We start from the raw sequence: 1,153,433 nt of genomic DNA on the forward strand, positions 1-1,153,433 counted from the left end.
GGATAAGTTCTTGAAGGAAAAGTCCATTACCTGCTATTAATTAAGTTGACTTAGAAAATAGCCACTGCTATTACTAGCAACGGTAACATGGAATAGACTTAATTTTTGGGTACTTGACAGGTTCTTATGGCCTGGATTGGCCACTGTTGGAAACAGGATGCTGGGCTTGATGGATCCTTGGTCTGACCCAGTATGGCATGTTCTTATGTTCTTATGATGTAGAGGCATTATGACATTTTCCGTTTTATTAACCATTCCCTTCCTAATAATTCCTAACATTCTGTTTGCTTTTTTGACTGCTGCAGCACACTGAGCCGATGATTTTAAAGTATTGTCCACTATGATGCCTAGATCTTTTTCCTGGGTGGTAGCTCCTAATATGGAACCTAACATCGTGTAACTACAGCAAGGGTTATTTTTCCCTATATGCATATATATCTTAGGGAAAATAAATTCCGCATCCAGCCCCATTAAATCCTTCCCCTCATTTCTTAATGAAAACATTAAGAAACAAATTTGCAGCTGTAATTGCTGACATTGTGAACCTTTCCTTGTCAGTCAGCCAACTTCCCAGCTCTCTTAAGCAAGCCCCTGTTAAACCTCTACTAAAAACATCTTCATCAGATCCCCAAATTACCGACCAGTCTCATTCCTTCCATTATTATCCAAAATAATTGAAAACATAGCTCTAATCCAACTAAGTGACTAAGCTGAAAAAATGACATCACTGACCAATTCCAGTTTGGCTTTAGAAGAGTACATAGTACAGAAACTATTATTATTCAGTTTTGACATAATGATTAGGGGCTTTGACAGCAGCGTGGAATACGTGCTTGTGTTATTGGACATTTCTGCAGCTTTTGACACTTTAGACCATCAGATCCTCTTGGCACATTTATCGTCCCTTGGTATCTCTGGAAATGTCTTTAAATGTTTTACTTCTTTTTTGTCAAACAGAGCTCAGCGAGTTCAGAGAGGAGAGATACAGGAGCAAACGGGTAGAGCAAGCACAGAATTGAAGGGGATAAGCGCTCCCAGAATGCCGTGCTTTGAATATTGTAATGTCTTAAAGACCATGAAGAAATTTATGCGGTGAAATCACTTTGGGATTACAGAAATACCCCTGAGATAGATGGGTTTTTCCCAACAAGACACTGGCTTGTGGGCTTAGCGAGTCTGAATTGATGGCTTCATTCTCGTAAGACACATAAGATAAGTACATGGTTTGTTCTTGCATAAAAGAAAATTTGTTCTCAAACAGGTTTTTTTGTGAATATATCTAGAGCATGGTTTTGAAAAACCTCAAAAATCAAAAAAAGAAAAAAGTAATTATGGACTGACGTGATTGAGCTAATGTGTGTAATTTACAATACAAGTATTTTCACAGTTATGAGGTCGTATTTATAGTATTTGAATGTAAAATGTAACACGCCATTTCAAAGTGGTAAATCTTTTGCAATTAACTTTTTAAACTATTTTTTTTTTACCAAGTACAGTACTGCGTACACTGATAGAATGATATAAGCAATCACTAGCATTACAGTAATGGTGTGTAGGCCACCAGGGCTGGAGAAGCTGCAGAGGATGTATTCTGAGGGGGAGGAGTCTTGGTCCTTGTTGAACAGTGACATCTAGTGGCCATGCCAAGGGTTAGCCAGATTCTGGCTAGGGCTGCAATTTGTGGCCCCAGGCTGAGAACTGTAGCCGAGATGGCTGGGCTAAGAAGGAGACATAAAATAAGGGAAATAATCCTGGGTATTTGCAAATGAAGGCTCATGGCAGCACAGCCCAGTAGAGTCCAGAACCGACTGAGCTAGAAGATCTAAAGAGCCGAGAGAAACAGCTGGGCAAAAAAATAATTGCATGGAAACGAACATAAATTAATAATGTTTTCCAGGACATCAGAGGATAGATAAAATGTGTTTTGTTGTCTTGTTATACAGTTGCACATAGTTTGTCTCTGACCTGGATAATTTGTGGAAATTAATGTATACACATACAACTAGCTCATATTGTATGCATTAAACTAGAGAAAACTTCATGTCTGAAATAATAAATAAAACCCATTGAATGAAACAGGAGCAGATTAATTTTGGCCTAGTATTGAATAATGGCTGTCTTTTAATTTGTATGCATTACCATTTTGTTTCTGCTTCTGTGGCACCGTCTTATGGTGTTCATTAAGGTGAAAGATGACATTGCTACAGGCAGAATGAATAGATGTCGTTCCCATTACCCACACGTTCAGCCACAGGAGTGTGCACTGTGCACTCGCTGCCTGCCTAACATGCAAGAGGAGTGCTGAATGCTGTAAAATTATTGGCTAGCACACATGGTAGCAAACTCTAGCTCAGTAATAAAAGAAAAAATCCTCTCTCCCTCTCCCATCCCATCCCCTCCCTCCTCACCTCCCCATCCAGTGGTAGAGATGAGATGGCAGCTATGTAGAAATAACCAAAGCAGAAGGAGGACATAGCTTGGGGAGATGGGGGCACATGGGGGTGTTCAGGCACCTGAATTTTCTTTTTGCTGGCATACGGCAATGGCCATTGCTGGGGCGAGCCTGACCAAAGACAAGTCCAGAGTTTCTGAGGTTTCAGCATGAGCAGCTGTCATCGTGTTATAGATGCTCTCACACTACTGAACTGCATAGAGCAATGGCTTTCACATAACAAAGTAGCCCTCTACCCAGCTAAATCTGAAATTGTTGTAATCCGGAACTTGGAGGCAATTTCAATCCCTCCGGTTATTAAAATTGGTAATCTGAGGGTAAAGTCCTTCCCCATGCCAGGAGCTTAGGGGTCATTGTTGACACCAAATTATCTGTATCCCTCCCCCGCAAAATGAAATGCATACTCCAGGCCAGATTTTACAAACTGTGCCTTCTTTGGTGCACTAAGCTGCTATTACACTCTAGTGATTTTCGGGCAGTTGTACAGGCCTTTCATTTTTCCTGTTATTGACTACTGTAATGTTTATCCAGCTTGGTTTCCCTTCCACTACTATGAAAGCTCTCCAGTTATTACAGAATGCAGCTGCTTGGCTGCTCGTGGGGCTGCAGCATAAGAACCCACATTTCACCGGTTTTATGCTTCCAATACAATCGAAGATGGAACTTATGTCATTCTGGTTCATAAACGTTTAGCTACGGACGCGCTGCCATGGACTAACGCCCTGCTTCAGATTTTTAATCCTGGCCCCCTCAGTACAGCATGCCAGACTAACTGATACCAGAGAGCGAGCCTTTTCTCTTGCCGTAGCAGATCTCCTCAGCACCCTACCTCAGGAGTCGTGGATGATGGACTGACACGGGACATTTATGGAACCCCCACCCTGGTGCGCCTGTCCTGCACGGGTGGGGCCATAAAAGTATTTCGTTTGCTCTTCAGGGCTGGAACCTTCCCAGGCTAGTTGTACACAGACTCTTTCTTTCAGGGCCTGGATCCTTTGTCGAGTGGGGGTGGGGGGAGGTCACTCCCAAGGCCCCCGAGTGCTAAGGGTGACACTTCCTGTTCTTGTCCCTGGGAGAGGGGTGCTTGTATGTCTCAGTGTGTGCTGGATGTGCTCAATAAAACATCCGGACTCACTGTGTTAATGTCCAAATTATGGTCTTCACTGTTGAAAAGGTATGAAGATGGTACAACAAATTATTCTACAGCACCACAGTAAATTCGTTTCTGCAGTCTCCTCCTCAATATGTGCAGGAATGTCTGGTGCCAGGGCCAGGGGAACTTCTACTCTCCAGGGCTTGGAAAAAAATAGGGTCCCTAGGTGGGTGGGGTGCCCTTTCAATGGGCAGAACACCCCTTCCAACTGGCCAAAAATACCAAGCTACTGTCTCTGCAGAGATTTATTTATTTATTTATTTATTTATTTATTCATTTTTCTATACCATCATTCGGTTTAGCCATCACAACGGTTTACATAATCAAACAAAAATCAGATAAATTATACATAGTTGCAAAAGAAGAAAACAATAACAATAGTGAAATGATAGGTAGAGGAAGATGGTGGGGTGAAAGAGGGGGAGAAGGGAAAGATGTAAAAAGGAAAGTAACAATAATAGTATTAATTCATCTTAAAGGAGGGCTTCTTATTCAATTTCTGAAATTGTAATACTTAAGGTTGATGCCAGTTGTAGTTACTGTTTTTTTCTTGTTTGGGTTTGAATGGTTGGATTGATTGCAGATGGATTGTTGTTATAGATGATCATTGATGTAGACTGTATGGAAGAGGAAAGTTTTTAGGTCCTTCTTGAACTTTTTGATGTTAGATTGAGTTCTCAAATAAAAGATAAATTCTCTCTCCCCCCAGGGGTCATGGAACAGCGGATGAGTGTCCTGGGTGGGCTTAGACTTTCCTTTACTCACAGTTGGATAATTTCCTGGACTTCTTGGTTTCTTGTAAAGTCCCTTCCTCTCTTTCTTTCCGGATCCCCGATGGAAGGGATCCCCTGAAGCAGGCAGCTCTCTGTGCTTCAGACAGGAGGGAAGGGCAGTCAGAACTTCCTCCTGGATCTTGAAACCAAATCTTTCAAAAAAACTTGAGAATAACACTGGAGTGTATCCGTGCCACAGGTCACCACCACTTCAGGGGCAGCGTCTTCCCTAACCTGCACAGCCCCATCCACAGGGTTCCCGTTCTCCGGGCCCAGGTGGTGTACAGGGCTCTCACAAAGCTCCTGCGACTTAAAATAATAAATACATAAAACATGTACCAAGAGAGAACACCCCCCCCCCCCCGACCCTGCTCAGGACTGGGCCTGTAGAAGAAACAAAAGATAAGTGCCTATCTACTTCTGAACTGTTTGCAAACCTAAAAGGATGGTCTCCAGACTCTTGCCAGAGCACTGCTCTATATCCTAACCAGGGGGACGGCCATTCCAGACCCCTCAAAGGGAGGGGCTGCATTTGAATGGAACCTCCCCCTTCATTCCATCCAGCGCTAAACGAGCTGACAACCTAAACCCAAGACTTACTGGTAGCGTGACAGTTGTGTCCACTACATTTAAAAGAATGGCCAAGGCATTTTTCTTTAACTTTGCATTGAGTCTTTTTGGTTCCACAATGTAGCAGTGATCCAAGCATTGCTTTGTCATAATGTTTTTGAGTGTTTTTATTGTCTATGTTGGTTTTTACACTGCCTAGGACCCTGGGTTAGGTGGCATATAAATTAAATAAATACAAATAGAGGGTGGATGGTGGGACACTGGTATCTTCTGGACTCAGAGCTGACAGGTTTCCTTCCCTGGCATCCATGGGATGGATGTGCCAGGACTGGTCAAAGCACCTTCCGATACTGGTCTTCCTTCTCCTTGGCAGACATCTGAGAAACATGCATTTGGTCTGGTTTTTCCTCTCTTGCTTTCATTTCCTCTCCTGAGATCCAGATGCTCTCCTGTTTCTGCCCTCAGCACTGACAACAGCCCCATGCACCGGTCTTACTTTTATGCAGGCTTGCAGCACAGTGGCTAGGCCATAAGGAAAAGGGGACTGCACATATTCAGTTTAGTGTGTACACTGTAGTTAGGTAACACACACACATACACATGCATGCTATTAGCGTATAGATGCCACCGTTTTATGAGTTAGCTTACATGTTGATAGTGTTCACATGCTTTGAAGACAATTTTTGTTTTGCATGCGTGTGCAAAAACTTAAAGGCAGATTTTTTAAAAAATCACGCGCATGTCCATGTGCGCACGGCTCCCGAGCTTGGACAGGAGTTGTAGCCAGTTGTGGTGAGATCAAGAAAGGTGATGCAGTGGCCAAGGAGGACAGGAGTTTGTGTAACTGCAAGGACAAGTTTTGTAGGACCTTAATGGCATGACCTTCTGCAGTTTGTCGCTGCTAGATCCTTTGGGAGACATCCTGTAGGAAGTCAGGGGGAGTAGGATGTCCTGGGAATTCATGGTCTTAGAAAACTGGATCCTTTGGGAGACATCCTGTAGGACGTCAGGGGGAGTAGGATGTCCTGGGAATTCATGGTCTTAGAAAACTATCATGGCTATCAGGTACCTGGAAGGAAGGCCTAGGGCCATATTGAAGATCCATGTCACAAGATGACCTTGGATGTCATTAAGTAGGCCCCCTTCCCAAGCAGCAGCTGATGGGTAGGAGCTGAGGCACCCTGCTGTAGTAGAGGATGGAGGCTTGGTCCGGCAGGCTGAGATTGGGGTAGGCAGTGTTCATACCAAGGCCAGAGTTGGGTTGAGGTCAAGAAGGATAGCATTCATTCACAGGCATGAGTCAGTATGAGGTCAGGGCAGGTGTTCAGCATGATGTCAGGAACAAGGCCGGGTCATAACGAGTAGTCAGAGACAGGAACAGTGACCAAACTCAGGGACAGGAAGTAAGACCTGTTGCTAAGGCACTTGGTAAATGGGATAGGCTTCTATATATACTGGAGTAAGGTTAACATCTTCAGCCGGTGTCACAGGAAGTTCAAGAGGTCAAGTCTTTAAAACCCAGAAGTAGTTGAGCATCCGTGGTAGAGGGCATGTAGAGCATAAGCCAAATACCAGGAGCCTTGCTGGAGGGCCTCAATAGAGCACAGGATTCAAGAGCGGAACCTAGATTGCAAGGCAAGAGTACGTGGTTGGCAGTATGTTACAAAGTGGCTTTAAGATATTTAGTATTGTTCTAACTAAGAAGCATCAGGATGTAATTTAAAAAGTTATTCTATAATTATATCACAGATCAGGAAAGACTTTGGGGCCTATACACTACAACTTGTGGTAGAAAGGTTTTAACATGCACAAGCTAAGAACATTGCTATGCACAGTATAATGGAATTTTACAGGTGAGGGGCTAAGTTTTTTGCATGCCCATTAAAAAAGTAGTCTTTTTAGTGGGTGTGCAAAAACAGCATGCATGCTAAATCTGAAAGCATGTATGTTGTCACTCAAAATCTCCCATGCTAATCAGCTCACAGTGAAAGTACTAGTTAGCACATGTGATTTCATTCCTCTAGCCTCCTATCAGCATTGCCACGGCCTTCCAATCTATTTTCTTGCACTCCAGGCATTGAGAGGGGACTTAAATGCTGGGGCACCAGGGTGATCTGGATTGGAAGGATAAGAAATAGTGTTAATTGTCCCTTTTACTTTAGGTTGGATAGCACAGGGGATTTTGAGATCCAGCAAGTGCACTAAGAGGTCAATATTCAGCGCCACTTAGCCGGATAAATTTATCAGGCTAAGTGGCAGCAATTGAATATCTGGCTGCATTTACATTTAGCGGTCGCCACTTATCTGGATAAGTGCTTATCCTTCTATGTGGTGGGCAGGAAATGGTAGTTTCTAAGAGAAGTTACTTGTCTTATAAGTGCCAATATTTGGACTTATAAATAGGAGGTCTAAAGTTATTGACAATTTGTAAGTTAGCCGGATAAGTCTCAAGCAGGGGCTAACTTTCAGACTTTATCCTCAATTTTAGATGATGTTGCTCCCATAAAAATCTACAAATCCAGGCAACTTCATAAGTCTGTTCCTTGATTTTCCAGAGAGTTTATTGAGAGCAAGAGATTCTTACGTTGCGCCGAGTGCAACCGGCAAAAACATCCTCATGTTAAGAATAAGTAATTGCTCATTGCTCTTGTAAAGTTTATAGTTAGTGTTTTAATCGATCAAAAAAAGAATTTTATACTATGTTTCTGAATAGGTCTTTGAGTAGACCTTTTTTTTTTTTATCAAATCAAGGCTTTGACTAAATCTGCTAGAGCTAATATGAATATTCTTCAGACTAATCCTGAAGATTATGCAGCCTTTTGATTTGCCAAAACTACTGTGCTTCTGCAGAAAATTGACAATACTCTAATCTTTCCTTCTGAAGATATAAAATCTTTAATTATCGATGAGCGCTGGGACTCATCTAACTTACCATCTACATCTGAAGTTGAACAAATTCTCTATCAAGTCAGACATTATTGTCTGATCCTTATCCTATTCCTGTAATGATATCTGGTAAAGAACATTTTTTGCCTACTATTACCAATATTGTTCATTATTCATTTACTAATGGAATTTTCCTGATACATTTTAAAAAGCTATAATTCATCTTGTACCTAAATGTGGTGCTCTTCCCATTAATGATTGCGCCAGCTATAGGCCCATATATAATTGGCCTACTATCTCCAAAGTTTTAGAGAAAGTCTAATAATCATATTCTCAGTCCTCAGCAGTGTGGTTTGAGGAATGGCCATAGTACCGAAACGCTTTTAGTCTCCATTTCTGATTGTTATGAAAAGTCAAATCCCATAAGGCTGTTATTGCCTTATTTCTTGATATCAGGGTGGCCTTTGATATGGTCAGTCACTCTTAAGTTACTGGCTAGGTTAAATGATTTTGGCCTTCAAGGCCAAGTTTTTAATTGGATGATGTTTCCTGACCTCACGCCAATTTCAAGTGCATATTAATCAGCAATCTTCAGCTTGGTATTATTTGAATGTCGGTGTCCCTCAGGGGTCTGTACTTTTGGCTACCTTGTTTAATCTTTAAGAAAATAAGAACATAAGGCTTGCCATACTGGGTCAGACCAAGGGTCCATCAAGCCCAGTATCCTGGTTCCAAAAGGGTCCAAGTCAGGTCACAAGTACCTGGCAAGATCCCAAGGGGTAGATAGATTCCAAGCTGCTTATCCTAAGAATAAGCAATGGATTTCTGCTACTCTCCCTTAATAATTGTTAATGGACTTTTCATCCAGGAACTTGTCCAAATGTTTTTTAAATGCAGCTATACTAATTAGGGATGCACATTCGTTTGAGACAAAATAGTAAATAGAGACAATATTTCCTATTTCGTCGTGGTTCGGTGGGCGCGACAAAACGATAAGAAAACCCACGAAATTTGACAGGGCTATCGGTGCCATTGGCCGACCTCTGTCACATGGTAGGAGCAATGAACGGCCGGCCAATGGCACCGATAGCCCTGTCACACGGTAAGGGCAAAGGGCCATCGGTGTCATTTTGATTAGTGGCAGCTGACGGCCCGAGAGGGGGAGATTGCTCCTGGGACCACACTGGACCACCAGGGACTTTTGGTAAGTCTTGAGGGGGGGAAGGTCGGGCAAGTCTTGGTGGGTTGGGAGGGTGGGGGGTTGCAATTAATTAAATTTGAAGGGTTGGGGTGGGTTTGAGGGTTTGTTTTTTTAATCTGAAGGGTTGGGGCGGGATTCAGCCATTGTTTCCGGGGGGGGGCCCACGAAATAAATTCGGCCTGAATCGCGGGAAAACGAAATTTCCTGCAGTGGGCCAATAACGAAGGCTGAACCAAAAGGTTCGCCCGAATCATATCTCTAATACTAATAGCTTTCAACATATGCTCTGGTAATGAATTCCAGAGCTTAATTATGCGTTGAGTAAAAAAATATTTTCTCTTATTAGTTTAAAAGTATTACCCAGTTCATTGTGTGTCCCCTGGTCTTTGTACTTTTCAAAAGTGTAAACAACTGATTAATGTTTACTCGTTCCATACCACTCATTATTTTATAGACCTATATCGCATCTCCCCTCAGCCATCTCTTCTGCAACCTGACGAGTCCTAACCTCTTTAGCCTTTCTTCATAGGGGAATGGTTCCATCCCCTTTATAATCTTGGTCACCCTTCTGCTATATCTTTCTTGAGATGTGGTGACCAGAACTGAACACAATACTCAAGATGAGGTCGCATCATGGAGCAATACAGAAGTATGATGATATTCTCTGTTTTATTCTCCATTCCTTTCCTAAAAATCCCTAGCATTCTATTTGCTTTATTAGCTGCTACTGCACACTGAGCAGAAGATTTCAATGTATTTTCAATGATGACACCTAGATCCTATTCTTGAGTGGACTCCTAATGTGGATCTCTGCATTTTGTAGCTATAATTTGGGTTACTCTTTCCTAAGTGCATCTCTTTGCACTTGTCTACATTACATTTTATTTCCCATTTGCTTGCCCAGTCTCCCAGTTTTGCAATGTCCTCTTGCAATTTCTCACAATTCTCTTGTGATTTGACAACCTTGAATAATTTTGTGTCATTGATAAATTTGATCACCTCACTTGATGTTTCCATTTTCAGGTCATTTATAAATATATTAAAAAGCACTGGTCCCAGAACAGATCCCTGGGGCATTCCACTATTCACCTTTTAACATTGGGAAAATTCACCATTTAGCTTTACTCTCTGTTTTGCGGAGGTGGACCCTTGGCCCAAGGTGGTGTTGGCGCTACCTGTGAGGAAACCCCCATGAGTCCTCACTGTCGGGAGGCGGGGCCAAACTGGAAGCGGAGGCCAAGTGGAGCTTTGCCAATACCAGCCCTCGTTCCCCGCAGGTAGAGCCCTTGGGTACTGGGGCCGACTGGTCTTAGGTAGGCCTCCGTGTGGTTGATCCCGGAGAGAGTGTCCAAGCAGGATGCCAGGAAGCAGCAGAGGTGCAGGGTCCAAAGGAGCAAAGTCAGTCCCAGAAGCCCGGACAGACAGAAGCAGGCAAGTGATTAGGAACAAGATTAAGTCCGGGCTTGTATGGAGGCAGGTGCATAAAAGTAGGCCGAGTCCAAAGACAATTAGCTGGAGATGAGATCAGGATTAAGCTGGTCCGGGCATGCGGCTGAAGACAAGGTCTGGTTCAAGCTGAGGTCAGGGCAGGTGGCTGAAGATAAGGTCTGGTACAAGCAAGGGTCAAAGCCAAGGAATCCATCCAGAGAGTAGTCAGGGTCAAGCGAGGGTCAAATCCAAGGAATCTGTCCAAAGGGGAGCGGAAACAGGAAACTAGAACTGGAACACGAGGACTGGAACAGGATCAGGTACTGGAACAAGAACACTGGAACAGGAACAGGTCCTGGAGCAGGAACACAAACAAGCAGCAACTAAGCACATGACAGGAAGCATGGAGACCTGTTGCCAAGGCAAAGACTGAATGGCGGAGCTCACCTTATATAGCAAGGTTAAGAGACGTCATCATCCAGGGTCGCGGGAAAGTTTCCTGCCGCGGCCCCTTTAAAGTCAGTGAAGGTCCGTGCGCGCCTAAGGTGGGCAGGCCGGAACTAGGAGATGGCGGCATCTACCCTAGACGCATGTGGGGAGACCCGACCAGGAATGGAGGAGGCTGCGGAGCTGCCAGAGGAGCCTGGTAGTATAGCAGGGGTGCAAGCGAGTAGGCGACTGCCTACCATTGCCAAGGAGGAAGGGCCAGGTCCGGGAGCTGGGCATCAGGGGTGAGTGGAGCCGGCCGTGGGCCTGCCACAGCCAGGAAATGCAACAACCGTCCTTTTATGCCCCCCTCTTGGAGGTCTGGGTTTGCCCAGATGGGCTTGGTGGAACTGCTGAAGGAGCCCTTTATCCAGGATGTTACAAGCTGGTTCCCAGGAATTTTCTTCGGGAACGTACCCCTCCCAAGAGAGGAGGTACTACCAACAGCGGCCTCTCCTCCGGACTTCCAGGACTTCTCGTACTCAGTAGATTGTATCAGTCTCCGAGATGACTTGTGAGGGTACTGGAGCCTTTCAGGATGGCTAAGAAAGTACTAGAGGCTTGAGTAGCATTACGTGGAAAGAGTTGTGTACTCCCAGCGTAGATGGCAGACGAAGCTGATAGGTCACTGGACCAATGTGTCGAGCAACTGGGAAAGGCCTGATATACCTGGGAGCGAACCGCTGGGAGGGGAGCTTCAAACGGATATGGCGGGTGCTCAGCTATACTTTGTCACCAGGTTGAAATTCAGGAGGGTGTCCGAGGACGTCTTGGCATGTGTGGCCGCATAAGGCCTGGAGGGTGTCCGCAGCTGCCTGGGCAGCTGGAGAAGGCACCGTAAGAGGAATCGGCAAAGGAGGTCATGGCTGTCTGCCATACACCAGAGAAAAAGGGGAGGCTCCTGTGGCTGCAGCGATGTGAGAAATGAGAAAATTTGGCCCATGGGAGTAGCTGGGCCCACTTGTCTTGCTGGTCATTGGAGTAAGCATGGAGAAAGCACAGGAGGGAGCAATTCATCCGCTCGGCTTGGCTGTTGGCCTGAGGATGGTAAGCAGTGGTTAGGCTGATGGAGATTCCTAATTTTCTTTATAGCGAGCGCCAGTAGCAGGCGACACACTGAGGCCCCCTGTCAGAGGTGATGTCTACAGGCAATCCATGGAGACTGAAAACGTGGAAAAAGAACAGACGTGTAAGTTTGGGCGCCCAGGGCAAGGTGCGAAACGGAACAAAATGAGCCATCTTAGAGAACCTGTCCATGACCATCCAAATGACAGTGTTCCCCTTCAACATTGGAAGGTCCACCACGAAATCAGTGGACAGGTGTGTCCAGGTTTCTTTGGAGGCAAGCAGAGGCTGAAGCAGACCCCAAGGTTGGCCCATAGGAGGTTTCTGTTGAGCACACGTTGGACAGGAGTCTACGTAGGCATGTGTGTCGGAGGACATGGTGGGCAACCAATAGTAGCGCTGTAGGAGGGACATAGTCTGGGCGCATCCCAGATTGCCAGCTACTCTAGAGTCATGTGCCCATTGTAGCATTTTTTCATGAAGCCTGCAGGGCACCACTGTTTTCCCTGCAGGCACGGTCACGGTGGCAGACAGGAAGATGCAGGCAGGGTCTATAAAATGCTGAGGCTCGTCTTGGGAATCCTCGGGTTCAAACGAAAAAGACAAGGCTTCATCCCGGAAATTCTTCTCGGCTGGGCGATATCGGAGATCAAAGTCAGATCGAGTAAAGAATAATGCCCAGCAGGCCTGGAAAGTGTTCAAATGCTGGGCGTGCCGGAGATGCTCCAGGTTCTTAGGGTCTGTAAATATCGTGAACCGATGTTGGGTGCCCTCCAGCCAGGGGCGCTATTCTTCAAGAGCAAGTTTGATAGCGAGTAGTTCTCGATCCCCAATGCTATAGTTTCTCTCCGTGGGGGACAACTTATGGGAGTAGAAAGAACAAGGATGCAGAAGCCCTTTTGGGGAATGCTGACTCAACACCGCCCCGGCTCCAACAGCAGAAGCATCAACTTCAGCGATGAGGCGGTTCGCCAGTTACGATCAATATGAATAGGAGAGAGCAAACGAATAGTCAATTCCACTGCAACATGGTCTGAAATCAAAATGGGAAAAATGGATGCTGATTTAATGGAAGAGACCAGTGATCGAGAAATGAGAAAATAGTCAATTTGTGAGTAGGAGGAGTTCGGGAACGAATAGAAGGTATTAGAGATGTGAATCGTGTGCCCGATTATTTTAACGATCAGGTTCGGATGGAGGGAGAAAAAAATCGGATCGTTAGAGATGTGAATTGGAATCGGTTCCGATTCCAATTCACATCGTTAATTTTTTAGTGAGGCCTGAGCAGATAAAAAAAAACCTCACCCCGACCCTTTACAAATGACCCCTTTGCTCTCCCACCCTCCCGAACCCCCCCCCAAATGTTAAATTACCTGGTGGTCCAGTGGGGGGGGGGGGGGGTCCCGGCGCGATCTCCCGCTCTCGGGCCATCGGCACCATTTTGGCTACCACTAATAAAAATGGCGCCGATGGCCAGATTAAAAAAAAACCCACCCCGACCCTTTACAAATTACCCCTTTGCTTCTCCCACCCTCCCGACCCCCCAAAAAACCTTTTACATGTACCTGGTGGTCTAATGGGGGGTCCGGGAGCCATCCCATCAATCATACCCTCGGTGCCGGTGATGCCGGACTAGTTTCAAAATGGCGCCGATCGCCTTTGCCCTCACTATGTCATAGGGAACGCCACTCCCTGTGACATAGTGAGGGCAAAGGCGATCGGCGCCATTTTGAAACCAGTCGCTCCCTATGACATAGTGAGGGCAAAGGCGATCGGCGCCATTTTGAAACCAGTCCAGTACCGGCACCGAGGGTATGATTGAAGGGATGGCTCCCTGGATATATGAGGTCAGATCATAGTTTTTTTTATCTAGAAAGGGATCCAACGGCTGGTTGAAATCTCATGCAGTAATGATGGGATGTGCCTCCAAGGTCAGCAAATTTGGAAATATGGAGTGAAAGAATTCAGGATTGTCTGCATTGGGAGCGTAGATGTTGAGAAGAGTGTATGAGTGACTGGCAATTCGGATTTGAGCCAAAATCCATCTGCCGTGAGTATCAGCTGCTTGATGTAGAATTTCGGCATCCAAACATTTATGAATAAGAATAGCAACTCCTCTTTTTTTGTGAACTGCTGAACTAAAGAGGACTGAGCCAACCCACTGTTGCTTGAGCTTGAGGGAGATGAGTCTCCTGAAGGAAGGCAATGTCTATGTGTAGAGATTGTAAAAAAGTCAGAATCTTCTTTTAATCTGGTGTGAAAAGCCATTGACGTTTAGAGAAATAGTGGTAATGGAAGTAATCGCAGATGCCATGAGTAGTTGAGACAGAATCGTAATGGGTGGTAGAATTGCAAGGCATTGCTAAAAACTGCTGTAAGACAGCGGGACGCAATAATTGAAGAGTCCGTAAAAATAGGGGTGTCAAGTTGCAGATGAGAGAAAAAAGAAAAAAAGAGAAAAATAGAGGCAGGAAAAAAATAGCAATATAGAAAAAATCTGAAAAGCCATAACAAAAAGAGCCTCTTGACAAAACCTAGCTCTCTCGCCAGATCGCTATTGAAAAGGAAACTTTACTCATATGGGTTATACTAGGAACCATTGCATGAAGGAAGGGCATTCCACAACAATATCCTTATTGAAAAAAAAAAATTCTCGAGCAAGCAATTTGGGGAAGCAATAAGTCACATGGAAAAAAGAGGAAATGTTTAGAAATCTTCCCCGCTGAAACTGCAGACAGGTGGAATTATCCTCCAGAAAAGACCTCCGTGGAAAGCATCAGAAGAGAATAACAACGCTCAGTTAGAACAATAATACCAGCTTTCAGGTAATCATGTCAGGGGCAGACTGAGATTGTAGAAATTCTTCCAAGGCTGCTGGCTGGTGAAAAATCCTTGTTCGATTGTGAAGGGTGACCTTCATCTGTGCAGGATATAAGAGGCCATATTGCGCCCCGAGAGATTGCAGCTGCGGACGCAAGGCTAGAAATTGTTTTCGTTTCGCCGCCGTAGCTTTAGCGAAATCTGGGACCAAAATAATGTTATTCCCCTGGTATTGAGAAGGAGCTTAGTTTTGGCCACAGTCAAGATGAGAAGCACTTGCAGGTAATGCAGCACTTTAAAAATAATAGGCCGCGGGTGCTGAGAATCACGCACCGGTCTGGTAGGGATCCGATGGGCCCGCTCAATTTCGAAGGGCTGGTCAAATTTAATCTTGAAAAAGGACGGAATAAAATTAGAAATGAAGGCGACTGAATCCGCGCCCTCCACTCCTTCGGGGTTTCCTAGAATTCGTAAATTCTTCTGACAATTTCTGTTCGATAGATCTTCAACAATGTGCTGTAATTGCTCCATTTCAGTAGTCATGCGGGGGAAGGCCGTGGTAGTAAGCAGAAGTGAGGAGGCCTGTGCCTCGACATTGTCAAGTCATACTTGGAAGTTAGCCATTTGCTGGGTCACCGTTTGTAGTTCTCCCCTGATTGCCGTGGTAGCATCAATATTGAGTTGCAGCATGTCCTTGAGCTGCTTTAATTCCAGCAGAACCAAATCTGCTGACGCCATTGCTTTAGGTGTAGTTGCTTTGTCCGGGGAAGGTGGATCCTGTTTTGCTTGTTTTGAGCCGGTTGCCGCGGCAAAGGCCGCTTCAATTTTCCCGATTTGGTAGTGCACATCTTTAGAAGGCAAAAAAATCTCGAATGCAGATATGTTAAGGCAGAAAAATCATTTGGTTCCTAGTAATAATTAACGATATCTGGTAGAGCTCTGAAGTTAGGCAGCCATCTTGGTCGCTGCTCAAGAGCGCCCCCCTGGGTCTCGTACTTTTCAATATATTTATAAATGATCTGGAAAGAAATACGAGTGAGGTGATCAAATTTACAGATGATACAAAATTGATCAGAGTAGTTAAATTACAAGCAGATTGTGATAAATTGCAGGAAGACCTTCTGAGACTGGAAAATTGGGCATCCAAATGGCAGATGAAATTTAATGTGGATAAATGCAAGGTGGAGGAGAAGTCCATTACCTGCTATTAATTAAGTTGACTTAGAAAATAGCCACTGCTATTACTAGCAACAGTAGCATGGAATAGACTTAGTTGTTTGGGTATTTGCCAGGTTCTTATGGCCTGGATTGGCCACTGTTGGAAACAGGATCCTGGGCTTGATGTTGATGGACCCTTGGTCTGACCCATTATGACATGTTCTTATGTTCTTACTGGAGCAGGAACATGAACGAGCAGCAACTAAGCACACAACAGGAAGCGTGGAGACCTGTTGCCAAGGCAAAGACTGAATGGTGGAGCCCGCCTTATATAGCAAGGCTGAAAGACGTCATCATGTGGGGCCGCAGGAGGGTTTCCCACCTTAGTCCCTTTAAAGTCAGTGAAGGTGCGCGCGCACATGCCTAAGGTGGGCAGGCCACACTAGGAGATGGCGGCATTTCCCCTCGACGCACGTGGGAAGACCCAACTGGGACCGGAGGAGGCTGCGGAGGTGCTGGAGGAGCCTGGGAGCATTGCAGGGGCGTGATCGCATAGGCGCCTGCCTACCGCTGCCAAGGAGGAAGGGCCAGGTCTGGGAGCTAGGTGTCGGGGGGTGAGTGGAGCCTGTTGCGGCAGGCCCGCGGCCGGGAAATGCAACACTCTGTTTTCTATCTTTTAACAGGTTGGCAATCCACAACAGGACACTGCTACCTATCCCTTGACTTTCTAAATTCCCATGAAATCTCTCATGATGGACTTTGTCAAATGCTTTCAGGAAATCCAGATACACTATATCAACTGGCTCACCTTTATTCACGTTTATTTATGCCTTTAAAAATATGGAGCAATTTTGTGAGGCAAAACTTTGCTTGTCTAAATCCATGTTGGCTTTCTCCCATTAAACTATGCTTATCTATATGTTCAGCAATTTTGTTCTTTATGATAGTTTCTACCATTTTGTCTGGCACAGACGTCAGACTTACTGGTCTGTAATTTCCTGGATCATCCCTTGATCGCTTTTTAAAAAATTGCGTTACATTGGCAACCTTCCAGTCTTCAGGTACCATAGATGTTATTTATAGTTTACAAATTTTGAATAGTAGGTCCGCAATTTCATTTCGCAGTTCTTTCAGCACTCTGGGATGTATACCATCTGGTCCAGGTAAGCAAAGAATTCATGCAGAGGTAAATTTTAAAACAACTGCACGAGAATGCCTGTGAGTGCGGTTCCCGGCATGCGCACATGGACATACCAATTTTATAACATGCACGGGCCAACGCACGCATGTTATAAAATCCTCTACCCGCTTGCACATGTGGCCTGATTTTATATCAGTGCAAACATAAGGGGGGTAAATTTTGTAACAAGTGTGCAGTGATGTAATAGGGCCTTTCCCCAGTTCCCTCCCACTCCACTCCAATAAAGGAGCGGACTGGGAGGGAATTCCCTAAACCCCCTAGCTAACCTGCCTCCCTTTTCCCCTATCCTCCCCTATCCTCCCTGACCCCTAAAACCCCTCTATCTTTTTTTGCTGTTGTTGTTGTTTTTATACTTACCTGCTCTCTGGAGCAGTAGTAGGTTGTACAAACTGGCCGGCTGCTGGCACGCCCTTTTTTTCCCAGTAGATAAATATCTGTCGACAGCTTAGTCAAATTTCTAAATGTTTATTATTGATAAACAGTTGGATGTCAACAAATAATTTTTAATTTTTAAATGACAGAGGCTATGTGGATTTCTTATATAATCTCTTCCTTTATATTCTACTGGTTTAACTGTTGATGGATTTATGGTTCCTTTTGTCGATTTGGTTTGCTACTTAGGGTTTCATTTAGATTGTAAATTGATTGGTGTTCTTCATACACAGATGCTGGTTGTTTAAGCTACACTTATTAACAAATTTAAGGCACTTATTACCTGTTGCTGATTTTCAAAATGTAATAAAAGTATTCCTATTGACTATGATTAATTATGGAAATTCTTTTCTCATTGGATTACCGAAGTGTCTCGAGAAAGTTATTCAGTTTCTTCAAAATGCTGCTATATGATTAATTATCCCTGTGCAGTGTGGGGAAAATATTTCCACTTCTCTAATTACATTATTTATTTATTTATTTATTTATTTATTTATTTATTTAACAGTTTTATATACCGCAGTTCAGGAAACAATGTTACTAATCACTTCGGTTCACATTTCAACAATTACAATGACAATATAAAGAATAATTTATAATGTCTTACATAGAACTGGGAGAGTGAAACTTGGATAATAACTTACAATGAACAGGGAGAGTACAATTTATATACAAATAGCTTATAAGAACAGAATGTGAAGTCACTGGAGCTGTCTTGGAAAGACCTAGAGACACTGTCATGACATTCGTTCGGAGAAGCAAGTGCGCATGGGAGATTATTGATGGAAGGATGTTGAGGAGGTGTCAAGGGGAGGAATTCTTCCGTAGTGGTCTGTGAGAAGATAAAAGGGTTATGAAAATGCTTGGTTGAACAGCCAAGTCTTAAGTCTTTTTTTGAAAGTGGGTGTTGATTGTTCGAGCCTGAGGTCTGGAGGGAGTGAGTTCCAATGTAAAGGGCCTGCGGTGGAAAGGGCTCTTCTACTTAGTGTTGTTTTGATAGGATGTGCCTGTAGAGTGCCTCTCTGGCCTTGTCTCATTGGTCGGGAGGTAGTGTGAGGCTGTAATGGGATCGTGAGCTCAATTGACATGGAGTTATGGATGATTTTGTGGATGATTGAGAGGGTCTTGTAAAGGATTCTATATTTGATTGGGAGCCAGTGAAGGTTCTTTAAGATGGGTGTTATGTGGTCCCTTTTGTTGGATTTTGTTAGAATCCTTGCTGTGGCATTCTGTAGCATTTGTAACGGTTTTAGTGTGTTGGCCGGTAGCCCAAGCAGCAAAGAGTTGCAGTAATCTATTTTCGAGAAAATGATTACCTGTAACACAGATCTGAAATCCTGGAAGTGTAAGAGGGGTCTTAGCCTCTTTAAGACTTGGAGTTTAAAAAAGCATTCTTTAACGGTGTTATTGATGAAGCTTCTGTAGTTAAATTGATTATCGATGATGACCCCAAGATTTCTGACCTGTGGGGATAAGACTGGAAGGGATAAGGTGTTTGCGTTAGATAATGAGAAATTGCCATCTGGGGTGATGAGAAGAAACTCAGTCTTGTTGGAGTTGAGTATGAAGTTGAGTTTAGTTAGAAGATTGTTGATGGAAAGAAGACAAGAGTTCCAATAGAGCATGGTTTTGTGTAATGAATCTTTAATCAGTATGAGGATTTGTACGTCGTCAGCATATATGTAGTGTGTTAGATTAAGATTGGAAAGGAGCTGACACAGAGGGAGAAGATAAATGTTAAATAATGTTGGAGATAGCGAGGATCCTTGCGGGACACCAAGAGTGGATTTGAAAGGAGGCGATTCTTTGCTGTTAACCTTAACTTTGTAGAACCTGTTCTGGAGGAAGGATGAGAACCAGCTGAGGGCGATGTTTTTGATGCCGATCTCGGAGAGACGCTCTAAGAGAATATCATGGTTCACTGTGTCGAATGCCGCCGTTAGGTCGAGAAGGATGAGCAGACAGGATTGTTTTTTCTCAAGGTTCCTGAGAATATTGTCTGATAGTGATAAAAGGAATTTACGGAATCCTAGTTGAGACGGTGAGAGTAGGTTGTTGTTGTCCAAGTATTCAGAAAGCTGTTTATTTACTATTCTTTCCAATATTTTGGCGATAATCGGAAGATTTGCTATGGGGCAAAAGTTGGCTGGGTTATCAGGTGATAGATTTGGTTTTTTTTAGAAGCGGTTTCAGGATAGCGAGTTTGAGGGGGTGGGGACAAGGCCCTGTGATAGGGAGGCATTTATAATCTGTGATATTGGAATCGAGATGTCTTTGGCACTTGCAATCAGGAGGTTAGCAGGAATCGCATCTATTGGGTGGGAAGATGGTTTCAGTTTTTTTAGAACGTTTTCAATCTCTAAAGTGGAAACAGTCTCGAGGGTCTCAAGGCTTGAGGTGAGTAGTAGGGGTGGGGTAAACATATGATGTGGGGAAGGGGTTATCTTTTCCTTAAAAAGATATAATTGCGATGGAGAAGGTACAGAGAAGGGCTACCAAAATGATAAGGGGAATGGAACAACTCTTCTATGAGGAAAGACTAAAGAGGTTAGGACTTTTCAGCTTGGAGAAGAGACGACTGAGGGGGGATATGATAGAGGTGTTTAAAATCATGAGAGGTCTAGAACGGGTAGATGTGAATCGGTTATTTACTCTTTTGGATAGTAGAAAGACTAGGGGGCACTCCATGAAGTTAGCATGGGGCACATTTAAAACTAATCGGAGAAAGTTCTTTTTTACTCAACGCACAATTAGACTCTGGAATTTGTTGCCGGAGGATGTGGTTAGTGCAGTTAATATAGCTGTGTTTAAAAAAGGATTGGATAAGTTCTTGGAGGAGAAGTCCATTACCTGCTATTAAGTTCACTTAGAGAATAGCCACTGCCATTAGCAATGGTTACATGGAATAGACTTTGTTTTTGGGTACTTGCCAGGTTCTTATGGCCTGGATTGGCCACTGTTGGAAACAGGATGCTGGGCTTGATGAACCCTTGGTCTGACCCAGTATGGCATTTTCTTATGTTCTTATGTTCTTAAGCGGGTCAAGGAGGTTGGAAATTTTGTTCATGAAATAGGTGGCCAATTCAGTGGCTTTACTTGCTGCTTTGTCGTCTGGAATAGCGAAGGTGGGTGGTTTGGTGAGGGAAGCAACCAGTGAGAAAAGGGCTTTTGGGTCGAAGATAAAGTTGTGAATTTTTTGTGAGTAGAAATCCTTTTTTGCTTGAAGAATGGAGATCCTGTATTGGTGCATGAGAGTTTTAAAGGCTGCAAGGTTTGAAGTTGAGGGGTTCTTGCGCCATGTCTTTTCTTTGTTTCTGAGTTCACGCTTTAAGATTTTTAACTTTGGAGTATACCATGGTTTTTTTGTATCCTTGTTGGTTTGGATTGTTTTGGTAATTTGAGGGCAGGTCAGGTTAGCCACTTTGTTTGTGATTTTGGACCAGGAGGCTAATGCTGAGTTAGCGTCTGTGAGGTCCAGATGGGTTAATTCAGGGGTTAGAATGGAGAGATGAGAGTTTCAGGGTTGCAAAGTTTTCTGAATTGAACAGTGGATTTCTGTGGTGCCTTAGGGGTAGGTTGATGGTTTAGTAAAGATAAATTAATTAGCTTGTGATCAGACCATGGTATTGGCCGGCAGGTTGTTTTGGAAAAGAGGGTGAGGCTTTGGTTTATGAAGATTAAAGAAGATTAAAGATTGGAGGTTCTCAATGACCTGGAGAAGGACTGGGTGAATTGGTGGAGGAATAGAAAAAGCTGGTAATTTCACTTACATGAGAATGTTTTAAAATATGCGGGCTTACGTGAGTAAATCCTGATTTATGTAAGTCCAGCTCTTATTTTTGTGAGTAAAATATACATGTACGGTATATTTTTTTTTTAAAATGATAGGAAAAGTATGTGCGTTCAATGCATACATTTAAGTATGTGTTGTGGAGTTAAGATACGTGTATTTTATAATATGCATGTATGTGACGTGCAGGTTATAAAATATGTGTGTGAAATAGGGATGTGCGTGCAGTGGCAGATACATGCGCATCTGGCAGCATTTTTAATTCAATGGCCATGCACGAACCGTAATTATGTGTGCATCTTCCAATTTTTGCACGTGACAGACTTAAACTTCTCATTTAAGTGCACTTAACGCAAGTACATGGGCTTTTGAAAATTGCTACACTAGTATGTTACATTTACATCTTTCTTTGAAAATTACCTCCTATATTGGGAATTGTGCATGTGCATGGCAAGTGTTGAAAAAAAAGGTACATTAAACAGGGCTAGACATTCATCTAAATACGTTTATCCTACCAAACCTGGATATGGGAAGATCCAGCCACTCTACTAAGGGACCTATGCACTACAGGTTAGCATACATGGTAAGACTATTTAGCATGCACAAAAATAGCATGCTATGCACTAAAGCACAAGAGTGCATGAAAAACTGGGGTTAGAGAATTGTGAGCCCTTGGGCTGTGGCGTGGTTGATGCAGCCTAGCAGGTGAACATAGATTAAAGATTAAAGAAGATTAAAGAAGATTAAAGATTGCCGAAGCCTTGCTGGCCCCTGGAACTCAAGGGCTCATCCTGAGGGGAAAGGGGCTGCTACAGTACAACATTACTTTGATTGCCAATAAAACAAAGAAATTCAAAATTTTAGTTTTAGTTTTTAAGGTTGTCTCCAGCATTCCTCCACTTTACCTGTCAGATTTTGCATCAATGTACTTTCCTACCAGGGCACAGTGATCTGAAAATGATCATTTATTAACTGTTCCTTCTATTAAAGAAGGAACCTCGTGGAATTCTTGTCCCACAGATTTGCATCTTATTTCTGATATTAAATTATACCGTAAGCAGCTTAAAGCTTATTTACTGAAACATATGGCAATATTTAGCATAATTTAAAAAATAAGAGAATTTTAATACGTATGTTGTAATTCAGTATTTTATGTTATTGTTAACTTTCTTTATAGTATTTTGTTCAGTTATTTGTTTGATGATTTATGTTGCATTGTTAACTGCCTAGTACAATATTTTTTATTTAGGCAGTATATAAAACTGGAAAATAAAAAAATAAATGTAGTGGTCCCATGGTAAATAGCAATTGTACAAGAGTATACTATGCTTTTATAATGCATCTGCTAAAGCCTAATATGTATCATATTTCCTCGTTTACATGCAAATATGTACCAACATTTGTAACATTTTGGCCAGCTGCGGGATGTGCTGTTACCACACTCACCTCAGAATGCCACCGACGCATCTAGCACGCCACCATGCTGCCTCTCCCTCACTTCCCCATAGGCGAGCATGTGTGCAGCGCACCATCTCTTGGGGGCCCTACGGCGGGAAACTGGCCCACCGATGCCCAGTGATGACATCATGCAGCTGGGAATTTAAACCCCAGCCAAGCTCCATACATTTCCTCGGCAACAGGTCCTCATGCATTGCAGTGCATATTGCTCCTCGTCTCTGAGCCTTTTGCCTCATCTTGCCTCCTTGATGTCCTGCCTTGCCCTGGTCCTCCCAGTGTCTTGCCCTTGTCTCATCTGTCCATCTCTGACTGATTCCTGGTTTTGACCCTGGCCTCGGACCCTGATTATTCTGCTGGATTGCCAGCTGCCCTGACCTTGACACTGCCTGATTGCTGCCTGCCTGGACTTTGGCCTGGATCTCCACACTGGCTGCTTGCTACCTGCCCTGACCTCTGCCCACTACTTGACTTCCTCTGACCGCTCCTTACAGGACGCTTGCCGAAGCCTTGCCTGCCCCTGGAACTCAAGGGCTCAACCTGAGGGGAAAGGGGCTGCTACAGGTGAAGCCCCAGTAGAAGCTGGGGCTTCACCTGTAAGAGCAAGTCCAACTGCTGTCGGCGTGGGCCAAGTATGTTCACCTGCTAGGCTGCATCAACCACGCCACAGCCCAAGGGCTCACATTTCTCTAACCCCAGTTTTTCATGCACTCTTGTGCTTTAGTGCATAGCATGCTATTTTTGTGCATGCTAAATAGTCTTACCATGTATGCTAACCTGTAGTGCATAGGTCCCTTAGTAGAGTGGCTGGATCTTCCCATATCCAGGTTTGGTAGGATAAACGTATTTAGATGAATGTCTAGCCCTGTTTAATGTACCTTTTTTTTTCAACACTTGCCATGCACATGCACAATTCCCAATATAGGAGGTAATTTTCAAAGAAAGATGTACATGTAACATACTAGTGTAGCAATTTTCAAAAGCCCATTTACTTGCATTAAGTGCACTTAAATGAGAAGTTTAAGTCTGTCACGTGCAAAAACTGGAAGATGCCCACATAATTACGGTTCGTGCATGGCCATTGAATTAAAAATGCTGCCAGATGCGCATGTATCTGCCACTGCACGCACATCCCTATTTCACACACATAGGGCCTGATTTTAAAAAGCATTTACTAGAGTAAAACAGGGTTTTACTCGAGTAAATGCACTTTACTTGAGTAAGTGGGCTTTTGAAAATTGCTATAATATATGCCATTGAATTGTCCATAGGATTTACTTGTGTAAGTGCACTTTACTCCAGTAAATGGCTTTTGAACATTGCTACAATAGTAGTTACATTTACATGTGTAACTCCTTTTGAAAATGACCCCCATATTTTATAACCTGCACGTCACATACATGCATGATATAAAATACACGTATCTTAACTCCACAACACATACTTATATGTATGCATTGAACGCACATACTTTTCCTATCATTTTTAGAAAAATATATATATGTATATTTTACGCACAAAAATAAGAGCTGGACTTACATAAATCAGGATTTACTCACGTAAGCCCGCATATTTTAAAACATTCGCATGTAAGTGAAATTACCAGCTTTTTCTATTCCTCCACCAATTCACCCAGTCCTTCTCCAGATCATTGAGAACCTCCTGGTTCTTCAGCCTGATCTCTTCCTAGCTCACCCAATATTACACAATAAAATTAGAAGCTGTAAAATTAAGCCAGTTACATAAGAACATAAGAAATTGCCATGCTGGGTCAGACCAAGGATCCATCAAGCCCAGCATCCTGTTTCCAACAGTGGCCAATCCAGGCCACAAGAACCTGGCAATTACCCAAACACTAAGATGATCCCATACTACAAATGCAATTAATAGCAGTGGCTATTCCCTAAGTAAACTTGATTAATAGCAATTAATGGAATTCTCCTCCAAGAACTTATCCAAACCTTTTTTGAACCCAGCTACACTAAGGGGCGGATTTTAAAAGGGCCGCATGCGTAAATCCTTCAGGATTTACACGCGCAGGGCCCTCGCGAGCCTATTTTGCATAGGCCGCCGGCGCGCATAAAGCCCCGGGACGCGCGTAAGTCCCGGGGCTTTTGAAAAGGGGCGGGAGGGGGCGTTTCCGGGGGCGTCCCTGAAATGATGCGGCATTTCGGGGGCGTGCCCCAGCGTTTCGGGGGTGGGCCCAGGGGCGTGGCGCCGGCCCGGGGGCGTGGTCGAGGCCTCCGGACAACGCTCCTCGGACCGGAGGTCGGAGCGGGGCTGCCGGCGACAGGCGTAACTTTGCCGACAAAGGTAAGAGGGGGGGGTTTAGATAGGGCCGGGGGGGTGGGTTAGGTAGGGGAAGGGAGGGGAAGGTGCGGGGAGGGCGAAAGAAAGTTCCCTCCGAGGCCGCTCCGAAATCGGAGCGGCCTCGGAGGGAACAGGCAGCGCGCGCTGGGCTCAGCGCGCACAGGTTGCACAAATGTGCACCCCTTGCGCGCGCCGACCCCGGATTTTATAGGCTACGCGCGTATCTTATAAAATCCAGCGTACTTTTGTTCGCGCCTGCTGCGCGAACAAAAGTACGCGCTCGCGCAAGGTTTTAAAATCTGCCCCTAACTGCACTAACCACATCCTCTGGCAACAAATTCCAGAGCTTTATTGTGCATTGAGTGAAAAGAATTTTCTCCGATTAGTCTTAAATGTGCTACTTACTAACTTCATGGAATGCCCCCTAGTCCTTCTATTATTCGAAAGTGTAAATAGCCGATTCACATCTACTCGTTCAAGACCACTCATGATCTTAAAGACCTCTATCATATCCCCCCTCAGCCATCTCTTCTCCAAGCTGAACAGCCCTAACCTCTTCAGCCTTTCCTCATAGGGGAGCTGTTCCATCCCCTTTATCATTTTGGTTGCCCTTCTCTGTACCTTCTCCATCGCAACTATATCTTTTTTGATTCGCGACGATCAGAATTGTACACAGAATTCAAGGTGCGGTCTCACCATGGATATTCCTGGGTGGTAGCTCCTAATATGGAACCTAACATCGTGTAACTACAGCAAGGGTTATTGTTCCCTATATGCAACACCTTGCACTTGTCCACATTAAATTTCATCTGCCATTTGGATGCCCAATCTTCCAGTCTTGCAAGGTCCTCCTGTAATGTATCACAATCCTCTTGTCATTTAACTACTCTGAATAATTTTGTATCATCCGCAAATTTGATAACCTCACTCATAGTATTCCTTTCCAGATCATTTATATATATATTGAAAAGCACAGGTCCAAGTACAGATCTCTGAGGCACGCCACTGTTTACCCTTTTCCACTGAGAAAATTAACCATTTAATCCTACTCTCTGTTTCCTGTCTTTTAACCAGTTTGTAATCCACGAAAGGACATCGCCTCCTATCCTATGACTTTTTATTTTTCTTAGAAGCCTCTCATGAGGGACTTTGTCAAATGCCTTCTGAAAATCCAAATACACATCTACCGGTTCACCTTTATCCACGTTTATTAACCCCTTCAAAAAAATGAAGCAGATTTGTTAGGCAAGACTTCCCTTGGGTAAATCCATGTTGACTGTGTTCTATTAAACCATGTCTTTCTATATGCTCTGTGACTTTGATCTTGAGAATAGTTTCCACGATTTTTCCCGGCACTGAAGTCAGGCTCACTGGTCTATAGTTACCTGGATTGCCTCGGATCACGGACAGCATTCTGTACTGAGAATTCTTCCCATACACACAAACTGAGAAAAAACCTTCAGTATATCTGGACCCTAAAATCGTACAAAAACTTACAATCCTTTCAAAGGAGAAAAAAAAATCTTAAAGATGTAAAATTATGAAGTTTGATAATGCATCTAAACAAGTGAATTTTCAAAGGATTCAGGCATGTAACTGTAGCATACTATCGTAGCAATTTTCAAAAGCCATTTACCCACTGCGAGGTCACAAAGTGATGATCTACACGGGCAACCAAGTGGCGATGTTTTACATAAACATGTAAACATGTGCGTGTCTTTTAAACTAACAACTTATATGTGCGTATGATTGTATTATTTGCGATCCACCATGAACTTCTTTTGAATTGTGCAGGCTAGGAATCTTTTAAAAAAAATAAACCTTGGTTCTGCCCCATACATCCCCTATTTTACCCACATATCAGTGTGCAAATATGAAAGTATGCGTGTTTAATCTACTTTTATAAAATATGGAATACATGAATAGAAACTACTTATGTGTTACACAAGTAACATTTGTAAAAGTAACCTCTGATTTGCTCTGTGTCACCAAACATATGTTTCCCACATTTTGTTTCAGGTTTAATCCTCAATTCCCTTTGTTGGAAGGGATTTGGGTTTAGAGGATTGCATATTCATATCTGATGGAGCTGCTGTATGGTTCTAAGCTACTGGAAGGCAATGTTTCTTGAAATAACTGTGGGTAGTAGGTTTTTCATTTGATTGTATCCGGAGCTCAGCTTGCAGGGATACTGGGAGTGGCTCAATGCTCCTATCTCATTGAAATAATTGATTTCTCCAGTGTTGGCAGCCTGGCTCAATCTCTAAACACTAGAAAGTCTCTTCAAACAGTGAGCACTGGTTTAGCCAATTTTTGGAAATAGCTTCTATTGAAAAGCTGACATATTCCCTTAAAGAGGAAAATAACAAGTACCACTGACACAGTGAGGGGGACATTTTGAGAATTCTATTTGTAGGGATAAAACTTGTCACAATCTTGCAATAATTTTTTTAGTTTGATATATTGCATGTTAAAAGATAGTTGGCTATGTATGTATAATTTTGCTTCTATTTGCCTAGATAAAAACTAAAAAATGTATACAAATATATTCTCCCTGCTCCTTCTCCTTTATTTCTGGAGACCCTTACGGTGCAGTCCCTGGATTTCTGACTTGGCTCTCTTATTTCTTTTCATGGTAGCTGTGATCACTGCTTTGCAGATGACACGCATTCTTTCTTCTGTTTCCTAATGCATGCACTTCTCATGTTGAATGCCTCCAAAAGGGAGGCTTTCCTTTTTCCTGCTAATGCTCACACATTCTGTTCTCTTCGAGGGTTTCCGCCCATTGATTCCTCATACTTGCCACCCTCGCTCTCCAAGTCAGTTTGAAATTTGGGTATCATCTTTGATCATCGTTTTCCTTCTAAATATACAGTTTTTGCTCTCTCATGTTCATCACCCTTACAATTACCTTCTCTCATATTTGATGCCTGCTGTACACACCTTAGGCTCTTTTTAATTTTCAAGTAAAACTACTGCACTTACTAGTCTCCCTGATTATTCACGTCATCCTTTCCAGATGCTACAAAACCCTGTAAGCTGGTCTTCTCGTTCCCCTTCCTTATTTCTTCTCTACTAGTCTCTGTATTGGCTCCCTGTGAAATACCTGCTTTCATTTGCAAATTCTTGTTCTTGTTATTAAATGTATTCATGGTCGTCTTCTCCCCTAGCTTTCTACTCTAACATCTCTGTCCGTGTTCATATTCTCTTTGTTTTTCTACCAATGCTCTTTGTACCCATTAAGATTCCTCATTTTCCATTTCTTTTCTCTCCTTGCCCCTCCAGATCTGTAAACTCTCTTCAGATCTAAATTCAAAACTCATTTCTTCCATTTATCCTTTCCTTAACTCCCTTGGTTTATTTCCTTCTTTATTCATTTTTCTTTGTATTGCAGCCTATGGCTATACTTGTCTTTACATGAACCAAAGACCTTTTTAGCAGTTACATTTTTCTTTATAATTTTTAGGCTTTCTTCTGGGGGAAAATGAGATGCATGATGGGAAATCTCCAGCTAAGCCACTGCACCATCTGATTAATAAAAAAAAGGGCAATTTAGACTCAAGCACAATGAGACATACTGTATCTTCTTTTCTGTCCACAGACAATGACTCATGCAGCACCTTAAGAAACTCAAAATATAAATGATAAAGGGACACAAATGGTGCAATGAACCAAAGGCTCCATTTAAGGATATAGGCAGGGTTCCAACTGCAAAATATAAATGACTTTACCTTTTGGAAAAAGTACACTCTGTTTAGTGTCAGGGCTGTGTTCCCAAATGCTCTCAGGTTGCTTGGCTGCTGTGGTGCTAGTGATGGGTCTGGAATATTGTTTGGTCAAGATGCTAAGAAATTAAGATCCTTCTTCTCCCAATTCCAGCACAGAGCGTACTAATTATAATAAATCTTAGAGCAGAATAAGACAGCATTTTACTGTATAAGGCAAGTAGTTGTGAAGGAGGTATAAGGCAAACTTTTGAGTTTATGCAGAATGCGGTAGAGCCATAACAGTTGAAGCCATCCTCAGGTTCCACTTATGAATGATTTAAGCTCCATTTATTTGCAATCGTTACAACCATTGTCTAACTGAAACAAATGAAAAGATCGAAATGCACATATTCATGAGTAAAGAGCATCAAATATTTTTTGACTACATGGTGTGAAAATTTCCAGCTAGTCTCAAGATAAGTCTAATTTATTGGTAAGGTTTTGAGGTGTTTGGTGGATTCTTAGCTGCTGCAGTGATGGCCACTCCCACGGGGAGGGGCCCCGCAGGGAACTGCAGTACTGGGCTAGACTCAGATGCACAAACACAGAGATAGTTTTTATTGTACAGCTTGTAGAGTTCATCAGAGGTGGCAGTAGTGAGTAGATTCCTGCAGCAGTCTTGGGTCCTCGGCTGAGGAGACCTGTCCCACAATGGTGGTATAGGGAGCTCCGATGCAGGTTTCCAATGAGGAGCTGTGGGTGAGACAGACTGGTAGATGTTAGATTACTCACACTCTTGTAGCTGTAATGGTGGAGTTCCCAGGAGGTAGAATAGTAGCAGGCACCATGATAGACAACTCAGGCCCTCGAGGAGTGAGTACCTGGATACTGGATAGGCACCTGGAAAGAAGCCCAGGGCTCCCGAGGAGCGGGTACCCAAGTTAGTAGAACCCCAGAGGGTAGAGAGAGCTTCCAGCAGCAGCAAGAAGTGGTAGAGCAGCTTAGACTGGACGAATTCAATCCTTGCTAACTCAAAATCAGTCAGCAAATGGGCAACCTAAATACCTGGATGTTGTGACGTCACTCGAGGGGGACGCCCTGGAGGTTCGCGCCAATGTCGGAATAAAGACGCGGGTAGCGTGCACATACCCTAGGAGGCCCTCAGGTGAATCATGGCGAATGCCTTGCCATAGCCATTCTGGGGACGCCGGTGAGTGCGGCAAGCAGACGCAGCGCTTGCCATTTTCCCGAGGATGGTGGAGAAAGTGAATATTGAGGTGAGGCATGTGGGACAAAGCCGTCTGAGTTCAACGGATGCAACAGTACCCCCCTTCAAAGGGCCTCCTCCAGACCCCCTACCTGTTCTTGGTTTCCGAGGATGCGATCGGTGATACTGATTCAGCATCTCTTTGTCCATGATATTAGCCATAGGTTCCCATGAGTTATTTTCTGGTCCATAGCCCTCCCATGACAGGAGGTATTCCTAAACTCTGCCTCTCTTCCTTACATCAAGTGTTGCATCCAGTTTGTACTCGATGTCCTCTTCTGCGTCAATAGGAGGGGGATCTGGTGTCTTGGTGCTGAATTTGTTGAGAATGAGCAGTTTCGATAGAGAGACGTGAAATGCGTTATGGATCTTCATTGCTGGGGGATGTCTGAGACTGTAGGAGAGATTGCCCAGATGTCGGAAGTTGGGAAATGGTCTGACATAGCATGGAGCGAAGCGAGCTGATGGTAGCTTAAGTCTAAGGTGTTTTGTAGACAGCCAGACTTTATCACCAGACTTTAAGTCAGGAGCATTGCAGTGATGAGCGTCATAGCCCCTTTTAGCTCGAATTCCAGCTTTAATGAGCATCTCCTTGGTCTTCTTCCAAAGTTGTTGAATCTCATCGGCAGTAGCTTGAGCTGCCGGGGATGACACTGACAGCGGAAGTGGCAAAGGTGGTGAAGGTAGTCGTCCATATACCACTTCGAATGGTGTTGATCCAGTAGATGTTGCTGGATGGGAGTTGATGGAAAACTCTGCCCATGGTAACAGTTCAGCCCAGTCAGTCTGTCGTGAACTAACGTAGGCACGGAGGAACTGCTTGAGGGTAGGGTTCATCCTCTCAGTTTGGCCGTTTGATTGAGTATGGTAAGATGAAGTGAAGTTGAGAGTGATATCAAACGTCTTGCAGAAAGTCTTCCAGAATTTGGCTGTGAATTGTACACCTCTATCTGAGATGATGTGTTTAGGCATACCGTTCAGGCGGAAAATGTGGCTGATGAAAAGCTTTGCAAGTTCACTAGCAGTTGGTAAGCCAGGAAGCGCCACAAAGTGAGGCATTTTTGAAAAACGATCCACTGTTACCCAAATGGTATTGTTGCCCCCAGAGAGTGGTAAGTCCACCACAAAGTCCGTGGTGATGTGCGTCCACGGTTCGTCTGGCACTGGTTGAAGCTTGCCCCAAGGACGTCTGGGCAGAGGTTTCTGTCTAGCGCAGTTGGCACAGGCCACCACGTAGGCAAACTCATCTTCTTTCATAGACGGCCACCAGTAGTATTGTTGTAGCTTCGCCAGAGTTCTTCGTTGACCGGGATGTCCAGCCAATTTAGAGTCATGGTTGTTAGGCACAATTGTTTTGCCCGAGGGCACTGGGTGAGTAGCAGAAAGAATGACTCTCTCTGGGTCAATGATGTGTGTGGAGTATCAGGTACGTCTTCAGATATGAAGGAGCGAGATGGGCATCTGCTCTGATGTTTTTATCTCCATGTCGGTATTCCAAGGCGAAATCAAACCTGTTAAAGAACAGGGACCATCTCACCTGTCTATGGTTGAGGCGCTGGGCATGGTGAAGGTATTCTAGGTTTTCATGGTCTGATTTGATGTTGAGCGCCTTCAAACCAGGGACGCCACTCCTCAAACGCCATCTTTATCGCCAGTAGCTTTTTATCTCAAATGCTGTAATTTCTTTCTGCTAGTGAGAAGCATCTGTAGAAAAAGGAACATGATTGTAGGATCTTGGAGTCACTGGTCTGACTTAGCACAGACCCTACGCCAACATCTGAGGTGTCAACCTCCACGATGAAGGGGCATGCAGGCTCCGGATGATGGAGACATGGCTTAGTAGAGAAAGCGTCCTTCAGCTTTTGAAATGCAGTGACAGCCTCAACAGACCAACTGGCAACATTGGCACCCTTCTTTGTCAGAGCAGTTAATGGCACAGTTAGTGAAGAGTAATTCTTTATGAAGGTTCTGTAATAATTAGTGAATCCCAGAAATTGTCTAAGAGCTTTTAGACCAGTGGGTTGAGTCCATTTCTGAATGTTCTCCAGCTTTTTAGGATCCATCTGGAACCCTTTGTTAGACACTATGTACCCTAAGAAAAGTACAGATTCCTTGTGGAATTCGCATGTGGACAGTTTTGTGTATAGATGATTCTCCCGGTCTCTGTAAAACCTTCTTGACATCCTCCTTGTGGGTATTCAGGTCTTGAGAGAATATCAGGATGTCGTCTAGGTATACAACGACACATTGGTAGAGTAGATCACGCAGGATGTCATTCATCATGTTTTGGAAGACAACTGGAGCGTTGCACAAGCCAAAGGGCATCACTGTGTCCATCCCTGGTATTAAACGCTGTCTTCCATTCGTCGCCTGAAAAAATACGAACAAGGTTATATGCTCCTTTATGATCAAGCTTGGAGAAGATCTTGGCTCCCTGTAGTCTGTCAAATAGCTCTGAGATGAGTGGCAAGGGATATCGGGCTTTGACTGTGATCTCGTTTAGACCACAATAATCAATGCATGGACGTAAGGTTCCGTCCTTCTTCCCCACAAAGAAGCCTGCCCCAGCAGGAGACTCGGATGGCCTTCCCTTTTGAAGATCTTCTTGAATATATTCAGACATCGTTGTATTTTCTACCTCAGAGAGGGGTAGACCCTTCCCTTGGGTGGCTCAGTATTCAGTTTGAAGTTGATAGCACAGTCAAAGGATCTGTGTGGAGCTAGTACATCAGCAGCTTCTTTAGAAAATACATCTTGAAAAGATGTGTATTGAAGTGGCAGCCCAGGCAACAGGGTTGTTGGCATGCAGGGTATAGGAGAAACTTCCTTCAGGCACTTGCCATGACAATCTGGATCCCAATGTGAAAGCTCCAGAGTAGCCCAGTTGAATTGAGGCATGTGCTTTTGCAGCCACGGTAACCCAAGTACTAGGGGGTGCATAGCCTTCTCTAGCACAAAGAAGGAAATAGTCTCTGTATGGAGAGCACCTGTCCTTAAACTTACTGGTTCAGTAAGTAGGGTTACTTCACCCAGTAAAGGCTCTCCATGGATGGAGGATAGTAGTAGCAGAAATGTCATGGTAGTGGTGGGGATCCGCAGATGTTCCACTAGACGTTTTAGTATAAAGTTTCCTCCTGCCCTGGAGTCCACTAGGGCAAGAGTCTGAAATTCAAGTGGTCCTGCATATCAAGGAGACTGGAAGAGAGAGTGGAGGAGAGGGTGCTGTTAGACCTAAGAAGAGTCCTCCTACAGGACTTAGGTCTGTTAGTTTCCCAGACAGATTGGACATGTTTGTACAGCATGGCCAGCTTATCCACGATACATGCAGAGGCCCAATCTTTTGCGTGTTCTTCTCCCTTTAGAAGTCAGGTGACTGCGGCCTAGTTGCATTGGTTCTTTCTCGCCAGCAACAGGATTAGACTGAGTAGGTTTAGATATTATCTTGACTCAGATTTCTCCCTGGCTAGGTCTCCTGGAATTCTTGACCTCTTGAACCTTATCCGGAAGTTGGTGATCAATCCTTCTGGCCAACGTCATCAGGTCCTCCAAGGTCTCAGGCATTTCTCGAGCCGCCAGTTCGTCTTTTAGCCGGGAGTTCAGGTCTTAAAAGAAGAGTGTCTTCAAGCACCTCAAGTCCCAATTTAACTCTGAAGCCAAAGTCTTGAATTCTATGGCAAAGTCTGGTAAAGGTTTATTACCATGCTTCAGATGAACCAATGAGGATCCTGTGGTAGTGTACCGGGCAGGGTTATCAAATACTGATTTGAACAGTTCCAAAAACCCGATAAGATCCTTCAGGATGGGGTCATCGCACTCCCACAGTGGAGAAGCCCAAGCCAGTAGGGGTGTGCATTTGTTTGCAACGTATTGATAATCCACAACGTATAGGGCCATATTCATTGTATTCGTGGGGAAGCAAAACGTATCGCGATTCCCCACAAATACAACAAATCTTCACCGAATTATTTGGCCGTCTAAAGGAGCGAATTTAAACAAACCCCCCACCCTCCTGACCCCCCCAAGACTTACCAAAACTCCCTGGTGGTCCAGCGGGGGGGTCCGGGAGCCATCTACTGCACTCACGCCGTTGGCTGCCGGTATTCAAAATGGCGCCGATAGCCTTTGACCTTACTATGTCACAGGGGCTACCGGTGCCATTGGTCGGCCCATGTCACATGGTAGGAGCAATGGACAGTCGGCACCATTTTGTGCTCCTACCATGTGACAGGGACTGACCAATGGCACCAGTAGCCCCTTGATATAGTAAGGGCAAAGGCTATCATGACCATTTTGAATACTGGCAGCCGACGGCCTGAGTGCAGGAGGTCGATCCTGGAGCCCCGCTGGACCACCAGGGACTTTTGGCAAGTCTTATGGGGACTCCTGACCCCCACAAGACTTGCCAAAAGTCCCTGGTGGTCCAGTAGCCCCTGTGATGGCACCAGTAGCCCTTGTGACATAGTAAGGTCAAAGGCTATCGGCGCCATTTTGAATATCGGCAGCCGACGGTGTGAGTGCAGTAGATGGCTCCCGGACCCCCCGCTGGACCACCAGGGAGTTTTGGTAAGTCTTGGAGGGGTGAGGAGGGTGGGGGGGTTTGTAGTTAATTAAATTTTAGCCGGGAAACGAATAAGAATGAACGCATGAACGTATCAGGGGCCCCCCTTGCCGAATGCAACGAATCTGCCCCCTGATGAATACGAACGCCGAATACAACATATGCGGTCCTTCTGCACATCCCTACAAGTCAGTGCTCTGCCGTCCAGATAAGACAGGATATATGTAGTCTTGGCATACGCTGTAGGAAAATGGTTAGGTTGCAGGGCAAAATGCAAGCAGCATTGGTTGATGAATTCTCTACATCTCCAAGCTTTCCCTGAGAAGCGAGTAGGAGCGGAGAGGGGTACAACAGTCTTAACCGTCACTTCTGGCATTGTTTCTTCTTTACTTGGGGTAGTAGAGGTGTTCATCTGGAATGCAGTAGATTAAAGGCCACAGTCAAGCTATTCAGCAAGTTCTGTTGTTAGGAGATTCGCTGAGCCAGGCCTGGAATGGCCTGCAATGCGGTGAGCTGAACCGAATCCATGGATTTAGCAATCTGTTATGGTTTTGAGGTGTTTGGTGGATTCTTAGGTGCTGCAGTGATGGCCACTCACACGGGGAGGGGCCACGTGGGGAACTGCAGTACCGAGCTAGACTCAGATGCACAAACAGAGATCATTTTTATTGTACAGCTTGTAGAGTTCACCAGAGGTGGCAATAGTGAGTAGATTCCTGCAGCAGTCAGGTCCTCAGCTGAGGAGACCCATCCCACAATGGTGGTATAGGGAGCTCCGATGCAGGTTTCCAATGAGGAGCTGTAGGTAAGACAGACTGGTAGATGTTAATTACTCACACTCTTGTAGCTGTAATGGTGGAGTTCCTAGCAGGTAGAAGTAATAGTAGCAGGCACCAAGGTAGACACCTCAGGCCCTCGAGGAGCGAGTACCTGGATACTGGATAGGCACCTGGAAAGAAGCATAGGGCCCCCGAGAAGTGGGTACCCAAGTTAGTAGAACCCTGGAGGGTAGAGAGAGCTTCCAGCAGCAGCAGCAGGAAGCGGCAGAGCAGCTTAGACCAGATGAATCCAATCCTTATTAACTCAAAGTCAGTCAGCAAATGGGCAACCTAAATACCCAGATGTTGTGACATCACTCGAGGAGGACGCCCCTGAGGTCCATGCCAATGTCGGAATAAAGATGCGGGTAGCGCGCACGCGCACATCCTAGGAGGCCCTCAGGTGAATCATGGCGGAATGCCTTGCCATAGCCGTTCCAGGGACGCCGGGGAATGCGGCAAGCAGACATGGCAGTTGCCATTTTCCCGAGGCTGGTGGAGAAAGCGAATATTGAGGTGAGGCATGTGGGATGAAGCCGTCTGAGTCCGATGGACGCAACATTTATTATGATAGCTACTTGCCCCAGTACGACACTGCTCTAGACTAGAAGAATACCCATCGTAAATGACAGGGTGTGAGTTCAAAAACTTCATGGTGTAGTACATGCACAGTGCATTCCCTCTGAAGACGCCATGAAATACATAACATTTCCAAAGGCATTGTTTACATTGTGGGAGTTATTTTGTAACTACCTGCATTAGTTCAATTTTCCTGGAGAAGTTACATCAGTTTTCAAAGGGAAAAGATGTGCGTACTTTCCTTTTGAAAATTGTCCCACTAAAAATATTCACACATTCACACACCTGCTAATTGTGTGCATAGGTTTTGAGGAAGAATACCCATATACATTTGAAAATGGAAAAGTAAGCATTTAAATGCAAAACTCCTCATCAAACGTCCTATGAATGCCTCTGTTCATTACTTGTAAAACTAAGTGCATATACAGCTGGCCCTACACTCATATTTTACCTGCATATTAGGCAGTAGAGATGTGCATTCATTTCAAACAAATTTTAAAAATGTGACAAATAAGGACAATTCATTTCATTTGGGGGACCCCGAACCAAATTGGGGGCCCCTCCGAAGGAAACAAACTTTATTCATTGCATTCATTTGAAATTAATGCATCGGCCTTAGTCTAGGCCTGAAGCCAGGGCCTTGCCTAAGTCATAGAACGAGGCCCGAAGTAGGGGTCATGGCCTATGCCATAGGATGACACTGGTGCTGGCATAGGCCTGAAGGTGGGGTCTATCCTAGGGCATAGGCCAAGGCCCAAAATAGGGGCTATGGCTTAGGCCCAAGCATGACGCCTGGGTCTTTCCTGATCCGTCAGGTGTATCAGATGGCAAGGCTGGCTCTCAGGTCATGAAGTCTGGGGCTAGGCGACGCCTGATGCCATGACCTGGTCCAAAGGCCAGGACCCAGTGCCTAGGACTTGGAACGGACCCAGGCCTGACACCATACCTGGTCCAGAGGCCAGGTCCTGATGCCTTGTCCTCATGGAGCCCAGACCCATGCCCAAAGCCACGTGCCAGCCCAGAGGCCAGATCCCAACACTGGGGCCTCAGCCCAGACCCAGAGCCAGCTGGGTCCCGGATGCCTTGGTCCAATGCCATGATCTGGCCAGGAGGCTGGATCCCAATGCCAGACACAGGTCCAGAGGTCAGATCCCAAAGCATGGGCCTTAGCTTAGATCAGAGCATGGACCCAGCTCAATGCTGCAATCCACCCGGAGGCAATCCCAGCGGACTGCATCAGAAGAGGATGATGAGGGAGCAGTGGCGAGGCCTGGGCCTGACACGAGGCCAAGGCTCAGGTGATGGGACCTGGCCTCCAGGCCAGGCCCCAGCATTGGGCCTAGATCCAGGCATAGGCTCTGGTGTTGGGTCCCTGCTTCTGGGCTGGGTCACGGCATCAGGTCTAAGTCTGGGCCTAGGTTCCAGCATAGGGCCTGGGTCCAGACTGGGGCCCCGGTGTCAAGAACCGACCTCCTGCCTGGGTCATGGTATTGGACCTGGGTCCAGGCTCCAACCTAGGCCACGGCCCAAGTGTCGGGACCAGCCCTTTAGGCAGGGTCACATCGGGCCTGGGTCGTTGTGGCATTGGGCCCGGGTCCAGGATCTGGCCTAGGCTGAGGCCCATGCAATGGGACCCAGCCTCTGGGGTGGGTCGTGGCATTGGACCTGGGTCTGGGCCGAGGCCCTGGCTACAGAACCCGACCTTTGGGCTGGGTCATGTCATCAGGCCTGGGTCCAGGACACAGCCCTGGATTCGGGAACTGAGCTCTGGGCTGGTCACAGTGTTGGGCCTGGGTCTGAGCACCGACTCTGTGCTCAGCTGAGGCGTCGGCCTTGAGCAGGCCAAGAGCACGGTCTACGCAATGCTGAGGCTTTGGCCTGGGCCTCATGAGCGGATCCCCTCTGGACTGTGTAAGTGGGGGCCAGTGAGGATCCTGGCCCCGGTATTTTTCCAGGCGGGCAGCAACCCCCGTTTTTGGTTATGGGTCTTTTTTTTTTTATTCAATTTTTTTTTCACAAATTAAATGAATCAAGCAGTTCACAAACCAAAATTCTTGGGAAAAAAACTCCTGAAAACAAACAAACCAAAAACAATAATGTTTTTCCCTGCACATCCCCATTAGGCAGGTGATTTGGTAAAAGACCTTTTCTGCATATAAAGCACCTGTTTTAACTGCAGAAATATTCCCTCTGTCTGTGATGGAATATATTCAGGAAAATCTCACAAAGGGATTCATTCACCCATCTACATCTCCCGCTGGGGCGGGATTCTTTTTTGGGAGCAAGAAAGACGGGTCACTTAGGCCATGTATTGACTACAGCGGCCTAAACGCCATTACCCGTAAGGATAAATATCTCTTGCCATTAATTTCTGAATTATTTGATCGCCACCAGGGTGCCTCCATATTTACGAAGCTAGACTTATGCGGGACGTATAACCTGGTAAGAATCTATCCCCATGACATTTGGAAAACTGCCTTTAACACCCGGGACGGGCACTACGAATACTTGGTGATGCCTTTTGGCCTCTGTAACGTGCCCGCAATATTCCAACGAATGATGAACAAAATCTTCTGAGATCTACTGTACACCAAAGTTGTGGTGTTTGCAAAATTGCTTAGCCCAGCACCAGCAATTACATAGTTTATTGGTGGAAATAAAGATCAAATAGATTGTTTGAAAAGAGTGGGACCATAAATTTCTCTCCACGGGCCTGATTTCAAACTGGGGATAACATCTCGAAGCTCCATCATCAGCTAATCATGCAGCAGCTCATAGCCAAGGTTTTATTTTATTAACAGGCAGAGAAACACAGCCAATGGCATATTTTATTTCTCTTAGTGTAACAGACAGCATTGATGACTGTCAGTACAATGCCACTGACCACTCCCTCCCTACCACATTAGGCGCTGGGCAGCCCACTTCACACACTGCATCTGAACCACTCCCCTTGATAGGGAGAATTTGTTTCATGAATATCTTCTCATTCTGGTTTAGATTCTTTTCTACGAATTAGCACCTTTCTACATTGTCTGGCCATTACAGTGGCTGGGCTAGAAGGTGGTGAGGCAGGAGGGTGAGAATCTTTGAGGCTCATGGGTGCTACAGACTCACATAGTACACAAAGGTTTCGATTGGATTGGAAGCCTGAAAGTTCAAATAATAAGGCTTGTGATTTTTTTTGTACAAGTCACCTTATTTGATTAGCATTGTTTAGAGTATTAATAAGCTCATTAGTATATGTTTGCATGCTAATGAGCTCACTTTAATAGACACGGTGTCAGGGCTCATTTATTGAGATATTTGAAATTGCTTTATTATTTTTGCTTTAAAGCATTTACCACGCAAAAAAAAAAATAAGAAAGGCATTTGTTGCATGATAAATGGCCTAACTCATTTTAGTAAATGACCCCCCCCCTCCTTAGTTTGCTTCCTAGCTCAGGATCACATGCTTTATGTTCACAGTGCTGCTAAAGTAGTGCACACAGTTTCTGGTAGACAAATGAATACATTTCAGATTTTAATGTATACCCAAATTGAAAGTAGCTTTGAAGGGAACTGCATCCTACTCTTTCAGCCTAGAAGTACAGTACTTGGTGCATATAGATATAGCTATATACCAGTGGGAGATCACAGTAATTCACATATTTACTGTTTGGAACCAGACATAAGGAGAAATGTCATATAGAAGACAGTTAACAAAAAAAGAAGGATTAATTCCATGCTAAATTTTCATTTTTGAGATCTAAAAACTATGGGGTAGATTTTAAAAAGGAGCGCGCAGGCGTACATGTGCGCATGCGCACATGCTACCCGACACGCACACATGCACGCCCAATTTTATAACAACCACGGGCATGCCTTCTCCGTTCCCTCCCAGGCCGCTCCAAAATCGGAGCGGCCTGGGAGGGAGCTTATTTTTTTATTGCAAAATTTACTTCAGCCCTGGGGATGAAGTAAGTTGTGCGCGCCGGCTAACTGCCGGTGCGTGAGCCTAAGCACAGCAGCAAATGGACGCTGTGCCTGCAGCCTATGGCCCCGCCCCCACACAGCCCCCTCTCCTGCCCCTTTCTGCAAACCCCGGGACTTACACGCGCGTAACCTTTTTAAAATGTGGCTCTAAAAATTTAAATCTAGAAATCTCAGCAAGAGGTGAATTTTCAAAGGATTGACTTATGTAAATGTAACATGCTATCATAGCAATTTTCGAAAGACACGTGAGTAAATCCTATGGACAATTCAATGGCACATACCGTAGCAATTTTCAAAAGCCCACTTACATGAGTAAAGTGCATTTAGACGAGTAAAATCCATTTTTAAGCGTGTAAATGCTTTTGAAAATGAGGCCAAAAGGTTTTATTTTGAGTTACTGTACCTTCTTGTCTTCAATGTCAGATTCTCTTTAACAGTGTTACTGCACATAGAAACAAAGAAGTCTCCCACATGCCCAAAATTCCAAAAGATGCTTCATCTGAATTGGACTATCTTCTTTTGAAACGTCAATATTGCCTTTCCCTTATAAATTGTGATTGTTCATCGAAAGCACCGATGCAAACCTCTGCCCTTTTTTACTCCATAATTTTTTTTTACACTTTTTGCACACTTATAAATGCAGGGCTTGGATTTAACTATGGCACAAAATCTATATAGAACAGTGGGGGAGGGTAATCAGCAGCCAACATAGTGCCTGCTGGACCAAGCATCATTAATCTTCATGAGAAATCATATCCGCCCTGCTCAGTCACTAGAATGTAATTTAATTATTTTTATTCCACCTTCAATGCGGATTTCATATTGGATTGGATGGGGAGGAATTTTCTCCAAGGTCAGCTGTGCTTGTGTTGTGTCATGATGCTGCAACAGAAATAGGTCACAAAGAATAAGGATGACCCCATTGGAGGTTTAAAAAAAAATGAATTTTGGTTTCATCTTCAAGACATCAGGATGAAAGGTCAAGTGGCAAATATCACAAGCAATTATTTAATATCTGAGTCACACAACTCAGTGTGGGTGGAGGAGTATGGGTCTGCAGTAGACCAAAGTGCAGATGTAATTAGAATTAAAAATACAATTAACCAAAATGGTTTTGCAACAGTTACAATATGCCAGAAATGCAACCCTTAAGTGTAAAGACAAGACACATACATATATATTATATTTATATATATGTACACATTAACAAAGCAATTGCAAAAAATCCCCTTTATGTTACATATCAGAAGAATAACAATTTCACTGTAAGAAGAATTTCACAACATCAGAATTCACATACAATGCAATTACTATAAGAAAGCAGATTGGCTGTTGTAATGATCCTGTAAAGAGGCAAAAAAAAAAAATTGCATATATATATATAAGCATCAATGGAAGTTCAGATATTTACTTCATCCAATCTCATTTTCCCCTTTCCCAATGGATTTTCCCATAACCTTAATTGGGAGAATTATAGTGTGAAAGATACATTTGACTGCTTGTTAATTTCAACAATGTTCTGCCAGGGTTTGATGCACTTCCAACAGACTGGACAAAGCCTGTCATGTAACACATTAAAATGAGCAATTTTCATGTATTAGATCCTCCTTAATTGCTAAGACAAGAAGGATAGAATACCTGGCTTATTTAGGGGATAATTTTCAAAAGGATTTATGCACATATGCCCCATTTAAATTGGCTTTGAAAACTATCTCTGGGGTTGTGTTGGGAAAAGCATGCTTGTAACTTGATTATGTGGATACATTTCCCCTGCACTCAAGGTAGGTGTTCCAAGGGGTGGAGAAAGCATTTACTTTTGATTTTTCAAAGTATGCAAATGAATGCACATGCAGAAAGTTACACCTGCTTGGAAGCAGGTGTAATTTTCTGTGCATATGCCTAAGTTGTGTACTGGCGACACCTGCACATTTTTAAAGACGACTTATGCATAGGTGGGCTGCTGAAAATGTCTCTCCTTAGGGATATCTTACTGGCTCTGGAACAAGCCGTGGCATTATAATAATAGAGGAAGACTACTGTGGATCAAAATATTATTTTGGTACATTACTATTAATAAAAATAGCAACTAGGAGGTTAACAAAATAGCTTTTTGTCAAAGAGGAATACAAGAAACAATGGTTTGGAACATGGATTAATCTGCAAACAGGTTATCTCATTGTTTTAATGCAAATATTAATGGATAACTTACTATTTACTCCTGGGGAATTCTGCACAAAAATTAAAAATTCTGCATGCTTTATATTGGTCAAAATAACACAATATACCTGAGAATTTTTAAGTTACTAATTTAAAATGTAATACCGAAAAAAAAATTATTTAAAGATGCAGAGTTTTAAATATTTTGAGCAGAATTTCCCCTAGAAGTACATTGTAAGAGTGTCCCTTCCACCCTCTCTCCCTGCTCCCCTGGCCAGTCTCCTTTCTGCCTTCTCAGGCTCCCCCCCCTCCCCAATTCCTCCATCCTCTACTATTCTCTCCCCTTCCCTGCTTGGCTCAACCCCTTCCACTATATTTCCACCCAGAATTTGAACCCTCTGTCAGTACTGCCCCTCACAAAGGCTCCCTCTGTCCTCTTCTTGCACACACACAGGCTCCCTCTCTCATGCACATGTACACTCCCTCATACAGGTTCCCTCTCTCACACGCACACCCTCACACAGACTCCCTTTATCTCTCATGAATACATACTCACACAGGCTACCTATCTTTTTCACCCCTGCACATTGGCTCCCTCTCTCTCTCTCTCTGACACACACACACACACACCCTCCCTACACACAGGCTCTCTCTCACACACACATCCCTTCACACAGACTCCTTCTCTCACAAGCACCCTCACATACACCCACACACATACCACTCCCTTTTTCATGCACACCATCTCCCAATCTCTTAAACATATACACATTTCTTTAATCTCATCACAGACTCCCTCTCTCTGGCACACACACACACATATATGCTTGTTCTCTCTCTCACACACACACACCCTATACACAGGCTCGCAGTCTTACACACACACACCTCTACACACAGCTTTGCAGTCTACCCACAGACTCACTCTCAATGGGGCCCGCTCTGCTCGCAACATGCTGGGACTTGCACCATCTTCAATACGAGCAGGATGCACTCTGCTCTCGGCATGTCGGGGCCCTCTCCCCCTTTGCCGCGACATGGCATGCTGGGGCTTTTTCCCTCTTCGCTATGATGCGGCCTTCTTTTTCTTCACAGTGATGTGGCACACCGGAGCCTGTTCTTTCTTCGTTGCAATCGGGATGGGGTCCGCTCACAGCTTGCCGGAGCCTGCTCCAAATTCTGCGCAGAAACTGGAAATTTTGCGCAGGAGGGGAATTCTGTGCAAATTCTGCACTCCACAGTGGCACAGAATTCCCCCAGGAGTAACTATTGTTAAAGATGGTTTTACACAGCAGTCAGGTTAAAGTGTTCAGGAATTTTCTCTCTCTCTCAACCTGCTAAGTCATAAATATTCAAAAATTATATAAGAGGGAGGTTTCTGAAAATGTGTAACTTGGCTGGGTGACTGTCTTTCTGTGAGGGTATCAATGACAACCTATGGCTAGAGACTTGCTATTGGTGTGTGTTGAATAGTATGGGTCTACTTTAAAATCCAATCATAATCTCCCCCCGTAACAAGCGGGAGATTATAATCAGTAGCAAAAAGTGACTAAATTAGGCCAGGTGTGAAATTTGTGAGCAGCTGCACAAATTATCTAGGCTTCAATTGCTGAAGCTGTGACGACTGGCACTACTGCTCACAAGTTTCATATTTGTGCTAATTCAGGTCCTTTTTTGTTTCTGTCCAATTTATGTGTGCATAATATTCACTGTAATGAGTGAAATTTATTTAAGGAATCTGGTCACGCCGACCAGCTCCTGAATTGGAAGGAGCAAGCCCTGCTGGTTTAGGTCTACATAGCAAGTCTCAACTTTGATGTGCACTTGTCTGTTTGCATAATAAGTCGTATCTGGGTATGCCTGGGGAGTTCCACCTCGGCTCATTAACCCCTAGATTAATCATTCTGCTATAAATATAGCAGAATGAAGCAGAATGATGAGTTGCGCTAAAAAAAGGGTGAGGTGGGGTGGGGTGATAGTGGGCCGGCCGCATAGCAATGGTGTGGTTTCACCCGCCACGGAGTGGCAGCACCGCACACTCACCTCCATGGGAAAAGGTGGTGCTATTTCCCGCGGTGCAGCCAGCGATAATGTGGAAAACATCATTGTCGGCAGCGCTGCCAGGCCATAACCCTGCCCAAATCCCGCTCCTAATTAACATGGCATCACTGTGATGCGGCCGTTATCACGTGCAGTGGGGCCTTTTCACGTGCGATAAGGATAAAGAATGACCCTGTTAGTTAGTTATATCCAAATAACAGATAATATTCTTCAAGTCAACTGAATAACACTGTGAGAACCAAACAAACGATGAAAAATACCAAATACTCAGGTTCTCATTATACAGATTGTAAACCAGTTTCTCCAGAGTTAATATTGCGATAGTTTGAGGTAGAGCTAAATCTGGTGTTAGCCTTGATTCAGTGCGATGGTGAAAAATCATTCTAAGATGCTAGCAAAAGCAATGGTACGCAGCTTGATTTTAAAAAATATATAATAGGCTGTCAATAGAAAGTAAGTGCTCTCATCTCGGGTTGATTTCCTGGTACAGCAGCATAAAGATAGGACAAAGAAAATAAAATGTAATTCTGAAAGTAACGAATAGCACACTGCAACTTATGGCTGAAGAGTGCAATAATGTGCAGAAAAATGCTGCCTTAAATGGTAGGGAAAGCCATGCTGCTAGAGGACAGGGAAGAACAGCAGCATTTCTACTGCTGGCATTATAAGGCAATTGCTCTTCAGCTAAAATGTTTCCTTGTTTCATTAAGCAGTCAGGAGTGGTGAAAAGCATACGCTCAAAACACTGGGAACACGAATACTGGATCCAACAACCTTTCTGTCTGACGGTCTTCTTGCTCAACACTAGTGCATACATATTCTTAGGGGGTCAACGCAACCGGCGTTTATTTACCCCAATACCCCTGGGGAAATTCATTTATTTACAATAAAAAAAAAAATGACACCAGTGTTTATAAAACAGCTGCAGCTCTCCAAACCATGCTTTGCTCTAAACTGATGATATCATCAATTCATACTCCTCGAGTCTCTATCTTCAGTCCCTGAAGGAAAATCTACCGAGTGAGCCAGTTTCTTTCACTGTGCTGAAATTGTTCTTCTCTAATGAACTCCACAGAGAAAGCAAGTTAAATTAAGTCTAGGTTCTTCTTCAGGGGTCATCTATTCTTAAAATGCCTTACTGTGCCTTCCTTTTGGAAAACAATGGAAAACACAGTAATCTGAGGCCAGTTTACGGTAATCTATTTGGCCTAATAGCTGACAAGGTTCTATAAAATATACCTACAGCACTAATAAATAGTGCAATATTGTCAGATTTTTCTCTGTCAAACTGCATACTTTAGAAAGGGCAGCTTCTGAGACAAAGAGATCACTATTCAGTAAGCTGGAGAGAGGCAAATTTATCTGGGCTAAGTGGTTCACGTGGCTTTTCCTCAGATATTCAGTGGGATGCACACATACAAATCTCCCAAAGTTACAACTGCTATTTTTCCAACCAGACTTGTGCATGGAATGGCAGCCGAAGGGTACTCAGTATGTACACTTACCAGTTAAAGTTTAGCCACAACCCCAGAAAGCCTCCACTGACACACCTTTTTGTCCAGATAATTGTTGTGCGCAGAAAGGGGCAGATTTTAAAACCTGCACGCAGGCGCAGATTTGTTCGCGCAACCCGGCGCGAACAAATCTGCGCCCGATTTTATAACATGCGCACGCAGCCGCGCGCATGTTATAAAATCCAGGGTCGGCGCGAGCAAGGGGGTGCACAATTGTCCAACTTGCGCGCACCGAGCAGCCTGCCGCCGTTCCCTCCGCCCCCCCCCCGCACCTTCCCCTCCCTAACCCGCCCCCCAGCCCTACCTAGAACCCCCCCATACCTTTGTTGAAGAAGTTAACGCCAGCCCGTGATCCTGGGCACAGCAGCAAATGGCTGCTGTGCCTGGAGGTTCAGGCCCTGCCCTGCCCCCGGACCGCCCACACCCCGCCCCTTTTTGCAAGCCCTGGGACATACGTGCGTCCCGGGGCGTGCGCAGGGGGAGGTTTTTGGGGGTTGCGCGTGTATCTTACGCGCGCAACCCTTTGAAAATCTACCCCAAAATGTGTGTGTTTAACAGAGGTAAAATGTCAAAACTTGGCTTTTGTGCATGCAGTTCAAAAAGTTACACACACTTAGGCATAAGGACGGTAACTTCAATACTGGCATGTTTGCCGACTTGTGTCTGGATACGTGTCCATTTTATAACATATGCACGAATATGCACGCATGTTATAATATAGCCTGGACCCGCGACCATGTGCGTACAATTTTAAATGGACGTGCACATGTGTGCAACTGCTGCATCTACCGTGTACATGGGGGAATTTTATAAGGGGTGCATGCTGACGCCCTAGCTAGTTTTGCCAGTTTGTTCCCAGTTCACCCAGTTTAGGGGTAGGAATTCCAAAGCCCCCTAATTGATTCGCCTCAAGCCTTAAATCCTCACTGACTAGCCTAGAAATGTTTTTTTTTTCTTTTACTTACACGCCATCCATAGCAATAGTGAAGTTACATGGCAGGGGACCCTGGTATGCGCCTGTGTGTGTATTTACGCACACAGCTCTCGGCCTTTGCCCGACATGCCACCGCCCGCACCCCGCCCCTTTTTCTAAACTTTTGACTTGCCCGCATAGCAGGAGATATGTGTGTGTACATGGGCGGCTTACAAAAGCCACTCGCCATATGCCGGCCCAACTTGCGTGGGTATCTTCCGACTTTTGCACACATAGGGCTTTTAAAAATCACCTACAACTATTGACCTCAATGTGTTTTTTCCCTCTATTCTAGATCCATTACCCAGAGCTATCCCCCCCCACCCCCTTCCCTTGCAGGATTGGTCATTCTGCAAGTTGTAATCAAATTCCCATAACCACTAATTCTGTAGATGGGAAAAGAGTTACATCAAGAATGTTCATTAGCTTTCCAAGAGTTTCTGTTATCTGTGCAATCGAGTTTTCATAGACAAGGATATGTATCTATCTATCTATCTATCTATCTATCTATCTATCTATCAACAAAACTAGAAATGCTTGTGTTCAAGCTCCTTGTGCCAAATGCCTTATTTTTGTCACTATCAGGCAGTGGACCACACTATACATGGCTTGTATTTTAACCACTGACCAATTTACCTTAGCTCCATGTGATGGTGACATCAATGACCCTCCCACCCCCCCTTTATTTTAAAGCAAGAGCAAAGGTGGATTTTCAGACTTATCACTTGTGCTTCCTATAGCTTCTAATACTGACAATCTGTCAGTGTTTTAGTAAAAATGTGGCCATTTCCCTCCCTCAGAATCTTCTTGTTAACTAAAGTCTTGTGCTGGTCTCTCTACAATCTTCTTGTATGTGAGTAAAATCTGATAACACCCATTACCTCTTTAACCGATATCCGTTGCCATGCATTTGATCTTGCTCCTGAGAAATGCCTCATCAGATGTACGCTGGCAGAACTTGGTACATTTGTGCTAGTTTCATTGTTGTTTCTTCCACAGTGCAAATTTCTAGTAGTCATCTTTTATCCTGGCTCCTAGGACTTTTGCACTACAATAACATGCTGGCAATTTGTCGTGTGTCAGCAGAAAGGAAAGGAAGCCCAGCTTTAAGTGTCACATCTTACATGGCCTTGAAAACCTCATGTACAAAATGTTTGGATTATTTTTATGTTGATCAAATGATTGCTATTGATTATTGCATGCTGTTTTAAATTTTCCCATTTATAATGGGTTTGTTTTTTTTTTTTCTGTCATCTGCCATTGAATGGATATATTTTAAGAAATGTGTAATATAAGAAATCAAATCAAAAAATATCACAACCAGAAAATATCCTTTTTTTTTTTAAATGTAATCCCTGGCACTAAATATCATTAATACTCAAGAAAGTCTGTATTGATGACTGAGCTGTAGTCATATCAGGATTTGTTATTCCTGGCACGCAGACTAACAGAAATATTTACTTCAAATGTCTGTACAAAACCTTTGCTTTCCAGCATCCAAGCTGCAGAGGCCATACAAGGCTATGGAAGTCTTTTTGTAGTGTTGATACTATTGAACCCATACTCTTAAATACACTTATTTTTTTTTACCCTTTATTATGTTTTATTTAAAATAAGTAATTTTTTTCAAATGACTACTCATTTATGGGGTATCTGGTTAAAGTAGGCACGGGCACGAAACATTCTCTGTAAAATATTCTCACTAAAATACTACAATGAGAAGCCGCAGCACTACATCAACAGAAGATAGGAAAAAAAAAAAAAAAAAATAAAAGTTCCTTTCTCCAATTGTTTGAGGCTTTCATCTGGATGTTCTCAGCTCCTGATATGTTCTGCTGGAAGCTGGAGCACCACAAGTAAGGGAGCACAGGTTCTCGTGCCATGGCCAGCATTTTGCTGCTCTAAGCAAATTAAAGCCCACTGCCATTTTCTGACCCCCCCCCCCCCCCAAGTCCATTTTATGATACGACTTGTAGCCTTCTGGTTCAGTACCCTTAAGGCCAAAAGTCTGAGGGCGACATAGTCAATCCGATGAGTTAGGATTTTTGATTTCTTGACCTTTAACAGATTCTCTGTGTGAAAATCCTAAGAAAGAAAGCTTGCTTTAGTGGACGGGCCTGCAATGTGGAAAGGAAATTTCAAGCGAAGGTAATGCAAAGACTATAAAAGACTTGGATAAACCTCCAGCTATCACATACCGTAATTCCCACAGCTTTACTGTCCCTAATGCTTCTCATTGTTCTGTTTCTCCTCATTTACCTCTATTTCTCCTGGCTCTGTTTCTCTATCTTTATTCCCACACTCTCTATCCTTTCCCTCCCTTTTTCATAAAACAAACAGAAATCATTTTAAGCTGAACAACTGAAAGGCTTAATGAACAGTGTGTGTAGGTTTTTACCAATAAACACTGCTAAAACACTTCCAATGCAAAAAAATAAAAATATATAAATAAATACAAGACATGTTTATTGGTTAAACACCAGAAAAACACCACTTCCCCTAGTACTTTCTCACCTCTTCCCTTGCCTGCCCTGGATCCTCCATTCTTTTTGCGACTTTTCCACCCTGATGATTTTCAGCTTTACAATGAACGTATCTGATTCAGCCAGAAAAGGTATCCAGCAAAGGTTCCTGCACCACAAAAACACCAATAAACACCAAGGTTTTGTGCTCTCAAAGAACCCTTAATGAGCTGTACAATAAATACCTAAATTTACAATATATAAACACCTAAAATCAGAAGCCCCAACTATATGTCTTTTAATAGATATACCACGTATGCTTAAAGATAACTTCCCCAGTAGACTCAAAACAGCTTGGTGTGAACAATATGATCCCTTTTGTTCTACTAGGCAATAAGATTATTTTCATCATAAGTATACAAAGAAAATCTAGCATACCAAGCACGAGAATGTGAAAAACTCAGCAGTCATCTCTAATTTTCGTAAAAAGCCCACTGTAAAAAAATAGAGCTTGAGAGGAGCATTTCTTGAAGAAAATAAACAAAATAATGCAAAATCCTTTTAAACTCTTGCACCTCCACAGACTAGGAGAATGCAATGCCAAAATAATACATTTCTATATAATAATCGTAGCATTATGCAGCATATGGACAAGGTAATCCATTGTCATTCACTGCTGCCATTTTGTCAGTATCTTCATTCTCTCCATGAAACATCCATGACTTACATCTACATATCTAAGCAGACTTACAAGGCAACCACACCATTTTGTTCATTCTATCCCACAACACTAGTTGAAAATATGGAAAAATGGAATGTAAATCAGGCTCTGGTACAGAAGCCTCAATGATGGGTACACCCTTTCGAGATTAGAGCTGCAAAACATTAATTCAGGTAGAAGCAAGCAGCCCAGGTCATAGAATACTTGTGCCATTCCTACATCATTTCTCCCCTTCTTGCAAACATCTTCTTGCAAACATCTCACAGCTGTACATGGGAAATTCCGTTTGAGCCCCATGCCCATTCACAACAGCTCTTTTAAAAACAGATGTAAAGGATCAGTGTGCACAGATCACAGAACTCCCTGAAGAAAACTGCAAATGGTATGATAGTCAACAATGTTCCACTTGTGGGATAAGGTACTCTGTGCTTTTAGTTTTATTTTTCTCAAAAATGTCACTTTCCCTTACTTAAATATTCGGCAGACTTCTACAAAGCATGGGAAGGTGAAATTTTCTTTAGAAAAAGAAATTCAAGGACAAGGGGGTCATGGTCTGAAGTTGCAGGAAAGTTCAGAGGAAACATAAGAAAATACTTCTTTACTGAGAGGGGGATAGATGCCTGGAATAACCTAGCACTGAAGATGGTGGAAGCCATTCTGTGCCAAACTTCAAGCATACCTGGGACAAATGTAAAGGACTGTGGTTAAAGCAAGGTTAGGAGGTCGCAGTATTTCAATCAACCCACACTTTGCTCCTTCTAGAGAAGCAGCAGCAAGGGGAGAGGCGATAAGAAGAAAACAATGTGTGGATAAAGAAAGCACAAGCTAGGGACACTGCAGGTCATCGGGTAACCTGGTGAAAACCAGGAGAGTCATCTCCCCAGTAACCAAGAGGGGTGATGCTGGCAGACTGATAGTGGCCAAGTAGAATCCAGCAAGGCCATGGGCACAGAGGCTGCCGGATGTTTGGGAAACAGCCTCATTATTTGAGGTAGCTGTTTAAACAATTACAAAGTTTGGTGGTGAAGGGAAGTTTAAATATGGGAATTTGCATGTTCATGTATCCAAGATGGCTTTGATAAAATGTGATATTCTACAAGCAATTGAGCTTGCCAGCTGGGAAATATTTTTAGCATTGGAGACCAAAATAATTGTACAGTCTGGCTAGGCCAATTGGTCTTTATCCACTGTCATCTATATTGCTATTTTTAGTTTTCAGTATATTACTGTTTCTTTAATCCACTTAGTGTGTACATTGGATCTCTGCATACCTATGATCTGAGCATCATTTCTTTCTATACTGTCTAATAAATGATTGCCCAAGAAACAGATTCTACTTTCCTCAGTTAGGAAAAGTCATGGTCAAAGTGATATGACCCTAAAACTGGCAACAGTATTTGGTCTTCCTGCTTTCTAACTCTACTCGTATGTTTTTATATTTATTCTTTACAGATTCAGACCTTAAAATCTTACACATTCCTTACATTCCTCGTAAAACCAATATATAGACAAAACAGTTCATCGTGAAAGTGCATTATGAATATGCCTTTGTGCAGCAGGAAGCAGTACAATTCTTGTTCATAAATAGGTTTATACATGATTTTATACAATAGTAGTCATACTGCAAAGATCTCTCAACTCCACTCCATAGTTGTGCATGTGTAACACAATCCTTAGGTCTATTTTTCCCTTTTTTTTTGTTGCCGTCAGGAAGCAGCAATACTGTTCATCCCCAAACACACTTCTATCAAAGACCAAGGAAACATATGGCTCCATTCACTTTAAAAATGTTGGGTAAGAGACAGATGGTGAGTACTGTGCACTCTATCAAGACATTAAAGATGCAGAATTCATGAATGAGACTAATAAGGCTGCTAACATACAGCCTCTCCAATCAGTTACAGCAGCCTGCATATGGAACCTCCTAATTGACCAATCTGGAGTCAGCCCTTTCGGACAATGAAGTTAATAATGAGTAGAATACCTCATCAGCATTCAGACTTTGCCCAGTGCAGGTTATAATTTTCACATCATGCACTTATCAGGAGAAAATCCTTACACCATGGAAGGTAACAGAAGACCTAAATAGCTTTTTTTGACAACCTGCAACATTGCAATTGTTTATAACCAAAAAGTAACAGTTAGGCCATGCTTTTATGATGCTTGTTTTGTCAGCTGCTTAAAAATATGCCAATTAAATGTTTTACATCTCTAGATATAAAGGGTTTTTTTGCTTGAGCTCCACTCCTGGAACTGTGATAGGGGGTTATTTACTAAAGGTTTTCTCCCATTTTGTGTCTATGGGAAAAATGTTTACTAAATGACCCCCAGAGTCAGGCATTGCTCTAACCTTCCACCAGGACATCAGTCAAATCTCTCTATGCAGTGTAGGGGTGTGAACTGGAAAAATGTTTGTTTTGTTCTTTTTCTTTTGTATATTATTATTACATTTTGTCTGGAATATCCAAAATGAAATAAACAAAATAAAACAAAACAAAAAAATATACCCTCCTTCAGCCCATCAAACCCAAGAAAATAAAAGGTTCCCACTGGTCCTCAAGAACCTGCCAACTTCCCCCTATCCCCTTTTATCCCATCCGTGGATCTTCCATGGGCAAGAGTGATCGACAGTCGTTCCTGTTCTGCAACTCAGTCTTCAAAATGGCTGCTGGTCAACCTGAAACCAGCACCAGTAGATTATACCCAGGCCTAGGGTTGACTAGAAAACATTTTAAAAACTGGGGATCACTCCTGCCTGTGGAAGACTTGCAGATGGGATAAGAAGGCGTTGAGGGTGAGGGAGGTCAGAGGGATCCAGGGGGCTTTTATTTTTGCAAATTTAGTGGGTGGGAGGAGCTACCCAAAATAGATTGTTTTTTTGTTATTAAATGTAGCTTCAAAATAAATATCTTGTTTGTTTTTCTTTCATTGTTTTTGAAAATGAAACAAAACGTCCTATTTCAGTTTAAATGACAGGACATCCCTGGTATGGTGCCCTACAGGTGCACTTTAAGGATCACTTTCTAGGCTTGTACTTGAAACTTCTGAACTATCTTTTTCAATGGCTTTAACATAAAAAAAAACATCAAACGTCTGACCTAGAGCCCACGGGGTTCAGAGCTTCTCATTGCAAGGAACTTGATAGATTTAACATTTTTCCTCCCTCCAAAAAAACATGATGGCAATGGCAAAACATAATACATACTATATCATTTTGAAAAATCAGTCACTGCAAGTAGCTGTACGGAACCATGGATATTCAGACATGAAGACCAACCTATCAGCATATAACAAGGCTAGACTTTCAGTGTTTTATGGTTCTTCGTTTAGGAGGGAGAATGCCAAGCATGGCCTGCTTGACCACATCCTTTCCATTTGTTCAGTTTTTCCTGAAGGGACTAGGTACCGAGCTACCTGCAACTTCAGTGCAGCCGGGCCCCCCTACAATGCTCAATGGCAGGCCTTCAATCCTGAAACATAGGGGGACTCCTGTTGTGGCCTACAGATGCACTCCTGTTGGTCAGGGAAATCTATAAAGTCTGGGGCAGGCAGGCCTGACAAGATTGTCACGGATTTGTTCCAAATGGTGAACGTTGGGCACACAGGAAGGACGAAAGAAATGTCAAATGTGTGGAGGTGCAAGGAGTTGGCAGGGTCATAGAAGGACAGTGTGTTGTTGTCATAGTCCAGGAGGATACCGAGGCGCTTCAGCTGCAGCTGCGCATCCACCATCATTTCCTTGTTGTTGTGCCGTACCACAAAGTTGTTGTTGCAGCGAGAGAAGACCCAGGAGGAAGAGTTCTTACCTATCCACTCGTTCTTTGGTGCGGATTTGTAGGCAATCCCAATGGCATACCTCGAAGGACAAAAACAGTGTTAAATTGCTGTAACAGGGATCCAAGTTTCACAATTTCCACAGAACATCAACTCATAATAGGCTAGGGTTGGCTGCGTTCCACTCTCGAAATGTAAACAATTCAAGCAGCAGACTATGGGCTCTGTTTTAAGCTTTCAGATGGGAATATTAGAGAAGTACCATATAATTGATAAATTATGGCCAACTCTGAATAAGACACATATTGATTTTTACTCTTAGAGGGTAACTTTCAAACAAATTTGCATGGCTGCATATACCCATGTGTGGAGATCTATGACAGGAGTTTATAAACTACATATATCACATATGTGCGTATTATAAAATATGATTAGGTCTACCTGGCAATGTATGCCAGGTAGACCTAATCATATTTTATAACATAAAGGGAGGAGGAATAGCCTAGTGGTTAGAGCAGTGGACTATGAACTAGGAGACCAGGGTTCAAGTCCTGCTGTTGCTCCTTGTGACCTTGGGCAAGTCACTTTACCCTCCATTGCCTCAGGTACAAAACTTAGATTGTAAGCCCTCTGGGGATAGGGAAATACCTGAATGTAAACCGGTGTGATATCTCAATTGAGATCAAATGTTGGTATATAAAAATAATAAACAAAATAAATAGTATGCACATTATATACACTTATGCTGAAAGTGAGTAATTGAATGCACATACTTTTCCTACCAATTTAAAAAATATGTGACAGTAACTTTTAAACAGGTACGCGGGTGCACACGTGCGCATGTTCGTCGGTCTGTGCCCAGGGATGCAGCCATTTGATAACATATGCGCATATATGCATGCATGTTAAAAACCAGCCAAACTGCGTGCACACGAGTATGCAATTTTAAGTGGATGCGCACCTATGTGCACAAATGCTGCTTCTACCGCATAAGTGGGGGGATTTCAAAAGACACGTGTGCTGACGCCATTACCTGTTTTACTAGTATGTTCCCAGTTTGCCCAGGTAAGGGATAAGACTTCTAAACCCTCCCTAGTTTAATAGCCTCCCTTCTCCCCACCTTTAAAATTCCACCGATCTGGCTATTTGTCTTCATAACTTGCACATCATCCACAACAGAAGTAACGTTACGCTGCAGGGGATCCCGACGTGTACCTGCGCACGTAAGAATTTACGCACAGATTTCAATGTGAAATCCGGGAACGCTCATTCCCCACCCACATCCCACTCCTTTTTTGAACTTTTCATTTGTGCACGTAGCGGCAAGCATGCACATACTCGGGCGGCTTTTAAAATCCGCTCCGCGCATGCCTGCCCGACATGTGCGCGTCTCTCCTGGTTTGGGGGCGCGCCAAGCTTTTAAAATTCAACTTTCCTTGAGTATATTTTGTGTGTATATCTTATGAATGAAAATAAATAAGGACTTACTCGTGTAAAGCCCGATTTTACCAAGCGCAAGTTGGTATATTTTAAAACATGCACGCATAATTGAAATTACCAGTTTTCCGATTCCTCTACCAATTTGCCCAATCCTTCTCCGCGTCATCGAGACCTTCCTGGTTCTTCGGCCTGAACTTCTCCCAGTTCACCCAGACCACCCGCCCAGCCACAAGTATACAATAAACACCTTTGATATCAATTACGCATCATGAAAAGTGTAAAACTGTGTGAGTAATTTGCCAAATGTACCTGTGTCTCTTTTAAAAAAAAAACTGAAAGGTGCAGCTGCAAAGGTTAAAAGTGTACCATCTTAGAAGCATAGTCCAGATGTATTCTACACATTAAGAAAGGTAGAAGGAAGGCCAAACAATTACCGGCATGGTTAAAAGGTGAGGTGAAAGAGGTTATTTTATCCAAAAGATCTTCCTTCAAAAATTGGAGGAAGGATCCATCTGAAGAAATTAGGAAAAAGCATAAGCATTGACAAATTAACGGGTCGATACAGTAAAGTCCGCGGGAGAGCGGGTGAATGCCCGCTCTCCTGGCTCGCACACAGGCCACTCTCCTGTGCGCGCGATTCTGTATTTAAATGAGGCCCGGCAGTAAAAACAGGCAAAAGGAGGCGCTAGGGACACTAGCGCATCCCTAGCGCCTCCTTTTGAACCAGAGCGGTGGCTGTCAGTGGGTTTGACAGCCGACGCTCAATGTTGCCGGCGTCGGTTCTCGAGCCCGCTGACAGCCATGGGCTCGGAAACCAGACGCCAGCAAAATTGAGCGTCCGGTTTTCGACCCGACAGCCGCCGGCCGACTTCAAATTTTTTTTTTTTTTTTTACTTTTTTTACCCTTCGGGACCTCCGACTTAAAAGCAGTTTTTACTGCTTTTCTGTGCACTTTCCCGGTGCCCAAAGAAATTAGCGCCTACCTTTCGGTAGGCGCTAATTTCTGAAAGCAAAATGTGCGGCTTGGCTGCACATTTTGTTTTCTGAATCGCGCGGGAATACCTAATAGGGCCATCAACATGCTCCAAGAAATTGATCTGGTGTTTGGCTTCCTCTGGAGACCAAGACCCTTGAGTTTGTAAATTGGCAACGTGTGCTCCCCAACCGATGTTGGAGGCATCTGTTGTAAGGGTTATTTGAGGATCTGGAGCTTGAAAAGGAAGGCCTTGAAGGAGATTGGCCTGATTATTCCACCAAGCTAGAGACAGACGAAGTGGGTTGGTTATGTGGACAACAGCTGATAGTGGTTGAGATGACTGAATCCACTGTGACCTTAGAGTCCACTGTAGGATCCTCATGGTGAGATGAGCCATGGAAGTGACGTGTACTGAAGACGCCATGTGTCCTAGCAGGACTAGAAAGTGACGTGCAGTGGAGCGTTGTCGAGACTGCAGCTGATGGGCGAGAGAGGAGATGATGAAAGCTCATTCTCAAGGAAGAAATGCCTTCACCTTGAGGGAGTCCAAGTCTGCTCCTATGAACGACAGGGTTTGCGATGGTACCAAGCTGGACTTTGGATAATTGATGAGAAACCCTAGAGAGATCAGGGTGTGCAAGGTGAGACGTAGGGACGTCAGAACAGCTTGCTGTGTGGGAGCCCTGATCAACCAATCGTCGCGGTAGGGGTAGACATGGACACCTTGAGTTCTGAGGAACGCTGCTACTACTATGAGGCACTTGGTGAAGACTCATGGAGCAGAGGCTAGGCCAAATGGTAGCACTCGATATTGGTAGTGCTTTGGGCCTACGAGGAATCGCAGAAATTTGCGATGAGACGGAGTTATTGCGATATGTGTGTAAGCGTCCTGGAGGTCTAGAGAGCAGAGCCAGTCTCCCCTTTGTAGAAGAGGAGGAGGGAACCCATGGTCACCATCTTGAACTTTTCTCTTTGGAGGAACTTGTTTAAGGCCTGAAGATCTAGTATTGGGCAAACGCCACCTGACTTTTTTGGGATTAGAAAATACCGAGAGTAGAATCCAAGGCCCTGTTTGGGCACTGTTCTAGTGCTCTGGACTGGAGGAGGAGGGAAATCTCCTGTTCCAGGAGCGGTGAATGGTCTGATGTTCCCCATGTCAGCCAAGGTGAGGAGTCCGGTGGAATGGCAAGAAAGTTGAGATGATAACCTTGAGTTATTATGGTGAACACCCACTGGTCTGTGGTGACTGAGTGCCAGATGTGGCTGAAGTGGCACAGTTGACCTCCCACTGGTACATGCTTTAGTGGAGTCTGAATGCTGCTCTCTAGAAAAAAGTCACAAACCAGATGCTGGACCTGGTTGAGGAGTTGTTTGCGGCTTTTGCCTGCGAGGTTGCCTGGACTGGCCTTTCTGGTAAGGCTTAGTAGAGCGACCTTTGGACGGAGGAGGATAAGATTTCCTTTGGCGGTAAAAGGATTTCTTGGGCTCCTTTCTGAATGTTTGCTTAGCAGGATATTCAGAAGGTATCAAGGAGAGTTGGCAAAGAGTCTCATGGTGATCCTTGAGTTGTGCCACTGTCTTTTGTATTTGCTCACCAAAAAGATTATCTCCAGTGCAATGCAAATCAGATCTATCCTGGACCTCAGGCCGTAGGTCGGACGACTTTAGCCAGGCCCATCGCCTTGCAGAAATGGCTGTTGCTGAAACCCTGGAAGCGGTGTCAAAAACATCATAGGCAGATCTTATCTCATGCTTGCCCGCTTCTAAACCCTTTTGAGTTAGGGCGTGCAATTGGTCTTGAGACTGTTGAGGTAGGGACTCAGCAAAGTCCTGTATTTGTTTAAAGAGGACCCTGTTGTACTGGGTCATATAAAGTTGATAGGAGGCGATGCAGGATATAAGCATTGCCCCTTGAAAGATACAGTGAACTATAGCATCCAGGAATTTTTGTTCCTTTCTTGGAGGATAGGAAGAATGAGGCTTGGATCTTCGGGCTTTCCTTTGGGCTGACTCAACAATCACTGAATGGTGGTCCAATTGGGTCTTCTGGAAACCAGGAGTTGACTGGACTAGGTATGTAGGGTCAGCTTTCCGATTGACTGGTGCCACAGAACCAGGATGTTCCCAATTTCTTTTCAGAAGATCTAGGAGGACATTATGGATGGGAATAGATGTTAGTTCTTTAGGAGCATCTAAAAATTGAAGAAGCTCCATCATCTGATGTCTATCATCTTGTTCTGTCTGAAGTTGAAAAGGGACCACTTCAGCCATTTCCTTCACAAAATTAATGAAGGACAAGTCCTCTGGCGGAGAACGCTTCCTGCTTTCAGCAGGAGAGGGTGGCAATGGCAAGTCATCGGTATACTGGGATGAATCATCAGTCCAGGTATCGTAGGGATCATCTCCAGCACCCCCAGTATCCTTGGAAGGATGAAAAATTAGTATACCTGAAGGTCCCGGGCGAGGCACCGAAGGCATCGATGGACGGGTTGGTGGCACCGATGGAAACAAAGATGCAATCGGTGAAACCGAAGAACTCCCGATGGCGGAAGGAACGGTGTTTCTCCTTCTTCTGTCGATGAAAGAGGAATAGGAGAGGAAGGCACCAGGTCCATTGGAGTCGTCGGATCCATCGGAGGAAAAGCAGCGATCAGCGCTTCCATTCTCGTGAGTATCAGTGCTAGCGTTGCTGGAATGGGATCGGCTACCAGTTCAGGGATCAGTACCGGTATCGGCGTCGATGGAACCTTGAAGCCTTGCATCACTCTGCCGATGGCCTCCTGAATCATCTGATCCAGTTCCTCCCAGAAACCTGGAGCATGGAGCCCCGATGCCGGAGGAGAAGGAGGTGGAGGTATAGCCGGAGGGACCACAGTTGGAGGGGGAATCGCGGCTCCTATCACCGGTCCTGGTGAAGGTTGCCTCGGTGACCCTGAACCAGATAGGGATGGTGCCTTTTCTGGACGGGCTTTCTTCGATGGCGGTTCAGACGACGACATCAAGGCCTTGCCTGCGTCGATGGTCTGAGACCTGCGATGTCGATGCCGATGCTTTTCTTGACGGTCACCTCTGTCCTTTTCATGAGGGGGAACAGAGGGTGTCGATGGCCGTGGAGTCATCGATGCTGGTCGGACACCAGCCAGTGCCCGATGATGGTGCGACGTAGATGGTGTCGGTTCAGATGACGTCGATGCTATGAACGGCATCAGTGTTTCTGACCAAAAGAGAAGTTCCATTTTCTCCATTCTAGCCTTGTGACCTTTAGGTGTCATGAGGGCACATTTGGTGCAAGTAAGGACATCATGCTCGCTACCCAGACACATTACACATACCTGGTAAGGGTCAGTAATGGATATTGTGCGGGTGCAGTCCGGGCATCGACGGAACCCTGACGCCATGGCCTATGAAAAAAATGTAGCCGCGGTGTGGTCGACGGCCAGTGGGCCGTGAGGGCCAAACTCGACGGGGATCGATCAGAATCGGGTAAAAAACTTACCGGACCACCGTAGACGTAAAAATGAAAGAGGGGGACCCCTGTGGGGTAGAAAGTTGAATAGTAATTCCGTGAGGAAACTTCCTGTCAGGAATCTCTGTGGAGCTCCTTAAGCCACGAGGTACTGTTGCGCGGAAAAAAGAAGACTGAAGGGGACCCCTGCTGGTTGCAGGGCTAGTGCCATCCTGGGCATGTCTAGTAGGTGCCAGTCAAAGTTCTAGAAACTTTGACAAAAGTGTTCCGTGATTGGGCTCCATTCTGTGATGTCACCCATATGTGAAGACTACCATCCTGCTTGACCTGTGAGAAAATCTATTTCTTCATGATATAGTATAATATCTAGCTGCCAAAAGAAATGACATCTGAAGGGAAGAAATTATAAAGACCTTCAAATACATGAAAGGAATTAATGATGCACAAAAATCAAATCTTTTCCGATGGAAAAGAAGCTGCAAAACTAGGGGTCATGATAAGAAACTCCAAGGGGGAAGACTTAAGAACAATGTCAGGAAATATTTCTTCATGGAAAGAATGGTGGATGCTTGGAATGCCCTCCTGGAAGAGAGGTAATGAAATTCAAAAAGGTGTGGGCTAGATTATTGACATGATGAAATGGGATAACTTTACTATTTCACCTAAAGTTTACATTTCTGCTTGCGAATAGCCTGCATGGAGTGATGGAATGGCAATTGCTACTATCCTTAACAGAAGGCTTGGGGGTAGCTTGCACGTAGTGGCAGTTGCTACTACCCTTAAAAAAGAAAAACTTTCTGGGCAGACTAGATGGACCATTTTGATCTTTATCTGCCGTTATTCACTATGGGCCGGATTTTAAAACCTACGTGCGCGGCGTACATTTGTGCGCGCTACCCGGTGCGCACAAATGTACGCCCGATTTTATAACATGCGTGCGCAGTCGCGCGCATGTTATAAAATCCGGGGTCGGCACGTGCAAGGGGGTGCACAATTGTGCACCTTGCGAGCTCCGAGCCGTGCTGCCTTCCTTCATTCCCTCCCAGGCCGCTACGAAATCGGACCGGCCTCGGAGGGAACTTCCCTACCGCCCCACACCACCTTCCCTTCCGCTAACTCTCCCACCCCCCAGCCCTAAGCTAACCACCCCCTAAAAAAATTAACTTACAAGTTACGCCTGCCTTGGGCAGGCGCGCGATCCAGGGCACAGCAGCAAATGGCTGCTGTGCCTGGAGGCTCCAGCCCCGCCCCCACCTCGAACCGCCCACACCTCTTTTTGCAAGCCCCGGGACTTACACGAGTCCCGGGGCTTTACGCACTCTGCTGGGCCTTTTGAAAATAGGCCCGGCACGCGAAGGGCTTTTTACATCTGTCCCTATGTTACTAGGTAAGTTTTCAAGTCATGTATTACTTCAATCACACCCATTCAAATTGCATCTCACCACCAACGTGCAAGTTGAAAACAGCTTTAAAAATGCATGAACTCTGCCACATTACCTTAATGGAAAACTGCTAGACCCACACTTTAAAGAACAGGCGTATGTGATAAGACATTGAACTTTCCAAAATTCTCCCACTAGGTTCTTTAAAACTTTAGCAAACTCCATTTACTTCACAGTGAAACCTAAACAATAACGAACAGCTTTGACGACAGAATGGTTTTAATAAAAAAATATTTAAAACTTAACTGTTGCACGTGCCGGCCACAGCGGACCCGAGGCTCGGTCCCCTCACCTCTCTCAGGGTGGTCCAGCACCCGGGCCCTCGTCTCTGGCAGCTGTTGGCCGCCGGTTCAGTCCTCGGGCTGCCCCTGGGGCCTCCGGCTCTGCTATAGTTCCAGATGCTCTGCGTTGGGCCTCTCTGCGTGGCCTGCAGAGAGACACCGTTCCAACCAACGCCGTGCCCCTCCCTGGGTGCGCGTGCGTGGCTGATCGTTTGATGGGGCCCGCGGCAGGAGCCTGGCCGCGGCCCCAGATGATGACGTCAGCTATATAAGGCCGGGCTCTGCTCTCTCAAATTGCTTTTGCAACAGGTCCCCTCGCTAGTCGAGTGCTCGTTGCTTCTTCTGTTCCTGGTTCCTGATCCTGATTGCCTTTGTTCCTGCTTCCTTGTTCCTGAGTTCCTGTTCCTTTGTCTCTCCTTCGGGTTGCCAACCTGGTTTGACCTCTGCATCGCCTGACTACTCCGTTGCTTCTCTCCAGCCCGAACCTCTGCATTGCCTGACTACTCCATTGCCTCTCTCCAACCCCGGACCTCTGCATTGCCTGACTACTCCGTTGCCTCTCTCCAGCCCCAGACCTCTGCATCACCTGACCACGCCATTGATTCTCTCCAGCCCTGGACTTCTGCTTCATCTGACCATCCTTTGACTCTCTCCTCGTCCAGACCTCAGCCTTGCTTGCCACTGCTTCCAGCCTGCTGCCAGTCCTGAACCCAGCTTGCTTAAAGACGCCCCTTCAGCCTTTGTCCTGGAAGTGGTTCATTCAGGCTTCGGCCTGCTCTTGCTCGGGCACCCTCTGTCAGACTGTGTTCTTATTGGCGCCCACGTCTCTGGGACTCCATCTCGTCCAGTACATACTGTTACCTACACTGGTTGCTGCCTCTGGGCTAACCTCGATCCATCCATCGATGACCACTGACGGAGGCCACCTAAGTCCAGCCGGCCCCGGCACCCAAAGGCTCAACCCGCAGGGAACGAGGGCTGGTATTGGTGAAGCGCCAGCCGGCCTCCGTCCATCAGCCCTCTCTGCCTACTGATGGTGGGGACCCGTAGGATCCCTCCTACGGGTAGCGTCAACCCCACCTCGGCCCAAGGGTCCGCCTCCGGCACATCAGATTGCAAAGGCCACGGACTCGGCGGAACCTTGTGCCCTCCAGGCTATTCCTGGCCTGGTCCTAAAGGTACAAAAACAGCAACAGTTTCTCAAGGTTCTGGCCTCTTCCCTCGAGCGTCTGCATACACGGCTAGATGCCATGCTTAGCAACTCAGTTCCAGCGACGGCCTCCTCTCCGTCACAGCTGTCTACTTCCTCCTCCAGAGCCCTACTGGCCCTGCCAGCCTTGCCTCGTTTCAACGGTAACTCCAAGCTGTGTAGAGGGTTTATTAACCAGTGCTATATGCAGTTTGCTCTTCAACCCTCCATTATTCAAATGAATTAACCAAGTTCACCTTCATCTTGTCTCACCTAGAAGGGAAGGCACTAGCGTGGGCTTCTCCCTTATGGAAGCGTTCAGACTCCCTCCTACGGGAACTGTCTCGGTTCATGACCATGTTTCGGCGAACCTTTGATGATCTTGGGCGGCATCCCGTAGCAAGTACTAGCCTACTACGCCTGCGACAAGGCCAAAGAAGCCTTGTCAACTACACCATTGAATTTCGGCCTTTAGCGTCTGAACTCGCTTGGCAGGAGGACTTCTTGCGAGCTATCTACCTGGATGGGCTCGCCCTGCAACTAAAGGACGAGTTGGCAGCTCGAGAGCTCCCTTCCTCTCTGGAGGATCTTATTGATCTAACAGACCGAATTGACCACCGTCTCCAAGAGCGTCACTGGGAGAATCGGATGCCCAAGAAACCCTCTCGGGTCCGTTCCCACTCGCCACCTGCTACCAACCCTACTACCGGTTGGAATTCTGCTGTGGTTGAGACTGACGAACCCACGTAGTTGGGTCATGGGCGCTGTCCCCAGAAGAGCGCCTCCGGTGGAGACAAACAGGCCTGTGGCTGTACTGTGGAGCACCCGGCCATCATCTTCAGACTTGCCCAGTCCATCCGGGAAACTTCCTGGCCTAAGTTCAGTTGGGTCCTAACTTGGGCGCAACGTCCCCGGCCCCTCAACTATCCGTGCCTGTTACTATTGTCTGGGACACTCGATCATTTCCTGTTACCACCTGCTCTGGTGGAGCAGGTGGTAATTTTATCCTTAGAGACCTGGTTCAACTCTTGGGTATCAAAACCCGTCCTCTCGAGACTTCCTTGTGCATTGCTTCAATCTATGGAGAACCATTACCCGGTCGAGTCTTCTTAACCACAGATCCAGTTCAACTTCTTACTGGCGTTCTCCACTCCGAAGAAATTGAACTGTTGGTTCTAGAGAAGTCCATTCACCCGGTAGTTCTGGGACTACCTTGGCTCCAATGACACTTTCCCCAATTCTATTGGGGGTCTCTCCAGCTGACAGAATGGGGCTCTGCCTGTCATCAGACTTGTCTTCAGAAAGTGGCACCCCCACCAGTGGTTCCTCTGGTGACCACTTCCTCAGGCATACCTGCACCCTATGCAGACTTCGAAGATGTGTTCTTGAAGCAGAAGGCGGACCTCCTACCTCCTCTTCGGAAATTTGACTGTCCCATCGATCTACTGCTTGGAACCACGCCCCCCCCAGGGCATACTTATCTGCGGTCGCTTCCCGAGACCAAGGCCATGAAGGAATACATCCGGGAGAATCTTGCAAAGGGGTTCATTCGCCCCTCTACCTTCCCTGCTAGCGCAGGGTTCTTTTTCGTTATGAAGAAGGCCGGATCTTTAAGACCGTGTATCGACTACAGCGGTCTGAATGCGATCACTCTCAAGGACAAGCACCCTCTGCCCTTGATATCTGAATTGTTTGATTGGCTACACGGTGCCTCTATCTTCACCAAGTTAGACTTACGTGGAGCCTATAACATGGTGCATATCCGCCCTGATGACATCTGGAAGACAGCTTTCAACACCAGAGATGGACATTACGAATATTTAGTGATGCCCTTCGGCCTTTGTAATGCACCTGCATTTTTCCAGCGAATGATTAATGAAATCTTCAGGGATCTCTTGTACATCAAAGTTGTGGCGTACCTGGATGACATCCTTATCTTCTCCAAGGACCATCTGTTCACGAAATTGGACAAGTGCCTGTTTGAAAAATACAGCTTGCCCTTTCTGGGGTACATAATCTCCCAAAAAGGATTCTCAATGGATCCTGTGAAACTAAAGGGAATCCAAGACTGGCCACAACCTGTGGGCCTGAAGGCACTTCAACATTTTCTAGGATTCATGAATTACTACCGCCACTTTATACCGCACTACTCTACGTTGGCGGATCCTCTTACAGCTCTAACCCGTAAGGGTCAGGACATCCGAAACTGGACCCCAGAGGCTATTTCCGCCTTTCTTCGCCTCAAATAGGCTTTCCTAACTGGATCCTGTCACCATCATCCAGATTCTAATCGCCCTTTCTTGGGTGAAGTAGATGCCTCCGCGATTGGAGTGGGGGTGGTCCTGAACCAATGCTCTGCTTCCGGATCCGTGGTCCCGTGTTCCTACTACTCGCGCAAATTCTCTGCTGTAGAACAAAATTACAGCATTGGAGACCGCAAATTACTCACCATCAAGCTGGCTTTGGAGGAATGGCACCCTTGGCTAGAGGGTGCCCAACATAAATTTTTTTATTTTATTTTTTATAATTCTTTATTTTATTAAATTTTCATTTATACATTACAAGCAAATCTTGCATTATGAAATTTCAGAATTTGAATATAACAATCACAAATAACCAAGAAACATAATATACCATTAATAACAACATATACATATTCTTCATCCTCTATAAGAAAAAATAAGAGAAGCAGCCTATTAGTGAGCACTACAAGCTATGGGGTAGATTTTTAAAAACTACGCCCGTGCATACTTTTGTTTGCGCGACCGGTGCAAACAAAAATCCGGGATCGGCGCGTGGCCTCGGAGGGAACTTTCCTTCCCCCCCCCGCACCTTCCCCTACCTAACCCACCACCCCAGCCCTATCTAACCCCCCCCTACCTTTGTTGGAAAAGTTACGCCATGTTCCAGTCCGGGGGCTGGTCCGGAGGCCATGGCCATGCCCCCGGAATGCCCCTGGGCTGGCACCACGCCCCCCGGAATGCCCCCGAATGTCACGCCGCCCGACACGCCCCCCAACACGCCCCCTAGCAAAGCCCAGGGACTTACGCGCGTCCCGGGGAGTGCGCAGGGGGAGGTTGGGGGCAGTTTCGGGGGGTATGCGCGTATATTACGCGTGTACCCCTTTGAAATCTGCCCCTATATTAGTAACAAGAAAAAAAGTAAGTATTCCCCTTCAACTTTAATTAGCAGGAACTTCAATCCCAAGTAAAGACTTAAGATGTTCCGGGTCGGTGAATTGATAGTTTTGCCCTTTAAACTTAACAGCACACCTACTCGGGTATTTAAGTAAGAATTGTCCCCCCTTATCAATTACCTCTTTCCTTAAAGCTAGGAATTTCTTCCTACGAAGTTGAATAACCCTGACAAGATCTAGAAATATCCAGATCCTCTGTCCACAGAATGTTTTTAATCTATTTAGAAAGAAGAATTTAAAACATTTTCTTTATCTGAGATAAAAGCAAAATTTACCAACATAATTCCTCTATTTTCAATATTGATGTCCTCCTATGACTTCTGAAGAAAATCTGAAATATTCATAGATGTCTCAGCAATAGGTTTTTGTATATTTCTCTCTTTATCTCCCAATAATATTTGATCTAATTCTTTTGCCTTTACATTTGTTGTTGAATTTACATAAAACGATCTCACAATTACAGATATGCATTGTTCTGGTATTTTTAATACCTGTGTAATATAACTCCTAAATAATTCCACAGGACTCATTTGGTTAATAATTGGAAAATTGATGATCTATTGCGTTTGGGGGTGGAACCCTTGTCCTGGAACAGCGCAGGGACTGCCCCAGGGGGCGGAGCACTAAGGGAGACAGAAGCAGTGTCAAGCTTCACCACTGGAAGCCTGAGGTCCCCCCAGGAGGAGCCCGTAGGGACCCGGGCCGCTTGGACTTAGGTGGGCCTCTCAGGGTCTCCAATAGAATGGAAGTCCAATGTGCCCACAGGAACTTGGAGGAGCACTGTAGGGTTCGAGACTGGAGGCAGCAGAGAGAACCAGAACAGGGATGGTGAAGACAAGGCGAGGAACAGAGCCAGGAACTAAGATGTGGTCAGGCAAGCAAGGTCAAGTCCAGGTATCAGTCTGAGGAGTGGTCAACGAAGCAAGGGTCAAGAGCCAGAGGTCCAACGGTCTAGAACAAGCAGAGGTCTTGGGCAGGCGACAGGCAGGCAGGCAGGTCAGGAACAAGCTGAGGTCTTTAGCAGGCGGCAGGCAGGCAGGCAGGTCAGGAACAAGCTGAGGTCTTAGGCAGGCAGCAGGCAGGCAGGTCAGGAACAAGCTGAGGTCTTTGGCAGGCAGGCAGGTCAGGAACAAGCTGAGGTCTTTACCAGAAGGCAGTCCAAGGTAAGACCAGGGAGACGAACAGATGAACAAGCAGGAACAAGCAGGACTAGGAATCAGGAACAACAGGAACAGAACTGGAACAGACTAGAAACAAGCAGGCAGGCACACGAAGTGACAATCTCAGGAACAAGACGACCCGATTGCCAAGGCAAGGAAGTGAAGGGGTTCAATCAGGGCACGCCACGGAGCTAGGCCCCACATTGGTTCCTACTTCAGAGCGGCTGGTCCGCGTGCGCATGTGCCTGGTGGCGTTAGGCAGGCTGATGGTGCCGGGGCTCGGCATGAGGCCTGGTGCGTCGCAGGAGGCCTGGCGGTCATTACCACGGGACGCTGCAGCCTCGCTGGGCTAGCTAGGGCCGTGAGGGAGGCAGCGCTGGAACTTGGCACAGGGGCCCGGAGGTGAACAGTTCCGTGCATGGGACGTCCACGGGCGGGGCTCGTAACATGACCCTTAAATTAAGAGCACAAATATAATTTTCTATATTTTCAATCTTTTTGTGGAACTCTCCTTCTGTTTTTATTTGCTGGATCAGAATTTTTTCAACTTGTATCAATCGTTCTTCCAAATCAGTAATTTTCTTATGCTCAGTTTCTATTTCAGAATTTCTTTTCACTGATTTATTAGTTTCATTTACTGCATCAGTTAGAGTCATAATAGATGAATCCAGCTTAGCAATGTAATTCCATAGAGTTTCCATCGTAATATTGACTGGTTTCAATATTACAGTTTTAGTAATTTTAGCTTTAGTAATTATCTCAGAGTCTTGTTGTATATAATATCCAGTTTTTCTATCAACCTTTGGAATCATTTCTTCATTTGGAATCATTGCGAAACTACGAATGTCTCTCAAATCAGATGTTGACGGTGATGCTTGTAAACCAAGCTCACAGGATATTTCATTAGTTCCCTTTAATTCTTCACCATCCTTCCCCAGAATCCTTGTCATCCTGGAAATTCCTGTGTTTTATGGGGAAGTCCCCCTTCCTTGCCAGGAGGTGGAGGTGTATCCAGGAGGTGGTATGTATCCATTCTTACATATGATTAATGCTGCTTCCCTTATGGAGATTATAGGAGAAGATAAAGTCCCAAGCAACAATATGCCTATCTGAAGCAGTTCAATAGAGACTGATGAAAATCAAAGACCAAATAATTCCACAGCCCTGGTAGAACAGACGAATTCCAGGCGAATCTGGGCAAAGCCGCGTGCCCCTTAGGTGCGCGTGGATTTGGCGGCGCGCTGACAGCAGCTGCACGCCGAAGGAAGGCCGCTTTTACCTCCGCTTCCGGCCCCTCCTACTGACGTTGTCGGTGATTGGAGCATGGTCCCGTCAGGGCAGACTCCTGTCTACCCCCGGAGTTCCTTCCATGTCTCAATAATGGCTCCCAAAGCAGCAAAAAGAAAATCCAGGAAATATTTCTTTTACAGCCTCAGAAACAAGGTAATATCTCTCCTTTGCTTCCTGCCCACCATAAATTTACAGTGTTCACACATCATAAAAACCTGGAACACTTGAGCCAAGCCCAACATCTTAATGCCTGTCAAGCCCGATGGGCTCTGTTCTTTTCCAGATTTAACCGAGCTTCGCTACCACCCGGCGGAGAAAAATCTCTGGGCAGATGCCCTGTCTCGCTCTTTTGAAGACAAACCCGATGAACCCAGTCATATTATTGACCCAGCCTGCATTTGTCTTTTGGCTACTCATCCTGTTCCTACGGGGAAAACGGTGGTGCCCCGTCGACTCCATGAAAGAGTCCTCCGGTGGGCACATGACTCTAAGTTTGCCGGTCACCCAGAGCGAGCGCGAACCTTAGCACTGCTTCAGCAGTTCTTCTGGTGGCCCACTATGGTCTCTGATGCTAAAGCGTACGTCGATTCCTGCAGCACCTGCGCTCAACAGAAACCCCCAGTCAGGTGACCTTGGGGTTTACTCCAGCCACTCCCAGCTCCCGAAGAACTGTAGACACATCTTTCCACGGATTTCATTGTGGACTTACGACCATCTAAAGATCATACGGTCATATGGGTTACAATTGACAGATTCTCCAAAATGGCCCATTTTGTTCCACTGCCGGGCCTACCATCTGCACCAGAATTGGCATGCCTGTTCTTTTGACATATCTTCCGACTACACGGCTTACCCAAGGACATTGTTTCTGACAGAGGCCCCCAATTCATTGCCAGACCAACGCCGTGCCCCTCTGATCCTTTGATGGGGCCCGCGGCGGGAGCTTGGCCACGGCCCCGGATGATGACGATGATGGCTAAGCTCTGGTATATAAGGCCGGACCGCTCTCTCTCAAATTGCCTTTGCAACAGGTCCCCTCACTAGTCGAGTGCTCGTTGTTTCTTCTGTTCCTGGTTCCTTATTGCCTTCGTTCCTGTTTCCTTGTTCCTGAGCCTTCGTCTCTCCTTCGAATTGCCAACCTGGTTTGACCTCTGCATCGTCTGACTACTCCATTGCTTCTCTCCAGTCCTGGACCTCTGCATCGCCTGACCACACCGTTGCTTCTCTCCAGCCCTGGACTTCTGCTTCGTCTGAACATCCTTTGACTCTCTCCTCATCCAGACCTCAGCCTTGCTTGCCACTGCTTCCAGCCTGCCGCCACTCCTGAACCCAGCTTGCTTAAAGACGTCTCTTCAGCCTTTGTCCTGGACATGGTTCATTCAGGCTTCGGCCTGCTCTTGCTCGGGTGCCCTCTGTCAGACTGTATTCCTATTGGCGCCCGCATCTCTGGGACTCCGCCTCGTCCAGTACATACTGTTATCTACACTGGTTGCTGCCTCTGGGCTGACCTCGATCCACCCATCGACAACCACTGACGGAGGCCACCTAAGTCCAGCTGGCCCCGGCACCCAAAGGCTCAACCCATGGGGACTGAGGGCTGGTATTGGTGAAGCGCCAGCTGGCCTCCGTTTGTCAGCTCTCTCTGCCTGCCGACAGTGGGGACCCGTAGGATCCCTCCTATGGTAACGTCAACCCCACCTCAGCCCAAGGGTCCACCTCCGACGCATCATTAACCAACTTTTCATTAACTATAAACACTGGAGAATAAATAAGGCTCCACCATACTGACAGGATATGGATCTTGGGGGGAGGGGAAGTGCTTGTAAACAAGTGTGTTACACACCTGATTAATCTGGAAGCAGATCAGAGACGTCACCGTACAGTTCATTCTAGGCGCTAATACACAAAAAGGTGAACACCTCCCTCTACCAATAAAATGTATGTCTGAAAGGACTCCAAAATCTGCCCCTTACTAGCAGTGTTTGCCTTTAGTGGAATGGCAATTGTGGCCAGAACTGTGAGTCAGAGGGCTTCAGCCAGACCCTGCCCCTAGGTGCAAGGTCAGAGTACTATTGATGTGTTAGTGTAGTGTAAGAAAAATCCTGTGCCCTTGTGACATGGGGGAGTTCGGCACCAGGGCTGAGCGAGTGGGTGTCTCTCCTTGCAGAGGACACTTAGTTGCTGTTCCTCCACAGGGCTAGGGCCTGAAGGAGTGATATCCTTTTGGGCAAGGGTATGCCTGAAGGCTGAATGAAGTTCCAGAGCCCAGGAGGAGTGAAGTTCTGGGTCTCCAGAGAGTCCAGAAGAGAAGTGTTGCCTGAAGAAACTGCATCTGAGGACCAGAAAGAAGGGATCTCTTCAGAGACAGCGTGGAGTCGAGAGAATTATCTTGGGGAGGTTCCAGAGAGAAGCAACCTGTCCCAGGAAAGTCCCCAGGCATGCTGACTGCCTAGATCCAGCAGCCAGAGACTTCACTAAAAGGCAAGAGAGAGAACAGAGAGGAAGTTTTCATCACTCAAAAGGTACTGGGAGGGCCTAGGGTGGAAGGGTACCTGCCTCAAGAGTTGACTTATTTGGGAGAAAAGAGATTGAATTTTGTTTCTGATTTTTGGACTTTGTGTACTGTGTGGAGCACTAGCCTTTAGTGTACTATTGGACTTTGTTTTATGTTCCTACCACCAGTTTGCACTAAAAACTTTATTATGAGTAACAGCCTGGGAGTGGAGAGTGATCTTTTGATAAGACTGGTCTGGTGTGCTGAAGAGCCCCAGAGAGAGACAAAACCCTAAGGCCCTTGAAAAGACTGAACTTTTCCCCCCATGCAGGAATCCCAGGAGAACATAAGGCCTTGCGTACTCTATGGCCCTCCCCATATGCCCCAATGTCCATGAGCTGATTTGGGAATGGGGTTACATAATGATGTTGGTAATATATAAAAGACACAAGGGAATATGCAATCAATCTAAAAACAAGGACATATGAGATGAGACGTGGCGAGGGTGAGGCACAGAGCTGGAAAGTGTTTTCTGTTTTGGGGTGTGTATTTCTTTGAGGAGCTTGGGTCGTTTGTCCTGATTTGAGAAAGAGAGAGCGATATCATGCGATGACATCACCGCCTAGGGCGGCTGGACACCCTTCCACCGGCACTGCTAACCATGATTTTTTTTTTAATTCTATTAGAACTTTGCAGTCAACTTTAGTAAAGCATTAAAACTGGAAGAGTATTCTAAAATCCAACAACTGGAGAGCTAGTTAATATCTCTACAAGCGGGGAATAACGCATTTCTTGTGGACAATTCTGTGCTCCAGCACAAAAGTGAACATTTAGAAAAGCTTGAGAGTCATTAACTTTCCCCAGGTGGGGGCTATCCCACCTCTAATTTTGTTCACGCGGTATGTTTTGGAAGTTCTACATGTATCATGGGAGGCTCTTACTATACTAGTATTTAGCAGAGTTGCTTATCTGTTCTAGAAACTTTGACAGAAGTTTTCCATGATTGGGCTCCATCCTGTGATGTCACCCATATGTGAGGACTACCATCCTGCTTGTCCTGTGAGAAGCTACTGTAACAAGATTGTGATTGCTTTTGCTTCACCGAAATGTTAATCTTGATGCTATTGTTTCATAATTAATACAAATAAGATTTAGAAAAATCCACAGAAAGCATTTTACTTTGTTTTTACTACTGGGATTCTCTAGATAGGTATATTTGCCTTGTCTCAGTTCACAGTGTAAATTAACTGCTCTAGGCTTGTTCACATTTACTGAGCCTGCTCTAGGCTTGTTCAAATTAACTGAGCCTGCTCTAGGCTTGTTCAAATTTCAATTGGACTTTTTTTTGAAGCTTGTTCTGATTTGTCGAGGAGGACAGAAGACTTTCTGTTCCTACTGTTGCGTCCGTCGGTCTCAGACGGCTTTGCCCGGTGTCCATAGCGTCTCTTTGCCGCACCCTCCGGCGTCCCCGGAGAGGCTATGGCGCGGCGTCCCACCATGTTGACTTGAGGCCTCCTAGGGCACGTGCACGTGCACACCTCACATCTTACAGCAGTGTTGGTGCGAACCTCAGGGGCGATCCCCCTCGAGTGATGTCACTGCTTCCGACTACAAAAGGTTGCCCATTTGCTGACTCTCGCCGAGTTAGCAACAGATTGGATTTGTTCTGGTCTTAAGATGCTCTGCCGCTTCTGCTGCTGCTGGAAGCTATCTACACCCTCCGGGGGTTCTACTAACGGGTACCCGCTCCTCGGGGGCCCTTTGCTTATTTCCAGGTGCCTATCCTGAATCCAGGTACTCGCTCTTCGAGGGTCTGTGTGTCTATCCTGGTGCCTGCTACCAATTCTTCTACCTGCTGGAACACTACCTATCAGCTACAGAGAGTGAGTACTACTTCTCCCAGTCTGTTCATCTACAGCTCCTCGTTGTCCATCTGCATCAGGCCCTACACCACCATTGTGGAACGGGTCTCCTCTGCCAAGGATCACACTGTTGCTACCTATCCTCGCTCTACTGCTTATTGGGAACTCTTATCTACTCAGCTACAAGGGAGTGTGTAATAACATCTGCCAGTCTGTCTCTCCTACAGCGCCTCACTGGATACCTGCATCGGGACCTTATACCACCATTGTGGGACGGGTCTCCTCCGCCGAGGATCACAGACTGTTGCTATCTAATCCACTCTCTACTGCCACCTCTGGTGAACCATACAAGCTGCATAATAAAGATATATTCACTGTGTTTGTGCATCTGAGTCTAGCCTGGTGCTACAGTTCCCTATGGGGCTCCTCCCCGTGGGAGTCATTATCACTGTTGCCTCTAAGAATCCACCAAACACCTTGATATCATAACACCTACATTTTCTTGACTTTTTCTGCTACTTTCCCTTCCCAGTGTACCTCAACTCCATTTTCTCTGACTGCCCATCTGTCACAGCAAGGCAGTGCAGGGATATCCAGAAGAGAATGTGGTCTTCCACACAGTGGCATCATGCCCTTTTTTGAAGGGGCATTTTCTGAAGTTGGAGCAATGATTAAACGTAAGCACTAAATCAGAGGAGATGGCAGTGCTTGCTCTTGTAATAGTACAGGAGGAAAAGAAGTTATGGCTGGTAGTAAAGGGAAAAGAGACAGCAATGGTTATAATGCAGACAAATTGAAAAGAGACGTGCCAGATGGAAATGATGCTGCTTTAATAAGCAAGATGTTTTATTGGTGAATGGGACTACTTTTCAAGCCACTGTTTTTGTCATAGCCTGCAGTTTCAACAGCTGAGATTTAACAAGTCAACTTTGGTCTCACACAAGTAACCTTCTAAAAAGGCTGTATAATTATCTGTAAAGAGCACACTTTGGAACATACTTTATACATAGCTCTCTTTGGCCATGATTTACTGAGGCTTTTCTCCCATTCTATGTCTATGGGAAAAATGCTTAGGAAATGAGGTCCTTTATGTGTTCTGTACTGTGTAATTTAAACTGTATTTCGAGTACATGTCTGTTATAATCATTACGTTTGCTGTTCTTATTTTGTAAGGATTAGTGTTCAGTAAAGCTTATTTTATGAAAACTTTCCAGTTTCAGCTCAACTGTGTAAGGCGGGCTGGCGCAATGAACAATTGATATGCAGCTCTCTGATGATTTTGCACGGTGCACTATTATGTATATAGTTATAGTTGTAGTTCTATTTCTTAGCATCGTCCCATTGATGCTTGTTAGATGTAAGGGCTCCCCCCGAAAGTTTTTTATATCTCCCTTAGTTCACCATGTTTTCTGTTATATGTAAGGGCACTGCCCAAAAGTTTTTTGTTCAATGTGAACCGATACGATGTGCCAACGGATATCGGTATATAAGAGATATTAACTAAATAAATAAATAAATAAGTGATGTTCTAAAATTAAGTAGCTGCAAGCAAATACACAATACAAAAACTAAACATTCACTAATTTGTATCTTGCTTCACTCCATCCTTTCCTTCTGCTCTCATGGTTCAACCCCACTGAGGACCTTCCCGTACCATTTCAGCAGTCGCTTGCAAAATGAGACTCCGACTCGTGTGAACTTAGGATTTTGGCTTGCTGAGCTGATTCAAAATCAGGAATGAGAACCAAGCTGGAACTGGATCAGGTTTTCCTGAATTGAGACTAGGTGGTTCATCTTTGTTCTCATCTCCCCTGGGACAAAGGTAGTTATAACCCAGATTTTCTGAGCACAGAGGAGTTCAAATCTAACACAGATCAGCACAAATGTCTGATGTGCATTTATAGTCGAAATGAAGGAATATGTGAAAACATGAAAAAGAAAATACTGCTATTTCAATTGTCTTCTACTGAAATGAAATATAATGTATATCATCAGTCACACTGTACAGTACAATGGGCAGACTTGTAATAACAAATACAAGATGTTGAATGGATAGTACCTGTAGCTCGATTTGACAGTGCAAGAGGGATGGAAAGAGATATATGTTATACATGCAGAATGAAACAACGATAAGGGGAGAAATAGGTAAAATGAAAGAGAGGAAGTAAAACAGGAAATGAGAAAGGAATTAGACAAACAGAACTGAGATGGTGAAGAACAAGCATGGACGGGAAGAAAATCAGAGCCTAAAGCATGCAAAAAACGTTGAAGAATTCATTTTTCATTGCTTAGAAATGCTTATTTTGTTTGGAGCAGGGAGGGTGGTTTTCCAAAGCTTGGCTTGGCTTGATTGCACTATGACTTGGCTCACCTCTCAAATTTTTTGATTTATCCACCATTATTTTTAGTTCTCCAGACCTTCCTGTAAGTATAGTAGCTGGCTAGGAAATATTGTTGGAATTCTTTCCTTTAATTCAGACTTCAAAAAACTGGCGAACATTTCAAAATTTTGGATATATGGAACTTTTTTGTCTTCCAAAAATAAAAAATGTAACTGTTATATTTTTGTAAGGATGTGAACCCTGGGCTGAGATGAGGGATGTCTCCACCCACGGGGAGGAGCCCTGTGTGCCTCCCCGTCGGTAGGTGCGGTCTCAGCAGCGTACGACTTTATTATGAAGGAAGGAAAAGCAGAGCCCGCAGAGCGGGAGATGCAAATAATACAGTTCTGAGCAGTGGGGTATACCCAGGGTGATACCAGTGATGTGAAGATCCGGTAGTGGCCTGCAGAGCGGGGTATGCCAGGAAGTCCCTTCAGACGAGTAGAGATTACCTCAGAAGTGCAGATCCAGTAGTGACCCGCAGAGCAGGGTACGCTGAGGATGACTGTACTGAAGATGATGATGATGAAATAGTCTGAGGTGTAGGAACCCGGAAGTGGATCTTGTAGCTGGTACGGCAATACCCTGCAGCACATGGTATACTGGAAAAACTTCTAATGAAGAGTAAACGGTAGTGGCCTGAGGCATGGGGTACACCGCAGAGAAGCTTCAGTAACGCTAGTATCGTTGAAGTCTGTAGTAAGGTTCTCACAAGTGGTAGTTCCAGGAGAGTGACCCGAGAAGCGGGTCAGGTAGAAGTCCAAGCCAGAAGGCCCTCTGAGGAGCGGATAGCAAGGAAAGTGGAAACGCCCCTGAGGAGCGGGTACCCAGAGTGTCCACACGCCAAGAGAGGAATCTGGAACTGGAAATCCTTGCTAACTCGTTGAAGCAAAGGGCCAGTCAGCTTAAGTACAGCAGCGAGTTGACGTCATCTGGAGGGGCCGCCCCCGAGGTTTTCGCCATGACGTGTACAAAGGAGGCCCTTGCGCGTGAGCCTTAGGTGATTCCGGAGACAAGATGGCGGTCGGCAGGGAACCCCCAGGGAGGTTGGCGGTGGCTGGCGGAGGCCGCCATTCTTCCTAGGATTGACGGTGCAGGGAAAAAGGAGGTGAGCATGAGTGGTCGCAGCCGTCTGTGACCGTCGGGCGTAACAGTAACTGAATTCCTGCTTCTATCATATTTTAGTATTTTTCTCCTTTTTATCAGCTCAATACAGTAAAGTGCGGCCGCGGTTACCCTGGCTCCTAACCTGCTTTCTACTCACTTTCCGGCCGCGTTAGCCCTTCCTGCGATACACAATCCCCTTTAACCGATTCTTACCGCCTCTTTAAATCCCCGGGTAACCTCTTCCGCACGCGGCATGTATATCAGATGTAAACGATCGAATTAGCTATTCCCTCCCATACAGTAACGCGCGCCCCGACTATCGCTATTTTACCCTGCCGTTTTGCCCCGCGTTTAACCTGCTAACTTACTGCCTACCCCTACCCCTGCGTTAGAAGCAAGGGTTAAGGGTAGACGGCAAACTTTCCCACAAAAGAAAACCTAAAAACCTAAAATGGGACTCTGTATTGCCACTTGAAAAACTCTAAGCGTCAGATTTCAAAATCGGGATGCTTTTTCCAAATCAAAATTCAAAAACATTAAGAATTATATTGGCGCCATTAAGCCCTGGGCATTAAATATAGGAAAGGGCAGCTTTTAATCTCTTTTTTACTGTCCATGTCTATTTTATTATTGTTGGCTAGCCCCCCCCCCCTTTTTTTTAAATGATATTGTGAATCATTGCACTACACATGCGATTCCTTAAATGAACTTAAAACAATAATGCTAGATACATATATACTAACATTTGCAGCGAGCCCCGCTTTTGGTAAAGTTATAAATACCTTGGATGTCACTTTCCGAATCCCCCATCTCCACATGGGAGGGCGTGCGGACATCGAGGTGGGAGCCAGCGGGCGCACGTTCATCCAGGTGCGGCGGGAGCGCGTTCATCCAGGCGGCGGCGGCAGGAGCCGGCGGGCGTGTGTTCATCCAGGCGGCGGCGGCGGGAGCCGGCGGGCGCGTGTTCATCCAGGCGGCGGCGGGAGCCAGCGGGCGGGCGGGCGTGCGTTCATCCAGCCGGAGGGAACCGGCGGCAAAAGCGGCCTCCAGCAGCCCCCGCCGGCAGTGAATGAATGCGCGCCTGTGTTCGCCCGTGCAATTTCGGCGCTCAAGGCAGGGCATTAGAGAACGCCGACGTCACATGCCGTGACGTCAAACGTCGTGACGTCACGCCTTGAGCGCCGAAATTGCACGGGCATACACAGGCGTGCATTCATTCACTGCCGGCGGGGGCTGCTGGAGGCCACTTTTGCCGCCGGCTCCCTCCGCCTGGATGAACGCACGCCCGCCCGCCCGCCGGCTCCCGCCGCCGCCGCCTGGATGAACGCGCGCCCGCTGGCTCCCGCCGCCGCCGCCTAGATGAACGCGTGCCCGCCGGCTCCCGCCGCGCCTGGATGAACGCGCGCCCGCCGTCTCCCGTCGCGCCTGGATGAACGCGCGCCCGCCGGCTCCCGCCGCCGCCGCCTGGATGAACGCGCGCCCGCCGGCTCCCGCCGCCGCCGCCTGGATGAATGCACGCCTGCCGGCTCCCGCCACCACCTGGATGAATGCCTGGATGAACGCGCTCCCGCCGCCGCCTGGATGAATGCGCGCCCACCCGCCTGCCGGCTCCCGCCTCGATGACAGCACTCCCGCCTGCCGGCTCCTGCCTCGATGACAGCATGCGCGCCCGCCGGCTCCTGCCTCGATGAACTCGCTTCCGCCTCGAATGCGCGCCCGCCGGCTCCCGCCAGTAAGTTTACTTTTTTTACACTTTATTCCCTTTTGTTTTAATTTTCGCCCTGCGCCTTGCTTCGGGAGGGGGGGAACCATCCATTTCCTGGTACCTGTCATTTCAAATGTCAGTTGAAATGACATTTGAAATGACAGGTACCAGTGCACCCAGGATACTGTATAGGCGCTGTATTAAGCGCCTATACAGTAAAATGGGTTGCGCGGGCCTAACGCTTCGCCTAACGCTTCGCAGATGCGGCTTGCATTTGCAAGCAATTTAAATAGAGTATCGAGCGGTATGTGAGCAGGACTGTGCGTGCGGCGAACGAGGGTGCGCCCGGCACTGCCGCACTCTTTCTAACGCAGCCTTACTGTATCGACCTGCAAGTTTGCTCTCTTGCTGTTTTCTACTTCCTTCCTTCCATCTACTTATTTCTCAGTCAGTTACCTCTGTCGCATATCAATCCCTCCATTGCTACCCATTCATTTGTTTGCTGCCATCCCTTTATCCATTTGCTCCTATCTCCAGTGCACTTTCAGATTACACTAGAAAATATCCAACTCTGGTATCCAATGGCATAAAACAAAGCCATTACAGTTTTGCAAAGAAACAACACTTCAAAGTATTGGATTCAATACCAGGCACAGTTCTTTTCAAGCACCTGTGGCCCCTGTACCACATGGTCAGTACCAAAAAGGAGTTGTGAGCATGCTCTGGAGGGACTCTAGAAAGGTCCTACCTCTCTCCTCACTGTTCATCAGGTCTTAAACTGGAGCTTGATGTGTGAATCAGCACGAGAGAGTAGCTGCCTGCAAGGAGCTGAGATAAAGAGACTTCCAGAAGAGATGGAAGCCAATCTCCTAGTGAAGCCCAGAGAAGTTATGTGCTATCCATAAGAGTGTCTGAGCTGTAAGGACCTGGAGCTGTGAATGAAAGGGAAACCGTCCCAACACACACATGGAAAGATGGTAACTTTCATAATGGCGCAAGGGCACACATGTGCGCAAACGCGTCAGCCCATGCCAAGGCACGAGGCTATTTTATAACCACACATATTTTAAAACAGTCTGGCCGCATGCAAATGTGCGCCAAATTTTGATTGGGCACATAAATTCCGTTTTTGGCGTGTAAACCGGGGGATTTTATAAGGGGTGCATGCCGATGCTATTCCGCTTCGTCCCCAGTTTGCCCAGTTAAGAGACAGGTCCTCCAAACCCCCCTAGTTTAATAGCCTTCACTCCCCGCCGTTAGCCCCGACCCTTAAAACCCTACTGATCTGCCTAGCTTTCTTTATTTTCTAACTTATAATTCATTCATAAGTCACGCGTTAGAGGGCCTCGGTGCGTGCCGTACTGCGCAAGTATTTACGCGCACATCTCAGGTTCCTGCCCTGAAACGCCCATGCCCCGCCCTAGTTATCCGGCTAAGTGTCAGCCGGAGCAAGGGTGTTCCATGGAGAAGCCGCCTTAGCTGGATAAATTATCTCAGATATTTTATATAATATAACTCAGATATTCAGAATTAGCTGGAAAACTTATTCGGCTCTGGTTGGCCCGTAGTTAGCCCGATAAACGTATCTGGATAGCTTTACGATAGCCGATATGAATATATCTGGCTGTTAGTAAGATACATTTATCTGGTTAACTAGCCGAGCTGCACAGTAGCTGAATATGGGCCTCTCCATTTGAAAATCCTCACTGGGTTTGCAGTTCCACGGGTACCATTGTACCTGCAGCACCGTAAGCTCATTTTCAAAGGAAAACTCTTCGTGGATCACATATGCGCATAAGCAGCCTGTAATCACATATTCTGTATTTTATAAAAATAAAATAGACACACGTTTGTTCACTTTCATGCGCACCTATACCTGTATAAAAAAGGAGCAGTCTAGGGGCATTGCTTTGCAGGGCTAACAGTTACATATGCAAGTTGCTGTTTTAAAAGACACGTTTTCATTTTTCAGCTTACATATTTTTACACCTGCTGATTATCTGATGTAAGTGATATTAAACCTGTTTATTGTGTAGTACTGATCGGGTGGGAGGTCTGGATCAATTGGGGGGAGTTCAAGCTGAAGAACCAAGAGAGTCTTGAGGACTTGCAGAAGTTCTGGGCAAACTGGTGGACTAATTGGTAAACTTATTATATTCCTCAACACGCACATATAATTATCTGACTTGTGGAGTAAGTGCTAGATTACTTTCATTCGTAAAATATATGCATATATATATATTTAAAATAGGTGGGTCATGTACATGCATTCAGTAAGTGTGTATGTTGTGCGGTAGCATTGGGCGTATTTTTATAAAACGCATACATATCATATGCACATACTATAAAATGGTATAGCAAATATGCGAGGGACCACATATATGCACATATGCCGACAGTTGTTTGAAAGTTATCCTCATGTGTCAGAAAATCATGTCTCTTATTATTTCATGCTACTGACCATAGTTTTCAAAATCATCCAATTGGTATCAACTTTTTTTTTTTCAAGTCATTAAAGCCCCTTGGTATTCAAGGTTAGGGACCATAGAGAGGCCTGCCTCCCTCCAAGTTCTGTCTGACCCCACGGAGATACAGCAAGGTCTGCCTCTCTCATTGCTAGACTCTAGGAAGGTCCTACCTCTCTCCTCAATACACTCCAACCAGGAACCCAGCCAGCCACAGATTTACAGTGAACCAGTTTAAATCTCTCTCTCTCTCTCTCTATATATATATATCTAAAAAAAAGGCTCGTATCAGTCGGTTGGTCACACTGTCATGTCTGTGGCCACCAGGTGGTCCTCAGAACACTGGAAGTTGCACTGTGCAAAAATAGTTTGCTCCGTCTGCAAGGCCCTGTGCTACATATACTCACAGAAGCAGGTGCACACACACACACAATGGCAGACAAACACAAGCACATATTCATATAGGCACAGGCACCTACACATTAAGGTTCCCCCAAACACACACACGGGCACACGCCCCCACATACACACAGGCAGAGGCACCCATGCACACACACAGCCACAGCACAGGCACACACAGAAGCTCTTATTGACGAGACAACTCAAGCAAAGCTGGATAATGTTTGCTAATATGCTCTGTTTATGAAGTCCTGTCTCTCACGCTCCCACATACAAGGACAGGCAGGCACAGGCACACACACACACACAGGCGCAAACAAGCACGCAATGCTCACACACACGCACACTCTGGCTTGCACGTGCAAATGCACACATACAGGCACACAAACTCAGGCAGACACACACACACACACACACACACACACAGGCACAAGAACCCACACACTGGCTCCCCCAACCACACACACACACAGAGGCAGATGCACAGGCAACCAAACAGACAGGCAGAGGGCCCCCCAACACATAAACCAGACTACCCAAGCAACCTTGGGCACTTTTCGCTAATATGTATATCTATCTATATGTATAGCAGCTTACGGACCCATTCTTCACTTAGGCAATTTTCAAATGGATTTTCGCACTTAAAATGGGTTTTTTCGTGTGTAAATGAACCTTATGCGCATAAATGGGCTTTTGAAAGTTGCTATGATATGTGCTCCTTTTACACGCGTAAATTCTTTTGAAAATTACCTCTCTAGGTTGTTGCTTTTGTAATTGCAGTGTTTTCTTCAAAAACTGAGTATAATATATTTTGGTAAAAAATGTGAAAGAACATACTAATACTAATACTAGAGTAATCCCAGTCAGCAGAAGCTCCAAAAGTGTCAAGTAAAAACTGACCCGCCTATAATTTTCTTTGGGTGACAGGACATTTGGAACACTGAAAGCAGATAAAAACAGTGCTCAAGTTATGAGCCAACAAAACTCTTTTTTATATTTGTTAATCTTTATTTTTGTACAAGCAGATATACGCTTCATTTTCTTAATATATACTTATAATATAATTAAAGCAGATATTTTTCAGTGCACACACTGAACATCTCTCTTTGCTACAAAAACAATAAACAGCTACTTTTGAAGAGGTGAAACTGAAAACTGTTACCAGTTTGTCAAAAATATCAGGGTTTGCATAGGTAAAATCCTCAGCCATAGGGAGGCAAGGGGCCACATATCTCACGAGGGTGAAGCAGCAGTCTTATGCACAGCAGAGTAGGACAGCATTTAGTAAAGGCGCAGTGCTTTTAGTTTCACCCAAGAGCATGCATCCAATGTTTTGAAAGAACCTTCACTTTAACAAGAATGGGTCTCCAAGTCTTCTTTACAGACTGAAGTAATGACTTTGTTATATCTTCTGTATTTTAGGAACCTAAACTTTTTTTCTGAGGATTCTGCTTTTGTAGGGCGGTAGGATAGTACGGTATATTAAATAAATGTTTATTGGACCCGATAATTGATTTTAGATAAGACTAAAGAAAGTGGTAATTTGGTGAAACAAGAATTAGATAAAAAAATTGATTATGCTGAAGGCTGATCCCACTTGTGACTTTTTTGATACACAATGATAAGATTAATAAAAAAAATCTTTTGATAACTTTCACAAGGAGCTTCACAGGTTAAAAGATGAACAAATTTGTAAGAGATGAAACTAACTATAAGAAGTATCATCTAGGATGAACATTAAACATTCTTCTAAGAAGGCTACTTTTGATTACTCTTCTGATGATTCAACAGGCTTGGATGGATCCAAACTTCCCTCGGTCAGAAAAGGGACCGCGATCCAGAAGAAACAATAGGAATCGTCCGGACAATCAGATGCTGACATCTCAAAGGAGCCACTCCTTCACTCACTCACAAAAACCTCAGAATCTCTAACTCTTCACCTATCAAAAGGAATCCTTGCTTCATCTGAGATATGAGCCTTATCTTTTGTTCCCATGATATTTTATGCTTTTCAATTTAGAACAGCTTTTGAATGCTTCATGAGAATGTTGCAGTTGAAGTTATTTTTTCCAAACAATCTGAATTTTTTCCTGATATTTCAAAAATGTAAAATAAATATAAATGGTTTCCACCTGGCTCTCTTGACTCGGTTTTACACACCTTTAAAGGGTTAGCATTGAAAGATAGGGATGTTAGCCCTATGCCAAGGGGCCACCTTCCCAGCCCTAGGGAGCGTCTGTCTGGTAGCCCCCAGGGTGGGGTAGACTCAGTGCCTGGGCATGGACTGGGGACCGGATAGCCTGTAAAGCCAAACTGATTGAAGACACTTCTAACCCTGTCCAGAAAATCCAATGTCCAAATCTTACTTGTGCTGCAATAAAATAAATGTTTATCCAACGAGAAAGAAAGAGAAGAATTTGAAAGTTCAAATAACTGTTCAAATGCTTCTTAAGTTTTGTTGTCATCTTGGCAAGATCGCAGAGCTCCCAGTTCACCACTTCATTCCTTTCAGCTGTCTCAGGCACCTGAGCCTCAGTGACGCCATCTCTTCTGTATCCCTTGGGCTGCACTTCAGGACAGTCTCTCTCACACACAGAAATCCTTCTCTTTGTTTATTATTTTGTGGAAGAAGTGAAAGTATCTTCTCTAGAAGGCATCACTTTTCATTCCATTCAGAAACAGCTGACATCCAGACACACACACACTACAGAGTTTGTACACCACGAGTCTTCGAGCATAGTATCAGTCCCTAGCCTTATGCTCAAATAACCAGCTGCAACACCCCCAACACAGTTCCAGAGCTTGTCCAAATCCAAACTCTTCCCTTGCCAATAATTAGTACTGAAATTCAGTTCACAATCCAGCCTCTCCATCGCTTGAGACTATGCACCGTCCCAGACCTTGAGCACAGTCTCAAGCCCTGCATGGAAATAATTACCTTAAATTCAGCCTGCTTCCCCCCCCCCCCCCCGGCACAGTCTCTGGATCCAATTAACAGGTACAGAAAACTAATTGTAAGCCACAATTATTTAACGTAGAAGGATGTTAGCCCTTGGGATTCTTGGGGTGTCCTCTAACCCAAGCAAAAAAAATGATTTTTTTTTCCTGCTAGTTTGTACTATAGCAGAGAGATGACTAATGGTTGTGTTGTACAGCAGGTAGCTTGCCATGAAATATGGTGACAGTTCAGATATTCTTCAGCTATTGTATGTTCTTTCATATATCTTTCTGTGCAAGCCCAAGATATTTCACAAGTGAGCTGCTGCAGTACTGCAGATCACAAGTCTCTGACAAAGCTGTGCTCCCTCCCAACTCCTATCCTCACCCTTGTTCTAACATAATTGGGCATTTTATTATCTTCCAACCAGAGGTGCAACATATGGGATGCACATGCAAGGTGCGTTTTCCTGAAGCAGAAAGAAGGATAAATGCTAAGACTCTGAAATACGGATGCAATGTTTAGCAGGTACACGCCCATGGATTTTTCCCAACAGCTAAAAATGAATACATTTGAGCTCTGCCGTGCAGGAACCATGGCTGCAATCATTCATTTTTGGTCGTTATTGGTCTCTTCAGATTTTATAGTTTTATGTCCGATATTTTTGTAACTAGGCTAATTTTTGAGTGTGAATGTGGAGAGCTCATATAAGATGTCCTGCAGGAGGATATTCCAGGTGAGAGTCAGATATAGATTTGAGTGTTGGATGATGATATGAAGAGATTTTATAATACATCTTGCATAAAGGAGACTCTGGGTTAGTCAGAGAGCTCCGGATGTGGATAGGTTCTATAACACACCCTGCAGGACAACATTCAAGGAGAGATTCGGTATTGACCCAGATAGTTTCATGGCTGCTAATAGCCAGAACCCAGAATTTACGGTTGATGTTTTGTTTACAGTCCAGCACGTCCACTTGTATAATGCCTATATGTTTTCACTCCTGTTTTGATTTTTTTTTTTTTAATGACATAGGAACTCTTCCATTTGGCCTAGTTAGAAATATCAAAGTCCAGCCCTGATAAAAGGTGGAAGAAAGTAGACAAGAGGTCAATAGTTCTATCAAATAATCACAGAAATATAGCACTAGAAAGGACCTCAAGAGATCAGCTGTCTATCTGCCAGTCTCCAGGTAGGATTCACTTTACCTTCATCATCCCAAACTAATGTTTGCCTAACTGATAAATATTCTATTACCAGTATCAGTCAGGTCCTATTAACATATTATAAAGTAGTCAAGGCCCTTCGATCTTCACAACATTTGTAGTTAAACATGCTCTGCTTGAATGAAACCCAGCTGGCATCTAAGAACCTTCACTTATTATACACCAGTTTTCTGGAATTCAGTGCCATTTGAATTACAAGAGAAAATACAATATCTTAACCTTTCTAAAAAAGTAAAAGCATGGCTACTAGGGATGTGCTTTCGGATTTGTGTGGCTGTGGGAAAATCTCGTCTCGGGAGTTAGCGCGCACTAAGCCGAAAAACGAGTTTTCATGAATATTCGGGGAAAATGTGATTGTTTTTCGATTTAACCGATATATAACAAATTAAGAAATATCGTACAATATTTTAATTCGTTATAAAAATGATTCACATCCCTAATGGCTATATTGTTAGGCTTTTAATCAATGAAGCTATTCCTGTTCAGACTACTATATTGGTCGGGTGGAAGAGGAATTGTTTTTCATTGGCTAGGATTATATAAGTATGGATTGAGAAGTGGCATGGGAAGGATTAGATAAGGAGTGGACTGGTTAAAATGGTTTGGATAGGTCTGTTGGGGATTGAGCGGGTACGGTGGGTATTAAGGATGAATTATGAGAGGGATTGTTTTTATATTTTGTATGCATTCCAAACAATTGAATTTTATAAACTGAATTGTAGCTCACTCCGGTCTTCAATGACAGAGCGAGAAATAAAGTTAAAATAATTATATGAACCAACCAACCACACAATTTCACTAGGAAACTTGTTCCAGTGCTTAATTACCTTTATGGTTACAAAGGTCTTCTTAATGACTAATCAAAATCTCCCTTGTTGCAGTTTAAGACCATTCCTACTTGCCCTTTCCCCAGTGGAGAAGGAAAACAGGTGATCACTGTTTTCACTATAACACCCTTCCTTCCATATTTTGTTTGTGCATATTCCTACCAAGTCATCCCCCTGTATTTTGCTTTCAACGCTAAGAACCCCAAATCCTATTGAGGGCAATATTGAAAGCCCTTTCATATTTTACCTGTGGGGGCTTTGAATGTTGCCCAACCTGTCAGTGAGTACAATATGCACATTGTTCAATGCCACGCATACTTTTACTCACAGACTCTGGCGGTGCTTCTAGGGTGATAGAGGGAGGAACAATGTGGGTAAGTCTGATTATTCAAACCTATGCACAGTGTTTCTGACTGAATGACTTGCAGAGAAAGCAGATGCAATTTCTGCAGGTAATTTTTCTTGGGGCACTAATCAAAGTGAAAGCCTGCGCAGACTTTTCACTTTGATTACAGGTGCAAACCCTGCAGGCGAAAAGTACCTGTGGAGTTTGCACCAAAGCAGACAATTTCAATTATTGTCCCCATACATGTATTCTCAAAGGTGAAATTATCTAAGTCTTAAATAATTTTTTCATTACATGCCGCTGGACTTCATTTTCTCTACAGTGTTTCAAGGGTGGGAGCCCAAACATGTTGGAATAATAATCTGGACAGGATCTCCTAAGAATTTCAAAAGATATAAATAAATAAATATGTTGAATACAGTGACGGAATTGCTTTACATGTTGTACATGTAATACTTCTTTTAATGCATTCCAGTATAGTATTAAAAAAAAAAGAATTACACTGCTGACAGTTTCTGAACCGCCAAATCCTTTTCTGCAGCATCACCGTCTAGTCTATCATTTCCCATTTTGTCTTTGCATTTAATTTTTCCTTCTTAGTACCTTACTTCTGTCCTTGTTGTATTTCATTCTGTTAATATCTGCTCAATTTTCTAAAACGTCAAGATCATTTTGAAATCTAATTGTGTTCTTCTAAGTGCCTGCAACACCTCCCATCGTGGTGCTGCCTGTGACCTTTATTAAATGTATTCTCTCTATTCAATCATCCAACTCGTTAGCAAAATAGTTCCAACAAAAGGAAGTCTCTTTTGTAAAGAGGGAGAATTGGCAAACTCTGAGTAGTAAAGATTCTAAAGCAGGTTACAGTGAACTCTGTCTTCACTCAGATTGTAATTTTTCAGACAGAGGGAGATGCAATTTCATAGTTATCATGGGCTAAAGATAATCTCATTGACAGTGATATGACTTAGGCTCACAGAGACAAATGACTTGGACAGAGGACTATATCAAAGGTGACTATTAATATAGGATGGATTTTTTTTTTAAATTTTACTTTTATTCATTTTCATCATGATACAAGCAAGATATATTCTTACTATTTGAAAAATAGAAATGCTATCATCACAAGTATGTAAATAATGATTACAGGAAATATGCATTTTTCCATCAAGAAACAAAATAATGTACGAGGAAGCGGACATCCAGGAGAATTTACAAAATAGAATAAGGAAACAGGCTTTACGTTAAGCAACCTCTATATTATGGCTCCTCAGACCTGTTAATACTAGGAGAGATGGTCACTATACTCCTTGAATTAATGAATGACTTAAGCTGTTCAGGCAAAAAGAATATAAAACATTCATTTTGGGATCTAACAATGCATTTGCATGGGTATCTCAGTATAAAGGAGAACCCTAAAGAAACAGTTTGTGTCGGAGAAAGATCTAAGCGAAATCTAGGATGGATTGTGATGTGATTTTCTAGCAGCCTGTGCAGCGAGTATCTTATGTTCAATGCTAATTTATTGAATTTTGATTTTTCTGTGTAGGTTACTAAAGCTCCTTAACAGATCACTGATCTTATATGACTGGCAGTCAATAAATAAGGTGAATTTAAGGATAGCATAAAAACAGCTTTAGTTCACCTTATTCTTCTTCATAAATACTAGAAACAGAACCCTTTCTGAATATGGGAGAGTACTCTATTGGTCTCAAAATAATTCTATTAAGAGCTTACAGTACAGGATAGCAACTATAAAACAAATACAAATTAAAATAAAATTGGAACCAAAATAAATGTACCTTATTATGGTCAGTCATATGACAGGGAAAAACTGTCTTACCAAAGGTGAATGGATCACCTGATCACCTTTAAAATGAAACCGTCATAGACATGGCATAAGGATATTAGGAGGTCTACCTGAATGTGATTCTAAGGAAAAGGTGAGCCGTTGCTTTTTTGGGAACCCATGTTAAAGAGCTAAAATGCTGCTCTAGGAGTAAGACTCTAGAAAGCTGCATGCTATTCTCTCAGCCACAGGAGAGATCTACAGGAAGGATGATGAGCTGGAGAAAACAGGAAATGCTGCAAGTCATTCTTGATGGTAGGCCAAATTTACCCTGGTGGCCTTTCCATGGGCCCAGAAACAGGAGAAGCAGTTACTGTTAATTCAGTGAAATAGCCAGTCCCTAACCCTTCCATCTTCTGCCTAAACACACATCTGCTCCATCTTTTCACCCAGTCAACTTTCTTTTTCAATACATGTAGGACAGGGGAGAAACTTTCCCACCGGAAAAATAAAACAATTTTCAACTTTTTCTGACCATGTAATTATTATTTGAAACAATTGTCCCCATTTTATTCTTGCTTTCTCTTATGCTTGAAGTATCAAGGATAGAGTTCAAGAAGTGAATTTGCTACTGTTTCTTCTTGTTTCTATCTCAACTCACCTTTCTCTGTTCTCCTTTCATCCCTCCCTCTTTCCTTGTTCTGTCCTCCAGTACATAAAGTTTACACTCCATTCTTTATAACATTTAACCTCCATCTACCTTTTCCTGCACTCTTCTTCTTGCCCAGCAGGGTTTAAAAGAGGTTTGGAGAAGCTCCTGGAGGAAAAGTCCATAAAATATTATTAGCCAGGTAGACTAGGGAAAGCCATGTCTATCCCTGAGTAACAAGTAAAATAGTATATCTACTTTTTGGGATCTGCTGGGTACTAGTGATCTGGACTGGCCACTGTCAGCGACAAGATGCTGGGCCTTGATCTGACTCAGCATGGCTTTTTTTAAGTTCTGATGACTTTTTTTCTGACTCCCTCTTCTGTGTATGGCTATATTTATTTATTTACTTATTTGAAACATTTCTATACTGCCTATCAATAAGTCGAAGCAGTTTACAATTAAAACATCCATGAAAAATCCAAATAAGATAAGACAAACAATAAATATATCTTCAAAAATTTATAAAATAGGTTAAAAATAAATAAGCTAATAAAATAATGTAGACAAATAAAACCAGCAAATAACAAAACCCCTTTATATTATAAAATCAGTGGCTACAGAATCTTACATTGTATTTATAGTATATAATTAAACATTGAAGGCTTGCCGGACTAAATATGCCTTCAACAATTCCCTAAACTTCAATAAGGAAGGTTCATCCTTAATCTCCCCAGGTAGTAAATTCCAAAGCTGAGGACCTTGCACACATTAAAGCTTCTCATGGAATTCATCAAACCATATTCTGTTTAAATGAAGGCCTGAAAAGTAAATTCTGAAAAGATAATCTTAAGATCTGAAATGGTTGATAAATTTTAAGGGCAGAGTTAAAGGTCGCAGGTGTTACGGTTCTGGCCGCGAGTGCCGCGTCCAGACCCTTACCTCCATGTTCCTGGCCCCGCTCTCACTTCCCGTGGTCTGTTCGGCAGCGTCCCTGTGGGGGCAGCACCGCCAGGAAACCTCCCATGGATGCCCTGTTCCTAGGCGCGCGTCAAGTGCTCCAGATATTCAGGGAGCATAGTCTGTACGCGAAACTTGAAAAGTGTAGTTTCGAGAAGACGTCCCTGCCGTTCCTAGGCTACATCGGTTCTGCAGCCGGCTTCCAAATGGATCCCGAGAAAGTGGCTGCAATCAGGAACTGGCCTCGGCCGAGAGGTCTTAAAGCGCTGCAACGCTTCCTCGGCTTTTCTAATTTCTACCGACACTTTATTCCCAATTACTCCCGCATCATGGCTCCGCTGACTGCCCTTACCCAGAAGGGAGCCAATGCGGTGGATTGGTCTGATTCCGCCTGCCGAGCCTTCGAGGATCTCAAGGAAGCTTTCCTGCTAGACACCTGCCTCCGTCATCCTGACCAGAGTTGGCCCTTTGTGGTGGAAGTCGATGCTTCCAATGTGGCCGTAGGGGCCGTACTTAGCCAGTACTCCGACTCCGGACAATTGCTACCATGTTCATATTTCTCAAAGAAATTCTCGCCGGCAGAAAGCAACTACTGTATTGGAGATAAAGAGTTGCTAGCCGTAAAACTAGCTTTGGAGGAATGGAGACAGTGGTTGGAGGGGGCCAACCACCCAGTTACAATCTACACCAACCACAAGAACTTAGCATTCTTGAAGCAAGTCCAGCGCCTGAACCCAAGGCAAGCCCGGTGGTTGCTGTTTTTTGATCGGTTTAACTTTACCTTACGTTACCGACCTGGCTCTAAGAACATTCGAGCCGATGCGCTCTCGAGCTCCTCCGAGGTCGAGGAGATCCCAGACACTCCCCAGTATATCCTGGACCCCGCGAAAGTGACCCTCGCGGCAACAGTGGTGTCCTCCCAAGGGAAGACCTTCGTTCCACGTTGCTCCCATAGAGCAGTCCTCGCTTGGGCCCATGACTCCCTCACTGGGGGCCATTCCGGCCGTAAGGGGACCCTAGACCTGCTGAATCGATTCTATTGGTGGCCGACGGTGAGACAAGAAGTCCAAGCCTTTGTGGGCTCTTGCCCTATCTGCGCCATACAGAAGCCACTTACCGGGAAGCCCAGGGGCCTGTTACAACCATTGCCCATTCCAGTGGAGCATTGGACACATATCTCCATCAACTTTGTCGTGGACCTTCCACTCTCAGAAGGAAATTCGGTCATTTGGGTGACCATAGACCGATTCTCCAAGATGGCGCACTTTGTCCTCCTGCCAAAGTTGCCTTCTGCACCAGACTTAGCCAATCTCTTCGCTCAGCATATCTTCAGACTTCACGGCCTTCTGCAGGATATAGTCTCAGATCGAGGCCCACAGTTTACCGCTCGATATTGGAAGGCAATTTGTAAATGCTTCAGTGTGCAACTTAGTCTCTCATCTGCGTTCCACCCCCAGAGTAATGGGCAAATGGAACGGACCAACCGGACCTTAAAGACCTTTCTCCGTTCATTCGTAAATAAATGTCAAGATAATTGGGCCAAGTTACTCCTGTGGGCAGAGTTCTCGTATAATAATCATATGCATGCCGCTACTGGAAGTTCCCCTTTCCTGGTAGTCTACGGGAAGCAACTTCGGCCGCCTTTGCCTTCGCTTGAACCCAGTGCACTCCCGGCAGTGCAACTTTCAGCCTGCCAGCTCCTTTCCTTATGGACTTCTATCCAGGGGAAGTTACATAAAGCTGCCCAGTCCGCCAAGAAATGGGCAGATAGACATCGTCAGGCAGCGCCTATCTTCGTCCCTGGAGACTGCGTCTGGCTTAGTACTAAGAACCTACAGCTACGGATCCCGTCTCGAAGACTTGCCCCGAGATTCTGTGGGCCATTCCGAGACGCCGAACGAGTGGGAGCAGTCTCGTACCAATTACGCCTACCCTCCTCCATGCACATACATAACGTTTTCCACGTGTCATTGTTGAAGCCTCTTGTTGTGTCCAGATATCACTCCCGGGCTCCCGAATCATCGGATCCTTCAGTACCGGATGATACCACTTATCAAGTACGTGAGATACTGGATGTACGTTTCCATCAACGATGCTGGGAGTACCTGCTCACCTGGGAGGGTTGCGGACCCGAGGATAACTCGTGGGAACCTGCCCGTAACATCCTTGACAAGGACTTTCTACGGCAGTTCCATCAGGACCATCCAAGTAAACCTGGACCTGCTAAGAGGGGGCATAAGAGGGGGGGTACTGTTACTGTTCTGGCTGCGAGTGCCGCGTCCAGACCCTTACCTCCATGTTCCTGGCCCCGCTCCCGCTTCCCGTGGCCTGTTCGGCGGTGTCACTGTGGGGGCAGCGCCGCCGGGAAACCTCCCATGGATGCCCTGTTCCTAGGCGCGCGCGCCACTTGGATGCTTTTCTAGGCCCGTTCCCGCCATTGGTGGCTCCATCCACTTCCTGACGTCAGACGCCGCGGCCTAGATAAGCCGGCCGCGGATACCTAGTCTTTGTCTTGCAACGGGGTTACCATCCGGTTCCCAGTTGCTCCATGCCCCGGAGTGGGTTGTCTTCGGAACTCACTCTGTTCCTGCTTGCTCGCTACAGTACCTGCTTGGATCCCGCTTGCTGCTACATTGCCTGCCTGGATCCTGTTTGCTTGCTACAGTTCCTGCCTGGTTCCAGTACCCGAGTCTTGCTACAGTTCCTGTCGGGTTCCAGTTCCAGTCCAGCTCACCAGCCTGCCCGCTTCAGTCTCAAGTTCCACTACTCGCCTAAGTCCCAGCGGCCGGGCCCCTACGGGCTCCTCCCGGGGGGGCTTCGGCTTCCAGGGGTGAAACCTCACCTAAGTCCCAGAGGCTGAGCTCCTACGGGCTCCTCCCTGGGGAGCACCAGCTTCCAGGGTGAAGAGCATCATCTATGTCCTGCCTGACATCTGCCTCCTGGCCTGCTGTGTACCAGAGACAGTGAACACCTTTCCCAGTCTCTTGCAGGTCGGCCCAAGGGTCCACTAAACTGAGACTCCATAACAGCAGGAGCTAAACCATTAACACCCTTGAAAACCAGGATAAGAATTTTGAATTTTCCTCCAAGCAATTGGCAGCCAATTAAGGCTCATCAAAATAGTGAAACCTGATGTCTCACTAGCGCAGTGTTGCCAGATGGACAGTTTTCACGCCCAATCGGGCTACTTTTTCTGAGCGTGAGCGGGAAAATTTTTCTTTTTTCTTTGGCTGCGGGATTTTGGGCTTCTTTCCGGAAGGGTGCTGCAGTAGCTGGAAGGCATATTTCTAGTTGTGCTTTGTTGTCTCTTCCTGACAAACTGGTGCCAGTTTGAAGCTTGAGGGTGAAATGGACAGAGCTGCTCCTGGGGGGAGGGGAAGGGAGTATCAGCTTAATTTTGCTTTGCTCATTTTAGAGAGTCAGAGGGATGAATATTACAAGTAGACACTTCTCTATCCATCTTACTTCTCCCATCAAAAGAAAATAAAGACTAAATATAGTCTATGGCTTATTCTAGGTAGACGTTCAGATCGCTGTTGATAAAGGATCATCAATATCAATGAGGGCGGCTTCTTCTGTGCAGTGGCAGATAGGTGTCTCTTGCAGTTCAGGCTTCCCGTTCTCGTGCGGCAGTAATGGGCTGGCTGTGAACTCTCTGATAGGCTTCCAGGTATTCCTGGGTGAGAAACACTACCATCTGCAATGCCATGTCATATGGCAAAATAGTGCTATTTGTTTCACTAAAAAATGCAGCATTATTTTCAGTGCTAAAGGGAATAGAGAGCTGCCTTATAATATACTGTCAGTGCTAACGGTAACACCTTATAAATGAGCCCCAGACTATTCTTTTTAAGAGCAATCAACAGTGCCAGTATAGTGCTATAGCAATCAATATAACTGCATTGGGTTCCGCCATTCCTGGGATCCTAAGTGGGCCGACTGCAACTTGCAGTAAGATATAGCTCCGAAGGCAACTTGTATCACTGTTTTGCTGCTACTTTCGCCCTGCCAGGGACTTAAAAGAAATGCTTTCTTTGCTCTGCCACCTCATTTCCACCCTGCAGGGTTTGAAAAAAGAAAGCTGCTTGTTTTACCACCTCTGAGCAGGAACCAACTGTGGTATTTAATGCCCTGTGGGGGGGGTCATGTCCCCAACCTGGACTTGCTTCTAATACATCTTGAATGGTGCAGATATGCACGCTCTCAGATTAACCTTATGTTATGGCAACCCTGAACATGACAATCTTGATTTTTAGACTTTTCTAGCAATATTTTTTAACTTTTTTATATACATTGTTAATTTTGTAAATTTGTCTGCATGCAATGCAGGAATTTGTGTAAAATTGGGCATAATACAAATTGTTTTTGCAACGTTTGAGATTTGAGCTATTTTAGGGCTAGATTTGGGGCCTCATTTTCCAAGAGGCTCGCACGCAATAAGGGACCTTTCGCACGTGAACAGTCCCTTATCGCGTGCGATACCAGGATGGGGCAGAGTCGGCCCCGGAAGAGGAGGAGTCGGGGCGTCACCGGGGCCGACTCTGCGCCGACGCCGCGGACAGCGAAAAGGTAAGGCCCTTTTCGCGTCCTATTTCACGCCCAATAGCTACACCTCCTATGGTGGCGCTATTGGGTGCGAAACCGGCAGCGATCGCACCGCGACGGTGCGATCGCTGCCGGCTAGCGCAGGCCCGCCCCCTGTTTCAGCCCCCCGCCCTCATTCCCTAAAGTATCGTAGGCCTGCGATACTTTAGAAAATGAGGCCATTTGGTGACTGATTGGGCTTTAAAAATGTTTGGCATCTCGCAACCCTGCACTGGTGTTCCAGTCACAACACGAGCCACCACATTCTGCACAAGTTGTAAAGGTCGTACTATAAACTAAGGCAAGCCTAGGTACAGGGCATTACAATAGTCGAGGGAGGATGCAACCAAAGAATGAATGAATACTATTTTTAAAATAATTTTCTATTAGATATGGCCTTAACCAGTACAGCATGTGCAGCTTATAGAAGGCAAACTTGACCACTTTGCTCATTTGCGGTTGCAGCGATAACGTAAGCATCCATTACTCCCAGACTGCGCACTTGACTAGACATTTTAATTACAGTATCTTTTTGTGAAGCTCTAGCTTTATTTTGACTAAATATTTATTTAAGTAAAATTAATTGCTATATCTTCTGCCTGCTTCTGCAGTGCTTGACTTTCTACCCCACTGGAACCTGCCAGCATAAATGTTATTCCTGTCTTTCAAATTTTCAAAATATGCTTTCTTTCATCTTCTTGCCATGCTAACCCCTCTTCAAGATAATCCTGGCTATTCTAACCCTTCCAGTACGTAGCCCTTTCAGATAGTTCTAGTTGCTCTAACGTTCCTCTGCTTGCTTCTTTTAGAGACTCTATAGTTCCCTTTGTCTTTCTGTCTCGAATTTAGCATATCTGCCACTTCTCATTACTGGGTTCCTGGATATCAGCACCCTATAAATCTACTACTACTATTGCTACTATTAAAAACAATTACTAAATCTGTGACAACAGGGATTTCTGGTAACCGCAGGATGAAACTTCTCAGCCAAGGTTGTGTGCTGATGCTGAACATTATTTATACCTGAAAATGATTTCACTTGAGACGCTGAAAGCCATTCCCTACATACCTCTCTGTCAGCTTCTCCGAGTTACTTTCTGACCTGCAGAATGGCCCAATCTGACAGCAGCTGACCCGCCTGCCTTCCCGAAGCTGCTCTCTGATTGGCCCCCGCTGTGGGTCAGAGAGCGGATCGGACAAGCTGAAAAAAACATACTGCATGTCAGGAATTATTATGGATTGCTTGCATGCACAAGCCGGTCACAGGTACATACTCCGTCGAGCACCATAAATGCACAATGAAACACTGGGAAACATTTCTTCATTCACATTAAAAAAAAAAAGTTAGAAAACAATTGCTTTGCTATAAAATGAATAAAGAGAGACTGACAGTTTCATGGTGTGTAGGATTCTGAATGACCCTTGTGAGGGCTCACTGCCCTTCAGATGTATACAGTCTTCTGCTTCAAGTTGTGCATCATCCCTTTGGGTTAATACATTTCCTGCCAAAGGATTAGGGGTAATCTCTAGTTTTGTAATCTAATTGTGGAATTCAACCACAGCCCTAAATCACTGCGTGCACATTATCTGAAATGTGGTTCTTATGCTGCTGCAAGCCATCGCAGTGAAATAATGAAAACTATAAAACTCAGTTCAGAAAAAGACAGTTATCGTGGTTTGCAATTTGTCATTCCACTGGGAAGTGTGCAGTCTCTCATCTCACTGCAGCAGACCAGGTGTCTATGGGGAAGAGGAATGGAGGCATCCTTATCTCACACACAGTGCATGGGGTAAAGATGACAAGTCCAATGTTTTATTCTTCGTCTCCACTCTGAAAAAGATGCAAACTGCTCCCTGCAGATCTTTAGTCATCTCAGTGTAAAAAGGTTTCTTTTACAGCAGGGTAATAACGTCCCAAAGGCACTGTTTATCAGAGATTAAAAAGATATTTCATGTTTCTCTTAATGCATAAACAAAATGTGCCTGGTAGTGAGCAGTGATGCTTTCTGAATGCTCCTTTTACTACTGACTGGGTAGGACAATGCATTGCAGATGTGCATAGGGGACTGGTTGCTTACTAAGACTTGGAAAATCATAAACACTTTTCTTGGAATGGTTTCTTTCTTTCTTTTCTTTTCTTTTTTTTTTTTTTTACAAAACTGCTAACAAAGGTGCTAGAAAAGTACATTATTTGCATTCTGTGATTTGGACACTGGTGCTTCCCAGATCAGGCAATTAAAGGAGAGACTTGGTGTCTACAGTCATTTTATAAAGTACACGTTGTCATTATAATAATAATCTGGGATCTACTAATGTTTGTTTTTCTCACCAGCTGCCCGTCTCTTCAAATCCTGTCTCAGCTCAATTTTTCCTCCTTGCCTGTGAGTGCTAACCACAACTTCATCTGAGTAACCTGTACCAGTGTATGATGGTGACACAGTAGCACCAATCTGGTGACAGGACTAAAGCATTTCAGTGTTCAACTATAGACTTCACTTGTGGTGTTTCCTCATAAAGTCAGTTTTCTTGAAAAGGATCATGCATATTAATTTTCAGAGTTTTTTAAAAACAGATAAGAACAAAATACAAGATTTGTTCTATTATGCAGTGTCCTTCACCACAAATATAATTGTTGCACTTTAAAAAGAGGAATATTTAGGGGCTAGCCTGATTGTTCAGTGGCAGTTCTGAATGCTGCCATATAGGAGGAGTTGGGTTTGGCTTCTGCACCTTGGGCTGGCCAGAACCAGGAATGCAGAGGGTCACGTGCCCTGTGGAGGAGGGAGACCCGACCATCGCACCACCACGACACCTACTGACCAGATACAGGATATATGCAGCTGGGTTCTGGAGGAAGACACTGTCTGTTGGGCCTTGGCAGAGGACTTTGGGATGACTGTGCACTATGGGTTGGGAAAGAAGATTAAAAACAAGAAAAATCTTCAGGCAGTTGCAAATGAAGGACCACGAAACAGCTGACTGTGACTGCTATAAGCCCAAAAGTGCAAAAAGAAACTGTCAGACTCCCTTCCCCACAAAAAGTTCAGAACAAGAAATGTTTGTGCTTGAGAATATTGAAATGAAAACTGAATTCACAATGCATGGGAAACTAAGGGGGTCATTTATCAAAGGCTTATCGCCCGCGATACGGCTGTAACGCGGGCGATAAGCCTCTATCGCATGCGAAAAGGGCTTTTTCGCATATGATAGAATGCAAACTAGGGGAAGGGGAGGAGTCGGCGGTGTCTTCATTGCCGGTGATAATGTTACTAACATTATCGTCGGCAGTAGCACGCCAAATAGCACATCCTTTCACAGTGGCGCTATTTGGTGCGAAAGCCAGCAGCCGGCGCACCGCCGTGGTGCGAAGGCTGCGGACTTTCGCAGTCTCGCCTCCCCCCACCCCTTCGCCCCCTGTTTTCGCAGGATTCATCATTCTGCGAGGAATGATGAATCCTGGCCCAAGGCAGTTTATAATGATCAGAAGATGCATAAATATATCAAGAAAATCATATTGTTGAATTTGCAGCACAGATAAAATTGATTTTAGAAGATACAAAATGAAAAAGATCTAAAGAGCAAACAAGCAGCTATAAACATTCAAACCTAGAAAATGTACATTCTGAGAAATGGGAGATGTGAAACTTCATGATTGCTTATGCTTAGCAAAATAATATTTTGTTAGGATGGATTATTAAGATGTTAGGCACCATAAATAGCAATCATTTTAATTTCTGGCTGTTGAAATCTTTGCATATTAATCATATCAGTAGTTTAAATTATTAATTTATTGTGTTCATGTTTTGAATTGTTTGCGATTAATGATCAATGTACTGATAAGCAAATAAACCTTTTAGATTACAAATTATATTTTGTATTTGATGATTTATGTTTCCAGAATGGTAGAGGATCAAGACAGAAGACAATGCTGACTAACAAGGCCAGAAATCCGGCGGACACACAAGATTATACAGTGGACAGTTGGGTATATCCTTAGCTGGGACCCCTGCTGCAGGATGAATCTATGTCCTACTCCACATTTTGAAGTTTCCTATGTAATTATGGGAAACCAGGCCCCTAACGACTACCCCTTTTGAGAGACGCTGCCCCCACTGGTTGCTGGCTGCCATATGTTCCCACCCATTTCCACTCCTCCACTAGTTCCCTGCATGCCTTTCAGCACCATCCGCCTCTACTACTCCTGACCCTTCCCATTCTTCTCTCCGGAAATGTTAGAGCAGGCTCAGATCTACCCATGAGCAATGGAGTCGACCGCCTATGCCCCAAAATTCTGACGCACTGGCTCAAAGCTTGAAGCACATTGCCAGGGTTCCAGGTGGAGTCAGGCCCACTGTAGGAAGGAAGTCTGTGTGGGGCCTGTGAGTCAATGCATGCTGGTAACAGGAAGCCCACGTAATAAGAGGAGGCATAGCTGCTGTAGGCTACTGGCTCAAAGGCTCCATGCTGACTCTCTTTCTATAACACTGGCTCCCAATCATTTTTATTTTACGGAACATTTGGCGCTGGGTTCACTTTCTGGCCTTTTCACCTTTCCTTCTCTCTTCCCACCTCTTGGCATCATTCCCTTCCATTTCACCCCCACTAAACAATAGTCATCTCCTCTCGCGATCGGCACTGGCTGGCTGGCAGAAGAAATTGGGTTACCTGAGCTTGTTACCTACCTCCTCCTCTACCCGGGCTTTCCCTGTGAAGTTGGAACCACACGGGGCCTCATGGTCTCATGAGACTTGCTGGCTCCACCTGGGCCCCAGTTTCAAAGGAAAACTAGAAGAGGCATGCGGCAGCAGCAACAGGCAAGATGTGCTGCTTGCTGACTCCTGCTGGTGGGAGGGGACCGCACAGGGTTTGAGGAGTTGAAAAAGAGGGAAGGCTTTGCCCAACTCCAGGAAAACTGTGGCCTGCCCCTCTTATTTCCACCAGTGGCCCATAGGTTCCCTGGCACTGTGGCACACCAGGCTGTGGGCTGGAGGTGATGCCATGGGGGAGGAGAGTGGGTGGAATGTGTGTGCCCAAATCAGTCATGCAATTTTGTTATTTTTCACTCTCTATTTTATGTGGGAGACTTTAAATGGAACATCATAATTTTAAATATGGGGTGATTTTTCAAAGCCATTAATGCAGGTAATACACAGTTTTATGTATGTAAATTGGCTGTGTGAAGGAGCATATATGAAAAGCCCTCAGAACTCTGTAAAGGACCAGTCAAAGGTGTCTGGTCCCAGTCTACCTTACGACAGAGCATCATGGGTACCGGGTAGTTCCCGGAGCAGGACATAATGAAGGCTCAGAGGGGAGCAGGAGAGAGGGCCGGGAACCCGAAAGGAAAACAGTAACCATGAGTAGAGAGGGGAAGCAACCCCTGGAAAGTAAGTGTTAAATGTTTGTGGTTATGAAAGCTATGTGAAATTTGAAGACTTGAAGCACTCTAAATAAAAAGCATTGAGAAAAACCTTGACCGCTCGTGTGTTCTGCCACAGGCTGGTTTATACTAGCTCGGGGCTCAGTGTGAGTAAAAGTACGCGCATAACTTGATTTCACGCACACTTTTATATGCGCTGGGGAGAAGCCTCCCTGGGAGGTGGAGCTGGGTCTTGTGCGCAGACTTTTTTTTTTTTTTTAATTTTAAAACGTCTGCGCATAAGTTAACTTGCACAAATTGCAGCCTCAACAATGCACACAGTGGCACTTACCTGGGAATTTTCAGAGCAAACTTAATGTGCATGCGTTTGCTTTGAAAATGTGAAGTACACCTACCCTTACAGTTATGAAATTACCCTCTAAAAGTGTTTATTATTCAGAACTCAAAGTAATGAAGATACTGCCCAGCATTTATATACATGTTAGAAGAGAAATACAGCAGCAAAACATTTATCAATAAGGGGAGTAACTTGTAAACACACTCAGGGCCTTATTGCCCATAGGTATGGGAATGGAAGAAAACTTTCATAAATCAGATCTCTAGTTTTCTAAGTTTGGCTTAACAAAGGCACAGTCAGAAGTTCTAGCAGAAGAATTAAAATGTTCTGGGCATCATCTGCTTACCACGAGGAACTGCCCACGACGACTTCCCAGTAATGGCACCCGCTGTCAATGAAGATGTTCGCTGCAGCACCATAACAGCCGGTACCACTAAATCTCTCCGGAGTATGACTCTTCTTCAGTGAACTCTCCTCTTTTTCCATCTGCATCCCATCATTGGAGATCTTGAGCTTCTTGTGAGCCATTTTGGGGTCAAGTTTAAAGGGCTGACCTGCACAGTAAGCAAACAGGACAACTGTTAAAGAACAGAGGTTCAAACCTGGAGTCCTAGCTTGATTTCCCCTAATCCACCACTCACCATGTGAGCCTGAACAAGGCCCTTAGTCTCCATATGCTCAAATTAAGAGGCCTGTTTACTAAAGTTTTTTTTTTCCCATTTTGTGTCTATGGGAAAAATGCTTAGTAAATAGGGCTCTAAGATTGTAAGGTTTTAGGGCAGGATATTGTAGCCCTGCAATTACCGGTATCTTGCACGGCTCTGTTTGCAATTAATATAAAAAAAATATTATGCAAAAATCTTGACACTGACAGGCATTTGGTCACTGTAAACGTGAAGGTGACGTTTACAGAGTACGATGCACATTACTATAATAGGAATCCACGAAATGTGTGATGCCCAAAGAAATGTCTACATGCATCCTAACTCAGGAATCCACTGATGCCCAAAGGAAGGCCTATGTACATCCTGATTCTCCCTTCTACATGACAAAGGATTCGAGACGGCCAGAAAACCAGCGAGTCTAAGCAGCAACTGCAGTTCCCGCCCACAATTTAGTTACTTACCCTAGAGCAAACCTTGGGGGATCACACTCCAGAAATTACAAAAATAAGATCCATAGAAATTTGCAGATAAATTAGTCTGTGTGTCATGGAGGGGGGGGGGGGGGGGAATAAGCAAATGGAATAAACAAAAAGAAAGACAATCCGGCTGCCAGTAAACGAGACAATACAAGGAAAACATAAAGAAGTCCCTGGGCAGCGCTCGGAAAGAGGAAGAAACTGAGCTCGATTCCCAACAACCACCACAACTCAAAGTGGTGAGAAAAGCTGGGGAGGAGATCTGGGAGTTGCAGGATGAGACAGGGAGAGGACGAAGAAAGGAGCCTTGGAAAGCAGAGCAAGGGTGAAGGAAATTACAAGAAGATGCACAAAAGAGAGGGCATTAACAGTTGCCTCAGGGCAGAAGGCACAGAGGGCCCTTGGTAATATAAAATGTGAAGGTAATGCTACAGCACCATACTGCACATCAAACCAGACACATGAAACAAAAACGGTGCCCAATTTACAAAATCATATTTATTGAATAAATCACAAAACACTAAATATTTATACAAAAAACTAATATCACATCATAATAAAATACCTATCCATAATCTATCAATCTAAAAACCCTCCCAATTATCACATACACATTGCCAACTATCCTGTCCCTACTAGGACCCGAGTTTTGATGACTTGTGGTCATCTTCTTCAGGGGAAACTCACCCACTAAAATACCTGAATGTTAAATCAAATACAATATCAACATCAAATTATCACATACATCATACAATTTTTTGACTAAAAAATAGTTTTTCAAAATTTCTTTCCATCTGAAAATAAGATAAGAAATATTATCTCAATTTTTTAGTTAACAAATTAGTAGAATTTAATATATAATATTGGAAAAATATAGGCATATCTACCAATACTATAGATGTTACATTTATAAACAGTCCCAACGGCACAACTTTAACTTGCTTTTTCCAACCTTGAATTCAGTTAAACACTCTAAAAAATAATAAAGATTATTAACAATAATTTCAAATACAATATTAAAAGTTCTTTTACTAAATTATCTTGAACACTTACCCTACATAATTTTATGAGTGTTGAACTCCACAACCATATTTTTAAATTTAAAACGTTATTTCAAAGCCTTTAATCGAACATTATAATGTTGTTCCAAAATAGTTAACCAACTAAAATGTATCCCATATACTTACATAGTACCCCAAAAGTATTCAAACCTCTATCCACAAGCCTAACGTTGGCCACTTTTGCTAAAGGAATGCCATGCATCTATTCGCCACTTCCGATGACAATCTTATCATAATTTACATACCTTAAATACATTAATTACAATGTAATTAACATTCATATATTTCAACAAAGCACCCAAGCCCAAAAACTTTTGTATCTTACTCACACTTTTAACTCCAAAACTTCTCTACTCCAATATGTGAACATTAACCAAACCACTCTAAAAAAAAACAACGCTGCGCATGCGTTCTACCAGTTGTCTCCCATTTATATTAGATTAAGGATACTGACTGCCTTCTACTACATATAACAATATTATTGGTATAGGGCCATCCAATCCTCAATCAGCAAACCTTATGTTTCTGTCTCGCAAAATTCTCTCAAAATAAACTGCACATGCCTAAAATCTAACACTATTAAAGGAACACACTCCACTCTATGTCCACATTTAATCCAGCAGGTTCAACTGTTTTCCATTTGAAAATTAATTTTTATTTACAAATTAAATGTTTAGATATGTCACCACCCTTTTTAAGAGAGTCATGTGAAATAACAAAAAACTGTAACATCAATTCGATGACCCATCAACTTCCAATGGTTTACAAGGGGAGCTCCCTCCTTTTCTGTGCATATACAATTTAAATGTGCTAATATTCATTTTTAATTAATTTAATAACATAAACTACCTGCGCTGTCTGACAATTATATCTAGCTGGTAATTTATATATTTGTTGTTGAGATTTAACAAAAAACTGAGATGTCACATAAACAAATGAACATACCGAGCAACTGCTCGGTATGTTCCCCTCCTCCACTAGTTCCCTGCATGCCTTTCAGCACCATCCACCTCTACTACTCCTGACCCTTCCCATTCCCATTCTTCTCTCCGGAAATGTTAGAGCAGGCTCAGATCTACCCATGAGCAACGGAGTCGACCGCCTATGCCCCAAAATTCTGACGGCACTGGCTCAAAGCTTGAAGCACATTGCCAGGGTTCCAGGTGGAGTCAGGCTCACTATAGGAAGGAAGTCTGTGTGGGGCCTGTGAGTCAGTGCATGCTGGTAACAGGAAGCCCACGTAGTAAGAGGAGGCATAGCTGCTGAAGGCTACTGACTCAAAGGCTCCATGCTGACTCTATTTCTATAACACCGGCTCCCAATCATTTCCTGCATCTGTCTCTGACACTAATCTTTCCCTTACTACTTTATTCCTGATTTCTCGTCTCTGCCCTCTAATCTCAGATGTAACTTTCAACTCTCTTCTTCCCCCTCTAGTCCTCCAGTCCTCAGTCTCCCTTTTTTTTTACCTGTCACCTACCTACCAGCTTTCTATCTCCCACCCCTTCTCATTCCACCCATCTTTCATGCAGCCCCAGACTCTTACTCCTTTTCTGTATTTTACCCATTCCTTAGTTCCCCATTGCCATCTTCTGTACTCGTGCACCTCATGTGGTTCAAACAGCTGCGGTTTGAACTACAGGGCTCAAACTGCTGATGTTTGAACCCTGTGGGGATCTGTAGAGACAGAAAGCCCAGCAGTTCAAATAGTGGGGCTGAGGTTTTAGTCGCTGGGTAGAAGAGGTGCCGGTTTCAAGTTCGGGTGGGAAAGGAGAAGCACATGCTTCTCTTGCACTTGCCAGCCCCGTGATGGATTTATTCATTCACGCGGTGGGCTGGTGGATCCTACGGCCGATGCCATATTGGCCATAGGCTAGCTACGGCTCAGCTCACGATGGCTTTTATTCTCTACTCTCGGCCACTTCCGCTCTTTTGCGCTGGGGGAGGAGCTGTGGCAAGAGGCCAAAAAAAAAACAAACCCCAGTAAAATCATGTGAAGGGGAGAAGAAAAGAGACAGGGTGAGGCGGTCACTAGGGGAGTTTGGAGGGGCAGTTTTTGCCACTTCCGCCTCACCCTGCCTCATCACAGAACCGCCCCTGGGTGTTTAGGTTGAAAGAGAAAAATGGATATGTGTAGATTGCATTTTCAAATCTACGCCTGTTATTGTCCATGAAAGAATAAGTACCTGTGGATAAAGCAGGGCAAAATGTTTCCAAGAGAAAGTAAGTGTGGACTTTTACTTTGGGAGCCGGTGCAAAGCGCACAGGAAAACACACCCATGGGCTTAGTCCCAGTGTGGACAGTTTGAAAATTGCCCCCCATTAAACGCTTTCAAAGCTTCTCTCTCACTGCTCTCTTTAATTAAGAAATTTCTTATGTAAAAAAAAACAACAACCCACTATTGAGGATTAATGTAACATGCTTACTCATTTTTCCCTCCAGAAGTTTTGCAAATCATTTTTGATAGCTTAAGAAATGAGAGCAGAAACCCACACTTGTCTTTTTGCGACAAATATTTCTAATTATCTGGTAAACAAAGTGGCAGAGGATTTGCGGAGGCAGCTGTTATGACAGCAGTCAAAGCTCTGTCTGCAAACTGCCAAGATGGAGGCTTTATACTTGCAGCTCAGACAATCTTTTAGTCATGTGACCCAATTTGGTCCAATTAAAACAGGACCTCAATTTCCAGGGGTTGGTGTAAATAAATGTAGCCATTTACAGTGCCAACTTCTATAAAGATGTAAACGTCTGCGGAAATCTTCAGGTAATCCATAAAAAGGCTGTAAACAATCTGTGGGCTATTCCAGTTTAGTAATTGGCTATTTTTTCACTGTTCCTTTTGAGAATATACAACTTTCTGTGGTTAGGGTTGTAAAAATCAATAATTGAATAAATATATTTGTATTTTTTTCTATAGTACTCCACAGAGCGTCGGAATAAAATTCCTTTGTACTTCATCAACCACAACCATAGTTAAAGGATATTTGACATACAGTAACATGTTTTCAAATAAGAAATATATTTACTGATTCATAAGTAAATCCCTGTCTCATGGTAACATGCCCGTTAGAAATCAAGCTGGCCTAATCTCACAGTGATAGTGATGATTCTTCCATGTGGGAAATCTGGGTTCAGTTTTGGAGTCCAATTCTTCTCATTGGCAATATGAGAAAAGGGAGTCCTGGTCACTGCACAATGGTGACACCTAGGGGCCAGATACAGGGCTGTGAGTGGAGCTTCCAGGGAGGAGAAATCATGGGCAATTTATCCATGATTACTCCTCCCTGGAAGCTCCACTCACAGCCCTAACTAAAAAAGGCTCGGACACCAAGAACTGAACCATGGAAGCTATCCAAGCTTTCAAATGTCTCAAGGAGGAGTTCACTCTTGATCCATACCTACACCCCCGGAATCCATCCAAGCCCTGGGGATAGATGCATCTATCCCCCAGGTACATGCTATTGTCCTACAGCATAACCATAATGGTACACTTGGGACCTGCTCCTACTTTTTAAATAAATACTGTCCGGGAGAGAAGAATTATAACATTGGAGATCGTGAGCTGTTAGCGGTCAAGCTAACCTTGGAATAATGGTGACACCTGCTGGAAGGAGCCAAACACCCAGTAATTATCTATATGGATCACAAGAACCTAGAGCATCTAGAGCAAATACAGAGACTGAACCCCCAGCAAGCCCACTGGTCACTGATGTTTTAATTGGTTTGACTTCAAGTTGCAGTACCATCCCGCTGAAAAGAACCAATGAGCCAATGCCTTCTCATGCCCCTTTGATACTGAGGACTCTATGGAAGCCCCTTGGGATATCATTGACCCTGTGAAGACTGTGGTTGCTGCCACATTTACAGTTCCTCCTGGGAAGACTGTAGTTCTCTAGCACCTATGACGCTTCAGTGGGCTTATGACTCCTACTTGGCGGGGTACCCAGGTATCACCCGAACCTTGGAATTAATAGTCTGACAGTACTGGTGGCCTCAGATAAAAACTGATGTGAAATGTTACATAGAATCCTGCCTCTCGTGTATCATGATTATTCATGATACACGAGAGGCAGGATTCTATGTATAAGCACAACCTTGGGGGTTGTTACAGCCCCTGCCTGCCCCTAAGGAACCCTGGACCCATTTGGCCACTGACTTCATCACTGACCTTCCCCTGTCTTGCAGAACCACCATATGGGTGGTAGAAGATAGATTTTCTAAGATGGTTTATTTCACACCCCTTCTGGACCTCCTATCTGTGCCTGAACTGGCTAAACTGTCTGTCTAACAAATATTCCGTCTGCACAGGCTACCTCTTCACATCCTCTCAGACTGAAATTCAGTTCACAGTCCACTACAGGAAAGGCTTGTGCAGGAAGTTTAGAATTACTTTGGATTTCACCTCGACTTACCACCCCCATAGCAGTGGACAAACTAAGTGGGTAAATCAGACTCTCAAGACTTTTCTTATGAGCTTACATGAACTAACAACATGATAAGTGGTCTCCCTTCTTTCATGGGCTAAATTCTCCCATAATAACCATGGGAGAAGTTCCACAGGGTCATCGCCCTTCTACATTGTGTTCGGGCGCTATCCACATACACCCAGACATGTTCTGATCTCTGACCCTTACCCAGCAGCTAATCTGCTGGGACAGGAGCTTCAAGAACTGTGGCGGAAGACATATCTTCACCTAGGTCAAGTGGCAGGGCATTTTAAAAATCACAAACACACAGACAAGAAACACCGCCCAGTGCCTCAACTTCACCTGGGAAGTTTAGTTTGGCTGAGCACTAAAAATCTATGATTGAAGATGCCATCTTTGAAGTTTGCATTGCGATTCGTGGGTCCATTCCCCATTGAACAACAACTGGGCCCTGTGGTTTACAAGCTCAAACTACCGACATCTTTATGAATTCTTGATATTTTCCACGTCTCACTGTTGCAACTTGCTATTCTCTCTTGGCCAGGCAGAGCACCCCTCCAGACCATCATAGTTGGTTTGGAAGAGTACACTCAATTTGATGTCAATGAGATTCCCGAAGAGTCCAAAACCAGTTGCCATATCATATCTCCTGGAAGAACTATGGATCCAAGGAGAATTCTTGAGAACCAGCCTCCAAACACAAGCCCCCCAATCATATCTGAATCCCACAGGTGATACCCCAGGGAACCCAAGCCCAGAAGATGGGGGAGGGGCTGTGTAGGTGGGTACTGTTACGTTTGATGGCTCATGGGATGGCTCTGCGAGCAGGTGAACTCACCCTTGCCACTGCAGAACACTGCCAGAGGCCTCCCATTGCGGAAACATTCCACTGTTGCCAAACGCAACCGGCTACTGCTGACGCCTTCTTCCTGTAGACGTGAATGCGTATAATATGGGCACTGTGGCGGGAATCCCTGAGTGGTGCCTTCAGATGATATCAGCCTCCTGGCCCATATAAACTAAAGCCCCGCAGTAGTTCCCTGCCTTAGGAACAGGTCTCCTGCCTTGCAGAACGTGTTACTTGCATGTTCCTGATTCCTGTTCTCTTGTGTTCCTGAATCCAGCCTTGTCTTCCAGGCTTACCTCATTCAGCCTTGCCTTCTCCAGTCTCCATTGTCCAGCCTTGCTTTGTCTTATCCATCTTCTCCAGCCTTCAATTTGTCTTCTTCCACCCTTGGCTTGACTCTCCGGATCTTGATCTCTTGCTTGGACCTGACCACAATTGTCTGCTGCCCGGACCTGACCATGATTGCTTACCACCTGGACCTAACCACAATTGCCTGCTGCTGACCATGATTGTCTGCCACCTGGACCTGACCATTCTTGCTAGTGGCCTGCCCCAACCTTGGCTTGTCTCTAACTCCATTAGTCTAATGCCTGCCTTGACTACGGTGTGCCTTTGGACTCTGGTTCTCTTCACCACACTCGAGACCCACCTAAGTCTTGCAGAACCCAAGAGCTCAATCTGCAGGGGAGGCGGCTGGTCTATGTGAAGCTCCAGACTGTCTCACTACAGGGCGCGTTCAACAGCTGCTGCCATAGGCCTCGTGGGTTTGTCCTTGAGGCTGCGTTAACTATGCCGCAGCAAAAAGGGCTCACACATCCACTATCCTTCACACAAAGCGACCAAGTGGTCAAGTTCAGAAGAGAAATTGCACTTGTCTTTTGTCTACAGTTTTTGGGTGAGAGGTCTGTTTAAGTAGTAGGAGCATTAGGGTAAATTTCTGGAGAGTAAAGGTTAACTGGCGGAGGTGTCGGCGAACTGGCGATTGCAAAAATGCTCACACAGAAGTATTTTCATATATGGAGGATATGCATTCTTTATAACATACCTGCCTCACATATAATTCAAGATTATTGCATGTGTAAAACACTTATACATACTTTTATAAAATGGGTAAAGTATGTGTTCCATTTCAAATAATCCCTAACACATGCTTTAAAATAACATTTTATTCAGACAACTCTACTAATTTTAATACAGGTTGACATACATGAATCTCACATATCTGCTTTAACTATATATGCAGATTCTTATAAACAAACCTTACCCAAAACATACTCATGTACAAGAAATATTTTAACAATAATTATTGTACAAGATAAAAAATATTCACACACATATACATACATAATAAAAAGCTCACCCATTCACACAAACATTTTAAAAATACATATAACCAAACTGAATCTCAAAAGAACATAACTTGCCGATTGAGTTCACAATTTATAAACACTCCTTATGAGAAACCAATTTCACTTCCAACTCTAACTTCCTCATGCACACCAGCTAATCTTCAAGGAACAATGGTTTCATTTTCAATTGGAGACCCAGTCTTCATATGAAAAAAATCCCGACCAGGGCCCAAGTTTCGCCTCGAGAACGAGGCTGCTTCAGGGGATCAACTTCAAATCTAATATATTTAAAGTCTGAAGTGGTATTCACTCCAATCTCAATCAATAAAGAAATATCCTTCTGTGAAATTTTTACATTGGCTCTAACTGCTGGCATCCAGCTTCAAGATGAAAAATTGTCAAAATATCGCTCCAAGACGTTAAAGCTTGAAAGACTGCTGAGTTGTCTAAATTTGCAGAGACACTTCAAAGTAAGTGGGTATATAACTCTTCAAACCATGTCATAAAGAGTATATTTCAAAAACCCATCTCTCTGACTGCAGAGAGACACCAATACTTAAAAGATCGCTGAATTTACTAAATTTGCAGAAACACTTCAAAGTAAGTGGGTGCAGATCTCCTCAAGCATGTGTAAATGCAACAAACTATTGTAGCAATTTTCAAAAGCTATTTACCCATGTTAAATGCACTTAACATGGGTATAACCTATTGATGATTCAATGGCATATATTGTAGCAATTTTCACGGGTAAATGCATGTAAAACCCAGTTTTGGATTTCCGGGAATGAGGCAGCACTGAGACTGCATTCAGAAGAGCACTGGATCATTAGGGCTGAAGCTATTGTGTTTTTTTTTCTTTCTATCAAAAGTTTATTTTTGGATGCTCTTTATTTTGATATCATTGCGATACCATATTGCTAATTTCCCTACCAATTGACCAATCAGAATGTCTAATAAATCGATGAGATTGACCAAGAAGAAATCGAAAGTAGTAGATATTGGCATGATGGCTGAGTTGGACAAAGCTATGTCTGACCTCAAAGAGGATTTGGTGTGCAACAACTCCAAACAAGTTTCGCCGAATCTGAATGATCGACTCTCTAAGTTACAATCATCGATGGATGAAATTTGTGATGCATGGGAAAGAATATTGAATGGATTTAAATTTAGAACAACAGGCAGCTGTGCAAAAACTCTGGGTGGATCAGCTTTTGGCGCAATTGTCTGAAATAAAAAAGGAAAATGCTTTGTTAATGGACTGCCTGGTGGATCAAGAAAATCAACCTCGACAGAATAATCTGAGCATCATAGTTCATCTGAATGGGTTAAAGATGGTGATTCAATGCCCTTTATTTAGGTTTGGTTGCCAGAAGCATTGGGCCTTTAACCACTGAGCCGATCGTGGTTGAACAGATTCAGTCAGCCCCATTAAAGAAAATGTGCCTTGCCCGAGACTTGTTGTGGCGCATATTTTCAATTTCACTGATAAAGTGAAGATTATGCCGGCATATAAAAAACTGAATAAACTGGAATATGATAGACAAACTTTATTGATGTTTAGTGATTTCTCCCAGAGTTTCAGAGGCATGGAGAGGTATGGCTCTATATTATTCAGAGCTTTACAAGTAAGGGGTGAAATTCTCATTCCTGGTTCCTGCCATGATAAAGAATTTTATGAATAATAAGTTGATACTCCTGAAATTAAAAAACTAGGCCAAAATGCTATTGAGTTTCTTTCTTGATCTCTGGGTTAATGAAAGGATGTATTTTTACTTAACTCTACTCAGAGAGAAAGTACTTTGCTGCTTATACATATGTGTGGCGACATTTGGTTTTCTTTGAACGATTTGTGTATTTCTTCAATATGGTGGCTTTTATGGAGTGCATGACACCATAAAATGATAGAGGGAATATATGTTTTTGCACAATGGCGCATCCCTTTGATTTTAGATGTTTTATTTTGACTTTTTTTATTAAGCTGTGCATATGCTTCTACTAAAAGGTGTAGACTCTTGGTGGAAAATTAATTATGTCCCTCGAGGATAAGGGGGCCCCTTAAAGATGTAGTCCATTGTTGGTCCATGACGCATTGACAAATACTAACATTTTATTATTTTGTTAGACTGTATATTTTTCCGGCTCATGGACTATTTAACCTTTGAATCTTTGGGCGGTTTTTGCAAAATAAGTTGGTGAAAGTTCTCACCAGAACTTAGATTCTTTGCGATAAATTTTAAGAACCATGCATGGGCGCACATGTGTGTGCATTTGATGGCACGTTCCAATGGCATGGCCATTTTATAACATTTAAGTGGCACTTTCCTACTTTCTTGTACACTGTTGAACATTTAAAAAATTTTTTGAAGGAAAAATGGCAGTCTTATTTGGATATTAATGATGCACTTTTTATAATTTTATAATTGTATGTTTCTTTTAAGTTTAATTTCTATTTATGTTTGTTTTTTATTTAGTTATGTAAACCGTTTTGATTAAACTCTGTTTGTAAAGACGGTATACAAACACTTTTAAATAAATAAATAAATAAAATAAATTCCATCTGATATACTTTAGTTAGCTGGGAAACCAGTATTAAGAGGGGACTGGCACAGAAGAATTGAGCAAGAAATAAAGAAATACTAGGGATGTGCAGAGGGGCTGCATATGTTACATTCGGTATTTGTATTTGTGGGGGGGCAGATACGTTGCATTTGGCAAGGGGGGGCCCCTATCCGTTCATGCATTCCATTCTTATTCGTTTCCCGGCTAAAATTTAATTAACTACAACCCCCCACCCTCCTGACGCCCCCAAGACTTACCAAAACTCCCTGGTGGTCCAGCGGGGGTCCGGGAGCCATCTACTGCACTCACGCCGTCAGCTGCCGGTATTAAAAATGGCGCCATTAGCCTTTGACTTTACTATGTCACAGGGGCTACCGGTGCCATTTAACCTTGCTATGTCACAGGGGCTACCGGTGCCATTGGTCGGCCCCTGTCACATGGTAGGAGCAATGGACGGCCGGCGCCATCTTGTGCTCCTACCATGTGATAGGGGCCAACCAATGGCACTGGTAGCCCCTGTGACATAGTAAGGGCAAAAGCTATCGACGCCATTTTGAATACTGGTAGCCGATGGCCCGAGTGCAGGAGATGGCTCCAGGACCCCCCGCTGGACAACTAGGGACTTTTGGCAAGTCTTGGGGGGGGTCAGGAGGGTGGGGGTTTTGTTTAAATTCGCTCCTTTAGACTACCGAATAATTCGGTGAAGATTCCCCCCCAAAACCTTCCAAAAGTCCCTGGTGGTCCAGCGGGGGTCCTGGAGCCATCTCCTGACCTCGGGCCGTCGGCTGCCAGTATTCAAAATGGCGTCGATAGCCTTTGCCCTTACTATGTCACAGGGGCTACCGGTGCCATTGGTCGGCCCCTGTGACATAGTAAGGGCAAAGGCTATCGGCGCCATTTTGAATACTAGCAGCTGATGGCCCGAGTGCAGGCGATCGCTCCTGGACCCCCGTTGGACTACCAGGGTATTTTGGCAAGTCTTATGGAGGTCAGGAAGGTCCCCCAAGACTTGCCAAAAGTCCCTGGTGGTCCAGCGAGTGTCCAGAAGCGATCTTCTGCACTCGGGCCATCAGCTGCCAGTAATCAAAATGGCGCCGATAGCCTTTGCCCTTACTATGTCACAGGGGCTATTGGCACCATTTTGAATACCGGCAGCCGAAAGCCCAAGTGCAGGAGATCGCTCCCGGACCCCCGCTGGACCACCAGGGACTTTTGGCAAGTCTTGTGGGGGGGGTCAGAAGGGTCCCCCAAGACTTGCCAAAAGTCTGTCCCCCAAGACTTGCCAAAAGTCCCTGGTGGTCCAGCGGGGGTCCGGGAGTGATCTTCTGTACTCAGGCCGTCGGCTGCCAGTAATCAAAATGGTGCCGATAGCCTTTCTATGTTACAGAGGCTATCGGCGCCATTTTGAATACCGGCAACCAACGGCATGAGTGCAGTAGATGGCTCCCGGACCTCCGCTGGACCACCAGGGAGTTTTGGCAAGTCTTGGGGGGGGGGTCAGGAGGGTGGGGGTTTTGTTTAAATTCGCTCCTTTAGACGGCCGAATAATTCGGTGAAGATTCGTTGAATTCGTGGGAATCGTGATACATTTCACTTCCCCACGAATACAACGAATATGGCCCTATATGTTGTGGATTGCCAATATGTTGCAAACGAATGCACACCCCTAAGAAATACTGCATTTTCCCCAAATCCTAGAAAAGGCCAAAAAGGGTCATATAAGAGCTATGAATTCTCTACAGAAATCGGAGCGGCCTGGAATGGAACTTCCCTTCCCCCTAACCTTTCCTCCCCTAGCCCTACTCTAACCACCCCCCCAAAAAAAATTTTAATTTACCTTTTGCTCCTGCCTCTGGGCAGGTGCAAGTTGCGCTCGCCGGCCGACTGCCGGTGTGTGATCCCAAGCACAGCGCAAATGGCCACTGTGCCTGGAGCATCTGACCCCGCCCCGCCACGCCCCGGACCACCCCACCCCACCCATGCTTCCATGCTAGTTGACTTGCACATATATAGCAAGACTATGGTCTATATTTTTGAAATTTCTATGGAAAGGAAAAGCAGCTCATATTATTCTACCCTAATGCAGGACAAATCTAAGGAGGGTATTTGTTTGCCAGATTTTAGATTCTACATTGTGGCATGTCAACTCAGATAAGGATGGGAATGATTGTCTGATAAATACAAATTTTGTACTCTGCATTTGGTTACCTCTACAATATTTCCCTTAGCATCATGGGGATCTTTGCATACACCTAATCGTATACTATCTAGGGAGATAAGTCATTACCTTCTTCTGGCAATGAAATGGGCTTGACAATATTTATGTTGTTGGTGGGGTACATCCTGGCAATATTCTGCTCTGCTTCCACTAATTGGCAATCCAAAATTTTTATTCATAATGCAGAACAGCATTTTTCATAATTGGCATAAATTAGGCATTACCAAACTTGCATATTTATATTATATAGCACTGGATACCGTTTTCTCCTTTGCTCAACTGAAAGACGATTTTCATCTTCCTAACACTCATTTTTATGAGTATCTACAGGCTAGGCATTAACGTTTGAATGTTAAACATTGTGATTCTCAAGCATTTGGCTCTGATTCCTTGGCAACTATAATCATTGGCTCTGATTCCTTGGCAACTTTAATCATTGAAACAAAATCTAATAGACTAGTTAGGTGGTATAAAAAGCGATTGGAAAAATGTAATGATGTAGCATTGTCTGCCCTGGCAATGAAATGGTGGATAGATATGGGTACCAATTTTGAGATGTCTGACATGGAAACTTTATTTGTTAATTTAACATCTATTTCAATCAAAATTTATGGAAATAAAATTTTAAAATTTGCACAAAAGTTATTGTAATATTAAAATATTTAAAATGGGTTTCCGAATATCAGATAATTGTATTAAATGTTCTTCCATTACCGGCATGTTTGTGCATAGTTTTCTTTTTCTGTCCTTGATTGTCTAATTTTTGGAAGGAAGAGCTTTTTATTATAGATCAAGTTGTGGGTGGTGTTACGGGTTCAGACCATGCACACTGGTATTCTGCCCAGGGGCTCTGACGGGGGGGGGGGGGAGCTAATCTCACTGAGCTCTCACTGGGGGCTACCTGAGGGGCTTATCCCATATAAACATACACAATTACTGGGATTATACCTGGGGGCTTGAACCCAGAAGCTTATCCCCTACACAAATGGCCACACACAATTACTAGAATTATACCTGGTGGCTTGAACCTAGGAGCTTAAGTTCCAACAGAGCCACAGACAATCTTTGATTCAGTACATCATAGTTCCAGGTATTTAGGAAAGTGAATTTATTTGAGCAATAGCAGAATAGAATTAATAAAATTAGATTACATAGAAGAAGTAATGGTAGATAACTAGATAACAACAATTGCTACACAGATATAAAAAGCTTACATGTTTCCAAAGGATCAGCCTGTACCATTATGTCCAGAGCTCTTTCCCCCTTTCTCTCTCTCTGCTATTTCTCCTTCTACACTAAAAATGTTTGTGAAAGCAGTGATGTTCCCTCCCTTTGATTTCTTATTAAATTTCAGGCACAGCTGTATAGCCTTCACGTTCTCTCTCAGGTTTTAGTATAAGTTACTTGCTAGTTTTCTCATCACATACTTAGTGGAATAACTAAATAGACTCTTGCCTGTTCATAGACATTTCACAGTGCAAGACAGTAAATAGGAGCTCACTCAGAGGTTGGCTTGTGGCCTTCAAACTAGTCTGTGCCTATATACATCCTCAGCAAAAGTAACAAAAAATGACTCCAACAGGGGGAAAAACCACCTTTCACAGCTGAATGTGTAAGAACATAAGAACATAAGAAAATGCCATACTAGGTCAGACCAAGGGTCCATCAAGCCCAGCATCCTGTTTCCAACAGTGGCCAATCCAGGCCATAAGAACCTGGCAAGTACCCAAAAACTAAGTCTATTCCATGTTACCATTGCTAATGGCAGTGGCTATTCTCTAAGTGAACTTAATAGCAGGTAATGGACTTCTCCTCCAAGAACTTATCCAATCCTTTTTTAAACACAGCTATACTAACTGTACTAACCACATCCTCTGGCAACAAATTCCAGAGTTTAATTGTGCGTTGAGTAAAAAAGAACTTTCTCTGATTAGTTTCAAATGTGCCCCATGCTAACTTCATGGAGTGCCCCCTAGTCTTTCTATTATCCGAAAGAGTAAATAACCGATTCACATCTACCCGTTCTAGACATCTCATGATTTTAAACATCTCTATCATATCCCGCCTCAGCCGTCTCTACTCCAAGCTGAAAAGTCCTAACCTCTTTAGTCTTTCCTTATAGGGGAGCTGTTCCATTCCCCTTATCATTTTGGTAGCCCTTCTCTGTACCTTCTCCATCGCAATTATAACCTTTTTGAGATGCGATGACCAGAATTGTACACATTATTCAAGGTGCGGTCTCACCATGGAGCAATACAGAGGCATAATGACATTTTCCGTTTTATTCACCAATCCCTTTCTAATAATTCCCAACATTCTGTTTGCTTTTTTGACTGCCGCAGCACACTGAACCGACGATTTCAATGTGCTATCCACTATGACGCCTAGATCTCTTTCTTGGGTTGTAGCACCTAATATGGAACCCATCATTGTGTAATTATAGCATGGGTTATTTTTCCCTATATGCATCACCTTGCACTTATCCACATTAAATTTCATCTGCCATTTGGATGCCCAATTTTCCAGTCTCACAAGGTCTTCCTGCAATTTATCACAATCTGCTTGTGATTTAACTACTCTGAACAATTTTGTGTCATCTGCAAATTTGATTATCTCACTCGTCGTATTTCTTTCCAGATCATTTATAAATATATTGAAAAGTAAGGGTCCCAATACAGATCCCTGAGGCACTCCACTGTCCAGTCCCTTCCACTGAGAAAATTGTCCATTTAATCCTACTCTCTGTTTCCTGTCTTTCAGCCAGTTTGCAATCCACGAAAGGACATCGCCACCTATCCCATGACTTTTTACTTTTCCTAGAAGCCTCTCATGAGGAACTTTGTCAAACGCCTTCTGAAAATCCAAGTATACTACATCTACTGGTTCACCTTTATCCACATGTTTATTCACTCCTTCAAAAAAGTGAAGCAGATTTGTGAGGCAAGACCCTGGGTAAAGCCATCTTCCATCCAATCCATGTAATCATGGATTGGATGGAAGATGAATTGGATGGAAGATGGATTGGATGGAAGATCTTTTTGAGGGTTTCTAACAATTTGCACATTTTGTATTATTAGTTGCTAAATTAAAAGGTGAATTTTAAAAGCCCTACGTGTGTCAAAGCCAGGAGATATGTGCGTGTTTTGGGCTGGAGCGTGCTGTGCGGTTTTTAAGACACGCCTGAGTACGTGTGCATCTTCCAGTACATGCATATATCAAAAGGTTAAAAAAGGAGCAGGGCATGGGCATGGTCTAGCTGGAGCATGGGCGAGAAATGGGCATTCCAGAAAGGTGACTTGAAATATGTGTGCAAGTATTTACACGCACAAACGCACGCCAGGGTCTCCTACTGTGTAACTTTACTTCTGCTATGGATGTCGTGTAACTTTTAAAATAAAAAAATCAGGGCTAGTCAGTAGGGTTTGAAGGGTCAAGGCTAGTAGGGTAAAAGGGAGGAAGGTTAATTGGGGGGGGGGGGGGTTTAGGAAGTTGGAAGCCTTTATCTGGGTGAACTGGGAATGGATTGTGGAAACTGGTAATTGCATCAGCCCGTGTATTGAATAAAATCCCCTACTTACATGGGAAAGCTGGCATTTGTGCGCACAAGTGGACATCCATACAAAATTATGCACACATGTACGCATGAATAGACTATTTTACATCATATGCACATATATATGCATATGCTATAAAATGGTCACGTCCATTCGTGCCAGCCACTATATGCTGGTACATGGACGCCTGCACAGCTGTTTAAAAGTTACCATCCACGTATATTGGGGCAGATTTTCAAAGAGGTATGCGCGTAAGATACGCGCATACTCCCCGAAAACCTGCCCCAAGCTCCCCCTACGCGTGCCGAGCATATGTTGCATAGGCTGCCGGCACGTGCCGTAGGCTGCTGGAGCGTACTGTGCGGCGTACTTTTGTTTGCGCCGGTCGCGCGAACAAAAGTACGCGCGGGCACAGTTTTATAAAATCTATCCCATTATGTTTTTGGATGGAAAACCACTCACCTCCGATTCATCTATGGTATTTCCAAATGCTAGATTAGAAAAGTATTATCTATATAGATGCTCAATTGGAGAAGAAATCCTTGTCTAAAGATTTTTACCAAGCTTGGGATTTGTTTCTTGAGCTGACCCCAGGGGCTCATGTGTGGATGTAGAATGAATGGGTGTCTTGTCCTTCATTAGCTGCTGCAGTAGCATTTGGCTGTATAAGTTACAGCTCAATAGATGTCTTTCGTCCCGCTATTTTTTATTTGTATTCATTATTTCTGGTGTAAAGATGTAATTTATAAATAAACTAATAAACCCCCTCCCAGTTTTAAGCATGTAAATGCTTTTGAAAAATCAGGCACGTAAAGGTGAATTTTAAAGGCCCGATGCGCGCATTAATTAGGGGATGTGGGAATATGTCGGGGATTGAATGTGCCAAGCAGATTTTAAAAGCCGCCTGGATACGTGTGTAAATGCCGCAACGCACACGTATTGGAAGTTTTCAAAAAGGGGGGAGGCAGGGGCGGGGCATGGGCATTTCGGGGCATGAAGCTGAGATGTGTGCAAAAATACTTACACGATCCGGCACATGGCGAGAATCCCTGCTGCATAACTTTACTTCTGCTATGGATGACGTGTAAATTATAAAATAAAGAATAATAGGCAGATCAGCGGGGTTTTAAAAGTTGGGGATAATTGAGGGGAGTGAAGGCTATCAAACTATGGTGGGGGGTGGGGTTGGAGGACCAATTTCTTGACTGGGCAAACTGGGAATGAACTGGTAAAACTGAAAATTGCGTTGGTGTCCACCCTTTTAAAATTCCTCGATTTACATGGTAGAAGCAGACATTGCACAGAGTTGTGTGTGTCCAGTTAAAATGTGCTGCAAATGTGTGAGCGGCCAGACTACTTTATAACATGGGCGCGTGTACGCGTGCAAGTTATGAAACAGCTGTGTCTCTGGGCCCGGGCTCAGGCAAGCGCACACGTGTGCCCGTGCACCGGTTTGAAAGTTACCATCCCTATGTCTTAGCATGCACTGGTTATTTTAGCATGTGCTAAACGAAATGAAACAAAAAATGAACATAGCTAGTGATCTGTGGCCCTTGTTGTTATGATGATTGGCCTAGATGGGAAGGATAAGAGGGTTAAAAAGGTGTACTCGATGATAAAATGACTAGGGCAAAAAAAAAAAGAACTGATCCAGGGGATTTTTGTGATCTATGTTCAGGACTGCAGTTTTTTGACTGCCTATTTAGGTGTGGGGGGGGGGGGGGGGGGGGAGGAAAAGAGCCCACATACATAGTTATCTCCCATGTTATCCCATCCCCCTTCCCTGTTTTATGTCATTTCTATCTTCAGTTTGGATGTAAATTGATATGATGTACCCACTAATATCGGTATAGAAAAGCCTCTACATAAATAAATAAATAGTGAAATCTTCTGGCAATCAGAGCTGTTTCATGGTTCATGGTCGGTTCCTGAGCAAGAGAGCACTTTTAAAATGAACATCTTATTTCAGGTAGGCTGTGCCTTTAGCTTTGCTGCTAGTTTTAGTTTCAAACAGCCACAGACACAGAACGATCTCTTCAGGCACGACTAATGAGAAGCATTTATCTCAGTGATATGACACACACAGGCACAAATGTGGGAGGTTGTTCCTCAAAAAAAAAAAATATACTGAAATATTTTGTTTAAAAGCCATCATATAAGAGTAATTATGCATTTCAGCTTCAGACCTGCCACCTCACCCATGACATCTAGTAATTTCAGCATTCCCCCATTGTGCATTATTACCAACCTGTTACTTCCCCACCTCTTATTTAAATCATGTTGAATGTCCTATCTGATCCTTTATTTCTGAAAGTCTCATTCTGCTGAAAAGACAGATCACTATGAGGGTAATTTTTATAACATACCACATAACGGAGAAGATTCGTGCACAATGTACACACAGACTTTATGGAGGATTTTCGAAGCAAACTTATGCTCCTAAGTTCGCTTTTAAAATTCTTTCCTAACTGGCCAGGTACACATGGAATTGTCCACACACATAGCTACACCTGCTAAACACAGAGTGCAACTTGCGCACGTTAATTTAAATACATACAAGCAAAACTGGGCTAAGCGCATACCAGGCATTGGTCCCTGGCTGATTTTCAAAGCAGCATTTATGCACATATATAAGTGAACTTTTAAAGGAATTATGCATATAAATGTAACATACTAGTGTAGCAATTATCCAAAGCCATTTATCTGCGTTAAGTGCAAGTAAAGCAAATGTTGCTTACCTGATGTAACAGGTGTTCTCACAGGACAGCAGGATGTTAGTCCTCACAAATGGGTGACATCGAGGATGGAGCCCACCACGGAAAACTTCTGTCAAAGTTTAACAGAACTTTGACTGGCCCCTACTGGGCATGCCCAGCAAGGCACTGACCCTGCAGCCAGCAGGGGTCTCCCTTCAGTCTGATTTTCAAAGCTACAGGCAGTGCCTAAAAAGTAAAAACAAAACGAACCCAACACCGCGGGGTGGCGGGCGGGTTTCGTGAGGACTAACATCCTGCTGTCCTGTGAGAACACCTGTTACATCAGGTAAGCAACATTTGCTTTCTCACAGGACAAGCAGGATGGTTGTCCTCACAAATGGGTGAGTACCGAGCTGAGGATGTCCTGACTTGCACCAAATGTACCCAACGGCGTGCAAGAGGCACAACAACTGGGGAGGAATTTGGTAAGGACATCCGCACCCTACCGGGAGGTGGAAGGGTGTTGGTACATTAAGTTGGAAAAAGGTTACGCAAGACAGATTGGCCGAAGATGGAGTCCTGTCTTCCAGCTTTGTCCAAACAATAATGGGCTGCAAAGGTATGGAGAGAACTCCAGGTTGCAGCTTTACAGATGTCAGGAAGCGGCACCGATCGAAGGTGTGCTACTGAAGTCGCCATGGCCCTCACAGAGTGTGCTTTTACACGGTCTTGAAAAGGAATGCCAGCTTGCTGATAGCAAAAAGAAATGCAGTCCGCCAACCAGGAGGAGAGAGCCTGCTTACCCACAGGTTGTCCTAACTTGTTAGGATGGAAGGAGACAAACAATTGAGTGCTCTTCCTGTGAGCAACTGTACGGTCTAGATAAAATGCTAGAGCTCGTTTACAGTCTAGGGTATGCAGAGTCTGTTCCCCAGAGTTGGAATGGGGCCTGGGAAAAAAGATAGGTAGGATGATGGATTGATTGATATGAAACTCAGAAACTACCTTAGGTAAAAATTTAGGGTGAGTGCGGAGTACCGCCCTGTCTTGCAGGAGTTTAGTGTAAGGCGGATAGGTGACTAAGGCCTGTAACTCACTAACTCTGCGAGCTGAAGTAATAGCCAACAGGAATAATACTTTCCATGTGAGATACTTCAAGTCACAGGAGTGTAGAGGTTCGAAAGGTGGTTTCATTAGACGACCAAGAACCAGATTAAGGTCCCAAGATGGGGCCGGAGGACGTAAAGGTGGCTTTAGATGGAGCAAGCCTTTAAGAAAGCGTGTCACCAGGGGTTGTACGGAAATAGGGACACCTTCTATACCCTTATGGAAGGCGGCAACCGCACTGACATGCATCCTAATGGAAGAGGTCTTTAGACCGGATTCTGATAGGTGCCATAAATAGTCCAAGAACTTAGAGATTGGACAGGAAAGGGGATCAAGGGACTGAGAAGTGCACCATGATGTGTACCTTTTCCATTTATATGAGTAGGATCTTCTGGTGGAGGGCTTTCGTGAAGCTATCAGGACACGAGAAACCGAATCCGAAAGGTTAAATGGCTGAAGGACTAACCTTTCAACATCCATGCCGTCAGGGACATGGCTTGGAGGTTGGGATGGAGGAGGCATCCGTCGTTTTGAGTGAGCAGATGCGGATCCATTCCCAGAGGGATGTGCCTGCGGATGGAGAGATCCTTGAGTATGGGAAACCACACTTGGCGTGGCCAGTGGGGTGCTATCAGGATCATGGTTCCTCCGTCCTGGCGAAGCTTCACGAGAGTCCTTGACAGAAGAGGAAGTGGAGGGAATGCATAAAGCAGACCTGTCGTCCACTTGAGGGAGAAGGCATCCCTCGGCTGAGAGTGTTGGCTCCGAATGAGAGAGCAGTAATCGTCCACTTTGTGGTTCTGAGGGGACGCAAAGAGGTCTATGCGGGGAAAACCCCACTTGTGAAACAGAGAGGTCACTACCAGAGGATCGAGTGACCACTCGTGTGGTTTGAAGACACGGCTTAGCTGGTCTGCCAATACATTGTCCACTCCCGGCAAGTAAGTGGCCTTGAGGTACATGGAATGGGAGAGGGCTTCTGCCCAGATCTGCGCAGCTTCCTGACACAGAAGGAAGGAGCCTGTGCCTCCCTGTTTGTTTATGTACCACATGGCCACTTGGTTGTCCGTCTGGATTAAGATTATCTGATCCGATAGACGATCTTTGAAAGTTCTGAGCGCGTAGCGAATTGCTCGAAGTTCCAAGAAATTTATCTGGTGTTCGGCTTCTTCTGGCGACCATAACCCTTGGGTTTGTAAATCGTCCACATGGGCCCCCCAACTGATGTGGGAAGCATCGGTGGTTAGGATTACCTGTGGATCTGGTAGGAGAAAGGGTAAGCCCTGAAGGAGATTGACTTGAGTCGTCCACCAGGTTAAAGACAGGCGTAGCGCTTGTGTAACTGTGACGATGGAGGACAGAGGCTGAAAAGCCTGAATCCATTGGTGTCGCAGAGTCCATTGTGTTACTCTCATGGCTAGTCGGGTCAAGGGAGTGACTTGAACCGAGGATGCCATGTGTCCTAGGAGGATGAGGAATTGGCGAGCTGTGGCAGTGTGTTGCGACTGGAGCTGGCGAGCTAGGGACATGAGAGTTTGGACCCGTTGAAGTGGAAGGTAGGCTTTTGCCTGTAAGGTGTCCAAGTCTGCCCCAATGAAGGATAAGGTCTGAGATGGGACCAAGCAGGATTTCTCGTAATTGACAAGAAACCCTAAGGAAAGGAGTGAGTGAATTGTCAATTTTAGGGAGGATTGAGCAATCTGTTGGGTGGAGGCCCTGATTAGCCAATCGTCCAGGTAGGGGTAGACGTGGACACCTTCCTTCCTGAGGAATGCTGCTACCACTACGAGACATTTGGTAAAGACTCGTGGAGCAGATGCCAGGCCGAAAGGTAGTACCCGGTATTGATAATGGTCGTGGCCTATCAGAAAATGCAGATACTTGCGATGAGATTGTTGTATCGCAATGTGGGTATAAGCGTCCTTGAGGTCGAGAGAGCACAGCCAATCCCCCTTTTTCAACAGAGGGAGCAAGGCGCCCAGGGTTACCATCTTGAACTTTTCTTTTTGCAGATACTTGTTGAGGGCCCGAAGGTCCAGAATTGGACGTAGCCCCCCTGATTTCTTTGGTATTAGGAAGTATCTGGAATAGAATCCTTTCCCTTGTTGACAAGGAGGGACGGGTTCTATAGCATTTGATTGTAGAAGAAGGGATACTTCTTGATGTAATTGAGTGAAATGGCTGGTTAGACTCCATGCCTGAAGGGGCGGGGAGTCTGGCGGAAGTGTTATGAAGTTGAGGTGGTAACCCTGTGCGATAATTGCTAGCACCCACTGATCTGAGGTGATCTGTTTCCAACGGTGTAAAAAGTGGTACAGACGACCTCCCACAGGGATGTGTGGAAGAAGGAGTTGGTTTGTGCTCAGTACAGGGAAGTCAAAGGCCAGCCGCAGGCCCAGGAGGTGGGGCTACAGTAGGTCTTTGCTTTCTTGGCTGACGAGGCTGAGGCCTGTTAGAGGACCGTGCAGGATGAGCCCTAGTTGACGGAGGGTAGTAGCGACGTGGTCGAAAGAACGACTTCTTAGAGTCCTTCTTTTGCGGTTGCTTGGAGGTCACCTCAGGTGGGACAGATGAGAGTTGTTTCAACGTCTCATGGTGGTCTTTTAACTCCGCCACAATCTGCTGAATTTGCTCTCCAAACAAATTGTCGCCTAAGCAGGGTAAATCAGCAAGACGATCTTGAACCTCTGGGCGAAGGTTGGATGATTTTAACCAAGCCCAACGTCTGGCTGAGATGGCTGTGGCTGAAACTTTTGTGGAAGCATCGAATATGTCGTAGGCAGTCCTAATCTCGTGCTTCCCTGCCTCAAATCCCTTGTGAAGAAGGGCCTGAAGCTGCGGTTGGTATTGGTCCGGCAACGTGTCAGCATAGTCTTGCATCTGCTTAAGGATGGCTCTATTGTATTGAGTGATGTAGAGTTGATATGAAGCTATGCATGAAATCAACATAGCTCCATGATAGACTTTCCGTCCAACACTATCTAGGAACTTGTTGTCCCTGGTAGGTGGGGTAGAAGAGTGAGGCTTAAGACGCTTGGCCTTCTTCTGCGCGGACTCAACTACAACAGAGCGATGATCCAGTTGAGGTTTTTGGAAACCTGGTGCTGACTGGACAAGGTAGGTGGAGTCAGCTTTTTTGTTAACTGGGGACACTGATGAAGGAGATTCCCAGTTTTTCTTGAGCAGATCCAAAAACACCTGGTGTATAGGGATGGAAGCGATGATTTTTGGAGCATCCAGAAATTGAAGGAGTTCCATCATCTGGTGTCTGTCATCAGCTTCAGATTGTAGTTGAAAAGGTATAACTTCTGACATCTCTTTCACAAAATTAATGAAAGATAGATCCTCAGGAGGAGATCTTTTTCTACTCTCTGTAGGAGATGGTGGCGAAGGCAAATCTGTGTCAGAAGATGTATCATCATCATCACCCCAGGTATCATAGGGATCATGTGGGGCTTGTAGCCCTGATGGACCTGGCTGAGGCTCTGAAGGCATCGATGGAAACCGAGGTGGAATCGGTGCCGTAGGTGGAACCAGAAATGGCATCGATGGCTTCGGTGCTGCCGATGGAATCGGTGCCTGGCGCGGAATGGATGGAACCGAAGGATATATCGGTGGAGATATACCAGAAGGTACCGATGGAACCACCCCGGAAGGGGGAATCCGGAACGGTGTTTCTCCTGCCGATGAGAATCCAGTTGGAGACGGTGGTGTTGTCGATGGTACTGGAATCACCGATGGAAGGGCCGTCATGAGCGCCTCCATGCGGCTCAGTAGCGGTGCTAGCGCTTGTATCAACGGCTCGGTGGTCAGTTCCCTCCTCGGTGGCGAAGCCGGTGCCGGTGTCGGTGCCGGGGGCGGCGATGGAACCGGTGCCGGAGACGGTGCCGATGGAGGTTGTAATTTCTTCATCGCTTTCTCGATGGCCTCCTGGACCAGCCGGTCCAGTTCTGCCCGGAGACCAGGGGTAACCATACCCGGCTCGACGGGAGAGGGAGGCTGAGGTAGGGCCGGAGGGACCACCGTAACCGGTGGGATCACGGCCCCCGCACCCCGGGAGGGTGAGGGTTTCCTCGATGCCGGCGAACGAGACGTGGAGGGTGTCCGGTCTATTCGCGGCTTCTTTGTCGGTGGCTCGGCTTGAGCAGAGGTCGATGGTTGTGGATCCTCGACAGGCCGAGACTTGTGCCGTCGATGGCGATGCTTTTCTTTCCGATCCCCTCGCCCATCCGGGGAAGGGACGGGAGTCGACGGCCGAGAAGCGATCGATGGCGGACGGTCACCGGAGGGTTGACGATGATGGTACAACTTCGACGGTGCCGGTTCCGATGACGTCGATGCTATCGATGGCGTTGGGGTGGGTGCATGGAAGAGGAGCCCCATCTTCTCCATCCTGGCTTTGCGACCCTTGGGTGTCATTAAGGCACATTTGGTGCAAGTCAGGACATCATGCTCACTACCCAAACTCATTACACAAACCCTGTGGGGGTCTGTGATGGACATAGTCCGGGTACAATCCGGACAACGGCGGAACCCCGTTGCCATGGCTTGAAGCCAAAATTTAGGCTGGGGATCGGTAAGTGCCAACAGGCCTCAAGGGCCAAAATCGACGGCAGTCGATGGAAGAAGGCAAAAAACTTACCGGGTTCCGTAAGATGACTAAAAAATTTGTCGAAGGGAGACCCCTGAGGGGCAAATTTTCTTAGGAAATTAATTTCCAAATTCCTGTCAGGAACGTGGTTAGAAAGCTCCTTTCACCGCGTGGCAACTGCTGCGCGGAAAAAAGAAGACTGAAGGGAGACCCCTGCTGGCTGCAGGGTCAGTGCCTTGCTGGGCATGCCCAGTAGGGGCCAGTCAAAGTTCTGTTAAACTTTGACAGAAGTTTTCCGTGGTGGGCTCCATCCTCGATGTCACCCATTTGTGAGGACAACCATCCTGCTTGTCCTGTGAGAACATGGGTAAAACCTATTGATAATTCAATGGCATATAATGTAGCAATTTTCAAAAGCCCACTTACATAGGTAAAGTGCATTTACACATGTAAAATCCAGTTTTAAGCATGTGAATGCTTTTGAAACTCAGGCCCTGTAAGTATTTGCTCAAAACAGCAGCAATAGCTAGAATGCTCAAAATCTAAAATTTTCTTGTTTTTAGGTTCTATTACTACCTCAGATGGCTTTAGGCTGGTCTCTTTTATTGCCCTATAATATTTTACTTCTCCTGTTTTTACACTTTTTTGGACAAAATAGGTATGCACATTTTACTATGGCTATATCTCTTTGTTTTTAAAGCTCTCCTTCCAAATATTTGCTCAAGTCTTTATCAATTTCAAAATGTTGATTACATGAATGATGACAACAGATAGGAAGAGATATCATAGCGTCGCCGCCCCCAAAACGCCGTGTCATTCAGCCACGCCCCCAACATGCCCCCTCCCACCCCTTTTAAAAAACCCTGGGACTTACGCGCATCCCGGGGCTCTGCGCGCGCCGGCGGCCTATGCAAAATAGGCGCGCCGGCGCGCGAGGGCCCTGCACGCATAAATCCGCCCGGATTTACGCGCGCAGGGCATTTAAAATCCGCCCCATAGTGTGTGTCATAATAGGACCCAGCAAATAGAGCCAAGCCCACCTTACAAGTCTCTTAGTCCTTTCTCAGTCTTTTTGCTCAATTTTTCTTTAGCTTTCAAATCCACAATCACCCTGTTCTCCCACCCAGACAAATTAGCTCAAAATGGAGTCTTTCTTTTCAGCTTGAAAAAAAAAAAAAAGGAAGTCAATCCATGCAGATGCCAACTACAATAGGCTAGTTTTAAAAAAGCACAATTTCCTGGCTTGCTCCCTGTCTCTTCTGTTGTTGGCTTCAGTCAGTCTGCTAGCTTCCTTCAGCAGAAACCTCACCACCCTTGCAATTTTGCTTGTCCTATAGACTTTAATGGGAAACAAACAAATACAATCGAAAAATGTTATTGATTTTTGGAACACTAGCCATTTGTATTCATTTTCCATGAACCAATACTAACCTACCTGATTTGATTCTGATTCTCTATTTGTTTTAAATGAATGTACATCACTTATAAACAATGAAGGCACAGAATACATACCAACTGCAGGCTAAACATATTTAGCTGGATCTATTTGAGAAACTGTTATTATAATGTCTAGTAGGGCTCCAAACTTTTTTCATAACCATTTTTAATGCAGCGAAAAGTTTTTGCATTTGTGAACATCATAAGTACATTTAAACCAGATTAAGGGACGCAAATTTTCAGATAGGTCAATTTACCTGGGTAAATTAGCATTTATATGCATTAAAGGCTTTAAAAAATATCCTCAAGAAGTGCAGTGCAGCCTATTTTAAGTTTAAAAGCAATCACACTATAGACTGGATGTCCTGCTTTTAAATATACAATGTTCCTCAATGAGCACCACACGTATAACCCAAAATCTAGGCAACTCTGCAACGTATAATCATTCTTTAACCATGAGAAATTTCAGAAGAATCCTAGGAAACAAGTTCAAGACTCTGATTTGAGTTTTTTCTACCTGCAAAAAAAATGAGAAAGTCCTTGGAGTGCATCTACTTGTTTGACCTTGTGCAAATCACATTCTCTGAGTCTGTTTACTCAGCTGTAATTGAGTAATGATACGATTCCTTCTCCTATTCCCACTTTAGAAGGTTTCATGCAGCCTATATGCCAGGAACGTAACTGCTAGGTTTCAGAGACCTGGGAGACACCGTGCTATTTCATAATTATAAAATTATCTTGTGGTATTTATCTAGGCTTATTTATTTCCAGAGTATTTTTTTTTTGCCCAGGGGTTAGTATTGCTCTTTTCTGCCTCCTCACTGCCCTCCAACTGCGCCATTGCACTTCAGTGATGAGACACAAGCCTGGTCAAACCCATACAATATGAAAGATGTGTCAGAGTAATAAAGAAACAAGAAAATTCAAATACCAAATGCCAGAGATAAAGAGTGGGATTTGCCGTTAGGGAGGATAATTGTCAAAGGCATTTCTATGGCATTTTACCCCTGGAAATAGCCTGTTGTAGACTTGCCCAAACGATAGGGGGGGGTAACCTCAGGTATGCGTGCAAGTTTACCTTGACTGAGAGGAGGCATTCCCAGAGGTGGGGGGTTGGGAAGGGTCTGCATTTACGCACAGAGAGGATAGCTATCAAAAAACTGCATATGGCGGCGTATATGCGCAGATGTGGCCATGCGTAGAATTACGATAGTATTTTATAAATGCCGCGTAGTATAAAAGATGCATATCTGTACCCCGTAACACACACGCATATGAATCTTCATATGTTCCTCACCATCGCATACCCCAGGTTCTATACTACTACTCGACTCTGTATCCAATCTCTTGCTGCAGGGCTCATGTGACATTTACTGTTTTGCTTTTATGTTTTTGTTGCTCAATGAGACTTGTTAGCAAATATGTTTACATTACAATGTTAATTTTGAACTAGTTTACCCTGTTCCAAGTTCCGTAACCTTGTTCTATGTAATGCCTCTAGGCAAAATTTATGTTCTGTTTCAATGTAAACCGATGTGATCTGTATTTCATACAGGAACACCGGTATAAAAAAAAATCTAAAAATAAATAAATAAATGTATCTTTCCAAATACACTCATAGGAAGTACTTTAATTCACTGACCGCACTTACTATTCCCTACCTATGTTAAAAATGTACACGCTTATATTTTACTTGTGAAAAATAAAGCAGGACTTGCATAAATCGGGATTTACGCATGTAAGTCGTATATTTCAATGCACGTATAATTGATATCACTAATCTTACCAATTACTGGGTTCACATCGGTTTCTATGGTGTCCTTTGTCCTTACAATGCAGGCTTAGCTCAGTAGGCTGCATTTTTCCTCCCTGATGGAGCTGGAGCACCAAACATGCCCCGGGATTCATCACTCCGCTATAAATATAAATGTAGCGGAATAATGGCCCGCGGGGGGGGGGGGGGGGGGGGGGGGGGAAGGGGCAGGGGCAAAAGTATGCAGCCGGCTGCATCGCAGCAGTGCGTTTTCACCCGCCACGGATGTGGCTGAGCCACACACACTTTCGCCCCCATAGCACCAAGGGAAAAGGTGTTGCTATGTCCCGCGGTGCTGCCGGCGATAATGTGGAAAACATTATCGCTCGCAGCGCTGCCGGGCCGTAACCTCATCCAGACCCCACCCACACTCCTCCCCTTCCCCTGATTTAAATTGTATCACTGCGATGTGGCTGGTATCGCATGCATTAGGGCCTTATCGTGTGTGATAAGGCCGTCATGCATGCGATAACAGCATATCGCAGTTTAAAGAATGACCCTGATGGACCCATGTAGGAGGTTATTAATACAACCATTACTTTGAGCACCTGCGATGTAACTGAAATTAACCACCTTTCGACAAAAGTGCCAAAAATATAATATTGTCTTTCCTAAACTGTGAAAACTTTTTTTTTTTTTTCTATTTTTTAAGGACTCTGAAATATCAGAGTTGAGGTGTGAGAGCAACGGTTTAAGAAAATATTTTAAAAAATCTTTTGTCAGGAAAAGGTCATAATTTGAATATAGTGAGATCCATATTCAAAAGCATTTAGCCAGCTAACTCAGACGTTAGCTGGCTAAATGAATATTTGGGAACATATCTGGTTGAATTCTAGTCGGCTAATAAGTTTAGGGCATTCCGGGGGCATAACTGAGAGGAGTTGGGTTAGCTGCCTAAGTTAACCGGCTAACTCAGATATTCAGAGTTAACGGATTGACTTAGCTGGCTAAGCCTGGTCGAGCCAGTCCTAAAGTTATCCAGCTAACTTTAAGATAGCCACCTCCAAAGTTAGTCAGATAGGTTTATCCGGCTCTCTTTGCTAGCTGGACAGTGTCTGAATATAGACCTCAATGCATTTTGCAAGTGTTTTTCTGAGTATGTAGGGACTTTCATTCTTGTTTTTTAATTTATACATTTTTTTTTCCTGGAAATTTCTCTGTGTTTATGACAAGAACAAAAACAGGAGAAAATCAGTGGAAAAACGTGACATTTTCCTGGATAAACACCGGAGTTTATTTTGGTGGACAGAAGCCAGCACAATAAAACATTATTATGCAGACTTTCCCACTCGGCCACTCAGCAGCATCCCTATCTCTACTCCCGTCCCCTAGCATGTGCCCTCTCTCTCCCCCCCTCCCCTGAGAATCTCCCTCTGCCCCTCCCTGCCTCATTGCAATAGTATTCCTCCTTACTAGTAGTGGATCCAGGCTTCGCTTCTCTCTCCCTCGGCAGCATGATTACTGCGGCTCTGAAGCACTGCACTTCTGCTTTCATTGGGACCCCGGGAGCCTGCTGGGAAGTGCGTCTGCTAGGCATGGCCCACTTCAAATGCTACACCGGCAGCACCAAGCAGCTTGGGAAGAGGAGGAGGCGGTCGCTCGCTTTCCAGTGCCACATCAGCGACACCAGAGAACGAGTGCTTTTGCTGGTGGGGAGCAGAACTTGAAATTCTGCAGGCACTTTGGCCCCCCACTGGAGCTGCTCTTCAATCAGTCTAAAATTAGGGTGAAAATCGGTTTAAACCGATTATTACTTTTGGAAAAATCTGGGAATTTATGGGTGAAAATCTGTTAAAACTAAAAATGAAGGACCCTATGAGTATGTCATGATTAAATAATATAGCCCAACTTTCCATCCTAAATTGTTGGTAGGTTGGCCAATCAATGTATGAACAAACTCTTTTCACTTGTTTATTTTTGGGTGTTGCACAAGTTTGATCAATGGATTGATATACCCGTACCGACATATTGGTTGTATAATTTTCTCTGAATTCTTTTTTTGGGTAAAGATGTAAAAAAATATAACATACACATGGAATAACCTTGATTTATTCATGGAGGCAGATATTTTATAAAGTATGCACGTCTACACTTTTGAAAACACCTCCATGCATATTTGAAATCCCTAGGTCTCTGATTCCTCCACCAGTTCACCCAGTCCGTCTCTAGTTCACCAAAACATTCTAGCGCTTCACCCTGAACACTCCACCTGTTCTCCCAGACCTCCCACCCAAAAACTGCAGCCAACAGACAAGACCGATTTCACTTGTGCCAGTCAAACAGCAGGTGTAAAACTGTATGAACAAGTTTGATAATGTATATGCATATTTAATAGAGATGTGCTTCGGCCGAACCAAAGGTTCGGCCTTCGTTATTGGCCCACTGCGGGAAATTCCGTTTCCCGCGGTTTGGGCCGATTTTTTTTCGACTGTCCCGATCCGAAACCCCCCACCCCAACCCTTCAGATTTAATTAATTACAATCCCCCACCCTCCCGACCCTCCCAAAAACTTGCCTAAAGTCCCTGGTGGTCCAGCGGGGGTCCTGAGAGTGATCTCCCACTCTCAGGCCATCAGCTGCCAGTAAACAAAATGGCGCAGGTGGCCCTTTGCCCTTACCATGTGGCAGGGGCTATCGATGCCATTGGGCTGGCCTCTGTCACATGGTAGGGGCAATGGAAGGCCGGCGCCATCTTAAAAAATGGTGCGGGCCATTCATTGCTTCTATCATGTGACAGGGGCCGGCCAATGGCACCGATAGCCCCTGTCACATGGTAAGGGCATAGAGCCATCGGCGCCATTTTGATTAGTGGCAGCCGACGACCTGAAGAGGGGGAGATCGCTCCTGGGACCGACCCCCGCTGGACCACCAGGGTCTTTAGGCAAGTTTTGGGGGAGTCGGGAGGGTAGGAGATTGTAATTAATTAAATCTGAAGGGTTGGGGTGGGTTTGGGTTTTTTTTATGTGCCCTTTCTCACCCCCCCCCCCCCCCCCCCGAAAATGATAAGAAAACCACACAAAATTTTGTGGGGTTTTCCTATCATTTTCAGGGACCCCCGAACCGCGACAAAATAGGAAATATTGTCTATATTTCCTATTTCGTCACAAACAAATGCACATCCCTAATATATGTATATATATATATATATATATATATATATATATATATTTTTTTAAATAGTAATTACTGCGTGTACTTCTGAACCCCACCTTGGAATGAAGCTGTCCCGCCACATTTTTCTGCCATGTGACATGTGAAATAGAAAATACACGTGTACTCTCTCAACATTTATAAAATAGCATATCCATGAGTACATGCTACTTACACGCATATATATTCTTACTCATGAAACCCCTTTGGAAAATTACTCCATAAGTGGCAATTTTAAATAGTCCATGTTCGTTGCAATGTACCTGGGAACTTTTTCCCTGTGCACACTGCAAACAATTTTCAAAGACAAACCACCTACGTGGTTTGTCTTTGAAAATTAGCAGCCACAATATATACACACAGTGGGGATAACTTTCTAAGAACTCCACGAGGCTCCATTTAGAGTCCAAGCAGATTTAATATTGTTTTTCAGAATCTGCATTGATGTGTCTGAGCAACTTCTAGAATAGGCGTATCAATGACCCCAAAAGTACACAAAGAACTGTCATAATTGGTTGCCATTGCTATCATTTCCGAGGAAAAGATATATAGCAGTGTGTTTTTCTGAGAAAAGCAGACAGAAACTGATCACTATGTATGCAGGTGGCCAACTGGCTTATTCCAGCAGTGACCCCTGGAGATGTCTGGAAGGTGCTGGTGGCCACAATGACCAGGGCCATAATGAGTTTCAGGTGTATTGGCAAGGCATGGCCTCTCTGGCTGGAAGGGCACAGGTCCTGCTCTAACCTTTGGCATCAGTACAGTATGGTTTCCTTGTTGAACCTGAATCTGTGCATGTCTCGCTCCTCAGACAGATCCAAAAACTGTGCCCTGGTCCTATATCCTCTCTATAAAGAGTACCTTTCTCCTCCGTTCTCTCTCTCCCTCCTCAACTGTCATGCCATGAATATCCATAAGTTTATTATAGTCATTTTTCTCCTGCCACTCATCGACCCAGTCACACTCTCACTCAGTATGCCTCAATATGGAAATCCAGTCCAGGTTTTCCCTTTTATTTTAAGGATTGCTTCATTTATAATGACTCTTCAGACAGCAGCCTTCAGCTTTATTTGTATATCCGTTCACTCTGTGTTCTTTCAGAGTGTGACAGTAGAGTTCTCATATAAACACAGACTTTAACAGCATGCCAAAACAGTTCTAGTTACTGGTTTACTTTTAAGTATCAGCTTTTCCTACCAACTCCAGACACTTTTCTGGTTGCGCTTTTCTCTCTGGACATTTGGCTTCTCTGGACCAGGGAATTGAGTTAGCTTGGTCTGGTTCCCTGGATTCCTTGCCTCAGGACTCTTCAGCTTTTTTCCCGTCTGTCCTGGATGTCACACTTCCTGCTTTCTCTTGGTCTATTTTAAACTGTAGAGTTTTCCCAGTGAGTCAGCAGGTTCCTGTTTAAAGTAAACCTGCATAATTCTTTGTTAAAGGTGTCTCCCTTTACCCTTCTATCCCTTACATACTTATTTAAAAATATTTCTATTCTGGCTATATCGAAAAAAGCATGTCTGGATATGAATACATATCCTCCCTTTCAGCTCCACATTCTAACGGAGAGTGTTTGCCTTTTTTACTCTTCACTCCCCAAACAGTTCTTGCTTTTTAGGACTTCCCTAATGGGTATTTACAGAAAAGCTTTGTAAGCAGTTGACTTACTCTCTTCTTGCTATTTACCCTATTCCACCTGAGACTATGTGTTTTTTCACAGATTCTTTAAAGGTCCATTAACCTCTCTCTTTCCTATTCTTATTGTTAGGCATAAGGACTGTTTTGCAGTCAGCTGCTCTAACCTTTCTATTGGATATATGTAGAAAAATGTAGTGCCTTGCAGACTTCTTAATGCCCCTTCGGCTACCATAGAGGCTATGGTTAGAGGTCAACTTTAGGACCTGTATGCATTTCCCTGTGAACGTGGTCCTTTTCCTTTTGATCTAAGCTCTATCCCTCGCCTGGTTTGATGCCTCTTGCAGATCTTTAGTGTACCCAATTAACCTACGGTTCCCCACTATTACCTGCCTCTCTGTTAGTGAATATTTAACCCTTTTTCTTCTCCTATTTTCTTTTCTAAGTTTGGCTCTTTCTCAGCTGGCTTCCATTCTGCCAACCCTCCCTGTGCAACTACAGGTACTGGTAGCTAATCTGCATTTTCTAACAGGGATTTTTGGCTGGAAACCTCCTTATCTAGGTACCTTCCCTTTCTCTGGCAATGTAGATATTACCTGGAGTCCTTCTTCATGCTTTTGACCTCATCTATACCCTCCAATATACCCTGTTATTTGTCTAGTCACGCTCTGTAACTATCTTGATTCTCTATGGCTTTCTCCACTATCTGCCCCAGAGACTGATTTCTCTGACTTGTCAGCACATGGTCCTCTCCATCAAGTAGCCTATGGAGATATTGCTTTTCCAGCTAGCTTCCTCCTGTTTTCTTCTCATTTCTGCAGTGAGCTGGTGCTGAGCCTTTAATTTTGTCATCAGGATCTCTTTGCATTGCTGCAAGCAATGCTTTGTCTCTCCTAGCCTACTGTAGGTAAAGGTTTTCTCTAGTACTTGCTTTTGAAGCTCCTACAACTCTGCTTTTAGTGTGGTGGTCTCTCCAGCTAGGTAGCACAACGCCATTGCTATATTTTGTAGTTCTTCCATAAGCTGTCTTACCCTTTCTTCTCTACTTCAGGTTCTCTCATCTTTTCTAGACATATTGTTTACTTCTCAATAAGCTTCTCTTGAGCCTGTAGGTCTCCATCCACTTGAGTCTTCATGCCCTGCATAATTACTTCCAGGTTTAGCTTGGCATCCTCTGTGGTGTGGGATTCAACCTCTCCAGGTTAGTCCTTATGTCTTGGATTTTAGCTTAGTGTATCATGGCTTCTTCTTCAATAGTTTTCTTTCAGTCAGCTACTTCCTCTTCATGCTTTGTCCGGAGCTCCCGCTCAACCACAGTAGTATCCAAAGCATCTATTTTCATGGTCTCCAACTCCTTTGCTAGCTAGTAAGTCCTTTTTATAAAGCTTAGTTTGCTTGAAGCTTAGTTTGGGACCCCTTCAACCTCACTTTGGCTTTCTTCCACTTCAACTCGGAGTCAAGATACCTCTGGTGGGCTTCCGATAACTCACTCTGGAGTTGTGCTGTAGGAGATGCCAGAGGTTTCACTTATGTAACCAAATATGAATACTGATTCCACAAGATGGACGCAGACATGCATCTTTCAACAGAAAAACAAGATGAGGAACTTTTGACCAGAATAACAATACGTGCCCAGTTATCTGATCTGCCTGTTTAACTTAAGGACTATAGCTTCTTTCCACAAACAATGAACTGACTGCCCATAACAGGGACAGGTCACAGATGTGAAAACAACCAAAATCTGCCCAAAGACAAAAAAACAGCCTATCTAACGGGTAATTTATTAAACAGGTCAGCTTGCTGAAAAGAGCTGACACCGCAAGACAGCTTGCAGGTCAAGAAGTTGTAGGACCGAGATCAGACACTTGTCTGGAGTCACCACATAGCAGGAGCAGTAACCCCACGCTCTGATGGGAGAAGGGGGCCAGCACTAGGAAATGAAGAAACGAGCCCGTCCATCCCGTTGCTTGTCTATTCATGAATTTCTTACATATTCATGCATTGCCTGTTAAAAGCAGCTGGGGAGAGAACTCGGGGGCTGGCACCTGAAGACAATGCCCGAGCTCACACCCTCCACCCCTCCCTGTGATGAAGCAGTGACCTCAGGTGTCCTGTAAGACTATACTTAAGGAAGCCTTGCAGTTACCCAGCTGTTTGTCTCAAACCCATCTTTTCTTCACCAGGGCTCAGACCAGCCTTAGCCCAGCAAGTAATCGGGGCCAAGAATGCCTGCTCCCTTCAGCACAGACTGCCTCTGAGACTGCTTCAGGGTGACATAGAAGGTAATTTCCTAAAGTTATGGGGGCAGTTAATTAATTATGTTTATTAATATACTCTAAGCAAGTCAAGGTCTCTGATATTTTAAGTTTACTAATGATGCAGAACTTTACTCAGAATAAACTGATGCCAAGCAGCAAGGACTGTAGAGACACGTATTGCCTATTTTATTCTAACTGCTAATTCTAGCTGCTAAACCTGAAAGTTCTGAAAATAAAGCAGTCTGATTCTGAGACTAACAGGTGTATTTTCCTAAACTTTTCAGATCGCATATAAGGTAATAAGTGACAAGTTTCTGTAGCATGGACAGTATTCCCCAGAGAGGAAAGGGAAGGGGGTGCAGACAGCCTCCTCCCAGTTAGGCATACCCTTATATTGCTTATAGTGCCACTTCTTAATAGATTGCCCCTATGGTTGTTAAGGAAGTCTGGTAAAAACATATTTAACTGCTCCTGCATTCCCATCTCATGTTTCAACTGGCTCAGGGCTTCCTTTAACTGTAGTTCCATTTCTCTCTTTACTCGGATAGTTTCTGCCAGTTGGTGGACAAGGATCTCCCTTTCAGATTCTATTGCTTCATTTTTTTCTCTCAGCTTGTCTTTCAGGGTTTGCCCTGCATTTGAAGTCTGAATGTGATGATGACAATTTTCTTCCCCTACCCTATTACTTCGCCCAACTTTCTTTTCCTAATTTTGCCCTTTTGGATTTACGTCTCTTTGTGTTTTGAGACTGCCACCTTTCTTTCCCTCTTCTCTAACTTTACCCTTTTGATCAGTACCTGGGGGACCTAGGTCTGGTATACTATCAGTGGCACGATTCTTCTGTTTGGTAATAGCCACATCCTGCTTCTGTGAAGTTATGCTGATTGGGCTATCTAGAAAACAGTCACAGAGAACTTAAATCCTATTATTCCCCGGCCATGTTTTCTTGTGCTCACCCTGTGGCTCTACTTACTCCTTGTGGTCTGCTAAAAGACAACACTCTGTCCAGGGTCCTGGATCACTAGAAAGGAGAACATGAGGAGGGACAACCTGTCCTCTTATTATCCTATCCTAGTCATTGAGATCCTTCCCTGGATCCTGGCTTCCCTTGTCCCCACCAACACGGTATGTAAAACCAACTGAAGCACTGTCCTTAGGATCATTCTCCATCACAAGTGCGCAAAATCCAGAGGTACCTGTAACTTCAATACTTGTTTGCAAAGGAAATTCAGGGACTTCTTTTCCCCTGACCCACATTTTATACAGCGCTTCACATTTTATACAGTGGGACAAGACCCCCACTTTATAATCTTTCTCATCACAACTCCAGCAATAGAGACATGCTTTTAAGAGTTCCATTTTTTTTCCTTTGGGATGTGTCTAGGGCTTCTTCCTTTATAATATTGCTCATACAAGCCTCAGGCCCCCAGCACTGGCCTTATACCACACCCTAGGGAACTCCTCCTTATAAGGACACTGCTTCCTATGATGACTACCCTGGTCGCAAGAAAGGCAACCTGTAATATAACTTTCTGAACACCTACCTTCCTGCCTCTGCCTTTGCAAAAAGATAGGCTTCTGTGGCATGATCTCTTTGCTAACATACAGGCCGATACAGTAAAAAGTCGCCACTCTCCTGTGCGCGCGATTCAGTATTCAAATGACAGGAGCAGCGGCTGTCAGCGTGTTTGACAGCTGACGCTCAATTTTGCTGGTGTCAGTTCTCAAACCCGCTGACAGCCACGGGTTCGGAAAATGGACGCCGGCAAAATTGAGCATACGGTTTTCAATCCACGAGCCGCGGGCTTATTTAAAAAAAAAATTTTTTTAAATTTAAAATTATTTTTTACTTTTGGGACCTCCGACTTAATATCGCCATGATATTAAGTCGGAGGGTGTACAGAAAAGCAGTTTTTACTGTTTTTCTGTACACTTTCCTGTGCCGGCAGTAATTAACGCCTACCTTTGGGTAGGCGCTAATTTCTGAAAGTAAAATGTGCGGCTTGGCTGCACATTTTACTTACTGAATCGCGCGGGAATAACTAAAAGGGCCATCAACATGCATTTGCATGTTGCAGGCGCTATTAGTTTCGGGGGGGTTGGCCGCGCATTTTCGACGCATTTGTTTCTTCCATTTCGGTGGGTACGTGCGCACCTGCCGACTTTATAGTACACACGAAAAAATGGGTATTATGTACATAATTCATTAAAAATACACGCATACAGTTTTCTCATGCGTACTATAAAGTTGGCAAGGTATGCGCCGAAATGCTAAAACAGAAGAAACAAATGTATATATCTACTAATTAGAATGTGTCCTTAATTATGACCTGCTGTTGCTTTTCATATGGCATTCCTTACCCATTTACAAATGTTATCTTCATGTACCTATTGTTCATAATCTGAAAATCAGCCTTTCATTGAATATTACATAAAACATGTTAACAAAGCCCAAATAAACTATCGGGTCTATGTACTCACCCATGTTAGAACCATGTACTAAGGTTGATAATGAGAATAATTTGCATGCCCTTTAGCAAGATGACCAGGAACTGTATTGGTAATGTTAATGCACATACAAATTACCCATAATTATCAGACTTAGTACATGGATGTTAGTCAATGCTTGTGTTAATGCATGTTAAACGCACCTGTTAACCCTATCACCTATTAATATATTGGCCTGTACCCCAATCATTTTTTTTTAACCAGCTTGCTGCTAGCATTTTTACAAAAAACAGTAAGAATAATCTGGCTTCTGAATCCATGTAGGTTCTTGTCAATCAGTCTTTTTCTATCCATGTGTGCAGCTGTCTCCATTTTTTGTAATGGCTTCCTGTATCTTCCTAGAATCATCTTTCAATTATTATTCTATAGCTGTGCTATTTCTTGAATCCTCTATTAACTATGCAGCCAACTATGATGAGTTTAATGATGTGGATAACATCCAATGGAACCTAAAATAAGATCATCTACTTTTTTCAAGTAGACTTCTAAATACCATAGCCACTGTCGATCAGATTTATACCGATAAGCTGAAGGTTGTATCTCTCTAAGCCACCAGCATTCAATTTCTGTCTCAATATCAACCCCAAACCCTTTTGGTTCAGTCTGTTTTACAGGTTTCTAGCTTAGAACTGAGATTCAGCTTCAGATTAAATGCACACTGTAAAGCTGGCTCCTATCACATGGGCAATTCCTTCCAACTCCTGCAGTGAATCAGCTATATGCAATCCCCTAACATAAGGTAGATATAAACATCTAACATCCCACTGTGTTCAAACACTTACAAACAGTTTAATAACAGTATACAAATCCAGGAATCTTAATAGTAGTATTTCTACCCACACAGACAACTATAATAATTGCTGAAAGCTTTATGGGCTGCCTAGAAACCATGTCAACACCTAGCCAGCATTAAAGAGATAGATAACTCATCTTGCAGATGGCATCTTCTTTCTGAGGAAAAATGAAGTACAGTCTACTTTAGCATTAACCAGTAAAAAGAATTTCCAGTGCCTCGGGAAAGATGCAGACACTAGACCCATCTGGATCCTGACATGCTGGCACAGCCAGCCAGCTCTGGTCTTTGAGAACTGAAAACCGCTCTGGTTTGTGAATATGTATTGTGCAGATTTTGAAAAAGTGGAAATATATCTGTAGGAAGAATTACCGTACATTTATTTAACCTTGCCATCTCTCTGTCATAATGCACTAAATACAAGCTAACAGGTACATTTTCAAAGAAGTTACACATATAAATGTAACAGTCTATCGTAGCAATTTTCAAAAGCTATTTACCCTTGTTAAGTGCAATTAATGTAGGTAAAACTATTGACAATTCAATGGCATATACTGTAGCAATTTTCAAAAGCGCACTTACACGGGTAAAGTGCACTTACACATGTAAAACCCAGTTTTCAGCATGTAAATGCTTTTGAAAATCTGATCATAAGAGGTGATTTTCAAAGGCATTTCTGTAGATAACTCACATTGTATTCCTTAGGCTTATGAATCCTCTCAATGTAAATCTACAGCTAACTAACCACAATTTCAGAGGAACCTCTCATTCACAGTTTCTTAATTAAAACACTCTCAAAAATACTTTTGGGAAATTGTATCAGAAAGCAATGTGCTCTTACAGTCGTCTTGCTCTTGCACACAAAGGGCTGCAACCAGTTTTGTGTATGTGGCACTCACAGTCACCTCATTTACTCTTTCCCAATGATCATAATTTTTTTTAAATTTTTTAAAAAACCTCAATCATCTCACTTGTGTTACCAAAATTAAAACCACAGTTGCACTTGTTGCTACTTATCTTAGTTAGTGACCGACACCAATGTGCTCCAAATTTTCTTTTTCATTCACTCATTATTTCTTCCTATCTCTCGGTGCCGCTTTTCCGCACCAAATTCGCGCTCACTGGCACTTCATTCGCTGTTTTCCTATGGTGCTGTCTGCCGCTGTGTACATGCTGTTATACCTCCCAACATCGGCAATGTTTCGGCGCACGCAGGGGCAGATTTTCTCAGGTTACGCGCGTAGCCTTTGAAAATCTGCCCCAATATGCATGTTGTAAGTGATATTTTGCCTCTGAAGACTGTACTTTTGAATGTTCTTTTTTCATGTAAAATCTGATAGAAATGCAAAATTGAATTGTGTGTGTGCGTCTATAGAGGGGTGTATGTGTGTGTGTGTGCAAGTCTGGTAGGTTTAGGGTTCATAATACCCTTTCTTTGACCATGAGTTCTGTTTGGGGGGGTGTCACTTTTTAAAAATATAGATTGCTGGAGGGAGCTAGGCTTTTTTTTTGACGGGTGCGGGACAGAGACTGGATGATGTGTGTGTGTGTGTGTGTGTGTGTGTGTGTGTGTGAGAGAGGGGATGGAGTGGGATGGGAAGCACAGTAATTATTCACCCAGGGCAGCAAAAAAGCTATCACCGGCCCTGGAGGCCTGTGAGGCCACGGCAGAGCCCATCCTGCCACGGCCGGAAGATACATTGCTGCAGGGAAAGTACATAGGTGCGTCAGATACCCCATGGGCGAGTTTTGAAAAAATCCCCATGGCCTATATTTTCCTGCTATTCACTCCTGCCCCTGAGCATGGAAGCAGTGACAGCAAGAGCACCAACTAGGGACATATACCTGACCAATTACAGAAATGCCATCATTTACTGTATCTCTGATCAGGGAGGTGATGGCATTCCAGGATCACACAGGCAGCATCAACTCGCTTTTACAATGATGCAGGGTCACTTTTGGCAGTTCTGTGGGATACGTTACCTCTGCGCATGAAGGTGGCACCGGATAGCATGGCTGAAATGTAACCAGCAGACAGATCTGCAGGATCCACTGTTAGACTCCAGTGCTTACTTAGCTGGCGTTAGGGCCATGGACATTACAGAACAGCTTAGAAAGTCACAACTGTGCTATCCTTTGCTGGCAAGTCTTTCAGGACTATGCAATGCCACAACAGAGACATGGCAGATATTTTCAACTGTCAAACATTAACAACATTGTTTACAAGTAGCCAAAAAACTAAAAACATTTGATGATTCCAACTAAGCCTGATGGAGGGTGCACCAATACTGAAAACAGATGCCACAAAAGATTACAGTGCTGTGCCATGCCATCTGCCTTCACTGCCAGGATGTGTGCAGTTTTATAACAACTCTTTCACTCCCTCATATCCAGTTGCTTAACTAAAAGCTCAGCAGCTGCGATTTGCTTCAGGATCGTAGTATTTACTATCCCAGTGAATATGAACTGCCAATGAATTAGAAGCTTTCCTCTTATTACAAGAGAGATTGCGCAGAAATAATGGTCAATAAACAAATTATTTAAGGTGATACCCTTTTATTGGATTAACTTAATACATTTCTTCACTAGCTTTTGGGGAGCCAAAATTCTTTTCCTCAGGTCAAAACAGTATGAGCAGGTCAGGCTTGGTTTAGTTCTCTCTTGTCAGCTAATAGCTCTCACTTCTACCGTTTGAATGCATTATTAATGCATGAGCCAACAACTAGGATCCAGGACCCCCTCAGCAAATGTCAGTCATTCAGCGAGCACAGCCGGAAGGCAGAGGAATTGCTGGACTGCAAGTTTGAGAATGAGCCTCTCGTGAGTACTAGAGGGACTCAGTTCAGAATCTAATCTAAAGAGTTACCCATACTAATGTAGTCTATTCGCAAACGTTTGGCTTCCTAGGTCTCTTCCACCCCCCCCCCCCCCCCCACCCCGACAGACAGACATGACTGCTTGTACTTCCACTACTAAATTCTATCAACATCCCGCAGCCTGCCACATAGGCCTGGAAGGAAACTATGCTGCCGGGGCTGTCTGGCAGGCTGCGAGACCATGACAGAATTAGAAAGCCTAGTAGGAAAGCAGGTATTCACATTATCGAATCTTCTGGCAAGCTACTCAGGGGACTTAGGAGGCTAAATGTGCAGGTAATGGCTATACTAGTGCTGATAGCTATTTCGATTGTGGTTAGCTGTAGAAAGGGAAATGTGCTTGGAGTGAACCAAGCAAGGGATTTTTTTTATGCTTATCATCCCAAGATGGTAAATGTTCTGGATAAGAAGTGATATCTTGCATGTGCTCAAGCTTCTAAAGTTGGCAGCTGGGATATACCCTTGCAACATGGACAGGAATAATTGGGCATAAGAACATGAGAATACCATGTTAGCTCAAACAAAGGTCCACTGAACCCAGCATACTATCTCCAAAAACGGCCAATTCAAATTGCAAGTACATGACAGATCCCATAAAGTAGATCTATTTCCTCTTACTCACTCTCAGAGTTAGCAATTGCTTTCTTTAATCTACCTGGCTAATAATGCGTTATTTATTTATTTAAAAAATTTTTATGTACCGTCGTTCGTATTTACATCACAACGGTTTACAAAAAATAAATCTAATCAACAATGTTAAAAATATATCAAACAATCTATGCTCACAATTATACATTAATAAACTTAAAACAAGGTAAAACTAAATAAAATAATAAAATAGGGGATGGGACAGGGAGAATAAACAATTTTTGGAATCTAGATGTTATTGTCATTCCATAATTTAGTCTGAATAGGCTAGCTCGAAGAGCCAGGTCCTTCAGATCTTTCTTAAATCTTTTTGTGTCTGTAATCTTAAATCAGTAGGCATGGTGTTCCACAGACTGGGACCTGCTATCGAGATTGCTCTTTCTCTAACGAGTACCAAATGTGCTGTGTTGACCGTCGGGATGTGTAAGAGGCCATTGTTTGCCGATCTCAGTGATCTTGGTGGGGTATATAAGCGGATGGAAAAGCTCAACAAGTCAGTTCTATGTCTGTAGATTACATTGTGTAGGATGCAGCAAGTTTTATACCAGATTCTCTGAACAATGGGGAGCCAGTGCAAATTTATCAATATCGGGGTAATGTGCTCTAGTTTTTTACTGTTAGTTAAAACTTTGGCTGCCGAGTTCAGCAACACCTGTAATGGACGTAAAGTAGATAATGGAAGGCCTAATAGCAAAGCATTACAGTAATCTAAGGAAGAGAAAATGAGAGATTGTAGGACTGAACAGAAGTCATTGAATTCGTTTCCTCCAGAAAGTTGTCCAAACCTCTTTTAAATCCTTCTATGCTGGTTGCCTTAACTTCTTCCTCTGGCAACAGATTCTACAGCTTGATTGAGCACTGAGTGAAAATGTACTTTCTACATTGTTGGTTTCATGGAGTGTCCCCATCTTTTAGCATTATTTGAAAGGGTAAATAACATCCTTTATTTACCCATTCTGTCATGTCTTCTCTCAGTGATCTCTTTGACAAGCTGAAGAGCCCTAGCCTGCAAAGCCTCTCATCAAATGTGAGCTGTTCCATCCCCTTTATCATTTTTATCACCCTTCTCTGCAACTTTTCTAGTTCTACTATCTCTTTTAAGATGGAGCAACCAGAACTGCACACAATACTCAAGGTGCAGACACACCATAACTCAATACAGAGACAATATGATATTTCCACTTTATTCTCCATTCCATTTTGATCATTCCTAACACCCCAATTGCTTTTATGACCACCACCATACAATGAGCTGATGATTTCAACGTATTGTCCACAAGAACTCCAAGATCGTATTCCAGGGTAGTGACTCCCAATACAGAACCCAGCATACGTATCTGTAGTTGGGATTATTTCCCTATGCGCATCACTTTGCTCTATTCCACAATAAATTTCATCTGCCATTCAGGTGCCAGACTCCTACTCTCACAAGTTCCCTTTGCAGTACCTCACTATCCGCTGCTGTTTTAAAAAGCAAAGGTCCCAGTACTAATCTTTGTGGTACTCCTCTACTGATCTTTCTCCATTTGGAAAGCTCTCTGTTTCCTATCTTAACTAGTCACCAAGCCATAATAGGCACTGATTCCTATCCCATGAATTTTTAATTTCCTGCGGAGTCTCTCAGGGAGTCTTTGTCAAATGTTTTCTGAAAATCCAAATAAGCTATATCAACTGACTCACCTTTACCTACATATTTATACCTTCAAAAAATTTAAAAGATTGGTAAGGCAAGACTTACCTTTGCTAAAACTATGTTGACTCTTCCCCATTAAGCCACCTCTATCTATATGGCCAATGATTATGTTTTAAGCATGGTTTCTACCATTTTGCTAGGCACCGATGTCAGGCTCACTGGTCTTTAGTTTCCTGGATCAGTCCTGGCACCCTTTTAAAAAATCAAGATCACATATATAGAAATAAAGAAACATAGAAATGACGGCAGAAGAAGACCAAACGGTCCATCCAGTCTGCCCAGCGAGGTTTTACACTTTTTTTTTCATACTTTTCTGTTACTCTTGTCCCTTTAAATAATTTTTTTGGTTCTATTTCCCTTCCACCCCCGCCATCGTAGATAGCAGTGCTAGAGCTGCATCTAAGTGAAGTATCCTGCTAATTGGTTTGGAGTAGTAACCACCGTAATAAGCAAGCTACTCCCACGCTTGTTTACCCAGCCTGTGCAATTCAGACCTTGTTGGTTGTTTGAATATAAATCCTCTTTTCTTCATTCCCCCTGCCATTGAAGCAGTGAGCTGCGCTGGATATGTATTCTAAGTGAAGTATCATTAACCAACTTCCAGTCTTCAGGTATTTTGACTGTTTTAAATAATAGGTTATAGATTACTAGTAACAGGTTAGCAAAATGGTGGATACCATCCGGTGCTGGTGATTAGTTTGTCAATCTGATTATCACAAATATTTTTTAGTTGTTCAGAATCTCCACCATTAAAGAATATTTTAGGTGTGGGTATGCACCCAACATCCTCCTCAGTAAAGACTGAGGCAATAATTATTTCAGTTTCTTTATTTCCTTGCCTTCCCTAAGCACCCTTTGTGCCCATCAGTTATATAGCAGCCCAACTGACTCCCTGTAAGGAACTACGTATGTGTGAGTCTCTCTTGCCTTGAAGCAGTCTTGTAGGTAGAGTCCTAGACCCATGCCAGTGGTGGGTGAGCGAATCCTGGCACGGTCCAGACTATGACTGAGTCCAAAAAGTATATAACAAAGACCAGGCTGAAGCCAGGCAAAGAGAAGACTGACGGCTTGAGGCAAAGGTTATGGCTTGAAACAAGGCTGAGGCCTGAAGCGAAGCTAAAGACTGAAGCAAAGCTGAAGGCTGAGACGATGGAACCAGGCAGAAGCTGAAAAGAAGAACCAGGCTAGAACCGAACGCAGAAACCTGTGACAGTGAAGGCAGGACCCAGGCTAGAAGGCTTGAGCAAGACAGAAGACTGGAACCAGAAGGAGCAGCAACCAGGAGACCTTCTTGCTGAGGTGAAGCTGAGGAATTTAAAGAGCCCTTTTATAGGGTAACTGGCAAGGATGTCATCCAAGAGCACTGTGGGCTTTTCCCGCCACGGGCCCTTTAACTCAGAAGTGTCATGCACACACATGTAGGAGGCAGGAGCAGAGTGGCACAAAGCAGGAATGCCGGGCATGTGTCTGGTGAATAAAGCTACTCGCGGGACCTCCCCGCAAGCAGCAAACATAACAGTACCCCCTTCTCAGGCCTCTTCTCATCAGCTTCTGAGGAGATGAAGGTACCTCTTTACCAACTGGGGCCTCGGGGTTCCAGACATCGGATCCAGGACTTCTTTGGTTTTAAGACTGAACTGAAGAACCATTCAAGGTTCTAGGCTCGGATGAAGACAGAAACTGATCCTGAACTGCAGGCAAGGATCCTTTAGTAGGAGAACAAAGACTTGACTTATAGGTTTCAAGATCATCGTGTTGAATGAGGACAGCTTTTGCTATCTTAGCACTGGCTTCTACCTCCAGGACAACGGACTTCAAAGACTTAGAGCATTCAAACTCATTGCAAGATATCAGAGGTTCAGGTTGCATTTGACAAATAGACTGGAAGAGGATGTACATTGAAGCGGCAAAGCCGGCACGTCAGACAAGGTGGTTCAAAGTGAAGTGGCTGGAGACAAAGGTGAAACAATACAATGTTCTCAGCAGGAGAAACCACGTTGGTCAATCTGTAAGGAATTCCAGTCAATAGATGGTTGATGAAGACTCAGCCAGGGTAGTCCAAGAACAAGAGAGATGGATGCTTTAGCTGAGAAGATGGATCCAGACTGAAGTTGAAGACAGGAACCAGGTTGGAAAGCTTGACAAGACAGGAGCATCAACTAGGAGACCTTCTTGCTGAGGCAAAGCTGAGGATTCTGAAGAGTCCTTTTATAGGGCAATTGGAAAGGATGTCATCCAAGGGCACTGTGGGATTTTTCCCGCCATGGGCCCTTTAACTGCAGGAGCAGTGCATAGGAGGCAGGAGCAACAGTAGCGGCATCTGCCGCACGAAGCAGGAATGCCAGGTCAGTGTCAGTTGAGTAAAGTCACTTGTGGGACACTCCCTCACTGTTTTTTTTTTACTTCAAATGTACTTGAAAAAGGTTTTATTAGTTTTTGCCTTACTGGCAAGCTTCTTCTCATATTGTCTCTTGCAAACCTATACTAACCTTTACTAACTCTCAAAATTAATCCAGAGTCTACAGTTCCAGAACATATACAATTACTGACACATTTGTAAACAAATATTATCCTAACTTGATGAGTTAATTGGACTTTTTTCTGCTGTCATCTACGATGTTATTATGGTCTTTTGAATAGAGGTAACTGTTGTGAATCAAGAGCTGATCACACATAAAAGGCACCTGAGAGCATTAGAGTGCCACTGGAGAAAAAACAATTTGGAATTAAATCGCGGCATTTATTTGAAAGAACTGCATAACTATAGAGAAGAGTCAAATAAACAAAAAATTTCCTCACCAAACAAATTCAGGATGCAGCTAATCAATCGAGAGAATTATTTCATATTTATCCACCAAAGTCCCTACCAGTGACATCCAAATTATACCTAGTGCACAAGAATTTGACTTATTTTTTAGAGAAAAAATAAAAAAATTAACATCTTGTTGCCCCAGTAAAATTGAATTGGATGATGGTGAAGTAACCAGTATTTGGGAATCTTTCTACTTAGTAAGCTCAAAAGAGGTACTTCATTTAATACATAGCCTAAAACCTAACTTTTGTCCTTTATCAAACTGCTCAAATATTTCATTTAAACATCTGGGATTAGAAATCTCATTAATTCTAGGAGAATTAATCAACTGCTCTTTATTGGAAGGTTATGTTCCAACAAACTTGAAAGAAGCTACACTAAGACCTGTACTAAAGAAATCTATAGCTGAACCTAGAGACCTTAATGGTTATCGTCCTATTAGTAACCTTTCTTTCATAGCCGTTATTGGAAAAAACAGCAGTCCTATCTCAGCTCCAAGATTTTTTGGATACCAATCATATTTTAGATGATTATCTATACGGCTTTTGACTGAACTATAATATAGAGACACTATCATTATCCCTTGTAAACACTTTTCGATGAGTGGTAAAGGGTTCTTCCTAGTATTTTTGGATCTAAGCACAGCATTTGATACCATTGACCATTCTATCCTAATCAATCGGCTAGCAAATATTGGGATAGGCGATACAGTGTTGAACTGGTTTTCTTCTTTTTTAAAAGATTGTTCACATTCTGTCCGCATTTCAGGCAATTGCTCTGATAAATTTGAACTTGATACTGGAGTGCCACAGGGGTCAGCACTCTCCCCTCTTCTTTTTAATATCTATATAGCCCCAGTATGCAAAGAATTGGCACAGTTAGATGTGGGCTATTGATTATATGCGGATGACATTCAGTTTTATGTATCAACTGAAGGATCAACTGAATTCACACTGAAGAGGATTACATCTTGCCTGAGGTCCTGAAAGACTGGCTCTTCAAAAACAAGTTACTATTGAATGTATCAAAAACAGAGATCCTACATCTAGTCAGATTTCCCGATCCTAATTTGCCGAGTTTCTTAACACTAGGTGATCAGAAAATTCCGATAGTAAGAGAGGCTAAAAGTTTAGCATTTATAATGGACACCACACTATCATTTAATCCTCAAATCTCAAAGGTCATAAACACATCATACTTTAAATTACAGCTATTAAGGAGATTAAAACCGTATCCAAGTGAGACGGATTTAAGAACTACAATACAGTCTATTGTACTGTCTCCCCTCTTGATTACTGTATCTAGGACTCCCACAAAAATCCTTAAGAGCGCTGCAATTGATACAAAACTCAGGAGATAGGATCATCACAAGGACACTACTGAAGGAACATAATACTCCGATCCTAATTGAGTTACATTTCTTACCAATTTAATGGAGAATTACTTTTAAACAAAAAAGATCGGTCTATCAAATGACTTTTATTAGACTTGCCCGACTCTGGCCGAGTTTTGCTCACACAGGAGCTGCCTCAGGGTCTACTTAGTGCTGTTAATACAGTCGATCCCACAGGTATAACTTAGTCAGGGTTTCATGTAAGCACCAGTTGTGCTAGGCTTCATATCCAAATTGAGCGATGCCATGTGTCAAATCAAAAATCGCAAGAACAGCTCCTCTGGATTAAGATAAACTTTTCAACATCCGACAGGGAACTGCAGCACGTAGTGAAATTTTGATGGGTCATTTGTGAAAGCGGGGATGTTTAAATGTCTTCATGAAGTGTTTCAGCTTAAGCCCGCCAAACATTTAATCAGTTTAAAACATAGTGAACACATTTAAACATCCCCGCTTTCACAAACGACCCGTCAAAATTTCACCATGCGCTGCAGTTCTCTGCCGGATATTGACTTGACACAAGGAAGTGGGCAATCTTATGGTTGAAATGCGTGGCGATATTGCAGACTTGGGACGCCGAGTGGAAGAGACCGAGGATCCCCTAGATGACCAGGCCTCGGACTTAAGAAAATGGCGGTCCAAACAGGAAAAACTATATGAGGCAAATGAAGAACTGGCTAATCGCCTCAAAGACTTAGAGAACAGAACACGCCGAGCAAACTTATGGTGCAGGGGCATACTGGAAGGGGCGGAATTCGGGAATTGTTTCACTGTAATCCAAAGCATTTGTGCAAGCATACTGAAAGAGGGAGAAAGTACAGATGATAACCCCACGATTAAGTTGGAGAGAGTGCACAGATTATTGGGCCCTAACTGCAATAACCAAGCAAGAGATATAATTGCATGCTTTCATGATTTTCCCTTAAGAGAGAAGATAATGCAATATGCTTGACAGCATGCACTGGTGGACTGGTGAGGACTGAAAATTGAGGTATTCCAGGATCCTGCTACTACAATCATAAAGAAGAGAAGAGAATTCTGGGAAATAGTATCAATACTGCGCAATAAGAACCTGAAATATAGACGGATGATCCCATTTGGCCTGAGCTTCACAGTCAATGGAGTGACATCCCGAGTCAAAAAGGTACCGGAGGCTGAAGAGATTCTGACAGCGGCCGGCATATTAGACTCATGGCCAAAACCCATTGGGAAGACACTCAAAGGAGATGAACACCTGGATGACCTACCACAGTGGCAATGGGTGGAGAAAGGAGGTGACGATTAAGGCAACATTCCGGAGGGTCGTCGACATCTAAGGATGAGCAGTGGGACTCGATGAACTTATGGGTATGAGATTTTTTTCTTTGCTTCAAACGCATAGAAGAAGGTTATAATGCATAGAAGATAAGATTAAGATAATGCCAGTAATTGGACTTGTAACAATAATAGGGGAAAGTTCATAGTTAATAATTATTTCACACTGGGTGCGGGATGGAGAGGTGATAACACCCTCTCTATGGAGGGAGCCCACTAGAGTGGAACGTGGTTTACAGGTTGGGGTGGGGGTGAGGCTGGGATGATAGAAGGGGGGGGGGGGGTGGAATGTAGCATTGTGTTTTGAACGTGGACCATAAATCCCAACACTGGGGGCTCCTAGTACACAAAATCAGATCAGGTCTTATTGGGCAAGGGACGCTGTATAGTATTTTCAATGATGGGTTCTCTGCAAATGGCTTGTGGAGGGAGGGGGAGACATAGTTATCAATGGGGAGTGTTAAAATTGTCTCTATAAATACTAAGGGGTTAAATTCCCCAAGGATGCAGAAGTTGTTCCTCCAAGATATGATGTCATTGAAGGTGGATATTATTTTCTGCCAGGAGACACACCTTTCTAAAAGGCAGGAGAAACTGCTATACTCGGCAAAATAACCCCAATGCTTCCATGCCGCAGCTATCATAAAGAAAAAATACTGGGGAGTGGGCATATTACTATCTGCTTCAGTGGTGGCTGATGTTAAAGTGGTCCTACATGATAAAGAGGGGAGATATATCTTAATTCAAATTCAATTCAATGGTTAGTAATATACACTACTTAATTTCTATGCCTCGAATACGGAACAGGACCGCTTTATAGACAAGATCTCCACGATAGCAAGACTGGGCGGAAGGCCAATTAGTAGTAGGAGGGGATTTTGACTAGATATCCCTTTTTAGATAATACTGGCATGGGTTCTGAGGGAGGACGGAAAGGCAGGCAGGCTCTGAAGAATCTCATGGGAGATAGAAACCTCATTGATATTTGGAGATTGGAGAATCCCACAGCACGTAACTTAACTTATTTTTCCCATCCCCATAACACATATTCACACCTGGATTACTTCTTGATAAATCCTTAGTGAGCTCTGTGCAGACCGCTGATATAGGTAACATAACATAGTCCGACCATGCTCATATCTCCCGCTTGCTTCGGGTGACCAACAGGGAAGCAGGGATGCTCTTCTGGCAATTAAACGACTCACTATTGGATGACAAGTCATACACCAACACTTTGACCTTGGAAATTGAAGATTTCCTGGATATTAACGATAATGGGGAGGTACCACCTAGTATTCTTTGGGAGAGTTTGAAAGCCACTGTTAGGGTTAAATTAATAGTCCGGGCTACATTCTTAAGAGAAAGGGAAAAATCCCGTCTGCTATTACTGGAGAAAATTGCGAAGTCAGAATTGAGTCATAAAAGGTCCCCAAAGCCAGATACCTTACAAAAACTTCAGGAGGCTCGGAGAGCTCTAAATGATTTAGATATTGCTAAGATCGCATTTTAGTTAGATCTCCTTAAGCAAAAACATTTTGAATTTGCCAATAAGGCAGGGCGACACTTAGCAAGGAGATTAAAAGAGAAATTTTCCAAAAATCATGTAATGAAAATCAGGGATAATATGGGAAATTTAGTATACACGCAAGCCAAAATCAGCAGGCGATTTAAACAGTTTTATAGGGATTTATATGATTCTGAAAATGAGGCCTCACCTTTGGAGATAACTCAATATCTAGATACCATACACCTCCCATCAGTACCTAAGGATAGTAGATTACAACTGAATGCAGAAATTACATCTTGAAAGTAGAGTAAGTCACTGGGCCTTGATGGCTATACTGCAAAATTCTATAAGAATCTCAGCAGTGTTAGTGCTTCCCTTAATATGTTTAATCATTGAGAAAGGGGGATGCCATTGACACAGCCACCAACACAGCTGGGATCACAGTATTCATCAAAACAGGCAGAAATCACACACTCTGCGGATCATCCCGACCCATTTCCTTGATAAATCTTGACCTGAAAATCGTGACCAAGATATTGGCAGAATTACTAGGGAAGGTGGCACTGCTATTGGTGGCCCCAGATCAATTAGGGTTTATACAGGGCAGACTAGCATTTGATGATGTATGGCGGGTCACTGAGCTGATCTGGGTTTCACAACAACGCCAAATACCAGTAGCTCGATTGGCTGTGGATGCTGAAAAGGCCTTTGATCGAGTCCACTGGCCCTTCCTATTTCAGGTCCTTGTGAAAATGGGTATAGGAGATGATTTTATAACATGGATTCGGAGGCTGTATGAAACACTGAAGGCTCGTATTAAAATCAATGGCTCTTATACTGATCCCTTTGAAGTCAAGAGAGGCACCAGGCAGGACTGCCCCCTATCCCCATTGCTGTTTGCCCTATCATTGGAACCACTGGCAAAAAAGATTCGTAGTAACCATCAGATACAGGGCTTAATGGTGAATAAGGGAGAATACAAGATCACCTTATTTGCATATGATCTCCTATTTACCACTGCACTCCCAGAAACGACCTTGCCAGTACTGTTATCAGAACTGAGATGCTTTGGTAGACTATCAGGGTTTAAGATGAATGAGGATAAATTGGAGTTGCTGAATATGTCTATGGCGCCTGAGGTATTTAATAGAGTTGCTGCGGGACTCCCCTTTAAAATCGCAAACACATCAATAAATTCCTTGGTGTAAAGATAACCCCGCACCTTGATGAACTCTTCCACATTAATTACGAGCCCCTCATTAAGAATATCCTGCAGGACCTAGACAAGTGGAATAGGTTAGAATTCTTGTGGTTGGGAAGAGTGGCAATAATAAAAATGAATATTCTCTCACATTTTTGCTACCTTTTTCAGACATTACCAGTAAAAGTACCCAAGGGGCAATTAGAAATATGGCAAAGAAAACTCTACTTAAAAGGCCTCTTTCTCGTACATGTGTCCTTTTAATGACTGAATTAGTAGCCAAGATGTCATATCAGCTAGCCTGGGAAGGGGACTTGGGTGCTCCACTCGATGATGACACATGGGATCAGTGCCATATGGCCATCAGCCATAGCTCAGTATCTTATGGGTACAAGATCATTTATCGGTGGTACCTGACCCCTGTTAGACTATTTAAAATGTCACTAATCCCTGAAGAGAACTGTTGGAAAGGAGTGGCCATAGGGGCACATTCTTCCATATGTGGTGGGCGTGCCCAAAATTGGGAACGCTCTGGGAAGAGGTGTTGGTTCTCGCAGGAAAGGTACTAGGCATTACCGTACCTAAAGATCCTAAATCGTGCTTATTGAGTATTGACCAAGACGTAGGCTGTCTTACAAACCGGTCTGATCACACAGATAGTGACCGCGACATGTGAAATCGCAGTCTGGTGGAAGAGACAGGAGATACCGACTTTAACTGATGTTATATTAAGGTTGGAGAGAGGGTACTATATGGGCTATCTTACAGCTATACCAAATGATAGATTGTCTGCATTCCAGAAAATATGGGAGCCATATTTAAAGTGGAAAAACGCAGCATAATTACGGCTTAATTAGAGAATAGGGGGAAGGGGGGATTGGGGGGAGTGGAATGGGACGAACGGAGAGGGGGGACTGGAAAATGAACAGAAAAAAATGATATTGATAGTAGCACATTTGTAATAGTACAGTTTAAGAATGTTTATTATATCATTTGATGTTACTCATCATGGCTTGTCATTGTATCTCTTGGATGTTCAATAAAAATTCATACAAAAGACATCAGGAGCCATGGATATAACAGTGGAAGGTCAAAATATTTAATTTTATAGAAAAGTAAAAGCATGCAAAAAGTCTAGGGCCTTTCAGCAGCAGAAACACACTTTCTTATCATTTCTAAGGCAAAAAAAAAAAAGATTTCATGGTTGTGAATTTGCAACAGACAAGATTACACTGCTAAAGAAGAAAGGTGAGTCCTCTCTCCCCAGAACTTGCCCTTTGAGGAGCCAATAAAAAACTCACTGTTTGTTTTGAGCCGTGCTGGCTCGCTGCTCCGGCTGCCAGCCTGGTTTATGGCCTTGACGAGAAAGATGTATCGGGTGCCACTCTGGAGCCCGTGCACCGTGTAATGGTTTTGCTTGATGTTGGGCACAATCATCCAGCTGTCCATGGAGTTGTACAAACCTGCCGTGAGGAAGAACGAGATTTGTGAGCAAATAATAGATGGCTACAGAGCGTCAGATATACTTGTGGAGCTGTTAAGTAAGAGTTCACAGGTCACACATCGTTCAGCCTAATTTATCATCATTCTAAGAGCTGAAAACAGCAGTAAGAGAGCACAGAGGACAATTCATAAGCTGATGGAAAACAGCCTACCAGAGGAAACGATTATTTTTGTTAGAAGCTAAAGAAGGAAATTCTTCATAGGACTGGCAAAATCAACAAATTGAAACAAGATTCCTTGCTCACGAAGAAATGACAAATATTTTATAGGCAGTCTGGCATTTATTTTTCTTTTTAATCTCACTTGTCATGACATTATAAATACTGATGCCTGCCTAATGACAGCAGCAAGAGAAGGTGCAGAGTAATGACTGAATGCTGCCTGACAGCAGGAATAACTGCAGTCTGCCCAACAACAGAAAGCGAAGATACACTGTTAATGACTGAACCCTGACAATCGGAGCAAAAGAAGAAGCACAGTAATAACCAAAGCCTTACTAATATCAGTGAGAAAAGATAGAAAGCAACCAAGCATATAAAGCAATTAGCTGTTGCATGCCTCAATAAAGGATCTTTATTTCAGCACAATACAAAATTATTCAGTTAGGACTGCAGAAAAATCACACTGGACATAAAAAAGTGCCATTAGAAATAGGGATCACTAGCCTTACCCATCAAGTGTTTCATTCTAAACAGCAGCTTCTCAAAAGGGGATTAAATATAGGTTTGGTTTTCAAGACTTCGCCACCTTTTGAAGACATCCAGCAAAGTATCAAGTTATCTGGCCACACAAGACCGGATAACTAAAAAAAAAATCTAACTGCTCACATTCAAACATAGCTGGTTAGGTTCTTTAGTTATTTGTCAACATGTAGCCAGATAACTTTAGGTAAATATATTCAGCAAGTCATTTATTCAGCTGAATTTCTGGGAAAAAGGTGTCCTCTTGCTTGTTTATTGAATACACATTTCTTTATATCACAACAATTAATGTTATGTTACTTTTGTTCCATACTCTAATCAAAATCAGTTCATGATGTACTTATATTTTAATTATTTATATTTACAATCTATTTGATGATGCAATGAACAGAGCAAATGATCAGATAAAAGGAACAACGTTTTGATTCACTCCCAAAAGTGACAGGAATGGTCATTCTCAAAGCCATTTCCACAGGTAAAAACAGTGCTTTACTTGTGTTTTAGAAAACTGCCTGCTCCAAAGAAGTCATTTTCAAAGAGTTAAGAACATAAGAACTTGCTATACTGGGTCAGACTGAGGGTCCATCAAGCCCAGCATCCTCTTTCCATCCAGGTTACAGGTACCCAAACATTAAATAAATCCCACGCTACTAAAGCCGACTTCTCCCCCAGGAACTTTTCCAAACCTTTTTTAAACCCAGCAACACTAAGGAGTACATTTTTAAAAGGAGTGCATGCACATGGATGCGCCGATTTTATAAAATACATTTCCCGCACGTTCATGCATGCTGGATTTTAATGTCTGCGCGTGCAAGTACAGTCAGGTGGGCTCCTTGGTGCGGGGGGGAGGGGGGATTTTAAAAAGCAACGCGCGGCAACACACATAGGGTTTTGATACTTCCCTGTACCCCTACCTAACCTTCCTACCCTTTCCCCTCTCCTCTCCTCTCCTCCCCAAACCCTAACCCCTTCCTAGCTACTCATGATTTTTTTGTTCCTTACTGTTCCCTCTGGAGCAGAAGTAAACTCCACGCGCCGGCCAGCACACACTTCCCGAGGACAGCGGTTAAAGGTACTGTCCCGGCCTGCCCTTCCTGCCCATACCACGCCCCCCCGGGCCGCCCCTTTCAGCAGGCCCGGCACTTCAGCGCGTTACACACATGGCCGGGCCCTTTGTAAAATGTATGCAGCATGCGCAATACCTGGCCACGCTTGTAATCCCCGAAATTTACACACATAGCCCTTTTAAAATCCGGGCTTAACCGACTTAACCACATCCTCCAGCAATGAATTCTAGAGCTTAATGGTATGTTGAGAGAAAAATAATTTTTCCGATTTGTCTTAGCCCACGATTTGTCTTGCCCCACAAATTTGTTACTTGCTTTTGAAGGCATAAATAAACATATGGATAAAGGTGAGCCACTTGATATAGTGTATCTGGATTTCCAGATAGCATTTGACAAAGTCCCTCTTGAGATACTGCTTAGGAAATTTGAAAATCATGGGATAGGTGGCAGTGGATTGCCAGTTGGTTACAAGATAAGAGAGTAGGGCTAAATGGTAAATTTTCCCAATGAAAATAGGTGGAATGCCCCAGGGATCTGTTCTGGGACCGATGCTTTTTAATATATTTATAAATGACCTGGTAAGGGGAACAACAAGTGAGATGATCAAATTTCCCGATGACACAAAATTATTCAAAGTTATCAAATCACAAGAGAATTGAGAGAAATTGCAAGAGGATATTGCAAAACTGGGAGACTGGGCAGACAAATGGCAAATGAAATTTCATGTAGACAAGTGCAAAGTGATGCATTTAGGGAAGAGAAACCCAAATTATAGCTACAAAATGCAAGGTTCCACATTAGGAGTCACAGTTAAAGGATCAGGGTATCATCGTTGAAAATACGTTGAAATCTTCTGCTCAGTATGCAGCACAGCCAAGAATGCTAGGGATTATTAGGAAAAGAATGGAGTATAAAACAGAGAATATCATAATGCCTCTATATCGTTCCATGGTGCGACCTCATCATGAGTATTATGTTCAGCTCTGGTCACCACATCTCAAGAAAGATATAGCAGAATTAGAAAAGGTACAGAGAAGGGCGACCAAGATGATAAAGGGGATGCAACGATTCCTCTATGAAGAAAGGCTAAAGAGGTTAGGACTCTTCAGCTTCGAGAAGAGATGGCTGAGATAGGATATGATAGAGGTCTATAAAATAATGGCTGGAATACATTAATAAACGTTAATAAGTTGTTTACTCTTTCAAAAAGTACAAAGACCAGGGGACCCAATGAAGTTACTGGGTAATACATTTAAAACTAATAAAATATGTTTTTACTCAATGCATAATTAAGCTCTGGAATTTGTTGCTAAGGGATGTGGTGAAAGCTATTAATTAGTATATCTGTGTTTAAAAAAGGTTTGGACAAATTCCTGGAGGAAAGGTCCATTAACAATTATTAAGGGAGAGTTGCAGAAATCCACTGCTTACTCTTGGGATAAGCAGCTTGGAATCTATTTACTCCTTAGGATCCTGCCAGGTTCTTGTAGCCTGGATTGGCCACTGTTGGAAACAGGATACTGGGCTTGATGGATCCTTGGTCTGACCCAGTATGGCAAGCCTTATGTTCTTATGTAAATGTGCTACTTGCTAACTTCGTGGAGTGACTCCTAGTCCTTGTATTATCTGAAAGAGTAAATAATAGGGATGTGAATCGTTTTCCATATCGTCTTAACGATAGAAATCGTGTGGCAGGGCAAGAAAATCGTCTTAGGCACGATTTTTTAGTTAAAAAATCGTTAAAAATCGTTTTTTCCGATTAGTGCGCACTAACGGGAGTTAGTGCGCACTAACTGGGAGTTAGTGCGCACTAACTGAAAATGATACAATTTGACACTTTTCAGGTCAGTTAAGGTCAGTTTAGGAATGAATATGTATTCCTATTGGCTGCCCTCTTATTTATTCATGTTACCAAGTTTCCTACTGACAGTATATGGGGGATGGGAAATGGAAACAGTTGGTAGCTTGACAAAACAAGTAATGTGATCAGTCAATGTGACTAGAACTTGTGCCCTAACCCTGATACCAGGGGTATTGTGATCTTCCTGCACACAGTGCCCTATCCCTATTAATACCAGGAGTGTTGTGATCTTCCTGCACACAGTGCCCTATCCCTAATACCAGGGGTGTTGTGATCTTCCTGCACACAGTGCCCTATTCCTGATACTGGGGGTGTTGTGATCTTCCTGCACACAGTGCCCTATTCCTGATACCGGGGGTGTTGTGATCTTCTTGCACACATCCCGGTATCAGGGATAGGGCACTGCATGCAGGAAGATCACAACACTCCTGGTATTAATAGGGATAGGGCACTGCATGCAGGAAGATCACAACACTCCTGGTATTAATAGGGATAGGGCACTGCATGCAGGAAGATCACAACACCCCTGGTATCAGGGATAGGGCACTGTGTGCAGGAAGATCACAATACCCCGGAGGAGTGAGGGTCAGGCAGCTCCCCCCTGTCTGTGAAGCCAGCCTCTCACTAGTAATGCAGGGAGGGAGCTGTCTCAGACTTCACCATCCTCCCCCCCCCCCTCACCCACACACCATTCACTAGCTGGGACATGGGGGAAGTCAGGAGTGAGGGTCAGGCAGCTCCCCCCTGTCTGTGAAGCCAGCCTCTCACTAGTAATGCAGGGAGGGAGCTGTCTCAGACTTCACCATCCTCCCCCCCCCCCACCCACACACCATTCACTAGCTGGGACATGGGGGAAGTCAGGAGTGAGGGTCAGGCAGCTCCCCCCTGTCTGTGAAGCCAGCCTCTCACTAGTAATGCAGGGAGGGAGCTGTCTCAGACTTCACCATCCTCCCCCCCCCCGCCTCACCCACACACCATTCACTAGCTGGGACATGGGGGAAGTCAGGAGTGAGGGTCAGGCAGCTCCCCCCTGTCTGTGAAGCCAGCCTCTCACTAGTAATGCAGGGAGGGAGCTGTCTCAGACTTCACCATCCTCCCCTCCCCCTCACCCACACACCATTCACTAGCTGGGACATGGGGGAAGTCAGGAGTGAGGGTCAGGCAGCTCCCCCCTGTCTGTGAAGCCAGCCTCTCACTAGTAATGCAGGGAGGGAGCTGTCTCAGACTTCACCATCCACCCCCCCCCCCCTCACCCACACACCATTCACTAGCTGGGACATGGGGGAAGTCAGGAGTGAGGGTCAGGCAGCTCCCCCCTGTCTGTGAAGCCAGCCTCTCACTAGTAATGCAGGGAGGGAGCTGTCTCAGACTTCACCATCCTCCCCCCCCCCTCACCCACACACCATTCACTAGCTGGGACATGGGGGAAGTCAGGAGTGAGGGTCAGGCAGCTCCCCCCTGTCTGTGAAGCCAGCCTCTCACTAGTAATGCAGGGAGGGAGCTGTCTCAGACTTCACCATCCTCCCCCCCCCCCCTCACCCACACACCATTCACTAGCTGGGACATGGGGGAAGTCAGGAGTGAGGGTCAGGCAGCTCCCCCCCTGTCTGTGAAGCCAGCCTCTCACTAGTAATGCAGGGAGGGAGCTGTCTCAGACTTCACCATCCTCCCCCCCCCCCTCACCCACACACCATTCACTAGCTGGGACATGGGGGAAGTCAGGAGTGAGGGTCAGGCAGCTCCCCCCTGTCTGTGAAGCCAGCCTCTCACTAGTAATGCAGGGAGGGAGCTGTCTCAGACTGGTATCAGGGTTAGGGCACTGTGTGCAGGAAGATCACAACACTCCTGGTATTAATAGGGATAGGGCACTGTAAGAGATGACTGTAGTAGATTGAATAAAGATCTGATGTTTCTGCTCTCCTCACACCAAACAAAAACAACACACAAGCAGAGAAGCCCTTCTTACAAAGCTGAGCTAGTGAGTTAAGTAGGAGGAAAAGTAAACATACTGGTGCCAGTGTGGCTACTTAAAAAATACACTTACCAACAATCAATTACATATATTTGAACTGTGTACAGTTCCAGCCAGGACCACCTTTCTAAAATGCACAGTGATTGGCAAATTCAACATGCACTAGCATTTCAGGTGCCTGCTAACAAAAATAATAAACAAACAAGTTCTAGTCAGGTGAGTGCTGATCATTACATTACTTTTTTTGTCAAGCTTCCAACTGTTTCCATTTCACATCCCCCCAACCATATTGGTAACATCAATAGATAAGAGCACAGCCAGCCAATAGGAATACATACATACATATTCATTCCTAAGTGACCTTTACTGACCTGGGAAGTGTGAACACTTTGTTTCATTTTCTGTTGGTGTTCGTTAGTTTCCAGTTCCATTTCCCATCCCCCCAACCATCACCTCAGTGGTAACCTTGGTAACATCAATAGATAAGAGGGCAGCCAGCCAATAGGAACACATATTCATTCCTAACTGACCTTCAGTGACCTGGAAAGTGTTTATTTGTATCATTTTCAGTTAGTGCGCACTAAATCGAGTTAGTGCGCACTAATGGGGAGTTAGTGCGCACTAACTCGAGTTAGTGCGCACTAACACGATTTAACGATTTTTAACGATAAATCGTTAGAATTTCTATTGTATCGTGTTCTATAACGATTTAAGACGATATAAACATTATCGGACGATAATTTTAATCGTTGAAAAACGATTCACATCCCTAGTAAATAACCGATTATCTGAAAGTTATATGGGTGTGGCATAAATATAATTATTATATACATGTACATATAGCATGCGTAAGCATTTATGCAATTTTATAAACCTCGAGAGTACATGTGTATTTTCAATGTTACACAAATATTAACAGGGATCAAAGGGGTGATAAAGGGCGTGGTTCAGAAGTAAACGTACAAGTTACTATTTTGAAAGTGGTATATGCACATATATTACCGAACTTGTCCCTACTTTTACACCCGCTAATTGACTCATGAAATTGAAATCAGATTTGTCTTTTGTCTGCAGTTTTTGGGTGGGAGGTCTGAGTGCACTGGTAGGGGGTTCAGGGTGAAATGCTGGAAGTCCTAAGATGGGCTGGTGAAGATTTGGGTGAAATGGTGAAGGTCTGGGCAAACCAGTGATTCCAAGTACGCATGCAAGTATGCATTTTCAGGAGTGGAGCATGCACATGCCTTTTAAAATGTCTGACTCCACTCATGGAGGCAAGCATTTTAAAAGGCAATTTCTGGGTTATTACATACAAATTGTTACAATTATTACATGCCTAAAATATACATGAGTAAATTTAGAAAATGAGTGGAGCAGAGATTCCCAAACCTATCCTGGAGGACCCCCATCCCGTCAGGATTTCAGGTTATCCACAATGAATATACATGAGATAAAATGTGCATGCTATGTAAGCCATGCATGCAAATTTATCTCATGCATATTCATTGTAGATATCCTGAAAACCAAACTGGGTGGAGGTCCTTCAGAGCAGATTATACATGAATACTAAAACATCCGTGCATGCTATTGGGGCAAAAATACATGATATTCTGTAAACTGTGTTGCTCTCCCCCCCCCCCCCCCCCCAGTTTATAAAATACTACGATAAAACTCTGCACACCCACTTATGTGCAAAAATGGTATACCGCGGACAATTTTGAAAGTTGTGTTCTATATGCAGTTAAAAATATGCATGTAGGCCTCTATGTGCATAATTTTATGTATGGTGAGCAGAGGTGGGATTGGGCATATTAAATGTGTGTGGTAACTTTTTTCCATGATAATTTTCAAAGGTAAAATGCACACATGCTTTCCCTTTCAGACTGCCTGATTCACTAAGCTTTTCAGGCCCTAAATTAGCATAAAGCCACTAGGTTGAAAAGTACTTAAAGACTTTGCAACAGTGCAGGTGGTTTTAAAATGAACACAGTAAAGGACAATTTTCAAAGTCATCTAGCCAAGATTAATGCCCTGCCTAGCTAAAAATACATGTGGGCTTCCACAATGCGTACAATTTTAGCCAGATTGTGAGGCGGTGTTCCTGAAGGCATGTTCAGGTCAGGGGAGGGAAATAATGCGTGTACCTGACCTTTTCAAGGCTATGCTTGCTATTTTACCCTCCTCAGTTGTGTGCACCAAACAAGTGAAAATCTGCATAGAGTACAGAGACTAAAAGTGCCCCCACACACTAGATAGTTTATTTGAACACTTTTAAGAGTTAACAGATTTTGTTTCCTTGGTAATAAAATATCCAATCTCTTTCTTCTTATTGTTCTAATCAGAGCTCAGTCTAGCACCTTAAATTTAGTATTCACAGTGACCTAATCATGAATACATGAACACAGAATAGCTATTGTTTAATCAGATTTCGTAATGGCTTGTATGCATTCCTAATAATTCCTATTAGTTCCTTCTACATACAGAGCCCACAAATACACCAGGCATCTTAAGTGCCATCTCAATTCAAAAAGAATTTATACCAAATTTGCCCCCTATATATTCTGATATGAACAAAGTGTACCCACAAATGAGATCACAACTATTGCTCTTCCCACAATGATAACTTTCTTTAGATTTAGGAAATGACAACTCAGACCATTACTGCCATATTCTCTCTTTAAACTGGCTGCTCAACAAACGGTCTTTTGGAAATTTTACATCCCTTAAAGCAGTGGTTCTCAACCAAGTCCTCTCACAGACACCGTCGGTTTGGATTTCAGAATATCCACAATGAATATGCATGAGATAGATATGCAAGTAATGGAGACAGTGCAAGCAAATCTATCTCATTTATATTCATTGTGGATACTCTGGAAACCAGACTGGCTTGGTGGGTCCTGAGGTCTGGTGTTGAGAAGCACCACTGCCTCATAGGTTAGTTACGGTCCTACTTGGCAATGTTTCTCTCAATCATTCATCTAGTGATTCAGAGGTCAATATTCAAAAGCCATTTAGATGGATAACTCACAAGCAATCTGTCTAAATGGCAAATGTGGCATACTCAGCCACTTATCCGGCTAAATTATAGATTTAGCTGGGTGTTTTCTGGATAACTTTAGATCCAATTCTGAGCAGGCCTAACGTTATTCAGCCTTGTGTGGCCGGATAACGCGTTACTTATATGGATATCTTTAGAGGGACGTGCCCTCCTCACCCCTCCCCTCAAATCCTTTAAGTTTGGGGAGCTAGAGGCAGTGCTGGAAGCGTAAGCTTAACATAAGTCTTGCACTGTTTCTCTTAGAGCAGCGCAGAGGTGCCAGGAATGGGACAGAGGGTCCCGGCAATCAAATATAAGGTATCGGGGGGGGGGGGGGGGGGATTGGGAGGGCTGTGGAAAGAGGGGGCATCACTTTATTGAAAAACTTTGCAGGGGAGGGAGAGAAGGGAGGGGGCATCCTGATTTGCGAAAACACTGGGGGGGGGGGGGGGGGAGGGAGGGGTGTCTCGACAACATTTAAAGAATTTCGGGGGTGAGGAGGATACAGCCCCACAGGGCCTTTATAAGATATTTTTGGTTGGAGGAAGGGCACGGCCCACTGGCCCATTTATTTATTTGTTGTTTTTCTTTAATGACAGCCTTATTTAGTGGGATAACTTTAAATATATCCGGTTAAGTAGCACATTATCCAGTCACACAAGGCCAGATAGCTAAAAACATACCTGGCTATTTTCAAATGCATGTAGCTGGATAACTTTAAGCTTTGTATATTCAGTGGGATGTTTATTCTGCTGAATATATGGGACAAGTTATCCAGCTAACTTTAGCCAGAAAACATGTCCACTAATCGGCCTACTGAATATTGGCCTCACAATGTCTAAACAGCAAGCAATTTGTTTAGACATTTGTTTAGACATTTGTTTGTGATGTTCCCTGTCTAATGAAGCAAAATAATCATTGCTGTCTTCTGAGTTCTGACTTTTTCCATGACAAACCTTTTCTAGTTTTAGTTTCAGGTCTAGACTCTCCCTTGCTGATAATCGCCTCACTCTATCCCCTCTTCTAGACATTATAAGGTCAATATTCAAAAGCCATTTAGGTGGATAACTGAAAAGCTATCCATCTAAGGGCCTCATTTTCTAAAGTATCGCAGGCCTGCGATATTTTAGAAAATTGTGCTACTGGGGGGCGGTCCTGCGCTAGCCGGCAGCGATCGCACCGCCGCGGTGTGATCGCTGCCGGCATCGCGCCCAATAACGACACCATAGAAGGTGTCGTTATTGGGCGCAAAATAGCGAGCAAAAAGGGCCTTACCTTTCCGCTCGGCGCGCCGTCCTCGCGGAGTCGGCCCCAGTGACGCCCCTGACTCCTCCTCTTCTGGGGCCGACTCCGCCCCGATTTCAGTAGCGCAGGCCTGCGCTACTTTCGCTAGCTATCGCAGGCTTGCTTTAACTGCGCAAGCCTGCGATAGCTTTGGAAAATGAGGCCCTAAATGGCAAAAAAGGTATACTGAAAGATTTATCCGGCTAAATTCTAGCCAGATAAATAAGTATCCGGCTAGAATTTAGCCATATAAGTCGGGGGCAATCCAGGAATGGGTGGGATGCGTTTTGGGGATGAGCGGAGTTAGCCAGATAAGTTAACCGGCCTAACGTATGTAGCAGAATAAACATCCCACTGAATATACAATCTTAAAGTTATCCAGCTACATGCATTTGAAAATAGCCAGGTAGGTTTTTAGTTATCCGGCCTTGTGTGACTGGATAATGTTCTACTTACCTGGGTATATTCTGCAGCTCGACTGTGCCGCTGAGTATTCCCTGTCAGTTAACTAGATAAGTTTATCTGGCTAACTAGTGGCTGAATATTGCCCCCCCTATGTGGATTTTCCAGGTCAGTGGCCTTGGATGACTGATTTTAAAAGGTATTGGGATAAAAATCTATTTTCTGACCTAGGTGCCATCCTGTTGTATTTTGAGGATGCAGTGTATTATAGTGCGTGACTGAGCCTTAACTACATCACTGTAATGACTGACTCCAACAGAAAACACACGACGACAGAAACTTCCCTAATAATACCAAGAGGAGACGCACAGTAAAGAACGAAGCCTCCCTTATGAAAAAAATAAACATGCGGTGTAATAACTGAAACTTGCCTAGTCACAGAAAGAAGATATGCACAGTAAAGATCAAATGCTGCCTAGTAAGAGCAAAAGAAGACACACAATAAAAACTGAAACCCAATCAACAACAGCAAAAGAAGGTAAAGCTGAAAAATGGCTGACATTAACTGTAAGATACACAATAATAAATGAGATCTTACTAACAAGCAGAGAAGCAAAGAAAATTAAACGGCTAACAAATACAATAAATGGCAATCTGCATGAGTATAAATAATATTGAGGCATTTAGCCTTTCTTACTGTAGTATGGAATTCTTTAAAGGTGCAGAAGCATGTGTGTAGCATTTTGGGCCCATGCAGCCATACTTGCAAAGTCTCTATGGCAACCAGCTTGAGCAGAGCTTGTTTCTAGGGCAGGTTCTGAAGGCATAGAGTGTGCCGACCTCATTGAAAAAACACAGACATGACAGTAGTCTGTGAGTGACATGCTTTGATCACTGGCCAATGGAGGGGTTTGATGACAGTTTAATAGAAGAGGTAAGGTTTTTACCTAATGCAAACTTTCATACATTTTTTCACTTTTCTTCTGCACAAAACAGAAATATTTCATATGGAGTTGTACTAGCCCCATTAATGAGGCCTTCACACAAAATTTGTCTCTGCCTTTCTGACCCTCATTAGAACAGATTGCTTGAGAAAGAAGCTAACACATGCAGGAGCATTCAGTCCTGTTAATTCTGGGAAAACTATATTATTTATTTTATTTATTTAGGGCTTTTTTATACCGACACTCATGATACCAATCATATCGTATCGGTTTACAATAAACAGTGGTGCAATAACATTAAAATTAATAACTTCGTGAACAATAGGCTAGGAGAGAGGGAGAGAGTGAAAAGTTACAATAAACAGGGGTACTTGAACTGGGAGGAGGAAACTTGCTGATATAGTCAGAGGCCCATATAATAAAATATGCTGGGCTTAGCACATTGCTTTACTTCCGATTTAGCGCACCCATTTCCCATATACAGAAAATGCACATTAAAGGAGAAGCAAACAAGTGAGCTAATTTTAGCACACTTCTCATGTAAATGCATGTTAATAACATGCATATGGAACTGCTCTCAATGTGGCAAAGTGCGCTGAAAGTTAGCTTACTTTTCTACTTCCCTTTTAGAGCTATTTTACTTTAGTCCCTGAAGTGAAGTTCTAATTTCCATTTACTTCTAAGGAAAACATGGAAGTTAAAAAAACAAAGCCAGCCTTGTCCCCCATCCTCCAGTTCATCTAAACATCCCCTCCCCTCCATCCCCACCAGAGATAGGAAGAGTTAGCCCTACCTCCTCCCAGCTCCGGGGAGGGATTTCTTTAGCTGCTGCTGCTGCTATGATACCTAACGTTATAAATTTATTCATTGTACGTGGAAAAAAGGGACCAATCTCTTTTCATGTCTGAAATGCATTTTATGTCACTATGCTGGACAATGTTGAATTAGCTAGTACTGAACTGTTTTGAGCTAATAGGGCTTCCTTACTTAGGGGCCGATGCAGTAATCTTTGCGGAAAGCGGGTGCTGACTTTTCAGCGCCCGCTTTCTTAATGCATGCATGGCGCCCGCAAGGGGGGGGGGCGCCATGCAATATGTAAATTAGGGGGCGCTGCGGCTGCCAGTTATGAAGACCGACGCCGGTAAACTCGGCCTCGGTTTTCATAACCTGCCAGGTTCTTATGGCCTGGATTGGCCACTGTTGGAAACAGGATGCTGGGCTTGATGGACCCTTGGTCTGATCCAGTATGGCATATTCTTATGTTCTCGTGGCCTAGTTCGTGGCTGGTTCGGTGGCGTCCTGGCGAGGGCAGCGCCGCCGGGAAGCCTCCCATGGACGCCCTGTTCCTAGGCGCGTGCGCGCGCCACTTGGGCACTTTTCTAGGCCGTTTCCCGCCAGTGGTGACTCCGCCCAATTCCTGACATCAGACGCCGTGGCCTTGATAAGCCGGCCGCGGACCCTCAGTCTTCGCCTTGCAACGGGCTTACCTACCGGATCCCTGTTGCTTCATGCCCCGGAGTGAGCTGCCTTGGAACTCACTCCGTTCCTGCTTGCCTGCTACAGTACCTGCCTGATTCCTGCTTGCCTGCTACATTACCTGCTTGGTTCCTGCTTGCCTGCTATAGTTCTTGCCTGGTTCCAGTACCCGAGTCTTGCTACAGTTCCTGCCTGGTTCCAGTACCCGAGTCTTGATACAGTTCCTGCCTGGTTCCAGTATCCGAGTCCTGCTACAGTTCCAGTCAACTGTTCTAGTCTGGTTCCAGTTCCCAGTTCTGCTCATCAGCCTGCCTGTTCCAGTCTCAAGGTCACCAACCCACCTAAGTCCCAGCGGCTGGGCTCCTACGGGCTCCTCCAGGGGGAGTACCAGCTTCCAGGGTGAAGAGCTCCTCTACGTCCTGCCTGAACATCTGCCTCCCGGCCTGTGGTGTCCCAGAGACTTTGAATATCTTTCCCAGTCTCCTGCAGGTCAGCCCAAGGGTCCACTAAACTGAGACTCCATAACTCCAAGGCTGGAGTCCAAGTTCACACCTAGTGAGGCAACAACATTTTTTTAGAATAATAGGCATACCCATCATTAATGGTATCTATGTAGGAACCATGGTCGAGGAACCAAACAATAGAGCCTCTGATTTTGAAGTGTTCACTTTGAGTTTTTGGTATGCAACCAAAGGGTCACCTGATCAAAACAGTTGTTAAGGTCAGTAAGCAAAATAGAAGGTTTTGAATCAAAAATGCAGTAATATGAATGTCGCCTACATAGGTGAATGCTCTGAATCCAAGGTGTTGAATTAGAGTGGCTATTAAAGATAGAAAAATATTGAAAAGGAAGGAACAAGTACAGAGCTCTGAGGAACCCCTAAAGGGAGAGGCGTAGAATTGGACAACTGAGAGTCTCACTCAACCTGAAAGGAACTAGTAAGCGATAAAGAAGCAGATTATGATCAACAGTATTGAAGGCCGCACTCATGTCTAAAAAGATGAATGCATCCTTCTCCCCATCAACTATTAACTGAATAACATTAAGAGACAACAATGCCAATTCTGTGCTGTAACCTTTGCAGAATCCAGACTGATATCAATGGAGAATATTAGTTTTAACAATATAATCAATTGATTGAAAAAACTTTTTCCAATATTTTGGAAAGAAATGGGAGATTGGAAACAGGTCTGTAATTACCGTAGATAATATCGTTGGAGCTAAAGAGCTCTTTTCGAGTAGTGGATGGACACTAGCTGTTTTTAACTATGAGGGGAAAAGGCCAGATGAAAGAGACAGAAGAGTTAATTGAAGCAATTGGCCAAGATAATCCTAGATCAGGATTTTAAGAAGATAAGCAGGAATTGGATCATACTGAAATGTAGTAGGATGCAAAGATTTTAATAAAAGATCAACACCAGCTGGAGATGTTAATTTAAAAGAAGGTAATCTACTGTTTGAAGAACCAGGATTAATATTAGAAGGCTCGTTTGATGAGAAGTTTAGCATGGGAGCATTTGAACGCAGAGGTGACAAAAAGCTGACTGCTTCTTGAGAATTCACAGCAAATAGAATTGATCTTATCAATAAATGCATTAGCAAAACCATTGCTGAGCAAATAGATTTTCCAGAAGGAAGTGGAGCAGGCCCCTCAGAAATGACAGAAACTATTTTAAAAAGTTGTTTTGGATGATTTTCAGCTTGCTTAATCGTTTTAGAAAAATATTTCTTTTTAGTGGATGAGGACTCAGTTTGGTAGTACCTAATGGCAGCTTTGCACAAATTTCTGTTTTCCACAGATTTATGTTTACACCATGCTGTTTCAGAATAATGGACTTGTCTTTTCAATAAACTCATACTAACATAGTACCACAGCTGAGAAGGTTGTGTTTACAAACATGATAGCTCAATGGGACCACTTTATCAATAGCAGTCCTTAATACATCATTCCAATAATCAATTTTGCAGCTGAGAGAAAGATCTTGAAAATCATCAGGAAAACTAGAAAGCTCAGCTGCCAATATGCCATGATCTATTTGTTGAGATTCCTATAAATCACAATAGTTTCAGAAACTACATCATGAAGATATTTAGAATTAATTTTAAAGGAAATTAGGAAACAGTAGATGACTTGATAGAAGAGGTAATTATCATATAATTATTAGAAGAAACAATGAGGTCCAAGGTGTAACCTGCCTCATGGGTAGAAACATTTACCATTTGGGTCAGACTAAGATCGGACAGTGATTTTAGTAGAGTTGTCGTAATGTACATTAAATTCTCCCAGTACAAACAATTTATAATATTTAATGGAAATATCAGTAATGAGCTCCATACTCTTGGATAATGGAATATTAGTAGAATTAATTTGTAGTAAAAGAGCATCAATATGCTTGAATGGATGAATTTCAAGTTCTATGGGGCAAAGGGATTTAGAAAAAATAAGAGCAACTCCTCTACCAGTTTATTTTATTTATTTGTTGAGTTTTATATACCGTCATTTGGTGAAGCCATCACAACGGTTTACAAGATTCAAAGTGTCATATTCTTAACAATTGTGAATTAAGGTATAACAGGATATATATTGAACAAAAAGTTAATCTTTTTATAGTCCAGAAAAATACCAGTTCACTTTCTTCTACATTTATAAAAGACGATGTAGCCAGGAGGGCAAGATTGGGTTAGGCAAAATGTGTCACCATCTTTGAACCAGGTTTCAGTGAGAAAAAAATATCAAGATGTAAAAAAGAAATCATATCCTTTAGATTGTAAGCCCTCAGGGGTAAGCAAGTATCTGTTGTACTCAAATGTAATTTGTCCTGAGTTACTAATGAAAAGGTGTGAGCTAAATATAAATACGTAAAATAAATATTCAATGCTTAATTTGCGACCCGTAATAGACTAAACCAAAGCCAAAGGCTTCTTGTAATAGTTTGCATCATAAAGTGAAAGAACCAATATGCATGCAAAATGCAATGAAAACTGACCAGCATGGTAAATGGGAGGAGACCATTCTGAAGAATTTTCATCTCATAACATGCTGAAAACTTGGGAACTAGTGCCAAAAAAGAATGACGTGATAGCTGTTAAATCAAAATGGTTATTTAAGTTAAAGTTAAGTCCTAAACATGATGTGCAGCGATACAAAGCACGACTAGTGGCAGTTGGTTATGATCATCATCAATATGAATAGATTATCAAGGAACATAGTCACTGAAAATGAATATGACAACTCAGATTATTGGCTATAGCGAAGAAAGTTTAATTGTGTAAAAATTCAATGTGACATGAGCAATTTTTCACAGAGATCTACAAGAAGTAGGCTACATGGAGCAGGGACTGATGAAGAAGAAAAGATTGCAAGAGTTTGCAAGATCAAAAGGGCAATATACCATATAGATTAAAAGAATCATGTTGTGCATAGTACATGACATTAGACTAAATACTGCACAACAAGGGTTATCATCAAATAGAATCAGATCAATGTGTCTATATACTGCAACAAGAAGAAGAATGTGCTATACTAGCTATTTATGTAGATGACATGATAGTAGTAACATCAGCTGACAAGTTTCTACATAAGAACATAAGAAATTGCCATGATGGGTCAGACCAAGGGTCCAGTAAGCCCAGCATCCTGTTTCCAACAGAGGCCGAACCAGGCCACAAGAACCTGGCAATTACCCAAACACTAAGAAGATCCCATGCTACTGATGCAATTAATAGCAGTGGCTATTCGCTAAGGGGCGGATTTTAAAAGGCGCGCGAATAGCCTGGAGCGCAAACAAAAGTACGCTGGATTTTAGTAGATATGCGCAGAGCCGCGCGTATCCACTAAAATCCTGGATCGGCGCGCGCAAGGCTATGAATTTTGTATAGCCGGTGCGCGCCGAGCCGCGCAGCCTACCCCGTTCCCTCCAAGGCCGCTCCGAAATCGGAGCGGCCTCGGAGGGAACTTTCCTTTGCCCTCCCCTCACCTTCCCCTCCCTTCCCCTACCTAACCCACCCGCCCGGCCCTGTCTAAACCCCCCCCCCTTACCTTTGTCGGGGGATTTACGCCTCCCGGGCCTCCTGCGCGCCGGGCCGCGACCTGGGGGCGGGTACGGAGGGCGCGGCCACGCCCCCGGGCCGTGGCCACGCCCCATACCCGCCCCCAAAACGCTGCCGACACGCCCCCGAAACGCCGCGTCGACCGGGCCCGCCCCCGACACGCCCCCGACACGCCCCCCTCCGAGAACCCCGGGACTTACGCGAGTCCCGGGGCTCTGCGCGCGCCGGGAGGCCTATGTAAAATAGGCTTCCCGGCGCGCAGGGCTCTGAAAATCCGCCCCTAAGTAAATTTGATTAATAGCTGTTAATGGACTTCTCCTCCAAGAACTTATCCAAACCTTTTTTGAACCCAGCTATACTAACTGCACTAACCACATCCTCTGGCAACAAATTGCAGAGCTTTATTGTGCGTTGTGTGAAAAACATTTTCTCCGATTAGTCTTAAATGTGCTATTTGCTAACTTCATGGAATGCCCCCTAGTCCTCAATCTTTCTGTCTCTCACAGATCATTTTCCTGGGTGGTAGCTCCTAATATGGAACTTAACATCGTGTAAATACATCAAGGGTATTTTTCCCTATATGCAACACCATGCACTTGTTCACATTAAATTTCATCTGCCATTTGGATGCCCAATCTTCCAGCCTTGTAAGGTCCTCTTGTAATGTATCACAATCCGCTTGTTATTTAACTACTCTGAATAATTTTGTATCATCCACAAATTTGATAACCTCACTCGATTTCCTTTTCAGATCATTTATATATATATTGAAAAGCACCGGTCCTACAGATCCCTGAGGCACTCCACTGTTTACCCTTTTCCACTGAGAAAATTGACCATTTAATCCTACTCTCTGTTTCCTGTCTTTTAACCAGTTTGTAATCCACAAAAGGACATCGCCTCCTATCCCATCACTTTTTAGTTTTCTTAGAAGCCTCTCATGAGGGACTTGTCAAACGCCTTCTGAAAATCCAAATACACTACATCTACTGGTTCATCTTTATCCACATGTTTATTAACCCCTTCAAAAAAATGAAGCAGATTTGTTAGGCAAGACTTCCCTTGGGTAAATCCATGTAGACTGTGTGCCATTAAACCATGTCTTTCTATATGCTCTACGATTTTGATCTTGAGAATAGTTTCCACTATTTTTCCCGGCACTGAAGTCAGGCTTACTGGTCTAGAGTTTCCCGGAACGCCCCTGGAGCCTTTTTTAAATATTGAGGTTACATTGGCCACCCTCCAGTCTTCAGGTACAATGGATGATTTTAATGATAGGTTACAAATTTTAACTAATAGTTCAGAAATTTAATTTTTGAGTTCCTTCAGTACCCTAGGATGCATACCATCTGGTCCAGGTGATTTGCTACTCTTTAGTCAATCTGGCCTACTACATCTTTCAGGTTCACAGTGATTTCGTTCAGTTCATCTGACTCATCACCCTTGAAAACCATCTCCGGAACTGGTATCTCCCCAACATCCTCATTAGTAAACACGGAAGCAAAGAATTAATTTAGTCTTTCTGCAATGGCCTTATCTTCCCTAAGAGCCCCTTTAACCCCTCTGTCATCTAATGATCCAACCGACTCCCTCACAGGTTTCTTGCTTCGGATATATTTTAAAAAGTTTTTATTATGGCCAACTTCAATTCAAATTCTCTCTTCGCCTGTCTTATCAATGTTTTACACTTAACTTGACAATGCTTATGTTTTATCCTATTTTCTTCAGATGGATCCTTCTTCCAATTTTCAAAAGATGTTTTTTTGGCTATAATAGCCTCTTTCACCTCACCTTTTAACCATGCTGGTAATCGTTTTGCCTTCCTTCCACCTTTCTTAATGTGTGGAATACATATGGACTACGCCTCTAGGATTGTATTTTTAAACAATGTCCATGCCTATTGAACACTTTTAACCTTTGCAGCTACACCTTTCAATTTTTTTCTATTTTCCTCATTTTATCAAAGTTTCCCTTTTGAAAGTTTAGTGTTAGAGCTGCAGATTTATTGTCCCCCTTCCAGTTATTAGTTTAAATTTGATCATGTTATGATCACTGTTGCCAAGTGGCCCCACCATGTTACCTCTCTCACAAAATCCTGTGTTCCACTAAGAATTAAATGTAAAATAGCTCTCTCTCTTGTTGGTTCCTAAACCAATTGCTCCATGAAGCAGTCATTTATTACATCCAGGAACTTTATGTCTCTAGCAAGTCCTGATGTTACATTTACCCAGTCAACATTGGGGTAATTGAAACCTCCCATTATTATTGTACTGCCAAATTGGTTAGCTTCCCTGATTTCTCTAAGCATTTCATCATCTGTCTAAGCATTTTGCCCAAGTGGACAGTAGTATATTCCTATCATTATACTCTTACCCAACACACATGGGATTTCTATCCATATAGATTCTACTGAGCTTTTAGTCTCTTGTATGATCTTTATCCTGTTGGACTCTATACCCTCCCGGACATAAAGTCCCACACCCCCACCAAGTTGATCCTCCCTATCATTGTGATATAATTTATACCCTGATATAGCACTGTCCCATTGGTTATCCTCCTTCCACCAAGTCTCTGTGATGCCAAAGAATAAAGACTTTTCTAGAGATCAAGATTTAACTTAAAGCCTTAGGAGAGCCAAGCTGAATCAGATACTGACATATAGAGAAATGCAGACAAAAAAATTGTCAGTCAGCCAAAAGAACTATATTGAAGAAACCCTAAACACTTTGGCATGAATGACTATAAGAAAGGATCAACACCCATTGAGAGCTAAATCATAAAGAAAATGAAGATCCATAAGGAATAGATTGCTGTGTGTGCAATTTAACTAGTCCAACACTGAGAAAATGATTGAAATATGCTTGGTTACCATAAAACAATGGTTGTATCATAATAAATTGGCTCTCAATGTTGGCAAGACTGAGTTTATAGCCATACAACGGACTTACAATAAATTTCTTCCTGCTACCATCACTTTAAACAAGACTACGTTTTTGATTCTTCCACATTAAAAGTTTAAGAGTTTGGTTAGATTCAAGACTATCATTCCATCATCACATCAAAATAGTGATTAGAACCAGGTTCTTTAAATTGAGGGTTTTGCTGGATTACTTTAATTTTCACTTAGTAGTCCAAGCCATAATGTTTCCCTCAGACTACTGTAGTGCTGTTTACTTGTTCTTGCCAACTTCTTCCCTCAATCCCTTGCAGCACTTGCAAAATGCCACTGCAAGACTAATTGCAAGTAAAAATTGCAAGTATTAAGCAGGCTCCGTTGGCTCCCAGTCCACCAAAGAATTAATTTCAAGGTCCTTTTGATTGTCCTTGGATTAATACCCTAGTTAGAATTTATTTATTTATTTTATTTATTGATTTATTCTGTGTACCGTTGTTCAGGGTGCCATCACAACTGTTCACAAAGTTACAATGATTTAAAATAAAATAAAAACACAAATTAAGTTATAAATACAAGTAACAGAAAATAAAATTAGAGCTTACAGTAAAACTTTGTTGAAATAAAGAAGATAAAAGAATAAATAAGAAAATGGGCCAGAGTTCTCGCATAGATATTATTCTGAGTCCTGATAAGCCTTGCTGAATAACCATGTCATTATCAAACTAGTAGAACTTTAAGATCTTCTAAGTGTGGTTTGCTGGCTGTCCTGTCCCTAAAACAGACTCGTCTAGTTGAGATAAGGCACTGTGCATTTTCAGTTGCAGCTCCTAAACTGTGGAATCATCGACCCGTGATTTTATGGCATATTGAAAGCACTAAGACTTTCAAAACTTTGCTAAAAGCTTTGAGGTCCATATTCAGATACAGTCTAGCTAGCAAAATTAGCCGGATAAACTTATCCAGGGAATTGCAAGGTTCAAACCAGGGAAGTGCGAGATACAAAACACCCACACAAACTAAGGGTGTATCTTTTTTTTTTTTTTTTTTAAATTGAATTCATCACCAAAGGATAAGCTAAATCTAGAGAATGAGTCCCAGACTCAAAACGGCCATATAATTGACCTGGACACAATAGTCATAACACTCATTTAACAACTAGCATTGATTAAAAACTATGTTACTGAACCTAATGGCACCTGTGTAAACTGTTAGATTTTAATAAAATTAATTTTTGTGCCTTACTGTAAACCGTTGTGACGGTACCCACCTTAATGACGGTATAGAAAAGATTTTAAATAAATAAATAAATAAATAAATAAATCTGATCTATATAGCCGTCTAACTTTAGGACAGTTCTTGGGCACATCCAGACTTAGCCGGCTAAGGCATCCAGGTAAATCTGAATATTGGAGTTAGCTGGCTAACTTAACCAGCTAACTCAACTCCTCCCAGTTACATCTCTGGGAGGCCCCTAATTTAGGCCTGGATTTCCTAAAATTGCAGGCCTTAGTGAATCGTGCGGTACTGGGGGCGAAGCGGGGGGCAGGCCTGCGAAAGCCGGCAGTGATCGTACCACCGCGGTGCGATCACTGCCGGCTTTCGCAAACCAATAGCACCACCGTGAAAGGTGGTGCTATTGGGTGCATTACTGGCGGCGATAAATGGCCTTACCTTTTTGCTGTCAGCGACATCTTCGCCGTGTCCGCCCAGGTGCCACCCTGACTCCTCCCCTTCCGGTGCCAACTCTGTCCCGATCTAGCTATCGTGTGTGAAAAGTCCCTTTTTGCGTGCAAAAGCTATAGAAAATGACCCCTTTAGCCAACTAGATTCGAGTCAGTTATCTTATTAACTAACTGAGGCCTGAATTCATCATTCATCGCTGAATGATGAATCCAGTGAAAACGGGGGGCAGGCCTGCAAAAGCCCGCAGCCTTCGCACCACCGCAGTGTGCCGGCTGACGGCTTTCGCACCAAATAGCGCCACCGTGAAAGGTAGTGCTATTCGGCGCGCTACTGCCAACGATAACGTTTGTAACGTTATCGCCGGCAGCGAAGACACCACCGATTCTGCCCCCTCACCGCCCCGACTCCTCCCCTCCTCTTAATTTTCATGCTATTGCACACGAAAAGGGTCTTTTCGCGTGTGATAGAGGCTTATCGCGTGATAAATGACCCCATGAGTTAGCCGGTTAAATGCTTTTGAATATGGCCATCTTTATTTCCAAAACATGCCTTTGACTGAACATGGATAATATATGGCAGAGGTGACTTTCTTGTCATTCAGTTGTTAGCAATACAATTTCAGATTTTTGTTTTTGTATTTGTTATGTATTATTTGTATTTTTCTTTTGATTTTATATTATAAATGTTTATTTTGTATATCGCATAATGCCATCAGCTTTTTACTAAACTAAACTAAGTTGTTCCATATCAGAGTCTTATTGGAAGCTTAATATCTTGTGCAGGCAACAAGATCAGATACTACATTTGAAGTTCATTATTTGAGCCATTTCAATACATGCTATATGACTGAATACTTGAAAATGGCCATTGTATTCTCAGATATCCTCAAAAAGCAAAAGATAATTTTATTTATTTATTTATTTAAAAATGTTTGTATACTGCTTTTACAATTTGGAAATTTATCAAAACAGTTAACAAAAAACATACATAATCTATGTTTAAACCTATAAATATAATTAACTAAAACAAAATAAAATACGTAATAATTCATCCAAACAAGAAAGTTGGAATTCTTGGACTCAATATGGAAGATCTACCAGAGGATATGTATATAAGATCTACCAGAGGATATGTATACAAGCTATCACAAGCAGCATTAGCTGGAAAGCTGTTAGACAAAGTCCCAGCACATTATTAATAATAGAAACCAAAATGTACTTTATTTTTTACAATATTTTTAAGTTTGCTTAAACTGTGGCCCTCAGTTCCATTGCCCCATTCCATTCTTCTGTGGATGGAAAAGAAGTAGAGTATGATGGAACGGAAGAACAAGGGGAAGGCTATGATGGGACAATGGAACTAAGGTCAACAGAAGAGCTCTGTAGATTGGGTTTAGTGGACGGAGAGCCAGGAAGGATTTCATGCCATACAAGTACATTGCAGAGACTTAAAACAGTTTCCTTACTTGCCCGCTTTCTATTTAGTAGCATTCACTTACTTTTGTGCAGGTTGTGAGTTCTACTGTGTGCTGCCCTGCTCTTGACCTCCTCCAATTGCCATCAGCAGCAGGGCCGGTGCAAAGCTCTGTAGCACCCTAGGTAGACTAATGTAATACTGTCCCCCCAGCCCCAAAACTCACCCTGAGTTGAAAGTGCCCCTCTTACAGTGCTCTCTCTCTCTCACTTTCTCAGTCGCTGAGTGTACAGGTCTCCTGCCTGTACACTCAGCGACAATGGTCCTCAGTGGCAGTGCACATGTGAGTCAGGCATTATGGGAGTGGTGTTCTTTTTTAAAGATGAGTTGCAGGATGGGCTCTGTAGCTGCGGCACACCTGGGAACCTGCTGTGGCATCCTGGAAACGCTGCTCTATGTGATACTATCAAATAAGGAAATTGGTTAACTAAAAGTGGCATAGTGAAATTGAAAGGTGAAAAGGATCAATATGTGGAGAGAGACGAAGAAATGGCAGAAATATTAAATGAATACTTCAGTTCGGTGTTCACTAAAGAAGATCCTGGAGAAGGACCATCGCTAGCTAACAAGAAACTGGAGGGGAGTGGAGTAGATGTAACTCTGTTTACAGAAGAGAATGTATGGGAAGAGCTAGGAAAACTGAAAGTGGACAAAGCCATGGGGCCTGATGAGGTTCATCCCAGGATGAGGTTACAATGTTATTTATTTATTTATTTTACTTTTAATCTATACATGTCAATACACTCAACAAGCATACACTTGCAATAAGTAATAGAAGATCTCAGCTAAAATCGGCAAACTAGAAAAGAAAAGGAAAAAAAAATAACATATGGAATAATTATAGGATCCATCTCCAAGCAGCCCACAAGTAAGGGATCTAGGTAAGGAAATACCCATTGAGTGTATGGCATCAATACACCAGTGCAAAAAGAACAAATTGATCTATAAACTTTCATTATACTAACATATCCACTTCCATAATGTCAACAGGTCTTTGTAACACCTTCACTAAATATCTTCCTAAAATCAAGAAAAAATCATAATGGGGAGGGTTACAAAATGGTGCATACCACATCTTGAAATTTAATCTTGAAATACGTTCAGTACTTGAATGTAATCCGCTTTGAAGCACCCAAAAAATGGAATATAAACAAATAAATAAAACCAAACTTTTGCAAGAATAATGAATAACAAAGAAAGCGCCATTTCTAATGCCTTTCCAGCAATTTTTTCTGACGATCTTGATTTTTTTTTTTTTAACAAACATCAGGAAACACGTAAATCTTTCCTCCCAAGAACAGAATATCTTTCTTATGGAAATACAGGCATATAACAGAATCTTTATCTTGGACGAAAATAAAGGAGACCAGTAATAAATACCCTTTAATCTCCTCCTCATCCAATTTCTCCAGCATGACAATCAAATCCAAACTATCAACGCACAATTCCCCAACAGGCTGACCCCCTTTCTGCTCTACTTCCTTCCCATTCGGCAGGTAATACATTTTATTTAAAGGGATAGAATGCCACTTTCCAGTAGTTTAAGAACTTCCATTAGATATCCTTTGAACAATTCCATAGGGAAAGTTGTGAGACATATGAGAAAATGAATCAGTTTCAAATTCAGATTCCTAACATAATTTTCAAAATTTTCCGGTTTTCTGCTAGCAACCATCTTATCTTGAATTAAGCAGGGATGGGTTTTTGCAAGTTTGGAGACTTCCTCAGAAACCCGGCTCAATTTCTGGGCTTGAGAGCCCAAGTTAGACTCTTGCTCCTGTATCCGATTCTGAACTTGAGTAGTAAAATACTTCCAACAAAGAAACAAGCTGGTGAAGGGAAGCTACCCTAGACCATATAGCCTCTCAAGTGATGGGGAAAGAGGAGAAGTACCCACTCCACTTGCCTCTTCTGATGAAGCTCTTTCATTGCTGGTCATTCATGCCATCCTCCCCACAAAACCCTCCTTGGCCAGATCGGAGCTATCCTGCTAGGCCCACGGGACTTGTAGTTCATGCCTCGCACTACTTTTGTCCAACACCTGCATTGAACAATTAAGCCCCACAGTTTCCACAGTTAATCTGAGACCCAGAAGAAAAACTGCTCTGAAGGTCAATGGAGGCACCATCTTTCACTGGCTGAGGTGGAGGCGGGAGGTCGGGATCCATGAGTTGAATCCTCTGCCTTATACGCTCCATCAGATTCCGGTGAATCAGCAGGTTGCACGAAGCCGGATTTTGATAACTGGAGAACTGAAGACACATTAGCAAGTATAGAAACAGTTTCTCTAACTTTCCCCTTACATTTCTTCATTATATCCAAAGGAGCACAAGGAGAAAAAAGGGAAAAGCAAAGACAGGTCACAGGAAACCGGCTTCAGCATGGCTTGTTCAAGTGGCCATGTTGGATTGAGGAGAATTTTATAACAGCCTACACAGGGATGAAGTCTGTGTAGAAAGTAAACAAAGACTTTAGGCTGAATTTTCAAAGTGGATTTACCCACTTTAAGTCCACTTTGAAAATTAGCAGGAGCATTTGGGAGCAGGTGTAAATGTGTACACATACATTCATGAACAAATTTTCGAAATTCAAAAGTATGAACGTAAATGGTTTCCCTGCCTCAACTCCAGCACTCAGCATGCTTCTTTAGTACACATAAAAGTATGCACAAAATTACTTCCCCGTCTACTTTCACATGCACAACAGCCGGGGCAATTTTCAAAAAGCCCATTTATGAGCATAAAACCGCATCTTAACATGTATAAATGTTTTTGAAAATCAGGCCCCAAGGGTTTGTCAGTAAAATTTCTGAGCTCCAAAAATGACTGAATATCTGGAAATATTTGACTTCCTGTATTTTATTCTTACATTGCAATAAAAGATATTCAGACCAGCTCTGGAAATATTCAGCTCCATCCCACAGAGATTTCCTCCATTAAATACCCACAACTTTCTTCCCCTGCTGAGGCCAAACAAGCTGTTAAAGACATGAGAGTTTCTATAATGAATACATTTTACTCCTGCCAAACCATTTATAGGCCGTCTACTGCCAGCAGTTCCACTGACAACGAAGTGCCTTTGGCACACCTTCAAACGTCTCACACATTTACCCATTCTGCATTCACTTCCTCCACTTGTCCCTTTTTCTCTTTCAAATGTCATTCCACCTCTTATCTTCTCTCTCCTTCTCCCCTTTCTATTTTCTTTTTTTTTTTTTGCACTGCTGTTTTCCAAATAGTACTCCCTCTTCCTGCTCCATGCTGAGTCATCCCCCAACCTTTGCCAGTGAGCAGCAAAGTTATCCAGGATAAGTCTCCTGCTGAACATACTTTGCTAAAGTTACCCATAATCATTTTCTGCTCATCAGCTTACTGAATACAAAAAAATAAAATAAAATAGGGGGCCAGGAGTGGCCCAATCCCTGACCCACCCCCTAGTTAAGGGACTGTAGTGGTCCGCTGCTCACCTCCCTTTTTTATAAACATGGGCACCCAATCCCCCAAAGTCTTTCATTACCCCACATGATGGGAGGAGCCACCAGCCCCCCAGTACTCCCCCTTGCACCCTGTGCCGATGGTCTCCCCCCCCTCCCCCACACACACATACATACATTCCTCTCCCACCCACTTGCGATTAGCCACTATCATGCACGGCAGGAAACCCCAATCCTACTCTCTCAGAGTTATAAACATTGTCATACCTGACCCTAAATCCCTTCCCCCCTACTCCCAAGTACCGTAGTCCCGCCTGAAAAAACAGTGAAAGGTTAGCTGGGAGGGCACAAACTGCATCTTCCTGGCCAAGCATTTCTCACTGCTCTTTCAGTGTTAATGTCAGAGCACGGGGGAACTTAGCCAGGGGAATGGAGCTTGCATCCTCTTGGTTAGGCTTTTGGTAGTTTTCAGATGGGACTGCATGAGAATGGGGGAAGGAGGATCGGGGGAGGGGATCGTGCCAATGTTCATAACTTTGTGCAGGTGGGATGGGGTATTGCCTCTTAGGAAAGTGGACCCTTGGGCTGTGGTGTGGTTTATGCAGTCGGACGAGTGAGCTTGTTCGGCCCACACCGACAGCTGATTGACATACCCCGAGTGGGACTAGCTGGAGCTTCACCTATACCAACTACCTCCCCCGGCATGTTGAGCCCTTGGATTCTGATGGGCAAACAGGAGGGTTCTGGGATAATAGCCAGAGAGAGAGAGTCCAAGACCAGGCGACAGTCGGGGCAAGCAGCAGACAGGCATAAGTCACATCCAAAACAAGGGTTATGACTAGGAAGCAATCAGAAGGGTCGGGAACAAGCCAAAGTCAAAAAAGTAAGTCAAGCCAAAGGAGACAAGGAGAGAAGAGGACGGGGACAAACCACAACAGCGAGAACTTTGACTGGGCAGGGGAGAGAGACCTGCCTCTGTGCTTATATTATTCACATACTTGGGTGCGCACGTGCCTAAGGCATCCATTGCCAGGTCCCAACTGTGTGTAATGGCAGTGTTCTGCCGCGAAGATGGAGCGGGATGCCGGTAAATCACTCGGCTGAGAGGCAGCAGGTGGGGACCATGGGTTCTAACATTGCCTCTGTGCGTAATTGTGACCACTGGTGGGTAGGAAGGATTGGGGCATAGAGGCCTTTATTTTTCATCCATTCTGCCCAGTTATTCCTATCTCCACAGCTAACAATATCTCCCAGCTGTTTGTAAGATATCTCTTCTTACCAGTCTTACTCATTTATACTCTACCTTCTTGGTCATATTAGAATACCAGATCCCCACTTAGGGGTAGATTTTTAAAAACTGCGCGATCGCGTACTTTTGTTTGCGCAGCAGGCGCAAACAAAAGTACGCTGGATTTTATAAGATACGTGCGTAGCCGTGCGTATCTTCTAAAATCCTGGATCGGCGTGCGCAAGGCTACCAATTTTGGGCAGCTGGCGTGCGCCGACCCGCGCAGCCTGCCTCTGTTCCCTCCGAGGCCGCTCCGAAATTGAAGCGGCCTCAGAGGGAACTCTCTTTCGCCCTCCCCTCACCTTCCCCTCCCTTCCTCTACCTAACCCACCCCCCCGGCCCTATCTAAACCCCCCCCTACCTTTATCCATGGATTTACGCCTCCCGGAGGGAGACGTAAATCCACGTGCGCCAGCGGGCTGCTGGCGCGCCGAGACCCGACCCGGGGGCGGTTCCGGAGGGTGCGGCCATGCCCCCGGAACGCCCCCGGGCCGGCGCCACGCCCCGGACCTGCCCCCCAAATGTGGCGTCACTCGGCGACGCCCCCGACACGCCCCTTTTCAGAAACCCCGGGACTTACGCGAGTCCCGGGGTTCTGCGCGCGCCGGTGGCCTATGGAAAATAGGCGTGCCGGCGCGCAAGGCCCTGCTCGCGTAAATCCGGGCGGATTTACGAGAGCAGGGCTTTTAAAATCCGCCCGTTAGTGGATACCCAGCACTTCTCCCTTCCTATGTCTCACCACAAAGCTTTATAATAATCTCAATAGCTACCAATATTAGCGTGGACACTGTCCAAATATCGGGCTTTAAAATTCCTTGTGTAGGCTGTCAGACAAGACACCAGCTACTTGACTGCCTGCATGTCTGCTAGCACTTTTAGTTATTACTGAACCAGCAAGCTGCCAGACAGACCCAGCTGCTAGTTTAATTCTATCTTTGAAGCCTAATTTAAATAGCTATTATCACTAGTTGTGGCACAGGAAAACGTGGAACAAGAATCAGGGACTGGAGCAATAATCAATTCTAGAAAGATAATGTGTACATATGTCAGAGGAAGGAAAAGAAACTAAGGGGGAGATTTACTAAGTCATCATTTTTTATCGCAGAAGGGCCAAATATTGCGGAGGACATCATGGCACATCGTGGCTGTATCGAAGCACAAATACGTAGCAAAACGTTATACCACAGTACGGGGCTTCACACACACACAATGATGGCCTACCTTGGCCGGTGCCGCTATCATTTTAAAAGACCAAGCAGCTCCAATTTCCACCCAACCTCAAAATTCCCCTCTATGGGTCAACTGGGACCCCTGCCCCTCCCCTTCTGCTTTCCAAGGTGATTCTGGTTGTACCAAAAAACAAAAAATATTTTTAAACCACATGGTAACAGCCCTCCCCTTCCCAAACCCCTCCCCTTCTAAAAAAATCCCCTCCATTCCAAACAATCCCCTTAGCAGCTCCCACGTCCTCCTCCCCCCAGGGTCCAAATAAGCGATAATCTCTGGGGTCTAGTGGCCCCCAAGCCCCTCCCCCACTACCCTGCCAAAAACAAAAGACCCTGGTGGTCTGGGAAGGGCTCCCCTACCTCGCTCCCTGGCCTCCCTCACCTTTTCAAGGCTCAGTGGTATATAGTGGGGGCCCAGACTGCCCCTTAGCCTCAGGCCCAGTCGATGCCATTTTCCAAAATGGCTTCGACTTGCCTTTGCCTTATCATGTGATACTGGACCTTTGCCCCTGTTTAACGCACATTGTAGCCATATCACGACTTTGTGAACCTAGGCCTACAGTCGCAAGAGACAATAGAGAAACAATGGCAAGAAATAGCAAGAAGATAAACTGAGCAGGAAAATCAGATTATGACCAACAAAAGGAAGGATACATATTTTGTTTTGAGCAGCAAAGCTGAAGTGATGGTAAAACTTCCCTGTGTAAAATACTCCTAGTGAAGAGCAGCTCTTAAGAGTGATGTAATTGCTTTTTTTTTTTTTTTTTTTTTTTTTAAACAGGACTTCACGGTGTGGTACGCTGTAGAGCTCTGACTTGAGCAACTGGAAGACTGTTCAAGAAAACCTACCAAGTTACCTCAGGCGCTGGCCTTCAAGATACTAACCAGACCCATAAGATCTTTACTTGGAGCCTCCTTAATCATGCCGTCGTTAAAAGAAATCCAGTGAATGGATGCCCATCGATAAACTTTCTCGGGAGCAGCACCTGCCCTCTGGAACTCTCTCCCAGAAGAGCTCAGCCAAATGCAGGACCATGCCTGCTTCAGGAAGCAAGTAAAAGCCTATCTGTTCCACCAGGCCTTTAATGTTAAACCTATAACTACCTCCACTCTGGAAAGTAGATAAAAACTGGCTTTCCACCATGCCTTAAAATGACTACCAAACTGTGCAACACTATTTCTGAGCACCTACTATAAACCACCTGGCACCATTTATGAGTACCTGGCACTTGCTGCTATAACCTGTTATCTTGCTATGATATTGTATTTTTACCTCAGGTTTAGCCTTATTGACCTCCTTTCTCAGAAGGGACTTGTACAGCTGCTACACTTGCCACTCCAGTGACTGCTATGATGCTTTCCAATATGTTGTACCCCACCTTAGGTTAAACAAATAAGAAAAATGCATCTTGAATACCCAGTCCTGTGATGCCCTGTGCCCCCCTAGACTCCTGGTTTTTTTTCCCATTTAACCCTCTTCTCTGAATACTGGCCCCTGCAAATACAAAATCCTGGAACCAGTTCTATCAGTCAGAGAGACGAGGAATTTGAAAAGGGGGAAATCTCTCTTACTTGAGCCAAATACATTTTCCAATTAGCGAGCTTTGTCAGTGGATGGGAACTTGGAAGAGTGCGCGTGTGTGGAAATATGATTAGTTCAGGGAAATCTTACTTGTGGTTCTGAAAAATACAGCCTTCACACTGAGTATAAACAGATTGTTTTTGCAACACTCCTAAAACCAGCACTTATTTCTATGGCACTGGGCGGCAGCACAATATTTCATGTACTGAAATTAGCATTTAGATCTCTCGCTATGAAATTTGCAAAATGCCCCTTCGTTGATTAGTCAGCATTCTACATGGTTTATGAATGTGTTGAATTCAACATACACATTATACTCTGGTTTATGTTGCTCTCACTCTATAAAACATTGCAAGAATTAATTTTCACACTGTATTTATTTATTTTTTTATTTAACAACTTTTTTATACCGACATTCGTGGGTACATCATCATATCGGTTTACGTTGAACTAAGAGAAATACATGGAACAGGGACGGGGGGGGGGGGGGGGGGGGGAGCCACAGAACGAGGAAAGCTAAACAAGGAAAAGGCAGTAGGAACGATAAAACTTAGGGGGTGGCAATAACAGGGAGAATAACATTATGCAAGTATATAGGAAAGAATAGAAAATAGGTAATATTATAACATTATAATAATAGTTAAAGTAGAGCAGCATAAAATAGGAATAAAATAAAAAGGGAGATAGGGTAGAGGAGCAGGGGGGATTATGCTGGGAAAGCCTGCTTGAAGAGCCAGGTCTTTAACTTTTTCCTAAATTTGTACAGGCAGGGCTCAGTGCGAAGTTCAGCTGGTAGAGCATTCCAGCGTTGGGACCTGCAACTGAAAGGGCTCGTTCCCTCGTAGAGGAGAGGTGGGCGTTCTTAAGGGAGGGGGTGTAAAGGGTGCCTTTGTGGGTGGTTCTCACAGGGCGGTTGTGGAGGGTATATTGCAGGGGCTCTTCAAGCCAGTTGGAGTTGTGGTTGTATAGAGTTTTGTGGATAATGGTTAAGGTTTTGAAAAGGATACGTGAGGGTATGGGGAGCCAATGAAGTTCTTTGAGTACAGGGGTTATATGGTCGAATTTGTGGGAATTCGTAAGAGTTCTGGCTAACTCATTTTGCAGCATTTGAAGTGGTTTGATGGTAGCGTATGGAAGGCCCAGAAGTAGGGATTTGCACTATATACAAGTTATACTATATACAAGTTGCACTATATACAATACTCATACTAGAACTGAGCCCAAGAATGCAACAGGATGATCTTCGTGTAATGACAGTAATGAATTATTCTAAACCCAAGTGCATATTACCTCATAGTAACTAAACCCTTAAATAACAAGACTGGAAATGTACATTTCATGGAGTACACAAAATTTCCAAAGTCATTCTATACACTGAGTGCAACATTAACACAACTGTTTAAGTGTGTGTGTGTGTGTGTGAGAGAGAGAGGGAGGGAGAAAGAGAGGGAGACTGTTTTGTGAGTATGTGACAGATTGATTTTGTGTGTGCATGTGAGAAACAGAGAGACAAGAGTTTTTGTGTGAGAGGGAGGCTGTGTGTGAGAGATGGAAGCTATGTGTATATATGTGTGTAATTCAGGGACTTTGTTTATTTGAGAAACAGCTTTAATTTCCATTTGTGTGTGTGTACCGACAATAGAGAACTGTATTGGGGAGTGAAGAGCTGATAAGTGCGGAGCATGAGCGGGACTTAGGGGTCATAGTGTCTAGCAATCTGAAGATGGCAAAACAGTGTGATAAGGCGATTGCTAAAGCCAGAAGAATGTTGGATTGCATAGAAAGAGGAATGTCTAGTAAGAAAAAAGAAATGATAATTCCCTTGTACAGATCCTTGCTGAGGCCCAGCCTCAATTCTGGAGTTTGTATCTCAAGGGGGACAGAGATAGAGTAGAGGCGGTTCAGAGAAAGGCGACCAAAATGGTGGGAGGCCTCCATCATATGATCTATGAAGATAGGTTGAGGGCACTAAATATATACACCCAGGAAGAGAGGAGACACAGAGGGTACATGATACAGACTTTCAGATACATGAAAGATATAAACGATTCACAACTAAAAACAAACCTCTTCTACTTGAAAGATATAAAGAGAACTAGGGGTCATGATATGAAACTCCAGGGAGGAAAACTCAAATTGAATCTCAGGAAATTCTTCACAGAGAGGCTGGTGGACGCTTGGAATGCCCTTCCAGAGGAGATGGTGAAAAGAAGACAGAAAAGGACTTTAAAAGGGCATGGGATAGACTATGTGGATCCTTAGGGAAATAAATCCAAGATGAGCAGTAACAAGAGGGAAGAAGTAAATGGGAAATTGTGAAGAACAATACAGGTTAAGACATCAATTAGTAAATGGGTTAGACTCTGTGAACCCCCTAATGAGCTAAAGATAAGAGGCTTGGGGGTCAACAGTTTGAATTAAACCCTAGTGACAATGAAAGGGCCCAGACTAAAGGTCTGTGATTCGAATTCAAAAGAAGATTGCGGGGCAGACTCGATGGACCACCTGGTCTTTTTCTGCTGTCAATTCTATGTTTCTATGTAGACATGAAATAGAGGATGAATGCATGTGGGTGGGTAGGTGTACTAGCATATTTTCAGAAAAAGGCAAATAGGCAGTGTATTTTGGAGGAGCTGAACTACAAACAGGTAACTTTTCTGGCTTGAATTCAATTGCTGAGCCCTTATTTTAAAGGGGGATATTTTTTTCTTAATTGCTTTTCTTCTTTTTAGTTTTGAAAAGGATATTTTCCATTGGTTTTTTTGTTTATTGGGTATTATTATTACTGCTTAAGTTTAAAAAGGAAGAGTAGAAGAGAAAGAGCTCCGTCTCTGCTACCCCAACTCCCATCCACTCCTACTTTCCATTCTAACTTTATAGACTAATTTACTGATTAGAGGATTGGATTACACGGAATAACTTGATATTATTTGGCAGAGAAAACCAAAGAAGTAATTTAGATACATTTAGTTATTTGTGAAATGAAAAAAAATTCAGAGGGAGCTTAATTAGTGATACCGGAGTAAATACTTCAGGTAATTTATTTTTAGTTGGTCTGATCTTTAGCAGCTAAGGCAATAAGATGCTTTGTAAAATACACACATAGAGGTGAATTTTAAAAGAGATGTGCGTGGCAAAATCAGGAGATGTGCGCGCATGTAGGACATGCGCATGATTTTAAAAGCCGCCCACATATGCGCATAAGTCCCAAAGCGCACATATCTCCTTTTATTTTTTTTATTTTTTATTTATTCATTTATTAGCAACATTAGACAGAAATTATTTCAATCTAGTATGGGTCATTTACAGAAAATTTAAAGGAAATTCCAAAAACTAAATCTAAACACCTATTTCTAGGTAAATATTAGACCCTGTAAGGGGTAATTTGGGAGATTCAAGGGTGACAAGAACACATTCTTAAAATAGGAAAAAGGGAAAAGGAAATAAAGGGAGACAATGTCATATATATATTGTAACCTGAACTGGCTAGATAATTATCTAAAAAGAAACACAGTTGAGATGGTTCAAAAGTTTCATTACACATTTACAAGGGTATGTAATTGTAATCAGTGCTCCCAGTTGCCTAGCCTCCCGGCACATTCCTAACAGCTTCTTCCTGCGGATCTCGGTGGATCTAGTAATATCAGGATAAACCCATGTCTTCTGACCATAGTATAATTTTTCTCTGTTACGAAGGAAAAGTCTCAAAGTAGAATCTCTATCTGCAGAGAAAACAAAAGTTACTAATAGTGTTCCTCGATAGTCCACTTGATCCTCCCCTGATGTTTCCAGAAAGGCCGTAAGATCCGTACCCATATTCTGAGGCAAGTCAGCCGAAGCCTCTTGATTCCCTTTCTTTTCTGATGATGAGAAATATATATTAGACAATGGCGGCACGGCATCCTCAGAAAAATGTAGAACTTCCATCAGGTATCTTTTAAATTGATTCCTTGGAGATATTAGTTTTACATGGGGAAAATTTAGCACTCTGAAATTTAAATATCTCAGGGCATTTTCCATATTCTCCATCCTTTTCATAGTTACTGCTTCTCCTTGTAATAGGTTTGTTTGAACTTCTTGCAAATGTGAAACTTGTATGTCCAAATCCTAAATTTTAGTATCATGGGAATTTAATAATGGCTCCATAACTTGGATACTCTTCTGTGATTCGGTTATACCCAAAGTAAGTGAAGAAATCAATTTTTCTAGGAAAATTAAAGCATTCCACACAGCTTTTAGTGTAATTACTTGAGGTTTAGGCATTTTAGAGTTGAAAACTGTGCTTACCCCACCATCATGGCAGACTTCTGGAATCCTTGCAGGTTCGTCTGTCGGTGCTTCAGACCCCGCTTGAATGGTTACCGCGCCGCTCAGGTCAGGCTGGACCTACTCCTCCATATTGGCCCTCCTGTCCACAGATGGAACCATCAGATCTGTAGCGACTTCGAGTGAGAGATCCACACCGGATAACCCGGAGCCTGCCTCTGCCGTTGGCCTCATTTCCGTCTGTAACTGCCGAGAAGCCCAACCCAGAGCCTGTGTGGTGGCGTGGAATGGGTGGGAAGGAGTCTTAGGAGCCCCAGGGCTCAAAGATGTTTGCGTGTCCTGGAGAGCTAGAGTGTGTTCTTCCCTCGGATCCACGGCGGACCTCTCTCCCGGGGTCGATGCATTCGATGGAGTAAAAACCCCTCGATAGTAGGCTGAGAAGGGGTAGATGGGGCGAGTGCAGAGGATTCAAGTCGAATCCTTCCCTTCCTCTTGGTATGCGGCATGTAGGAATGGGGAAAAAAGCTATTTCAAAGAGCGTCCTCCCTTTACGCCACCATCTTGGATCTCCCACATGTCTCATTTTCAACCAAAAATGGTGGTATGGGCAGGGCAGGGCATGGGCATTCCAAAGCGGGCCAAGAGATGTGCGCCTAAGAAGAAACACACATGGGCACACACCCAGGACTAGTACCGTGTAACTTCTGCTACTGAAGAGGTGCTAAGTCTAAATAAAACTGTTTTAAAGGCATCTCACAGATGTTTGAGGAGTCTGGGTTAACTGGGGGGGGGGGGATGCAGACTTATGAACTAGAGGAGTTTGGAGGACCTAGCTGGGCAAACTGGTCATGGCGTGGACACCCGTCTGTTATAAAATTCCCCCTCTTGCACGGCCTGACTTTACGTGGCTGTGCGCACCCACTTACAAAATTGGGCATACACATATGCACACCAGGGTTATTTTATAACATATGTGCGTATGTGCACACATGTTTATTTATTTATTTGTTTAAAATTGTTTATATACCACTTTTTCAATAAAATATTGGTCAAAACGGTTTACATAGTGAACATACATAGTTGGTGTTGCACTTGGAGGTGGACCCTTGTCCTGGAGCAGTGTTGAACGGCTCCCTGGTAGGGACCAGGAAGCACCTGCCCCCAGGGGACGGAGCACAGGAGGAGACAAAGGCTAGGATGAGCTTCACCACTGGAAGCCCTTGGTCTCCCTGGGTGGAGCCCATAGGAACCCGGACCACTTGGACAGGTGGGCCTCGCAGGGTCTCCTGGAGAGGTAGTAGAGAGGCGTGCCCACGAGCAGCAAGGGAGCACGATTGGTCACTAGGCTGTAAATCTGGAGAACCAAGGAAGGCCAGTACAGCGTAGGCGATGACAAGGCAAGGGACAAAGCCAGAATCAGGAGATGTGGTCAATGGCAGCCGGGGTCAGGTTCCGAGGATCAGTCCGAGGAGTAGTCAACGAAGCAGGGTCAGGTTCTAGAGATCAGACGAGGTCACAAGGCAGGCAGAGGTCAAGATTCAGGCAACGAGCAGAATGGTCAAGGAGCAGGCCGAGGTCAGTACCAGAGAGACAGTCCAAGAATACTACCTGGGGAGAAAGGACAGACAGACGCTGGAACAGAAGGACGCTGGAACAGGAGGATGCTGGACAAGGCTGGAACAGTAGGACCGCTGGAAACAGTAGGAAGCTGGAACAAGGCTGAACGCAGAGGCAAACTAGTACACTTACAGTGCCAACCCGACTGCCAAGGCAAGGAAGTGTAGGCAGGAACTTCCTTATATCGTACGTTCAATCAGGACACGCCACGGAGCTAGGACCCGCCCCTGGCCCTACAAGAGGCCGGGTGGTCCGCGCGCGCGTAGGGGAGTGGCCAACACCACTGAGGACGCCGAACTCTGGCGTGAGGCCTGGTGCGCAGTAGAAGGCCCGGTGACCACCGCCGCAGGACGCCGAGGCCTGGAGGAGCTTGCGGCTGCCGCTGGGGAAGCCGACCCGTGACCTGCAGAGGTAGCGAGGTGAGCAGGCCCATGTGCGGGCCGGGTGCGGATGGGCGCGCAATAGTTGGATGTAATTAAACATAAACAGATACAGTTAACTTAAAAAAACGTAAATTAAAAGATAAAATCTAAAAGTATAAAATCTAAAATATAAATATATGTTATAAAATGGCTGCATATCTGGGCACACGCCGACACACGCACATCAATGTGCGCCCGCACACCCGTTTGAAAGTTACCGTCCCTACAGATATAAAAACACATTCTATAAGCTAAAAGGGGGTTTTGGAAAATTGTGAACAACTGTACCTATAAGTAACTAGAGATGAGCTTCATTTTTTTCTACCGGGTCGTTTTTTTGAGTCGGACGCTTTGGGGTAAACTTCATTTTTCCTCAGTTAGTTTTTTTGAAAAACGAACAAAAACTAAACGGGAAAAACGAAACAGGTCCAAAAAACCACGTGGGAAAACAAAGCTCAAAACCCCCACTCCAAACATTAAAATTTATTATAATACATTAAATACATTAAATACAACCCCCCCCCCCCACACCATCCCGATCCCTCCCCAAGACTTACTAACATCTCTGGTGGCCCAGCGGGGTCCTGCGAGGGATTTCTCCCTCTGTGCCGTCTGACTTTCGGTCCGAGTGCAGGAGGTTGCTCCCGGATCCCCGCTGGACTTTTGGCAAGTTTTGTGGGGGTCAGGAGGGTCCCCCAAGACTTGCCAAAAGTCCCTGGTGGTCCAGCAGGGGTGTGGGAGCGACCTCCTGCACTCGGATTGTCAGCTGCCAGTAATCAAAATGGTGCCGACATCCTTTGCCCTAACTATGTCACAGGGGCTACCGGTGCCATTGGTCAGCCCCTGTCACATGGTAGGAGCACAAGATGGCGCAGTTGGCCATGTGACGGGGCTGATCAATGGCACCAGTAGCCCCTGTGACATAGTAGGTCAAAGGCCATCGGCGCCATTTTGATCGAGGCAGACCAGACAGCCCGACGGCACGGAGGGAGAAATCCCTCGTGGGACCCTGTGACCACCAGGGATGTTAGTAAGTCTTGGGGAAGGATCGGGATGGTGGGGGGGGGGGGGGGGGGGGAGGGTGTATTACAGTGAATTTTAATGCTTGGGGTGGTTTTTTATTTAAAAAAATAAAATGTGCCCCTCCCCCCGTACAAACCCGAAAAACTAATTTTCCTCGTAGTTCAGGGAAAATCAGTTTCGGGGTTCAGGGCCCCCGACGAATTAGGCAATTTCGTTGAAATTGCCTAATTTCTGATAAACAAACCACATCTCTATAAGTAACCTTAAACAAATAAGTATGAAACTAATCCTAACCAAAACTGTAAAATACAGTAGGTCTATTAGAGATCATAAGTAAACAGATCAAGATTATAGATTAGGATAAATTGCTAGTCGTCAGTTGGAGAAAAGTATTTTGTATCAGAAAGGGGAGGGATAGCAATTGATTTAAGTCATTTTGTGTCTTCTGCAAATAGAACAGATTAACTAAATTTCTGGTGAGCTTTCATATTTGATCTTTGTGGTAATAACAGAGGTCTATATCCAGAAGCATTTAGCCAGCTAACTCAGCAGTTACCTGGCTAAATGAATATTTGGGCACTTATCTGGGTAAATTCTAGCCACATAACTTTTTATCTGGCTAAAATTTGGCCAGAGAACTTAGAGGCATTCTGGGAGTGTAACTGGGAGGAGCTGAGTTAGCCAGATAAGTTATGAAAGGAGGGGGGTACTATTGCCAGGGGATTTCAATCTGCTAATGTTTATTAGGATATCCCAGCTGTAGTATCTTCTAGAAGTAGGGAGATCCTGGATTCTCTGCAGGGAGAATTGTGCTGTCAACTGATAATGGAAAATGCAGGGGAGGGGGTGATACTGGACCTGGTGGACAATCATCTGGGATCCAGTGACCACCAAATGGTGTGGGGTTCAGTATTATAGCACAGGAGATGAAGGTTCATTCAAAGATGAGGATCCTAGATTCAAGAGTAATAACTTTGTTAAAATAGGGAAGTAGCTCAAGGAGTCATTAGCTAGATAGGAAAATCTAGGGGAAGCAGATGAGCAGTGGGCAAAGCTAAAAGGAGATATAAAAGAGAAGCCGTGATGGTTTTCTAAAGAAGTAGCTGAAAAGGTAATGGAGAAAAGATTAGTGTTCATAAACTCCAAAAGCACACAGAAAGAGGAAGACAGGTGACAATATCTGGAAAAGCTAAGAAAAAGTGGGAAAGTAGTCAGGAATGCAAAAATTCAAATAGAAGAAAAAACAGCAAATATGGTAAAATGGGTGGACAAGATTGTTTTAGCTTTGCTAGTGATAGAAGGAAATGCAAAAGTGGTATTGTGAAGGAGAGAAATCATTTTATTCCACTCATGTAGAAGATGAGTAAAAAAAACAAAATTGCTTAACTAATTCTGTTCAGTGTTCTCTGTGGAAAGTACAGGAGCAGGACAACATTAAACAAACACAATAATGCTGATGAGCTAAACTTCAATTGATTATTGAAAAGTGTGCTTTTGAGGAGCTAACTAAACTTAAAGTAGATAAAGTGATGGGGCCAGATGGGATATATCCAAGGGTACTAATGGAACTTACAGAAGTTCTTGCTGTGCCTCTGGCTGACCTTTTCAATGCTTTTTCAGAGTCGGGAGTAGTTCTGGAGAACTGGAGATGGGCAGATGTGGTTCCTATTCATAAAAGTGGAATCACTTTTACAACAGAGGATAATATAGTTTCTGGAATCCAATGGATTGCAAGATCCAAGGCAGTATTTTACCAGGAAGTAGATCTTGTCAAATGAATCTGATCAATTTCTTTGATTGGGTGATCAAAAAGTTGGATCAAGGAAAAGCACTAGATGTATACAGTATATTTAGATTTCACTAAGGTCCTTGACACAGTTCCGCAGAGGCAACTTATAAATAAATTGAGCACCCTTAGTATGGGCCCTAGAGTGACTGACAGTTAGAAACTGGCTGAGTGTAAGTAGACATAAAGCATAGTGGACTTCATTCTGAGGTATGCCTTAGGGATCAATCCTTGACCGGTTCTTTTCAATGTTTTTTAAGTGACATTGTAGAATAGTTGTCAGGAAAGTTTGCCTTTTCACTGATGATACCAAAATTTGGAACAGGGTAGACAGCCAGGAAGGTGTGGAAAACAGGAGGTATATAGTGAAATTTAAAGAATAATCTAAAGTCTAGCAGCTAAGATTTGATGCTAAAGAATGCAGAGTTATGCATTTAGGGGTGAATTTTTAAAACAATACCTGTGTAAAAATTAGCATATAAATGCATAAGTAGATGTACATGCATAATCCATATTTTCCAAACATCTAAATTATGCACATAAATTATGCTTTGTGCGCACATATAGACATGTAAAAAAGGGGCAGTCTGGGGCATTCTGGGGTGAGGCCAACAATTATCTGCGTAGGTTGCTATTTTAAAAGATTTGGAATCTTACTTGTGTAATTTTACTTCTGTTAATTATCTTGCATAAGTGATATTAAATGTGTTTATTGTGTACTGTGACTGGGTGAACTGAGAATTCAGGTTGAAGAACCAGGAGGGTCTCGATGACCTGGAGAAGGATTGAGTGAATTGGTGGAATAATTGGTAAAACTGGTCATTTAAATTATGCTTGCATATTTTAAAGGATTTACGCAAGTCCTGCTTTATTTTCATGAATAAAATATACGTGCATATGTTTTTAAAATAGGTAGAAAAAGCATGTGTGTTCAATTCATTGAATATATTTGCGTGTAAGCATACATACATACATACATATGCTGTGGGGTAAATATGCGCATTTTACAATATATGCGTATCTGATACCCGTAGATTATAAAATTCTACAAGCATATACGCCACCACGCACAGTTGTTTGAAAGTTATCCTCCCTGGCTGCAAAAAATCCAAGAGAGAAGTACAGTATTGGGGGTGAAACTCTTTCAAGCATGAAAGAAGAATGGGATCTAGGGATGATTGTATCTGATGGTCTTAAGGTAGCCAAAGAAAGTAAATAAAGTGACAGCAAAACCCAGAAACATGCTTGACTGGGAGGTGACATTGCCCCTGTATAGATCCCTGGTGAGTACTCATTTGGAATACTGTGTACAATTCTGGAGATCGCAGCTTCAAAAGGATATAAACTGGCTGGAGTCGGTCCAGAAGGTGGCTGCTAAAATGGTCAGTGGTCTTTGTTCTAAAGCATATGAAGATAGACTTAAATTATATATACCCTAGAGCAGAGCTTTCCAAACTTTTCATGTTGGTGACACACTTTTTAGACAAACATAATTTCGGGACACAGTAATTCATCTACTAGCAAACCAGATGTTAAAGGTTAAATGAACGAAATGTATTTCGACAATTTATGTATGTTTCCTTAAATATATACATAATAAAATGTTTCACGACACACCCTATCTTATGAAAACCTTTCATTTATATTAAACAAGCCGTTAAGCCCGTTAAAACGGGCTACATCCCTCTGTCTCTCACCTCCCCCTCATTCTCTCTCCCCTCCACCCCCTACCTCCCTCCCTCTCACCCACTCCTCCCACTCAGTCCCTCCCTCCCACCCCCCCCTCTCTCCCTCCCTCTCACTCTCCCTCAGTCCCACTCCCTCCATCCCCTACCTCCCTCCCTCCCTCTCACCCACTCCTCCCACTCAGTCCCTCCCTCCCACTCAGTCTCACTCCCTCCCTCCCCCCTCTCTCCCTCCCTCTCACTCTCCCTCAGTCCCACTCCCTCCCTCCCTCCTTCTCTCAGTCCCACTCACTCTCCCTCAGTTCCCACTCCTTCCGTCCCACTCCCTCCCTCCACTCCCTCTCACTCAGTCCCACTCCCTCTCTCTCCTCCCCTCTCACTCAGTCCCTCACTCTCTCTCCTCCCCTCGCTGCCACCGCCGTTAAGCCGTTAAAAAGGGCTACATCCCTCTGTCTCTCACCTCCCCCTCATTCTCTCTCCCCTCCACCCCCCTACCTCCCACCCACTCCTCCCTCTCCTCTCACTCAGTCCCTCCCTCCCACTCAGTCTCACTCCCTCCCCCCTCTCTCCCTCCCTCTCACTCTCCCTCAGTCCCACTCCCTCACCCTCTCCCTCAGTCCCACTCTCTCCCCCCCTCCCTCTATGTCCCACTCTCCCTCAGTCCCACTCCCTCTCTATCTCCCTCCCCCCTCACTCAGTCCCCCCCTCTCCCTCCGTCCCACTCACTCAGTCCCACTCCCTCTCTCCCTCTCACTCAGTCCCACTCCCTCTCTCCCTCTCTCCCTCTAACTCAGTCCCACTCCCTCTCTCTCCTCCCCTCTCACTCAGTCCCTCCCTCTCTGTCAGTCCCTCCTTCTCTCTCTCCTCCCTCGCTGCCGCCGCCGCCGCTGCCACCGGACGCCACCGCCACCCAACGCCGCCGCCGCTGGACGCCGCCACCCACCGCCGCCGCTACCACCCAACGCCGCCGCCGCTGGACGCCGCCGCCGCTACCACCGGACGCCGCCGCCGCTGCCTCCCGCCGCCGCCGCTACCACCGGACGCCGCCACCACCCAACGCCGCCGCCGCTGGATGCCGCCATGCCGCTGCCACCCGCCGCCGCTACCACCGGACGCCGCCACCCAACGCCGCCGCCGCTGCCACTGGACGCCGCCACCCAACGCCGCCGCCGCTACCACCGGACGCCGCCACCCAACGCCGCCGCCACCCAACGCCGCTGCCGCTGCCACTGGACGCCGCCATTGTTTTTTCTTTTTTTCTGACGCTGGCTCAGAGCGACGTGCTCGCCCGCACATGCGCGGTAGAGCTGGTCTCTACTGCGCATTTGCGGGCCGTCGGTCACAGGCCATTTATAAGGTAGATATATATAATATTCCAAGATTAATGTTATTGTTATAATTTATGAGTAACAATAATAAAACAAAGTTATTGTGTTATTCAATTTACCTCTTTAATGAGATATATGAGCTTGATGGACACAGCTTTTGAATATTTGATGTTAATAAAAAAGTCCAAAAGGTCTTCTGCGTAATTTTAAAAAGCTGGCCAGTTTCACACTATATAATTATTTGATAGCCTCATTCAACTAATTCTATATGGCTATGAGAGTGAAGTCTGGAATTTATAGGAAGGGACAGAATGTCAATATACATCCTGCACCTCCAGTTCTGTAACTCTGTGCATCCACTGAAATTCCCCCAAACAATGGAGCTTGGATGTTTCCCTTACAGCTCATCATACTAAAAGATATTTTCAAATTCTGGTGTCACCTCACAGTAACAGCAGCACAAACACCTTCCACTGCCAGGCACATTGTGAACTAACACAAAATCCCGCAAAAAAAGACACTCAAAATCTATTCTGCAATCCCATCATAATGTAACAGTAATAACACCAAGGACTCAAACAACAATAACCCTACCTGTGAAAAAGCAAGGGTAAATATTACACTGGGTCCTAGAATACCAATATACCACCTACTGAGGAAACAAAACAAACCAGATTGCTATAGATCCCTATGCTAGCAGAATCTCTCATCATGGTCACACACACAGAACAGAGACAGACCCTCACCAAATACAGACTACAAAATAAAGGAGCACAAATTAGACAAAAACTGAAATGGAAATCCCAAGAAGCCAGACTCTGTGTATTAACAATGGAAAAACAGAACCACCATTCCTCATAAAACATAAAATCAAGAAACATAAAGCATCAGTTATAATAGTAAAACCATACTAATAAAAGAATATTTTAAAACTATTGATAAATAGAATTTCTATTAATTAAAATCATATACATTTTCTACAATTTCCCAAACACCAATAAAATATTTCAAAACAGCACATTTATCAAATAACACCCAATAATTAAAACTAATAAGGATTTTAAAAAGCCCCTGCTGTCCATACTTTGGAGCTCTTGATTTCCAGTCACCCTGATATTGTCAAAGATTAGGAGGTTATCCTCTCTCTCTCACACACATACTCACATGTCCATTCTCTCTCACACATACACTGTCACATACATACACATTTATGCTCTTATATCCACCATAACCTCTCGCTCTCACAAACACTGACACACTCTCAGGCTCTAAGACACTCTCTTCCCCTCCACACACACCCCTCCCCCCACACAAACTCTTACTCCCCTGGATTTTCTCATACACACTCATGCTCTCACTCTCTCTGGCTCCCTCACATACACACACACATACCCAGGCAAGTTCCCAATCATTCTCACACACTGAAACTGACCCCCAGGCAGGCTCCCATTCATTTTCATACCACTCCCTCACCATCCCCCAGGGATGCACACATTCATTCTCACACAGACCCCAGGCAGGCACCAATTCATTCTCACACACATACACCACACACAGGCAGGCACCTCTTCTCATACATACAAACCCCAGGAAGACACCCATACATTCTCATACACAGACACACCCTCAGGCAGGCACCCATGCATTCACACACATACACCCCCAGGCAGACTCCCATTCATACACATGCACACACTAAAGGCAGACCCCCTCTCTTTCTTTTGCCAGCAACCTCGGAGCCTCTCTCATTTCTCTGCTGCCACTGTCACTGATGCCACATGGCTACTGGGGTGGCGCTGATTGCTGCTATTGGCACTGAAGCCCATTCTGCTGCCTCCTCTGTGCAGGCCCCGTGGGTTTCCACTTCCTCCATGTTGATCTAGTACATTGTGAGATCCGCATAGAGAAAGTGCTACTCTTGCACATTCCCAAAGATTACATGTGCCAATCAGTAAAGTAATTTATTATTTATTTATTTTTTACCTTTGCTGTCTGATCTTAGTTTTCTAATCGGTTGGTCCCAGGCTTTTTTGTTCCACCCCCCCCTTTATTATTTTTTTGCCAATTCCTTTCATATTGTCTTTTTTTCTATTTCTTTTCTCTCCATCTATCTTCTTCCCTCAAACAAACAGTCAGGTTCTCATTCTCACATGCTTTCTCTCTCTCTCACACACACACACACACACACACAGGCTCTCACTGTCACATGCTGTCTCTCATACAATCATTCATACAGTCTCTCACTGTCAATGCTCTCTCTCATACAATCATTCATACACAGTCTCTCTCTTGCACATGCTGTCAGACTCACACACACAGGCTCTCCCTCACTCCCACATGCTGTCTTGCTCAAGCACAGGCTCTCACTGTCACATGCTGTCTCTCACACACACACAGGCTCTCACATGCTGTCTCTGCAAACATTCAGGTCCTCATTCCCACACACAATCTCTCAACTCATCGCATACACGCACTCTACGGGCCATCAGCTTCTCTCTTACCTCTGGGCCTCCTCTTCACGGTTCGCTGCAGGATGGGCTCTGCAGCGGCCGGCCTGCTCTTCTCGGGCCGATCCGCGGCAGCGGCGGCCCTGCTCTTCTCGGGCCGATCCACGGCAGCGGCGGCCCTGCTCTTCTCCGGCCGATCCACGGTGGGGACCCTGCTACCAGGCCTCCTCCTCCTCTTCTTAGCTGGCAGCAACAACTCTGCTCCTCTTCTGCACGTGGCCGACGCTCCTCCCCCTTCCTGCCCGTGCGGCTCCTTCAATATTTTTCTTCCGGGGCCGCATGGGCAGGAAGGAGAAGGAGCACCTGCACGTTTAGACGTCACCTTTTTCTTCTGGCCGTGGTGACGTGAGCTCCACCACGGCCTTGCCAATCTTCCTGCTGCGTGTCTCCGGCACACAGCACAGCGATTCTTCAGTACTAAGCCGCGAGTGGGATGAGGTCCACCGGCGGCCGCATTGGCTCCCACTTGCTGGTGTGTCACGTGCACCGGGCTTGCGCGACACACTGGCACACTGCAGGCGACACACTAAAGTGTCGCAACACACACTTTGGAAAGCTCTGCCCTAGAGGAAAGGCAAGATAAGAGAGATATGATAGAGACATTTAAATATTTCCAAGGCTTCCCTGCACAGGAGGTAAGCCTCGTGAAACCCCTAGGAGGATCTACAATGAGGCCTCATGGAATGAGGATGTTACGCCCGTCGGTCACAGATGGCTGAGACCACTTATGCTCATCTCTTTCTTTGCTGCCTTGTCAGCTCTTGGAAGAATGGTGGTCTCCGCCAACCACTGCCAACCAGCCTGGTGTTCCCGGGACGGCGTGGGCACTGCCGACCGCCATCTTGTTTCAGGAATTACCTAGTCGCGCGCGCGCGCGCACGGGCCACCATTGCACATGTCATGGCTGGAACCTCGGGGGTGTCCCCTCTGGATGACATCATTTATCTGTTGTACTTAAGCTGGCTGGCCCTTCGATTTGACGAGTTAGCAAGGAGCTTCCTCGTTGCTGTATTCCGCTCCATCCTTGGACTTCCGGTTCCAGATTCTACGCTTGGCGTGAGACGCTCTGGGTTCCCGCTCCTCGGGGGCCCTTCCTCGTCTCTGACTATCCGTTTCTTGGAGGGCCTTCCTGCCTTGGACTTCTATCTGTCCCGTTCCCCGGGACCTCTCCTGGAACTACCTCCTTTGAGTACCTTACTACTATGGACTTCAACTACACCAAGCCTCGTTGTGGGATCCTCTTCGGTGTACCCCGTGCCTCGGGCCACTACCGCATCATCCCAGGAGGAACCACTCCGGTATACCCTGCGTTGCAGGTCATTACCGCACCACTGCTACAGGACCCTCATCGGGGTTCCTGCACTTCGGACTACCATCTCATTACCACTACTGAGACACCTCTCCGGTGTACACCGCTCCACAGGCCACTACCAGATCTGCATGTCTAAGGTATTTCTACACTACTGCGAGACTTCCTGGCATACACTGCGCTGCGGGCCACTACCGGATCTTCACATCAGAGGTATCACCCTTGGGTATACCTCTCTGCTCAGAACTATACTTATTCTGCACTTCCTGCTCCGTGGGCTGTGCCTTTCTCTTCTCTGAATAAAAATTCTTCCACAACTGTGTCTGACACCACTGAGACCGCGCCTACCGACAGTGAGGCTCACAGGGCTCCTCCCTGTGGGCGGAGACACCTCTCACCTCAGCCCAGGGTTCACACTCTTACAAGTTATAACAGATTGCTAACTCCATGGACCTGGCTCAGGTCTCAGCCATTCAGGCCATCCTTGGCCTAGCCCAACAGATCTCAGAGCAACAAAAGGTATTAGAGACTTTGGCCAATGCCATCAATCAATTAAGCTTTTGGCTGGACTCTGCCTTGACGCCTGTCAAGCCCGTTTCCACTTCACAGGCGCTGCCTGTACGGCTTTCTGTTCTCTTGCCAGCACCTACTCATTTTACAGGTGATCCCCTGTTATGTAGGGGCTTTCTGAATTAATGCTGTATGCACTTTTCGCTGCAACCACTTACTTTTCAGACGTAGTGTCCAAAACTACGTACATCTTGTCCCTTTTACGGGGAAAGCCCTGACCTGAGCATCACCCCTTTGGGAAAGAACGGATCCAATTCTCAATGATTTGACAGGTTTCCTTGCCTTATTTTGTTCTGTATTTGAAGACCCCACTCGCAAGACTGTCGCTGGATCTACACTCCTGCATCTACAGCAAGGTACCAGACCTTTAATTGACTATGTGATTGAGTTTAAAACTCTGTCCTCGGAATTACATTGGGATCTGGGCTGCATACGTGCTATATTCCTGGAAGGTCTCAATTCACGTATCAAAGACGAATTAGCTGCACGTGAACTCCCCAAGACTCTGGACTCTCACATCGACCTCGCTGGTCGCGTTGACTGTCGCCTGCGTGAACAATCCCAGGAGACTAAGGGGCCCAAAAAGATGTCCTCAGAGGCCATGTGGTCTCGTTCAACACCGGTCACCCAGACTACTCCCACACCCAGTATCAAGGAAGAAGAACCCATGCAAATGGGCCGCAGTCACTTACCTACTAAAGAGACACGTCACCGGCGAAGATTAGGCCTCTGCATGTACTGCGGTCAGCCAGGGCAAGCTGTGCCCTCTTGTCCTATCTGTCCGGGAAACTCTCAGACCTAGGATCTGCCGGAGAACTCCTCCTAGGTCTCACCTCTCCATCTCCTCCATTGACACTTCCAGTCTCCATTAACTCGGTTACCCTTGAATTCCACACTTTAGCCCTGGTGGACTCCGGTGCCGGTGGGAATTTATACTCAGACAATTCGTGGAGCACCTACGAATCCCCACTGTTCGGACACCTACACCTCTGCTATTGTCATTTCATGGCGAGCCATTACCTGGCGAAGTCCCCTATTCCACTCAACCTATCTGACTCCGCACTAGATCTCTGCACACGGAGACCATTTCCTTCTTGGTCTTAGATAAGGCAATACACTCGGTGGTACTCAGACTGCCATGGTTACAAATGCACACACCCCAATTCGATTGGAGCACCCTGCAACTGTCACAATAGGGCAATTCATGCCATGGAAAGTGCCTAGAGGCTGTGACTGCTATGCCTTGCCTGACTACCACCACATCTCTTCCGGGTCTACCTCTGCAGTACTCCTCTTATCGAGATATATTCTCTACGAAAGCGGTGGACACTTTACCACCTCACCGATCCTTTGACTGCGGCATAAATTTATTACCCAACACCGAACCTCCCAGAGGAAGGGTATACTTTCTTTCTCTGGTGGAGATTAAGGCGATGTCCGACTATATTCAAGGGAACTTGGCGAAGGGCTTTATTCGACCTTCTAAGTCTCCTGCTGAAGCCGGGTTCTTTTTTGTGGGAAAGAAGGATGGATCCCTTCGCCTGTGCATAGACTACCGTGTCTTAAATGAGATCACCATGAAGGACCGCTACCCATTGCCATTGATCTCTGAACACTTTGATAGGCTCCAAGGGGCCAAAATATTCACGAAACTTGACCTCAGAGGGGTGTACAACTTGGTCCGGATATGCCAGGGTGATGAATGGAAGACCGCATTTAATACCCCTGACAGCCATTTTGAATGTTTAGTCATGCCCTTTGGCTTTTGCAACGCCTTGGCCGTTTTTCAAAACATGATGAATGAAATCTTCAGGGACATGCTTTACAGCTGTGTAGTAGTATACCTAGACGACATATTGTTCTTCTCTCAAGATCTCCAGATCCATCAATGGGACGTCGTTAATGTTCTGCAGAGATTAAGAGACAATCGTTTATATGCCAAATTGGAAAAATGCTCCTTTCACCAGGAGTCTGTCCCCTTTTTAGGCTATGTGGTATCCAGCCAATGGTTCCAGATGGATTCACAAAACAACAAGAGTATTCGGGACTGGCCTCAACCCACTGGTCTTAAGGCTCTGCGAAGATTCCTAGGGTTCACCTACTACTACAGATCATTCATTCACCATTATTCTACTTTGTCTGCACCTCTTACAGCCATGACTCGAAAAGGGAGCCAATCCCTCTCACTGGTCCCCAGAAGCCATGACACCTTTCAAGAACTTAAAGAGGCGTTTCTTCAAGAGCCGTGCCTACGCCACCCAGATCCCTGATGACCCTTCATCATAGAGATGGATGCTTCTGACATTGGGGTTGGTGCCGTTCATAGCCAACATACTGACAACCACACCTTACATCTTTGCTTGTTTTTTTCTTGACGCTTCTCACCTGCCAAGCCAAACTATGGAATTGGAGACAAAGAGTTATTGGCGATTAAATTGGCATTCAAGGAATGGCATCCATAGCTCGAGGGTGCACAACATCAAATCACGGTTTACACTGACCACAAAAACCTCAAATATTTACATCATGAACGCCTGAACCACAGGCAGGCCCGCTGGTCTCTATTTTTTAATTGCTTCGACTTCCTCTTGCGATACCGTACCATGGACAAGAATACCCGTGCTGACACACTCTCCCATTCTTTTTCCACGGAAGATGTACCTGATACTCCACGTCACATCATTGACCCTACAAGAGTACTCCTCTCTGCTACCCACACAGTTCCAGCTGGGAAGATGGTGGTTCCTCAAGCACTCATGAGAAAGATCCTCAGATGGGTGCATGACTCTCTGCTCGCAGGTCATCGTGGACAAGCCAGAACACTTTCCACTCTGCAAAGGTTCTACTGGTGGCCTACTATGAAGAAAGACGTCCAGACCTACGTAGAGTCGTGTCCTACATGCGCTAGACAAAAACCACCGGTCGGTCGTCCCTGGGGACTTCTTCAGCCATTCCCCGCACCTAGCAAACCATAGACGAATATAGCTATGGATTTCATTACCAGCAACAATACCATCTGGGTCACTGTGGATCGCTTTTTAAAGATGGCTCATTTCATGGCACTACCCAGGTTATCTTCAGCTCCAGAATTAGCAAAGCTCTTCATCCGCCACGTCTTTCGCCTTCATGACCTGCCAAGACATATCCTCTCCGACTGAGGGGTCCAATTTACAGCAAAATTCTGGAGATCCCTATGCAAAACATTTGACATATCCCTGGATCTCACTTCAGCTTACCATCCGCAGGCCAATGGACAGACTGAGAGGACGAACTGTATGCTAAAACAGTTTCTACGGGCATACGTTAACTCCAGAGTGACTGGTCCGAGTTGCTTCCCTGGGCCGAATTTGCATTAAATTCACACCAATCCACTTCAACCGGATCTTCACCTTTACAAAACGTCTACGGATGTTAACCTCTGTCTCCTCTTCCAGTGCCTTTGTCGGTGTCGTCTCCCGCAGCACAGGCTTTGGTGCAAGAACTGCACCAACTCTGGGAGCGTACCAAGCAACTCCTCCAAAAGGCTGGGCAAAAGGCTATGGAGTTCTATGACACTCATCACCGTGCAGCTCCACAGCTGCATCCCGGAGACAGCTTAAAACTGCCTTCCGTTTGATTTGCACCCAGATACATTGGACCTTTTTTAGTGCTTTGCCACCTATAGCCTTCAGTTGCCCTCTTCACTTAGAATCCACAATGCCTTCCACGTCTCCCTTTAAAAGCCACTCATCCTCTCTGAATTCTCGAAGAAAGCACCTGAACCTCAACCACTTTCTGCAGAAGAGGATATCACTTATCAGGTCGAGGATATACTGGATGTAAGAAAACGCAGACGGCGCTGGGAGTACCTCATCTCATGGGAGGGATTTGGTCCCGAGGAGAATAGTTGGGAGCCTGCAAGCAACATCCTCGACAAGAAGTTGATCAGACAATTCCACATTTCTCATCCTACAAAACCAAAACCCCGGGGAGGGGTAGGGCAGGTACACTGGAACTAGACACAAACAGGATACCGGAAACTGGACTGGCAGGCAGGGTGGTTTATAGAGCAGGATTACAATTTCTAGTCAAGAAAACAGGAACATAGTAAAAAAGAAGGAACAAGGCTACAGCAAATCAGGAGCTGAACGGCTAGCACTTCTGCAGGACGAATACTGAGAGGGCTGCTGGACCAGCACAGATGTGTCAGGCTAGGCTCCAAATATACAGCTCTCAGTTTGTGACATAACTAATGCTGTTCCAATAGGAAAGCTCTGGGGGGGGGGGGAGGGGGGGAGTGTCTCCCAAACGCTATCTTGGCTTCATAGTTTCTACAGGATTCATGCTGACCCATAGTCACTGTAGCTCCACTAGAAGATCTCCTGGCTCAGAACACCCAGGGCAGCGAGATTGATCTCTGCTGCCCCTGACATCCATGTCCACTTAAGTTGATTGTGAAGGACTATACAGAAAAGAGCTCCAGAACAGCTTTAGGGACCAGTTCTTGGTATCTAGTTCAGTCAACATTAAGGTTCACTCCAGAAGAGAATCCTGGCCACAGAGTGTTTCTCTAGGAAGGGGAATAAAAGAGCAGGTCAAGGAGGGAACAGAGGGATTTAGGAGAGGAGGAAAAAGCAGTCATTGCACCAGACTGTGTATGTTTGAACATTTTACTTTGAGACTGCTGGGGTAAGCAGACTGTTACTTTTTCAGCTTTTATGTAAATAATAAAATACTTTCTGTGAAGAAAAGGCTGGAAACCAGACTGCTCTGTTCTCCGGTACCCTCCTAACCACGAGCCACTCCCACAGTATCACATTGACATACACACTTATTTTTTCAGTCTCAACTGAACTCACACATTGTTTTTTTCTGAGAATGGGAAGTTATGCATATAAACTGAAAAAGGACAAAGACGGACATAAGGCAGGGCTCAAGAAATCCTGAGCTCCTGGTCTCCATGGTGCCTGGAAACTTCATCCTGGCACCTAGGAGTTTCATGCCCTAAATGTCCTTGCTCTTGCCATTTCTGCTGCTGCCCTGGAACAGCTCTTCATTTTCGGCTGGCACCGTATAGCTCTCAGTGTGAGCCAAGTTATGCACGAACTCTGATGCGGGTCTCTCAGTATTGTGATACTTGAGACTGACACCAGTGTTTGAACAAAATATGAAACTTATATTTGACAAACTAGAGGAACATGGCAAATATTTTCTCTTTTGTATAAGTCTGAGTTTTTATTGCCTTTAGACGATTGACCAGGATGCAGTTTTCGGCAGTGAAGCTCACATAATACAACAGTGGTTTAAGTTAGCTGGGGGGGGGGGGGGGGGGGGGGCAGACTGGGAGTAATGGGGCTGGTTGCCTGGTGGGAGGCTGACGGATGGTTGGCTGATGGGGGTTAGGGATGAGATGGTTGAGACTTATGGGAACGAGGGGGTGTTGAGAAAGAGAGGGACACTGGTGGGGACAAGGGGTGTTGAGAATGAACCTGGTGGGGGACTGGGAGAGAAACTGGAAAGAGCGTGGGAGGGCAGATACAGATTGGGGGCAGGACAGGCAGACTGGAAACAGGATGGGGGAGAAAAAGGGAGACTGCTGGAGATAACAGTGGGGGACGGAGACTACTGTGAACAGGATGGAGGGTTGAAAGAGTGCAGTGAATAGGGTAGAGTGATGAGAGAGAGAGATTGGAGGTGGTAGGAAAATGAAAGAGACTGGAAACAGGGTGGGAGATCGAGAGAGAGTCTACTGGGGATGAGCGCAGTTGAGAGAGAGATTCTGGAGACAAGTGAGGGAATATGAAAGCGAGATAATAACTGAGTGAGGACAAGGGGGATTGAGGGGAGGGGGCACAGGACGAAATACAGTGTGGATCTGGGCATTTCAAGTGCAACTCTGAGGTGGGTGCTGACATTCTGCTGATTGCACACAAGAAGGAGCCGCTGGCCATGTGCTCCTGCCCGCACCTCACTACAGTACATTAAAGGTTTGATTTACGGAAGGTTTTCTTCCATCCTATAGACACAAAATGAAAAACAAACAGTAAATCAGACCTTAAAGGAGCTATGACAGACCCTGGAGGGCAAATCTTCCCTCTCTTACCTGGTTGGTAGGTACAACCAGGAGGGTGAGGGTGGTAGGGTTTGAAAGAGCTCTCAGCTCCTAAATCATGACCCGATGTAAGGTGTTCTCCAACGTGTCTGGTAAAGAATACCTAAAAAGTGATTTTTAATTACTATATGGAAAAGATGGAACTTGAAAATCAAAACACAGATTGCAACTCCAAAGTCATAGTCTTACAAAATTATGTTTACTGTCAAAACTCTGCTTCAAAAAGTCAGGAACAGCTTACTTTCTCACCAAGGACACTAAGCTGACTGAGAGAAATTGCCTTTTTCCTTCTGACCAAGCTATGGTACCCAAAGCAATCAACAAGTGTCACGTCTTCTAGAAATTTAAAAGACTTGTATGTATGTTAAAGCAGAAGGCCATGCCTCTTGCACATGACTAACAGGGTACACTCTACCGGCCACCGTTTGCTGCTGCCTCTGAGATTTGTGAGTTCTGCCATGATACTCTCCATTAAATCAATGATTTGCCACCTACATAAGGAGGATTGGGGATATGGTGGCACTGCATAATAGTGCACGTTTGTCACTGAACCTCTAGCATAGGAACGTTTTTAGACTTCTACGCTGAAATACTGCCTCATGGCTAACTAACAGCCTAGTCGTTAGCACAATGTACATCCATGTAGGCGACCCAGGTTTAAGATGACCTTTAATCTCTCATTCCTTAGGAAGGCCTTGGCTGGAAATATGATAAAATAATAAAAGGGATGGTGGAATAGCTTGAGATAGCTGGAAGTTGAGCAGTGGCAGAGGGCATCTGCAGGTGCTGTGGTGTATGAGACATCGTTACTTGTGAGCTATCATCTGACTGGCATGAGAATCTTCTTCTACCAGTTGATGCTCATTTATAGTGAAGGAGTTCTCTAAATTGCTGTAGTTTAAACTAATCATTTTTACTTGATAGTGGAGCATCCTAATGACTAGGCAGTGACAGGCATCAATCACGAGGGAGGCCCATCAAAGATCCTTTAATCCTAGCTGCTGCTCAGGCAACATTTGGTAGATAATTAGATGAGACAGGCATCCTCAAAAACACAATTGCTTTGGGACTTTTCTCAAGATTGTTGCAGGGATAAATAAAAATGAAACAAGTTTAGTTATGGTGAACTCCAGTACAGAATCAGCATTTAGAGGTATATATTGAATAATCCAGGGACCGGGGAACTTTAGCCGAATATTCAGTGAAACCTAGCTAGGTAAGTATTCCACTGAATACATCTGGATAACTTTAGACTTATCTTGGTAAGTTTGTCTGACTCGCGCTGAATATCGGCGCCAGCCAAATAACTTTCAGCCACGCTCCAAAGTGCTCCCTGCCCTGCCTCTTTCTACCAGTTAAATTTAACTGGGCAATAACTTACCCAGACAAATCTCAGAGTTTGTCTGGGTAACTCAAAAGTTCCCCACTGGCACAAAATAAGAGAATAGTCTTACTAAAAACAGGAGTAAGGTCTGATGAAACCAAAAAATAAAAATAAACAATATGTGGCAAAGTTACTACATAGACTGAGCTATTTATTAAAGAGAGAATAAAAAAAAAGCAAAATCCATCAATCAAAATCTAAGCAGTGATATTTTGGTGTTGCTATCAGTTACCAGCTAAATAATCTTGAAAAGAAAATCCAGCCACAGCAGTGCTGTCAGCTACTCACTGATGAAGTTGGCTTGCCCAGTGAAGATGGTGTATTGGAGTTCATAGGAGCCAACACTGAACTCATCCTCAGAGATCCAGTGAACTGTGATGGTGTCATGGGAAGCTGTACAAAGTTCTTCTCTCACAGATGGCGGGTTTGGCGCTGCACAAGAAAAACAGAAAAGCTAGATTGTAAAATCAGTGTGCTTCTGTTTTCAAAAGCTTTTCAAACTGGCTTCATATCCATGAAATCTTTAAGAAATTCATTGTACTTGCATGCTGTAACTACTGAGAAACATACAAAGAAAGAAACAGCTGTTTGCTGCATTGTTTGGAGGTATGACATGGGAAGTCTATTCACAAAATTACTGAATTGTTTTTGGTAATGTCAACGGCAGGTTAAAAGCAGCCTTTTATGATAAAGATTAATATTTCCTCTAATACCATTCTGTATTCTGTTTAGGAGTATGAATTTTACTCTAAGTTGACAGCTTGCTCTTCAACTTCTATTTATTGTAAAATAGAGTTTGAAGAGTTTTTTTTTTAATGCAAGCTCATGCTAGCAAAAAGAAAAGGGGACTCTCTCTAGATCATCCAACTATCAATATCCTTTCATTGACCAACTGAATTAGGTGCAAAGTAACATTCTTTCCTGTCCCAAGAGTTTACTACAGACAAAAAGATGAAGGAAAGATCACCGTGTGAAGTGTCATACTTCTCCAAGGATGCAGCAGTAGACATTACTTATATGGCACCTGAACCAACCATGAAGCAAGAATTTTCAGCAACTAGGAGCACATCTGGGCAAAGGAGAAAGGGAACAGCCTCAACCCAGAGGAGATTCATAGAATAAAATTCCAATGATGGTTAGAGGAGGAGAACAACTGTCACGTGTATAAGGAAGAAGTCTCTACTTCAGCTTCGTTGAAAAAGTATTTGACAGATCAAAAATTAGTTATTGTAACCCAAGAAGAACAGGGTGAGCTTGCTCAACAACTGTGTGCTTCCTACCAAACGTCATGGAACTGCTTTAGTGCAACATTCTATTTTATTGAGAATTGGCTCTTTCATAACAGCAGTTTTGAAGGTGGCACCAGGGCCTATGCATGAGGATGAAAGACTCTGCTCTAATGACTCTACTGGACAGGGCCCTGAATCTCAGGCAGCATAGAAAGGCCCTCTGCTTCCTGCTTTAGCCCCCTCCCTTCCCAGACAGGGCTGCAGGAAACAGGAGGAGAGAAGTGAGCCTGAAGCACACATAGCACAGCAAGGTAGAGCCACCTTGCTCCCAAATACTGCTCTTCCCCTTCTGTTGATTCCCCCTTCCTCCTGTCCTGCAGGGAACAGGAGTGGAGAGGGATGGGCCTAGGGCAGACAAGAGTTCAGGTTTTGTCTGCATTTTTCTATTTATAATGCGTGGTTCACTATGGGTCTGATTTTAAAAAGTAAAACTGGGTTTTATATGTGTAAATGCACTTTACTCGAGTAAGTGGGCTTTTTGAAAATTGCTACAATAGTATGTTACATTTACGTGCATAACACCTTTGAAAATTACTCCCTTATTCTGTGTATGACCAACATGAAGTATTTTGCTACTGTATAATGTTTGCGTACTCCAGCTTGTTCTATTTTCCCAATAGGAGATGTATTGCTAATAATACATTTGAATTTTTAGTCTGCCTTTCCAAATAATGCTCAAGGCAGCTTGCAGCATTTTAAAAATGCTGGTAGAATAAATCCTTGTCCCAAACAGTTTACAGTCCAATAAGATAACTTTCAAACATCTCCGTGCAACTTCATATATGCATGTATATGGGTGTGCAGAGATGTACAATAGTATAAAAATCTATGTGTACATGGTCCACATATTATAAAATACACATATATCTGACCCCCAACAAATATGTGTATGTTTCAGTATGCGTGAATATTTGCAATGTATTGAAAGTGCGCATATTAACTAGTTTATAAACATAAGCATATATTTTACATGTGAAAAAAATAACTTGTATGCATAAAGCCCTGATTTACACACGGGGTTAGGTATACATTCAAATATGTGCATGTACTTGAACTTACCAGTTTGACGATACCTCCATCAGTTTTCCCAGTCTGTCTTCAGTTCACTGAGCCCCTCCCACTACATCACCCTGGACTTCCTCCAGTTCAGCCAGACTCCCACCCAAAAATGGCAGTCAACAGATGAGTGATATCAATTGCACTAGTTAATTGGCATGTGTAAAATCGTGTGAATAAGTTGACTAATATATCTGCATAAATCTCTTATCAAATAGCAATTTATGTGCAAACATCTTGGCCCCTGCCTTGTATGCCCCCAGACCATCCCTTTTTTGCGCAGGTAAATGTTTGTGCAAAACCAAAAATATGTGTGCACTTTTGATGTTTATAAAATAACGTGCAAATACAAGCTACTTACATGTGTATATGCTAATTTTAGGCACAGAACTGCTTTGAAAATTTATAAATGGGCACCTGAGACAATAGGACCTAAAGCAACTTGTTCAAAATCACAAGGCATGTGAGTGATCATGTGGTTCTAAACAAATTGTTGTAATGACCATGCAATGCTTTTTCTTTGCTGGAAAAAAACAGAAATGCTATTCTAGGGCCGATGTAATATTTACAATGTTAATTTTTTATAGTATGGTTGTGGCTGTCTGAGTTCTGTGACTTAATGATATTTTGTTTTGGTATGAGAGATTTTCTATATATGTTCTGAGTGACTGTTTTGCAAGGTTTTGAGTTAGTTCACAATGTGCCTGGTAATGGAGGGAGTTTGTGTAATTGTTACTGAGTGACAAACAAATGTGAAATGTTTTTGTATAGTGTAAGGGAAAACATCCTAGTTCGGCCCAGCCAGAGAGGACAGCAAATCATTTTACTGTATTCAGCCAATGTGGTACGCATTTCTTTTAATTTAGTATACCCCCAAAAATCACAGATAACACATTCATCAGACACTGTGACATTTCTAAAACATATGAAACTAAGTTTTTTATATTTAAAAGTATGAAGCAATTTTCAAAACTATATGCTTTGGTAGAAAATCACAGATAACATTCATCAAACACTGTGGCATGATTTCTAAAACATATTTGTATTTTGTATATATATCTATATATATATATAGATATATATATAGATATACATATATATAAACCCAAATACACTCCAAAGGAGTAGAACAAAAGCACTGATGTAAGGGGAACTTGTAATATTAAAAAAAAATACAACTTTATTAACATTTGTTCAAAACAAATAAAATACTAGAGCAAGGCAGTCTATATTGAAATAAGACTATTGTAATGTGATCTATGTCAGAATTGTATTAGAGAGAGTTTTGTTTAATATTACAAGTTCCACTTACATCAGTGCTTTTGTGTATTTGGGTTTGTTTGTTGAGCACTCTTTATAATTACATATTACCTGATTTTTTGGTATATATACACACACACACACATACATATGAAACAAAGGTTTTTATATTTAAAAGTATGAGGTAATTTTCAAAACTATATGCTTTGCACTAATTTTCAAAAGAAAAGTATGAGCATAATTTTAGGATGAGCAATTTTCAAAAAGCTCTTTTACCCGGGTAAATTGGTGTGTACCCCCATAAATGACTTTTGAAAATTATCCTCCTTGTTCAATTATGTGTTTTGACAGGATGGTTCTGCGAGGAGAGTTGATGGGGGTCATCATGACTGGTGAGTTTAATTATCAAAATCTCAAGGGAGGGGTGGCCTGTGGACATGAAAGTTAATGGGGACAGGGGGCTAAACTGGTGTTTGCTTAGAGTGCCTCAAACCCTTGAACCAGCCTTGATTTTGACACCAAACTGCATTTAAACTGCTTTTCCTGAAGGTCAGCTATCACTATGGGTAAAAGGCAGCATTGTGCAATCTGTCAGAAACGTACATAACTGTGAAATGAGAGGTGTACAGCTATATTTGTGAACAATGTAAAAGTGTGTACAATCTGCAGTTAAACTGCAGCTTGCTGATGTGCCATATCCGTGGGGTGACAAGGGGGCATTATCAGTTTTAAACTGCAGGTCCTGCATGGGTGCCTACTGGTCAAGGGGCTGCTCAGGGAGTGCTGATGAAGAGCAGCAGGGGCTAAGGCAATGAATGGCCTGGGACGTAACCAAAAGTGCCTGGTACAAGCTATCACCATAGGTAGGGAGGAAACCTTCTTTGCATTTATTTTTATCTCCTAGTGGTATGTAGTAACCTACAGGAGAACATTTTATGCGGGCCATTTTTGGGTCAGCTCCTTTGCAAAGCAGGCCCTCGCCTTATTATAGGGGCTCCAACATCTACCAATAAATATCATCTCATGGGTGGATGTCAGAGCCTATTATAATAAGGCGAGGACCTCTCTCTTAGCAGGAGCCAGCTGTCGTGGTACATGTGGGCACCAACGACATAGGAAAATGTGGGAGAGAGGTTCTGGAAGTCAAATTTAGGGTTTTAGGTAGGAAGCTAAAATCCAGAACCTCCAGGGTGGCATTCTCTGAAATGCTTCCTGTTCCACGTGCAGGTCCCCAGAGGCAGGCAGAGCTCCAGAGTTTCAATGCATGGATGAGACGATGGTGCAGGGAAGAGTGATTCAGCTTTGTAAGGAACTGGGGAAACATTTGGGGAAAGGAGAGACTTTTCCGAAAGGATGGGCTCCACCTTAACCAGAGTAGAACCAAGCTGCTGGCACTAACTTTCAAAAAGGAGATTGAGCAGCTTTTAAACTAGAACAAGGGGGAAAACCGACAGTCACTCAGCAGTGCATGGTTCGAAGAAATGTATCCTTGAAGGATACTAATGAAACAGGAGAGTTAGGGCATCCCAACAGAGAGGTTCCATTAAAAGCAAACATAGTCCATATGCCTATATGTAAAAAATCACCAAAGCTAATGATTTCCGAATTATCCCAAACAACTGCAAAGCAGGTTGTTAAAACAAAAAACACACTTTGAAATGTCTGTATGCCAATGCCAGAAGTCTAAGAAGTAAGATGGGAGAGTTAGAGTGTATAGCAGCAAATGATTAGATTGACATAATTGGCATCACAGAAACTTGATGGAATGAGGATAACCAATGGGTCAGTGCTATATCAGGGTACAAATTATATCGCAATGATAGGGAGAATCAACTTGGCGGGGGTGTGGCACTTTATGTCCGGGAGTGTATAGAGTCCAACAGGATAAAGATCATACAAGAGACTAAATGCTCAATAGAATCTATATGGGTAGAAATCCCATGTGTGTTGGGTAAGAGTATAGTGATAGGAGTATACTACCGTCCACCTGGACAAAATAGTCAGACAGATAATGAAATGGTAAAAGAAATCAGGGAAGCAAACCTATTTGGCAGTGGAATAATAATGGGAGATTTCAATTACCCAAAAACACCACAGAGCAGGAGAACTGCACTTCAATAATATCCAAACACGAGAGTGTAGAAGAAAGTAAGTCCAAACCACAAGGTAAATCCAAACAGCTCTAAGGAGCCTGAAATTTTTAATTCTTTTTTGAATGGCAACTCCACTGACTTGCAATCACACCACAGTATAGACCGCGTCCCCCGACACGGTCCCGTGTTTCGCCAAGGGCTGCATCGGGGGGGAGCAACAAGGTTATCAAAGCACTGTAAATAAACATACAAAGGTTAGGACATAAGCTGGACAAAGCCGACATGTTAATACTATTTCAGATTCAAATAAATCGCATACCTGAATGCAGAGCAGTTTCAAAAATGGCAGGGAGCGCGTCCATCTTGACTGCAGACAGGTGACTGAATTTCCCCAAATACCAGTCTTTTACACTTTACCTAAAGTGCATACAACTTTAGACAAACCCCCAGGTCGACCTATTGTGGCTGGAATTGGGTCAGTCCTTGAGCCATTATCACAGTTTGTGGATCTATTTTTAAAACCTTGGGTCCCGCAAATTTCATCATACATTCGTGATTCTTCCCACCTGATCACTATTCTAGACAATACACCTGTTCCACCTACCGGATTTTTCTTTGTAACTTTTGACATAGTCTCCCTGTATACAAACATTCCACAGGTAGAGGCACTAAGGATTGTTGAAGAAACCTTAAATCACCGTCAAACCCCTTATCGGGTCCCCACTTCCTTTTTAATCACTCTGGCAGAATTGTGTTACGATCCCGGTCACTAGCCTAGTGACCGGGCTCTTACCTTCCTCCGTGGCGCCGCGAACCGCCGGGTTTCTGGCCTCCAGGGCCGCATGGCAGCGGCGTCTCCTCGTGGAGACGCCGTCAGGAACTCCTCCCCCCAGCCCTGGTACGCGTGCGCGTGAGGAGCCGTGTTTTGAGGCGTCTGCACCCGGATGTGCAGACACGCCTCTTTTGACGTCAGCTGATTGAGCAGGGGATTTAAGCCGGGACTTTTGAAGTTGCAATTCGCCTTGCAACGAGGTTTCTCTTCGGAGTGCTAGTTGCCATCGTTTATCTGCCTGCCTGGTTCCTGACTTCTGCCTGCCTGACTCTGGTATCGTTTATCTGCCTGCCTAGTTCCTGACTTCTGCCTGCCTGACTCTGGTATCGTTTATCTGCCTGCCTGGTTTCTGACTTCTGCCTGCCTGACTCTGGTATCGTTTGCCTGCCTGGTTCCTGATCTCTGCCTGCCTGACTCCGCTCTCTGCCTGCTTGTACCCCGGTTCGTATCGCTTCCTTGGATTCTTCTGTTATCACCTAAGACCCAGCGGTCCGGGTCCCTACAGGCTCCTCCTGGGGGGATCTCGGGCTTCCAGGGCGAAGACTCCTAAGCCCTAGCGACCCGGGCCTCTACAGCTCCTCTGGAGGGGTCACGGGTTTCCAGGTGAAGATTCATCGTTTCATCTAGTCTGCCTCCCGTCCGTCTCCCTCCGGCGGTCGGCCCAAGGATCCACTTTCGGATTGGTCAATCACAACAGTTTGCAAGGCCATGGATCCGGCAGATCTCGCTGGGCTTCAGGCCATTCCTGGGTTGGCACAACGCCTGGTGCAGCAGCAACAGGTGTTGGATTCGTTAGTAGCCACGGTTGAGCGCATGGCTACTCGAATGGACAATGAACCTCCTGGACAGGCTCCGCCTCCGGTTCCGGCTCCAGTAGTCACATTCCAGACTCAGACCCAGCTGCCTGCTCCTTCTCGTTATGCTGGGGATGCCAAAGCTTGCCGTGGATTTCTCAATCAGTGCTATGTGCGGTTCGCCTTACTTCCCAATCAGTTTCCTACTGATGCAGTCAAGGTGGCGTACATTTTCTCCCTGCTGGATGACAAGGCACTGAATTGGGCATCTCCTATGTGGGAGAAGAATGATGCCGCTCTCTCGAGTCTGGACCTCTTTGTGGCTGAGTTCAGGGCCGCGTTCGATGAGCCTGCTCGCCAAACTTCAGCGACTTCGGAGCCCTTGCAAATTCGCCAAGGACCACGCACACTGGCGGAGTACGCTCTGGAGTTCCGCACCCTGGCGCTTGAGGTGGGGTGGCGAGATGATGCCCTTCGGGGAATTTTTCTTGAGGGTCTAGCAGGCCGGATTAAGGACATTCTTGCCGCCAGAGAGCTCCCTGAAGATCTCAATGCTCTCATAGAGCTTGCTAGACGCATTGATCAGCGGTTGCAACAGCGGGCTAGAGAGGTACGCCCACTACGGCGCATGTCGCCACTAGCACCGGTCTCGTCGAGACCTCTTGCCTCTGTTCCCCGGTCTACGGGGGCTACCGCAACACCATCTTCTGATGAGCCAATGCAGCTGGGAAGAACTACCCTGACTGAGGAGGAGAAGCGCCGCCGCAGGACACAAGGTCTGTGTTTGTATTGCGGCGGGAAAGGACATTTCCTGTCTAATTGCAAAGAACGGCCGGGAAACGCTCACGCCTAGGAGTAAGGGAGGAGTGTCCCCTGGGCTGTTTGAACGCTGCTCCTCAATGTACGGTACCGGTAACTTTAAAATTTCCCGAGGAGTCTTTTGAAACTCGGGCTCTGATCGACTCAGGGGCTGGAGGAAACTTCATTGCTCAGTCTCTGGTTGAGCGCCTGCAAATAGCTACTCAACCTCGGGAGCCCTCCTTGCGAGTCACCTCCATTCAAGGGACCCCATTGGCCGGGAGTATCTCCTTGGTTACAGCTCCGATTTCTCTCCAGACCGGCCTGTTCCACAGCGAAGTGATCTCGTTCCTGGTCTTGGAAAAGTCGGTACATCCTATAGTTCTTGGCCTACCGTGGTTACAGCAACACTCTCCTATAATTCACTGGGACAATTTACAGATTGCTCAATGGAGTCCACAGTGCTTCCAGTCCTGCATTACTACTACTGGGAGTTCTCCCATTACTCTGGCACATGCGGGGCCAATTCTTCCGGCGGAGTACAGTGAGTTTTCCGATGTATTTTCTAAGGAAAAGGCGGAGTTGCTGCCACAACACCGTCCCTTCGACTGTGCCATCGAGCTTCTTCCCGGTACTACACCACCCCGGGGTAGGGTGTATCCTTTATCCCAACCAGAGACTAAAGCCATGTCCGATTATATTAAGGAGAACCTCGCTAAGGGGTTTATACGTCAGTCTAAGTCTTCTGCAGGGGCGGGATTCTTTTTTGTAGCCAAAAAGGACGGATCTTTACGTCCTTGCATCGACTACCGTGGTTTAAATAGGATTACAAAAAAGAACCGCTACCCGTTACCCTTGATCCCAGAACTTTTGGACAGACTCCAGGGGGCTCGAGTTTTTACCAAACTGGACCTAAGAGGAGCCTACAATCTAGTGCGCATCCGTCCCGGGGATGAGTGGAAGACTGCTTTCAACACCCGGGACGGGCACTACGAATATCTGGTTATGCCATTCGGCTTGTGCAATGCTCCTGCCGTATTCCAGCATCTCATGAATGAGATTCTTAGGGAACTGCTAAACACTTGTGTCATTGTCTATCTGGATGATGTTCTCATATTTTCCCAAGATTTGGATTCTCATCGCCGACAGGTCCGGCAAGTTCTTCAGATTCTCCGAGACCAGCACCTTTACGCCAAACTGGAAAAATGTCTCTTTGAGCAGGACTCTTTGCCTTTCTTAGGGTATATCGTGTCTGCCACAGGATTTTGCATGGACCCAGAGAAGGTTTCGGCCATCAAGAAGTGGCCTCAGCCTACAGGATTAAAGGCGTTGCAACGCTTTCTGGGCTTCGCCAACTTTTACAGACACTTTATTCCAGGATACTCCCGGCTGGTGGCACCTTTGACAGCCTTAACAAGGAAAGGAGCGGATGTTCGCCACTGGTCTGCGGAGGCTTGTAAAGCGTTTCAAGATTTAAAGGACGCGTTTCTGTTGGATACTTGCCTACGACACCCTGATCCGTCACGTCCCTTCATAGTGGAGGTAGATGCGTCCAGTGTGGCGGTAGGTGCAGTACTTTCTCAGCACTCTAGTGCAGGAACTCTACTCCCATGCTCGTATTTCTCGAAGAGATTCACTCCTGCCGAAAATAATTACGGTATCGGCGATAAAGAACTTCTCGCCATCAAGTTGGCGTTTGAGGCATGGAGGCAGTGGCTAGAAGGAGCTCAGCACCAAATCACGGTGTACACCGACCATAAGAACCTGGAGTTTCTTTCCCAAGCCCAACGCCTCAATCCCAGGCAGGCGAGATGGTCATTGTTCTTTAGTCGGTTCGATTTTATCCTCAAGTACCGACCCGCCGCTAAGAACATCCGAGCCGATGCTCTGTCCCGTAACACCATCCTTGAGGAAAGGAGTGACTCTCCACAGTATATCATTGACCCAGCCAGGATTTCTCTTGACTGCACTAGTGTATCTCAGCAAGGACGAGTAGTAGTACCTCGACGAGACCGAAGGAAGGTTCTGGAGTGGGCTCACGACTCCCTCACAGGAGGTCATGCCGGCCGAGTAAGAACTCTCACTCTTTTGAATCGATTCTACTGGTGGCCTCGGGTACGTCAGGACGTTCAGGAATACGTGGCATCTTGCCCAGTATGTGCCAGGCAAAAGCCACTTTCTGGTCGACCTTGGGGCCTGCTACAACCGTTACCCATTGCCACAGAACCATGGACACACATTGCCACAGACTTTGTGGTAGATCTCCCTCCTTCAGAGGGTAAGACTGTAATTTGGGTTATTGTGGACCGTTTTTCTAAAATGGTACATCTCGTACCACTGGACAAACTGCCTTCTGCACCTGAGTTAGCAAAGCTGTTCGTACAACACATCTTTCGAGTCCATGGTCTTCCACAAAGTATAGTCTCTGACCGTGGACCTCAGTTTACAGCTCGCTATTGGCGAGCCCTTTGCAAACAGTTCGGGGTTCAGTTGAATTTCTCCACCGCTTTTCACCCCCAGAGTAATGGACAGACGGAGAGAATGAATCGGTCTCTCAAGTCTTTTCTCCACAGTTTCATTTCTGAGAAAAGAGATAATTGGGTGGCGTTGTTGCCTTGGGCAGAATTTGCATATAATAACCATGAACACTCTGTCACGGGCCAATCACCTTTTCAAACGGTTTTTGGTCATCATCTCAAACCTCCTGTCCCAGTTCCAGTGGAGGTGGCATCTCCTGCGGCTCAGTCAACAGCAACTCAATTTCGTCACCTATGGTCGTCACTTCAGCATCGTCTTTCGTCTGCAGCACAGAAAGCACAGACAACAGCGAATCGTCATAGACGGGCTGCTCCGACACTACTACCTGGTACTAAAGTATGGTTAAGTACCAAGAATTTGCACCTTTCAGGTTACTCTCGCAAGTTGGCTCCTAAATTCTGTGGTCCATTTCCAGTGGCAGAACGTATTGGATTGGTATCCTACAGACTTCGACTGCCATCATCATTGCGCATTCACAATGTATTTCATGTGTCCCTGTTAAAACCTGTGGTCCACTCACGTTATCATCACCTCACTCCGGATGATGTCTCAGCATCGTCTCCTGGGGATCCGGTCTATCAAGTACACGAGGTACGGGACGTACGATTTCACAATCGTCGGTGGGAATATTTGCTAGCCTGGGAAGGCTGTGGTCCGGAGGAAGATTCCTGGGAACCTGCGCGGAACATCCTGGATAAGACTCTGCTGTCCCAATTTCACTTGGACAACCCTGGAAGGCCCGGTCCTTTAAAGAGGGGGCGTAAAGTGGGGGGTACTGTTACGATCCCGGTCACTAGCCTAGTGACCGGGCTCTTACCTTCCTCCGTGGCGCCGCGAACCGCCGGGTTTCTGGCCTCCAGGGCCGCATGGCAGCGGCGTCTCCTCGTGGAGACGCCGTCAGGAACTCCTCCCCCCAGCCCTGGTACGCGCACGCGCGAGGAGCCGTGTTTTGAGGCGTCTGCACCCGGATGTGCAGACACGCCTCTTTTGACGTCAGCTGATTGAGCAGGGGATTTAAGCCGGGACTTTTGAAGTTGCAATTCGCCTTGCAACGAGGTTTCTCTTCGGAGTGCTAGTTGCCATCGTTTATCTGCCTGCCTGGTTCCTGACTTCTGCCTGCCTGACTCTGGTATCGTTTATCTGCCTGCCTGGTTCCTGACTTCTGCCTGCCTGACTCTGGTATCGTTTGCCTGCCTGGTTCCTGACTTCTGCCTGCCTGACTCTGGTATCGTTTATCTGCCTGCCTGGTTTCTGACTTCTGCCTGCCTGACTCTGGTATCGTTTGCCTGCCTGGTTCCTGATCTCTGCCTGCCTGACTCCGCTCTCTGCCTGCTTGTACCCCGGTTCGTATCGCTTCCTTGGATTCTTCTGTTATCACCTAAGACCCAGCGGTCCGGGTCCCTACAGGCTCCTCCTGGGGGGATCTCGGGCTTCCAGGGCGAAGACTCCTAAGCCCTAGCGACCCGGGCCTCTACAGCTCCTCTGGAGGGGTCACGGGTTTCCAGGTGAAGATTCATCGTTTCATCTAGTCTGCCTCCCGTCCGTCTCCCTCCGGCGGTCGGCCCAAGGATCCACTTTCGGATTGGTCAATCACAACAGAATTGGCCCTTACCAAAAATTATTTTCGGTTCAAGGATTCTTTTTTCCAACAGATAAAAGGCACTGCAATGAGGGCTACAATGGCTCCGAGCCTGGCATGCCTTTTTGTGGCTCGTTTTGAGGAAACCTTTGTATATCCATCAGATGGCTTCCAGCATATATCCCTATGGCGTCGATTTATTGACGATATTTTTTTAATATGGCGGGGTACCGATATACAGTTTTTTCTTTTCTTTGACTGGCTTAACTCCTGTGATCCGAATATACAGTTCAATTTTGTAATACATCCACGCCAAATTCCTTTTTTAGATATAGTGATATCTGTCCATGAAAACCAGTTTACCACAACGATTTACCGGAAAGACACTGATCGCAATACTTTGCTTTCATTTCAAAGCTGTCATCCGCGCAATTTACGTCATAACATCCCCACTGGGCAATTTTTGCGCTTACGCAGATTGTGTACAACCCGGGTGGAATTCTTGTCCCAGGCTAAGTTAATGACGGGGCGGTTTTTGTCCAGGGTTTACCCCATGTCAGTAGTAAAGAGGGCCTTTAAACGGGCTCTCTTTGCAAATCGGGATTTTCTTTTTCTCCCACGCTCTGAATCATCTGAGAGTACTATCAACTGTATTTTACCATTTTCCATCTTGAGCCGGCAGGTTACGAATATTATTCGTAGACATTGGCAGTCTCTCTCTCTGCATCGACTTTTTAAAGGTCCTTTAAGGTTCACCTATCGGAGGGGCCGTAACCTCCGTGATAGACTGATTCACGCGGACTTACAGCCAGAATCAAGGGTCCTCTCACCCTCAATTGGACATCAGCCCTGTGGGCGTTGTACGATGTGCAAACACACTGTAACCTGTACGTCTTTCATAAATCCGCTCACTCAAGAGGTTTTTCCTCTCCGGTCTTTCTCGGACTGCACTTCAAAAGGGGTGATTTATACCATTATCTGCCCTTGTCCCTTAATCTATGTAGGAAAGACTACTAGAATGATAAAAACACGCATTATTGAGCACTGCTCAAATATACGTAACTCTCGGGAGAATGAACCCCTAGTAACACACTGGGCTCAACATTTACACTCTCTTTCCGACTTAGTCTTCTCCATCATTGAGGTTGTTCCTCGCTCTCCGCGCGGTGGTAACTATAATGAACAGTTGGGAAGAATTGAGCAGAGGTGGATTTTCCGCCTCGATACAGTAGCCCCGAAAGGGCTCAATCGAGAATTGGAATGGCATCTGTTCACATAAAGAGTGTGGGGTCACCAGAGTTTGCTTGCTGTATGCACTGCTAGTTGCGCCTCAGGAACGGGGGCCACGTTGATTGGCCCCTAGTGACCATGTGACCTGTCAACCTGAGTTTTGCGCTCACTCCGGTAGGTTTAAATACCTGTCTGCAGTCAAGATGGACGCGCTCCCTGCCATTTTTGAAACTGCTCTGCATTCAGGTATGCGATTTATTTGAATCTGAAATAGTATTAACATGTCGGCTTTGTCCAGCTTATGTCCTAACCTTTGTATGTTTATTTACAGTGCTTTGATAACCTTGTTGCTCCCCCCCGATGCAGCCCTTGGCGAAACACGGGACCGTGTCGGGGGACGCGGTCTATACTGTGATGTGATTGCAAGTCAGTGGAGTTGCCATTCAAAAAGAATTAAAAATTTCAGGCTCCTTAGAGCTGTTTGGATTTACCTTGTGGTTTGGACTTACTTTCTTCTGCACTCTCGTGTTTGGAGATTTCAATTACCCCAATATTGACTGGATAAATGTAACATCAGGACTTGCTATAGACATAAAGTTCATGGATGTAATAAATGATTGCTTCATGGAGCAATTGGTTCAGGAACCAACAAGAGAGGGAGCTATTTTAGATTTAATTCTTAGTGGAACGCAGGATTTGGTGAGAGAGGTAACGGTGGTGGGGCCACTTGGCAACAGTGATCATAACATGATCAAATTTAAAATTTAAAATCTGTAGCTCAATCACTAAACTTTCAAAAGGGAAAGTTTGAGAAAATGAGGAAAATAGAAAAAAACTGAAAGGTGCAGCTGCAAAGGTTAAAAGTGTTCAACAGGCATGGACATTGTTTAAAAATACGATCCTAGAGGCGCAGTCCAGATGTATTCCACACATTAACAAAGGTGGAAGGAAAGCAAAACGATTACAGTCATGGTTAAAGAGGCTAGTTTAGCCAAAAAAACATCCTTCAAAAATTGGAAGAAAGATCCATCTGAAGAAAATAGGATAAAACATAAGCATTGTCAAGTTAAGTGTAAAACATTGATAAGACAGGCGGGTCCTTTCGTGGATTACAAACTGGTTAAAAGACAGGAAACAGAGAGTAGGATTAAATGGTCAATTTTCTCAGTGGAAAAGGGTAAACAGTGGAGTGCCTCAGGGATCTGTACTTGGATCGGTGCTTTTCTATATATATATAAATGATCTGGAAAGGAATACGACGAGTGAGCTTATCAAATTTGCGGATGATACAAAATTATTCAGAGTAGTTAAATCACAAGCAGACTGTGATACATTACAGGAGGACCTTGAAAGACTGGAAGATTGGGCATCCAAATGGCAGATGAAATTTAATGTGGACAAGTGCAAGGTGTTGCATATAGGGAAAAATAAACCTTGCTGTAGTTACACTATTTAGGTTCAATATTAGGAGCTACCACCCAGGAAAAAGATCTAGGCATCATAGTGGATAATACTTTAAAATCGTCGGCTCAGTGTGCTGCAGCAGTCAAAAAAGCAAACAGAATGTTAGGAATTATTTGGAAGAGAATGGTTAATAAAACGGAAAATGTCATAATGCCTCTATATCGCTCCATGTGAGACCACACCTTGAATACTGTGTACAATTCTGGTCGCCACATCTCAAAAAAGATATAGTTGCGATGGAGAAGGTACAGAGAAGGGCAACCAAAATGATATAGGGGATGGAACAGCTCCCCTATGAGGAAAGGCTGAAGAGGTTAGGGCTGTTCAGCTTGGAGAAGAGACGGGGGATATGATAGAGGTCTTTAAGATCATGAGAGGTATTGAAAGAGTAGATGTGACTCGGTTATTTACACTTTCGAATAATAGAAGGACTAGGGGGCATTCCATGAAGTTAGCAAGTAGCACATTTAAGACTAATCGGAGAAAATTCTTTTTCACTCAACATACAATAAAGCTCTGGAATTTGTTGCCAGAGGATGTGGTTAGTGTAGTTAGTGGGTTCAAAAAAGGTTTGGATAAGTTCTTGGGTCCATTAACGGCTATTAATCAAGTTTACTTATGGAATAGCCACTGCTATTAATTGCATCAGTAGTATGGGATCTTCTTAGTGTTTGGATAATTGCCAGGTTCTTGTGGCCTGGTTTGGCCTCTGTTGGAAACAGGATGCTGGGCTTGATGGCCCTTGGTCTGACCCAGCATGGCAATTTCTTATTTTCTTATGTTCTTATAAATGAAAAGGCAGAACCTCATAGCATTTACTGCTATTACAGAACATAAAAGCTGCGACAAAGACATTATAAAAGCATGCCTAAACGTTCAGAGTTCCACTGGAAGTGCTTTAAAATGTAACATTTTAGCTCAGGAAAGAAAAACAGTAGGGAAACTAGTGAAATGGCAAGAAATGTTTCTTCTGCAATAAAGCCGGAAATGACTGCATGTTCTGACCACAGAACCTTCACTCCACGGCTCATCACCACGACTGTCCTCAACTCACTGCTCATTTCACATGTCCTCCTTCTTTCTAGTTTCACCGAGCAGCTTGGATCTGAACGGGTTGCGCTTTCCTCTGTTGGATTGAGTTTTTGTTATTTATTGCCCTGGGTTTTATTTTTTTCCATTAGCCTGCCGCCGTACCTCTCAGCCGGCCCATAGATATAACAGCGTGCCGCAGCTGCGTGAGAGAGAGAGGGAGAGATTCTGTGCTCTGCTCTAAAGCCGCGTGGCAAAGAAAGAAGGCCAAAGACGTCAACCCAGCGGATAACTGATGTTTGAAACTGGAGCTGTGGGCGACAGGGGCAGGCAGACTAGAAGGAGCAGCAGAGTAAGGGATTGCGGCTGATCCAACTAAGGAAGGTGGTGTACACTACCGAGAGGGTGTTTAGAATAAAGATTTAAAAAAAAAAAAAAAATCCATTTGCTCCCCAATCGTCTTTACCTTAAGAAACAAAAAAAAAGGAAAATAAATGTGGTTTTCTTTTTGCCAGCTCATTTTCATAGGTAATAAGCGCAAAGTACAGAGATCACAAAGTGCAGAGTTTCAAACCTGTTAAGTAATCAAGTCCCTCCAGCAGTTTCTTCTCTCTGGAAAAATCCAGCGCAAAGTTTTCAAAGGCATCATTTAAATTGATGTCGGGGATCAGAACTTGAGAAGATGCAGTTGCCATGGCAACCCTGGGAGGGGGTGGGGGTGGGGAAAAAAAAAAGAGACAAGAACATCAATATACATCAGGACATGTTTGTAAGTTCCATCCAGCAGTTTGATTTCTGATTAAAAAGGAGCAGCCTTGTAAGTGATGCATTCTGCTAGGGAAAGGAGGGGAGAAAGGGTCGGGCTCATTTGCTGCAGCCTCCTGCTGTGAATTCAGCCAGGAGCTCCCTGAGGAAATGACCGATTTCTCATTAACTAAAGCCTCACTCCTATTGTTCTCTGCAGGAAAAACAACATGCACTAACAGCTGGCCAGGGGTTGTCAAATCGAATGAGAGAACTACCTTATTAGCACCTGGAAAGGAAAAAAAAAGTCTTTACATGCACATTGCCAAGATTTTCCCAGATGTTTCTGAAGGTTGATGGAGTGGGAGAGAAGGAAGAAGTAATTTATCTCCTCCTTGCCCGACTCAATGCTAAGTATTGTGTTCTGCTTGAAAATGCACTGTGCATCGTGTGCCGTGGCTGAACCCAATCTAATGCTCTTTCTACTTCAAAAGAGCTCACACAGATCTCGCTGATAGCAATGACACAAATTGTAGGGTTGACCTCTGCCAATGCTCTCACATTTACTATCCCAAAGAGTGGACCCCAATGCTACTGTTCCACCTTGGCTGGAGGGTGTGGTGGCACAAAACCTTAAAGCTATTTTACAGCATTACTATTTTTTCAGATTTCTTGCCTGAGCTCACACAACACCATGCAAATTGCTTTCCAGGCTCCATCACACTGCAGCCCATATTAACCTTATAGTTCACTTCACACTCAGTAGGTAATTTTAAAAAGGCAAGGGATGTGGGCAGCAAAGCAGTGGTTTACCCACATCAATGCCATCTTGAAAAACCTGCCCAATCAACACGTTGGGAAAAATACATGCGGACATCTTGTATGTGATTGCTTTTCTCCACATATTGGCAAGGTATTCTGGGGGAAAGATTCTGGGCAAGGACTGGACTTATGTGCAAACTTTTTCATTTTTAAAAAGTATGCGCAGAAATTTTGTCAGGGGAAACTGTCCCGAGAACATTTTAAAAACAAAAGGGCGTGCCTGCTTTCACTTTGAAAATGAGTGTGATGTCTGTGGTTAATATGCACCCGCGGTCACTGCTCCCTCTAAGCATGTGCGTGCACACCCAGGCCATGAACCCCCTCGCACACGGCAAAACATAGCATGCACAACCCCCCCCCCCCAAAAAAAAACAACCTCGCAATATTATTTGCATCACACTGGCTCGTGCTGCCCACATTTGAACCTGGCTTATAAAAGGTTGCACACAAAAAAATAATTTCTGCACACATTTGAGGGGGACATTGCCCACGGACTTTACACAAGTTGAAAATTACCCCCTTGATGATCGAGTCGTGAGCACACAAGAAAGACTCCATCATTTATTTCGCAGGAAGCTAACACTATAAGCCCTTCCTTATATTTTTCCTGTGCAATAGAATGTACTGCCCCAAGTGCAATATATGAAATCCACAAGAGGACTTGCAAAATACATCTCCTCACTGAAACAAAGGGTCACGAGAGTTTTGAAAGTGAAAATATATTTGTTTTTATTGGGGGGGGGGGGGCAGAGACTCTCATCAGTGTTGTCACCTCTTAGTGCTTGTTTTGCTTACAATCGTCTTCAAATTCTTCAATCTGCTCTCACCGGTGCAGGCCCACATGTCAGGTTCAGGAGCTCATTGGTGAGAGCACTGGCCTTGTAAACCAGGGGGCATGAGTTCAATTCTCATTGGGGCCTTTAACTGTCCAGAAGCTGGATGCCTCCCTAATGTTCTCTTTATGGCCACCAAGGGCCCCAGCTTCCATGGTCTGGGATCCTACTTCTAGGCAACATTTTTTGTCCCAGAAGGGTTAGAGCATATAAATTCATAAAATCAACCCAAGCACAAGCAAGTTCATATGAGAATACGACAAAGGCAATAAAATACAGCAAATAAGAAATGACAAATACAAATTACTTAAAGCCTCCCTGAAATACACCACTTTTAAATTTAAACTCTTTCTAAAACATTTCAAATGACGCTCATCTCGCAAACTGGCCAGCAAAGCATTCCACAGCATGGGTGCGGCAAAGGGAAAAAAGCCCTCAAAGGGGGGGGGGGGGGGGGGTGTGGCAGCTTGTAATTATGGGTAGCAAGAGTCAGCACAATTTTGTGAAAGAAGACATTAACATATGCACAGGGTCGTGTCCCTTCATTCTATTTACACAGAGACACAGAAATGGTGACAGAAAAGGAGCAACGGTCCATCCAGTCTGCCCAGCAAGCTTCCCACGGTAGTATCTGGGTCACCCCATGTGTCAATGCTGCTTCACGTGCTTTGCTTATGGACTTGGCCATAGAAGCAGTCCCGTGTTTTTCCTTAATGTCTGCGCATCAGTACCCCAGACTGTAAAAAGTCATGGCTCGTGTTGGTTGTCTCTGAATCCAAATTCCTCTTTCTTTTCACCCCCAACCCCCCAGAGAACAATATTGCAGTTGCATCAAAAGCATCAAGGCTTATTGGTTAAGGGAAGTAATCCCATGTCTTATGTGCTGCTCTGTGCTGGTTACCCCCCATGCTCATCAGTTCTGCAGACCGTAAAAGTCAGGGCACCTCGTTGGTTGCTGTCTAAATCCAATTCCTCTTTTCCCCTGCCGTTGAAGCAGAGAGCCATGATGGAGTTGCATCAAGAGTATGAAGGCTTACTGGTTAAGGGTAGTAACTGCCACACCAGCAAGTTACCCCCATGCACACTTTCATTGTTTCCTTTAGGACTTGGCCATAGAAGCGGTCCTGTGCATATCAATATCCCAGACCATGGAAGTGGGGACCCTCGGTTGTTGTAAATAGAACATTAGGAAGACAACCAGCTGTCTTTTTGGACTTGCATGTGGACAGTTGAAGGTTCTGATGAGAGTTGAACTTATTAAAGACCAGGGCTGGTTTTGAAGACCAGGGCTCTCACCACCGAGCTACAGAATATGACTCATCCAAGTACAGCAAGTTGTGAACTAAAACAAGAACTTTAAATTTAGTTCACCAATTGATCAGTAACAAATGTAGTTCACACAATATAGGGGAAATATGCTCATTTAACTTCTTATCCCTAATAACATTTGATGCTGCATGTTGAATTAATTGAAGCACTTGGATTTGATTCTGTGGCAAAGCTAAAGACTATTACAATAGTCTAAACGTCCAAAAACTACAGTCTGAATTAGTGACACAGTGATCCGACATACTAGATCTTCTACTACTACTACTACTTGTCATTTCTATAGCACTACTCAATGTACACTGAGCTGTACATAAACATAGAAAAGAGAACCCCTGCCCAATAGAGCTTACAGTAATCAAGACAAATCTACAGGGCAAAAGAGACTTTGGGGATATCTTTTTATTAAGAAAACTGTTAAACATGACTCAGGCTGTAAGGGGGATAATCAGGAGTTAAGCTTTAAAAGCAGCCTTAAAAAGGTGGGTTTTTAAACTAAATTTAAATAAGGCAAGCGTGGGAGCATGACACACCAACCCAGGAAGTCTATTTGCTTTTGGATACTGTATGACCAGGGGATGCCCTGACATTTCTATTTTTATTGACATGATTTATGCTCAATAGTTTTTGTCCTGAGAGTTCTCATATGTTTTATTGTGTATTTCTCATATGGACATACAAGCCCATAAAATTACTGAAATATTTGAACAGTTTGAGAAATGCTTTAAAGGGCCTATTTTTGTTGTGACTTTTGTAATAAATTATCATGATTTGTAGAACACTTGATTTGTGTTTTACAGAGTCTAGGGAAACCCATCAGCATTTGCAGAAAAAGTGGCCCCAAATCAAAGAGTGCTTAGCATGATTTCTGATATCTTTATTAGTTGTAGAAAAGATTAGGTTAGCTGGACCTAGAAACTTCAATGCCACTCAAAAGCTACTAGAGATTTCTCTTAGGGTTATGCTGTTGTAATACATACCAGAGTTTTAATAAGAATCTTCATATTTTATTGGCTAGTATTGGACATTAGGGAATGTGTGGTGCTGCCCACAACAGTTTATTTGGATATCTTGGGATATTTTCATCCCCTAAAAGATGTTCTCTATAAGTTAATGCATTCAAATTTTCTATGGCTTTGAGAGGGAGAATATCAGAAACAAAATAACCTAAAAAAAACCAGCAAATGTTGTAAAAGCAGTTATTCAGGAGGCATTTCATAAAAGAAAAAAATATTTCTCATGACCTGAAAAAAAAAGATATTCAGAGCATAGAAGAGAAGAGACCCCATAGAAGTTCTGTGAACACCCAACAGTCCATTCACAGGCATGTCTATAAACACTGATTCAAATCAAATATATATCTGATTTTCTCCTTTTCAGCAACCCTTAGACCCAGCTATGTATTCCTCTCCCAGGTTAGCACAAACCCAAGGGGGGAGTGCTGCTGTAGTGCACAGTTCCCAATACTTCTCATGGCAACACATTTTAAAACTGTTTTTTGCTTGTGGAAATTTGGAAAATTAGTTAGCACAAACCCTGCTCTATCAGTGAACCCACTTAGAGATATTGTCACAGCCTTTCCTTATTTTCAAAATTGGCTCAAGTTTCTCATGGAAAAGTCATTATTAATGGAGCCAGTGCTGCATTTCCCACTGACAAGGGTGAAACTCACCTTTTAAAAACTGTTTTGCCGAAGCTTATCTGCCTTAATCTCTAATTGTAGTTTTCATTAAATTAGCATCTTTACTCCCTTGTTTTCTCACACTTACTAAGTCACACCTCACAAGTGCAAGCCATCCTTTTTCTACATAGATGCATCCAGGGCAGGTGCAAGGGTATTGGGTGCCCTAGGCAACCCTTGCACTGCCCTCCCCCCCCCTCGGTCACACCCACTCCCCCAGTTGCGCACTCTCCCCCCCCCCCCCCCCCGTGGCCCTGAGAAGCACACAGTCTCTATTTCACTTTGCCGCGAGTGGGATTGGCCCCGCTTTTGGCACCATGTGGCTGCTCTTCGGCGCCCCCTATGGCTCGGTGCCCTAGGCGACCGCTGAAGTTTGCCTAATGGACGCGCCGGCCCTGGATGCATCACACGTTAGAACAGAACCAGCAGAAAGAAGGTCTGACATTCTAGACCGACCTTGGTTCAGCCCCAGGGCACTTCTCATGGCAAGTGTATCAACTTTGCCCTCTTCCTCTGCTCTCTTAAAGACGTTTTATGTCATTTCATTTTAGCATGCACAAAAAATCTATTTAATGTGTGCACATTCATTTAGTATGTGCACATTTGACTGTGTGCATGCGTATTCAATCACAAACATGTGTATTCAATGTAGTGCACACCAAAAATCAGTGCCCGTGAAAAATGAAACACTTTCCTACCAAAAAGCATGCACCGATTCTCAAAACATGAAGGGCTGAATTTTCAAAAGGAGTTATGTGCAAGAAATGCCTTTATATGGGCTTTTGAAAATTTCCTGGGGGATTGTGCATATGTAAGTATGCACAAAAGCAATTTCATGCGTACGTTTATGTGCATTAAAATAAGTATTCGGAGGGAGTGGAGTTGGGGTGGGGCGGCACTAACCCCACTCTATATTTGGTGCAGCTAGCTTTAGTCCAAAGTAATAAGGGGGAACCAAAAATTGTGGTTGCCATGTTCATCTACTTCCAAATGTGGAATTAAGTGGGAACCACTTACATCCACACAACCACAATGTATACAAACATCAGTATGACTCATAAGCCTCTCAATTCAATTGAACCAAGGTTAAAAATAAAAACATAAGGGGGTAGATATTCAAAAGCCATTTAGACAGATAACTGAAATGTTATCCATCTATATGGTTTAGCTGCATTACTTGGCGACTTATGTGATTAAATTCTAGCCAGATAACTTTTTATCTGGCTAGAATTTAGCTGGATAGGTTGGGGGTGTTCCTAAGGCAGGTGGTAGGCGTTCTGGGGATGTTACTATACCTATTTGGCTAACTTTTAAGCTAGCTGGGTATATTCAGTGGCAGTGCCGCGCTGCTGAAAATCCTGCTTGAATGAATGCGCGCCTGTGCGACCCCTGCGATTCGGTGCTCAAGGCAGTCACATGCCGTGACGTTGGGCGTCGTGACGTCACGTCTTGAGCGCCGAATCGCAGGGGTCGCACAGGCGCGCATTCATTCATCCAGGCGGAGGAGCCTGGATGAATGCGCGTCTTTGCGACCTGGCCTAGATTTAACACGCGACCACCCGCCCCCCGGCTCCCGCCGCCGGCCGCCTGGACCCACGCGGCCCTCCGACAGGTATTTAAAAATTTTTATTTTTTTTTCTGACAGGTTTTATGTGTTTATGTGTCCCACAGCATTACATTTTCTCGCTCATCTCTGTATCGCTTTTTTTAAATTGTGTTTTATTGTTTTTGAGTATCTTAAGCGGTGTCGATGGATTTGTTACTAGACTCACAGTCCTAACACCTACTAGGGGGAGGCGGTAAACTAACACGTTAAGGCCGCGGCAAAACAGCGGGCTACTAAGGAGATAATATCAGCGCCCGTTACAGTATCGGAGGGGAATAGCTAATTCCTTCATTATACAGCTAATTCGTTCATTTACACATCATATACATGCTGCGTGCGGAAAGGGTTATGTGTCTATTTTACGAAGCGCTAAGGACGCGTGAAACTGGAGACTGTATCGCTGGATCGCCTTACTCGTCTGTATTGTGCGCCCCCAGCCCGTTACAGACGGGGAATCTTTAACCGCACGTTACTGTATCGACCTGTAAGTTAGGTGGATAGGTATATCTGGCTAACCCACTAGCCGCTCAGCAGCTAAATATCAGCCCCAAGTTTTGCCATGGAAAATGGTCCATAAAAACCAGTTTCCTTTCTCCAGTTGTGACCAATGAAAGTGACTTGTAAGTGCCCAACAGAGCTTAATGATGTGATCTGTTCCATGTTGCTCTGTAAGGGACTGATTTACTAAGACTTTTTTCCCCATTCTGTATCTATGGGGAAAATGCTTAGCAAATGAGGTCCTAAATCTGCTACCAGTTAGTTTCATGGAGAATCTCCTAGTGCTAATCTTTGAAAGAGTAATTAATCATTTTATATTAACTTGTGCCACACCACTCAGGATTTTATAACCTCTATTATATCCTCTCTGTCACCTCTTCTATAAGCTGAAAGAGTCCTAATCTGTTTAGTTTTATTTTATAATGGAGCCATTCCATACTTTCAAGAACAGTTGGGCATGTGAGCAACCATTTAGAGATGGAAGGGTAAACACCTCTTAGCAGTGCGTGAAGTGTCTGTCCCTAAGTTCAGTGAGCTGCACAGAGGGTTATGGACAAAATTGCCCAGACCCCATGTTTCAGAAGGTAAGTGTCAGGCAAGATTAAGAAGGCAGATCAAAGCAGGTTCCAGATGAGCAACACTACATAACAATTCAGGTAAACACATCCATGTAGATATCAAGGCAGGCAACAGTCACAGTGGACCTTCAGGCAAGAATCCCAGTGAGGACCCTGTGAAATGACCATGTTTATATCCATTGACCAATCAGGGCAGTGCTTCCAGTGAGTGGCTACTCTGCAACTCTCTCCTTCCTCCATGAGTCCTTGTGGCTCTCTTGAGCAGTCTCCTGGTCCACCATCCCTGAAGCTGTTCGTTCTCAAACCCTAATGATTCTGACAGTACACCTCCCCTTTCAGGGACCTCTCCTGGCGACCTTGGGGCCAGCTTCTGAGAGTACCCATGATTACATTCTTTCACTAGTCCTTCTGTATGACCCTTTCAGGCGGCTTCTGACCCCGAATTGCCTTAGCATTCAAAATTTGTTTCACCACAAATTCTTGTTCTCTGTCAGCTAACACCAAGAGTGGAGGGTGGCACGTCTTGTTACAGGAAATGATTCTTCTAACGAGGTTTCAGCAAGGAGAGATTGGGAACTGAATTGAATTTGAAATGTTCGTGGAAGTCGTACTTTCAAAATCACTGGCTTCTGGTGCCCTGGATTGACCTAGATCTGATGTGTGTGTAGGGACCCTTTAGATTCCCAACTACTGTGTGTCCCATTTACATGAACATGTTTTTGGATTAAGGATTATACAGTGTGTTCCACTGAGCATCTCTACCTGAGTGTACCATAATGGAATATTCCTGTGAAGAAATACGTAGATCTCTAGTAATTCTAGAGAGTTCAGTGAAGGAATTCCATGAAGGGAGAACTGCAAGGGCAGAAGCTTTATTTACATACCAGTAGGTTTTTCTAGTGTCCAAAGGTCAAAGACAAGAGGAGCAAAAATGTCCCAAATAGCTTTTGCCCTAATATTCAGAGAAGGAAAGGATCATTGAAAGAGGAAAGTTCCAGTTGGGCTGTCCAGAAGGGATCTGGAACTCGTACATTGGTAAATTGCTGCAGTTGGACCCTGGTTCACTGGAGGCTGAACCTGGGGTGCTACGAAAACCCCAGAGCCTCTCTCACACACAGGAAAATTACAAAGCCACTAGGGTGCTGGGATTCTTTTGGCAGAGAGGAGGTTTACACCTCTGGGGCCCCTGGTGCAGAAGTGGGCAACAAGTCCAACAGTTACGCACATCTGGGTCTGTGAGTACTCACAGTGGCTGATCTTCCCTTATAGCTATTGCACTCTAGAAGAAGACACAAGGCAGTTAATGGTATTCAACTGAAAAATCTTTACAGCAACTTAAAAAGAATGATGCAAGAAAGTATTGCAAAAATCATATAAAGCAAAACAAAAATCATCACAAGAAAAGCAACTTTTTTTTTAATCCATGGTGCATTTTTTAGTTACTCTCCTTCCTCCAACTGGCTCAGCCTCCACAGTTTCCACTATCTTTTTTCACGGAGGCTGGGATTATTGTCTTCATTAACAACCATAAAACAAGGGGTAAAATGAAACCTCAGATTCTCCAAAAATAGATGTTTCAAAATATTTCTTCAAATAGTATTCCCCCCCACTGTTTACAGGCCAAAGGCTAAAACAGTTAACTTTCACTGTACACAAATAAGTAAGGTCAGTTTCATTTACCTTTCATCCAAATGGCAGAAGAAATTTAATGTAGACAAGTGTAAGGTGATACATATAGGGAAAAATAACCCATGCTGTAGTTACACAATATTAGGTTCCATATTAAGAGCTACCACCCAGGAAAGAGATCTATGCATCATAGTGGAAAATATATTGAAATCATCAGCTCAGTCTGCTCACTGCAGTCAAAGAAGCAAACAGAATGTTAGGAATTATTAGGAAGAGAATAGAGAATAAAACAGATAATGTCATAATGTTTCTGTATCACTTCATAGTGAGACTGATTCTTGAATACTGTGTGCAATTCTGGTCACTGCATCTCAAAAAAGATAGTGTTGGACTGGAGAATTTACAGAGAAGGGTGACCAAAATAATAAAGGGGATGGAACGGCTCCCCAATGACAAAAGGCTAAAGAGATTAGGGCTGTTCAGTTTGGAGAAGAGAAGGCTGAAGGGGGATATTATAGAGATCTATAAAATCAAGAAAGGACTTGAGTGGGTAAATGTGAATCGATTATTTACTCTTTCAGGTAATACAATGTCTAGGGAGCGCTCAATGAAGTTAGCAAGTAATATATTTAAAACAAATCGGAGAAAATTCTTTTTCACTCATTGCATAATTAAGCTCTGGAATTCATTGCAAGAGGATGTGATTAAGGCAGTTAGTGCAGCTGGGTTAAAAAAGATTTGGATAAGTTCCTAGAGGTGTTGTGGTGCTTACAGCCCCATTACAGAGATGGCTGTGAAATATTTTTTGATATGTGACACATGAAGTCAATATTCTTATTCTCCTAAGTGTTTCATTTTTTTATCATAGGTAGTTTTATAATTACTAATAATATTATAAGCATGACATTTGTGCTTCAGCCTTGGATTTGTTTTCTTAGTCACACAGACATTGCAGGTTAGATAAAAAGGCTGAGCTACAAGGCTATAGAACAGATTTAAGGCCAGTAGACATTCCATCTAAGATTAAAGAACATTCTTGAATAGATATAAGGTGAATTGACACTCCAACTAATAGGAGCCATAGATAACATAATAAGAGGTGAGAATAATTAGCATGGAGACCAAGTGCAAATTACCATATGGCCATTCAGATTATTCGTTTATAATAGAAAGCCAATCACAGACTTTTTGAATATTATGTAATCTAATTTGGGGGATGAAAATGTACAAGTGAAAATTCTATACAAAACAATTCCGGTATTTGAAAGGGATTTTATGTTGGTGCCTTGCGTGGCACTCTGCCTCTCCATAACTTGCCTTATTATTATTTAAGATTTATGTTATTTTATAACATTAAATAAAAATCTTTTTACTACAGCTGTTGCCTCTAAGCATTTATTTTAGAGGAGAAGTCCATACAACGGTTATTAATCAAGTTGACTTAAAGGTGAATTTTAAAAGCTTGAAGCATGTCGATGCGTGACTATGTTGGGCTCATGCGTGCTGAGCAGATTTTAAAAGCCAACCAGATACACATGTAAATGCCGCTGCACATACATATCGGAACTTCTCAGAAAAGGGCGGGCATGGGTGTGTTCTGAGCGGGGCATGGGCATTTCAGGACTTTCACCAGAAATTTGTGCGTAAATACTTACATGATCCGTCATGCGCCAAGGCCCCCCTGTTGCATAACTTTACTTCTGCTATGGATAGCATGTAAGTCCAAAAAAAAAAAAGAGCCATTTCAGAGTGGTTTAAAGGGTCTGGGGTAACTGGGGGGTGTACAGGTAATGAAACCGGGGGGAGGGTTTGGAGGACCTAGCTGGTAACTGAGCAAACTGGGGAGGAACTGGTAAAACAGGCAATGGGTCAACATGCGTCTCTTTTAAACTCTTTTAAAATTTCTCCACTTATGCGCTTTGTAATGTAGTGCCCCTGTTTTCCCCCTCTTGTTGCCTGATCCACCTTATATCCCACAGAGGCAGAGAGATCTGTGGGCGAGACACTGCTAGGTAGGGAGAGTCCTGAGGGTGAGACCAGCTGGGGAAAGATAAGTTTGTGGCTCAGGAGGCCCCATGTCTCCAGGAATAGGAGCTCCTGACCCTCTCTAAAAAGTATTGTGAGCATTGAAAGCACACTGTCCTGAGGGAAGGCAGTCTGCTAATCTGTATGTAAGATGAAATTGCAAGAATATGGCAAAGACAGGCAATAATTGTCAGCATTTTATATCTGTTTGTGTGAATAAAAGTGAATATTGCATTAGAAAAGGCTGAAGTCAGCGTGGTTTACTGCTCCAACCCAGAGGATTTGCTTGGTGATCTTCACATATGGTGTCAAGTCGGGGATTTGTTTTCTAAAGCTTGGCACAGAAAAAAAAACAAATCTCCATAGGAAGACTGCAAATTAAATTTGTGGCATCTGGCCTGCCAAAGAAGTTGAAGGCAAAGCAGTGCTGCTAGGGCTGCAGAATACTGAGAGTTAAACTCTGGCTGGCTCAAGGGAGGGCACAGGAAAAAAAAGGATGAGAAAAAATGAAATTGCTTTTAAACAGACAGTGGTCTGTGGGTCCTGAAAGAAGCAGATTTAGGGGTTGTTTTTTTTTGTGAAGACTAAGAAGACACACTCCATCTGAAGATAGAACTGTAATATTCAGTAAAGTCAGTGCTGGCGAGGATTTTTTTTTTTTGTAACTTTTTTTTCCCTTTCAAGAAAAAAAAAAATAAACGAAACAAAAACTAAAAACAGAGAGAAAAACAGTTGTGCACTGGGCCTGAAACAGGGTGTGGCCTCAAAAGAAAGTGAAACTGTGATTAGGTGCATAGGGTATAGCCTCCAGCAGTAAGCAGCCTTTACCCTAAGCACCTAAGTGCAGCAGAATGGAAGCATGTTGGGATTTAATTGGTAAGCATTGGTTCAGAGCTTCCTAGAAAGACAGAAGCAGCTGCAGGAAAGTGTCCTGAAGGCCCAGAGTCTCTGGACAAACTGTAGGGAAAACTGGAAGCAGACAGGACCTGAATTGCCACCAAACTAAAACCAGGACTGGACACAGTACAGCTGGAAGCAGAGACAGTATCACAGCTAACCAAGTCAGCTGCCTGTTCTGCACTGGAAAGGGACACTGCTTCGAAGGAAGCTGAAAGCAGCAAGGCAGCTGACATTAGACCAGATCCTGACTGACGCTTGACCCAAGAGACTCCACTCCAGAGGAAAGTGCAATAGAGCAGTTAAGATCCCAGAGGAATGATCCTGCACTGAGATGGAGAAAACAGAAAGCTCATGCTGGAGCTTCATAGCCGGGCCTGAAGAAGGCATTGCCCACGACCCAGAAAGGGGAAACTCAGAATAGGCTCTGAGGTGCAACACTGATTGGCCTATCAGAGACAGTGCAGAGGATGGAGGCACTGCGGGAGACCTGAGGACGGAACTACAGAAAGCCCAGAAGGAGGCGCTGTAGGGTGCAGTGATTGTCAGCATTTAATGTCTGTGAGAATAAAAGTGAATATTGCATTAGAAAAGACTGAAGTCAGTGTGGCGTACTGCTCCAGCCCAGAGGATTTGTTCGACCATCGTAACACAATAGAAGTGGGATTTTCGTGCATAAGTGCACGTCCACTTACAACTGGGCACACTTGTACGTGCAGCCAGGCTATTTTATAACACACGAGCATATAGTGTGCATGTTATAAAATAGCCAAGTCCCTGGATGCGGGCCGAAGAACATGCGCACATGTGCGCCCACGCGCAGGTTTTAAAATTCACCTTTTAGGGAATATTACCAGAATTAGTAGCATGGGATCTATGTAATGCTTGGGAGCTTGCCAGGCACTTGTAACCTGCATCAGTTACTGTTGGAAATAGAATGCCAGGCTTGATGGTTCCTCAGTCTAACCCAATATAGCAAATTCCTATGTTCTTACTACAAAAACTGGTCTCAAAAATCCTCAAAAACTTCTCATCAAAACATATCTCCCCAAATCCACACCTTTTATTTTTAACAGGGTGAATATCAGAGACCCGGCCCTTTAAGGCCAGGGGTTTGCCGGTCTGTAGGATCTGGTTCACAGGGTCTCAATCGCAAAATTCAAATGTACTCCAAAGTTCTTTCAAACATCTTAGGTTTCTTCCCAAAATGACAAACTCCCAGGTTAGTCCATCGAGAAGCAGCAAAGACCACCAGGGGAGCAGAAAGACCTTGATCAAGTCTCTGTACCCAAGAAAAGACACTCAGCCTTTCAAGGAAAGAACATAAATATCCCTGAGACACACCCCACAAAAAGGTGGAGCACTGACAAGGGAAAGGCCCCAAAATGCAAAAACCCCCTAAGCTGGAAAAACAGAGACATAAGTAGCAGGGGCTTCACAGCTATTCTGCAGATTTGTCCAGGTAATGTAAAAAGGGGCCAGCACGGTGCTCCACTCGAGAGAGAGAAAAGAAACTTTGTCAAGAAAGTACATAAAAGAAAGGAGTCTATTTTGCAAAGGTGAAACTCAGCAGGATTTTCAGGTACAAAAGGTCTCCCAGAAGGCATAGCCTTTCCCTTAAAGGAGAATAAAGAGATCCTGACCGATGAATATACTGGATGAATAAAAATGGAGACAGTGCACACCTTACGTAAACAGCCCTCTACAAATAATAATAAACTCCTACCAGACTGTAAGTCATTTTTATGTGCTAAAAATTACTTCAAAAGGATGGAGTACTGAGAGACTGAGTGGCTACTAAAATGGTCAATTGTCTTTGTCATAAAGCATTTAGGGATAAACTTAAAGTTCTAAATATGTATACCCTAGAAGAAAGGCAAAATAGGGGCGATGTGATACAGACACTTAAACATCTCAAAGGTTTCCATGCACAGGAGGTGAGCCTCTTTCAACGGAACATAAGAACATAAGAACATAAGAACATGCCATACTGGGTCAGACCAAGGGTCCATCAAGCCCTGCATCCTGTTTCCAACAGTGGCCAATCCAGGCCATAAGAACCTGGCAAGTACCCCAAAACTAAGTCTATTCCATGTAAAAGAAGATCTAGAACAAGGGGTCATGGGATGAAGGTTAAAGGGGTGGGGAGACTCAGGAGTAAGCTTAGGAAATATTTCTTTACAAAGAGAGTGGTGAATGCATGGAATGGCCTCCCAGTGGAGGTGGTGCAGTATCTGAATTTAAGAATGAATTTAAGTATCTGAATTTAAGAATTGAATGAATTTAAGAATGAATTGAATGAATTTAAATTGAAAGAATTGAATTGAATTGAAAGAATTGAATTGAATTGAATTGAATTGAAAGAATTGAATTGAAAGAATTTGAATTGAAAGAATTGAATGAATTTAAGAATGAATTTAAGTATCTGAATTTAAGAATTTAAGAGAGTCCTACAGAGATTCACTACAGGTTCCCCCTGCTAAAACCTTTCACCACACGACTCTTAGAGACAGGGCATTCTCTACAGCAGGACCTACATTGTGGAACTCCATCCCTCCAGACCTGAGACAGGAACCCTGCCTTCCAACTTTTAGAAAAAGACTAAAGACCTGGTTATTTATGAAAGCCTTTCCAGACAACAATCAAACCCAAAATCAATATAATTAACTCAGAACACCCTTCAGGATAATCAACAGTTTTGACAATCCCATCAATGGTACAATCCCTTTTAAACTGGCAGGCTTTCCCAGTTATTCTTCACTGCTAAATTACTATCTCCTTTTCTTCTGTTCCAAGTTGAAATATGTCCCTGTTTTATTGTAACTGCAATTTTCCCTTCTTTTAGCACTTGTTAATGTTTTTTATCACTTTATTGTTGTTCACTCCTTGTTATTTGTAAACCGGCATGATGCGATTCCCTTCGCGAATGCCGGTATAGAAAAGACTCAAATAAATAAATAAATAAATAAGAATGCATGGGATAAATACAGGGGAGGGAATTATAAAGCTAAATTAATTGAGCAGATGGGCAGACTAGATGGGCCATACGTTTTTTTTTTTCTGCCATCATGTTTCTATGTTTACATATTCTTCACCATATAAATGCACTGTCAAATTATCTGTATTGAACCAATTTTGTTACAGTCAAAACTATTTAGAACACATACCCTGTGGATGGAGAGTGTGTTTAATGGCCTCAGTAAGCAGACACAAAGGGGTCTAGCAGTTAAGCTTCTCCCCTATCCAGGAACAAACTATACCCAGTGCTCCTCTTCAAAGTTAGGACTCAGGAGGGAAGGGAACAGAAAAATGACACCCAACATGGGTCTTGAAGGACGTGTGGACTCGAAAATGTGTTTTGGGTTTTTTTTTCTGGTTGCGAATCATCAGATTTTCTGTGAGGCGCACTACCTTGCTATGACACTACATGGCTGCCATTCCTGCTGAAGTGCTGTAATGAAGAGTAAAGCACATGAAGGTCTGGGGAAACAAAAAGGCTTATGCATGGTGATGAACAGTGAGGCATTTATTAATGTAGATACATAAAGAGAGTACATTTCGAAACTTTTTATGCAGGTAAATAGCTGCTTTCCCATGTAAAGGAGCAGGCTTGCAAACTGCCCTGCTGTTCTCAGCGTGCATACTTTTTTCCCATGGGGAGAAAGGGGTAGGGTTAGGCCAGGGGAGGGAACGTACTTGCGAGAATTTCATTTTGACATCCCGTTTTGATAACTTTCCTATATAATAAGCGTTACATAAATCATTTAAAATAAATAAATATACATACCTTCATTTGAGTACTTTTCACCTGCTTCAAACCAGGCGCAAAATACTTGGGTACAAAGTATTCACATTCCCCCACTGAAACACATTTTCAAATAGAAACTGTGTATATTTTTGTTACAATCTTATCCTAAGTACTCCCAGGTCATCTAATAGTCCAGCTTACTACCTATCAGGCTTCTTTTTTTTAATGTACTTGTAAATTTTATTATTAATTGTTCCTTCTTTGATAAGGTTTCTCCTCAAATTCTCCCTTAACCTGCCTTGTATATTTGTTTTAATTTATTATTGGCAGGGATAATGCTCTAATTAGGATATGCTCTTCATTTTTTAAAAACTGCTTTTTATTGCCTTACTAGCCTTTTTCATTGTATCATGTAGCCATATTGGCAGTAGTTTCATCTTCTTTAGAGCTTTTTTTTTTTTTTTAAACTTGTGGATTACATTTTACCTGAGCTTCCAAGATAGTATTTTTAAACAAACTTCACATCTCATAGAGACTTCTAACCCTTGCAACTTCTCCTTTTAGTTTCCTTTTAATTTCTTCATTTTATTATAGACTCTCAACAGTTAGATGGTACTGCAGGATTTTTTTTTTTAATATTCTTCCTCTAGTGATTATGTCAAAATCATTTGTATTATGATCACTATTGTCAAGCAGCTCCATCACTATTACTCTTGCACCAGATCCTCTGTCCCACTAAGAGCTAGATCTAAAGTAATGCCTCCTCTCATCAGTTTCAGGACCAGCTGCTCTAAGCAGCAATCATTTATGGCATCTAGAAATCTTACCTCCCTAGCACTCCCTGAGGAGACATTCATCCAATCGATATTGGAGTAATTGAAATCTTCCATTATTATTGTGTTTCCATTTTTATTAGCTTCTCTAATCTCTGTTAGCATTTCACAATCTGTTTCATCATCCTGGTCAGGTAAACAGTAATACATTCCCCCAGCTATACTCTTCCCCATCATGTATGACATTTCTAATCACAGAGATTCCAGAGTGCAATCAATTTCCTGCAGAACTTTTATCCTACTGGGCTTAAAGCCATCCTCATGAGAGTAATGTTCAAAAGGACTTCTACATGTAAAACAGTGCTTTCTACACAAAAGTGGCCTTTTGCAAAATTGCCCACACAATATGCGGGTAAACATATGAGCATATGCCATTTTTGCATGTAAATTTATCTGGACTGAGTAGGGTTATTCCTAGGGGTGGAACTGGGGCAGGGTTTGGACTTACACACATAGAGGTAGATTTTTAAACTTGCGCGTGTGCGTCCATGTGCGCATGCTTCCCGGTATATGCACATGGACGTGGCTATTTTATAACACACGTGCGTCAGCCCACGCGTGTTATAAAATATAAGGGGCGCGTGCACATGTGCGGTGGATTAACATCCATGCATGCATGTGCACACAGCCCGGGACTCGCATGCGCAGGGGGGTAAATTTTTAATTTACGCATGGCGGCGCGATGGTCCCTTTTCCCAGTTCCCTCCCAGTCCACTCCAATTAAAGAGTGGACTGGAAGGGAACTTTCCTACGCCCCCCCCACCTAACCTCCCCTACCTAACCTCCCTTACCTTTCCCCTCTCTTCCCCACCCTCTAAACCAGTGGTTCTCAACCCTGTCCTGGGGACCCCCCCAGCCAGTCGGGTTTTCATGATATCCACAATGAATATGCATGAGAGAAAATTTGCATGTATGCAAATTTTCTCTCATGCATATTCATTGTGGATATCATGAAAACCCGACTGGCTGGGGGGGTCCCCAGGACAGGGTTGAGAACCACTGCTCTAAACCCTTTCTCCTACCTTTCTTTATTTTTATTTTGTTGCTTTCTGCTCCTTTGGAGTAGTAGCTACATGTGCATGCCGGCGATCCCTTCCCCGGTACAATGGCAATGGCTGCTGTACCGGCTGCCTCCAGCCCCACCCCTCCACACCCCCTGGACCATCCGTTTAACTGGGCCTGGCACTTCAGAGCGTAACAGGGGTGACACACGTGGCTGGGCCTCTTTGAAGATGTGCACAGTGGGGCCGATTTTAATTCCTACATGCGCGGGGTACATTTGTGCTCGCTATCCGGCATGCATAAATGTACACCCGATTTTATAATATGCACAACTGCCGCACGCATGTTATAAAATCTGGGGTCGGCGCGCACAAGGGGGTGCACACATGTGCACCTTGCGCGCGCCGAGCCCAAGGGGAGCCCCGATGGCTTTCCCCATTCCCTCAAAGGCCGCTCCGAAATCAGAGCGGCCTCGGAGGGAACTTTTTTTTTTATCCCCCCCCCCTTTCCCCCCCTTCCCCTATCTAACCCACCCCCCCCCCCCCCCCCCGGCCCTACCTAAATCCTCCCCCTACCTTGTTCGATGGAGTTATGCCGGCTGGCCAGGCCCCGACACAGGCCGCTGTGTCGGGGCACTCGGCCATGCCCTGGACTGCCCCGGACCACCCATTTTAGCAAGCCCCAGGGACATACGCGCGTTCCGGGGCTTCCGTGCGCTATGCAAAATAGGCTCGGCGCGCACAGGGGCAGATTTCCTCAGGTTACGCCCGTAGCCTTTGAAAATCTACCCCAGTTTGCGCAAGGCCCAGCCACACGCGTAATCCCCATTTTTTGCCCACAGGGCAAAAATCTGACTATATGTGCATAAAATGTTTGGAAAATTCTGTGTACCCCAAAATGCAGGTGCAATGTGTGGGGTAGATTTGGTGAGATATTTTTCAAAGTGGAATTATGTGTGCAAGTCTGTTTTGAAAATTTGTGTAACTTATGCAAGTATTTGCAGCAAATGTGATTCCGGATGATTGAAAATTACCCTAAGAAGTGATTTTCAAAGCATTTCTAAAGAAAGGTGCTTTACTTACAGAAATGGTTTGTTCTAAAATTTCCCATCTGATATACAGGTTAACTTATATATGAATGTTCCATATGTTTATTTGGAATCAGCAGAGGCATTCCCAAGGGTGGAGCATGTTTGGATTTATGCACATTGTGAGGATCTTGCCTGTCACCAGCAGGGGCACTCAGTGGGCTATGTGTACTAGCTGCCTAGTCTTCCAGGCTCCTTGGCTTGGAGGTCCTACTGGCAACCATGTTATTTCAGTATTGCCTCAGTTATAAGCCAGCATCACACCCTCTCTGTGCCAGTACTTGGTCCTTGTCATACTCCTAAACCTGATCTCACATCTGTTTTGAGTCTTGTGCTTTCTGACTCTGATCCTTGTCTCTCATTTGTGGATTTAGATTGATCCCACTATTAGATCACCTATTCTGTCTCTTGTTTTTTCTTAGTTTGTTTGTTGTAAGTTGTGTATCTTTCTGTTGTCCTAGTTTGCTCCAGTGTCGGTCTGATTCTAGTTTGGTTCTGTGTTTCCTGATCTTGTTTTTGTTTTAATGGGCACCTTCCTGAGCCTTGTCCCTGCAGCAGTCCTGCCCTTCTCCTGTGGGTACCTTCAAGTTCACTGTGGGGTAGATCTTACACGCGCAACCCCCGAAAACCTACCACTGCTTCCCCCTGCGCGCGCTGAGCCTATCTTGCAAAGGCTCGGCAGTGTGCGCAAGCCCAGGGACGCGCGTAAGTCCCGGGGCTTCAAAAGGGGGCGTTCCGGGGGCAGGGCTGAGGGTGGGGCGCCGGCCCGGGGGCGTGCCGGGCCGGGACAGAGGCCTTCGGCACAGCCGCCGTGCTGGGGGATGGAGAGCAGGCGCGCGCAAGTTACGTACGCCTGCCTGAAGGCAGGCGTAACTTCTTCGATAAAGGTTAGGAGGGGGATTTAGTTAGGGCTGGGGGCTGAGTTGGATAGGGGAAGGGAGGGGAAGGTGGGGGGAGGCAGAAGGAAAGTTCCCTCCGAGGCCGCTCCGATTTCGGAGCGGCCTCGGAGGGAATGGAGGCAGGTTGCTCGGCTCGGCGCGCGCAGGTTGCACAATTGTGCACCCCCCTGCGCGCTCTGACCCTGGATTTTATAACATGCGCGCGCTGCAGGAGTGTTCTGCTCCAACCCCTCCCCTCCAGGCAGCCTGCAGGGAAGAGAAAAGGAAGGGGTGAGCCTGGAGCACACAGAGAAGAGAGCAGCCACTCTGCTCGCTAATCCAGTCCCTCCTCTCTTGTTCCACCTTCCCTCCCCCTTCTCGTCCTGTATCGCAGGGAACAGAAGGGGAAGGGGTAAGACTACAGAGGAAAGAACAGACACACACACAAAAAAAAAAAAGGTTCGAGTTAGCACAAGTTTGAAAGTTGTGAGTAGCAATGCCAATTGTTAAGGCTTCAACCCTGGTCTTGATGAATGGCACTACAGTTCACAACTTTCAAACTTATGTTAATTCAACCCCTTTCTGAGTCCATTACTAAAGGCTTAATTTCTGGTAGAACGGCATCTTGCCACCTTTTTTCACACCTAGCCTCGGTGCTGCCCCTTTGCACAGGTCAAACTTGGCCCTGCTCATCTCACCCCCTCCATAGTTCCACTTCCTTTCTGTCTACAAATTTGGCCCTGATCATTGGACAAGGCAGGCAAGTTATCAAGCAATCCTCACTGCCATCAGCCTCCCAGCTATTTACATTCCTATCAAATCGCCAATAACAGCAGTCCTATCCCACCTGCCTTGAGCACATAACTCTAGAGACTCATCCTCATTTCACAAGGATAACACATAACCTGGATGGCAGGTCCCAGCTACAGGATCACGTCCTGCCGTTCCATGATAATGCTCTCCTTTTGTTACGTGAACCGCCGCACTCACCCCCCTCCCGGTCGGGCTGTCACCCAGGGCTCCTGAAGTGGCAGGGTCCTGCTGTCTCTCGATGTGGCAAGATGGTGCCAACTTGTCAGGCAGCAGGGAGCCACCAGCTCCATCCTGCCGTGTGCCTACCTCTCCTTATTTAAAGGGCCCAGAGCAGGAAAAGCCTGGCGGCGCCCACTGACGACCTCACAAACTAAGTCATTCCTTCCCTCATTGCCTCAGCACCAGGTCCACCTACCCCTGAGTAGTGCATGTTGCTTCCAGCATTCCTGCAATTGTCTAACTTCAGTGCCTCATCCAGCCCCCATCCAGGTGTCTCCGGTTTGTCTTCTGTCTTTGTTTCCATCTTAATTGCCCTTCTGTGATTGTCCTAGACTGCCTGCTCTGCATATCTGTCCCCTTTCACTCCCTTTGGACAGATCCCTGGTTTTGACTTCGGCTTGGACCCTGAAAATGACTGACCTCTGCCTGCTTCTGACCATTACTTGGACCTCGGAATCGCTTGAATACTGCCTGCCTCTGACCACTGACTGGTCCTCCGCTATGCCTGATTGCCGCCTACCTTCAACCCAGCTTACTATGGGCCTCTCCTGTCATCCATAGAGATCCTAAAGTCCTGCTGGCTGTAGCACCCAAAGGCTCAAACCGAGGGGAATGAGGGCTGGAATAGGTGAAGAAACTGACAGGTCTCTGCATCCGCCTGGGTCTGCCTGCCAACGGTGAGAACCTACAGGGCTCTTCCCTGCAGGCAGAACCAATCCTACCTTGACCCAAGGATCCATAAGACAACAACTTTCAGGTCATTTTTCTCCTGCAAATCAGCATACAGGCTGTCAGAATAGAGGAGGTAGGACTACTCTACTGTAGCTATAAACCTCAGTGTCTACCTTGGCAACCCGAGGTCTGCCACTCTAGCTTCACCAGACCATACTCAATTCTCTAGAGCTGCAAGCTCTCTTCCTAACTGTCAGATGTGGCACACATTCAACTATGTAGTCCCAGGATTGTAGGAATATCAAAAGACACATTAGCAAACATGCCAGAACATAGAAACATGATATGATGACAGAAAAAGACCATATGGCCCATCTAGACTACCAATCCGACCAATTAATTTAGCTTTATATTTACCATTATTTCCTTATAGATTCCCCCATTGTCTATTCAGAACTCCAATTAATTTTTCTAAGGGGTAATTTTCAAATAACTTTCATGGTTGCAAACTATGTGCTTTATGCAAATTTTCAAAGAGAAATTGACCATGTGGCTTTTCTTTGAAACTGCGCGTACGAATCGTGCACATTAAAAGCATCTGTGCCCTTTGTACTTGCCATTTGTGCGTGTGGCAGAAGAGGAAGCAAAACATCAGAAAATTGAATGTACACGCTGTGTTTTCCCTCTCCGACCTAAATATGCCAAAGGGAATGCCTCTTTTTTTTTCTCATAGTACGTGCACTACGGAAGGCACAAGCAGGGTTAGACCTATTTGAGGAAGACAATTTTCAGCCAGGCCATTTTACCCAAATAAAAATCTACTTATCTGGGTAAATACCTTTGAAAATTACCCCCCCCCCCATGTAGTCATATCTTTAGCAAACAACGTGTAACACACGTATTATACTCATACCCCACTTGCAATACCTCCACCTATAAATTTACACGGAGCTCTTACCATGGATATACAACACACTAAACAATTCATAAAAGAACCGGCGCTGGACATAACGATAAGATCTATTTAGAGAAATGGAAGAAAAAATCTAAATAAAATATCTCTCTAAGCCATGAGGGGATGTGGGGCGTTGCTGGGTCGCTGCTGGGGATTTGGTGGCCTCTGTGCCTGCTTGACCTGCTGCTACTCTTACAGTCGTATCTGTGCATAGAGCATTTATCAGCAGAATGAAAGTTACACTCCCTACCACAGGAGCAAACATACTGTCATGTAAATCACCAGATATTATCATTACGAGTGTGCTGCATAGAGAGCACGTCCACAGACAATAAACGTGTTATCATGTGACAGTTGACTATCTTCACATTCTTAAAACATACACGGTCACCATGCTGTCACACAAACCTGTGTTAAAAACAGGGAAATAGTATATAAACCTATTACCACAAATCTTAATACAAGACTAGAGACAATATCATCAGCACATGCGCAAAGTCATTTAATCTGCTGTCTCTTGCCCGCAATGGGCCGCAGGCAGTTTTCAGCCTTCTGAGCAATATTCATATAATCATTTATCGTCTCATGTCTCATACTCCCCCTAATCCACAAAAAGTTTACTTAGTACCTTATTTATTTAAATACTGGAATTTCCTTTATTCTAGCATCTACAAATCCCAATATGCATCAGCCTAATAACAATGTTTGCAAAACTGAAGATCATTTAAAATCCGACATGGGCCATGTTTCGACTATCATAGTCTTCTTCAGGGGAAAAAAACCTTTTTCATAGTAATGGCAAAAATATTCTCAGATCCCAGACAATATTGAACGTCTCTCATGATCTCAACATGGCGTCTCAGCGTCTAAGTTGCTTCTGGATTTGTGATTGTTTAAAAACAGATAGCGCATGATTTTGCAAGTCTAGCCAATCACGCAGATTTATTTACTTATATATAAAATTTGTAACCCATAAATTTCAGCAGGGAGCATAACATAATTATTACATAAAACCAAAATATACAGTACAAATCCCCTAAAAAAAAAATAAAATTAACAAACAAAACATTAAACTAGCTATTGACGGCCCCATCCGACTCTCATGTCATAACACAGTACCAGTCAACCTCAGAAAAACACAGTTCCTGTGTTGTGTCCCCAATATATTAAAGATTAGCAAAGGCCTCAGTGAAGAGATATGATTTGCTAAGTTTTAGGAAGCAACATAAAATCTGTGATGTTGGGAGTGGCCCAAAGGAGTAGCCCAACTATCCCAAAAATACAGGCACATGATTTTTTCACGCGTGGCTGCTGAACAGAAGGAAAATCTAGCAACATTCTGTAGATGAATGCAGATTGCGGGATGGACAATAAACACGGACAATAAACAAAGGACAATAAACAATGAGAAGCGAGTCCATGTAAAGATTTGACTACTAAAGCCAGTATCTTAAACCTGATATGCCAATGTACCGAAAGCCAATGTAGCTTGGCTAGCACAGGGGATATATGATCACGGCGGGAATATCAAAAGATTTACCGAGCCGCCAAATTTTTAATTAACTGTAATGCTTTTCAAGAAGATTTTAGAAGACCTGAAAATAAAGAATTACAGTAATCTAATGTGGGCAATATGAGTGACTGGGTTACTAGCCTGAAATCTGCAAAGCTTAAGAAAGGTTTTAGGGAGCGCAGGAGACGGAGTTTAAAGAATGTGTTTTGAATCAGTTTGTAACTGGGCGGCGAAGTGAGAGAGTAGAGTCAGCCATTCAAATCTTTCAAAGAACAACAAAATGTATTCTGTGTCCAGATATGTGCATCACTTGCACATGATTTTGCAGTCTAGCCAGACACACAGACACAACCTTCCTAACCTTTGATAGAACAACAAAATATGCTCGCTAGCCATATATGCATCACTTGCAAGAGACAACCCTGCTGGGACCTTTTTCGCAGCCGTCAGGGCACAGTAATCTCAAGGTGGTGTCCTAGCTGCTCCCCCCAGACCAGGAAGAGGGTTCCTGATAAACAAAAGTAAATGTCAGGCAGCTCACTGCAACACGCAACGGAAGTATACCTTACAGCAATTTAACCTGTAAATCCATCAGTGAAACTTCGCACTGATAGGACACATCACCTATCTATCTATCTATATACATGCAACATGAAACACTCAAAAATCAAATAAAAGAACAGGAAAAGATAGGCAGGACCACCCTTTAGGATACTTCCTCCTGTGCCAGAGGTAAAGTCTCTTTTTTTTGGACAGGAAGGATGCGGATCCCCAGCCTCCACTATCATTTTTTTTTTATGCAAAGACAGAGGGTTGGAGCATGGAATATTTTTTTTTCCTTGAAAGTGCAGTAATGGGGAGGGAGAATCCCACTGATGGCTGGAGGGAGGAAGGGAACATCAACTCCCAGGACACACTTTTTTTTTTTTTAAGATTTATTTATTTATTTAAGATTCATTTATTTATTATTAGTTATTTATTAATTGTTATTTTATCTATTTATTATTTACTTCTTAATTGTTAACATTATTATATATTTTTTCCTGTTATTTTGGATTAACCATGTTCATTGTAAACTGCTAACTTGAAGCGATAGTTACTGTTCATTGTAAACCGGGGTGATATGTATATTATACAGGAACCCCGGTATATAAATCCTTAAATAAATAAATAAATAAATAAAATAAATCAGGCCGCAGAAGGGAGAGCGGAAGGAATTTTTTTTTTTTTTTTTAACGACTGGGCCACAAAGAGGTAGGGAGGAAGAGAGCACTGGTCCTGGGACATACCAGTACTTTCATATGTTTTTTAAATCAAGTAGGGATGGAGGGAAGGGGGTTGGAGGATGGGGGTTAATTCTGATATCACATGCAGAGGGAGGAGGTTGCTTTGTTTTGTTTTAGAGGGCTTAGCTGGGCAGTGCCTGATGTTCAGCACTACATGGCTATGATTAGAGGGCATAATCCAGTCAAACTAAATATGCTGATTTTCAGCCAGAACTGTAATTGCCTAGGTTCAGCTGAAAATGTGCCTTAAGGCAACCAGCCACTCAGCGGCCTTTTTGAGTGTTCACCTTAAAATGTTTATGGTCATGAACTCCAAATCCTTGCTTAGCATGATAACAATCAATTTGTACAACATTCTGCCAATCCCACTGCCATCTGTACTACGTAGAATCCAGAATATTTGTTTATAGCATGCTTGTTGAATGAGAAAGTTTTCATAATGACTCCTGATTGCATGCCTAGTGTAACCAAAGTTACTTTGGAAGAAGTAATTTTACAGAAATCTGGTAATTACACTATGCAGCGGTACAGTCTTTCGGTCTGCACAGACACAGTACAAACACTTCTTTGGCTGACCCAAACCTCACTCTTAAGGACAACGTCATGTAGCAGAGATAGATGCAATATATTTTTATTAATATATGTATTATAACCGTATATGTTTTATCATTATGTCTGTGCTATTGTAATCCGCAGGGAACGCATAGCTGGATTCCGAGGAATATAAGCATGTTAAACAAATCAGCCAAGAACAAACTAAAGTACAAAATGTATTAGGCCTTATTCATAAGACAAGATTTTTCACTTCCCCTTCACATCTTTGCAATTCGTGAAAGATGCTGTAATAACGGTACAGTTTAGTTTCAAATATTTAACTCTGCTCTTCACTACAGCTACTATTCCTGGGTTACCCCAGTGCTCCAGCGATGTACTAGGCAACATTTGCAAATTAATTTTTCATGTAAGAATGAAACCGTGACTGTACAGCTGTTGGCACTGGTGGTCTTCTGATAAAGCTCCAAGGTCATGAGCGCTGTATTTATGTAGTTGCAAACACACACCTCATTAATTTCCGGTGAGTAAACTGCTCTTTTATACAAGTGTATGATAGGATGCATGCATTTCTGCATTCAGGAGAATTTCTTTTTCTGTCAATCCCATTCACAGTGCCTCTAATGATGATGGCTCACAATGGATGACAGCAGGCCAAGAAGAGGTCTGTGTCTGAAAGACCCAGGGGTCTGCAATGTTTTATTCACCCCGTGAAGATTCCTGTCAGCTGCTGAAATGGAAAGAGGTGGTTTTATTTCCGAAAGGCTCTTTTCTATTTTCTAAGAGGGAAAAATCCTAAGCAAATGGACCAGAGGGATTACCCAACTCTTGGCTCAATTTCAGACATTGGGATGTCAATGTCCGGGGTTGGCAGCACACATTTCTGACCTGTGAGAAAGTTGCATTCTGATCTCTCTGGAGATGTTGGTTTTGCAGAAATGCACAGCCATGCATGTACAGCAGTTACACTTCCGGCAGTGGTAGTTACCGGTTACTCTCAAGATGTATTAACAGAAACTCACTGTAAGAGGAATATGTATCTGAAAATACAAAAATATTTTCTCCCGCTAGCTCCCTTCCCCATCCACACACATATACACAGACAAGAGCACTCAATAACCTTTCACCCTAGGATGGTAGTTTAAATAAAGATAAAAGCCAGCTGCAAATATACAGTGATTATATCTGAAAACATTCAGATTGGGGCGGATTTTAAGAGCCCTGCTCGCCTAAATCCACCCAAATCCGGGCGGATTTAGGCGAGCAGGGCCCTGCGCGCCGGTGAGCCTATTGTACATAGGCCTACCGGCGCGCGCAGAGCCCCGGGACTCGCATAAGTCCCGGGGTTATCTGAGGGGGGCGTGTCGGGGGCGGGCCCGAACCGCGCGGCGTTTTCGGGGCGTGTCGGGAGCGTTCCGGGGGCGGGCCCAGGGGCGTGGCTACGGCCCGGGGCGGGCCGGGGGCGTGGCCGCGCCCTCCGGACCCGCCCCCAGGTCGCGTCCCGGCGTGCTAGCGGCTCACTGGCGCGCGGGGATTTACGTCTCCCTCCGGGAGGCGTAAATCCCCCAACAAAGGTAAGGGAGGGGTTTAGACAGGGCCGGGCGGGTGGGTTAGGTAGGGGAAGGGAGGGGAAGGTGAGGGGAGGGCAAAAGAAAGTTCCCTCCGAGGCCGCTCCGATTTCGGAGCGGCCTCGGAGGGAACGGGGGTAGGCTGCGCGGCTCGGCGCGCGCCGGCTATACGGAATTGATAGCCTTGCGCGCGCCGATCCAGGATTTTAGCGGCTACGCGCGTATCTACTAAAATCCCGCGTACTTTTGCTTGCGCCTGATGCGCCAGCAAAAGTACGCCTATTCGCGCGGTCTGAAAATCTACCCCATTATGTTCAATTGAGATTAGCGAGGGTGGTGGGATGAGGCAGGTGTGCAGTTCACTCGGTATTTGTGATACACAATACATGGTGGTGGAAGAAATCGCTGCATAAGCGCTTACACACCTACCTATCACACGTGCCAGAAAACATCAATGCCCAGCTTCCTCTCTCAACTCGATTAATTTTCCTTATCACCATGTCACCTTTCCCTCCCATGCCTTATTCTCTGCAGTTTATCTGCTTCATATCTGTCTCTGTTCATGTTCTTCAGTCTTCCATCTGCTTCATATCTGTCTCTGTTCCTGTTCTTCAGTCTTCCATGCAGGGTCCTGACATCATCTCTCTGAGTTCTACCTGTTCACAAACCTTGTGACCTCATCCCTTTCCTTTGCCCACTGCAGACTGTAATGCTGGTCGGCTTGCTGCTTGCTGCTCCCTCACCTTCGGCAAAGTCCCAGATACCCTCAAACTTGCCGTTGTGAAGCCACTCCTAAAAAAACCCTCCCTTGATCCCTCCGATCCTGCAAGCTACCGGCCCATCTCCAACCTTCCCTTCCTTGCAAAAGTCCTCGAGAAAGTAGTCAATACTCAGCTCACCGACTACCTCGAGGAACACAACCTCCTGCACCCATCACAATTTGGATTCCGGAAAGGCCGTAACACCGATAATCTCCTTTTAGCTATCACTGACACCATACTTATCAGTCTAGACCAAGGAAACTCGTTCCAACTTGCCTTACTGGATATATCGACAGCCTTTGACACTGAAATCCTTCTCGCCCGCTTGGCAGAGATAGGCATTGCCGACACAGCACTAGACTGGTTCGCCTCTTACCTTACAGAGAATACCTTCTAAAACTTGATAACTTTGAATCTGTTCATGTTCTCCCTCATGCAAGGCGTCCCCCAGGGCTCTTCCCTTTCCTCCACCCTTTTCAATATCTACCTCCTCCCCCTCTGCAACCTACTCTCAGACCTAGGCCTGGACTTTTTCTTATATGCTGACGATGTGCAAATTCTCATCCCCATTCAAAAAACGCTCAATGAAACCATCCTCTTCTGGGAAACCTGCCTAGTCACCATCAACTCCCTATTAGCCAACCTTCACCTTGCACTTAATGCAACCAAAACCGAATTACTCGTCATATCCAAGCAACCTGAACACGCCTCCTCCTCCATATCAACCCTCTCCACCCTCACCCACGCCCTACCCCCCTCTGTAAGAGACCTGGGAGTCACACTCGACCAACACCTCAACTTCAAGCCACACATCAAGTCCCTACTTAAAGCAGGATTCTACAAACTCCAGATCCTTAAAAAGCTCAGGCCACTACTCCATACTCAAGACTTCCGTTTAGTCCTGCAGTCCACCATATTTTCCAAAGTGGACTACTGCAACGCCCTGTTGCTAGGCCTCCCATACTCCACCATCAAACCACTACAAACTTTACAGAACGCCATGGCAAGAATCCTAACTAACACACGCAAAAGAGAGCATATTACACCCATTCTTGTAGATCTGCATTGGCTGCCCATCCATTTCCGCTCCCAATATAAAACCCTAACCATACTTCACAACATTCTCTACAAAAGCAACTCCGCCTGGCTTAAGAAAATGCCCCACTTTCACATTTCCCATTGCCCCACAAGATCCACCCTAGCAGGCACCCTACACACCCCCCCCCCCTTAAGACAGCACATCTCTCCACCACCAGGGAAAGAGCTTTCACCATCGCAGGCCCTGCCCTCTGGAACTCCCTCCCCACACACCTCCGTCTTGAACCCTCCCTGCCCAATTTCAAAAAAGGCATCAAGACCTGGCTCTTCAGACAGGCCTACCCTGAAACCAACCCCCAGTAGACAATCCCCCCCCCCTCTCTGAAGCCAACCCCCCAGACACCACCACCCCTAGACTCCTCGCCTCCCCCTCCCCCCACCCCCCTAGACACCCCCCCCGCCTCCCCCCTCCCACCGCAATTCCTGTACGCTCCTATGGATCTCTCACTAACATGCCACCTGAATTAGCTTGACATAAGTTAATTGTATCACACACTGCTGTAAATAAGTTATAATGTATAGAATGTATAATGTAAATAAGTTATAGTGTATAACCTGCTTTAAATTATCACACCTCTGCAGTCCTTCTGCTGTAAATACCTCTTCCTGTAAATACCTCCACCACAATTATGGTTACTCTCCTCTACTTTCTCAGCTGCTATCCCTTCCTCCTCTATCTATCCCCCCCACTCCCGCCCCCCCTTTCTCACCTGCTCCCTCACCCGCTCCCTGTTTTTTGTAATTTTCCTCCTTTCTCAAGTTTTATTATAAACCGGCGTGATGTGCCTGCACGAACTCCGGTATATTAAAAGCTGTTAAATAAATAAATCAATAAATAAATCTTAGACCATCTATAAACGGCAGTTCTTTGCAACCTTGTTACCTTGGTTCTCTGACCACGTTTATGAAGAGCTATCTGTTCCTATTTTGGCGAAGATCTGGTTGATCTGCTCCGTCCTGCCTGATGCAGCCAGTGCGAAACACGACTGCATCAGGGGACCAATAATGTCATCACATTTAACCGTTTTACTGCTTCTAAATGTAAGATATGTCTGCCTGATAATCATATTGAGTGAATAAAAACTTTTCTTCTACTCCAGTACGGTTTCTGTGCCTGTAGATGGTTCACCTGTCTTGGCACATCTCCTGTATTATTTGGATTTCCCTCCCTATGTCATGCTGTCCTTCTGCCCATCCATGCCCTTCTAACCTCAGTCCCTACCTCCTCTGGGTTCCTCCATCTTTCTTTTGCTTTCCTCTGTACTGCTGTTCATTTCCCTTCACTACTTTATTATGTATGTAATCTGCGTAATCTGCCCTGGAGAAAATGTACATTTGGAAGTTGTTGCAGAATACAAGTATTGCAAATAAATGAATAAAATTACTCTGTGCCTCGGTCCTGCCTCTCCCTCCTATGCCCTTCCCTATATTGGTCTTTGTCCTTGCTTTGTATTTCTGGCCTTCCTATGTGTCTTTCCATCTCCCCTCCCTCTCTGTGTCTCTTACGCCTCTCCTCTGTGTCCTTTCCTGCCCTCCCTGGCTTTTCCTTCTCATCACCACCTCCTTATGTCACTGTCCATATCCCCTCCTCCTCTCTGTTACTTGCCCTGTCACGCAAGCTTAAAAAAATTGTAGGAGCCGGCAGAACAGGAAAGGCAATGGGGGAAGCTGAAGCTTCTCTCCAGCATGCACCACTGCTGCCACCGCCACTCAGACTGAGAGGGAGGAAAAGAGCCCGAGGAAGACAGGTAGCACAGTTTGCCATGGAACATCAGAAATGTTGTTGTACCTTCCTTATATAAAAGAAGACACTGGTCCAGTCGCAACTCTGACAGAGATCCAGAGCTCAGGTGAAATGCAAAGATTCCCCAGGAATGGCAAGTTGTGACACTCCTATTGTTGTATAACATGGCAGGATTTCTTTGCTCTCCGTCACAAGTGGCTTTATCCATACTCTACTGAACGGTCAGAACAGTGGGTGTTTGCCAGTGAAGATGGGGTGGGAGAGGGCTGGAGAGGAAGCTAAGAAACCTACCCCAGTACAGTAAAGAAATATATATATATATATATATTCCAGATGGCAGCCAATCTTGACAGTAACACTCTTATTGCAAAGCATAGGCAGGGCAATTTTTAAAGGAATTTTTGCAGAGTTTAAACCGCATGAATTGGCTATCCAAAAATGTATCCACCCCCATACACAGGGAAAAGCATATGCATTGATCGACACCCTGCATACTTTTACCCGCATTATAATGGAGGCATTCCCAGGGAGGGGTTAGATTGGGGGAGAAAACTACATGCATAGTTTTGGATTTTGAAAACTAAGAACCAAACATTCAAAGAGTGCTAATCACTCGAATTTAGGGACCAGGGTTTATTAAACCACAGTATCTTTCCCACAGTGGAAAACACTGGAGGATTCACTAACCAGTAATACTGAGCACTGCAGCTTAGTGAATGCTGCACTATTTTTCTGAGGCAAGATAACTGCTGTGAAAATAACATGGGACCTCCACCTTTTATAAGGGGCCATTTGGCACCCAGAAGTCTTTGCCCCCATACACACACTACTTGAAGATCTACTTGAAGATTTAAACCTGACCATCTTCTGCATTGCTGAAACCTGGCTGACCAATGATAATGTACTCTTAAATCAAACTGAGCATTCCAAATATGATGTTTTTCACATCTCCAGGCCTAAGCGTAAAGGTGGGGGGTTATTAATTATTAGTAAAAAAAGAGCTCAAACATCACATACAAAGTAGATATTAACCCTCCAAATTATCTTGCCCTCTCCTCTTGCACCGTTTTCACAGTACAATCATGCATTTCTTTGTAAGAACCAATAAAGGTAAGCAGCAAACAATTATAGGCACTGAGATAAAAAAAATATCAGTAAGAAAGACTTAAATGAACATAAAAGGAAGAAAACAAAATATTTCAAATGACAAAGTAAATGAAACACAGTCTTTATTTGCAGTCCCAGCAACCCAAACACACTAAAGAGAAATGGCGGCGGAGCGGTTGTTTTTCAGTTAGCATGCTCTGCTATAACCATGCAGAAACAGGGAACACAGTTTTGTAAACTACAGTTTTGAGTTCAGGATAAACAAGTGTCAGCTGACTAACTATTCTGTGATTTTGGCTAAGGAGGTCTTCACTTATGACTTGCTGCAGTAACTGAAGTCTCTGCTCTGTAGAGACACTGGTAGGGTGAGGGTGGAGGAGGAGTAGAAAGGTGAGAGGGGGATGGTAAATCACCGTCCTTCAGCCCAGTTTCCCAGCACTGGAGGCCACAGGGGCTGGCAGCCTTGTGGTGCTGGCTGCAGCTTCACAACAAAAAAACACGGCAAGCGGCAATCTTCCTGCTTGCTTCTGTGAGTTTGGATTGACTGGAAAACTTGCTTTGCAGGTACAGCCTGGCTAGCATTTAGCAGCTGAAGGTCTCTACTTTGTCAGGGATGAAACCAAAGTTTCTTAGGATTCATTCAGGATGCCAAAATCTCTGCAGAAAGGAATAGCCTCCCTTCCATTCTCCCTCAGTTTAAGTGCTGAAAGTTTAAAACAAAAACAAAAAACACCTTGTGGCTCCTGCAAAGCTTACACATCAGACTCCTCTCCTGACTGGCTCTTTATCATCTCAGATGGTATCCAGTTCCTAGTTGGCTAGGATAACAGCCATAGCTGCAGTTTCAACCCTATAGTTACTGAGTAAAAGAACTGGTAAAAGTACCTGGGAAATGGAGAGAGGTTAACATCACATGGATACATTTTCAGATGGTGAATGCCTCTTATGTGTTGAAAATATTAGCAAATATTGATGCCTAATTGATCTTTGTCCCCCTTGTCTTGTAAAGGCAACAAAAAACAGCACTGGCAGCACTGGCTACCATCATAAACTTCTCGCTGACTGAAGGGATGGTTCCAGCACCACTAAAAAGGATTATTGTACCCAGTGTGGCTCAGCCAGCACGGTATATAAAATGTTTATTTATATACCATTTATTTATATACCGCTTATTTATATACCGTCGTTCCATGGAAAGATCACAACGGTTTACAAAGTGACATTCATAGTTATAACTCAACAAACAGACAAACAAAGGGGGTCATTTATCAAAGTGCTATATGGCATTTTCACATGCAAAGGTTAATAGTAGTTTCAACCAATGTAGTATATGCAATTTGGCGTAACCTGCCAATTAATTTACTGATGCGCATTTTCATTGTGAAGTTTTCATCTAGATGTATACCTAAATCCCGTACTTGATCTGAGGGATTAATTTGAAAATGACCCAGGTCTAGAGCAGGTGGTTTAACTATTGAGTTTCTACTCAAGTCAAATGATTTCAGTCTTTTTAGGTTTAATGTTAATGTAAGTTGCAAAAGTTCTTGTATTGCTTTCATATAGGTAGAGAGTAACAAAGCTGTATTTTCAAATGATTAGGAGAGGGGATGAAAACCTGTATGTCATCAGCATACAAGAAGAAAGTTATTCCTAGATTTGTCAGTTATTTACACAGTGAGAGCATGTAAATATTGAACAGTGTTGCTGAGCCTTGAGGAACACCCGTATCACACTGAGAAGTATCAGATATATGGTTGCCCAGTTTGACTTGGAATGTTCTGTTAGACAGAAATGAAGAGAACCATCTCAGAACCCTGCTATTGATCCCAATGTTTTTCATCTGATGGCATATCAGGTTAATGTCTACAGTGTTGAAGGCTGCCGTTAAGTCAATTAGCTCAAGGCAATAAGATTTATCTGCATCAAGTTATTGTAAAACCGAGTCCATTAATGAGAGGAGTAATGTCTCAGTTGAGTGATGTTTCTTAAATAAAATTGATTTGTGGAGAGACTATTTTGATCTTCTAGGACATTTACAAGCTGGGATAACACTGCTTTCCCAAGAACTTTTGCGAGAAAAGGCAAGTTGGATATAAGACGATAGTTGTCCTAATTGTCAGTTCTACCATTTTTATTTTACAGGATCAGTTTTATCACAGCTTATTTTAACCCATTTGGAACAGTTCCTTCTGAGAGAGACAGGTTAACTAATGTTGTGACTGTCTGCTAACCCCGTATTCTTGTTTCAAAGAACTGGATGGTACTGGGTCACATGGGTGTATGGTAGGTTTAATTTTAGTAAGGATTTTACTAATTTCCAGTTTTGATACTCTGTTGAACATGGACCATTTAACCATGACTTTAGAATCCAAGTTCTTTTGTTGGAGAACAGATAGGGAATTGAGTTTTAAACTTATTGATTTTGTCTAAGAAAGCGGTGGCATATTCATTGCAAGTGGCCTTTGTGAAGTTGTAGTTTCTTGAGATGGAAGATGTCGGGTCTTTAATTAAATTTTTAACAACCTCAAAGAGCAGTTTAGAATTAAATATAATTCCGTGAATCTGCTTAGCATAGTAATTTTTTTTTTATTGGTTAGTGTACGGTATTTTGTAAGGAAAGATGTATATTGTTGCATCCGTCGGACTGAGATGGCTTTGTCCTACATGCCTCACCTCTATTTCTGTTTTTTCCACCAGCCTCGGGAGAATGGCGTCCATAGCGTCTCCTTGCCGCACCCTCCGGTGTCCCTGGAGCAGCTACAGCACAGCATCCTGCCATGTTCTACCTGAGGGCTTCCTAGGGTGTGAATGCGTGCACGCCTCACGTCTTTATTGCAGTATTGGTGCGAACCTCGGGGGCGTTCCCCTCGAGTGACGTCACTGCTTCCGACTATTTAGCCTGCCCATTTGCTAACCACCATTGAGTTATCAAGGATTGGATTTGTCTGGTCTAAGCTGCTCTGCCGCTTCTCGCTGCTGCTGGAAGTTCTCTACACCCTCCGTGATTCTACTAACTTGGGTACCCACTCCTCAGGGGCCCTTTGCTTATGTACAGGTGCCTATCCTGAATCCTGGTACTCGCTCCTCGAGGGCCTGTGGTGTCTATCCTGGTGTCTGCTACCAACTCTTCTGCCTGCTGGGAACTCTATCATTTCAGCTACAAGAAAGTGAGTACTAACATCTCCAATCTGTCTCACCCACAGCTCCTCTCTATTTACCTGCATTGGAGCCTTACACCACCATCATGGGACGGTCTCCTCTGCCAAGGATCCCAGACTGTTGCTACAGAAACTCCTCTCTACTGCCACCTCTGGTGAACTCTACAAGCTGCATAATAATGTTATTATCTCTGTGTTTTGTGCATCTGAGTCTAGCCTGGTGCTACAGTTCCCCGTGGGGCTCCTCCCTGTGGGAGTCTCTATCACTGTTGCGCTAAGAAACCACCAAACACCTCAAAAACATAACAGATTGCTAACTCCATGGATTTGGCTCAGCTCACCGCATTGCAGGCCTGGCCCAGCAAATCTCCGAACAACAGAACTTGCTGGATAGCTTGACTGTGGCCTTTAATCTACTGCACTCACAGATGAACGCTTCTACTACCACAGGTAAAGAAGTAACACCGCCAGAAGTGACGGTTAAGACTGTTGTTCCTCTCTCCGCTCCTACACGCTTCTCAGGGGAAGCCTGGAGATGTAGAGGATTCATCAACCAATGCTGCATGTATTTTGCTCTTCAACCTAACCATTTTCCCACAGCTTATGCCAAGACCACGCATATCCTGTCTTATCTGGACGGAAGAGCACTATCTTGGGCTTCCCCGCTGTGGGAGCGCGATGACCCCATCCTGGGTTTTTGGAACTATTCAAATCCGTATTTGATGACCCTGCCAGGTACACGACCACAGGATCTACATTGGTTCATCTCAAGCAAGGTGATAAACCTTTACCTGACTTTGCCTTCGAGTTTAAGACTTTGGCTTCAGAGTTGAATTGGGACTCAAGATGCCTGAAGACCCTTTTCTTTGAAGGCCTGAACTCCCAGCTGAAAGACGAACTGGTGGCTCGAGAGATGCCTGAGACCTTAGAGGACCTGATGAAGTTAGCCACAAGGATTGACCACTGACTTTGGGATAAGGTTCAAGAGGTCAAGGGCTCCAGGAGACCTAGCCAGGGAGAAATCTGAGTCAAGACTATACCCAAGCCTACTCAGTCTAATTTGGTTGCTGGCAACATTGAACCGATGCAACTAGGCTGCAGTCAACTGACTTCTAAAGAGAGACGAACACAGAGAAGATTAGGCCTCTGCATGTATTGTGGACAAGCTGGACACGTGGTACAGACATGCCCTATCTGTCCGGGAAACGGATAGACCTAAGTCCTGTGGGAGAACTCTTCTTAGGTCTAACTGCTCCTTCTCCTCCACTCTCTCTCACAGTCTCTTTGATAAGCAGTCCACTTGAATTCCAGACTCTTGCCCTTGTGGACTCCAGGGCAGGAGGGAACTTTATACTAAGACGTCTAGTGGAACATTTGTGGATCCCCACTACTACCATGAAGCCGCCGCTTCTGTTATCCTCTATCCATGGGGAGCCCTTAATGGGTGAAGTAACCCTTCTTACGGCACCAGTAAGTTTAAGGATTGGAGCTCTCCATACAGAATCCATTTCCTTCTTTGTACTAGAGAAGGTTATGCACACCTTGGTACTCGGGTTACCATGGCTACAAAAGCCATGCCTCAATTCGACTGGGCTACCCTGGAGCTTTCACATTGGGGTCCTGACTGTCATGGCAAGTGCCTGAAGGAAGTTTCACCATTACCCTGTATGCCTAAAATCCCATTGATGCCTGGGTTACCACATCAATACGCATAATTTCAAGATGTGTTCTCTAAAGAAGCCGCTGATAGACTGCCTCCACACAGATCTTATGACTGCGCTATCAATTTGAAACCGAATACCGAACCATCTAAGGGACCGGTCTACCCCTCTCAGTGGTAGAAAATAAAGCGATGTCTGAATACATCCAAGAAAATCTTAAAAAGGGTTTCATAAGACCATCTAAGTCTCCTGCAGGAGCAGGTTTTTTCTTTGTGGGGAAGAAGGACGGAACCTTACGTCCATGCATTGATTATCGTGGTCTAAACGAGATCATAAAGATCGCTATCCCTTACCCCTTATCTCAGAGCTGTTTGACAGACAGGGGGCCAAGATCTTCTCCAAGCTGGATCTTAAAGGAGTATATAACCTTGTTCGTATTCGTTCAGGTGACGAATGGAAGACAGCTTTTAACACCAGGGACGGACACTTTGAGTATTTGGTGATGCCCTTCGGCTTATTCAACGCCCCAGCTGTCTTCCAAAACATGATGAACAACATCCTGCATGACCTACTCTACCAATGTGTTGTTGTATACTTGGACAATTTCCTGATCTTCTCGCAAGATCTGAATACCCACATTGAGGGTGTCAAGAGAGTGTTACAGAGACTGTGGGAGAACCGTCTATACGCTAAGCTGTCCAAATGCGAATTCCACAAGGAATCTGTATCTTTCTTAGGGTACATAGTGACTAACAAGGGCTTTCAAATGGATCCACAAAAGCTGGAGAGCATTCAAAAGTGATCTCAACCTACTGGTCTCAAGGCTCTCAGAAGGTTTCTGGGATTTACAAATTATTATAGATCCTTCATTAAGAATTACTCATCACTAACTGTGCCATTAACAGCTCTGACAAAGAAGGGTACCAATGCTACCATTTGGTCTAAAGAGGCTGTCACCGCTTTCCAAAAGCTAAAGAACGCTTTTTCTAGCAAGCCTTGTCTCCATCATCCGGATCCTAAATGTCCCTTCATCGTAGAGGTGGATGCCTCTGATGTTGGAGTAGGGGCTGTGCTGAGTCAAACCAGTGACTCCGAGATCCTGCAGCCATGTTCCTTTTTCTCCAGACGATTCACACCGGCAGAAAGGAACTATGGAGTCAGAGATAAAGAATTGTTGCGTTAAAGATGGCGTTCAAAGAGTGGAGACCCTGGCTCGAAGGTGCTCAACACCAGATCATGGTTTTTACAGACCATAAAAACCTAGAATACCTTCATAATGCCCAGCGCCTCAATCATAGACAGGCGAGGTGGTCCCTGTTCTTTAACAGGTTTGATTTCATCCTGAAGTACCGACCTGGAGATAAAAACATCAGAGCAGATGCCCTATCTCGTTCTTTCACTTCTGAGGATGTGCCTGATGCTCCGCAACACATCATTGACCCAGAGAGAGTCATGCTATCAGCCACTCACCCAGTGCCTGCAGGCAAAACAATTGTGCCTAACAACCTCCGGAAGAGAGTACTTGCGTGGGCTCATGACTCTAAATTGGCCAGAAATCCTGATCAACGGAGAACCCTGGCAAAGCTACAGAAATATTACTGGTGGCCGTCTATGAGAGAAGACACCTTTGCCTATGTAGCGGCCTGTACCAACTGTGCCAGGCAGAAACCTCTGCCCGGACATCCTTGGGGCCAGCTTCAACCATTACCAGTCCCAGATGAACCCTGGACACACATCGCCTCGGACTTCGTGGTGGCCTTACCTCTCTCAGGGGACAATAACACAATATGGGTAACTGTGGACAGGTTTTTAAAAATGGCTTACTTTGTGGCACTTCCTGGCTTACCATCTGCCAGTCAACTTGTGAAACTGTTCATCAGCCACATTTTCCGCCTGCATGGAATACCCAAGCACATCGTCTCAGATAGAGGTGTACAATTCACGGCCAAATTCTGGAAGCTTTATGCAAGAAGTTTGATATTACTCTCAATTTCACTTCTTCCTATCATCCTCAATCCAACGGCCAAACTGAGAGGATGAACCGTACCCTCAAGCAGTACCTCAGAGCATGCATCTCTTCAAGTCAGAATGACTGGGCTGAACTACTACCGTGGGCTGAATTTTCCATCAATTCTCATCCAGCTACATCTACTGGATCAACACCATTCGAAGTGGTATATGGACGACTACCTTCACCACCTTTGCCACTTCCACTTACCGTGTCATCCCCGGCAGCACAAACCACTGCCGATGAGATTGAACATCTTTGGAAGACCAAGGAGATGCTCATCAAAGATGGAATCTGAGCTAAAAGAGACTTATAACATTCATCACGGCAAGGCTCCTGAATTTAAGCCAGTTGATAAAATCTGGCTATGTACGAAGCATCTTAGACTCAAGTTGCCATCTGCTCGCTTCGCTCCATGCTATGTTGGATCATTCTCCATCCTCCGACGTCTGAGCAATCTCTCCTACAGTCTCAGACTTCTCCCAGCAATGAAGATCCATAACGCGTTTCATGTCTCATTACTGAAACCACTCATTCTCAACAAATTCAGCACCAAGACATAAGATCCACTCCTGTTGACACAGAAGAGGACATTGAGTACAAAGTTAACGCTATACTTGATGTAAGGAAGAGAGGCAGAGTTTGGGAATACCTCCTGTCATGGGAGGGCTATGGACCAAAAAATAACTCGTAGGAACGTATGGCTAATATATATCGCATCCACGGAAACCAAGACCAGGTAGGGGCTCCAGAGGAGGCCCTTTGAAGGGGGGTACTGTTGCATCCGGACTCAGATGGCTTTCGTCCCACATGCCTCACCTCTATTTCTGCTTTCTCCACCTGCCTCGGGAGAATGGCATCTGTAGCGTCTCCTTGCCGCACCCTCTGCCGTCCCCGGAGTGGCTATGGTGCGCTGTCCCACCATGTTCTACCTGAGGGCTTCCTAGGGTGTGAAGGCGTGCACGCCTCACGTCTTTACTGCAGTGTTGGCGTGAACCTCGGGAGTGTCCCCCTCGAGTGACATCACTGCTTCTGACTATTTAGCCTGCCCATTTGCTAACCACCATTGAGTTAGCAAGGATTGGATTTGTCCGGTCTAAGCTGCTCTGCTGCTTCTTGCTACTGGAAGGAAGCTCTCTACACCCTCCAAGGTTCTACTAACTTGGATACCCACTCCTCAGGGGACCTTTGCTTATTTACAGGTGCCTATCCTGAATCTTGGTACTCACTCCTCGAGGGCCTGTGGTGTCTATCCTGGTGTCTGCTACCAACTCTTCTGCCTGCTGGGAACTCTATCATTTCAGCTACAAGAAAGTGAGTACTAACATCTCCAGTCTGTCTCACCCACAGCTCCTCTCTATTTACCTGCATTGGAGCCTTACACCACCATCATGGGACGGTCTCCTCTGCCAAGGATCCCAGACTGTTGCTACAGAAACTCCTCTCTACTGCCACCTCTGGTGAACTCTACAAGCTGCATAATAATGTTATTATCTCTGTGTTTTGTGCATCTGAGTCTAGCCTGGTGCTACAGTTCCCCGTGGGGCTCCTCCCTGTGGGAGTCTCTATCACTGTTGCGCTAAGAATCCACCAAACACCTTGAAAACATAACATATATTTCTTCTATGCTTATTTCTCTGGATGCTCCTTAGATCTCCATACTGACCCCGTCCAAGCATTGGCTCAATGTAGTACTTTTGATCCAAGGCTGTAGCAACCTGAATAAAGGTATAAGCACTTCAGGCACGCAAAAAGGAGCGTGACAAGCTCCTTTGTTGTTCTTTTTCATGCACACGCCTCTCGGCATAGGCGTCCTTAGCCTCCTGATCTTTGGTGGGCGAGTGGTGGGCGGGCGGTGGGCGGTCCTCGCCGGCACGGCGCCTCCTCTCTCCACTGCTGGCGCTGCTGGGGCCGCCGCATAGAAAGGCCCAGTTGGTCCTGCAGCTGCTGGTGCCTCCTCCGGTGGAGGCCTGGTAGGCCTTGCTGCCCTCAGCGTCGTTGCCGCGGTTGTCTGGTCTTCGGTGGGAGGGTGGTAGGCAGGCAGTCCTTGCCGGTGCGATGTCTCCACTGCCACTGCCGCCATTGCTGGGACCGCCGGCATGGAAGGCCCGGTTGGCCCTGCAGCTGTCGCTGCCTCCTCTGGTGGGGGCCTCGTAGGCCTTGCCACCCTCAGCGTTGCCAATCTATTTCTAATCTACCATTTCCAGAAAAGTTAATGGAACAGATTGTACTTATTCAGGTGCACGAATTTTTGGAAAATAATAACTTATACCTGTTTCAGCCCAACTTCCAAAGGGATCACATGACTGACTGTGTTAGTCTCCTTGTTGATGGCCTTCTTCGAGAGTGGGACAATATGGTAATTTTGGTTCTTTTAGACATCTCGTCAACTTTTGAAAAATTAAACCATACTGTCCTTTCAGTACATATGGAGGTGTTAGGGATAGGACCAGATGTTTTAAAATGGTTTGGGTTTTAAAATGGGTGGTATGGGTCCAGAAAAGGAAACATTATAGTTGGAAAGATTTTAAAACAAGGATCTCACAAGGATCCTCTCTGTCCCAGCACGCTTAAACACTTATTTGTCCCTGTAAAGGAGAATATGTTAGACTCTCCTTAAAAGCTCAGGACCAGGCATTTAGCCTAGTACACCTTAAGACAGCTCACAAAGGAATCTTGGTAGCAGGGCATTTCCCCTGGAGAGAGGGTTAAGTAGGCAGGTTTTAGGGAGGACAGTGGGCCCCACATGCGAGGAGAAGGAGGCAGGAACCTTGATAAATCTACTTATCTGAAGACAACTGCATTTTAAATCCAGCACTGCTGAGATAAATGTCACATTCAGGCAGGCCAGATTCATGTATTCCCCCATAGGAGAGCAGAGCAGGGTCAATTGAGGATTACCTCACTTCAATCTTATTTGTGTTTGTTTTATGAGATCCTGCTCCAGGCCCTTCCACAGTGAACACAGAAAATAAATATTTGTTAAGCAATTGTGCTTTTTCCTCATCAGCTTCTACATATCCCTCCCCTTCATCTTCACAATGCAACTTTTGTACTTCCATCATTTAAAAAAAAAAGTCTTGCTCCCCCCTTTTTACTGTATCTGCTATTTTTTTTTTAATTTTCACATTCCTGACTACTTTCCCAGCTTCTCTTAATTTTTCCAGATATTGTCACCTGTCTTCCTCTTTCTGTGATCTCTTGTAGGTTATGAATGTTAACCTTTTCTCCCTTACCTTTTCGGCTACTTCTTTAGAAAACCATAACAGATTCTTTTTCCTCTTCCCTTTATTTACCTTCCTAACAAAAAGACTAGTTGCCCTTATGCTATCTCCTTTTAGTTTTGCCCACTGCCTTTCTATGTCCCCTAGATTTTCCCATCCAGCTAACGACTCCCCCATTATGAGAAAGTTAGTTTTCCTGAAGTGTAGGATCCATCTCTTGCATCCTAATATTAAACCATACCATCTGGTAGTCACTGGTTCCCAGATGCTCATCCACCTCAACATCAGAAATACTGTCCCCGTTGGTAAGCACCAGGTTGGAATTGCCCCCTCCCTTGTAGGTTCTGTTACCACTCGACAGAATAGGTCTTCTTGCAGAGAATCCAGGAGGTCCCTGCTTCTAGAAGACTGCAATTTCCCGATCAACATCTGGAAAATTAAAATCCCCTAGCAGCAGCACCTCCCCTTTCACAGCAATCCTATGTGGAAGGTTTGTATATTACATCAATATAAATAGATGATCCATTCCCTCTTTCCAGTTGACCATCCAGAAACTTGACAACTGCCTGACTGAAGTAAAAAAAATTGAGTCCCTTTGAACAAGCTGACCTTAAATCTTAAGACTGAAATTCTCTTCTTAAGCTGCACAACAATTTCAGATTTGCCATCCACCTTTTCTTTTGAAGGCCAGCTTATCTCCATTTCCATGCAAGAACGTAATTAGGGATTCATCACTGTCAGTGTTACCACAAATTAAGTCCATAATTCACTCCTCTTATTACAAAATGCAGATGTTACATTCTGTTAAGCCATACGTCCAGCAGACTTTCGTTTAATTACCCAACCCCTTGTCCTATCTCCTCTGGACTATTGTAACACACTATTTAGGACTCCCACTTTACTCTCTTAATTCCTTACAGCTAGTTCAAAGTTCTGTTGCTCGCTTAGTAACTGGCATTTCTCCACGAGAACATAATATCTCCTCGCTTATAAAACTTCATTGGATTCTAGTGACTTGGCATATACAATTCAAGGTATTATGCTTAGTGTTCAAAAGTTTGTATGATCCTGCCCCTTCGAGTGTTTTTCCTCCATTCAATCATAGCAACCAAGTCGCTCTTTATGCTCTCCCTCAAGAAATGTGCTTCAGTTAACCCCTCCCCCCCCCCCTGTCAAGTTTTTACAATTTGCTCAACCCTGGAAGAGAATATTCAGTCTTTCTTATGGATTAAGCTACCTGACGAGATAAGGGCTCAGAAGAATTTGCTTTGTTTCAGGAAGCTATTAAAAACCCATGTTTTCATCACCATTCGATCAGTTAGGTGGTTAGTTAGCAGTTCCACAGTGTAATTCAGAAAGAACCTCAATTCTTTTTAACATTCTATGATTAAGAAATGTTTTAATATATTTTTTGAAAGTATTTGTTCCAATTGATTTGTATAGATTGTATTGTTATTTTTGCCATAAATCTGCTGAGATTTATGCATCAATTACTACCAATCCACTACCATGGGGGCAATCTTAACATCAATCACATCAACTAACCCACACTCAAAAATGTTTACTATTTTTCGTAACTTATTTTAATTTCCTATTTTTTTCTTATAATTAACTGAATTAATCTCACTTGTATATCCCACTTGAGCATTTACAAAAATTCGAAAAAATATATGGAAGGTGTAGTGATGCTTCATAGAACTCAGGAACACTATCAAGTGAACCTTACTTGGTTTCTTACTTAATCATCAGCACCACCATCCACCCTTTAGTCCTTGAATTATTTTTTCAAAAAACTTCTGTTTTATTGTTCAAAATTCAAAAACTTTTTTTATGTTTATATTCAAGAATCTTCCTTGACACAAGTGTGACCAAACAGTTTAAAACAGAGAAGCTCAGGTTGCCAACTCAATATTCAAAAAATGGAGCCAGCTTTAAATGTTACTTATCTCAAATTCAAACCCTCAGGCTTCGGTGTAATCCTTGGCAGCGTGTGCCCCAACAAGGCCAGGTTTCGAATTAACTCTTCATCAGGGGAAGCCACTTGATCGCTACACGTCCTTGCTCAACCTCTTTCATTGTTTCGTTCTATTGAAAAGCTCGCAAATGCGTTGCTCAGTCAATGCTCCTCACCTCTTTCATTGTTTCGTTCTATTGAAAAGCTCGCAAATGCGCTGCTCCGTCAATGCTCCTCTCCTCAGGTTTAGGAGAGGAGCATTGACTGAATTTGTTGCCAGAGGATGTGGTTAATACAGTTAGTGTAGCTGGGTTTAAAAAAAGCTTTGGATAAGGTCTTGGAAGAGAAGTCCATTAACTGCTATTAATCAAGTTGACAGGCAATGGCCTCTGCTATTACTGGCATCAGTAGCATGGGATCTTCTTAGTGTTTGGGTAATTGCCAGGTTCTTGTGGCCTGGTTTGGCCTCTGTTGGAAACAGGATGCTGGGCTTGATGGACCCTTGGTCTGACCCAGCATGGCAATTTCTTATGTTCTTATGTTCTTACTGGGCGATGAGCCTTCTTGAAAATTCAGACAGTGCTGCTTGACGTGCTTTGCTTATGGACTTTGCCATAGAAGCAGTCCTGTGCTTTTTCCCCTTATGTCTGCGTATCAGTAGCCCAGACCATAGAAGTCGGGGCCCTCTTGGGTGTTGACTGAATCAAATGTCCCTTTTCATGCTGCCGTCAACGTGAGGAGTAATGTTGCAGTTGCTTTAAAAGCATCAAGGCTTATTGGTTAAGGTTAGTAATCTCCATGCTTTCTGCTAAGGGTAGTAACTACCACACCAGCAAGTTATCCCCATGCATGCTTTCTTCATTTCGTTTAGGACTTGGCCACAGAAGCAGTCCTGTGCTTTTTTTTTTTTATGTCTGCATATCAGTATCCCAGGGTATGGAAGTTGGGGCCCTTGGTTGTTGTCTGAATCCAATTCCTCTTTTCCCCTCTGCCATCTAAATGGGGAGCAATGTTGCAGTTGCATGAAAAGCATCAAGGCTTATTGGTTAATGGTAGTAATCTCCATGTCTTCTGCTAAGGGAAGTAACCGCCGTACCAGCAAGTTACCCCTCTGCATGCTTTTCTCACTTCCATCCTCTAGCCTTTAGAGATCCACAGTTTTTATCCCATGCCCCTTTGAATACTGTTTTTATTTTCGCCACCTTTTCCGGAAGGGCATTCCAGGCAACTACCACCCTCTATGTGAAGAAATATTTTCTGACGTTGGTTCTGAGAAGTCCCCCCTGGAATTTCATTTTGTGACCCCTAATTCTATTGTTTTCTTTCAAATGGAAAATGTTTGAAGTTTGTGCATCATTAAAAACTTTTAGGTATCTGATGGTCTGTATCATATCTCCCCTGCACCTTCTCTCTTCCAGGGTGTACATCATCAGATTCTTCAGCCTCTCCTCATAGGGCTTCCGATACAGACCCCACACCATTTTGGTCACCCTTCACTGGCTTCCTCCATCCTGTCTGTATCCTTTTTGAGATATGGGCTCCAGAACTGAACAAAGTTCTCCAGGTGAGGCCTCACCAAGGACCTGCACAAGGGCATTATCACCTTCTTTTTCTTTCTGGTTATTCCTCTCTCTATGCAGCCCAACATTCTTCTGGCTTTAGCTATCACCTTGTCACATTGCTTTGCCATATTCAGATCACCAGACTCTATTGGTCCGTGCACATCAGTCTTTCACACACCCCCCCCCCCCCCCCCCCCCAAATCACATACAGCTATTTTGGATTAATGCATCCCATATGTATGATTCTGCATTTCTTGGCATTGAATTCCAGCTGCCAAATCTTCAACCATTCTTCAAGCTTTCTTAAATCACATTTCATTCTCTCTATTCCTTTAGGCATGTCCACTGTGTTGCAGATCTTAGCATCATCCGCAAATAGACAAACTTTACCTTGTGTCCCTTCCGCAATGTCGCTTACAAAGATATTGAACAGAACCAGTCCCAACACCGATCTCTTAATCCCCATCTCTCTTCAGAGTAGTTCCATTTACCATTACACGCTGTCTCCTATCAGTCAACCAATTTGTAATCCATGCCACCATTTTTTCACAAGCCTCCTGGTGGGAATGAAATGAATATTCCCTTTCACGAAAATTTCACAACATTTGTAGGTATTTTCATTTTGGTAAACATTTTGTTTGAAAAAGGGCCTCCCAGAGGCTCTCCAACTCTCCCCACCCCATGAAATCAAGTCCATGGTCTTGCTTACCTGGCTGGGCTGAGATGGACCCAGCCAGGGTCTCTCCAAACCCCTTCGATCCCCATTCTTGCTCTCTCAAAGTTTTCCAGGCGCGGGGGGATTCCCTGGCCTCCACATCCCACCTGATGGCATCCTCCAGATTTATTTATTTATTTATTTATTTATTTATTTAGGGTTTTTATATACCGACTTTCTCGATATACAAATCAAATCAAGACGGTTTCCAAAGAACAAAACTTTCGCCGTAAGGCGTTACATTAAACAATAGATATAGTATTGAACAGGTAATGTGCGGCTTTACATTAAACAATCCACATATTGAACAAAAGAACGATTGAACAAATCCACATATTGAACAAAAGAACAGATCTGCAAGTCCATAGGACAGAAGCAATGCCCCTCATTCCTGCCGTACCTGCTGTATCTTTAAAAATGGTTCAGCCAACCCAGACATCAGCGCTGAAGTGACATCACAGTTTATAAAATGCTAGCATTAATCTCCATGCATTCACTTATGTGCGCAGATAGATTTGAAAGCTGGGCTCTCTGTGCACATTGTTCTGCGATTCATTGCTTTGAATTCTCAGCCCAGATTACTATAGTACTTAGCATACACATCACTCCAAGACGGAAGAAAAGAATGCTTTTAAGCTGTTATACAAGGAAAAACTGCCTTTTAACAGAAAGGCCTCACAGTTATGGGCTCATCTTTGATTGTTTACACCAGAGGTTATTAAATCTGGTCTTCAAGAACTGCAAACAGGTCTGGAGTTCAGGCTAATCCAGCTATGCAAATCAGCCTTGCTCTTAGACCATATCCATATACATACAAAAACATCTGTTGACTAATTTATTGTGAATATCCTGAACACCAGAACTGTTTGCAGTCTTTGCATGGAACATCTGGTCTAGACATGCGGTTTCTTTCAGGCTCTAAGTTATGTAATGGCCACATACAGTTGTCTCAGAAACTCCATTAGTTTTTCTTCAGCACAATTTTCATTGGCAGAAAAAAAACGGAAAAGTAGTCGGCAGGATTTAATTTGTAAATGAAATCTATCTGAAGGTTGAAAGCAATACCTTTCGGCCACGTTTTTGGCAGTCTGCAGGAACCGTGCATGGTCGCTCTCCTTTAAAATATGGTCTGCTTGGTTGATGAGGACAGTGGACCTCTCCAAACACTGTCGGCAGTTGGCTATCTGTTGGGCCAGCTTCCTAAGCTTCATCACCTTAAAAAAAAAAAAAGGGAAGAGAAGCAAATGAGAATGTGAAATGTAACTTGAAACTGAGCGCGGCAGGAAGTCATTAATCACCCAGTGCTTGAGCTATCCCCCCTCTCTAGACAACAGGTTGACAAGTGGTGTATGCCCTTTCAGCTGTACTGTGAAGGCATTACTTTCAAACCAGAAGGGACAACAGCCGGCCCAATAGTTGATGAACGTAATTGAAAGCAAATGCGACTAGAAAGCTGTGGAAACAGGAAAATGTATAGAGCTGAATGGCAGAACAGAAATATCAAGAAAGATTTAAGGATAGCACCTAACTCTGTTTGTGTTTTGCTTCACGTAACTTCACCAAACACCATTTTTATTTCTGTATTATTTCCTGCATTTCAGTATTACTGCTGAATACTGAAGCCTTCGGTGTTTTGCAGACAAAACCTTTTCAATATCTTAAGCAACTCTTTCCTCCTTTCAAATGCAGACCTAGATTCATCAAAAAGATATCAATATAGCAAAAAATAGCGCCCGTGATAAAAAGGAGGTATGGTTAGGATAATTTCCCTGCTCTTGCATTGCACAGGTAATTTCCATAAGCTGTGATAAATTTATTGCACTAGTGCTAATTTTCACAAATGGTGTGTGTGTGTGTGTGTGTGTGTAAGAGAGAGAGAGAAAGAGATGGAGAGAGAGAGTATGTAACTTTACTATTTATACCACTGTAAGAGGGAGCAATTTTATCGGGGTGGGGTAGGTTTGGGGGTGGGGGCAGTTTTACATACACAGTCAGAAGTACGAAACAGCAAAGATATCATCACTTGATTTTCTGTCATTTGGAGTGATGAAAGGTAAAAGAGGAGTTGATTTGTACAATGTACTCTCTACCTAGCTTGATGACAGAAAATCTTCAGTGATGTCAACTTTGCTGTTTGTAACTCTGACTGTATATGTAAAACTGCCCACCCCACAAAAAAAACAAACCACCCTGAGTTAAAAGTACGCCCTCTTACAGTGGTATAAATACTCATACTTTCTTGTGTTTAGAGCATGCGTTTGTATCTACCTTCCTCGTTTTTCGTTTCTATATTCATTTTCGTTATTTGACTTAAGATATTTTAGTTATTTCCTGTTACAACCTGTTCCATGACCTGCTATATGCATATACTTTCGTTTCACAACTTGTTCTATGTATAATTGTTTTGTTTCAATGTAAACCGGGGTGAAGGCTTGTGCTAAACCTCGGTATATAAAAGCTACAAATAAATAAATAAATAAATAAATAAATAGTACATAGTGCTTTTACAGAGGTTCTCTCTCTCTCTCCATTTGTGATAAAAACCTTTTTGGTGTTAAATATTTGACATTAGGAGCCACTCATTAACATTAACCCCACCCAAACTCCTCCCACTTGCATAACTAATGTGACACTTGCATATTGGCACACGTTGTGCTATTTACATAACACAAAATGATAAATGACTCTAAGGGCCTCATTTTCCATCTGGATCGCACGCGATAAGGGATGTTTCGCACGCGAAAAGACCCTTATCGCGTGCGATACCAAAATGGGGGCGGAGTCGGCCCCAGAAGAGGAGGAGTCGGGGCGTCACTGGGGCCGACTCCGCAAAGACGCTGCGGACGACGAAAAGGTAAGGCCCTTTTCATGTCCGAGTTCGCGCCCAATAGCTACACCTTCTATGGTGGCGCTATTGGGTGCGAAACCGGCAGCGCAGGCCCGCCCCCCGTTTTGGCCCCCCGCCCCTCATTCCCTAAAGTATCGCAGGCCTGCGATACTTTAGAAAATGAGGCCCTAAGTGATGTCAAAATTCAGTACGTCTAGCATCAAGATTCATTAACATATTAATTTTGTATTACTTCAGATGTTCTCCATAATTATTATAGGGTTTTATAGAATACAAATGAAAGGATAATCCACAAACAACTCAAGCAACTGCAACAATAAATATTTAAAATGTTATAGGGAAATTCAGGCACTGTATATATATATATATATATATATATATATATATATATATATATCCAATTTGTTCTTATTCTAACTTTTCAAAAGGGGCAGGTGTACATGAAACTGTGCTACAGCTTAAAGCAACACCCTTGGGATACCATTCTGTCGTAAGAACATAGGTCAAATAAATCAAAACATAATCGTTGAATGAGAATTTTCAACTGTGCCATGTAACATTCACCAGCAAAATTCTTCTGTTCTCTATCAACTAAATTTGTGCCTCTGTCAAGGGACAATCATTCTTCTGAATAGTCCTTGGACTCTTTAATAAATAATATTCCCTTTTTTGAACTTTTTTCATCTTTTAAAATTTTTCTTAAAATAAAAAAATACAAAACGCACATCTGTTACTTCTATTTACCGGATCCTTCAATAACCGCACCTGACACAGTGCCGTATTTAGTCTTCTGCGTCAGTGGTGCCAAATGATGTGCAGCAATCATGTCCAGATACTTACAGCATTTGCTCCTTTTCCCAGATCATTAAGGAATATGTTAAATAACACTTGTTTCAGTACAGAATGATTGTTCACCTCTTTGTTTCCTATCTTTTCACGTTACTAACCCACAATAGGACATTGACTCCCATCCCAAGACTTTTTAATTTCCTGAGGAGTCTCATAGCATTTACTGTGAGTATCGGGCAGGATGGCTGCACATCATTTTGCACCCTTGAAGCACAGTACAAAACATTACATCATACTGGGTACGGTAATTGAAGGACCCAGTTAAGGAAAGCATCCAATGTGCATTTTGTGTATTTTATTTTAAGAAAATTTCAAAATGGTACAAATTTAGCTGATAGAAAATAGAATGAAAACATAAGTACCATGCCAGGTCAAACCAATAGTCCATTAGCATGCTGCCTCTGAAAGTGGCCAGTCTGGGTCACTTGGAAGTACCTGGCAGACCCTAATAGAAAAGTTTGTTTCAAGTTGCTTACTTCCAGAAGATGTCTAATGCTCAAATCTGACTGGCTAACAATCGTTGATGGACTTGTCCAAATCTTTTTAAAATTCATCTACACTAGTGCTTCTCAACCTTTTTTCTGTTGGGACACACCTGATAGATAGTTCCCACATGTGTGACACACTGAACACACGACAGTCACAAGGCTAACCCCTCCCCCACCCCGACCCTCAGTAATGGGTATAAAGCAGAACTAGAACATTCCCCATACAACTCACCATACAAAAAAGATATTCTGGTATTATCTCAATAAGACCAGCACAAATTCCCTCTACCACCAGGCACAATAGCCCCCCTTATAAAAAGACAGCAGTTCACCACCATTGCATGTTCTATTGAGAAAATACAACAAATTTACAGGCCGATACAGTACAGTGTGCCCCGGTGGAGCGCACTGTTAACCTGCATTTGGACGCGCGTTTTGGACGCGCTAGCTTTACCCCTTATTCAGTAAGGGGTAATAGCGCGTTGAAAATGTGCGTCCAACACCCCCCCCCCCCCCCCCCCCCCCCCCGAGACTAATAGCGCCCGCAACATGCAAATGCATGTTGATGGCCCTATTAGTCATTCCCGCGCGACACCGGGAAAGTGCTTTTCTGTGCACCCTCCAACTTAATATCATGGCGATATTAAGTCGGAGGACCCGAAAGTTAAAAAAAAGTTTAAAAAAAAATGTGAAATCGGCCCGCGGCTTGAAAACAGGATGCTCAATTTTGCCGGCGTCCGGTTTCCGAACCCGTGGCTGTCAGCGGGCCTGAGAACCGCTGGCAAAATTAAGCGTCGGCTGTCAAACCCGCTGACAGCCGCTACTCCTGTCCAAAAAGAGGCGCTAGGGATGCGCTAGTGTCCCTAGAGCCTCTTTTTACCGCCGGCCCTAATTTAAATATTTTAGTTTACCGAATCGCGCGCACAGGACACTGGCCTGTGCTCTCCCGCGAACTTTACTGTATCCGCCTGAAGGTGAGATATTGTATTTACTAGCCTACATGTAAGTTAAATATCTCACCTAGGTCATATACACAAGATCGACCTTCACCAAGTACAGAAAGACCACAAATTACAAATATGGAGACAGAAACCGGAATGGAAACCCAAAAAAGCCACTCTGCATACAATACAAAACTGGAGAAATGGAAAGAGAAATAAAGCACCTAACATAGTCCTAGGATCTGCAATAATGCACACACTAATCTGCACAAAGTTATACCTGAATTATGGTATGCACTCAAATGGAACAACCCTACCTATAAAAAGGCAACACTACAAATATTAAACCAGGCACTAAACACAAATACACCTCCAATTAGGAAAACAGAAAAAGGCAAGCTGTTATAGATTCTCACACAGAAATAATTGTAAAACTAAATGAATAAATGTTTCAAAACAGCTAATGAACAGAACAACATCTAACAATTAAAAACTCTTAAAAATTATTTAAAATTCTCCGAACACCAATAAAATAATTCAAAACAGAAGACACATCACATAATACCCAATAATTAAAATGGCAGTCAATCAAGAAAACTAACTTAAAAAGCCACCTTTACTTACCCTCTCCAGCAGTTCTCCTACTCCTTTCCCTTGAGGCCACACCAGAAGCAGCAGTAGCTGTTGAAGCTGTCCTCTTCCTTAGGGACCACAACCAGTCTCTGATTCTCTCATACACACACACCAGTCACACTCTCAGGACCAGTTGCTGTTTCTCACACACCAATCATCTCCCCAACCGGTGTCTCTCTCTCTCTCTCTCTCTCTCTCACACACACACACACACACCAGTCACCTCCCTGATCAGTATCTCTCACACATGCACACATCACCTCTCTAACCAGTCTCTCTCAATCACACAGTGCTCTCTCACTTACCAACAGGTTTTCAATCATACACATGCTTCCTCTATCTCACTTACACACAGGCTCTCAATCACACACATGCCCCCCCCCCTCTCTCTCTCACACATCCACAGCCAGCCAGAAACATGCCCCCTCTCTCTCTCACAGCCACAGCTAGCCAGAAACATGCTCCATCTCTCTCTCACACCCACACACAGAAGCACCCTCCTTCTCTTACATGCATACCACACACACAGAGGCATCCTCCCTGTCTCACATACATACCACACACACACAAGCACCCTCCCTGTCTCACATACACACCGCGCACACAAGCACCCTCCCTATCTCACATACTCACCACATACATACACACAAGCACCATCCCTGTCTCACATATACACCACACACACACACACACACACACACACACACACACATGCACCTTTCCGATCTCAAATACATACACACTCACATACATTCCAGCTCCCAGCTAAACAGCTTATCTTTGGCCCCAGTGGCCTGGTCTTGGGCGGCAGTGGCCAGCAGCTATGATGTTCGGCCTCGCTGGCCTGGTCTCCAGCAGTGGCCAGCGGCTCTGATCACTGGGTCTTCAGCGGCGGCCAGTGGCTCTGATATTTGGGTCTGCAGCCTGGCTTTCGGCAGCGGCCAATGCCTCTGATCTTCAGGTCTTCAGCCTGTTCTCCAGCAGCCAGCGACTCTGTTCATTGGGTCTTCAGCCTAGCCTCCGGTGGCGGCCAATGCCTCTGATCTTCAGGTCTTCAGCCTGGTCTCCAGCAGTGGCCAGCGGCTCTGATCATTGGGTCTTCAGCCTGGCCTCCGGCGGCGGCACACTGGTTGAGAATTGCTGATCTACACTACTGGCATTGACCAAATTATACTGCAGCAAATTCCTTAGTTTGTATGCTGATTGAAAAAATGGACCTGTGCAACAAGAACTTGTCCAAATATTTTTTAAGAGAGAATTTGAAAAGAAGTTGGCTGTAGAGACAAAAACTCACAGTAAAAACTTTTTTAAATATATCCGAAGCAGAAAGCCTGTGAGGGAGTCAGTTGGATCGTTAGATGATCGAGGGGTTAAAGGGGCACTTAGAGAAGATAAGGCCATCGCGGAAAGATTAAATGATTTCTTTGCTTCGGTGTTTACTGAAGAGGATGTTGGGGAGGTACCCGTAATGGAGAAGGTTTTCATGGGTAATGATTCAGATGGACTGAATCAAATCACGGTGAACCTAGTAGATGTGGTAGGCCTGATTGACAAACTGAAGAGTAGTAAATCACCTGGACCGGATGGTATACACCCTAGAGTTCTGAAGGAACTAAAAAATGAAATTTCAGAACTATTAGAAAAAATGTGTAACCTTTCATTAAAATCATCCATTGTACCTGAAGACTGGAGGATAGCAAATGTAACCCCAATATTTAAAAAGGGCTCCAGGGGCGATCCGGGAAACTACAGACCGGTTAGCCTGACTTCAGTGCCAGGAAAAATAGTGGAAAGTGTTCTAAACATCAAAATCACAGAACATATAGAAAGACATGGTTTAATGGAACAAAGTCAGCATGGCTTTACCCAGGGCAAGTCTTGCCTCACAAATCTGCTTCACTTTTTTGAAGGAGTTAATAAACATGTGGATAAAGGTGAACCGGTAGATATAGTATACTTGGATTTTCAGAAGGCGTTTGACAAAGTTCCTCATGAGAGGCTTCTAGGAAAAGTAAAAAGTCATGGGATAGGTGGCAATGTCCTTTCGTGGATTGCAAACTGGCTAAAAGACAGGAAACAGAGAGTAGGATTAAATGGGCAATTTTCTCAGTGGAAGGGAGTGGACAGTGGAGTACCTCAGGGATCTGTATTGGGACCCTTACTTTTCAATATATTTATAAATGATCTGGAAAGAGATACGAGTGAAATAATCAAATTTGCAGATGACACAAAATTGTTCAGAGTAGTTAAATCACAAGCAGATTGTGATAAACTGCAGGAAGACCTTGTGAGACTGGAAAATTGGGCATCCAAATGGCAGATGAAATTTAATGTAGATAAGTGCAAGGTGATGCATATAGGGAAAAATAACCCATGCTATAATTACACAATGTTGGGTTCCATATTAGGTGCTACAACCCAAGAAAGAGATCTAGGTGTCATAGTGGATAACACATTGAAATCGTCGGTTCAGTGTCCTGTGGCAGTCAAAAAAGCAAACAGAATGTTGGGAATTAATAGAAAGGGAATTCTGAATAAAACGGAAAATGTCATAATGCCTCTGTATCGCTCCATGGTGAGACCGCACCTTGAATACTGTGTACAATTCTGGTCGCCGCATCTCAAAAAAGATATAATTGTGATGGAGAAGGTCCATATTAGGTGCTACAACCCAAGAAAGAGATCTAGGTGTCATAGTGGATAACACATTGAAATCGTCGGTTCAGTGTCCTGTGGTAGTCAAAAAAGCAAACAGAATGTTGGGAATTAATAGAAAGGGAATTCTGAATAAAACGGAAAATGTCATAATGCCTCTGTATCGCTCCATGGTGAGAACGCACCTTGAATACTGTGTACAATTCTGGTCGCCGCATCTCAAAAAAGATATAATTGTGATGGAGAAGGTACAGAGAAGGGCTACCAAAATGATAAGGGGAATGGAACAGCTCCCCTATGAGGAAAGACTAAAGAGGTTAGGACTTTTCAGCTTGGAGAAGAGACGACTGAGGGGGGGATATGATAGAGGTGTTTAAAATCATGAGGGGTCTAGAACGGGTAGATGTGAATCGGTTATTTACTCTTTCGGATAATAGAAAGACTAGGGGGCACTCCATGAAGTTAGCATGGGGCACATTTAAAACTAATCAGAGAAAGTTCTTTTTTACTCAGCGCACAATTAAACTCTGGAATTTGTTGCCAGAGGATGTGGTTAGTGCAGTTAGTATAGCTGTGTTTAAAAAAGGATTGGATAAGTTCTTGGAGGAGAAGTCCATTACCTGCTATTAAGTTCACAGAGAATAGCCACTGCCATTAGTAATGGTAACATGGAATAGACTTAGTTTTTGGGTACTTGACAGGTTCTTATGGCCTGGATTGGCCTCTGTTGAAAACAGTATGCTGGGCTTGATGGACCCTTGGTCTGACCCAGTATGGCATTTTCTTATGTTCTTATGTTCATCTATACTACTGGCACTGACTAGATTATATGGAATTTGCTGCCATAGTTTGTGTGTTGATTGAAAAAATACCTTTCTTAAATCTTTAGGAAAAGTACTTTAGTAATAGTTTTAAATCTACTACTAGTTAGTTTCATGGTGTGTCTCTTAGCCCTAGTATTTATTTCTTTTATTTTGTTTATATTCCACTTTTTCAGCACTTCAAAGCAGATTACATTTAGGTACTGTAGGTATTTGTAGTACTATTTGAAAGCATAAATAAGCATTCAGTTTTTACTTGTTCCACATCACATAATTTTATAAACCGCTATCATATCCTTTCTCAGTTGCCTGTTCTCCAGGATTGAGATGAGATCTATCTTTATTAACCTTTCTTCATAAGTGAGCTTAATCATTTTTGTTGTCCTTCTCTGTATCTTTTGTAGATCCACTATTCCTTTTTTGAGAAGTGGTGACCAGAACTGCCCACAATACTCAAGGTACACATTGGATCTATACAGAGGCTATATTATACCCCCAGTTTTGTTTTCTATTTTATTTTTCAAATAATTCCTAGTATTTTATGTTTTTTGGTCCCTGTCACATAACGAGCTGAGGATTTGACTGTATTGTCGACAGAGACTCCAGTCCTAACACTGAACCCAGCACTGTGTACCTATAGTTAGATTACTATTCTCTTTTAGGCCAATGCAATATTAGCATGTGGAAAACGGGCGTGACTGAGCGCCGAACAACCTCTCAGGGGCACCCAATATAATATGCAAATAGGCTGCCAAGGTAAAAAGGAGGTACTAGGGAAATTTGTGCGCCCCTAGCACTTCCTCGGCTGCAGGCTCCCAGGAGAGGAGGCTGTCAGTGCGGGTTAGGAAATAGACGTTCAATTTTATGCGTCCATTTTCCTAAGCTAAGCATAGCCACGAGTTAGGAAAAGGGACACTCGTTAATTGAGCATCCCTTTTCCTAAGCTAACCGCCGGCATACTTTTTTTTTTTTTTACAGTTCTCCTTTTTGTGTTCCTCTGACTTCATAACACCACAATATTAAGTCAGAGGAAATACAGAAAAGCATTATTTTCTGCTTTTCTGTACAGTTTTTGGGCTCCTGAAAAATTAACACCTGTTCCATGGCAGGTGTTAATTTTTGAGGGTAAAAATGTGCGCGTTTGGTGCTCATTTTTATTTTTTGCATCGGGGGAAATAGCTAATAACCTCAGCAACATGAATTTACATGTGATGAGCGCTATTAGCTGTGTGCTCTATTGGACGTGCTAATCCCTGATTTTCCCCGGGGATTTTGGACACGCGTCCAAAATGCACCTCCCATCGCATGTTGAGCCGTGCGTTGCGGCTAGTACACGGTATTGCATTGGCCTGTTTGAGCATCATTTTGTTCACATTAAATTTCACATGCCATTTAGATTCTCAGCTCCAGTCTTGCAAGGTCTTCTTGCAATTTCTCGCAATGAGCCCGTATTTTAACTACTTTGAAAGATTTTGTGTCATCTGCAAACATACCCATCTCATTATCGCTCCTTTTTCCAGATTAAGGAATATGTTAAACAACATTTGGCTCAGTTATACTGTGGCACTCCTCTTCATTTGGAAAATGACTATTTAGTCCTTCTCTTTGTTTTCTTTTAATATGCTACCCCATGACACTTACATTTCCTGAGGAGTCTCTCATAAAGGACTTTGTTAAATGCCTTCTGAAAATCTGGATAAACTATACGGACTGGCTTGCCCATATCCACATGTTAATTTACACCTTCGAAAAATTCTAATAGATTGGTAAGTCATGACTTCCCTTTGCTACATCCATGTCTGTCCAGTACTTGTATTCTTAACAATAGCTTCTGCCATTTTGCCTGCCATTGACATCAGGCACACTGGTCTGCAGCTTCCTGAAGCAGTGGTCACAGCATAGAGCCAAGATACTAAAAAACTTGTTTTATTTGCCCACCTCCACCACTTAATCTATCTTATGATCTTGAGCATGCTAATGTCTATCCATGCTCAAAACTAGACTACAAACTCTTTGAGGGCAGGGGCTGCATAAAAGGATCTGGATTTTTTAGATTTACTCACCTTCTCCAAATCCAAGCTCAAGGTGAGTTACATTTCAGGTACTGTAGTGTCAGATTTGCCTTATATAGTACTGTATACAAATAATCAGTAATGAAAATATTGTAGTATAAAGTAACAACCTACAATTTGCTATTAGATCTTGCATCTTTTAAAAATGTCTCTATTGCTTAGCTATAGCAACATGTCCCTCGATGACTGAAGACAGGCAACTGTGCTTCACAGTAGGAATGGCTGGCGCTTCAGCTCTGAAGCTTGGAGCTAGCTCCAAGACCTGGAGCCAAAGCAGCACTATTAGTTGTGCCAATAAAGGCAGTGAATCTGTGCACGTTTTCCAAAAAGCTATAGGGCAGCAATCAAGTGGCTCCCTCTTCTTGGCACCATACACCGATACATCCTTCAGTTCACTGTGCAAAGGAGAAGAGAAGGCTTCCATGCTGACGACTTCTATCAGAAGGTACGTACTTTCTTGGCTGAACCTGACATTAGGTTATTTTCACTAGGTACACAAAGAGCAAAAATCAAATCTTTGGAATGAGGTTTAATTGCTTTACTTTTATGAAATGAATTATGTACTGCATTTTGTTACTTTCAGTAAGCTTTATCTTGGAATATTTATTATCAAATAACATGTTAGAAAATGTTATTAAGTTTATTACAGTATCATATGTTTCATATTTTTTCCCCTGTGGCTCTGAAGCTGGAGCCTGGGGCAGCAGTTTGGAGCCACTCCCAAGTCAGAGCAGGGGTTCCTAAAGCAGTCTAGAGCTGGAGCTGAGGGTTTTTCTTGCCTCTGGAACAGGCTTGGAGCTAGAGCGAGACTACTGGAGCCATTCCGTAGCCCAGCTGGCAAATCCAGAACACTGCCAATTCTACACGGTTTCCCTTAGAGTATGGGTAATTACAACATGAATGCCACTGCATAGTACATTGTTACGGCACCGGACGAGAGCGTGGACCTGTTGCCCGAGGTGAGGTTGGCACAACCTGAGAGGGCAAACCCCCGCAGGTTCCCACCTCAGAAAGCGAGGTCGGGCTGGTGCATAGGACCGGCTGGAGCTTCAACAATACCAACCCCGTTCCCTGCAGGTTGAGCCCTTGGGTTCGGGGGCCGGCTGATCCGCAAAGGTGGCGTACTGAGGTGGTAGACCAGATAACTGGGTTGCCACGGTGGTGCAGCAGAGGGGTGTGACTGGCTCTAAGCATCAGGAGTGGCATGTGGGACCCCAGCTGGAGAGCTGCATTGTGGACCAGTCGAAACTGGGAGAGTGCTTCCGGAGCCAGGGTAGCCCAAGGACTATAGGGTATAATGGAGCGATCCAGGACATAAAAAGAGAGAAGCTCGACTTGGAGCACCCCGGTTCGGACAGTAAGCAGGTCGGTGGAGAAGGTCATGCATCCAGGCAAAGGATCCCCTTGAATGGAGGAGAGCACCAGGGACACCGGTGACCAGGTGACAGGGATGCAAAGGTGTTCCACTAGTTGTTTCATAATAAAGTTACCACCAGCCCCAGAGTTCACCAGGGCTACGGTGTGGAATTCCTGGCTGCCCATGGCGAGGGATATAGGCAAGGTGAGTGGAGAAGCAGGTGAAGTGAGACCTATGACAAGTCCTCCTACCGGGCCTAGGTCTGGGAATTTCCTGGCCTTACTGGGCAGGTGGCTAGGAGATGGCCTGCCTCCCCACAGTAGAGGCAAAGGCCAGACTGTTGATGTTGGAGACATTCTTTAGCCGTGAGTTTCCCACGGCCCAGCTGCATAGGTTCTTCGCTGGACATTCCGGGGGCAACAGAAATCTTGACAGGCAAGGGTGACCACCGGGGGCGTCTGAAGCGGCGGTAGACTTTCTGGAGAGTTGGACTTCTCGGGAGTGTTCTTGGAGGTGCCGGTCGATATGCCCGGTCATGTCAATCAATGCGTCTAATGATCCTGGTAGCTCGTGGGCTGCGAGTTTGTCCTTGATTCTGGGACTCACCCCCCCAGAAAGATGGCCCTCAGGCAACTAGCGACCCACTTGAGCTCAGAAGCCAAGGTGCGAAACTCGATCACGTACTCAGATAAAGTCCGAGAACCTTGGCGCAGGTGAAGCAGAGTCACCCTGGAGGTTGCTTGCCGGGTAGGATCCTCGAAGATGGTGCAGAAGAGGCTCAGGAAGCTGTTCAAGTCCCGCAGAATTGGATTGGCCCGTTCCCACAGGGGGGATGCCCAAGCCACGTACTCAGATAAAGTCCGAGAACCTTGGCGCAGGTGAAGCAGAGTCACCCTGGAGGTTGCTTGCCGGGTAGGATCCTCGAAGATGGTGCAGAAGAGGCTCAGGAAGCTGTTCAAGTCCCGCAGAATTGGATCGGCCCGTTCCCACAGGGGGGATGCCCAAGCCAGCGCCTTCCCATCAAGAAGAGATAATATATACATGGTCTTCATAATGTCCTCTGGAAAAAGGGCTGGTTGTAAACAGAAGTGCATGCTGCATTGATTAATGAAACCCCTACAGGACTGAAGGTCCCCAGCGAAGTGGGGAGGAGTAGGTAGGGGAATCACAGCATGACCAGCCGGTACCGGAGGTGAGACGGAAGGGCATCGGCGGAGTGCTCGGCGGTGTGGCGGGGACTGTAGTATCTGCGGTGTCCAACCACTGGTTTAAATTCTCCACCGCTGAGGCGAGCGTCACCAGAGCCTTCTGTTGCTCAAGAATCCTTTGAGCTAGGCACGGAATGGCTTGGAGGGCTGAGGCCTCTGCCGGGTCCATGGACTTGGCAATCTGTTATGGCACTGGACGAGAGTGTGGACCCCTTGCCCAAAGTGAGGTTGGCACAACCTGAGAGGTCGAACCTCCACAGGTCCCCACTGTCGGAAGGCGAGGCCGGGCTGGTGCAGAGGGCCAGATGGAGCTTTGCCAATATCAACCCCTTTCTCCGCAGGTTGAGCCTTTGGGTTCGGGGGCTGGCTGGTCTTAGGGAGGCCCCTGTGAAGAGAGTGGTAAGCGTCAGCAGAATTGTCCAAGATCAGTAGTCCAAGGGTTGCCGATAGCTAGTCAGAAGCCAGAGGATCGCTGAAAGCCAGTCCGAGGTCAAAGCCAGGAAATCCGTCTGCAGGAGACCAAGGATGGGAGCTGGAGTGGGAAGAAGGCGCGGAAGGCAAGAACAGGACTCTGGAGACAGGAACAGGAAACAGGAACAGGACTCAGGACTCAGGATACCACCGAAACCAGAAGGACTTCACCGAAGCAAAGCAGAGTCGTTGCCAAGTCATTGAATGTCCAGGGAAGCCTCCTTATATAGCGGGTGAGGCCTGATGTCAGCTAGAGGCCGGGCCAGGTTTTCCCGCCGCAGGCCCTTTAAGAGGCGGGGCCTTGACGTGAGCATGAGCTAGGGGAGGCCCGGAGAAGTCGGAGTCAGTGGCGTCCCAGCTCCTCATGTGTGCAGGACGGCCCGGGGAGCCCGAGCGAATGGACCGCGGGTAAGGCATAGCGCCTGCGGCCCATTAGTGCCAGCGGCACTAACATATATTTATAGTACAATATAATAAAGCTAAATTATGTGCTAACTTTTCAATAACTCAAGCATCTCAGGCAGTGTTTCTCAACACCAGACCTTGTGGGTCCCAAATTGGTCTGGTGTTTCAGGATGTTCACATTAAGTTTGTTTAGTTCCAAGAGCAATGTTCATGTGCATATTTAGCATACCATGAAAGTGAGATCTGTTTGGAGGCCATAAGGACTGTGGTTGTAAACTTCCAGTTTAAAAGCATAAAAATTGCCTGCACACCAAAGCAGTAAGAGTAAATGCAAGGGATGAAGCAGGTGACATTTATTTCTAAATTCAGTTGAACTTGGAGCTAGTAGGGTCATATCACTATTGTAATCAGTAATATGACACTAAAAGGAAATAAAATTATGTAAAATTATGTTAAAGCTTAGCAATTTTCAATTGTGGAGATCCAAGCTGGGAAAGAATACCAGCCATGCGAGTCTATGATTTCAGGTACTGTCGGTGGGAACCAATCAGAAAACCAGTATTAGCAAATCTATTATAAGGTTAAGCCCTATAACAGTGATATTCACTTCCAGTCCTCAAGAGCTACAAATGGGTCACATTTTCACGATATCCCTAATAAATATGCAAAAGATAGATCTGCATTCAAATGAGGCAGTCTGCATGAATATTCATTAGGGATATCCTGAAAATCTGACCTGTTTGCTACTCTCAAAGGGGCCAATGCAATATTTTTGGCGCAGAAAGTGGGCGCCGAATAGTCAGCGCTCGCTTTCTTAACGTGCCCCCCCCCTGGGGGTGCCATGTAATATTTAAATTAGGGGGTCACGTTAGCAAGGAGGAGTGTCCAACTGTGGGTTAACAGTGCGCTCGGCTGAGCGCATGGTATTGCAATGGCCCCCAAAGACTGGAAGTGAACACCACTGCCCTCCAATCTCGCACTAACAGGCCGATACAGTACAGTGCGCTCCGGCGGAGTGCACTGTTAACCCACGATTGGACACGCGTTTTTGACGCGCTAGCTTTACCCCTTATTCAGTAAGGGGTCGAAAACGCGTGTCCAACCCTCCCGCCGAACCTAATAGCACTCGAAACATGAAAATGCATGTTGATGGCCCTATTAGGTATTCCCGTGCGATTCAGAAAGGAAAATGTGCAGCCAAGCCGCACATTTTACTTTCAGAAATTAGCGCCTACCCAAAGGTAGGCGCTAATTTCTCCGTGCACCAGGAAAGTGCACAGAAAAGCAGTAAAAATTGCTTTTTTGTGCACCCTCTGACTTAATATCATGGCGATATTAAGTCGGAGGTCCCAAAAGTTACAAAAAGTTAAAAAAAACAAAACAAAAAATTTTGAAGTCGGCTCGCGTGTTGAAAACTGGATACTCAATTTTGCCGGCATCCGGTTTCCGAACCCCTGGCTGTCAGCGGGTTTGAGAACCGACGCCGGCAAAATTGAGCGTTTGCTGTCAAATCCGCTGACAGCCGCCGGTCCTATCCAAAAAGAGGTGCTAGGGATGCGCTAGTGTCCCTAGCGCCTCTTTTTACCGCCGACCCTAATTTGAATACTTAATCGCACGCACAGGAGAGCGGGCGTTTACTCACTCTCCCGCGGACTTTACTGTATCGGCCCGTAAGACAGCAAAGCATTAGGAGCAGTACTTGTATCCAATCCTGGCATGGGTCCGGACGAGGCCTTCCTTTTAAAATACACAATTATATAAGGCTTGGCACATCTGTCTCATCAGGTTAACTCTATGCTTCAGAGTGGAGGTGATGTTAAGGTTGCCATATTGTTCCATCATCCCAGGAATCAGGCAGGAATAATTATAAAAGAGATAGGGTATCTGCCATGCACAAAAATGTTTTTCAAATCAGAATCAACTGGAAATAAAATGCTGAAGCACTTGCCAGACAGTTAATTAGGATTTTGCTCCAATATTATAAATTCAGGTAGTCCCTATAACGATGTACTCACTTGGTTCCAAAATCTTAATTAAAGTTAAGAGATTGGAACCATAAAAACAGAAGCATTACTGTCTGCTTTAATTTGGAGAATTTTGCAAATGCATTTAAATCCTGGAATACAGCTTTTTATGACTTTCTTCCTTCAATGCAAAAATAAGACGTCAAGTCAAAATACAATTTTGCATCCACGGTGATAATTGTGAGAGGCTAGAACACACTTTAGCATAGTTTATTATGTGATCTTTCCCCAATTTCGGTGCTGAAAAGCCTGATGAAAAGGTCAATCTATTTTCTTTTCCTATTCAAATCATTTCCAGAGCAGCATTTAATGCAGTAGCAGATTTCTCCATTTACCTTGCAGGCACCACATGTTATCAAGGCTGTAAGCTGTCTGGCCTCCCCTTCCTCCCCAAGTGTTAATGCTCCATGTTTCTCATCCCCCCCCCCCCCCCCCCCAACAACAGTTCTGCTTATAACACTTGCTCTACAATGGGACGAGTGGGCTGGGAGGAAGCCCTTCTGGTGATACATGACGTCTTTTGTTGGTAAAAGACGTGTTAAGGAGGCACTTAACATTTCTATCAAAAGGTGCATTAACCCAGGCAGCCATGAGCTCTCCCCCCCCCCCTCCCTCTTACTTACTCATTCCCCAACACAACCCAAAGCACACTATCAGGGTCATTTTTCAAATCGTGTAAGGGCCCTAATGCCCGCGATAAATAACGCATTGCGAGACGCGTATGCAAGTTTTAAAATGTTTCCCAAATGGGAGGAGTTTGGGTAGAGTAAATGAAAATGAGTGGTGCTTAGCATTGCGTGTGATAGCATAATGCACGTTATCGGGGTTATGCTGTGTGATAAGCCCGAAACAGGATTTGTGCTACAAATCACAAATCCTGTTTTCCAAGGAGGAGGGAGGGAGGGGAAGAGAGAGAGAGAGAGGGAGCCTCTGGGGAAGCACCATATTAGTCAACTTTTTATACCACTGTAGAAAGGGCAACTAGTAACTTGAAGTGAGGTTTTGGTGATGATCTAGGTTTTGGGAGGCAGTTAAATGCAGTCAGAGGTACGAACAGCACAGTACACATCAGTGAAGATTTGATGTGATTTGGAGCGAGGAAAGGTACACAAAGATGAGATTTGTACAGTGTGCTCTCGACCTAGCTTGACAGCAGCTAGGTAGAGTGCATCAAACTAGGTGGAGAGAACACTATACAAATCTCATCTTTGTGTACCTTTCCTCTTCAAATCACTTCAAACGTTCACTGATGTTTACTGTGCTGTTCATACCTTTGACTGTGCATGTAAAACTGCCCCCCAAAACCAAGGCCACCACCAAAACCTCACCCTGAGTTACTAGTTGCCCATCCTACAGTTGAATAAAAAGTTTACTTATATGAGAACCTTTAGGCGTCATGAGGACACATTTGGTGCAAGTCAGGACATCATGCTCACAGCCTAAACACATTACACAGACTCCGTGGGGGTCTGTGATAGACATGATGCGAGTACGTCCGGGCACCGACGGAACCCCGACGCCATGGCCATAGAAAAAATCGAGCCGCGGTGCGGTCGACGGCCAGTAGGCCGCAAGGGCCAAACTCAATGGTAATCAACGGAAAAAGGTCAAAAAACTTACCGGAGTACCGCGGCTAGAGAAAAGTTAGAGGAGGGACCCCTGTGGGGCAATTAAAGTTTAGATAAGTCCGTGAAGAAAATTCCTGTCAGGAATCTCTTCAGAGCTCCCCGCAGAAAAAAGAAGACTGAAGGGGGACCCCTGCTGGCTGCAGGGTTAGTGCCATGCTGGGCATGCCCAGTAGGGGCCAATCAAAGTTCTGGAAACTTTGATAGAAGTTTTCCATGATTGGGCTCCATCCTGATGATGTCACCCATATGTGAGGACTACCATCCTGCTTGTCCTGTGAGAAACAGCAGGACTGAAACCCTGGTCTCCTGGTTCATAGCCCACTGCTCTAACCATTAGGCTATTCCTCCTTCCTTAATTTATGTTTGATGCCCTATTCCCAAGCAAGACCAAATTCCTCAAACAGATCTCCTGCCATCTGGCCAATGCCCAAATCACTCCATGCTAACTCCTCCTATGGGTGCTTACTGGCCAAGGTACCTGCCTTCCCAAAATGACAAACCCCCTTCCCCTGTTGACCCCCTACTGTGCTATCTAAATAATGGGCAGAAGCAGGAAAGGGAAAAGAGGCCAACTCACCTGGCTCACACCCTTTCTTACCCCTTCCTGATAATCTGCCTCCCCATTGCCCTTGACCCCACCCCTGACCTTCAGAGAACAGAAAAGGACACCATGAGAGGTCTTCCCCTCAAGGTCGGTACTACTGCACAAAGTTAAGCATTCTGTCCAGGCACACTAATCCAGGGGGCTTCTACTAACTGAGGTAGCTGTATGCTCCTCCTCAACCCCTCCAGACCCACTTCCCAGCACATACTAGCATCCAAAACACACAATATACTATATTTGCTAGAAGAACAGTATTGCAGCATTATTAAATATTTAAATATGGTATCCTATGCCGAAGCTAGCCACGATTCCTGAAATAGTTCTAGCCGTTCCATTGCCCTCAAACTGCTATAGAGTGCCAGCCAGGCTGAAGTAGAGGATGGTACAACTATCCATATCCAGTCCAAACTCACCTCTGTCACCCTTCATTCAGCAGACTAGATATCCAGTTATCCAGCCGATGCCCAAATCGCTCCTTGCTACCGCCTCTTTCAAGTGCTTACTGATTAAGTTACCTGAAAAAGGCTAGGGACAGAGAGGTTGCACCCTCACACCTAGGACAGCCCCCTCCCCCCTCGCAATGCAAGCTCCAGCCCCATTTACCTCAATACCAAAAACTCTTCAATGTCATCCTGCCAGAGTATAGTGATAGGACTATACTATTGCTCATCTGGCACAAATGATCAAACAGATGATGAATGCTAACAGAAATCAGGGAAGCTAACCAATTTGGCAGTACAGTATTAATGGGAGATTTCAATTACCCCGATACTGACTGGGTAAATATAGCATCAGGACATGCTAGAGACAAAAAGTTCCTGGATGTAATAAACGACTGCTTCATGGAGCAATTGGCTTCAGAAACCAATGAGAGAGGGAGCTATTTTAGAGTTAATTCTTAGTGGAATGCAGGATTTGGTGAGAGAGGTAACGGTGGTGGGGCCACTTGGCAACAGTGATCATAGCATGATCAAATTTGAACTAATGTCAGAACATAAGAACATAAGAAATTGCCATGCTGGGACAGACCAAGGGTCCATCAAGCCCAGCATCCTGTTTCCAACAGAGGCCAAAAACCAGGCCACAAGAACCTTGCAATTACCCAAACACTAAGAAGCACCCATGCTACTGATGCAATTAATAGCAGTGGCTATTCCCTAAGTATAATTGATTAATAGCCATTAATGGACTTCTCCTCCAAGAACTTATCCAAACCTTTTTTGAACCCAGCTACACTAACTGCATTAACTACATTCTCTGGCAACAAATTCCAGAGTTTAATTGTGCGCTGAGTGAAAAAGAATTTTCTCTGATTAGTCTTAAATGAAAAGGGGACAATATGTAAATCTACAAATCTAACACTAATTTTTTAAAAGGGAAACTTTGATAAAATGAGGAAAATAGAAAGAAACTGAAAGGTGCAACTGCAAAGGTTAAAAGTGTTCAACAGGCATTGACATTGTTTAAAAATACAATCTTAGAAGCGCAGTCCAGATGTATTCCATGCATGCATTCCATGGGAGGAAGGTAAAATGATTACCGATATGGTTAAAAGGTGAGGTGAAAGAGGCTATTTTAGCCAAAAAAAATCATTCAAAAATTGGAAGAAGGATCCATCTGAAGAAAATAGGAAAAAGCATAAGCATTGTCAAGTTAAGTGTAAAACACTGGTAAGGCAGGCTAAGAGAGAATTTGAAATGAAGTTGGCTGTAGAGGCAAAAACTCATAATAAAAACTTTTAAAAATATATCCGAAGCAAGAAACCTGTGAGGGAGTCAGTTAGACCATTAGATGACGGAGGGGTTAAAGGGGCTCTTAGGGAAGATAAGGCCATTGTAGAAAGACTAAAGGGTAGATTTTCCAATTTGTGCACGCGCTTCCATGTGTGCGCATTTCCCGGGGCTCACACATGGATGCGCCTATTTTCTACTATCCGCACGCCGGTGCGCACATGGTGGAAAATCCAAGGGCTCCATGTGCATATATGCAGTCGGCGTGCGCAAGGGGGGGGGACTTCGGCAATTTCCGAACAGTGTCTCATTCCGGCTTTCCCCAGTTCCCTCCCAGTCACTCCAATTAAGGGAACATCCCTACCCCTCTACCTAACCTCCCTTACCCTTCCTCTCTCCTCCCCACCCCCTAAACCATACCTTTTTTTTCCCGATGTTTCACAACTTACTTCAGCTCCCGAGCTGAAGTAAGTTATGCAGCCAGCAGCCAGGTCTTCAGGACAGGAAACAATGGCGCTGTCCCAGACCGCCCCCCTGCCCCTTCCCGCCTGCTAGCCCGCCCCTTCGAAGAGGCCCAGAACTAATTCACTTACCGGTGTTTATGCGCGTGGACAGGCTTCTTTGAAAATTCGCCTGATGCACACAAGGCCTGTCCACATGCATAAACACTGGGATTTACATGCATGGGCGGTTGAAAATCTACCCTTATATGAATTCTTACTTCTGTATTTACTAATGAGGATGTTGGAGAGATTCCAGTTCTAGATATGGTTTTCAATGGTAATGATTCAGATGAACTGAACCAAATCACTGTGAACCTGGAAGATTTAGTAGGCCAGATTGACAAACTAAAGAGTAGGAAATCACCTGGACTGGATGGCATGTACCCCAGGGTTCTGAAGGAACTAAAAAATGAAATTTCAGACCTATTAGTTAAAATTTGTAACCTATCATTAAAATTATCCATTGTACCTGAAGAATGGAGGGTGGCCAATGTAACCCCAATATTTAAAAAGGGCTCCAGGGGACGATCCAGGAAACTATAGACCAGTCAGCCTGAGTTCAGTGCTGGGAAAAATAGTTAAAACTATTCTAAAGATCAAAATCACAGAGCATATAGAAAGATATGGTTTAAAGGAACACAGTCAGCATGGATTTACCCTATCAAGTCTTGCCTCACAAATCTGCTTCATTTTTTTGAAGGGGTTAATAAACATGTGGATAAAGGTGAACCGGTAGATGTAGTGTATTTGGATTTTCAGAAGGCACGTGACAAATTCTCTCATGAGAGGCTTCTAAGGAAACTAAAAAGTCATGGGACAGGAGGCGACGTCCTTTTGTGGATTATTAACTGGTTAAAAGACATCCCCTGAGACCGCACCTTGAATACTGTGTACAATTCTGGTCGCCGCATCTCAAAAAAGATATAATTGTGATAGAGAAGGTACAGAGAAGGGCGACCAAAATAAGGGGACTGGAACAGCTCCCCTATGAGGAAAGACATGGGATAGGTGGTGATGTCCTTTCGTAGATTGCAAACTGGCTAAAAGGAAACAGAGAGTAGGATTAAATGGTCAATTTTCTCAGTAGAAAAGGGTAAACAGTGCTCAGGAATCTGTACTTCAACTGGTGCTTTTCATGAGAGGTCTAGAACGGGTAGATGTGAATCGGTTATTTACTCTTTCAGATAGTAGAAGGACTAGGGGACACTCCATGAAGTTAGCATGGGGCACATTTAAAACTAATCGGAGAAAGTTCTTTTTTACTCAACGCACAATTAAACTCTGGAATTTGTTGCCAGAGAATGTGGTTCGTGCAGGTAGTATAGCTGTGTTTAAAAAAGGATTGGATAAGTTCTTGGAGGAGAAGTCCATTACCTGCTATTAGGTTCACTTAGAGAATAGCCACTGCCATTAGCAATGGTTACATGGAATAGACTTAGTTTTTGGGTACTTGCCAGGTTCTTATGGCCTGGATTGGCCACTGTTGGAAACAGGATGCTGGGCTTGATGGACCCTTGGTCTGACCCAGTATGGCATTTTCTTATGTTCTTATGTTCTTATATATTTATAAATGATCTGGAAAGGAATATGAGAAGTGAGGTATTTAGAGTAGTTAAATCACAAGCAGATTGTGATATATTGCAGGAGGACCTTGCGAGACTGGAAGACTGGGCATCCAAATGGCAGATGAAATTTAATGTGACAAGTGCAAGGTGATGCATATAGGGAAAAATAATCCGTTCTGTAGTTACACAATGTTAGGTTCTATATTAGGAACTACCACCCAGGAAAAAGATCTAGGCGTCATAGTAGATAATACATTGAAATTGTCGGCTCAGTGTGCAGTCAAGAAAGCAAACAGAATGTTAGGAATTATTAGGAAGGGAATGGTGAATAAAATGGAAAATGTCATAATGCCTCTGTATCGCTCCACGGTGAGACCGCACCTTGAGTACTGGGCACAATTCTGGTCACGGCATCTCATAAAAGATATAGTTGTAATGGAGAAGGTACAGAGAAGGGCTACCAAAATGATAAAGAAATGTATGAGGAAAGGTTAAAGAGGTTAGGAATGTTCAGCTTGGAGAAGAGATGGCTGAGGGGGAATATGATAGAGGTCTTTAAAGTCATGAGAAGCCTAGAATGAGTAAATGTGACTCGGTTATTTACTCTTTCGGATAATAGAAGGACTAGGGGGCACTCCATGAAGTTAGCAAGTAGCACATTTAATTTATTTATTTATTTATTTATTTAACATTTTTCTATACCGACCTTCAAGGTTAAATACCATATCAGGTCGGTTTACATCGAACAGGGGTAGATCAGTGTAACATAACATAACAAAGGAACAACTTTTTATAATTAGTGGAGGTAAAGCAGAAAAGTAAGAAAGTTACATAATAACAAGGACCATGAACTAGGAAGCTGAATTCAGCTGGAAAAAGAGAAACCTTAAGAATGTATTAAATTAAAATTTAAGACTAATTGGAGAAAATTCTCTCTCACTCAACGCACAAAAGCTCTGGAATTTGTTGCCAGAGGGTGTGGTTAGTACAGTTAATGTAGCTGCATTTAAAAAAGGTTTGGATAAGTTTTTAAAGGAGAAGTCCATTAACTGCTATTGTCTTAGAGAATAGCTGCTGCTATTACTGGCATCAGTAGCATGGGATCTACTTAGTATTCTGGTACTTGCCAGGTACCTCCCCCATCCCTTGAACAGTTTTTCGATGGCAAAACTCCTATAAGGATCCCTCAACCGAGGACCTTTGCAAGAAGGCTCGGCTGGCAACTATTCTGCTTTTCGGCACTTCAAAGTGAATTATGTTCAGGTACTGTACATATATCCCTATTCCCAGAGGGCTTACAGTCTAACAGTGAAATTTTAAAAGTGTTTCTCACACAAAAATGCCTACGTATGGGCTCTGCATGAGCAATGCAGATTTTAAAAAGCTGCAAAATACATGTGTGTGTACCCATGCACGTGTCAGAAATACGGGGGCAGGGCAGGGGAGGTGCCTCACACACAACTCCGAAATGTAAAACCAAAAACCTCAGCGTAGACATCCATGTAACTTTACTGCTGCTCCTGATGAGGAGCAAGTCTGCGGATCTCGTTTACAGCTTAGAGCAAGGGTGGGCAAACTTTTTCGTGCTGGGGCCATATTACAAGTTATTGAGCACGAGGGCCAAACAGTAGGGCAGGGCATTTGAAGCAGGCATTTTAGTATCCAGCAGGCTTAAACGCCATCACTTTTAGCACTCAAGGATCCCCAGCCTCAACCAAAATCAGAAAAAACCTTCAACTCAGCAGGTAGGAGGTGTTTTCCCAGCTAGCAGAGCGCCTAACCTCAGTCACAAAAACAGGCCATAAGTATAAATAGTAAGGTGCAGACAAAAAACTGGACTGGAAGCCACTAAAAGCCAGACTCATACGTGGTGCAATAAATCAAAACAGAAATATCACCATGCCTCATAAAAAAAGTCAAGAAATATAAATCAATCATAACAGTGAGGAAACCATACTAATAAAAAGCATATTTCAAAACAGATGACAAACAGAACACCTAATAAGAAGAATAAGGATAAAAAACAACTTTAAACATTTCCCCCAAATCAATCAAATATTTCAAAACAGCAGGCATATCGAACACCCAATAATTAAAACTAATAGGAGAAAAAAAAATCCCCCCTCTACATACATGGAAACTGTTCATCTCCAGTCACTCCGAGATTGTAGATACTTTTTTTCCACAGGCACACACACAAGCAGGTTCCAAATCTCTCTCTCTCTCTGATTCACAAGCACACACACAAGCAGACTCCCAATCGCTCTCTTTCACAGGCACACAAACAAGCAGGCTCCCAATCTATGTTTCACAAGCACAGACACAAGCAGACTCCCAATCTCTCTCTTTCACAGGCACACACACACAAGTAGGCTCCAAATCTCTCTCTCTCTCTTTCATAGGGATACATACAAGCAGGCTGCCAATCTCTCTGTTTCACAAACACACACTCAAGTAGGCTACCAATCTCTCTCTCTCTCGCTCTCTTTCACAGGCAAATACACAAGCAAGCTCCCAATCTCTCTTTCTCACTTGCAGACACAAGCAAACAGGCTTCAAATCTCTCTCTCATAGGCACACACCCAACCAGGCTATCAATCTCTCTCTATTTCACAGGCACACACTCACAAACATGCTCTCAATCTCTCTCTCACAGGAATACATGCAAGCAGGCTCCCAATTATTGTCTCGGGCCCTCACACACAAGCAGGCTCCCAATATCTCTCTCTCTCACAGACACACACACACACAAGCAGGCTCCCAATCGTTGTCTCACAGGCACACTCACATAAGAGGGCTCTCAATATCTTTCTCACTGGCACACATACACAAGCAGGCTTCCAATTTGTCTCACAAGCCCACACACACAAGCAGGCTCTCAATCTCTCTCTCTCTGGCACACACACAAGCAGGCTTCCAATCTTTCTTTCTCATTGGTACATACATGCACGCAGGCTCCCAATTTGTCTCACAGGTGTGCACACACACACACACACACACACACAAGCAGGCTTCCAATCGTTGTTTCACAGGGACACACATATAGAAGAGGGTTCTCAATCTCTCTTCTCACTGGCACACACACACAAGCAGGCTTCCAATCTGTCTCACAGGCACACACACACAAGCAGGATCCTAATCTCTGGCTCTCACATGCACATACACACCCACACACATATACAAGCAGGCTCCCAATTGTTGTCTCACAGACCCACACATACAAGCAGACTCTCAATCTCTCTCTCTCTCACAGGCGCACACACACACAAGCAGGCTTCCAGTCTGTCTCACAGGCACACACACACACAAGCAGGATCACAATCTCTGGCTCTCACATGCTCACATACACACACACACACACACATATACAAGCAAACTCCCAATTATTGCCTCGCAGGCCCACACAAACAAGCAGGCTCCCAATTCTGTCTTGCACAGGAACACATGCAATCAGGCTCCCAATCTCTCTTTCTCACAGGCATATACACACATAAGCAGGCTCCCAATTGTTGTTTCATAGGCCCACACACACAAGCAGGCTCTCAATCTCTCTGTCTTTCACAGAAATACATGCAAGCAGGCTCCCAATCTCTCTTTCTCACTAGCACATACATGCAAGAAGGCTCCCAATCTGTTTCACTGGCACATACACACAAGCAGGCTCCCAATTGTCTCACAGGCCCACACACACAAGCAGGCTCTCAATCTTTCTGTCTCTCACAGAAATACATGCAAGCAGGCTCCCAATCTCTCTTTCTCACTAGCACATACACGCAAGAAGGCTCCCAATCTGTCTCACAGGTGCATACACACAAGCAGGCTACCAATCTGTCTCACAGACGCACACACATAAGCAGGCTCCCAAATGTTGTGTTACAGGCACACACACACACATGCAGGACCCAATCTCTCTCTCTCTCTCTTTCACACACACACACACACACAAGCAAGCTCTCAATCTCATTCTCTGTATTTCACACACACACACACACACACACACACACACACAAGCAGGCTTCCAATCTCTCTTTTTCTCCTTTACAGGCATACACACATGCAGGCTCCCAATCTCTCTCTCTTTCTCTCTCTCTTTTTCATGGGCACCCATACAAGCAGGCTCCCAATCTCTCCCTCTTTCACAGGCATACATACACGCAGGTTCCCAATATTTCTCTCTCACTGGCACACACACACACACACAAGCAGGTCCCCAATCTCTCTCTCTCTCTCAGTCACACACACACACGGAGACTCCCAATCTCACTCTCTGTCTTTCACAGGCATACACACAAGCAGGCTCTCAAACTCTCTCTTTCTCATTTTTTCACATGCACACACACACAAGAAGGCTCCAAATCTCCCTCTAACTTTCACAGGCACATACAAAAGCATGCTCCCAAACATACAATTGTACCTCTTCTCATTCTTCAGCCCTACCAGCCTGGGTTGAAGTAGTGGCCCATTACACTGTCTCTCTTCTTCTCTAGCAGGCACCGCTGAGTCTCCCTTCACCTCCTTTGGCCCCGCCAGCCTGGGCTTGCGCGTCTTTTTTTTTTATTTTCTGCCCCGTTGGCCTAGGGTCTGGTGGGTGCCACTGCGCATCTTATTTCTTCTTTTTTGGCCCTGTCGGCCTGAGCTCTGGCAAGTGCTGCTTCCAACTCTGACTGTCCTCACTGGTGGGAACCCTGCCATTGCCAACGGATGGAGGTCTCTCCTCACTTGTGGAAAATGTGAACCCCCATTCCAGCATATCCTCACTCATGCATGTAATGGCACTCGTTTTAAAATTACAATCTGCCTAGATTTATCAAAATGCTATAAATATAGCGGAAATAGCTCCCGTGATAAAAAAAAAAGGGGCATGGTTAAGCTAATTACCATGCTCCAACATCGCATAGGCAATTTCTGCAAGGTGAGAGAGACTCTCTCTAGGAGGAATAGATTTGTGCAAATCTACTCCTCTAGTTTTCATCCATTATAATGACTACAAATCTTTAGTGATGTCAATTTTATTATTAATACCTCAGAATGTTCTAAACACCATTCCCTTACACCCCTCCCACCTTCCGAAACCCACCCTGATTTAAAGTGTCCCTCTATAGTGGTACATATAGAGTGTCAGACTGATTCTGTACAGAGGTTCTCTCTCTCACTCACTCACTCTCACTCACTCACTCACTCTCTCACTCTCAATATTGCAAATTGATAAATGACCCAGTAAGTTTGTACCTGAGGTAATGGAGGGTGAAGTAACTTGGCCAAGGTTACAAGGAACAGCAGTGGGATTTAAACCTTGGTTTTCCCGGTTTGTAGACCGCAGCTATAATCACTAGGCTACTTCTCCATTCCCTTGGCTAACCTGCATCTCCTAGCCTACATAATATATACTGTAGGTGATCAACGTGCTATCCAGGATTAGGCCCTTCCCCCACCCCCTCTTCCTCAGAAAACTGCACACGGTGTCAAAACCATATTTGTATGCCCTCCAAGTCACCAGAAACACTGCTCTGCTTAGGAGATCTCACGTTATATCATCCCAAACCACCATATGTCCTCTGGTGATGGCATTTCTTTCTGGTCCTCTCCCAGAACTAGTTGCCTAAAAAAAACCCATTCATAACAAGAAAGCGTCAGCAATTCTATTCATTTCGCCCCGGTACATGACATGCCCAGTCATATCCAGGTTCAAGCAATCCAACACAAATTCCCTAAATAGGGGAGTGATTAGTTTTCACTGCCTGTTAATCTTCTCCACTATTCCCTGGTTATCACACCAGAACACCACCTCTCTATTTGCCAAATTTGGGCCCCCAAACTAAGAGAGCCACAATAACCTGGAATAATTCCAAGAAGGTTATGTTTCTGGTTACCACTGTCTCCACTTAGCTTGCAGCCCCGGGGCTGCACATCATGTCCCCTGACAATATGCTCCAAAGCCCTTACCCTCTGATGCACAGATCAGTGCAACTTGCCAGATGGAAATGCCATTGTATTCCCTCAGAAAGGCCCCCCCATACATGCAGGACTTCTATATTGGCTGAGTGATCCAGCTGAAATGATGGTGACAGTGGACTCCTGTATAGCAACTGTTATCCTTCACAAGAAAACCCTACCCATAAGAATCCTGCTGCATGTAAAGCTCAGATGCTCCGGCAAGGACTGCCATGTGCCCTACAGTCACCTTCTTGACTGCAGCAAGCTTTGAAGTGCTGTCAAGTTAGTGATGGGCAAGCGTGACATCATCTCGATTGAATCTAACCTTGTTACCAGAAACATTAGTACTATACCTGGGCCCTCCATTTTATCCTGCACTAGGGGAATCCTGAAATCCTCTGTGATAGTCCAGAAAGGCTACAGTTTTCTCACATACTCTTCGGTTCCCACTAGCCCCACATGTCATTGAGGTAATGAACAATATCATTCCTTCTACCTAAACTGTGATCCAGTGGATGAAAGTGCTGAAAGTTTCAAAGTACGCCCAGAAAATGGAACAACCCATGTCCACATAATACTGTCCCTGGAATTGAAAGACTAGAAAATGAAAACTGTCTGGGTGAACTGGCAACAGTCGAAAGACTAATTTTATGTTGGATTTGGCCATTAGTGCCCTTTGCCCCCAATCTCTAACCATACTGATTGTTCTGTCAAAGGAGGTGTATTTGACCGAGCTCACACTGGGATAGGGGAGGGGGAACGGGGGCAAGAAATCATTAACTTACTACTCAGGTGAGACAAGTTATGTATGAGCCTGAACTTGCCGGGCTCCTTCTTGAGGACAACCACAAGCAGTGACACTATAAGGTTTGGATAAGGGCAATCTGGGATTGGGCCTGTGATCTGGCCCAGTCTCTGCTCTGTATTGATCTTTTCCTGCACCACCCTTTCATATCTACCTGTGAATGGTGCGATGTGGGGATATGTACTGTGGGAAGGGCCCTGACAAGGAATCTTAAATCTGAATTTAAAGCCCTTATAAATTAATAATTTGTCAGCAACTCTCATATAGGCTGCCAAGCAAGGGTAAAGCCTAACTGGCATGGGGAACAGACTCACCCAGCTTCCATCACTTAGCATGCTGAGCTGACCTGTCATTAACTTTTTTGAGCACCTGGTTGCAGAATGGCCTGTTCCAGGGACAGAGCACAGGTACTTGAATTTGCAAGCATCCTGATAAGAGCATACTGAATTTGTAACAGATGTCTTTTGGGCCTGCTGCTGACAAACCCCAGTGCAGAAGTTTCTGCAGCTGAATCGAGGCCTTAAAAAACAAACTGCAACCATGCTCCCTCATGGCCCTTCCTCTTCCTTTGCATTTCACTCATACATAAATCAATGTCCTCCTTTCTCCACAAGTCCTTCCATCCCTTTGATGAAATATGTAATTGTAGTTGAGCCAGCCTCATCTGTTATAGTCACAGAAACCTCTGATTATCACGTCTGCATAACTAACCAGATGTGATATGAATGTGGAGTCCTTAAGGCACACGATGTTGGCAAATATTGAAAAGGCCAACGTCCAGTTATCTAAGTGCCAGGTCACCCTTCTGCTATGCACTAGGGGGCATGTAGACCCCAAACCTTTGCTTTGGGAATTTTCCCTATTTCGTTTACTGTTTATTTTGTTTTGGTTCCTTTACCAAAATGAAATAAACATTTAAAAAAAATAAATAAATGAGAGGGAGCCCTCAGCACCCCAACCCCTACCTAAAAAATGATACTGGGGCCAGGGCAAGGAACCGCCTTGAGCCCCATGTACTCCATCTGTAAGGGTCCTGGGAAATAAGAGGGGACAGGAGAGATGGCCTCCCGCCTTCTGTTCCCTTGCTCAGAAAATGGCACTGGCCGTTCCCGAGACTGACACCATTTTAAAATTATTACAGTGCCAGTCTCAGGCAGACCTGCGCCATTTTAAAGAGATGACTGAAGGGGGCAGGCGGTGACCCCCATGAATGGAGTAAGTAGGAAGTGAGGTGGTTCCTGGTCCCAATAGCTTTCCAGGAGGGAGGTTGGAGGGGCTCTGGAGCAGGCTCCGGGGCAGGCCATGGGATAGGCTCGGGATCAGGCTGACTGCGGTGCAAGCCATAGGGTAGGCCATAGGCCTGCAATGGAAGGGGGGGGGGGGGTAGCTTTTTTTTTTTTTTTTAACACAAATACAATTTTGTTGGTTTTTCTTTAGTTTCATTTTGAAAACCTAATGAAGTAAACTAGGAAATATTGACATTTCCTATTTCATTTCAAACAAATACACATTCCTACAATGCACCCATAATACATTCTTCTTGCCCTGCAACTCTTTCCGCATTTTTTTTTTTTTTTTACAAAGCCCTCTGTTCTTAAGAATATGTTCACTAATTTCTAATTTTGAATTTCTTTCTGACTGCCAGTGGAACATCTTGCCATAGCATGCTCCAATTGCAAAGCAATGTGAAACTGCACTGGGGAATAGCCACAGTCTCCAGCCCAGACTTAGAGAAAATGGATGAACAGCTGAACAGCAAATCCGTGGAGCTATCTGATCCTAAAGACTCCTCCTCCTTACAGCTGCTGTCCTGCACCAACAACTCACATGGGTTTGACCCTAGAGACCTTTATTTCCCCTTCCTATTCATCCCTCCCCTTTGGCTCGTCTTCTCTTTCTTAATTTTTTTTTAGCTCCGTTATATTCTCTGCTTCCCCAATTGTGGCCTTCTGCTGATGAGGTTCTGGTCTAAACTGGGGCATCGCCTGCTGCATCCACACCTGTTGGAACATCTGCAAAAGTCCCTCCACTGCACCCAAGAGCAGCATCTAATAACATCTCCTGGCAATCCAAGTCCCTCCTCATTTGCATAGCCATCAATGTAGGGAAGGATCTCCACTATCTGTGCCTCTAATATGAAGGCCCACTATGTATGGACGGGACACTGGAAGCCATGTTTATGAGACCTCCATAACTACCTATATGCCCCTGGAGAGCAGCCCTTGCCATGGTGCTGCTGGCTCCCTTTCCAGTAATGCTCTACCAGGCAGGGGGATAACCAAGTGCAGGGAAAAGGGGCAGAATCAGCACGGGCCAAGAAGGGGACCACAAAAGTTCCCTCTCCTGGTCTCTGATAGGCCAGGAAAAGGCTGAAGAGGAACTGCGGGTGGACTGGAAATGCCTCCTGCAGGAGCTCTCCTTGTCTAGCAGGCTAACCGGCGAGTGTGATTGAGTCTGGGAGCACGCCACTCATTGGTAGGCGCAGTGCAGTCAGGGAAACGCAAATAGGAGGAGAAGAAAGCACCAGCATGGGGAAGGGGACAGGGACTGAAACGTGGAAGAGGGAGAAGGGAAGGAGACTTGGGGAAAAGAAGAGGAGATCTGGGGGCAAATGAGATTGGAAAAGTGGGCTGAGCCATGAGGAACTCCATGTGGGGCAGGTCTCCAACACCAGTGCCAGCATTACCTGAATCCATAGCCAGCAGGAAATGACAAAAAAGCTGAGTCTCCTGGATCACCACCGTTTATAACCCTATCTGCTGGCCAGCTTCCCCACTGCTATCCACCCATCCCTGACTTTCCACCTCCATCCAACATGCAGAAGAGGCCACGATGGGCACTTTTCCCCCACCCAAAGGTGGAGCTATGGCACCCAGTTAAGTGCATCTGCCTAGGCACTCCATGCTGGAAGGCTTCTTTTCTCTAAAAAAAACAAAACAAAACAAAACAAAAAAAAACAAAGACTGGGTAGAGCCTAGGATGCACCCAAAAAGAACATTTTAATAAAAAGTTGTAATTGTTCCTAGAAATCATCAATCTGGAGGGATTTTCTGATCTGTGTTACGGGGGGGGTGAATGTGCATGTGATCTTTCAATAACACAATGAATCTACACAAACATGACTAATAATGACAGGGTAAGATAGGGGTAGGCAACTCTGATTCTCGGGTGCCACAAACAGGTTTGGATTTCAGGATATCTATAATGAATATGGATGAGATATATCTGCATGCACTGCCCCCATATGCAAAAAAGAGGGAGGTCTAAAATGTTCAGAAATATTCTGATTTTAGCCTTCCAGCTGCAGCTTATACAATATAGTGTGTGCTTTGGTGAGTACTCTATAACAATATGTATTTATTTTTTGTCACTTTCATAGACTTCAGTCCACGTATTAATCAGTCACTTAAAAAAACATTTACAAAACAGTAGTTTGGCCCACTGGCTGGAAAAAGAAAATCTTCCTTGGTGTGAGGAATTTCTAGAACTGGCGGTCATGACATGAAGCTCCAGGGGGACAGGCTCAGGAGTAACAAACGGAAATATTTCTCACAGAAAGGTTAGCTGATGCATGGAACAACCTCCCAGCAGAGACAGTGCAGGCATAAACAATAACAGTTCATATTAAGGCCTGGGACAGGAACAGAGGATTATTAACTGTAGAGAAGTGAAATGAACAACAGGGTCTGTAGCACTATAGCAGGAATTTAAAGGGGCACACTAAATAGGTCTTTATCTCCTGTTACATTCTATGATTTATCTAATGTTTGGGATCCTGCCAGGTATTTGTGACCTGGATTGGCCACTGTTGGAAACAGGATGCTGGGCCTGATGGATCTTTGGTCTGACCCAGTATGGCAAGTCTTGTGCTCTTATGTAATATTCAGTAAAGCTAGCCAGAAGCAAAGTTATCTGGCTAACTTTAGCCAAATAATCAGCAGGACGAATCTCTCACTAAATATACTTGGCTAAAGTTACCTTGGTAATGTCGCCCTCACCTGGCTTACTGAATATTGGTTTTTAATGTAATGGGCGAACAACCCTGAACATTCCCGTTTCCCCCGAAAAAATTGTTATGTACAGGGTGAACAGCCCCGATACCTCCTCCCAATTCCACCCCTATTCTGAATCTTCCTCCCCTACTCCCCAACCCCCCAAAATGCACAGCTAAGCCAGCAAGAGAAGGAAAGGTTTTTGCAGCAGAAAAACTTTCCACATAATCGACCATATTCAAAAGAATATCCGGTAATGTTTAAAGTTATGTGGCTACTGTTACCTGGATAACCTTTTTTTAAAACCTTTATATTTATTCAGTTTTTACAAATAATAACAAATCATTTGTACAGAAATTAGGTTACAGAGATGATAGACAAAAACAAAGAAACCTCCAAAGAAATACAAAATATTCACTCTCATATAAACCTCCATTTAGCCCAAAATAGGAGCAGGGAATCCAAAAAAACCAGGACGCTGATTTTAAGCCATAGAAATAAAGAAAAAACTAACAGAGAAAAGGCAGATCTAGAGGGAGAATACAAAAGCAAAGCGGAGCTTACGAGTCCTTCATTGGTGGCATTAGCATTAGACAAAGCAACTTATGCATCAAGAAAAGTTTTAAGTTGTTTAGGATCCTAAAAGATATACTGTATATTTTCAAATTTCACTAAGCACTTACATGGAAAATGAAGAAAAAATTCACCACCAATAATAAACACATCCTGCCACATCTGGAAGTATTGCTTACGTCTGGTCTGAGTTTCAAAGGATATGTAACCCCCTTTATTGGCATGGACTTAATATGGATGAGGGTCATAAAAGTAGAGGCTAGTTCAGATTTTTATTTCCCTTAAAGGAGGATTTTAAAAGGAGTGCGCGCGCGTCTATGTGCGCGCGGTTCCCGGCACGCGCACGTGGACGTGGCTATTTTATAACGTGCGGCTCTGTCCCGGACCTCCCCCACCAGACCAGTTCCCCCGAGCTGCCCCTTTCAGTAGGCCCGGCACTTGTGCGTGTATCGGGGGTTACGCTCGTGGCTGGGCCCGCAGTAAAATGCATGCAGCGCGTGCAAGGCCCGGGTCATGCACGTGATCCCCGAAATTTATGCGCGCAAATGTTTTAAAATTGGACCGTTACTGGGGGGGGGGGGGGGGGTGGGCGTGGGAGAGGCATTGCCTCCAAGACTGTAGATGGCAGGAGTGACACTGCTTCTTTTCGCTGGGAAAAGTATGTCTTCTCGCTCCCCTGTGGTAGATACAAACGGCACACAAATAACACAGGAGACTCTAGGTGAGGCTCCACAAATAAACTTTGCTGAAGGTGTGTACTTAATGGAACAGTTCACATCAGTTCTTATCCCACAGATGGCTGTTACATTTCTCTGTGTGTGTGTGTGTGTGTATATATATATATATATATATATATATTTATGTGCAAGGGTCTCTCTCTGCCTTTCTTCTGGGGCAAGGGACACACTCACCAACCAGGGCTTGGATAAATGAGGATCTTAAGTGGGCAGGATAGCCTGGTTTGGGTGGAACCCCCCCCCCCCCCCTCCAAATAGCCAGAAAATCGAATAATAGTCTATGCATAGAATCCCAAATTTCTCTGTCCCAGGGGGTGAAGTCTCCAAGTGGGGATCCTCCGATGTAATTCTTTATTGGTCTTTCTCACAACTTTTCCTATGTCTCTCTTGCTCTTTCTTTACTTTCTCGACTCCTAGGATAGAAGGGATCCACTTGGAACACACAGCACTCAGTCTTCCTCCAGCAAAACTCTTCCTGCCAGATCTTCTAACAAAAAGGTCCAGGCCGCAGGTCACCACTGTACCATACCTACAAGAGATTGCAGCGGGGCAGGTCTTCCCGATCCCGGGCTCCCCAGGGAGAGGCTTCCCTGTGACCTCCCTCTAGGCAAACACCTAGAGATCTTGCAGGCTTCCTAGAAAGGAAAAACTAAACAAAATTCCCAAAAAAACAACCCGGAAGCCTACCCCACAGCCAAGGTGGTACCTGAGTTCAAGGGTCAGCAGAGGCAAAACCCCCCACACTTCCTCTAATTTCCAGACCAAACTGCACTGCCCCCAGACCTCTCAGGAGAGAGGGCAGCTTTTATTTCCTCACAAGGGGACGGCCATTCCCAGCTCCCTCAAAGGGAGGGGGGGGGGGGGGGCTGAACCAAATGGGGCCTCCCAGTATTTCCTAGCCTGTCTGCCCCTAGCTAAAGGAGTTAAACTAGGGCCTTTATTAGCAATGAACCCCTTGTGGATATATTTACAGATATATCAGGAAAGAAAACCAAACTTTTTGGCCCAAATACCAACAGTCCTTATTCCTAAAGAAAAGACCATTCTTGGATTTTTGTCCAACTCAAAGACACAGGAAACTAAAAGGGTGGCTCTAGACGATACTTCTTCCTGGGAATTCTCCAGAAAAGCGGATAGTTTCAAAGTATCTATACCCAGCTGATCTTGTGACACCTCACCCTGTGCGTCAGTGTCTACATGTTTGTTTTTTTTGCGGGAAGGAGCTGAATAACTAATCGGGGATATTCAGTGGGACTTTATCCCCACTAAGTATTCAGGATAAGTTAATTGGCTAAACTTAGCTGGGTAACTTCTCCACTAAACTGCCTACTGAATATTGGCTCCATAAATATTATTCAACCTCCTTTTATGCCTCAAATGGTGGATTCTCCATGGGGTGGGTGGGAATAAACCTCCAAGGCCCTGGGCATCAAGTATATTGTCTTCTGATGAGTGCCGATAAGAACACAGCAGTGGTATTTCAACATAAACTTTCCTGAAAAATTATTTCAAATATGGAAAGTATATCCCATCAGTGAGGAAATTACACAACACTGCCAAGTGTTCAGAAATTTGATGCATGAAAATTGGCAATCCTAATATTACTCAGTCACCAGCAATCTCAACGGGCAGCATAATCTTCTTTCTGAAATGTTTAGCACAATTATCACAAAACTAATATAGACTGACCACATTCAGTCAGTAATGGAACAAAACTAGCCTTCTACTGCCACTACTTTATAATTCCTTACCGTAGTCTTTAAGGCCTTGGATGCTGATAGGCCTGAATATTTAAAAACTTCCTTTCTTCCTATGTTGCCTGCACGAGCTCTGCGCTCTGACAGGCAGCAGCTGGTTGTCCTTCCATTAAAAAAAAAACTAATACATAAAAGGGATCCGGAATCGGGATTTCTCTTTCACTGGTTCTAATTAAACCTCAGGTTAGAGATGGACTCATTGTCATTGTCTTTCCAAAAGAAGCTGAAGAACTACTAAGGATGGGAAGCTTTCGCTTTTGGCAACTGATTGGATCTCCCACTGTCCCAAGATTTTATGCGATTTTACAAGATCCTGTGAGAATTTTTTTTTTCAGGAATTTTAATCTGTAATGTTGGTATGTTGCAGACAGCTGCAGTGTGTGTGTCTGGTAATGGTTGAAATCAACTTTGCACAATTTAATTGAAAATGGCATAACAATATATTTTAAACAAATATATATATATATAAAATAAATATAAAACAATGCATACTGCTAGAAAGTAAAAACTCAGGATTAAACACCAACCACTACATACAAATCAAAGGACAATGTTAAAGACCTCGGAATATGGATAGATCCTGAACTCAACTACAAAAGGCACATTACAATGAAAATCAAAGAAGGCTTCCACAAACTGCAAATCCTCAAACAACTAAAACCACTACTGTACCACCACGATTTCAGAGCAGTTCTACAATCTCTTATATTCACTATGTTCAACTACTGCAACTCACGTCTGACGGGGCTACCCAAAACAACACTACGACCACTACAATTATTGCAGAATGCCGCAGCCAGAATACTCACCGGCCACAGGAAATCTGACCACATCACCCCTGTACTAAAAAGTCTACACTGGCTCCCAGTAGAAAAAAGAATAGAATACAAAACACTAACCATCTTACACAACACAATATACAACGCTGAAAACACTTCCTTTAACACTATATAGAAACACAGACCTCAACGCATCACAAGAACAAATTACAACTAGATGTTCCATCAATATCAAACATCAAATTAACCAACATAAGAAAAAGAGCCATCTCAATAGCTGGACCTACTCTCTGGAACTCACTACCTGAATACCTAAGTTCACAAATCAACACCAAAACATTTAAAAAAGAACTCAAAACATGGCTATTCAGGCAAGCTTTCAAAGACGGAATCGGCTAAATACACACACCAGAACCAACCACTGACAGTTAAATAACAGCTCTGACAATTACTTGACGGACGACGGCTATCCTTTATTACTATTTAAAATGTTGATATTTAATCGTAGGTCTTAAGCTGCATCGATACTTGAAGCCAGCCATAAACAGCTAGCAGCCAGTGTCGGTGTCATAACACGACTATATCTGTTACCTCACCTGTCACCTAGTTTCACACACATTTTTACCAGCCGCCCCCTCAATGTTCCATAACCTGAAATATGTTACTATATTAGCTGTTCCTTAACTTGGTGTTTCATAATTTATTTTATCCCGTTCTATAAGACTTGTTAAATTTATATTGCATTGTACCATAATTTATATGGTGATGTTCTATCAGTTTCTCCAGAATTATAACATGTTGTGTTACCTGTAAACCGGAGTGAAGGCATCTAGCTAAACTTCGGTATATAAAAGCCTTTAAATAAATAAATAGATAATGCTGCTGGGTGTGCATAGCATTGTACGGACGCATGCTCTGGCTTTAATAATACAGTTCTACTGGTCACTCTTTCTGTGCGTGCATATGGTGTCTAGTGTAACAGATTCAAACGTGAATTTTCAAAGAGCTGCGGCTGTAACAACCAGCACCATATACACGTGTAAATACGGTGTGCAGACACATTTGCGAGTGTAGAAAAGGAGCGAGCCAGGCACATGCTGGGGCGGGGACAACATTTCCACCTGTAAGCTGCTATTTTATAAACAGTTTATGGGTGTAGATTTGGCAGCTTATGCGTGCGCAGTCACACCTGCTCCATATCTGGAGTAAGTGATAGTAAACATCTTAAAAGTGAAATAGCGACTGGGTGGGAGGGGTCTGGGCGAAATGGGGGAGGTTCAGGCTGAAGAGCCAGGAGGGTCTCGACGATCTGAAGATGGACTGGGCAAACTAGTAAAATTGGTAAAACTGGTAATTTCATTGCCAAGCGCATATTAGAAAATATCCTGACTTGCACGTTAAAAAAGCTGACTTAAGGGGGAGGGGTAAATGCATGTAAACTACGCAGATAAAATCTCCATGCTTATATTTTTTAAGTTAGATGCAATAATATGCAGGTATAGAACTTGTGCGCTACTTATCTGGCTAAATTGGCTGGGGCAAGGTCAGGTCAGCGCCATTTTGGTAAACGGCGCCGACTGGGCCAGGAGCGAGGATGCTCTTGGCCCCGATGCAGGATCTGTTTTTAAGGTACGAGGGGAGGGTGGGAAGGAGGGATGGGGTGGGGTGAGGTTTTATTTTTAATCTGGGGGACCATCAGTATCACTTGGGGGGGATGTTGGAAGGGGATCTATATTGGGAGAGCCATCGGTATCACTTGAGGGTGTGGGGGGAGGGGAGGTTTCACTTGGAGGGAGGGGGAGCTGGAGCCTTTATTTTATTGGTGGGATTTAGGATGGGGTAGGGGGCGGCCCCTCATTTCTTTTATTGGATTTGGGAGAGGAAGAAGGGGAAAGATACTCGGGATGCTATTTTTATGTGTTAAGCTCTGGTGGGGGGGGGGGAGGCATTGCCGTGTGCCTACATTTTTTATTTTTTTATCTTTAGGGGTGTCAGAGGCGCCTCAACTGGCAGCCCCGGGTCGAGATAGGGGTCAGCAATGACCTCCCACTCAACCTCCCCGTTTGTTGTGACTTCTATTTTTTGGGCCAGCAGGCCTTTAAGGCAATGGTAGTCCCGTAAGGTTGGGGCTGCCATTGTGTTAAAGGGCCGCTTGCCAAATTCCTTTGTGCCGCGGTGTTTGGTCATGGGATAAAAGAATGCACCATGTAGCCGCAATGTTTTTTCAGAGGAGGGGCTTCAATATCAGGGCAACACCCCCGTGATAGTGGGACCCCCTACTGTGATAAAACATCATGGCTTAGTGCATTCAGGGAATAGCCGTATAACTAGATGTGCATTGATTTTTTTTTCCGTGTCATTTTCGATTCAGTTCGTTATCTGTTCGATTTCATTTTTAAAATGGTTTGTGGGGTGTTCATTACGGGTTTCCCTAATTTTGTAGTTAGTGTGCACTAACTAAAAATGTTACCAATCAGTTAAAAAGTGTCAGTTTGGGAGGAATTTGTTAGCTAGAGGTATGGTTCTGCATTCCATTGGCTGCCTCCTTAGTTACCGGTATTTGTTTGTGTTGCTATGATTGCAAGGTGGTGTTTGTGGGGGTAACAAGTGAAAACAAACAAGTGATGTAATTTTATATCAAGTTCTAGTCAGCAAAAGCAAGTAATGCAGATGTATATTTAGAATTCACCAGTCCTTTTGTATTTTAGGAAAGGGCCCTGGCAGTTTGGGATATGCATACTTTGAATTCCCCTGGTGTGAGAAGGTGTGTTTGGTGGGGGGGGGGGGGGGGGGGGGGGGGGGGGAGTGATAGTGACAGGGGAAGTGACGGGGGGTGATAGTGACAGGGGAAGTCTGGTTGGGATGGTGACTGGAGAGAGAGAGGCAGCCTGGTGTATGTGAAGGGTAACCTGTCACCCCCCCCTACACAGTTACCCCCAGTCCCCCCCCCCCACACACACACACACATACCAGGCTGCCTCTCTTTCCCACATGTCACCTCAGTCACTTCCCCTCTAACTAGTCCCACCCCATATACAACAGGCTGTCTCTCACCAGTCACTACCCTAAGCAGTCTCTCTCTCACCAGTCACCACCCCAATCAGACTCTCTCCCACCCACCACCCCATACATTCACCCCAGTCATTTCCCCTCTCTCACCAGTTACCACTCCCCCCCCCCCCCCACACCCAAACACAAAGACAGACAACAGGGAAATTAAAAATATGCATGTTCCAAAATGCAAGGACCCCTTTCCTAAAATACAAAGGGATTGGCAAATTCAAAATATACATTTGCATTACATGCTTTTACATTTGCTGACTAGATCTTGATGGTATTAAATATTTATTATATCAATTGTTTGTTTACATTTGTTACCAGGCACTGGCCATCCCCCCACAAATACCATCTTGCAACCTTGGCAACACAAACAAGTAACTCTGGAAATGCATAACCATAACTCTAGCTAACAAACTGCTCCCCCAATTGACACTTTTTAACTGATTGCTAACATTTTCAGTTAAGGCCAAATTTCCAAAGGCCTACACATGTAAAAACTGTGGTTTACGCGTGTGGCCAGGGTCTTGCGCACGCAGCACACGTTTTATAATGGCTCTGGCCATGCACATAAACCCTGGTATGCGCATAAGTGCCGGGCCCTGAAAAAGGGGCGGGCAAGGGGGTGGGTCTCAGCAGGAAGGGGCAGGTCAGAGGCCTGCCAGGACAGCAACCATTAGCTGCTGTTCCAGGGAAGCGCGTGCTGGCAGCCAGCTGGTGGTGTAATTTGCTTCTGCTCCGGAGGAGCAGTAAGTAATAAAATAAAAAATTTAGGGAAAGGTAGGTTAGGTTTAGGGAGTTGGGAGGAAAGGGGAAGAGCGTGAAAGTGTAGGTAGGGGGTAGGGAACTGGGGTAGGGAACTGGGGAAGGCCCAATTGCGTTACATGCATATTTTACAAAATGTGTCACCCCCTGCGTGCACCACCCGCACATGCACGCGTGGATTTTAAAATCCAGCACGCATGTGCATGTGGCCATCCAATTTTATAATATGCACGTGCCGGTGCGCGCATATTACAAAATTGGCGCGTCCATATGTGCGTGCCGGGAACCATGTGCACATGGATGTGCGCGTGCTGCTTTGAAAATCTACCAGTTAGTGCACACTAAGTCGCGTTAGTGCGCACTAATACAAAATACTAATTTTTACAAAATTTCGTTGGGTTTTTTTTTTTCGTTTCATGGTACTCTCCAAAAGAGATGGAATAGACAATTTTGTTGCTATTATCTTTTGCGTTTAAAATGAATGCACATCTATAATAAGTAGCTCTTTTTAGACATATAGATATCTGGCAGCTGGATAAATGGCATTTGAAGACTTATATGGGTAAGTGCAGCTACTTAGCCACATATATCAGAACTTATCCAAATAAGTGCAATATGAATTCTCATGTTTTTTTTTTACATGTGCACATGTTGCAGGATGAGTTGATGTGTATTTTATAGCCTTTGTATATCATGTACGCATAAAATACAGGAGATTTTTGCACATCCATATGCACACGTATATAAGCACACGCAAGTCTGTTTTTTTTTTCTCTAGAAGCCAAACATTTTGAAATTGATTGCTCTTTTTCTGCCAGGTATCTATAGGCCGTAAAAAGCAAGTATTTTCCAGTAACTGATAAAGTACAGAAAGAGATATCTATGTAGACATATTTTAAATGATGAAATTATTAGATGGCATATAAAAGACCATTAAGGAATATATGTTGCAACAAATCTGCAGATGTGCAATGACGAGGTTAGTAAGGTGATCACATTTAGTCCTAAACACTCCAAATATAATTATAATTTCTTCTACATAATGTTAAAGATCTACTTTTGGAGCAGTTTTTGAGCTGCACACTTAAGTTTAAATAGTGGTCGTGAAACACTTGGCATGAATTCTGGATTACGTACAACACGAAGAAAGGGAAAATATTCTGAATTTGTTCCTAGCAACCTATACACTTGTTTCTATATCCAAATTGTGGGATCTAAAAACATATGCTGGGAATCTGTTCAGTCTGGAAGCATAGGGTTCTGTCTGAGGAGTCCCTCATCTTATGATTAATTGATTGAACACTTCTGTGTGGCGCTCCTATTCCCCTTGGGAAATTTGCATCTGAGTCAGTCAATCTGCAGTCAATCTCCTTCCTGGAACACAGGCTGCCTTTAAAGATATAACATGACTTTCTGCACACTGAATGTGGAGACCTGTGTTACAGATTTTCTTTTAGCGTCTCCTTGTCTGTTTAAATACGATATTACTGACAAATTGTCCAACCTTATCATATGTTGGGAATAAACCTGTTTTCTGAAATATATTGAGGCCATTCTCAGCACTGGAATTGTAATACTCATTTTTGTTTCTCTTGGTTCTGCTTGCCTTGAATAGCAGGTTTGCTTACCTATAAACAGGGTGCTCCGCAGAAGGCAGGATGAATTAGCCATGGATGAATTAGCATGGGTGACTTCATCTGATGGTGCAGACCACAGATCTTGTTCTCAGAGCTCAGTAAAGAAATTATTAAGCATGTGCGGGAATTTCTGCACACGCACTAGTTTCAGTCTCGTGAACCCCACAGTCTATTCCAGAGCTTAAGCTTTTGCAAGGCAGTTGATTCTCCAGGGGGTCGGGCAGATATTAAGAACATAAGAACATGCCATACTGGGTCAGACCAAGGGTCCATCAAGCCCAGCATCCTGTTTCCAACAGTGGCCAATCCAGGCCATAAGAACCTGGCAAGTACCCAAAAACTAAGTCTATTTCATGCTACTGTTGCTAGTAATAGCAGTGGCTATTTTCTATGTCAACTTAATTAACAGCAGGTAATGGACTTCTCCTCCAAGAACTCATCCAATCCTTTTTTAAACACAGCTATACTAACTGCACTAACCACATCCTCTGGCAACAAATTCCAAAGTTTAACTGTGCATTGACTGAAAAAGAACTTTCTCCGATTAGTTTTAAATGTGACACATGCTAACTTCATGGAGTGCCCCCTAGTCTTTCTACTATCTGAAAGAGTAAATAACCGATTCACATCTACCCGTTCTAGACCTCTCATGATTTTAAACACCTCTATCACATCCCCCCTCAGACGTCTCTTCACCAAGCTGAACAGCCCTAACCTCTTCAACCTTTCCTCATAGGAGAGCTGTTCCATTCCCTTTATCATTCTGGTCGCCCTTCTCTGTACCTTCTCCATCGCAACTATATCTTTTTTGAGATGCGGCGACCAGAACTGTACACAATATTCAAGGTGCGGTCTCACCATGGAGCGATACAGAGGCATTATGACATTTTCCGTTTTATTCATCATTCCCTTTCTAATAAGTCTCAACATTCTGTTTGCTTTTTTGACTGCCGCAGCACACTGAACTGACGAGTTCAATGTGTTATCCACTATGACACCTAGATCTCTTTCTTGGGTTGTAGCACCTAACATGGAACCTAACATTGTGTAACTATAGCATGGGTTATTTTTCTCTATATGCATCACCTTGCACTTATCCACATTAAATTTCATCTGCCATTTGGATGCCCAATTTTCCAGTCTCACAAGGTCTTCCTGCAATTTATCACAATCTGCTTGTGATTTAACTACTCTGAACAATTTTGTATCATCTGCAAATCTGATTACCTCACTCGTCGTATTTATTTCCAGATCATTTATAAATATATTGAAAAGTAAGGATCCCATAGAGATCCTCTCAAAGCATAGCAAATGGCTCATAACTTCATGTAGTTAATTTGTAGATGACTCTGCACTGGAGATCCAATATACAGCTTCCCTCTCCTTGATGGAGGCATCAATAGAGAGAGTCACTTGATGCAGTGGGACTCTGGATTTATTCACCACTTTCTCATCCCAGAGGTCACAGAGATTTGGTGTGATAATGGTTGATAAAGCTGATCCCATTGGCTTCGGAAACCCTGCTGAACGTGCCACATGAGCAGAGAAATCAGAGATACCACATGCATTCATATAATGGATAAGAAGTAGGACCAGTCTTGCTCATGCTCAGTCTTGTTGAAGGAAAGCCCTTAACTAGGTCTATCAGCAATGCAGATTGTTCGACGGGAGAAATATTTTTCCTGAAGTGAATCTATCCAGGCTTCTGTGAACTGAATTATTTGAGATGGAACCAGGTTTGACTTGGCAAAGTTGACCAGGAAGCCCAGAGTGGAAGAGTCAGATGGACTTTTGAGGGACTCCAAAGTCCCTGCTGGAGGCAGACTCATCACCAACTAATTATCTAGGTAGGGGAATACACAGACTCCCTGCCGATAAAGCTATGTTCCCACTACCACAAGGCAATTTAAGGTCCATATTCAGCTGCTATGTGGCTGAGATAATAAGCTGGATAAACCTATCCAGCTAACTTAGCCAGGATATTCAGTGGCACAGCCACACTGCTGAATATACCCAGCTATTTAAAGGTTAGATGATAAGCCTAACTGGCTAGCTTTAGGACAGGTCTCATGGCCTGACTAGTATTAGCCGGAGAACGTATCCTCCCTTTTGCACCCCCATTCCACCCAACACTTATTCAGCTAACTACTTAGCCGGATAATTAGTTCACTAGCTAAGTGGCAGCTGCTGATCCCAGACAGATATTTAGTTGCTGCTATTTAGTTGGATAAGTCAAAACTTATTCAGCTAACTGGCGCTGAATATCTACATGAATACCCTTTGGTCCACCGAGAGGCCAAATGGATACACTTTGTATTAGAAATATGCATCCTTCACCATGAACCTGAGATATTTCCAATGGGTGAGATGAAAGAGAATATATGCATAAGTGTCTTTCAAATCCAGAGCACATAACCAATCACGTGGTTGAATGAAAGGAAGTATTGTCTGGAGCAACTTCAGCCTGCAGTTCTCCTGAACCAGAAGCTTGTTCAGACTTCATGCCTCATTCCTCCTGAATTCCTGGGGAATAGAATCCCTTGCCCATCCCCGGAAATGTGCCAGTTTCACTATCTTCTGAAGGAGAGATTACTCCACCTCCAGTTGCAGTTGAGCAGATTGAAAAGGATCAAAGTTGAAGACCAAAATATGTTGAATCGGAAAAGCGCAAGAGAGGCATAAGCAGTAGCCATGTTCCACAATTTTCAGGATCCATCAGTCCTTGATGATCTGGACCTATTCCAAAAGGAAGGACTGAACTCTTCCCCGATCAGAGAAGGTGGGCCTCAGAGTTGTCAAAAATTGGTACCTGGCTTTGACTGGGTCTGTTGACATCTTCCTCTGATGCCTTTTCCTCTGTTGAGTTTGAGGGGGCAGCTATTGTTACTGAAGAATGGGAGGAGCTCAGTGATGCTGAAAATGATTGGTTATCTCTGGAAGAATGGGTGCTTGTAAAAGAAGTTCTGGTGTCTGGAAGTGGCTGGTTGGTCCAGCTGAAAATGATTGTAGGGTTGACTGGTGCTCCTTAGGAAGAGCCACCGACTCTTGAACTTTGTCACCGAACAGGTTTTCCCCTGTTCAGAGCACATCAGCAAGATATACATGCACTTTTTCTTGGAAGACCACTGGACTGCAACAATGCAAGCCTTCAGGCCCCTTGGAAGCTGCTGAAGTCCTAACTGCAGTATCAAAATCATTTTATGGATGAGTCTTCCTGTTCCAGTTCTGATGATTCCATCAAGGGTTTCAGCTTTTGGAAATATCTGTGCAAATACTTCACAATGTAGAACTGGTTAGCAGCAATCTGGGCACTCAGTATGAAATCCTGGAAGACATTCTTCCCAAATGATTCAACAACTTCAGGTCATTCCCTAGTGGTGTAATAGATTGATCACAAGTATTCTTAGCACATTTCATGACCAATTCCACCACCATGGAGTGATGTGGTAATTGGACCATCCTAAATCCCAGTGCAGCCCGCACTCTATATTTCAAGTTTAGCTTCTGGACCACCAGAAGGCATGAGAGTGGAGGAGTAGCCTAGTGGTTAGAGCAGTGGGCTATGAACCAGGAGACCAGTGTTCAAGTCCCACTGTTGCTCCTTATGACCTTGGGCAAGTTACTTTACCCTCCATTGCCTCAGGTACAAACTTAGAATGTAAGCCCTCTGGAGACAGGGAAATACCTACAGTACCTAAGAACATAAGAAAATGCCATACTGGGTCAGACCAAGGGTCCATCAAGCCCAGCATCCTGTTTCCAACAGTGGCCAATCCAGGCCTTAAGAGCCTGGCAAGTACCCAAAAACTAAGTCTATTCCATGTAAACATTGCTAATGGCAGTGGCTATTCTCTAAGTGAACTTAATAGCAGGTAATGGACTTCTCCTCCAAGAACTTATCCAATCTTTTTTTAAACACAGCTATACTAACTGCACTAACCACATCCTCTGGCAACAAATTCCAGAGTTTAATTGTGCGTTGAGTAAAAAAGAACTTTCTCCGATTAGTTTTAAATGTGCCCCATGCTAACTTCATGGAGTGCCCCCTAGTCTTTCTACTATCCGAAAGAGTAAATAACCGATTCACATCTACCCGTTCTAGACCTCTCATGATTTTAAACACCTCTATCATATCCCCCCTCAGTCATCTCTTCTCCAAGCTGAAAAGTCCTAACCTCTTTAATCTTTCCTCATAGGGGAGTTGTTCCATTCCCCTTATCATTTTGGTAGCCCTTCTCTGTACCTTCTCCATCGCAATTATATCTTTTTTGAGATGCGGCGACCAGAATTGTACACAGTATTCAAGGTGCGGTCTCACCATGGAGCGATACAGAGGCATTATGACATTTTCCGTTTTATTCACCATTCCTTTCTAATAATTCCCAACATTCTGTTTGCTTTTTTGACTGCCGCAGCACACTGCACCGACGATTTCAATGTGTTATCCACTATGACACCTAGATCTCTTTCTTGGGTTGTAGCACCTAATATGGAACCCAACACTGTGTAATTATAGCATGGGTTATTTTTCCCTATATGCATTACCTTGCACTTATCCACATTAAATTTCATCTGCCATTTGGATGCCCAATTTTCCAGTCTCACAAGGTCTTCCTGCAATTTATCACAATCTGCTTGTGATTTAACTACTCTGAACAATTTTGTGTCATCTGCAAATTTGATTATCTCACTCGTCGTATTTCTTTCCAGATCATTTATAAATATATTGAACAGTAAGGGTCCCAATACAGATCCCTGAGGTACTCCACTGTCCACTCCCTTCCACTGAGAAAATTGCCCATTTAATCCTATCTTTTAGCCAGTTTGCAATCCACGAAAGGACATCGCCACCTATCCCATGACTTTTTACTTTTCCTAGAAGCCTCTCATGAGGAACTTTGTCAAACGCCTTCTGAAAATCCAAGTATACTATATCTACCGGTTCACCTTTATCCACATGTTTATTAACTCCTTCAAAAAAGTGAAGCAGATTTGTGAGGCAAGACTTGCCCTGGGTAAAGCCATGCTGACTTTGTTCCATTAAACCATGTCTTTCTATATGTTCTGTGATTTTGATGTTTAGAACACTTTCCACTATTTTTCCTGGCACTGAAGTCAGGCTAACCGGTCTGTAGTTTCCCGGATCGCCCCTGGAGCCCTTTTTAAATATTGGGGTTACATTTGCTATCCTCCAGTCTTCAGGTACAATGGATGATTTTAATGATAAGTTACAAATTTTTACTAATAGGTCTGAAATTTCATTTTTTAGTTCCTTCAGAACTCTGGGGTGTATACATCCGGTCCAGGTGATTTACTACTCTTCAGTTTGTCAATCAGACCTACCACATCTTCTAGGTTCACCGTGATTTGATTCAGTCCATCTGAATCATTACCCATGAAAACCTTCTCCATTACGGGTACCTCCCCAACATCCTCTTCAGTAAACACCGAAGCAAAGAAATCATTTAATCTTTCCGCGATGGCCTTATCTTCTCTAAGTGCCCCTTTAACCCCTTGATCATCTAACGGTCCAACTGACTCCCTCACAGGCTTTCTGCTTCGGATATATTTTAAAAAGTTTTTACTGTGAGTTTTTGCCTCTACAGCCAACTTCTTTTCAAATTCTCTCTTAGCCTGTCTTATCAATGTCTTACATTTAACTTGCCAATGTTTATGCTTTATCCTATTTTCTTCTGTTGGATCCTTCTTCCAATTTTTGAATGAAGATCTTTTGGCTAAAATAGCTTCTTTCACCTCCCCTTTTAACCATGCCGGTAATCGTTTTGCCTTCTTTCCACCTTTCTTAATGTGTGGAATACATCTGGACTGTGCTTCTAGAATGGTATTTTTTAACAATGACCACGCCTCTTGGACATTTTTTACTTTTGTAGCTGCTCCTTTCAGTTTTTTTTCTAACAATTTTTCTCATTTTATCAAAGTTTCCCTTTTGAAAGTTTAGCACGAGAGCCTTGGATTTGCACACTGTTCCTTTTCCAGTCATTAAATCAAATTTGATCATATTATGATCACTATTGCCAAGCGGCCCCACCACCGTTACCTCTCTCACCAAGTCCTGTGCTCCACTGAGAATTAGATCTAAAATTGCTCCCTCTCTCGTCGGTTCCTGAACCAATTGCTCCATAAAGCTGGTGATATCTCGATTGAGATTGAATGTCGGTATATAAAATAATAAATAAATACCTGAATGTAATCCACTTTGAAGTGCTGAGGAAAGTGGAATATAAATAAATAAATGTAGGTGACTGCCAAATCCTCATCTGAAGGTCCTGGAGAAGTTTGTGAACTGGGATAGTGGCAGTATCAATGGAAACTGAAGGATCCCAAAGATTGCTGTTCTTGGGTCTTCTTCTTTCCTGACTCTGACAGACAGTTTCTTCACCAGCTTATCCAACCTGGAGTAGTAGAGATCCTCCAAAGGATAGGTATGCTGTGGCAAATATTGAAGGTGATCAGATGGAATCCTCTCTCATCCCATGACCACAGGGGAACACTAAGCCATGGACAAAGGTGACTGATGCAGAGACCTCTGCTGGTCAGGGGGAAAAAACGTCTGGGACAATTTCAGAGCTTTCATAGGGGAGCTGTTCCATTCCCCTTATCATTTTAGTAGCCCTTCTCTGTACCTTCTCCATCGCAATTATATCTTTTTTGAGATGCGGCGACCAGAATTGTACACAGTATTCAAGGTGTGGTCTCACCATGGAGCAATATTTTCTGTTTTATTCACCATTCCCTTTCTAATAATTCCCAACATTCTGTTTGCTTTTTTGACTGCTGCAGCACACTGAACCGACAATTTCAATGTGTTATCCACTATGACGCCTAGATCTCTTTCTTGGGTTGTAGCACCTAATGATGACAAAGGTGACTGATGCAGAGACCTCTGCTGGTCAGGAGGAAAATAATTCTGGGATAATTTCAGAGGCCACTTTTTCACCCTCTGAGCCATGAAGAGACTCCACTGGAAGAGGAGAATCCACCACCTCATGGTGAAGATTTTCTCCCAATGCTGAAAGGATTTGAGGTGATGTATTTACTGGCATGGAATATGGAGCAGCCTTGTTATATGGGAAGATGTGTGCCATCTTGTACAGAAGAAGCTCTAATCTCCCTGTATTGCATTCAGGGCTTAAGGAGTCAAAGAAATTCTTCATTAGCACTGATAACTGGGATAGCTGAGTAACAATTCCTGTCAATTTGCACCTCGCTCCATGGTTGGCACTGTATTATGACATTTATCTCAGGACTCTTAATGCATTTTTCTCCAATATCATTGACAGCACAGAAATCTGCCATGCTGAGTGTGCTGACTGCAACTTGGAATGCAAGCTCCACGCCAATGACATGGATGACATCTGGTCAGCCCCTGGTCCAGATACAAAGATAGTTCAGTGCCATGGGCATCTTCCACACTATGAATGAAGATAGCACCTGTTCTAATGAGGCTATGTCCCACTTTTTATTGAGGAGGGTCCAGCTCTGATGTTGCCCTGAGCCAATGGTACTGATTTTATCTTTGACTCTGAGGGGGATGGCACTGAAGGGGGCTCCCTTTGCTGCTTAAGTGCTTTCCTCTGTACCTCCTCCGGCAGCACAGGCTTCTGCGCATACTCAATCCTAACCTGAGGTGGATTCAGAAGACAGCACCGCAGAGGGTAGAAAAAGCCTAACTGTGCTTGCGGGATCGAGGTGGGGGAGTCTTCAGTTTCTTGCACCAAGAGCATGATGCTTTTCTCCTTGATGAAAAGTGGCTCTGCTGTGCGGCCTCACAAGAAAGCTTGGGGCTCTTACCCACTAGTGCCCTCTTTAGGGGCTCCATCTGCCAGATGTAGTACCGCTACCTGGGGGACATATGACAGCTGTAGCAGTTGGATGAATTGTGGTTTGGGCCTAAGCAGTAATAGGAAATGGAGTGTGTATCTGTGATGGATATCCAGCACTCAGAGATGCAGATCTTAAATCTGCTTACCACAGGCTATTTAGTCTTTGGCTTCTCTGTGCTTTTCAGCATCTTTAGAACTTAGATGTTCTGTTAGAGGAGCTGCTGGAAGCAGCAGCAGAAAACACTTGAAAGCAATGAGGCAGCTTAGTCTACTAGGCTCAAGATAGAAAACATTCAAGACATACTCTGGGATGTCCGTGTGGTAGCTTGGACAAAGAAAGGCTGAGGGGCTCACGAGGCTGTGTGCATGCACAAGAATTCCTGTGCATGCTCAGTTAAGTCTTTACTGAGCTCTGAGAGCCGGATCAGCATCAGCAGCGTCAGATGACATCACGTGTAATGGCTAATTTATGCCTGCTTGCCAACGGAGAAACTGAGATGACATATGGTTGCACCTCAACCAAAATACTTGCACCTGAGAAAATTATGATGTATACAGGAACTGCCATAGGATATCTTTTTTTGTATCTTTATTTTATAGGGCAAGTTTCAAAGCTATTTACACCAGTAAATAATGGATTACTCATGTAACTGGCTGTTCGAAAATTGCCCTCCATCAATCTTCCAAAAAGTATCTAAGGTGTTCCACAATGCATGCACTTTTAGCTTCATTTGGGGGAAAACATTCCCTTGGGGCGGAGGGAGAGGGGCCTGTTTGGGGCAAGTATGGACAGTAAGGTGTGTAGATCAGATTTTCAAATCTACACATTTTTTTTCCCATGAAAGATCCACTGACACAAAAAAGCAGGTACAAAGGTCCACAGGTACTTTGTATCCACAGACTTTGCAGCAAAGTGACCACTTTTAGTGCAATAAATTAAGGATTGCCTCAATAATATAACATTGGTGTTCTCATCACAGAGGTTTTGAGACAAAATAATATAACGGGCAACAGAGGCATCATCTGTGGAAAAAAATATGAACTAAGCCCTCTGCACCTGCCAGGCTGATTGGGAGTCTCACAGAAATATGAATACATTAGGAGTGTGTGTGTGTGTGTGTTTAGGGGGGGGGGGGATGTCCAAACATAGTTGAGTTCCCTCTGTTGGTCCAAGCTGACATATGAAATTTCATATTTAAGAAAATTCAAGAAAAAACAGGAACATACAAATTTACAGGATTGCCTTCTCAAAAATCGGTTAAGTGTGTCTGACTTGAAATGTATCTTGCCAGAAGCAAAAAGCAAACAATGAAACTTAAAACTGAATCTCTACGGATTACCGCAAACAAACTTTTTTTTCTGAAACTTCTTTTATTGCATAGTCTAGAGAAATCCTTGGAAGCCTTGTCACTTCACATTTAAAGTAAAAGCCAAATCTTCTCTCTAGGAGAACAGTCAGTCAGCTCACCTACTGGAAGCCAAAGAAGCCTCAACTGTTGATGCTAACTTTGTTGTGGTTTGCTTGAAACTCTAACAATTATATTTTGCATGTAATACACGGGTTAAGGTTCCAAGTCCAATTCTACAGAATGAAGACAAGATGTATGCTAACTTCTGTGAACCAAGATGGAATACTACAAAATTTTGATACTAGTGAAAAAGCCAAGATCAATATATTTGAGAAACTGCTGAGAAATGTCTATAACTACTGTGTGCATGTAGATATTGTAAGGTTAATCTCCTGTTTTCCTCCTGTTTTCCCAAAACATTGGAACACATCAATCTTCATAAAGAGAAAACATATCATGGGTGAAAAGTGATAGTGACTCCATCCAGAGTACACACAACACGACCCATGATCAACTGGGATGTCATCACCCATGACTGTCAGAGACATGCTGCCAAAAATGTATAAAACATGAAACAAGACAGGAACTTCATAAGAGCCATCATCATCACCAATATGGGCACAGACTGATCACCTGACCTCCCCAAGCATCTGATCTGCAAGAACCAGTTTGAACAACTACCACTAAGTTCTATTGTATACAGGTTGTAAGGATAATAAATAACAGAGCCTTGCTTTCTGTTTACATATTCTCTCTTAATGATCCTAGCAAATGCAAAATAAATAATTGGCTACAATCTGATTAGTGCTGTAATTTTTAGTATTTGTAGTCCTTATAATAAAATATACTATTTGGGTAGCATTTTGGTCTCCAAGAATTATTTGGTTTCATTTGCAGCTATGATTGCATATTTTGGCATTGCTATCACTTTTATAGCAAGTAACAATTCAACAGAGACCAATGTAAACTCACACAGCTAAACTCAGAAATTCCAGCATTTTATTCAGTTCTAAGAGTACTGGAACACAAACTGAAGGAACTGTGAACAGTTTTAATGATTTCTAAGGAGACATTAGAAATACACATGGAAAAAAACAAACCTGCTGAGGAAAACCGGGCTAAAAAAGCCTAGGGAGAGCTCTGTAGCTTTCCCCTGAGAGAATCCTTAGGGAAGACACGGGAATCTTATTATAGATAAAAGCTTTTAGAGCGCAGCAAATTGCATCAGTTGCATCAATGTTTGCAATTTCAGGTCAAGTTTCAGCATCAAGTTTAGAATCATGACAGTCTGAAATACAGAGGAGTGTTTGCAATTATATGCAGAGGAGTGTTTGCAAGAAAGGGAAATTCAGGGCAGAGAAATTGAAACCACTCTGTTATGCATAGGTGATATCTTTGTATTAGAGCAATACTTAAATAAAGACAACAGAGTCTCAGCAATGCTAGGAGAAGGTGGAGCCAGGTGTAAAATTCCTCATTCCTCAGTACTCGCGCTCCTAAAGGAACTGTCCCGATGCTCCTGCTTGGAGTTTGAAAAATCAAGAAACTTTAAAAGAAAAGATGAAGAACACCATAAATTGGAACACCATGTTTACCAAATGGAAACAAGGCACTAAGCGCATCCCATGATGCACTGGAGACTAATTTTCTTACCTTTATAGAACTCAGAGTTGGAAAATAATGTGCCTCAAGTCAGAAAAGGCTTTCTTCAGCCATAAAATGACCTGAGATAATAAAGTATTTTTCAGTACATTGCACTTTATGAAGTCAGGCACACTGAATATTGACTGTTTTTCAGACCCCTTCAAGCTTCCCTTTTCATCAAATATAATGCTTTTATTTTTTGTTTTATCTTTATTAATGTTTACATCATTAGCAATAAATGAAATAAAACAAACATCATCCTGCATATTATTGGAATAACAATACAAGGAAAATGAAATGGTAATTCAGAATCCAATCCACATCATAGGGGAGGGGGCAGGCATTTATAAGGCAAACACGCTAGGAAACAACCACTTCAGATAAGATAAGGAGGTACAATCCAAATTAACACCTATTAGTCACAAGAGCAAACAAAACGCTAATGAAACTAAATTTCCCTCATGTCCCTCTAAAATGTTTCCAGATGCATTGGATCCATAAATACAAACCTTTCTCTGGTAAGAGACCAGAAATTTACATGGAAATTTGAGATAAAAGGTCACCCCCTAGGTCTAACTCTCTTTCTATCAATGCAAGAAATTTCTTTCTTCAGCACTGGGTAGTACAGGAAATGTCGGGGAACACTTGCACCTTCTGCCTACAAAATAAAAAATCTTTATTCAAAAAATACTTGTGAAACACAAACTCTTTAACATATTCTAAACAGAAAGACATCAAGAGAGTAGTTCTTCAACAAATGTCATCTAGGAATTGGACAACCTTTTGGAGAAGGGGAAGACTTTTCCAAAAGGACAGGTTCCACCTTAACCAGAGTGGAACTAGGCTGCTGGCGCTAACTTTTAAAAAGGAGAAAGAGCAGCTTTTAAACTAGAACAAAGGAGAAAGCCGACAGTCACTCAGAAGTGCATGGTTTGGAGGAAGGTGTCCTTAAAGGAAACTAATGAAGCAGGAGAGTTAGGAAATCTCAACAGAGAGGTTCCAATAAAAGCAAAAGTAGTCCATGTGCCTATAAGTAAAGATTCACCTGAACTAAAGAATTCCAAATTATCCAAATCTACTGAAAAGCAGGATGTTAATACAAACAAAAAACACACTTTGAAATGGCTGTATGCCAATGCCAGAAGTCTAAGAAGTAAGATGGGAGAATTAGAATGTATAGCAGTGAATGATGAGATTGACATAATTGGCAATTCAGAGGCTTGGTGGAAGGAGGACAACCAATGGGACAGTGCTATACCAGGGTACAAATTATATCGCAATGATAGGGAGGATCAACTTGGTGGGGGTTTGGCACTTTATGTCCGGGAGGGTAGAGAGTCCAACAGGATAAAGATCATACAAGAGACTAAATCAGGGGTCGGGAACCTTTTTGGCTGAGAGAGCCATGAACACCACATATTTTAAAATATAATTCCGTGAGAGCCATACTAACTACAACCCCCCACCCTCCTGACCCCCCCCCCCCAAGATCTACCAAATTAATTTACTACAACCCCCTATTCCCCTGATGCCCCCCAAGACCTGCCAAATTAATTTACTACAACCCCTCACTGTCCTGGACCCCCTCAAGACCTGCCAAAAGTCCCTGGTGGTCCAGCGGGGGCCCAGGGCTTGCAGACAAATCTTTAATAAAAAAAGTAAAAATCTAACAAAAACCCCCACCCTCCTGACGCCCCCCAAGACCTCCAAAATTAATTTACTACAACCCCCCACCAAAACCTGCCAAAAATCCTTGGTGGTCCAGCGGGGGTCCAGGAGCGGTCCGGGAGCGATCTCCTGGACTTGGGCTGTCGGCTGCCAGTGGCGTCGACGGCCCTTCGCCCTACTATGTCACAGGGGCTACCGCCGCCATTGGTAGACTCCAGTGACATAGTGAGGGCAAAGGGCTGTCAGCGCCATTTTGACTACAAGCAGATTGTGATAAATTGCAGAAGGACCTTGCGAGACTGGAAGATTGGGCATGCAAATGGCAGATGAAATTTAATGTGGATAAGTGTAAGGTGGTGCATATAGGGAAAAATAACCCATACAGTAATTACAAGAAGTTAAGTTCCATATTAGAAGTTACCACCCAGGAAAAATATCTAGGTGTCATAGTGGATAATACAATGAAATCATCGGCTCAGTGTGCTGATTCAGTCAAAACAGGCAAATAGAATGTTAGGAATTATTAGGAAGGAAATGGTGAATAAAACAGAAAATATCATAATGCCTCTGTATCACTCCATGGTGAGACCGCACCTTGAGTACTGTGTACAATTCTGGTTGCCACATCTCAAAAAAGATATAGTTGCTATGGAGAAGGTACAGAGAAGTGCGACCAAAATGATAAAGGAGATGGAACAGCTCCCCTTTGAGGAAAGGATAAAGAGATACAGGCTGTTCAGCTTAGAGAAGAGATGGCTGAGGGGGGATATGATAGAAGTCTTTAAAATCATGAAAGTTCTAGAACAGGTAAATGTGAATAGGTTATTTACTCTTTCGGATAATAGAAGGACTAGGGGGCACTCCATGAAGTTAGCAAGTAGCACATTTAAAACTAATCAGAAAAAATTATTTTTCACTCAACACACAATTAAGCTCTGGAATTTGTTACCAGAGGATGTGGTTAGTGAAGGAATTGTAGATGGGTTTAAAAATGGTTTGGATAATTTCTTGGAGGAGAAATCCATTAACTGCTATTAATCAAGTTGACTTAGGGGTAGATTTTCAAAAGCCTACGCACGTAAATCCAGTGGATTTACGTGCGTAGGTTGTCATACGTGTGCTGGGCCTGTTTTAAAAAGGCTCGGCCACGCACGTAAACCCTGGGGACGTGCGTAAGTCCCAGGGCCGAAGAAAAGCGGCGGGGCGGAGCTTGAGGCCCCTAGCACAGTGGCTGGCACGCGCAACCTTCGAGCAGATGCAAGTGGTACATTGAAACTTTTAGGGGGGGCTAGATTAGGGCTAGGGGGCGGGAAGGTTAGGGGAAGGGGTAGGAAGGAGCGGCCTGAGAGGGAACGGGGGAAGGCTGCGGGCGTCGGTGTGCGCAAGTTGTGCAATTGTGCACCCCCTTGCGCACGCCGACCCCTGATTTTATAACATGTGCTCACCTGCGTGAGCATGTTATAAAATCGAGCGCCCATGTGTGCGCGCCGGGTAGCACGCGTACATGGACGCACGCACGACCTTTTAAAATCTACCCCTTAGAGAATAGCCACTGCTATTACTGGCATCAGTAGCATGGGATCTACTTACTGTTTGGGTATTTACCAGATACTTATAGCGTGGATTGGCCACTGTTGGAAACAGGTTGTTGTGCTCGATGGACTCTTGGTCTGACCCAATATGGCATGTTCTTATGTTATGAAGGAAAAATGATAAATTTGAAACATCAGGAGAAAGTTGATCCATGCCCCCTCAACAGCATTGACTTTCCTCTTGTTTTTAGGAATAGAATATATCTTAGAAAGCACTGGAAGCTTCTCTTGGGAAAAGCCTACAATTTCAATAACATGTTTTTTAAATATCTTGCTAGGAGATAGCAACCTTATCATTGGGAGATTAATAAAATGCAGATTTGGATTACATAAAACATTTTCTATTTTCTTCATTTGATTATGAATAGGCAGACTATATTTAAATCTCTGTGATTTCAACAAAGATAGATCAGTTGTCACTGCCCCAATCGAGATTGATGATCTTGTAGCTTCTTGTTTCTTGAGAAAATTTAGTTAGGTGGGTAGTGGTTTGTGTCAAAGGTCTTTCACGCCTTGACACTATTTTCCATTCATCCAATGAGATATTCCTAGATTTCAAATAGTCACCAAAAAGATCAGCCAAAATATGTATAAGAGACGGAATGGGAATTCTAACACTGGGACAGCATTAGGAGCAATCAAACTATTCTCAGTCTCCACACCTCTAATGGAAGGATTTATTAAATTAGAACCAACTGAAATTCTATTGCAGAAACTCGCCAATCCTACACCCATGTTGTTCAAATTTCCACCTTGATGAGAGGGATCCACAGTAAATTCAGAGAGATTAAAACTGGAATTGGTCTCATTATCTGGGACCACAGATACAGTAGTCTATTCAATGCATCAATTTGGGGTTGCAGAAGTGGTGGGCTTTGGCCAAGGCTAAATGAGGCTCCCAAGCTTATAGAAGACTCCCCTTCACTGCTCCTAATGGCCACATTATGCCGCACTACAAGGGAATCTATAGGGCCACGACAGGAAGTAGAAGAAGAAACTAATAGGTGAACTTTAAAAGCCAGGCACGCACCAATACCAGGAGATATGTGAATATGTCGGGACAGCGTACACCGTGCAGATATTATGCAAATCTCCCACTATGTGCACAAATGAAAAGTTCCAAAAAAGGAAGGGGTGTGGGCATGGTCTGGGTGAGGCAGGGGTGTTCCTGGATTTCAACTTCATTTTTGCGCGCAATACTTAAGCACACAGGGGCGTGCCAGGGTCCCCTGCCATTTAACTTTACTTCTGCTATGGATGGCGTGTAAGTCATAAAACAAAACCAAAAAAAACTAAACAGATCGGGGGGGTTTAGGTGGTAGTCAAATTTCATAAATATATTTTAATGTTCTACTTATGTTTATATTTTCTTTTTTATTTGAATAGACATCTTCTAAATTTCCATGAAGTATTACATACCTGTACTTATTTGCTTCTGCCTAAAATAGCTATATTTAAATGACAGAGCCAGTAGTAGCATGCATTTTTGTTAGATAACTGTATGTACTGATAAAATCCCCATGCTTAAGACATAGGCATCTGAGAAACAAGAGCAATCATTTCATGATTGTGCCTCCTGCCAAAATCACCAATACTATCAATAGACAGAAATGACGTAAGCACCTTAAGTTCACTTCCTTCTACCAGCAGACCTACACCTCTGTGACCCTCCCCAGGCCCTCCCATAACATCTGTGACTCTCTCCTCCCCAGTCTCTGAAATCACTGCTCAGGTTGCCACTTCTCAAACAGCTGTTTGTATCTATCTCAATTAATACATGCCTAGACGGAATCTAATTAGCTGACTGAAGAGTTCCATGTTTGAAAGGTGTTAGCAATTTCTTTTTCAGGGGAGGGTCAGGGGAGGGCTTAGTAGTTTTCTCTTCCTCCTCTGAGCTTCCAGTTCAACTGGTCCCTTTTCAAATTATGGCACCAAAAGACACGAGTACCTTAAAACAATGCTTCCCATCTGGTGTGCGAAGGCACAAGACCTGATCAGGTGTGCCACAGACAAGTCACCGCTGCTAGATGTTCAGATGCAGACCAGCACCTGGGCTCTGCTCTCAGCACCTCACAGCAACAAAAGTCACCTGCTGTGGCTTCTAAACATTTAGGAGCTCTTTCCGAGACCATGTGTAATCATGCATGCCTCGTCTTCCTAGCTGTAGTAGGAGCCTTGGAGTGTGGTAATTAATGGACAGCATGCAGGGCATGGATAGCTGGATCCTGCTTTGTGTGGTGCACACAGCACTCCCTCATTGCCCTCCTCCTAAGCTTCCTCCTTTGAGTCCTTCCAGCTTCAGTTGAGGGAAATGGAGACTGTATGCAATGAGCACTGGATGTGACTCGTGCTGAGTGTTGGACCAGATGCGGCGGAGGAGCTCTGATTGATACATACAGCTGAATCAGCTGCAAGCACCACTGACATCTCCTTTCTCCTGCACTTGTTAAGTAGAGGGAACTGGCACACTGTGATGAGTTAATGCATGTCTCTGCCCCCTCTCTCCCTCTGATTAAAAATTGGAAACAAGACTGGTGGGGTTATTAGTGCTTCTCTAGCTTTTCTTTAAAACTTACTAGTTCTCTCTATGTCTGTACTGCCTGTCCCACCCAAGCTAGCATGCCACACAATAGTTTTGTTAATGTAGGGGTGCCCTGGGCTTGAAAAGGTTAACAAACACCATCTTAAACCATTTTTAGTCTTCCCTCATCTAAGCCACTCACTCTAGTGAAGGTCCTCTAGCTCAGCGGTTCTCAACCGGTGTGTTGCAACACACAAGTGTGTCGCCAAGAACACACTGCTGCGTCGCCACACCTCCCAGTCCCCCGCTGGCCCTGCTGCTTCCCCTGCCCCAGCGAGATAGGAACTTATCTTCCGCCCGGGCTTAAAATGCTGATAGCCCAGGCAGAATGTGCAGAGAGCTGGCGTCAGTGGCACCGGCATGGTCTCTTCTTCCTGCCCCCCCGTGACCCGGAAGAGGAAGTGGAGAGCAACAGCTGCGCGCGGGAAGAAGCAACCATGCTAGTGCGAGCAGCACGGCCTGAAGAAGAGAGGCATGGCGCCGAACACAAGAGGAGCAATGTCAGCCACCATGGCTGATGGGAGTCCTTTCTCGAGGCCATGAGGGCTGGAAGTGGAGGAGGCTGCTACTGCCACTAAGGAAGAAAATGGAGGAGGCTGCTGCTGCTGCTGCTGCTGCTGTCACTAGTTCAGTGGGGGGGGGGGGGGGAGAGAGAGAGAGAGTGAGTGCGTAAGCATATGTGTTTGAAATAGTACGTGTGTGTGTGTGTGTGTGAGTGAGAGAGAGAGAGAGAGAGAGAGAGAGAGACAGCATGTATGGAACTGAGTGATTGAGAGCCTGTCTGTGTAAGTGTGTGATTGAGAACCATTTTGTGTGAAAGAGAGTGGGTGTGTGGGATTGAGAGCCTGTGTGGAATTGATATCCTTTGAGTGTGAACGAAATAGCATGAATGTATGACTTGAGTACCTGCTTGTGTAAGTGAGAGAGACCATGTGTATGTATGATTAAGAACCTGTGTGTATAAGTAAGAGAGAGAGCATGTGTGTGATTGAAAGCCAGTGTAGGTAAGAGAGCATTTGAGTATGTGATTGAGAGCCTGTGTGTAAGTGAGAGAAAGAGAGAAAGCATGTGTGCAAGTGTATGAATGATCGGGATGTGCATTCGTTTCATTCGTTTCCTATACAAGCCTGTAATATGAAACGTATGAAACATGAAACAAATGCACATTTAATTGACATGTAATGGGAAACATATGAAACAAATTAAATGAATGAAACAAACGCACATCCCTAGTGAATGAGAGTCTATGTGTGTGAGAGAAACAGACAGCATTTATGTGTGTGTGACTGAAAGCCTGTGTGGGTGTATGTGTAAAAAGAGAGACAGCATGTGTGTAAATGTGTGATTAAGAGCCTATATAAGTGAGAGAGAAAAAGCCTGTGTATATGTGCGTGTTTGAGAGCCTATGTAAGTGAGAGAGAGAGCATGTGTATATGTTTATGACTGAGAGCCAGTGTGAGAGAGAGAGAGAGAGCTCGTGTATGACAGAGAGAGAAGAAAGTTGCAAGCAACCCATCCCTCTTGTTAATTCAAAGCAATCTCAGGGCACCTGGATATCAAATGTTCCCAGGTATGCAGAGCAAAGTATTTTTTATCCTTATTTTTAATTGTTGGATCTTTGTGTCTGCTATTTTGAAATATTTTACTGGTCTCAAGACATTTTTGATATGAGTTTTTAATCATTGGATATTCCATTCATCAGTTGTTTCTAAATAATCTGTTCTTTTTATTATTATTATGGTTTTATTGCTATTGATTTTATATTTCTTGATCTGTTTTATGAGGACTGGTGATGTTTATCCTTTTCCTTTGTTACACTGCATACAGTCTCTCTGGCTTGTTATGGTTTCCAGTTCAGTTTTGGTCTGCATGTTTCTAATTATGCTTTATGATCTTTTTATTCTTTGCTAGGTGAGGGTCTGCACATGTGACTGAGGTGAAGTATTCTGCTGCATGTAGTTTCTGTGTAGGACTTTATAGCAGCCTGGCTTGTTCCGTTTTCCTAATAGGAGGAGTATTGGAGTTTTAAGGCCTGGTGTAATATTTTGCCTTGTAAGGTGGTTTCTTTTTGAGTGCCAGAAATTGGTGCTGTTCTGGTATGGGATGTTTACTATTTATGCAATTTCTGTTCAGACAGAGTACTTACCTTTCCCCTGTGTCATTCTTAACAATAAAAATAATACTGGGCCTTTACTTTTTATTTCCGCCGTGAATTGTAATGAGCAGTGTGCCACAGATGTGAGCGTGGGCTGTCAGGTGTGAGCTGATGGGAGGGGACCACAGCTCTTTTCGGAACCTGGGAGAAGTGTGCTTAATTCAGGAAGTAGGAGCTCTCTCCTTCCTGGGGGGCTTTGAAAGCTGCCTCTGTAGTAACTCTGGTCAAGAAACAAAAGCTGAGCACGGGAATTTAGCTTGAGTTTCCCAAACAGCAATGCACAGCACTGTCAGTAAGCCAATGGGTCTGCCCCAAGGGGTTGGCATATTTTTAAACAATCCGCCACTAGTATATGGTAAAAAACTGAATACGTGCTCATAAGACTAGACTTATATCCACTTGAATTACTTGTCTGATAATTACCCTTTCTCAATCTTCTTAAAAGTCTGTATGGTATTATACATTGTACATACATTTAGCTGCATTCGTGGGAGTTGTTCATGGAGACATGTTTAGAGCAGAGTTGTACAACAGTGCATGTAGATTGGTTTTTCAAATCTGCATGCAAACCTTTCCATGGAAAATCCACCTGCATAAAATGAAAATTTAAAAGTCTGCGGGTACTTTGTACCCATCATATCAGGCACTGTCTTAGCAAGAAAGATCTTGAGTTACTGGTTCCTATGTTAATACTCCCTTGTCTAGATATTGTAATGCCCTTCATTATTGTGCACTGCTTTGACAGATCATTGGATCTAAAAGCGGTAGATAGAATTTTTAAATAAAATAAATAAATATCAAGGGTGTACGATTAGGCAGCTTTGACACTTTCAGTTTGTACAGAATGCTGCTGCAAAGTTACTTTTAGGAGCTAGAACTGGTTACCCACATTTAGTAGGGTAAGATTTAAAATTCCCTCTCTAATGTTAGGTTTTCCACAGGGGTCACCCCCAGTATCTAGCTAACCGTCTCCAATCTTATCAGCAAATTTGCAATCTGCATTCTTCACAGCAAGATTGTCTTGAAATACCTTCTCCTATAGTTAGTGGAGCATACTCATTGCATAGCCTTTAGTTATGTTGTTCCATCAATGTGAAATGCCCTTCCACTAGATGTTAGGAAAGAAACTATTTAAATCTTTTGAAAAATTCGAAAACATGCTTGTTTTCACAGGCTTATGGTGATACTTAAAATTACTTAATTTGTTAAGCTAATGGAGGCTTTTAGATTTTATTAACTTAGGAGGTAATTTTCAAAGGAGTTACGTGTGTAAATGTAACAACTATTGTAGAAATGTTAAAAAGCCATTTACATGCATAAAGGAGTAGATTTTCAAAGCTCTACGCGTGCCGGGCCTATTTTACAAAGGCCCGGCGACATGCGTGTAAGTCCCGGGGCTTTACAAAAGGAGCGGTCCAGGGGTGGGGCGGTCTGGGGCAGAGCGGGGGCGGGGCCAGAGGCCTCTGACATAGTGGTCATTGCCACTGAATTGGAGGATCGAGTGCCGACAGGCTGCCAGTGCATGCAACGCATGTTATAAAATCGGGTGTACATGTGCTTGTGCCGTGTAGCACGCGCACCTTTTTAAAATTTACCCCAAATTGCACTTACACGGGTAAAACCTAAGGACAATTCAATGGCATATATTGCAGCAATTTTCAAAAGCCCACGTACACGGGTAAAGTGCATTTACACACATAAATTGTTATTTTTTGATTTATTAACCGCATGTCTATTAATGGTTTAATAGTATTTACTATTTGCCTACTTCTATTAATTTGTTTCAAAGTAAAAACTTGTTTACTTCGTTTGTTTCAATGTTAAAACTTGTTTACTTCTTTTTGCTCAATGTAAAACTTCGTTGTTTAATACTGTTCTATGTAAACCGCAAAATGTAGCGATTGTTACTGTTCTATGTAAACCGGGGTGATATGTATATTATACAGGAACCTCCGGTATATAAATTATTTAAATAATAATAATAATAATAAAACCCAGTTTTAAACATACAAATCCTTTTGAAAATTACCCTCCAAATAAGTTAATTTTAATGTATTTGCATGTTTTTAATTAACTAAATGTATTCAATGCAATTTTACTTATTATATTTATGTGTTTTATGTAGATCTTATTAATATTTACATTTTTTTTGTAATTCTGAGCCAGTTTGGCAATTTGAATGGAATTGTAGCAAATCAAATTAAATACATAAATAATGATGATAACCACAGTAATTTTCGAAACAAACATATGTGCATACTTTCCTTTTGAAATTGGGTACAAAGTCAGCTGCTTTAAAGTACTTTTGGACTTTGCAACAAAGTGGCCAGTTTGAAAATTGCTCCCCGTACTATACAAGTATCTGTTTCCCATAATTAAGGGTGAATTTCAAAAGAGATGCGCGCGCATCTGTCACATGTGTGCGTCCAACCTATTTTGAAAACCTCACACTTAACGTACACGAGTATTGGTGCATTTAAAAAAGAGGCGGGATGGAGCGGGGGCCAGCATTTACGTACATAACTTCTGATTTTATAACCAGCGCAAGCTGCGTGCGTGCAGCTGTTTCCTGCGCCCACTTACTTGTGCTCTATCAGGTGTAAGTCACAATAACACTCATTATAGCCAATTTCTGACTGGGTGAAGGGTCTAGGTAAACTGGGAGGCGTGCAGGCTGACTAACCCAGGGGGTTTTGATGACCTAGGGATTGACTGGGAAAACTGGTGGGCTAATTTGTAAACCTGATTATTTCCTGCACACGCGTGTGTTATAAAATTACCTCACGTGTGTGTACAAGCTGGCATTTCATAAGGAAAAGGTGCAATTAGCAGATGTTCGAACAAGTGCTAAAAATTAGGAGCACACGTGTGTGCACTGGGGCGCATTTTATAAAATACATGCACACTTGTGTGGACGATACAAAATGTTAGCGCATGTACACTCACGCCCACATATGTGCTCATATGGGTATACGTGTGCTCGTTTTAAAATCACCGTCCCTATTTACGTTTTGCCTTCTCACTCACATAAAACCTGTGTTTTCTAAAACAGCCTAAAGTCTTGAATGCATGATTTACTTGACAGTTCCTAAGTAACAGCTACAGCCCAAGAGTATCCTGTCAACCTCAAATTCTAGTCCTTGGGTTTTCTAATCTGACAAGAACAAGAGCTAGTGGCTTTGAGACCAACAGAGATAACACTTTAGATTGAACTCCCAAAGGTTCAATTTTGTCAGCCCCTGAGCCATTAAACAGATCAGGAACCACATACACAGGCCGATACAATACAGTGCGCTCAGCTGAGCACACTGTTTAACCTGTGTTATGTTTTGTAAGGACTGTGTGGACCCTTGGTCACTGTGGCAGCTGACCACACCCACGGGGGGGAAGTCCCATGAGGGGCCATAGGTCAGGCTCAGCTCTGGACACACAAACACAGATTTTATCTTTATTTAGACAGTTTGTGAAGCCACCAGAGGTGGCGGTAGTGAGTAGAAGATGGAGCCTGCCTGGGCTAGTATTCCTCAGGGCGCTGCAGTGCTGTAGTGAAAAGAACTAAGAGAATGAGTACAATAAGACATTCACAGAGTCCCCAGTATGGAGAAGCCCTGAGATAGGGAGAGCTGGCCCTCGAGGAGTGAGTACCAAATCCCTGGGAGCAGAGACTCGTTGGCAAGTACTCACGCAGCAGTTCCAAGTAGAAGATGGCACTGGCGCTGGAACGGAGGCAGGCCCTCGAGGAGCGAGTACCTGGTTCCAGGGAAACAGCTCTGAGGAGTGGATGATAGTAGTACTCACAGATGGTGTCTGTAGCGAATTCTTCCAAGTATAAGAGGAGATGGACACAGGCAGCGAGTCAGGGAACATGGGCCCTTGAGGAGCGAGAACCGGTTCCTGAAAGCGACCTGAAAGAAGCAGAGAGGCCCCCGAGGAGCGGGTACCCCGTTGGCAGAAAAGAGTCCAATAGTAGTTGGAGGCAGAGTAGCTGGGTACGGAGAGCGAATCCCATCCGTAGGAATTTCCCTTGCTATCTCAACAGCTAGCAAATCCACGTAGGCTTAAATATCCGGGCAGCGTGACATCATCACAGGGGGACGCCCCTGAGGTTTGCGCCATAGAGGAAATAAGAATGAGGGCCGCATGGCGCGCGCGCCCTAAGGTACCTTAGGAGCATGGCGGGAGGCAGCGCCCAAGCCGGTCCGGGGACGACAGAGAGGACAGCGGGCAGACGCCGCAGCAGCCAGACGTCCACAGGGAGCAGGAAGAGTCGCAGAAAAAGAAAGGTAGGCGGAGTGAAGCCGTTGGGCAGCAACAGTCGCAACAACCTGCGATTGGACGCACATCCACAACTTCTACAAGGGGATTAGCGCATCTAAAATGCGTGTCCAAACCCCACGAAGCTAATGGCGCTCATTACATGTAAATTCATGTTGATGAGGCTTTTAGCTATTCTCCGCCAATGCAAAAACAAAAAAGCGTGCCTGACATGCACATTTTTACCCTCAGAAATTAAACTTGCCCGGAACACGCGTTAATTTCTCAGCAGCCCAAAAAGTGTACAGAAAAGTAGAAAATACTGTTTTTCTGTACTTCCTCTGACTTAATATCATGTAAATATTAAGTCAGAGGAACAAAAAGGAGAACGGTTATAACAAAAAAAAAAAGTGTGCTGGGCAGTCAGGTTAGGAAAACAGATGCTCAATTAATGAGAGTCCATTTTCCTAACCTGCTGACAGCCAAACTCTCCTGGGTACCCGCTGCTGAGGAGACACTAGGGGTGCACAGTTTCCCCTAGTGCCTTCTTTTTACCACCCTGGAGAGGTCCATCGGCGTGTGTTAGGACAGAGCCCATTTTCCCAGCGATGATATTGCATCGGCCTGACAATGTTATTAAGAACATAAGAAACTGCCATGCTGGGTCAGACCAAGGGTCTATCAAGTCCAGCATCCTGTTTCCAACCAAGGCCAAATCAGGCCACAAGAACCTGGAAAGTACCCAAACACCAAGAAGACCCCATGCTTCTGATGCCAGTAATAGCAGAGACCATTCCCTAAGTCAACTTGATTAATAGCAGTTAATGGACTTTTCCTCCAAGAACTTATCCAAACCTTTTTTAAACCCAGCTACACTAACTGCACTAACCACATCCTCTGGCAACAAATTCCAGAGCTTGTGTGTTGAGTGAAAAATAATTTTCTCCAATTAGTCTTAAATGTGCTACTTGCTAACTTCATGGAGTGCTCCCTAGTCCTTCTAAGATCCGAAAGTGTAAGTAACCGATTCACATCTACTCGTTCAAGATCTCTCATGATTTTAAAGACCTCTATCATATCCCACCTCAGCCGTCTCTTCTCCAAGCTGAACAGCCTTAACCTCTTCAGCCTTTCCTCACAGGGGAGCTATTCCATCCCCTTTATCATTTTGGTTGCCCTTCTCTGTACCTTCTCTATCGCAACTATATCTTTTTTGAGATGTATCGACCAGAATTGTACACAGTACTCAAGGTGCGGTCTCACCATGGAGCAATACAGAGGCATTATGACATTTTCCGTTTTATTCACCATTCCCTTCCTAATAATTCCTAACATTCTGTTTGCTTTTTTGACTGCCGCAGCACACTGAGCTGATGATTTCAAATTATTATCCACTATGATGCCTAGATCTTTTTCCTGGGTGGTAGCTCCTAATATGGAACCTAAATAGTGTAACTACAGCAAAGGTTATTTTTCCCTATATGCAACACCTTGCACTTGTCCACATTAAATTTCATCTGCCATTTGGATGCCCAATCTTCCAGACTCGCAAGGTCCTCCTGCAATTTATCACAATCCGCTTGTGATTTAACTACTCTGAATAATTTTATACATCTGCAAATTTGATAACCTCACTCACTGTAGTCCTTTCAAGATCATTTATAAATATATTGAAAAGCATCGGTCCAAGTACAGATCCCTGAGGCGCTCCACTGTTTACCCTTTTCCAATGAAAAAAATTGTCCATTTAATCCTACTCCCTGTTTCCTGTCTTTTAACCAGTTTGTAATCCACGAAAGGACATTGCCTCCTATCCCATGACGTTTTAGTTTTCTTAGAAGCCTCTCATGAGGGACTTTGTCAAATGCCTTCTGAAAATCCAAATACAGTACAATTTTCTCACAACAATGCCAGTCTTTGGAATAGCCAGGATGGCTCTGCTTATGTAATGGAAGAATGCCCTTTTGCTGCAAGTGACTCTCAGGGATGGTTCTATAATGAGGCAGGGTGAGGTGGCTGCTTAAGATGGCAGAAATTTGAGGTGGCAAAAAATGCCTCTTTCAGAACACCGCTGTGGCATACGCCTCACACTGCCTACCCCTACAGCAGCTGAGGGATGCTGAGGTCTGCTGTGTGCTGGACAGGAGAGATGCTGCTGCTGGCTGCTGCTATCGGAGGCCAGGCCGGTGGCAGCTGAAAACAGGAGGGACTCTGCTGCGGGCCGCCAGCACAGGAGGCCAGGCCAGTGGTGGCTGAAGACAGGTGGGATGCTACTGCGAGCCAGCCAGGCTGGTGGCAGCTGAACAGGGGGGTGGGGAGGCAGGGCGAGAGGGGGCGGGGCGAGAGGAGGTCAGGGGGTGGGACGCCTTCTTGTTCCTCACCTCAGGCAGCAGATTGCCTTCAGCCGTCTCTGGTGACTCTACTTGTGGAGTCTTCCACAATGTGCACTGGTACTCTTTATGCTATAAAGCTGAACACTGCTCTCCCTGCACAAGTCAAGCAAAAGGAGCTGGTTTGGCCCTAGCATCTCAAGGCTCCAATATTTGCTACCTCTACCAGGATTTCTTGCAATATAAACATATGCTCAGTGAATCAAAAGGGTACTTACGAGTAAAACATGGTCCTCTTGGGTGCCCTATGAATGTTTAACACTGGAGCACAGTGTCTAGATTGGTCATTGATGACAAGTAACTGGATCACCCGGAAGCTAGGGATGATGTAATTATCAAACTGCTGAGAAATATAATAGCTCTGTTGCTTTCATGGGATTTTGCTCTGTCTGCATTTACTTTGTGTCATATACAGTATTGTTATCATGAATATCTGTTATTTGTCAACATCTGTTCACATCATATCACATTTATGCTTGTAATATGTGACTTCCTAAAGTTTTCAAATGAAAATCAATGCTTCTTCACCACAGAAATCCACTGTACAAACTTCCCCAAACTGGTGTGGAGTTAGTATGAGGGTGTAAGGTGTTAAATCTGTGTAAACCTCTGCATGAGAGAAGCTTCTGCAGTGGCCAAGGTTTGCGTGGGCTGCCACACGAGTGGAGCCACTGGCAGCATCACGCACAGAGCTGCCACAAATAGAGCATACTGGGCCATTATTTCACTTGTTCCACCACTGTCTGAAAATCATGTCTCAATGACACACTTCAAAATCACATGCGATGGCGCAGAACTCTCGCACTTATCACATAGATCGAACATGGTACGTCGGTTGACGAAAAATCTCTCTCAAGCCACCATGTTTGCTATATGAAATAGCTATAGCTCTTTGCCATCAATTATAATTTTGAACTCTGAGCAAGAGATGGTTTTCAGTGTGCATTAAAAACATGTTTATATTCTGCTGCATTAAGAGGTGGATTTTGGAGTATCACATACGTTACCCTATACAGAGGTTTTTCACTTTTCTTTTTTTTTTTTTTTAAACGGCCATATAAAAAGGGGCTACGACTCAATAAGATTGCAGGAGATATTAAGGAGGAGTTCGGTTTTACTCCATATGATCACACCACATATATGATTACCCCATACAAAAAAGAGAGAAAAGAAAAAAATCATATGCACACCTCCCCTGTCTTTGTACTGTAAGTTCTACTCAGGTGGATACATCAGGTTTGCTCTTCGGAAATTAGTAATATAGTAAAATGTAACAATGTTCAGGTCCACCAAATTCTGACTATAGACTTCTTCCTTTTTTTGCTACCAAATATATCTGTAATATCCCTAAATCTTTCTTCTCATCCTCACTGTTCAGTCAATTAAGAACATATTCAATAATTTAAAAGGTGTAGTTAAAACTGGAAATATCAAATATGTTTGTGTATACATTTAAAGATGATCTTAAAATATCAACATAATTTTCTGTTAATTTTGAGGAACATTAAAGTGAAAGGGTTAACTGGGTTATTTAGGCAGAGTGGTAGAAGATCACCGTATATCTCACTTAGAAGTGAATTTTAAAAGCGTTGCTCATGTTAGAAGACCCATATATGTAAATATTTGTGCCATATGTGAGCAATGCATATTTGAAAAGCTGCAAACTATGCGCATGAGTAATAAAAAAAAGGGAAGAGTTGGGACGTGACAGGAGCGATCCAGGGCAGGCCCAAAATTTATGTGTGTAAATCCAAATTTGATATCCAGTGGTCACAGCATGCGGTGAGCTTGTTAGCCGCACGTGTTTACTTCTGCTCTTGATGAGGTATAAAAACACTTGTCTTGATGAGGTATAAGTCTGCATAAATCTCTGCTTAGACCTCAAATGACTGGGTGAGGAGTCTGGATCAACAAAGGGGCATGCAGGCCAAAGAACCAAAGGGGTCTGGACTGGGCAAACTGGTGAACTAATTGGTACAATTGGGAATGTCCTTCATGCGAGCATGTTTTAAAATCCGCTTACTTGCATGCGTTATAGCCGACAAAGTCCTAAGGAAGATACCCGAAATACGTTTGCTCTAGTAACCACTTAAAATTAGGAGCACACATACATGCGGTAGGTGTATTTTAAAATCATATGCGCGCAACTGCGAGCACGATCTAAAATTCCAGAGTATGGGCATCCGCACGCTCATTTTAAAGTTGCCGTCCCTAGTTTCATTTAAAATGAAGTATGGGAGCCTGATGCTTAAAAAAATATATAAGATAACGTGCTTTCAAAGACACCACAAACACATGAAATCAGGTAAAAAACGATTAAGTTCCGAGTGCACAGGTGTCCATATCACAAAATAAAACATCACTGAAGATGATTTGGCACTAATTGGCACCACTGTTGGCAACCTCAGCAGAGAGGCCAAAGATTAGACAGGTATGGAGACCGAACTGCCCTCATATCCAGTGACGGACTGAGAAGTTTGCTGCCCCAAGGCACTGTTGGTGTTATTGCCCCTCATTTCTCCCCCTCTCCACATTCCCTCTTCAGACAAGAGACATTTTGTTCATTCTGCTCGGGGATCACCTCCTCCTTTTAAATCCATGAATGACAGGGGGAGAGGGGAAGGATTAGGGCTTACAGTGACTTTTCTTGGCTTCCTGCTGTGCCTTCATCTCCCTCTTCCTGTTGCCTACACAGTACAGAAGGGCTGGAATAAGGAGAAGAACTGTTTTTCTTTGTTCCCCACCCCTTCCAGCCTCATCCCTTCCTTCCTGTTCTCTGCACTGGGAGCGGAGGGGTTGGGGCAGGACCAGAAGGCCATTCTCTGCTGAGTGAGATTCAGCAGACCTGGGAGGCGGCAAATTTTCAGCTGGCTAGCTGCCCCTGAATTTTGCCGCCCTAGGCACAGGCCTAGTGTACCTATTGGAAAATCCAGGCCTGCTCATATCCATGGAAATGATCTTCTCCAGGGCAGTGCTTTACGATCCTGCTCGCGGAGCCCATCCCGCGAGCAGGCCTCTCCACTACTCACCATTGCCACACCGCCAGACTCTGTTTTGGCACGGCCTGGACTGCCGCGCTGTTTCTCTTCTGAGTCTCCCCCCCCCCCCCCCCTTCCGGGGCCTTGCCTGCACGGCCGGGTGCCACTGACTCCTTCTTCGCGGCCCTGCTGATGCCGCTGACGTTTCTCTTGCAGCATGATGCCGCCGCCGCTTTTCTCATCTTCACGGCAGGAGGCCACCTTCCTCGCGGCAGGGAAGCCTTGCGGCAAGGAGAACTGCCAGGGGTCCTTTTCTCAGCCTAGTACCGCCTCGGGGCCTGCTCCTTCTCCTGCCTGCTTCTGTTCATCTGCGTAGCAAAAGACGCCGCTGTCCATGGTCCTGTTTCTTCCTGGGCCCTCCCCTAGGTGCCGGCTCGCACCTTTTAAGCTAATTTAAAGGGCCAGCGGCAGGAAAAGCCCACAGCCCCACCGGAAGTCCTGATCAGCCAACTTCCTGCTTCAGCCCTATAAAAGGGCTCAGTTCCTGTTCCTCAGGGCCTTCAGATCAGTCTTCATGGTCGTCCATGTTCTTCTGTGCTGGTCCAGGTCCTCAGTGGTCTTCAGTTGTCTTAATGGCTTTTGTTCCGTGTTCCTGGTTTCCTCATCCTGATGTTACTGGTCTCCTTGTCCTGATGTCCTCCGTCACAGCTCCTTTGTCGCCTGTTCCTAGTCCTGATGTTCCTTGTTCCTGATGTCTAGATGTTCCATGATTCCGTTCCTGAAAGTCCTGTTGTTCCAGATGTCCTGATGTTCCATGGTTCTGGTTCCAGATGTTCCGTATCCCTGATGACTTGGTCCTGATGCCTTCGTCTTCGCTTCTGCAACCTGTTCCCAGTTTCCTGCGTCCACCTTTCCTGGCGTGCCACAGAGTAGGTCGTGCCACCATGTAGGGCTGTGTAGGGCACTTCGTGGTACAAGACCTTCTTCTCGTCTGCAGAGCAAGTCTCCGGAAGACACTTGTTTTTAATGTTTTGAGTTCCAAGTTCCGAGTCTTGAATCCTGAGGCTTGAATCCTGTCCCGTCTTCGGAGTTCCTTGCCTGCTTCAGTCTATGCCCAAGACTCTGCCAGAACCTGCTCTGTTCCAGCATAGTCCACGACCAGACACAGGAGGCTGTGTAGGGCATGCCCCAGTGCAGGCCTCTACTGAATCTTCGACATGTTCTAGTCTCAAGTTCCACTACTTCTCCTGGAGTCTACTTCACGCTCAGCGTTGTCCGCGACCAGCCAGGGGCGGCTGTGTAGGGCACACTGCGATGCAGTTCTCACACAGTACTTTTGCCTGAGTCCTGAATCCTTGTTCCAAGTCTTCTGAGTAACCTGAATCCTTGTTTGACTGCTTCCAAGTTCCAAGTCTTCATCTGAGTCTTCCGAGTAACCTGAGTCCTCATCTGAGTCCTTCCAGGTCCTCGTCTGAGTCCTTCCAAGTTCTCAGCTTCCGTCTGGCCTCACGCACTCGTCGTTCCCAAGCGGCGGGTCTGAAAGGGCTTTCGAATGGCTGGAGGGCTACTCTCGTTACCAGCATTGCATTGCTGGGTCACACTGGTGCGTGTAGATCCAGCGGAGGGCTGATCCTGCCTGGTTCCTGTTTCGAGTTTCTTGCCTTAGTTCCCAGTCCTGCTTTGTTCTTGCTCTGCCCATGCTTGCATGCGCTCACCTCCCACGGTGTGGCTCGGGGCTCCTCTCTGAGTCGTGCTGTGGTTCAGGGGCTCATGCTCTCCCATGAGCTAGCGGCTGCGCCCATATCAGGACCCATATCAGGACTCGTATGTCGCGGTTGCAACAGTGCTGAACTACAGTCGCAAGGCATTGGTGGGGATAATGAGGGATCTGATTTAACACCTTTCATGAATAGTAAATTAAATAGAAAACTTTTCCAAAAAATTTTAATAGTAAATAATTATAACTGAGTGCCTAGTTATATCAAATGGCCTTCACAATTTTTCAATCCATCCCAGTGAACGCACTGCAGGAGGTCCAATATAATAAATACTTTTCCTGTTCTAGAGAACAGCAGAGGATACTACCTTTGGAAACAGCAGTTTTAGAGAGATTAGGGAAGCATGCGCTTGTATTTTCTATAGTGAGTGCTATGTCAAGCATAAAGGTAGAGGAACCCATTCTGATTTATCACTTTTTCTTCCTATAACTCCAGCTGACGATAATTGTGCTTCTGGAATGGACTCAGTATATTAAATCAACTTGAATTCCACAGAATAGTCATGCTTGTCTTATTCATATAAAGAAATAAATTGAATTGTATGGGCGGCATGCATGCTGAATCCAAAACTGGCTTATTGCTGCCATGGCTGAGGTCAACTGTTCTCTGCTGAGAGCAATGCAAGGAAATTCACTCAGAAGAGAACTGGAGCAAAAGAAGGCAGGGTGATAAGGAAGAAAAGGCAAATGGCATTTGTTTTACCATAAAGCAGGCCAAAGCTGGCAAAAAGCCTACCTAATATGATTAGGCTAAAGGTGCATATTTATTACAGAGGCTGCCTGGGACTCATTTATATACACAGCAGTGAATTTTCAAAGGAGTTACATGTGTAAAAGTAGCATATATAGCAATTTTCAAAACCCCATTTACGCGCGTAAAACCTTTTGAAAACTCAGCCCTATGGAGTGACTTTTTAAAAGGATTTACACACATAAAATCTGTTTTCATTATATCGATTGTACAGGTAATTCTGTCGGAAGCTGTTGGTGCCACTTCGTTTCAGGTGTAAGGTATTGGTGCAAACTGAAAATAACTTCTTTTTCTTTTAATTTGCTGGCTTGCCTTTCCAAATCCAAGCTCGAGGCAAGTTACATTCAGATACTGCAGGCATTTCTCTGCCCCAGAAGGTTTACAATCTAAGGGGCATATTTACTAAGCTGCACTGTTTTATCATGCACTGTACCCATAGATGGTAACTTTTAAACCAGCTCGTGGGGGCAATTGTGCGCACGTTAGCCCATGCCCAGGGGCAAAGCCATTTTATAACATATGTGCACATACGCACGCACTTTATAAAATAGCCTGACCACATGTAAGGGTGCACAATTTTAAGCTGACGTGTGCCTGTGTGCGCAAATGCTGCTTCTACCGTGAAATTGGGGGTTTTTTAATAGCCACGCACGCTGATGCCATTGTCCATTTCCCCAGTTCATTCCCAGTTTTCCCAGTTAAAGGACAGGACTTCCAAACCCCCCTAGTTTAATTGCCTCCCTTTTCCCACCGTTACCCCTGAGCTTTAAAACCCTGCAGATCTGCCTACATTTTTTTTATTTTGCTACTTACACGTCATCCATAGCAGAAGTAAAGTTATGCAGCAAGCGACCACGGCGCACGTTACTACACATAAATATTTGCACACAAATTTAATGGTTAAATCCCAGAATGGAAATACATGGATCGAGCGACGCCTGAGGTAGGCAGATACCACCGCCAAGCATTTCATGAAGACGCGTAGGGCTGATGCCAGCCCAAAGGGCAGCACTTTGAATTTAAAATGTGCCGTCCGCACCAGAAAGCGGAGGTACTTCCTGTGGCTGGGGACATTTGCAATATGGGTGTAAGCTCCTTCGAGTTGAGGGAGCAGAGCCAGTCTCCTCTTCGGAGGAACAGAATTAGCATGGCCAGAGAGACCATCTTGAATTTTTCTCTTATGAGAAAACGGTTTAACGCCTTGAGGTCAGGAATGGGGCGCAACTCATCATTCCTCTTTGGAATGAGGAAGTACTTCGAGTAGAAGTCGTGCCCCCACTATTCGCAGGGGCCCTGCTAGAAGGGCGGAAAGTTCCGACTGGAGGACGACCTAATGGGCGGATGAATCCCACAATGGACATGGGGGAGCAGTCTCTGGGAGCCTGCTGAACTTCAGGCAGTAGCTCTTGCGGACAATGAAGACGACTCAATAGTCCGAAGTGATCAATTCCCAGCGGCGGACATAGCAAAGGAGCCTGCCACTGACTGGGGGATCTGCCGCCATGGGAACCGGCGTTTGGATCGTGCCCCCTCCCCACCAGTCAAAAGCCGGCGGACGGGGCCTTTTGGGGGCTGGTTGGGCCCTCGGTACCCGCTGCTGTCAGCCGCGGCCTCTGTGACTGGGCCGAGGTGGCTGAGTACGGGCGACTAGAGGGAAGTGTTTCCTTGGCCGGTAGAAGGGATTGTGAGAGCCCGGCCTGAAAGACTTCCTGGTGGCGGAAGGGCCTTCAGAGGGGCTGGCGGAGAGTTACTGAAGAGTATCATGCTGATCCTTCAGCTGCGCCAAGACCTCTTTCACCTTGTCCTCGAACAGGTTCTCTCCAGTGCAGGGGAGGTCTGCAAGTCTATCCTGCACCTCTGGACAGAGAATGGAGGCTCTAAGCCAAGCCAGCCATCTGGTGCCGATGCCCCCAGCGGCTAGGCGGGCTACGGTTTCAAAGACGTCGTAGGTCGACCTAACCTCATGTCTATCTGCCTCAAGGCCCAGCGTGGCGATGGCAGTAAGGGACTCCTGCTGTTGCTGGGGAAGGCCCTCCGCAAACTCTTGAACCTGCTTCCACAAGTTGCAGTCATATTATGTCATGTACACCTGGTAGGCCACAATACGGGCCACCAGCATCGACCCCTGAAACATCTGAATCCCAATGCCATCAAGCTCCCTGTGTTCGTGCCCCCGGATGGGCAGATGCATGTGTCCGGGAGTATCTGGCCTTTTTTATGCAGACTCCGCCACTGCAGACTGGTGGGGTAAGTGCCGCCATTCAAAGCCCACTGCCTGTTGAACCAGATAAGTCATATCAGCTTTCATGTTCACCGGGGCCACTGACATTGGGTGTTCCCACATACAGAGGAGGAGCTCTTTAAAGATGTTGTGGACTGGCACCACCACAACCTCTTTTGGAGCGTTGATGAACTGGAGGACCTCCAGCATCTTATGACGGGAGTCCTCCTCTGACAGGAGTGGAAGGGAATTGCTTCTGCCATTGCCCTCACAAAGCAGGAGAAAGATAGGTCCTCGGGCAGGGAGCAGCGCCGTTCCTCCGGAGGGGAAGGCTCAAAGAGGGGGTCATCGGAGAACTCGGACAATGCATCCAAGCAGTCATTGCCCCATGGGTCATAGGGGCTATCCTCCTCACTAGGGTCCGGACGCCGAGGGTGGGGACTGGGAGGGGTGCTAGGCCCGGGCCCCAAAGGCATCGAGAGCCATAGGGGCACCGATGGCATCGATGGGCTCTCAGGCATCGAGGGGGGCATCAGCCATGGTACACTGGAGGGAACTGGTGGCGGCCCAGGAAACCGTGGGCATGGGCACCCAGTCCCCGTGGCCTCATCCTCTTTGGAGAACCCGGGAATCGGGATTGCTCCGGTGGAAGGCATCGGTGGCCAAGGAGGCATCGAGGGCCTCTTGGGCACCGGTTGTGTCAGTAGGGTGCCATGAATGACATCCAGATGCTCCAGCATGGGTGCAAATATTGAAGGCGGAAGTTTGGGTACCATTATGGGGGCCAGTAGCATTGGCGGCTCGACGCTCTGAAGTGCTTTGAGCACCGCTGATTGCACCCTGCAGTCCAACTCCTCCTGGAAGTCCTGTGTGGTGAGGACTGATGGAGGGGGATGAGGCATCGCTGGCACACCCTCGGAGGAATCATGAGGGAGCACAGTGCCCAGCACCGTTGCTGGTGGGGAACGCCTTGGGCTACCGGGGGTACCAGAGGATGGGGCCGACGGTGGCCGGTGCTGATCAGCTCCGGAATCGGAACCATGTTGGGATGGTGACCAGTGACGATGCTTCCTGGGTTTCCGGCGCTCGGCCCGATTTCCAAGGATGATGATGACCCTGAGGTTAGAGGGAGGGGAGAGACCACAGAGAATTGATCTCCCTCTCTGTGATTCTATGGGGTACTGGAGAGCGGAACCGCCAGGGGAAGAGACAGGGCTGGTTCCCCACAGTCCTTAGGCATAGAGGATACCGACGCCGAAATGAAGGGTTTTGGAGAGCCAAAAAGCTTCTCCATTTTGTCCAGGCAAGCACAACGCCCTTTGGGGGTCATTTGATTGCATAAACGACACCCTTGGACGTTGTGCGAGGCCTCCAGGCAGAGGATACATACCTCATGCGGATCAGTGATGGACATGGTCTGCGGGCACCGGGGGCACTGTCGAAAATCCGATGATGCCACTGAAAAAGAGGCCGGCGTGCGGTCAATGACTGACAGGGACCCAGAAGTGGGAGTCAGGAATCGACTGCGAATAGCAAAGGTAAAAGCCAAGGGTACCTACCAGGAACCGAATGCGAAGGGGGACCCATCGCAGAAAAGAAAAACCCTGAAAATACACAAAAAATGTTTCAAGGGTTTGGAGCTCCACAATCGCGAGGTTACTGCACCACAGAAAAGAAGAGACTGAAGGGGGACCTTGCATGGACGCGCGGATAGTAGCAGGCTGGGCATGCTCAGTCTGCCAGTCACAGTTTCTAGAAACTTTGACAAAATTTTTCCGTGCCGGGCTCCATCTGATGATGTCACCCACATGTGAGGACTAACATCCTGTTTGTCCTAGGAGAAATAATGCTACCATTTTTTTCAGTTGGGGCATGAGGTTAGGGGCACTTTGGCCGTAATGGCTGAATTGAAGGCCAGATAAATAGCTGGATAACTTGTTTTACTTAATTTAACCAGATAAATAATGATATTCACTCTTATCCAGTTAATTTAACCAGATAAGTGAGAACTGCCATGCAGCAGATCTAACTTACTCCTAGATTCATCATTCTGCTATATTTATAGCACAATGTGTCACGAAAAAAAAAAAAGGGGCGGGGGGTGATAGTGGGCAGCCGGCTGTATCATGGCGATGTGATTTCACCTGCTGATTATTTGAATAATACCGCCGCAATACCAGCACAGTGCGCAATAAAAATGACCCTGTTAGCCGGTATATGTTATCCTACTAAGTAGTGACTTCTACGCAGATATTCAGTGGCACAGCTATGCCACTGAATATCCTTTGTAACTTAGGGGGTCATTTATCAAAATGCGGTAAGTACCGCTTGCGATAGCAAAAGGGGTGTGTTTTATGCTAATATAGGATTTATTGCAATTTGTGCTAATAGCTAAGTTAGTGCAAATTGTGATACCATTTCAGATTCTGTGATAAGTGCCAGACCTGTTGTATTTCTGTCATTCAACCACCAGGGGACCATTGTTAATGGTCCTAGATATATATGAGAGAGAGAGAGAGAGAGAGAGAGAGAGAGAGAGAGAAGAGAGAGAGAGAGAGAGAGAGAGAGAGAGAGAGAGAGAGAGAGAGAGAGAGAGAGACTGGCCATAATAGCATGGCCCATAGGCAGGTATTTATAACCCTAGGGTAGGCCCACCTAGTAACTCGAGGTGGGGATTAGGTAAGTGTGTAGGGGGTTAGGGGCCACTTTGACATGCTACGTGACACCTACGAACAGAACAGTGGTCTCTTGTGAAGATTTGCTGGCCTTCGGAGTGAGGAAACTCACTCCAAGATGAGATTGGGGCAAGGTTCTCTCAACCTAGCTTGATGGACTCTCTACCTGGGTAACATCAAGCTAGGTGGAGAGAACATTGTCCAAATCTCATCTTGGAGTGAGTTTCCTCACTCCGAAGGCCAGCAAATCTTCACAAGAGACCACTGTTCTGTTCGTAGGTGTCACGTAGCATGTCAAAGTGGCCCCTAACCCCCTACACACTTACCTAATCCCCACCTCGAGTTACTAGGTGGGCCTACCCTAGGGTTATAAATACCTGCCTATGGGCCATGCTATTATGGCCAGTCTCTCTCTCTCTCTCTCTCTCTCTCTCTCTCTCTCTCTCTCTCTCTCTCTCTCTCTCTCTCCCCCCCCCCCCCCCCCCTGAGCCTTCCTCACCGCATGGGCGCAATCTAAAGAGGTGTTGTTAAAATCAGTGTTATGGCTGTGCATTAGCTCTTCACAGGCAGGCTACCCAGCCCACACTCCACCTATTTTTGGAATTTGCATCGCACCATACGATATGGTGCGATCGCATGCGGTAAACACGTTTTCGCTTGCGATAAGCCCTTAACGCATGCGAAAATGCCTTACCGCATTTTGATAAATGACCCCTTAGCCAGGTAAGTTATCCTTACCCAAATAATTTTAAATATTGACCTCCCAGTTTTTGTCTCCAGCTTTTGTAATTCATTTGAAAACCACGAACTAAGAGACATTTATTTATTTCCGTATGCTCCCCCTCATTTTCCTGCTAACTACAATTTTAAATTTACAGTAAGCAAGAATTTCTTTTTTCAAAAAATATAAATGGCACTGTGGTTTCTTAGCACAAAATGTAATTACCAATTGGAAAAGGTTAACTACAGAGAGGGTGGACAGTAAGTTCAATTTTTTGTTTGTTTATTAAATGCAGTAAAACCACTGTTAGAGTAAATTCCTGGCTGTCTCAGGTCTTTGGAATGTGTTTTTGGTTAAGCAAATATCCGGTTACATGGTAGGAGACTCCTGCTGCAGCACAGAGTAAATCACTAGGCAGCAGGGGTCACTTTAATAGACAATTTTTTTAGTGCAATTGGCTCTTTTGGTTCATAGTCTGATTATACTTATAAAATAAAATTCAACACTAATTCACGTTTTTGCAATAATAACGTAAGCAGGAAACAATAAATGCCTGGGCATGTTTTTTATTCCAAGTAGATGGTATGTGTTACTGATTGTTATTCAAATGGCTTGACACGGATTTGTGAACCTCTTTATATAGCGAATTTCTTAAGTGACATTTTTTAATGAAAAATTAAAATTCGCTAGAAGGGGGATCCACTTCTTACTGCTACTCTATAATCACTCACGTCAGTTTTATATCTAGTGCTAAGCTTTAAGCCTTCCTGGAAACTCCAAGTGGTTATGTTAATATACTGCAATGATATTTCAATGATAGCTAAAAGCTGGAAAGGACTCAACAAAGACTTTGGTTTCTTAACTCATTGAGCCATAAATTATACAGCCTGTCACCTTCCGATCACCCATCAGCCTCCCCCTCGCACTATCAATGGGATGTCTTTTATGATTCACTCATATTTTCTGGCAATGTCATTTTTTGCTCATTCTATTCTAACCTGAGGAAGGGAGTAAAGGCTCCTGAAAGCTGATAAAGAAATGCATTAAGTTAGCCCTCTAAAAAGGTATTACTTTATTTTTTTATTTCTATTTGCTAACTTCTATTTCCAGGTATTCCAGAGACTAACATGACAACCACAGTACCTAGAAGCTTTTTAAATCTATGAACAATGGCTTGTCCTATGTAGAGTTTTCATTAACAACCAACGGAGGACTATATTGTGCAATGTACACTAGTATCTGGTATCACTTATATGGGCCACAACCATGTGTTGGTTATAGCTTAAATATTCATGTATATCGTTTTTAATTTAAAATTAATAGGGGCAGATTTTAAAACCTGTGCGCACAGCCTACATTTGTGCGCGCTACCCGGCGCACACAAATGTACGCCCGATTTTATAACATGCGAACGCAGCCACGCGCATGTAATAAAATCCGGGGTCGGTGCGGAGAGGGGGTGCACACTAGTGCACCTTGTGCGCAACGAGCCCTAGGGGAGCCCCGATGGCTTTCCCTGTTCCCTCCGAGGCCGCTCCGAAATCAGAGCGGCCTCGGAGGGAATTTTCCTTCCGCCCCCCCCCACCTTCCCCTCCCTTCTCCTATCTAACCCACCCCCCAGCCCTACCTAAATCCCCCCCTACCATTATTTTGTTATTTACGCCTGCCTCTGGCGGGCGTAACTTGCGCGCGCCGGCCGGCTGCTGCTGCATGATCCCCCGGCACGACTGCTGTGCCGGAGGCCTCAGGCTCGCCCCCGCCCCATCCCTTTCACAAAGCCCCGGGACATACGTGCGTCCCGGAGCTTACACGCGTCGCCGGGCCTATGCAAAATAGGCTCAGCGCGCGCAGGAGCATTTACGCGCGTAACCCTTTTAAAATCCGCCCCATAGTGAATTACAAGTGCTCCCAATCGAAAAAGTCTCCTTTTTAGTTTTAAATTTTTATAATATAAAAGATTAATTTTTGAGCATATCTTAAACGATGAATAGAATATCTGAAGACCATTGTCTCCCACACGGTCACCCCAATATGCTTGCTCTTAACCAGGAAATTCTGCACACTTATCTTGTTTCTATGTAGGATGCCACCATCTCTAATTTTGTTTATTCGACTTCTGCGAAAAATGGGGCCGTCTGCCCGACACTGCCAGTGTTTCGACGAAAGCCGGATTGGGGTGACCATGTGGGTCAGCGTGGTCTTCAGACATTCTATTCATCGTTTAAGATATGCTCAAAAATTAACCTTTTATGGCATAAAAATTTAAAACTAAAAGAGAGACATTTTCACTTGGAAGCACTTTATAATTCACTATTAATATAAATTAAAAACGGTACACATGAATATTTAAGCTATAACCAACACATGATTATAGCCCATATAAGTGATACTGGACACTAGTGTACATTGCATAATATAGTCCTCCGTTGGTTGTTAATGTATATATTATAGGGAGGACTTGCAAGGCCACGTGGTTTGAGGTTTACTATGTAGAATTTTGCCAGGCCATACAAATGTATCATTAACAAGTATATGTGCATAAGAATGGAAGCAACATTTTGTTTTTTGTAGACCAAAATAAGTGTAATACTCTTAAGACAAGTACTACTTAACACAAAAACCTAGCAGTTACAGTATGTCAGGATATTTTAAGAACATAAGAATTGCCATACTGGGTCAGACTGAGGGTCCATTTCCAACAGTGGCCAATTCAGGTCACAGGTACCTAGCAGGATCCCAAGGGGGTAGATAAGGTCCCATGTTGCTAACATCCAGGGATAAGTAGTGGCTTTTCCCAAGTCTATCTGGTTAACAACAGTTGATGCACTTCTTCTCCAGGAACTTGTCCAACCCTTTTAAACCCAGCTATATTAACTGTTTTTAGCACATCCTCTGGAAGTGAAGTCCAGAGCTTAATTGTGTGGAGTGAAAAGTAATATTCTCCAATTTGTTTTGAATGTGCTGCTTACAAACTTCATGGAGTATCCCCTAGTTTTTTGTATTATCTGAATGAGTAAATCACTGCTTCACATTTAACTATTCTTTTCCACTCATGATTTTATAGCTCTCTATCATATCCCCCCCTCAGCCATCTCTTTTTTTCAAGCTGAACAGCCCTAACTTCTTTAGAGTTTCCTCATAGGGGAACCAATCCATGCCCTTTATCAATTTGACCACCCTTCTCTGTGCCTTGTCCTATCCACAGTCAATGGGAAGGGCTATGGAATACAAGGAAAAGAAAGCAGTTCATAGGATTCTTGAGAGATGTTGCTACCCAGTTTAAAGAATCCACAATCATATGCCACATATTCTTTGCCAGTCTCACCTCCATATGACATTTAATATCCCTTCTAATTTTTTTTGAGCTGTGGGCATTAAAATAGTTCTCAAACGCAATATTGTGTACAAATTTGTATGCAGTGTACTTTGAAACACAATTCTATTTCCTTTTTCTTGTGCATGTTATGTTTTTCTGTGAGTGCGCATGCATACACACACACACAGCTTTCAGGGAACTCATTTCTTCAGGGACAATATAATATTTTGGCATGAAGGATACTGCTATTCTCCTTGAAGGTGGTAAAATCTATTCTTAGACTGATGTTTTTCTGATCCCAATATTTGCTTCCATTCAGGCCGATTCAGTCTGGTGCGCTCAGGCCGAGCGCACAGTTAGCTCCCGTTTGGACGCGCATTTTCCACGCGCTATTATTACCCCTTACTGTATAAGGGGTAATAATAGCGCGTGGAAAACGCGTGTCCAACCCCCCGAAACTAATAGCGCCCGCAACATGCAAATGCATGTTGATGAGCCTACTAGTTAGTCCCGCACGATACAGAAAGTAAAATGTGCAGCCAAGCCGCACATTTTGCTCTCAGAAATTAACACCTGCCCAAAGGCAGGTGTTAATTTCGGCCGGCACCAGGCAAGTGTACAGAAAAGCAGAAAAAAAAAAAATCTGCCCGCTGCCCGTGGGTTGGAAGAATTTTGCCGGCGTCCATTTTCCAAACCCGTGGCTGACAGCCACCGCTTCTGCCAATAAGGAGGCGCTAGGGACGCGCTAGTATCCCTAGCGCCTCCTTTTTACCGCGGGCTCTCATTTGCATAGAGAATCGCGCGCCCAGGAGAGAGGCCTGGGCGTGTGCCGGGAGAGCGGGCGCTCGCCTCGGAGTGCCGGCTCTCCCGCGAATTTTACTGAATCGGCTCGTATCTGCCTTTAAAGAAAAAAAACCACAGGAAGCCATATAAAAATGATAAAAATTATTTATTTTTTAAATTTCTTATTTATTTAGTTTCCGCTTTTTGGCACTTCAAAGCGGATTACATTCAGGTACTGTAATTAGTTTCCTACTCCACATCATTACATTAGTAGTCTTCAAGTTTATTGCTCTCATAAACATCAGAATTAAGGATCTGAATTTTCAAGACACAGTTGCATACAAGACTATTGACTTAACCTAGGTTTTATCAGTCAACAAATACATTTACACACAGAGATGCAGACATCTCAACACACATGAGAAGTTTTCTAAGATAGGAGTTCAAGTCTCTTGTCAACTTTGTGTGACCCTGAGCAATTAACTGTCCTTCACTTTACCCAACTGTAATTCAAAACAGTAAGAATACAGTTTCTATTTAGATGTTTTTGTATAGTGTTGACCATCATAAATGTGATATCAGGCCATTCAGAGGTGACTAGTGTATTAAACTGCAAAAGTGCTAAAATCCCAAATGCATGAAATTGGTGGCACGCAAACCCAAACAATACGAATTTCATCAATCCATTTTGTTTACTAGCGATGCCAATATTGACACCACTTATATTTCAAGTTACTATAATTGTACTAAATTACTGGAGATGAATTTTACACTAGAATGAAAATGAAATCAGCAGGGCATCTCAAGAAGGGAGGCCTTTCTTGCAGTAAAGGAGTTGTGCCACAAGAGCTGCTTTTGCTACAGTGGCCGTATTTTTTAAAATCCATTTTACATTTCTGCTGCATTGGGTTGGTAGTGAGGAGCATGAAATCTGGATGAGAGACCGAGGGCCCGATAATCAATTCCTAGGCATGGTAACCAAAATAAACTATGCCATGCACGCTAGCTCTGTGTAGAAATCACCAGTATTAATTGGCCTTGCCCCTGTGGGCATATCATTTGCTACCCAGCCTCCCCGCTCACAGAATGATGAGGCCATGGCACCTCAAAGAATCCCCTTCCCCTAGCTCACCCCTGGCCTGAAGATCAAGGAGCTGCATGCCCCAATCCCCCCCTTCACACACATACAGAAGGAACTGCACGTTGTGATCCTACCTTCCTCCCCCACCCCCTTCCTCTGCAGGTCCTGATCCCCCCTCCTTTTTCCTCTAGCCACAAAGTAAAGCAGCCGCACAGCACATCTAATCCTGGACCTCTTCCTTCCCTCCAGCAAGTCCCACTCTTGCCTCCCCCATTGGAAGAGGTGCTGAAGAAGAGCACAGCAGGAGACAGAGTGGCGTCTTCCTGCCTCACTATTACCAAACTTCAAAATGGTGCTCGCTCACCTCCTGCGTAACTTTGCCTCAGTCCACGTATGGCATAAATGTAATACCTTTTTGAGGCATGTGTTACATTTTTACCCTTTATTGAGCCCACAGGAAACTGCCAGAAATGCCACAACATTCCTCGGTCTGGAAAAGCCTACGATGTAAATGCAAATGATGTAAATGTGATTATTTAAATGCAAAATCCAACTAATTTTTGCATGCCCTCGTTAACATTATGAAGGAGCATCTTGATGAGCACGTTAAGGCTTAACTGCATAGCAAGTTATTTTTCTCATCTTAAGAGGACAGCTTTTAAACAAAGGCGCACGGTGGCACGTACGCATGTACGTGGCAGTGAGCAGATCTACGTTAAGAATTTTATAATGTGCGCACACAACATACGCATGTTCTATGAAATATGCCTACCTCTGCCCCACAATGTACGCGTGTACGAAGATTTAAAGGGGAATTTTCAAAGTCGGACTGGGAGATGGGCGCACAGGTAGCACTAGCGCGTGTCCACCCGATTTTAAAAAGCGAGCAGATGTGCGCAGAAGTGCTGATTCGTGAATCTCACGTCAGAGAAAAAGGGGCGTGGTTTATGCAGGGTGTGGGTGGGGCATGGGTGTTCTGGAACAGGGCCAAGAGATACGCGCAAGTACTTACACACCTAGGTGTTTGCCTAGGTCCAGTGCTGCTTAAATTTACTTCTGCTATAGGAGAGGTATAAGTTAAAAGAATAAAATTATAGGTGTCGGTGACGGATTTGAAGGGTCTGGGATAATTGGGAGGGAGTGCAGTCTAAAGAAACAGGGGGATGGGTGGATCTAAGAGACACTGTGCAAACTGGTATAACTGGTCCTTGGCTGGTCAAGTGTCTGTTAAAATACAGGTAGCTGCGTGTCCGTAAACCGACTTAAGTTACTGGGCATGCACAAGCTTAAAATTAGGCATACATATACATGCTCCTAGCCTATTTTATAACATGCGTGCAGTTGTGGGCTTACACTGACACATGTATATGTGCGCCTGCGTGCCTGTTTGAAAGGGACCATCCCATATATGATTACACGCAATACATTGAAACCATTAAACACGCAGACTTTTCCTTCTTCTTTTAAAAAAACATGCGCGTATATTTTACGCTCAAAAGTAAAGCAGGACTTACGTAAGTCATGATTTACGAGCGCTAGTCAGCCAATTTTAAAACATGTGCGCGTGCAAAGGTAGATATTAAGACCCCCGTGGGTGTCCAGGTGCGCATGGAGTCAACGCACACGTTATCAAATCCGCTACCCACGCTCACGATTTTATATCGGTGCGCCAAATGCATGAGAATGCCATCTTGCATGCGTAAGTGGGGGGTGGGGGATTTTAGTAGATCCGTGTGGCGACGCGATAGGCCTTTTCCCCAGTTCCCTCCCAGTCCGCCCCAGTAAAGGAGCGTACTTCCTTTACTGCCCCTACCTAACCCGATCCCTTTTACCCTTCTAGCTCTGACCCCCAAAATCCCGCTGACTGCCCTAGATTTTTTTTGTTTAAATACTTACTCGTGGTACGCAGCAGCAGCAAGTTGCGTGGGTCTGTTGTTCCCGGCGCGCGCTTCAGCATGACTGTGCCTTAATGGCGCTGTCCCGGCCCACCCACGCCCCACACAAACCCCACCCCCAGCCAGCCCCTTTTTCCTTTACCCCTTCCAATTTGCGTACCGGGCGATATGCTCGTGGCTGCGGGCCTCTGAAAATCCATGCACGTATCTCCTTGATTTTGCACGCGAAGGGTTTTGAAAATTCGCCCTAAATGAAATTAATCGTTTTACCAATTAGTCCATCAGTTTGCCCAGTCCTTTTCCAGGTCATAAAGACCTCCCTTTTTCTTCAGCCTGAACTCTTCCCCACGTCACCCAGACCTCTCACCCGGCCAACAGTGCACAATAAACATGTTTAGTATCACTTACACAAGACAATTAGCAGGTGTACACGAGGAAGTTGGCAAATTTACATGCCTGTCTTTTAAAATAGAAACTTACGCACGTAAGTGTTGGTCCCACTTGGGAACACCCCTTCACAGCCTGTTTTTCACACATGTATATATGTGCACGCAAAAAGTGAAAATACGCACATAGGGATAGATTATAAAAAGGAGCACGTGGGCATACATGTGCGCGTGCTACCTGGCGTGCACACATGTACGCTTGATTTTATAACATGCACGCGCATGTTATAAAATCCAGAGTCGGCGCGCGCAAGGGGGTGCACAATTGTGCACCTTGCACACGCAGAGCCCGCTCCGAGTCGTGCTGCCTTCTCCCGATCCCTCCCAGGCCGCTCTGAAATTGGCATATCTGATGGGTGGGAAAGGGTGGGGGTGGGAAGGGGAAGGTGGGGTGGGGGGTAGGGAAGTTCCCTCTGAGGCAGCTCCAATTGTGCAAATTGGAGTGGCCTGGGAGGGAACGGGAGAAGGCAGCGTGACTCGAGGGGGCTCAGCGCGTGCAAGGTGCACAATTGTGCACTCCCAGGGCTGAAGTAAGTTTAAAAACAAAAAAAAAAGTAAAAAAAGGTAGGGGGGAAAGGGTGGGGGTGGGAAGGGAAGGGAAGGTGGGGTGGGGTGGGGGGGGTAGGGAAGTTCCCTCTGAGGCCACTCCAATTGTGCACCTTGCACCCTTTCTCCCCCTACCTTTTTTTACTTCTTTTTTTTTTGTTTCTAAACTTACTTCAGCCCTGGGGCTGAAGTAAGTTGCGCGCGCCGGTCGACTGCTGGCACGCGATCCCAAGCACAGCGGCAAATGCCCGCTGTGCCTGGAGCCTCTGGTCCCACACCCCCAGACCGCCCACGCCCTACCCCCTGCCCGCCCCTTTTTGCAAGCCCCGGGACTTACAAGCATCCCAGGGCTTTACGCGCGTCGCAGGGCCTTTTTAAAATAGGCCCGTAACGCGTAAGACCATTTGCACGCGTAACCTTTTAAAATTCTGGCCCATAGTTTTTACTTTTATAAAATAGGGAATAAATGATTAGATGCTACTTTTGCATGAATATGCTAATTTTTACACATGGAACATTTTCAAAATTCACCCTTTAGTTTGTAGGTTAAAATTTACTGTATAAGTTCCAGAAAGAAATATGGTAAATAAAAATAATCACATCCTAAAATGGAAAAAAAAAAAAAACCAAACGCAGATCAGAGGCCTCTGTTTTTTGGGAAAGTCGTATAAATCCCCTTCATGCATGCTGTTAGGTTGGGCCCCATTTTGAAACGTGTAATTAGTACAGTAGTTCATTTCAATGTGCAGGACCATCATTACCCCTTTCTGTCTATGCAGAATTGCTCTTGTAACATAGGATGCATAAGATAGGAACCATTTGGTCCAACCAGTTTGCCCAGTTTGCTTGCCTCTACCCTGCTCTAGCTAAGGATACTTCCCACCTGCCAGCCATGCAGGCCTGACCACCTAAGCTGCTTTCCCTCTGGTCCTCATCCTCCACCTATTACACTCAAGATATCTTTCACCTGTCGGCCATACAGGTTTGGATTCCTGCTGCTCGTTTTTCCTTATGATTTCTAAGTAAGCCTGCTGTCCATGGTTGGCAACCTGCCCTCCCCCTCTGAAAGATTATACCCAAAGAGTATTTCAAGGCCCAACCTTTATTCCAGTTCTCCCTAGGCACTCAGAGCAGCTGCACTGTTTGGGGAAAATTAGCTTTGCTTCCTCCCCATTTTGGGCGCCAGCTGCTGTGTCCTGCTTTTCGGTTCAGACATGAGCACACAAGTTTCCATGTCTGAAGCAATAGCCAGGCTTCTCTTTTTTTTTTTTTCTTACCCTCTGTCTCCCCAAACCTTGCTCTTACCACCGCCTTCTCTATCTGACTACAGTTTTTGGTTAAAACCTCTCCTGCTGGGAGACCATTTCAGGCATCATGCGCTCTCTCAACACAAAGAAGTATTTCTTCATATTTCCTCTGGCATCATCGATAATTGAAACTGGGTGCAGGAGCCACACTGGGCATGCTCTTTGCTCTGGTGACGGTATGAACTGTGTGCAAGAAACCGAAAATGTGTACAACACTGCCTTGTTTTTCTATATGTTCAAAAACAATTCTGCCCCACAACGCAAAGGAAAATTAAAGGACAAAATACGATTTGTGCATCTGGTGCCATAAGAAATTAAAGACAATGCCATGTGCGCTTTAGGGAAGGCTCAGAAGTATGCATAATAAAATTATGGTTAAAATGTCTCTTCCCATTTGTACACTTTTCCTTCAAACTCGTTGCCTCATTAACATCAATGTACATTCTGGAGGAATCATCCCTCCATAAATTTTGCACGCCTGCTTAGTCAACCAATTCTTCAGCATATGGTTCAGGACCCCACGCCGCTATGTTGCTGTCTTTCCGACGAGACATCAATCCAGAGGTCCACATTCTCAGTTGCTATCCAGCTGAACTAAACATATCTGGCTAACAGCTGGGATATCCAGCTGCAGTAGACCCGGCCTTTCTAAAAGCCAAACACGTTTATCCAGCAAACTGTAGGGCCACACTTAGCTGGATAAGTTATCCGGCTAACTCAGCTCCTCCCAGTTATTAGGTCCCCACCCTGCCCTCCACTTAGCTGGCTCCAGATAAGTAGTTATCCGGCTAAGTGGTGGCCATTGATCCTGGGCAGATATTCAGCCACTGCCACTTAGCCGGCTAAGTGGCACTGAATATGGGTCTCCCAATGCCCTATCCATTCCAGGTAATTTAAGGATTTAAGGATCTCATGGCACTTTTTCACGTTAGAAGGGATTCCATTACCATGGCTAAATTACCACACAAGACACTAATAACAGCCAACAATTCCCTCTGGAGAGATATTACAGGGAACCACTGTTCATTTGCGATTTATATATTTCTAATTAATAATTACAGCATCTTGGATACAAAAATGATAAAACTAAATAACAGTTATGATTAGACAGTAAACAGTTTTAGGGAGGATAAAACCCAGCCACTTTTTTAAATATTTCCCATAGTTTCCTTATTGAAGGTCTGGGCCATAAGAAGTGAAGTTCTAGCATCGGTTACTTAATTTGATTTGTTATGCTGAAGGGCTGAATGTCTGCCGCTGCCAATCTCTAACACGCCCTCATTCATCATCATGCAAAATGTCAAAAGCCTGTCTGAAGAGAGAAATGCAGCCTCATTCTGGCAAGCAGCGGGGCAGCTGAAATTTAAATGGCTATTTGCACAAGGAATCGGCCCTCCTGCCGAGACGTAATGGGCTGAGGGATGGTTCACTGCATAACCATACTCATCAAGAAAATTATCAGAGGAAAGTACACACGATTTTCATTCCAGGAGCTGAGGTAGGCATTGGAAGGAGATACTGTTTGGACAACCAGAGCACGGTTCTGCTCATAACTGAACGGGGGAAAACCTTCCAGACTCTCCCCACCTGCAGACACACAGGCCAGTTGCATGTTGCTGAAAGGGCAAAATGTGGAAGATATGGGGCATCTCAAAAACAAAATCAACAAGCTAATCTTAAGAACAAGAAATGGAGGCTGCATTAGCATGCAAGAGGAAAATGATATGGAGTGAAACGATACAGAAATGAGCAAGGATCCATTACGGCATCAGATGGGAATGCGTGGAACGGAGAGCTCGTTCTTATTAGTTAAGCAACAATTCACAGCAGGATTTGCTAGGGGAAGTTTAACTAGCCAGAAATGATACTGGGAAGAAAAAAATGAAAGCGCCACTTTAAAAAGCAAATATGAAAATGGGTTTTTTCTTAATAAATTAGCAACCACTTAAAAGAAAACAAAACAAATCAAACTGAGGGAAGATCAACAATACCAATCTCATCCAATGCATTTTGTTTCTTTTATTTTATTTAAAAACATCTGTTTACTGCTTAAAGCAGAACAAACTGAACTAAGAGGTCTACAACACACAACGTGTAAATATTTCTTTATAAAACAATAAAACAAAACTACATAATTAATTCATAACAGAGCAGGAGTAAACACAATAAAATACATGCGTATCAATTAATGAGGGTTTCTTGAAAATGGAGGACTTTTAATTGCTTACAAAATACCTCTAGGTTATCTTGAGATTGCAATGCCTTTGGCACTGAATTCCACAAGGTTGGGCCAATGAATTTTCTTTATCTACTGAAATGCTGCAGACTACTTGATCTCCAACTTAATCCTTGTTGCTTCTTTGCTAAGAATTCTCATACCACATTTGTCTATGCCACCTCCAGTGGAAAGCTATTCCAGGCATATTTAGTCCTTACTGTAAAGAAATTCTTCCTTATATTACTCCTGAGAATACCTACATCCAGCCCAATACTATGAACCCTTGTTATAGATTTCCTTTCTACCAAAAAAACTGTTGATTTCTTGTGCATTTATAGCCTTGAAATATTTGAATGTCTCTATCTTACTCCTCCTTTCCTGCAGTGTATTTATATTTTTGGTTCCTTATCACATGGGATTTACATTGTACGCCTTGACCCAGATTGATAGCTCTCTATGGCATTTTCTTTACTCTGTTATTATATCTCAGATAATACAGAAACTAGACACAGTAATCCAGATGATGTTTCTCTTATAGTTTGTACAAAGACATTAACACAGACCATGTTTTACTAGCTGTGAATCTATCTATACACCATAACATTCTACGGCTATTCCTAATACCTTGTCTAACTGTTGGATAACCCTGAGGTCATAAGATATGAGGATATCTCCCAGACCCGTCCCCTGTTTGGTGATCATAAGTATTTTACCGCCATCAGGTAATAACAACTACATTTCTGAATCTCAAATGGATAACTGCACTTTTTCTATACCACATCTTAACTGCTGCACGCCTGACCATTTCTGTGGTTTAATTACATTTTTCTTCATTCTTTCCACTGCCTCTACAATGCCAAATTCACTGCAAATCTTTCCTTCTAGAGGTGAAACATAAATAGGGAATGGTTATTTATTTTTGCATGTGGTTTCATAGAGTGTTTCCTAGTGCTTATACTAATGAGTAGCAGTTTAAAATAAATGGGAGAAAGAACTTTTTCACAATCACAATTAAGCTATGGCATTTATTGCTGGGGAATGTGGTTAAGGTATCTAGCATTGCTGTATTTAAAAGGGATTTGGGCATGTTCCTGGTAGAAACATCAGGAACACGGGAGCTGCCAACACTATTCTCTGGGAACGAGCAACAAGGAATATATTTTCCTTCTCACTCCAAGTTATTGATTTCCTTGTTATATGTAACTGCTTTTCTGCACTATTGTTCAAATTGTAAAGTTTTATTATTATTGCACCCCTGTTTCTTGTGAACCAGCATGATGGGACTATCGTCCTGAATGTTGGTATATAAAAAAACTTAAATAAATAAATAAATAAATAAATAATATATCTACCCTGATACCTGCCACTGTCAGAGATTGGATGCTGGGCTTGATAGACCCTTGGTCTGATCCAGCATGGTATGCCTTATGTTCTTAGGCTTCCGGCAACATTCCTTATAAAAACTTTAAACGGAGTTAAGCCCCAGGACCAATGCCTATGGCTTTTCACTGGTTACCTTTGTCACCATAGACTGAATTCCATTTACAACTGGCCATTTACCACCTGGCCAAGATGGTGAGATGGACAGTGAAATGCAAAGAGAAATTAGGTTAGTTAACCAAATTAGTAGTGCGGTAATAATGGGAGATTTCAATTACCCCAATATTGACTGGGTAAATGTAAAATCGAGGCATGCCAGAGAGATAAAGTTCCTGGATGGACTAAATGACAGTTTTATGGAGCAATTCGTTCAGGAACTGATGAGAGAGGGAGCAATTTTAGATCTAATTCTCAATGGAGCACAGGATTTGGTGAGAGTGGTAACGGTGGTGGGGCCACTTGGCAATAGTGATCATAATACGATCAAATTTGAATTAAGGATTGGAAGGGGATAGTAAGCCCTAGTGCTAAACTTTCAAAAGGGAAACTTTGATAAAATGAGAAAAATAGAAAAAAAAAATGAAAGGAGCAGCTATAAAGGTAAAAAGTGTGCAAGAAGCATGGACATTGTTAAAAAAATACCAACCTAGGAGCACAGTCCAGATGTATTCCACACATTAAGAAAGGTGGAAGGAAGGCAAAACGATTACCAACATGGTTAAAAGGTGAGGTGAAAGAGGCTATTTTAGTCAAAATATCTTCATTCAAGAATTGGAAGAAGGATCCAACAGAATAAAATTGGATAAAGCATAAACGTTGGCAAGTTAAGTGTAAGACATTGATAAGACAGGCTAAGAGAGAATTTGAAAAGAAGTTGGCAATAGAGGCAAAAACTCACAGTAAAAACTTTTTAATATATATCCGAAGCAGACAGTCTGCGAGGGAGTCAGTTGGGCCGTTAGATGATCGAGGGGTTAAAGGGGTACTTAGAGAAGATAAGGCCATCGCGGAAAGATTAAACAATTTCTTTGCTTCGGTGTTTACTGAAGAGGATGTTGAGGAGATACCCGTTCTGGAGAAGGTTTTCATGGGTAATGATTCAGATGGACTGAACCAAATCATGGTATACCTAGAAGATGTGATAGACCTGACTGTCAAACTGAAGAGTAGTAAATCACCTGGACTGAATGGTATACACCCCAGGGTTCTGAAGGAACTAAAAAATGACAGTTCAGATCTATTAGTTAAAATTTGTAACCTATCATTAAAATCATCCATTGTACCTGAAGACTGGAGTGTGTCTAATGTAATCCCAATATTTAAAAAGGGGTCCGGGGCGATCCGGGAAACTACAGACGAGTTAGCCTGTCTTTAGTGCCAGGAAAAATAGTGGAAAGTGCTCTAAAGATCAAAATCACAGAACATATAGAAAGACATGGAACAAAGTCAGCATGGCTTTACCCAAGGCAAGTCTTGCCTCACAAATCTGCTTCACTTTTTTGAAAGGGTTAATAAACTTGTAGATATAGGTGTAGTGTATATGTAGTGTATTTGGATTATCAGAAGGCATTTGACAAAATTCCTCATTAGAAGCTTCTAAGAAAACTAAAAAGTCATAGGATAGGTGGTGATGTCCTTTTGTGGATTATAAACTGGCTAAAAGACAGGAAACAGAAAGAAGGATTAAATGGACAATTTTCTCAGTGGAAAAGGATATATAGTGGAGTGCCTCAAGGATCTGTATTAGGACCCATGCTTTTCAATATATTTATAAATGATCTGAATAGGAATACGATGAGTGAAGTAATCAAATTTGCAGATGATACAAAATTATTCGGATTGTATAAATTGCAGGAGGACCTTGTGATAAATTTCAGAAGGACCTTGTGAGACTGGAAAATTGGGCATCCAAATGGCAGATGAAATTTAATGTGGATAAGTGCAAGGTGATGCATATGGGGGAAAAATAACCCATGCTGTAGTTACACAATGTTATATTAGGAGCTACCGCCCAGGAAAAAGATCTAGGTGTCAAAGTGGATAATACTTTGAAATTGTTGACTGACTATGCTGTGTCAGTCAAAAAAGCAAACAGAATGTTAGGAATTATTAGAAAGGGAATAGAGAATAAAACGGAAAATGTCATAATGCCTCTGTATCGCTCCATGGTGAGACCGCACCTTGAATACTGTGTACAATTCTGGTCACCGCATCTAAAAAAAGATATAATTGCGATGGAGAAGGTACAGAGAAGGGAGACCAAAATGATAAAGGGGATGGAACTGCAACCCTATGAGGAAAGACTAAAGAGGTTAGGGCTGTTCAGCTTGGAGAAGAGACAGCTGAGGGGGGATATGATAGAGGTCTTTAAAATCATGAGAAGTCTAGAATGGGTAAATGTGAATCGGTTATTTACTCTTTCAGATAATAGAAAGACTAGGGGGCACTCCATGAAATTAGCTTGTAGCACATTTAAAACTAATCATAGAATATTTTTTTTCACTCAACGCACAATTAAACTCTGGAATTTGTTGCCAGGGGTTAGCGCAGTTACGGGCCAATACATTAAAGTCTGCGGGACAGCGGGCGAATGCCCGCTCTCCTGGCGCACGCATAGGCTACTCTCCTGTGTGCGGGATTCATTATTCAAATTAGGCCTGGAGGTAAAAACAGGCAAAAGGAGGCGCTAGGGACACTAGCGCGTCCCTAGCGCCTCCTTTTGGACCGGAGCGGCGGCTGTCAGCGGGTTTGACAGCCGACGCTCAATTTTGCCGGCGTCGGTTCTCGAGCCCGCTGACAGCCACGGGCTCGGAAACCGGACGCCGGCAAAATTGAGCATCCGGTTTTCGACCTGACAGCTGCAGGCCGACTTCAAATTTATTTATTTTTTTTTACTTTTGGAAACTTTCGGGACTTCCGACTTAATATTGCTATGATATTAAATCGGAGGGTGCACAGAAAAGCAGTTTTTACTGCTTTTCTCTGCACTTTCCCGGTGCCCGAAGAAATTAGCGCCTACCTTTGGGTGGGTGCTAATTTCTGAAAGCAAAATGTGCGGCTTGGCCGCACATTTTGTTTTCTGAATCGCGCAGGAATACCTAATAGGGCCCTCAACATGCATTTGCATGTTGCAGGTGCTATTAGGTTCGGGGGTTGGACGCGTGTTTTCGGCCCCTTACTGAATAAGGGGTAACACTAGCGCGTCGAAAACGTGCATCCAATAGAGAGTTAACAATGCGCTCCATTGGAGCGCACTGTACTGTATTGGCCCATTAGTGTAGCTGGGTTTAAAAAAGGTTTGGATAAGTTCTTGGAGGAGAAGTCCATTAACTGCTATTAATCGACTTAGAAAATAGCACTATTATTACTAGCATCAGCAGCGCGGGATATACTTAGATTTTGGGTACTTGCCAGGTACTTGTAGCCTGGATTGGCCACTGTTGGAAACAGGATGCTGGGCTTGATGGACCCTTGGTCTGACCCAGTATGGTAATTTCTTATGTTCTTATGACTGTGTTTGAACAGGGAGAGGTCCCTGCAGAAAGCCCAGCTGCAATCAGGAGTCTCGTGTCTCCAGGAGAAGGCAGCTCCAGTCTGAAGAAAAAGTTCTAAGTATACTTCTGGAGGTAAACAGTCTGCTTGTTGATTGATGTGAATATAGTGAAGTTTGTTAAGAAGAAGGCTGGAATACATGCCTCCAGCCTAAGAGGCTGATGCAGAAAAATGTGTTCAGTCGAATGCACCTATCTGCATGCATTTCAAAGTGCATTTCCTGTGGGCAAAACTTACTGCCGATGCATCAAGGAGATTTGCACACAGAAGCATGTGTTTCCAAATGGAAATACGTCTTAGCACCCTCGTAGGGAAATCTCATGCAAATAAGGGCATTAAGCATTACCCCTGATGCAAAGAGACTGCATCTGGCCCGCACACCTTTTTTAGTGCTGAAATCTTAATCCCTGATCAGAGCCAGAGCTATAAATAAAATAGTTTAAAAGTTTTTAAATAGTTGAAAAATGTCAGAAACTCTCTGAGGAAGTGCTGGCAGCCGCCGCCAATTACTCAGCTGGCAGTGGGAAGCAGCTGTCAGATAGCATTTGACAAAGTCCCTCATGAGAGGCTTCTAAAAAAACTAAAAATTCATGGGATAGGAGGTGATGTCCTTTCATGGATTACAAACTGGTTAAAAGACAGGAAACAGAGAGTAGGATTAAATGGTCAATTTTCTCAGTGGAAAGGGGTAAACAGTGGAGTGCCTCAGGGATCTGTACTTGGACCGGTGCTTTTCAATATATATATAAATGATCTGGAAAGGAATACGACGAGTGAGGTTATCAAATCTGTGGATGATACAAAATTATTCAATCACAAGCAGACTGTGATACATTACAGGAGGACCTTGCAAGACTGGAAGATTGGGCATCGAAATGGCAGATGAAATTTAATGTGGACAAATGAAAGGTGTTGCATATAGGGAAAAATAATCCTTGCTGTATTTACACGATGTTAGGTTCCATATTAGGAGCTACCACCCAGGAAAAAGATCTAGGCATCATAGTGGATAATACTTTAAAATCGTCGGCTCAGTGTGCTGCAGCAGTCAAAAAAGCAAACAGAATGTTAGGAATTATTAGGAAGGGAATGGTTAATAAAACGAAAAATGTCATAATGCCTCTATATCGCTCCATGGTGAGACCGCACCTTGAATACAGTGTACAATTCTGGTCGCCGCATCTCAAAAAAGATATAGTTGCGATGGAGAAGGTATAGAGAAGGGCAACCAAAATGATAAAGGGGATGGAACAGCTCCCCTATGAGGAAAGGCTGAAGAGGTTAGGGCTGTTCAGCTTGGAGAAGAGACGGCTGAGGGGGGATATGATAGAGGTCTTTAAGATCATGAGAGGTCTTGAACGAGTAGATGTGACTCAGTTATTTACACTTTCGAATAATAGAAGGACTAGGGGGCATTCCATGAAGTTAGCAAGTAGCACATTTAAGTCTAATCAGAGAAAATTCTTTTTCACTCAACGTATAATAAAGCTTTGGAATTTGTTGCCAGAGGATGTGGTTAGTGCAGTTAGTGTAGCTGGGTTCAAAAAAGGTTTGGATAAGTTCTTGGAGGAGAAGTCCATTAACTGCTATTAATCAAGTTTACTTAGGGAATAGCCACTGCTATTAATTGCATTAGTAGCATGAGATCTTCTTAGTGTTTGGGTAATTGCCAGGTTCTTGTGGCCTGGTTTGGCCTTGTTGGAAACAGGATGCTGGGCTTGATGGGCCCTTGGTCTGACCCAGCATGTTCTTAAAAGTCAGTACTTACATGGCTATCTGGCATGATTCGCTGCTACTTAGTCGGATAAAGTACTTATCTGGCTAAGAAGCGGCAACCTGCAGCAGATAGCCATATAAGTACTGATTTATGCAGCTATCTGGCAGCTGCTTCCTGCTGCCAGATAGATGGATAAATCTGTCACTTTTTATGTGTTTTTTAAATTTTCAATGTATTAGCATATCATTAGCTTACTGCTTCAAGAATTAAAAACAAATAATCATTGCATTAAAAATTTGCGCTGAAAACCAGCATACATTTTATTAGTGCCAAGATTATTGTATCGGCCTCTAAGAAACTATACAGTTATCCCACATTCCCACACTGAGATAAGGATAGTTAACTGAAATATAAAATGCTCAGTCTCCTCCCTATTCCAAACTTTGTACAGAAAGACTACATCTGCCTATCTCCAAACCACAAGAGCCACTTCTGTCTACTGCAAGTGATTGATCAGGGCTGCCAGCGAGTGCTGCCAGAACGTTAAAGTTTCTTACAGCAATAAAACGTATCCCATCTGACCTCATTTCCTTGAGTTCTAAATTCTGCATCTAATCTGAATTCTGCTCATGCCTAATATCTTGGTCTGTGGCTTTCATAGTTTCATGCATGACACTGCTGTGTCACCGACATTCCACCATATGTGCACGACTAGGCCAGTTAAGTGGATTCAAAAATGTCTGCTAGACTCAGGGCAACAGGAAAAAACATAGGGCAATTCAGCCATGTTAAAAGTCTTTTTAATGTTTGCAGTATCATCAATTATATTCATTGCCACTATCTTGATCATTAAACTCTATCTGCTTTTAGAGAAGGGGGTTTTAAAAATTAATTTTCCCACCAAATTATGTTACAGACTGAAGAACACTCATATTTATTTATTTATTAAAATGTATGAATCGCTTTCTATAACCAATCCAGAATTCTCAAAGCAATGTTCAAAATCATAAAACAGAAATTTCAACAATAAACGTTAAAACCAAGTAAAAAAACAACATAAAATCTCCTCCATCAAACCTACTTCCAGCTTGCGTCACACAGTTTATCCAACCTATCCACCACATACCTCATTAATCATCAGCCATGTTTTTAATTTCTTTTGAAATTTCAATTCATTTTCCTCCCTAATCTCCAAAGGCAGTTCATTTCACATTTTAGGAATGTACATAGAAAAAGCCCTATTCTAAAGTCTAATACAGGGCTTCCCAACCTTCTAGCCAATGTGACCCCCTTTTACCACTTGAAAATTTACATGGCCCCAGAGGATGACCACACCTTCTCCTCTCTTCAGTTGATCCTCTCTCAACCTCCACTCTTCCAGCGGACCTCCTCTCTCAACCTCCACTCTTCCAGCGGATCTCCTCTCTCAACCTCCACTCTTCCAGCGGACCTCCTCTCTCAACCTCCACTCTTCCAGCGGACCTCCTCTCTCAACCTCCACTCTTCCAGCGGACCTCCTTTCTCAACCTCCACTCTTCCAGGGGATCTCCTTTCTCAACCTCCACTCTTCTCCCAACCAATAACCTTTAGCCCTTTTCACATTCCCCCAAATGATCCTCTCTCACCTGAAGTCCTTCTTATAACCCCCCTAATCACCTTGCTCTACCGTCATCCCCATCCCCTCTCATCTTCCAGCCTCCCCTCCTCCCCTCTTCTCACATCTCCCCCCCAACCCTGCAGCTGATCTCCTCCCACACCCACCTCTTCTTACATCCCCCAGCTAATTTTCTCATTCTCTCACAGCCAATCCTGCTCCTCCTTATCCAGTCCTCAAACCTGTCCTATATCTCATTTCTCCCTTCATATAGCCTTCCTCCAAATATCCTCCTGGCCAGAGTCAGCTGAACATTTTCCTTCGGCTCAGGGCAGAGATGGATGACAACTGGTAGGTTGATAAGAGGGACAACATTTTTCTCTTTATATTTAATGATGAGTGAGAAGAGAGGAGCATTGGCAATCTCCACCAACCCATATATACTTAGCCCTCCCCTCCCCTCATGGCTGGTCCCATGCCAGACAGTGGTCTGCAAGCAGCAGCAGCAGCGTTACAAATGAAAGTCAGCATTGGGCCTATAGCTAGTGCAAGCTCGTGGGTCCTGCAACAGTCGTGATCCCTCCTTGGGCAGGACTTCCTGTTACCAAAACTCATGCAAGGGCAGTTGCAGGACCTGTGAGTGCGTGCTGGTTCACAAACCCAGGGCTGACTTCTAGTACTAATACTGCGGCTGATGCCTGAAGAGCATTACCATTTGAGGCACTTGTGACCCATAGTCTGAGAAGCCTTGGACTAATATGTTGGTAAGTTTTAATAGAAGGCAGTTGTAGTTGAGATAAATGATGTGACCTTTGAGACTTATTAGATTGTTTCCAAAGAGTTTTTCATGTGAGGTGGACAATTCCCCACACAAGATCTTAAACGCCAGAACAAGTACCTTAAATTTACATCTTACTTTAATTGGAAGCCAGCGAAGTTTCAATAGCAACACTATGGCTAGATCTCGGACAAACATCCCCAAATCACCCTGCCAGTCATATTTTGAATCACTTAAAGGCACCGGATCAAAGCGCTTAATATATGGCATTGCAATAGTCAATTACAGACATTACTAAGGCATACACCATTGATTTCAATACATGAAACTTTAAAAGGATTTCAGTAGGTATACCATTCTTAAATGAATGAATACTTCCAATTTCCAGTTACCATCCAACGTCTTCCCCAAAGATTTAATCACATCTTTTAGCACTACTGTCTCCTTATCAATCTCAATTGTAAACTCTCTCGGCCTCTGTAAGACTTCTGTCTTTTTAACATTGAAAACTAAACCACTTTCATTTAACCAATTCTTAATGGCTCCCATACATTTTCCAAATCATTTAATACTGGACTTCCCATCTTGGTCCATAGTTACCAGGATCTGTATATCATCAGCATAGAAAAATAAAGTGAATCCATAAGAACAAATCAGTCTTCCCAATGGGGCCAAATATATAAAGGAATACAGACTGGTTGCCTATTTTATTCTCTGAAGAGCAAAGGGCAAGAGGATGAGATAATCAAGAATGTCCAAAAAAAGAAAACTATTCATTCTATTTTGCAAAATAAATCCCCATAAATTAAAGGTGAGCAAATCCGGTCCTTGAGGGCTACTGACTGGTTTGGTTTTCTGAATAATCATAATTAATATGCATGCAATAGATTTGCATATAGTTTACACAGTATGCATACATGCAAACCTTTCTCATGCATATTCATTAGGGATGCCCTACAAAAGCTGACAACTTGGTGACCCCTGAGGACTAAAGTTGCCCACCCTTGCCATACATTTTAGTGGCAGAAGTTTCATGAGGAAGGCAGAGAACTGTGTGTAATTGACATGTGCTCACTTCACTGTTTTTAGCCCATTTAATCTTTTGCTCACACTTTCATTTCCTGCAACGCCAAGCAGGGAAAACAACCATACAAAAACTCATACAAGCAAAAACTTGTGCCAAAAACACTGTGGGACCTTAGTTCGATCCTTAAATTTAAACCCCAGAGACAACAGTCCCCCAGTACCTGCTGTACAAGTTTTTACTTGCACTATTTTTAATGTGGCTTTCCCCTGACCTGTTTGCAAGAAATCAAAGCCTTAGGTAAAAGATGTATTACTTCTAAATTAGGGAAGCAAATTGCCTTGCAGGCCCAAAGCTTAAATCTAGCCCTAAGCATTCTGTTTCTATCATGTGAAAGGCATTTTGTTTAGAAGAGAGATTACATTTACTCAGTTTGGCTATTTCAGTTGGCTTGTTCAAGTCTTTGTATTGTCACTGAGCACTGTAACAATAGGCGATTCTGTGTCATTGGTTACATCTACTTGACCAGAAATGCTTTCTTCCATCACTACATTCTGATTCTAGAGCAGTACTTAACAGTTCAGACAAGCAAGCATTAAAGCATAACAGGATAATCATGAAAGGATTCTGACGTGCTCTGATTGTGTCTGTAGGCCCCAAGTCAACAGTGGAGTGGCTTCTGAAACCAGAAGGGAAACACCTAGACAGACGGTACAATCCTAGGAAAACGCAAGATGATACTGTAAGTTTGTGTGTGATTTCCTAGTGATTTGAATTAAACATAGCCATGTAGTTAAGCTTAAACAACCATTACTGGTAGGGCTGGCTTTCCTCCACTGAACGATATTTTTATAAAATTAACCTAAAACAGGAGTGCTTTTTTTTTTTTTTTTTTGTGGTTTGGTAACAGGCTGCAACTGAGCAGCTGGCAGTACAGAGTAATGGTTTTTAATTTTACTTTGCTACTTCAGAGAGGATTACATTCAGGTACTGTAGGTATTCACCTATCTCCAGAGGGCTTACAGTCTAAGATGGTACCTTTTAAACAGGCACGCGGGCACACATGTACACATGTTTGCCCATGGGCACAGTTATTATATAACATGTGTAAGAGGGGATTTTAAAAGGGGCGCGTTTCCATATCATTGCCAGTTTCACCAGTTCGTTCCCAGTTCGCCCAGGGAAGGGATAGGACTTCCAAACCCCATAGTTTAATAGCCTCCCTTTCCCCCTGATTGGACCAACCATTAAAACCCCGCTGACTCGCCATCAAAAGCAGTGGTAAAGTTACGTGGCACGGGACCCCAGCTCGCACATCTCTTGGCCTTCCCCTAATATGCCCACGCCCCCACTCAGACTACGCCCCGCCCCTTTTTCAAAACTTCTGTGTGCGTAGCGGGAGTTACTTGCGTACAGAGGTGGCTTTTAAAATCCGCTTGGCGCACGCCGGCCCGTCTTGAAGGCTTATCTTCCGGTTTTGGCATGCATAGGGCTTTTCAAATTCACCTTCAAGTTTGTACCTGTGGCACGGGAGGGAAAAGTGACTTGCCCAAGGTCACAAGGAGCAGCAGTGGGATTTGATCGCTGGTTTTCCTGATTTGCAGCTCACTGCTCTAACCACTAGTTTATATGCAGCTGCAAACCTGAAGGTCAATTCAAAATCCGTATCTATCCCTTGTCCCATGACCTTGAGCAAGCCACTTAACCTCCATGTGTTCAAAAAGATTGTAAGTTCTCTGGGCGGGGAAGCTGCTACCATATGACTTAACTTGTACAGCGCTGCCATGTACAAATGGTTCAACATAAATAATATATTTTATCATTATTACAGTTGATGAACTGAAGTTATAAGCAGCAAAAGGTCCACAGAGTTCGACCAAGTAAACACAAGAAACAGGATTAGAATCTGGAACTTCTTAGCATTGTTTGCACCTGATCATTCTATCTGACTTCAAACAAAGCTTCGATAGTAAAGAACAGGCTGTAAGTTGAACTCAGGGTAGCACCTAAGAAGGCAATTATCTGAAATAAAGTAGTTAAGCATTAATGTGCTGTGCAGTATAAATTACAGCATCATTTGATACCAAATGATCTGGGTTATCACAATCCTACATAAAGGTGTACTTAATTAGCAGACATCTGTCACAGACTGGATACACTGCACATAGAGAGGATCTCTCATTATTAGCAACTGCCACGACAGGAGGGCGGTGGGCGGACAGTAAGGCTCGGCATGGCACAGATTGCCCTGCTTATAATGAAGTTTTTTAGCAGTGTATGGCACCCAACATGTCAGTAAAATAAGTAGCGGATGGCTTGGGCAACAGTCCCAGTGGGCAGCTGTTCCCTCAAGTGTTGTTTGACATTAAGGGCTGAATTTTTCCAAGCCATTTACACGCATAATCCTGGGTTTTACATAACATAAACAGCTCTTACAAAAAAGCCCGGGGACTCAGTGTGCGTAAAAGTACTGTAAAAGGAACTGGAGAGAAGCATTCTGGGGGTGGCAGAATTGGGGTGGATTTGGGATACACCCTCTGAAGAGAGTGGTGTAACTCTGTGCAAGCTAATCTGGGTCCAGACTAGGCCAATTACCCATTTTCAAAGCAAATTGCTAAAGTCTGCACGTCCAAGTCACTTGCAATCTTAGCCCTACGCACAACAGTTGCAAAATTATTCTCTGAGTTCTCTTTCCAAACTGTTGCTTCCTGCAGTGGGTACAGCAGCAAAGGACTATTACTAGGGTTGCCCTCTGGCTCCATTTCAGAAGGGAGCAGAGGCTATCTGGTTTTATCATACTGCATGCAGGGATTTGTAATTTTGATTTTCTTAGGCAAAGCAATAGGACAATCAGAACTACAGGTTCCTCTATGCAACAGGATAAAATCAGGACTGGATTACCCTGTGCCTTATGACATGGAGGTGGCAACCCTAACAACTGCATGCAGAAGATGGGAGAGCCCACTCAGGTGCCAGCCCTGTTGAGGCATCTTAGACTCAGATTACTGGTCTGTTTTTCTGCATCTGCTATAAAAAGGCTTGCCATGTCAGCCAGCTCAGATTTTTTTTTTCCCCTGTGTAGGGGCAGGCAAGAAGAATCCTCCCAGGGATTAGGTAACATCCAGTGGTCATGAACGCCAAGCCGCTCAGAATTTCAGGATATCTATTCTGCCCCGCAGTCTATATGTATATACATTGTTAATGTGTTCTACTATCTCCTGACCTGCAGCAGTATCGGTCACCCAGGTCTCCTAGCAAGGATAGAAGTAACCTTTGATCCCATTACACATAGTCAATTTCCTCTCACCCCACTGGGTGCCTCCCCCCTGTCTGCACCTCCTAGCTTAAATGTATGTCTTTTCCTATTGGTTCCCTCTGAGCCATCTTGAGAACTTGGCAAACTTGCCCCATCTATCAGCCAGATAGAAGCACCGTTTTAGACAAAGGATCTAAGCTGATTGATCTTCCATCTTCCATGTACTCTGATAGACACATTAATTATTTTTACACTGATATCTGAACCAGAAGTTAAACCAACAAGACTTTACAATTGTCTGTGCAGTATTCTTGATTTTTGTTTTCTATTGTTTACAGTAAGTTCTCTCTTTCTTCAATTACTGTGCAAATAACCATTTAGAAATTTAAGAAGCTGATCCACCTGTACAACTGCAGTCCATATTCAGAGTTTATCTACTTGTCAAATAATACAGCAAACTGAAAAACCCCGATAAAACATCCCTGATAGGGATATTGGATTTTTTGGTTTTAACTGGAAAACCCCGAAAAACAGCCCTGTTGTGGAGGTGCTCTGATGACCTCATCTGATTGCTGCTGGATGCCTCTTCTTGACTGCAGTGGCCAGATGAAGTCATCAGATTGGGCTAGAAGAGAGGCACAGTGGGGCTGTGGCACACCCCATCCTGCGAAGCAGAAAAACGCAATAAGCAGCCTAATGTCCAAAATTAAATGTTTTTTTGAAGAGATCGCAGCGATTTCCATTACCGGGATCGTCGATACCTTACTCGCTGAAAGTATTGGTATACATGGAGCCAGTTTTTAATTATTCACGCCGTTGCCGGCGTTTTAATGCTATTTGAAGAGATCGCAGCGATTTGCACTACTGTCATTTCGAACATTTTACCTGCAGAAAGTGTTGCTATACACCGAGTCAGTATCTGAATGCTCCCCTGATGCAGCCCTATTGAAAGAGGGCGAAACTCGGCTGGAGTCGGGCCTATTGCATAATTTGATTCTACACAAATTTTAATTTTGGACATTAGGCTGCTTATTGCGTTTTTCTGCTTCCACGGCTTTATTAACCAGCCTTCCTTGCTGTTTTGTCAACACCCCATCCTGCCACAGCCTGAAGAAAAGCTCAGCAGGACCGCAGCGGATTCCATCCTGCCACTGCTAGAAGGGAGGCCCAGCAGGGCGGCAGCAGACCCCATCCCATCACGGCCCGAAAAGATGGAAATCCCCATGAGTGTGTTTATGTGAGAGAGAGTGAGAACCTGTGTGTGCGCGCCTGTGTGCATTTGTGTGTGTGTGTGAGAGTGAGGCCCTATGTCCATGTATATGTGTGTGTGTGTGTGTGTGCACATGTGTGTGTGTGTGAGAAAACAAAATAGCATGTGTTGAACTTGTGTGCATGTGGGTGTGAGAGAGAGCACCTATGTGTCTGTGTGTGTGTGAGGGTGAGAGAGAGAGTAGGTGCGAAGAAGAGAGAGCCTGCTGTGTGAGAGCATGGGTGTGTGTATCAGAGAAATAGTGTTGAGAGAATGAGCATGTGTAAGTGTGTGTATGAAAGAGGATACACAACCTGCCACCAGCCCTAAAGCCATACAAATAGAGCCTGCCACTCGCCACACTCATCCTGCAACCTCCTACCCCACACACCCCTACCACCCCCACTGCCATTTTCTCCAGCCACTAGCCTCATACATACGCACTTTCTGCCATCCCCATGCACTCCACGTTCTTACCCCCATTTCCCTAAACCACATATGCACCCCTGCCACCCCCACCCTAGCCTCATATACACACCAGACAACACAGGATGTAAATATTTTAAGATAAATTTATATGCATCTTATTAAATTGAATCTACCTAAAAACATGCCAAAATTACTCATGCAGTGAAAACCCCAATAAATATCTATTTTTAGTACCCACATGACATCTGATTGCCTAAAAAATAAATCCCTAAATTTTCAATTCATAAACCCCTAGAATCAGAAACCCTAAATGCTTGTTGCATGGGACTAAAATAATAATCCTAAAGAGTATGCATATGATAGATCTGCATCCGCACTGCTTCAATTGTATGCAAATCTGTCTCTTGCATATTCACCAGGGATATTGTGAATATCCTAGTGGATATATAGTGGGCTGGAGTTTGTCTACCCCTGAATCCTCCTGACACCTGAATCCTGGTCCCTCCTTCTTCCCTTTTTGGCAGCAACATTACAGCAATCAGCCATTCAAGCAAGTCTCAGCTCCTGCCCTTCCCCAGATTTGCAACCCAGATCAAAAATGCAAAGCAGAGTTGAATTAGAAGTTGATTCAGATTCTAGTGAGCCTCTTATGTTCATAGGTAGCCCATCTTGGTTTTATATAATTCCCCATTCCCCCACTTTCCATAAGTTTTCTCTTTTTTTTCCCCTCTCAATAAAAAGGAACTAAAATAAGTGCTAGAACTTATATTTTATTCAACCATGAAATCCAACAGTCCAGTTTCTATCACAGAAATCCAAGGGGGTCATTTTCTAACAGCCCATTTAGCAATAACTGACCGTTTTTCTGAGGATAAATGGGAAAATTACTTACCTGATAATTTCATTTTCCTTAGTGTAGACAGATGGACTCAGGACCAATGGGTATAGTGTGCTCCTGATAGCAGTTGGAGACGGAGTCAGATTTCAATCTGACATCAGCACTACATATACCCATGCACAAGGCTCTGTTGCTCAGTTTTCTCCTTGAAAAGCAATTATGGATATATGTGTGTTTGGATAATTTTGATTAATTTGGTTAACTTGATTAACTTGAAACTTGATTACTCGGATTGGATGACGAGGTTTCTAGCTGGAGACCGCTAGGGCATTCAACCGAGAAGCGCCGGCACCCGGTAATGTATGGGTTCTGAACTAGAAATAAGGGTTGGCTTACCCGTGCTTGTGTTGTACTCAGGGGTTAGGTTCCCGCGGGGCTTCTTGATTGCGAGGCAGCCATGGGCGGGGTGCTAAGTCCATCTGTCTACACTAAGGAAAATGATTATCAAGTAAGTAATTTCTCCATTTCCTAGCATGTAGCAGATGGAATCAGGACCAATGGGATTTATTTATTTATTTATTTAATTTATTTCAAGTTTTTATATACCGCACAATGGGGTAGGGGTCTATCCGTCTAGGCGGTTTACAAAGTAAAAACATACATAATATTGTTACAATACATCGTTAAATACAAATACATTACATTACTGAGTTGAGCTAACAAGATTATAGTTCGTACAAAAATTACTCCTGAACCGGGCAGGAGGCTGCCCGTGGCCCATTTACTACTGCCTTTGCGAATGCTGTGTCCTCCTTGGCCTGAACATCCAGGCGATAGAATCTCAAGAAGGTGTGGATGGAGGACCACGTTGCCGCCCGACAGATCTCTGTGGGTGAAAGCATCTTGGTTTCTGCCCAGGACACTGCCTGGCCCTTGTGGAATGGGCCTTGACTTGTAGAGGTGGGGGCTTGCCTGCCTCTACATAGGCTGCCTTGAGTACTTCTTTGATCCAGCGGGCGATGGTTGTCTGTGAGGCCGCTTCCCCTTGCTTCTTCCCGCTGTGAAGAATGAACAGATGCTCCGTCTTTCGTACAGGTTCCGATCTTTCCAGGTATCGGACTAGGAGTCTGCCGACATTCAGGTGGCGAAGAAGGCGTGAGTCTTCCGAGTCCTTATGCTCGTCTGGAGATGGCAGCGAGATGGTTTGGTTTAGATGGAAGTGAGAAACCACCTTTGGCAGGAAGAAGGGTACAGTGCGCAGCTGTATGGATCCCGGCGTGATTCTGAGGAACGGCTCCCGGCATGATAGTGCTTGAAGTTCGGAGATTCAACGGGTTGAGCAGATTGCCACGAGGAATGCCGTCTTCAAGGTCAGAAGCCGTAGGGACAGACCGCGAGTTGGTCTGATTGAGGCTCCCGCTAGGAAGTCTAACACTAGATTGAGATTCCATAGGGGTATCGGCCACTTTAGAGGTGGTTGAATGTGCTTGACCCCTTTTAAGAAGCGGGAGATGTCTGGGTGGGCCGCTCGGCTGCTGCCGTCCACCCTGGGTCTGAAGCTGGCCAGGGTGGCCAGTTGTACCTTGATGGAGTTGAGAGACAACCCTTTGCTCACGCCGTCCTGCAGAAATTCCAGGATCATGGGGATTTTGACTGTCCGTGGAAGGATGTCGCAGTCCTCGCACCAGGCTTCAAATATTCTCCATACTCGTATGTATGTTAAGGAGGTGGAGAACTTGCTCGCTCGGAGCAGTGTGTCTATCACTGGTCCTGAGTATCCACTCTTTTTCAGGCGAGACCTCTCAATGGCCAGACCGTAAGCGAGAATCTCGTTGGGTCTTCGTGGAGGATCGGTCCTTGCTGGAGTAGATCCCTGTTTGGAGGTAGGCATAGAGGGTTTCCTGCCAGAAGTCTTCGCATGTCTGCGTACCATGGCCTTCTTGGCCGGTCCGGAGCCACTAGAAGCACCAGCCCTCTATGGTGTTCTATCTTGCGGATGATTCCACCCAGTAGTTGCCATGGAGGGAAGGCGAACAGTAGGTCTTCCTGAGACCAGGTCTAGACGAGGGCGTTGATTCCCTGGGACAGTTGTTCCTGTCTTCGACTGAAGAACTTGGGAACCCGGGTGTTGGACTCGGTTGCCAGAAGATCCATGGCTGATGTTCCCCAGTGGTTTATAATCCACTGGAAAGCTGTTGTTGACAGTGTCCATTCCCCTGGATCCAGACTCTCTCTGCTGAGGTAGTCTGCAGTGACGTTGTCTTTTCCCACAATGTGGGTGGCTGATATCCCTTGTATGTTTGATTTTGCCTACGTCATTAGGGGTTCTATTTCCAGGGACACCTGCTGGCTCCTGGTTCCCCCCTGGCGGTTGATGTAGGCCACTGTTGTGGCGTTGTCCGACATGACTCTGAATGATTTGCCCCGGAGTCTGTGACTGAAGCATAGGCAGGCTAGTCTGACTGCTCGGGCTTCCAGTTGGTTTATGTTCCATGCCGATTCTTATTTTGTATGATCACATGCTCCCCATCCCCGCAGGCTTGCGTACGGGGTGAACAAGGTCCATTCTGGTGGGGATAGGCTTGTTCCCTCGTTCAGGTGGTCTTCTTGTAGCCACCATTGTAGTTGGTTCCGAATCTTCGCCGGTAGCCAGAAGGGGGCGGAGTAGTTTTGAGACATCGGGTTCCATCGAGACAGTAGGGAATGTTGTAGGGGCCGCATGTGGGCCCTTGCCTACAGGATGACTTCTATGGTTGATGCCATGAGTCCGAGGACTTGGAGATAGTCCCATTCCGTGAGGAGAGTGGAATTCAACAATGCTCATAGTTGTTCCATCAATCTCCTTCTCCTTGTAGGGGGAAGGGTGACTTTGTTCCCTTTGGTGTCGATCCAGACTCCCAGGTATTCCAGGCATTGGGAGGGCTGCAGGTGGCTCTTGGGTGTGTTGACGACCCACCTGAGGTTCTGCAGTAGTTCCTTGACTCTGGTGGTTGCTTGCTGGCTTTCCTCTGGCGATTTTGCTCTGATCAGCCAATCGTCCAGGTATGGATGCACGAGGATTCCCTCTTTCCTCAGTGCTGCCGCTACTACCACCATGATCTTGGTGAACGTTCGGGGAGCCGTAGCCAGCCCGAACAGTAGGACCTGGAACTGGTAGTGAAGGCCCAATACCGTGAAGTGTAGGAAACACTGGTGGATGCGATGGATCGGTATGTGGAGATAGGCTTCTGACAGATCCAGGAAGGTCAGGAATTCTCCCGATTGTACCGCCCTTACCGCATGCAGGGTTTCCATGCGGAAGTGGGGTACCTTCAGGTAGCGATTGACGGTCTTGAGATCCAGCATGGGCCAGAATGTTCCCTCTTTCTTGGGCACGATGAAGTAGATGGAATAGTGCCCAGAATTTTGTTGGTGCGGAGGCACCGGTGTTATTGCCTTTAGGGCGAGTAGTTTTGATAGTGTGGTTTCCACTGCCTTCCTCTTGGAGGGGTCGTGGCATGGAGAAATCACAAACTTGTCCGGAGGGATGCTGTGGAAGTCCAAGTAGTATCCCTCTCAGATGATGGATAGGACCCAATTGTCCGATGTTATCTCGACCCATCTTTGGTAAGGGTAAGCCTGCCACCTATGATCTCTTCCTGTAGATGGGTGTGCTGATTCTCATTGCATGTTGCAGCTGGGGCCTGGTTCTGAGCTGGCTCCTCTTTTGGTGTGTCTGTTCCGAAAGGACTGTCCCTTGCCGGCGGGGCAGGGGGCTTGGTAAATATTTTTGTATGATCTATAACGCTGGAATCCTCTGCCCTTGGGTGCCCAGGGAGAGGGGCGTTGGTTCCTCTTGCTCCTGTCCTCCGGTAGACGGGGTACTGGGGACTCACCCCATTTGTCGGCTAGTTTGTCGCTAGTTTGATCGCTTCCAAAGAGGAGTGATTCTCTAAAGGGCATTCTCATGAGCCTCGTCTTAAAGGACGCGTCAGCTGACCAGCTTCGGAGCCAGAGCTGTCTTCTGGCTGCCACTATGGACAAGAGGCTCCTGGCTGAGGTGCACACCAGGTCTGAGGTTGCATCCATGAGGAATGATATTGCTAGGTGTAATGCCTTGATTGGCGTAGTTGCGTCCCTGGCCATTGCCAGGCATGTGCATGATACTACGGCGCAGCAAGCAGTGATTTGTAGGGTCATAGCCGATACATTGTAAGACTGCTTGAGGATGGATTCCTGCCATCTGTCATTGGCATGCTTGAGGGAAGCTCCACCCTCGACTGGTATGGTGGTATGCTTTTTGGTGGCGCAGACCAAGGCGTCGACCTTGGAAAACCTCAGGAGTTCCTTCGTCGCGGTGTCCAAGAGGTAGAGAGATTCTAGGGCTCAACCCCCCTTGAAGGTGGCCTCTGGGGCGTCCCATTCCAGGTCGATCAGTTGTTGTATGGCCTGTAGCGTAGGGAAATGGCGTGAGGTTTGGCGAAGCCCGGCCAGGAAAGGGCTAGCCTTGGACTCTGCTGTGTTGCATGTATCCGGGATGGCCAATGCCTTCAGACTCGTGGCTACGAGATCTGATAATTCATCTTTTGGGAAGAAGCGCATCATGGTGCATTGCAGTTCCATTCTTGGAGGGAGTTCCAAATCATCTGTGTCCCCTAAGGAGAGGTATTTGTCCAGGGGCAGCTCATCTGGTGGAGGCCGGGAGGGCCCTGGGCCACTGGCGGGGGTTGTGGTTGTGCCGTCGGTGGTCCTGTCTGTGCGTGGATGTAGGATTGTAGTTCCATGAAGAATCCCACCCAGGTGAAGTTGCCTGGGACCGCATAGAGTCTGGCGGCACTCCCCGAGGGCCCCCAATGTGGAAGGGCTGAGTCGGGAATAGAGAGGTCCGGGGTAGTCTCACTGGTAGATCCGGAGTCCTCTACAGGCTGAGGGGAACCTTGTCTCGGCTCCCCCCAAGGTTCTTCTCACAACAGGCACAGGGCGGAGGTCACCTCGGGCTGTGCCACTCTCAGGTGGCATGCCGGGCAGAGGACTGGGCCTTTAGCTGTTTTGGATGGCGGTGCCATGATTTGTGTGTGTATCCTGTACAGATGCGTGTGCTGGGAGGCCTGGTTATGTGTTCCGGGCATGCCTATGTTGTGTGCCTAGGAACGGAAGATGCGCACAGGCCTAGTTGTGCGCTTGGCACCCTTTGTGTGCGCCACTGTGCACATATACGCGTGGCGCTGTGCGCACAAGTATTTTATGCGCCTGGCTCGCTGATGTACGCACGGCTCAGTTATGCGGACAAAGCGGCGACTAAGGGGGGGGGAAATGGCGCCGGCGTCCACGTGGGTAAGATGGTGCCCCCCCCCTTCCCCCCAAGGTACTCCACGTGGGAGGATCCTGGAGCTGGATAGGGGTCTAGCCTGGATGGGGCTGCTCAACCCGATTAGACAGACGCCAGAGGGACGATTTGTGCGGTTATCCGAGCCTCGGAGACCAGCGACTTAGAGAATAGTTTTCTACTTATCCTTGTCTCGGCGCTTCCCGGTCTCTTGCCGGGCGGTCTCCGGCTGCGGGTGGAGAGGGAAATACCTTCACCGCCGCGCTCGGTCTTGCACCCGCTGCCTCTCAGCTGCTCCCTTTTCAGGGGGCTAAGTCCACGCCTGGTTGGCAACCGGACCAAGGCTGCCTCTCAGCCGCTCCCTTCACAGGGGGCTAAGTCCACGCCGTGACCGAGGCTTACCTCTGAGGAATCTCGGAAATCACCTCAGGAATTCTCGAATGGGGGAGGGACCCTTAGGTATCACCGAAGGAGAGCGGGGCTCATCTGTAGGTAAGATTCTTTCTTTCTTCTTTGAATTTGGAGTTTGATTTTCTGTGCAAGTGTGTGTGAAGTCCTGAACTGCTATGGAGACGGAAAAAACTGAAGAACAGAGCCTCGTGCACGGGTATATGTAGTGCTGATGTCAGATTGAAATCTGACTCCGTCTCCAACAGCTATCAGGAGCTCACTATACCCATTGGTCCTGAGTCCATCTGCCTCACGCTAGGAAAGGTATGTTTAACGGTATAGAAACATGGCTTGGTTATTTTCTCCCCTTACTGCGGGCAGAAAAGCACGCATGGTGACTGCATTTTCAAATCACTGCCTGCATACTTCCAGGTGCATTCTCTCTGGGGCTCTGTAGCTCGCTCCTCATTTTCAAAGGGAGTTTCCCTTTCAAAATAAGCTTGCAGTGCGTCTGGGAGTTAACCCGCCCCCCCCCCCCCCCCCCCGCAGGCAGTTGTATCCTCTGTAATTTACATTCATTTTAAAAAACGGAAGCCAACTGTGTTGGTTTTCATGAATGTTTGAAAGTGCAAAGTCCATGCGCCATGAAGACCCACACACAATACTCCTGCTATTTGTGCGGGCGGTGATGGAAACTGCACACGTTCATTTGAAAACAGAATGCACCCGCGCTGTTTTCTTCACCTAAACACAACCACAGGAATGCCTTCTTTAAATATGGCTAAAAGTACGCGTGCTATGGAAGCCGTGCACGCTTTTAGCCAGATTTGAGGAGGGCAATGTTCAGCGAGGCCTTTTAACTCAAGTAAATGCCTTTGGAAACTACAGTTCTAAAGATAGGGGGACGGTGTCCATTTATAGGGAAGGGTATATATATTGTACAGTGCAGAGTGATGTTTCCTTACCTTGGTTTCTTTGATTTTGACAGCGATCACCTGCTTCCTTTGACGAATTATATCCACCAGCTCATCACACTCTTCAAGGAGTTTAGCTTCATGCATTGCCGTGTTCACCTGTCCAGAAACATTAAGCCCAAGGTTTTACACAGAACATAATCTGGCACTGCAGCCAGCCCAGAGGTCAGATCAGTGCAACCTGCATTCTTTCAGCACGCCACGGTCATTCCAAGTCAGCTGCCCACTACCAACAAAATGAGCAAGCCAATTAGACCATCACGGAGGAGAGTGAATGGGGTAATGATAACAATGTACAGAGGAATGTGGAGGTTATGCAGAGTGATTATGGAAAATCCAAGCAGATCACAAGCATGCAGAAGCACATACAGGAGAAGTAGGGTGGCCAGGAGACAAGCATGCAGGGCAAACCATGTAGCCAGAAGGCAAGTGTGTAGGGATAACAGCACGGACAGAAGATCTGCAAGCAAGGCTAATAACACAACCAAGGGGAAAACATGCAAGGTTAGCAATACAGTCAGGAGGCAAACAGGCAGGAGAAGCAGGGCGGACAGGAGGCAAGCAATTAGGACTTGCAGCCCAGCAAGGAGACAAATTCACAGGTCAGACAATGCAGCCAGGATGAGAGAATGCAGGACACGTGAAACAGCCAGGAGGAGAGTATACAGGGTGCGCTGTGTGGTCTGGATGTTAGTAGACCCGCCAAGGAAGAAAGAATAAAAAGGAACATGAAAAGGTAATCAGCATGACCAGGATGGGAATGTAGAGCACACAATGTTGGCAGAAAAGAGCATGCAGGGGGCACAAAGGACAATCTAACTAATGAACATAACTGAATTGTGCACAAAATAAAGCTGACATCAATGCCTCAGTCTTCATTTCACTCAAAATTTATAGCACAATAAAATCTTCCTCTGAAACCTCTTCATAAATGCTCTAACACAGAAAATTGATTTCAGTGGCACGTGTGCCACCATCACTTTTCATTTGTTAGTGCTGAAAATACTGTATCCATTTTTAAATTCTGACAGTTCAAGTAATCATGCAAAATTCACAGAATCAGAGAAAGACAGGGCTGTGTGGGATATACCTCATTGTCTGGTCAGACCATGCCACTTATACATACCCTGATGACCCTACAGGACCGGCCTCCTATGCTACACAGAGGGTGGAGTGTAAATAACTCACCCCTAAAACAGTCTTCTCAGCAGAAATAGAGGACACAATTTAAGTGACCAATAAAGACATAATGACAGTGGTGAAATTGCAATACTGGTACAATAGGATGCTCTAAAAACAGTACAAAGGCTGTTGATATTTCCTTTGCCTCTAAATATGAAAAGGTTTTCAAAAGAGAAGAATGCCTTTAAAGATGAGATTACATAAACTGGGGCAAATTCATAAATTATCCCCTAACCCAGAGACTATTCATCTGATGATTATACTGAGGAGCAAGACAAACTCAGTTTTAAAAAGATGAGAAATGCTTGGAATGCCCTTCAGAGGAGATGGTAGAGTCAAACACAGTATAGCAGGTTTAAAAAATGCATGGGATAAGCATGGTAGCAAGATTATGGAAATGAAATACATTGGGATAACCTGCACAGAGCAGCAGTTACAACCCAAAACAGCAGAGATGTAATTGCATCAGGAATCTTAAAAATAAAACCATGGGGGTAACCTACCCAGAGCGGTAGTTACAACCCGAAACAGCAGTGGTACACGTTGCATTTGCTGCTCACAAAGCCAATTTTCTAATTGAGAAGTTTGCTGTCACTCAGGTTTTCTATGTATTTCCCAAGATACACAAATCCCTAGTCAACCCTCCTGGTCATCTGTGTCCAGTATTGGTTCCGTTATTGAGCCTTGGTCAATTTTGGTTGACCAGTTTTGCAGGCTTTTGTTTGTGAAGTTCCATCTTTTGTACAGGACTCAGAGCGTATAATTTCCCTCTTGTTCACCTACCTGGTGCCAGTATGTTTGATAACCTTACATATCAAATCTCGTTACTCCAGTATTCCAAAGACAGAGGCTATCTCATTAATCCAATCAATCTTTGACTCTTGTCCCTCCCACTCATTTTCTTCTGGAGCTTACCTGGATTGCCTTAACAAAACTTCTACCCATTTCAAGGTAAATATGTCTCAACAAATCAAAGGCATGGCTATGGGGGCCACTATGGCCCCAGATATAGCCTGTCTTTATGTGTCTCTTATTGAATCTCGTTGGTCATATTCTTCATTATTTTGGCCATTTATGTCCACCTGGTAACATTACATGGATAATATCCTTCTCATTTAGACCAGGACAGATATCCAGTTTTTTTATGTTCCTGGATTGACTGAACTTTTATGACCCCCCCCCCCCCCCCAGTTGTGTTTTGCTGATTGCATATACTCCTCTCTGGTTGCTTTTTTGGATGTCTCAGGGTAGATATTGAAAGAATATTCATCGAAGAAAGTTAGCCGGATAAACAAATCCAGCTAACTTAGCTCGGATATTCAGAGGCACAGTTGCACTGCTGAATATACCCGGATAACTGAGTTAGCCAGATATTTTTATCCAGCTGGCTTTAGACCTGCTCACTTGCAGGTCTAACATCTTGTTGACAGCTGAATAAGTCTGAATATCATCACTTATCTGGCTATTTTAGCCCGATAAGAACATAAGCACATGCCATACTGGGTCAGACCAAGGGTCCATCAAGCCCAGCATCCTGTTTCCAACAGTGGCCAATCCAGGCCACAAGAACCATAGACTATCGATTAACATCAAGTGCTTAATTTTAAGGAATCATTTATTTTAGTTTTATTTAGTATATATTTATTATGATCGGTAACATGAAATAGACTTGGTTTTTGGGTACTTGCCAGGCCACAAGAACCTGGCAAGTACCCAAAAACCAAGTCTATTTCATGTTACCATTGCTAGTGATAGCAGTGGCTATTTTCTAAGTCAACTTAATAGCAGGTAATGGACTTCTCCAAGAACTTATCCAATCCTTTTTTAAACACAGCTATACTAACTGCACTAACCACATCCTCTGGCAACAAATTCCAGAGTTTAATTGTGCGTTGAGTGAAAAAGAACTTTCTCCGATTAGTTTCTTTTTTTTCATTTCTTTAAGTTTTCCTTATATTGTACATAAGCCACATTAATAACACAGTCACAAGAATTAATCCAAATCTCCCAATTTCTTGCCCTAGTTATTTTTACAACCTGTACAACTGGAAAGTCCATAGAAACATCAAACTGTAAAACCAGCACTAATATTGAACCCTAGCCGCCACCCCCCCCCCCCCCCCCCAATCTCATCTTTATGTGGATAGTATCTTATTTCTATACCAAACTGTGTCTATGACAAACTTCATGAAGCTTCTTTGTACTCTGATTTGTGGAAGTCTATAAGTAGGTCTTTCATGGTCTATGGAAGAATTCTCTTCACATAACCCTCTGAAAGCACAAAGGTTATCGTTGGCAGACATGTATTCAAACTGCATAAGATTGTTTAACTTATTCCGCCAATGAGGCTTTTGGGGACGTTCAACTGAAATCCAGCTTGCCATGATCGTCTGCAAACCTATCAGTAAGGCTTTCCCCAGGAACAACTGATCACTTTCTGATATCTTCTCCAGATCTTTTCCGAGGATACGGAACAGACATACTTTCGGGTCTCTTGGGATTAGTGTTCCGAGTATAGTTCCCAGTTCCTGTACCACCTCGGCCCAGAACATGGAGATCAGCTCACACTCCCATAAACAATGATTAGTTTAGTTTATTAACATTTCTATACTGTTATATCAGACAAGCCTTCACAATGGTTTACAATTAAAATTTTTGAAAATACAAAATTATAAAATAGAGAACAGCTAAAAACTACGAAGGGAAAATAAATAAATTAGCTGTTACAGTAAAAGTCAGATAAGAACTATTAAGATCATAATAAATATATACTAAATAAAACTAAAATAAATGATTCCTTAAAATTAAGCACTTGATGTTAATCGATAGTCTATGGTTGCTATCAAGGTTTCATGTTCTGTAAAGAAGTCTCGTACTCAGCGAATGCACATTTGAATAGCCAGGTCTTCAAATCAGATTTAAATTGCTTTCTCCCTGCTGAAAGTCTCAGATATACGGGTAAAGATTTCCAAACTTTTGATCCTGCAATAGAAATGGCACATTCTCTTACATTGCTAAGTCCTGCTGATCTGATTGTGGGGATTGACAGAAGCACTTTATTTGCGGATCGTAAATCCCTCTGCAGGACATGAAGGTGTAAAGAGGTGTTAAGCCATTCAGTTTGATCACCATATATAACATTATGGACTATACATGCAATTTTAAATTGAATGCGATAAACCGGAAGCCAATGTAATCAATGTAAGAGTAATATGGTCATATTTCCGCTGGCCAGTCAACACTCGGGCTGCTGCATTCTGTAAAACCTGAAGCGGCCAGATACTGGAGGCAGGTAAGCCAAGGAGTTGGGAGTTACAGTAATCAATATTCGCAAAAATAAGGGCTTGCAAAAACAAACCTAAAATCCTCATATACTAGAAAGAGCTTTAACTTTCGTAAAGTTAACAGTTTATAATAGCCGTCCTTTAATTTAATAGCTATATGTTTTTTTAGAGAAAACTCAGTATCAACGATGACACCTAAATCACGACTATAATGTGAAGGACACATTTTAATATTGTCATTAAATGACAAGGCTGGAATATTATCGAAATGACATTTTCGTTCCAATAGAATGGTTTCTGTCTTGTCCATATTTAGAATTAGTCGTAAATGCAGGAGTAGTTTCTGTAATGATAAAATATAAACTTTAATGATTTCTAACGTATCCTCTCTTGATGTTTCGATGGGGACCAAGAATTGTATGTCCTCGGCATACAGATAAAACTTTAAACCTATACCATTTAAAAAGTGACAAATTGGTAAAACATATATATTAAAAAGAGAAGCAGAAAGTGTGGAACCCTGAGGAACACCTGTATCCAAAGGAATTTTTTCAGAAATAGAGTTATTCATTTTTACTTGATATGATCGATTGTTGAGAAAAGAAGTGAACCAATTTTAAAAAGTGTCCTTAATCCCAATTTCAGTTAAGCGCTTTAGTAAAATACCATGATCTACGGTATCAAATGCCAACGATAAATCTAAAAGACCTAGAAAATAGCTTTTTCCGGTGTCAAAACCTCTTAAAACTGTATCCATAAGAGCAATTAAAATGGTTTCTGTATTAACATTTTTTCTAAAACCAAACTGATTAGGGAATAAAATATTATTGGATTCTAAAAAGTGATCAAGTTGTTTCTGCGTAACTTTTTCTAAAATGTTTGCTAAAAACGGTAAATTAGAAATTGGTCTAAAGTTTTTTAATTGAGTACTGTCTAAGGAAGGTTTTTTTAAAATAGGTTTAATTATTGCATTCTTTAATTGATCAGGAAAGATACCTTCCGTTAGAGATGCATTTTCAATGTGCGCTATATAAGGAGCTATAGTATCGGCAATGGGTTTAAGAAAAAAAACTTGAATTACATCAAGAGGATGTTTCGCTGGATTTAACCTTTTTATAAGAGATTCAATTTTCAAAGATGAAACAGAGTTCCCTCTTCTTTTTGACATTTTAGACAGATAGCTGTGTCACAAAGCTTTGCGGCATACATCCAGGACCTTGGCATGTACATACAGTGCAACACTTTATACCCTACTTCCCTTAGAATGACATTTTTTATTTATTTGTTTATTTATTTATTTATTTATTTATTTAACATTTTATATACCGGGATTCATGCAGAATTTGCATATCAGCTCGGTTTACATTGTAACTGAAAAAGACATGCATGAAGAGTGCAAGTTACATAGAACAGGGTCTTAAAAACTTGGAACAGAATACATGGGTAAAATAACTTATAACATAATAGATGATGGAGAAACTGAAAATTATCTTAATTGTAATGTGTTATGTTTCAAGCTTGGTTGAGAGTCTTTGGATAGATTATTTGCTAGTGCGTGGGCGTTGATGTGATTTATTATCATGATTAGAACGCTTGTTCGAATAGCCAGGTTTTTAGTCTCTTTTTGAAGTTGATTGGGCAATGTTCTGACCGGAGAAAAGAAGGTAGGGAGTTCCAGATTGATGGACCTGCTGAAGACAAGGCACGTTTGCTTAGCGAAGTTTTGATGTGTGTTGTTTGGAGAGTGTTTTTGTAAGCTGTTCTCGTTGGTCTGGTTGGTAGATGAAGTAGAAGAGGAAAGTTGAGTTCAAGAGGACTGCCCTTGTGTATGGTTTTTTGAATGATTGTTAGTGTTTTGTATAAGATTCTGTACTTAATTGGGAGCCAGTGTAGGTCCCTCAAAATGGGGGTAATATGATCTCTCCTGTTGGTCTTGGTCAGTATCCTGGCTGCGGCGTTCTGCAGCATTTGAAGGGGTTTAAGGGTGTTAGCTGGAATGCCGATTAGCAAAGAATTGCAATAATCAATTTTCGAGAAAATGATTGCTTGGAGTACTGATCTGTAGTCTTGGAAGTGCAGTAGTGGTCTGAGGCGTTTAAGGACTTGTAATTTATAAAAGCCCTCCTTAGCAGTGTTATTGACGAATCTCTTTAGGTTTAGTTGATCGTCCATGATGACTCCTAGGTTTCTCACTTGTGCAGAAAAGGAAGGTTGATTTATTTGGTTTACGTTTGGCCTTGCATAGTTACTGTCTTGAGAGATAAGGAGAATTTCCGTTTTATTGGAATTGAGTATTAGATTAAGGCTTGAGAGCAAGTTGTTAATGGACAACAGGCAGGAGTTCCAGAATTCTAGTGTTTTTTGAAGGGATTCTTTAATTGGTATAAAAATTTGTATGTCGTCTGCATAAATGAAATGTTTAAGATTGAGTTTGGATAAAAGCTGGCATAATGGTAAAAGGTATATGTTAAAAAGAGTCGGAGATAATGAAGAGCCTTGAGGGACTCCCATAGAGGAATCGACGGCGTGTGATTCATTGTTGTTGATTCTAACTTTGTAAAATCTGTTTTGTAGAAATGACTTAAACCAGTTTAGTGCGATGTCTTTGATTCCAATGTCTGTTAGACGTTCCAAGAGTAGGGAGTGATTCACCGTATCAAATGCGGATGATAGATCGAGGAGTATGAGTAAGCAGGATTGTTTTTTATCAAGATTCAAGAGTATTGTGTCAGTTAAAGAGATTAAGAGAGTTTCAGTGCTCCGTTCTTTTTCAGTAAGGCGATAACAATTTTCAGTAAGGCGATAACAATCAATTTTCAGTAAGGTGATAACAATTTTCAGTAAGGCGATAACAATCATTCAATATTTGTGTGATTTCATCAATAGATAAACTGATTCTAGCCTGCTTCACCCATTTCCCCTGTATTGACCTCAATGCTGATATGTTGGGAATGTCTCTTAAGATTCTAGAGAATGTTCTACTCGAGTTAGATTGCCTTCCCAGTGCTAGAAAGAAGTTTTTTAGTCCCCTAGCATTTTGTAAGTGATATGCCAATATTGCCAGCGACTGAATATAATGTCAGACCTGAAGGTAGCCATAAAAGTCATGAGCGTCTAGTCCATATTGGTTTTTTAATTCCTGAAAGCTTTTAATCACTGATGTTTCAGAATCTAACCACTGCTGTATACTATCTATACCTTGGGAACTCCATTTCCTAAATACGGATGAAGTTAGTCCCCTGGGGAATTGAGGATTACCCACAAAGGTTAGATAAGGCGTAATAGTACCTTTCATGTTAAATTTAGCATGGCATAAAAATCACCATGCCCCTCTTCCCGAATGCAGGAGAATGCTGTTTTTAAATCGCCCCGGTATAGCTACATTCGGTATTTGGATTAGGTTCCGTAGTTGAAATGGGGCTAGCCATTCACTAAGAAATGAGTAAGGAGTACATATACTTGTTCCGTTAAGCCAGTCATAGATGTGACGCAAAATACATGTAAGGTTGTAATCTCTCCAGTTTGGACATGCTAGACCACCTTGTACTCTGGGCAACATCAGGAAATGTAGGGGAAGCCTTGCCTTGTGAGGGCCTCAAATATATTTCCGAACTACCTTATGGATTCGGTTTATCTCCGCTTTGCTCAGCCACAGTGGAAGTTGTTGTAACACATATATCCATTTCGGGAGTTCCATCATTTTTAACAGGAAAATATTTCCGGTTAGGGATAGGGGCAGAGTGGACCAAGCCTTCAGATTTTTGGTCCATATTTTTAAAGAGAGGTTCTATATTTGCCCTATGGAATAACCTAATATCTTTAGTGAGGCGTTTTCCTAACTCTCTCATTTCTTTGTCCACCCATTTTAATGGGAACGGCACTTTCCACTCCGCAGGACCTAACGCCATGGCCTCAGATTTATCTGTGTTAATTTTTAACCCTGCGAAGGAGCCAAATTCTGTTTGGTATTGTAATACCCTGGGCAATGATCTCTGTGGTTTAGTTAGAAATACTAACACATCATCAGCGAAGGCCGAGATATTAAAGTTCTGAATGCCCACTGTAAATCCTTGGATCAATGGGTCCTCAGTGATTTTACACAGTAGAGGATCAATCGACAATATATAGAGGAGCGGTGACAATGGACATCCCTGATGAGTGCCTCTGAATAACCGAAAATCCTCTGACACCTGTCCATTGGCAAATATCGCAGACATGAGACTGTGATATAAGATAGAAATTCAATGCACAATTTCCCCCTTTAGTCCATACCGTTCCATTACTGAAAAGAGATATGGCCAGGACACCCTATCAAAGGCCTTCTCAGAATCAAAGGCTACCACCATTACTCCTATTCCCCTGTTTTGACATTCTTCCATGGAAACAAGAAGCTTCGTCATATTGGAACTGATGGACCTCCCCCTTTTACAAAACCTGCCTGGTGTGCCATAATTATGGAGGGAAAAACTACACTCAATGGGGCAGATCTTAAAACATACGCGAGGGCATAGATTTGTTCGCGCAACCCGGCGCGAACAAATCTATGCCTGATTTTATAACATGCGCGTGCTGCCGCGCGCATGTTATAAAATCCGGGGTCGGCGTGTGCAAGGGGGTGCACACATGTGCACCTTGCGCGCACCGAGCCCGAGGGGAGCGCCAATGGCTTTCCCCGTTCCCTTCAAGGCTGCTCCAAAATCAGAGCGGTCTTGAAGGGAACTTTTTTTCCGGCCCCCTCCCCCCGGCTTCCCATCCCTTCCCCTATCTAACCTACCCCCATCCCTAACTAAACCCCCCCCCCCCCACCTTTGTCGAAAAAGTTACGCCTGCCCAAGGCAGGCGTAAGCTCGGGAGCTACTTCGGAGGCCTCAGCCACGCCCCTGGAATGCCTCCGGGCCGGCACCACGCCCATGGCCCCACCCCCAGAATGCCCCCGAATGCCGCACCGCCCCCGACACGCCCCCGACACGCCCCCCAAGCAAAGCCCCGGGACTTACGCGCGTCCCGGGGCTTTGCGCGTGCTGGCGTGCCTAATGAACATAGGCGCGCCGGCACGCAAGTCCCCTGCGCGCGTAAATCTGGCTGGATTTACGTGTGCAGGGCTTTTAAAATTTACCCCAAAGTATCTGCAATGATTTTGGCGAACAATTTAGCTTCGTAGTTCAGCACAGAGATTGGCCTTTACGAAGCAGGAGATGATAAGTCTTTGCCTGGTTTTTCTACCACTGTTATAAATGCTTTGGTAACACCTTCCAGAAACTTACGCTTTTGTTGGGCATCCTGAAAGAATGTTAACAAGGCCTCTGAAGCTGGATTGCTTAAGATTTTGTAATATTCGGCACTCAGACCATCGGGCCAGGCACCTTGTTATGTTTACTAAGTTTTATTACCATTTGAAGTTCCTCCAAAGTTATAGGCACATTTAATTTGGATAGTTCATCCTTTGTAACCTGTGGGAGATCCATACCCATAAAGAATTTAGTCTCTTCAATAACTCCCCCTTTCCTGTCGTCCTGGTACAGAGCAGAATAAAATTGGCGGAATGCAGCACAAACCTCCAAACTGGAAATAATAGGTTTACCTTGTGCATCCTTTAATTTATCTATGAATGTTTTCCCTCTTTGTAGGCGAACTAAGCCAAAAGCCTTCCCGCCTTATTTCCATAAAGAAACAGTTTATGAGCCCCTTTTAGCAGGTCTTCTGTGCCCTGACGTGTAATGCCAAGTTTAGAGCCTGTAGGCAGCCCTTGTATTCTCCCTGATTTTCACTATTATTTTGAAGTGCCAATTTTTTCTTTGCTTGGCCTAGCCTTTGTTCCAGAAGAATAATATTCTTGTGCATTGCCTTTGACTGTGCTATCACAAATGATGTTATCTCACCTCTCATAACCGCTTTGCCCGCTTCCCAAAATAAGCTGGGTTCTCCTATATGTTCTTTATTGTTTACAGCATATTCACTCCACTTAGTCTGTATTAGGGATGTGCATCCGTTTTCCAGGGATTTGTAATCCGCAACTTATTTTTTGCTATCTGTTAAATACGTGGGGAGGCGAAACGCATTGCAACTCCCCACGTATTAAACAGATTTCTGTTTTATTCGGCCTAAATAAAAATTTAAATCCCCCCACCTTCCTGACACCCCCCCAAGACTTACCAAAACTCCCTGGTGGTCCAGCGGTGGGGTCCGGGAACTCACTCACACCCTCGGTGCTAGTTTCATCATGGTGCCGATAGCCTTTGTCACAGGAGCTACCGGTGCCATTGGTCAGCCCCTGTCACATGGCCATCGGTGCCATCTTGTGCTCCTACCATGTGACAGGGGCTGACCAATGGCACCGGTAGCCCCTGTGACATAGTATGGGCAAAGGCTATCGGCGCCATTTTGAGTCCTGGCATCGGACGGCAGGTCGCTCCGGAACCCCTGTTGGACCCACAGGGACTTTTGGCCAGCTTGGGGGGGCCTCCTGACCCCCACAAGACTTGCCAAAAGTCCAGCGGGGGTCCGGGAACGACCTCCTTGCACGCCGGCCGTCTGATGCCAATACTCAAAATGGCGCCGATCGCCTTTGCCCTCACTATGACACACATAGTGAGGGCAAAGGCGATCGGCGCCATTTTGAGACTCAAAACTCGCCGTCCGATGCCAATACTCAAAATGTCGCCGATCGCCATCATAGTGAGGGCAAAGGCGATCGGCGCCATTTTGAGTATTGGTATCGGACGGCGATTTTGAGTCTCAAAATGGCGCCGATCGCCGTCATAGTGAGGGCAAAGGTGATTGGCGCCATTTTGAGTATTGGCATCGGACGGCGATTTTGAGTCTCAAAATGGCGCCGATCGCCGTCATAGTGAGGGCAAAGGCGATCGGCACCATTTTAAGTATTGGCATCGGACGGCCGGCGTTCAAGGAGGTCTCTCCCGGACCCCCGCTGGACTTTTGGCAAGTCTTTTGGGGGTCAGGAGGCCCCCCCAAGCTGGCCAAAAGTCCCTGTGGGTCCAACGGGGGTCCCGGAGCGACCTGCCGTCCGATGCCAGGACTCAAAATGGCGCCGATAGCCTTTGCCCATACTATGTCACAGGGGCTACCAGTGCCATTGGTCAGCCCCTGTCACATGGTAGGAGCACAAGATGGCACCGATGACCATGTGACAGGGGCTGACCAATGGCACCGGTTGCCCCTGTGACAAAGGCTATCGGCGCCATGATGAAACTAGCACCGAGGGTGTGAGTGAGTTCCCGGACCCCACCGCTGGACCACCAGGGAGTATTGGTAAGTCTTGGGGGGTCAGGAGGGTGGGGGGTTGTAGTTAATTTTAATTTTAGCTGGGACAATAATTTAACTCGCCGTAGTAACGTATTTATAGATCGACAACTTATGGAATTCTCCATACTTCCGCATGAAACGGAATTGACCCCCCACGAATACGTATCACGAACGCAACGAAAACTTTTTCCCTGCACATGCCTAGTCTGTATATAAGTTTGGAATTTTTTATCATCTGCCAGGTGACTAGGGAACTGCCAGATCCTAGAATGAGAATTATCACCGCCCTCCAAAATATCAAGTCCTATTAGAGCATGATCTGAGATTGAGATTGTTCCTATGTGGGCCTTCCTAACTTTGGGAAATAATGCTTCTGAAATAAGTATATAGTCTATTCTAGAAATTGTTGCATGTGCCCTGGAAACATGAGTATGATCTCTCTCCGTAGGGTTCAAAGTTCTCCATATATCTTACAAATGGAGTTCCGTACATAAATATGCTATTCCTCTCTTCTTTGGTTCCCCCGAACTGGTAGTATGGTGTGATTTATCTAAATCTGGCTCATGGACACAATTAAAATCACCCATGAGAATTAAAGGTCCCCTCTGCACCGGGATAAGCTTTCCAATCAATCCTTGGAAAAAAGAATGTGAGTATTGGTTAGGAGCGTATACTGAACAAAGAGTCACCTCCTTCCCCTGCAGTCTCCCAATTACAATAAGAATATGGCCATCCTCATCAAAAATCTGTCTAATAAGCTCAAAACGCAATTTTTTTATGAATTAAAATCACTGTACCAGCTTTCCTCCCTACTGCTGGAACATAAAAGCATTGACCCACCCATCCTCGTTTTAGTTTTTTGCTTTCCGCCTCCGATAGATGAGTTTCCTGGAGGCCGATGACTTCTGCCCGTTGCCGGTTCAGGGCACTCAGAATCTTTTGCCTCTTGATTGGTGTTCCCAATCCTCCCACATTCCATGAGTTAATTCTCAGGTGATCTATTTAACAGATATTTTGCATGGGTCTCTTCTCAGCCACCTTTTGTTATTCCTGCTGGTTGGCCTCCCAGCCAGGACCACCAGCTCACTAGTTTCCCATATATTGCACATAAAAATATGGAGTTTCCATTTCGTCATATCACATCTCCTTCCACTTTGATCCGAATTGTTCCTAAAATTCCCAATCCTTATATCCCCCCCTTCTACTTTCCCAATCTCCTTCCCCTTCTCTTTCAGTGCCCCCAACCCTCCCTCCATTCTCATCCACATCCAGGAGTTACTCTCCATCCTCCTCTACTTATCAACTGCCCCATACAAAACGGAGCTGGAGATCAGTGGAAATTACGCTCGGGTCATGTCCCCCCAGTATTTTATTGTTCAACTTTACCTTATCCTACAGCGCCATGTCAACTGTGTTTATCGGTAACTGCAAAAGCATTAACAATTAAACATAGATAAACTTTAGAACTTAGGAATGGTGCATCTGTCCCTCCTGTCCAGATCCTGTCTTGGATCCCATCCGAAACTGTCACTTAGCCGCTAATCGCCTGGTGCATGTCCAATGTTGTAATTATCCCGCGTCATTTCTTCCTTTCCATTGTGGTAAGCCACTCCGTAGCCTTGTCAGGAGAATCAAAGGTATATATTTTTCCATCCTTCCAAAATTTTAACACTGCAGGGAATTGCAATGCAAAACGGATGTTTTTATTGAAGAGAACACTGCATATTGAAAAAAGCTTCTGCTTTGCCGCCACCGCCGCTGAGAAGTCCTGGAAGATGATAATTTTAAAGTCTTGATACTTGAGCTCTCTCTGTTTCTTAAAGGCTGCATGAATCATATTTTTTTGTGTCCAGTCCAGAAAACGGGCTATCACCAAGCGGGGCCTGTGGTCAGATTCCTGCCTCGGGCCTTAGCGATGTGCCCTCTCCACTGTCACTTTGCCCTCCAATTCTGGTAGTTTAAGTGCAGCTGGCAGCCAGCTCTCCAGAACTGCTTTAAGTTCTCCATTGCCCACGGTTTCAGGGAAACCCATAAAATTTAAGCTGTTGCGGCGAGTGCAGTTTTCAAGATCTTCTATTTTTATTTCAGCCCGTCTCGCCGCTTGCTCAAGTGCCCCGATCCTCATGGTGGCCGCCATGACATCCTCCTCTACACCTGAAATGACCTTCTGCGATATCGGTCCGGCGTCTGATATCTCCCAGTGATTCATTTCAGGCTTGAAAATTATCAGAGAGGCCGGCGAATTTTGGCTCCAATCCCTTTATAACCGCTTCAGTTATGCGTGCGACCATCTGCTCGTCTAGGGCTGCACTTTCTAAGCCGCCACGTGCGTTAGCCATCTTAGGCTCCGGTTCAGGGATTTTAACTTTTTCTTTTCTTACCGGCTTGGCTGTCATTTCCCCCAGAATGATCAAACGAAGGCAACGCTGTTATACGCGGTCGCTATGTCTTTTTTTGAGATGTTCCGGCTTTGTTTTCAGCGCTGATTGTTGGCTTTAAGGGGGACAATACCTGGAGCTGGGAAGAGCATGTCTCTCCTGGCTCACCGCATCACATGACCTCCTTCTCCAATTAGTTTTAAATGTGTCATATGCTAACTTCATGGAGTGCCCTCTAGTCTTTCAATTATCCGAAAGAGTAAATAATTGATTCATATTAACCCGTTCTAGACCTCTCATGATTTTAACACCTCTATCATATCCCCTCAGCTGTCTCTTCTCCAAGCTGAAAAGTCCTAACCTCTTTAGTCTTTCCTCATAGGGGAGCTGTTCCATTCCTTTTATCATTTTGGTCGCCCTTCTCTGTACCTTCTCCATCGCAATTATATCTTTTTTTGAGATGCGGCGACCAGAATTGTACACCATGGAGCGATACAGAGGCATTATGACATTTTCTGTTTTATTCATCATTCCCTTTCTAATAATTCCCAACATTCTGTTTGCTTTTTTGACTGCCGCAGCACACCGAACCGATGATTTCAATGTGTTATCCACTATGAGGCCTAGATCTCTTTCTTGGGTGGTAGCTCCTAATATGGAACCTAACATTGTATAACTATAGCATGGGTTATTTTTCCCTATATGCATCACCTTGCACTTATCCACATTAAATTTCATCTGCCATTTGGATGCCCAATTTTCCAGTCTCAGAAGGTCTTCCTGCAATTTATCACAATCTGCTTGTGAACAATTTTGATATTTAAAACATTTTCCACTATTTTTCCTGGCACTGAAGTCAAGCTAACTGGTCTATAGTTTCCCGGATCACCACTGGAGCCCTTTTTAAATATTGGGGTTACATTAGCCACCCTCCAGTCTTAGGTCTGAAATTTCATTTTTTAGTTCCTTCAGAATCCTGGGGTGTATACTATCTGGTCCAGGTGATTTACTACTCTTCAGTTTGTCAATCAGGCCTACCACATCTTCTAGGTTCACCGTGATTTGGTTCAGTCCATCTGAATCATTACCCATGAAAACCTTCTCTGATACAGATATCTCCCAAACATCCTCTTCAGTAAACACAAGCAAAAACATCATTTAATCTTTCCGGGATGGCCTTGTCTTCTCTAATTGCCCCTTTAGCCCCTCGATCATCTAAGAGTCCAACTGACTCCCTCACAGGCTTTCTGCTTCAGATATATTTTACAGTCTAACTTCAGTTTCAGGCCGATACAGTACAGTGTGCTCCAGTGGAGCGCACTGTTAACCCGTGATTGGATGTGCGTTTTCGATGCGCTAGCGTTACCCCTTATTCAGTAAGGGGTCGAAAACGCGTGTCCAACCCCCTGAACCTAATAGCGCCTGCAACTTACTTGCAAATGCATGTTGATGGCCCTATTAGGATTCCCGCGCGATTCAGAAAGGAAAATGTGCAGCCAAGCCCACACATTTTACATTCAGAAATTAGTGCCTATCCAAAGGTAGGCGCTAATTTCTTTTGGATGACAAGATTATCTGCACCCCCTCAGCTCTCCACCCTCCACTACAGGAAACCCTGCCCATCAGAAGCCCTCAGCAACTCGCTGATCAAAGAACTTACTAACCTGGATCTATCAAACCCCAATGCAGCCTTCCTCTCTTGGCAAAACATCACAGAAACTATCGCCAACAACTTATGCCCACTGACAACAAAATTTAAACCCCTCTCAAAAAAACAAGCAGCCATGGTTCTCAAAGGAGCTCCGCGCCCAAAAGCAAGACATGAGACGGAAAGAAAAGGAATGGAAGAAGAACCCCAACCCTCACTCCCTAACCCTATACAAAGCCACTCTCCACCAATACAGAACTGCAACGCTACAAACAAAAAGAGATTTCTACGCCCACCGTATACATGATATGATCTTTGATGCGAAGGCTCTCTTCTCGTACGTATTGGAACTCACCAAGACTGCCCCCCCTACAATCCCCGATGACCTAGCCCAATCGAAAGCCAATGATCTGGTCTTATTCTTCCAGAACAAAATCTCCAATACCCTGGCTAGATTACCTACTAACCCAAACATGCTATCTCCAGATCCGCCCCTTCGCCCTAACCTAGATGTTGGTTTGGAATCCTTTGATCCCACCTACGCTATAGAGGTGGAAACCCTGATAAAAAGAATGAAACCCTCCTCTCACCCTCTAGACCAAATCCCATCCAAACTCCTGATTCTCATACCAGAATCCTTCTCTAAACATCTAGCAGATATTATCAACTGCTCCCTCTCACAAGGAATCTTCCCGGACGCTCTCAAATTGGCCACCCTTAAACCCATTCTCAAAAAACCGAACCTGGACCCGGATGATCCCAACAACTACCGCCCCATATCAAATCTGCCGTTTGTAGCCAAGATCATGGAGAAAATCATAAATAGCCAACTTTCAAATTACCTGGAGGAGCATAATATTCTACACCCTTCACAATATGGATTCCGAAAAGAACACAACACTGAAACTCTCCTCATCTCACTCCTAGATCAGCTATACACTGGCATTGACAAAGGACAGTCCTTCCTCTTAGCTCTTCTTGACATCTCAGCGGCTTTTGACACTGTAAATCATACTACCCTTATCAACCGGTTATCAGACATAGGAGTCGCAGGACCCGCCCTCAGATGGTTCAACTCTTTCCTTAGCAACAGAGGCTACAAAGTTAAAATCAATAACAAAGAATCCACTTGCATTAACTCCCCATTCGGAGTCCCCCAAGGCTCCTCATTATCACCCACTCTGTTCAATATCTACCTACTCCCTCTCTGCCATTTACTCTCAAAAATTAAATCTGAAGTTCTACATATATGCAGACGATGTTCAAATTTTAATCCCCATATCTAATTCACTGGATTCAAAACATGGGATTCTCACTTGCAAACGATCAACCTCTACCTTTCAAGCCTCAACCTGGTGCTTAACACTAACAAGACCCCAAACTACCCCAAACTAATCAAGCTAGATATTTCACTTGGATGCAGCTCCATCACTGCTCTCTACATTAAAGGTGGGGATGGAAGGGAAATAGAACCAAGAGCTAAGAGAAACAGATAAGTATGAGAGAAAATATGTGTGAAGCTTGCTGGGCAGACTAGATGGGCCATTTGGTCTTCTTCTGCCGTCATTTCTATGTTTCTATGTTTCTATAAGACAGAACTTCTGCTCATCACCCCAGAAGGTAGTCCTTTCCATCAAAAGCTATACACCAACACACAAATTTCCCACGCAAGAGACCTTGGAGTCATAATAGATAGTCACCTGAGCCTAAAGAAATTTATAAACCACACTACAAAGGAGTGCTTCTACAAGCTACAGGTACTCAAAAAACTCAAGCCGCTTCTCTTCCATCATGATTTCAGATCGGTCCTCCAAGCCATCCTGTTCTCTAAGGTCGATTACTGCAACTCCATCTTGCAAGGTCTTCCTGCTACTACAAGAAAACCCCTCCAGCTGCTTCAAAACGCGGCGGCAAGAATCCTGACGAATACTAATTGGAGAGAGCACATCTCTCCCATATTAAAAGATCTTCATTGGCTCCCAGTAAACTTTAGGATTCTACATAAATCACTTACAATCATTCACAAAAACATTCACCATCAGACGCCTCTTGACCTACTACACCCTCTCAAACTTCACTCTACAGCCAGACCCTTAAGGGAAGCCTACAAAGGATCCTTACACGTTCCTCCAATCAAAGCGGTGCACCACTCAAATATCAGAGACGGGGCATTCTCAACAATAGGTCCCTCCATCTGGAACGCCATGCCCCCGGACCTCAGGCAGGAAACTTGTCTCCTAACTTTTAAAAAGAAACTCAAGACGTGGCTTTTCGGTCAAGCCTTTCCCTGTTCTTAGTCCAATAGCTTGACTCAGAACTGTTCCCATCTCCACTGTAATTAAACAAGCACTAAGACACATTAATACGTCATAACGACATTGGCTCCTTTGCCTCCCTCCCACACCCTCACCTGTATATAGTATACTATCTCTGTTCTCCCCCCCCTTTATTTTCTTATCCCCAGTTTTTGCTCCCTTGTTATAATGTAACTTTATGCTTCATCAAATTTGTCTTTTGTTAATTGGTTATGGTTCACTGCTTAGTTCAATGTAAACAGAGTTGATTTGATTTGTATCAAGAAAGTCGGTATATAAAAGCCTTAATTAATTAATTAAATAAATAAATAAATAAAAATAAAATAAAATTTCTCCGGGCACTGGCGATATTAAGTCGGAGGTCCCAAAAGTTACAAAAAGTTAAAAAAAAAAAATAATAATTTTGAAGTCAGCCTGCGGCTCATGGGTTGAAAACCGGATGCTCAATTTTGCCAGTGTCTGGTTTCCGAACCCGTGGCTGTCAGCGGGTTTGAGAACCGACACCAGCAAAATTGAGCGTCGGCTGTCAAACCCCCTGACAGCCGCTGCTCCTGTCCAAAAAGAGGCGCTAGGGATGCGCTAGTGTCCCTAGCGCCTCTTTTTAACGCCGACCCTAATTTGAATACCGCCGACCCTAATTTGAATACTGAATCATGCACACAGGAGAGCGGGCGTTCGCCCGCTCTCCCGCAGACTTTACTGTATCAGCCCGTTAGTCAGCCAGAGTGATTAACAAATGTTGGTATCTAATCAAACCAAATCATACAACCTTAACACCTTTCCAAGGTGAGTGCTGAACATTTCAACCTTTTTACTTAGGTATACACTGCTCCTAGCTTATTTCTAGCTTCTGGCTACTTTCTTTTTTTTTTTTTTTTTAATATACAAACACTCTAACTTCTGCTTATTAGCTGACTTACAGACTATTAAAAATAAACACAATAACTACTGTTTATTAGCTACCTTACTGCCTGACTATTTAAAAATATGAAGTCTAGCTTCAGTTTATTCCCTGCCTTACTATTAAGTAGCCATGCCCCAGAGCACCTCGTTCTGCCCACAACTTAGACAGATAACTATTTAACCAGATAAATAGTTATCCAGATAAGTGGTGGCCACTGAAAGTGGCCGAACATTCAAATGCCACCACTTGGCTGGATAAGTCCGAATTTAACACGCTAAGTGGCGCTGAATATTGATCTCACAATTTCTATTCAAGATGGCCACTTTAGCACTTTGATTTTTCAGAAATCTATTTACAAAAAACACCTTGTTACATTATTGTAGCCCTAGATCTATTTCGGCTTATTCTTTAGACTCTGCTGCCTTTGCACCTCACATATGACTACATTTTCAAACGGATCCCATGCAGAAAAATAGCATACATGTGCATAAGTAGCATGTATTCACATATAGTACATGCTATTTTATAAACACCGAAAGTATGCATGTATTTTCAGGTTCATGTGCACATTTTACCAACGCAAAAAAAAGGGGCAGGCTAGGGGCATTCCAGGTCAGGATCAAGATGTATGCATAGTACTCACTATTTTATAAGAGATATAGTATGCATACATTTATCAAACTTATTCATACACTTTTACACCTGCTAACTGACCCCCGCAAATAAAATCGGACTTGACGCTTGGCTGCAATTTTTGGGTGGGAGGCCAGAATGAACTGGTGAGGGCTCAGGATAAAGTGCTAGAGGGTCTAAGTGAACTGGAGAGGGACTGGGTAAACTGGCAGAGGTATCGATGAACTGGTAATTCCAAGTATTTTCAAAATGGTACACGAGCATACTTTATAAAATACTTGCCTCCACATATAAAGCAGCATGATTACACGTACATGTTACATTTCTTCCATGCCTAAATTATATATGCATATGTTTGTAAAATAGGTACAGTAAGTATATTGTACTGGAAATATTCAGGTGCACATACTTTCAGTGCAGAAGTATTCGATATGTTATAAACTATGCAGCTCCCACTGTACAGTTTATAAAATACTAGGATAAATCTCTACATGTCCACTTATGCATGGCAAATACAGTTTCACAAATAGGTTTGAAAATTAGGCTCATATCAATTACATCATGCTGACTCAATAAATAGCCAGGAATCTTTTTACAGCACAGTTATTCTTGTGGAGTGGTTAAAGCAGCTTTTAAACGGGCTATGTTTGCTTAATCATAAGCTGCTGTTTATTTATTTATTTATTTAAAAACTTTTCTATAGCGTTGTTTAGTAATGCACCACCACAACTCTTTACAATTAGGCACATAAATAAGTTTGGTTTGTTTATAAATTATCTAGAGGGTGCCAATCAATTTTCGGTTACATGTTTCAATAATATACCCTATATGGAAAGTGGATTGGAATTTCCATTTATACGATTAATAGGATAATCATATATGTTTTATACTGTGCTTCTCGTAATTTAATACTTAATTATCTTAAAAATAATAAAGTAAGCAATTATGCTTTTGGGTGACTTTCAGCTGTGTATCGGTGTTCTTATTCAGCGACCTCACTGTGAAAGGCTTTTTTGAAGAGCCATGTTTTTAAACTATTTTTGAAGAGTTTTAAATCTTTCATTAATCTTATTTCGAGTGGTAATGCGTTCCATAATATTGGCCCCGCTAAAGATAGTGCTCTCTCTCTAACTTGGGTCAGTTTTGCTGTTTTGACCGAGGGTATGGTTAATAGAGCTTTATTAGCCGATCTGAGATTTCTCTGGGGGACATGTAATCGTAGTGCAGTGTTTAGCCAATCGGCATTTTCGTCATTGATTAGTTTATGAATTGTGCATAGCGTTTTAAATTGCACTCTTTGTTCTATTGGCAGCCAGTGTAAATCAGCAAGTGTTTGAGTGATATGATCCCTTCTGCTGTTCTCCTCTCGTCCCGCAACTGAGTGCCATCACTGGGTGCTGCTTGCGTCACTTTCTGTTTTCAGTATATTTCCTCTTTCTTGCTTTCTACTGTGGTCAGCACATTTGGACTTTGTTGGTTTCCTTGAACAGTGTTCAGTTGGCACATGCAATTTGTCTATTCCTGTTTGGAGTCATGGCCCCTATGGTTACTGTCAGGCTTGTGCACGGCTATTCTCCCTTTCTGTTTATGTGCACCTGTCATCGCTGAAACAGTTAACTCTCAATGTGTCATCCGGTTGCAACACCTCCAGGGCAGTGTATGCTATGTGCCGTTGTCTCCGTCTGTGTATTGATAAAAACCCTCTGTATGGCTAAAATTAGGATTTCTGAACACGGTGGTAATATTCAGCATCACCGCCTTGAAGCACCTTTTGCTCCCCATTAGCTGGAGTACCATTTTCAGAGTCAGATGTGCACATTTTTTTTATTATTAAACATTGTTCACCACACATCCATGTGTAATAACTTTGCACAGTACCTGATCCGTCGTGAACAACATTGAATTTTTCATTTGAATACTCTACATTCCTGCTGGCCTTCCTGTTTGTGATGCTATATGTTTGTTATTGTTCTTTGTTACTTTTCTGTTTCTTCATGTCTTTTACAGTGATTGACACGTTAATATCATTCTCTATTTTTTTGTTTGCCGGAGAGATAGGTTTTCTGTTTATTTTAATGGTTGGTTCTTTTTGTTTTTTAATTGTCTGATTCTTTCCATCTTATTATTTGGTACCATTTTTCTCAAGCTTTTTAACTATGGTAACTTTTCTTTGAGATATCTGAAGGCAGATTCTTTGTCACTGTGAGTCAGATAGGTTTTCTACAAATTTATTTTGTAGACATGCCTTCTTGTTTCATATTAGGGGTGAGAAGAAGTAAAAATTTCATTTAGTTTTTAATTTTGATTTTGGGGGGAGTCCCCAGGAATTTCATTTCCAATAATGTTTATTTTGTTTATAAAAACAAAATAAATATAAAAAAAAAAAAAAAAGGTGAAAAAAAAGGGGGCCTCCTGAGGCCTCTCGAAACCACCACCCATCCCTTCCAACTGAAAAAATGCAGGGGCCAAGATCCTCCCCGGCCCTCACTTATTGGGTTCAGGGGGCTGCCTGGGCCGAGGACTAGACCACAGCTTGGGACTGGAGCCCAGGCCCAGACCCAGCACTGAGGCCTGAGCTCTGGCGACCAGGCCTGGGCCTGCAACTGCACCGAGATCCAGGTGTCAGGAACCAGCCTCCGGGCCGGGCCCTGGTGTCAGGCCTGGTGGCCTGGGCATCTGAGCCTGGCCCCAGCATCAGGCCTGGGCTTATGCTGAGGCCCAGGCATCAGAACTGGGCCTGGAAGCGGCATTAGATTCCTGATGGATAAGATATGTGGGGGTAAAATTTTCCAGATCCTGGATCTTTTCTCTGCTCTCGAATGAGACCCCAGCATCAAGCAAGGGCCTAGGCCAAAATCCTGGCATGGTTTCATGCATAGGTCATGCCTCCTGGGTCGGGCTGTGGCCTATAACTAGATGAGGCCTGGCTTCAAGCTTAGACCTAGTCTTAACGCCAGCATCACACTCAGGCATAGACCAAGGCCCCGGCTTTGGTTCTCAGCCTATTCCCTATGCGAAGCCCTAGCTTTGGGCCTAGGCTCGACGGGTGACTTTTTTTTTCCTGATTTTCAAAACTGGATGAAATTCCAATAACATTTCATTGGAATTTAAATCGTTCCATTTTGAAAACAACCGAAAGCAAAATAGGAAATTTTGTCTCATTTCTTATTTTGTTTCTCCCGAATGCCCATCCCTATTTCATATGATGTCTGCCCATATGTACTGTCTATGTATAATACATTGATTCTAGTTTCTTTTATTTTTCAAGATGTTTATTAGCCCCCTTGAAAACAGCTACCCAGGAAACACAGCTTGTGTCAAAGGTAGTATGCTGCGTATCTTAAGCAATATGTCACGGTGAACCTAGAAGATGTGGTAGGCCTGATTGACAAACTGAAGAGTAGTAAATCACCCGGACCAGATGGTATACACCCCAGAGTTCTGAAAGAACTAAAAAATGAAATTTCAGACCTATTAGTAAAAATTCGTAACTTATCATTAAAGTCATCCATTGTACCTGAAGAATGGAGGATAGCAAATATAACCCCAATATTTAAAAAGGGCTCCAGGGGTGATCCGGGAAACTACAGACCAGTTAGCCTAACTTCAGTGCCAGGAAAAATAGTGGAAAGTGTTCTAAACATCAAAATCACAGAACATATAGAAAGACATGGTTTAATGGAACAAACTCAGCATGGCTTTACCCAGGGCAAGTCTTGCCTCACAAATCTGCTTCACTTTTTTGAAGGAGTTAATAAACATGTGGATAAAGGTGAACCGGTAGATATAGTATACTTGGATTTTCAGAAGGCGTTTGACAAAGCTCCTCCTGAGAGGCTTCTAGGAAAAGTAAAAAGTCATGGGATAGGTGGCGATGTCTTTCGTGGATTGCAAACTGGCTAAAAGACAGGAAACAGAGAGTAGGATTAAATGGACAATTTTCTCAGTGGAAGGGAGTGGACAGTGGAGTGCCTCAGGGATCTGTTTTGGGACCCTTACTTTTCAATATATTTATAAATGATCTGGAAAGAAATACGACGAGTGAGATAATCAAATTTGCAGATGACACAAAATTATTCAGAGTAGTTAAATCACAAGCGGATTGTGATAAATTGCAGGAAGACCTTGTGAGACTGGAAAATTGGGCATCCAAATGGCAGATGAAATTTAATGTGGATAAGTGCAAGGTGATGCATATAGGCAAAAATAACCCATGCTATAATTACACAATGTTGGGTTCCGTATTAGGTGCTACAACCCAAGAAAGAGATCTAGGTGTCATAGTGGATAACACATTGAAATTGTCGGTTCAGTGTGCTGCGGCAGTCAAAAAAGCAAACAGAATGTTGGGAATTATTAGAGAGGGAATGGTGAATAAAACGGAAAATGTCATAATGCCTCTGTATCGCTCCATGGTGAGGCCGCACCTTGAATACTGTATACAATTCTGGTCGCCGCATCTCAAAAATGATATAATTGCGATGGAGAAGGTACAGAGAAGGGCTACCAAAATGATAAGGGGAATGGAACAACTCCCCTATGAGGAAAGACTAAAGAGGTTAGGACTTTTCAGCTTGAAGAGACGACTGAGGGGGGATATGATAGAGGTGTTTAAAATCATGAGAGGTCTAGAACGGGTAGATGTGAATCGGTTATTTACTCTTTCGGATAGTAGAAAGACTAGGGGGCACTCCATGAAGTTAGCATGGGGCACATTTAAAACTAATCGGAGAAAGTTCTTTTTTACTCAACGCACAATTAAACTCTGGAATTTGTTGCCAGAGGATGTGGTTAGTGCAGTTAGTATAGCTGTGTTTAAAAAAGGATTGGATAAGTTCTTGGAGGAGAAGTCCATTACCTGCTATTAAGTTCACTTAAAGAATAGCCACTGCCATTAGCAATGGTAACATGGAATAGACTTAGTTTTTGGGTACTTGCCAGGTTCTTATGGCCTGGATCGGCCACTGTTGGAAACAGGATGCTGGGCTTGATGAACTCTTGGTCTGACCCAGTATGACATTTTCTTATGTTCTTATGTTCTTATGTCTCAATTTTAACGAATTTCCTATGCTTCAAACTAAGCTACAAGCCTACTATGACTGGGATTGTGTGGATTTGTTCAGGCTCAGCAGAGCATGTTCTGAGACCCTGCAATATTAACAGTAGCTTGGAATTATTAATATTTTAAGTATATACTCTTTTAGTTTTGGACAACTCTATTTTTACCTTCCTCTTTACCTGGACTATCAGAGGGATGGTATCAGTTTTTGTCTCAACTTTATTCTTTACAAATTTAAGAAAACATAAGTTAATATACATTGTGCATGACAAACTTTTAGATGGATTTATCAAATCACTGTAAATATTGATTGTGGTAGAAAAAGGGGCGTGTTTTATGTTAATTCCTAATTATTGCAATATGTATAGATTTTACTGTATTAACTTTCTGCACATTTCATGAGAGAGTGAGAGAGTGAGAGAGAAAGAGAAAGAGACTGACTATAAGGACCTTGTAGAAGTAAGCTATTTATATCTCTATAGGAGGCCCACCTAGTAAGTTGAGGTGAGGTTTACGTAGTAGTGAAGGGGTTAGGGGCTACTTTTACATGCAGAGTGAGACATACGGACAGAAAGGTACATTCTTGTGAAGATTTGATGTCCTTCAGAGTGAGTAAACTCACACAAAGATGAGATCTGTACAATGTTCTCTCATCCTAGTGATGTGTTCTCCGTGAGGAGTTAGCAATCTGTAATGAAACCGCTATCTGATGGGAGGAGCAATCGGATAGGAGTTAGCAATCTGTTGTATTTAGGTATTTAGGAGAGTTGTGGGTGGATCCTTGGACCAGTGGCAGATGACCACGTCCCCGGGGAAAACCCCGAGAGAGACCACCAGTCAGGCTCAGAGTATGGAGAGACACACACTAGTTCTTTTATTAGACAGTATACTGAACCACCAGAGGTGGCAGCAGTGAGCTGGAATGCCCGGCTGGGCTGTAGCCCCTCAGAAGCTGGAACAGCGATCCCTGGAGGCTGAGCTGTAGAGAAACTGAAATATAGTGAGTAGGCAGGGTAAGCAGAGTTCATGTACCGAACCTGATGGTAAGACTCACACAATGTCTCATAGAAGCCCAGGAGCTGGAATATATAGGCCCTTGAGGAGCGAGTACCCGGTTCCAGGGAAAGCTCTGAGAGAGCGATGGTAACTCACAGATGTAGTAGGCAGTGCTGACTTCCAGGCAGAAGTGAATTCGAAGAAGTCCAGGAACAAGGGCCCTCGAGGAGCGAGTACCGGTTCCAGACTGCAATCTACAAAGGAAGAGAGAGAGCGAGGCCCCCGAGGAGCAGGTACCCCTAGTTAGTCCGAGGAAGCAGAGTAGCTTAGGTAGCAAAACCCTTGCTAACTCGATGTGTTAGCAAATTCTAAGACCTTAAATATCCGTTGGGGCTGACGTCATCTTCGGGGGACGCCCCCGAGTTTCACGCCATCGCCGGTACTTCAGTCGGGGCTGCGGCCCACGCGCACCCCTAGGACTCCAGGAAACATGGTGGTTAGCAGCGTGGAACCGGTCTGGGGACGCCGGAGGACCTCGGCAGAGGAACGCCGCGGCAGCCAATCTTCCCACGGGCGAAGAGGGAGGCGCCAAAGAGGTGAGGAGGGCGGAGAGAGGGCATCAGGAACTGACGGACACAGCAGTACCCCCCTTCAAAGGGCGAATTCCTCTTCGGGTACCAGGCTTAGGTTTTGAATGATGCGTGAGGTGGACCTGATGAAGCATCTCTTTGTCCAGCATATTGGTCTGAGGCTCCCAAGAGTTTTCTTTGGGGCCAAAACCTTCCCACTTTAGAAGGTATTCAAAAGTCTTGCCTCTTTTACGAACATCCAGAACTTCTTTGACCTTGTATTCTAAGTCGTCTTCTGCATTGATGACAGGTGGATCGAGAGTCTTGGAAGAAAATTCAATGAGTGGTTTCAGGAGAGAAACGTGGAAGGCATTATAGATGTGGAGCCCAGGTGGTAGCTTCAGACGATAGGTAACTTGGCCAATACGTTGAACGACTGGGAATGGTCCCACGTAGCGAGGAGCAAACCGATAGGAGGGTAGTTTGAGCCTGAGGTGCTTGGTAGACAACCAGACCTTATCTCCCGGCTTGAAGACTGGAGCTTGCGCATGATGCGCGTCGTAGTACTTCTTGGCACGATCACTCGCCTTGATAAGTTAGACTGTTTGTATTTCCCAACCCTCCCACCCCTCGCCCACCCACCCCACGCTCATCCCTTAATTTATAGGCAGGTGCCACTTGCACAAAAAAAAAAACAAACCATCAACAAAAACTTTATTGAGAATTCGATCAGACCCCAGTAGGCCACTACCAGACATATAGTGAATTCACTAATACATTTAAAGGAACTTAGACACATTCCTACTCCCATAGCAACCTAAAACTTAACTAGGAACTGATCAAAATTGAGATGAAGGCAGCAGTCCAGCAGCAAGAGGGGGGCTTCCCAGTCTTTTGCATCGAGTGTCACATGTATGATTTTTTACCCACCGGTGAGAAGTTGTACATGTGCATGTGATGCAAAGAGCTCCTGGCTCTCAGAGAACAAGTCCGATCTCTGCAGGCTAGAGTGGCAGACCTGGAGGAGCTGAGGGAGACAGAGAGGTATATAGATGAGACCTTCAGGGACATAGTAGTCAAGTCCCAACTTCAGACTGGCAGCCCTGGTGCTGCCTTGGAGGAAGAAGGTCTCATAATGGGAGAGCACCAACCAGGTGTAGCAGGAAAGGATCCTGTAGCAAGGACCTGCTCTCTAGGTGATGCATTGTCCTTTCGCACTGAGGATATCTCCCCAAGGCCTACTGCCCAGGAGGGAAGGGTTAGGTCGGCCGTCATAGTTGGTGATTCGATTATTAGGAATGTAGATAGCTGGGTGGCGGGTGGGCGTGAGGATCGCCTGGTAACATGCCTACCTGGTGCGAAGGTGGCGGACCTCACGCGTCACCAAGATAGGATTTTAGACAGTGCTGGGGAGGAGCCGGCTGTAGTGGTACACGTGGGCACCAACGACATAGGAAAATGTGGGAGGGAGGTTCTGGAAGCCAAATTTAGGCTCTTAGGTAGAAAGATTAAATCCAGAACCTGCAGGGTAGCATTCTCTGAAATGCTCCCTGTTCCACGCGCAGGTCACCAGAGGCAGGCAGAGCTCCGGAGTCTCAATGCGTGGATGAGACGATGGTGCAAGGAAGAGGGATTCAGTTTTGTTAGGAACTGGGGAACCTTTTGGGGAAGGGGGAGTCTCTTCCGAAGGGATGGGCTCCACCTTAATCAGGGTGGAACCAGACTGCTGGCGCTAACCTTTAAAAAGGAGATAGAGCAGCTTTTAAACTAGAACAAAGGGGAAAGCCAACAGTCGCTCAACAGCGCATGGCTCGGAGAGATGTATCTTTAAAGGATACTAATGATGCATTAGAATTAGGGCATCCCGACAGTGAGGTTCCAATAATTAGAAAAGTAGTCCAAGTGCCTGTAACTAAAAACTCACCTGAGCTAAAAAATTCTAACTTATCCCTATCAATTAAAAAGCAGAATAAAAATACAAACAAAAAACAAACTTTGAAATGTTTGTATGCTAATGCCAGAAGTCTAAGAAGTAAGATGGGAGAATTAGAATGTATAGCAGTAAATGGTGACATAGACTTAATTGGCATCTCAGAGACATGGTGGAAAGAGGATAACCAATGGGACAGTGCTATACCGGGGTACAAATTATAACGCAATGACAGAGAGGTGCAGTCGGGAGGAGGTGTGGCATAGAGTCCAACAGGATAAACATCCTGCATGAGACTAAATACAAAATTGAATATTTATGGGTAGAAATCCCTTGTGTGTCAGGGAAGACTATAGTGATAGGGGTATACTACCGTCCACCTGGTCAAGATGGTGAGATGGACAGTGAAATGCTAAGAGAAATTAGGGAAGCTAACCAAATTGGTAGTGCAGTAATAATGGGAGACTTCAATTACCCCAATATAGACTGGGTAAATGTATTATCGGGTCACGCTAGAGAGATAACGTTCCTGGATGGAATAAATGATAGCTTTATGGAGCAATTGGTTCAGGAACTGACGAGAGAGGGAGCAATTTTAGATCTAATTCTCAGTGGAGCACAGGACTTGGTGAGAGAGGTAACGGTGGTGGGGCCGCTTGGCAATAGTGATCATAATATGATCAAATTTGATTTAATGACTGGAAAAGGAACAGTGTGCAAATCCAAGGCTCTCGTGCTAAACTATCAAAAGGGAAACTTTGATAAAATGAGAAAAATTGTTAGAAAAAAACTGAAAGGAGCAGCTACAAAAGTAAAAAATGTCCAAGAGGCGTGGTCATTGTTTAAAAAATACCATTCTAGAAGTACAGTCCAGATGTATTCCACACATTAAGAAAGGTGGAAAGAAGGCAAAACGATTACCGGCATGGTTAAAAGGGGAGGTGAAAGAAGCTATTTTAGCCAAAAGATCTTCATTCAAAAATTGGAAGAAGGATCCAACAGAAGAAAATAGGATAAAGCATAAACATTGGCAAGTTAAATGTAAGACATTGATAAGACAGGCTAAGAGAGAATTTGAAAAGAAGTTGGCTGTAGAGGCAAAAACTCACAGTAAAAACTTTTTTAAATATATCCGAAGCAGAAAGCCTGTGAGGGAGTCAGTTGGACCGTTAGATGATCGAGGGGTTAAAGGGGCACTTAGAGAAGATAAGGCCATCGCGGAAAGATTAAATGATTTCTTTGCTTCGGTGTTTACTGAAGAGGATGTTGGGGAGGTACCCGTAATGGAGAAGGTTTTCATGGGTAATGATTCAGATGGACTGAATCAAATCACGGTGAACCTAGAAGATGTGGTAGGCCTGATTGACAAACTGGAGAGTAGTAAATCACCTGGACCGGATGGTATACACCCCAGAGTTCTGAAGGAACTAAAAAATGAAATTTCAGACCTATTAGTAAAAATTTGTAACTTATCATTAAAATCATCCATTGTACCTGAAGACTGGAGGATAGCAAATGTAACCCCAATATTTAAAAAGGGCTCCAGGGGCGATTCGGGAAACTACAGACCGGTTAGCCTGACTTCAGTGCCAGGAAAAATAGTGGAAAGTGTTCTAAACATCAAAATCACAGAACATATAGAAAGACATGGTTTAATGGAACAAAGTCAGCATGGCTTTACCCTGGGCAAGTCTTGCCTCACAAATCTACTTCACTTTTTTGAAGGAGTTAATAAACATGTGGATAAAGGTGAACCGGTAGATATAGTATACTTGGATTTTCAGAAGGCGTTTGACAAAGTTCCTCATGAGAGGCTTCTAGGAAAAGTAAAAAGTCATGGGATAGGTGGCGATGTCCTTTCGTGGATTGCAAACTGGCTAAAAGAAGGAAACAGAGAGTAGGATTAAATGGGTAATTTTCTCAGTGGAAGGGAGTGGACAGTGGAGTGCCTCAGGGATCTGTATTGGGACCCTTACTGTTCAATATATTTATAAATGATCTGGAAAGAAATACGACGAGTGAGATAATCAAATTTGCAGATGACACAAAATTGTTCAGAGTAGTTAAATCACAAGCAGATTGTGATAAATTGCAGGAAGACCTTGTGAGACTGGAAAATTGGGCATCCAAATGGCAGATGAAATTTAATGTGGATAAGTGCAAGGTGATGCATATAGGGAAAAATAACCCATGCTATAATTACACGATGTTGGGTTCCATATTAGGTGCTACAACCCAAGAAAGAGATCTAGGTGTCATAGTGGATAACACATTGAAATCGTCGGTTCAGTGTGCTGCGGCAGTCAAAAAAGCAAACAGAATGTTGGGAATTATTAGAAAAGGAATGATGAATAAAACGGAAAATGTCATAATGCCTCTGTATCGCTCCATGGTGAGACCGCACCTTGAATACTATGTACAATTCTGGTCGCCGCATCTCAAAAAAGATATAATTGCGATGGAGAAGGTACAGAGAAGGGCTACCAAAATGATAAGGGGAATGGAACAACTCCCCTATGAGGAAAGACTAAAGAGGTTAGGACTTTTCAGCTTGGAGAAGAGACGACTGAGGGGGGATATGATAGAGGTGTTTAAAATCATGAGAGGTCTAGAACGGGTAGATGTGAATCGGTTATTTACTCTTTCGGATAGTAGAAAGACTAGGGGGCACTCCATGAAGTTAGCATGGGGCACATTTAAAACTAATCGGAGAAAGTTCTTTTATACTCAACGCACAATTAAACTCTGGAATTTGTTGCCAGAGAATGTGGTTCGTGCAGTTAGTATAGCTGTGTTTAAAAAAGGATTGGATAAGTTCTTGGAGGAGAAGTCCATTACCTGCTATTAAGTTCACTTAGAGAATAGCCACTGCCATTAGCAATGGTTACATGGAATAGACTTAGTTTTTGGGTACTTGCCAGGTTCTTATGGCCTGGATTGGCCACTGTTGGAAACAGGATGCTGGGCTTGATGGACCCTTGGTCTGACCCAGTATGGCATTTTCTTATGTTCTTATGTCTTGTCTGAACCCACAATTTATGAATATCATCAGCAGTAGATTGAGCTGCTGGGGACGTCACTGAGAGTTTTAGTGGGAGAGGTGGTGTAGGAGGACGTCCAAAAACCACCTCAAATGGTGACCTTCCAGTAGATGTTGCTGGAAGAGAGTTGATGGCAAATTCAGCCCATGGAAGAAATTCGGCCCAATTGTTCTGTCGGGACGTGACATAGGCTCATAAAAATTGCATTCCGTCTGGCCATTCGACTGCGGATGGTAGGCTGAGGTGTAGTCTAGAGTGATGTCAAACAACTTACACAAAGCCTTCCAGAATCGTGCCGTGAATTGAAACCCACGGTCAGATACGATGTGTGAAGGTAGACTGTGGAGACAGAATATGTGCGTTATGAAGAGCTTTGCAAGCTCCAAGGCTGAGGGTATGCCAGGGAGTGCCACGAAGTGTGCCATCTTGCTAAAGCGATCCACAGTCACCCAGATGGTGTTCATTCCTCCGGAAGTAGGTAAATTAACTACAAAATCAGTAGCGATATGCGACAAGGGCCGATCTGGAACTGGCAAAAGTTGCATTTGTCCCCACAGTTGTCCAGAAGCAGGTTTGTTCTTAGCACAATTGGTGCAGGATGCCACGTAGGAATAGGTATCCTTTTTGATGGTAGGCCACCAATACAGCAGGATTTGATAAATCATCCTATATGAGACGCAAGAAAACAAAAAATTTTGTTTTAAATGTATCTAAACCCCTACATCATGCTTTTAGGGGATCATTCTCTAACGCTATTGCACACGAAAAGGGACATTTCACACGCAAAAAGTCCCTTTTCGCATGCGATAGCAAGCTTGGGGTAGAGTCGGGGCTGAGTCAGCCCCGGAAGAGGAGGAGTCGGGGTGGCACCGGGACCAATGCTGCAGACACATCGTTGGCGGCGATTTATGGTGTAGTTATTTGGCGCGAAAGCCAGCAGCGATCGCATCACAGAGGTGCAATCACTGCAGGCTATCGCAGGACCGCCCCCCGCTTCGCCCCCCGTTACCGCCGGAAGGTCGCAGACTGGCCAGAACCTAACCTGTGCTGAAGATACGGGCTGCCGAGCTCAATTCCAGCAAAATGAAAATGTTTATAATCCTCTGAGCTCAGGAGATAGTACGAAAAATATGATAATATTTTTGTAATGAAGACACTTTCATTCCAAATTCATGATAAAAATTTATTTTATATGATATAATTGCCGTCCCTAGAATATGCCTTGTCAAAGGTTATTACCTGCAAATCCTCCTGATGTTCTTTAATCCCCATAGCTATCTTACTTCTAATTGGATTTACAATCCAGGGTCTCCAATCAGAATTCAGCCCCACCCTATCGCTCGCTTTCTGTTTAGCCTAGTGGTTAGAGCAGCAGTTTATGAACCAGGAGACGAGAGTTCAAGTTGCACTGTTGTTCCTTATAACCTTTAGCAAGTCATTTTACCCTCCATTGCCTCAGGTATATTTAGATTGTAAGCACTCTGGGGAGAGGAAATACCTACAGCATCTGAATTTAATCTGCTTTGAAGTGCTGAAAAAAGTGTGAAAAGCAGAATATAAATAAATGCAATGTTATGCGATTTGACTTTACTTTTCCTATATGTGATATGTCTGTTGATATATTTGGGGCATTCTTTCTCAGTGTACCACAAGTTTGGAAGAATGCCCTTCTGCTATAGAGGCCGTTCCTAGCTGAAGACTGGAAAGTGGCCAATGTAACCCTGATATTTAAAAAGGGATCCAGCGGTGATCTGGGAAACTATGGTGAGCCTGACTTCAGTGCCGAGAAAAATCGTGGAAACTGTTATAGAGAATAAAATCACAAAACATTTAGATAGAATTGGTTTAATGGGACACAGCCAGCATGGATTTACCCAAGGGAAGTCTTGCCTCACAATCTACATTTTTTTAAAGGGGTTAATATACATGTGGATAAAGGTGAACCTGTAGATGTGGTGCATTTGGATTTTCAGAAGGTGTTAAAGTCTCTCATGAGAGGCTTCTGAGAAAACTAAAAAGTCATGGAATAGGAGGCAATGTCCTTTTGTGGATTGCAAACTGGTTAAGAGACAGGAAACAGAGAGTAGGATTAAATGGTATGTTTTCACAGTAGAAAAGGGTAAACAGTGGAGTGCCTCAGGGATCTGTACTATGACCCGTGCTTTTTAACATATTTATAAATGGGCACTGCGAGTGAGGTGATCAAATTTGCAGATGACACACAATTATGCAGAGTAGTTAAATCTCAAGTAGATTGTCATAAACTGCAGAAGGACCTTATGAGACTAGAAGATTGGGGGTCCAAATGGCTGATGAAATTTAATGTGGACAAATGCAAAGTGATGCATATAGGGAAAAATAACCCATGCTGTAGTTACATGATGTTACGTTTCATATTATGAGCTACTACCCAGGAAAGAGATCTTGGCATCATAGTGGATAATACATTGATATCATGAACTCAGTGTGCTGTGGCAGTCAAAAAAGCAAACAATCCCCTAGATTCATCAAAATGCACTATTAATGCATGGATAACGCCCGAGATAAGAAAAAAAGGGCATATTTACTGTACCCCGTGATAACATACCATTTCACATCAATAGTATAACGTGCGACAGTAAACCTTCCGCGTCCTGTGATAATTTCTATTTCAGGGAGGGAGAGGGAGACGGAGACAGACAGAGAGAAAGACACTATGTACAAGGCTTTCATAGTTGTAAAGTATTTAGGAGGGCCATCTAAAAGCTAATCGGAGAAAGTTCTTTTTTACTCAACGCACAATTAAACTCTGGAATTTGTTGCCAGAGGATGTGGTTAGTGCAGTTAGTGTAGCTGTGTTTAAAAAAGGATTGGATAAGTTCTTGGAGGAGAAGTCCATTACCTGCTATTAAGTTCACTTAGAGCAGTGGTTCTCAACCCTGTCCTGGGGACCCCCCCAGCCAGTCGGGTTTCAGGCTATCCACAATGAATATGCATGAGAGAAAATTTGCATGCACTGCTTCCATAACATGCACATTTTCTCTCATGCATATTCATTGTGGATATCATGAAAACCCGAGTGGCTGGGGGGGTCCCCAGGACAGGGTTGAGAACCACTGACTTACAGAATAGCCACTGCCATTAGCAATGGTAACATGGAATAGACTTAGTTTTTGGGTACTTGCCAGGTTCTTATGGCCTGGAATGGCCACTGTTGGAAACAGGATGCTGGGCTTGAAGGACCCTTGGTCTGACCCAGTATGGCATTTTCTTATGTTCTTATGTTGGTGGTGGTTTAGGGGCCAATTTTTCATATAGAGTGAGATGTACGAACAGCACAGTACACCTCGGTGAAGATTTGATGTAATTTGAAGTGAGGAAAGTCTCACAAAGATGAGATTTCTACTATGTTCTCTCACCCTAGCTTGATGGACTCTATAAAAGGGTACTATCAAGTTAGGGTGAAATAACATAGTGTTGCGGTCTCGGTCGCCACGCTGGCGCCCGAGGCCTTACCTTCCTCCCGAGTCCCGGGGAGCTGCCGCGTTCCGCGGCCTCAGGACCCCGGCTGCTGCTTTCCGGGGAGCTGCCGCGTTCCGCGGGCCTGCAGTGCCTCCGGGCGCCATGCGCCGGCTCTCACGCTGCCGCTGGCGTGGCCTCACGGCCAGTCCCGCCCCCAGGTGCGCGCACGCGCGCGACTGTCCTCCACTTTTAAAGGGACCAGCGCGGGAAAACCCGGCTCCTCCCTTCTATGACGTCAGACGCTGCAGGGCTATTTAAGCCCTGCAGTCCCTTCCCTTCTTTGCCTTGCAACGAGGTTCACTACTTCCTGTAGTTCTAAGTTGCGTTCTGGATTGCCTGTTACCTGCCTGACTCCGCTCTGCCTGACTCCGCTTGCCTGCTACCTGCCTTGACCACGGTTTGCCTGACTCCGCTTGCCTGCTACCTGCCTGACTCCGCTCTGCCTGACTCCGCTTGCCTGCTACCTGCCTTGACCACGGTTTGCCTGACTCCTGCTTGTCTTCAGCCTGCCTTGACTCCGGTTCGTGACTCCGACTCCTGCTTCTTCAGCCTGCCCTGACCTCGGTTCGTGACACCGACTTCTGCTCGCCCGCTGCCGGCCCAGACTCCGGTCCGGATTCCACTCCTGGGTTTCTTCGGCCTCGCCTAAGTCCCAGCGGTCCGGGTCCCTACGGGCTCCTCCTGGGGGGACCTCGGGCTTCCAGGGCGAAGTCTCCTAAGTCCTAGCAACCCGGGCTCCCACAGCTCCTCTGGAGGAGTCTCGGGTTTCCAGGTGAAGATCCTGTTGCCCAGTGGGAGTTCTGCCTACCGACTGTTCCCTCGGGCCAGTCGGCCCAAGGATCCACATCCGGATTGTCTCCAGCACAACACATAGTACAAAATTTCATCTTTGTGAGAATTTCCTCACTCCAAATGATGTCAAATCTTCACCAAGGTATACTGTGCTGTCTCACTCTACATGAAAAACTGGCCCCTAAACCCCACCAATACCTTATCTCGAGCTATTAGATGGTCTTCCTATAGGCATATAAATAGTTGTACACTGTGAGGGCCTCCTCAGAGTCAGTCTCTCTCTGTGTCTCTCTCCCTCCTCCCCCCCCCCCTCTCTCTTTTCTCCACTCCTCTCCCTTCTCAAGCCCAGAAATGGCTGAAATGCAATTCTAAAAATGTATAATGATTTGCATTATGGCCATTTCGGGCATATTGCACAGGTTAATGCCAGGAAAAAAGGTGGAGTTATTTCCTGCGCTAAAACCATGCAATATCATGCGTTATTCTATTGCACAGTGCGATATTGCCCTCATTTTAATAATTCCCACCAAACTCCTCCCTTATCTTGCTCCTTTCCGAAATTTGCAACACATCATGCAATAGCGTTATTATCGCATGCGCTATAGCATTAACCATAACGCATTTTGATGAATGACCTTCAATGTTAGGAATTATTAGAAAGAGAATGGCAAATAAAACAGTGGATGTTGTAATGCCTCTGTATCACTCCATGGTGAGACCACACCTTGAATATTGCATGCAATTTTAGTCACTGCATCTCAGAAAAGATATAGTTGCACTGGAGAAAGTACATAAAAGGGCAACCAACTTAATAAAGGACATGGAACAGCTCCCCTGTGAGGGAATGTTCAAGCTATTAGGGCTGTTCAGCTTGGAGATGAGACGGCTGAAGGGGAATATGTTACAGGTCTACAAAATCATAAAAGGACTTGAACACGTAAATGTAAATTTTATTTATTTATTTATTTATTTAACCTTTTTATATACCGAGGTTCTGGTAACAATGTTACTAATCACTTTGGTTTACATATAACATTAGGATGACTAAACATATGAGTCTTACATAGAACAGGCGAGTGAACTTGGACAAAATTGAATTAAAATAAGGCATAATAAGACAACAAATAAATAACAACAATCTTATGGACAGGCAATAAGAAAGAATCAATTGAGTATCTAGTATTTGAAACTTGTCTAGATGGATATGCAATTGGTTCTAGTATTATTGAATAAAGTAGTATGAAATGAACTTGTCCAGGAAGGGGGATATTGTGAAGATCAGCTCAGGCGTATGCATGAGAGAAAAGCCAAGTTTTAAGTCTTTTTTTGAAAGTGATGGGGCATTGTTCAAGCCTAAGATCTGATGGTAGAGAGTTCCAGTGGAAAGGACCTGCTGTGGATAGGGCTCTTTTGTTTGATGAAATTTTGAGTGGAGGGGTTTTTAGAGAGCCTTTTTGCGCTGATCTCAATGGGCGGGAGGATGAATGTACCTGGAATGGGATCCTGAGGTCGAGGTGTGAGACTTTGTAAATGGATTTATGGATGGATGAGAGGGTTTTGTAGAGGGGGAGCCAGTGAAGATTCTTCAAGATTGGAGTTATGTGGTCCCTTTTTTTTGCTTTGGTTAAAATCCTAGCAGTGGCATTTTGGAGCATTTGCAGAGGTTTTAGGGAGATAGCTGGGAGCCCAAGTAACAGAGAGTTGCAGTAATCAATTTTGGAAAATATGATTGCTTGCAAGACCGATCTGAAATCCTGGTGGTGTAGTAAAGGTCTGAGTCTTTTTAGAACCTGGAGTTTGAAGAAGCATTCTTTTACGGTGTTACTGATAAAGCTCTATCTCCCCAGGTTTCTGACCTGGGGAGATAGAGTAGGTGATGCCAAAGGAAGAGTGTTAGCGAGTTGGTAGTTGCCTTCTTGGGTGATTAGGAGGAATTCAGTTTTATTGGAATTGAGAATTAGGCAGAGATCAGCGAGGAGATTTGATATGGAGAGGAAGCATGAATTCCAAAAGTGAAGAGTTTCTTGCAAGGATTTGGTGATAGGGATGAGAATTTGGACATCGTCGGCGTAAAGGTAATGGATTAGGTTTGGCTTGGAAAGTAGGTTGCAGAGAGGGAGTAAGTATATGTTAAATAAGGTCGGAGACAATGAGGATCCTTGAGGGACGCCAAGGTTAGAACTGATCGGTTGAGATTCATAGTTGTTGATCTTAACTTTATAGAACCTGTCTTGTAAGAAGGATTTAAACCAATTGAATGCGGTGTTTTTGATACCAATCTCTGCTAGTCGGTCTAAGAGGATCTTGTGGTTTACAGTGTCAAATGCCGCTGATAGATCAAGGAGGATCAGAAGGCACGGTTGTTTTTTCTCTAGGTTGAAAAGAATGTTGTCTGATAGAGAGCAGAGAAGGGATTCAGTGCTTCGGGATTTGCGGAAGCCAAATTGTGCTGTGGCGAGAATGTTGTTGTTGTCTAAGAATTCGCAGAGTTGATGGTTGACTAATCTTTCCAAGATTTTAGCTATAAAAGAGAGATTGGCTATTGGCCGAAAGTTGGCTGGATTTTCCGGAGAGAGATTTGGCTTTTTTAGAAGGGGTTTTAGGATAGCGAGTTTGAGTGGAGATGGCACTAAGCCCTGTGTAAGGGAGGCATTGATGATTTGAGCAATAGGCTTTACAATAGCTTTGGCACAAGCTATGAGCAGATTAGCAGGAATCGAATCAAGCGGGTGGGATGAGGTTTAAGTTTTTTTAGAATATTTTCAATCTCTAGAGAGGATGCTGGATCGCTTCCAGGCTTGAAGTCTGAAGATGAGTTGATGTTGCGAGAGGTAGTTGGGTGGAAGTTTTTTTATGATTCAGGAGTGGTTTCAGAAGGTTGGATATTTTCTCCTTGAAGAAGATTGCAAGTTCCTCGGCTTTGTTTGCAGATTTTTCATCCGGAATGATGGTAGTGGGTGGTTTAGTGAGGGATGAGACCAGTGAGAAAAGGGCTTTTGGATCATAGATGAAGTAAATGTAAATCAGTTATTTACTCTCTCAGATAATAGAAGGGCTAGTGGGCACTCCATGAATTTAGCAAGTAGCACACATAAAACAAATCTGAGAAAATTCTTTGGGATAAGTTTCTAGTGGAGAAGTCCATAAACTGCTATAAATTAATAAGGAATAGTAGCTTGAGATCTATTTAATGTTTGGGTATTTGCCAGGTACTTGTGATTTGGATTGGCTACTGTTGGATACAGGATGCTGGGCTTGATGGATCCATGGTCTGACCCATGTTCTTACATTCTTATGGACCCTATTCCAGTCCCATCTTAAAATAAGATTTCTTCAAACTTGCTTTCACGATGCTTAAAAGTAAATAAAATTATGTGCAATAATCTCTGCATAATTATGTACTACTTGCTATGGTCTTTTGATTGACTCCATACAGTTGCTCATGATATACATCATTGTACATGCATGCTGTTCAGAGCTCCATAGAACCAAAACAATAATCCCAATGTGGTGTCACCTTTATTTTCTTTTTATAAAAGTACTATACTGCTGATTCATACTCAGTTTCTGGTCTGCTGTATTCCCCAGAACCTTTGTTGCAGTACTGGGGACTGCAGTACTTTTGCTTAGTTAGTTTTTCACATTTTGCACTTATTGATTTGATTTTTCTTTCTTAAATGTAATATCTTACATTTATTCTTGTAGAATCTTATCCTATCTATTCCTGACCATTTCTCTAGCGTGTGAAGATCATTTTGTTTATTAATTCCATCTTCAAGATGCTTGCAAAGTGTAACAATTTTTTTTTATTAACTTCAAATTTTCAAGGTGTACATTCTATAGGCATAGAGGTAGATTTTAAAAACATAGCCGCGCGTATCTTATAAAATCCGGGGTCGGCGCGCGCAAGGCTGTGCAAAATCGGCAGCCTGCGCGTGCCGAGCCGTGCAACCTGCCTCCGTAACTTGCGCGTGCCGCCCCGGCATCGCCGGCACAGGCCGCAGTGCCGGGGGACTCGGGACCGCCCCCGAACCGTCGCCACACCCCCGGACCTGCCCCGGACACGCCCCCTCCCGCCCCTTTTGCGAAGCCCCGGGACATACGCGCGTCCCGGGGCTCTGAGCACGTAAATCCGGGAGGATTTACGCGCGCAGGGGTTTTAAAATCTACCCCTCAATTTAAGCTTTATTCCCAAAGACACTGAATTAGTAATTCAGGCCTTATACCATCATCCAAGTTTTAATGCAAATACTAATAATCCCAGGACCAACTATCTCACCCTCCTTCAACTCACCTGAAGTGTCATCCAGGTTCACAACTCTGAGTACATTTCTCAGAAAATTATTTACCCAACTTACAACAGCAAGGTCTAAATAATATGATTCGAAGTTATGACTAATGTGAGACAGCCAAAGGCTTTGTTAAAGTCAAGATAAAACATATCTACCAATTTCCCCTTATCTACAAATGCTGAGTCTGTCATATAAAAATGTGCTTGTCATAAAATCCATGTTGGCTGTTTCTTAGCACCTTGTTATTTGTCAGGGGTTGAAAACTTCCAGGCATCTGATCACCTAAAATTTAATTCCTAGTAACTAATGTAATCACTATTGGTCCTCAGAGATGAGCTGCATCACCAGCAAAGAAATGCTATTGTGGCCTGTGTGACCCATGATGGTCACCAGAAAGAAAAGATATTGCTGCAGTCCAGCGTGACTCCTGCCAGGGAGGAGGAATGCTGCTCCATGCCCCCTACTGGGCCATCAGAAGTAGGTTTTGCTGGACAGCTGGCTAGAGGAGGAAGTTTAGAGAGAGAGAGGCTAGGATAAAATAAGCAAGAAATGTAAAAAAAACAAAAGGGCTGAACGACACAGAGAGAAATAAAGTAAAAACTAAGTAAAACAGAGTACATTAAAAAATGAAACTTTTTGAACTCCGAAATATTTTGGCTACTGCCTAAATTTCTAAATAGTTTTCCCCATGTATGAGTTTACAAACCATTTGATGATTTGCTCCTGTACTGTCAGTAAGCTGACTATCAAAATTTACCAGTCACCTTTACAACCTTTCTAAAACAAGGCACAGTTGTCCTTTTCCACTTGTTTGGGACCTCGCCTGTCATCTATGAATTCTCAAAAGATAATTCCTAATGACTCCACAATAACTTCAGTCAGTCGTGAAGAGAAGTGGCTCAGTATGAACTCTTGGGTGAAATCTATGCCTGTAGCTCCTCATTCATTGTGAAAATTCCTTTTGTACTTGGCTTTGAATTTTATCAAATACATTATGTATTTTTACGGCCTTGGTACAATCAGCTTTGATATTACATAGCAGGTTATGCTGAAAGTTGACTGAAGATCTATTGCATCTGGCTTTCTTTTAATTCCTTAAAAGCCTTCTTCATAAAGCAATTCAGAAGAAAAGAGAAAAATACACTGCATCCGTAGCTAGTTCTTAAGTACTCTGAAAAAAAAGGTTCCTTTCTGACTTCAAATATAGCAACAGGCTTACTTCCCTAGATCAGCACTTTTCCCAGAGTCTAGCTATATCATCATAACTGGCCATCTCTTCCTCCAGTACTGGCATAATTTAGTTCTGCAGTTATTTATTTATTTACCAGGATGAAAGGTCTTCTCTGTGTGTAAACGAATGTTCACCCATGAAAATACCCCTCTGCAAATTGCCGCCCCACATCCAGTGGGGCAGGGACAGTGCCATCCCAGAAAGAGTGTGTGCGCAGAGTTAATTATGTTAACCACTGTGTACTTCCCCAGAGGGGAATTAACACCGGCAAATGCTGCAGCTAATATGTATCTGTAGTTCCCATGGGGTCAGAAATTTAAAAAACTCTATGGTGAGTTTCCTTTTGAAAATGAGTTTCCAGGTCCATGGCTCTATACCAATGGGCCTACAGGTTCCAGAGAGAATTTGCAAACTGGCTTCCCTGTGGTGTAGTAATACATATCCATGTTGGAAAAAATGTTACGCAGTATATTACTCTCCGAGTACAGAAACTCTCTGACCCTTGTCCGGTGATACATGCAGCCCAAGTTCTTTGAGGCAAAACAGTATTATCATCAGATGAACCTCGATCTTCCAAGGTTTTGCTAGATAGTATGAGGCTGGTATTTAGAGGGTTTTGCCTGTGTAACTTTCAAGATACCAAGACAAAAACCTTAAACTGAATATTTGCCAACTTTTAACTGGCTACATTTTACCTAGGTTATTACCTGGGTAAAACTTAGCCAGATGAAATGAAAGTGTTCTGGGTGCATTCCAGGGGCAGGGCTAAACTTTATCTGGATAGTGCCGATAGTTGGCACTCCTCGGCTAAACTTATTTGGATGTCTGGTTGCACTGAGAAGAAGGTCTAAAGTCATTTGGGTGACCACTCATTAACCCCTACAGAATGAAGTGAATATATGAATATCCAGATGTGGTACTGACATTTAGATATTCACGCCACTCAAGGAAGTCATATCTTCTCCTCCTCCTGCAGAGCTCCCAAAGGTTCTGTGGGTTATAGTAATGCAGTCTCCAAAGTACTAGAGACTAAATGCTGTGCATGAAGAAATGGATGCACCTGCCGAATCTTATGAAGTTGGACAAACATACATTAAACAATTGCAGAGCCCTCGGAATTTATAGTAAGTTTGGACACTAACTGATACCCATGGTTATCTCTACAATAATCCAGAGTTCTTCCTCTTCTTCCTTTATTTCCAGTTATCCTTCATGAAAAATGTGCCACTTTTCCTTCCTATCTGCCTATCTCTCATCCGATCAGCCCGAAGTTGCTGAGAAAGTGCTATAAGCAAGTTTAGAGGTGTCTGCTATAGCACACTTCCAGTTTACTTCCCACTTCACTTCATGATCCTAACCTCAGGAAAAAGACATCGTTTTCTCCTCAGAAATAGACTTTTATTTATCAGATTTGGCAGGACTTAGCATTTAGAAGATAATAATTCCTATCTCTATCATCCTGGCCACTAAGCACCAATTTACCCTAAAGAAAGTTCTGTCCCATTGGTGGTTACAAACATGCCATAAACCTTAGCTTGCTTAATATATTAATACTTATGGCTAACTTACTTACCCCTAGTCCCAACTTCAAGTGATATCCATCTGTTCACCTCTGAAGCAGATGCTGACTGGAGGTCAGGAGAATGTCTGCAGGGAAGGAGACTTGCTTCCTGAGTTTGGTACTGGCAGAGCTGTCTAGGGCTTTCTTTCGCTCCTCACTGTCTCAGACTCCGTGTCACTCTCCAAACCTGAGCAGGGCATCTCCTCTCTCCAGTCTCCTCTCCCCAATTTCCTGGTCACACCTAGTCTTCTCCCTCCTCGATAGCAGGGGGTGCTGGTCAGCTTCGGGCTACCCTTTTGCTCTTCTGGTTCCTTTTCTTTCATAGTTTTTTTTCTCTGGTTTCAGAGTCACTCACTTCTCCTTATTTGCTCCCCTGTCTTACACTTTCCAGCTGATAAATATGCATAAGCTCATGCATAATCATGTGGTGGCGGAGGGCCTTTGCAACATTGCAGATCTTTTCTCCCTCCCCATTTCTTCGGGGGGAGTACTGCCACATCTGTATGCCAAACGGTTATGCCAGTGTCAGTGTTTTCTCTGTCAGAGTGCCCCCCTTCTTCCACAGGTGGGGGTCCTTCTGACCTCTGAACTTGCCTTAGCCGGTCCGTGACTTCGGCTTAAGAGCTTAGCTGCTGCATTGTCCCTCTGTCTTCTTTTTATTTACCCAGGAGTATACAAACAGGCAGATCTTGATAAAGTATCCTTCAGTGTAAAGTTCTCATCTGGGCAAGGTCTCTTCTCTTTCACTTTGACAGTGTCTTGGCCTATCACTACACTGGTCTGCATATTTCTTGACTATTATGATTCATATTTGGCGCTTTCAGTGGTAAAACATGGGATATCTCCCTACAGTTCCACTTCTGTTCCACTCACCTTGAGAAGCAGCCAGCTTCCCTCCTTCATGTCCGCCCAAGGAAGGGCAGCCTCGATCTATCCTACCTCCCTCCAAGCCACTGAAGCTTGGGCAGACATTGCTTCCAGGTCACAATGAAAAAAAAGTGTCATTATGAAGAGTGTGGAAGAAAATACAGTAGGCTGTAAGGAGGGAGGGTCAAAGAGGCTAGAAATAGTGGAAGAGTTAAGAATAAGGAAAGGGAATGGGAGTATGAGGCTGTAGAGGGGTAGGGAAGGATAAGAGGCGAAGATGTGATGTGTCGATCAGAGTGTCTAAAACATTTAAACAGTCCTACTTGTAGGTGGAGAATTAATAGCACCTGTTATGTTGATTTTTGGGAATGGCTTTTTCAGAGATTATTTGTGCATCTGTCATCTTTGATTAATATTGCACTATGTATGTTCTGATTTGTACATTGCTTAGTGCCTGTTTGTATAAGTGATTAATAAATGTTAATAAAGATAAAGATAAAAGCTGCATAGTGGGAGAGGGAGTTGGAAGGAATGCAAAGAAAAACAAAGCAAATGAGAAAAAGGAGTTGGGGAGGGTGGTGCCTGCTGTGTGGTGGTGGGGGGAGTGTGCTTATTAGTATAATATGAGCCATTACTAGCAGAGTTTGGTGGAATTCTTAAAGATTGCTTCCATCAACCTAAATATTTGCACACAATCAACATTTTACTTTTTATCTTAAAGAAAATATGTGGGGGTTTAGGCATTTTCTAAAGTGCAATACATACTCTAGGGAATGCCTTATACATTCACAACTCTCAAGGCAAAAAGTCCTCTGGTGGGTCTTATTCTGGAGTATGCCAGGTCAGAGACTGGTGTCTAGCATTCAGAGCAACAAAGTGGCTGAAGCAGAGGAAGGCACAGAAAGCTGTTAGCTTGGTACATAGCCCCACCTCTGAGGCTATGTATTATGGTTCAGGGGATTGCTGGGAACATCACAATGTTTGATCAATTTGAGGATTAGAGACTGAGATGAGTTAAAATCATTGGACCTCAAGAGCCCTATGAGTGCTCATATCCATATACCTGCTCCTGTAAGTATTGCACTGGAGGTGGACCCTTGGGCCGAGGTGGGGTTGATGCAACCTACAGGAAGGATCCTATGGGTCCCCACCGTCGGCAGGCAGTGGGCTGATGGACGAAGGCTGGCTGGCGCTTCAATACCAGCCCTCGTTCCCCAAGGGTTGAGCCTTTGGGTACCGGGGCTGGCTGGGCTTAGGTGGGCCTCCGTATGTCATTGTCAATGGAAGGATCGAGATCAGCCCAGAGACAGCAACAGAGGAAAGATACAGTTTGTACTGGACGAGGCAGAATCCCGGAGACCCGGGCGCCAAAGGAACAAAGTCTGACAGGGGGCGCCCGAGCAAGAGCAAGCCGAAGCCTTAATAGACCAATAGGACGTAGACTGAAGAGGCGTCAAAAGGCAAGCTTGAGTCAGGGCTGGCGGCAATCTGGAAGCGGTGGCAAGCAAGGCTGAGGTCTGAGTGAGGAGATAGGCAGACGTAGTCAGGCAATGCAGAGGTCTGGGTCTGGATAGAGGCAACGGAGTAGTCAGGCAATGCAGAGGTCCAGGCTTGGAGAGAATCAACGGCGTGGTCAGGCAATGCAGAGGTCCGGGCTTGGAGAGAGTCAATGGCGTGGTCAGGCAAAGCAGAGGTCAAGGCTTGAAGAGAGTCAACGGCATGGTCAAGAAAAGCAGAGGTCGAGATCCGAGAAGGCAATCCGAAGGAAGGTTGGAGAATAGGAACAAAGGAACGAGGAAACCAGGAACAGGAGTCAGCGAGGATCAGGAACACAGGAATGAGGAGAATCCTTCAGGAGGCAACGAGTACTCGACCAGTGAGGAGACCTGTTGCAAAGGCAAAACTAGGGAGCGAAGCCCGGGTTTATATTCTGGTGCTCCGCTGATGTCATCATCCGGGCCTGCGGCTCGGTTCCCGCCACGGGCCCTACTAAGTCACACTGATGCGTTCACGCGTGCCTAGGGAGGGGCACAGCGCTGAGTAGCAGCGTCTCTCTGCGGGACACGCAGAGAGGCCCGACGCAGAGCACCAGGAGCTGTAGCTGGACTGGAGGTATCAGGGTCTGTAGCTGAGCCTGAGGCACCAGGGGTAGCCTGAGGACGGAGGCAAGGGACCAGGCACTGGAGTTACTTGAGAGAAGTGAGGGGGCCGAGCCTTGCGTCTGTCATGGACGGCACGCGTAACAGTTAGTAGAAAAGTTTTGTGGAAGTCTTGTTTAACTGTGTCAAATATATAGAAGACTGATATAATTGGAGTACCTGACCCAGATATTGGACTGTGTTTGTATGATCCCTATGCTGTATAGTCCTACCCTGCAGAAATGTAAGTCAAGTTACTATTTTTGCTCTGGTTAAATAACTTTGAATAAACTCTTGCATATATTTTGAACTGGAGTTGACATATATCGCAAGAAAGCTCTCTATCTGATAATATACCTAGGAATTTTCAGTTTTAATTTATTTCTTAAAATTTAATCAAAGTGACGTACATAATAGTAACAAAAGTTGTACTCAATAAGATAATGTATAAAAAAATCTTAAAAACAGCTAAAAACAAAAATTTTTTAAAAAATACAAACATAAAAGGAAGATGAAAGAACAATAAAAACAGGAATGAACAGGCCAAAATAAAAGCAACATATAACAATAGTATAGGAAGTATATCAAAATCCTATAATGCACACTCTTATATGCATTACTGCAAGTATAAGCAAAAACGAAATAAGGTATTGAGTCATGATGGATCATGGGCAGTTTGGAGAGATGGAGGAACAAATTAGTGTTACTACTAGACCCCCACCTAAACTACAGTGTGTGAGATGAATCAATCTATTACAATTCTGCTGATAAACTAAAAAACCTTAGGGGCAGATTTTCAAAGGCTACGCGCATAACATATGAATAGCTATCCAAAAGCATATAAAAATAAGAACATAAGAAATGCTAAACTGGGTCAGACCAAAGGTCCACCAAGCCCAGCATCCCCTCTCAGACAGTGGCCATCCAGGTCACAAGCACTTGGTAAGATACATAAAAATAGATGCAATTTTTTGTGCTCAGAATCAGGGGATAAGCAGTGGTTTAAGGATTTTTCCTCCTGGAACTTGTCCAAATTCTTTTGAAATCCAACTTCACTAATATGTGCCTACATGTAAACCGTTGCGACTGTATTTAACTTACCATAGAAACATAGAATCATAGAAATGACGGCAGAAGAAGACCAGTCGGTCCATCCAGTCTGCCCAGCAAGCTTCACACTTATTTTTTCTCATACTTATCTGTTTCTCTTGGCTCTTAGTAACCTTATGTTCTAATTCCCTTTCACCCCCACTATTAATGTAGAGAGCAGTGATGGAGCTGCTTCCAAGTGAAATATTAAGTTTGATTAGTTGGGTAAGCGGCCGCATAGCTCTCTGGCGGGCACCCGGGCCGGCTGGACAAGGAAGTGGTGCTGGTGACACCACGGAATGGCATTGTAGCCGGTGGCGCCAAAAAGGCGGATGAGCGATGGCCCCCTTGCTAGGAGTACGGCGGGGGGCTGACAGAGACAGACTGCCCTTCTTGGTTACCGTGGCGGGCAGCGGGACAGGGAAGCCACCGGCTCGGGTAGCCGACAGAGTTATTCTTGTTATAAGTTCAAATAAAAGCTGCGGCCATTTATTTACCAAAAAGGAGTCAGAATGAGTTATTACACGAGGGACAAGGGTTAATTGGCCTATAGAAAGGGATATTATAAAGTGATGGAGGACGACGGAGTAAGTGGCCGATGCAACGTTAATCAGTGGGCCCGGCGCCGATGGACGGAGCCCACCCTTAACGGCAGCTCGCCCATCAACGCCGGAGGCCTGCAACGGGGGGGGGGGGGGGGGTAGAGGGGCCGCGTGCAGAGACACAATGCCACTCACCCCCAGATAAGCACACCATACTTACCCGAACGAGCGGGGTCCGAGTGAGCGCGGCCAAGGAATGATGTCAGCGGGAGCGCCAGCGGCGCGACCCAGTGACGTCAGCACGCCCGATATAAGGGGCACGGCGGGATGAGCACGCTCTTTTTGAGAGCGCCCGCAGCTTCGGTATAGAAACGTTTTTAAATAAATAAATAAATAAATTACTTTCACTGCAACCTTTGCCAACAAATTCCACAGCTGTATTCTGTGCTGAGTGAAAAAATACTTTCTTGGATTTTTTTTTTAATGTGCTACCCATTATCTTCATAGCGTATCCCTCTAGCCATAGTTGTTACGAGACAGAAGGGGGACCTTGCATGGATGCGCGGATAGCGGCATGCTGGGCAGGCTCAGTGTGCCAGTCAAAGCTTCTAGAAACTTTAACAAAAGTTTTCTGTGCCAGGCTCCATCTGATGATGTCACCCATCTGTGAGGACTACCATCCTGCTTGTCCTAGGAGAAAACTAACATTCTATTTGCATTTTTGACTGCTGCAACACATTAAGCCACAAATTTCAAAGTACAGTCTACAGTGACTCTAAGATCATCTTCCTGGGTGGTGATACTTAATATAGAACCCATCAGAATGTACCTATAATTTGGATTATTCTTTCTGTATGTATCACTTTGCACTTGTCCACATTGAATTTCATCTGCCATTTAGATGCCCATTCCCACAGATTTATAAATAAGTGTAACTCTTGCTTGGGGGTTTAGGTCCCACACAAACTTATTGCTACTCTGGGTTATGCATCTGGCTAGCACTGTTCCTATACTTCACTCTCCGTCCCAAAGGTGGATCCTTTTTGTGGGGGGAAGCTCTCGCTTATAGCCCAGGCAGTGGTGTGTTTCTCCCTGTGTGGTATTAGATGCTGCATCTCGACTGGCAAGGACAAGGCTCTGGGTGATGAATTCAAAGTTTACTGATTCTTTAACATTTAAATTAAAGTCCATTTTTTTCCATAAAAGTGAAACTACAGTTGACTGGTACAGATGTGATTTTCTTCTGGGTAGGTGTCCTTTATCTCAGCTATCTGGGCCAAGTTTCTCATGACAATTTTAAAGTGCACAAAGCTTTCTCAGCAGCCAAATGGGAATCCTATTGGAGGGGTCCCCTCAAATATGGAAAAGTCCTACCTGAATCCAGAATTGTATGGACACCGAGCCTGACCTGGTCTCATGAGCTGGAGATCCTAAGGGTGGTCTCCAAGATCTTGATCCTTCTCCTTAGTCTTGGCGTTGGTAACTTCTCATGCAGGAAAAGTCTTAGGATTCAGGAGTCAGGCTATCCCAGCCTATGAAAACCTTGTGGGGAAGGATGGGTCATAAACCTCCCAAAAATTCTTACTGTTGATGCATCTGTACAGTGCTTGTACATAAAGCGCTGCACATTTTAGCAATATTTGAACATGGGTTGAGAGATTTTGGATTCTTCTTACACAAGGAATTTCAGCAGTTACCAGACTGTATAACTTGTGTTGACATTTAACTATAACATTGGGATTAAGAATCCTATGGGTTTCTTACTATCTGTAAAATAAAGTGTATCCTACCTTAATTTCTCATCTGAAAGATGGCACCTTTTCTATCACAGTGAGACCTTATCCCATGCTAGGACATTGGTTTAGCATATGCTCAGAGAAAGAGTAAACAGAAGTGCTGCTGTAGGTGGCCACGGCTCTGTCAATGCCCTCCTTGCGTTTGCCAACACACCAGTGATTGAGCCTTGGGGAGTAGCTGAATCCCTAGAAGGCCCTGACCATACACCACTGGGTCACAAACACAGGAGAGTTCAAAAAGTAGATTTTATTCTGGTTACTTACTCCCAGGCATAGCAATAGCTTTCCCTAATTTACGTGGCTATTAATAGATTTTCCCCCAGAACTTGTCTTAACCTCTTTTCAGTCCTGCTATGCTAGTCACCTAGACCACTTTCTCTGGCATATTCCACAGCTGATTATGCATTGAGTGAAAAAGTACTTTATTATTTGTTTTAAATCTGCTGGTTGCTAGTTCCATGGAGCATCCCCTTCTTTCAGTATTATTTGAAAGAGTAAATAATTGTTCCACCCACTCATGATTTTATAAACTTCTATAGAATCCTGTAGATGCATCTTTGATCCTGAGCATCTGTGATTATTTATATATATATATATATATATATATATATATATATATATATATATATATATAATAAAAAACTTCCAGTTTGGTGATTGCTAACACTTAGGCCCATGGCATATAGGATGGATATCACTGGTATTAACAGGATAATCTTGGTGCATTATGATATATTTTCAATGCTACATCAGAACAAAAGAAATGCCATACTGGGTCAGACCAAAGGTCCATCAAGTCCAGCATCCTTTATCCAACAGTGGCCAACCCAAGTCACAAGTACCTGGCAGGATCCCAAAGAATAGGTCCAATCCTCCTTGCTCATAACCAACATAAGCCATGGTTTCCCCCAAGTCTACATGACTAACAGTGGTTTATGGATTTTTCCTCCAGGAGCTTGTCCAAACTCTACGCTAAATACTTTCACCACATCCTTTGGCAATAAATTCCACAGCTTAATTGTATGCTAAGTGAAGAAATATGTTCTCTAATTTGTTTTTGAAGAGCTAACCATTAGCTTCATGCAGTATCCCCTTAGCCTAGTAGTATTGGAAAGGGTAAAAAGCCATTCCTTATTTACCCGTTTCACACGACTCATAATTTTATAGATCTCTCAGCTGAAGAGCCCTAACTAATGTCTTTATTTACTCGTAGGGAAGGTGTTCCATGCCCTTTATTGTTGGGTCGCCCTTGTCTGCACCTTTCAAGTTTTGCTATATCTTTTTTGAAATGGAGTGATCAGAACTGCACACAATAGTTAAGGTGCAGTCACACCATAGATTGATACAGATGCATTATATTTTAACATTTTGCTTTACATTTCTTTCCTAATACTACTTAAGATTTGATTTGTTTTTTTGACTGCTGCTGAATATTGAGCCAAGAATTTCAAAGTATTGTCCACTATAACTCAGAGATCCTTCTCCTGGGTGGTGATATATAATATGTAGCCACCATTGTGCAACTATAGTTGGGATTATGCTTCCATATATGCATAATTTTGCACTTGTCCACATTAAATTTCATCTGCCATTTAAATACCCAATTCCCCAGTCTTGGAAGAGTCTCTTGCAAGTCCTCACAATCAGTTTGTGATTTAACTACTTTGAACAATTTTGTGTCATTTGTAAATCTGATAACCTCACTCATTACTCTCTTTTAAATACGGTATATTAAAAAGCACCAGTCCCAATAAGAATCTCTGGGGCACTCCACTATTTATCTTTTCCATTGAGAGAAATTTTTTACATGGATTTGTATTCTTTCAGTTTTAATGTTTTAATGTAAAGCAATATGCTGAATTAATGTTTGAATGTAAACCGAGGTGATGTTTCTTACGTGCCCCGGTATATAAAAAAATCCGTAAATAAATAAATAAATGGCCATTCAGTCCAGCTCTCTGTTTCATATCTTTTAATCAGTTACCTATCCACAACAGGACATTGCCTCCCTACCCTATGACTCTTTAACTTCCTGGTGAGCATCTCTTGAGGAACTCTGCAAAAACACCTTCTGAAAATCCAGATATCACTGTATCAATCAATTCACTCTTGTCCACAGTTTATTAATCCCTTCAAAAAAATTCAATAAATTTGTAAGACAAGAATTCTCTTTGCTAAATCCATGTTGGCTCTGCACCATTAATCTCTTATCTATCCAGATGGCCAGTGAGTTTGGTCTTCAGAACTGCTTTTACCATTTTGCTTGGTATTGACCTCAAGCTCACCTGTCTGAAATTTCCCAGATCACCTCTGGAACTGACCATCCTCTAATTCTCATAGATGATTTGAATGAGAATTTAGAAATTACTGCTACTATGTCTCCAGTTTCATTTTTTAGTCCTTTCAGAACTCTGGAATGTACACCATCCAGACCTAGTGATTTGCACTATTACATCTTCCCGGTTCATTGTCATTTGCTTCAGTTCCTGTGAATCATCACCCTTAAAGAATGTGTCTGGCATACACATCTTCTACTAATAATCAGAGCCCAAAGTGGTATGGCTGCAGGTTATATAATTTCTACAACAAAAGCTTGCAAACCAAACTGGACCACAGCAAAGTTAAGTAATTTGCTCAGTCTCTTAGGCTGTGATGTAATAAGGTGTGCTCAACTATGCACACATGTTTGTGCATTCAACTTTACTTAAGAACATGCCACACTGGGTCAGACCAAGGGTCCATCAAGCGCAGCATCCTGTTTCCAACAGTGGCCAATCCAGGCCATAAGAACCTGGCAAGTACCCAAAAACTATCCCATGTTACTGATGCTAGTAATAGCAGTGTCTATTTTCTAAGTCAACTTAATTAATAGCAGGTAATGATCTTATCCAATCCTTTTTTAAACACAGTACACTAATTGCACTAACCACATCCCCTGGCAACAAATTCCAAAGTTTAATTGTGCGTTGAGTGAAAAAGAACTTTCTCCAAGTTTTAAATGTGCCACATGCTAACTTCATGGAGTGCCCCCTAGTCCTATTATCCGAAAGAGTAAATAACCAATTCACATTTACCAGTTCTAGACCTCTCGTGATTTTAAAGACCTCTATTATTTCCTACCTCAGCCTCTCCAAGATGAAAAGTCCTAACCTCTTTAGTCTTTCCTCATAGGGGAGCTGTTCCATCCCCTTTATCATTTTGGTTGCCCTTCTCTGTACTTTCTCCATCGCAACTATCTTTTTTTTGAAATGTGGCGACCAGAATTGTACACAGTATTCAAGGTGCGGTCTCACCATGGAGTGGTACAGAGGCATTATGATATTTTCCGTTTTATTCACCTTTCTAATAATTTCCCACATTCTGTTTGCTTTTTTGACTGACGCAGCACACTGAACCGATGTTTTCAATGTGTTATCCACTATGAAGCCTAGATCTCTTTCTTGGGTGGTAGCTCCTAATATGGAACCTAACATTGTGTAACTATTGCATGGGTTATTTTTCCCTTTATGCATCACCTTGTACTTATACACATTAAATTTCATCTGCCATTTGGATGCCCAATTTTCCAGTCTCACAAGGTCTCCCTGCAATTTATCACAATCTGCTTGTGATTTAACTACTCTGAACAATTTTGATTTGATTACCTCACTTCTCGTATTTCTTTACAGATCATTTATAAGTATATTAAAAAGAACGGGTCCCAATACAGATCCCTGAGGCACTCCACTGCCCACTCCCTTCCACTGAGAAAATTGTCCATTTAATCCTACTCTGTTTCCTGTCTTTTAGCCAGTTTGTAATTCATGAAAGGACATTGCCACCTATACCATGACTTTTTACTTTTCCTAGAAGCCTCTCATGAGGAACTTTGTCAAACGCCTTCTGAAAATCCAAATACACTACATCTACCGGTTCACCTTTATCTACATGTTTATTAACTCCTTCAAAAAAGTGAAGCAGATTTGTGAGGCAAGACTTGCCTTGGGTAAAGCCATGCTGACTTTGTTCCATTAAACCATGTCTTTCTATATGTTCTGTGATTTTGATATTTAGAACATTTTCCACTATTTTTCCTGGCACTGAAGTCAGGCTAACTGGTCTGTAATTTCCTGGATTGCCCCTGGAGCCCATTTTAAATAATGGGGTTACATTAGCCACCCTCCAGTCTTAAGGTACAATGGATGATTTTAATGATAGGTTACAAATTTTTACTAATAGGTCTGAATTTCATTATTGAGTTCCTTCAGAACCCTGGGGTATATTCCATCCGTTCCAGGTGATTTACTACTCTTCAGTTTGTCAATCCGGCCTACCACATCTTCTAGGTTCACCGTGATTTGGTTCAGTCCATCTGAATCATTACCCATGAAAACCTTCTCCAGAACGGGTATCTCCTCAACATCCTCTTCAATAAACACCGAAGCAAAGAAATTGTTTAATCTTTCCGCGATGGCCTTATCTTCTCTAAGTGCCCCTTTAACCCCTCAATCATCTAACGGTCCAACAGACTCCCTCACAGGCTTTCTGCTTCGGACATTCTTAAAAAAGTTTTTACTGTGAGTTTTGCCTCCACGGCATGTGCACGCAAGACCCGTATTTTGCATTTATTTGCATTTATTTGCATTTATTTTATTTATTTGCATTTATTTTATTTTATTTATTTATTTTAACAACTTTTATATACCAACTTTCATTGGGAACATCACATCGATTTATATTCAAACATGAACTATGCTTAATGTGCTTTACAGAGAACTAGATAAAAACATTCAAACATTAACTAAACTTAGTACACATACAGAGAACTAGATAAACAGCAGTCTAGAACTGAGCGATGGGGGGGTAGGGGAAAAGGGTTATAAAAGGGCTTGGGGGTACGAGGGGCTTAATAAAAGGAGGGCAACTGGGTATAAAGGGGGAGGGGGAAGGTACCGCGCACACATGGACGCATGCATGTGGGCCGTGTGCATAAATTAGCACTTCTCCATGCAAACCCCATGTTAATCAATGCGATAGCCATTATTCCTCTGCAAAGAAGTGTGTAGGCTTAACTACTGTTTTCTGGAGCTTGTGTTAGTCAATGGGGCTCAATGTGGAGTTCGGACAGTGTGGTTACCGAAGTAGGGATTTATGTGCATAGAACAAGATTTGTGCACAAATTATGTTCTCTGCTAATAAACCACTTATGAGCTTGAATCTTGCTTTGCGCAGAAAATATAATTTGTGTACAAATCTTGTTTTATGGACATAAACAAGTTTTATGTTCTTATTAGTGGCCATATTTCTGGTTTAGTCTTGGACCATCCTCCTTTCTGAGCCCCCACCCAGGAGTCCAGTTCTCCCGCCCCCAACGGCCCTGCAAAAAAAAAAAAAAAAAAAAGAACAAAAAGCCCCTCGTGATTTGATTCCGCCCCCTCTTGCTCCCTTATGATGTTGCCATTACAACCAAACTGTTGGCTGGTCCTGCCCCTCCCTCTGCTGCAGCCCCTCAGTCCTCAAAAACAAACAAAAAAAAAAGGCCTGCTCGTTCATTCTCTCAGTCCCTGGGACATGCTGGGGAAACCAATGATATCAGGACTGAGCTTGAAGGAGAAAGAACTAATCGCAGCCAGTAAAATAAACAAATAAAAAAAAAAAAGGAGCTGCTGGAATGGGAAAGATCCAACCATAGCCAGTAGAACAAAACAGGTGCTGCTGTAAGGAGAAAGAACCAATTATAGCCAGCAAAAAAAAAAAAAAATAACATAAAACAGGATGTGCAACTTTATTATCGCCCTAGTAGTATGCAAGACTGACAGCGGAATGGGTCCTGGTGTCACATCTGTGAGCATGGTCAGAGGGAGTCGAGCCAAGCTGGTTACTGCTGCAGGCTGGGGAAGGACTGACAGCAAGGGTAAGATCATTAGATACTGCCCGCTAGGAGGCAGGGAGGGGTATTTGCTGAGCGAGCATGGGAGTAGCAGCACAACAGCAGAACAGTTTGTGTCCGTGTCAGAGTGAGAACAAGTCTGTGCATATATATATGTTAGAGAGAGAGTGTGTCAGAGAGGGGGAGTGAATGAGTATGTCGGGGAGAGAAAAGACAGTGTGTGTGTGTGTGTGTGTGTGTCAGAGTGAATGTGCGAGAATGAGTGTGTGCAGCAGAGAGAGCATGTGCAAATGAGCGTATCTGTGTATATGTGAGATACCCCCATCAATCCACCCCAATGTTAGGGGCGACCAAAACTCAAAACAGGGAGAGAAGGGGAAAGGTGAGGGAGAGGGACCTGGTGCTGGGAAAGAGCTGGGGGGGGGAGTGGGGAAGGGGGTTGTATTCTCAGGGAGGATAACTATCAAACAGCTGCACGCACCTCCTTATACGTGTGCATACAGGTGTGTGAAAATTTACTCCTGATTTTATAACCTGTGCATATGATATACACAGGTTATAAAATAATGCAAATGTACCCTGCAACATGCACACACATATAGGGAAAAAGCACGTGTATACACATTGCAATTAACTGAGTAAGTTCTGACTTACCCAGCTAAGTAGCAGCTTTTCTGCTATTTGGTCAGATAAATTGTAACGTGTTTGGATAAGTGCCACTTTCAAGATTTAGGTGGATAAACGTGAATTTATCTAGATAAGTAGCACGCAAATGCTATACTCGCATATTTTTATGTCTAACTTTAAAATTATACTCCTGGAGATTTTGCCTGTACTTTGGAGAGAGAATGTGTCACAGAGAGAGAGAGAGAGAGACAGCCAGAGTGTGTGTTGTGTGTGTGAATGACCTGTTGTTTGGCAGGGGAGAGGGAGATAGGGGTTTGGGTGCGGGGGGGATGTGAGAGAGGGGAAATGGGGTAGAGGGAGAGGGAGATAGGTGACTGCAGTTCTATTTAAATTATAGTCATAATTTGTAATGTTGCATCTATGTAAATGTATTTGCATATTCAAATTTAAATTTTTGTCTGGCATTTAGTCCTCCTTTATGGAGGTGACTGTCTTCCTTTTGGGATATTTTTCCTCCTTTGGGAGATGACTGTCCTCCTTTTGGGGTATGTTTCCACCATTTTGGAGGTGACTGTCCTCATTTTGGGGTGCTCCCAGTTGACCACCTTAGTCCCTAATTTATGTCTTTTAGGTGAAACAAATCAGGTTTGCGGCATACGACCATGTGCATAATGCATGTTTGGTGCACATAAATCATGCTTTTGTCTTTGTGCACACATTTTTAGGTCAGCATGCTTTTCTTTTCACTTCCGATGCCTTGGTATAACTAGCTTACTGCATTGAGTGTTAACTCTCTTTTAGTACATGAGTGCAGGAGCTGTGCAATGAAGTTCAGCACACATTGTTTAATTGCATCTTTATTACAACGGGGTCTTAGTAAGTGATGCACTTTGCATAGGAACCAGGATCTCCAGGTTTCAGAGCTCTGCGCTTTACTATTAAGTCAGCCTTATAAAGATGGATTTGGCATGGGGCATTGATTTTCTCCTGAAACCTTCCCACAAACTCTACCAGGAGAGAGATCAGCCAATGCACTTTATACACAATTTCTTAGCGGTGTACATACTCAGTGAAAAGCTACAAAGTTAGATCCATGAGGAGGAAGTCGCTGACCAAAAGCTACAGCACACCTAAAATAACGTGTCACTGCATATTAGTGTCAGCACTAGGGCTCGACAGACGAAGGGGTGAAATTTCAGAACTTTACGCGCGTAAAATTAGCATATATGCACGTAAGTAGCCTTTACTTGCGCATCCCTTATTTTATAAAAGCCGGTGATAACGCGCATATTTTCGCTTTCACGCGCACAAAGAGGCAGTCTAGGGGTGTTCCAGGATGAGCCTAACATTTACAATCATAAGTTGCTATTTTAAAAGACACTTATTTATGCGTGTACATTTTATTTATTTATTTATTTATTATTTTTATATACCGACATTCATCTCAATTGAGACATCACACCGGTTTACATTCAAGTACTGTAGGTATTTCTCTATCCCCAGAGGGCTTACAATCTAAGTTTTTGTACCTGAGGCAATGTAGGATAAAGTGACTTGCCAAAGGTCACAAGGAGCGACAGCAGGACTTTTACAGCCTACTTGTGTATTTGTACAACTTATAATTATCTGGCATAAGTGATATTAAACATGTTTATTGTGTATTATTGGTGGGGTGGGAGGACTGGATGAACTGGGGGGGGGGGGGGGGGATGAAATTCAGGTTGAAAAACCAGGAAGGTCTTGATGAACTGGAATAGGACTGGGCAAACTGGTGGACTAATTGATAAAACTGGTAATTTCCTTGATGCACGCATGTGTTAAAATACACCGACTTATTATGTATAAATCCCGATATAGGCAAGCAAGTCCTACTATATTTTCATGCGTAAACTCTACGCGTATATATTTTAAAAATAGGTAGGAAAAGTCCATGCATGCAATGCTTTGATATACGTGGTTTCAATGCGTTGCTTGTGGAGGGAACCCTTCGTTTCCCTTAACTAACTGGAGTGTACCAACCAGCTGGGGAGTTTTAGGTAGAAATTGGTGAAGGGAGGTTTGGGTTTTGCTCCCCCATGTGAGAGATGTAGATGGTGTGTTGTAGCTGTTTATTATTTCCAAGCACCATCTATCCTTGTGGATTTTAATTGTATTTTATTAAAGCAGGAATTTTGTGTCTCCTGCCTTCTATTTTTCTCCTTATTTATGGAAACGGAGTAAGGAGTTTTCCCTTTCGAAGGTCAGCCCTCCATCTGACCTGATTCTGCTTTTATTTTTCTCTTTTAATACATTTTGAAGAATTCCCTGAGACAGCCTGGTCCCCCTTGTTGCAGTGGATTGGGGGCATCCCTGTATTCAAGGCTGGATCAAGGGGCAAGGAAGGCCTGTAGTGCACTGACTCTCCTTCAGAGGATGGACCCGAAAGTGACACGATTCCGAGGAGTTTAAACTTTAACACAACCATTTTGGACTATCTCCTCGGTTATGAGGCAAGGAAGATTTTTCCACCCTCCCTGTCTCTTGTTTGATTAATCCCTTTTTTGGGTTCAGAGACTATTTTTGTTCCATCTGGCAACTCCGTAGCCAAAAGCTTGGGAGAATTTTTTTATTTTTTTTTGGTGTCTCATCTTGAGAGAATCGAGCATGGAGGAATCCAACTGGAAACAAGTAGTCCTGCCATTGGCATACAAGGTAGGAAACTAAAGGATCTAAAGAAGGGTAAGAAGTTGGAGATATTTGTTATGAGAACTGTGAATGCTGCTGAAGTAAATGAGAGGGAAGTGCTGGCACCATCAGGTACTAATTAGGAGCAGGCCTGGATTTGTCAATAGGCACACGGTGCCTAGGGAGGCAAAAATCTGGGGGGGCAGCGGTTTGGCTGATGATTTGCTGCCTTTCAGCTGTGCTGAATCTCAGTCAGGGTGCAGGCAACAGGAGAGGAGAGGGAGTTAACCCTGCAACAGGCAGAGCAAAGGGAGATCATTTTGGAGGATTAGGAGCACCTGAGTACAGATCATTGAAGGGTGGGAAGAAAGGCTGGGAGATGAGAGAGAGAAGTCAGCTGGGGAGTGTAAGTCTGTGTGTGATGGGGGGGAGTGTTTGTGTGTATGTGAGAGAGAAGGGATTGATTCTAAGTGTATGTCACACCGGATGGAATGATAGAGAGCGGATGTAAGGAGGAACAGGACCAGAGAATGATAGGGATGCCTCCCTCCTCATCTCCGCGCTGCAATTCAAATCTTCCCTCCCTTGATCTTGGATTCTATCCCTGAGATCCTGGAACCTCTCTTCCTTCCTTCCTTCCTACCTCTCCCTCCTCCCCAGATCCTGGAAGCCACTCCTCAACCCTTCCTATTCCCTCTTCCTCTTCCCCATCTCAGATTCCTATTCTTCCCCATCTCCTATCCTCACACTCCTCCCCCTTTTCTCCTCACCCCATGCCTGATCCTCCTCCTTTCCTCTTCCCTGTACTGCTACTTGAGATCACTTTTCTTCACCAATAAAAATATATTAATTATACTAATAAATATACTTTTAAGCTAATTTATTTTATAATGTAATATAACAGATGGAAATGCTTCCCAATTTACTTCAGAATTTTACATTTTTGCCACAGAATCCACCCCTGTGCCTTAGACCTCCTGCTTCCCGTTGTCCAACCTTGGGGGGCGGGGGAGAGGAGGGCGGGGAGAGGGGATAACATGGGTCGAAAATGCCTAGGAGCACCAAAACCCTAAGGGGTAGATTTTTAAAAACTGCGCGATTGCGTACTTTTGTTTGCGCAGCAGGCGCAAACAAAAGTACGCAGGATTTTAAAAGATACGCGCGTAGCCGCACGTATCTTCTAAAATCCTGGATCAGCGCGCGCAAGGCTGCCGATTTTGGGCAGCCTTGCGCGCGCCGAGCCGCGCAGCCTATCTCCGTTCCCTCCGAGGCCGCTCCGAAATCGGAGCGGCCTCGGAGGGAACTCTCTTTCACCCTCCCCTCACCTTCCCCTCCCTTCCTCTACCTAACCCACCCCCCGGCCCTATCTAAACCCCCCCTACCTTAATACATGGATTTACACCTCCCGGAGGGAGACGTAAATCCACGCACGCCAGCGGCCCTATCTAAACCCCCCCCTTACTTTTGTCCGTAGATTTACGCCTGCGAGAAGCAGATGTAAATCTACGCGCGCCAGCGGACTGCTGGCGCGCCGTGCTCCGACCCGGGGGCTGGTCCGAAGGCCTGGACCACGCCCCTGGGCCAGCACCACGCCCCCAGTCCCGCCCCCGAAATGCCACGCCCCGCCCCCGAAACGCCGCGTCATTGGGTCCCGCCCCCCGACACGCCCCCTTCCGAAAACCCCGGGACCTACGCGCGTCCCGGGGTTCTGCGCGCGCCGGCGGCCTATGGAAAATAGGCGCGCCGGCGCGCAAGGCCCTGCTCGCGTAAATCCGGGCGGATTTACGCGAGCAGGGCTTTGAAAATCCGCCCGTAAATCAGTCTCTAATCAGGAGAACTAAAGTATTTTGGGACTGATAAAATATTGGGACCGTATTCTGACCACCTACAGTGGGGAGAAGCTGAGATTAAACTGGGAAGCTAAAAGAGGATTGAATCTCCTTCAGTCTGGGAAGATAAGCTAACTGGAGTAAATCTTAGTAAATGGAGTAACAGGGAGCAGATGGAACTGCAGTGTGGAAAAGTGAGCTTCAAGAGAAATTGAAAGACTTTACTAAAGAAGTGAGGTCACAAGTTTATTAATCTTTCTGCTGTCTTATTTACTGATTTTCAATTTAATTCCGAACTGAAGCTGTAAATGTTATTCATTCACCAAATCAACTATCAGTAAAAGAAATTGGAACCCACCCTGCTTCTCTGTGTTTTGAGGCTGAAAGGACTGTTGATTGTTAGTGCTGTGTATTGCAAGAATTGAGTATAAGAGCCAGCGTTCATCCCCCACGTAGAATCCTGGAACTCAGAATGTAAATGCTATCCGTGAAAGAGTTAAGGAGAGCTGTGAGCATAAAGGGTCCATCCTCTCTTTTCTATGTGCCTCTGGGTACCAGCGAAAGGATCCATCCCACCCAGGGGTTACACATCTACTCTACTTGTGTTTAAGCATACATGCATGTGTATGTTACGAGGGAATCACGTAATTTACAATATGCATGTATCTTATATGCGCAGGATGCAAATTACTATCGTAAATCTGCACGCAGCCATATTCGCACGTAGGAGCCGCAGCATGCAGTTGTTTGAAAGTTATCGGACTTCAGTCTAGTTGAGTGTTAACGGGACAAAAATTAACCATGCATGTGCCTCAGCAGATCCACATGTTTCTGAACCCAGAAAAGAAAGGTATTTGCCAACTCATGCAGAATTACAGTAAGCAGTCAATGTCGTCAGCTCGACCCCCCTCTCCAGGTGTAGAAGATGGACAAATTGACCTCACTGCCCTAAATTCTGGACACCAAATGGATGTGCCTGGTGCCTATGAGAGGTGGTTGTATTACCTAACACATTATTTTGAATATTCAAGTTCAACCAAGCAGGAAGTCTGACAAGGGCAGATGGTAGATCTTCCTGCTTTCAGAGCACTAGCACTTCTTTATATCAGGAAAAAAAAAAAAAAAAACACCATGAAAATGTCTTTGCACATCAAGAATCCTTGAAATTGCACAGCAGTACAGCACTCTATGAGCAGCAGATAAACACAGAAATGAAAGACTGAAGTCGGTTTCTTTGCCAGATTAGCATCTGTTTATAGTCTTGCCAGACTATGACATATGCAGAAAATAGCTATTTTCCTTATTTATATTTATGGTATTTGTTACAACGTCATTTTAAAGAACAGCTCCCAAATATGAGCCCTTCCAAGCAAGCAAAGAAAGCTGGAATCAAAAAATCAAATACTTTTCTGAATGCAAAATGAAATGCTACAAAGACTACACTAAAAAGACACAGCTTCTTTCCTGTAACTATCTAGTTTTCTAAATGCTATTACCAAGCTGTCTTGATAACTGTGTAGTACTGCAGTAAAAAAGGGCAACTTTCAGGAAGAGTGAATTAAAATAAATGTTCCCTTTTTGTTTTACCATGTCAATGTGGGGGGGGGGGGGGGGGGGGCGGGGGGTGTCATGTAAGCTCCCAAGGAAAATGAGCCTCTTTACCCAAAGGGGGAAAGCTACAATCAAAGCAGAGGAAACGACAAAGCCATACAGCAATATAAGCCAATGTTTCCCATCCGGTGTGCCCTGAGACCTCATCAAGTGTGCCATAGAAAAGCCACCACTGTCTCAAATCCAGGCTGGCGTTCTGGGCTCTCCTCTTAGCGCCTTGCAGCAATAAGAAACGCCAGCGGTGGCTCTTAAACATGTAGGAGCTCCTTTCTGAGAACATGTGTAGCCATGCATGCCTCTTCTTCCTAGCTACAGCATGAGTCCCACAGTGTGGGACTTAATGGGCAGCATGCAGGGAAACGACAGCTAGACCCTGCTTTGTGTGGCACACATTGCATACCGCACCTCCTCATCTTCCCCGACCTGAGCCTCTTCCTTTTGAGTCCTTACAGCCTCTGACCCATCCCTTGGTTGCGAAAGACGGGGAGAACATGCACTGAGCACTGGAGCAGCAGTAGCAGGTAATAAACCTAGCCAGCTGCCCACACCACACCGACTTCTCCCTTGCGCTTGTATATAGAAAGCTGGTCCATCATGTCTCCCTGTCCATTTTCCTTTATTTTACATTTGGAAGAGAGACTGCCAGGGCTTTCAGTGCTTCCCCTAGCTCTTTTATTGGCCATATAGCCTGCATCGTGGAGTTGGTGTGTCACAAAACATTTTTTGTTAATGTAGGTGTGTGCCTTTGGCTTGAAAAGGTTGGGAAACACTGATATTAGCAACTACAACATCAGCTAAGCCATGCAGAGAGTCAAAAAAATAGAACACTTTACCCTTCGGAGTAAAAATATACAACCTTTGACATTTTTCAACTAGAAAGCCAAGAAATGTCCCCACTTACCAGCTCTCTAGGTCTGTCAAACTAGTTTTAATCTATCAGGGACACTTTTTTAAATTATTATTTTGTCTTTTAATTCTTGAGCCTTTAGTGGTCTCTGCTACACCCACCTGAGGCTAGAGAAGTGGCACTTGTGAGTTACACTCTCAGAAATATGATTCTGAGCCAACTAAAACAAATCACTATGAAACCCTTAAGATTTAACAGATCAAACTGGCAAACTAAAGAGTAACAAACCACCAGGGCTAGATGGTATTCACCCCAGAGTTCTGAAAGAACTAAAATATGAAATTGTAAACCTGTTATTAGTAACCTGTAATCTATCAGTTAAAACAGCTACAGTAATTAAAGACTGGAGAGTGGTCAATGTAAAAATGATTTTTAAAAAGGACTTCAGGGGTGATCCAGGGAACTACAGATCAGTGAGTGAGCCTGATGTCAGTGCTGGCAGAATGTTAAAAACTAATCTTAAAAATGGGGCCCTAACTTTAAACAGGCGCGTGGGTGTACATATGTGCGTGTTCTTCGGCCCGCACCCAGGGATGCAGTCATTTTATAACATATTAGGGATGTGAATCATTTTTTAACGATTTAAATTAACATCCGATAATTTTAAAATTGTCATTAATCGGTAAGGGACTCGATACAATAGGAATTCCCTCGATTTATCGTGAAAAATCGTTAAATCGAGTACGGGAATTATTTGGGGGGAGGGCGGGAAAACCGGCACACCAAAACAACCCCTAAACCCACCCCGACCCTTTAAAACCAATCCTTTACCCTCCCCCACCCTCCCGAACCCCCCCAAAATGTTAAATTACCTGGTGGTCCAGTGGGGGAGGGGGTCCCGGCGCGATCTCCAGCTCTCGGGCCATCGGCACCATTTTGGCTACCACTGATAAAAATGGCGCCGATGGCCCGATAAAAAAAAACCCACCCCAACCCTTTACAAATTACCCCTTTGCTTCTCCCACCCTCACGACGCCCCCAAAAACCTTTTACATGTACCTGGTGGTCTAGCGGGGGGTCCGGGAGCCATCCCTTCAATCATACCCTCGGTGCCGGTGCTGGACTGGTTTCAAAATGGCGCCGATCGCCTTTGCCCTCACTATGTAACAGGGAGCGACCGTCGCTCCCTGTGACAAAGTGAGGGCAAAGGCGATCGGTGCCATTTTTATCAGTGGTAGCCAAAATGGCGCCGATGGCCCAAGAGCGGGAGATCGCGCCGGGACCCCCTCCCCCACTGGACCACCAGATAATTTAACATTTTGGGGGGGGGTTCGGGAGGGTAGGAGAGCAAAGGGGTCATTTGTAAAGGGTCGGGGTGGGGTTTTTTTTATCTGCTCAGGCCTCACTAAAAAATTAACGATGTGAATTGGAATCGGAACAGATTCCAATTCACATCTCTAACGATCCGATTTTTTTCTCCCTCCATCCGAACCTGATCGTTAAAACGATCGGGCACACAATTCACATCTCTAGGCACGTATATGCATATATATTACAAAATAGCCTGACTGCGCGCACAATTTTAAATGCATGCATGCCTGGGCGCAAATGCTGCTTCCACCACATAAATGAGGCATTTTAAAAGGCATGTGCGCCATTACCAGTTTTCCCAGTTTGCCCAGGTAAGGAACAGGACTTCCAAACCCACCTAGTTTAATTGCCTCCCTTTTCCCCTGTTAGCCCTGACCCTTAAAACATCGCAGATTTGTCTATTTCTCTTTATTTTATAACTTGCACATCATCCATAGCAGAAGTAAATTTACACGGCGCGCGCCTGGGCGTGTTAGTATTTTCCCACTAATTTCAATGGAAATCCAAGAAAGCCCATGCCCCTGCCCCACTCTTATTTTGGAACAAGTTTCATTTGTGCACGCCGCAGGAGATACGCGCGTATTCGGATGGCTTTTAAAATCCACTTGGTGCGCACCGGCCCAACTTCTGTGCATATCTCCCAGTTGTGGCTCGTGTTAGCTGACAATTACTGGTTATAGAAAAAGACATGGCTTAATGGGGAAAGGCAACATGGTTTTAGCAAAGAGAAGTCTTAATTTGCTCATCTAGTAGCCTTTGTTGAAGGTTTAAAAAAGGATGTGGATAAAGATGTGCCAGCTGATATAGTACTTCCTCATAACAACTATCACAACAGATTATGATGAATTATAGAAGGATCTTGCGAGATTAGGAGACTGGGCATCTAAATGACAGATGAAATGTAATGTGGACAAGTGCAAAGAGACGCACACAGTGAAAAATAATCCCAACTACAGGTACACAGTGCAGGGTTATGTATAAAAGAATTAGTACCCAGGAAAAGGACCTCAGAGTCCTTGTGGACAACACGTTGAAATCCACAGCTCAGTGTGCAGCAGCAGTAGTCAAAAAAGCAAACAATGTTAGCAGTAGTTTGGAGAGGAATGGAGAATAAAACTGGAGAGACTGAACCTAGAACACCGCATACAGTTTTGGTTTCGCCATCTAAAAAAACAACATGGTAGAACTAGAAAAAGTACAGAGAAGAGTGATAAAAACTTATAAAGGGGATAGGATAGCTCCCTTATGAAGAAAGGCCAAACAGATTAGGGCTCTTGGAAAGGAGACAGAGCAGTGGTGGCCAACCCTGGTCCTCGAGAGCCACAAACAGGCCTGATTTTTAGGATATCCACAATACACATAACATGAGATAGATTTGCATGTGCTCCCTCTGTTGTATGCAAATCTATCTCACTGTGGATGTCCTAAAAACCTGGCCTGTTTGTGGCTACCGCAGTGATAGAGGTTTAAATAATTGTGGATGGGGTAAAACAGGTAAACAAGGGACAGTCCATGAAACTAACAAACAGCAGATTTAAAACAAATCATAGAAAATATTTTTTCAATTCAGCGTACAATCAAGCTGTGGAATCTGTTGCCAGAGAACATGATCAAAGAGACTAGCACAGCAGGACAGAAAAGCAGTTTGGACAAGTTCCTTGTGGAAAAGTCCACAAACAGTCATCAGCCAGTTAGGGAAAGCCATCACTTAATCTTGGGAATAAGGAACAAGAAACAGATCTATTCTTTTGGGCCTACAAGGTACTTGTGGCCCAAACTGGCCACTGTCAGCAGAAGTGTACTATGGGAGGGGGAGGGGGGGGCAGCCCGCCCCGGGTGGCAATAGGGGAGGGGTGCCATTGCCTCCAGCAGAAAGGTCCTGCGGCAGCGCAGAACAGTGACGTGCCAGGGGTACCCCACCAGCAAAAGCAAGGACCTGCAGTGGCAGAGGCCAGCGGCACCACCAGCATTTCCCGGAGCCGGCACAGCGGCAAAGAACAGGCACAGTGTTGCCGCCGGCGCTTGCAGAGCCGGTGACAGAAGAAGAGGCCCTGTGATGCCACCAGCAGTTGAAGAAGGGAGAGACTGACCCTGTGACAGTAAGTGCCAGTGTATGCAGGTGTGTGCATGTATGAGGGTGTGTGTGTGTGTGTGTGTGTGTGTGTGTGTGAGTATGTATGAGGGTGTGTGTATATGTGTGTGTGTAGGTGTGGGTGGGTGTGTGTATGTGTGGGTGGGTGGGTGTATGTGTAGGTGGGTGTGTATGAGGGTGTGTGTGTGTGTGTGTATGAGGGTTTATGCGTGTGTGTGTGTGTCTAAGGTTGTGTCAGGGTGTGTGTGTGTGTGTGTTTGTGTGTGTCTGTATGAGGGAGTGTGAGGGTGTGTGTATCTGAGAGTGTGTGCGTGTGTATGAGGGTGTCTGAGGGTATGTGTGTATCTGAGAGTGTGTGTGTGTGTGTGTATGTCTGTCCCTTTCACACACATACACACATACTCACATACTCAAGTTCCCTCTGTCTCTCACCAAGCATATATGTATGAGTGTGACATAGAGAGAAAGCATATTTTGTTTGTGTCTCTATGTGTGTGTGTACCCCCAGTCCATGACAATCTCAGGGTGACAGATATGGAGAGTGGGGGATTTTTAAAATCCTTATTAGTTTTAATTGGTGTCATTTGATGTCTGCTGTTTTGAAATATTTTATCGATGTTTAGGAAATTTTTAAAAATTTGTACAGGAGCATCTATTTATTGAATATTATTCATTTGCTGTTTTGAAATGTATATTTTTTTAGTATGGTTTTACTATTCTGCTTGATTTATATTTCTTGATTGTATTGTTTTGAGGAATAGTGATTTTTTTGCTTTTCCATTGTTGCACTGTATACAGAATCTGGCTTGCGGTTTCCAGTTCAGTTTTTGTCTGCATGTGTGCATATGAGAGAGAGACAGAGGAAGCATGTGTGTGTGTGTGTATGTGTTTAGCGTGTGAGTGAGACACAGGAAGCATGTGTTTGTGTGTGTGTGTGTTTGTGTGTGTGTGTGTGTGTGTGTGAGAGAGAGAGAGAGAGACAGATGGAAGAAGCATGTCTGTGTGTGAGCAATACAAATCCCTCAGTTAAAAATAAAATACTAGGGCTGTAGTGGCTCGATCCTTCCTTTCCTGCACTGGAAAAAGTAGGATCACCAGCCCTCTCCCCAAGGCCAGGAGGAAGAGAATCTCTTACCTCCTCCCGCGGGGTAAATATCTAAATACCTCTTTCACATGGAAGGTGAGTGAGGAGTGGCAGCAGTGAAGGCCACTGGTAGCGGGTGAGGCATGGATAAGAAATAATGCACCGTCCCACCTGCCACCAATGAGGCTTCCAGGGTGAGTGCAGGTACAGGATGCAAAAGGCAGGTGAGGAAAAAGGGCTTACGTGTGTTCCAGACCTTTTTAAGCTTGCTCGTGGTGAAGGTTACGTCTTTAAGACGTAACCTCCACCGTGAGCAAGATGCAGCACTTGCTCAGTTAGGTGAAGAGGAGCAAGAGAAGGGAGGAGCAGTTGTTGTGGCGGCCTTAATTTCGGAGGGGCCATGGCCTATGTGGTCCACCCCATTTGGATGCCTATGAGCCACGGGACCAAAGGGCAACAAGGAAGATGCTCCATGGGATGGGATGGAAAGAAATGCTGTGGGTCAGAGGCAGGTAGCAGGGATGAAGAGGCAGAAAGGAAGAGGACAGATGCAGCAGGAAGGAAGAAAGGTGATGTGTAGAGATGGAGGTCAGTGCTGGTGTTGGTCTGAGGAATTAGGAGCATTATTTTCCTACCATGTTTTACTCCACTGTTTCTCCAATGGATGGGTGTGTGCAGTACTCATGAGAGGTGGCCAACAGGAGGAGTCAAATATACTGTTGCTGCCAGACAATAAGACTGTCAATGTAGTTTATGGAGAGGTTCTCTAACATGCTTTCTGTTAATGAAATGAAATATTTACCTTTTTCACTTTTGTTCAATTTTAACATTTCAATGATTTATGTACCAGACAACCAAGCAATGCCAGGTAGTTTTTGCTAGTTTATAAATATATTACAAAGCACCGGGTCCAGTACAGATCCCTATGGTACCACCATTTACTTTCCTCCATTGAAAAAACTTCCAGTTGAGTCCTACTTATTGTTTCCTGTCTTTTAACCAGTTTGCAATCCACAATAGGACATTTCCTCCTATCCCATGACTTTTTAACTTTCTCAAGTGTCTTTCATAGTAACATACATAGTAACATAGTAATGATGGCAGAAAAAGACCAAATGGAAAAAAGAGGCATATTGGTGAGGCAAGAATTCCCTTGGGTAAATCCATGTTGGTTGTGTCCCATTAAACTATGTCTATCTATATGTTCTAGAATTTTGTTCTTTAGAATACTTTCTACTATTTTTTCCAACAGAGACATCAGGCTCACCAGTCTATAGTTTCCTGGATCACCCCAGTGCCCTTTTTAAAGCCTGGCATTACTTTGGCCACCTTCCAATCTTCAAGACAACAGATTATTTTAATGATAGGTTAGAAATTACTAGCAATAGGTCAGCAATTTCATTTTCTAGTTTTCATAACTCTGGGGTGTATACCATCTGGTTCAGGTGATTTACTACTCTTTGTTTGTCAATTTGCCCTATTATATCTTCCAGGTTCACTGTGATTAAATGTAGTTCCTCTGAATAATCACCATTAAAAACAGTTTCCAGCATGGGTATCTCCATAACATCCTCCTTCATAAACAAAGATTTTAATCTGTCCACTATGGTCTTGTCTTCTCTCAGTACCCTTTGTACCCCTCAATTATCTAACAGTGCAACTGTCTCCCTCACAGGCTTCCAACTTTAGATATATTATAAGTGTTTTTGTCTCTATAGCAGAGCTTCCCAAACCTGTCCTGGGGACCCCACAGCTAGTCGGGTTTTCAGGATATCTACAATCAATATGCCTTGAGACAAATTTGCATATCATGGAGATTCTATATGCAAATGTATCTCTTGCATATTCCTTGTGGATATCTTGAAATCCTGACTGGCTGTGGGGTTCCCAGGTCAGGTTTGGGAAGCTCTTCCCTACAGCAAGCTTCTTTTCAAATTCTCTTTCTGCCTGTCTTATCAATGTTTTGCATCTAACTTGCCAGTGCCTGTGTGCACATTTATTTAAGATGACAGTAGAATTATCTCTTAGACCTTTTTTTTTTGATAAGCTCATTCACCAGTAACAATCAAAACAAAAATGAAGGGGGGAGGAGAGAAATAAAAGGAGCAGATAAACAGCGCATACAAAGAAACAGCAATAGCATGCAAACCTGCTCACATATATAGAGATCACATAAGGATTCTAAATGGGCACTGGTGATGATGCTAAACTTTAGCAGAGTCCAAAAAAGATTTAAATTGCTCAGGAATGAAAAATACAAAAAAATCATTATTATATTTAATACACACTTACAAGGGTGTCTTAACAAAAAAGAACCACCTGAATAAAGTACACCATGCCTCAAAATTAAAAACCCCCTGCCTTCTCTTCTGCATTATTCTAGACAGATCTGGATAAATCCTTATAACTTGACATGAAAAAGCAGTATTCAAGTGAAGAAAATAAAGTTTCATGACAGTATTAAGATCATGTTCAGAGACAAAAGACAGTATGGGGTAGATTTTAAGAGAAGCGTGCACGGGGTACATTTGTGCGCGCTACCCGGAGTGCACAAATGTACACCCGATTTTATAACATGTGCGTGCTGCTGCATGTATGTTATAAAATCCGGGGTCGGCACGTGCAAGGGGGTGCACACTTGTACACCTTGTGTGCGCCGAGCCCTAGGGGAGGCCCAATGGCTTCCATCGTTCCCTCCAAGGCTGCTCCAAAATCGGAGTGGCCTCGGAGGGAACTTTTCTGCCTCTCCCCCCCCACCTTCCCCTCCCTTCCCCTATCTAACCCACTCCCCAGCCCTACCTAAATCCCCCCCAGCTTGTTAAAATTTGTAAGCCTGCCTCTGTCAGGCGTATCTTGCGCATGCCGGACACAGCCTCTGTGCCGGAGGCCATGGTCCCGCCCCCGGACCGCCCCCGGATCGGCACCATGCCCACAACCTTGCCCCCTTCCCGCCCCTTTTTCAAAGCCCCGGGATATGCGCGCGTCCCGGGGCTTGCACTCACCGCTGAACCTATGCAAAATAGGCTCGGCGCGCACAGGGGCAGGTTTTCGGGGCTACGTAACTTACGCACGTAACCCTTTGAAAATCTACCCTTACAAGTGTAGCACGTTTAATTATTTCTGGGCCAGAAGATTCCAAGAAAGAGATTAAGTTTTGCATATTGATGGACAATGGAAGATCTTGATTCTGTGTTTCAGAACATAAATGTTAGTAAAAAAAAAAAAAAAAAAGATACACCTTGTTAAGATTTTTTACCCGCCGGTGAGAGATTGTATGTGTGCATTCGGTGCAAAGAGCTCCTGGCTCTCAGGGAACGAGTCCGATCTCTGGAGGCTAGAGTAGCAGACTTGGAGGAGCTGAGGCAGACAGAGACGTACATTGATGAGACCTTCAGGGACATAGGAGCCAAGACCCAAATCCAATCTGGCAGCCCCAATGCTGCCTTGGATTAGAGAGGTCTCCCAGTAGGAGAACATCACCCTGGTGTAGCAGGAAGTGATCCTGTAACAAGGACCTGCTCTCCAGGTGATGTATTGTCCTCTCGCACTGAGGACAAGTCTCCCAGGGCTACTGCCCAGGAGGGAAGGGTTAGGCCGGCCATCATAGTTGGTGATTCGATTATTAGAAATGTAGATAGCTGAGTGGCTAATGGACATGAGGACTACCTGGTAACTTGCCTGCCTGGTACAAAGGTGGCGGGCCTCACGCGTCACTTAGATAGGATTATAGACAGTGCTGTGGAGGAGCCAGCTGTCGTAGTACATGTGGGCACCAACAAAATAGGAAAATGTGGGAGAGAGGTTCTGGAAGCCAAATTTAAGATTTTAGGTAGAAAGCTGAAATCCAGAACCTCTAGGGTGGCATTCTCTGAAATGCTCCCTGTTCCACGTGCAGGTCCCAGAGGCAGGAAGAGCTCCAGAGTTTCAATGCATGGATGAGACGATGGTGCAGGGAAGAAGGATTCAGCTTTATTAGGAACTGGACAACATTTTGGGAAAGGGGAGACTTTTCTGAAAGGATGGGCTCCACCTTAACCAGAGTAGAACCAAGCTGCTGGCACTAACTTTCAAAAAGGAGATAGAGCAGCTTTTAAACTAGAACAAGGGGGAAAGCAGACAGTCACTCAGCAGTGCATGGTTCGAAGAAACGTATCCTTGAAGGATACTAATGAAACAGGAGAGTTAGGGCATCCCAACAGAGGTTCCATTAAAAGCAAACAAAGTCCATGCCTATATGTAAAAAATCACCGAAGCTAATGATTTCCGAATTATCCCTAACAACTGAAAAGCAGGTATTTAATAGAAACAAAAAACACACTTTGAAATGTCTGTATGCCAATGCCAGAAGTCTAAGAAGTAAGATGGGAGAGTGTATAGCAATGAATGATGAGATAGACATAATTGGCATCTCAGAGACCTGGCAGAAGGAGGATAACCAATGGGACAGTGCTATTTCTGGGTACAAATTATAGCGCAATAATAGGGAGGATCAACTTGGTAGAGGTGTGGCACTTTATGTCTGGGAGGGTATAGAGTCCAACAGGATAAAGATTACACAAGAGACTAAATGCTCAGTAGAATCTATAAGGGTAGAAATCCCATGTGTGTTGGGTAATAGTATAGTGATAGGAGTATACCACCGTCCACCTGGCCAAAATGATCAGACAGATGATGAAATGCTAAGAGAGATCAGGGAAGCTAACCAATTTGGCAGTGCACTTATAATGGAAAATTTCAATTACCCCAATATTGACTGGGTAACATCAGGACATGTTACAGACATAAAATTCCTGGATGGAATAAATGACTGTTTCATGGAGCAATTGGTTCAGGAACCAATGAGAGAGGGAGCTATTTTAGATCTAATTCTTAGTGTAACGCAGGATTTGGTGAGAGAGGTAATGGTGGTGGGGCCACTTGGCAACAGTGATCATAACATGATCAAATCTGAACTAATGACTGAATTGTTCCCAACACTAAATTTTCAAAAGGGAAACTTTGATAAAATGAATAAAATAGTTAGAAAAAAACTGAAAGGTGCATCTGCAAAGGTTAAAAATGTACAACAGGCGTGGACATTGTTTAAAAATACAATCTTAGAAGTGCAGGCCACATGTATTCCACGCATTAAGAAAAGTTGGAGGTAGGTAAAACGATTACCGGCATAGTTAAAAGGTGAGGTGAAAGAGGCTATTTTAGCCAAAAAACATCCTTAAAAAATTGGAAGAAGGATCCATCTGAAGAAAATAGGAAAAAGCATAAGTATGGTCAAGTTAAGTGTAAAACATTGATAAGGCAGGCAAAGAGAGAATTTGAAATTAAGTTGGCTGTAGAGATAAAAACTCATAATAAAAATGTTTTAAAATATATCCAAAGTAAGAAACCTGTGAGGGAGACAGTTGGACTGTTACGAATGAAGCTGTTGGGGAGATACCAGTTCCAGAGATGGTTTTCAAGGGTGATAAGTCAGATAAACTGAACCAAATCACTGTGAACCTGAAAGATGTAATAGGCCAGATTTACAAACTAAAGAGTAGCAAATCACCTGGACCAGATGGTATGTGCCTCAGGGTTCTGAAGGAACTAAAAAATGAAATTTCTAATCTTTTAGTTAAAATTTGTAATCAATCATTAAAATCATCCATTGTACCTAAAGACTGGAGGGTGGTCAATGTAACCCCAATATTTAAAAAGGGCTCCAGGGGTGATCCAGGAAACTGTAGACCTGTTAGCCTAACTTCAGTGCCGGGAAAAATAGTGGAAACTATTCTAAAGTTCAAAATCACAAAGCATATAGAAAGACATGGTTTAATGGAACACAGCATGGATTTGCCCAAGGCAAGTCTTGCCTCACAAATCTACTTCACTTCACTTTTTGAAGGGGTTAATAAACATGTGGATAACGGTGAAGCAGTAGATGTAGTGTATTTTGATTTTCAGAAGGCCTTTGACAAAGTCCCTCAGGAGAGGCTTCTAAGAAAACTAAAAATTCATGGGATAGGAGGCGCTGTCCTTTTATGGATTACAAACTGGTTAAAAGACAGGAAACAGAGAGTAGGATTAAATGATCAATTTTCTCAGTTGAAAAGGGTAAACAGTGGAGAGCCTCAGGGATCTGTACTTGGACCGGTGCTTTTCAATATATTTATAAATGATCTGGAAAGGAATATGACGAGTGAGGTAATGAAATTTGCAGATATAAAATTTTTCAGAGTAATAAATCACAAGCGGATTGTGATAAATTACAGGAGACCTTGCAAGACTGGAAGATTGGGCATCCAAATGGCAGATGAAATTTAATGCGGACAATTGCAAGGTGATGTATATAAGGAAAAATAATCCATGCTATAGTTAAACAATGTTAAGTTCCATATTAGGAGCTACTACCCAGGAAAAAGATCTAGGCGTCATAGTGGATAATACATTGAAATAATCGGTACAATGTGCTGTGGCAGTCAAAAAAGCAAACAGAATGTTAGAAATTATTAGGAAGGGAATAGTGAATAAAACAGAAAATGTCATAATGCCTCTGTATTGCTCCATGATGAGACCGTACCTTGAGTACTGTGTACAATTCTGGTCGCCACATCTCAAAAAAGATATAGTTGCGATGGAGAAGGTACAGAGAAGGACGACCAAAATGTTAAAAGGGATGGAACAGCTCCCCTATGAGGATGGTACAGAGAAGGACGACAAAAATGTTAAAAGGGATGGAACAGCTCCACTATGAGGAAAGGCTAAAGAGATGGAGAAGAGATGGCTGAGAGGGTATATGATAGATGTCTTCAAAATCATGAGAGGTCTAGAACAGGTAAATGTGAATCGGTTATTTACTCATTCAGATAATAGAAGAACTAAGGGACACAACATGAAGTTAGCAAGTAGCACACTTAAAACTAATTGGAAAAAATTGTTTTTCACTCAATGCACAATTAAGCTTTGGAATTTGTTGCCAGAGGATGTGGTTAGTGCAGTTAGTATAGCTTGGTTTAAAAAAAGGTTTGGATACGTTCTTGAACTCCGACTCCTCACCCAGTCATTTTAGGTCTAATCAGAGATTTATGCAGACTTACAACTCATCAAGAGCAGCAGTAAATATATCTGGTTGCTGCAGCTGCCGGATTTAAAATTCAGATTTGCGCACGTTAACTTTTGGTCCCGTCCTGCAACGCCCCAGATACATCTCATCTCTGTCCCTTTGTTTTTTGGTTGGTTTTTTTTAACTCGCATACGTGCATATATATATGTGCATAATTTGAGGCTTTTAAAATTTGTGTTGTAAGGAATGCTTTTAAAATTCACCCCTTAGTCTTTGGTACTCTCTTTTCCTCTGCCTAACATGTACATCACTTTGATGTGTGATGGAAAGCTCTTGAAAAGGAACACTGCACATTCTCCTCTGTCCAAGTTTGTGAGAGAGAGAGAGAGGGAGAGAGAGATACTTTTTTAAAGGGTCAATCTGACACTCTATATTAGAGATGTGAATCGTTTTTTGTGTTCGTGTCGTTCTTCGTTTTTTGGCTGCTGCTGAAAATGTCGGTTTTTTTGCGGTTTGGGGGGTTTTTTTTCGCGAAAAAATCATTTTTTGAGTTAGCGCGCGCTAACTCCCATTAGTGCGTGCTAACTCCCCGTTAGCACGCACTAACAAAAACCGTTAGATTTTTGTTATTTTTTGTCACTTTTTGTTAGTTTTTGTTAGCGTGCACTAATCCAAAAAAACAAATTTTCGTGAAAAAAATGGAAAATCCCGATCGTTTTTCGGGGTCCCCGAAGCATGCCAAATTGGACAATTTCATTGAAATTTTCCAATTTGGAAAAAACAAATGCACATCTCTACTCTATATAATCTCCAACTGTAAAAGGGTGGGGGGGTGGGGGGGAAGTGTTACAAGGGTCTAGAGACCCTTGTGCCATAGGCAGACCAATGTAACACCGCCCTCCCCCCAAACCAACCCCAAGTTGAAAGTGCCCCTCTTACAGTGGGATATTATATAGCGTCAGGATGTCTCTATAACAGAGGTGCTCCCTCTCTCTCCCTCGTTTTCAGAATCCCTGTGGCACAAAGCCTCATCAGGACCAGCAGTAAAGTTACCTGTGCGTATGTCTCGACTCCGTCCCTTTATTCTTGACACGCCTACTTCCCAGTTTCTTAAAATTCGCAAATGGGCCCACACTAGCGTACTTGTGCGAGCAACGCTATGAAAATCTACCTGTTATTTTTCTCTTTAATTTGCGATCCTATCTTCCAGGTGTGTTTCTTCAGGCTGTTTTTCTCACCTTCTGCTCAGCTCATCATGAGAGCTACAGCAGCAGCAGCAGGCCACAGGTTCCTGATAAACTTTAAACAATAATGGAGCACTGCCAGGGTTGAAATCAGATTCACTGGCCTGCTCTAAACCCCAGTCACCGAGATAATAACTTTTTTCTTCCCAACAAGACATGCACTGTCCTTGGGGGGTATACAGTTATACTTTAATGCTGTACATTTTTGAAATGAGGAACTTTAGACCCTGCTGATTTTCAAGTTTGGAAAACTTGAAATACCTCTTTAATTCAGGAAGGGCATTAAGTGACAGAATATGGTCATGAAGACAGAGGTAAAACAATATTATAAATGCTTTAGAAGATTTTGTGAAGCGGGGACAGCAAGGTGAGGGCTCAAGATATTTTTACAATCCAAAAATAGACAAGAATGTGCTAAAAACATTGCAGATTCAGTGACTTGCCACTGCAATAATTTTAGCACATTCGTGTATGTGATGCAGCCAAGAAACACATCCTAGATAGTTTGTAGGTACTCTTACAGCAGATGTTTCTAAACTTGTCCTGGGGGACGCCCAGCCAGTTAGGTTTTCAGGATATCCACAATGAATATGCATTGAATAAAATTTTCATGTTATGGAGGCAGTGCAAGCAAATGTATCTCATGCATATTCATTGAGGGCATCCTGAGAACCCGACTGGCTGAGGGTCCTCTAGGGCAAGTTTGGGATCCACTGCTTTGCAGTATGTATACCGTGGAGCGCCTTAAGTTCCTGACCATTTGGTTGTGTTGTTTTCAACTGCGCATGCACAGAAACTTACACATTCAACTTACAGAACTAACTTTCAAGTGAGACCCTGAGAATTACATGCACAAGGAAAAAGCTAGGTTGGTACCTTCGAGAGCTATGCTCGAGACTTGGAAAGTTATGTGTGTAAACTGAAAAAGGAGAAGGACACTTGGAAATTAGAACTCAATGCAAAGAATGCTTTGAAAATTGTGTGTATGCCATGGTGTTCATCTTTCCAAGCTTGTTAATTAATGCCTTAATGGTAAAAGACTAAAGTGTGTACCACAATATCTACTAAGTTCCAACTTGCCAAAAAAATAAAAAAAAGAAACTTACTATTCTTGCAGAACTGCCAGCATTAGGTATGTCTTTCCTCTTTAAGGAACTCTTGCAAGAAATCACTGCTTAATTTAGTAACCTAAAATCAATGCCCATTAAGGAGAAACTAATTGTGTGTCTCCTCTTAGTGCACCACCTTGGTAAACAAAGTGCTAAATTCATTTGCAATTAATTGTTTGGCACCTTGAATGAATAATGAGGTATTAACCACTTTCTTCCTTGAGATGTTTTCTTCTTGAGAGCTCATTACTCATTTGCTCTTGAAAGTAACAGCCAGGAGGATGCATTAATCTGCTGGCATAGGTTTTAAATGACTGCACATTACCCTGAAACTCTCCATCAGAAAATGCACAGAAAGCCTGCACAAATTGCTAATCAGCAGGACAAAAAAGCCACAGGGATCAGCTGGTCCCAGTAACCAAGTGGGAGACCAGCCTACTTCTCCAGGCACAGTCAAAGAGGTTTTATTTCCTGCAATCATGAGGACAAGAACTGGAATGCAGAGTTGTGCCAGCCGTGTTCCTCTTGGAGAAAGCTTCTCTGAAGTTTGCAATACATTTTACTGGTTTTTAAGATGTTTTTCAGAATAAGTCTTATATGTCCACAAAAGCTCATGTATTGCATCGTATTTCAATATTTCTTAGTATGGTCGAATTAAAAGCATCGCAACCTGTAGAGCAAAATTGAACATTTTCCAGTTGCCAAGGTGTTTGGTTTAAGAGGAAGGATTGGGCTGTGAACCAAGGAAAACAAGGGTTCAAATCACGCTTTTCCCACTGACATTCTTTGTGATCTTGGGGCAGTCACTTCATCAGCCCACTGACTTAAGTACCAACAATTAGGCAAATTTTACAAGAATTGCTTGCATAAAAAGATCCATATATGCAAGTACATAGGCCAAGCACGAATAGCTCCTATTCGAAAAGTGGCAAAGTCCATGTGATTATGTGCTTGCAACGCAACAGAACGTGCATAAAAAAGGAGCATGTTAGGAGCGTTCCGGGATAGAGCTAACATTTAAGTGCATAAATCCCAATTTTAGAACGGGCATGCTCAGCGCGTGTCAGGCTGTTACTTGCGCATATTTACTTCTGCTCTGTTTTAGGTGTAAGTCAGAATAAAACTCGTTACAGCCAAAAACTAACTGGGGTAAACTGGGGAAGTGCAGGCTGTAGAACCAGAGGGGTCTTGATGACCTAGATTGGGCAAACTGGTGGACTAAGTGGTCAAACTGGTAATTTCCCTCTCGCGTGCATGTTTTAAAATGTGCTCACTAGCGCGTGTAAAAGCCAACAAGTCCTAAGGAAAGATAGGCGAATAAAGTTTCCTTGTGTAACTACTTAAAATTAGGAGCACACATACACGTACTTGGCGTATTTTATATTATATGCACACACGTCCACAGACAATTTAAAATTCCAGTGTGTGTGTGTGCTCACATGCACTCATTTTAAAGTTACTGTCCCTGGATTTTAAGCTCTATTATAAAGAACAGGAAAGGCAGTCTAGAATAATTACAACCTGCAGGCTCCTGCCAGGTGCAACCCATATAACATGACTGTGCAGAAACAGAATCAGGTAGGAGACGTTTAAAGGTCCAGGTTGTACAACCAAGCATGGCCTTTAACAGGAGTTCATCAGATTATGTGCTCCACCCCCAAATAAAGAAAGTCAACTTTCAAAGCATCTGTCCAGCTAACTTCTGCGTTTGTCAGCCAAAGAGAATGGCATTTGAAATCCTCCCATTCACTGGCTACATTTTAGCCGGGTAAGTTAATTACCTGCTTAATACATTACTTAGCAGATAAAAAGAAGCAGTGCAAAGGTGTTTCAGAAGTGTGGCTAAAATGTATCCAGCTAGTGCTGATATTGAGCCCTATCCAAATAAGGCTGTCCAACTAACTCCGGTCAGAAAAACTGCTATCCTGAAGTTTGCGGAAAAGTAAAGTGGGTGCCAATCCCCTTTCCCAACCCCCTACCTTACAAAACAAGGTGTTGGCCAACTCCCCAGCCCCCCCCCCCCCCCCCCCCCCCCCCCCGGGCTGAATACTGCTGATGCAATACAGTGCACTCAGCCGAGCTCTGTTTAACCCGTGGTTTGAGGTGGGTTTTGGACGCGCGCCCACAACCCCTCATTCTATAAGGGGATTAGCACATCCAAAACACGCGTCCAAACCCCCCCCCCCCCCCCCCGGCGAAACTGATAGCGTTCATCACATGCAAATGCACGCTGATGAGGCTATTAGCTATTCTCCCGTGAGTCAAAAACATGCACATTTTTACCCTCAGAAATTAACGCCTGCCCAGAGCAGTCCAAAAAGTGTACAGAAAAGCAGAAAGTACAGCTTTTCTGTACTTCCTCTGACTTAATTTCCTGGCGATATTAGGTCGGAGGACGAAAATGTTTTAAAATAAAAAATGTTTTTAAAAAACAGTGTGCCGGCAGTTAGGTTAGGAAAATGGACGTTTGTAAAATTTATCATCTGTTTCCCTAACCCACTGACAGCCACCTCTCCTGAACGCCCGCTGCCAAGGAGGAGCTAGGGGCACACATTTGTCCCTAGCACCTCCTTTTCAGTGCAACTCCTATTTAAATATTCAATCGCGCACCAAGGAGAGGAGGCTGGGCGCGCGTTATGAAAGCGGGCGCTCAACACTGAGCGCCTGTTTTACGCACAGACTTATTGGATCGGCCTGTAAGTGCAATAGAGCTGACAGCTTCTGGCATATTTAGTGTTAATTTATTCACACCCCCCCCCCCCCCACCAGCTGGGTGTATAGGCCAATGACAGCTCCAGAATATTAGTATTAACTTATTCACTTCAACATCCCCCCCCCCCCCCCCCGGGTGAAAAGAACAATGATTGTTCTCACCACTGACGATTGCCAATGACGGGACCTATCCCCATTCAGAACTGAGAAAATGTAACTGGCTAACATTATCTAGGTTACCCAGTGTAAGTTATCCCAACAGCTTTAATCTGTCATCTGTCAGTGACAGGACCAATCATCAGTGAAGTGAATAAATTAATGCTAAATCTGCCAGGAGCTAGCGCACTTACTATTCAGCACAGCAGGCCACTTTTAAGGGTTTGGGGTGTAGGGATTTAGCCAACATCTTTTTTTAACGCAGGAGATGGCGGGGGGGGAGGGGAATCACTGTCTGTTTGTCATACTAGTTTTTTTTTTTTAATTTCAGAATTCAAAAACTCACATAACTTTATTAAGGTAACATTAGCCGAGTATATTCAGCGGGAGACTCACCTGGTTGTCCCTCTGAATATCCTGACGAATGCTAAGGGCCGAATCAATACGCTGTGCGTTGAAATTCAGCGCACCGTTCCTTAATGCACAGACTAAACATTTATTTTAATGCCTTCGCACAAACCAGAAAATGTACAAAAAGAAAAGGCTTAGCATGCACACAAACATGAATGCATTTTTTGTGCACATAAATCATATTTTATGTGCAGAAAACATGCTTTATGTGCACAAAGTACCGTATTTTTTGCTCCATAAGACGCACCTGACCATAAGACGCACCTAGGATTCAGAGGGGGAAAATAAAAAAAAATAAAAAATTGTGCTAAACCGGCTCTGCGTCTGGGCGTCTTATGGAGCAAATTGGGGGAGTGCATAGCTTTTTTTTTTTCTCCCCATTTTGTTTTCGGGTCTGGGGAGGGCCATTTCGGTCCACTCCCCAGATCAGAAAACTTTTCTTTCTCTGGGAACCCCTCCCCCCCAAAAAAAACCCCATCCCAACCCTTTAAATTAATTAACAACCCCCACCCTCCTGACCCACCTCCAAGACCTGCCGACTTAATATACTACAACCCCCCACCCTCCTGACCCCTCCCCCCTCAAGACCTGCAAAAAGTCCCTGGTGGTCCAGCGGGGGTCCAGGAGCGATCTCCTCGGCTTCGGCCGTCGGCTGCCAGTAAGCAAAATGGCGCCGACGGCCCTTTGCCCTCTCCATGTCACTGAGACCGACCAATAGCAGCGGTCGGTCCCAGTGACATAGTGAGGGCAAAGGGCCGTCGGCGCCATTTTGATTACTGGCAGCCAACGGCCCTTTGCCCTTACTATGTCACAGGGACTACCGCTGCCATTGGTCGGTCCCAGTGACATAGTGAGGGCAAAGGGCCGTCGGTGCCATTTTGATTACTGGCAGCCGACGGCCCAAGCCCAGGAGATTGCTCCCGGACCGCTTCTGGACCCCCGCTGGACCACCAGGGACGTTTGGCAGGTCTTGGTGGGGGTCAGGAGGGTGGGGGTTGTAGTAAATTAAGTCGGCAGGTCTTTGGGGGGGGGTCAGGAGGGTGGGGGGTTGTAGTAAATTAAATCGGCAGGTCTTGGGGGAGTCAGGAGGGTGGGGGGGGGGTTTGAAGACGCACATACATTTTCCCCCACTTTTGGGGGAAAAAAAGTGTGTCTTATGGAGCGAAAAATACGGTATGTATTTTATGCATAAAATACCGACTACGGGTCCTGGCACCAGAAGTCCATCTTCTGCCCATACACTAACATTAGGCCTGGAAACTTTACTCCACCTCTGAGTAGGAATAGTGACAGGATGTTTCAAACAGGCACATGGGTTCACACATACATGTGTGTGTCAGCGTGTGCCCAGAAATGCGGCAATTTTATAAAATACACGCACATACGCGCACACATTACAAAATGGCCTAGGTGAGCGTATATATGCAACTAATTTTAAGCTTGTGCGCCCCCAGCAGCGTAAGTCAATTTATAGACACGCACGTGAGGATATTTTATTACAGATTCGCATCAGTTTCAACAGTTCATCCATCAGTTAGGCCAGTGATCAGCTAGGCCCTCCAAACCCCATCCCCCGGTTCATTAGCCTGCACTCCCGCCAGTTACCCCAGACCCCTCAAACACCTCACAGATGCCTGTAAATTTTATTTTTCAGACTTAAACCTCATCCATGGCAGAAGTAAAGTTACAATCACTGGACTGGGCGCACATCTCTTGGCCACGGCCCAAACCACCCATGCCCTGCCCCTTTTTTTGGCCAATGCGAAATATTCGCGCATCGGCACTTGTGAGAGCAACTGGCTGCCTTGTAAAATCGGCTGGAATTGCACAAATGCTAGATGCTCGCCCATCTCCCGATTTCGGCACGTGTCCAGCTTTTACAATTCATCGCTAAGTTTCCAGCACTAAGAAAACACGAGGTAAGCCCATGCACCTCTCTGCATGGGGGGTGGGCTGGGTAATAGCTAATTTTTATCATTAGCATGGGATTTACATGAGAGGGCACTAACTGATGCGTACAGTTTTTTGTGCAAACCTCCTTCCTACATCGGCAGTAATAGATGCATGCAAAAAACGTTTGCACAACTGACGGTTAAACATCCTCTCTGCTGAGCACACCGCAGTGCATGAGCCCCTTAGATGATTAACTTTCCATTTGCATATAGACGTCAATTATTGCAAGCATTTGTTTGGCTGGAACTAATCCAAACTTTCTTTAATATTCATCATAACTATATACAGGTTACTGAACAGTAACCAGGGTATTATCTCAAAATGGTAGGGACTGTCCATTATATGTCTCTGTACCGTGCTGCATAGATCTGGTATGCACTTTGCACATGATTAATAACAGTAATAATAACAGCAACATTCAGTATAAATAGCTTCATCCAAACCACAAGCACATGGCAAGCTGAATGACAATTTACCCAATATCTCACTAGCACTGTCTGCCTTACCCAGGGACCTCTTTGGTTCTTTAAAAGGCCAAAATTCATCAAGATGACCAACTATGCAGATATTACTAAGCCAAAGAGTTCACAAGCTGGAGGGCCTGCAGAGCAATTTAGTAGGACTTCATATCCACTCACAGACATACAAAGATGTAACCTTCTGGCTCACCAATACCTCTCCCAGCTATTCCTGTTAGGGACAGCAGCCACCATCTTGTAAGACTTGGGTGCTTCCTATCCAGAAGAAATCCTTCCATTAATAAGAAAGGGGAGCCAGCAGGAGTGACCGCCTGTTTCAAACCTGTCTCCTCCAGGACACTCCTCAGAAAATGTTGTCATTACCAGAAGGAGAACAGTCTTTGCAGTATATAATACAGTGTAGAATGCGCAAAGTCGTTGGCATCTGACCATGTCCATCCATACCATTTATCAACTTATGCCAGTGTTTCCCAGGCACACCTAGCAAGTCGGGTTTTCAGGATTGCCACAATGGCGATGCAGGAGATAGATCCGCATACCCCAGGTCTGCAAAGCATGTAAATCTAGCTCATGCATATTCATTATGGATATCCTGAAAAAACGACTGGTTAGGTGCACCTCCAGGAGCGAGTCGGGAAACACCGACTTGCACGCATAACTTTCCTGTCACCGAAAAGTGTATCAGGAAAGTCACACACCTAAGTTGAAAAATAATGGAGGGAATTTGGCAGACTGAGGGGAGAGGCTAGGAGCAAGGGGCAATGAGCCCGAAGGAGATTGTGGGTGGGATGGGGGAAGACTGAGGTGGGAGAGAAAGAACTGGGCACTGAGGGAAAAGGAGAAAGAGTGAGGCTAGGACAGAAGCGCACATACATCAGTGGCACTTCGGTAACAAAAGGGGGGATGGAGCAGGAGGGTGGGGGGGGGGGGGGGGAGGACAAGGCAAAGCAATATTTCCACACATTATGCCCACTCCCAGAGCACAGCTCTCCGCCGTTTCTGCACGCAGCACTGGTGGTCACGTTTCTGCCCCCTTGCCACGCAAACGATTCCGAAACACAAACCAAGCTGTCATCCTCTCGGAATGCTGTCAGGTTAAAGGCAAAGCAACAGCATACAGCTCCAGGCAGGAGAAGGTAGGACAGGAGGGAAGCCTCAGTCATACCCTCTTTGACATCTGCATCAATGATCTCCCAACAGTACTGGAGAGATTGGTAGCCCCAGGACTAAAACTAAATAATTCAGAGTCAGTAACGTAAGCAGGTGATGGCAGGATAATGATCAACTGGAGCATCCAGGATGCTCATATTTCTTGCCTACGCTGCTAAGGATGCAGCTCATCCGCCGGCAGTAGAAGCCTGACTGCTTTAGGATATTGCTGCATAGGTAATCCGATAATTTTACACCCTATGGGTCTGATTTTCAAAACATTTACCAGGTTAAGCCTGGGTTTTACAGATGTAAATGCACTCTGCCCATGTAAGTGGGCTTTTGAAAATTGCTTCTAATATGTGCCATTGAATAGTCAATAGGTTTAACCCACGTTTAGTGCACTTAACTCTGATAAATGGATTTTGTGATAGTTATGTGCATTTTCATGCAGAACTCCTTTGAAAATTCCCCCGTATACCTAGATTTCCTTACGGAGCTAAATAGCTAAATTTAGAAGTTCAAAATTGGGCAAACCTAGGGAGGAGATTAGCGTCGGGGGAGGAGGGCTGAAAGTTAGGCAGCTAACACTAAATTTCATGGCCAGGCAAATCTAGAGGCTGAAATAGCAGATCCAAATTTGGCCAGCGAAATCGCCCCTCCTCGCTGCCGAGGTTAAAACGTTTGCACAGGGGACCAAAAGCTCCACCACCCCCACCCCGAGATCTCCCTTCCCTCCCAGCCAAAGGAAAAACTTGTGCAGGGGGCTGCTGATCCCCCCCCCCATACGATCCTCCTTGCGACCACGGATATTAAAAAGTTTGCACAAGATGGCCAATAGCCCCCCCCCCCAACTCCTTCGCAGCCAAAGTAAACCCGAATGGGAGGTACCAGTCTCCCCCACTCCAGCGCCCACCCCTCCAGTATTATTTTTAAAAGGTTCTGGCTCGGTCCTCCCTCTTAATCCCGGACATCCTGCCAATATTTAAATAAATGCCCGAGTAGTTCTGGGACTCTCCCGTGCCGAACCTTCTCAAAACTCAACATAAAAACTATCAAGTGCGGTCCAGGTGCGGCGCAGGCTTAGCGTCCTGCTGGCGTCCAGCGATACTCTGACGGTAACGCTGGTAGCATTCGCTGGGAGTTTATTGTGGATTTTGGGGGTGGGGGGGGGGTTCAGGGTGGATTAGCAGGATGAGAGAGGGCTATGGGAGGGAGACTAGGAGCGACTTGGGGTATTTATTTAAAATGTGTCTTAGGGGGTGGGGGGAGGAGGAAGAACCAGGGCAGAATTTCATATGACATTAGAGGGGTCAGCGGAAGAGGGCGGGGACTGATGCCTGTCATTTGGGTTAACTTTTGGCCGGAAGGGAGCGTGAGGGGGCTACTGGGTTCCCTGTGGAAACCTTTTAATATCCATGGCAGCGAGGGGGATCCTAGGAGGGGTGCAGGGAAGTCTGGCCACTCCCCACTAAAACTTTTGATAAGGGTGGCGGTGAGGGGATCCTGTGGAGAGGTCTCTACTGGCCCCCCCCCCCCCCACACACACAACTTCTTCTGCAAGAAGGGAGGGCGGGGAAGGGGTCTGATTCTGTGCGTAACTCCGTTTTTTCTTTTTACGTTAACCTGGCAGCTGCTGTTTTTCAGTGCGTGATGGCTAAGAGCAGCAGGGGAACCCAGCCACTCATACAGGCCAATGCAATAAGAGGTGCAGGAGAGCCGGCGCTCCAAGTCAAGCGCCCACTTTCCTGCCGCGCACCTCTCCGGGGGCGGGCGATTCTGATTTCAAATGAGGCTAGCGCCTCCTTATTAGCAGAAGCGGCGGCTGTCAGTGGGTCCAACAACTGACGCACAATTTTACCGGCGGCGGTTTTCGAACCCACTAACAGCCAGGGGTTCGTAAAACGGACGCCGGCAAAATTGAGCATCCATTTTCGAACCTGCCAACCGGCGGGCAGATTTTTTTTAAAATTTATTTTTGGTGCCTCCGACTTAATATCGCTATGATGTTGTCGGCAGGTGTACAGAAAAGCATTTTTTTCTGCTTTTCTGTTCACTTTTCCCGGTGCTTTCAAGGCCACACATTTTACTTTCAGTATTCTGGGGTAATAACCAACAGACTCATCAACATGCATTTTCCATGCGCTATTACCCCTTACAGTATAAGGGGTAATAATAGCATGTCTAAAACGCGCGGCCAAACGATGCGCTCAGCCGAGCGCACCATTCTGTATCGGCCTGTAAATCTACCTGGTCAGAATTTAGGAGAATATTTACCGGAAAACATAGCAGTTAAATTCAGCAAAATATTTACTTAAAGATAACCAGCTAAAATTAGCTTGTTATGTTATCCACTCAACAAGTTTTTCAATATCGAGTCCCCTTACAGTCTACATAGAATTGAAATAAAAGCATCTGTATTTCAGTCTATGTGTTCTACACCCGTATTAAATCATCCGGTCTCTTTCCCATCCCCCAAGATCTGTCACTATGTCTGTTGAGACTACATTTAATTAACTACTGCTTGAACTGCAATACGCAGACAGCAGAGTCTTGCAGTGGTTAAACATGTCCCTGCTTTCTCCAACATCATCTATGGAGGAAAAAAAAAACTCTCAGTGGAACTCAATAATTTGCCTCGCTGAAATTCAGATTCTAAATTATGCTTCTAATTAACACATAACTAAGGGTTCCGTATTCAGCACCTTTGCCTGGTTAAGTTTGACACTTAGCCGGATAAATGCCAGAAATTAAAGCTTCCACCGCACTGACCACCCCTGACTTAGCTGGAAAAATATTTCAGAGGCTAGAAATGTATCCGGCTGAGATGGAGCAGTGTGGGTCAAAGCGGAGCTATGTGGCTAATTTAGGGCTAGATTTCCTAAGGATTTTCTCCCATTCTGTGTCTACGAGAAAAAAAGATTAGTTAATGAGGCCTTTAGCCAGAATTCAGTGTAATCCAGCTAAGTTAGCCAATATAACATTGGGACTGCCTCCGAGCAGTCCTAAAGTCATCCAGGCCAGATGATTAGCCACGTCCATGATTTTAAATCAATATCGGAGCTCTGGGCCTCCCTTCTTAACCCCCCCCCCCCTTCTCACACCATTAACACTCCCAGTCTACCCAGCATGCTCACAATCTCCAAGGCCTCCAGGATCACGGTGCAAGCTTTCCTCTCCTGACAGCATCATGAGTTACCTGGACGGCAATGCTGCTAACGCAAGCTACCAACCCCGACAGCAACGTCGGTGGCTTACACTACCAGAGCTGCTCTCCAGGTAATCCGTTACGCAGCCGGGAGGTGGGTTTTCAGTGGGTGTCAGGTGGGGCTGTTGTACTTGTGTTGCATGAGGCACTGGGAGGATTAAGGAAGGGGTCCCCGGAGATCCATTCCCGATTTTGATATTGTGGCTGCTTGTGGCCCACAACTTTAAAATGATCTTTTCAAGGGGATGGTGGGAAAGAGGGAGACACTGGGCGTGTTGCCCCATTTCATTTTAAAGCCAGTAGTGGGGTAGCCGGTTGGGTTTTAAAGTTATTCGGACACATGTAGCCGGATAACTTTAGGCAAGTATATTCAGCTGGACGTTTATCCCACTTAATATCCGGCATAAGTTATATGGCTAACTTTAATGGAAGAACTTGTCTGCTCGATGGCTTACTGAATATTGGCTACTTAAGTAACCAAACAGTGATCAGACAGCAATGACTATCAATCTATTCTGGATGCACCCAGGGAACCTAGAGTATCATCCCACTGGGTTATCAGTCTCCAGTGCAGGTTTTTGTGAGGGAAATACATTCTATCCAGTTTCCACCCATAGCTGCACCAAGATGTACAGTACCTGCTGGTAACATGCAAGTTACACGTGTCCAACAAATAACGAAATCGGTACTGCAGGGAACGTAATTGCATCTCCACCAACCTGCCCATATAATGCTCAGGTTTGGTGATTTCACAAAAGTAAATGTTCATTTATTTTGCTCCCCTCCTACTGGAGGAATCCGGCCGTTGTTTTCTGACTCACCTCCACCTGTTGACAGATCTGGATCAGTTTGCCCATCTGGGTCTCAAGTTCACTGTTGCGCTTCACCAAATTGCTGAGGTTCATCTCCAGAGTTTGCTGTCACCATGGAAGAGAAAAGAAAAAAAACGGAAAAGAAAAGCACATCAGCTGCAGCAGAGATGGGAATCCAAAGCTGAACTTTGCACTGATGAACACCTTGGATCAGAACAGTGTTCATCTGGTCTGCAAACTAAAGAATTTCATGGGGCACAGAGGATCTCTTATCATCAGCTTCATTCTGAAATGTTTACAGGTTTGAGGAAATGTGTCTTGTTCCTATTACATTTATCCTCTCTTAAGTAAAATGCCAACTTGCTCTTTCTTGTTTTCAGTAAATAATTACATTTTTACTACAGCGCTGTCCATGCACACTTGATCTGCTCTTCTTCAAGCCTGCTGGCCTTGATCATGGCACACATGCTATGTAGGCTAATCACTGACTCCCTGTAGCATCGTATAGGGGCCATTGTACTTTGTGAGCTTACTCTTGCCTCCAAAGGTTGTTTAGTCTGCTATTACCACATCATTAATGCATGACTGGACAGTTACTGCTGGAGGCTGCCCTGGATATATAATTCTGCAACACCTTCTTTGGAATAATAAAACGCATCCAGCTAACTTACATGGGATATTCAGCAGCACGGCTATGCCTCAGACTGTAAAGCAATTCACAAATGCTGCTAAATAAATAAAATAAATATCCCCGTCAAAATCACTACTTAGCTGGATAAGTTATATCCGGCTAACTTAGACCTGCTCTATGGCAGGTTTAATTTATTTATTTATTTATTTTGTGGTTTTCTATACCGGCATTCGCGATAAGAATCGCATCATGCCGGTTTACAATTAACAAAAGGGGTGTAAAAGAAGATACAATAAGAACATTAATAGGTGCGGAACGAAAAATGCAGTTACAATATAACAGGGAAATACACAACTGGGAGCAGTGGAAATCGATAGGAATTTAACAATTTATCCGGTTAACTTAACCAGATAAGTACGGACATTGCTACTTATCCAGATAAGTTAACCGGATAAGTAGCATGACTCAATCTGCCCACTACCTGCCCATTGGATATCTGGCTAACTACTTAGCCGGATAAGTCACTTATCCAGCTAACTGGCAGCTGCTGAACGTAGCCAGATATTCAGCAGCTGCCACTTAGCTGGCTAAGTAGCACTGAATATCGGGTTCAGTATTGCCTCTGCAAACTGGAGGCTGGGCTGAAATTTCTGCAGTCCTGGCTGCCTGCTGGCCACAGCCCTGAACCAAGAGATGGATCTTGGGGTGCGGTGCCTCGATAAGGTGTCAGGAGCCCTGCTACCCTGGTGCACAATATAGGAAAAATGGCAGTGAAAATTGCTTTCTTTTCTTCTGCATAGGAAGAGAATTAGATGAGATTATGTAGTGTAATTTATAATCATTTGCAAGCAATGTGGTGCAATAATTAGTGTAGACTCATTCAATTATTATATAACAGAGGTATATAATGTCATCAAATTATCTTCTACTAGCATGGCACACCTGCGGCTCAGTCTTTCCGGGAAGATACTTTTCGGCTGTCTATGTCAGAATGCTGCTTTCAAGTTGTGTGTCTCCTTTTTCTGGGCTTTCACACATTCCATGCAGTTTGAGGTGAATTTTAAAAGCTGGGAGCATCTAGCACTATGCGCTTCCACCCTATTTTATAAAGCGGGCAGATGCGCGCATAACTGCTGATGAGTGCGCATCTCACATCACAAGAAAAAGGGGTGTGGTGTGCACAGGGCATGGGCATTTCATGGTGGGGCCAACAGATGTGCATGCAAGTACCTATGTACCGGGGCACACGCCCAGGTCCAGTGCCATGTAACTTTACTTCTGCTATGGAGGAAGTAGCAAGTAAAAAAAAGATAAAAAATACAGGCATCTGTGAGGGGTTTGAGGGGTCTGGAGAAACTGAAGGGAGTGCACGCTGTATAACCTGGGAGTTTGGGAGGACCTGGGAGAAAGCAAAGTTGCTTACCTGTAACAGGTGTTCTCCAAGGATAGCAGGATGTTAGACCTCACACATGGATGACATCATCCATGTAGAGTTTCTAGAAACTTTGACAGACACACTGAGCATGCCCAGCCTGCCACTAACCATGCATCCACATGGGGTCCCGCTTCAGTCTCTCTTTTTCCACAAAGCTGAAGCCTTGCAGTTGTGGAGTTCGCGCTTTTTCTGTGGAAATCCACGTTTTCTTCCTTCCAGTGTTGTGTCGGGTCCCACTGCGTTTCGCGTTTTTTTTCCCTCATTGCTTTCGGTAAGTTTCTCTAATACTCACTGTTGCTTGCCGATGGTGTCCCCCCCCGGTGGCTGCCGGCCATCGACTGTGCACCGCGTCTTTTTTGATATGTTGTCCAGCTTTCACCGGTGCCTCCAGTGCCCCCGGACCATGACCATCACAGACCCCACAAGGTCTGTGTCTTCTGCCTGGGGGCATCGCATGACGTCCATGGTTGCGATCTTTGCACCCACATGAGCCCCAAGGGCCATCAGGCGCGGTTAGACAAAATGGAAAAGGTGTTTGGCTCTAAGAAATCGGATCCGTCGCCGGCATCTGGGACTTCTACTCCACAAGGGAAAGGAGTCTCGGCATCAACCCCCTCGGTGTCCCCTTCGCTACTGCTCCTCGATCCCGAGACGGGGGGCGGGGGACCAAGCAAGATCCATAATCCTCTTGGTCCAGGTCGGGCTCCTCAACGTCGTCGTCGGTCCCGGGGAAGAGAAGTCAAGGAAACACTGACACCGCTCGTCCTCTTCGATATCAGACCACGGAAGGGCATTGAACGCATCAGTGCCTTCCCCAAAGCGGTCTCATGTGGGATTCCCTTTGGTCCTCCTGAGGACTCTCAGCGGTCCTCACCTGCACCAGTGGAAGGTTCGGTTCCAACCTGTGACTCCAGGGTTGATCCGATTCCGTTGCCGCCTCCTCCTCCTCAAGTCATTCTATCCTTGGCAGCTTTTGAGGAGGAGTTAGAGAGGCATACAACGGTTGACGGTTGGCCGGGCCCTGCAGGGCATCGATCCTCTGGTTCCACCGGGTCCGCCACTGCCGCAAGAGCTGACTCCATTGGTGCTTGCACCTCTGCTGGAGTGGCTAGACCTGCTGCTCGGTTTCTTACCGATGCAGCCAGCTCTGATGCCCCAAGCCCCTTTGCGGTCAAGGGGAGCATCGCTACTGCCGTCACCAGCTCCTATCATGCCACTGGCACTCCCGACGCCAGGAGATCCGTCAGCACCCATGCAGCCCCAGATCCCACTGGTGCCCTTGGTTCTACCGGTGCCCCCGCAGCCCTGTGGCTCAAGGCTCAAAATGCAGGTAGATGCTCCACCCCCCCACGTCTCCGGACATTCACAGTGAAGGGGAAGCCCCCTATGATCCCTGGGAGGGTGAGGCATCCTTTTCCTCCATGGAGGAATCGGAGGTCTTGACTTTAGAACCCTCTCCACCAGAGGAGGTGAAATTCCCCTCCAGAGGATCTTTCTTTTGCTGGATTTGTTAAAGCCATGGTGGAGTCAGTACCTTTCCAGCTATTGACAGAACATGATTCTTGTCACAAGATGTTGGAGATCCTGCAGTTTCTTGATGCTCCTAAGAAGCTGTTCCAGTCCATGGCATCTTTAAGGAGCTAGTCACCTGACTCTGGAAGCACCCCATATCCATTCCTCCTGGGAACCAGAAGACAGACGCAGTCTATCTGGTCTAACCCACCATGGGCTTTGAGTGCTGTTGGCTTTCTCACCAGTTGTTGGTGGTGGAATCAGCCCTAACAAAGGCAAAGATATTTTGGACTCATGCCTTGGCACTCCTGGGCTGTGAGCCCAGAGCTCTGGACATTCTCGGACGCTGGGTATTCCAGGGCTCGATGTTATCAGCTATGATTGCTTGTTATCAACTTTATGTGGGGCAGTACTCGAGGAACTTCTGGAAACAAGCCCAAGAGTTGGGAGAACACCTCCCGTAGCAATATCAAGAGGACTTCCAGAAAACAGTTCAGCAGGGCCTGGACTGTAATAAACATGAAGTACGTTCTGCATACAATGTGTTTGAGACAGCTATGAGAGTTGCTGCTGCAGGCACTGGGGCTTGCCGTATCCCTTGGCTGCATTCCTCCGACCTGTGCCCTGAGGTCCAGGACCATCTGGCAGATCTGCCTTTTATGGGTGAGAACCTTTTCGGGGACAAGATTAAAGAGGTGGTGGTCCAACTGAAGGACTATCATGAAACTCTTCAACAGTTATCAGCCAGCACTTCAGATATCCAGCCTTCCAGCAAAAAGCCTCCCAGGCAATATCCAAGATGGCCTTTTTACCTGTCGTGAAATTACTATCTGCCGGCTTCTAGGTCAAGACCTCAGCGGACTCTGGCAAGACCGAGGGCATGACAACCTTTTACGCCCCGCCCACCTCCTCCCCCACCGCAAAATCCTGTCACAGGATTTTGACTGATGGCCAGAGAGTTTGAGCCAGCTAACCCTGCCCCAGAGTGCCCCCCCCAGTGGGGGGCCACCTGCAGCTGTTTGCAGATCAATGGACGTCATTCACTTCGGACCACTGGGCCCTGTTCATTGTAAGGCAGGGGTACAAATTGCATTTCCAAGAACTCCACCCCATTCTCCTCCCTGTCTCCGGTGGAGAGGCATATAGAACCAGCAGATACTCCGAGTAGAGCTCTCCGCCCTCTTAATGGCTCGAGCGGTCGAACTAGTCCCGCCTGGTCAGCAGGGAGACGGGTTCTACTCCAGGTATTTCCCGATTCCCAAGAAAACTGGTGGTCTTCGCCCCATTCTGCATCTCAGGGCGTTGAACCTGTTTTTTGTCAAGAGAGAAGTTCAAAATGGTTTCGTTGGATACTTTTATTCCCCTCCTCATGGCTTGGGACTGGCTTTGCTCCCTCAATCTCAAAGATGTGTATGCCCATGTCCCCCTTTCTCCAGCGGATCGGAGGTACCTATGATTCGTGGCAAAGAAGGAACACTACCAGTACCACGTCGGCACCCCATGTCTTCACAAAATGCCTGGCGGTAGTGGGGGCCTATCTTCGGAGGTGAGGGGTTCATATCTTCTCTTTCCTCGATGATTGACTTATCAAGAGCAACTCTAGGCAGGGGCTACTGTGTTTCCTACAAGCCACCACATGCCTTGGAAAATCTGGGAATTCTGATCAACTATCCAAAATCCCAACTCCAGCCACCTCTGCAACTGGACAAGGACCGGGGTGAGGCAAAGCTGAACCCGGAGCTTGAGGACTGACGGTACTTCAGGATTAGGACTCGGAACATCAGGGCTGGAACATAGGACATCGGATATGAAAGGACACCGGTACCTTGGGAATATCAGGACATATGGACATCTAAGGCATCTGGACATCAGGGGCCTCGAGAGAGGAGGACCACAGGGACATCTGGAACATGACGGATGAAGACATCAAAGGACAGAGATGTTTGGACATCCGAAGACAAGGGAACGTCTCGACAACCGGAGATAGGGAAACGTCTGGACATGGAGACACAGAGACATCAGGACATCTGAAGACAAGAGGACAGGATCTGTCGAGAGACCTGAACATGGAATGAAGACGACAATGAAGGTTCAGGAACCATGGACGAAGATAAGAAGGACCAACGAGGGACAGAGTGCCATGAAAAAGTGAAAAGGGATCACGGAGGACTCCTGGAATGAAGAGCTGGAACTGAAGTTCCAGGAGAGGTCCGACTCCATGACCAACTCCTTGTGAAGGCAACGAGGAACTGAAGGCTGAGCCCTTTTGTAGGGCTGAAGAGGACTGGCCCTTTAAATCCTGTGGAGAGGCGTGGCCCCACACCTAAGGAAGAAGGCAGGACTTTGGACAGCAGCCATGCTGTGAAGAAGAGCTGAAGCAGGAGTAGGCCTGAGGCTTCGGAGGTGGCCCCTGCCGCAGGAAGGCTGAAGATGATAGCAGCCTCGAGGCCACGTGAAGAGGAGCACCAGAGCAGCCTCGAGGCCGCGTGAAGAGGAGCACCAGAGCAGCCTCCAGGCCGCAGAAGAGGATGTCAGAAGTGGCCTCCAGGCCACGAAGAACCAGCGGAGTTGGCGGCGGCCTCCAGGGCGCATGAGGGAAGCAAGTCGGCGGCGGCCTAGCCATGAAGATGCCTTGAAGTCAGCGGCAGCTCCAGTGGTGGCTCCCAGGTCAAGTGGAAGATGGCGGCATTAGCGGCGGTTAGCCTGGTGCAGAAGAGGAGCACCAGCGATGGCCTCCTGGCCACAAAGAGGGCTCAGCAACGGCAGCCTCCAGGCCGCACAGGAGAGGCGATGGTGGCAGCTCCAAGCTGCGGACGGTGGGGACTTTGGCGGCAGCCTCTGGGCCACGAGAGGTGGCGAACAGCGGCAGCCTCCAATCTGTGAAGACGGACAGGGCCTGTTGCAGGCGGCAGCGGCAGCGGCAGTGGGGAGACGTCGGTGGCCTCCGTGCCATGAGGAACAGCGTCGGAAGCAGCGGAGAGGTAAGGGACTGCTTGTGGGCCTATCCCACAAGCAGGATCGCAACACATAGCCTAGGCTATTTGATAACATGTGCGTATATGTGCACGCATGTTACAAAATGGCGTCTCTGGGCACATGCTGATGCAATTGTGAATATGTTTGAATGTTACTCTTTGTAAGTTTGCAAGAGAATGATAGAGATAGCATAGGGATGTGAATCGTGTCCTCGATCGTCTTAACGATCGATTTCGGCTGGGAGGGGGAGGGAATCGTATTGTTGCCGTTTGGGGGGGTAAAATATCGTGAAAAATCGTGAAAAATCGTGAAAAATCGAAAAATCGCAAAACCGGCACATTAAAACCCCCTAAAACCCACCCCCGACCCTTTAAATTAAATCCCCCACCCTCCCGAACCCCCCCCAAATGACTTAAATAACCTGCGGGTCCAGCGGCGGTCCGGAACGGCAGCGGTCCGGAACGGGCTCCTGCTCCTGAATCTTGTTGTCTTCAGCCGGCGCCATTTTCCAAAATGGCGCCGAAAAATGGCGGCGGCCATAGACGAACACGATTGGACGGCAGGAGGTCCTTCCGGACCCCCGCTGGACTTTTGGCAAGTCTCGTGGGGGTCAGGAGGCCCCCCACAAGCTGGCCAAAAGTTCCTGGAGGTCCAGCGGGGGTCAGGGAGCGATTTCCCGCCGCGAATCGTTTTCGTACGGAAAATGGCGCCGGCAGGAGATCGACTGCAGGAGGTCGTTCAGCGAGGGTTCCGGCGCCTCGCTGAACAACCTCCTGCAGTCGATCTCCTGCCGGCGCCATTTTCCGTACGAAAACGATTCGCGGCGGGAAATCGCTCCCTGACCCCCGCTGGACCTCCAGGAACTTTTGGCCAGCTTGTGGGGGGCCTCCTGACCCCCACGAGACTTGCCAAAAGTCCAGCAGGGGTTCGGAAGGACCCTCCTGCCGTCCAATCGTGTTCGTCTATGGCCGCCGCCATTTTTCGGCGCCATTTTGGAAAATGGCGCCGGCTGAAGACAACAAGATTCAGGAGCAGGAGCCCGTTCCGGACCGCTGCCGTTCCGGACCGCCGCTGGACCCGCAGGTTATTTAAGTCATTTGGGGGGGGTTCGGGAGGGTGGGGGATTTAATTTAAAGGGTCGGGGGTGGGTTTTAGGGGGTTTTAGTGTGCCGGCTCACGATTCTAACGATTTATAACGATAAATCGTTAGAATCTCTATTGTATTGTGTTCCATAACGGTTTAAGACGATATTAAAATTATCGGACGATAATTTTAATCGTCCTAAAACGATTCACATCCCTAAGATAGCAATTGATCCTGGCATATTACTTCCCAAATGCTGACAAGGACAGATTCCTTACCCCCATCTCCTCCCACTAGCATTGCTCTAAAAACGGCCCCAGTCCAACTGAATTATTACCATCATTTTTGGGGGTCTTCTTGCTACCCTTTTCCCATTTTTCTCATTGCCTTCCTTAGACTGATTCACTTTCTCCTCTGCAAATTATCTGGTTAAAAAAAAACAAAACAAAAAAACAAACAAATGCATTGTTGATGCTCTGGATCACTACAGAAAAGGATAGAGACCCCACTCAGACAACCACTGGTCCAATATGGTAAAAGTCCAGAGACCAAGTAAACAATGATGAATATAAAAATCAATCTAGCCACCAGATTTCACCAGGAGATAGCCAAAGTGTGTGTGTGTGTGGGGGGGGGGGGGGGGCACTGTCGCTCTGCACTTTACTGTGGCTCTGGAAAATAAGCCCTTAGCTCAGGGCTTCCCAAACGCTATCTTGGTCACCTCACAGATAGTTGGGTTTTCAGGATATCCAAAATGAATATGCATGAGACATCTGCACATACAGTATTTGAGACACAGTGGGGTAGATATTCAAAGCTGGCCATGTAAGTAACTTAGTCGGTTGGAACTTATCTGGCTAAGTTATGATGTATATTCAAAGGCACGGTGAAGCTGTTGAATATATATAGAGAATGAAAGTACAGAGTAATGCAGATGAGAATGAATTTACTCAATCCCACATTTAAGAAGTAATATCTCAAAGAGATAGTAACTCAATAATATACCTGGACTTGACCAATATTACTCAAATAATGATTTTATTTATGAAATTGTAATCAAACTTTATTGGCACCTGTTAGAATGTAAGATATCCTAGATTTACAAACCTTAGTCTATGTGCCTATTTGTAAACCGTTGCAATGGTATATAACTTAGCGACGGTATAGAACAGTTTTTAAATAAATAAATAAATACATAAATAAATATATGCACATATACACACACTTAGCTGAATAGCCGGCTAAGCTTAGACCTGCTTTATGGGGGGGGGGTCTAAACTTACACATATACTTATACGGCTAACTCCGAATATCAGTAGTTATAAATTATACAGCTAACTAGTTCCGCCTCCCCGTTCTGTCCAGCACATGCCTACTTTTTGTGTGTTTAACTTTTAGCCATATAAGGGACTTATACATCTAAGGGGCAGCTGCTGAACGTAACCACATATTCAGCAGCCACTACTTAGCCACATAAGTCCCACTTATCCAGCTAAATAGCACTGAATGCGCTTTGAATATCAGCACAGTATGTGCAAAGTTATCTCATGCATATTCATTATGGACATCCTGAAAACCCAACTGCTGGTGGGGTCACTAGGATAGGTTTGGGAAGGCCTGGCTTAGCTCCCCTATGCAGCAGAATGCAAGACTCATTTGAAAATGCATTTCTTGTAGTGACTGCACAGTACATAACCTGCTTGACAATAAATCAAGTTATATTTTACTTTTTATATGCATAGCACTCGTACAATGGCCACAAAGTGGTGATTAAATTAGATAAAACATGCAACTAATCATTCACTGACATCATTATGAGCCAAGGTGCACTAAATGCTGGTTACCCAATAACACAGCATTAGGCTTTGGGTACGCTCAATTATCTAGAAGAAAAGAGCAACAGAGCTTGGAAGAACTTGGAGTCCGCTTGAAAGATTTTAATATTAATGGGGACACAGTGGACTCATGCTACTTAGACATCAGTTATTTAAATGACACTATTTCCATTTAACATATCTTGCTTCCACTAATAGAAAACATTCATAAAATTGTCTTGTCTGTGTGTTTTGATTGGATTGGAAGCTGCAATGTATATCTGTACAGTGCTGCATACATCTAGTAGTTTTATAGAAAAGTGGTCTTTGAATGGACAGGCGGTTTATAAATTGAATTTATCAATGAAATGTTAAGTAATCACAGCAGCAGCATAACTAAGTACTCAACACTTGTTGGTCTGCTTGTTACTAAAACAATACAAAGCCGATGAATGTTAAGCGTTGAGCTGGAAATACTTGGCTCAAAGCAGATCTGGAAAAGAAGTCCACAGCTTTCAACAAGCCCAGGGGCACACATTCTTTTTTCAGCCTGGCCCAGAAAGGATGATCATTCCTATCACAACCCCACTACCTCTACAGCATCCCCATTCCCCAGGTTGGCCGGGAATGGGGATGCTGTAGAGATAGCATTAAACCCCCCAGGAAGAGCAGAGAGTGTTGTGGTCGTTGCTGAGTGTGATAATGAATGCGAGTGCATGAGGGGTGTATGAGGGTATGGAGGTATGCGCGGATATTTGTTAGAGAACACCACAACTAAAGAAAAATGCAAAAAGGGACCATGCAAGTTGAGGCAATGGGTAGCCGGCTGTTATACTTTGGTTACTGTTATTTATGGTTCAGTTCACTTCTGCTTTGATAACAATGTTACAGTTGTTACCGCGTTTATTGTTTCAATATACTGCATGTTTCCGTCAATAAAAATGATTTTGACAAGCCAAAAAAAAAAAAAAAGATGACACTGGCCCACCCAAACAATAAACATGGAAATATGATGGCAGATAAAGACCATATGGCCTATCTAGTCTACCAATACATGCATCTTCTCAGCTCCACAATCCCTACCATTCCCTCAAAGATCCCTTATGCTTGTTCCATGCTTTCTTAAATTCAGTTAACATCTTGCCTCCATCACTTCGACAGGGAGGCTGTTCCATGCATTCATCAATCTCTCTGTAAAAAAATACTTCCTTAGATTACTTCTCAGTCTACTCTCTTTTACTCTCATCCCATGACCCCTTGTTCCAGAGCCTTCTTTCCATTGAAAGAGGCTTGCATCCAGTGCATAGAAACCTTGGAGGTATTTAAATGTCTCCCCTATCTCATCTTTCTTCTAGGGTGTACATGTTTAGATCTTTAAATCTGTCTCCATATGCTTTACAACAAAGGCCACTGACTATTTTAATAGCCATCCTTGGGACCGGCTCCATCCTGTTTATATCCTTTTGAACATGGAGTCTCCAGAATTGTACAGAGTATTCCAAATGAAGTCTCACCAGAGACTTAGAGGGCAACATCACCTTTTTTCTGCTGATCATGCCTCTGCCTGTGCAGCCAATCATCTCTCTGGCTTTTGCCATCACCTTTTTCACCTGTCTGGCCACCTTGAGATCATCGGATATAATCTCAAAAACTACTGTTCATGAGAATTTCCACAGATTTCCTTTAAAGATAGGATTAGATTATTGTACAGTTGCAAACTGGTTAAAACCCATGAGCAAATTCGGTCCTGAGCCATAGATATTAGTCTTCCAGAAGCATTACAGTTTGCCCAGTGATGCAGGTCAGAGAAACTCCTGCAGGCAGATGAGAGCAGCAAAAAAAACTATACACCTTTACTGCTATTCAATCTCCAGTTAACCTAAAAAAATGTTTGAAAACTTTTTTAAAACTGAGGTTGAAACCAAATTGACAGCATAGCTGCTAAATTTCTCCTCCTCCTCCCCCTGTTTGGTAATAAAGCATTACTAATTTTATCAAAGTTATTTAATTCATTTCATTTAGTAATTATCTCTCCCTCACTTACTGGCATGTTTGGAATATGTAACAATCCTTTTACATCCCGACTTTCTGTTTTTACTAATAAAGGAAACTTTGCAAAACAGCAACCCATGAAAATTCCCAGGGCTGAAAACTGCACTCCTCTCAATGAACAAAAATACAGGCACTGTTTCCCCCACCCGCAGGCTGAGAGCAATGATAGGATAGGGCGAGGAAGGTAAAGTACGTGTGGGGACTTCATTTTTAAATCCCACACGTACTTTACCATGCATGCTTCACACCTGCTGCACAGACCATGTGCAAGGTTCATGGGTACTTTTCTACGTGCGGTCGGTGCCCTACTCCTCATGAATTAAAAAGGAGCAGCAGCTGCCTGGGTATGATGTGCAAGCGCCTGTAATCTCCCTAGGCAGTTTCAAAACTGGTCCTGATGTTATTTGCCCATCGCTCACTACCGAAACTCTGTCCATGGATCCTAATAAGCAAAGTTCATGTGTCTAGCCTCTGGTCTCCCCTCCTCAACCTTGCCCTGTGTTACTACCTTAAATAATACAACTGCTGTTTACTGTCAGTAGTAAAGGAAATGTTCCGTTAATATCCCCAGAATACCCAATTACACCTAGGGTGTCAGACCTGGAATTTTTCACTAACACAATATGCCTTTCCAGCTTTAGCACCTCCAGAAGCATGCATGCAGTCACGGCTTCCAGGCGAAAGATCAAGAGTAGAGACCAAAGACAGGGGAGAAACGCAGACCAGACTTGGGGGGACTGGGTGTGGGGATGCAAATAAGTGACATCTGTCCCCTGCTACCATCTACTAGCAACTTCTCTGGGCTGCATCTGCCTCCTCCTCTGCCAGCTTTCGTCTGAACCCCCACAGGATTGGTGCATTGACATTTTTATGGCAGTTTAGGGTCATCATCACATACACCAGATGAGGCTGAGTAATGGCCAAGTCCTCTGAATCCTGGATTTTTTTTTGCTCTCCTCCTCCTTCCCATCTGCGTCTGCTCCTTTTCCTCTTTCCTCTGCACTGAACCCCAAGTTTTCCTTCCTGCAACAGAGCACATCCTCAGCTCCGCATTCACCCTGACGTTTGCTGCTGCTCCCCAGCACCGTCCTCCTGTGCTACTTTCTTCATCTTGCTCTCTCCGTTTTCTCCCAGCCCCCTCCCTCCTGGGAAATGATTTTCCGAGAGAGAACATTAAGTAATTAATATTAAGTATTCCGTAGTCTGATTCAAACTATCATGGCTTTGCCTGAATTTCCAACATAAGAGCTCATTTACTAAGCCCTTTCTCTCATTCCCTGTGTTTGGGGGGAAAAAGCTTAGTAAACCCTTGTCCATGGTTAGAGTTTATGAGGGAAAAAAAAAAAGATGAATTTGATTGCTAGTTGGTCTTTTTCAAGTGCAGAATTTTCTTCTCAGGAGATGGGTGTCAGTCTTTGCAGTTTGAATTGGGTTCCCAATATTTTGTGGTAACAAATGTAAAGGATAGACTTCATAAACATCAAAAAATTTTGGATTTTTTTTATTTGTAAGCCACTTTGATGTGTATAAAAAGACAGGGAATTAAATAAAAAAGTTAATGAATTAATTACTTGATTAATTAATAGAGTTATTTCCAGGGGAGCCAGGGCTCTAAACTATCCATTCATAGCTTGGGTGAAAAAGAAGAGAGGAATTCCCACTCTCCTGAGTCGATAAATACCCAGTGATAGTCTCTTATCGTATTATATATATTCTATATTGACCAAAACAGAATATGATCAGGAATGCTCAGCAGCAGCAGTCTTGCCTTTGCTAAGCATGAAGTGGAGTAATTAAGAAATGCTTTGGCCTTCTCCAATTGTTTGCTTTCTGGCCAGTGCTGCATTACTGGTTAAGTCCCACAATATATTTGCTAGACAGAGAGAAATAGCTCCAGCACACCTCACAAATTATATCAGCTACCATTTCTATAAATTAGGTACTCTATTGGGAATAAAGCAAACCACCCAAAATATATAAGCAAAGACTAGAGAGAGCAGAACACAGAGATACATAGGAAAAGATGGAGATTTTACTAAGATCTACAACGTCTCAGTCCCCAGCAAGGAGAGGAATATCTCTTGCTGGGGAGTGAAATGCCAATTTGCTCAGATGCTCTCTCTCTTTCTTATATATGATGGGACTCGCTAGTCTTTGCTAGACTCACAATAAAAATAAAGTGCTCAGGAGACTCATATCGGAAGTACTGTTGCAAAATCTAACCTTTGCAAAATGAGACATGCATTAGGCACATAAGAGGAGCTGCGCTCATGAACCACCAGATTGTTCCTATGCTCCGTCTATGCTGTTTAATAAAATTTTGCTCCCCTGATGAAGGGGAACTCTCTTGAGCTCAGGTGCCACTGTAGCCAGGTAGACTAAAGATAGCTATTGCTATCCCTGGGAGAGAGCAAGAGGAATTAGACTGCTTTATGGGATCTGCCAGGTACTTGTGACCATAGTTCCCTCCTCACTACCTCTCCTGTCTTATCTACCTCTATATTTATTTATTTATTTAAATTAATTTATATACCGGAGGTTCCTGTATAATATACATATCACCCCGGTTCACAAAGAACAGTAACTATCGCTACAAATAGCGGTTTACATAGAACAGAATAAAAGAAGTTTTACATTGAACAAAAACAAAGTAATAAGTTTTACATTGAAGTCAGCATGTGTAAATTTCTGATTAACAAAGGAAGAAAAAATAGATCTGAATAACTCGTTGTGGGCTTGAAAAGACTTTTCTTCGTGTTCTTGGCTCTAGGGGAAAGCTTGTTTGAAAAGCCAAGTCTTAAGTTTCCCTTTAAATGTAGAGTGGCATGGTTCTAAACGAAGGTCTGGAGGGAGCGAGTTCCAAAGCTTATACCCCTCCTCATCAAGTGAGTCATTCCTATTTCTGCCCTTCTCCTCTAATGCCTGTTCTCAGTGCTTTGCTGCACCATGCTCCCTCTTCTGCCTTATTTAAATCCCATCTAAAAACCCATTTTTTTGAGGCTGCTTTTAAATCTTAACCCCTGATGGTCCCACTTACAGCCTCATTAATTTGTAACCATTTTTTTTTCTAATAATTGAAATTCCCAAAGTCTTTTCCACCTTGTATGTTTGTCTTGATTAGAATCTAAGCTCTACAGAGCAGGGTCTGTCTCTTATATGTTTTTGTGCGCCGCTGTGTATGTTGAGCAACGCTATAAAAGTAACAGTAGTAGTTGCCTTATTCCCCCTCCCCACCCCCACAACTCCAGAAAGTATTTCCCAAGCTCAGAGGGAGGAGGACAGATCTTGTCTCCTGCTCCCTTGAGTGAAAACAAAATTCAACTAGTGCTGACAGCTTGGTTGGGGGGGGGGGGTGTTGAGGATGCAGGCAAATGGGGGTTCAGGAAGTGGTGGCAGTTCAGGGCTTTTATGTAGAGTGAAAAACAAGGCTTTGGGACACCCACATTTTTTTTTAATGCAGGAAGGGGACTGACAGGGAGCCGGGGGGGGGGGGGGGGTGTCTGATGGTGTCATCATTACTTTTTAAATGCCAAAGAATTGAGAGGAGGAATCATGGACTTCGTGGATTGTTGCTTTTTTTTTTTTCCAACTTAACCAGTTAAGTGCTGTTTCCTGAGTTACCAGGCTAAGGGCCTCATTTACTAAGCACTTTTCTCATACAACCAGAATCAGGACCTAAGTTTGTAAGTCTTGCTGGTCAAATTTTGACCAGCTAAATTTAGTTGAATATTCAATGGCACTTTTTAACCAAATAAGTACAGCTGAATATCTGGTAAAGATAACCTTATCTGCTCAGTGGGCTTTGAATAGGTGTCCCTGGATTGGCTTTCTGTGTGACACATCTAAACCAGCAACACTGAAGAGAATAAATTATATCTATATGGTTTCCGTGGGGACCTATGAATTTTTACACTATGCTTTTAGCTCCCTCAATAAAACTGAGGTCCTTTGAACAAGGCATCCTCAATACCTACACTAATCAGCAGTCAGTACACTAAGACAGATGGCACTTAATGCACAGGTTGATTGTTTTATAGTATAGTGTGTTTGCTGATTAACATCTACAGACACAATGGCTTGCATATATTTATAACTCACAGCAGGCTCCCACTTTAGCTACAATTCAACTCTCTACAATGTCTCCTTCCCCTGGTACCTTAGGATAATCTAATGCAGCACATCTGTTTACAACAAAGAAGCAAGAAGCTTCTCTCTCTCATAACTAATTTGTCCACTACCAGAGCTTAATGCAGTGCGCTTGTACCCCTTAATGGCAAAGACTTTCTTTTTCCTATCAAAACTATCACGGACCAGGAACTAATAAAGTACGTCTACACGCAATGTTCCTTCTAATTTTTGAAAGGTTATGTACATTAAAAAAAATTTCTTTTGTGTAATTTTTTTTATAAAGCTGAGTTCAAATTTGTGCATGTACCAGTATAATGTAAATATCCTCTGGATTTCTTTTGAGCACTATGCTTTGTTGTGTGCGCAGGAATTCATGACCTGTGCATTTGCGCACATGCACACAGCTTAGAGGGAACAGTGTCCATACACCTCAATGGCAAAGAACGCACACCAGTGTCAGATGCTAATGGAAGCTCTTCACACAAGCATACTCATGATCTCAAGGACACCACACACTGTATCCTACTACACCACCCTGCTTCCTATAACACCCTTCTCCCTGCCCTCACAATAACTTACGCCCCCTTCACATACCTTATCACCTCACCACACAGTAGCTCTCCTCTCGGAGAATACTAATCTCCACCTTACCCTAGTTTATCCTACTGAAAACAGTCCAGTCCACACTCCCAATGATATTATGATACTATTTATACCAGTCTCTTTAGATATATATGTACGTTATTATTATATTATTTAGCAACCCTGTTATAAATTATAAACCTGTTACTGCTGCATGAAGCAAATATATTCTGCTTAGCTATTTTTGGTTAAAAACGTTATACTGTTATTATAGTTACTCTGTAAAAGCTGTTAAATGGGTTACAATGTAAAGCTATGTTGCTGACTCCATGTTGACTGTAAAGCGATATGATGTCCATCAACGAATATCGGCATAGGAAAACCTTAAATAAAGAAGTAAAGAAATAAATATTCCTGCTGCAATTATTTATCATTTTTAAAGCCCTATTACACTTACCCAGTGCTGTAAAGATCCATACAAAACAGAGCATCTTCTCTGTGGAGCTTACAATCTAATCAAGACAAACATGCATGGCAAACAAGAGTCTGTAGGAAGTGTACTTATTGTAGAGAGTGTTTAGAATTTAAAAGAGGCCTACAAAAAATGTGCCCCACCACCTTGGAGGGGCCTTCTTGTTACAAAGCACTCCAGTACCAGATCCTGATGCACTATGTTTACATCAGACAGGCAGGAAGCGTCCGTCCTTCTTCCTAAGCATAGCTGTGACAAATGCTCACAGAAAGCAAGGGTCAAACATTTTGGCCCTTGACCCTCCTAAGAAGCAATATCAAGCAGAAGTAGGATCTGGTGATGGAAAATAATTCCCTCAACTTGTGCTGGGAAAAAAAAAAGTTAAAGAGAAACTGCACTCTAACTCAACTGAGCAATCAAGCAATTCAGTAAAAGTATGCTGTTCTGATTAAGCGGAGAAAAGCCTGGCTACTGCAGTTCATCCTGTGCAGTGCTAGTACATTCCTTCTAACTAGTTCTGTGGCACGGTGCACAGGATTGAAATTCTCATGGATTGCATACCTTCAGGAGTCACTGCAAAACTGACCTAGAAAACGAGTATCTTTTAACAGCCAGATTAGAGCCAGGTTTATAATTGGGCTGTAAGTGACCTGAGAAATGCAGCTGGATAGAAAGAGAATACCTGTAAAAGCCAGCACAGTTTCCTTCGGTGCCAAGGCTACAGAGTCCATCACCTCTGTGTTTTACTCTGCTCATTATGAGGCCGCAAATGAGCCAACCACGTCTGTAAGCCCCCGCCCCCCCCCCCCCCCCCCCCACCCCTTCGCTTTTCAGGCCCCATCAAACTATCAGTAATAAACTGCAACCTTTGGAAAAGTGCTACCTGATGCTGACTTACTTGTTAGCCCACTGCAGACCTCTATCAATAGAAAAAAAATTAGATGCAAACAATTCCTATAGCCAATAGAAGATTATCAATATACATATACTTTATATATGGAATCTAAGTATTTAGGCATGATACTGCATATGCACGGTCATAGACAGGAAGTATATTAGTTATCAAAATGAAAGGAGTTAGCCAGATTGAAAATATTCTCAAAAAAAAAAAGATGGAGCAGAGAATCTGATCTCCTTTGTAGATATATTAAAAACACTTATCACAAGTTGGCACAAGAACTGTTCTTATCGATGTGCTATTGTGTACTCAGGAGAAATATCCTGAACAGTTGTAGGGTACTTTTTAGTCTGTGGTCAATTAGGTGTTATAGTGGACCATTGATGAAAGCACTCATGAGTCAAGGATGACCTCTCTGTGGCAGAACACTTTCTCTTGGTCAGAATCTGGAATAATTGTCGCCCACTCCAAATTTGTGGTCCCAGAACTGGTCTGACTTTATCTACACATGAAAACTATATACATGCTACTTTTCACAGGAACAATGTGTATGCAGTTCTTACTTAGCTGCGCTGAGCATTTGGTCTTAATATTCACAGATGCCACTGAGAGATCCCTAGGTTCATTGAAAACACCACCAAATTTCTTCTCATAGAAATGATGCCAGGATTTTAAAGGCAGGCTGCCCATTTTTCTGTCTTCTTTGAGAGCACTGGACCCTCCTCCTCCTTACACTCTGGGATTCATTCCTCTAATCACCTCACCTCCCTTAATGTGTCCTGTGGGAGGATCCCTATTACTGCTCTCAATTCTCTGGACAGCTTTCACAGAGGGAAAGTCATATTCCTGCCAGGAGCTCATGGCTTCACCAGGAGCTTGATATTTTTTTACTCTGCCATGCTTCCCATAGTCTGTCTCTCAGTTCCTACTGGTGCAGTGACACACAACACTCAACCACTAATGCCCACACACAAACTCACACTGATCATGAACCTCCAGAGAATGTGCAGAATGTTCTAGGTCACTACCACTACTGGCTTAAAGTATAAGGGTTCCCCATTCTCTGATACATACATCTGAGCATGCCATAGGATCTTCCAAAGAGATTAGATGGAAGATGGTCTTATTTCTGATGTGTGCAGGACAAAACTGGAATTCCTGCTAAGGAGTGTGGCCAAGAAGCAAGATCATACTTTGTAATGTAGGTTAAAGACATGTACCATCTATGTCAAAGCACCCCGATGAAGGGTTGCTGCAATGGCTTATTTCTCTATCACAGAGTGATCCCTGGTGTTTGTAAGGACTTTTTAATTAGAGGCCAAGAAAGCAGGAGCCTTTTGCCTCCTGTTCCACTCCATACAATCTGCAGTCCCAGGGCCTTGGTGAATTGTTTTTTTAGGAGGGAAATTTTGTTATATCCTTTCCATCCAAAAGAGAGGATGGCGGCCATCGAATCTGGACTAAGGACTTGGTTCCTCCAGAGCCTTGCCTCTTACATGAAAGACCCTAGTAATATTTTATTTTTCAAAGTTAGGAGCTTTATTTTTGAGGCTGGAGGTTTCTCTGAGGGTTTTGGAGACTTCACAGTCACTGCTATGTCACTTAGTCAGAGAGATTCAGTTACCCATCGGCATATCCTGAAAGAAGGTATCATACTAGGGTGGGGAACTGAAGGAGAAGAACAATCAATGGAGACAGAAGCAGTACTAATCTGGTACAAAGGAGCGAGGAGGGTGGAAGAACCAAAGATCAGCCTGTGGATCCCAGGTTTGGAAGGGGAGTCCATATAACAGTAAAAGGAACCTATTCATAATACTCAGGGACAACCCTAAAAATTGAAAAGAACAGGAGGGACCCCAAGGAAAATTTAAAGGAACATAAATACAGAATTGAAGGAATATATTTCTATAAAATGAATGTGCTAAGAAGAAAATAAGCCAAACCTCTGCCATTGAACAAATGACTCAGTAAAGATCTATGTTGGAACACCATTTTGGAGTCCTATTATTGGAGCAAAATATACGTAATGCTTAGGGGCTTGTAAGTTTATCGTCCCTGCCCAACAGAGGACTTGCATCGGGGTTGTGTATAAGTCCTGGACTTAGCCCTGGTATTAAATATGAGCCTTGTTCATCTTAAGAATAGTCCAAAATGTATTATTGCACCTTTCTGTTTTCAGTCCTTTTTTCAGCATTCTATAATACAATATTTTTTAACATAGTGTCTTGCATAAAAATGTATTTCATAATACATTGCGATCATTTAGAGGTCTATATTCAGTAAGTGAGCAAGTAGGTAAGTTAGCCAAATAACTTTAGGACAGATATATGTGCAGATTGACTTGTTTACTTTAGCCAAATAGCATTCAGTATGGCACAATCTAGCTAAATATTTGAATTTGCCCTCACCATACCTCAAGCCTTTTCCCATTTTTGTCCATCTTCAAAGAAAACATTTATACAGGCAAAGTTACTCAAAGAGTTAATACTTTTAAAAGGGAAAGTTTATGCAGGCAAAAGTTTATTTTAGCCACATAAATCTTATAAAGCTTTTGAATATCAAGCTCTAAGCATAACAAAGCCAATGATGCAATGTAGGGATAAAGTGAAAATATAAGATGGGGGCTGACTGAGAACCTGGCTATCAGATCATGATCAGATTGGGAAAGAATAGAAGGTAAAGTTTGTCTATTTATGGATGATACTAACACCTACAACAGAGTGGACACTCTTGAAGGAGTAGAGAGAATGAAAAGTGATTTAAGAAAGCTTGAAGAGTGGTCAAATTTTTAGCAGCTGGGATTCAATGCCAAGACGTGCAGAGTCATGCATCTGGGATGCAATAATCCGAAAGAGCTGTATGTGATGGGGATGAAAGACTGATGTGCATGGACCCAGAGAGGGATCTTGATATAATAGTGTATGGTGATCTGAAGATGGTGAAGCAATGTGACATGGTGATAGCTAAAGCCAGAAAAATGCTAGGATGCAGAGACAGAGGAATAACCAATAAAAAAAAAAGGTGATAATGTCCTTTTACAGGGCCTTGGTGAGGCCTCATCTGGAATACTGCGTCCAGTTCTGGAAACCATATTTCAAAAAGGATAGAGACAGGATGGAGGCGGTCCAGAGAAGGGTGACCAAAATGGTGTGGGGTCTGTATCGGAAGCCCTATGAGGAGAGGCTGAAGGATCTGAATATGTATATCCTGGAAGAAAGGAGGTGCAGGGGAGGTATGATACAGACCTTCAGTTACCTGAAAGGTTTTAATGATGCACAAACGTCAAACCTTTTCCGTAGGGAAAGAAAACAATGGAACTAGGGGTTATGGAATGAAACTTCAGGGTGATGACTCAATCAATGACAGGAAATATTACTTCATGGACAAATGGTTGATGCCTGGAATGCCCTTCTGGAGGAGATGGTGAAAACGAAAACAGTCAAAGAATTCAAAGAGGCATAGGATAAACACTGTGGATCTCTAAAGGCTAGATAACGGAAATGAGAAAAGCGTGCGGGGGATGACTTGCTGGAGCAGCGATTACTACCCTCAGCAGAAGGCATGGAGATTACTACCCTTCACCAATAAGCCTTGATGCTTTTCATGCAACTGCAACATTGCTCTCTGCTTAGACGGCAGGGGGGGAAAGAGGAACTGGATTCAATCAAGGGCCCCGACTTCTACGGTCTGGGATACTAATACACAGATATAAGGGAAAAAGCACAGGACTGCTTCTATGGCCAAATCCTAAAGGACATGAAGAAAGCGTGCATTGGGGTAACTTGCTGGAGCAGCGATTACTACCCTTAACCAATAAGCCTTGATGCTTTTAATGCAACTGCAACATTGCTCCCCACTTCGATGGCAGGAGGGAACTGAAACCAGAAGTTGAAGCTATAGGGGCTAGATTCCTGTTGCGATTTCCTTGCAGATGTGAAATAAAATATCTAAATTATAAATATGTTTTCTTTGAGATTTCTAAGCTCCAATTGTTTCTGGATTCCCATGCCCCAATGACCACAGAGACTGGCTAGGAGAAATAGAGAAATAATTAGTTGTTGCCTCTTTACGTTTCGTTTCAATTGGGATTAATCCTTTTTTCCTTTGTATCCGCTTGCTACTATTAGCTCTCCCCATATTTCCTGAATACACAGAGGGGTAGATTTTTAAAAACTGCGCGATCGCGTACTTTTGTTTGTGCAGCAGGCGCAAACAAAAGTACGCTGGATTTTATAAGATACGCGCATAGCCGCACGTATCCTCTAAAATCCTGGATCGGCACGCGCAAGGCTGCTGATTTTGGGCAGCCGGCGTGCGCCGAGCCGCGCAGCCTGCCTCCGTTCCCTCCGAGGCTGCTCCGAAATCAGAGCGGCCTCGGAGGGAACTCTCTTTCGCCCTCCCCTCACCTTCCCCTCCCTTCCTCTACCTAACCCACCCCCCCCCCCCCCGGCCCTATCTAAACCCCCCCCTACCTTTATTCATGGATTTACGCCTCCCGGAGGGAGACGTAAATCCACGCATGCCAGCGGGCTGCTGGCACGCCGAGACCCGACCCGGGGGCGGTTCCGGAGGGCGCGGCCATGCCCCCGGAACGCCCCGGCCAGAAACCACGCCCCGGGCCTGCCCCCGAAACGCCGCGTCCCGCCCCCAAAACGCCACGTCGTTCGGCCCCGCCCTCCCGACACGCCTCCGTCCAAAAACCCCGGGACCTACGCGCGTCCCGGGGTTCTGCACGCGCCGGCGGCCTATGGAAAATAGGCGCGCCAGTACGCAAGGCCCTGCTCGCGTAAATCCGGGCGGATTTACGCGAGCAGGGCTTTTAAAATCCGCCCGCGAGTTTGTATAGTATACGTTACAAACAAAGTACCTTTAATTGTTATTGCAAAATATATATTTGCAATTATAATTTGATGTTTAATATTTTGAAATGCAATAAACAAAAAAAAAAAAAAAAAAAAAAAAGGTATGTGCGTAAGTCATATCCCAGTCCCATCTCCACCCTTTGAAATGTCTACTCCCATTGCATGTAAAAGCATACATGAAATTGTGTTCTGCACGTATTTTTACATGCACTGGCCTCTGGTTGATTTTCAAAATGCTACTAAATCACTTTCAAAATCTGACCCTTAAAGGGCAGAGGAGGAAAAATCACTTCCAACGACAGTAGCAAGGCTGGGGGCTAGGGTAAGGAGGGAACAATGGAATCATAGATACATTCTCAAAAAACACTGTAAAAATCAATGTCAGACCCAGAAATACAAGGAGCCATCAGTATTGTGTGGATAGGAAAAATATGACCATTCTTTGTGCTAAAGTCATAATTTACATGAATCAATATAACCGATGCCTACAAGGGAGGGTGGGGCTTCTAATGTGGGTCAGCACAGCAGGACCCCGGATTTATTTGGATTCATACAGTGCGAGAGCCTAAGGAGTCGTCAGACACTTAAAACAGTAGTGGGTTATCATCAGAAAGTAAGAAATCTGAACCAAACATATGAATCCTCAGGAATTAGCTGGTTCTGACTGTCACCTGAATTATTTAAAATGTGCAAGTACTGCTGCTTTCTATTTTCAGAGGAAAAGGATCTTTATTCAGTGGATAAGGAATGGCTTGTGCTGCCGACACACAGGTTCAGCCACCCCAGGAAATATTTAACTTGCAGTGAACACGCTCCTAGATGTCAAAGGTATTGCCGGGGAATTCAGATTTGCTGAGATAGTAATCAATGGGTGATGATGCAAGGATTTCCTCTAATTGCTTTTTGTGGGAGGAGAGGGGTTTATGATAAAAACATTCAAATATTTTGTAGGTTTCAATAAAGAAGGAAGGTGCAATTTTGCATAGGCAAACAAATTCAAGGATGGGAGAGGTGGGTTTCATGATATGAAACCCACCTCTCCCATCCTTGGGAAAGAGGTCAGATAAAGTATGAAGAAATACTGGCAGGGTGTAGATGCCAAGAATAACCTACCAGAAACCACAATTGACAGAATTTAAGGACACTTGGAGCAGATATAGAGGTAAAAAAAAAAAAAGGACTGAGATTAGATATGGCAAGAGAGCCTGGGTGTTGGTTTAAATATTTAAATATGGAAACCTATTTGCTCATCTGTTTTGTACGCCACTTAGGACCTTGGTTTAAGCGACATATAAGTTAATAAATATAAAAGAAATACTAAAAAATATCTACGCAGAATGGTACAGGAATGAGGGAAGGCAACAAAGCTAACTTGAATAAGGATTGATATCCTGCAGACAGGAAAGACTGTACAGCTGACAGCTGGGCTATATCCTCAGCTAAAGCAGAAGGTAACAATTCAATTAGTCCTTATCTGCTGTCATCTGTGGTAAACGGGAATTCTTTTTATACATGGAATATATTTGGCTTGCAACTGCAGACCATATAAACTGACAATGCCTTCATTCCAATGTGTTTCTTCCGTTTAGAATGATTTTGAGCAGCAAATCTACCAATGCCCACTTACATCTGCTATTTAATTTATGGACATTTTTCAGGGAAATTTCAGCACATACATTTGAATTTTTAAACATATGTGCACAAGGGCAAACTCTTTCCCGGCTCTGCAGGCAGGAATGCCACCTCACAGTCCAGGTAAGCACGCTCAGATAGGACATAAACATACAAATGTACCCACATATCGGGTGCGCAATTTTAAATAATCTCATTTCTATGGGTAAAACACTTTTACTTATGAAAATTATTTTTTAAATTACCCTATATAGGCCTCAAGTAATTACCCAACTTATAATTTGAAGAAGACAGAATGCACATTCCAACCAACAGTTGTGTCTCTATAGTTCAGACGACTCTGGGGAGATACAGTAAATTTGTGTCACTCCATACAACTGGTATAAATATGTAAAATTACCATTTTGAGGGCCTACTGATTTAAGTTTCAAGAAAACTGATTTGCTGTCTCCATTTTAATAAACTGTGAGTCGGCATCCTGACTGATAAATTCTTTTATTCGATTTGGCTTGCACTTTGGATACTATTGACCCTTTGAAACTGCTTCACATGCCCTGTGGTTGTCACAGGAATTGGTTATAGTAAAAAAAAAAAAAAAGGGGTTGTAGCAAGCAGAGTGCAAATGGCGCAAAGATCAGACCATTCGGGCCTTTGAGACGGTGAGGAAATCCTATTTCTCCCTACAACTTCAAGCCTCATTGAACCGCCCACATGAATTACCTCCAAATAGCTCTGATGAGACCTGGGAGCTAGACTGTGAAGTATTTGCAGGGTTTTTTTTCTAGAAACAGTGATGGCCCTTTAAAACTTTACTGAGGCTACTGAGACTCATTTCCCAGATGCAGGATGTACAGAAATAACTATAAGGTGGAATAAAGGTTGTTGAGGTCATAAACAAAGATTAAGATTCTTTACTGCCCACTTGATTTTTGGCCTTTATGGGTATTTCATGGGCTTAAACACTTATGTCTAGATGTTATTACAAAGTTGATTAATATTTCATTGACGGAGGGCTTAGTGCCTAATATCCTAAAAAAAGACTTTGGCTCATCCCGTATTAAAAAAAAAAAGCACAGCTTACCCTCAGACCCATTTTTTAGCCTTCTTACTCTGGGAAGGATTTTAGAAAAAGTTGTTTTCATGCAGCTAAATGATTTTCTAGAGGAAAATAATGTGTTAAAATCCCCACCTGTAACACCACTGGGAATAGTACACCCTTGGTGCTGTGGCGTGATTGGCTCAGCCTAGCGAGCAAGCTCGGTAGGCCCACACTGACAGCTGGGGCCAAGCCCTGTGACAGGACTAACGGAAGCTTTGTCTATACCAGCCACCTCCCCTACAGGTTGAGCTCTTGGGTTCTGGTGGCCAGCAGTTCTTAGGTGGATCCCTAGGGCAATCCAAGAACGAGAGTTCAAGGTCAGGTGAGGGGCAGGCATAAGACAGCAGATACGGATAACCAGCCAGAGGTTGGGGGCAGGCAACCAGACAGGGCACGGTCAGGTCCAAAACAGGTGGTCAGGTTCAGGCAGCGTTCAGGGAAGGTCAAGGTTCAGGCCAGGGTCAGGGTCTGAGGAATCAAGCGAGGGGGAAAAGGACAAGACAAGGACCAAGGCAAGACAAAAGAGAGACTAGGGCAGAGCACAAACAATGCAAGGGTATGGGGTACAGATAAGGCATGGCAGGATCACTGGAACTGGATGAGAGACAGGAACGCAGGAACAAGTCGCAAACACTAGCAACACGCACTGAGGCACTAGGCACACCAGGGGATCTGTAGCTGAGGCACTGGATAAGTGCCCAGGCCAGCCATAAGCAGGGAAGGCAGCTGACATTATACATTATCAAAAGGTGCTGCAAGAATATTCCCGCTGTGGCTCCTTTAAGAGCCAAGCACATCGGGCATGCGCATACCTTACAGGGAACCTGGATGGAGGAGGTACGGGTGGCGGCCATGCTGCACTCAGCGGTGTACCTGCTGTGAGAATGTCGATGCCTGTCAGAGGTGTCAGGATGAGTGCGGCAGCTCAAGGGGTTGTCCCACATGCCACCAAATGTAACATCCACCATTGTGGCTTTTGAAAAGGGCAGAAAACTAAAAACCCTCTTATTATCATTGTTTGATTCTTTTATTCTGTAGCTGGATGATGGTGGTGGTTATTTTCAGTTTTTAGATATATATGCTGCTTTTGATTCAGTGGATCACACAATTTTTCTTAAGCGATTACTTTTCACAACGAGGGGGGGAGGGGGGATTGGATTCAGACTCCAGCCAGCGCTGGGCAATTACTTTTATGGTCCAGGGTACTGATATACAGACATTAGGGAAAAAGCACAGGACTGCTTCTACAGCTAAATCCAAATGCAAAGTACTTTTAAGCAGCAGCATTGTATGAATTATCAAGAAGGCTACTCACCCCATAAAAATGTTGCTAGCAATAATTTTGTTATGGGTGTCACAGTTGCTTGGTGTTGATTGCAAATATTACTACCTGTAATATGAGGCTTGGGCATAACCTGCATGGAGCAGCACTTACTACCATAAGAGGCTTGTTGGGCAGATTACATGGACCATCTTTTTCTGCCGCTATTACTGTGATACTATGTTATATGTTTGGTTGGATTTGGGAGGAGGTGTTCTAGGATGGTCTTCAGTAAAAGATCAGTAACAGGTGAGAATGGGAGAGCAGTAGTCCTCCTGGAAATGTATTATATAGATAGAGTACCGCAGGGCTCAGTGCAGTCTTCATTTTATTTAATATCTTTCTGCAACCGCTTTGCGCCATGATTGAGACACACATTTTAAAATTTATGCAAATGACATACAGTTAATTAATTTATTTTTTTTTATTATTTCTAGCCCACTCATCCACAATGTTGAGTGGGTAACAAGATAAACAACTGTAATAAAATCAGTGTGTGACATTTTGGTGGCCTCTGTTGAGGTTCTTTCTACTTGTCTCCTTGCTGGTTGTTGAAACAGAATAAGTTGTCATTAAACCTATCTGAGGCCTTATGGGTTGATTGGTCCTCTCCTGTGGTAAGGTCAATTAATTTGCAGGTCAGTGGTGTTTCACTTCCACGACTGTGAGAATTAGGGATTCTTTGGATTCTCAATTAAAATGGAGCCCAAACTGAAGGCAGTACATTAAAAGTGGTTTTCTTCAATTTACAAATGGTCAGGCATTAGAAATGTATTTTATCCAGTGACGATTTCTTTGCTGTAGTGATGCCTTCACATCCATTGATTATTGCAACTGTCTGCATGAGAGACTCCCTAAATGTCATCCAACGGTCTTGATCATATTACACCTTTTCTATACCAGCTACATTGGTTACCAGAGGTCCAAAGGACTCATTTTAAAATTATCACATTCATTTTTAAAGTTTTAAAAGCCAAGGCTTTGCAATATTTGACAGATTTGCTTTCAGTCTACACCCATAGTCAGCGGCGGATTCACGATGTCGGACCGGCCCGGCTATTCGCCTCTCAGGCCGGCCCAGGACACATCACGTGGTCTGCCGAGCGCGGCTCTGTCACGGCCGCGCACGGCAGACCACATGACTGGAGTGATCGGCCCACCGAGGGATGCCCGATCCCCCGATAGGCCAATCCGCCCCTGCCCATAATCATCTACTGCATTCCTTGGAGAAGCACGTATTGGCGGTGCCTCTATTAGAGAGCACACCTCCAAGAAACAGGCAGACGAGCTTTCTCAGTGGTTGGGTCTACATGGAATGCTCTTCCTGGTGAACTTTGTGAAATTGAGGATTATACGCATTTTCAACAAAAGTTGAAAGTGTTTTTATTTCAACAGGCCTTTGGCTAGAATTTTAAATTAATCAATATTGAACTTAGTTATAGTTTTGACGTATGTCTATGGAATTGTTGATGTCTATACGTGCTAATTCATTTAGAATGGCTCCCCTAAGAGGAATATAAAAAATGTGCTGCTTTTTGAAAGATGTTAGGTCCACTCTCAATAATCAATCACAGCATCTGGAATATGAAACTGCTGACCACAATTCACCATGGCAGTAATCACGCATCAGAACACACCTGGCAAGTGTTGACATCTGTCGACTTTAATTCATCTCAGTATTGCTTGTGTTTCTGTTCATACTTTTTATCCTGAATATAATTCAATTTGCAGGTAAAATTGCTCATTTTGATTTGGAGTAAACCATTTCTTTAGCACTAAAAAGGTTATGCTTCTTTTGAAATCTCTCTCTTTTCTTAGTTGTGAACAGTCATTTGTTCAACTTGTATTAATCGCAGAAAAAAAGAAAAGGCAGGGTATCCCAATCTACCATCACCTCTTTTGTAATATGAAACCTCTAATGAAGATAACTTCTTCTAAAGGTAACTTTACCTGGTACCATGCAAAATGTATCACCAAAAGGAATGGCTATATTGTACTAAATATAATCATATACCAGTTTGTTGGATATGTTCTTATAATATCAAAGCTGAAATTGGTCTTTTAGGATATTTTGTTGTTTTTTTAATTGTTGGTTTTATTTCTTTATTATTTATTCAAAACTTATGTAACCCTAAAGTACTGTCCCATGTCCATTCTCCTTCAAATGCACTCTATTCCAATGTTGTAGACAGTGTTGCAATCAAACTTATCTTATCTGCAACTTAACTGTGAACTCTCCAGCCCCTGAAGCAGGCGCATCAGCATCGAAACACTGACAGGGTCAGGTGGGCATGCAGCTCTACTTAAATAAAAGGGACCAGCTTTTAGAACTGCTGGTTGCAGATAAGGTAAGTTCGATTGCATCTGTTATGGCTGCGGCCTTCGGCTGATGTTGAGAGCATGGAGGCGCGGTCGCTAGCACATGGGACAGTGTGAGCCCCTGGACCATGGCGTGACTCAGGGAGAAACCCCAAGGCACACCGTGGGAGGTGAGAGCATGCAAGCACGGGTGGAGCAAGAACAAAGCAGGACTGAAACCAAGGCAAGGAACTTCAGAGCAGGAACAAGGCAGGATCAGCCCTCCGCTGGACCTACAAGCACCAGTGTGACCCAGCAACACAATGCTGGTCACAAGAATAGCCCTCCGGCCACTTGGTAGCCCTTTTGGACCCGCTGCTTGGGAACGACAAGTGCGTGAGGCCAGACGGAGGCTGAGGGCAGGAACAAGACAAGACAGGAACTCAGGAACTAGGAAGACTTGGATGAAGACTCAGGTTACTTGGAAGACTCAGATGAAGACTGGGATACTCAGGAGACTCAGACTAAGACTTGGATACTCAGAAGAATCAAACAAGGATTCAGGTTACTCAGAAGGTCTCAGGCAAGGATTCAGGATTCAGACGAAAGTACTGGGTGAGAACTGCATCACAGCGTGCCCTACACAGCCGCCCATGGCTGGTTGCGGACCACACTGAATGCAAAGCAGACTCCAGGTGAAGAAGTGGAACTTGAGACTGGAACATGACGAAGATTCAGTAGAGGCCTGCACCGGGGCGCGCCCTAAACAGCTGCCTGTGGCTGGTCACGGCCAGGCTGTAGCGGAGCAGGTTCTGGCAGCATCTTAGGCATGGATGGAAGCAGACACAAGGGACTCCAAAGACCGGGACAGGATTCAAGACTCAGGATTCTCAGAAGCAAGGCATTAAAATCAGAAGTCTCTTGGAGGCTTGTGCTGCAGATGAGAAGGCCTTATACCACGAAACACCCTACACAGCCCCCCATCGGCTGGTCACGGACCACGATGGTGGCACGCCAGGAAAGGTGACGCAAGGAATCTGGGAACTGGTTGCAGAGGCGAAGATAAAGACATCAGGACCAGGACATCAGGAACACGGAACATCTGGAACATCAGGACACAGAACATCAGGACTTGGAACAGGCGACGAAGGAGCTCCGACGGAAAACAAGACCAGGAACATCAGGACAAGGAGACCAGGAACACGGAACGAAGAGCCATCTAGACAAGTGAAGACCCGGAGGACCTTGACCCGGTGAGGAAGAACATGGGTGACCTTGGGACCTGGATCCGAAGGCCCTGAGGAACAGGAACTGAGCCCTTTTATAAGGCTGAAGAAGGAAGTGGGCTGACGAGGACTTCCGGTGGGGCCGCTGGCTTTTCCCACCGCTGGCCCTTTAAATACAAAGAAGATGCATGCACCGGCACCTAGAGGAGGGCCCAGGGAGTGTAGCAGGACCACAGATGAGGAAACAGGCCCCGACAGCGGCACTAGGCCGCTAAGGAAGGCAGACCTGGAAGCGGCTTCCTTCCGCGAAAAGGAACCCTGATGACAGCACTCAGGCTGCACAGATGGAAGGAGCAGTGGCGGCGGCACTCCTGCCGCATAAAGATGTGTTCCAACAGCGGCTAGGCCGCAAAGAGAGAATCCTGGCGGCAGCTTCCCCACCGCGGAGGTGGATTCAGCAGGAGTGGCTTCCCAGCCACGAAGAGGAGGTCCCGCCGGTAGCTCAGGACCGCAAGGAGCAGTGTTTCGGTGGCAGCCCTAGGGCCGCAAAAATTGAATTAGCGGCATCGAAGTGGTGAGTGGAGAGCCTGTTCACGGGACAGGCTCCGCGAGCAGGATCGTAACAGCATCACTGTATTTGAAGGAAAGTGGACATGGGACAGTACTTTAGGGTTACATAAGTTTTAAATAATAAAAAATAAAGAAGTAAAACAAACAAAAAACCAACAAAGGTTTTTCACAAAATAGGAGTTTTCTTTAAGTCACTTATTAAAGCAAAAAACAGTACTTGTCTCCAATGGAGTAAACCATATAGTGGTTTAAACCCTGGTTAGGGGTACCAGACACCAGAGTTTTGTCAGAAAAACACTGAATCCCGTTTTGTTTGTATTTTGGTGATTAACTTTAGGGGATTTCTATAGAAGCATGTATTTATTTTTGGTAAAGGTTGGTAAAGTCCAAAAATATATATCATACAGGCTTCAACATCTCTTTTTACAGTTCAAATAAATATGGCTTATCCTAAGTTGTGGAATTAGACTTGTGATGTAGATTGGAGTGGTTTTGTGATTGGTGGACGTGTGTTTAAAAACCACAAAGGAATTAGTGACGTGTGCGGAAATCATTTTAAACTATCTCTTGTCTCTGTCTCTTGCTGGAATTATAGAGGTTTGCCCCAAACATTTTTAATTTGTGGACGACTTGTATATGCGCCCAACATGGGCAGTGTCAGGCACATTATGTATTTCTTGTCCATTTTAACACTATTTGCGTAAGAGTCTGGCCTTGCTTCAACATCGTCTCTACGGACCTTGTGGGAAGACTGACTGCCAAGTGTCATTCTAGCTGTTTGCTGAGAGCCTAAGAACAAGTGCCAAATGGTTTGCCTAAGATAAGTATCGTTCTTAAGGGTGTCTTATTCCACAACTTAGGATAAGCCATATGTGTTTGAACTGTCTAAATAGACGAAACCTCTGTCCTAAGGAGTTTTGGATTGTACTGATCTTTTGAGTCAAAAAGAGAGTACAGAGGACGCTGGTCTGTTTATAAAGATGTTTATCTGCATTTAATAAAAAGTTCTAAAAGACAAATTTCAGCTTTGACATAACATATCCAACAAATGAGTATATGATTATTTGTAGTGCAAGAAAGCCATTCCCTTTGGCGATACAGCACTTTGTATGACACCAGGAGAAGCTACCTTTATAAGAAGTTATCTTCATTAGGGGTTTCACATTAAAAAAGAGGTGACAGTAGATTGGGATACACCTCCCACCCACCACCCCGCCTTTGTTATTTTCCTGTGTTCAGCACTTTTTTTTTAGGCAGTGGTTTTGGCTCTTTTCTTTGATTATTAATATGTTCAACTTGTGCCAAATCAGGCATTCAACAGATGGCTCAAAATCTGTGCTGCTGCTGCTTCTGCAGTGTCTAGAAAACAATCTCCAAATATTTACTCCCAACAGCAGAACCATGCAGCAGGAACATACAGGCCAACACTGTAGCTTCTGAGATCCAGCTAGGCACCAGCTATGCATACATTTTAGAAAAATAAAGAAGTGGTCTTCAAATGCTGTCTCTTACAAAAGTAAATAAGAAAATGCATCTTTATCCTAATGCAGAATCCAATTTAGCCCTATCACATACTCAGCGCTGTAGTATACAAAATGCTGTTAGAACTTGTGCACCGAGTTTAGGCTAATGCATACAGCAAAGGCTTTCCCTCTCGTTTTTGTCTGGGGCCGTATGCGACTGTGCATTACTGTTGTGCACATAGGGGCAGATTTTCAAAGGGATACGCGTGTAACCCCCGAAAAGCTGCCCCAAGCTGCCCCTGCGCGCCGCCGAGCCTATCTTGCATAGGCTCGGCGGCGCGCACAAGCCCTGGGATACGCGTATGTCCCGCAGCTTCAAAAAAGGGACGGGAAGGGGCGGGTCTGGGGGCGTGGCGGCGGTCTGGGGGTGGGTCCGGGGGCGGGTCCGGGGGGCTTGGCAGCGGTCTGGGGGCGGTCCCGAGTCCTCCGGCACAGCGGCCTATGCCAGGGGATGGCTCGCCAGCGTGCATGCCTGCCTCAGGCAGGTGTAACTTCTAAAATAAAGGTAGGGGGGATCTAGTTAGGGCTGGGGGGTGGATTAGATAGGGGAAGGGAGGGGAAGGTGGGGGGAGCAGTAGATAAATTCCCTCCGAGGCCGCTCCGATTTCGGAGCGGCCTCGGAAGGAACGGAGGCAGCCTGCGTGGCTCGGCGCGTGCAAGTTGCACAATTGTGCACCCCCTTGCACGCGCTGACCTTGGATTTTATAACATGCGCGCGGCAGTGCGCGCATGTTATAAAATCGGGCTTAGATTTGTTTGCGCGAACAAATCTGCGCCCACACGCAGGTTTTAAAATCTGCCCCATACTGTTGCAAGAGAGTTGGAGAGGGCTATCCGCCATTCCCTACCTATCTTGTTTAATTTGTACTTCCCCTCACTCCGGGAACTCTTTCTAGCCTAGAGCCACTACCAGGGACTCAAGCCCCCTCATTTCTCCCTACACCCAAGGGTATAGGAGAAATAAGAAGAGATTTAAGAACATTTCCAGAATGGTTGGCCGATTGCTTGGCAGCAAAGTTTCAATACAAAAGCACGTAATGTTTTGCATGCATTTTGGGAACACAAATCCAAGGGAGAGGTACTGAGACACTGAAGTCCACAAAGCAGGAAAGTGCCTTTAGGGTGATTATATCTGATGATTTCAAAGTAGGGAAACAGTGCAATAAAGCGATGACCAGAGCCTGAGGGATGGTAGGGTGCATACGAAGGGATAAAGCTAATAGAAAAGAGGAGGTTATTATGCCACCATACAGATCATTCCTGAGACCTACTCTGAGTATTGGATCCAACTCTGGAGACTATCACTGGAAATACTGCATATAGACAGAGTGGAGGCTATTCAGGGAAATGGTGTGGGGTCTGCATCTGAAGCCCTATGTGATGAGACTTAAAAATTTAAGTATGCATACTCTAGAGAAGGCCAGACAGGATAGACATGATAAAGACATTCAAATACTTGAATGGTTTGCAAATGAAGCAAACCAGATTCAAGGGAATAAAGCTCTATAACAAAGGATCATGATATGAGGCTTCAGAAGGGGTAGCCTGAGAAGCATCATCATGGAAAGGGTAGTGGAAACATGAAGGACATTGACAGCAAAAATAGTAACGGAGTTTAAGAGGGCATGGGATAAACACAGAAGACTATTAGTTTTAAAAGTGGTACGAGCAGAAAGCATAAGCTAGTGGCACATTAAGTGTTCCATAGCAACATATTCACCTGATTCAAACAATGAGTGCTGGAGCTGCCAACATGAATGGCAGTGTTTATATTCATATTCCATTCCCTCACAGAAGCTCAAAGTGAGTTACAAAATAAAATTACAAAGTAGAATAGAAATATATCATAAATATCATATTCATACAAACCAAATAAAACATAGAAACACAACATCCTAACAAACATTAATCATAAATATCAATATAATCATCATCCTAACAATAAGCAGCTAATCAATTCATTCTCCAAAAATCTGAACATAAAACCAAGCTTTCACCTTTTTCTGTAAGGTCAATTTACCTCCTGGCATAACTCAAGCAATAATCTATTTCGGAGTACAGGTGCATAAAAAGTCAATCTCCTATTTCTAGTGGAGACCAGTTTAATATCTGCCAAGCACAGAAACAACAAGGGCGATGTCTGAGAAAATCAAAGGGTCCTATTAAGAGTATAGAATATTAAGTGATCACGTAAATACCTCAGACGGGTGGTTTATATATGTTATGTTTGAAGTTCTAGTGGAAACATAGGCAATTATATAGCCAGACTTGTCTGTCAGGCTGCAATGCTAGAATTGACTAGCAGCTCGGTCTGTTTGGCAGGATGCAAGTTCTGTAATGACTTAGAAAAAACACAGGCACTCATGTAGCTGGGTCTGTCTGGAAGGCTAAGAAAGGAACTCTAGGTGTTCAAATGTTTGGGCACTGGCTAATAGTACTGCTGGATATTTAGACAATTACAGGGCTTTGGGATATGACATAAGAAGAGACTTTCAAAAGAGCCAAAAGCTTAGAGAAAAGTTCATTAACTGCTCTTAATCAAGATTACTTAGGGAATAGCCACTGCTATTAATTGCATCAGTAGCATGGGATCTTTTTGGTGTTTGGGTAATTGCCAGGTTCTTGTTGCCTGGTTTGGCCTCTGTTGGAAACAGGATGCTGGGCTTGATGGACCCTTGGTCTGACCCAGCATGGCAATTTCTTATGTTCTTAAGCTAATAAAAACGTTTTCAAAATACATTAAAAACAAGATATCTGCAAGAGAGTTAGTTAGGCCAATAGATTATTGGGGGATAAAAGGGGTGCTCAAGCATGATAAGGCAAAAGCAGAAAAACTATATAAATTATTTGCTTTAGTCTTTATTAGGAGGATGTTGGGGAGATAACCATGCTGGAACTACACTTTGTAGGTTTATTTTAGAAGAACTGAATCAAATCAGTGTGAATCTGCAAGAGGTGTTAGAGCAAACTGATAAACTAAATAGCAGCAAATCACAGGAACCTGATGGTATTCACCCAGAGTTCTAAAGGATTTCAAATATGAAATTTCAGATCTGTTACCATAACCTGTCAATCAAATCTACATTGATATCTGAGGACTGAAGGGTAGCAAATGTAATGCCAATTTTCAAAAAGGATTCTAGGGTCATCCAAGGAACTACAGACTGGTGAACCTGACATCGGTGATAGGTAAAATGGTGGAAACTATTGTTAAGAACAAAATTACTGATCATACAGAAAAAAAAGGTTTTAGTGGACAGTATGCATTTGACAAAAGGAAGTTGTGCCTTACTAACCTAATAGAATTCTTTGAAGGTGTAATAAGCATGTGCATAAAATAGAGCCGAATGATATAGTGTATTTTGATTTTCAGAATGCATTTAATAAAGTCCTTGAATGGCTTTTCAGGAAACTAAAAAGTCATGGGATAGGGGGTGATATCTTACTGTGGATTGGTAACTGGTTAAAAGACAGGAAACAGAGTAGAACTAATGGGCAGTTTTCCCCATGAACAAAGCTATATAGTGGAGTGCCTCAGGGATCTGTACTGGGATCAATGTTGTTTAAGTTATTCATTAATGATCTGGAAAAGGGAACAATGAGTGATCAAATCTTCCAAGGAAACAAATATATTCGAAGTAGATAAAACACAAACAGATTATGAGGAACTGCAGAAGGATCTTGCAAGACTGGGAACTGGACATCTAAATGGCTAATTGAATTTACCAGAGTTCTGAAAGAACTGAAAAATGAAATTGTGGACCTGCTGTTAGTAATTTATAAATTATTAACAATATAGTCAATGGCACCTGAAGACTGGGGGGTTGCCAAAGCATTGCCAATTTTTAAAAAGGGATCATGGGGGATCCAGGAACAAAATTGCTAAACATATAGATAGGCATAATTTAATGGGACAAAGCCAACATAGATTTAGTCAAGGGAAGTCTTGCCTCACCAATCTGCTACATTTTTTTGAGGATGTGGATAAACATGAGCCAGTTGATATAGTGTATCTGGATTTCTCATGAGAGACTTCTTAGGAAATTAAAAAGTCATGGGATAGGGGGCAGTGTCCTATTGGGAACTGGTTGAAAAAAAAACAGTGTTACATTTGGCAGGCCGCATGGTAGGCCCGTGACCGACCACTCTCCTGGATTCACCCCCGCACTGGTAACACTTCCTAAACACAGCAGGAAGCCGCATTGACTATGCAGGCCTCGGCCTCCAGCATGGAGCTAATGCTGCCAACACAACACACCACCTTCTTCCTGCTTTCCATGTGGACCCCATATGCGCACGTACCACACAGCCTTACTTAAAGGGCCAATGGTGGGAAATCCCTGTGGTGCCAGATGTTGATGTCAACTGGATTTCTATATTTAAGGACTGCCCATGCCTTCTGACATTGCCTCAGCAATGGTCTTCTGGCTAGTAGTGCAAGTTGCTACAGCATTCCTGTGACTTCCAGCCCAGCCTTGCCTTCCAGTCCTGCCTTGTCCAGCTTTGCCTTCCAGCCCAGCCTCATCCAGCCATGCTTTCCAGTTCAACCTTGTTCTTTTGAGCAGTATCCTCTGTGTGTCCATGTCCACCATTAGCCTAATGCTCCAGATCTTGACATCTTGGTTGGATCTGACCATGATTACCTGCCACCTGAACCTGACCCCTTTCCTAGACCTGACTATTCTTGCCCAATGCCTGTCCTGACCTTGGACCTTCTCATACTCTAATAAGCCTGCTGTCTACCCAGTCTCTGGTGTGTCTCTGGACTCTACCATCTATGCTCTAGGGACCCGCCCAAGTCCTGCCAGCTGCCAGAATCCAAGGGCTCAACCTGTAGAGATGGCTGGTAAAATTAAAGCTCCAGACTGTCCTGCTTCAGGGCGTGTTTGCCAGCTGCCGGTGTAGGCCTCGGAGGTTCGCCCTTGAGGCTGCATCAACTATGCCACAGCACTAACTCTTATCCCTTACACAGAGAGTAGGGCTAAATGGTAAATATTCCCTAGTGGAGAAAGGTGAATAGTGATTACCTCAAGGATCTCTTCTAGGACTACTGCTTTTCAATATATTTCCAAATGCCCTGGAAATGGGAGTAACGAGTGAGGAGATCAAATGTGCAAATGACAATTATTCAAAGTTGTTAAATCACATGAGGATTATGAGAAATTACAAGAAGGCCTTGCAAAACTAGAAGATTGGAAATGCAAATGGAAAATGAAATTTAATGTGGACAAGTGTAAAGTGATGCACTTAGGGAAGAGTAACTCAAATTACAGCTACACAGTGCAAGGTTCCATATTAGCTGTCACTATTCATGCAAAAGATCTAGGTATCTGTTGATAATACATTGAAAGCGTCTGCTCTTTGTGCAGCAGCAGCCAAGAAAGCAAATAGAATGCTAGGAATTAGGAAAGGAATAGAGAATATAATAGAATATCATAATGCATCTATATCGCTCCATGGTGCGACCTCATCTTGAATATTGTGTGGTTCTGGTCACCACATCTCAAAAAAGATAGCAGAATTAGAAAAGGTACAGGGAAGGGCAACCAAAATGATAAAGGGGATGGAATGAGTCCCCTATGAGAAAAGGCTAAAGAGGTTAAGACTCTTCAGCTTGGAGAAGAGATCGCTGAGGGGAGATTATCATATCTCCCTCTATCAAAAAATAATGCATGGAGTGGAGTGGAACGAGTAATCATTAATCAGTTGTTTACTCTTTCAAAAAGTACAAAGACTAGGGGAAACAGAATGAAGTTACGAAGTGTGGATATGGTGAAAGCTAGTAGTGTAACTGTGTTTGAAAAAGGTTTGGACAAGTTCCTGGAGGAAAAGTCCATAAGCCATTATTAAGGTGGAGCTGCAGAAATCCACTGTTTATCCCTGGGATAAGCAGCTTGGAGTCTATCTATGCCTTGGGATCCTGCCAGATACTTGTGACCTGGATTGGCCACTGTGGAAACAGGATACTGGGATTGATGGACCTTTGGTCTGATCTAGTATGGCAAGTCTTTTGTTAACATGGACAAATGCAAAGTGATGTACATATGATAAAACAACCTTGTGTTCTGTATAAGGAGTAACCACCTAGGAAAAGATCTTGGAGTCATTGTGGATAATATGTTGAAATCCTCAGTACAATGTGCAGTGGCAGTCAAAAACACAAACAGAATGTTAGGTATTATTGGGAAAGGAATGAAGAATAAAACTGTGAATATCATAATGCCTCTATATGGATCTATGGTTTACCTTGACTACTGGGAGCAGTTCTGGTCATCCCATCTCAAAAAATATAGCGGAACTAAGAGAAATACAGAAAAGGGTGACAAAAATAATAAAGGAGATGGAATGGCTCCCTTATAAAGAAAGGCTGAACAGGTTAAGGCTCTCCAGCTTGGAAAAGAAACTACTGAGAAGGGATAGGATAGAGTGGCATGGAATAGGTACAGAGAAGATGGTTATTTACCCTTCCAAACGATACTAAAGCAAAGGCATATTCCATGAAACTAACAAACAATAAATTTAAAATAAATCAAAGAAAGTATTTTTCACTCTGTACACAATCAGATTGTGAATTCTGTTGCCAGAAGATATAGTCAAGACATCTAGTGGAGTTGGGTTTAAAATGGCTTGGAGAAGTTCCTGGAGGACAAGTCCATAAAAAAAGTCCCAGGTGGACTTTGGGAAACCCACCGCTTATCCCTGGGAGTGAGCAACCAGGAACTCGATCTGCTCTTTGGGATCTGCCAGTACTTTCTAATGCCTCAAACTGGCCATTGTCAGAGACAGGATGCTAGGCTCCATGGACTGCTAGTCTAACCCAGCATGGTGCATCTTATGTTCTTATGGGTGATGGAGCGAACTAAGTGGAAATCTTGTATGCTCTTCTATGCAAGATAGTAGCATACAAAGCAAAAAGACCTGGATATGGAGGAATCTTGCAGGTGGTCACACTTGAGGCTGATGGTGGGGATGTACTCTTAGGGCCTAATTTTAAAAAGTATTTACACGCTTAAAATTGGTTTTCACAAATGTAAATGCATTCTACCCATGTAAGTGGGCTTTTGAAAATTGCTACAACGTATGCCACTTAACTGCCATAGGATTTACCCACATAAGTGCACTTTATATTCGTAAATGTTTTTTTTAAATTGCTATGATAGTATGTTACATTAACACACGTAACTCCTTTTAAAATTACCTCCAAACCATGGAAAGAATAAAGGGGCAGACTGGATGGGCCAGATGGTCTTTTTCTGCCATCATCTACTCCGATATTCTTTCCTATCTCTGCTTTCATCTCTCGTTCCTTCATTGCTATCTCTTCTTGCTTCATTTATCTACGCCTCCAGTTCATTTTTCTCTCTCCTACCTTTCCATTCCTGTTTTGTCTCCCGTCTCCTCCACCTTCATATCATCCTTCTTTCACCTACTGCCTCATTTCCCATTCTTACCCCTTACTTCCACCCACCCTTCATTTCTCTCTTCCCTGGCATCCACCTCCTACCCTTTTATTCCTACCCTACCTTCTCCCGGCGTCGACATCATGCTTCTTGCCCCTTTCCTCAGCATCTGTCCCCTGCCTCTTTCCTCCTTCCCCCAGCCTCTTTCCCCCTTACTCAGCATCTGCCCCTGCTTCTTGCTCCCTTCCAAAGTTTCTACTACCACCTGCCACTTGCCACCCTTTTCCCAGACTCCACTCATCCCAGTCTCTTGCCCCGCCTTGCTCAGCTTCCGCTCCCTCCTGCCACCTGCCCTCTTCCCCCAACATCCGAGCCCTTCTACCTCTTGCTCCTCGTTTCCAAGCATCTGCTCCCCCTGCCTGCCCCACTCAGAATCTGTTTCCCTGTCACTTGCTCCCCCATCCCCAGCAGCTGCTGCCCCCTGCTGCTTGCGTTCCCCCCACTTTCCCCACAGTCCACTCCCTGGTATAGCTGCTAACTGAACGGTTTTAAACCATCCTGCTGCAGCTGACTGCTCAGTCTTTTTTTTGTGCCACCACTGTCCGCATCTTCAAACCTCATGGGCCAGAGCTTCCTGTCTGCTTGGCTTGCTCCTGCCAGGTCCTGCAAAGGCTGAGGTGTGGCACATGTGGCTGCTGTAAGAAACGCTGTGAGGCCATGCACCTTACAGGGAACACTGGCACCAGCATCCTTTTTCACCAAGTTTTACTGCTGTCGTTTTAGACAACACATTCTAAATATCAAATTACTTTAGTCCTCATCGATAGGACCCTCTTCTAGTTCTTATACCTATTTCCTTTTTTTTGTCTTAAATTATCTTGCTTCTTTTACTTTTCTGGGCCCATCAAGTTTCCTTCTGCTCCTCGGGGGATTCTGGCTCGATCGAAACCAGAACTGGGATCTGGCACCAACTGCCTTCTTTCGCGAGTACCTCGGGATTATATCTTCCCTCCGACTTTACTCAGCTTGGTCACTGGCAGCAAAGGTCTTCAGCCAGGAGACCGGCACAAAGCTTCATTTTAGGATGCTGTGATCGTGAACCCAAAATCTCACCACAGGGTGCTGCCATCGCGCGACGGAACGGGGCGCCCCTCCTCCCCGGGGCTGTGAACCGCCGGCCTTTGCAGCACTGCCAGCCCAGGGAGTGAAACGCCTGATCCTGGAATTGAATCCAGGCACTCCGCTGAGCCAGCCAACAGCTCCTGCACATTTTAAACAAAACGTGCACCTTGACACAGTCACTAATGCTACCCATTTTTAACCGCTCTTCTGCCACTTGGCAATATTTACTTGATGTAAATATTGAAAACTTAATAAATAATAAATTTTAAAAAAAAATCCGCTCGGCTCGTACCGGCCCAACTTTGTGCGCGTATCTCCCGGTTTTGGCGTGGTGCTGGACTTTTAAAATTCACCTTTAATATTTCATCAGGAATGATAAAGAAACAAAAAATTGATGGCCAACAAATACGTTCTGGTCTCCCTGGTTTATTGTTTATTATAATAACGATAATTTTAAAACATGGGAAAGGAATTCCTTCAGCTTGAGGAGGCGGTGGAAGGAGTGTTCATCACGCAATGGTTACACCTAGTGCATAGGTACAAATTTCTGGAAGGAGATGTGGTCTGTAGCCCCTGGCCAAGAACTTTCACTACGGTACCTGAGGCTAGGTGAGAAGGCGTGAGAGTTCTAAAACAGGATAGCTGTAAATGGAGGATCATTTAGCTGCCATTGCCCAGTAGAGAGTAGTTCCAACGGAACTGGAAGCCCAAAGAAGCAGGTGGAAACCACTAAGTAAAAAACAAAACAAAACTGGAAAAAGGTGGATCTTAAGAATTTAACTGCCACTACTATAACTATTTTGAAAGTATCCAGGTCTTCTATGTTAAGAGAATTATGTACTTTTTCTAGGAACTGTTTTCATGTATCATGGCCCCTCCAAGCCCTCCGGCGCAATCATCTTCATCGATATTAGTACAATGGTTAAACTCTAGTGGTCAAGCAGGATGCAGCTCCCTCCCAAGTACGCTTTTGCATTGCTCCACAGGCACCATTGCATTTAATTATTTAAACATTTATTATCCACCCACAGCAGACAAACTATGCTACGGGTGGCTAATAATAATGCTATGCATAAGCAAAAAGCATTCCCCGTCCCAGCCAGCCTAAAACAGAGGCAAGCCATGGGATTCCAACCCATGTTGGCTACCTGTCAGTGCAGACTGCTGAACACTAGCCATCAGGGTGGCCCCCATAAAGTCTTAATTCTGGCTCACACAATGCAACAGGCTTGCACAAGACCGACCCATAAATCTGCCCACTGTCACAACTGAACCCAGCAAGTGACTATTTTTATGGCTTTACGGTAGATTTATTGGGTTAAGAACTAAATGATACATCAGAGATTACTTTGTTATCTTTCTTGGACCTGTGCCCAGTTTAAACATCTTGAAAGCCATGCAGCCCCTCAGAGAGCCCCAGCCATTCACACAATGGGCGGACAGAGCGCATGGCATAGCGGGGTCCTATACTGAAGCATGCACAGCACACACACTCTGCGGTCAGCAGCAAAATGACAAGAAAAGCGTTTCTCACACTAATGGTTCTTTTATTTCAATTTGAAAGCACTTAAGAGTATTTCAGCCCCTAATGCCAACAGGAAGGCAATTTCAACCTCTTGGCCTCACACAGGCTTAACAGTTCTACCCCCTTCACTTTCCTAACCCTGGGAAGCACACAATTGATGCATGTTAAACCTGAAGAGCTATTTCCCAAGTAATACTATAATCTGAAAGGGGGTCTTTGATGTTGAAGTTATTGAACAGTTAGGCGGTTGTGCAGTGCATAATACATTGTATGTATGTATGCGTGTGTGCCGTGAAAAGCGTGATTCATCCAAACCGCAGGAAGAAAATCTCTTGGCTTCCATGTGGAGCGGCACTTTGATGTTGTGGCCGCAAGCTCCAGGGATCAGCTGGGAAAATTACACCTAAAGCAACCAATTGTTCCAGACCACTGGAAAAAAAAAAAAAAAAGCAGCAGCGCTTAATTCTTCAGAAGGGAGAAAGACAGACCGACAGATAAGGAGAGACATGCACAGTACGCCAGAGAAACAAACTACAAAGGCTGGAAAAGAGAGTGAGGGGAGTCTGCGAAGACGAGGCAGAGGAGGATCCCAAGATAAAGATGTTTCATTCCAGCAGGGCTGTCTACCAGAAAAATTCACTAATGAGGTTTTTGTTTCCCCAAAGGGACATGAGGCTTCCTCAGCACGACCGCTGAAATGATTCTGAGGAAAAGGGGAAAGGTAGAGAAACAGCTTGTTTCACACAGCATGATGAATCGGAATTATTAAGGGGCATCTCTCCTGCGTGAATTTAGTTTAATTTTAATTGCCATTTAGATTCCGCTTCTACTCAGAATATCCAGATTCGAGGGGGATAGCCATGAATAAAATACAGGGAAGGTCTTTATCCTGAATTTTCACAAAAGTGGGATGATGCGCAGGGGTGGGGATCCAGCAGTGGCCACGTTAACGCGCCCAGATCTGCGCGTGCTTGGGAGCAGAGGTGGATTTATGCACAGGCTTTTCGAAAACCAAAAGTGCGCATGTAAATGTCTCGCCCCCCAATTCCAGCCCCCAGAACATCTCTGTGTGCAAAAGTTATGTGTGAAATCAACTTGTGCACAACCCCTCACCCCGGGCAATATTCAAAAGGCCATCTACACACACACAAAACTAGGTTTTACGTGTGTAAAGAGCTTAGAAACATTTGCCCTGAAACCAGTCAGAAACCTATAAAAGAAAAATCCAAAGATTCCATCAACATCAACATATTAATCCAAATATCCAGCTTCGTGAACACAGTCAGCATGGGTATGTCAGCACCCATAACAGACAACAGTACAAACCCCCTCTTTTGGTGTCCTTAATATTCTTCTCACGTCAGCGGTAACCTTTCCTGGAGTACAAAGCACACAGGCCAGGAAGGCTCTGCACCTAATCTTCTGGATAGCACTCACTGCTCTGCAAGATGAAGTTTCTGTCTTGAGCAACTGCGAGTCACAATTATACGGCAATGTTACAATAAGATAATTTAATAAATATTTGTCTAACTTTTCTAGAATCTGTCTCTCCTCGTTCCTTTGTTCCTGGAAATCCTGCCTTTCTGTCCTGCTTCCTGCCATCTCCCTCCCTTCATGTTTTCTCCCTTTCCTCTTTCCCATCCCCCCATACCTCTTCCATTTTTCTCTTCCTCCATCACCTGCTCTCCCCTCTTCCCCACAACCCATCTATGCTTCCTGCTATCTCTCTCCACTGCCCCCCGCCCCCCCCCCCCTTATCCACATCTTGCCAGCCACCACACAATCTTCTTGGTGCCTATCGCATCATCTTTTGCTCCACAATCTTTTCCTTCTCCTCTATTTCTCCATCTTTCCATCTTGACCTGATCTTTCTTTCCATGTCCCTTTATCCCAATGGGGTAGACTGCAGTATCCAGGGCTCACACCCTCCTCACTCTGTCTCTTTCTTATCCTTTGCCCGTGCTTCAGTCTTTGCTTTCCACTCCTCCTCCTCTGCTGTCCTCTCCCCAATGCTTTCTACCCCATGCTTCTTTTCAAGATCTTTCCGTTTCATGTTCCCCTCCTACCTCCATCTTCCACCTTTCAGGTTCCTCTCCTCCGCCATTGTTCAGGTGCCACCTCCTTCTTTCTTCTCCCCTTCAGGGTAGGGCCTAGCCTCACCTCACCATTCCCTTTCAGGATCCTTGCTTTTTTTCCTTCCTCCTCAGGTTCCTTTCCTTTTGCTTCCCTCCCCTCCCCTTTCAGAGGTTTACTTTCCTGCTTTCCTCCCTTCCTCCCCCCTTTTTAGGATCCTGTCCCTCCTCCTACCCAGACCACTATTGGTGCTGCCCCCATTCTTACCCCTACCCTTTACTATCACTGATGAAATCCCTTTCCTTGCCCTCTTCAGGGTCTTCTCCTCTGGCTTCCTTCCCTTCCACCCCCTTTCTCTTCTCTTAGGGTCCTGTATTTATTTTATTTATTCAACATTTATTTTGTATACTGCTTCTTCACAAAAGAATATCGAAGCGGTTTCCAGTAAAACATACATATTAAAATGAAATGAAAACATTGCAAAATTAATAAAGCATAAAATAAAGGTAATACATACAAATACAAGTAGAAAATATGTGAACTCGTATCAAAGTAGGGGATGAAAAAGGCCTCAAACAGGGACTAATGGCTTGAACACTAAATTGCATAAGTAGGTCTTTAGTTTTTCTTAAATTCTTTGGAGCTGGATTGATGCTTTAGGGAGGGATTCTCCATAGTATGGGACCTGCGACCGAGAAGGCCCATTTTCTTGTCTGGCTAGTTTTACGAAGGGTATTTCAAGGAGACTTTTGTTTAGTGAACGAAGATAGCGGGTAGGTTGATAAATACATAAGCTTGAGCATAACCAAATCAAGGAATTCTTATAGAGAAGGTTGTGAATAATGGTAAGGATTTTATATTGAATGCGGTAGGAAATGGAAAGCCAATGTAAGGAGTAAAGAACTGGGGTTATGCGATCGCGGTGTTATGCATCAACCAAAATACGTGCAGCTGCATTTTGTAGAAGCTGTAGAGGATGAATAACAGTAGATGGGAAACTGAAATATAGAGCGGTACAATAATCAAGTCCTGTAAGAATAAGGGCTTGTAATACAGAACGGAAGTCATGAGGATGTAATAGTGGTTTAAGCCGCTTTAATACATGAATTTTAAAGAATGACGTTTTTACCAATGCAGAAATGTTGTGAGACATGGATAAGGCAGAGTCAAGAGTGACGCCAAGGTTATGGGCTTTTGTAGAAATGGGAATTGTATAATTATCAAAGTGGAGATGAGTTGGAGGTGGACATAAGGATTGTGGGATTGTGGAAAAATGCAGTATCTCAGTTTTTTGAGGGGTTGAGTTTTAAACGATTGTGAGCTAGCCATATATTAACAAAGTTTCACAATGGAGAGCATGTTACCAGGAGATACTATAGGGAACAACGAATTGGAGATCATTGGCGTAGATTTTAAAATCTACACCTAGACCTGCCAGGAAATGGCTTAGAGGGAGAAGGTAAATGTTAAATAGTATGGCTGATATTGATGAACCTTGAGGAATACAAGATGGAATAGTATACCAGTCGGAATGATTTGTACCTATGTTTATTTGTTGAGGACAATTGGATAAGAAGGACCTGAACCAATTGTGAACTGAACCAGTAATGCCAATTGATTGAAGACTAGATAGCAGTATTGAATGATCAATAGTGTCAAATACTGTTGAAATGTCTAGAAGTACTAGAATGTAATCAGTATTTGAGTCAAAGCCTCAGATGATTGTATTGAATGAAGAGAAGTAAAGTTTCCATGCTATATCTTTTCCTGAAGCCGTGTTGATTTGGGTGAAGAATGCCAGAAGCATGGAGACTCTCAGCTATGCTCCCTGGCCCCATGCCTTCTCCAAACACTTCTGTGTGTTTCCTGTTCAGAGACAAAATGCAAGGAAGAGTTTGGAGTAACCATGGAGATCAGCATCCTCTATCTTCCCCTGAGGCAATAAGTAGGTGAGAATAGTGCTAATAGGTTGGGAAGAAGATGTTGGCAATTGTAATATTGGTTGGGTGTGGTACGGACGACAATAGAAGTACTGGGAGGGAATGTGGGAAGGGAAAATGGCTGAAGCAGTAATATGGAGAAGAAGGGAAAAGGGTAAGGAAGGGAAGTGGTAGCCATATTGGGTGGGAGAAGAAAGCAGCCACAGTATGGGGATTGCTATTTCTAGGCCAGCAATGACCACATGTTCCTGGTCCCCATGACTGTTCCTACTGGCTATTTTACTCAGCAGTATCTGTGGCCCAGTAATTTAGCAGGATGAGGAGTTGTAGCTGTCTGTTGTATTATGCATATATTTTGATTATCAATGGCTTTTGTAAACCACTTAGAATATTGGCTAATGTGGCATAGAAGTTTTTTAAATAAACAAAAATTAAATAAATGCAGTATCTCCTGATGGAGGAGAGACAATTACTGCCATAATCTTGTACATATGTTTGGGGAAATGGAAAAGCAGTGCTGTCCAGATGGATCTTGCTAGGGATGTGCATTTGTTAAAACAAAATAGACAATAGTCAATGACATTGTCTATTTTATTTCATTTTGTTGGAACCATGAAACAAAAGAAAAAACGTTGCAATTTTGTTATTTTTTTGAGTTTCATGTTAGTGCACACTAACTTGGAACTGGTGTGCAATAAGTCCAGTTAGTGCACATTTACCACAAAATTAGGGGGGAAATGAAAAAAAAAATTTAAAAACAAAATCAAGTAAAAAATGACACGCACACACACAAAAAAACCACTGCACATCCTTATACCTCGCTATGTCACATCTGCTACTACATCTCCTCTTTTCAGGATATAGTGATAGCGAATTTTGAACTGCAATTCCCAGAGATGGCAAACAGCATTTGCTTTCCAAACAATAAGACTTTTTTTTTCTTTTTTTTTTTGCTATGCACCCTGCAAATATGATTCGGATATACCACAGGAGGATCCATTCCCCATATGTTTCTTATCCTTCTGGGCCATTTTCTCTGTGACTGTAATAGGAGCAACACTTCACATATTTCAATAGGAATCAAATTTCCTTTCAAATACAGCCCCATAAATTACTACTGCATGCTAACCATCAAAACTAATTTTACAATGCACCATACGCTGCCCAGATTCAACATTTCCATGACTGGGTATACAGCCTCCAGGCCTCCAACTGTGAAATAGTAGCCTTCGGCTCATAAATCTCTCATATCTTCTGCAGTAATTCTGTACAGTGCCTGGCGGTTCTTGAACTTTTGTAAGTTGCCATGGGAGTTATTTTCAGAAACAAAAGGGAGACATTTTTTTGTCTGTCAAGGGACAGCCATCCATAAAAAATGTATTTTCTTTTATTTATGTTACATAGGCGCTGGCCACTCGTAGAAGCTATAACTCTCTAGCCAGAACTAGGAGTTAAAAAATATCCAAGTTCTAATTCTTTGTTTGAAAACAGCACTAGTCTGACTTATTACAACAGTGGCTCCCAAAGACAGTCCTCCCGTATTAGAGAAAAAAAAGTGCCCTAGCCAGCTTTGAACATGAGTTTGCTCAGTTCGGGGGACTGTGTGAACAGCCAAAGAATGTCTCTGAGGAATTCAGGTTCAAATTGTTGATAGCCTGGTGTATGGTACTGCCCCTGAAGATATGGCCTCATCCTCAGGGGATTCAAAAGGGATGCCAGGAAGGTGTTCCCAGCATTTGGAAGGCTCAGAAGCCACGTGACGGAATGGTATCTCGGTGGAAGACCACGAGCACGTCTCCCTGTCTATACTGATGTTGTGTGCTGGGAAGGCATTGACGCTCTGGGTTAAACTTGTAAATAGAAGTTATGTCTCAAGTACTGACTATGTCTGTCCATGCAAAGGATGTACTCTAGAAAATAACCTGGACTGGATAAGTAGACTGGATTGACATTACCCGTTTATTTCTACCTGCAGTATACTATAACTCAGGGAACATAAGAACATAAGAAAATGCCATACTGGGTCAGACCAAGGGTCCATCAAGCCCAGCATCCTGTTTCCAACAGTGGCCAATCCAGGCCATAAGAACCTGGCAAGTACCCAAAAACTAAGTCTATTCCATGTAACCATTGCTAATGGCAGTGGCTATTCTCTAAGTGAACTTAATAGCAGGTAATGGACTTCTCCTCCAAGAACTTATCCAATCCTTTTTTAAACACAGCTATACTAACTGCACTAACCACATTCTCTGGCAACAAATTCCAGAGTTTAATTGTGCGTTGAGTAAAAAAGAACTTTCTCCGATTAGTTTTAAATGTGCCCCATGTTAACTTCATGGAGTGCCCCCTAGTCTTTCTACTATCTGAAAGAGAAAATAACCGATTCACATCTACCCGTTCTAGACCTCTCATGATTTTAAACACCTCTATCATATCCCCCCACAGTCGTCTCTTCTCCAAGCTGAAAAGTCCTAACCTCTTTAGTCTTTCCTCATAGGGGAGTTGTTCCATTCCCCTTATCATTTTGGTAGCCCTTTTCTGTACCTTCTCCATCGCAATTATATCTTTTTTGAGATGCGGCGACCAGAATTGTACACAGTATTCAAGGTGCGGTCTCACCATGGAGCGATACAGAGGCATTATGACATTTTCCGTTTTATTCACCATTCCTTTTCTAATAATTCCCAACATTCTGTTTGCTTTTTTGACTGCCGCAGCACACTGGACCGACGATTTCAATGTGTTATCCACTATGACACCTAGATCTCTTTCTTGGGTTGTAGCACCTAATATGGAACCCAACATTGTGTAATTATAGCATGGGTTATTTTTCCCTATATGCATCACCTTGCACTTATCCACATTAAATTTCATCTGCCATTTGGATGCCCAATTTTCCAGTCTCACAAGGTCTTCCTGCAATTTATCACAATCTGCTTGTGATTTAACTATTCTGAACAATTTTGTGTCATCTGCAAATTTGATTATCTCACTCGTCGTATTTCTTTCCAGATCATTTATAAATATATTGAACAGTAAGGGTCCCAATACAGATCCCTGAGGCACTCCACTGTCCACTCCCTTCCACTGAGAAAATTGCCCATTTAATCCTACTGAAGCTCGCTGGAAAATTTATTATCGCCTTAACTATTAATAAATTGGCACCGAGACACCATTCTCCGAATAGTTTGTGCTGCAGGAGCTTCCAATCTAACACTGCGTATCCCGAAAAGGTCAAATTTTTAGCATATTCTTAATGAATATCAGTAAATATATATGCGTTTGCTCAAAGATCCAGGCAGGCTTGTGTATTTTGGTTATCCCGAAAACCCAGGCCAGTTTGAGGTATTCAAGAACTGAAAAACAACACAATAATATACAAGAGAAAGTGGTTTCTTTAATGCATCAGTGCTTCCGACAATTTCAGCAAAGACTTAGGTATTAAAGATGTGGGCATGACAACACTGTAACAAGTACTATGCGCAGGGACCAAAAAAATACAAAATCCCAGATTCCGAACAAAAAGCAGACTCCCATCATGAAAATCCAGCTTGGGAGCAGGTAATCTCTTTCACTCTCCCTCCATCCAGCAATATCTGGACTGGACCTCATTCACCTCTGGTACCCAGTGCCTAGGCCTCTCCATCACCTTCTAGTCAGAAGATTCCACATCTGTATCTGCTTCTTCTGCCAGCGAGCTTCAGTCTCGCAGTTTGAACAGGACTTGTGGGCCACTGCATTTTAAACCGCGAGACTGAAGCCAACCGGTGGAGACAGACATAGGAATGAAGCTCTGCTCTGCTCCTGTCGGACAGAAAAATCAAATCAGGACAGATAGGGAGGAAAGAGAAAACGGATGTGTAGAAGCAGTGGGTGGTAAATGAAAAAATGCTTTCTCCTGCAACAAACTCACTAGCACAGACCCATAATAAAATCAGGTCACTGGCTATGTTGAAGTCTTTTAATGCAGTCAACACATATAAGAGAGGTTTAACTTATAAACACTGATAAAATACCCCTTGTGAAAAAAAAAAAAGAAATCCATGTTCACTGGATGAAGTCTGGAAAAATACTGCTCCTGTTCTCAGTATTTTCTCAGCCTGCACTCTTGCAGGGCTCTGATTGGAAAATCGAGGGTGGTGCTCAACTGCAAAAATCAAAACTACTGTGTACCTAGGAGGCCAATTTTCAAAAAGTTTAGGCTCCTATCTTTTGGAGTTAGGCACCTAAATTAGCCCTGCTGAAAATTCACTAGGGCTGAGTACCTAAATTTAGGATCCGGGTTTCTTTAGGGATCTAAATTTAGGAACCTAAAATATGGGTGGCTACGGGGGCAGAATTAGGGCGGAGCAACAGTGTTAGAAGCTTAGCAATGGTTTTCAGAACTAGGCTTCTAATTTACGATCCTAAATCTCGGCAAATAAATAACGAGCATACATTTAGAAGCCTAACATTTAGGATCCTACATTTCTGTGAATTTTAGGCTTCTAAGTCTGGTTGAAAACAAGTGCCTAACTTAGAGGCCTACATTTAGGGGCTCAGCTTTTTTTAAATATCTGCCCCCTATTTTTTTTAAATCTTTCAGGGGCAGAACAATGGCTAAACATTTTATTTCAGAGTAAATTAAATTACAGACAATGCTGCATATTATAATATTACAAGTCAATTTACTTGAATTATCCAAAAAAGGTATCCTGCACAATGAAAACACTGGTAAACCCAGTTTTAGTAGTCATAAAGAACCTATAATTAGCTGAAAAATAAATACCAAAGTTAATAATTTAGAAACACTTAAAAACAAACCAATGGTCCATCAAGTTCAGCATCCGGTACCTGACAGTGGTCAACCTGGGTCAGTTGGATCTTCAATGGAAGATTTTCAATAGAAAGATTACGACTGATTCATTCTCAGATGTAGAGATCATTTGTTTGACTATTAATTGTTAACTGACTTGTCCACATTTTTTTTAACCCAGCTGTACTATCAACTTGGACTCCATCCTCCAGCTTAATTTTCTTACATTTGTTTTAAATCTGCTACCTGCTAGTTTCATGGACTGTCCCCCCCCCCCCAGTCCAGGTACTATTTAAAAGGGTAAACAGCCATTCCCTACTAACAGGAAAGCCTATAAACATTATGGGTTACCTATTCAAAGCCGGTCGTGCAAGTAACTTAGTCGGTTGGAACTAATCTGGCAAAGTTATGATGTATATTCAGCAGCACGGTGAAGCCGCTGAATATACACGTATATGCACGAGTATATATATGGATAGGTCTACCCGGCTAAGGGGTAGATTTTAAAAGATCTATGCACGCCGGGCCTATTTTCAAAGGCCCGGCAACGTGCGTAAAGTCCTGGGGCTTCGGGAAAGGGGTGAGGCTAGAGGCCCCCGGCGCAGCGGCCATTTGCCGCTGTGCCGGGGGATCTGCGTGCCGGCAGGGTGCCGACAGACGTAAAAGTTAAAGCAAAGATTTAGGGGGGGCTAGTTTAGGGCTGGGGGCAGGTAAGTTAGGGGAAGGGAGGTTAGTGTAGGGGGTTGGGAAATTCCCTCCCAGTCCGCTCCGAAATTGGAGCGGACTGGGAGGAAACTGAGGAAGGCCGCGGGCCTCGGCGGGCGCAGGACGCACAAGTGTGCACCCCCTTGCGCGCGCCGACCCCCCATTTTATAACATGCACGCACGTATTATAAAATCAGGCGTCCATGTGTGCGCGCCGAGTGGCACGTGCACGCGCGTGCATTCTTTTAAAATCTACCCATAAGTTTAGACCTGCTCTATGGAGCGTCTAGATTCAGAGGTATAGTTATGCAGCTAATTCCAAATATCAGTAGATAGTGGAATAAGTTATACAGCTAACTTGCTCCACTCCCGATCTGCCCAGTACATGCCTATTTTTTGTGTGCGTGTAAGAATTAGTCATCTAAGGGACTTATATGGCTAAGTGGCAGCCATGGAACATAGTGCATATTCAGCATAAGTCCTGCTAAATAGCGCAGAATGTGCTTTGAGTATCGTGCCCTATGTGTCTAATGAAGGCGGTATAGAAATATAACATAATATTATTAGCCAAGTATATAGGGAAAGCCATTGCTAACCTTGAGAGTGAGCAAGAAGTAGATTTGCTTTTTAGGATCTGCTGAGTACTTGTGACCCAGACTGGCCACAGTCACACAGGATGCTGGGTTCAATAGGCCTGTCTAGCCCATCATGGCATCAGAGATATTTTATGGCCTTCCCACTTTGTGATTCCTGGGTTACATGATTTGCAGTAGAGAGAAGCAATTCTAAACTAAGTGTTCTTAAAGGCAATGCAAATTACATTATGTAATCTTCATGGATTTCCAAGGCCCTGCAGATACCCAGAGCAGTGCCTGAAAGACCAGAGTATATGGTCCAGTAGTTTTATCCACTGGTGATTTATGGAAGCTTTTACTGGAAAGGTCATTGGCCTTTAGCAATTACTACACACAGTTTCTCTGGTGGTATGTAACCATGTAGCAACTCTGTTCAGTGATCCTTAGCGTCTAATTTCTAAAGGTTAGGAGCTTGTGCAGAGAATTTCCAAACATGATACTCTGCAGTAAAAATGTGATGCCATCTCACGTCCAAACTTAAATATGGATTTGAGAACTTCAGTTCTCTCTTTTTTTGGTGAAATCAGTGAAACAGCTTGCAGAGTGCCCGAAAAATAAATATAATGGGCCAGATTTTTAAAAGGTTACGCTCGCTGGGCCTTTTTTAAAAAGGCCCGGGGATGCGCGTAAAGCCCCGTGACGCATGCAAGACCCAGGGCTTTACAAAAGGGGTGGTCCAGGGGCGGGGCGGGGGTGGGGCCAGAGGCCTCCGACAGAGCAGCCATTGCCGTTGTGTCGGAGGATCACGTGCCGGCGCGTGCACTTGCCCGGAGGCAGGCGCAAAAGGTAAGACAAAGGACAGGGGGGGTTAGAGTAGGGCTGGGGGGAAAGGTTAGGGGAAGGTTTGGAAGGTCAGGTTAGGGGGAAGGGAACGGGGAAGGCAGCGCGGCTCGGCGCACGCAAGGTGCACAATTGTGCATCCCTTTGCGTACGCCGACCCCTGATTTTATAACTTGCACGCGCCTGCACGCACAAGTTATATAATCAGGAGTACATGTGCTCGCGCCGGGTAGCGCGCGCACATATACGCCCACGCACACCTTTTTAAAATCTTCCCCAATAGATTAAAGGAGTGTTCTTTGTGATTAAATAACTTCTGACATATGCTAGTTTTGTCCTCTTCATACTTGCTTTTTGTTACCATAAAGTAACTGTATATTTTGGAAGTGAAGCCACCTCAAAGAATCACTAGAACACAACACAATTAAGAAATAATGTTAGCTCAACTAGAGCCAAAAGAATATATGGCTTCTGTGCCACCAATTAAAGGAAGACTCCCTGAGGGACAAGATGTTCATTCTAGGATGCAGTGGTAATAATTTTAAATAGGCTTTGTCCAACAACACCCCACAAAAATGTTCTGCTAATAAAGTTAAGGCATTAGGTTCTCTTTAAAGGGAGAACTCCATGCTCAGAATTTAAGATTGCGAGTTATCCATACAGATGAGTAGGGATGTGCAGCAGAAAAAATTTCATTTCAATTCATACTTTGTTGCATGGGGACCCTAAATTTGTTTTTAGTTTCAAAACAAAAAAAAAAATTCATTTTTTAGTTTAATTTGTTTTTCGTTTGCTATTAAAGTCAATAGAGGAAGCATTACAGCCTCTACTGGGCTCCAGATTGAGGTTTTCTAATCAACTTGTAGAACTTGTGGGAAGAAATCATTAGAAGGGGGAAAGAACTCCAGGGTAACTAGAAAGATTGTGAAACATGGCACCAAAAGTGGCCTGATTAATCTAAGGCTCCTTAGAGGAGCGAAGTGATACCAGCATAAGGCAGGAGTTCTCCAAATCACTGTGAGAGGTGCTAAAAAGCAGCAAAAGTGGGAACACCACCCCAAGGCTCCAAAAACAGGCACAGGAAAACAGTAACATGAACCACTGATGGCATCCCTAGTGGCAATCTGGCACCAAAAGTGGCATCAGCATACTAAGGTAGCATAAAGGGGATATAGGGAGATATCTCATGTTTACTACTGATGCACCAATTATGACTTAAAATAGCCATGTACAGGCCAAATTCTGACAGGCTGCAAACCCTGTCACACACAGCAAGAGAAGGAACTTTGCCCAGGTGAACTTTAAAACTTTGACTCTGTGGAAAATGAAGAGGCCTTGTCCTGATACACTGAAGGATACCTTATCAAATGTGCCTGTTTGTCAGTTCTTGTGCAAATATAAAGTACACAGGCAACGACGTAAGATCCTAAGCAAGTGTCAGGGACAGCAAGCAAGCAGAGGTCAGAAAGACCCTCTCCCTTAGAAGGGGGGGGGGGGGCAGCCCAGGACGAAGAAAAACACTCTGACACACAGCTTGGCATACAGACGTGGCAGTTCTCCCCCCGAAGGAATGGGAGGGGGAAAAGGACCTGCAACGTGGCAAAAGACCCTCCACCCACCATGAGATTATGCATGAGGTTATGCATATTCATCAGCTGGGAAGTATAAGATGGGGCGGGGCAAAGAAGAAGGCACAAACCCTGAACGCAAACTCTGGGAGAAAACCCGGAGAGCGGATCTGAACAGCGACCCTGAAACATAAGAACATAAGAAAATGCCATACTGGGTCAGACCAAGGGTCCATCAAGCCCAGCATCCTGTTTCCAACAGTGGCCAATCCAGGCCATAAGAACCTGGCAAGTACCCAAAAACTAAGTCTATTCCATGTAACCATTGCTAATGGCAGTGGCTATTCTCTAAGTGAACTTAATAGCAGGTAATGGACTTCTCCTCCAAGAACTTATCCAATCCTTTTTTAAACACAGCTATACTAACTGCACGAACCACATTCTCTGGCAACAAATTCCAGAGTTTAATTGTGCGTTGAGTAAAAAAGAACTTTCTCCGATTAGTTTTAAATGTGCCCCATGCTAACTTCATGGAGTGTCCCCTAGTCCTTCTACTATCCGAAAGAGTAAATAACCGATTCACATCTACCCGTTCTAGACCTCTCATGATTTTAAACACCTCTATCATATCCCCCCTCAGTCGTCTCTTCTCCAAGCTGAAAAGTCCTAACCTCTTTAGTCTTCCTCATAGGGGAGTTGTTCCATTCCCCTTATCATTTTGGTAGCCCTTCTCTGTACCTTCTCCATCGCAATTATATCTTTTTTGAGATGCGGCGACCAGAATTGTACACAGTATTCAAGGTGCGGTCTCACCATGGAGCAATACAGAGGCATTATGACATTTTCCGTTTTATTCATCATTCCTTTTCTAATAATTCCCAACATTCTGTTTGCTTTTTTGACTGCCGCAGCACACTGAACCGACGATTTCAATGTGTTATCCACTATGACACCTAGATCTCTTTCTTGGGTTGTAGCACCTAATATGGAACCCAACATCGTGTAATTATAGCATGGGTTATTTTTCCCTATATGCATCACCTTGCACTTATCCACATTAAATTTCATCTGCCGTTTGGATGCCCAATTTTCCAGTCTCACAAGGTCTTCCTGCAATTTATCACAATCTGCTTGTGATTTAACTACTCTGCACAATTTTGTGTCATCTGCAAATTTGATTATCTCACTCGTCGTATTTCTTTCCAGATCATTTATAAATATATTGAACAGTAAGGGTCCCAATACAGATCCCTGAGGCACTCCACTGTCCACTCCCTTCCACTGAGAAAATTGCCTATTTAATCCTACTCTCTGTTTCCTGTCTTTTAGCCAGTTTGCAATCCACGAAAGGACATCGCCACCTATCCCATGACTTTTTACTTTTCCTAGAAGCCTCTCATGAGGAACTTTGTCAAACGCCTTCTGAAAATCCAAGTATACTATATCTACCGGTTCACCTTTATCCACATGTTTATTAACTCCTTCAAAAAAGTGAAGCAGATTTGTGAGGCAAGACTTGCCCTGGGTAAAGCCATGCTGACTTTGTTCCATTAAACCATGTCTTTCTATATGTTCTGTGATTTTGATGTTTAGAACACTTTCCACTATTTTTCCTGGCACTGAAGTCAGGCTAACCGGTCTGTAGTTTCCCGGATCGCCCCTGGAGCCCTTTTTAAATATTGGGGTTACATTTGCTATCCTCCAGTCTTCAGGTACAATGGATGATTTTAATGATAAGTTACAAATTTTTACTAATAGGTCTGAAATTTCATTTTTTAGTTCCTTCAGAACTCTGGGGTGTATACCATCCGGTCCAGGTGATTTACTACTCTTCAGTTTGTCATGTGCCAAAGTATCCCTGAAAGCAAAACGGGGGCCAGAAGCAGATCAGCACTCCCTGCTATCGAGAAGGGAGAAGACTAGGTATGGCCAGGTGACCAGAGAGAGGAGACCCCGGCTCAGGTGCAGAGAGTGACATGGAGTCATAGACGGTGAAGGGTGAGAACAAGCCCAGAGAGCCGACAAGCACCAGAGCCAGAAGCTAACCTCCTTCCTGCACAGCCTGCCCGCTCTGCCAGCACCAAGCCCAGGAAGCAAGTCTCTCCCCCTGCCCACATTCTCCAGCTCTCCAGCCGGAACCTGCTTCAGAGGTGAACAGAGATATCGCCTGAAGTCAGGACCTAGGGTAGCAAGTTAGCCCTAAGTATTAACATATTAAGCAAGCTAAGGTTTATGGCACCATGATACAGAATTTTCTTTAGGGAAAACTTGTTCTTAGTAGCCAGGATATTAGAGATAGGAATTGTTATTTTCTAAATGCTATGTTCTGCCAAATCTGATAAATAAAAGTCTGTTTCAGAGGAGAATTCACGTTGCCTTTTCCCTGACTTAGGATCACAAGCAAAGTGGGAGGGCAGCTGGCAGTGTCTTGTAGCAGACAGATCCTTGCACCCCCTATCAAAGCAGGAAAGGTGACAGAAAAAAAAACCCCAAGTCAGGCACCGATAAAAGGGCAAAACAGCACAAAGAACAAAGTGGACTCTGACCTTGAACGCTCATGCTTCAATAAATCGGTTTTTCTATAAGGTGTCACCCACCTCTTGTCATTTTAGTACAAAGAGTGGCTGCAAGAATCCATAGCAACATGGAAGTTGCAAAGCAGCCCCCCAGACAGGCAAGTTCTGGGGGGCTGGTCATACATCTCAAAAAGACATAGCAGAATTAGAAAAGATATAGAGAAGGGTGATCAAAATGAAGAAAGGCTAATGAAGTTAGGGCTATTCAGCTTGTAGAAGAGACGGCCAAGGGGAGATATGATAGAAGTCTATAAAATAATGAGTGGAGAGGAACGGGTAAATGCAAATCTGTTGTTTACTCTTTCCAAAAGTAAAAGACTAGGGGACATTCAATGAAGCTACTAGGTGATACTAGGAGAAAATATATTTTTTTTTACTCAACACACAATTAAAGTCTGGAATTTGTTGCCAGAGGATGTGGTGAAAGCTGTTAGTGTAGCTGGGTTTAAAAAAGGTTTAGACATGTTATTGGAAGAAAAGTCCATAAACCATTATTAAGGTGGACTTGGGAATATCCACTTCTTATCCCTGGGATAAGCAGTTGGAATTTATCGATAACCCTTGGGCTCCTGCCAGGTCCTTGTGACCTGGATTGGCCACTGTTGGAAACAGGATGCTGGGCTTGATGGGCCTTTGGTCTGACCCAGTATGGCAAACCTTATGTTCTTATGTTCTTATGTAAGGTATAAGTAAGGTTTGGGGGTATGATGGCAAGGTACAGTAGCAAAGTGAACTCCAAGGTTGATTGTTTCTGTCTCAGAGTTTTGATGTTAAAATCATTTTATATTATAGAGTGGTACCATAACTGACTATATGCCCGCTGACTGTGCCATGCTAATCTGTGTGTGCAGGGAAAACAGAGACAGTGCCGCACTGAGTGTCACACTGTGTGCACGAGTTCTGACACGGCTAAGCTCCACAAACACTCTGGTATGCTTCAGTCTCTGCACGACACTTAGTGCTGCTCACCTACCTAGTGCCCACTGCCCACACTGCCCACTGTGCAGGCAGAGATAAAATCAAAAACACCTCAGACAGAGCTGATAAAGCAGCATCCTTTACAGGCAAATGCCTTTAGAAGGAATGGACAACAAATCTCAGACATGCTCAGTCTTCTTCAAAACCATTGTCACTGGATCCTGTGCGCAGTGATAGGCTGGATTGGAAAAATGTGTACACTGAGATTCGTCATCCCTGCTGTCTCCTTGATAACATGTCCACCTACCCATGTCTACTAGTTGAGTGCTCTGTACTTTGTATCAGTTCCTAACTGTACACCTGTTGCTTTCCCATGGATTTCTATGAGGTCATTTACTTTAATGGCTCATAGAAATCATTCAATTGAAAAGGAATTAAACTAATATGATTCAGTTAATTCAGGGGTCAATCTCAATTCATTTCAGGGGGCCCCCAAAAGAAACAAATTGGACCCAATTACTTTCTTTACACCTATTTGTATTATACTATTGCACATCCTTACTAGTGAGCATGGTCCCTTCCACCACTCCCACTGAAGTTTTATGCATTCAGAAGGATTGTGAGCTAGCTTATCTTGAAGAGGGTCTTCTGTTGCTGCTGAGATTTGCATTATTTTGCTAATGGCAGTAAACAAATGGTACCAAAAAGCTATTCTCACCATGGGGAAATGGTGCTATCACTGAATATCCTGCTCCTGACAGCACAAGTAGATATTGTATTTATTTATTTATTTAGGCATTTTTATATACCGAAGCATATTGTGTACACTTCATGTCGGTTGACATTGTAGCTGTGGACCGTCTTTAATGACGTGTCCTAAAAAGCATTAAAACAAATAAATAACCCTATAAATAGTAAAAACATCTAAAATTCATCTAAATTTAATTTTTGCAAAATAATAAAATACATAAAACTAATTCAATATCATTCATACCAGTGAAGAACCCTTTCCAAGTTAGCTCACAAAAGGCAATATTCAAAGGACTTTACTTGGGTAACTAAGGGCCTCATTTTCCAAGCAGTTTACCGCATGCGATAAATTCGCAAATTAGTAATTTGGTATTCAGGGGGTGGAGTTGGGGCGGTGCGGCTGCTAATAACTACAACCCTCAAAATTGCATTACGGACTGCGCTACGGGCCAGTAAAGGGTTATTGCGGTCCATGACAGTTCCAGACAGCCTGCTCCCGGGGGGGGGAGAGAGAGAGAGGGAGAGAGCCTTACTATAGTGCCTATGCCCTAGACAGGTATTTTAATCCCTATGGGAGGGCCACCTACTAACTCGGGGTGGGGATTAGGTATGAGCGTCGGGGGTTGGGGGCCACTTTCGCATTCCACATGAGACCTACGGAAAGAACAGTGGTCTCTAGTGAAGATTTGCTGGCCGTCGGAGTGAGGAAACTCACTCCAAGAGGAGATTTGGGCAACGTTCTCTCCACCTAGCTTGCTGGACACCCTACCTGGGCAACAACAAGCTAGGTGGAGAGAATGTAGCCCAAATCTCTTCTTGGAGTGAGTTTCCTCACTCCGACGGCCAGCAAATCTTCACTAGAGACCACTGTTCTTTCCGTAGGTCTCATGTGGAATGCGAAAGTGGCCCCCAACCCCCGACGCTCATACCTAATCCCCACCCCGAGTTAGTAGGTGGCCCTCCCATAGGGATTAAAATACCTGTCTAGGGCATAGGCACTATAGTAAGTCTCTCTCTCTCTCTCTCTCTCTCTCTCTCTCTCTCTCTCTCTCTCTCTCTCTCTCTCTCTCTCTCTCTCTCTCTCTCTCTCTCTCTCTCTCTCTCAACTTCCCTCTCTCTCAACTTCCCTCTGCAGGTAAAAGTTCCTGCACTGTGAAGCAGCTTCAGGTGCTTTTACCCATGCCACTAAGGGGCAGGGAGAGGGCAGAGCTGGCAGACAATGTCTGAGAATTTCACTCACTGTTGCTCCTACAGTTAGTATTTTCTTTCAGAAAACCCAACAGTAAGAGGAGGTCTTGGGTGGCTCAGTGCTTAAAGGCCATTTACTCTCTAAGTAGGTAATGGGTAACTTCATAAACATTAAACCTACAGTTTGTCTATGTTAGAAGTTGAGCAACCAGACTCCTTGAAAGCTACAAAGATAACCAGAATATGCCAAGTAACTGCCAAGACAAGAGCAAGTAAACAGGACTCAAAACCATGGAATTAGAGGGGAAATTCAGGGGCAGTAACCCTAATCTCTGTCCATTTTCGGACTTCTGATAACCAATAAAGTTTGATCAAAATTGAGTAATATATTGACAAATTGAAATTCCAGCAAATATGCGGGCTGCTGCATTCTGTACCAACTGCATAGCACATAAGGTAGGCCGTGGTAGACGCATACAAATGGCTGAAAGATGACACACAGCCAAACCCGTCGCCACTAACTGCTCCTCTATATGCACCTGCGGGATCCCTCATGAAGCTGGTTGTGCTTCCTAGGATGCTTCCAGCATGGTTTTGAGCAAATCCGGCCATGGAAAGGGGAAGGTGGCGACAGACTGAGGCAATTGCCATGGGTTCTGTATTTCAACCCCCCCCCCCCCCCCCCGAGCTAGCAGGTCCCATGAGACTACAGGGCATTGTGTAGCTCAAATGTCACACTTAAGCTAGCAGAGGAGTAGGTAGGACACAAGCAAGAAGCATTGCTCTGCTTCTTCTGCTGGCTAGAAAGGAAAAGAGAGGACAGTATCAGAAGGAAGGCTGATTTGCTCTGGGGATCAACCCTGGTTCTGAGCACAAGTTGCAGAAGACTGCAGCATGAGAAACAACCTACAGATAGTACTCATTGTGAGAGGTGGATTCCCTCTGGGAGAATAGGAAAGCCAAGTGGCAAGAAGGAGAAAGGAAGTGACCAGACTGAAGAGCATCTGGGATGATGAGTATGTTTATTTATTATGGATCACGTCTATGGAGTTCAGATGGTGGAGGTGATTATAGTGAGGGGGAGATGGGGGAAGCGATGAAGGTGATGATGTGTCGCGACAAAGTAAACACGGTGCTAGGTGTGCCACAGTGCAAAAAAAGACTGGGAACCATTGCCTTAGTGGAAGAGCACAGGAGGGAAGATCAGATGTGTTGTAGCATAGTAGACAGGTACAAAAAATGGACAGGCTAGATGGATCAATCGGGGTCTTTTACCAAATACATGCCAATAAATTTGATGGTTGTTCATTGTGAAAATCTTGAAAACTAGACCGGTTTGCAGTTCTCGAGGAACAAAACTGCTTGCCCCTGTCTGCACCATGTCTGCCTTGTGATTCCTGCTCACATCTGTCTCCATCACTTTCTAATAAATATGCTCAGTTTAATGCATGTCAATTGCGTCAGGAAGCTTTGGCTGCATCCCTGAGGAGATGACAGGACCAGGAAGTACCCTCTAGTTAAGATCCTCAAAGAAATCCTTCTAAACCCTGCATTCTATTCCAGTAGTTTCTCATATCAAAAGCATGTCTTTAAAGGCAGCAGTGCTAGACAGATGATTCAATTTATGTGTTTCTTAGTCCTATTGTTTCCTCTATATCATTCAATATCAGGACAAAAAAGATAGGAAATCCTGGTAATATTTTATTCTGTATGTTTTTACTATTTTTGGAATAAAAGGTGGGGAAGTTTCATTGTGCTTACAGTCTTAGCCAAAAAATTGATGCTGCAGCTATTTGTGCTGTATTCATACTTTACATATATTTGGGTTTTATATGCATAAGATTCAAAGCAGCTGCCTTTTAATATTCACCAGTTCCAGTTCCCAATGATTTTTAATAGTGTGAGCAGCTAAGGAGGAAAATCAACTTTTTAAACACAATTACTGACTCACATATGAAATAAAATCGAAAACACAAAAAGTCTAAATTTTTTTTATTTGGCAAATGAATTGTTTAAAAAAATGTTCTGTGCACCAGTGCTTTAAAGCAGTATTTCAGTAAAGATGATTACTGGAGGTGAATGAAGACTCTGACAATATAATAACCTCCAAGTCAATCCATTGAAGTGATATTCACTTCCAATCTTTGGAGGGCTACAAACAGGTTGGGTTTTCACAATATCGCTAATGAATATGCATGAAGTAGATCTGCAGGCACACTACCTCAACTGTAAACAAATCTACCTCATGCAGATTCATTAGGAATATCCTGAAAACATGACCCATGTGTGGCCCTCAAGGACAGGATGTGAATAATAGGGATGTGAATCGTTTATATAACGAATTGAAATATAGTATGTTATTTCTAGATTCATTATATATCGAGTAAAAAAAAAAAGAAACGATCACTTTTCTCCTAACAAGTTTATTTTTGTTATTTTTTGTTACTAACATGAGTGCGCACTAACCCGAAAACCGATTTTTCACAAAAAAAAAAAAGGGGATCCGCGGGAAAACAAGATTTTCCCATGGCCAGACAAGCCCAAAAGTGGGAATGATCGGGCACCCGATTCACATCCCTAGTGAATACCACTGACATATTGTTTTAAGGCATACAGGATCAGCAGGTATAATAGAAAATCAGAGAATGTAGGGTAAGGAGCCACCCCATGGCTTAATGCAGACTGCCATATTTAAGATAAAAAAAGGAATAGTTTTTTTTCACTGTGCAAATTAAATAAAATTGAATTTGCGATCCAGGAAAATAGCCAAATTTAGATATGCATCTCGTTTTCAAGTAGTCCCAAGCACAAAGGAAAATAAAGCAACCAATTATCTGTATGACCTTGGACAAAACAGGAGAATCTTGAACTCCTGAGCCAGGATGCCCGAATCATAGTCTGATGCTTCAACCACTAATTGGCTAGAGAATATAAGAACATAAGAACATGCCATAATGGGTCAGACCAAGGGTGCATCAAGCCCAGCATTCTGTTTCTAACAGTGGCTAATCCAGGCCATAAGAACCTGGCAAGTGCCCAAAAATTGTCTATTCCATGTTACCGTTGCTAGTAATAACAGTGGCTATTTTCTAAGTCAACTTAATTAATAGCAGGTAATGGACTTCTCCTCCAAGAACTTATCCAATCCTTTTTTAAACACAGCTATACTAACTGCACTAATCACATCCTCTGGCAACAAATTCCAGAGTTTAATTGTGCAGAGTGAAAAAGAACTTTCTCCGATTAGTTTTAAATGTGCCACATGCTAACTTCATAGAGTGCCCCCTAGTCTTTCTATTATCCGAAAGAGAAAAAACCAATTCACATCTACCCGTTCTAGACCTCTCATGATTTTAAACACCTCTATCATATCCCCCCTCACCCATCTCGTCTCCAAGCTGAAAAGTCCTAACCTCTTTAGTCTTTCCTCATAGGGGAGTTGTACCATTTTGGTTGCCCTTCTCTGTACCTTCTCCATCGCAATTATATCTTTTTTGAGATGCGGCGACCAGAATTGTACACAGTATTCAAGGTGCGGTCTCACCATGGAGCGATACAGAAGCATTATGACAATTTCCGTTTTATTCACCATTCCCTTTATGAGGATTAGCTATTCTTCCAAACAACTATGGAGAGATCACTCTAAGGAAAGAAAAAAAAAACATTGAAATTCTATAAATCTGTCTTCTTTTAACCTGCCCATTTATAAAAGATAAAATATGAAGGTAGAGATAGACCATATGGCCCATCTAGCTTCCAACTTTCTCTATGTATTGCAATACTGCAGACTCTACAGGAGCCCAAATTTTATCCTCATTTACCTACCAGCAAGGGCCTTGTGTGTTTGTATTACGTTTGGCAGTCTGCAGGCTAATCCTACAAACTGCCACTCTTACCTCCCAGCCGGGTCCTCGGTTGCCTTAGACACCGCTGCCATCAACCTCTAATGCAGTGGAATGCTGAAGGCATGATCAGCCTGGCCTCTTCAGACACCGTCTTCATGAGCAGTTGGACGCCATCAGCCCTAGGCCATTGCAGAAAGACTAAATGAATTGTTTGCCTCCGTGTTTACTAATGAGGTTGTTGGGGAGATACCAGTTCCGGAGATGGTTTTCAGGGATGATGAGTCAGACGAACTCAACGAAATCACTGTGAACCTGGAAGATGTAGTAGGCCAGATTGACAAACTAAAGAGTAGCAAATCACCTGAACCGGATGGTATGCATCCTAGGGTTCTGAAGGAACTCAAAAATGAAATTTCTGATCTATTAGTTAAAATTTGTAACCTATCATTAAAATCATCCATTGTACCTGAAGACTGGAGGGTGGCCAATGTAACCCCAATATTTAAAAAAGGCTCCAGGGGCGATCCGGGTAACTATAGACCAGTGAGCCCGACTTCAGTGCCGGGAAAAATAGTGGAAACTATTCTCAAGATCAAAATCGTAGAGCATATAGAAAGACATGATTTAATGGGTCACAGTCAACAAGGATTTACCCAAGGGAAGTCTTGCCTAACAAATCTGCTTCATTTTTTTGAAGGGGTTAATAAACATGTGGATAAAGGTGAACCGGTAGATGTAGTGTATTTGGATTTTCAGAAGGCGTTTGACAAAGTCCCTCATGAGAGGCTTCTACGAAAACTAAAGAGTCATGGGATAGGAGGCGATATCCTTTCATGGATTACAAACTGGTTAAAAGACAAGGAAACAGAGAGTAGGATTAAATGGTCAATTTTCTCAGTGGAAAAGGGTAAACAGTGGAGTGCCTCAGGGATCTGTACTTGGACCGGTGCTTTTCAATATATATATAAATGATCTGGAAAGGAATACGATGAGTGAGGTTTCAAATTTGCAGATGATACAAAATTATTCAGAGTAGTTAAATCACAAGCAGACTGTGATACATTACAGGAGGATCTTGCAAGACTGGAAGATTGGGCATCCAAATGGCAGATGAAATTTAATGTGGACAAGTGCAAGGTGTTGCATATAGGGAAAAATAACCCTTGCTGTAGTTACACGATGTTAGGTTCCATATTAGGAGCTACCACCCAGGAAAAAGATCTAGGCATCATAGTGGATAATACTTTAAAATCATCGGCTCAGTGTGCTGCAGCAGTCAAAAAAGCAAATAGAATGTTAGGAATTATTAGGAAGGGAATGGCTAATAGAACGGAAAATGTCATAATGCCTCTGTATTGCTCCATGGTGAGACCGCACCTTGAATACTGTGTATAATTCTGGTCGCTGCATCTCAAAAAAGACATAGTTGCGATGGAGAAGATACAGAGAAGGGCAACCAAAATGATACAGGGGATGGAACTGCTCCCCTATGAGGAAAGGCTGAAGAGGTTAGGGCTGTTCAGCTTGGAGAAGAGACGGCTGAGGTGGGATCATGAGAGGTCTTGAACGAGTAGATGTGACTCAGTTATTTACACTTTCGAATAATAGAAGGAGTAGGGGGCATTCCATGAAGTTAGCAAGTAGCACATTTAAGACTAATCGGAGAAAATTCTTTTTCACTCAACGCACAATAAAGCTCTGGAATTTGTTGCCAGAGGATGTGGTTAGTGCAGTTAGTGTAGCTGGGTTCAAAAAAGGTTTGGATAAGTTCTTGGAGGAGATGTCCATTAATGGCTATTAATCAAGTTTACTTAGGGAATAGCCACTGCTATTAATTGCATCAGTAGCATGGGAACTTCTTAGTGTTTGGGTAATTGCCAGGTTCTTGTGGCCTGGTTTTGGCCTCTGTTGGAAACAGGATGCTGGGCTTGATGGACCCTTGGTCTGACCCAGCATGGCAATTTCTTAAGTTCTTATGTTCCTAGGTGTGCACGCATGTCTCTCCTCTCGATTTAAAGGAACCATGGCAGGAAACCTCCCCGTGGCCCCTATTGATGATGCCACCCTTAGGCCCTATACGAGGGCAGCCCTGCAGCCACAATTCGCCTTGGCAACAGGTCTCCTATAGCCTTGTAGTGTGAGTTGCCTCAGCGTTCCCTCTCTGCGTTCCTGTCTTCAGTTCCTGGTCTTCGTTCCTGTCTTTGGTTCCAGTGTGTTATGGTTATTGATGTTTGGTGGATCCTTGGACACTGTGGCAGCTGACCACGCCCATGGGGGGCAGTCCCGTGAGGGACCACGGTGTCAGGCTAGACTCTGGGCACACAAACACAGATTTGAATCTTTAAACAGTTTGGAAACCACCAGAGGTGGCAGTAGTGAGTAGTAGATGTTGAGCCCGGCTGGGCGAGTATCCCACAGGACGCTGGAACAGCAAATCCTCTGCTTTGCTGTGCTGCAGTGGAAAGAAACTGAGCATTATGAGTACACAGTGAGAAACATACAGAGTCACAGGAAGAATAGGAGAAGCTCCGAGACAGGGAGAGCAGGCCCTCGAGGAGCGAGTACCTAATCCCTTAGAACAGAGAGACTCAGTGGTATTGTACTCACACAGCGATTCCACTAGACGAGAGTTCTGGCACTGGAACAGAGGGCAGGCCCTCGAGGAGCGAGTACCTAATTCCAGGGAAGCAGTACTGTGGAATAGATGGTAGTTGTACTCACAGATAGAAACTGTTAGTGAAGTCTTCCAAGTAGAAAAGGTTGTAGATGCAGGCAGCGACTCAGGGAACATGGGCCCTCGAGGAGCGAGTACCGGTTTCCTGATAGCACCTGAAAGAAGCAAAAGAGGCCCCCGAGGAGCGGGTACCCCGTTAGCAATAAGAGTTCCAGATAGCGCTGGAGTGGCAGAGTAGATTCAGTACGGAGAGCGAATCCCATCTGTAGAATTCCGGGTTGCTAACTCGATTAGCTAGCAAAAGTTATAGGTTTCAATATCTGGGCAGCATGACATCATCTCAGGGGGACGCCCCAGAGGTTCACGCCAACGAGGAAATAAAGATGAGGGAAGCGTGCGTGCGCACGCCCTATGGTACCTAGGAGAAGCATGGTGGGAAGCAGCACCAAAGTCGGTCCGAGGACGCCGGAGAGGTCAGCAGATGCCGCGGCAGCCAGTAGTCCGAGGTGAGCGGGAGGAGACACAAGAAGAGTGAGGTAGGCGGGGCGAAGCCGTCGCAGACCGACGGCCGCAACACAGTACCTTCAGTTCTTGTGGTCCTCATCTCTTCTGTCAGTTCCCGCGGTCAGTCTTCTGCTCTTCAGTTCTTCACTGTGCCTTGCCTCTAGTGTTGCTTCTCATCTTCTTGTCCAGACTCTCCATCCTGCCTTCCCCTGGTTGGATTCATGGTCATGACCTCAGTTTATTTCTTGCCACCTGCCTCGGACTTCTGCCCACCTCCTGGACATTCCAGCTTGCCACCTGCCTGTGAACCAAGCCTGATTCTGATTTTGCTTCTTCGATTCAGCTTCTCCAATGGACCATGTGACCTGCCGGCCCCAGAACCCAAAATCAACTCAAGGGGAACAAGGGTTGGCATAGGCAAAGCTCCAGCTGGGCCTCTACCTCATCCAAGTCCACCAGGCAACGGTGAGGACCTGCAGGGCCTCCACCTCAGACCAAGGGTCCACACCCACAACAGTTTGTCCCTTACTTTCTTGAGTTTCAGTATAGTTTTTTTGCCCCATGTCATCTATTGGAAGGCAGTTCATATATTTCCATCACCTTTTCAGGTGAAGTACATGTTTCTGTATGTTACTCCTTAGTCTTCTTGCCTCCATCCTCTTTTCATGAACCTTTAGATTTTAAAAGGAGGCATATAACCCAACTGATTCATCATCAGCATTTTATGTAGGATACAGAGGAAATGCAAAGTAAACAAACTATTATGTAAAATTAAAAACACATTACATTTTCAGTAAATAGATTTTTAATATCCTAAGAACATAATACTTGCCATAGTGGGTCAGACCAAAGGTCCATCTCGCCCAGTATCCTGTTTCCAATCCTGTTTCTCAGAGGCCAATCCAGGTCACAAGTACCTGGCAGGATCCTAAACATTGCCTTGATCAAGAAGATGGCTTACTTGTTTCTGTACCATCATTTTCATAAAGATATAGCAGTGCAACAGAAATTAAAGGATGAGTCCATGAAATTCAGGCCTTTGAGGTCATGTAGCCAACACAGGGTAAATGAGCACAGGAAGCAACCGTTCTGTCCCCAGCTCTGCTGCACAGTTCAGAGAGCAAGTTTCTGAGACAGGAACCAGGCAGGAAATTCCCTAGGCATATCATTGAAACATTCAAGGCCGTGGCCTTTTTATATCCCCATATTTACACTGCAGAGGTAGGCAAGGGCTATTGTACTATAAATGGCTCTGAAGGGAATCACATGCTTTTGTTTACCTCATTGTGAGTTATTCAATGGCAGCTCACAAGCACAGGCCTGGATTTGCGCAAAAGCACACAAGGGCTATGACTAGGTTGGAAAAATAGAGCAGGAGTAGTAATATTCCTGGTCCCCGCCACCCTGCAGACCTCCAATCCCATCCCTTCCCCACTGCTAATGCTCTGATTTTTTGCCATAATCACACACTCACCTCGGTCCTCTAATTCTTTACTACCACTGCTACTGTCCCTCTCCCCCTGAGCCCTCTAATTCTCTCTGCTATTGCCCTCCTACCCTGGGACCTCAGAGTTCCTGAACTGGTGCTGCTTTTCTGTCAAGGCACATGCACAGAAGGACTGAGACAGCCCTCAGCCCATGGACACAGGTCCCAGCTTCTGAAAGAGGCCCAGAGGGGATGGGGCCACTGTCCTGCCTGTGGATGCGAGGCTGCCACCTGATTTGGTCCCTACAAGCAGGCACTTTGTCAGAACGGCAGCACAAAGCACAGGAGATCTGGTCAGTGGGGTAGCAGGGGAAAGGAAAAAAAAGAATATCAGGATCCGTAAGAGATAAGAGTTCTGCTGGAGAGTTCCAGGAAGGCAGGACTGCATCTGCTCTGATAATACCTTGGGGGCGGCAGGATATAATTCATCACTACGCCAACACACAGATTATCCAAACCCCAAATTTCTTGGATCACTCAAGTAAGTGAAGGTAAGCCTCCCAGCCTAGAAACAAGAACATTGGGGGCGGAGGGGATGGAAGGAGGAAGGGAGGCTGATGCAGATCACTGAGAGCTCAAAGTACAGACCCAGGTACAGAAATAGAAGCAGGAATGCTGAAAATCACAGGCAGGGCGATACAGTACAGTGCGCTCCGGTGCGTTTGGACACTCCGATGCTTTTGGACGCGCTTTTTCGACACGCCAGCTTTACCCCTTATTCAGTAAGGGGTAATAGCACATCGAAAACGCGTGTCCAACCCCCCCCCCCCCCACCCCAAACTAATAGCGCCCACAACATGCAAATGCATGTTGATGGCCCTATTAGTTATTCCAGTGTGATTCACTAAGTAAAATGTGCAGCCAAGCCGCACATTTTACTTTCAGAAAGAAAAGGCGTTAATTTCTGCCGGCATCGGGAAAGTGTACAAAAAAGCAGTAAAAACTGCTTTTCTGTGCACCCTCCGACTTAATATCATGGCGATATTGTCGGAGGTCCCAAAGTGAAAAATAATTTTAAATAAATTTAAAAAAAAATTTAAATCGGCCCGCGACTCGCGGGTTGAAAACCGGACGCTCAATTTTGCCGGCGTCCGGTTTCCGAACCCGTGGCTGTCAGCGGGTTTGAGCGTCAGCTGTTAAAATCGCTGACAGCTGCCGCTCCTGTCAAAAAAGAGGCGCTAGGGAGGCACTAGTGTCCCTAGCGCCTCTTTTTACCGCGGGCCCTCATTTAAATACTGAATCGCGCTCTCCCGCGAATTTTACTGAATCGGCCTGAGGGTCATCAAGGGCCTGTCCTTCTGATTCAGTTACTGAGGCTAGACATGTTTGAATCAGAATTTTTATTTTCTCACTTCTGCACCCATATAAAAATGTCCCTCGGATACTGATAATTGAGGATAACTTTCAAAAGAATATATGAAGGTTGAAAAAAAATTTCGTTTTAATCTGTCAGAAAATTGCTCTCCTTCAATGAAGTTAAACATCCACGCCCTGTTCCAAAATGTGCATACTTTTAGCCAAACTGAGAAATGGTATTTGCAGGGGAGAAAAAGTCCATGGGTAGATTTCATCTTCAGATCTTTGCATGTACTTTTACAATAAAAAAATTACCCAAGAAAAAGCAGGTGCAACTGACTGTGCACATGTGTATCCACAATAGTTTTAAAGCAAAAGTATGCACTCTGTTTTCCTGCTCGCGTAAATCCGCCCGGATTTACGCAAGCAGGGCCTTGCGCGCCTATTTTCCATAGGCCGCCGGCGCGCGCAGAGCCCCGGGATGCGCGTAGGTCCCAGGGTTTTTCGAAGGGGGCGTGTCGGGGGCGGGGCTGAACGATGCGACATTTTGGGGGCAGGACGCGGCGTTTCGGGGGCAGGCCTGGGGGCGTGGTTTCGGGCCGGGGCGTTCCGGGGGCGAGGCCGCACCCTACGGAACCGCCCCCGGGTCAGGTCTCGGCGCGCCAGCAGCCCACTGGCACGCGTGGATTTACGTCTCCCTCCGGGAGGCATAAATCCGTGGATAAAGGTAGGGGGGGTTTAGATAGGGCTGGGGGGGTGGGTTAGGGAGGGGAAGGTGAGGGGAGGGCGAAAAAAAGCTCCCTCCGAGGCCGCTCCGATTTTGGAGCGGCCTCGGAGGGAACGGAGACAGGCTGCGTGGCTCGGCGCGCGCCGGCTGCCCAAAATTGGCAGCCTTGCGCGCGCCGATCCAGGATTTTAGAAGACACGCGCGTATCTTATAAAATCCAGCGTACTTTTGTTTGCGCCTGGTGCGCGAACAAAAGTACGCGAACGCGCTTTTTTAAAAAAATCTACCCCTTAGTTCTTTTATTAAACAGTTTTTGAGAACCACCAGAGGTGGCAGTAGAGAGCTGGAATAGCCTGGCTAGGCTGTAGTCCCTCAGGCACTGGAACAGCGATCCTGGATAACTGATAGAGAAACTGAACATAGTGAGTAAGCAGGGTATGCAGAGTTCAGGAACAGAACCTTGATGGTAACACACACTGTAGTCTCTTAGAATAGCCCAGGAGCTGGAATGAAGTAGGCCCTCGAGGAGCGAGTACCTGGTTCCAGGGAAAGCTCTGAGAGAGATGGTAACTCACTGGGGTTGTAGGCAGCGGTGACTTCCTGGCAGAAGTTATATTCAGTAGCAGGTCCGGGAACGTGGGCCCTCGAGGAGCGAGTACCGGTTCCAGACTGTGACCTGAAAAGTAAAAGAGAGAGTGAGGCCTCCGAGGAACAGATACCCCTGGTAAAGTCCGAGGAGGCAGAGTAGCAAGGTATGCGGAGAGCGAATCCCATCCGCAGTGATAGCTGGAGGCAGCTAGGTATGAATCCCTTTGCTAATTCGATTAGTTAGCGAAATGAAAGACCTTTAAATATCCGAAGATGATGACGTCAACTCAGGGGGATGCCCCTGAGGTTCACGCCACTGCTGGTACTTGAGGCGGGGCCGCGCACACACCCTTAGGCCTCAGGAGAACATGGCGGAAGGCAGCATCTAGCCGGTCTGGGTATGCCGGAGGAGGTCATCAAGATGACTCTGCGGCAGCCAAACTTCTATCAACCCAGGAGGGAGTCACCAAAGAGGTAAGGAGGGCAGAGTGGAGACGTCGGGCAACGATGGTCGCAACAGTGTTGTTTTTTTTCTAATGCAGACAGTTACAAAAATTGTTCCCGTGATACTCTCTGGGGGGGGGCATATTCAGTAAGATGTCGAGCGATAAGTTATCCAGCTAAAGTTAGCAGGGGAAGAGAGAGGGGATAGACAGGGGGGATGAAGGTTAGTAAAAAAGGCCAGTTGGCGTGAGAGTTCAATAAGAGGCGGAGGTGAGAAAGGATAAGTAGGAGAGGGGGCCTGAAAGAGGGAATTGGCTGTGTAGAAGCGACAGAGGGGGATCAGCGCTGGGAGTGGGTAAGAGCCCCAGGGATGATGGGGGGGGAGGCAAGGGGAAAGAGGACTAGGGCAAAGGTGGAAGAGAGGATGTGGGGGTTGCAAGGGAGAACAGGATCAGAGTGGGGCAGGGAGCTTGGATCCTCCTCTCCCCAATCCCAGACCACTCTCTCTCTCTCCCTCTTCTCAGATCCTACCCTTCTCTCTCCTTAGAATTCCCTACCCCCATCCATGCTCCTAACGCTCCGTGCCATCCCTAGCTTTCTCTCTCCTACACCCCTCCTCCCCCATGCCTGAAATCCCCTCCTCCTCTCTTCCTGCACTGCCAAGATCTCCTCTCCCCCGCACTGATCCCCGAGATTCCTTTATGCCCCACCAACACAATCTATAAAAATAATAAAATACAATATACAGACAAGGAAGACTGGAAAACTTCTTTATTTTTCTAATTTAAAATACTTGCATTATTTAATATGCAAAATGATGCAACTGTGCCACGTCACTGCTGCAGAATTTCAGAAACAGTGCAACAATTTTCAAGCTGTTGCTGTGGAATCAACCCCTGAATTGCTGTGGTAAACTGGGGGCTAGGGCTGTTATGTTATCTATGTTAGAAACTGAGAAAGAAGCCTGTTTGGTCCAAAAAATAAATAAATGTTGCTTAGGTTTTATATGAATTTGCATTAGATTTTGCTAAGAACTGCATTAAATAAAATAAATAAAAAATAGGTTTGGGGACTGAGAGGAGAGAGAGAGGCAAAGGGATCTGCCGAGGCCTTACCGGGAGACCAGAGCTGCCTTTCTGGTCCCCAAAAGGGCTGGTTGGAGGACGTCACGACGGTTGACGTCATCAACCTGAGACCATCGGGGGGTTTTAAAAACTGCCCCACTGCGGCACGCAGCCACCGCCAGCGTGTGCCAAAGCCACGCACGCCAAAGGGGTGTACGGCTTACTTTTCATTTCTCCTCTCTCAAAGTGGATTTCATCGTTAAGGAACATTTACTTTCTTTTGATATATTGCATCGATCTTCTCAAGTCAGTGCAACTTTCTCTCCTCCTATTTCAATTGTTAAAACTTTCAAGAACGCATGGGGAAAAAGAGGAAAGGAACTGTACGTGTGTTTCCCTCCAACCCTACAGTACCTCCTTTAAGATCCCAGCCGACTATTGAAGGTTTTATGCAACCAATTACTACCAGCACACCTTCAGGAATGTTGGGAATTGGCTTAGAATCATCTATGCCCACATCCCACTGGGAATTCCATCTCCCTCAGTCCTGAACTCTGTTTGCCACCAATCAGGACTTTATGCTTTTAGCAGATCCGCAGGAGGGTCAACTGCAGCTAATGGGAGCTGCATTGGATCCCCAAGGGAAGGGGATACTGCTATATTGAATCCCCAGGCAAATACTGAAATGCCTGAGAAACCATCGGTGATAACCCTGGAAACATTGTGGACTGCAATAAATGGTCTAGAAACCTCTTTAGGGGTTAAAATTGAAAATATTAATAAATCTGTTGGCATCATTCACTCTCAGGTTCAGGGATATTAAGAAAAATGTTGAATCTTTAACTAAATTGGAGAAACATTGTGACAATTTGGGGAAAACTGATTTGGCATTGATAAAAGGTCAAGAAATTAACTCACGTAGATTGGAAAACACATTTAGAGAATTACTCCAGAAGATTAAATTTAAGGATAATAAATTTCCCTAAATCATCAACTATTACTCCCATTGATATGTTAAGGAAATTTTATGTTGAGACACTTAAAGTATCTCAAGAGGCTATTCTCCCTATCACAAAAGCATTTTATATTCCTATAAGAACTACTGAAAATCATACTCCCCCTATATAGTCAAATGTATTAGAAAATTTGACAGATTTTCTACAGGACTCTCAAACTACTATTGAGAGTCGTTCTACGTTATTAGTAGTGTTTGCCCTTGAACCAGATAAAATATGGACAATGAAATTGTTTTTTCAGGTATCAGAGAAAAGGTTTCTTGATCAAAGATTACAATATTCCCTGACCTTGCTAAACCTACACAGATGAGACGGAAAGCATTTCTATTGAAAAAACAACGTGTATTAGGTTTAGGTGCTACATTTTTGTTGCAATATCCTTGCAAATGCTTGATAAAATTAGGTTCTACTAAATATATTTTCTTTGATCCAGATTAACTGGAAGGTTTTTTACAGAATAGAATAACCCCTATAAATATTTCCTCATAAATGTGATATCACATGTGTTTCATTGGAATAAGAAAAATAGCGGATATTGATTACAATAACTGGTTTATTTCCTAATCTCTACTATTAATACATATTAACAGTCCCCATTTGAGGTCTCTTTGAACTGTTTCCTAGGTTATTGTAAGTGAACAAGAATTTGTTACATTTTTCTAATATGTTCAATATTTCTTTTAAGTCAAGGTGTTTGGCTATAAATTGAAAACATTTTGAAAATCAAGAATTAAAAAAAAAAAAAAAAGGTTTACGGACTCATTCTAGGTTTGCAGGTTTTCTACAAGGATTGTATTACCTCTTGATTTAACCAACAAGAACAGTGTGCTGCTGCCTGTGCTTTAAAAATCAGATGTCAAGCTCCTGAAATTCGTTTGTACACCTCTTTAAAAAATTGCATAACTCTACAAGAAGCCTTTGCCACTTCACCAAGTCATTCAGTACATCTATCTCGTTTTCTTTAAATCTTGATACTCTTCTGCCAATTTCCATTTTTCCTCTCTATTACTTGTATTAACATTTCATTTTCTTTTGCTGTCCCTCCATTCATCAGAAGACTGTTAAAACCCAGAGGCATGACTCTAGTCTGCTATGCATGAAGACAGAGATTTTCCATTTCTTACATTCCTGCATTCCCCTGGGTCTGCTCAGCGATCTCACCAAGGGTCCATTAACACACTCACAATTGCAAAACTACTCTTGAAGGTCTATGAAACATGCACACCAAAATTAATTCATTATGGCTGTTCCTTGCACTGAATTCCAAATGAGCAATATGATTAGACATCGCTCATGTCATCACCCAGTCCCCAAAGAGAAATGCAATGGAATGTGGCACCAGTTTCTACTGACAAACCACCTAACCCCCCTCTGACAGCCTCACCAGCAAGACAAAAAGCCAATGCCAAGCCCTGGCAAGTCACTACTATTTCAGTGTGTGTGTGTGTGTGTGTGTGTGTGTGTGAAAAATCCCAGATCACAAAGCCTGGAGTAAGCCATACTGCTGGGAAAAAGATAGAACTTGAATATTTGCCCACCGAAATCTAAAAATGAAAATTGAATACAAAAGATTTTTAAAATAACATTTTAGCTTATGCTAACAGTGACCTCCTTTTTCATATTTACTATCAGTTAATGTCCTGTCAATTAGGTAAAACCTCAGGCCTTCAGCATCTCCAAACAGGTATCACCTGTGAAAACATGTTCAGTCCAACAGGAATTACTGGTTGAGAGCGCATTCATTCTATAAGAATGCTGATGCCAGAAATTCGTAAGCATAGTTTCTTTATATGAGATCAATATCTTTTTAGAAAATTGTCTTTTTCTCTCCTTACACAAACACACCAATGCTGGATAAGAAGCATACTTCTTAATTTTAGGGTTGCCACCTGGCTGTACTTGCCAGTCAGTTTGCACCATTGTCCTAATGGACTTGAAGTTTGATTTCCCTAATTAAAAAGAGTACTACAATCCATATATTCAATGGGGGAAAGCCAGCACTGGAAAAGCCTGTTGGTTACAGATGGAAAGAGATGGCAACTCTTAATTGATATTTAAGATATTTTAGCTGGCTATTGCAACCAAAAAAAAAAAATTAAGATCCTTCATTGTTTAGAGTTTTATTTCACTCTGGAAATTAGTGTTTAAAGTCTCTGAAAGCTACTCCTATATAGCTGCCCTCACCATAAGAAATCAAAGTATATCAGAGAATAACTGTATTGACCCTGATCATAACCCCATGCACTGATATATGCACAGAGAACAAACACAGAGCAAACAGATAGCAAGTGAACTCTGCAAATAAGACCATAGCAAAAGGTATACGCCTTCTACTACAAAACATTGTAAAAGCAAAAGAAAATACATGATGACAAAGAAGAAAGGAGATTTAGGAATAAGACCAAATGAAAGCACAAACCTGCCCCTCCTCCCCTCTCAGAAATTATTTTAAAGAATCTAACTAGTCATGCTGCCTTAAAAGCATTATAAAAAGAAGAGCAAGCTGACTGCTGATCTTGGTCTCTTTCCTCTAAATCTGAGCAGTATACTTTTTTTGTGCTTAATTGTCTGATGATGTATGCTTATTTAGTATGCATTTTTTAAGGGAAGTATTTTTTTTCAACTCTGTGGGGTATATATAATTCATCTGTAACAATTTTCAGACTCTTGGATCGTGGGAACACGACAGCTTAATGCAAAAAACATGCATCTGTCATCACACATAATACAATGTAGAATCACAGAGGAGGTCTCCTGGAAGTAGGAAGCCAGGGCAGACGCAATGGAGTTTGTTCACCCTTTGGAAGGAATTTCTACCACTTCCTCTAAGATAGAAACACTAGAAAGCTATAAATATTGCCTGGAACATATTGCTAGCCATCACATTTGATTCATACCAAGATGGCTCCCAACCACAGAGATGGCAGAACGCTAGCTATTGGGCATTGAAAACGAAAGGGCTCTTTTGTTATGTTTTTCTCATGCAGATCCGCATCACTGTTGCACTTCAAGAGAAAATCAATTCGCCCACCCAAAGAATGCATTTTATTAAATCAGATTTAAGGTTCAGCAGAGAAGAGCTTGAGTGGGTAGTGAGAGTAAGCAAGAGTCTGTAGTTTTTTGAGAGGATGTGCCAGAGACTATTTTGCCAGAAAGGGTTAGGTAAGGAGTTGCACCGGGGGAATGAAAGGGCCAATGGGACATGCTGAATTTAGCGAGGAGGAGTGGGGTGACTTACAGCCTGCACATATGGAAGGTGTGTCAAGATACTGACTATACAAACAGTAGGCAAAGATGGTCACATTGCTTGTACATGGGAGGATACAGTGAAAAAAAAACATAGTGCTTGAATATGGAGAGTGGTTGTGGGCATGTCTTTTTGTAGGAGACTGAGCAATCCTGCATAGATTGTGTTTTTTTTTAAAGAACTTCGTTTGTGTTCTGAGGATCCACCAGTATTTGTGAAATGATGTAGATTGAAAATAAAATGTCTTCACTTCAACAACAATTAACTATTGAGACATTTGAACAGCAGGCATTGAATCTCTGTAAGCAAATGAATGGAAGCATTTAGGAAATAGCTTACATTATGAAAAATGAATACATTTAAATGGGATGAATCAGACTACACCAAGGGGTTTGTATACCCATGTATGGAAAAGAAGGTTTCAAGAAGGTCATTGAGTAACTTTTGACATATCTAGTGATTTGTTGGATGGTGATTCTAATGGTTTTATATACACGTCGCCACTTCCACCGCAGGTCTCAGAATTGAGAGGCAGATCATTATAGCAGGCATGGGCCTGGCCAGTAACTCGCTCTCAAACCTAGCCACGATTAATGTATTATTCAGATGCCTCACCACAACGGAAATGTCCATGTTGGGGAAAGGTTTATCATTTCTACCAACTATTCAATATGATTCACTATAAGTGAGAATTCATTTATTTCAGTTTCTTTGAAGGTTGAGATTAGCATCATTTTTTGCAGGATAACCCATCAGTCAGTGCTGACCCTGCTTTGGTATTTAGGAAGTCTTGTTGGATGTCCTTTGATCCTACTGACCCAGTGATAACAGCTTTTGAACAAGAAGTCTATTGTGATTTGAAAATCTTGGAAGCTAGTAAGAAATTCTGTTCATTGTAAAGGCTATGCCTATTTTATACAAACGAATGTCGGTATATAAAATCATTAAAATAAATAAATAAATAAAATAAATGACATTTTTGTAATTTGTCTTCTCAAGAGAAACAAGCATATTGGTCATTACCATTGGATAAATCTATAGTCATAAAATCTGTGAACCAAGGGGAAGATATCATTATTCAAGATCAGCAGGAATATACACAGAAGCTTTGTATCAGCTATCTGACTTTCAGTTTTATAAGAAACTTCCAAATGATCCTTCCTACATTGCCCATTCAGCAAATAGTTAAGGAGCTACTGTCATCTTCTCATGATTCTTATTTTATTACTGTGAAGAAATTTGATTTTTTTTGTATGAAACACTTCCCACTGTACCAGTTATATATTTTGTTCCTGAAGTTCTCAACATCCCCTTGGTTGCTCTATAGTCAGGCATGGGATCACTATTGGAGCCTTTATCAATATATACAGATAAATACCTATGCCCTTTTGTTGCAAAGATTCCTTCATATATTAGGGACTCTTCAGATTTGATTAATCTTTTACATACTATTACAGATTTCCAACAAGGCTGGCTGTTAGTTATTCTTGATCTTACATCCTTGTATAAAAATATACAAACAGCATGAGGCAAATGGGATTGTAATATCAAACTTGTCAGCCTATAATTTTCATGAAGATAAAATTAGGTTTTTAGGGCAAATCACTGAATTGGCATTGACTAATAATTATTTTATGTGTAGGGGCAAATATTATTAACGGTGAATGGCACTGCAATGGGCACAACAATGCAACCCCTATTTTCAAATCTTGCATGTACACTTCTTTTTGGTCACACATTAAGATTTAAAAAAAAAATTAAGATAATGTATTTATTTTTTGGCTGGGTTCAGAACAGTTCTTTCCGGAATACCTAGTATGGTTAAATCTGCAGAATGAACACCCACATTTTTCTGTGCATACTACTGTAACTAATGTCCCATTTTTTGGATCTCTCTCAGTTATTTCGGCAGGGTTATCTATTTCCATCTTTAGAAAAAAAAACCCACAGATAGAAATAATTTTTGGTTTATGATAGCCATTATCCAATAAGCCTGAGGAACACCATACTGATGGATCAGTTTTTATGACTGCAATGTTTTATCGTATTGGAGTTTAAAATTTGTGCCCGAGATATGGTGACTCATTTTTTAGAAAGGGTTTATCCCTCTCGTGTGATTAAGAAAGCATTAAAGAGGGCACTACATGCTAATTGAGATTTGCTATTAATATCAAGAATTAGAGACACGAGCTGTCCTTTGGTATGTATTCTGCCATTTTCAATTACATTTTATGCAACTTGGTGAATTATTTTTAAAACTTGGCACCTTTTGTCTCAAAATGCACTGTTTAAGAAACAATCATATTTTGAGTTTAGTAATGAAAGAAACTTAAAAGATGATTTAGTGAAGTTGCTTTCTATGAATCTACTGTAGATTTTATGTCTGTGGTATGGGGCCATTATCAATGCGGCAACTGTACTGTATGCAAAAATGTTTGGGAGACTATTAAAACAACGCCCAATTTTGCTGACCTCACACACACTCAAGCTTTTTTGCAGATTGCAATAGCACCCAAGTAGTTTATTTGATTAAATGTCCTTCTAAACGTCTATACATTGGGAGCACCAAATGTAAGATTAAGATTAGAACTGGTGAACATCTGCACTGTATGTGGAATTCTTGTAAGGAGGCTCCATTGGTTGCTTTCAGTTCCAATGTCCAAGGAAGGGGAGTAAACATTTTCCGTTTTGGATATAACAGATTGTCCACGAGTGGAGGGGAAGAGATATACTGACTCAGGAGCAGCGGTGGATTTATCAGTGACAAACTGTAGCTCCTTCTGGATGGAATAAAGTAGAATGATACCTTTCTTTATAAACATTCTTCGCCTTTTTGAGCAGTTGTCAGTTTTTGAATTATATTTTTTTTTGAGAGGACTGTCAAGGTGGCAAGTTTGTACTGGCTACCTTGTTTTTTTCAAATGACATTCAGCAAGATGGTAAGGTTTCATCGATTAACCTGGCATTTAAGAAGAGTCCGTGAAACCAGCCCCACCAGCCAGTGAAACGGTTCTGGGAGAAGTTTAGGAGGTGTGCTGTCTTAGCTCTATGGGTGATTTGCTGATTTAATTGTTTTATATTCTGCACGGTGTATGTTTTTACTCCACTGTTGCTCTTGTGAGAAGAGGACTCATATATTTACATGTATACTTTTGTAATTACAGAGACATTTTATTAGCACTTCAACGCAGAGAACTTTTGTTTGACTGCACTTCCTTGATAAAGCTACAGCGAAACATGGCCTTGTTGGGTGAGCACCTTGAGTGGTATTTTATTGCTGTGAGGGAAGTATAAAGTTGTGTTTTTCAAAACAGAAATGTTTTCCTCACATGTTCATTATGGTTTTGGAGATATGATTATGGACTGTTGAGGTTTGACATCTTTACAAATGTTTGTGATACAAGTGTTCTTAGGTACGTAATGATTAAAAGTGTGGTTGTTAAACCCACTCCTTACAACCTTTTTTTGTTGTGTGGTGGGAAGTTGTGGTGGGAAGTTGAAGTATGAAGGCATCCTTTTCCCTTGTTTTCCATTTCTACTTTAACTATTGTAACACCTGCGCGTGTAAAACCGAGGGTTTACGCGCGTGGCTGGGCCTCGCATTTTAAAACTGGCCCGGCCACGCGCGTAAACCCCCGGTACGAGCACAACTGCTGGGTCTCTCTGAAGGGGCGGGGGGCCAGGACAGCGCCATTGTATGCTGTTCTGATGACTCACACACAACTTACTTCCGCTCTGGCCCTGAAGTAAGTTCAAAAACAGATGGCGCGGACTGGGAGGGAACTGGGGGAAGGCCCGATTGCGTCGCCATGCATAATTTGCAAAACGTCATCCTCGCTTGTGCGCGCTGTCTGCACATGTGCCGCAGATTGTAAAATCTGGCGCATGTGTATGCAGCCACCCGATTTTATAGCATGTGCGCGCATGTTATAAAATCAGCACGTCCATGTGCATGCTGGGAACCACTTGCACATGGACACGCGCGCATCTTTTAAAATCTACCCCAATGCTTGTATAAGAAACGTGGAAGGTGAGGGGGACATGCATGCAAGCAGAGGAGACACTACTTCTGTGAGGGTGGGGGAAGTAAGAGGAGGGACGGACGCATTGCCTAAAGCTGGAGGGATCGAAAATGGTGGATACAAACTGCCAGTAAAAGGAAGAGGGCTGAGGGAGCAGAGAGACACACTGGGGCAGATATTCAAAGGGATACGCGCATACCCCCCAAAAACCTGCCCCAAGCTGCCCCTGCGCACGCCGAGCCTATCTTGCATAGGCTCGGCGGCGCGCACAAGCCCCGGGACGTGCGTAAGCCCCGGGACGCCCGTAAGTCCCAGGGCTTGAAAAAGGGGGCGTTCCGGGGCTGGGGCGGGGTGCCAGCCCGGGGGCAGGACCGAGACCTCCAGCACAGCCGCTGTGCCGGGGGATGGATAGCTGGCGTTCGATAAAGGTTAGGAGGGGGATTTAGGTAGGGCTGGGGGGGTGGGTTAGATAGGGGAAGGGAGGGGAAGGTGGGGGGAGGCGGAAGGAAAGATCCCTCTGAGGCCGCTCCGAGGGAACAGAGGCAGGCTGCTCGGCTTGGTGCGCACAGCTTGCACAACTGTGCACCCCTCTGTGCGCGCTGACCTTTCATTTTATAACGTGCACGCGGCAGTTTGCACATGTTATAAAATCGGGCATAGATTTGTTCGCGCCAGGTCGCGCGAACAAATCTGCGCCCACGCGTACCTTTAAAGATTTGCCCCACTGCTTGTATAAGAGGCAGGAGAGAGCGGCATATGAGACACAAGTCGTCTGTACGTGGGGAGGAAGAGAAGGAGGGACATTCCGCCTACATGTCAGAGGGGAGAGGGGGTTGGAGAAAGGGCACACTGCTTCAGTGTATGCAGAGGGGTGGCTATAGAGGGGCATCCTAGCTGGGGGATGGAGAGAGAACACACATCTTCCTGCTGGGGGTTGGGGGTGAGAAGGAAACATGACACCTATATAGAAAAAGGTGCTAGACTATGGATATAGCCTCCTTTTCCACAATATCATACACTGCACGGAGTGGAAAACAGCTCCCACATCCTTCCAGCTAGGCGGTAAAAAACAGATCTATGTTCCAGGATCTAGCCTGACAGGGCTCAGCTTTCGTTCTTTTTTTTTTTAGCCAAAGCTCATTAACAATTTTTTCTTTATCATTTTGCTGCTAAAAGTTCACAACTCCAATAACCCCATTGTACTCAGTGAGACAGACAGACATTTAATTTGTCTAACGGTACCTCCCTTATCAGAGCTGTCAAACATGGGTCTGAATGAGACAGGCCCTTACCACTACAATCACGAGTTTGGCCATTCATTATTTCTACTAACTCGGGCACGTGTGTTATTGAATATGCTGCATGGTTTCTTTTATCTTTATGAGGGATGGGCATGTGACCCAGACTGGATTCTACTGTGTTTAATGTGCTTTGTCTAATCTCTACCAGCAGGGCAGCGTCAGGAACACTCGTCTGGCTGATAAGCCCAGAAGAGCTAAGCACACTCCTGGAGAAAAAACTACAAATTCCTGGTGCATCCTGCTCCAAAAAGTACAAAGGAAAGTAATGTTGTCTTAGAATAAATCTTTTACCTCCTAGAACTGTACAGCACTAAGAAATAGTATCATCTACTTGGAAGAGGGAACATTTTGACGTTTTGATGCAGCTGGCTTCTAATTTCCACAGGAATATTGTTGAACTGCAGCTTTAAGACAAGCCCTTGGAATACTACATCATCTAGGAAAAGGAATAAGCCATAAAACACACAAATGTCCAATTTAGCAAAATTTAGACTTAAAATTAATAAAAGTTATGGACTTCCAGATTTAAAAACACAGATGGGTGAATAGTCGCAATGTTATGCACACAAAAATTCGCATATATGCATGCAAGTAGCCTCTACTCGACTATTCTGTATTTTAGAAAATCTTAAAATAAGCACATATTTGCACTTTTGCATGCATATATATACCTGTAAAAAAAAAAAAAAGGGTGGTCTGGGGGCATTCAGGGGCAGGGTCAAAACTTACGCACATAAGGGTAGATTTTAAAAGGAGCGCGCGCGGTGTACATGTGCGTGCGCTACCTGGCACACAGACGCTACCCGGCCCTGGCGTTGAAGTAAGCTGCGCGCGCCGGCCGACTGCCGGCACACGATCCCCGGCTCAGCGGCAAGCATGGCCGCTGTGCCGGAAGCCTGACCCCGCCCCTTTTTGCAAGCCCCAGGACTTACAAGCATCCCAGGGCTTTACGCGCATCGCTAGGCCCGGCATACGTAACCCTTTTAAAATCCAGCCCATAAGTTGCTATTTTATAAAGAGGCTTACACAAGTACATTTGCCAACTTATGTATTTTACACCTCCTAATTTTATGGTGTAAATGATATTAAAGGTGTTCATTGTGTAGTACTGACAAGGTGAAAGGTCTGGATGAACTGGGGGGAATTTGGGCTGAAGAACCATAAGGGTCTCGATGACCTGGAGAAGGACTGGGAAAACTGGTGGACTGATTGGAGAAATGGTTAATTTCATTTCTGCACTCATGTTTTAAAATTGGCCGACTTATGCGCATAAATTAGAACTTATGTGAGTAAATCCTTACTTTACTTTTATGTTTCAAATATATGCACATAGATTTTTAAATTAAGTAGCAAAAGTAAATGTGGTCATTGCATTGATATACTAGGTTTCAATGCATTGCATATATTCACGAGTAAGCCTACATATATGCTTATTTTGCAAAGTAGAAATACACTTATTTTATAAATCACACATATACGATAAGCATGGATTATAAAATACTTACATAGATCTGCTTGCAACCATATATGCATGTATAATTCTCCACGCATAATTGTTTGAAAGTTATCCTCTTAAAGACAGACATGGCAAAGCCAGTCTAGTCTACCTTATTTCCCTTCCTCCTGCAAGTCTCTACTTGATCTTGGTCTTCACCTTTGCTTTCCCATTGCTAAGGATTTTCTACACCTGTCCCATGCTTTCTTGAATACCAGTGCCATTTGTGTCCATCATCTCATGACTTCCTGCTTCACACCTCAGGGCTCTGGTCACTAGGCACCTCCAATGGCAGACCACATTAAGGTAGTGAGTGTTAACTGAGAAGGATTCAGTCTTACAGGGTCATTTATCAACTCGTGTTATGGCGTTTTCGCATACATTAAGGCGTTTTTCGCATGCGAAAACCTTTTACCGCATACAAAAATGCCTTACGAATACAAAAAGCACCATAATGCATGGTGCAATGCTAATTTTTAAAAGGGGAGGGATTGGGGCAGAGTCAGGGATTTTGTAAAAGTGGGCTGGCTTCGCGAAGCCATAACGCACTATACCACCAAAAATAACTACACCTTTTTCATTAGCATTAAGCTGTGTGATATGCCCATGATGCAAATTGTGATTTTTTCACAAATTACATTTTGGGCATTTTTAGGCTGGGGAAAGGTCTGAGGTGTTAGTGGGGGGGGGGGGGGGAGAGAGAGCTTCTAGGGCTGGTGCCATAGCAAGCAGCTATTTATGCTACTATATGAGGCCCACCTAGTAACTCAAGATGAGGTTTAGGTAGTAGTGTAGGCGTTAGGGGCCTCTTTTACATGCAGAGTGAGACGTACGAACAGAACAGTACACTTGTGAAGATGTGATGTCTTTCGGAGTGAGGAAACTCACATAAAGATGAGATTTGCACAATGTTCTCTCAACCTAGCTTGATGGACTCTCTACTTGCGCAACATCAAGCTAGGTTGAGAGAACATTGTACAAATCTCATCTTTGTGTGAGTTTCCTCACTCCGAAGGATATCACATCTTCACAAAAGTGTACTGTTCTGTTCGTACATCTCACTCTGCATGTAAAAGTGGCCCCTAATCTGTACACTACTACCTAAACCTCTCCTCAAGTTACTAGGTGAGCCTTCTACAGTAGCATAAATAGCTAACTACTAGATGGGCTATGTAGATAGTCTCTCTCTCACGCGCTCTCTCTCTCCTCTAATGTAACATACATTGCAATAAATAGGCTATTACAATAAAACACACCCCTTTTTATATCACATGCAATATTTACTGCTTTTTGATAAATCTAGGCCTTATTTTGTTAGAAACACTGTTCTCGTCAATGGAAAACTAGATGAAAATTGTAGTGGTTAAAAGTTATACAGCAAGCAAGAACCAGTCATCCTTAAGTCTCAAAGTGCCAGGACAGCTGATTAGGATCTCACGAGACCCCAGTGTTCCTTTCACATCTGGAACCAAATTTGCTGGATTATTCTACATGTTTCACAGTTCATATAACGATAAGCATGGATTATAAAATACTTACATACAGCATAAATAGTACAAGTGCAAGGTCAAAATAAGAATTTGGAAAACAAAGTCTCTAGAAAAAATGCCACTAAACCGTTTAGTTTATTAAGTTTCTGGAAGCTTCCAGTGCTTTATGTTGTAAAGTCCATCTTCAAGATCCAAATCATAGTTACTGCTTCCAAAAATATGTTAAGTAGTCTTTTGAATTTTTTTCTACTATTCACCACAATATGATACGGCATTGTTGTCATATATTGTACCCTGTCCATATGAGCCAAACTGAGCTCAGGCACTCTCAGGCATCTATAGTTAGTGAAAGTTCCATATGCTCTGACACACAGCACCGTGCTGTCTAGTATAGGTGTGTATGGAGATAATTTTCATTTAGTTTTAATTTCATTTTGTTTTTAAAATATTTTCATTTCTTTTTTGTTGTGGTCATTTTTTTCATTTAATTTTTCTTTCGTTTTTAGTGTGCGCTAATTTAAACAGTGCACATATGCAGTGGCATTCCACGTATCGGCCTCAGGCAGAACTGGTGACAGCATTTGTATTATTGCAGCACACAGTGGGGTACATTTTAGAACAAAAGTACGCCGTATTTTATAAGATCTTATAAAATCCGGGGTCGGCACGCGCAAGGGGGTGCACAGTTGTGCAACTTGCGCGCGCTGAGCCCTGCGCACGCTGCCCTTTCCTGCTGCCTCCCCCCACCTTCCCCTCCCTTCCCCTACCTAACCCACTCCCCCCGGCCCTATCTAAACCTATCTGTCGCATAAGTTACACCTGCTCGAAGCAGGCATAACTTTGCGTGCGCTGGGCTGGCGCGCCATGTTCCAGTCCGGGGGCTGGTCCGGAGGCCGCGGCCATACCCCGGAACACCCCCGGGCCAAAACCACGCCCGTGGCACTGCCCCCGGATGACGCGCCGACTGCGTCAAGCCCCCGACATGCCCCCCGATGACGCGCCGACCGCATCACGCCCGCCGACACACCCACCCCGAAAGCACCGGGACTTACGCGCGTCCCGGGGCTTTGCGTGCGCCTGAAGCCTAGGCTCGGCACGCACAGGGGCGTTTTAAAATCTGGCCCAGTATGTAACTTGCAGTGCAGACTTACTGATGTAGCTCTGATTTTTTTAGTTGGACATTGCCTGAGCTGCATTTTGAGTCCTCCATCCCCAATACATACAAGATCTGTGGGATGCGATCCTGGTTGATATCTTGTGAACTAGCAGAGGATATGTACTTGCTAAGATTCTGCAGCATTGCTTTGCTTTCACTACTGTTTTTAGCCTTTCAAATAAAAAAGAAAGAAAGATTTTATAAATTGCTTTCATTTTTACATTTTACAGTATATCTCAATTGCTTAATAATTATTAGGCACACATGAGCCTCAGACAAGATGGCTGCCTCAGCTGCTTGTGCCTCCTGTATGGGTGTGTCTTTGAGTAGGTTTATATGAATGTGCATTCTGTAGGAAGGTAATGTATGGCAGTTGTTGTGTGCATAAAGGGACTTGTGGGGTGTGGTATTGTTTGTGGGTGTGGCTGTGTGTGAATTAGAGTGTGTGTGTATGTACAAGGGTGCATGTGGAGGATGGTGAATTGAGAAGTTGTATTTATTTTCCTCATCTCTGTGAGGGGTGTAGGTGTGGGTGAATTTGCTGAGAGCAGATGTGGGTATGTAGGGGTAGACGCATACGTGCGTGGGGTCGGGTGTGGCAGGGTAGTGTTTTGTTGCATGTGAGAGTGTGGGTGGGTGTGAGTCTGTATGTGTATGTGAGAGAATAAGGTTTTATGAGTGTTTATGTAATGAGTGAGTGTGAAGGTGTGTCTTTGGGTATGTGCAGTGTGTGTGAGGATGTGGTTGTGGGATGAGCGGGTGAAATGTGGGTGTGGGAGGGGTGTGTGTAGGTGTGAAAGGGAAGGGTATATCACTGGTAGCCCGATAGTCAATGACCTGTGCCACTTCCTGGGAGGCTATCCATGTGTCTCAAGAGGTTCACTATCTTTGTACCCAGCAGGCAAGACTATATTTATTTATTTGATTTTCCACCTTTTCCTTATATTGTACATCAAAGCAGGGTACAATAAAAACAGAAGAGTAGTAATCCTACATATAACAAAAGCATATCATACAAAATCAAACAACATGGTATAAGGTATAAACAACATGCATATGAAGGAGCATGCAGTGGTGTTATGGAATTTGTGGTAATGTAGGAGAAAATTACAGTGACTACACATTGCCAAGAGTTGTTTCTTATGCCACATACATCACTGCAGTGTAAAGAGGCAGAGAGCAGGAAGAGTCTAGAAGAAGAGAAAGAGCAGAGACTGGAGAGACCAGACTACTATCTTTCTTTGGATAGTTTGTTTTTTGGATTTGATATTGTGGTAAGATTTATATTTTATGCAGACTGTCCCTAGTTGTTGAAGTTCAAAGAGATAATAATACAGGTACAGTATACAATAGGTTGGTGCATTCAAACAGTTCGTTCCTATAGGACTCCAATGATAATATTAGGAATGATAGGTTGGCTGCCTGTTCAAATCAGATTACCTTAATTTATTTATTGTTCCACCTGAGCTTCATAAAAAAGCAGTCATTATTATTTCATCTAATACAGATTATCAAAGTAGCAAAAAAAACCAAAACTGTTTTTATTCTGTACTATTCCTACAATTTTCTGTGCTGTTTTCCTTTGCAGCTCTTCCGCTGTCTCCTTTCTCGTGCTCTAACTGAAAGACAGGGGAAGAGGAGGGGTAGGTACAGCACAGTCTTTCCATACAGGACCTCGCAGCTTTAGCAGCAAAGGCCCTCTCAGTGATCGCCCACGACTCTTCAAGGAAAGGTGAATCGAATCCTATGTCCAACCGGAGGTGTGGAAACCCGAGAGCGGGGGGGGGTCTCATCAAAAACTAGGCCCTGGCTTGGCTGGCAGGCTTGTTGTGGCATGGAAGGAGCATGGCAGATGTAGGAGAAAGAGAGAGATTTCCACCCCAGGCGCTTAGGACGGGGCAGAACCAATGTGCAGCCTGAAGTGAGTGAAATAATAATGACCCCCCACCACGGCACTGACATAACTAAGGGAGTCTCTGAGACCAGTGGCCACAGGACAGAGCACACACACCCCATACACACACACACACACGTGCACAGACAGTGACACTTTAGCTATGTGTGCTGCGTGTGTAGTGCTTCAGCAAACGGCATGACACAGAATGAGTTATTGAATTCTCAAAAAAGCCTAACAGTGACACCACAGAGTGCCACACTAAAGGTAAGGAAGAGGAGACAGTAACAGTGTGAGGAAAGAAACGTAGTCTGCAGAGGCAATATGTATGTAAAAGGAGAGCTGCTCTTTCTGTCTGTGAAATGAGTAACTTAAGTGAGTGAAATAATGACCCCCACCACCACCAGCACTGAGATAATATAACTAGGGAAGACACTGAGGCCAGAGGGGGCACTGGCCACAGGGCACAGCACCCACAAACAAGAATCAATGGCCGCAGACACAATAAAGTAATTTCTCCCACTAAAGGCAAGGCAGACAGTGACACTTAGCTGTATGTTAGGCAGAAGCAGCAGTGACATTGACTGACTGCCTGCCTGCAGTGCCCCACTGCTTAGTGCCTATGCCCAAATGTCCAATGTCTACCTGGCTTAGTGCCTTACAAGGTTGACATGAAATCAAATCAATCATCAATTAAGGCAAAGATTAATTTGAAAACACAATAACTACCTCTCTCAAAAGAACAATGTGTTAATGCTGTTGCTCCTTAATTCCTAGGTACTACAGACCTTAAGATATATTAGAAATATCCTCCTTAAATTTCCCCAAAGCAAATCAACCAGCCAGAACCCCAGTTTATATATCTGGTCTCAAATTAGAAAAAACAAAAAAAACCAACCACATGATTGTCAGATTGAAACTATACTTTTGCCACTTACTATGAACCTGGCAAAAAACATTTAGCAGGATTGATGGAGTCAAACTATTCATATCCCAACATGCCAGACCCCCTTCCCAAAAAGGCCATGGATTCAGAAATTGAAAATATGCCCTTGCTTACATGGTTCATTATCAGATAGCATTTTCTCCCACAGCCCACCTTTTAACCTTGGCAACAGAAAAAGTTATACTAGAGAGAGAGAGGTAATAGGGAAGGAAAGGCAAACAAACTGTACCCCCCTCCCCCCCCCCCCCCCCCCCCCCACACACACATTGCATTGGTTTTAAGATCACTAATATTTTAATGTGCACAATTGCAAACAGTGCACACTAAAACAAAAAAATATATAAAAATGAAATTTTGTACAGCTTTTATAAACGATATGAAATAATATAAACAATGTCATTGACATCTATGTTGTTTGCAATGACAGCATATCCCTACCATTTAATCCTAGAGGTGCATCTCTCTGCCAATCCCCTGAGCCATTCAGGTTTAGAAATGAAAAGTTCTGTATCCTTCTGTCAAAACCCTGAATCATCCAGTCCTAGAGATGAAGGGCTCTCTATCCTTTTATCAAACCCTAAGTCATCCAATCCTAAAGATGAAGGGCTCTATATCCTTTTATCAAGCCCTACATCATCCAGTCCTAGAGATGAAGGGCTCTATATCCTTTTATCAAGCTCTAAGTCATCCAGTCCTAGAGATGAAGGGCTCTATATCCTTTTATCAAGCCCTAAGTCATCCAATCCTAAAAATGAAGGGCTCTATATCCTTTTATCAAACACTAGGTCGTCCAATCCTAAAAATGAAGGGCTCTATATCCTTTTATCAAGCCCTAAGTCGTCCAATCCTAGAGATGAAGGGCTCTATATCCTTTTGTCAAGCCCTAAGTTGTCCAATCCTAAAGATGAAGGGCTCTATATCCTTTTATCAAACCCTAAGTCATCCAATCCTAGAGATGAAGGGCTCTATATCCTTTTATCAAGTCCTAAGTCATCCAATCCTAAAAATGAAGGGCTCTATATCCTTTTATCAAGTCCTAGGTCATCCAATCCTAAAAATGAAGGGCTCTATATCCTTTTATCAAGTCCTAAGTCATCCAATCCTAAAAATGAAGGGCTCTATATCCTTTTATCAAACCCTAAGTCATCCAATCCTAAAGATGTAGGGCTCTATATCCTTTTATCAAGTCCTAAGTCATCCAATCCTAAAAATGAAGGGCTCTATATCCTTTTATCAAACCCTAAGTCATCCAATCCTAGAGATGAAGGGCTCTAAATCCTTTTATCAAGCCCTCAGTCATCCAATCCTAGAGATGAAGGGCTCTATATCCTTTTATCAAACCCTAAATCATCCAATCCTAGAGATGAAGGGTTCTATGTCCTTTTATCAAATCCTAAGTCATCCAATCCTATTGATGAAGGGCTCTGTACTACTCTGTCAAAACACTAAGTCATCCAATCCTAGAGAAGGCAGCACAAGTTATGAGCCATCTAGTTGCCTTATACATTAAAGTCAGTTTTTGAAACTTATATTTACAGATAATCTCCTAAATACATATTCTTTTTTTTAACCGAGCTAACAGTGTGAAGCAATTTCAGTACCAAGACAATTATCTTTTCAGCCGGACAGAGGAACCTCGTACTGCTGCTGCCCAAGATAAGTCGCTATCTTACTGTAATAACCTTCTTTGTTAATTAACTTCCCCCCAACTGTCTAGTAGTCATATAAATTAGAGATTAGGGACTTGAAAATTACATTGTTTTATTCAAAAGAACCGCAGGAAGATATGATAGCCAAAAGCTCCACTATACACTAGTAAAGAAGAATAACATAAAAGGCATTTTATCAAGAATTGTACACCACACATCTCTGTAAACAAAACTCTCCAAATTTTTCATGCATAATATCCATTAAAGAGAGGTTGGCCCCTTGCCCCCTCTTCTGTATATAGTATTTATTCTATTTTATTTCACTTTATTTATATATTTATTGCTCCGTTCACCCCTTCTTTATTTTCCTACTCCAAGTTAAGGCTTCCTTGTTATAATGTAACTGTATGCTCCGTATCTCTTGTTGATTGGTTAATTGTATATTCTGCTTAGTTCATTGTAAACCGAATTGATTTGATTTGTATCAAGAAAGTCGGTATATAAAAGCCTTAATAAATAAATAAAAAATAAATGAAAGAAAAGTGTTAGATAAATTGTTAGGACTATTCATATTTATCGTAGAGAAGAAAAAGGTCAACGGACAAATTGTAGGTGTTGCCCTTTTACTGAACAAACATAATATATTTTTTATTAGCTTCTGCAGAAATCTGATGAATAGCATAGCTCTCAAAAGCATATATTGTTAGTCCAATAAAAAGATATAACCTACAACTAGAGATGCCACCTCACCCTAGGTCACTCTAACAGGCAGATCCATTTCTGGAATTTCCCCATTGCATGTATGGAATTTTAGTTCTGATTTCCCAAAGAGAAACCCAATGCAAAGAACTTCTGGCTCTCCGAGAACAAGCCCACTCTCTTGAGGCTAGAGTGGCAGACCTGGAGTAGCTGAGGCAAAAAGAGAGGTAGATAGATGAGATCTTCAGGGACATAGTAGCCAAGTCCCAACTACAGTCTGGCAGCCCCAGTGCTGCCTTGGAGAAGGAAGGTCACCTTGTCACACAGCATCACCCTGGCGAGCAAAAAGTGATCCTGTAGCAAGGACCTACTCTCCAGGTGATGAATTATTCTCTTGCATCAAAGATGAGTCTCCAAAGTATAGTACCCAGAAGTGAAGGAATAAGTCAGCTGTCATAGCTGGTGATTCGATTATTAGGAATGTAGACAGCTAGATGGCTGGTGAACATGAGGATCGCTTGGTAACTTGCCTGCCTGTTGTGAAGGTGGCAGACCTCACGCATCACCTAGATAGGATTTTAGACAGTGCAGGGGAGGAGACAGATATTGTAGTATATGTGAGCTCTAATGACATAGGACGGTGTGGAACAGACATTTTAGAAGCCAAATATTTGCTTTTAGGTAGAACGTTGAAATCCAGAACCTCCAGGTTAGCATTCTCTGAAATGCTCTCTGTTCCAAGCACAGGTCCCCAGAGGCAGGCAGAGCTTCAGAGTCTCAATGCATTGATGAGATGATAGTGCAGGTAAGAGTGATTCAGTTTTGTAAGCAATTGGGCAACTTTTTGAAATGGGAGGATCTCTTCTGACAAGATGAGCTTCACCTTAATCAGGCTAGAACCAGGCTGCTGGTGCTAATCTTTAATAAAGGAGCTAGAGCAGATTTTAAACTAGAACAAAGGGGAAATCTGACAGTTGTTCAACAGTGCATGGTTCAGAGGGAGGTATCTTCAAAAGATATTAATGATATAAGAGAAATAGTGCAGCCGGAGAGGTTCCAATAAAACCAAAAATAATTAATGTACCCATATATAAAGAAACACCTGAACTAAAAGATTCCAAATTATCCCTGTCAACTGAAAAGCAGGTTAATACACACAAAAAAACATACTCTGAAATGTCTGTATGCCAATGCCAGAAGTCTAAGAAGTAAGGTGGGAGAGTTAGAATGTATTGCACTGTATGAAGAAGTAGACATAATTGGTATCTCAGAGACCTGGTGGAAGGAGGATAACAATTGGGACAGCATTATACCAGGGTAAAAATTATATTGCAGTGATAGGGTGAATCAACTTGGTAAGGGGGTGGCACTTTATGTTTGACCTAGAGTCCAATAAGATAAAGATCTTGAAGGAGACTAAATTCTCAGTAGAACCTTTATGGGTAAAAATCCCATGGGTGTTGGTGAAGAGCATGGCAATTCGCCCACCTCATCAAAATGATATGACAGACGATATGACAGACGAAATGCTAAGAAAAATTAGGGAAGCTAACAAATTTGACAGCACAATGGAGATTTTAATTACCTTGATATTGACTGGGAAAATGTAACATCAGGATATGTTAGACAGGTAAAATTCCTGGTTGGCATAAAAGACTGCTTTGTAGAGCAAGTAGTTCAGCAATCAACAGGAGAGGGAGCCATTTTGGATCTAATTATTAGTGGAACCCAGGATTTGGTTCAAGAGGTAACTGTGGTGGGGCCACTTGGCAACAGTAATCATAACATGATCAAATTTGACTTAATGACTGGAAGGGGAACAATAAGTAAATCTATAGCTCTAGTACTAAACTTTCAAATGGGAGACTGATAAAATGAGGAAAACATTTAGCAAAAACAGGTGCAGCTACAAAGTTTAAGAGTGTATAACAGGCATGAAAATTGTTTAAAAATACCATTTCAGTCTAGATGTTTTCCAAGAATTAAGAAAGGTGAAAGGAAGGACATATGACTGCCAGCATGGTTAAAAAGCGAGCTGAGAAAGGCTATTTCCAAAAATTGGAAGAAGGATCCATCTGAAGAAAATAGGAAAAAAGCTAAGCAGTGGCAAGTTAAATGTAAAACATTGATAAGAAAGGCTTTGAGAATTTGAAAAGAAGCTGGCCATAGAGATAAAACTTATAATAAAAACTTTTTAAAATATATCCGAAGAAGGAAGCCTGCAAGGAAGTCAGTTAGACCGTTAAATGATCGAGGGAATAAAGGGGCACTTAGGAAAGAAGACCATTGCAGAAAGACTAAATGAATTCTTTGTTTTGGTGTTTACTAATGAGGATGATGGGGGAGATACCTGTTTCGGTAACATTTTCAAAGGGAGATGATTCAGAAGAACTGAACCAAATCACGGTGAACCTAAATGATGTAATACGCCAGACTGACAAACTGAAGAGTAGCAAATCACCTGGACCAGATGATTTGAAAGAACTCAAAAATGAAATTTCATATATATTACTAGTAATTTGTAAACTATCATTAAAATTGTATATTGTACCTTGATTGGAGGGTGGCCAATGTAATCTGGATATTTAAAAAGGGTTCCAGGGTGATCCGGAAAAAACTATAGACCAGTGAGCCTGACTTATGTGCTGGGAAAAACCATAGAAACTATTCTAACGAACAAAATCACAGAACATATAGATTTTGCCTACTGAACAGCCTTATCCTACATTCATGACGCCTCCCCATCAGCAGAGGCACTCACTATGCCTCATCACTAGTCTTGTGAAGTTCCTCCTTACTGCCTTTGTGACGCCCAAGTCCCAGCCCTATACAAATCAACCTTGCTAGAAGCTTCTTGCTTCTTATGGTGTCACTCCTGGCTCCATGACCAGACCCCTGGTTCTTGTCTGCCTTTCTTTGTGGTCTACGAGCCTTCTGTTTTGCTTTCAGGCCCTCAAGCCTACCTTGCCTTGTTCTCTGTCCTGAGGCCTTTGGCCTATTTTCTCTTTTAGCCTGCCTTGGGGCCTTTGGACCTATTCCATATGTTCCAAGCCTTACTGCCTTTGGACTTCTTCTTTGTCTCCCTTGTCTGTCCTGTCTGTTGCAGAGCCCTGCCACAGTCCTGTCTCTTCCAGTATCCAGTCTTGTTTGTACCAGAGTCTTGTCCTTGCCTTGTCACACCTTTGTCTTGTCTAGTTCCAGGTCCTGCTTAGTATCTAGTCTGCTTGCCTGGTCCTGCCAGCTAAGCCTGCCTGCCTATCTTGCTTGCCTGGTCTTGCTAGCCAAGCCTGTTTGTGAAGCCTGCTTGCCTTGTCCTGCCAGCCAAGTTTGCCTGCCCTGTCCTACCTGCCAAGCTTGTCCACGCCTTGTGTCCAGCCTGCCTTTGTACTGCCAGTGTGAACTCACCAGTATGATGTACTGCTGCAGCAACCTACTGGTCCCCAGACTGGTCCCCAGAACCCAAGGACTTAATACATGGGGAAGGGAACTGGCTAGGCGGAAGATCGGTTTTTGTCTTGCTCCGAGTCCTGTCTTCCAGTCCCATGCCTCTCCCCAGGTGGGCTTCCCAGACTCCGGGGCATATAGCAATAGACAGACGTGGTTTAATGAGACAGAGCCAGTATGGATTTACCCAAGGGAAGTCTTGCCTCACAAATCTGCTACATTTTTGTGAAGGGGTTAATAAACATGTGGATAAAGGTAAACTGACAGATGTACTATATTTGGATTTTCATAAGGCATTTGAAAGAGTCTCCCCCCCCCCCCCACCCCATGAGAGACTTCTAAGAAAATTAAAAAGTCATAGGATAGGAAGCAATATCCTATCCTATGGTCTTTTTTTTTTTCAGTGGAGAAAGGTAAACAGTGGAGTTCCTCAGGGATCTGTACTTGGACCGGCGAGTTTTAATATATTAATAAATGATCTGGAAAGGGGAACGACGAGCGAGGATATCAAATTTGCGGATGACACAAAATTATTCAGAGTTGTTAAATCACAAGCAGATTGTAATAACTGCAGGACTTTGCAAGACTGGGAGACTGGGCATCCAAATGGCAGATGAAATTTAATGTGGACTAGTGCAAAGTGATGTACATAGGGAAAAATAACCCATGCTATAGTTACTCGATGTTAGGTTCCAAATTAGGAGCTACCACCCAGGAAAAAGATCTAGGCATCATAGTGGATAATACATTGAAATTGTTGGCCCAGTGTGCTGTGGCAGTCAAAAAAGCAAATAGAATGTTAGGAATTATTAGGAAGGGAATGACAAATAAAACGGAGGATGTCATGATGGCTCTGTATCATTCCATGATGAGCCCTCACCTTGAGTACTGTGTACAGTTCTGGTCGCTGCATCTAAAAAAATATATAGTTATGATGGAGAAGGTACAGAGAAGGGTGACCAAAATGTTAAAGTGGATGGAAGGGTTCCCCTATGAGGAAAGGCTAAAGAGGTTAGGGCTGTTCAGCTTGGAGAAGAGATGGCTTAGGGATAAGTTAGAGGTCTATAAAATCATGAGAACTAGAATGGGTAAATATGAATCAGTTATTTACTCTTTCAGATAATACTAGAGGGTACTCCATGAAGTTAGCAAGTAGCACATTTAAAATAAACTGAAGAAAATTATTTTTCACTCAATGTTCAGTTAAGCTTTGGAATTCATTGCCAGAGGATATGAGTGTGGCAGGGTTTAAAAAAGGTTTGGACAAGTTCCTGGAGGAAAAGTCCATAAACTGATATTAAGCAAGTTGACCTAGGGAATAGCCATTGCTTATTACTGGCATTAGTAGCATGGTATTTATTTAATGTTTGGGTTCTTGCCAGGTACTTGTTTCCTGGCTTGACTACTGTTGAAGACAGGATACTGGGCTTGATTGACCCCTGGTCTGACCCAGAATGGCAACTTAATTTCTTATGAATCCATGCATGAAATTGAGCAAAAGTAGGAATGAATCAGCCTGTTTGGTTGATCTGTGATGAGGTGGCAACCTTATCTTCAACTAGTTTGTTGACCTTTATTTCTCTCTAACTGGAATAACATGGCAACCAAATAACTTCATTGATCAATGAGAAAAATACTGTGAACTGGGTATCTTCTTAAGCTAAATATTTTGTAATGGACACATCAGTCTATAAGAGCTATAAATGTAAATATATATTTAATATACTGATTTTATGTATAATCAAAATGGTATACAAAAAAGCATAATAACAATGGTATACAAAAAAGCATAATAACAATGCTACAAACTACAACTTACATCCTAAAAACATAAAACAACTAAAACCTCTTCATTAACACAAACAGAATCAATAAAAAAAAGAAATAGCCACATAACCCCTCCTCACAGCATTCAAAATTATCGACTTGTATTGTTTTGTTGTTACAATACTACTATGTTCCGGTTTACAATGTTACTATGTATCAATAATAAGACACCTTAGTCTCAAGTATTTTATCCTTATATGTTATAGGGGTAGATTTTTAAAGTTATGCGCAGGCATAGATTTGTTCGCGCAATCCGGCACGAACAAATCTACGCCCGATTTTATAAAATGCATGCGTTGCTGAGCGCATGTTATAAAATCCAGGGTTGGAGTGTGCAGGGGGGTGCACAATTGTGCAACCTGCGCGCGCCGAGCCAAGCAGCCTGCCTCTGTTCCCTCCGAGGCCTCTCCGAAATCGGAGCGGCCTAGGAGGGAACTTTTTTTCTGCCCACACCCCACCTTCCCCTCCCTTCCCCTACCTAACCCACCCCCAGCCCTAACTAAATCCCCCCCCACCTTTGTTGAGAAAGTTACGCCTGCCTGAAGCAGGCGTAACTTGCTCGCACCGGCCAGCTGCTGGCTCGCCATTCCCCAGCCCAGGGGCTGGTTCGGAAGCCTTGGCCACGCCCCTAGGCCGGCACCAAGCCAATGCCCCGCCCCAGAACACCCATGAATGCCGCACCACCCCCCGACATGCCCCCGACGCGCGTCCCAGGGCTTTGTGCACGCTACCAGCCTATGCAAGTCTCCTGCACGCGTAAATCCGGCTGGATTTATGTGCGCAGGGCTTTTAAAATCTGCCCCACTATGTTAAATAATAATTAGCCTCCTCATTCTCAAGTTAGAATGTTCAAATGTTGCAATGTACCAATAATAAGACACCTTTAGTCTTACTATTCCTGTAGTTACAATGTAAACCGATGTGATATACTCCAATGAATGTCGGTATATAAAAACAAACAAATAAATAAATAAGAAGTAATATATTGATATATTGAACAGCATCAACAAAAGTTCAAAATAAATCATTAAAAGTCTCAATAAACAGGGTTTAGTCAGTTTCCTAAAACTGAGGTTGTTCTTTCCCATTCTTAAATCCAAAGAAAAGGAATTCCATAAAAGTGGAACCTGATGTTGAAAGTAGCCAGCCTTGTATTTTCCAGTCTAATTTGACAAGGTCATAGTAACTTTAGTAACTCCAACTAGAATGATCTAAGAGTTCAAACAGGTTTGTAAGTTATTAACAAATTGGTTAAAGAAACAGGCACTTCTCTGTAAAAAGCCCTATAAGTAAAGCAGAGAATCAAAAAAATTATCCCAGTAGATCTGGTAACCGACGAATTTTCTAAAGAAACGGAGTAATATGTTCATACTCTGAGACCCCATAAATAACTCTAGCTGCTGTATTTCATAACGGATGCCCTGCAAGGCGCTCCGTTCAAACAAATGGTAATGGAACCCACGAGAGAGGGAGTTATACTCGACTTAGTGCTCACTAATGGGGATAATGTCTCTAATGTCTGGGTTGGTGCCCACCTCAGCATCAGTGATCATCAAACAATTTGGTTGATATCGCAAATAGGATACAGAGAAGTCACATGAAGACTTTTGAATTTCAAAAATACAGATTTTGTTGAAATGGGGAAGTACCTGGAGTTAGAACTAGAAGACTGGGAGACAATGAGAGAGATGGAACAGCAGTGGGCCAAATTAAAAGGAGCAATTACAAAGGCAACTATATGTTAGAAAAGTAAACAAAAGCAAGAGAGATAAGAAATCTATCTGGTTCTCAAAGGAGGTGGCTAATAAAATAAAAGCAAAAAGAACAACGTTCTAGAAATATAAAGGATCTCAAAAAGAGGAACACAGGGAAGAATATCTGGTGAAACTAAGGGGAGACTAAGAAAGTAATCAAAATAGCAAAAATTCAGGCAGAAGAAAGGATTGCCAAAGAGTTAAAGAGAGGTAACAAATCATTTTTCAGATACATCAGAAAAAGGAGAAAGGTCCAAAGTGGTATTGTGAAATTGAAAAGTGAAAAGGATCAATGTATGGAGAGAGACGAAGATAAGGCAAACTATTAAACAAATACTCCAGTTTGGTTTTCACTAGAGACCCTGGAGAAGGACCGTTGCTAGTTAACAACAAACTGGAGGGGGGTGGAGTAGATGAAACTCTGTTTACAGAAGAGATTGTATGGGAAAACTGAACATGGACAAAGCCATGGGGCCTGATGAAGTTCATCCCAGGATACTGAGAGAGCTCAGAAATGTACTAATGAGTCCGCTGCACAACCTGTTCAACAGATCCCTGGAAAAAGGAGTAGTGCTGAGTGACTGGAGAAGAGCAGTGGTGGCCCCGCTTCAAAAGTGTGGGGGCAGAGAGGAGCCTGGAAACTACAGGCAGGTTAGCTTCACCTTGGAGATAGGAAAATGGAGACTCTGCTGAAGGAAAGGATAGTGAACTATCCTTACAATCAGGAGGATTGCTGGACCCAAGGCAGCATGGATTCACCAGGGGAAGGTCCTGTCAGACAAATCTGATAGATTTATTTGATTGGGTGACTAAAGAATTGGATTGTGGAAAAGAGCTCAATGTGATCTACTTGGATTTCAGCAAAGCTTTTGATACAGTCCCGCATAGGAGGCTTGTGAATAAAATGAGAAGCTTGGGAGTGAGCGTCAAAGTGGTGGCATGGATTACAAACTAGTTGACAGACAGAAGACAGAGGGTGATGGTAAATGGAACCTACTCTTAAGAGAGAATGGTGATAAGCTGAGTGCCGCAAGGATCGGTGTTGGGATTGGTCCTGTTCAATATCTTTGTGAGCAACACTGTGGAAGGAATAGAAGGTAAAGTTTGTCTTTTTGTGGATGATACTAAGATCTGCAACAAAGTGGACACACTGGAAGGAGTAGAGAGAATAAGGCGTGATTTAAGGAAGCTTGAATAGTGGTTGAAGATATGGCATCTGGGATTCAATGCCAAGAAGTGCAGAGTCATACATCTAGGGTGTGGTAATTCAAAATAGCTGTATGTGATGGGGGCGGAGGGCTGTTGTGCACGGAGCAAGAGAGGGACCTTGGGTTGATAGTGTCTAGCAATCTGAAGATGGTGAAGCAATGTGTCAAGGTGATAGCTAAAGCCAGAAGAATGCTGAGATGCATAGAGAGAGGAATTACCAGTAAGAAAAAGGAGGTGATAATTCCCTTGTACAGGTCCTTGGTGAGGCCTCACCTGGAGTATTGTATTCAGTTCTGGAGACTGTATCTAAAAAAGGAACAGAGACAGGATGGAGGCAATCAGAGAAGGGCAACAAAAATTATGGGGGTGGGGCTCCATCAAATGACTTATGAGGAGAGGTTGAAGGACCTAAATATGTATACCCTGGAGGAGAGGAGGTGCAGGGGAGATATGATACAGACCTTCAGATACCTGAAAGGTTCTAATGATGCACATTTGACAAACCTTCTTCGTTGGAAAGAAATCAGTAGAACTAGGGGTCACGAAATGAAACTCCAGGGAGAACGACTCAGAACCAACATCAGGAAAATTTCTTCACAGAGAGGGTGGTGAATGCCTGAAATGCCTTTCCGGAGGAGGTGGTGAAGACAAAAATGGTGAAGGATTTCAAAGGGGCATGGGATAAACACTGTGGATCCCTAAAGACTAGAGTAAGGAAATGAGAAAAAGAGCACATGGGAGTAACTTGCTGGTGTGGCGGTTACTACCCTTAACCAACAAGCCTTCATACTGTTGATGCGACTCTTATTGCTCTCTGCTTTACAGCAGGGGAAAAGAGGAAAAGGGGGAATTAGTTTCGGACAACAACCAATAAGGACATGAATTTTACGGTCTGGGAAAACAAATAAGCATGGGAGTAACTTGCTGATGCGGCTGTTACTACCCTTAACTAAGAAGTCTTATACTTGTGATATAACTCCAACATTGTTTCAACGGCAAGAGATTACGGGGAGTTGGACTCAGACAGCAACCAACAAGGGCCCTTACTTTAACGGTTTTGGGAAACTAAATATGAGGGTAACTTGTAAGGCATGGCAGTTGCCATCCCCTGATGATACCTTTATGGGGGAGACCTATATTGCACGGCTGGTGCTACCATAAGCTTGCTGGGCAGACTGGATGGATCATTTGGTCCTTTTCTGCAGTCATTTCTATGTTTCCTCAGTCAGTAATTCTCATAAAAAGTTGTTGTGCGTCTAGTGCTGCATTACTAATCTGTTACACTGCTTAATATAATGAGATTTATTAGATGGACATTTATTCACATGATTCGGTAGCTGTAATGATGTAAGTGGCATCTGTCAATATGCTGAATACTGAAGTTGAAAATTCAACAGCCTTCCTTCCACTCATATGCTTCTAGTTACTGAAACTTCACTGCATTCTGCTCAGAATCATCAAGGCAGTTGACAGAGGAATTACTCATGCCACACATATGACAGAGCAAAGTGTGGTTTTCAGGGTCTTTTTCTCTTCCTTTCTAGAGGAAGCCAACACAGGGAAAACTGTTTATTATGCTTCAGGGATTCAAACCACCTCCTCCCTTCCCTTTCAAATGTAAAAAGATTTATTCTGAGATGGTTTGTTTGAATTCTCTGAAGGCCTTTGCTAGCGTTCTGCATGGCAGGCTTCATAACCAGGGAGGCCGAGCATCCTGTGCAAATGGGAAATCATCGGCCATATACAGGGAGGTAAGATTCAGCATAACTGGCAAGAACAACACTTCACCAACTGTCTAGGCAACTAGGTTAGTGCTCAGTGAGGAGAAAGAATGTTATTAGCTATATGGAAAATCACATGATCCACAATATGTCACACCCAAATGCAAACAGCCCCAAGGAACTACAACACAAGACTTTCAATACAGACTGAGCAACATCCAGAAAAATCAGCTTCACATATGGTTATCAACAGAAACACACATAGGCACACCCCAACCCACTAGTGTAGAGTTCTGGTAGCCATCTTGATCCTGGAGAAAATTGGTTGCAATAACTTTTATGGAACCAACATGAGAACAACGGAAACGGGATGATGCGGTTTTGAAAGCTTGCATGCATTGGTCACATCTGAAAGACCTACTCTTGAAACCCCATGTATACTGGCATTTCTGGACAATTCATACGATGTTATATATTAAAAGGTTTCCTAACCTGCAAAGAATCCGGCTGTCTGGGTTAGTAAAACTGGAATATGAATGTCTGAATAGAATACCACCATTTTGCAGTTTATATATATATATTATGGTCAAGTGATTCACAATTTATGTTGTTCAGATATTTAAAATATGCTACATTAGGAGGATAACTTTCAAACAAATGCATGTAGCAGCATATATACGCGTATATAGCTGCGAGCAAGCAGATATACGCAAGTATTTTATAACCCACATATACATGTACCTCTATCTCACAGCATATACACGTATGTAGGCTTATGCACAAATACATGCAATGCATTGAAACATATGCACCGAACACGTAATTTTTCTACCTATTTTAAAATATATATTTTACGTGCAAAAGTAAACTAGGACTTAAGTAGTCGCCAGATTTAAAACATGCGCATGCAAATGAAATTAACCAGTTTACTAACTAGTCCACCAGTTTGCCCAGTCCTTCTCTAAGTCACAAAGACCCTCCTGCTTCTTCAGTCTGAACTCCCCCAAGTGCACCCAAACCTCCCACCCAGTCAGTACTACATAATAACCATATTTCATGTCACTTACAACTGATAATTAGCAGATGTAAAAATACAGACGTAAGCTGGAAAATTCATGCACACATCTTTTAAAACAACAACTGATGCGCATTAGTGTTACCCCCTCTTCCCCACCAATGAAACACCCCTTTTTTATGTACACAAAAGTGAAAACACGCATGTATGTTTCACTTTTATAAAATACGGAATACACAAATTGAAGCTATTTATGGAGATATATGCTAATTTTTTACGAATGAAAAGTTTTGAAAATTCACCCTTACATGTCAAATTATGGGGTGCAATGATTATGACTAGCTGATTTGACTCTATGTTGGAATATTTATCTAAGCTTTAAATAGTGGCCCCTGAACAGAGCCCCAGGAATCTGTTCTGGGACCACTGCTTTTTAAGATTACAAAAGTCTTAAATGGAAATGGGGACAATGAGTGAGGACAATGATGACACCAAATTATTCCCAAGAGGATTGTGAGAAATTGCAAGAGGACCTTACAAAACTAGGAAACTGGGCATGCAAATGGCAAATAAAATTTAATGTCGACAAGTGCACAGTAATCCACATATGGAAGAGTAACCCAAATTATAGGTACACAATGCAAGCTTACACATTAGGAGTCACTATTCATCGTTGAAAATACATTGAAATCTTCTTCCCAGTGTGCAGCAGCAGCCAAGAAAGCAAATAGAATACAAGGGAATATTAGGAAAGAAATGGAGAATACAACAGAGAATATCATAAGGCCTCTGTATCACTCCATAGTGCAACCTCCTCTTGAATATTGTATGCAGTTCTGTTCACATCTCAAAAAATATACAGGAATTTTAAAAAGTACAGAGAAGGGCAACCAAAATGATAAAGGGGATGAAACAATTCCCCTATGAGGAAAGGTTAAAAGAGGTTAGAATTCAGCTTGGAGAAGAGGTGGCGGAGGAGAGAAGAGGTCTATAGAATAATGAATAGAGTAGAATAAGTAAATTTAATCGGTTGTTTACTCTTTCAAATATTATAAAGACTAGAGGACACACAATAAAGTTAATAGGTGATACATTTAAAACTAATAAGAGAAAATATTTTTTTATTCAATGCATAATTATGCTCTGGAATTCATTGCCACAGGATGTGGTGAAAGCTATTAGTCTAGCTGCGTTTAAAAAACAGTTCCTGGAGGAAAAGTCCATAAATAATTAAGATGAAGTTGCAGATATCCATTGCTAATTCTTGGGATAAGCAGCTTAGATTCTATCTACCCCTTGGGATCCCTGCCAGGTACTTGTGTCCTGGCTTGGCCATTGTTGGAAACAGGATACTGGGCTTGATGGATCTTTGGTCTGACCTAGTATGGCAAGTCTTATGTTCTTATAATTTCTGTTGAACTGTTCCTCAGTCGTTATTTAGTTTGCTTCTTTTGTTGCCAGACCAGTTAGAAATAAATTTCAGTTACTGTGGTATGATTCTAAAACACCCATGTCCGACCCTGACCATGCCCCATCCCATTTTTTGCTCGCACTGGGAGATCCGCACATACTCTGGCACATTTGAACATTCGCCAGGCTTTTAAAATTCACTCCTAAGGGGGTAACTTTAAAAAAAGGATTTACACACTTAGAACTGGGTTTTACATGTGTAAATACACTAAGAACATAAGATGTTGCCATACTGGGTCAGACTGAGAGTCCATGAAGCCCAGCATCCTGTTTCCAACAGTGGCTAATCCAGGCTACAAGTACCTGGCAAGTACCCAAACATTAAGTGGATCCCATGTTACTAATACCGGTAATATGCACATAAGAGAGCTTTTGAAAATTGTTACATTTACATGCTACATTTACATGCTACATTTACATTTACATGTTACATTTACATGCATAACTCCTTTGAAAATTATCTCCCCAGCATGACAATTATCAACACTTAGACACACAGGGGTAGATTTTTAAAAACTGCGCGATCGCGTACTTTTGTTTGCGCAGCAGGCGCAAACAAAAGTACGCTGGATTTTATAAGATACGCACGTAGCCGCGCGTATCTTCTAAAATCCTGGATCGGCGCGCGCAAGGCTGCCGATTTTGGGCAGCCGGCGTGCGCCGAGCCGCACAGCCTGCCTCCGTTCCCTCGGAACCCTCTTTCGCCCTCCCCTCACCTTCCCCTCACCTTCCCCTCCCTTCCTCTACCTAACCCACCCCCCCGGCTCTATCTAAACCCCCCCCCCTTACCTTTATCCATGGATTTACGCCTCCCGGAGGGAGACGTAAATCCATGCGCGCCAGCGGCCTGCTGGCGCGCCGAGACCCGACCCGGGGGCGGTTCCGGAGGGCGTGGCCACTCCCCTGGAACGCCCCCGGGCCGGCGCCACGCCCCGGGCCCGCCCCCCAAATGCTGTGCCACGCCCCCCAAACGTGGCGTCACTCGGCAACGCCCCCGACACACCCCTTTTCAGAAACCCCGGGACTTACGCGAGTCCTGGGGTTCTGCGCGCGCCGGCGGCCTATGGAAAATAGGCGCGCCGGCGCGCAAGGCCCTGCTCGCATAAATCTGGGCGGATTTACGCAAGCAGGGCTTTTAAAATCCACTCGACACTACATATTAGGGATGTGCATTTATTTTACTTGAAAATACCTGAAAATTTTGAGGTATTTTCGGTTCTTTTTAAAAATTATTCCCACCAATAAAATGCCATAATGGAATTCCAGGAGGCCATCTGAGCCTCCTCCTTCTACCCCCAGGAAAGCCTGAGACCCAGCCAAAGCCTTCCCAATCCCCTCCAATCCTCCTCCTCCTCCAAAGTCAACCTGCATGGCTTGGTTTCCCCTGGACCCCCTTCGCACCCAATGGAAGCATTTGAGAGGGCTAGGGTCCATCTCCCCAGCCCCCACTTACCCCCTTCCATGGGATCTTTAAGATGGAGAGGGCAGAAACAATGGCAATCACCCCCACCCCATTGCTTGCAGATTTAAAAATGGCAGCAGCTGCAAAGAGTGAGGTAGCGAGGTGATGTCACTTGGTCACTTGTCTCAATAAATAAATAAATATTGGAATGCTCTGCCTTATTTTTGAGAGCTGCAAATGACCTGTTGAGATTTTGTAAGCAATTAAAAACTTGGCTTATGTCAGTGGGTGGCAGTGGTTCGGTCTAAGTATTGCTTGTGTAGATTACAATCTGTCTACTTGGATTTGAGTGAGAAAATATGTTCTTGCAACAGTATTGTTTTGTCATTTTGTCCAAATATTGTTTAATGTTATGATTTGTTCATCACTTTGGGCAGTTTTTAATCTGAAAGCGATTAAGAAATGATGATAAATAAATGCATAAATAAATTCCCATTAGGGAATGGCCACTACTGAAATATTTTTTAAATCAATCCCTGGAGCAGCCGGTAGCAAAAAGGCTGGTTACCTTGGTTCTGATTCAAAAAGTGGTACCTTAAAGATACATTTTCTATTTATTAAAAACATTTTATGAACACACCGAGCACTTTAATCAATGACGTTTTTGGATTCCAGCCCGGAGTCACTAGGAATAAGCAATATATAAACTGAAGATATAAATAAAATAAAATAGATTTATAAATATACAACATAGTTCTTTATTGGGTTATAAGGAGGTTTTTCTGACTGATGATTTGATCTTTACCTATTAACGTGTTTAAGCGTTACTAAAATATCTGAAGTCTTCCTCCTTTATTTTTAAAAATTTTTTAAAAAATTATCAAGAACCACTCTGTCTGGGAAATGTATTGAAGAAATTGGTGGCATCTTCTTTATAATTTGTGTTTATACACAGACTCCATGACCTCTTTTGTCTTTTGACTTCATCCAAACAAAGTTACCGAGGGAGTCAGTTGGACCGTTAGATGATCGAGGGGTTAAAGGGGCTCTTAGAGATCGAGGGATTAAAGGGGCACTTAGAGAAGATAAGGCCATCGTGGAAAGATTAAATGATTTCTTTGCTTCGGTGTTTACTGAAGAGGATGTTGGGGAGGTACCCGTAATGGAGAAGGTTTTCATGGGTAATGATTCAGATGGACTGAATCAAATCACGGTGAATCTAGAAGATGTGGTAGGCCTGATTGACAAACTGAAGAGTAGTAAATCACCTGGACCGGATGGTATACACCCCAGAGTTCTGAAGGAACTAAAAAATGAAATTTCAGACCTATTAGTAAAAATTTGTAACTTATCATTAAAATCATCCATTGTACCTGAAGACTGGAGGATAGCAAATGTAACCCCAATATTTAAAAAGGGCTCCAGGGGCGATCCGGGAAACTACATACCGGTTAGCCTGACTTCAGTGCCAGGAAAAATAGTGGAAAGTGTTCTAAACATCAAAATCACAGAACATATAGAAAGACATGGTTTAATGGAACAAAGTCAGCATGGCTTTACCCAGGGCAAGTCTTGCCTCACAAATCTGCTTTACTTTTTTGAAGGAGTTAATAAACATGTGGATAAAGGTGAACCCGTAGATATAGTATACTTGGATTTTCAGAAGGCGTTTGACAAAGTTCCTCATGAGAGGCTTCTAGGAAAAGCAAAAAGTCATGGGATAGGTGGCGATGTCCTTTCGTGGATTGCAAACTGGCTAAAAGACAGGAAACAGAGAGTAGGATTGAATGGGCAATTTTCTCAGTGGAAGGGAGTGGACAGTGGAGTGCCTCAGGGATCTGTATTGGGACCCTTACTGTTCAATATATTTATAAATGATCTGGAAAGAAATACGACGAGTGAGATAATCAAATTTGCAGATGACACAAAATTGTTCAGAGTAGTTAAATCACAAGCAGATTGTGATAAATTGCAGGAAGACCTTGTGAGACTGGAAAATTGGGCATCCAAATGGCAGATGAAATTTAATGTGGATAAGTGCAAGGTGATGCATATAGGGAAAAATAACCCATGCTATAATTACACAATGTTGGGTTCCATATTAGGTGCTACAACCCAAGAAAGAGATCTAGGTGTCATAGTGGATAACACATTGAAATCGTCGGTGCAGTGTGCTGTGGCAATCAAAAAAGCAAACAGAATGTTGGGAATTATTAGAAAAGGAATGATGAATAAAACGGAAAATGTCATAATGACTCTGTATCGCTCCATGGTGAGACCGCACCTTGAATACTGTGTACAATTCTGGTCGCCGCATCTCAAAAAAGATATAATTGCGATGGAGAAGGTACAGAGAAGGGCTACCAAAATGATAAGGGGAATGGAACAACTCCCCTATGAGGAAAGACTAAAGAGGTTAGGACTTTTCAGCTTGGAGAAGAGATGACTGAGGGGGGATATGATAGAGGTGTTTAAAATCATGAGAGGTCTAGAACGGGTAGATGTGAATCGGTTATTTACTCTTTCGGATAGTAGAAAGACTAGGGGGCACTCCATGAAGTTAGCATGGGGCACATTTAAAACTAATCGGAGAAAGTTCTTTTTTACTCAACGCACAATTAAACTCTGGAATTTGTTGCCAGAGAATGTGGTTCATGCAGTAAGTATAGCTGTGTTTAAAAAAGGATTGGATAAGTTCTTGGAGGAGAAGTCCATTACCTGCTATTAAGTTCACTTAGAGAATAGCCACTGCCATTAGCAATGGTTACGTGGAATAGACTTAGTTTTGGGGTACTTGCCAGGTTCTTATGGCCTGGATTGGCCACTGTTGGAAACAGGATGCTGGGCTTGATGGACCCTTGGTCTGACCCAGTATGGCATTTTCTTATGTTCTTATGTTCTTATGTTCTTACCACAAGCAGCACAGAATCCAAATAGAGGTCTACAAAAACCATTTTCAGATCTCAATGTCAACCATGCTAGGTGGAAGAAGCAGCAAATAGTAAATATGGATCATAACCAGAACAGTTTATTTTCTTAAAACTCACTTCACATCTTCCTGCTTTACACAGGCACGATTCTTCAGATATAAAATAGAAATGCTCACAAGACCAGGGACATACGGTCAGTATTCTGCGGGCGTGGAAAGTTTGCTGCTTCTATAAAGTAATGATGACTGGTGTATGGTTTGATATCACCATTCATGTGGCTGTGTTCATACACTGGAACACTGCCTCAAATTATCCTTCTCTCCAATAAGAATATCACTTTTGAACCTCTTCAATTATAAACATGCTTCTAGATGTGCATATGGGTGGATCAACAATTAGAACTGCTATGCTTTAATATTAGATAACATTACACTCAAGTGCACAGGTAGGAAAAGAAATATTTAATGTCCATGAACATCCGGTACGCTCAACCAATGTTTGTCAGAGAGAGAGAGAACATGAAAATGCACTCAGTCCTATTAAATGCACAGCCTACGTCTCTATCTTGCGTTGCATTAACATGACTGAACCTTGAACTGTCAACGCTAAGTGCAAAAGCAAAGGCATGGAACCCCCCCTCCAGCAAGCCAAGCCCCGAGGGCCACGCCTTCATGTTGGCAACATGTTTTAATTTAGTCTGCACTGGGAGGGCTGACACTCTTATGGCTGTCTGTGGCAGCAGCCCGTTAATGTTCATCTCTGAAACTGTAATGAGGTTGATAATGACATGATAGGTTCTGAAACATATGCATGATTCTTCTCCATTCTCTGTCATTAACACAGGATCATTACCAGCTGATGCCAGAAAGGTCACTTTCCTGTGTGAACAGGCAGATGTGATTTATTCATTACAGGCGCTCCTCCAAAGCCTTTCATTTTACAGCACAATTCTGGCCAGTAAGGTTGGAAAGCCTCTTTGTTGGAAGATATGCAATTCATATCATAATACAGCAAGCATCCCATAAGAAACAATGACAAAGACTGCCAAAACAGAGAAGCTAATTAGAGCAAAAACAGCTAATCTGACTTGTTGATATTTCTGTCTCACGTTAACCCGGAGCAGATTTAAAATTATAACACCCATAGGCATAGGACTCTGGGTGGGGATGGGGATTGTCCCCTGGAAATAAGAAAGCAGCAGGGGGAGTCCTAGCTTTTGGGTGCCTTCATAATTTGGCATCCTAGGCACATGTCTGTTCCTAAATGCAGCCCTTCAGTAATCAGGAGGTCCATATTCAGCACCATGTAGCTGGTAAGTTTTGACTTAACCAGGTACGTGGCAGTGGCGGCTAAATATTGTTTGTGCCCAGAATCAGCAGTCACCACTTAGCCAGATAGCCACTTATCCAGCTAGTTAGCTGAAAGGTAGGACGAGGGTGTAACTAGGAGGAGCTAAGTTAGCCAACTAAGACCTAGATTCATCATTTTGCTATAAATTTTGCATGAATAGTGCCCGTTATAAAAAAAGGGCATGGTTAGGGTAAGTTTTGAGATACTGCAACATGTGCAGCATTACTGTTTGAGAGATAGAGAGAGAGAGAGACTCTTTATAAGGCTCTCATATATTTAACAGTTACTACCACTGTAGTAACTCGAGGTAAGGTTTTGGTGGTGGTCTAGGGTTTGGGGGCAATTTTACATGCACAGTCAGAGGTACGAACAGCACAGTACACATCAGTGAAGATCTGATGTGATTTGGAGTGAGGAAAGGTACACAAAGATGAGATTTGTACATTGTACTCTCGACCTAGTTTAGTGCATCAAACTAGGTCGAGAGTACGAACTAATGCAATTTGCCTGTAAGTTATCTGGCTAACTCTAATATTGTCCTATATATATACTCATGTAATGTACTTGCCTTCATAATGCCCTCATAATGGCTGTATACATACCCCCATTTAGCTCTTCCTCATCCTACAATCCCGAATAATGTACTTATGTATCCCTTCACCTCCTAACCTTGTTTGCTCTAGTTATGTATATATTTCACCTGCTCCTACCACCTTTATCATATAATAACTTACCTTATTTATTTTACCCCTGCCCACCCGGCACTTTATTTCTTTCCCTCCTTTCCCTCATAGCCTTCCCCTTTTCTCCATTTTTCCTTCCCCTTTTCTTTTTTCTCTCTCTATCCCCTTCACCCCCTCTCCCCCCGCATCTCTTCCCCCACTACTGTATAAGATTCTGCTCTCCCCCCCCACCCCCCTAGTTTCATTCCCCACACCTGGTACCTCAATCATGTTCATTGTAACTCAATTATGTTCATTGTAACCAAATATTATACCCCCTCCAAGTTTTGTCACCCTGTTCTCTGTATTACGTTCACATTCTCTGTAAACCAATATGATGTACCCATGAATACCGGTCTAAAAAAGCTTTTAAATAAAATAAATAAATAACTCCAATATTCAGATAACTTATCCGGCTAAGTCTGGTCATTCTGAGATGTGTTCTAAAGCTAGCCAGATTGACTTATCCAGCTAACTTTAGGATAGCCAGGAATATTCAGTAGCGTGCCTGTGTTGTTGAAAATATATGCTGCTAGCTGATCAGATTTATTTGGCTAACTAACCAAGCCACAAAGCAGCTGAATATAGACCTCCAAGAGCTCAATACTGTGCAGAAAAAAGAGGAGTTATTCACCCAATCACTTCTTCACAGTCACTACTGGTACACATCAGCCACTTGCTGTGCATGAGATTTTAGAAAAAGGGGCAAAGTACAGAGGAACACCAAATGAGTGAGTCTCAAGTTTTATGCATTAGATATATAGAGGCCATATTCAACCCCTATCCAGATGAGCGGCATATCTGGGCAATAAATATACCCAGCTTTCTAAAAGTTAGCTGGATAACTTTATCCGGCTAACATTAGGGCAGGTCTCGGGCACAACCAGATTTAGCCAGATAAGTTATCCGGCTAACAACTCCTCCCAGTTACACCCTCCCAACCCACTACTTAGCTGGCTAACTATTTAGCCAGATAAGTAGCTATCCGGCTACATGGTAGCCGCTGATGCCGGGCAGATATTCAGCCACCGCCACTTAGCCGGATAAGTCGAAACTTATCCATCTTAAGTGGCGATGAATATGGACCTGAAAATGTCTGATAAAGTGATATCACGAAACCTGTTTGAGGAGGAGAAGCACAGGACAGACTGCCAAAGTAGTGCGAGAACAACAAAATACTGATGAAAGAACATGGCCTCAACTTTTCACTTGGAGCAAGAACTGTCTCAGTCAATATCCACTCACTCTATCCACTGCACTCTTTCAATATTTTCCAATTTGAATACCTCCTTCCCAAAGCAAGAATAAAATTGTACTAGTGAGGAAGGGGAAAACTTGAGGCTACTTTCTGAAGAGGTTCCTTTCTTATCAATAAGAAAGAGCTCAAGTTTTAACTAATTAGAGAGCAACATAGAAACATAGAAATGATGGCAGAAGAAGACCAAACAGCCCATCCAGTCTGCCAAGCAAGCTTTCACACTTGTTTTTTTCTCATACTTACCTGTTACTCTTGGCCCTTAGTAACCTTTTGGTTCCAATTCCCTTCCACCCCCGTCATTAATGTAGAGAGCAGTGCTGGAACTGCATCTAAGTGAAGTATCTAGCTTAATTGGTTAGGGGTAGTAACTGCCTCAATAAGCAAGCTACTCCCACGCTTATTTGTTTACCCAGCCTGTGCAATTCAGTCCTTGTTGGTTGTCTGAATATAAATCCACTTTTCTTCATTCCCCCTGCCATTGAAGCAGAGAGCTACGCTGGATATGCATTGAAAGTGAAGTATCAGGCTTAATTGGTTTGGGGTAGTAACCGCCGTAACAAGCAAGCTACACCCATGCTTATTTGTTTACCCAGACTATGTAATTCAGTCCTTGTTGGTTGTTGTCTGAATATAGATCATCTTTTCTTCACCCCCCCTGCCATTGAAGCAGATAACTATGTTGGATATGCATTGAAAATGAAGTATCAGGCTTATTTGGTTTGGGGTAGTAACTGCCTTAACAAGCAAGCTACTCCCCGCTTTTTTGTGAATGCAAATCCTTTTTCCCACATTTCCTCTTGCCATTGAAGCATAGAGCAAAGTTGGAGTCATATTAACCGTGTGTATATTGAATAAGGGTATTATCTCCAGGTAGTAGCCGTCATTCCCGCAAACCACCCTCTCTTCATTCACATCCTCTAGACTTTATGGATCCACAGTGTTTATCCCACGCTCCTTTGAAGTCCTTCACAGTTTTGGTCTTCACTACTAGGGCGTTCCAGGCATCCACCACCCTCTCCGTGAAGAAATACTTCATGACATTTGTTCTGAATCTTCCTCCTTGGAGCTTCAAATCGTGACCCCTGGTTCTGCTGATTTTTTTCCAACTGAAAAGGTTTGTCGTTGTCTTTGGATCATTAAAACCTTTCAAGTATCTGAAAGTCTGTATCATATCACCTCTGCTCCTCCTTTCCTCCAGGGTGTATATATTTAGATTCTTCAATCTCTCCTCATAAGTCATTCAATGAAGACCATCCACTTTTTGGTCGCCCTTCTCTGGACCGCCTCCATCCTGTCTCTGTCCCTTCGGAGATATGGTCTCCAGAACTGAGCACAGTACTCCAGGTAAGGCCTCACCAAGAACCTATACAAGGGGATAATCACCTCCTTTTTCTTACTCGATATTCCTCTCTCTATGCAGCCCAGCATTCTTCTGGCTTTAGCTAGTGCCTTGTCACATTGTTTCCCCGACTTCCGATCGTTAGACACTATCACCCCAAGGGCTCTCTCCTGCTCCGTCTACATCAAGAATTACTTCTACTTCCAGGGAAAATTGTGTTAAAAAAAATAAAAACTTTTTCAAGATTTAAATATCCTACTGGTGGCTTACCTGGAATCTACCATTTATTTTTTATCTGTTAGGATCTAATCAGCAAAAATGTAGAGCCATGTCCTGTTTTCCCTTTGACCACTTTTTTTTTTTTTTTAATTTCCTGCTGCAAAGGTTGCTGGGTAAAAATGATACCACAGTGCACTCCTTCAGGAAAGTGCCAGTGGGAGATAGACAGCAGATACCATCTGGAGCCACTGGCAGGAGTCAAGAATAGGTGCAAGATAAGCAACAAGGGTTTGGGGGAACTGGAGTCGTTAGCACACATGCAGTAGGGGCCAGCTCAATGGTAAGATGCAGCAGAGGCAACTGAAGGAAGGCTGAGAATGCGATTTCTGTTTTTACAGCGCGACGGGTGTGACAGAATGCAAGGAAAGGACCCAAGGGGTGGAGTAAGCAGCAGCTGGAGGTTGGGGGACAGCGGAGCCCAGTCACGGGAGCAGCAGCAGTATGAGATGGTGAAGGTGGAAGGGAGGCTAGAGAGGCAGCATGGGGCTGCAGAAGCGCCAGGCGGGGGTTGCTTTTTATGTATTTATATCTATAACCTATGTATCTTTACTTGTAACATTTTTAGTATTTAAGAGAAGCGGACTATAGTTTTATAAATAAATGAATAAATAAATAAATAAATAAATAAATAGCTGGCAGTGCGAGGCCAGAGGAACAGATGTAGCCCAGTGGAATGGTGACTGCAGGCAACTGCTAACACCCACAATGCTTTCTACTGGGCACTGCCGAAGAAACTGAACTCTTGCAGAGAGAAGACAACAAAGCATGCTAATCCTGAAGTATAGAGGGAAAAAAAAAATCACTGGGGGAAAAATAGCAAACTTCTTTGCAACTTGTATTTAGGTAAAGTGCACAGTGTGTAGAATCTTTGTAGACTGTACTTCCTCATCTGGCAGCGCCAAAAATCACTAGACAAGGCTCTAATGTGCCTTTCCTGCAGGTAGATTCCATAAGAAGGGAAGCATAAGGGAACAGGAAGCAATCTTGTTCTGCATTTGCAGTGCCGACATGGTAACTTCTGCTATTAGCGGGGTCAAGACTTCCTTTTTTATTTAATTTAAAATTGATAAGGCCACTGAAGAATTATATTAGAACAGGTGATTTGAGAGGGGTAGTACAGGCATTAGTAATTAGCAGGCTTGACAATTGTAACTCCCTTTATTTAGGACTGCCAAAAAAGTGATTACAGGCTTTAGATCTTGTTCAAAAACCTGCTGCTTGTTTCATCACTGGGGCGCAACATAATGAGCATATGACCCCTTATTTACAAAGGCTGCATTGGTTGGCCATTCACAAAGGGAGATTTTTAAGGGTTTTCACATTTATATTCAAAGTGGTACATGGGAGTATGCAGCATGGGTTACATGAATTGCTGAGTCCTTGTGTTACATCCTGAACTCCGATCCACTGGAGAGAATTTGGTTTTGCTGCCAAATTTTAAGAATTTTAATTTGCAGAAAACTAGAAAAAGGATGTTTTTGTTTGCCAGGCCACAATTATGGAATTCCTTGACTGATGAAAAACAATACTTACAGGGTAATTTTAAAAGAAACTCATGTGCCCCCATAAACATGCGTATCGGCAAGCAAGAGGAGAGATGATACAATTTTAAATTGCGCTCACAAGTACGCACATATTTTGGATAGGGCTTTAGCGGCTTTTACGCATGTTTCCAGGCGGATTTTAAAACGTGCTTGCACGAAGGAAAAAAACCAATTTTTAAAAGTAATCCACCAGTTTGCCCAGGTCATATCGAGGTCTTCCAGACCCCCCCTGGTTCTTCATCCTGCAAGCTCCCCCACTTGACCGCGAACCCTCACGCTGTGCTAAATGCCCTAAAGCTCAAGATCTCCAGACTTGTTCCTCATCAGGACCAGAAGTAACGTTATGCAGATAATAAGACAGCGCGCGCCATGGTCAGCTTTTTTAAAATACGGACATACACGCTAAGTCTTGGCCTCGCCACAGAACGCCCATGCCCCTCCCCTATTCTGCCCCCTGCTTCTCGACGCATGCAGGGGTGTATGTGCATTCTTTGCGGCTTCTTAAAATGCATGTGGATCACACATGACTCGCATACGTGTCTATGCAGCCGTTTCTGCGTGAGCAGCACTTTTAAAATCGACCCGTTAATATTTAGGAAAAAACTGAAAGCTTACCTATTAAATCAAACATTTGTCTGAGTGTAAGATGACTTAATATTGTTCTTTTAATATGGGAGAAAGTCTGATACTTCACTTTCAATGCATATCCAGCATAACTCTCTGCTTCAACGGCAGGGGGAGTGAAGAAAAGTGGATCTATATATAGACAACAACCAACAAGGACTGAATTACATAATCTGGGTAAACAAATAAGCATGGGTGTAGCTTGCTTATTGCGGCGGTTACTACCCATAACTAATTAACAGGCCGATACAGTAAGGACGCGTTAGAAAGAGTGCGGCAGTGCCAGGCGCACCCTCGTTTGCCGCACGCACAGTTCGGATCACATACCACTCGATACAGTATTTAAATTAGACGCAAATGCAAGCCGCGTCCAAAGTGCGTCCCTGATGCGTCCATGAAGCGCAATCCATTTTACTGTATAGAGCGCTATACAGCGCCTATACAGTATCCTGGGTATGTTGGTACCTGTCATTTCAAATCTCATTTCAAATGAGATTTGAAATGAGAGGTACCAGGAAGTGGATGGTTCTCCTACGCTCGGGCATCGGGGATTGCCAGTCCTCTCTCCCCCCCTCCCGAAGCAAGGCGCAGGGCAAAAATCGACTCGACATGTTATTAAAGCAAATAGAAATTGTAACAAAGGTAAACTTACTGCATGCTTCCAGCAGCCCCAGTCCTCTCTCCCCTCCTCCCGAGGCACCCACCACGGCTCCCCTGCCTCCCGGGGGCAGCCGGTGGCGAAAGCGGCTTCCAGCAGCCCTGCCGGCGAAGGTGCATGAACGCACGTCCAATTTGGGCGCTCGAGGCACGTCCAATTTGGGCGCTCATGCGCCTTCGCTGCCTCGAGCGCCCAAATTGGACGTGTGTTCATGCACCTTCGCCTGCGGGGCTGCTGGAAGCCGCTTTCGCCGCCGGCTGCCCCCGGGAGGCAGGGGAGCCACGGTGGGTGCCTCGGGAGGAGGGGAGAGAGGACTGGGGCTGCTGGAAGCATGCAGTAAGTTTACCTTTGTTACAATTTCTATTTACTTTAATAACATGTCGAGTCGATTTTCGCCCTGCACCTTGCTTCGGGAGGGGGGGAGAGAGGACTGGCAATCCCTGATGCCAGAGCGTAGGAGAACCAGGCCACACCATGTTACTCACTTGCTCCAACCCACCCACTTATTTGACCGGAGCCTGCCTATTGCTGTCACATCCCTCTAACGCCAGGGTCAGGGTAGGCAGTAAATTAGCGGGTTAAAGACGCGGCAAAACAGTTGGTTAAAAAGGCGATAATCGGGCCGCAGCACGTTACTGATCGTTTACATATCATATACATGCCGCGGGCAGAAAGGGATAGGCGTCGACTTAAAGAAGCGGTAAGGATTGGTAAAAACGGATAGTGAATTGTGGGTTAGACTTACGCGGCCAAATTGTGGGTACAAAGCGGGTTAGAAACAGAGTAACCGCGGCCGCGCTTTACTGTATCGGCCTGTAAGCTAGATATTTCACTTGGATGCAGTTCCAACACTGCTCTCTACATTAATGGTGGGGGTGGAAGGGAAATAGAACCAAAAGGTTACTAAGAGCCAAGAGTAACAGATAAGTATGAGAAAAAAAAAAGTGTGAAACTTGCTGGGCAGACTGGATGGGCTGTTTGGTCTTCTTCTGCCATCATTTCTATGTTTCTATGTTTCTATGGGCCTCATTTTCTAAAGTATCGCACGCCTGCGATACTTTAGAAGATGAGGGGCGGGGGGCCGAAACAGGGGGCGGGCCTGCGCTAGCCGGCAGCGATTGCACCGTCACAGTGCGTTCGCTGCCGGTTTCGCACCCAATAGCGCCACCATAGAAGGTGTAGCTGTTGGGCACGAACTTGGATGCAAAAAGGGCCTTTACCTTTTCGTCGTCCGCGGCATCTTCGCGGAGTCGGCCCCGGTGACGCCCCGACGCGCCTCTTCCGGGGCCGACTCCGTCCCCATTTTGGTATCGCACGCGATAAGGGACATTTCGCGTGCGAAACGTCCCTTATCGCGTGCGATCCGTTTAGAAAGTAAGGCCCTATGTTTGTTATTTTAATGTTTTTGTATGTTTACCATTTATTTTATGGATGAAAACTGTACTCCACGTTGAACAGGATTTTTTGTGAAAACAGCAGATTATAAATGGTTTAAATTTAAGAAAATAAAAATAAATAGTGTGTACTACAAAATGCTAAGCAACGACCCGCCGTCTCTCATATAGATTTTGCCTCCCGGTTACCCCATTGCCTTTTCCTTCCAGAGCTTCCCTTACTCCTCTCAGGTCTACATTTGCTGCTCTGTGCATGGCCCTTGCTCCTGCTCTGCTGCCACTCATAAATACCACGAGGGGGTCCTGCTGCGCCACAACATCCACTTCTCCTAGTGCTGATGCAGGACCACAGGTCCTCTTCCACTCAGTGGAACTGTCTGCCGCTCTTCCGCAGCCCCACTCCCTCTCGTTTCTCTCCCCTCCTGCTCTGCACTCTTCCTTCTTTATGCCTTTTTTTCTCTCTCTCTCTCTCTCTCCTTCATCGTTTTGTTCTCTCCTCCATCCTGCAACTGCTGCTACTGCAAAAAAAAAAAAAGTCACAGTACCATGACAGCGGGATGGTGTGGCAGGGCCTCGCGCCGGCCTTGCTCCCGCCGCCCACTGGCTCTGCAGCATTCGTGCTGGGAAGAGAGTGGGAGCAGCAGCAGCAGCAGCAGCAGCGCAGGCCACAAACGCGCTCCCTGCCTGTCTTTTTCCCCCACCTCCCCAGCGCTGCTTGTAGGACCAGAGCCTGGGCGCTCAACCGGAGCAGGGCTCTGATCCCAGGACACTTCTAGCAAAAACCGGCAGAGCTCCCAGCTATAAAGGGAAGGAAGGGATATTAGAGAGGAGAAGAAAGCCGGCAGCTCAGGGCTCATTGGCCATTTTTCAGCTCTGTTTCATTTTAAACAAATGGAAGTCCTTTTTCTTTTTTTTTCAGAGTTCTCGTTGTCCATCTATCTAGACAAAAAGCGATATTATGTGTAAACACACCCCTCCACCCTCCCCATGCCTATCAACTGTTTTCTTCCCTGACTGAAAGCTGTTTTCCATGTCAAGGCAAAATTCGGTTTTTCTTCTGCTGCTTTATAAAGCACTGATTTTTACATAATCGATAACTGCATTGGAATGCCAGCAAGTTAACGCACGCAAGTTGTGCTACAAGATAGCTTCATCCATTCAGAGTTTTCCCCTTTAAAGGATAGATGGGAATAATGAACTTCCCCTTTAATAAACATAGGGATGGTAACTTTAAAAGGAGCGCGCAGGCATCCATATTTCTGTGCATGCGCGTGAGCAGATTGCACAAACGTGTGCTCCTAATTTTAAGTAGTTACACAAGCAAACATAGTTCATGCATCTTCCTTATGACTTTGTCAACTTTAACGTGCGCAGGTTTGCAGCTTTTAAAACATGCTCGTATGAAGGACGTTCCCAGTCTATCTCGAGGTCATCCAGACCTCTCTGGTTCTTCAGCCTGTACTCCCCCCAGTTTACCCAGACCCCTCACCCATTTTGGGCCTAAAAATAGATCCACCTCATCAAGAGCAGAAGTAAATATGTGTGTAGCTAACAGCCTGTCGCGCACTGCAGCCACTGGATTTAAAATACGGATTTATGCGCATAAATGTTGACACCACCCTGGAATGCCCTGAAACGCCCCGACTCCGCCCCTTTTTATTCACATGTTGGGCTGCTCGTGCACATGTATATACATGTATAATTGGGCCTTTTAAAAATACGAGTTGCTCACACTCAGCAGATACTAGGGATGTGCATTCGTTGGTCCATTTGTTTCAATCATTTTGGCAGTATGCGTGTGTCTTGTGAAAAGAAGGTAGGCGCGCAAAACTGATGGTATACTTGCATGTAGGCGCCCACCAACACGTGCACATACCATCAGTTCTGCACGCCTACCTTCCGTTTGTGAGACACGTGTATACTGCTGAAATGAATGAAATAAATGGACCAACATGTTAGGATTTTGCCATATCCTGCCTTGTTTGCTGTCTTGAGACCTTTGGTCTAGTCTCTCTTTTATCCTGCTTTGAGGTCTTCAGGCCTATTTTGTCTTTTCTAAGCCTTGCTGCCTTCGGAATTCTGTGTTCTTTATTCTGTCTCCCAATATCCAGTCTTGCTTGTAGCAAATTATTGTCTTTGCTTTGTCTCACTCTTGCCTTGTCTAGTTCCAGGTCCTGTTTAGTACCCAGCCTTGCCAAGCCTGTCGTTGTCCAAGCCTCGCCTGTGTGGACTCACCACTATGATGTGCTGCCGCCGCAGAGACCTTCTGGCCCCCAGAACCCAAGGGCTCAACCTGCGGGGGAGGGGGCTGGCAAGGCAGAAGACTCGAGTCCTGCCTCCCCTTTCCCGGACTCCATGGACTGTAACACAACGAATGCACATCCCTATCATATACTCGCGTATATGGGCCTTTTAATGTGAGCAACACTTAAAATTCGCCCCAGCAAGCACAGTGGAGAATGTAAAGTCCAAGATGGTGTTCTGAATGGAATCTTTTAAGGGATTTGAAAGCTTGGCTAATTTCAGTAAGATGAATTTGCCCTCAGAGAAGAGAAGTATAACTGTTACTCCTGGGGGAATTCGGCACAAGCAAATTTAAAATTCTGCGCACAAAAACTTAAAATTCTGCAAAATTCTGCAAACTTTATATTGGTCAAAATAATGCAATTTATATGACAGTCTTTAAGTGATTACATTTTAAATGAATATGGAAAAAAGTTATTACTTAAAGAAGCAGAATTTTAAATATTTTGAGCAGAATTTCCCTAGAAATTCACTGTAAGAGTGTCCCTTCCACTCACACGCCCTACTCCCATGGCCATTTGCCCTCTCAGGCCCTAACTCCTCCACCTGACCTATTCTCTCCTCTCCACCTCTAGGCTCAACCCCTTCCACTCTATTGCCACTCCCAGAGTTTGACCCATTCTCAGTACTGCCCCTCACACAGGCTCCCTCTGTCTCTCCCTCTCTCACACACATGCTCCCTCTCTCTAGTGCACATGCACACAACCTCATACAGGCTCCCTCACTCTCTCGCACACACACATCCCCTCATACAGTGCCCTCTCTCTCTTGCATACACACACACACAAGCTCCTTTTCTCTCTCACACAGGTTACCTATGTCTCTCTCTCTCTCTCTCTCTCACGCAACCCTTCAGTCAGGCTCTCTCTCACACATATACAATCCCTTCACACAGATAGCACCCTTGCATACATATGATCTCTTTTTCATACACATGACCCCTTTTTCATACACATGAGCTCCCAATCTCTCACACACACATATACAATCCTTCACAATCTCCTCAGATAGGCTCCCTCTCTCTGGCACCCACATTCAAACACCCCCCACTGCTCTTTCTCTCACACACCCCTGCTCTCTATCCCCTCACCCCTGCTCTCTCTCTCCCTCCCCTCTGCTCTCTCTCACACCTCTCTCCCTCCTCTCTCTCCCCTCCCACATCCCCTCCCTCACAACCCTCCCCTCCCCCTGCTCTCTCTCATACCCCTCCCCCTGCTCTCTCTCCCCCTCCCACATCCCCTCCCTCACAACCCTCCACTCCCCTTCCCTTCCCCTCTCTCACACCCCCTCCCCTTCCTCTCACACACACACACCTCTCTCTACACACATTCATTCTCATCGGGGCCTTCATCTTCGCCATGAGTGGAGCGCGGCCTGTGGCAGGTGGGGCCTTCATCTTCTCCGCGAATGGTGCACCGAGGCCTTCATCTTCGCTACGAAGGGTGCGCGCTCCGTTTGCGGCATGCCGGGGTCTCCTCTGCCATTTTCTGTGCAGAATTTGGCAATTCTGCGCAGGGAGGGGAATTCTGCACAAATTCTGCGTTCCGCACTAGTGCAGAATTCCCCCAGGACTAAACTGTAATAACCATCAACAAATATCGGATTAGCAGCCATTTTCCACTCCTTTCTGCACAGAGAAATCAGAAGCACAGAGGCCTCAGCTGCAGACCATCTTGACTGAAATTCGGAACTGTATTATACAGGCGCTTAGAAGAGAATACATGAAAAAAGCTTATAAAGGCCCTTCCTGGATTCACCTTATTAAACACATGTGTGCTTTGCACAGCAAAAAATAAGGAGCAGGCTAGGATGCAGCATCCACAATAGGTGATGAGTCTATCTGAAGAGCCTGGCAGCATCTGTGAAATGCAAGGGCTCAGCCAGGTGCCCTAAAACCATAATGACAGAGGGATTTGCACATGGATTTCCGGCTCTGGGCGACACGACCGACTGGTTCACAATTAAAAACAAGCTGGGAAAAATGCTTAATCCAGCCAGGAATGCGCATCTCAGACGAGAAATCTTCCCCCGCTGAAAAGCTTGGAAAGCTTACAAGATTCTTTTTATGAGCTTCTGGAAAAGGCAGCAAAGCACAGCTGTGCTGCTGAAAGCTTAGCGACCGCCAGCAGAAGCTTCCTCAGTCAGCACTCGGGAGGGATGGAGAGAAAGCACGTCCTGAGCAGCACTCGGAGCCTCAGCCCGAGACAGTGTTCCTCATTTTGCAGTTTTTAGGGTATCGGTCTCTTAGTCTTGCTTGCTAAGCAACAAACCAAGAGAATGGATCCAGCAAACTCTTTTACGGCTGCACAATAATGTACGCGTGCATTTGCTTCAGACGCAGACGTGACACTTTTGCCAAACTCAAAAGTGAATCTGCAGTGCCATGTTCCACAAACAAAAGGTCTATTTAGAAAGCACAGAAAACAAAAGAAAGATCCAACAGAAATAGTCTGTTTGGTCCATGTACACCAGTGTGAACCAGTCTGCAGCCTCACCCATGACAACATCCAGCCTCAGAAGAAAACATTTCTAAAATCCAAGGGCAACAGAATTCTTGTACACAAACTCAACAATGGCTGCTCACCAACACCAGCTTGCCACTTCCTTTTGGTCCATGATGGCAACTGGCACTGGACGCCAATAGTTATGCTCAGTGATACCAACAGAACAATAAAGTATCTCCATTATAAAGAAATAAAACACACACCAGAAATTGTTCAACCTGAACATCACAACACTTCTCAGGTGCCCGAGTGACTCAGCCTTTGGCCCCGTGCCTCCTGATATGCACCTTAGGCACTGTGTAATAGACAGGCTTGACATTTACTATCTTATTTATTAATGTCGGAACAACCAGAGGTAAAATGTTGCAACTTTAATTTCTAGAGCCAGTCCATCATCGTCTGCCAAAAAAATGCTTTCCCTGCCAATATTTACTTAATTATAGATCCTTGTCTCCCCTGTCAGGCAATCAATCCCAGCTCTTCTCCAGAACTTTATAACAGGGCCTGGTGCTGAAGTCAAGCAGTGAAAGGCCAGCTCTAGATCTGCGTAATACGAAGCGATTATGAAGTCTATGCACTGAAGCTTAATATGCGTTGGAATGTCGTTCGGGGTGCATGTACAACGGCAGGCAATGCACAGGCAGGTCAATTTTCAGAAGTCCGGGTAAATGAACACAAGCTGTCTGAAAATTGCCCTCACCTTACCCAGCTAAAAGTCTGCGAGGGGATCATAAGCACTCATACATTCAGCCGGGTAAAACGTTGGAGACGCCCAGGGATGTGTTTCGGTCGGGGTGAGAGAAATAACATGCGAAGATTTCAATTTCAAATCTGCGTGCATTTTTTTCCCCCAAGAAGAAAAGTAACCTGCAAGAAAAACAGGTGCAAGCCTCTGCAGGCGCTTTTTCTCAGGGCAGTTTTCAAAAGGAAAGGATACCTGTACGTTCCCTTTGAGAACAATCTGCAAAGCAACGGCTAAGAGCTCCCTCAAACTACCTGCAGAAAACTACCCCCAAGGTGAAATGTTTCTAAGCAAAGGAAGAGTGGGATCTAGGGGTGATTGAATCTGATGATCTTAAGGTGGCCAAACAGGTGGATAAAGTGATGGTAAAAGCCAGAAAGATGCTTGGCTGCATTGGGAGAGGAATGGTTAGCAGAAAAAGGGAGATGAAATTGCCCCTGCATAGGTCCCTGGTGAGACCTCACTTGGGATACTCTGTACAATTCTGGAGATCGCACCTTCAAAAGGATATAAACAGGATGGAATCAGTCCAGAGGGCGGCTACTAAAATGGTCAGTGGTCTTTGTTCTAAAGCATATGGGGATAGAATTAAAAATCTAACAGGTAGATTTTAAAAGCGTTGTTCACGCAAAAACAGCTCCATACACATGTATGTGGGCCGCACGCGAGCAACGAAAATTTTAAGAAGCCGGGAAGTACACACATGCATAAGTACCTGTGCGCACGTCAAGAATAAGGAGGCAGCGCAGGGGTGGGGCAGGGGCATTCTGGGGCAGGGCCAAGACGCATGTAACCCCCAAATTTTGCAAAAACCGATCATGGCGCACATTGCCATGTTACCTGCATAATTTTACTCCTGGTCCTGATGAGGTGCAAGTCTGCAGATTTTGAGCCAGAGGGGTCCTGAACCCCGGGGAGGGGGGGGGGGGGGGGAGAAGAGAGAGCAAGAAAGAGAGAGTATATCTCCCATTGTAAGAGGGGCACTTTCAACTCAGGGTGGGTTTTACCAGGGGGGGGGGGGGTCAGTGTCACATTGGTCTGCCTAGGGCACGAGGGTCTGCAGACACTTGGCGCAGTAGTTAACCTTTTAGCTAACATAGACACAGCTAGCAGCATGCATTGGGAGTTACCGATGGAGAAGATGTGGCCATTATGAGATGTCATGGGAAATGTGGAGGGCACGACAGAGGAGAGATGGAGTAGATGGACAGACAGAGAGAGAGAGAAAAAAGACCAGAGAGGAACTACACCAACATATGCTTAAGTACTTCAAAAAAAAAAAATGTCCACATTTATTTAAGCAAGAAAATGTGTTTTTAAATCAAAGGTGCACCAATAACTGTTTTTCAGACATTACTGTACTCTGCATAGTGAATACGTCATGATGCTGTAACTATTGCATATAAAGAAGGCCCATCCCACCTGGGTAACATCAAACTAGGTTGAGAGAACATTGTACAAATCTCATCTTTGTGTGAGTTTCCTCACTCCGAAGGACATCACATCTTCACAAGAGTGTACTGTTCTGTTCGTCCGTCTCACTCTGAATGTCAAACTGGCCCCTAACCCCTACTTAGCTAACTACTAAAGTTAGCCTTATAACTAGTCTCTCTCACTCTCTCCATGGTGCATACTGGTCACCCTTGCATAAGTTACACCATGCTTTGAATACTGACCTCCCTAAGTCCATTCTTGTCCAATACTTATTTTTAATAAATATTTGTTTAAATGCAAATAAAATGCCCAATACTTATGATGGCTTGATACAACTCTTGGAAAGAGAATCATGATGCATAAAATGTCCATGATTGTCTCAACCTGGATCCACATTTTGAAAAAATCTACCTCAGGGGTTACTTTCTGCCATTATGGAAAAGTAACCCTGAGGTACATCCAATCAGTTAAAATCATCAAATAAACATTAAAAACATTAAAAATTGCTGAAATATGCTGTGTTAACTTTATATACAGAAGGTACAAATTAATTCCCTCAATTCAAAAATGTATAAAATAAAAAATAAGGGAACTTATATTCTCAACACTTATAACACGTTTGCAACCAAATTTTTGTATAAGAATTTTTGTGCAAACTTTAATACACATATTACAGAGCATATCATATAGCATATAACATGTACTGACAACGCAGGTACAATATACACATATTACTTTACTTTCTCTACAAAATATATTACAAGATCACACAGGACCCTCATTCATCCATCCTCAAACACTTACCTATATAATCATACATACTCATATCACTCATACACAAGACAAGTACAATAAAATGAATGACAGATTACCATAACCCTGACACAGAAAGTGCTAACATTGATAATTATCTGGATTCGATCAAACATCAATATCTCTAATATTGAACTGTCCAACAAGTTATTTTCAGTACATAATTATTTGATCTTCCACTCCTCAATCCAATATACCATCAGGCTTTAGAGGTATACCCCATTCCTCTGTGGCATGTATGGAGTGGACGTCACATAACGGGCGGGAGTAGCTTCCAGGGACAGGGCACACAGTGGTGTGGTCAGTCACCTGAATTCACTTTGCTGGCGATGGCTCCTGCTGTCATTGCTATGCACTGTAAGAGCTCTGAGCCTCTGAGCCTCAGCATGAACAACTGTCATCTTACTGTTGCTGCCACAACACTATGGGGTGCTCGTAGCGAGAGGAGCTGGCAACATGCTGGTATCTTGACTCAGGGCTGGCAAATCACGGGCATCAATAGGATAGATATGCTGGGGCTGGCTGAGGCTCCTTCTGATACAAATCCTTCCCTTCCTTGGGAAGCACGTGCGTTTAGTCTGATTCCTTTCTCCTGAAAGACTTTTCTTTCACTTCTTCTCCTGGGTCCAGATGATTTCAAACTTCTGTCCTCAGCACTGACAGCTAGCCCCAAGCGCCAAGCTTGTTTTTATATGGGTTTACGGCGTGCTGTGGCTGAAGTGCAGGTGTGCCGAAGAAAGAGCCGATAAGAGTTGAGGCGCAGCTGCAGTCTTCATTTTCTCCTTCCCTCCTGGCCTGCAGGGTATCTCCCCCCCCCCCCCCCCCCCCCCACCAGCAGGGAGGTTGGGGAGCGATGCTTCTCTGCTGTTGCTGCTTCCTCTTCTGTTAGCGTTCCTCTGAAAGCTCTGCCAGTCTCTTCCAAATTTTAAAGCGAAGGGAGAGAGGGCTGGGACAGTGCTTAGTGAGATTAACAGATTCTCAGGAAAAGATGTTTGCTATATCAGGACCCAGTTTATGGAACTGCTTACCGGATACTCTCTGAAGAGAGTCTTGTCTTAATACCTTTAAAAGAGAGATTTGAAGGAGACCAGTGAGGAGGAAGGGAGACCTGCCTGAATCTGCTGAGCCCCGGACCATCTAAAGGTTGCCTTCTTTGAGACTCACGGCGGCGGTGGATTTCCTTGCCGGCCTAGAGTCCGGATATCATCATCTGGGGACAACGGGCAGGGACATTTTAACACCTCTCCAGCAGCGTCCCGCTGCCACTGGCACATCACCAAAGCCGCGCGTTCCAAAGGGGCAAGCGGCTTTGAATTATATTGGACTCATTTCAAGTAAGGTCTCTATATTTTCTCCCACTTATTTCCTTTTATCATGCCTCTAGATCATATGGGTAAGAAGAGGAAAGGAACTGTTCACCCTCCCCCACCTGTGCTTGTGGGCCCACCCTCTTCTTCCCAACCATCAATTAAAAAGGTTTATGCAGACTTTTCGTACCAGTACTCCCCAGGACCGAATCAGCTAGGTTTGGAGTCCCTTACTGCTTTGACTTGGAATTCCATTTCCCTATGTTTAGATTGTATTATTTTATGAATGTTTTATTGTAATCCGTGCTGAACTGATCTCTGGAGACAGCGGAATATAAGAAATTTTAAGTAAGTAAATAAATAAATAAATAAATAAATAAATAAATATTTGCTTACTACCTTCAATGTGTTTTCAGCATGTTCTCAAGAGGTATCTCCATTAATCCAACCGGCTCTGAGCTCTACCTGTGTGGTGGTGGGACCTGCTTTGATTGAGTCACAAGTTCTGACTGGAAACACTAATGAGATCTTGCTGAATTCTAGTTCAGGATGTGTTCCTGAAGTTCCAGCCTTAGAGACTCCTTTGCAGATCACTCTGGAGACACTTTGGTTAGCTATTAAAGGTTTAGAGCAGTGTTTGGTGTCTAAACTAGGTTCTGTTGCACAAATTCAAACTCATGTCCTGGGACATGATCATGTTTTCAAGAGCAATACAGAATTTATTACTAATCTAGAGAAACAGCAAGAATCTTTGGAGAAATGTGATTTGTCTTTGACTAAAGGCCAAGATTTTTTGCAAAGTAGATCAGAAGATCTTGAGAATAATTCTCATAGGTTGAACTTCCGTATATTAAATTTTCCTAATGCTATTAGTGTTTCCCCAATTGAGCTGTTAGGAAAATTCTATGCTGAGGTTCTAAAGGTTCCTCATGAGTCAGTTCCTCCTATTACTAAAGCATATTATTCACCTTATAAATCTAGTGGGAATTCCAATGGTAGGTCCTTTTACCGGATGATGCACTGGAAAACTTGACAGCTTTATTGCAGGAATCTCAGATAGAGGTTAAAGGTGTTGCTACTTTGCTTGTTGTATTTGCTTTGGAGCATGATCGTATATGGATCTTGAAAATGTTTTTTTCGCTCCTCTAATATGTTTTTTGGGGGCAACATTTGGCGATATTTCCTGATTTTGCCAAGGCGACCCAACTTAGATGGAGGTTATTTCCGACTGAAAAGCAATGTGTATTACATTTTGATGCATCTTTTCTTGTACAATTTCCCTGTAAGTGTATTGTTAAAATGCTTACTAATACCTATATTATTTTTTACCCAGGCCAGTTGGAAAATTTTCTTTTGAACCGAGAAGGACCATCTCCTGTTCTTCCTTAGTGATCTTGTTTCATTAGTAATGGCGAGTTATATTATAGATTTATGGTGCATTTCTTACAATAATATGTATCCTATAATTTAGGTCCCCATTATTCTGGTCTTCTCGGATAACAATTCTTCTGTTTTCTTTTTTCAAATTACTGGAATTTATTTGGTTGATATATCCATATTCTGATTGTCCTTGTCTGACTTGTTAATTTTTCAAAAAATTCTGAAAATAAAGAAGAAGAAAAAAAAAGGGATTTGAAAAGGGATTTTTTTGGGCGAGCAATTTCCTAGAGCGAGCAGAGCTTGTAGAAAGCATTGCTGCTGCTTAGGCCAGACATAGACTTCCTGGTGACTTTAGATGCTCATTTGTAATGTTGGCAGAGTTTCTATGTGCTGATGTGTTTTATTTAGTCACTTTTTGTGTATGTTATTTTTGGAAGCCGCTTAGAATGTCAGATAATGCAGCATAGAAATGTTTAAATAAATAAACTCGTCACAATGAACCAGTTCCCTCTGCATGCAAGAGGAGAAGTGAGTGCAGTGCGAGCAGCTGGCTCAGTTACTTTGACTGCCGCATGTGGCTTCCAGAGCTCCTCCGCTGCTGCGGCACTGAACACTCAGAATGAGTCACAACGAGTGCTCTCCAAGCTTCGTTCTGCCTGAGGATGAGAAGCCTTGGAGGAAGAAGCTCGGAAGATGAGGTGATGCTGTGAGCACCACACAAAGCAGGCCTTGGCTCTCCGTGCTCTGCATGCTGCCCACTAATTACCATCCTCTGCAGCTAGGAAAAAGAGGCATGGATGGTAACACAGGCTCTCAGAAAGGAGTCCCCTAAATGTATAGGTGAATCTTATCTTATTGCTTTGAGGTGCTGAGATCAGAGCCCAGGTGCTGGTCTGGAGCTGAGCATCAGACAATGGTAACTTTTCTGTGGCACACCTGATCAGGTCTAAAGGCACACCTAGGGCTTAATTTGTGGGAGAACGGTCTGGAACACCCTTACTGCTCTGTCTTAAGGGGGCTAAGCAGCAAGGGCCTTCTTCTCCAGCCCCGCCCCTTCAGGCAGCCAGCAGGGCAGATGAGGGGAGGAGGGAGGTGGAGGGGACAGAGTAGAGAGCAATCACTGTGCTCCCCTAATTCAACCCCTCCTATTCTACAGGGAACAGGAGCGGAAGGGATGCTACTGAAGCAGAAACTGCAGAGAAAAGAACAGACGCAAAAAAGTTGTGAATTAGCACAAGTTTGAAGCTTATAAGCAATATAGTGCCTGTCCTCAAGGCTTCAGATCTGGCCTGCTCACGTTTCTAACTTGTGCTGATTCAACCCCTTTTTGTCCCTGTTACCCAGGACCTGGCATCTGAGACGGTGCAACCTAGAATGGTATTCTGCCACCTTTCCCCCCCCCCCCCCCCCCCGAGTAGAGTCAATGGTGCAAATCAGTTCCAACTCCCCTGCAGAAACGAAGCAGAGCTGATGGTGTCGTGTCATTTCTGGCCCGCCCCCAGGCCCCAGAGGAAGCAAAGTAGGATGTGTTGGAGCTCTTTACCCTGAGAGACGGAGCAGCCATGCAGCCTTGACTTTTTTTGTGCAATGAGGAGACCCTGAGGGATAACTGCCAAGGTCAAAGAGACACCAGGTGGCCACAGCTTCTGCTGCTACTAATTGTGTCATCTTCCCGGTCGGGTCACTGATTATCGTGCTGCCTTCCCGGACCCCTCTGCCTCTGATGCTGGTGGACCTCACTGGAAGTGAGGGTATGATGATGGGGGGGGGGGGGGTTGTGGGGGGGAGGCGGGAGGGTGAATGAAGGGATCAGAGGAAAGCAGAATGAGGATGTGCGAAAGGCAAGAAAGTAAATATGGGGGGAAGGGTAAAGTGGGTGAGAAGATCGTAGGGAAGGGAGGGCAAGTGAATGAAGGGCGGGAAAGAGGTAGGAGGGTGTGCTGTGGGGGAGGGGGAGAGTGCATGAGGTCAGCACAGGGTGCTGCTCCCTCCCCTGAGGAGGCAAACAGCAGGATGTACTTTTGAATTTCAGACCCTACCCCACTCTGAGGAGAGCGGGTGGCGCATGTTAATCTGCCCTCCCCCCTCAAGAACCATCAGGGATGGGGGGGGGGGCTCTAGGACCACTGGAGGGAGATGAAAACCACTGGAAGAATCATGGGGAACCAGGATCATCAAGGCACACTGGTTGGGAAGCAGTGCTATATAATCACGGTTCAGTATTTCAATGGATATTTTGGTTTCTCATTCTGAAATGCGGCTTTATATGACAAACTGAAAAAGCATGCTATCTGATTCAGAGGCATAATTACCTTACTTCTGAAGCATTGCAGAGTTCACTGACCCATTCTTAAAATCAAGTATGTAAATTAAACCCACTGCAAGTAATTAATTACATGGATAGCCACATTAAATTATTGAACAAAGCAGATCTCCTACTTCATGTCACGGTTAAACCACCAAGTGCAAGATTTAGTTGGAAGTCTGTCAGTTTTGTGGGAGATGTACACACAGTTGGTTTGCAAGTGTTGAATATGCTGGAAATCTCACAAACATTGATCACGCAGGCCTGAAGCGCTGGTGAGTCCATTAAAAGGGCAAGAGGATGCCCACTGCCGGGTTCTGATCCGGGAGCCATAGGATTTGAGAGCGCTGCAGAGGCAGCATTTATAGGACAAAGGGGGTTCTGGAGGGAAGCACGGTTCTTGTGTGTATTTGTCAGAGGACGGTTACCGCAATGCCTGGGTGACAGGGGATGCGGGAAGGAAAGTTTTGCTTCTAAATGCGGCCAAATGAAAGCTCAACGGCACCTTAGCTCCAGCCAGGCAGATGCCGGTTATGCCAGAATAAAAAAAAAAAAAAAAAAGCAGGAGAAAGGAGCCCAGGAAACAGAAACCTGCCAACGGAAGGGACTGAAAAGCTAGAATCTGCATTAAAACTTAGGAGACAGGCTGGCTTAAAAGGCACAGTGGCAGCGTTTCACGTTGCAGTGCTGGAGACTAGGGTTTGATTCTCTGACCTGACCCTCTCTGCTCCTGAAGGCTGAGGAAACCGCGGAGGCAGAGTTCACAGCCCCGGAGAGGGAAGGAGTGCCGGCTGGGCATTGCTCATCGGCAACACATACTGGCTGGTTTAGAAGTGCACCTGTGCTACGTTCTGGAGGGATCCAGGGTGCGTGCCAGGCAGCTGAAGGATTGTCACGGTGATTTTGGGGGGGGGCCGAATGAAGAGAAAAAATCCTGGGTAGTTCTGAATGAAGTCTCGCTGCATTTAGTCCAGTTAAAGCAGGGGTTCCGACTGAGCTGTAAGTCAGCTGCTAGGTCCAACAAAAATAAGCAAGACTAGGATCTGGAAAATGCCGAAATCTTGAAGAAGACATACCAGATATGTCTGGCCCAGCTGTCTTGCTTTCTCTTTGTTTTCATGAAACCGCAAGATGAGACAGCTTGCTGTGGGCTCCACTGGGAAAAATGATCAAACTTTTCACTATGCGAGATTCTCCTGGCTGGAAACTGATCTTAATTTCAGAAAAGTCTTTAAATAATTCAAACCCCAATGAAACCTGGCACACATACTGTTCCATCCCCCTTTCTGCTGAGCGCTCTCTCCCCTTCCAAAGCACAGCTTCTTGTAATTCAGTACAGAGGAACACAAGGTATGCACTCATCCTCTACCTGCACGAAACTGGGCCTGTGGTCTGTATCCCCCCTCCAGATGCACACATACAGCCCAGCGCAGGCTCCAGCAGGATCTAAACAAAATCTAATCTGTCAATGCATCATGCCGCATTTCAAAAACAAAGCAGCGGAGATACCTCCCCTATATCAATCAAACCTTTACCCAGCCACAGTATTTTAAATTCTTTCAGCTTCTACCCTGTGGTTCCTCTGAACCTCTGGAAACATTCCAAGCAGTGCTACCAAATACAGCAACTCACGCGGCATGTGATCAGATTGGCTTGTGCAGTATCAGGCCGATACAGTAAAGTTCGCGGGAGAGCGGGCGAGCGCACAGGCCAGTGTCCTGTGCGCACAATTCAGTAAACTAAAATATTTAAATTAGGGCCGGCAGTAAAAAGAGGCGCTAGGGACACTAGCGCGTCCCTAGCGCCTCTTTTTGGACAGGAGCGGTGGCTGTCAGCTGGTTTGACAGCCGACGCTCAATTTTGCCGGCATCAGTTCTCAAGCCCGCTGACAGCCACGAGTTCGGAAACCGGACAACGGCAAAATTGAGCGTCCGGCTTTCAACCCGCAAGGTACAGGCCAATTTCAATTTTTTTTTTTTAACTTTTTTTTTAACTTTCGGGACCTCCGACTTAACATTGCCCTGATATTAAATCGGAGGGTGCACAGAAAAGCAGTTTTTACTGCTTTTCTGTGCACTTTCCCGGTGCCGGCAGAAATTAGCGCCTACCTTTTGGTAGGCGCTAATTTCTTAAAGTAAAATGTGTGGCTTGCCTGCACATTTTACTTTCTGTATCGTGCGGGAATGACTAATAGGACTATCAACATGCATTTGCATGTTGCGGGCGCTATTAGTCTCGGGGGGGGGGGGGGGTTGGACGCACATTTTCGACGCGCTATTACCCCTTACTGAATAAGGGGTAAAGCTAGCGCGTCCAAATGCAGGTTAACAGTGCACTCCGCCGGAGCGCACTGTACTGTATCAGCCTGTATGAGATCTCATTTAAAATAAACATCTTATAAAACATCAAGTGAGTCAGCCATAACCACAAAAGGATCCTCCTGGGTCATAGGCAGCCCTGGCCACAAAATGGAATTCCCTAGCAGGGAAACCTCATTTCACCAGGGTTAAGACTCAAATCTTATTTATTTTATTTAAAATACTTTTATTCCACCTATAATGACTATGTCCTGCTAGGCGGATTACAAAGAGAACATAAAACAATATTACATAAAAACAAAAAATTTAAATACAATTAAAATTCACAAAAAAAAGCTCCTCTAAATATAGCTGCTTTCACAGTCTTGCGATACAGTTTAAAATCTGAAATTTCTCATATCTCTTCAGGAAGACTTCCACAGAATTACAATCTTAAGATTGTTGTTTGGAGTTCAAGTGAAAATACTAAGGTTCACAAACCCTTTACAAAAGTTTTGGCACAAGGCAAGTCACCTGGAATACAAAGCTGAGCTGCCATAAAGCTGAATAATCAATTTTCCAACATTTAACCATTTTAAAATTTTTCGGATCTTCCAAACATTTAGAATGGTCTTTCAAAAAAACTGGACTTGACAGCCGACCTGATTGACTGGAGACTTGAGTTGCAGGATCAGCTCAGGGAGAAGGCCTGGAAGTACTGCTGAAATGGTATGCTCAGGCAATGATATCACAGTGAATGGAGGATACAAGAGCTATTTCCGCACTGATACCTAGGGGGGCTGACTGGCTCCAAATTCACCTGAAAGGATTGAATCAGTCCTGAATTCACCCCTTTGTAGGCATGGACTTGTAGTTATGATTTGCCTATTGCAGTCCCTAAGAAAAGTAAGACTATAAGTCCCTACCCGCAATGGGGTAAACCCTGAATTGAATCAACCATGTCAGGAGAATATGGTGCCGACTGGCAACTCTACTGACACCCAGGGGCAGTTCTCTTTTGAGGCAGGGTGAGGCGGCCGCTTCAGCCACCGCCGACCCAGGCCGGCGGTGGCTGAAAAGAGGAGGGTCGCTGCAGAACTCCTTTGAAAAATTACCTGTACCTATGCAAAAATCAAATGGATGGATTTTAGAGAGTCGCATATTTTGTTAGACTTCCTGTTTTCTTTTGAATGATGGTGACATCACTCTTTCAAGCGGGACAACGTTAATATTCTAGCAACTGATTGGTATTTGAATAAGGGCTCCTTTACTTGATGAGATGGATTACATAGCACTTTGTAATTGGTCCTGTGGTAATGACATCATTTTTCATATTTGCATAGTTTTCATGTATTCCTTTCTGGTTCATGTTCCTAGAAATGCTTTTCCCATATGATTGGATGAATTATACATAAAGAACAATTTGTGATTGGCTAGACTGGTCAAAACATGAGCTCTGATTGGCTATGTGATATTTAAGCCTAGGACTGACTGCCATTTTTTTTTGCAAAGTTCTGTAGGTGGTTCAGCTCATAGAAATCCCAAGGGATATTTCAAGACATGCCCCTGATATAGCATACACAAAACACGCACTTTATCAAGCATCAACGCTCAAAAAAAGCAAAATGATGGAAAAAGAATCCCAAACCCATGCTCCTAATCATACAAAATAGAGAGTGGGAAAGGTAACCTTAAAAAATCATATCATCCCAGCAAACTACAGCAACTTATGGTATGCAAAAAACACCAACATATTGTAAACACAATGCATCCAAGACATGGTCCGTGGTTTGCTGTCAAGCAGCATCTGGAGGGCCAATCCTAAGGAAAACATAGTGATTCATCTGCCACAGCATAAGAATCTAAAGATAGCTTCTATCGCATCTGTGCTCTCCACTGTTTGATGGTAAGGACTGAAGTATGGGAGTTTTGCTATAAATAAGAAAATATGAAACTATGCCCAGCACATTTAATGAAATGTGCCATTGAGTTCTACTTGCAAAATAATTATTTTCTAAAAAAAAACTGTTGTATATAAGTTTCAATGAGGTGACCAATGATTATACACAAGCTTCCAGTGGAAATACACACACTGATTTGTTATATGAGAGTCATTCAAGCATTAAACTAATTTGGATACATTTATGAGGATTTAAATGATTTTGTTTTTGAAAAATTCTCTCTCATGTCATTAATATTCCTTTTTGTATACATGTCCATGTTGCAATAATCACACATTGACTATATCAGTAGTATTCAACCTAGCCCTCAAGGGCCACAGACAGGTTGGGTTTTCAGAATATCCCTAATGAATATACAAGAGATTTGCATGCACACTGCCTCCAATATAATGGTAGATCTAGAAAAGGGAGGTCAAGCGCCAGTCCTCAAGGGCCACATACCAGTCAGCCTTTCAGGATAACCCTAATGACTATGCATGAGATAAATTTGCATACACACCTCCTCAATTGTGTGCAAATCTATCTCATGCATAGCTATTAGGGGTATTTTGAAAACCCAACCTATTTGTGGCCCTTGAGGGCTGGGAGTGACACCACTAGAATATATGCTTGTAACTTTAAGTCCAGGGACAGGAGCAAGTTCTAGATCAGGGGTGGCCAACTCCAGTCCTCAAACCTGTCTGTTGTTCAGGATATCCCTAATGACTATGCAATACAAGATTTGTGTACAATTGAGGCAGTGTGCATGCAAATTTATTTCATGCATAATCATTAGGGATATCTTGAAAACCTGACTAGTATATAGCTTTCGAGGACTGGAGCTGGACACCCCTGTTCTAGATCTACCATGAGCTCCAAGTCCCTCCTCCTCCATACTTTGAAGGCTGCATGTCTGGGCGTATATATAATAGCAGTATCTGGTCCTGCAGATGAAACTCTTCGGGACATTTACAATGAGACCCTTCTAGTTCTGGCTGCACTCATCGCATAATTAAAAGCAGGCCAGCCTAGCTATTAAACCAAACAAATTAAGAAAACAATTCCTTTCATTGTTTTTGCTTTTGTGACATATAGCTCGTATTTTTCTGCAGAGCTCAGAGAGCTCAAAAACACAACTTGCTTAACCGGCTTCTATTTTTATATTTTAAGTGTTCACATGAAGGTTTGGCAATTCTCAGCAACGCTGGTTTGCTGCAAGCAAGTTCCCAGCCCTAACAATGCTCCTGTTTATAAGATTTTATCTTTAATGCTTAGCATTCCCACCAAGGTTGCCTTCTTCCCTCCAACCCCAGTGACGTTCAAGTCAGATCTCCACGGATGCCGGTTTTTTAACAGCTGTTAAAGCAGGTGTGCCTTCTGTTCATGGCACAATTCTAATGTGCCTCAAGCAGGACGGCGCCTTCCTATAGTACAATCACTTACAGTGTGTGCACCTTCTGAGATACTGCAGAGTTACAACCCTAAACAGCAATGGAAGGATTGCTTCGGGCCCTCCAAGAAGGGCGTGGGGTGATGTACCTGCAGCGGTGGTTGCAAAACCTATCAGCAATGGGACAACAGCATCAGGCTTCCAGAAGGGCCTGAGTGATCTGCATGAAGGAACCATGGTTCTGTGAGCACGGGGAGGCCAGATATTTTATTTTTTTTCAACAGTTCTCAACTAGTGGTTGTAGGGATTATCACAAAATCTAATAGGACATTGTAGGATGCTGTTCTTGTGAGAGGCAGGGCTGGGGCTGGCAGATCCTGGGATGGACTGCTAGCATAAGTGATGGAGGCCATCACTGTGGCAGCTTTAGGCTATTCTTGGGGCAGATGTGGAGAGGTATTGGAGATTTGAGAGGTTGGATAGAGGACATTTATGTATTTATTTATTTATTTATTTATTTAAGCGTATTTATATTCCAACCTACCTGGACAAGTAGTTCAGGGCAGATTACAATTTTAAAACCATTTAGCCATCATGTGACATACAAAACAACTACAAAACATGGGGAAGGGGAGTTGGCGTAGAACTGCATATGAGGGTTTGTAAGTGCATCTACCTAAAGTGCATGAATAGGCCATTTTGGTCTTTGTCTGCCATCACTTACTGTGTTACTATATATATATAAAGAGAGGGTGCTGCTTTGTTTTATCAGGAATGCCCCATAGTGCAAAGTTCTAGAGCACACTCTGTGAAGGAACAGAGTCCACAGAGCAGCATTCTTGGATACAGTCTGGGTGGTGCATGCAAAAAGACAGCGCAATTTAATGCCACCTCTTTATAACCTAACACTGTCACGGCAAAAGGTGCCCTGGTGGGCCTTGAGCCAGGATCTACCTGGTTCCTTGCATGCAGAGCCACAGAATAGCTGGAAGAGTCCAGGCACAGAATACTGAGGAGCTGGATCTATCCTCACAGATTCAAAAGGGATGGCTGGGAACACCACATTGTTCTGGCAGCTTGATGGTCTAGAAGCAGAGAAAATTTCAGTCCCTGGACCCAGAGAGACCTGTGAGTGCTCCTACTAATGTATCTGTTCCTGAAATAAGAAAAGTACTGTAAAGTCTTGTTAAAGTTGTGAAGTTTGTCTAACTGTGCCACACACATAAAAGGCTAGATCTTGACTATTTGTGCTATCCCTATGCTGTATAGTTTTACCCTGCAGAAATGCAAGTTGGGTTATGATGTTTGCCCTCTTTAAATACCTTTGAACAAACCCCTGCTTATATATTGAACTGAACTTGCCTCAAATATTATAGAGAAGTAATCAATCTAAACTTTGCAAAGTATGCCTTAATTTGACACTAAAGGTGTTTGAAGTAGCCTTAGGAATGCACTGCTCTCTGCCATGGCTCCAATATTAAAGAAGTCCTTGTGGAAATCAAATTGAACTTCTCTCTTTGCAGCTTTACGCCTTGTGAGAAAATGTATACATATTCACTGTGTTGGCCAAACTGTAAGGTTCACCTCCTGCGATAACGTGTCAGCTTTAGGTGCTAAAAGGGCTATTACAAAGGAGCCTCTTAATGACAACAAACATTTTTAATGGATACAGGTACTATAAGTCATATATAAGTTTCAAATTCTGCACCACAGACAGAAAAGGAGCTGACCCCATCCCCCATACAGGAGTGGGAAGGCCTCAATCGGTGCGGTGCTCCACATCCGGAGCCCAAGGGAGTGGGGGGACGACTGACCGGCAAACACAGCACTTGACATGACAGATCACAAAATATGAATCTCACATCTGTTGGAGCTAGGGATTACCCAATCTCTATTGAATTGGTTTGAGTCTTTTCAAATCCTATTAGATAATTAGGCTTCACAATGGATTAAGGTAAAAACTGGTGTTCCACAAGCTTCATCCCTGTCAGCCTGGGCACACGAGGCCCAAGCTCCCTAGGTTTGACTATGCTGCTGTTGTAAGTAAAAAAAAAAGTGAAATACACCGATTCATTCCAGGTCTTCTGCAGCCTTGGAGTCTTCCTTCTCTCGCCTGCTGTCCTCGTAGTTGAAATCCGGGCTGTTTGAACCGTGGGGACTTTTGTATGTGCAGAGCCCGCGCGCGGTTCAAACATCAGCCTGTCTTGAACTACTGCTACCCTGTACAGTTCAGGTGGGGCTCCGAAGATACAAGAGTCCCCGTGGTTCAAACAGCTCGGATTTCAACCACGGGGGATGAAAAGGAAGGCTCCGAGGCAGTAGAATGGAGCTGCAGCTCCACCAGGTTAGCGGTGCTGCGCCGTAGGTTTGTGAAAAGCTCCTTGCGGAGGAGACAGGGGCAAGAGCAGGGGGAAATGGAATCCTAGGACCAGGAAGCAGGGGAGGCACAGGGTGCAAATCTGAAAGAAGATAAGGCAGAGAACAGGGGTCCGGGGATTGGGAGAGATTAGGGGAGGAATGGGGGGAGGGGGGGACTGGGTGGGCAATCTGGAAGAAGAGGGACTGAGTGGGAGTCTGGGAGATCAGGGTCTCGGGGATTGAGATGAGAAGGATCAGGACCTGGGTGGGAATCTGGAAAAATAGGGACTTGGCGATTGAGTGGGAGACCAGAGACTCAGGGGCTGGGGAGCAGAGCAGGGGAAGAACAAGGACTCGGGGCTGGGTGGATTAGGAGGGAGGGAAAGGATGAGAGTCTGGGAGAGCAGGTACTTGCATGGAGAATAAGGACTTGAATATAAAGGGGGGTGAAGAACAGGATTGGGGGGGGGGGCAATGGGGACCAGAAATTGAGTGGATATGAGTGGGATGTGAGATGGAGGTAAGAAGGCAGCTGTGGAGTGGGGTTCATTGATGGTGTGAATGACCTGAAGGACAGAGAAAGGGCGAGACGCATGAAAAGAAATGAGGGTGCTATCTATGGAGGGGTGTATGAGAGAGGAAAGGAATAGGTCTGTGAATGGGATGAGGAGGGTTGGAATGGGGCTGGGGAGGTGGTGAAAGAGGGGGTAATAGGAGGCTGGTAGGAGGTAAGCAACACAACAGGCTAGAGACCTGGGAGAGAAGGAGCTGGAACAGTGTTATTATTTGTAAGGGTTTTGGTGGATCCCTGGACCCGTGGCAGATGACCACGCCCACGGGGGAAGTCCCGTGAGGGGCCACAGGTCAGGCTCAGCATAGGAGACACACACATTAGTTCTTTTATTATACAGGATTGGTGAACCACCAGAGGTGGCAGTAGGGAGCTGGAAAGTAGCCCGGTTGTGCTTGTAGTCCCTCAGGCTCTGGAACAGCGATCCCACAATGCCTGTGCTGTAATAGAGAGAACTGATATTGTGAGTAGTAGCAGGATATGCAGCGTTCAGGAATAGAGACTCGTTGGTAATGTACTCTCGCAGCGGTCTCTCAGCGTGGAGCACAGGAGCTGGAATAAAGGCAGGCCCTCGAGGAGCGAGTACCTGGTTCCAGGTAATAGCTCTGAGAGATAGAGATGGTAGCTCACAGATGTTACAGGCAGCGGTGTCTTCCTGGCAGAAGTGGAGTCCAAGTAGCGAGTCCAGGAAGATGGGCCCTCGAGGAGCAAGTACCGGTTCCAGACTGCGACCTGAAAGATAAGAAAGAGAGAGAGGCCCCCAAGGAGCGGGTACCCCAAATAGAGTAGGTCCAAAGGAGGCAGAGTTGCAAGGTATGGAGAGCGAATCCCATCCATTAGGAAACCTTTGCTAACTCGATTAGCTAGCAATCGCGTAGGCCTTTTGTATCCTGGATGCATGACGTCATCACAGGGGGACGCCCCTGAGGTTCGCGCCACTGAAGGTACTTGAGGCAGGGCTGAGCGGCGCACGCACCCTAAGGCAGCTGAACAGCATGGCGGGAGGTGCGCCCAAGCTGGTCAGGGGACGCCAGAGAGGACGGCAGGCAGACGCCACGGCAGCCAAACATCCGTCAACCGCAGGAGGAGTCGTCAAAGAGGTAAGGAGGGCGGAGTGGAGACGTCGGGCAGCGACAGTCATAACAAATAGGTGAGAGGCAGAGGAAAGTTGATGAGAGTTAGGGGGAGGGGAGTATACAGAATGGAAATAGAGAACTAGGGAGTGGGAAAAGGCTGGGGAAGCAGTAAGAGATGAAGGAATGGAAGAGTTGGGGAAAGGTGAGAGTGGGAGATGGAAAGATGATAGGTAGGTGAAAAATAAAAAGGGAGACTGAGATTGGTGAAATTTAGCTATCAAGAGTCAGAGAGAAATGGAGAAAAAGGATGAAAAGGAAACCACTTTCAGTCAGATGTAGGGAAAGAAGAAAACAACAGCAGAGTAAATGAAAAAAAGACCCTGGAAAAGAACATAGGAGAAGTTCAAAAAGAGAGACCAGGACCAAATGCCTAGACAACAAAAAATAAAAAAGAAATTGTTTTATTTTCTATTTTTAAAGAAAGGAATGTGCCAGCTTTGGGAATGTACATTTCTTGTATGTTTGTATTTTGTTCAGTGCTGGAGGAAACGCATCAGTTTATTTCGCTCTGGCACTGCACTGCACACAGAGTCTGGTTTCTTGGGGTTTCCATTTCAGTTTCTATCTGCATGATTCAGTTTGTAATTTGTGCTCCTTATTTTGTATTAGGTAATGATCAGCTTGTGGTCTGTGTAGGGGGCCTATATCAGTCTGGCTGGTGTATTGGTGCTCTAGGGTAGTACTGCCCTTTTTCAGGAAGGATTGCTGCTCTTTGAGTCATGGGAGTTAGCGATGCTATGGTATGGCAGGTTTGCTACAGAGGTTCTGTCTTTTTTTTGTTGTTGTTTTTGCAGGATCTTGTGTTACTTCAAAAAGTATCTGGCAGTGGAATGTGTTTATGTTGCTGTTACTGAGGTGATGCTAGAATTTGAATTTTTTTTTTGTATGGTGAGTTGTAAGGGGACAGGTTCCTTTTCTATTGGTGGGGCAACTTCTGTGGGGGGGTGCTACAAAACTGGAGGTTCGGGATTTTATAGATTCTGCCCCTTCCTTGTTTGCGGTCCAGTCCACAAGCTGTGCAAGAAGAGGTCTAGATTAGAAGATAGGAGCTCTAGGACTCAGAAGAAGAGCAGCCTGTGTGGAGCAAAAGACTGGAAGCCATGCCACGTGGACCCTATAGTACTGCCAAGTGACCTCCGTTTTCAAACTGCAACTGCACTGAGAGGGAATAGAAGGACAAGACAGCCTGCATCCCAGTTACACGTGTATTGTAAGTTTAATAAATTGGGGGTGGCAGGCGAGCGGGGAAGGTAGGTGGGTGGCAGGGAAGTTTGGGCCTGTGCTCTGGATCTTTTAGCAACGCCCCTGCCTTCTGTGCAAGCTTTTGGAAGGTCTAGGATCAGATTTCAGGATATCTGCAGATGATATCCAATTTTTCTTTCCAATCAGGAATTCAATAGAGTCATTCCTTAAAGAACTAGAGATATATATGCAAATCATTAAAAAATGATTTTTCTACAGCTGGCTTGCTTTAAATGTAAACAAAACTGAAATTCTAGTTTTCACAAGAAGGACATTATCTGAAGATCCTCCTAATTTCAGATTTGAAAGAGTATAAGTTCTTCTGTTAAAGTTAGTTAGGGATCTGGGGGGCCAGCTGGACAGTAGGTTATCTATTAAAGCCCATGTGCATAAGATTATAATAGATTAACACATGTAAGTGGGCTTTTAAAATTTACTACAGCATATGCCATTGAACTGTCAATAGGTTTTATCCGTGTTACGTGCACTTATTGCAGCTAAATGTATTAAAAAAAAAAAAGCATGCTGACACGACTGACATGCTTATATTTTATTGTTATACATTTAAAGATATATATTAAGCCACTGTATGGCTCGGCTAGTAGGCCGGATAAACGTATCTGGATAACTTAACCTATATACGCAGTGAAACAGCCACACCACTGCCTGGTGCCAAGGTGGCGGACCTCAGCCGTCATCTAGATAGGTTTTAAGACGGTGCTGGGGAAGAGCCACTGTCATGGTACATGTGGGCACCAACATAGGAAAATATGGGAGGGAGGTTCTGGAAGCCAAATGAAGGCTTTTAAGTAAAAAGCTGAAAGCTGAAATCCAGAACCTCCAGGGTAGCATTCTCTGAAATGTCCCTGTTCCAAGCGCAGGTCCCCAGAGGCAGGCAGAGCTCTGGAGTCTCACTGTGTGGATGAGATGATGGCACAAGGAAGAGGGATTCAGTTTTATAAGGAACTGGGGAACCTTTTGGGGAAGGGGGAGTCTTTTCTGAAGGGATTGGCTTCACCTTAACCAGGATAGAACCAGGCTGCTGGTGCTGACCTTTAAAAAGGAGATAGAGCAATTTTAAACTAGAAGAAAGGGCGCATGGTTCGGAGGGAGGTATCTTCAAAGGATACTAATGAAGCAGAGTTAGGGCCTCCCAACAGAGAGGTTCCAATAATAAGAAAAATAGTCCACCTGTGCTAAAAGATTCCAATTTATCCCTGACAACTGAAAAGCAGAATGTAAATACTAACAAAACACATACTTTGAAAAGTTTGTATGCTAATGCCAGAAGTCTAAGAAGATGGGAGAATTAGAGTGTATAGCACTGAATGATCACATAGACTTAATTGGCATCTCAGAGACATGGTGGAAGGAGGATAACCAATGGGACAGTCCTATACCGGGGTACAAATGATATCGCAATGATAAAGAGGAGCATCTTAGTGGAGGTGTGGCACATTAAGTCCAGGATGGCACAGTGTCCAACAGAATAAAGATCCTGTACAAGACTAAATGCAAATTGAATCTTTATGGGTAGAAATCCCTTGTTGTTGGGTAAGAGTATAGTGATAGGATAGGAGTATACTACTGTCCACCTGGCCAAGATGGTGAGACAGACAGTGAAATACTAAGATAAATTAGGGAAGCTAGCAAAATTGGTAGTGCATTAATAATGGGAGATTTCAATTACCCAATATTGACTGGGTAGGCAAAACATCAGGGCATGCTAGAGCGATGAAGTTCCTGGATGCAATAAATGACAGTTTTATGGAGCAATTGGTTCAGGAACTGATGAGACAGGGAGAAATTTTAGATCTAATTCTCAGTGGAGCATAGGATTTGGTGAGAGAGGTAACGGTGGTGGAGCCACTTGGCAATAGTGATCATAATATGATCAAATTTGAATTAATGACTGGAAGGGGGAGAGTAAATAAATCAATGGCTCCAGTGCTAAACTTTCAAAAGGGAAACTTTGATACAATTAGAAAAATAGTTAAAAAAAAACTGAAAGGTGCAGCTACAAAGGTAAAAAGTATGCAACAGTATGGACATTGTTAAAAAATACCATCCTAGAAGCACAGTCCAGATGTATTCCATGCATTAAGAAAGGTAGAAGGAAGGGAAAACGATAACCGGCATAGTTAAAAGGTAAGGTGAAAGAAGCTATTTTAGCCAAAAGATCTTCATTCAAAAATTGGATCTTTCAGAAGAAAATAGGATAAAGCATAAATGTTGGCAAGTTAAATGTAAGACATTAATAAGACAGGCTAAGAGAGAATTTGAAAAGAAGTTGGCCATAGAGGCAAAAACTCACAATAAAAAACTTTAAAAAATATATCTGAAGCAGAAAGCCTGCGAGGGAGTCAATTGGAATGTTAAATGACCAAGGGGTTAAAGAGGCAGTTGGGATGATAAGGCCATCGCGGAAAGATTAAACGATTTCTTTGCTTCAGTATTAACTGAAGAGAATGTTGGAGAGGCACCCGTTCCGGAGAAGGTTTTCATGGGTAATGATTCAGATGAAGCAAACCAAATCATGGAGAACCTGGAAGATGTGGTAGGCCTGATTGACAAACTGAAGAGTAGTAAATCATCTGGACAAGATGGTATACACCCCAGGGTTCTGAAGGAACTAAAAAATGAAATTTCAGACCTATTAGTAAAAATTTGTAACTTATCATTAAAATCATCCATTGTACCTACAGATTGGATGATGGCAAAGGTAACCCTGATATTTAAAAAGGGATCCAGGAGTGATCCGGGAAACTATAGACTGGTGAGCCTGACTTCAGTGCCAGGAAAAATTGTGGAAACTGTTATAAAGAATAAAATCACAAAACATTTAGATAGACATGGTTTGATGGGACACAGCCAGCATGGATTTACCCAAGGGAAGTCTTGCCTCACAAATCTCCTACATTTTTTTGAAGGGGTGAGTATATATGTGGACAAAGGTGAACCGGTAGATGTGGTATATTTGGATTTTCAGAAGGCGTTCAACAAAGTCCCTGTTATCCAGGTAGAGAGTCCATCAAGCTAGGTTGAGAGAATATTGCACAAATCTCATCTTTGGGAGTTTCCTCACTCCGAGGATCATCAAATCTTCACAAAAGAGCACTGTTCTGTTCGTACGTCTCATTTTGATTGTCAAAGTGGCCCCTAACCCCTACACTAATACCTAAACCTCACCTTGAGTTGCTAGATGGGCCTCCCATAGAGATATAAATACCTATCTAGTATGAGGGCATTATGGCTAGTCTCTCTCTCCCTCTCTTGGTGGTAGGAGGGCCCTGATAGCTAGGCTGTCAGGAGCTTAAAACAGCATGTGCAAAAGCCCTATCACACAGCTTAATGAACAAGGTGTAGTTAAAATTTGCATTAAAGCCATGCAATACAGCTTTGCAAAATTGTGAGCCCAGCCCAATATCCTTCTCATTTGCATCACACCAAACATTATGGTGCTTTTGCACTCGTTAAAGGCATTTTTGCATTTTTTGCATGCAAAAATGCCTTAACACATGCGAAAACGCCATATAGCACTTTGATAAATTACCCCCTTAGTCAGCCAGTTAGGTAAATCTGGCTAACTTTAGGGCAGCTCAATGGTGCAAACAGATTTAGCCACATAAGTTATCCAGCTAACTTTTTATCCGAGTTAGCCAGATAACTTATCCGACTGATTTACTAAGGCTTTTTCCCATAAGGACAAAGTGGGAGAAAAGCCTTAGTAAATCAAACACTAAGTTGGCTCCTCCTCGGAACACCCTCGCCCCATCTGCCACTTAGCTGGATAAGTATCCAACTAAATGCTGCTGTTCAGTGGGGCCAATACTCAGCCACCGCTTCTTAGCCCGATATGTCCTAACTTATCCAGCTATGTAGCACTGAATATCGCCCTCCCAGTCTTTAGGTAAGAGGAGACAATTATTTCCTAAAGCACTTTACTAGATTTGCAAAATATCAATAAAGTTCTTCTGCTCACGCTGAACCCTAATAGAGCAAGTGCCATTTTAGAACAAATCCCATTTTAGAAATTGTGCTCCCTGCCAGAAGTTTTGTGCTGTGATGCAACAAATCCTCTGGACAAAAATCTATTGGCTCCCAGCCGGTTTTCGCATACAGAGGGGACTGTCATCCTGTGGTTCTAGGCTTCTCTAGTTGGGGGAATGTCATCTGCTAACTGTTCTCATCAGTAAAAATATTTTCTTCCATTAGCAAAAAAAAAAGAAACCACAACAACAAGAGTGCCAAGTTTCGCTAAGCTCTTTGAAGCCTGAGCAAAGCAAAATGAGAAAGAAAGGAGGAGCTGAGGAGTGGAGAAGCTGGAGCATATCGGCAAGAATTGCAAAGGCATTTTAGGAATACTGGAGGAACCTCGCTTTCATTCCCAAGTAGGGCACTTTCACTTATTTTATTTAAAATATTTGTATTCTGCCTATGTAACAATCTTATTCTAGACATCTTACACAAACATCTTAGCCATCAAAAGGCAGAGCAAAAACAAAAGCAGAGCATAGAAACATTTTGAAACTATTTTCCTGAGCTAATATTGTCAAAAAGTCATATGAACTACAATCTGAAGTGCTGCTTTAAAACTAATGGAACTCAAGATATAATATTTTTCGCAGGGTAAGAAAAAGTAAACAGACACAATTTGACATTTTTCAAAAGGATTTTTAAATCAGTTTCTTTTTAGCTAGAGGAAGCCTGCTCCTTAGAATAGGGATGATCACTGAGAAGGCTCCATTACATATGTTCTGTAGCCGGCAGTTCATATGAGAGGGAATTGTTGCGGTCTCGGTCGCGAGTCCCGCGACCGAGGCCTTACCTGCTCCGCTGGGATTCAGTCGGCGAGGTCCGGGGGTCGGGCTCCCGTCCCCGCGAGGGTCGCGGCTGTTCGGGCCTACTCAGCCTGTGTCGCGGCTGGATCTCCACGAGGGAGACGCCGCCGAGCCTCTGAACGTGATCCCTCCCCTCCTAGGCACATGCACGCGCAAGGAGGAGGAATTTAAAGGGCTTTTCTCGCCGAGCCGCGGGCAGCCACTTGGAATGACGTCAGACGCCGGTGGGTATGACTGTAGCAAATTGCCTTACAACGAGGTTCCTGCTTGGTGCTCGTTGCTGTGCTCTGTTCCTGTTGCTTCCAGCTCATGTTGAGTCCTGTTCCAGGAATCCTTGGTTCCAGTTCCGGATCTTTGACTCCTGCTCCAGCTCCTGGATCTTCGCTTGTTCTTCTGGTTCCTGACTCCGGCCTGTACCTGACACCTCTTTTGCCACCTGCCTCGACCCTGGTCAGTCTCTGTCTCCGTCTTCAGCCTAGGTCACCTAAGTCCCAGCGGCTCGGGACCTCACGGGCTCCTCCCGGGGGGGCCCCCTCGGGCTTCCAGGGCGAAGCCGTCTCTTCAGCGTCCTAGGTCTCCTAAGTCCCAGTGGCTCGGGATCTCACGGGCTCTTCCTGGGGGGTCCTCGGGCTTCCAGGGTGAAGTCTCCTACCCTGCGCTCTGCCTGGCACCGCCTCCCGGCCTACCTCTTCACCGCGGAGTGCTTACCATCTCTCTCCGCAAGGCCAGCCCAAGGGTCCACTACTCCACTCGCAACAGGAATAATAACAAAAAGCTTACTTTTCAGACCTCAGGGGTATAAAACTGAAGTAAATCCTTACAATATTCTGGACTATTTTCTCTGAGCATGTAAAATTCATCATAAGCATCCTAAACTTGAAGAGAGGGGCAACTGGAAGTCAATGCAAGTCCCTTAACCACGGAGAAAAGTGTTGGTCTCAGCAACAACCTGATACCAGCCAGGCAGCAAAGTTTTGAAGAATTCACAAAGCTCACAACTGGCTTTTGGGTAGGCCAACAAATAATCAGTTGTACCTAAGATTAATGCTTGCACAACAGTCTGAAGATCAATAGCAGAAAGGATGTATTTGAGCCATCGCAACACACCTTGGATTACAGGTCATCGCAGAATCAAATGTAACCCCTACTCCGGTGGGGCCATAAAAGAATTTAGAACATAAGGCTTGCCATTCTGGGTCAGACCAAAGGTCCATCAAGCCCAGTATCCTGTTTCCAACAGTGGCCAAGCCATGTCACCCCTTGGCAGGATCCCAAGGGGTAGACAGATTCCAAGCTGCTTATCCCAAGAATAAGCAGTGGATTTCTGCAACTCCACTTTAATAATGGTTAATTAACTTTTCCTCCAGGAACCCATTCAAACCATTTTTATACGTAGCTACACTAGTAGCTTTCACCACATCCTCTGGCAACAAATTCCAGAGCTTATTTATGAGTTGAATAAAAAAATATTTTCTCTCATTGGTTTTAAATGTATTACCTAGTAACTTCATTGTGTCTCCCCTGGTCTTTATTCTTTTCAAAAGAGTAAGCAACTGATTAACATTTACTCATTCCAATTCCGTTGTGGATTGCACATTCGTTGAAAATGAATGCACATCCCTACCAGACGGGCCCGTCTCTCGGCGCACTGTGGACATTTTATAGACCTCTATCATATCTCCCTTTAGCCGTCTCTTCTCCAATCTGAAGAGTCCTAACCTCTTTAGCCTTTCTTCATAGGGGAATTGTTCTATCTCCTTTATCATATTAGTTGCCCTTCTCTGTACCTTTTCTAATTCTGCTATATCTTTGAGATGTGGTGACCAGAACTGAACACAATAGTCAAGATGAGGTCGCACCATGGAGCGATACAGAGGCATTATGATATTCTCTGTTTTATTCTATTTGTCAGTCTCTTAGGGCTGATATACTTCTGGCTAGTTCGCCTCTCCCTGTCTCTTTCCCAAAACTTGGATTAGTTTTATGGGGGGGAAAGAGTCAACTTTCAGGGCCTCGAGTGCAAAGGGTGCTTTCCTTCTTTTGTCCCTGGGAGAGGGGGGGGGGTGTCTCACTTTCTCTCTCTTGTGTTCCCTGGGAGAGGGGTAGTGTCCTCACTGTGTGCTGTAGGTGCCAAAAAAACCCAAAAAAAACCCACTCGTGTCACTGATATAGTGTCCCAAAATTAAAGTCTTTCGTATTTAAAACATTGGTGAAGTATGGCACAACAAAATCTTCAGCACCACAGAATTTCTTTGGTATTATAGTCTTTTTCCATCTATGGGGGCAATGCAATACTACAGTGCATTCAGCCGAGCGCACTGTTTAACCCGTGGCTGGACGCATGTTTTGGACGCACCTCCAGAAAGCCTTATGCTATAAGGGGATAAGCGTGTCCAAAATGTGTGTCCAACAGCCCCTCTCCCCTTCCCGGGCTAAACTAATAGTGCTCATCACATGCAAATGCTTGTTGATGAGACTATTAGCTATTCTCCCCAGATCCCCCCAAAACATTGCCCCCAACGAGTGTCCATTTTCCTAACCTTTGGCTGTGCACAGGTTAGAAAAATGGACCCTCATAAAATTGAGCATCCCTTTTCCTAACCCGCTCACAGCCGACCTCTCCTGGGCGCCTGCTGCCGAAGAGGAGCTAGGGGTGCACATTTGTCCCTAGCGCCTTCTTGGCAGTGCGACCCCCTCATTTAAATATTCAATCTCGGGCCCAGGAGAGGTGCTGGGCGCACGTTAGGAAAGCGGGCGCTCAACACTGAGCGCCCGTTTTCTGCGCTGATTTATTGCCCCTAGCTGTGCATGAGTCTCTTATACCAGAGACAAGGGAAACATCCAACCTCCAGGGCATGGAAAAGTGAAGTTTCCAGGTGGCTAGGGATCCTACTATGGGCAGGAACCCCCACCCCCAGCACTGGTAATAAGGTTTAAAACACTGTGGGGCGGATTTTAAGAGCCCTGCTCGCCTAAATCCGCCCAAATCCGGGCGGATTTAGGCGAGCAGGGCCCTGCGCGCCGGTGCGCCTATGTTCAATAGGCCTACCGGCGTGCGCAGACCCCGGGACTCGCGTAAGTCCCGGGGTTTGGCGAGGGGGCGTGTCGGGGGCGGGCCCGAGCCGCGCGGTGTTTAGGGGGCGTGTCGGCAGCGGTTTGGGGGCGGGCCCGGGGGCGTGGTTACGGCCCTGGGCGGTCCGGGGGAGTGGCCGCGCCCTCCGGACCCGCCCCCAGGTCGTGTCCCGGCGCGCTAGCGACCCGCTGGCGCGCGGGGATTTACGCCTCCCAGAGGGAGGCGTAAATCCCCCGACAAAGGTAAGGAGGGGGTTTAGACAGGGTCGGGCGGGTGGGTTAGGTAGAGGAAGGGAGGGGAAGGTGAGGGGAGGGCGTTAGAGGATTCCCTCCGAGGCCGCTCCGATTTCGGAGCGGCCTCGGAGGGAACGGGGGTAGACTGCGCAGCTCGGCGCACTCCGGCTATACAGAATCGATAGCCTTGCGCGCGCCGATCCAGGATTTTAGCGGCTACGCGCGTATCTACTAAAATCCCGCGTACTTTTGCTGGTGCCTGATGCACCAGCAAAAGTACGCCTATTCGCGCGGTCTGAAAATCTACCCCAGTCTGTGCACACAGTCCAAGCCTCTCTCTGCCCAGGGGTGAAGACTCTGTTTGGTTGTCCTCAATGGTTTTAACTCGCTCTTACACACACAGTTAGCAGTTCTCTTTCTCTTCCTTGATGCTGTTCCTTCTCTCAGTCTTTGTCCCTCGCGCATCCCAGGTGGGTGAAATCCTCCCGGAAACAGGAGCTCCAGCTGGTCCTCTGATGGGTAGGAGGAGGAGGGGCAGAAAAACATCCTCCCAGGTCTTTCAATCAAAAATCTTCTTTCCTCAAAAATGATTAACAGCACCGGAGCTTATCCTTGCAACGGGTCACCACCTCTAACGGGCAGCTCCTCCCTGTCCCGGGGAGTCCCAAACACAAGGTTCCTTGAGCCCGGCCTCCAGGAGAGGCCCAGGGTGCCTCACAAGGCTTCCACAACAAAAAGCTTCAAAGGTCCCAAAACGTATTAACCCCAGACAGCCACTCTGCGCCTATGGAGTGGGTGACAGAAGTGGAGGCCCCGACCAAGCCCAAAGGGTCCCAGACAGGATGGAGCCAGGGCCTCCAGGCAGCCACAATTCCAGATCAGGAACAAATCTCCCCTTCAAAACAGCAAACTATACTGCCCCAGTGAGCTCTCCGCAGAAAGCTGCTTATAAACCTCACGGAAGGGGACGGTCACTTCAGCACCCTCAAAGGGAGAGGGGCTGCATTCAATGGATCCTCCCCTAAATATCCCTCACTAAACTGCACTAGGACTGTAGTGTCCATTACCCCAAAATAAACCAAGCTGCACAAAGCAAGCCAGAAGACTCAACACGTAATTGATCTTTATGCAGAGCCAGTGTACAAGATAATTCACTTAGTAACAACAGAGAAAACATTGTTTCAGCAAATATTTGGCATTGAATAACTTTCCATATGTCTCTACATGCCATGACCAAGTCAAAGAATTCTTCAGAAGTGCACTGCAGTGTACAACGTGTTCCAGAATTATCAGGGAAAAAAATTCCAATTTTTACAGTGAAACAAAACGTTGTGACATTTTCCCCCTTAAAACTCAAATATGAAAACATACAATTGACATCAGGCAGCAAAGGTTGATTCAAAGTGGCCTCTCTATTCCATGAAATCCAAAGCTATGCCATAAATGATGCAGTGCAAGACAGAGTCCAATATTCACAATGCTGTTCCAAGGATCTTTTTTGCAATCAGAGACAAAAATATAGCTAGTAGAATACATCAACATATTTGGCTATTTATGGGGTCCAAGAACTATAATTTGTATTCTTTAAACAAAAGCAAGAGAAATAAGAAACCAATCTGGTTCTCAAATGAGGTGGCTGATAAAATAAAAGCAAAAAGAACAGGGAGGAACACAAGGAAGAATATCGTGAAACTGAGGGAGAAGAAAAAAGAAATCAAGAAAACAAAAAATCAGGCGGAAGAGGATTGCCAAAGAGGTGAAGGGAGGGGAAAAAACATTTTTTCAGATACATCACAGAAAGGAGAAAGGTCCGAAGTGGTATAGTGAAATTGAAAGGTGAAAAGGATCAGTGTGTGGAGAGAGATGAAGAAATGGCAAAAATATTAAACAAATACTTCAGTTCAGTTTTCACTAAAGGCGACCCTGGAGAAAGACCACTGCTGGTTGACAAGACCATAGGTGGATATGGGGTAGATGAAATTCCATTTACAGAAGAGAATGTATGGGAAGAGCTAGGCAAACAGAAAGTGGACAAAGCAATGGGGCCGGATGAGGTTCATCCCAGGATACTGTTGTGGGCCCTCCCTACCTTTCTTCAGCCCGGAACGCGGCAGCCCGACGCCGTCCTCCGCGGCCCGGTGGCCACGGCCATCTCCTGCCCTGCGCGGCAGGGCTGAGTCATCCAACGATTCCTCTCGCGGCTGGAGCCGCTCCCAGGGTCCTCGCATGGCAGGGAAGCCATCCTTGTCGGTGCCTACTTCTTCCTCCATCTTCGCAGCAGGGAGCCGCTCTTCGGGTCTCCCACATGGCAGGGACGCCACCGACGTGCCTGTCCTCTTCCTGACGTCTGAATAGGCGCGGGTACGCACCTCTCGCTGGTATTTAAAGGGCCAGTGGCGGGAAAAGCCCCGCGGCCCTCATCGATGATGTCATCCACTTGATCCTGCTTCAGCCCTATAAAAGGACCCTGTTGCCATTCCTCAGTGCCTTCGGATCGGGTTTGCATAGTGTCTGTGGCCTTCCTTTCGTTCCAGGTCTTCCATGGTCTCCTGTGCCTTGATGGATCTTTATTCCATGTTCTTCGTGTTCCTGAACCTCGTCTTCTTGATGTCCCTGGTCTCGTCCCTCGTCGGAGCTCCCTCATCACCTGTCTTCTGTTCCTGATGTTCCGTGTCCAGATGTTCTGATGTCCCAACTGAGGTGCCATGTTCCTTGTTCCTGATGTCCGATGTTCCTGTCTTGACTCCACTCGTCTCATCTTCAGCTCTTCATCCAGTTCCCAGGTCCCTCGTCTGTCCACCTCTCTTGGCGTGCCATGTCGTGGTCCGTGACCAGCCAGTAGGATGGTTGTGTAGGGCGCCTCGTGGTACAAGTCCTTCTTCTCACCTGCAGCACAAGCCTCCGGGAGACTTCTGTTTTTAAAGCCTGAGTATCTTGTTCCCGGTCTATGGAGTTCCTTTGTGCATGCATCCGACCACGCCTAAGATGCTGCCAGAATCTGCTCCACTCCAACGTGGTCCACAACCAACCACAGGTGGCTGTGTAGGCCTCTACTGAATCTTCGCCATGTTCCAGTCTCAAGTTCCACGTCTTCACCTGGAGTCTGCTTCACGTTCAGCGTGGTCCACAACCAGCCATGGGCAGCTGTGTAGGGTGCGCTGCAATGCAGTTCTCATCCAGTACTTTCGCCTGACTTCTGAATCCTTGTCTGAAACTTCCGAGCAACTTGAATCCTTGTCCGAGCCTCCTGAGTATCCTGAATCCTTGTCTGAGTCGTCCGAGTCTCCTGAGTATCCTAGTCTATGTTTGAATCCTCTGAGTCTTCGTGCAAGTCTTCATGTTTCTGCCCTCAGCCTCCGTCTGGTCTCACGCACTCGTCATTCTCCAGCGACAGGTCCAGAAGGGCTATCGAGTGGCCGGAGGGCTACTCTTGAGATCAGCATTGCGTTGCTGGATCTCATTGGTGCATGTAGGTCCAGTGGAGGTCTGAGCCTGCCTAGTTCCTGTTCCGGATAATCCTCACTTTGTCTTCGCTCCAGCCTTGCTCCTGCTCCTCCCGTGCTCATACCAGCTCACCTCCCGCGGTGTGTCTTGGGGCTCCTCCCTGAGCCATGCCGCGGCCCAAGGGCTCACTTCCTACTTTAAATGGGACCACTTCTCCGAGCTCCTAACAGGGCCTGAGGGCGCGCTCCTACAACAGATACTGAGGGAGCTCAGAGATGTGATGGCGGGTCCACTGCGTGACCTGTTCAATAGATCCCTGGAAACGGGAGTGGTGCTGAGTGATTGGAGAAGAGCGGTGGTGGTCCTGCTTCACAAGGGTGAAAGCAGAGAGGAGGTTGGAAACTGCAGGCCTGTTAGCCTCACCTTGGTGGTGGGAAACGTAATGAAGTAATATGCATTTCCCACATGTTACATTTGGAGGGTTCACCATGTATCCATTTAGTAATTATGCACTTCTTTGCCATCATAGGTGCAAAATAAAGAAATCTCATGTTTACTTTTGGAAACATCCGCATTTGTTTCAGGTCTCCTAATCATCAGAAAACCTCCTCCAAGCTATGTTTACCACTTTTTTTGATGTGATTTAAAATGTTATCCTAAATAACTATCAGTTTAGCACAGAAAAGAAACTCTTCTCTCCCAGCAGTTTTTGCTGTTTAATTTAACCTCATGAACATTGATCTGTTCATGGAGTTCCCATGAGACTCGTCTGGAGTAGCTTCTAACTTATTCCTCTGTGAGAACTGTTCACATTTTCTTTGTGGGTTTGCATGAAAAGAATATGCATTAAATTGTTCTCATGGAGCAAAATGCATGGCTCCATTACAAGAAACAGGCTAGGAACCAACACTTTTAAAAAGAGGATACTTTATAGCAGATTATGACTCTTGGAGCAAGTACTGTAGACATTATACAATGGATAATGTGGTTCCAGCCTCGACTGTACAGCAGAACCACTCTAGTGCTCAGTGGTTTAAGACATGTTTTCTATTGTCATTTGACATGTTTAGTAACATAGTAGCATAGTAACATAGTAATGACGGCAGAAAAAGACCAAAATGGTCCATCTAGTCTGCCCAGCAAGCTTCCCAAGGTAGTAACTGCCGCTCCGTGCAGGTTACCCCCATGTTTCTCTTAAGGGTAGTAACTGCCACTCCGTGCATGTTACCCCCATGTTTCTCTGAAGGGTAGTAACTGCAGCTCCATGCTGGTTAAGCTTTTTTATTTATTCCCATCCTCTAGCCTTTTAGGGATCCACAGTGTTTATCCCGTGCCTTCTTCCGGAAGGGCATTCCAGGCATCCACTATCCTCTCAGTGAAGTCTTGCTCCCTGGAGTTTCAAATCGTGACCCCCTAGTTCTACTAAATGGTTTCCAATGGAAAAGGTTTGTTGACGACCATGGATCATTAAAACCTTTCAAGTATCTGAAGGTCTGTATCAATTCACCCCTGCTCCTCCTCTCCTCCAGGCTATACATATTCAGGTTCTTCAGCCTTTCCTCATAAGTCATTCAATGGAGGCAACCCACCATTTCGGTCGCCCTCCTCTGGACCGCCTCCATCCTGTCTCTGTCTCCTTTGAGATACGGTTGTTATGAACCGGGAGGTGGACCCTTGATCCGAGGTAAACCAAGGTTTCACCGTCGGAAGACGAGGCACCCTCCGTAAGTCTTATGTCGTTTGGTGAAGGAAATCTGGATGCAGGCGCCTCCTGCAGGTCGGGTAATCCAGATAGCTAGCGCCTCCAGCAGGTCGTATGGTACAGATGGTTGGCGCCTCCAGCAGGTCGTAAGGTACAGATGGCTGGCGCATCCAGCAGATCATATGGTATAGATGACTGGCGCCTCCAGCAGGTTGTAAGGTTCAGAGAGTATTCCACAGCCGGTCCAGCGGTCAAAAGCCAGAGGGTACTCTGCAGCCGGTCCAGGGGTCAGAAGCCAGAGAGTATTCCGCAGCCGGTCCAGGGGTCAAAAGCCAGAGAGTATTCCGCAGCCAGTCCAGTAATCAAAGCCAGAGAGTATTCCGCAGCCAGTCCAGACGTCAATACCAGGAGAACTCAGCAACCAGTCCGGGAGTCAAGCACAGGAACAGGAACAAACTCAGGAGCTACACCAACAGGAGCCCAGATGAAGTCAAGGCGAGGTTTGAGATGCCGACCCAGCCTTTAAATAGTACAACCCCAGTAGCAGTTCACAGGAAGGTGTCCAGCCACTTCCTGTCGTGGCCCCTTTAAGGATCGGCATTTGCCGCACGCGCGGCCCTAGGAAGTTCAGCAGGGGCGGAGTCAGTCGCGAGCAAGGAGGACGGCCAACGCCACGGCCATGTTTGAGAGACACAGAAGCTGCTGCGGAGCAAACCCGACGAGGCAGTCACCTCGAGCGGAGCGGTCTGCCGCGCCGGTGAGTAGCTGGTCCCGGTCGCGGCTTGCCGCCGTCGAGGGTCATAACAATGGTCTCCAGAACTGAACACAGTACTCCAGGTGAGGCCTCATCAAGGACCTGTACAAGAGGATTATCACTTTCCTTTTCTTACCAGATATTCCTCTCTCTATGCAGCCCAGCATTCTTCTGCCTTTGGCTATTGCTGTGTCACACTGCTTTGTCAAATTCAGGTTATTAGACACTATCACCCCAAGGTCTCTCTCCTGCTCCATGCACATCAGCCCTTCACCCCCCAATGTATATAGTTATTTCAGATTACCACACCCCAGATGCATGATTGCATTTCTTGGCATTGAATCCCAGCTGCCATATCTTCAACCACTCTTCCAGCTTCCTTAAATCCCATCTCATTCTCTGTACTCCTTCTGGCATGTCCACTCTGTTGCAGATTAGTATCATCCGCAAATAGACAAACTTTACATTCTATCCCTTCCACAATGTCGCTTATGAAGATGTTGAACAGAACCGGTCCCAACACCAATGCCTGTGGCACTCCACTTAACACCATTCTCTCTTCAGAGTAAGTTCCATTTACCATCACCCATTGTCTTCTATCTGTCAACCAGTTTGTTATCCACGCCAACACCTTAGAGCTGACTCCCAAGCTTCTCATTTTGTTGAGTCTTCTGTGTGGGTCCGTATCAAAAGCTTTACTAAAATCCAAGTAAATTACATTGTGCGCTCTTCCCTAATCCAGTTGTCTAGTCACCCCATCAAAGAAATCAATTAGATTCGTCTGACAAGACCTTCCCCTGGTGAATCCATGCTGCTCTGATCGAGCAACCCACCGAATTGTAGATAGTTTACTATCCTTTCCTTCAGCAGAGTCTCCATTAATTTTCCAACTACCAAGGTGATGCTAACTGGCCTGTAGTTTCCAGCCTCTTCTCTGCTCCCACTCTTGTGAAGCAGGACCATGCTGCTCTTCTCCAGTCACTAGGCACTACACCCTTTTCCAAAGATCTATTGAACAGGTCACAAAGTGGACCCGCCAGCACATCACTGAGTTCCCTCTGTATTCTGGGGTGAACCTCATCAAGCCCCTTTGTCCACTTTCAGTTTTCTTTGCTCTTCCCATACATTATCTTCCGTAAATGGAGTTTCATCTACTCCACCCCCTTCTACAGTCTTGATAACAAGTGATGGTCCTTCTCCAGGGTCTTCTTTAGTGAACACTGAACATATATCTGTTTAATATTTCTGCTAATTCATCATCTCTCTCCACCCATTGATCCTTATCCCCTTTCAATTTCACTACATCACTATGTACCTTTCTCCTTTCTCTGATATATCTGAAAAATGTTTTGTCACCTCGTTTTATCTCCTTGGAAATCCTTTCCTCTCCCTGACTTTTTTCTTTCTTGATTACTTTTTTCATCTCCCTCTGTTCTGCCAGATAATCCTCCCTGTGTTCTACTTTCTGGGATTTTTTAATATTTCTTAAAAGCTACTTTTTTTGCTTTTATTACATCAGCCACCTCCTTTGTGAACCAGATTGGATTCTTATTTCTCTTACTTTTGTTTACTTTTCCAACATACAGATTTGTTGTTTGTAATTGCTCCTTTTAGTTTAGTTTAGTTTTAGTTTAGTCCACTGTTGTTTGGCCTCTCCCATTTTCTCCCAGTCTTCAAGTTCTGCCTCCAGATATTTCCCCATTTCGACAAAGTCTGTTTTTTTGAAGTTCAAAACTCGGGTCTTTGTGACACTTCTCCTGATCCTATTTGCAATATCAAACCATACTGTTTGATGATCACTGGTGCTGCGGTGGGCACCCACCTGGACATTAGAGATATTATCCCCGTTAGTGAGCACCAGTTCAAGTAAAACTCCCTCCCTCTTAGGTTCCATTACCATTTGTTTGAACAGAGCCCCTTGCAGGCCATCCACTATCTCTCTACTTCTGTTAGATTCTGCAGAAGGGATTCTCCAGTCCACGTCCGACAGATTAAAGTCACCAACAATCCCCTTTCTTTCCCACCTCTATAATGTCTTTGATCAGATCTCTTATCTACAGTTTGGTAATAAAAATAAACTAGTACCAAACTATATTTAAGGACTAATTTTGCCTAGTATAGCTAATGTATTTCTCAATTTTGTTTTTATCTTACAAAGAAGGCATGCAGTAGCGGAAGGTTTTATCTGAATATTGATCAGTTCTACAAAAATACATCCGATACCTATCAGAGAAAAAGAAACTGGATGAGGACAAGGTGGAGGGGATTGAGAGGAGAATGGGGGAGACCAGGTGAAGGAAAGAGGCAAGTGTGCTTGTGGGGTGAGGGAGGATGGGGAAGGAAGCCCAGTGGGTTGAAGGGGGATACCCTGCAGCTTGGTGGAGCTTAGCTGCTTGATTCTTAAATACAAGGAAAATGTGTCAAGGCCTGGCCTAGCTTGTCAGATGCATTCTGTATGGCATGGGATTTCTGCATCTTATAAGTTTCCCATCCCTTATAGGATATGGCTGGTTTTAATTTTGAACAACAAACAGTGGAAAATCTTCACTGTTTTTGGAATGGAAAAGCTAATTTATAGCCAAGGAAGTGTAGAACTTTCTGGTCAAAAAGACCCCAGCAGCTTAACAGCAGCTGGTCAAGGGCCCTGCTTTTTTTCATCTCCACAGTTATAATTAATAATGTGGCCAATAAAAGAGATTCATATGAAAAACCACTTCCTTTTTTGTGGTTTTTATTTACAAGAAAAAAAAAAAAAAAACAGACCAAGCTACAAGGCAATGGCAAGTTGCTCTGTCTTTACAATCCCAGACAGGCACTAATATATTTCTTATTCTTCATTAAAAGATTATATGACTAATCATTGCTTTATTCTTGATTACAAGTTTCCTTTCATCACATCCTTAAATTTGTTTCCATGCATTTGGTCCAATCACGGATCAACCTAAAATCTGCACCCAATCACAAGTTGCCCCATCTACCTATGCCCTAATGGTAGCCAGGCCCTCGTCCACCATTTCAGGTCTCATCTGCCATTTCATGATTTAACGTGACATGTACTTAGGTCCTCCATGGTGGGTGTCTTAAGCAATACTACCTAAATATCTCAGGATGGCTTTTTTTTCTAGCAAACAGAAAACACTGCAATTTTCACTCAGGCCGATGCAATATCGGTGAGCGTTAAATGGGCGCTTCGATCCAGCTCTCCGGGGCGCCCGATGCAAAATGCAAATGGGCTGCCGCGGTAAAAAGGAGGCGCTAGGGGAAACTGCGCGCCCCTAGCGCCTCCTCGACATCGGGCGCCCAGGAAAGGTGGCGGTCAGCGGGTTAGGAACACGGATGCTCAATTTTACGAGCATCCATTTTCCTAACGTGCACAGCCACAGGTTAGGAAAATGGACGTTTGTTAATTGAGCATCCCTTTTCTTAACCTGACCGCCGGCACCTTTTCTTTTTTTTTTTTTATATATATTTTTTGGGACATTTCGAATTCTTTAGTTCCTCCGACTTAATATCGCCACGATATTAAGTCGGAAGAAGTACAGAAAAGTGTTGGCCGCATCCAGGGAGACGGCTATTTCATAACTTGCACGCACGTTACAAATTAGCCTGGCCACGCGCACGTGTGCTAAATTTTATTTGGGCAAGCACCTGTGTGTGTGTAAATCCCACTTCTACCCATCAGTGGAGGGATTTCAAAAGGGACACACACTGACACATTTGCTAGTTTTAACAGTTCATTCCCAGTTCGCCCAGTTAACAGATAGGTCCTCCAGTGCCCCCTGGTTTGATAGCATGCACACCTGCCAGTTACCCCAGACCCTTTAAACCCTTCCTAAATGCTTTTTTTTAGGACACACGCTATCCATAGCAGAAGTAACGCTATGTAGCAGGAGGCCTCAGCGCGCGCCGGATCGCGTAAGTATATGCATATACATTTTACGTTCCCACCCTGAAATACTCATGCCCCCAACCAGACCACGTCCACTTCTGAAATGCGCACACTGCGGCATTTACGTACGTACCCGGGTGGCTTTTAAAATCCGCTCGGCCCATACATATTCGCACATCCCTTAATTAATGCGCGAGTCAGGCTTTTAAAATTCACCTTTAAATGTTCCAATGTCTTTCTCTCTCTGCATAGCTGGCCTATATGGAGACCCCAATACCACAACTGGAGTCTTTTATATTCCAGTTCCACTGAGGAAAAGATCTCAGACACTGAGTATGCATGTGAATTCTTACTAAAAGCATACTAGCTTGCACAATTATCTATCAAAAAATTCCACCTCCTATAAATTTTGTTTATTGAAAATTCATTCCATTATTGATGCTACTCTTAATCTGAAAAATTTTTGGAGGGATTTATTAAAAAAAATAAAATAATCCAAGATATCCATGCTTCCTAAAGCCAAGGGTACACATGATCAGTTCTACCATATATATATTTTTTTTTAAGAAGCATGTAAATAATCCAAGAAGCCCCCACTTCCAAAAGCCAAGCTAATTGTGAACAAGACTGCCTGATGTAAAGTGAATCAGCAGAAATGAGCCGAAGTTGGCCAGTGAAGGTTTTCCATCGTTTGTTGTTCATAACTATTCCTTCACTTGTCTCTCATTCATGTTGGTTTTAATTTCCCAATGAAAATTAGGGAGCACAGACTAATTAAACTCGAAAGAAAAGCATGGTGTACCTTACTTAAAATATGGCTTCTGGGACTAGAGTTTTCCAAGCTTCTAAAATTGCTAGGAAAGATAGATTTGAAAGTAAAAAGGTTAGTTTCATTGTATAAATTCTGAACGTCTAGACAAGATGTCTCACTGTTAGCACCCCTTTGGAGGAAATGGCATGAAAATGTAGGCTCTGAGCAGACTTTAAAGAACATTACATTTTTTGCAACAAAAAAAACTCAATTGCTAGAGATGTAAATATGTAAACATTAAGTAAAAGAGCTTTCTCAACCGCCGGTCCCAAACTTTGGAACTCTCTCCCATCAGACCTCAGACTAGTGCAATGCCCTATTGTATTTAAAAAGAGACTCAAGACCTGGTTATTCAACCAAGCTTTCTCCTAACTTCAGCTTCCACTTGAATGCCAACAAATGATCAAGACTAAAGATGTAGCTTTATGTTGTTAACCCCAATTATTTTTATCCAAGTTCAATCCTCCTGTTTATTGTAAGACATCCTCCTGTCATGTTATTGTTTAAAATGTAAACCGACTTGATTAGTAATTCTGTTACTGGAAAATCGGTATATAAAAATGCTAAATAAATAAATACAAAAGAAATGCAATTTAACATTTTTCATGACACTTATGTAGACCAATGTAGTGGCTGAGATCAATGTAGTAAATATGCAGTTGCACAAGGAATGACAGCGCATAATCTGCCATTTTCCATCCACAGAGAACTGGGGCATCAGCCATTCATGCATAAGAGTCTTGCAGAAAAGGAAGGATTTCCTGTGTGGGAGATCACAGAAACAATTGCTTGGATGAGGTTTTCATGCCCAGATTTGCATTGTTGACACAAACATACAGAGAGACTTTTTAAACTGGATTTCTAAATTTGGAGTGGAATTTTCAAAAGGATTTAAATGCATAAAACCCAGTTTTAGGCACATATGGGATTTTGAAAACTGCCTTGAGGGGGGGCGGGGAGTGTAAGAGTAAATGCAAAGATGCAAAAGTGATTTTGCATGAATTTTTCTGCACACTAGAAAAAGGTATTGCCGGAGGTGGTTGGGAGCTATGCTGCTGAAATTCCTTGTATTTAATGCTACTTAGCTCAATAGGCTATATCCAGCTAAGTTTAGAAGAGATATTGAGCAGGTATAACCTATCTGATCTAACATCCAGATAAGTCCAAATATTAAAACTTTTCCAGTGTACCCCATCATCAAAATGTTTTAATAAAACCTGTGTTTATGGAATGTTTTGAGTTACCATGCTGGTACAGTAACTTACTGCTTCATATCCTGTATGAGAGAGGGAAGTATTTATATCTCTATAGGAGGGCCGCCTAATAGGTTGAGGTGAGGTGTTGGTGGTGGTTTAGGGTTTAGGGGCCAGCTTTGCATGTAGAGTGAGACATACGAACAGCACAGTACACCTTGGTGAAGATTTGACATCATTTAGGTGAGGAAAGTCTCACAAAGATGAGATTTCTACTATGTTCTTTCACCCTAGCTTGATGGACTCTATAACAGGGTACCATCAAGCTAGGGTGAGATAACATGGTACAAAATTTCATCTTTGTGAGACTTTCCTCACTCCAAATGATGTCAAATCTTCACCAAGGTGTACTGTGCTGTTCGTACCTCTCACTCTACATGCGAAACTGGCCCCTAAACCCTAAAGCACCACCATCTCACCTCGACCTATTAGGTGGCCCTCCTATAAAGATATAAATAGATGCACACAGTAAGGGCCTCTGTAGAGGTTATCTCTCTCTCTCTTTCTCTCCCCTCATTTACCTAAATCCCACCCAAACTCCTCCTTGATCCCCCCAAAATTGAACATAGCCAGATATTTGGCAGCCATCACTTAGCTGGATAAGTAGTGTTTGAATATTGGCCTCACAGAGTTTAGCCCAGTGCAGGCTGTTATAAAATTACCTCTCAATATCATCAGTAGCCACAGGATTTGAAGTCCAACTGAATCACTCCAGACAGGAAATGTGGAAAAGAACTCACTTTAAACATAGACAGAGCACACACTGCATAAAGCTTTTGTCAGAAATTTCTTGCTAGATAATCTATGGAACAAAAACTATGTGGTCACAAAAATAAAAAAACAAGCTTTTGCTCAAGACTTCCAGCTGTCTACACTTTCATGTGCAAGCAAGGAAGAATACCTGAAGAGTTGAGAAATACAAAAAAACAGTCTCTGGTACAAGATAGTGAGTGATGAATAAAGCATAAAAGGTGAATTTTAAAAGCCCAGTATGCCCCAAAATAGGGAGATGTGCAGGGATTACACATGCCCACTATATTTTAAAAGCAGCTACATATCTCCCATGCATGCATATCTCACTCAGAATCAAAACGGGGCATGGGGTGAGTGGGGCATGGGAGTTCTGGGGCAGGTCCAAGAGATGAGCGTGCAAATACTTCGCCCAGATCTAGTGCCGCGTAAGTTTACTTCTGCTGTGGTGGAGGTGCATGTTTAAAAATACAAAACAAAAGCCAAAGGGTCTGAGGCAATTGGGGGGAGTGCAGACTATTAAAGCAGGGAAATCTGGAGGATCTAGCTCAATTACATCGCACTGAAGTTTATTTCATTTGATGTTTGTGACAGCTGACACTATACGTTCTCTAAGTGGCCGCGTCAATGTGACCACATGCCATATACACATATTACTTTAAAAATGCTTTTTCAAAGCGATGCTACGTAGCATTTCTTACTCTGTGCTATTGTACCTCTTTAACAAAAGTCTATAGATGCCAGTAAGCTTTATATATGACTTGTGATATGATTTGTCGTTAACTGGGTCTCCAATGCTAATTTTCTCTTTTTCTCTCAGCTAATTGTGGGACATTGCGGCATTTTCGAACCCCTGATGCGGAGTCTGTCTTGCCTCAAAACATTATGTTGGGTTGGGTTTTCCTTTGAAATCGGCATAACTCAAGAACTTAATTACAAGGGAAGTGATTGCTTTTATTTACATAGCACAAAATTAAAAAATGTAAAAATATTGGACAGTAGACCGATGATTGTGTGACCCGACTGATGTTTGGAAGCTCAATAACTTGCTCCAACATTCCAGGTGTTACGATAGTCAATCATATAATGCCTTGAGATGTCATTGCAACAAAAATTATCAATATTTTCCATGAATGCTTGAACTGTGTAATTCACATATACATGCATCAAGGCTATTTTATAATGTACACGCATTTGTTATGAAATCACTACTTCCTAGGTGCATGCTTCGCATGTGCGTCAACGTACACCTACATGCCCCTTTGAAAGTTATCGTCAAAATCTAGTAAATGTCAAATGCATTGGGTAGTGCACAGTTATTCACACACTACACACAGCAACCAGGCCCTAAGCAGCTTGAATGACTTGTGCAGCAAATTCTATTTCAACAACAGGTGCCCGAAAAAGCTGCAATTCATTGGAAGCAGCCTTGTGCATTGCAGTGACTCCTCTCTGAAGGGATTGGGGTTAGACACAATATAATGCAGAGTTTCATGGTTTCCTTTCTCCTCCTTTTCTTTACTGTTTTTCTTCCTTTGTTTTCTCTCTCATGTCCCACTTACACAATCACAGTTATCAATTTTACTTCTCATTCCATTCCAGATGTTGACAGTTCAAATCATTCCAAAGGCTAAAGCTCTCTCTGAGCCTTATTCCATTCCAGAGTGCATGTAATTCAACTTCCCTCCCAAATCCGTCAGTCTTGAGAAGGTAGGACCACCATTAAAACTTTGCCAGTTCATCCCTGAGGTCTCAGATAAGTCCAACAAAATCACCCAGTCTGTAAAGAATGCTGCACTAAACTCATTTTCCGTTAACCAACAGCTCGATACAGCAAATAGCCAACAAGGAAAGCAGTGTGACTCTGCCTAAAACAGGGATATCCTAGGCTCCCTTTCCAATAGGGATGTGAATCGTTTTTTGACGATTTAAAATATCGTCCGATATATTTTAAATCGTCAAAAATCGTTAGGGCCACGATACAATACCAATTCCCCTGATTTATCGTCAAAAAATCGTAAATCGGGGGAAGGGGGAGGGCAGGAAAACCGGCACACTAAAACACCCTAAAACCCACCCCCGACCCTTTAAATTAAATCCCCCACCCTCCTGAACCCCCCCCCAAATGCCTTAAATTACCTGGGGGTCCGTAGCCTTAAATTACCTCTGTAGTGGCGGTCCGTAGCTAAATCGGGGGAAGGGGGAGAGCAGGAAAAGCGGCACACTAAATCGTGTAGTCTTCAGCCGGTGCCATTTTGCAAAATGGCCGCGGCCATAGACCAAAACGATTCGATGCAGAGGTCGTTCCGGACCCCCGCTGGACTTTTGGCAAGTCTTGTGGGGGTCAGGAGGCCCCCCCCAAGCTGGCCAAAAGTTCCTGGGGGTCCAGCGGGGGTCCGGGAGCGATTTCCTGCCGCGAATCGTTTTCCGTACGGAAAATGGCGCCGGCAGGAGATCAACTGCAGGAGGTCGTTCAGCGGGGGTCCGGAACCCTCGCTGAAGACTACACGATTTAGTGTGCCGGTTTTCCTGCTCTCCCCCTTCCCCCGATTTAGCTACGGACCGCCGCTACGGAGGTAATTTAAGGCTACGGATCCCCAGGTAATTTAAGGTATTTGGGGGGGGGATTTAATTTAAAGGGTCGGGGTGGGTTTTAGGGGGTTTTAGTGTGCCGTGTTTTAGTGTGCCGCTGGACCCCCAGGTAATTTAAGGCATTTGGGGGGGGTTCGGGAGGGTGGGGGATTTAATTTAAAGGGTCAGGGGTGGGTTTTAGGGGGTTTTAGTGTGCCGGCTCACGATTTTAACGATTTTCACGATACTTTACACACCCAAACGGCAACAATACGATTCCCTCCCCCTCCCAGCCAAAATCGATCGTTAAGACGATCGAGGACACAATTCACATCTCTACTTTCCAACAGGGTCATTTCTCAAAATGCAATGTGGCCTTATCGGGTGCGTTACGGCCTTATCGTGTGCGATAACGCCCTACCGCATGCAATAACGGCCACATTGTGTCGGTATTATTGAAATGTGGGGAAGGGGATGAGTGCGGGCGGGGTTATGGCCCGGCAGCGCCGCCGGCGATAACGTTATCCACATTATCGCCGGAAGCACCGCTGGAAATAACATCACCTTTTCCCGTGACGCTATGGGGGCGAAAATGTGCGGCCCGGCTGCAACCGCAGCGGGTGACAACGCACCACCGTGATGAGGCCTGCTGCACATTCCCCCCTCCCCCCGCCCTTTTTTTTTTTTTTACCGCGGATCATTCTGCTATAAATATAACAGAATGATGAACCTAGCTACAAGAAGGAGCAGTACTGTGCTCTGGCAAAACCTGAATAGCCCAGAAGCCACTGGACCCCTTCTGAACGATGTGAGGAACGCTCTCCCTTCTTTTCTCTGAAAGGCAATGCTATTAGGAAAATGCATGTAGCAATACAAAGAGAGGCAGAGGACAAACCCTTCTAGATATTCAGCCGTGCAGAGACGGGATATGGCCTTTTTACGCCTCTTCGCTTCACTGACCAGCTGCTCCTTTCCTAATCTCCTCACATGTTGTTCTAGCTAAGTACATTTTCAATCTCTCTAACTGCAGACAACGGAAAATGAAATAGTTTTGCCACCATATAAGGTCCTGGTTAGACCAGAGCACTTTGATCCAGGATGCAAATCATATGTGCAGTCTAAGGCAGTAGCCGCATGGTGATCCAATTAAATACCTCTTTGCATTGTAAGTATTTTATATTAAGATCTGATTGCCCAACATGAATAGGAAATCATTTCCAGCTTAGGGAGGGTAATTTTGCATCATCGCGGTAAAACTTACACGTATGCATTCTATAATTGAAAAGCATGTGTGTTAAGTAATAAAACACCCCAGCCTTTACCTGAAGAATGCCTCTGTACAGTACAGATAAATTTACGTGCGAGCATGCATATATACATAAGTTTACCCATTTCTGCACATAAAACAGTGTTTTACATGTGGAAATGCATTAAACAAAATACCCTCTTAAAGATAATGTTTTTTTATCAAACCAGCACAGCAAGAGTTACAACAGCACTGATAAAGTAAAGTTGACTAATAGCAATGCATTGATAATACAGACTGTATCACATCCCCTTATAAATCAAATGAAATCATTTTCCCCTTCCTTTATACTACAGTTTGAGCTTGCTGCCTATGTCCAGTTCCAAGGAGGCACATGTGAGAGGGAAGCAGACATGCTGCCATTGTCATGTGATTTTGGTAAACTCTGACATAGTTTAGGACATCACTAGCATCATTCATTAACCAAATGGCCACCATCATGACAGTTGCACTAACAACTAATATCTTTAAAAATCAAAATAACTGGAACCAAGGTAAAGATACAAGCAAAGTTGGGAAGAATTTGGAACATAGCAGTTATAGAAAAGGAGTACAAAGCTACACAAGTGTTAGGAAAAATACCTAACAGCCCAGGTCCCCTTTATGTTCACCAGCAGTTATTGCAAATTGGGCTTGCCCTTATCTTTAATAAACTTCCACTGTCAACAGTGACTCAAATTACACATTACTTAAATATATATACCATGGCTCATAAGACTGTTGATGTATTGACATTGCTGACACCTCCTGGCAGATTTCACATTACAAATATTTTGTTTTTCTATTTGGTCAGTATCATGCTTCAGGGATTACTGAACATGGTCTATTTGGTATGGTTTGATTCCTTGTTTTATTTAACTTTTTCAGTCATTCTGAGTGTTGCCCCATGAGTTTCTGCAGCTCAATCTGGGCACCCAGAACCAACGGCCTTTCTGGGTGTCTGAAGCCTTCACATAGCCGGGGGATTTCCCCTCTAATTAATCTCCCCCCCCCCACCCAACTGCTGGCCTAGAGGCATAAAGGCACCTTTTACATCAGCCAGTGTCAATGTGAAGCGATGGATAAACACCTTTCCTCCTCATGAATCGTGGATGTCGCCACTCTGAATTCCCAACCCTGGTCAATCACAGGATCAGGATTCCAGTCACCAAACCAAGGTATCCTGGGTGGTAGCTTGTAGCGCTGCTATTAGGCCATTTATTCTTTACATGGCCTAACCCTTTTCCAAAGGGTTAAATATTGAGCGAATACTATAGTTACACAATGTTGGGTTCCATATTGGGTGATACAACCCAAGAAAGAGATCTAGGTGTCATAGTGGATAACACATTGAAATCGTCGGTTCAGTGTGCTGCGGCAGTCAAAAAAGCAAACAGAATGTTAGGAATTATTAGGAAGGGAATGGTGAATAAAACAGAAAATGTCATAATGCCTCTGTATCGCTCCATGGTGAGATCGCACCTTGAATACTGTGTACAATTCTGGTCGCCACATCTCAAAAAAGATATAATTGCAATGGAGAAGGTACAGAGAAGGGCAACCAAAATGATAAAGGGAATGGAACAGCTCCCCTATGAGGAAAGACTAAAGAGGTTAGGACTTTTCAGCTTGGAGAAGAGACAGCTGAGGGGAGATATGATAGAGGTGTTTAAAATCATGAGAGGTCTAGAACGGGTAGATGTGAATCGGTTATTTACTCTTTCGGATAATAGAAAGACTAGGGGGCACTCCATGAAGTTAGCATGTGGCACATTTAAAACTAATCGGAGAAAGTTCTTTTTTACTCAACGCACAATTAAACTCTGGAATTTGTTGCCAGAGGATGTGGTTAGTGCAGTTAGTATAGCTGTGTTTAAAAGAGGATTGGATAAGTTCTTGGAGGAAAAGTCCATTACCTGCTATTAATTATGTTGACTTAGAAAATAGCCACTGCTATTACGAGCAATGGTAACATGAAATAGGCTTAGTTTTTGGGTTCTTGCCAGGTTCTTATGGCCTGGATTGGCCACTGTTGGAGATAGGATGCTGGGCTTGATAGACCCTTGTCTGACCCAGTATGGCATGTTCCTTCATATTCTTTGCTGGGAAAGGAGGAGTAGCCTAGTGATTAGAGCGGCAAGATAAGAAGCAAGGCAACTAGGGTTCAAATTCCTCCTGATGTCCCTTGTGACCTTGGGCAAGTAACCCTCCATTACCTCAGTTACAAAATTAAAGGTGAATTTTCAAAACGATAACACACGCACCAAAACTGGGAGATGGGTTTGCATCTAGCACATGCGTGTGTCTGCCCAACTTTATAAACCTGTCAAATACATGCACCATTACCGATGCGCACATATCTCTCATCAGGAAAAAAAGGGGGCGAAATGTTGGCAGATCATGGGCATTCTGGGGCAGGGCCAAGAGGTTATGTGCACTTGGGCACGCATTCATATATTTTTCAGCTCAAAGTTACTTCTGCTACTGATGAGGTGTAATTCTGAATACAACTACTTCTAGCCATATATGAACTGCCTGAGGGTTCTTGTTTATTTAGGAAGAGTGCAGGTTAAAGAACCAGGGGATCTGGAGGACATAAGATTATAGGCTGGGTAAACTGGTGAACGAACTGCTAGGCTGGCAACTTCCTGTACCCATGCATGCTATAAAATTCCCTCATTTGTGCATCTGACTGCAGACATTTCCCTGTTCTGCACGTATACGCTTCAAATTAGGGGCACACATACAGCGCCAGGCCCATTTTTTAAAACATGTGCACGTTTCTGCTCACAGGATATAAAATTGCAGCATATATTGCCATGTGTCCATATACACATTTATATGGGTGTGCACATGCATGTTCTGCACATCATATTTATATACCAACTCGAAATTACCTGAGCCTTCCTTCCTAGGATACTGCAAAATGGGGAAACCAGCAAGAAAAGCTAGCGGTTGCAGCAAAGTTGTTAAAGCTTAATGGAAGTGAGCTTATTGGAAATTGAGGATTGGACCATTCACTGAAAGGCATTTACACACCATCTTGACAATTTTCAAAAAAAGCAGGACATTTAATACCTTACAATTTATTTCCTGGGACATTATACAATTTATATGTAACATTTCTTCTAAATGTGCGCATTTTGTTATTTGATTTCACCACTAACGTTAGAGAAATTTACAGTTAAAAAGAGTTATACATGTAAACAAAACTGTTACATGTATAAAAGGACAAGATTTAGTACATTCCTCAAATAGTCTTAGTTGTGAAATTATGTAACCAGAACCTTGGTGGCACTCTTTATAGAACATATTTCCCAATACAATTCTTAACATTACTATATGTGCCTAAATGTAAACCGTTGTGATGGTATACAACTTAACGATGGTAGAGAAAAGATTTTAAATAAATAAATATATGTTCAAAATTCAATAGATAGTTACTATTCTTCAGGATATAGTGATTCATTTAGCCTAACCATTCCATCAGTTAAAACAGCAAGACTGACCCAAGTGAGAGAGAGAGCCCTATCACTAGCAGGACCCATAATCTGGAACACAATGCCTCCAGAGATCAGACTACAAAATGATCTAAAGACATTCAAGAAAAGTTTAAAAACATGGCTTTTTAAACAAGCATTTTACAAAGAGACGAAAGAATAGAGAAATTATTCAGGAAAAACAGAAAGGCACAGACACACAGTAAGTAGAACTTTACAATAGATTAGTCTATGAACTCTACACCACAACAAACATAACTATAATACTATGTGTGATAAAACTACCCGTGTAAGTACCTTGGTACAACTGGTCATGAACTACTTCGCGAAATGTTTATGTCTAATGATATATTGTAACCGAACCTTTAATGGCACCTGTTAGAATGTACTATAGTACACTTTTACCTACATTAAATATATGCCTACATGTAAACCGTTGCGATGGTATTTAACTTAGCAACGGTATAGAAAAGTTTTTAAATAAATAAATAAATGATTGCTCACCATTAGTGTTCTTTTTGTCCATTTTTTATTGCTATATTGATTCTAGAACACTTTAACAGATTTATTACTGCTTTTAATTTATATATTTTATATAATCTGCTCTTCATGCTTCCATGGGTAGACAGTTTCTAAATGAAAATTTTTAAATTTCATTGCACAGATTCATTCGACTGATTTGCACGTTACGGAAATAGCAAAGGCGGTGGAACACTTGTAGGAATAGTCTTTTTTTTTTCTATTATAAATCACATCTACAATCATTCTAATTTTCTCTCCAGTTTTGCCTCTCTATTTTCAAATCACAGTCCCCTTACAAAAAAAAAAAATAAAAATCAAGCAGTATAGCAAACAGCTGTGTTGAGCTGTCACATTTTGCATATTCTGCCTTTTAGCCCACATTTTTCTGCAGATATCTGAATCGAGTATATATTTTTTTAAATTATTAAGTGATCAGTTTTGGTTTTCCCACATTCTTAACTGTAGGCAACTGTCTGCCACTGATGATGTGCAAGTAGACCAGAAGGCAATATAGTTTCCCAGGAGGCAGAGGTAGTGAATCCTATCGCTGACAGCAGCACGGAGCAATTTGGTGCATCTCGCATAATGCTGCAGTACTTCTTAGCTTTACAAATTACTTCCTTTCGTAGCAGGCTGCTGCTATGGAACAATCACCTATTTCTAGTATTTATCAGGACTTACCAGTATAACCTCTGGGTAGAATGATATGCCCTAACAGAACCCTGCAGCAAGTGGTTGGGTTTAACTGAACACTGTGTAGAAGGGTCTAGGAGATGCTTCTTGGCTTTTCCCAGAGGAAAGCAGCTCTATTCATTATTTTTTTTTAAGCAGAGCAACTTTAGATCCATCAGGTCTGGAGTGGAGCAAGGTTAGGGAAGGGGGTCCCCCCTCCAGAGTTGTAGCTGACTAACCCTGCCTCCACACACACACACACACACACACACACACACATACATACATAACAGTCCCCCTTGCAAAGACACAGCCACCTTCCTTCATAATCCCTCCCCCTCTGGTCCCCATCTCCCTGCCAAGAGCACACACACACACACACCCCAAGACTCTCTCCCTCACAGTTACTCTCTGTCCCTCTCAGACACACATTACTTTGTAGTTGGTGCAACCCAGGAGCCACATGACCACATTTATTGCAAGTTACATGGTGCCAGTGCTAATCCTCTATCCTTCCACATTTCACAGGAAGTAGAGTCCTGCAATGCCTGGGCAGCTGCCAGTTGCAGAGCGTCGGTAGCAATTGCCACTGCCAGCAGCAGATAGGGAAATTTGGGACACTGAGAAACCTAGCAAGGGAGGACAGAGAACAAGAATCGTGCGGCTAAACAAAGTAAGAGGCCAGCAGGTGGGGGACAGAGTTGAGGCAGCCAGAAAGCGAGAGTTGAGGGAGGATGCAGCCCACAGGTGTTGAGAGAGAGCAGGCAGCTAGCAGCTAGGAAGAGAGGGTGGAATGAAATTGGGTGTGAGAACAGTAGTAGCAACTAAGTGAAGAGTAGGAGGAATAGAACTGGGAAGGAAACAGTGGTGACTTGAGTGGAACTGGGAAGGAAACAGTGGTGACTTGCATGGGTGAGGGTTACAAGAAATTGAGGGGAAGAAGGAAAGGCTATGAAGAAAGATGTTTGACAGAAAGTAAATGAAGAAAAAGGTTAAAGGAAGAAAAAAACATGTGTGCAATGTTTTGTAACCTTTGTGATAGAATTTATACCTGAACTGACATGGGAAACCAGAGGCCTTGGTCATAGGTCCATTATTTCACGCTACTGTAAACAACTTGGATTTAACAGGGCAATGCTGCTTTTTCAACTACTAAAACAATTTAAAAAATATAATAGCTATTATGAATTATGCACATTTACTATGCCAAAACTTCTGGATGCAGCATTTCCTGCATTACATGTGCTATGGGTCATAGAAACATAGAAATGACGGCAGAAGAAGACCAAACGGCCCATCCAGTCTGCCCAGCAAGCTTTGCACTTTTTTTTTCTCATACTTCTGTTACTCTTGGCTCTTAGTAACCTTTTGGTTCTATTTCTCTTCCACCCCCACCATTAACGCAGAGAGCAGTGTTGGAACTGCATCTAAGTGAAATATCTAGCTTAGTTAGGGGTAGTAATCGCCACAATAAGCAAGCTACACCCATGCCTATCCGCTTACCCAGACTATGTAATTCACAGTCGTTGTTGTCTGTATATAGATCCACTTTTCTTCATTCCTCCTGCCGTTGAAGCAGAGAGTTATGCTGGATATGCATTGAAAGTGAAGTATCAGACTTTCTCCCCTGCCGTTGAAGCAGAGAGCTATGTTGGATATGCATGAAGTATCAGTCTTTCTCCCCTGCCGTTGAAGCAGAGAGGTATGCTGGATATGCATGACGTATCAGACTTTCTCCCCTGCCGTTGAAGCAGAGAGCTATGCTGGATATGCATGACGTATCAGACTTTCTCCCCTGCCGTTGAAGCAGAGAGCTATGTTGGATATGCATGAAGTATCAGTCTTTCTCCCCTGCCGTTGAAGCAGAGAGGTATGCTGGATATGCATGACGTATCAGACTTTCTCCCCTGCCGTTGAAGCAGAGAGCTATGCTGGATATGTATTGAAAGTGAAGTATCAGGCTTATTTGGTTTGGGGTAGTAACCACCGTAACAAGCAAGCTACTCCCTCCTTTTTTGTGAATGCAAATTCATTTTTCCACATTTCCTCTTGCCGTTGAAGCTTAGAGCAATGTTGGAGTCGCATTAACCGTGTGTATGTTTATTGAATAAGGGTATTATCTCCAGGCAGTAGCCATCATTCCCGCGAGCCACCCACTCTTCATTCACGTCCTCTAGACTTTATGGATCCACAGTGTTTATCCCAAGCCCCTTTAGGATTCTACCAGAAATTATCTCGTTTGTCATGCAATGTCTCATCTATGAAATCTTGTTATTTTTATCCAACACGGAAGCACTACACATTTGAAAGGAAGAAATTCATAGACTGAAAATGGAAGAATTGCTGTTTCAACCAATGCCTGGAATTTACCATTATTTGGTCATACAAAAAGGCTAACCACAGTCATTACAGTCCAAATAATAAACCTAATATGAATGTCAGAGGGTCAATATTTCAGTAACAGTAGGGTCAAATTGAATTCCATCAATAACTAGAGCAAGAGTTTGATTACATAGGGAGGTTGTAAAGCAATTGATTGAAAATTCATCAAAATCTAGGATACAGTTCAAAGTCTTCCATAAAAAAAAAATCAATAAAAATGGCAAGAGTACGTAGATTTCCAGTGACAGAAAGAAGGATATCTTTTAGCACTTATTCAATTGCAGTACAAAAGAATTGTGACTCTATAAAGATCTGTAGCCAGTTCTCTAGGTTATTAACAGATTACATATCATCATACAGCTCATTATTGGAAACCAAACAGACTCCGCCATGTTTTGGAACAATGAAATGATTCCTATTACTACCACCAGCGAACAGATTGTGCTCACCATGTACATTCATTTAGATACATAAAAATAACAGTCAGCAAGGAAACTGTGACACTTTTTTGCTGGACTAAATATGTTTGTGATTAGATTTACAGATTTATACTCCCTTCAAGAGGTCAGTGATCTTGCACTGACCCGAAGAACTGAATATAGCTCTCAAAAGTTTGTTAAACATGTATTAAGATAAAATGGTATCATTTACAGTTTGACTGTTGAATTTTATTTCTACTTATCTAAATGGATGGACATGCTAACCTTTATTTCTACCAAGAAACTGCACCAAAAGCAGCTACTGAAAGAACAACTAGCCGATCTTCAGAAAACATCACTAATCCAAGCCCCATGCATTGCTTAAGCTCAGAAATGAAAAGAAACAACCCATGCACCATATTCTAAGGCTTCAATTTAGCCAGAGCTGAGCCTTGCACTTCTGTCTGCAGCAGCCCATGGGACTCTCCCAATAATTGTCTTGGTCCTTGGCAATGTGAGCTGTGTCCTTCTGGTGTCTCTTGTTTTTACAATGTGGCATTTGTGGAGATGTTCTACTGTTATCTAGATTAGAAAAATAAGAAAAGAAAATACAGGATATTATCTCCATATTTGCAGCCTTCCAAGGTATGAACTTGCAAGTATAAGAATGCATGCACCAGGCCAGCCTGGTGTCACAGTGGCAATGCTGTTTGCTATTGTGCAAAAGATCTGGAATTGATTCCCGGTCCCAGCTTTTTGCTCTCTGTGCAAACTGGGGATGGGGATGCTGCAGAGCCAGAATTCACAGCCCCTGGAAAGAAGCAGTCCCACTCATTGCTCAGTAGTGACACCTACTGACCGGAATTAAGGTACACATGTACAAGGTTCTGGTGAGAACCATGTCCTGTGGCCAAGGGCATTCACTGTAATCACTGGTTAGGGAAGATTTTAAAAAGTAGTGAGGAAATCAGGTGGTTGCAAATGAAGCAACAACAGATGCCAGATCAAACTGAGCTAGAAGCCCAAAGAGGCAGGAGAAACTGCCAGGTCAAAAATACAAATGCCAAGCCCTGTCGGATACAATATATACAGAAATTAACTAGTAATTAATTTGCTTTACAAGCAAATGTTAATTTACTAGACATATCACTACTTAGCTATCACACTGTGAAGCAAGAATTCTTACCATTTTAATTTTTGGTTTCCTCAAAGTGTGGCCACCAGCCATTGATGATGGCCACATTGACCATTTTCCCCCAAATATTCAGTTAATATTAACTGACTTCTTCATTCACGTTGGCCACAAAGAAAATCTGTTGAGGGCCACATTTGAGAAACATGGCTGTATAGTACGTGATAGCATTAATATTAAGAATGTTGTTTTAATGATGGCTTGTTTTCAAAAATGAAATATATAAACTCAAACTAAATAAAAAAAATAGCAAAAAACATATTCACTTTAAATCTCTTAATACAGACATAATTAAATAAGTTCTAGGATTTCACAGCTGGAGCCTCATTTATAATACTGTGCAAGGGATTTGAGAGATGGAATGAAGCCCAACACAATGGCTTAGATTTATCTCACTAATAATACCCAGAAGAGGCTCACTGCTTATTGATTAATCTTATGCTCTCATGAATTTTCAGGCTGTTTCTTTGTCCCTGGTTCAGAGCTTAACAAGAAAACAACCTACATTTTAAAAATAGGGATATCTGTAACCTGAAACATTACTTGGTCTACGGGGTAACATACATAAAGATGATGTGAGCATAAGATGGTATTTGAACCAGACTACATGGATTTTGGTGAATTCATTATACGAGTAAAATTCACATATGGAAGACATGCAAACTTCTACAGAAGAATCTTAGACATCCACAGCTTTGTCTTAAAAATGTACTAACTTTTTTAAAGAGATACTGAGCAGTTGCTGGGAAAAACTCATAAGATCCACCAATGGAGCCACTGAAAATTTGCTTGGGATTTCTGCAGATCAGAGATTTTTCTTGGATCTGCTTTGGAATGCTGTGTTTTGTTTTGTTTTTTTTATTTTTTACATCTCAACCTTTAAACCAGATTGAACCCCACCTGGTTGAAGTTAGACTCCAAAAAGTTAAAGATGATGGCACTGATTTCACAGTTTTCATGAATTTCATAGCTTTTCCCATTCAAATACTCAATTTCTGTAAGATTTAATAGGCCTCACTATACTTTAAAAGTAGGAAAAAGTTGCAGTAACGGGAGGTTCCAAAGGAGATGTGATTATTTAAGAGAAACAGCTAGGTCCATCCCCAAAAGGGTGGAGCATTAGACTAGTGGTGGCCATCTGAGTGACTGGAGGGAATTTTGAGGAACTGGGGATGACATTAAAGAGATCTAGTGAAAGGCAGCTGTGGGTTGTGGCTTTTACTGGGCTACAGGAAGGGGAGGGAGATTTTCCTCTTTTCCATCCAAAAGTTGGAGATCTGTGAGGATCCAACTGTATCCAGAACCAGGACAATTTTTTATCCCAGGGTTGAAGGGATAGAGGAGTTCATCCAAAGGGCTGGACGACCAATCAGATAGAGTGCTATTCTTTGGAGGGAGAAGAGGATTCTCCTGGATTTCAAGGGTTTCATAGGCAGGAGATGCCTTTTGGGAGAACTAGAAGGGATCTCCAAAGTCCTACCTTAGTACTCAAGTGGTTTGAGGCTTTACTTTGTCATCTGTTGGGACTTAAGCAACTGCAATACAAATTGCTGAAATTTCGTTTGGATAAAGACTGTTCCCTCTGAACTGATTTTCCTGCTTCTAAAGCTAGTCGCAATTTTTTTTTTTTTTTGCTTCAGTAAAATTACTGTGGATTGCTTTGTTTTTAAGAGAGATCCTCTTTAGGGTCTTGCAGGTTAAGTCTAGGTCCATCACAAAATCCATGCCAAATATCACAACGAGTTGGACCAGTATAATAAAAATAAGATACCATTTTTTGTGTGGGAGCCCTTTCCCTTGCTCTTAAAAATATGAACCGTCCCCATCTCTACTCGCCCCAGCACCCCATCCTCTTATAATAGTTCCTGGTGGCCTGGTGGCATAGTGGTGTTGGCTGCAGTGCCCCTTATGCATGTGGGGTCAATGATGTCATATCCATATGGCACCCCTTTCCCTGGCAGGCATACACCATACATTATCTTTGTGTTACCACATGGTAAAGCCCTTATACTGCTTAGTACATGACCCCCTTAGATTGTAAGCCATTTGGGGCAGTGAACTATTATACCTGATTGTAACTTGCCTTGAGCCTAGATTTGAAAATGCAAATAAGTTGTATTTATCCTACTAAAAGTTAATCTGAAACAGTATTTATAAATTTTATCCCACTATATATTCCTCTTGTATATACAACCCCGAGACCTCAAAACTACAAGTAGACTCAAAATGGAATATATCTAGAATATATACAAGATTATTCAAAATTATTAAAACATGTGTGGACTGTGAGGAACTGCAAAGGACCTTGCAAAACTGGAAGCCTGGGTGTCTAAATGGCAGATGAAATTTAAAGTGGACAAGAATAAAGTAATGGGAAAAACAATCCTAATAATGCAGGGTTCCGTATAAGGAGTTAGAACCCAAGAAAAGTATCTTAGAGTCACTGTGGACAATACTTAAAAGTCCTCAGCTCAATGTGCAGCAACAGTCAAAAAAGCAAACAATGTTAGGAATGATTTGGAAAGGAAGGGAAAATGAAAGAGAATATGATAATGCCCCCTATATCAATCTATGCTGCAACTGCATCTTGAGTACTGTGTGCAGTTCTGGTCACTCCATCTCAAAAAAGATAAAGCAGAACTAGAAAAAGTTACAGAGAAGAGCCAACAAAAATGATAAAAGGGATGGAGCGCTACCTTATGAAGAAAGGTTAAACAGGTTAGGGCTCTTCAGCCTAAAGAAGTGACTGTGAGGAGATATGATAGAGGTTTATAAAATCATGATTGAACAGGTAAATAGGGGACAGTTAGTTACCCTTACAAGTAGTATTAATACTAAGGGACACACTATGAAACTAACAGATAGCAGATTTAAAATAAACTGAAGAAAGTATTTTTCTACTCAGTGTGTGTTGTGTCCGTCGGTGTCCGGCGCCCTCTCTCCGCCCTCCTTACCTCTCTGGCGCCTCCCTCTCCGTCCGCGGGAAGACTGGCTACCACTGCGTTCTCCTGCCACTTGTCCTCAGGCATTTCCGGACCGGCTCGACGCTGCAACCGCCATGTTTCCTGGAGCCTAGGGGCGTGTGCACGGTGCGGCCCCGATTGAAGTACCGGCATTGGCGCGAACCTCAGTGGCGTCCCCCGAAGATGACGTCACCCGCGACGGATATTTAAGGTCTTGGAATTTGCTAACACATCGAGTTAGCAAGGACACGGGCCATCCAGTGCTCCTACCATGTGACAGGGGCCGGCCAATGGCACGGATACCCTGTCACATGCTAAGGGCAAAGGGCCATCGGCGCCATTTTGTTTACTGGCAGCCGACGGCCTGAGAGCGGGAGAACGCTCCTGGGACCCCCACTGGACCACCAGGTACTTAAAAATTTGGGGAGGAGTGTTGGAGGGGTCCAGAAGGTGGGGGGATACTAAAGAACTAATTTTAAAGGGTCGGGCTGTGTTTTGTGTTACTTTTAAGTGCCCTTTCTTCCTGCCGCCCCCCCCCATAACGATAAGAGAACCCACGAAATTAATTGTGGGGTTTCCTATCGCTATCCGGGACCCCCGATATCTGACGAGATTGAAAATATTGGACGATATTTTCAATCGTCAGATAAACGATTCACATCCCTAATAAAAATGCTTAAACATAAACAGAGGGAAAGTTGCAAAGGTATATTAATATAAAGCTTCCTTACGTTTGTTTTAAGAGCTGCTGTGGCATATAAAGTGGATAGCACAGATCACTTTTCAATAGATTTTGTGCATTCAATCAAAATAAAATATATTGAGTGGCATATAGCAAAACTCGGACACTGAAAATGGTCACAAAACCAGACCAGGACTGTATCTTTTGCTTGTAATTGGAATGTATTGTACACCGTACACCTAGAAGGATCAGTGTGGTTACAGTGCCGGCTACTATTTCAAGTTCACATTGTACTCGTGTTTTCTGTTTGAAGTGGCTGCTATTACTACAGCTTTGCACAATAGCTGCAGCAGCAGCTGGCACACAAAGGAGAATATAATGAGCCTAATTTTGAAGTGACAGTTGTACTGATCTATAGTTTTTCTTTTTTAAATGAGAGTTTGGTGTCACAGACAGTACTTCTGTTATTCTTCATTAGAATCACTCTTAGCAATCATTAATACCAATATCCAATTTCTGCTTTTTAGTTTTGTGTCTTTTTTTTTTTTTTTTTTTTTAACAATGGATACTTTGAGGCAATTTTTCAATAGCCCCTGTACCTAAAAGTATGTGTGCACTTTTAACGCACATGCCTTGTAGTTAAGTTTTCAAAAATAAATTATCTGGGTAGCTTCAATCTGAAAATGTGCTAGCGTGTAGTCCAATGCACTATAAACATCTGTATATTTGCAACTGCTTTTTTGTGCAGGTGGCCGATCAGGAGTAACATAGCATGAAGACTTTTTTTTAAAAAAGGAGAACATAGGCACTGCTTTCCTCCCTCAACCTAAGCACAACCCTGGAAACACCACTTTTTTTTATCCTGACTAAACTGCGTGCACTATGAAAGCCTGTGTCATGCCATCCAGATGCTTGGTACGGCATGTAAACCCTAAACTAAGTAATCAGATTGGGCCTTATCAGGATATACACTGGGAAGGTAACTTCAAACGGGTGCACATATACGCATATGTGGTCGAGCGGCCAGATACGCTGCAATTTTATATCCTGCGCGCACATATTGTAAAACAGCCCAGCTGCGTATACATGTGTGCCTAATTTTTCAAGTGTGTGTGTGCACAGCCGCATAGTGTCGGGTTGGAGCCTCGCAAGACCAGTTTCACCAGTTCATTCACCAGTTTGCCCAGTCTATAACTAGGTCCTCCAAACCCCCCCCCCCCCCCCCCCCGGGGTCTTTAGCCTGCAATCTTGCCCAGTTAATCCAGACCCCTCAAAGACTTCACAGATGCCTGGAAATAGTTTTATTAAGACTTACATCTCCTCCATAGCAGAAGTAAATTTTTGCTCAAATATACTTAGACATACGCCAAGGGACGTAGGTTTTTGTGTACACATCTCTTGGCCCCGCCATGAACGTTCACACCCCGCCGGCACCACACCCACATTCCACCCTTTACTTTTCTGTTGTGAGATATTGGCATGCTGGGACTTGTGCACACATGTGGGCAGCTTTTAAAATTGGGTGGACTTGCATATGTCCTACATGCGTGACTATTTCCCAATTTTGGCGTGCGCCCAGCTTTTAAAAATTCACCTTCCAGACAGCGTCTGCTACACCTAAAGATTTTTGTCTTATCCTTCCCCTACTAGATTTCTTCCACTGGCACAATGCAGATCTAATCGGGCCAAGTGAAAGGTAATGCACAAATGGATAGTGCACATTTGTATAAATTTAAAGGCCCTGATTCAGCTAATCAGGTTTGGCAGGCACAGGCACAAACCCAGCCCCAAACAGCTCCATCCATCTAGGGCACAAGAGTAACCTTTCTCATATTAGACCCACCAAAAGCACCTTACCCTGAACAGCAGTTAATTCGCTTCCCATGCTCATTCTGCATCTGGGCCACTCTAACCAGACTTTCGACCCTCATTAGGAGAATACAAATAATTTCAGTAAAATCAAAGCAGAATTTATTTTAGAAAGAAAGCACCCAATAAAGGAGCGGACTGGGAGAGCACTGGGGAAAGGCTTACTCAGTCACTGCGCGCATCTTGCAAGTCAACAGGTAGCGGATTTTATAACATGCGCTCGTCGAGACGTGCGTGTTATAAAATCGGCACATCCACATGCGCTCACTGGGAACCGTGTGCACATGGACGCCCGTGTGTGGGTTTAAAAAATTTATCTTCAAGCGTTTTATGGACAAGCACAGCCATTTTAAATTTCACCCACCACGCCTCAGGTAACCAGTGTAGATCCCTCAGAACTGGAGTGATGTGCGCTCTTATCTCCAGCCCCAATATCAAACTGGCAGCTGAGTTCTGCAGAATTTGGAGAGCTCGTAGAGCAGATGCAGGTCATCAATAATGAATTGCAATAGTCAAGGCTTGTAAAATTAAAGCTTGTACCACAGATCGAAATGCAAATAGCCAAGCATACCGTAAGGCCTTTATCTCAAGCACTTTTGACAGAGCTTCCTGCAGTCTGCTGCATCCTAAGGACTGGGTGGAGCCATTTTCACTTCCTGTAGCCCGTTTATAGACCATATAGCCAGCATTTCCTGTGGGAACTGAGTGATGATATCATCCCAGCTCTGGTATATAAGGATTTGGAGCTGGGTAGATTTGAATAGTCCGATTTCAAGTTTGGTCAAAGTTTTAATTGCATGCTGGGCTAGTCTTAGTTCTTTTTTTGCGGCTAGCAGTAATCCTCCCCCTCTTTTTTTAGTTCTAGGGATAGAGAAAAAGTCTCTCCCGCCAGATCTCCGCCAGGAACATTGTCATATCACATTCAGAAAAAACATGGCTGTTCGTCCAAGCATATCCTTGAAGAAGCCTTATGGTAATCCACACGGACCAACACCCCACGGTTGTGTCCTCTTTCCGCCGCACAAAGGAACGGTTTTTCTGCTAACTGCGCTCTCATATAACTTGCCTAATCGACTCCACTGTGTAAATTGTATATAATTCTCACCATGTAAGCAATTACTCTCTGCTTACATGCACTGCTCTCCAGTTAGAAATTGTTAATCTATCCCTTTTTTTCTAACAGCCTTGTTCCACATTCCCTGTTGTAATGTAACTTTCGCTTTCAGTGTTAACTGGTTTACCCCCTAGTTTATTGTAAACCGGTACGATAAGACCTGGTCTTGAGCATCGGTATATTAAAAGAATTTAAATAAATAAAATAAATAAATAAATGATACTAGTCACAACTAGAGAGTTGGCACCTTTCACTTTTTTCAATAAAGATGTTTGGCATGGGTTTAAGGAACAGGAAGACACATTCATAGAAGCAATAATCTGGATAATTTCAAACTGAGAAACTGCCTGGAATTGATCCCATTTTACAAGACAGTCTTAGGTAATTCCAAAAAACAACAGCAGTTTGCAGGCAATGTACAGCAGATGTCAAATTTTCTTTCTAAAGTAGTTCATAAAATCAGGACAATAAGGATTAGAAATATTGGTATTCATCTGAGAAGATAACCCAGGAACTGCAATTAAATTCTTTGCAATTCTAATAATTCTCGTGGGCATGCCCTGCTTGTTGTAACTGAAGTGCAAAGAATGACTTTATTGTTAAATCACTTAGGGCCTCATTTTCCAACACTAGCGCACGCTTGCGATAGCAGCGCAAGCGTGCGCTAGCGATATGGGGGTGGAGTCGGCCACGGAAGAGGAGGAGTCGGGGCTTCACCGGGGCCAACTCTGCAAAGAAGGCTCGGATGGCGAAAAGGTAAGGAGCCTTTTCGCGTCCTATTTCGCACCCAATAGCACCACCTTTCACGGTGCAAATCACCAGTAGCATCACTAATCATATTGTTAGATTGTGTGATGAATTCTGATATAACATGGAAAATTTATCCAGCTAACTTTGTTGGCATATTCAATAGTGCAGCCACACTATTGAATATAGCCAGCTATCTTACAGAGTCATTCATCAAAATGCATCATGGTGATAACGTATTAATGCCATAACGCATGCCATGGTGATAACGTATTAATCACGCAACAAAGGAGAGAGGAGAATAAACTCACTCAATACGTCTAACAAACAATTTTTCACAAGACTGTTTTACTCCAAGTAAATTACCCGACAAATGACAATATCATACGAGATTTTCGCTCAAATGGTGTAATCTGCAGCCTCTCACCGCGCAATGGGTCGCAGGCTGTTGTCAGCTCACAGCCTGACAACAGCCTGCGACCCATTGCGCGGTGAGAGGCTGCAGATTACACCATTTGAGCAAAAATCTCGTATGATATTGTCATTTGTCGGGTAATTTACTTTGAGTAAAACAGTCTTGTGAAAAATTGTTTGTTAGACGTATTGAGTGAGTTTATTCTCCTCTCTCCTTTGTTGCGTGATTGATTCAGGAGAGGTAGCTGCTTCATTAATTTTTGATAACGTATTAATGCCATAACGCATGTAATAACGCTATCGGATGGCGCAGATGCACAATTTGGGAAGGAGCGGGTTAAGGGAGGAGTTTGGGCAGGAATTATTAAAATGAGGAGCAATATCGCACCGTGCGATAACATAACACATACTATCACATGGTTTTAACGCCAGAAATAACTACACCTTTTTTCCTGGCATTAAGCTGTGAGGTATGCCCAAAATGGCCATAACACAATTCACGATAAATTTTTAGAATTTCATTTCGGCCATTTCTGGGCTTGAGAGAGGGAGAGCGAGAGGGAGAGGGAGAGAGGGAGAGGGAGAGGGAGAGGGAGAGGGAGAGAGGGAGAGAGAGAGAGAGCACCTCTGGGGAGGCCCTCGCAGTGTTCAGCTATTTATAGCCTATTGGAAGGCAATCTAATAGCTCAAGGTGAGGTGTTGGTAGTAGTTTAGGGTTTAGGGGCCAGTTTCACATGTAGAGTGAGACGTACGAACAGCACAGTACAACTTGGTGAAGATTTGACATCATTTGGAATGAGGAAAGTCTCACAAAGATGAAATTTTGTACTATGTTATCTCACCCTAGATTGATGGTACCCTGTTATAGAGTCCATGTGCTGTACGTACGTCTCACTCTACATGAAAAACTGGCCCCTAAATCCTAAACCACCACCAGCACCTCACCTCGAGCTTTGGATGGCCCTCCTATAGAGGTATAAATACTTTACAACTATGAAGGCTTTGTAGATAGTCAGTCTCTTTCTCTCTCTCTCTCTGCACAAGATGCAGAATAGGAATTATCACAGGGCACAAAATGTTTACCGCAGAACTGATGCAAAATGGTATGTTATTGTGTGATGCAGTAATTCTAAACATGCCCCTTTTTCTTATCTAGGGGTCAATTAGTTAGCCGGCTAACTTATAGGACAGCTGACTATAGCCGGCTAACTGTATAATAGATCTTTGACTCAACCAGACTTAGCTGGATAAATCATTTGGCTAACTCTGAATATCGGAGTTAGCCGGTTAACTTAGCCAGCTATCTCAACTCCTCCCAGTTAGGCCCCTGGACTGCCCCTAACTTATCCTGTTAAATTCCAGCTTCCTGACTTATTAGTCAGCTAGAATTTAGCTGGATAAGGACTGAATATAGCCATGTAAGCCATTTAGAAAGATAACTATTACGTTATTCATCTAAATGGCTTTTGAACATGGACCTCGTGGTGACCAGAACTGCGCACCGTACTCTAAATGTGATCTCACCATGGAGTGATACAGAGGTATTATGAAATTCTCTGTTTTATTCTCCATTCCTTTCCTAATAATTCCTAACATTCTGCTTCCTTTTTTGACCGCTGCCTGGAACTGAGCTGAGAATTTCAAAGTATTCTCCACAGATTCTTTTCCTGGGTGGTAGCTCTTAATATGGAAAGCAACATCATGTAACTATAGTGTAGATTGCTTTTTCATATGTGCATCACTTTGCACTTGTCCACATTAAATTTAATCTGTTATTTGGATGCCCAGTCTCTGCAATTTTTCACAATCTACTTATAATTTAACAACTCTAAATAATTTTCTGTCATCTATAAATTTGGTTGCGTCACTCATTGTTCTCTTTTCTAGATCATTTATAAATATATTAAAAAGCACCAGTTCCAGTACAGATCCCTGAGGCCTTCAACTGTTTAGGGGCCGTCCATAAATGAAATCATGCTCCAACTGGGGGGAAAGGTTACCACTTTTATGAAAAGGGGCTAGGGGGTATTGAACATAATGTGATGTCACAAAATCAAAGATTACTTTGCTATGACAGCAGCAGTGGCATAGCAAGAGTCTCAGGTGCCTGGGGGACAATACATTTGTGCACCTTCCCTGCTCCCCCCACCAATTTTGGGGACCCCAACCAATTGTACAAAAAGAATTTAGAGTGAATAGATATGCAAGATATGTCATCAATATTTTGCTTCTATGGTGATGCTGCAAAGCCACACAGCAACGTCAAACACCAGGCACTTCCAACCAAAGTTGTCAGACCACTGAGAGTGGCTTCCCATTGACAATGTGAGCTGATGGTGATCATTGCACATGCAGAGAATGTAGAGAGTGTGGAGTGGCAAGATGAAGATGATCGAGATCTACGTGGACTATCTATTCCAGAAAATGATGTTTCTGTCAGCAGTGTCCCTATTTGCAGAATGGCAGATCACTTTTCGTTGCCGTAGCAGGATGAATATTCTTGCAACAGGGACGTTATAATTGAAAGGGGGTTGGAGTTTGTGACAAAGTGTAACGAGAAGGGGGGTAGGGGTTGATTTCATGCCAAGATAGTGTGATGTCATTTATGGACGGCCCCGTACCCTTGTCTACTGAGAAAACTGACCATTTAGTCCTAGTCTCTGTTTCCTGTCTTTTAACCAGTTTCCAATCCACAAAAGGACACGGCCTCCTAACCCATGACTTTTAATTTTTGCTGGAATTTCTCATGGGGGACTTTGCCAAACGCCTTCTGAAAATCCAAATATAATATACCCATTATCCACATGTTTATTAATCCCTTAAAAAAAAAAGTAGCAACCAGCATGGATGTACACAGAGGCAAGACTTCGTCTGTGTACATCCATAAGGCTGTGTCCCATCAAATCATGCCTTTCTAAATGTTCTGTGATTTTGTTCTTTAGAATAATTTCTATGATTTTTTTCTGGCACTGAAGACAGGGCTATAGTTTCCCAGAGCATCTCTGGAGCCCTTTTTAAAGATCAGGGTTACATTGGCCACCCTCCAATTTTCAGATATAATAGATAATTTTAATGATAGGTTACAAATTGCAAGAACTAGATCAGCAATTTCATTTTTTAGCTCTTTGAGAACTCTGGGGTGTAATTCTTCCCTGTCCAGGTAATTTACTACTCTTTAGTTTGTCAGTCTGCCCTACTACATCTTTGTTTCAGTTCTTCCAAATCATCACCATTAAATACTATTTCCCAACATCCTCTTCAGTAAACACCAAAGCAAAGAATTTATTTAGTCTTTCTGCTATGGTCTAGTCTCCCCTACATGCCCTTTTAACCCCTTGATCATCTAGTGGTCCAACCGACTCCCTCACAGGCTTCCTGCTTCAGATATATTTAAAAAGTTTTTATTATCAGTTTTTGCCTCTATGGTTAGCTTCTTTTCAAATTCTTCTTTTGCCTGCCTTATCAATATTTTACTTATAACTTGCCAATGCTTACATTTTTCCTATTTTCTCCAGATGGATCCTTTTTCCAATTTTTGAAAGAAGTTCTTTTGATTAAAATATCCTCTTTGACTTTACCTTTTAACCATGCCAGCAGTCATTTGGCCTTCCACCATTTTTAATGCATGGAATACATCTGGTCTGGGCTTCCAAGATGGGATTTTTAAACAATGTCCATACCTGATGTAAACTCTTAACTTCTGTAGCTGAACCTTTCAATTTTTTTCTAATTGTTTTCCTCATTTTATCAAAGTCACCCTTTTGAAAGTTAAATGCTAGAGCTGTAGATTTACTTAATGTCCTCCCTCCTGTTACGACTATGGCTGCTATGCAGCCACCTCACCACCAGAGGTCCCCCATGAGCATGCTCTCCTGGCTTGCCCAGTCTGTCCTCCTTGTCTACTCTATGTTCTGGACTTGCTTTATAACCCTGCCTAGCATATCCCTCGGTGCTTTGGCATCGAGCTCGTTTTGGGCTCCCTGCTCTAGCCTCCTCTCTGCCTTGCTCTGTTGCCTATGGGCATTCAGCCTTGCTATGTTGCCTTCGGGCTTTTGTGTTTGTGTTCAGTGTTAGTGCTGTCTGGTTAGTCTTTCTATTTATTGTCAGTCTTGTTTCCCCAGGTTCCCTCAGTCCAGTCACTCATACCTACAGTCAGTATCACCCTTACCTGCATGCTATCCTAAGTCCATCCTTACCAGCACCCAGCTCCAGTATCCTGATCACTTTTACCTTCACTCACTTTCACACTTACCTCCATGCTGCTCCTGTGTATCAAGTTCACCCTTACCTCCACGCACTCTATCAGAGATACCTCCAGCCTGTATCAGATTCCCTCTACCTAGCTCCCACCACCATAGGCATCCTCCACTTAGCATTCAGCTCCATAAGTCCCAGCCAGTACCCAGCTCTACACATTCCTGCCTGCACCAGATTCTACTCCAGCCAGTATTAGAGGCTCTCCTGCAACCCCTGTCTCTCTCCACCTGGAGTCACTCCTGCAGGTGGTGTTCACTACACCTAACCGGTGCCCAATCGTAACACCTCCTGTCATTAAGTCGAATCTAATCACATTGGGGCAGATTTTTAAAAAGTACGCGAGCGCGTACTTTTGTTCGCGCACCCGGCGTAAACAAAAGTATGCCGGATTTTAATAGATACACGCGTAGCTGCGCGTATCTTTTAAAATCCCGGGTCGGCGAGCGCAAGGCTGCACAAAAATCGGCAGCCTGCATGCGCCGAGCTACACAGCCTGCTTCCATTCCCTCCGAGGCCGCTCTGAAATCGGAGCGGCCTCAGAGGGAACTTTCTTTCCAGCACCCCCCACCTTCCCTTTCCTTCCCCTAACTAACCTGCCACTCGGCCCTAACTAATTCCCCCCTACCTTTATTTCAAAAGTTACGCCTGCCCGGCTGCTGGCGTGCCATGTTCCGGTCCGGAGGCCGCGGCCATGCCCCCGGAACGCCCCCGATGACACGCCGGCCACAACACGCCGGCCACAACATGCAACATAGGCTCGGTGTGCGCAGGGGTGGAAGGGGCAGCTTTTCGGGGGTTACGCGCGTATCCCTTTGAAAATCTGCCCCATTATGTTCACTATTGCCAAGTGGCCCCCACTGTTACCTCTTGCATCAAATCCTGCATTCCATTTCATTTCATTTATTAAAATGTATTTATCGCTTAACACAAAAGGCTTAAGCGACGTACAAAAAAGGCTAGTACATTCATAATAAAAACATATCAAACAAAACATACTATACATCAATATATTTCTAGACTGCTATAAGATGCACAAAGCTCGACAATGGAGTTGTTAATCAAATACTTGCTTCAACAAAAAACTTTTCAGGAGGAATTCCACTAAGAGTTAAGTTTAAAATGGTGCTCCCCCTTTCATCAGTTCTCAGACCAACTACTCCATGAAGCAGTCTTTTATTTCACCTAGAAACTTTATCTCCCCCAGCATTTTCTGATGTGTCGTTTACCCAGTCATTATTGCTTTTCTCTGTTTCATGCTTTGCTTCTCTGTCACCCCCAACACTACCACCACCATCAACCAGCCCTTTTTTGTTTTCCCGGATGAGACGTGGGTAAAACAAAGTATCAGCACTCTCCCTTATTGGACCCATCAACCTCTTTATCCATCCCAGCCACTCATCTATCTTTCTTCTTCTTTCCACCTCTACCTCCTATCCCTCTAATACATATTCATTTTCCCATCTCTCCATTTGCCTCACCCATCCACCTCTATCCCTTCCCATCTACTCTTCCTCCCTTCACATCTCTCCCACTTTCATCTTCTCCCTTTGTTCGCATTCTCATGTTCTTCTTAAGTTCCTATTTTCCCACATGGTCCTTCCCTTCCCCATGTCATTTCCATCTCCTCATTCCTATGTTTCTGTCTCCTCCTCAGACCTAAGCTGAAACAGCTTCAGTACAATGGGAGCAGACTAAGATCCAGGTTGCCACAGTTCCGCCCTCCCCACTCCACCACCAATTTTCCTATTTAAAAAAATCATGCTAGAAGGGTTGGGGAGCAAATAGGGAAACCACAATTGTATTTTTAAATCATGCCCCTATGCTATCAACCTCCTGATGGCTTAAAAGGTAAAGTGAGTAGAAGGTCCCATATCATCTTCCTGGCTTCTTCACACTCATGGGCCAAAGCTGCTCCATGGACCAAGTGGAGCAAACGTTAGGTCCATGCAGTCTGCCCAATTTCATTCCTAATACATAATCATAGACCTAGCTAATCTCTGGCTTTCTCTTCACTTCTTTCCATCTAGGGATCCTCTGTGCTTATCCCAGGCTTTCTTGAATTCCAACTCTCGGAGACTCAGGAGCATCAGTGTTTCATCAGTGTCCAGCCCAGAAGCATGGGCTCCACCTTCTAACTCTAAAGGTGCCATAAGTCAAAATTTTAGCTGAGATTTTTCTATCCCTGGTTATGATGCTATTGCTTTACCCTGCAACAAAATATAACAAGAACAGCCATGAGAAGTCAGTTACTATCCATATGACAGAAAGGGCACTGCTTTTCATGTAGGATACCAGTTGAGTTTGACATCTAGTAGCTATGGTTCCAATCTCCAATGCAACTGGCTTGTTTATTTCTCCTAATCATGTGCAGCATTAACACTCCTATTTAAAGCCAAGGTCTGCTAGTTACTTTCCAAATCCATGATCTTTGCAAATCATATGCACCCCATGGCTAAGATGATTACCATAAATTCTGCTGGAAGAATGAAAATCTATTTCCTTCCAAAAGTCATATGGCCATATAGTAAAGACCAAGAATGGGTCTAACCAACCAGAAAAACAAGGCATGGAAGAAATTGACTTGTTCTGTCACTAAACTAGAGGTACAAGACAAAGGACATGAAAGATATCCATAAGCAGTGCAGCAAATTACTGGTACCATGCCCATGATTCTGAGTCATGAGGTAAGGATGGAAGAGCTGGTTGTGATGCAGCTCAGATCCTGGGCTATATCTGCTTTAACCCATCAAACCCCCAAGTCTTAAAGTCATGGGCAAATTCAGATCAGTACTCATTACCCACTTAAAACACTAAATAGTGCAGTAATTATATATGGCCAGTGTTAATTCTCTTTTTTTAAAAAGTTATGCTATTAAGTTGGTGCCAATGGCAGCCTCACTTTTCACTACAGCTGCAATTGGGTAAAAGGAAGTAAATAGAAAATCGCCACTGCATATGGCAGTGCTCTTCTCACCATATTTAAGCCACTGACAGGTGCAATAAAAGTACAGGTCTCAGCCAGTCCAAAATTATGAGTGGGTCAGTAATGCAGTATAACGCTTATCCAGATTAAACCATCAATATACAGCCATACTGTAGCAAGTATTATTAGCAGGCAAACCAGACATCTCACAGTTACCTAGTGATTAATCAGAGGAGTAATGTGGTAACAGAAGCACCTTTTCTTTATGAGGGAGAAGAGCTGTAACTGCTTTTTAAAGCATCCATCTTACATTTGTGCAAATCCCAGATTCATATCCCTGCATGGCTGATTCAGCCTCTCATCGTGAGGTACACCTCTTGTGCAACAACTGTGTCTAGGCAATAAGAACTGTGCAATGTCTGCAAAATGCTATGGATATACACAGACACATGTACGTGACGCAAAGCTCTGCCAGAACTCACGCAGCAATTTGTCCCAGGAATTGGACAAAAAGGGCTGTGCTTTCTGGGTAATATGCTAGACACTCACAGGGGACTAGGAGGATTGGGGAGGAGGAGTTTGTGTTTAGGAAGCACAACACTGTGAAGAAGCACAAACACACACACACACTCTGGAGGAAGCGTGTGTGTGTCCATCACATTCCAGCGCGGAGGAAGCTGCAGTGCTCCTGTTCCTTGCTCGAAGGTCTTTGGGAGTTGTCGGTGGTGAAGACATTTCCTGAGCCCGATTCACAACCAAGCTGGTAAACAGATCCTTGTATCATATAGAGGGGGGGGGGGGGGGGGGGGGTCACATCTCTCTCTCTCTCTCAGGTAGATCAAAAGCCTAAACAATAACAATGAAAGAGATGGGGATAAAAGGGCGATGTGCTGGCCTTTGAATTAGTGGCCCCTGGCAATGAACTTTACTATGACAGCAAGGCAAACAGTTCAAAACTTTCTCTAAAGGCATGAAAACTTCACTCAATCTCATTTTTCAACTCCAAAAACATGAAAGAAAAGTTCCAAATCACTTTTCACAGCCTCTCTCCTCTCATCAGGGGTATGAGGGGGCCATGAATGATCCTGCAAGGAGGTCCAAATAGGGCAAGAAAAAATGCTGGGAGCTTCATTTGCCTGCTGCTGCTGTGGTCTGATCCCAGAACCTCTAGGGTACTGTAAGTCCAGAAGGGAGGAAAGACACCAGGGACATGGAGAGCGCAGGAACCACCAGAAGAGCATTAGGGAGCTATTCTGTTTTGGTTTGCAGCACTGGCTGAAGCTTGGCTGTGTGTCTGTCTTCCAGCTCCCTCTGTCATCATCGCTGCACAGGTGGGAGTTGGAAATGACACAAGATCACGTCATAGCCCGCATTTTTCAATACCTTGTTACTAGAGCTGAAGCAATGATCCACTGCCACCCATGTTATTGGGGAGAGAGAAGGAGAAGGAGAGAGAGAGAAAATCCATCAGCATATTTCTGTCTAGTAGCTAGCCCAGTCAGCCAGCCAGCCACACCATCTGACAAAAGAGATCCATAGAGAGCCAGCTAGCCAAGCTTGCCCAAATAAACACTTGTGAAGAGTAGCGAGTATGTGAGTCCTTAGTGCTGCAGTGTAGTTAATGTAGACTCAAGAGCGAACCCTCAAGGCCTATGCTGACAGCTGGCGAATGTACCTTTAGTGAGACAGTCTAGCACTTCACCTTTATCAGCCGTCTCCCCCACAGGTTGAGTCCTTAGGTTTTTGCAGTCGGCAGAAAGGTGAGTCCCTAGGGCGGTGATGGTAGCTAGAGTCCAGAACACACCAGGATCAAGGCAGGCAACAGGCTAACAGAGTCAGAGACAGGCCAAGATCAGGGGCAGGTGGCTAACAAGAGTAGTCAGGTCCAAGCAAGAGGTCAAGATTTGAAAAGTCAAGCCAAGGGTGGATGAAGACAAGACAATGGACAAGATGAGTAGGACAAGGTGAGGCTGGATGATGTGGGCTGAAGAAGACAAGGCTGGACGAAGCAAGGCTTAGGAACCAGGAACCCCGACAGGATTCAGGAACTAACACACAAGTGCAATACACACTACTTCAGGAGCAGAAGACACGCAGGGCCAGAGAGAGCAGGAATTAGGCCCGGGCCAGCTAAGAAAAGTAGGCCCATATGTGAGGTTCTGATGTGATACTTAATAAGAGAAATTGTTTTCTAAATTTCCCAAAGAAGGCTTTGCAAGCTTTTTTGTTAGCAAATTCTTCAATTGCAATTGAAATTTGTATTTATACATGTTAGAAATAGATATATTTAGCTTTTTTTAAAATTTTGCCAACAAAAGTAGACCCCTTGAACATTGTAGGCCCTAGCCAAATGGCCATGCTGGCACCCCCCTCTCTCCTGGAGTGAAGACACATTGCTGATGCAAGGAACTGCTGTGGGGCTTAAATAGTCCAGGAGGCTGATGTCATCTGGAAGTGTGTCTCAGGGGGTCCTGAATCCTGTCGGCCGGGTTGTGGCGATCATGGCATTGTGTGATGCTGGATTCAACGGCGTTCCTGCCACACTTAGGCTGGGACACGTTGGGACTGACAGGCAAAACAAAGCAGCATGGGCCGCAAAACTTAACAGCACTATTGAGACAGAGAATGTCAGTTAGTTGGCCAAAAAGGAACACCACTTGAGGAGAGAGAGAGAGAGCCTGAAGAGAAGAGGCTGCTTGTTCAGACAAACAGAGCTAGAACAGAGATTAGTAGCAATTTCCTTTTCTTTGGTTATATACACATGCATTTGGGGTGAAGAAATGCAAAGCAGCAGAATGTGGAGTAATTTAGATACCGAGATACACTAAGCAGGAGAAAGTCCTTGGGATGATCATCTTTGATGATCCCAATCTAGTGAAACAGTGCTTCAAGGTGGTGGCCAGAGTAAGAGGAATGCAATTATGTTTTTTGTTGGTGGGGTTTTTGAGGGTTTTTTTTAGGGTCATTTCTAGGGGGAGAAAAGAGCATCGATTTTGATTGAGTTTAATTATCAAAACCTCAGTTTGTTGGGAAGGAGGGAAACATAGCCACGAAAACCAAATCTTAACTGCCTAGAAAAGCATCTGTCCAGCATGCCCCCGCCCAGTAGACTCACTATGAAATCACGGCCTGTGACACTGCTGCTGCTGGTCGCCTGCAGGGACGCAGACTTGGAGGTAAGCGGATGCACCGTTCTGCTGCCTCTTTTATCAGTGCTGGGCTACAAAAAGGGGCCATGAAGACAGGTGCCAAGCAAAGTAAAAGGGCAGGAACCCAACCCAATGTATTATATTAACTAGCAGAATTATCTATGCTATGCATGGGTGTGTGTGTGTGTGTGGAGGGGAAGGGTATATGAGTAGTGTTTGTGTGTGGTGTGGTCTCTGCTGTGTCTCTCTATGACTGGTGTGGTGTGTTTCATCAGTCTCTCTATGTGTGGTGGTGGTATGTTGGCCCTGGATATTCCTATGACTGTCTGTCGGGTGATATGGGGTGGGGTAGTATGTGTCTGGGGTGTATTTGTATCTTTTTGTGTGGTGGGGGGGGATATTAAACTGCAAAAGAGGGATCTGTTTTACTGTGTTCTTTATTCAGAATGTGCAAACTCTTGCAGTAGAGATTCATGGACTAATCTGAAGAACTCACACAAGATCGTAAACTTCTTTTTTTCTTTCCCTGCTAGTATCTGTGGCTAGGTCAAATATCTATGGCTCTTCTGCAGATTTTAATGAGAGGTGCCTGTAAGAATCCCGGCATCTCAGAGAAACATGCAGAACCTTTTCAAACTTGAACCGCGCTGAAAACTAGACTACTTGGAATACTCCTTTGTTCATGGAGGTGGCTCTGCTGCAGAACACGTTCCGATGCTCTGGTGCTTGCAGGATGCTACTGAAGGAACTTTACATTCGCAGATAATGAGGGATCATTTGCAGTGTTAGCCAAGACAAACGGGGCTTGTAAGAATGGTTCTGTCCCAGGTCACTCAGTTGTGTTGAAATTGTAATTCAGTTTACTCACACCTTTCTGTAGGCTAAAATCACACCCAACTCATAATACTATGATCTAATAACATATATACATAACTACATCATCACATGCGGCATCATATATGGTCATGGCCTTGGTAGTGTATCCTGTTTACAAGCCGCCTGCTGCTCTTGTGTTCTTCACCTGTCTTTTGCAATCCTTTCCCTGTGCCTACTCATGAGGAAGTGCTCCCAGACTGCAAAGTTTTCCCTCATTAGAAAGATTAAAAAAACAAAACAAAACACCTACAAGGTCATGTCTCAACAAATCCCTAAAGTAATGAATTATGTTGTTTTTGAATGGAGGTGGGCAGAACTAGCTTTTTTCATTCAGAAGCTGGATCTTAGCTCCAACCCAAAGACTTGGCAGGCGCCTGCCCGGAGATCTACCATGGCATGGTCTGCATCCCCCCACCCCCAATCCATGCCCACTGCACCCTGCAGAAAAATTCAGCTCTTCCTTGGATGCTTAGGATATGGGGGGCAGGCTGTTCCATAACTGTTTCTATGATATGAGTTAGTACTGAAAAAAAAAAACAACCCAATTCTGTGCTGCCAGCATGTGGCTGAGATGGAGGGACACTGCCAAAGAAGGGGAAAGAGGCAGGCCATTGGGATTGGAGAATGTCTAGCCTAGACCATGCAATTCAAATAAAATGTGATATTATCTATGGGAGAGATCTGATTTCCAACCACGACAGCATCAGCAGTTGCAAGCACTCACAAAATTATTTTATTTTTCTTCCACCATGTCGGCTTCAGTCCCAGAACTGCACATTGCTGCTTGAATTCATGACTTCCTTCTGTCTGGAATGATTACTGCACATTATCTGTCACTTTCCCATGGCAGACAGGGAGCCAGAAGAATATGTGAACAAGTAGCTCAGATAGCAGCAGGAAAGTGTGAAGATTAGACATAAGCACCCCATAAACTCCTTTGTCTCTGGGTTATTTTTTTGGTTTTGTTTTGGTTTTTTTAGCTAGCATCTTCCTCTTGCTTCTTTAGATTTCCAGCTCATTCGAAAATCTCCATGAACCTTCTTTAGCAGCTAAGCAGCGGTTTTGTCCATTTTTATTAACTTTGCACCCTTCCATCAAATCCAGCACTTGCAACAGTGCTTCAGCTGAGAGGTATGGATCACAAGATCCTTCCACACCCCAGAACAAGTGCCTGCTGGAGTTAGACAGTAGGGGCGCAATAATCAAAGCACGTTCAGCGCTATTTAGCTGGATAAGCGGGACTTATGTGGCTAAGTAGTGGCCTCTGAATATACGAGTACGTTCAGCAGCCATCACTTAGCCATACAAGTCTTAGTCCTGGGGGAATTCTGTACTACTGCGGCGTGCAGAATTTGCGCAGAATTCCTCCCTGGCGAAGATGAAGGCCCCAGTGCGCCATTCACGGTGAAGATGAAAGCTCCGGCGCGCCATTCAAGGTAAAAATAAAGATGAAGGTCCCGGCGTGCCGTGAACGGAGCATATGCAGTTCGCGGCAAAGATGAAGGCCCCTGTTTACTATGGTGCCACCCCAAGAGGTGCTCTCTCTCCTCTCCCACATCTCAGGCCCTTCCCCAGCCTAAAAATGCTCAAAATGGACTTTGCGAAAAAAAAATCGCAAATTGTGTTATGGGCATATCACATGACATTGCACAGCTTAACGCTATTGAAAAAGGTGTAGTTATTTTCAGTGCTAAAACTGTGCAATATCATGCGTTATGGTTTCGCAAAGTGCGAAGCCAGCCCACTTTTACAGAATTCCCGCTCCCGACTCCTCCCCAAGCTCTCCCCTTTTAAAAATTAGCATCGCACCATGCGTTATTGTGCTTTTCGCATGCATTAAGGCATTTTTCGCATGCGAAAAAGCCTTAACGCATGCGAAAAAGCCATAACGTGAGTTGATAAATGACCCTGTAAGTTACTTACATGGCCAGCTTTGAATATAGGGCCCTAGATGTCACTGTTGCACAATGTCCCTCCCCAGGGGCTCTGAAACCTGCCTGAGTGCAGCACACGTAGACAAGCAATTGGATTACAGAGAACTCCTATCCCATTCTACAATGCAGTGTTGTAAAATTTCCCTTTAAAGGTGCCCATCCAGAAACAGAAAGAAACAGAAGCAGCTTGACATAGCGGGGCTGCGGGGCTATAATAAATGCCATTGGGAACGCACTGCTTTCTGCAGCAACTCACTGCCAGCAAGGCATGTTCTCTTACCACGTAGTTGAGACATGCCAGCTTCAGAATATCCTACTGACACACGTAACATGCTACAGATTCCCAGGCAGCTGCAGCACTTCAAAATGGAACCACCTGCGGATTGTCCTCGGTCACTCACAGACTCCCCAAGCAGGACAGTGTCCTGGTATAAAGGGAGCACCTCCGCAGTTGACAGTCTGACACAGAATGGGAGCAGCTCCTTGAAAACTCAGTCTTTCATCCTCTTTGGAAGCATTAAAATTTGAATTCCCTTGACCCCCCCCCACCCCCTGTAATGGTTAGAGAACTAATGAGGTTGATAAGGTCATGTGAAATACTGTATTTTCTTTTTTAATATATTGTTTTTTTTAAGTTTTATATGTAAATTAAGGTCCTGAAAATTGAAAGGAGACATTTTGAGCTCTCTTACTGCTGAATAAACCTGAGAGGAATTCCAACCCATAATTCATGGCCCCAGCCTTTCACTTGTAAGCTTTATAAACAAGGGTCATTTACTGCCCAGGATGCGCTCTCACTGGAGTATTTCAGGACGCTAGCAGTGAAGTCCATTTAGCTTCCAAAGCTGAAGAGGGAAGTTGTCCCTCGAGAAACTCTGCAAGGAGTAATTATATTCCTTCTGTGCCAGGGCTAGAATTCAAGAGTAGGCTTTATAACGACGGAGACAGATTTCTGCTCTGTTATTCTTTCCCTTCTCTCACCTGTACTCATACACAATTATGCTCCTGTTTTTTTGGAGTCTCATCATTTTCAGGAGTAAACAAACTCAACACAAGCGACTTTACAACAACAGAGAATTCAATTCTTGCATTAAAGGAGAATTGCTATGGGGGGGGTTATTTTTGTACACTGCTTACCCGTTCATATAATATTCTAATCAATATTGCAATTATACAGCACCTTTCATCCAAACACAAGCCCAAAGTTTCTGCTATTCCACTGTTTCCCAACTGTGTGCTGCAGCTGAAGGGCAGGTGTGCCGTGGCTGCATTTTCTTCTTTCCCTGCTGCCTGCGGGATGTCCCTCCACCAGCAGGGGGCGTCAGAGAGCAGCATTTATTTACAGCTGATCCTGCTTTCCCCCTCTGCTGGCTTTCCTCTGCAATGGAGACTGCTCAAGGCTTTGTAGTCTTGACAGACTTCCTGGCGCCATGCAGTTTGGATTGCAGAGGGAAGCCAGCCGAGGAGGAGGAGGAAGAAGAAACACGAGATAAGTGTTACTCAGACTTCTGCCAGTTCCAGAACAAGGAGGAAGAAGAAGAGAGTGCAGCGGGGGAGGGAAAGGTAGATGATGATGCCAGGGAGGTGAATAGAGGGAGTGCAAAGATGATGATGATGATGATGATGATGCCCATGGGGAGAGGCAGGGAGGGAGAGGGAAGGGGATGAGGTTGATGATGATGTTGATGCTAAGGGGGTGGAGGGAGAGGGAAGGGTTTATGATGCTGGGGGTGGAAAGAGAGAGAGAATGATGGCGATGCCAGGAGGGTGGCTAGAGGCATGGAGGGAGAAAAAAGATGATGCTGGGGGGTGAGGGAGAGGGAAGGGGATGATGATGATGCCAACAGGGGTGGAGGGGCCGGGAAGAAAAAGATGCCAGGGGACAGAGAAGAGAATGAGTATGATGCTGGGGGGCGGGGTAGAGAGAGAAGGTGGTGAGGATGATGCCAGCAGGGTGACTTTAGAGGGAAGAGAAGGTGATGCTGTGCCACAATGAAGTGAAATCCGTGCCAGGTGTGCTGCAACACAAAAAAGATTGGGAATCACTATGCTATTCTCATGTTTTAGCTAAACTCTGGCACCACCAGGAAACTGCAAGAGCACACACAACCCAAAATTACTAGAATGTAGAGTCCAGGGAGGGTTTCAGAAACTGAAACCTTGAAATTACATTTACTGCTATGGAAGATTCTAGAAGTCATTAAAGCCTAAAAGCTTTAAGGTATCTTAGCAATGGAAAGAGGAAGTAAAGTGCAATGAGGGAGCCTTCCCCTAAAGGTAATCCCTATGATCAGTTAGGGGGCACATCTCCAGGGCATTTAAGTAAATGTTTGATTCCCTTTCAATAAAGGCTTCTCAGATTTATAAAGCAATTTCACTGGTGTTTTTCTCTCACCTCTCACAAGGTACTTGATTCAGAAATGTATCATCAATTTTATTTTCTGGACAACAAAGCTATGGAATTTATTGCCAGAGGATGTGGTCAAAATTAATAGCATAGCTGGGTTTAAAAAAAGCTTTTGCAAGTTTCTGGAGGACAGGTCCATCAACGCTTGGTAGGTAGCTAGGCACAGGGGTTCACCACCACCTACATCAGGGTATGAGCAACAGGGAAGAAATCTTCCAGGTCCTTTCAAGTGACCCATATTGGCCACTGTTAGAGACTGGATGTTGAGCTCAATGGACCATTGGTCTCATCCAGAGTGTCCCCTAAGTTACTGAATTCAGCCAACAGATAAGGCCTGAGAGCCACCCACCCACCCTTCCACCACAGAGTGCATGAGGACTACCTACATAGTACTCCCCCAGCCAGCCCAAGAGAAGGAGCATACAAACAGAGGCATAACTTATGAGCTAAAACCAAAAGTCACATTTTTAATTTGGGACATTTTACAGAAAAATAAAGTAAAATTAAAAAAAAAAAAAAAACCTACTACTACTTATTCTACACATTTCACTCTCACTGATTTAAAAATTGTGCCCACTAACACCTTGTATTAGGATTAGGGAAACTGGACCAGAAGAATTGAAATGCAGGGACAAAATAGCCCCCCACCGAAAAGTGAATCGCTGAAAGCAGGAACTATGATTTATAGCTTAGGACTGCTTGAAACAAAGAAACCCGAGCTGTGCAGGTCTGTGTACTACGCAGTATAAAATCCTATCCCCAGCCCCAATCAACTGGAACAGAGGCAAGAAAGCTAACAGCAGCTCTGTGCCCCAGCACTATAGGTCCTCATAATCCAGGGGGGGAATCATCAATCTTTTGCCAACTCCCAGTGGAGGTAGACTCAAGGCTGTATCACTTACCAGAAGTAGAACCTAATAAGGAAAGTGAGCTTAATTACTGAACAAATAACCATTGTATTTTTTACTTATGTTTTGTATATACTTCTCTTTTTATCTTAATGTATATATAAGTGCCTATATACGTCTGCTGTTATACAATATATATATATTCAGATAGATATTATATACATAAAGTTTTTTTTACTTCACATTTTGTGTTGTGTCCTGATCATTTCTAGCACCGCTATTTGGATATTACACACCTCAATTCAAATAATAGACATTCACGTGCACATATACTGTACAGTGAAAGGAATGCATTATATACCATATGGAAAAAAATGAGACATCTAATCCTTCTTCCAGGTTAATTGGAAGATTGTCTATTAAATGTATTCACTGAGAGCTTAGCCCTGCTTTTCCGGTAAGAACTAAGCTACAGGGAATTCAGTTACTGCAGAAAAGAATGGGACAACAGCCATTAGCAACCCAGCCAATCATATCATTAATTCTTCAGCTGCGGTATTGCTCTTCTCCCAAGAGTAGTAGGCATGATGGACCTAATGTGCTTTGGTAGGACATCACAATTATTTTCCCATTGGCATCAATCAAAGCAAGACAGAATAAGTATATTTACACATTGCCTTACCAATGAATTCTATGGTGTTGGCCATCAAAATTACTGTTACAACCAAGAATGAGCAGAAGATAATGTGATGTTCAATTTGATCATATAATTTTTAACTTCATATTAGCTGTTGACTTATTACAGTAGCTAGTACTTGGTAGTGTTATTACTACTGCACGCAATAGATATAGTAGAGGTATTTTGCAAAAATAATCTAAACAAGTATACAGACCAATTACTATGAAATTACTTTTAGATACTTTTCTCCATTTTGCAGCATATTTTTTAAACACTTTATTTTAACTTTTTCAGGTATACAGAGTAAAGAATCCAGATATATTAATATGACTGAGCATAATTCAACTGAGCACATGGCAAGTAAGGTACAATATTCAGCGACAAATGAACACATCCATAAAACAAAAGCAAAACACAAATGTATTACAATTTAACACAATTAGCTTTTAGGATATGATTATAGTATTGACAATAAGGTTTCCATATAATGTCATATTTAAAACTTTTACCCTGAAGATTATCTCTCAACCATTCTGTCTCAGAGATGGTAAGTGCTTGTTCACTGATTCTTTGATGGCCACAACCGACTAAGTCAAATGTGTGGCTGCTTAAGTGCCATATAAATTTTAAAATGGCCTTATGGAGGTCTACAAAAACACTAGTGCTTATATTACAGGTAATGCTGAAAAAGATAGAGGAGTTTCGGCAAAATATTCATTTTCAAGAGGTTAATACGCCCCACCCACAAGACTGGAAGGGACTCCCAGTCCCGTAGCTCTTGCTTAATTTTACTGATCAACGTACTATAATTTGTTTTGTAAAGTCCTTAAAATCTTTGGGAATAAAAATTCCCAAGTATTTAAAGCTATCAATCACCACCTGAAAGTCCAAAAAACAAAGGGGGATAGTAACTCGAGAACCAACCCAGAGTAACTCGGATTTATCCAGGTTTACTTTGTAATCCGAAAGTTCCCCATAAGAAGCCAACACCTCCAACAGTGCCAGCCCTGAGAACTGCAGAGTAGTTAAATAGACCAACACGTCATCACACAATGAGATTTTTTGTTCCTGGCCTCCGAACCAAAAGCCATGAACACCAGGATACTGCCTTATAATTGCCGCCAAATAGCTAAGTCAAAAAGCAACAGGGATAAAGGAAACCCCTGCTTTGTACCATGTCCAATACCATAAAAAGGAGAAAGAGAACCATGGGCCCTGGGTTTTGTGTTCATTGCTCTAATGCATCCTATAAACGTGTCCAGAATACCTGCATTCTTGAGCATTTCAAATAAAAAAGGCCAATAAAGCCTATCAAAGGCCTTCTCCACATCCAAGGAAGCTATCAAGCAATTAATTCCCCTACATCTAGCTGGATGTAAAATATTAAAGAAGTGCCTCAACAAATCCTGACTGATCACTGTTAACAAGGCTAGGCAACACCTTCTCCAGTCTCAGTTGTAAGATCTTTGCAAAAATCTTGATATCCGTATTTAACATGGAAATAGGTCTGTAGGAGCTACATTCCATAACATCCTTCCCAGGTTTGTGAATAAGAGAGATATATGCATCTACCAGACCACCCAGTCCTTGACATTTATCACCCAGAGCCGAAAAAACAGGCAAGAGAAATGGCGCCATTTCCTGAAAATACTTTTAAAAAAACTCAATAGGGAACCCATCTGGCCCATTTACCGCCAGGGAGCGTCCTGACTGCATCTTGCATTTCAGGCAAAGACACAGATGCTGCTAGAAGTGTTTTTTGCTCCTCTGATATCGGAGGCAACCGCAACTATCCGCATCAATTCTATCCACATCAGCCACAACTGTATCCGTATATAATGTGGAATAAAACTTTACAAATAAGGATTCAATCTCAGTTTGCCTAGTCATAGATAAAGGACTTACCAGCTCTTTTCTTATTCAAATGGGCCAGCAAGGTGCTAGGTTTGTCCACGTGCTCATATTACTTGAATCTAGTATACTTTAAGACCTTACAAATTCTCCCAACTTCCAGGGCCTTCAACTCAGCCTCTAGCAAATGCAAGGTCCTAGCAGAACAAGTACATTTATGTGAGATCTCAAGTCCCTTTATCTGAGAAGGCAAAACTTCAACCTGCTTTTTCCTTTCCTTTTGCCGGTAACTAGCGAAACTAACGTCTTCCTCGAAAGAAGGCCTTTAAGGCCTCCCAACGAAGAAGCATAATAATCTGATGGGTTATGCACATCATCTTCCTCAACTGATTCTTTAAGCAAAGAAGAGAAGGCTTTATCGCCTAGCAATGAGGGGCTCAGCCTCCAGGAGAGAATCTTGGGCTTATTATTCCCTACTGACAAAGACACCAGCACCGGGAAATGATCTGACAACCCACCCACTAAGATAATACTTTCAGGGAAATAAGGGACCATTGACGGGAGCATAACAAATAGTCCAGCCTACTATACATTTTATGGCAAGGTGAGTAAAACGTAAAGTTCTTCTCACCCAGGTGCTAAAATCCCCAAATAACCATCAAATTAAACTCAGCCATAATCCCTTGAATACATGTTGGGAACCACGATCCTTTAGGTATAGAGGTCTTATCCATAACTGGGTTAGGACACACATCCCAGTCCCCACTCATGCGGAAGTATTGATATCCAAAGGTATTAACAGCATCCATTAACGTCTGATAAAACAGGGCCTGATCAGCATTAGGGTCATAAACATTGACAAGCATGAAAGTTATATCATACAAAGAACATTCAAGAATCACAAAACGCCCATTCCCATCCACCAAGCCTTACCAAACCGCAAGAGTAAATTTTTATCTACTAGTACACAAACCGCCCTACTCTTAGAGTTATAAGAAGCATAAAACATTTGACCAACCCACCCTACCTTCAGCTTTTCATGCTCTTGGTCAGTAAGATGAGTTTCTTGAAGCAACAAAATTTGCACCTGATTTTTATGTGCTAGCTGGAGAATATTCCTCTTAATTGGGGTAGAAATTCCCCAAACATTAAGGGACATAATGTTAATTAGGGAAGCCATCAAAGTGTGATCCACAGATAAAATAAAAAAAGGAAGTGTGGATACACAATAGCAGAGCTCAAACATATAAACCTCCAGCAGTAAAATGATCCATACAATTTCAAGAAGAAAAAAGAAAAAATTGTTCACTGCGTACCTTATAAAAACTAGTTGCAAGCAAATGTGAATTTCAGACAAAGCACAATCTGTATGCCGTTTACACCCAATGCACAAGAACTAAAAACATAGAATATACCAACCAACGCAACATATAGAAACTGCATTGAAATCTATCCATGAGACTAAACCCCACCCTCTCTTACCCCTCACCCCCTACCTGAATCCCAAGATTAACAAGCCATTCACCCCTTAGGTGGGTAAGTATATAGGATCAAGAGGCAGACACCTTCCGATCATGCGCTGCTGAACAGTGGATTTAAACAACCCGTATTCCCCAACCCCCCTTCCCTAACCCAATCCCTAGGAACCATAGCCCCACAAAAAACTCCAGTAAAAACACAATTTTAACTCCCCCCACCCCACAATAATCCACCGAATAAGACCCCCAACAGAAGTGAAAGTAGACAAGACCAGAATACTGAAAAAGAAAAATAAATTATAATACTTGTAAGGGCAGCAATAAATAAAAAGCATATCCAAGACACACAACACAACGTGCCAGACAATATGGAACTCAGAAGATGTAATGAAAATTGACAATAGCCACTGCTTCTCAAAGGTCACTCCGTGTCAGTGCAAAATACTCTACGATAATCCTCAAACCAGCCAAGGCCAGGAGTAATGAGCAGAACTGCAGCATGCGATGTTCCGAGTAGCCACGTCAAGAAGAGATCCTTGTGCGCTGCAGCGTCCATGCCCGATGCAAGGAAAGAGCCCCCCACATACACACTCACACACACACAGCTCCACTGAAGAAAAGATAATGTAACCTGTCACCCGGAAAAGGAGGTTTCTCCAGAACCAGACTTTGAAAAAGTAGACATAGAGACTAAAAGAGGTCCAAGTGCAACCTAAAAAGACAACTAAAGAAAAATAAGTACAAAAATTGCAAAATAGGTAACAAAAACAAATCAGCGCTCTGGAACTACAAAAACTCTGAACAGTCATTGGTTTATCCAGACTGCTGTGTGACCCAAGAAGACCCAGACTCAACTCCCAACACAGTGTCAGTCTCAGCTCCTGCCCAAAAGAAACACATGTGCAACAAGGAGCAAGACTTCCATTTTATGAGCTAGCTGTAGTCATGTGGTCAGCTCCATGCTCCCGCAGACATCTCTCTGCATCTTTAACATGCTCAAATAAAACAGATTTGCCATTCACCGTAATTTTCAGTTTAGTGGGATACAACATGGCGTACTTCACATTTAGGTTTTGCAATTCATGTTTGACAGAAGTAAAAGCCCGGCGTTTTCTCCGCACTTCAGAGGAAAAGTCCTGATAAAAGAAGATATGGTTCCCACCATACATCATCTCACGTTGCTCTCTGGCAGCATTTAATATAAGTTGTTTATCCATGCAATTGTGCAGTTTAACAATCAATGTACGAGCTGACTATGAGGCACAGGGGACGGAGCCAACGTGTGATGCACGCAATCAATTTTTATATAAACCTTAGCCCAATTCAGCTGCAGGAACTCTGGCAACCATTTTGAAAGAAAAGCTGCTGCATTCATTTCCTTGGCCTTTTCAGGAACACCCAGAATACATAAGTGACCAGTTTTCTAAGTCATCGAGTTTATCCCAGGCAGTACTTTCTAACTTCTCAATTTTTGCTGTAAGCGATATAGAGACTAACTCTGAATCAACAATGTTCTGCTCGTGCTCCTCCATACAATCTGCGTGCTTTGTCAGAGACTGGGCGATTTGAGTCACTTTATCTACCATAACACTTAAACGGGCATCAAGCTTCGAGGAGATGCGATCAACAAAATATTCCATGAGTGCCTGAATGTAGTTAACGTGCTCACCCGATTCCACAGCCCCGAATGACTCCTCAGTATTCAGCTTTCCAACAGTCGCCCGACTGCCCGTTTTCTTAGCATTACGGGTCTTTTTGACCCAGAGAGATGGCAGTGGTCCTTCACTTGCTTTTTTAGTAGGAGCCAATACTTAACGCAAAAAGGGCTGCACTGCAATAAATTTTAACAGGAGACAGGCAGGAGCTCAGCTCTTATGCAACCTCTGCAGTCCAGGGCGGATTTTCAGAGCCCTGCTCGCGTAAATCCGCCCAAAACCGGGCGGATTTACGCGAGCAGGGCCCTGCGCGCCGGTAAGCCTATTTTACATAGGCCTACCGGCGCGCGCAGAGCCCCGGGACTTGCGTAAGTCACGGGGTTTTCGGAGGGGGCGTGTCGGGGGGGCGTGTCGGGGGCGGGCCCGAACCGCGGCGTTTTCGGGGCGTGTCGGGAGCGTTCCGGGGGCGGGCTCGGGGGCATGGCTACGGCCCGGGGCGGCCCGGGGGTGTGGCCGCGCCCTCCGGACCCGCCCCCAGGTCGCGTCCCGGCGCGCAGGAGGCCCGCTGACGCGCGGGGATTTACGCCTCCCTCCGGGAGGCGTAAATCCCCCGACAAAGATAAGGGGGGGGTTTAGACAGGGCCGGGCGGGTGGGTTAGGTAGGGGAAGGGAGGGGAAGGTGAGGGGAGGGCAAAGGAAAGTTCCCTCCGAGGCCGCTCCGATTTCGGAGCGGCCTTGGAGGGAACAGGGGTAGGCTGCGCGGCTCGGCGCGCACCGGCTATACAAAATCCATAGCCTTGCGCGCGCCGATCCAGGTTTTTAGCAGATACGCGCGGCTCCGCGCATATCTACTAAAATCCAGCGTACTTTTGTTTGCGCCTGGAGCGCAAACAAAGTAGGCTATTCGCGCTCCTTTTAAAATCCGCCCCTCAGTGCGTAATCAGAAGTCCTTCCAGCATGTTTTTGATGGAAACACATCTCCTCTGTTTTCCTGTACCCAGAGGTAACTCAGCACAAAAGGTTGTTCCCACTCTGCTCCTGTGACAAAATCACTTTTCCAAAGTGATACTCACAAACAATGCATCATTAGCTTGGTCATGCTTTTAGTATTTTCTTGAGCGAATGCATTCTGCACAGACCTCTGCAACTGCAGTTTTGGTCTCCTATCATTTGCTAAAATGCCTTAGAGAGACCTCCACAGGTATGCAGCATTAAGACAGATGGAGATGCACCAATTTCTCTGTTGCCAGTTTATTTCTCTTGGTGAGAACAGACGATGCTCAACCATGCTATCCATCCAGAATTGATTGAGACAGTGCCCAATGGCTTGCAATCAGGAGGCCATCCTCAGAGGTGTAACTGATGTCTTAAGCCAGGCTTTGCTCTCCTCTGCTTGTTTGTTCTGGGAAAACCACAGTCATTTGTCTTCACCTTCTCTTACTGAATTGCAGACAGACAAACAAGCCACTCATGCGCAGTACTGGGTAAATGCCATGTGCCAAGTAGGAAAGGGCATTTCCTTTGTTAATCATACTTGGTCTACTCTTTCAAAAGTTTAGATGACTATACTTCTGATTTATAGTAAATTTAAATGCAACGTAGCTGATGCGTGGCAGACGTAAACCACTGGTCAATACATCTCAATAAGCAAAACTTTTATTGTAAATACAGTCACATCAACAGTGTACATTAGTCAAAGGAAGCTTTTTTGTGGTTTGAAAACAAGGACCCCGACACGGCCGTGTTTCGCATCAGGGCTGCATCAGGGGGACCGAGCACTGTGCATATCTAGAAACAAAAAGCAAACATATACAGTATTGAGCAGGATGGCTAGCACCAAAATTAAAAGTAATCAGAGGCCTTGCAAACAACAAAAAGAGGGAGAGGAGACTACTAAATTTAGAAGCAGATGTAAAGCACATGCAAATCCCCCCCCCCCCCCCCCTTCTCTTCTGTCCCTTCCTTCCTCCACCTCTCTCTTTTTTTTTCTTTTCTGCTTTTGGTCAATATGCATTTGCTTCATATGTGTGTGATGCTCACTCTGCCACTATCATGTGTTATAGCAAATTTAGCCAGAAGTGGCTGTGCTGGCACAGCTACAAAGTCAGCAAGCTAAACAAAAGCTTCTAGGTGCAGTAAGTCCCGCCTTTCATATCTTTCTTGATCAGCATGCCTGGTGCTAAGGATGCTCTGCCCATCTTTAAATTAATGATACAGAACACAACACGTCCATGTATCTTTCTGTGAAACCTAGTCCACAGGTCCTTCTCCTCCCTTACAGCTGTAATGATGACAAATGTCTGCTCCCCAACCCACATAAATGCATCATCCATTACTATCAAGTTCCAGGCCTCCCAGAGCTTGCCCTCCTCTGGGCCTCTTCGGGTTTTGTGTGCCTATTTGTTTATTTATTTATGAAAGCCATTCAGACAAATACTGCACCAGTGTGAAAATTGGAGTTGGTGTGATTACAAAGAATGCAAATGTTAAAGCAAGACCCCGATAGGGGTTTGAACCAGAATCCTAATTCTCAGGCCAGCTGGGAACCAGAAGCAAGGGGAAGTAGCAGAAAAGAAGGCTGCTTCAGAGAGGCCTTTAGGCCACACTTCTGGGCATTATGGACTGGCTGGGGCCCAGTCAAAAGGGCTCGCTGAGCAGCAGGAAGCTGTTCACAGCAACCCAAAGACTGACCTGCCCTTCTGCTACTGAACGCCCTGCAGCTTCACTTCATTGCTCCAGCCTGCTCCAGTTTGTGACTTTTTTTCCTCACCCTGGGTTGCTGGCCTTCCATTCCAGCTTACTACCTGAACCTGCTCTGCAACCTGCCAGATTCCCAGACAGTTCTGAGCCTGTTTCAGGCCTGCCCGAGGCCATAAGTACCTGAAGGGCGAGAACCTGACAGCTGGATATAATGAAGAGAAGAAGGAATGTGAGGAAGATTTAGCTTATATTATTCAATTTGTTATACCACCTTTCTCATTAATCAAATTGATTTACATTAAAATGTAGATAAGAGTCTTGAACAGCTTTCGACAGTCCTAAGTGTATTTTGTGTATCTTGCACATTTTGTAGGCTAGGAGTCAGAAATTTGGGTCTGTTTCGCCTTTCATATAAGTGGCATTTGCGAGGTTATGTTTGTTTCGACAGTTAAAGCCTTTTCTGTCTTTATTACATTTGAGGACAATGGTACAGACTTTAATAATAAGTAAGATCAATTATTGCAATATTTTGTATGTAGGGTTACCACAGAAATTAAGGGTGTTAGAACTAGTTATGAATGGGACAGCAAGAATGGAACTCAGGATGGAAGAACTTTGTGTATGGTGTGTACATAACCAGGGCCTGAAGCTCACTGGCCCGGCGAGCGGAAGTGATCGCCATCAGGAACATAACTTTCCAAGTGAGAAACTTCAGGCCACAGGACTGCAGAGGCTCAAAGGGAGGCCAAATCAGTCTTGCCAAGACAACGTTGAGGTCCCAGGATGCTGCCAGAGGGGGCTTCAGTTGGAGGAGACCCTGCATGAAATGACCAACGAGGAGGTGGACCGAAACAGGCATACCAGCGACACCTCGGTGGTATGCGCTGATCGCACTGAAGTGCACTCTGACAGAACTGGTCTGGAGTCCAGACTCTGACGCAGGTAGTCCAGCAGCTGGGGGAGAGGGCTCGAGAAGGGATCCAACCCATGCCCTCCACTCCAGATGAAAAAGTGTTTCGAACTGTAGGACTTCCTGGTCAGTGGTTTCCAGGATTGATCAGGACCCGGGAAACACTGTCCAAGAGCTGTAAGGGATGGAGGATAATGCGCTCAACATCCAAGCCGTGAGGGCCAGTGCCCGGAGGTTCGGGTGGTGCAGAGTACCCTGATTCTGTGATTATAAGGTCGGGCGCCGTCCCTAGCAGGATGGGCACATGCACCAACAGATCCTGGAGAAGTGGGAACCAAACCTGCTGAGGCCAGGAGGATGACATGAAAATCATGGTCCCCCCCATCCTCCTGAAGCTTCACAGAGTCTTCGAGAGGAGCGGGAGAGGTGGGTACACATACAGGAGGCCCTGCCCCCAGTGAAGGGAGATGGCATTGCAGGCCGGATGGCCGTTCCCTGCTACTAGGGAACAGAATTTGCTCACCTTGTGATTGAGAGAGGAGGCGAACAGGTCCATATCCGGCGTACCCCAGCCATGGAATAGTCCGGTCACTATTGCAGGGTTGAGGTACCACTCGTGTGGCTGAAAGGACCAGCTGAGACGGTCTGCCAGCATGTTGAGGTGACCTGGCAGATAGGTCGCCTGCAGATACATCCCTTGGGAGAGGGCCCAGTTCCAGACCTGCACTGCCTCTTGGCAGAGGAGGAACGAGCCCATGTCGCCCTGCTTGTTGATGTACCACATCACGACCTGGTTGCCCGTCCTGATCAGAACTTCCTTGGACAACAACTGATCCTGGAATGGCCAGACGGCGTACCATATTGCCCAAAGCTCTAGAAAGTTTATCTGGCAACGTGCTTTGGCGGTGGTCCAAAGGCCTTGAGTGTGTAGCCCATTTGTATGGGCTCCCCACCCTTGACGAGAAACATCGGTGCTGAGGGTCACCTGAGGCAGCACGGGCTGGAAGGAAAGTCTGCATTCTAGATTGGGGAGCTTGAAAGGGCCCATGACCGTGATCGGAGCTGCCACTGGAACCGCAAGGCCCACTGCGGGGCCTCCTCATGAGGAGGTGGGCTAAGGGAGTCACATGGACAGAGTCCGCTATGTGGCCCAGCAGGTGGAGTAGGAGACGGGCTGGCACCCTCCTGCTGCTGTGGATGAGGGTGGCCAGTGAGAGAAGAGCTATTGCCCGATCCTTGGGCAAGAAAGCTCTTGCTTGTGCCATGTCCAACCTGGTACCGACGAAGTCTAGCTGCAGGGACGGACAGAGGTGCGACTTGGGGAAGTTGATAATGAGCCCCACAGTCTGCAGGTTCTGAACCGTCAGAGTCAGAGCTCGCAAGGCTCCGAAACAGGAGTCGTCCAGTTATGGGAACACATGGAACGAGCGACGTCTGAGGTAGGCAGCCACCACCACCAAGCATTTGGGGAAGACGCAGGGGATTGATGCCAGCCCAAAGGGCAGCACTCTGTATTGAAAATGTGCATTCCCCACCATGAAGCGGAGGTACTTCTTGTGGTTGGGGACAATCACAATGCCTCCTTTAGGTCGAGGGAGCAAAGCCAGTCTCTCTTCGGAGGAGGGGGATCAGCGTGACCAGAGACCATTTTGAATTTTTCTCTTACGAGAAACTTGTTCAGTGCCCTGAAGTCGAGAATGGGGTGCAAGCTGACATTCCTTTTCGGGATGAGGAAATACTGGTTCCACTGCACTCCCTGCAAGGAGGGCAGAGAGTTTCATTTGAAGAACGACCAAATAGGTGGATGAACCCCACAATGGACATGGGGGAGAGGCCTCTGGGAGTCGGCTGAAGTGCAGACGGTACCAATGGTGGACGATGGAGAGGACCCAGCGGTCCAACGTGATCTCTTCCTAGCACCAGGCGAAGCTGAGGAGCCTGCCGTCGACTGGGGGATCGGATGCCAGGGGAATTGCCAGCTGACTTATGCTCCCTCGCTACCAGTCAAAAACCCGAGGCCGGGGCTTGCTGGGGCGCCGGTTGAGGTCTGGGTGCCTGCTGCTAGCAGGGGCAACCCCTGGAACTGGTTCAGGGCGTGCAAGTTCGAGCAGCCGGAAGGAAATACTTCCTCTGCCGGTAGAAGGGTTTACGAGAACCTTGCCTGGAGGATTTTCTGACTGAGGATCACCCTTCTGAGAGGCTAGTGGATAGCCACTGGAGGGTATCATGATGGTCCTTCAGCTGCGCCATTGCATCTCAGACCTTATCCCTGAACAGATTCTTGTCTGTCAGCAGAGATTGGTGAGCCTCTCCTGGAACTACGGCCGGATGTTCGAGGCCCGGAGACAAGCCATCCTTCTGGCACTGATGCCCATGGCGGCTTAGCGGGTTGCAGTTTCAAAAACATCGTAGGTGGAACACACCTCATGATTCCCTGCTTGCAGACCTAGTGAGGCAATGGCGGCAAGCGCTTCCTGCTATTGCTAAGGAAGGCCCTCCTCACTGGGCAGGGGGAACCATCAGTGCCATCAGTGCCCCTGTGGCCTCCGAAGCCCTCGGAACCCAGGGCTGATGCCCCTCATGGCCCTCGCCCTCAGCACCCCGGCCCAAGTGAGGAAGCGGGTCCCTATGACCCTTGGGGTGATGACTTCACAGACTCAACCTCTGAATACTCTGACGAATCCCTCTCGGAATCTTCCGCTCCAGAGGAGCGGCACCAGTCACTGCCTGAGGACCTGTCGTCCGCGGGGTTTGTCAGGACTATGGCTGAATCCATCCCCTTTCAGCTCCTCATGGAGGAGGACGCGCGTCACAAGATGCTGGAAGTCCTCCAGTTCATTGACGTACCGAAGGAGATCATTGAAGTTCTGGTCCACGATATTTTTAAGGAAGTCCTCCTCCGCATGTGGGAACACCCCATCTCCGTTTCCCCAGTTAACAGAAAGGCCGATGACACCTTCCTGCTACAACAGGCCCTGGGGTTTGAGGAGGAGGCAGCTCCCTCACCAGTTGATGGTCAAGGAGTCCACCTTAAAAAAGGCCCTGGTTCCTGTACCCATGCCTCCACTCCTCCGGGACGCGAGCATAGGGAACTTGACGCCATAGGGAGAAAAACTTTCTAAGGCACCATGCTGGTTGCCTGCATTGTGGCCTACAAACTTTACATGACTCAGTACAACCTTGCCTGGGCACCAGCTGTGTCGGTAGAGTACCAAGAAGGATGTCCAGACACTCTAGCAGAGGAGCTATATTGATGGCGAAGGTTCAGGCACTGGTATGGAGGCCGGTGGTGCTGGCAGCTCAATGCTCTGCAGTGCCTTAAGCACTGCCAATTGCACCCTGCAGTCCAACTCCTCCTGGAAGTCCTGAGTGGTCAGGACTGATGGAGGGGGACGAGGCATCACCAGCTCATCCTCGGATCCCCAAGGTGGCTTGGCGCTCTGCACTGGTATTGGTGGGGAACGCCTTGGGCTACCGGGGGCACCGGAGGATGGGTCCTCCAGTGGCTGGTGCCGCTTCGATGACAGCTCAGCAGCCGATGCCACTCCGGAACCAGAACTGTGTCAGGACAAAGTTAGGTGCTGGTGCTTTCGGGATCACTTCCGGTGCTTGGCCTGGTCTTTCCCTGGCACCTAGGAAGTCAATAACCCTGAGGTCTGGGGGAGGGGAGAGACCACCAAGGATCGAACTCCCTCACCTCAATCCTTGGAGGGTGCTAGCTAGAGGGATCACAAGAGGGAGTGACTGAGATGGCTCTCCACATCCTAAGGCATCGAAAAGCCTGACGCAGGTGTGGAGGATTTTGGGGTCCCGAAAAGTTTCTCCATTTTGTCACAGCACACCCGACGCCCTTTGGGTATCATCTGATTGCCCAGATGGCACCCATGGATGTCGTGCGAGGCCCCCAGGCAGAGGATGCAAACCTCATGTGGATCCGTGATGGACATGGTCCGCGGGCACTGACCAAAACTGGTCGACGCCATGAAAAACACCCGGCATGTGGTCGATGGCCGATTGACACCGTGGAGTGGAGAGTCGGAAATCAACCGCAGGTTTGAAGAAAATGGCCAAAAAGGGACCTACCATACTGAGGGGCCACCGACTACGAAGGGGAACCCGATGAGGATCTGAAAAACAACTTGAGGAATCGAGGAAAAAATTCAAAAAGGTAGGAGCTCCACGGACCTCGAGGCAACAGCCCCATGGAAAAGAACAGACTGAAGGGGGACCTCATGTGGACGCGTGGATAGCAGCAGCCTGGGCAAGCTCACTCTGCTGACATGAAAATACAAAAAAAAATAAAATTTGTGAATCTCCATTATCATATGAACTTGGCAGTGGTCATTTCCTGATGCAAACTATCAAAATAGGCCCCCAATATCAGTCATTTCTTGGCAGATGCCACCTTCTTCAATGCATGTCTGTGCCCCACTGCAGCCTCGCTGGAGACGGAGTTATTGGCTGTCATTCCACAGGCCTTCAGGGAAAGCAGAAGCACGGTATGACAGGCACAGCTCAAACAGCAGGGAGAAGCATCAGGACACCTTAAATCTCTTCTTCACAGCCACCATGAGCCCAGGGAAGGTGGTTAATGAGAGATCATCACGAGAGGTCTCTTCTGCCAATCTGTGCTTAAGATGTAAAAGTCATAATGAAGCCCTCCCCACCCCCACTGAAATCAACATATGTAAAGAATTTTCCAGTTTACAGGCCCATTACAGACCAGGCTGTTGCTGAGTGAAGACACCCATGTCTATTTAACATGAGAGGAGCATGCTCTAATCAGCATACACACTTGGTATTCACAGCACCAACACAGGCTGCACTCACAGCTTCAGCCAACCTCCATTTGCAGGGGGGTTATTTTATTTCCCAAAATAGGAGGGTGGAGGAAAATTAATTTACTGCTTCATTGCAGATGCATTCAGCCCAGAAAATGTTTGGGATTTTTTTTTTTAAAGGTGGGGGGGGGGGGGGGAAGAGTCGGTGCTGATGGGGGAGGGAGGTGTTCAATTTTCTTTTCTTTGTAATAAAAACAATCCCATGCTTGCTCAGAGTCTCCAGGAGTAGAAGCTGGCAGGTTTGTAGGTCCTTCTTTAACTTGATTTTTGTCTTCGGCAAAACTCCAGCATTTAGACAATAATCAACTGTTCTTTCTTCCCTGAGTTGCTCTGTGTAGCAGGACGTTAATATAACGTACAAGATCCATTCGCAAGCAAGTGTGGCAGCTGGGGGACACAGAGACTGAAATATGATAACATATTCATTTCCTATGTTATGAAACTGCTATAATTATTAGCTTTATAGTATACAGAGAAGAAATAACAGTGCATATACTGCTGAATGCTTACTTCATCTTTGCAAAGATTGCTACATGGTATACAAAATAGTTAGACCAAAGGTAGGGAATAAGTAAAGATATATATACAGGATACTCTAGTACAAAAACATGCATGCACTGCGCCTGTGTTTCTAAGCGTGCCATGTATGAAGAACATGGCAACTTGTGGGTGAGCGAGAGGCTCCTCTAACAACATAAGGAAAGCAGTGGTGTGGTCTATCAGTACTGACAAGCCGAGGCAGCTGGACAGAAAGCAGCACTGCAACAGTGACATTTTTAATCAAGCAATGGGGAAACATGCTGGCAAAGTGGCTTGAAACCAATCCCCTTTCCTGTCTGAGCACTTTCTGCAACATCTCATTTATGTGTAACGTGTGTCATCTGCCTTCTGGGAAAGGCATTCAAATAAAATAAATAAATGCATCTGTATTTCAGACTCCTGAAAACTTGGGAAAGATGCTTGTCTAGTCTCGAAAGCTCATGTGCCTCATCTTTGGATAACTCTTATGGGGGAGGTACATAAAAAAGTATCACCACTGACAAAGAAACCAAACTCGCCGAAATGGTATTTCGAAACCAATATCTGGAATACACCACAGTAGAAAAGTGAGAGAGAGGTTCGAAGTCATGTGAAAACAGAGAATATGGAGAAGATTAGAAATGGATGTGGAGTGGGGAAACTGAAGGTCGCGCCTCCTTCCCCTTTACAACCTCTGATTTGCTATAAAACAGAGGTTGTAAAGGGGAAGGAGGCACAGCAAACCTGCTAGATTTCCCTCTGCCTCTCCTTGTCTGGTTTTCACACCTAAATGAAAAGGCCAGGAGATGAGATCACATTTCCGGACACAACAAAGAATTCAGAGACATGCATCAAAGACACAAAAAACGCGAACATTATTGAAAAAAAAAGGATAGAATATTCCTTCCACCCAAAGACAGAAGTTTTACACTGTATATTAAACCAAAAGGATTTCTGTTACAACATCAAACTTTAGATTTGACATCTATGACATCCTTCTTCTCCCTCTGTCACCTAAGACAGCTCATCAAACCAAGTGGCATGGGAAATCATTTAGCCGAAGAAATCACCATTACAAAAAATTTCAGAAAATAGGATAGAAATCAACTCCTATCTCTCTAGTTATAACTTTATTCAATGCCATTATGCTGCAACTGGACTAGGGTTACACCATCCTGACCCCTTGGCTTCTATACCACAGGCACCTAAATCAGAGGCATGATTGTAAGTGTGAACGGAAAAGGGTGACTGGATCGAGGAATTATGGGGCCCAGGAAAGTCTATGTCCATCCTCCTTTCCTACAAAAGAATGCATGCTGTGTGGTTCCTAAATATAGGGCAACTCGTGATGTACCTTTCCCATGGGCATAACCAATACCATGACTGTCCTTCTGCTGAACCTGGCTATAAATGACCTGGATCATAAAAACATAGAAAGATAGAAATGACGGCAGAAAAGGACCAAATGGCAGGGATGTGCAGAGCAAAATTTTATGTTCATATTTCTTATGTCCGAAAGGGGGTCCCACTTGCGGCCAATATGGACATAAAAAAAATCCAATGAGTTGGGTATATGTACATATGTGCAAAAAAAAATTTAAACCCCCTCACCCTCCTTAATCCCCCCCCCAGACTTACCACAACTCCCTGGTGATGGAGCGAGGAGTGAGGACGTCATTTCTGCAATCCTTGGCGAGAAGCATGTGACGTCGGCGGCACGTCGAGTGACGCCGGCGTCACGTGATTCCCGGCGAGTTCGCGCCGGACGGCTCGTTCGGCCCAAAAAGAACTTTTGGCCAGCTTGGGGGGGCCTCCTGACCCCCTCAAGCTGGCCAAAAGTTCTTTTTGGGCCGAACGAGCCGTCCGGCGTGAACGAGCCGGGAATCACGTGACGCCGGCGTCACTCGACGTGCCGCCGACGTCACATGCTTCTCGCCAAGGATTGCAGAAATGGCGTCCTCACTCCTCGCTCCATCACCAGGGAGTTGTGGTAAGTCGGGGGGGGATTAAGGAGGGTGAGGGGGTTTATATTTTTATTTTGGCTCAACAATCGCGATTTCCCACATATCGAACATATCTATGTTCGATATGTGGGAAATCCGATCGTTTATGTCGAATCAATTTTTTAAGTAAAAAAAAAATATGAGTTGCGTTTTACTAATGCGGTCAATCCAAATGCACACCCCTACCAAATGGTCTATCCAGTCTGCCCAGCAAGCTTATGGTAGTATCTTATGTGCCATGTAGGTTACCCCCATGCTTATCATTTTCCCAGTTCATAAAAGTCAGGGCCCTCGTTGGTTGCTGTTTGAATCCAATTCCCCATTATGCCTTGCTGTTGAAGCAGAGAGCAATGTTGGAGTTGCATCAAAATATCAGACTTAATGGTTAAGGGTAGTAACCAGTGCGTCAGCAAGTTATCTCCATACTTGATTCCCCAGACCGTAAAGATCGGGACCCTCGTTGGTTGCTGTTCAAATCCAATTCCCTTTTCCCCCTGTCAATAAAGCAGAGAGCCATGATGGAGTTGCATCAAGAGTATCAAGGATTATTGATTAAGGGTAGTTACCACCGCACCAGCAAGTTTTTTCCCTGGGTTGCTCTTTTCTTAATTTCCATCCTCTAGCCTTTAGGGATCCACAGTGTTTATCCCATGCCCCTTTGAAATCTTTCACTGTTTTCGTCTTCACCACCTCCTCCAGAAGGGCATTCCAGGCCTTCACCACCCTCTCCTTGAAGAAATATTTCCTGACTTATTTCTTTCAAATGGAAAAGGTTTGTCAAATGTGCATCACTAAAAACTTTCATGTATCTGAATGTCTTTATAATATTTCCCCTGCAACCTCCTCTCTTCCAGGGTATACATATTCAGATTCTTCAATCTCTCCTCATAGGTCTTCTCATGCAGACGCCACACCATTTGGGATCACATCAACATCTCAACAAGCCTGGTGGAAGAAGGCAAGCATTATACTACACATTTTGAATGCCACTGTAATAGTCAAATGGATGGGGGATAATGCTGCTGACATGGCCTTTTACAAAACTGTTCGTCTGACATGTGGCTAATTTATCCACATACTGCCTATTTGCACCTAAGTCTACCCAAACTGAGTGGAGGTGGGAAGAGTTTGGACTCACACACATACCTTGGATTTTCAAATGTCTGCACGTAAAATTTCCCCTCAGATGTCAGCATAAATTTTAGCAGATGTAATTGTATGAAATTATAGAAAGTACTATTTCCCTCAGCGCACAATCAAACTGTGGAAGCTGTTGCTAGAGAATATGGTCAATGCGATTAGCACAGTTGGGATTTAAGAGGTTTGTTCAAGTTCTTAAAGTCGATAAAGCATTAATCAGGCAGACTAGAGAAAGCTGGGAGTGAGAAACGAGAAACAGATCTACTTTTGAGATCTTGTCGAGTACTTATGACCTAGACTAGCCGCGGTCGGAGACAGGATGCTGGGCTCAGTAGTCCTTGGTCTGACCCAGCGAGGCATTTCTTATCTTCTTGAGTGTTTTGGGGGGAGGGTGTAAATCTGGTGGGATAAATTTCAAAGCGAACTCATGCATGTAAGTCTACTTTGAAGATTGGTCTAACTTATTTGCATTATTGCTGTCTGATTTATAAAATTACCTCCAAAATTAGATGCTAGATCTCATGGAAACTACCATGGCTACCCAGTGAAGAACAAAATGGCATTATTATTATTTCATTTCATTTCACATTTGGAATGCTTTTATTCAAAGCATTCACATCCTTCCCAGCCTTGAGTTCTGACCCTAGTTATCAAAGTGCATCTTTCTCAGCATGTTCTCTGATGGGAAATGTGGGCCTTTTGACATGTGACATTAAGAATCCTCTGATCGATGCCCTCTCTGTGGACTTCTGAACACTGTGGCACTCACTGTCTCCTGCCACATAGAAGACCCCTGAATAAAATAATAGCTCTGTACGGAAATGCCCAGAAAAAAATGCCATCCTACCAAGAGCATGAAAAACAAAGAAGCCTTTTACTATAGATGGGGATACAAAGTCACAGCATTGCTCAATATATGACAGACATGACCCAAGTGATGCAGACAGACAAAGTAAGAATTCAGACCTCAACAGCAAGAAGGCTGAAGCAACCCTTTCTCTTAAGGCAACAGAGGTGATCCTGTGACTCCTCTATGGCTCAAGAACAAGCTGATCTTGTATTCCAGCCTCAGACTCACATGAATGGGTGGATATAAGCTGCAGCAAATGATTAGAAATATTTCTCACCCACTTTCTGGCATTCTGTTGGATGGAGAAATCAAAAACAGTGTATCCCAAAGTCATAAAAGTTTTTTGGTGTGACCTTGTGAAGGACACAGAGCTCTTCAGATATCCTGCCTGGCTGCTATCTAAGGTTTATGTCAGCTGAGATTTAAAGAGAACAGCCTACTGTAAGAAATGCCAAGGAGGTGTGCACAAAATCTGAAATTCCAATCAAAACAGGCTATTATCCTCTCATTGAACAGATCTTTAAACCCTGACAGTGTACCAGATTCATTTCATCTGCCCCTACTCCTCTCGTCCCTCTCTTTCCCTCTTCACCCTCTCACCACCAAGCACCCAGAATACCTATGCACAAAGAGCAAGACAAAATCAGCCGTCAGCATTCCCTGTGTATCTCGTGCTGAAGATGGGAACCTGAAAATGGACTAATTAGGAAACAGCCACCAATCTGAACTACTTCCCAGTCAATCTTAAGCAGCAAAAGAGCAAAAACAAATCTGTCATTTAGCTTCTGTGCAGGCACCCTGAACTTTCCTCCATCAGAGATGCAGGCGTGCTCTTAAAGAAAAATGACAACTGCTTTCATGCAGTGAATCCAAACTTCTTGCTTTGCTCTTTTTTCTTGTTTTCAACACTTCCATTCTGAATGATTTCCGACTAAAGCCCAAGCCATCTCCATGTCCCTTTTCACATCTGCGCCTGACTGACGGCCAGTAGTATGATGACAACCGCAGAGGAGGAGATGTTACTGGGGGCCAGATGCTATTTTCACAGGAATTATAATTTTACACACAGAAAAGCTGTTTCTAGCTTTCCTGATGTGGAAGCAGGGATCCAGCACTCAATAACCTCTAGGTCACCGGGGAATATCCCCATTGATCTTAGAGGACTGCTCAAGTGCTGGAGCTGCTAAACTGAGATAACCAGACTGAACCCTGAGCTTTCAGTCTCACCCCTCTGGAATGACTTGATGCCCCTCTTCTCTCCACTCTTTTTAACTAAAAACCCCCAAAGACTTGGATTCTGTAACAGTACATTTTCAGCATAGCAGGAGAAAGTTCACAACCCGTTGGGGGGCGGTATTAGTACCCTACCCATGCCTGATGCACATCAGGGTACTACTGGCATGGGCTTTTTTTTCTCACTTAAGACTTCCTCTCCAGCCTTCCAAAGCACCAGCACCATTGCACTCACTAAAGAGATAGGATATCAAAGTATTTTTTTTTTTATCTGAAAGGCACCGTACAGGGCTTTGGTGAATAGTGAATGTCAGATTAATTGTTTGAAAAGGGATTCTGGCAAGGGAGTAAAGGCCTAAATCTGCTCTATGTTCTTTGTGTATGGCACATCAATTAAATTCTTAGGGGTTTACAGAGTATTTTGTTGTTCCTGGGAACAAAAGCAAGGAATGTACAGGAAAGTGTTTCCTCTGCTGAGGTCCCACCTTAAGAGTAAATCTCATGAGCTCAAGGAAATTTTTCTTAAAGCAACAATCTACTTTGCTGGGATTACAGGCTCCAACCACTAATTTTGTTTTAAAGGATTTAAAAAAGATTTAAACAAAGATAACTCTTCTTGCTGGGAGGATAACTTTAGAAGAATTGCTCATGGCAGCATTCACATGTGTATGTTGCTAAACGTAGCTTTGCTATAGTATTTTACAACATGCATTATGTTAGTGCAATGGATGTGCTTACTTTACCCAACTATTTTTAAAATGTACGCACATATATTGTACATGCAAAACTAAAGCACAACTTATTCACCTGTCAGGATCTACACGCGTAAATGTGTGTGTGAGTGAAATTACCAGTTTAACTAATTAATCCACCAGTTTGCCCAGTCCTTCTCCAGGTCATCAAGATCGTCCTGGTTCTTCAGCTTGAACTCCCCCCAGTTCACCCAGATCTCCCACTGAGTCAGGACCACACAATACACATGTTGAATATCACTTACACCAGATAACTAGCAGATGTAAAAAATACATACGTTGGAAAATGTATGTGCATATTTTAAAATAGCAACTTTCGCACATAACTATTGTTCCCGCCCAGGAACCCCCTAGGCTGTCCCCTTTTTTACACACGTATATCTGTGAGCGAAAGTGAAAATACATGCGTACTATGGACATTTATAAAATACAGATTACGCAAGTAACGGCTACTTACATGCACATATGTTAATTTGTATGCATTTAGGGGCGGATTTTAAATGCCCTGCGCGCGCCGGCATGCCTATTTTGCATAGGCCGCCGGCGCGCGCAGAGCCCCAGGACTCGCGTAAGTCCCGGGGCTTTGTAAAAGGGGCGTGTTGGGGGCATGTCCAAAATGACGCGGCGTTTCGGGGGTGTGACGTGGCGTTGCGGGGGCGGGCCTGGGGGCGTGGCACCAGCCCAGGGGCGTGGTCAAGGCCTCCGGACCAGCCCCCGGGTCGGGTGATGGCCTGATGGTGCGCGAACAAAAGTACGCGATCGCGCAAATTTTTAAAATCTACCCCTTAATGTTTTGAAAATTCACCTTTTAATGCATAAATATGTTCTAAAAAAGAGAGAATAAACCCATCCCAGTATTCAAAAAGCTTCTTAAAATTTTGAAAAAGAATACTAAGGGCCTGATTTTCAAAAACATTTCCATACTTAAAATGGGTTTTACACATGTAAATGCACTTTGCCCATGTAAGTGGGCTTTTGAAAATTGCTACTGAATTGTCAATAGTTTTTACCTGCGTTAAGTGCACTTAAAGCAGGTAAATGGCTTTTGAAAACTGCTACATTTACTTGGCTAACTCCTTTGAAAATTCACCTGAATAAATATGGAAAGAGCAATAACATTTAAAATATTTAAACTCCCCCCCAGGATGCAAAAGCTAAATGAAACGCTGAGAAATTGCTGTCACAGATCTGGAAGGCAGCATTAAAAAAACCGCCTCAGTCTCAAATCCCCTTAAGAAGCAGGCTCTGGAAAGGAAGGAAGATGAGAGGCCTGTATGCTCTGCATTTAATCAAACATCTGTCGATGGAAAGAGGCTTCATCTCTAAATCAGGAAAGCGGTATAAGCCTATAAACCCAGAGCTGCTAAAATCAATCGGGAAGAGCCAGGCTTGCAGGGGGCTGATGTCTGGGAGACGCTGAGGAGATAAGGAAGGAAGGTCAGCAGGTGAGAACCCGTCAAGGGGACTGACGTGAAGGGAAAGGGGGAATAAGGGAAGCAGGATGTCAAAAAAAAAAAAGGATAAAACAAACAAAAAGAAAATGGTATCCCGCTCTCAAGGGCTTCTCATTTCAATTTTGTAACGCTCCTTTTAAGCTTTTAGGTTTAATTGATTAGAAGCCAATCAGATTTAAAATGTGACCGTACAGGGCCTCTACCGCCACTGTACAAAAGGACAGACTGGAAGAAATGAAAAAAAACTGCTTCAGTCAAAGAGCAGCAGGATTTTCAACAGGCTTGGCTCTCTTTTACATTCATCTTTAATGATGCTGAAAGCTGTGAATTTCCCTTTTTTTTTTTTTAATTGCCTCCAAGGGTCTAAAACCAAGAATAGACTCTTGCAGGTGTTCTCGGTTTTCTCCGTGCTAGGTCCACCTGAAAAGGCTGATCCGGTTCTGGTTTTGTCCCACCGCGTGCATGAAAACGCAGCCCGACTTTTCTCAAGGAAATCAAAGCGACAACTTCACGCGTGGAATGGAAGTTGGTGGCGGGCGTAAGACCCAGAACCTAGACCCGCATTTTTGGGGGTGACCTGGCTGTAGGGTGAGTGAATCAGCGTTTTGCCCCAGTGACAATAGCGGGATGGAGAATGTTTGGCAATAGAGCAAAACTCTGATGCTGCAGAGAGAAGAAGAATGAATGTCTGAAGCCAGTAAACCGTTCACAGAGTCACAGATTACTAAACTGGAGGCTTAATTTTACAGTGAGGCTTATTAACAAAAAAGTCCCTTTAAAGCACTAGTATGTGTTCCACAGGAGAATTATGAATGCCCTCTTCTGTTTTTCTCTTACTTGGCAGCCAATAATTACACACCCAGCTGCCAAACCCTTCGAGGCCCAATTTAACAGATAAGATTTACTTTTTGTGTGTCTAATCCATAAAAAGCCCTGCAGAAAGGGTGCAGAGGATGGGATTCACAGCTCTCTGGAAAAGGCAAAAAAAAAAAACAAAATCCTTTCCTTCTTGTCCATGGGCACTTCTGATAAAGTCTAAGAAGCCGATAGCATTTCTCATAGCTGGAAATTATTTGGCCCTTTCTATTAAAGTTAAGATCTTAAGCGGGCATTAGCGACTGTGTTTTTTCCCCATCTCCCAATAAAGAAATCCTTAGATGTTAGACATTATTAGTTACCTTCATCTGGCATTCAGGGCCAAAAGGTGGCATGGCTCGAAACTCTCTATGTTGCTACAGGCACAGCTGAATGCTTTTTAGGGCAGCACTGTGAGGAGAAAAGTAGCATGGCTTCTAAATCAGGTTGCCCCTCCACCCCCCTTCTTCACACACGTGGACCTTACCTAAACTTTACACTCACCGTGGCAAGCCTATGATAGGAATCCCCAAAGAGGCACTCAGCACCACTTTTACTGGCCCTCCACCGGCACATCTTCCCTTTGGAAATGAAGTCCCACCACAGTTGGTAAGCTAGATGTTAAAAACCCATCACCATGCCTTTTCCATCATTGGACTTCAGTTATGGAACGAGCTTCCTGACTTTGTGGGTAGAGAGATCCACAGGTCTCCACTAGATGGCGCTTGACCCCTGCCCTTGCATTTAATCAGCTAGAAAGGAGATACCATTCCTTACAGCACCTCCCCCTGAGACTAGATGGGTGGTATAATCTCATTCCTGAAAGGGGGGTGAGTCTAGGGTACAGTTGAGGCAGTGCAGATTTGATTTTGAAGAAGGTTTTGTGTGCCTATATAAGGAAGGAGAGACACTGCCCAGCCATGTCTCTGTAATAGAGAGTGGAGGAAGACAGGCAAAGAGATTGTTTTCCCTTTTGAATGCGCTTAAGATTTTTGAGTAATAGGCCTTTGGCTCCTGGAAAGCAGCAAACCCCTGTCCAGTAGTGTCGAAAGAATCTGTGCACCTCTTCACTCCATAAAGAGGAGATTACAGAAACCACAAAAAGGTTCCACTATTTTTTTCTATGATATTCCAGTTTACCGCCTAATTGGGAAGGAAGTATTTTTCTGCCCTCTTCCTTACCCAGATTAGCTTCCAAAATAGACTTTTCCCCAGAAAGCTGGAGAAAAGAGACCCCCGAATGGAGTTTCCACCCCGGGATGCAGGACAGCAGCCAGGCTGTAGGTCAGGATTTGCACCGGGGACCTCAAGTACCAGGGAAACCAGGGACCACGGCCACGGCCACTGCTAGGATGCCCCGGTAACATTGGGAGACCTATACTCCCCCCAATGGTGGATACTGAGCTCTCAACGCCCCCATACTGAGGGATACTTACACAGGAAGAGAGGCACTGAAATCATGAACTCTCAGACCATCATTAAACCTGGAGGTAACTGGATCTTCACTGCAAAATATTATTTGAACACCCATCCAGTGAGTCTCGCTTGGACTGTACCCACACCTGCCCCAAAGAGCCGGGACAATGCACACACACACGAAGGAAGATACACCTGCCCTGGGCCTTAAAGGGTATCCTACAGCAAAGAGCCCACCCCGGGACCAGGAAACATGGAAGAGAGAAAGAGAAGGGAGCCTCCAGATACAAATCAGTTTATGGATCCTTTGGACATAGGTCATCCCCAGAAAAAGGGTTACAATGAGAAGTGTAACTTATATTATTACCTGTTAAAAAAGAAAAACTTGAAAACTCACTTTTTTAAAGCAGTCTTTGACAATGATGTATCAGGCTAGTTATTTTGTTGACTTATCGGTAGCATATATTGAATATATACCTGCAGTTTTTCATTTCCCTTTTATTATATTTTGAGGATTTGATAGAACAGGTATGTTTTTTTATTCAGGATTGTCCCTTTTTGATTATTTTTTAAGGTTAGTCTTTTAGCATTACCTGGTGCCAGCTTATGTTTTAATTAATTTTATTATATTTATTAATTTTGATACCAGGAATTATAGTTTTTGTCTTGTTAGTGATGTTTGAGTTACTTTTAATTTTTATTTTTATCCTGTTCATATGTTCTGTTATTTTATATTTTACTTTTATTTCTGTTTTGTATTATTATATATGTTTTTATGTTATCTGTCACAAACATCAGTCACATTCAGAATACAAATTCCTAAATAGAGTATTTGCACTCAAAAGGTTCCATATCCCTGCCATGCATAACTAGTTTAGGGCCTAATTTACCAGGGCTTTTTCCCATTCTATGTTTATGGGAAAAATGCTTAGTAAATTACATTTAGTTAGATAATTTTAGGTATAAAAATGTTTGCACAGGTGCCCATATATACAAGAATATGGAAATGTGGCAAGATGAGCTGAAATTTTACATCCTATGGGCCTGATTTTAAAAAGCATTTACTCAAGTAAAAACCAGGTTTACTGGAGTAAATTCACTTTACTTGAGTAAGTGGGTTTTTGAAAATTGCTACAATATATGCCATTGACTTGTCTATAGGATTTACTCACATAAGTGCACTTTACTTGAGTAAATGGCTTTTGAAAATTGCTACAATAGTAGCTACATTTACGCATGTAACTCCTTTTGAAAATTACCCCCTATGTGCGTGCATGTCATAAAGTAGGCCTAGCATGTGTATGTGTGCTCTTAATTTTAAGCATGTACACAAACAGCAGGGAATGTCAGCATTTAGTGAGGAAATTTATAATATGCACGAGTCCAGGAAATGACCAATTTAACCAGTTCACCCATCAGTTTCCCAGTCTATATGTCCTCAAGCACCCCCCCCCCCCCCCCCAGTTCTTTAGCCCAGCTCCCCCCAACTGAGCCAGACCTCTTCATAAATGACTAGAAATAGTTTCATTCAGACTTACACCTCATGGATACTATGAGCCCATACGTGCACATCTCTTGGCCTCGTTCCGGAACACCCATGCCCTACCTTCATACCCCTCCCTTTTTTTCCCCAACTGTGAGATATTCATGCATCGGTACTTGTGCACATATGTGGCGGTTTTACAAAATTGACCAGGCGCGCTTAAGCGATACATGTGAGTGCATCTCCCAGTTTTGCTGTGTATCGCTTTTAAAATTCACATTTTTAAATGTTTTTTTGTTTCCACAGTACTGTACCTGCTCCAGAAAAAGCACACTGTTGGGTTCTAGTTAATCAAATATCTTTAAGGGATGGAAAACTTAAGACCCTCTTGGGCTGATCTAAGCGCTCTCATAGAAATATATACTGTATAAGAAGATCACTCAAATATATTTGACTAGAACCTTTTAAAGTAGATTCAGTATCTTATAACGTGTCCTAAAACATAAAAGTAGCCAACAGAGGTCCTTCAAAATAGAAGTAATGTGCTCTTGAAGTCTGACACCTGACAGAACTTAGGCCACAACATTCTGCACCAGGCTGACGAGGAGATACCCTTGGTGTTGGGCCTTGAGATGAATTCACAGACCCAGAAGTGATTTCATCAAGTGGGTGGGACTTTGTCAGCAGCAGTAACAAGAATTGCAGCATCCAACATAACATAAGAACATCAGAAATTGCCATGCTGGGTCAGACCAAGGGTCTATCAAGCCCAGCATCCTGTTTCCAACAGTGGCCAATCCAAGTCACATGTTCCTGGCAATTACCCAAACACCAAGAAGATCCCAAGCTACTGATGCCAGTAAAAACAGTGGCTATTCCCTAAGTCAACTTGATTAACAGCAGTTAATGGACTTCTCCTCCAAGAACTTAATCCAAACCTTTTTTAAACCCAGCTACACTAACTGCACTAACCACATCTTCTGGCAATAAATTCCAGAGCTTAATTGTGCTGCAAGTGATAAATGCAGGGCTCTCTGTTTCCTACCCTTTAATCAGTGCCCAATCCACAACAGGACATTCCCTCCTAGTAGATAACCTTTTAATTTCATTGTTGTCTGTCATGGGGGACTTTGTGAAATGCCTTCTGAATATCCAGATACACTATATCAACCAACTGACTCTTGTCAACATGTGTATTAACCCCTTCAAAGACATCTATCAGATTTGTAGAATAAGATTTCCCTTGCTAAATCAATGTTGGCTCCACCTCCTTAGTCTCTGCCTAGCCAGATGGTCAGTAATGTTGTTCCTTAGAATAGCTTCTACCATTTTGTCCAGCACTGATCAGGCTCAATGGTCTGTAGTTTCTCAGCTCAGCCAGGAGTATTTTTTAAATATGGGCGCTGACCAAGCTCTAGTCCTCAAATACCACAGCTGGTTTTAATAAAAAGTTAGAGAATACTAGTAACAAGCCTGAAATTTAATTTTTGAGATTTTTCAGAAATCTGAGGTGAATAGCATCGTATCCCAGTAATTTATTACTCTTTCCTTTGTCAACTGCTCTATTACATCTTCTTGTTTCATTGTGATTTGTTTCAATTCCTCTGAATCATCCCCCTCAAAAAGTTTTTAAGGTGTAGGTATCTTCTCAACACTTTCCTCAATAAAAACCAAAGCAAAGAATTCATTTAAGGGTGAATTTTCAGAAGCCGGCGCATGCCAATACTGGGAGATACATGCGTGGCCGGGCCGTGCGCACACCGCAGGCATTTTCAAAGCACTGCGGCTACGCGTATATCTCCCAGTATGCACGGAAAAGCCGGCAAAATAAAAAGGGGCAGGCTGGGGGAGGACACTGCCATTAGGCACTGTCCTGCTGAAGTGCATGCTGGGAGCTAGCCAGCCTGTGCAACTTACAAGTGCTCAGGAGAGCAGGTAAGTTAAAAAAAACAAAGAATGTAGTTAGGTAGGTTTTAGGGGTCAGGGAGGATAGGGGGAAAGGGAGGATGTTAGTTAGGGGGTTAGGAAGTTTTCTCTCAGTCCACTCCTTTATTGGAGCAGGCTGGGAGGGAACTGGGGAAAGGCCCGATCGCATCACCGTATGGGTATTATTTATTATTTATTTATTTATTTATTTATTTATTTAAGGTTTTTATATACCAGCATTCATGAAGTGATCACATCATGCTGGTTTACAAATAAACAGGGGTGCAATAAATACATCAAAACAGAAATAACGTGTCGAAGAAAGCAGTTACAATAACAAGGACTATTGAACTGGGATCAGAGGAAATAAAGATAGTTTAGCAGAAACTAAAATATATACAAGGAGATGAGGTACAGCTGATGTGTTGGATATGTTGATGGCGAGATGCATTAATTTAAGTCCGGGAAAGCTTGCATAAACAGCCAAGTCTTGAGTCTTTTTCTAAAGGTTGGGAGGCAAGGCTCCTGTCTGAGATCGGGAGGGATGGAGTTCCATAACAGTGGGCCAGCTGTGGAGAGGGCTCGATCTCTTAAGGTAATGTGACTAGTGGTTTTAGTAGGGGGTACATGGAGGGATCCTCTGTATGCGTCTCTGGTAGGTCTTGTGGAGTTGTGTAAGCGGAGAGGAAATTGTAGGTCAATTGTGGTGTGTTGATGGATGATTTTGTATATCAAGAATATGGATTTGTAGATGATTCTGAAGTGAATTGGTAGCCAATGAAGGTCTTTTAGAATTGGGGAAATATGGTCTCTTTTCCTGGTGTTTGTTAGTAAATGGGCTGCTGTGTTTTGTACCATTTGGAGCGGTTTGGTGTAGGAGGAAGGGAGACCAAGTAGGATAGCATTACAGTAATCTAACTTTGAGAAAATAATTGCTTGGAGGATCGTTCTGAAATCTTGGGCGTGGAAGAGAGGTCTTATCCTTTTTAAAACTTGGAGTTTGTGGAAGCAGTCTTTGGTCGTTCTGTTGATGGAAATATAAAAATCCCACCCCTTATGCACATGAGTCGCCACTCTCGCGCGCATACATGCATTGACATAAAATCGGGCGCGCATGTGTGCGCGGGGAGCCAGATTTATAACATGTGTGCGTCGGTGCACGCATGGTATAGCAAATGTTGCTTACCTGATGTAACAGGTGTTCTCACAGGACAGCAGGATGTTAGTCCTCACAAATGGGTGACATCGAGGATGGAGCCCACCACGGAAAACTTCTGTCAAAGTTTAAACAGAACTTTGACTGGCCCCTACTGGGCATGCCCAGCAAGGCACTGACCCTGCAGCCAGCAGGGGTCTCCCTTCAGTCTGATGTTCAAAGCTACAGGCAGTGCCTAGAAAGTAAAAACAAAACAAACCCAACACCGCGGGGTGGCGGGCGGGTTTCGTGAGGACTAACATCCTGCTGTCCTGTGAGAACACCTGTTACATCAGGTAAGCAACATTTGCTTTCTCACAGGACAAGCAGGATGGTTGTCCTCACAAATGGGTGAGTACCGAGCTGAGGATGTCCTGACTTGCACCAAATGCACCCAACGACGTGCAACAGGCACTACAACTGGGGTGGAATTTGGTAAAGGGCATCCGCACCCTACCGGGAAGGTGGAAGGGTGTTGGTACATCACGTTGGAAAAAGGTTACGCAAGACAGATTGGCCGAAGATGGAGTCCTGTCTTCCAGCTTTGTCCAAACAATAGTGGGCTGCAAAGGTATGGAGAGAACTCCAGGTTGCAGCCTTGCAGATGTCAGGAAGCGGCACCGATCGAAGGTGTGCCACTGACGTAGCCATGGCCCTCACAGAGTGTGCTTTGACACGGTCTTGAAAAGGGATGCCCGCTTGCTCATAGCAGAAAGCAATGCAGTCCGCCAACCAGGAGGAAAGAGCCTGCTTACCCACAGGTTGTCCTAACTTGTTAGGATGGAAAGAGACGAATAATTGAGTGCTCTTCCTGTGAGAAACTGTACGGTCTAGGTAAAAGGCTAGAGTCCGTTTACAGTCTAGGGTATGCAGGGTCTGTTCTCCAGAGTTGGAGTGGGGCCTGGGAAAAAAGATAGGTAGTATGATGGATTGATTAATATGAAACTCAGAAACTACCTTAGGTAAAAATTTAGGGTGAGTGCGGAGTACCGCCCGGTCCTGCAGGAGCTTAGTGTAAGGCGGATAGGTAACTAGGGCCTGTAATTCACTAACCCTGCGAGCTGAAGTGATAGCCAAAAGGAATAACACTTTCCATGTGAGATACTTTAACTCACAGGAGTGCAGAGGTTCGAAAGGAGGTTTCATTAGACGACCAAGAACCAGATTAAGGTCCCAGGATGGGGCCGGAGGCCGTAAGGGTGGCTTCAGATGGAGCAAGCCTTTAAGAAAACGTGTTACTAGGGGTTGTACTGAAATAGGGACACCCTGTACACCTTTATGGAAGGCGGCTACCGCACTGACATGCATCCTAATGGAAGAGGTTTTAAGACCTGATTCAGAGAGATGCCATAAATAGTCCAAGAATTTGGAGATTGGACAGGAAAGGGGATCAAGGGACTGAGAAGTGCACCATGATGTGTACCTTTTCCATTTGTATGAGTAAGACTTTCTTGTGGAAGGCTTTCGTGAAGCTATCAGGACTCGAGAAACGGAATCTGAAAGGTTGAAAGGCTGAAGGACTAACCTTTCAACATCCATGCCGTCAGGGACAAGGCTTGGAGGTTGGGATGGAGGAGGCATCCGTCGTTTTGAGTGAGCAGATGCGGGTCCTTTCCCAGAGGAATGTGCCTGCGGATGGAGAGATCCTGGAGTATTGGAAACCATACTTGGCGTGGCCAGTAAGGTGCTATCAGGATCATGGTTCCTCCGTCCTGGCGTAGCTTCACGAGAGTCCTTGACACAAGAGGAAGTGGAGGGAATGCGTAGAGCAGACCGGTTGTCCACTTGAGGGAGAATGCATCCCTCGGCCGAGAGTGCTGGCTCCGAATGAGAGAGCAGTAATCGTCCACTTTGTGGTTCTGAGGGGACGCAAAGAGGTCTATGCGGGGAGAACCCCACTTGTGAAACAGAGAGGTCGCTATCAGAGGATCGAGTGACCACTCGTGCGGTCGGAAGACACGGCTCAGCCGGTCTGCCAATACATTGTCTACTCCCGGCAGGTAAGTGGCCCTGAGGTACATGGAGTGGGAGAGGGCTTCCGCCCAGATCTGCGCAGCTTCCTGACACAGAAGGAAGGAGCCTGTGCCTCCCTGCTTGTTTATGTACCACATGGCCACTTGGTTGTCCGTCTGGATTAAGATTATCTGATGAAAGAGATGATCTTTGAAAGTGCGGAGCGCATAGCGGATTGCTCGAAGTTCCAGGAAATTGATCTGGTGTTCGGCTTCCTCGTTGGACCATAACCCTTGGGTTTGAAAGTTGTCCACATGGGCTCCCCAACCGATGTGAGAAGCGTCGGTGGTTAGGATTACTTGCGGATCCGGTGGAAGAAAGGGTAAGCCCTGAAGGAGGTTGACCTGAGTCGTCCACCAGGTTAAGGATAGGCGCAGCGCTTGTGTGACTGTGACTATGGAGGACAGAGGCTGAAAAGCTTGAATCCATTGGTGTCGTAGAGTCCATTGTGTTACTCTCATGGCTAGTCGGATCATGGGAGTGACTTGAACCGAGGATGCCATGTGTCCTAGGAGAATGAGGAACTGGCGAGCCGTGGCCGTGTCTTGAGACTGGAGCTGGTGAGCTAGGGACATGAGAGTTTGGACCCGTTGAAGCGGAAGGTAGGCCTTTGCCTGTAAGGTGTCCAAGTCTGCCCCAATGAAAGATAAGGTTTGAGATGGGACGAAGCAAGATTTCTCGTAATTGACAAGAAACCCTAAGGAAAGGAGTGTGTTGATTGTCAATTGTAGGGAGGACCGGGCAATCTGAGGGGTGGAGGCCCTGATTAGCCAATCGTCCAGATAGGGGTATACGTGGACACCTTCCTTCCTGAGGAATGCTGCTACAACTACGAGGCATTTGGTGAAGACTCGTGGAGCAGATGCCAGACCGAAAGGTAGTACTCGGTATTGATAATGGTCGCGGCCTACTAGAAACCGCAGATATTTGCGATGGGATTGTGTTATCGCAATATGGGTATAAGCTTCCTTGAGGTCGAGGGAGCATAGCCAATCCCCTTTTTGCAGCAGAGGGAGTAACGTGCCCAGGGTTACCATCTTGAACTTTTCTTTTTGAAGGTACTTGTTGAGGGCCCGAAGGTCCAAAATTGGACGTAGCCCTCCTGACTTTTTTGGAATTAGGAAGTACCTGGAGTAAAATCCCTTGCCTCGTTGAGAGGGAGGGACAGGTTCTATAGCATTTGATTGCAAAAGAAGGGATACTTCCTGTTGTAATTGAGTCAAGTGGCTGGATAGACTCCATGCTTGAAGAGGCGGGGAGTCTGTCGGAAGAGTTATGAAATTGAGGTGGTAACCCTGTGCGATAATTGCCAGCACCCACTGGTCTGAGGTAATCCGTATCCAATGCTGTAAAAAGTGGCACAGACGACCCCCTACAGGGATGTGGGGGAGTGGGATATGGCATGTGCTCCGTATCGGGAAGTCAAAGGCCTGCCGCAGGCCCGGGAGGTGGGGCTACAGCAGGTCTTTGTTTCCGAGGTTGGCGTAGCTGAGGTCTGGTGGAGGATCGAGCCGGACGAGGCCTAGTCGACGGAGGGTAATAACGACGTGGCCGAAAGAATGACTTTTTAGAGTCCTTCTTAGGTGGTGGTTTGGAGGATACCTCAGATGGAACAGACGAAAGTTGTTTCAACGTCTCGTGGTGATCCTTCAATTCCGCCACAATCTGTTGAATCTGTTCTCCGAACAGATTGTCCCCCAAGCAGGGTAAATCGGCTAGACGATCCTGGACCTCTGGGCGAAGGTTGGATGATTTTAACCAAGCCCAACGTCTGGCTGAGATGGCAGTAGCTGAGACTTTCGTGGAAGCATCGAAGATATCGTAGGCCGTTCTGATCTCGTGCTTCCCAGCTTCAAATCCTTTGTGAAGGAGGGCTGGAAGCTGTGGCTGGTATTGGTCCGGTAATGTGTCAGCGTAGTCCTGCATCTGTTTAAGGATAGCTCTGTTGTATTGAGTCATATAAAGTTGGTATGAAGCTATGCGAGATATCAACATAGCCCCATGATACACTTTCCTTCCCACACTATCAAGGAATTTGTTGTCCTTGATAGGGGGAGTGGAAGAGTGTGGTTTTAGGCGCTTGGCCTTCTTTTGCGCAGACTCAACTACAACAAAGCGATGATCCAGTTGAGACTTCTGAAATTCTGGTGCTGACTGAACGAGGTATGTTGAGTCAGCTTTTTTATTAACTGGTGACACAGATGAAGGTGATTCCCAGTTTTTCTTTAAAAGATCCAGAAATACCTGGTGAATGGGGATGGAAGCGATGATTTTTGGGGCATCCAGAAATTGGAGCAGCTCCATCATTTGGTGCCTGTCATCGGTCTCAGACTGCAGCTGAAAAGGCACAATTTCTGACATCTCCTTTACAAAATTTATAAAGGAGAGATCTTCAGGAGGAGATCGTTTTCTACTCTCTGTAGGAGATGGTGGGGATGGTAAATCTGTATCTGAAGATGTATCATCACCCCAGGTATCATAAGGATCATGTAGGGCTTGCAGTCCTGAAGGACCTGGTAGAGGATCCAAAGGCATCGATGGAATCGGTGCTGCAAGCGGAACTGTGAACGGCATCGAGGGCTTCGGGGGTACCGATGGAATCGGTGCCGATCTTGGAATCGATGGAGCCGAAGGATAAATCGGTGGAAAGGTATGTGAAGGCACCGATGGAACGACACCGGACGGGGGAATCCGGAACGGTGTTTCTCCTGTCGATGAATGTCCTTCCGGAGATGATGGTGTAGTCGGTGCTACTGGAATCACCGATGGAAGGGCGCGCATGAGTGCCTCCATACGATTTAGTATCGGTGCCAACGCTTCCACTAGAGGCTCGGTGGTCGGTTCCCTCCTCGGTGGCAGAGTCGGTGCTGAGGTCGGTGCCTGAGGCGGTGCAGGAATCGGTGCCGGAGGCGGTGCCGGTGGAGGCTGGAATCTTCGCATCGCATTCTCGATGGCCTCCTGGACCAGCCGGTCCAGTTCTGCCCGGAGACCAGGGGTAACCATACCCGGCTCGACGGGAGAGGGAGGCTGAGGCAGGGCCGGAAGTACCACCGTAACCGGTGGGATCACGGCCCCCGCACCCCGGGAGGGTGAGGGTTTCCTCGGTGCCTGCGAACGAGACGTGGACGGTGCCAGGTCTGACCGAGGCTTTTTCGTCGGTGGCTCGGCCTGTTCAGAGGTCGATGGTTGTGGATCCTCGACGGGCCGAGACTTGTGCCGTCGATGGCGATGCTTATCCTTCCGATCTCCTCGCCCATCCGGGGAGGGGACAGGAGTCGACGGCCGAGAAGTCATCGGTGGAGGACGGTCACCGGAGGGTTGACGATGGTGGTGCAACTTCGACGGTGCCGGTTCCGATGACGTCGATGCTATCGATGGCGTTGGGGTGGGTGCATGGAAGAGGAGCCCCATCTTCTCCATCCTGGCTTTACGACCCTTAGGTGTCATTAGGGCACATTTAGTGCAAGTCAGGACATCATGCTCACTTCCCAAACATAGAACACAGACCCGATGGGGATCTGTGATTGACATAGTCCGGATGCAATCCGGACAACGACGGAACCCCGTCGCCATGGCCTAGGGCCAAATTTAGCCGCGGGATTGGTAAGTGCCAACAGGCCTCTAGGGCCAAAATCGACGGCAGTCGATGAAAATCGGCAAAAAACTTACCGGCTTTCGCGGAGGTGACAAAAATTTGTCGAAGGGAGACCCCTGAGGGGCAAATTTTCTTCGGAAAGAAAAAAACCGAATTCCTGTCAGGAACGTGGTAAGAGAGCTCCTTTCACCGCGTGGCAACTGCTGCGCGGAAAAAAGAAGACTGAAGGGAGACCCCTGCTGGCTGCAGGGTCAGTGCCTTGCTGGGCATGCCCAGTAGGGGCCAGTCAAAGTTCTATTTAAACTTTGACAGAAGTTTTCCGTGGTGGGCTCCATCCTCGATGTCACCCATTTGTGAGGACAACCATCCTGCTTGTCCTGTGAGAAAAAATCAGCACGTCCATGTGCATGCACCGGGAACCGCATGCACATGGACGCCCACATGTTTGTTTTAAAATTCACCTTTTAGTTTTTCTGTAATGGCCTCATCTTCCCTGAGCATCCCTTTTATCTCACAGTCGTCTAGCAATCCCACTGACTCCCTCAAAGATTTCTGGATCTGAATGTGATTGAAAAAGTTATTTTTAGTTTTTGCCTCTCTGGAAAGCTTCTTTTCAAATTTTCTTTTGGCCTGCATTATGATTCTTTTTCATCTAACTTGCCAGAGCTTAGACTATTTGCTATTTTCTTCATTTGAATCTGCTTTCCAGTTTTTGAAAGATGTCTTTTTGGCTTTCATAGCCTCCTTCCCTTCGCCATTTAACCAAGCTAGGAGTTGTTTGGTCTTCTTTCCACCATTTTTAATGCATGCATTTAGTTTTGGCTTCCAAGTTGGTGTTTTAAACAGCAGCCACGCTGCATGCAAACTTCTTTCCAAATGCTCCTTTTAATTTTTTTCTAAATAATTTCCTCAATTTATCATAGCCTCTCTTTTTAAAGTTAAATGCTACTGCATCAGTTTTCTTTAATGTCCTCCCTTCAGTGATAATTATTTTAAATGTGATTTATGGTCTCTGCTGCCAAAAGTCACACTACTTGTCAGTCTACCAGTCAGCCTAGTAGAGTCAGCCTAGTAGAGGTCTCACATGCTACCCTGAACAATAAAATGTGTGTGTGTCGTCAAACTGCTTGCAGCAAGCAAGCACAGAGACAAATCAAGCAAGAGATGGCATCATCACGAGGATTCATGCAAGAAATTGAACAGGGAGCCAGGCAGCCAGGCAGCCAAAACCACAGATACAAGAGAGGCTTAAACAATCCCCAGCATTTGGGCCCACCACCATGTGCAGTATAAATAAACTTCTATGCACTGAATTCATGATGTGCTGTGCAGAATATCTAGTTTATCCTCCACATAGCATTGGCAGAAGGAAAAAAAATACGCAGGCACGGCAATTGGGCTTTTGTTAAATGCAATACAATGCACGTTACACTCTTATCTCCTATTGTCAGTGTCCCTTTCAAACCAGCAAACAGCTCTGAAAACACAGCAAGATGCAGTGCATCAGTAAATACAGCTCAGATTTCAATCATGCTCTGAGTCTCGGAAAACACAGCCTTGTGTGAGGCTGATGTAATGAGCTGCACCGGGGAGAGTGCAGAGTTTTACCTGTGGTCCTGCGCACTTTGTTTGTGCATAAACTTTGCTCCCAATGAAAGGGGTTTTGCACAGAAAAAATGTGTGCACAACAATGTGCGTAAAAGTTAGCTCCCTCCCATGCAAATCTAACAATAAATTAATTAGCTATTACCTCATCCAGGGCGAGTGTCAATCTACGGGCAGAATCTAAAGTTTATTTCAATTTCTTAGATGGCTCACTTCCAAATGAAACACTGCGCAACTTACAATTCAAACATAAAATGTTCCAATAACGATACATACATAAAACAAACCAACAACAGCATAAAATACATAACAAAAGAAAAATACATAACAAAAGAAAACAACAAGCCAGGAAATAGTAACCAAAAATAAATTAAAATCCTGACATCAACTTCAATTTTTGAACAATTACAAGTCAACTATAGGAGCAATGCATGTTGTCCTAGTGTTTTAATATGTTGTGATGCTCAGTTACCAGGAATAGAGGTGCAATGGAGAAGGCATATCAGCACCAGTCCAGATATTTGTTTCGAATCCCCTGTCCACAGACCACAATGTGACCTTCAGTAAATCACCTAACCTCCCTGTGTTCAGGTAAGGTTTTGTGAGCAAGGAAATTATTTTTCACAGCCTTATGATCACTGAGGGCACTATATAAGCATGAAATATTATCTGCGACATAAATGGGGATCAATGGTTCCAAATCCAACAAGGACTTCAACTACCGTTAAATCTTATACCACAGCAAGCCTGCCACAAAATATCGGAATTAATCTGTTCTTTTACTGGAACCCTGAAATATGTATATTCCAGTCATATAAATAAAGTCCATGTGGTTTTAGGAGACCTTCATTTTGACTGGAAATAATTTCTGGGGTGCTTATGACGAAATTTAGCCTGCGGGTCATTTTTCTAATCTTGGCATTTAGGTACCATCTTTAAAAATGGCAGCCATGACTAGGAAGATTAATAAATGTTGATAGCCAGGAAGCTATGGGGTCAATTTTGGTTAACTAAATTTTAAATAGGAACTGCAACAAGTAACAGACTTCATTTCACTTTTGATGAGTAATGATCTACTTTTTGGCACGTGAAAGCCTTTTAATACAAAAACCAACAACGTTGGCCACTCTTTTGGCAGCATAATAAAATACTCATTTCAATGAAATGCTTTTACCATTTATTTTGCAAAGTTACATTTAATAAAATCAATAAGAAAGATACAAAAGATTATTGAACACATTTAAGTAAAATAAAATGCTTCAGCTCAAATTTTAAATCAAATCTGTGACACAGCATACAATGGATAGTCTTAATCTATATCTTTTTCAGATAATTGTAGAACAGTAGCTTTAATTGGTTCAGCCGAATGTACGTGTTCATTATTTTACAGCAACATCACTCAGTTTGGTAGTTCACTTTTTATTCACAATAAAGATTCCAGCATTGACATCCCCAAAATGTGTTGGCTTCAGAGTTTGTGAATGTTGTGAATTTCTCTATTCATAGACTTACAAATGTGCTTGAAGGCAGTGCTGTTTAGAGAAGTCAAGGTCCAGAGAAAGTCCTGCAGGATCATAGTATGCCATTTGTTGCCATTTACATGCATCAGCAGTGGACAAACCTTTGCTCATAGGATCTTTGTAACGTATTCTGACAAAGGATAAAGGCAGTTTATCCAACAAATCAATCTTGAAGTGAGCTCCTCGTTTTTTCCAAGGTGTTGCATAGTTTTCTTCTACATCAAATCTTTTGATTATAAAATGTCTTCATTCCTATCACTTTATCAGAGCTGAAGAAACCTCCCATTATGTCTACTCAAGTAGACACTACAAAACACTCTGGGGGTAATTTTTCAAAAGGATTTATGCACTTAAATTTACGCATGCAAATGCATTTTACGCATGTAAGTGAACTTTCGAAAATTGCTACAACATATGCCACTGAACTGTCGATAGGTTTTAGGGGCATAAGTGCACTTTAAGCATGTAAATGGACTTTTCACTATTGTTATGATAGTATGTTACATTTATCTGTGTAACGCCTTTGAAAATTGCCTTCCTTGGAAATAATGATCAGCTATAGTAATGTGATGGTGTGACTCCTTGTTTCTTCCTGCAGATAGACATTACTTCCTCAGGGGCAACAACTCTTCCATCCATGATTTTTGCTATGTTTACTATGAACAAACATAAAAGCTACTATTTATAATAAGAATAAAAGATATATAAACAAACTTGTACATGATTATACATCAGTAGATTTTTGGGCTCCATGGATAAGATAAAACCAGTAGAAAATAGATATAATGACGTGTGACCTTGTCCCAAAAGTAATAAAGGGGCCAATGTAATACAGCATGCTCAGCCGAGCACGCTGGTTAACTCGTGGTTGGACACAAGTTTTGGACGTGCATCAACCACCCCTTATGCAATAAGGGGATTAGCGCGTCCAAAACGCGCATCCAAACCCCCCCCCCCCCGGCGCGAAGCGAATAGCGCTCATAACATGTAAATTCATGTTGATGAGGCTGTTATTTCCCCCAATGCAAAAAAAATAATGTGCGCCCAACGCGCACATTTTTACTCTCAAAAATTGAACAGAAAAGGAGAAAAAACACTGCTTTTCTATACTTCTTCCGACTTAATATCATGGCAATATTAAGTTGAAGGTACACAAATAGGAGAACTGCCAAAACAAAAGTGTGCCAGCGGTCAGGTTAGGAAAACAGACGCTCGTAAAACTTATCCAACTATCTACCTGCCGCTGATTTTCAGGAGACCGCTAGATAGCCAAGTCAGTCCTACTTATCTGGCTATCCAGTGCTAAACACGCTTTCAATATTAACCTCATAATAACTAGTCTACTGATTATGTTAATTGCAACCATGGACAGATTCTTAATAAATCCAATCCCACTTCTTTATTCATGGTCATTTCAATGACTGCTCTGGAAACAGTTCACTGTAATGCTTTCCAGTTAATGAAAAAAAAAAAAAGGCACGTCTGTAGCCAGACGCGCCTTTTCATCTTCTCTCGATACTGTCATTCTCCAGTAATACAAGGACAAGTGTCTTAAATAGCTGACATTTCTAAACTAATGTAGACAAGAAGTAACAACAAAAGGATAACATTAAAAGCAAATAGCATTATGTGATGCATGCTGTGCCTTGCAAAGTAGTCAATAATGTCATTTTGCATTTAGAGGGTAATTTTCAAAGACATTTGCACAAATGAAATGGAGCTTTATCTGCAGAAATGGCCTTTTATAAAACTGACCACCTTGACTTGGAGTTAAACCTAGACGCGTGTGGCCTGTATGAACATAAATTTACCGGGACTGAGAGGATGCATTCCCGGGGGTGGGTTGGGAATGGTTTACATTTATACTTTTGTATTTTCAAAACTATACAGATAAAGTTTCCAGAAAAAAATGATATGGGCATAAATTAGCAGGTGTTATTGTGTGTGGGGAGATTTGGTGGGATAATTTTCAAAGAGAAAGCATGCATGAACATTCCTATGAAAACTGGTGAAAATATGCAGATAATTGCTTTAAAATCTCTGAAGTCCATATTCAGCACCTAGTCAGATGACAAAGGGCCTCATTTTCCATCCTTATCGCGTGCGATACCAAAATGGGGGCGGTCGGCCCCGGACGAGGAGGAGTCGGGGCGTCACTGGGGCCGACTCCACGAAGACGCCGCGGACGACGAAAAGGTAAGGCCATTTTCACGTCCGAGTTCGCGCCCAATAGCTACACCTTCTATGGTGGCGCTATTGGGTGCGAAACCAGCAGCATTTGCACCGCGACGGTGCGATCGCTGCCGGCTAGCACAGGCCCGCCCCCCCCCCCCCCATTTCGGGCCCCCCACCCCTCATTCCCTAAAGTATCGCAGGCCTGCGATACTTTAGAAAATGAGGCCCAAAGTTAGGCAGATATGCTCATCCAGCTAACCTCACTGAATATACCCGCTATCTTAAAGTTAGCTGGAGGAGTTTATTCAGCTAACTTTAGAATTACTCTTCTGAAAATTGGCATTTTCTGGATAACTTATCTGGATAACAGCACTCCACCCCAGAATGCCCCCACGCTGTCCCCTAACGTAGCCAGATATGTTTTCTGCAGGAAAATAAGTTATCTAGCTATGTCTGGGGCTATCAAATTGGTGGGATTTCAAAATCCCAGCATTTGTCTGGCTAAGTTCCAAATTTAGCCAGACAAACACACTGAATACAGACCTCTGTTTCAGCTGTTACAAAATTACGCCATTAATGGAGACAGCAATAGCTCCTAAACAATAGACATTACCCACTAAATGTTGTAGCATACGCGTAAGAGATGTAAAATTTCAAGTGTCATCAGGTTTTTTCTCAATTGGCCTTGTCTTGTGGAATAGCTTCCCTTTAAGCTTATGCCAAACACAGGATTTTAAACTTTTTTAGGAAGTTCTTAAAATCTTATTTGTTTCAGGAGGTCTTTCCATTTTTATAACTGTAAATGTTTTATAAGAACATAAGAACATTCTATAATGGGTCAGACCAAAGGTCCATCAAGCCCAGCATCCCGCCTCCAATAGTAGCCAATCCAAGCCATAAGAACCTGGCAAGTTCCCAAAAACTAAGTCTATCCCATGTTACTGTTGCTAGTACAATAGCAGTGGCTATTTTCCAAGCCAACTTAATTAATAGCGGACTTCTCCTCCAAGAACTTATCCAATCCTTTTTTAAACACAGCTACACTAACTGCACTAAGCACATCCTCTGGCAACAAATTCCAGAGTTTAATTGTGCGTTGAGTGAAAAAGAATTTTCTCCAATTAGTTTTAAATGTGCCACATGCTAACTTCATGGAGTGCCCCCTAGTCTTTCTATTATCCGAAAGAGTAAATAACCGATTCACATTTACCCGTTCTAGACCTCTCATGATTTTAAACACTTCTATCATATCCCCCCTTAGCCGTCTCTTCTCCAAGCTGAAAAGTCCTAACATCTTTAGTCTTTCTTCATAGGGGAGCTGTTCCATTTCCTTTATCATTTCGGTCGCCCTTCTCTGTACCTTCTCCATTGCAGCTATATCTTTTTTGAGATGCGGCGACCAGAACTGTACACAGTATTCAAGGTACAGTCTCACCATGGAGCGATACAGAGGCATTATGACATTTTCCGTTTTATTCACCATTCCCTTTCTTATAATTCCCAACATTCTGTTTGCTTTTTTGACTGCCGCAGCACACTGAACCAATGTTTACAATGTGTTATCCACTATGACTCCTAGATCTCTTTCTTGGGTGGTAGCTGCTAATATGGAACCTAACATTGTGTAATTATAGCATGGGTTATTTTTCCCTATATGCATCACCTTGCACTTATCCACATTAAATTTCATCTGCCATTTGGATGCCCAATTTTCCAGTCTCACAAGGTCTTCCTGCAATTTATCACAATCTGCTTGTGATTTAACTACTCTGAACAATTTTGTATCATCTGTAAATTTGATTACCTCACTCATCGTATTTCTTTCCAGATCATTTATAAATATATTAAAAAGTACGGGTCCCAATACAGATCCCTGAGGCACTCCACTGCCCACTCCCTTCCACTGAGAAAATTGTCCATTTAATTCTACTCTCTGTTTCCTGTCTTTTAACCAGTTTGTAATCCACAAAAGGTCATCGCAACCTATCCCATGACTTTTTACTTTTCCTAGAAGCCTCTCATGAGGAACTTTGTCAAACACCTTCTGAAAATCCAAATAAACTACATCTACCGTTTCACCTTTATCCACATGTTTATTAACTCCTTCAAAAAAGTGAAGCAGATTTGTGAGGCAAGACTTGCCTTGGATAAAGCCATGCTGACTTTGTTCCATTAAACCATGTCTTTCTATATGTTCTGTGATTTTGATATTTAGAACACTTTCCACTATTTTTCCTGGCACTGAAGTCAGGCTAACTGGTCTGTAGTTTCCTGGATTGCCCCTGGAGCCCATTTTAAATATTGGGGTTACATTTGCTATCCTCCAGTCTTCAGGTACAATGGATGATTTTAATGATAGGTTACAAATTTTTACTAATAGGTCTGAAATTTCATTTTTAGTTCCTTCAGAACCCTGGGGTGTATACCATCCTGTCCATGTGATTTACTACTCTTTGGTTTGTCAGTCAGGCCTACCACATCTTCTAGGTTCACCATGATTTGGTTCAGTCCATCTGAATCATTACCCATGAAAACCTTCTTCAGTACAGGTATCTCCCCAACATCTTCTTCAGTAAACACTGAAGCAAAGAAATAATGTAATCTTTCCGCGATGCCCTTATCTTCTCTAAGTGCCCCTTTAACCCCTCGATCATCTAACGGTCCTAGAGCAGAAGTTCTGGTGATAGGCAGAATATAAGTATAGAAATAACACCTGTTTAATTTAGAAAAGCAAAATTGGCCTCAGATTCTCAGATACTGATGTTTAATCATCTCGTGAATCATGCCTGTCCTTTTTAAAGATGGCATCCAAAATGCCAAGATGCAAAAAATGCCTTCCCAGGCTAAATTTCTTCCTTAGCACCTCAGTTATGAATTTATGAAATACAAAATACCCCCTCCCAAAAAATGCATGAGCCAGATATATATGACTGGACTAGTGTGATTCAAAGTTAGTGGGCCAAATACAATTGTCACCTGAACAAAGCAGCTCTTCTGGGGAAGATAGCAGCAATTACACAAGAATGTCCAATATCCTAAATATCACATTTTATATAACTGACAATCTTCTTGTTAAAATTGTCTGATATGAGGACAGAGAAGCATAGACCCAGGAGTACTCTAGGAACATAGAATCTGACAGCACATAAGGACTGTAAACCCCATCTAATCAATTTTCCTTCCTGTTTAAACACTATGGACCCCTCATGATATCTGGCTTTACCTTTTAAAATATATGCAACTTGCTAAATACTTGTCAATTAGGACCCAGAAAATCTATAAAGCCTGCCCAAATTCCCTCAAACAGGTGAGTTTAGCCTTTATTTTTATCTGTATTTTCTATTCAGTACTGCCTGCATTTGTTTCAGCCACTGTCTGACTGCATAGGATGCAGCTCACTGCGAGTACTAAAGCTGCACTGGTGAGTTCTCCACATTGTGGGGAGATATCTCATGTTTACCACTGATGCACCAATTATGAATTATAAGAGCCATGTACAGGGCAAGTTCTGACAGGCCTCAGACACTGTCACACACAGAAAGAGAAGGAACTTTGCCCAGGTGAACTTTAAAACCTTGTCACTGTGGAAAATGAAGCGGCCTTGTCCTGAAGGATACCTTATCAGATGTGTCTGTTTGTCAGTTCCTGTGCAAATATAAAGCAGAGAGGCAAAGACAATCCTAAGCAAGTGTCTGGGACAGCAAGCAAGCAGAGGTCAGAAAGACCCTCTCTCTTAGGGGGAAGGGGGGGTGGCAGCCTGAGATGGAGAAAATCACTCTGACACACAGCTTGGCATACAGACGTGGCAGTTCTCCCCCCCCCCCCCCTTAGGGATGGGAGGGGGAAAAGGACCTGCAACGTGGCAGGACCCCTCCCGAAGTAATGGGGAGGGGGGGAAAACCTGCAATGCAGCAAAAGACCCTCACCCATCACGAGGTTATGCATAAGCTTATGCATATTTATCAGCTGGGAAGTATAAGACAGGAAGAGAAGGGAAGTATAAGACAGGAAGAGAAGGGAAAAAAGACGGACCCCCTGGGGGAAAGCAGCCCTAAAAGGAGGAGGAAAAAGGCAAGCAACGGACCCCTGGAAGAAAAGGAGGCACAAAACCTTAACGGAAACCCAGGGAGAAAAACCAGAGAGCAAGAACCTGTGCCGAGGTGTCCCTGGAAGCAAAAGGGGGGCCAGAAGCAAACCAGCCCTCCCTGATATTGAGAAGGGAGAAAACTAGGTGGGCCAGGTGATCAAAGAGTAGAGATGTGAATCGTGTGATCGATCATCTTAATGATCGATTTTGGCTGGGGGGGGGGGAATCTGATCGTCATGGTTTTTTTGGTTAAAAAATCGTTTTATCGGGGGAGGGGGAGGGCGGGAAAACCGGCACACCAAAATGACCCTAAAACCCACCCCAACCCTTTAAAACAAATCCCCCACCCTCCCGAACCCCCCCAAAATGTTTTAAATTACCTGGGGTCCAGTGGGGGGTCCCGGCGCGATCTCCCGCTCTCGGGCCACGGCTGCATTAATAGAAATGGCGCCGGTGGCCCTTTGCCCTTACCATGTGACAGGGCAAAGGTAGCGCCGGCGCCATTTTGGTTCCCTTTGCCCTGTCACATGGTAAGGGCAAGGGGCCACCGGCGCCATTTCTATTAACGCAGCCGTGGCCCGAGAGCGGGAGATCGCGCCGGGACCCCCCCACTGGACCCCCAGGTAATTTAAAACATTTTGGGGGGGATCGGGAGGGTGGGGGATTTGTTTTAAAGGGTTGGGGTGGGTTTTAGGGTCGTTTGGTGTGCCTGTTTTCCCGCCCTCCCCCCTCCCCGATTTACGATTTTTTGACGATAAATTGGGGGAATTGCCATTGTATCGCGGCTCTAACGATTTTTGACGATTTAAAATATATCTGACGATTGTTTTAAATCGTCAAAAAACGATTCACATCCCTATCAAAGAGTGCAGAGAGTGACATGGAGTCATAGACGGTGAAGGGTGAGAACCAATCCAGACAGCCGGCAAGCACCAGAGCCAGGAGCTAACCTCCTTCCTGCACAGCCTGCCTGCTCTGCCAGCACCAAGCCCAGGAAGCAAGTCCCTCCCCCTGCCCACATTCTCCAGCTCTCCAGACGAGGCCTGCTTCAGAGGTGAACAGAGATATCGCCTGAAGTCTGGACCCAGGATGAGTAAGCTAGCCCTAAGTATTAATATCTTAAGCAGGCTAAGGTTTATGACATGTGTGATATAGAACTTTTTTTTTAGGAAAACTGGTGCTTAATGGCCAGGATGTTAGAGATAGGAATTGCTATTTTCTAAATGATATGTCCTGCCAAATCTGATAAAGTCTATTTCTGAGGAGAATATGAGTAGTCTTTTCCCTGACTTAGGATCACAAGTAAGGTGGGAGGGCAGCTGGCAGAGTCTTGTAGCAGACAGATCCCTGGACCCCTAAACCTCCTTACAGCATTTTATGCAATCTGCCTCCCAGACCAGGTGCTCATTCACCTTTTATATGGTACAGAAAGACTTCCATATAAAATACTACCTATAGGTATTCTTTCAACAGTTTTGCATATGTGACATAAGATGGACTCTGTTCTGTCCTTTTTTAAAAAATATTGTTCTAGGGGTTGGCTGGTGGCATGCTGGCGTGCTGTACACTGCCATGCAAAGACCCTGGGCTTGATTCTAGGGTCAGGTCTTCTGTTCTATGGGCTGGTCAGAGCTGGCAATGCTGCAGAGGCAGCATTCACAACCCCTTTTTTTTTGGGGGGGGGGGTTCTCAGCCATCGCTCAGTGGTAATACTTACTGGCTGGACTTAGGGTGCACGTGTGCTGGGCTCTAGATGGAGCGGTTACTGGAAAGGCTGGGCAATATGGGGACGTTATTAAATAGGGCAATAAGAAAAGTTGTATGGAGGAACACATCATATGTAAAAATAATAATAAAGAGATTTTTTTTCGCATAGAAGGCAGATGCAAGAAAGTGCCTCACAGTGGAGCTGGTGGGAGAAAATCTGACTGAAACTGAAGAAGTCGCAACCATGGAGAAGCAAATGTTAGTCAAAGATCAACTGGGGTCTGTGGTAGTGAGGTAAGAGGGAAAAATGGGCAAACTGGATTGGCTCGGAGGTTTTTACATGCCATCATATCCTCCTATCAGGTGAAAGCAACTGAACAAAACAAAGTGCAACTAAGAGAGTTTGCGCTTGTTAAGACCCAGCACCATTTATTGATCTGAAGCCCATCCTTCAAAAAGCACATCACGGGCTTCTATCCCTTTCCCCAAGCCAGCACTCTGAATCCTGATTTTCATGCAAAAGTGACTCCATAAGAGCTGGGATCTGACCTACTTTGAGAATGAATTCTTCCCATGCTTCTTAAGTGAATCCGCGAGGCTCCCTACCCGCCTCTTGCAAGCGTCATGAAACCTGAAAGCAGCCTTTCCTTACAGCCAGAGCGATGCCACCACACGTGAGCCCATGCAGGTGGTCACCCAGCGAACAGGGGGGGATGCAGAAAAAGGTTAAGGGAGGGGGGTCTCTTGCCATTCAAAGAACAGCGCAGCATGAATGTAGTTTAATCTGTCACAGTGGGGAAAAGGGAATAAAGAAATCTTGTAGGTCAGGGCAGTATCAAATCATTTATTCTAACTAGAGCGTGCACTGGTCTATCCGGAATGGGAAAAAAAATGTTAAAGCCATTAAGAGGGTAATTTTCAGAAGCCTGCATACGCGCATAAGTTCGTTTTGAAAACTCTCTGGAGTCCTCATTCACATGCGCAGGGAATTACACAAAACAAGTGTGAGTTTTTTGCACGTACATTTACGCACGTACCTTTGATAGCTGAACGTATGTGCGTAAATGCATTCCCCAGGTAAAGGAGAATGCGGCAGGCTTAGTCACACGGCCAAAAGCCGAGCTAGCTGAGATCTGGAACAGATGGAGGGTCAGACTTTCACTTTCATTTTTTTCAAAAAAACTGCTAATTTTGTCTGCTTACCTTGCTAACTTTCCATAGATTTTCAGCTGAACCTAACTAGCTAGGTTCAGGCCCACAATTACTCCACTCACAGTTAACCCAGGTAACTCTACCAGCAGGGGCTGAAAATAAGCACTCGAGCCGTTAAATTTTGTCCTCCAACCCAACCACTCTTTTTTTTTTTTTTTTTTTTTTAACAGGCTAAACATATGCGCCTTGCACATTTAACCAATCAGAGGGGAGAGAAGGATTTTTAACTGCTTTGGTTTAACCAGTTAACTCCTGAAGTTAGCGAGTTAAAACCTTTCCGACGTCTACCCCCTTATGAAACGAAGAAATCTTCTACAGAGCTGAGGGATGCACAAAGACGCTGAAAAACCAGAAGCGGTGAAACAATGTGAAACTAAAAGGTATTCCCAGAAGGATCTAAGGGAGGAGAGGTCCTGATTTACGGTAAACGTCTCTTTGCGACATTTCTCAGCCTGAAAGAAGGGTGGGAGCTGGCAACTCACCAGGCACTGAGGGCTAAGGCTGGTACAGGAGGGAAGCCCCTTCAGACTGTAGCCAGAATTCACTATTTCCCTGTAAAGGATAAAGGACTGGAATAACTTTCATTGAGGCGGAGTCCCAGCCAGTCCTTCCTTTCCCAATATTGGATTTATCCAGGTAAATACCAGGATACATGACCTTCACAGAAGCAGACACTGAATGTGTCTAAATATAAGTTTTCCATACCTTGTTGATTGTAACTTTGACTTATTCCTTTTCCTTTGTTATCTATTATTTACCAGAATTGTTACCTCAGTTTTACCCTTTGTTAAAATGTAAACCGATCCGATATGGTTATCTACTATGAAGGTCGGTATAAAAAACTGCTAAATAAATAAATAAATAAATAAATAAATAAATAAATATATACAGAGGCATCACTGGGTACTTAAAAGATTTGGGGTTCAGTCCCTCTGGCACGGCATCCGCAGCTGCTGTTTTGATAATTAAATTCAACAATCATGAGCAACCCCGACCTCCCCTCTCCCCCTCCAAATGATCAATGCAAAAACACATAATGGGACATCACACTTAAAAATTTAATTTTGTTTCACCTATAAAACATAATAGAAACATGTCTCGGTGTCTAATGAATGTGTCATCTGTAATATTTGGGGGTGGACTGCCAAAAAAAAAAGAAATACATACATTTATAACTTTAAAAAAATCTCTACCACGCTGGCTTAAAGTAATCTCCATAACAACTGGTTGATCTTGTTGACAAGACTCACCACACAAAGATAGATATATATATACACACAAATTCTGGTGTCACCTAGGAACAACAACACAAACTCCCTCTACTACCTGGCACTCTGCGCAGTAATACAAAACCCTGCCAAAAAAGAGACACAGGAATAGTAACTTTCAAACAGGCACGTGGGCGCACATATACCCATGTGCGTCAGCGCACGCCCGGAGACACGGCCATTTTTAACATGCAAACAAATAGGTGCGCATGCTATACAATAGCTTAGGCGTGGATATGACTGCCCAATTTTCCAAGTGGGTGCGAACAATCGTGCAAAGTCAGATTTGAGCTACGCAAATGGGAGAATTTTATAACAGGCGCGCGTCCACGCCATGTCCAGATTTCCCAGTTGTCCACCACTTCACCCAGTCTAGAGCTAGCTCCTTGAAACTCCTCTGGTTCATTAGCCTGCACTTGCCCCCCCCCCCCCCCCCCCAGTTATCCCACACCCCTCAAACCCCTCACGGATGCCTGTTTTGTTTTTAAACTTACACTTCCTCCATAGTAGAAGTAAACTTATGCAGCACTGGGTCTGGGCACGCGAGGCGGTTCTATCATTAGGCAGGGTTAGGCGGCCACTTCAGGCCCCCCCCCCCCCTTTCAAAACACCTCTGTGGCAGACGCCTCACCCTTAATGCAGATACAAATGTCCGCGGGCAGGAAGAAGGTGATCGCGGCAGTGCAAAATCTTGACTTGCCCGTGGGGATCCCAAGCCCCATGTGCAGCAAGTAGACAACAGCAGCAGCCCTGGCGCAAAATTGCAAAGTCCCGCAGGCAGGAAAAAGACGGCAGCGGCTCACAATTACGACATGCCCGCAGAGAGTCCAGGCCCAGTGAGCGGAAAGATGTATTTCTTCATATTATTCATGGATCAGCAACAAATTTTCATAGATGTACTTTTATACTGCATGTGGTCTATTCCATAGCAATGATATCTATAAATGACAACAAATAACGTACTATCATCGTAAAACCACTTATCTCATCTTCATGCAACATTTTATTTAATGTCCTTTTGTACACCATCACCACTACTATGGACAATACCAGCTTGATGTCATCTTGATCATATGAATCTCATAGCCGCCGCATATCTTCATCGGGATATCAGGTTTCACTACCTCTGTGACTAATTAAAAAATGTGCCGCATACCGGCTTCTTATATAACTTATGCAATCCCATATCTGTAACGAATGTACTTTAGTCATTATAGAGGGAATACGTGGTAAGTTAATATGGAGAAGTCAGGTGGAGTTCTTTAGGATTGTTGAAAGTGTTTGAATTAAGAATATTATATTATAGATGTGTGGTTAGTGGCTAATTGTTATTATCATACATTCATTACAGATATGGTATTGCATAAGTTATATAAGAAGCCGGTATGCAGTACATTTTTTAATTAGTCACAGAGATAGTGAAACCTGATATCCCGATGAAGATATGCGGCGGCTATGAGATTCATATGATCAAGATGACATCAAGCTGGGCATTTAAAATCCGTCCGCTAAATTCCACTGTGAATTCGGTGAGCAAATGCAGGCCTTGACAAAGGAGAAGAAGCTGATGACCCGCAACCGCCTGTCGACCGGGGTCTTCGCAGGACCATTTGAAGACGGTCATGAAGTGGGAGAGATGACAGAGAATATCATCTGAATGCTCCCAGAGCGGGGAAGGGCCTTCCCTTCAAGGCATGAGAAGATGAAGGTAATCTTGGTAGTCTCACTTGGAAATAATGCAGGCTGCAGTGCAAATTGCATAAAGCACTGATTGATGAAGCCTCGGCAGAGGCGTGGATCCCTGTAGAAACGAGGTGGAGCTGGAAGGGCCAGAGATGCCCGTGGAAGCGGGGTTTGAGCCCAACCCCCGGAATTGGCCAAGACAACGTCTCTCCACGGATGAAGTCAATGCTTCAATGGTTCACTGTTGTTCTCGGACATGGGCTGGAAGTGGACGTGGGCTGGAGGTGGACCCTTGGCCTGGTGCAGGATTGGTACGGCCCTCCGGTCGGACCTGGAGAGCACCTGCCACCAGGAGGCAGAGCACAAGAGGAGACAGAGGCTAGCTGGAGCTTCACCAATAGCAACCCGGGGTTCCCTCAGCTTGAGCTCTTGGTTACCCGGGCCACCTGGTCTTAGGTGGGCCTCGCAGGATCTCCTGGAAAAGAAGTGCAGAGGAGTGCCCACCATGAACAAGGTTGCGCGGTCGAGGTCCAAACCAGAATGTCTAGCGGTCACAGGAGGCCAGAACAGAGAGTCCGGATGGAAAGCGAGGATCAAGGCCAGAGTAGTAGTTCAGAATGTTCAGCCGAAGCAGGGGTCAGTACCTGTAGTCAATCCGGAATTAGTCAGTGTCCAGGCAGAGGTCGGTTCCAGGCAGCAATCAGGAGTAGTCAGAGAACAGGCAGAGGTCAGGTCCAGGCAGCAATCAAGAATATTCAGGAGCAAGCAATGGTCAGTAGCATGAGATCAGTCCAGAGGGTACTACCAGGGATGGAGAGATGAAGGAACAGGAGACGCTGGAACAGGAGATGCTGAAACAGGAGATGCTGGAACAGGAGATGCTGGAACAGGAGATGCTGGAAGGCAAACTAGACACACCGGAGTGTATGACCCGATTGCCAAGGCAATGAGCTAGGGGATGAGCTGTAATTTAAATACCCTGATCAAGTAACGTCAGACTCGGGCGCCGCCCGAGGTTTTCCTGTGCTTGGCCCTTTAATTTCGGAAGAGCTCCACGTGCGTGCACGAGCTAGGGGACAGGGCCAACTCCGAGCCCTAGCACAAGGACAGCTGCGACCAGGAAGGCCATGAAGGAGCCGGGTACGCCCATGGAAGCCGCAGCCGAGATGTGCAGGGACTCAGGGCGGAGCTGGTAGTCGGTCGGTCCAGGTGAGCAGGCCCGGCCGCAGAGCAGATGCGGCCGGGAAGCGCAACAGCCCCAGCCATGTTGGGATACCTATTCTTCCCCAATGGATCACACAAAGATCTCAACTCCCCAACTGAGGCACACTTACACTGGAAAAGTACTTCTAAAATCCAGTACTCTAAAGCCTTTATTAAACCTGGACATAATTGGACCATTAATTACTTCTACATCATGATTTCCTTATTACCAATCATAGTAAAATGTTGTTTAAACACCCATCCATTGAGTCTAGCCTTGTCTGTTCAGGTACCTGCCCCAAAAAGCTATGGTAACACACACACATAGAAGGTTTCCAGTGCCTGGGCCCAGAAGATTAACTCCCCCTGCCCCTAGAAAAGAATCCACCCCTTGGAGACAGGAGAGATGGGGGAAAGAGCAGAGGAGCTAGCCCAGTTTGAGAAATTCTTTTATGGTCCTTTAGAATTGAATATATTCCCCGAATTAAAACTTGAGGATAAAAATATCCCCACACTCTTGCCTGGGAACCTTTTATTTCCAGAGGCCCTGAGATTGTTGTGGGTTAGCAGGTGGAGGGGAGGGCATTGTTGTACACAAGCTTTCTGCACTCTCTTATATACATACAGATGCAGTCAATGCACCCAATCACAGACTGATGTTCGCTCGCACTCACATACATGCTCTCTCTCTCTCACACACACACACACACTCTCCCTTACTCAATACTCCGTCACTCACTTTTTTTCCCCTCTGAAAGGACAGGCAGTAGTGGCCTCTTCCTTCTTCCCCTGCAGCTGACAGAACTCCTCCTCTTTCTTTGGGCTGCCAGAGCCAGCGTTGTTCCTGCCCCTACCCCAATGCTGTTTTGCCTCCTGCTCCTCCGTTCTTCAGCCACCTGGGCTGATGCAAAGCTTCTCTGCCTCTTTCTCTTTCTCACCATAAGGCCAGTGCCGCAGCCTGCTCCAGCTCCGGCTCCTCCCTGTACCATAATGGCATCTCCTCCTTCCCTCCTACATGAATGCACATGACACTACTTCCTCTTCCAGGTCCCCGCCCAGTAGCACGGAGATGCCATTGCAGCGCTGTCCCTAAAACTATGGCACACTAGGCAGCTCCATGTGTTAACTGTCTTTGCAGAAGAAATTTGAATGCTGTGTTAAAATGACTTTAGATAAATCAAGAAAAACTAATATGTATGATAAAATATTAGGGTTAAAATCAAGCTTCTACTTGAGTCAATTTGAAATAGTAGATAGTGGGCAATTTTTGCATGCCAAGAAAGTTGAATATTCTTTTTTTCTCTCCTCTGCAGGAATACATTCAAGACTTTAATAATATCCTGGTTACTTTAGAATTGAAAAAAAAATCACATAAGGGGAGTAAAGTATGGTATCATCTTATCAGATCATGCTCTAGTGAGCTTTGAATTAGCCAACAGCTCCAGATGTAGGAGAGAATTTTCATGTGTAAAGATTATTGGGGGGGAAAAAAAAGGATCCAACAAAGGAAATAAAACTAGAGCTTAAGAATTATTTTAAGAAAAATAATAATTGAGAGCTGGGAAGGGACATTCTCTAGGAGGCATTTAAAGATTTAAGACAAGGTTAAAAACTGCACTTCACACTGCAAAAGGGCAATGCAAAGGAAGACTCGGGAATTTAAGGGAGAACGAGCCTCTTTGGAGTCTGCTAATATATTGACTGGGATCACAAAAGTTTACAAAAGATTAGTGGTGAGATGGACTAAACTGAACCTGATGCTGAATGAACAAATTGAGTTTAATATGAGGCAGGCAAACCAATTTTTCTTTGAGAAAGAAAACAATGCACATTGAATTTTAGATTTAAAATTGAGACGTGGACAGCATAAAAGTCAATTGCCAGGGATTAAAGATAGGGAGGGAATAGTTCTTCATGCATCTTGAAAGACCAAAAGGAGATTTGGAGAATATAAATCAGTCCTGAAACCATGAGCTCAGATATGAGTATACAGAATCCTTTTTTGTGAGGTGGTTTTCCTGGCAAATGAAGGGGTAAAAAAATGAACAGGTTTCCAAGTCCAGCTGGATTTACAGTTACCTTTTATACAACATACGGGGGGAAACATGTAATGCATTCTTTTTAGTCTTGTTGTCTGCCTCTGTGAGGGAAACTGTAATTTCATTCATAACACGAAAAAGGATGAGTCAGGTCTACATGCCCCATAATCTACATACTTGTTAACGTAAGCATGGTGACTAGCTAAACTGCTACTCAAGCAACCCTTGTGGAATTTTTCATGTTTTCTGTTGTTTCATCTGAGCCATTTCTTGGAGATCACTGGAACCGGCAGCATTCCTTCAGCATGCTGCCCTAGAGGACCCCAGCTCTCCGTAGGGCATTTGGAAACTCCATGGAGGGAAATGCCAACTATTTTATTGGGACTCCTGTTGCTGAAGTATGGGGCAAACCATTCTTATGTAAGTACCATAGGGTTACAAATAGTTCCACTGACAGCAACATCTCAGAAATATGAGCAGCATTGCCTGATATTAGACTATTAAATTGCATCAAATGGTAATGACAACTACTGATGTGCTGACAGCTTGGGATTTCATCGAATTCAATATATTGCCTCATAACAAGAAACTGTACTTTCTGTGTCGAATATATGCACGACAATAAACAAGGAGGTTGGTCTCAAAGAGAGTGAATCCCGTGGTTTTATTTGGAGTTGAATGAGAACTTAGAGGGTGAAGGGACTGAGAAATAAGGCATACCCAAAGCCTACCCCCCTTGGATCAATCCTATTGATTATGAGAGGCAGTGTATTGTAAGGTTACACTAAGATTTTGCTAAGGTTTGGCAATGAGACTGAGCTAAATTTCCAATCTGATCTCACCCTGGGAGAAGTACCGGTAAGTTAGGTGACTAGCAATGATTTCAGTGCTAAGCATTTACCTTGGCCAGCCACATTTAGGCACTTCAATCACAGGCCTAAATCTGGCCTGCAAGCACTTATGATCCATCAAGTTTTATGAGCTGGAGATACAGGTGCCAAGGGTGCTCTGTCCCAGTGAGTGACATTATAGACTAAAGGGTGAGATTTTTTAGGTGGTATGCCTGGGGTATAAATCTGGGCTCTCTTGGGCTGCTCCCTGTACCATGGGAGGCAGATGGCATTTTTCCTTGTCACGGAATAATAAACATAGTCAGACTCTGACTATGTTTTGGGGACAATATTACTGACCCTGCCCCAGCTCTCACTCTTGCTGTCTTGGTTTCCCCTCTCTGCCTGTGTGTGGCTCTGGGGGCTTCTATGGTCTCCTCTTTCTCTCCATGTGCACTGTCTGCATGTGGCTCCAGAGCAGGGCTGGTGCAAGGGTATTAGACTTTTCAGGCAAACCTTACAGCCTTTGCGCCCTCCCCCCCAGCCCTCTCCTAACTCAATTAAACATTATGCATTTGTAACAGGTTTTACATAAAAAAGGACATTCAAAATTCAATGATTCATATCTGTGACAATGTCCAATTATTTAAATATTTGGGTTAAGGGTCCATACTTTAACTGAGGACACCATGGGGAATACATAATCACTAAATAGAGTTTATATGCTGTTTGGATACGTGGGAGGTGCCTATCATAAGAAAAAAAAATTGATTCATTTCCCATATACTGGTGGCAGCAAGAGTATACCTAGGGTTGGGCAGTCAGGGCCTGTGCTGCTCCTATCTCTCTCCCTTCATCACCATACCCCAGCTCATCGCTTTTTATCTAGCAGCCTCATTTTATCTAGCAGTGCCTATACCTCTGATCTCCCTGCAGCAGCCTGTGTATTTCACTGATCAGCAATTCAATCACAGTTCCCCCCCCCCTCAAAGCCCGTGCACAATAACTCCATCATGGGAAACATAGGGAAAAATAACAGAGATCACTAAAAGTTTAATTCTTATTTATTTTAAAACAATTTACAGCCCACACTTTCTCAGAATCAAAGTGGGTAACAAGGTACATTCATAAAATTACATATAAACAACACTTAAAGCAAAGACAGCTGTCTGCTCCTTGACGATAATTCTCAGTATATACCCAAGCCAGTTGGCCACCCTTCTACAAACAGGAGAACTACCCAGCAAGACCCCAGTCACAAATTATGTCCTTCAAATGTCATCTTAAACAGCAGAGTTTTTAACAATTTCTTAAAGTCTGAGTTCAGAGGCCTGGCAGGGTGTTTCAAAATAGAGGGCCCATGACAGATAAAGGTCTGTCGAGGGTTTCCGTCAAATGAGCCAATTGCAGTGATGGAATCTCCAGGAGGCCATGCAGCTCTAAATGCAAAGCTCACACTGGTTGATAAATTTGTAGCATGGCACAGACCCACCGAGAGAAAATACTGCTCAGGAGTTTATGCATTAAGATAGCAGTCTTACACCATATCCTCCAATGCACTAGAAGCCAATGAAACACCTGTAGAATAGGGGTCACATGATCCTTGTCATTGGTGCCAGAAAATATATGAGCCACATAGTTCTGAGCAATCTGAATTGCATGGATTGTATTTGCCAGAAGCCCCATATATGAGTTACAGTAGTCCAAGCCTGACAACACCAGAGTCTGCACCACTGAACGAAAATCGTGTGAATTCAATAGAGGTCTCAACTGACGAAGCATGAAGAGTTTATAGAACAAGGATTTGACAACGTTCTTGATCTGTGCCTGCATCAATAGACTGGAGTCCCAAATGACTCCCGGATTTCATACGACTTATGAGCAGCATTTTACAGCCCTCAAACTCAAATACCAGTGGAAAGTTTGGTGAGGGAGTTTTTAGGGCAAGTTTATTATGCCATAGCCATTGTCTAACAGATGCCAGCCAAACTGAGACCATCTCATAAGTCACCTACCATGCTGACAGGTAGAAAGAACTGAATGTGATCTGCATAGAGTTTGTTTGGACCCTAACCTGATACTGTACGTAATGGTGACATATTAAACAAAGTAGCTGAAAGAGTCGAACATTGGAGAAATTCCGTTTAAGACTGACTTCCATGGGGACATGTCAGTACCAATTCTAACTTGTTGGACATGGTCAGATAGAAATGAGGTAAACCAATCCAGCACGGTGTCAGACAGTTCAGTATCTTTAAATCAAGAAAGTAAGATCTGATGATTGACTGTGCCAAACGCTGCTGAAATATATAGCAAGAGTATTTAAAGTCATGATCAAAGCCTCATATTATTGTATCTAAGCTAGATAGAAGCACAGCAACAGAAACATGATGGCAAAAAAAGACCATATGGATTAAATAGTCTGCTCATCCACCCAACTAATTCAGCTTACAACTCCTATCACTCCCTCAAAGAGCCCCTGTGTTTATCCCATGCTTTCTTGAAATCAGATACTGCTTTTGTCTCTATCACCTCCATAGGGAGACTGTTCCATGCATCCACTACCCTCTCTGTAAAGAAATATTTTCTAAGATTACTCCTGAGTCTACCCCCTTTCACTTTCATCCCATTACTCCTCATTTTAGAGCCTCCTATGCATGAAAACTTTGAAAATGTAATTATCTCAGTATTGCATTGTTGACGAAATCCAAACTGGAACCAGTCTAAAATTGTGTGTGCCTCCAAATGGTCAGTAAGCTGTTTCCTTACCAGTGCCTAAGCAAGAAATGGTAAAGATGAGACAGGTCAATAACTTGGCAAAAGGGCAGGGTCCAAAGTGGATATTTTTCAACATGGGCCGAATAGTTGTGTTTTAGAAATGGAGGCAGATATCCTTTGGTTAGCAACAAATTGACTATTGCTATAATGAAAACCAAAACATCAGTTTGAATATCCTTTAGCAATATTGAGACACAAGGATTTAATAAACAAGATGCATAACTCATATTTGCAATTATTTGCCTAATTTCATTGTTCGTACCCTGTGAAAATTGATCCCATTTCTTTAGTATGCTGTCTTTGGTGTCAGCTCCGAATGCTGAAGCAAACAGTAACTGTTGGCAAATTTGTGAGACCTTATTAGAGAAGAAATCTGAAAAAACCAGTACAATGGTTGGGGGTCTGAAGCAGGATTTCCTGCCATGTCTAAACTATCTGATATGGTTGTTAAAGATCTTATGGTGGCAAAAAAAATAGATTATTTCTGCATGTAAAATTCTGTGAGAAAAGTAGGACCTTTCAGGGTCTTCTGCTTTCATCCTATAGCTATCTAAAGCCATCCTGTACTCCTCTTGTAAAAGCATGAAGTCCAATTATGTGTTTTTATTTATTTATTTATTTATTTATTTATTTAAAGTTTTTCTATACCGGCATTCGCGATAAATATCGCATCATGTCGGTTCACAATTAACAAGTGGATAGGAACAAAATCAAAAAATAACATTTAGTAATAAATAATAATAATAATAATAGTAGTAAAAAACATAGATCAAGAGAAGGCTAAGGAATGCAGTTACAATAAAACAAGGGAATAAAATAACTTGGATCTGAGAAAAGAATGCAGGGGTTTAAATTAAAAGAATATATATGCCAGTCAATGTGCTTATAGCATTGATGAATTGCCCTTTTTATAGTATTATTCTCGAGGAAGGGAGAGAGTTGTTCGTGATTGTTGAGTTATTTATCAAAATTGTGGGTGGAAGTGGGGCAAGGAGGCTTATGGGACTGAGCTCCAGATGTTTTAAGTACCTAGCAACACATCTGAGTGGCAAGTATTTATTTATTTATTGACTTAGGATATTTATTGCCCGCCCTTACATGCTTCATGGCTGGGTACAGTAAAACATTACATAAAAATTAGGGGTGAGATTGTGCATTGTTGGAAAAATACTCAAGCTCCATCTGAGGAAATGTACCATTAAAGAAAATGTAGACTTAAATGGAGAAGCTTACATTTCAGAGTTTGGATCTCCCATATAAACATATGCAGATTTGGAAGTCTTTTCTAGGTTATGTGAATAGAGGGATGGAAAACTGTTTAGAACTCAGAAACCTCAAAATTGATGTTGGATGTGAAGAGGGGATGTTGATTGCCAAGATAAGGATGGCTGTACTGGTCTATATTAGGTGTTCACAGTAATTTCTTCTTGCGATAAAATATTGATTGGCCTTCTGCGTTCAGCTTGTACGTAACCAGCATGTGGAGTTAGGGAAAGAAAAGCAATTTTATCAAAGGTTCCATATTTCTGTTGACGCTTTGCAGCGAAAATGGAAATGGTTAAAATGTCATTTAATGAGTGCAATTTCTGCAGGTTCATATTCAATTCACTAAACTTCACCCATCTGTCAAACTATCTGGGAAGAATTTGCCAATATATTTCATTGTTCCCTCGAAAGAGCTTTACCAGCATTCCATTTGATTTTCAGACATGTTGACTCAAACCTATCTGGGAGTAGTTACCAGAAGACTTTGCTGCAGCTGCTTTAAAAAAAAAACAACAACGAACTTTCACAGCACATTCAAGATAAAGTTTGTAAATCAAAGATCTCCCAGATTTGTTTCTCATCACTGCTAAAAGTCCTCTGAAACTCTATCTGCCCTGCTATTCCTCTTCTTTCCCATATCACATGCATTAACTCACCTAACAATTATCACTTGCTCAAGAGCACAATTAAATCCAAGACTATGGAGCAGGACCAGACAGAGATTCTTGCTGCTCTGCGTTGTTGCCCTGCCGTTCACCCCATCTGGCAATAATGTTTACCCTCAAAGCTGCTTTAAAGTTGGTAATACATTGGGGATCGGTGCTAGGCTGACTGCTACCCTTCCAGTTGAAATATAACTACAAAACCTTTAAAAAAAAATGGGAGGGAAAAAAGCAACCTCTAGCGTCTAAGGGGGTTATTTTCTAAGGGCTTATCACAAGCGATACGGCCATATCACGTGCGATAAGCCTCTATCGCATGCGAAAAGGCTCTTTTCGCGTGCAATAGCATGCAAATTAGATTGGGCAGAGTCGGGGTGGGGGGCGGAGTCGTGGCGGGGAGGGGCGGAGTCGGCGGTGGCTTTGCTGCCAGCGATAATGTTACTAACATTATCGTTGGCAGTAGCGTGCCGAAAAGCATCACCTTTCACGGTGGTGCTATTCGAAGCGAAAGCCGGCAGCCGGCGCACCGTGGCTGCCAAAATCACAGCACCGTGGCGTGAAGGCTGAGGGCTTTCGCAGCCCCCCCCCCCCCACCCCCATTTTCGCAGGATTCATCATTCTGCGAAGAATCCAGGCCTAAGATGGCATATTTATTTAAAATATGTATTACCCGCCTTTCCAAGGTTCAGGGCGGGGTACAATAAAAAGATCCATAATGGGTCAACATGGAAGCAACGACGAATACAAGTAATCAAATGGAAAACTGCTGTAAGCAAAGCATTAAACAGATCAGATATTGGAATTATAAATCACTCAGAAGAGAGAAGTCTTTAATACTTTTCTGAAATGCATGGTGTTTCTCTTGGAAAGGAATTTCACACAGTGGGACCAGCTGTCGAGAAGGTGCATTTCCTGGTTTTATCAAGCCAAGCTAATCCGGCAGAGGGAACATCTAACAGTCCTTGACTTGAGGACCTTAGTGAATGACAGGGCATATACAATTTTAATCCATGGAGAGGAAACATCAGTAAAGTATGGATTATTGTAGCCAGTTTATTGAACATGGTAAGTAATGGGGAGCCAATGGAGAGAATGCAATGCTGGGGTGCTATGATCATGTAAGGGCATATTTGTTAAAAATTAAGCAGCGGAGGTTTATATTATTTGTAATGGACAGATTACATTCGGTATGCTGGGAGGCCAGTAAAAAGTGTGTTACAATAGTCAAGCCCGGAAAATAGGAGAGACTGAAGCACCGTGCGAAATATAGAAGAATCTAGAAGAGGTTTCAAGTGTCTTTAATAATAGGAGTTTGAAAATTAAGTCTGGAGTAACTGCTTTAATGTGGTCATGCATGAATAGAGGTGAATCAATGATAACTCCAAGATTACGGACAGAATTGGATATAACAATCTCCTGAACTCTGAAAACAATTTTATCAGGAATATTTGTAATGGAAAAGCATGAAAGAACAATGTTTTCAGTTTTATTAATGTTTAAAGTGAACATGTTATGTTTTAACCAGGCATGGATGGAAGATAAACAAAGAGCTGAATTGTTCAGTTTGGGACCATGAAGACCTTAATAGAAAAATGAATTGTATGTCACCTGCGTACAATCCGTAGTGCACCCCAAGGCTTGCTAGCAGTTGGCATCAAGCAGATGTTAAACAGTGCCACTGAGAGCATGTTTGAGCCTTGGGGTACCTCAGAGGAAAGAGAAACCCAAGAAGGGACACTATCACCAAAGTCGACTTGTTGAGATCGATCAGAAAAATAGTCAGTGAACCATGACAGAACCATGCCAGTAAAACCCAAAGAGCCCAAACGAGAGAAGAATAGAGTGATCAAAAACTTAGAATAATACGATTTAGCAAAGAAATTAAAAGGACATTTTTTTTTCTTTTTGCTCAGGAAGGCTTGCTTGGTGGGCAAGATAGGGATACTTGCATCCTGGAGAGACCAGGATTCTCCCTCTTATTGGATGTGGAAAATCGCACTCCAAGCCTTATTGCAGATGGAAAAATTGGAGTCCTCTCAAGCACAAGAGAGCTTTCTTGGTGATCTCGGAAGCACATCTTCAATCGCTTTTTCCAAGAGTCAGGAGTGAGGTAGTTAATTCTCTGTAATACTGTCCTATATTAATAACTTTTTTAGGAGCTCTGGATTTGCTTATAACTTTTATCTCCAAGACTCTTTCCTTTATCTTTTTCCTTTTTCTTTCTCTAGCTTTTCTGTTCTTGTTTAGTCCCAGGAATAAGACAGAGTTGGGTGAGAAGGGGAATTGGGAGGTAGGTAGGTAAAGGATATTCTATATTATTAATTTCATATTATTTGAATTTGTTTTTTCTTTTATGTTGGATAGAAAATACAACACAAATGATTCATGTGGAATTGTTCAGTATAGAAAGGAACTATGTACACTAAAAGGTGATTTTTTAAAGTCGTGCGCAAGCGTCCATGGACGCGCAGTTCCCGCTGTGCGCACATGGATGTGGCAATTTTATAACATGCGCGTGTCAGCAAGCACATTTTATAAAATACGATTCCCATTTTTATGCGGGCGGGTGGCGTCTCGCACGTGCAAGGGGGGGATTTTTAAAAAATATATGCATGGCGACACAATCGGGCCTACACCAGTTCCCTCCCAGTCCGCTCCAATGAAGAAGCGGACTGGGAGGGAACTTTCTTATCCCCCTTCCTATACTCTGCCTCCCCTTTCCCCTCTCCTCCCCAATTCCTTTTCTTTTTAATTTTGAAACTTACTTTATAGATGAAGTAAGTTTCGCACACCAGCCAGTTGCCGGCACACGCTTCCCCGGGACAGGGCCTAATGGCTGCTGTCCTGGTCGGCCCCTCGCCCAGACGCCGGTCCCCCAGCCCGCCCCCTTCAAGGAACCCGGCACGTTCGCGCGTACCAGGGGATACGCGCGTGGCTGGGCCATTTTTAAAATGTGCTCAGCACAAGCACGGCACGGCCACACACTTATCTCCCAGTTTTTTAGCGCACTGGGCTTTTCAAATTTTGGCTTAAATGTTTGTTGTCCCTGTTCACTTTAATAAAAATGTTAAACATTAAATCCAAGTCTATCTATTGGGCCTAGGATTCTTTACACTCCAATTTCATAGGAAAGTTGTAACAGTAGCAGATACAATGAAACAGAGGGAAATTTCCAAAGATATTTTTGCTGGAAAACAGTACTTAATCCACGGAAATGACTTTTAGAAAGTTGCCATCCCCATGTGTGGTTAAAGTTACGTGCACACAGGCAGGGCAACTTTCTATGTGCACAAGAGAAGGGGCTGGGGAGGGGTTTGCACTTAGGTGTCAATGGATGTGGCTAGTTTTTCTGGGTCAATTTTCAAAGTAAAAGTATGTGCAAACTTTCACTTTGAAAACTGGTGCAGAATTACCCCCAGACTTTGCATTGGTGCAGATATGGTGCACAGCATCAAAAGAACAGACTGACTGTGTTATATGAGCCCCACAGGGATCACTCAACAGGAAAAAGCTCCAGAAGTCAGAAGAGTGGATGGAAGGGAAGGAGCATTAGCGATCTCCCTCAGGAATCAAACGTCAACCTTGGAGACAGAACGCTTAGTCAATGTACAGTAACAATAATGTAATAAAGAGACATGGCAGCCTAATTAGATTATTTTAATTAATATAGTCTGAGGAATAACTCTGCAGTTATTCTCATCAGAATAGATGTAGAATCCCATGTCGTCATGGTATTCTGCTATTCCATATAGCCTTTCTTCACAACCAGCCTTTTATTATTAATTGCAGTCTCATTAATGACCAGAACATTGATCATGTATGAAGTTGTGTGGCTGCCATGTAAGTCCACTTGAATATATGAAAATAAAGGCAAAAAAATTAAATAAAACCAGAACAGTTACATAAGGTTCAAAGCAGTATAGAATCAAATAGGTAGAAAGGGTGGCAGTTGCCTAACTGGAAGAAACTGCAACCTGTGCAAACCGGGCCAGCAACAGCCAAGGTACAAAGGTGCGGCAGTGTGGTCATGAATCCAACAAAATGGTGTATAATGATAGCAGCGTGGAGGGCGCTGACAGAGCAGTAGCCTGGAGCTGTAAACTTCTAGCAGAGTGCTTTGCTCTAATAGAAGATCTACTAAGGAGAGTATTTCGCACATTCAGGTTTTATTTAAGCACAGTGAATTAGAAATTAGAAGAATTTAAAAAATATCTTTGCTAATTTCTCTGATACTTCCTATACAAGAACCTTCTGGAGAAAGAACAGAAGCCTTTTTTTATGTCTTTGAGTATTTTCACTCTTCAGTGCCTACCAGGTGTTGTTATGCTGCAGTGGAGAGGCATTTCATTGTGGCGACTGTGCTATACAGCCCTATTCACTGGTGATGCAGATTAAAAAAACATATCACCGATGGCCAAAAAGTGGATTTTCCCTGGCATCAAAACAAACACACTACAGAATGTATGGAATGGATTTTTGGGGAGGCCTAAATTAAAGAAGAATGGAATATTTTCGCTCTCAGCAGCTGGCAAACTTCAGCTAAAAGGTTTATTGGCATTGCAGCCAGGACCACAAACACCCCCTTCTTGCTTCTCCCCCACCTCAAAAAACCAAGAGGTCCATATTCAGAAGTTACCAGCTGAATGAATATTTGGGCACAAATCTGGCTAAATTCTAGCCGCCTAATAAGTTAGGAAGCTAGAATTTAGCAGGCTAAGTTTGGGCATTCCAGGGAAGCTGAGTTAACTGGCTAACTCCAATATTCAGAGCTAGCCAGAAGGCTTAGCCAGCTAAATCTGGTCAGGCCAAAGAGCTGCCCTAAAGTTAGGTGGCTATAATTAGCCAGCTAACTTAGACCTAGATTTATCATTTTGCTATAAATTTCGAAAGAATATGCCTGCAATAATTTATACCACTGTAGGAGGTGCAACTAGTAACTCAGGGTGAGGTTTTGGTGGTGACCTAGGTTTGGGGGGGCAGTATTACATGCACAGTCAGAAGTACAAACAGCACAGTAACATCAGTGAAGATCTGATGTGATTTGGAGTGAGGAAAGGTACACAAAGATGAGATTTGTACATTGTACTCTCAACCTAGCTTGATAGTAGCTAGGTAGAGAGTGCATCTCTCTCTTTCTCTCATTAGTGATTTTTAGCACAAATCCCGTTTCGGGCATATCACACAGCATAACGCCAGGAAAAAACCCACGATAGCATGTGTTATGCTAGCACACGCGATGCTAAAAACCCATCATTTTAAATTACTCCACCCAAACTTCTCCCATTTGCGAAAAATTTTACAATTTGCATATGCATCTCACAATGCGTTATTTATCACAGGAATTATGATGTTATCGCAGGCGTTAGGACCCTATCGCCCACAATAAGGCCCTAACGTGATTTGATAAATGACTCTGTAAGATAGCTTGCTATATTAAATAGTATGGTTTCACTATTGAATATACCTCCAAATTTAGCCAGATAAGTTTATCCTGCTAACTTTGCTAGTTGGACTGTGTCAGAATATGAACCTCCAAGTTTATAAATGCCGCAGATTGGAATACATTTTGAAATATTTTGCTATAATAGAATTTCTACAAATTTTCTTACTGAACAATTTTTCATAAGACATTCATTTGAATTCTCATTCATAATCAATTGTTCTACATTTTGGTCACCCTCTTTTTTTCATGGCATTTTGTAGAAGTGTTGCTGTATGTAACATGGCTTTACACGATCAGAGTTTGTTGTTTCCTGTGAAATCGAATAGTACATTTGGGTGCATTGAGAGAGGTATCGCTTGTAGAAAGAAGGAAGAAATGTCTCTGTATGGATGCCCACCTTAAGAACTGGAGACCACATCTACAAAAGATGGAGGCTATTCAAAAGGGCCTCCAAAATGTTACATGGCCTACTCGATAAGCCATACACAGCGAGCCTGAACGTTTCCAAATGGCCTGCATTGGCAAGAGCATGTCACTTCTGATTAAAAGTGACATCGGTGGGCCGGAAGTGATGTCCTTGGCTGTTGGGGGAGGGGAAGAGAACTCCTCCTTCCCACTCCTCCAACCTCTGAAAAATACAAAATTGTTCTTCCAAGGGGAATCCCCTCAAAGACACTCACTGCACCCCCCCCCTCCCCATCTTGAAAAAGCTCCTAATGTGGCCCTCGGGCCCAGATGTTTGTCCACTCATTCTCTAGAAGAAAAAAGGGGAAGGAAAGATATAATACAAGCATTAAAATACCTAGCAGGCTTCAATACTACACCTGAAAAAAACATTTTCAAAGAATGAAAAGCTCAAGGACAAGGGGGGGTCATCAAATGAAGCAAAAGGGAAGACAGTCTTGAGGATTGTGAGAAAACATTTTTCTACTTCCAGCAAGTTACAGGAGCCAAAACGGTGGGAAACTTCAAGCACACATGGGATAAACACAAAGGGGCCTTATTGGCAGCTAAAAGGCGAGAGGGAAGGGGAAGAGCCGTGACAGCACTGGAGGCAGGTACAAATGTGGCAGGCTGGATGGATCAAGCGATCCTTTTCTGTGGACGTTTTCTGTTTATTTACGCAATTATAGACTGCAGTATCTACTGTTCCATGTGCTGTACAACTAACAACAAACAATCATAAAATCATCAAACAATGTTACTCAAAAAGGTGCAAAACAGTAAAGCCTGAAAACAAACACCATGCTGACAAAACTCAGTAGGGAGCTGAAATCAAACCAATCAAGCACAACAGCAGCTACAATGTAAACATATGGAAATGTCATTTAAGTCCACCAAACCCGGTGAGCATCTGAATGTTATGCAAAGTACCCTGTTATCATTACTGTACTAATTTGGCTCTGTAGAAAACCAGGAGGACAGAAACATTTGCACTCTGGGCTTCCTGGTAATATGAAAAGGGCAGTTCCGGAAAGGGAGTACACAAAGTAGAAGCAGTCCAGAGAGTGGCTGCAACGCAGTGAGATTCAATTACCTAATCAAGTATTCCCTAGAGCAGTGGTTCTCAACCTTTTTTTGGCCGGGACACACCTGACAAATGGTTCTCACATGCGTGACACACTGAACATGTGACCATCACGGGGCTAAATGTAAACATGCACTCTGCATCCACAGGAATCCTCTCAACCCCCAGCAATGAGTGCAGAGCAGATCTAGGGCATAACCCGTACAACTCACCATACAAAAAAAAAAGATATTCTGGTTCTGATGACATCTCAGTAAAAGCAAAACAAATTCCCTTTACTACCAGGCACAATAGCCTTCCTTATGAAAAGACAGTAATTTACCACTAATGTATGTCCTATTGAGAAAACACATCAAATAAGATTGATACAAATGCCTACATGCTAGTAAAATACCTCACTTTGGTCACACACCCAGAACTGACCTTCACCAAGTAGAGAAAAAACACAAATTATAAATATGGAGACAGAAACTGGAACGGAAAACCAAAAAAGCCACTCTGCATACAGTGCGAACCTGGAGAAATGGAAAGAGAAATATAGCACCTAACAGACTCAGGATTTGCAATAATGCACACAAACTAACCTGCACAAAGTTACACCTGTATTACGGAACATACGCAAACAGTAATAACCCTATCTAAGAAATACAACTATTAAACCAGGCCATAAACACTAAAACATTTCCTATTGGGAAAACAGAATAAGCCAAGATGCTACAGAGCCCCACACAGAAATCATTGTAAAGTTATACCAAAAATGATACAAAACAGCTGCTAAACAGAATAATATTCAATTAAATACTCATAAAAATTATTAAAACATGTCCAAATATCAATAAAATACTTCAAAACAGCAGACATCGCATAATACCCAATAATTAAAATGGCAGTCAATCAAGAAAAATAAATTTAAAAAGCCACCTTTACTTACCCTCTCCAGCAACTCTCCTACTCCTTTCCCTTCCAGGCCAATAGCACTAACCAGAAGCAGCAAGGGCTGCTGAAGCTCTGTCTTCGATCTTCTTCCTTAGCACCCACAACCAGTCACTCACAACACACACACCCCCAATTAGACCCCACGACCAGTCTCGGTCTCTTTCACACCAGTCATCTTCCTGACCAGTTTCTCTCTCTCAATCACACTCATGTTCTCTTATATACAAGCTCTCAATCACACACAAAAGCTCTTACACCCATTCACACCAGCTCTCACCCAGGCTTCCATTCACACCCCTACACACAAGCTCTCACCCAAGCACCCATTCACACCCAATGACACAAGCTCTCACCCAGGCATTCATTCACACCCAATGACACAAGCTCTCACCCAGGTACCCATTCACACCCACAGACACAAGCTCTCACCCAGGTACCCATTCACACCCACAGACACAAGCTCTCACCCAGGCATTCATTCACACCCTCAGACACAAGCTCTCACCCAGGCCCCCATTCACACACAAGCTCTCACCCAGGCACCCATTCACACCCTCAGACACAAGCTCTCACCCAGGCATTCATTCACACCCTCAGACACAAGCTCTCACCCAGGCCCCCATTCACACCCTCAGACACAAGCTCTCACCCAGGCACCCATTCACACCCACAGACACAAGCTCTCACCCAGGCACCCATTCACACCCTCAGACACAAGCTCTCACCCAGGCACCCATTCACACCCTCAGACACAAGCTCTCACCCAGGCATCCATTCACACCCACAGACACAAGCTCTCACCCAGGCATCCATTCACACCCACAGACACAAGCTCTCACCCGGGCATTCATTCACACCCAATGACACAAGCTCTCACCCAGGTACCCATTCACACCCACAGACACAAGCTCTCACCCAGGTACCCATTCACACCCTCAGACACAAGCTCTCACCCAGGCATTCATTCACACCCTCAGACACAAGCTCTCACCCAGGCCCCCATTCACACACAAGCTCTCACCCAGGCACCCATTCACACCCTCAGACACAAGCTCTCACCCAGGCACCCATTCACACCCACAGACACAAGCTCTCACCCAGGCATCCATTCACACCCTCAGACACAAGCTCTCACCCAGGCACCCATTCACACCCTCAGACACAAGCTCTCACCCAGGCACCCATTCACACCCTCAGACACAAGCTCTCACCCAGGCACCCATTCACACCCTCAGACACAAGCTCTCACCCAGGCATCCATTCACACCCACAGACACAAGCTCTCACCCAGGCACCCATTCACACCCTCAGACACAAGCTCTCACCCAGGCATTCATTCACACCCAATGACACAAGCTCTCACCCAGGTACCCATTCACACCCACAGACACAAGCTCTCACCCAGGTACCCATTCACACCCACAGACACAAGCTCTCACCCAGGTACCCATTCACACCCTCAGACACAAGCTCTCACCCAGGCATTCATTCACACCCTCAGACACAAGCTCTCACCCAGGCCCCCATTCACACACAAGCTCTCACCCTGGCACCCATTCACACCCTCAGACCCAAGCTCTCACCCAGGCACCCATTCACACCCTCAGACACAAGCTCTCACCCAGGCACCCATTCACACCCTCAGACACAAGCTCTCACCCAGGCACCCATTCACACCCTCAGACACAAGCTCTCACCCAGGCACCCATTCACACCCACAGACACAAGCTCTCACCCAGGCACCCATTCACACCCTCAGACACAAGCTCTCACCCAGGCACCCATTCACACCCTCAGACACAAGCTCTCACCCAGGCACCCATTCACACCCCTCAGACACAAGCTCTCACCCAGGCATCCATTCACACCCACAGACACAAGCTCTCACCCAGGTACCCATTCACACCCTCAGACACAAGCTCTCACCCAGGCATTCATTCACACCCTCAGACACAAGCTCTCACCCAGGCCCCCATTCACACACAAGCTCTCACCCAGGCACCCATTCACACCCTCAGACACAAGCTCTCACCCAGGCACCCATTCACACCCACAGACACAAGCTCTCACCCAGGCATCCATTCACACCCTCAGACACAAGCTCTCACCCAGGCACCCATTCACACCCTCAGACACAAGCTCTCACCCAGGCACCCATTCACACCCTCAGACACAAGCTCTCACCCAGGCATTCATTCACACCCTCAGACACAAGCTCTCACCCAGGCACCCATTCACACCCTCAGACACAAGCTCTCACCCAGGCATCCATTCACACCCACAGACACAAGCTCTCACCCAGGCATCCATTCACACCCTCAGACACAAGCTCTCACCCAGGCATCCATTCACACCCACAGACACAAGCTCTCACCCAGGCATCCATTCACACCCTCAGACACAAGCTCTCACCCGGGCATTCATTCACACCCACAGACACAAGCTCTCACCCAGGCATCCATTCACACCCTCAGACACAAGCTCTCACCCAGGCACCCATTCACACCCTCAGACACAAGCTCTCACCCAGGCATCCATTCACACCCACAGACACAAGCTCTCACCCAGGCCCCCATTCACACACAAGCTCTCACCCAGGCACCCATTCACACACAAACACACCAGCTCTCACCAAAAATAACTTCTTCCTTCACTGCAGGGATGGGCGCCAGTTCAGCCATGGCTTTAATCCGGCGGGCCTTCTTTTTTTGGTGCCACGGGGATGGGCGCCTCAGTCAGAGGTCGGGTTTCCTCTTCATCGCTAGGGGTCGGGTTTTCTCTTCTCCGCTACGGGGATGGGCTCCCGTAGCGGCCTTGCACCGTCGCGGTCGGGTTTCCTCTTCACCGCTACGGGGATGGGCTCCCGTAGCGGCCTTGCACCGTCGCGGTCAGGTTTCCTCTTCACCGCTACGGGGATGGGCTCCCGTAGCGGCCTTGCACCGTCGAAGTCGGGTTTCCTCTTCACCGCTACGGGGATGGGCTCCCGTAGCGGCCTTGCACCGTCGGGGTCGGGTTTCCTCTTCACCGCTACGGGGATGGGCTCCCGTAGCGGCCTTGCACCGTCGCGGTCGGGTTTCCTCTTCACCGCTACGGGGATGGGCTCCCGTAGCGGCCTTGCACCGTCGCGGTCGGGTTTCCTCTTCCCCGCTACGGGGATGGGCTCCCGTAGCGGCCTTGCACCGTCGCGGTCGGGTTTCCTCTTCACCGCTACGGGGATGGGCTCCCGTAGCGGCCTTGCACCGTCGGGTTCGGGTTTCCTCTTCACCGCTACGGGGATGGGCTCCCGTAGCGGCCTTGCACCGTCGCGGTCGGGTTTCCTCTTCACCGCTACGGGGATGGGCTCCCGTAGCGGCCTTGCACCGTCACGGTCGGGTTTCCTCTTCACCGCTACGGGGATGGGCTCCCGTAGCGGCCTTGCACCGTCGCGGTCGGGTTTCCTCTTCACCGCTACGGGGATGGGCTCCCGTAGCGGCCTTGCTTCGTCGGGGTTCTACACTGCTATTCCTCCCACCTCACCCCCGGGCAGTGCCATGCCTGCCTCACCGGCCAATCAAAGGCTTCCTCCCTTCTTCCTACTCCCACTGGCAGGTGGCAGGGAGGAGGCTTCCGATTGGCCTGCGCGGGGGAAGGCAAAATGAAGGAGGCTTCCGATTGGGCAGTGGGGGTAGGAAGAAAGGAGGCTTTCAATTGGACCGCGGGGGCTGGAAAAAAGGGAGATGGAAAGTACAACGGGGTAGTGGGACACCGGGAGACGCGACACACCGGTTGAGAAGCGCTGCCCTAGAGGAGCAGAGAGAGAGGGTAGTTATAATAAGCATACTCAAATACCTCAATAAGAGACACCGTACCGGGTCAAACCAACGACCTGTTAAGCCCTTTTGTTCAATCCCAGAAGTAAGTGGTTGTTCCATTCCCCAATTCTACCTGGTCGTTAATGGAGCTGTCCTCCCAAAACATTCCCAATCCTTTCTTAAACCCAGCTATCTTACTGGCCTTGGCCATATCTTTCAGCAACAAATGCCATAGCTTAATTTTATAAACAGGCTGGAAAACTCCCCAGACACCACAGCACATGAAACTTGCCACCTGGTGGCCCCTGGCACCAGGAAAATCAAAGAAGAATCAAGGCACACGGCAACCCCCACACACACACGTAGCGGGAATGCCCATCATTGAGTAATGGGAAACCTAACCTAAGTTCAATCTCCCGTTCCATCCCCTATTTCTTATTAAATCCCTATTTGGAGACCCTCCTTATAATGTCATCCTGTGGACCCTCAACTCACAATACGCCTTCATCTGCGACTTAGTGGCTAATGGGGCTGTGTTGGCAGGGTAGAGTGGGGGTGAGTGAGTGGGAAAGGGAGGTGTACGCAGGGTTTTCTGTATGTGTGAGTGGGGGGTGTGAGGGTTTTTGTGTTTGACTGGGTGAGGCTGTATGAATGTATGTAACTGAGTAGGGGCACTGTGTGTATCAGTTGGTGGGGGAGCATTTGTGTGGGAGACTGGGTGGGAAATATGTGTATTTAAGAAGTTTGGTACTGTGTGTGCACGCAAATGGTTGGGGGCTATGTGTGTGCCTAAGTAGGGCGTGATGTGGAAGTGGACGTGTGTTTGGTGTTTGTGACTGGGTGAGGTGTATATGACTGGATGTGTTTGTATATGTGAGTGGGTGGGGGCTATGTGTGAGGAGTCTGATGGGTTATGTGTGAGGACGAATGTGATATTTGTGAGTGGGTGAGGCATATGTGAATGTAAGTGTGAGATGGGGCATGTGTGTGGGTGTGAATGGGGGTGTGAATGGTTGGGATGAGGGGTGTGTGTGTATGTGTGTCAGGGGTGCAGGGGGGAAGCCATTCTCCCCACAGTACTCCCATCCCATTCTCATGCTTCCCTTTTCTCTCTCCCTTCCTCTCTCCCCCACCACTGTAGTCCCCTTTCTCTGCCTTCTCTCTCCCCATCCCTCACCTCAGTCCCTGTAGCAGTAGCACTCTGTCTGCTGCCGAGGCCTGCATTCACCAATAGCCATGCCATTCAATACACATGGCAGCTCATGTTCCTCGGCTGCCAGAGCTTGGCCTCCCTGCCAGCTGCATCACTGCTCCAACCCATGGTCTTTTCTACAGATGGCGCCTGGCCTCCCTGCCAGCTGAGCAGCTCTGTTACTCTGTCACCATATAACTCGCTCCCTACGGTGTTTTAGTCTCCTCTTCAGCCTGGTTGCCGTTTACCCATGCATGAACATAAGAAGATAAAAAGTGCCATGCTGGGTCAGGCCACGTCCATCAATCCCAGCATTCTCTGTCTGACAGAGGCCCTGTCTTGGACACAAGTATCCGGCAGATCCCCAATAGCTGATTTATTTCTCGTATCTCACTTCCTAAACCCTAGTGTTGTTTGAAATGGTAAATGACCATTCCCTATTTTCGCGTTCCACCCCACTCATGATTATCTTAGCCCTTCTCAGTTGTCTGTTTTCCAAGCTAAAGAGCCCTAATCTGTTTAACCTTTCTCCAAAAGGGAGTTCTCCCATCCTCTATCATTTTTGTCGACCTTCTCTGTACCTTTCTAAGTTCGCTATGTCTGTTTTGAGATGGGGCAACCAGAACTGCACAAAATAATTCTGCACCATGGGTCTATACAAAGACATTTTGATATTCTCAGTTTTGTTCTCTATTCTTTTCCAAATAATTCCTAACTTTCTATTTGCTTTTTCTGGCCGCCACTGCACAACACTGAGCCAAAGATTTCAAGGTATTGTCCACAAGGATTCCTTTTCCTGGATGGTGTCTTATAACACAGAACCCAGCATTGTGTACCTGTAGTTGGGATTATTTTTCCCTACCTGCATTACTTTGCACTTGTCCACATTAAATTGCATCTGCCTGTCCCTCTTGCGAGGGAAGGCTGTTCATTTTTCAGAAATTCTAATAAAATGAGTTGAAAAAAATTTGCAACTGCCATTTAGATGCCCAGTCTCCTAGTCTCACAAGGTCCTTCTGCATTTCTTCACAATCTACTGATATTTTAATGACTCAAAACAATTTTGTCTCATGTACAAATGTGGTCACTTCACTCGCTGTTTCTCTGTCCAGATCATTTATGAATATGCTAAATAGCACAGGTCCAATACAGATCCCTGGGGCACTCCACAACTACCTTTCTCCATTTGGAAAAATGACCATTTAGTACTACCCTCTGACCTCCTAATTTCCTGAGAAGTCTCTAATGAGGGACTTTGTCAAATGCCTTCTGAAAATCAAATACACTACATCAACCATCCCACCTTTATCCATGTGTTTATTTGCACCTTCAAAGAAATCTAGTAAATTGATAAGGCAAGACTTCCCTTTACAAAAATCATTTATTTTTTATTTACATTCTGCCTTGCAGCCATTTCAAAGAGGATTACATTCAGGTACTGTTGACTCTTCCCCATTAAACCAGGTCTATCTATGTGATCAGTAATTTTGTTTTTAAGAATAGCTTCTACCATTTTGCCCAACACAGACATCAGGCTCACAGGTCTATAGTTTACCAGATCACACCTGGAGCTCTTTTAAAAAACTGGTGTCACCCAGGCCACTCTCCAGTCACCTGTACTGTGGCTGTTTTAAAAGATAGGTTGCAAATCACCAGAAACAGGTCTACAATTTCAAGTTTGAGTTCTTTCAGAACTGAGGTGAATACCATCCGGTCCCAGTGATTTGTATTCGTTTAGTCTGTCTGATTAATTTCATCCTCCAGTGATTTTGTTTAGTCACTCAGTCATGAAGATCAAAAAATGTTTCTTATATATATATGACCCTGACATCCTCCTCAGTAAAAACAGAGGCAAAGAATTCATTTATTTTTTTCTGATATTTCCTTGTCATCCCTCACCACCTCTTTTACCCCTCAGTCATCCAGTGGCCCAAATGTCTCCTTTACAGGCTTTTTGCTTTGAATGTACTTGAAAAAGCTATTATTACTTGTTTTTACCTCTCTGCCAAACTTCTTTTCAAATTCTCTCTTAGCCTGTTTAATTACTTTTTAAATCTAACTTGCCAGTGATTATGTTCTTCCCTATTTTCCTCATTTGGGTCTGCTTTCCATCTTGGAATAATGCCCTTTTGGCTTTAATTGCCTCTTTCACTTTACTATTAAACCATGCCAGCTGCTTTTTGGTTTTCCTTCGACCTTTTTAATGCACGGAATATATTTTGTCAGGGTCTCAAGGATGGTAATTTTAAACAGGTTCAATACCTCCTGCAAGGTTTTAACCTTGTGAATTGCTCCTTTTAGGTTTTTTTTTCTAACAAATTTCCTCATTTTATCATAGTCTCCTCGTTTATAGTTAAATGCTACTTCAGGAGCTTTCCTTAGTATTCACCACCCAGTGATTCTGTCAAATATTATTACATTATGACCAATGCTGCCAAGCGGATCCACCACCGTTATCTCTTGCAACAGGCCCTCCATTCCACTGAGAATTAGATCTAATAATATAGTTCAACGACCAGCGGCTGCTTGAAGCAGTCATTGATGGCATCTAAGAACTTTACCTCCCTTTGCATGTCCTGATGTGACATTTACCCAATCAATAGATAATTGAAGTCTCCCAATATTATTGCATTGCCCATGCACAGAGCAACACACAGCATGCGTGCACAGGGCAGCACAGAGTCAAGAAACATCACCTAAACATGCAAACTGAATCCCACCAATTTTTCACCCACAAAATTTGGTTACAAATAAGATTTGGTTAATCCCTTAAGTGACATATGCTCTAATGCAGATTCATTTGAGTGCTACTCTCTGTATTTTCTCTGGCTGTGAGACCATAATTATAATCATCAAACTAAAACAATTATATAACAATAATATTTATTGTTATAGTGCTACTGATGTATGCAGCACTGTACAATGGTAATAATTACTCATGTACAATAAGTCCCTCCCCTCAAAGAGCTTACAATCTAAGGAGGTCATTTTCAAAGGGGTTACACACGTAAATGTAATATACTATCATAGTAATTTTCAAAAGCCCACTTACTCGAGTATAGTATATTTATTCGAGTAGAACCCAGTTTTACGTGTGTAAATGCTTTTCAGTTCAGGCCCATAGTGGGTAGCTGAGACAATGGGAAATTAAAGTGACTTGCCCAGGTACATCTGGGCCTAATTTAAGTATTAGAATACCAAAGTGTGGCAAATATTTTTGTCCAGCTTAATTCATTTTTCATATTGCAGCTACTTATGCCTCTTTTGGATATATGGATATGCTGTCTGTGTAACAATCAGACCAAAATCTTCAAAGTTCAGGAATAAAATTGAACAAGGTCTAGTTTTTAGTTATATTTGTTTATAATAAAATAATGGTTAGCATTTAAATGTAAAATCATGTTTGAAATTATATTTCATATTTACCTGTGATGACTGATTTCATATTATGCAACAGAAAGTTCTCTTTATAATACAATATATAATATATATTTTCCTCTGGCTTCATTGAAAATATTAAGCTGAGTAACATTTTATGGATTAGTATCATCAGCTGTAAATAGATACCCCAATAGCTGAAACAGGCTCGTTCAGTTTTTTTTCTAGATATATAGCACAAGGTTTCCATCTGTCTTTCTTCTTAATCAGCCTATGAATTCACAAAGAATTTGCTGGCAGATTTCTACTGTTGCAAGATGGAGCATCATTAGCAAACTAGAATAAGACTTTGCTGAGACACCAAGCATCAGATTAATGGAAGGCAGAACAATCACCCAAATGGCCCTTGTGCCAGGAACACTATGTCTGCCTCTTGACACTTTCATATGAAGAGTTTAAACCTTGATGATTGTGGTTAACGCCTACAAGTTTCAAACTTGCAATAGTTCAACCATCTTTCTGCCTAAATAAACAGAACCCATCCAAAAGCAACAAGTCAAGCCACTGACAGTCACTTTCAAAGAGAAACATAACCATCCAATAATTAACCTACCCTGCCTCTCTTCGTGGACCTTACGGTTCTACCATTCTCAGTGTTCGGAGGTGTAATACAGGTGCTTTTTTATTTTTATGGATCACACAATCAGATACAGAACAGTTGTTTAAAAGTAAACCCTATTTCCCCCTCCATCCACATAAATGTATACAAACTATAACTGCACAGCATAATAATCAGAACCAAAGTGCTCTCAGGGACAGCCCAAAAGGTTTGGTTCTAATATACACGAACTTTAAAAATACAGTATTAAACTGATTACATTTAATAAGCAGAAGCAAGCAAGTACTAACAAAGACCAACACCTATTCAATCTATCAACTGAGGATTTTTAAATATCGATCTACAATATATAGAGAGAGATAGATATGTAGATATTTAAAATATGCTTAGGTAGTTTAGTGGCATCTGTCAGGGACTATGCTGATGGTGCTGGATTGGTTATGTCCGTACTTGGCAAACAGCTCGCTTTAGTATGTTCTTTGCAAAACCAGAGGGCCATGGGACCAAAGGGAGACGGAAGGACCAGCCAGCTTGAAGAGAAAGGGGGATGCAGAGTAAGCAGAGAGATCAGCTGACAGCTCGAAGAGAGATGCAGGGATGCGAGGGACAAGCCAAGGACACCGGATGAGGGGGGAAAAAGGGAAAAATGCTCTGACTGGGCTTCACAGGGATGCTGGCATCATTTCCCCACAAATGTTTGGGGGGGGGGGGGTATCTAAGCTAGCATGATACACATTAGCATTACCAACAGAGGCCTTACCTTTAGTTTCTCAAAGCGATCACTCAGTGAGGCAACCTGGTGATCCCTGTGGCGCCCCACCAGTTTGCATAAGGCACAAATCAGCTGATCGTCGGGGATACAGTACATGTTCACCTTCTCATTCTCATGCTCCAAGCAAGCGAGCCCTCGCAGGTGCGTGTCTGGCACAGGCTCCACCAAGCGGTGGCTGGTGAAGGGCTTCTTATTGGGGTGCGTTGCCCGCAGGCATCGGTCGCAGTAGGACACCTCGCACGTGATGCAGGTCTTCACGGCGTCCCGGGGCGGGTCCTGCTCACAGAACTGGCAGGCAATCCTTTCGCTGGCCATGGTGGGGCTGTTTCTGTAGGCCCTTTCCCTACGACTCTCGCTTGGCGAGTTGGGTCCGCTCAAGGAGGCCTTCTGGAAGCGGTCGATAATGTTCTGCAGGGTCACATTCCGCTTCAGCCCCTCTAGGCCTCGGTGGTTCAGCGAGATGACATAGCGGCAGGTCGGGCACTGGAAAGCAGTTATCGGCTCGATGGACTCGCTGGACGTGCAGCTGGAGACCAGAATACGATGGGCACAGTTAAAGCACAGGCTGTGAGCGCAAGGCAGCAGTAACGGATCCTCAAATAACTCCAGACAGATTGGGCAGGTCAGTTCCGACTCCAGTGTTTCCATCTTTAGTTAAAACAGTCCTGCTTCAGAATTAGAAACCAGGGGAGCTGGTTATCTACCTGTAACAGACAAAGAAGGCAAAGGTCACGTCAAAGAATGCCGTACAGAAGTCTCAGCATTAAGGAGTTCATTATAAGGAGTGCATTTTTCGCAATACTAATAACTATCAGAAAATAAATTATGAAAAAGCATATACATATTGCAAAAGTATTGTGAAATCTAATAAAATATTTCCTTTCCCTCAGTTTCCCTCTAGTTATCAACCCTCCCATTCTTAGATCTCCCTCTTACTTGGTTTGAAAGAAAACATTTTTCTAATTTGTCCATCCCAGTGCATTGCAATGGGCCATTAAGACACTTCCACCTTTCTTCTCCTCAGATTCTCCTTCATTTGTGCCATATTTCTGCCTTTAGTGAATTTCTTATTCAAAAAAGCAGATGATAAATCCAAATAACAAAAATAACAACATTTTCATATGAGCATCTCATCTCAGCACCACTAAGATCTGAAATCCCTGCCTTGTGCAAGCAGTAGCATCAGCGGCCTCCCATGCACTACCACAACAAACCTGCACAGCAATGGAGCACAACTGCTCTTATGCCAGCAGGAAAAGGGAAAAACCTCCTGCAGGCAGCTCTTCTGATCAGCCAAACTAGAGATCTGCCACTGCGTCCTCAGGCTGCCAGTCACAAATGTAAGTACCGACTTGTGACAAAGATGCAATGGAAGAGAGCGCATTACATCAAAACAAACAAAGCAAAATACTTTAGCCATGGAAAGCATAGGCAACATCATTTTATGATACAAATGAACTTTAAACTATCTTGTCTCCAACACAATTATAAGTAACGATCTTTTACATCAATAGGCAAAACTCCTTGGCAGCAGAAATGTCACAGAGTTCCTGGAGAAAAACAAGTAAGTGAAACCCATTGCTATGCATGGATTGTCTAGCGCTTTTGAATTTTGATCCTACTGAAAATGATCTCACCCTTTCCAGCGTCAGATCATTTTGAATAGAGTAAGTGCCAGATCCATGCTCCACCTACCACTGCCACCTCTCTTCCCCAGCCCAAGATCTGGACAAGACTAGTGAATTTTCATCAATGGCATTGTGCCTCCAGATGGATGGATTAAACCAGCCCCTAAGCACCTTTTTATATGAGTTGAAAAAGATGAAATCATGCTAAAATCCTGGAAGACTGAAAAACCTATGGCAAGCCATAGGGCACATCCCAGGAAATCACATTTTCCATAAATTGCATGCAACAGTAACTAGAGCACAGCCCTGCCCGCTGCTGATTACTGGAGAATCTCCTTAGGTCTTTCCAATTTGTTCCATTATATGCAACAATGCATCTAGGAAGGAAGAGGGCAAAGACTATTCCTGCTGAGAGAATGCTGATATTTCTGTTGCCCTGTAATACAATTTCATTTGAAGGCAAAAATAGCTGAAAATTATTCCCAACCGGTGTTATTTTCGATGCATGTCAACTTAGGCTGATCCAGTTCAGATCTTCACAAACCCAACTGCATCCTGGCACTTTTCTTACTTAAAAAAAAGGTACCACTAAAGTCCCTCAGTGCAGTGGATTTGAGCTTAAGAAAACCAGGCCTGACGTATAATAAAAATCAGACATAACACACTCTCTGCAACTTTTTGGCCTGGACAAGCAAAGAGTGAGCCTGTGGGGGAACTTGCACTGGCTCCTGTCTCTTTCCCCTTGGTAAATCCTGCTGGTGCACGAAGCAAGAGTACAAAGTACGCACCAGAAAATATGCGCAGAGATTGGATTATGCAATCTCTGGGCATAATGTCCTTACCCTGACCAACGCCGGCCCTTTTATCTGCACAGTGTGGGAGAGGAGACAATAGCTAGGCCATGGAAAAAGGTCTAATTATTGCCTCCATAAACCTGCAGTTGTACCCCTCGACCAAGATTAAATGGCATAAAAAAGTTATTTCACTTTCTTAGTTACTCAGTAATTTGGGGTAAGAAATGAGTCCTTTGTGAGTTTAAATAAAATCTCTATGCCCATCGCAGTCTGTTTATGCTCTCGCTGTAGGCCTTCTTTCTTCCCAAGTCTTTCATTCAAACCCCCTGTAGCACCCTCACATTGCAAGTCCAGTTTTTATCCCAATAGTTTAGCTTGGCATCCTTGTTTTAAGAATCCAATTTTGATAAGCTTCTTCCCAATCCAGCAGGCAGGGTTGATTTTCACCCCATTATGCCCATCCTCTTCCCTACTTCTCCTTCAGTTCCTCCTTTTCATTTTTACTTAGCAAGTAGAATGCAATTGCCTTGGGCTAACAATAAGGCAGTCATCACCCGTCTGTTTTTCCCCTACCTCCCCCCCCCCCCCCCCCCAAGCCCTGCTTTAGCTTAACTATAATAACTAGACCCCTATAGTGGTTAAAAGATGGAAGAGTCACTGTTTCATTAAACTAAGAAGAAAGTTTACTAGTAAACCAAAAAGGAATAAAGATTGCCAACTAAATACAGTAATGCTCATAATTACGGCAGCACACAGCGAGACATCATACATAAAATGGAACGCTGGAATTAATAGTGGCTGTTCCAGGATCACAATTCCCAGGAGTTATGGGAAGGAAGAAACTTGGCTCGCAGTAGCAGCTTCCGTAGAAGCTGCATCATAAAGCACTTTCTAGAATGCTAGGAAATCCAAAAGGCAGAGGACAAATCTGATGTTAAAGCTACAGAAAGAGAAATGAAAGATTAGGGAGAGACTGACTATAGACAGACAGGCAGGCAGCTTGCTCTGCTTCTCACACACACAGTGAACGAGAAAGCTGCATTCCCAAGTTTCACAGTAATACAATCATACAAAATACTATAGTAAAGGCCCACTTTGCCCATGCAGTCTGATTGTACCTGTAGTCAAAGAAAGGAGGTCCACAGGTGGAACAGTAAGACTGAAAAGTGACAAGGAGCAATGTGGAGAGAGATAAGGACAAAGCAGAAATGCTAGACATATTTTTGTGCAAAGTTCACTGAAGAACCACAGATTGTTAGCAAGAGTATGTATGGGAGTGGGATGGATACATCATTTACAGATGAGTGTCTGAATGGAACTAGTAAAATTGAAAGTGTTGGATGGGATGCATCCTTGAACATTAAAGGAACTCCGAGAAGTTCTGGCCGATCTAGTGAAAGACCTGTTCAATAGATCTTTGAAGACAGGAGTGGTTCCACAGAAACGGAGAAGGGCTGATGTAGTCCCGCTACATAAAAGTAGTAGCTAGGATGACCACCTGCCCAGTTTTGGACCAGACAGTCCAATTTTCAAACTAACTGTACAGTGGCTGATTACAGAGATAACTGGATACCATAATGTTCAGTCAAGACCTCATGGACCCTACACCGCCAGCAGCTCGAAGAGAAGCCTGATGGGGACCATAACCTTCCAGCAGCCCAAAGAAGAAAAAAAGGCCCAGCAATGGGCCACCAGCCAATCCCAACCTGCCAATAACCGGAAGAGGAAGAGAGGCCCAGCTTCAGTAAAAGTAAGTGTGCGTGTGTGTGTGCATGCGAGCGAGAGAGACAATGTATGAATGTGTGCATGAGCGTGTGTGCAAGAGGGTGCGTGTGTCACAGAATGTCTCTGTGTGTGCATAAGGCAGCATGAGCATATGTCTGTTTGCATGAATGAGATTGTGTATATGTGTGCATGAGAATATGAGTGTGTGCGCATGTGTGTGTGTGCGCGTGTGTGTGTGTGTGTGTGTGCATGCGAGGGAGAGAGAGAATGTATGAATGTGTGCATGAGCGTGTGTGCAAGAGGGTGCGTGTGTCACAGAATGTCTCTGTGTGTGCATAAGGCAGCATGAGCATATGTCTGTTTGCATGAATGAGATTGTGTATATGTGTGCATGAGAATATGAGTGTGTGCGCATGTGTGTGTGTATGTGTGAGGAAGAATGTGTATGTGTACACGTTAAGCATGAGCTTGTGTGTGTGTGTGTGTAAGAGAAAGGGAGCACATGTGTGACTGTGTGTGGGAAAGAATGAGCATGAGTGTGAGAGAGAATGAACATGTGTATGTGTATATAAGAGGAGAAAGTTTGTGCGCCTTCCCTCTCCCTATCCATGAAAATCCCAGTGTGACTGGTAATCAAAAGTTTCCAGGTATGGAGAGTAAGGGATTTTTTTTTTACTCTTATTCATTTATTGCATGTTATATGGTGTGCTGTTGTTTGGAAACACTGTATTGGTGTTTGGACATTTTTTAAAAATTTTATGAGTTTTTAATTATTGGATTTATGCTACTCATCAGCTGCTTTGAAACATTTATTCTTTTTATAGTATGATTTTACGATTATGATTAATGTTTTATATTTCTTAATTTTATTGTTTGATGTTTTATGAGGAATGGTGATGTTTTTGTTTTGTACCAGAGGTTTTCTCTTCAACATGTTGCCAACTCTTTGTGATAACTCGTGAACATTTCACAAGATAAGTGATTTTATTTGCAAAGTAAAAATTTCCAAAATAGTTGCGGTATAATACCACTAATAGACTAACCTTATGATTTGATATAAGACAATTGAAGGTCTGCTATACCACGCAGGTAGTGCCTATTATGAGGGTGTGAGGGAGTGCATAGGCGTCTCTCTCAATCTACCTTAAAGGATCGGGCTCAGGTATCTCACCCAGTCCTCCTTAAGCGGGGGCTCCCCAAGGTATTCTGGGAGGAGGGAGGAGTCCTACCCCTGAGCATAAAACCTGAGGGCCTCGACAGATTAGATGGGCCCTGGGGAGCTGAAGGAGTCCCAGACTACAGAGAGATACCACTTATCTGTGATATGGGGAAACCTGTATGTGTTTAAGCCAGAGATTGCCTGGGTTCAAGGCGCCTGCTTTATTGCTTGCTGTCTCATATCACTATGAATGAGGAAATTCTCTGGCTGCACCCACACCACTGACCGCTCCTGTGCCACAGAGGGCTTTTGTATAGTACATGTGCATGTGGATTTTGTTTTCTTCTGCAGATTACCATTTCCCAGCACTTTGTCAGCACTTACTATTCATCCAATGCTTTTGTTTTTCCATTATTGCTCTGTGTACAAAGTCTGGTTTGTTGCAGTTTCCAGTTCAGTTTTTTGTCTGCACATTTGTATTTAAACTTTATGGTCTCTTTATTCTGTATTTGGTCAGGGTCTGTCTGTATTCGGTATGTGTGACCAAGGTGAGGTATTCTACTGGCATGTAGTTTCTGTGTAAGGATCTATGGCAGCCTGGCTTCTTCTGTTTTCCTAATAGGAAATGTTTTGATATTTTAGGGTTTGGTGTAATATTTATAGTGTTACTTTTCATAGGTAGGGTTGTTATTCTTTGATTGCTATTTTGGAATAAGATGTTCACTTTATTGTAATTGTTTATTTATGGCTTTCTGAGGATCAAGCCAAGACCCAACACGTTACAATACACTTAATACCATATGGGTTTCAAGTGTCTTTTGCACAGGGTTTTCTGGTTGGCACCACAGCAGTGCATTTAAATATTATATATATGTTTTTGTAAGTGATACTTTTACTTAAGAAGGCTGCACTTTAAATGTCCTTTTTCATGTAAAATCTTTTATAAATGCAGAATTTTCAATTTTGTGTAGAGAGAGGGGGTGCAAGGCTTTACGTTTCACATAGGTGCGTGTGCATGGTGATATGGGGGCCTTTCTTACGTTCTCTGCCAGGGGCCCATTCACTGTTAGTTACACCATCATAACACCATCGTTGCTTGCCCTTTCTTGGTCAAAGTTTGCATCACTCTTCTTCCACTCCTACGGCTTAAGTCGTTGTGAACCAGGTCCACCGGTACCTCAACCACCTTCTCCCCACACTCGTGTCACGAGGAGCAGCTCAGAGGGAAGCTGCAGCACCTGGTCAGGTAAAACGTAAGCACTAAATAAAAGCAGCATTAACTGCAGGGTGCTCAGCATGGAAGGAGGTTCAGAGGCAGCAGCAACAAATGTATGCACATGGGGGGGGGGGGAGGGGAGGGGAGGTTCAAACCCCCATCCTTCAGGTGTCCAGTCCTGGTTCTGTGGAAAAGCTGGCAACCCGAGAGACAGCAGAGAGGAGGCTGGAAACCACAGGCTGGGAAAACTAATGGAGACTCCGCTGAAAGAAAAGAAAGTGAACTAATTACAGTGCAATGGATTGCGGGATTCAAGGCAATATTATTTTTACCAAAGGCCAATCATGTTAAGCAAACCTGACTGATTTCTTCAACTGGGTGACAAAGGGTTTAGAAGAAGGACATGCGCTGGATATGGTTTTATTTATTTATTTATCTAACTTTTTTATTTTTTATACCGACATTAAAATACACATCATATTGGTTTACATCGTAATGAAAGGTTGAAATTACATTGAACGGGGGTGGGGGGGTTTACTAGGATTTCAGCAAAGGTTTTGGTACTGTTCCAGATAAGAGCTTATGAGAAAACTGGGGGGGTAAGATCCGAAGAGGGAGGCCGGGATTAAAAACTGGTTTAGTGGCAGGCAACAGAGAGTTGTAGTAAATGGCAATCTCTCTGAGGAGAGAGCAGTGATTAGCCTCAGGGAACGGAGCTGGGGCCAGTGTTGTTCAATACTATTGTGAGTGACATTCCAGAAGGGTTAGAAGGAAAAATGACTTTTTATGATTGCCACTAAAATCTGCAACAAAATGGACAAACCTGAGGGAGCAGCCAAAATGAGAAGTGATCTAAGAAGGCTTGAGGAGTTGCTGATTACTTGGCAGTTCAGATTCAATTCAAAAACTGCAAAGTCATGCGTTTGGGATGTTGAAATTCAATGGAGCGAAATGAGATGGTGGGCAAGAAACTGATGTGCATCAGTCAGGCGAGAGACCTGGGGGTGATCTCCAGCATAGTGAAATGGTGTGACAAGGTGGTGACTAAAGCAAAAACATAAGAACATGCCATACTGGGTCAGACCAAGGGTCCATCAAGCCCAGCATCCTGTTTCCAACAGTGGCCAATCCAGGCTACAAGTACCTGGCAAGTATCCAAAAACTAAGTATATCCCGTGCAACTGTTGCTAGTAATAGCAGTGGCTATTTTCTAAGTCAACTTAATTAATAGCAGGTAATAGACTTCTCCTACAAGAACCTATCCAATCCTTCAGAACCCTGGGGTATATACCATCCGGTCCAGGTGATTTACTACTCTTCAGTTTGTCAGTCAGGCCTACTACATCTTCTAGGTTCACCGTGATTTGGTTCAGTCCATCTGAATCATTACCAATGAACACCTTCTCCAGTACGGGTACCTGCCCAACATCATCTTCAGTAATCACCAAAGCAAAGAAATCATTTAATCTTACTGCGATGGCCTTATCTTCTCTAAGTGCCCCTTTAATCCCTCGATCATCTAACGGTCCAACTGACTCCCTCACAGGCTTTCTGTTCGGATATATTTTAAAAAGTTTTTACTGTGAGTTTTTGCTTCTACGGCCAACTTCTTTTCAAATTCTCTCTTAGCTTGTCTTATCAATGTCTTACATTTATCTTGCCAACGCTTATGCATTATCCTATTTTGTTGGATCCTTCGTCCAATTTTTGAATGAAGATCTTTTGGCTAAAATAGCTTCTTTCACCTCCCCTTTTAACCATGCCAGTAATCATTTTGCCTTTTTTCCACCTTTCTTAATGTGCTTCTAGGATGGTATTTTTTAACAATGACCATGCCTCTTGCACACGTTTTACATTTGTAGCTGCTTCTTTCAGTTTTTTTCTAACTATTTTTCTCATTTTATCAAAGTTTCCCTTTTGAAAGTTTAGCACAAGAGCCATGGATTTGTTTACTGTCCCCCTTCCAGTCATTAATTCAAATTTGATCATATTATGATCACTATTGCCAGGTGGCCCCACCACCGTTACCTCTCTCACCAAATCCTGTGCTCCACTGAGAATAAGATCTAAAATTGCTCCCTCTCTTGTCGGTTCTTGAACCAATTGCTCCATAAAACTGTCATTTATTCCATCCAGGAACTTTATCTCTCTAGCATGTACTGATGATACATTTACCCAGTCAATATTGGGGTAATTGAAATCTACTACTCACACAAGGGAGTCAGCGGTTAACCACAACATATAATCAAATCACCAGGGGTTCCACATTTCTGGTGATTTGGTAATTGAAATCTCCCATTATTACCACTCTACACTCTACACTCTACACTCTACAAGACTGATCATATTACTCCCATATTACAAAACCTCCACTGGCTACCAATCACCTATCGCTCTCAATACAAAACACTCACTATCATACATAACACGCTATATAAAAATAACTCCCCCTGGATCGAAGATATGCCACACTTCCACCAGGCCAACCGTCCTACCAGAAACTCCCTTGCGGGCACCCTCCACACCCCTTCACTCAAAATTGCTCACCTCACAAACACCAGAGCGAGAGCCTTCTCCATCGCCGGCCCCACCCTTTGGAACTCCCTCCCCACTGAGCTCCGACTAGAACCTTCACTTAATCAATTCAAAAAAGGAATCAAGACCTGGTTATTTAAACAGGCCTATCCCAACGCCTCTCAACCCTAGCATTTGACTTCTCCTCAACACTCATTATTTCCCTCTCCCTAGTACAGTGTCCCCCGCCCCCCTACACACCCTCCCTCCCTCACCATCCCATCCATATTATGGCTTCCTGATATTCAGTCACCACCTCTCCTTCCCTTCGCCACCCCCTGCCCCCTTGTACAGTTCCTACCCCACCCCGCCTCCCCTATGCGCTTCATCCCCCACCCCCGCGCTACCCCCCACTTTGTCGTCTCTTGTATATAATTAATTTATGTCCAACCTGGTTAACCACATGTAATCTCATTTAATAACTGTGGCGCCCGTTGGCTCTACAGTAAAGTTGTCACCTTTTAACTTCCTATCCTTCCTCCATCTATCATTGTAATTTCCTTTCTCAGTTGTCTGTAAACCGACATGATGTTTTTTTTTTACGAATGCCGGTATATAAAAGTTATAAATAAATAAATAAATAAATAAATAAATTTCTCTTAGCATTTCACTGTCCGTCACACCATCTTGACCAGGTGGACAGTAGTATACTATCACTATAGTCTTCCCCAACACACAAGGGATTTCTACCTATAAAGATTTGATTGTGCTTTTACTCTCATGCAGGATGTTTATTCTGTTGGACTCTATGCCATCCTGGACATAAAGCACTAACTACACCGCCTCCCGGGTGCACCTCTGTCATTGCGATATAATTTGTACCCTGGTATTGCACTGTCCCATTGGTTGTCCTCCTTCCACCATGTCTCTGAGATGCCAATTAGGTCTATGTCATCATTCACTGCTATACATTCTAATTCTCCCATCTTACTTCTCAGACTTATGGCATTAGCATACAAACATTTCAAGGTCTGTTTTTTGTTTGTATTTTCATTCTGCTTTTTAATTGATAGGGATGTTAGAATTTTTTAGCTCATGTGAGTTTTTAGTTACAGGCACTTGAACAACTTTTCTTATTATTAGAACCTCACTGTCAGGATGCCCTAATTCTAATGCATCATTAGTATCCTTTGAAGATACCTCCCTCTGAATCATGCGCTGCTGAGTGACTTGGCTTTCCCCTTTGTTCTAGTTTAAAAGCTGCTCTATCTCCTTTTTAAAGGTTAGTGCCAGCAGTCTGGTTCCACCCTGGTTAAGGTGGAGCCCATCCCTTCGGAAGAGACTCCCCCTTCCCCAAAAGGTTCCCCTGTTCCTTGACTACTATGATCCTGAAGGTCTCATCTATATACCTCTCTCTGCCTCAGCTCCTCCAGGCATGCCACTCTAGAGATTGGACTCGTTCTCTGAGAGCCAGGAGCTCTTTGCATCGCATGCACATGTACAATTTCTCACCGGCGAGTAAAAAATCTGTTGTGTCCGGACACTGATGGCTGCGACCACTCTGCCTCACCTCTTTTTTGCCTTTCTCCACCTCCATGAGCAAGGTGGCCGCTCCCAGTGCCGTGCCGAAAACCTTGGCGTCTCCAACTCAGCATGGGCGTCCCCGTCCGCCATGTTCATTCCCATGGCCTCCTAGGGCGCGCACGCATGCTGCCTACACTTATCTACATGTCATGGCGGGAACCTCGGGGCATCCCCACCGCATGACGTCAATACCTCCGGGTATTTTAGCCTCCGCTCTGCTCATAATGAATGAGTTAGCAAGGACTTTGGTTTAGCTACTCTGACCGCTTTTAAGCTGCACGCTTAGACTCCTCGCTACCTTCCAGGGTATTTCGCTCCAGAAGAAGCTCTGGGCACCTGCTTCTCGGGGGCCTCTCGCTTCCAATTAACCCTTCAGGTTATCTTCTACTAAGACAACTGCTCCTCAGGCATCTTTCTTCTTTTACAGGATCATCTGTGCTCCCTGGTACTCGCTCCTCGAGGGCCTATCCAGCTCAGAAGTATCCTGCACCACGGACCGCTGGTCCCACCATCACCAACTACCAGGGGGATTTCTGCATTACTCTTCATTGAGTACCTCTATGATCCAGCTCTCCATTTCCACCCACCAGGTTCAGGTTATCCCGCTCTGCGGAACACTACCAACCTTGTACATCTGGGTGAGACTTCTCCATCTGAGGCTGTCTGAACGTATTGGCACCTTGCTGGATTTCAGTGCCATGTCTTCCTGCATTATTACCATCTATCTATAGCAGTGCAATAAAGCTTTCCATCTCCAGTGTCTGCTCTCTGAGTCTAGCCTATCGCTGTGGTTCCCCACGGGGCCCCTCTCCGTGGAAGGAGTCATCTCCACAGCAACTAAGAGTCCACACCATGCCTCAAAACTAACAAAATCATACATGGGGTCACCATGGATAATCTGCTGAACTACAAAAGTTTCATCAATAACACTGTAAAAGAATGTTTCTTTAAACTTCAAGTATTAAAGAGGCTAAGACCCCTCCTATACTTCCAAGACTTCAGATATGTACTACAAGCAATCATATTCTCGAAAATAGATTACTGTAACTCTTTGCTGCTTGGCCTACCCGCAAACACTTTGAAACCTCTACAAATGTTACAAAATGCCACTGCGAGGATTCTAACTAAATCTAACAAAAGGGACCACATTACTCTCATCTTAAAGAACCTTCACTGGCTCCCTATCAAATTTAGAATCCTTTACAAAACCCTATCAATCATCCACAAAGTCATCAATAACTCCACCCCAATTGACCTCACGATCCCTTTACAGCTTCACACCACCTCCCGACCGATGAGACTAGCCCAGAGAGGCACTCTAAGGGCCCATCCTCTCAAAACATCACTAAGTAGAAGAGCTCTTTCCACCGCTGGCCCTAAACTTTGGAACTCACTCCCACCAGACCTCAGGCTGGAACAATCGACTCCCACCTTTAAAAAGAGACTTAAGACCTGGTTGTTCAACCAAGCATTCTCCTAACCCAATAACCTAGTTTGTGAACTGCATGACTGTCGACATCAGTCCCTACAATTTCAGTCCCAACAATTATACTCACTGTTCCTCAAAATATATTGTATTTAAATGATATTCTCCTTGCTCATTGTAAGTTATTATTACTTATTTTCTCCAAGTTTTAATGCACCTTGTTCATTGTAAGACATTATTCTATATATTGTCAATTAATTTTTGTAATGTAAACCGAAGTGATTAGTAACTTTGTTACCAGAACTTCGGTATATAAAACTGTTAAATAAATAAATAAATAAATAAATAAATAAATAAATAAATAAATGTGACACTCGATGCAAGACTGGGAAGTCCCCCTCTTGCTGCTGGACTGCTGCCTTCATCTCAAATTTGTTCAAGTTTTAGGTTGCTATGGGAGTAGAAATGTGTCTAATTAATGTCCTTTAAATGTATTAGTGAATTCACTATATGTCTGGTAGTGGCTTACAGGGGAGTGATCAAACTCTCAATAAGGTTTTCTTTTTGGGTTTTTTTTCTTTTGTGAAAGTGGCATTTGGCTATAAATTAAAGGATGAGCTAGGGGTGGGTGGGTGAGGGGTGGGAGGATTGGGAAATACAAACAGTCTAACTTCAGTTAGTCAGCCAGAGTGACTCACTGCTCTCTTGATTAACAAATGTTGGTACCTAATCAAACCAAACCACACTACCTTAACACCTTTCCAAGGTGAGTAACCGAACTGAACTTTTCAACCTTTTTACTTAGGTATACACTGCTCCTAGCTTATTTCTAGCTTCTGGCTACTTTTCTTTTTGTTTTTATTATACAAACACTCTAGCTTCTGCCTATTAGCTGCCTTACAGACTATTAAATATAAACACACTAACTACTGCTTACTAGCTGCCTTACTGACCGACTATTTAAAAAAACAGTCTAACTTCTGTTTATTCGCTGCACAAACACACAAACACACTAAATAATATTCCCAAATAGTTAACTTCACCCCAGAGAATAATGGGATGAATCGAAAGAGGCATAACCAGCAGGAAAAAAAGGAAATAATCATGCCACTAGACAGCTAATTTAGTGAGGCCACATCTGGAGATAATATTCTAAAAAAAATGATAAAGACTAGAGATAGTCCAGAGAAAGGCAACTAAAATGGTGTAGGATCTGCACTAGAAGTCATATCAGAAGAGACCTGGGAATGTATAGCCAAGAAAGGAGAGACAGGAAGGTATGAGAATGCAGGAGAGGCAAACCTTTTTCAAAAGAAAGTAAGTTCTGGAGCTAAGGAACATGGTATGAAGCTCCAAAGTGGTAGACGTAGGACCAACATCAGAAAATATTTTAGCACCGGAAGTGTGGTAGATAACCCAAAATGCCCTCCCAGTGGAGGTGATTAGAAAAACAAATGGTACTACAATTCAAGGAGGCCTAGGCTAAATACAAAGGATCCCTAAGATGATAATAAAGCACTGGGATAACATGCGCAAAGTGACAGCTACAAACCTATATAGAAGGGATAACCTGCACAGTGCAGCAGTTACAATTCTTAAAAACCTTGCTGGTCCATTTGTGGCTTGTTCTGCCATCATTTACTACTTTAAGGATGTCTCCTAAGCTACGAGCCAAACCAATCTTGACCAGCTACATGGTACTTGATCTGCTTCTCACACTTTTTTTTGCCCTTACTACAGAGGTTTCCAAGCTGGGCGTCATTACCCCATATAGGGTCACAAAACCTGTGGATGCAATCACAGAAAGAGGGTCTCTCTTCCCCTCCCAAGTCTCCCTCCACTCTGAGCTGCACCTGAAAGCAGCAGTCAGCACGGCGCCTAGGAGCCAATGGGCATTCCCAGACCCTCCTCCTCCTCCTGCACAAACTTCCTTTTATAGACTACAAAGGCTTACAGAAGGGCAGGGGCATGCGAGTGCACCCTGATAGCCTCTATTCCACCTGCAGCCGCTGATGTCATGGCTGCCGTTGCCACTGCTTTCCTGCTTTGAATAAGTGGGAAGTAAGGAGCTCAGGATGAAGGGGAGGTAAAGGGAGAAGGAGTGAAGGTCTGCTGCTTTGTTTATCGTCATTGCCTGGGGTTGTGTGAAGTTTAAAGTTTTAAAACAGGCTCATATTAGATGAAAATTTGGGAAGTGTTGCTTTAACCACACCCATTGCGCTACTGATATCTCCCAGCTGTACAAACTAGACCACCTGCAGGAGACTGCTATTTTTCCTTTTTGCTCTTTCCTGTGGAGTATACCCAGCCTGGCCTATTTCAAAATGCCACTATATCTACTGCTTTATATAGTACAATCAATGTATAAAGGACTGTACAGCATGTATCATATTTGTAGCCCCTCTTCCAGGTACAACTTTAAGAAGCGGAGCACACTAGATGCTAGGACTTTGTCCCAACTCAGTTCTGTGAATCCTGATGTGAATCCTCCAACAGAAGGGAAGGATTAAATTTAACACCTGTGGTATTTTTTTTATAGCCTACCACCAAAGAGAACTTAAAACAAGGTATGGGGTTCCAAAATTAAGTCCTTACTGAAAAGGTTCAAAATCCAGAAAATGCCATGTGGATAGCCTGTAACTTTTAGACTGGAGACACAGTCACACAAGATTCCACTTAATTATAACATCATTATTTACAACATGTAACCTGCTTATCTCTAGCAGTATTACTCGCAGCTTCACTTCAGGACAGAGGTGTTTCAGGAGTTGCCTCCTCCTGGAGACGCGGGGCCTGTCTGTTCCCAGCTGGGCTCACACTCTTATTCCTCCTCCCAGGGGAACTGCCCACAGAGCTCTCCCCCCCCCCCCCAATGGTTTTTAAAGTGGAACAAGCTAGATGCCTGGTCCCATACAGGTTAAAAAGGGGTTCTAGGGCCACTCCTTTACAGATCATTTACAGTCTCTCAGTATTTAGAATCCACAAGCAGGTACAGAGATTTCACAAAAGGGTTGATAATCCTTGTTGTTACATCCTCCTGGGATCCTCTCATTCCTCTTCTTGGGGTTTAAACTCCCTTAAATGGGTGCAGGTCCTCCTGCCTCCAAAGAACCCTTGATGGTACCTGACTCACCAAATGCCTGAATTCTTCTCCTGCACACATAGTTGCATAGTAATGATGGCAGATAAAGATGAAATGGTCCACCTAGTCTGCCTAGCAAGCTGCTTAAGGTTGTAATTGCTGCTTTGAGCAGGTTATCCCCGAGCCTCTGTTAAAAGTACTAACTGTCTCTCTGTGCAGTTTACCCCCATGCACTCTTTTCTTCACTTCCAGCCTCTAGGAATCTGCAGTGTTTGTCCCATGCCCTTTTGAATTCATTTACTGTTTTTGTCCTCACCACCTCTTCCAGGAGGGCATTCAAGGCATCCTGAGGTTGGTCCTGAGTTGTCTCCCCTGGAGTTTCATTTCATAACCCCTCGTTTTACAGTTTCCTTTCCAACAGAAAATATTTGAAGTTCGTGCATCATTAATATCTGTCAGGTATCTGAAGGTCTGCATCATACCTCCCCTGCACCTCCTCTCTTCCAGGGTGTACATATGCAGATCCTTCAGCCTCTCCTCATAGACCCCTCACCATTTTGATCGCCTTCCTCTGGACCGCTTCCATCTGCCTGGAGGACTCTTTGATGAGAACACCAGATGGGCAGCTCTCTCCTTTCTTGTTTGAGCTCTGCTGGTTAGTTCCAGGCAGGCACCAAACACCTTACGTCTCACTGATTCTACACAGATCTTTGTTCTAGCACAGATCGAGGTTTACTTTCCCCTATGGAAAGACTAAACCCAAGGTGAGAAATTTAACTCTCTGAGAGCAGGGATACTCTCCCATCTCACTGACTCCTCAGGATCAGTTACTTTTAGCAAGGTAACAGAAGCACCACCACAGGGAAGTGGAAACTGTCTATATGGTCCTCTATACTCACTATACGAGTAAAAAACTAGGCACAAAAGGCAGACTTCCCCTGCCTCCCCCTTTCTCCAAATCCCACTCTGGCCTTCTCTCTCCGCCTGCTCCTAAGCCTTCTCCTCCTCACCAGAAAATTCTCAGACTGTAAGTTCAGGCGGGTCTCGTACCTGCCTGGCCATGGTAATATGGTGCCAGGCTCCTCCCTGGCACACCGGGGGTTAAGAGTTGGAGGGGAAGGGGGGGGTTGCTGCAGCAGCCCATATCCGGGCTCGTGCTGCAAGATAAGGCAGGGGAGGGGGGAGTTGGAGGTTTATTTTCAAACCTCTTGTTTCTGGGGATCCCATTGATTCCCCTTCAGCAGGGGCAGATGGGAAGGGGAGGAGTTGTGGGAGGGTCCTGGGGTCTGGGAGGCATTCGCTGGTTACCTGCTGTGGCATCTGGTCCCTGATATCCGCCCGCCCGTCCCTAAAAAATGTGGTTGTTGTTACGGTTCGGGGGTTTGGCGTTGTCGCAGCTGGGGGTGGGGGCGGGTAGCCCGAGCCGATTGGGGGTTATGCATTGGTTTAAAGTGTCCGACTTTTCAGGTGTCAGGTCAGTGGTTACGAACTGAACATCTGGGTGCAGTTGTTGATGGTACGACTCCTTGCCTGGGCGGTGGCGGGGGTCGAAGGGGTCGGCCCCTTGCTGGGCGGTGGCGGGAGCCGTAGGGGGAGTGTACATGATGTGACTGCATACAGGCTGGGATATCCTCGGATTGCCCGTCTTGCTGGCTCGTGGTGGATGGGCGGGGGAGAGGGGTAATTGGTTGCTGTGGTGAACTGGCTCGGGGTCCGGGATGTTGTTAATAAAAGCTGCGGCCTGTTGATCCCAATCTGTGTTGTGTATTTATTGGTTGTAAAGGGACAGGCGTGGGCAGAAGCGTCAGTCCTGGCTACCCATATTACAAAACCTGGGCTGTGCCACTGTGGCCAGTCCTAGAGCTGAGTGCCGTAGCAAATGGTTCAGACCTCTCATTATCTTGACAATCTCAAAATGTCCTCCGTTGGGAGGAGAATGGACCATAGTAAAGGGTCCACAGGCCTCTTCACACATTGAAAGTCTTCACCAAATTAGCTTACAAACTGAAACAGGATAAGTGACTCACTCAAAAATCACACCATGGTAGGACGGAGAGATTTGAAAGGAAGTCTCTAGGTTTCACCATTTTGTACTGTTAAGCACTAGATTATACCACTAGCCTGAAGCAATTTATGCATTATATCTGCTCGATATGATTTGAGAGCTAAAACAAGTGCAAAAAAAAAAAAAACCCGCTGCAGTGCTAGAAAAGCAGTAATGAATGAATTAGTTTCCTATTCTGCCTACCCCTTCCCCAAACCTCCGGCACGCTGAAGATGAAATACTGAAATAAATCTTCCAGTCAAAAATAACAAGTGGAGCTATTTAATGGAGACTTCAGGAAGATAAGTCTATCAGGAGAGGTAGAAGCTTGTGATATCTTTTATTGAACCGACAAAAAGGTTGCATGCACCAAGGCTACTGTACATTACCTTTCGAGGCCAGGAGCATTTACCAGAAGCCATTGCTGCCTTTATTTACGTTAATAAGTTGAAGAGGTTCGATTTGTTCTCTCTTCTGTTGGATGGACTGAGCTCCATGACAAAGCACGGCTGACAGTACCTGCTAAGGGGGGAGCAACCATCACAGACAGACGGATATTTAAGTTTTGTACGTGGCACTCCGACCCACATGAATAGAAAGCAAAGGTGGCCTCACCAAGATCCCTGTGTGCCTGTCCACACAAATAATACACATAGTCCTACCTTGGCACAGGAACAAACAGCCTTCCCTCTGTAATAAACCAGCTGAGAGGCAACACGTGTGCTCATTAGAAAAAGGGTTTGCTCTAGCACTTTGCCTCCTTTAATAAAGGCTGCACAAAAAGGAACACGACTTGAGTTGGCTGTAACCAAGGCATCTTAAAAAGGAGGATATAGAATAATAAACAATGGCCCGCACAGCTCTGCTGCCTAAAGGTATATATACAAGTGGTTTCACTCGTCCCTAAATTAAACCTAGGTCTTGGGAGACAGGGGCAGCAGGAGAGTGGAAGAAGCGGAGGCATCTGGAGGAACTTAATCCCCCCCCCACCCCCGTGTTGAAATAAGCACCACCCTACCCTGTTCATTCATGCCTTCGGACTCTTTAGGGACCGGTAAATACAATGCTATGAATTTACGAGGAGCAAGCATGTACCTGCTCTGTGGTTACACGAAAATAAATGCATTATTTTTTTCTCCCATGTTCTAATTTCCTGGCCGGTTACAGCTTCAACCACAGAACTCATCCACCACCACCCCCGTCCCCATCAACTATCACGTCCACCAGCATGTCTCCCAGAGTTAAATGCTGCTTTAATTTGGCTTTTAGAAACGTAAGCATAGACTTCCTTGTTTTCTTTCTGCAGTTACAGGAATAATGTAACCCTACGCTGTCACCAGCTGACCCTGGAAAGAATCCTCAGCTCCGTTTTACCTCGACCCCTGTTTTGGCCAGAACCTTTTGGTCCCTGACACGTGATGGGGAGGGGACCAAAAACGACTCTGAAAACGGACAAAATACGGGCCCGGTTTTAAAAGGCATTTACACACATAAAACTGGGTTTTACTCAAGTAAATGCGCTTTGCTCGACTAAGGGGGCTTTTCAAAATTGCTACATTGAACGCCACTGAATTGTCCGTAGGATTTACCTGCATACATGCACTTTACGCGCGTAAATGCTTTTTAAAATCAGGCCCTATGTTTTTAGATTGGGACACACTAAAACCAGAAGTGAGAAATGACAGAGAAAATGAATGGAACAAACTATAGCCCTTGAAAGGTGCACCTGTCTCTGGAGCATTACGTCTGATTCACAAGTTTAACAATTCAGCTTCTTTTGCTTTGATGTTCTTTGATGTCTTACAACTGATGCATCTCCTGAAATCTCCAATTTGATTAAAATTCGTTTCGCTGACACTAATTAACCATCCCCAGCGCAAACCACAGTATAAAAGTATTAAAAATGCATGCTGCATGCTAGATTGTAATTTAAGTCGTGAACATTGCACGATTGCTAATAAATCCTTCATTTCAAAGGCATCTCACGCTTTTCCCCTCTGGAAACACTCAACCAAAACAGCTGTTTGGACAGAATCACATTTTCCAATAAAGTTGAACATAAAAGCAAAAAATTTTCACCAGGAGAACTATGCAGAACGGATTCTCCCAGATTATAATATCAGACTTAATGACCATCCTAAATTGCTCAACGTGCCGGTAAGCACCAGAGTCTGCCCCTGCAGAAACGGTGGACATCGCAGGAAGGTTTATGTTTACACATGTCATTAGTATTACTTAAACCAAGATTCTATTAGCTTTAATTTTCACAGCTCCTGCTGTTACTTCCAGTCTCTTCGAACAGAGATCACACAGAGATCAGAAGAAATGGCTGAATGTATGTGGCCGCTCTCATAAGAACATAAGATATGCCATACCGGGTCAGACCAAGCCCAGTATCCTGTTTCCAACAGTGGCCAATCCAAGTCACAAGTATCTGACAAGCACCCAAACAATACTTAGATCCCATGCTACTAATGCTGGAAACAAGCAACGGCTATTCCCTATTGATTAATAGCAGTTTATGGACTTCTCTTCCAGGAACTTATCCAAACCTTTTTTAAACCCAGCTATACTAACTACTTTTACCACATCCACTGGCAATGAATTCCAGAACTTAACTGTACACTGATTTGTTTTAAATGTGCTAATTGCTAACTTCATATTTACACATTCAAGTCCTTTCATGATTTTGTAGACCTCGATCATATACCTCAGCTGTCTCTTCTCCAAGCTGAAAAGCGATAACCACTTCAACCTTTCCTCCTAGGGAAGCCGTTCCATGCCCTTTATCATTTTGGTCACCCTACACTGAAATTGTTGGCTCAGGGTGCTGCAGCAGTCAAAAAAGAAAAAGAATGTTAGGAATTATTAGGAAGGGAATGGTTAATAAACAGAAAATGTCATAATGCCTCTATATCGCTCCATGGTGAGACCGCACCTTGAGTACTGTGTACAATTCTGGTCGCCGCATCTCAAAAAGATAGAGTTGCACTGGAGAAGGTACAGAGAAGGGTGACCAAAATGATAAAGGGGATAGAACAGCTCCCCTATGAGGAAAGGTTGAAGAGGTTAGGGCTATTCAGCCTGCAGAAGAGACGGCTAAGAGGGGATGTGATAGAGGTCTTTAAAATCATAAGAGGTCTAGAACGAGTAGATGTGAATCAGTTATTTACACTTTTGGATAATAGAAGGACTAGGGGGCACTCCATGAAGTTAGCAAGTAGCACATTTAAGACTAATTGGAGAAAATTCTCTTTCACTCAACTCACAGTTAAGCTCTGGAATTTGTTACCAGAGGATGTGGTTAGTGCAGTTAGTATAGCTGGGTTTAAAAAAGGCTTGGATAATTCTTGGAGAAGTCCATTAACTGCTATTAACCAAGTTGACTTAGGGAATGGCCTCTGCTATTGCTGGCATCCATAGTATGGGATCTTCTTAGTGTTTGGGTACTTGCAGGTTCTTGTGGCCTGGTTTGGCCTCTGTTGGAAACAGGATGCTGGGCTCGCTGGACCCTTGGTCTGACCCAGCATGGCAATTTCTTATGTTCTTAACTATATCTTTTTTGAAATGCACGAACAAAATTGCACACAGTATTAAAGATGCAGTCTCACCATGGAGCGATACAGTGGCATTATGACATCCTCCATTTTATTTACCATACCCTTCCTAATAATTCCCAACATTGCTTTTTTTTGGCCGTCGCAGCACATTGAGTCGACAATTTCAATGTAAAATCAACTATGACACCCAGATCTTTTTCTTGGGTGCTAACTCCTAATATGGAACCTAACATTGTGTAACTACAGCATGGGTTATTTTTCCCTACGTGCATCACCTTGCACTTGTCCACATTAAATTTCATCTGCCATTTGGGCATCTAATCTTCCAGTTTCACAAGGTCCTCCTGCAATTTATCACATTCCGCTTGTGATTTAACTAATCTGAATAATTTTGTGTCACCTCCAAATTTGATTACCATACTTTCCAGATCATTTTTAAATAAATTAAAAAGCACAGGTCCAAGTACAGATTCCTGAGGCACTCCACTGTCTACCTTTTTCCATTGTTAAAACAGACCATTTAATCCTATTCACTGTTTCCTGTCTTTTAACCAGTTTGCAATCCACAAAAGGACATCTCCTCCTATCCCATGACTTTTTAGTTTTCTTAAAAGCTTCTCATGAGGGACTTTGTCAAATGCCTTCTGAAAATCCAAATACATCACATCTACCAGTTCACCTTTATCTACATGTTTATTCACCCCTTCAAAATAAATAGCAGATTTGTAAGGCAAGACTTTTCTTGGGCAAATCCATGCTTTGTTCCATTAAACCATGTCTATGTGTTCTGAAATGTTATTCTTTAAAATAGTTTCCACAAGTTTTTCTGGCACTGAAGTCAGGCTCAGCAGTCTATAGTTCCCCGGATCACCACTGGAACCCTTTTTAAATATCAGGGTAACACCACTACCTTTCATTCTTCAGGTACAACGGATGATTTTAAAGATAAGCTACAAATTACTTGTAATAGGTCTGAAATTTCTATTTGAGTTTTCTCAGGACCCTGGGGTATATACCATCTGGTCCAGGTGATTTGCTACTCTTCAATTTATCAATCTGGCCTACTACATCTTCCAGGTTCACTATGATTTGGGTCAGTTCATCTGAATCATCATCTCTGGAATGGGTATCTCCCCAACCTCTTCGTCAGTATATTCCGAAGCAAATAATTCATTTAGAGGTATATTTTCAAAAGGCATATGTGTGGCAAAACCGAGATACGCGCGAGTTGGATGCGCACGGGCCTCATGGATTTTAAAAGGCCCGCAGCCATGTGCATATCTTCCAATACGTGGATAAGAAATGTTTTGCGCAAAAGGGGCAGGGCGTGGATGTCGTCTGGGTGGTGCATGTGCATCCTGATTTTCACAATGGCACCAGCGCGTAACTCTTACGTGCACAAGTGCGTGCCAGGGTCCCTATCTGTGTATCTTTACTTCAGCTGTGAATGGCATGTAAGTAGAAAAATAAAAAAAATCTTGCCTAGTCAGCGGGGTTTTAAGGGTCGGGGCAGGTAGAGAAAAAGAAAAGCAGGCTAGCTAGGGGAGTATGGAAGTCCTATACTTTAACTGGGTAAACTGGGAATGGCCTGGGGAAACGGGTATTGGCGTTGCCACGTGCATCTACTAAAGTTCCCCCCTACTTATGTACTTGAAATGGCATTTACTCGCACTTGCGCATGTCGATATAAAATCGTGCATGCATTTTCGCGTGGATAGCCGATTTTAAAACATGCGCTCATAAACACGCGTATGTTATAAAATCGATGCGTCCATGTGTGCACGCTGGCAAATGCGGACATGAGTCACTTTGAAAGTTACTGCTTTAGACTTTCTGTGAATGCCTCATCTCCATTTTCACCCCTCAATCATCTAACAGTCCAACCAACTCCCTCGTAGGCTTCCTGCTTCACATACATTTTAAAACGTTTTTATTATGAGTTTTCGCCTCTACAGCCAACTTCTTTTCAAATTCTCTCTTAGCCTGTCTTATCAATGTTTTACACTGAACTTGACAATGCTTATGCTTTTTCCTATTTTCTTCAGATGGATCCTTCTTCCAATTTTTAAAGGAAGATCTTTTCGCTAAAATAGCTTCTTTCCCTTCACTTTTTAACCATTCCAGCAATCGCTTGGCTTTCCTTCCACCTTTCTTAATGTGTGGCATATATCTGGACTGCACTTCTAAGATGTAGTGGCACCTTTCAGTTTTGTTTTTTTTCTTCCTCATTTTATCAGTCTCCCTTTTGAAAATGTAGTGCTAAAGCTGTAGATTTACTTATTTCCCTCCTACCAGTCATTAATTCAAATTTGAACATATTATGATCACTATTGCCAAGCGGCCCCACTACCGTTGCCTCTCTCACCAAAGCCTATGTTCCACTGAGAATTAGATTTAAAATTGTTCCCTCTCCCGTCGGTTCCTGAACCAATTGCTCTATAAAGCTCTCATTTATTCCATCCAGGAATGTTATCTCTCTAGCATGTCCTGATGTTTCACTTACCCAGTCAATATTGGGGTAATTGAAATCCCCCATTATTACTGTACTAACGGTTTGGTTAGCTTCCCTAATTTCTCTTAGCATTTCACTGTCCATCTCATCACACATGGGGTTTCTACCCATAAAGATTCTATTGTGCATTTAGGGGTAGATTTTCAAAGGGGTACGCGCGTAAGATACGCGCGTATCCCCCGAAAACCTACCCCAAACCCCCCTCCTGCGCGCGCCGAGCCTATTTTGCATAGGCTCGACGGCATGCGCAAGCCCCAGGGCTTGCATGGAGGGGTGTGTTGGGGGGCGTGTCGGGGGCGTGCCGCGAGTGACGCGGCGTTTCGGGGGTGTGCCGCAAGTGATGCGGCGTTTCGGGGGTGGCGGCGCGGGCGTGGTTTCGGCCCGGGGGCATTCCGGGGGCGTGGCCGCGGCCTCCGGACCAGCCCCCGGACCAGAACATGGAGTGCGGCAGCCGGCCCGGTGTGCACAAAGTTACGCCTGCTTTGAGCAGGCGTAACTTTGCTGACAAAGGTAGGGGGGGTTTAGATAGGGCCGGGGGGTGGGTTAGGTAGGGGAAGGGAAGGTGCAGGGGGGGTGGAAGGAAAGTTCCCTCCGAGGCCGCTCCGATTTCGGAGCGGCCTCGGAGGCCTGTTGGACTCTATACTATCCTGGGGCCGCGGGAACTAGCTGTGCTGGGATCTTCGTATGGACTGTTTTTATAGTTTTCGTTCATTATCGTGAGCGGCGCCTTCAAGTCCATACGAAGATCCCAGCACAGCTAGTTCCCGTGGCCCCTGAAGCAGGCAGTGATCTGCCGAAACATGGCCCATGTCGGGCAGGCAGAGCAAGACCCAAAAATCAGCGGTATTCGTCAATAACAGAGATAAGTGAATTTAATTACAACACTCACAGTGGAAGGGAAGGGTCGGTCCGCACAACGGGGGAACTGAGCTATGGACTGAGCAAGCACGAAAAACGCAAAAATAATTAAAAAATTGGTTGAGTAAAGAAATAAAGAATAATCAACGGGAGCCATCCGAGGAGGGCAGTCAAAATTAAAGGCTGTCTCGAGGCTGGCATCCGCACAAAGTCCCACATAACAGGAGTTTCCTTGTTATGTCGTTGTTATAGGAGTAAAAAAAAAGCAACAAAATTATGGAATTTTTTTTTTATTATTAGGATATTTTCTCTCTCTCTCAGAATGCACAATCCTACATTTCCGCACCATATACATGTAGTCCATGCTCTAAACTAGCAGACCATGAGATGTGTTCAGTCAAAGAAATGCTGCCATTTCCATTTTTTTTTTAAGAATTTAATTTTATAAAATGCCATTCATGCAAGGTGTTTATTGCATCACGAAGAAAGCGCACAACCACCTTTGGAATGGAAAGTACTGCCTGATTTCTATGACAGGTTCCAAAGGGGACAAGAAACACAAAACAATATTATTTTTATTATTATTATTGCCCAATTATGCTAGGATAATATGAGGTGCGGGGAAGGGAGGGGGGGCCAGGGGGAGGACATTCTTTACTTTGGAAAGCAGGCTAGGAAAATGGGATGGTTCGGGTCCATATTAATTTCTGTGTGAACCACGCACTCGTGGATCTGGGGGGTTTTTTTCAGATCCAGAAGTGTGCATAGCTGCATGTGCACATATCAGAAAAGCTGGCTTTATTTGTTGTGTGTGGAACTTCTTGGATTCGATTTTTGGGGGATTTTTTTTTGTTTGTTTTTCTTAACTCATTTATGAATGTGAATGAAAAACTCTTCTTTTGGGTTGCAGCAAGCCCAGTAAAACATGATGGTAGTTTCAGTTTTATGAACATTTTGTTCCTGATGATTGGGATTCCAACCTATACACGAATGGGCTTCCGGTTCTGATTGCAAGCTGATCATTTAAATTTATTGCAATCCACCTCAAGACCAACTTTGAGAAAAGGCGGAATGTCAAGTATTCATAAATAAATAAAACAATAAATAGAACAGATTTCTAAAAGCCATTCCCAGTGTGCAAGTGGGAGAGATGGATTTGAATCCCTAGACTTGCAGCCCACAGCTATTTTAAGAGAAAATAATAAAGAATTCACTATGTTTCTCTCCCTACGGTCTTCCTTCAGCAGCATGATTCTGCCCATCACCATCTGATCACTCCAACATCAAATCCTTCTCCCCTCCCCTTCACACACTGTCATTGGAACGCATTTTATGATTCACTTATATTCTCTGGCAAATGTCATCTTTTGTTTATCCTGTTTCAACCTGAGAAAGTGTCAGCTCCCAAAAGCTAGTCAAGAAATGCATTGTTGGTCCAATAAAAAGCTGTCACCTTATATTATGTTCCTTTCTAGCATTCATTCCTCCTTTCAGCTCGCTGGATTAGGAGGAAACCTCTCAGCCAGGACTAGAACCGGCGGCTGTACCAAGCAGCTAAAAGGAGGGGCCCTCCCGTTGCTTAACCTGTAGTAGCTCCATTATCTTTTCCGCCTTGTCGTTACCTCTTGCCACAATGTAGGCTGCCTACCGTCTAATGAGGGGCACAGCACAGGATGAAAAGCTCCTCCAAACTGCAGCAGCCCAACAAACGTGTGTTATGCTGCAGTACATTATATGCATCTCTGAGTTCATTACCTCCAGGGAACAAATATTATACTTCAAATACCACTACCCAGGACACTTCCAGATGGAATAGCTAAAGAAAAGGAGGAAACATGCTCTTTCTGCAATAAATGCCTGCACAGCTTCCATGCACTGTACAGCCTACAATCCTGTTTAGCCAATCACACTGCAAGCCAAATCATTCAGCAAATTTTGAGTGCCTCATGCAGTGGAAAGCTCAGAAGATTTAGAAAGCAAATTCTAAAGCTCTACAAGTTTTCCTTTTCTTGTATTTGCCGTATCCATAAATAGACAGCCCCTGTTTATTTATTTATTTATTAGGATTTAGATACTGCCAATACTGGAGCCCAAGGCAGAGCCCAATAAAACCATACATAATGTACACAAAGAAAACAAACAAAACGGGGCCACAACAGTACAATCAGCAGTCTCTTCTATCTCACTGAGGCTCAATTAAATACCACCTAAAGAGATAAGCCTTCAGCAACTCTTTAAATATCTTAGTACAAGTCAACAAACGTAGCTCTTGTGGAATTGAATTGCAGAGGACTGGGGCTGCAATGGAAAGGTAGGCTCTGTAATTTCCACCAGTCGGGCCTGTGGGCCCATTTCATCACATAGAGCACCGAAGGTGTAGAATTCTAAGAGGAAGTTTTATCCACCCCAGCCATTACATTCTAAATGTTCCAAGATTTAATGTGTTTATAAATCTCCCAATGCCCCTATAATTGAATTACAGAGTTCTTATCCTGCATGCAGATCCAGGATATAAACTGTTTACTTTCACTCCACAATTACATTATTTTTTTTTTCACAATAGAATCTGAAAGCAGAATGTCGGACCTAGTTATTCTGATCTATGAAGGTCTTAGACAGGCCCAGCTTAACCTTTATGCAGGCTAGGCAACTGCCTAGAGTGCAGCTTCTGTGAGGTGGCAAAGAACCTCAGCAGTGGCAGCAAAACAATAAATCCTAACAACCACAACTCATAACAGCCATCAGCACTTTGACGTCGCATCTCTTTCATGTCCACAAATAAACATCAAGTGCTCTTCATCATGGCTTATTTTTTTGTTTTATTTTTTAGGGGTTTTTTTCTTTTTGTTTGTTTTTGTGTTTTGTTTTGTTTTTTAATGGTTTGACAAATTTTGTGTCTACATCTCTGATAGGACCAGAGTTTCAACTTTATTTCTAGGGTTTAGCTTGTGGTGCAGGACACAGGAAGGGAGGGGATGAGGCTACAGCAGACAGCTAATTTGCTCACTAGTCCAACACCTCATATCCTGCTGTTCCTCCTCTCCCCTCCCATGCTGAGGCAGCTGCAGGGAACAAGGGGGTAAGGGCTGAGGTTGGAATGGAGGGCAGAACAAAGAAGAGTTTCGTTTTTGTCTGAACCTTCCCAGCCCTGGGGAGTGTGGGATGTACTCATAAGAACATAAGAACATAAGAAAATGCCATACTGGGTCAGACCAAGGGTCCATCAAGCCCAGCATCCTGTTTCCAACAGTGGCCATCCAGGCCATAAGAACCTGACAGTATTCCTCAGGGTGAGGAATACTGTCTTCAGGGGGGCAGGCTGGGGACAGGATCTCCTGTTAGCCCAAACTAGCTGAAGACACTCTCAAAAAAATTCAACTGTCTACAAGTCTCTTGTGCTTGAAAAGTAAATAACTCTATTTTAACAATAAAGATTGATAGCCAAAATAGATTTGTAGTTAGTCCACAGTCCAGAATCCTAATTACATCACTTTCCATTATGTTCAAATCACAAAAAGACAGTCCCAAATTCTCTTTTTCAAAGGTATTCTTTGGCCTGTAGGTTACTCCCTGAGTCTTTAGAAACTCCAGTTCGCCTCCCCGAGGTCAGTTTTTGTAAAGGTTACTCCCAATGCACAAAGGTCGGTTCACCTTTGCACAACTTATGATTCTGCTCACTTTTTCCCCCACAGAAGACCCACTCAAATCCACTCCATGCTCCTCACACCTTTTGCCTCTCAGTCTTTTTCTTTTTCACTTATGAACCTAAAGGGAGTCCTAAGCAGTTGACTCTTTCTGACATGGAAATCTCAAACCGCTGCTCACCCTTTAGCAGCTGTTAGGATTTCAGACCCTTCCTTTCTGGAGCAGCGATAAAGACGGTGCATCCCCCGGTCCTTTGGAGCCGGTGCTAGCCTCGAGCTCTGAGAAAAAATAGCCAGCTGCCGCCTCTCCCCTAGGACTCCCCCACCCTCAGCACAGTTCCTCAGAGAAGTCTCCGTTCAGAACCTCTTCTCTCTCTCTCTCAGTAATCCTCCACTTCTGCAGCACTTCTCTACATCCAAGTACTGTCAGATGTTCTTTCACACTGGTAATCCCCTTGCACACTTCCAGCACTGCTTCTGGGTGAAGCACCGGTTCTCCTTTCTCTGTCGTCTGGCCTGGACCCTCCAGACACTCACACAACTTCAGCTCCTTCCTCAGTGACCGGCCCCTTTCACAGGCGACTCACACAGATTATACACCAGACACAAAACTTCAACCATTGGTCCAACTTCATAACTTCAGCTCCTTCCTCAGTGACCGGCCCCTTTCACAGGCGACTCACACAGATTTATACACCAGACACAAAACTTCAACCATTGGTCCAACTTCATAACTTCAGCTCCTTCCTCAGTGACCGGCCCCTTTCACAGGCGACTCACACAGATTTATACCAGACACAAAACTTCAACCATTGGTCCAACTTCATAACTTCAGCTCCTTCCTCAGTGACCGGCCCCTTTCACAGGCGACTCACACAGATTTATACACCAGACACAAAACTTCAACCATTGGTCCAACTTCATACTTGCCACTCACATACAATGCACCCCGCCCTCTCCGGGGCCGTCCTACCTGAAATTTTCCAAATTCAGGAAACGGGATGCACTTTAACCTTTATAAAAAAAAAAAAAACCCACTCTGAACATGCCCTTAGAGGAAAGGTTACCCCAAACATCCTTTGCCTAGGCTTGCAGAGACCACAGTCTTCCTAGTTGACAACCCTGGACTTTTGCACGTTTAAACTTTCAAACACTTTACAGAATAAATCTATGTAACCCTTCAACAAATACAGGACCCTTGCCCATTTAGTGGCATCCAGCCACATCTACTTCTAATCTGTGGCATGTTAGACTATGTTTGGTGAGGATCGGTTCCTGGTGTGTGACCGAGCTAAGGTATTCTTCTAACCCGAGGTTTCTGTTAAGAATCTGTGGCAGCCCAGTTTGTTTTGTTTTCCCAGTAGCAAGTGTGCTCTGAGTGTGTGTTTTCTGCAGGGTTTTGTGTTACTTCAGAGTGCTTGGTAATGAGATAAAATGGTCCTTTTCTTCATTAAACTACACTTATTAGCCCATGTTTAAGACTTTAAAGGGATAATTTTAAAAGCATAAAAATCTGTTCGATGTGTGTAATTGCACTTGGAAAATCAACCCGGGGGTTCTGCATGTAATTTCGTACACGCTTACCCACCCTGTAGAAAAACGCATTCTGTGGTAAAGGCCAGAACTGGGGCGGCCAAAGGATACCTGTGCACACTTTTCATTTTTGTGTAAATCTGCACGTGCAAACTTTGTTCACGTATGCCCAAATGATGCTTACTCACGCAGTGAACTCCCTAATTTTCAAATCTGTTTTGAAAATTCAGAATAAAGTAAAACGGTAAAAAGCAGCTGCAGATTTTAGCCCTATATGGATAGTTATAAAATTACCAATACTTTCCCTCTATTTCCCTTCGCTCTCAGGACCGGTACAAGGGTATTAAGCACCCGAGGCAAACCTTATAGCCTTGCGCCCCTCCCCCACTATAATGCTTCCCACACACAATTAAAAAGTATGTATTTATAACAGATTTTACATGAAAACGAGTCTTCTCAGGTAAAAATCACCTACAATAACATGTATATTATATCTACATGCACTGCTGTGCTTCCAACCAGAAAACCCTGCAATAAGGACACTTGAAACCCATATGGCATTAGGTCTATTGTAACATGTGCTGTGTGGGGGCAAGGCTCTCAGAAAGCAACGAGTAAGATGAATTTCAATTGCAATATAGGAGGTACATTTAAAAGGAGTTTCACCAAAACAGCACTTATTGCCATCACTCAAACAGTAACAACCCTAGCTCTAAAAAAGCAACGGGAAAAAATATTACACCAGGTCCTAAAACACCAATACACCCCCTTATTAGGAAAACAGAAGCCAGGTTGCTATAGATCCCTACACAGAAGCTATACATTAGCAGAATACCTTACCTTGGTCATACATACAGAACACAGACTGACCAAATACAGAGCAAGACCATAAAGAAGAAATAGAAATATGCAGTCATAAGAACATACTGGGTCAGACCAAGGGTCCATCAAGCCCAGCATCCTGTGTCCAACAGTGGCCAATCCAAGTCACAAGTACCTGGCAAGTACCCAAACATTAGATAGATCTCAAGCTAATATTCCTTATTGATCAACAGCAGTTTATGGATTTTTCCTCTAGGAACTTATCCAAACCTTTTTTAAACCCAGTTACGCTAACTGCTGTAACCACATCCTCTGGCAATGAATTCCAGAGCTTAGCTTTGTGCTGAGTGAAAAAGAATTTTCTCTGATTTGTTTTAAGTGAGCTACTTGCTAACTTCATAGAGTGCCCCTAGTCCTATTATTTGAGAGAGTAAATAATCAATTTACATTAACCTGTTCAAGTCGTTTCATGATTTTGTAGACCTCTATCATATCCCCCCTCACTCATCTCTTTCTTCTCCAAACTGAACAGCCCTAACTTCCTTGGCTTTTCCTCATAGGACAGCCGTTCCATGCCCCTTATCATTTTGATCACCCTTCTCTGCACTTTCTCCAGTGTAACTATATCTTTTTTGAGATATGGCGACCAGAATTGTACACAGTATTGAACGTGCAGTCTCACCATGGAGCGATACAGAGGGATTATGACATTTTCTATTTTATTCACTATTCCCTTCCCTGTTTGCTTTCTTTTTATCGGCACAGCACACTGAGATGACGATTTCAATGTATTATCCAATGTGATGCCTAGATCTCTTTCCTTAGTGGTAACTCCTAAGATAGAACCTAACATATTGTAATTATAGCAAGAGTTATTTTTCCTTATATGCATCACTTTGCACTTGTCCACATTAAATTTAATTTGCCATTTGACAGCCCAATCTTCCAGTCTCACAAGGTCCTCCTCCAATTCATCACAATCCACTTGAGATGTAGCTATTCTGTATAATTTTGTGTCATCCGCAAATTTGATCATCTCACTTGTCATACCCCTTTCCAGATAATTTATAAGTATATTGAAAAGCACTGATCCAAGTACAGATCCCTGAGGCACTCCAGTTTACCTTTTTTCACTGTGAAAACAGACCATTTAATCCTACTCTCTGTTTCCTGACTTTTAACCAGTTTGTAATCCACAAAAGTACATTGTCTTCTATCCCATGACTTTTTAGTTTTCTTAGAAGCCTCTCAGGAGGGACTTTGTTGAAAGCCTTCTGAAAATCCAAATACACCACATCTATGGGTTCACCTTTGACCACATGTTTATTCACCCCTTTAAAAAAATGTATCAAATTTGCGAAACAAGACTTCCCTTGGGTAAATCCATGCTGGCTGTGTCCCATCAAACCATGTCTATCTAAATGTTTGTAATTTTATTCTTTATAACAGTTTCCACAATTTTTCCCAGCACTGAAGTCAGGTTTACTGGTCTATAGTTTCCTGGGGTACCCCGGAGCCCTTTTTAAATATTGGGGCTAGATTGGCCACCTTCCAGTCTTCAGGTACAACAGATGATTTTAATCATAGGTTACAAATGAATTAAAATAGGTCAGAAATTTTATTTTTTAGTTCTTTCAGACGTGGGGTGTAAACCATTTGGTCCAGGTGATTTACTACTTTTCAGTTGTCAATCTAGCCTACCACATCTTTCAGGTTCACCGTGGTTTGGTTCAATTCATCTGAATAGTTACCCTTGAAAACCGTCTCTAGAAAGGGTATCTCCCCAATATATCCTTTTCAGTAAACACCGTAGCATTAAATTTGTTTAGTTTTTCCATGATAACCTTAACTTCCCTAAATGCCCCTTTAATCCCTCGATCATCTAATGGTCCAACCAACTCCCTTGCAGGCTTTCTGCTTCTGATCTATTTTAAAAAAGCAAACAGAATGTTGGGAATTATTAGAAAAGGAATGATGAATAAAACGGAAAATGTCATAATGCCTCTGAATCGCTCCATGGTGAGACCGCACCTTGAATACTGTGTACAATTCTGGTCGCCGCATCTCAAAAAAGATATAATTGCGATGGAGAAGGTACAGAGAAGGGCTACCAAAATGATAAGGGGAATGGAACAGCTCCCCTATGAGGAAAGACTAAAGAGGTTAGGACTTTTCAGCTTGGAGAAGAGACGACTGAGGGGGGATATGATAGAGGTGTTTAAAATCATGAGAGGTCTAGAACAGGTAGATGTGAATCGGTTATTTACTCTTTCGGATAGTAGAAAGACTAGGGGGCACTCCATGAAGTTAGCATGGGGCACATTTAAAACTAATCGGAGAAAGTTCTTTTTTACTCAATGCACAATTAAACTCTGGAATTTGTTGCCAGAGAATGTGGTTAGTGCAGTTAGTATAGCTGTGTTTAAAAAAGGATTGGATAAGTTCTTGGAGGAGAAGTCCATTACCTGCTATTAAGTTCACTTAGAGAATAGCCACTGCCATTAGCAATGGTAACATGGAATAGACTTAGTTTTTGGGTACTTGCCAGGTTCTTATGGCCTGGATTGGCCACTGTTGGAAACAGGATGCTGGGCTTGATGGACCCTTGGTCTGACCCAGTATGGCATTTTCTTATGTTATTATTATTTTGCCTCTACAACCAACTTCTTTTCAAATTCTCTCTTAGCCTTGATGTCTTACATTTAGCTTGCCAATGCTTATGTTTTATCCTATTTTCTTCTGATAGATCCTTCTTCCAATTTTTGAATGAAGATCTTTTGGCTAAAAGAGCCTCATTCACTTCACTTTTCTCCCATGCAGCAAACGTTTGACATTCCTTCCACCTTTCTTAATGCGTGGAATATATCTGGACTGTGCTTCTAGATGGTATTTTTTTAACAATGTCCATGCCTGTTGTACACTCTTAACCTTTGTAGCTGCAGCTTTCAGTTTTGTTTTGTTTTTAACTATTTTTCCTTTTTTATCAAAGTTTCCCTTTTGAAAGTTTAGTGCTAGAGCTGTGGATTTACTTATTGTCCTTCTTCCAGTCATTAATTCAAATGTGATCATATTATGACCACTATTGCCAAGCAGCCCCAACACCGTTACCTCCTTCCCCAAATCCTGCACTCCATTGAGAATTAGATCTAAAATTGCTCCCTCTCTCGTCGGTTCCTGAACCAATTGCTCCATAAAACTGTCATTTATTTCATCCAGGAACTTTATCTCTCTAGCATGTCCTGATGTTACATTTACCCAATCAATATTGGATAATTGAAATCTACCGTTATTACTGCACTACCAGTATGGTTAGCTCCTAACGCTCTACTGTTCCCCAGCACACAAGGGATTTCTACCCATAAAGATTCAATTTTGTATTTAGTCTCATGCAGGATGTTTATCCTGTTGGACTCTATGCCATCCCGGACATAAAGCGCCATCCCGGCTCCCAGATGCTCCTCTCTGTCATTGCGATATAATTTGTACCCCGGTATAGCACTGTCCCATTGGTTGTCCTCCTTCACCATGTCTCTGAGATGCCAATTAAGTCTATGTTATCATTCACTGCTATACATTCTAATTCTCCCATCTTACTTCCTAGACTTCTGGCATTAGCATACAAACATTTCAAAGTGTGTTTTTGTTTGTATTAACAACCTGCTTTTTACTTGATAGGGATACATTGGAATCTTTTAGCTCTGGTGAATCTTTAATTATAGACACTTTGACTACTTTTCTTATTATTGGGATGCCCTAACTCTAATGCTTCATTAGTATCCTTTGAAGATACCTCCCTCCGAACCATGTGCTATTGAGTGACTGTCGGCTTTCCCTTTAAAACAGTTTTTAAACTAAATCAGTCTCCAAAAACTGAAGTAGAAACCACAACAAGCCAGACTCTGCACGCAGTTGAATGACTTAAAAATAGAAACATCACCATTTCTCATAAAAGATCACCCAATTATTGCAAGAGGCTTGAAGGTATGGGACAAGACTAGCAGGCTACTAAAGCTAAACTTCTCCCTTTTCCTGTTATCACCCGTTTGTTTTCACTCTCCTCTCCCTCCAGGAATGGAGTTCCTACTTCGTGTTAAGTGGCTTACAGATGGGACTGACCAGAATTCTGGCTTCATAGGTTACTAGAGAAGCCATTTGTGATACATCGGGTATGCCCACAGTTCCAATTTTCTCTTTCCCACAATTGGAACATTTCTTTTCTGTGATAAAGGGGAATTTCTTAAACCGCTGAGCAAATCTGAACTTAAAAAAAAAAAAGACCAAGAAGCAGGGGACTACTTTCCAAATTCTATTTCCTTTACAACAAAGCCTGTGAAAGAAAGTATTTGCAACAATACAAATGGATATCAGACCTACAGGTGCCTATATTAGGGGGACACTGATCCACAATTTGGAAAAATATATATGGCATATCTATATGTACCACATATGCAGACATACAAAATAAAATTCTCTACCAGTGGTATCTTACCCAATCAAAGCTGCATGAAATATGGTCTAAAACTCCTGGTACCTGTTGGAGAGGGTGTACTCTTAAAGGCACCTTTAAACAATTTTAAGGCTGTTTCAGGGATTAGTCCAATATATTTATCATAGTTACTGGCCATATATCAACCTTCAAGGTTCATACACTCTAGTAGTGCTTCTTTACTAGCTGTTCCTTCATTATAGCAGAGTCACCGCTATAATTCGAGCATTTCCAATTATAGGGCCTGTTCTGTGGAATTCTTTACGCCAGGATTTAAGACAAATCTCTGAAATTAAACTGTTTTGAAAACAGCTAAAAGCTTTTCTATTCCTTGAGGCGTATGGCAACTCTTAATATGGCTGTTTTAGTGTCATGGACTTTTTATAGCATTTATTTTATATGTTTATGATTTATGCTATGATCGTGTGTGCTATTTGATGATTTATGCTGAGTTGTAAACCACTTAGTAAAATATTTTTGCTTTACACAGTATCTAAAAATTTTAAAATAAAATAAAAATGAAATATATTTAATGGGAAAACTGCAAAATTCAGACCTTCTGGAAAAAGGTAATAAATCAAATACATTATCATTATGGGAAGAAATTTGCCATTGGTTACCCTATATTAATGTTGAAAAGTGGGTTTGAACCAACAATAGTGTTCTTGAGAAAAGAATTCTAGAGAACTCTCTGTTGCTAGTAGCGAGGTTAACAATAGCTTCCAAATGGAAATGTATCAAACCCCCTAAGTTGACATATTCATACTGCAAGATTTGACATATACTTGTAATGAAGCATCTCACTTCCTTGGTCAAAGACAGCTTAGGCCAGGATTCATCAATCTTTGGAGAATGATGAATCCTGCGAAAACGGGGGGCACCTGCGGCAGCCTTCACCTGCGGCAGCCTTCGCACCACGGCAGTGCGCCGGCTGCCAGCTTTCGCACCCGAATAGCACCACCGTGAAAGGTGGTGCTATTCAGCACACTACTGCCGACAATAATGTTCGTAACATTATCGCCGGCAGCAAAGACACTACTGACTCTACCCCCTCCCTGCCCCGACTCCTCCCCTCCCCGTAATTTACATGATATCGCATGCGAAAAGGCCCATTTCGCATGCGATAGAGGCTTATCGCGTGCGATATGGTCATATTGCGTGCGATAAGCCTTTGATAAATGACCCCCTTAGTTTCTTCTAATCAGACATGGGCTCCATTTATGGACTTTGCTGATAAAAATACAATCAGCAGCAGACCTGGATAATACATGCTTTTATATCTGCTTTTTTCCCCCCCTACTTTCTGTGCTCTCACTTTCTGATGGCTTTGTCATCTTTCTGTTATAATTGTTTGTATAGCTGCACAAGGATTATTTGTTTTTGTCTCTGTTGTAGCTAAAGTTATATGACTGTACAATAATGAACATGAAAATATAATTTCAATAAAAGTAGTTTTAGAAAGAAATATAAAACATCAAGCATTACAGTAAACCCATACTAATAAAAATATTTCAAAACAGCTATGAATAGAATAAAATATATAAATATTTCCCAAACACCAATAAAAGATTTCAAAACAGAAAACACATTAAGAAACACCCATATCTAGGAATGTTTCATTTCCAGTCACCCTGAGAATGTCATGGACTAGCGGGGAAGAAGGGAGCATACAAACTTTCTCCTCTTTCTCTTATATACATATACTCCCTAATATACACATGTTCATTCTCACACACAAGCCCTCTCTCACTCACACATACACACACTCCTTTTCACTCAAACTCCCTATCATTAACTCATTCTCTCTCTCATTCACGCAAATATTCCCCTTCTGGTGATGATTTGGAGGAACTAAAACAAAGCACAGTGAACCTGGAAGATGCAATAGGGAAAATGGACAAACTAAAGAGTAGCAAATCACCTGGACCAAATGGTATACACCCCAGGGTTCTGAAAGAACTAAAAAATGAAATATAGACGTATTATTAGTAAGGTGTAACCTACAACCTCAACTTTCAACCTCAAAATTAATTAATCCAGCAAAAAAAGGAAACCAACCTTGGTTCACCAGTGAACTCAAACGGATAAAGCAAGAACTACGCCAAAAAGAAAACAGATGGCGCAAAGCCCCTTCACCATCTACGCTATCATCATACAAAGGAACCTTACATTTTTACAGAACATCCATCCTAAAAGCAAAAAAACAATACTATGCCAATAAAATCCATGACCTCCTATATGATGCAAAAGCTTTATTTTCATATGTATCACAAATCACAAAACCAATTCCTCCATCAATACCAGACGAACAGGCTCAATTCAAGGCAAATGAGCTAGCCTTGTTCTTTCAACAGAAGATTTCAAACACTATCGCACTTCTTCCAACCAAGACAAACCCCTCAGCCTCATACATCTCTAACCACACACTCAAGGAAGCTAAATTCGACAACTTTGAACTAACTTCCACAAAAGAGATCAAATCCATCCTAAAGAGGCAGAAACCATCCAGCCACCCAACAGACAACATTCCCTCCAAATTACTGCTACTCATCCCAGACTCAATCGCAGGACCTCTGACCAACATCATAAATTGCTGCCTAACACAAGGTCTGTACCCAGATAGTCTAAAAAATGCTTCCCTTAAACCCCTCTTGAAAAAACACAATCTAGACTCCAGCATTCTAGCTAATTTTCGTCCAATCTCTAATCTTCCTTTCCTAGCCAAAATTACAGAGAAAGTAGTTAACTCCCAGTTATCAGATTACTTAGAAGAAAACAATATCCTTTCCTCTTCCCAATATGGTTTCCGCAAATCACGCAACACAGAAACCCTGCTCATCTCACTAACAGACCATATTATTATGGGACTGGACAAAGGACACTCATTTCTTCTAATCCTTCTAGACATCTCAGCAGCCTTCGACACGGTCAACCACTCCATCCTCCTAGATCGCTTGTCAGACATTGGCATAACCGGATTAGTCTACAGCTGGTTCAAGTCCTTCCTTGATAACAGAAACTTCAGGGTCAGGATCAATAACAAAGAATCGCCATTGACAAATTCTTCTCTTGGCGTCCCCCAAGGATCCTCCCTTTCTCCCACCCTTTTCAATATCTACCTCCTTCCCCTTTGCCATCTGTTAACAAGTCTCAACCTCATTCATTACATCTACGCTGACGATGTTCAGATTCTGATTCCCATAACAGAATCCATCACCAAAACTCTCTCGCTTTGGAAAAATTGTCTTCAATCTATCAACAATCTCCTCAACAACCTAAATCTGGTCCTCAACTCCGCTAAGACTGAACTACTATTTATCTCCTCCAACCCAGACAACCACCCTCCACAAACACACCACAGTTATCATCTCACCCTCACTCAAGTAAGAGATCTGGGAGTAATCCTTGACAACCGCCTTAACTTAAAGACCATGATCAATACGACTACCAAAGATTGCTTCCACAGACTACAGGTGTTGAAAAGACTCAAACCCCTCCTTTATTTACACGACTTTAGGACTGTTCTCCAATCCTTAATATTTGCAAAAATAGATTACTGCAGTGCTCTTCTCACTGGCCTTCCCAACTCATCCATCAAACCACTTCAAATGATTCAAAATGCTGCGGCCAGAATTTTAACCAACACCAACCGAAGAGAACATATTACTCCCACTCTCCGAAACCTACACTGGTTACCAATCTACCACAGAATCCTTCACAAATCTCTCACCCTGATACATAAGTCCATCCATAACTATTTTCATCTTGACCTTGAATTCCCTCTCAATATAGGAGGCAATGACCTAACGTGGCTTGCGAACTGATTAACACATAGGAAACAGAATGTAGGAATAAATGGTCAGTTTTCTCAATGGAGTGAAGTCACCCACTCAGATTGGTGGATCAGAAGGCTATAAATGGTGTAAATAAATAAATATATAAGTGCCACAGGGATCTATACTGGGACCAATGCTTTTTAATATACGGTATTTAAAAATTATTTGTAAAAGGGGACGAGTAAGGTGATCAGATTTGCCGATGACACAAAATTATTTTGACTCACAAGCAGATTGTGAGAAATTGCAGGAGGACTGGAAGACTGTGCATCCAAATGACAGATGAAATTTAATGTGGACAAAGGCAAAGTGATGCACATACGGAAAAGTAAATCAAACTTTAGTTACACAATGTTAGGTTCCATATTAGAAATCACCACCCAGGAAAAAGATCTAGGCATCAACGTGGACAATGTTGAAATCCTCGAATCCATGTGTGGCAGCAGTCAAAAACATAAACAGAATGTTAATAATTATTAGGAAGGGAATGTGAATAAAACGGAGAATGTCATAATGCTTATGTCTCGCTCCATGGTACGATTGCACTTAGAGTATTGTGTGCAATTCTGGTTGTTGCATCTCAAAAAGGTGCAGAGAGCGAGCAAAATTATAGGAATAGCAACTTTTAAACCAGCATGCAGGCGCAAACGTGGGCATGATCATTGGCCCACACCCAGAGATACGGCTATTTTATAACAATATTCGTACATCCCCTAATTTTGGCATTCATCGGGCTTTTAAAATTCACCTGGAAGAGAATGGAATGGTCAGGAAAGGCTCTTAGGCCTCAACAGCTTGGAGAAGTGACAGCTCAGGGGGAATATGACAGTTTATAAAATCATGAGTTGACTGGCAGTTAGCATAGCTGGGTTTTAAAAAGTTTGGATAAGTTCCTGGTAGGAAAAGTCCATAAACCATTATTAGCCAGAAAACTTGGGGAAAGCCTCTCTTTACACCTGGATGCTAGCAGCATGGAATATGTCTACTATTTGGGATCCTGGCAGGTACTTGATGGACCCTTGGTCTGACTAAGTATGGCGGTTCTTATGTTCTCACTCAGACTGCTCTCTCTCTCTCTCTCTCTCACTGAAACACACATACTGTCACTCATTCACAAACATTCCCTCTCTTTCACTCACTTATGCATGCCAGGTCTCTCCCTCGCTTCATCTGTCACTGATGCAATGGGCTCTACTGATGGCCCCCACCAGGCCTCTCCTCATCTTCAGCCACCAGAAGGATGAGCTACAATGGGCCACTCCCTTGCTTCTTCGGCCGTCAGCAGAATGGGCTTCACTGGCAGCCCCACCAGGCCTCTCCCTCGTTTCTTAGGCCACTTTAGGATGCACGTCCCTGGCAGTCCTGCCAGGCCTCTCCCTCGTATCTATGGCTGCTGGTAGGACGGGCTCCATCAAGGATTCACACCGTCGATTTTTCTGCTACTCAAGTTTTGGCACTCTCATCAACTCTCTATTTTGCTAATAGAAGTGCTAGCCACACTCATTCTCCCCAAATGCTTTTGTCTCATCTGTCTCTCAACTAAATTGTAAGCTCCTTAGAATGGTCTCTTTCTCTTATGTGTCTCTATAGAGTACTGTGGATTCTTTGTGGCACTACATAAATTTGGATATATTTTTTAATGATGAATAGAAAGGGGAAACATTGGAGTTCAGCCCAGCCAGCCATTTCAGAGATTACCTTCAGCCAGTAAATTAATATTTAAGAGCATGATATCTAATTATTTGTTTTTACAGGATTGTTCAGGTAGGCGTGGTAGTGGGGGGTCATCATGTTGAGTTTAATTATCAAAATCTTGGTAGGAGGAGGGGGTGCAAGGCTGAAAGTTCGCTTAGGGTGCCTAATACCCTTGCACTAACCCATGGTCTAGACAGCTACAGTTACTCATGTCCAGCAATTCCCCATAAAATCAAGGAAGAAAAACCTTTCTTGGAAGAAAGATTTATTCTCAGCATTTTTGCAAAGGAAGGGGGATTTCACAGCTAACTCATAAGTCACAGAAACACCTCCACTCACCAATGAAGAGTTGGAATAAATCATTTATTGAATGGGCAGACTCCTCCATTCTCTCTACACAGATGCACACACTATTCAGAACCTATGCATTCCTTTTATAATTCTGTAATATAAATACATCTTTTAATAAAATAGAATGAAATATACGGTATTTTATTTTATTGTTTTAGGTAGATTCTTTGGGTGCAGTTTTCAAACTGCCCACATTGCTACAAAGTCTACGACACTTTTTATGCTCAATCTTTGAACGGGTTTTTAAATGAAAAGGACTTGTGTGCTTTTACTTGGAAAACTGTCCCAGCATAAAATACCCGCAGAGATCCACACATGATTTTTCTGTGGATACTTTTTCCAATCAAAACTATACCCAGAGCTTTGAAAGTCCAACACTCGGCAAGTAGTTTTCTCCCCTGCCCTCACCGTCCCAAGAACCTTTCCATTACAATGTGAGTAAAAGTGTGTAGGCTGTGGAACTTTGCATGCACGTTTACCTGGCTACGGTGCGGGCAAATTTCAGTACGCAGGTTTATGCAAGTAAAATGTGTCTTATCCATCTATCTGCTTAAATTCCAATTCTGGTTTCAGCAAAGGACAGGAACGTTAAACTTCTGCTAACAATTACTTGGGGAAACTTTCAACTGTTGTAATAATGGGGGATTGACCTGTATTTGTGTGAAAATGTTAGTGCCAAGAGCTGCATAATTCAGATTTTTCAGGAATGGGTGGTTCCTTTAATATTCAGCCTCTAGCCACTAACATAGGAACTGAAACTTTCAAACAGCCGTGCAAGGCGTATATGTACGCGCGTATGCCGGCTCACGCGAATGGACGCGGCCATTTTATAACATATGCATGTATATGCATGCATGGTATAAAATCGGAGGTACGTGTGTACATGTCCGCACAATTTTATATGGGCATGCAAATGCCAGCTCTACCGTAAAAATGGGGGGATTTTTATTACATATGTGCACCGACGCAATTACCTGTTTCCCCATTCCGTTCCCACTTCACCCAAGTAAAGGCTAGGACTTCTTAACCCCCCCCCCTAATTATCCTGCCTCCCTTTTATCCCCAACCCTTCAATCTTCGCTAACTAGCCTAGTTTTTTTTTTTTATTATACTAGTTACACATCATTCATAGCAGAAGTAAAGAGACATGGATAGGGACCCTAGCTTGTTCTGTGCATGTAAATAAATAGTTATGCGCTGTTTTAATGCTAAAATCCGGGAACTCCCAGAGGGCTCTGTAGGCTTGTGAGACCTGCTGGCCCCCTGCAGTTCAGATTGCAGAGAGAGGCTGACAAAGGAGGAAGAAGCAGCACTTGGTAAGCCTGCTCCCAGACGTTTGCTGTTCAGAGATTGGGGGTGGAGAGGGGAAAGGGACAGATGAATGTGCCACAGTGTGTGGAGGAGTGGAAAGGGAAGGTGATGATGCCAGGGGTTGGGGAACAGGGAAGCTGATGATGCCAGGGGTTGGGGAAGAAGGGTGGAGGGAGAGGAGAGGGAAGATGATGATAATGATTCAAGGGGGTGGGAGGGAAGGGAAGGTGATAATGATGCCAGGGAGTGAGTTTGAGGGAAGGTGATGCCAGAGTGTGGGGAAACGAAAGATTGAATATGATGTCAGTGGGGGGAGAGAAGTGGAGAGAGAGGGAAGGTAATGATGCCAGGGGGTGAGGGAGAGAGCAAGTGATATCAGGGTTGAAGAGAAAGAGGTGATTGGCATGGGGAGTGGAGGGAGAGGGAAGAGAAAGCGATGATGCCAGGAGATGGAGAGATAGGGGAAATTGATGATGGCAGGGGTGAGGGAGAGGGGTGGAGGAAGAGAGAAGGAGATGATGCCAGGGGACGGAGTGAGAGGGTGGAGGTAGAGGGAAGGAGATGATGATGATGATGCCAAAGGGTGAAGGAGAGGGGGTGAAGGCAGAGGGGGAAAGAGAAGGTGGTGGTGGTGGTGGTGATGATGATGGCGATGATGGGGGTGAAGGGAGATGATGATGATGCGAGGGGGGGGAAGAGGTGGTGGAAGGTGATGACAATGCCTAATGATGGGAGAGAGGGATGGAGGGAGAGGGAAGGTGATGATGATGATGTAGGGAAGGAGGCAGAGGGAAGGAGATGATGCCAGAGGGTAAGAGAGAGAGAGAAGGTGGTGATGATGATGATGTAAGGGGATGGGGAAGAGGTGGTGATGATGCCTGGGGATGGGGGAGAGGGATGGAGGGATGGAGGGAGAAGGTGATGAGGATAACAAGGAGTGAGGGAGATGGATGAATGCAGAGGGAAGGAGATGATGCCAGGGGTGAGGAGAAGAGGTATAAGGAAGTTGATGATGATGTGAGGAGGTAGGAAAGAGGTGATGATGTGAGAGGGTGGTGAAAGGATTGGAGGAAAAGGAAAGGTGATTATGATGCCAGGGGATGGAGGAGAGGATGGAATGGGGGAGAGAAGGTGATAATGACACCAGAGGTGAGGAGGAGGAGGGAGAGAGATGATGCCAGGATAGTGGGGGAGAGGAAGAGAGGGGTAGAAGGAAAGGGAAGGTAGTGATGTTAATGTCAGAGGTGAGGAGGAGGTGGAGAGATAAGGTGATGATGACAGGGGGTGCAGGAGAGTGGTGGAAGGAGAGGGAAGGTGATGATGCCAGGGAGTGGGGGAGAGGGTTAGAAGGAAAGGGAAGGTGGTGATGCCAGGGGTGAGGAAGTGGAGAGAGAAGGTGATGTTGATGCCAGGGAGTAAGGAGAGAGGGAAGGTGATGATGCCGGGGGGGGGGGGAATAGGGAAGGGAGAAGATGATGCCAGAGGGTAGGGGAAGAGGGAGAATAAGAGAAGAGAAAGGTGCCACAATGGAGCGACCCCTGTGCCAGGTGTGCCACGAAACAGAAAAGGTTGGGAACCGCAGTGTTATACAATGAGGGAAGAAGAAAGGACGGCGAGCTACACAAGTGCTTATTTATTTATTTAACAACATTTCTATACCGGTATTCGTGTGAACGTCATATCAGCTTACATCAAACAAAAGTTAGAAAGTACATCGAACAGGGTAGGGAGGGAACTGCGACAGGGAAGGATAATAACTGGAGGAGTAAGGCAGAGAGAAGTTAAGGTTAACAGTGAAGTGCTTGCTCTGTTATTATCCCAGAGGCTGCTCCTCTTGCTAAATCACCCATGCGTTTATCCCATTCTCATTCCCCATGCTCCTGCATGTCTAATTTGATCCTCCAAGAACATTTCCTAATAATTGCCCTTGTGACAATTCCGATGCTCTATTTTCTTCCATTTCTCTTTCCTCATCCCAGTCACCTTGGGCATCTCCAGCATACCTCTCCTAATATCCTCTCCTAGCATGGTCCACAGTTATCCTGCAATTAAGCAGTATACTTCCACCCATCACCTCCTCTCCGAGCCCCTGCTTCCTCACCCCTCTCTCCCGTCCACACATTCCCTGCAGGACGCCCACCCTGTATCCAACATCGTTTCTTACTCTTGACAGAAAACCTGGCTCTCTCCTAGGATCTCTGCTCTCTGTCAGGGAGGATATATTCTGCTATGCCATAGCTTCTTCCTTGTCTTTTAGTGTGTGCCTTCTCTGCCAGTTTTGACAAGATTATAAGCCTATCCATTGTGCATCTCTGTACGGCACTGTGTACATCTGGTATATGCTATATAAATGAATAATAATAATAAATAATAAATCGATTTTAAAATTGGATACCTTCATTGGACTAACAAACATTATCTAAAGATTTTTATGTGCATGAGTTTGTGACCACACAAGTTACTTCTTTAAATGTCAAGATAAGGACATAAGATGTGCCATGGTGGATCAGACCAATGGTGCATCAAGCCCAGCATCCTATCACTCTCCGTGTCAATACCAAGAGGCATAGTCAGGCAATTTGGCATCTATGGCCAAGCAAAAAACTGCGCCCTGACCCATTGCACGACACCACGAGTTGGGAGACTCTGTTACAGGTTTGTGCAGCAGTGCCCATGGCCAGTGCAAGGGTATTAGAGGCCCTAGGAAAACTTTACAGCCTTGCATCCCCCACCCCATCACACCCTCCTCACACACAATTAAAAATTATGCATTTATAATAACAGATTTTACATGAAAAAGAACATTCAAAGCACAGTCTTCTGAGGTAAAAATATCACTTACAATATGTATATTACTAGCCGCTAAGCCCGTAACAACGGGCTACATTTAAAAAAAAATTCGGTCCATTTCCTTCCCACTTCCTCCCCCCCCCCCCTCACCTCCCCCCTCTAGTCTCCCTCCCCCCACTCTCTCCTCCCTCCCACCTCCCCCCTCTATTCTCCCTCTCCTCCCTCCCCTCACCCTCTCCTCCCTCACCCCTCATTCTCTCCTCCCTCACCCCCTCCTCCCTCCCTCTCCCCTCCTCTCTCTCCTCCCTCCCTCTCCCCTCCTCTCTCTCCTCCCTCCCTCCCTCTCTCCTCCCTCCCTCCTCACTCTCTCCTCCCTCCCTCCTCACTCTCTCCTCCCTCCCCCTCTCCTCCCTCCCTCCTCCCTCCCCTCCCCTCTCCTCCCTCCCCCTCTCCTCACTCTCTCCTCCCTCCCCTCACTCTCCTCACTCTCTCCTCCCTCCTCCCCTCAGCTCACTCTCTCCTCCCTCCCCTCACTCACTCTCCTCCCCTTTCAGCTCATCCACAACCGGCAGACAGGGGGTGTCCCTTCCTCCCGCGCGCGTCGCCGCCGCTACTGCTCCTCCCTGCCTCGCGCGTGCACCACCGCCGCCGCTACTACTCCTGCTGCTCCTGCTTGTTGCCGTCACCGCCGCCGCTCCTGCTGCTCCTGCTTGTCGCCGCCGCCGCCGCTCCTGATGGTTGCTGCTGCTGCCGCCACCGCTCCTGCTCCTAAGGAGCAGGCGCCATTTTTTTTTTCCGGGCACGCTCCGCTCTGGCCGACGTGCTGCCCGTGCATGTGTGGTAGAGTTGCTCTCTACTGCGCATTTGCGGCACGTCGGTCAGGGCTCCCTTATCTAGTAGATATCTACATGCACTGCTGAGGTGCCAACCAGAATACCCTGCAAAAAAAGCAAGAAACACTTGAACCTATATGGTATTAGGCCTACTATAATGTATCTTGGGCATGGGCATGACCCTCAGAGAGCCATGAGAAAACATAATTTCATTATATCAAACAGCACTAACTGCTAGCACTCAAACAGCAACAACCCTATCTATGAAAGTTAATACTGCAAATATTATACCAGGCCTAGAACAGTAATACATCCCCTATTAGGAAAACAGCTGCTATAGATCCCTACATAGAAACTACACACTAATGGAATAACTCACTTCAGTCACACATGCAAAACACAGATAGATCCTCAAATACTGAATAAAAAGACCATACAGTATAAATAGAAATGTACAGACAAAAACCGAACTGGAAACCACAAGCCAAATTCTGTATGCACTACAACAATGGAAAAACAAACATTACCATTCCTCATAAAACAAAATTAGTAAGACCATATCAATAAAAAGAATAATTCAAAACAGCTAATGAATAGAATATATTCAATAATTAAAAACATAAAAAATGTTCCAAACACCCATAAAATATTTCAAAACATACACATCAAACACCCAACCAAAATAAGGAATTTTTAAAACTCCCGTTATCCAAAGCTTGGAACTTTTGATTTCCAGATGCCCTGAAATTGTCATGGATTAGCAGGCAGAGAGTAACTGGGACAGTTGTGTACACACATGCTATCTCTCACTCCCCACATACATACACACACACATGCACTCTCCCATACACGTGCACACATGCACTCTCCCTCTCCACACACATGCTTTCACTCTCCACACACACATGCACATATGCTCTCTCTCTCCCTCCCACACACTTTCTCATTCCCCTACATACATACACACATGCGCTTTCTCTCCCGCACACATGCTCTCTCTCTCCACACACATTCACATATGCTGTCTCCACCACACATGCACATATTCTCTGCCTCTCTCCCACACACTTGCTCTCTCACTCCCCCACATACATAAACACATGGTCTCTCCCACATGCACACATGCACTCTCTCTCCCGCACACAAGCTTTCTCTCACTCTCCACACACATGCACATATACACTCTTTCCCACACACATGCATTCTCCCACTCTTCCACACACATGCGCTCTCCCACTCTCCCACACACACATGCACACATGCTCTCGCTCACTTCCCCTTTGAAGTAGCAGGCAGCATCAGTCTCCTTCTTAAGCCTCCATGGCCAAGGAAAGACTTTCAGCCACATGACTGACCCAGCTCTAACATTGGACTCCTTCGGGTAGGGCAGGCTGCGCTTCTCCTCCTTCTTCAAAGCAATGCAGCCTCGCCGAAATCGACATTGTAATAAGCACGGCCTTAGTAAGTGGCAAAGCAGTGCAGCCCCACCAGTGTCAACAGTAGAGCTGTGCTGCTTTTCTTCTTACTAAGGCCATGCCATCCACACTGTCGACTTTAAAAGGGTCGCGCTGCTTTTTCTCTTGCTGAGGACCTGCTGACCGCAATGCTCTCATTGGCACATGGCAGCACTATGGCGCCTTTTGGTAGCAGCACCTATAGCTGTGGCCATATTGGCCATAGGCACGCTACAGCTGTCAATACCAAGTACTCAGTATTGCACACTCCAAGAAGCAAATGATGGCAATTCCCAAGTCTACCTCACTAATAGATCAGTTGTTCTCCAGAAAAGTGTCCAAAATATTTTTGATCCCAGCTACATTGCTATTCTTGACTATATCTTCCAGCAATAAATTCAATAGCTTAATGATGTGTTCACTGAAAAAATACTCTCTTAAATTTGTACTAAATCTGTTACCAGTTAGTTTTATGAAGTATCTTCTACTTCTATTTGAAAGGATAAATAATTGTTCACTAGTAACTTGCTCAGCACCATTCATCTACATATATAAAAGGCTTGCATCATCTCGGTCAGTCAGTCAGTCAGTCACACTTGTGTCTGTGTTTGGCCACCAGGTGGCGCACAGAACAGTGGAAGGTGCACTGTGCAAGGAATCTGCTCCTTCTGCAAAGCCCTATCTGTCAGGCTCACACACTTACACAGAGGCCCCCATCCACCCACACACAGGGTGTTTTGCTCAGGCACCATCCCCCTTCTTCAGCCACCGTGGGATGGGGTCCGCAATGGCCCTCTCCTTCCCATCCTGCAGGTCTCTTCTGATGTTGGGTACCCCGTTTGCATGATTCTTAGCCCTAAATGGGTGAGCTATGCCACTGTTATGGATGTAAACTGGTTAAAAGACAGGAAACAGAGAGTAGGACTCTCAGAGTCAGTTCTCTCAATGAAGGACAATAAGTAGTTAAGTGCTCCAGGGATTTGTACTGGAACCGGTGCTTTCTTAATCTGCTTCTATAACAATTGCTATTTAGTGCTCTCTAGAGCTGGGCAACAAGAAACGTCTAATATACTGTCAGCGTAATTTATAGAGGGGCTCCTAAGTTTCTATTTGCTTTCTATTAATTGGTTAAGAAAATAAAACAATAGCTATTGCTTTCACTTTTGTTTGATTTTAAAATTTAAATCCGTTATGAACCAGACAACCTGGACAAGTTTTTGCTAGTGATTTTATAAACCTCTATCATATCACCCATCAGTCATCTCTTCTCCAAGCTGAAGAGCTTTAACTTGTTAAGCCTTTCTTCATCGGGAATCCATTCCATCCCCTGAATCATTTCTTTTTCACCTTTTCTAGTTCTATATAGGTGTTTGGAGATAGGGCAACCAGAACGGCATATAAGTACTCAAGGTATTGTAACATCGCACAGATTTATAAGTAATGGGACCCCAAATTTGCCACATTGGTCTCAAAAAAAATCTGGTGTGGCAGTAGTATAGGGTCAGAGGTCTTAACACAGCCTGCCCCTTTCAGTGAGGTTAGTGTAGATGGGAATGTGACACTCCCCAGTGTGAGAGGCCACCACTGGTTTAATACAACTCCTGTACCCTTGTGATGCAGTAGGGGAGGAGACTGAGGATTTGGGGGTCTGGAGAAGCCAGTCTGCTCCCTGCAGTACAAGGGTGCCACCTCTGCACAGAGTGCTGCTAGTGAAGTCTTTCACAGGCAAAATCCTTGAGTGGGACCTTCTCATAATTGAGGAGAGTCTGGAGAAGAGTGAAGGGGAACTGATACCTAGAGCGAAGGAGGGTAATTAGTACTTCCAGGAAGGAAAAGGAGTCCTGGGATTTGCAACAGGGAGAACCCTAAGGGATATGAAGATGTTACCAGGGAGCAGATGTTTTAGAAATCCTTCAGTTGATGCAAGAGAAATTTGGATAAGTGTGAATTCACAAGGGATTTGGTCCTCGGTGAGAGTTTGGAAAAGAAGAAACTGCTTATTTGAGAAAGGGGTCCTAAGGAGTTCCTGGTTGGAAGGGGAGACATCCAGATACTTGGGAGGGCCAAGAGGAAGAAGGGTTTCTGTCCAAAGAGTTGACCTGTTGGAGAAGGTAGTTGTTATTGCCAATGAAAGTGACAGATTTATTTTTCATGCTGCTTTGGACTTTTGTTGCTGCTAAGTGCACTAGACTAGCCATTAGCGCATCACCATTTTGGACTATATTTAACCAGGCATTCAGTGCCCGTAAAGAACTTAGTTTAAACAGCTTTGGAGTCTGAGTGGTGTTTTGTGTGCTTGAACTGAGAAAAGGGACTCTTAAGAGTTCAATCCTCCCCCACTGAATGGGACCCCGAGAAATCATGGGCCCTGTGTATCCAGGACTATGATAGAGAATAAAACTGAGACTATTCCTTTCCAAATAATTACGTTCTGTTTGCTTTTATTGACCAGTGCTGCACATTGAGCTGAAGATTTCAGTGTATTGTCCAGAATAACTCTAAGATCTTTTTCCTGGGTGGTTATAACTGATGTGGATCCTGACATTGTGAACATATAATTTGGATTCTTTTTTCTTATGTCCTTCACATTGCACTTAACACTGAATGTCAACTGACATTTAGATGCCTATTTCCCCAGTCTAGCAAGATCCTCCTGCAATTCCTCACAGTCTAATTGTGTTTTTGTCATGACCATGAGCCCTTGTCCTGTAGAATGGTTGTCGCAGCCTAGTAGGTTAACCTACTAGGCCCATGCTGACAGCTGGCAGACACGTTCTAGGCCGGGACTGGGCTGGACCTTCACCTACTGTTCATAAGCCCCGTTCCCTGCAGGTTGAGGCTTTGGGTTTCAGGGGCCAGCAAGTAACTAGCCCAAAGGACGGTCAGAAAGAGAGAGAGAGAGAGAACGTCCAGGGCAGGGCTGAGATCAGGCAGGCAGCAATCAGATAGTTACCAGTTACAGCCCAAGGGTCAGGGCAGGGAGAGAGCAAGGCATGGACAGGGTCATAGCAGAGGTCAGTGGCAGGAGGCAGGCAAGAGAAGGGTCCAGGTCCGAAGCAGAGGTTAGTGGCAGGCAAGAAAGCGGTCCTGGTCTGTAGCAGAGATCAGTACCAGGCAGACAAGAGGAGGACCAGGACAGGGCTGGGCAGGAGGCAGGAACAAGGCAATGCTACAGCAGTGGCAAGGTAGGCTGGGCGAGGAAAGGCAGGACAGGAACAGGAGCACAACAGGGTCCAAGGTAGCAATGCGCACTGCAAGGTTGCAGGAGACCTGTTGCTGAGGCGCTGGACTGGAGCGTGGTTGGGGTTTAAATACCCAGCCACGCTGATGTCATCAGGGGAGTGCTGGTCTCGGTTTCCCACCGTGGGGCCTAGAAAAGGAGTCAGAGTGCACACGTGCCTAAGGGAGGAGCGGCTCAACAGGTCTGGCACATGCTGGCAGCAGCCCTGCCGTGAGAAGTTCCCGATGGCATCCTAGAGACTCGGTGGTGTTGGGGGTAGGTGCAGCCAGTCACAGGGTCTTCCTGCAGCTGGCCGGAACATTACAGTTTTAATTACTTTGAATACTTTTGTGTCATTTGTAGATTTAATTATCTCACTTATTGCTCCCTTTTCCACATCATTAATCATTAAAGAGTACTGGCTCCACTACAGATGCCTGCAGCACTCCACTGGGAAAACTGACCATTTAATCCTATTCTTTGTGTCCTATCCTCTAGTCTGCAATAGGACATCTCCTGCTATGCCTTGACTTTAATTTTCTGAGGAGTCTCTTATGTGGAATGTTATCAAATGCTTTCTGAAAATCCAGCTACACTATATTGACCAGCTTGCCCTTATCTACGTGCTATTTACATTTTCAAAGAATTCTAACAGATTAGCAAGAAAAGACTCTTTTGCTAAATCCATGCTGGCTCTTTGCTATTAAGACAGCATGGATTTAGCAGAGGAGTTTTGCCTTACTAATCTATTAAGAATTCTTTGAAAGTGTAAATAAGCAGGTGGATAAGGGCAAGCTAGTCATACAGCGTAGCTTCCCTCGTTTCACCCAGTACTGAGGATTTCCTGGATCACCTCAGATCCTCTTCATAAACTAACATTACATTGGGTACCCTCCAGTTCTCAGGAACAGTGGCAGATCTGCTCTGGTCTCGAAAGCTCATGGCCATCGTAATCTTTGAATAATTCTTTAGATCGGTCCAACAAAAGCTATCACATCCAGCAAAGATTCCAGTTTTCTCTTGGAACGATACAGCTAATAAAAACCCTGCTGCTTAGGGTCTTGATTAGAAAGGGAAAAATGCAGAGCTCCAGAAGAAAGTTCCAAATTCACAAAGGCAGCAGGTGAGAGAGCCTTTGTGAATCTTTATTCAAAACCGTTAAAGCCGATCCTTTCAGAAAACTGGGTAGATTGTTCATTAGCAAGCCGCTCCCCACGTTTATCCTACATCGACAGTCAGTATGCCTCTTAGCTGCTCACAAACAGATCTCATGGATATTTCTGCTTTGGCAACTAAGCACCAGGAGCATGGCACAGGCGCGCTCTGGTGGCATTCACCCAGACCCGGATCAGGCACTGGCAACATAGGCAACTGCCTAAGGAACCAAATAGTCAAGCCAAAAGGGAGCCTGCTTCTGCTCGCTTTAGGGTCATGCTCCAGCACAGCTTAAAAGGGGTGGCTGCCACGGAGGCCAAAATCTGAAATCCAGCCCTGTATTCACTCTCTCTCTCTCTCTCTCTCTCTGTCAGGTCAGGCAATCTGTCTAAGGCAAGGGGGGTGGGCAATTCTGATCGAGGAGGGCCACCCACAGATCAGGTTTTCAGGATATCCCTAATGAATATGCATAAGACATACAACCGAGGCAGTGTGTATGCAAATATATCTCTCGCACACTTATGAGGAGTATCCTGAAAACCTGACTACTTGGTGGCCCTCAGGGATCAGACTTGCCCATCCCAGGTCAAAGAGATGCAGCTGCTACAGGGGCAGCACAGGCAGAGCACATGACCTGACTATTAATGGAACTGCATGCTATAGTATTAGCTAGGTAATGGCTTGCTTTAAGAAGGGGGAGAAAAGACAAATCGTGCTGATTCTTTGTGGCTTACTCATCTCCACAGGTGGAAATTAAAGGGAGGCATCATGCTTCATGCAGAATATTCTGCTTTTTCCTCACCAATTTAAATGGCCTTATGACCAGGAAAGCAGCATTCAGCTGAATTAGGTATGCCCCACTCTCTCTCTCTATTAACAAATATGAGAAATTACTGGATTTTGGGGAAAATAGCCATACACAGTAGGCATGCAAGTTCAGGCAGCATGAATACCGGGAATTCCAAGGCACTGGGTTTTATTTGCAGCAGTGTATTTGTAACAGAAAAGAAAGTCACCTTGTGAGTACAAGAGACTGCGGTTCACCGTCTCCCTGTGAAGAACACTCACTCACTGATCCTTTCCTTTCATATTCACCAATCCAGCAGCTTAAATGTGAAGTTTTTTTATTTATTTAATGGCTGCTTGCCAAATGCAGAGGACTGGGTATGGATTATTCTGCCGGGTATCTTGGTGGAATCAGTAACACAACAGACAGGATGATGGACAAGTAATTATACTGTGGGATGGAGAGAGAGGTAAAAGATGGCTGTACAGTTTTGTGAAGCAAATGCGAGCAAAACACAGGTTAACCAAGTTCCATGTCATTATCGCACTGATTATCGATCGATTTGAAGGGCAATACTTCATTCTGTTTTTTAGCAAGGTGATCTAGTTTAAACTTTTGAAAAACTTACAAATCTATGACATGGTCAGAATATCATTTTTTTTTCCTTTACTGTAAAGAAAGGATGACATGATAATAAAGCGGGTGGGAATGGACAGAAGAGAAACCTCTCATTCACGAGTCAACTGAGATTAAGAACAGCCCACCTTCATTTCAAAGTCTTTGATCTGTCCTGTCCACTTTTCACTAACAGTACAACACAAGGAACATTATTCTTCCTCCCAGGGCTTTTTTCCATGGGGATACTTGCAGCTACTTAGCACCAGCATATTTTTCCTCCACCTGCCTGATTTGTCCTACAGGCCCTCAAAAAAACATGCATCCTGCTATATGAGTATCAGCCCTCCCCCCCCCTTTTTTTTTTTTGTTTTTGTCCAGAAAGAAAGCACTGCTTCTGCCCCATTCACCCCCATATTCATGAGTATGTTGTGATTTTCCCAGTCAGAGGAAGACGATATGGTGACCTCATGACTTCTACTGACAACATAAGGGCTGCTCTTTCTTCTATTGCCATACACACTGCCATAATTTACTGAGGGCTTTTCCCCCATTTTGTGCTTATAACAGCCTTTTTGAAATTCAGCCCAAGAAGTCTCAGAGTCCTGAAAACAGTTGTTCATAGTTTGGTCATACACTAATGAAAAGAAATACAGCTAGCAAGACTACTTAGCCCGGGTGTTTCAGATTTCAGGATTCTAAAGGTGGCCGTGCTTCTTCTTCCCCAGCCTACCCTCCCTCATCCCACATCCAGTACCAATGCTTCTCCCTCTGCTGCCCCCCTCTCCATCACATGCTTGTGACATTACTGGTCCTCTTCACCAGATTTCTATGCTTCTCCCCCATTCGCCTCAGCAATGGCATTTAGCGACAACCCTCCCTCCTCTTACCCTGATTCCCCCCACCCCCCGGTGACACACCTCATGCTCCCTTGCTCCTACCACTCCCATGACACTCTTTACATACATAGGGAGACGGGAAAGGGTGAGGAGGAGAAAGAGAAGCATCACAGCGGGGGAATGATGGACGTGGAAGGTGAATACCACCAAACCGATGACGGGAGGAACTTGAGGGGTCCATGGGAGGAGATGAGAAGCCGGACAGTGCAACAACACTGGAGGCTGCCGGGCTTCGGGAGGAATCAGGGAGGGAGCTTGAGGGCAGCCAGGACAATGAAGTGCAAGCATCATTAGGGAAGGAAGGCACGGCGAAGGGGGGGGGTCAGCGGAAGAGAAACGGGAGAAGTCAGGAAGTATCACAAGGAAAAGATGTGGCTTGGAGGAGGGAAGCGAAACAGGGCTGAAGAAGCATCAATGTGGGTGGAGCAAGGCTTAACAGCATCAGCAGGGAATGGGAGGGAGGTGGACTGGCATTACCCAAGGGAGAGCGTGAGAGATAGAGGGAAGTATTTCAAAGACATAAGGAGCAGGGAAATGGCAAGACCCAGACAAGGGGCAGTATGGGAGGGGGCATGTTGGAGGGAACACACAGGTTGTCTCCTACATTGTGCTCCCGCCTGCCCGTGTCTGCCAGCTCTGCCAGGATGCATTCAAGTGCAGCAGTTTCATACGTCCACACATGCTCAATGCTCAACGCTGTCCCCAAACAAACCAACACAGTTTGCTACAAAAGAAAGCTAAAATCACATTACAAGGCTTATACTTCCCTTCCTTATCTCCACAATGATCTTTTTCTTTTTCCATTTGCATCAATTAGTTCTACACACCGAAGAGCAATTGGCCTGGAATCTGTTTTGTTTTTATTAGTGGAGCCACCTAGGCATACCCTAAGAAAACTTCCAGTAACTGACAGAGAAGAAACCAGAGCTCTTGGCATTACTCTGCCAAACCAATCTGTTCTTACCTCACTGTGTGGCAGGCAGTGTAGTAATGGCTAGAGGTGATGACAACAACCACGGAGCTTGATGATGCCCCCGTCTATTAACCCAAGTCGCTGGATGCATGACAAATACAAGCACTGAGGTCCGGTCGGGGAAAACCCTATTTAAAATAATGGCCAATACCATCAATACTGCTGAAAATCTTTAACCAATATCAGTCAAAAAAAGTAAGTTATCATTGTCTTGCAGCCTGTTCCATAAATATAGTATGCTTGTATTTTCGTAAACACGTTTATTAATTACCAACCAATTACACCTTCATTTTATCCATCTCAGAAGAGTGAATGGCCAAGCTGACAACTGTAAGAAAGAAACTTCAGGTTTTCAAAGATGTACTACACAAATAACGCTATTTTCCTTCAGCTTGCATAAATGTTAAGAATCATCCCACAATTGCACCCTCTAAGGTCCATCGCCTGGTGCTGCACACTGTACCAAAGAACTTATTTTTGTCATTGTAGAAATGTCCCAATATATCATCAAGTCTGTGCGCCTCACCTAATCTACTTCCAAACAGATTAACAGAAGGGCAGGCGTGTACAAGCCACTGGAACTCACCAAAGCAGTTTTAAAATATATAGATATATATATATATAATACATATAAAATTGCCTGGACCCTGCCTCTTTGCAATCTGTTCAATGACATAAAGGTTATCAAACAAAAACAAAAAATAAGCAAGCGGATACCTTTTTACCGGACTAACAATGTTTTTCTTTGGCTAACACTTCCTTCCTCAGTTCAGAATAGACAGAACAAAAGATGACATTACCAGAAAATATAACTGAATCATAAAAAAGCATTCCAATGATGGTGTGAAGGGGAAAGGGGAAATGAGAAAGACAGGGGATGGTGATGGGTGATCAAAGGTAATAGACAGTAGAAATTTATGGCTGAGAACCAGGGAAGCCCGGGCTCAAATATCATTCTCACACTAAACTCTCCTTGTGACCTTGGGCCAGCCACTTTCTCCTTTATGGCTTCAGGTGCCAACTTAAGCCTGGATTTAATAAGCCGCGATAAGGCAATATCGCGAGTTAAACACCATGTAATGCACGTGAAATGCTGCTTATTGCACGATATCAACATATCACAGCGCTATTGCGTGACATCATGCAATATTATTGAAGATTTCCTCCCCCCTATGGAAATAAACTACTTTGCATGCATTTCATGCATAAAATTGCCTAATGCATGAAAAGCAGCTTAAGCATAAGTAATTCTACGTTAATAAAATACCGCAGCTGACTTAGAAAAAAATCATCCTTGTTATTTTAGAGAGTTTGAGAGACGTGTAGTTATTTTCCCAAGGGAACATCTGGATGCTAACACGGGTCCCCAATGGTCCCATGGGAAAACTGAAAGGGCCAATGGGCCTGAAACATGCACCCCCCCCCCCCCCCCAATGTTCACAATTCACCCTGGGATCTTTGGACACGCCTGCCCACCCTCTGAGGCCGATTTGGGCTCCCAAAAATAAAGAAGTTCAAGGGAAACCACACGGTGATGACCCACTCCCTTCCCCAACCTCTTTCCTTTCCAAAAATGTGCCCTCTTAGCCTTATGTCCTCCCCCCCCCCCCTTTCCAAGCTCCCCCATCAGCCCCATCTCTCCCCTTCTATCCAAATAATAAAATATCCCTGGGATCTACTGGTACCACCTCTAACTCCTCACCCCAACCAAACAAAGGAACCCGGAACCCTGGTGGTCTGTGGGAGTAACCAGACCCCCATCCCCACCCTCCCTATACCTTCAAAAATCATCATTAATGGTCAGTGGGAAGCCCAGAGCACACTCTAGCTCCAGAACTGTCAACACCGTTTTTCAAAATGTCTATTTATTTATTTTAAAACATTTCTATTTCACCCTTCTTACATTCAGGGCGGATCACAAGAAACCATTCATAAACTTCATGATGACAATGACACATCTACAATAATAAATGAATCATTCATTAAAATCAATGGCGTTGACTTGACCTTGTGCCTATCATGTAATAGGGCCAAAGTCCGGGACCAGATCACCAGGGTCCTCTTTTTTGGTTGGGGGTGGGGAGGTTGGAGGGGTACACTAGACCCCCAGGAATATTTTATTATTTGGATCGGGGGAGACTCATTAAGGCTAAGTTTGGGAAACAGGGAGGGGTTGGACAAGGGAGCAGGCCATCAGCATACAGGTTCCCTTGAACTTTTTTTTCTTTTGGGGTTCAAAGCCATCTAAGAAGGCAGCAGGACAGGGGGGGGGGATGGCAGGAGGGTCTACAAAGACCCCCAGGGGCTTTTTTGCTAGTTGGGAGTTGTTCCATCCTCAAGCTGTTTAAGCAATAGCGGCCCCAGCCAAGGTGGGCTGCCACTGCACAATTACCCCTACCACGGCATGAGTTTTTGTCATGCGTTTGTGCTACGATGAAATAATCATGTCGCAGTACTGCCGTGATAGTTTGTCCCCTGCGATACACTATCGCAGCTTAGTAAATCTCCCTATTAGATTGTCTCCCCTTTGGAGCAGGACCTACTTACTGGACCTGAATTGTAACTCTCCTTGAGCACAGGTTTGGAAAGGCAAGAAATTCCATCCAAATACAAACGTGAAGGTCTTTATTGAATCCTTTCTAGTCTGTGCCCGTCTTACTTTTCTTTATTGCTCTGAATTTTCTTTGAGTATTCTGACCATAAGGTCATTGATGCAGTGGTCTGGTCCTGAAATGTCTCCTACATAAAAAACTTGCATTGGTCTTTGTCCGTGTGACTTGATTCTGGTCTTTAACATCTGACCTGCTTCCCCACTGTGGCATCTTTCTTGACATTCTGCACTGAATAATATACACTACATTAGAGGAGAAATATGAGTAGGGTCCCTTTGTGCTGAATGACTTTCTCATGTGGATGACTGTGGGGTCTTGAGATATATGTTGGCGTAGTTTGCAATCTCATATATCAAAAGATAGGAGGCAACTTTTCAAAATAATTAGGGATGCCTGACAACACAAATTATCCCTCCCTGGACAAAATGAAGGAGTTTTCTCAATATTGGTAGTGCTCAAACATCCACTGTATGTACCCACAGAACTGGCATATATTTATTACACGGATTTGTACCATTCTTTCTGAATTTCTATTAGAAGCTTGCTTTTTATTAAATTTTGCTTCAGATTAGGCAGTTACCAGAAGGTCAGTACTGACAGAGTAGAAAATATTTCTTTCAGTGACTCATCCTCCAAGTTCCAAAGTCACTGAAAGAAATATTCCCTGCATCACTGGTACTGTCTTTCCAGCAAGCACCTAATCTGAAACAAAAATTAGTAAAAGGCAAGCTTGTAACAGACATAGAAAGAAGAGACTGGCACAAATCACTGTGATACAGCAATTCTCAACTGGTGTGTCACAACACACCAGTGTGTCATCAAGCACTGGCAGGTGTGTTGCGGCTCCCGGTGACCCACTGCCCCAGTTGTGCTTCCCTTCTCCCTTTTTTCCTGCCCCATGCAGGCCAATGGGAAGCCTCCTCCCTTCTTCCTGCCAGTGGGAGTAAAATGCCTCTGATTGGCCAGTGGGGCAGGGGCATCCCATAACCCGAGGAGGGGGGTGGTTTGAGGAGGGCTGGGAGGAGTGACAGTGTCCAGGCCAGTGGTGGTGAAGAAGCCCGACCCTGACGAAGCAAGGCCGCCACAGGAGCTCATCCACAGGCAGCGAAGAGGAAGCCGACCCCATTGAAGCAAGGCAGCCAAGGGATCCCATCCCCATGGCAGCAAAAAAAGGCCCACCGGAGTAAAGCCACAGTGGAACTGGAGCTCATCCCTGCAGCGAAGGTAGAAGAGGTTTGGTGGTGAGGCCTGGTGCTTGCATGTGAGAATGGGAGCCTGGGTGTGGGTGTTTGTGTGGGTGTGAATGGGAGCCTGGGTGTGGGTATTTGTGCGGTGTGAATGGGAGCCTGGGTGTGAGTATTTGCATGGGTGTGAATGGTTGTGGGTGTTTGTGTGGGTATGAATGGGAGCCTGGATGTGGGTGATTGTGTGGGTGTGAATGGGAGCCTGGGTGCATGAGTGAGAGTTTGTGAGTGTGAATGGGAGCCTGGGTGTGTGAGTGAGAGCTTGTGTGTGGGTGTGAATAGGTGCCTGGGTGCATGCTTGTGTGTGTGGTAGAATGTATGCTTGGGTGAGAGCTTGTGTGTGTGGTAGAATGGGTGCCTGAGTGCATCGGTGGGAGCTTGTGTGTGTGGTAGAATGGAAGCAGGAGCATTTGTGTGTGATTGAGAAGGACTGGTCAGGGAGGTGATATGTTTCTGTGAAAGAGAGAGGGACTGGTCAGGAAGATGACTAGTGTGTTTGAGAGGCAGAGGCTGGTCAGGGAAATGACTAGTGTGTGTGAGAGTGGTCAGGAAGAAGACTGGTATGTGGAGAGACTGGTCAGGGTGGTGACTGGTGTGTGTGTGTGTGTGTGAGAGAGAGACTGGTCAGGGCAGTGACGTGTGTGTGTAAGAGACAGACTGGTTGTGGGGTCTATTTGGGGTGTGTATGTATATGTAAGTGCCTGGCTGAGAGCCCTAAGGAAGAGGACCGCGAGGACATAGCTTCATCTGCCACTGCTGCTTCTGGTGTGTGCTATTGGCCTACAAGGGAAAGGAGTAGGAGAGTTGCTGGAGAAGGTAAGTAAAGGTGGCTTTTTAAGTTTATTTTTCTTGATTTGCCATTTTAATTATTGGGTATTATGTGATGTGTCTGCTATTTTGAAATATTTTATTGATATTTGGACAATTATTTTGAATTTTTAATTGTTGGATGTTATTCTGTTCAACAGCTGTTTTGTAACATTTTTAATATAGTTTTACAATTATTTCTGTGTGGGGCTCCATAGCAGCTTGGCTTATTCTGATTTCCCAATAGGAAATATATTAGTGTTTAGGGCAGTGATGGCTAACCTATGACACGCGTGTCAGAGGTGACACGCCGAGACGTTTTTGCTGACACGCGCAGCGTTTCGTGGACTATCGGGAAATTATTTTTTTTTTTATCGGCTGCACCGAGCCTTTTTTTTTATCGGCTGCGCCGACCCTTTAAAATTAGTTTTTTCCCCCCCACCCTCCGGACCCCTCCACCCCCCCAATGCCCCCGGGCGCAGGGAGGCTCATGCGGCGCAGCGACAGGCAGATAGGCAGGGCCGTGGTGAGGCTCACGTCACCACGGCCCAAAGAAAAAGATCGCATTTAAACGCGCTGATGCTCCTCCTCCTTCCTGCCTGTGCGGCCCCGGAAGTAAACGTTGCCAGAGCTGCGTGGGCAGGAAGGAGGAGAAGCATCAGTGCGTGCAGAAGAGAAGCAGCGCTTGCGCTTACGGGCCGCCGGACATCCCAAGTCGCAGCGGCCCGAGAAGAGGAAGAGGCCCGGTAGCAGGGCCGCCGCGGCCCGAGAAGATTAGGGCCGCTGCAGAGCCCATCCTGCAGTGACCCGCGAAGAGGAGGCCCAGAGGTGAGAGAGAGGCTGAGGGTCTGTAGAGTGTGTGTGTGTGTGTGTGTGTGTGTGTATGAGATGAGTTGAGAGATTGTGTGTGAGAGTGAGGACCTGAATATTTGCAGAGACAGCATGTGCTTGAGCAAGACAGCATGTGGGAGTGAGAGCCTGTGTGTGTGAGAGTCAGATAGCATGTGCCAATGAGAGACTGTGTGTATGAATGGTTGTATGAGAGAGAGCATGTGACAGTGAGAGCCTGTATGTGTGTGAGAGAAATGTATGTGAGAATGAGAACCTGACTATGTGTTTGAGGGAAGAAGATGGAGAGAAAAGAACCAGAAAAAAAGACAATATAAAAGGAATTGGCAAAAAAAATAAGAAAGGGAAGGTGGAAAACAATAAGAAAGGGAAGGTGGAAAAAAAAGCCTGTGACCAACCAATTAGAAAACTAAGATCAGACAGCAAAGGTAAAAAAAATAAATAAATTACTTTTTAGTGATTGGCACATGTAATCTTTGGGAATGTGCAAGAATAGCAATTTCTCTATGTGTATCTCGCAATGTACAAGATCAGCATGGAGAAAGTGGAAGCCCACGGGGCCTGCACAGAGGAGGCAGCAGAATGGGCTTCAGTGTCAGTAGCAGCAATCGGCACCTCCCCAATAGCCATGTGGCAGCAGTGACAGTGGCAGCAGAGGAATGAGAGAGGTTCCGAGTTTGCTGGCAAAAGAGAGGGGGGGTCTGCCTTTAGTGTGTGCATGTGAATGAATGGGACTCTGCCTGGGGGTGTATGTGTGTGAATGCATGGGTGCCTGCCTGGGGGTCTGTGTGTGTGTGAGAATGAATTGGTGCCTGCCTGGAGGATGGAGCGGGAATGGTGTGAAAATGAATGGGAGCCTGCCTGGGGTTCACTGTGTGTGTGTGAGAATGATTGGGAGCCTGTCTGGGTGTGTGTGTTTGTGTGTATGTGAGGGAGCCAGTGAGTGTGAGAGCATGAGTGTGTATGAGAAAATCCAGGGGAGTAAGAGTTTGTGTGTGTGTGGGGGGGGGGGTGAAGGGGGAGAGAGTGTTTTAATTGAAGATTTAGCCAATGAAATTCAGCAACAAAAAAGTCACTAAGCAGGTAAGGTAAAGAATTATTTGTTTTTGCTTTATTAATAAATACAGAACATATATTAAAATTATAACTTTGTTATTAATTAGAGCTACAAATATCACAAAATTATGGATTTTTCTAGAAGTGACACACCACCCGAGTTATGCTCGGGTTTTTTTATGAATTTTGACACACTGAGCTCAAAAGCTTGGCCATCACTGGTTTAGGGCCTGGTTTAATAGTTGTATTTCTTAGATAGGGTTGTTACTGTTTGAGTGTGTTCCATAATACAGGTGTAACTTTGTGCGGGTTAGTTTGTGTGCATTATTGCAAATCCTGGAACTATCAGGCCGATACAGTAAGGAGTGTTAGGAAGAGCTGCGTTAGTGCCGGGCGCACCTGCAGTTGCCGCACGCACAGTCCAGCTCACCTACCGCTCGATACTGTATTTAAATAGCTTGCAAATGCAAGCCGCGTCCAAGAAGCGTCCGTGAAGTGTTAGGCCCACGCAACCCATTTTCTGTATAGAGCGCTATACAGTATCCTGGGTGCGCTGGCCTAATGCTTCATGGACACGCTGGTATCTGTCATTTCAAATGACATTTGAAATGACAGGTACCAGGAAGTGGACGGTTCTCCTACGCTCGGGATTGCCAGTCCTCTCTCCCCTCCTCCCGAAGCAAGGCGCAGAGAGGGGGGGGAGAGAGGACTGGTGAAACGACATGTAAAGTGTAAAGCAACGAAGCGACTTACTTTTCTTGCAGCCCTCCTCCGGAGACGGACATTGGCGGAGATGGACCGCGGCTCCCCTGCCTCCCGGGGGGCAGCCGGCGAAGATGGATGCCTGCACAGGCGAAAGCGGCCCCTGTGCGTGCAATTGGCCGCTCAAGACATGACGTCACATGAACGTCGTGACGTTACGCCTCCAAGGAGGTCGTGACGTCACGTTCCCTCCAAGGCCGCTCCGATTTCGGAGCGGCCTTGGAGGGAACAGGGAAAGTCATCGGGGCTCCCCTCAGGCTCGGCACATGCAAGGTGCACAAGTGTGCACCCCATTGCGCGCGCCAACCCTCGATTTTATAACATGCGCGCAAATGTACCCCGCGCGCCCTCCTCTAAAAATCTGCCCCTTAATGTGCTATTGGTTCATGATAACTCAAGACCCTTTCATTGTGAGGGTTACCCCCTCAAAGTAAAATGTCATAAGAACATAAGAAAATGCCATACTGGGTCAGACCAAGGGTCCATCAAGCCCAGCATCCTGCTTCCAACAGTGGCCAATCCAGGCCATAAGAACCTGGCAAGTACCCAAAAACTAAGTCTATTCCATGTAACCATTGCTAATGGCAGTGGCTATTCTCTAAGTCCCTAGTTCTCAACCTTTTTTCGGCCGGGACACACCTGACAGATGGTTCTCAAGTGCGTGACACACTGAACATGTGACCATCACGGGACAAAATGTAAATATACATTCTGCATCCTCAGGAACCACGTCAACCCCCAAAAATGGGTGCAGAGCAGAACTAGGGCATTATCTGTACAGCTCACCATACAAATAAAGATATTCTGGATCTGATGACATCTCAGTAAAAGCAAAACAAACTCTCTTTACTGGCAGATACAATACCCCTCCTTATGAAAAGACAGTAATTTACCACTACAAATATTTAACCAGGCCCTAAACACTAATACACCTCCAAATGGGAAAACAGAGCAAGCCAAGCTTTTATAGATATTAGATACCCACTTAGAAATAATTGTAAAACTATACTAATAAATGTTACAAAACAGCTGATGAACAGAATAACATCCAACAATTAAAAACTTATAAAAATTAATAAAAATTGTCTAAATATCAAAATATTTCAAAACAGCAGACACATCACATAATACGCAATAATTAAAATGGCAGTCAATCAAGAAAAATAAACTTAAAAAGCTGCCTTTACTTACCCGCTCCAGCAACTCTCCTACTCCTTTCACTTGCAGACCAGTAGCACTCACCAGAAGCAGAAGTGGCTGCTAAAGCTATGTCCTCACAGTCCTCTTCCTTAAGGCCCACAACCAGCCTCTGTCTCATACAGACTAGTATCTCTTCCTCACACACACACACACCAGTCACCTCCCTGACCAGTCTCTGTCTCTCACACACACACCAGTCACCTCCCTGACCAGTCTTTGTCTCTCACACACACACACACACACACCAGTCACCTCCCTGACCAGTCTCTCTCAATCACACACATGCTCTCTCACTTACATACAATCTCACACATACTCTGTCACTTACAACCACACACACTGCCACTCATGCACCCATTGTACCACACACACACAAGCTCTCACTCATGCACCCAGGCACCCATTCTAACACATGCACACACACACAAAGCTCCCACTCATGCACCCAGACACCCAATCTACCACACACACACACCAGCTCTCACTCACGCACTCATTCTACCACAGGCACACAAGCTCTCACTCATGCACTCATTCTACCACAGGCACACAAGCTCTCACTCACGCACCCATTCCACCACACACACACAAGCTCTCACTCATGCACCCAGGCACCCATTCTACCACAGGCACACAAACTCTCACTCATGCACCCAGGCACCCATTCTACCACAGGCACACAAGCTCTCACTCATGCACCAAGGCACCCATTCTACCACAGGCACACAAGCTCTCACTCACGCACCCATTCCACCACACACACACACACACACACACACACACACAAGCTCTCACTCATGCACCCAAGCACCCATTCTACCACAGACACACAAGCTCTCACTCATGCACCCATTCTACCACAGGCACACAAGCTCACATGGAGCTTCTTCTCATTGTTTGGCCCAATAAGCCTGGCCTCCACTTCTCAGCTGTCTCTGGCTTGACTTCCCGCATGTACAACGTCTCTCCAGCCACCTCCTGTGGTGCGCAGGGTCTCTCAGCTATTCAGCTGTCGGCAGCGGCGCACAGCGTCTCTACGTTCTTCGGCCCCGCTGGCGTCAGTGCGCAGGTCTCTTCATTCTTCGGCCCCGCTGGCGTCGGCACGCAGCGTCTCTTCATTCTTCAGCCCTGCTGGCGTCGGCGCGCAGGTCTCTCCACTCTTCAGCCGCCGGCGGCGCACAGGTCTCTTCATTCTTCGGCCCCACTGACATCGGCGTGCAGGTCTCTCTGCTCTTCAGCCGCTGCCGGTGGCTCGCAGGTCTCTTCATTTTTCGGCCCCGCTGGCGTTGGGGCACACGTGACGTGTGCAGCGGCGCGCAGCGTCTCTTCTTTCTTCAGCCCCGCCGGCCTGGCCTCCAGCGGTGGCGCGCAGCATCTCTCCATTCTTCAGCCCCGCGCCTGGGGAGAAGGGAAGCACAAGCGGGGCAGTGGAACACCAGGAGCCGCGACACACCTGCCGGTGCTTGGCGACACACCGGTTGAGAACCACTGCTCTAAGTGATCTTAATAGCAGGTAATGGACTTCTCCTCCAAGAACTTATCCAATCCTTTTTTAAACACAGCTACACTAACTTCACTAACCACATCCTCTGGCAACAAATTATGTCACCCATAAACTTTAATAGTGTCATCTTTATGAATATCAGCATCAGGCACATTCACCATAGACCCACATGAAATGAATGACGATATCGAAATGGGGATTAACACAGCTGTGTTTAATACAGATGCATGTTCAAGGAACATCTCCATGGTGACATCTGGTTAATCGGGACCAATCTCTCGGCATCAGCGCATCCCAAGCACAAAGTTTCCTCTTTATCACATCTGCAATATATTTGCATAAAGCAACTCTAATAAAGATGTCTAATTTCAGCATTTCTCCTTTCCATGGCCTTTTTATTTTTCACTTAAAATGCAAGGAACACCAGGAACAGATAACTGTCTCTACTATGTACTCACTGGCTTGTGCTTAGACCACAGCCTGCTGCTTCCAGGGACACTCCCAAGCCCACATGATGTACAGAGGTCACACTGCAGCCAGCTCACTTGGAAACTTCCAGCACATGCTAGCAAACTTCACCAGTCAACTAACAAAAAACATATGGGTTCCCCTTCCCCAGGGATTTTCTTCTCCTTCTCCTCCTGCCCTCTAGGATGTCCTGTCCTACTGGCAAAACGTTTGGAGCGCCAGTCACACATTCACATGGCTTATTTCCTCTAAATGAAATATTACATTGTTTACAAGATAAAAGTATTGCATTTTAGAAATACTGGCAGATACGACAGATAGCAACGTGTAAACTGAGCATTAGTTCTACAAAACAAATAGATTAAATACTGTTCAACAGTAGATCCGATCTCAACAGCCAAATTCTTCTCACTATGAAAAAATCCCCAGCTCAAAGTGCCTGAAAGTTGCCATAACACGGCACTGGACAGTCCTTCTCTTCTTGATTTTCTCTTCACTCCTCCCCATCCCCCAGCCGGTCATTTGATCCCTAGGAGGGAGAAAGTGGTGCAGCCAGAGGGGTTACTCCAGGTAACAGAAGGGGAAGGGTCAAATAAGGATCCCCAGATTGCCTCTTCTCTTCTGCTAGAATTCCCACCCACCTGATCATCTGGACGTAGCTCAAAAAGGAAGAGGGAATGGGGTGTTTTTACATGTCACAGTGTGGGGGAAAGGGACAGGGTGCCCAATCAATGGTACAATCTGTGCTGCTGCTGGAAAGCAGTGTGCCATGCCCTGCACAAGTGTAATATCAGAGGCTGCAGCCAAAAAGCCTTCCCTTTTTCCTTTATAAGGCAGACAGCATGGGGTAGGATAGGGAGGGTGCATGTTGTTTGGAAGGTGGAGTCATGCCACATTTATCTGTCCCAGCAGGCTGATGGAAGTTCGATGGGATGACCCTTCAGGACGTTCTGTGGATGATCACACTAAGGGCCAGATTCATTAAGGCTTTTCTCCCATTTTCTGTCTAAGGGAAAAACCCTTAAAGCTGGATTTTAAAACCTGTGGGGGTAGATTTTAAGAACTTGCGCACGGGCGTCCATGTGTGCAAGTTCTTAAGTACTCGGCGTGCACACATGGACGCCCGATTTTATAACATGTGTGTACATGAAGGGGGGCGGCGTGCGCAAGGGGGTACACACTAGTGCTTCTTGCGTGCTCCGACACCCGCAGCTTTCACCCATTCCCTCCCTGTGAGGGAACTTCCATTCCCCCTTCTCTATCCGTCCTACCCCTTCCCCTAACCTTCCCTCCCCCTAGCCCTATTCTACCCCCCCCCATTCCTTTAACTTACCATTTCTGCCTGCCTTGGGGCAGGTGCAAGTTGCGTGCGCCGGCATCCTGCCGGCACATGATCCCCCAGCACAGCGGCAAATGGCCGCTGTGCCAGGAACCTCTAGCTCCGCCCTGCTCTGCTCCACCCCGCCCCTTTTTCGAAGCCCCGGGACATACTCACATCCCAGGGCTTTATGCTCGTCGCCGAGCGTTTTTAAAATAGGCCCGGCACGCATAGGCGTTTTAAAATCTACCACTGTGTGCATCCCTGTGCGCAACGTTCCCGGCGTGCACGCACAAGGACGCACCAATTTTATAACATGCGCAGCGACGCACACATGTTGTAAAATCCAATGCCCACGCACACATGCGAGCCTGATTTTGTATCTGCGCGCACGTGTCCAAGGGTGCCCAGTCGCGCATGGGGGAGGGGGGGTGTTTATAAACATGCGGCAACGCGAGTAGGCCTACCCCAGTTCCCTAACCCCCTCCCTTTTCCCCATCTCCTCCCTGACCCCAAAACCCATCCTATCTACGCAAAGGGCCGGACTTTAAAAAGGTTACGCGCGTAAATCCCCGTTGCGCGCGCATGTTATAAAATCAGGCGTACATATGCGCACGCCGCGTAGCGCGCACACATGTAGGCTGCACGAGCTTCTTTTAAAATCTACCCCAAAATGTTTTTGTTTTTTTTAACTTACTTCATCCTGGTAGTTGAAGTAAGTTGCGCGCGCTGGCCGGCTGCCGGCACGCGCTTCCCCGAGACACCGTCTAATGGCGCTGTCCCAGCTGGCCCTCGCCCTCGCCCATGCCCTGGCCTGCCCAGACCCCGCCCCTTTTGGCTTTGCTGGCATTTCTGTGCATACCAGCAGATACGCGCGTGACCCAGCCGTTTCTAAAATGTGCTCGGTGCGCGCAGGACCCTGCCATGTGCATATCTGCCAGGATTTGCACACACCAGCGATTAAAAATTTACCTGTTAGTGACTCAGGTACTTAGGGAGTTAACGAACATAAATTTAACATACTATCATAGCAATTTTCAAAAGCCATTTACTCGAGTAAAGTGCACTTATTCAAGTAAATCCTGTGGACAATTCAATGGCACATATTGTAACAATTTTCAAAAGCTCACTTACTCGAGTAAAACCCTGTTTTAAAATCAGGCCCTAAGAGAGGGGCTGGACCCCAAATAAGTAGATAAAGGAAAAGAGAGGAAACAAAGAGAGTGGTACAAACAAAGTATAAGGGGTAGATTTTAAAACGTACGCGTGAGCGTACATGTGCATGCGCGCTACCCTGCACTCACACATTTATGCCCGATTTTATAACATGTGCATGCAGGCGCGCGCATGTTATAAAATCTGAGGTCGGCGCGCACCGAGCCCGCGCTGCCTTCCCCCGTTCCCTAGCCTCCCACCCCACCTTCCCTTCCCTCCCCTCCCCCGCCCTTTCCCCCTACCTTTTTCTTTTTTTCACTTTTGTTTGAAAACTTATTTCAGCCCTGGGGCAGTTGGCCGGTGCACAGTCCTCGGCACAGCTACAAATGGCCGCTGTCCCGGGAGCCTCTGACTCCGCCCTGCCCCGCCCTCGGACTGCCCCTTTTTGCAAGCCCCGGGACTTGCACGCATCCCGGGGCTTTACGTGCGTCGACGGGCCTTTTGAAAATAGGCTCGGCGTGCGTAAGACCGGTTTTGCACGTAAATCCTTTAGATTTACGCGAGTAACCCTTTGAAAATCCGGCCCTAAATGAATAAATACATTTTAAAATTTATAATAATTACATATGTATATACATCCCACAAACTACTTTAAAAAATGTATGTTTTTATTTTCACCGCCCAAAGCCTCAGTACAGGCAGTATATAAATGCTGTAAATAAATATAGCTATTGAAAAGGCCTTTATTCATAAAAATACACCTTAACAAAAACCCAACATGATCATGTTTTGGCTTAATGCCCGCCTCAGGGTATAACAACAGAATTGCAATAATGCTGGGACACTGTGAAGGTTACCTATAAAAACAAGCAGAAAACAAACCATCAAAAACCTCATAACATTAAAACCTCAGACATTAAAACAAGGCAACACAGAAGAAATATAAAACAGATATGAGATGAGGTTCCACAAGCAATAAAAAAATAACAGAAATGTTATATATATAACATTTCTGTTATTTTTTTATATATAATTGACTATATGAAAACAATGCTCATGATGACCACAATTTAAAAAATATAAATAAAATAAAAACACACCTAGACAAATAATAAAAAAAAGAAAATCAACTAAAAATGAGGTCCATAAATTGTGAAAAGAAAATCACATTATATTAGGTCTGCAAGATTGGCTGCAAAAATTGTCTTCCCAAACCAATACTAGCACATCACTTCCTCTTGAAAAACTAAAACATACAAAGATAAGAGTGAGGAAAAAGTGTTAGGAAGAAATGTGTCCTACATTTAAGACTTCCTACCAGTCAAAAACAGCCTTAAAAAATCCCCTAAACACAAAAGTCGCTAAGAACAAAAAAATGAATTTATCATCTCCTGCTAAAGTAACATAATCTAAAGAATCTTTTATGTACATTGTAGAAGCAAAGGAAAAAAAATTAATGTTTTACACAAGTGAGGCAAAGTACAATAAAATCCTACCAATAAGACTCAAATGTGATCATCCTTAAAAATATGTATTTATATCTAAAAGCTACACATAAAAAACATCAATGTGAAAAGAATGATACAATTATAAAAATGTATAAACCTCAAAGAATCACAAATGTAAAATGTAAATTGCCTTATTTGCAAACACTGGGGTAAATTTTAAAAGCTCTGTGCGTGTAAATCCAGCCGGATTTACGCGCACAGGGGACTTGCGCGCCGGCGCGCCTATGTTGCATAGGCTGCCGGCGTGCGCAAAGCCCCGGGACGCGCGTAAGTCCAGGGCTTTGCTTGGGGGCGTGTCGGAGTGTGTTGGGGGGCATGTCGGGGGCATGTCGGGGGCGGCGCGACATTCGGTGGCATTCTGGGGGCGGGGCGTGGGCGTCGTGCCAGCCCGGGGGCGTTCCGGGGGCATGGCCAAGGCCTCCAAAGCAGCCCCCGGGCTGGGGAATGGCACGCCGGCAGCAAGCCGGCGCGGACAAGTTACGCCTGCCTTGGGCAGGCATAACTTTTTCAACAAACGTAGGGGGGGATGGAAAAACAGTTCTCTTCAAGGCCGCTCCGATTTTGGAGCGGCCTTGAAGGGAATGGGGAAAGTCATCGGGGCTCCCCTCGGGCTCGGCGTGCAAGGTGCACATGTGTGCACCCTCTTGCGCGTGCCGACCCCGGATTTTATAACATGCGCGCAGCAGCATGCGCATGTTATAAAATCGGGCGTAGATTTGTTCGCGCTGGGTTGCGCGAACAAATCTATGCCCGCGCATATGTTTTACGATCTGCGCCTATGAGCTGAAGTCAACAACCAATTTAAATAAAATGAAGGTATACAAAAAAAACTACATTTTAAAATATATATATATAATAAAATAAAAGAGACTCAATAAACATTTACAAAACATAAAAGAAAAATATAAATAAATAAATAAATCAGTAAAAAAGTGTAAAGAATATTCCTGAAACATCAAAAATAAAACTTTACTAGAAATAATAAAAACCATCAAATATATAAAAAAATACAGAAAATGAATAATATTTAAAAATGAAAAACAATAGCTATTATAGATAAAACAAATGGGTAGATTTTCAAACCTGCGCACAGGCGTACATGTGCGCGCGCTACCCGGCGCGCTCACATGTACGCCCGATTTTATAACATGCGCGCACTGGGGCTAAAGTAAGTTGTGCGTGCCGGCTGACTGCCGGCGCGTGATTCCCGGGCACAGCGGCCGTGCGGAGGCCTCTGGCCATGCCCCCACCCCTCCCCACCCCCAGACTGCCCCTTTTTGCAAGCCCCAGGATTTATACGCGTCCCGGGGCTTTACGGGCATCACCGGGCCTTTTGAAAATAGGCCCGGCACACTTATGACCGGTTTCGCACGTAACGCCTCTGGATTTACACGCGTAACCCTTTGAAAATCCAGCCCATAATCAATATCTAGGTTTAATTCAGGGATCTATTGTTTCGAATTGATAAATGATGTCGCTGCTCCTCTCTTATCAAACACACATTCATATTGCCTCCTCGCTACCTAGGCTTAATTATCATCAATTCACAAAATTGCAAATCTTCAAATACATGATTATATATTAAGCAATGTTCAATGATAGGGGCTTCCATGTTTCTGCTATTGACACAACTCATATGGTCCAACAACCTAGTTTTTAAAGTGTTTTGTTTTGCCAATATACAGCATCTTACAAGGACATTGGAAGACATAAACCACATATTTAGAATTACAGTTAGAAAAATCTTTCAAATTAAGGGGGTTATTTTCCAAGCCGCGTTATGGCCTTTTCACATGCGAAAAGCACCATAACACGTGGTCCAATGCTAATTTGGAAAATGGGGAGGAGTTTGGGGCAGGATTTCTATCCAAGTGGGCTGGCTTTGGAAAGCTATATCACACAGTTTTAACACTGGAAATAACTACACCTTTTGCATTTGCATTAAGCTGTGCAATATGGCTATATTGCTATATTGCAATCTTTTCACAAGAAGCATTTTAGGCTGTTGGGAGAGAGAGAGAGAGAGGCCATAAGATAAAATGGAGACGGGGTCTTCCTTCGGGGTGGGGCCCTGTCACAACTGGCCATGTCCTCCCTGGAGAGACTGCATGGTTCCCAAATGTCCTCTGGGAAACCCCTTACCAGGGCAGCTCCACCAGGCTCCTAGGGGAACTGAAGCAAGCCTGAGGGAACTAAACCAGGAGTAGATAAAGGCACACAGATAAAAGAATTTATCTCGGAGTAAGATCCTACTGGGGGAAGTTGCCCAAAAGGACAGTTGCCCCAGGAGCTAAGGCCTAAACAAGGCTCTGGGAGCTGGCTAGAGACTTTTCCTCTCTAGTCCGCAAACTGCTTAAAACAGAGACTACTGGCAACCGGCTAGAGCCACACTTCCCTTATAGTGCACATGGCATCACAAGGAAGAAAAAGAAGGTGTGTCCTCTGGCAGCTGTGTAGGAGGGAAATCCCTCAAGCATTGAAATCACAAGTCCTTTGATACCTCTGCTAGTTCACTTGGTCTAGCAGGGGGATAAGAAAAGCTCTTCATTGTAAACCGGTTCGATAAGACTTGTCTTGAGCATCGGTATATTAAAAGAACGTAAATAAATAAATGTATAAATAAATAAATAAATAAATCGGGGACAGCGGGAGCTACACAGTTTATAAATTACCGCCTAGTTCTGCTCTGAATGTACATGCATATGTTGCAGTACACATGAATATTTGCAATGCAAACTTTCTCTACCTGTTTTATAAACATACGCATGTATATTTTAGTTGCAAAACATATATCACATGTACACATAATAACCCCAATTTTATATGCAGAAGGTATTTAATAAAGTATGTATGTATACTGTTCTGAAAATACTTTGACACATGCTTGAAATCACCAGTCCTTTGACTAACGCCAGCTGTTAGCATTTCTAGTTTGTTTTCAATGAAAGCTGAAGGAACCAGAAGAAAAGACGACCACTTCTTGTCCATTTCTGTCTCTTCACTGACAAGACACACTGAACTAGCACCAGAGAAATATAATCTAGCTCCACAATCCAGGTGATGCTACCTGAGCTAAGACCTACTCCTGGCAGACATTATTTCTTTATTTTGTTTAATATAGGCCAAAATCTGGCAGAAGGAGAGGACACATCAAATAAATAACAATAATAATAATTGGGTCGTACCCTCAGAAATATTTCAGCATTTCACAGAAGGAAATTGTCAACTTTCTCACATTTTTTACATATTTACATAGGGAGGAAGAATAGCCTAGTGGTTAGAGCAGTGGACTATGAACCAGGTGACCAGCGTTCAAGTCCTGCTGTCACTCCTTGTGACCTTGGGCAAGTCACTTTACCCTCCATTGCCTCAGGTACAAAACTTAGATTGTAAGCCCTCTGGGGATAGGGAAATACCTACAGTACCTGAATGTAAACTGGTGTGATATCTCAATTGAGATCGACAAATGTCGTATATAAAAATACTAAATAAATAAATATGTATTATATATTTCCCACACTATCCAAAGTTCTAGGCAGGACACAGCTTAATACCTCCATAGATACAAATATAGAGATATACAAACACACACACACAGAGCTACCACACAGCAGCACTTTTATTCTCCAAACACCAACCTCACTAAGGGGCTGATGCAATGTCAAACGCGAAAAAACGTTGTGTCCAACCTAGGCGCATGTTTCTTCAATGCACACACATTCCCCTCTCCTGGGCACCCGACGCAATAAGCAAATGAGCTGCCACGCTAAAAAGGACGCACTAGGGATAAATTGTGCGTCCCTAGTGCATCCATGGCATCAGGCACCCAGGAGATGTGGCTGTGCCTTGGTTAGGAAAATGGATACTCAATTAACTAGAGTCAGTTTTCCTATCTTGAGCACAGCTAGTGGTTATGAAACCAGACACTCGTAAATTGAGCATCCGTTTTCTTAACCTGACCACCATCAAGACTTTTTTTTTTATGCTGCTTCCTGTGGTTCCTCCTACTTAGTATCTGGACAGTTCTAAGTAGGAGGAACCACAGGAAAGGAAAGCAGTAAATTTTACTTTTTTTTTTGAGCACCTGACGCACATCAAGGCTTAATGCCAGCTCCAGGGCTGGCGTTAATTCTTGCATGTAAAAACATTTGCGTTGGGCGCACGATGATTTTTTTGCATCGGGGACAGTAGCTAATAGCCTCATCTACATGGCATTTACATATGATCAGCGCTATTAGCGATGCACGTTTTGGACATGCTAATCCCCTTTTTGCATCGAGTGTTAGCCTAGGACGTACAAAACGCGCATCCAATCACTGGTTAACCAGTGCACTAGCCCTAGCTCACGATATTGCATCGGCCTTTAAGTTAAGATGCAAGAGGAATTACAGTCCCCGCATGACAGGGAGTGACCAGTCAAACCAGGCAGACTGTCAATAACTCTTTTACTTCAGATGGGGCTACTCAAAGGAACAAAGCTGCCTCTTTGTAGGGTCACAGAACCTGACTGCCAAAACTTCAGTTTCTACTAAACCAAGGGGTAGATTTTCAAAGCAGCGTGCGGCCATCTATGTACGTGCGGTTCCTGGTGCTCGCACATCGAAGTGCCGATTTTATAACATGCTACTTTTACATGCAAAACCCCTTTGAAAATTTACTCCTCACTGTCTACCCACCCCGATGAGAAAAGTACTTGACACCAACCTGCTAAGGCCCTATCTAAGTCCCAGGCAATAGAGAGGACCAGACCCCTAAAGAATTAAGTCTTGAGAAGTCCAAAATGAAGTGGGGGAATGGTTTCTCCCAGGCATGGCCTAGCACAGCAAGATGTGTTCTCCCTTGCAGAGCTCCAGTTGGAAAGCTGAGACCTTGATTCAGCCACAGCACTGGGGTATCTTGCAGACTGCCAGCTTCTCACCACAGGCCATAAGTAGGTATAGGTACAGGCCTGAAAACTCAAATTACATCTAAGGTGCGAATAGGAAATGTGTCACTACAACTGGAGGACAAGAGCAGTAGAGTCAGGTCCTGCACAGAGCACAAAAGGGCTTGCAAAAGCAGAGTATCATTTGTCGCACCCAGCAATGGGGGGGCATCACTTCACCCCCAGGATCCGACAAGGCTGCAGTGGAAAAATGACAGAGAAACAGCTGGTGTGTGGTCATAATAAAAATAAAATGCGAACAATTTTGAATCTAAAATCAAGCGTAAAAGCATAAGAAACAAAACATATCAGGACAAAAACTAAACAAAGATAAGAAAGCAACTAGGCTAAAAAATAAAACAGGGAGCTTGACAGAGCTAGAACTAGCAAGATTTCTCAGACTAACGCCTTCCTGTCTGCAGTGTCTTAGGTGTGTAATGTATTGTGTTCCAATCCCACTGGAAGCGAGCGACAACATTTTGTTAATTCTGCTGAAACAAAAATAATTGATTTGTTTCGACAATGCAGTAAAGAAAGCCATTTCCGACATCAGCTCTTGCAGTTTGTCCGCTAGAAAAAGAACGAACTTTCCTCTTCAAAAAAAAGCTCTTGCTGAGGCAGCACTGTGCTCGAGGAGCCTTATCAACTGGCATGGCGTTAGCTGCAAACGCTTTGTTTGTTTGGCATGGATTTCATCTGTGCTTTCTCAGAACAAGGACAAAGATACGTAAAAGGTCAATGCCAAAAGCGCTACACCTAGAAGGACAAAAACAGTGAGGGATGTCAACAGGAGCCCGGTTCCTATGGCCAGCGCGCACATTAGTTTCACATGTGAAACTGATGAACAGCCTCCGCCAGCTATTGCCAAGGCTTCAAATTGGTCCCTGATCAATCATTCCCTCTAACTCTTCAGATTCCCAAGGAGTATTCTGGCTTTCAAGTTTCACACTTGTTTAAATTCAACCGTTTTCCCCCCTCTGCTCTCCACATGTCCCAATATGTGTCGTGCACTTTGCTTCTTGTTGCTGCCACACGCCCAGCATCTGCTTCGTGCTCTTCTGTGTGAAGGGTCCTGTGCTTAAAACACCTTTTGTCTGATCCGTTAAGACCTGATCTAAGGCTACACAGGCTAAAAAATAATTGCTCCATTTTGATTGGTTGAGGGGATATTCTCATCCAAATTCTCTTTTTTAGGATTTTCGGGGGGTACTTTTTGACAGGAAAACGAAAAGAAGAAAAATACAAAAAGCTTTTTTTTTTAATTGTTTCTTATTAAAATGACATGAAACAATATAGACAATGTCTGTGTCGTTTCAAAGGAAGGCACAACCTTAGCTTGTGGATGCTTTCAACAAAGAATATAATTCTGGATTTTATTCAGGTTGGTGTTCTGGTCATATGATTTTTGGATGGGAATGGAGGCAGGTTCCAAAATTAATATTAAAAAATAAATAAAGAGGGTAAACTGCAAGCAAATTCTGTATATTTCAGGTCACATTCCTTAAAAATGGGGATAATATTCAGACACTGGCTGGACTGAAAAGTTAGCTGGATAAGTTTTCTGGCTAACTCTGAATATCCAAGTAAGCCAGATAGCTTAGCTGACTTACCTAACTTACCTCTATCTTAGAACGCCCTACCTAATCTCACTAAACGTTAGCCAGATACGCGGAGGCTATACTGAAGCTTGCATTTAGCTGTATAATTTTCTGACTAAATGCCACTGAAAACTGACACCAAGATTGCTCAGCATAAACCTACGGACGAATTGTGCGACTCAGTAAGTTGTGTGATGTCAAGCTGCTTTCTATTCAATATCTAATGATTCTTTCAGGCTTTAAAATTTCCTGCCTTACATAGAAGGTAGCCCACTAAACGCTGTTTTTAATTATCAAAATGGAGTGTATATTCTTGTCTTTCGATTTTCAACATTATTAGGAGTCATTTTGAGATATTTATACTTTGCACGCTCAACTCTATCAAGGTATAAATATCTCAAAATGACTCAATATTTTTAGCATTGGTCAGAATCCTCCAATTTAATTCAATTTGTGCAAAAATCTTTGGGGCAGATTTTTAAACGAGTGTGCACGGGGTACATTTGTGCACGCTACCCAGTGCACACAAATGTACTCCCAATTTTATAACATGCGTGTGCTGCTGTGTGCATATTATGAGCACGCACAAGGAGGTGCTCATTTGTGCACCTTGCGCGTGCCGAGCCCTAGGGGAGCCCTGATGGCTTTCCCTGTTCCCTCGGAGGGAACTTTTCTTCCACTCCCCCCCACCTTCCCTTCCCCTATCTAACCCACCCCCCAACCCTACCTAAATCCCCCCCTACCTTATTTCAAGGAGTTACGCCTGCCAGCCGGCTGCCGGTGCACCATCCCCCAGCACAGCTGCTGTGCCGGAGGCCTCGATCCTGCCCCCGGACCGGCACCATGCCCACGCCCCGCCCCTTTTTCAAAGCCCCGGGACTTACGTGCGTCCTGGGGCTTGCGCACGCCGCCGAGCCTATGCAAAATAGGCTCGGCGCGCGCAGGAGAGTTTTTAAAGGGTTATGCGCATATATTACATATATTACGTGCGTAACCCTTTGAAAATCTACCCCTTTGTGCCTCAAATCAAAAAGTGGAAAATTTAAATAATCTTAAAGTTCTGATGTTAAATCCCAAAGTATAGACAACCAAAAACTGCAGACATGGCCAATGTTTCGCTGTCACACTGCTTCAGAACTTTCTAAATAGGAAAATGAAAGTTAGGAATTCATTTCTCAATGCATTACAAAATATTCTAGATAGTGGAACCTTTAGGAAGTTGGATTGGAATATTTTTTTATGACATTCATACAAAGTTTTTTGGTTGGTGAATCAGCCAATCAATTGTTTTTTTAACTCTGCTTAGCATGAGTGTTTTGAAAATATTCAAATCTGAAGAAATTACATTGGTGCATTCTCTTTACATAAGCATTGTGCCAATACAGCAGCAAAAAGCAGTAAGCTTTGCCTTGCCACAGTGAAGGTTTTGGTGTTTCATGTTTGGCATGATTGAGTGAGTATCTAGAATATTTTGTAATACATTGTATATACATTGAGAAATGAATTCATAACTTTTATTTTCCTATTCAGTAAAGCTCTGAAGCAGTGTGACAGCGAAACACTGGCCACGTCAGCAGTTTTTGGTTGTTTATTCCTTTGGATTTAACATCAGAACTGAAAGAAACGTTTAATTTTTCATTTTTGATTTGAGGTACAAATGTTTGCACAAATTCAATTAAATTGGAAGTTTCTGACCAATGCTAAAAATATTGAGTAATTTTGAGATATTTAAACCTTGCACACTGAACTTTAAGATCCTTTCCTCCTAATAATGATAATATACACTCCATTTTGATAATTAAAAACAGCGTTTGATAGTGGACTACCTTTTATATAGGGCGGAAATTTTAAAGCACAAATTTAATTAAATCCAGTTGGAGATTTTTAACCAATGATAAAAATACTGAGCAATCTTGTAATGTTTATATCTTGTGCGCTCAGCTCTGAGGTTCTTTACTGCTTTGAGTACCCCTGTTTTATTGCAACTTTCGCTTTCTCCTTGGTTATGTTAATGTTATTTCCCCATGTTCCATGTAAACCGATATGATATGATCTGTATCATGAATGCCGGTATAGAAAAGCACTAAATAAATAATGATCTTAAAAGTTGAAAGACAAGAATATACACTCCATTTGATAATTAAAAAGAACATTTGATAGTGGGCTACCTTATATGAAAGTGTCTTATATAAGTTCCACTTTCCTTACAATTTGGTTTATTTATTTGACATTTCTATACCGTCTTTAACAATATAAAATTGACCGAAATGGTTTACAATGGTATTCAAATAAATCAAATCATAAAAATAAAACTAAAATATAAACTAAAATAAAATAAAATAAAGAAAAATAAATAAATTTAAATAAAATAAAATAACAGTAGGAGAAAAATAAAATTTATATGATAAGACCCTAAACTTTCTTTTAGCGACTTACTATGCCATAGACTATACGCCTTATACTTGAAACTACTAAAAACAAGAGGCAGCCAGAAGACACGAAGAAGCCGAAAAACCTAAATAAAGAATATCAGGTAAGTAAACATTCTCTGATATATTGAACTGTTATTGGCTCATAGCTGCGAATGCTTCTTTAAAAAGGTGTGTTTTTAGTGATTTTTTAAATTCTTTAACATCAGTGATTTGCCATAAAACATTTGGAAGAGAGTTCTATAATATGGGCCCTGCTATGGAAAACGCCCTCTCTCTCGTGACGTTCAGTCTGGCAATTCGTACTGTTGGGACTTCTAGCTGATAGATCTGAGGTTTCTTGTCGGTTTGTAGAACCGCAAGGAGGTGCACAACCAAACAGTATCTTGATTATTTATGAGTGTATGTAGTAATGATAGTATTTTGTATTTGATTCTGTATTTAATTGGCAACCAATGTAATTTGAATAAAATGGGCGTGATATGTTTTTTCATCAGTGAGCCAGTTAGTACCCGTCCTGCAGTATTTTGGATTAACTGTAAGGGTTTAATTGTGGAATCCGGGAGGCCTAGGTAAAGACCATTATAGGAGTCCAGACCGGAAAAAATCAGAGACTGAAGTGTTTGGTTATTAGCTAATAGTTTAAAATTCTCCCCACAAATATTTATTTTGGCTATATAGGAACTAACTGCACATAAAACATGATTTAAAAACAGGAAATCTGAGCAGATATTACCAGGCTATCACACAGAGTGGCCACTGACAAGCAGCCTGAAAAGATCTGTTTAACTTTCGAGACAGACTGTCAAACATTCTAGTCAGGATTGCATTAACCTGCAGAGGAAACCCCAAGGGCAACCTTCCTACAGAACTGTCAAACGTAGCAATTCTGGCTCTATACTGCTGATTCTCAGAGCATTGCATGCAGACGTGTAAAATAAAATACACATCTCCTTTTATAAAACCATATACAGGCTTTTTCCCTGCCAAAAATACTAAGCCAAAAACAATAGAGCCCGGGACGCCGTTTTCTGCTGCTGACATGGGAAAGATGTTGGGGAAACATCCTGATTTTCTGAGGTGAACAGAATGTGTCTCTTTGCACCACACCATTTCTAGTCACTGTGCCATTGTTTCTCAAGTCGATCGTGGATTTCCGCCCTAAGCCTATCCAGCCTGGTTTTCAGGATATCCACCATGAATATGCATGAGATAAATTTACATGCAATGGAAGTAGTGCATGCAAATTTATCCCCATGCATATTCATGGTGGACACCCTGAAAACCAGACTTGCTATGGGGCACTGAAGGATGGTTTGAAAAATACTGCTTTAATAAAATGCATCAGGCCTTGCAATGAGATCAGCCAGACACCCCAATACCTGCAATCTTTCTGATACTGACAAGTTTCCATTTTAATCCACTATAATTTAAATACATTTTAATGGTTGTAATTGGTCTTATACTGAGACAATCACAGACCATTTTCTCTTTTGTTCCCATTTTAAAATATGTTTAACCATATCTTTGTCATAATATGGTATAGTTGTTCTTTGCTAAAACCTTGAAACTGCTGGTACTAATTTCACAGTTCCTACTAGCACTGGAATCAGAGAATGATGCTTGGGTGGGGGGGGGGGGGGGAAGGTTCCAGCTTTTATTAGGGACATCAGAGTTTACAAGTCCAGGCACACAACTGAACATAAAAAGTGAATTTTAAAAGCCCAGCACAGCCAAAACCGGGAGATACACGCACAGGTCGGCTCGGTGCATGTCGAGCAGATTTTAAAAGCTGCCCAAGTATGCACGTTCTTGCCGCTAGGCGCACAAATGAAAAGTACCAAAAACGGCATGACCCTGGATGTCACACTGAAATCTGTGCGTAAACACTTACACTCACAGGCATGCACTGGAGTCCCCTGCCGCATAACTTTACTTCTGCTATGGATAACGTGCAAGTTATAAAATAAAGATAAATAGATCAGTGGGCTTTTAAGGGTCGGGGCTAACAGGGGAGAAGGGAGGCAATTAAACTGGGGGGGGGGGGGTTTAGAAGGCCTATACCTTACCTGGGTGAACTGGGAACGAACTGGGAAAAGTGGTAACGGCGTTGGCGCATGTGTCTTTTAAAATCCCCCCTTACATGGTAGAAGTGGAATTTGTGTGAATAGGCACGTGTCCACTTAAAATTGCATGTACATATACCGTATACACATGGTCAAGCTATTTTAAAACATGCATGCATATCAGCACGGTCCCATCGGGGACAGGGTGCCCTTCGATGGCCTGCATTCTGCCCGAGCCCGTGGCCTACCTCAACGCCGGATCCCACCCCCCGAATGACGAAATCAGCCGCGGACGGAACTCGGACTAGAAAAGTAAGAGACTCACCCACCGCTCTCTCTCTCTTCGCCGCCTATCCCTTGAGACGCCGCCTCACCTGCACGATCGGCGCGGTCCCATCGGGGACAGGGTGCCCTTTGACGGCCTGCTTTGCGCCCGAGCCCACAACCTACCTCGATGCCGGATCCCACCTCCCGAATGATATCATCAGCCGCGGGCAGAACTCGGACTAGAAAAGTAAGAGACTCACCCACTGCTCTCTCTCTTCGCTGCCTCTCCCTCGAGGCGCCGGCTCACCCGCGCGATCAGCGGTCCCATTGGGGACAGGGTGCCCTTCGATAGCCTGTATTTCACCCGTGCCCGCGGCCTACCTCGATGCCGGATCCCACCCCCGAACAATGTCATCAGCCGTGGACAGAACTCGGACTAGAAAAGTAAGAGACTCACCCACCACACTCTCTCTTCGCTGCCTCTCCCTCGAGACACCGCCTCACCCGCACGATCGGCGTGGTCCCGTCGAGGACAAGGTGCTCTTCAACGGCCTGCATTGCGCCCGAGCTCGCAGCCTACCTCGACGCCGGATCCCACCACCCAAACGCTGTCATCAGCCGCGGATGGAACTCCAACTAGAAAAGTAGGCGGCGCACACCAAAGGAGCGCAACCAAGGAGCCTGCCCCTTGGCACGCCCCTTAGCGACGACCCCTGACCCGCACTCCACCTTCCCAATGCCCTTACAGCTCCACACTGTTCACGCCCACATCACCATGCTCTCAAATTACCATTCCATCTCTCAACGCCCCCTCAACGTCCACACCGCCCACTCCTCACCATCTATCTAAGTTCCTCTCTCGCACCTACAAAAACAATCACACAACCTACCTCCGACCCACAACATGCGGACACACTCGATCCCTACTATCAAACACCATTTTACCAAACCATCCACACCTCGCATTCTTCACCACAATACCCTTTACTCCTACCTACTTCCAATTATGCCCACCCCACTCACACATTTCATCAATCTCACAACCATCACCCTCTTCCTCTTCAATGCTCAATCCATGGACAAGAAATCACCTATTTTCGACGATCTGCTACTTGACAACCAACCCGATATATGTGCCATAACCAAAACATGGCTTAAGAAAACCAACACGGTCTTTTTGAACCAACTCCCCTTAAACACCTACGACATATTCTCAATTCCGAGGTCCAAAAGAAAAGGTGGTGGTTTACTACTCGCTGCAAAGACCTCAAAATGATACCACTATCTTTTACGCCCACCCCCAAATATGAAATTGGTCTTTTCAAATCACAACACCTGCAAATATGCCTAGTATATACTCCCCCTGGTCTCCTAGAATCAAACTCCTTCCCCCTCATCGAGTTCATAGCCGAAAACATCTCGATGAGTTCACCCGCCATCATCCTTGGAGACTTCAACCTACATGTTGACTCCATACCCCTCTCCCCCCCCCCCCCCCCCCCCCCGCATGTGATGCCTTTCTGACCTTGATCCAGGCGATGGGTTTTAAACAACTAATAAATGGTCCCACACACAGAGCAGGGCACACCCTCGATCTCATCTTCACAAACAATCTCATTCTCCCAGACTCCTGCACCCCGGTACCCTGGTCCAACCATTCTCTCATCAAAGCAAGCTTCAACATAAACAAAATGGCAAGCCCTACCACAAAAAACAACCACAACACAATCACATTTCGAAAGTCCTGCTCTAGGGATGACCTCATCACTGCCCTCACCAATGACAACGACAAACTAGACTTGAATGACACAGACTCTGCTCTCTCATCCTGGAACCAACTCACTAACAATATTGCCAATAACCTCTGCCCTCTGCAACAAAAACAATTCAATCCTACAACTAACAACAAAAAACCATGGTATACCCCAGAGTTAAAAACCCTAAAGCACAACCTCAGAAAACAAGAAAGGACTTTGTGCAAAGACCCCTCTCCCACCCAACTCGCCAAATACAAATATCTCTTACACTTATATCAAGCGAACACCCTCAAAACCAAACAAGATTTCCATGCTCAACGCATACATAACTATCACTTCAACCCCAAAGCCCTATTCAACTACGTTTCGGACCTTACAAAATTTCTCCCCCACCCATGCCAGACGAACAAGCAGCAACGAAGTGCCAGGACTTAGCCCAATTCTTCCATGACAAAATTAAAAGTGGCATGACTCGCTTTCCCAACACCTCTTCCCTCACCAAGACCCTCAAGACACCCCCTCAAGCCTCCTTAAACTCATTTGAAAATACTGCTCCCTCTGAAATTGAATCCATCCTAAAAAAAATGAAACCCTCGTCCCACCCATCTGACACCATCCCCACAAAACTCCTCCTCTCTGTTCCCAACGCCATAGCCCAACCATTAACACACATCATAAACCAATCCTTCACCCTGGGACATGTCCCCTCCTCACTAAAACAGGCAATAGTTAAACCTATTTTAAAGAAACCAAAGCTTGACCCCTCCGATCTGACCAACTACCGTCCCATCTCCAACCTGCCCTTCATTTCAAAAGTCCTGGAAAAAGTTGTCAACATACAACTTACTGACTACTTAGAAAATAATAACATCCTCCAACAATCTCAATTTGGCTTCCGCAAATATTTCAACACTGAAACACTCCTCTCCCTCACAGACCACTTACTCAAAGGACTAGACAAAAGCCAATCATACATCCTTGCACTACTAGACATTTCCGCGGCTTTTGACACCATAAGTCATAAAATCCTACTGGACAACCTCTCTGAAATTGGCATATCAAGTACCCCACTTCAATGGTTCACCTCCTACCTAAATGGCCGCCATTTCAAAGTCAGAATAGGGAACCATGACTCCATCGCATTTAACCACACCCAAGGAGTCCCCCAAGGCTCCTCACTTTCCTCTACTCTCTTTTAATATATACCTCCTGCCCCTCTGCCATCTCCTTTTCGAACTCAACCTTACTCACGTCATCTATGCAGATGACGTACAAATCGTCATCCCCATAACAGACTCCATACCCAATGCAATCAAAACCTGAGAAACTGCACTCACTGCCATAAACAACCTCCTCACCAGCTTCAATCTTGCCCTCAACTCCGCAAAAACAGAATTCATGATAATCTCACCCCAACACAAGCACAACTCCTCCACCCAAATCCACTCCCCCCACCCCCACCTCCATCAATCACAATCTCCCATCACGTAAGAAACCTGAGCGTCGTCTTTGATGACCAACTCAGCCTAAAAAAATTCATTACCACCACCATGACTGTTATTTTAAGCTACAAACCCTGAAAAAACTAAAGCCCCTACTCCACTTCAATGATTTCAGAACAGTACTCCAAGCAACCATATTTTCGAAAATCGACTACTGCAAATCTCTCTTACTAGGCCTCCCCAAAATCCACATCCCCCTCCAATTGCTCCAGAACTCAGTCGCTCGTATTCTCACCAACACCAGAAGGAATGAACACATCACCCCGATCCTCAAACATCAACACTGGCTACCCATACAACGCATCCAATACAAAACTCTCAAAATCATACACAAAACCCTACATAACCAAAATATGAAATGGCTCAACAACTCCTTAGTCTTCCGCAAGACCAATAGACCAACCCGACCCCAATACTCAGCAACCTTAACCACACCCTCACCCAAACTTACCCACTATAACTCTACTAAAGAGCGATCTCTCTCCATCGCAGGCCCCACTCTATGGAATACCCTACTCCCCGATCTTCGACATGAAACAAGCCCACAAAAATTCAAACAAAAATTAAAAACCTGGCTTTTCTTGCAAGCATACACTTAACCCCTTCTTTAAACTCCTCCCCCTACTAACTGCAAACACCTCTACTAGATGCAATTATCTCTGCGTTTTGTATATATAGTATACCCCTACTCCCTCTCCATATATAGCCAGCCCATAACCCGCAAGCTCCTAATATTTTGCGGATACCTATGTTCATGTATATAGTTGTCCTTTCCCCCCTGTAGCCACTACCTACTGTTTTAAATCCCTGTGTTTTCTGTAAAAGCAAACATTTGCTACTATTGTGTTTTTAATGTAAACCGATGTGATGTATCTAACGTATTCGGTATAGAAAAACTTTCAAATAAATAAATAAATAAATAAATAAAATGGCCGCATCCCTGTGTGCGGGCCAACAAATGCGCGCACATTGGGCCCACACACCTGTTTAAAAGTTACTGACCCAGAACATAAGAATTGCAATAGTGAGGTCTAACCAAGGGTTCATCAAATCCAGTATCCTTTTTTCAATAGTGGCCAATCCAGGTCACAAGTGCCTGGCACAATCCCAAGCAGTAAATAGATCCCATGCTGCTAGTTCCCAGGGATAAACAGTGGCTTTTCCCAAGCCTAGTTAATAACGATTTATGGACTTCTCCAAGAACTAGGATTTATAAACTTTTTCTTATAACATGAAACAGCGTGAATACTCACAACTCTTTACCATCAAAGCAGGCCCACCCAGCTGAGTATAGTACATATGAAGTAAGTATACATCTGGATAAACTGTGCCTCATAAACATAGAAAACATAGACAAACCATATGAGTGGTAGATATGGAAGAAATAAACAAACAGCTGTTTCGTCCTCCCCACGTTCCCCCCATCCCAGAATTTTCATCATCCTCCCTCCCCCCAGCGCTATCCAAATAGGCTAGAACAAAAAATCAGTGCTGAAGGAACAAAGTGTTCTTATCCAGTGAAGAAGAAGTGCTCCACATGCAGGATCCCATGATATTATATCATTAATTAATGGCGTCCTAAATCTTGCTTCTCGCTCTGGAGTTGAGAGACATTAGGTAAGGATGCCATATGGCTAGAAAGAAATCATATCTCTTAGCCAATATTGAGGATTTTGCAGAAAGCTGCTCATATATCACCAATTGATGCAGTTTCAATCGCCATTGTGTCAGAGTTGGAGGGTCTTTATCCACTGCTTCAGAATAGCCTGTTTGGCTAGTAGCAAGGCTTTGCATAGAAACAGGCGGTGTGCTCGATTCTGGGCTCCTGGTAAGATGTCCCACATCACATGCAACAGACAAAGTGACATGTCCATCGATATCACTCGCTTTAGAAGGTGGCCCAGGTAGGTCAAGACACGCTCCCAAAACTGTCGGGTGAGGTTGCAGTACCAAAAACTATGCCGGAAGGTGGCAGGGTTATGCCCATATTTGATACAAGCAGCAGACGTAGCCAGCCACCATTGGTAGGCCTGAACTGAAGCCACATAGCTTCTGTGTAGCAGCTTGAATTGAATTTCCCGTAATTGTATATTTTCCGTATAACTGGCTACTTTTTTGAAGTAATCAGCAAGTTGTGGTGGAGAAATTTCACACAAAGTTGAGTCCAGGCAGCGGCCATACGAGTAAGATGCTCGGTAGTGTCCAGGGGCAGTAACTTTTTTAACATGATGGAACATGTCTCATCGAAGGGGAGAAAAAGGATGTCAGTGAAGCTTCGTGGGGGGTGACCAGAGTACCACCAGCCCATGTCTGTAGAAAATGCCTTACTTAAAAGATAAGCGAAAAAACTGTTCCGATGAATCCCAAATTTGGATTGTAATTCTGTGAGTGAATGAATGAATAGATGTCGTCCCCCCCCCCCCCCCCCCCCCCCCCATCATTTAAGAAGTGATGAATATGAGTAAGGCCCAGTTGTTTCCAGCGTTGAAACCCTATATTCTCCCATCCAGGGGTGAATGTGGGAAGGCCATCAATGGTTGCAAAGGTTAGGGTCTGCCAGGAGACATGAAGCTGCGAACAAAGGTGTCTCCATGCTTTACGGCAAGCCTCCACGTATGGGAATTCTTGAACGTGTAGGGGTAACGCAGACTTTGGCGCTGTCAGGAGGTTTCCTAGGGCAAACGGTGTACACCAGTTTTTCAGCAAGTCTATTGGTGTGTAGATGTCTGAGGTACCCAGCCATTCCCTGACATGGCACAGAAGATTGGCAACGTTGTATAGGTGAAGATTAGGGCACATCAGTCCTCCCTCGGGCACTGGACGCATCAAGGTCGATAGTGCAATCCTTGCTTTCTTACGCCGCCAGAGGAAACTTCGCAGTGTACGGATCAGTTCAGCAATGTGTGACTTGTGAATCCAAACAGGCAGCATGTGCATGACGTTTGTCCAAACCTTTTTTAAACACAGCTGTGCTAACTGCATTTACCAAATCCTCCACCAACGAATTCCAGAACTTAATTGTGCATTGAGTGAAAAAATAATTTTCTTTGATTTGTTTTAAATGTGCCACCTACTAAGTTCATAGTGTACCCTAGTTTTTCTATTATTTGAAAATAACCAATTCACTATCACCCATTCTGTTTTGTTCTATTCATGATTTTATAGACCTCTATCATATCCTCCCTCAGTTGTCACGCCTCCAAGCTGAACAGTCCTAAAATCTTTAGCCTTTCCTCACAGGGGAATCGTTCCAATCCTTTTAACATTTTGGTATTCCTTCTCTGTACCTTTTCCAGTTCAGCTAAATCTTTTTTGAGATGTGGCACCAGACCCAGTACAGATCCCTGAGGCACTCCACTGTTTACCTTTCTACACTGAGAAAACTGACCATATAGTTCTATTCTCTGTTTCCTATCTTTTCACCAGTTTGCAATCCACAATAGGACAATGCCTCTTATCCCATTACTTTTTATTTTTCTCAGGAGTCTCTCATAGGGGACTTTGTCAAATGTCTTCTGAAAATTCAAATACACTATATCCACTGGGTCTCCATTATCCAAGTGTTTATTAACCCCCTTCAAGAAATGTAGCAGAATGGTGAGGCAAGACTTTGCTTGTGTCCCATTAAGCCATACCCTTCTTTATGTTCTGTGATTTTATCTGCCTATCCTGCCAAAATGGAGCCAATTTTCTTTGCATTCCACTTACACTTTTACAGTTTGTCTGCATGTCATGATGAAATATAAGCAAAATGTCCAGTATAATCTCATCCCAAGAATCATGCAAAACTGATCTCTGTAGCTGTGCAGATAATTTGCCTACACTGGAAGCATTATATGGAATTCTGTCTCATGCATATTCATTAGGGGTTATCCTGAAAATCTGACCAGTTTGTGGCCCTTGAGAACTGGAATTTTCCACCCCTGCTGAATAAAGTGTCATACACCTTATCTTGCAACAAGCACCATAAATTTGACATGCCACAAGAATGATAAATAAGATCCAAGGAGGGTCTGAATAGCTTACCCAGCAACTGGGGGGGTGGGAGGAGAGAGCAGGAATCATATAAATATATTATCCAATGCACTCAGAAGGAAGACAGTGGAGGGGTTCGATCTGGCCAATTGATCCTCAAATTATATAGATGTTGCACTTTGTCACCGCTGTTGGGTTTCAAGATCTAGGTCTCAGGCAGTTTTGCCCGAGGAACATTCACTGCAGTAGAATTTATAATAAAGTTATGATTCAGCTCTACGCTCTTACGTAGTTACATAAGAGATGAGCTTACAATGTTTAACCTCAACACTTAGCTACCGTACATGTATGGTGTGCACTAATATTCAGTGATGTGCTGGGTTGGATTTCTGGAAACTGCTGCTTAAATTATTTTATGAGAACTAAGAGCATCTCGTTGAGTGAGAGCTCCTCAATAAGAAATTAGTAATGCTTGACTGAATATAGTTTCTTCTGCAGGCACATTTTCTTTGTGCAGTACTGCACACACTAACGGTACTATATATGAAAATAAGATCTCATCACTTATATTACTTCAGCCGCAGGTGCTAACACCATCCTTTAATGAATGCGTGCGTCACTTAGGCCATGAGGGAAGAATACCTCACCACCACCCCCCCACTATCTCCCAAACTCTACCCTCTAACACCAGGATAGGCAACTCCGGTCCTTGAATGCCACAAGCCGGTCAGGTTTTCAGGATAGCCAAAATAAATATGTATGAGATGCATCTGCATGCAGTGAAGTCGGTGCATGCAAATGTAGCTCAGAAACATTCAGTGCGGACATCTTGAAAATCCGACTGGCTTGCTGCACGTGAGGACCAGAGCTCCCTACCCATGCTCTAACACAACAAATTCAAAATTGTGTATTCAACAGCATGAACGCTCGGCCAAGCAATGGAAACTCAGCACAGTTCATGCATCGCAGTGCCTAAACACGATGCCACACTTTGCTCTCCATTTATATATGAAGGGGTAGATATTTAAAAGCCATTTAGACGGATAACTCATAAGGCCCAGTGCCTACCCCCCAATACCACATGTATGTAACCCCTCCCCACCTTTAAAATTTAAAATCCAACGATTGCTGCTGGCATGGGCCCACCCCCTCCCTCCCCTCCCTCCCCGATAACAATACTTTAATTGTCCCTCCTCTGCACCCCCCCCCCCATCCCTCCTTCCCTCACCCCGGCTGATACCTTCACACCCACCCGTTACCTCCAAAACTGGCCCCTCTGTGACACGATCAATCTTCTCTGCCATTCTGGCTGCTCGTAGCGCAACGCCGGCTATTACCTACATGACGCTGGAACTAACACTGGAAGCACAGAGAGAGGCCCGTGACTTGGTACTTTTTTTTTTTCCTAAGAGGTGCTATTTACCCAGATATCTCTGTGCAGACTGAAAAAGTAGCTGGAGTGGAATTTATTTTAAAACTGCAAGTTTGCAAACTGCAAACTTTGCAAGTTTGCAAAGTGCAAACTTTTTATTTTAAAAATGCAAACTTTTCATTCCAAAGATACGTAAAACTAAAATGAATAATAAACCTAATTTCTCATCTGGGAAGGAGCCAGATAAGACTAATGACTTGTTTTTAACTGGGTCCCAGAGGAACAAGGAGATTAAGTAACCTGCTCACAGGAGCACAGAGTCAAAGGGGAGTCTTGAACTCATCAAACTGGACTTCTGCAACACGTTCCCCTTTACCACATCAATAAAACATGAACAGACCTAGAAATATGAGCCAAAAAACAGCCATGCATCTACTTATCACTACTGCTTTTGACTTGTTTTCCATGCATCTTCTCTCGCACCCTCCCATCCAGAATGTGCTGCCTTCAGCCATTTCCTAGCTTTCACTGGCATCATAGGAAAAGTACTGAAAAATGCTGATAGGGCTGTGAAAAGCAGAACGCTACTCTCGTCAGACCTACTTCCAGTGCTGCTCTAAGAATCTGCCATTACATGTCGCTGCCAACTCCCCACCTTCTCGTCCCTTGGCTGTGAGCTCTCAGTTTCAGCCTCAGGAGCCCGAGCCAGAGCAGCCTGAGTACCAGTGGTACTCAAAACAAGTCCTCAGCACCCCCTGTCTGCCCTCCCATCCCCCACTCTGGCCAGCCCATATTTCATGATATCCCTAATGAATATGAAGAATATATATTTGTATACATCAATCTGGTTCTGAAACCAATATATGCAAGTATACCTCAGTAAGGAATCACTGAAAACCAGAATTGTTGAAAAGAGGGCTTGGGGGACCCATGGACCAGCCTGAGCACTACTACTCAAGGCCAGATAGTCATAGCAGGCTCTTATACCATGAGGAAAGAGAAATTTAATTGGCTGAGATGGCCTCTCTGGAAACCGCCTTCTTCCATGGCGCACGAACTTTTAACTGTGCAGAAAAAACAGGAGCTCCCATGGGTGTTTGAATCAGGGAAGGAAAAGAGGACACATATGTAATTCTTTTTTGGTGGATTTAACTCTGTCCTACAGGTACACAAAGAAATGTATTTCTGGGACTGTTTCCAGACTGCTGGTCCCAAGGTATGGGTTCTTTTCTTTTCCGTGGGGGGAAGGCTGACCTTCTTGACCCGGGCAGTGGTGTGATATTTCTCCTCTGAGTGGGTGTGGCACTGTTTCTCTCTCTATTGCTAAGTGATGCAAGGCTGTTGCTACAGACCAGGCTAGACATAAGAGTGGGTGTTCAAATAAAATTGAATGCAATTCTCCAATAATAAAATAAATTTCCAATCAGTAGATATGTGTCCATCTGCAGTTGGGTTGTTCTTTTACAGTTTTCTTCCAAAGAACTTTATTATTACTTTTTTTCTGTGCATGCTTCCTCCATCTCAGGTTCCCACTCCTGACCCAGTGGGCCTGGGGAAATCCTATAGGTGAGGGGATCCCCTTAATCCCGGAAAAATCCTACCCAAGTCCACAAAGTTCAGTCTTCTTCACCTCAGCCTGCATCTTGTGTCCCTTAGGGTGGAGATCCAGATGTGGGTCCCCAGACCTTGCTCCTTATTCCCCGACTCCTGCTGGATGTGATTTCTCTGGAGGAAAGGTCTGATGCTTGCTGAAACCAGACTATCACAGCCCAGCTCCAATGTGAGGAAGTGTGGTACAAATAAACCTCAGTAATAAAAAATGGGAAATTATTTCAGTCCAACCCTTTCGCTGACTGGGAAAAGAGCACACAGATCTCCTCACCTCTAGCCCAGGGATTGGGGCTTGTCCCTCTCCAAAATGGGCCAGGCTCTCACCCCTACATATTCCAGACAAAATCCTTGTAATTCTAACAAAAATCTCTTCTCCAAGCTGGAGCAGATCCTCACAGGTAAGGGAGTACATTGCAAGGTATCTTCTCTTTAACAAAATGTCAAGTTAGGATGGTAGGCCCTAACCCAGCAGGGAAAAAAAATCAACAGCTCCTCACTCCTCAAGAGCAAAACTCAAAAGACCACCCACTCCATGCTCCTAGGCAGGGATCTCAGTCATCTTCTGGGGGAGGTGCTGGTGGGATGGGATCCTCCCTCTCTGCTGCTGTCTATCTCCGATTAGCAGAGATCCAAGGCCAACTGATGCCCCCCTCCACTCACACAAACAGAAGGTGCAAAACACACCGACGCTTTTAGCACACATACTTTGCACTTGCTAAATTTTTCGGAAAGAAATACAGGTCCATGCTCTTTGAAAATGTTGTATTCTGAAAGGGGGCGCTCGCCCACATACAAAAATGCCACCTTTGGATTCCTTGAATACAAAAATAATAAAAGCTGGACTCCGACTTTTTATCCTGGAAACCTTTTAAAGTTCTTTCTTATAAATACAAAATTAGGGAGGGCAGGACATTTCCTCCTCCGGTTGGTAAGCGAGGAGAATGCATGGCTGCTCATGAGATCTCAGGCTGCCCACCATGGTCCCCGACAACCACAAGGCTCCAGAGAGCAACGTAAATGCTTGAACGTCAAGCGGATCAAATGTTAATAGCACAAGCACTCCTGACTCAAAAGTTCAGTCTCCTCATATATCAGGGCCACTTCCCCGCATCATTCAACACGTGAACGCACAAGCGGCCCCTGGAGCGGGCAGGAGCAGGGCCGCAGCTCCCAGCTTTAAAACTCTCTTCTAAAAGCCAATGTGTAAATTGACATCTTTTGGCATAAAAAGAGTGCCCAAGCCCCAAAGTAGGATCTCCTCCCATCAATACGTCAACAAGTGTGGGTCACAAAACACATAAGGTCTGCTTATTTATTTATTTAGAGGTTTTTATATACTGATGCTCGTTAAGAAAACATCACCTCGGTTTCCATACAACGTGAACACAGCCAACGGGGCTTTACAATGTAATTGATTAAAGAACTGGGGGGAGGGGCGGGTAAGGAGGGGAGAGGGGGTGGGGTAAGAGGGGCTTTGTCATACAATCAGTAAACACGATGCAAAAATTAGATGCATACATACAAATTATATACAGTCGAAGTGCAAGGGGGAGCGGAGGGGGGACGGCACAGGAGGGAAGAGGAGTGGAGAGGGGAGGAGGAAGGGGAGGGAGAGGAAAAGGGGTCGTTAATGCTTGCTTTCATGGGAGAGGAAAAGGGGGCGTTAATGCTTGCTTTCATGGGTGTTTGTTTGTTTCATTGCATAAGGCAGAATATGCATTTTTAACATAAATAAATATACCAATCACACTTAGGGCTCTTGAGGTAATTCACATTTTTTTGTAGTGTGTATATTGTGCTGCGGAAGTTCACACACTTCTCAAAACCAGTTACACAAACATACACAGCAGCTTTTTCTGCAAACGCTGACAGGGTTTCCAACTTGCTGCTGAAATACGTTTCAAAAACAAACCACAAATAAATATAGACAATAGAAATCCAGCTGTCCTTGAGGTCACACAGTAGCATCATCACAAAAAAAGAGAAGTTTTTCTTTTCTTGATATGTTGGTCTCCTTGGCTTTGAGGACCCTGCTTTGAGGACCCTGCAAAAGCCAGAGAACTCTGTGCGGCTGCTCTGAAGCAGGGCCTGGGTGCAGCTCCCACTGTTGGAAATATCTATAATACAACATAACAATTCTCCTGGGGGAGACATGCACGCATCTCTCAAACCACATAAAAATAATTACAATCAAAAGCTTTTCCCCTGGGGTTTATTCTATCATTTTTATTTGCACTCATCAGCTTTTTATAGCAGCAGTTTGTCTCCCAGACAGCCGAACGACATAAACAAATCTATGCTTCATCGTGGCCTCCTACGACAGCCAGGCTGCTAAACATTTCAGGCGAGCATCGCTCAGAAAAAGCATGGAGATTCCAAGGAAGCTTCCAAAGTACAGGGCATTTTTTTTTTTTTTTTTTTTGCAACAGAACTGACCCAGCCAGAACTTTTTGCCTCCAGAACCACACAAAAAAAAAAAAGGGAATGAATTTGCAAAACCAAAACTAGGTACAGCCTTTATGTACGCCACAAAAATAATTCCACCCGCCCCAAACAACAGGAAATGCTTCCTTCAGACATATCCAAAAGAAACTGCTACGATGGCTTTCCTCACTCTGGTTTTGTGCATTTCTCGCCTCAGAATGTTTCTACAGGTTTATTTTCAGAATGTGCTGCTCCAGTACATCCAGAACATCTACAGTCTGACTGTTTAGTCATCAGCCAGGATCTTCATTTCAGTTTTTACTTTTATTTTTTTTTTTCCCCAGGAACTTGCCAGTCTTTAACAACAAAATCAGGACTCAGCAAAAAGAGGCTCAGCAGTTTTCTGATTTCATTACCCTCTTCTCCAGTGCCGGGGGATGAAGAGGCTAAGACCAGAAGCGAGGTTCATACTGGAATATGCTGAGCAATTTCATACCGGGGAAGGAGAGAGCCCTGGCCACTCACAAATTTGGTAAGACCAAAACCAAACTTCTACAAACTGACTGTTCCAAAATTAGGATGAAAAGTCAGTAAAAATTGAAACTGTAATACTTTTTTTTTTTTTTTTTTTTTTTTTAAATCAAAAAATATGGTTTATTTAAACTGAAAATGAAGGGCCATAGCCATAATGCAAAAGGGAATGCCTGATTACAGACTGGAAACCATAGGAGGTCTCAACCTGCAGTCTCATTTAAATTGGATACTGAAGAATTACTCTGTGACAGGATGACCAGGGTGAAGCAATAGTGAAAGAGAGTGAAGCTACAGTTTCCAGTCCAAGTGCTCTGTAGACATTTTATTTGTAAAGCTTTAGCACACGTAACAGGATCAGGGCCATACCTATGGGAGAGCAAACTGGGGCAAATGCTGGACCTCTCGCTTTGATCCTCTCCCTCTCCCTCCCTCTGCACTTCTTACCTGAGGCTGCTTCCTTCTCCACTGGCTTTGATCTGAATAGTGCAACGCCATCAGGTCCCGCGAGACTGTGGGGCCCTGTGAGCTTCAAATTTGGAGCTGACAGAGAAGGGAAGCCACAAGTAAGATGCACTGCTCACAGGGGGGGCAAGGAACGGGGAGAGAACCACATCAGGGGAGTGGAGAAGGGTTTAGAAAGAATTGCACCAGGAAGAAGGAAGGTTAGAAAAGATTGTGGCGCCTAGGGATGGAAACGGGTCTGTACCAGGAGAGCTCTGAATAAGAATCCTAGCCCTTTAAGCACATATCCTTCACATATATTAAAATACAGTTCTGTGCCTTGATTCAGGACCTGAGATTTGCAGGAAGTCAATTTATGGATCAAAATTCCATGTGAAGAGGGGGATAGAATAGCAGTAGGTGTGTACTACCATCCACCTGGCCAGAATGAACAGACAGAGGATGAAATGCTAACAGAAATTAGGAAAACTAACAAAATTAGCAACACAGTGGGTAAAATTTGTAGTTGAAAATGATCTGGAGCAGGAACCAACAAGAGAGGGAGCTATTTTAAATCTACTACTTAGAGGAACACTGCATTTCATGTAAGAAATACTGGTATTGGGGCCACTTGGCAATAGTGACCATAACATGATGCTTAATAAGTGGAAAGAAGACACTAAGGGCCTCATTTTATAAGCGGCTCGCACGCAAAATGTCCCTTATCACATGCGATACCAGGATGGGGGCGGAGTCGGGGCAGAGTCAGCCCCGGAAGAGGAGGAGTCGGGGCGTCATCGGGGCCGACTCTGCGCCGACGCCACAGACAGCGAAAAGGTAAGGCCCCTTTCGCGTCCTATTTCGCTCCCAATAGCTACACCTCCTATGGTGGTGCTATTGGGTGCAAAACCGGCAGCGATTGCACCAAGACGGTGCGATCACTGCGGGCTAGCGCAGGCCCGCCCCCATTTCGGCCCCCTCGCCCCTCATTTCCTAAAGTATCACAGGCCTGTGATACTTTAGAAAATGAGGCCCTAAGAAAGACAAAGACAAAATAAGGAAAAAGGTTCAGAAACAAACTGAATAGAGCAGCTGCAGTGGTCAAGAGTTTACATCAGGCATGAACACTGTTTAAAAAATACCATCTCAGAAGCCCAGTGTAAGCAATGTGGACCCCTGCTGATGTGGTGAGGTTGACACAGCCTATGGAGGCAACTGGAGGAGATTCTCTGGCAGGAGACTTGTCTAGAGCATCAACTTTATCATCTCCTTTCCCTAAAGGTTGAGCCTTTGGGTTCTGGAGGTTGGCAGGCGAGAGTCTCTCAGAGAACAGGGAAGATGGTAGTCCAGGGCCAGGCAAGGGTCAGAGGCAGGCAGCAAGCAAACAAGATCGGTGTCCAGGCAAAGGGGTCACTGGCAAGCAACAATCAAGAATAATCAGTGTCCAGGCAAGGAGTCAGTCCCTGTGGTCAGTCCAAAGAGGAGACAAGGTTGAGGCAGGACGGACTGACAAAGGGGCACAGGTAAGACAGCCAAGGCAGAGCTGGATATGACTAGGAAAGGCTGGATGAAGCAGGGCAGGCTGAAGAGACTAGGCAAGGCTAGGCGAACAGCAACAGGCACTACCCTAGGTAGGGGAATCTATTGCTGAGGCAAGGTAGGGATGTCTGCTGGGCCCTTTTATTGGGCTGAAGAAGATGACATCATTTCTGGCTGGGTGCTGGGGTGATCTCCCAGCTCCTGAAAATTGGAGGATGGCCAATTTTTAAAAAGGATTCTATGGTGAAACAGGAAACTACAGACTGATGAGCCTGACATCAGTACCAGGTAAAATAATAGAAACTATTATAAAGAACAAAATTATTGAACATATAGATGGTCATAGTTTAATGGGACAGAGCCAATATGGATTTAACCAAGGGAAGTCTCTCCTCACCAATCTGATACATTTTTAAAGGCATAATCAAACATGTGGATAAAGGTGAGCCAGTTCATATGATATATCGTGATTTTCAGAAAGCGTTTGATAAGGTAGCTCATGAGAGACTTCTGAGGAAATTCAAAATTCGTGGGATAGGAGGCAATGTCCTATTGCGGATTGGGAACTGGTAGAAAATAGAGAATAGGGCTAAATGGTCAATTTTCTCAATGAAGAAAGGTGGTACCTCAGGGATCTGTACTGGTACCACTGCTTTTTAATATATTTATAAATGACTTTGAAATGGAACAATGAGTGAGGTGATCAAATTTGCAGACAATACAAAATTCTTCAAAGTTGTTAAATTGCAAGAGGATTGTGAGAAATTGCAAGAGGAACTTGGGCAACTTGGACACTGGGCATCCAAATGGCAGATGACATTTAACGAAGGCAAGTGTGAATTGATGCACGTAGGGAAGCGCAACCCAAATTATAGCTACACAATACAAGGAAAAGGATTTTGGAGTCATTGTGCATAATATGTTGAAATCCTCTGCTCTGTGTGCAACAGCAGCCAAGAAAGCAAATGGAATGCTAGGAATTTCTAGGAAAGGAATGGAGAATGAAATAGAAATTATCACAATGTCTCTGTGTCACTCCATGGTGTGACCACACTATGATTATTGTGTGCACTTCTGGTCACCGCATCGCAAAAAAGATATAGCAGAATTAGAAAAGGTACAGAGAAGGGCAGCAAAAATGATAAAGGGGATGGAATGATGCCTCTATGAAGAAAGACTAAAGAGGTTAGGACTCTTCAGCTTGGGGAAGAGATGGCTGAGGGGAGATATGATAGAGGTCTATAAAATAAGAGTGAAGTGTAAAGGGTAACCTCGAAACGGTTGTTTACTCCTTCAAAAAGTACAAAGACTAGAGGACATGCAATGAAGTTATTAAAACAAATAGGAAAAACTATTTTTATACTCAACACAAACTATGGAACTTATTGCCAGAGGATGTGAAAAAATTAATAGTGCAGCTGGGTTTAAAAGGGTGTGGACAAATTCCTGAAGGAAAAGACCATAATCCATTATTGTGGACGGGAAAATTCACTGCTTATCCCTAGGATAAGCAGCATGGAATCTTTCTACTCCTTGGGATCCTGCCAGGTACTTGTGACCTGGATTGGCCACTGTTGGAAACAGGATATTTATTTATTTACTTATTAAAACATTTATATACTGCATTATCTACAATTTTAAGCGGTTTATAAGAAAACATCCATAAATATAACAATACAGTAAAATAAACAGAGAATAAAAAAACAACAATTAATAAAAGATAAAACAGTATAAAATTAAAAAAAAGGACAAAAGCCTATAGTGTCAAACACAATCTTAGTTTAGCAATGCAAGAACATTACAAGCAGCGAAAGAAATAATAACCCAGCTTCAAACAGCTTGAACAAACAATTTTCTAAATAAATAAGTCTTCAATTCCTTTATGAACTGGGTGTGATGGTCGTTTGGTTTGACCTAGTATGGGAAATCTTATATTCTTACCAGTCTGCTTTGCATCTGATGCTTCCTGCTACTCCAATAGCCAGGGTAGAGGGAACCCTGGCAGAGCAGGCAAAGGAGTCTATTGATATTATCAAACGGGTGGATAACCTCTAGTCCCCATGGTCAACAATCCGCTCAGGTTTTCAGGATAACCCTAATGAATATGCATGCAATATAGATTCATATGCACACTGCTTCAATTGTATGCAAATAGATCACATGCGTATTTCAGCGGGGATATCCTGAAAACTTGATTGGATTTATGTCTACAAGGACTGGAGGTTGCAGACCTCTGCAGATAAATTGTATAGTTTGCTTATAATCAGGTGACTTTTTGATTGGGGTTAAAGGGAGAGATTTCCAGGATATTTTATGCTATAGTTGGCCAGTATCAACCAACTTTCACTAGTTAGCTAAGCAAGAGAATAACATTTTCCTGTGATAAAAATGATGTTCTTAAAAGAATAATCTTTGAGATGAGTGTTCTCAGTGTTTCCCAGCCCTCTCCTGGAGACACACCTAGCCAACTGGATTTTCAGGATTGCCATATATGCAGATCTATTTTATGCATATTCATTAACTTATCCCAGCATACTTTGAGTGAAATCTTTCAGCAGCTGCAATGCTTCTAGGCCATCCTTAGCTCATCAGCTGCTATCACTGCTGGCTGTGCAAGTGTTTGAACAATCTCCCCATAAACTCCTCCCAAAACATAAAGCATGAGGGATATGCTGTTTCTTTCATTTCATTAATATTTTTAGGGTGTGTTTTTTATATTGACAGTTTTATTAATTTTTTGGTATTGATATATTTATTGTAATGTTAACTAACTTGATTATTTTAGAAATGTGGTATATTGTGTTCAATAAAGAATGAATGGGTTTTAGCTGCAGAATGAAACATAAAAAAAGAAAAAGAAAAAAAGAAACTTGAAAAAAATGACAAGAATTTTTCAACTGCACACCCCTATTCAGCACAGCACTGTTGTATTAAAAGCAGTCAAGGACAACAAAAGAAGATGCTGCTGGGGGCTGCAGCTTGACAGAGGTAGTCCAAAAATGCTCAGTTTGCAGCCACTGTAAAATTGAATGAAATCCCAAAGAAGGCTCCTTACAAGGAACAACAAAATCCCACATATCTGTTCTTCTACAGGCTTTAGAGCACAAGGAGGAACCAGCTCTGTCACACTGCCACCCATAGGTGACACAGAACTAAGAAAATGCTTTGATCCTGACCCTTTTGTGAGAACTGTCAAAAATTCCACACTGAGATATAAAGCATTGGAAATAGCCTTACAGGTCCCCCAAGGGCCAGGTCAGTCAGGGCAAGCCAGACAGAGTAAAAAAAAAAAAAAGAGTGCTACCAAATCCCAGTCCTCTCAATAAAAGGAGGAAACGGTCCCACACTGACAGGGCCAGTGCTTCCATTAGGAAAACTAGACGGTCACCTAGAGCACTAAGATTTTGGGGATGACAAAATTCTGCCAGTGTGGTGTCTAGAGGGGTGCTGTACCACAGCCAATATGGTCAAAGAAGGAAATACTGTGCTGGAGCCACTGCTGGGGGAGGTGGGGGATGAGTGGCCCAAAGGTTCGCCTATGGCGCTAAATATGCTTGCAGTGGCCTTGCACATTGACATCATACTTGATTAAAGGAAAATCCAATGCAGAGAACCATAATCTGATCTCATTAGCTATACAACAGTCTCATCTATTATGGACAATGCCAGAATTCAGCTAAAAGCAAAACATCACTGCACTACATCATAGGTTTTCCGACCGCTGCTATAAGGCTCACAAAAATGTCATGAGGATTATTATTACCAAGAGACAGTAATGCCACTGTCAAGTCATCAATCACCAACCACATCTCTTTCCAGCACAAAGCAAAGTCTCTATGTGATATCGGAGATCTGCCTCTTCCTCCCCCCTGCTGCGTCATGGGAAAAGAATGCAGAATATGTGACTCCACAGGATTCTGAAAGTACCTACATACCCTAGTATACCAATAGTTTTCCAGTAGAATAACATCACATAGAGATGGGAGTTCAGTTCTTTCCTGATATTTTTAAATGTTGATAATCCAAATGACTACCTGGCTCTTCTTGGCTCACTGTCTCACCTGGAGGAGGGGGCACGCCAAAAGAGACAGACACTGTGGATCTAGCAGTTGCAAAGAAATCCATTTGGTTTATGGGAAGAGTGTGAAAATGTCTGTGTTTGGGTGGAGGGACACTTCTCTCTCAACAGAAAACCCCTTCCCGTCATAGTAGGGTCGCGCTTGTGCGTGAACGTTTGTCTTTGCTGGTTTGCCCAAGAACAAAGCGACCACCCAGCCTTCTTGACAGTGACTGCACCGACATGAGGTGGAAGCCTGTGCCACGGCAGTCCAGCCTAGAAGCCAGCAACACTATGAGCTGGGCTAAAGGGAAGATGCATAACGATTACAACTTCAGCGTGTGTTTCGCATACATTGGACACAAAGGAGGGTAATTTCATAACTGCGCCTACCTTTTAATGTACACATTTTACCACCAACTTTCAAAGCGAACTTGTTCACAGAAGTCTGCTTTGAAAATCAGCGTGCATATACCCTGGTTCGAACACAATCTTGCCTGCACAAACCTACACCTTCTCTATCGAGGGCATAACTTTGCGGGTGAAGCAGCATGCCCATAATTTTTAAGACAGGAAAAAGTATGCGCATATTATGGCAACTCTGCCCCCGGAATACCTCTCTCTGGTGCGCATAAGGACATGTGGAGGGAAGTGCACAAAGGGTCCGATTTTTAAAAAGCATTTACAGACTTAAAATTGGGTTTTACATAAGTAAATGCACTTCACCTGTGCAAGTGGGCTATTGGAAATTGCTACAACATATGCCACTGAATTGTCCATAGGCTATGAGTATGTAAAAGCACTTTACACGCGTAAATGCTTTTTAAAAACTGCTGCGATAGTATGTTAATTACTTCCAAAATAGGGCTGTGCACAAAAAAACGTTTTGTGTCATTCTCCCTATTGTACCGAAAGTGGGTTATTTCGGGTCCTCCCCTGGATCGTTGGGTTTTTTTTCATTGGAAAACAAATGCTCGCAGGACCGACCCCCCCCCCCTCCCCAACCTTTCCCCTTAATTAAAATATTCACCTTAACCACCTGGAGCCCACCCTCCCCAAGCCCCTCTAGGACTCCCCAAAATATCCCTGGTGGTCTAGTGAGGGCCCAAGAACGGTCTCCTACTCCCAGGCCCGGTGGCTACCATTATTCAAAACAGCACAAGCTTCCCTTGGTCCTATCATGTGACAGGGGCTACCGGTGCCATTTGTGTGTACGTTTTATTTAACAAAATACATACAAAACTTGGTTATGTGCTTACATTTACTCATACAGAATCCAGTCTTTTCGTATAATTGGCATTTATGTGCATAAAACCCATGTTTTATGTGAGTATATGGCTTTAAAAATTAGGCCTGTTTAGAGAAAAAGCGCAGGACTGCTTCTACGGCAAAATCCAAAAGCAAAGCGCGTTCAAGCAGCAGCTTTGTAGGAATTACCAGGAAGGCTGCTCACGCTGTAATGATGTTGCTAGCCTTGATTTTGTTATGGGTTTGACAGTTGCTTGGTTTTGAATGTAAATATTACTACCCTTAACATGAGGCTTGGGGGTAACCAGCACAGAGCACCAGTTACTACCATAAGAAACTTGCTGGGCAGACTGGATGGACCGTTTGGTCTTTTTCTGCTGTCATTACTATGTTTACCATTTTACTAACAGGCCGATACAGTACAGTGCGCTCCGACGGCCCTTAGGTCTATGATGGGATGGAGTCCTCCTGTTCTCTTTGGAATCAGGAAGTACCTGGAGTAGAATCTCCCCCCCCTTTTGCCCTGGTGGTATGGGTTCGATCGCTCCCGGCCATTAAGAGAGAAGAGAGCTCCACTTGTAGTACCCTCCTAACGCGCTACTGGCCCCCAATGTGGGCACAGAGGACAATTTGATGGTACACCCAACAGATTCAATTGGTACCCTTGGCGGACGATGGGCAGAACCCACTGGTCCAAGGTTACACTGGGCACTGGTTCGCAAAGAACCACAGCCTGCCCCCGACTGGAGGGTCTATCGTCCCAGGTACAGGTGCAGGCTCCTGCAGTGGGAATCAACTGCGAAAGGAAACTTACCAGAAATGCCAAAAACCCTGACTAGGATACTATGGGGAGGCACCAAGAGGGACCTGGCGATAGAATGATACCAAAAACCACAATAAAAAAAAAAGTTTTCCACTAGGCCAGAAACAGCCAAAGTGAGCTCAATTAGACCGCGAGGCTTACAGCTCCACAGAAAAGAAGACACCAAAGAGGGACCCCGCGTGGACATGTGATATAGGGCATGTTGGGCATGCTCAGTGTGCCTAGTCAAAGTTCTAGAAACTCTGACATAATTTTTCCGCATTGGGACGCCATCTGATGATGTCATCCATGTGTGAGGACTACCATCCTGCTTGTCCTTGGAGAAATATATTGACATCAGTGCAGCACTGGATATTATTGATCACAGCCGTTTGATTCAAAGTCTGGGGGATGTGGGATGCTCAGGGATTCCATTAAAATAGTTTAAATCTTATTTTGTAAACCATTTACAGTATAATTATATTATTAAAATTTATGAATCGCTTAACATTAAAAAATAGGTCTAAGCGATATACAAGAAAGCAATCATAAAAATCATTCATAATCACTAAACCTAAAACAGAATTTAAACTAAATACATAGTAAAAATGTAGATATAAAATGATAAAAACATATAAATAAGTAAATAAAAAAAAAACATTAAAAGTAAGCAAATTTAAACAGGAAGGTCTTTGACAAGTTTTCTAAAGTTTTTGACCGAGACACACTGATGAATTTCTGTTGGGAAAGATTTCCAGAGGACAAGACCAGCCACAGAAAAAGTGCATTCACAAGTGATGTGTAAACGTGCGACTCTGAGCAATGGAACATCTAACAATCCGTGCTGGGAGAAACGTAGGGTTCTAGTAGGTTGGTAAAATTTTAAAATAGCATTAGTCCATGGACAGGTTTGGTTGTTAATTTGAAGACTGTCATTCCAATTTTATATTTGATTCTTTCGCTTACAGGGAGCCAGTGTAACTCGATTCATGTTTGGGTGATGTGGTCACATCGCTTCAATCCTGAAGTTAAGCAAGCTGTGGAATTCAGCAACACCTGCAATGGTCGCAGTGTCATGATTATTTTATTTATTTATTTATTTAAAATCTTTTCTATACCATCGTTTAGTAGTGTACTATCACAACGGTTTACAGGATTAGTATGCCAGAGTATAAACTGTTACAATAATCAACAATAAGAAAAAATTATGCTTGTAACATTATGCAAAATTTGGGGGCGTGTAATAGTTCTTGAGGCCTGCGAGTACACGGAGTAACCATTATTTTCAGGTGACCTGGTACTAATCTGTTGGATGTAAGAGCCCTGTCCTGCCGTGTATCCCAAGGTTTTCTGTGGGCTTCCCTACTTTTCAATCTATATGTGGCTCCATTTTTAATGTTGATGTACAATCTTTAGGTTTCAGCTGTATTTCATTTGTGGGTGATCTGCAAATATTTGCGTCATTAACCCTGATAAATCTGAGGAGCAAGATAGGTTCAAAGCATGCCTAAATCAAATTGCATCTTGGCTTACTGATCATAAGTTGAAGGTAAACTCTCAAAAATCGGAATCACTCTGGATTAGTAGGAGGTTGAATGCAGTTAAATATGATCCACAAATGGCAGATATTAGTATTCACTTTAAAGAGGCCACAGTCTGGGTGTGAAATTTGATTTAGGGCTGACCACATCTCACCAGGTAGCGGCTTTAATCCATTCATCATTTTAGTATTAATGGTATCCCTTGTACATATCTTATCTTGTAATGAATCCCTTGTACATATCTTATCCCCATGTGTCTGTTTTCACCCTCCCCCCGCCCCCCCCCTTTGTCATGACTACCCCTACCCCTCCCTCCCTAAGTTATTTAGTTTCTTGCTCTGTTACTGCATTAGTTTCTTGCTCTGTTACTGCATTTATGTTACATACTGTTATTTGTAAAGGCTTCTGCCTATATATCTTATGGTTGTAAGTTACTTGTAAACCGGCACGATGTGCAAACGGCTGTCGGTATATAAAATTAAATAAATAAATAAATAAATAAATGGTAAACTTGTCAGCTACGGCCAATTTTTAGAAAAGCATGACCCACTGGTAGGCTTGGGATAAGCCATGAAGGGCGGGGAAAGCTGAGCATGCACAGACCGGTGGAAATTGCCACTGCTCATTTCTACTCACCCAGCACTGAACCTACCCCAAGAGAACTATGCTGCCCCTGTCATCAGCTGCCTTCTCTTCCCGCCAGCTGTTATCCACCTTTGGCCCAGGACCCAAAGGCAAATGTTGCCACTGACCCTGGACAGGGGATGTTTAAAGATGGGGCTATCCGAAGGAAAGAATGAGAGGCAGGAGGGAGTTAAGAATCGGATAGGATTGGGGGAAGGACTGGCTGTAAGGGTCAGAAGGGACACTGACTGAAGATCAGCTGGGGCATGTAAGAGGAGCTGGGTGGTGAGAGGGGAGAATCTGTGAGAAGGAAAAAGGGAGGCTGGGAGATGGGGAATGGTGAGAGGGAGAGGATGGCAGGATCAAACGGGGGTTATAAGAAGGGCTTGGCAATGAGAAAGGATAAGCTGGGGGATGTGGAGGAGGTGAGAAAAGCAGCGTTTGAGAGAGGGTGTACACTGTAAAGGAGGAGGGTTTTTTTTTTTTTTTTTAGAGGGGTTGGACGTTGAAAGGGGATCAGCTGGCGTGTGGGGAGAATGAGAAATGATTGTCGAAGGGGACTGCACACATGCTAAATATGTTTTGGTTGTCCTTTAGGGGTCATGTGAATTTTCAAGTGCTAAAATGGGGTCAAACTGGCTGAAAGTTTGGGATGCCATGAACTAAAACTTGCAAGAACTCCTCCCTGCTGAGAATGACAAGGTCCTTTAAAGATATATAAAAATAAAAGGCAAACAAACAAGATCTAGCTCAGAGATGGGCATTCTAGTCTTCAAGCGCCCCCAAGCTGGTTGGAGTTTTAGGATATCCCGAATTAATATGCATGAGAGAGATGTGTATACAAATAAGGCAGCCTGCATGCATATCTGTCATATGCATATTCATTGGGGATATCCTGAAAACCCAACTGAATAGAGAGCCTGCGAGGACTGGAGTGCACAAGCCTATTTCAGATGATACATTTTTACTGGGCCAACAAGTGATTAAACTAAGTTATCCTCCCTTTCTTGAGTCAATGCAGACAACCCCTTCTATCCTTCCTGAAAGATCGGAGCTCTCCAGCTGTGTGAGAGAAGGGAGAGCCGAGGTGGAAGTGTCATTTTTGTATAACTAATGAAGTCGGATGGTCTGAAGGACTAGCCTATGGTAATTATCCTTGGTTGTATTTCTATAGTCTAGGAAAGAGACAAGTCAAACAAAAATACAATATCTGTTGGGATCTATGTAAGGGATTTTAGATTCTGTTTGGGAGACTTGTGGAAATGAGAACAGGAGCCTCAGTCCAAAAGCTATCCTGGATTGGTGTTGTAGCCCTTCGGCTTCCAGGTTCTATTAGTAACTACACTGCTTCCGTTATCCTGTAACCGAGTTAAGAGTATCAACAGGATTTTTTTTTGTCTTGTTTCTGTTCCATTTTTATGTATTGTCTTACTGTAAATTAATTGCAAATACATTCTTGTCTACTACACAAAGGTTAGGCCTTCTTTTCAGTAAAAGGCGGCTCATTCATCTCCTATGTGCGAACATTACAGTAAACTGGGCTATAACCTAAATGTATGCAGCTGTGTTCTAGAAACTAATGATCACTGCCTTAGGGAAACAAAGGCAAGTGAACGCAGCTTACAGAACTGGGTGGGTATCAGTTCTTCCTTGAAGAAGTGGCTGGTGGCAGCAAACACCAAATTATATGAAAAATAATGAATCACAATTGCCCATGTCATCTCTAGCAGAAGAATGCGCAGGGGAAGGCTCTGAATTTTTGTAAAGGGAGACTGATAGGAAGTAATTACGAGAAGCGTGATAAGTGCACCACCGAGTGTATATCTGTCACCTGACCAAGTCTTTACGGACAAATAAAATTTGTAAATAAAACAAATAAAAGAGTAAAATTAGTTCACTACAAGTTCCATGACCACACCTCAAGTTCCACGACCGCCCACACCTCTTCAAGGCCCGATTACACCTCATCTGGACAACCCACTTACAACCCACTTGTAGTGAAAGCCACCTCATCTGGACAACCCACTTACAACACACCTGTAGGGAAAGCCTCCCGCGTGGATGCACTAATTCTTTAGTTCATGCATTACTGATATCTAAACACATAAACATTGGTCACTGTTCAGCTCATCATTTATTTTTAGTTATCTCCACATGAATCCACGTTATTTGACAGCCCACCTGTTTGATTTGATCCACTTGTGGATGCATTAATTCTTTAGCCCATGCATTACTCATAACCAGGCCCATAAACATTGGTCCCTGATACCTGTATATCCCAAATTAACACATCATTTATTCTTAGTTATTCTCTACATGTTTTCACGTATCATAACGAGTTACTGTTGTCTTTACATATATATTTTATACTATTCTATTTATTATTTATTTTATTTCAAGTTAGTTATTTACACCATTATCTATTTTATTACATGTTATTTACTATATAGATTCTCATCATTTGATGAGTCACTGTTGTTTATTTAATATTTATTCTCATGTTCTGAAACTCCGTTTATTGTAACGCCTCACCACGATTGTTTTGTTTTATGTAAACCGACCTGATTTGATATTTGTATCGAGAACGTCGGTATATAAAAATGCTAAATAAATAAATAAATAAACCTCAAACTCATAAACAGGATTAAAGAACAGGGAAAGGACTTCCTGTTTCCTACCATCTTCCTCAGAAGCTCTGCACGAAAAACAGAGATGTATCCTTGCAGAATTGTGCAAGTTATTAATAAGTGTACACATGAATTACAAAGTCTTATTTTTTAAGCAGATTCTTGGAGACCAATCCAACTGTCAAGACTCGCTCTGATGAGGTAGGGAGAAGGTACAGCAGTTTGATAAGATGCATGCCTCCAAGTAGCCAGGTACTATCAATGCTGGAGCAGGCGATCCTCGGCCTAAACCTGCCACTATTCCCTGGGTTGAGCCTTTGGGTGCAGGCGAGAGGCGACCACCAGAGCTTACAAGAATCCAGGTATAGGTACGCGAGGGAAAAAACACAGGTGCAGGTCAGGAGTCAGGTGTGGAGTGGGAACAAGGCATGGAGCAAGAACTAGGCAGGCAGCAGGAATCAATTTGAGTCAGAAACCAGGCAGGAAGCAGAAATCAAATATGAAGAAGAAATCAGGCCAGACAAACAGAAATTTCCCAGAGCAAACTCCATGAAGACTGTAGGCTCAACAAAGCCCTCAATTTAGGACAAACCCAATGATGGCCCAATAGGGAAAAGTATTTTCCTTCCTCTGCTTCAAATGAAAGTTCCCTTCACAATTCCATACGAACAAGAATTCCTGTGGCTTTCTGGCATATCTCCCAGCCTTGAAAACCTAGGGCCACATTACCCATGATATCAGCTGAAATAGTATTCCTAGTGAAGACCGCTCTCATCACCTTCTCCTGTAGCATTCCTATCAGCTAGATTCTTAATCAAAACATTAACTTGCCTGTTTCTTAGATCTATTGCTTCCTCATTTGGTCTTATTTCTGGTCCAAATATAATTTACTTTTTATATACTTTTACACTGTCCAAAATAAAATGGAATGTCCATTCATGGCGCAGTAAGGCCCTAGCTCTACGAGCTCTGGTGCGGAAGATGTGTGTTTCAATCTTCTGACTGACAGGGCCATCATGATCCAGGTGCCCTGCGGAGGTGGCGTGTTTGAGCCAAGGAAGGAAAAGCACAGAGAATGAGTATCAGAAGGGCCTTCTCTCTGGCCCTCAGAGCAGGTCACCTGAGGCCAGAGAGGGAAGGCACTTATTGAAGGAAAAATACATTTAAAGTAAGAAAAAAAAGCATTATACCTTTTATTATAGTCACAGCCTCCAAATTCTTGCAGGTTTTTACAAATTTTCTCAGCCCCTTTTTCAGCTTTTAGTCCTGTATTAATGCTTTGAATACATTGGTCTGATGCTTGCATGAAAAAAAAATATTTAAAAAAAAAACCTCTCTCCCTTCCCATTGCCATTTACTTAACATTCATAATGGTGAGAAGGATTAAGCAGGACAGATTTTACAATGTTTCACTATTCATACATCCTCAGGAAACGGTAAAAGGGGGATCCCAATGATTTTACGTTAACACTGGCAATGGGTTTATCATTTTCTAAAAAAATATGTTCTGTGAATTATTCTATTCTAAATTATTTGCCATCTCGCCCATACAGAAGAAACACGTCAGAAGACCCGGGAGAGCAGGCTGCAGCTACTTGCTGCGCTGCTCTCCGTCGGAATTACCCAAAGGATCAACCGTGCATCCCACCCCCCCATCCTGCCCCCTCAGGGTCTAACCCGCACCACACGCTCCACTTCCGGGTGCAGGAGCCAGGAACGTGCCCCCTCACCCCATGCCTCCTGCTTGACAGCGCAGCACCATGAGAACCGGGAGCCCATGGGAGCGCGGTCCCAGCTGTCCCCCTCTGAAAAGAAAAGGTTTCGGCGGCACACAGAGGGGGGGAAACAGAAAACCTAATAAAGAAATGAAGGGCGACAAATTCAATTTTGAGGACAACAATGGGAGCACGTGAGAAGGAACTGGATTAAGGGTCAGACATCTGGATAAAGCAAGTGGAGTTGTAAAGCATGCACATTCATACAGTCATCCGGGGGAAGGAGAGAATACAAATTAAATTAGCTTTACCCTTCCTTCATCCTGTGCATAATCACTTACAGCCCAATTCATATTCAAGGGGCCAACAGAAAAAAAAAATGCAGGCAGGAAACACAAACTGGCCAGCTGTTTTTTCTTGTTGGGGAGGGGGTGGCTTTTTCCACCACAGTAACATCTTGCACATTTTGGTATTGCACTCTTTATTTCTGCTGATTGTGGACTCCTCCATAACACAAATGACCAAATGGGTACTGCAGCGGGGAAGGTCATCCAAGCCGAATGCAATATTAGCGCGCAAAAAAAAACAGGCGCCTACGACCGCGCGCCCGCTTTCCTAACTCGCGCCCATCCACCTCTCCCACCAGAGGTGCGATGCAGTAGGCAAATGAGCCGCCGCGTTAAAAAGGAGGCGCTAGGGGAAAACTGTGCACCCCTAGCGCCTCCCCGGCATCGGGTGCCCAGAAGTGGCTGCGCGCGGGTTAGGAAAACGGAGGCTCGATTTTACAAAAGTCCATTTTCCTAGCCTGTGCACAGCCAGCCCGTTAATTAAGCATCCGTTTTTCTAACCTGATCGCCCGCAAGACTTTTTTTTTCTTGTTTGTTTGTTACTCCTTTTTTCGATTCCTCCCACTTAATATCGCCACGATATTAAGTCTGAAGAACCTCAGAAAAGCAGTATTTTCTGCTTTTCTGTTAACTTTTGGGGCTCCTCAAGACTTAACGCCAGATCCGAGGTTGGCATTAATTTTTGAGAGTAAAAATGTGCACATCGGCACACATTTATTTTTTACATTGGGGGGGGGGACGGGGGACGACAACTAATAGCATCTTCAATATAGCATTTACATGTCATGGGAGTGGAGGAGTAGCCTAGTGGTTAGAGCAGTGGGCTACGAACCAGGAGATCAACATTCGAGTCCTGCTGTCGCTCCTTGTGACCTTGGGCAAGTCACTTTACCCTCCATTGCCTCAGGTACAAACTTAGATTGTAAGCCCTCTGGGGATAGAGAAATACCTACAGTACCTGAATGTAATCCACTTTAAAGTGCAAAAAAGCAGAATATAAATCTAAATAAATAAAATAAAAAACATGTGACGAGCACTATTGGCTTCACGCTGGTTTGGACGCTCTAATCCCTTTACATGCCAAGCAATATTTCAGCACCTACTGGCTGAATGTGCTCTGAACCTCCCCCTCCTCACACAATTGTTAAAAAAATAAAAAATAATATAACCCCTGCATCAGGGGTTATAGTTACGCGTCCAACCGCGGGTTAACCTTTGTGCTAGCCTGAGCGCACGGTATTGCATCGGCCTGGTCATTCGGTGTAACTTGATTTGTCACATCTATTCTACAAGTTAAGGATGTGCTAGGCCTGCACAGACATTGGAAGGAGGCATGCACAAAAAGAGTCAACCCTGGGCCAGTAACACTGAAAAACTGCTGATTTATCGGAGTTTTATCACTTCAGATTACCGTATTTAGTTTCTGGAAGCTTGTTTTCCTGAAGGTATCACCTTATATATTTTTTTGTTTGTTTGTTTGTTAACCTTTATTTCCATGCATATGGCAACCACAGCATTTTATCTAAAGCTCCCCTGAAACTAGGCATCCAGAGAACAAGGACACAAGACATCAACGCTACGATGCAGATTTACAACTATTTACACTATTCATACTTTTGCCACTGCCACTCTCTCCGCAAGGCACAAGTGCACACGCGTCCTCTCAACAACAGGACCACTGCAGCACAAATTCCACAAACGGGGTAGGAGGGGGCGAGGATCAACAGGATTAAAAGCAGAAATATGTGTGTAACACATTCTGTACCTTCTTCTTAAATGCTCTTAACATCAGTTCCTATGCACCCAGGGGAAAAAAAAAAGTTATCAACTAGCACCACTTCTCTAGGGATTTGGAGCTAGTCCTGGCTCAGAGTTCCTATCTCCAGACATTCTGGAATATGCCCTGCATTTTTGTACTGTCAAAACAGAAGATCCCAAAATGTTTCCATATGAGAAAAATGGTACTCTAGACAGATGTATCCCCATAGATTTGAAATCAGTAAAGCAGCTCTCTGCGAACTCAGAGTCAGAGAGAGAAAAAGTCCTCAATCTGCATATCCAACTTAAAATGGGGACAGTAGTCACCCACGAGGCAGTGGTTTTTTTGAAACTCGAGGCTCAGACCCGGTACTGAGTCGTGGCACGCTAGCGATTGGGTCATAGCCCCGGTTCTTGTCCCTGCTCCTGTTCCAGATGCTGGATGGGAAGGAATCGTCTGCCACCTCATGGCCTGGTATGGCCCTCTGAAAGTCTGAGTCGCACAGTACCCACACTCTCATGCTGTTCCCATGACAACTGTCGAGCAACATGGGACTACTGGTACCGCACGGTGTAGTGTAGTGCCGCTAGTCAGTAAGGTAAGCAAGGTAAGAGAAGTGTCAAGAGAGGCTGGAGGGTGCTGAGAGAGTGAGCACTGTAAGCAAAAGAATGAAAGAGAGAGAGAAAGCGACAGAACCTGATTTGTGGGCAGCCCTTTCATCTTTTGATCCAAACTGGAAGGAGATCAGAAACAGGAAGACTCACCCCCTCACATTAAATGCAAGTGATCACTTTTGCCATATTTATTTTATATTGTGTTTTAGGATGGCTGACACGTGACATCAATGTCTAATTTTAGTTATCATTAGACATGATGTGGTTATAACTAGCAATTGTCGTTTATTTTTATTTTATGAAAACTCAAGTCAGATGTTAATGTTTCGGTCACACAGATTAAGTGTTTTCCTTCCATTGGATCCAAGGGAAAAAAGTCTGAAAATAACTTCCAGAAGGCTATGGAGAAAGAGGACCCCTGGACAAGGGCATAATTACAGATCTTTCTGTGTAACAATTCTGGGTAACATTTACCTGTAACCCCCCACTCTGGGTTAGTTAGCCGGCTGTGGAGAGGGGGATCACTATAGGGAAAAATAGTTCTAATATTAGACTTAGTTACTTTGACACAAAGCCTTTTACGTTTTTAAAGAGAACCTTGACCTTGTTGGTATAGTATTAATTTGTATATATGTGAATTTTGTTTCTGCTATTTCAGTAAAGCGGTGTTGACTATATTTTTTTATTTAATATTTTTTTAACAATTGTGTGAGGAGGGGGAGGTTCAGAGCACATCAGGGGGCATTCAGCCAGTAGGTGCTGAAATATTGCTTGGCATGTAAAGTGATTCCCAATTATTGGAACAGACTAACTTGAATCTGTATGTTGTTTGCCCCAATCCCAAAAGAACCTGCAGTGTTCCTAGAAACATAATGACGTATTAAAGTCTCAAAAAACGGAACAGCTGCAGTTCAAATAAAAACAAATGAGAGATTTCTTCTTAGTGCACTTTTCTTTTCCTTTCTTTAGACAACTCACAGATCTAATTTAGGCTTACCCCGATGTAAAATGTGATATCTTTATTCTTTAGGCCAAGTAGATGTCACAGCCTAAGGGACGAGAGAAGGTATCAGGTCAAAGAAGGGGTGTACCTAAGAGAGAGGCCAAGTTGGTTTGCAGCTGGTTGGGTCCTTGGGTGAATGAAGCTGCCAGGCAGAATGGTAAACTGGACCTAGTGCAGGACCCAGGAGTGGAGCTGAAGACCAGAGTGGAAGCCAAGGACCAGGAATGAATCAGGTGTCAGAATCCAGCAGGCAACAGGATATCACCGAGCAAAACTCTGCAAGGACTACTGGACCAGCAAAGGTGTGTCAGGCTGGGGTTCCTTATGTTAGTCCTGGGGGAATTCTGTGCTACTGCGGAGAGCGGAATTTGCACAGAATTCCCCCCTCCCCCTACCAAATTCTGCGCAGAAAATAGCAAAGGAGACCCCGGCATACCGCGAACAGAGCTAGCGAAGACAAAGGCCCGAGTGTGCTGCGGGATGCACTCCGCTCGCAGCGAAGATGAAGGCCCAGGCACGCCGTTCGCAGCGAAAATAGAAGGCCCCCGTGTGCTGCAAATGGCGTGTGCTCCATTCGCAGCGAAGATGGAAGGCCCCAGTGAGAAAGAGTGTGTGTGTGTGTGTGTGTGAGAGAGAGAGGAGAGGGAGAAGGGTATGAGAAAGGGGAGGGGGTGTGGGGAGGGGAGAGTGAGAGCAGGGAGAGGGGTGTGAGAGAGGGGAGGGTGAGAGAGCATAGGAGGTAAGCAGGGGGGGGATGCTTGAGTGTGTGTTTCAGAGAGAAGGAGCCTATATGAGGAGATTGTGAAGGAGTGTGTGTGTGTGTGTGTGAGAGATTGGGAGCTCGTGTGTATGAAAAAGGGATCGTGTGTATGTGAGGGTGCTGGCCTGTGTGAAGGGACTGTGCATGTGTGAGACAGAGCCTGTGTGAAGGGGAGCCTGAGAAAGAGACGCTATGTAGCCTGTGTGAGGATGTATGTGTGAGAGAGAAAAGGAGCTTGTGTGAGTGTGTATGCAAAAGAGAGGGCCCTGTATGAGGGGATGTGTGTGTGCGAGAGAGTGAGAGAGCCTGTATGAGGATATGTGTATGTGTATTAGAGAGGGAGCATGTGTGTGAGAGAGGGAGAGACAGAGGGAGCCTGTGTGAGGGGCAGTACTGAGAATGGGTCAAACTCTGGGACTGGCAATAGAGTGGAAGGGGTTGAGCCTAGAGCTGGAGGGGAGAGATACTGGCAAGTGGAGGAGTTGGGGCCTGAGAAGGCAAAGTGGCCAGGGGAATAGGGAGAGCGAGTGGAAGGGACACTCTTACAGTGAATTTCTAGGGAAATTCTGCTCAAAATATTTAAAATTCTGCATCTTTAAGTAATAACTTTTTTTCTGTATTAATTTAAAAGTAATTACTTAAGACTGTCATGTAAATTGTGTTATTTTGACCAATATAAAGTTTGCAGAATTTTGCAGAATTTTAAGTTTTTGTGCGCAGAATTCCCCCAGGAGTATTATATGCAGCCTTCTATTTGGGACATACCTCTATGCTGGTTCCTACAGGGAGCCTCCGCAGATGGGTCTCCCTAATGCTGTTTTAGTTTTATGGTTTCTACAGGGTAAGCCAGGGTCCCTGTGGCTTCATTGCAAGATCTCCTGATCTTGAACACCTGAGCTGCAGGTTCAATCCTGCTGCCCCTGACACGACCCACGACTCACAGTTTCCCAGTCTTGGGAGAAATGAACAATGGAAACTCATAATTCAAAAAGACTATTCGGATGCAGGCAGCTCAACCCTGTGTTTTCTTCAAGGGGACATGCCACTCAATCTGCTGCTGAACACTCTGGGACCCACTTCACACTGATATCTGACAATTGCGGAGAAAGGAAATCCATGGGAGGTGTGATTTCAGTAGTTTATTTCAGGGTTGTCCTTTCTCTAACTCCCCAACTTCTTAAACAGCAGCTGCACACACACATCCATCCTCTGCAGCTCACTCTCTCTGACCCTTCCCTCTGGGGCTTGAACACAGTCCTACAATTCAGATATTAACTCGCTCCTGATCAGATAAGAATGCTTTCAAGGTTTTATCTTTCTGTGATTGGGTGCAGCACGGTGACAATCCCAACCAGGAAACAGTTCAATAGTTCTCAATGGGCAGATTAAAGTCATAGCCCACCCCAGACTTTGGATCCAAAGGGGGCTGAAACAGGCTACAAGCACACTATAACCACACAGAAATTGGACTTGGGTCTACATACCCAATTCATCATGAATTGGCCTCCTCAGAAACAGAGAAAATGACCTTAACGCTTATCCAGACTGCCCATTCCTGGTGCAATACCACAGAGTCTACCCAATCTCACACTTTACCCTCTCGTATATTTTTAATATTGTTTACTTTTTCAATAGCTGCTCAAGGATAATTACAATCCAGTTAAAATTATAAATAGCATGTTAGAATCCATACAAATTGCTACACAAACAGAGCATATATAACAAATCATCAATCCTGCATAAGCTAACAACACTATCAGCATATGAATAAATACAAAACAAGAAGGCAAAAGACATACAAATAAACACAAAAAGAATACCTACCTCATAATAGAAAAAAACATTGCATTTAAAGATCCTCTGTGCTCATCTCTAATTTTCAGGAATTCTATTACTATTTTGGCCTCCAATAATGACACCGGGAGGCACGGTCGAACATCCACCACCAAGCAATATTTACTCAGGTTACTCTTGAATCTCCCCCTTTCATCCTCACATCATGATCTCTTCCTCTAGAACTTCCTTTCCACTGAAAAATGTTGGCATTTTGAGCATTCTTTATACTGTTGAGATATCTGAATGTCTCTGTCATAACCCCTTCCCCACCCTTCCTCTTGTCTTCTGTTATTCATATTTTGATTCTTAAATCTTAAATTCAGTCCTCTACTTACAAAACAGGATGTTCCATCTGCTTTTCTCTCGACTTCCCCTCACTGCAATGGCGTTCCCTCATTAAAATGGAAAAACCCCTCTCATCCCTAGATCCTTCACCTCTATAAATCTTAATGACATCACTCTCATTAATATGAGAATGTCTTCATAAAAAAAACTCTTCTAGCACTCAAAGCTCAAAAGTTTGCACAGAGGAGGCAAACTTCGCAGGTGTCAGAGTGAATGTGACATCCATGACATATATGGAAATCCATGAAAAGCATAAAATGTGCATCAGCAGGGGACAGACAGAACCAGTGTGTGTGCAGTGCAAGCTGGAGCAAGGGAGCTCTGTCTGTCTGCTTACGCTTACACCCAGTAGTTTTGGATATTTATGCTTAATTCTGTGATGCCATTTGGTCTCAATGAAAGTATACAGATATTTCTTGCTTTCGTATCAGTCCCCCACTATAATCATAGATCTTTAATCCTGTTTGTATTTTTTCATGAGTGCAAATATAAACATATACTGGGCTTGTGAGATTGTATACTCCAATATAAACACTAATGATACTTGTCTTGTTCTTTCAATATCGTCAATCACAGGACTGAATATTCTCTTAATTTCCTACATAGTGAAAAATTGTTTATAAGAACATAAGAACATGCCATACTGGGTCAGACCAAGGGTTCATCAAGCCCAGCATCCTGTCTCCAAAAGTTCCCAAAAGCTAAGTCTATCCCATGTTACTGTTGCTAGTAATAGCAGTGGCTATTTTCTATGTCAACTTAATTAATAGCAGGTAATGGACTTCTCCTCCAAGAACTTATCCAATCCTTTTTTAAACCCAGCTACACTAAGGGCGGGATTATAAAAGAGTTACACGCATAAGGTACGCGCGTAACCCTTTTAAACCCCCCCTGCGCGCGCCGAGCCTATTTTGCAAAGGCTTGGCGGCGCGCGCAAGTCCAGGGACGCGCGTAAGTCCCGGGGCTTGCAAAAAGGGGTGGCCAGGGGCGTGGCCAGGGGGGCGTGGTTTCAGATCAGGGGCGTGTTCGGGGCATGTGGGCTGTCCGGGGGCGTGGCCGAATGCTCCAACACAGCGGCCTATGTCAGGGCCTGCCTCGCCGGTGCGCGTAAGTTACTACTGCCCGGAGGCAGTAGTAACTTTTCAGATAAAGGTAGCGGGGGGTTCTAGATAGGGCCGGGAGGGTGGGTTAGGTAGGGGAAGGGAGGGGAAGGTGCAGGGGGGGGGGTGGAAAGAAAGTTCCCTCCGAGGCCGCTCCGAAATTGGAGCGGCCTCGGAGGGAATGTGCAGTGCGCGCAGGGCTCGGCGCGCGCAAGTTGCACAAATGTGCACCCCCTTGCACGCGCCGACCCTGGATTTTATAAGATACCGCGGCTACGCGCGTATCTTATAAAATCCAGCGTACTGTCTTTTAAAATGTACCCCTAATTGTACTAACCACATCCCCTGGCAACAAATTCCAGAGTTTAATTGTGCGTTGAGTGAAAAAGAACTTTCTCTGATTAGTTTTAAATGTGCCACATGCTAACTTCATGGAGTGCCCCCTAGTCTTTCTATTATCCGAAAGAGTAATAACCAATTTAAATTTATCCATTCTAGACCTCTCATGATTTTAAACACCTCTATCATATCCCCCCTCAGCCGTCTATTCTCCAAGCTGAAAAGCCCTAACCTTTTTAGTCTTTCCTCATAGGGGAGCTGTTCCATCCCATTTATCATTTTGGTCGCCCTTCTCTGTACCTTCTCCATCACAACTATATCTTTTTTGAGATGCGGCAACCAGAATTGTACACAGTATTTAAGCTGTGGTCTCAACATGGAGCGATACAGAGGCATTATGACATTTTCCATTTTATTCAACATTCCCTTTCTAATAATTCCACACATTCTGTTTGCTTTTTTGACTGCTGCAGCACACTGAACCGAAGATTTCAATGTGTTATCCACTATGATGCCTAGATCCTCTTTCTTGGGTGGTAGCTACTAATATGGAACCTAACATTGTGTAACTATAGCATGGGTTATTTTTCCCTATATGCATCACCTTGCACTTATCCACATTAAATTTAATCTGCCATTTGGATGCCCAATTTTCCAGTCTCACAAGGTCTTCCTGCAATTTATCACAATCTGCTTGTGACTCTGAATAATTTTGTATCATCTGCAAATTTGATTACCTCACTTGTATTTCTTTCCAGATCATTTATAAATATATTGAAAAGTACGGGTCCCAATACAGACCCCTGAGGCACTCCACTGCCCACCCCCTTCCACTAAGAAAATTGTCCATTTAATCCTACTCTCTGTTTCCTGTCTTTTAGCCAGTTTGTAATCCACGAAAGGACATCGCCACCTATCCCATGACTTTTTACTTTTCCTAGAAGCCTCTCATGAGGAACTTTGTCAAACGCCTTCTGAAAACCCAAATACACTACATCTACCAGTTCACCTTTATCTACATGTTTATTAACTCCTTTAAATAAGTGAAGCAGATTTGTGAGGCAAGACCTGCCTTGGGTAAAGCCATGCTGACTTTGTTCCATTAAACCATGTCTTTCTATATGTATATACCCATGTGTATTAATTATATGAACCAATCCATTCAAACCTAGCACACATGTTCCTGATAGGCTGAACAATCCACTCCATTATTCAACAGATGGAATACCACTCTATGAGCATGATGTCCCATGATGAAAGTCTTATTTTAAACATTTTTTTTTTTAGATGGTCCCAGTATAGATATTTCAGTATGGGTGGATTGTTTAATACCATTTTGAACTTTTTTCCTACCTAATTTGGGTTAGAAAGTTAGTACATTGATATATTCACAACCAAACATGAAGGCAAATCTAAAATTGGGATGGATGCCAAGTGCACAGCTGACAATGAGTCATCGAGATCCAAGATTCCTCATGTCAGTCATAAAGGGCTAGACAGCATCACTAACTCTCAGCAGGCTTTGCATCTCATATCTATGATGTTACACTAGCACCAGGATTACTCGTTGCTCATAGGCTCTGTGTATTTAAACATGTACAGAATAAACCAAGCGTTGCAGGTTTTCAATATTTAAAACAGAATTTGAATACTATTACATTAAAACTTGAAATTAGTATTCAGATAAGTGTTTCAATTATCAGAATATGTACAGATCCGTTTTATGCTTGTTAAATCTGGATCTCAACCTAGTGCTCTAACTTTTAGGCCATTCCCTCTCCTTAAGAAGTGGTGGATTATTTCCAGGTTGTAATACCTTTAATTATACTGACATAATAATTATCCAAAGACAATGTTCTTCATGAGCCTCTGAGACATATAGGTCAATTTGTATGCTGTTCTAAGAAGAAGAGTCATAACCTGGAAAGGTTCCAGTTTTTACAAATATCAGTATGGCTTCCAGACCTCTGCACTGCACAAGGAGTGGTTAAAAACAGTTCTAATAAGAAGTGAACACTATCCTAACCTGGACTAAGAGGAGAACTTCTGCCTTTCCCAAACAACCAAAACACTTCCAATTCATACCAGAATTTAATCTGACTCTTCCACTATCCCCTTCCTCTCCCCCGCCTAAACATGGTAACAAAAAGAGGTTTCTTTGGGGTTGGCCCCATCGCTCAGGCCACAGCACTGCAGATCAAGGTTCGGAGCCCCCATTCGCTGGGACTGGTCAAGCCCAGGCAGAAAGGGAAGTCAGCTCCTGCTGCTACCACTGCTGTGAAACCTGCCAATCAACGAGGAGCACCGAAGGCGCACCTTGGAAGATGTGTTCTAGCTCGCAAGCTGGCAAAGGTACTCTGAGCTGCCCAGGCATGCCCTCTGGGGCAGGCGAGAAGGACAAGTAGAGGGAGGAGACTACAGAGAGGGGAAAAGACCAAAGAATGTATTCTGTGCCAACTGTGCTCCACTAATGGATCAGACTACAAGTCCTCGAGACGTGAAACGGTTATTTTGCAGAAAGATCTCACATTGTTTCTTTGGCGTCTGCGCTGGACATATAAGTACTTGCTTTCCCTTGTCTTTTTCAAAGTTGAGGCTCACAGCACTATTCATTTTACCACACAGTGATTACTAAAATGGCCAGTCAAGATTCAGAACGTCTTCCAAGTATTTCAAGAGCACTGCTGGTGTTTTTAGTTGATCAAAGTACGATCTTCAATGGCAGGTCTCAGACAGAGGTGGGTCAAGTCCTCCCACTAACTCTACAGAAGCTCAGAAACTACTAGGAGATAGGAGATCAGTTCTGCTACAGGGCTATTCAATCAAACACTTTCCAGGACACAGACTAGACCTTGCAAATACCAGCTACAATTTACTGCTTTTCAACTCTGTTAGACACTTCAGTGCCAGTTAAAAAGGCACACAGACTTGAGGGATGCACTAGGGACAATGCACAGATAAAAAGGCTGAATGATAAATTGATAAATAAATAGCTTCACACTGGCTAATTAAATCAGTGAAGTTAGAGAACAAATTGCATTTACAGGATTCCTCCTGACACTCGCCCATGAAACATCTTTAATTCATATTGTTCCTTTTCCAAAAACAATACAAAAACAAAAACACCCCAGCTCGTTTATTTTGTGCTGTGTACTATTCACTGCCAAGCTAAGCTTCCAAGTCCACAAAATGCCCAAGAGTAATTTTTCAGAGTCAGCAAATGAGATCACACTGAACTTGCAAATCCCTTGGCTACTTATAATCTTCAACGGTATCTAGGTACTGCCCTGAGAATGACAGTTGTGGACAACGTGCGTTTCCCCTTATAAAGTGCCTAGACAGCATCCTCATTTACAGAATTATGGGCACAGAATTGCACAGCCTAACGTTTGGCACCACTGGTTTCAGACTTCACCCAAGGGCGCAGGTTTACCACAGTGCACTCAATGGACAGGTGAAAGGGAGTTTTCTGAAGACCTGCTAGCATTCCCCAGATGTGACTTTATGACTGCACAGTTCATATCCGAATTTCGCTCATCATCATCCCTCTTCAGAAACCTGGGGCTATGAGTGGTGCAATTTCACAACTGCAAAATTGTAAAGTCATCTGAGTACATAACCCATGTCTTTTGAGAAAGGCATACTTTATCCCCCTTTGTGTGTGTTCGTGGGTAGAAGGGGTTGAAAGTATGCCAGATGCGGGCATTGAGGGATTATGTGGTTACTAATCCGGGTACGGATGGGGTGTGCTGGTCCTCTGAATACAGAGCACTCCTGGCATACTGGGTTCAAGTTTCATTCTCCCATCAAGTCTCAGTATAACCTGGTCAAATTCCTGGATTTCTCCATATTTCATTTTAACTGCATAAAGCCACCACCCAATCTTCCTTCTGAAAGCAACATGTTGCCCAGGCGGCAGAAACATGCTGCTGACCAACCCAAAAGGGGGGCAGCCTGTAATATTTTTGGAATGTGATGCATAACGCGTAGCAGATGAAGGAGCTATTACATTTCCCAATGACTATTTTACATTTTTTGAATGGGTAATTTAAGCAGCCTATAATAGTTGCAATGCTCCATTAAAGCACAAGTACTGACGAAGGTCCTCAGAATATCAATTTCCCTGACTCTTCCTGCCTAGACTGGACTTCTTTCCAGTTCTTTTCTTGTCCAAAATGTTACATTTTTTACCACGCACATATCTATACTTATTCTACCGCTGGACACGCAAATTAGTATTTTGACTGTGTCTTCATCAGTCCAACAGTGCAAACATCATTTGTCATACAAATGATGCATACATGTCTATTCCACATGAACACTAGTGATGGGCTGTGACTCTATCTGTACTATCATTACCAGCTGAATTTAAGAAGGCGTTTAGCTGTGCAGCACCATCACTTTGGAAACGATTACTGCTTGGGGTCAGAGACTGTACGGACTGCTTAGCCTTTTGTAAACGCCTTAAAACCTGCCTTTTTGGTTCATTAACAGGGTGATTCTATGTGACCACCTAGCAGCATTAGCAACTTAAGTTGTTGTGTTTTGTAGGCTTCAATTATAAGAGGATAATAATATTGTTTAATATTTTCAATATATATTGCTGCTATTATAATATTGTTTTATTTTGTTTTATATTTTCTTGTTGAATTTATGCATCTGTTGTGATGCTTGTTTTCTGTGCCTGTCCTCATTAGGAATATCAATTCTAGTGATCCAATAAGTAAAAAACTGAATGAATGAATAAAATGAATATATACAGTATATAGAATATAATTGCTGAAAAAAATCCCATATCAGACTTTAGAAAATAAAAACATAAAACTTGTCATATTGGGTCAGACCAAGAGTTCATCAAGCCCAGGACCCTGTTTCCAACAGTGGCCAATCCAGGTCACAAGTACCTGGCAAAATCCCAAACAGTAAATATATATTTCCCATGCTGCTATTGCACAGTGATAAGTAGCAGCTATACCTTAAGGGGCTGATTTTAAAAGGAATGCGCACGTGCGTCCATGTGCGCACTGTTCCCAACATGCTCGTGCCGGCATGTGCATGTTATAAAATCTGATGGCCGCGCATGCTTGTGCAGGTGGCCCGTGTGCAGGGGAGGACGAATTTTCCCTAAATATGTGTAGTGATGCAATCGCCCCCCCCCCCCCCCCCCCAGTTCCCTAACCCCTTGCCTAACTTTCCTTCCCCTTCCCGTCTCCACCCCGACACACCTACCCAGCTACCCCAATTGTTTTTAATTTTTCTGGTTACTCTTCCTCCAGAGCAGAAGCAAGTTACACGTGCCGGCCAACCGTCAGCGAGCGCTTCCCCGGGACAGCGTACAATGGCACACAGCAGGGTTTACACGTATGGCCAAGCCCGTTTTAAATGGGCGTGGCACGCACAAGGCCCGGCCACATGCATAAACCCCGTATTTTACGCACACGAGCCTTTGAAAATTTGGGTATAAATCTACATGATTAATAACAGTTTATGGACTTCTCTAGGAACTTGTTAAACCCAGCTACACTAACTGACTTAAGCACATCCTCCGGCAATTAGTTCCAGAGCTTAATTGTCTGCCGAGTGAAAGAATTTTTTCCAATTTTTATTTAATGTGCTTACTAGTTTCACGGAGTGTCCAGTAGTCTTCGTATTTTTTGAAAGAGTAAACAACCAATTTACATTTATCCATTTGATTCCACTCATGATTTTATAGACCTCTATCATATCCCCCCTCAGTCGTCTCTTCTCCAAGCTGAACAGCCCTAACTTCCTTAACCATTCCTCACAGGGGAGCCCTTTCATCCCCTTTATCATTTTGGTCGTCCTTCTCTGGAACTTCTCCAGTGCAATTATATCTTTTTTGAGATGTGGAAACCAGAAATGTACACAGTTCTCAAGGTGCGGTCTCACCATGGAGCGATATAGAGGCATTATGACATCCTTCGTTTTATTCTCCATTCCTTTCCTAATAATTCCTAACATTTTGTTTGCTTTATTGACTGCTGCAGCACACTGAGCTGATCATTTCAAAGAACTGTCCATGACGACGCCCAGATCCTTTTCCTGGGTGATCACTCCTAATATGAAACCTAACATCATGTAACTACAGCAAGGGTTATTTTTCCCTATATGCAACACCTTGCACTTGACCAGATTAAAATTCATCTGTCATTTGGATGCCGAGTCTTCCAGTCTCACAGGGTCCTCCTGCAATTTTTCACAATCCACTTGTGATTTAACAATGGAATAACATTTGGTTGTCTGCAATTTTGATCACCTCATTCATTTTTCCCCTTTTCAGATCATTTATAAATATATTAAAAAGCACTGGTTCAAGTACTGATCCATGAGGCACTCCACTGTTCACCCTTCTCCACTGAGAAAATTGACCATTTAGTCCTACTCTATCTTTTAATCAGTTTACAATCCACAATAGGACATTGTCTTCTATCCTGTGACTTTTTAATTTTTTCTGGAGTCTTTGCCAGGCTGAAGACCTCTGCAGCACACTAACTAGGAATTAATTCTCAAATTCTGTTTCAATTCTTTTGAATCATCACCACTGAATACAGTTTCTGGCTTAGGTATCTCCCCAACATGGTCTTCAGTAACACCAAAGCAAAGAATGCATTTAGTCTTTTCATGTTGCCTTTATCTTCCCTAAGTGCCCCTTTTACCCCTCGATCATTTAACAGAACAACACAGACTCCCTCATAGGCTTCCTGCTTCTGATATATTTTAAAAAGTTTTTATTATGAGTTTTTGCCTCTATGGCCAGCTTCTTTTCAAATTGTCTTTTAACCCGCCTTATCAATGTTTTACATCTAACTTGCCAAGTCTTATGCTTTTTCCTATTTTCTTCAGATGGATCTTTTTTTCCAATTTCTTACCATTTCAGCTATGGCCACATGTCTGATGTACAAATTTATTTTGCCCTAAGAATCTGACATATGAATGTTCAGCACCAGTTATCGCAGACAAGCAGTTAGTGCTGAATCCTCTAAACCAGGCCAGGGAAATGTTATTGGGCAAGTGATAATAGTAAAAGAGTTACCCAGTGGCATATTTGTTTATTCAAATTCAACTGCCTACCTTTCAATCAAACATAAAAGCAGACCAAATCAAAAAATCAATAATATAAAGGTTACAGAATCCACATTTAAAATTTATATCAACATTCCTAGGTGATTAACAGAAAAACATTCATCAAATAAACATAAAAACAATCAACACATGAAAACACATTCCATTAAATAATAACAAGAGACGGAGATGTACCGCAGACTTTACAGAAACATGTTACATAAAAATTGCCTAAAAACAAACAGCACATAATAACCTATTAATACTGAATTTAAACAGCAAATCCTATTAAAACAAATACATCACAAAAAAATCATATAAAACTACATAAAAAATGCTTAAAACTGGGAAAGTAGTTAAAACCTGTAGCTAACATTCACGATTGTACATATGATCATAAGTGAAAAGCTTGCTGAAATAAAAAAGCATCTCCTAATATAAATATAAAAATCAAAAACACAGCCAATGAAATACAAAAGATACTGTGATTTTAAAGCAGTAGTAAATATATCTTCGGTACACAGCATGAGAAAGCTAAAGAGAAAGAAGGGCATCTAAGAAAGGACAAGAGTCCCCTTTATGAGGATCAGTGACAAGATTTGTCTTAGCGACAGAAGAACAAAGTTTGGCCATCATCAGTCTGTAGCCTGCATCACTGTCATGCTCTGTAGTCACAGGAAAACCTAGGCAAATTATCATTCTATGACTACTTGCCCACTGGTCAGCCAGATTAGGCATCAGCAAATCGATCCTCCATAACATTTATTCTTATAACATTCCTTACTACTATATTGCTCAAGGTGTGAAACAACCAAACAATACTGAAAATAGCATAAATTATATATAGTGAGACAAAAGTGATTTCTGCAGACCAAATCGGCATACTTTTGCAGCTTTAAGAGTTCAAGTATATATTGCTGGGCTGGAAGAATAACTTACAGAGCTGTGAAGTTACCAAGTTGTAGGAAGGAGACTTTTTAGCCAGTCCTGGTTTTAAACTTACACTCAAAAGCATGGTGATATTTATAGTCCCTGATTCTAGCCACTGAATTCAATGCTATAGGTCCCATAATGCATCATAATGAGGGTGCCAGAAATCCAGGATGGCCTAAAATGTCCTTCCTTGAACTGGATAACTTGGCAGCTCTGAACTTACTAGGGCACAAACTTGTAAAACCCCAAGACGCAGAACAGATTACTCTGTTTCTACCAACATGGCCTTAAACAAGTCACCTAAAGCATCATTTCAGTAAAGGTGGCCATAGCACCTACCGTGATGGAATGTGCCTCATGGGTTCATTTCATCCTAATATATAAATAGTGCATACAATACCTAATGCTAATTATATTTAAAATTATAAGATTTTTGCACCATAATTTGAGGACTAATGCATGCCAGGAGGTCTTGGCTCCCTCAATGAACTGAATTCTTTCCCTCTACGGAAAGCTATAAAAAAAAAAAAGACCATGCTTCCTCACAAAAACCAAGAAAGCAGGTGAGAGTGCATGAGGGAAAATAACCCCAAGAAACACAAGCAGAGCACACAATTACAACCAGTTAACCAAATGTAATGGAGAGGGGGAAGGGTTCTGCATTTCAGGATGTCGGAAATATTTGCTGCACTAGGCAAAACAATTTTATAAGATATCTTTCATACACAAGTCTCACATAAAGCGTTTAAATAAAAAAAAAAAAAACTATATGAACAGACAAGTACATTTTAATTCAGCATTTAACCTGTCTGACCAAAATTCAGCTATTTCAACCTCCCTGTGATCCCACTTAACGCTTTTGTAATGTGGAATTTATTTATTTTTTTAAATTGATTTCTACTGTGCCTTTCAGCCACTTAAAGCGGATTACATTCAGGTAATATCCATTATGGACTGATAAGCCGATGTAATAAAAGTGCATTTTACTGGGTGCATATTTTTGCGCATACTTCACTCCCAATTTTACAAAGAGTTTAATGCACGACAAAAGATGCAGACTGACTTATTGCGCCTCCATGCAAATCCAATGTTAATCAAGGCATTAGTTATTACTCCCCAGTGCCGAGAGATGAACACGAGAAACACCTCGTTGGGTCAGACCAACATTACTGAGCCCAGCATCCTCTCTCCAACAATGGCGAGTCCAGGTCGCAAGTACCTGCCAAATCCCATAAACTAGATTTCCTGCTACTCCTAAGGATAGCAATAGCTTTCTTTAGTTTTACTGGCCAATAAGGTGTTATCGACTTTTCCTCCCTCCTCTTTTAAAACCCCGCTATACTAGTCACCTTATCCTCTGGCAACAGATTCCATAATTTAATTGTGTACCGAGTGGAAAAAAAAATACTTTCCAGGATTTGTTTTAAATTTGTTGATTTGTTAGTTTCATGGCGCGTCTCCTTGTTTTAGTATTTCATTAACTATCACGTCCCCTCTCAGCCATCTCTTTTCCAAGCTGAACAGCCCCAACCTGCATAGTCTTTATTATTATTTTTGTGGCCCACCTTTTCCTTTTCTGCCGTGTCCTTTTTGAGAGAGCGACCAGAACTGCATGCAACATTCAAAGTGCTCAACAGAGAGGCAACATGCTATTTTCCATTTTATTCTCCATTCCCTTTTTGTGTCCTTCCCAAAATTCTATTTGCTTTTTTTGACCGCCGCCACACAAGCCAAAGATTTCATGGTATTGTCCACAAGGATTCCAAGGTCCTTTTCCTGAGCGGTGACTCCCAAAACAGAACCCAGCATTGCGTACCTGTGGCTGGAATTATATTTCCCTCTGCGCATCACTTTGCACTTTTTCACGTTTAATTTCATCTGCCATTCAGTTGCCCGGTCCCCTAGCCTCACAAGATCCTTCTGCTGCTGTTTTAACAAATTTGAATCATTTTCTGCCATCTGCAAATTTGATCACCTTTCTTGTCGTTCCCTTTTCCAAGTCATTTATTAATACATTAAAAATTAAAGGAATAATATTGTAAAAAGAAAGAGAAACTAAATGTTTGTTACTTCCAATATAGAGACCACCATATCAAAGGGTGCAACAGATAAAAGACAAAAAGATTAAAGAAACAACAGTCTACCTTCTTTCAATATAGCTTCCTACTTCTCTAGACACACCCTACCTGGAACCTTTTTAAAAAATCGGTGTCACATTGGCCACCTTCTAGTCTTCAGGTTTCATGGCCATTTTAAATGATAGGTTACAAATTACTAGTAAAAGGTTAGCAAATTCATGTTTTAGTTCTTTTAGAACTCTAGGCTGATTGCCATAGTTTGCCAATCTAAACTATTACATCCTCCACTGTCACAGATTTAGTTGCTCACAATCTCTACTATTAAAAAATGTTTCAAGTGTGTGTATATGTTCCCAATATCCTCATCAGTAAACACCGAGGCAAAGAATTTATTCAGTTTTTCTGCTATTTCCTTGTCCTTCCTGAACACCCCTTCTGCCCCTCGATCATCCAGCAGCTCTACTAACTCCCTCACGAGCTTTTTGCTTCAAATATACTCGAAAAAGTTTTTATTAGTAGTTTCTGCCTCACTGGCAAGCTTCTTCTCAAATTCTTTTCTTGGCCTCTCTTACTACTGTTTTACATCTAACTTGCCAGGAAAAACAGTGTTGAGGGACTGTCTCAGAAGAGATGTCCCTCCGGCCAACAAGGTTTCTCACTGCTGCCCGAGCATGCTGTCTTGGTGGGAGGAGACGTTAAGAGATAAATTTGCATATGCTGGGGCTCCAATGCTTGCAGCTTTATCTCATGCATATTCATTGTGAATATCCTGAAAACGTGACTGGCTGAGGCACCCCCAGGACAGGTATGGAAAGCCCTGCAATAGGATACATTTCAGTTGACAATTACAGCAATGACCAATTCTCTCTTTTGTGACTCTTCAGACCTTTGGGATTCCAACAGTCACTACCTGGTTTTTGGTGTAAATTTTGGCTCTCTGGAAGGCCTGCTCAGCTGACATGATTCTCTGTCCTTTTCTCCTGCTACAGTACAGCTTTCATTCCAGCCTTGCCTCGGATTACTAAGTCAATGAACCTACTTTAACTGGCTTGAGTCAAAATTTGGTTGCTCAAGAACACTATAGGGCAGATTTTAAAAGCCCTGCGCGTGTAAATCCAGCTGGATTTACGCGCGCCAAGCCTATTTTGCATAGGCCCAGCGACGCCTGCAAGCCCCGGGATGCGCATATGTCCCGGGGCTTGAAAAAAGGGGCGGGGCAGAGGCGGGCGGGGGCGTGGCCAGAGGCCTCCGAAGGCCCGCTAGGCCGGGAGATCGCACGCTGGCACTCGGCCGGCACGCACAACCTACACCTGCCCAGAGGCAGGCGCAAATTAAATAATAAAGGTTAGGGGGGGTTTTATGTAGGGCTGGGGGGCGGGTTAGGTAGGGGAAGAAAGGAGAAGGTGGGGGGGAAGGTGGGGGGAAGGCGGAAGGAAAGCTACCTCCGAGGCCACTCGAAGGGTACAGGGAAAGCCATCGGGGGTCCCCTAGGGCTCGGCGCGCACAAGGTGCACAAGTGTGCACCCCCTTGCGCGTGCCGACCCCGGATTTTATAACATGCGCGCGGCTGCGTACGCATGTTATAAAATTGGGCATAGATTTGTGCACGCCGGGTTGCGCACACAAATCTACGCCCGCGAGTAACTACTAAAATCTGGCCCTATGTTATTTGACTCCTGTTACAACCTGCCTCCTTATGAGGTCATTTGAAAGCTGTGTGACTCAAGCACTGTGATGTCCAAGCTAGAGGAGAATTATCTGCATACAAGGTCAAACGCAATTCAGGTGAATTTCAACCTGGTTTTGAGCTTGATGGCATTTTCACACCTTCCCCACATTCACCAATGAATCTGGGGACAGTCTGATCATTTCTGGTGAAATCTGAGGCAGGTTCACTGGACTTGCAGAAATCCACATCAGACTATATATACAAAAATAAATAAATAAACGTTTGGTGAACTAGTTCAGCAAACCAACAAAACTCTTTGCAGGTGAAACTTGATCTGGAATGTTCTAACCTGGCTGAATAGGAAGAATCTCAATTTGGCTTGATTTTAAAGCTTTGCGATTTCACTCCAGCATTTGTTCCTGGTGGTTACGAGTTTGACCTTAGAAAGCAATCTGACCAACCAATCACAGTGCAGGGTCCATCCATCTGCACCTGAGGTCAGATTAGAATAATATTTATATGTAATACCCTCTGCATCTTAGGGCTCACCTTCCACATCATAAGCTTTACATTTTGTTTCTTGCATCATTACTTCTGCTAAATATGTGGCAAGAATCTTGGATTTGTTTCTAATTGTGCTTACTTAGTAGTTTTATTTTAAATTATCCAGGATGTAAATCTGACCATACTGCATAGAGTAAACATCCGAGTGTTATTCGAGGTATTGTTTTAAGTTGACTCTTCTTACGCACAAGCTAGAAATAGCAGGACTGATGAGATGCCTTTTTAGTGGAGCTGACAAACGTCAAAAGCAAAGCCTTCAGTTCTTATCTGAGGTTGTCAGCCAGACCCAGACTCCTAGGGATTCCTGAAGAAGGAATGTACCGTGCTTCCTCTACATTCCTGTGCAGCTAATTAGCACTTAACAACTGCAGGCGCTTTTATAGCCGAAGCCAAAGCTCGGCTGCACGCCTCCTCCCCTCATCAGCTGCGGTTACTGGGTACGAAGCCAATTATCACCAAAACTCTGCACCAGTATGGGGTGCATTTTCAAAGTCTTGGAAGCCCCTTTTGCATGGGTGAAAACAGAGTTAACCCGATAAGCAGAGTTCAGCAAGCCAGAACATCTGCACATACCTTCATAGCATTTGTTCTTTTGGCCACATAGCAAAGTGGTGTTCCGGGGAAGGAAGGGTGGTGCATTTCAGAGGCATGGTACGTACATTTCAATTTTTAAAATGTACACACATGCAAACCTTTTTTTTTTTTTTTTCTTAAACATGGCCACATTACTGGTGCTTACTGGAGCCGGGGCCTGGGTCCCCCTTAGAAGTCCCTGAGCTGGGGGGGGCAAACAGGCAGTTACAGTGGCAAGTACACTGTACAGAGAGGACCAAGGTGGTAACCATACCAATAAGAAGAATAATTAGCAGACAGAAAGGAAGGGGAGTTGATGCACACACACATGCTCTCTATCACCCATAAATATCCACATGCTCTCACCCATACATACACACACAGTGCCCTCTCTCACCCATCCATATACACAATATGCTCTCTCTCACCCACCCATACGCAATGCTCTTTCTCACTCACCCAAACACTTGAAAAAGTTTGAAAACTAATTATTATTTATCTGTCCCGATGCTGTGAGAGGCTAATCGCTGCCTGTGGTGTGCCAATTAGGGCCTGGAAAGCCCATGGGGATATGGCCACAAGTTTAAAAAGAATTAAAATAGAGAAAGCCAGGGAACAGTAGCAGCACGATTGCCCTGGTGATGGCAGGGCATCTGAATAGCCTGGGAGCATGGCCCGAGTTTTTTTTTTAAGAGTTCTGGTGCTGGCTAGGGGTCAGGAAATACGGCCATGAGTTTTTTTTCCCCCAAAAATGTAAGCCCCGGAAGAGATGGCAGCATGGAGCTGCTGTGCACGGCTGATAAGTGCCTGATGTGGTGCCGCGAGAGCCTGGGGAGCTCTCAGTGGCAGCTGTTATGCAGTCCGGGAGGATCAGAGTTGCACCTAAGGTTGCCAACTTTCCCATAGACCAGGACTGGACACTTGAGGACCGGGGGGCTGGGGTGGGGGAATGGTACCCCCTCATTTGCATAAATTTTAAATCCTGCCAGTGAACTTCCTAAACACCAGAGGGCTTGCGAGGAGGGAGAGGCAGTGAGTGAGAGGACTGGAGTGAGCGGCTGACGAGGCTGCTGCTACCGCTCCGGAACTCCCCCTAAATCAGCTGAGCCATGGTGGTAAAATAAATATTAAAAATCGGAGTCACCGCACGGGAGGAACCGGAGACAGCAGCAGCAGCAGCAGCAGCACGGGGGCCACTGTCGCTGCATCGTATGGCTGATCAAGGTGGGGAGTGGAGAAACTTCTCTTCCTGCCCCACCGGCTGCACAGTCAAATCCGACGGGGATGCAACACTCCTCCTCTTCCTGCTGCTCTTCTAATGCTGCTGTGCCTGAGGGGGGGACGTCACTGCCGGCATGGAAACCCAGGTCAAGGTCGTCAACAAAGACCCACGAAGTCAGGCCATTGGGATGACCTTGTTGCAAGGCACCAGCAGACCGGTTACATTAGGGCAAACTGCACCGAAAGAAAGGCCGGGAAAAGTCTGTCATCGGGTCAGGTTTGGCCCGTAGGCCGTAGTTTGTCCACCCCTGCTTTGTGCCATCCCATCCTTTAACGCCGTGTAAGCGTGCGAACGTCGGCTGGATCATGCAGGCTGAAAAGTGGGAGCGTGCATTGCCAGTTAGGCACCCTGTCGTAAATTTAGCCACGTATGTACGTATGGCATACGTTATTCAGTCGCAGATTAGCTTACATGGGCTCCAGAAGGCACAAATCACATGTGGTTCGCTATTGCAAAGGACTTCCACACCAGCGTTTTCCGGAGCCAGGTCTGGCGTTTTCAAGCCAAAGGAAAAAAAAAAAAGTTTGGCTAGGTATCCCCAAGATGCAGCTCCTGGCTTTAGGGGCGAGACTGATGAAGACCTAGTGAAGGTTTCCAAACCCAGGCTCAAAGTAAAAGCACACTGTGCATTCCGCAAATGAGCTGACTCCTCAGGCTGCTGCAGAAACGGCCAGGCTTTGAAAAACAGGAAGCCGGCAGCACACTCTGACTGAGTCAGATGCAAGATTCCTCTTCTCATCCAGCACTCGGAGCCAAGGAACCCATTCCTGCGGTAATTACTGACAGCTTTTCCATAAGGACCATGACTGCATCCAAGTGAGGCCGTCCCAGTGCCGTCTCGGTATTTCAAGATTATTATTTGCACAGCGTTCAGTTGTTTTTGTTTTTTTTTCAACTCCCCCGCAACACTGTGGTACACCTCGAGCCCTGGTGATGCCAGTAGGAAAAAAAAAAATGTAAGTAAACATCTAAAGATAAGCTAACGGCAGGATCAACGAGGAGTGCCTTTTGCTTTCCTTCTGGGGATTTTTCTCATTAATCAAACAAACACAGTCTGTGCATTGTAAGAGCAGCCTCGGTGGATGGGGAGAGAGACAGCAGATGAATAGGCCTGTGGGAGCTGGAAAGCTAACGCACCGTTACCGTGGGAAGAGAGGAGACGAGCCGCAAACTAAGAAGGAAAACCCCAACTCTTGCCAGGGCCTCTCTGCCTGACGTTGGACAAGGTCCCTGGGCCTTTGTTCATCCGAATGGAGAACTGGATAACAGCACTGTTCCTCCTCCCCTTTCAAAACGCTCCATCCGATTAGGCACCAAAATTAAGTATCCTGGCTTTCCACCCCCAGTGACGGCTGCGTATGTAAGGCCAACGTTTTAAAAAGAGCAAGCTTCAGAGACTCCTGCGGTCCCTTCCTCACCCAGCTGCTTAAGAAGAGAACGTCAACAGTCCTGGTAGCTTCCCCACTGTCTGCTGGCCCGGGAAGGTGGGCTTAGAGGTCTCCCACATCGCAGAAGCCTTGGTCCTTACTCTTTAAATGGAGCCAACTTCAGTGTATTCTGCTTGCACGTGGACTAGGCAACAAGAGGTGGCCTCATGGTTAGAGCAGCTCCTTCATCTTACCTGCAACCTTTGGCAGCAACATCACAGCCCTTTCATCAGCAATGGATCCCCACAGTATAACCGTAGTACCCAGGGCGCAAAATGAATGAAATGCAAGTGTGCGACAGCAAGGGGATGAAAAGCCAGGAGGAGTGCTGCTTGCCTCTTGACATTCGGGCTAACAGAAAAGAGGGGAGAGAACAAAAAAAAAAAAAAGGACTGGGCATCGGAGTGGAGAGGGGAGGACGAACGTCACAAATATGCTTTGCCTGCCCCAGGTCCTGAAACGCTTAGTTATGACTCTCACGATTGCACACGGTGACCGACAGAGAAACTGCATCCAAATAAAGTCTAAAAAAAAACAAGGCGACAGCACAAGTGGCACTCCCAGGTTTCTGCAAGGAGAAGATTCTTATGCTGGGAATTTTACAAAAAAAAAAAAAAAAAAAGCATAACTGATACACAGTGGGAGGGAAACACAGTGGAATGGTAGAGTAAAGCCAACACTGCACGGTATATAATTTCAGGACTGCAATCGCGGGTAAGCAGGTGAAGGAGAAGACAAGAAACAGATCAGAATGTTCTTATGTTTTGCTTAAAAGCATTCTGCACATCTGGCCGCAGGTTCCTAACCAGGCACCTAGAGGAACTGGCAGGGGACAGAACAGAACTTTCCAGTCTGTTACCAAGAGGTTTCAAGATGACATCTGGAAAAAAAAAGAACCAAGGCCATTCCCGCCCTTGTACACATAAGAAAACCAGGGTTCTGCTGGACAGATAAATATACAAACTCTGAACAAACCGCAGACCGAAAATGACATCAGGCAGAACACCATCCAAAAAAAAGGGAATATATGAAAGAAGGAACACTTTAGTAGAACTCTAAGAAATAATGGGCCTAAATTGTGGAAAATTTTTCTCAAAATGCATATGATGGGGAAAAAAAATAAATCTCTACCCAGTGGACAAAAGGTGGGCACATTCTCCAAGGCTGTCTGATAAACTCCAGGAACCTCTCTCTCCTGCCCTCCCCTCCCCCCTTGTTATTATTCGGCTGGCAGGGAAAGTCAGATTAAGACAAAAACCTTGGTTTTTTTACAGCCTCAAGAGGGGCTGGGTGGCTAACATTACTTTTCTAAACTCACACAGAACCAGTTAAGAGGACGGTCTCAAATGCACGTCCTGGGAGGAGCTTCCCCCAAATCCCAATCCAGAGTGCTAAGCATTAGTCCATAATTAAAGAAATCCTTTAAACTAAACACCTGTGGCGTAGCCACGGGAAGGGGGGGGGGGTGGGAGGGCTGAGTGGCCGTGGCCCACCCACACAAAGCTGCCCCGACACTGCAGCGGCGTGGCGATGATCCGCCTGCAGGGATTTCACCCCCGACGGGCACATGAGCTCAACAATGGCAGCGCGATGATGATCTGCCTGCGGGGAACCCACCCGACGCAAGCACATGAGCAGAACCGCAGCGGCGCAATGATGATGATGTGCCTCCAGGGATTCACCACCACCACACCACGAGCAGATCTGCAGCGGCAAATGATGATGTGCCTCCAGGGATTCACCACCACCACACCACGAGCAGATCTGCAGCGGCAAATGATGATGTGCCTCCAGGGATTCACCACCACTACACCACGAGCAGAACCGCAGCGGCACAATGATGATGATGTGCCTCCAGGGATTCACCACCACCACACCACGAGCAGATCTGCAGCGGCACAATGATGATGTGCCTCCGGGGATTCACCATCACGACCACCACACCACGAGCAGAACCGTAGCGGCACAACGATGATGTGCCTCCAGGGATTCACCACCACCACACCACGAGCAGAACTGCAGCGGCACGTTTGAAGACCTGCCTGCGAGGGTTTCACCCCCTGCGGGCTTTTAAAGAGGACCAGGATGGCTTGGCACAGACCGGCCCGCAAGAGTACCTCCAGCGGGCTGAAGAAGAAGACCACGATGATGTGACAGGCCACAAGAGGTGAGGGAGGCAGGCTGTGAAAGGGAAGGGAGCCTCCTCTCCTCATGTGCCTCACTCGCTCAGCTCCCCTTCCTTTCCCTTCTTACTGAGAAGGGAGGGGAGGAAAAGGGAACTGAGCTAAATAAGTGGAAGGTAAGGTGGGGGCAGGTGTGAGTGAGAGGAAAGGGAATGGAAGAGAAGTGACAGAGGGGAGAGAAGGAATTGAAGGGAAGGAGGAGTGAGTGTGAGGGAAAGCAGTAAGAGGGAAGGAAAGGCAGAAGAAGTGAGGGAAGAAAAGGGAGTGAATGTTAGGGGAAGGGAAGGGAGTGAGAGAGAGAGAAGGAGGAGGGGATTAGTGAGAGGGGAGGGAAGGGAAGGAAATTGAGGAGGAGTGAGAGAATGTTATGGTTTTGGGTAGTGGGCCCTTGGCCCGAGGTGAGAGCTGCTGCTACCCAGGGGGGGGAAGGAGCTCCCACTGGGCTCACCGACGGGAGGCGAGGTCTGGACTGCAGATGGCACAGCCTAAGGAGAGAGTCTGACGAGAGATAGGCTGGGATGCGGGTGCAAGTATCGGAGCAAGTCTCAGTGAGGAGAAGGGCAGTGCAAGCCCAGAGAGGAGTGAGTGCGAGGCATGTGGACGGTAAGGTGAATCCAGGCGCAGCCCCGAGGAGCGGGGGAGCGAGGCGTAGTCACAGAAATGCTCAAGGCACTACCCCGAGGAGCGGGGAAGTGTGACACACTACCCCTGTGTGCCGGGGTAGTGCCTTGAGTATTTCTGTGACATCTGTGAAGTGCATTTACACATGTAAAACCAAGTGTATAAAGACTTTTGAAAGTTACCCTGTGTGCATTTCTGGTCCATCACATCTCAAAAAAGATATAGTTGCATTGGAAAAGGTACAGAGAACGGTGGCCAAAATGATAAAGGGGATAGAACAGCTCCCCTAGGAGGAAAGGCTAAAGAGGTTGGGTCTGTTCAGTTTGGAGAAGAGACGTCTGAGGAAGTATATGATAGAGGTCTATAAGATCATACGTGGAATAGAACAGGTAAATGTAAACTGGTTATTTACCCTTTCAAAAATACTGGGGGGAACTTCATGAATTAGTAAGTAGCACACTTAAAACAAATCGGAGAAAATTGTTTTTCATTCAGTGCACAATTAAGCTCTGGAATTCATTACCAGAGGATATGGTTAAGGCAGTCAGCGTAGCTGGGTTTTAAAAAGGTTTGGACAAATTCCTGGAGGAGAAGTCCATAGACTTATTAAACCAAGTAGACTTAAGAAATAGCCACGACTTATCACTGCACGATAGCAGCATAGGATCTATTATTGATTGCAATCTTGCCAGGTACTTGTGAGCTGAATTAGCCATTGTTGGAAACAGGATACTGGGCTTTTGCGTGACAGAAGTGCAGTATTTTGGCTAGCGTGTAGTTTCTCTGTAAGAATTTGAAGCAGTCTGGCCTGTTGGCCCAGTAGGTAGTGTATTGGTGTTCTAGGGCCTGGTATAGTATTTGTATTGCTGCTTTCTTCATAAATAATGGTGCTGTTTGACTCCTGAGAGTTAGTGCTGTAATTGTATAGAATGGCCAAGTTCTAGGTGTCTTGTTTTTTTGCAGGGATTTGTGTTATGTCAAAGTGTTTAGTAATGGAATGGAATGGAATGTTTTGCTGAGGTGACAGCAGAATTTGAATATTTTTATTTTTGCATGTTGGGTTCTAACGTGAACTGTCTTCTTTCTGCTCTGCACTCATTCTTAGGATTCTTTCTAGAAAGAGGATTCATGAAAGAATGCATTGATATTTATTTTATTACCAGATTTATTGGGTCTGATGTTTATGTTCTTTGCTTTTTACATGATATTTTTGTGTAGTTGTAAACTACAATAAATATAAAATTAATACAGGTTAATAAGGCATTCTTATTGTTGGTAAGCACTTGAAATAAATTAAAATATTGTAAAGTTTCACTCATGATGCATAACAGCTATTGCAGACTACTTAAAAATTGTTTGTCAGGTGCACTCCCAAGGCATTATTTATGGATGAAAGTACAACTAGTAGGGCTCAGACCTGTATGCCTACTGCCCACCCATGTTAACCTTGGCTCCCCCCCCAAAAAAAAAAAAATCAGTTCTGGCTACGCCACTGCTAAACACCAGATATGAAACACAGATCGCCAATAAACAAACAAGCACATGACAGAACAAGCAGTGAGGGGAAAAAAGCTTTCCGGCCTTACCTAGATGGTGGACTCAGTATGGCAGAATCTTAACTGGGTCAAGAAAGTGTTCCTGCCCCGGAGAAAGCTTAACTTACCGCCTACGATATTCTGACTCAAAGAACAAACAGGCAGCAAGTTTCACTCCAGTGGCCTGTGGGCAATCAAAATCAGGAGCACCATGGGAGTCCCATATACAGGAGCAGTGCGACTTATCCCCCCCTTTTTTTTAAAATCAATTTCATGTTCTTAACATTTCATTTGGTGCACAATGACATTACAAGACAGTTCAACATGGCACGCTTCTGATATAATAGGTCTGAGACTGTGTAAAAACCATGTGCTGCATCGGTTTTCAAACCTCTACAATTTGTAACGTCAAGCTACCACAGTCCAAACCTGCATTAACTTCACTCACATCCCCTTCTTATTTGCCTCCGACTGCATGATTTCAAACAAAAGGAGGACTCGGAAAGCAATGCAAGCTTATGAGCAAAAAAGAATGGTGACTGTACAGAATTCTGAATAGGGTTCATCCACCCTTCTCTCCTTTACAAAGCATCAGCCCTGCTCCTCCCGCTCCTGCCTTTTATTTTCCAGTGTTAGCATTTGCATAGGTACAATATATTACCACAAGTGTGTTCTCAACTGCTTGGAAAATTACAGTGTGGCACACAGAATGCTTCTCTCAAAAATGGAAATTACAGTATATTTAAAAGCTACTGATGACTGTTTTAGATTAAATAGTGCAGTTCCCCCTCCGCAAAACAAGCCTGTGCAGGGCTGGCAGCCGGGAGAAAAAGCCTGAGGACGAGAAGAAGCAATAGCAGTACTTGTTTAGCACCTCGCCTTCTCTTCATATCACTGCTCCGACTGCACAACTCCACTTGGCCTTATTCACCAGACACACTCGCCCTACGCTGTGCAAATGGTAAAAAAAGCATTTGGAAAAACTAAAACCCTGCATGCTCCCCAGGCACTCTCTAGCTACGCCGTACGGTGGAATTCGGACTCTGCGGTCACTGTGTCTTCACTGATCAGTGGACCGCAGTGATCATTTCTCCCCTTTCCACAAACCCCCATTCCCTGGCTACAACCAAATGTGGGAACAAAGCCCCTCTAAAAACATGCTCAGTGATTATATCATTTTCATGAAATGTTTGCATTGGGGGAGAGGAAGGGAAAAATGTATTTGACATTTGCAAACAGCAGAAACAAGTCAAGTTTGGATATGGAAGAGCTGCTTTGCTGTACTACTTTTATGGCTCTGACACATATATAGTTTTGTCTTCCCCCTCGGTGCATCCAGTGCTGTAGCAATAGCAGTAATCCATCTGTTGTCTCATGCACTTACAGACCACAACTTTCAAGAATGGGGCAAATTACAAACTATGAAGCAGATAAGCCTTAGGAACACAGGAGCTGACAAGAAGACTCAGCCTCTGCAATAGAAATGTATGGTAAGCATCTGGAATGGCAAGGCATGGAAGCAAGAATTATCCAGTTATCGGATCAGGGTCACTGTTATAAAGCCAAAAACCACCCTTAAATTCTAAAGGTGTTAAGTGGATCGTTCGAAGTGACTGAATAAAAATTTCCAATCTCAATTCCGTTAAGGTCTGTCGTCCTTTTATCTCAAAGACAGGCTCAGGGGACTGGCAGAGGGACACAGACCCCTGCACCTCTAGGACTGGATTGCTCAGCAGATTGGCCAAGGGATGCAGAGCCTTTCGCCTAGGTCACTGGTTTAATCCAGGTGGCTCCAGAAAATGCTTAAAAGCAGTATTTCATCCTAGGTAGCCTGAAAGAATTCTGTGCAGCTGTTGTACAGCATTAACCTTCCCTGAGATGTTAAACCAACACCTTTCGCTTCAAAAGTTATCTTCCTCCATAAACTTAAGGTTAGCATCTGCCAGACATTTGGTTCCCTCCTCAGCCCCTGCTGGGAATTATCAGAAAGTCTGTGCTGGGCAAACAGTTCCTAAGAAGGACTCAGAAGGGGGTATATGGGGTACCTGAGGCATTCTAAACTTATAGAGGAAGAATTATTAGGTTAAGGTGAGTTAGCTCCCTATGGGTGCATAGAGCTGAACATTCCTGCAGATCATTTCAAAGCAGCCAAGGTTCAAGCCGGCTATTCAGCGGCCTCTGAAATTGTATCCGTGCTCTAATTTTCAGGGCATGAGATCCCACACCACTATCAACAAACTACCGTAAAAATAAGCCTTATTCATTTATATTCCGCTTTTCTGCACTTCAGAGCAGATTACATTCAGGTACCGTAGGTATTTCCCTATCCCCAGAGAGCTTACTATCTAAGAGCCTGATTCACTAAAGGCTTTTCCCATAGATACAAAATGAATCAGGCAAAGGAGAGTGCAGTGACTTGCTCAAGATCACAAGGAGCAGCAGTAGCATTTGGTTTCCCTGGTTCCTTTGCTCTCAGCAGAGGCGGGAATTGAAAAGGAAACTAAAATCCATTTTCACTTCCCAGAGCAGGCTTTTTACACGTCTACCCATGCAGGAGACATTTGCACCTGGTTCTATGGATATACAAGGGGCCCATTTCCAGTGCTATCGATCCTTTTCTAATATTCACCAGAAAAATGAGACCAAAGCCTATCCAGATCTTCCATTTTCTATAACAAACTAAGCACAAGCACTGAAAAATATGTATTAAATTAAATATTCCATCACAAAAACAATAACAACACTAGGTTATCATGAAGGAAGCAAAGCCTCAGTACCTTAAATGTCTAACTGATTCAGTCATGCAAATCAAACTGAAAATGAATTAAAATTGATTTAGCCCAGAAAGCTGTGTACACCTTAAAGAAAAATAAAGAACAGAACATACATAGAACTCAATTTGCTCGGAGAGATTAAAAGTAAAAATGTTAAATTGCTATCTGAAAACATAGAGTTACTTCACTTCGAGCTGAAATGCCAAATGCAAAGAGCCACCAGAATGACAAAAGCCCCATTGTCTGCTCACAGCTTTATTTCACAGGCCAGGGAAACTGAATAACACATTTAATAAGCTCTTCATTTATCATCCTGTATTCAGATTGCACAAGATCCTCGCCTCGCTGCAAACTGCATCCCACAGACAAAAATATACCGTGAATAACAGGAGGTCGTTGCATGAGGGCGCTCCCCGCTTCTCACACCTCCGCCCCCTCCCTATACACACATTGTAAACAAAACCAAAACTGAGCAGCATCAGAGAAATCACAGCGAAAAAGAACTTCATTCAACGCGATAAGCCTTTGGCATGACGTTGGCAAAACCCTGTGGTTCGACTTGAGCGCTCGGTACAAAAAAATGTCTTATTTTTTTGTATTTTGACTGGCCTTAACGATTAAGAGTGCAGTAAAGGGGTTAATCGGATCACACACAAAAATAAAGGTTAAAAAAAAAAAAAAAAACACCCCAACAATAACCACAACTACGAAGTAAACCGCCTTGGGTTTCTGTGCAGGGTGAAGTGGAGGGGAGGGGAGCCGATCCCTGCCAGCGGAGCGCATCGTGCCAGTTACAGTAACTTCGCGGCAGACTGAAAAGCTGTCAGGACCCCAGCCGAGAGCTGGACATTTCTGCACAGGAAGTTTCCCCAAACTGATGCCTAATGAGCCAACCTCTCCCCCCACCCTGCTAAGCCTGCTGCTGAGGTGGCAGGGGCAGCCGAGACACCTTCTGGCTTCGGATTTTATTGGGGGGGGGGGGGTGTTGTTGTTATCATCCTCTCGGTCCGAGGGAGGGCATCCAGGTCGAAATTATTCCCCTCCCCATCCCCCCCGCCAGCACTTGCAGGAGCGAGGATCGCCAGTCACCAGCGAGCCACAAGCTCGGGGGGGAGGGGGGGGGGGTGCAGTGAGAGAGAGAGAAAGAAGAAAAAGAAAAAGCAGGAAAAGGAAAAAAAAACCCTCGATTTGTCTTTACCCGGAACTTTCCCATCCGGCCATGTCCTGAGCGATCTCCGGGGGATCTCCTCTCGCCAGCGGAGCACAGCCTCGGCCCCTTCACCGAGCCCGGGTGGCCACCGTCAGCCCCGCTCAGCGCAAGCTGCGCCCCCCTCCGCCAGGAGCCCCGGGAGCACGCGCCTCCGCTAGCCGAGCCCCGGGCAGCCGCGCGCCTCCCCACGCGCCGCCAAGCCGGGAGAGCGGCGGCAGCTGCTGCTGCGGCCGGGGTGGGGGTGGGGTTAGCAGCCCACCCTCCCCCCGCTCTACCTACCAGCTGATTCCTGCAGTCTGCCTTCCGCTGCCCTGTCATCGTGGAGCAATACCAGGGAGACGACGGAGGAGGAGGATAAAACACATGCAAACTCCTTCCTGCTCCCTCGCTCCTCACGTGCAGGTGAGGAGGAAAGCAGCAACCACAAACAGATCTGTAGAAAAAATAAAATAAAAAATCCACAACCAAATATCTCCTCCGGATCCACCAAAGTCCCCTGTGCAAAAGGCAGGAGAGCCCGCGGTACTGATCTCAACGTCACCCCCCCAAAAACAGGGAAGGAGGCAGAGAGAGGGAGAGAGAAAAAAAAAAAAAAAGGCAAGACAATTGCAGGAAACCCAGCCCCTCTCCTTTCACTAAGGGTGGGGGAAGCCGCGAGGAGTCTGTGCGCTTTCGGAAAGAGAAAGAGACGCGGGGGAAAGCGGAACCTGGGTGGAAAGAAATGCCACAGGCGGCTCTCGGGGGAGCGAAACCGTGCGGGAGCCAGGACAATGATCTGGCTTCAGCTGACCTGAAGAAACCATTTGCTGACCTCTCTCCCCCATCCCTTCCCCTCTACAGGGGAGGGGCGGGACTGAACTGACCGAGTAAACTGTGAAAAAAGAAAAAAAAAAAGGTTTGCATTTGAGCACGCAGTAAACAACTTGCCGATTGAATTATGAATGTATATGAGAGATGCCAGGCTTCAGTCCTTGAGGCGTGGCACTACTGCTCACAAATGTCAAACTTGTGCTAAATCAAACCCCTCTCACTTTCTGTTGCCCTGTGCCCTGGTAACTTTTTAGTAAACAACCACCACGTTCTCCCTCCCCCAGGGTCAGGGTTTAATTACTTTTGCTTTCCTTCTGCCGGCTAAACTGGTCTTCGGGAGGCTCGGACACCTGGCAAAAGTTTTGTCGTTTAGTCTTCAGTTTGCTTATAATTAATTACCGTGTTCGCTGCAAGCAGGAGGAAAAAGCAGCAGAGAAATATCCCGCGAGGTCACCCAACATAAACACAGTTGTATTTTTAAAGGGCAGCTGTGGGCATTCATTCATTCTGAAAGAGCAAAAACCTTTTAGGACGGGATCCAACCTCTTGGTTGAAAACGGTTTTACTAGATTACAAGAGTGAGCGGCGCAGTGCATTTAATTTTTGTTCCCCTGAAGTGAAAGATGGAAGGCTTTTCTGCGTGTTTGCATGAACCTGTGCAAATCACGAAAGGCAGATGTAAAAGGTGCGCTGAGTAGGGCTCACGGTTTAACCCCCAGTTATGCACATGTGTTTTGTGCACAAACTACTGCCGATGAAGCAAGACGTTTTGTACACATAAAATATCTGTACAGGTTAGCAGCCCTCATGCAAATCCCATGCTGATAAAGGCAGTAGCTATTACCCCCCCCCCCCCCCCCCACTGCATAATGTGTTGGCTTAACTCGTGTTTTCTTAGTGTTGGAAACCTATCACCTAGTAAAGTTTGCAGGGCTACTGTTAGTCAATGGGCACAAGTTGCAACTTTGGTGCCTGGACCTGTAGTCGAGATTTTCTGCACAGAAAGCATGCTTGTGGAGTGGATGTGGAGAAGGTGGTTACAGCAGTGGGAGGGAAAGCAGGGTTTAAATCCTGTTCATTCTTTAGGACCTTGACAAGTTACTTCACCCTCCATTGCCTTAGATACAAACTTATAGGCCGATGCAATAAAATAACGCCCAGCCTAGCACACAGGTTAACATGTGGTTGGACATGCATTTTAGATGCACTAGACCAGCACCCGATGCAATAAGGGGATTAGTGCATCCTAAGCATGCACCCAAACAACTGCTTAGCCGATAGTGCTCATGACATGTAAATTCCATGCAGATGTATTACCTATCCCGGATGCAGAAAATCCCTCGGTACCCAACACACACACTTGTTAATGTGCTAAACTTTACTCCAGCCCCAGAGCTGGCGTTGTCATTCCGCAAGTGACAATATCTCAGGTTCCCTTGAAACCCTCTGCATTCAGAATAAGCAGTGAGGAAAATGACCCAGAGGAGAACGGGCCGAACATCACCATCACACTATGCCTGCTGATGCATGGAAAGGTAGTTGGCACTGCAGTATCATAGGAAAGAAAGGAGAAAAGCTTAAAAGAATCTGGAAAGAAAGCAATGCTCGGGTCACTATCACCAGAAGTCTCCAGCCCTGAAAGGATCACGCCAATCGCTGTCTTCAATGCGCGTATTGAGCACCCATTGCAATTATGGGCACACCGCCATGACTCCTGGGGCCTGATGCATTTGAGCGCTAGGGATACACAATTTTTCCCTAGCGCGTCCTTTTTAATGAGGCTGCTCAATACCAGTGCCCGTTTTACTGCGCATCTTATTGCATCAGCCCCTTAGATTGTGAGCCCTGAATGTAACCTGCTTCAAAAGTGCCTGAAAAGCAGAATATAAATAAACAAAATATGATTTATGCAGTCAAAAAGTGTTTTCTGCAGTGAAAGCATTTTTGTGCGCATAAATCATATTTCATATGCAGAAAATACACAAAGCATGTTTTCTGCGCACAAAGGTGCTTGTTTTTTGTGTGCATAAATCATGTCCAAGAAACTCCTTTTCCACTCCAGAGTTAAAATATGCACTCATCTTATGCAAAAGTCTGCGTGCACATTTTAACTTGAGTTTGCATGCTTTTCAACTCCCAATGTATTAGCATACTATTTGCTTACTGCAACAGGAGTTATTTTTACCGTGCATTTTTTAAAAACTGTGGGCTGAATTCCAGGGTACATTTTTAACATGCTCCTTCTTACATCATGCCTTCAAACAGATTAAGCATTCCCCATAGCAGAAAAAATGGGAGGGGGAGGGGGGTTCATGACCAGCAGGGCCAGTGCAAGGGTATTAGGTGGTCTAGGCAAAGCTTATAGCCTACCCCCTCCCCATCACACCTTTCACACACACAATTAAAATTAATGCATTTATAATAATAGATTTCACATGAACAAGAATATTTAAAGAACAGTCTTCTGAGGTAAAAATATCACTTACAACATGTATGTTATATGTACATAAAGTGCTATAAAACCCTGCAAAAAAAGTAAAAAAGACCCTTAGAATTGGTATGAGGTCTATTGTAATGTGTGTTGTGTATGGGCTTGTCCCTCAGAAAGTCACGAATAAACTGATTTATAATTTCAGTATAGTAAATCTCCCATACCTAAACTGCAATAACTGTCAGCATTCAAATACTAACAACCCTACTTATGAAAAGGCAAATCTGCTATTATTATGCCAGGCCCTAAAACGCCAATACACCCACTATTAGGAAAACAGAAAAAGCCAAGATGCTATAGATCCCTACACAGAACCTACACACTAGCAGAACACATCAACTTAGTCACACATGCAAAATAGAAACAGATTCACCAAATGCAGAATAAAGTGACCATAAAATAGAAATACAAATGTGCAGACAAAAACTGAATTGTAAACCACAACAAACCAAACTGTGCATGCAGTGCAACAATGGAAAAACAGAAACATTACAATTCTTCACAAAACATCAAACAATAAAATCAGAAAATATAAATCATCAATAGAAGTAAAACCATACTAATAAAAATACTAAATATTTCAAAACAGCTGACAAGTAGAAAAACATCCAATAACTTAAAACTCATACAAATTTTCCAAATAATTATTTCAAAACAGCAGACACAACACCACCAATATTTAAACAAAAAGGATTTTAAAAATTTCCTGCTGTCCATATCTGGGCTCTTTTGATTTCCAGATGCCCTGAGATTGTTGTGGATTAGCAGAAGACACAATATTTCTTCTCTCTCTCTCTCTCATATTATTCACACACATTCTCAGTCATGGAATATGCTCTTTTTCACACAGACACAGAACATGCTCTCATACAAATACACAGACATGTTCCCACACATATACACACGAAGACATGCTCTCACACAGACACAGAAACAGACATGCTGTCACACACACATAAACATGAACACACACACACACAGGCATGCTGATGCTGCTCTTCTTTGTACATCACCTCATACTTTGGTTCAGGCGATTAATATATTTTAATAAACAAATATAAAACAGAAACATGCTCTCACATACACATTCACATAGACATGCTCTCACACACAGACATAGACATGCATACACAGGCACACACACACACTCGCACACACACACACATGCAGGCATGCTCTATTTCTCCCTCTCACACACACACACATGCAGACATGCTCTATTTCTCCCTCTCACACACACACACACACACGCAGACATGCTCTGTTTCTCACACACACACACACACACACACACACACTCTCTCTCTCTCTCACACACACACACACAGACATGCTCTCAAACACACACAGACATGCTCTCACATACACACCCATACAGACATTCCCACTCACTTCTCCCTCCCCATGAGAAGCACAAGTCCAGCAGCAGCCTCCTCCTTCAGCCCCCCCGCAGATGAGACTCTTCAACTTTCTTGAGGCCACCAGGGCTGATGCTGTTCTGCTTGCTGTGCCCACAGGGAGAGAGGGCCCGCCATGCTGCTGTTGCTGCTGCTCCTCCTGCACTCGAATGCCGAGCGGGCCAGGGCCGATGCCGTCTCTTCCTGCGACAGGGGACGTGCCTCCTTTCTCCTGCTTCTGGCCGGACTGCATGGCCTCTCCTTCTTCCCGTTCACGAGGACTCACCACTTTCTCTTCCGCAGGCGGGAAGAAGGAGAAGCCATGCTGCTGCCGCCCCCAGACTGGTGGTGCTCCAGGCGGCTGCCCAGTGCTTCCACCGGCCCTGATGAGCAGGAAATCGGTGTACTTGAAATACAAAATAATCTCAAGGGTTTGAAACTTATAGATAAGAAAATAAGAGTGCTTATATTCCTGTTTTCAGCTACAGTTTTTGGTGAGAAGTGAATGACTATATGTGCCTTCCGATGGGCTGTAGTGCTAGCAGCTGAAAAAGCTAAATACCGGAAGGCTGGTAACATCCGGATTCAGAAGGACAAAGCTGGTGATGCGGAATTTTAAGAAACACTGAATCCATGAATTCTGAAATAAACCAGTGATAAAATGCATCTCTAAAAACTGTGTTTTGCCATGTTCTTATCTTCCCTGAAATAGGACACTGTTACCAGTTTTTAAAGACAAGTAGCAGAAGTTCCCCAGATGAGTGCTGCTGTGCTGCTTGGGGTTCCGGAGGCGGGAGGGCTCCCCCTGCTGTTCCTCTTCCAGCTAACACTTTTGACTGTTCCCGTCGTCGGTTCTCCTGCTCCACCAATGCTGGTGACGGCCCTGCCTTCCTCTCATGCCCGACTCCAGAGCCCTCTTTAGCCTGGAGCAGGACCGGGTGTGCCGCTGAAGCCGAGACACTTTATTTCATTCCCGTACCAGGCGTGTCTCTCACTGCCATGCTTGCTCTCGCTCTTGTCCCTGAGCCCTCGCCAGTTCCATTACCCCCTCTTCCCTTACTACTCGTTCCCCCTGCCCTCTTGCACCTCCTCTCCCTGCCCCTTCACCCCCTTACTGCCCTTCACCGCCTCGCCTCTTTACTCAGCCTTGCCCCTGCTCCCGCTCCTCTCTCACATCCTGCCCTTCTCAGTCCCTCCTCCTCCTCCTCCCCCCTGCCCTCACACCCTTTACCATTTCTCATCCCCCATCCCCCTTGATTCACCTCTTATTCCTTCTCCCCCTTGCTTTCAGAAATCTCCCTCTTTACTGGCATGTCTCTTACACCCCGCCTCCTTCTCCCCTCCCCCCCGCACTCACACACAGGCGGCATACACTACATTTGATTTCATCTCTATCCATAGCACTGGAGCAGCCACAGGAGCAGGAGGAAGCAGCGCCGAACTGCTGCTGATTCTCCTGCCTTCTCTTGAGCAGAATGAGCCAATCTGTAACATGTAAGCAGGCAGCACAGCAGCAGCTCCTCTGCAGTGCTTCATCCTGGCTCCTGCAGATGCCATGCATGCCGCTCTCCCTCTCCCATGGCAGATCTGGAGGAGACAGGCACGGCCATACTTTTATGTTTGATAGGGAAGGGGGGGGGGGGGATAGAAATAGAGGAACTCACATATCCAGCGCCCTGCCTGCCAGCTCTGCCCCAGCTTTTCCTCCCGCTGGCACTCTGGCACAGGAGCCATTTCTGACCTGGTACCCCCCAGCCTGTCTTTAGGCCTGTGCAGATGCAATATTTGTGGCCCCCCCCCCCCCCCTTGCAAAAGCGTGCACCAAACCTAAAGGCTTCTTTGCCTGATGATGGGCTACTATCCCACTCGTGGCAAAAAGTTGAGAATCGGCGGGCTGCAAATGAGGTAGTCGGGGCTGAGTTCAGGGTGCGGAATTATCGGGGGGGGGGGGGAGCAAAGCAGAAGGTGCCTAGGGTGCCTGATACCCTTGCACCGGCCCTGAGCATAAGACTCAATTATCAGCTTTTCAAATGAAGAAAGGTCGTTAGTTGAGGACCACAGGGATTGACACTGGGACCTGTGCTGTTTAACATATTCATTAAATGATCTGGAAAAAGATTGACAAGTGAGGTAATCAGATTTGCAGATGACACAAAATTATTCAAAGTTGTTAAACAGCAGCGGATTGCGAGGAACTGAGTGTTGATTTCATGGACCCTTAGACCAAGGCAGGGTTGGCATAACCTGCAAGGAGGAGCCCTGGAGGTCCCAACTGTCAGCAGGCGGACTCAGAGATAGCAGAGGCATAACAGGAGCTTTGCATTTACCAGCCCACGTTCCCCTCGGGTTGAGCCTTTGTTGATGGGGTTGGCAGGTCTTAGGTGGGGGCCTCTGCTGATGATGGCAGAGAGGTTCTTTAAAAGGCTGCTGAACACCTCAGATTTCTTCTCATTAAAAGCAGGCTTGAAGAGACAAGAATTGCCATACCGGGTCAGACCAAGGTCCATCGAGCCCAACATCCTCCCTCTGACAGTAGCCAATCCGGGTTACAAGTATCTGGCAGATCCCATAGGATAGCAATAGCTTTCTTTAGTCTTCCTGGCTAATAATGTGATATGGAATTTTCCTCCAGGAACTTGTCCAAACTTCTTTAAACCCCGCTATGCTAGTCGCCTTGACCATGTCCTCTGGCAACAGATTCCACAGTTTGTTAACACACTGAATGATAATGTACTTCCTACGAGATGTTTTGAAAATGCTGGTTGTTAGTTTCATGGAGTGTCACCACCTTGTTTTAGTATTATTTCAAAGGGTAAATAACTCTCCTTTTTAACCCTTCCACCCCACTCATGATATTATAAACTTCTATCATGTCCCCTCTCAGCCATCTCTTTTCCAAGCTGAACATCATTAGCCTGCGTAGCCTCTCGTCGTTTTTGTCACCCTCCTCTGCACCTTTTCTAGTTCCCCTATGTCTTTCTTGAGATGGGACCACCAGAACTGCACACAATACTCTAGGTGTGGTCACCCCATGACTCAATTAAGAGGCAATATGAAGATTCCATTTTATTCTCATTTCCTTTTTGGATCATTCCTAACATTCACTTTGCTTTTTTAACTGTTGCTGCACACCAAGCAGAGGATTTCAACATAATGCTCACAAGAACTCCAAGGTCCTTTTCTGGATAGTGACTCCAAATACAGAAATCAGTACCCGTAGTTGGGATTATTTTTCCCTCTGCGCATCACTTTGCACTTTTTCACATTAAATTTCATCTGCCATTCAGTCGCCCAGTCTCCCAAGATCTTTCTGCAGTTCCTTGCAATCCGCTGCCATTTTAACAACTTTGAATAATGTTGTGGCATCTGCAAATCTGATCACCTCACTCATCGTTCTCTTTTCCATATCATTTATGAGTATTTAAACAGCACAGCTCTCAGTACCGATTCTTGTGGTACTCCAGTAAGATCCTTTCTCCATTTGGAAAACCACCATTTATTCCTACTCTTTGTTTCTGGCCTTTTAATCACTTACGAGTCACAATAGAGCACTGCCTCTTGTCCCCTGACTTTGTAATTTTCTTTTTTTTTTTAAGATTGTATTTATTGAACTTTTACAGGAACATATTACAAATGACAACAGCATACGTAAAGATAAGACTCTCGCCTTAGAGCGTATAACAGAAATCAAACATCGCTTGTTGACTGGAAGATGCAATACAAAATACAACATTGCAAGAAAGTAATACAATAAAACAGTAACACAGTCATGACCCCGAAGCCACTAAATATATCCGAGGGTTGAATCAAATGTCCTGACTTCATTCCCTCCCCCCTCCCCCCCCCCCCCGTCCCTTTCTTCCTTCTCCCTCCCCCCCCCCCCCCCCAAGCATGGCATATCAGCCGTCAAACAGCACTGTTAAGAGTAGGTGTACAGCACTACAAGAAAGGTTCCATGACATATGAGACATAACAGCAACACGAAAGCACATGTGAGCAATAAACTGAACCAGGACATAACTGTGTACAAATCAGTAAGAAATCCTTAATGGCATGTAGGTATTAGGTAGTAGATAGAAGATAAGTGGTAGGTGGCACCCATAGTGAGTACGTAGCACCCTGAACCCCCTCAAAATGTACCGTACCTGGCACTGCAATGTGTCTGCAGTCGTTAGAGGTGGTGTAAGTGCCTGCTAGGTGGCAAGACACCCTTAGACTATAGAGAAGATGAGGGTTGCAAATAAGTCAAAAACGGGGTCCAAGTTCCCTCATCCCTCTTGCTAACCTTAAGACTCTGGTGTTTTAAAAAATACATCTCGTGCGTACATAGGATCAACAGCTGTCGAAACCATTGGTCCATAGTTGGCCCCTCCTTATCTAGCCATTTAATTAAAATTGCTTTTTTGCCAATCACCGCTGCCTTCAGAAGAAACCGCCTCAAGCAAGGTTCATCCTTTGGCAAGGCTAGCGGAAAAGCGGAACCAAACAACCAGAGACAAGGGTCCATGGGTAAGGGACACCGCCAGAGGTTGACGCAAAACCTTGACACCTCTCCCCAGAAAGCTTGAATAGTGGGGCATTCCCAAAAGACATGATAGTAAGAACCTGGGGACTGTCCACATTTTCTGCAAAGGGAGGATTCCGTAAGGCCAGATCGGAATGCTTGCTCCGGGGATACATACCCCTGCCACAAAAATTTAAATTGGGTTTCGCGTAAATTTTCATTAACAGTCAAAAGTGGTATCTCAGAAAAGGCCTTTAAGAAATCTGGGTAAGGTAAAGTGAACAACGGCCATGAACACCATTTATCAAATAAAGCTTGCAGTGACGTAGTACGGTTGCCTTTAGACCGTAGCTCTCGGTAAAAGGTGGATACCGATGGGGTTTTCTTAATAGGGCCTGCAAAAAGGTCTAGCAAAGATTTAGTTCTTTGAACGACACTCCAGTTTGTCTTGTGGCTATCCATAAAGTGCCTGACCTGCAGATAGGCGTAAAAATCTGCTCGAGGAATGGCATATTGGAGCTGGAGGTCCGAGAATGCATAAAGCACTCCTTGAATGGGATGAATTAGCTGATGTATATATTCAAGACCCCCATTTCGCCATCTCAAAAAGGGCGAGATACCCGCTCCTGGTAAAAACCACGGATTATCTACCAATTTAGATAGAGGGGTTATCCCCGGAGGCTGATGGAATAAACGGCATACCCGGGACCATGTAGCCCTACAGGTGCCCACTAAAAGATGACCCTTTAGAAGAGGTGGGAGTTGTGCCGCCGTCATATGGAGAAGGCTGTTCAGAGATCCAACCCCATACCACGCTACCAAAGTCAAAGATGGAACATAAACTGAAGTTTGGAAAATCCAGTCCCTAATCAAACGTAGATTACAAGCCATATTATAGGAGACTAAATCTGGACACCCCAGCACCCCTGCATTTACCGGTTGATATAACATCTGTAAAGGAATCCGGGCTCTGCGACCACTCCACAGAAAATTCCGAAGTGCTTTGGCAAGAAACTTAGCATCTGTCGTTGAGATACGGATGGGCAACATTTGAAGGATGTATAACCACTTGGGTAGGATTACCATTTGGTAAAGATGGATTTTACCCACCAACGAGAGTGGTAAATTGTGCCAGCGTTGTAGAGTGTCCTGCGTATATGAAAGCTTAGGTGTAATATTTATTCGATAAATATCATCCAAGCAAGCAGGAATGCGGACTCCCAAATATTTAAACTCCTTATTAGCCCATCTAAGGGGAAAAACTCCCTGCCAGCTCCCTTGGGCTGTACCCGTGACGTCCAGCGCTTCAGATTTGTCTCTATTTATTTTCAACCCAGCGAAAACCCCAAAGCTTTCCTGTAGAGATAGTAAAGGGAGCAGGGAAGTGTCCGGACTTGTTAAAAAAATCAAAACGTCATCGGCAAAAGCTGCTATCTTAAATACATGCCCCGCCATCTCAAACCCCTGAATATCGTCGTTTACCTGGATCTTTTGAAGGAGTGGGTCAATTGTAAGTATGTACAGTAGGGGCGATAGAGGACATCCCTGGCGCACCCCTCTCTGGATGAGCACGTCCTTGGAGCAGGTATTATTGACAATGATCTTAGATGTTGGTGTCTCATACAAAAGCCGTATATAATCTAAAAATGCCCCATCAAACCCATATCTAGACAATACCGAAAACATATATGCCCATGCCACCCTGTCAAAAGCCTTCTCGGAATCGAAGCCCACGGCTAATGCTGGCCTATTGTGATGTTGACAAAACGCCATAGCCGTGAGCAATTTTAGTATATGGCCCGTGGCCTTACAGCCTTTGACAAATCCCACCTGAAGTGTGGAGATCAAATGGGGTAGGATTAGATTCAATCTCTCCGCTAAAATCTTAGCGAGAATCTTCAAATCGCTATTTAAGAGGGAGATAGGTCTATAAGATTCCGGTTTTGTCACATCCTTTCCAGCCTTTGGAAGAACTATTATATGAGCAGTGTTGAAATCCTTAGGAAAGGAGCCAGTGGCCAAACCTTTGGTGTAAATGTTAGTCAAAGGTACCGCGATCAGGACTCCCAACAGCTTATAAAAATCATAGGAGAATCCGTCCGGCCCCGGAGATTTTCCAGACGGCATTGAATTAATAATTTGAGTCACCTCATATGTTTGAATAGGCCGGTTCAAAAAGTCTCGGTGAGCCTCAGAGATTCTAGGTATAGAGATATCAGAGAAAAAATCCTGCTCTGTGCCAACAGGCGGGTCTGGGTCAGCTTTATACAGGGTAGCATAAAACGTGCGAAACACTTCACATATGTCAGAGACATTAGACACCAGCTTACCCTGAAGGGTGCACATATTAGCCACAGCAGTGCGAGGTTTTTGCGCACGAATTAGGTTTGCTAAAGGTCGGCCAATCTGATTCCCAAATTTAAAATAATTATGCTGAGACACCTGTAAAGCCTTACTGGCTCGAACATGCAGGGCAGTGTTCAGTTGGTTAAGGACACTGAAATACTGTTTTTTATTATCTTCCCCTGGATTCAGCAGCCATTTCCTACGGGTCTGCTTAGAGAGGGCATCTAGCCGCAATATTTCCCGACTAAGACGTTTGGCACGGGATGCTGTGTAGCTTATAATTTCACCCCTCAAGACTGCCTTAGCGGCCTCCCAATACAAAATAGAGTCTTCCGAGTGTTGACTATTGTTAGCTTTATAGTCTAACCACTTGTCCCGTAGGTGTTTCTGAAATTCCTGGTCTCCCTTAAGGTCAGAAGGGAATCTCCAAAGGGCCGTTCCAGGTCGACGAATCCCCAGTGTGAGTGAAATAGAAATAGGGGAATGGTCAGATATCACTGGAGATTCTATATCAGATTTGTGAACCCACGAGAACCCTTCCTCTGCCAGTAAGATATAATCTATCCTGGAAGAGGAATCATGAGGGTTGGAATAAAAGGTGTAGTCTCGCTCCGTGGGGTGTATTGTCCGCCATACATCTAGTACTTTGAGATAGAAAAAGGTCCAACACCCTCCCCACGGGGCTTAGCTCCAATTCCCCGGGCGGCTGATCTGTCTAGAGTGCCATCCGCAACACAATTTAAGTCCCCCGCTACCAGTAATAGACCCGTTCTGTGAGACATCACCACATTCTGAAAAAGAGCGAGATATCTTTGGGGGTGTGTTGTAGGGGTATATACATTGCAAATCGTAACCAACGTTCCCTGCCATAGCCCGATCATGATAATATACCTCCCTTCCTCATCCACAATAGATTTATTTAATACAAAGTCAGCGTGCTTGCTGATGAGTATTGCCACCCCCGCTTTTCTATGCTTTGCCTCTGCATATATGCAGTTATCTACCCAATCTCTCTTAAGTTTAAGGCTTTCCTTCACGTTCAAATGGGTTTCCTGCAGGCAGACAATGTCACCTTTTAGCCTCTTTAAGTGGGTCAAGACCTTCTTACGTTTAATGGGCGAACCCAGCCCATGAACGTTCCAAGACACTAGCTTAGCCAGAAGGTAATACAAAAAAGATGAGAAATGACCGGCGTTGAGCAGTGTGTCTCAGAGGGCGGAGTCCCAGCTGCCCCACCCCACTGAATCTATCTGGGTTCCTCCACCCAGCAATCACCATTACCAACCATGTCCTAGTCAAGTCTGGTATACCAACACACAATCTTAAGCTCACATTCATACTAAGCGCTGTTGTCACACAACCATGCAAACCCCCACTGTCTCCCCTCCCCCCCCTAATAACCCCAACACCCACCCTCCCACCCCAAGCCTGTTTACCCAACAATCCCTGAAAGAATGTATATAAATGACCCAGCTCTCCCCAATGGAAGAGTCAAGTCAGGAGGGCACGTTACTAGGACGCTTGGGTGCCCTGCTCCCTCACTCGCACCACAATTTGGTGAGCAGAGAGATACGATCAAAGAGCCCACTGTTCTGCAGCCATGCCCACAGTAATGCAGGAAAGTCTGTCTTGGGACCAGATTTTCAAAGATGTTCAATATAATAGCAGGAGCATCCATCATAGAAACAATCCATAATGTCTGGCCATAAATGGCCTCCAGATGGCTACAGCCCAGTGCGGTTAGGCTAGCCGCCTCCAAAAAGCCTGTATATTGTCTTTAATCAGCCGATGTGAAAGCCGTGCGTCAGCCCTACACCAGGGCAGCATGCAGGAGACAAAGAGCTCGAGGCTATCAGGCCTCAAAATGTGGACAGAAATTGCGTTGCTGCTTCAGGGTCTGAAAAGCTGTGTTGCTTGCCCTCCCGCCATATACGTAATGTAGCAGGATAGGAAAGGGCAAATTTGATCTTTTTTTCAAAGAGCTGAGAGCATATCGGGGAAAACTTACGCCTTTGTTGCGACACCACAATGGAGTAATCTTGAGTAATGCGTATTTTCTGACCCTGATAGAGAAGCTCCGGGTTTCGTCTGTACGCCTACGCCAACCATATGCGGTGCTTAACTGCCGAGTTTAGAATTTTCGCGATGGCAATCCGGGGTCTTGTGTCTGAAGACTTACGGGCTCCCAGCCTGTGCGCTCTCTCGATCCGCAGCTCTCCCTTCAGGTCGGGCAAACCCACCGCCTCCGGAAGCCATTCCTCCAGGAACCCGCCCAAGCCCTTTTCATCAACAGCATCGGGCAGGCCCAGGAAGCGTAAGTTGTCGCGACGGAGTCTATTTTCTAGCTCGTCAAGCTTATCTCGGCATTCCTTTAAAGCTGTTTCCTGAACGCCAGATTTTGAGGTGAGGGCCGCTTCCCGATCCTCTAGTCCCGACACCCGTTCCTCCAACAAATCAATCCGCGGGCCCAGGACTTCCAACGTCGCTTTTACCTCTGAGATATTGTGAGCTATGCCGGCCAGCTTATCATCCAGAGCTGCATCTAGGGTTTCCTTAAGAATTTCTACCGTCAGAGGCGATCCCATTGTCTGCCCGGGTTCGGCGCCACCCGCCACCATCTTAGGCTCAGCGGCCTTGCCTTTCTCTTTCTCTCGCTCCTTCTTTCCCCCTCTAGCCGCCATTGGAGGTGAAGCCTTGCTCATATAGTGGACAATCGACATGTGCCGATGCCAATAATGCTAGTATAGCCAACGCTGAGAGGCCAGTATTAAACGATGCCGGTAGATATTGGGGCAGGGCACCCAGAGCTGAGAGAGACACGTCTACCTCAGCGCATCGCCCCACGTGACCCCCTCGACTTTGTAATTTTCTAAGGGGTCTCTTATGGGGAACTAGGTCCCAGCACTTGGATCCAGAAGAGTTTCTTCCTGCTTCCTGCCTTCTTTTCGCCAGCTCCCATGACTCGCTGAGAGTCCAGGCTCTGTTCTGCTCACTCTGATGCTATCCCAATGGCGTGCCGGCCACTTCCTCCGGCCTCTCTGGCTGACTGCTCCTGCCACCACGAGCCTCTCTATTGGGCGCGTTTCCACCGTTGCACCGGCATTTCTTGGCAGCCCCACTCGTCCGATGCTGCTGCTGCGTTGGTTCTCAGGGTAAAGAGCACTACTGCTGCTGTGGGAAGAGCACAAGAGGAAGCAGGCAGTGACCACAACAGCTGCTCCAGCTCCTGTCATCTTTAGGCATGCACCCATGCCTCGTTCCTTCACCACAACACCTCTGGGCCTCACACACACACACACACACACCCCTCCCCCCACTCCTCACTTGCTTGGGTGGCAGCAAACAGCTCCAGCACACAAAATCCCTGACAGCTCTCTGGCTATTCTCCATTTGAGGGCATGGACTAAGACGGACAAACACCCCCCACACTGCTAGATCATATCGCAGCTTTTCAGTCACAGATTTCCCGAGCTCTGAGACAGACATAAAACTGAAGGAGGTGAATGGAAGGCGGAGGTTCCTTCTCCATGATTGCTTCCTCTTCAGTCACACACCCATGCCCTTGAAGCTTTCTTTTAAGGCACCTTGGGGCACAGCTGCCTTGCCTTGCAGCAGTTCCTCACTTAGGCCATATGGGAACATTTCCTCTTCGGTTGCAGTCCACTTCACATCCAGGACTTCAGCATGCAGATTCTTTCCAAGCTGACATCATCAGGACCCTCCAAGTTCTTCCTGGACTGATGTCAGCTCCTCTATCCCCTGGAAAGCAGCACATGGCTTCTTTGTCTCCTCAGCCCAACCCCCAGGCAGGGGCAGCAGACATTTTAGGGGGCATTTTTTTTTTCAAATATTTTCAAAACATCCACAAGTCCCCAAACATCAATAAGTCAGATTTTACACCTAAAACACCTGTAGTCATCACCCCACCCCTTTTTATCAGGACTTAGCCCTTGGATTGAGTGTGACTCCTGCCTTCTCAGGAGCTTCTTTAAAAAGTCTACACAAGGAGCGTTGCCATCAGAAGAAAAATGAATGGGAGAAGAGAAGGAGGGTCACTGCCAGTGGAAGAGGATGAAGAGAAGAAGAAGAAGAAGAAGAGGAGAAATGTCACTAGGAGGATGCAACTGGAGGATCAATACTGAGGAAAGGGTGAGGATGATCCTCATGAAAGAGGAATGTGTTGGGGAAGGTGTGGAAGTCCCCATTAATGGGGGGGGGGGATGGAAGGGGAAGTACCATCAGAGGGAGAGGATAAGTCATGTGGGGTGGAGTGACATGAGGGAGAGATGGGGGGGGGGAGGGAAGGATTGGGTCTCCGAGTTCAGTGGGGTGGTCAGATCAGATCAGATGCATCAGGTGGTTGGGTATGGGCAGTGTCATGGGATCTGAGGTACTCAGCAGCATTATGAGGTGGGAGGAAAGGGGGAATCAAAGGTTTTATCCATTGCGAGGGTGAGGATGAGCAATGGCATGGATGAGCATTGGGGTGGACAGAGCAAAGATGATCAGCGGCAGAATGGGGGGCGCAAGTGCCAACAGTAGTGTGAAAGGAGCAGGGCGTGGACATAGAGCAGCACGAGGGGATTTTGAGGATGGTGGGGAGAAGGATGTGGAAAAGAAGGGCACAGGTGATCTCTTCTACACCTCTCCTGTGTTTTCTGTGTCTGTTCAGCTTCAGCTCTGCCCCCAAATTCTAAACAAAAGCACAGGAGTAATACCAGCTGTGGACAGGAGAGCTCACATCCCGCCTGCTCTCCGTAATGCTACTGAATGCTTCAGCCTGCATGAGCTGCTGCTCCTCCTACCCCCACAGTTTGAGGAGGAGGGCAGCAGCAGAAGCAAAAAGATCTGACTGCGTCCTCTCTCTTGCATTGCCACTCTCAGCAAGGCTGAGGAGAGCAGCAGCTATGACTGCTTTCTTTCCTGACTGGCAGCCCATTCTAGACTCAGTACAGCTGGGAACTCAGAACTAAAAACCTGGGGAAAAAAAACATGAATGCCTTCAACATTTTCCTGGATATCATACCAAGCATTCTATTTATCAGGGTTACCAGAGTATTGGTGTAGACTGAATTATTCTTTTTATTTTAAAGTTCTAAGCTATTGCATTGTAGGATTTATAGTTCTGGTTTCCTTAGGGGGGGCTGAGGCCCGGCCCACTTTCTCAAGATTTAAAAAGGTTTGGGGAGAGGGGGTTGGGAGTATAGGATACTACAGCCTGGCAAGTCTTTAGCAGCAGCTTTGGGGGGGAGGGGATTGACTGCCCTTTAGTCTTAACCTTTGTTTTATAGGGTAAAGACAGTGCTACTTTGCTAGGTATCTTTTAAAGATATCCGGTTAAGTAGCATGTTATCTGGCCACACAAAGCTGATAACAAAAACTTACCCGGCTATATTCAAACATAGCTGGTTAGGTTTTGTTATTTGGCTATATATTAGGGATGTGCAGGCAAAATGTTTTCGTTGACTCGTTGATAAGTTTTCGTGGGGTGTCGATTTCGTTCAATATGGACATATGGAGAATTCCATAAGTTGAGGGTCTGTCCATATGTTCACCGGTTCCCTAAATAAAAATTTAAACCCCTCACCCTCCTTAATCCCCCCCCAAGACTTACCAAAACTCCCTGGTGGTCCAGCGGGGAGTTAGGAAGCCATCCCTGCACTCGTCTGCGATTTCCTCATGGCGCCGATAGCCTGTGTCGCAGGGGCTGCCATGCCATTGGTCAGCCCCTGTCACATGGTCACCGGCACCATCTTGTGCTCCTACCACGTGACAGGTAGGTCATGTGGCAGGAAGTCGCTCCGGGACCCCCGTTGGACCCAACCGGAACTTTTGGCCAGCTTGGGGGGGCCTCCTGACCCCCCCAAGCTGGCCAAAAGTTCCGGTTGGGTCCAACGGGGGTCCGGGAGCGGAGGCGCGGAGGAGCAGGTTCTTATAGCCTGGATTGGCCACTGTTGGAAACAGGATGCTGGGCTTGATGGACCCTTGGTCTGACCCAGTATGGCATATTCTTATATTCTTATGTTCTTATTTTTCCCCTAACCTGATTTTCAAGATTTTCCAATTGTGAAGAAAGCTATTGATTTTTCTTAATAACATTTTATTGTAGGCCCACTACATTTCCCAGCTCTTTTTTACATGAATCACAGTTCACCTTAATGTTTGCCACTTCTGATTCCACAAATTTCAAATGGCCATCCAAGTGACAAAAAGAATTAGCCAAAGGATTAATCTGATGAGCAATATCAATATTAAGTGCCTGGATAGCGTCCCATAAGGATTCTATATAATTATTATTGAAGGTCTTACCAGTTCCACTGGTTGGTAAACAGGGACTATAGGGGGTTAATTCTTCACTATGCCCTTCAACAACATTGACAGATGAGTCCCCCACCTTCCCTGGATCTTCTATCGGTGCTAAAGAAGGAAGCACTGAATCAGGCATAACAATAGGGGCTATAACGTCTTTAGAATCTCCAACCAACGCTTCTCCCTGAAGCTGATACAGTGCGTGTGCCTCTGCAGGATTGGAGGGGCGGATCATTCCTCCGTTGAGGAGATGGAAAGCTCTGGGAGGGGGCCAAGTTCCACTGCTTCCCGGTCAGCCTCCAGTGAGCCAGATCCCGGAACAAGCCCTCCGCGGCACAGATGAACATCCATCGGGCCCAGAGCAGCCGAGGAAGACGACTGCTGAGGTAATCCCTACTCTCTGGCTCTTCTCTTTCTGCCAGAATGGGGCATATTGAGGCAAAGGAAACTGGGCTCAGACAAGACAGCTCAAGCACGCCGAGCCAATGCGACCATCTTGTAATCCCCCCTCTTTCTCTCCCCTAATCTATTTCACCTTCAACACTTATTGAGTCTTAATGTCTTGTCAGTTAAGCAATGGAAGGGCTGAGAAGGCACCATTGTTGGGCTGTGTTTAGGACATCAGTTGGTCTTAATCTGGCCCTCTTGCCGGGGTTCTTCCAGTGGGGAGGAGGACAAACTTGCAGGGCCCTAGTCTCATGGGGGTGGCAACCCTGGAACAGTCTTTCTGAATCCACAATCAGTAACTCAGATGTACTCACGCCCTGTGGCCTCAGCTGGCATGTCCCTGGACTTGAAAGTAGCAGGCTGGACATTAAGTGGTTTTCAAATAAAACTTTATTGTAATTTAGGAAAACTTGATCAGAATCCAAACATCACAAAAAAAAAAAAAAGCTTGAAATCTCATGATACAATGTAAAGGAAAACATCTAGTCCTCTCAAAGCCCAAATCTCTTACTGGTGACAGGAAAGAAGGATAAAGTTCTGTCTTCCTTGAGTGGGTAGGAAATTAGTGGTAATCTTTTACCACTAATTTCCTACCCACTCAAGGAAGGCACAATAGAAAACAACTATAAAAACAATTGTTCCAAAAACAATTCTCTCTTCTGGCAACTATAGGGCAAAGCAGCCTCTGTCCTATTCCCCCTCAAGCAGAGGTGACTTCCTGAGCCAAGATGGAGCAGGTCAAGGCAAAAACCCAACTCTCTCTAAAAACATTAAAACACACGCTCTTCTGTTCTGTTCTCTTACGGACATACATATGAATGAGAGTATACAAACTTTATTATCAAAATGTACATGACATTTACAATGAAACATATACAAATGGCATGGAATCACTCACCCTTATACACATACACACTTATATACATTCATCCTTCAATGTTAAAATTATATTGTAATGCTTATTAATTATAAGCAGCACTGCTATACAAAACAGCAAGCTTAACCAAATCTGTTCTCTTCTAACATCGGTGATTATATTACACACCCTTATGGCTTTTATGCCATTTACAACTCTTAATGGAGAAAACGATTGAAAAAACTCTTGATCGCTACCATATCAATAGTTATATTGCACACCCTTATGGCTATAATGCCATTTACAACCCTTAATAGAGAATATAATCAAAAATTCTCTTAATCAATATTATATCTTCGATGTTTAAATAACAATCAATTTCTTCCAAACTCCTATGTGTACTTTATGCTGCCGTCATCAGTGCTGAGGTCTTTTCACATCTCTGATTAGTGACGATTCTCCCTATATGTTATTCACAAATCAACCATCAATGCTGAGGTCTTTTCACATCTCCAACTGGCGACGATTCTCCCTATATGTTCTTCCTATATGGTGAATATAGGGTGAATAACACATAGGGAGAATCGTCACTAATCAGAGATGTGAAAAGACCTCAGCACGGATGACGGCAGCATAAAGTACACATAGGAGTTTGGGAGAAATTGATTGTTATTTAAACATCGAAGATATAATATTGATCAAGAGATGTTTTGATTATATTCTCTATTAAGGGTTGTAAATGGCATTATAGCCATAAGGGTGTGTAATATAACTATTGATATGGTAGCGATCAAGAGTTTTTTCAATCGTTTTCTCCAATAAGAGTTGTACATAGCATTATAGCCATAAGGGTGTGTAATATAATCACCGATGTTAGAAGAGAACAGATTTGGTTAAGCTTGCTGTTTTGTGTAACACTGCTGCTTATAATTAATAAGCATTACAATATAATTTTAACATTGAAGGATGAATGTGTATAAGTGTGTATGTGTATAAGAGTGAGTGATTCCATGCCATTTGTATATGCTTCATTGTAAATGTCATGTACATTTTGATAATACAGTTTGTATACTCTCATTCATATGTATGTTTTAGAGTAATATTTGAGAGTTTGGATAGTCTCACCCATATTGTTTACCTATTCTCTTAAGGGCCAGCCCCTTATAGATCCGTGAGGGCACTAGTAAGAACATCGTCCTTGTTACCCAGTTCTGAAGACGTGGAGTCTACTGGGATCCCCTAGGAAAACATCACTCCTCTCTGTCTAACAACCAAAACTACAACCACACTCTGCTCCTGCTCAGCCAGAGCTGGACCAATCCCAGCACCTTAGGGGTGCTCTCAAAGACACTGAACTCTCCCTAAATTTGGAAAAGGGAAAAACAATCGGTAATGGAAGGAAGTGCCCTTTAACACACCACGTCTAAATTGACTTAATAGATCGATCAATTGAAAGTCTGCACAGATTTCACAAATCTTATCGGCTACCTAACCCCAGGTTACTTAGGGCCAATTCTCTGAACCTTTCAACATAATTAGGAATGAATGTCTGTTTTCTTACCACACTGATAAACAATCAGTGATTGAAGAGGTTGAGCAGTTTTTTTTTTCTCTCTGCAGGCAAGGAGCCTAGGTACTGGGCAGGAGCACAGAAACTTCAGTGTCAGCAGCTGTAGGCTTGTTACAGAAGATCAGCAGAGAAGCAGGCATGCGGTAGGAATATTCCACTTTAGGATTCAATTCAGGGACCTCTGGTCCCTGAATTGAATCCTAAAGTGCAGACTGGATGGGCCATTTGGTCTTCTTCTGCCATCATTTCTATGTTTCTATGTTTCTATGTTTCTATCTTCAGCCACAGGCAGTATCTGTATTTGAGTGCTAGCAGTGGCAATGCTGGTCTCAAGGATACGTCCATTGTCTGGCTGGGTCCTGGGATGATGGCAGGCTCCGAATGATGGTGGTGGTGGTGATGGCTCTCCTTTGTCCCTGGATATTACTTACTTTAAAGTAAGTGAATAGACATTGAGCCTAAAAATGAATGAGGGCCATCGAGCCTGAAAATGTATGAGGGCCCAGCTCAGCTTTTGATTGGAGAGTATCCGTTTTTTTTGGAGGAGTGAAGTTTGTCTTTGCTTAGATGACTGCACGATGAGCAGTGCCCAATCAGAGTCTGAGTTCTTTGTTTCAGGCAAAGCTGGAGGTAAACAGTTTGAGCCATGTCAAATAAGGGGTAGATTTTCAAAAAACGCGGAGCCGCGCGTATCCACTAAAATCCTGGATCGGCGCGCGCAAGGCTATGAATTCTGTATAGCCGGCGCGCGCCGAGCCACGCTGCCTACCCCCGTTCCCTCCAAGGCCGCTCCGAAATCGGAGCGGCCTTGGAGGGAATCCTCTAACGCCCTCCCCTCATCTTCCCCTCCCTTCCTCTATCTAACCCACCCACCCGGCCCTGTCTACACCCCCGCCTTACCTTTCTCCGGGGATTTACGCCTCCCGGAGGGAGAAGTAAATCCCCGCGCGCCAGCGGGCCTCCTGCGCGCCGGGCCGCGACCTGAGGGCGGGTACGGAGGGCGTGGCTACGCCCCCGGACCGCCTCGGGCCATAGCCACGCCCCCGTACCCGCCCCCAAAACGCTGCCGACACGCCCCCGAAATGCCGCGACGACCGGGCCCGCCCCCCGACACGCCCCCCTCGGAGAACCCCGGGACTTACGCAAGTCCCGGGGCTCTGCGCGCGCCGGTAGGCCTATGTAAAATAGGCTCACCGGCGCGCAGGGCCCTGCTCGCCTAAATCCGCCCGGTTTTGGGCGGATTTAGGCGAGCAGGGCTCTGAAAATCCGCCCCTAAGGTTTTTAACCTAAGTTGATTTTTTGTAATGTCTGCATTTTTTCGGTCAAAGGTGGAGTGATAAATCCAAAATCCTTTCTGTTCTTCCATCTTAGTTTGGTTCAGAGAAAAATGGCTCTTGGCCTAACTCACATTTGTGATATATTGAACCTACATATTGGTGTCCTGAAATGGTTTCACCCTCCAGGGCATGGAATGATAAGCATCCCCATTGGGTTAGGGGTCTCCTAGATACAATGCAGGCATTTTATGCAAATCTATCTCATGCATATTCATTGTGGATATTCTGAAATCCTGACTGACTAGGTGTGTCCCAAGGACTGGGTTGAGAACCCCTGTCCTAAATGAAGCGAAATCCATTCCTAGACAAAACCTGATGTATTTATTTATTTATTTAAAAAATGTATATTCTGCCTTCTCCGAGGATCAAGGCAGCTAACAGTCAAGTACATCTATAGTCGAAAACATAAAATAATAATAATTAAAACACAATATGCAAAAATCAATCATTAAACAGATTAACTGCACATATGTCAAGCCTAGATATTAAAAGCTTCACAAAATAAGTATGCTTTCTGATTTTTTTCTGAAGGTTTACAGTTTCTCCATATTCCCGGTCCTCCAGGGTAGAGATTCCAGTGGGCTCTCCAGATGAAAGGAACTTTTTACTCTTATTTCTCCTCTCCAAATAGTAATTTTGGATCTTTCATAATGAATGGTCTGGGCAGCAAGGTAAAATAACTCTTCTCTTTTTCATGCTCTTGGGCAGGAAGAGCGGCAGCAAACATTCTCCCAAAAAAAAAAGACAAGCAATTCATAAATGTTTTTATTAGATAAATAAAAGAACTAAAGGGGTACCAGAACGGCATCGCACTTATTCTGTCTAGGATGGGTTGGCATTTTTCAGCTTCTCCTTGGAGGCCGATAGAACACTGATTTCACATACTGGCATTTCACGGCAGGATGATGGCCTGAGGCTAATGAAATGCGGCACTAAACAAGAATGTAAAATGACTCCTGTTATCCTTTCTATTGTCTTTTCATCTGTGTCAAAGGTTTTCATTCTAGGATTTTTTACAGACGCATACAAATCCGGTTTAGATTGAATAAAGATCCAATCAATCTACCGCAGCTCATCTGTTGAAGCAATGGGAGAATTCAACCATAAAAGTCACCCAGGCTGTAGAAATGTAATTGAAGGATGATATTTTTGTATTGATTAGTTTTGAAAAATAAATTAATATTCATTTGTTCAGGGTCTAATTGATATGTGCAAAATGTGATGAGGGTATTGGCTGTCTTTTCAGTTCTTAACATGATTGTTTTTAAAGACCAATTGTGGCACCACTAGGCTAGCAAGGCAGAATGAAGAGTTTTCATTCCGCCATTCGATACCACACCCTCTGAATTTACAATTCTCCTTTCATAATGGAATATAAGAAGTATACTCTACAAAATGGATATGGACCCGTACAAATTTTTGAAATCTGTTTGTGACCCACGGCTCATATCCAATCAATAAAAATAAACATTTGCTGTGATTTTGGAATATATAGCATTATGCATTAAGGGCAAAATAACAGTAGATGTGGAACATTTACATCCCACAATGCACCTACTAGTCATAGTCAACCAAAGGCTGCATTTCACTAGGCTTTGAAGGGAGCTGAAGGCATGTATTCCTGAGCTGGATGACTGTTTCCATGACTACTAGCCATAGAAGGCAGTCGGCTTAAGACAGTACATAGTCTCAAAATCATTTTTACCTATGGGCCAAAAGGGACAGCTGCCTCGGTCCTGCATAGCAGAGGGCCCATTGCATGAGTTCATAGGGATCTGCCTTGATGACTCTATTGGCCAGTGCCCAATCTCAGGCAGCAAACATCAGCCCTCTGCTTCCTACTCCAGCACCTCATCTCCCAGGCAGCCTGCAGGGAAGAGGAGAAGAGGGGTGAGCTTGGAGCAAATAGAGCACAAAGCACAGCAAAGAACTATTTTGCACCTCCCTTCCTCTCATTCAGGGACAAGAGGAGAGGGGTGAGCATGTAAGAAACACTGCAGAGCAAAGAGAGTAGCCATTGTGCTATCTAATCCAGCCCCTTCTCTTGTTCCCCCTCACTTCCTGTCTGCAGGGGTGAAGTTGAATTGAACAGCAAAGAATATAATTCACGTTTTATCTGCATATTTCTATTTCTAATTTGTGGTCACTTATTCTGTATTTAGTGAGAGTCTGTGTTCTACATGTGTGATCAAAGTGAGGTATTCTGGTAGCATGTAGGTTCTGTTCAGAGATCTGTACCAGTTCAGCTTGCTCTAGTTTCCCAATAGGAGGTATATTGGAGTTTTACGGCTCAGTGGAATATTTGCAGTTTTTCTGTTTTATATATTGCTGTTGCTGTTTGAGTTCTGTGAATTAGTGCGGTTTTGGTATAGCAGGGTTGTATGTGATATTTTCACAAGGTTTAGTACTTCACAAACTGTCTGGAGTTTGTGTTATTGTTCCTGAGATTTTTTTTTTTTTGCTATGGTGAGAAAAGGGGAAGATCCTTTTTCAGCCCAGCTGTCATTTCAGAGAATACCATCAACCAATTCAGTGTGGATTTCTTTTAATGTATGCATTTAGGATTTAGGTATTTCTTGATTTGTTTTGTGCAATCTACCCCCCATAATAATAATAATTTCTGAAACATATTTGTTTTATATATGTATATATATATATATATATATATATAACTTAACAAACAACAATGGCAGATATAAATATTTTAAATGTTCCTATCTATACAATAGGTGTGCATGGGTCTCGGTGTGGTTCTCAGTCATTAAGGATTTGCAAGACAGACGGTTTGCTACTGCAATAATGTGGCTTGAATTAAATTTTGGCTGCTGGTGATTTCAGTTGGTTACACGCTGAACATTCTCATGTTAAGATCGTTGCGGAATAGAAGACGCTGTAGAGCTCAGCAGCTTTAACTGTGTTCTCAGGACATTACTTTTTTTGGATAAACTCGGTTTTCAATGTTTATATATTTTGCTCTTAATCTTCATACTTTGAAATAATATTCATAAGATATGTCACATGCAGAGTTTTTTGTTTTATTTACAATGCAATTGTTTTGGGGCTTCACTTTGTTTATAGATAACATGACCAAAAAAATAGACATTTTTTGTACATTTAGCATTTTTTGTAGTTCCTGTATTCAGTTATCCCCACCTAGATATCTCTAGCTCAAGCTTTGAGTGGGAAGTGAGCATATTAATACAAATCAGCATCTCCCCTGAGGATGCTGAGGTTGATGTCTCCCACCTGCTTAACTGAAGGAGGATGCTTAGGAGTGTGTGGCAGTTTTTTGTTGAGTTTGGAGGAGGAGAAGAGTCTGTGAAGTGGCTCCCAGTTTCGGGCCCACAGCCTGATACAAGGAAAAGGTGCACAGGCATATTGCAGGTTCAATTCCCCACTGGTCTAAATGGGTTTGTCTCAAGTTTGGAGCATTCTGGAACTTTTAATTTGAAGTGTATTGAGGATTTTACCCTTATCTGGAGGGGAGAGAGAGGACTCCAAAGAGCACAGTGAGCGATCCAGACTTCGAACTCCACAGCCCCACTTTCCAGAACCCCGCACCCTTTGCAGTAGAAGAGGACAGGAAGGCTCATCTGCATACTTTTCCCTGCACCCCCAGGAGAGAACTCCAGGGGTCTCAGTGAGTGATCCAGGCTTCGAACTCCGCAGCCCCAGCTTCCAGAGACATTACATCCTTTGCTGTAGGAGAGCATCGGAAGGCTCATCTGCATACTGTTCCCAGCATCTCCTGAGAGAGGACTTCAGGGGTCACAGCGAGCGATCCATGCTTCGAACTCCACAGCCCCAGCTTTCAGAGGCCTCACCCTCTTTGCAGTAGAAGAGGACTGGAAGGCTCATCTGTATACTGTCCCCAACATCCCCCGGGAGAGAACTCCAGAGGTCACAGCAAGCAATCCAGGCTTCAAACTCCACAGCCCCAGCTTCCAGAGGCTTTGCACTCTTACAGTAGAAGAGGACTGGAAGCATGCGCTGTAAACTCAAACCTCTCAATCCTTTGAGTGAAGATCAACTTGATGGTGGTTGAAGAGGATTGGCAAGTATAGCTTTGGGAAATCTTAGGACATAAAACTGTTTGGACAGAGGTGAAATAGTGGGATATATTCTTTAGATTTTGTGTGTGTCTGAGGTAATACGCAAGCCAGAGGGAGTTAATTCTATTGTCTTTTTCCTCCCACCCACCCTAGCTCAACCCTTGATTTGCAGGCAAGAGACACTTTCTCATTAAAAATCAATCAGGCTCTTATCTAAATCATACTATTGCACCAGCCCTTATTGAAAGATTAATCATCCCCTTGTAGGTCACTAGCAGATTAATTAGTGAATACACCTATACATTTAAAGTACTCTAATTCCAACTCCCTTAGCAACCTAAGCTTAACTAGGAACTCAACAAATTGAGATGAAGATAGCAGTCCAGCAACAAGAGGGGGCTTTCCAGTCCTTTGCATCGAGTATCACATGTATGATTTTTTACCCACTGGTGAGAGATTGTATGTGTATACCCAGTGCAAAGAACTGGCTCTCAGATAATGAGTCTGATCTCTGAAGGCTAGAGTGGCAGAAAGAGTACATTGATGAGACCTTCAGGGGCATATCAGCCAAGTTCCAAATCCAGTTTGGCAGCCCTGGTGCTGCCTTGGATCAGAAAGGTCTTCCGGTTGGAGAACATCACCCTGGTGTAGCAAAAACTGATCCTGAAGCAAGGACCTGCTCTCCAGGTGATGCATTGTCCTCTCGCAGTGAGATCTATTAGTAAAAATTTGTAACCTATCATTAAAATCATCCATTGTACCTGAAGACTGGAGGGTGGCTAATATCACCCAATATTTAAAAAGGGCTCCAGGGGTGATCTGGGAAACTACAGATCAGTGAGCCTGACTTCAGTGCCAGGAAAAATAGTGGAAAGTGTTCTAAATATCAAAATCACAGAACATATAGAAAGACATGGTTTAATGGAACAAAATTAGCGTGGCTTCACTTTTTTGAAGTTAATAAACATGTAGATAAAGATGAACCGGTAGATGTAGTGTATTTGGATTTTCAGAAAGCATTTGACAAGGTTCCTCATGAGAGGTTTCTAGGAAAAGTAAAAAGTCATGGGATAGGTGTCGATGTCCTTTCATGGATTACAAACTGGCTAAAAGACAGGAAACAGAGAGTAGGATTAAATGGACAATTTTCTCAGTGGAGGGGAGTGGGCAGTAGAGTGCCTCAGGGATCTGTATTGGGACCCATGCTTTTCAATATATTTATAAATGATCTGGAAAGGAATACGACGAGTGAGGTGATCAAATTTGCAGATGATATAAAATTAATCAGAGTAGTTAAATCACAAGCGGATTGTGATAAATTGCAGGAAGGCCTTGTGAGACTGGAAAATTGGGCATCCAAATGGCAGATGAAATTTAATGTGGATAAGTGCAAGGTGATGCATATAGGGAAAAATAACCTGTGGGAAATATGCGCTTGCCAGCAAGCCATTTCATCAGGGTTAAACACTAACTTCCCTTCTCCCTGACATTTGCCTGAATAAAAGCATCACTTGTGCTTAAGTCTCTGCCTGGGAAAGGATACCTGTTGGCCCTGAATTCCTGGGGGAGGGGCTGGGTTTTCCCTAGTCAGAGGCAGGACAAAGTCAGGAGGTATAGATTTCAGCAGCCAATGATATGATCCGTGCACACCCCCTGAGCCAAAGCCAATGGTGTAATGACTCTTCTGTTGCTATGGGAAAGTAGCCAATCATGTAATGACACATCATCTGCCTTTGTATGAATGTACAATAAAAGGAAGAGGCTCGTGAGGGCAAACTCTCTTTGCCTTCTCCCTCTTCCTGCCTGCCATGAAAGCTGTCTGAGGCCTCTTCATTACTGCTATATCTGGTGACCCGCGACAGTGATGATAAACCCCATGCTTATTTCGGCTGGTCATAGCTTAAAGGTACGTACCGTTCAACAGATCTGCTAATCGTAAGTATATTAAAGTACTTTTTAGTATATTTAAGTATTTTTTAGCAAGTTTGTTCCCCACACTCGTAAGCATGGGCAATGATTTGACTGTACAGCAGAGGCTACATGCCAGAGAGCTGCAGCAAATCATCAATAATCATTATTTCATCACCAGAAGAAAAATAGCGCAAGTCAGCCTGGGGGACTTAGAAAAATTAATAAGTGAAATAGCTTGCCGTTGCCCTTGGTATTCCATGGAGTCTGGAACTCTAAATACCCAGAATTGGATTTCAATCGGCAATTATCTTCATACGGCTCCCAGAGCTCCCATAAAGCTAAGATTAATCTGGCAAAAATGTACAGAAGCCATTGAACACATGGTAGAAAAAAAAGGTTTAAAAACAGCAGTTTCAAACCATGTGCTTTTAGAAGCAGGCAGACATACCCTTCCCCCATCTTCTCAGTCTTCCTCAGAGACAGCAAATTCTTTGTATCCTCAGCTCCCCATACCTACACCCAAAGCACAAGCAATTCACACCTTCCCCATTTCTTTAGAAAACCAACCCTTGAGAACAATAGAGCCACCACCTGGCCTGGGTGGGGCGATTAGCATTGAATTTCAGCAGAAACTGCAGAAAGAAAACTTTACAGAAAAAGATTTGTTGGAAGGACTTCAAGCCTTCCCCATCACAGAAAAGAACCATGAACAAAGGGGGACAGAAAATGAAATAGAACATCTGGGGACACACAATCACATGGCTCCTGAGGCTTCCTCTGCATCCACCTCAGAGAAAAGACCCCAGGAAATAGAAAACACTGAGGTCAGAAAAACTAGCCTTCCTCCATCTTGCCTGCAAACCCCTTCCCCCACTAACCACTCCCTGAACATTCATTTGCCATTGCCTGAGACAGTCATTAATTCTGCATCATCAATTTGTGCAGGTAAATTACTATCTCAAACCACTGCTCCCGGTAACAATTTATGTGCAGCGGTCAGCATGGGATTCCACCTAGAACATGGAAATCTCACAAGGGAGGAATTATTGAAAGGGATTCAAGCCTTTCCCATTACAGAAAGAAACAAAGAACTAGGTGTGGCAGCAAGTGCCATGTGCAGTGGCTATGCCCCCAGGTCTTCAAAGAAATCAGCGTGTAAGACCTTGGGCCAGGCAGCTGCACTCCTGCATTACAAGCAAAGAAAATATCAATATGAAAAAAAGGATTTAATTAGACTCCTGCGTTACAAGCAAAGAAAATATCACTATGAAAAAAAAAAAATGGTTTCTCTACAGATTTGGAATAAAAATGGTTTCCCTTAACAAACAGTACAGAATTGGAAAAAATGGTTTCTATTAGTATTTGAAATTCAGTTACAAAAAATCTGCATACTTTGAGAGTATTTTCCCCCACAAAGTGAATGCATAGCCTTGTGTTGGAACTGTGCTGAGATTTGAATAATATACTGTGTAAATTTCATGTGAAAATTTCCCTTTTACAAAGTTTATTTGGCTCACATTTAAAATGACTCCATTTCTCTGAGATTTAAGTTTATAGTTTGAATTGCTACTGTGATTCTACCTTTCAGGACAAAAGTGGATTGGAATGGTGTCTGTCTGCAAGGAATCAGCCCTTGCCAAGCCATTGTCTGTGGTCAATTGTTAAACAAAGCTATCTTTAAGTTCCTATTGACTGAAGGATTAACTCCTTGGGTGCAGTTCTTTTCTTTTGAGAAACACTGCTCCTCCCCCCCCCCCTTTTTCTGTAACTCTTGCTAGCCACTCATGGGGGAGGGAGGGAGAACTTTTGAAAAGAAAAAAAAAAACTGGACTTAGTCCTGCAGTTTCTCTCTCTAGTTTATATATGTTATAACTCAGACAGATTAATAGTAGTTACAGTCACTTTAGCATGCAGCAGACAGAGCTGAGCAAACAGCGTGTTTAATTTCCTATTCTAATAATTATAAGAAGAAATTCTATTCTGATACTCCACATTGAAAGTAAGCTCAGAGTATTATTGATTGCAACCTGGAACAATAGTTGCAATCTATAAAGTAATGATGGGGTCTCCACTAGGAGGCGCTATGTTATTCTACAAGTTATATTATATTATTGTTTTAATAATTCTGTTGTATAATAGTTTTTATTTTTCAGACCTACAGACCTTCTGTATTAAGGACACTTCAGTTTTATTTTCTTTTTCACAAAATTTATACAGAATTCTGAACCTTAAAATTTTTACTGATAGAGGTTGCTACATCTAAAGCAATCCCTCCCAAGCCTTTTCTTGCAAATCCAAATTGATTTTATTAAATTGAATGATAGAATTGATTTCTTCAAGGTTAAAAAAGTAAGAATTTCACTTTAATCCTTACCTTAATAAATTTTTGCTGTATGCCAGTTTTTAATATTTTCCAGATTGACGCTGCCATGAAGAGATGTGAAGATGGACACTTTGCAGTTTATTTTAACATTTTTCTAACACCTTTTCACTTTTGACTTTTGATTCTTGATCTAATTTTGTTTTTGATAACTTTTTGATAAGATTTTTAGCTCATATTATGTGTTATCTGTTGTCTGTCTTGATGCAAGAAATATTTGCAGGATGGATGAATATGTGTCAGTTTTGTGTAAATTAATATTTGCAAGATGAATGAATATATGTCAGTCTTGTGTAACATATGTTTAATGTAATGTCTAATATACTTGTCATTTGATTCAGCTTACAGCAAATGACTTTTCCTTTAAATGATTAATTTACACTTATTGCTATTTTACTGAATGAAAATTGATCACTGTATAAAAACTTTCTTGATAATGGGGTTACCCTCTTTTCTGAAAACTAATAATGGCTCTGCTTACTGCAGCCATTCCTTTGCATGAATTTTGTCAATAATTGAACATTAAATACTTATTTGGCATCCCCTACAACACCACAGGGCAAGCCATTGTGGAGAGAGCAAATCATACCCTTAAGAGCTCTGGACCAAACAAAAAGAAAAAGGAGGGAATAATGCCCCTGGATTTTCCCCTAAACAGGATTGCCTGAACAAAGTATTGTTTACTTTAAATCATCTAAACATATCAGGTTCAAATATAAGACCACAGCCATGAGTAATCATTATGGGACTAGGGTTAGTCACCCACAGCCATCAGTTTTGTATAGAATATTTAATGTCTGGTACGGTCCCGTTCCCTTAAGATGGGGAACGAGGATATGTTTCTCTGCTTGCTTCCACAGATATCAAGCCATGGAAAGGTGTCCAGGTCTACAGGACCCGATCCCCAACTTCTCCCTGAGCCTCCACAGCCCTCAGAAGGACAGAGACCGGACTCCTCGCAAAAAGCAGCACCACATGACCTGGGGACAGATCAAGGCCCTATCCAACCAATCTGCACAACTCTTAGAACAGCAAGGCCTTGAGAAAACTCCAGAGAACTTATTAGCCGCTTTTTCTTGCCTGAATGCCAACTCATTAACTATTGTGTTCTGCATCCTCATCTTTTGCCTTATTTCTCCAGCTATGGCGAATTCAGAACAAGGACTCTGACAGAACAACATGTACATCCTCTGCACAGAACTTTTCACACCTGTTGAATCGAACAGACTGTTGATTCTGCACACACATGCCAACCCATGCCCGCGGAGAACGACTGATGCATGCTGTACCATTTAACCTTACAGTATGGACTAATTATCCTTTACAGAGAGGTTTTCATTAACTCTCCAGTTAATAATACCATACTACACATTGGTAGCTGTATTCAAGAGACTGCCGCTCGTTGTTGGGACTATGATACAGGGGATGGGAAAGGGATTCAGGTGGGAAATATCCATATTGTAACTGAAATATTTGTATTAATCACTGAACACTTGCATAATTATACCACATATATGTATGCAATTGGCAGATTTCAGGTTGTGCAGTGGGAAACCCAAGCAGGTACAGAAAGTATAGAGGGGATGAAGGATTTACCTTTTGTAGTTATATAGCCCAAATGATAACCAATGACATGTCCACTAATCTGTTAGGAAACATATGGATGTTATGTGGGCGTAGAGCATATATGTACATTTCCCCAAGATGGAGAGACAGATGCACTTTAGGCCACATCCTTCCCTCGTACTATGCAGTCAAAAATTTACCCAAAGCAAGGCTCTGTAACAAAAGGGAGGCGATAAATAATCCCATAGAAAAGTATACAGAAACTCAGATAGCTAGAAGCCTGTTTCCCCCAATGGGGACAGATATGAATTACAGAGACTTACACGTCCTAGCTAACTGGACGACTGCCATATTTAATCAGACAGTCCATGCATTAAAACTACTCACAACAGAAGTCTCTCAGATTAGAGAAGTAGCATTTCAGAACAGCTATACCTTACAAACCATCTTAGCCTTAAAGGGTGGTGTTTGTGCATTAATTGGATCTCATTGCTGTGTGTACATATCAGACTATAAAGCAAACCTCACACATACCACAGAGCAGATAGAAACCATGGTTGCTGATGCACCACTTTCAGACAAAATACCAACTTCTCCTTGGGACTGGCTATGGTCCTGGCTCCCTGATATTTCTGGTCTCAAAAGGGTGATTTCTATTATAATTACTGTAATTATCTTAATTATTTGCCTGTGATGCTGTATTCAGTGCATACCCAACCTCATATCCATATTGAAACCTTGCTCTCAGCCCGGATACAAAGATGTCTTGTAAGATGCCTAATAGGGAATCCTGAGCCATGCAGCGTTGGCACACCACCTGCACCAGCTCTGGGTGATATGGAGATTCAGAAGCTCATCGACAGCTGGCACACCACGTCGAATTATAGCTTTCTTCTCTCCATAATCCCTCTTCCCCTATTTCCAGCCCATACCAAGACATAACAGATTTCATTAAGGGTCTAAAGCTTTATTGAGCTTCCTAAACAAAAACAGAAAGGGTGAGATGTGGGAAATATGCGCTTGCCAGCAAGCCATTTCATCAGGGTTAAACACTAACTTCCCTTCTCCCTGACATTTGCCTGAATAAAAGCATCACTTGTGCTTAAGTCTCTGCCTGGGAAAGGATACCTGTTGGCCCTGAATTCCTGGGGGAGGGGCTGGGTTTTCCCTAGTCAGAGACAGGACAAAGTCAGGAGGTATAGATTTCAGCAGCCAATGATATGATCCGTGCACACCCCCTGAGCCAAAGCCAATGGTGTAATGACTCTTCTGTTGCTATGGGAAAGTAGCCAATCATGTAATGACACATCATCTGCCTTTGTATGAATGTACAATAAAAGGAAGAGGCTCGTGAGGGCAAACTCTCTTTGCCTCTTTGCCTTCTCCCTCTTCCTGCCTGCCATGAAAGCTGTCTGAGGCCTCTTCATTACTGCTATATAACCCATGCTATTGTTACACAATGTTAAGTTCCATATTAGGAGTTACCATCCAGAAAAAAGATCTAGGCATCATAGTGGGTAATACATTGAAATCGTCGGCTCAGTGTGCTGCAGCAGTCAAAAAAAGTAAATAGAATGTTAGGAATTATTAGGAAGGGAATGGTAAATAAAACTGAAAATGTCGTAATGTCTCAGTATCACTTCATCGTGAGACCGCACCTTGAGTACTGTGTACAATTCTTGTTGCTACATCTCAAAAAAGATATAATTGCACTGGAGAAGGTACAGAAAAGGGCCACCAAAATGATAAAGGGGATGGAACCGTTCTCCTATGTGGAAAGACTAAAGAGGTTAGGGCTGTTCAGCTTGGAGAAGAGATGGCTGAGGGGAGATATGATAGAGGTCTTTAAAATCATGAGAGGTCTAGAACAGGTGAATGTGAATCAGTTATTTACTCTTTCGGATAATAGAAGGACTAGGGGCACTCCATGTAGTTAGCAAATAGCATAATCTAAAACTAATTGGAGAAAATTCTTTTTCACTCAAATGCACAATTAAGCTGTGGAATTTATTGTCAGAGGATGTGGTTAGCGCAGTTAGTGTAGCTGTGTTTAAAAAAGGATTGGATAAGTTCTTGGAGGAGTAGTCCATTACCTGCTATTAATCGACTTAGAAAATAGCCACTGATATTACTAGCATCAGTAGCATGGGATATACTTGGTTTTTGGGTACTTGCCAGGTACTTGTAGCCTGGATTGGCCTCTGTTGGAAACAGAATGCTGGGCTTGATGGACTCTTGGTTGGACCCAGTATGGCAATTTCTTATGAGAACTGGCAAAAAAGAGGATCTATGCTCCTTATCCTTTAGTACAGGGACAGCATTTCCTTGCCACAGGATAAACTGTTGCTATTTGTGAAGAGGATTTTTTTTTTTGAGGGGGGGGGGGGCAGTTGGGGAAAAAATTCCTGACCAGGCAAGAGAGTAAGGATTGCAGTTTGCTGAAGTATGGACTTTCTGACTAAAGGATCCAGTCTACACAAGAGGAGAAAAGGAGACGGTCCTCCAGTCTACACAAGGATCCAGTCTACACAAGAGGAGAAGAGGAGAAAAAAAGATGGGCCCCCATTAAGAGGGGTCCCATCTTGTTTTACCTGGAGGGCTGGGGTTTTCTACTGCCTACTATCTCAAGGGTTACCCATTCTGATGAGCAGGCCTGAGACCACAGGTGCACCTGTATCATTTTGATGATTAATTGAAGAGTATCAACCGAAGACTGATACTGATAATTTGAAGTCTTTCGTTTATTTAAACTGTAAGAAAAGATACCACACTTGAGTAAAGTTTGATTTTGGAACACCTTATCGAATATCCACTGAGCTCTTGGTGCTGGAGGTGAACCTTGCACCAAGGCCAGCAAATAATGAGTACACCCTTGACAGAGAAAGGGGAACAAGCAAGACCTAGTTTTTGTCTCCTGTATGCCTTGGGCCTTGGAGATTCAGTCTCGCCCCCTCCAACTTAAATAATCCACATCCTGGGATGAAAGGACTAGTACTTATGTACCTGGAATTAGCCCTGAGACTGATTGTGTCCCCTACACCAGTTTGGCCCTAAACACACACTGTCTCCACAAGCTGGTCCAAATCTTTAAAGATCGGAAAGTTTAAAACGTTCATCTGACAATCGCTGCCGGCTCGGGTCTCCCCTTCCTCCTCCCCTTCCTCTGCCCCCCCTCACTCATCCCCCTCCCCCACCCCTAGCTGATTATTTCCCAAAGTGGCCCTCTCTTCTTTGTACCAGGATCGCTCTTGTCAGCGATCCCGGCCTCTTCTAGCGTAAAGTAGGCCATTACCTACGCTACGTAGGTAATAACGCTGGAAGTGTACTGAAGAGGGTGCCATTTTGGGAGGTAACGGATGAGTGGAAGCTTTTTCTTTTCTCTAAGTCACACTATTTACTCAATTATCTCTGAAGATATCTGGGTATGTAGCAAAATATCCAGCCACATGAGGCCAGAGAGCAGTAGGCCTGTTGTGAATATGCCCAATATTCGGCTAGGTTAGCTGCATAAGCAAACCACTCCCCAGAATGCCCCTTTTTTTATCCAGCTAAATTCTAGCCAGGCAACTAATTATCTGGCTAGAATTTAGCCAGATAAGGGCTAAATATAGCCGGTAAATCATTTAGATGGATAACTATTACGTGATCCGTTTTACTGGCTTTTGAATATGGGCCTCCCTTTTTATAAAAGTATGTGCATATATTTTATGCATTAAATAATTGTAAGGTGCATGTAATAAACCTCAGCTTATGCATGGAAACAGTTTGCAAGCTAAGACAGTTATTACATAGAAACATAGAAATGACGGCAGAAGAAGACCAAACGGCCCATCCAGTCTGCCCAGCAAGCTTCACACATTTTTTTTTCTCATACTTATCTGTTTCTCTTAGCTCTTTGGTTCTATTTCCCTTCCACCCCCACCATTAATGTAGAGAGCAGTGATGGAGCTGCATCCAAGTGAAATATCAAGCTTGATTAGTTAGGGGTAGTAACCGCCGCAATAAGCAAGCTACACCCATGCTTATTTGTTTTACCCAGACTATGTTATACAGTCCTTATTGGTTGTTTTTCTTCTCCCCTGCTGTTGAAGCAGGGAGCTATGCTGGAAATGCGTGATGTATCAGTCTTCTCCCATGCCGTTGAAGCAGAGAGCCATGCTGGATATGCATCGAAAGTGAAGTATCAGACACATTTGGTTTGGGGTAGTAACCGCTTTGTGTTACACCCACATCTGAAGTGAAAACATTGAGTGTTAGACTGAGCTCATCATTAGATTTGGAGCCACAAGTGGCTGCAGTGGTGCAAAATACTGACCTTAAACTGAGATTGGTGAAGCAACTATGCTCATTAATTGATCAGAGAGCATTAAAATCTGTTGTTTATGCAATGTTACTTGCAAGGGAAGTGATGATCCCCTTGCACAAGGCCTTGGTGAGGCCTCACCTGGAGTACTGTGTTCAGTTCTGGAGACAGTATCTCCAAAGGGACAGAGACAGGATGGAGGCTGTCCAGAGAAGGGCGACCAAAAAGGTGGATGGTCTTCATAAAATGACTTATGAGGAGAGATTGAAGAACCTAAATATGTATACCATGGAGGAGAGGAGGACAGGGGTGATATGATACAGACTTTCAGATACTTGAAAGGTTTTAACGATCCATGGTCAACAACCTTTTCTGTTGGAAAAAAACCAGTAGAACTAGGGGTCACAATATGAAACTCCAGGGAGGAAGACTCAGAACCAATGTCAGGAAGTATTTCTTCACAGAGAGGGTGATGGATGCCTGGAATGCCCTTCTGGAGAAAGTGGTGAAGACTAAAACTGTGAAGGATTTCAAAGGGGCATGGGATAAACACTGTGGATCCATGTTATGAACGTGGACCCTTGGACTGGCTAGAGTGCTGGAAGGATCCGCTGGAAGAAGGCCTACAGCAGGACTCGTAGCCGGCAGGCAGTACAGGACCAGGAGACCGGGCAGGACCTTCACCTATACCAGCCCCCTTTTCTTACAGGTTGAGCCCTTGGGTGCTGGGGCCGGCAGGACTTAGGCAAGGGTCTCCTGGCAGCGAAGAATCCAAAGAACAGTCCGGGTCGAGGCAGGCAGAAGTGTGGGAGAGACGGAGACGGTCCAGAGGTTGTGGCAGGCGGCAGCGGTGCGAGACGGAGATCCAGGCCAGATGTCGGGGCAGGCTAAAGACTAGCGAAGTTGAAGGACGATCCAAGGGTCAGGATGGGCAGCAGACAGAGAGAGAACCAGAAGCCAAGCCAAAGTCAAACCAGGGAAGCAAGCCAAAGAGGGAACAGGAGCAGGACCAGGAACTCGGGAGCGGAGCAAAGCAGGAACACGGAGGCAGGAGCGGTGCTGGAACAGGAACACGGAGGACGCAGGAACACAGAAATGGAGAACGTAGGAACAGGAACACAGGAACTGAAGAACGCAGCAACTGACAGTCAGCGAGTCGACCTGTTACCAATGCAGGGAACAGAGATCCAAGCTGGGTTTAAATACCCCAGGCGTCTGATGTCATCTTCGGGGGCCGGGCTGAGGTTTCCCACCACGGCCCCTTTAAATCCCGGCCCATTACGCACATACGCACCTAAGGGGTGGAGTTTGGAGGAGGAGGAGGTCGGCGGTGACTCCCTCATGGGGAGAACACCATAGGAAGGCCCAGCCGCTGCCCGGAGCCACAGAGAATGCTGCCAGGGACCGGAGAGGTGCAGCAGGTAAGGAGGTAACCTGGCCGTGGGCACCTGCAGCCGGGGTTCACAACAATCCATAAAGGTTAGAGGATGGGAATGAAGAGAAGAGCCATGTGGGTGACTTGCTGGAATGGTGGCTACTATCTGGTGATTACTACCCTTACTCAATAAGCCTTCCACGGTTAATGCAACTCCAACATTGCTCTTTGCTTTAACGGCAAGGGAAATGTGGAAAAGAGGATTTGTATTCAGACAACAACCAACAAGGACTGAACTACACAGTCTGGGTAAACAAATAAGTGTGGGGGTAACTTGCTTATTGTGGTGGTTACTACTCTAAACCAATTGAAAGCACAAACAGCATTGCTCTCTGCTTCAATGGCAGGGAGAAATGTGGAAAAGAGGATTTACATTCAGACAACATCCAACAAGGCATTGATCTGGGCAGTCTGGGTAACCAAGCATTGGGGTAACTTGCTTGATACGGCGGTTACTACCCTTAACCATTAAGCCTTATGCTTCATCTTGGATGCAACTCCATTACTCTCTGCATCAATGACAGGGGGTGGCAGGAAACAAATTAAACAGTTACCAACAACGGCCCTGAACTTGGAGGTTGGTGAAACAGATACGTTTGGGAAAATAAGTGTGGGAGCTTACTGGGCAGACTGGATGGGCCATTTGGTCTTTTTCTGTTGTCATTTCTATGTTTCTATAAGTGGATTATTGTAATGTATTGCTTTTGGATTTACCATTTAAAACCATTTGTAAACTACATCTGACTTAAATAGAATATCATTACATAAATGTGACTGGTAGTTCAAAGTGTAGTTTGGTGAAGCTGTTGTTGCATAAACTATATTGGCTACTTATTTCAAGGAGTAAGCCTTTTGAATGCAGCAAGATAAGGGCCCCCTTTTGTTTGAAGAATGTGTTAAAGTGGTACACGCCTTCCAAAAATGAGAGATCTATTCAGGTTGGATTGTTCTGTGTGCCTACGGTGCATGCAAGCCATTGGACCTGGTTTAGGAATAGAGTTTTCACTGTGGGGGCTCCTTATATGTGGAAAATATTACCTTTGGATCTCCAGCAGGAGATCAGTCTGACTGTCTTCAGGAAAATATTAAAGACCTGCCTGTTCTCCAAAAATAGCTGAATACTTTGGGATGATAGTTGGAGTTATACTTAATGATGGATGAATGATGGCTCAGGTTTAAGTTCTAGTAATGAAATTAATTGTATAGTTTTAATTTATATGTATTATACACTGCCTAGATTGATCCTGGTGACCAGGAATGCAGTATAGAAATGTGTTACATAAATGCAAATAAAACTATCTACTGTACCCGACTGTAACTTGCCTTGAGCTTGGATTTAGAAAGGCAAGTAATTAAATCTAAGATCCAAATACAGAAAAAATAAAAGGGGGCCCATCCACCAAAGTTTGCCCAGGACCCCTTAAGTAGTTAAAGTGGCCCTGGATATTCTGGAAGCAAACAGAACCCCGCAGTCCTTCACCTTTGGGGCTGCCCCATTGTCATAGTAGTGATGGGGGCTGGTGAAGTTTCTGATGTATCTGGTGGAAGCCCAGGAACTAGAGGAGTCGTAAAGGGCAAAATAAAGGTAGAGTGCTTAGTGCAAATCTACAATAAACAGTGAGCAAGCAATGTGCAGTCATATGTGATCTGCAGCAGTAGAATCAGCTTCTTTAAACCCTGCAGAGCCCTTCTGGGATCAACATATGTGGTGGAAAAATTGCTATTAATTTCCTAGGCACTGTCATTCACTCTGCAGCAATGAGCCACAAAGCCCAGCTTTTGTTCTGTAAAAGTCAAGCTGTTTGGTGTACAGGCAGTGTATAAAATTTAAGCAATTTTACTTTCTACTCTCAGCCAGTCTTACAATAAAAGACATCCCTGTGTTACGATGAAAGGCAGCTTCCTTTTCTAGATGTTTTACAAAAATTTTTAAATCAAAGCTGTTAAAAAAGTGAACATAAAAGGAATTGAAATACAGTGATTCAGGTTGTCACATCAGAAGGTCAAATCAATTTAAAATCTAATTTTTCCCTTTCTTTATGAAAAATCAGCCCCTGATTATAGGAGTAAGTTTTGAAAATAACAGGTCTTAAAATACTGCTTATTATTCTTAGCATAAACTAAGCAAAATAATAAAAGAAAAGCTTTCTCCCTCCTTTGAACATACATTTTCCTATTTCTTTATTTCAGTTGGTTAGGAAAATGTACAGAAATCCAGATTCACAGCTTCTAGACATTTTTCTCCAGTGCCTGCTGCAGAAAGAGGATTTATGCACTAGACAAAGCCAAACTGATAGAGAGAGAGGCTAATTTTCTGGGATGCATAAATCCAGTCCTCATAGCCATAAACAGCTCTGATTTTGAGGGTAACCTATGCAAATTATGTAAATTAACCTGATTCTGGGACCAAATGCCTGCAGATCTGCTAATATTTGTTATGATTCTTCTGAAAATCAGGTGACTTGAGGCCCTCATAGCCTGATCTTGCACACCCCTGAGAAAATGATTTTATTTATTTATAGTCGTTTCTAAACTGCATCCCTGGTTAACCACAAGGTGTGACTTGAGAATGTTTGCAAACTCCATGGCCACAGGTAGTTTGCGGGGTCTTTTGCAATAAAATGTTTCAACAACAACAATATTTCACTTCAATGCATATCCAGCATAGCTCTCTGCTTCAACGGCAGCGGGGAAAGAGGAAAAGAGGATTTATATTCAGGCAACAACCAACAAGGAATGAATTACATAGTCTGGGCAAACAAATAATTATAGGAGTAGCTTGCTTGTTACGGCGGTTACTACCCTGAATCAATTAAGCCTGATACTTCATTGGGAATACATATCCAGCGCAACACACTGCTTCAACGACAGGGGGAATAAAGAAAACAGGAATAATATTCAGACAACAACTAACAAGGTCTGAATGGCACAGTCTGGGTAAACAAATAAGCGTGGGAGTAACTTGCTTATTGCAGCAGTTGCTACCCTTGACCAATTGAGCTGGATGCTTCGCTTGGATGCAGCTCCAGCGCTGCTCTCTACATCGATGGCAGGGGTGGAGGGAAACTGGAACCAGGGGTTGCTGATGGGGGCCAAGAGTAACAGATAAGTATGAGAAAAAAAAAGTGTGAAAGCTTGCTGGGCAGACTGGATGGGCTGTTTGGTCTTCTTCTGCCGTCATTTCTATGTTTCTATATTTTTCCTTCATGCATACCTCGGTAAACAATAAGTTCTTTTTTTATGTAAAAATGTTTGTAGTTATTAGGGATGTGTAGTCATTTTCAAATGACATGAAAACATCAACAATATTAGTTATATTGTGTTGTGTCATTTCTCTTCTGAAACAACAGAAAAAAGAAAACCAATGCGATTTCATTTCCTGCTGTTATGCCATTTTCACACACTCTGTTAGTAAAGTACATGCATTGTAAAAAAAAGTATGCGTTTTCTACAAATGTAAAATGTATTAAGATGGAATGAATGGAATGGTATATATGGGAAAATGAAATGACAGAAAGGTCATAAATCTGAAACAAAACAACATAATGACATGAAACAAAACTTTTTTCCATCTACACTCCTAGTGGGTTTCAAAATCCCTGTGGAACTGCAGCATGGAAGTATAACCTCTTTCAATAATGCTCCTGTTCAAAGGGATTAGAGAAAGAATGGCGAAACTCCATTCCTCGAGGGCTGCAAACCTATCTCGTATTCAGGATCTTTCTAATGAATATGTGTAAGGGGATCACAAAACTATCCCTTTTTAGTATAGTAACATAGTAATGACTAGGGATGTGCAGAAAGTACTGATTCGTCCGATTCGGTATTCGTATTTGTCGGCGGGCAAATTCATTGCATTCGTCCAATGGCGCCCCCGATACGTTGATACGTGCGTTCGTTTTCCGGTTCCTTTAAAGTAAACGGGGGAAGTATTTGCAGCCTATTTTTGGCTGCAGAATTGGGGTTTTCTTATCAATTTTGATGAAACTTCTGGGGAGCAATCATCAGAACAACAAAAGAGCTCCAAGGTACTTAGACTGTGGCAAAGTGGCACCAAAGTGGCATGAATAGTCTAAGGCAGCGCTTCTCAACCAGTGTGTCGCCAAGCACCGGCTAGTGTGTCGCGTGCTCCTGGTCTCTCCCGCTGCTCTTCCTTCCCTGCTGCCGTTGCCGCCGGGCTATCAGCACTTTCAAGCCCAGCGGGAATGGCAACAGCACTAGAAGAAGCTCTGGCACCCATGGCTGGCCTTTTTTTCTTCCCGCGCCCCCCCCCCCCCTCCGTGACCTGGAACAGGAAGTGATACGCGGTGCACGGGAAGGAGAAAGAGCCAACCCGTGCCGCGTGGAAAAGTAGCAGCGGCGGCAGCAGCAGCGGCCCCCGAGCAATTGAAGCAGCTGGAAAGGAGACAGCAGCATGAGCCTCCCGCGGCCGATGGGATTCTTATTGGCCTGCGGGGGCTGGAGGAGGAGGCTGCTGTAGCTACCATTTGTGCTCGGGGGGGGGGGGGGGGAGTTGAAGTGAGTGTGAGAGAGAGAGAGAGAGAGAAGCAGCCAGCCTGTGTGTGAGTGAGAGAATGTGTGTGTGATTGAGAGCCTGTGTGTAAGTGAGATAATGTATTTGATTGAGAGCATGCGTGTGATTGAGAGAAACTGGTCAGAGAGCTGATGTGTGTGTATATGTGAGAGACAATGAAAGTGACTGCTCAGGGAGATGACTGATATGTATGTGAGAGTGTGAGACATTAGTCAGGGAGGTGACTGATGTGTGTGTGTGTGAGAGAGAGAAAAAGCATGGAAGTGAGAAATCTGGGTATGTGAGAAAGCATGGGCGTAAGAAGCCTGGTGTTGTGGGGGTGGGGGTGTGTGTGTGTGGGTGTGTGTGTGAAAGAAAGCATAGGCGTGAGAAGCCTGATTATGTGAGAGAGAGCATGGGAGTGGGAAGCCTGTGTATGTGTGTGCATGCATGAGAGAGAGGCTGGTTGGTAAGGTGACAGTGTGTGTGAGAGAAAGAGACTGGTGTGTGTGAATGTGAGAGAAAGAATATGATTCATGGAATGAGAAGCCTGTGAACCTGGAGAGCGATCATGGAAATGAGAGAGACTGGTGTGTGTGTGTAACAGAGAGAAAGTGATTATGGGAATGAGAAGCCTGTGCATGTGAAGAGAGTGAGCATGGGAGTGAGAAACCTGGGTGTGTGTGAGACACAGCATGGGAGGGAGAAGCCTGTATATCTGAAAGAGAACATGGGAGTGGGAAGCCTGTATGTGTGTGTGTGTGTGTATGCATGAGAGAGATCAGGTGACTGGTGTGTGTTTGTGTGTGTGTGAGAGAGAGAAAGAAAGTGATTATGGGAATGAGAAGCCTGTGCATCTGAAGAGAACATGAATGGGAGTGAGAGACTGGTGAGTGTGTGTGAGACAGAGAAAGTGATTATGGGAATGAGAAGCCTGTGCATGTGGATAGAAAAAGCATGGGAGTGAGAGACTGGTGAGTGTGTGTGTGAGACAGAGAAAGGGATTATGAGAGTGAAAAGTCCGTATATGTAAGTAGAACATGGGAGTGGAAAGCCTGTGTGTGTATATGGCATGAGAGAAACTGTTCAGGAAGGTGACTGGTGAGTGTGTCAAAGATTGGGAGATGATTGGTGTATGAGAGACAGAAACTGGTCATGGGGGCATGACTGGTATGGTGTGTGTGTGAAAGACATGGGCCCTAAGGAAGAGGATCATGAATATAGAACTTAGCCTCTACTGCTGCTTCTGCTGTGTGCTATGGCCTGCATGGAAGAGGAGTAGGAGAGCTGCTGGAGGGGGTAAGTAAAGGTGGCTTTTTAAGTTTATTTTTCTTGATTGACTGCCATTTTGATTATTTAATATTATGTGATGTGTCTGCTTTTTTTTAAATATTTTATTGGTGTTTGGAGAATTTGTAATAGTTTTTATGAGTTTTTAATTGTTGGATGTTATTTTGTTCATAGCTGTTTTGAAACATTTATTCTGCTTATTAGTATAGTTTTACAATTATTTCTGTGTGGGGATCTATAGCTGCTTGCTAGTTCTGTTTTCCTAATAAGAGGTGTATTGGTTTTTAGGGCCTGATTTAATATTTGCAGTGTTGCCTTTTCATAGATAGGGTTGCTCCTGTTTGAGTGTATTCCATAATACAGGTGTAACTGTGTGCGGATTAGTTTATGTGCATTACTACAGATCCTGGGAGTATGTTAGGTCGGTTCTGTGTCTGTTACCGAGATGAGATATTTTACTAGCATGTAAGCGTTTGTATCAGTCTTATTAGTTGTGTTTTCTCAAGAGGACATGCATTGGTGGTAAACTGCTGTCTTTTCATAAGTAGGGCTATTGAGCCTGGAAGTAGAAGGAGTTTGAGTTGCTGTTACTGAGATGACACCAGAACCAGAATATCCTTTTTGTAGGGAGAATTGTATGGGGAATGTCGTAATTCTGCTTTACATCCATTATTGTGGGTCAGGGGGGTTCCCGTGGATGCAAACTGTACTTTTACATCTAGCACCGTGACGATCATGGGTCAGGGTGTCATGCATGTGAGAACCATCTGTCAGGTGTGTCCCGACAGAAAAAAGGTTGAGAACCACTGGCCTAAGGTACTTTAAAGGGGCAAAGGGGTACTAGGAGTGGCAAGAAGAGTGCTTTAATAGAGGTGCAAAGCAGCAGCGAGAGTGTAAAAAACACACCACAGCTTCAAAAGAGAGCACAGATAACAGATGCATGAATCCTCGAAGGCAGCACGACAGGCAAAGCGGCAAGACAAGTCGCATCAACATCCTACAGCACAATGAAGTGGGAACATAGCAAGCAGAAAGACTAGCACCAACACACTGAGCAACTATGATAGTGGCCAGAACACCACAAGGAGTTGAGTGAGTCATCTTGTGTATGGCAGCAAGGCACAGAGGCAGAGGGTAGATACAGGCTGGCTACACCCGGGGAGAGTTCCCTTTCCTTTGTGCAGGAAAGGGCTCCCTAGAATGGGTTCGCCCCTAGAGTGGGGTGTTTCTGTTGGCGTCTAGTGAGCTCTCGCTGGTCTTCTAAATATCTGGTGGAGTTAGCAGATATAAAAACGAGAATTTTCAAGGCCGAGGCGGAGGAGGTTACCATGTAAACAGCGGTTCAACATGGGTCAGAGGGTAGATACAGGCTGGCTACACTCGGGGAGATTTCCCTTTCCTTTGCGCAGGAAAGGACTCCCTAGAATGGGTTCACCCCTAGAGTAGGGTGTTTCCGTTGGCGTCTAGAGAGCTCTTGCTGGTCTTTTAAAATCTGGTGGAGTTAGCAGATATCCAAAGAGAGTTTTCAAGGCCGAGGCAGAGGAAGTTTCCATGTAAACAGCGGTTCAACATGGGTCAGAGGGTAGATACAGGCTGGCTACACCTAGGGAGAGTTCCCTTTCCTTTGAGCCGGGAAGGACTCCCCGGAATGGGTTGGCCCCTAGAGAGGAGCACGAGCCTTCAAAGTATGGTGACATGAAGGAGGTCTCACTGTGAACAGCGGTTCAACATGGCTCAACAGGTACTAAGAGATAGGCTGCAACACCGGGGAGAGTTCCCTTTCCTATGAGCAGGAAAGGGCTTCCTTAAAATGGGTTGGCCCCTGGAGTGGGGCACGAGCCTTCAAAGCATGGCGACATGAAGCAGGGTTCCATGAGAACAGTGGTTCAACATGGGTCAACAGGTACTAAGAGACAGGCTGCAACACCGAGGAGAGTTCCCTTTCTTTGAGCAGGAAAGGGCTTCCTTGGAATGGGTTGGCCCCTAGAGTGGGGCATGAGCCTTCAAAGTGTGGCGACATGGAGCAGGGTGCCATGTGAACAGCGGTTCAACATGGGTCATCCGGTGCTAAGAGTTAGGCTGCTACACGGGGAGAGTTCCCTTTCTTTGAGCAGGAAATGGTTTCCTTGGAATGGGTTGGCCCCTAGAGTGGGGTGTTTCCATTGGCATCTAGTGAGCTCTCGCTGGTCTTTTAAAATCTGGTGGAGGTAGCTGATATACAAATGAGAGTTTTCAAGGCCAAGACAGAGGAGGATGTATGTGAACAGCGGTTCAACATGGGTCAGAGGGTAGATACAGGCTGGCTACACCTAGGGAGAGTTCCCTTTTCTTTGAGCCGGGAAGGACTCCCCGGAATGGGTTGGCCCCTAGAGAGGAGCATGAGCCTTCAAAGCGTGGCGACGTGGAGGAGGTCTCACTGTGAACAGCGGTTCAACATGGGTCAACAGGTACTAAGAGATAGGCTGCAACACTGGGGAGAGTTCCCTTTCCTATGAGCAGGAAAGGGCTTCCTTAAAATGGGTTGGCCCCTAGAGTGGGGCACGAGCCTTCAAAGCATGGTGACCTGGAGCAGGGTCTTACTGTGAGCATGGTCTCACTGTGTTTGCCACAGTCTAAGTACCTTGGAGATCTTTTCTCGTTCTGAACATGGGTCAATGGGTACTAAGAGATAGGCTGCAACACCGGGGAGAGTTCCCTTTCTTTCAGCAGGAAAGGGCTCCCTGGAATGGATTGGCCCCTAGAGTGTATAATGGTACAAATTGTTAGGATTTAAGCATTTGCAAACAGATCATGACTTCATAAGCAAGACGGAGGAAGTTCTCTTCTCTGCCCTGAAACTAAAGAAAACTGTTTTATTTAAGGATCCAAGCTGTGAAGGATTACTAGTTTTAATTGCCAGAGACTGAGGTTTCCCTTTTCAACGAGGGTTCAGCCGTAAGGACTGGACATAAGGCCTGGACGAACAGGCACAGCAGTCGAGGACAGAGGTCAATCCCACCTAGGGACATGAGGCCTGGACGCACAGAAATCGAGGACAGAGGTCAAGCCTATGTATGGACATATGGCCTGGACAAACAGGCAAAGCAATCGAGGTCAAACCCTTGTAGGGACATACGGCCTGGACAAACAGGCAAAGCAATCGAGGTCAAACCCTTGTAGGGACATACGGCCTGGACGAACAGGCACAGCAATACAGGACATAGTCAATCCCACCTAGGGACATAAGCCCTGGACAGACAGGCACCGCAGTCGAGGACAGAGGTCAAGCCCACATATGGACATAAGGCCTGGATGAACAGGCACAGCAATCGAGGTCAAACCCTTGTAGGGACATAAGGACTGGACGAACAGGCACAGCAATCGAGGACAGAGTCAATCCCACCTAGGGACATAAGGCCTGGACAGACAGGCTCAGCAGTCGAGGACAGAGGTCAAGCCCATGTATGGACATAAAGCCTGGATGAACAGGCACAGCAGTCGAGGACAGAGGTCAAGCCCATGTATGGACATAAGGCCTGGAAGAACAAGCACAACAATCGAGGTCAAACTCTTGTAGGGACCTAAGGCCTGGACGAACAGGCACAGCAGTCGAGGACAGAGGTCAAGCCCACATATGGACATAAGGCCTGGACGAACAGGCACAGCAATCGAGGTCAAACCCATGTAGAGACATAAGGCCTGGACGAACAGGCACAGCAATACAGGACAGAGTCAATCCCACCTAGGGACATATGCCTGGATGGACAGGCACAGCAGTCAAGGACAGAGGTCAAGCCCACGTATGGACATAAGGCCTGGATGAACAGGCACAGCAATCGAGGTCAAGCCCTTGTAGGGACATAAGGCCTGGATGAACAGGCACAGCAATACAGCACAAAGGATCCCACCTAGGGACATAAGGCCTAGACAGACAGGCACAGCGGTCGAGGACAGAGGTCAAGCCCACGTATGGACATAAGGCCTGGATGAACAGGCAAAGTAATCGAGGTCAAACCCTTGTAGGGAAATAAGGCCTGGACGAACAGGCACAGCTGTCGAGGACAGATGTTAAGCCCACATATGGACATAAGGCCCGAATGAACAGGTACAGCAATCAAGGTCAAACCCTTGTAGGGACAGGCACTGCAATAGAGGATTTCCTTTGTGCAGGTATGTTGTGGTTTGACCTGTCACTTCTTCCTGAACTGGTTCACTGCCAGAAGAAAATAGCATCTTTTTCATTTCTGAAACATAATTCAACAGAGGATGCTTTTAGAGCAATGGAGACTGCCATTTGTGAAGCAAGAACTGAGTTGGAGATTATTTTTGAATACCCAGAAGCTATTAACTGTACTTATGCACTTCAGCTGATGACAAAAAAAACATGAAGAGCTCTCAGAAATAAGAAAACCGCTACTCAAGTCAAAACCTACAATATCAACCTATGTTGACTTTGTGGTTTACACATTGCCTCTGTAAACAATGGGAACACAGAGGATGAACTAGAGTGAAACTACCATCAGTTTTCAATAGTACTTGAAACGTTACTGTTGGCAAGGCATGAAAAATATTGAGCATTTGAAATATGCAAGGTCCAAACAGCTTTTTATGTTCTTATATTCCAAATGTGGATGGACAGGCACAGCGTTAGAGGTCAGGCCCTTGTAGGCACGTATGGCCTGGACAGTGGACTGACAGGCACAGCGTTTGAGGTCAGGCCCTTGTAGGGACGAACGGCCTGGACAGTGGACGGTCAGGCACAGCGTTTGAGGTCAGGCCCTTGTAGGGATGTACGGCCTGGACAGTGGATGGTCAAGCACAGTGTTAGAGGTCAGGCCCTTGTAGGGATGTATGGCCTGGACATTGGACGGACAGGCACAGCATTTGAGGTCAGGCCCTTGTAGGAACATACGGCCTGGACAGTGGATGGTCAGGCACAGCGTTTCAGGTCAGGTACATGTGCTGCAGTGCTTATATTATCTGGAGCATAGGAGGCAGTTTAAGCTGCTGCAAGTCTTTCAATTGCTTTTATTCATCTTGCAATTCACAGGGAAAATTTGGAAACCCAAGCAAAGGCAGGTTTACTTTCAAAAACACCAGCATTTCCATCAACTCTGGTGCCAGCCTTGAGCAGTGAGGGCTCATGATATCCCCTGTCATTGAAAAGACACGTTCACTGGGCACTCTGGTTGGTGGACATGACAGATATCGCTGAACCACTTTGGCTAAGTGTGGCCAGACAGTGGACTTGTGTGCCCAATATGCCAGCGGATCTGTCTGCATGTTCTCTGTCGACTCTGAGAGATACCGTGTCACTGACAGCTGTGCTGGTTTCTCCTTTGCTTGGGTGGGCTGATAGCCCCTCATGCCAGCTGCTTTCTCTCTCGCCCGTCGCACAACAGATGAATCTTTATGGGCAACATGCCTTTGGCGTTCTGAAGTGGAGGAGGAGGAGGTACTATCTGTTGCTGACAGAGTGCTACTTCTGCTTGGGCTAGCACAACTCTCTGAAGTGCCCGCTGTTTCCACCTCTGCTTCACACCTAATCTGTCTCTGCCCATGGCACTCCTGTTCATGGACTTTTGCTAACAGCAGGTCCTTCACCAATAAGAGATAATCGTACTGTAGGGCGTTTCCCTTTCACACGGGGATGACAGACTGTGGTGAGCATGTATGTGTTCTGTTCTGTTAAAGGCCTTAATCTCTCTTCCACCTGCTGCTGCAAAACGTCCAGACAATGCAGCACCTCAACTGTCATTCCCTCTTCCTGTTTAAAGGCCTCCAAATGTTCATCCAGGAAATTAACTATAGGGATGATGTCAGCCAAGGTGGCACTTCTGGAACTCAGCTCCTTCGTGATATCCTTGAAGGGCTGCAGGATTTTTACCAGCTGACTCATGACTAACCAATCATGATGCCCTAGGAGATTCTTCACACCTATGTCCATTGTACCACTAACCTCTCGAGCATCATAAAGGTGGAATTCCACCGGGTGGCAATGTCTTGAATGAGACGCTTGTGAGGCATCTCCAAATCAGTCTGCTTTTGTCGGAGAACCTGCCCCGCCTTCACACTTCTGTGGAAGTGTGCTGCTATGTTCCTGCACTTCTGTATTAACATATGCAGGTATTCATTCTCCTTGTCATTGGAATCCAACCCCAGAGCTGAGTTCACTACCAGGTGCAGAGTGTGTGCAAAACATCGGATGTTCTTAAAGTGCCCGTCATTTATTGCCTTAACCATGTTTGCACCATTGTCTGTGACAAAGAACCCTGCCTGAGGATTCCTGTCTTGCTGGTGTAGTTGCCAGCCCTCCAGCATCTGTCTGATGCATGCTAGAATATTGGCTGTGGTATGGGCCTGGTCCATCAGGTGAGTGTGCAGTAAAGTCCACCTCCACCCTGATACTTGTTCAGTTGCTGCCTGCCCCTGCCTCAGCCGGGTCCCACCAGTGTGCTGTCAGGGAGAGGTAAGAGTGTGCAGCATTCATGGCGGTCCAGATACCGCAGGTGAAATGCACTCTCCTCTCTGCCTTAGCTAGCAGCACTTGCATGCGACTGCGACACTGCTTGTACAGGCTGGGGATGACCTTTCTGCTAAATGTGGTTCTGGAGGGGACTTTGTAATTTGGAACTATGACCTTCAGAAAATGCTTGAAACCCACATTCTCCACTAACTGCAAGGGCTGGTCATCAAGGGCAATCATTTCCCCAATGCTCCTGGTTACAACTTTTGAGGCTGCCTTCCTCCTACCCCAGGATAGCGTTACTGCACTCCACCCTATTTCCTCCATGGTGGGTTGTCGCTTCTGCCACATGTCAGGGGGTTGCTGGCCTGCCACCTGACTGCTAGAAGGTAATGAGGGCGTGGGCTGACTCTGCTGCTTTTGAACCACTTTACGCTGCTTGGAAGGGGTCCCCTGACTGGTACTGCCACCATCCCCAGATGGCAGTACTCTTGCCATCTGGGGATGGCGTCATGCCAAAATTAGATAGATGTCCCATTTGCTTGCCTCTGCTAATAGCCCTGTCACAGTAATTACACCGAGCAAAACGCAGGTCATCCATCACTTTAAAGTGGCTCCAGATCGCAGATGTCTTTCGTTATCCTCCCCTCTCTAAAGCCTTGGAGGTGGATGCTGACACTGAAGCTGAAGTAGTGGGTGCACCCTGAGAAGCAATGCCAGGGGCCTCAGTTACCCTCTGTGCCTGCACTGACTGCTCTTCCTCCTCCTCATCAGTTTCATCTCTCCCCTGCTGCACTGAATTGGAGGCTAAGACAGGACTAACTGATCCTCCTAAAGCTTCGTCAGCTATTACTTCTTTCATTTCTGATGAGAATCCCACACAAGATAATTCATCATCTGAATCAGAAGCAAATAGTGACTGCGCTACATTGTCAACGCTAAGTCTTAGTCGAGACTTCTATCCCCCTGCTGCTTTTGGGTGTCGATATTTTGTCTGGCATGACTCAGCCTCACCTTCCCTTACCTCCAAAACTACAGGGTCAGAAACAGGTGGTGGCAATGGCAATGCATCATGGTCAGATTTCATTTTTTTCTGGATGGAATTGCCTGCCCCTCCAAAGAGTTTAGATTGCAACAGGTCCCTTTTTAACTTTAATGGGGGACTGGCACTAGTGCCTTTTGAAGTGCCTCCTCTGCCAGTCCCAATCACTCGACCACATCTAGCTTTCCCTGACATTATGGATTTAATGTCACTGCCTAGTGCCTACTGGCTGCCCACTGTCACAGTGCCTTGCTATGCACTAATGTAACATGTGTGTGTGCACACACACACAGCTTGTTTGTAAGCACAAAAGAGGCAGACTGGGGATTTCACTGCACAGACTGTCCCAATAATAAAGTTCAGTCTGCTAAACTGCCAGCCTACTGAAGCCCAGTGCACAGAGAGACTGAGTGAGTTGAATTAAACAAACTCAGTTTAAAAAAGCTGGAATTGTTGGCACAGCAAGAAAATCGATGACATATATTTTCCAATGGAAATTCTAGCAAACTAGCTAAAAATTGAATATATCTCTCCCAGCCACAACACCCAAATAGTGTTTGCTTGCAGCCTAGCCCAGAGGGTGAATTAAACAAAATGGCACTTCTAGCAGCTTCTCTCCGTGGCACAGAGAGACCGTCTCAGATCACCTAAATAAACTGCTTAAAAAACAAACAGGGCTATCTGGCACTGGCACTGCAGCCAAATAAAGAATAAATATCTTTTTCTCTTGAATAACTAGCCTAGCTAGCAATTCAATACAGATTTCTGAACTCAGACTAGCTCTGAGTGCAGCCTCCTTCCGCAGAGATCACCTCCCCACACCACTGCTGCAAAGAAAGTGCATGGCACGCTGCATACTTAAGTATATATATAGTGCTGGGTCATCAGGAAAATCGTCACTGAGCACTGAATGACAGCGTGATTGGCTCCATTCAGTGCATTTCACAAAATGTTATCGCTGATATGCTGCATTCTGGTATCCATGCCAATCTGTCCGACTCACTCTGACAGGGTTGTGAGGTCACTGATGACTCACAGGAAAGGGCTGGTTTTTGGCTCTGGATACACCCAAATAGCATCCTCCAATTGCAAATGGCGGCGAAGAAAAGCGCGCGCTGCTAAACGGATGACACGGATGATATGTTATATTCATGGGGAGTCGCGATATGTTTCGCTTCCCCACGAATACAACGAATAGGGACATATATGTCGCAGATTGCCAATACATCGAAAACGAATGCACACCCCTAGTAATGACTGCAGGAAAAGACCACATGGCCCATCCAGTCTGCCCAGCAAGCTTCTTATGGTAATAACTGCTGCTTGTTTGCAGGTTATCCCCAAAGCCTCATGTTAAGGGTAGCAATACTAACAATCAAGAACAAAACAAAATTGCTGCTAACAACATTTTTACAGGGTGAGCAGCCTTCCTGATAATTCATACAATGCTGCTGCTTGAACATACTTTGCTTTTGCACTTGGCCATAGAAGCAGTCCTGTGCTTTTCCCCTAATGTCTACATATCAGTACCCTGGACCGTAAGAGTCAGGGCCCAGTTGACTGTCATCTGAATCCAATTTCCCTTTTCTTAACCCTCACCATCGAAGGGGAGAGCAATGTAATTGTGTCAAAATCATGTAAGCTAATTGGTTAAGAGTAGTAATCCCTATGCCTTCTGTTATGGGTGGCAGCTACCACTCCATGTTGGTTACTCCCGATGCAGCCTTTTCTTAATTTTCAACTCTAGCCATTAGGGATCTATAGATTTTATCCCATGCATTTTTAAATTCCTTTATTATTTTCATCTTCACTACTTCTTCTGGATGGGCATCTAGGCATCCACCTCCCTCTCCGTGAAGAAATATTTCCTGATGTTGGTTCTGAATCATTCCCCCCTTGTGTTTCACAACATGACCTCTAGGCCTACAGTTTGCTTTCCTACAGAAAACCTTCAAGAAACATGCATCATTAAAACCTTTCAGGTATCTGAAGGTCTGCATCATATCTCCCCTGCATCTCCTCTCTTCTAGGGTATACATATTCAGATCCTTCTGCCTCTCCCCACTTCTGATACAGACCTCACACCATTTTGGTCATCATTCTCTGGACCATTTCTACCCTGTCTCTAACCTTTTTGAGATATGGTCTCCAGAACTGAACATACTACTCCAGGTGAGGCATTACCAAGGACCCATGCAAGGGTATTATCTCCTCCTTTTGCTTAATGGTTATTTCTCTCTCTGTGCAGCCCAGTATATTCTTCTGCCTTTAGCTATTGCCTTGTCATATTACTTCTCCATCTTCATATCACAAGACACTATCACCCCAAGGTTCCTCTTCCAGTCTGTGCACATTAGTCTTTCACCCACCATTACATACAGTTTTCTTTGGATTACCGCACCCCAGATGCATGACTCTGCACTTGTTAACATTGAATCACAGTTGCCAAGTCTTTGACCACTCTTCAAGCTTTCTTAAATCATTTTTCATTCTTTCTACTCCTTTAGGCGGGTCCACGCTGTTACAGATCTTAGTATCATCCGTAAATAGCCAAATGTTACCTTCTATCACATACGCAATGTTGCTCACAAGGATATTGAACTGAATCAGTCCCAAAACTGACCCCTGTTGAACTCCATTTAACATAGTTCACTCTTCAGAGTATGTTCCATTTACCATTACATGCCATCTCCTGTCAGTCAACCAGTTTGTAGTCCACTCCACCACCTTGGTGTCAAATCCCGAAGTTCTTATTTTATTTACGAGCCTCCTATGCGGGACCGTATCAAAAGCTTTGCTAAAACTCAAGTAAATCACATCGAGTGTTCTTCCTTGATCCTATTCTCTAGTCACCCAATCAAAAAAAATCAGATTTGTCTGACAGGACTTTCCCCTAGTGAATCCTTGCTGCCTCAGGTCCAGCAACCCACCAGATTATAGATAGTTCGCTATCCTTTCCTTCAGCAGAGTCTCCATTAATTTTCCCACCACCGAGGTGAAGCTAACCGGCCTTTAGTTTCCAGCCTCCTCTTTGCTATCACTCTTCTGAAGCAAGAACACCATAGCTCTTCTCCAGTAACACAGCATCACTCTTGTTTCCAGGGATCTATTGAACAGATCTTTCAGCAGACCCATCAGCAGAGGCCTTAGGGTCTTAACAGACTCAATGAGGTTACAGAAAGTAGAAGTGGTTTAACAAAACCTCTGTGCCCTTGTTGTTCATGATTCTTCAAGCCTCTCTTACTTTTTTGGGGTGGTGTCTCCAGGGGAGAGGGCTGTCTGTCTCCTAAGAAGGTGGCTGAAGCCCAGTTTCAAGTTGCCCAAGGCTTCAGGATTTGGGAGCCTTATGCTGCCTTGAGGCTTAAGGGGGACTACGGGGAGGCCTGTTGAAGGACCAGAGGTAATCTCAAGGAAGAGAAAGGTATTTCAGGGAGATTGCCAAAAGCATAAGGAAGATTGCCAAGTAGGGTGTGGGGGAAAGCTATCTTAGAGCTGCTGTCTGAAGAAAGCTGTCTCATCTGTTTCCTAAAAAGGAACATCTAATTCTAATGTACTGAATTCCAGAGAGTTGCATCCAGATTTGCAAGAACTATCTGGAGAAATGCCCAGGAGGGGTTTCCTTACCCAAGGGCATGCCTCTATAATATTGACTGGATGTCGTGGGCACCCAGTGATGCTGCACAGTATCCAGTGGCTTTATTCCTTGCTAATTGTATTTTAGGAATGACTGCCCCTTTAGACTCAACAGTAAAGATTTAGACAGCCTCCTGCTTTGGATCAGGGTTGACATGGTCCCTCATAACAAACAGAATCAAAACCGAAGCCCTCTTTAAGGCAAGGAAGGCCTTTCAGTTTGCACCCCTCTCCCTCAGTTCAATAGTGAGGATTACAGTCAGGCCTTTGTCTCACCTGTCAGGCAATGGGGCTTCAAACCAAAACTCCAACTTATTCTGGCTTACAGAAATGCTGTAGACTATTGATGGCATCCCCTCCCCCTCAGTTCAATAGCAAAATCCCAGATAGTCTCTCCCTCTGCCTGTTACACATCACATAATCCTCTACTGGTTCATAAGAGAATTCCTGTGGGCATTTCTCCTCCACTGCTCACCCACTAGAAACACCCTAACCTGGGATGCTACTTTGCTGAGTTCTGGGATCTCCTCCGAAGTGTCCATAGGAGTGACTTCTTCCTCTGGCCTTGTTTTTTCCTCCACTGTCAACCATCCTCTCCCTTGGGTATTCTCAACCAGCCGTAGTTGCAGTTCTAATTGCTCCCAATCATACCACTTGGATACTGGTTTTACCTAACACCCCTGTTGCTCCTCCCTCTGCTTGGGTCCAGAACTTCCTCCCAGCACCAGGCACTCTGGTAGATGCAGTTTCTAAGGCCATTTTTCCTAACCTGGGCTTTCTACCTTTATCCTAGCCCTGTTCAGGTCTGTTTGTGCTGGGGACAGACAAGTCAGGAACTGATTCTCTTTAGCCCCTCACCAGACTGAGTCTGTGATTTCTTGGAACTTTATTTTTTTCTGTTGTGGAATATGCACTAAACAAAAGTGTACCCAATGGTGATAAAAGCAAAACATAACTTACTGTAGAGATCACATTGCTCAACTCTCAATTCAGATCCGGCTCAATTGATGCAGCTTCAGCTGGAAGCTCACACAAGATTATCCATCTCCTTCAAGATTTGGAGTTTCTGATGAACTACAAGAAGTCAAATCCTACTCAGTGGATTAAGTTCATTGGAGCATGGATATACTCATTGCAGGAGAGAGCATTTGTATCTTCAGAACGAGCAGATACTATGATGCCGATCATTCACAAACTACTGACCTCTTGGCATTTGAAAGCCAGAGTAGTTCCAGTTGCATTAGGTCATATGGCAGTAGCCATTCAAGTGGTCCCGCTAAACCACTTTTATATCTGTTACTTGCAGTGGGGTCTGCACTGTCAATGGGACCAACTAGCTCAACCATTGTTAATGATCATACAGATTTCTGAGGCCATGAAGTAGGAATTGAGCTGGTGGCTAAACCTCTGCTTACTCCAGGATGGAGCTCCACTTTGTGCTTTCCTCACCAAGTCACCTTAGGAACAGATGCCTCCATAAAAGAATGGGGAACACACAGGATCTTTTTGAATTCAAGGCACTTGGTCGCTTGAGGAAAGCCAATATCAAATTAATCTGCCGGAACTAATAGCAATCAGATTCACTCTGTCAGCATTCACACAACTTCTTCAGGAGAAGAACATCTTGATTCAAATCAACAACCAGGTTGCCATATTCTGTCAACAAACAAGAAGGCACAGGGTCATGGACTCTATGCCAGGAATCATTGAAGTTTTGTGCTTTAAGCCATCTCTCTTCCAGGGATTTCTAATATGTTGGCGGATTGCCTCAGCAAAGAATTCTGCCCACATGAGTGGTCTCTGTGACAATCAGCAGTCGACAAACTATTTGACTTGTGAGGTCGGACATCAGGTAATCTGTTTGCATTGGAACAGAATAGAAAGTTGGAGTTCTGCTCAATCCAGTAGTAATGTTCTAGTTTATGGGAATTAGAGGTACAAATACTAGGAATACGCCATCATTTTGAAATGACATGAAAACATCAATGTTAATCTTTTGAAAGAATGGGTGGGTGTGTGTAGCTTTGCTTCCTCTTGTAGCATCCCTTCTTCTGCTAAGAATCTTGCTCCCTCATTGAAGAATGCCACTTGGGGTAACAGTGATGGAAGTGGAAGGGATGATCAAGAAGCTTGGTGGGTGAGGGTGTGAAGATCCCAGATGGATGTCATTTGATTAAAGCCCTGCATCATGACCACCATTAAGTATGCAGACTTAAACTGGACATTCTGAATCCACTGACTGGCTTCCTGGGGTGTACTTTTGGTCAGCTGCTGAGGGCTGCTACCTGCCTGGTGCCTCCTCCTTTCACTTTCCAATCTGCTATTCTCCTCTTCATCCCCTATTCCTCATTTGTCCTCTGCTCTGTTTTATCTTCTATGTGACTTCTCCTCGTACCTTTCTATCCTCTTCCACCTCCTGACTACTGCACTCTCCTCCCTCTGCTGCTGCTGCCCATATTCCCTATAAGTCCCTGCTGCTGTTGCCCTGATCTGCACCCAAACCTGCATCTCCACACTTCTCTTCCATGGTTTCCCTCTTTCCCTGCTTCTTCACCTATCTTCCCCCCCACCCCGCAAGCTATCCTGGACCTAGCCTCTTTCACATCAGGGACACTCTACTTATGCCTACTCACTCTCATTCCACTTCCCTAACTCTCTCCTGGCTTGACCAAGTGCTCCATTCTATTGCAATCTAAAACACTAAGAAAAAAACAAAGATTAACAAAATAAACCATAAATCTTTCCACAAAAGCTTTCACTCTAGAGGACACACACACAAAACATTTGGAAGGGAAACAAGGGAAACACAGGGCATTGCAATCAGTAATTGAATGAGGACATACCTCTTTTCAACTTTCCTTTTCAACAAAATCCTACCTTCAAGCCTAGTCCAGAGCTCATTATCCACCTCACAGATCTAACAAGGAAGAACAGTGTGAAGGAGGATATTATATGTTTCAGAAAGGGTTGGAGATGAATCATATGCATGCATCAAACTAAGAGGCATGCACATGTGCTAACATTAGTGTTAACAAGGATTTTTTGGCTACCATGTTAGTACAGCTCGTAACACATGTGTTAAAACTGGTGTATTCATATGCACTCAATTTAAACACCTGTGTTATGCCTGTCGGTCGCAGATGGCTGCAACCGCGAGTACTCATGTCCTGCACTCTCTCCTGCCGTCCCTGGGGTTGCTCACTGCGCGGGCCTGTCTACATTGCCACATCCCGTGGGACCTCTCTCGGCGGCATGGACACCACTTCCTCCTGCTCCGACACCGGGCCTTCCTAGGCGCGCGCGCGCATCATAGGCCTCGCCTTTGAAGCCTCTTCGGCAGGAACCTTGGGGGCGTCCCGCTGTGATAACATCATTGGCTTCTGGTATTTAAGCTCCACCTTCGCCCCCAGCAAGCCGACTTGGCAACAAGTTCCATCTGTGGCCTGATTCCTGTGTGTTCCTGAGACGCCGCCTGCTGCCTCACTCTTGGACCCTGTCTGGCACCCGCTCTTCGGGGGTCAGTGTGCGCTTCATTGGAGACTCGGTCCCCTGGCCTACCCCACTCCTTGGGCTGGCTCTGCGCCTCTTAGGTCCTATTCTTCTTGCGAGTCCCGGGACGGACACACAGACGACTTTAGACGGAGGCAGCAGTCAGGGCCTGTGCAGTCGGCGCTAAAGCCCATCGGGGTAAGGCCATTTAAACGCCACGCTTACCTCCGACGGCTCCACCACCGACCACGAGGCAGTTCCTCGCCGATCGCCAACCCTCCGGTTCGCTAGCCCCTCCTCTCCGCCCCGTAGCAGGTAGCCAACCAGGGCAGGGTGCGTTCGGGACCTCATCAGGCGGCGTCGGGCAGGGATTTAAACCCCAGCCCTCCACTCGGCGACCTTCTTCTTGTGAGCCCTGACCGGGATGGACACGCAGACGACTTTAGACGGAGGCGGCAGTCAGGGCCTGAGCAGTCTGCCCTAAAGCTCATCGGGGTAAGGCCATTTAAACACCGCGCTTACCTCCGACAGCTCCACCACTGATCACGAGGCAGCTCCTCGCCGATCGCCGACTCTCCGGCTCGCTAGCCCCTCCTCTCCGCCCCATAGCAGGCAGCCAACCAGGGCAGGGCGTGTTCGGGACCTCATCAGGCAGCGTCGGGCAGGGATTTAAACGCCAGTCCTCCACCCAGCGTTGCGCGCCGAAGGAGCGCGACAAAGGGGCCTGCCCCTTTGTGTGCCCCTTCGTGCAGCACTGTAGTGCAGACTTAGATAGCCGTGGGGCCTGGATCCACAACTGGCGTGAATCCCTATCTACCTCAAGCGTGTTTCATTCACTTCTCTTCATCCTATTGATTCCGCCTGGTTCCCCCCCCCCCCCCCCCCCACACACACAACTTCATATCCACTAAGATCCAAGGATGCGCACCTTCTCCATCCCTATCATCAGCAACCACCGCAGAAACCACTTAAAGAATACTACCTCTCCCATCATTCAACAAAAAAGACTGATTCCTATCATGATCTCTCCGCTTAATCAACTACTGGGCCTCACTCTTTTCTCATTAACCCTTCTCAATGCACAATCCCTCACGAAAAAAACACACGTCCTCTACGACTATCTTCTGGAGGCCAAACCCGACATCTGCGCAATCACCGAATCCTGGCTGAAGCCAGAGGACACAGCTTTAATCAACCAACTTCCGATACATACCTATGACGTTTTTTCAATCCCTAGACTTAAAAAAAGAGGCGGCGGTCTATTAGCTGCAAAAAAAGAGCTAGGATTAACCCTACAACATACCAACTCAACTTCTACTCTTGAATTCTCCGTATTTAAATCTAATCATCTTCAAATCGGTCTAACTTACGGCCCCCCCCCCCCAGGGCTCCTAGAATCATACCCATCCCCACTAATCGCATAGCCAAATATATCAACACAGATGCCCCCGCTATAATCTTGGGAGACTTCAACCTTCACGTTGATACAACTCCTCAATCTTCCAACTGCGAAACGTTTCTCTTTACGCTTAGTTATATGGGATTCAAACAAATCATTAACAGCCCTACTCATAAAGCAGGACACACACTGGACCTAATCTTCTTAAATGAAGGCCTCACTCCTTCCTCCACACCTACATGCTCACCGGTCCCTTGGTCTGATCATAGGATGATCACCACAGTCCTGAAAATCAATCAGTCTACACCCCAATCTCCCCATAAATCCACGGTCCAATTCAGGAAACTGTGCAACACGGACAACCTCAGCTTCCTTCTATCCAAAGAACTAGACCATCAGGACCTTTCTGATACAGTCACGGCTACCTCCTCCTGGCTCAAGATCACCAATAAAGTAGCTGACCTAATTTGCCCCATAACCACTAAAGTTCTACACCCTAACTCAGATAACAAGAAACCTTGGTTCACACCTGAACTGAAAACTCTAATGCAAGAACTAAGAAGCAGAGAACACATGGAGAAAAAATCCTTCCTCAACGACTCAAGCTGCGTATAAATCCCTCATGCACTGCTACAGGATCTCTATCCTCCGAACAAAGAGAGATTTCTTCGCCCAGAAAATCCATCACTTCATCTTCGACTCCAAAGCATTGTTTTCATACATCTTGGCCCTCACCAAACCGTCTCTTTCAACTATTCTGGACGACCAAGCATTTAGCAAAGCCTCAGAGCTCGCCTCTTACTTTGAGAAAAAAATCAACAACCTGATATCCCCGCTAAGCACTAACAATGGACAGCCCCCTCCCCCTTTTTCCGCCTCTCTACAACAAAGCACGTCTCGAATCTTTTGAGCCCACTTCATCCCTAGAGATAGAAACCTTGCTCAAGAAGTACAAACCTTCCTCTCACCCATCGGACTCGATTCCTTCAAATCTACTCATCTCCATCCCAAAAACCATCGCCAAGCCCATTGCGGAAATCATAAACTGCTCTTTATCACAAGGTCTAGTACCAGACGCTCTAAAACTTGCCATTCTCAAACCTCTTTTGAAAAAACCCAATTTGTCACCTGCTGATCCAGCTAACTTCCGCCCTATAGCCAATCTACCATTCATCTCTAAACTCTTGGAAAAATTTGTCAATAAACAACTTTCTGAATATCTGGACGAAAACAAAATCCTAGCCCCAGCTCAGTTTGGTTTCCGTAAGTCTCTAAATACAGAATCCCTCTTAATTTCACTCTCAGACACCATACTCCTGAGTCTGGATAATAAACAACCTTGTCTTCTCGCACTCCTTGACTTATCAGCCGCCTTCGACACGATGAACCACTCAATACTCGTGGATCGACTAGCTGACATAGGCATCAAGGGTACTGCACTTAGTTGGTTCAAGTCATTCCTTAGCAACAGGTTCTACAAGGTCAAAATCAACAACAAAGAATCCCACCCTGTCAGCTCCACCTTGGGAGTCCCTCAAGGTTCCTCTCTCTCCCCAACCCTCTACAACATTTACTTTCTCCTGCTCTGCCAGTTTCTTACAAATCTAAAGTTAACTCACTACATATACGCCGATGACGTGCAAATACTCATCCCAATTATGGATTCACTCCCTAAAACCCTCTCCTTCTGGAATAGCTGCCTCCAGTCAATCAACCACCTTCTCACAAGCCTCAACTTAGTCCTTAACACCAATAAGACAGAACTCCTCTTCATTTCCCAGGACGACAACAACGTAGTATCCAACAATCATCTCACCGCTCAACCAAACTTCTTCTTCCATGTGAGAAACCTTGGAGTCATCTTGGACAACCAGCTAAACCTAAAAGAATTTGTCAATAACACCACAAAAGATTGCTTTTTCAAATTACAAGTTCTAAAAAGGCTGAGACCTCCTCCTACACTTCCAAGATTACCACACAGTTCTTCAATCCATTATCTTTTCAAAAATAGACTACTGCAACTCGCTTCTTCTCGGTCTCCCAGCAAACACCATCAAACCCTTGCAGATGTTGCAGAACACTAGGGCTAGGATTCTGACCAAGACCAACAAAAGAGAGCACATTACACCCATCCTGCGGAACCTTCATTGGCTTCCTATCAAATTTAGAATTCAGTACAAAGTCCTAACGATAATACACAAAGCCATGCACAATCTCACTCCGCTCGATCTAAATATCCCTCTTCGTTTCCACAAACCCTCTAGATTGGTTAGATCTGCTTATAGAGACACTCTCTACACCCCCCCTGCCAAATCCTCTTTAAGGAAACGAGCACTTTCCACAGCTAGCCCTCCGCAATGGAATGCTCTCCCCCCGGATCTCCGGCAAGAACGATGCCCGACAACCTCAAAACATGGCTGTTCGGTCAAGCTTTTCCCTAATTCAGATGAACCATCTCTCTCTTCTAACAACTGGACTAGCTTATTTAATCAAGCTTTTCGTTCTCTGATCAAGGCATAACTTTGCTAGCAGGTTATGCAACTTTCTATCCCCCATGTTAGTAAATTTGTTATCATCCTTTGGCTTATTGTCTCCACCTATTCCCATCCCTCTTGTAATTTACCTATTTGTCCACTCTTACCGAGTTTCACATGTTTTGTTCCTATCAACTTCATTTTCTAGCAAAGTTTGCTTAGTTCCCCTGTTATACATTTCCTGGAAATGTGATATTGTGCGCTTTTTAGTTTTGCTCGCAGGAAGAGCTTGGCATTGATTTGCAGTGTTGACCCTAGTTACTTGTATCCCTTGTTTGATGTAATGCATTCTTTTATGCTATTCACGTTTCGCTGTAAACCGATGTGATATGTAATTTTGCACATGAATGTTGGTATATAAAAGTTCCAAATAAATAAATAAATAAAATAAATTCTGCTTTGGCTCCAGCTACTCTGTCTCCATCGGAACACTGCGGCCACCTGTGAGTTCCTTGTCTGGCCTTCCTCGCTCTTCGGGGTTGCGCTGTGTTCTTACCAAGACTGGCTGCGCCTGCCTGCTCCTCGGGCCGCGCTTCTGTTCTCTGAGGGAGTCCCTGGAGAGAGAGGTGCCAGGCGAACCGCGGAGCGGTAGGCGCAGGAGTAATCAAGTAGGAGGTTCTCCGGGAGGTCTGCCCCAAGGCCGGAGCTGCAGAGTGGTGGGCGTAGGTAAGAGATGTAGACCACCCACGGGGTAGGATAGTCCAATCCTGAACCCAGCTGCTGACGTAGGCAGGAGCCCAGAGAATGGAGATGTTGCCAGCAGTGTAGCAAAGGACTGACCTGAGGAGTGGGATAGGTGGCAGTCCGGCACTCCCTCAGAGAATCGTCTACAGCCTACCACCCTGCAGGGGTCAGCTCCTGGTCCTTGGGGCCTCTCCATCACTGAGCCTAGAGCTCCCCGCTGTGCCGGTATCTCGCCTCCCGACAGCGTGGACCTGTGGGGCTCCTCCCCACAGGCTGTAACAACTCGTTCTTCGGGCCAAGGTTCCACATAAGCACAAGTCTTAACACCCTGCTACCACATAGGCCCCACTGTGCATACACACAGGCAGCTTATACATACACTCTTAGGGTGTATATGCACACAAGTAATACATGTAAATACACACATAGTGTACATATGCACACACTCACAGATAGTGTATACACATACAAACATACATAGAGCATATACACACATTTTGTCAAACAGATAGATTTTACTTTCTTTTCAGCATGTTCAGTTTTCCTAATGCTGCAGAGGAAGCAGTTCCACCAGCTCTGTGGGATATTTCACTTAAGGAGCTCTCAGTCTGGGCTCCCAGTGTTAAGTTCCTTAATAAATACCAAGTTCTGAATTGGCTTCTTTGCTATTTTCTTATTTTTTCTGCAATAAAATCACTTGGACATCAGCAACTCGTGGAGTTGTGAGAACTCCTCCAGAGTACTCCTGTCAGAGAAAGAAAATTTGCATCTTTCATGAGGGCAAATCATGTCATATCACACTGTTCTGCAAGCACTATTACTTCCTGGTATTTCCAAATACATTTAAATCAACATTTAAAAGCTGATGAAAGGGAGGCATGTCCTTATTTTTAGAGTATTCCAAAAGCATATATGCTTCCAAAATTCAAAATCTAAAAAAAACCTCCCAAACCCTAGGGTAGAAGCCTTCACAATTGGCAGTACTGCTCATAAGTTTAATATTTGTGCTAATTCAGCCCCTTTTTTGTGTCTGTTACCATGTGGCCAATATATGGTTTTATGGATTATGGTTTTGTTTTATATACTGTCACATTAGCCGTGGCCTTCCTAACGGTTTACAGTTTAAATACATTCAGGAAATACAATAAAATATTCAATAAATAGTGATAACAGCTACTTTTCTGTGTAAATAAAACAAACAAACAAAAATATTCTCTTTAGGGAATAAAAGAAGTAATTAAATTGGAAAAAGGTGTGTTCATAAATTCTCTGATGTTTTTCACACAACAGTAAAAAAAAAAATGAGCAGACTCTTAAACCACAATGAAAGGAAGGCCTTAGTTACTGAATGTTAGCACTTTCCTATCTTATTCAAGTCCAAATCTTAAATTTACATATGCTACTGCAAAATCGCAAGAGTGAAAAAGCCTAGTCTATTGAAAGCACAACCTCATTCACATTAGCAATGAAGTGATTAGCAATTCAAGTTTTAATCAAAGAGTCACCAAAAAGACATTCCAAAACACATTAAGAGGATCATTTTCAGCAATCTGGGTAAGGCTAAATTTTCATTCTCTATATTATTTATGTTCTTACTTCTTCAACTGATATTTTTTTATATTTATAATTAAATACAGTATCCAAAAAAATCTCATTTTAAAAACACAGAAAGGTGCCACTCTTTTTGCACCAGTTGAATCTTACAAACTGGTAAATGCAGTGGCGTACTACGGGGGAGGGGTGCGGTCTGCCCTGGGTGACAGCCGGGAGGTCAGTGGCCGTGAGCTGAGTCCATCCCGCTCGCGATAGAAGAAGAGGGAGGCCTCCGGGCCACAAGAGGTGGGAGCACTGGGCGGCTGCCTAGAGCTCCATGGATCTGGAGCCGGCAACTGCATAGCCTTTTCTTCTTCCTGCCCCCCACAGCCCGGACGAGGAAGTGGTGGGTTCACGCGGGCGGGAAGAAGGAAAGGTCATGCAGTAATTGCAGGAGGAAGAGCGCTGCCCCCCCCCCGAGATGCAGGAAGTAGAGCCTCACCAGCCCCCGTGCTGCCTCAAGAAAAAGTAAGCATCCTCGTCGCAGGAGCTGAAGGAGGAAGCTGCTGCTATGCTTCTGATGTGGAGGAGGGGTAGGAAGTGTGAGAGAGAGTGTATTTGTGTCTATGTGTGTGTTAGAGTATGTGTGTGTGTGTGTGTGTGTGTGTATGGGAGTGAGGGTGCATGTCTGTGTGTGTGAGAGAGGGAGCTGTGTGAAGGGGTGTCTGTGTGAGAGAGAGAAATGGAGGGAGCCTGTGCGCAGGGGAGTGTGAAAGTGTGTGCAAGAGAGAGAGGGAGCCTGTGTGAGGGGGAGAGGAACCAGAGATCACAGGGAGGGAGGGAGGGAGGGAGGAAGGGAGAAGTGGGGGGAGGAGGGTCAGAGAAGTGAATTCGGGGGGGGGGGTGCCAAAGGAAGTATCCACTCCAGGTGCCAAATACTTTATGTTACGCCCATCGGTCACAGACGGCTGCGACCGCTGTTGCTCACCTCTTTCTTCACAGCATTGACTCCATTGGGAAGACTTGCGGCCTGCCTACCGTTCCCAGGTCTCCCTGGATGGCATGGATGCTGCCAACTGCCATCTTGCCCTTGGAATCCCTTAGGTGCTCTAGCAAAAGATTCTAGAGACTTTGGCTAGCGCCATAAATCAACTGAGCAACCGGCTAGACTCTGTCCTGACGCCTGCCAAGCCTAACTCAGCTTCACATGTGTCACCCTTCTGGCCTCCAGTGCCCTTGCCAGCACCTCCTCTCTTCGCAGGTGACCCCTTGTTATTTAGGGGCTTCTTGAACCAGTGCAACATGCACTTTTCCTTACCACTTGCATATTTTCCTGATGTAGTTTCCAAAACTACATACATTTTGTCCCTTCTGGACGGAAAAGCATTGGTGTGGGTGTCAACTCTTTGAGAACGAACGGATCCGATCCTCAACAACCTGTTGGGCTTCCTCACCCTATTTCGCTCCATACTCAATGACCCAGGTCGAAAGGCCATCTCCGAGTCTACGCTCCTACATCTGCAACAAGGTTCCAGATCACTGACTGATTATGTCATCGAGTTTAGGACTCTCGTCTGAATTGCACTGGAACCTGGGCTGCCTGCATGCTATATTCCTCTAAGGTCTGAGTCCGCGTATCAAGGATGAATTAGCAGAGCGAGAACTCCCTGAGGCCTTGGATTCCCTTGTAGACCTCGCCGGTCGCATTGACTGCCGTCTATTTGAGCGTTCACAAGAGGTCAGAGGAGGCAAGAGGATGGCTTCAAGTGCTCCACGCATTCGCCCAACGTCATCCACTCAGACCACTACTACACAAAGCACCGAGGATGAGGAACCGATGCAAATGGGCCGTAGTCATCTATCCTCAAAGGAAAAGCATCGTCGCCAGAGGTCTGGCCTCTGCATGTATTGTGGTCAACCGGGTCATGTGGTACCCTCCTGTCCACTCTGTCCGGGAAACTCCCAGGCCTAGGATCTGCCGGAGGACTTCTCGTAGGCCTGACCGCACCCTCTCCTCCATTAACCTGGCCTCTCTCCATTAATTTGGACACTTAGGAATTTCACACCCTGGCATTGGTGGACTACGGAGCTGGTGGAAATTTTATCCTCAGACAACTCATGGAACACCTTCGGATTCCCACCATCCATATGCCAACGCCATTATTACTCTCCTCTATTCATGGCGAACCATTACCAGGCGAAGTTACCTTCTCCACGATCCCCATTCGACTTCACACAGGATCTCTGCACACTGAGACCATTTATTTTCTGACATTGGACAAGTCTATACATCCTGTGGTCCTTGGACTGCCATGGTTAAAACTACACACTCCACAATTCGATTGGAGCATTCTACAATTGTCCCAATGGGGTGACTACTGCCACAAAAAGTGTTTGGAGGTCGTGTCCCCGATGCCCTGCCTAGCCCCCGTCACCAGAACATAACGCCCTTCTTCGTCAGAAGCTACATGAGCCTCTTCAAATACTAGGGATGTGAATCGGGTCCAGAATCGTAGCCGGAATCTGAATCATACATGAATCGTGGGAAATTTTCGTTCCCGCGATTCGTAGCATTTTAATCATCTGCGCCCGAGCCAAAAAATGAAAAACTCACCCCGACCCTTAAAATTGAATTCTTTAGAATCCCCCACCCTCCCGACCCCCCCCAAACTTTCTTTAAGTACTTGGTGGTCCAGCGGCCCTCCCGACCCCCCAAAACGTTCTTAAAATATCTGGTGGTCCAGTGGGGTTCCCGGGAGTGATCTCCCACTCTCGGGCCATCGGCTGCCAGTAAACAAAATGGTGCCGATGGCCCTTTGCCCTTACCATGTGACAGGGGCTACCGGTGCCATTGGTTGGCCCCTGTCACATGGTAGGAGCAATGGACAGCTGGCGCCATCTTTAAACATGGCGCGGGCCATCCATTGCTCCTACCATGTGACAGGGGCCGGCCAATGGCACCGATAGCCCCTGTCACATGGTAAGGGCAAAGGGCCATTGGTGCCATTTTGTTTATTGGCAGCCGATGGCCCGAGAGTGGGAGATCACTCCCGGGAACCCCATTGGATCACCAGGTATTTTAAGAAAGTTTTTTTTTTTGGGGGGGGGGGGGGGGTCAGCAGGGTGAGGGATTCTAAAGAATTATATTTAAAGGGTCGGAGTGAGTTTGGGGGGTTTGGGAGGTTTTTTTGGGATGTGTTCCCTTTCTCCCCTACCCCCAAAATGATAAGAAAACCACACGAACCATTCGTGGGGTTTTCCTATCAGTTTCGGGGGAGGCTCCGAAATCTGACGAATTTTGAAATATTGTACGATATTTCAAATCGTCAGAAAAATGATTCACATCCCTATCTAATACCACGTTTTTGCCTAATATGGCCACCCCTGCTTTCCAGTGCACCGCCGGAGAATAATACACCTTGCCAACCCAATCCCTTGCTAATTTTGCGCTTTCAACAGCTGTTAAATGGGTTTCTTGTAGAAACACTATTTTTGCCTTATGCCGCCGCAGTGATTGTAACATTTTAGTCCTTTTTATTGGGGAACCTAGGCCTTCTATATTCTAGGAAATACATGTAAGCCGTTCAGCCATACCTCTTCCTGTGGTTGATTAAGAGACTAAGTGTACCCTGTCTCCGAATTACCGTGAGGCCTACCACTCCCAGCCTAGAGGTGAGGCCTTGTGAAATTAGTAGAAAACCCATGCATTGCACTCTCCGTTCCATAAGCAAAATCAGGAACAGACAAGTAACAGCACATTGCCGCTCAAAACATGGTCCAGCGCTACCCTGCCCCCCCCATCACCACCCCTCAGTCCCCCCTCCTCCTCAAGTCCCCTGTATTTCGCTAATGCCCTCCATATATAGGAGGTTAAGAGAACCACCTGATTGTTCCCCACTGGTTCCCCTACCATATAGTAAAGGGCAACACCCCTCAACTGGCCAACTGTAACAAATTTAACAACCACATTTTCTAAACATGAAAGACATTAAGCAGTGTCACCATTCCAAAAGAGGATGGATTTTCTCCTATTTGGGAGATAGAATATGTACCCAAGGCTCAGTTTCTGTTGAGATTCACCTTGCATCCATTTTTTTCCGCTATGTATTGTTTCACTGACTCCTCGGAGTTGAAGCTATGCCAGGCCCCATTGTGTTCCATACGTAAGCAGGCAGGATACTGAAGTGTGAATTTTAATTTTCTGTTATAAAGATCTGCACAGATCGGTGAGAATTCCCTCATTTGGCTGATACTACAGCGGAATAGTCCTGAAAAATCATTATTCTACTTCCCTCATAGGATAAAGTTGTACTCATCCTATAGGCTTGCATAATAGCAGCTTTGTGGCAGAAATTCAAGAAGCGTGCAATTACTACCCTGGGTTTAGTGATCTCCTGTTTATTAGTCTCCAATCTGTGTGCTCTCTCAACAGTCACACTGCCCGCTAGCTCCACTAGGCCTAAAGCAGGGAGCAGCCATGTTTCCAGAATGTTTGCCAAGTCTTTCCCAGGGATAGATTCGGGGAGGCCCACAAACCTCAAGTTATTCCTCTGTGACCTGTTTTACAGATCTTCCACTTTCTCTTCCAGAGATGCAACCTTCTTAGTCAGAGATTCTTGTTTTTGTAATAAATGCTGAGTTTCAGTTTCCACATCCGCTATTCTTTGCTGTGTGTCTGCTACCTGCGTTTTTATTTCTTGGAGCGTTTCATTTCTAGCATTTATTTTTTGGGCTAGTTCCGAAAATCGGGGCTCTAATGCTTGAACCACCGCCTGTGTAACTTCCCCAACCAAATCGGGCCGCTCTGCCTGCACGCCGGAGCTCGGAGGGTTCGGAGGGATGGCGGCCATCTTGGGTTCGGCAGGCTTACCCATTGCTTTTTCTTTTTTCTGCTGTTTTGCCGCCATCCCAGAGTCGCCACTGGGAAAAAACAGCCTGAGTTTTTTCTGCGATGGCCCTGATTCACTTGGGGATGCCACGATGTGATTTTTGCGCCCAGGAAGCATGGAGTTTTGGTGGGGGAGCCGGGAGCGTGGTCAGCCTGCAGCCTACCCGCTCATCAGATCACGTGGTCTCCCTGTTGCAACCGTCGCTGCCCGATGTCTCCACTACGCCCACCTTATCTCTTTGGCGACTCTCTCTTTGCTTGATGGAAGTTTGGCTGCCGTGGCGTCATCTTGCCGACCTCCTCCGGCTTCCACGGACCGGCTAGACGCTGCAATCCTCCATGTTTCCCAGAATCCTAAGGGTGCGCACACGGTGCGGCCCCGACTCAAGTACCAGCAATGGCGCCCGACTCAAGTACCATCCCAGTGGCGTCCCCCTGAGATGAAGTCATCCTCACCGGATACTTAAGGTCTCTGTATTCGTTAACTAATCGAGTTAGCAACGGAAAGGATTCCTAGCTTCCTCCAGGTATCGCTGCAGATGGGATTCGCTCTCCACATTCCTTGCTACTCTGCCTCCTCGGACTTTACCAGGGGTACCCGCTCCTTGGGGGCCTCACTCTCTCTCTTGTTTTTCAGGTCGCAGTCTGGAACCGGTACTCGCTCCTTGAGGGCCCACGTTCCCGGACTTGCTACTGAATACCACTTTTGCCAGGAAGTCTTCGCTGCCTACAACACCAGTGAGTTACCATCTCTCTCTCAGAGCGTTCTCTGGAACCAGGTACTCGCTCTTCGAGGGCCTAATTCATTTCCAGCTCCTGGGCTCCTTCTAAGAGACTATTGTGTGAATGTTACCATCAAGGTTCTGTTCCTGAACTCTGCATACCCTGCCTACTCACTATATTCAGTTTCTCTACAGCTCAGTTATCCAGGATCACTGTTCCAGTATCTGAGGGACTACAGCCCAGCAGGGCACTTCCAGTTCATTACTGCCACCTCTGGTGGTTCAATATACTGTTTAATAAAAGAACTAGTGTATGTCTGTCTCCAAACTCTGAGCCTGACCAGTGGTCCCTCTCGGGATCTTCCCCCGGGGGCGTGGTCATCTGCCACCAGCCCAAGGATCCACCCACAACTATCTCAAACACTAACACTCCCCCTGGAGCCCTTATTAAATATTGGGGTTACATTGGCCACCCTCCAGTCTTCAGGTACAATGATAGGTTACAAATTTTAACTAATAGATCAGAAATTTCATTTTTGAGTTCCTTCAGTACCCTAGGATGCATACCATTCGGTCCAGGTGATTTGCTACTCTTTAGTTTGTCAATCTGGCCTACTTCATCTTCCAGGTTCACAGTGATTTCGTTCAGTTCGTCTGACTCATCACCCCTGAAAACCAACTCCGGAACTAGTATGTCCCCAACATCCTCATTAGCAAACACAAAAGCAAAGAATTCATTTAGTCTTTCTGCAATGCCTTATCTTCCCTAAGAGCCCCTTTAACCCCTCGGTCATCTAATGATCCAACTGACTTCCTCACAGGTTTCGTGCTTCAGATATATTTAAAAAAGTTTTTATTATGAGTTTTTGCCTCTATGGCCAATTTCATTTCAAATTCTCTCTTCGCCTTTCTTATAAATGTTTCATACTTGACAATGCTTTTGTTTTATCCTATTTTCTTCAGATGGATCCTTCTTTAAATTTTTTAAGGATTGTTTTTGGCTAAAATAGCCTCTTTCACGATGGTAATTGTTTTGCTTTCCTTCCACCTTTCTTAATATGTGGAATACATATGGACTGAGCCTCTAGGATTGCATTTTTAAACAATGTTGAACACTTAACCTTTGCAGCTGCACCTTTCAGCTTTTTTCTAACTATTTTCCTCATTTTATCAAAGTTTTCCTTTTGAAAGTTTAGTGTTAGAGCTGCAGATTTACTTATTGTCCCCTTTCCAGTTATTAGTTTAAATTTGATCATGTTATGATCATTGTTGCCAAGGGGCCCCACCACCGTTACCTCTCTCACCAAATCCTGTGTTCTACTAAGAATTAAATCTAAAATAGCTCCCTCTCTTGTTGGTTCCTGAACCAATTGCTCCATGAAGCAGTCATTTATTACAACCAGTCCTGATGTTGCATTTACCCAGTCAATATTGGGGTAATTGAAATCTAAATATATGAAATATCTCTTTATATGAACCCACGATTTGTATAAACATAAATTAATGACGTGGTGTTGTACACTTTTTGTTTGTAAATGCTGTGTCTCTCCTTGAGCTTTTTTCAACTTAATATAGAAATATTAGTATTGAATTAGGGACCATCATACCACCCACTGTGCTTTCAAGTTAGTACTTGCATTTTGCACTTTGATGGGTCTTCTTTAATCATAGGTCCAGAAAGTCCAATATTTAAACTTTTTTATACTTTTTTGAATTTTTGCTTAAAATGTAGAAGATATTACTTCCCTTAAATTGGTGTCGGAGTCAGTGGTGTCGGAGTCAGTGGTGTCGGAGTCAGTGGTTCACTGACTCCGACACCACTGACACCACTCCGGCACCAGCACTCCGACACCACTGACTCCGACACCAATTTAAGGGAAGTAATATCTTCTACATGGTAGGAGCACAAGATGGCGCCGGCCATCCATTGTTCCTACCATGTGACAGGGGCCGACCAATGGCACCGGTAGCCCCTGTGACATAGTAAGTTCAAAGGCTATCGGCACCATTTTGAATACTGGCAGCCGACGGCGTGAGTGCAGGAGATGGCTCCCGGACCCCTTGCTGGACCACCAGGGAGTTTTGGTAAGTCTTGGGAGGGTCAGGAGGGTGTGTGTGTGGGGGGGGGGGGGGTTGTTTAAATTCACTCCTTTAGACGGCCAAATAATTTGGTGAAGATTTGTTGTATTCATGGGGAATCGCGATATGTTTCGCTTCCCCACGAATACAACGAATATGGCCCTATACATTGCGGATTACCAATACATTGGAAACAAATGCACACCCCTACCTGCCACTGTCTTTCTTCATTTCTGGACCACAGTTGCTCTCCCTTTGCATGGACTGTTCAACTTCGAGCCCTAGGCCATCATTGAGCTCCCTACCTGCATGGCCACCACCACCCTTGTTCAGCTCTGAGTACCAAGCTGTGGCTGAACTTGTGGTCCTATTGCCCCTGCTGAGTCCTGGACCACCCTGGGCCTCTGCTTATTCCTTAGGAGCCTTGTGAAGAAACTTTGGAAATAATTTTGCAAAAGTATTACGCATGTAAATGTAACATACTATCACAGAAATTTTCAAAAGCCTATATACACACTTAACATGCACTTACAAATATAAAGCCTATTGATAATTTAATGACATATATTGTAGCTATAATGTTTGGCTGCACTTACCCCCAAAAGCCTCCAATGCGGCTCAAACACTGCCACGCTGCTCTGCCCCTGAGCCTCCCAAGGCTTGCGCGTGCACAGTGCAGTAGGAAACAGACTGCCAGTGCTCAGTGGATATTTAAACACAGCTGCGCTATCAACAGATTGCCTCAGCATCAGGTCTTCCTGCCTAGCAGCTCATGTTGCTTCTCGTTGTTCTGTGCTTTGCCTTCTTGTCTCCTTTGCTGTGCCTTCTGTTTCTTTGCCTGTCTCTTTGTTATACTGCCTTGCCCTGTTTTTGTTGTCCAGTTTGTGTCTTGTCCCAGTACCTTCTCATGCCCTGTCTATCTCTGCATGACTCCTGGCTCTGATCTTTGTCTCAGACCTGACTACTCTCTTGCCTGCTGTCTGGTGCTGACTTCTGCTACAGACATTGACTACTCCTTTGTAACATAGTAACATAGTAATGACGGCAGAAAAAGGCCAAAATGGTCCATCCAGTATGCCCAGCAAGCTTCCCAAGGTAGTAACTGCCATTCCGTGCAGGTCACCCCCTTGTTTCTGTTAAGGGTAGTAACTGCTGCTCCGTGCAGTTACCCCCAAGCTTTTTTATTCATTCCCATCCTTTAGAGATCCACAGTGTTTATCCCATGCCCCTTTGAAATTCTTCACAGTTTTAGTCTTCACCACATCCTCCGGAAGGGCATTCCAGGCATCCACGACCCTCTCCGTGAAGAAATATTTCCTGACATTGGTTCTAAGTCTTCTTCCCTGGAGTTTCAAATCATGACCCCTAGTTCTATTAAATTGTTTCCAATGGAAAAGGTTTGTTGATGACCATGGATCATTAAAACCTTTAAAGTATCTGAAGGTCTGTACTATTACACTTGCCACCCACGGCAGCCCTGCGGTGCGGCCTCTCACCTCTTTACACAAGCTTCAGGCTCCAGCACCTTGTCGCTGGCGGTGGTGGGCCGCCAATCCCGACCTCGGACTTCCGCCAGCACCTGCTCCGCTTCCCGTGACCTCCAGCCAGGATGCCTCCATCCATCGGGCCTCTACGCAGGGTTCACGGAAAGTCGCCGCCGGTGGCACTGCACCCCTCCCTAAGCGTGTGTGTGCACACCAGTGAAACCTTTAAAGGGCCCGCGGAGGGAACCTGGCCGCGGACCCGGATGCTGACATCAGTTCCCTCAGCGCTTAAATGTTCAGGCCTCGCACTGAAGCATTGCCTTTGCAACAGGTCTCCTTGGTCTCCTGTTCCAGGTTTCCTCATACTCATTGCTTCTCCATGAGCCTTGCTTTGTGTTCCTCTTTCTCCAAGTTCCTGATTCCTGTTCCGTGTTCGTCTCGTCTGTGTGGGACACAGACATGGGACACGGACTATTAAGGCTTCGGCCTCCCTTTGCTCAGGCATCTTCAATTCCTTCTTGTTCCTTGGTGCTTGAGTTCCTGTTCCATATCCTGTCCAGGATAGGACCACACCATCTGCTGGCTGCTGTCTCTGGGCTGAACCATCTACTACCTGTACTTAACCTTGAGGCTTGCATAAGTCCTACCGGCCCTGGCACCCGAAGGCTCAACCCGAAAATTGACTTCCTGGTTCTGACCATCGCTACGCCTGATCTTGCCTGCCTTCTCCAAGCCTGACCACTGCTATGCCTGACCTTGCCTGTCTTCTCCAAGCCTGACCATTGCTACGTCTGACCATGCCTGCTTTCTCCAAGCCTGATCATTGCTATGTCTGACCACGCCTGCCTTCTCCAAGCCTGACCATTGCTATGCCTGACCTTGCCTGCCTTCTCTGAGCCTGACCACTGCTACGCCTGACCTTGACTGCCTTCTCCAAGCCTGACAACTGCTACGCCTGACCTTGCCTGCCTTCTCCAAGCCTGACCATTGCTACGTCTGACCACGCCAGTCTTCTCCATGCCTCAACTATTGCTACATCTGACCACACCTGTCTTCTCCGTGCCTCGACCATTGCTATGTCTGACCATGCCTGCCTTCTCTGTGCCTTGACCATTGCTCTGTCTGACCATGCCTGCCTTCTCCATGCCTTGACCATTGCAACGTCTGACCACACCTGCCTTCTCCGTGCCTTGACCATTGCTACGAATGACTTCGCCTCAGACTTTCTTGAGTCCCGAGTTCCACGTTGTTTGCTACACCTTCCAAGTGCCGCCAGCTTCCATTCAAGCTTGACAGTGATGCCTCTGTCCCTATCCTCTGGACACGGACTATTAAGGCTTCAGCCTCCCTTTGCTCAGGCATCTTCAGTTCCTTCTTGTTCGTTGGTGCTTGAGTTTCTGTTCCATATCCCGTCCAGGATAGGACCACGCCATCTGCTGGCTGCTGTCTCTGGGCTGAACCATCTACTACCTGTACTTAACCTTGAGGCCCGCATAAGTCCTGCTGGCCCTTGCACCTGAAGGCTCAACCCAAAGGGAACGTGAGCTGGTATAGTTGAAGCTCCAGTGGCCTCCAGCTTCAGCCCACTCTGCCTGCTGATGGTGGGGACCCGTAGGCCCTTGCCTAAGGGTTGTGTCAACCCCATCTCAGCCCAAGAATCCACCTCCAACGCAACATGTATCATATCACCCCTGCTCCTCCTCCTCCTCCAGGGAATACATATTCAGGTTCTTCAACCTCTCCTCATAAGTCATTTGATGGAGATCACCCACTATTTTGGTTGCCCTTCTCTGGTCCGCCTCCATCCTGCCTCTGTCTCCTTTGAGATACGGTCTCCAGAACTGAACATAGTACTCCAGGTGAGGCCTCACCAAGGACCTGTACAAGGGGATTATCACTTCCCTTTTCTTACTAGATATTCCTCTCTCTATGCAGCCTAGCATTTGTCTGGCTTTGGCTATTTCTGTGTCACATTGCTTTGTCGATTTATTTATTTTATTTATTATTTTTTATATACTGACATTTGATCTGAGATATCACATTGGTTTACATTCAGGTACTGTAGTTATTTCCCTATCCCCAGAGGGCTTACAATCTAAGTTTTGTAAGTTTTCAGGTTGTTAGACACTATCACCCCAAGGTCTCTCTCCTGATCTGTTCACATCAGTCCTTAACCCCTCAATGCATACAGTTCTTTCGGATTACCACACCCCAAATGCATAACTCTGCACTTCTTGGCATTGAATCCCAGCTGCCATATCTTCGACCACTCTTCCAGCTTCCTTAAATCCCGTCTCATTCTCTCTACTCCTTCCGGTTTGTCCACTCTGTTGCAGATCTTAGTATCATCCGCAAATAGACAAACTTTACCTTCTATCCCTTCCACAATGTCGTTCACAAAGATGTTGAACAGAACCGGTCCCAACATTGATCCCTGTGGCACTCCACTTAACACCATTCTCTCTTCAGAGTAGGTTCCATTTACCATCACCCGTTGTCTTCTGTCCGTCAACCAGTTTGTAATCCACGCCATCACCTTGGAGCTGACTCCCAAGCTTCTCATTTTGTTGATAAGTCTTCTGTGTGGGTCCGTGGGACCATATCAAAAACTTTACTAAAATCCAAGTAAATTACATCGTGCACTCTTCCCTGATCCAGTTAGCTAGTCACCCAATCAAAGAAATCAATCAGATTCCTCTGACAGAACCTTCTCCTGGTGAATCCATGCTGTCTCGGTCCAGCAATTCTCCTGACTGTAGATAGTTCACTATCCTTTCCTTCAGCAGAGTCTCCATTAATTTTCCCACCATCGAAGTGATGCTAACCGGCCTGTAGTTTCCAGTCTCTTCTCTGCTCCCATTCTTGTGAAGCGGGACCACCACAGCTCTTCTCCAGTCACTAGGCATTACACCCTTTTCCAGGGATCTATTGAACAGGTCACACAGTGGACCCACCAGAACATCTCTCAGTATTCTGTGGTGAATACTGAGGGATAACAAATGACAGTCCTTCTCCAGGGTCTTCCTTCGTGAACACTGAACTGAAATATTTGTTTAATATTTCTGCCATTTCTTCATCTCTCTCCACCCATTGATCCTTATCACCTTTCAATTTCACTATACCACTATGGACCTTTCTCCTTTCTCTGATGTATCTGAAAAATGTTTTGTCACCTCGCTTTATCTCCTTGGCAATCCTTTCCTCTGCCTGACTTTTTGCTTTCTTGATTACTTTTTTTGTCTCCCTCAGTTTCACCAGATAATCCTCCCTGTTTTCCACTTTTTGGGATCCTTTATATTTCTTAAACACTGCTGCTTTTGCTTTTATTACATCAGCTACTTCCTTTGTGAACCAGATTGAGATCTTATTTCTCTTACTTTTGTTTACTTTTCTAACATATAGATTTGTTGCTTTTGTAATTGCTCCTTTTAGTTTGGCCCACTGTTGTTCCACCCAGTGGCGTAGCCAGAATTGATTTTTTGGGTGGGCACAAGGTTAACATGGGTGGGCTGTAGGCATGCAGGTCTACTAGTTGTTTTTTTACTGATAAATAATGCCAAATTATGCAGCATAGCATTCACATCTACGCCTAAGTATGAGGCTTACTTAATGATACAAACATAATTCACGGTGATTTGTGGTACTTTAGCCTTCTTATTATTACGATTTTATACACGGCTCCTACCTGTCCATAAATTTTGAGAGAGCGGTTGTGTTGCTTATATTTAAATTGCTAACATCTCAAAATATAGATATATATTTTTACCTTTGTTGTCTGATCTTTGTATTTTTCTAATCAGTTGGTCCTGGTCTCTTTTTCCCATTTTTTCCCTTATAGCTCATTTCCTAATTCCTTTTCAGTGTCTTTCTTCTATTACTGTCTTCTCTTCCACATACACGCTTTCTCTCACAGACTCCCTCTCACACACTCAAGCTGTCACTCTCATATGCTCTCCCCCCCCCCCCAAGCTCACATTCAAGTTCTCACTTTCTCACCCCTCCCCAGGCTTATATTCTTATGCACACACAAACGCACATCCAGGCACCCATTCTCACCCACACATATTCAAGCTCCCATTCTCATCCATACATATACACATTTAAGGTACTATTCTCACCCACACATACACACATTCAAGCACCCATTCTTATCCACATATTCAAGCTTCCATTCTCACCCACCCACACAAACCCAGGCTCTCATTCTCACCCATATATACACACATTCAAGCTCCCATTCTCACCCACCCACAAACCCAGGCTCCCATTCTCAACCACACATACACACATTCAAGCTCCCATTCTCACCCACCCACAAACCCAGGCTCCCATTCTCAACCACACATACGAGCTCCCATTCACCCACATATTCAAGCTTCCATTCTCACCCACATACACACCCAGGCTCCAGTTTTCACCCACACACTCTCCCATTCTCATCCACACATACACATTCAAGCACGTGCACAGCTTCCGCTTTCTCCCCCAAAGCAGGAAGATCAGCTGCCTCTCCTGCTGCCACCGGCCTCCTGCTATCTTCGGGCGTCGGGCCGTACTGCCCGCCGATCTTCCTGCTTGGGGGGGGGGGAGGGAGGAAGCGGACGTTGTGCGCTGCGCTTCCGCTCCCCCCACCCCCCCGACAGGAAGTTCGGCGGGCAGTACGGCCCGACGCCCAAAGATAGCAGGAGGCCGGTGGCAGCAGGAGAGGTAGCTGATTTTCCTGCTCTGGGGGAGAAAGCGGAAGCTGTGCGCGGCGCTTCCGCTCCCCCAAACAGGAAGTTTGGCAGGCCGTTTGGTCCGAAGATAGCAGGAGAACGGGTGGCAGCAGGAGAGGCAGCTGATCTTCCTGCATTGGGGGGAGGAAGCGGAAGCTGCGCGCGGCGCTTCCGCTCCCTCCCCCCGAACAGGAAGACCGGTTGGCCATGCGGCCGCAGCAGCACTTCCCCATGTGTGCCGTGATGGCGCGCGAGGCGTGGGTTCTCTTGTTCGCTGTCGCGGGGATGGGATCCCGCGACAGCCTTGCAGTTCCGGTGCCAGTTGGGTGGGCCTGGGTCTAAGTTGGGTGGGCACCTGCCCACCCAGGCCCACCCGTGGCTACGCCACTGGTTCCACCTCTCCCAGTCTTCAAGTTCTGCCTCCAGATATTTCCCCATTTCTACAAAGTCTGTTTTTTTGAAGTTCAAAACTTGCGTCTTTGTGTGACTTCTCCAGATCATATCTGCAATATCAAACCTTACAGTCTGATGATCACTGGTGCTGAGGTGGGCACCCACCTGGACATTAGAGACATTATCCCCATTAGTGAGCACTAGGTCGAGTATAACTCCCTCCCTCATGGGTTCCATTACCATTTGTTTGAACAGAGCCCCTTGCAGGGCATCCACTATCTCTCTACTTCTGTTAGATTCTGCAGAAGGGATTCTCCAGTCCATGTCCGGCAGATTAAAGTCACCAACAATCAACACTTACCCCTTCTTTCCCACCTTTCTAATGTCTTTGATCAGATCTCTGTCTAGCTCTTCCGTTTGAGTCAGAGGCCTGTACACCACTCCAGTAAAAATGGATGTACCATCATCTTTTTTTTAGGATGGCCCATAATGCTTCATCTCTACCCCACTTTCCTTGCAGTTCAGTTGCTACTCCTCCTCCACCTTGTTTGTTCTTTCTGTCATTTCTTAACAAGTTATAGCCCGGTATGGCCATATCCCAGTCATGAGAATCCGTGAACCATGTCTCCGTGACAGCAACAACATCCAAGTCCACCTCCACCATTAAGGCCTGCAAGTCTGGAATTTTATTGCCCAAACTGCGAGTATTTGTAGTCATAGCTTTCCAATTTTTCTCCCTTGCTATGTTGTACTTCCTAGGAACCTTTTCTGTTTTTTTGAGCTGAATGATTTTGTTATTTTTCACTCCACATGTCCTTCACAAGTCTTATTCTGCCAGAGCCTACTGTTATCCAATTGATTCTGGGTTTTTGAATCCTGGATGTCTAATAACTCTGTGGAAGTGGGGGTTGATGCAAAGGATGCTGTAAACTTGGGGAAAGTGGGTGCCTGCTTGTCACATGTCTAGTTCTACCAGAGCCCATTGTAAACCATTTTTTCCTGGGATTCTGTAACCGCTGTGGGAGATGGGTTTCAGTTGATGGATGTTTTAAGGAAGGGGACGTTAATTAAAACATGGCCAATTGCTCCCTTAAATTGATCAGTTCCATTTTAATTTCAGACAGCTGAAAGCAAAAGGGACAACCTTTGGTTCTCCAAATAATAGGCCTTGGGACATAAGCACCTCAATTGTTGCATTGAATTAAAGCCATTCTCTCTGATTAATTAAAATCCTAAAGATAAGGTAAGGTATGGTTAGTCCCTAGCAAAGATTTTTAATAGGTATATAAACTATTAGTGCTATCCAGTAAAGATTAATAGGTAGAATAGGCAAACCAATTTTTACAAGCAATATGACAGTATAAGTTATTAATATCTAGGTTGTAAGGAACTACTAAGTAATTGGGATGAGGTAATTGAAGCTAATTATCTAGGAGACCAGGGTAGAGTATATAGGAAAGTAAAGCCAGGGGTGGGTGGGAAGTGGGGCAGGGAGGGAGGGAAATAAACAATGGCTAAGAGGACTGGCTATCCTTTTTTAATTCTTAGCCCCAGAAAGCAGACAAAATAGCTCTCTTTCAGGTATCGATTTCAAATCTGCCCCTTTCTAACAGACAAGGCACAATCTTTTGCTAATATAAAGCTCTATTACATTAAGCACAGGTAAATTACAAATAAACATTCACTTAGTAGTGACACTCGCTTAAGTCCTACCAGCTTCTGGAACCCAAGTGCTCAACCTGCTTGGAATGGGGCTGGAATAGGTGAAGATCCTGTAAGGGTGTGTCCACCAGCTTTTGGCGTGGGCTTAGTGGGTTCACCTACTAGGCTGCGCCAACCATGCCACAGTACAAGGGCTCACATCCGTGGCAGTAGCAATTTTCAAAAGTCTGCTGACATGCTTAAAGTGCATTTACATGTGTGAAACCCAGATTTAAGCATGTAAATCCTTTTGAAAATTACCCCCTACATTTTTCTTTTTCTCATGGACCCATTATGATGGCCTTACAGTCTTCTAATGGTCTATGGAGCACAGGTTGGGATCCACTGGGCTAATTTTAGTAATTCTAAGTTGTTTAAATTATTTGGCCAAATGAAATGAAGCCTCCATGTCAAGGAAAGGAGTTGTCAATTCTGGAAACAGGTTTCTGACTACCCTGCTCACAGAGCCATAGCTCTGTGTTCTGAGCTGGATGACTAATATAAAGAAAACAGATACTGTAGGAGATGTGAGGAAGGGAGTTTTCCTTCTGTGCAGATTTTAAGGGTGTGCTCTATAAACATCCCATCAAAGATGTGTTTGCAGACAGTGGGAACAAATCTTCCTGCTATGAATCAGGCTGCTTTGACAGACACCTCAAGGTGTGTAGAAAACTCTACAAAAGCAAATTTCTTGTTATTCATGAACAAGTGCAAAAGATTTGTCCACACCTAAGAATTATATCTTATCATTAAGGCAGTTTATATTAGAAGTACTGAACATGGATGTGATGTGGCCAAGTTTTTGGAGGGAGACTCAGTGCATTATGGTACTTGTAGTCCTGCCTCTTCCATTTGTAGTCCACACTACAAGTGCTACTGTGCTTCAGGAGGGGTTGTCAAAAAGCCAGAACTGACTGAAACACCTCCCTCAAAAACTGGTTCACATCACATCTTGAACTGTCCATGGAGAGCACTGCTGGAGGTCAATATTCATTTCACAGACTAAAAGGTGAATTTTCAAAATGTTACATGAATAATAAGCATATATGCGCATACGTAGCCTTCACTTTCTTATTCTGTATTTTATAAAAGTAAAAAATACATACATATTTTCACTTTTGCATACACATATACGAGTGTAAAACAGGAGCGGTCTAGGGTGTTCCAGGGAGGGGGGCGTCAGTTAGTATTTTAAAAGATAAGCGCTTATATTTTCCAATTTACTAGTGTATTTTTACACCTGTGTTGTGTCCGTCAGGCTTAGACGACTTTGCCCGACATGCCTCACCTTTCTCTCAGCTTTCTCCACCAGCCTCGTGAGTATGGCGTCCGTGGCGTCTCCCTGCCGCACCCTCCGGCTTCCCTGGAGCAGCTCTGGTGCGGCGTTCGGCCATCTTGACTCGAGGTCTCCTAGAGCGTGCGCGCATGCGCATCTCTACCTTTGTAGCAGTGTTGGCACGAACCTCGGGGACATCCCCCTCGAGTGACGTCACTGCTTCCGCATATTTAAGGTTGCCCATTTGCTGACTCGCGCCGAGTTAGCAAGGATCGGTATGTTCCGGTCTGAAGCTACTCTGCCGCTTCTATCCACTGGAAGCTATCTTTACCCTTCGGGGTTCTCTAACCTGGGTACACGCTCCTCGGGGGCCCTCTTATTTACAGGTGCCTATCCTCTGACAGGTACTCGCTCCTCGAGGGCCTGTGTGTCTATCCTGGTGCCTGCTCCATTCTTCAACCTGCTGGAAATCCATCTATCAGCTACAGAGAGTGAGTACAACTACCAGTCTGTCTCTCATCAGCTCCTTGCTACCTCTCTGCATCAGGCCCTACACCACCATTGTGGAACGGGTCTCCTCTGCGGAGAACCACGGACTGCTAACATCCTCTCTACTGCTCATTGGGATTCTCTCTACTCAGCTACGGGAGTGTGTTTAACATCTGCCAGTCTGTCTCTCCTACAGTGCCTTATTGGACATCTGCATCGGGGCCTTACACCACCATTGTGGGATGGGTCTCCCTCGCCAAGGATTACAGACTGCTACCAGCTAACCTGCTCTCTACTGCCACCTCTGGTGGTCATCCTAGCTGTACAATAAAATAAACTATCTCTGTGTTTGTGCTATTGTCTAGCCCGGTGCATCAGTCTCCCTACAGGGCTCTTCCCCGTAGGAGATAACATCACTGTTGCCCCTGAAAATCCATCAAACACCTCGCTATCATAACAGTCTGTTTATTACCTAGCATATGTGCCATTAAATGTGTTATTGTGTAATCATGACTGGGTGGGAGGTGTCTGGGTCAACTGGGGGGAGTTTAGGCTGAAGAACCAGGAGGACTCAATGACCTGGAGAAAGACTGGGCGAATTGGTGGACTAATTGGTAAACTGATTGATAAGCTGTGGAATATGTTTCCAGAGGATGTGGTGAAAGCTATTAGTGTAGCTGCGTTTAAAAAATGCTTTGGACAACTTCCTGGAGGAAAAGTCCATTAACCATTATTAAGGTAGAGTTGCAGAAATCCACTTATTATTGTTGGGATAAGCAGCTTGGAATCTGTTTATCCCTTGGGATCCTGCCAGGCACTTGGGACCTGGCTTGGCCACAGCTGGAAACAGGACAATGGGCTTGATGGACCCTTGGTCTGACCCAGTATGGCAAGCCTTATGTTCTTATGAGTAATTTCATTTACAAGTGCGTGTTTTAAAATTGGCCAGCTTATGGGTGTAAATCGGAACTTATGTAAGTCCTACTTTACTTTCGTTTGTAAAATATACATGAGTATATTTTTAAATTAGGTAGGAAAAGTATGCATATGCAATGCATTAATATACGTGTTTTCAATGCATTGGATATATTTGCATGTAAGCCTACGTACATGTGTATACTGCGGGGTAGAGATATGCAGATATTATAAAATGCATATATATATATATCATACATGCATACACATATATGTACGTGTATGCTACTGCACACAGTTGTTTGAACGTTATCCACCCCATGTCTAAAGATGACTTGAGGGAATGAAACAGGGCCAGGAACCAGCAAGCAGAAGCCCACCTAAAAAAAAAAAAAAGACAAAATATCATTGAGTGCATTTAAGATGTAAGCACTCAATGATTACAGAACCTAGAGTTAGCACAAATGCCATGTGTAGATTTTTACACATAGGGAGGGTCATTTTCAAAGTCATTTTCATGGGTAAAACAGTGCTTTACCCATGAAAATGAGCTTTTAGAAAATTGCTTCTTCCCCCATATGTGGTTAAAAGTACCCAAGTATGGTCTCTATGGGGTCAATTTTCAAATGTTTACCAGTGCAAAATTGGAAGTTATGTGCCTAAACAGCCTATATATGCATAAGTAGCATTTTGCAAGAGCCCAAGGTATGTGCATACTAGCAGTGTTGCATGTAAACGTGAAAGGTAAAAAAAAAAGGGTGGTTGAGGGGCGTTCAGGACAAAGTGGTAAGTGCGTTTACACTGCTAATTAAGTCGTGGAAGTGAAATTGCATTTGACTTACATCTGCAGTTTTTGGGAATGAGTTCTGGGTCAAATAAGAACATAAGAACATAAGAATATGTGATACTGGGTCAGACCAAGGGTCCATCAAGCCCAGCATCCTGTTTCCAACAGTGGCCAAGCCAGGCCATAAGAACCTGGCAAGTACCCAAAACTAAGTCTATTCCATGTTACTGTTTCTAATGGCAGTGGCTATTCTCTAAGTGAACTTAATAGCAGGTAATGGATTTCTCCTCCAAGAACTTATCCAATCCTTTTTTAAACACAGTTGTACTAACTGCACTAACCACATCCTCTGGCAACAAATTCCAGAGTTTAATTGTGCATTGAGTGAAGAAGAACTTTCTCCGATTAGTTTTAAATGTGCCCCATGCTAACTTCATGGAGTGCCCCCTAGTCTTTCTATTATCTGAAAGAGTAAATAACCTATTCACATCTACATATATATATGTAGGTGGGGATCAGGGTGCAGTGCTGGAGGTTCTGAGTGAACTGGTGGAGGTGTAAGTGAACTGGTGATTGCAAGCCTATGCACAAGTCTTTTCAGAGACAGAGTACAGGTATTCTTTATAAAGTACATGCCTCTGCATGTAAGGATTTTTATGTAAACATGTTACAATATATGCCAATACTTTTATAAAATGGGTAGAGAAAGTTTGTATTTTCCGACATTACAAATACTTGCACGCACTGAAACATACATGTGTACTTTCGGGGCAGAGATACAGTATTTTATAACTGAGCTGCTTCCACCACCGATTATAAAACACTTCTCTGACTTCAGATGCATCAACTTGTGTACACTATTGAAAATGACCCTCTATGTGGATACTTTTCCTCGTAGTGACCAGAGGTGTTTCTGGAGTTTGGAACTACATGCATAATTTGCAGTTTCATAAGCACATGCATTTGTTTATTGTCTAGAAAACTATCCACACGAGTTAACCTGGAAATCCTAGAAGTCAATAACATTAATATAAGATGTGCTTACTTTCACTTTGAAAACTGGGGCAAGCTCTACAGGAAAAAAACATAGGTACAATGTATCCCAGGTTTGTCCTCCATCCCTCCCATCCCGTCGGCTATAATCATACCAGATCCCTGAAGTCCAAATAGAGCAGGAGCAAAATGCCCAGTCACATCTGCTTCACCATTTTGGAACATGGCACTGGACAGAAGGGAGTAGGGATTACGCCTGCTTCATGTGGGTGTGGATTTTATCAGTGGGAGGACAAGGCTGGCTGTAAAGGAAATGACAGGAAAAAAAAGAATGAAATGTAATTCATGTTTGTTTTGTTCTATAGTATATTGTTTTTATTTCACTGCCTCCTATTTTAGATGGTTTTGTACCTTAAAATATATCATGCCATGATTCGCTCATGTGCTGTGATTTGAGATATTCAGCTTGAAGGGACATAGCCACATATTTCTACAAACAGCAGCTCCTTTAGTGGTGTGCATCATACATCAAATGCATCAGGATGGCACAGCTTTTTAATGACTCTGCAGTTGCATGCTTGATTACTTCAATCCTTAATGCTTGTACTAATTATATGGGGGGGGGAGCTCTGAAAACCTCAGCCATCTTTTTCACCTTAGGAACAAAATGAGATTCAGAAAGAAAAGGAGATAAAATTCCTTTACCTATACTGCTGAATTAAAGGGGCCCTTCAGTATAGAACGTCATGGCAACAGAAAAGCTCAGGATGCTTTCCTTCAGATGTGACATAGGCAGACAATAATAAGGCAATAAGACAATAAGACAATCAAATGATGTCACAGCTCCTGACAAAACCACTGAAGCCCAATACATTTCTACTCTGCAGAAACTGAACGCGTAGAAAGACTGACCAGATGCAACCAAACAAATTAATTTTCAAAGGAGTTTCGTTTGTAAAATTAGCATATGCATGCAAAAGTAGCTTGTATTCATGACGTGCTGTTTTTTAAATATCAGAAATGTGCGCTTCTTTTTGGTTTCGCGTGCACATTTACCTGTGCAAAAGAGGGACATCTAGAGGCATTGCAGGGCAGGGCCATGAGGAACATGCACAAGTTGCTATTTTATAACGGATTCATGTGAATATATTAGGAAACATATTTGCTCAATTTTATACCTGCTAATTATCTAGTGCAATTGATATCAGACTCATTTGTTGTCTGCTATTGTTGGGTAGGAGGTATGGATGAACTGGAGGGAGTGCAGGATGAAGTACTAGGAGGGTCTCAATGAACTGAAGATGGACTGGATGAATTGTTGGGCATATCAGTAAACTGTAATTTCAATTACACATGCATGTTTTAAAATATATTGCCTTCTGTGTATAAATCAGAATTTTCCTAGGTATGCGCATTTTGTTTAAATGAATGGGAACCCGAAATGAATGGGATCCCATTTGTTTCTTTTGGGGTCCCCACGATGAATGGAGAGGGTCCCCCAAATTAAACAAATCCTATTTGTTCCCTTAATTTCATTGCCCATTCATTTCTAAGGGCCATTTAAGTCTATGGGGTAGATTTTCAAAGGGTTACACGCCTAATATATGCACGTAAGCCTTTAAAAACCTACCTCTGTGCGCGCCAAGCCTATTTTGCATAGGCTCGGTGACACGCGCAAGCCCCGGGACACTCATATGTCCCAGGGCTTTGAAAAAGGGGTGGGCTGGGGCGGGGCTGCAGTCCAGGGCGGGTCCGGGGGTGGGGGTGGCAGTCTGTGGGCGGGGCTGGGGGTAGGGTGGCGGTCCGGGGGCGGTCCCAAGTCCTCTGGCACAGCGGCTGTGCCGGGGTTGGCACACTGGCAGCTGGCCGGCACACGCAAGTTACGCCTGCCATAAAGGTAGGGGGGGGACTTAGATAGGGCAGGGGGGTGGGTGGAGCAAAAGGAAAGTTCCCTCCGAGGCTGCTCTGAACTAAAAAATGTAGATCTATTACTACTAATATGTACCCTATCATTAAAATTGTGTATTGTACATGAAGACTGGACAGTGGCCAAGGTGACATCAAACTTTAAAAAGGACTTCAAACTTTAAAAAGGACTGGGAAACTATAGACCAGGTAGCCTAACATCAGTGCTGGGAAAAAATTGTAGAAACTATTCCACAGAATTAAATTACAGAACAGATAGAAAGGCACAGTTTAATGGGACATAGCCAGCATGGATTTAATCAAGGGAAGTCTTGCCTCACAAATTTGCTACATTTTTTTTGAAGGGGGTTAATAAACACGTGAATAATGGTAAGCCAGTGGATTTTCAAAAGGCGCTTGACAACGTCCCACATGAGAGACTCCTGAGAAAAAAAGTTATGGGATAAGAGGCAATGTCTTATAGTAGATGCAAACTGGTTAAAAGATAGGAAACAGAAAGGTAAACAGTGGAGTGTCTCAGGCTGGTGCTTTCAAATATTTTTATAAATGACCTGGAAAAGGGAACATAAAATCAAAACTGAAAACAAAGGTCTCTACTTATGCAGTTGTGCACATAAGTACACCATTTTCAAAATGAACTTATGTGCGTGGACTGGAGAAGAGACCTTCTAATGATAGCATCTGATGATCTGAAGGTAACGAAGATAGGTGACAAGGTGGTGGCTAAAGCCAGAGTGATGCTAGGCTGCATAGAGAAAAGCATAACCAGCAGGAAAAAGGTTATAATGGAGTATTGTGTTCAGTTATGGAGACCTCATCTCAAAAAGGATAAGGACAGAATGGAAGCAGTCCAGAGACAGGTGACCTAAAGGATATGGGGTCTGTACAGAAAGCCATATGAGATGAGAATGAAGGACCTTAATTTGAATACCCTGGAAGAGAGGAGAGACAGGGGAGATCTGATACAGACCTTCAAATACCTGAAAAGAATTAATGATGCACAAAAGCCAAATCTTTTCTGAAGGAAAGGAAGCTGTAAACCAAGGAATCACAATTTGAAGCTTCAAGGGGGAAGCCTATCAGGAAACATTTCTTCATGGAAAGGGTGGTGGACACATGGAATGTCCTCCTGGAAGAAGCGAAGAAGGAAAGAATGTTAATGGAATTCAGATGGGCTTGGGACAAACACAGAGGATCCCTGCTGGCTAGAGAATATAAAAGAAGAAACAGGGTAACTTTTCCATTAAAGCTATCATTTACATTTAGGCTTTAATGGAGCAGCAGTCACTACTTCCCTAACAAAAATAAAAATAAATAAATAAAAATTGTTGGGCAGGCTGGATGGACCATTTTAGTCTTTATCTGCGGTCATTCACTATGTTACTATTGTTAATTGCCTCATGTTATTTCTAAAACAGAAGTTGTCAACTTCATTCTTCAGGGGCTACAAACAGATCTGGTGTTCGGAGTATCCAAAATATGCAATTTAATCCATTGCCAAGGGAAAGGGCCACACAGAAGCCCGCCCTATTCTATAGGGTATGTGCGAATGGAGTGAAGGGTTTGCAGGTTACTGTACAGCGGCTCGAAGATGAGCTCTGTGCCCTCTCAATATACTGTCCCAGTCTCACCCTTAGACCTCGAGCCGATCCCCTCAAAAAATCGCCACTGCAATTAGGCAATGACCATACAAGGGAACAATAAATAAACCTTTATTAGCACTTATAGGGCAAAATGGAAACAGGAGATAGCATGGAAAAAGACCAAACGTGGTTAAATATTCTGCTCTAAGGAGCATGTAGCAACTAGGAAATTTCAATTATATACAGCCATTTGTGATACTACTGCAGATAACACTCTCTCCAGCTGCAGCAAGAACCTTACATGCAGGTAGATACACGGACTCACCTGTTCCCCAGCCCTATCCCCTCCCCCCGAGTACTCAGGATCTAATTTCTCAGTCACAGTGTATAGGCATCTATACCATCTAGTTGGGGCCCTTGAACATTTTTCATAACACCGGCAGAAATCCTTTCTGCCGGTGTTATTGACGGTGTTTCTGACGGTGTTATTAGGGGATACCTAAATATTAGGTATCCCCTAATTATGGACACCGTACCAAGTCCTACTTTTAAGACTCTGCAACTGGACAACTATCTTTGAGTTCAAAAATTCATTTTATTCTATATATATATTTGGCATTGTTAATATGCCTTTATTTCTACGTTAAAGAGTTATACTGCTTATATTAAATAATATAATTTTTATTTATTACCAGTTAAACTATAATATTTATTTATCACTATGTTAAATTGTCATCCAGTTATATTGTTCCATATGTTCTACGGTTCTATGTAAAGCTCCGCTCTCTGTTGGGCAGTTCATTGTTTTATGTAAACCGGAGTGATTTGTAGCCCCTACAAGAACTTCGGTATATAAAAATTAAAAATAAATAAATAAATAAAATAAATAAATTATTTCCTAGTGGGCAACGAGCCTCTCCTTTGGCTGGCTTCAAAGCCCCCACTTCCCTCTCTTAGGGGTTTTAAGCACAAGCTCCTCAGTTGTCCCAGTCAACAAAAGATTTATAATAGCCAGCCCTGCACAGGAAATGTATTGGACTGGACTGACTGCAACCCTAGCAGAAGTGTGAGACTGAACTGTAACCAACCAGGGAGCAGGGAACAAAAAAACCCCCTCTTGTTTTTTTGTGAGGGGATGTCCTTAATCTATCTGAGTATTTATCTTAAGTCCATTTGCCTACAGCTCACAGCAATCGGCCACTGCGGTGGAAACTTCAATGCAGTCCTTTTCAGTTCAGGTGTACAACTCTTCTCCGGATGGAAGGATAATATGTCCCCTCTGCTAGGATCATTACAACCTCAGATCATTCGTCTTTTTGTGTTCTAACAGAATCTTTCTTCTCTCTCCTCAACCCAGCCCTGTAGACTCTGAACAAAATCCCGCTCTTTCTTCCTTATTTGGAGAAAACAGCATCCCACAATGCAACAGGCTCCTGGATCTCCTGTCTCAGTTCAACTATATCATCATGAGAGGGGGAGCAGGGTTCTCCCTCATATTGGCTAATCCTGCAACTGCTGGGTTCTGCACAGCACTAGTCTTCTGATCGTTTTTTTTTTTTTTCTTTTCCTCTACATGTCTCTGTTCACAGTAGGGAGAGGAACAATGTCTAGCAGGTCTCCTGCTACAGATCTGGACTGCAGCTGTTCCCAGACTAGCTTGTAGTCAATGTCCCTGGGTTAAAGTAAGCATAAAGTAAGCTCATGAGGCAGGGACCCAAGTCATTGGACCCGGCCACAATTAGATTTGGTGTATACAAATACACCAATAACTGTTCTTTGTGAGCATTCTGAAAACCAAACCTTTTTGTGGTCTTTTTGTGGCCTTTGAGGCTTTTGAGAGTGGGTGAAAAAGGAAAATTGGTTCTTACCTGCTAATTTTCGTTCCTGTAATACCACAGATCAGTCCAAACTAGTGGGTTATTCATCCCCTCCAGCAGATGGAGTCAGAGAACAAAACTTTAAAGCACTGCCACTTAACTGAGAGTGCCACCTGCAGGACTTCAGTATTGACCTGTACCCAAGCCAGGATACTTTAGAAACCCCTTCACAGACATAGGGAACTCAAGGTTGCAAACCCCTGAACTATAAACCTTGTTCGTCAGGAACCAAACAAGACAAGGAAGTGAATCCCGTAACTACCCTCTAAGAGAAAAATTCTTTATTAAACAGAAACATTCAGTACTAAGCAGCAAAACCTAGGAAGAAAATCTGTCTTTTGGCATCAAACAGGAAGGCCTCTGGACTGATCTGTGATATTACAAGAACAAAAATTAGCAGATAAGAACCAATTTTCCTTTCCTGAACTTACCCAGATCAGTCCAGACCAGTGGGATGAACCCAAGAACCCCTAAACTGGGCGGGCACCCGAAAGACCCGTGCATAGGACACACTCCCCGAAGGACGGCTCATCCTGCACCCTGACATCCAGATGATAATGTCTGGTAAAGGTATGAACTGAGGACCACACTGCTGCCCTACAAATCTCCTGTGGTGACAGAAGTTGACAGCCCAGGAAGCAGCCTGTGCCCTAGTGGAATGCGCCCGCAAACCGACAGGAATTTGTCAGCCCTTACAAATGTAAGCCGGCCAAATGGCCTCCGTAAGCCAACGAGATATGGTAGCCTTAGAAGCTTTGTCCCCTTTCTTCAGTCCACTGAAGAGGACAAACAGATGATCTTAGCGACGAAAAGCATTAGTCACCTCCAAATACCAAAGTAGCGTCCGCCGCACATCCAAAAGATGTAATTCTATATCCTGAGGAGAATCTTTCGACCACTCTGGAAAACCCGGAAGATCTACCGTCTGGTTAACATGAAAGGCAGGCACCACCTTAGGAACAAAGGAAGGCACTGTTCACAATGAGATTCCATTCCCAGAAATCCGCAAAAAGGATCCCTACAAGATGAGCCTGAAGTTCCGAAATCCTTCGAGCTGAACAAATAGCTTCCAAAAAGACCGCTTTCAGAGTCAAATCCTTCAGGGTAGTCCTTCTCAAGGGTTCAAAGAAACTTTATTAAGCAGGTACTTCCCTGTCCAGAGGAAGAAAGGCAAGGGAGCCTCGGAGGATCGAGGGAGCCAGAACCCTTGGCTATTGGACCATCTGGTATGCTGCGAGCACACCCAGTCAGGGGTATCCAACCCCCCTGGCGGCCCGGCTCCACCTGAGGGATGGCTCACGAAGATACCTAGCACCTCAGGGAGCGTCTGTGATCTGGAACCTAAAACTACTGTAAAACAAAAAAATATTTTTTCCCTTTTTTCATTTTTTTTTACTAACAGCCTGCAGGTGCAGCTTTACCGTCTGCTGGAGTCAGAGAAATACTGAGGTCCTGCAGGTGGCACTCTCAGTTAAGTGGCAGTGCCTCAATTTTTTGTTCTCTGACTCCATCTGCTGGAAGGGATGAATAACCCACTGGTGTGGGCTGATCTGGATATATTCAGGAACCCTTAGGGGTAGATTTTATAAACGTACGCGCGCGCGTGCTTTTGTTCACGCACCAGGCGCGAACAAAAGTATGCCGGATTTTATAAGATACGCGCGTAGCTGCGCGTGTTACGCTTGGGCTGAGTTCAGGGGTAGTGAACACCACCCAAAAGGGTGGCTCCAGGTGGAGAGAGACAGGGATGGCTGGAAACCGTGTCTGGGTCCCGGCTGGGTCAGGGCAGACAGCAAGTAGCAGTGTCTGGGTCTAGGCTGAGTCAGGGCAGGCGGCAGTTAGCAGGGTCTGGGTCCAGGCTGGGTCAGGGCAGGAGGCAGATAGCAGTGTCTAGGTTCAGGCTGGGTCAGGGCAGGCGGCAGATAGCAGTGTCTAGGTTCAGGCTGGGTCAGGGCAGGAGGCAGAGCAAGGCAGGTCAGAAGGCCCGTAGGCCACACACACACAGAAGGCCCGTAGGCCAGACACCGTAAGCGGGGCAAGGCAGGTCAGAAGGCCCGTAGGCCACACACGCACAGAAGGCCCGTAGGCCACACACCGTAAGCGGGGCAAGGCAGGTCAGAAAGCCCGTAGGCCACACACACACAGAAGGCCCGTAGGCCACACACCGTAAGCGGGGCAAGGCAGGTCAGAAGGCCCGTAGGCCACACACGCACAGAAGGCCCGTAGGCCACACACCGTAAGCGGGGCAAGGCAGGTCAGAAGGCCCGTAGGCCACACCCACACAGAAGGCCCGTAGGCCACACACAGTAAGCAGGGCAGAGAGCCTGTAGGCCAAACACACACAGACAGTAGAGCAGAGGGCCCGTAGGACTGCACGCACAGTAAGCAAGGCAGGGCAGGGCAGAAGGTCCGAAGACCATACACAGCACAAGGTAGAAGGCCCGAAGGCCGCGCAAGGCAAGGCAAGACAAGACAAGGTAGAAGGCCTGAAGGCCGTGCAAGGCAAGGCAAGGCAAGGCAAGACAGAAGGCCCGAAGGCCGCGCAAGGCAAGGCAAGACAGAAGGCCCGAAGGTCACGCAAGGCAAGGCAAGGTAGAAGGCCCGAAGGCCACGCAAGGCAAGGCAAGACAAGGGAGAAGGCCCGAAGGCCACGCAAGGCAAGGCAAGGCAAGACAAGGTAGAAGGCCCGAAGGCCACGCAAGGCAAGGCAAGGCAAGACAAGGTAGAAGGCCCAAAGGCCACGCAAGGCAAGGCAAGACAAGGGAGAAGGCCCGAAGGCCACGCAAGGCAAGGCAAGGCAAGACAAGGTAGAAGGCCCGAAGGCCACGCAAGGCAAGTCAAGGCAAGACAAGGTAGAAGGCCCGAAGGCCACGCAAGGCAAGACAGAAGGCCCGAAGGCCACGCAAGGCAGGGCAAGGTAGAAGGCCCGAAGGCCACGCAAGGCAAGGCAAGACAGAAGGCCCGAAGGCCACGCAAGGCAGAAGGCCCGAAGGCAAGGCAAGGCTAGGCTAGGCAAAGCAAGGTCAAAGGACCACACGCACAGCAAGCAAGGAAGGCTAGAGCAGGGAGCCCAGGCGAGCTCGATGCCGAAGCACTGAGGGAACTGTCAGGCAGGGTTATAAGGGAAAGCCCAGAACATAGAGAGGAGAAGGGAGATAGACTGGGCCTGTCAGGGGAGCCAGCTCTAGAGGGACCCCTGGTGGTGAGGCGGTTGCACAGCAGCCATAGCCGTAACAGCGCGTATCTTATAAAATCCGGGGTCAGCGCGCGCAAGTGGGTGTACATTTGTGCACCTTGCGCATGCCAAGCCCTACAGGCGCTGCCCGTTCCCTCCGAGGCCGCTCCGAAATCGGAGCGGCCTCGGAGGGAACTTTCTTTTCACCCCCTGCACCTCCCCTCCCTTCACCTACCTAACCCATCCCCCCGGCCCTATCTAAACCCCCCCTACCGTTGTCGGCAGAGTTACGCCTGCCCGAAGCAGGTGTAACTCTGAGCGCGCCAGCGAGCTGCTGGTGCGCCATCACCCGACCCGGGGGCTGGTCCGGAGGCCTCGACCACGCCCCCGGGCCGGCGTCAAGCCCCAGACATGCCTCCCGCCCCGCCCCGAAACGCGCGCCGCCCACCTGACACGCCCCCCGACACGCCCCCTTTGCGAAGCCCCGGGACTTACACGCGTCCCGGGGCTTGCGTGCGCTGCCGAGTCTATGCAAAATAGGCTCGGCGCGCGCAAGGGGCTTTTTTAAGGGTTACGTGCATAACTTATGCGTGTAACCCTTTTAAAATCCGGCCCTTATTCTTTGGTTCACATTTAAACTAGAGGTGAAAAGGTTTGTAATGTTAGCCCATATGACAAAACTTGATTTTACAGCATTAGACAAACTGGCTATGATAGTGGAAAAATATAACAAGACTAACAGTGTTTCCAAATCTTAGCACTACTTAGCTGTGAAGTTACCAGAAGATGGCACGTTAAGGACCTGTAAAGCTTTCTGATATTCTCAATAGGTTACACTTTAACTCTTAACCAAAGCACACATATCCCCTCTGAATGGTAATAATGTGAAAGGTTGCAAATTATCAGTGAAACTGTCCAGTTTTGTCATTCATTTCTTCACAATGCTGTACAGTTGTGAAATGAGGTTTTGTTTGGTTGACTGTAATGTTATCTGTTATCTAAAAGCCAGTCAACAAAGCCTATCTGTGTTTATTACTGAAAAGGTTATATACTGTATTTATATGATACATGTCAATTAAAAATTAGTATAAATAAAAGAAAAGCTGCATTATGACTGTCTCTAGGAAACATCACACTGTAACTAATTAGCAGCCAGCTGTTTCATCATGGTTCATTTTAATGTAGTTTTATTGAAATTCTGTGTTCTCACCGGCTAACATTCAATGTTTGTTGAAATGTTCTGTAATTTTATGAGCTGGCTTTTGCATTGGCTGGAATAAAACAGGTTCTGTAGTTTTGATTAAGCTACATTCTGATTGGCTGAACATCTGTTTGTAGGAATAAATGATGATCAGCAATTGAACCATCTGACTGATGCTTGACAAATTCGCTTGCTACAAGCGATATTAAGGCGATATTAAGACAGGTTGCATGTTGGATATTAGCACATCTTGGGTATGGACTTAGTCTTCCTGAGAGATCTCAGTATCCCATTACATTATGCATGTGACATGATTTTCTTAAAGATATTTTATTGCATTTATTGATATCAGTACAGGGTGGGGTCTTCAGTTGCTATTCTCTTTATGCTATTTTATAATCAAGTAATAATGACTGTCAGAGATGGCATGTGCTGACTTTTAATGCTCTGGTAGGAGAAGCCGCTGAGGGCCTAGAAGACATTAGGAAAAATTAAAAATCCAATCCTAGAAGCCAATATTACTAAAAGACACTTTGGAGCTGAGTTTGTACAAAAGTGCGGAAAACTCTGCAAATGGGATTTCATGCAAAAGTTAGAGACAACTTGCACGATTTTCGTTTTTAGTCTGTAAGACATTGCAAAATTTTCTGTGTTCACAAGTAGCAACATTTTGCACATAGTTTGCTATGTGCAAAATTGTATTCAAGTTCATATTTAATGAGCTGCTGTGATGCAAATTCAAGCAGAGTAGCACAAAAAAAGTCTTTGCAGGTAGGTTTCTGCAAAAAAGGTCTTTACACCTCAATGAGATGTAGTTATTGTTTTTTGAGAAATTTTTTGTTCCAAAATTTGATATGCAATTTTTCTACCCAACTCGTTTGCTTAAGTAGGAAAACAGCATGCAAAATTCATGATACTGCATGGAAAATCATTCACTTTAGTACATAAACCTTCTTGTTTATCATGCTCAACTTCCATAGGAAACAAAAACAAATAAATTGAGATCTACAGTGATACATTTCAGTTTTGCTGGCAAAAGTTAAAATACCAAATTTCAATCCCCAAAAGTAATCCTTGCTGCAGAGATGTATGAAAACAGACTGGACATCAGTAATGCAGAAGCACTTTCTAAATTCTCTATGAAAATTATTTTACACCAAAAAACAAGGATGCCTTGATATCAAACAATCAAGTTTTGAGGCTTATTGAAAGAAGGAAGAACATACAGAGGTGTTGATTCAATCATGTCTGTAGATGGGGAGATAAGAACTGATTTCCTGATTGAGCTTGTAAACAAGCAAACACTGTCAGGAAAGCTGCCACACAAACTGAGTTTGAAGGTTGGAGTTCATAAAGCTAATTACAAATTTGAATCCAAAGATGGGATGGCTGAATAGAACAAAATTGTTTGAGAGAGTACTTCATCAATACTCTATTGATGTAGAGATTTTGACTGGATGTAAAGAGGAGAATGAGTTGTTATAATGAAAATTGAGTTAGCACCAAGGAAAACAAATTTTCCATTCATTTTGGAGAGGAAACAGTTTCCTATGATTCCTGCTTTTGTGATTACAATAAATAAATCAAAAGGACAGATATTTGATCAAGTTGGAATACTTTCAGAGGAACCAGTGTTTGCATATGGACAGCTGTATGTGCTGTTGACAAGAACAAGAAATAAAGACAGCCTGAAAATGTGTATTGCTGACAAAGAAAACCAAGGAAGACTGCTGTAAAATAGGAGCATATTTTACAAGGAATGCTGTTTTGAGGGAGTTATTGTTCTTATTAATTTTGACAGGTTTATAAACTAGTTAGGATTATAGACCATTTGCTGGGGTTTTAAAATATATAAACAGTAAAGCTATGTATGAACTCATTATTCCAGCATAAATGTTTTTAATAGTCACAGTGTATATTCTGTTTACTCCCAAGGTATTTAACAGCTGAATGATTGGCTATCAAAATAAACAAAATTATATGTCAACCAACTAGCAAACGGGTTTCCTAGCCCATTGTTCTAGGCCATGCCTATTTGGCTTATAAACCCAACAGGACATTCCCAAAAAGCATATATTACAGCTATATCAGACCTTTTTACCTTCATACTTGTGGTTTATTCATCATTAGAGACCTCTGATGCATGTGCAGCCTTAATATCCAAAATTTCTCTTTGATCTCTCCTGTATAGCCGCAACACATCCCCTCCACTCCCACACTCTTACTCCATCCATAGGCTTTGAAGGCACGGTTGACTCGAGGTTGGCGTCATTATGGATAATTTCCATACAACTGCTTCAGGTCAGCTAGAGCCATTGTGTTGTATGACAGTTATTCATAATGTCCTCAGGTCAACTGGCATCACTTTCTATAATTATATTGGTAAGGCAGGATGACTGGGGATTTCTCCTGCCTCTGAATAGTCTTCAAAGCTTATGAATGAGGTAAGAGTTGGAGTAGGGGTCAGGCCCGGGGTTATAGGAGGACAACCCAGGAAGGTTTTTTTGTGGTTCACGCATGGGTAACTAGACCCAACATTTTTTGTTTTGTTTTTCAATTTTTAACAAGGTCATTTATTTTTTGTTTGAAATAAACAAACCAGACAAAATGAAATGACAAAAGCAAAAAAACCTAAACTAAATTAAAAACTCTATAAAATGAAACAAATTTCTGTGCATTCTCCTATAATGTAACACTCACATGCTCTGCCTGGAGGCATTTTAAATCTATTGTAAAAACAGGTGTAGGACTGACTTGACCCCGCTATACATTATTACAGTATTTCAGCCATGGGAGGTTCCAAGGGAGTAGAGGTCATTTAGAAATGACAAGAGCGTCTATCCTCAAAAGAGTGGGTCATTAGATTAGTGGCATAAATGGTGACTCTTTGAGTCACTAAGGAGGTGTCTTGAAGAGAGCTCATGAGAGGCAGCTGTGGGTTGGCGAGGAGAGAGGGCTGGTGGCCTCTTTTCTCTGTGTCCATGGTAAGACAGGATTCCGTGGGGATCCTGTTTTGTCCAGATCGAAGAAAGATTTTCAATTCCATATGTGAATGCTTTGCTAAGTTGCTGTTATGTTTTTGTAAGGATGTGAACCCTGGGCCGAGGTGAGAGATGTTTCTGCCCACAGAGAGGAGCCCTGTGAGCCTCACCGTCGATAGGTGCGGTCTCAGCAGTGCTGGACACAGCTGTACGATAGTCTTTATTATGAAGGAAGGAACAGCAGAGCCCGCAGAGCAGGAGATGCAAATAAGTACAGTTCTGAGCAATGGGGTATACCCAGGGTGATACCAGTGATGTGAAGATCTGGTAGTGGCCCGCAGAGCGCGGTACGCCAAGGATGTCTGTACTGAAGATAATGATAATGAGGTAGTCAGAGGTGTAGGAACCTGGAATTGGATCTCATAGCTGGAACGGCAATACCCTGCAGCACAGGGTATACTGGAACAACTTCTACTGAAGAGGGAATGGTAGTGGCCCGAGGCACGGGGTACACCGGAGAGAAGCTTCAGTAAAGCTAGTATCGTTGAAGTCTGTAGAAAGTACTCACAAGTGGTAGTTCCAGGAGAGTGTCCCGAGAAGCGAGTCAGGTAAGTCCAAGGCAGAAAGGCCCTCCAAGGAGCAGATAGCCAGGAACATGGAAGGGCCCCCGAGGAGCGGGTACCCAGAGCGTCCACACGCCAAGAGAGAATCTGGAACTGGAAGTCCAAGAATGGAGCGGATTCAGCAACGAGGGAACTCCTGCTAACTCGTTGAAGCAACGGGCCGGTCAGCTTAAGTACAGCAGCGAGTTGACGTCATCCGGAGGAGACGCCCCCGAGGTTCCCGCTGTGATGTGTACAAAGGAGGCCCTTGCGCGCGCACCTTAGGTGACTCTGGAAACAAGATGGCGGTTGGCACTGCCCACACCATCCCGGGGACGCCGGGGAGGTCGGCAGAAGCCGCCATTCTTTCTAGGATTGACGGTGCAGGGAAAAAAGAGGTGAGCATGAGAGGTCGCAGCCGTCTGCGACCGACGGGCATAACAATTGCTGGGACGGCCACCAAGTAAAGTTCTATTTTTTCATGTGTGGGAAGAGATTCTATGGGTTTCAAAGGATGATGATAGTTTTGGGAAAACTAGGAGGGATCCCCTGAGTCCTAGCTCAGTACCCAAATGGTTTGAGGACTTATCCTTGTTCTTTTGGGACTGTGCTGGAGTTTCTCTTGCATAAAGACAGTTTCAGTTGTTGTACTCTGGACTGTTTCTATTTTTGTACATTCTGAACTTTTGATTATCTTCAGTAAGATCTACATTTTGTTAGGAACACAACACTTGGTGTGAGGGCTGTTTTATTTTTTTAAGCGTGATCCCTTTCAGGGTCCTACAGATTAACCCATCCCCATCACAGAATCCATGGTACCAGATGCTGCAATGAGTGTGCCAGGGCTTAGCAGTCTCTGAAGGTGATCCCTTGTGAAAGGGAGGGGGTTACCCAGGCTTCATCCGTTTTTTGTGCAGCTTTCTTTGTGAAGAACACTTTATTTTCAAATAAGTTCAAATCTACTAGCAAAGAAAAGCAATCATAGATATAGGCGCACAATGCTTCGCCATCACAAAATCTGCCAGATTCCAATATTTCTTTCTGATAGTCTCTGAAAGAGAGTTTTTAAATAAACACCTGTCAGCCTTCCAGGATTTGCCACATAGGTGACCTGCAATCTAATAAAGCAAAACGCTGTTTATTTCTAGTTCGTTTTCTTCTCGGACCTGATACCATGCATCTGTCAAGTATAAAAGCACCAGATGGCAGATATATAAGCCACTGATCCCAACTGATATGTATGACAAGGGTGAATCTTTGCAATCTTACATAGAGGAAGGATGGGTTCAGGCTGGAATAGAATGCTGCAGTAATTTAATAATCTATTAGCATGACAGCAAAAAATCCCCTCTCTCATAGATGAATATTTCCTTGGACCATTGTGCAAAGATGTATGTAAATAAAGGTCAATTAAAAATATATTAGGTATAGGTAATACCTTATTTTATTTGTTGACCTTTGTTTCCATGTATTCATTTCAAGTGGACCAATAGGGCAATCACACTACTTTATACAAGGTGATACAAAATGGCCTCCAACTCTCTCTCTTTCTCCTCCCACCCAGCCTAGTTTTGTTTGGGTTTTTGCTATATATTTTTTTTATTTTGTAATGCAGGGGAAGGCATTGAATATAACACCACAATATGAGTAGTTAGCTACAGTGAGTCCTCTCTGCACTAGTCCAGGGACTATAATACCAACATCTTAGTGGGAATTAGGTATCAACGTATTACTGTGGGACAACTCCAAAGTAGGAAGAGAGTCATCATTCAGCCAGAATTTAGAGTGCAATCATTTTCTGCTATTAATTTATTGTAGACCGGTTTATGGCCCCCTTGAAGACTTCAGGTTGACACCCCTGTCATATAAGCAGCCTGGGAAATACAAAGCAGCAAACAAACTATGGCTGGATCGTGAGTCCCAAGACCCTGATTCAGTTTCATAAACAGTCCTCCTGCATGGGCTACTTTTCACTGATCCTACATTAATTACATCTAGGATTGCAAAACTGTATTAATCAGAGCTCATCCTCTCAAACAGAGAAATGGTTAGCTGGGTGAGTGGACAGCAGGAGGCATGAAAAGAAGTAACACGATCAAGCACCATCTGGGGCTGTAGCAGCTTCATCTCCAGGGATTTCTAGCTGCATCTCACTGCCCACTCCTGCTGGTGGTGACTTTGTCTTTTGCCGAAGCACAGACCTTTCTGAAGGCCTGACAACTTACTCAAAGATGCCATGGAGCAACTGGGAGCACTGTTGCCGCAGGGAAGCTTCCATTAGCCACTCTAAGAAACATGAACCAGTTATTCCCTCTTTCTGTCTCTGTTCTTCCTCATTGCACAATTACACTCTTAGTGCTTCTTCATTTCACATGGAGTGTTTGAGCAATTTCCAGCCTCACAACTTCGCTATACCTAGAAAAAGAAATATGTATAAGCACACAGGCATTTTCACAGCTAGGCTTTTAATTAATCCTACATCTTAACTAAGGAGAGACTTTTTTAAGGAAGAAAAGCCTAATTCAGATTAGGAAGCATTTTCCTTGGGGCAAGTACTGAAGCCTGTCGCATTAAATATGTGCGCCTGGAGCAGAGTTGGTACTTTATCCACTTTTATCATAGAGAACAAATGTATGTAAGATCATTAGCCTTTCTGGAAGGTGTAATGTTCTAGGTTAGGATTTTTTTTAAATAAAAAGATTACTATTAAAAGAGGGTTATCTCAATAAAATGATAATATTTTGTAGAACATTGTTTTTTTTTATCCGTTATAATACAGACAAATCAGTTCATCCTAAAATACCCCCTGAAATGTGCACGTGGCAAATCATATAGAGGGTAATTTTCAATACCCTGCGCAGGGCTAAAGTCTGTGGACAGACAGAATTTTCAAAGCACACATAAAAATAGATTCTTTTAAAAATTACAAGCAATTTATGGATATGTGAATTCATCTTAAAGTAGACACTGACACAGATAAAAAAATTCACCCTCACCTGCACAATAAGGTTGATGTTATACTAAGGGGAGCTAAATTTCGCAAAGTCTGTTTCATGTTGAAAAACAGAAAATAGAGCACGTTATTTGCTATAGCATGCATTATTTGCCCTTTTAGCACTCAATACAGATTTTGCTAAATGTTTACCCTGAACAAACAGTTAACTTTCACACATAGTTTTAGCTTCTGAAATTTCATTTAAATTAATAGTTAATAAGAGACTGCAATACAAAAAGCATGCAAAGCAGTTCATTAACTATTAGCACATAGTAAAACTACACAGAAAGGGCGTCATTTACCAAGCATTTTTTCCCATACATACAGAATGGAAGAAATCCTTAGTAACGTAGTTTGGAACCATTTGTCTTTTCTCTCCATCTCTTGCCATGTTGGTTAATGACTGTGCGATTATTTGTCAACTTTTATAGTTAAGGGGCACTGTATGTTTTCTAATCTGCTTAAGTTTATTGGTTTCTTAAAAATGCAAGAATCTTCCAAAATAATGTATTAAGAGGTAGAGATGTGAATCGTGTGATCGATCGTCTTAATGATCGATTTTGGCTGGGGGGGGAGGGAATCGGATCGTCGCGGTTTTGTTTTTTTAAATATCGTGTAAATCGTAAATCGGGGGAGGGTGGGAAAACCGGCACACTAAAACAACCCTAAAACCCACTCCGACCCTTTAAAATAAATCCCCCACCCTCCCGAACCCACCCCAAATGTCTTAAATTACCTGGGGTCCAGTGGGGGGGTCCCGGTGTGATCTTCCACTCTCGGGCCACGGGTGCGTTGATAGAAATGGCGCCGGCGCTACCTTTGCCCTGTCATATGTCATACTCGTTGCAAAATGGCGCCGGCCGTATGGCCATATTGCCGTATTGCAAATGGCGCCGGCCGATTGGCCGTATGGCCGGCGCCATTTTGCAATACGGCAACACGATTCGAGTGCAGGAGGTCGTTCCCGGACCCCCGCTGGACTTTTGGCAAGTCTTGTGGGGGTCAGGAGGCCCCCCCCCAAGCTGGCCAAAAGTCCCTGGGGGTCCAGCGGGGGTCCAGGAGCGATCTCCTACGCTCGTGACGTCGGGGGACAGGAACCAAAATGGTGCCGGCGCTACCTTTGCCCTGTCATAAGACAGGGCAAAGGTAGTGCCGGCGCCATTTCTATCAACGCACCAGTGGCCCGAGAGTGGAAGATCACACCGGGACCCCCCCACTGGACCCCAGGTAATTTAAGACATTTTGGGGGGGTTCAGGAGGGTTTTAGGGTTGTTTTAGTGTGCCGGTTTTCCCGCCCTCCCCTTTCCCCTCCCCCTTCCCCCGATTTACGATTTTTGACGATAAATCGGGGGAATTCCTATTATATATCGCCTCTAACGATTTTTGACGATTTAAAATATATCGGACGATATTTTAAATCATCAAAAAACGATTCACACCCCTATTAAGAGGTAAGCCACCAGCCATCTAGATTTTAGGAGTGTTCCTGTTTCTATGGTACCTGGCTTGGCCCTCTACCACATTCTCCTAGACCATCTGTTCCAGCAGCTACATTTTGCAAATGTCTCACTTTAGCCTCTGTTTGTCTTATCGTATCTCAACTTTCTCAGAGTGCCTTGGCAGAAAACTAGGGCGGTAATTTGTGGAGATAGGATTTATGTTAGATTTGAGGAATTCATTTGGCAAGGTAGGCACCTGTCTAGCCACCAAAGAGCATTCCTTGGAATTTTCCTTTTAAAAGGCAAAACTGCCCAACTCTGTCCTCTAAGTAGATGGAAACAATTCCCCTTCTTCCCATTGGAGGGCAGCTTACTAAAGTCCATAATAAGCGAAGTTTATCGCAAGTGAATTTGGAGACTCAATCAGGCTGACTCTTAGAATGTGGAATATTGGGGAATGTATATTAATACCATCAATTTCACTTTCTTTGAGATTATTCCAGGGTGCTTTTTCTTGTTGGAATATGCTATCCTGAGATAATTAAAGAGTATGTTAATGTTTTATCAATGAAATCCTCCTATAGCAACTCTTGGACAGGAAGTCAAAGTGAAATTCTTGACAGGATGAGATTATGTGTTGCGACCCCGGTCGCTCAGTTAGCGACCGGACCTTTACCTCTCGCGTCGGGTAGCGGCTGCGCCATGGCCGAGTCCCGGGGCCTCGCTCAGGGGATCTGTGCTGGCAGGCGCGGCTGTCCGGACCTACCAGGCCCTCGGCGTGGCAGCGTCTCCACGAGGGAGACGCCGCCGACCTCTGAAACGTGTCTCCTCCCCTCTGGGGCTTGCGCGCACGTGGGGAAGCCCAATTTAAAGGGCTTTTCCCGCCAGACCGTGGGCCGCCCCCAAAATGACGTCAGATGCCGGCTTGTATTTAAGCCGGCGCCTGCTCTCTGCTCTTTGCCTTGCAACAGGGTTCCCTTGCTGCAGTGCCTGGAGTGCAGTTCCTGCTTGGATCTTCTGTTCCTGCTTGGATCTTCGGTTCTCCTTCCTGGTTCGTGACTTCTGCTGGTCTTCACTCTCGTGCCCGTCTCCTGTACTAACCTTGGACCGTCTCTTCTCACCGACTCCAGATCTCCTAAGTCCCAGCGGTCTGGGACCTCACGAGCTCCTCTCGGGGGGTCCGCAGGCTTCCAGGGTGAAGCCTTCATTCCTGTGTGGCCAGTCACTGCCTCCCGGCCTTTCGTCCCACTCCACCGGGCCGGCCCAAGTGTCCACCACCTGCTGTGACCGCAACACTATGGGCCTCATTTTCTAAAGTATCGCAGGCCTGCGGTACTTTAGAAAAATGCGGTAATGAGGGGTGGGGGACTGAAACGGGGGGGGGGGGGAGGGGGGTGGTCCTGCGCTAGCCGGCAGCGATCGCACCTCCGCGGTGCGATCGCTGCCAGCGTCGTGCCCAATAACTACACCATAAAAGGTGTAGTTATTGGGCGCGAAATAGGCAGCGAAAAGGCTCCTTACCTTTTCGCTGTCTGCGCCTTCTTCGCAGGGTCATCCCCGAGGGCGCCCCAACTCCTCCTCTTCCAGGGCCGACTCCGCCGCGATGACGCTAGCACATGTTTGCGCTAGCAATGCAGACTTGCGCTGATAGCGCAAGCGTGCACTAGCATTACAAAATGAGGCCCTATATGTTGAATATTAAGTCAACTGATTAGTGAAACATCAGATAATTTATTTTTTATTACACATTAGGGATGTGAATCATTTTTTAACGATTTAAAAAAATTGTCCTATATTTTTTAAATCGTCAAAAATCGGTACAGTGCGAGATACAATAGAAATTTTCACGATTTATCATGAAAAATTGTTACTCCCGTTAGTGGACACTAACGGGAGTTATTTGGGGGGAGGGCGGGAAAACCGGCACACCAAAACAACCCCTAAACCCTCCCCAACCCTATAAAACTAATCCCTTACCTTCCCCCCCCCCCCCCGAACCGCCCCAAAACATTTTACGAGTACCTGGTGGTCCAGTGGGGGCGCGGGGACTGATCTCCCATTCTCGGGCCATCGGCGCCATTTTGACTGCCACTCAAAAATGGCACCAATGGCCCAATTAAAAAAAACCCCACCCGACCCTTTAAAGATGACCCCTTAGCTTCTCCCACCCTCCCGATCCCCCAAAAACATTTTTAAATTACCTGGTGCTCTAGTGGTGGTCCCGGGAGCGATCTCCCGTTCTCGGGCCGGCGGCTGCCAATCATAAAGTTGGCGCCGATGGCCCTTTGCCCTTACCTTGTGACAGGGTATCCGTGCCATTGGCTGGCCCCTGTCACATGGTAGGAGCACTGGCTGGCCGGCACCATCTTTAAAGAGAAGGAGGAGAGCAGCAGTTTGGCACCTCCCCCTCTTCTGCCAGGGGCTGGTGTTCCGCTGTGAGTTGTGTGAGGCACTGTGGTGGGGCACAATTCAAAGCATGACATGACACTCCAGTCCCCAGGAGCTGAATTCCACCTTCTACATCAATGTAGGGCGGGAAGGGCCACATGGGGAGAAGGAGAGAGGAGAGGCCATGCCACCATTGCCAATGCTCCAGCCCCTTGTCTCCCGCAGCGACTCCTCGGGAAGTGGGTAATTCCACAGGACGAGCCAGATTTTGCAGCCCTTTCCGCATCCATGGAATTGTGGGAGGCCAGGGACCGTGATAATAAGTATGTGCTCCAGAGATCTGAGCAGTCTACACGTCTGTAAGAGAAAAATGTTCCATTCCTGAGTACAACACAAAGGACAGTTAATGCACGAATTTGGAAGTAACCCTCAAACTCCAATTTCTATTATGCAATTTTGGAGGGTTAGCTGACTAATCAATAAGAGATCAGTAATCACATGGGATTAGAGACAACAAGTGTAGAGAGTGGCTGCTATTAAAAATGTAACTTGCACTTGCAGAGAGTTGACCCCTAGGTCTTCATTATCCAGTTGGTCCCTAGCTAAATCTCTGGGCTAAGGATTTTGTAGTTTAGTTTATAGTTTATTATTCTTTATATACCAACATATTGGGGTTCCATCACATCAGTTTACAATAAATAAACATAGAACAAAACACATACATTAATTAAAATTAGAAATACTTCAGGGTAAAAAAATGACAATAAATAAGTGCTAAAATTATATTGCTAAGAAACAATATTAATACATAATAATTAATAAAATACTACTCATGTTACTCTATACTAAAATCCATATAAATAACAGCACTTTCCTAAAAACAGTTCTAAAATCTATTTGCTATCCATAAAAGCACACTTAAAAAACCAGGTCTTTAATTCTGCCTTGAATTTCTTTATAGTCTCCTGAATTCTCAATTCTACTGGTAGTGAATTCCAAAATTCTGGACCTGCAATTGACACTGCTCTGTCTCTGACTTCAATTAAATGTGATATTAGCGTTGGAGTTATATGATCATACTTTCTTTTTCCTGTCAAGATTCTTGCAGCTGTGTTTTGCATCACTTGTAGTGGTCGAATTGTGGTGGTAGAAGTCCAAGAAGTAATGAATTACAGTGATCTATATTAGATCAAATCAGCGATTGTAACAGTTCTAAAATCATTCTTTTCCAATAATGGTTTTAGTTTACGTAGAGTCAATAGTTTATAGCAGTGGTCCCCAACCCTGTCCTGGGGGCCTACCAGCCAGTCGGGCTTTCAGGATATCCACAATGAATATGCCTGAGAGAAAATTTGCATGCACTGCCTCCATAACATGCAAATTTTCTCTCATGCATATTCATTGTGGGTATCATGAAAACCCGACTGGCTGGTGGACCCCCAGGACAGGGTTGGGGACCACTGGTTTATAGTATCCTTCTTTTACTTTTGTTGCTATGTGTTTCTTAAAATTAAGCTCAGTGTCAATTATAAAACCAAGGTCTCGAAGATGGGTGGTGGGTGTTATTTTTACATTGTTTTCTAAAATTAATGGGGGGATTATGTCATGTTTTAATCTACGTTCTAATAGCAGGATTTCAGTTTTCTCCATATTTAACATTAATTTTAATTGGGATAACACTTGTTGTAATGCGTTTAAATAAATTGCAATAATATTAAGGGTTTTTTCTAGCGTGTCATCAATGGGTACGAGGAACTGGATGTCGTCTGCATAAATATAAAAGTTTAATCCTAGCCCTGCGAGAAGAAAACACACCCTGCAGGCCCCTCCACAGAGGCTTGTCTGGATTGGTCAACGGTCCACTATAAAAGCAGGATTTGCACGAGCAGCAGTGGGGCTTGGGTTTTTGGGATGGATATTTTGAGTTGCAGTTTTGCTGGTGTTTTCCCCATTTGTTGGGCCCCCACCAGGGGAAGAAGTGAAGTTTTTTGAGTTTTGGAAAGCGAAGAAGAGTTGCCAGAGAATTTTCCCTTACTGGGCCTTCCGCTTAGAACTAGGGGAAGAGACTCTGCCCTGGCCAGCAGCTCATGGTCCGGAAGGCATTGTCTTGGAGGAGTGGAAAAGGAAATGGAGAGAGCTGTCAATGTTTATTTTCCTGAGAGTTTTGATTTTTGGGCACCTGCTCCTGCCGGAGGAGGACTTCCACCCATGCCTTGGGAAGTCAGGAAAAGGTGTTGTGTTTCCTTCTGTCCGGCTAAGGAGGGACAGCAGTGACCTGACAGTGATACCAGGGAAGAATAGAGAAGGATTTTTGTAGAGAGTTTTGGGAGGAATTACTTTGCAATCAGTTTCTGCCCACTAACAAGCACGCGACAACGCACGCATATCATAAAATCAGTGCGTCCATGTGAATGCACCGGAAACCACATGCACATGGACGTCTGCACGTACTTTTGAACATTTGCCAATTAGCGGGTACCTGAAGCAATGGGACTTAAAAGGGTAGATATTCAAAAGCTATTTAAACGGATAACGCACATGTTATCTGACCGAATGGCTTAAACGGCATATGAAACCTCTTATCCGGCTAAATTATAGCCGGAAATGTTGTTATCCGGCTATAATTTAGCCGGATATGAAAGGGGCATTTTTCTGGGTGTTCTGGGTAGGGATCCCATTATCTGGCTATCTTAGCCGAATATTGGGTATATTCGGCTATTAGCCCCATAACTTTAGTCCTGCAGGACTAAAGTTATCTGGTCTCATGTGGCCGTATAACTTGACTTCACTGGATATATTTAAAAAAGAATATATCTGGTTAAGTTACTTTCCATTAAAAAAAAAAAAAATCAGTGGACTGTCCCTCGCCTCCCTCCCACCCCAGTTGCCAAGGCCCTACGGGGCTGAACTAGCCACCCCGTGAAAACAGCGCATTTAATTGTAAAAATAAATATTTCCGGCCGGGAGTCCCCCCTTCCTCACCCCCTGCGCCTATTTCCCCGTAAACAAAAAAACAAAAAAAATCTATCCTGTGGCCTCCAGAGTTCCCAACACCCACTCCATCCCAACCCTTTCCCTTCTCCCTACCCCCTACTTTTGTTCAAGGTTCCAGGCAGTCTGCTATCCCGATCCGGAACCGGCGGTTCTGGGGACTCTTCTGCTGTTGCTAGGCTACTAAGATGGAGGCGTTCCTGTAGCTTGATGACTTGTCCACTGAAAGTCCTGCTGCATATTGACCCCAAAGTAACTTGCTCAAGTTCTCAAGGAGAGTATATAGCGGAAGTGGTTTCCCTGATTCTCAGCCCGTTTCTCAATCCTTCTCTGCCACTCCTTTTCCATGCAGGGCAGATTAGTAATGTTGCTCTAGGGTCTGATGTAGTATTTGCAGTGCTGCCTTTTCATAGGTAGGATTGTTACTGTTGGAGTTCTGGGAATTAGTACTGTTTTGATATGGCAGGTTTGCTATATAGCTTCTGACTTTTTTGTGTGGTTTTGTGTTACTTCACAAGGTGCCTAGTAATGGAGGGAATTTGTTTTACTGTTATTGAGGGGACAAATTTGAAATTTTTTTTATTGGCAAGTACTAAGGTGAGTCACTCTAGTTCAGCCCAGTCAAAGAGGCCAGTCAATCATTTCAGAGACTCCTTCAGCCAATATAGTATGGATTTCTTTTAATTTATAAATGTTGGAGGTAATTTTCAAAGACTTACATGGAGCTTGTATTGGAAAATGGAACTGACGGATCCGGAGCAAGTGGAGATCACTCCTGCCCCCAGAAGATCTGCTCCATATGAGATCGGGGCGGGGGGGGGGGGGGCATGGTGGCCAGAGGAGCCAGATGGGGGTCTTTGGGGTTAATTTTGAAGCAAGGGGGGGTGGGATTTAGTTTGCCAACCCCTCAAATTTTGAACATTTATGTCTTGCGAAGGAGTTGGGGGTCAGGGTGGAGGGTCAGAGATTTCGGAACACCGGAGGTGAAGCGGGTGTAACGGGCCACAAAGGCCTCTTTAAAACATGGTGTCCTGCAGTGGTGATACCAGCAACAAAATGTTTCCACACATTGCCACCGCCAGGACTACATACGATTCCTGGCCATGGCAATGCACGCAATATTTTATTCAAACATTTTCTATGGATGCAAATGAGCTAATTCTGTTCATAAAACAACTACTAACCTGCAGAAAATGCCACTGGTTAGTAAATCAGCCTCTTAGTATACAGTCTGTGTACAGTGCTGCATCTGAATCTTGTGCTGATTGTAGAGGGGAAGAAATTAGGGATGTGAATCGTTTTTTGATGATTTAAAATATCGTCCGATATATTTTAAATCGTCAAAAATTGTTAGAAGCGCGATACAATAGGAATTCCCCCGATTTATCGTCAAAAATCATAAATCGGGGGAAGGGGGAGGGCGGAAAAACCGGCACACTAAAACAACCCTAAAACCCACCCCGACCCTTTAAAATAAATCCCCCACCCTCCCGAACCCCCCCCAAAATGCCTTAAATTACCTGGGGTCCAGAGCGGGGGTCCCGGTGTGATCTTTTACTCTTGGGCCTGCGGTGCGTTGTAGAAATGGCGCCAGCGCTACCTTTGCCCTGTCATATGACAGGGTAAAGGTAGCGCCGGCGCCATTTTGTTTTTTGTCCCCCGACGTCAGGAGCGTAGGAGATCGCTCCCTGACCCCCGCTGGACCCCCAGGGACTTTTGGCCAGCTTGGGGGGGCCTCCTGACCCCCACAAGACTTGCCAAAAGTCCAGCGGGGGTCCGGGAACGACCTCCTGCAGTCGAATCGTTTTGCCGTACGGCTGCCGCTATTTTGCGCAAAATGGCGCCAGCCGTACGGCAAAACGATTTGACTGCAGAAGGTCATTCCCGGACCCCTGCTGGACTTTTGGCAAGTCTTGTGGGGGTCAGGAGGCCCCCCCACGCTGGCCAAAAGTCCCTGGGGGTCCAGCGGGGGTCCGGGAGCGATCTCCTACGCTCCTGACGTCGGGGGACAAAAAACAAAATGGCGCCGGCGCTACCTTTGACCTGTGATGGCAAAGGTAGCGCCGGCGCCATTTCTACAACGCACCGCAGGCCCAAGAGTAAAAGATCACACTGGGACCCCCGCTCTGGACCCCAGGTAATTTAAGGCATTTTGGGGGGGTTCGGGAGAGTGGGGGTTTTATTTTAAAGGGTCGGGGTGGGTTTTAGGGATGTTTTAGTGTGCCGGTTTTCCCGCCCTCCCCCGATTTACGATTTACACGATATTTACAAAAACAAAACCGCGACGATCCGATTCCCTCCCCCCCCCCCAGCCGAAATCGATCGTTAAGACGATCAATCACACGATTCACATCTCTAGAAGAAATAACACTGCATGAAGCATCCTTTTGCTAGGGAATGTCTTAACATGGATTGGATGGAGAAAGGCGACTAAAATGGTGTGGGGGGGGGGGGGGGGGTCTGTATGGCAAAGCCATATGAGATGAGACTGGAAGAGAGAAGAGGCAGGGGAGATATGATGAAGACTTTCAAACACCTCTAAGGAATTTATGATGCACAAAACTCATATCTTTCCGATGGAAAGGAAATTGTGAAACTAGGGGCCACGATATGAAACGCCAAGGGAGAAACCTCAGGGGCAGCATCAGGAAATATTTCTTCAAGGATGCATGGAATGCCCTCCCAAAAGAGGTGGTGAAGACGAGAACTGTAATGGCATTCAAAAGGGAATGGAGCAAACCCAGAGGATCCCTGCTGGCTAGAGAATAGACATTAAGAAATGGGGTAACTTTTCTATTACAACTTGTGGGTGGGTAGCCTGCATTGGAGCGGCAGTTGCTACTCCCCTCAAAAATAAAAACTTGCTGGGCAGATTAGATAGACCGTATTGGTCTTTATTTGCTGTCTTCCACTATGTTACTATGACCTTCCAATCCAGATTTTAGTGCTTGTAGTTACCAACTGCTGGCACCTCACTGGATTTAACAGAATTTCTTTTTTTTTTTTGACCTCTCAAGGAGGCAAGCTACCATTTTACTAACAGCTTCAAGGGCGTCAAACGCCCCGGAAAAATCTACTTAATTTTCTCTTCAGCTTCTTCAGCAATAGCCTGGCGAGTTTGTTAACTGAGCACAAAGGTATCTGTACCATTTCCTCAGTGGGGGATGGAGGAGAGGATTCATCTGACATGAAAGTAGCACAGCTGTGCTGAGGGACCCATAGTGGATGGGGGCCTGTTGAAAATGAATTTATTTCCTTTGTTATACTGGTCCTGCACAGACCCAGGCTGTTAAAACCAATTGAATGGATAATTTAATTTAATATAGTGACCTGGGTTCCATTTCTTTAATTAAAAGTGGTAGAATAACGATTCCCCCTTTGAAATAGTCTCTTATTCTTGGGCCTCCCATGTGATTTGTTAGATCAGCAATTATCTTTATTGCACCTGCTCTTTCCCTTCCTCAGCATGGTGCCACTTTACTTCAGCGGTTCCCAAAAGAAGCTCTGAAGTGAAAAGGGTCCCAGAAGACTGGGAAGTGGGTCATGAAATAATGCACTATTGGGGACGCTCATCCAGGAAAAACACATCTCAAACAGACCCGTTAGTCCATAATAGAAATATTAGAACATCCTTTTTGTCTTGTGTTTGACTGTAAAGCAGGTATCGCATGTACAAACTTTCATTATTTTTAGTTCAGGGATTTTTTTTTTCCCCATTTCTTTATAATTGACTGTAGGTTCCTGATTGGAATGGCAACATCAAACCCTAAATAGAACCTTTGTTTTTGAAAGCAGCAGATCATCCCCTAAACTTTTAAAAACAGAGAAAATGTTACCGGATAAAGACCTGTAAGTCCACCCAGTCTGCCCATTTGTACCTGGTTACTGTGCTACTGTTTCAAGAGTGGATCCTTGGGCCGAGGTGAGGTTAGCGCTGGGGGCTACACATGCAGCAAATGCTTAAATCCATGTTCTCCGCTCCCTGCAGGGGCTGATCATCAAAGGCAATCATTTCCCTGATATATCTCACCACTACTTTGGATGCTGCCTGCCTCTTTCTCTGGGACAGTGATACAGAATACCATCCCCGTTTCCTCTATGGTAGTTTCCCATTGCAGACGCATGGCAGGGGCTGCTGTCCTGCCACCTGAGGGCCAGGGGAGTCAGATTGGGGAAATGTTTTTCCCTTTTCAACACTTGGGTCCCCAGGCTAGTACTGCTGCCCTCCCCTGATGCCAATGCTGCTTCTGCAGGTGATGCTGCATACCAGCATTTGTCTGATGCCCCAGTACCTTCCGTTGACTGAAAGCCTTACTGCAGTGAATAAACTGAGCAAAACACAGGTCCTCTCTCACTTTAAAGTGCCTCCATACAATGGATATTTTTCTGTATCTCCTCTTTCCAATCTTGTGGACTGTTGCTGCTGTTGGCATTAGAGTTAAGGTTCACGGTGCACTGTGAGGAAAAAGGCCAGGGGAATTGCATACACTCTACCTGCACTGCCTCCTCTTTACGGGGGTTGTTCTCAACACCATCAGTATCAACTACCTCCCCCACCTCCTTACTGGAGGCTAAGATGCTACTTACTAGAGCTCCTAAATTCTCTTTGGCTACTAGCTTATCAATATCTTCTGGTCCAGGGAATCCTAGACACAAAACTTCCTCAGAATCAGTTTTTGAAAATATAGCCTCCATTAACTCAAGAAAGAGTGCGCTGCTAGTTTTGGGTATTGTACTTCTGCTGTCCCTGTCCTTGCCTCTGCCTTGCTAATGCCAGCTTCAGATGGCTCTTCCACCTTTTGTCTTTGTTCCAAAGCAAGGAGGAGAAGACTAGGCGGCAATATCACATGCTCTCTGAATTTTTATTTCTTATAGCTTGAACCAACTTCTACTCCTGGCTTTCTGAGGCTAGAAAAAAGTCAAGTTTAGGGGCATAAATACAGTAATACTGTTGTACTTTGGACATTGAAGTGTGGGCCCTTGGTCGCTGTAAGAGATGACACCTCCCACAGGGCGGAGTCCTGTGGGGACTTGCAGCGATAGGCTAGCTCTAGGCAGAGATGGACACAGAGATATATATTTATTGTACTACAACGTAGATGGTAACCCAAGGATCGGGTGAGGATTCCAGCTAGGAGAGGAGAACCAGATGATAATGTTCCATCTGTATGTAGCAGAGTGGAATGGCAGTTCCACAATCTCACCAAGCCCGCAGTACAGGGTAGATCGGGAGTCTATGGAGAAAGAGATGAGACAAGCAAAGACAGAACTGGAGCGGTAGTACTCACTCTGATGTTGGTAGTTATAGTAGGAGAGAGCCCTGAGGAGCAGAGGTCTCAGACGAGCAAGATCCCGAGGAATGGGTACCGTAGGCATCCTGGTAATAGGCAACCTCAAAGGGTAAATAGGAGCAAGGCAAGGCCCCCGAGGAGCGGGTACCTTAGGTGTCCTTGTTGGTAGCAGATACCCCGGAGGGTAAAGAGGAGCGAGGCAAGGCCCTCGTGGAGTGGGTACCTAAGTCGTCCTGGAGCGAGAGTACACAGAGCGGAGGCATCTCGTAATGAGGAGAGATCAGCATGGAGGATTCCTTGCTAACTTGTAGCTGTAATTGTGAATTGGGTTTAAATATCCTGAGCTTGTGACGTCATGCGGTGGGGATGCCCCCGAGGTTCCCGCCATGACGCACGTAAAGAATGGGGCTGCATGCCCTAGGTGATCCCGGGAGAAAGATGGCAAACGCAATCGCCCATGCTAGCCTGAGGACGCTGGAGGGGTCGGCGTAGAGAAGCAGAGGCAGCCATCTTCCCAAGGTGAACGGAGTTAGGCAGAATAAAGATAAGCAATAGACGGCGCAGCCATCTGCGACCGTTGGGCGCATCAAATACTTATACTTCTGACAGGATAGATTGGCTCTGCAGCAACACCCAATCCTCTGCCCCTGCCATTTCCTCCTCTCACCTTCCTTGCAGTGGCATGATGGAATTAAAAGTGGTTACTGGGGGTTTGATGTCATAGTACACCGAGATTCAATGACTGAAACCATATTCAGGTTGTTTTCACAAAGGTGGCCTCTAAATCAGTGAGAAGAGCAAAAGTGTAATTTCTGGGAAGTGAAAGACACTGATCTAATTTTTTTTGCAATCTGACTGAAATGGCAAGTGAAATGACTATGGATATGGACTATGATTTTAACCTAATGCTATGGTTGCTACTGTATTTGTGTTTTATAGTAAATGTTTTATTTTTTGGATCACGAGTAAAGAGTAGACATTGTAATTTTTGGATTTTATGTGAATTTCTTCAGCCTTGTTTGGGCCCTGCAGATGGTTCTGCCCCCCCAACCTATGAAGACTTGAGAGTCAGTGCGATACCCCACCCTAGCAGAGTTACCCAATGCTCCTTGGGGCTGGGAAGGTGACCCCTTGGGAAGTTGGGATTACATAAATTTTAATACATTAGTTTACATAAGTTTCATAATTTAATACACTAAAGGCTTGATTCACTAAAGCTTTTCTCCCAATCTGTGTCTATGGGAAAAGACTTTGATGAATCAGGCCCTAAGACAAAATGAACATGAAATTTTATTATTCCAGAATCTCTTCTCATTTAAAGCTGAAAAATGTTGGGTAGGGAACCACATAAATAGTGGGCTCAATATTCAAAGCCATTTAGATAGATAACTTACAAGTTATCTGTCTAAATGCCAAGTTTTGGAATATTGAGCTACTTATCTGGCTAGATTTTAGCCAGATAAATCATTTTACATCTAAAACCTCGCAGGATAAAAAAAAGAGGTGTTCAGGGGAGGAGTTACCGGTATATTATCTGGCTAATTTAGCTGATTTTTTTTTTTTATTTATTCATTTTCAAAAAACTTACAAAGCATTACATTCTTTGTTCAGTAATAAAGAAAAATTTTTTTAAACATCTTTAAACAGGAAATTCCAATCAATATTTAGCCCACAAAATAATGAGGGGTGGAGTACGAACAGTGGGAAGCCTTAACATCATCATCCATAAAAAGAAACTAGCCTTTAGCCGGGTATTTACTTTCCCATCTTAAATTCAGTTAAGTAATCGGACTAATCATGGGTGATAAAGTATCTATCACCCTACTTTGGGAGCTAAGCCATGCCTTAAGATGTTCGGGCAGGTAATAGACATACGTAGTATTATTAAATTTAACAATGCATCTACATGGGTATCTGAGCTGAAAAGTCGCTCCTAGAGCTCTAGTTTCCTGCCTTAATACCAAGAAACCTTTCCTGCGTGGCTTTAGCCAGATCCGGAAAGATCTGGACAAATTGCCCCATAAAATGGGTCTCCATATTTTGAAAGTAACTTCTCATTATTGTCCCGATATCTTTCTCATAGATGAATGAGACTAATAAAGTGGCTCGTTCCACGATTTCTGTAGCCGATGATTCTAGGAAGTTTGTCAGGTTAGCCATATCAAGCTGATTATTTATCCTGTTATCTCTTATTTGCCGAAAAGGTAGAAAATAAACTTTATTCAATGCCGGTATATCTTCCAAGGGTATTTGTAGGATTTCTACAAAATACCTCCGCAAAGTGACTCTTGGCAATTCTATAATTTTAGGAAAATTCAAAAGTCTTAAATTGAATCTTCTAAAGCGATTCTCCAGCATTTCTATTTTCCTATTAAGAGTATTACAGTCTGCAATAGTTGTAGATTGCACAGCTTGACACTTTTTTATCTGATTTTCCAACACCTGAATTTTTTCCCCATATTCATTAATTTTCTTATCGTGCTCTTGAGTCACTAAATCCATCCTGGAGGAAATTTGGGAAATCTGTGTCATACAGGTCTGGAGTGCCACATTTTGTTGAGCCATTAGCTCCCAAATTGTATCCAAAGTTATCACAAGCGGCTTCAACGGGGGCACTATCTTGGATTGAAGCTTTTGAGCACCAGTGGTTAAAGAAGTGTCCATTGTTAAAACAGAAATCAAAGTTGTCTTACCACTTCCAATTTCTTCCGTCCCCTGTGCTCCAGCCTCTCCCTGAGCAGTGTCACCGCCTTGCCCCGATGTCATTCTCTCCGCCTCCTCCAACGAAGCTGCTCCCTCCATGGTGTCCTCCGGGCGCAATCCGCTCGAGGGCCCCAACACAGCCACAGATGGCAACGAGGACGAAATTGCCTGTGGAACCCTTAACTCCGGAGGGCTGAGCGATGTTTCCCCAGACGAGGCTGTGGCTTCCTTCGCATCCCCATCAGCAGGGATCAGCATCTCTCCTTTGGGGTAAAGTTGCGCCGTTTCGAGAATGGTACGCTGTCCAGCTGGAAGTGAGGGTGTTGAGGGGAAGACCCTCACCTTCGCTTTGCGTTTCGGGGGCATTCCAATGAACAACAAAGTAACAGTTTAGAGAAACAAGCAGGAGCAGCTGAAACGCGCTGCTACCCGGCGGCCATCTTAACTCCACCCCCTAATTTAGCTGATTTTAACTATAACTGGCTAAGGGCTGGATTCATCATTCTTCACAGAATGATGAAACCCGCGAAAAAGGGGGTGGGGCAGGCCTGCGAAAGATTTTTTCTATTTTTCTCATTTTATCAAAATTTCCCTTTTGAAAATTTAGGATTAGAGCCTTGGATTTGCTTACTGTCCCCTTTCCAGTCATTAATTCAAATTTGATATTATGATCACTATTGTCAAGCGGCCCCACCACCATTACCTCTCTCACCAAATCCTGTGCTTCACTGAGAATTAGATCTAAAATTGCTCCCTCCCTCGTCAGTTCCTAAACCAATTGCTCCATAAAACGGTCATTTATTTCATCCAGGAACTTTCTCTCTCTAGTATGTCCTGATGATACATTTACCCAGTCAATATTGGGGTAATTGAAATCTAAAATTGTAACAAAAAAGAGTCAATACAGTAACTCAATAGGTAAATTGTCAACAAAAAAGGGGAAACTGATTCAAATTTAAATTTTTGCCTATAGTGACGGTGTCATCAAGCCAGACGTTGTGATTTCCACCCAAAATCCAACCGGACCTCTAATCATTCACCATCACTCTAAAATCTATATTTATTAATTGAACAAATTTTTTGTAGATTTTTTTAAATTTTCAAATATATCATAAAAATTCAGTCAAAATGACTTTCAAAGAAACAAAATTAATTGAATGCTCCACTCCATTGACAATGTGAAGAAGGTAAGTTGATGAGCACTCTCTCAATACATAGTTTATACTATGTATTGAGAGAGTGCTCATCAACTTACCTTCTTCACATTGTCAATGGAGTGGAGCATTCAATTAATTTTGTTTCTTTGAAAGTCATTTTGACTGAATTTTTATGATATATTTGAAAATTTAAAAAAATCTACAAAAAATTAGTTCAATTAATAAATATAGATTTTAGAGTGATGATGAATGATTGGAGGTCCGGTTGGATTTTGGGTGGAAATCACAACGTCTGGCTTGATGACACCGTCACTATAGGCAAAAATTTAAATTTGAATCAGTTTCCCCTTTTTTGTTGGTAATTGAAATCTCCCATTATTACTGCAATACCAATTTGGTTAGCTTAATTTCTCTTAGCATTTCACTGTCCATCTCACCATCTTGGCCAGGTGGATGGTAGTATACTCCTATCATTTTAAGCACGCAAAGTTCCTGCCGTGCTACCCGCTGAGGGCGAGACCCTCCCCACCATTGATGTCCACTTGGTGCGGGTGTTAAAAGCGCTGGGACTTTTGGCCGGCGTGCACCACTGGTGTGGCGTGCATTCCCCTTAGTGTTCCCCCTTTGTGTCTCTCACTTTTGACGACCTCTTTTGATGACCATTTACACATTGGATTTATTTTGAGTTCAGTACGATGGTTAAGCATATTGTAAATAGTGAGTACTTTATATTTCTGATGATGGAGAGCCAGCATATTGAATCTATTGTTAGCCTTTCTAGAAAAAACCTGAAAATTTCGATTGATAGGAAAAGTCATCGAACTTTCAAAACTATTCCTATTATTTCTAATCCATAGTTACTAGCCTTGACAGTTCTTTCTTTGTCGTTAATTAATGCTTAATCCTTGGTAAAACAAATTCTGGTTCTTACCGATCATCTAGCTGATTGCCATCCTGATATTTGTTATATAACCGAAACGTGGTTTAAGGGTAGTGATACTGTTTTAATTAATCATATTCCTAATACCATATATGATGTTTTCTCATTACCTAGGGTCAATAGAAGAGAGGGAGGGTTATTGTTTATCGCCCATAAAAAATTTAAATTTACAATGTTCAAGTGCAATCAAATACCCCATCATGAGATTGGGTTTTTCAAATCAAAAAATCTTCAGATATGTTTAATTTATGTCCCTCCAGGGCTTTTGGAGCATAATATCTCCCCAATAATTGAATTTTTACTAGAAAATATTGATGCTGATATTCCAATTTTAGTTCTTAGAGATTTTAATTTTTCATGCAGTTATAACTTCTCTCATATCAAATTGTGAATCTTTTTTTAACCGCAATGCAGACTTTTGGATTTAGACAAATAGTTAAGCATCCTACCCATAAGGCCGGTCATACATTGGACTTGATTTTTGTTAATTCTTTTTTTGAAGAACTTTGCCCTTTAAGTTGTATACCAGTTCCCTGGTCGGACCATAGTTTGATACAATCTAAATTATTCTTAAATTTTCAAAATATAACCCCTCTACGGAAAAAATCACTATTGAATTTAGGAAACTTGTAAGCTCGATAATTTGATAGAATCTATGCCCATAGCCCTACAAAACCTTGACACCTCGGATATAAACTCTGCAATATCATCTTGGAGATCCCTAACTTTAGATATTGCCAAATCTCTTTGTCCTATTATAAAAAAAAGATATTTTTCCCTCAAACAAACATAAAGCTCCATGGTATAACTTGAATTTGAAAAACCTTAAGTTATCCTTGAGGCGATTAGAAAAGAAATGGTGAAAAAATCTAAACAATATTACTCTTCGAAATTATAGAGCCACTCTCAGTAAATATAGATCCTCAATTAATACCACCAAACGAGATTACTATTCTAATAAAATGCACGATTATCAATTTAACTCAAAAGTACTTTTTGCCTGTTTCGGACCTTATTAAACCTAAAACTTCATCTTTTCCGTTAGAACATGCACAACAAAAGTGTAATGAATTTGCTTCCTTTTTTAAAAACAAGATTTCCAACTTAATTGATAAGCTCCCCCAAACTTTGTCATCACAAATTACTTTACTGACTAATCCTGAACTATGTTGGTCAAATTTTGATAATGTATCTTCCTCTGAAATTGCGATTTTAATATAAAAAATATATCCTGACTTCCATTGCTTCGACACTATCCCCACAAAATTGTTGAAACTTATTCCAGATACCATTGCCAAACTTTTGGCAGATATCATAAATCTGTCTTTAAATCAGGGATTCTACCCTGAAAGCCTGAAATGTGATGTTGTAAAACCTTTATTGAAAAAAACCTAATTTAGATATTACTGATTTTAATAGTTTAAGACCAATTTCAAATCTTTCATTCATATCCAAACTAATTGAAAAGGTAATCAATCACCAACCAACTGAATATTTGGATACTAATAATATTTTATTCCCAGCCCAGTTTGGATTTCGCCAATGTTTTAATACAGAGACCCTCCATGTCTCTTTATCTGATACCATTTTAAGAGGTTTGGATATTGGTCAGCCATATTTGCTTATCATGTTGGATATAATTGGCAGCTTTCGACACAGTTAATCACGAAATCTTGGTTAACCGACTTTCTGAAATGGAGATGATGGAAATTGCTTAAATATTATTTAAACCACTGGATAGTGGTTTAAATAATATTTCTAATCTCACTATCCAGTGGTTTAAATAATATTTAAGCAATTGTTCATTCAAGGTTAAAATCGCAACTTGTGAATCAGACCAATTTGAGTTAACTAATGGAGTTCCCCAGGGATCGTCTTTGTCAGCTTCACTTTTTAATATCTATATGTTGCCACTGTGTAGATTTTTGGCTGGATTGGGAATAACGCATTATATATATGTGGACGATGTCCAAATCTTGCTTCCCATTACTGGGAAGCTTTGGGAAATATATTTAGGATCCATAGTACAACTTTTGTCTCATATGAGTCTATCATTAAACAATTCGAAAACAGAGATTTTATTAGTTTGCAATAAATTAAATGACAGTTTTTCCCGGGAAATTGAATCCGTTAAGCCTAGATATAATATAGTATATCAAGTAATAGATCTAGGAGTCATTTTAGACAGTGAAGTAAGTTGGACAAATTTTATTAATACTATTTTAAAAGAAGGATTCTTTAAGTTACATATTTAAAAAAAATTGAAGCCATTACTTCACGCTAATGATTTTAGAATAGTTTTACAGGCCTTGATTTTATCTAAACTAGATTATTGCAATGCTCTGTTTTTGGGCCTTCCAGCATCCTCCACTCATCCACTACAGTTATTTCAAAATTCTGCGGCAAGGCTATTAACAAATGCTAAAAGATATGACCACATAACACCAATTCTGAAAGATTTGTTAAGGTTTTGAGGTGTTCAGGCCTCTGTAGTCGATGCAAGGGCGAAGGGTTCCATCCTACTTCACAATGAAGAAGAACCCAGCCCCCGCTGGGGATGTTGATTTGCGGATGAAGCCCCTCTCCAGATTCGCTTTGATGTATTGGGTCATGGATTGCGTCTCCACAGGCGAAAGGGCATAGGTGCGCCCCCGAGGAGGTTCCGTGCCAGGGAGGAGGTTGATGGCACAGTCGAATGGCCAGTGAGGCGGAAGTATCTCGGCCTTTTGCTTGGAAAAGACGTCCGCGTACTTGGCATAGGAGGCCGGCAAGGCCTGAAGGCTGGCGAGCACAATGGAACATGGGACTGGAATTACCAGTTGGAGGCAATTGTCGTGACAATTCGGCTCCCATTGGGTTAACTGCAAAGTTTTCTAGTCGAACTGGGGACCATGTTCTTGAAGCCAGGGAAGACCCAGGACGACAGTGTATATGGAATGCTCCAGGATGTGGAAGGGCATCCGCTCATGGTGAAGGAGCCCAACCCTCAGCTGGATGGGTTCCATGATGTGTGTCACTTGTCCTGGGAGGGGCTTGCCTTGAATCGATGAGATAACCAATGGAGCTGGAACACGGACCTGTGGAATCTTCAAGTGCTCCACCAGACTCTTCATAATAAAATTGCCGCCGGCCCCGGAGTCTACCAGAGCTAACGTGTGGAACTCACCATCTGCGAACGTTAGTGCAACTGGCAGGGTTGGTGGAGGTGCAGGTGAGATTAGGCTCAGGAAGAGACCTCCTTCAGGTCCTAGGCCCGGGAGCTTCCCGGCTGGGCATGTGGCTACTTGATGGCCCGTTGCGCCGCAGTAGAAGCAAAGTCCTTCTCTAATTTGCCGTCGGCGCTCTTGTGTAGAGAGTTTCCTACGACCCAATTGCATGGGCTCTTCAACTGATGTTCGGGAGGCTCCCAATTCCCCTTTGAAAGAAGGTGAACGTCGAGAGCGTCTTGAAGGAGTTGAGGCTTTTGCGATTGTTTGGGCCTCTTGATGGCATTCTTGATGGCGCCTATCAATACGCCCTGCTTGGTCAATAAGGGCATTCAAGGACCTAGGTAGTTCCCGGCCTGCAAGCTTGTCCTTGATTTTGGGGCTACGCCCCTGAAGGAAGATGGATCCTAGGCATCGGGGCCCCAGCCGAGCTCTGAAGAAAGGGTCCGGAAATCAATGGCGAATTCGGCCAGCATCCTTGAACCTTGGCATAGTTGCAGCAGTTTGGGCCTGGTGGAAACCTCCTGAGTGGGATCACCGAAGCTCATCTGGAAGAGCTCCCAGAACTCTCTCAAATTACTCAGAATGGAGTCATCCCGTTCCCACAGGGGGGAAGCCCACTCTAGGGCCTTCCCTTCGAGGGGAGAGAGAGAATGAAGGTGGTCTTGGTAGTGTCATCGGGGAAAAGGGCCGACTGCAGGTGGAAGTGCATGTTACACTGGTTAATGAAACCCCTGCAGGCCCGGGGTTCCCCAGAGAAATGTGGTGGTGTAGGCAGGCGGATTACTGAGCGGCCCCCGGAAGCCACAGGCGGGGATGGCAGAGTGGGGTTCATGGGCCCTAATGCCTCGAAGCGTTGGTTCAGGCCCTCCACTGCAGAGAAAAGGGCATCCAGGGTCTTTTGCTGGTCCATCATACGCTGGGCCATTCCCGGAATGGCCTGGTGGGCAGATGCCTCCGCCGGGTTCATGGCAATCTGTTATGATCAGGCTTGTGAACCCTTGGACCACCGGGAGGATGGTATACCTTAGGAGGTGGATCCTGAGGCTCCCCCGTCGGGAGGAGAGGCAGAACAGAAGATGTGACCGGCTGACCCTTGGCACTGAAGACTGAGGCAACTGTGGAGAAGGCGAAGAGTCGAGACATCGGAGAAGCCAACTGGGTCTTCGCCACTGGAAGCCCGCGGTCCCCCCCGGGAGGAGCCCGTAGGGACCCAGACTGCTGGGACTTAGGTGGGCCCTTGGAGATGATGGTCCAGAGGAAGTCTGAGGTCGAGTGCCAGAGGGTCGTCACTTACCAGTCCGAGGTCACACACCGAGGGATCGCCGCTTGCCAGTTCGAAGTCACACACCAGGAACCACCGCTTGCCAGTCCGAAGTCACACACCAGGAATCACTGCTTGCCAATCCAAAGTCACACACCAAGGAATCAGTGAGACGAGACAGGAACCAGGAAGCAAGGATCCAAAGCACAAGAAGATTCACTGAAGCAAGCAGACTTGAACAACCAAGGAAGTTGCCAAGTCAAGGAATGAGTAGAGGAAGTCTTCTTAAATACTTCCCCTGGTCCGGTGCATTGGAAACAGGTGTAGGCAATTAAAGGGACGAGGTCCCTTTAAATCCAGTGAGGAGGCGCAGCCTCACGCTTAAGATAGCGGCGGCCATCTTGGATTCTCGGCCGTGGAGAGAAGCTGCCCAACACCGCGAGGGAGGAGCAGGGACGGCTCCCAACCTGGCGGCCACCACAGAGGCCCGCGCCAGTGCGCGGGAACGACAAGGACCGGACTTCTGCAGCTTCCCCTGATACTGCCGAGGCAGCCCGCCGTCCCGGGTCAGGTAGGGGGCCACGGCCATCCGCAGCCGTGGAGCACAAAACTTCCCCAACACACAAGGGATTTCTACCCATAAAGATTCGATTGTTCATTTAGTCTCATGCAGGATGTTTATCCTGTTGGACTCTATGCCATCCCGGACATAAAGCGCCACCCCGCCTCCCAGATGCTTCTCTCTATCATTGTGATATAATTTGTACCCCGGTTTAGCACTGTTCCATTGGTTATCCTCCTTCCACCATGTCTCTTAGATGCCAATTAAGTCTACGTCATCATTCACTGCTATACATTCTAATTCTCCCATCTTACTTCTTAGACTTCTGGCATTAGCAAACAAACATTTCAAAGTGTGTTTTTTGTTTGTATTTTCATTCTGCTTTTTAATTGATAGGAATAAATTGGAATTTTTTAGCTCAGGTGAGTTTTTAGTACAGGCACTTGGGCTACTTTTTTTTTATTATTGGAACCTCACTGTTGGGATGCCCTAACTCTAATGCATCATTAGTATCCTTTGAAGATACCTCCCTCTGAACCATGCGCTGCTGAACGACTGTCAGCTTTCCTCTTTGTTCTAGTTTAAAAGCTGCTCTATCTTCTTTTTAAAGGTTAGTGCCAGCAGTCTAGTTCTACCCTGGTTAAAATGGAGCCCATCCCTTCAGAAAAGACTCCCCCTTCCCCAAAAGGTTCCCCAGTTCCTTACAAAACTGAATCCCTCTTCCTTGCACCATCGTCTCATCCACGCATTGAGACTCCGGAGCTCTGCCTGCCTCTGGAGACCTGCATGTGGAACAGGAGCATTTCAGAGAATGCTACCCTGGAGGTTCTGAATTTAAACTTTCTACCTAAGAGCCTAAATTTGGCTTCCAGAACCTCCCTCCCACATTTTCCTATGTCATTATTGCCCACATGTACCACAACCACAACAGCCAGCTCCTCCCCAGCACTGTCTGAAATCCTATCTAGGTGACACGTGAGGTCCGCCACCTTCGCACCAGGCATGCAAGTTACCAGGTGATCCTCACACCCACCAACCACCCGGCTTTCTACATTCCTAATAAACAAATCACCAAGACGGCCGACCTAACCCTTCCCTCCTGGTCAGTAGCCCTGGGAGACACATCTTCGGTGCAAAAGGACACTGCACCACCTGGAGAGCAGGGCCTTGCTACAGGATCCTTTCCTGCTGCACCAGGTTGATGCTCTCCGATCATGAGCCCTTCTTCCTCCAAGGCAGCACAAGGGCTGCCAGTCTGAATTTGGGACTTGGCTACTATGTCTCTGAAGGTCTCATCTATATACCTCTTTGTCTGCCTCAACTCCTCCAGGTCTGCCACTCTAGTCTCCAGAGATCAGACTCATTCTCTGCGAGACAGGAGCTCTTTGCATCGGATGCATACGTATAACTTTTCACCGGTGGGTAAAAAATCATACATGTGACACTCGATGCAAAAGACTGGGAGGCCCCCCTCTTGCTGCTGGACTGCTGCCTTCATCTCAAATTTGTCCAGTTCCTAGTTAAGTTTTAGGTTGCTGTGGGAGTAGGAATGTGTCTAATTAGCATCCTTTAAATGTATTAGTGTATTCATTATATGTCTGGTAGTGGCCTACAGGGGAATGATCAAACTCTCAATAAGCTATGGGGAATTCGTGAAGAGAAGTTAAAAGGCTGATTTTTTTTTTCTTAGTGTGAAAGTGGCACCTGCCTATAAATTTAAGGATGAGCTAGGGGTGAGTGGGAGGATTGTGAAATACAAACACACTAACTTCTGCTTATTAGCTGCCTTACTGACTGTTAAAAGCACAAACACACAAACCCATTAAATAATATACCCCAATAGTTTACTTCTCCCCAATTCTTTAAAAAAAATTTCCCAAGCAAAACTTACTGATTCCTTTCAGCCACTAGCAAGGTGATCCTCTCCTCTCAGTGCTCCCTGATCTGTCCTCCCCAATAGCACCACAGCGCCCCCTCCTCCAGCTGATCCTGATTGCTCCTGAGGTACTTTTTAAATCCCTGATAGTCTAATGTGGCCCGGAGTACTCCCTAGGCCCCTGGCTGGCCCCTGCCATTTTTCAAAATGCCACATCCGGCCTTTGCATATTGCACAAAACAATATACCGAGAGCAATCAGAATAGTTAAACGCAGCAATTCATTTACATACGCCTCAATGTAACCTTAGATAGACAAATAAAGGGTTATTAATGGTCCTGTCAATACGCAATGCACACCTGAGCGAGGTTAATCTAATTACAAATTAATTTAAAAACCTTTAAAAAAGAATTAAAGACATGGCTATTTATGAAAGCATATTAGGAACAAAAGTAGGAATAAAATAACATTACTAGCATGGAGTTGACTTAACAACTAGGAAGCAAATCTTGACAAGGAAAGTGTTAATACTAGTGAGGCTTTTATTTGAATAATTCTTATATTCCTGTTTTATTTCAATTTTTATTTTTATTTTTTAACTAATTTTATAATGGTTGAGTTTATTTTAATGATCTTATTCTGTTAACTTATTTTTTAATGAATTACTGTATTTGATTTTAGGTCTTTGGTATTTATAACTTTATTTCACTTGTACTATATGTTTTATATTTTTTTAACCGTTGTGATAGAATACTGAACGATGGTATATAAAACCAATAAAATAAATAAATAAATAAATAAAACATTTGGAAGGATCTGAATTAATTTACAGAGTGAAAAGTAGCAAGAAGTTAAATTACTTAAGGAACTGTCTGAAGTAAATGGAGAACTGAATGTTGAAAATATAAGGTCACACATTTATTACATTTAATCTGGTAATATTCAGTTGGACTATTACTTTCAATTTGAGCTGTAAAGAACCATCAATTCACATTTACAACCTATCAGTAAAATTAAGTTGGAACCCACACAGTCTCCAACTTGATTATTCCTGCTGCCTATGTTAGGAGATCATCAGTGCTGTTTGAAAAGAACTGAAAGAGGGACTTCGGAGGAAATACAAAAGGGTCTTGAAGCCAAGCATCCCCCCACAGAGGGGATCCTAGACTCTCAGAAAGGTGCTTGGGTGGTGAGAACTGTGCAATTAAGGCCTGATTTTTAAAACCTGGTGCGTGTGAAAACTGGGAGACACGCGCGTGGCCCGGTCACTTGCGCGCCTCGGGGATATTCAAACGCCCGCAGCCACACGCGTATCGCTTGGTACACGCAGAAGAATGGTTTTGGAGAAAAGGGGCGGGGTCTGGCAGGGCATGTGGGTCGGGACAGCGCCATTAGGCAATGTCCTGCTGAAGCGCATGCCGGCAGCCGACCAGCCTGCGCAATTACTACTGCTCCGGAGAGCAGGTAAGTATTAAAACAAAAAAAAGAAGAGTAGTTAAGCAGGGTTTTAGGAGTGGGGCGATCAGGGGAAAAGGGAGGCAGGACTGGGAGGGAACTGGGGAAAGGGCCTAGCGTGTTGCTGCACGCATAATGTAAAACTACCCCCTTACGCGCGGGAGTCGGCATTCGTGCACACAGGATATAAAATCTGGCATGCATGTGCACGTGGGCAGCAGATTTTATAACACGCGTGTGTCGGTGCGTGCATATTATAAAAACGGCGCTTCCATGTGTGCTTGCTGGAACTGTGCGCACATGGGATGCCCGAGCGTGGGTTTTAAAATTTACCTTTTAAGGTGTACACTTTGAGATGTGAGCCTTTGGTACAAAAATCGTTCCCATCCAGAGGGTTTGGGGGAATCCTGGCCAGCAGAGGTTTTGGAGTTTTGTGGTGGGGGATGGGAATCAGGCCAGAAGGCCTGTGATTTAAGTTATTTTTTTTTTTTTTATCAAAGGAATGCTACTTAATCAGATATCTTTTTAAGATATCCGGTTAAATAACTACTTATTTGGCCATAAAAGGCAGGATAATTTAAGGCCTAATCAGCCATATTCAAAAGTTGGCTGTTTAGGGTTAAAGTTATCTGGCAATTATATTAAATGAATGTTTATCCTCCTGAATATATAAGAATATAAGAGCATAAGAAAATAAGAAATGCCATACTGGGTCAGACCAAGGGTCCATCAAGTCCAGTATCCTGTTTCCAACAGTGGTCAATCCAAGTCACAAGTACCTGGCAAGTACCCAAACATTAGATAGATCACAAGCTACTATTGCTTATTAATTACTATAGCAGCAGTTTATGGATTTAACCTCTAGGAACTTATCCAAACCTTTTTTAAACCCAGTTATACTAACTGCTGAAACCACATCCCCTGGCAATGAATTCCAGAGTTTAACTATGCGCTGAGTGAAAAAGAATTTTCTTTGATTTGTTTTAAATGAACTACTTGCTAACTTCATGGAGTGCCCCCTGGTCCTTCTATTATCTGAGAGAGTAAATAACCAATTTATATTAACTTGTTCATGATTTTGTAGACTTCTATCATATCCCTCCTCAGACGTTGCTTCTCCAAACTGAACATTCCTAACTTCTTTAGCCTTTCCTCATAGGGCAGCCGTTCCATGCCCCTTATCATTTTGGTCGCCCTTCTCTGAACTTTCTCCAGTGCAGCTATATGATATCCTTTTTGAGATGCGGCGACCAGAATTGCACACAGTATTCAAGGTATGGTCTCAAGGTGGGACAAGTTATCCAGCTAACTTTACCCGGATAACTTGTCACTGGCTGGCTTACTGAATATGGACTTCCATTAGATTTCTGGCTTTTTGTTTCTCATTTATTATCCCAGCAGTTTTTCCTAATTAAGCCTTTTCAATCTCCCTCACAAATTTTCCTTTTGCCAGAAAATGTTGCTTTCTTCTTGAATTGTCTCAGCTGCACACTCACACACTTTTTCAGTTTTGCTGGAACACAACACAAACAGCCTCCTGTTATTTCTCTTAGCAGGGGTTGGAAGGCAGATTATTTTCTCTTTTGTGCACACAAGCAATCCTGACAGTTTCCCAGTCTCGTATGGAGAAAAGATTCTCAAAAGCTCATACTCACTGATCCACGGCAAATGTCCCAGGAGTCACTCTGTCTCTGCTCCATTTTCTTTCTGCCTTTTTTGTAGTAACTCTGTCATGCAGGGGCACCTGCAATAGCTTGATATGCTGCTTTTAGGGATGTGCAGGGAAAAAAAATGTGGTTTTGTTTTTTGGTTCATTTTTTTCTCACAAATTTTGGTTTGTGGCTTGCTTGATGTGTTTCATTCAACAAATCAAGCAATTAAAAAAAAATAAATCCAAAATGGGCAAAAAATGAAAACGAGCCCTCCCTCCCACCCACCTGGAATAATGCTGGGGCAGGATCCCTCCCCCCCTCCCCCCATTTACCCAATCCAGTGGGGATCCATCTCCTTGGACTAGACTGAGGTAGATCACTGTGGCCTTGGCATAAGCAAGTCAGAGGCTTCAGCCTAGTCCTAGGCCTGAGGCCTGGGCTGGACCCCAGACCCCGATGCCGCAGCCCAGCCTGGAGTTCAGGTCCCGAATCCAGAACCTCAGCAGTACCCAGTCCCGAGGCCTACGGGAAGAAGAAAAAAAGAAGACATGTGGAGCTTCCATATCTGAGCTCCAAGGGCTGGGCCTGACCCTGGGCTATGGCCCAGGCATCGGGACCCAGCCTCCAGATGAGGTCATTACTTCAGGCCTTGGCCAGGGCCAAGGCTCCAGCCTCATGCCTGGGTATAGCCAAGGTTCCTGCTTTGGGACCCGGCCTCCAGGCTGGGCCATGGTCTCATCTGGAGGCTGGATCCAGAAGCCAGGGCCTTAGCTCAGGGTCAGGCCCGATGCCGTGACAGGGTCAGGCACAGCCCTTGGAGCTCAGACCTGGAAGCTCCACATGTCTTCTTTTTTCTTCTTCCCATAGCACACTGATGGCACCCACTGGGGTTGCGCTGGAGTTAAACTCTGGTGCATTCACCCTAGTGGATGGCGCCATTTTGATGTACAGTAATTGCATACAACTGCTGAACAATTGCAGTTTTCAATGCATTTTGTTTTAAACAAATGCATCGGGCCTAGTTCTAAGCTGAGCGCCTGCGTCACACTTGGGCATAGGCTGAGGCCCAAAGCGAGGACCATGGCCTAGGCCTGAGCGAAATGCCAGGATCTTGGTGAAGGCCCAAAGCTAGTAATCACCGTACATTAAAATGGTGCCATCTGCTGGGGTGAATGCGCTGGAATTAATTAAATCTGGCACGACCCCAGTGGACACTCGTGTGTTTTGGGAAGAAGAAAGAAGAGGATGCATGAAGAGGAATTTCCAGGCCTGGGCTCTGAGACCTGGTCCTGACCCTGGGCCGAGGCCCAGGTGTTGAGACCCAGCTGCTGGGTTGGGTCACAGCATTGGGCCTGGGCTGAGGAACTGGCATTAGGACCTGGCCTCTGGGTAGGGTCATGCCGTTGGACCTGGGGCCTGGCTTAGGCCTAGGCCTGGTGTCGGGACCCATCCTCCGGGTCAGGTCATGGCTTTGGGCCTAGGTCCGGGCCAAGGCCCCGGCATGAGGACCCAGCTTTTGATGGATATCCGACACATCAGGTAAGGTTTTGTTTTTTTACATTTTCAGGGGTCTCAGCTGAGGCCCCAGCTTCGGGCCTCTACCAAGATCCTGGCATCGCACTCAGGCATAGGCCTCAGTCCTTGCTTTGGGCCTTGGCTTATGCCAAAGGGTGATGCTAGTGCCTCGGCTTTGTGCTAAGACCTAGGACCGATGCATTTGTTTAAAACAAAACAAATGAATAAGGTTTGTTTCATTTGGGAGGGCCCCTGATTCATTTTAGACTCCTCCGAATGACACAAATTAGCTTTATTCATCACATTTTGCACTTTCGTTTTTAACAAATGCACATCCCTGGCTGCCTCTCCATCTCTCTCTTTTTTTGGTTCTCTCCCTCAAGAGCTCCTTTCTGTGGACTTTTTTCCATATCCACATGAACCTTTTCTCTTCCTTTGCATGAGATGGTGCTACAACTAAAACTGTTCCATCTGCAGCATCCAGAAGGGAACCAACTGTGCTTGCAGCCATTTTTTGCCAGACCGTTTTTCCAGCAAATAAAGTCTAAGCAGCAGCCATAGGGAGGCTGCTAAAAAAAATACAGTCCCACTTACAGAGAATGCTGCAGACCACCAAAGCAAGTACAAGTATAAAACCCTTTTTCCTTATTTACTGTAATACCAGAGGATTGCTAAAGACATTTCCCCTGAAGTGTCCAGATCTGTAACAAAATCAGTTTCAGATGTTTTGAATGCAGACATTCTTATAAGCGATGAATGAGAACCTGGAGACCAAGCCTCCTACAATTCTAATGGCAGAGCAATAGATCTCTCACCAGAAGTCCAGATCTGAGATGTTGCAAACACAGTTTTCTCAGTTGCTGCAGAATAATAAATATATTTCCAAGAAAGTGGAGGATCTAGAGAACAGATCCCAATGTAACAATGTTAGGATTATTGGCCTAGCTGAAAAAGTCAAAGCTTAAGAGAGAGTGCAAGAAATAGATCCTGGCACAGATGAATCTCCTTGACGGCAGATCTGAAATTCTTGCAGAGCAAGCTCCAATATGCATACCCAGGGAAGGCTTGCTGAAATCTCAAATTATTGTCAAAAGTTCTTAATTTTGTGGATAAGGTTGCAATAATGGCATCTTTTTTTTATAGATTTTTCAGCAGAAATCTTGGCTGATAGAAGACAAATTTCCCTTTACTGTACTCAGCTCTTTAATAAAGGAATCATGTTTATTTATTTATTTAGAAATCTATATTATGGAGCCGAAAGAGGGAGAGCGGAGGACCCACCGAGTCCTGCAGGCGCCGGCAATTGAGAACTGATCGCAGCTGTGAGGGCTGCGTGTGCCGGGTGTCATCAGCCTGTGCCGGGGCTTAAAACCCCCGAGAGAGCCAGAGTGTGTTGGAGCCGAAAGAGGGAGAGCGGAGGACCCACCGAGTCCTGCAGGCGCCGGCAATTGAGAACTGATCGCAGCTGTGAGGGCTGCGTGTGCCGGGTGTCATCAGCCTGTGCCGGGGCTTAAAACCCCCGAGAGAGCCAGAGTGTGTTGGAGCCGAAAGAGGGAGAGCGGAGGACCCACTGAGTCCTGCAGGCGCCGGCAATTGAGAACTGATCGCAGCTGTGAGGGCTGCGTGTGCCGGGTGTCATCAGCCTGTGCCGGGGCTTAAAACCCCCGAGAGAGCCAGAGTGTGTTGGAGCCGAAAGAGGGAGAGCGGAGGACCCACCGAGTCCTGCAGGCGCCGGCAATTGAGAACTGATCGCAGCTGTGAGGGCTGCGTGTGCCGGGTGTCATCAACCTGCGTTGGACTATAAAATCTCGCGAGAAGCGGCGCTAGTCGCCGCCGGCGCGTCGCCTAAGCCGCGCGCGCCAAAGGGGCGCGCGCGGCTTAGACCAGCTTTGACTGTCTTTGGCTGTTTGGCTGCTGAGTACCCCTTAAGCTGGATATATGGGGCGGAAAAGGAAGGCTCGAGCTTACACATCTTCTCCGGTCACCCCCAGAATCGGGCCGATGGACACTCGTCTAAATAGACTCAATAGGCCGTCAGAGGACGTGGATAGAGACTCCTTTGAAGTCTCATTAAGTCCTGGCCAGGGACCCACACCCTCCCAACCCCCAGGAGCAGCAACCGTGGAGGGATTCACAGGAAGTGAGACTGCAAATGTAAGTAGAGCTGAAACCCCCCCCCCCGAAGTGGAGGGTGTGGAAGCTCTACATCATTTGTCTTCTTTACATCAGGAAGGTGAAAGTGGGAATACATCTCCACTTCAAGTAAGCATCCAAGCGGCAGACTTGGATGCATCCAAAGTTACGTTAGGGGATCTTTGGAGGATGTTATTGAGACTTGATAACAACGTTACTCAGATGAACTCCTCTCTTTCAATGATGGTTAATAACAATAAGGTATCAATTGTTGAACAGGGGAAAAAATTATTGGATATAAATGAGAGAGTGAATAACTTGTTAACTAATGTTCAAAGTATACAGAGCGTAGAAACAACACGAGTAGTTGATAATGTAATGCTGCATAATGATATTGAAAATTTGGAAAACTTAATGCGGATTAAAAACCTGAGATTTGTCAATTTTCCAATTACAAGGCTGTTATCTCCGTATGAAATGTTTATTAAATATCTTAAAGAAAATTTAGCCTGTAGAAATGAGGATATACCTCTTATATCTAAAATTTATTATTTCCCAGTTAAGGTGGATATGACAGGGGGACGGGAGGATATACAGTCCCCTGGTGTATCAACCTTTTTGGAAGAATCCTTAGATATAGTAAACAAAAGAACAACTTTGTTTGTCTCTTTTGTTCAGGAAAGGGATAAGGAGAAAATTTTTGAAAAGTCTCTAAAAAACCGAGAAATATTATTTTGTGGTCAAAAAGTTTATACTTTTCCTGATGTTTCCAAGGCTACACAAGCCCGTAGGAAACAGCTCCTAACGCTGAAAACTAAAGCATTGGAGCTAGGGGCAACTTTTCATCTAAAGTTCCCCTGCCGATGCTTTGTTAATTACCAGGGAAATAAGTTTATTTTCTCGTTACCTGAACATATGGAGAAATTTATAAGAGACAAAGAGTTAGAAAAATTGAATCAAGCCTCAGCAACTATAGTGGGTTAGAAAAGTAATGTGTCCTCCTTAATCTCCATGTTTGAAATATTTCCTAAATATATTATGGTTGGTTATAAGGCTCCCATTATGTTTTAAATACTGCAATAATGGTATAATTATGCTGAATTTATTTGTGAGTATATGTATTGCACATTTATTTACTTTGATTATGAAGAAAGATTGTTAATCATGTAAGAGTGAAAAATTCAATAAAGTTTAAATTGAAAAAAAAAAAAGAAATCTATATTACGACAAATCACTGGCCATTCATTCCTGGAGGATTACAGGTAAGTATTAACAGTAAAAATTGACAAACAATTAGATAAATACAATAAAATGCATCATCTAAGAACAGTTCTGAAATGTAAAATTAAAAAGCCTTATGAAACAACAGGAATAGTAATTTCGAGGCCAATATAAAGCCTGCGGACGCTTATTCCAGAAGTAGGGAGCTATTCCAGAGAATGCTCAATTATGGGTTTCCTTTAACTGTGCTGTCTGAGCCCTGTTTACTGCCCAAAACTGAGAATTTATGGAATGCACGGCACACTGGGCTGGTACCACACAAGTAAGCTTTTTAAATATAAAGGACCATCATACAATGAATGATGAACTAAAGTCAATATCTTTAAGTGTATCCTCTGCGTGCCTATGGCCAATATGGCCTTGGCCATAGATGCTGCTACTGGAAGGGCGCCCTAGCGTTGTTGGTAATGCCTCCTATCGCTCTTGTTGGAAGCACTGCTGCCCTGCTGGAACTGCTTGCAGGACCTTAGGAAGAGGAGCGCTGCAGCCTCTCTGCAATCTCTGACAGAGCTATCCTGAAAAGGAGGAAGAGCTCACGGCCCACTATAATCGCTGGTGCAGCCTCAGTAAGAAGAGCAGCACTGCAGATCCGCTTGAATCCCCGCCAGGGCCTTAGGAAGAGGAATGCTGTAACCCCTCCAGAAATGTCAGAGAGGCCTTAGAAGAGGAGGTGCTGTGGCAGAGACTCCAGTGGGGCCTTAGGAGGAAGAGCCAAGAATCCTGCTCTGCAGTAAGTGTTGCGTTTCCTGGCCGTGGCAGGCATGCAGCTCCAAGCTTCATGTTGTGTGCTTAGTTGTCTCTCGTTCGTGTTCTTGTTCCAGTACCTGATCCTGTTCCAGTGTTCCTGTTCCTGTTCCAGTCCTTGTGCATCAGTTCCAGCTTCCTGTTTCCTGACCATGCTCTGGATGGATTCCTTGGCTTTGACCCTCGCTTGTTCCTGACCATGCTCTGGATGGATTCCTTGGCTTTTGACCCTTGCTTGAACCTGACCTTGTCTCCAGCCGTCTGCCCTGACTTCAACTTGAACCTGACCTTGTCTCCAGCCGCCTGCCCTGACTTCAGCTTGAACCTGACCTTGTCTCCAGCCGCCTGCCCTGACTTCAGCTTGAACCTGACCTTGTCTCCAGCCACCTGCCCTGACTTTAGCTTGAACCCTGACCTTGTCTCCAGCCGCCTGCCCTGATTCCAGCTTGAACCTGACTGCCTTGGACTTGGCCTTTCTTAGGCACTTGCCTACTCACAAGCCCGGACTTAACTTGTTTCTAACTGCTCGCCTGCTTCTATCTGTCTGGGCTTCTGGAACCTGGCCTTGTTTTCAACCTTGCCCCTTCGAACCTTGTGTCTCCGCTGTTTCCTGGCTCCCTGCCTTGGACACTCTCTCCAGGATCAGCCACGCGGAGGCTTGCCTAAGACCAGCCAGCCCCGGTACCCAAGGGCTCAACCTGCAGGGAACGAGAGCTGGTATTGGCGAAGCTCCAGTCGGCCTTCTTTTCCCATTCGGCCCCACCTTCCGACTGTGGTGCCCAATGGGGAACTTCCCCATGGGTAGCACCAGCTCCACCTCGGGCCAAGGGTCCATCTCTGCAACATTAAAAGCACAAGGCCAGAACTGGGACCTGAGTCTGCCCCAAGAAGTCATCCTATTGGTTGCAGTGGCTGAAGAAGGAGATTGCAGCTTCTGTTTCAAGAGAGAGGAAAAGTGAGAGAGAGCATGAACATGTGTTTGTGTGTAAGTAAGAGAGCAAATATGTGTGTGTGTGTATGAGAGAAAGTATGAGCATGTGAAAGTGAGAAGGAGCATATGTGCATATGTGTGTCTAAGGGAAAGAGCACCTATGTGCGTGTGTGAGAGCATGAGCATGTGAGAGAGAGTATGTGTGTGTGTGCAAGTGAGATAGAATATATCTGTGTGTGTGTTTGAGAGCATGTGAAAGAGCACATGTGTGTGTGAGAGACTGAGATAAAGCATGTATGTGTGACTGAAAGCATGTGCGTATAGGAATGAGATATTGTGGTGGCGACGTATTGAAACAAATGCCCGACTCAGGCTGAGTTTTGCCGCTCTTAAAACGTATATGCTTACGTGAGTGGAGACTACACATCCTGCTGTTGAGCTGAAAGGCACCATTAGATGAATGGAGTCTACATGATTATGATTTTTCACATATAATTCAAGATACAGTTCCACTGCGGAAAAATTAGATAAAAATTAAATGATACTACATCATAAAGTTGGAAGCTTTCAATGGTTCAGAGTCCAATTGAAGTTTTAAGTCCCTGAGGCAGCCGTTTTAAGAGCGGCGAAACTCGGCCTGAGTTTCAATGTGTCTCTACCACAATAAAGAATTAGAAAAGACTTTGGCATCTATCCTTCTTTTTTGTTATCCTAACGTCTTTTTTAGATCACCTACCTTTGTGTTTCTTTAGTCTCTATATATTTTATGGTCTCTTCATTCTGTTTTTGGAAATCTGTCTATGTTCTGCGTGTGTGACTGAAGTGAGATATTCAGCTAGAGCGTGGTGTAATATTTGCAATGTTGAATTTTCATAGGTAGGGGTGTTGCTGATATAGAAAGTTTATTGTATTGTTAATCTGTTTTCTCCTGGTTTTATTTATTTTTTATTTATTTAGCAGTTTTCTATATACCGAGGTACAGCAGAAATCGCCTTCACTCCGGTTTACATTTACAACAACCTGTTACATTAAAAGCATTTCAACAATAGCTGAAGCTGGTTCCGAACAGCAACTTAGTCCACAACAATATCTGCAATATAACGAGATATATATCAGTTTCAAATCATGCGAGGGGGGAATTGAAAAAGGGGAGACTAGATAAGGTTTCAGTGAATCAATATAATAGTCATTGGAAAGATATTGCATGCCCGAAGTGGAAATGCAATGGGTGGGGACTGTTGACTTATCCTATGCCATCTTTGAGAGTATGGCTGAATAGCCATAATTTGAGTTCTTTTTTGAAAGATTTAATGTTTTTTTGTGAACTCAGGTGTTGAGGTAAAGAGTTCGGCTCTGTTTCTTGTGGATGACAGTTTGGCTAGCGGTAGTGATGGCACCTCGAGATGTTTTCTGAGGGCCAAGCCCATGCCCATGGTGTTTTATAGTAGGCCTAGTGTGATATAGGTTCCAAGTGTCTGTTTTGCTTTTTTGCAGAGTTTTCTGGTTGGCACCACAGCATTGCACGTGATATTTTACCTCAGAAGACTATACTTTGAATATTCTTTTTCACATATCTGTTATTATAAATGTATATCTATTAATAGGGAGGGTGTGGCAGGATGCAAGGCTGTAAGGTTTGCCTGGGGCACCTAATACCCATGCACCAGCCTTTGGCATTGATGTGCAAACATGTGATAGTCTCCCTACTCTGGTGTTATGTGTTCTGTAATGGGTAAGGGCACAATTTTTCACTTGGCCATGGGCGTCAAATTGTCTAGCTACGGCTCTGGGTACAGGAAGCAAGTGTAAGGCTTTTAGTACTGGGGAAATATGTTCTCTAAGTGGACATCCAGATACTAATCTGGTAGCAGCATTTAATAATAACTGTAACGTGCTCAGCTGACAAGAAGGTAACCCCACATATAGAGCATTGTTGTAATAATCAATAGTAAACAGAATAAAAGTCCTAAAATTGCTTGCATCCAATATGTACGTCAACTTTCAAACCGCTGTTTTTAACTAAGGGTGAAAAGTGAAAGCAAACTCAAATTGGAAACCTAGGTTTCTAATCACTTCAGAAAATGGAACGATCGAGCCTTCAAGTAGTATCGCAGATGGAGGGGCTACCACTGGAAGAAAAGAGATCCATAAGGCCTTGGCTTTTGTGGGATTCACTAAAAGATTATTTTCTCTCATCCATAAGCTCACCACATGTAAAGTATCAGAAATATGGTCTAAAGTAGCAGCCACATTTGAACTTACAGGAAACAGCAGTTGTTTGTCATCTGCATATTCTTTGAAACATGTACCCAAAGCTTGCAACAAATCACAGAGGGGGGTGCAGATAAATATTAAAATACGTGGCTGCCAAAAATGAGCCTTGAGGCATGCTCCGCCGAATGGTGGACCAAGTGGAAACCTGTGGCCCACCCTCACTTGTTGTAAATGCCCTGTTAAAAATGATGCAAGCTATTGTTTAACTTCACCGCCAACCCCCATTTCTTCCGGTTGACATGTCAAAATATCGTAGGAGATAGAATCAAAAGCTCTTGTCACATCTAACATGCCGTAGCTGTTATAACAGCATGCCCCTGATCTGGTTCTTTCAAAATGTGACCTGCTACAGTCTCTGTGCTGTGCCTGACATGAAACCCACACTGATGCATGTTTAAAAGTTGTCCTTCATCTAAAAAATCTGCTAGTTATGTCAATACCACTTTCTCTAAAATCTTTGACAGCAAAGGGATCCTAGAGATAGTTCTGTGACTGGAGGGCTCTGATGTCGGTAAGGCACAGTTCTTTAAAATTCGGTACACAATGGTTTTCTTAAATTGATTCGGAACTACACCCTCGGATAGGGTCTCCAACAATGTAAGAGACCTTAAAAAAAATCATCTTTTAGTACATGTAAAATCCAGACTAAAGGAGGCTTTTTACTTTAGACAGTCTCCTCTGCCTCGGAGAAGGCCAGCAGCTGGAAACAATTCCAGCCTATGTCCTCGAACAATATTTCCTCAACATTACTCACAGAATCCGTATCAACTGATTTACCAATCCGATCTATCTTGTCTGTGTTGCAGCATGCAAACTGTTCACTATTCAAAGTGTTTTGATCACTTAATAACTTGGCAGGGTTAGTTAATTTAGATACCAGTCCAAACAAGGATTGTGGCATGATGACCTGCAAATAATTACCATAATACTGTGTGTCCTCCAAACCTTCATAAACTCTCATACATTTATACCATGCCTTTGCAGAAAGAAAATCCTGCTCAGTGGTTCCAGTTTCCAGATAAACTGAAGATAATTTACCAAGGATCTGCTAAAATGTTTACAACCAAAATGGGAATCTCAAATCTTGCAAAAAATCTGGAATAAAGTATGGTCCTACTCCTACACTGGATATGGTATACCTCACTGTGCATTTGATTAGCTTCCAGCAACAGCTCATTAATAATTTCTTTCTTTCTTTGTGGTTTTGGTTTCTTATTAATTTTGCATACTTTTGGTTACTTCCCCTACCATCCAGTGGGGTTAAAAAGGCACTAGATGCCTTGATGGTTGAGAGCATTCCTAATGCGCTATTCATTTATTTAAAATATTTTAGATTCCATATCCTCAAAAAAAACCCCAAAACTGTTCAGGGAGGATTACATTAAAATGCATTCATAATTAACATATAAAATCACATATGTACCAAATAAAAACATTTAAAACAGAAACATTGTACAAGCATATAAATGTGGAGAAGCAGAAGAGTAGCCTAGTGGTTAGAGCAGTGGGCTATGACCCAGGAGACCAGGGTTTGAGTCCTGCTGTTGCTCCTTGTGACCTTGGCAAGTCACTTTACCCTCCATTACCTCAAGCACAAACTTGCAGGCTAATATAGTACAGTGTGCTGTGGTGGAACACCCTGTTAACCTGTGATTAGATGCATGTTTTCCACACACTAGTGTTACCCCTTATTCAGTAAGGGGTTGAAAATGCATGTCCAACCCCCCCCCCCCTTCAACCTAATAGCACCCACAACATGCAAATGCATGTTGGTAGCCCTATTAGGTATTCCTGCACAATTCAGAAAGGTACCCAAAGGTAGGCACTAATTTCTCTGTGCACAGAAAAGCACCCTCCAACTTAATATCATGGTGGTATTAAGTCGGAGGTCCCGAAAGTTAAAAAAAAATTTTTTTGAAGTCGACCGGTGGCTCACGGCTTGCAAACCGGACGCTCCATTTTGCCGGCGTCCAGTTTCCGAACCCGTGGCTGTCAGCGGGCTCGAGAACCGATGCCAGCAAAATTGAGCGTCTGCTGTCAAACCCGCTGACAGCCGCCGCTCCTGTCCGAAAAGAGGTGCTAGGGACGCGCTGGAGTCCCTAGCACCTCTTTTTACCTCTTTTTACCGTTGGGCCTAATTTGAATACTGAATCGCGTGCACAGGAGAGTGGCCTGTGCGCGCGCCGGGAGAGCAGGCATTCGCCCGCTCTCTGGCGGACTTTACTGTATCAGCCCGTTTGATTGTAAGCCCTCTGGGGATAGAGAAATACCTACAGTACCTGATTGTAAACAGATATGATATGTCAGATTGAATGTTGGAAAAGAAAAAGTTACAGTAATTACACAAAAGCATATTTAAAATACAAAGCCTTTACTTTTTTCCTGAAAAGTTCTATGTCTTTTTCAAACCTAAGCTGTCAAAGAGTTCCACAAAGTAGGGCCAACATAGAAAAATGCACTCACTTGAGTTTGCTGCAGCCTATAATCTCAAATCGCTAGAATGACTAGCAGTTTTATCCCAGAAGACTTTAATGTGCATGTTGGCTCATATCATTGCAACTTATTTACAACAATCCATGAAGTCTCAGAGTACAATTTAATGAATAACAACCAGGATTTCTATTTGTTCTCTCCATTGTATTGTGAGCCGATGCAATCACGCAGCACAGGAGTAATATGTTCACATACTATATTTCCACAACAGTCTAGCAGCAGCATTTTGGACCAACTACAACACCACAAGCCCAACATTAAGGCTGCAACAGTAATCAGACAGGTCAATATGCAGTAAGCCATTGAGTGGACAAGTTATATGGCTAAACTTAGCTTGATAACTTGCCCCATATATTCAAGGGTATAATTATCCCACTGAATATACTTGCCTAAAGTTATCCAACTACATGTTGCTGGATAACTAAAAAAACCTAACTGGCTATGACTGAATATAGCTGGTGAGATTTTTTAGTTATCCAGCCTTGTGTGGCAGATAACTTTAGGATTTGGGGGTTTTGTGGACCCTTGGCTCGAGGTGAAGGTTGATACAACCTGCGAGGTGGAGCCCCACAGGTCCTCATCGTCGGGAGGTGAGGACAGCTGCAGCAGGGGACACGATGGTAGTTCAATAGAGAGAACGCCCTGTGTCACTGCCACGTGATCGCAGGTGCCTGCACAGAGAAGTACTGTGAGACGCCCCGAGGAGCGGGACGAAGAGACACAGTTCAGAGGTCAGGCAGGACTGGAGATATGAGTACCAGAGCAGGAACCTCCGACAGAGGAGCGCTAGGCAGACCCCGAGGAGCAGGGAGCATGAGACAGGACCTTCTGGAGGAGTGATGCAGGGACTGTCCTGAGGGGTGGGACAGCATAGTGACAGAGTCTCTGGTGTGATGATGTAGGGGCTGCCCTAAGAAGCAGGGGAGCGCAGAGTCGAATCTCCGATGTAGTGACATAAGCTGTCCCGAGGAACGGGGATGTGTAGAGTGAAATCTCTGGTGCAGAGACGTAGTCACTGCCCCAAGGAGCTGGGAAGCACAGAGAAGGGATCTCAAATAGGCAGTTCGTGAGGCAATCCCGAGGAGCAGGGAAGCCAGCAGGCAGGACCTCTGGAAAGGCGCAGGGACTACCCAGAGAAGCAGGGAAGCCTGGAGACCACAGGAAGCACAAGCAGGCCCCTGAGGAGCGGGTACCCGAGCCAGAATCCAGAGCCGCAGGTAGAGATCCAAGGCAGGAACCATAGGTCCGAGGAGACAGCAGCAAACACCAGTAGGCGAAGGAACTCGTTACCAAGTCAGCTAGCGTAGGCCAAGGGAGGTGCTTATGAATCCCCAGCTTGTGATGTCATCAGTCGGGGACACCCCTGAGGTTCCCGCCATAGTGCCTTTAAAGTGTCGTGTGCCTAGGAAGAACTCGAGTCGGCATGGATGTCGGTGGTGTCCCAGCCACCACGAGGAGTCTTGAGAGCCAGGAGGTATGTGGCAGTAGCGGCTAGCCACAGCCACGAGTTCACCCGAAGAGCACAGCGGGGCAACACATGACTTGAGTTGGGTCAGCTATGGCCGCCCGTGGCCGACGGTCATAACAATAACTTGCTACTTAACCGGATATCTTTTAAAGATATCCAATTAAGTAGCAATGTCTTATTTAAAAAACCCAAGAAGTAAAGGGGCTCACAGCCCGATTTCACTGGTAAACACATTTCTGGGAACATTTTATTTCCTCCATAACCTTCGGTGAAACAAGTAGATTTTAACAAGCTGAACACAAATATGCATTTATTATGTCTGTAGCACGTACCGTTTGCCAGAAAAGTGTGATATACATTAAGCATTGTTACGTGTCTGTAGCAGCATAAGCTATAACGGCAATATGTTGTGAACCCAGGCCACGGGCGGCCACGGCCGGGTCCCCTCCCACCTGCTACTCCTCTTGTCTTTTCTCCGCGGCTTTCTCCACGTGGCTCCGGGCCACGGCAGGGCCTTCCCACGGTGTTCTCCCCATGAGGGAGACACCACCGACTTCCTGCTCCATGCCTTGCCCCTTAGGCACGCGCGCGTGCACCAGGCTGGAATTTAAAGGGACCGTGGTGGGAAAACGGCCCGGCCCCCTGAAGATGACGTCAGATACCCGGGATATTTAAGCCCAGCTTGGTTCCCTGCCTTGGCAACAGGTTGACTCTCTGAGTAACTAGTTGCTGTTCCGCATTCTCCGGTTCCTGTGTTCATGTTCCAGCTTCGCTCCTGACTCCGTGATCCTGTTCCAGCTCCGCTCCTGACTCCGTGTTCCTGCTTTGCTCCGTTCCCAAGTTCCTGGTCCTGCTCCTGTTCCTACTTCAGTTTGTTTTCCTGGTTTGACTTCAGCTTGGCTTCTGGTTCTCTCTGTCTGCTGCCCGTCCTGACCTTTGGCTCATCCTCCAACTTCGCTAATCTTCAGCCTGCCCCGACTTCTTGCCTGGATCTCCATCTTGCACCTCTGCCACGACCTCTGGACCATCTCCATCTCTCCCACGCTTCTGCCTGCCTCAACCTGGACTGTTCTTTGGATTCTTCTTTGCCAGGAGACCATTGCCTAAGTCCTGCCAGCCCCGGTACCCAAGGGTTCAACCTCTGGGGAACGAGGGCTGGTATAGATGAAGTCCTGCCCGGTCTCCTGGTCCAGTACCGCCTTCCGGCTAGAGTCCCACTGTAGGCCTTTCTCGAGCGGATCCATCCAGCACTCTAGCCGGTCCAAGGGTCCATAACACAATGTTGTCACCAGAAAACTAAACTAAAAATGTTTTGCCGCAGATTTTCATTTGTAATCACTGTCTGATGCTTCACGGATGAGAGTTCAACAATAGTCACCCAGCAAGGAGGGGTTCCACTTGCCTTGATACCGTTTCTCCATTTTGACAATGTCTTGATGAAACCTTTCACCATGTTCGTCACTCACAGCGCCAAAGTTGTCTGGGAAGAAGTCCAAGTGGGCATGAAGAAAATGTATCTCCAATGCCATGTTGTACTTCATCAGTTTGTATGCCTGAAGCAGATTTTCAACCTGTTCGACATAGTGCCTTATAGTTGACTAGAAAGTTACAAACACAAAATTGGCCGTTTCTCAAAAACCTTATGTGATGTACAAATTTCGAAGTAATATCTGTGATCAGCATCAAAAAATCTATTTGGAAAACCAAAAAGCCTGAAGGAAACAAAACCTTTGTTTACCAGTGTTTCCTGCTTCTCACCTCCCATTAAAAATCTCCCAGGGTCTGCTGCTGGCCCTCTCCCCGTCTTTATCGTTTTACTCATTACTCATCAGCCAGTTCTTGACACTCTTCAAGCATTTTTGACAAAGCAACACAGGAAAAATACTATCACTGTCACAAGGAATGCACAGCTGAATATTATCAGGGTAAAGAAAGTACATCTACTAGTTAAGTAAAATTCCTAAAGGGTGTATGTAAATGTTAACATACCTGATAAAATTCTTCATGAAGAAGAAGAATTTCCCAGATGCACATGCTGTCTTTGTCCTTTAAAAAAAAAAAAAAAAAGGTGAACAATGATAATAATACTCCACAAATGCCAATACAGTAGAACAAGAAATCAAAAGATCATGTCTAATAGTATCAAATGCAGCTGAAATATCTAATTTCACAAGCACACATGCTGTTGCCAGCTTTAGGCATCCAACAAGAAACAAGTGCCTATTACTCAGGTGCTTATAACACACGTTCTGTACACAGATTAATTTGGATTTAGACGTAATTTTAGTACAGAGACACTACTATTATCACTTTCTGATTCAGTTTTACGAGGGATGGACCATGGACAGTCATATCGCCTGGTTCTCTTGGACTTATCGGTGGCTTTTGACACTGTAAATCATCAAATTCTACTGCAGAGACAAATAGAAATCAGTATAACAGAGACAGTGTGTAAATGGTTCGAATGTTTTTTGGCTAACCGTTTTTTTCAAGCCCAAATTAATAGTTCCACTACTCGTGAGTTAAATACTGGTGTTCTGCAGGGCTCCTCTCTCTCCACCTCATTATTTAATATATATATGCTGCCGGTATGCCATCTGCTGTCAGGTCTGGGTCTGGCTTACTTTTTATATGCAGACGACATACAATTTTTGATGCCAATCGATGAGTCGGTTGAAAAAACAAGTAAACCTTTGTCCTTATATTTGAATGCTATAAAACAGGTACTGACTCAGATGAGATTAGTTTTGAATGTCGAGAAAACAGAGATCATTTTTTTCTCCAAGAAGTAACAACCAGATAGTGTTGCAGAACAATACCATTCTTCAACTAGCTGCTAGCATCAGAGACCTTGGAATTATTTTAGATCCAGAATTTAGTTTACAGAAACATATTGCCACGAAAGTAAAAGAAGGGTATGCGAAGCTTCTAGTATTACGGCGCCTGAAGACTCTACTTAATCAGAATGATTACCGTACTGTGCTGCAGTCCCTACTATTTGGTAGTTTAGACTACTGTAATTCTTTGTTTTTAGGATTACCTGTGTCCACTACTCGACCTTTACAAGTCTTACAGAATGTAGCAGCTCGCATTCTGACCAGAAAAAAGAAATCTGAGCATATCATCCCAATCTTAATCAATTTACACTGGTTTCCCATTGAATCCAGAGTTAAATTTAAATCAATTTGCATTCTGCACAGGTTGATTTATGGAGACCAGGTGGACTGGCTAAATGCTGCTATCAAATTACATGTCCCCCCAGAGAAACTTACGTTCTGCCAATAAAAATTATAAATAAATAAATAAAGGCTTACTTACTATTCCATCAGTTCAATCAGCACGGCTGAAACAAGTGAGGGACAGAGCTCTGTCCTTGGCAGGTCCTAAAATATGGAACATGCTCCCCGCAGAGATTTGAATGGAGACGAATTTTAAACAGTTGAAGAGGGTTCTAAAAACTTGGCTTTTTAAGGTGGCCTACCTCAACTTATCTTAAATTTGGTTTTTATGTCTTGATTTCACAGTTTTACTTATTTTTACCCTGTTTTAGTGAAGGTTGTTTGGGTGTTATTGTTACCACCACACATTAGTCATAAGAGATAGGAGGAAGTAGGGGTAGCTGTTCGATAAGTTTATTGATTTGTTTTATGAGATGTTTTTATTTGGATGTTTGTAATTTGTTTTATTTTTCTAGTTTTATGAGGTTGATTTTAATATATTTATTGAATATTATTATTTATTGTTGTGAACCCTTAAGATGAACCCCGAGTGTCGGTATTCAAAATCCAATAAATAAATAAAATAAAAATTTTCAGTGTCAAAGCTCACTGCCAAATATGGTTCTCCCACCTGTTTGCAAAGGGCCATTGCAGCCAAAGTTTTACGAATATTAGTAAGGCCAAATCGTCTCCTTACAAATCCCACCTGACTCGGTGCAATTAAGGATGGAAGCACCGTGACCAAGCGCTCTGCCAAAATTTTGGCTAATAATTTTTAATCTTGATTGATCAGGGAAAGAGGCTGGGTTGAGAGGATCCTTCCCTCCTTTGGGTATGAGAACGATGTGTGTTGCATTGGAATGGACCGGGAAAGCCCCCCCCGAGATGAGTGCATTGAAAGTACAGGTCAATAAGGGTGTCAGAAGGCCCTGTAAATGTTTGTAAAACTCCGCTGTGTAGCCATCCGGTCCTGGAGTCTTAAACCTTTTTGCTAACTGCACTAACCACATCCTCTGGCAACAAATTCCAGAGTTTAATTGTGCATTGAGTAAAAAAGAACTTTCTCAGATTAGTTTTAAATGTGCCCCATGCAAACTTCATGGAGTGCCCCCTAGTCTTTCTACTATCCGAAAGAGTAAATAACCGATTCACAACTACCCGTTCTAGACCTCTCATAATTTTAAACATCTCTATCATATCCCCCCTCAGCCGTCTCTTCTCCAAGCTGAACAGCCCTAACCTCTTTAGTCTTTCCTCATAGGAGAGCTGTTCCATTCCCCTTATCATTTTGGTAGCCCATTTCTGTACCTTCTCCATTGCAATTATATCTTTTTTGAGATGCGACGACCAGAATTGTACACAGTATTCAAGGTGCGGTCTCACCATGGAACGATACAGAGGCATTATGACATTTTCCGTTTTATTCACCATTCCCTTTCTAATAATTCCCAACATTCTGTTTGCTTTTTTGACTGCCGCAGCACACAGAACCGACGATTTCAATGTGTTATCCACTATGACGCCTAGATCTCTTTCTTGGGTTGTAGCACCTAATATGGAACCCAACATTGTGTAATTATAGCATGGGTTATTTTTCCCTATATGCATCACCTTGCACTTATCCACATTAAATTTCATCTGCCATTTGGATGCCCAATTTTCCAGTCTCACAAGGTCTTCCTGCAATTTATCACAATCTGAACTACTCTGAACAATTTTGTGTCATCTGCAAATTTGATTATCTCACTCGTTGTATTTCTTTCTAGATCATTTATAAATATATTGAAAAGTAAGGGTCCCAATACAGATCCCTGAGGCACTCCACTGTCCAGTCCCTTCCACTGAGAAAAATGTCCATTTAATCCTACTCTCTGTTTCCTGTCTTTTAGCCAATTTGCAATCCACGAAAGGACATCGCCACCTATCCCATGACTTTTCCTAGAAGCCTCTCATGAGGAACTTCTCAAATGCCTTCTGAAAATCCAAGTATACTACATCTACCGGTTCACCTTTATCCACGTGTTTATTAACTCCTTCAAAAAAGTGAAGCAGATTTGTGAGGCAAGATTTGCCTTGGGTAAAGCCATGCTGACTTTGTTCCATTAAACCATGTCTTTCTATATGTTCTGTGACTTTGATGTTTAGAACACTTTCCACTATTTTTCCTGGCACTGAAGTCAGGCTAACCAGTCTGTAGTTTCCCGGATAGCCCCTGGAGCCCTTTTTAAATATTGGGGTTACATTTGCTATCCTCCAGTCTTCAGGTACAATGGATGATTTTAATGATAGGTTACAAATTTTTACTAATAGGTCTGAAATTTAATTTTTTAGTTCCTTCAGAACTCTGGGGTGTATACCATCTGGTCCAGGTGATTTACTACTCTTCAGTTTGTCAATCAGGTCTACCACATCTTTTAGGTTCACCGTGATTTGAATCAACCATGCATTGAAACTCTGGATCTCTGTCTGCCTCTGGGAACCTGCCCATGGAACAGGAAGCATTTCAGAGAATGCCACCCTGGAAGTTCTGGATTTCAGCTTTCTACCTAAAATCCTAAATTTGGCTACCAGAACTTCTCTTGCACATTTTCCTATGTCGTTGGTGCCCACATGTACCACGACAGCCGGCTCCTCCCCAGCACTGTTTATAATCCTATCTAGGTGACGCGCGAGGTCTGCCACCTTCGCACCAGGCAGGCAAGTCACCAGGCGGTCTTCACGTCCACCAGCCACCCAAGGGTTACAATGATGTCCTTCACCCTCTTCTAGGAATAACACTAATGCAATGAGGCTAGCATGACCTTATGTTAGTTTTTAAAGAGCACCTGCTTTTACTGACAAATTATTTTGTAATCCTATTGTTTTTGCATGACATAACTCAAAAGTAAATAAACTGAAAATTAGTCATCTGACATGAAGCTACACATTTATTTCACAACATATAAGTTTTTTGACAGTGAATAAACATTGAGAGAGTTGAACAATAGGAGCATGTAAATTCTAACTGGTGCTTTTCATGTAACAAGGACTTACATGGCTTTAAGGCTAACCTCTCTTGAATTCATTGTCTACCCCTCTGGAGTTTCATATCATGACTGCTGTAGAACTAAGTGCTATGATATGAAAGTCCAAAGAGGAAGACTCAGGGAATATTTCTTTTTGGAAATGGTAGTGCATGCATGGAATGCTCATCTGGAAAAGGTGGTATTACCCTAAACATCTTTCTGGGCAGAATGGATGATCCCTTGGGTTTTTATCTGCCATCATTTACTATGCTATTGTGTTACCGTACACATCTCACACACATCTCCTTCATTATCCCAGAAAATCGTGTTCTGCTGCATTAGCATTGTGGAACCTGACCACTTCTTTACAACATTGTACACATATTTTTTGAAATGTGTTGACTTGTTGATGGTGTCACTCTTTCATGTAGCATGCTTTTCAAGTTGAATTGAAGTCCATGTTGAGGTTTGAAATTTTTAGTACCTTTCTCAGAATGCATTGCCAAGCAATATGCATTCATTGGGCATTCTTTGTTCACATTTGAACACCTACTTTAGATGATATAGCTATCAGAACAAGAAAAGTATTTTTTCATTTATTTATTTATGATCTAAACTGACTTCTGGGTGTGAAATGGTTATATCTAACTGATGTGTCACATCTAAAGACACCCTAATATAATATCAAACCAAAGGCAAATGCTCCTCTAATACTTTAAGGCTTTTTCTCTTGGTATTTTCACCCTATTTTCCTGTTTCTATGTTTCCTTGAACTGCAGTTTACGGGGGACATTTTGTTATGCTCACCGCCCATGGCAACCCCGCGATGTGGCCCTTGTACTTTGTTGCGCAGTCTGCAGGACCCAGTTCTGCTTCCATGGCGGCAGTAGGCTGCGGACCTCCGTCAGTGTCTCTGACTCTGTACCTCGTCCCGGGCCCGCCGGCCGGGATGCCCTCACCAGCACCTTGGGCCTTGCATCATATCCTCGGCCCTCCAGCTGGGACGCCTCCGTCAGCCAAGTGGTGTTTCCCTCTAGGCGCATGCCACGATGAGACCTTTAATGGGCCCTCGACGGGAACCAGGCCACAGACCCTGAATGTTGATGTCCTGCACAGTATAAATTCCCTGGTTTTCTCTTTGCCTTTGCAACAGGTCTCTTTGGTTTACCTGTCCTTGGTTCCAAGCGCTCGTTGCCTCATCATGTCTTCGTTCCTGTTCCAGTGTCTCCGGTTCCCAGTTCCTGTGTTCATGTGTCTCCTCATATTGACTGACTTCTGGTGCCAACTTCTGCTTCACTTTGACTACGCTGCCTCTCTCCAAGCCTGACCTCTGCCTGCCTGACCACGTCGACTCTCTCCAATCTGACCTCTGCCTGCCTGACCTCTGCATGCCTGACCATGTCACCTCTCTCCAAGCTTGACCTTCACCTGCATGACTATGCTTGCTTTCTCCATGCCTTGACCATTACTACATCTGACTACGCTTGCCCTCTCCGTGCCTTGACCATTGCTAAGCCTGACCATGCCTGCCTTCTCCGCGCCCAGACCAACGCTACGTACAACCTTGCTATAGACTCTGATATGTTCAGAGTTCCACGTTGTCTGCTACAGCTTCCTTTGATTGCCAGTCTCAGCTCAAGTTCTTCAGTGACTCTTTGAACTCTGTCCTTGGGACGTGGACTCCTAGGGCTTTGGCCCCTCTGTGCTCAAGCTCCTTCAGTCTGTTCCAGTTCCTTTGTGCTTGGGTTTCCGTTCCGTAACCCATCCTGGATAGAGCTATGCCATCTGCTGGCTGCTATCTCTTGGCTGAACTACCTACTAGCATTGTTCTTTCTAGAGGCCTGCCTAAGTCCTGCCAGCCCCCAGCACCCAAAAGCTCAACCAGAGGGGAACATGGGCTGGTATAGGTGAAGCTCCTGTGGCCTTTAGCTTCAGCCCACTCCACCTGCTGTTGGTGGGGATCCTTGGGCCCTTGCCTACAGGTTGAGCCAAGTCCGCCTCAGCCCAAGAATCCACCTCCAACGCAACACATTTGAGCCCCACAGATGCTTATAAGGTGAATAAATTGGTTTTGCTTCTAAAATTTAGTTACAGACTTTCCCGTACACAATATCGCCGACTCTCTGCACTCGAAAAACTGGTGGGGTCCAAATGGATCCTGCAGGAAGTCCAGGTGTACTCTCACCTCAGTGAGTTTTCCCATAAAGGGTTAACTTGCATAACATCTACCATTCCAAACAAATTAAATGACTCAGCATGTCTTTTATGGGTAACCTATAGGGCAGGGTGGGTTCAGAGTTCACCATAACCCTAATTTTGTTATGCTGTACTTAGAAGCAACACCCTTTTTGGCAGGAAACACTTTACTTTTCTACCTCTAATCAGCTATTAACCTCATCTAACCTTGCCCTCAAACATTTTTATTATCATCTTCCCTTACCTGTTTGAACATCATGAAAGATATGAACAATCGAGTCATGGTGTCCTTTCTGATTTTAGGAAGCTGAGTCATCACCTCTATCTCCTCTGAAAAAAAAAAAGTAACGTGCATTCTTCCCTCTTGCATATATGGAGTTCTTTTCAGCATTAGTACCTGCAAGGAAGGAGAAGCAAGGAGCAATCTATACAGGAAGATCTTAGACACAATAAAGGCCTATATTCAGAAAAACAGACTCATCCAGCTGGATACGTTATCAGGGATATTCAGTGAAATAAACATCCTGCTGAATATACGTGAATAAAATTATCCTGGTAACGTTTCCCTGATATCTTTTAAAACTAACCACTATGACTGATTATAGCCAGTTAGATTTAAATTATCCAGGTATAGTACCATAAATAGAAATTTGCTAGTGTGGTCCCATGCACTTCTCTGCCTTTCTCCCATTTTCAAACCTTTTCTCTCCTGGCTGCCTATGGAACAAACTGCCACATGATATCCGATAAACAACAGTTATCTATTTTCAAGTCGAGCCTCAAATCTCATTGGCTTAAAATTACTTTTCCCATAATAGTCTTTTTCCTCAACTATATTTTCTACTGCTATTGTAATTTGCTGATGTTCTGATGCAGTCTGGGCTAAGATGCCAAGTAAATAAATAACATTTGAAGTAAAGTGGTGCAGATTTGCCAGGTGGAGGCGGCCTGGGCAGAATTAGGACTTGTGATCTAAGCAGTTCTCTCACCTAACCTGTGACTTGTGGCAACAAGCATAGGGCAGTTAGACTATAAAAGAAAGTTCATCTATAGAAAAAAATCCAGGTAGAAAGTGGGTGCCATTTGGGATGTGTTCAAGGCCGGTTTTAGGCAAAGGCAGCATAGACATGTGCCTAGGGTGCCAAATTCTGAAGGTGCCAAAAAAACTGACTATAATCTACTGCTCTCAGATTTCTGGGGGCTAATTCTCCCCAGCATGGTCCTCTACCAATGGGCACCATAATCTTAAATCTGGCCCTGGGTTTGTCCCAACGGGCTAGAATTCTGGCAAATTGAATCATGCAGGTTCAGATTCAGCTCCATCAATCAGGTCAGAACCGGCCCCAGATTGGGTTATTCTTATTAAATTGAAATTATTCTCTAATCTGCAAGGTGCATGAACTCAAATCAAATAGACTTGTCTGTCTAAAATGTAAACTTAGTTTAAGAATAGGAAAGACTTGAAAAGGTACAAATGAGGAAGAGTCTTTGCAAGATTCTGCACTCTTCAATTATGTAATAGCCATGTCTAATAGACCACTGTTGGAGGCAGGATGCTGGGCTTGATGGACCCTTGGTCTGACCCAGTATGGCATTTTCTTAGATCCAGATGCTGGATCTTTGAGAGTGGTTGGCACAACCTAAAGGGAAACTCCATCGGCAGGCATGCTCGCCCTGTGACGGGACAGACTGGAGCTTCGCCTATGTCAATCGCCTTCCTTGCAGGTTGAGCCATTTAGTTCTGGCAGCTGGCAGATCTTAGGTAGGTCTCTAGAATGGTGGAAAGAACAAGAGCCCAAGGCCAGATGGAAGTCAGGGAAGACAAACCAGGATATGGGCCGAAGTTCAGGGCAGGCAGCAGACAAGGTAAGGTCAGGTCTGGAAGACAAACTAGAATGGTAGGTCCAAAGCCAAGGTCAGAATCCAGGAAATCAGGTTGTGAAAGAACAAGACATGACAAGATGGACAATCGCAAAGGTATGTATGTGTGTTGGGGGGGGGGGGGGGGGGGTACAAGACAGGAACACAGGAACAAAGCAGGAGGCAGAAAAGGGACTGGGAAGAGGAACACAAGGGCACATAGTCAGATAAGAACGCAACATGCACTAGTGACTAGCAAAGCACTTGATGCTAAGGCAGGAAGCCGTAGGTCAGGAGTCCTCAAATAGGTCCCGGTGTGTGATGCCATCCCAGGACGCTGTACATACTTGAGCGCACTGTATGTGTGCCTCCGGGAGTGGGGGGGGGGAGGGGACCAGAGGATAGTGAGTAAGGTGGTGGCGTTCAGGTGTGGCACACTATGCTCCACAGCATTTTTTCAGCAGTGGCAGCCATGCAGGGAGGGAAGGCCTGCCAGGTCTGGGTGAGAGTGGCGGCTCACAGGACTGTCCCGTGGGCCACCAAAGCGTAATACCATGAGCATTAGAATGACTTCTTTCTACCTCTTTCACCTGGCATTGAATGAGATTTCACTTCATAATCACTGCGACTTGAGCTATTGTAAGCCCCTTACACTCACAAGACAAAATGACAGAATAATCACAGGTAATTATCTAATTGTCTAAATTACATGTTACTAAACCTGTTATCCTCATTCTAACCAGAAAGATTCACCCCATGTATTCAACAAAACAATGTGTACAAAAGCAAGGGAATACCTCAGAGACTCATGCATGGCATCTGCAATCGACAAGCAGGCTGATCCAATACAGTGCACTCAGCCGAGCACACCCTTTAACCCATAGTTGGACGCATAGTTTTGGACGCGTGACCACAACCCCCTTATTCCATAATGGGATTAGAGCTTCCAAAACGCGCGTCCAACCTAATAGCGCTCATTGCATGCAAGTACATGTTGATGGGGCTAGTAGCTATTCTCCCTCAATCAAAAAAAAAATGTGCACCCGACCCACACATTTCTACTCTCAGAAATTAACACCTGCCCAGAGCAGGCGTAATTTCTGAGCAGCCCAAAAAAGTGTACAGAAAAGGAGAAAATACTGCTTTTCTGTACTTCCTCCGACTTAATATTGTGGCGATATTAAGTCAAAGGAACAAAAAGGACAGAAAGAAAAACAATTTTTTTTTAAAAGAAAAAGTGTGCCGGCGGTCAGGTTAACGAGCGTCCATTTTCCTGACCCATGGCTGTGCCCAGGTTAGAAAAATGGACGCTCGCAAACTTGAGCGTCCCTTATCCTAACCCGCTGACAGCCGACCTCTCCTGGGCGCCTGCTGCCGAGGAGGCACTAGGGGTGCACGTTTGTCCCTAGCCCCTGCTTGGCAGCGCGACCCCCTCATTTAAATATTTGATTGTGCGCCCAGAAGAGGTGGCTGTTGCGCGCATTAGGAAAGCGGCCGCTCAACACTGAACACCCGTTTTCCTCGCTGCTTTATTAGATCGGCCTGAAGATATGTTCCACACTACTGTATGCATGTGTAGAAAGGTCCAAGGTTCAGCTAAGCGGATGGCACAAGATCCTGAAGAAGAATCAGCAGGACGAGCTCTTACAAATTATTAAGGGCCTAGTACAGGGACAAAATTGCTTAATGTTTTCGCTGCCACAGAATTTCCTGCCTGGTTGTAGCAAAACGGCCTAACAGATGTCTACTGCAAAACAAACAAGAATCTTCCTTGCTTGATGGAAACATAGGTTTGCAACAGCATTTGAAGTCACCGACAGCACTTTAAACACTCTAATAGCAGAGGAGGTATCTCCTAGAGTTCATGATCTGAGTGGAAGAAATAACTTTGGCGTCACCTTGCATCATCTGAATTTCTCACCATGCTACCAGTCACTAAAGGGGCAACTTGCATTGGTGCAAATTCCACGCATACTTTTCCAGTCTTTTTTTTTTAGGCTCTTCCCTTTGGTGGAGAAAGGGCCACCTTTGGTCATTGTTGAGAGCTTGCAGACTTCCTGCAGTCCCAGGAGTCCTTCCAGATGTAGGCAGTGCAAACTTATTCTAGGCCCAAGGGGGATCTATAGCAGTCACTTAGATAAAGAGTTCTCATGCCAGTAATGTACCAAATAAATGAAGTTTACTGATGCAGATATGGTGGCAAAGTAACAGAATTTCTTCCAGGAGTTAACTGGGTAGATTGACTAATTCTGCATAAGCATATTTTCAGCCACTTTAAATGTGTGTGTACTTTCATAACGCATCCACATTAAAAGAGGTACAGTGTTCGGGGGGGGGGGGGGGGGGGGGGGGGAGTAATTTCAGAGATATGCTTGCAAACTGGATATGTATATTTAAGTTTCAAAAATGCACACTTGCACATTAAGTCATCCAAATGAAGGCATAATGTGCACATTTACCTTTTTATTTGCCTAAATGCCTGATCTTGAAACACAAACTATGTGCATACTTTTTATGTATGAATATTGGATTGATTTGCGTAGGCTGAAAAGTAGTACACCTATACTTTTCTTGTTAGGTGCCTTATTGAAAACCTAGTCCTAACTGTATTGGAAATGCTGTGGCAATCTTTATCACTCTAATAGTATGTAACCCCTTTTTAAGGAAGGGATAACTCCCTTCAGGGTACATAACTAATGCATTTCTTATGGGGCTGTTCGGCTAGCATGTCACATCCTGCTCTGACTCTCAATCCCTAGGGGGAATTCTTTTTATAGGGGGGAAGCTCTCGCTTATGCCCAAACAACGCAAAAAGGTTGTGTATTTTTTTTTTACACATGTAAGGGCTTCGCACGAGGTGAGAGGCAGCAACAAGTCAGATAAGACCAGGACTGGGTATAAAATAATAGTTTTATATTAAATAAAGTCCATTCATCCAAACCATGAGTGTACATCTGACTGTTGGTACAGGACTTTCTTATAGGTAGGTAGGTGTCCTTATTGCAGACGTTTGGGTAGAGTCCATGGTGATTTTAAATGCACACAATCTCCCAGCGGCTGATCCCTCGGAGTCCTAGTGGTAGGGTCCCCTCTGCATTGCAGGCTGGGTGTTCCTTCCACGAACACCCAGCCTGTCTTGTTCCTTTGTTGGGTGGAAATCCGGATGGGATCTCCTGATCCAAGCTCTTCCTTCTTTATTTCCTTTGTTTGTTTCTTTTTCCTGGGGATTTGTCTTAGGGAAAAATCAGTGGGATCAGGCTTTACCACAGTGGGGACGGGGATCCAAAACCTCCCCTCTTAACTCAAAGTCTGTTAAACTACCCACTGCCCACTGTCACACTGCCTTGCTATGCACTATTGTAATGTGTGTAGTGTGCGCGCACACACAGCTTGCTTGTAAGCACAAAAGAGGCAGACTGGGGATTTGACTGCACAGACTGTCCCAATAATAAAGTTCAGTCTGCTAAACTACCCACTGCCCACTGTCACAGTGCCTTGCTATGCACTATTGTAATGTGTGTGGTGTGCGCACACACACAGCTTGCTTGTAGGCACAAAAGAGGCAGGCTGGGGATTTCACTTCACAGACTGTCCCAATAATAAAGTTTAGTCTGCTAAATTACCCACTGCCCACTGTCACAGTGCCTTGCCTAGCCCAGAGGGTGAAGTAAACAAAATAGCACTGCTAGCAGCTTCTCTCCCTGGCACGGAGAGACCGTCTCAAATCACCTATATAAACTGCTTAAAAAACAAACAGGGCCATTTTGCACTGCAGCAATTGCTAGCTTAGCTAGCAATTGAATAGAGATTTTGGAACTCAGACTAGCTCAGAGTGCAGCCATTTTTCGCAAAGACCACTTCCCCAGACCACCCCTGCAAAGAAAGTGCATGGCACGCCGTATGCTTAAGTATATATAGTGCTGGGTCATCAGGAAAATCGTCACCGAGCACTGAATGACAGCGCAATTGGCTGCATTCAGTGCATTTCACAAAATGTTATCGCTGATACGCTGCATTCCGGTATCTGTGCCAACCTGCCCGACCCACTCTGACAGTGCTGTGAGGTCACTGATGACTCACAGGAAAGAGCTGGTTTTTGGCTCTGGATACACCCAAATGGAGTCATCCGATTGCAAATGGCGGTGAAGAAAAGCTTGCACGCGCCGCTGGCCATGCTATGGATGAAACGGACGATACATTATATTTGTAGGGAGTCACAATGCATTTCGCTTCCCCATGAATGCAACAAATAGAGACATATATACGTTGCGGATTGCCAATATGTCGAAAATGAATGCATATCCCTAGTTCATACCTGCTGAGGGAAAACATTTATAGAGAGTATGAAAACTGCACAAGGGCTGGTGGTGTTGCGAACCTGCTAGCGGCAAAGCCGTGAGCAGGCTCTTACCTTTCTTCAGGCCAGCCGGCCCGATCCCCGACGTCATCGTTCCGGCATGGCAGGAGCCGTGCCGCGGTTCTCTATTGCAAAGGAGGCCGCCATTGTGCTGCCCCAGCAGGAGCCGCACCGGGGTTCTCCCTCACAGCATGGAGCCACGCCGGTCCTTCCTTTGCGGCCCAGAGGTCACCATCTTCTAGCAGGCCTGGAGGCCTGCCTTCACGCGGCAGGAGCCGCCAATGCCTGGAGCCGTGCCGGGTCTTCCTCTGCGGCTCAGAGGTCGCCAAAATTTCCTGCGGCATGAAGGCGTCCCTGGAGGCCTTCCTGCGGCTGGACGCCACCTCTAACGACGGGGCCTGCTTAGAGGCCTAGTTCCTGCTCTGGCTCCACCTCTCCAGCAGAGCTGCTGTCCAGGGTCCTGCACCTCTCCTGCTTCCTTAGGCGCGGGGCCGCGCTTCCTGACGTGATTTAAAGGGCCAGTGAGGGAGTGGGCCCTGGATGACCTCACTTCCTGGATCCGCTTCTTCAGCCTACAAAAGGCTTCTCAGGTCAATTCTTCCTCACTTTCGCAAAGAGCAAGTCCTCCCTAGGAATCCACGTCTTCCAGCTTCTCCAGGGCACTATGTTCTATGTGGGATCCCTGGTTGTCTAGATGTCTTCGTTCCTTGGTCTCTCGTCTTCATCCTTGTTCCAGATGTTCTCCATTGATGTTCCGTTCCAGCCTGATGTCTTCATCCAGGTTCTAGATGTCCTCAGCTCTGTTCTGTCCCGTCACTCATGGTCCGCGACCAGCCCGGCTGGGTTGAGCAGGGCGCATAGTGGCCCAGTTTTCCACGACCACCCCCGCTGGGGTGTGTAGGGTGCTGTTGGGTCTTTCCATCCGACGGTGCCATGGAGTCATCCCATCCCTTGTCTGACCTGCCTTGTTCCTGTTCCTGACCTGTTTCCTGATTGGCAGTGCAAGCCTCCAGGACCTTCTGTTGCTCCTGGTTCCATCCTCAGTTCTGGTCTGTCTCTGAGCCTCCGCTCTGAGTTCTGCACGCCAAGTCTTGGAACCTGGTGTTCTAATCCTGTCTGAGTCTTCGGGGTTCTTGTTCCTGCTTCTGCCCTTGCCTCTGTCCTCGAATGAACTCTGCCTTGCCTGTTCTTGGTGTGGTCCATGCCTGGCCTTAGTTGGCTGTGGTGGGCGTGCTTCAGCACAGGCCCTGAGTCTTCATCTGCCTTGCCATGCCTGAGTCTTCGTCTTGCTCAACGTCTGAGTCTTCATCTTGTGCCATGTCTCCGTCCACCCATGACTTCTGTCCAGCCTGCCACTTCTTGCCGCTTCTCGCCACTTCTCGCCACGACAGTGGCTAGTCAGAAAGGGCTTGGATTGGTCAGAGGACCATTCAGAGACCACCATTGCACTGATGGCCTCACGGAAGCATGCAGGTCCGGTAGAGGGTCAGGATCTCCAGCCTTCCCAGCAGGGATGTCTCACCGCAAGGGCACACACTTCTTGTTCCGCAATGGGGAGCGCCCCCTAGCACTCCCTCCATCATGATTGCAGCAGGTGATCTCTAAAAATGCTGAGTTTGTGAAGTTTTCAAAGTTTTTTTTATGAATCTCTCTATACAGATGATGTTCCAGGAGGAAGGCAGGAATAAAAGGAATTTTTTGAAATATTCCCTTACCAAAGAAATTGGAGGCACATTTGGAAATATTTAAACAGACCAATACAAGCCTTTGAAATTCTTAATGTAATCAGTACCAGCAAATCTGGAAAGACCCCAGGCCCTGATGGGTTTTCATATGATTTTTTTTTAAATGTTGAAACCACAGGTTGTTGGACCACTTAGTAAATTCTATGAGGATGCACCTCAAAGAGGATTTTTCCCAAAAGATTTTAACAGGGTCCACATCATGGTATTAGCCAAACCGGGGAAAGATTCAGTACTCTCTTCTTCTTACACACCTATCTATTAAATTGCAGTCTGAAGATTCTAAGCATTAGTGGATAGAATAAGTTTGATACTGCCCCCTCTTATTTCGTGTAATCAGGTGGGTTACGTTAAAGGGAGGTGTTGCATCCATCGGTCTCAGACGGCTTCGCCCGAAATGCCTCACCTCTATTTCAGCCTTCTCCACTAGCCTCTGGAAAATGGCATCTGTAGCGTCTCCTTGCCGCACTCTCCGGCTTCCCCAGAGCAGCTCTGGTGTGGCGTCCCGCCATGTTGACCTGAGGCCTCCTAGGGTGCGCGCGCGCGCATGCCTCACATCTTGTAGCAGTGTTGGCGCGATCCTCGGGGGCATCCCCCTCGAATGACGTCACTGCTTCTGTATTCAAAAGATTGCTCATTTGCTGACTCTCGCCGAGTTAGCAACAGATTGGATTTGTTCCAGTCTGAAGCTGCTCTGCTTCTACTCCGCTGGAAGCCACCTTCACCCTCCAGGATTATACTAACCTGGGTATCCGCTCCTCGGGGGCCCTTTGCTTATTTCCAGGTGCCTATCCTAAATGCAGGTACTCGCTCCTTGAGGGCCTGTGTGTCTATCCTGGTGCCTGCTATCAATTCTTCAACCTGCTGGAACACTACCCATCAGCTAAAGAGAGTGAGTACAACTTCTCCCTGTCCATCTACAGCTCCTCGCTGCTCATCTACATCAGACCCTACACCACCATTGTGGAACAGGTCTCCTCTGCCGAGGATTACAGACTGTTAATACCTATCCTCTCTCTACTGCTCATTGGGAACTCTATCTACTCAGCTACCAGGGAGTGTGTTATAACATCTGCCAGTCTGTCTCTCCTAAATTGCCTTACTGGACATCTGCATTGGGGCCTTACACCACCATTGTGGGACGGGTCTCCTACGCCAAGGATCATAGACTGTTGCTATCTAATCTACTCTCTACTGCCACCTCTGGTGGACCATACTAGCTGTATAATAAAAGATATACTCTCTGTGTTTGTGCATCTGAGTCTAGCCCGGTGCTTCAGTTCCCTATGGGGCTCCTCCCCGTAGGAGATACCGTCACTGTTGCCTCTGAGAATCCACCAAACACCTCCATATCATAACAGGAGGACAGCAGGAACACATAAGTCAAATTGTTAATGACCATGATGCTCTGTAAAAAAAACATCAAATACCAGCTTTAGCCATCGGATTTGATTCAGAGAAGGTTTTTGACCGAGTTTCATGGCCTTATATTTTTTCTGTCCTCAGCAGATATGGATTCCAGGATATATAGTTAAATATATTTCCTTATTATATAAAGATTCATTCTCAAACATAATAGCCAATGGTTTCAAATCTAAGAATATTAAGATACAGCAGGGGGTGGGACAAGGTTGTCCTCTCTCACCTTTATTGTACATTCTTTCCATTGATCCCTTGTTAAGGAAAATAGATAAGGCAGAGAACATTACTGGCTTTAATAGAGGAAACCAAACCTTTAAAGTTGCAGCTTAGTTCTTATTTTCCTTACCAGGCCAAAGGAATCTTTAGGAATACTACTTGAACAAAGTATTTTTGGCAGGTTTGCCGGCTTAAAGATTAATCATGATAAGTCAGAAGCTTGATATCTGCAGAAACATCAAAAAGAATTGGACAGGTAATTTCCCATTGAGATGGGATGATGGGGAGATGAAATATTTAGGAATCAAAATCCCCATCAACCTCAGCTCTATTTATGCAGTTAATATCAAACCTCTGATGCATTTCATGGCCATTTCTTTAGCTCTCTGGAGGACATTGCCATTATCCCTGTTAAGGAAAATTCATTTGATTAAAATGATGAACATACCTAAATGGTTCTATATTCTTAAAATGGTACCTATTGTTATGCTTTGTGGGTATGTGGACCCTTGGCCTGAGACATGAGTTGATACAGCCTCTGGGGAAGGAGCCCCCACAGGTCCGCGCCGTCAGGAGGCTGATACCGGCACAGTGGGGAGCTCTAGGCACAGTGATGGAGGCCCCAGGGACCAGTAGCTAAACCCCTGCAGGGGGTTAGGCTGTAGAGGATCCTCCGGGAGGTTAGGCCCAAGAGAGCGCAGCTGCAGCATGATGAATATTGGAAGGAACATAGACCACCGACGGGGTAGGATAGTCTGGAACTGATCCCAGTTGCTGGCATAGGTAGAACCCTGGAGAGCAGAGGTGTTGCCAGAGATGATGTAAGAGACTGACCCGAGGAGCGGGACAGTAGACAAGCAGGAACAAGCGTGAGTCCAGCCCCAAGGAGCGGGGCGGGACTAGGTAGTTCTTTGTGTAGAAGTGCGGCCTGAGGAGCGGGCAAGCGCATCCAGACTTGACAAGGGTACAGGCGCAGCCCCGAAGAGCGAGGAGGCCAGACGAGGAACTCACAGGTTGCAGAGTAGGATCTAAGAGGCGCGGAGCCAACCCGAGGAGCAGGATAGGCCAAGGGAGCGAGTCCCTGAGGAAGCGCACACTGACCCCCGAGGAGCGGGTGCCAGACAGGATCCAAGGTGAGGCAGCAGGCGACGTCTCAGGAATCCGCAGGAGTTCTGTACGAGGATGGAACTTGTTGCCAAGTCGGCTTGCTGGGGGCAAAGGTGGAGCTTATAAATGAAAGGCTGATGACATCATCACAGCGGGACACCCCTAAGGTTCCCACCGAAGAGGCTTCAAAGGCGGGGCCTGTGATGTGCACGTGCACCTAGGAAGGCCCAGCATCGGAGCAGGAAGTGGCGGCATCCATGCTGCTGAGGAAAGTCCCGTGGGACTTGGCGAAGAAAACAGGCCCGCGCAGCGAGCAGCCTCGGGGAGGGCAGGAGAGCAGTGCAGGATGTGAGTACTCGCGGTCGCAGCCATCTGCGACCGACAGGTGTAACACCTATATGGATAACTAGAAGTGATCATAAGGAAATAGACAACGTTTTTCGGAATGTATGGAATGGGAAAAGAGCCAGAATTCCCTTGGAGATGCTTGCTAGACCTATGGGACAAGGGGACCTGCGCTATCTGAAATTAAGGCTTTATAATTTAATCTGCATGATGAGCTATGTGGCTGACTGAATCTCCAGAACATCTTAATTTACTCCCAAAAAACATCTACAGTTCTTATTTATTTATTTTTTCAGAGATGAGTATATTTTTTATGCTTCTAAAACTCAATATATATGTTTGCAAAAAAAAAAAAAAAGAAGAAGAATGAGTGTGTCCTTTCCATCATCAACTCTGGTTCTAATCTCATTACTAAGCACAACCAAAACTGACTGTACTGTGACTCCATTATATGGGGGTGTAAAATATTTGTTTTTTTTAAACACAATTCTCTTCTTAGTGGCTTTGGAAATGAAGGGAAGGTTAGATACCAGATGATAGTGACTAAGCACAGCAGAGTCCAAAGTGTCTGTCTTAAGTAGTAGTTGTATCATGGCTTATTTTAGAGAAGGTAGAAGATAGTCCTGAGTTAAGCTCAAATTTTATGGAAGCTAATTTCTGTGATAAACCTAGTTCAAATTTATCAAATTGGTGGACATGGGGGCTAAAGGGGATGTACTAGAACTCATAATACAAATCAATTGATTGATCGCCACTGGGGGGGTGGTATTTAATGAGGAAAATATTCTCATTAAGCCAATATCATCATTTCCCCTCTGTTCCTCTTGCTCATCTAAGAGCACACAATCAGAATCTAGAGCCTAATATTTTATTCACACAGAGTGGGGAACCAGCTGGATGGAGGATGTCCCCAGCAGGAGCAAGACCAGACTCTAGGGCAGGGGTGGGCAAGTCCGGTCCTCGAGGGCCGCAAACCAGTCGGGTTTTCAGGATACCCCTAATGAATATGCATGAAATAGATTTGCATACAACTGAGGCAGTGTGTATGCAGGTCTCTCTCATGCATATTCATTAAGGATATCCTGAAAACCTGACTGGTTTGCGGCCCTTGAGGACCGGAATTGCCCACCCCTGCTCTAGGGCAAAACCAGACAGGGTCTGATCAGTCGCTTCCCCCTTGGGTTGAGCCTGCAGGTTCTGGTGGCTGACAGGACTTTTGCTGGAACTGGAGACAAGCTGGGTCTAGTGGCATGGCAGGCACTGGAGACAAGGCAGGCAAATACAATGAGACAGGAACCTGAGACAAAGCTGTAACTGGAAGCAGGGGATGGAACCAAAGACACAGGTGAGTACTGAAGGCAGGCAGGGGCTGGAGACAGGGGCTGGAACAGGAGGCCCACAGGGAGTAGGGGCCATAGGCAGGACCAGACAGAACAAAACAAGGCCCGGATATGACAAGGACTGGACAGGACAGGACAAGACTAAAACTGTACAGAACCCCAAGAAGAGGGCAAGACTATACAACACAGGCAAACAAGAAACTAACATAAAGCAAGGTACATATAAAACATGACAAGGGAGAAACAGACAAGGAGGCCTAAGCAAGCCACAAGGCAATACAAAGTGATTCTAGGGGGCCCAAAGGCCATAAGGTGGGGCAAGAAGGCCAAGGAGGCTATAGGACAGGGTAGGAAGGCTGAGGAGGCCACATGACAAGCAGTAAGGCCAAGGAGGCCACAAGACAAGGTACAACAAAAAGGCCATGGAGTCCACGCAGAAGCAAAGCATGTCAAGGTGGGCCAATGCAAAGAGCCAAGAAGACTCGAAGAGACCCCCAAGTTGTAGGAAAGGCAAGGCTAAATAGGGTTGGCCCTGCTGTGTCATGGGAGCATCAAGGAGGTCGCTAGCACACGAGACAGGGTGGCTTCATGAGGACCTCTGCTGCAGGGAACTGCCTAGCAGCTAGGATCATGACATTTTTTCCGTATGTGGTTGCTCAGGAGCAGCCACAAGTTGGGAAACATCCGGGAGAACAAAAAAGCAGCCAACCTCTGGCTGGTTCCACACAAGCTATTTACAAGCAAAAACCAAAATACAGCGTAGAGGCCGCTTGCCTCAGCAGTCTCACAGTAATCAAGCATGCGCAGTTCTTGCATAGGCTGGCTTTCTGCCTTCTCCCTGGGGTCTTCCCACCCTTCTGGGCCCTGCCTTATCCAAGGCTGCAGGGATCCTCCCTGTTCCAGAATTCCTTGCTGTGACGGCTCTCAAGAAGGATTGGGCCAGATAGCTGTGGCCACTCCTTTAAGGTGTTCCGAAGTAGTTTCTTATACTCTCCCTCACACCCTACCAATACAATTTTGTCCTATAAAAAATTAGCAAATGTGCCTGCTGTAAATCCAGGATTATCCATAGATAATTCTTTGGTCTTATTTGAAAACTGAATGATCAGCTTAAAGAGTTTTCGGTCGATTCTCTGCCAGGCTAATGTGCTTTGACAGATAATCCTTCTTAGCACACTTCTACATGATAGCATTCAATTCCTGTCCAACAGAGTCCTTTGTTGTACTCCACACATTCTCTCATAATGCCAAAGCTGTTTTTTAGAATCAGAGTCCTGGATAAAACCAGAGCACTATCTTTTTGGGGGCAACCATTTCAACTGTATAACCCATTTTTAATTGCATCCATGTATTGATTTGAGTATCTATTGGCCTATCAGAAAAATGGGAAAACTCTGCTACTTAAAATTCCTGTATGTCCTGCATTATTCCTAGGACCTAGACCCTAAAGGAAAGGGAAAAAAATAGTGATTAGTCCATGCCAAGGACAGAATATGAAAGGAGTCTGATAAAATACATGAACTGTCAGATGTAAAAAGTGTGCCCTACTATATGGTTGGCGGTGTTAACCCATATAAATAAACTAAGATCAGTCAGTGCTGTCAGTAATGATTTATCTCATTTATCCAAATGCTTGCTGGAAGAAAAAAAGCTTTAACTTTTTTCCTAAAGGACAAAATAGTCTTAACTCTTGGTAATGAGTTCCACAGAATGAGGCTCACAGCCAAAAAGGTGCAAGGCTGAGGCTCCATTAAATGGAAATGTCTTCAGGAGGGAATACAAAGAAGGGATTTATCACATGAATGCAGTTCATGAGTATTCCTGTAATAACTCTTTTAGATACTCTGAGCCAAACCCATGAATGGCCCTAGAAACCAAAAAACGGACATCAAATTTTATACACCATAAAACCTAAGTGATGCAAATCTGCAAGAGCAGGAATAATGGGATCCCGCACGCCAAGCCCTGTAATCAAGCAAGCAGCTGCGTTTGAATCAGTTGGGATTAAAAACCGTGGGAGGTGATAGAAGGTAGTGCTAAATGGAGTTCATGCCGAGGAGGGGGGCAATCGTAATCGTGTGCCAAAGAGATCAGTCCTTGGATGGGTTCTTTTCAACATTGGGTGAGCAATGTTGTGGAAGGATTGTATGTAAAGGCTTTTCTTTTTGCCAATGCTTCCAAAATCTGCAGCAGGGTAGACAGCCAGGAAGATGTGGAACCAGAGGCATACCTAGAGTATTTGGCACCTGGGGCGGATACTTCTTTGGCATTCCCCCATATATATAATTTTAAAATTTAATAAACATCGATAAAATATTTCAAAACAGCAGACACATCAAATAACACCCAATAATTAAAACTAATAAGGATTTAAAAAATCTCCTCTACATATCTGTCATCCAGGGAGCATGCATGCACATACACACACACTATGCTCCCTCTCTCTCATACACACATACATGTTTGGTGAGAAACAGAGGGAGCATGTGTGCGTGTGTGAGAGACACACACTCACACACACTTTCCATGTACCTCTCTCACACACATACTTCCTCTGTGTCTCTCTCACACACTAACACACACACACACACACACACATGCTTCCTCTATCTCTCTCTCTCTCCCTCTCTCACACGTACACGTGGACAAAAACTGAACGGAAACCACAATCTAGATTCTGTATGCAGTACAACAGTGGAAAACCAGAAAATCACTATTCCTCAAAACAATACAATCAAGAAATATAAATCAATCAGAATAGTAAAACCATACTAAAAAATATACAGTTCAAAACAGCTGAAGAATAAAATAATATTCAATAATTAGAAACTCCTGTACAGATTTTTTTAAATTTCCTAAACATTAATAAAAACGTTCGAAACAGCAGACACATAAAATAACGCCCAATAATGAAAACTAATAAGGATTTTAAAAATCTCCCGCTCTCCATAAGAAGAACATAAGAACATGCCATACTGGGTCAGTCCAAGGCTCCATCAAGCCCAGCATCCTGTTTCCAACAGTGGCTAATCCAGGCCATAAGAACCTGGCAAGTACCCAAAAACTAAGTCTATTCCATGTTACCATTGCTAGTAACAGCAGTGGCTATTTTCTAAGTCAACTTAATTAATAGCAGGTAATGGACTTCTCCTCCAAGAACGTATGCAATCCTTTTTTAAACACAGCTACACTAACCACATCCTCTAGCAACAAATTCCAGAGTTTAATTGTGCGTTGAGTAAAAAAGAACTTTCTCCGATTAGTTTTAAATGTGCCACATGCTAATTTCATGGGGTGCCCCCTAGTCTTTCTATTATCTGAAAGAGTAAATAACCGATTCACATCTACCCGTTCCAGACCTCTCATGATTTTAAACACCTCTATCATATCACCCCTCAGCCGTCTCTTCTCCAAGCTGAACAGCCCTAACCTCTTTAGTCTTTCCTCATAGGGGAGCTGTTCCATTCCCCTTATCATTTTGGTAGCCCTTCTCTGTACCTTCTCCATCGCAATTATATCTTTTTTGAGATGTGGCGACCAGAATTGTACACAGTACTCAAGGTGCAGTCTCACCATGGAGCGATACAGAGGCATTATGACATTTTCCGTTTTATTCACCATTCCCTTTCTAATAATTCCCAACATTCTGTTTGCTTTTTTGACTGCCGCAGCACACTGAACCGACGATTTCAATGTGTTATCCACTATGACGCCCAGATCTCTTTCTTAGGTTGTAGACCCTAATATGGAACCTAACATTGTGTAACTATAGCATGGGTTATTTTTCCCTATATGCATCACCTTGCACTTATCCACATTAAATTTCATCTGCCATTTTGATGCCCAATTTTCCAGTCTCACAAGGTCTTCCTGCAATTTATCACAATCTGCTTGTGATTTAACTACTCTGAACAATTTTGTATCATCTGCAAATTTGATTATCTCACTCATCGTATTTCTTTCCATATCATTTATAAATATATTGAACAGTAAGGGTCCCAATACAGATCCCTGAGGCACTCCACTGACCACTCCCTTCCACTGAGAAAATTGTCCATTTAATCCTACTCTCTGTTTCCTGTCTTTTAGCCAGTTTGCAAGCCACGAAAGGACATCACCACCTATCCCATGACTTTTTACTTTTCCTAGAAGCCTCTCATGAGGAACTTTGTCAAATGCCTTCTGAAAATCCAAGTATACTACATCTACCGGTTCACCTTTATCCACATGTTTATTAACTCCTTCAAAAAAATGAAGCAGATTTGTGAGGCATATCTGTCACCCTAGACTGGAGGCACGCATGCACACACACACACACACACACACAATATGCTCCCTCTCTCTCATACACACACATACATGCTTGGTGAAAGAGAGGGAGCATGTGTGTGTGTGTGTGTGTGAGACACACACACACTCACATACTTCCTCTGTGTCTCTCTCACATACAGAAATGCTTCCTCTGTGTCTCTCTCACACGCTAACACACAGACACACATACACACACACACATGCTTCCTCTCTCTCTCACACATACACATATGCAGACAAAAACTGAACTGGAAACAAGCCAGATTCTCTATGCAGTACAACAATGGAAAAGCAGAAAATCACTATTTCTCAAAACAATATAATCAAGAAATATGAATCAATCAGAATAGTAAAACCATACTAAACCATACATTTCAAAACAGTTGACGAATACAAATATTTAAGCATTTCCTAAACATCGATAAAATATTTGAAAACAGCAGACATCAATTAACACCCAGTAATTGAAACTAATAAGGATTTTAAAAATCCCCCACTCTCCATACCTGAGATTGTCGTGAACTGGGGGTACATACACAGAAACAAAATATGCTCCCTCTGTCTCTCACACACATACACGCTTGGTGAGAGACAGAGGGAGCTTGAGTGTGTGTGTATGTGTGAAAGAGACAGACACATACATTTCCTCCGGCTTTCTCTCACACATACACGCTTCTTCTGTATTTCTCACACATAATTCCTGTCTCACCCACACGCGCACACACACACACACACACACGCTTCCTCTCTCTCACCCCCACCCCTGCACATAGGTAACCTCTCATACACGCACACAGGCACCCTCTCATATACACACATATACACCCTCATACATACCCACAGACTCACAACTCGCATACACACACACACATCCTCATACACCCCCCACACACACACACACACTCACACTGGCACTTACTCTTACAGGGCCAGTCTCTCCCTTCTTTGGCCACCGGCAGCACCACAGGGCCTCTTCTTCTGCTGCCATCTCCAAGAGTGCCAGTGGCAACCATGGGCCTGCTCTTTGCCGCCTTGAAGGCTCCAGGAAATGCCGGCGGTGGCACCTCTGGCCTCTGCCACTGCAGGTGCTTTTGCTGGCGGGGTCTCCCCCTCCACGTCACTGTTCCGTGCTACTGCAGGACCTTCCTGCCAGTGGTAATGGCACTCATCCCCCTATTCCCAGCTGGGGCAGACCGCCTCCCTCGCCCTCCCCCTTAGTACTCCTCTGTGTGGAGCATATGAGGAGGAATGTAGCAAAGGTCAAGGAATGGTCTAGGATCTTGCAGCTAAGTTGTAATGCTAAAAAATGCAGAATTATGTATTTAGGATGCAAAAACCCAAGGGAGAGGTACAGCAGAGGGGGTGAAATTCTTCTAAACACAAAAGAATAGAAGGATCTTGGGGTGATGATATCTGATCTTAAGGTGGCCAAACAAGTGGATAAAGTGATGGCAAAAGCCAGAAAGATGCTTGGGTGCATATGGAAAGGAATGGTCAGAAAAAAAAGAGAGGTGATTTTGCGCCTCTATAGGTCCCTGGTGAGTCCTCATTTTGAATACTGTGTACACTTCTAGAGACTGCATCTTCAAAAGGATTAAAATTGGTTGGAATCAGTCCAGAGGGTGGCTATTAAAATGATCAGTGATCTTTGATCTAAAGTATATAAGGATAGACTTAAAGATCTGAACATGTATAGCCTAGATGAAAGGCGAGATATGAGAGATGTTTACGTACCTCCAAGGTTTCCATGCACAAGAATGAGAAAGGATGAAAGGGAGTAGATGCAGGGGTATTCTAAGGAAATATTTCTTTATAGAATATATTTCTTTATAGAATATAGTGGATGCAGGAAACAACCTCTTTGTGGAAGTGGTGGAGACTGGAATAGTATCTGAATTCAAGAAAGCATGTGTACTGAGACCCCCAAATATGGTGTACATTTTTTAATCTGCTACCTGTTCAAGAGGCTGTGGGTGAGGGAGACATAGTGGCTATCATGTTTACCATGTTTGGGAAAGATGTGGAATGTTGGTATATAAAAGCGGGAAATAAATAAATAAATAGATAAATGTTTTTATGCATGTAGTAATTGTAAATGTCCACCGGATGGCATTTTAGAGGTGTGAGCACTGTACTGTAGGTTAGTTATATAATGTGAAAGTTTGGGAAAATGGTATGTTTTCCCTTAAATATTGGGGTTTTCTGATTGGGTGACCAAGGTATTGCAGGATTATAAAAATGGGAGCTTTTGGCTTGTTTGGCCTTTTTGGTACCTGGCCTTAGTGGCTGGAGTCGCCAATCCATGAGCTGGCAGGGCCCAGAGACCTTCCTAAGCGAGAGTGAGGCATCGCAGGGTCTCTTCCCCTGAAGGGGAGAGGCCGGTGGCCATGGGATGGCATGAAGTGGGTTTCTTCCTTCTCCTGAGGAACTAACCAGGAAGTGAAGGAGAGACAAACAGGAGGTGAAAGGTAGAAGAGGTCAGTCCTTCTTCTGAGGGCCAGGAGTTCAGGAGTGGGGTGAGTCCCAGAAGAGTACTCCAGAGTAACCCTTGAAGTACAGTGGTCCGTGTAATCTGCACCAGGAGGACAGTGATGTGGAAAGCATAAGAGGCTGAAGACTACAGGTGTATGAGTAACTCATATAAATGGGAAATTACATTTGGTCCCTATTGGATGTGAATTTTTTGATATGGGTATGCTAAAGGAAGAACCCCTGACCTTAAATAGGTTTAAAAATGTGGTACTCCTATGAGTAACGTAACTACGTTTCCAAGCACCGACCATTTAGGTTGGTGCTTGGAAAAGTAGTAATTTGAGAAAAGAGATGGAGGTGAAGGAAAGTAACAATTTCCCAGAAAGTCAATTCTGTTTTCTGTGACACTGAATGTTTGGAAGCCCATGAATTTCTGAAGAATTCAGTGATCTGTTAAGTGACCTGCTTCACATCCTTGTGCATGGTTGCAGGCTGGTTCATACACATAAATAAAGTTAATGGTTTTGATGTTTGAAACATTGAGTCATTCATCTTTATTGCGTCAATGCTGGAGTGAGGCATTGGGTCAGAGCTCATAGAGGGGAGATAAAAAAAAAAAGAGGTTAATGGGTACTCCTGCTGTCATACTGGTCCATGCCACCATCTGCATATTTCATTTTGTATAGCCCCTCAAGCAAATTTGGAAAGGACGAGATCTATCAATAAGGAAATTCTATCCATCATTTTGAGAACCCCATTAGGGGATTACACATGGGATAAACATATGGGATCACTGAGGATTGTTTAGTGAATTAGTTGATGTAGATGGGCAGACTACATAGGTCGGTTAGTCTTTCTGCCATCACATTTCTATGTTTCTTTGTTACAGCATCCAAGCACTTTGCCATTATAACTGAAGCCTGTTGGTCCTCAAGGAGGAAAAGCAAAATATCTGATACTCCCACCCCAATGACACTAATACTTCTCCCATGGAAACCTGCTGAAATGATCCAAACCACTCCGTAATCTGGTTGCGATTTCCCAGAACCCTCAGATGGACTAGCATGATGCAGTGATTTAATGTATCAAATGCTGAAGAAATATTAAAAAACAGGACTAACAGTAAACTGTCTCTGCCTAAATGAATCCACAAGCAATCCCACAAGGAGACCAAGAGGATTTCAGTGCTGTGCTCCCTGAAGTAACTGACTGAAATCAGTCTAAAACATCATTAACAAAAATCCTATAACTGATTGAAAACTACTTCTCAATTTTCCAAAAAAAGGGAGATTAGAGATAGGGTAATAATTAATAAATCAAAAGAGGCCTTTTTCAGTAAGACGAACAACTACTTTCTTATGTTCCAGAGGCAAATTGCCATCATTCAGAGACCTATTAATAAATAAAGCACCTTCCCCAAAACATTCCTGGCTGCCTTAAATAAACTAGCCAGACAGGGATCTAACAAAGAAACAGATCCCTTCATAGAAGCTACATATTTGAGCCACAGGAATTAAGTTAAACTTATCCCAGTCAGGGGATGCTCACCACCACTGTAATCATGATTGAATGAATAACAAAAGTGTTCTGATCTTAGATCCCAAATGATTAACCAATATCTCGCAGCTAATATCTGGAACACCATTTGTACTGGATTGTGGCTGCACTAAACCTTTCACTGGTGTAAGTGGTTGATGGGGCTCACTCAAAGATGAAAATGTTGTTACTGAAAAAAAACCCTCTTTGCAAATCAATAGTCTCCTATACTCTCAAAATGAAAGCTGATATATCTCGTTACCAGAAAGTGCTCAAGACTTCCTCCACTTCTACTCTGCCCACTTGAATGAGGTTTTCAAAGTGGAAATTTCAGAGGAAAACTAAGGTACCTGACACTTCTTTGACTAAGATGCATTTTTCAATGGGGCAACCATCTTCAAAGCAACTGCCAAAGAATTGTTTAGAGAAGCTGGTCGCGGACCACCCTGTCCCACTGCGCGCCCTACACAGCCCGAGGAGGCTGGTCGCGGACCACGCTGAGAACGGGACAAGCGCAGGGAAGAAGCGGGTTACTGCACTCCTGGCAGTCTGAAGCAGGATACTGCACTCCTGGCAGTCTGAAGCGGGTTGAAACATCAGGAACTGGATCAGGAACAAACATCTAGGAACATCTGGAACCAACATCAAGGAAACGGGCAGAGACACGAGAAGACCTGGATCAATGACTGTGAGACTCAATCCAACGGCAAACAGGAACTGAAGTGAAGGTCCTTTTATACTGCTGTATGCAGGCAACTCCCTGGGAGGAGTTCACCTGGACCGCCCCTCACTGGCCCTATAACTGAGGAGGAGTGCCGCGGGCCGGCCCCTAGGGAGAGGGCGTGGCCCGAACCAGGAAGTCCAAGCAGAGCCAAGCAAGCCACAGGCAGGCCCCAAGAACATCGAGGCCTCCCAGGCCCTGGAGCAGGCCCTGGTTTCGGAGCGGCCTCCAGAGGAAAAGGTAAGATGCCTCCTGTGGCGCAGCACAGGAGGGATCGCAACAAGGGGGGCACTCCCCAGTGCGGGATGAGAGTTGTGTGCCCTTCCGGAGAGACGGTCCTTGTCTGGGAACTGGAGAACCGGGGGCCTCCACCGGACCTGCATGCTTCCGTGAGGCCACGAACACAATGGTGGTCTCTGATTGATCCTCCGACCACTCCAAGCCCTTTTGGACCTGCCGCTGGGTAATGGCAAGAAGCGGCAGGCCGGACAGAGGTCAAGGGCGGTCGGAGACATCTGGCATTGAGGAAGACGAAGACTCAGGCATTGAGGAAGATGAGGAATGGCAAGGCAAGGCAGGATGTGGCAAGGCATGGCACGACAAGGCATGGCAAGGCAAGGTTAAAATCAAGTAGTTAAAAGTCAGGAACCTCCAGGCAAGCAATGTCCCTCCGGCACCCTACACAGCCCAGCTGGGTTGGTCACGGACCACACAAGAACGCATCAGAACCAAGGAAATCCAAGGACAGAGCGGAATGGACAGGTGGGCAAGGTCCCTCAGGCGCCCTACACAGCCCAGCCGGTCTGGTCCCGGACCACACAGAAGAACAGGGCTTGTCCAGGGAAGGACGGACATCAGGCTTACGGACATCAAGGCAAGGCAGGTCTGATGAAGGACAAGCTTTAGGCTTCAGCTCCTCGTCGCTGGTGGCGGTGGGCCGCCAGTTCCAACCTTGGACTTCTGCCATCACCTCTGGCCCTGCTCTGCTTCCCGGGACCTCCAGCCAGGATGCCTCCATCCTTCGGGTCTCTCCGCGGGGTTCGTGGAGAGAAGCTGCTGCCGCCGTGCTCCTCCATTGGCGCGCGCGCACCAGTGAAACCTTTATAGGGCCCGCGGTGGGAACCTGGACACGGACCCGGATGCTGACGTCAGTTCCCTCAGTGCTTAAATGCTCAGGCCTCGCACTGAAGCATTGCCTTTGCAACAGGTCTCCTGTTCCAAGTTTCCTCGTACTCGTTGCTTTCCATGAGCCTTGCTTCGTGTTCCTGTTTCTCCAAGTTCCTGTTCCGTGTTCATCTCGTCTGTGTGCTGATTGATTTCCTGGTTCTGACCATCGCTACATCTGACCTTGCCTGCCTTCTCCAAGCCTGACCACTGCTACGCCTGACCTTGCATGCCTTTTCTAAGCCTGACCACTGCTACGCCTGACCTTGCCTGCCTTCTCCAAGCCTGACCATTGCTATGTCAGATCATGCCTGCCTTCTCCGTGCCTTGACTGTTGCTCCATCTAACCATGCCTGCCTTCTCCGTGCCTTGACCATTGCTATGTCTGACCAAGCCTGCCTTCTCCGTGCCTTGACAATTGCTACGAACAACTTTGCCTCAGACTTTCTTGAGTCCAGAGTTCCACGTTGCTTGTCATACCTTCCAAGTGACGCCAGCTTCCATTCAAGCTTGACAGAGATGCCTCTGTCCCTATCCTCTGGACATGGACTATTAAGCCTTCGGTCTCCCTTTGCTCAGACACCTTCAGTTCTTTTTGTTCCTTGGTGCTTGAGTTCCTGTTCCATATTCTGTCCAGGATAGGACCACACCATCTGCTGGCTGCTGCCTCTGGGCTGAACCATCTATTACCTATACTTGAGGTCCACCTAAGTCCTGCTGGCCCCGGCACCCGAAGGCTCACCTGAGGGGAACGTGGGCTGGTATAGGTGAAGCTCCCGTGGCATCCAGCTTCAGCCCACTCCGCCTGCTGACGGTGGGGACCCGTAGGCCCTCGCCTATAGGTTGCGTCAATCCCACCTCAGCCCAAGGATCCACCTCCTATGCAACACAAATGTTGCCACCTTTATAGATCCGTTAAATAGTTATTACCCAGTTATGGGAACATACACACTGTTTTCCCCAAAGCACATTATCAGACTATACTACAGAGTTCACAAATCTTAAAAGCCATCTAGTGGTCTTTGAGCATGTTACAGTATAAAAGAACCAAACATTTCCCAAATGTATTCCACAGAACGGCAGGGTCTCCCCCACTCAAACAATCTTGAGCATTATAACTTCAAAAAGGAAGTAAATACTGGGGGCTTCCCCACATGTAGACACTACGCAATTCCCAACTTTACCCTCACTTAAACTGAAAACTTTAGTGGATCCAGTGTGGATGAAAGGGTGCAATGTGTAGCACCCTGGACGGGGCATATAAAACATTGAGAGGGTCAAACAGCTGTGGAAACCGAGTGCTGTTCCTCGTGAAGGCTTCATGGAGAGCTGTCGGGCAAGCGGATGGTGTGGTAGACCTGGGCCGTTTCCAGGTGTCCATAGATGGAAAGGGCTCTCCCTCATTTTAAATCCCCTCTATGACCCCTCCCCCCGACTGCTACAAACTCCTAAACACTAGATAAAATAACACTCACTCCCAGATATTTTCTAAACCAACAAAACTTTTTTCTCTGGTAAAGCTAGCAGTCAGAGAATGCAAAAGAGTGAAAGTCACTGATTAGATCAGGGTACATAGGCTTTCACAGCTAGACTGAGGCAATTGAGAAAGAAGTACAGGAAAAAAAATGATTAGAGGTATAAGAATTCAACAATTATGTACGCTTCTTCCCTTTGGTAATGAGTTCCAGCCACAGGCATGTATTCTAGACACCTCTTTCCACCAGCTCCAAGTATTATACATAAATGCAATTATCACTTCTATACTCCTCTATTCTCCCTTCTTTTTCTTGGAGACCATGGGTATAAAAATCCCCACACTATATGTAACAATACTTTTCCAGAATTCAGTACATTGTTTCACAGTTTCCCTTCTGCCAGGTTCAGGAAACTCTGTTCTCTTCAGATTCTCTGCTCCAAATTACCATCCTGGGAAAAGTTGGGTACTTCCCCAATGTCCTGGATGGAGCTACTCTTTGGCCTTGAGCCTCTCCCCTTGAGAGGGAAAGGTCCAGTAGAGCCCTCTCATTGAGAGGGAGTCCCAGGCTGAGCCCATTCCCTGCATGAGTTCTTTCCACCAACTACTTGTTGCGAGTGCAGCCATCAGGGGCCGATGGTGTGGGCTCGGCGCACATCACTTGGCTCTTGGGAGAGTGGAACCATTGGGCCACAGGGCGGTTCATGTCGGGACATGAGTTGCACCCATGGTGAGATGTGTGTGCGGGAATGGGCATCACAGGAGCAGAGCTGGACGGAGCTAGGAACACAGGACTACAATGTAGGTCTCTGGCTAGGACTAGGAACTTGGAACATAGGAACTTGGAACTTGAAACTCATGAGGAGGTCGACGTGGAGCTTGGGACTCTCAAGAATGCATCGTGGAGCTTGGGACAGAACTTAGAGACGTGGAGCTGAAGACTTGGAATGTGGAGACGTAGAGCTGAAGACTTGGAACTTGGAGATGAAGACTTGGGATGAAGACTTGGGTAAGGAAGGCGAGTCCCTCAGGCACCCTATACAGCACATGGGGCTGGTCGTGGACCATACTGAAGACTCAGGTGAGGAACAGGACACAGGCAGGGATGAGCAAGACCCTCAGGTGCCCTACACAGCACGTGGGGCTGGTCACGGACCACACTGTCCCCTTCGTGCCCTACACAGCCGGATGGCTGGTCGTAGACCACGAGGAGATCAGGGTGAGCTCAGGAAGTCTCATAGCACAGGGTAGTGGAAACCCCTCGTATCCTCCAGAGTCATAACTAGGGAACCAGATAAAAGCTTGGAGTATGGAAACTTGGAGTAAAAGCAGGAAATCTCCAGAGGAGTCTCCCACCTCCTGGAGCATTAGGACCGGGACAACATGAAAAGACATCGGGACAAGACAAAGGGACATCGGGACATCAAGCAAGGCGCATCAGGACATCAAGGAACATCTTGGATCACCATGGATCATGGGACATCTTGAAACGGACTGCAGGATTTGGAATGGACTGCAGGATTTGGAATATGGAACGTCTTGAAACAGACTGCAGGACTTGATATGGACTGCAGGACTTGGAACAGAACCTTGGAACATGGAACTACTTGGAACAGATATCTGGATCAGGACTCACGGACATCCGGACTTGGAACAGACCTCGGGATCTGGACTCACAGACGTCTGGACTTGGAGCAGACATCAGGAGCTGGACTCACGGACATCCAGAGTTGGAACAGACATCAGGATCCAAACCCAGGAACAGACATCAGGATCCGAACTCAGGAATCAGACATCAGAATTCGGACTTAGGAACAGGCATCAGATGAAGAGATGTCTTCAGGGACATCTGAGCTAATGTGAAGACAAAGCTGGAATGAAGCAGGGCCCTCTTATAGGGCTGAGAGGGCAACTCCCTGGGGGAGCTGCTAAGAGAACCACACCTCTCTGTCCCTACAAGAAGGGAAGAGAGCAGCGGGCCTGCCCCCTAGGAGGAGCAGGAACAGGAAGTTCAGGACCCTGGACAGCAGCATTCCTGCCGCTGTGCAGGGAGGAGGCGGAGTGGAGGAAGCAGGCCTCCAGGCAGGCCCCGATGACATCAGTGGCATCCTGTCGCATCGGAGAGGAGAGGACTGGGCCGCAGGCAGGCCCCGATGGGGGAGTCTGCCTCTGGGTGAAGCGAGGACCCGGCACGGCTCCAGCCGTGCCGCTAAGATGGTGGCCAGGCCGCAGGAGTGCCTGGCGTCGGCCGCCTCAGGCGAGGCCCCGGCTTCAGCTGCAGCCTCCGGGCCTTGAGGAGCAAGACAGGCTGCGGAGGTAAGGCCCTGTCCGCATGAGGCGCGGGCAGGGGCGCAACACTACTCCCCACCAAAATCTTAAGCCACCCCTTTTATTCCCTTTACAGAATCTGAGGTTCACATTTCTTAAAGGGTCAAATAGTCACCCTGACACAGTGTAAATGCCTCAAGCCAGGTTTCCCATAAAGATCTTCCATCTAGTGGTCATTAATACTCATTATGAATATCATCACTTAAATTTCAATTAACCTGAAGGAGTAGATTCCCCCACCCAAAATGGTTTCAGGCTCTTTTAGTGACAGTTAAGGCTCCCTGCTGGGAGACCCATCACAAATGCATGGGACATCCTGGGATCCCCAATATAAGGCCTAATTCCTGAACCCTTTTAAGCTAAGAGTAAGAGATAGGAGAGGGAAAGTGCACCATTCTCAGAACAGCATCTCCATAGAGGTTGCCAGAATGGCTAGCTCTCCTGCTGGTATAAAAGCAGCTTGTATCATGACAAGGGGTGGCAGGGCAGTTTTGGTTTCAAATTGAGAGGAAGGAGGAAAGTTTTTCTTGTTTGAGGTTTGGGCCTGACCCAGGGACGAGGCCTCAAAGTCTGGAATTCAGGAGAGGTGGGAGACTAATCCTTTCCAGTATGCTCCCTATCTGGTTAGGTCATCTTCAGAAGTGGTTTTTGAAATTTTGCTGATGTTGGAGTTTTTTTGCGAGACCCCTGGTTCTTGGCCTGGGAAGGGATTACAGGGAAGTCTCTTTCTGGGGTGGTCAGAAGGCCCTGCCTGCTCCATTCCACAATCTGAATTTGGTAGCTGGTGGTGATCCGCTGCAAGAGAATTACAAAGTTTTTGGACTTTTGAGTGAAGAGTTTGGTTTGAAGCTTGAGGAGTAAGAATTTTGCTATCACGTTTCCTGCCCTGAAGTGGATAAAATCAGAAGAGCAATTTGGTTTCCTGCTTCCTGGACCTTTCCTACAAAAGATCCCATGTGTCATGGAGAGAGAGAGAACTGTAAGAATTCTTTTTTTTTTTTTTTTTCACATAGAGACCTCCATCTGGAGTCTTCATCCTGAAGAGAAGAGGACACGTGTCAGTTTGTGCAGAGACTAAGACCCTGTGTAGTTTTTGGAAGGGGATTTTTCTGTCCACCTGGAAAGCCTTGCTTTTCTATGGCCTGGAAGGTGAGTTCTTTCCTTGGTCCTATTACTAAGAGAACCTTGCACAGTTGAAAATTGGAGAACTCTGATAAGTTGTTTATACCACAAACTGGTATGTACAGTGCCACTATTTTGATTTTTGAACCATTGTGAGGCAGTGCCCCTAGTGTTCCCTTTTGAGCATGTGCAGGTCAGGGCTGGGAGCCTGGTCCCCTTTAAATATCCTGGAGGGAGAATGTCTTTTGGCAGGACCCTGCCAGGCAGGAGGTGCTTGGAGGGCATGCCCAGTACAGGGGAGGAAAAGTTGTGGAGCCAGTGGGGAAAGGATGGGCCCCATGGATCTGGGAGTAGGAGCTCCAGCTTCTATCTGAGAATAGGAGCTCCAGACACCTCACTGGGAGAGGGTAGGCAGACTTCTGGGAAGTGCCTAAGAGATACTGTGAAGGTGGGCAGATTTCTGGGAAGTGCCTAAAATATACTGTGAAGGTGGGCAGACTTCTGGGATGTGCCTAAGAGATACTGTGAAGGTGGGCAGACTTCTGGGAAGTGCCAAAGAGATGCTGTGAAGGTGAGCAGACTTCTGGGAAGTGCCAAAGAGATGCTGTGAAGGTGGGCAGACTTCTGGGAAGTGCCCAAGAGATACTGTGAAGGTGAGCAGACTTCTGGGAAGTGCCCAAGAGATACCGTGAAGGTGAGCAGATGTCTGGGAAGTGCCCAAGAGATGCCGTGAAGGTGAGCAGACTTCTGGGAAGTGCCCAAGAGATGCCGTGAAGGTGAGCAGATGTCTGGGAAGTGCCCAAGAGATGCCGTGAAGGTGAGCAGACTTCTGGGAAGTGCCCAAGAGATACCGTGAAGGTGAGCAGATGTCTGGGAAGTGCCCAATAGATACCGTGAAGGTGAGCAGACTTCTGGGAAGTGCCAAAGAGATGCCGTGAAGGTGGGCAGACTTCTGGGAAGTGCCCAAGAGATGCTGTGAAGGTGGGCAGACTTCTGGGAAGTGCCCAAGAGATACCGTGAAGGTGAGCAGACTTCTGGGAAGTGCCCAAGAGATGCCGTGAAGGTGAGCAGACTTCTGGGAAGTGCCCAAGAGATACCGTGAAGGTGAGCAGATGTCTGGGAAGTGCCCAAGAGATGCCGTGAAGGTGAGCAGACTTCTGGGAAGTGCCCAAGAGATGCTGTGAAGGTGGGCAGACTTCTGGGAAGTGCCCAAGAGATGCTGTGAAGGTGGGCAGACTTCTGGGAAGTGCCCAAGAGATACTGTGAAGGTGAGCAGACTTCTGGGAAGTGCCCAAGAGATGCCGTGAAGGTGAGCAGACTTCTGGGAAGTGACTAAGAGATACTGTGAAGGTGAGCAGACTTCTGGGAAGTGCCTAAGAGATACTATGAAGGTGGGCAGACTTCTGGGAAGTGCCTAAGAGTTGCTGTGAAGGTGGGCAGATTTCTGGGAAGTGCCTAGTTACTTTGAGTTGCTGAGACTAGAGGTGTTTGCATTTGTGTTTGCCATTCTGATCTTGTGTTTCTGTGGCACTTTAAATAAACACACTGAAGTTCAGCAGAGTCTGAGTGTGATTACTCTGGCTGCATCCAAGTCCTTGATCGCTCGAGTACCACAGCACTCATATCCCTCATATCCCTCCACTGAAAGCCATGAGAGATCTCCCCAGGGTAAGAACCAGACACCCTGGGGCTCGCCACACATCCAACAGGTGTAATTTCCTGTTCCCGACCATCCATACCCTTATCCAAGGATGGTAACACACTGAGGGACCTCCTAGGTCTAAAGACCCTCATATGGCATTCTGAACAGATGTGAAGCTTCTTCCTGCGCTGCTCCCCCGATGCCATGTCACACCCACTCTCTGTCTCGTCCTCTAAAAGCTGACAAACACGACTCACCACATACCTCAGCACTTCTTGCTAATCAAAAAGGCGCCTGCCGCATGTGGCTTTGCCGCTGAAACTTTGCTGGTTCTAAAATTAGCCCCGCAGTCCTCCTGAATCATGCGGCTACGATTGCCGCTGTCTGCTGCCCAGCCTGCAAAAGATCACGCCGGCACCCACTCCCAGCACTGAAAGCGCATGCTTTTTTTTTCCTCAGAAAAAAACAGGCAAAATAAAGAAAGGCAGGGAGAGAGTAGAGGGAAGAAAGCAGGACCAGACAGAGAAGAGGATTAAGCAGCAGGGCTGAGCCAAAGGCTTCCTTACCCTACCGGATCTCTTCTGCCGCCCGGTGGAGGGCTAGGGTCTCAGCCTTCACATCAATCCTGTCTTTTTTTTTTTTTTTTAATTTCTGCTCGTCTCCTGAGATTAGTTCTCAGACAACTGAGGGAGGGAGCTTTCTGCTTTCACCACATGAGTTAAAACCATGTTGGATTGTGAAAAAAAAATGAGTTGGCCTTGGGATCTGTGTACCCCTACTTTCTAGGCTCAAGCACCAGAACAGGGGCTACATGTAAATAATAGAACTTAAACTATTTATAATATTATAGCACATCAGGCCTTTTTTTTTTTCATGAAGAATACAAAACAAAAATTGCCTTTGTACATCCATACTAGATGAATGTGCATTCTCTGGAGTATATTAGGTAATGCTGTCACACAGAGCAGTACTAGTACCTGTAACAGAGAGTGAAACCATGCCCTTTACCTCCATTGCTTCTAGCATTCAGTGGAAGAAGACGAACTGCTTTCTACAACTGTCCAGGCATTATGCACTGAACACCGAGGGCCTGATATTCAACACCATTTGTCCGGCAAAGTTCAGACTTAGCTGAAGAGGTGGTGGGACCTGAAATTCCCGCTGGCTGATCACCTCAGAATTATCCGTATAAAACTTGGCCAGATAACTCCAAGGTCTTCTGGGGCATTTCTCGGTGGAGTTAAAATAACCATAAATTATCCGATGTTCAGAGTTAGCTGGATAACTTAATCCGGCTACTTCTGGTCATGCCATAGAGCAGTCCTAAAGTTAGCTGGATAAACTTATCTGAGTAACTTTGAGATAGTCAGGTATATTCAACGGTGCAACTATGCCGCAGAATATGCAACCATACAGGCCGATACAGTAAGGTGCGGTAGAAAGAGGTGCGTTAGGGCCGGGCGCATCCACGTTTGCCGCACGCTCAGTTTGGATCACATACCGCTCGATACTCTATTTAAATGGCATGCAAATGCAAGCCGCATCCAACGCGCGTCTATGAAGTGCAATCCATTTTAGTGTATAGGCGCTATACAGCGCCTATACAGTATCCTGGGTGCGCTGGTACCTGTCATTTCAAATGACATTTGAAATGACAGGTACCAGGAAGTGGATCCCAACTTTAACCAAAAGAAAACCTAAAAACCTAAAATCCCCTCCTCCCGAAGCAAGGCAGGCGAAAAGCGACTCGACATGTAAAGTATTGTGAATAAGTGTAACCAAAGTAAACTTACTTTTTCTTTCTTTCAGCCCTCTCTGCCCTCCTCCGGAGGCGCGCACCGCAGCTACCCTGCCTCCCGGGGGCAGCCGGCGGCGAAAGCGGCTTCCAGTGGCCCCCGCCAGCGAAGATGGACGAACGCACACCCGTAGTGCACGGGTGCTCAAGCCAGCGAAAGCACATGAACGGGCGTGCGTGACGTCACGGCGTACGTTCATACGCTTCGCTGGCTTGAGCACCCAAATTGACGGGCCCCCAAGTCAGCAAAAGCGTATGAACGTACCCCGGGAGGCAGGGGAGCCGCGGTGCGCGCCTCCGGAGGAGGGCAGAGAGGGCTGAAAGAAAGAAAAAGTAAGTTTACTTTGGTTACACTTATTCACAATACTTTACATGTCGAGTCGCTTTTCGTCCTGCACCTTGCTTCGGGAGGAGGGGATTTTAGGTTTTTAGGTTTTCTTTTGGTTAAAGTTGCTTCGGGAGGAGGGGAGAGAGGGCTGGGGCTGCCCCGGAGACCGGCACCCATGGACGCGGCCAGGGCAGGTGAGCGGGGGCTGGGGGAAAGTTTGCCGCCTACCCTTACCCCTGCCTCTAATGCAGGGGTAAGGGTAGGCGGTAAGTTAGCAGGTTAAACGCGCGGCAAAACTGCAGGTTTAAAAAGTGATAATCAGGGCGCGCGTTACTGTATGGGAGGGAATAGCTAATCCGATCGTTTACATCTCATATACATGCCGTGGGCGGAAAGGGCTACCCGTTGATTTAAAGAAGCAATAAGGATGGGTTAAAAGGGATAGTGAATTGCAGGTTGGACTAACACGGCCAAATTGTGAGTAGAAAGCGGGTTAGAAGCAGGGTAACCATGGCCGCACTTTACTGTATTGGCCTGATAGTTAGCTAGATAAGCTATCTGGCTAACTTGCTGGCTGGACAGCAGCTGAACTTGGACCCCTAAGTTTTTATCTGCTTGTTTACATTGAAATTCCAAATTGCTATAGGGGCATTTAGCTTTTCCTGGCCATTTATTTCCAGCAATTTTCGTGTTGTGATTTCATTTCTACTCTTGTTAGAGATCATACCGAGGCATCGTTCATTCTCAGTGTGCTTGTGCTGCCAAAGCAGAATTCAGTGACGGGGAGCTCCCCGCCCGGTTCTGTTCCCAGGGATCCCCGAGTCTTCAATGCTCTGACTGCACATCCATCAAGTGTAGATTAAAACTAGCAATCCCTCCAGAGGCCCTCGCAATCCGTTAGGGTGCCAGCATTCGCACATCCTCCATTTAATCAACACTTCAAATGACAGATTGTCAGGAAGAACCCTCACACATCTTATTTACGGAAGACGCCATCTTCCTGATAGCAAATCAATCGCATTAATAGGCCTGTCACCGGCTCCGGCTCTGGCCATGCATATAATGAGTTCAGCTGGCAGTGTCCTTTGCAGGGAGAGCCCTGACAGGAAGCAGCTAAATTACCAGAATAATATGCTATAAAAATGCCCATTAATCCCATTTCAGAGGAGCTGAATGCTACTGAAATGACCTTCTAGTTGCCAATTGGAATCTAATTTGCGTCACTCCTCTTTCTTTTCTATGTGTGGCTGTCAGGCGTGGAGTTTGCTTTGGGGTATTTCACTGAGGAAAAGCGCCGCTGTTTGAAAGTGCAGACCTCAGGATGTGTCTGCGAGCAGCTGCTCTGTGACTTTCACCTCAGTTCTGGTTAGAGATCACATTTTTTTTGTTCATTACATTACCTCATGTAGGAAATAAAATGCAAAGCTAAGGGATGTGTTTCCTTTGTAACTACTGTCAATCACCACACGATTGTCCAGTAGGAGATGCAGAAAGAACACAACCTTAACTTTGTATCTTGTTTTCGCTTTCTAGCAGCTGAATTAGTAGCAATTAGTACAAGTGTGAGATGGACCCCCTAAATTGGGTCCACATCTTGGACTGTGGCTCTGAAGAGATTGTGTGTGGAGGAGCCCCAAGTGTTCCTTTGGGGAAAATTGTAGAAAATAGTTAGACATTCATTACCAATGAACCTCCATTAGAGATAATATGGTGAATGGATGCAAACTCCTTGATATGTTACTTATTAGGGAAGTTTCTAGATGAAGTTTAATGATGGGTTCTAGTGATGTGCTTCATTAAGAAGGTTAGGAAGAAGATCCTCTGGGGGAATGTTTAAGAGAATATATAATCTTGATCAATCTTGCATGAAGGGACTCCACCATGCATTAGGGGTGGAAAGGAGCTGCCAGCAAGGCTAGTGAGCCCAGGGACCCTTCCTATTTAGGAGAGGGTCCTACAGGGGGCTTTCCTTCTCAAGGTGAAAGACCCAAGGCCGAAGAGGAGTTCCTCTCACAGGGAACTACCAGAGGAGCAGGCTTGGTTTTACCCATTGGAAGAGAACTTGGAGAAGAGTTTGGCGAAACCGTCAATGGAAGGCCAAAGAAGAAGGCAATCAAGTGTTAAGTGAGGGTGTGTGTATGTTGTGTAGAGTCAAAGTGAGGCTGGGAAGAAGGGTGAAAGCAGGAGGGGGTGGATTCAACAGGGGTTGGAGAGTGTGGTGTTGGGGGCAAGTTTGGGGAAGAAGGAGGAATAATATACTATTTGGCAAAGTGGGAGAGAGGAAGTGGTGGAAGGGAGGCGTATCTGGAGGTTTAAGAGGCAGAGTCTTTGGTGGCAGGTGAGAGGGAAGATCAGTGGCAGGATTATATGCAATGTTCCCTGTAAGCTATGCACATGGGCGCATGCACACAGGTTATGAAACAAGCATGCACAAGAAAACATAGCATGCACAAAAAAAGGAAAATAGAACGGTGTTTCAAAGAACACTGCACACAAGTTTGCATACTACATTTCACGCAACAAGTTTTTTGCACACACAGTAGTGCCTTTCATCAATGTCAGGACTGAAGCCTTGACATTTATTACTACTGCTCTCCAGTTTTAAATTTGTGCTAATTCAATCTCTTTTATGTCTGCTCTGTGCTCTGCATTTTCTGCCTTAGGGTCACTCCATGGAGGAGCTGGATTAGGGAGCAGAATGGCTCTTCTCTGTCTGCTCCAGAATCTTCTCCTCCTCTCTTCTTTCCATGAGGCCGCCTAGCTGGGAGGGGCTGAAGCAGAACACTCCTGCTGCTTTAATTCTGAAAAGAAGGACTGGAACTCACTTCCAGGCCGCTCCCCCACAAATTAAGCCTTGCATGTTTCTATAGCTTCCTTTCGATAAAGTGCTACAATTTAACCTTCCTAAAGTAATGAGGCTCTCCATAAGCTTATAATTTGTGATATATTTTCTAAGCTCTTATCTGCTCATAAGCAACTCACACCTTCTAATCCATTTGGCTATTGGATATTTCATTCTGAGATCACCTAGATCAAGTGATCTTTTTTTTTAACAGCTCTTCAGAACAGGTGTATGCTCCCACTGAGGGTGTAGTAGGCTCTCAGCAGCAGTTATGCTCCAGGCCAGCATTGGGCATACAGAGAATCTCATAAAGCCCTTATTGCCAGTTACTACAATGGATGACTCCAGGATAAAATAGAGATGATGAAAGCTCTTTATAAAATTGACATGAATTTGATTCTCAGCGTGATCTTCTGCTCATTGGGCTTATTGGAGCTATAAGTGCAGCACAAGTAGCATAAATTGGGACTTGGGGTAGAAGAGGAGATACAGGTTGATCTCACGTCTGCATTGAACCAGAGGTCAGACAAAGAACAGCATTAGAAGCACATAAGGAGCCAGCCAGATTACTCAGTGGTAATGCTGCGCGTTGCCATTCAGAAGGTCCCTGGTTCAGTTCCCAGACTGGGTTTTCTGCGCCTGGTATTGGCTGCAGCTGAGGATGCTACAGAGGCAGCAATTATAGCCCCTGGCAGGGCTGGGGGGTGAAGAGGGAGAAACATGGTTATCAATAAAGGTGACACTTGGCAGCCAGATGTAGACCCCATGATGCAGGGGATGCAGAGGATCTGGGGGAGCCCTGGTGTATGGCTCTCAATCTCCAGACCATTGTTACAATGATCAGACTAGTAACTATGGAAGGGAGTTTCCATTAACATGGGGAAAAATTCCAATTAGTTTCAAATTTATTTATTTTATTTAGAAACTTTTATATACCGGTATTAGTGGGGACATCATACCGGTTCACATAATAACAAAAAAGGCTTGAAAGTACATATCAACAGGGAGGGAGAACTGGGCGGGGGGTTAACCAAGGGCAGAATAGAAAATAGTTTAACAAGAACAAGTAACAAGAACAAGTAACAAATTACAATATAATTAGCTCCTTAATATAAGGAAAGGGAGGTCACCAAGAGGTGGTGTGCGAGATGGCGAGAATGGAGGACTATTCTGAATAAACTTGGTTGAACAGGCTCATGGCACCAAGATCCCAGGACTTGTTCTGATTGAGCTAAACAAAATAGGAGAAAGAAGGCTACTGGCTCCTTCTCCCCACCCCCAAAAGAAGAAGCTCATAATTTCACAAAACATTTTAGGGGTAGAAGGGCAAATTTTGCCATTGAATCCAGAATTCATTATAAAGTTTTATCTTTAATATTCAGTATCAACAATATTAATCCATGTTTATTAGGCGTGACAATTCAACACTACACACCACAGAGAGACCTAAGATCACAAGAGAAATGACTGCTAATGGTACCGTCTACTCGGAACATACACCTAACGCAAATAAGAGACCAAATGTTTTTCATAGCAGGCCTCAAGTTGTGGAACTCACTTCCAGAGTTAATACGTCAGATAACAGAAAGAATTTCAAGCGTGAACTGAAAACTGAAAACTGAAAACATGACTCTTTAGAAAGACCAATACACTGATAACTACATCAGTACCAGAGATAATGTGAATGGAGTGAGCAATAAGTAATGAATGATGTGAAGTACATTGTTAGTAGGATTAGAAAGGAAAATTGGTTCTTACCTGCTAATTTTCGTTCCTGTAGTACCACGGATCAGTCCAGACACCTGGGCTCATGCATCCCTGCCAGCAGGTGGAGACACAGAAAAAATTTGCCTGACCCTGCTACATAAAACCTAGTGCCACCTGCAGTTCTTCAGTATAGATCTGTACCCAAGTGTTGTGGGATCTGCTAGTGGGTTAGCAATCTGTTGGGATTTGCTATGCGGATGGGAGGAGCCAGCAGATGAGAATAGCAGTCTGATAGAATCCCCTCCCCAAAGGGGAGGAGTAGCAATCTGTAATGAACTGCCTCCTATGGGTCTACTAAGGAATGGCAATATGTTATGATGTAGACTGCAGAGTTGGCAATCTGTACCAGCGGAGTACTAGAGATGGTGCTCAGCTGGACAGAAAGTAGATAGGTGAATTCTTGGGCCGATGGCAGATGACAGCGCCCCCAGGAGGGAGTCCCGAGAGGGACCACCGGTTGGCTGGAGTATGGAGACAGACACAGATAATTATTTTATTAGATAGGTAGTATAACCACCAGAGGTGGCAGTAGTGAACTGGTATGCCCGGCAGGGCTGAAGTCCCTCAGATACTGGAACTGCGATTCCAAGGGTGCTGAGCTGCAAAGAGACTGTAGATAGTGAATAGTCAGGGTATGCAGATATACATAGCCAGTACTAGATGATAACTCACATAAGGTCTTGAGATAGCTCAGTAGCTGGAAAGGATTAGGCCCTCAAGGAGTGAGTGCCTGGTTCCAGGGAAAGCTCTGAGAGAGCGGTGGTCACTCACAATAATCTGTATCTGGAATAGCTTCTAGTCAATAGAGAATCTTCAGAGTGTTCAGGAACATAGGCCCTCGAGGAGCAAGTGCCAGTTCCTATATACCTTCTGAAATAGTAACTCACAAATGTCTGTACATGCAATAGCTTCTGGACAAGGAGAATCTTCAGAGTATTCAGGAACATAGGCCCTCGAGGAGCGAGTACCGGTTCCTATCGGTAGTCTGAAATAATAACTCATAATGTCCATCTCTTGCAATCGCTTCCAGGCAATAGAAAGTCTTCAGAGGTTTTAGGAACATAGGCCCTCGAGGAGTGAGTTCCGGTTCCTATCTGTAGTCTGAAATAATAACTCACAAAGGTCTGTACCTGCGATAGCTTCTGGGCAAGGAGAATCTTCAGAGTGTTTAGGAACATAGGCCCTCGAGGAGCGAGTACCGGTTCCTATCTGAAGTCTGAAATAGAGAAAGAGAATGAGGCCCCCGAGGAGTGGGTACCCCTGGTAGATCTGGAGAGGCAATGTTGCAAGAGTGAAGTGGGTCCGAAGGAAATCCCGCAAGCAATCCTTTGGGTGCAAAGTAGTCTTGGACAGCCAAAGCTAGTCCAATCGGAGTCCTTGCTAACTCGATCTGTTAGCAAAAGTAAAGACCTTTTATGTTGGAAGCGGGTGACGTCAATACAGGGGGATGCCCCTGAGGTTCACGCCCTTGCTGGTACATACTTCAGAATGTGCGCGTGCGCGCGCCCGACGTCATCAGGAACATGGCGGATCCACAGCGTTGAGCCGGCCCGGGGATGCCGGGGAGAAGAGGAAAGGAGACGCCATGGCATCAAGTCATCTATCAGGCACGGAGGGAGTCGCCACACAGGTAGAGAGGGTGGAACGAGGGTGAAAGCAGGCATGAACGCAACAGTACCCCCCTTCAAAGGGCGATCTCCTCTTTGGGTACCAAACTTAGGTTTCAAAGGATGCGCGAGGTGGAACTGATGAAGCATCTCTTTATCCAAGATAGTGGTCTAAGGCTCCCAAGATCAATCGGAGCTGATGCCTTCCCAATCAGAAGGTATTCCAATTTCTTGCCTCTGTAACGAACATCCAGAATCTCATGGTCTTAATCTCTATATTGATATTGTATAGATGAAAGGTGGATCTTGAGATGTGGAAGAATCTTACAGTGTAAAGATGAAATCAGCAGCAATGGATGGAGCAGCTGTGGACAACACTGAGGGATTCAGTGGAAGTGGTGATGTAAAAGAATGTCCAAAATCTACTTCTAGATAACTCTCCAGTAGATGTAGCTGGATGAGAGTTGAAATTCAGCCGCAATAATTTAGCTGATATGGACGTAAATGAAACTTCAACAGGTGGCAAGCTGATGTACGTCCAAAACTCACTTCTGGAAGAGAGATGGCGTTAGCCCCAGTAGACAAACAGACTGATGACTAGAAATATCTTCTTCAGAACTGATGGCAGCACCAGCAATCAAACAGGCTGGTGACTAGAGATGTCTTCTTCGGATCAACCTGTGCCGTAGCTCATCAGACACATACTCCGAATAGATGGCTAGAGATAACTTCTTCGGATCAACCTATGTCGTGGCTCATCAGACACATTCTCCGAATAGATAGCTAGAGAACTTCTTCGGATCAACCTGTGCCATGGTTCATCGGGCATATACTCTGAAAATGTTTCTTCAAAAATGGAAAAGGGAAACTCATCCTTCTAGATATAAGTCCATGGAGTCGGTGATGATGTAGAGCGCCATCTAGCTATGGCGAACATAGCAACCGCTATGTATCTTAAAGTTCATGAAGATGATGAAGATGTAGAGCGCCATCTAGCAATGGTAAACATGTAGAACAAGTCGATAGTAGAACTGCTGTGGATGTTGCTAAGATCCTCAATAGAAGTGGCAGTGTAAAGGAACATCCAAAGCCCACTTCAAGTTGTGATGCAATAATGGATCTTCAAATTTGGTAAATGGACTCCTCAGGTCTTCCACAAGATGTCTGAGAATAAGGTTGCCTCCTGGCCCTGAGTTCTCCTGGGCAGGGGTTCGAACCGTCACTGGTTCAGGAGTCACGGAGACTGCACGAGAGAATGGAGGAGATATTGCTGTATGGCCAAAGAACAGTCCTCCCACGGGACTCAGGCCCATCCGTTTTCCGGATGGATAGGGCACGTAGAGACATCATGGCCTGGCTGACCACAGTACTTGCACAGGCCGTGCTTCCTCCGAAGTCTTCTCTCTTTGGAGGTCAAGTGACCATGACCAGGTACCTTCAGTTTCTTTTTATCAACAGCAGGAATTGCTGGACCCATCCGTAGTGCAGAAGTGCTGGCCTGTTTCAAGCCAGGTAACACCTTAGGCCAGAGTTCCTTCACCTTGTCTCGGAGCCGACAGTCAATGCGAGTAGCTAAGGCTATCAATTCTTCCAACGAGTCAGGTGTCTGATGAGCAGCTAGCTCGTCCTTCGCGTGGGTATCCAGGCCTCTGCAGAAGAGAGTCTTGAGACATCTGGGGTCCCAGTGAAGTTCCGCTGCAAGAGTCTTAAACTCTATGGCAAATTCAGCCAGAGATCTGTTGCCTTGCTTCAAATCCACCAAAGCAAACCTGGCAAAAGACGTACGAGCAGGGTCATCAAAGACGGATTTAAATAAGTCCATAAATCCTTCGTTGTGGGAACGAAAAGATAGGGTCTTTTCGTTCCCACAAGGTAGATGCCCACGATAAGGCTCTCCCATCCAAGTATGACAGAATATAGCTGATCTTAGAAAGGCCCGTGGGAAACAATGAAGGTTGTAAAGTGAAATGTAAGCTGCACTGGTTCAAAAAGCCTCGAGTCTTCTGGAGTTCTCCGGAGAATCGAATAGGCGCTGCCAGTGGAATAGCAGTCTTTAAGGTTACCTCCTGTAACTGACCTTCCTGTATAGAAGCTGTGCCTTGTATCTTCTGTGTATGAAGCTGATGAAATGCTGCAGTAAGTTTCTCCAGGGTTTCTTGCTGTTCTGAGATGCATTGAGCCAAGCCCGGTATAGCCTGCAAAGCGGAGAGGTGTGCCGGGTCCATGGTTACTAACATCCAATACCTTAAGCTGGTTTCCCAGGAGTACTGCTTCTTCAGTCTTTAAGCCGACGTCACTGAGGTTATAGGCTTCCCATACCTTAAGCGAATTCATCGAAGATATAGGCATCCATACTTTTAAGCCGGATTCACTGGAGTTAGCAATCTGTTGTGGGATCTGCTAGCGGGTTAGCAATCTGTTGGGATTTGCTATGCAGATGGGAGGAGCCAGCAGATGAGAAAAGCAGTCTGATAGAATCCCCTCCCCAAAGGGGAGGGGTAGCAATCTGTAAATGAACTGTCTCCTATGGGTCTACTAAGGAATGGCAATATGTTATGATGTAGACTGCAGAGTTGGCAATCTGTACCAGCGGAGTACTAGAGATGGTGCTCAGCTGGACAGAAAGTAGATAGGTGAATCCTTGGGCCGATGGCAGATGACATCAAGAGGGACCACCGGCTAGGCTGGAGTATGGAGACAGACACAGATAGTGCTTTTATTAGATAGGTAGTCTAACCACCAGAGGTGGCAGTAGTGAGCTGGTATGCCCGGCAAGGCTGAAGACCCTCAAATACAGGAACTGCGATTCCAAGGTTGCTGAGCTGCAAAGAGACTGTAGATAGTAAATAGACAGGGTATGCAGATATACATAGCCAGTACAAGATGATAACTCACATAAGGTCTTGAGATAGCTCAGTAGCTGGAAAGGGTTAGGCCCTCAAGGAGCGAGTACCTGGTTCCAGGGAAAGCTCTGAGAGAGCGGTGGTCACTCACAATAATCTGTATCTGGAATAGCTTCTAGTCAATAGAGAATCCAGAGTGTTCAGGAACATAGACCCTCGAGGAGCGAGTGCCGGTTCCTATATACCTTCTGAAATAGTAACTCACAAATGTTTGTACATGCAATAGCTTCTGGACAAGGAGAATCTTCAGCGTATTCAGAAACATAGGCCCTCGAGGAGCGAGTACCGGTTCCTATCGGTAGTCTGAAATAATAACTCACAATGTCCGTCTCTTGCAATCGCTTCCAGGCAATAGAGAGTCTTCAGAGGTTTTAGGAACATAGGCCCTCGAGGAGCGGTTCCTGTCTGATTATGATTATGAACTAGAATATGTATACAACGTGGTATCGAACTAGAAGGTGAATGCTAACACACAATATATGACCATTGACCATAATATGTATGCGGATTTTGTAAACCATTGTGATCTTCTTTTAGAATACGGTATATAAAATTCCTAAATAAATAAAATAAATAAATAATTGACAGAATAGTCCCCTCACTCTGTCTCCACCCAATTCTAATCATGTTCATCAGGCTGGATGATGGTGCAAGATTATTCAGTAGTCTGGGTCTATGCTATTCAACCTTTTAAAAACTGTTATGTGGAACATTTTGGAGCATGTGCAATATGCACTAGGACTTTTAAAATCAAGTTGAAATGCATGGACCATGTGAAACTGTTTTCAAGATGAAAAAGAAAACAGTAGGTTTGTCCCTGAAAAGGCATAACAACCTTTACTGGGTTGGATCTGAAATCTGAAAGCCTCTCAAAACTGACCTACCTCGCCCTATGAGCCATTGATTTCTATAATGGGAAACTTTTAGCCATAGTGTCAGAGGCACCCAATCAAAGCTTTCATCCAGCTGCAACACTGGCCCTTTCCTCAATGAGGCAATTCCTTTGCAAATTACATGAGCCAGGGCACACTACAAATAAATGCTAGCCCAAAAGAAGAATAAAGCCCCCAACAAAAAGGCATAAACCAAAACAGAAAAAAGAAGGGAGATAAATATATGCTTTAGAAGAAAGAAAAATAATTAAAGCACAGGACACTAATCCCGCAGCTAATCTCCCTGAGGATTTGTAAGAGTGATTCTTGTCTGTGTGTATGGCAGCGGGCAGCTAAAATTAGATTTCTGCTATTTCAATAGAGTTAATAGCATATATAGATGGAAAACAACAATGAATATTGATTTCTTTGTTTTCCCATTTCTCTGGAATTTCTCTCCTAATGCACGTGTGCATGCATATATCTGTTAAAACAAGAGAGAGCCAATGCGAAAAAATGCAGTCATGTATTTGGGCAGTAAAACCCCAAGGGAAGGGTACAGTATAGAGCTGAAATTTCTCTAAGCATGAAACAAGAGCTGGATTGGGAGGTGATCACATCTGATGATCTTAAGGCAGCCAAACAAGTGGATAAGGCAGCAGCAAAAGCCAGAAAGATTATTGTGTGTATAAGAATGGTAAGCAGAAAAAAGGTGATAATGCTCTTATTATTATTATTATTTATTGGTTTTGTTATACCGAGTTTCATCACATCAACCCGGTTTACAAATAACAAGGAGTGTAAAGCATAACGTAACGTAAAAAACAATATTTTCAATAAGAACCTTGAACTTTAAATACAGTGAATCAGAAAAAGGGAGAGGGAAAGTTACAAAAAACAAGGAAAATAAACTTGGGATGGAAGGGGAGAAATTGAACAGCACAATATTTACATTTCAGCCTATTGATACATTAGAATAGCAAGTGAAAAAATAAGACTATGAAACGGTACATAGGTAATCAAATGAATAAATATGACACAGTTGTGAATGGTAATAGTATGATAAATATTCAGCAGGAATTAGTGAGAGAGGGTTTGAGGTTGGTTGATTCGTGTTTACATTCCATTATTGCATACGAGTTAGTGCTAGTGAGAGGAGGTTTTATTCAAGGCTTGGAAATGCTTTTTTGAAAAGCCAAGTTTTTAGTCTTTTCCTAAATGTTAAAGAGCATGGCTCTTGTCTCAAATCAGGTGGGATCGAGTTCCAGAGAGCTGGACCTGCTGATGAGAAGGCTCTGAGACTCAAGGATTTATGTTGGTAGGTTTTGGCCTTTGGAATTTGGAGTGACTCTTTGTAGTGTTCCCTGATAGGCCTGGCGGGAGGTGAATTTTTTAAGTGGTATTTGTAGGTCGAGTTGCGTGTGTTGGTTGATAGTTTTGTAAATGATGTTAATGGTTTTGTACATGATTCTATAGTGGATCGGAAGCCAATGGAGGTTTTTGAGAATAGGTGAAGTGTGGTCAATTTTCCTGGAATTTGTAAGGACTCTGGCTGCAGAGTTCTGAACCATTTGTAAAGGTTTGGTGTAAGAAGCTGGGAGGCCTAATAGTAATGAGTTGCAATAATCTAGTTTGGAAAAGATTATTCTTGCAAGATTGTTCTGAAGTCCTGAGTGTGAAACAGCGGTTTTATTCTTTTCAGGATATGTAATTTGTAGAAGCAATCTTTGGTGGTTTGGTTAATGAATGTTTTGAGGTTGAGACGATTGTCTAGGATGGCTCCTAAGTCTCTTACGTGGGTTGTTTGAAGGAGTGTGGGTGGTTTAGGAAGTGTGTTATTGTTTTCCGGTGATATGAGCAGGAATTCTGTTTTCGAAGCATTGAGTACAAGGTTTAGACTGTTGAGGAGAAGTTTAATTTCTAATAGGCAACTGTCCCAGTATTCCATTGTTTTTGAGATTGATTCTTTTATAGGGATTACGATCTGTACGTCGTCTGCAAAAAGGAAATGTTTCAGGCTTAATTTTGTAAGTAGTTGGCAGAGTGGTAGCAGGTAGACATTGAAAAGGGTGGGTGAAAGTGATGATCCTTGCGGCACTCCTCTATTAGAAGGGTGGTATTGGGATTCTTTATTATGAATTTTGACTCTGTATCCTCTGTTTTCTAGAAATGTTTTGAACCAGTTTAGTGTGGCACCTGTTAAACCAATGTTTGCCAGCTGTTTTAGAAGAAGGGCGTGGTTGACGGTGTCAAAGGCCACCGAGAAGTCAAGGAGGATTAGTAAATATGCTTGGCCTTTATCAATACCAGAGAGTAGGTAGTCCATGAGTGAAATTAGTAGCGTTTCGGTGCTTGCGGCTTTGCGAAAACCATATTGGTTTGGGGACAGAATACTGTGGTCCTCTAGGTAGTTGGATAGTTGGGTGTTTACCAGTTTTTCCATGATTTTAGCTATAAATGGTAGGTTGGAAATAGGGCGGAAGTTGTTGGGATCACATGCATTTAGATTTGGTTTTTTTTAGCAGTGGCTTGATTGAGGCAGTTTTTTAGGTCATCTGGGTAGATGCCATGTGATAAGGAGCAGTTTATAATATCTGCTAGGGTTTTTGCTATTGTGTCCGGGATAAGAAGAAGCATTTTGGTAGGGATTTGATCAAATGGGTGTGATGACGGTTTCATTCTTTTTAATACATTTTGTATCTCTGTGATTGTGATGGGTTCAAAGGCATTAAGCTGGATGTCTTTATTTTGGGGAAGATATGTGTTATCTGGAGACGTAGTGTTTGGAATCAGCTGATTAAGGAGATCCGATATTTTTTTGTTAAAATGAAGAGCCAATTCTTGTTAATTCCCTGGTGAGACCTTATTTGGAATATTGTGTACAATTCTGGAGACTGCACCTTCGAAAGGATATGAACTGGAAGGAGCTGGTCCAGAAGGTGGCTAGCTACTAAAATGGTCAATGAGTTTAGTTCTGAAGCATATGGAAACAAATATCTAAACATGTATATCCTACAGGAAAGGTAGGATAGGGGAGATAGGACAGAGACATTTAAATACCTCAATGCACAGGAGGGATCTCTTTCAACAGAAAGCAATCATGGTATGAGGGTGAAAGGCAGTAGACTCTGGAGTATTCTAAGGAAATATTTCTTTACAGAGAGGGTGGTGAATGCATACAACAGCCTTCAAGTGGAGGAGATGGAGACAAGGTCCAAGAAAACAAAGAGGTAGGCGATCTATGATACCGTCAGGTGAACACAAAAAGAATAGATGCCTGGATCTTTTTCAACGCTTTATTGGTGCAGAGACGTCTCTGCACCAATAAAGCGTTGAAAAAGATCCAGGAGATGGAGGTGGGTGGTGTGGTGGGAGATAGTATGAGAGTTGCAGTGGCTGTCTGGGAGTTGCACATGTTATAAAATACAGGGTCGGCGCGCGCAAGGCTGTGCAAAATCGGCAGCCTGCGCACGCCGAGCCACGCAGCCATCCTCCGTTCCCTCTGGCACCCCCCACCTTCCCTCCCTTCCCCTAACTAATTCACCCCCAGCCCTAACTAATTCCCCCCCTAACCTTTATTTTACAAGTTACGCCTGCCTGAGGCAGGCATAACTTGCGCACGCTGGATGGCTGCCGGCGCCCATGTTCCGGTCCATGAGCTGGTCCAGAGGCCGCGGCCCCACTCCCAGAACGCCCCCCGATGATGCGCCAGCCGCGACATGCCCCCCCAGGAAAGCCCTGGGACTTATGCACGTCCCGGGGCTTGCGCACGCCTCTGAGCCTATGCAAGATAGGCTCGGCGTGCGCAGGGGTGGAAGGTACAGCTTTTCAGGGGTTACTCGCGTATCTTACGCACGTAACCCTTTGAAAATCCCTTTGAAAATCTTTGGAAATCTGCCCCAATATGCGACGGGCACTTTCAGAACCTCCAATGTTTTGCACACACTCTGCACCTGGTAGTGAAGTCAGCTCTGGGGTTGGAGTCCAATCACCAAGAGAATGAATACCTGCGTACGTTAATATACAAGTGCAGGAACATAGCAGCGCACTTCCACAGAAGTGTGAAAGCGGGGCAGGTTCTCCGACAAAAGAAGACTGATTTGGAGATGCCTCACAAGCATCTCATTCAAGGCATTGGCACCCAGTGGAATTCCACCTATATGATGCTGCAGAGGTTAGTGGAGCAGCAGACACCCCTTCATGAACTTTCTGCGGAAATGGACATAGGTGTGCAGAGTCCCCTAGGGCATCATGATTGGATTGTCATGAGTCAGCTGGTAAAAATCCTGCAGCCCTTCAAGGATGCCATGGAGGAGCTGAGTTCCAGAAGTGCCACCTTGGCTGACATCATCCCTATAGTTAATTTTGTGGAGGAAAATTTGGAGGGCTTTAAACAGGAAGAGGGAATGAAAGCAGAGGTGCTGCATTGTCTGTACTTGTTGCAGAAGCAGGTGGAAGAGAGATTAAGACCTTTAACAAAAGACCACACATATATGCTCGCCACAGTCTGTGATCCCCGTGTGAAAGGGAAACTCACCCTACAGTTGTCTCACATTTTTTAAGGACCTGCTGTTAGTAAAAGTCCGTGAACAGGAGCACCATAGGCAGAGACAAATTAGGCATGAAGCAGAGGAGGAAACAGTGGGCACTTCAGAGAGTAGTGCTAGCCCAAGCAGGAGCAGCATGCTGTCAGCGACAGCTAGTACTTCCTCCTCCACTTCAGTACGCCAAAGCCATGTTGCCCCTAAAAAAGCATCTGTTCTGGAATGGGCTAGAGTGAAAGCAGCTGGCAAGAAGGACTCTCAGCCCACCCAAGCAAAGGCAACACCAGCACAAATGTCAGTGACACGGTATCTCACAGAGCCCATAGAGGACATGCAGACAGATCTGCTGGCATATCGGGCACACAAGTCCACTGTCTGGCCACACCTAGCCAAAGTGGCTCAGCGATATCTGTCATGTCCACCACCCAGTGTGCCCAGTGAACATGTATTTTCAATGACAGGGGATATCATGAGCCCTCATCACTCAAGGCTGGCACCAGAGTCGATGGAAATGCTAGTGTTTTGGATAATAAACATGCCTTTGCTTGGATTTGCAGATTTTCCCTGTGAATGACAAGATGAATAAAAGCAATTTAAAGCCTTGTAGCAGCTCCAACTGCCTCATATGCTCCAGATAATATCATCACATTTACCTGACCTCAACCGCTGTGCCTGTCAGTCCACTGTCCAGCCCTTATGTCACTACAAAGGCATGAACCCAAATGCTGTGCCTGTCTGTCCAGCCCTTACGTCACTAAAAGGGCCTCATTTCAAATGCTGTGCCTGCCCATCCAGCTCTTACATCACTACAAGAGCCTGACCTCAAATGCTGTGCCTGTCTGTCCACTGTCCAGCCTTTTACGTCACTACGAGGGCCTGACCTCAAATGCTGTGCCTGCCCGTCCAGCCCTTACGTCACTACAAGGGCCTGACGTCAAATGCTGTGCCTGAGTTTAGTTCTAGTATTTCTAATTTCAGTTTTGTGTATTTGTGCATCACTTCTTTCCAGAATATTCTTTTTCCTGTTTTGCAACATTTGGAATGTAAGAACATAAAAAGCTGACTTAAGATGTTTGTTTGGAGTTTGCATATTTCATATGCTCAATAGTTTTCATGATCTTCATAATATGGACCATTTTCCCTAAATCTTTCTTAGGTGACAACATTAAAGTTTCTAGTACTATAGAAAACTGGTGGTAGTTGCACTCTAGTTCATCCTCTATGTTCCCATAGTTTACAGAGGCACTGTGTAGGGTACAAAGTCAACATAGGTTGATATTGTAGATTTGGACTTGAGTAGCAGTTTTCTTATTTCTGTGAGCTCTTCAAGTTCCTTTGTCATCAGCTGAATTGCATAAGTACAGTTAATAGCTTCTGCGTATTCACAAATAATCTCCAGCTCATTTCTTGCTTCACAAATGGCAGTCTCTACTGCTCTAAAAGCATCCTCTGTTGAATTATCTTTCACAAATGAAAAAGATGCCATTTTCTTCTGGCAGTGAACCAGTTCAAGAAGAAGTGACAGATCAAACCACAACATGCCTGCACAAAGGAAAGGGAACTCTCCCCGGGTGTAGCCTATCTCTTAGTACCCGCTGACACATGTTGAACCAGAACCACTGTTGACATGGAAACCTCCTCCACATCGCCACACTTGCCCAGGCTTGTGCCCCAGTCTAGGGGCAAACCCATTTCAGGGAGCCCTTTCCTGCACAAAGGAAAGGGAACTCTACCCAGGTGTGGTCTCTCTCTTAGTACCTGCTGACCCATGTTGAACCAGAACCGCTGTTGACATGGAAACCTCCTCCACGTCGCCAAACTTTGAAGGCTCGGGCCCCACTCTAGAGGCCAACCCATTCTAGGGAGCCCTTTCCTGCGCAAAGGAAAGGGAACTCTCCCCGGGTGTCGCCTATCTCTTAACACCCGCTGACCCATGTTGATCGGATGTTTACATGGAAACCTCCTATGCCTCAGCCTTCAAAATTATCGTTTGTATATCTGCTACGTCCACCAGATTTTAAAAGACCAGCGAGAGCTCACTAGATGCCAATGGAACCACCCCACTCTAGGGGTGACCCAATTTTAGGGAGCCCTTTCCTGCACAAAGGAAAGGGAACTCTCCCCGAGACCAGCCTGTCTTGCCCCTATCAAAACCACAGGGACCTGACTACCTCAGCTCTGCCAGTGTGTCTTACCCCTATCAACCTTCTGCCACTCTGCCTTGCTGCCATACACCAGACAACTCACTCTACTCCTTGTGGTGTTCTTGCCACTATCATGGTTCCTCAGTGTGTTGGTGATAGTCTTTCTGCTGCTTTGTCCCTTTATCGGCGCCTTGTGGTTTTTTCTGACACTCTTTCTGCTTGCTATGTTCCCCCTTCATTGTGCTGTAGGATGTTGATGCCACTTGTCTTGCCACGTTGCCTGTCGTGCTGCCTTCGAGGGTTCATGCAACTGTTATCAGTGCCCTCTTTTGAAGCTGTGGGGTGTTTTTCACACTCTCACTGCTGCTTTGCACCTCTGTTAAAGCACTCTTGCCACTCCTGGTACCCCTTTGCACCTTTACAGTGCCTTAGGCTATTCATGCCACTTTGGTGCCACTTTGCCACAGTCTAAGTACCTTGGAGCTCTTTTCTCATTCTGATGATTGCTCCCCAGAAGATTAATCAGAATTGATAAGAAAACCCTAATTCTGCAGCCAAACATAGGCTGCATATACTTCCCCCATTGACTTTAATGGGAAAACAAAACTAATAAACAAATTGGTTTCCTCCCCCTATGAAACTAATGCAATGAATTTGGGTCCTGGCAAAACGAAAAATGAAACGAAACAAATTTTTTCCTTCTGCACATCCCTAATATCTGAATTCAAGAAAGCATGGGATAAACACAGGGGTCCTCTGAGGGATAGTAAGAATTGTAGAGCTGAGTAATTGGTGTGGATGGGCAGACTTAGATAAGCTGTGTGGTCTTTTTCTGCCATCATCTATGTTTCTCTAGGGCTTCTGATCTTAAGTGTTTATAAATTGCAAATTTAGGTGCTTATTTTTCAGGCAATTAGGTGTTTTCGGAGGGTACTAAAATAGATGTTCATTGACAAGGTCACAAAAATCAAATTTAAGATACATTTTTAGGTTAATTCAAGTTCTCTTCAAATTTTTACATGTTTATTAAGTTAAATTTTCAAAATGCAACTTTGCAATGCTATGTATAGTATATGTGGCTAGGTAAAGAGGTAGGGTGTGACTAGAGGGGTGGCAGTGGAGTGTGCGGGGCTGAGAGGCTAGTGTGTGGGTGTGTGAGGTGGAGAGGCTGGGTGTGGGTCAGTGGAAATTCTAGGGAGACTAGGCGGCTGCCTAAAGTGCCCCCAGTTTGGGGGAAGTGCCAGATGGTATCTCCTCTTTCCCGCAGACAGTGGGATCTGGAAGAGAATATGTTGTATTGGGACTCAAGCGGAGGATGGAAAAAATGCTATCTACATTAGGAGTGGGAGCATAAACACATTGTAGCATTGGCTAGCGTGGCAGTGACAAGCAGGAGGCCTAGCAGCCAGCCCATGTGTGGTCAGACAGAGGAAGATCATCCAGGTTCCCCCATCCAACTGCAATCAAGAGCAGGAGAAGCAGTTGGGCCACACATGGACAGGAATAGGAGACAGCCCACAAAGGAGGAAGAGTTCCATGGGCCATAGGGGCTGAAGGAGAAGGCTGCTGCTGCCGCTACACATGTTTTCAGGGGGTGGGGGAGAGTGTAAATGAAAGAGCATATGTAATTGAGAACATGTGTGTGGGTTTGTGAGACAGCATGTGTGTGTGTGTGTGAATGAGGAAGCATGTATACATGTGTTTACATGTTTGAGAAAGCATATGTGCATGTGACAGAGAGAGCCTGTGTGTGAGAGAGAGCCAGTCAGTGCGTGTGTGTGAGAGAGAGCGAGAGCCTGTGTGTGTATGTGAAAGAGCCAGCCTGTGTGTGTGTGTGAGAGAGCCAGTCAGTGTGTATGTATGTATGAGAGAGAGGAGAAACTGTGGACATACCAACACTGTCCTTCCCCTGCTAATCCACAAAAATCTCAGGGCATATGGAAATCAAAAGTTCCCAGGTATGGGGAGCAGAGGACTTTTTCTATCCTTCTTAGTTTTAATTATTGGATGTTATTCTATTTGTCAGCTCTTTTGAAATATTTATCATTTTATTAATATGATTTTACTATTATGATTAATGATCTATATTTCTTTATTTTGTTTGATGTTTTATAAAGAATGGTGATTGTTTTTCCATTATTGTACCATATAGAGAGTGCTATTTGTTGCACTTTCCAGTACAGTTTTTGCCTGCACGTTTCTGTTTGTACTTTATGGTCACTTTATTATGTATCTGATGAGTGTCTGTCTGTGTTGTACATGTGTGACTGAGGTAAGGTATTCTGTTAGTGATCTGTAGCAGCCTAGTTTGTTGTGTTTTCCTAATAGGAGGTGTATTGGTATTTTAGGGCCTGGTGTAATGTTTGCAGCATTTCCTTTTCATAGATAGGGTTGTTACCATTTGAATGCTGCCAGTTAGTGCTGTTTTGGTATGGGAGGTTTACTATATTGCAATTGTAATTCAGTTTATTCATGGTTTTCTGAGGTCCAGGCTCACACCCAACATGCATTACAATAGGCCTATTTCCATATGGGTTCCAAGTATTTTTGCAGGGCTTTCTGGTTTTCACCACAGCAGTTCATATAAATATAATATACATATTGTGGTAAGAAATATTTTTACCTCAGAAGATTCTATCCATCCTTTTTCATGCAAAATCTATTATAAATGCATAATTTTAAAATTGTTTGCTTAGAAGTACATGATGGGGGGGGGGGGGGGCTCTAGGGCACCTAAAACCCTTGGGGGGTTCTCTCTCCATTGCACTGCCCTCTCATCCTTCACTCCCCATTCTCTTTTTCCTTGCCCTCCTCCTTCACTCCCTGTCTCCATTTCATTCCCCCTCCCCTTCACTCACCTCACTTGTCAGTTCCTCCCATGGCGCCTCTTCTTGGGCCGACAGGGCTTGGGTTCCCCACGTGTACTGTCCTCCTGCAGGTCCTCTTTTTTTTCTTGGACTATCAAGGCTTGGGCTTCTCATCAGTCCCACTCCAATTATATTATCTGGCCGCTGTTCTCGTGCATCTTCTTGACTCGCAGTGGTTGGGTGATGTCATTGGAGGTAGGACCCATTTTTAGGGTTTTTTCAGTTAGATCCAATTTCCCCATCTGGGATGTTTTTTGGGGATTTTTCGATTCTAACCAAAAATCAAAATACTCATGAAAAGAGACACATCAGAGAAAATAATATATATATATACATATATTTCTATTTCTACAGGGTATGCATCTGTGTGTATTCAATATATATCTATGTATATAGGGGGCAATATTCAGTCGCTAAGCAGCTTGGCTAGTTAGCCAGATAAAGCTAACTAGAGGCTATGTTCGGCAGTGCGGTTGCATCGCTGAATCTTAAAGTTAGCCACATATGTTTATGAGTCAAACTTTAGAACAGGTCAGCAGCACAACCAGAATTAACTGCATAAGTTAAGCGGCTAGCTCCTCTCCTACCCGAAACGCCTCCCTCCCGCCTCCAGAATGCCCCCAACCTATGCATCTAAATTCTAGCTGTCTTACTCATTATCTGGATAGAATTTAAGCACACAAGTCTTAAAGTGCCATTTTCATTTATGCATCTAAATGGCTTTTGAATATGGACCTCATTTTCCCCACTAAAATTAATATTCCTTGTACATCGCCAACCAGTGCTATTTTTAAAGGAATGCCAGTGCGGCAGAAGGTGAATTGACATCCCTCCTGTCCCTTTCACAATCCAGGACACCCATGGAAGAGGTAAGTGGAGGCTAGGGAGGTCCCTGGTCCCTGCAGCTTTTATGGGGGGAGTGGAGGGGCCCAGGGAAGTTTAGCTAAGCTTAGCCAGGGTAGGCCTGGCTCTGGTTTATTGGTAGAGGCCTCAGCGAGCCCTTGGGGTGGCTCTAGGGAAGGCCTTGTGGAGAACCAAACTGGTAATGAAGAGGTTTTTTGGTTTTTTTTTAAAGCAAGTGTTTTCAAATGAAACAAAAGGAAAATCAACTACACGTTGTTGTATTTTTCTTTCATTCTGTTTTGAAAATGAAAGGAAACTAAAACATTGCTGGCATTTTTTGTTTCATTTCAAACAAATTTACATTCCTAAGTAATTGCTCCCATCATGGAGTCTGACTAGTGCCAGGGACAAATGACATGTTTAAATGTTGAAAAATTGCCTAGTTTTCTGTGCCACAACTGTTTGCCTTTGTTGCTGCGACATGGCCACCACTCCAGCGGTTTTTGGCTGAGTGGAGGGAACCGCACCAAAACCCAATGAAGAAGGGCTTTGGTGCATGCGCTGCCTGAAATAGTTTATGTAATTAATGCACAGCCTGTGACAGACACAAAGGCACGAGCTGGAGAGGGTCCAGGTTCATGCGGGAAAATATTCATGTGTGGGGCTCATGCAAGCAGCTGCAGAAGGAGCAAGAATATTTGCATATCCTTTTTTGAAGAGCCGAGAATGACCTGCCATTTGAAAACGCAAGTTTGGCTGAGCATGGTCATGCAGTGACTCATTTTGTGTGTGGAGCAGGTCACACAACCCAGACTTTGGTAAGGGTGAATATTACATTGGTGTCTGGCTGGGATCTCAAGAAAATACACACCATCTCCTTTTCAGTTCAACAGAGAGCTTTATTCAAAGTTTTATCAAGCTATACTTGCAAACTTAAACAAGTTTCAAATGCCAGATTCTCTCACACAGCTCCCAGCCCTCATGTTACTGAGAACAGTTTCCTGGTTCCCAGTACCTCTTTAGTATCCTTGGGGTCCAATCCTGTATCTTAGGGGAGGAGGCATCCCCACCTCTGCCAGCAAGCTCCATTCAGGAGCTCTTAATTATGCCTGCTATATGCCACAGTGCTCACCCATGAATTAAAGTACAAAGCACCAGCCCTCAGACCCATCAGCCCACAAGTTCAAGGCCTAACACAATCTTTTTTTTTTGCCCTTGTATCTTCATTGCCTCCGCCCCATGGATGACCTCCTTGCTCAATTGCATCAGTACTGTCCACAATTTCCGCTGGAAGGGCAGGATTCATCTATATGATAAATAAACCTCACACCTTTATATACACATAAAAGGGCCTCACCTCTGAATAGTATCTTAATAGAATCACCACTCTCAGAATCTCATTTAATAATTTCATTAAAATCAAGTAGGTCATATTGCAGAGTTAAGTCCCTGATGGCCAGAAGGAAATCTATACTAGTAGGCCTCACTTGTTGTTCTGCAAGTTGTGACCGGTCTAAAACAGGGTCATAATCCTTGGCCCATAACAGTATTGCCCCAGTTGATCTCCTTCAGGAATGCACAATTGCTGGGAGGATATCGGAAGAGGTGAGCAGCTGCCCCAGGTGCCACATTGTTGCTGTCACTATCGCTATATTTACAGTAGTGGTGGAACTTAACTCCTGTTTAGCTGCTTCTGTGTGGCTCAATAAAGGCCTATCAGTGGCAAATTCATCAGCAGGGGCGGATTGTGGGAAAATATCGGCCTGGGGGATTTTTATCCATACTGGCCCATGGGTATACAATTGCATACACAACACACAAATTTCTTGACCACGTAAATATAATCTTTCACTATCTAAATGAGTTTTTCCAAAATCTCTTAAGTAACTTCAGTTAAAACTCTTTTTAAAAAACCTAGTCTCGATCTATCAGATTTAAACAGCTATCAGCCCATTTCCTCACTGCCTTTTCTAGCCAAGCTGATTGAAAGTGTTGTCCTCATTCAACTAACTTCATTAAGACCCATCAGGTATTGGATCCTCATCAATTTGGTTTTAGGAAGTCACTTAGTGCAGAACTTCTTCTCTTGTCCTTAATAGATACTTTCAGAAGAGGCCTTGATTCAGGTAATACATATATTTTAGTTCCTCTGGACATCACTGCAGACTTTGATATAGTTGACCACTCCATCTTGCTCCATTGTCTACGTGAATATGGTATCGATGGCTTAGTTCTTCAATGATTTCTTTCCTACATAGACTGTTTCCAAGGTGTGGAATATGATCATAAACATTCTCCTTGAAGTTTCCACTGGTTTGCCTCAAGGGTCGGCTCTTTCTGCGATCCTTTTTAACATCTATTTAGTGCCCCTTTGTAAGATTCTGACAAGTCTGTGTGATGGATATAAACTTTACATGGATGACATTCAATTTTTTGTTTGAGTCCACCCTTCTTGGAATTATACTGTTGACTGGTTAATCTATATATATCTTCCATCAAACATTGGCTGTTTTTCAACAAATTATCTTTGAACATCTCTAACACAAAGTGTTTTGATTTAACGTATCAATTCCAAGATTTACATTTCTTCAGTTTCCATTGAAAATACCTCATTTTCATTAAACACTCCAATATGCAACCTTGGCGTGCTAATTGATCCTTTGCTATCTTTCCAGCCTCATGTTAAAAAATTCATGAAGTCTGGTTTCTTCAAACTAAGAATCTTGTGTGGTCTTAAACATTTTTTGGAAAAAGCTGATTTTCGAATGATAGTTCAAGCTTCGATTCTCCCCACAGTAGATTATTGTAACTCTGTTCTACTAGGTCTACCTGCATTAACTCTAAAACCCTTACAACTACTGTTCAATGCAGCTGCGTGTCTCATTTCTGGAACCAAAAGATGGGATCAAATCAGTCCCTGTTAGGATTCCTGGTTACTGCCGCCCACGGATGGGCCCCCTTACCTCCGCTGGGAGGCAGCCAGCCCTGGCTCACCCCCGTTGCTGCTCGCCGTGGCCAACGCCAAACCCTGCTGATGCGGCCTGCCCTTGAGGTGCTACACGTCACTGGTTCGCCCTCTGTGCATGTGTGCCATCGCCGGCAATTTAAAGAGCCCACGGAGGGAAACTTCCCCGCGGCCTGGGAAGATGACGTCAGTCAGGGCGGGTATATATACCCGGCCCTGACTCCAGCACTTTGCCTCAGCAAGGGTCCTGCTCAGCTTCAGAGTGTAGTCTGCATTGTCTTCTGATCCTGTGTTCCAGCCTTGCCTTCTGATCCTGCATTCCAGTCCTGCCTGCTGATCCAGCATTCTGGTCCTGACTCCTGTTCCTGCGTTCCTGCCTTGCTCCCTGCTTCTAGCCCCTTGGACTGACTTTCTGGTTTTGGACTTGCCTGGTACACAGACTTTGCCTGACCTCCGCCTGGCTGACCTCTGACTGGTAACCCGACTGCTTGACCTCCACCTGCCCTGACCTCCCACCTGTTTCTCCATACTCGCCTCTTCGCTGCCCATCCTGACCTTGGCCTGCTCCTGGTTCCATCTGTCTGCCGCCTGCCCTGACTCCTATCTGACCGATGCCGCTTCAGCCTCCTCCTCTGGTTCCATGCTGTGAGAGACCCGCACCTAAGTCTGCTGGCCCCAGTACCCAAGGGCTCAACCTGGTGGTAGTGCCAACCTCGTCTTAGCTCAAGGTCCACATTCGCAACACTCCTGGCCTTTGGCTCCATTTCCGCCGGCTGAGCTTGCCCAATCTTGTGGAGAGGAACCCATGCACGTCGGCCGGAGCCATCTCACTCCAGAAGAGAAACAACTGTGGCAGACCTTAGGCTTGTGCCTCTACTGCGCTGGCAAGGGGCACATGCTGGCACAATGTCCCGAGAGGCCAGGAAACTCCCGAGCCTAGGCGTCACTGGGGAGATGACCCTAGGCTACACTAATCCTGCTCCCCAATGCACTGCTCCTGTGACTCGTATCCACCCCGAGAGCACCTTCTCCACTCAGGCCCTCATTGGAGCTGGAGGGAACTTTATCCTATCGGATTTGGTCAGCCAACCGGGCCACTCCGTAGTGCCCAGAACACTACTCCTGGTGATTTCCTCTATCCAAGGGGATCCTCTGCCTGGCTGGATTACCCAAGTGACCACCCCTGTGTGATGGATATAAACTTTACATGGATGACATTCAATTTTTTGTTTGAGTCCACCCTTCTTGGAATTATACTGTTGACTGGTTAATCTATATATATCTTCCATCAAACATCGGCTGTTTTTCAACAAATTATCTTTGAACATCTCTAACACAAAGTGTTTTGATTTAACGTATCAATTCCAAGATTTACATTTCTTCAGTTTCCATTGAAAATACCTCATTTTCATTAAACACTCCAATATGCAACCTTGGCGTGCTAATTGATCCTTTGCTATCTTTCCAGCCTCATGTTAAAAAATTCATAAAGTCTGGTTTCTTCAAACTAAGAATCTTGTGTGGTCTTAAACATTTTTTGGAAAAAGCTGATTTTCGAATGATAGTTCAAGCTTCGATTCTCCCCACAGTAGATTATTGTAACTCTGTTACTCGAGGAGATCTCATTTTTTGTCTTGGAGAAGGCCATACACTCGGTGGTCCTAGGTCTCCCCTGGCTTCAGAGACATTCTCCCTGTATCGACTGGGAGACACTTCCTGTCTACACGAAGTACCTCACCCCAGACTTCTCCTAGCCACCACGCAACTGGCTCTGCCCATGCAGTACGTGGATTTTGCGGATGTATTCCCAAAGGAGAAGGCAGAGACACTCCTGGAACATCATCTGTTCAACTGCGCCTCCACGGGGGTTGAGTATACCCCATAAACGCTCCCGGAAACCCAGGCTATGTCCCAGTACATCCGGGAGAACGTCAATAGAGGGTTCAGCCACCCGTCCTCTTCACCCGCTGGTGCCTGCTTCTTCTTCGTGGCGAAGAAGGATGGTACCCTGAGACCCTGTATCAACTACCGGGGATTAAACGCCATCACCCACAGGGACAGGTACTCGCTTCCACTCATCCTGGAGCTGTTAGACCATCTGCAGGGGGCGAAGGTGTTCACCAAGTTGGACCTCCGAGGGGCCTATAACCTTGTACGTATCAAGCCCAGCGAAGAGTGGAAAACCGCCTTCAACACCCAAGACGGCCACTATGTGTACCTGGTGATGGCATTTGGCGTATGCAATGCCCCAGAGGTTTTCCAAAACCTCATGAATGAGGTCTTTCAAGACATGCTTCATACTAGCGTCATCATCTATTTGGATGACGTCCTTATTTACTACAAGGTCTTGTTGTCTCACCGCCTGGAGATCAGGCATGTTTTGCAATGCCTGAGTGAGCACAAGCTCTTTTCTAAATTGGAAAAGTGCCTGTTTGAACGAGAGTCGCTCCCCTTCTTGGGGGTTCGTCACCTCGACTGCGGGCTTCCACATGGACCTGGAAAAGGTCACCAGTATCCGGGATTGGTCCCAACCCTTTTGGCTCCATGCCCTACAACGCTTCCTCGGCTTTGCCGATTTCTACAGGCACTTTATTCCCGAGTACTTGCACCTGCTCTTACCAGGAAAGGGGCTAATTCCAAACAATGGCCGCCTGAGGCAATTGCAGCCTTCAAAAGTTTGAAGGATGCCTTCCTCCAAGATACTTGCTTCAGACACCCAGACCATTCACGCCCATTCGTGGTCAAAGTGGACGCCTCCGACATGGCAGTGGGAGCTGTCCTCAGCCAGCACTCTGGGAAAAGGTACCTTGTTGCCCTGCTCATACTTCTCATGGAAATTCACCCTGGCAGAGAAGAACTACAGCATCGGGGACAAGGAGCTACTGGCCATCAAAATAGCCTTTAAGGAATGGCAACAGTGGCTTGAGGGAACATAGCACCCCATTACAGTTCTCACTGACCACAAGAACCTCGAATATCTCAGCCGAGTCCAACAGTTGAACCCTCACCAAGCCTGCTGGTCTTGTAGGACATGTGGGTGCAAAAATGCAAGAAACATTTGATAAAAAAATATTGAATGCCCCTGAGGAAGCAGCGAAACACGAGCCATGTCAGCCCTGACTCCAGCACTTTGCCTCAGCAACGGGTCCTGCTCAGCTTCAGAGCATGTAGTCTGCATTGCCTTCTGATCCTGTGTTCCAGTCCTGCCTCCTGATCTAGCATTCCAGTCCTGACTCCTGCTCCTGCGTTCCTGCCTTGCTCCCTGTTTCCTGCTCCTAGCCCCTTGGACTGACTTCCTGGTTTTGGACTTGCCTGGTACACCCACTCTGCCTGACCTCCAGCCTGTTTCTCCATACTCACCTCTTCACTGCCCGTCCTGACCTTGGTCTGCTCCTGGTTTCATCTGTCTGCCGCCTGCCCTGACTCCTGCCTGCCCGACGCCACTCCAGCCTCCTTCTCTGGTTCCACGCGGTGAGAGACCCGCACCTAAGTCCTGCCGGCCCCGGTACCCAAGGGCTCAACCTGCGGGGAACGTGGGCTGGTAAGGGTGATGCTCCAGTTGGGTCTTCTCAGCCTGTACTGCCTCCCGATGACGAGGACCACCAGGGGCCTTCTCCTGGTGGTAGCGCCAACCTTGTCTCGGCTCAAGGGTCCACACTCACAACACTCCCATCTTGATGGATTTACATTGGTTACTCATCAGTGAATTTATTAAGTGCAAAATTACAGTCATTACTTATAAATTCATTTCTGACTCTGTTTCTTCACGGGGCAATGTTTTATTACATCTATTTTGCCCCATCTATCAACTTCACTCTTCACAAAGAGGCCTTTTTAATGTGCCTTCTCCATCCCATGCCGGGTTGTGTACAACCAGGGACAGCACTTTTTCTGTTGCAGCATCTATTTTGTGGAACACCTTTCCAGTGGAATTGCGCTTAGCAGACAGTTTATAAACTTTTAAATCCCTATTAAAAACATGGCTGTTAAGCAGGCTTTTTATTAAGCTATGGCACTAATGTCTGTCTATGTTCAAGTATTTTTGCTAATATATATATATATGCAATATATAATTATTATTTTATGTATGTTTCATGCTGTACATTGCCTAGGTGTTTTTTAGGTTATTAATACATTTCAATAATAGATTTTTAAAAAAAAGAAAAATATTGAACAAAAGACAAAAATATAGAAAGTTCCAACATTGCAATATAGTGAAAATTTTAAATACTTTTAAATACAAAATATTTCAGTAAGCACTTTCAATTAACAATAAACCTACTAGTTTGAATACATTTTCTATTTTGAGTGGAAGAACAGGTGGCAGTATAACAATGCGGTAATCCACAGTCACCGGCAGCTTGAGTTGACGGGCTTAATTCCAGAGTCAGAACAAGCTGCTGAACTAGGAGATTTCCCCTTACAACTCACTATAGAATAATACAAATATTCAAATGCTGGTGTCACCTCAGTAACAGCAACAACAATCCCCTCCACTGCCAGGAACATTATATAATTCAAATTCCAGCAAACAAGTACTTCTGCCATACAACAACATACTAACTGCCAGACTCAAAATAGGCAAAACTGGAAATGTAACATCAGGCCCTAAAACACCAATACTCCTCCTATTAGGAAAATAGAACAAACCAAGCTGCTATAGATCCATACACAGAAACTACATGTTAACAGAATCCCTCACCTTGGTCACACATGCAGAATACAAATAGACTTCGTCAAATACAGAATAAAGAGACCATAAACTATAAATGGAAAACTGCATTAGAAACTGCCAGATTCAGTATGCAGTCCAACAACAGAAAAACACTACCATTTCTCATAAACAGTCAAACAATAAAATTAATGTAAAAAAAAAAAAATCAACCATACTAATGAAAAAGAGTACATATTTCAAAACAGCTGACAATTAGAACATCCAAGAGTTTTAAAAGCTCATTAAAATATTTTAAAATTTATCAAACATAACAACATATTTCAAAACAGCAGACATCAAATACTATCCAATAATTAAAACTAATAGGGATGAAATAAATCCTTTGCCGTATCTGGGAACGTTTTGATTTCCAATCACCCTGAAATTGTTGTGGATTAGTAGGGGAGGAGGAGAGCGAGCAAACTATCTTCTCTCACACACAAATACGTTCATTCTCTCAAACACAATCATACATATTCACTCTCAATCTCTCTCAGACACACACACACACACACACACACACACACAGGCTCTCTTCCCCTCATACACACATTCATTCACTGGCTCTCTCACAGACCAGGCCACCTCTTCTGTTGCGGGTGCCAGGAGATGTGCATGGGGCTTTTGTATTTAGCAAAATGCTGGAAGGGGTGTGCCAGTTCTGGTAGGCCTCTTCTTTGTAGCAGAAGCGACAGTGCCAGTGGCCCCACAGGTCCTTTGCATTTAGTATCCTGTGGGAGGGGTGTGCCAGTCCCCATCTCTCTAAGCCTCCTATTCACCCCTGCTGGTTCCTTTCTTCCACTGTAGGCAGAAAAATTAGGTTTTTCATTCAGTCAAAGGCAGGAGGGGAAATATCGGCAGCCCCACTGGACCTTTTTTTGGCCGCAGGTGGGAGGGTTGGTGCCGATGGCCTTGCAAGGCCTGGGCTTCTTCTTCTATTGCTTGTTTGTGGGCTGCGGCAGCCGGGGACACTTTCTACCAGTGCTGCCCGGCTCCTGCCCAATTGAAGACCTGTCTGAGTCTAGCCGTTCCACAATTAGGCATGGTGCAAAATCTTAAGAACACCGGCAGAAAGTGGACCAGCTCCTGCAGCCTGCAAACACCCCTGTGGTGGCTTTTCCCTCTAGGGAGCAAGAGTGCGGTGACATTGGAAAGTTGGAGACAGACCCCACAGTGGAGTGGCTCTTTGCAGGACCAGCTTTTTTGGTCGCGGATGCTCACCACTACAGGCAGTGCAGGGACTCAGCCACAATGCAAGCAGGATCTGGGGAGACCACGTGACCAGCTAGACTGGCCCACCAGGGGATGTCCGATTCCCCGATAGGTCAATCCACCCCTGTTAATGGACTTCTCCTCCAAGAACTTATCCAAACCTTTTTTGAACCCAGCTATACTAACTGCACTAACCACATCCACTGGCAACAAATTCCAGAGCTTAATTATGCATTAAGTGAAAAAGAATTTTCTCCAATTAGTCTTAAATGTTCTACTTGCTAACTTCATGGTGTGTCCCCTAGTCCTTCTATTATCCGAAAGTGTAAATAACCGATTGAGGTGATTAGGACCCTGTCTCATCCCTCACAGGCTACAAACCCGAAGATAAATCATATTGGTGATTATAATTTCTCATGTGGTTCTCCCCCACCAAGCACAGAGTGGAGACACTGCTAGGATTGAAAAATGTTTCTCTTTGCCTGTACCACATCCACACCAGATAAGTAATACCCAACCACACTTTGTGACCTACTGATGGCCTTGCAAAACTGGTGCAAGGGGGAGAAGGTTGATATAAGTAGTAGGACATTTTTGATGCAATACATACCTTTGGGCACAGCATTGCTGAAGATGGCTGGAATTATAGAATCAGCAACAGGTTGGCACAATAAAAAAGTGATAGGCTGAACCTGCGACTCTGCACAGGAGAAATTAATGGCCATACCTGGGAACTCTCCAGATTTGACCCAGAGACTCCGGAATTCTAATGGAATTGCCGAGCCTCTGAGGCGACAGCTGTAATCTCCGGGTGCCCCGCTGCTGCTTCGCTAGTGAAGCAGCTAGCGTAGAAGGCATCTAATTGGCCTACATGAGGCAATTGCTGCCATCCTTTTCCCTTCCCTATAACCAATCAGAGGCCTCTTTTCTTCTTCCTGAACCTGTGGACCAATGCTGGCAGGCAGGAAGAAAGGGAAGAGGCCTCCAATTGATCTGTGGGAACAAGAAGAAGGGAGGAGGCCAATAGCAGAAGCAGCAGTAGAAGATGCTGCTGCTGCTGCTATTGGCTGGAAGAAGGAGTCTTCCTATCAACCCCAGAAGGAGGTTGCCCCTATTGGTATGTTTGGGGTGGGGAGAGATAGTCAGTGAGGAGGGTATTTGTGCATGTGTGTGTAAATATGTTTTTGAATGGGTGTGTGCACGGGGGAGGGAGTTTATCAAGGGGAGGGGAAAGAACATGTCTTTGAGAAGTGAAAGTGTGAATGGTGAGTGGCCATGTGTGTGTGGAAGAGGGAGACAAGTGAATGAGTGAGCATATCTGTGAGAGGGGTGTGTATGTGGGAAAATGAGGGGAGTAAAGCTGTAAGTGAGAATGTGAGCATAAAGCTGTAAGTCAGTATATATATATATATACACCAGAGACAATATATATATATATATATAGTCAAGAGGCGCCAATCACAGGAAGATCCAACACTTCTCTTGACCACCGATCGGTCTTCCCCAGGCAGATCTCATCTGCAAAACTCAGCAACGGTTTAAATTCTCAGGCCGTGACGTGGGCCTCTGGTGACCCTGCAGGGCTTGCACATGTGCTTGAAAGTCCCCTGCAGCAAGTCCAACCAAGCTCCCCAGCAAAAATAGCACAAAATGCAGTTTGTATCCCAAAACAGTCTTTTTTTACAGTTCCCACCAAAAACTCCCAGTGGGTCCCAAAACTCCCAGTTCATAGGGACCAAACACCCCCGCTTGACTTTCCAGCCAGCAAAACTGCTCTGCTTGGGAGTTGCACAATAAAGATGTGATTTGGCCGAACCTTTTGGCTCGGCCTTCATTATCGGCCTGCCATAGGAAATTTAGTTTTCCTGCAGTTCGGGCTGATTTTTTTCGGCTGCTCCGAAACCCCCCCCCCAAACCCACTCCAACACTTCAAATTTAATTAATTACAATCCCCCACCGTTCCGACCCTAAGACTTTCCGAAAGTCCCTGGTGGTCCAGCGGGGGTCCCGGGAGACATCTTAAAAAATGGCACGGGCCATCCATTGCTCCTACCATGTGACATGGGCCAACCAATGGCACCGGGAGCACCTGTCACACGGTAAAGGCAAAGAGCTACCAGTGCCATTTTGATTACTGGCAGCCAAAGGCCCGAGAGGGGGAGATTGCTTCCGGGACCCCCGCTGGACCACCAGGGACTTTCAGCAAGTCTTTGAAGGGGGTTGGGACGGTGGGGGGTTGTAATTAATTACATTTGAAGGGTTGGAGTGGGTTTGGGGTTTATTTGGTTTTTTTAAAATGTGCCCTTTCTCCCCCCCCCAAAAAATGATAGGAAAACCACACAAAGTTTAATTATATGTTACCTAGTTCAATATATTATCTGTTTTATGTAAGGGCCTTGCCCAATGGTTTTGTGTTCACTGTAAACCGATGCGATGTGCGAACGGTCATCGGTATAAAAGAAACGTTAAATAAATAAATAAATAAATAAAATAAATAAAATAAAAATTTCGTGGATTTTCCTTTCATTTTGTCAGCCCACCAAAATGCAACAAAAAGGAAAATTGGTTATTACCTGCTAATTTTTGTTCCTGTAATACCACAGATCAGTGGGTTATATCCTCCCACCAGCAGATGGAGGCAGAGAACAAACTTCGAGGCCCGGCTATATAACTCTAGTGCCATCTGCAGCTCCTCAGTATTGGTCGATGCCCAAGCAACAAACCATTGAAAATAGCTTTTAAACACCTATTCACCCTGAAAGGCGAACATCCAGAAAAAGGAAAAACAGGAGGGTTGGATTCCTCTAAGGTTGGAAACCCTATCCCGACTCCGTTAATATTGCTCAAAGGAGTACTTCCTTCAAAATTCTTCAACACAGTAGTTCCCCTAAAGGACAGCCAATCTTTCAACAGCCACATCTGGGCAGGCCTCTGGACTGATCTGTGTTATGGTCACGTGTGTTTGGTGGATCCTTGGGTGCTGTGGAGATGACCATGCCCACAGAGAGGAGCCCCGTGAGGAGCCACAGCACTGGGCTAGACTCTTACTACACAGAGACACAGATAGTTCTTTTATTAGACAGTTTAAAGACAGCCACCAGGTGGCAGTAGTGAGGCAGCCTGTAGTTGCAGTCTCAGAGAGCTTGGCAGTGTTGCGTTTGTGCCTGCTCTTGCCCTCGCTCCACCCTCTCTACCTCTGAGGCGACTCCCTTCGGGTCTGATGGACAGTTGCTGCCATGGCTTCTCCTCGCCGTTTCTTCCCGGAGTCCCCGGGCTGGCCTGACGCTGCTGATCCGCCATGTTTCTGATGACATAGGGTGCGCGCGCGCGTGCGCTCCGAAGTTTGTATCAGCAAGGGCTCGAACCTTGGGGGCGTCCCCCCGTAGTGATGTCATCCGCTTCCAACATAAAAGGTCTTTGCTTACGCGTACGAATTGAGTTAGCAAGGGATTGATTGCGGGGATCATCTCAGCCCGCTTCATTCTCCGCTGCTCTGCCTCTTCGAACTTACCAGGGGTACCCCCTCCTCAGGGGCCCCACTCTCTCTTCTTGTTTTCAGATTGCTAAGACGGGTTATTGCTTATTGCGGCGGTTACTACCCCAAACCAATTAAGCCTGATACTTCACTTTGAATGCATATACAGCGGAAAGGCATAGATCTGTGCAGTCAGGGTAAACAAGCATTGGGGTAACTTGCTTGTTGTAGTGGTTTCTACCCTTAACCATTAAGCCTTATGATTCACCTTTGATGCAACTCCAACATTACTCTCTGCATCAATGGCAAGGGGTGGCAGGAAATTCGAATGAAACAATTACCAACAAGGGCCCTGAACTTGGTGGTTGGTGAAACAGATACGTATGGGAAAATAAGTGTGGGAGCTTGCTGGGCAGATTCGATGGGCCGTTTGGTCTTTTTCTGCCGTCATTTCTATGTATCTATGTATGTATAAATCTTCATCATGTTTCCAGCTTAAAGTCTTCATCTTCTTGCCTGGAGTCTGCTTCGCTTCCAGCGTGGTCCGCAACCAGCCACGGGCAGCTATGTAGGGTGCGCTGCGGTGCAGTACTCACCCCTGTACTAGTGCCTGAATACTGAATCCGAAACTGATTCTTCCCTCGAGTTTTCATCTGAGTCTTTCAAGTTCCTTGAGTCTTTGTTCCGTTCCATGTCTTGCCATGTTCCTGCCTTCAGCCTTCATCTGGCCTTACGCACTCGTCGTTCCCAAGCGGCGGGTCCGGAAGGGCTTCCGAGTGGCCGGAGGGCTACCTTGAGACCAGCATTGCGTTGCTGGGTCTTACCTGGGCGTGTAGGTCCAGTAGAGGCCTGAGCCTGCCTTGTATCAGTTCCTGTGATGTTCAGTACCTCAACTCTAGTCCAGCCTTGTTCCAGCTCCAGCTTGTGCTTGGACACTCTCACCTCCCACAGTGTGCGCCTTGGAGCTGTTCCCTGAGCCATGCCATTGTCCAAGGGCTCACAACTCTCCAGAGCAAGCAATCACACCCCCGTGATCACAACACCCTTCCACCAGTCCTGGAGAGAGTTGTGGGGAGAAATCAGGAAGAGAGGGACAACATCCTGGAAAAGGAAAAAACTGACAACAGGAGAGTAGGAAATAAAGACCAGGACCACTGTGATTAGAAAAATAAAATGGCTAGAGGGGAACAGGAGAAAAAAAGCATTTTATTTCCAGTTTAGTAATTGGAATATGTCAGTTTTGGGAATGTGTGTATCTGATATTTTAGTATTTAGCACAATATTGGATGAAATGCATTTGGGGGTTTTTTTTTCCCAGTGTTGTACTGCATGCAGAGTCAGGCTTCTTGGGGTTTCCATTCTTTTCTGTTTCTATGTTTCTATTTCTAGTTTGTGGTAACATGTTCCATGTGTATGACTAAGGTTAAGGATTCTGCTAGGGTGCAGGGAGCTATAGTATTCTGGCTTGTTCTTTTTTCCCTATAGTAGGTGCATTAATGTTTTAGGGGCTGGTGTAATATTTGTAGTGCTGCCTTTTTATAGGTTAGGTGGTTGCTCAAGTCCTGAGAATTAGTACTGTTGTGGTATGGAAGATTTCATATATAGATTCCTTTTTTTTTTAATGGTTTTGTTTTACTTCAAAATGTGCCTGGTACTGGAGGGAATGTGAGTTGCTTTGACTGAGGAACCCTCAGAATGTACCTTTCTTCATAGGGTGAGCTATAAAGGGAAACCTTCTATTTCTACACTGCACCGATTGTTGCAGGAGTTAGATGCAGAATATATTTATAGAAGTACAGAATTTATATTGGGGTTCTGTCCAGAAGTGAGGGTGGGGGAGGATGGTACCAATAGTGGCTAGGGCTGGTAGAGAGGGGAGGGGAGAACAGATCCCTGAAGAGGCTGCGGGTAATAGTGCAAGTGAAGCCAATTTTTTTCAGCTGGGGCAGGGGTGCCAATTTCAGTTTTCCAGCAGGGCATTGGTAGCCTATTTCCAGCCCTGGTTATTTACCCTTTCAAATCCTAAAACAAGGGATGCTCCATGAAGCTAACAACCAGCAGATTTAAAACAAATCATAGAAAGTACTTTTTCACTCAGCACACAGTCACGCTGCTGGATCTGTTGCTAGAGGACGCGGTCAAGGCAACTAACAGTGGGGTTTAACAGAGAGAACTTGCGATTCTTGCAGGAAAAGTCCATAAAACATTATTAGCCAGGCAGAATAGGGAAAGCCATTGCTGCCTGCTACCCCTGTGAGTTACATGAAATAATAGGTCCACTTTTTGGGATCTGCCAAGTCCTTCTGACCTGGCTTGGCCACTGTCAGAGACAGGATGCGGGCCTTGATGGGCCTTGGTCTGACCTAGCATGGCACTTCTTATGTTCTTATGTATTAGCAAAACAGAGTTTCCAAAACTTAATGGCGCACCGGTTTATATTGCAAAAGAGCTGCAACTATCTATGCTAAGAAGAAGAATCAAACCTAGAGACTGTGGCGCAATGATTTATAAGGCTAACTTTGGTAGGAGGCAGAAATGCTACATATAGAGCATTTTGTCCTTTTATGCTTATTATGATTTACTTAGTCAATCCTTAGTTTGTTCAGTTTGGATTACTTTGTAAATTTTATAAATATGGCGTTGCTTTATTAAAACAGAAGACCAAAAACAAAGCACGGTTTTGAAGTTTATTCAGCCTGTCATATGCACAAAACCCAGTTAACAGCTCAGACTGAAAAAGCTTTGCTGTGGAATCTGAGAAGAAAGTGAACACAATGGGTTCATTTAAGTAAAATAAAGGTTGAGTATAGAATATTGCTTGGTCAGCAGCAGCAGCAGCAGCAATAAAATGATGATTTACCCTTTGAATTGTAGGTCTGGCATGCACAGGGCCAACATGACCTACTGGACAGTATTGGTGACTGCCTAAGGTGACAAGCTGCAGGGTATGGTAAAAAAAAAAAAAACCACCCCTGTGGGTCACCACCACCTCCTCTCTGTGTGCCTTCACTTTCCTCTGTCTCACCTCCCCCTTACATCTCCCCTCTCTTTCAGCAAACGGTGCCATTAGATAGAGGTGGAATAATTCCTTCCCTCCCTGAGCATGGGGGTTGTGAACCAGGAAATGTAAGCCTGCACAGGAGGTGATTGAGGTCATAGGGGTGACGGTGACTGTACACTGGCTCGCAGTTCCCGCGCTCATGGAGAGAGCATTGTCCTTGGCCTCACTGTTTTGGGAGGCACGTCAGGGCTTTTGAATAGAGTATGCGGCGGCAGAGAGTGGAGGAGTGGCCAGAGGTGGTGGTGATGCTGGTGGAAGTGGGTAGTTTGCAAATTTTGAAAGCAGTCTAGTGGCAAGATTTCTTGCACTGGCCCTGTGATTGCAAAGTGTTATTTTCTAGCGTATCACAAGTCATGGCAACATCAGATTAATGTTAAGGTAATTACTATGCTTTAGCTTTTTTAAGTTAACCACTGACACATAGTAATGCTCAATGATAATAATGGGGTAATTCAACCATTAAATTCTACATGAGAGCTTAAATTTAATTTGTTTGGACATTTGCTAGTGCCACTTGGTTGGATAATAGGAAATCTAATGGGAAATTGTTTTATTCTAAAGTATCACCGGCACAAGTTATAAAGTATCTCTGTTATATTTGCGAATTAAGAGAGACAACAGATATTCATCAGCTCAAACTTACCCAAGGAGCTGCATTTTTATGAGAAAGAGTCAATGGCTGGCTCTGAAACTCTGTCTCTGACCTGGTATGGTTGAGAATACAAAGGTTCATAGTCTGAGGAAAGGGGAACCAGGCATTGGGTAGTGGCAGCACCTGCTAGGCTCGGCAAGAGAAGAATGCATGAACCCCAGAGGGTATTGTATCATGGTCTCAGGATTACAGGTGCCTGTAATCTCGTGCTGATCTGCTTGTCTCGTGCGACCGGCATGGCAAAGGCAGGCAGAAAGCTGCACAAGGCCTCCGGCATCAGCATTTCCCCAACAGATTCAGAAAGTCTGCATTTTCAGGCAGGTAAGGGACCTGCCTCAAGGCAAGGAGAGTCGGAGGCCGACAATACTAATGAAGACTGGGGTCTTAACAGGATGGGACAGAACCCCCAATATAAACCCTGTATCAATGAAGGGGTTCAATTTCGTGACCCCCCCCTGAAGTACGAACGAACAACTGAACATCCTCCGATTAATCATGCCAGCAGTGAAACGCACAGCCATCTTGAACGTACTAATATTTGCAACGCAAATGATACGTAATGCGTAGTGACGCAGTGGCGCACTAACTTTTAGCGTAACGTAACGTAACTCCATTTTGGAATAATACTTTGTATTGTATTAATACGAATGCCGATGTAAAATGTCTAACACGTCAATTAAATGACGAAACAATAGTCTGATCATAAGCTACACCTACTAGAGGACCACGCTAGCTAATGCTTGTTCAGCAAATTGTGAAATGTGTATTCAGCAAAAACCAGAACGCATGTGTGAAAGATAAGAGTTGTAAAGTGCATAAAAGTTTGCTCCGAAGGGGGCGTGGCATGCAGTTGTACTAAGCCTTTGTCTTAGCTGCATCTTGCTGGCAATAAAAGTCTATCTTTATGGATCAGTTGTCTGGGCCTCCTTACTGACTAAAAAGAGACGGTTACATCTCGAGTTCAGTATAAAAACTCTGTATTCACGGAAACTCCACCAACAATGGGTGCAGAGCAGAACTAGGAGTTTCTCCCGTCAATTCATTTTTTAAAATAAAAAACAAATTTCAGTGTAACTTCAGTAACAGCATCATAAACTCCCTCCACTACCAGGCACTCGGTGATACAACATAAAACTCTGCAAAAAGGGGGGATCCAAGATGGCGTCCTAGCACGGAGCTAGTGAGCGTCTTTCTTTTCCACTTACTTTGTTTTTCCTCCTAATGCCACATTCTGCCTGAAAACGGAGGGCAAGAGAGCGGCAAGGCTCAGCCGCTCTCTCTTTGCACCCTCCTATCGGTCCGATGGACGCTCACGTCCGAAGAGGAACTTTGATTTTGCCTCCGGGAGCTGGTTCGTTGGATGTGGATCAGGGGGCAGTGGAGCCTGATCTCCTCCCTGAACTTTTGACATCCTTATCACCGGAGGAGGCGCGAGAGTTGTCCCTGCAGCGAGAGCGGGAGCCGCCAGAAGAAGTGGGCAGTGAACTCCCGACCGTTGAGCCTGGGGGACGCCAGGAAGACACCACTGCACCTTGGAAGAACAGCGTGGAAACAGGGGAGGTTGCCGGCAAGGCTTCAGCGCAGCAGGATCGAGGAGAGACGGTGGAACCTTTATAATTCTACCCAGTAGAACTGGTAAGGCTAGTTTTGTTCAGTTTGGAGACTATTTGGGAGGCCATACAGAGTGTGAACATGAATGTTATGGCTCAAATTGAAGAGACGGTTACAAAATTAGACCTTTTATTGAGAATGTTAAATGTGTGGAATCCCGCATATCTAAATTGGAGGAAGAAAGCTGTGAAAATTAAAAAAAATGTTGGAAAGTAGTAAAACAAGGATTGAAAGTACTGTTCTTTTACAGAATACTTTAATCAAAGAAAATCAATCTCTTCAGTTCAAATTTGAAAAAATGGAGAACCAGATTGGAGGCAGAAATCTGCGATGTATTAATTTCCCTAAAGTTCCACATGTCCTTCCGAAAGAAATGTGGAAAAGATATCTGATGGAAATCCTCAAAATTAAGGAACAAGTCCTCCCTTTAGTTTCAAGGGTGTATTACATCCCGCCATTTAAGAAAAATCTCCAAAACTGGATACCTCTGCTATATTAGAGACATCAGATGCAAATCTGGCTATGCCAGCAACACTGGTTGTCTCATTTCTTCTCGAATCGGACAGGGAATGGGTATTGAAACAATACTTTAAATATCGGAGGGAACCTTTTCTAAATAATCAAGTACAAATATTCCCTGATCTATCTAGGCCCACTCAAGCAAGGAGGGGTCAATTCCTCATAATGAAACCCTGAGTTATAGAACTTTGGGGTCTTTTCCTACTCAAGTTCCCTTGCAAGTGTGTGGTCAAGATTCTGGGGGCCTCTTATATTCTATCAGCCCTCTCAGTTAGCAACTTTTTTGTGTAATAAGATAAAGGTTCCCGTATCTTCTTCACGTCTAGAAGCTGAATAACCATATTAGCAATACTGAACTGCAATGGAATATATAAAGTTGTCCTCTTATTGAAATGTATAATTTCTTTTTTCCTCTGAGGGTACGATTGGATCCCTTCATTGTGGACTGTAAACATGTATTCTGTTAAATTAGTAATTCCTTTGTAAAGTTATTCAGTATTGTATTATTAGCTACTTTCTGTTGATTGTATGTATTGTACCTCAAGATGTTTTCTTGAAAATTCATAAATAAAGAATTAAAAAAAAACAACTCTGCAAAAAAGACATTCAGAACCAATATAGCAAACCTGCCATATCAAAACAGCCCTAACTCCCAGGACTCAAACAGCAACAATCCTATATATGAAAAAGCAACAGGCCCTAGAATATATATAATATGCTTCCAATTGCAAAAAAAAAGAACAAGTAGGATTTCTATAGAGTTTTATACAGAAGCTATGAGCCAGCAGTATATCTGACCTTTGTCACACACACAGAGCATAGAGAGATCCTCAACAAATACAGAATAAGTAACCAGAAATGAGGAACATGCAGCAACAACTGAAACAGAAACCTGAAGAAGCCAGACTCTGCATATAGTGCAACACCAGAGAAAAAAAAACCAGAAATGTATTTCCTCTTATATTATGCAAAATACAAAAATATCAGAGATGCACATTCCCAAATTTGACATATTCCATTATTTAAGCTGAAAATTAAATCCTTTTTTCTATCTTTATTGTCAGAACATTTGATTTTTCTAATCATATTGATCCTCATCTTTTTTTTCTGCTTTCCTGTTGTTGGTCTACCAACTCCTTTTTAGGGTCTCCTGTCAATTTTCCATTTCTTCTCTTTCCTCCCCTACATCTGTCTCCAACTGATCTTTCCCTGCCATTTAATTTTTCTCCATTTCTCTCTCTGACACAATATAAAATAGCTAGATTTCACCTGTCCCAGCCTTACTCTTCCCCATTGCACCCGCTCTTTTCTGTCTCTCCTTTGTTCCATTCACCATCTCTAGCTATCTGGCTACCTTGCCCTTTACATGAACAGCTGCCTTCTTTCTTGCACTCTGAACCCCCTCCCCTGCCTCAGCTTACGACACTCCTCACCTTCCATCCTTTCCTCCGCATTCCACTTCGCACTCTTCTCTCCTTCACCTTCCACTCATCTCCTGTCTCCTTCCATCCTCTCCCCTTCTTTGCTTTCCATTCCCAATCCCTCTCATCTTCCATCCTAGCGCATCTTTCACCTTCCACTTTATGACTTTCACCTTCCATCCTTTGCCTCTCATCTCATCTCCTTAATCTTTCAGTTCCCTCACTTCCCCTCCTCTGTTTCTATCCTTCCCCTCCCTGAGGCATTCTATCCTTCTCCATCCTCTCCCTTACTTTCCCTCCCGCTTCTACCATGCTCCCTTGCAGGAGACCAGAGCCAGCATTCAGCGCGTTTAACTTCCTCCTCTTGCTGCTGGCTCTCTCCATCTTGTGCAGATGTGCTAAACTGTACAGGAGGGAGAGGAGTCAGAGGCACGAGGAGGAAATGAGAAGCATTGGCCACTGGATACTTTCTCCTGTGTCGGGCCACAGGGGAAGGGGGGGGAGGGGGGGGAACCACAAGAGCTGATCTACAGCCCTGCAGCGCAGGTTATCTTGGGAAGGGGAGCAGTGGCAGCAGGAGAAACAAACTGCTTTTCAGCCTTGTGAGCCATGAGGAATCTGGCAATACCCGTTTTTGAGCCCTACAGGCCAGCAACTGCTCTTTGGCTGAGGGACTGCAGCAACTCCTCTACCCTGTCCTGTGGGCAGTAGCAGGGAAGAAATTTTGCAGCTGTCTTGGGAAAGTGCTCCTACTGGATGATATCCTGTGCAACTGCACAAGTCACTGGAGAGGACCTATAAGATTGCCTGGATAATATTAGTTGCCAGAGTCTTTTTGGTACTTAGCAAGTCTATACTGCCATATCTGGAAAACTTCCTTGAAGTTAGCATTTTCTGAATAGTATGTTACACATTACAGGGCTAATTTTGTAGCATCATACATATTAGTCCTGGGGGAATTCTGCACTACTACTGCGGAGTGCAGGATTCCCCTCCTGTGCAGCTTCACAGATTCTGCGCAGAATTTGACAAGCCTAGGCAGGTCGCGAGCAGAAGCCATCCTGCTCATGGCAAAGAAGAAGCAGACATCTGGCATGCTGCAAGCAGAAGCTGTCTGCTCACGCAAAGAAGGAGTAGGCCCAGGCGTGCCGCAAGCAGAGCGTGTGCCGCGCACGCCAAAGATGAAGTAGGTCCAGGTGTGCCATGATTATAGGCCGTCCCACTCACAGCAAAGATGGAAAAGCTCTGGTGAGAGTGAGTCTGTGTGTATGTAAGACTGTGAGCCTGGGGGGTGAGAGAGAGAGAGAGCCTGTGTGAGAGTGTGTGTTTGTGTGAGAGAAAGGGAGCTTATGTGTGTGTGTGTGGGGGGGGGGGTGTGAGCAAGAGAGGGAGCAAGTATGCAAGGGTGTATGAGAATGAGACATAGGTAGTCTGTGTGAGAGTGTATGCGCGAAAAAGAAACGGAACCTGTGTGGATGAGTGTGCAAGAGAGAGAGGGAACCTGTATGAGGGTGTGTGTGTGCGTGCAAGAGAGAGAGGGGAGTCTGTATGAGGATGTGTGTGTGTGTGTTTATGAGAGAAAGAGAGAGAGGGAACCTTATGAGGGGTGTGTATGTGCACTAGAGAGAGAGCCTGTATGTGTGTGGGGGGGGGGGGGGGAAGAGGGACAGAGGGAGCCTGTGTGAGGGGTAGTTATGAGAGAAGGGTCAAGCTCTGGGAGTGGAGATAGAGTGGAAGGGGTTGAGCATAGAGGGGGAGGGGAGAGATAGTGGCATTTGGAGGAGTCGGGGCCTGAAAGGGCAAAGTAAAAGAAGACTGTTCAAGGGGAGTAGAGAGAGAGGATGGAAGAGACTCTTACAGTGAACTTCTAGGGAAATTCTGATCAAAATATTTAAAACTCTTCATCTTTAAGTAATAACTTTTTTCTATATTACATTTTATATTAATTACTTAAATACTGTCATGTGTGTTGTGTTATTTTGACCAATGTAAAGTATGCAGATTTTTAAGTTTTTGTGCACAGACTTTTACATTTTTTTGTGCAGGATCTCCCCAGGACTAATAAGTTAGCTGTCAAATGTGCGCATAAGTTACATCAGTTTTCAAAGCAGACTTAGGTGCATATGACCGCTTTGAACACTATCTCGGCAAAACTACATGCCCACAATTACACCCACTATTTGGTAGGTATAGTTTTGCCTAGAGAATTTACACACTTACGCATACATTTTGATTTTGAAAAGTATCTTAGCTCTGCCCAGACTCCGTTCCCTGGAACACCTATACGCTTGGAAGTATGTGCATACGTACATATATGTATGAAATTTTACAAATGTATGGGTCAAACAATTTTCTAAAGGGCTGTTTCTGCAGGTACAGCACTACTTTACCTGCAGAAGTCCCTAAGCGCTGTCTGAATGTGGCTGATACATACGAGGATGGAGAAGGTATTTACACTCCGTAGTTATAAGAATTTTTGTAGATGCAGGGATGCCACTTTTCAGCCCTGTTTGAGAGTTATTTTGATGCTTTGGGGATTGTAAGTGTTTTTGGTTCTTTCTCAGGTTTGTAGTGCATGTAATGAGCAAGGTGCTTTTCTACAGCTCCTTGATGCATTGCTTTGACATAAAAGACAGAGGAAAATAGCTTGCCTGATTCAGGATGAAAGCACCAAACAGCCAGATGACACTATAACAATTAGAAGAGGAAGCAGACTCCAAAGCATTCTAGAAAGAGCGAAAAAACTGAGAAACTTATTTTGTGCCCAAAGAGAAAGTACTGAAATGGGGCACTACTGCTATTGTTTGTGAAAAATGGGAATAGAGATTTAAAAGTATAAAAAAAACCCAAAACAACCCACATAGCATATAATGGAAGCTGCACAGGTGTGGTCATGCGCCAGGAGCAAGTATATTTGTGTCTGAGAGCTACCAAAGGAGAATAAAAGGCAGGAATGCTCATGGATGATTGAGGATTTGTGGACACGACTCTGGGAAGACATAGTAAATTTTTTTTTTAATGTTCAGCATTTCACTTATTTGGGGATGCCTCACAAATGTCTCATTCAAGACATGGCACCCAGTGGAATTCCACCTATATGATGCTGCAGGGGTTAGTGGAACAGCAGATACCCCTTCATGATCTTTCTCTGGAAATGGAGATAGGTGTGCATAGTTCCCTAGGGCATCATGACTGGGTAGTCATGAGTCAGCTGGTAAAAATCCTGAAGATCTTCAAGGATGCCACGGAGGAGCTGAGTTCCAGAAGGGCCACCTTGGTTGACATCATCCCTATAGATAATATTCTGGAGGAAAATCTGGAGGGCTTTAAACAAGAAGAGGGAATGACAGCAGAGGTGCTGCGTTGTCTGGACTTTTTGCAGAAGCAGGTGCAAGAGAGATTAGGACCTTTAACAAAAGACGACAGATACATGCTCACCACAGTCTGTGATCTCCATGTGAAAGGGAAACTCGCCCTACAGTCTAATTATCTCACATTTGTGAAGGACCTGCTGTTAGTAAAAGTCCATGAACAGGAGCGCCATAGGCAGAGACAGATTAGGCATGAAGCAGAGGAGGAAGCAGCAGACCCTTCAGAGAGTAGTGCAAGCCCAAGCAGAAGCAGCACGCTGTCAGCAACAGCTAGTACTTCCTCCTCCACTTCAGTACTCCAAAGCCATGTTGCCCCTAAAAAAATCATCTCTTCTGATACAGGCTAGAGCAAAAGCAGCTGGAAAGAAGGTCTCTCAGCCTTCCCAAGCAAAGGAGTCACCAGCACAAATGTCAGTGGCACGGTATCTCACAGAGCCCACTGAGGACATGGAGACAGATCTGCTGGCATATTGGGCACACAAGTCCACTGTCTGGCCACACCTAACCAAAGTGGCTCAGCAATATCTGTCCTGTCCACCACCAAGTGTGCTCAGTGAATGTGTCTTTTCAATGACAGGGGATTTCATGAGCCCTCATCGCTCAAGGCTGGCACCAGAGTTGATGGAAAAGCTAGAGTTTTTGAAAATAAACATGCCTTTGCTTGGGTTTCCAGATTTTCCCTGTGAATGGCAAGATGAATAAAAGCACTTTAAAGCCTTGCAGAAGCTCTGCCTGCCTCACATGCTCCAGGTAATATCAGCACGTACCTGACCTCAACCGCTGTGCGTGTATCTTTCTCACCCCTTATGTCACTACAAGATGCTGACCTCATGCGCTGTGCCTGTCTGTCTCGCCCCTTATGTCACTACAAGGGCCTGACCTCATGCGCTGTGCGTGTCTGTCTCACCCCGTATGTCACTACAAGGGCCTGACCTCATGCGCTGTGCCTGTCTGTCTCATGCCTTATGTCACTACAAGGGCCTGACCTCATTGCTGTGCCAGTCTGTCTCGCCCCTTATGTCACTACAAGGGCCTGATCTCATGCACTGTGCCTGTCTGTCTCGCTCCTTATGTCACTACAAGGGCCTGACCTCATTGCTGTGCCTGTCTGTCTTGCGCCTTATGTCTATATCAACCAACACTTTTTCTGGGGTCTGATGAGTGTCGGCATTGGGCGCCTTAACCCAGCGTTCGGTTCATCCTGCAGCGCCAATTCTGCTTACCAAAAGTGGCCCTCTAGGCACTCGCATTTCATGCCTGGCTCCACGCAAGAGAGCCGGGGATCTTACCCATTAAAATTTGAGAATAGGTTGAGATCGTTTCAGCCCCAAGACCTCTAATCAATCGCTTTACCAGATAAAACTGGGGGACGGCCCGAGCGCCAGCTATCCTGAGGGAAACTTCGGAGGGAACCAGCTACTAGATTTTTCAATTAGTCTTTCGCCCCATACCCTGCGTGTCATGCCGCTATCATAACCTGTCATGCCCCAACACGAGAGGGGCTTATCTGCCCCAACTGTGCCTGCCTGTCATGCCCCTATCAACATCAAAGGGACCTGACGACCTCCCCTGTGCCTGACTGTCTTGCCCCTATCAACACCAGAGGGACCTGATGACCTCCACTGTGCCTGCCTGTCATGCCCCTATCAACAATGCAGGGACCTGACTACCTCCACTGAGCCAGCCTGTCCTGCCCCTATCAACACCAGAGGGACCTGACACCTTCCACTGTGCCTGCCAGTCATGCCCATATCAACACCACAGGGACATGACGACCTCCACTGTGCCTGCCCGTCATGCCCCTATCAACAACACAGGGACCTGACTACCACCACTGTGACTGCCTGTCTTGCCCCTATCATCACCACAGTGGCCTGTTATCTCCACTGTGCCTGCCTGTCATACCCTTCTCAACACCAAAGGGACCTGACTACCTCCACTGTGCCTGCCTGTCTTGCCCATAACAACACCACAGGGACCTGACTACTGGTTGACTGTGTCAAAAGCAGCTGATAGATCCAGGAGGATTAATAGGTAACTTTGTCAAATCCTCTGAGTACTGTGTCATTTAGCGAGAGAGCAGGAGAGATTCTGTGCTTAAGTTTTTCCTGAACCCGAATTGAGAGGGGTGAAGAATGTTGTTCGTGTCAAGGTAGTCAGAGAGTTGGGATTGGGTGATTTTCTCTATTTTTGCAATGAACGGTAAGTTTGATATAGGTCAGTAGTTTTGAATGTTCTCTGGGTCTAGGTTGTTCTTTTTTATTAATGGTTTAATGATTACTGATTTTAAGCATTCAGGGTATTTCCCTTCGGTGAGGGAAAGGTTGACTATGTCTGTTATTGTTTTGTTTATTGAGTTTACCATCAGTTTAACTGTCTGAATGGGGATACTATCGATGGGATAGTTTGCTGGATTCATTTTTTTTATTATATTTTGGATTTCCAGAGAGGATGCAGTGTCGAAGTTAGTTCATGTTAATGTAATTTTCTGATGCAATTTTGGGGTTTGGGTGTGTGTGTTGTTGTTGGTGATGGAGTTGTTTATTAGTTTTTTGATTTTATCGGTGAAATATTCTGCGAATTCATTGCTGGTGTTCGTGCTGGAAGGTGTTCTTAGTTCATTATGTGGTTTGGTGAGGGTTTGTACGATGCTGAATAGCATTCTGCGGTTATGGTGGTATTTATTTATTTTGTTCGAATAGAAGTCTTTTTTTGCATTATGTATCAGATTTTTATAGACACGAAAAGCAAAGCGGTAGCCGATCCAGTGAACTGTGTAACAGTGACGACAAGGAGAATCGGATGATAGCAAGCCCTTTATTAAAATGCCCGACTCTGGCCGAGTTTCGCTCCCTTGCACAGAGCTGCCTCAGGGGCAATTCATTTATCCAGGACTTGGTTTGATCAATGTGGAGGATATCAGATTGATTATACCTTGGTTGCAGATGAATTCTTTTTCAGACTGATAGGCTTTCTCTTATCAACACAACGTTGTTGCGTGATACCGACGTTGGAGTGAAAAAATGTTCCATAAATAGCAAATGCAAACAAACGAGCCGTCTCTCAGCTAGTCATCCGATTCTCCTTGTCGTCAGATTTTTATAGTTTACTAGGTGGGCTCGGTAGGCATTGAGTAGTGGGTTCAGTAGGCATTGAGTAGTGGGGTCAGTTTTCATGGGATAGGAGGCGATGTCCTTTCGTGGATTACAAACTGGTTAAAAGACAGGAAACAGAGAGTAGGATTAAATGGTCAATTTTCTCAGTGGAAAAGGGTAAACAGTGGAGTGCCTCAGGGATCTGTACTTGGACCGGTGCTTTTCAATGTATATATAAATGATCTGAAAAGGAATACGACAAGTGAGGTTATCAAATTTGCGGGTGATACAAAATTATTCAGAGTAGTTAAATCACAAGCAGACTGTGATACATTACAGGAGGACCTTTCAAGACTGGAAGATTGGGCATCCAAATGGCAGATGAAATTTAATGTGGACAAGTGCAAGGTGTTGCATATAGGGAAAAATAACCCTTGCTGTAGTTACAAGATGTTAGGTTCCATATTAGGAGCTACCACCCAGGAAAAAGATCTAGGTATCATAGTGGATAATACTTTAAAACCGTCGGCTCAGTGTGCTGCAGCAGTCAAAAAAGCAAACAGAATGTTAGGAATTATTAGGAAGGAAATGGTTAATAAAACGGAAAATGTCATAATGCCTCTATATCGCTCCATGGTGAGACCGCACCTTGAATGCTGTGTACAATTCTGGTCGCTGCATCTCAAAAAAGATATAGTTGCAATGGAAAAGGTACAGAGAAGGGCAACCAAAATGATAAAGGGGATGGAACAGCTCCCCTATGAGGAAAGGCTGAAGAGGTTAGGGCTGTTCAGCTTGGAGAAGAGACGGCTGAGGGGGGATATGATAGAGGTCTTTAAGATCATGAGAGTTCTTGAACGAGTAGATGTGACTCGGTTATTTACACTTTCGAATAAAAGAAGGACTAATCGGAGAAAATTCTTTTTCACTCAACACACAATAAAGCTCTGGAATTTGTTGCCAGAGGATGTTAGTGCAGTTAGTATAGCTGGGTTCAAAAAAGGTTTGGATAAGTTCTTGGAGGAGAAGTCCATTAATGGCTTTTAATCAAGTTTACTTGGGGAATGGCCACTGCTATTAATTGCATCAGTAGCATGGGATCTTCTTCGTGTTTGGGTAATTGCCAGGTTCTTGTGGCCTGATTTGGCCTCTGTTGGAAACAGGATGCTGGGCTTGATGGACCCTTGATCTGACCCAGCATGGCAATTTCTTATATTCTTATGGGACCTGATGACCTCCACTGTGCCAGCCTGTGATGCCCCTATCAACACCAGAAGAACCTGACCACCTCCACTGTTCCTGCCTGTCATGCCCCCATCATCACCAGAGGGGCCTGTCTATCTCCATTGTGCCTGCCTGTCATACCCTTCTCAACACCAAAGGGACCTGACTACCTCCACTGTGCCTGCCTGTCTTGCCCATAACAACACCACAGAGTCCTGATAACCTCCACTATGCCAGCCTGTCTTGCCCCTATCAACACCAGAAGGACCTGATGCCCTCCACTGTGCCTGCCTGTCATGCCCCCATCAACACCAGAAGGACCTGATGACCTGCACTATGCCTGCTTGTCATGCCACTATCAACTCCAGAGGGATCTTTCTACCTCCACTGTGCTGCTTGTCTTGCATGCATCAACTTCACAGGGACCTGATGACCTCCACTGTGCCTGCCTGTCATGCTCGTATCAACACCAGAGGGACCTGATGACCTCTACTATGTCTGCCTGTCATGCTGCAATCAACACCACAGGGACCTGACAACCTCCACTGTGCCTGACTCTCATGACCCTATCAATACCACAAGGACCTGACTATCTCCAATGTGCCAGCCTATCTTGCCCCTATCAACATCAGAGGGGCCTGTCTACCTCCACTGTGCCTGCAGTGGGAACACGATGTGGACATGGACGAGTGTCAAGGGCTGATTCCAAAATCTGTAACGATTGTGCTTGAGGTATACTCGTATAGAGAGATCGAATGTCCAGAGTAACCATGATAGCTGCAGAGTTCATTTGTATCGAAGAAAGTAAATTCAACATAGATTTTGTGTCCTTGATATAGGAAGTCATATTGGGAATTAGAGGTTGTAAAAATTTGTCTACAAACATCGAAAGGGGTTCCAGAAGTGACCCAATCGTGCTCACAATGGGTCTGCATGGAAGGTTTTCAATACTTTTGTGACTCTTAGGTATCAGGTATAAAATTGGAGATCTATAAAATTTTTTAATCAAAAAGGAATGTTCTTAGATAGAAAACCGGTAATAAAGACCATCTTCAACGATTTCTTCAATGCGAGTGAGCAGAGAGGGACCAGGGTCTTGTGATAAAGGAGCATAGTTATTAGCATCAGACACATGGTTTAATACAGTATTAACATAAAACACTTTATCCATTATGACAGAGGCTCCACCTTTATCGGCTTGTTTGATAATTAAGGATGAAGATGACTTTAATTCTTTTAAGGCTAGATGTTCAGACATAGTTAAATAATATTGAGGGCAATCCCAACATCACGCTGCCAATTATCATTCTGATTGTTCTGCATCCCTTGTTATTTATATCATTATTTGTCCGTGTAATCTAATTTATGTTGGGAGGACCAAACGAGCTATTAAAAGTATACTTATCGAACATCACAGTTGTCTGCACACCGAAAAGCTTTCAGCTCCTATTGTGTCCCAATTTTTAGAACATCAACATTCTTTCGTGGATCTGAAGTGGAGGGCCCGCGCCATTTTTAAAGATGGCGCCGGCCGTCCATTTCTCCTACCATGTGACAGGGCCTGGCCAATGGCATGGATACCCTGTCACATGGTAAGGGCAAAGGGCCATCAGCGCCATTTTGATTAGTGGCAGCCGACGGCCCGAGAGCAGGAGATGGCTCCCGGGACCCCCACTGGACCACCAGTTACTTGTAAAAAGTTTTGAGGGGGTTCGGGATAGTGGGGGAAGCTAAGGGAACAGTTTTAAAGGGTCAGGGTGGGTTTAGGGATTGTTTTGGTGTGCCATTTTTCCCGCCCTCCCCCAAAATGATAAGAGAACCCCAGGAACAAAATCGTGGGGTTCTCTTATCGGGAGTCCCCGATTTCTGACGATTTTGAAAATATTGTCCAATATTTTCAATCGTCCGAAGCCCGATTCACATCCCTACTGATGACCTCCACTGTGCCTACCTGTCATGCCCCTATCAACAACACAGGGACCTGACTACCTCCACTTTACCAACCTGTCTTGCCACTATCAACACCAGAGGGGCCTGTCTACCTCCACTGTGCCTGCCTGTCATGCCCCTAAGACCACCACAGGGTCCTGACTCCCTCCCCTGTGCCTGCCTGTCATGCCCCTATCAACATCAGAGTGATCTGATGATTCTACACTGCCTTCCCGTCATGCCCCTATCAACACCAGAGGGACCTGACGACCTCCACTGTGCCTGCCTGTCATGCCCCTATCAACACAACAGGGACCTGATGACCTCCACTGTGCCTGCCTGTCTTGCCCCTTATCAAAAATGCAGGGGCCTGTCTACCTTCACTGTGCCTACCCATCAACAGCACAGGGACCTGACTACCTCCACTGTGCCAGCCTGTCTTGCCCCTATCAACACCAGAGGGGCCTGTCTACCTCCACTGTGGCTGCCTGTCAAGCCCCTATCAACTCCAGAGGGACCTATCAACTGTACCTGACTCTCATGACCTATCAACACCAGAGGGACCTGATGACCTCCACTAAACCTGCCTATCATGCCCCTATCCACAACGCAGGGACCTGACTACCTCCACTTTGCCTGCCTGTCTTTCCCCTATCAACACCAGAGTGGCCTGTCTACCTCCACTGTGCTTGCCTGTCATGCCCCTATCAACACTAGAGGGACCTAATGACCTCCACTGTGTCTGCCTGTCATGCCCCTATCAACACCACAGGGACCTGACAACCTCCACTGTGCTTGACTCTCATGACCCAATCAACACAACAGGGACCGGATGACTTCCACTGGACCTACCTGTCATGCCCCTATCCATAACGCAGGAACCTGACTACCTCCATTTTCAATGCCTTTCTTGCCCCTATCAACACCAGAGGGCCCTGTCTATCTCCACTGTGCCTGCCTGTCATGCCCCTATCAACAGAGGGATATGACGACCTCCACTGTGCCAGCCTGTCATGCCCCTGTCAACACCACTGGGACCTGACGACCTCCACTGTGCCTGCCTGTCATGCCGCTACAAACACCAGAGGGACCTGCCTACCTCCACTGTGCCTGCCTATCAACACCAGAGGGACCTGACGACCTCCACTGTGCCTGCCTGTCTTGCTCCTATCAACAATGCAGGGACCTGACTAGACTACCTCCACTGTGTCCGCCTGTCTTGCCCCTATGATCACCAGAGGGGCCTGACTACCTCCACACTGCCTGCCTGTCATGCCCCTGTCAACACCACAGGGAAATGATGACCTCAACTGTGCCTGCCTGTCATGCCCCTGTCAACACCACAGGGAAATGATGACCTCAACTGTGCCTGCCTGTCATGCCCCTATGAACACCAGAGGCACCTGACTAACTCCACTGTGCAAGCTTATCTTGCTCCTATCAACATTAGAGTGGCCTGTCTATCTCCACTGTGCCAGCCTGTCTTGCTCCTATCAACACCAGAGGGACTAGATGAACTCCTCTGTGCCTGCCTGTCATGCCCCTGTCAACACCACAGGGACCTGACAACTTTCACTGTCTGCCTGTCATGCTCCTATCAACACCACAGGGACCTGCCTACTTCCACTGTGCCTGCTTATCTTGCCCCTATCAACACTAGAGTGGCCTGTCTACCTCCATTGTGCCTGCCTATCAACACCAGAGGGCCCTGACTATAATTCCACGGTGCAAGCCTTTCTTACCCCTATCAACACCAGAGTGGACCTGTCTACTTGCACACTGCCTGCCTGTCATGCCCCTATCAACACCAGAGGGATCTGACGACCTCCACTGTGCCTGCCTGTCTTGCTCCTATCAACAATGCAGGGACCTGACTACCTCCACTGTGCCTGCCTGTCATACCCCTATCAACACCACAGGGACCTGTCTACCTCCACTGTGCCTGCCTGTCCTGCCCTCTGTCAAGACTAAAGGGTCCTGACGACCTCCACTGTGCCTGCCTGTCATGCCCCTATCAACACCACAGGGACCTGACGACCTCCACTGTGCCTGCCTGTCATGCCCCTATCAACACCACAGGGACCTGACGACCTCCACTGTGCCTGCCTGTCATGCCCCTATCAACACCACAGGGACCTGACGACCTCCACTGTGCCTGCCTGTCATGCCGCTATCAACACCAGAGGGACCTGACGACCTCCACTGTGCCTGCCTGTCATGCCCCTATCAACACCACAGGGACCTGACAACCTCCACACTGCCTGCCTGTCATGCCGCTATCAACACCAGAGGGACCTGACGACCTCCACTGTGCCTGCCTGTCATGCCCCTATCAACACCACAGGGACCTGACGACCTCCACTGTGCCTGCCTATCTTGCCCCTATCAACACCACAGGGACCTGACGACCTCCACTGTGCCTGCCTGTCATGCCCCTATCAACACCACAGGGACCTGACGACCTCCACTGTGGCCGCCTATTATGCTCCTATCAACACCACAGGGACCTGACTACCTCCACTGTGCCATCCTGTCTTGCCTCTATCAACTTTCTGCCACTTTGCCTAGCTTCCATACACTAGACGTGAGACGAGTCTACTCCTTGTGGTGTTCTTGCCACTATCATGGTTCCTCAGTCTTTTTGCTGCTTTGTCCCTTTATCAGCGCCTAGGGATTTTCTCTGATACCCTTTCTGCTTTCTATGTTCCCCCTTTATTGTGCTGTAGGATGTTGATGCCACTTGTCGTGCCCCTTTGCCTCTCGTGCTGCCTTCGAGGATTTATGCAACTGTTATCGGTGCTCTCTTTTGAAGCTGTGGGGTGTTTTTCACACTCTCGCTGCTGCTTTGCACCACTGTTAAAGCACTCTTGCCACTCCTAGTACCCCTTTGCCCCTTTATAGTGCCTTAGGCTATTCATGCCACTTTGGTGCCACTTTGCCACAGTCTAAGTACCTTGGAGCTCTTTTGCCCTTCTGATGATTGCTCCCCAGAAGTTTTGTCTAAATTGATAAGAAAACCCTAATTCTGCAGCCAAAAATATGCTGCAATACTTCCCTCACTGACTTTAATGGCAAACGAAAAACAAATCAAACTAATAAATGAAACGAATAAACGAACCAAAACGAATTTTTTTCTTCTGCACATCCCTAGTTGAGGTATTTGGATCCTATTTCAGTATATTACATGCCATATGTTCCTTTTGGGTAAGATTATTAAAGAATGAAGGACGAGTATCTTCCAAAACTAAGATCATAGAAAACCAACCTTTTTGGGTCTAGTGGCCCTGGCAGTGTCCATTTTGTCTTCCATATAAGTCCTACCTGAGTTCGACACATCATGTCTAAGAATATTTGTGTAATTTTCAGTAGTCTAATAAATTTCAACAGATGAACATGAGTCTGAAAATCATAATTCCTCATCCTTTTTCTAGTAATGATAGTTCATTGTTAGATAGCCTATGTGAAGATAAATTAAATACTATTTGGTTTTTTATTGATGTGACTGAGTGATCTTCCTGTTGTAAATTTGATCCTGCACTTGTTGGCACAGTACATTGTTGGTCCATATTGATTGCAGTTCTCTGCGCTGCAAGAATTAGAGATAAAAAAATCAGGAGACAAGGATGATTTGCCTGTTGCATTAATGCTGGATCAAAATATACTGATTTCACTGATGTCTTCTTATCAGACAGAGAATCATCTTCCGAGAAATCACTGGATAACATGGCAATCTGTTTTTGTTCAACTACTAAGGGTACACGTACCCCTAAGTAAAGTCACTCTCATCCCTATGAAACTTTCGAATTTTAGAGGTCTTAAGTTCGTTCCAGAACTTATCCATAGACTCCCTATACTGGGTGAGTTGTATAGTAAATTATTCATCAGGTACCCGAGATTTCAGAGCCTCCATTTGTGTGGGTATATACACATATGCAAACACATGTGTAAGTATACATGTGTATACATATATACACACACACACACACACACATGCTCTGTACTTGGACCAGTGCTTTTTAACATATTTATAAATGATCTGGAAAGGGGTATGATGAGTGAGGTGATGAAATTTGTGGATGACACAAAATTATGAAGAGTAGTTAAATCTCAAGCAGATTGTGATAAATTGCAGGGGCCCTTGTGAAACTGGAAGATTGGGCTTCCAAATGGCAGTTGAAATTTAATGGGGACAAATGCAAGGTGATGCATATAGGGAAAAATAACCCTTGCTGTAGTTACACAATGTTAGGAGTTACCACCCAGGAAAGATCTAGGCATCATAGTGGTTAATACATTGAAATCATCAGATCAGTTGGGCTATGGTGGTCAAAAAAAGCAAACAGAATGTTAGGAATTATTAGGAAAGGAATGGTAAATAAAATGATGGATGTCATAATGCCTCTGTATTGCTCCATGGTGAGAACGCACCTTTGAGTACTGTGTACAATTCTGGTCACCCCATCTCAAAAAAGATATAGTTGCACTGGAGAAAATACAGAGAAGGGTAGACAAAATGATAAAGAGCCATGGAACAACTCCCCTATGAGGAGAGGCTAAAGAAGTTAGGGGTGTTAAGTTTGGAGAAGAGACAACTGAGGGGGAATATGTTAGAGGTCTACAAAATCATGAACGGACTTGAACAGATTAATGTAAATCAATTATTAATTTTCTCAGATTGAAGTTAGCAAGTAGCTCATTTAAAACAAATCTAAAAAATTATTTTTCACTCAGTACATAGTTAAGCTCTGGAATTCATTGCCAGAAGATGCAGTTATGGCAATTAGTGTAACTGGGTTAAAAAAAAAAAGGTATGGATAAATTCCTAGAGGAAAAATCCATAAACTGCTATTAAACAAGAAGGAATATTAGCGTGAGATCTATTTTATGTTTGGGTACTTGCCAGGTACTTGTGACCTGGATTGGCCACTGTTGAAAAAAGGATGCTGGACACAGCTACTCTCTTACACACACATATTGCTTTCACACACACACACACACACAGATGCTCTCACACATGTTCTTTCCTACACATACAGATCTCACACATGCTCCATCTCACAAATGCTCACACATCTGCAGGGCCAGTGCTAGCTTTATTGCTGCCCTACACAAATAATTACTATACTGCCTCCCTCCCCTCCCAGCCATACATTCATTCTCTGTCCTGGGCCCACCAAAAAGTGCCCAGTTCCCTCCAGTGATACAAACTTTAAAAAATAATACCCCTCCCCCCCAGCTCTTCTACACCTTCCCTGGAAACCATGGCTGGTGCAAGGGTATTAGGCAAACCTTATAGCCTTGCACAATGCACCTCTGCCCTAACCTCACACACCCACACCCCCCCCCCAGCTCATTGCACACACACAGTTAAGAGTTATGCATTTATAATAACATTTTTCATGAAAATATCAAAGTACAGTACTCTGAGATAAAAATCTCACATATATTTATATGCATTGTTGTGATGCCAACCAGACATCCCTAAAAAAACAAAAAACACTTGGAACCCATATGGAATTAGGTCTATTGTAAAGTGTGCTGTGCATGGACTTGACCTTCTGAAAACCCAAATACACTAATACATTTCTTATTAGGAGAATGCCTTACCTCAGCAACACATGCAGAACATAAACAGACCCTCACCAAATATAGAATACAGCAGCCATAAAGTAGAAATACAAATGTACAAAAAAAAAAAACAACTGAACAGGAAACTGCAAGAAGCTAGACACTCTTTGCAGTGCAACATTGAAAAAAACAGAACTATCACCATTCCTCAACCATTAACAATAAAATCAAGAAGTAAAATAAATATGTAATATAATAAAAACATACAAATATTTCAAAAACAACTGATGAATATAACATTGAATAATTAAAAACTCAGATATTAGTTTTTTAAAATATCCTAAATACCAATAAAATATTTCAACACAGCAGACATCAAATAAAGCCCGAAAAATAAAACTAAAGAATTTTAAAAATTCATGCTCTCCATACCTGGCAACATTTGATTTCCAATCACCTTGAGATTGTCATGGATTCGTGCAAATGGGATACATTCTCCTCTCTTTCTTATATACACATACACAAACTCACACATACATATGCTCCTTCTCAATACATCCCCAGGCATCTCTAGCTATTATTTGGTTGGGATCTGCCAGCAGCGCTGGGCCCACCTCTTTATTTTGGCTGCTAGCAGGTTGGAATCCACCTACAGCCTCATTCTCTCTCTCTCACGCATACACAACCCAGACAAGCTCACATTCACATTCACATAAACCTGGCAGGCTGCCATTCACACACACCCCCACCAAAATCCCAGGCAGACTCCCATTCACATCTTCCCAAATCCCAAGCAGGCTCCAATTCTCAAACACACACACTCCACCCATCCCAGGAAAGCTCCCATTCACACACACACACACACACACACACACACCCATCCCAGGAAAGCTCCCATTCACACACACACACACACACACACACACACACCCATCCCAAGCAGGATTCCATTTACACTCACATGGACCTGGTTGTGGTGTCAGGCCTGGGTCCAAGCTCCCACCTAGGCTGAGGCCCAGGCATTGGGACCCAACCTCCAGGTCAGGTCGCGGCATTGGGCCTGGGACTGGGCCGAGGCCCTGGTGTCAGGTCCTGGCCTCTGGACCAGGTCGTGACATCAGACCTGGGTCCGTGCTGAGGTCCTAGCATTGGGACCTGGCCTCTGGATCGAGTCATGGCATCGGGCCTGGGTCTCAGCTGCAGTCTAGGCCCAGACTTTGGGACCTGGGGCCCAGCTTTGCCATTGGATACCCCCAACGGATCAGGTAAGAGACCTTGGCATTGTACACAGGCCTAGGCCACAGCCCCTACTTTGGGCCTCAGCTTATGCCCTAGGCAAGGCCCCGGCTTCAGGCCTAGGCCGAGGCACCAGTGTTGTGCTCGGATGTAGGCTGTGGCCCTTACTTTGGGCATTGGCCTATGCTTTAGGTGAGAGTCCAGCTTCAGGTCTAGACTTAGGCTTGATGCATTAATTTGAAATGAATGCAATTAATAAGGCTCGTTTCATTCAGGGGCCCCCTGATTTGTTACGAGGCTCCCAGATGAAATGAATTGCCCTTATTTGTTGCATTAGTAAAATTTGTTTGGAACAAATGCACATCTCTGATGATTATCTAAACACCTTAATGTAGTCACTTAACCTTAATTTCAATAGAAGAGAGTTTTAAAAAACAGGGGCTGCTATAGAAAAGGCAAATTCTCTAGTAACTAAGATGAGCAGCTCTAACTGATGGAACATCAAGCATACCATGCTGCAAGGGCCTTAACAAGCAGGAAGGCTGATATAGTTTAAGGAGGGCATCAGCCCATGGATAAGAACTTGAATTAATTAACTTAAACACAATCATTCCAACTTTATATGCTATCTGCTGTTGCATAGGGAGCCAATATAGACCCATAAGGGTAGGTGTAATGAACATAAGAACATAAGAAATTGCCATGCTGGGTCAGACCAAGGGTCCATCAAGCCCAGCATCCTGTTTCCAACAGAGGCCAAACCAGGCCACAAGAACCTGGCAATTACCCAAACACTAAGAAGAACCCATGCTACTGATGCAATTAATAGCAGTGGCTATTCCCTAAGTATAATTGATTAATAGCCGATAATGGACTTCTCCTCCAAGAACTTATCCAAACCTTTTTTGAACCCAGCTACACTAACTACACTAACCACATCCTCTGGCAACAAATTCCAGAGCTTTATTGTGCGTTGAGTGAAAAAGAATTTTCTCCGATTAGTCTTAAATGTGTTACTTGCTAACTTCATGGAATGCCCCCTAGTCCTTCTATTATTCGAAAGTGTAAATAACTGAGTCACATCTACCCGTTCAAGACCTCTCATGATCTTAAAGACCTCTATCATATCCCCCCTCAGCCGTCTCTTCTCCAAGCTGAACAGCCCTAACCTCTTCAGCCTTTCCTCATAGGGGAGCTGTTCCATCCCCTTTATCATTTTGGTTGCCCTTCTCTGTACCTTCTCCATCGCAACTATATCTTTTTTGAGATGCGGCATTTGTTTCCAGAGATCACGCTTCATCTTCTGCTCTGGCCTCCTGTTTCTTCCGTTGCTGGTGGAATGGGCTCTGCCGGGAGCATAAGGCCTGATCTTCTCCTCCTCCTGCTGCCGATGTGATGGGCTCTGCTGGTGGTGCAAGGCCCAATCTTCTCCTCCTCCTGTTGCCAGCGGGATGATCTCTGCTGGTGGCACACAGGGCCTCCTTTTCCGGTCACCGGTGGGGGTTGGGAACCACACCGACATTTAGATATCCAATCTGGTGGCAAGATGAGGCAGCCACCCAGCATTTGGGGGGGGGGGTACTTGTTGCTGCTCCAAAATTTTTCCACATGAGGTGGTCACCTCAACCTGCCTCTTTATAGATCCACCCCTGCATACTGCAACTGAATTCTCCAGCACAGGTTTATACAAGCTACTGATCTTCACCAACACAGATTACATCAGAAAAGCAAATCTTTCTTAGATCAGTATCTACATTACACTTACTGTGCCTTTCTGGGATTTTTGTAGCAGCCCTAAAACCAGAGCTGTTTCTCAGAAAGTGGCTTTCTGTCTCTCGCCCCAAACAGTCAGCGTGTTCTCTCAGCTTAACTGACTAGTGTGCAGATTTCACAGTTTTGTTTTCTGTTTCATTTTTACAGACTCATTCATTACTCAGACTAAGACCTTTCCCAAAGTGCTTTCAACCTAAGGGGTCTATTTATCAAAGTACATTAAATTCACAATTTTAACATACATTAGTACTTTTGCTAATTAGCACATTAATACAAAAATTAAATAGCATAAAGCCTTTAAAGAATTATGTATTAAAAGCAGCAATTTGCATTAACTAATGCAAGATATAATCAAGTTTTTGCATTGAAGTTGGCATTAATGTGGATGCATTAGTTAACGATTACATGAAAAATATGCTAAATTTAAATGAGCTGATTTGCATATTTATGCATTTTATCAGTTCATTTTCTTTTTTTATGTTAGCATTAATGTTCATACAAAATGTTACCATTAATGTAAAAATGTTTTACATTGATTTAACACTTGTTAATGTCTGTATTAGCACATTTCAATAACTAGATCCCCAAGTATGAACACAGAGTGATTAAGGGGCTTTCTCTGGCTCAGAGAGATTGGTGAATACAGACATGGAATTGGGATCTCTGGCTTTCTAGCTCTGTGCTATAATCAGTATAACCAATTTACCTTTGGCCCTAATTCAATGTTCACATTTTAGTAAAATTTTAAAACCTGCTAAATCTGAAACCTCAGCTCTTAGTGGCAAATAAAGCACATGCATACAAAATAGAATACAATTATCAATAGCTAAAATTATCAAATAAACAGTGTAAATAAAATAAATCATAAGTAAGGCTATCGGGTACAACATAAATAAAGGTCGTGACAACAATCCAATTAGCAACAATAATATCAAACAAAAAAATCATCAAAATATTGCATTACATTCAGATAATAGCTATAGGGCCCATATTTCTAGCATCAGCAGTGGAATTAATCCATGGCAAGCAGCTGGCACTAATCTGACAAAATATAGAAAAAAACTACCACATTAGGCATACAATGTAAATTTGGTGAAAAGAGAGACCATCATATCAGAAATCTAAAACACTAACTTGTTTGAGGCAAAAAAAAAAGCTCAAAATGTAATCATTTTGAAAAATGTTTTGTGCATATAAAATTAAACACATGAAAATACAAATACTTATTGCCCTGTGCAGCATCAGATCAAGACCTACCACAGGTCCCATATTTCGCTAGAATGCTTCAGGAGAAATCGATTTTTACTGTAGCTGACATACAGATTCACCATCATTTGTGTGCTCAGAGTGATTCTGTGCAGAAAGGACGGCATTTTAAAACAAAATAGACCTATCACATAGTACACAGTAGCTAACCCAAATCAATCATGGAAGGGTTATGTCAAACTATCACAGAGAGAGAAACCCCCTTAAAGAACACCGCACCGTTCAATTGTGTCATTCATTCATTCCATACAGATGTACAGTATTAAGTGAAAAAAATCCAATATTGTTCTATGAAATTCAAGAGAGATAGTAAATCACCTCCTCTTGACTGTGTTTGCATATGTTCAGTGATGGACCAACATAAATCAGTAAAACCATGCTATTTAAGGAGAGAGTGTTTAACAATAGATGTATCTTCCTTGTTAGTTCGAAGACAGCTATGATGTTCTTTAAGTTGAGTCCATACTGATCTTTTGGTGCATCTAATGTATAACTGGGGACAGGGACACTAGATAACAGAAGACATAAGACAAGTCACAATCAGTATGAGTTTTCTGCAAAATTCTGGTGACATCACCAGATATTCCCATATAGGTCTCTCCAATATAAGGGCACACATATAATTCTGACAAGAATAAATACCATTAGAAAAATCTGTGGCTACTGAAGATGTCATTAGTGTTGCTCTCACAACACAATCCCTGATGTTGGCACCACAAGAGTATGAAATTAAAGGAGCTTTTTTAAATATAGCATGCACAGATAGAACATGCCAATGATGGCATATGGTAGAGGCTACAGCAGAAGATTTATTAGAATCCTTGAGCATACATACATCACGTGACTGATTTCACAGAACACTATATTTAGTATATTGTAATAGATTATTTCTGTCAGAATAGAGAGCCTTGTGATGTACTATCTTAATGGCGGCCTCCAGATATACTTGCTGCATAAACCTCTGCCACAATAAGCATGCCTGAATTTAAACTCTTGAATAGACAAACAAATACAGCAAATGCTGAAGAACTGACAGAGGAAGACCAGTTTTAAGTGTTCTTGGATGGAAACTCAGGAATTTCAATAAGTTATTCATTTTAACAGGCTTACGGAAGACAGAAATAAAGATGTGTCCTAACTTGATAGTAATTAGTATGTTGAAAAAAGATACTGAGCGACAATCCATAGTAAACTTTAAATAGGGATCTAAAGTATTCATCTACTGATGAAAATATTGTAACAGACAGTGATGAATTTCAAATGAAAAATAAATCATCAATGTACCTGAACCATAGGGACAATTTTGAAAACCAGCGTGATGGGCTACATATAAATTGGCTACCGTAGGTGCCACTGCTGACCCCCATGGCAATGCCATGAACTTGTAAATAAAATTCAGAGCCAAACTTAAAAAAAATGATTCCTCAAAATCAAAGTAGCCATCTTCAAAAGAAATTCAATAGGGATCCATGCAACTCTTCTCAATGTCAAATACATATTTAAGAGCTGAAAGAGTAGCCTTTTGAGGAACATTTGTGCATGCAGACTTCACATCCATGTTGACCAAAATTATAGCATCTACATTCACATCAGCTTGTAATTTGCATAGTATACAGTATATGCAGAATCCTGCACTTATGGTCTTATTTTATTCATTTTGAGCTTCAAAAATGCATCCAAAAATGGATAATGACTCAAGTATTGAGCAATTGCCAGATGCAATAGGTCACACAGGTGAATTATCCAAAGATTTATGGATTTTAAGCACTTCAAAAATATCACAGGAACATGCAGATGGTCCAGTGTCAAAAATCATAATTATTTATGAGTAAGAAACCAAGCAGTTTCTGGAGAAATCAATTCACATATCTGTGCCTGTAAATCAGGTGTCAGGTCCACATATGGCTTCAAATAATAACATATCAGATAGCTGCTGCTGCATTTCCCTCATGTACTGGTCATGATCTTGTGTTACTACTATCTCCCCCCCCCCCCCCCATCCTTATCAGAAGGTTTAAACACTATAGAGATCTCAGTAGCTAAAGATGTCAAGGCCTGCTTCAAATTAGAATGTAAATTTAAAAATGTCATACTTAACTTCCAAAGATGACAAATCATGGAGAACCATGGGGCCTGGAGGTGACCATAAAGAAAAGGCTGAACTATAGATACATCTATATAAATAAAAATGTAAAATAGTTTGGACGTAATCGATAATCTCAGAAACTACTGCACCAATTGCTTTCAAATTTGGACACAACCTTGCTTTCAATTTCGGCAAGGTTCTTCTCTATCTAGATTACATAGATGTCACACAGTTACAGATAAAAACATGTTTTTACATGTGTGTGGGGAAAACAGCGACAACTGTTGGACAGACATGCAATACACGCTATCTACCTTGGAAAATGAAGCTGCTGTACTGCGCATGAATGGGCAGGAGCGCACGTCGGGCATAGCGGGACCAACATGGTGCTGGGAGGAGCAGCAGCGGTGTACGTCGGGCACAGCAGGACCAACATCTAGGAGGAGCAGCAGCGGCGGACCGGCAGCGATATCGGGCATGGTGATGTCGGCCGGCCGAACTTCGACACCTGGGAGGAGCTGCGGCGGTGATCTGGTATGGCTCACATGCACGACAGGGAGGGATCCTCGCTGACCTCGCGTCTTCAGGAGCAGGCTGCGCAGAACCGCACAAGAGGGAGAGGGACGGGGGGGGGGGGGGGGGGTGGAGGGATCAGCTGGGAGGGCATTGCGAGCGGGAGGGGATCAGAGTCAGGGAAGGAGATTCAGAGAGGGTGTGCTGTCACTGACGAAAGGGTAGGGAGTAGGCGGGGAGAGGTAACAGTGAGGGGAGGGAGAATGAAGGGGGCGGTGAGTGTCAGTGGAGAGACACAGAGGGGAGAGGTGAGTGTGAGGGGTGAGAGTTGGAGTGGGGACAGGGGAGTGAAGGGGGGGTTAGTGACCAAAGGGGGAGGGGTGAGTGTGAGGGGAGAGAGTTGGAGTGGGGACAGGGGAGGGAAGGGGGGGTGAGTGACCAAGGGGGAGGACAATGTGTGACTGAGGTATATGAGCAAGGGGAAGGGGGAGGGGGGGAAAAGAACCTGACTCTGCCACTGCAACGCGTGGCGGGCCACCGCTAGTCATTAAATAAATCATTTTTGGATGAAAACAATTTTACTTGTAATTTTCTAATAAACCAATGGGTAGAGACCCATGTTAAATGGAACTTACTCTGAAGAGAGAGTGGTGTTAAGTGGAGTGCCGCAAGGATCAGTGTTGGAACCGGTCATGTTCAATATCTTTGTAAGTGACATTGCAGATGGGATAGAAGGTAAGGTTTGTTTTTTACGGATGACACTAAGATCTGCAACAGAGTGGACACGCCAGAAAGAGTGGAGAGAATGGGATGGGATTTAAGGAAGCTGGACGATTGGTTGAAGATATGGCAGCTGAGATTCAATGCCAAGAAGTGCAGACTCATGCATATGGGGTGTGGAAATCCGGAAAAATTGTATTTGATGGGGGGTGAAGGGCTGATGTGCTCGGAGCAGGAAAGAGACCTTGGGGTGATAGTGTCTAACAATCTGAAGTCGGCGAAACAATGTTTAGTTTTAGTTTAATTGGTTTTTCTATACGATTACATCGGCAATGCTATCATAATGGTTTACAATTAAATTAAAACAGAGAAATACAATAATATCATAAAAGATATAACAGCTAAAATTAATAAAAGAGACGTATAAATTAGTGACAAGGCGATAGCTAAAGCCAGAAGAATGCTGGGCTGCATATAGAGAGGAATATCTAATAAGAGAAAGGAAGTGATGATCCCCTTGTACAGGGCCTTGGTGAGGCCTCACCTGGAGTACTGTGTTCAGTTCTGGAGACCGTATCTCCAAAGGGACAGGGGCAAGATGGAGGCGGTCTAGAAAAAGGCGATCAAAAAGGTGGATGGTCTTCATAAAATGACTTATGAGGAGAGATTGAAGAACATAAATATGGTTACCCTGGAGGAGAAGAGGAGCAGGGGTGATATGATACAGACTTTCAAATACTTGAAAGGTTTTAATGATCCATGGTCAACAACAAACTTTTTCCATTGGAAAAAAATCAATAGAACTAGGGGTCACGATTGAAATTCCAGGGATGAAGACTCAGAACCAATGTCAGGAAGTATTTCTTCATGGAGAGGGTGGTGGATGCCTGGAACGCCCTTCCGGAGGAAGAGGTGAAGACTAAAACTGTGAAGGATTTCAAAGGAACATGGGATAAACACTGTGGATCCATAAAGGCGAGAGGATGGAAATGAAGAGAAGAGCCATGGGAGTGGCTTGCTGGAATGGTGGCTACTACCTGGTAATTACTACCCTTACTCATTAAGCCTTTACATGGTTAATGCAACTCCAACATTGCTCTCTGCTTCAACAGCAAGGGGAAATGTGGAAAAGAGGATTTGCATTCAGACAACAACCAACAAGGACTGAACTACACAGTCTGGGTAAACAAATAAGCATGGGGATAGCTTGCTTATTGTGGTGGTTACTACCCTAAACCAATTAAGCCTGATACTTCACTTTGAATGCATATCAGGCATTGCTCTCTGCTTCAAAGGCAGGGGGAAATGTGGAAAAGAGGATTTACATTCAGACAACATCCAACAATACATTGATCTGTGCAGTCTGGGTAAACAAGCATCGGGGTAACTTGCTTGATGCGGTGGTTACTACCCTTAACCAATAAGCCTTATGCTTCACTTTTGATGCAACTCCAACATTACTCTCTGCATCAACGGCAGGGGGTGGCAGGAAATTCAAATCAAATGGTTACCAACAAGGGCCCTGAACTTGGTGGTCGGTGAAACAGATACGTTTGGGAAAATAAGTGTGGGAGCTTGCTGGGCAGACTGGATGGGACGTTTGGTCTTTTTCTGCCGTCAGTTCTATGTTTCTATGACTTTGAAAAGGATCATGTAAGAACAAAGCACTTCTTTGTGAGCAGGTGACAAAACAAAATGTGGCAAAGTAATTACTGCAGTATCTGACAAGTTTGTGATATCGTCAATGGTTCATCCTAGTCCTGTTGTGCATCTCTGCATCCTCTGGACATACAACAGGGCCACTGTGACTGGTGACCTTCTCCTAAAAGCGGGCATGGAAGCTTAAATAATTCACTCATCAGATCAACTGGAATAATCATAAAAAAACCCATGTTATTTATTTCAGGATCAATATCCAACATAGGTCAGCAGTACACTCATTTCATCTTATTGAAATTTATGAATTTTTACTTGTTTAATAGAAGAACAAAACTGCTCCAAAAAAGGCTTGTGCTCCATTTACTGGTTCCTCAAAAGAATCAACATACAGACTGTTCAGTCTTCTCTGTGTACCAATTTCATCAACAGTGCATTTATATGTTTAACAATAAGCAATTTGAGGTCTATAGAACATTTGTTCAATATTGCGATCCATTTCTTAAATTCAAAATCATCATTAAATAATTTAGGTTTTTTGTTAATACTGATACCCCAGGAATCATCTGTTTTAGATATTCAAAAAGGGTGGCTTAATGTAGTTCAGACCTTATTAAACAATTCCTCATAGTCAAAAAACCCACCCAAGAATTTTACTTCCCCCTTACATCGGATTCCTGAAACAAAGACTTCTGTAGAACCCCCCACTATGTGCTCTGTATAACTAAAAGTTTGTTTGAAATGTGCAGAATCCATAGGTACAGGGGGGCCCTGTGAGAGAACGAGAAGGGGTGAGAGAAAGCCATCCTGGTTTGGAACACTGAGACTGTAAAAAAGAACCAGCTGTGCTCCCCCTGAGAGAGTGGTGAAAACAGAGGTGAGCTTGATTAGAACCAGCTAATCCGTGGTTCCTGACGTCATCATCCAGGGACTGGGTCCTTAAAACATGAGGAGCGTCGGCGAATAGAGGGCCCCTGTGAGAGAATGAGAAGGGGTGAGAGAAAGCCGTCCTGGTTTGGAACGCTGAGACTGTAAAAAAGAACCAGCTGTGCTCCCCCTGAGAGAGTGGTGAAAACAGAGGTGAGCTTGATTAGAACCAACTGATCCAACTTTCCCGACGTTATCATTCAGGGACTGGGTCCTTAAAACCCGAGGAGCGTCGGCGCGCTGCCTAAGCCACGCACACCAAAGGGGTGCGCGCGGCTTAGACCGGCTTTGACAGCGAATGACCGTGGCCGGCTGGATAAGGCTATAGGGAAGTCTCTTTGTACCTTGTTGCTTCGGTTATATGGGTCAGAAAAGGAAGGCACGTTTTGCCACCTCGTCTCCACTGACTGTGAAAACTGGCCCCATGGACGCTCATATTAATCGTCAGGGAACGCCACGTATGAACTCTACTCGAGACATCTCTGATGCCTCATTAAGTCCAGGCAATCAACCGATCCCTCCACAACCACCAGGAAACATGGATAAAGATCTTCAAGCTGAGATTACGCCAGGAAATGTGAGTGCACAAGAAATGCAATCTCCATTGACTGTAGTAGAACCAGCTCCCTGCTCTGTAATACACTCTTCAGAAGCAGAAGATGGTAATGTGATAATTACCATGGACCAAACAGATTACTTCTGTGGATCCAGCTAATGTGACTTTGGGGGATTTGTGGAGGGTTCTGATGAAATTAGATTCTAATTTAGTACAAGTTAACACCTCTTCATCCTCATTAGTCAAAGTGAATAGGATGTCTATATTGGAACAAGGGAAAAGGTTAAATGAAGTAGAATCAACTTTGAAAATAGTAGAAGGAAAAATTCAGAACTTTCAAGAGAGAGAGAGTATGAGTATCCTAGACAGTAATTCTTTACATGCAGAAATAGAAAATTTGGAAAATTTATTGAGAATTAGACATTTAAGATTTGTTAATTTTCCAATTACGAGATTGTTATCACCAACTGAAATGTTTCTAAAATTTCTAAAAGAAAACAGCATATGAAGATAAAGATATACCATCTGTACCAAATATATATTATTTTCCAGCTCGCCCTATTGAAAACAATGGGCAGCTTGAAGAGAAAAGTATAGGGATATCAACCTTCTTAGAAGAATCTACGGATATTATTAATAGAAGGGCAACATTATTTGAATCATTTTCTTTGGAGAAGGATAAGGATATTGTATTGGGAAAATTCTTTAAGAATAAGCACTTACAATTCTGTGGCCAAAAAATGTATGTGTTTTCAGATGTGTCTAGACCTACGCAAGTGCGTAGGAGACACTTCCTTTTGTTAAAGAATAGAACCCTGGAAAATGGAGCCACATTTTATTCCAAATTTCCTTCCAAATGCTTTGTCAATTACCAGGGTAAAAAGTTCTCTTTTAATGAGCCATCACACTTGGAGAATTTTCTGAGGGATAAAATCAGTATAAGAATGAATCAAAAATCATCAGAAGAAGTGGTTATAGAGAATTAAATAGAAATCGCCCCCTCTGAGGATTATTTTCCTTTTATTTTATTGCCTAGATATATAGGACCCCCCACATTATACGTTCAGTTGAGAGAATATGATTGAGTATGATGTTTGTTATTGTTTTCTTGTTTTGAATTATGAATGACTCTCACCTGATTTCTTCCATTATGTGAATTTACATATTTTTGTATTATGTTTTACTTTTGAAAATTGAATAAAGAAATAATTATAAAAAAAAAAAAAAAAAGAATCCATAGGTACAAATATAACACTCAGTGAAATGAACCGATAGGGAGGTAGCTCTAGAGTTCATTGCCTGAGGATATGGTAAAGAAGCCAGCATAGCTAGGTTTAAACAAAGGTTTGGATAAGTTCCTGGAGGAAAAGTCCATAAACTATGAATTAGAATGAGAAAATCCACTACTTATTCCTGGGCATTATAGCGACATGTTATCTATTTACTCTCTGGGATCCTGCCAGGTACTTGTGACCTGCATTGGCCACTGTTAGAAGCAGGGTCCCGGGCTTGATGGTCCTTCGGTCTGAAACAGTATGGCAACTCTTATGTTCTTATCAAATAATGAATATAAAAATGAATTACCACATCATGCACACAATGGAAATTTGGTGAAAAGAGACCAACATAGAGAGCAGAAATGCCAACTTGTTTGAGGCAAAAGAATCTCAAAATCTCTGCATGTCCAATGTGTAATCTGACAATGCCCAAGAACAGCACAATAAGTCAGGAAGAGGCTATGCAGAAAAGCCAAGATTTGGCAATTTTATTAAGATTCGGGTAATCACATATAGAATGCAAGGCCCCAGGCACAGAATTCAACAACTTAAATCCATCAAGTTAAAATGTCCATTCAGATATTTTTTCTAGTTTGCAGGTCCTGACAGAAGGGAGTTGAAGTAAAGCCTCTTGACAGGATCATAAAATGTGGCCTGAAACAGTCAACAAGGAGGTCCAATAGATAAACCGTACCATTAGTACTGTATGGCATAAAATATCAGAGTTAAGGTTTTAAACTGTTGTGGTTCTGCCCGCGAGCCGCGGGCAGTCCACCACCTACCTTCTAGCTTGAACGCGGCCAGACAGACTGCTGCCGACGCCGTCCCGCGGCAGGCCGAGCCGTGACGCTCCAGGCTCCCCTGCTGTCCTAGAGCCGTCACCGGGAGTCGCCTCTTCACGGCGCAGAGCCACTTCTGCTGCCTGTCTCATCTCTTCGCAGCAGGGCTGCCACCGCCAATGCCACTGTCTTCCAGGCCTTCCACGCAGCAGGGACACCGACGCTGATGTCTGCCTCTTCCTGCTTCATCTTAGGCGTGAGCGCGCGCCTCCCTTCCAAATTTAAAGGACCAGAGGTGGGAAAAGCCCCGAGGCACTTTGGAGTGACATCATCAGCGTGTTCTGCTTCAGCCCTATAAAAGGTCCTTGCAGCCATTCCTCAGTGCCTTCGGATCGGGTTTGCAAGTGTCTGTGATCTTCCTTCTGATCCAGGTCTTCTGTGGTCTCTTGTGCCTTGATGGATCTTCATTCCATGTTCTTCGTGTTCCTGAACTTCATGTCCTTGATGTTCCTGGTCTCGTCCCTCATTGGAGCTCCCTTGTCACCTGTCTTCTGTTCCTGATGTTCCAGATGTTCCGTGTCCAGATGTCCTGATGTTCCGTGTCCTGAGGTGCCATGTTCCATGTTCCTGATGTCCGATGTTCCAGTCTTGATTTCGTCCGTCTCATCTTCAGCTCCTCATCCAGTTCCCAGGTCCCTCGTCTGTCCACTTCTCTTGGTGTGCCATGTCATGGTCCATGACCAGCCCATGGGATGGCTGTGTAGGGCGTGTTATGGTACAATGCCTTCTTCTCGTCTGCAGCGCAAGCCTCCGGGAGACTTCTATTTTTAATGCCTTGCTTCTGAGTACCCTGAGTCTTGAATCTTGTCCCGGTCTACGGAGTTCCCTTGTGCCTGCTTCAAAGGCCTGACCTGAAATGCTGTGCCTACCCGTCCAGCCCTTACATCACTACAAGGGCCTGACCTCAAATGCTGTGCCTGTCTGTCCACTGTCCAGCCCTTACGTCACTACAAGGGCATGACCTCAAACACTGTGCCTTTCTGTCTAGCCATTATGTCTCTACAAGGGCTTGACCTCAAACGCTGTGCCTGTCTGTCCACTGTCCAGCCCTTACATCACTACAAGGGCATGAGCTCAAACACTGTGCCTGTCTGTCCAGCCCTTACGTTTCTACAAGGGCCTGACGTCAAAGCTGTGCCTGTCTGTCCAGCCCTTACGTCACTACAAGGGCCTGACCTCAAACACTGTGCCTGTCTGTCCAGCCCTTACATCTCTACAAGGGCTTGACCTCAAACGCTGTGCCTGTCCTTCTAGCCCTTACCACACTACAAGGGCCTGACCTCAAACGCTGTGCCTGTCTGTCCACTGTCCAGCCCTTACATCACTACAAGGGCCTGACCTCAAAGCTGTGCCTGTCTGTCCAGCCCTTACATCACTACAAGGGCTTGATCTCAAACGCTGTGCCTGTCTGTCCAGCCCTTACGACACCTCAAGGGCACGACCTTAAACGCTGTGCCTGCCCATCCAGCCCTTACATCACTACAAGGGCCTGACCTCAAACGTTGTGCCTGTCTGTTCAGCCCTTACATTACTACAAGGGCCTGACCTCAACACTGTGCCTGTCTGCAGTGTCCACTGTCCAGCCCTTACGACACTAGAAGGGTCTGACCTCAAACATTAATGCTTCTAGTACTATACGAAACTGGTGGTAGTTGCACTCTAGTTCATTCTCTGTGTTCCCATAGTTTACAGAGGCACTGTGTATGGTACAAAGTCAACATAGGTTGATATTGTAGATTTGGGCGGGAGATGATGTCAGCGCTTCTTTTGGTCCTAATGGCTAAACCTTTGTTGCAAAGGGAACCCTCAGTCTCTGGCAATTCAAACATCTAATCCTTCACAGCATGGATCTTCAATTAAAACAATTTTTTTTAGTTTCAGAACAGAGCAGAGAACTTCTTCTGTGCTGCTCAGGAAGTCATGATCTGTTTGCACATGCTTAAATCCTAACAATTTGTACCATTATACAGGCAAAATAATAATGAAACTCCATTACAAGACTCCTAAATAATCATAGCTAACTTCAATACAATTCACATCAATGCACATATGAATGGAATTTCTTACTTTACCTTAATTAAAACAAATTTTGGCCTCCTCCACATCGACTCGCCACACTTGCCTAGGCTCATGCCCCTTTGCGCAAAGGAAAGGAAACTCTCCCTGGGTGTAGCCAACCTGTTAGTACCCGCCGACCCATGTTGAACCAGAACCACTGTTCACATAGAAACCTCCTCCACGTCGACTCGCCACACTTTGAAGGCTCGTGCTCCACTCTAGAGGCCAACCCATTCCAGGGAGCCCTTTCCTGCACAAAGGTAAGGGAACTCTCCCCGGGTGTAGCCAGCCTATCTCTTAGTACCCGTTGACCCATGTTGAACCGCTGTTCACATGGAACCGCCTCGGCCTTCAAAATTCTCGTTTGTATATCTGCTATGTGCACCAGATTTTAAAAGACCAGCGAGAGCTCACTAGACGCCAATGGAACTACCCCACTCTAGGGGCAAACCCATTCTAGGGAGCCCTTTCCTGCACAAAGGAAAGGGAACTCTCCCCGGGGCCAGCCTGTCTTGCCCCTATCAAAACCACAAGGACCTGACTACCTCAGCTCTGCCAGCCTGTCTTGCCCTTATCAAAACCACAGGGACCAGACTACCTCCGCTCTGCCAGCCTGTCTTGCCCCTATCGACTTTCTGCCACTCTGCCTTGCTGCCATACACCAGACTGCCTTGCTGCCATACACTCTACTCCTTGTGGTGTTCTTGCCACTATCTTGGTTTCTCAGTGTACTGTAGTCTTTCTGCTGCTTTGTCCCTTTATCGGCGCCTTGTGGTTTTTTCTGACACTCTTTCTGCTTGCTATGTTCCCCCATCATTGTGCTGTAGGATGTTGATGCCACTTGCTTGCCACTTTGCCTGTTGTGCTGCCTTCGAGGGTTCATGCAACTGTTATCGGTGCTCTCTTTTGAAGCTGTGGTGTGTTTTTGACACTCTCACTGCTGCTTTGCACCTCTGTTAAAGCACTCTTGCCACTCCTGGTACCCCTTTGCACCTTTACAGTGCCTTAGGCTATTCATGCCACTTTGGTGCCACTTTGCCACAGTCTAAGTACTTTGGAGCTCTTTTCTCATTCTGATGATTGCTCCCCAGAAATTTCATCAGAATTGATAAGAAAACCCCAATTCTGCAGCCAAAAATAGGCTGCAAATAATTCCCCCATTGACTTTAATGGCAAACGAAAAACGAATAAAACTAATAAACGAATTGGTTTTTCCTCCTATGAAACTAATGAAACACATTTGGGTCCCAGAGAAACGAAAAACGAATCAAAACGCATTTTTTCCTTCTGCACATCCCTACAATCTAGGGCTCTTCAGCTTGGAAAAGTGTCGTCTGAGAGAGGACATAATAGAAGTTTATAAAATTGTGAGTGGGGTGGAATGGGTAAATAAAGGACGATTATTCACCCTTTTAAATAATACTAAAACAAGGGGACACTCCATGAAACTAACAACCAGCAGATTTAAAACAAATCATAGAAAGTACTTTTTCACACCATCAAGCTGTGTAAACTGTTGCCAGATGACATGATCAAAGCGATTAGCTTAGCGGGATTTATGAGAGGTTTGGACAAGTTCCTGGAGGAAAAGTCCTTAATACTTTATTATCCATTCAGACTAGAGAAAGCTATTGCTATCTCTGGGAGCGAGTAATAGGAATTTGATCTACTGTATGGGGTCTGCCAGGCATTTTTGACCTGGATTAGCCAATGTCGGAGACAGTATGTTGGGCTTGATGAACCTTGGTCTGACCCAGCATGTCAATTCTTATGTTCTTATGTAACACAAACCAAAAAAGATAATAACCACACCACCCCAGACTTATGTGATAAAAGTACAATATTCCTATTCAAATATTTTTGGAGGGCTCAGCATTTCCTACTCTTTTGGGCTTTTAGCTCAGTCAGAGCAAGGTCTGGAATCTGAGGCCATGAACTTTTATTCCCAACTGTCCATTGATTTCTCTCCTATTTTAAATCCCATCTTAATGTACCGACTCTAGCCATTACAGTGGTGGCTCTCTTCTGCGGCATCATGCACCAGGGCTTCTTCTAGAACCCTACAATCGGAAACTCTTAAGTCTTGCCACTAGGTGTCACTATCATACAATGACTGACTCCTTTCTCCCAGCCTCAGCTGACCCAATAAGTAGAAGACTTGAGCTGGGAATTGATCCCCGGGGCCCAGCGTGCAGCACTGCCACTGAAATAGCTACCTGTCCAACCTAATCTATGTATTTCTAATTCTTAATGTATTATAAACAAAACACCCAGTCAGCACCTATTTGCCTACGGCCATTGTTATACAGGAATCACATCTGCATTCTCCTCCTTCCATCCTTCAGGAAGTCTGATGCGATGGATGCATGCTTTTATTAATATGGACGAAGCAGCAGAGCTCTTCTACCTTCACCAGGCAAAGCATGCGGTTTCAAGCAGTACTTAACATTCATATCCACACATTTTTGCATAAAATGAAACCAGAGAGCCATTTATATCAATATGTTCTGCTAGCATAACAGCTTTTCATAAGTAAACAAAGGCATCTTTAGCCAAAAAGTGACAGAATTTTCAGTCACTGTTACATTTACATGAACATAATGGGTTCCTTGGAGAGACAACCGCAGCACATTTATTTCCATCTGACAAGAAGGGTGGTAAGGGGCCAGCCTGGTGGCTCAGCACAGTAGTGCTGTGCACTGCTATGCGGAAAACCCGAGTTCAATTTCTGAGTTAAGAACATAAGAAAATGCCATACTGAGTCAGTCCAAGGGTCCATCAAGCCCAGCATCCTGTTTCCAACAGTGGCCAATCCAGGCCATAAGAACCTGGCAAGTACCCAAACACTAAGTCTATTCCATGTTACCATTGCTAATGGCAGTGGCTATTCTCTAAGTTCTTTGGGCTTTCCAGAGCCAGGGGTACCGTGGAAACAGCATTCATAGTCCTTGGAGGGGGAGGGAGTCCCTGTTGTCATGTAATGGCCGCACGCAGTGACAGGACTTAACGGCACACAATTGCAAGGCTCCAGAGAGAACCCTTGGCTACGGTTTGTTGCTGCACCAAATGGAATAAGTGAGTTGAAAAGAGAGGGATACAAATAAAGGTGACCCTCCCCCTCTCCTTCACCAGGCATTTGCAAATGAGGTTTCATGGCGCCATAGCCCAGTGACTCTAAGTTGGAACCCCAAAGGAGGAAAACTGCCAGGCCAATTAAAAAGGGAACAATGGAAAAGAATAGCCAAGGACTTACCTACTAAGGGTAGAGTTACGTGCGCTAAGCTTACCCATACACAGGGAGGGCAACTTTCTGAAAGTCCACTTCCATACGCAATGCACTGTTTTACCTTTGGAAAGGACTTCTAAAGCAGGCAGTTTTCAACTACAAAGCCTGCGGGTACTTTTTATTGTGGATTCTGCATCAGTTCTCAAAGACAAATCTACGAAGATACAGTTTATTTATTTATTTATTTAACATTTTTCTATACCGAACTTCATGACAAGCTTCATATCAGGCCGGTTTACATCAAACTTAGGGATTAACTGAACATAAACATATAACAGGAAGGCCGAAGCGCAGGTACAAATAACAGGGAGAATGAACTTGGGGGCTAGAGTAGCCAGGAAATAAAGGACAGAGAAAACTGGAGAATGCGAACATATGAATGTACAGTGGCTGGGTCGGTCATTTAGTCGATTGGGCTAAATGAAAGCACTGTTGCAATGTTAGGCTTAAGGGAAGGCTTGGATGAAAAGCCAAGTCTTGAGTTTTTTTCGGAAGGTGATCAGGCAGGGTTCCAGTCTTAGATCAGTCGGCAGGTTGTTCCAGATGGTGGGGCCAGCTGTGGAGAATGCCCGTTCTTTCGTGGAGGTTAGACGGGAGGATTTAGTTGGGGGGACTTGAAGGGTTCCTTTGTGTGCTGCTCTGATGGGTCTTGCAGTTAAGGCAGGGGAAGAATTTACATGCATACTTTAGATTTTTAAACCGTATTTTAACCCCCCCCGCGCGTAAAAAGCAGGGGTTACGTGTGCGCGGCCAGGCCTTGCATGCACTGCGCACTTCTTAGAAAAGGCCCGACCCCATGCGTAACCCCCGTTACGCGCACGAGCCAGGCCTCTGCTGGCACGCGCAAGTTACTTCAGTGCAGGCCCTAAAGCAGTGGTTCTCAACCTTTCTAATGCCGTGACCCCGAAATACAGTTCCTCATGTTGCGGCGACCCCTCGCCCCGCCCTCGCCCTGCGAGGGCGGGGCGAGGGTGGGGCTTTGGTCATATGGGGGCGGGGTTATGGATGGGGTTGGATTTTAGTGCATACTTATTTATTATGACATTTATAAACAGAACCACCATTCCTCATAAAACAATAAAATTAAGAAACATAAAGCATCAGTTATAATATTAAAACCATACTAATAAAAGAATATTTTAAAATTACTGATAAATAGAATTTCTATTAATTAAAATCATATACATTTTTATAATTTCCCAAACACCAATATTTCAAAACAGCACATATATCAAATAACACACAATAATTAAAACTAATAAGGATTTTAAAAAGCCCCTGCTGTCCATACATGGGAGCTCTTGATTTCCAGTCACCCTGATATTGTCGAGGATTAGGAGGTTATCCTCTCTCTCTCACACATACACTCACATGTCCATTCTCTCTCACACATACACTGTCACATACTTACACATTCATGCTCTTATACCCACCATAACCTCTCGCTATCACAGACACTGACACACTCTCAGGGTGTAAGACACTCTCCCCCCCCCCCCCCCCCCACTCACACACACACACACTCTTACTCCCCTGGATTTTCTCATACACACTCATGCTCTCACTCTCACTGGCTCCCTCACAACCTCAGAGCCTCTCAGATAAAACTCTATGCAGCAGAAATAATGCTGAATGTTGAGAATTGTTTTATGCAGACTAATCTGGAAAATGCACTAATTTCTACATGAGTCATAATGAATCAGTCCTCAGCTGCAGGCATCAATTGATTATCCTGGCTCCCTTTATGTTTGCCAAATACAGTTCATGTGTAACAGCAATCCTAATTCTCCACCAGATCAAGCTGATTTCACATCCCACTTCATACTTTGTCACCTCCAGCTGAGTCAAACAATTAATCTAATTACTGCCACTGCTGCCACGTGGCTATTGGGGAGGCACTGATTGCTGCTATTGGCACTGAAGCCCATTCTGCTGCCTCCTCTGTGCAGGCCCCGTGGGTTTCCACTTCCTCCATGCTGATCTTGTACATTGTGAGATCCGCCATAGAGAAAGTGCTACTCTTGCACATTCCCAAAGATTACATGTACCAATCAGTAAAAAGTAATTTATTTATTTTTTTACATCTGCTTCCCTTTCTAATTTTTTGCCATTTCCTTTTATATTGCCTTTTTTTCTATTTCTTTTCTCTCCACCTGTCTTCTTCCCTCAAACACACAGTCAGGTTCTCATTCTCACATGCATTTCTCTCTCACACACACATACACAGGCTCTCACTGGCACAAGCTGTCTGAGTCTCACACACAGGCTCTCTCACACCCCAAATGCTGCCTTGCTCAAGCACAGGCTCTCACTCTTACATGCTGTCTCTTTCACACACACAGAGGCTCTCACATGCTGTCTCTGCAAAAACACACAGTCTCTCAACTCATCTCATACTCGCACACACCTCTCTCTCACCTCTGGGCCTCTTTTTTACAGGTTGCCACAGGATGGGCTCTGCAGTGGCCCTAGTCTTCCCGGCCCCGCTGCTCCTCTTCTGCACGCGGCTGAAGCGCCTCTTCTACCCACGCAGCTGACGCGCCTCCTCCTTCCTCCCCGTGCGGCTCCGGCAACATTTGTCTTCCGGGGCAGGGCGGGCAGGAAGGAAGTAGGAGGAGCACCTGCAGTGGCTGATACACCTCCTTCCTGCCTGCGCGGCTCCAGCAACATACGTCACTGCGACGCGCTAGCTTTTTGGGCCATGTCTCTTCCCTTTTGGGGTTGGAGGAGGCAGGTCGCCAGCTTCGCCCCGCCTCCCCGCGGCCCGGCAAAAACCCCCAACGGCCCGGTACTGGTCCGCGGACCGGTGGTTGGGGACCTGCTTTAGGCAACCCCTGCGTTTTGGTCATTCGACCCCCGCCGGGGTCGCGACCCACAGGTTGAGAACCGCTGCCCTAAAGTAACTTGCCCATTAAAAGGTAAAAAAAAAAAAAAAGGCGAGGGGGGTTTAGAGGGTGGGGAGGAGAGGAAAGGGAAAGGGGAAGGGAAGTTAGGGTAGGGGGTAAGAAAGTTCCCTTCCTGTCTGCTCCTTAATTGGAGCGGACTGGGAGGGAACTGTGGAATGCCCCGATGCGTCGCCATGCAAAAGTAGCCAAATTCGACCCCCCCCCCCCCCCCCCCCGCGTGCACCGCCCCCGATTTTATAACATGCGTGCACTGGCACGCATGTTATAAAATTGGGCGTCCATATGCACGCGCCCGTACTTTTTAAAAACCTACCCCTATACATGCAAATGTATACACTCAGAAAAATACACCGCAGGCGCAGGAGTAACTTTACAAAAGTACATGAATGCACATACCGGGACAACCTACGAATCTTCAAACTTTGCAAGTCTACTTTGAAAATACAGGGTAAAATCTGCTGGTAAAAAAGTACCTGTATGCTTTAGCCTAGGTGGGTTGTTATACAATTACCCACCTAATGGCACTACTTGTGAAAATGTACCCGCACATGGGCTAGGCAAGCCTCCATTCCCACAGGTAAAGCACGGTTTTACCTTATAGAAATGGCTTCAAAAAATGAACTTTAAGGCAATCAGTGGGAACAACAGCTTCAAGGGTACAGAAAGGTTCAGGTCTGAATTGAAACAATGGCTCAAGGGCTGGATGACCAGGACAAGCTGTGTCTTACTGATACTGCACTGCTGTGGAAGTTGTTGCAGAAAACAAGAAATGAGTATTGAAATTACTGGGGCAGGTGGACCTCAGACCCATTATGATAAGTTGGAAAGGAAGGAAGCCATCTTTAGTGTTCCCATCCATGGGTCCTGAGGGGGAGGAATCCAAAGTGGACTCATATGACCCAGGATTTGGGTCCCAATTATGGTCTGCATCAGCTAGAGACATTGGACCTGTGTACTAACATTCTATTGTATTATGTATTTTGGGAGCATGGTATGTTTTTTATCAAATATGTTTGGATTGTATGCCTTTTTTGAAAATCACAAGTGGCATTTAATAAATGTAAATAATAATAATAGTGTTGGATAACTCCCCTGTAAAACTCCATGTACACTAAAAAGCACAGTAATGCTGAATTCGATGAACAAAAATCTTTCTAATATGAATTAGAAGCTGTTTGTTTGGATCTGTGTTGAGTTATTTTGATGTGCTGTAGGTTTCAGGATAACTGTGTAGGAAGAGTTAATTCCCATGTTTAGCAATGGCTTAGAGGTCCCCCATGTGGTGGCTGGAAACCAAGTATTCAGCATTGCATTTTATCTCTGATCTGTGCAAGTATAAATCAATAAAGCATAAATTCCTAGATGCAGTATGTTTATGACACAGATAACGGAACATGCAAAATTAAGTCAATTTAGTATCTAGATTCCAGCCTGATATTAAACCCACTGTCTTTTGCCGCTGAGCACAGGTGCAGAGCCCATGTTGTAGGAAAACTAATTTAACCTGACAGGTATTGTACAATTTTGATCTAATTAGCAGTAAGATTTTTTTTGTAGTTCAAAGCAAAACTATTAATCTGTATTCTGTTTACCTGGATAAGGGTGCCTGTGTAAAATCTTGGGTGTGTTCTGAGTTTTGAGACCTAAATACATTTAAGTAAAGTAGGAAAGACCATTGATCATTTTGATGTCAAAGAATCACTTAAAACTATCAGCACTGAAGCTATGATCTAATCAAATGAATTAATCTGATTTGGGTAGCAAGTTATGTTTTTCAGAGATTCAAGATGCTGGGTATTTTGTATGTAAAAAAGCAGCAAGAGAGAGAAAAATGGTTTGCAGAGACCTGAAACTGCTGTATAATTATGTTAAGCAGTGCATCTAATTACAATGGTTAACTTAATTTCTTTTTTAACTAAGTTTTGCTTATCAAGTAGCTGTGTGACTGTATTCTTGTGGACAAGAGGTTGGCGTGCTTTATAGGGGTGTGCACTTTAATGTTTTCATTGTTTTTTAAAATTTCACGTGTGATTTATTGCATTTGGTTTGGTTTAATTGAAACTAAATAAACCAACCAAAATGGAAAACAAAACAACATGAAAAGCAAAACGTAAAGGCCAGGGTCCCTCCTCCCCTGTCAATAAATACTAGCGCCTGCACCCCCAAAATAAAAGAAAACCTGAAGCCTGCCAGACCTTCTACTCCTGGAGCCCCCTTAGCTCTGTGCCTCCATACAACAAATTGGTACCATTTTTAAAAAGGGACTCATCAGGGCAGGAGCACTTGGGGATTGCCCCTATCCCATTTAGATTTCTATAAACCCACGGATGAGGTGACAGGATTCCACAGAGTGGGGGAGAGAGCGGGGAAGGGGGGGGAGGGGGGATTAATTTCAATTTTTGTAACATTGGCAGCCGTATTTCAGCATGGGAGAGAGGGGAGAAGGGTTAAGGCTGCTGACCTCTTGAAATTTAAATGAAAGAAAAAGACAAAATTGTTCATTTTTCTTTAAGTTTATATTAAAAACAAAATTAAATGAAATGGAAATTTCATTAACATTTCCCATTTTGGTTCAATGAAACTATATCCCCAGTGTTCTTATCAGTTTTCCATCCAAAGTAAGAATGTTTATTTAAAAAATGCACTGCAAGATAATATTTAGCTACAGATAAGTATTCTCTGAGATTTTTTAAATGGGCTACTTTGGCCTCTTATGAGTGGAAATGTATTTTGAGATCAAAATTCAACAGGATTTAGTTAGCTAGATCAAACCTTTGATAATTGACCAGGCTGAATGGCTAAAATTTAGCCACCTAAATGTCATAAGCCAGCTACAATTAGCAACTTAAATTTAGGAAACCAAATTCAACACTAGCCTCGTAACTTGACCAGCCAAATGTAGGTGCTGCAAGAGCAGGCCAAAATCTGGACAGTTAGCTCTCCCTCCTCTCTTCTGATATCCTCCTAGAATTAAAAAAAAGAATGAAAAGACTTACCTTCCCTCCAGTCATTACTGGTGCCCCAAGTCTACCCATCCCCCATGCTGCTTAACCCCTGCAAGTGCCCCTATTGCAGGAGCCACTTGTCAATATTGATCATAACATGATCAAATTTAAACTAATAACTGGAAAGGGAACAAGTAAATCTACAGCTCGAGCAAAAGGTAGGCCGAAGCCTAATAAGTCCACGTCCAGGGAGTAGGCTAGAAGAAGTGTCAATGACAGGCTTAGATCAGGGCCTGTGGCAAAGCGGAGGTCATGGCAAGCAATGCTGAGTTCTGATCACGGAGAAGTCAATAGTGTTAGTCAATCAAGGCAATGGTCTGATCATGGAGAAGTCAATAGCGTAGTCAGGCATAGCAGAGGTCTGGGTCTGGAGATAGGCAGTAGAGTAGTCAGGCGTAGCAGAGGTCTGGGTCTTGAGATAGGCAGTAGTGTAGCCAGGTGTAGCAGAGGTCTGGGTCTGGAGATAGGCAGTAGTGTAGTCAGGCATAGCAGAGGTCTGGGTCTGGAGATAGGCAGTAGAGTAGTCAGGCGTAGCAGAGGTCTGGGTCTGGAGATAGGCAGTAGAATAGTCAGGCATAGCAGAGGTTTGGGTCTGGAGATAGGCAGTAGAGTAGTCAGGCGTAGCAGAGGTCTGGGTCTGGAGATAGGCAGTAGAATAGTCAGGCATAGCAGAGGTCTGGGTCTTGAGATAGGCAGTAGTGTAGTCAGGCATAGCAGAGGTCTGGGTCTGGAGATAGGCAGTAGAGTACTCAGGCATAGCAGAGGTCTGGGTCTGGAGATAGGCAGTAGCGTAGTCAGGCATAGCGGAGGTCTGGGTCTGGAGATAGGCAGTAGCGTAGTCAGGCATAGCAGAGGTCTGGGTCTGGAGATAGGCTGAAGCGTAGTCAAGCAAAGTTGATATCCATAGAGTCAGTCCAAAACTTAATCAAGGGCAGGAACGAAGAAAACAGGAACCGGGAACAATGAAGGTCAGGAATGAAGAGTAGAGAGGATTCTCTAGCAGCAACGAGTACTCGAGTAGCGAGGAGACCTGTTGCAAAGGCAACGCTATAGAGTGAGGCCTGAGCTTAAATACACTGAAGAGTTTGATGTCATCAAATGGGTCCGCGGCCAGTTTCCCACTGCAGGCCCTTCATAAGGATCAATGATGCGCGTGCGCACAAGCCTAGGGAGGGAGGGGCATGATGCGGGTAGTGGCATCTCTCCACGAACCACTCGGAGAAGCCTGACGAGCAATGGCATCTTGAGCTGCAGCACTGGGGACCAAGGCAGAGCCGGAGGCACTGGGGGTGGCCCGAGGTCGGAGCCGGCGACCCACCACTGCTAGCGAGGAGGAACCAGGAGCTGGAGTCTATGTCAGAAGGTGAGGAGGCCACGCCGATGGTCTGCCGCGGATGGCACGTGTAACAATCAGGGATGAGCTCATAAGTATAATATCGAGATGAGCTCATTTGCGGGCCGATACAGTAAAGTCCGCGCGATTCAGTATGCAAATTAGGCCCAGTGGTAAAAACAGGTAGAAGGAGGCGCTAGGGACACTGGCACGTCCCTAGCACCTCCTTTTGGACCAGAGCGGCAGCTGTCAGCGGGTTTGACAGCCGACGCTCAATTTAGCCGGCATCAGTTCTCGAGCCCACTGACAGCCACGGGTTCGGAAACCGGATGCCGGCAAAATTGAGCATCCGGTTTTCGACCCGCGAGCCACGGGTCTACTTCAAATTTTTTATTTTTTTTTTACTTTTGGTAACTTTCGGGACCTCCGACTTAATATCGCCATGATATTAATTCGGAGGGTGCACAGAAAAGCAGTATTTACTGCTTTTCTGTGCACTTTCCGGGTGCCCGAAGAAATTAGCGCCTACCTTTGGGTAGGCGCTAATTTCTGAAAGTAAAATGTGTGGCTTGGCCGCGCATTTTCCTTTCTGAATCGCGCGGGAATACCTAATAGGGCCATCAACATGCATTTGCATGTTGCAGGCGCTATTAGGTTCGGGGGGGGTTGGACGCGCGTTTTCGGCCCCTTACTGAATAAGGGGTAATGCTAGTGTGTTGAAAACGCGCGTCCAATCGAGGGTTAACAGTGTGCTCCGTCGGAGCGCACTGTACTGTATCGGTCCGATAATTTGTTAACTATTTGGATTTAGCTTAAGAGTGGGGTTGAATCTGTGGTGACAAGTTTTTTGTGGATTATACTTTCAGAAATGTTGTATTTGGAGAGGAGATGAGCAGTTTAAATAATTAAGAAACATATTTGTAGCAGCACCACTGTGTGATTGTAAGTAGATTCATTTGTTTAAAGATTGAAATGTATTTGGTTCTAATGACTGAGTTTATTGAAATATATTGTATAATTATGTTATTGTTTGTATGTTTTAATTTTTATAGTGTGAACTCTTTATGAGTCCAATTGGTGAAGTACTGCATTACCCTTGATAATGCTGATAGGGGTGAAGAAAGTGTGATGAATATCCCCCAAGGAAGCCCTAGCTGGTGAAACGAGGGACCTTGTCAGGTTAAGGTTTGATTGAATTCGTTTATGTGATTATTTTTAAGATAATCATTTTGATGTTAGATTTTTAGAATTGAATGTATGTGTGGTATGGATGTTTTATGTATGTGAGTGTGATGGTTTTTAGGGATAGCAAGTGTGGGTTTGATAGTGCAAAATATGTACAATGTAGATATGTGTGGTACTATGCCATTTTGAGTCATATTGAGATTATATAACAATGTACATTGATGTGATTGTATTAATATTCTGATATTTTTTGTATGTTGCATTTGTAACAAATACTTTATTATCCATTTTTTGTTATTATTCAGTACCTCTGTTACTGTAGCATATTGTTCATTTGTATTCAGAGGGGATTGTTTACTCTTTATTGTTGTACCAGAATGGACAGAAACCCATATTAAAGAAACAGTGCAATAATAAAATAAAAACTTTATTGACCAACAGGAGGATAAACTACATTAGTTTCGACTGATTAAAAGATAAAGAAACAGGATTGCTTTGCTAAATAATATTAAAGAACATTAAATCTGAATCTATTTGAAGTAATTTTGGAGACCCATGCTAATATGACACCCAAGCTCTGAACATGAACCTGATTAAATGCGATTTTGTTTTAATCAACAAACTGTCATAGTTTTGCCTGCTGTGCAGCTTCACCATAACTGACTGCAGTGATGCCTCCTTACCAGCAAGAGTTCTCAATAAGCCTTTCCTATCGCCTTGCCAAACATCTCCTCACTGGTTACACCATGCTCAAGCCTTAGCTCTGTTTGGTCCAGCCTTGCCATTACCTCAATGCCTCTTCATGGAGTCACCCTGGGTTCTTTGATCTGACCATTCTTGTCTTGCCTTGTGGCCTCTAGGCCTGTTCTTACCTTGCCTTGCAGCCTACTCAAGATTTTTCTGCCTGCCCAACCAAGCTTCATCTTGCCTCTCCAACCTTGCAGTCTGTACCACTTCTGTGGGGGTGCATCCTGATTCTAGCCCAGCATCCCACGACACAGACTTAATCATTTCACATTACAGAGTACTTTTTAAATCAGATCTATACTGTATTGCCAGGATCACAAGTTAACATCAAGTATCACTCCATACTTTTCACACCTGCTGTCAAAGAAGCCATGAAGAAAAGCCAAGATCTATAACTCGCCCTCTAAAGTTTGCACCTTATCAATAGAAGCAGATTACATTGACTCCAGATGGCAAGACAGACCTGTATAGAGGAAGAGGTTATGGGGTTGTTCTGAATCTCCACTGTGTCTTCAGATTCTTCTGGCATCCTTACATCTCAGGAAACATACCACTCCCCTCCGTCTTGTCTTGGAAAGTCTCTTAACTTCTCACAGGGATTCTAGCATACCCTCTTCTAGCCAAGATCACTTCTTGTTCTTTGGTGGTATCATACTATTTCTCTGATTTAGGTGAATGTATTTGTTTAGCCATAAAGCAAAAAAGAGCTTTTTTTGAGTTCCCCACCTAACAGTTCCCTTAAAGTTCCTAATCCCCTTTGTATTTTACGCTTGGCAGTATCCTATTCATTTTTGGGTTTACAGCTCACACAGACTTGCCATCTATTGGGCGGTGGCATCATGAGCCTTCATTTCCAACTACTCAATTATATTTCCTTCTAGCCCAGTCATTGCAATAACATTCCTTGGCCAGGGACCACAAGTAAAGCTTCCTTTGGAACCTGCTATGTGTGCACCCAGGGCCGGAGGAACCACTAGGCGAGCTAGGCCTGTGCCTAGGGTGTCGAGATTTAGAGGGCACCGCCACCGTTCGCAGCCACTTCAGGCAGCAGAATTTTGAAAGGGCACTCCGAGAGCCTTGATTTCATATTGGTTTATATATATATTTCTTTTGTACGCTCAAATTCAGAGGGTTTCTCCCCTTTTTTTCCTTTATTTTAAATACAAATGCAGTTTATGAAGGTTTTGTTTGAATTTCTTGTTGTGGCGCGCTAGGAGAGCGATCCCACTCCTGAGAGATGTGTGTGCCCTTGGGCCGCGGCTCGACGCCAGAGGGGTCTGGAGAGGTGCCGCGGGAGGCGTGGCATGCCCGAGCATGGGCTGGACGGGAGCAGGGCTGGAGTGAAGACTGGCTGACAGGCCCTCCTCTGGACCTGCGCGCTTCGGAAGACCCAACAACGCAATGTTGGTCTTGTGAACAGACCTCCGACCGTTCCCAGCCCTTTCGGACCTGCCGCAGGGTACGGCACGAAGCGGCAGGCCAGATGGAGGCCAGGACAGTGAAGACTGGAACATGGATTCAGACGAGACTCAGGAATGACGTAGACTCAGGCTTAGACGTGGACTCAGGACGAGGTGCAGGATCCATAGACGTGGACTCAGGCATAGATGCAGGATCCTTAGACGTGGACTCAGGCATAGACGTGGACTTCAGGAACGGGGTGCAGTATGCATAGACGCAGGCAAGACGAGGACTCAGGTCGAGGTACTGGATGCACAGAGGTGGAGTCAGGAACGAGGGCTGAAGGAAGACATGGGCACTGACCCTCAGGGCGCCCTACTCAGGCCACCCGCGGGACTGAGTCGCGGACCACCCTGTCCCATGCGCGCCCTACACAGCCCTGGAAGGCTGGTCGCAGACCACGCAGAGAGCGGGAGAGCACAGGAAAGAGGAAGCAGGTTCGCTGCTCTCCTGGCAGCACAAGGCAAGGATATACGCTGCTCTCCTGGCAGCACAAGGCAGGTTAGGCATCAGGATCAGGAACAAGGATATCTGGAACATCAGGACTGGAACACATATACTGGAATAGGAGACACACCTCTGGGCTGGAACATGGACATCAGGAACATCAGGACTGGAACAAGAGACAGACCTTGAGACTGGAACGGCAGGCAAACATCAGGACTGGAACAACTTGACAAGAAGCTTCAACAGGAAACATGGAACACTGGACCTTGCAGAAGGCTGGAATACAAGGCATCTCCTGGAACGAGGAACTCAGGAGTGACCAACTCCTTGCGAAGGCAAAGATACACTGAAAGCTGAGCCCATTAGTAGAGCTGAGGTGGACAACGCCCAGGGAGGGGTCAGCAGGGGGCCACACCTGGCTGGCCCTTGAAGAGAAGCAGAGAGGAGCGCGCTCGCGCCCTAGGAGGCTGGAGAGAAGAGCTGGAAGCTGGTAGCGTCCTCAGCCACGTGGAGGGCCCAAGGAAGCCGTGGAGCAGCCCTGGACTGGAGCTGGGTGAATGCAGGTCGCTGGAGCGGCTCCCAGCCACCAGGACTGAAGCAGAGAGAGAGAAGTGCTGGCTGCATGACGAGCAGGGAGCTGTAGCAGGCTGCAGAGGAAACGGGGGAAGGGCTGACTGCAGGAACGGCTCCATGCCGTGAAGACAGCCCCAGAAGCAGAGGTAAGTGCAGGCACTGGCAGGGACGGCTTCCCAGCCAGGCAAGGACCCGGGCTGAAGCAGGCACTGGGAGAGACGGTCTCGCTGCTGGCTGGAGGTCCCGGGATCACAGCAGCACGTCGGGGGAAGGCAGGAACAGGAGCAGAGAAGCAGACCGCATGGCAAGAGCTGCGGGGACAGCCCCAGCTGATTCAGGGAGAGAGAGAAGCAGCAGGGTGGCTGGCTGTGGCTGTAACAAGGTAAGAGTCTGCCCAAGCTTCTTGTGGGCAGGAGCGTAACATTTCTGTAAACATTTTCAAATGCATTGTATGATTTTTCATAACAAGTGGATGCTTGCATGTAAATGTAAAATTTGATAAATTAAAAAAAAAAAAGAACTGTTTTACATTCTGACAAAAGAATTTGGAGATAAGGTGCCCTTGAATGTCAGGAAGCATGAATTTTATGAACGGAGACAGCTACCAAGAGAAACTATAAGGGCTTTCAGTTGCCATTTAAATGATCTAATGACAGATTTTGGCAATGAAGGCCACAGCTATACTTGATGAAGTTTTTAAAGAACAACTTGTCACTGGCCTAAGATGATAATCTTCACAGAGGAGTTAGCAGAAAGCAAAGACTGCCCTAGTAACCTCTCTTACCAAAATTTGTTGGTATTAGCCATCAAACGGTTAGAGGAAGTGGAGAAACTTTTGGGAGGAGACAGAGAGGAGTGTTAGACTGCTGATCAGAAAAGGAGAGGGAGTTAGAGCAATACAATAACTTTGCAACACTGCGGAGAAACTGGGAGAAACACTGGGGAAAAGACAAGAGCTTTTCTAGGCAGCGCAAGAGAGCAGGAGATTTCCAACAAGAAAGAGTTCAGAAAAGAGAGAATGAGAGACAAAACTCCGGAAAGAAACAGCAGGGGAGAGTCAGTGGTGTAGAGAACCAGGACACATAGCAGGAAATTGCAGAAGTGAAAAGATTCACAAATACAGAAAGAGGAGGAGATTCTCTGGGACTAAGGGAAATGTAAAACACAGTAA

At 44.3% G+C, this 1,153,433-nt stretch overlaps 1 protein-coding gene and 1 long non-coding RNA gene across 7 annotated transcripts; one reads left to right on the forward strand and one right to left on the reverse strand.

Annotated features, from left to right (window-relative positions):
- Positions 1 to 47,998: 47,998 nt before the first annotated feature.
- LOC115094464 (probable E3 ubiquitin-protein ligase MID2) lies at positions 47,999 to 887,221 on the reverse strand. Of its 6 annotated transcripts, XR_003857558.1 has the most exons (12): positions 886,673 to 886,918; positions 746,596 to 747,311; positions 471,603 to 471,698; positions 384,308 to 384,415; positions 271,866 to 272,014; positions 224,618 to 224,745; positions 208,370 to 208,513; positions 153,519 to 153,680; positions 99,979 to 100,186; positions 94,985 to 95,116; positions 49,301 to 53,825; positions 47,999 to 48,871 (listed from the first exon to the last, which is right to left on the reverse strand). XR_003857558.1 is itself a non-coding variant. In XM_029607549.1 (11 exons), exons 2-11 carry the CDS (start codon positions 747,253 to 747,255, stop codon positions 53,420 to 53,422), a joined length of 2,193 nt encoding a protein of 730 aa, XP_029463409.1. In that variant the 5' UTR covers positions 747,256 to 747,311; positions 886,964 to 887,221; the 3' UTR covers positions 47,999 to 53,419. The 6 variants fall into 6 exon arrangements, 5 of the variants coding, with proteins under 5 accessions (XP_029463409.1, XP_029463408.1, XP_029463410.1 ...); XM_029607549.1 differs by lacking the exon at positions 886,673 to 886,918 and adding an exon at positions 886,964 to 887,221 and having other exon boundaries at positions 47,999 to 53,825; XM_029607548.1 differs by having other exon boundaries at positions 47,999 to 53,825.
- On the forward strand, positions 372,472 to 385,187 carry LOC115094465. Its single transcript, XR_003857560.1, has 3 exons — positions 372,472 to 372,617; positions 373,707 to 373,858; positions 384,331 to 385,187. It is a non-coding gene; the product is annotated as an uncharacterized LOC115094465 (long non-coding RNA).
- Positions 887,222 to 1,153,433: the final 266,212 nt, after the last annotated feature.

This window comes from Rhinatrema bivittatum, chromosome 6 (assembly GCF_901001135.1).
Source record: "Rhinatrema bivittatum chromosome 6, aRhiBiv1.1, whole genome shotgun sequence".
Lineage (NCBI taxonomy): Eukaryota > Metazoa > Chordata > Amphibia > Gymnophiona > Rhinatrematidae > Rhinatrema > Rhinatrema bivittatum.

Coding starts and splice junctions, on each gene's coding strand:
- LOC115094464 (XM_029607549.1), bottom strand. CDS start 747,255: ATGGAAACACTGGAGTCGGAACTGACCTGCCCAATCTGTCTGGAGTTA. Junction 224,746..271,865: donor GCCAAAAACGTGGCCGAAAG/GTATTGCTTTCA, acceptor ACCCCCTCCCAG/GGTTGCCATGGCAACTGCAT. Junction 153,681..208,369: donor TGGGCAAGCCAACTTCATCA/GTGAGTAGCTGA, acceptor TCCTCACGGCAG/GTTTGTACAACTCCATGGAC.